A 1,153,433-nucleotide genomic window follows, 5' to 3' on the forward strand; every position below is an offset into this window, starting at 1 on the left:
CAACTGACTGGTGTGGGAAGTTCTCGGCATATAAACTCTTCCACTAATCCAATCACAATGGCACATTGTAACTCTGTTTATATTCATTAAATGCAGCTTCTGTCCCAACAGACTTGTAAATTTAAAATTTAAAATGACTTTTTCTTCTTTTCTATTAACTTCTTTACTTATATATATATTAAGCCACATAGGGTAATTCTTAAAGCTTCTACATTTACTCCTTAAGGGAATAAATTGAGAACAGTAATGATTTAATACTAGTAGTAATGTAATGTAAAAATCGCTCCAGTCTGTTTTATGCTGCTTTTAACCAACTAGAGCTATTTAAATTGTATGTTGGCATTAATGGGTCTGGGCCAAAAGCTCTATTAGGGGATACACTCCAATGTTCATACTTTTATCCATATTACATACATACCTTCCAACTGTCCCATTTTCTGCCGGACAATTTTGACAGTTTAGCCCACAGTCCGGGGTTTTTTACGGAAATATCCCAAGTTTCTCTTTGATCTCCTGCACTGATGCCAGAAAAAGATACAACGTTTCGGAAACTTAATTAAAATGAGACTTTTTGGCAGAGAGCCCAGAATACTGAACAGCTGTACTTCGATACATTTGTAACAATTTAAAATAAGCAGAGATACAATTGTAACTATTTAATATAAGCACATAAAACATTGCACTAAAACTTCCAGAAATGTGTTCAAACTTTCAAACCTGCCAAAGTTTGTAGAATGGACATGGTAATGAGGCGGTGTGGCCAAATTTATTTTGTCGCACTGTGCTCAGCACAAGATTTTGTCCCTCTTTTCATTTTTCAAAAGTTGGGAGGCATGATATTATAGAATGTACTGTATACGTTATTGTATCCCATGTCTCAACACACACATCAACTATTTATAATCTATTCAGAGATCTGAATTTTTTTGATGCCTATTGACTTCAATGCATTTTGCTAATCTGTCACCATTCTGCAATTTTTTTCAGCGAAGCAAAATGGGATAGATTCACTTCTACAACATGTGCTTACAGGTAACATACAAACCATCAGTCTCCAGGTGAATAAACCCATGACCAGTAAATGGTAAATGCTCATAGACTGGTGACCTGTAGCAAACACTGTATCTTTTATTACAAAACTCAATAAAGTCATAACTGTACATATCTTCCCAATTCCCCAGGTACTGGTATAACCACCTACAATAAAATTATTCAATAAAAATTATAATCATAACCTTAGCATATGTACTGCATAATGCAACATGATTCCTTGGAAAAACATAAAAAATTGACCTTTTTTTAATCTTTTCTTTTAGTGTGTGTTGTCATTTCTGCATATAGGTACCATCCCTCATCCCATCTATAGGGTAGATTTACTAAAGGGCGAAGTGACTAACACTGCCGAAGATTTTGTAATCAGAACAATGGGGATACATAATGGGGCAGTTCACACAATTTTTTAGAATATTGTCCATTTTGGATTATGCTCTCTGTTCACACTAACCTTCTAATTTACTATTCCCACTTTTTAAAATTATGAATGAGCAACAAAACTTGTAGTTTCACCAACAGTGAAAACTTTTGTAAATCTGCACTAGACTTTTGCCCTGTTTTTTGTTTCAACAAAAAAATTTGCCTTTTGCATCTGAAAAAATTGCAGAAGAAACATTGATGTCGTTATTTTGCAACCTTTGCATTCTACACCAACCAATGGGATTAGGGCCCTCCATAGCCTACCTGGGGAGAAGCTATGGAAAACATAGTGAGAAAGAAGTTCTTTGGGAATGTAGGGTGATGCATATGGTATTGCAGAGTAGTGATGGGTGAATTTATTCGCCAGGCGCAAATTCGTGGCCAATTTGCGTGATTCGCCACCAGCGTATAAATTCGCGAAACGCCTGTGAAAATTAGCTCGAAAAAATTTCGCCCGCTGCAAAAATTTTTTTGGCTGCCGTCGAAAAAAAACGGACGTCGGGTCAAAAACGGGCGCCGTTTCGCGAATTTTTTACCGTTTCGCGAATTTCGCGAGAATTTCACTAATTTTTCGGCAAAGCAAAATGGCGCAAATTCGCCCATCACTATTTCAGAGCTAAAAACACCTAAACTACAATTAAACTTCAACTTCCCATTGACTGATTTGATTTCTGTGTTTTGCAAATTTTCAGTGCAGCAAAATGCAGTTTCACTCATCACTAATAAAAATCATCACACTGCTTAATGTACACAGCTACTGACCACATATGTATTCTGAGGCAGGGGAGAACTAGGTAGTATATTTTGTGTGCCCACTTAAAGGCTTTTGTAGATATATGTTAACTGAATCTCTTACAATGTATGATATAATTCCTATTCATTTTAGGATCATTGTATAAATAGCCATTGCTTTTGTTAGAGGCCTTTTTTCATCTAACATCCTTTCTAATACCCTCCTTATATCGCAACACAACAATCATTTTATTGGAATATTTAAAGGAAATCAAATTTATAAATATTACTATTTTAAACACTAATGTCGGCCCTCTGCAACCTGGATTAAAAAAGTATACACTAAAGAGAATATTTTATTTTATTAATAACATTCACTTTTTAGATCCTTAAGAATTTTGTAAGATTGTTCCTGATAGCTGCAAGTGCTAATGGAGAATGGTAGAAATTAAAAAGTCCCTTTGCTTGCATCCAAGTCCCATGCACCTAAATGAAAATGCCCTGCCTACGACAAACTGTTATTGCCCATTTACATCACACCTGTCTCGGCTAGTGACTGTTATAGCATGTTTCCAATTAAATTAATAAGAAGGGATGCCATTGCAGACAGATGATTATCAGGGTTCTCCGTGAGAGACTGACAGCTCACAATTCCATCTGCCTTGCAGAGTTCCACACTGACTATACAGAGGGCTCTCAGGCAAAGATATTTTCTTAACTCAAGTGAAATCTACCAAAATGGATACATATGTGAAAAGCAAGGGGTTATTCAGTTATTCAGTTATTCTACTTTTTTTTCTGCTTAGATGTAATTTTGCTAAGAAGAAAACTCAATAAATTCAAGCGATTTGCGTTTTTTTCCCACAGAAATTTGAGTGTTCAGGTTGTTGACCACAAACTCGCTGATTTGGGTTTTTTCCATTTGAGTTATTTCTTAAATAAGAAACCATTCAAGTTTTGAGTTCATTTGAGGTTTTAAAGCTCACATAACTCTAAAACTCAACCTTTGATAAATAACCCCCCTTAGACTACAATTTTATTGGTACAATCCTTTTAACATAATATAAAAAAGTTCAAATGATCCTTTAGAAAAAAAAAGATACTTGTGAACAGTTTGTCCTAAAATGCAACATATCTTTTCAATGTTGTACTGCTCTGTATCCCATTAAGCACTAGTTAGCCTTATCTTATAGAAGATTTAAGTGGGAATGTAATAAAAGTCGAAAAGAGAAAAACTATTAGCACCAATATGAATAAAAATTTACCTCTCACAATGTAATATTCTTCCTTAAACTGTTATTGCATTGCAAATTTCAATTGCACGCTTTTAAGTAGTGCTTGAAGGTGTCATAAGCTTTCTGAGCAAACATTACATCTTTTTCATTAAGAAGTTTTATTACATTCACTGCTCAGTGGTGCAAACTTTCTTCCACTGTCGGAAGTGGTCGCTAAACAGTTTCTGGGTTAGCACAAGCTATTTTAAATTCGTGCAAAGGAAAATATGTATGAATATTTTTATTTATATAGAGCTAATTATGCTCACAGCAATGTACAGCAGAACAGAACAATATTAATAGAACAAACAGAGGTCAATGCAATAATACAAATAAATACAATGTACAGTTACATTAAAGATTAATACTACATAATTGTAGTGGGGCAAAGATGGAGTTAGGGAGGCCATTTAGTAGGAGGTTTCAGTAGTCAATGAGACATAGGGGCAGATTCACTAAGGGGCGAATTGTCGTCAGCGACCACTTTGCCCACATCGCACCACTTCGCCAGGCGCAAATTCGCTACCACTACGCTAATTCACTAATATGTGAAGTTGCGCCCTGTGCGCCGAACGCTGGCGACTTTTCGCTAGGGTTACGTCAACAGTGCGAGCATTTTATAGCGAAGATGCGCTAGCGTTTGTGAATAATGAAAATTCGCTAGTGATCTTGCGCTTAGGTCAATTTGCATACAGCAAGTAATTTAAAGTTGTATTGAGGTCTTTATTATAAATGTTGGTGCAAATGCTTGAAGTTACCACTTTTTATTACAAATGTCCAGGGAACCTTAATAAAGACAAGATAATTCATATAATGTCCTACACACGAGCCCACTGTAACCATATGTTATAAAATGTGTGGAGAAAAACGGTTCCGCAAAAAAAGTTTGTTAGAACTTTTGCAAGCAATCCCGGTTAAAAAAACGAAAAGTCGCCAGTGTTTTTATTAACTTGAATGCATTTTTGGCACACAGGATATGATGTAAGTGACGGAAGATTGAGGAAGATCTAGCTTCTTTTTAGCACTTCGCCTAGTCTGAGGTGGCAATGTCAACTCTGGCGAAAGAGGTAACATTCAGTAAAATCTGGACTTTACTGAATTTGCGGAGTAACGACCTTTCACCAGAGCGAAAAGACGTCTGCCGATAGAGTGTGAACGAACAACATCGACGGTCTCTTTTGCTAGCGAATTGGCACCTGCGCCTGTTAGTGAATTGGCGATGTCCCTGCAGGTGGCAACTCTAGCGAATTGTCACTAGCGTTAGCCATTTCGTCCTTTAGTGAATCTGCCCCATAGAATGAGAGCTGGGTTGATAGGGTTAATGAGCATGCCATCAATATAAATTGTCAAGAAGGTTGAATGACCGGGTTTAAGTGAAACACAAAAACACAAAAAAATCTTCTAGAAGATTGCTAGAAGTCAGAGATTTGAGTCTCAGTTTGAGCTGTTTTTGAAGGGGTCTTAGCACACAGATGATATTTAAAGCCAAATGAGCAGGTGAAATCTCCCAAAGAGAGTGTATATGGAAAATAAAAACAAACCTTGGGACATCCCCACATTAAGTGGAACTGGTGATAAAGATTGTTTTGTTAACATAAAAAAATATTGGTTAGAAAGGTAAAATGGGAGTCGGGATGCAGCCTGATTATGGATACCAAATATGCAGATGCACATGGGTACAAATTTGCACATGAATGGAGGGGCCAACTGGATTAAATTCAGATGAAGGGTCAAGGAGGATTAGAATGGAAAAGTACAATTTGGCATTGGCAACCTGAAAACAGTTATAGTAATTTTGACCGAGAAGCAAAGGCATCTCCTTGAAACAGGTATACATTGTAGAGATGGCATGGAGTTAAATACAATAGGGGGAGGGATGTGCTCAAAAGAACTTACAGTCTGAATGGGAAATATAGATAGATACCGATACATACTGTACATAATGTTTTCTTTGCCCTATATCTGCAAGTGTATCATGAGACAAGAGGTTTGTACAGAAATAAATGTACTAAATGTAAATGTAATAAAGCTGGCAGCCCCATATGAGAAAAGGGTAGAGGTGTTCTATATTGTGACAAGAACTTACTGATCAGGGTTACAGTTTCATTTCTTTTAAGCAGTGATATTTTATATTATCAATATAGTTTATATTTATAACATCTAGAATTCTTTTTGCAATGATAACATTGTGATAACCTTGACAATAAAAAAGGGTGACACTAAAACGCTCTCTGGCCCTATATTTATAAGTACGGGTATAAACATGATACCGCAGTATTGCTCCACCAAAAAGCACCAGTAGTTCTATTCGGATTGTAAAAAGTGGAGTGAAACAGTACCGGTGATGTTGCTCATAGCAACCAATCAGATCTTTGCTCTTGTTTTCTAACTGTTCAAATCTAATTGCTGATTCGTTGCTCTGGGCAACATTACCTGCAATGCTTACCCTTTTACACAGCATGATAAATAATCATGTTTGCCATAGTTATTGTTTCAGTAGTGCTATGCTTTAACTGGCTGGAGTACTGTATATACTTGTATAAATGTATTCCAATCTATATGGAAATCCAGATGCCTGGCCTCATAGTTATTACAGAGCTGGGACTACATGAAGGTAGAATTAAAAAAAAGAAACAAACAAAAACACTGCCCAAAGTATCTACTTTTTATTATTACTAGGAATTTGTTAATATCACTGTAATACTTTTTCATGGTTAAGTATAAGTTTAACAAAATGAATTCCCATAGCCATGAGTTAATTTGAACATATTTTATGAGAAGACTAGCCTTAATACATTTGTAGTCTCACTATTTTTAAAGAACAAATGCAAGTCCAGTTAAAGTGACTTTATTAAATATCAGTAAGACAAACATAACATGATGTAACCTTTCATTTACTTATGAAATACTCCTAAATAAGATGTGCATGTCCCCTCATTGTGTGGTAGAATCCAGAACTGTTATAAAGTGCTTTTCATCGTGCATTTCAAACTGTAGAATTCTTGAGATGAACCATTTTACCTATTTTGGGAAGAAGGGAAAAGGTTAATAAAGGGAATAGTTGACCATGTACCTGCCACTATATTATTTTTAAAGCGTGTTTGTTCAAAACAAGAAAGGATGGGGGGGGAGGTGAGCTATGGAAAATGGAATGGACTGGTACATGATGTCTTCTGACTCTTTTCAGCTCTCAAATGGGAATCATCTAAAAAACAAATGCTATGTAAGGCTATAAATGTATTGTTTATATTGTATAAATAGTCGGCTATTTCGTTCAACTGCGTTTGCCCCGGGAAATTTGAAGACAGAAGAAGATGGAAGAGGATCGCTCCGTGGTGCTCTCACTGGTATAACCCCGGGCCGGAGCAGTTTTCTGCTGATAGGAGCACCGACCCGGGGTTTCAGGTAAGTAACTACAATCACTTTGGGGTGTCTAACATTTGCACCCCCAAGTGCTGCAAGCCTTTCCTTCTCCTTTAATCTGCATATAAATTCAGCCTGAGTTATACAAAACTGCACTCTGAACTCTGAGCTTGATGTAGTAATTTTTTGTATGTTGTATGCCTTTACCTTAACCCCATAACCTGTAGCTAGAAACAAATAGGCACTGAGCATCCTCTTACCTTCACTAATGTGATTGTGGCACTGTAGAAGGTGCTAAGAAGAAACAAAGAGATAAATGTGACAGCCGTGGTCCATAGACTTTCATCATCATCCTCTTTGCTGCAGTTAATATCAATATATTCCACTGTGGGAAAAAAACAACAGTAAACTGACTTTGTGTATCATACTTATTGATAGCAAATAAAAGTTGATAGTCACTATATGCTACTGTATCCTTTCTATCATTAACATTGCCACTTTGATATTTTACAATTTAAGAAGCAGTCACGCAGTTGATTTATGCTGTACCAAAATCCAACACTGTATAATTTAGGTTTCTAGAATTTGAAAGGAAATTCTGCCCTAAAAGGTACTGTATCATGTTTTATAAATTGTTTAATTGAGTAATATATTTATTGAAATGAGTAAAAGGTTTGTAATGCTATCGAAGCATTGTGTAAATTACCTGAGCTGTTTTCCAAAAGCAGCTTGTTTTAACCTTCACTTGATAATTAAATGTTGATTAAACCCAGGGGAAATAATACTAGCAACCTAGGTTAATTCAGTTATCAAGAGTGGAATCACAGAATGTGGTATCTGACCTGGGCAGCTTACCCCAGGCTTCTCTCCATATTCACCTCCCAAACATGCAGCCTCACAAATCCAGTACCTACTATTGCACTTCAGTTACAAAATCTATTCTCTTCTGCATGAAACAAACTGTTATGGTATACAACAGTGGCGTAACTAGATATCACTGGGCCCAACAGCAACATAACCAGAGGTTGTCCTTTTTTACCAATATATATTTGCTCATTATTTAGAGCCTCATGGGGCCCCTATATCTCCTGGGCCCCCCTGCAGTCACAGGGTCTGCTTCCTCTGTATTTACACCCCTGGTATACAACATGTTAGTGTGGCACTCTTTACATTTCTTACCCCAAGTCGGCCAATGGAAGAAAACTAGGGGGGTAGGTTCCTAACAATCTGACACAGTAAATCCAACTTTCCTTATTCTATAAAGTAGTTTTCAGGCAAGACAGTCACTGAAAAATACAACCTGAAATATTGGAATTCTTAAACCAGAATTCAGGCATGGCCAGATCAGGAAAGAATTTGATGCAGCTGAGGGCAGAGGATATCTGTATGTGTTACTACTTTAGTAAGTAATGAGGCGGTGCCATATAAGAAGTAAAGAGAAAAAAGGGTAAAGAAAAACATGGAGACTGTGTGTGTGTACTGCACATGATATGTCCACAATAAAAAATAAATACAGCCATTCTCCGTGTCCAGAATGAGCAAGAAGTCTCTAATATTACTCAGTTTAACAAGCTGATAGCTGTCATGATGTCAATAAAGATCAATGAATCAAAACTATATCCAAACAGCTAACCATCATATAGAAAGCTGGTGTGATACCTTTACTGAAGCCTTGCTCAGTCAGCTGAATAAGATTTTATTTTATCAGCACTTCTCCTAATGAAGTTGGATATTCTACACCCTGTCAGAGGTTGCAGATATGTAATGTAACTTTGGGACTGACAAAAGTGCTGGCAGGTCAGTAAGAGTATTTTATTATGGTCTTCATTATGGGAGCATACCCTGTGTTTAGTTTAATTATATTTTTAATATGACTACTGTGTCAGGCAACTGCCTAACATAAAATTCATATTAGTCACAGGAATCTCTGTGCAATCAATTGCAGGAATGTTTCTCAAACTTTCCTGCCAAACATTATGTTGTACTTCTAGAGACTGTAAATATATGAGCCCTCCACAGTGCTAGCTATTCAAATCTTTTGATCATTTTGGTTTATGCTTTATAGTTATTTGTTTAATTACTCTACACTCTCACCATTTTATTTAGTAAACCTTTCTCTCAATCTACAGGTTCAAGGGCACCGTAGGAATGTGACAGATCTATTAGTCAAAATGAGTATACCAAATTTAGTTCATCTTGTGGAACAATATAGTACGTACACATGATAAAAATATAATACGTACATAAGAGAGTAGTGGTAGGGAGGACCCAGCATAGCTGCTCATAAGCCGCACATTTTAAACCTACAGCAGTTGAATGTGAAACAAGTAATCAATTAAGCCTCTCAATACCTTTTGATTTTCAGTCTGTTGTCAGCTGCAAGTCTGTTTTTTAAACATGAGCACACAGTGTGCTTCTCAATATGTGTTTTAACATGTCTGTTCTCAGTGTTTTAATGTTTCTTATTATCTGTTATCAGGCATGTGCTTTATTATTTATTGAGCTAAATTGGGCAAATTGAGAAACTGAAGCTACTGTGTGTTTAGTTCTTGTGGAGTTGATTATTAGACTGCCATAGCAAAGATAATCCTCTTGGATTCATTAAATCAAGGCCTATCCATTGAACCAGGTGCATAAATACAGAGAAATCAGACCCTGCTGCTACTGGATAACTGGAGGTATAGGGGGCCCCTAAGGGTCTAATTAATGAGCAATTTCAACATATATTGGTAAAACATCTGGGTATGTTGGGGGCCCTAAAATTAATTTGCTGTGGGACCCAGTAACATCTGGTTAGGTCACTGCATTGAACTCATGTTAAAAAGGAGGTTTGCTGCTAGATAAAATAAACCCTGTACTTCTGTGGGCATAGTGTTTAGGTCAGTTTGGGCTTCGGATGCTTTAGGCCGGCAATGAAAAACCATGTTGACAATATGAATTTACATACTAAATCAATGATGTGTGTACTCAACAGTGTATTCTCAGTGTCCATGAACCCATAATCCGCTAATAGAGATGTTTGTCAAGGTTGCTAGCAAGAAGTTGCCTGTTAATCATGAGAAGTATCTAACTTGGGGCGAAATGCAGACCAGAGCTGCTGAAGGTACCCTTCATCAGTTAGTCGGTTACTATATCTCAGGTTCCTGAGAAAGAAGACATCCCAGCGACAGCCAGTAGAACCTACAGAAATATTAGGAATATGACTATTGAGAGGGACTAGAATATCATGGTATTTTATGGTGGGAGAAGGGTATTAAGAACATAATTCCCCATTTTGGACAGTAAATGAAAATTCATTACACAAAGTTGTGCTAAAGTTTTGCACTGGCGTATTTCTTCCAAGAGACAAATGAAGTACACATGAGGGCTGGACATATTGAAATAACTATCACAGAAGAAAGGGGTGCAAATGCATTGAGGCCTGCTCCTATGTTGGGGCATGCTGGGAGCCCTGCACTATCACAGCCAGATTTCTGCTCAGATATCCTCACAATGCTGCAGGGCTCAAGACTGCAAGCTGATAACATAGAGGAGAGTGGGGTCCAGTGCAAGAATTTAGTTACACCACTGACTTCAGCATAAATGAAACTCTCTCTGTTATGCTGACGTCTCACATTAACCCAAGTGCCTAGTGCTGCTTTCAGCTGACACATTTTGTGTGAGATGTATGTATGTAAACATGGTGCTACTTAGGGTAATTCTCTCTTGTGTTCTAATTTTTTATTCCCCAAAAACACATAGAAAGATAAAGTGACATATATCTAAAAATTTGCAAATACGTTAGCAATATACCAAGTTCTGTTAATTAAAGACAACAGCTTGTTTTTTAGTGTAGCTTCCTATAGAATAGCGGTGTGCTGATTTATAGTGATTTAAAGTGCAGTTGTCTATGGCAACCAATCAACAATTAGTTTCAGGTTATCACTAGATGTTGCATAATAAAAGCAAACACCTGATTGATTGATACTGGCAACTTTATAAATGAGCCTTATTCATTTGTTTAAATGTAATTCTTTTAAAGGCATATCTCAGGTAGCTTTTTTTTCTTGAATCACTGGGAAGCTTTATATATTCTATTCTGTTTTCTTTTTTTATAATGCTGTGAGTATTGCCTTTTATTCAAAAATAAAGTTTTTCTTTAATATTGCCTTCGAAGATCCTAAAGAAAAACGGCCAAGAAGGGGGCCATTATATGCAATTAAAAATGAAATTTCTGGTGGTACAAAGGCTTACACCTACAAGATATAATTATAAAAAAAGGCATACAAATTATCACTATCATGTCTCTTAAATTAAAAATATTTGGAGTTTAGCTTTATTTTTTTTTTCTATGGTGTGGGTCTGTTTTTTCTTGGAATAAATGTATCATAATACCTGAGTATACCCAATACAGGGGTGTTGCACGAATGGTGCGTCAAGCCTTTCTGCTAGCTAGCTAAAGCTACTGCACATCATGGTGTGTAAATGTTCTGGCTGCCAAGTAACTGAAATAGAAGGCAATATCTTCTATTAGCAGTCTAGACAACTTTGTTTCCATATCTGTGTGCCTTTCTATATGGTTACCTTATCTATCTGCTTAAATCATAGGATTTAATCCATTTTTTACATCTTGTATATTATTTGTTCAACTATTAGCTAAATAATTGGTATATATCCATTCAATCATTAGGTGCATTGACAAATGAATTGCTCCCTTTCCCCAATCTGTATGTATAGTTCCTTTTACACGTAACTTCCAATCACTCAAATATTGTTGGTGGAATATTTTCAGATGACAAAATGACAAAACATATATAGGTTAGTGATAAACATAAACACAAATTTATTGAAACAAGAGCACACATAAGTTGACAGACAAGAAGTCTGGTGTTCCACACACCAGACTGACACACAGATCAGGCATATATTGACAAAAATGGCACTATGATTATTAAAACCTAAACTGGACAGGATATTTCCAAGACTGTGGTAAATGACATTATTAACCTTTGTGTACTTTTATGCCTATTTACGCATTACAATAGCCTCAAGGCTCCAATACAACCAGATGCAGACAGATGTATTTTAGGTTAGAGGGCATTGTACCACATAAATAGACTCTTCTCAAATTAGTGATTGAGGAGATCTTTTTACCATGAAAAACGATGGTTTGATGTTCCACACACCAAACTGAGAAGACATAAAACTATGTGATAGATGGATACAGATAATACAAAAAGCAGAGAATTACGAACACAGAATTCAAGACTCATTTACCCCTATTTTTCTTGATGTCTCTCTGACTGATCGTGTTGTGTGCAGCAATGCAGCTATAAGTAGCTCCTCTCATCCAGTCTGATCTAGCGATGGTGAGTTTACTAAATGAGATGAAACCCTCTTCTTCTTCTTCCAAAACAGGAGTAGTAGTCATGTAGTAGTCTTCCTCTAGAGTAACACCATCTTTTTTCCAAAATACATAGATATCTTGGGGTCTGAAGTTTTTCAGCATGCAGATAAGACTTATAAAATCATTTCTAAGTTCATCATCTGAAGGTGGCAGCAAGGTGATTGTTGGTTCTGTTCCTGGATCTAGAAAGAAGAAGGCCCAATGATGACCATTTCTCTAAGTCGTCTTTTGAAACATGCCATACATTTATTTCCAAGGCTAAGTTTGCCTAGTGTGTATAAGCCATGATGTAAGCACAGAATTCACAGGTACTGCTATAGCTATAAAATGCAACCAAATTGTATCTGCTGCTCAATGGATATGATGACGTTATGTTTGTTGGACTGGGAAAATTAGTCTATGACCCACAGCATGAGTAGGTTGTGGAACTCATGAATAACACCTTCAAATTTAGGCCCCATAGTGCTCTGCACATGTGTACTGAATGTATAAAATATAACCTTTTTCCCATTATTTTATTACACTGTATTATACACTATAACCAGACCATCATTAGATTACTCTTACCTTGACTTTTTTGTATTGACTTTTCTATTGGTGATGGAAGATCAGGGTGTACAACTTTGCAGTTAAATTGTTTTTTGTTTTCCCAGTCCCCAGGACTTATTTTCAAAGTGCTTTTTACAGTGAATGTTCCATCATATGCTTTTTCCGGGGCTGAATCAAATGCAAGGGCTTTCTTGCCATCACTACGTGACCATTGCACAGTTAAGTCGTCTGTACTTGCCATCCTGGAGATCACACAGTACACTTTGGCTTCTTTGGTAACAAGCAGATCTTTGGGAGATGGAGGAAGAACATCTACCTTTGGAGTTATGGCTGTTTCTAAAATTAGAAGTGATATATGGGAATACTTTTAGTTTAGAAGATACATTACATTCAGTATTTTGTTAAAAATATCCAAGTGTGAAAAATAAAAAAACAAAAGTTATGACTTTTTTAAGTGTCTAACATTCATTTTATATCAAAAAATATCGCAATATTGAGGGCGTTATTTACTAAAATCAGAATTTATATCATTGTCCCAATAAAAAAAGCTTGAGCAAACTCTCATGACTGATTTTGCTTTATTTATTAATTAAGTAACTCCATTTAACCGGATTAGTAAAAATTTTTTCGAAAAAATCGAACAAAAACCCAATTTTAATTTTTTTCCCAAAAAATATGAGTTTTTCCCTATTTCTATCCCACCCCACAATTAGCATCTCTGTCTGCAGATCCACGCAAGGGTACTAAGGGGTACAATGTTTAGGACTTGCGACCTGTTTCATGGTAAATGCGATTATGTCCATATCCTTTTTTATATAATATCAACTGTGGCCTTTTTTTAGTTTGGCCTTTTTTCCCCTGAAATAAATAAATCTTTTTATTTCAAAATTCGGCAAGTGCTGACTATGGATTTAGATGTCTTTTGGCTGAAATATAAAAATGTGCCATCCCTTTGTGCTGTAGTCTGAACAGCTTGTAATTTTGGTTAATAAATTGTGTTTTTTCATTTGCTTACCATCACATTTTTTGGTGCTGGCTTCAGTCTTAGTGTGGGAAGCAGGGTGGGTGACCTTGCAAGTGTAGGAATCTCCGGAATTCCAGTCTTCCTTTGGAACAGACACTTTACTTCTGGAGGAAAATGTCCCATTCTCTTCCTTACAGGGTTTGCTGTTGGACGGAGAAATATTTGTGACCTGGCCATTGAGCAGCCAGTGCACTTTGATTTCTGAGGGAGCATATCCAGTGATAAGACAGAGCAATTCAACTGATTTAGAAGAAGCACAAGGTCCTTGCAAAATCTCCACAGTTGGTTCAATTGGTTCAGGTTCATCTTGGCATTCTGAATTCAAGCAAAAATAACAGTTATTGATGTATGTAACCCCAACTTGATGCAAGTCTTCAACTCTGATTATGTAAAATAATAGCAGTTAGTAGAAGGAAGTAAACTTTGAAAGTTTGATTTTTAATTAAGTGTTGTTACTTTTCTAAAATACTCTATCGGGGTTTTGTAATAAACATTTACAAGCCATCAGTTTATCTTATTGGATGCTGTGGGTTACTGATCCTGGGTAAACTTAGCCTTTCTTTTAGGGATTTGAATGTTATTTTTATATTTGTACACATTTGAAAGTATCCACATTTCTGACATTAAAGAGGAAAAGGATATGTCTTATTTTTATTTTTTTGATTTATTGAAGGGGTCCTCCCCCCCAAAAAAACATTTTTGGCACAGTGAAAGAAAATGTAATTCTAATCAACTTTTCAATATACATTAAAACTTTGAATGGTTTTAAAGTTATGTGCAGTACAGTATCAGTAGTATTCATGATTCGTTGCCTACCTATCTTTTGAGTGACTTTGGTACTGGTTGGTTTGTGTTCCACATTACACTCAAAGGATTTTTTGGCCTTCCAGTCAGACAGAGGGATGGTGAGTTGGCTGCTGGATGCAAAGAGGCCACTTTGCTGCAGAACAGCTGGAAAGTTCTTTAATCCACTTGTTATGCTTCCTGAGTTCCATTTGACATCTACTGGTGCAGGAAGGAATCCAGTAGACAAACAACCAATGGTGACGTGAGAGTCGGAGCTCGAAGATCCACAGCAGGGCCTCAAGGGAAACACTGATGGAGCATGCAGGGTTGCTGGGTAAAGTAAAACATTGATAAGTAATTTATGTGCTTCATCAATAAAAATATATATATATATTCAAGCAGTATTTTTTGTTGGGTAGAATCAGTGAAATGTTATTGGAAGGCAGATACATTAAATAATTTCTCTGTACAATAGGTCAGATATATCACAGGAACATATGACAATGTGGAAATCAGTTACCTTCTGCCTCTATTCAGTTATAACCATTGCATAAATATAGTACACAATTCAGATCCTCTGTCTAGCATGGACTTGATTCAAATGCACATATATAGCATATACTGTATATAAAGCACTTTAATCCAGGAGTTTAATCATTACTCTGTTCTTGTTTGGCTGGATCAACAAATTATTGATTCTTTTGTCAGTCCATTCGTGTTGGCTCAGATCAGGCATAAATGATTGTGTATCCCACAGGTCTACAGCCAAATGGGACATACACTGTGTTTGGATGCAGGCCACATACAAAGGTTGTCAGCTAAATTGATTTTTTTCCCTTGGCATGATTGATAGCTGTATGATTTTGAATGGGCATTTATTTTAAAGTAAACATTTGATTTGGTCACAAAGATGGACTGATGCTCTGCCAGTTTGGTTAAGTCTAACTAAATCATTCCTGTATACTAGTAAACTAACTGCCGCCTTGGGACAAAGTCATGTTTAAGTTGACAATACTGAAGCACGGTGCAGATCCCTGCCCTCTATGGGAACAACCTATTAAAATGGATTACGTTACAGATACTATTCTAAATAAAAAAAACAGTTGGAAACGAATGCCTGCCCATAGAATATAGAAATGTTATTGACTTATTAGAAACCAAACCAAGGGTAGTGTTAGGGACAGCTATAACATTCTACTAAATTCTTGTACAGAGTTATCCAAATGTGTATCTGTGTATAGACCTAGTTCACCTTTTACATCAGACATTAAACATTTGGCAAAGGTCTTTATAACTGATTAGTTATTTTTTCTTTGATTCATCAAGACCAATTTGTTTTTAAGCCTGTAAAGGCCACCTTAATGCATTTTATAGATGTGTCCAAGGCATTTAACATAGTAGAATGGCAATACCTACTGTATTTTGTGTTCCTGAGTACCATGATTTTTGTCCGAAAGACATATATAATGTTTCAAAAGAAACTAAAGGACTAAATTATCTGTTATCTAAATTATCAAGCTGTGAATGGGCAAATTAATCAATACTTATATAATGTATTTACCCATGTAAATAATATTCTGGCACACTGATGAGTGTTCATTAACTCAGATGTGTTTTTGATTGATTGCATATTATGTAACTTACTTTACAAGGGAAGTGCATTTGCATAATGAGCACTGATAGCACTCACATTCTGTTCTCACAATTTTGGCAACCCATGTATCAGTACACCAAACATTGCTGCCACAGGAAACAATGCTACAAACCTCTACCATGGTAATATCCTCTGCTGATCCCTTCAATAAATATAGGGCTAATATACTTATGTCAGTGCCATATTACACCAGTTCCACTTCCCAGATCAGATTGTAGCTGTTATTTTCTTTATAGACTGATCAAAACAGGTGCTATATGGTTGCTAATGATAACAACACTGGTACAATTATTAAACATCTAATTAAACATTTAAATAAAACCTATAGTATGAATCTTTGCAAATATTGAATTTACATTATTTCCTGTTTCTTGCGCTATCTATTTGATCTTTGTTTTTGCAATCAATTTGTTTTATGATCTTGAATTCTTGTTTTCTTTTAACTGTAGCATGTTGCAATATGGTGTACATTATTAGTTGGCAAAAACAACATTTTCCATCTTACTGTATCCATAACCTTCTCCCTATTTTCCATGAATTACATAAGAACCCATAAATTATTGATTCACTTGGATCTTATTTCCTAGCCTAAAAGCTTGCGGACTCTCTACTGAGATTCCAGCTTTATAACACCTATTTATACAGCTCTGATTATAGATAGGCTTGCATTGTCTATTTATATTGTCAGATGAAAGGTAAAAAAGACATTGACTGTGTTACTCTCTATACAATCTACAGCCAATCTTTTATTCTTTGCATTTTTTTGGACAAAGCAGTTATTAAAATAACTTTTGGGCTGCTTACTGAACCATGTCAAACTTTTGCCCCTGTCTTACTAGACAGGGGAAGTACCAAGTTGTAGAGCTCATAGAATCAATATGACAAGAATTTGTACATATTTTAACATAAAATTGCAATAAGCTCAACATACAGCCCGCACACATACTGCTCTCTTGCCCTATACATAGGTCTTTATCTTCCCATGAATATTGCTTAGCTGCTTCAAAGTAAAGCACTCATGCAACTACACAAAAATAAAACTTTCTGATTTTCCTTCTAATTAAAAGAATAAAAATGTAGCAATATCTTGGCCAGGCCCATACTCATCTGGTATGTCTGCCAAAAAATAGCTATATTTATATCGATATGAATCACTATACTAAACATGATTGCAGGTTGTGTAATTTCACGAAGCAAAACATTTTAGAACCACAAAACACAGCTTTCTAAACATATATCTTGTACTACGCTATGCATTTTTTGATACAACACATGTCAATACTACAGCCATGTACTCTTTCAACCTGTAATAATATATTATAATATACCGTACACAAGGCCTCATTTTCCTCCCACAAACATACTTTCAATAATAAAAGATAACTGTTTCTGTTTACTAGGCTTGTACACTTTTTTATAGGGCCTGGTAACTACCTGGTAATTACACCTTCTTCTTAATTAATTATATTCACTATACACAACCAACTCTGAAACTAGCCCCACTCTTATGACTTATGAGCGCAATACTAGTTACAATATGCTCACATCATAACAACTAAATATCCAATATATATGCCTTTTGAGTGTAAAATATTTTTCTACCCCAGACTGTAGAACCAGCATATATCTCAAAAGACAATGTTATCACACAGCTCAGACCTCGGTCTACAAGCTTGCCCCCATATGTAATAAAAGGCAGTAAATGTGCTTAGGTGCAGTAACCAAATATGCTATTTTCCAATACACTTTTTTCTTTTAAATTAGTGAATGGTAAATGCCTCCTGTTGATTTTTTTTGCTAAAGATAACTATACCTGTAGCAAACACTGCACCTTCTATTACATAACTCCAACTAGTTATACCCTGCACTATACACTGCACTATAATGCTACATTAGGGGGTTGTGAAGCAAAAATACCACAACAACCCCACCCACCCCACCCACACACAATGCAATACCATAACCTAGCTCATAGTGTTGAAGAATGGTTGAAGGGGCCTCCAAGCAAGCTAAGCCCAGGGATTGCACAACATAATAATTCCCTATTCTCCATTTTCTTTAACATATCCAGTCTTGCCTCATGTTTACACCAAAATGTCTCCACTTACCAGTCCTTAGATTGTTCTTTTCCTCTATTTACTCTCAAAGTTATTTTGTCACCCATTCAAATTATTTATTATCCTTATTCTTTTCTGTTTCTGCCTCTTCTTTTACTCCCCTGTATGCACCCTGTATCTGTTACTCATTTTCATTTTCTTCTTCTTCCCTATTTTCCACTGCTTTCACCAAACGTATTCACCTTTTTTTCTTAGGAACTAGGGAAAGTGAAAATTTCTTTGGATAGTTCACTTGTCGCTTTGACCTATTGCAGCATATCTACCTTTTTGTTCTGACCGGTGTATTACACTATACTGCAACTACTGTGCTCCATTCAATCTAATAATAAACTGCAAAGCTTCAAGCTTGTAATATATCACAACCAACTGCATACAATTTCACATTCTCTGATCATTTAACCTACAGTGCATTATACATTGAGCTATTAGAGCTATACAGCCAGTGACTGCAGTGCCTCCCATTCATATGCTACGGCAAAATGCAATAGAGCAAGCCTTGCACACATGTAATAGATCAAGCCTTGCACACACATTTTCACTGTGCTCAGGTCCCTCTAGCCTTAAAGCTCATGGAAAGCATATGCTTTCCAGGAGCCTTATGGCTAGAGGGACCTGAGCACAGTAAAAATGTGTGTGCAAGGCTTGCTCTATTGCACCCCTAAGCCTATGTCTCCAGGTCCTTCCATGTGGTTTTGCAACCCTTGCACACCTTGTATCTAACACCTGCCTTGGGAGGGGCAGAATATGATGAATTAAAGGCAACATGGTCTCATATTGAAAGAAATGAAGGTTACAATCAATGCCACAATATAGATGTCTCCCTCTCAGTCAGGTGGTCGATATACCTACAGGTTGCTGGTGACAAAATAGGCTCTGTACGTTTGCATTTGTGCTGGATCCTGCAGTATTTATACTCTTTAATCTTACATAACATGCACCCTATCCTACATATTTAATATGTAACATTACCCACCATATATATATATATATATATATATATATATATATATATATATATATATATATATATATATATATATACACATATATACAGACTACTACATTTACACCACATCTCCATCATTCAGTTGTAGTTACAGGAATATCTAGGAACGCTAGCAAGTGTTTACTCTAATTCTTCCCTCCCAACTGACCTCAACTTTCCAGTAGTATCTTGGAAAACAAAAAGTATTTTCCCCAAATCTCTCCCTACTTGACCTTCATGCTAAGCCTAGCCATCCACTTCTTTTGGCCCCTTAGTGGGGGGAGCTATGGACAGGTCAGGAGCTACTGCCCTGCCCTGTGGTGCTAATATACTGTACAAAATGTACTGCTCTTTCACACACTGAACAAGCTATCATGCAGGTTCAGTATAACCTGTTACTGCCCTTAACATTCAGGAACTGCATTTCCATTCTATCTCATAGGCTAAGCATATAGTAATACCCGCCACTCATATACAGCAAGCATTTTCAACTGCCCTTGATATTCCCCCTGTCCCTTGCAAACAATATACAGTTGAGACCTACAAACCAGACTCATAATGCAATCCTATTGCACCTCTGTCAAACTCAATACAATGACAATAAATGATTCTACTGAAGAAGCTCTGTTGCATCCTTAAAATTTTCAGGGATAAAAAACTGTATAAAATAAATGCTACTAGTTACTCACAGTATAGCAATGCTGCAACTGCATAACCACCCTGCTCTGCAACTGCATAACCACCCTGCTCTGCAAATGCATAACATCCCTGCCCTGCAAATGCATAACCTCCCTGCTCTGCAAATGCATAACCTCCCTGCTCTGCAAATGCATAACCTCCCTGCTCTGTAAATGCTTAACCGCCCTGCTCTGCAACTGCATAATTGCCCTGCTCTGCAACTGCATAATCACCCTGCTCTGCAATTGCATAAGTGCTCTGCTCTGCAAATGCATAACCTCCCTGCTCTGCAGCTGCATAACCGCCATGCTCTGCAGCTGCATAAAAGCCCTGCTCTGCAACTGCATAACTGCCCTGCAACTGCATAACTGCCCTATTCTAAAACTGCATAACCGCTCTGCTCTGCAATTGCATAACCGCTCTGCTTTGCAAATGCATAACCTCCCTGCTCTGCAAATGCATAACCTCCCCGCTCTGCAAATGCTTAACCTCCCTGCTCTGTAAATGCTTAACCACCCTGCTCTACAACTGCATAATTGCCCTACTCTGCAACTGCATAACCACCCTGCTCTGCAACTGCATAACAACCCTGCTCTGCAACTGCATAATTGCCCTGCTCTGCAACTGCATAATTGCCTTGCTCTGCATAATTGCCCTGCTCTGCAACTGCATAATTGTCCTGCTCTGCAGCTGCATAATCACCCTGCTCTGCAATTGCATAAGTGCTCTGCAAATGCATAACCTCCCTGCTCTGCAGCTGCATAACCACCCTGCCCTGCAACTGCATAACCGCCCTGCAGCTGCATAACCACCCTGCTCTGCAATTGTGTAACCGCTCTGCTTTACAAATGCATAACCTCCCTGCTCTGCAAATGCATAACCTCCCTGCTCTGCAAATGCTTAACCTCCCTGCTCTGTAAATGCTTAACCGCCCTGCTCTACAACTGCATAATTGCCCTGCTCTGCAGCTGCATAACCGCCCTGCTCTGCAGCTGCATAACCGCCCTGCTTTGCAACTGCATAACTGCCCTATTCTGAAACTGCATAACCAACCTGCTCTGCAATTGCGTAACCGCTCTGCTTTGCAAATGCATAACCTCCCTGCTCTGCAGCTGCATAACCACCTTGCTCTGCAACTGCATAACCGTCCTGCTCTGCAATTGCATAACCATCCTGCTCTGCAACTGCATAACCGCCCTGCTCTGCAACTGCATAACCACCCTGCTCTGCAATTGTGTAACCGCTCTGCTTTACAAATGCATAACCTCCCTGCTCTGCAAATGCATAACCTTCCTGCTCTGCAAATGCTTAACCTCCCTGCTCTGTAAATGCTTAACCGCCCTGCTCTAAAACTGCATAATTGCCCTGCTCTGCAGCTGCATAACCGCCCTGCTCTGCAGCTGCATAACCGCCCTGCTTTGCAACTGAATAACTGCCCTATTCTGAAACTGCATAACCAACCTGCTCTGCAATTGCGTAACCGCTCTGCTTTGCAAATGCATAACCTCCCTGCTCTGCAGCTGCATAACCACCTTGCTCTGCAACTACATAACCGTCCTGCTCTGCAACTGCATAACCATCCTGCTCTGCAACTGCATAACTGCCCTGCTCTGCAACTGCATAACCACCCTGCTCTGCAATTGTGTAACCGCTCTGCTTTACAAATGCATAACCTCCCTGCTCTGCAGCTGCATAACGGCCCTGCTCTGCAGCTGCATAACAGCCGTGCTCTGCAGCTGCATAACAGCCGTGCTCTGCAGCTGCATAACTGCCCTGCAGCTTCATAACGGCCCTGCTCGGCAGCTGCATAACCACCCTGTCCTGCAGCTGCATAACTGCCCTGCCCTGCAGCGCATAACCACCCTGCTCTGCAGTTTTAATATATACCGCCGCATTTTGCTTCATGCATGTACAGTGCTCTGTAACTGCATATATTTAATATATTACTATCTGTTATAATATCTGCCATACACATAGAAAAGTGCTTCAGGGTCAAAATGTCACAGTGGATTCATATTTAATGCTGCTGCAGCTTCTCTGACCCAGTAGGTCAAATACATATAGAGCTTTTCATTTTCAGCCTACACATAGTTCTCAAATTAAATACCACAGCACTCAATATCTGTCCAGCTTCCACCTACTCCTCACATAGCTCTAAAGCTACATATCCACTCTTATTTCTAGCTATAATATACATAACAAAGCTACTAATTATATGCATACACCTTGCCACACAGGATATATATGTGATCATAATCACAAAGCAGTCCTATTGCCCCTTCCTTTACACTCCCTACAATGACAAAATAATGTCGTACTGAAGAAGCTGCATTGCTTTATTCAATTTTCCAGGGATAACATAGTGTATAAAGTAAAAAAACTACTCACCTCTACCTCTGTCAGAAGTACAGTATATTGCAACTGCAAGTTCAGCAACTGCATAACCACCCTGCTCTGCAGTTTTAATATATAACACTAAATGTCATTTCATGCCCGGTTTTAGCTCTAGCTATAATATACAATATAAAGCTACTAGCTATATACAGTATGTATATGATGTATATGCATGCATCCTGTCACACATAATCATTAAATACAGTATTTAACAAAGATCTACATACATACCAGTTATTACATCTTTCTTGCATTCATGATAGGCTGTAAAAGAGTGAAAGCATTCACAAAACTCCATTCTGTAACCTCTAAAGCCTCCATCCTATACTGCATGCGCTCAATAAAATACTACAGAATACAAAAACTATTGAACGAAAAACATTACAGGTCTGTAATCATCCAGCTATACTGACACCAAAAAAGCCTCCTCAGCAAAGGTGAATAGACACAAAATGTAGATTCTGTATAGAAGTCACGCTGAAGTCATACTGAATTGTGACATGGAAAACAAAAACGCATAGTGCGCTGCCATCTCAGCCTTCCTAAAATGAACAGACCTCTACTGTGTCTAAATGCATTTTGTTGCCAAGGCCCTGTTCTAATCAACTTCTTAATTTGGTATCACAATGCTAATGGTGTACTGTAGCTCAGTTTCTTTGCCGTTTCTGTGATGCTGCCCAAACACACTCAATTCAAACACGGCTTGACACCTTTAATTGAAGCCACCGCTGTTATTTTTCATTCATATCCTTTGATATCTTCACCTGATTACTAATTCTAATGTACAGCGCTGCATGTGCAAGTAGTGTTAGAAAAATATACATACATACTATTCATACGTGTCATGTATTTTTATAACATAAATGCCAAAAAAGCATGCATTCTCTCACTCATCTTTTATGTCTTGTAGTCATGTCTCTATTCCTGAATAACTGCAGTCCCATTGCTGACATTTATCCTGTATTGTCTTTATCACACATGGACAGATTTATATTGTTTATGGACTTTCATCACCCACAGGTTTTATTGTTAATGTCTCTGTTCTACCTTAGGTGATCAAGCACTTAACCATCTCCAACCACACAAAACAGAAGATCATACATTACCTTAAAGTGGATCTTGAGCCAAATGCTGTTTTTTGCATAATACAAATGTCATTCTAAGCAATTGTACAATATACCTTGATTAATATTTCAAAAGTTAGTTGTAAATGTAACCTCAATGGGAAGCAGTATATCGTTATCCCATGTTCTCTGCCCTCCTTCCTGTCTCTGACTCTTGAAATAATGTAACAGAAGCCATTTGTCTTCCTCCAGAAGTTACCGCTACCAGAAGTAATTGCCTTCAGTGGCAAATACATTTCCAAATAAAGCCATTAATACATACAGGAAAAGTTGCATAGAATAGCATTTTTAGAAGATTTGGAATAATCTTTAAAGTGAGATGTTTTTCCATCGCCAACTACCAGATCCCTCTACCGGAACAATAATGACAATGCCACCAGTTTGGATTGTATCTAAGACCTCTTTGCTTAATAATACAGCTAGCAGCTATACATCGGTTCCTGCCACACCTTTCATAAAGCAATTTGTGCAAAGAAAAAAAATATATATAAATAGATCAAAATGAGTTTCAAACGTTGAAAAGGTTAAGCTATTATTTGAAGGAAGTGAAGTTTTTGCACATAATATAACCTATGATGTATTAAAATGAACATTACCATCTACAGATCACAGTAAGGAAACTGGAAACTAAATGGAAACAAGTGATCGCACCTCTGCTAAAAGACTGACAGGAGACAGATCATATTTACTGTAACTTCCTTTTGAGGTTGAGAGAACCGCAATATTAGGGTGACTACCAAATTTTCAACCTAAATCTCACCAGAGGTAATGTGTCCACAAACGCAATACAATCTTGTCTTCGCCATTGAAATTGGAGTAGAAAAATGTTTTGTAAAAATACTTACCCAGCCATAGCTAATACCTTCTAAAAGCAGTCACAAGTGTCATATGTGTTTCTCTGCAAGACGACAGTGACATCTGTGCTAATATTACTGGTGTCTGTCAAGATGACTTAATACAGAATCAGGCCCAAAATATCATTTCCTTTCCTGCTTATTAAAGACATTTGTAAAGAACCTTGTACCCTGCTTCTGGGATAAAGGTCCCTTGAGAATTGAACACTCACATACCGAAAATGCTAAGTCACAGTTTTAGCATTCAAATTGGGTTTTTACTGCCCCCGCACTACTTAAGAAAAAAACAAAGGTAGATTGATTAAATCTGCCATTCCCCAATTCTATAATAACCCCATTTACATTCCTTCCAGGAATATGTTCTTTAGTGGATGGAACACGTTCCTGTTTTTTTAACAAACCAACACTTTTATCAAAGCTGATACCTGTGTCAGTTTGTTTTTGTCAATTTATTTCAAATTGGTGTCAAATTATTGTCAATTTGTTACTGCTCCAAGCAGCCAAACACCGGTCTGTTTAATGAGCTGGTAGTGGTCAGCCATGGTAGATGCTGAGCACTGTCTTTATTCTCCAATGCAAACTGAGAAACTATCAGACAATTATTTTAATTATATTTGTTTAATTGAGGTAAATACACTGCTCTAAAGAAAATACTCAGGAAATGCATACTTATATTGGTAGGTAAGTTGGTTGGTAAGTTGTCTGCTACCAATCCTAGTTAGATCCTCAAAGCAGACAACTTTAACTTGTCACCATAAAGGGGGCACAGGGGGTACTGTTGTACCGGGCCTGAGCCTAAGGGTCGGGCCCGGCTGTGTTCCACTTTTTGAAATAACAAGGCCAACCGTGACAGCGCAGAAGTTGTGCTGAGCCGCTGAAGTCCCGATGGCCGAAGCTCTGAAGATCGTAAGCGGTGAACGGATCTAAAGCCATAAAGTTTAAGTCCTGAAGCCGCAAAAAGACCTGAAGCCACGAAAGAAGGCGAAGTTGAAGTCCCAAAGCCACGAATTAAGCTAAAGACCCGAAGCCACCAATGAACACAAATGTATTATTTTAAAACTCTATAGGCCCCTGGCCACCAATGTTTTTTTTAAAAAATGTTCTCTGCGGCACAATGTTTCTTTTTAACTTGAAAGGGCGGGCCATAGCCACCAATGATTTTTTGAAAACTTTTATAGGGAGCCCTGGCGCCAATGCTTTTCAAAAATCTTTATGTGGGGCCCCGGTCACCAATTCTTTTTATTTTTAACTTGTAGGGGGGGCCCTGACCACCTATGTTTTTTTAAAAACTTTTATGGGGGGCCCTGGTGCCAATGTTTTTTTCTTTAAGTTTTAAGGGGGCCCTGACCATCAATGGCTTTTTATAACTTGTGGGTGGGGGGATTACAGTTTTTAGCTCTGATTTCTGTGTGGCCTTTTTACTGTGGTGTGGGATCAGGGTTGGGGCTTGGAGGCATGGGTGGGTGGGGACCAGGGAGCCCAGAAAATGTTGTTGTACAGGGCCCAGTGATTTATAATGGCGGCCCTGGTCAGCGTGATTCAGAAATAATGAAAAATATCAAACTTTCAGGGCAATTGTTAATATAATTATATGGATAAATACCTTACAAAAACTCTCATGTATAATGATTCGTACATTTGAATATGCTGCAAAGCTACATTTTGGTGTTTGTATGAAATTTTAGAAACCAACCAAATCTCAAACTTCAAACAGCATCTTTTTTAACATACTAGGTGTGACTTACTTACTGTAATGCTGCAGTTTGCGAATTGCACTCAAGCAACCATGCAACCATGCCTTTTTTCAGCAATGCAATTTTTCCATCCAGAATTTAACCTTTGTTTAACCCTGATGCAATTGCGATTAATGCATTGAAATTATGCAATTGTACTCAGACTTCAATGTGAATCAGGCAGTTGCACTAAAAGTCCAGTTGGCATAATTTGTGGCTTTGCCATGAGAATGATGTGTGAATCTGTGCCCATAAACCAGGGTCAGACTGGGCTGGTGGGATACCAGGGAAAAAACCCTGTGAGCCCCAGCTCTTATGGGCCCCACTGCCCGGTCCCTCTCCCCATTGTTGCCTGAGACAGTGTGCCTAAAAATCATATGCACAAAGAGAAAGTAAGGTATGCGCTGGTGAGTGGGGGAAGGGGAGTGGAGCTGGGGTGTCAGAGGGCCCAGGGGGTGTATGTGGGCCCCTGATGCAGCAGCTCCAGGGGGCCCAGACCCCTCCAGTCTGATGCTGCTGCTATTAATGCAGATGACCAATATACATAGGATTACAGGATGCAGAGACCCCAAAGTAAAAAGTGTCCGTTTCAAAGCAACACACTGCCTGTATACTTATGTGTGGTAACAGCCCCTATGTACAGTAATGCAGATGCTGATGTCTCTTTGTGTGAGGAAGTAAGTGCTAAGCAGGCACATAAGTCACACATAAGTACTGTTGTGGGTACAAGAGGGTGCCAGTGCAAGGGTGCTTTAAACAGCTGGTCAGTGTTACAGTGTGGGTTGGACCGAGAGCTGGAGATTTCTTTCTCAGTTCCCCTGCACCTGTTTCATCCCTTATTCTCTTGATGGTAAGTGGCTCTGCCAGTACAGACATATCAGGCCATGGATTCCACTCAGGAAAAGCCAGCCAGTAAATCCTGCAAGACCTGATAACCTGCAAGAATGCTTATAAGATGCATAATATTTATATGTTCATTAGTTTTACTTTTGAACACTTACTAAGACTAAAGCAAATGAGAGGTTGCATTTTTTCTGTAGGAAAAAATTTTTGTCAGTGGTTTTTATATCCCTTATCCAATCTGAGTTTATTATGTATCTATTCCTATATTGCTTGGTGCAATTTAGATCCGCCTGCAATATCCACTTCCAAATCTCTTGATTAAAACCAAGGTCCGTGTGTCAGTGCCAATTAGTTTTATAAGTTATAGAGAAAAATAACTCCTTATTAACCAATAAATTAAATTACCATTCCCTAGTTAGGGTTAAATTCCAATTTCCTTGGTGTTCCCCCAATGACCCAACAATAACTAACAACGTTAAAAATTAATTAACCATAGATTAGTGTGTAAATTAAACCTTCAATAAATTAAGGTATCTAAAGTGCAAGTGCTCAAATAAAAAAACAATCCCTTAGGGTTGGGGCAGACGGGCAGATTCAGGGAGATTTAGTCTCTTGTCTTCTGCGGGGCGACAATCTCTCCAAACTGCCTTCCGTCTGCCTTCCGTCTGATTAAATGAAGAATCGGCTGCCCTAATGCACTTGCGGCACTTCGATTTCCGAAGTCGCCCGAAGTTTCTTTGTGAGGCAACTTCGGGCGATTTCGGAAATCGAAGCGCCGCTAGTGCATCAGCAGAGGAGATTCTTTATTCAAGTAGATGGAAGGCAGATGGAAGACAGTTCTGGGAGATTGTCACCCCGTAGAAAAGGAGATTAGTCGCCAGGCGACTAAATCTCCCCGAATCTGCCCGTCTGCCCCAACCCAATCCTTAATTGTAAAGTGGCTAGAGCTTATGATAATCAATCATTAATCCACAATGAATTAGTACAATTAATTGACCTCCTTCATTATATTGAGGTATCTAAAGTGCGTATACTCTAATCAATTAATTCTGCATTGAAATCCAATACTTAATTCTAAATTGATTTATGTTAATAAAATTACAAGGTAAGTTTGACCAATTCACAACATAAATTATCAACCAGCTCAATTCATTTAAAAGTTAGGAAAATGAAATATATAGATGGTGGAGTTGTCCCAAAGAAACTATCTTGATTTTTTGCTATCTATGGGACACCACAAAGATGGAGATGTCAGCAATACCTGGGCCTATGGTCTCGTATATTAATCTATCCTAGCTAGCGGAGAGGACTAACTTGTCTAAAAAAACACAAATCCCAGAATGCATAGAGAGAAGGAGAGATTGCAGAAAAAGGAGAAATGAACGAACATGGACTACAACCACCCACAATTCGCTTGAGTATCATAAAATCCAGTGTTAAGAAAATGGTTTTAAAATCCCAATAGTATTCTAAAATATGTGCCATTCCATTATTGTTTAATTGAGCTGTTCCATTGCCTTTTTTTCTTCTGTCTGTCATACTCCCCAGCACTATACATTGCACATTAAGCTAAACTTTTTTAATCCTACCCAAATCTAAATAAACAATTGGATCAGTTACAGTTACAACTGTTCTATGAAGTTTTATACCAAATACCCTTGTATTTTATTATTTGGCAATAAGACATTCAGAGCATTCTTGAAACTGTTTGACAAGACTTCTTGAAGGAATTTCTTCTTTTCTTCCCATCTTAAGGGATGCTTGTGCCACTCGGAACCCCATGCTGTTTGCTTGCATGTCTATGACGATTTTCATTCATCCAGGTCATGATGTACAGTATCTAGCAGAAATAATTCTAATGCAAGTGGATTGAGTTTTCTTGAAGATCTTCATCTCATTTTTAAGAAAACTTTAAGAAAACTCAGAGTATGCTTTAGACATATTTCTGACAGATACTGTACATCATGACCTGGAGAATTGAAAATCGTCATAGACATGCAAGCAAGCAGCAGGTTTACTTGATACAGGTATGGGATCCATTATCAGGAAACCCACTATCCAGAAAGCTCTGAATTATGGGAAGGCCATCTCCCAAAGACTCCATTTTAATCAAATAATTCAATTTTTTTTATAATTTAATTTTTCTATGTAATAATACAACAGCACTAGCGATGGGCGAATTTGCGCCGTTTCGCTTCACCGAAAAATTTGCGAATTTCGTGCGAAATTCGCGAAACGTCGAAAAATTGGCGAAATGGTGCCGGCGTAAAAAAAAACGGGCGCTGGCGTCAAAAACTAGACGCCAGCGCCGTTTCGCCCATTTTTGATGCCGGCGAATATTTGCCGCAAATTTTCACGGGCGTTTCGCGGATTTATTCGCTGGTGGCGAAAATTCGCCCATCACTAAACAGCACTTGTATTTCTTCTCAACTAAGATGGAATTAATCTTTATTGGGGGCAAAGCACTCCTATTGGGTTTATTTAATGTTTACATTTTTTTTTAGTAGACTTAAGATATGGAGAAAGATCCCTTATCTGGAAAACCCTCAGGTTCTGAACATTTTGAATAACAGGTCCCATACCTGTACTGTATTTTCTTGCATATTCAACTTTATTTGGACTGGTGGGGGAAATGGGAGATGACTCTAAATTAAAGGAACAGTAACAACAAAAAATGAAAGTGTTTTATAGGAATGAACATATAATTTACTGTTGTTCTGTGCTGGTACAACTGGTGTGTTTGCTTCAGAAACACTGAAATAATTTATATAAACTAGTGTGCTGTGTGACCATGGGGACTGCCATTCAAAGTTGAAAAAAGAGAAAACGAATGTGTATAGAAAACATATCCGCACACACACTGGTTAATTCAGTTGGGGAGTATGCCCTTTTATTCAGCCACCAAACATTCAACGTTTCGGGCGGGGAACACCCACCCTTCATCAGGTGGGTGTTCCCCCCTGATGAAAGGTGGGTGTTTCCCCCCCGAAACGTTGAATGTTGAAACGCACCACCAGTTGCAGAATTGGTGAACTACAGGTGTGCGGTAGGAGAAATAAGAGAAAAGGCACAGGTTACACAGCAGATACCAGATAAAGCTCTGTATTATAACAAACAAGGGAAAGTTGTGCTGACCACTAATTTTTAAAATCATTAGGCAGGGGTGCAATGAGGGTGTGACCACAAAATACATATGGAAAAATACAAGAGTCCTCTGCACTCAACCCATTATCAATATATTTAAGACAGAGTCTTTTTGTGCATACTGCTACTGAAAAATGCCTTACCCTTTAAACAACACAGGGATTGTTTGTCCATATATTGCAATATATTTAAGCTGGCCAACTACGTCAAAGTCATCCCATATCTGGCCAGTCCTATGCTTAATTTTCATCTGATTCATTAAGAATTCTATTGCTTCATTATACATTTTACAAAGGGACTAAGTTTTACCTGCAACTTACTAGCTGCTTTCAAAGTAAAACTCCCACTGGTGTCTAATAAAAGGGCAGCCAGGTTTGGGAGTTTTACTTTGAAAGCAGCTAGTAAGTTGCAGGTAAAACTTAGTTCCTTTGTAAAATGTATAACTAAGCAATTGAATTCTTAATGAATCGAATTCTTAATGAATCAGATGAAAATTGAGCGTAGGACTGGCCAGATATCGGATGACTTTGACGTAGTTGGCCAGCTTAAATATATTGCAATATATGGACAAACAATCCCTGTTTTGTTTAAAGGGTAAGGCATTTTTCAGTAGCAGTATGCACAAAATGTCTCTGTCTTATATATATTGATAATGGGTTGAGTGAAGAGGACTCTTGTATTTGTCTAAAAGCTCTGTAGTATACAATGATGGGATTCTTCAGAATTTATCAGCAATCTACTGTGTATCCTGTGCTTTAAATGTTACCCCATGGCTACACAGCAGCTTGTTCATATAAACTATAGTTGTATTTCTATAGCAAACACACCAATTTTACTAACGGAGGGGAACAGTACACTATATTGTCATTCCTTTAAAATGCTTTCATATTTTGGTGTTACTGTTCCTTTAAATCCCAACCGCACAATTCCTCAGATTGAAAATCATATAAAAACGATACTGTACTAACTGAATCCAGGATCTATCATCCTAACAGAAGATTTAGACAAATACTGAATTCTTTGTTTCTATGCCCTCCTCCAATTTATAAAGAAAGTTTAAGGTAAAATAAATGCAGAAACAATACCCTCCCACACCACTTAGAATCCTAATCCAGTTAATGGATTTACAGTATCTTCGACAACTACCCTGTATATGATTTCTCAGCCAATTATTTGTAAATTCTTGTCACCAGGGGAAACATTCAATTGTACCCTTATTTGTCATTCTTTTATAAAATTGATCTTAAATGAAAATATCTATAACATTTTTATGTTAAATCTAGTTTGATCTTTCCATAGACTTAATGCAATAACATTTCCTGCAGTGTGAAAAAAAAACTATTCACAACTATTCACCTTCACCAATAGAGAATTTTATAGAACTTTTTATTGACCTACTGATAGAATGTATTTTAACGAGCCAGAACTGGAAAACATATTTGTTGAAAAAAAGGAAGTAAGGAACAGCTTTGGTTTAGAAAACTTGGCAAAAAAATTGTGGAAAAAAGATTTGACTTTCACAAAAAGCCATGCAAAATTTTTATAAATGTGAAAAAAATTCTACATGCTGGAAAACTGAAAAGTTTTGATGGTAAAATAAGACCTAATTCAATTTGCTCCTATGTGTTGCTATAAGATAGAGATGTTGTCCCTGAAAATCAGTGTCACGGATGAACTATGCTTTTGCAACATAAATTACAGGTATAGGATCCATTAAAGAAGAAAATGGCAGGCACTCACAGATCCCACAAACTAGCTTATAAAAGAACTGAGAACTTTATTTTAGACCACAAAGTAAAATAATACATAGCCTTACGCGTTTTATGCCATAGGCTAAACAAAAGGCAGACAGGTATACCAGATATACTCCAAACCCACCAATCACCAGAATACATAAATTAACCAATAGAGTAAAAAGGGGAGGGGCATTAAAAACAATATACAAAAAGAAAAACAGGCATGTACCCATAGAGTAAAGTACTCCCTCTTGTAAATTATAAGGCTATTATATAAGTTACCGAGGAGTTTCATGACCATATAAAAGTACAAGGTCGAAGTCCGAGTGTTTTTATACAGGTCCTGGAACTCCGAGGTAACTTCTAATATCCTCATATTTTGCAACTGGGGGTACTTTATTTATTATAATACACAAGTTTCAGTGAGTCATGTGACAGAAATGACATCAGAACTCACCGTTTATAACTGATGACATCAGAACTCACCGTTTATAAGGCTATAATTTAGAGAAAACTTTGTTTGTCCGCACTCCACTGAATTTGACAAAATAACCAGGTGCTACTCCAATAATATCGATAATAGTCCAAAAGTAATGAGTGCACACTGGGAACCTTTCAACAGGTTATTTTAAAAAAAACATAATTTTATTTAAGTTAATTAAATAGGCCGACGTTTCAACACCTTAGGTGTTGATTTTAAAACAATCATGGTCTTGATAAAGGTCCTAGAGGTGGACCGAAACGTCGGCCTGTTTTTTAATTAACTTAAATAAAATTATGTTTTTTTAAAATAACCTGTTGAAAGGTTGACGAGGTCGACGGAACCTAACAGTCCCAATCTATAATCTGTGCCACCATACCCTAACTACACCGGACACAAGCTTGCTAAATAAGGGACTTTCTTTTAATCCCTCTGGTCGGTTTAACCAATTAGATTGGGAAATAGACTGTTTCAAGTTTGGTCGCTTATTAAATCTGAAGGATCATTTTAAGAATACCAATCAGGACTTGGATGTACCACAGACGCTCATGTTAAAGAGCTTTTACACCCCTCCAACCAGTAATCCAGCCATAAAACTTTTTGAATAATCAGTTGAGAAAGAGGGAATTGGGAGATCATCATCCAGTGTGTAAAGGGACAATTTAACCAAAGCAGAACTATCAGCTATTAAAACCCTCACGAGTGATAACAGTATTGTCATCTGCCCTGCGGACAAGGGTGGTGGAATCGTGTTAATGGATTATTGTGATTATAAAGCTGACATTGTGAAGTTGCTTGCTGAGCCAAATGTTTATGTCTGTCTACCTGGTGATCCACTTTCAAGTTTTAAAAATAAAGTGCATAGCCTTAATTATGGACGCCTTTAATGATGGTATAATTAATGCTCAATTGAAAGATTTTCTGAAACATCTGCATCCTAAATGTCCAGTGCTATATACTTTGCCTAAAGTTCATAAAAGCCTCACTTGACGTGATTCAATTCTTCAACCTATTGTTATTTATATTGACACTATTTTACAACCGGTGGTACATAGCACACCTACTTATCTTAAAGACACACACCACATTTACTTGAGTGTCTTAAGAGTTTGTCATTGCCTTCAGAGGGTCCGTGAATGCTGGCGAGCACGGACATGGTTAGCTTGTATACCATTATTCTCCATGATCTAGGGATGAAAGCAGCAAATAAATCTCTTGAGGAATTTAGTCATTGCAGTGGTCCCCCAATTCCATTTGTTTTGCAACTCCTTGAATTTACTCTTTCACTGAATTATTTTTGGTTTGAAAATGATTATTTTTTACAGTTATCAGGCACTGCAATGGGTGCGGCTATGGCACCAGCCTATGCCAACCTGTTCATGCATTAATATGAGCAACAATTTATTTAGCCAAAATTTGGGGATAAACTCCTCTTTTTTTGCCGTTACATCGAGGATTTGTTAATTGTATGGGGTGGCACTGATGCACAATTTATTGAAATGGTTACTGAATTAAATATGATCGATAGCCCAGTGCGTTTTACTTATGATATACATCCCCATACTATTAACTTCTTGGATGTTGCACTTACTTTAATTTCTCATTATACCGTAAATCCACTGATAAAAATGTTCTTTTACATTTTTCCAGCTGTCATCCCAATGCTAAATGATGCCTTGGTCATAGCAAGGGAACGTTCCCAAGGGTTGACTACAGTAAAAGGCAACCAATCCAATATGGTGTTTAGTACTAAGTACAATCACGGCACTAATGAATATGAGTAGATTTGTTAGAAAACAATGGAATATCATTCAGGCGGATAAGGAGCTGGCTAAGATTATTCCAAATCCACCATTGGTTTGTTACAAAAGGGGTACCAATTTGCGGGACCTATTGGTCAAAAATGACTGTACTAAAAAACAAACCTGTTTGACAAGTGACAAACCAGGATGCTTTAGATGTCCCACTTGTACTTGCCATTTTATGTCCCCAGGTCAATCTTTTTTACATCCACAAACCGGGAAACGGTTTAGGATATGGCATCACATTACTTGTAGTACTACACTTGCCCGTGTGATCTTTTCTATGTTGGGAAAACAGATCTGACTCTTAGTCTTAGTATGGACGCACACCGGTCTGCAATAAGTACTGCATTTAGGGATGATAAAACAACTAAACCTGTAGCGAAACATTTTTTGGAACAGGGCTACAGGCTCCCGACTTTTAAATACATTGTGATTGACCATATCCCACAACTTAGGAGGGGCGGTGATCATTCAGATATTCTCCTCCAACGCAAGGTATTTTGGATAAAAAAATTAAATACCTTAGCCCCATTAGGTTTTAATGAAAATTGTCCTTTAACCTTCTTTCTGCAGCAGAGATGAGATGGCAAGTTTATTGTAACAGTTTTTGTAACATCTTTCACAATAATTTGCAACAATTAGTGTTTTAGATCAAGAACTCTGGTTATCTTTCCTTCCCCTGTGAATAGTGATACATTGTATACGAAACCATTTGACTATTTAAAAACAGTTTTACCAAGATTTTATATATGAACAGTGACATGTTTCTGCAGTCTTGTAATTTATCTTTTAATGTATTTAGCTAGTGAACTATACACTACAGCGATATGTTTTTAAAGTGAAATTGCGCATAATGTTTTATATTTTGTGTTTTCTTCATAGTGCTCTATTTTCATCTATACTTACACGGTTAATAATATACATGGTGGTGATTGTCTCTTTCTTGTGTTCACATGATTCCATGCGGATTTTACTGAACGTTACCTCTTGCGCCAGACTTGCCTTCTCCACCTCAGACCAGGCCAAGTGCAATAGTGCTGCGCTGCCTTCGAAGCCGTCACTGGCGAATTTTCACAGCTTAGTAAATTTGCCCCATAGAGGTGCCTTGGATCCAAAACTGGAACCCTCAGTCCCTGTAACAAGGGCATTAGAGGGGGAACTAGAAGAGTTAGGATACATTATCCAGAAACCTGTTGTCCAGAAAGCACCGATTTATGGGAAGGCCTTATCCCATAGACTTAATTTTTACCAAATAATTTAAATTTTTAATAAATCTGTAGCAATAAAAAATTGAGCTTATTTAATGCTAAACTTATTTTTTTGTGGATTTATGGAATGTTGATCCAAATTACAGAAAGATCCCTTATCCAGAAAACCCAGATCCCAAGCATTATGGATAACAGGTCCCATACCTGTAGAATAAATAAGACTTTATTATTGTCTTTTCTAGCCAGGTGTCATTACTTACGCTTCTGTATTGTTGGAGATGCCCACAGTCAATCTTCTTTTCTAGTATGGGACTTAGAAGTAATGGATCTTTCCGTAATTTGGATCTTCATACCTTAAATCTGCTAGAAAATCATGTAAACATTAAATATACCCAATAGGCCTGCTCAGCATCCAATAAGGATTAATTATATCTTAGTTTGGCTCAAGTACAAAGTACTGTTTTATTATTACAGAGAAAAAGGAAATCAATTTTAAAAATTAGGATTATTTGGATAAAATGGAGTCTATGGGAGATGGCTTTTCGGCAATATTTATTTGGCAATATGCACTTGATTAACTATGGAAATAAAGTCCCCAAGATTAAATTCCCATCCCTAATTAAGCTGAGTCTTGTGATCTAATTTACATTAGGTTCTACAAACTCAGGGGCATAACTAGAGAGGAAGCAGACCCAGTGGTTGCAGGGGAGGGGCAGGAATGTAGGGGGCCCAGTGAGGCCTTATTTAATGAGAGATTTTAATATATCTTGACAGAATAGGCCAACATATCAATATTACGGGGCCCTAAATTGAATTTGCTGTGGGGCGCACTAACATCTAGTTATGCCACTGTACACAATGCAATTCAAGCAGAGATTGTCTTCTGTTCTGTTGAAAGATCTACCCATATGAATTCAACCTTGTCATCATTTCATCAGGTCCATCATTATTATTTCTTAATTCTTGTCACCGTTTTGTCATACACACAACCTGTTCTCTCTCCCTTCTAAACATTTTATAACCTTTAATTTTTAACGCCCGACTACAATATCCCCATGAACACTAACCAGTCTGACAACAAGTGAAGAAAGGAACATTTGTCTTTATTATCATCTTTATTACACATTATAAGGTTATTGCATTGGAATATCCGTAAATGAATACATTCATGAAACATATTTCCCTGATATAAAACTTATGTGAAGGCCAGTTCACATTGCCTTCTCTAAGAATACAATATAAAAATAAAATATGCTATCTTAAACCTATAGTGTGTGATCTTTTCAAAAAGGGTGATAATTATATCAGAGTTCATTGAGATGCTTTCTAATAATAAGCCTGATGAATGAATGAAAGAAGACAGAGCACAACAATTTTATCCAGTTCTTTCCTAATGTTATTGGTGTTTCAAGAAGTGCACACCATTATGCTACAGACAGTATTCTTGTGTATGCTGATGTTGGTGACAGTTCTCTTTCAGGACTTATTCTTTTTCTTATTGCAAAGTCGGTCATCCCTTAACCTAAGGAGAAACCATGATACCCAATTTAATACAGTTTAACTAGAGATACACATGTTCACATTGATACAAGGGGCACTTGTTCTCTAGGGCTATAACAATGAAACACTTTTTGCAATTACCTTGAACACGGTGACAGTCACATTATAAGAGAGGCTTAGAATGAATAGAACCATGAAGACCGAAGCTGTAAACCAGTTGTTCTCCATCTCTTCTATGCAGTCAGTGTTCCGCAAAAATTCTGTAACAGAGAAAGCAGTGGTTACAATCAGCAACAAATTTGCAGTTAAATTAAATTAAAATTGGGGATAAACAATCAGAAAAAAATTGAGTAGAACAACTAAATTGAGTAGAAAAATTCTTCTAGGGACTTCATGGAAGTATGTTCCATTTTTGCAATTTGCTCTCTGCCCCATGCTTTCTGGGTTTTCAATTAACCACAAGACCACTGGATCTTTCTCAGAGCCACTAAACAAGTTTAATTATTCTTCCCCCTTTTACCTTAGCACAGGAGATTATCTATATCAGATAGTTTTATGGTGCGTCTTTGCACAGAACAAGAACAAACGTATGTGGCTGTTCCTGTTGCTACTTGCATTGGTCTCAGGAATGGTTTAGCTGCATTGGCTCATGCATCCTTAATTACTAGTCTACCTCACTACGTACTAAGCCATTACAGATAATATACAGTATAAACTAACACCGTCAAGCTTTATATACAATTTTGTTGGACAGTTTGCTGATTTTGACCATATTACATGACTGTCAGGGCATATAGTATAACTCTGACCTTGGTTCTCAGGACTCCATTCCCCATTCACCCCTATTTCAATAGGGGACTCACTAGCATATTCATAAGCGTTCTATTGTTAGGGTACAAGCCCTGTTTTCTGTCTAACCCTAGAATAGCAATATAAACAAGTGACACTAAACAAGTGTATTTTATACAATGTTATATGTAAAAGTGGCTGATTGGCAACATTTGCATTATTTTGTTAGTTTTTGCTTAATGAATCAGACAATATTGAATAAATATATTAAAAGCCTCTCTTTCAAGTTTTTAGTTTTAGATCCTAGCCCCCTCCCCAATTGCATCACTGACACTAGTATAAATGTATCTGTGTCCCCATAGCATGTCCACAACTACAGAGCTGCTCAATAGTGTTGGCATCACTTTGCCGTGTGTATGTGCTGATCAGCATCATCACATACACACTGGGAGCCATATTGGCATCTTGGGTTACTGCAGGTTCTAAGTTGAGATCAGACTGCTTGACCATGAACTGATGAGTAGGAGAAGTCAAGTCAATAGGAAAGTTAGTGTGTCAGCAACCCAACTATGTAAAACCTGCCAAGTCAGATAATCCTCTCCTGTGCCGAAGGAGACAATAGAGATGAAAGCCCGTTATTAGTAGCATTTTTAATATCTTAAAAACCACTAAAAATAGAAAATTTATGTTAATTTAAAAAAAGCTCAACCTCATCATTGTTATGTAGACCAGTTTTTCCTATCCTCTCCTAAGGAAGTTTTTGTATATATATCTGTCTGGCCATAGAGATCTGTAAAAGGTCTCATTTGCTGGTGTGTCTACCACCAATTATGCTCTGCATGTTTAAAAATAGAAGGAAAATCAGGCAGTACATGGGCTAGTGCTGCCCGTGAGGCTCTATATATATATATATATATATATATATATATATATATATATATATATATATATATATATATATATATATATATATATTTATTTAATTATTGAAAGGCCAAACTTCAGTTTGCCTCTTTGCCACAGCCTTATCTTTCTCTGGATTGTGTCTACCTGCATCTAACTGTTTGGATATCTGGAAATATTTCAACAGAGATTTATTCCTCTAAACCTTCTCATTTGTAGTTTTGTACCTACTATTAGTTGATTTCACACAAAGGGGGTTATTTATTAAAGTCCGAATGACAAAAACTCTATCTTTCCAAATGTTTCGTGAAAAAAACCCCTAACATTTTTTGAGATTTATTAAACCAAGAGAATGGAAAAAGTCTGAATCCAAAAATCCATCATCTCAGATCTACTGATTTGTATATAAGCCAATGGGGGAGGTCCCTATTCTATTTGGAAGTTTCTGTGGTCTGCGCTGGAATTAGGCCAAATATCTGACTATTTCGCATTTTTTTCAGGCAAAAATTTCTGTCTTTTCGGGAATGAGCCCGAAAAAAAATTGAGTAATTCAGGAAAAAACGCTGTCCCCAATTCGGTGAAATTGTGTTAATAATACCTTAATAATAAGGTCTAATCGTGGATTCTAGTTTGGTCGGACTTTTTAAATTTAAATAGTCAGAAAAAGTCAGATTTTGATTAATAAGGCCCAAAGTGGATTCCTTATTCATTGCCCATGTGTCTCATTAGAAAACTGCACTCAATAGTCTCTCATAGCAAGTCATATGGGGGAATGTAATAAAAGTCGGTAACTGAGAAAATATTCGCAATGCAAAAAGTTATGCCTCTGTGCAAACAAATTTGACTTTGTGCGAATTTAATATAGTTTTTTACGAACCCGGAAACTGTTTAGTGACCACTTCCGACAGTGGAAGAAGGTTTGCGAATTTTATAGTTAGCGCCAGTGCGCAGTGAATGTAATAAAACTTCTTACTGAAAAAGTTTTATGTTTGCTCCAAAAGATTACGATACCTTAAAGCACTTCTTCAAAGTGGGCAATGCGCAATTAAAATTCGCAATGTAATAACAGTTTAAGGAAGAGTATTACATTGCGAAATTAGACTTTTTATTCTTATTTGTGCTAATTGATTTACTCTTTGCCACTTTTATTACCTTCCCCCAATAGTGAGTTATGTGGAATTGTTAAAATAAATCATACACCCATCCCTTGTTTTTGTGCCTCCAGGAAACATGCTGTAGGTAAATTGATGCCCTAGTTGGCTGATGTTCAACTTGCACACCACTGGGTAAAAATGTAATTTTACCCACAAGTGTTCCATATAAAGTTGTGAGCAGGAATATAATATAACAAGATGTCATTAAGACAATCTGTGGAAGATACAAATCGCCACCCAAGTCCCATACCCAGCCTGGGAGCCCTGATCTTAGACATTGTAATGAAATTAATACACATTTATGAACCTGCATAATTGGAATGTGTATAGTGAATTTAATTTTTAGTGATGATATAGCCAGTGATATTTTAAGACAATTTGCAGTTGGGTTTTTTTTTGTTTGTGGTTTTTCAGTTTTTTAGCTTTTTATTCAACAGTTCACCACTTTGCAGTTTCTGCAATCTGGTTGCTAAGGCCCAAATTACACTAGCAACTATGCATTCATAGGAATAAAAGACTAGGATATGAATAGGAGAGAACCTTAATATAAAGTAACAAAAATGATCACTAACAACAAGCTTTTCAGAGCATTTTTTTAGATGGGGGCAGTGACCCTGCTGGAAAGAGTCAGAAGAAGGAAAATTATTAAAAACCTATAGAAAATAAATAATGAGGACCAATAGAAGAGTTTCTTAAAATTGGCCATACTAATATAGTAAAAGTTAAATTAATCTAAAAATCTTAATTCTAGTCTTCATTGTAAAAAAAAAAAAACACATACTTTATATTTCTGCACTGTTCTGTCACTTGAAAATAACATACAGTCATGGGACCTGTTATCCAGAATGCTTGGAACCTGGGGTTTTCCAGATAACAAATCTTTCCCTAATTTGGGTCTTCATGCCTTAAGTCTACTAGAAATTCATTTAAACATTAAATAAACCCAATAGACTGGTTTTGCTTCCAATAAGGATAAATTATATCTTAGTTGGTATCAAGTACAAGCTACTGTTTTATTATTACAGAGAAAATTTTTTTTTTTTGGATTATTTGGATAAAATGGAGCCTATGGGAGACAGACATTCCATAATTCGGAGCTTTCTGGATATCGGGTTTCCAGATAAGGGATCCTATGCCTGTATTTGTCATTGCATGGCAGGAGGATCAGGTCTTTTTCTTGATGCCATGGTATTTAAGTATTATAGGTATGGGACCTATTATCCAGAATGCTCGGGACCTGGGGCTTTCCGGGTTAATGGGTCTTTCTGTAATTTGGATCTTCACACCTTAAGACTACTAGAAAATCATGTAAACATTAAATAAACCCAATAGGCTGGTTTTGCTTCCAATAAGGATTAATTATAACTTAGTTGGGATCAAGTACAAGATATTGTTTTATTACTATAGAGAAAAAGAAATTCATTTTAATTTTAATTCTTTTATTACTATGGAGTCTATGGGAGAAGGCCTTTCCGTAATTCGGAACTTTCTGGAAAACGGGTTTCCGGATAACGGATTCCATACCTGTACTAAGCTTTGATTAATGATCATTTCATATGACTGTTATATCATGCCTTTGCTGGTGAGTTTCTGTGCTTTGTACAGAACACCTTTATCAATTATATTAATTATCACTTCATAACCTCCAGACATAGTCATTCATTTTATATGGACTCAAGTCATGGTGGTCTCATGTAAAAGAGTATGGAACATCACAAGCATTTGTCTAGAGGGTCTCCTACATTCCATGATTTCTGAATATCCACAGAGCAAAATAGATGAAATATGAGATACAACTGTGCTATTGACTGACTCACATGTTCTGTTGAGACTAGAGATATGAAACACGTGTGTAGTGTTTCCCTCTAGATGAAACTGGACTTTATGAACATTTTCCCATTTTTACCTAGATATTGATTTCAAGATGTATTTGTGCAATTGACTTTGTTGTACTGTTATTGTATCCTTGTATCAGAACACATATAGCTCAGTGGAACAAAAGCATGTGTCTTTGGACAAAACATTTTATTGTTGCTTAACGTGGGTTACATGAAACAAGACAACAAACACAACATGGGACAACTTTCCTTAAAACAATCAGAAATCTGGAGAGATTAATAACAAGTATCTGTTTAAGACATGACAAGGTTAACATTGACAAGACTTGATTTACCGCTTGATTTATCAATGCTTTGCTGTGTGATGTACAGGGGTAGAGCTTCATGTCCAACAACACAGGTGAATACATCTCCTTGATTCCATTTGGCTGCTGGGATGGCCAGCTTGCTATATATAAAGTATGTTTGCTCGCCATCACTCTTCATAGGAACAGTATTAATGAATTTGTCTTCGCTAATGCTAACACCTCCTTGCATCCATTGTATGAAGATCTCCTTGGGGTTAAAGCCAGTGACAAAACAGGTAAGTGTAACCATCTCTTGCTGGATTAGTTCTTGAGCGGATGGTGGAAGTAAATAGACATCTGGAGCTTTTGGAGTTCCTTCTGATATACACAATAAAAAATAGTTTGGAAGTTATATAATTATTTTCAATATTTAAGATGCAAAATTACAAATTCCATATAAATTAATTTCCTATTGGTAGCAGACATCTTATCATTTGTTTAGACCAGTGATCCCCAACCAGTATATTATATTATATTAATATATTGCTCACCAACCCCTTGAATGCTGCTCCCATTTTTTTTTTTGAATTCCAGGCTTGGAGGGAAATTTTGGTTGCATAAAAACCATGTGTACTGCAAAAAAAGAGCCTTATGTAGGCTGCCAGTCTACATAGGGGCAACCAAATAGCCAATCAGAGCACTTGTTTGGCAACCACATAAACTTTTTTCATGCTTGTGTTGCTTCCCCAACTCTTTGGGGGAAATTTACTAAAGGGCGAAGTGGCTAACGCTTTTCGTCATTTCAGCACTTCGCCAATAGCTGACGTAATTTCTCTAACGCCAGGTGAATTTTCACTCTGGCAAAAGATCGTTACTATGCAAATTCACTAAGTTTTTGATTTTACTGACCGTTACCTCTATCGCCAGACTTGCCTTCGCCACCTCAGACCAGGCAAAGTGCAATAGAGTAGATAGGACTTCCTCAAAAAATAGTTGAACATTTTTCTAAGTCCCAAAAAACGCTGGCGTTTTTTCCTATTTAAAGGGGGATAGACTGAAAAAGATCGAAATTTTTTGGGGTACCCTCCATCCCCAGCTACATTTGCTAACATATAGCACCTAAACTATACTGTGGGCACATGTGTAGGGCATTATAACAACTTTATATAATTTTATTAAGGTTCCCGGCCTTGTGTAGTGTAATGTATTTGCTGCAACATATACATCCATTGTACTTTAACTGCACGCCGTATGCTAATTAGCCAACGCTAGCGTAACTTCGACCTGCTGAGCGTAATTTCGCTGGCGTAATTTCGCCAGCGTTGGGTACCCTGTGCGCAACTTTTGGATCTTCTTGAATTAGCTTTGTCCAGGCGAATTTACGACTGGCGAAGTATTGCGATGTGCGCAAAGCCATCACTGGCAAATTTTCGCCGCTTAGTGAATTTGCCCCTTTGAATATTGGAATGTGGCTCACAGGTATAAAAGATTGGGAACCCCTGGTTTAGACTTATTGGGAAATCTATGTAAGTTATAGGTTTCGATATTATTGAATTATACCGATAATTAGTACAAAAAATATAAACATTTGTTAAACCTCCTGCCAACATTTCTTTCTGTCAATAATAATTTGCTTACTTAAAAAATGATCCCTTGGTCACTTTAAATGATGAGTTGGTATATAAATATATACTGAGAGTACATAATAGTAAAATAATAATAATAAAAAAGAGTCTGGACTTACCATTCTGCTTAAAGATTGTTTTCTTAACCGGTGATGGCAAATCTTGGCTTCTTACAGTGCATGAGAACTTGTCCCCACTTTCCCAGTCCTCAGCACAAACACTCAGGATACTGGCAACACTATAGGTCCCATTGTCATGGAGTACAGGATCCTCAGTGACAAACTCTAGATTTCCTGCTTTTTCTCTTTCCCAAGAGATGTCAAAGTTTTCTATGGTTTTCATGCTGCTCACCAAGCAGGTAACCTTCGCATTCCGACTGAAGTAGAGGTCATGAAATGTAGGTGTGAGAGGATACACTTGTAGGTTGTCATGGCACTGTTCTGATAAGGGAAGACAATAATGTTACGGTCATAAGAAAATAATGTAGGTTCTCAAATAAAGACCCTTTCCCTGGTTAATATAGCTTCTATGACTAGCTGAATTAATAGAATTAACAAGTTCCATAGCAAAATTATTTGAGATGTCTCAGCTCCTGACATTTTAAAAAAATGATTTGATTCAAAAACCAATATTTTAGCTCCACCAAGTCAGCTGTTGTCTTGGGTACCAAAAACACACACTCAATACTGTCTTTATTGTGAGGATTATATATGGCATCTCATGATACTAAAATATTTATTCTACACAAATGTTGCAAACGTCACGTTGGCACAATCTATTTATTTTCTGATATTTTTATAGCAAGCAGTGACGTAATCATAATGTTTTTGGGGAGCTAATAATGTGTCAATTCACAAACATCCCGAAAAATAACGGCATCATTTGTTGCTGCAAAACACCATAAAAGCATTCACGCTACATCTGATTTGGTACCCAGAGCTAAACGCAAACAGGACTTTCACATTTTGCTTCTAAATTGCTCCAGCTCATTGTACACAGTTTTAGCATCGTTTTTTTTGCATTTAGCATTAAGATTAAAGTGTGGTAAGCTATGTTGTAGATGAACACTGGTGATCTTTTTTCATGTTATCTTATTTTATTTTTATTTTGAGTGAAGATATGTAGGACATACTATAGGGATACTGTAATAGAAGGGAGGAGGTATTCTTTAGTTTTAGCAAAGCAAAGAAAAAAATCAAATGTTAAAACAATATTTTAGATGCTTAACCTTTTACAAATAAAACATTTACCGGTGCACTGGCTGATATTTGCTATGGTAGTTGTGTTAGAGGAAGTATGCGTGACAATACAGGAGTACTGGGTGCCCTTGTTCCACATCCCTTTGAGAATACGCAGTTGGCTGCTGGAACTGTAGGTACCATCCTCTGTCTTTGAAGGGGTTGGCACTGATGCTTCTGCACTTACATCTTGCTTTCCATTTACCAGCCACTTAACTTTGATTTGTCCGTGGTAGAAGTTATTAATTATACACAGAAGATCCAGTGTAGCATTAATGTTTTCATGCTGTGCTCTGGAAATCGCATCGCTCATGCATGGTGACTGCAGAAATAGCTGGACATGAGGCGCCATACAGGGTAACACTATGATCAAATGGGGAACAAGAAATAACAAGAATTCAAGATTTAAAATCCATCATACAGAACACTAGAGGAAATACATTATCAATAGCTTATTTTTTGGCTACTTTATCAGAACATAATTCAGTATCACTGTATAAGTTCTACTTTAGCAGCAAGTTAAATAAAAATACTGGTTAGGGTGTGAAGGGCTAATATAATTCTCCAAAACAGAAGGTATATGCAAACATTATGCTTTGAACATGTGCCATACACACCTAGGATTCAGATAGATAATAGTGTGTAGTGATGCTTTTAAGCATCGATGAGCACAAGTTCCCATAGATCAGAATGACTTTTTAACTGCTCAAAGTTGCTGAACACATTCTGATAAATTGACACAGATATCAATTGATAAATGTTTATATCCAGTACAGGGGTGCACAAAGGTGTTGGCACTGCAGGGATTTTATTTGTAATGGTCAGGAGATAAAGCAAATGACCTCAACAGTCCTATTCACAACAATGTAAAAATGCCTTTTTAATCAATCATATAACTATTTAGGTTACCTTTTAAAGACTTCTCCTGCTTTGTGTTGGTATAATTGTGTACTACTTTGCATTTGTATGTGCTGTTCTTCCATTCTGAGGCTAAGATAGTAAGCTGGCTGCTGAGGGTGTAAAGTCCATCAACATCGCTGAGCACAGGTCTCATTGTCTTGATACCAGTTGTAATGCTACCATCATTCCATTGAATGTCTAATGGATCTGCCATGTAGCCAGTCACTAAGCAGCCCATTGTCACTGAGTCATTGAAATCAACATTGTCGCAGCAGGGAATAAGAGGAAAGACTGAGGGTGCCGATGCTGTAACTAGAAACAGAGAAACAAGAATATATTTTTATATAATGTAAAGTAAAACGAGCTCAGAATCTATTAAACAAACTGCAACTCTCTAAAACATGATGAGGCCAGTTTTCTTTAGTTATGGATTACTTTCATAGACATGGCAATACTATAGACAGTATGAATCATAAACTACATGCAATGCAGGGTGCAAATTGCAAAAACATTTTCTCAACCCACCATGTTTTATTTGCACTTTGCTCTGTTGTTCAGAGTGCAGAGACCTATGTTCACACCACAAATACATCACTGCCTGTGTCCAGCAGTACTGCTTTCATGATTTTTCATACAGTGCACAGTAAAGAACACAACCAAACCCTGCACTTAAAATATCTCTTGATGATCACTTATTGGTGTGATTTTGTGCTCTTGCACTTCTGCCCAAGGTCTTTGTAAATGACCCTTGTATGAAATGACCCATTTTTACCTGCCCCCCATTGCTGCATGTAACTGCTTCAAGCAAGAGAAATACAAAAAAAGTATATATATATATATATATATATATATATATATATATATATATATATATATATATATATATATACCACCTGCAATAAAGGCTAGAAAAAGTAAAGCAGACATGTAAACAAGTAGGGAAACCCTGATGTTTTAGACCTTAGTTCTTTATGATGTGTGTTCTAATGTATTTCTACTGCATCCTTCCTGTTCAGTTAGGCTGATGCCTCTGGACCTATTCCGATATGGTCTTAAAGAGGTTGTCTAAGTTAAATTATTTAGCTGTTTGTTTAGCAGCTTTCCGATTTGGAATTTCAGAAGCTTTCTAGTTACTAGAGTCAACATATCATATCCTAGTGACCAGGCAGTGATTTGAATAAGAGGCTGAAATATAAATAGGAAAGGGACTGAATAAAAAGATAAGTAATAAAAAACAACAGTAATAATGATTTTGTAGCCTTATTAAGCAATAGTTTATGGGCTGCTGGGTCAGTGACCCCCATTTGAAAGCTGGAAAAAGGGGTTACATAGTAACTATTACACATTTTGATGTAAGTCTATTCACCTTCAACCAATTAGTAAAAAAAAATTACTAGGGACAAACATCTTATTGGTTGCTATGGGTTACTTATCCTGGGGAAACTGAGTGCATTTTAGTACATACAGAGGATGCTAATACAGGCAAATACAGAGTTTTTGCTCTATTCCAAAGTCCATTTTAAAGTCAGAGGGTCAGCACCCCTATGGTTAACTGCCTATTGAAGTGAGGCTGAAAGAAAAACAGCAATTGTATAATTATATTATTGTTTACAACATCACCTGCATGTGATACAAGAAAGTTGTATTTCTGTACAAATTGGTGACTTGTGTCAAAAGGATAACAACAGAGACAGCAGATCCTGCAAATATTGTGGCATCTCAGGTTTATAAGATTATATAAAGACATGCTTAGAATTATAATGAAGATGGTGATTTTGAAGGGACATTGGCATCTGGGGAATCGCCATTGCTATTACAGAACAGAGCGCAGCAGATTCTAATATGAGAAGCATTTGGTATATCTTATGCTGTTACAGACTTGCTGAATAGTTGGAGGCACAGTAACATTTTGAGCAATGGCTCTTGGTTTTACAAGGGCCGTAGTCTTTGTTTCTGGTGTATTTTGTAATAATAAATAAATGCTACAAGGGAACTTATGCAGTCTATGTCATGGTATATCAGATGCTGAAAACATGGTAACACATTATGCTTGAGAAGTTTTAGAAGCACTGTTTGTTCTGGTTATGTTGGTGATATGAGTAGGTATCATTTATCAACACAGAGAACCTTTTTTTGGCTATTATATTAAGGGAATAGAGCTTCCCATTGTCTCACTTAGACTGTAATTGTCCTCCCTGTGTGTATTTTTATGTATTATATGACTGTACAGTGTTGCATTTCCTTACAGTGGTTTGTAAATAAATTAATATATACTGTACATACATCTGATGGAGCAGTTCAATGTCCTTATGCTTACATGTGCTCCTCCATACTAACCCCATACACTGGTGCACTTGTTGCACCTATTTTATTGCAGTAAGCAAAAGGAGCAAGGGTGCAGTGCACTTTGTCACATGGTAGCCCTGTACTTACACTTGCCTTGGCCATGCCATAAGTAGATATTCTTTTCTTGCCTATAGGCACATTAATCATATTCCATTTATGTGCTGCTTCTCTTATTTACTGTCACAAGTTATGGCAACTTGTGCACTATTTACTTAACAGTGCAACTATTTTGCTTTAAGTATCTGGCACAAAATGGTAAAAAATAATGCCATATTGCACCAGTTGTTAACGAATGTGTACTCTTTTAGTTAATGCCAATTATACAATCTTACAGTGGAATATGTGCATTCTTGTTTATCATAATTTCATGATACCCTTTTGTGAGCTAGGAAAATACTAGGGTTAAAAACTCATACAGGTCATTACTAGCTTGTTTGGCACTGCTGGGTATGTTGTGTAGCAAGGATATTGCTAAGTTTAAGAACCCAAGGTGCTCTATATTGATTTGCTACTGTCAAAGTCTCGCTATCTTTAAATTATTTACAAAGTTTCCCCTGATATCAGGGTTTTCTGCATGTGACAGTGTTCTTTAAGGTTATGCAGAATGTCCAGATAGTGAACAAACAGTCCTCAAGAGTGAAATTCCGCCACTCTCCATAGAATTCCACAATAGATGACTGTGGCGATCTCTAACTTCACTCTATATACCCCATATTGTTAGATTCATTCCAGTATATGGGTTTTTATGAGACCAACAACACCCTCGATGACGAGACTAAATACAGGCTACCAAACAAGCTGTCTTGCTTTTAGCCTTTCTATTGAGGGACCACAGCCATAACTGGTTATCTGATACCCCCGAATAGAGTTGCCAACAACTAACTTTAATCATGGACATACATGAAATATGAAAGTTTCCCCTGCATGTATTTCGTTGCAGCCATACATCTTCTAAAGGTGTACCATACTAAGGACAGTTGTTGCCAACCCTATAACAAGCTGCATGACTACCTAACAGATCTCAATACCAGGGGTGCACTGATCCCCATTCCTGACAATCTATAACTCTATACCCATCTCATTGAAAATCACTTGATTTTAGGGGTCTATTTATCAAATGATAAAACAGACCTTGACACAGTTCAATAGAGTGCAAACTCTTACTTTGATAATGCCCCTTAAATTAAGTGAGTATATAGTGGCATTGTATCAAATTATAGCTCACCACAGTAAGATATGCACTTTTGTATATACCAGAAATCAACCATAAATGTTTTCCTGAATCTCATCCACACTGTCCCTGATAGCTCACCCATAGCCCTACTCTCCTAGCTTTACTATTTTCTAAATTTGCCCCTGACACAGTTACTAATCTTTGTACCTAAACCTCTACAAACACTACTCTACCCTTGAGCAGACTTAGCACAGCATGGCCACTATCCAGCAAATATTGAATTATTCCATTAATGTTAACTGTGCCTCCCAGCATCATTACTTTTTGTGCTTTATTCTCATGTCTTACATAAGCTTGAAACACCATAACTAAGGCCTTCATTGTCAGATTGATTTATGCATAATTTACCAGCAGAACATGCTGGCTGATCTAACCACAAGATGTAAACGTTGTACCTGATCTCTGCATTATCTTTAAGGAATACACTTACTGTACAATCTTGTATATATGATTATAGGAGCCATGCATACTCTGATGACACTGATACTGTACCTCACTCATCTTTATGCCTGATCATTGTATAAACAGTTTGCTCATACCAAAAATCCTACAACCATTCCCATATTATATATTTTAACAGTGTATCTGTGATCCACTAACTCAGTGATCCCCAACCAGTAGCTTGTGAGCAACATATTGCTCTCCAACCCCTTGGATGTTGCTCCCAGTTACATCAAAGCAGGTGCTTATTGCACAGGCTTGGAGGCAAGTTGTGGCTGCATAAAAACCAGGTGCACTGCCAAACAGAGCCTCCTGTAGGCTGACATCCACATACGGGCTACTAAATGGCCAATCAAAGCCCTTATTTGGCATCCCATGAACATTTTTTATGCTAGTGTTGCTCCCCAACTCCTTTAATGTCTGAAGGTTGCTCACGGGTTCTAAAGGTTGGGGATCCCTGCACTAACTGCATTAGCAAAAATATTTTTACATCTCTAACAAGACCTCAGATGCATAGCCAGTTCTATGCCCCACTTGATTCCTAAGCATTTTAATTCAGTATCAACACTCCCAGCTGCAACTCTGCCCAGCTAATACACAGCTAACTTTACCTCAACTGTGCTACATTCAGTACCAGCTTTAAGGCTGGGGCACACAGAGTTGGCTCTACTGCTTTCAGGCTGTGTTTTTGCATTTGCAGACTGTGAGAAGCCAAGCTGCTCCTTTATGCACCTCAGTAAAACTGAACTGACAAGTACAGCTTCTGCCTCTACATGGCTACAAGCATGCTTTCACATTTTTGGGCCAATCCCTGCTTGGCTCTGCTTTGTGCAGCTAGCGGAGGTGGAAGCTTTACTTGTCAGTGCAGTTTTATTGAGGTGAATAAGGGAGCAGGTCTGCTTTTCAAAAACTGCAAAAAAAGCAGGCTGAGAGCAGCGAAGGCAACGTTCTTTTTGTCCTCAGCCTAACCATTATGCTTTTAAATCCTTACAATTGTCCTCTGTATCCAGTACATCCATCCATCTATCCAACTGCTCTAAATTCCACTCACTTCCATATACAGATTAAGTAAGCTCTATCTAGACATTCAGCTCACCATACGCCACCATTTAAATAGGTGGAATTTTTTTCTATTTAAATAAATACTGTGATAATGTGTGCTATGGTGTGCTATAGTGTGCTGTGTGCATGTTCCAAAGCAATTATGTGTATTTCAAATAGCTCTGTTTTTTAAACTGAAACTCCAACAGTTCTGTTCATCATACTATCAACACCTGTCCTTTGTTGCTTTTTTCTCAGATTTTTAATCACAGGGTAGATATCACAAAATCCTAGTCAAAACTCTATTGCACAATAATGATATTCATTAGTAACTTCTAACTGTATCTCATATACTATTTTATTCCTGAAATGCTTAACATATTGCTATTGTTGTATTGTTGAATAATTCTCCTGGGTATGTTTCTGCCATCTCCATAACAAGTTCTGTACCCGATCTTGTGAGGAGAGGTTCTGTTATAAAACTAGTTAGCCATGGTATCTGAATCCTCTAGTACAGCTTTATTTGTAGCTGGTAGATTTCCCCTATAAAACCCACAAATCCCACTACTAAAATTTCAAATTTATAGTTGGAACTGGATGTACAAAAAAAATACATAAATACACAATATAGGCCATGTAATGAAAAGGTCAACAAAAGTAGCCTAATGCTAATTTAAGTTCTATAGTAATATTGTATTATTTTGTAAGCAGACTTGGTGGTCTGTCGTGACTTTTCTGAACCTTAGCTTCACCATGTCAGTGAGCCTTTGAGTAGCATATAATGGCTATGAACCAATAGAATCAGAGGACTTAACTTGAAAGAATGGAAATATAAAATAAGAATGTTTCAAACAGGTTCGGGGGGATATAATGCAGTCAAACAAAACACATGGGAAAAGAGTAAAGTCAAGACAGCTATTATTATTCCAATCTAGTATCCATCCGACATAAGAAGCACTATAATCTGTTTGCTTCTTCCTTTTGTACTAAGCTTTCCTCTTAAGCATCTCCAGTAGAATCTCCAATATCTTTGTATAAAAACAATGGTCACGGCATATACATATACTATATATATATATATATACATAAAAATGCTGATGCCCCACCTTTCTGTTCTGTCCCACAGCAACTGTAATAGTTTCTCACTTTCTCTTCTTCTAATTTTACTTTCAACTGAGTAGTGAGACTACATTAACCACATGCTTGATGTTAATACCAGAAAATCACACAACCTTTGTTATAAAAAATTATACATATTTATATTACCATAATATCGATTCCTTCTTTTTTGGTCATGATGAAAAGAGATGTAAAATGCTGCATCCAAAGGTTCTCAGTCACATAAGTGAAACATAGACAAATACTCTTCACCTTCATGTCTGTAAATTTGCATAAACTAAAGTACCTGAACAACACTTGGTCTCAAAGGTGCAGAATAATATGTAATTGCTTCCTCTATTATCATGGTCTCCTGAGACCCAATTACAAGGCTGAATAATCACAAGGAAGAACCTGAACTAAAGCAAAGCTCATGCCATGCTCCATGTGACTGCACTAACTATATTTTGGGTAGCCACAAGGTCACAATCTACTACAGATGTACAGTGATAGGAAAACATAAAACAAAATATTGTAACCCCTAACCAGATTGCAGAAATGACAAACCTGAGAACGGCTGAATAAAAAGCGAAATAACTCAAAAACCACAAATAAAAAATGAAACCAGTTGCAAATTGTCTCAGAATATCTCTCCCTACTAAAAGTTAATATACTGTTAAGGTATTAAGCTTCAATCTGTACTACAAAGAATGACGATGAACTGTTTCTTGCAAATTCAAGAGTAAATGTCCTATTCTTTAAAAAATGAAGAACTGATACAAAGCCAACATATGTTTCAGAACTTCTCATAAAGTTTAAGTTGTGTTTGGATTTTGGGAATGATAATGAAGTCAAGTGGCATTAGATTCCCGCAATCTGTTAAGTAAACTCCTCTAAAGTATTTTAGGAATTAATATTTTGGATATTTAAAAAGGGTGAACCTGGTTAGTTAAAATGATCCTTTCCATAATTTTAAAATGAAGAGAAAAGAAAGAATCCCTGATCTCATAATGTCCGTAATACAACTTAAGTTACCATGCTCAATGCTTAGAAATACTAAAGAAAAAAGAAAGGATATCTGGAAATTGGCAGCAGATATTAAACAAAGCCAGGCCTTAATTAAGATACCTGACATTACAGTATTTGCAACCCAAGATTAAAAAGACTTCCCATTATTATTAATTGATAAGATACAGAGGGAGTTAAAATCAAATGTGACCCAAGAACTTTACTCAAATTTGTCTGCAGTTGAATGCCAGCATTGAGAAACTGAATCAAGAGTTGCTGCAAGAACTGTGACTGGTGGAACCAGGTGGGAGAGCAGAGTGAGAAGTGTTTTTAATTGCACCCCAGGGAACATTCCTTTCCTACAGCATCCACAACACAGAGGAAGACGAAGATCCTTAGACCATGGTAGCTCCTACAAAAGCCAAAACAACATGACAAAGCTGTAAAACTACTGTACCCCCTTCATTGGAATGACAAGTTGGAATCTAATAGAACAAAAAGAGATGAATTTCAGTCCAACGCAGTGGGTTGCTGCAAAATCAGTGCTTTATTCGACACAACATGTTTCAGGCTAGGCTCTTTGTCAAGTGTATCATTACACTTGACAAAGAGCCTAGCTGGAAGCATGTTGTGTCGAATAAAGCACTGATTTTGCAGCAACCCACTACGTTGGACTGAAATTCATCACTTTTTGTTCTATTTGATATTGGCTTCATTGGACGGAAGCATAGTGATTGAACAGTCTGGTCAAATCCACTCTATTTTGTCTTGAAGTTGGAATCTAAGTTCAGACAACCAACGTTTTTGGTACCCCCAAAGCAGGGATGCATCCCCGCATATACAGCAATTGTTGCAAGCAGTATTATTAAGCGGAAGAAGTTTTTTCATTCTTCTAAATGGTTTCTCATTACCTTAAGTGATTTAACTATATGTAATTATATATATATATATATTTATAGTATATTCATTACAGTGTCCCTGTGGCAAGGCTTACATAGGCAAAACATAGATGAACATGGAAGAAATATAAATAACTGTGACTTGGAAAAGCTGAATTATGTTACTCCCATCAGTAAGCATTTCAAACTTCAGGGACACAATTGTAAGCACCTCAAGTGGATGGTACTACAAGTGATCAGTTTCCCCACTAGGGTGTTTGGGGCAATACGGATAGAATGTTGCTGCAAATGGAGTTAATGTGGATTGATTAGTTGGACCCATGGTACCTATGAGGTGATTAAATACTCTTGCACTAAGTTGCACAGTTATTTTGAATATATAGGACTGAAGGCCTCTTTTGAAAGTAGAGGAACTGCTTTTTTCTATGGGATTTATTGCAATTATGTATATGTTAAACATGTACTCTATTCCTTCTAGCACACAAGGGCTGTTTCTTTGGACTTTTGATTATGATCCATGATAAAGACTTGATCATGAATGGACTACATTCAAATGTACAGCTTCATATGGTAAAATGTATCGTTGTCTGTAACAGAAGTTATATCCAATATATGTGGTACATATTTCTATATAATGGTTGCTATGGATCACTGCCCAGGTGCAAATTTGCCCGTGTTTATAAATGAGTCCACATTGTGAGTTTTATTTCAGGGGCAAACAATAGATTTATCAATTTTGTTACTAAATGACACCAATTTTTACTGTTGTTATGGGTTACTGCACTGGTGCACTTTACCACCTTTTGTAAAAGAACTACAGTGTCCAGTGTTTATACATGAGCCCCAATATGTGTAATGTGTGCCTTAGATGAATCAATAAAATGTGTTCCATTGTTATTACAAAATTTAGAAATATTTTTGCCATTTTGTTCTGTGTTAAAAATGGAGAATCGTGATGACCACGTCAAAAGCTGCTCCTTGCACTTCCATGTACACTTCCATAGAGGTGAGCTCATTGCTGCCTTCTGTACTGAATTGAGTGCAGGGCACCTGCTGAAGCAGAGGAACCATTGAGCTACAAACATCTTTGAAGGTAGAAGTATCTCCATGGTTCCCATCTCAGCCTGCGTCAATTGCTGCAGTGAAATTGAACCTAAAGTACTGCCTTCCATGCATCATTTTGACACTGAATGTTGGACACTGATGGGAAAATTTTAAGTGCAATTCCATCTGATTCCCATTGAGGTACATGTGTAAATATTTGGATTTTGATGCATCATCGGCAACTGCATCAGATGCATTACCCCCTTACAAACACAATTATGCTGGAATTATGGGTAACACACTGCATTGTGAGTAAAAACATGCTGAGTGCTTTCAAAACTTTGCACACTGCCCTTGTGGGTTGTAAGTGACCCCTTTAATCTCAGTCTCAAAGGAGAACAGTATAGTTGGATTTACAATCAGTAGGAAGGCTATGGAAAATTCAATTAAAGTGAGGACACATTTGATCTGTCTGAATTCAACCACTTTCTAATTTGATCAAATTCATTATTAAGAATAGTAGATACCATTAATAAGAGTGAGAAAAAAACAGTTGCTATCTACAAGTGCATTGCAATTCTTCTATACAGTTGATTTTAAGAAAAATAAAGTACATTTATAATGAAAACGCTTACAATGAGATACAATCTAATCAATTTAGTCACTCAAAATTATGGAGCAAGCTCTTTGAAAGTATTACTTTTAACCTATTAATGCCGGTAAGTATCTGTTCACAGTGCAGACTGTTGCTAAGAATATTTTAGGTTCACAAAGAGAATGAAGAAAACCCTTTTTATCAAAATCCCCTACCCCCTACTCTACATAGACCCCCCTCCCTGCTTCCCCCAGTCTATGTGTTACCCTGGGTAAATGTGCCTAACTCTTTACTTACTCCTCGTTGCAGATTCAGGGCACCAGAGAGTGTCATGTCGGTGCCGTTCCCAAACAACTGCGCATGTGCCGACAGCCACGGAAATTGCCGGAAGAAGACCCAACGATTACCGAAGAGAAGAAGATGGTGCCCATGAATGATGATGCCCTGAATCTGCAACAAGGGGTAAGTAAAGAGTTAGGGGCATTTACCAGGGGTAACAGTTATGCTGGGGGGAGCAGGGAGGGGGGTCTATGTAGGGTAGGGGATTTTAATTAAAAATGTTTGGTTCTTCTTTAAGGCAGAATTTGTTCTTTCTTCTATCTTCATATTTCACAGGAGATGGAACTTCAGCATACTCCTGATGAAAGGAAAAATCTCTGCAAATATGATGAGACCAGACCTTCAAGCAAAGTTTACTTTATTAGCAGGAACAATGTTTTGGTTTGTACAGTATAAAGATGACAAGAGAAGATAACATATTTTGAAAGTAAATAATGGTACGCCATATTATCATTTCCTGATATTTCCTTTTATATCTTCTTTTTCCCTTTTATTTGTTTTATGAAACTACAGTAAAAGTATAAAAAACGCAATATTTTCTAGATACAAACCATTATTCATTGAAGAATTGTACACTTTTTTTTAGCTCTTTCAAATTAAAAAAACAAAAACAAACTATATTCAAACATTTGGAAATACGTGTTTAAAAGGTTCAGATCATTAAAAATATGATGATCCAGAATGCTTAGGGGGTTATCGGAATAAAAGATCTTTTTGTAATTTAAATCAGCATGACTTGAATACTAATAATCATTTAAACATCAAATACACCCAATAGGATTGTTTTGCCACCAAATAATTTATGCAGCTTAGTTAAAGTGATACTGACACCAGAAACTCAACATTTTTTGACATCTATCATAACATTGTCTTTGCATGCTATTTTGCCATAAAGTATTTTCCCAAATGCTTTTACATCAGATCTGTCTATGATTGGGCTGCCATATTTGTGCAGCAGCAGTCCGTTAGCATTAGAAGCTCTAACTGACAGGTTTAGTCAGGTTGGCAAAACAGTCAGGTTAAGGAAATTCAAGTTACAATTACTTACAAAAGCAAACCTATCAGTGAAAATTGATCATTATGACCTGTAGGAAACTTTTGGGGGCACATTTACAAAGCTCGAGTGAAGGATTCGAATTAAAAAAACTTCGAATTTCGAAGTGTTTTTTTGGCTACTTCGACCATCGAATGGGCTAGTTCGACCTTCGACTATGACTTCGACTTCTAATCGAACGATTCAAACTAAAAATCGTTCGACTATTCGACCATTCGATAATCAAAGTACTGTCTCTTTAAGAAAAACTTCGACCACTAGTTCGGCAGCTAAAAGCTACCGAACTCAATGTTAGCCTATGGGGAAGGTCCCCATAGGCTTGCCTGCGTTTTTTTGATCGAAGGATATTCCTTCGATCGTTGGATTAAAATCCTTCGAATCGTTCGATTCAAAGGATTTAATCGTTCGATCGAACGAATAATCCTTCAATCGTTCGATCGCAGGATTTGCGCTAAATCGTTCGACTTCGATATTCGAAGTCGAACGATTTTATTTCCTGGTCGAATATCGAGGGTTAATTAACCCTCGATATTCGACCCTTAGTAAATCTGCCCCTTAATGTACATTAATATTTTCAAGAGTTGTTTTTTAGTGTCAGTATCTCTTTAACATCAAGAAGTAACACAAAGAACAAGAAAAAAGTTTGACCCTTATATTTGCACCCCCCACTGTAACAGTCAAAGGCTCCCACCATATGAAACACAATTAAAACTTAACCGTTATTGATAAATAGTAATGAAATGATCTGTCCAGAAATTACCAAAGTTAAAATAACATTAGGAGAGTAAGCTGAGTCTACTCAAAGGTCACCAGCTTATATATGGGGGAATGTAATAAAAGTTGCAAAGAGCAAAAAATGAGCACAAATAAGAATGAAAAGTCTTATTTCGCAATGTAATACTCTTAGTTAAACTGTTATTACATTGCGAATTTTGATTGCACAGTGCCCACTTTTAAGAAGTGCTTGAAGGTGTCGTAATCTTTTGGAGTAAACATAACTTTTTCAGTAAGAAGTTTTATTACATTCACTACACACTGACACTAATTATAAAATTCGCAAATCCTCTTCCTGTCAGAAGTGGCCGCTAAACAGCTTCCAGGTTTGCAAAAGCTATATTAAATTTGCACGAAGGCAAATTTGTTCGCACAGAGCATAACTTTACGCATTGCCAATATTTTTTCCATTACTGACTTTTATTACATTCCCCCATTAGACTCTTAATAGGTGACTGATCTCAGTCCATAACTTCATATCTTCTATTCTAGGTTGTCAGGTTGTTGATGTGGTATTAGGGATTGGCAGAAGTTACAGGAATATGACACTATTGATTGGTCGTGCAAAGGAGCTGGAGCAAAACCGGAACAGAAACGGGGCTATCCTGTCTTCTGTGCTTGAGGTGCCGTGTATTGAGTTAATGTTGCCAATACGCGGTTTATCGCGTGAGTCACCACAAAGTGACACTGTTACACTCACATCACATCACTTTCTGTTAATGTGCGAGTAACACGTGAGTGTCCGAAAGTCGGCCCTCTATTCTACCCACACCAATCCCCAAGCTAATATAGACATCGCAGATGTCATTGCCGGTATAATTAAAGTCCTGACTGCACACAGTCTCTGCCAGATTCTACCCACACGGCGAGTAATCACCCGCAACCACCTGCATCCACCCTTCTAAAGTTATCCCTTCCCCTGCCTTATAAATTAAAAAGTTTCAGCGCCTGACGCTGGTTTTGCTTGCTATCCACGAGCTATGTCAGAGGCTAAAGTGGCGCCAAAAGGAGTGCCTCTACAAATAGCCAACCATTAGGGATGGGCGAATTTGACCCATTTTGTTTCGCCAAAAAATTCACTGCCGACAAAATGTCGCTGACGCCCATTAAAGTTTATTTTGCATGGTGAAATTTTTTTGACACGCGTTTTTTAATTTTGACGCACAACGCCATACAAGTCTATGGGCGTCATTTTTTCAGCGAAACAAGACAAAAAAATTCGCCCATCCCTACCAACCATCTGTCTGTCTAATTCAAATCAACCAATCACGGTGATGAAGGGCAGAGTTAAGCTGGCCATAGATGCAAAGATCATCATGCGATCGGACTTTCCCATCTCCCGACCCGCCACTAACCATTCAGATCAAAGTCTTACCAGTCAGATTAGTTAAAGAACAGATCAGCAATGTTCTGCCCCTGACAGCAATCGTACGATATCTATGTCCCACCAAAGCTAGTGACAGTCTCCCACTGAAAATCGTACAATCGGCAATACACGCAGAGATATTATCGGCAGCCGACAGAAATTTTCTAACCTGTCCAATCGACCAAACGACCGATCTCCGCCGGACGAAAAATGTCGGGACTCTCCACACACGTTTCGTAAATCGTACGAATCCTCGATTCGTACGATCACATCTTTGCGTCTATGGCCAGCTTAAGGGAGGAGTTACTGTATGCATTACAATTGATACACATTTTATAAACACTGTAATAAATGTTGTAAATCAGCAATCCGGAAGGCTAAGTAAAGAAATGAAGAGTTAATTGCGGTGGATGTGAAAATATATTAATAGTAAAAAGATGCAGGTTGAGAGTGTTGCTCCATTAAATAATGGTACCAGTATGGTTGTAACAGATACAGAAAAGGCAAATGTGTTGAATCAGTTCTTTTCTTCATTGTATATAATAGAGGAGCCTGGGTTCACAGGCTCACTTTATAACTGCACGAATGGTTCAGCTCAATCTAGTCAGTGGCTGACTCAGGATATGATTCAAAAAGCTTTAATACAAATTAATGTAAACAAGGCTCCAGGGTCTGATGGCATACACCCCTGAGTTCTAAGAGAGCTTAGTTCAGTTTTAGACCAGCCCTTATTTCTGATTTTCTCAGATTCACTGTCATCTGGTATGGTGCCTATGGAGTGGAGAAAAGCTGATGTTATTCCAATATTTAAAAAGGGATTACGATCTCAGCCTGGCAATTATAGGCCAGTAAGCTTGACATTATTTGAAGGCTTGTTAAGGGATCACATTCAAAATTTTGTCCTTATGAATGGCATTATGAGCAACAATCAGCATGGCTTTATGAAGGATAGGTCATGTCAGATGAATTTGATTGCATTTTTTGATGTGGTAAGTAAGATTCTGGACAGTGGGGGGGGGGGCAGTAGATGTGATCTATTTGGATTTTTCCAAAGCGTTTGATACTGTGCCCCACAAACGACTTCTTTCTAAACTAAGGTCTGTTGGGCTTAATGAAGTTGTTTGAATGTGGATAGGAAACTGGCTACAGGATCGGGTACAGAGGGTGGTTGTTAATGGGACATTCTCTACTTGGAGTAAAGTTCTTAGTGGGGTCCCTCAAGGCTCAGTATTGGGTCCACTTTTATTTAACTTGTTCATTAATGACTTAGGGAGGATGTTGTAAGTAATGTATCAGTGTTTGCAGACGACACAAAATTATCGAGCCCAATTAATTCCATCCAGGATGTGGCATCCTTGCAACATGACGTCTGGGCAGCTAAGTGGCAAATTAAATTCAATGTTGATAAATGTAAAGTCATGCACCTGGGATGTAAAAATATCCAAGCCACTTATACCCTTAATGGGACTGCACTAGGCAAATCCATTATGGAAAAGGACCTTGGAGTCCTTGTAGATGATAAACTTGGCTGTAGCAAGCAATGCCAGTCAGCAGCTACAAGGGCAAATAAGGTCTTGAGCTGTATTTAAAGGGGCATAGAGTCACGGGAGGAGGGGGTCATTCTTCCACTGTATAGAGCACTTGTAAGGACCCCATCTAGAATATGCCATACAGTTTTGGTCTCCATCACTCAAACAGGACATTATTGTATTAGAGAGGGTACAGAGAAGGGCAACTAAACTGGTAAAAGGTATTGAAAATCTTAGCTATGAGGAAAGACTGGCCAAATTGGGGATGTTCACACTGGAGAAGAGGCGCTTAAGGGGTGATATGACGACTATGTATAAATATTTATGGGGATCATATAATAATCTCTCTAATGCTTTATTTACCAGTAGGTCTTTCCATCTGACACGAGGTCACCCATTCCGATTAGAAGAAAAGAGGTTCCATCAAAATATTCGGAAGGGGTTTTTTACAGTGAGAGCTGTGAAGAGGTGGAATTCTCTCCCTGAATCAGTTGTACAGGCTGATACATTAGATAGCTTTAAGAAGGGGTTGGATGGCTTTTTAGCAAGTAAGGGAATACAGGGTTATGGGAAATAGCTCATGGTCCAAGTTGATCCAGGGACTAGTCTGATTGCCATTTTGGAGTCAGGAAGGAATTTTTCCCCCCTCTAAGGCAAATTGGAGAGGCTTCAGATGAGTTTTTTGCCTTCCTCTGGATCAACTGGCAGATAGGTAGTTAATAAAAAAAAAAAAAAAAAGGTTGAACTCGATGGACATGTGTCTTTTTTCAACCTTACTTACTATGTTACTATGTAACATTATCTCCTAGTCTGTGCTATCTCGTAATTTGCAACATTTATTGAGACACTTCAGGAAACTAAATGTAATCAAAAAGAGGCAAAAGCCGTCAATAAGTTACTGTTACTCCTGTATTCTGATTGGTACAATACAACATGTACTATCGACCGATAAGACAGAAAAGTATCAAAACTATATCTAATCATATTCATGATTAGGTTCATAATCAGAGTATCAAAAGTAAAGATTATTGATCAATAATAGTCAAATACATATTGATTTGCTATAGATGCAACAACCGTAGTGGAGGTTATTAATCAATGATGAAAATGTGAAAATGTAAATACATGATCCTGTAGATGGGGCTGTCACAAATCCCACTGACCTCATGTTTTGGGATTAGAGAATTTTTCATGATGTTTAATAAAAAACATTCATAGTAATACTTTTGTTTGGGCCATGTGGGTTTAGAGCATTTAACATAAAGATATATTTGTTCTCTCTAGCTAAAAGAGATGACTCCAAATCGACCCCCCCCTAATTCCCAGGGCTACCCTGAATAGACCAGTAGCTTTTAAATCTTTATTGGGGTTATTATGGAACTCAAGAAAATGCCTGCTAACTGGAGGTAATTTTCTATTTGATTTAATCCATTTAATCCATTCTAATGGATACATGTTCGAGAATTCTTTTCTTTAAGACACAATTCGTTTTGCCAATATAAATCTTGTTACAAGGGCATGTATATCACACACCATCTTTGGTACATGTAAAACTGTGTGTGATGTTGTATTGCTTGCCAAATCTGTCAGTGACTGAAGATGTTATGCATGTATTCACAGGTTCTATAATCTCCATATGGAAAGGTGCCCTTTCTTATAAATTTGATAAAATGGCTTTTGACTAGTGATGGGTGTATCTGGGGTGTTTCACTTTGCCGAAAAATTTGCGAATTTCCAGTGAAATTCGCAAAACGGCAAAAAAAATTGCAAAATGGCACCGGTGTTTCGGTTTTGACACCAGCGTCCATTTTTGACACTGGTGTCCGGTTTCTGGATCGATTGAATAGATTGTCCTTAGGATTCTTCGATGCCCTCAAATAACCCTTTTGGGCCAGAGTGCAGGAATAGCCCCTGGCCACCAGTCGTGTTGTAAGTTCAATAAAACGTTGTTTAAAGGTGGATATATTTGAACAATTCCGAAAGTATATTGGTTGACATGGATGGTGGCTCTGAAAGTGTAAAATGAAATTGGTAACATCAAGTACACTATATTATTCTAATATTACAGAGAAAAGGGAAATAATTGGGTTGAAGAACAAACAAATTAATTAGATATCGCTACAATTACAATTTACAAGCTAAAGGTTGAGAAGTAATACTTTCAAGCTTTGGCAGGAATAAAGCACTCTGTGACCTAGGATCTCCAGTGCCTTAGGATTGCATGGAAAGGTGAGATTCAGGGTACAACTTATAACAATGTGTATGGGGATAGAACAGCTATATATGTTGTAACTTATACCACTGCATCTGTCCTCAAAGAAGGTTGAGAATTGTGAATAAAGGGACACAACTAGGGATGTAGCGAACTGTTCGCCGGCGAACTAGTTCGCGCGAACTTCGACTGTTCGCGTCCGCCGCAAGTTCGCGAACGTCGCGCGACGTTCGCCAATAGGCGTTCGCGTCAAAATCGGTCGCCCATTCGACCATTCGATCGCTAAAATCGAACGATTTTCGTTCGATTCGAACGAAAATCGTTCGATCGAACGATTAAAATCCTTCGATCGTTCGAATCGAACGATTTTCGGATGATCGAAGTTCGCGAACAGTTCGCGAACAGTTCGCAAATTTTGCCGGTGTTCGCGAACGGCGTTCGCGAACACATCGGCGGCGGTTCGCTACATCCCTAGACACAACCACTGGTCTGTGCTACAAGTTTTTTATTACCATGGTACTGCATGTTTGGTACTGCATGTTTCAAGCAATGGCTTTTCATCAAGTTTACCTGATAAAACATCATTGCTTGAAACCTGTAGTAGTAGCCAGGCAGAATAGGAGATGAGCAGAAGAGCAGAGGACCAAAGTTAGAGCAATGAGATACTGTAACTGAGACAGGATAACATAGTGACATAGTAATATAGTAAGTTTGGTTGAAAAAAGACACGTCCATCAAGTTCAACCTTTTAAGTGTATATATAACCTGCCTAACTACTAGTTGATCCAGAAGAAGGCAAAAGACCTGAAAAAAGATCTGAAGCAATAATCACAATCTCATTTTTACAAAATAAGGCACAACACATACCCATCTATTAGCAGAAACAGGAATGATCAATTCCTCATTTAAACCCATTGGGGTTCAATGTGTTCAATTTCTCAATCCATAGGACTTCTAGTTGCAGTAATAATCTATCCAGATTGCCACCCCTCCCATGGGATTTAACCACCTGAAGCACAAGCCACCTTAATTGTTTACTGTAATGTCCATTGGTTTTTATGTGTCTACTTACAGGAGTGACATATTTCATTCTATCCAGATCACAATTGTCAATTGACCTCTTGTGCTCACCAATGCGTATTCTTACCTGTCTTTTTGTTTTACCAACATAGGCTTTTCCACAAGGGCATTTAAGCATAAATATGGCACCAGTTGAAGTGCACATGGCAAAATCCTTCAAGCTAATCTCAAACACCTTTGAGGGATAATTATATATACCGCCCTTTATAATGCTATTGCAAATTACTTATGAATTAAAAGCATGCACATCAAATGATTAGCCCTGGAGGATGTATAAAATAAAACTTATGGGTATTTAAGGGATATGACCAGCACTAGCCACACCTCCTCTGATGAAGCGCCCAATAGCGCGAAACTCATCAGGAGGGAGTGGCTGAACATAAGGTAGGCAGATTGGGGGGGGGGAGACACTGCATTGTGGTGTGTTATGTTAAAAATGCCACGTAAGGCTTTACTAATGTGAATTGTATTATGGTTGAATTGCACTAATAAATGTTTTAAGTGAGACACTGTGCAGTGTGCATGCTTTTAATTTATAAATAATACAGTATGTGATATTGGGCCCGTGCACAGTTCTTACTGAAAGATAGCATACACCCCTAAATTACACTGTCTCTATAATGTTATTGCAACGCTGGCATAATAAACAAGGATAATGGTATGCAAAAAAATGTTGGTGACTATAACTTTCTGTTAAATCAGTCTTGATCAACTGGTCACCAAGTTATAAAATCGGAAGTATCCTTTAGACAACATTTTATCTTTTATACCAAAGGTTATAAGTGCTTATCCAAGTATATGCTTCATGGTTGCAACAATGAGTTTACACTGGACACAATAGGACGTCCCGGTGGTTTGTGTAAAACCTTATGAATCTTGGGTAAGAGATAAAAATCTGGGACCATTGGATGATCAGTAATCAGAAAATCCTTCACATTTTTATCAATCATACCATTGTCATATGCTTCCATTACATACAAATCAACCTTCCTTTTTAAGGCAAACATAGGATCATTTTCAAGCTTAAAATTATGTACAGTATAATTTAATTGCTTTAAAGCTTCATCCATTTAGTCTGACTTATCCATTAGCACAGTGGCACCCCCATTGTCCGCTTTTTTAATGATTATATCTGTATTATTTCGTAAGTCCTGCAAGGCACTGTGTTCCTCCTTTGAAAGATTACACAATTTTCTAGGTAGACCATTCCAATTAAGGGCTTCTACATCCTGTAATACCATTTGAACAAACACACTAAGATTCTCATTAGTAATTTCCGGATCAAAAGAGTTATTCCTTTTCTTAACAATAGAGAGATAAGACAAAGGTTCCTTCACATGCATTTTCAACCAAAGTGTTCTTATAAAATGCATAAAGTCAATTTTAAAGCGAATAAAGTCACCCTTTGTTGCTGTACAAAACCCAGACCCTTTTTAATTAAATTAATCTGAACATTTGTAAGAGTATATTTAGAGATATTTAGCATGAGGCTATCTGGTACTGTTGGCCTCCTTGGAGATATTAGTTGCTCTTTCTGGTCCGCATGGTTCTTTTCTTTAGCGGTTTTGCCATTTGAAGTATTTCCTCCTTCTTCTGACGCTTTTCCTCGCTCTGGAGCTGGGACTGAAGGGATGTTCCTCTGCCTAAAAAACCTTCCTCTAATTGTCCTTGGTTCCAACGATCGTGGTTCCTTCTGCCGTTGCGCTGCTCCTCTGCCGAATCAGTGTCGCTCTATCCTGAACCGGAAGTGACATCACACACTGAAAACCCGCGTCTGCCTCCTTTCCAGATGCCAAGTGTACATGTGCCTCATGGAATAATCCTCTGTATCCCTTTTGAAGTTCCTCAATTTCAACTGCAGCAATTTTCTCTTTGATGTTTTCTTAATCTCTGGCTGCAAATACTGTAAGGTTAGAAATATCAAGTCCATGATAGCCTTCAAAATCGGCTGCCATTTCTCCAAGTATTCTGCAATATCTTTCAGTAATTTAGGTTGTTTTTTTACTCTCAGACCTTTTGGTATACGTTGGACCTGTGCATACTCAATTAATGCTGTACTGTGTGAACTAAGGGGCAGATTTACTAAGCTCGATTGAATAATTCGAATGGAGTGAAATTCCGCAGCTCTCCATTCATTTCTATGGGATTTTGAAAGGCGTATTTATCAATGGGTGAAAGAGAAATTTCACCCTTTGATAAATACGCCTTTAAAAACCCCTTAGAAATGAATGGGAATCGGCGGAATTTCACTCTAGTGGTGGAACTTCACTATTAACTTCACTCTTTGATAAATATACCCCTATGTGTAAATTGTCTCTTACTTAGCTCCCCCAGTCGTTGTCTCTTGTCCGCAGGGCCCTGTATTCTTTGAAAGTCCAATGTCTGTGACACAGCTGACTTTAAGATATGGTCTCTTTCTTCCTCTGTGAAAGAATATGTGTGCACCTTTTCTTTTGTAAGCGAAGAGATCTTTTGAAAGGAAATATAAGAATAGCAAGGAAGACGTTAAAAAGGGAAGTTTATAAATTTGTTCCCATTAACTGATCTGGCAGTACTGTTGCTCCAGTCAATATCTGGGTAATTAAAATCCCCCATTATCATTACTGTCCCCAAACTAGCAGCCTTTTCTATTTGCATCAGGAGTTTAGCCTGCTCCTCTCCACTTACATTAGGGGTCTATAGCATTCTCCTACAATTAATTTGCTTTTAACAATTAGTGAAAAGCTCCATCCATAAGAATTCCGCTCCCTCATTTTCTAACTAACATCAACTCCTCCTTTATATAAGCTCTTAAATCCTGCCTAACAAACAGACATACCCTTCCTCCTTTTCTATTGCCTCTGTCCCTCCGAAATAAAGTATAGCCACTGATATTTACTGCCCAGTCATGCGACTCATTCAGCCATGTTTCGGCCACACCAATCACATCATATTTCTCCTCCAGCCCCAGCACCTCCAGCTCTCCCATTTTACCAGTCAGACTCCTTGCATATGAAAACATACATACACAGACCTTGAATGAACTCGAATGAACTTACAAGTCGAATGGTTTCTAATTTTAGAAAAAAAACTTGGATCAGCACATTCAGGGTTAACAGCCCAAAAAACTCGAATTGATCAACTCTTTGGTTAAAAAAAACTAAAATCTCTTGAATTGATGGAGTGTCTGAGTGAAACCTACACAACAAAAACTCGGACATCATGAAGGCTATTAACATCTTCAAATAGTTCAAGGTACCTCTGCCATGACCTTGACATGTCTTAGATGGTGTTTTTTTTACCCGAAAAAACGATTTTGACTCAAATATAACCTTGTAAACTAAAATTTTTGTGTAAAAAATAACTCAAACCTTAATAACTCTGCCCCAAAAAAAGCTCCAATCCATGGGTGCCAAATGTTAGGGCACCACCAAGGATTGTAATGACTTACCTGATAACCCAGGCCAGTGCTTCTGTAAGCTGAAAACTGCACAAGCCCAGGGCACTTGCAAGCGATCCTTTACCTTGCAAGTGCCCCATACCTTTCCTCAAAATCTAGTGGTTCATACATGCGCAGTAGAGGGAAAATCTGCCTTGTAGAAAGAAGGGAGGAAGAGGATCACTTGCTCGCAAGTGCCCAGGCCAGTGCAAATTTCTGCTAACAGGAGCACTGGCCTGGGGTATCAGGTAAGTCATTCCTTTGGGGTGCAGGCAGTAACAGAGCAAAGGAAGGACGGCAGCCATAACCACCCGCCTCAGGTGGAAGTGAGCAGCCACCAGGGACAGCAAAAAGACACCTCTGGTAACTTTAAAAGCCTAATTTCCGCTCTGCTAGTGCACAATAGCCCTCACTGCACTAGAGATGCACTGCCCCTTGATCCGCTCCAATATTAAACTTCTAAGTACAGAGTGGGAAAGGGGGCGGCATCAGCCCGAGCCCCAGAATCAGTGCTGGGGGTGCCCCCTTGGGTTGGAGCTTTCCTTCTCCTTTAAAGAGATAAAAGGAAGAAGGTCCCTGCCTCGGAGAGCTAACAATGCTGCCTAATTCAAACAACATTGTATTTTTGGCAAAGCCTCAGGTCTCTGCACTCCAAAACAGAGCACAGAGACCTGCATCAATTCTTTAACCTAGAAATATAGTTTTGAAACCATACATCAATAACAGCTTTTTCCTTCTTTAGAAACAGATATAGCTACTTTCTTCTGGCTTAAATCATAATTCCATTCTTATTGTAATAATAAATGTAATTATATCTTTTTAGGGTTTTTTTCCCTTAATATTGCTTTTAATGCTAAGAAGTGGGCAATTGCTAAGTGGGTGTAAGTGGTATGCTAGGCAGTAAAACCACATTTACCAAATAAAAGGTAAACCTGTTTAAGCCAGCTCCAATGTGCCATTTCCTGCTTATTCATTTAGGTCAACCACATATTTTACCCAAACATAATAAATAATTCATCTTGGGTCATGGCATGACTAATCTGTTGCAAAACATAAGGTGATACTTGTGATGTTTAACATGTTATTGATATCTTGAACTCCACAACCTGAATTACCATATGTTTCCTCTGTAAAGCAGAAGTGGTACATGCGCCTGTTCCAGGAGACTGACATTTTACAGATTATTGAAGGTAATGGAGCAAATTGAGAGGTAGAGGCTGCAGCAGGTGTTTCCTTTCAAAATATACTAAAACATACCAATAGATGGAAGCTTAGTATAAAAAAAACAAATATTCTATCAAATCAAACTTTATTTTCTGTCCATTGTAATATTTTTGACTCTTTAAGTGCCCACAAAATCTTTCATTTCATTTGCACATTTTTTGAACATTTTGTTCTCTCTCATTTTAGGGGCAGTTCCTGGTGGGATTTTTCGTTAACCTAGGAAAACTGTGTATGGTTTTTTTCGGGAGAACTTGAGCTTTATAAATCTGCATGTGTTTTTTTGTGAATTTCCACTTCTGGAATGAGACTTGCAGGGGAATGTAATAAAAGTCGCAAAGAGCAAAACAATTCGCACCAATAAGACTAAAAATCCATATCTCGCAATGTAATATTGTTCCTTAAACTGTTATTGCATTGCGAATTTTAATTGCGCATTGCGAATTTTAATTGCGCACTCATAAGAAGTGCTTGAAGGTGTCGTAATCTTTTGGAGCAAACATAACAACTTTTTCAGTAAGAAGTTTTATTACATTAACTGCGCATTGGCGCAAACTATAAAATTCGCAAACGGTCTTTCACTGTCGGAAGTGGTCGCTAAACAGTTTCCGGGCTCGCAAAAGCTATATTAAATTCGCACAAAGCAAAATTTGTTCGCGCAAAGGCATAACTTTTCGCATTGCGAATAGTTTTTCCATTAGCGATTTTTATTACATTCCCCCGTTGGAGCTCTAAATACCAAGAATATTATTAACATTTTTCACGATATAAGAATTTATACTATAATTTTTTTTACTTCATGTACAAAAATTCAACTGATTGGAAAAGCCTCAAGTACAGTATCTCAAATGTGCCAATACCAGATATGTATAGTTTTATGGAGATTTCTCACTTCTATAAATCAACAACACCCAGCAGTAAGTAATGAGATTTTCAAAGCATTACAGCAGAATACACCATACTTTAGATTCTAAAGCCAAAAAATCCTAAAACAGTAGGTTTAACCCAGGAAACCCTGTCTGTACTCTTAATTACCAAACATCAAAGCTTTTCTAAACTTAGCAATTTCTATAAACATTTATGAAAATTCTGAAAAATCACATCAAAAATTCACTTTGCAAGTTTGTACCAAGAAAAACATCCTAAATATCAATGCCAGATGAATAGTATGATGGCCATTGTGCATAGGATTACCAAAGTATCTGGTGTTTAGAGAACCCAAAAAGTAAGCACATAAATTGTCTTGAAGGTCACTTCAGCTACTGAAAGTGACCTATGACATATGCTTACTGCATATGTGTATGAGTGTAAGGGTCAATTCACTAAGGGTCGAATATCGAGGGTTAATTAACCCTCGATATTCGACTGGGAATTAAAATCCTCCGACTTCGAATATCGAAGTCGAAGGATTTAGCGCAGATAGTACGATCGAACGATCGAAGGATTATTCCTTCGATCGAACGATTAAATCCGTCGAATCGTTCGATTAGAAGGATTTTAATCCAACGATCGAAGGAATATCCTTTGATCAAAAAAACTTAGGAAAGCCTATGGGGACCTTCCCCATATGCTAACATTGAGTTCGGTAGCTTTTAGATGGCGAACTAGGGGGTCGAAGTTTTTTTAAAGAGACAGTACTTTAATTATCGAATGGTCGAATAGTCGAACGATTTTTAGTTCGAATCCTTCGATTCGAAGTCGAAGTGGTAGTCGAAGGTCGAAGTAGCCCATTCGATGGTCGAAGTACCCCAAAAAACACTTTGAAATTCGAAGTTTTTTTACTTCAAATCCTTCACTCGAAGTTAGTGAATCGGCCCCCAAGTGTAAATGTATGTGTGTTAGTGTAAAAAGTGTGTATTTGTGAGTGTGTAGTGTCACTTACTTGTGTAAGAATGCATGTAAGGGTGATTGTGGCCCAGGGGCTACTCGATCCTCACTTCTGTTTGTTGCTTAAAGGTTATGGGGATATGCACTGCCTAAGATTAAAAATATCTGTGGGCTTTCTCTCTTTTTCTGGAAAAATTGATAGTCTGAACCTGTCTGTATCTGATGCCTCCATGACTCGCTGCTGTAGGAAATGTAGAACAAATGAGCTATGTGGCCAATGGGATTCCAGCGGAATAGAATGTGCTAGGTGGAGTGTAGAAAAAATTAAATTAATATAAAAGGACGGGGTGACAAAACATAACATCAAATAGTAAACAAATGGACAATGGGTAGAATATAAATGGGGAAAACAGAACCAGGGCCGCTATTGGCAGGCACAGGGGGTACAGGTGCATTGGGCCAGGGCCTGTTTAAAAAAAAAAAAAATCAATATAGCTACTTAGGCAAAATGTAATCTATAAATTCTGAAGTGATCATAGTAACACAGTAAGTAAGGTTGAAAAAAGACATACGTCCATCAAGGTCAATCTTTTAGTTGTTTTTTTTTTTTTTTTTTTAAATCTGCCTAACTGCTAGTTGATCCAGAGGAAGGCAAAAAAAAAACCCATCTGAAGCCTCTCCAATTTTCCTCAGATGGGGAAAAATTCCTTCCTGACTCCAAAATAGACTAGACCCTGGATCAACTTGTACTATGAGCTATTTCCCATAACCCTGTATTCCCTCACTTGTTAAAAAGCCATCCAACCCCTTCTTAAAGCTATCTAATGTATCAGCCTGTACAACTGATTCAGGGAGAGAATTCCACATCTTCACAGCTCTCATTGTAAAAAAACCCCTTCCGAATATTTAGGTGGAACCTCTTTTCTTCTAATTGGAATGGGTGATCTTGTGTCAGCTGGAAAGACCTACTGGTAAATAAAGCATTAAAGAGATTATTATACAATCCCCTTATATATTTATACATAGTTATCATATCACCCCTTAAGCGCCTCTTCTCCGGTGTGAACATCCCCAATTTGGCCAGTCTTTCCTCATAGCTAAGAATTTCCATACCTTTTACCAGCTTAGTTGCCCTTCTCTGAACCCTCTCTAATACAATAATGTCCTGTTTGAGTGATGGAGACCAAAACTGTACAGCATATTCTAGATGGGGCCTTACAACTGCTCTATACAGTGGAAGAATGACCCCTCCTCCCGTGACTCTATGCCCCTTTTAATACAACTCAAGACCTTATTTGCCCTTGATGCTGCTGACTGACATTGCTTGCTACAGCCAAGTTTATTATCTACAAGGACTCCAAGGTCCTTTTCCATAATGGATTTGCCTAGTACAGTCCCATTAAGGCTATAAGTGGATTGGATATTCTTACATCCCAGGTGCATGACTTTACATTTATCAACATTGAATCTCATTTGCCACTTAGCTGCCCAGATTGCCAGTTTGTCAAGATCATGTTGCAAGGATGCCACATCATGGATGGAATTTATTGGGCTGGATAGTTTTGTGTCATCTGCAAACACTGATACATTACTTACAATACCCTTCCCTAAGTCATTAATGAACAAGTTAAATAAAAGTGGACCCAATACCGAGCCCTGAGGGACCCCACTAAGAACCTTAATCCAAGTAGAGAATGTACCATTAACAACCACCCTCTTTACCCGATCCTGTAGCCAGTTTCCTATCCATGTGCAAACGACTTCATTAAGCCCAACAGACCTTAGTTTAGAAAGCAGTCGTTTGCGGGGCACAGTATCAACCGCTTTGGCAAAATCCAAATAGATCACATTTACTGCTCCCCCACTGTCCAGCATCTTACTTACCTCATCATAAAAAGCAATCAAATTTGTCTGACATGACCTATCCTTCATAAAGCTATGCTGATTGCTGCTCATAATGCCATTTACTAGGACAACATTTTGAATGTTATCCCTTAACAAGCCTTCAAATAATTTGCCCACCACAGATGTCAAATTTACTGGCCTATAATTGCTGAGATCGTAATCCCTTTTTAAATATTGGAATAACATCAGCTTTTCTCCAATCCATAGGCACCATACCAGATGACAGTGAATCTGAGAAAATCAGAAATAGGGGCTGGTCTAAAACTGAACTAAGCTCTCTTAGAACCCGGGGGTGTATGCCATCAGACCCTGGACCCTTGTTTACATGAATTTTTATTAAGGCTTTATGAATCATATCCTGAGTCAGCCACTGACTAGATTGAGCTGAGCCATTAGTGCAGCTATAAAGTGAGCCTGGGAACTCAGACTCCTCTATTGTATACACTGAAGAAAAGAACTGATTTAACACATTTGCCTTTTCTGTATCTATTACAACCAAACTGGTACCATTATTTAATGGAGCAACACTCTCAACTTGCATCTTTTTACTATTAATATATTTAAAAAATTTTTTAGGGTTAGTTTTTACCTTCGCCGCAATTAGCTCTTCATTTCCTTTCTTTGCCTTCCGGATTGCTGATTTACAACATTTATTACAGTGTTTATATTCATTAAATGCAGCTTCTGTCCCAACTGATTTGTAGTTTTTAAATGCCTTTCTCTTCTTTCCTATTTACTTCTTTACTTCTGTATTAAGCCACATAGGATGATTCTTAGAGCTTCTATGTTTACTCCTTAAGGGAATAAATTGAGAACAGTAATGATTTAATATAATTTTAAATGACAACCATTTCTGTTCTGTGTTTTTAGCTAAAAACTTAATGCCCCAATCAATACTCTGTAGGGCAGCCCTCAAGGCACTAAAATTAGCTTTTCCAAAATTCATGGTTATTGTTGCCCCAGTGTATATTTGTTTTTTGCACCAGACATTAAATGATATAACATTATGGTCACTATTACCAAGGGGTTCGATGACTTGCACATTTGCTATAAGTTCTGGGTCATTTGAGATCACTAGATCCAGAATATCATTTTTTCTAGTTGGCTCCTTAACAACCTGTGCCATAAAATTGTCATGTAACAAGTTTATAAACTTCTTCCCATTAACTGATCTGGCAGTACTGTTGCTCCAGTCAATATCTGGGTAATTAAAATCCCCCATTATCATTACTTTACCCAAACTAGCAGCCTTTTCTATTTGCATCAGGAACTTCGCCTCCTCCTCGTCATTTACATTAGGGGGTCTATAGCATACTCCTACAATTAATTTACTGGACTCTTTACAATTGGTGAAGAACTCCATCCATAAGACTTCTGCCCCCTCATTTTCTAACATAACCTCCTCCTTTATATAAGCTTTTATATCCTGCCTAACAAATAGACATACCACTCCTCCTTTTCTATTGCCTCTGTCCCTCCGAAACAAAGTATAGCCACTGATATTAACTGCCCAGTCATGTGACTCATTCAGCCATGTTTCGGCCACACCAATCACATCATATTTTCCCTCCAGCACCAGCACCTCCAGCTCTCCCATTTTACCAGTCAGACTCCTTGCAAACATACATTTAATACTGGTACCATATTGAACATATGACATGTGGTCCTCCCTATCCTTTACAGTACCCCCAGCCAAATCTCCTCCCCCATTGTCCCTTTCTTTGCCCACTTTCTCATCTAACCTGTTTTCCACTGAATCTTTTACTGAACCCTCCCCCCCATGCCTAGTTTAAAATCTCCTCCAACCGCCTAGCCATCTTCTCTCCCAAAACAGCTGCTCCATCATCATTGAGGTACAGCCCATCCCTAGCAAAGAGCCTGTAGCCGACTGAGTAATCAGCCCAGTTCTCCAAAAACACAAAACCCTCCTCCCTACACCAATCTCTCAGCCACACATTAATCTCCCTGCGCTCCCGCTGTCTCCTTAGCGTTGCTCAGATATCTCATAATTATTATTATTATATTATATATCAAAATATAACATAGTTGTCAAAACCCAACTTCCTGTTTTTAAGCTCTCTTGTTGGTTACCAGCCAATAACCAATCAATGATATGCGTCATAATTGTTTGCTTTTCTGAATCTGAGCTGAATTCTGAGGATCAATTGCAAACTCACTGAACAGTTATGTCCCATGTGGGCCCCCCTTAAAGTCGCTGACTAACTGAGAGTTAGAGAGCTGAAAAGATAGATTTGGCTAACTAAATCTATTAGAAACATGTATTACTTTGCATAGCCTATTTATTTACCCAGTTTTTATTTTTACATTGAACTGTTCCTTTAAGAGTCAGAGTACTGGAATCATGTGGCACCAAAATCTGCACATATATGCTCCCCTTGTTGAATGTGTTCCAGAGTCACTTCATCATGTTTAGTGAAGACTGAGTGATATGACAGAACCCAATGAAAGTGCGTCACTTCCGAATATAATTATTTATGGTCATGATTTGTTAGCATTACTGAATTAAAACCACTTTCACAGTCATTTGTTTTTGATATGTTTTAAAATTCATCTGCCTGGATATTTATATTTTCATTCTTGTGTTTATTTGTGCTTTTGCTTTAATATAAAATACTCATTGAAAATCTGAAATACTAATCCTTGAACTTTTCTATATCTGCCACCGCATTCCTCCTGTTCCGAAGAGGCACAAGTGCATCTATTGACACAAATAAAAAAAAACTTCATTTCTGGCACTCAAAATGACATTTGCGCCCAATTCTTTAGGCACAATCCTGCGATTGTACTGGAAAGTCCCGATTTCTCTGCACTGAACTGCCAAAAAAGATACAATGTTTCTAACTTAATTGGTATTGGCAGATACATTTGTAACAGTATTGTCCCTTGGGAGAAGTTAGACTCACAGCTTAGGGCAATTTACTTTCATTAGTAAAACTGTAGTAAAACATAAAAACTTCAGAAATGTGTTATAACTTTCATAACCTAATTTAGGGGTGTGGGCGCAAAAAGGTGCATGTCAAAAAAATGTTGCCTCGCTCCATGCGCCATATATTGGTAGGTATGCTATGGTAACTCTGAAATGGTAGCTCCAGGCTTAATCTGTGTCAATAGGCACACTACACTCAATTCATATAAGTTTACTGACAACCAAAAGGTCTTGAAAAGAGTTTAATTACTCTTTATAATCTTGTAGCGCATACTAACCCTTCAAAAATCCTAAGGGGGCATTTACAATTATGATGACTATGTGCACTTTGCACACTGCCTTTCTGGTTAAAAGAATTGTTGCAGGTCTCTGTGCTCCAGTTTGGAGCACAGAGCCCTGCAGCTACCCCCATACTTAACATGCATTCATCCTATTATTTTAAATTTTCCACAATTGAAGTTTAAGGTTTAATGTTCCTGTCTCTTCCAGTCTGGCAGCTCAGTAATTCAGGTGCAGATGATTCTGAATTATTACACTTTGGAGCAGTGACCAGCTCCATCTTGTAGCTCCCATAATTCCCAGGTATAGTCAGGTGATCCCAGTGGTGGCCAATAAAAGGGCAAACATTTGGGAGTTTTGACACACAAGTGGCAGGTTAAACGTAGTCCCTGTGTAAAATGTATAATGAAGCAATAGAATTCTTAATGAATCAGATGAAAGTAAATGTATGACTTTGACGTAGTTGGCCAATATATGGACAAACAATCCCTGTTATGTTTAGGGAGGGGGCATTTTTTGGTAGCTCAAGGCACAAAATGCCTCAATTGCCTTAATATATTTATAGGGGGTTGAGTGCAGAGGACCTCTTATTTTTGTCTGTAAGAATTTTGTGGTCACAGCCTTGCTGAACCCCCACCTAATGGTTTAAAATGTAATGGTGAACTTTCCCTTTATTTGTTATGTTACAATTTGTTATATTAGTTGATGCATTTCTCAGCAGCTTCTAATACTATACTATAGGAATACTAGCAACTATTGTATCAATTATAGCAGTTCATTATCTATCTTTCAGTTGATTCCAGAGGGTGGGAAGTGGTGGCAATCAGGGTTAAAATGAAAAACTGCTCAAAAAATGAAAACATTAAAAAAGTATTTATTTATTTAGCTCATGTTGAACATAGGTGTAGCATGTCCATTTAAAGTATTATTGCAAGCTGTATAAACACAAAGGTGTACCTAGTGAATTCTGAGAACATGTAATAAACCCTGATTTTGGTGCAAGATGAACTCACTCATGGCATTTACTTGAACTCGACCCTCAGATTATCACATTTTTGTCAGGAGTTTTAAAAATCTTAAAAGGAAAAAAGCATGAACAAAGAAATGAAATGCTGACAATTAACAGTTATTTTGGTTTAGTAAAGAAAATCTTTTATTTTTATTGTTGAGGAGAGCAGTTTTCCTACTTAATGTAGAAATATGGAGCACATGGAAAGTTAAATTTTCTTTTCTCAAAGACATAACTGTGTTAGTATTAATGGGTGGAAGCAGGCAGATTATTTGGATAAAGGATTGTTCATCTTGAAAGTCAGCAATGGCACCCAGGCTAAATAAAATGAAAATATATAACTGACTCCCCACAAACAATGTTGGTTTATTAGTCCCTCTAGAAGTTATCGGCAAACAGGTTTTGCCTGTGTTTGTCATTCTCCTTTATTCGACCAATACAGAATTTTTCAGGCCACGAGTGAGCGTATGCTGCTGGTTATTATCATTACATTTATTAAAAATCTCTACCATATTTTGTATCACTGCACACAAGGTTAATTAATGAGTGACAAACAATCTGATATAAGGTAATAAAGGCCCTGTCTGCACCGGTTTACAATCTATAGGGATGGGTAAGTGGTAGCGAAGCGTAAGTAGAATAGTTGATATATGGTCAGTTTTCTTCTTGGTGCTTATTTCACCTAAAAGAGAAAAAAAAAATAGAAGTTCATTAAATGAAATGTACACTCATGTGATGTGATGAAAATCAGCAGGAAAACATGGAAAATTTATCTTTAAAATATATTTTAGTATTGGACAGTAAAAAATACAGCTGGATTGTTGTTATTACATATTCATTTGTTTTATATTTACTGGAGTCACTGCCAACTTGCAACCATAGAAGAAATTCCTTCTGAGGCTACATTTTTATAATTACAGCGAAACCTCAATTTTACATTCCCTGAATTTGTTTTCCCTCATTTAACATTGTTTGTTTGTGGTCCCACCTATACATTATGCATAATACATTTTCCTGATTTAGAATTTTCACAGATTTTACACCATTTCATTCTGGCGCCCTGAAAAACATAAAATGGGGCTTCTACCTTATTGCTACGGTTTTGAATCAATTTTTCTATTCACGCTCCCTATTATTAATATTCCAGTCTATCATTCAAGCTAATCTTTACAGTTTAAAATTAAAGTTCTCTGGCTAATTCTCATGCAAGCACACAAACATACAAAAATATACTGAAAATGTAAACACAGTTGTATAAGAAAAAACTACATTTTAAATAGTAATTTAAACTTGGCATTGGACAATATAACTGACTCAATAGTTTAACTCAAATGCTTGTCTAAACAAACAGTATTTCATTTTGAGAGACCATGAGGTGACCTGTTAGTATTTATATATCCAAATAACATATTATTGTTTTATTGTTATTCATTTAGATTGCATTAATGTTATATAATGGACAGTGGGACTTATAACCATAAATCAGTTAAACTGGTTGGAAGTAATAACATGATTAGTCTTTACAAGAACATTATTGGACATTATAAACAAATATTCTGCCCATCGAGAAGAATAAAAGGCGACCCCTTGGGATTGGGCAATGGAAATTTAATTTGAAGCTGCTTAAGTTATTTTTCATGGTGAGGGCAGTGAGGTTGTGGAATGCACTGCCTGGTGATGATGTTATGGCAGATTATATTAAAGGAGTGGTTCACCTTTAACTTAACTTTTAGTATGTTATAGGATGACCAAGTCTAAGAAACTTTTAAATTAGTCATTATTTATAGTTTTTGAATTATTTGCCTTTTCCTCTAACTCTTTCTAGCTGTGAAATGGGGTTGACTGACCACATCTAAAAAAACATTGCTCTGTAAGACTACATTTTTATTGCTATTGATACTTTGTATTACTCATCTTTTTTTCAGGCCCTCTCCTATTCATATTCCAGTCTGTTATTCAAATCAATGTATGGTTGTTAGGCTAATTTGAGCCCTAAAAACCAGATTGCTGAAATTGGAAACTGGAGAGCTGTTGAATAAGAAGCTAAATAACTCAGAAAAACACAAGTAATAAAAAATTTGATCCAGTTGCAAATTGTATCTGAATATCACTCTTTACATCATAATAAAAGTTAGCTCAAAGGCGAACAACCCTTTTAATAAGGGGCTTGGATGATTTCTCAGACAAGCATAACATCCAATTATGTAATGATCTACAGTTAGTTTAGTAAAGGTATATTTATGTATATTTTATGTGGGTGATTATAGCAATAAGTCTGTATTTGTCTGCATGTGTGTGTTTCTATATATGCACTGGGGTTTGTTAGGAGGAGTTAGTCTTGATGGACTATTGCCTTTTTTCAATTCAAATGAATTATTGTGAAGCTCTGTGTGCTTCTGTATGAGCTAATAACAACATGCATGTGCATCAGTAAGGCCATGTTTACACTTTAAGTATATCGAAGTCGAAGGATTTAGCGCAAATGCTGCGATCGAACGATCGAAGGATTATTCCTTCGATCGAACGATTAAATCCTTCGAATCGAACGATTCGAAGGATTTTAATACAACGATCGAAGGAATATCCTTCGATCAAAAAGACTTAGGCAAGCCTATGGGGACCTTCCCCATAGGCTAACATTGACTTCGGTAGCTTTTAGCTGCCGAAGTAGGGGGTCGAAGTTTTTTTTAAAGAGACAGTACTTCGACTATCGAATGGTCGAATAGTCGAACGATTTTTAGTTCGAATCCTTCGATTCGTAGTCGTAGTCGAAGGTCGAAGGAGCCCATTCGATGGTCGAAGTAGCACTTCGAAATTCGAAGTTTTTTTACTTCGAATCCTTCACTCGAGCTTCATGAATCGGCCCCTAACTGTCCTGATCATTAAGCCTAAGAAAAGCAAAATAAAGGCTTTTTAAACAGATATTCCTGTTGGTGCTGTCTGCTACAGTGTGTGTGAATGTTTACACTTTTGGCCAACCATAACATACTGTTAATAATATTAATAATGTATAATTGAAAGGTTAATGATAACTTAAAGGTGTCTGATTTTTTTCATATGAATCAATAAATCGCAATTTATAAACAAGTCTAAAGACAATAAACGTTCTGTTACGGCTATTGTTTCTCCAACAAAATGCTAATCATCCTCCATCGTCTTCCACCTCTAATGCTGGCCAAGTATTAATAAGATTAGAAAGACAAATTACAATAAGATTATATATTGTAAACTGCATTGAGCATCTGTATGTTCCATGTATAAAACCCTCTATTGCACTGCAGAACATGTTGGTGTTTTATAAACATGCGTTCATGATGTCCAACCAAACAACTGGTGGTTCTACTGAATAGATATTTTCATCAGCATTTTAAAGGTTCCATTGTAAACAAGACCTAAAGAAAATAAAAAGTTTAAAGGTTAAAGTTTGACAAGGAATAAAGGTAAAAGGCTTACCTTAACAAAAGTAACACAGCTACTGTATACAATGGTAATTAAAAAAAGAATAATAAAAGTGGTTGATGTTGTCCACACACTACTAGTTTCTTCTGTGTCACTAAGCTCCTCTCCTCCATCATCTTGGTAAACAAGAGGAGTATCAGTAGGGGGTGTTGTATCTGCAAGCAAAATCAGATTACAGTGTGTATTTAGTAAGGATTATATTGCAATTTATTTAACCTGCAAGATACCTCAGGAAACGTGTATACAAAAGAATGAAACACCCCAGTTAAATGGGAAGTTCCTGTTAGAATTACATTTCACTGTGAAGTAGACATTGGTATTCTAAGACAATATGCAATTGTTCTAAAAACAAAGCAGAAAGCAAAGGATCAAAAATCAATGTGTGACGTTAGCCTAAATTAGCCTAAAGATATTTTATATATATATATATATATATATACACAGTATATATGTATATTTATATATTTTTGTATTGTGTATGATGTGTTGTTTTTAACCAAAGATGCTAAGGGTACTCTGGAGTTATTTAGGTCCAGGTTGCCAGTAATTTCAATGTTCCCTTAAATTCAAGAACAAAATTCACCAGATCATGCTTAATTGGCATATAGGTGCTCTAAACAAGTTGCTAGGACCATGTATGGGCTCAAGTACATTAGGGAATAACATCAACGTAACTCAGTTTTGCATACATTTTAGATTATTGCACTTGTCCTTACAAGTAAGCCCTACTGCAGTATGTTAAATCCAACCAAGTCCAACAAGAATTTTGTATTAAATTCTAAATGAATATACATGTAAATGTGGTTTATTTTGCAGATTCATTGCACTAAAAGCTTCAGAAAATAAATTACAGTTAAGGCAACAGTAGAACTTTTGTGTTATATTTTAAACATCCCAGTGATATCTCACTTATGGTAGCCTCATTGACTGATTTTTAGCTCAAGCAGGATCCCTATAGAGTAGACCAATATGATAAAGGTAGATGTATACTTCATAACCTTTTAATGTTTTGCACAGCCCCTTTATCCTTGCAATCCAACATTTAGCATTTCCCACTCAAATTACATAATACATTACAGGTGGAAATGATAGTACAACACAGGGGTGACTCCTCTTTAATGCATTACAGAGAATACAGTATATTTTAAGTTCCAGTGACTCTGCAGCGCATGACTTTTGTACCATTGCAGTGCAACTCACACCATCAGTATTCAATAAAAAGACAACACCAATCCTAATGCGCTACTGTGTGTACTATACTCTATTATTTGTATTATATTTGTATCACAGTGCATTATTAATAGAATCTTTATTTAAAAAATGGAATAAAGAAAGAGAAAATCTAGAGCTGAAATGAGAAACAATATTATGAATACAAGTTTGGTTTTATTATTTATTTATTAAGATACTAGAGCTTACTTTTTTTGTTTTGTTTAAAAAGGATGCTTATTCCATGCACCTTTTTAAAAAACCATCAACATTATTGACACCTTATTCCAAAGAGTAATTAAAAAAATCTTAACCATAAGATATGCATTGTCAGAATGCATGCAGCCACTTTGAACTGCCAAACACATTTTTAGTATCGCTGAGCACTATCACCTGTCTGAATCCTTGTTCTCCAATGCAAATCACATACAAGAGTATATTGTATACTGGAATGATAAATTCTTGAATCTAGAAGGCTCTAAAATTTACAGTGTGATGACAACATAGTCCTCCACACTAATGGTATGGGGTAACCTGGCCAGAGCTACAATTCCCTGGGTTACTTTTGGTTTCACACATGTAGACACTATCCCACAACAGTATCATAGTCATAACACTGTTCTTCATTTTAATTTGTTAATATTTGTTGAATAAAATATGTATAAAACTCTTGGTAGCTCTATTATTTCCATAATGTTTTTTTCTTGTTGTGTAGTTGTAGTGCACCAAACAAAATGGTGTATGAAAAGTCAGACTTTTGTTATCTAGTATTATATTAGTTATATAGTAGAATGCTCGGGACCTTGGGTTTTCAGGATAATGGATTGATCTGTAATTCAGATCTTTATACCTTAAGTCTACTACAAAATCATGTAAACATTAAATAAACCGAACAGGCTGGTTTTGCTTCCAATAAGGACTAAGTTTGGGCCAAGTACAAGCTATTGTTTCATTATTGCAGAAAAAAATGAAATACTTTTTAAAATTTGGATTATTTGGATAAAATGGAGTCTATGGGAGATGGCCTTTCAGTAAATCAGAGCTTTCTGGATAAAGGGTTTCTAGATAATGGATCCCATACATGTATTAGCATAAACTTGAGCAACCCCATTACTAATAACCTTGGATGACTTTTATTTTCTTCTTTCCATCTTGTTTTGGTTATCTCAAGCTAGGAATGCTAGGAAGCTAATGTAACGTTATGGGGCCCATTTACTTAGCTAGAGTGAAGGAATAGAAAGAAAAATACTTTGAATTTCGAATGATCGAATATAGCTACTTTGACCATCGAATAGGCTACTTCGACTACGACTTTGCATCGAACGATTCGAACTAAAAATCGTTCGACAATTCGACCATTCGACCATTCGATAGTCGAAGTACTGTCTCTTTAAAAAAAACTTCGACCCCCTAGTTCGCCACCTTAAACCTACCGAGGGCAATGTTACCCTATGGGGAAGGTCCCAATAGGCTTCCTAACAATTTATCCTTCGATCGATGGATTAAAATCCTTCGATCGTTCGATTCGAAGGATTTAATTGTTCGATCGAACGATTATTCCTTCGATCGTAGGAATAGCGCTAAATCCTTCGACTTCGATATTCGAAGTCGAAGGATTTACATTCGGCAGTCGAATATCGAGGGTTAATTAACCCTTGATTTTCGACCCTATGTAAGTCTGCCCCCAAATATCTGCAGCTTATGAGAACTGCATACACAAATGTACAGCTGGCAATTTTTTAAATTACTTCTGTATTCTTTTTCTTTAGAGCTCTGTGAATCCAATTCTCCCCCTTGCGAGAGGGTATAAAACCCCCAGCTTGCAGATTATTCTTTATAATTCCTTTGACATGTATTTTGGCACCATTGGTGCTCACTTAGAAGTACCCTGGCTGGTGCAGGTTTCTACTAACAGAAGCTCCTGTCTGGGGTATCAGGTAAGTGATTATAATAACTGGGTATTGCCTAACATTTGGCATCCCCAGTAATTAAAACCCTCTGTCTCCTTTAAGAACACAGTTTAGAATATCTGATTTCAAGAAATCATTTGGTAAAAACATCACTCCATAGAAGATTGTTCTACAAATCCACATTAGTGGTACTGACAACAAATGAGCAGTATTGGTTTGGGTGGTGGGCACAGCTGATCAGTAGGGTCAGGAATATCCTGTTGGACTATGATGTCATTAATCATTCAGATTATAAACATTTTATCTTATTAAACATTCTTCAAGCAAGGGCTGCCCATTATCAGATGCAATGCACTCTTTGGCTGGTGGTAATAAATAAACTACTGGAGGAGACATTTTCCTGTTGCTGTAGAAATGGAAAATAAATAAAATATTATCTGCTGTAATATTATGGTAAACATGAACATCACATTTATTTCTGTCAAAAGTGCAGTATTGAAAGAAATCAGGAAACTCTGTAACTAGACATGTTTATAATGCTTTTATGCTATGTATATCTGTACAATATACAACAAACAGAAACCCATTGTTTACTGCAGCACTTACTGTATGTTCTCATGACAGTCAGCTCGTTTTCTGGCAGTTCCTGTGGAATATCTAACATACAGCTAAAACTGGAATTTGCATTCCATGCTGCAAGGCCGATGCTAACTGTGCTTTTGAACCAGGTCCTATTGTTATGTATTATTTGTTCATTGCTATCATTTTGAGATCTTGACTTCCCATCTAAAATCCACTTAATGGAAGGATTGATAGCATTGGTCACACAGGAAACATGTGCAGTCATATCAACAAGGGAATCTGTGAAGGAAGGGTTGGAAATGTAGTTTAAGTCTGGGTAACCACGTTTAGCTGTGTTCTTTAAAACAAACAATATAATATACTTTATAATATACCTTATAAATTTATAAAAGTTGCAAAGTTTGTACTAAGCCTTGCAGCTGACTAATGAGAGGATAATATTTAGGGGGTTATTTACTAAATTATGGTAGGGCTTTTTGGGGCAAAACACAAATTTTTTGAGTATTTTTTTTCCGAATCGGAAAAATTCCCCATTTCAGACCTGCAGAGGTTGTGTATAAGTCAATGGCAGAGTTCCCTATCCTAATTGGAATTTATCGTGGACTGCACTGGGTTTAGCCCAAAAATCCAATAATTTTGGGCTTTTTGGACAAAAACCTGAAAAAATTGTACGATTCGGGGAAAAAGTGTGAAAAAAAATCATTCAATACGATTTTTCGTACCTTTTTTTTAGGTTTTCCCCTAAACTGATTAATTTGAGCTTTTTAAATAATAAATATTGGAGTTTGGTTGTGTTTTTTTTTAATTAATATAATGAAATAAATTGGGATTTTAGTAAATAACCATCTTACCATTTCAGACCTGCAGAGGCTGTGTATAAGTCAATGGCAGAGTTCCCTGTCCTAATTGGAATTTATCGTGGACTGCACTGGGTTTAGCCAAAAAATCCAATAATTTGGGGCTTTTTGGACAAAAACCTGAAAAAATTGTACAATTCGGGGAAAAAGTCTGAAAAAAAATCATTCAATACGATTTTTCGTACCTTTTTTTAGGTTTCCCCCTAAACTGATTAATTTGAGCTTTTTAAATAATAAATATGGGAGTTTGGTTGTGTTTTTTTTAATTAATATAATGAGATAAATTAGGATTTTAGTAAATAACCATCTTACCACTTAAATCAAATAAGTGATTGGTTGCTTTTGTGAATGGGGCAATCTTTGCACCCTTACCTCTTCTAACAATTCTTAATAATTGAAAAGAACAGATTTCTTTATCTTGGATTTTATGCAACTCACTACAAATTCCCCACCACCCAGTTCGAAATGCCATAAATTATTTTTGACTTCCCAATGATCACCAACTTCATGCCCAGTGGCACCAACAGTGGCACCATCATGTGCTGGACATAAACTATCCTGTCAAGTGGGACAAATCTTGGTGAGATGGAAGATGCCACATTTGGAGCATTGGCCTAATAAAGGAGCCATGTGACTATATTACACATTTATGACAATCTATCTTTCATGGCATTTGCAGTAGCAATAAAAAACAAATACATAAACCAAAATCTATTCAGAATTAAGTCATGTTAACTAAAGCTGGCCATAGATGTAAAGATTTTTAAAAGATCCGATTGTCATCGTGAAACCACAATTATTTCGAAACTATCGTACGATCGTACCAATTGTCCATCAATTAAAAAGACCATTTCATGCAATATTGCCAGGAAAACAAAGGGGAGCTGCCTGCTTGGCCCTGCAAACATAGATAGATTGCACTGGGGCCGACAAAGATTTTTTAACCTGACCGATCAATTTTCTGACAGATGTCAGATGAAAAATTGTAAGATGTATGATCGTTAGAATCCCAATAATTTCGAAGGATTGGTCGGACTTCGCTAAAATCGGTAGTTCTGCAAGAGAAATCTTTTCGTCTTTGGGGACCTTTAGTCATCCATATTTAAAAATAATATATCTTTAAAATCCTGTTCTGCATCCATTGCTTGTACACTGAACATTCATGAGAATCATAATCCACCATGGGGTAAACATTCTAAACTGATAGAAGTTTAGACTGATCGGGAGATAATACATTATAAATGAACATACCTAAAGCATTAATGGTCTTCACTATGTTTGCAGAGATAGATTTATGTGAGACTTCGCAGGTATAGGTATGACCGTTGGCCCAATCGTCTTTGCTAACTTCAATGCTGAAAACTGTTCTGTAGGTCCCATTGTTCTTGTACTCTGTTTCATTGTAGGAAGAATCTAGACTTTCATTATGACGTTTCCATTCTACCTTTATTTCCTTAGGAAAGTGTCCATCCGCAATGCAGACAAGAGTTTTCTTTTCCTCAGAATCAGGAGATTGAAGTACAAGAACAGAGGGTTCTCGTTGGGACGCTAGATAAAATAGTGCAGCATAAATGCTTTGTCAAAATGCCCTTTTATTCCACAAATATTGAAAAAAGGCATGTTAATTTTGTCCACTACATTAAACTTTAGACCAGTATATTGAATGCCTTGCATTGCAGCTGTCTTCTAGGAGTAAAGAATAGTGATGGGCGAATTTGGGGGGTTTCGATTCGCCGAAAAATTAGTGAATTTCCTGTGAAATTCACAAAACAGTGAAAAATTCGCTCCGGCGTCTAGTTTTTAAGCCAGCGTCCGTTTTTTTGACGCCGGCACAAATTGACAAATTGACTTGAAACTAATAGACAGGATAATTATTCCTTAAACTTTTCTAAAGTAGCATAAATGTAAGAATCCTTTAAACATTATTGAAACTAATAATTACAAATATTTTAGCCATGGCTTTAGCAATAAGAGCACAAATAATTTTTTCATGTAGTTTTCTAAAGTATGTGCAGATGGTTTGTTGTATATATCTACTGATTTCTTCGTAAAAAACAACAAAAATTTTTAGAATAAGAAGCACCCAGACCTTGCTTTACTAAAACTCTCTTGTCACTACAGAACTTTATTGTGACTAGGAACGACACAAAAAAAACACCCCTTTATTCAGCATCAGTATATCAAAAGGTGCATGAAAATAACAATATAGACCAGATTCAATTCAGTGAGGAAAAGTTATCCCATGGTTTATTACATCAAAACTTATGGATGAGATTCAATTCGAGAAGAAAAAACATTTCTCCAAATTCAGTTCCAGTTTGTTTCCCAATAGACTTCAATAAAGTGATAAAAAGTGACATCTGTTTTTCTGAATTGATTACATCTCAAATTGAATATACATAAAAAAGATGAACAGGTCCCCCTTTCCAATAGCAATTTCATATTAATCCTTCCCTAGGGACCTCCTCCACCAGCGTTTCACTTGGCAGATACCAACAGAATGAGAGGCAGAGGGTGTGACACACTCATGCTCTGGGTATTACTTCATTTCAACAGTTCAAATACTTTTGACATGTGGATGGTTGGTTATTGTTTCCTGCCTAGTCACAATAAAGTCCTGTTGGGATAAGTGATTTTTGAGTAAACCTTTATCCTAAAGGTTGCACTATTTCTGTCCTTTTTTTGGCTAAGCTTTGATTTCTATAAATCAAGTAGTATTTACCTCTAGTATATGCCTGGACCTTGTTATTAGAGGTGGCTGAGATCTTCTCAGATTGTTACATTTTCTAATATGAATTTTCAGGGTTCAGATTCAGGGTTACAATAATTTAGTTGCTTAAAATATACCATGTAGGAAACAAGTATCCCAAAATAATTTATAACATCTTCAGCACCTTTGAATACATTTAAGAAGTCATCTTTGAATATCTTATTAGCTAACACATTCTAAGAAATCTTTTGAGTTTGCCATCAATCCATATAAAGACGTTGAGTTAAAATTAGTGGTACTGACAACTGAGCAGTGTTGGTTATAATTTCACTGGGGTCAGAAACATCTTGCTGGACTATGAGACTAAGATTTTGTCTGGATAAAACATTTTAATCAAGCAAAGCAAGGTCTGCTCATTATCTAATCTCTTAATCTGATCGTTATCTAATCTCTTAATTCACTCTCTGGTGGTAATAAGTGAAGTGCTGTGGTAGAGATTTTCCTATTGTGAAAGGGAAAAGAAACTAAATAAAACAGATACTGTTGTAATAATGTGATATATATACTCTTCAAATGTTCCAAGTATGGAATATACTCTCCAAAATCCAAGTATGGAAAAAAACAATGTTTTAATATCCTTAAAGGAGAAGGAAAGGTTAAAACTAAATAAGCCTTATCAGAAAGGTCCATCTAAATATACCATTAAACCCCCAAAGTAGTGCTGCTCTGAGTCCCCTGTCAAAAGAAACACTGCATTTCTTTCCTTCTATTGTGTACACATGGGCTTCTGTATCAGACTTCATGCCTTCACCTTAAACCTCATTGCCCTGGGCAAGAGCATGCTCAGTTTGCTCCTCTTCCCCACCCCCTCCCTTCTCTACTGTAATCTGAGCCCAGAGCAGGGAGAGACTCAGGCAGGAAGTGATGTCACACCATGTTAATACTGCAGCTCCTATCCTAAACAAACAGAGAGTTTCTAGAGCTTTTTACTCAGGTATGGTAAAAAATTCTACAGAATAAATATAGCATTCTAGATTGCACTATTGCAGCTAATCTATTGGCAATAAAATGCCTCCGTAGCTTTCAATCTCTTTTAATCCTTAATATCCTTAAAGATTGATTTTAGAAAATTATGACTGTACTCTATATTTACTGTAATACTTACTGTATGTCTTCAGCTGGTTTTGTGGCAGTTCCTGTGGAACATCCAACATACAGCTAAAATTGGAATTTGCCTTCCATTCTTCAAGGCCAATGCTAATGGTGCTTTTGATGCAGGTCCTATTATTATGTAATATTTGTTCCTTGCTATCATTCTGTGATCTTGGCTTTCCATCTAAAATCCAGTTTATGGAAGCATTGATAGCATTGGTCACACAAGAAACATGTGCTTTCTTACCAGCAAAAAGACCTATGAAGGGGGGTAATGATATATGATATAGATGGAGAGTATAATATCTAGAGAAAGAATCTACACAAATTGTACAAAATGTAATTGCACAAGGTACAATACAGAGAGAATGCATTTTACAATTAACTTACCGAAAGCATTAATGGTCTTCACTATCTGTGTGGATATAGATTTATGTGAGACTTCACATGTGTAGGTATAGCCCTTGGTCCAGTCTTCTTTGCTAATGTCAATGCTACAAATTGTTCTGAAGGCCCCATTGTTCTTGTACTCCGTTTCAGAGAAGGAAGAGAGTTTACGTGCATCATGTTTCCACTCTATCTTTATGTCCTTGGGAAAATGTCCGTCCGCAATGCAGACAAGTGTTTTCTTCTCCTCCGAATCAGAAGATTGACTAACAAGAACAGAGGGTTTTCTTTGGGTCTCTAAAATAAAATATGGCAGCACAACTTCTTTGTCAAAATTAGTTTATTTCCCACAAATGTTTAAAAGGCCTGCTCATTTTTTTCACATATTGGTAACAAGTATATTGCAAGCCTCACAAATGTTTTATCAACACACTAGAGGTGACCCCTTTAGACCAGAGGAACAGAGCTTTAATTTGAAACAGCGTAGGTAGTTTTTCATGGTGAGGACAATGAGGTTGGGGAATGCCCTGCCAGAGGATGTTGTGATGGCTGAATTTGTTAAATTCCTTTAAGCAAGGCTTGAATGATTTCTTAAACAAAGATGATATCCAAGGCTTTTGTGATAAAAAATTAGCATAGATATTGGTGTATATAGTATATGTATATGAGTGTATAGATAGGTCGGTATATTAGTATATCTGTGCACTGGTTCATTTGGAGGGTTGAACTTGATGGACTTGAATTTACCAAATGGTCTCATTATAATGTTTCTGTGCCATTTGACATTATGCATACCTTTCAACATTTTGGAAACAGAAAGAGGGACAAAAAGATTTGCCCCGCTCCGTATCAGGAATTTGTTTGACCACGCCCATTTTTGTGGCCATTTTTGTGTGGTGGGCAAATAATTTGAAGGCTTGTTAAGGCATCACATTCAAAATGTTGTCCTAGTGAATGGCATTATGAGCAGCAATCAGCATGTCAGACAAATTTGATTGCTTTTTATGATGAGGTAAGTAAGATGCTGGACAGTGGGGGAGCAGTAAATGTGATCTATTTGGGTTTTGCCAAAGTGTTTGATACCGTGCCCCACAAACGATGGCTTTCTAAGGTCTATTGGGCTTAAAGCCGTTTGCACATGGATAGAAAACTGGCTACAGGATCGGGTACAGAGGGTGGTTGTTAAGGGTACATTCTCTACTTGGAGTAAGGTTCTTAGTGGGGTCCCTCAGGGCTCGGTATTGGGTCCACTTTTGTTTAACTTGTTCATTAATGACTTAGGGGAGGGTATTGTAAGTAATGTATCAGTGTTTGCAGATAACACAAAACTATCCAGTCCAATTAATTCCATCCAGGATGTGACATCCTTGCAACAGGATCTTGACTAACTGGCAATCTGGGCAGCTAATCGGCAAATGAGATTCAATGTTAATAAATATAAAGTCATGCACCTGGGATGTAAAAATATTCAAGCAACTTATTCCCTTAATGGGACTGCACTAGGCAAATCCATTATGGAAAAGGACCTTGGAGTCCTTGTAGATGATAAACTTGGCTGTAGCAAGCAATGCCAGTCAGCAGCATCAAGGGCAAATAAGGTCTTGAGCTGTATTAAAAGGGGCATAGAGTCACGGGAGGAGGGGGTCATTCTTCCACTTTATACAGCACTGGTAAGGCCCCATCTAGAATATGCTGTACAGTTTTGGTCTCCATCACTCAAACAGGACATTATTGTGTTAGAGAGGGTACAGAGAAGGACAACCAAGCTGGTAAAAGGTATGGGAAATCTTAGCTATGAGGAAAGACTGGCCAAATTGGGGATGTTCACGCTGGAGAAGAGGCGCTTAAGGGGTGATATGATGACTATGTATAAATACTGTATATAAGGGGATCATATAATAATCTCTCTAATGCTTTATTTACCAGTAGGTTGTTCCAGCTGACACAAGGTAATCCATTCTGATTAGAAGATAAGAGGTTCCGCCTAAATATTCTGAAGTTTTTTTTTACAGTGAGAGTTGTGAAGATGTGGAATTCTTTCCCTGAATCAGTGATACAGGCTGATACATTAGATAGCTTTAAGAAGGGGTAAGATGGCTTTTTAGCAAGTGAAGCAATACAGGGTTATGGAAGTTAGCTCATAGTAAAAGTTGATCCAGGGACTTGTCATGGAATTTTTTTCCCCTCTGAGGCAAATTTTGCCTTCCTCTGGATCAACTGGCAGTTAGGCAGGTTAATAAAAGTAAAAAGGTTGAACTTGATGGACATGTGTCTTTTTTCAACCTAACTTACTATGTTACTATGCTACCCCCTGAACACATTTCTATGGTTATCTATCTATCTATCTATCTATCTATCTATCTATCTATCTATCTATCTATCTATCTATCTATCTATCATCTATCTATCTATCTTTCATCTTCCTCAATCTATCTATCATCTATCTATCTATCTATCTATCTATCTATCTATCTATCTATCTATCATCATCTATCTATCATCTATCTATTCACAAGGCAATTTAACAGTTCCAATACCACCCAACATAATATTTTTCTATAGGAATCACGTGTTAAATCATGTCAATCTTATAAATCATGTATTATGAATAAACTAAGACAGAGAAGAATGGCTTCCCTGAATAATCCTTAGTGGAAGTTGATATTGCAGATATTCACCTACTGAAGTGATTTTTTAATTGATCTTCAAGGGTTCCTATACATGGGTAATGAGCTTTTACAAACTTACCTAATTGTGTAAAAAGTATATATTATAAGTATAGCTTTTATGTTTAAAATATGACAGAATGATTGATAGACAGATAATAGATATCTTCTTCTCAAGATACCGGAAATTCAAAAACTCAACAGCAATTCATCATACAGAAAAAAAAAATATTACAGTATATACATTAGCTATGAAGACCACTTTTCTACTAGTGCTATCATACCATAATGCATGTTAGTTGACATAGTATGTGAATATTTTGCAAAGGCTATGGTTTTTTTTTTAAATTACATGGGAAAAGGGAAAAGTGCAGATTCACTGCACATGCTGGCCAACCGAGAACTCTTCATACCATTTAGAGAGATTTTAATGTAATATTCTAAGAGTAAGTGTTTAAAATTGGAAATAGTCTTATATAAATTAAAGCAGTATACAACTAGACATGTGCAGGGCAGAGATTTCTTGTTCCTTGTTGAAAAGGGAAATAACACAAGTTTCAGGGACCCACACTCCACCCTCCTTCCCATACAAGGCACCTACAGACAACCTGCCTAGCCAGGAATTCAGGACATTTCCCCCACAAAACCAGAATGCTTTGCAGGTATCACATTGTTACCCAATCCAGCCCACACTTTTTGTGTATGTGTATTTTTTAGCCATTCTTTGACTTAGAGGGTTTGTGTCTAGTTGAACACAGTTATACTTAAGTAATGTATATAGTAAACATTCAATCCTGCAGATGAGTTCAATGCTATCCTTTATGAAACTGGACTTCTCTTTTTAATGTTATTATCATCTTAGACAAAAAAGAGACCACTAGTCTCCACATAGCACATTATATAAAAAAAAAACCAACATGAAAAGTGAAAACCTATTTACATATTGTCTTAGAATACCATTGTCTGTTCACAGGTACATTTCATCTTGAGAGCAAATTTGGGCCACATACTATATAAAAGAATAGATCAATATTAATTAAATCTTCCTACCTGATAATTTTTTGGAAATCCTTTGATTGGGCTGTTTTAGACTCTTGTGTTGTATAACACACTGGTAACCTCCTATTTCCTCTTTCTCAGAAACTCTCAAGAGACTAAAGGCAGAGCAGTTCTTCCCAGAACAACTCACAGGACTTCTGGTGTATAAAGAGGTATTGACCTCCTGATTCTTATTTTCCCACTTGATACTGATCTCTTCTGGGTAGAATCTAGCGACTTTGCAGATCAGAGTCATCCATTCCTCTTCCTGAAATTCATAGTAGTAAAGTCTGGACACTGAGACTGATGGGGTCTTGAAGTCTATAGGCTCTATGTTCTTTTCTATCAATAATCAAGAGTTTATATTTTTAGACCTTTGTAGCACCAACGCCTCTATTTTGGGATTCAAACAAATAACCTTTCATAAAGGATTCAGCTTAATCCCATACAGAATCTGAACCCTGAATTGCATATGAAAATCTGGGCAAAAATAGTGATTTCCTGCAGATGTTTTGTGATTTTAAAGGTTCAGATCTGGTTCAGACAGGCTATTCAAATTGTATTGTTAAAAATCATGCAGAATAGCCTTGCTCATAAAATTAACTGCCCACTCATAATAACTATTTAAGGCAAAATATCTTTAAGATGAACATCATATATACATTGCATATATTTTCCTTAAGTATATAGAAGAAGAAGAAGATTTTTGTTCCTTCATTTTTGTCATATAAGGACAAATGACAGTATACAGTTAGAATTCACACAGATGGAACAGACATTTTGCAAAACATTTGGCACGGCAGCAACACAGTTTACTTTACTGCATCAACACATACCTATTTTTATAGTCTTTTCAGTTGCTTTACCAGAGCAATGCATGGTAACCACACATGATAATTCTCTTGTTGATTCCCATTGTACAAGTGTGATCTTGTGAGTGATCTTTACAATGTTGCTATGTTTATCATCTGGCGTTTTGTTGTCTTCAGTGTGGACTATATTATTATTTATTTTTAAGGATACAGTCTTGATGTCCGATTTACTACCAATGACTGTGCAAGTGATTTTGCTTTGATTAGAAAATAATTCTTCATTTGTTGGTTGATCCACTGTCACAACAGGATCCCCATGGATGCTCTGGCATGCTAGAGAGACAAAACAACAAAAGTGTAGCTTGGGATAAAGTACAAGCAAACAGGCGATATCCCCAGAGAGGGGTTGCTTATTTATGAGAACTAAGGAAATGTTTAATATTTTTTTTTAAAGCCAAAAACATGATCCAAGGTTAATCTCTTAATTTCTGTAGCTACCTTAACATGCTGATTTGCTGAAGAGAAGAGGGTAGACAGACTTCAAACCTTGTTTATCAATATATAGTATAAGCCAGGAATGATTTGTTTCTTTGTACATGCAAACAGGTCACAAATTGGGGTCATTGATGTTTTGGCTTGGGAGCACATCCCAGCTTGGGAACTAGTCCCCGAGGAAGCCCTCCGGCCCTAAAAACGGTCTCTTCATAAAACTGCCCCTCTATACATATGTACCATAAAACCTCATGTATTGTAAGTACTGAATGATAGAAGAAAACATGGATTTGAAAGTAGGATTGAATGGGTTTAATGCATTGAATGAAATCAGAATGTGTTTATGTTTTCTTTCTATTGTTTTTATTTATTTAAAGGAGAAGGAAATGTTAAAACTAAGTAAGCCTTATCAGAAAGGTCCATCTAAATATACCAGTAAACCCCCCAGTAATGTTGCTCTGAGTCCCCTGTCAAAAGAAATTCTGCATTTCTTTCCTTCTATTGTGTGCACATGGGCTTCTGTATCAGACTTCCTGCCTTCAGCTTAAACCTCATTGCCCTGGGCAAGAGCATGCTCAGTTTGCTCCTCTCCCCCCACCCCTCCCTTCTCTACTGTAATCTGAGCCCAGAGCAGGGAGAGACTCAGGCAGGAAGTGATGTCACACCATGTTAATACTGCAGCTCCTATTCTAAACAAACAGAGAGTTTCTAGAGCTTTTTACTCAGGTATGGTAAAACATTCTACAGAATAAATATAGCATTCTAGCTTGCACTATTGCAGCTAATCTATTGGCAATAAAATGCCTCTGTAGCTTTCCTTCTCCTTTAAAATACATTCTATAATACTAGGCAGAGACTCACTCTCTGTTGCCTTTAAATCATTGGCTGCATCAGAAAATACAATTATCCATAGGTTATTTTAAATGTTGTACTTCGAAAAAAAACCTATGCCTGTAGCTCACTCTGTGTTCTGATAGTGGTCAGGGACTGGGTGCAGACATTTCTGTGCTTAGACAGAGATTTACATTTATTGAAAATGCACAAGGCACGACCCCTTCTCACCCTCCCATCATGCCAAACACACAGAAGAGAGTGCATTTCAATATTATTCTAAAATGTCTCTTCTATGGCTATTATGTGTTAGATTTAACTAGAGCAATTGTACACACATAGACAGTATGTGAAGCCTTTTACATATCCGTTCATTTCCACCTTACCTGAACATTTGCTGATGTTGCTGAAGACTGATTTTTCTTGGGAAGTCACCTGGCATGTATATATGTCCTCTTTATTCCAGCTTTCACTTGACACGTTCTTAATGCTCTTTCCCATGACAAAATCTAATTTACCCAATTCAGGGCTGAATCCAGCATTAGTATCATCAGTGATACCATTTTTAAGCCACAATAGTTTATTTACACTTGGCCTAAAGTTGGTGACAAGACAAGTCAAAGGTACTATATTCTCAGATGCACAGGAAGATATCAAGGTCTCAACTATGGGATATGAATATCTTTTTTCACAACCTGCAAAATGATAGATGAGACAACCACACAGATTATATTACACTTTTGCATGCAATAGCATTGATATTGTATGTGTCAAATGCATTTTCAGTGTCTCCCTCTTTAGAAGTTTATTACTCAAGCTTGTAGCAGACCAGTGGCGTAACTAGATATTACTGGGCCCCACAGCAAATTATTTTTCAGGCCCCCAAAATGTTTAGAGGTTGACTTGTTTCTCCAATATTTATTGAAATATTATATGAATTAGGGCCTCATGGGGCCCCTATACCTCCTGGGCCCCCCTGCAGCCGCAAGGTCTGCTTGCTCTATAGTTACTCCCCCTGTAGCAGACTATTAGGTTGGATCATTTTAATTTGTTCCCACAAGAAACAATGTGGCTTGCGTGGCTGGCCCTATAAAGTGATTCGGTTTACCTTTTCCTCCTATGTAATGTATAACTTGTGCCCTGTGGAAGGTATGTGGTCCTACAGGCCCTGGGGATTTTGAGAGATGCCTATATCTATCTATAAGAATGTAGGAACCCCAGGGTTCAGGCTCTTTGGATTTCACCTTTAGCCAGGGGGTTGGATGTGCTGTAAGTCCTAAGGCAGGGGGCCTCAATATGACATGTCCCTAAAGTAGACCCTGTGAATGTTGGATAGAGAAAGGTACTTCACATGTACCCTCCAGTAGCACACATTCTGCAAAGCTTCTAAGTAATAACATCAACTTTTTACATGGTAGTTGCTCACAGCTGAATTTAGATCAGCTTTGTCTGGAGTTAGCCAGAATTACATTTGTCAGTTAAATATATCACATAATCTTACAGTAGTATGTAACTTTGTAGCATTGTAGTAATCTAATGTGCTGCTAATGAAGTGATGATTTGCAGCAATCCCCAAACGCAGCAGGTCCACGAAAGCAAAGCATATATCTTGTGAAGTGATGTATAAACCAAAGGGATAGCTTAGTAGGATCAGAAACATGGGGAGCTCCTGGAAACAACTTTAAAGGCACATAGGTTACTTTCACAGAAATGCCATTGTGTTGGATGGGCCTGCATTGCTTTTCTTTTAATGCCAGGTTGCAAATCAAAACCCCTAAAAAATGGATAGAATATTGCCACACTCATTATGAAATATACAGGTATAGGATCTATTATCTGGAATGCTTGAGGCCTGGAATTTTCTGGTAAAGGGATCTTTCTGTAATTTTGGTCTCCATTCTGTCTGTTAAAAATCATGTAAACATAAAATAACTCCAATGGGATTGTTTTGTGACCATTATGAATTTATGCAGCTACGTTTGGATCAAAAACAATGTACTGTTTTATTATTACAGAGAAAAGGGAAAAGATTTCAAAATTAGAATTATTTGATTAAAATAGCATCTATTGGAGATCTTTCCTTCCTATAATTCAGAGCTTTCTGGACAATGGGTTTCCAGAAAATGGAACCTATACTGTATTATCAAAATGGAAAAAAGGGATGTTATAATCAGGGACTAGTCCAGGCCATGTAATGGGTGGTAATGTACAGCATTTCTAGCATTTATCAGACTTTAATTTAGGAGAATAACTAGGATAATTAAATTGGGGAAAGAGATATGAGTGAGCCAGGAAAGTAAATTTAAAGTTAAAGTCCCATTCCCCAACCATGAGCTCTCTTGACTGGCATACTACAATTCTTCAGTCTACAGCACTGAACCTATACAAGCAGGGGGTTATGTGAGCTGTGCCTCATTAATATCTAGGACTCATAGTTTGCTTAATTGTTCAGAAGAAAGTGTCACTGAGTGAAACACCCCCACTGGGTTTATGAGGGTGTGGTGTGGCTTACCGAGTAGTTTGCCAACTTTAGGTGACATTATTAAACATGTATTAATTTTGAAATGTGAAATTACAGAACACTGAAGGTATAAGCAACTATTGCTTATTACTCAAAATAGAGAAATACTGTACCTATTTAATGCTGACCTGCATTATGAACTACTGATTCTAACTGATTAGAAGCTGTAGTTTTCCATACTTACTTCTTTGTAGACGGTGCTCTTTTTTATTTTTTCCGTCGATAGAGCAGGTGTAATCCTTTTTTGTCCAATCCTGAAATGAAATGACCAGAAAGCTGGCTTGAATGTCAGGAGAGCCACCAGTGGGTACATGATGTTGTGCTGCTTTATTGTTTGGTGTCCAATGTATCTTTGGGTTAGTTGTATCCATTATGATGCAGCCAATTCTGATATGTTGCACACTTTCTGGCACTGAACAGCAGGGAACCAGGGGAAAAAGAGCTGATGTCTCTAGTTTTTCTGAAACGCAAATGCAAAATTATTTTAATGAAATATTCCTTGCTGAATGTTTTTAGCGAAACAGTCACATTGTATTAAAGGGAATGTAAAGTCAAAAATAAAAGTCTTCTCCGCCTTAAGGGCAGAGACAAACGGGAAGAATCGGGGAGATTTAGTCACCCGGTGACTAATCGCCTCTTCTTCGGGTGACTGATCTGCCCTGAAAAGCCTTCCCTCATGCTAGAATCAAAATCGCCGGTGGGATGGCACTCGGATCACTTCATTTTCTGAAGTCGCCAGAACTGGCATTTCTGAAGCGCTCCGAGTGCCATCCCCGCTGGTGATTTAGATTCTAGCTGGCAGGAAGGCTTTTCGCGGAGATTAGTTGCCCCAAGAAGAGACGGGCGACTAAATCTCCCTGAATCTTAACGTGTACCCTTACCCTAAAAGAAGCCTCTTTTCAATATACTTTATTTAGAAATTCCTTGCCGTTTTTATAAAACATGCAATGTTCTGCCTGCATTTGTCTCTTTTCTCTTTCAAAGCTGCACACTTAAATGCTTTGATGGCTTCACAGCCAGATTGCCAGAGTAGTGCAAATGGAAGAGGAGACAAACCCCGGGCAGAAAATTGCTTATTTTATGAAAACAAGGAATTTCTAAATAAAGTATATTGCAAAGAGGCTTCTTTTAAGGTGGAGTATTATTTTTGACTTTACATACCCTTTAACAATATGTAGATTACTATGCATTATCATTTCTTCAAAGGTATTAGTAGTAGTTTTTGCCTCAGGGGAACATTTTGAATACTGCACCCATCTCTTTATCCTGCTTTTAAGATGCAATAGCCAGTTACAAAGTTCTGTACCTGTAAACCATATACTTCCATACCAGACTGGGCTTTAAATTATTTGCATCTAATACTAACCCTGTATGTAATACTTGCATGGGATTTAATACTCTCGAACACATTATCCAAAAAGCTACATCACTGCCATGCCCTTTTTATACAATCAATTCTTCAAATATGCAATTAAGAGATGTGCCTGGCTGCTAGATTCAGTAGGGCTCATTTATAAACACTAGGCCAATTTTAACCTGGGCAGTAACCCATAGCATCCAATCTATGACAGGCTCTTAACAGACAGCTGCATGTTGAAAAATTAATGCAAGCATTTGATTGGTGCCCATGTGCAGATTTCCCTGGTGTTTATAAATGAGACCTAGTGAGCATAACAACCAGTGTTATTTTCAGAATGGAAATCTGCTGAACCAATATTGAATAAATTAAAAAAAACACAACAACAAAGTATAAAAATAAATGCAAATATTCAAATCACCTTACAATATTTCTTTGTACATGCAACAAAGTGCATTTAAGCTGAACAAACACAGTTATATCATACAGGCAATGTATATTGTGATGGAGGAGGAATGTATAAATACGTAGCTTCTTTTTTCTATATGTTTACCTGCCACCTGTTGCTTTACCTAAAAAGTAACTACAGTATATATGCAAAATAATAATTTATTACCATCATCATTGTAGCTAACCTTAAGTTACCAGTAGTAAAAACATCAAGAAAATAGGCTTGCAGTTAAAGAAATTAATACTAGGTAAGATTACAACATATAATGAAATAAACTGTGATTGGTATTTTTTTTACTTCAATTGCTGAAAAGCATGCTTGACCTGCACATTCCTGCCTACCTAACAGCACAAAGAGATCCCCGAGTTCATTGCTCATACCACCTCAGTTCTATTAAGTACAAAGGAAAAAAAAAAAAAAAAATTCAGAAGTCCCTCCATACAGTTATTGGTAAACGAATCTATCAGTCACGGGTACAGGATTGATTATCTAGGACTCAAGGTTTTCCTTGGCTGCCTACTCCTCCCTTCAATTTCATGTTGAATGGAAGGAGCAAGTGGGAAAGGAACCTAAAGTTCAATCCCAACTCCATTTAAAGTCTGGCATTGGAAGTAAGTTGTGAATTCCCACCATGCTGAAGTCTTCTGGAACCTGGGATACTGGATCCCTCATACCTATATATTATAAAATGAGTATTATATGCGAAGGGCATGTTATACATCAACCTCCAACAGTTGAAAAAATAGTTATTTGAAAAAGTACCCATTGCTATAGAATATTGTATATATTAGTATAGAAGACACTTTGAAGTTTGTACTTGTACCTGTATAAAAACAGCATATAGGATTATGACTCTACAAAGTTTCATGTACCTTTTATAATGAATGTCAACTATAACCTGAGACTTTTAAGCTGGTGCAGTGTTTACGGTCTAATTTAGTGTGAAAAGCCAAGAGAGTCAGCACAGACAGATATGCTCAGCAAATACCCCATCACGTCTCTGTATTCACAACAATGTAACAATCATGCACAGCAAAGGCAAAAAAAAATCAGATCATATTTATGTTAATATAACATAACTTTATTTTACTAATTAAGAACATTCAAACATTTGAAAAACATTTAAAGAAAAATGAGACAATGAAACTGATTCAAGTTAACAACACAATAAAACGCTGAACTGAGAATTTTCACATGCCCAAGTATTTACAGAGTTGAAGAATTTATGGCTTCAGTCACCAGGAAGAAGTATCACTCGTTGATCACATAAACTGTTAAACTGTGGATTCGTGTATAAAGGTTTCTTGCAGCCATCATCTTATTTAACCTTAAATGGATAAAATAGCAGTATATAGTTACTCTATATGTCTCATTACAGGTACAAACAATTATAAATACATAAAAAAACAACAGGACTTGTCTAAGCAGGACTGTTTTGCATGTTTTCAACCTAATATAACATAATTTTATATCAGCTCATCTCTCCATTTCATAGCATCATATTTACCTCCCTATCTATAGAGAGTAACTTGTACACATTATTGGGTCATTTACAAAGTGGAAAACAGGGTACAAAGTGCAAAAATGGGTGCAATTTGCCTCCCATGTTAGACGAATTGCTCCAGACATGAGTCTGCCTCATAAGTACAGTGCCTCTGTTTAACAGCACTATATTCATGAATTAATGTAGGGGTTCGCCTCCTGCACCTACAAGTGTCCTAATTTGTGTTTCATTCAGACAGACCAATTCTGCTCTCTGCAACTTTTACTGGATAAATAAATGCAGAGTTGCGCACAGCCAGATCATGGATAGAAGTACTCTCTGCATAAGGTTTGTACCCTATAGTGCTCTTTCAATTCTATTCAGGGACACAATAAATTACCCCTATAATCTTCAATACTAACAGATTTTAAATTGCATTGGATTACAGTTTAAATATTAGGGGGCTAAGTAATAAAATGTGCAAAGTTTGCTACAGGCCTAGTCACTGGTGGTCTAATCACTTATACCAATCAAGCAGCAAATAGCTTGTTCACCTGTTTAAAAGCAAGCATCTTATTGGTTACTATGCATTACTGCACTTGAGCAAACTATGCTTAATCCCATGAGTGTATGAATTCAATCTGAACATCTATGCACTTTAAGCTTTTTTAACAGATTAATACATTTTGATTCTGTGAAATTAATGTACAGATGTAGGGCTAATTATTTGGTAGGCTAGACCTCCACATTTTTATTATTAAGCTTGCATAGAGAATTTTGTAGCTGATATATATAGTTATAGTATAATATGTATACTCTGAAATATCACGTAATTCAAATACACAGTATAACAAGGAAACAGTTGCTTACATATGATTTTTTTTAAATGTATTTATAATATTGAAGCTAATAGGTGTTTTTCCACTAATCTCCTAATGACCACAATGATTAAATAGATGCAATTTGTTCCTTCCACTATTGGCTGATAGACCTGGAGTTAGATTGATATATAGATTGAAATTGGAATTGATATATAGAGTGAAAACAGAATTCAACACAGAGTGGAACTCCCCTCTGCTCTCACTTGCACCAGTTAAATCACACACATGTGTAAGGGAATAGCCCTTCCTCCCTTACAGGATCACCATAATAACCTGGATGGACCTTACATGAAATTTTTAAATTAGTGCATGCTTTGTACCTAACTAATGTCAACATTTTCAGGGAGTTTTGGCCACAATAAAGCTGCAATTCTGGTAAAAATAATGAATTGTAGAGAAACATGTAGTGGATTGCTTACATTGTTGCTCCTAGCACCTTTATTTAACATGCTTATTTTTCATAGAACCTATTTAGAGGCTCAGCATGATCTGGGTTTTGTATTCTGTAGGATAACACTTATTAATGGGTGCGGATGTCTATCACAAGAAAGATTTTTTTAGCTATATGAAGTCAAGATCTGCTTCACTGATAATAGGTATTGTTTTCTCACCTTGAAGAGGGTGACTGTGGCACTATAGAATAGGCTCAGGAGGAAGAGCACAATGAAGGTTGAGGCAGTGGTCCACAGGCTGGCCATTTCTTCCCCTTCATCTACAAAAAGCACTTTGGCTGCAAAAATATTACGGAGAGAGAGACAAACTGTTAGAAAATTTTTTGTTGAGTGAAAAATACCACAACAAGAAAGAAGGAATGAACAGAATAGCACAGACATATGGACAAAAGGGAAAACAACCACAAACCCAGTCAGATATACATTAGACCTTATGGATGTATGAGGAATGCATTATCAGCTGGGGTGGTGGAAAATCTAATATAACAATGTTTGTCGAATTATTTGGATTGGATGTTCTTCCTTTTCACCAACTTATGCATTCATAAAGTGGAAGACTTTATATCAACAGAACATTTAGCAATCATTTTAAAGATAGAACTGATGTAACCATTGTTTCAGTAATATAATTTTATCCATATAGAGTTACAGCTAATAATCATTACACTGTATTTAGGGTGCAAATTAATTATTTCACCTGTTTACTGAATTTGAAGGCTAAGCACCTCATCGAAGAATAGATGTAAGAATAGATCCTATTAAGTACTGTGCTGCTTCAAAATATTTGCTATTTCCTTAATCACCTATACCTAATGGTGCACAGACACGTTATCTGTGTGTGCTTAATGCCTTCATCTTCAGCCCACCCCAAGCTTTCCTGATTATTTTGAATGTGCCTCACCTAGAGTTCTTCTGCTTATTGTTACCACCAGCCATTGCCAAAACTGTCCTTTGCAAACATGCAATACATGGTTGATGTGGCCAATTTTTAAGCTATATGGATGCCCCTACTGATGTGACAAACCTCAACCATGGAATTATTTATGCTTTATTTTGACTGCTCATTCCACAACATTACTATAATATTTGTGTTCTTTTTTTTATGCAACAAGGTAATAGTTGTGGCCCTGTGTCTTTTCAGAAACTGCAGAGGCACGCTCTTTATATTATGGATTTTAATCCTGAGGCCTCTGAATTTATTAGTGTGTCATCAATTTTGCTAAGAAGTACATAAATAATAAAAATATATGTTCTGACTGGGAATCTAGGGCAGAAGCCACATGCCAGCATTATGCTCTTATCTGTGACCTATATTTAATTGCATATAGACAATACAGTACCCACTGAGAATGAAACACAATGCACAACCTAAAGGTAAGGGTTTATAGTTTTATGCAAGAAGAAAATGTAAGGCTTAGTTTTGAGTGCTGCTTACTGCCGTTTATTTTTATGTTATATACTATATTTTCAAGTGACAACTCATATTAAGCATTGGATATCATTCCAGTCAAGCTAGAGATGCTTAGATTGGGTCTTTCGATTGGTATCACAAATGAAGGAACTTTCAAATGTGAACTGAATATGATGGCGTCTACTGTAGAGGTGTTGGGGAAAAGTTCCTTACCCCATATTATAAATGGACATTCAGTAAAGGTTTTTGTCCAAAAACATAAAAACAAGTGGACAAGTCTCACTTTTATTGTAAACGTATGCCACATGTGACATCTTTTGAGTCAGTGTATTAATCACACATAGATGAATTTAAGACAAGACTTGTGTATGAAATGCCATGTGTCTACTTTGTTTCTAATAAAATTATAGTAGTGTGACAGCACAGCTTACGTCTCCTCTATTCTGGGTTTTTCTGGGTTTGTCTGGTAAGTTATACCTTTTGTGGTGTAATACATTCACTTTGTATCTCAATGTGTTAGCTAATGATTTATCTTCCTACCATGCTTCTATCCTTCACAGTATCCAGTGTTGCCAGTTCATTTTAACCTTATAGTAGCGTTCATAGTTGGAGTTTCAATGACCTAATGGCCAGGCTGGCAGAAAATGGTTAAAATGCCATTAGCCTCTTGAAACTCTGGTATTTTTTTGTTATATGTAATATGAATAATATATAGGTGCATTCATGTCAGTTACACAGTTTTTTACTCAATTTTACTCAAACTAATTTTTCTGATTTATACTAATTACAGAATGTGCTTATCCTGGGGTCCTTAGCTGTTTTTAAACTACATAACCAGCCGCCCCAAGACACAAAAGGTTTCATGGTAGACTATACTGCATTGCCACTTCTGTCATTGTAGATAATTGGCTAGCTGTTTATATTATAATTATTATAAATAGAATATTATTATAAATAGTAGAAAATTGTTCCTTTCATATCTCGTCTATAGGATTTATTGTACATGTTAACTTCATGGCACCTTGATGATGGAGTTGGAATATCTTGAATCACAACTCTATAGTGGCTAATACTCAACTTTATAGATAACTTATTATATTTATATTATATTGATATTTATATCTATAATTGCATATTTTTTCAAATGGAAATCATTACATTTATTGTGACTTTATTTGGACATGACTCATTTCAGTTTGGACCCAGAATGTTGTACTAAAGAGAGAGCAAAAAGTGAAATAAACACTGGTTTCTGCTCATATTTCAATTAGTATTATAACTTATATGTTTTGCTGTTTTCAGATGATATACCTCTAAATTCCTAAACCTCTGCATGTTTATTTTCATTGAGATAAGTTCATTCAGCCTTGTGCCACATTGCCATGGTTGATGCTTTCTGGCTTGCCATCTTGCAATAACTTGAGTGGAAATGTTACTTTTTCCTAATCTATAACATAAGGACCTATTATTAAAGTAGTAAATGTAGATTTATATCCCAGTAGGATAGGGTAAGGTCGTTTTTTAATAGGTGGTATTAATTTGCACCCAATGGATCAATAAAACAGCCAATAAATGTTATATTACCCAAATGCCTCATTTAAATTGACTATTATAGATCCACAATTGTACTGATTGATGGTGGTCATGGTTGACAGATTCTAATCATTTTAATTTAACTACAGGCAACCCCAAAATCCTGAGATAAACGTGATTGTGTTATACTACAGCTGCTGTGATGGGTCAGGGTGTTTTGGTAGGCCAATACCATTAGTGTGGCAAGCTGGGCAACCACCATTTTGATGCATTCACATGTAACTAGTAGTGTACACAAAAACCCGTAGGAAAGAATTGCAAGTGGGTGTAATTTCACACTTTGAAAAATATGCCCATAACAGTTTGTTTTGTCTCATATGTTTTAAGTTGAACACACATTGCCTACAACATAGAAAGCACATGAAACACTTTCAAATTAACTGAATGGATGTTTATTTGGACATCTTGGTTAGTAAGCATCCCCTTTCATAGTCATATGTAATTTCTTTATAAATGAAACTAATCAAGTAATAATGTGACTTTTGTTAAGTTCTTAGGGTATGCAGTTCTGAGCTTTTGGATTCCTACTGAAGCTATTGGCTGTGGGGTTTTATAAAAGGTGTAGGTGTATCTGGAATTCAAATCCCTAATGCAGGCTACAGACCAGTGGTGAAGTATTTCAGTTTTCCAAATCACCACTTCTTTCCCAAATTGCATGCATACAAACAAACATTGTATAAATTGATTTTTATTTCTACTTTTAATTTTGCAGACAAAAAATGTACAAGAACAGACAGACAAACATAAAGTCAACACTTCTCCCTCCGCCTTGTCCATTACACCATATAGGGAAGAACATGAGATGGAGTTATAGGGTCTTTGGAGATGATCACTAACAGGTATCAGACAAGACGAGGGACACATTCACGTTAGTAGGTTTACCAGAAGACTTGTCAATGCTCCTTTGGGTCAGCTGAAGTGGCAATGACTCATGGCCAACCACACAGGAAAAACTATCACCAGCATCCCAGTCTTTAATGTCTATGGTGTGAAGACTGTACAGAAAGAACTTTCCACTCTTCTGTCCTTTGGGTAAAAGCTCGTCATTGATGCTGGTATTTATGTAATTTTGTTTTGGAACCGCCTCATTTTTGTGAAGCCATTTTACAAATATTTCAGAGGGGCTGAACCCTTTAACCAAGCATGTCAAGGTGGCAGTTTCTCTCTTAGACAATTCCTCAAGAGGTGGTGGGAAAACATATACAGATGGTGTATTGTATTCTCCTGTTTTAAAATAGAAAATTAGGAGTTACAAATCTCAAAGTTTTTGAAGGGATTACTCACACAAATGCTTCCTCTACAGATATCAGTAAAAACACCCTTAACATACAACTGAAATGGATGTCACAATTTATTTTACAGGTTCTACTCTACTGTAGAAAATTATAATTTCTACAGAATGTTGGTCTTTGGTGCTTAAAACAGACCCTAATAGAAATGAAGTAATTGTATATGAATAATAGCTAGCAGATCAGTGGATGAATAACAACCTCCGCACATGAATAATGTGTGTAATATTGATATCAAGTATAATGGCTATTTTATTATAGTTGTTCTGTCTGATTAGAAGTACTGTGCAGTACAGGTAGATGGCCTTACCTTTTTCTTTAAAGAGAAAGACCTCCTTCATTGAAGCCAGCTCTGTGTGTTCCACTTTGCAGACAAACTTGTCGTTATTCCATTCATCAGCGCAGACAGTGGTGGTTCCTTTTACAGAATAGGTGCGGTTATCACTATAGATTGCATCTCCCAGTTCTGTTTTCAATGGTATCTCTTGAGTACCAGATTTTTTATACCAGGATATTGATCTCAAATCCTCAGAGTTAGCCATATTACTGACCAGGCAGGTAAGTGTGGCAGATTTTTTCTCAAAAATGCTCTCTAATGATGGTGGAATAGTGATTACTTGGATACTAGTGGGTGTTATTGGGGTGTCTGAGAACAGGAAAAAAAAATAGTGAGATACCATACTGCAAATTATAGATTATTTATGGTAAATTCCCTCCAATAAAAAAACATTTATGAAGCCACCCTTACATTGTGCAAACATGCCAGTCTACTTGGCTTTGTTCAACCAAAATAACCGATTGTCACTTCATGTTTAGCCCCTCCCCCATTAGACAGTTTTAATAGAAAATGAGATGCTGTTTCACATTCACTGACCTGAAATTCACAGGGACCACAACCCTTTAAATAGTAGTGCATAATACTATGGCATCAAAAAATACCCTGAACATCTCTCTCATATATATATATATATATCTATATATATCTATATATATATCTATATATATCTATATCTATATCTATATATATCTATATCTATATCTATATCTATATCTATATATATATATATATATATATATATATATATATATATATATATATACCTGGCTATTAGTACTAAGGAGAGGTGAGTGCCAGTTCCTAGCAATGTTTACAGGCAAAAAATACCTTTCAGAATTGGTATATTTTAGCCTTTATTGGTCATAATCAGATAAAGACTATATGTAACTATATATGTACCAACATGCATTGAAGCAAATATGACCCACAGTATTAACACTTATACATAAATGCATTTCTTAAAGTAAAACTGATCCTTATCTGTGGAACAATAAGCATCACATCACAACTTACCGCACATTAGTGATTTGCTCATATTCTTCTCTTGTAAGGAACCCGATTCTGCATGTTCAACTACACATGAGTACAAAGTATCCAAATCCCATTCCTTTCTAGTTATGGAGAGATAGGATGTTGTCTCATATACTTCCTTTTTGTCTTCAACAGGTTCTTCAACTCTGACACCTTCTGTTGTCTGGATCCCATTCTTTAGCCATTTAATTACTATATGTTTGGGAGTAAAATTTGTTGCAAGACATACAATAAAGAGGCTTTCATTCAAGGCAAGTGCATCCTTGGATGGAGGGTGAATAGACACAACTGGTTTTTCAAATTTAGGTTCTGATAAAAGGGATAGAAAAGAATAGGATTAGTCGATCCTATAAGATAAACAGAGACGCATTTCCCGTATACTTCCAAGCTAATGATGTGTTACTCCTTTAATTAAATAAATTAAAGTGAGTGTTGATACAAATAAACAAAAAAAGGGTAAAATAATTTATGTAAACTCTACAAGCTGGTCACTCCATAAACTCTTTTGGGCAGGGTCCTATTAATTTCTTGTATCATTCATCAGTTGTATTTTTGTATGCAATATGTACATTCAGGGGCATAGTTATGCTCTGTAAAATGAAATTTAGCAAAAAAACTGTGTAAAAATGGCGAATTAATCAAGGTGTGTTTTATTTTATGCCATGTGAATGCCAGATTTTTTACTATTTCACATCGATTCAGACCTTTCTAAGCAAGTTCTGCCGGTAGTTGGTCAAAGAAAAAGCACGTTAAAAATGATACCATTCTTACACGGCGATGCCTGGAGACGTGTGGTGTATTATTCCACCATTTTTAACACCACATAATAAATCTGTCCCTCAGTGTATACTGAATACTGATAATAATAAGAGGGCAGTGTTTTTTGTAACATTTGTATATAAACCAGTAGATTTTTCTAAAAATATTGGAAGCAAATATCATTTCTAGTGTTCACATTCTGTTGTGTACTACAGGTAACTTCTATTAGTTTCACCTATTGTAGTTAGCACACTCATTTATGCAAAGATGATAATTTACACAGTCAGGCTTATGTCACACAGGGAAAGTAGCTGCTACTTGAAACTGGCTCCAAAAAGGTTCCTTTGTTTTCTTTAAAGCAAGTAGATTATTATGCCCATTGGAAAGAATTAAAGGGGTAGTTCACCTTTAAATTACCTTTAGTCATTTCCCATAGAGTCCTATTTGAACAAGCATTTCTTCTCTTGCTATGGGTTTGCTTTTTTCTCTGTAATAACTAGACTCTACCCTGTAATTTGCAATAGCTGAGATACCATTCTGATGAAATAACTCGTTTTTTTCTTATATTCACATATTTTAGTATCTAAAGGCATGGTTCTCCAAATGATGGAAAAACAGAAAACCCCAAGATCCCAAGAACAGATCCATACCTGTATTTGCAGACACTTGTAAGTTTCTGCTAATAATCTTAATTGTGACACAAGCCTTATATGGAGATTAAACATTTTAACTTCTAGAAAATTCTAATAACGAATATTAATAATTTAGCATTCATTTTAATCACCTGAAGTTTTCATTTTAGTTGTTTACTAATACCTAGAGAATATGATCCTTTGGTAGGGGTTTGTGCGTTCAGCCTATTGTATTGAATAACATACCAAAGTATAGTTCTCATTAGGATTGCAATATCACCCCTTTAAAAGAGGACAATTATTGAATTCACATATTTCATGCATGGCTGCTTGATATGTATGCAGTTATGCATTCCACTTGCAGCATCTCTATTAAAAAAAATATATATATTATAGGTATATAAGAAATTATGTTTTTATTACTTTTATAAGAAATTATATTTATTATTTGTGCTCAATATAAAGTGGTTCCAACAGAATCACTGAGTAATAATCTTACTTGTAGTGAATCAGTGGTGTTGATTCTTGGAGCTGTAAATATGTTTCATGGCAATAAATATATAGAGCAAGATAATATATTTCTATGTGAATTTAAAGTTCAAAATAAGGTTACCTATATCTTTCTTGAGCTCCACACTCTTAATGGTATCCAGGTGTTTGGCATTGCAGTAAAATGGTTCCATTTTGTCCCAGACTGCAGAGGCAACGTTGACTTGGGAGCTGGCTGAGTAGGAGCCGGAAGATTGCATCACAGGTTTATAGCTCTTGAGGCCAGTGGAGTAACTGGCATTGTTCTTATCTCCCCAGGTGAAGCTAATAGTTTCAGGGAGAAAATCTTTGGCCAAACAACCAATGGTGACTGGGTCCATAGACTCCCCACAAGAAATGAGTGGAAAAAGGGATGGGGGGTTTGAAGTAGCTGAGAATACAAGCAAAAGAGAAGGGGGAAGGAATGAGTATTTGTTGTTAGGGTTAGAGATGGTAAATGATTACAAGGTGGTTAAATGAAATGTAGGAATTTCACTAGAACCAGGTTTGTGGAAGAGTTAAGGTTAGTTTTGATGTTAGTGCAAAGAACATATCTTCACAGGCTCTCTGTGGGTTTTTGACCTTTCATTACATATAAAATACCATAAACACTGCACCAGCTAAACTGTAGAAATAATGAAAATTAGTACACCATATACATTTAATTGTAAGTTACATTTTCAGACATAACACTTAACGACCAATGGATAATTAGAGCTTTTATACTGAAGCTAGGGACTTGGGAATTCACCATATAATAAAAAGTACAGGTAAAAGGAAAGCATTTGTAGGCAAAGTGATTCATTGTTATTAGCAAAGAGTGTTCTTTTGAGGCATGTATAAAGCATTCTTTATTAATAAACAGATACCCCAGAATTACTCCAGTTTAGTGTTTAGCAATTATATTATATATGATTCAATCATTTTCCACAGAGAAGGTTGAGCTACTGCAAAAATAAATATAAACCAGGTGTTCATGACACAGATAGAAGTGCGCAGAAAACATACTCAGCTTAAAAGCATCAACACTCACAGAATAAAATTCTGCATACAGATGACATATGTCATTAGCAGCAGGTCAAAATGGAGAGCCTTGCTAATCAGTGTCCATGCTAGAGGAAATTATAGCATATACTGTACTATAATTTGCTCTACCTAAGCTTAGCATTATATTTCATGTAAGACAGAACCCAGCCTTGATAAAACTAAGGTATAAAATAACTTGTTTCACTGTGCAACCCCCTATTTATTGTAAAGAAAGAATTACACAGAATATATTCCAGTTCAGTTCAGAACTACTTCAGTTCAGCAAACTAGAATTGACATATGCACTATACTGAACCCACTAAGAACTAGACTGTTATAGAGAATTAATTCCCCATAAGCCTCTTACTTTAGACTAAATGGAGTCTCATAAATAATGAATTCCTGATACATCCCTCATACCGGACTAAACTTGTCTCTACAGAGAGTTACCCCCTATTGCTCTCACTCCACTCTAAACTGAGTTGTGTATTTGTGTAGGGCTTTATCAATAACGTTATACATACCTAATTACTTACTCAGTACATGCCAACTTGAGCTTTAGGAAAACTCTACTCTACTGATGCTATACATTATGTAGATTTAACCCTACATAGTTCAAAATCAAAATGAGCATTAAACTTAATTCAGTATATAGCAACCAGTTTAACAAGCTGGGTTTAATAAAGTAATATATTTCAGTATATATTGCTCAGCCCCCCACCAAGCCAGGCACCAACAGATATCAGTTCAGTAAGCATCCAGTTCAGGCTGATCATTATACAGAATGAATTCTTTATAAAACATACAGCTCAGACTAAGATGAACATTATACAGGATTAATATACATCTGCATGATTTATAGCATGCTAATCATTTTTACTGAGTATGCAATATCCAGCCCAAACCAAGCAGAGCATTATAGAGAATTAATATGATTAGCAGTATAGTATGTAAGCTGCAAATTCTGTCTAGATCAAGATAAGCATTATAGAAAAGCTAGCAGCTAGCTAGCAGTTCTGAACAAGCAGACCATTACAGAGTAATAACTCAGTACACTACATTTAGTACTATCCAAGCTAAACTTTATACAGGAGTAATTTAGTAAATTACATTGAGTCCAGACTGAATTAAGCTCTGCAGTGAAATAATTCCATATACTGTATTCAGTCCTGACCATTCATTAGATAATTGGTTATATATTTTTTCAGTTAATTTATTCAGTATGTAGCATCCAGTTCATGCCACACTGAAATCTACAGACATGTAAGTATAACACCAATTTCCTAAAAAGCTGAGCAGGGAATTCCATATACAGCTCTGGTCCTAACCAAGCTGAGCATTCAGTAGAATAAAATCCCAACAAATGTAGGCATTATTGCCAGTCAGTACAGTATATAGCTTCAAATCCTGAACAATCTATGCTTTATACTGAATAAATTCAGTATACAGCCTCGGAGTCAGGTATTACAGAAAATTAAATCAGCATATAGCTTTCAGCCTAGACCAAATGGTGTTTTATATGGGATTCATTCAATTCACTATAGATAATTAATTCACTCTATGAAATCAAAGCTGAGAATTATTCTGAATTAATGAAGAATACAGCTTTAGGGCTGACCATGCAGAGCATTGCTGAGTGGTATTACTGCTGAGCTGAACATTTTGAATATAAATGTAGCATCTAGCATTCTGTCCTGACCATTCTGAACACTGTACTGAATTAATTCTGTATATAGCACCCAGTCCTGGCCAATCTGAGTATATGGCATCCTCCCCTGCTCAAGCGGAGCATTATTGAATTAATTCAGTATACAGTGTACATATATTAGTGAATGGTTTTGGCCTATAGAACCCAGTTCTGACCAAGATGAGCACTTCACAGAATGAATTTAGTATATAGCTTTAATTCAAGCTGAGAATTCTACAGAATAAATGAATTACATAGCATTTAGTCCGAATGAGAGTGAATATTCTAAATAATTGGTACATTATATAGTTTCCAGCTCAAGCTGAGCATTGTAGAGATGAGTATTTAGATCTAATTCAAATTAAGCTAAGCATTAAGATATGTAGATTGTGACCAACCTGCATATTATACAGAATTAATTCAGTTGATATAGCTTCCAGACCAAGCTGAGCTGTATACAGAATGAATTCAGTATATGTGCTTAACACTAAATATTATACAGAATTAGTTTAGCATAGAGCTTTGATTCCAACATATTGGAACATTATAGAGAATAATTTACAGCTTTCAGTCCTGACCAAGCTGTACATTATACTGAATTAGTTCAGTATATAGCTTCCAATTGAGACCAGGCAGAGCTTTATACAGAACTAATGCAGTATGTTCCTGCCAAATCAAGCTGAGCATTATACAGAATAATTTAATAGTGTTCAGTCCTGAGCAAGCTGTTAACTATGCAGAATTAATTCATTACATAACTTCCAATCCAGACTAAGCTGAGCTTAATACAGAAACAATTTGGTATAATGCTTCTGAACCAAGCTTAGCATTATACAGCATGATGTATTACATATATTTCAGTCCTGAGCAAGCTGTGGATTATACTTAATTAGTTCAGTACATAGCTCCTAATCCAGACCAAGCAGCGCTACATACAGAATTAATTTCATAGCTTCAGGTTTTGAGCAAGCTTTGTGCTATACAGAATTAATTCAGTACATACCTTTCAATCACGAGCAAGCTGAGCTTTATATGGAATTAATTCAGTATGTAGCTTTAAATCTAGAGCAAGCTAAGATTAATTAAGTATATTGCTTCCACACCAAGCTGAGCATTATACAGAATGATTAATTTCAAAGCTTCCAGTCCTCAGCAGGCTGTGAGCTATACAAGCTGAGCTTTATATGTATTAATTAAGTATATTGCTACCAAAAAAGCTGATAATTATGCAGAATGATTCATTATATAGCTTCAGTCGCGACCAAGCTGTGCATTATACGGAATTAGCTCAGTACATAGCTTCCAATTTAGAGCGAGCTGAGCTTTATACAGAATTAATTCAGAATATTCCTTCCAAACCAAGCTAAGCATTACACTGATTAATTCATTTCATGCTATAGCTTGTCCTAAGCAAGCTGTACATTGTACAGAACTAGTTCCGTACACAGCTTTACATCCAGACCAAGCTGAGCTTTATAAAGATTTAATGTAGTATATTGCTTCTAAACCAAGCTGAGCATTATACAGAATAATTAATTTCATAGCTTGCAGTCCTGCAAAAGCTGTGCACTGTATAGAATAAATTCAATGCATAGCTTCCAGACCAAGCTGAGCTTTATACAGAATTAATTCAGAATATTGCTTCCAAACCAAGCTAAGCATTACACTGATTAATTCATTTCATGCTATAGCTTGTCCTAAGCAAGCTGTACAATGTACAGAACTAGTTCCGTACACAGCTTTACATCCAGACCAAGCTGAGCTTTATAAAGATTTAATGTAGTTTATTGCTTCTAAGCCAAGCTGAGCATTATACAAAATAATTAATTTCATAGCTTGCAGTCCTGCAAAAGCTGTGCACTGTATAGAATAAATTCAATGCATAGCTTCCAGACCAAGCTGAGCTTTTTAGAGAATTAATGCAGTATATTGCTTCTAAACCAGACCAGGCTGAGCTTTATATGGATTAATTCAGTATATTGCTACCAAAAAAGCTGATAATTATACAGAATGATTCAATATATAGCTTCCAGTCCTGACCAAGCTGTGCGTTATACACAATAAGCTCAGTACATAGCTTCCAATCTATAGTGAGCTGAGCTTTATACAGAATTAATTCAGAATATTGCTTCCAAACCAAGCTAAGCATTATTCCGAATAATTCATTTCATACTGTAGCTTGCAGTCCTGAGCAAGCTGTGTCCTATACAGCATAAATTCAGTGCATAGCTTCCAGACCAAGCTGAGCTTTATATAGAATGAATTCAGTATATTACAACCAAAAAAGATGATAATGATACAGAATCATTCACTATATAGCTTCCAGTCCCAACCAAGCTGTGCATTATACAGAATTAGCTCAGTGCATAGCTTCCAATCTAGATCATGCTGAGCTTTATACAGAATTAATTCAGTATATTGCTTCTAAACTAAGCTGAGCATTATACAGAATAATACATTTCATAGCTTGCAGTACTGAGCAAGCTGTGCACTATACAGAAAAAAATCAGTACATAGCTTTCAGTCCAGAACAAGCTGAGCTTTATACAGATTTAATTCAGTATATTGTTTCTAAACCGAGCTGAGCATTATACAGGTTAATAAATTTTATAGCTTGCAGTCCTGAGCAAGCTATGCACTGTACAGCATACATACAATGCATAGCTTCCAGTCCAGACCAAGCTGAGCTTTTTTCAGTATATTGCAACCAAAAAAAGGTGATTATACCTAATAATTCACTATATAGCTTCCAGTCCTGACCGAGCTATGCGTAATACAGCATTAGCTGTATATAGCTTCCAATCTAGATCGGGCTGAGCAATTTGGAATATCCCTTCCAAACCAATCAGGACCAAGCTGAGTTTTATACAGAATTAATTTAGTGTATTGCTTCCAAAAAGCTGATAATTATACAGAATGATATATTATACAGCTTCCAGCCCTGACCAAGCTAAACTTTATACAGAATTAATCCAGTATATTGCTTCTTATCCAAGCGGATAACTATACATAGTAACTGAGTACAGTCCTGGGCAAGCTGTGCATTATACAGAATTAATTCAGGATATAACTTCAAATCCAAACCAAGCTGAGCTTTATACAGAATTATTTCAGTATATCGCTTCCAAAACAAGCGGAGCATTATACAGAATGATTCATTACATAGCTTCCAGTTTATGCCAAGCTGTATATTATACAGAATTTGTTTAGTACACAGCTTCAGACCCAGCTGAGCTTTATGTGGAATTAATTCAGTATAGTACTGACCAAGCCGAGCACTAGCTAATCGATTGCCTTTATAATGTAGTTTCTGGTGCTGGACAAGATGCTTACCATACAGAATTAATTTGGTAAGTAGCAAAAAATAGACTAAACCAAGCTAAACAATAAGCAGATTTTGTGCATAGTATTCAATTTATACTAAGTTAATCATTACACAGAATTTTTAGAATACAAACCAGTCCAAACTATGTGAAACTAGTGCAGACAAAGACTAGCATTACATGTACAGTATATAGTGTAATTAATCCAGTTCAGATTAAGCAGAGCAATGTACAAATGTAAATTAATGTAGCAATCAATCAAGACTGACCTTAAAAAATCAAACGCTATTGTTAAAGCAATCTCAATCTCATTTTGGCAAAAATAATTATATCATGAAAAAGATGAATATGAATGAGTATTCTGAATGAATACAGTACTAATCCTGAAACTCAACTCAACTACATTCAGATATATTATATATCTACATCTATATATATTTTTATATATATATATATATATCTATATATATATATATATATATATATATATATATATATATATATATATATATATATATATATATATATATATATATATATATATATATATATATATATATATATATATATATATATATATATATATATATATATAATAAATATATAGAATTATAAATAAACTATATAAAATGTATAATATATATACTGTATATATATATAAGTAGGAGATATAGACAAAAAATATTTTTAATACAACTATTGTAGTTGTATATAAAACATTTATATTGGCATTAACTGACATTGCTTTTGAAATTTTCCATTGTAAACTTCATACAGAAACAGTATAGTCAGAGAGAAAAAAATTAAAACGATATCTTACCCGTTCCAGGTTCCTGCTTGTATTGTCTTCCAATAATGTTAAAAGGAATCTTCTACTAGCAGTTCTTTATATTTAACTCTATACAGTATACCATATTGAATACTAAAGCATAGAATTTTACATTTTGTATCCTTTTAATTATAGCCTATATATATATATATATAATTGTATATAATTGTATATATATATATATAATTGTATGTGTATTTAAATAGATAGAAATAAAATTATATAAATGATTGAAAATACATCGTAATTTGAACATAATTTGTCTAATTGAACTATGCATAGATACTTGTAGGTGCAATTCATTCTAAAATCATTATATTATCCCAAATTACTAAACTGTTATTAAATAATGTAAGAAATGTTATTAAGTTTTAAAACAAAAAATAATCATGTTAATTTACCGAGACTACATCTAAAGTTAAAAATAGACACTTGTTTTTCCCGACACCTGCTATGTAAGAAAGTCGGCAGAGCGTTACTTTCGGATCTAATTCTAGGGGCAGACACATCCCTAACATCTGTTTCTGCCTAGTGCCACCTGTGCAAGTGCAGTTTCACTTCCCTCATGTAACAAAAACCACAGTATTCTCATTTTTTTCTATAATATATAAAGTAATTAAATAATAATTCCAAATAATATGTATTTTGTAGATACTTATGAATATACCTAATTAATGCAATTCATGTTAAATATCCACATGCATTAAGAAGTAAAATTAAATATCAGATAATAGAACTAAATTGTTTTTGTAATCAATAATAAATAAACTTTTATACATTCCTGCTGACTTTATCAGAAGACAGAATAAATACTTTAACTGCAGCCACTGATATTTTGGAAAACGAATACGTTAAATGATAACATATTACAAATAACTCTTTTCAAGAACATACAAATAGTGTAAAAAAAAACTATATTCCTATTAATCATGTAATACTTACATCCTTCTCAGTAGACCACTATTCTCCCAAACCATTACATATAGAAACAATTAGTCTAATATGTAGAAATGTTTAAATCAGTTTAATAATTTCGTAACTAAAACTGCTGCTTTTTAGTCCCCGGTATCTAACCCAAAACCTTTTTTTAACATTACTCTAAATAAAATAGATCAACCAATTTTACAGCCTCATTTCTAAACAATAGAAAACAATTGGACACATATTTAGGACGAGAATAAGACAAAATGATAACAGAAAGGGTTTACCTGATGTTACAGTGACCATGGTACCTTGTCCCCAGTAATCGAACCAGTTGTCACATTGAAATATCTCTACATAAAGTCAGTCAAAATCTTTCTCTACAGCCTACCTGCAAATGAAACTCCACTCCCCTAACTCTAAAGTAGTTATAATTATTATGTATATAGTTTTATAGATATATTATCTATATTAGTCCCCTGTTATAAATATATTTTATATATTTGTAAGGTTACAAATCTTACCTGCCGTCACAATGACTTGATTACCTTGTCCCCGGTAATCCCAGGAATAATACACATTATGAAATCAAACACACGGTCATTCAAAATCACAATGATAAATAAACCATAATGTAACACAATTTAAATCTATTAAATGTCATTTCTACTAAAATGATCAATGTTACATTAAATTAATTTTAATTTCCACTTTAAACTCAGCAATAAATTGAGAGTGAATATTTAGTTACTTTAATTCCGTAACAAAGAAAGCTGTTATAAAAAGTTCCGTCAATATCAATTTCCCTTAATCTGAGTAGCAGTCAATAATTAGACGACACAAAATGATAATAAAATAAAACTTTCAGACTGAGAAATGGAAAATTAAGAGAAAATGTTACCTGATGTGACAGTGACCATTGTTCCAGCGCCCCAGTAATCGAAAGCATAGTACACATTATGGAATTATCTTCAGAGGCCATACAATAAATATGAAATCACTAACCTACATGTAATTCTTATGTTTTGAAAAATATTATCAGGTACGCATAAATCGTCTATATCACTATTATTTTAATATATGTGGCTCTTTTTCTGCCTCTTCAATTATATTGATGACTGGGGGCTAAACATCTCAGTTTATATTAGAAAATCTAAGAATACTGACTGCAAGAGAACAATGATTTATATCAAGAGCTAATATTAGAATAAAACAGATACCTGATGTTACAGTAACCAGAGTTCCTTGTCCCCAGTGATAGACACACAATTCCACATACTTACACAAGTAGAATATCAATACATATAGACTGCCTCACTAATTGTACCATATTTACTGTGAGGTCTGATCTTTGTAAATATCTACAATCAGTACTGGCGTGAAAATGAAAAAAGTTACATGTAATACTTTTATATTTCATTTAAATAGGCCAATAAAGACAGGATAATTTTAAACATTTACCTGAGGTGACGGTGACCATGGTACCTTGTCCCCAGTGCTCGAAATACCAGTTACACTGCGGTACTTTTTTGGCTGGTAGTAGTACAAATAAGAACCCCTAGATTGCCCTAAGACCCATTATATTATTGTTGCAATACCATTTGCCTGGAGGAAACAATCTGGCACTCATTTCCACATATTGGTTCAGTGGCACCAAGTCAGTATTGATCAGAAAAAGTTACAATTCCGTAGAAAGAAAACTTTGTGAGGTTAGGAAGAGTTAGATGAGAAAAAGGAATGATTTTGTTACCTGAAGTGACGGTGACCATGGTTCCTTGTCCCCAGTAGTCAAAGTAGTCACAGTGCCTCAAATCTGTACTAAAGGCTGTCAAATACTATGATCCTATCCGATATGTGTCACCCTAGTGCTCAGGCACTCTGAAATCCCTTAAAGACTACTAAACAGGTATAATTCTGTGCAAATCGAATTCAATAATGCAGTGAAAACATTCATAGATAAAAACCAGAAAAGTTACCTGAAGTGACGGTGACCATAGTTCCTTGTCCCCAGTAAGCAAAGTCATCACAGTGATTAGAGTTTTAATTTAGACCAACAAAAACCCTTCCTCAAATGCCATTTCATTTAAGTGCATGGCATCTTAAGATAATGTATAACTAAGAGTTATAAAGTTGGGAAGCAAAACTGAAATAAGTTAGGTAAGAAAATAAAATGTTATAGTACTATACCTGAAGTAACTGTGACTGTGGTCCCTGGTCCCCAGATGTCAAAGTAAGCATAGTAGCACAGAGTGCTATGAGAGATTTCCTATCAAGCAATATCCCTGTTATGGTCACACCACAGCTTCCTACAGCACTGAATTAACCTCCCACCTCACCCTGTCTGCATAAAAGAACATTAATATGAAGAGCTGATTAAATACTGTATATTGAGGCATTCTGTACCATTCACAATTTAGAAAATCTCTTTCTACATATACATAGGTTATTCCTAATCTAAGAACAATATATAGGTACAGTACATATAGTAGAATACCACTTTACATTTTTTAGGGGACTAGGAAAAAAGGGTAAAACCCAGGCAACTTCTTCAAGTAGTCAAATGATATAGGCAGAGAAGCCAAGGGGCAGATGTATTAAGGGTCGAATATTGAGGGTTAATTAACCCTCGATATTTGACTGGGGAATGAAAATACTTCGAATATCGAAGTCGAAGGATTTTGCGCAAATACTTCGATCAAACGATCGAAGGATTTAAATCCAACGATCGAAGGATTATCCTTCAACCAAAAAAAGTTAGCCAAGCCTATGGGGACCTTCCCCATAGGCTAACATTGACTTTCGTAGCTTTAACGTGGTGAACTAGGGGGTCGAAGTTTTTTCTTAAAGAGACAGTACTTCGACTATCTAATGGTCGAATAGTCGAACGATTTTTAGTTAGATTCGTTTGATTCGAATGTTGAAGTCGTAGTCGAAGGTCGAAGTAGCCCATTCGATGGTCGAAGTAGCCAAAAAAAACATTTAAAATTCAGTATTTTTTCTTCTATTCCTTCACTCGAACTTAATGAATGGGCCCCCAAGTGTGCAGTAGTTATCCATCTGTAGAATATCTTACTAATATATGAAATAATCACAAATATATATTTATCCCAATATCATCTGCCCTGCATAATAAAAATTAGCGATCCCTGATTTAAAAGTAATTTTTTGAACTCATCTTTAACCAGGCTTAATATTATTCTGAGCTAGTTTATTGTGTGAACAAAATATTGCAAATATATCTTGATTATTTACATTTATAGATTTTATAGGGCTGTCTTAAAGGAACAGTAACGTCAAAAAATAAAAGTGTTTTAAAGTAATGAAAATATAATGTAGTGTTGCCCTGCACTGGTAAAACTGCTGTGTTTGCTTAAGAAATACTACTATTGTTTATATAAAGAAGCAAACAATAGCAAACAAATGGATGTTATCTTTCATCCATTAGTTAACCTGTGCCATATAGGCATTTTTCAATTTCCGCCATTGCTCCACAGCAGCTTGTTTATATAACAATAGTAGTGTTTCTGAAGCAAACAAATCAGTTTTACCAGTGCAGGGCAACACTACATGATATTTTCATTACTTTAAAACACTTACATTTTTTGGTGTTACTGTTCCTTTAAAGCTCATTTCTGCAGACAGTGACAGCCTGTGTTTGTTTGGCCAGGAAATATATGGAAATGTGAGTTTGTTTGGTGCATGATTAGGGCTGCAGTAGTTGTCTTGGCAGCGAACTCTAAACTAGTTCATGACAAGGGGACACCTCAATTGACCCTTCAAATTCAGCCATCCCATTTAAACCCCATTGTTACATACCATAATGAAACACCAGGAGCCAGAAATGGTGAAAATGGCCACAGCATTTATTCACATGTTATAAAATAAATAGGACCTTGCCAGCCTCACCCCAAGGCAATATTCAAAGCCAGAATTCCATAAGGGATCGCACTATGCTCTGCCGCTCCTCACTTGAGATCAGCACTATGTCATTATGTCCACTACTGGGTATTAGGCTGCCTCCACCTACAGAGAGGTAGCCCCCAAACTCTGCTACGAGCAGGAGCTGCATCTCCCACCATGAGAAAAGTTCAGCAGCCCTGCTGTCGGTCTGGAATCAGCAGTGTGTCAATGATAGGAAACCCAAGCATTCTGCCCCCTAGCACAAGCAGTAGTAGTGTTTGTATCAATCAACCCACTGTGCAGTCACAGGAGAGAACCTCCTTTCTCCCTCTTCTAAATTTACCTGTGCAGTACTCTGGCAAGGTCTTACCGCTGCTGTGACAAATAAAATCTTAAAATAAATTATCATATATCCACTGTTTTGATCCAGAGGAAGGCAAATATTCCAGCCTGAAGCCACTGCCAATTATTAACATTCCCTGGATTGAGCATTTGATATTCATTTAACATGAATAATAACATGCAAACACTCTCATGTTTATACTATAACAGTACCAAAACCACAATATAACAGTACATACAGGAATACATCCACATTTGCCTATTAATAGATAATACGAGAACATAAAGAGAAACTCCTGAAATTTCATAAAATATGCAAAAAAGGGCAGGGTGGGTGTGATGTTTCCACCTGCTCAGAAGATAAGGAAGTGAACTGCTTCTTCCCCTGACATCACATCCCTGTCTTTCTCCACCCTCAGCCTGCCTTTCCCCTGCCTCACTCATTCCTCCTCACCGAATCACAGCTACATCTGATTCTGCCAATCTTTAAATATAAACCAGTATAATCTGGCTGCTGGTCATTCGGAACCATTGTCATGCAGCCCCTGCATTTATAGCTCCAATGCTGTCCTTTACAAGGATTGTGGGCATACACCGTGGGGGAACTCCCCTCATCTGACAAAGACAATGCACTTCTTTTGGCTCTACTGTATTTGTGTCGAGGAGCACTTTTTCAAGCCCCAAGAGGGATGAAAGGGCAATAAAAAAAAAAAAAATCCTCTTAAAAGTAAGAGGATGGATAACAATCTGCTACCAAACATGCCTTTGTAAATTACATCACTACACCAGATTTTTAGCACTATGGTGAATGGGGAACTTTACCCATATATTCAGAGGATAAGATAATTAATTTGTAAATAAAAGTATTGTGGGCACACATATCAAGTGTAATTTATGTATTTCCAGTCCTTGTAAAAAGCAACTTACATGACCATCTACCAACAAGTAATGCAGAACATTTCAATCGATACACCAGGGTATTCAATTATATACAAACGTTCTATTCTTCATTACTATTTAGAATTCAGTCTTCCAATGAGGAATGCTATTAGGAAAGCTTTTCACTGTTTACACCCATACTATTTAGTTGGATTATGACATATTAAATGCATTATTTATACCAAAAGACTGTCTAGTTCCTAAATAGAAAGCCTTTGTGACTATTTGAAAGTTTGCTACTAATGCCACTGCTTCTCAGATCCAGAAAATACCTGTTATTGAGATATTCTAATTGTCTTCATATAAGAAATACAGTATGTTTTCTTTTTTTTTTTTTTTTTTTCGTAACTAATAGTTTTATTGAAATTTTTCATCAAAAAAAATTTACAAAGAAGAAAAACATTCAAAGAAAAGAAAAGAAAAAGAAAACAACAAAAGGAAAAGAAAATGAGTGGGTCAGCAATATATAAAATTAGATGTACGAAAAGGCATAAGAAATACATACATACTTAAGTAGTTATATAAACTTGCCAGTCAGAGTTTACACATGGGGTATAAAAGGGTAGCCAACACAATGACCAAAATGAAAAAGCAGACCAAGCAAGAAAACATACAAAACAGGGCTGAGGTCACAGACCAGAGCTCCCCAGCCTGGTTTGGTATTCAATAATGAACAAATAACTCTACACTTAAGGTATATTCCGTAGGTCCCAAAAAGACCATATTTCCAGGAATTGTGCCGTAGTGTTCCGGATATAAGCAATCCTAGACTCGAAATTCCTATTAGATTCCACTCTAGTAAGCACTTCAGCCAGGGTAGGTGATTGAAACATCTTCCATTTCGCTGCAATTGCCTGGCGAGCTGCCGTCAGGATGTGGTTTACTAATTTCTGAACATTCCGCCTGATGTTGGGGAGTGGTTTCCCAAGTAAAAAAGTAGGAATGTCCTTCATAACTGGCTGGCCTAAGACTAAGCTCAATAGCTTCGCCACCTTCTCCCAAAAAGGTTGTAAAATAGGACAAGACCAAAAAATATGTTGGAGCGAACCTACCTCCCCACATCCCCTCCAGCAAACATCCGGATGATCAGGGAAAAATTTGTTTAGTTGTTGCGGGGTATGGTACCAGAACATCAATATCTTGTAGATATTCTCTCGCTGTTTAACACATGTAACCATACTTTTAGCATTTTGCCAAATAGCAAGCCATTCTGCTTCAGTCAATGGCTGAGGCAATATACTGTCCCATTTCAGCACATATGAGTGGCGAGTCGGGCTCACCTGTAACATTTTATATATTCTAGATATCAAACCCTTCTGGGGGAGGCCGTCTCTGGCCACTTTCTCAAATTCGGTCAGTGTGGTATGTTGTGCACTGGTACCATACGAGGCAACAAAATGTCTAACCTGGAAGTATTCAAATAGATGCAAACGAATATGGGGAGCTCTCCTAGTGAGATCAGCCAAGGGTAGAATCCGTTTAGTGTTGGAGTCCAATAGATCATGGACAGTATGTATACGAGTTTCAGACCATCTAGAACAAAAGTCCACTGAACGGCTGGGTGGAAAAAAGGCATTATTGAGATATATCGTGCCCAGAGGCCGATCGGAGGAGAGTTTGAATTTCCATCTAAGCCTTTCCCATATCTGCAAAGTTAGCTTTGTAGAGGAAAGAAAGTCCTGCAGGGATGGGGTAGACCCAGTCGGGTTCCAGATAAACGCGTTTAAATGCCCTCTATCATGCCACTGGTTTTCGATTTGCCCCCAGGTGGTATAGGGTACCCAATGTGACCATGCCAAAAGTTGCCTCAGCTGCGAGGCCTCATAATATTTGGCAAAAGATGGAACTCCCAGGCCTCCCCTATCGGTGGGCGAAAGCAGTACTGATTGCGATATCCGGTGTCTACGGTAATTCCATATATATTGGTGGCAGATAGTCTGAATTTCTTTAAGAACACCAGAGGGAACTGCTACTGGCAAGGTTTCAAACAAATACAAGAATTTAGGCAAGATACTCATCTTAATAGAAGCAATTTTACCAAACCAGGATAGGGAGTGACCAGCCCATTTCGTCAACAATTTCTTAGTCTGAAGTATCAAAGGAGCATAATTATATTTAAATAAAGCATTGTAATGTGGGGTTATCTGAGTACCTAAGTACGTTATGGAAGACGTCTTCCAGTTGAAGTGAAAATCAGCCTTCAGAGCATTCAAGCCGACCGGTGGGATATTCAAGGGCAAAGCCTCAGTTTTACTCAAATTCAATTTATGGCCCGAGAGCGCCCCATATTTCTCCAAAATTGTGTACAAATTTGGAAGGGAAATGACAGGCTTGGTCAGCGTTAATAATACATCATCAGCAAATAATGCAATTTTATAGTTACAGTTTTTGACAGAGATTCCCGTAACATCCGGACTGTTTCTAATAAAGCTGGCCAACGGCTCAATGCTGATTGCATAGAGCAGGGGGGACAGGGGGCAACCCTGTCGGGTCCCATTTTTAATCGAAATAGGTTTATCAGTCTGGCCAGGAAATTTCAAGTAAGTCGTCGGGAAGCTATATAGGCTGGTAAGAGCCGTCAAAAAAGGGGCCGGATAAATTAAGATGTCGCAGTAGAGAAAAAAGGTAAGGCCATCTCAGTCGATCAAACGCCTTCTCGGCATCTAAGCTCAACACAAGCACTTGATCTTTACATTTATTGGCAATTTCAATAAGGTCAACCGTCCTGCGAATGTTGTCACCCGCTTGCCGACCTTGTATGAAACCCTTCTGATCATTATGAATAATTCTAGGGAGGATCGGGGCCAACCGGTTTGCCAGTAATTTTGAAAAAAGCTTCAAATCAGAATTAAGCAAAGCAATAGGTCGGTAATTAGAGCAAAACTGAGCATCTTTGCCATCTTTAGGGAGTAAAGTAAGATATGAAGTAAGGTCGGTAGTGGGTATTGGCGTTCCCTGCAAATAGCTATTGAACAAAGGGACTAAATACGGTACCAGAATATGTTTGTACAACTTATAATAACTATAAGGTAGGCCATCAGGGCCAGGGGCCTTTCCGTTAGGTAGGTGTTTCAAGGTTGAGAGAACTTCCTCTGCTGATATCACCCTATTAAGCTGCTCCAGGTCTTCAGCATTAAAATGGGGAATGTTGGTATGGAGTAAGAAATCAGACAAAGTAGTTTGAAAAAGGGTCGGATCTAAAGGAGGTAGGTCGGCCTCCAAGGTATACAGTTTGGAATAAAAACTACGAAACTGGTCCCCAATCTGGGTTGGATTGTAAGTTAAATGGCCTGAATCAGTGTGTATTGAAGTAATCCGGGAACGAACAGTTTGCTCTCTCAATTTATTGGCCAACAACGTGTGCTGCTTATCCCCTTTCTCATAATAAGATTGCCTAGTCCATATGAGCGCTTTCTCAGCAGCCTGATGTTTAATGTTTGCTAATTCCTTCCTTTGGGCGATTAATTGATTCAATAAGGAATCAGTCTGGTGCTCATGATAACGGAACTCCAAGTCCCGCAGGGTTTTATAAGCAGAGAGTTGAGCTTGGGAATATTGTTTCTTCTTATGTGTGGAAAGAGCAATAATATGGCCTCTAATTGTCGCTTTGTGAGCTTCCCATAGTGTTGCTAGCGTTGATACGGAGCCTGCATTAAGCTGGAAGTATTCTCTTAAATGTGTTTCTATGGAACGGAAAGCCTCAGGATCGTGTAACAGCGTTTCATTCAACCGCCAATGAGGGTCCTTAGGGGGCAATTTGGCTATGTGTAGGGTCAAACTAATTGGGGCGTGGTCAGACCACGTAATCGGAGCAATGTCAGTGGTAAATTTTAAATGCAAACAAGGATGCGAAATAAACAAATAATCAATTCGGGTATGCACCTTATGAGCAAACGAATAAAAAGTATATTGGCGTTGACTAGGGTGACCAATCCTCCAAGAATCAAAGAAAGAGTTTTGACGCAGGAATTTCCGAAATTCTACAGATTGGGATTGTATAGTATGGTCAAGGGAAGGATGCGACCTATCCAAGTGCTGCGAAAACACTAAATTAAAATCCCCACCAAACACCGTGTACATCAATGGGTCAAATAATTCAGTCCCTAGAAGTCGTTTTAGGAATCTAAGCTTATTCGTACTAGGCACATAGACATTAATCAGCTGTATAGGCAGGTCAGCATATTTACCTTTCAAAATGATATAGTATCCCTCTGGGTCAGATAGAGACGTCTCCACCGCTAGTGGGCAATCCTTATGTATTAATATGGCTACACCGGCTTTTTTAGTAGCACCAGAAGCATAGTAAGCCGTAGGATAATGTTTGGAAAACAACCGCTGAGGACCCGTTTTTTGAAAATGTGTCTCCTGAATAAATGCTATGTCTGCGTGTAGGTCCTTCAGCTCCTTAATCGCTAAGTAGCGTTTCCCTATACTATTTAAACCCTTAACATTTATAGAAATGATCCTAGCCATTGGTACTATAAATCTCCATTGCGGATATATGCACTCTATGGGAGAAATCAATAGCCTCCAATAAGCCGTGGCCCCTTGTCAGTAGGAGAACACCATCTCGACCCAGAGGGTAAACCTTCACAGAGATATGAAGCAATACAGGTGGCACACATAAAAACAGTGTAAACATCAGAAGTACAATAAACACAAGTATAGCCGTAGCTAGAGCGACAAGCAATTGTAGCCCCCACTCAAATAGCAAAAAAATAAAAAAATGGTAGAGAAAAAAAAACAGAAGAGCAAAAAGGGGGTCCCAAAACAAAAAGGGGGAGTCCCAAAACAAAAAAACAGAAAAAACGTCTAAGAAAAACCTGTACATCTTTGTTGTCGTAGCGTTCCAGACCCATAGGGCAGAGAAAAAAAAAAAAACTGAAGCTCCGGTCGTAGAATAGGGGTCAAAACTTCTCGTACAGGTCAAAAAAAAAAAAAAAGAAATATAACCTCTCAAAATGACCAGCAAGAGAGGAAAAGGAGGCACAAAAGGCTCCCTAAATGGGGAAAGTGGTGCCACTCCTGAGAAAAGAACTGCCCTCCAAATTCAGGGCCAGTGCCAGGACATGTAGGCAATCACAGGATAACTAGATCCATGGAAGGGGTGTACCTTCACATTCAAATCAAGGTGGCGAAGGAGATAAAGCAAGCTTAGGTGCCCGAGGTGAGCTGGAGGCTTTGGACCACTGTGGGCTCAGAGGAGGACGTTCCCGGGTCGATGTCTCAGCTGGTTCGGAGTCTATTGATTGGAGACCCAAATAGGCCATAAACCTCTTCCCATTACGAGGACTGTGTAATGTATGGGATTTTCCGTTGTGCGTAACAACCAATTTAAATGGGAAGCCCCATCGGTAAGGGATCTTCTGGGCCCTCAAAGCTTGGGTTACAGGACAGAGCTCCCGCCTTTTAGCCAAAGTCATTGGCGATAGGTCAGCATAGACTTGGATCTTGATATTGCGAAAGTCTGCTGCAGTGAGGGAGCGAGTCTTAGTCAGAAGCGCTTCCTTGCTCTAGTAGTAGTGAAACTTGACTATCACATCCCGCGGGGGTTTAGTGTCAGGAGGCCTCGAAGCCAACGACCTGTGCGCCCTGTCCAGTCGCCACAACTCTAGCGGGAGATCAGGGCATAAGGACTTGAAAAAGTCTTGTAAGAAAAGGGGCAAATCCGACGACCCAATAGTTTCAGGGATCCCCCTAAAGCGCAGGTTTTGTCTGCGAGAGCGATTTTCCAGATCCTCACAATGGTTTTGTAGCGTAATAACTTCGTCTCTCAAGTAACTATTATCCTCCTCCATATTTGCCAATCTCTGCGCAATATCGTCAGTAAATGTCTCCAATTTATCAGTGCGCTCCCCCAATTCACCAATATCCCGCTGAAGTTCCTTAACTGCTACAGAGACAGCCGTCTTCACGGCCTGCGTTATGGTATCAGTAAGCTGCAGTTGTAATTGCGCTAATTGCGTACGCAGTACCTGAGCAGTTAGCGGTTCGGCTCCGGAATCCCCAACTGGATCATCCTTCTGCGGGGTAAGTTCGGTGGAGTCTTCCCCGTCATCCCACTGAAGGGCCTCTGGTGAAGGGGGAGAAAGAGACTGACCGTCCGACGGGTCTAAGTGTTTCGGAGATGACGTAGCGCCATCTTGCTTTGCGCCCCTGGTCTCTAGGCCTGGCGTGCGGTGCAAATATGGAGAGATCGTCGTCTTCTTAGGCTCCTTTTGCTTCTTTTTGCCCATAATTCGGGTGAGAAGGCTCCCCAAAGCAATAGAATCCCGAGCACTACTGGAAATATGCTGATAGAAAGCTAATATTCGGGATTTGCTAGGTCCCAGCACGGAGCTCCTAGAAATGGCGTGCAGTCAGTCTCATGGCCAGCCACGCCCCCCCAATACAGTATGTTTTCTAATTCTCTTCTTTAGGTACAGTTTATAGGTCCTACATTTTTTTGACACTTCCTGTAAGTGATATTTTGGTTTAGTTGAAAATTCTCATTCCTAGCTTCCAGGAAATGCTATGTTATACAATAAGTGGTAATATAAAGAATGATGCGATCCGCATCGGAGCTCACCCAGTAGCGCTGTGTTTTCCTGGTCGCAGCCCGTGCGAGACGCCGGCCACTTCCCGCCGGTATTCAGTGTAGAGTAAACAGTATTCTCGTCACTATCGGCGCTGATCCAGGACACGGCACACAGACAACGGCATCAATGCAAAAAGGTTGGCTTTATTTGAACACACACATGCGGTTGTGGATTACAGCGGTGGATACACAAGGCTGTCTGACTTACGCGTTTCTTGCCGGATCACCCGGCACTTCCTCAGAGTCACTCTGAGGAAGTGCCGGGTGATCCGGCAAGAAACGCGTAAGTCAGACAGCCTTGTGTATCCACCGCTGTAATCCACAACCGCATGTGTGTGTTCAAATAAAGCCAACCTTTTTGCATTGATGCCGTTGTCTGTGTGCCGTGTCCTGGATCAGCGCCGATAGTGACGAGAATACTGTTTACTCTATACAATAAGTGGCTCTACATTTATATTTGCCCTTTTTCCTAATTATAAATCAGTATCTGGCAAATCAGTATCCCAAAGTATAATTAGGCAAGACTACTGCTGAAGGTCTTCCAAACTCCAAGATCATATTTTAAACAATTTTAATGAGGAGTCTAGTGCCGCAGTGATCTTATTTAGTTCTTAAAAAGACATTTTGTACAGTAAGCAATCATGATGCATATTAAGAATCATAAAGAAGTCTGCTTAGTTGACAAAGGTTAAATTTGCAGAATAAAACATTGAAACTGAGAGTTTATAAAGACCACAGCTTCAATGACGGACATTTCCTCCTTTTTAGTTAAAATAGTTACATTTTACACTTTATAATAAAGATTTTAACTTGTTAAAGTTGATGGCACAAACTCTAAACCATCATGAACTAATGCACCCCACAGAAATATCATATAATTACAGATACAAATCTAATAGCTAATACATACCACTAAGAGTACTTTCTTCCATTACATAATATACAAATAGAGGTAAAAACTTTAATTCACAGTGAAAAAGGATCTTTGTGATTGTGCACTGAGGAGTTTATAGAATTTGCATTTCTCATTGATATACTATGGGCCAGATTCAATTCAGTGAGAAAAAGGTTTATCATATGAAAATTCAAGGATGCAATTCAATTTGGGATGCAATTCAATTCAGAAGAGCTAATCTCACAGTTCATCACATGGAAACTCTATTGAACTCTATAGGAAAAACATCTCCAACTTCTTCTCACTGACCTGAATCTGGCCCTATGTTTAATTAGTAAAGCTGTTTGATTTCAGCAACAACATAGAACAACAATATACGGCCAGATTCAATTCAGTGAGAAAAAGGTTTATCATAAGAAAAGCCATGGACTTAATTTGAGATGCAATTCAATTAAAAATAGTATATGAAAACTCTATTGAAGTCTATGGGAAAAAACTGGAACTGAATTTCCTGTTTTTTTCTCATCAAATTGAATCTCGTCCATGACTTTTCACGTGATAAACCATAAGATAATTTTTGCTCACCGAATTGAATCTGGCTCATAGTTTAAGATATTGAACAACCTTGCTGCAAATGTTATGGTTCAAGCATTAATGATATTTCACTGGAAAACAATTCATTTTCCTTTTTGCTAGATACAAACCATACAACATGCATTTAGAGATTATTTTACTAGATTACTTTAATTAATGGGAGAAACTCAGTCACAATAATAATCAAATTGTTTCAATATTTATTTTTACAAAATCTACCAGTGGAAGAAAAACCTCAAAAAATAAAATGGATTGAATGTTGAAAATTCATTCAAAAAATACACCCCCAATTTGACCTATAGAAACATGCCTGGTTTTAGTTGCTAATTTTTTCATTAAATTAAAATGTTTGAGATTTTTGATTGTAAAATTGCAAATATTTGAAAAAGTGTGGAAAGAATTAATCAGTATCTTGATTGTGGAAAAAACAGTCACACATTTTTAATAAAAATACCCTTTTAATCTTTATGACTGTACAAAAATGTCTATCTTTAGATCATATGTTAACTTTATTAGAAACTCTTTGGAAAATATTCCTGTAAACTGGCAATTGAAAAAACTTGAAGAATATAACTAACCAGACATTTGACATTTCTAATAAATGATAATAAAATAGTGATTCTCATAATAAGCACATTTCTAAAAGTCATTGTATTCACTCTTCTCAGCTTCTTCATCAGAGAACTTAGCAGCTCTGTGCTAACAGGAGTACAAGTAATGTGGTTTCTTAGGAGGAAGTTATGGTAACTGGGTTGTTGCCTTGTCTCCATTTACACTCACACACTCACAAGACTTGGTAAATGTTACCAAGCAGTAAGTAAGAATTGTTACTAATGGGGATTCCCCAGTTTGATATTTCATAAATGACCTAATGTATGTTTGGTCATGCACCCTTCTATCATACAGTGCTGCTGATTATGTTGGCACTTGTAATACCTGTTATTATTAAATCTTTTGACATTGATTTACTCCTTATTAAATGGGCTACCTATATAAATAATAAACCAGAAAAGGAATTGTCCCAGCTACAAAAAATGACTAATAGCACAGTCTGACATGGTGGAACATGCTTCAGAGAAATACTACTTTTACAGAATTTTAAAAAAAAACTTGTGTCATGTTGCATCACTTTGACCTTAGGGGGTTATTTATCAAAGGTTGAATTTTACAATTTGTAAGAATGAACTGAATGAATTCACAACTCGAATGGTTTCTAATTTAAGACAATAACTCGAATCAAAGAGTACGGGGTTAACAACCCAACAACTGGAATTGATTGAGTTTTCAGGCAAAACCCTCAGAAAACTCGAACATCATGAAGGGACCTCTACCACTGACTTCTACATGACCTTGACAGGTTGTAGATGGTGTACTTTCAGTTTCAAGCCATTTCCAGGGTCGGGGTATGATAAATATCAAAATGTTACCTTTCTTTAACTCGAGAAACCGATTTTTGACTCAAAAACCTTAAAAACTAAAACTGTCATTGAAAAAACAACTTGAACCTTAATAAAAAAAACCCTAAGTGAATGGGGAACCCTGAGGCATACCCTGGATCGTAATTTTCGCATTTGCATAAAATTTGTAAGAGAAGACTGCAGTAGTGTAAGGAGTAGTTTTGATACAAGTAACGAATAGGATTTTTTTGGAAAATGATTGCAGCCCTAAGGCAATTGCACTTCTGTAAATAAATGAGTCACATTTATTGTCTTCATATTTGCTTGGATGCAGCTGAGTGCCATACTGTGCACTTGCTGCCAGCATGAGGCAGTGCTGAGATCTTGTTTGAAAATATGATGTAAAAGATAGGGATAAAAGGAAACTCTGTAAAACCTGGGGTGAGTGAGAACAATTAAGAATGATTCTTGCCCCTTCTATGATGTATTCTCCACACTTAGTGCTGAACACCTGCACCAACAAAATAGTACATCCACACAACTTCTTTTTCTGCATACATATGTAGGCCATTTTGCTCCATGAACCTACTTTTTTTTTATTCACTTTCCTTTATTCCATCCATTCAGTAGGATCCTGTACACTCATTAGTTTTTGCAGTCTTTTCCAGGGGAAACACTAAATTATACTAAAGGTTCCCATTGCACAACAGTCCCTCCCGAAAAATTCTATGTTTAGAAACAAAAGAAAAACACTCACCCAGCATACTAGAATACAATGAATAATGACTTTATACATTAGGGGGCACATTTACTTAGCTCGAGTGAAGGAATAGAAGAAAAAATACTTTGAAAGTTTTTTGGGCTTCTTCGACCATCGAATTGGCTACCTTCGACTACGACTTTGACTTCGAATCGAATGATTCGAACTAAAAATCGTTCGACTATTCGACCATTCAATAGTACTGTCTCTTTAAAAAAAACTTCGACCCCCTATTTCACCAAGTAAAACCTACCGAGGTACAATGTTAGCCTATGGGGAAGGTCCCCATAGGCTTCCTAACAATGTTCTGATCGAAGGAAAATCGATCGATGGATTAAAATCCTTCGAATCGTTAGATTAGATCGAACGCATTTTCCTTCAATATTCGAAGTCGAAGGATTTAACTTCGACAGTTGAATATCGAGGGTTAACTAACCCTCGATATTCGACCCTATGTAAATCTGCCCCTAGATGTGAGGTTTAGGGGAAGCATACTGAAATTAAGGGACAACTGAGTCTCTACGCCCTTACTTGCACAAAAAGCCAGCAATTGTTCTAAAATTTGTAGTATGGCTCAGCTCAAGCATATTGACTTGTAAATTCATGTACACAATGACGATACCCAAGAAGAGATAACACTATTCAAAACAGTAAGTAAAAACAATATAACGCATTAAACAGTTTGTGGCTTTTTATTTGTCATTAATATTTATTAACTTCATATCATTAAAGGGGCAATATATGGCTTTTGTTGTTTCTTTAGCTAAGCAGGGCAAACAGGGAGACTGAATCTACTCCATGTTGAGATACTTAAGATACTCCCATCTAGGGAGGTAGAAAATTAGATCATACAAAAAGAGAAAATTTGTTTCGCTTTTCTATCGTCTTGTGGAAAAAGGTTTTTGCATAGGAGTAAAGCACTGTGGTTCCCCACACTGATAGAAACAGTCACAAAAACATCTGTGCCTATAACAACTCGTGTAAATTAAAACATTCACCTCCTTGAAGGATCAAAAGAAGAGAAGACTGGAAGAGTAAAAGAAACACAAAAGAATATAAGTGAAAATGATCTACTGTAATAAAAAACAAGTTTATAAATATATAAAATTCCAAATGAACTGTGACATTAATGCGCACATTAGTAACAACACTTGCATTTGAAAAAATAAAACAACATTCCACCCTAGTTTTCCAATTTATCTTAATCTCAAATCCTGCCTAAATTAGGAAACCCTCAACACATCAATATACATATATGGAACTCCAGCTTTTAAATTAAGAAGTAACTACAAAACAAGCAGTTTTCTCATGGTCCACATGCTTTCTCTTCTACAATCCCCAGTATATCTACTGCAAAATTTGGCATCTGAGTGCTATAGAAAGCTAGCCAGATTACTACACTGCCATCACTCCTGTCTATGCATATTTTGCATATTGATAAAATGCATATCAGTTTCTAGGATCTCCTGGGTCAAATAATACAGAGGATGAGCTGTGGTGTAAATTTTCCTTAACATATCATTAAATATAGTACAGGTAAGAGACCTGTTATCCAAAATGCTCAAGACCTTTTCTGGATAAGGAGTCTTCCTGTAATTTTGATACTCATACTTGGGGGGCCTTATTTATTAAAATCCGAATTTGTATGACTATTTAAATTAAAAACTCAGACCAAACTAGAATCCACGATTGGAACATAATTATTATTAAAAAAGCACAATATAATGGGATCAGGGACAATCAGTGAAAATCCCGAATCACTCGATTTTTTTAGGCTTTTTCCCGAAAACCACAATTTTTGGGCTAATTAAAGTGCAGACTACAGAAACTTCCAAATAGGATAGGGACCTCTCCCATTGACTTAGACTACTTGCATCCTCAGGGTATAATAAAACTCCAAAAAAAAAATTGAGTTTGTTTTCCATTAAAATTCGGATTTTATAGTTAAAAAAAATTTTTTATCGAGTTTTTTGGATTCGGACTTTAATAAATAACTCCCTAAATCTACCAAAAAAAACCCATTAAACCCAATAGAATTGTTTTGCCACCGCTATGGTTATCAGCTTAGTTACCATCAAGTACAAGGTAAAATGTGGCAAACTCCACTCAGTTCAGTTCATAAAATACAAATAGCTGTGTTTTGCTAACTGTGAACATCATGAACTACAACAAACCTGATTTGGTAATGTATATTTAGTACTGTGTTATACTGTCTGTGTGTAATCTGTTTCCTATTTTTATATGAAGCCACTGATGTGTCACCAAGCATTCTCCATGTTTATTTCATTTCCTTTCTAGTAAAGTATTTCCTCTTTTTTCAAGCACAGATGAACAATAATGGGTCTGTCTTGTCCTAAATGCAAGGCATGCCTTTAGATCTTATGATGAGTTTTCTTCAAGACCTAATGATTCAAAAGAGGTAAACATCTTACAATTCCCTCCTTATATAAGACAAAAGTTTTTTTTTCATTATATGGTACAGTATATTATGTAGTTCAGATATGGTAATGGTTTGGGATCTTAACAGTTATAACTGATGCAAGGGAAGTTTTTGTACTGCGATCATGCACTGTGCCCCCGTACACAGTGATACAGAGCAGAACATTAACTTTTAGCTGGAATAACCCTAGGGTTGGATGTCTCAGCTGTAGTTCATGCACGAATATGAGTGAGTAGATTTACACGAGGATATATCATTGCTGGTGAGAAACCTCTCCAAAGCCCCCCAAATGTGTAGATGGGAGCACTCCATGAACCCTGATGCAATTTTGTTTTCTTGTGTGCAAACTTCCTGCCAGCCACTTCAGTTAATATTGTGAATTTAAAAAGGCTCTGTAATTGTTTAGATTAACTGGCCACACAGATGGGGACACAGCCATTTAATTCTTTTGATTCCAGGTAAATTGGATGACCATAATTAATTTTCTTTAATAAGCATTTTAAACAACTGTACCATACTGTAATTGATAAAATACAAAGTAAAAACTAACCAATGACCCTCAATTACACACATTGTCACATTTTTTTTTACTGGCCAGCCAAAACATGTATCTAGCACTAGTATACTTCTGCATTTTTTAATATAAAATGACATTCATATATAAAATGTGTTAAACTGTCAAGGATAATCCATGCATTGCATTCTGGTTATTATTGAATTCATTAAATGGTTTTTATGCCTTTACAATGTACTGTTGCTCTGCACCACCCCTCACAACAAAAGAAAAAAAAAATTTCTGAGGAGCATAGTGTGCACAACAGCATCTACCAGTCCAAAAAAAACCCTTCAAAAACTGTAAAATAAATTATATTAATAAAATACTAAGTAATTATGATGGTTGCAGTAGGACTGTAGGGTAAGGTTACAAGAACATTGAATAAATTCAACCTCCCTAACAGGATGTTTTTTCGCTACCTGCAATTGCGGCATGCAATTTCACTCTAGTCACTCTAGTCCTCTTCAGATTCAAACTTCCTCAATTGAGGACCTACTCAGGAAGAAACAGCTCAATAAACCTTCAACTTTATATGGTCACATTTGTCAAACCAAGCTCTCCTCTACCCAGGAACTATATAGGAAATGGATCATTAACATTCTTGATCTTACCCCTGAACAATGGAATACAATCTTGCAGGACACTCTATGCCCTCTCATCAGATCTTGTGATAGACTTATTCAATTTAAATACCTCCATAGAGCATACTACACACCTTATCTTCTCCATAAAATCAACCCAGCAATACCTGATCAGTGCAATAGATGCAAAAGTCCACAGGCTGACTTCTTCCATATGATATGGTCTTGCTCTCAAATTCAGTTGTTCTGGACAGGTATCGCTACTTATATCACCCAGCTAATGGCTTTACCAATAGAATTCCATCCAACTGTCTTCCTATTCAACTATCTTACAGATACAGTAATATCACGATCGGAAAGGACTCTACTCATTTTTTACTTTTTCAGGCAAAAAAGGGCATTGCTATTAAGTGTAAGGAGGAGCAGCCGCCTACGTTAAATTTCTGGATAGGTCTGGTCGAGCAAACCCTATCAATTCTGGAACAAATTTATACAGCTAGGGGCTGCCCTACTAAGTTTAATAATACCTGGTCGCTGTGGATTCTACACAATGAATCTTACTCAAATAGACCCAGCAATTTGCCTATTCCAACTATAGACTGGCTCCCACTGGATGATTAATATGTTGTGGATATGCCTTTTATACCTAGGTTGAGAAAATCTTGAGAAATATATTTAGTACCTAGGGCCCCTCAGGTTATGTGACTCTTTGGCTTCTTATGCTATTATGACGGACTACATGTGAATGTACATATCATTGTAACATAAGCTGGATCCGCTTTTCTCCATTACATTGATTGTTGTTTCCCCTCCTCATCTCTCTTCTTTCATTCCTCCCTTTTCTTCTTCTTCCTCTCTTTCCCAGTCTTTTCTATCTCTCTTTTCCCTTTTCATGATATACTCTCGCATCTTTTTATCTGTTTTCCCAGGGTTTATATTGAAAAATCTTCAATACATTGTCAACTACATTACTCTGCATATTATACAAATGCCTTGAACTGTATGGCTTTGTGTTGAAATAATAAATAAATCTTTTAAAAAAAAAAATAAAAAAAAAAAATAAAAGGTTACAAGAATATTTTAAAAATCAAGGATACTTCAAATAAGTTGCTGGGCCACACTGTTTGTAAACAGAATACATATGAATCAAATGCAATCAGTGCCACCCATCTAGCAGGATTTTCTAATGGTGCCACCCCCTTCACATGTTCTCACATGCCCTGGTCACCTTAATGAAGGGCAACAGTTACATAAGCTGTTTGGGATAGAATATTTTCAAACACTTAAGTGAACATACACAGGGATTCAATTGTAACCATGTCTGTCTATACACACCTTGAATTAAAACCTTATATACTGTATATATATATAAATAGGAACTTTGCCTCTAAGTAATATTTATTTTCAGAGACTGGACAAAAAGGACTCATTTAGGAATGCAAGTACAAATGCAAAGCAGTACAATAGACATAACATAACATAACATTTTGTGTAAAATGCTCCTTAGTTTCTTGCAGATCTATGGTGCTTCGTTCCTTGGATCTACAGTTTGCTCACAATTTTAATCCTGTGCTGATTTCTTATAGAATAATGTACCACTAAATGTACCCAAGCTGTGATTTTGTTTTTTGTTTTCCTCTGGCTTGACCACAATGTCACCAGTTTTTAAACTGTAATATCTACCACTGTTTTCTGATTTCATACTTTTAAGGGCCAGGTAAACTTCATTGTTGGAAGCCTGCCTTGTGATGCTTGGTTTGCCTTGAAAACTCCATCATTGCAACTCCATCATAAGACATTTCTCCAGTCCATTCTTTTCCCAGATGTTAAGTGAAACCACATTCAGATACTGTATATCCATCAGTGATACAGTAATCCTTTACTTTACAGGCAAGTATGGGTTCCATAGCGGCTTGGGTTTTAATTTGGGGGGTTCAGTGATTGCCGCTTCAGCAGGAAAAGATTTTGTTTAAACTTTAACCCATTCTACGCCTCCCAGGCCCTTTAAAAAGATTTCATATTATGATGTTATTGGGCTTGTATGGTTGTTTCCCTCTAAATGAGATCAGTAAGTAACAAACAGTTTAAAAATTGACAGAAAATAACATAACATCGCATTTATATACTTTTTTTAAAAAAGGTTTTTATTTAGCATTTTTATAGCAAACAAACAATAAAACATTGATTGTTCCATAAGCAGTATAATGTTTTCAGTATACCACATACATTATGAGTTCCCATAACAGTATACTTTTCTAGTATACTAGTATACTATTCAACTGTCACGCTATTTCCTTAATTCTAGCTATCACCCCCCATGTGATAGGATTATTTATGATTCTATACCTGCTACCCATAGGCAGTCTGAGCAGTAAGTGTATGTAGTTTGACATCCATGAGGTTAAGGTTCCTCTGTGGCCTCCATTCTCGCAACACCAGGTTGTATTTCTTGCAGTATAGGTAAGTTGTATCAGGGGGAGTGTTGCTTTTAGCAGGTTCAAACAGCCATTGAATGTGGGGGTTGGGGGGCATCCAGTTCAGGAGGATACATTTCCTGGCATAGAACAATGGGGTATGGAATAGTATTCTCATGGCTGCCTTTGGGGTAACCTCGTCCACCACACCAAGGAGGCACACTTTAGGGCTTAATAGTTTAGGCAGTGCTGGTTTTTCCTTAATGTAGTCGAGAACTTGGGACCAGAAGGCTTGCTTTCTGGGACATGACCACTTAAGATGGAGATAAGGTGCGCCTGTGGCTCTACACTTAGGGCACTGTGGTGAGTTCCGTTTATTCATACAGAACAGTCTGATTGGGGTTAGTTGGAGTCTATGTAGAATTTTAAATTGAATCAGTCTGTCTTTGATTGAGACCAAGAAGTCGGATGCCCTGTCAGTTCCCTTTTCCCAGTCATCATCTTCTAGCTCTGGGATGTCCCTGCTCCAGTCCATACCTACTGTATTGAATGGAGGTTTAATAGTAGCTAGGAGGAGTGAGTTTAGCATGGTGACGAGCTTCCTGGTGGAGGTGGCTCTAAGAGTTGATTCAATCTTAGTGACTGTAAGGTTCATGGTGTTGTGTTTAGATACTCTTATACATATGTGATGATGTTGCTTGAGGTATAGCAGGTGTGATCTCCAAAGTGCAGGTAAGTATGATTAGATTGTGATGGCTGCACTATTCCTGCACTGAACTCAACTAGAGATATTGCACACTGGACTTCTGGATTTAAGGTGACAAATTCATGATGTTAACTTGGACATACAAGAATTTAAAAAAATAATTTGAAAATAGTGAACATATTATATCAGTACTTACTAGAATGGTGTACACATTAACTCATTTTTTGTTAGCCCTCACAGGCTTTCAACTCCCAGAATCCTCTCTGGGGCACACTCAAGACACTCTGGGGCAAATTTACTAAAGGGCGAAGTGACTAAAGTTAGTGAAAATTTCCCAGCATGACGTCATTTCGTTACTTCACCAATTTACTAACGGCACTGGCGTAACTTCGCTATCGAAGGAGATAGACTCTAGCGATACTTTGCACTCTTATGCCAGGCGAAGTTTCGCTTTGGCGAAAGAGCGTTACTTCGCAAATTCACTAAGATGCCTATTTTACTGATCGTTATTTGTTCCGCCAGACTTGTCTTCGCCAGCTCAGACCAGGCGAAGTACAATGGAATGTATAGGGTTTATTCAATTTTTAGTTGAAATGTTCTAAGTCCCAAAAAACGCTGGCGTCTTTTACTTTTTCAGGGTGATCGGCTGCGAAAGTCCGTAAAAAATGTTTTTGGGTACCCGGGCTCCACCATACATTTCCTAACATATGGCACATAAACTATACACTGGGCTCATGTGTAGGGCAATAAAACAACTTTTTTTTTTTTGCCATTTGCGAATTTCGCTTCTGCAAAGTGAAACATCCAAAATTTGCCCATCATGGACGCTGGCATCAAAAACGAGACCCCAGCGCAGTTTCGCAAATTTTTTGCCGTTTCGCAAATTTTGTTGGAAATTCGCAAATTTTTTGGAAAAGTGAAACGCCCCAAATTCGCCCATCACTATTCGGCGCTATGGAAGCAACATCAGATTTTAGTGAATTAGTGTTGTCCTGGCAAATCTACGCCTGGCGAAGTGTTGCGATGTGAGTGAATCAGTCGCTGATGAAATTCAGAGGTTAGTGAATTTGCCCCTCGGTCTCCTGGAAGGGTTTTCTCTCTTCCTCTCCAGTCCTTTTGTAGCTGAACAACCTCTTTTTACTGTTGTTGGACAGTCCAGAATTGCATAATTTATTGCACCGTCTAGAAGGTTTTTATCACACTTACACAATAAGGAAGTTTATATGTTTTTGAATGAAACTGAATCACAGTGCTGTTACTCCCCCAAGCACTCTGATTGAAGCTCATGCAAAAAGTATTCTGTGCCAGAAGGCGTGAACATTATGGGTGCATATCTGTGATATCCATTTACTACTGTTTAGAATGATATAACTGTTTTAAAGCAATTTGGTATTGTGAAACATCTTTTATAGACTAACAAACAAGGAGGGGGTTGTTTACTAAAATACAAATTAATCTCAGTTTTTTATTAAAACAAAGTTGGCCTGACGATCATCCACGAACTGAACTCATTTTCAATAATTCTTCTTAAAGGACCAGTAACACTAAAAATTATTAAGTTAAAAATGTATTCTATACACCCTGCACAATGTTTTGTATTTCAAGTACTTTATGCACAATTACCATTAAAAAAGTTATTTTCCTGTTCTCTAAAAAGGCGATAGGGCTGTCGTTTGTCCCCAAGCACAGGTGAATAAGCTACAGATTTGGTCTGAAGTGGCCACATTTGCAGCTGTCTGTATGAGTATGGGCAATTTAAATTAGTATAATTAACACTGGATTCTCTCTGTTTCCAGTAGAAATCTGTATATAGCAGAAAGGATGAGAAGAAAGGAGTATGGTGGAGCTTCACCAGATTTACTAAGAAAGTATCAGATTACTGTTTAAACCCACACTATATTAACTATTAACAATTAGTATAAAGAAAAGTTCCATCACTTGATAATGAATATTAACGCTTATTTACAAACACAAGTTTTAAGTGAAAGACACAATAGCACATGCAAACTGAAATCAGCATAGAAATCCCAAAAATCAGCAAAATATCAGATGACAACAACCCCTCAACATGTGTACAATGTAGACTTCTGAGTGTGGATGTTCATTTACATTCATATTAATACATAACACTATGCTGCAGCAACATTTTGTAAACATCATTAAAAAAATTAAAAAAGGAGAAGTCTAGAATGGAGTCATTTAAGAAATGCTCCTCTGAAAATCTTATCTACATATTGGCATGCCCATGCAGCTTGTAAGGTGGATGAAAATGATGTTATACGAAAATTTACTGAATGATGATGTAAATGTGAGAAAATGACTGTTATGTGTATGTGTGATTTTGATGTTGAAAAAGTTGGTGTTAAAAGGTGTATTTACAGGATTTGGTCACTAGATGGCAGTGGGTTCACATTAGTTATATAAGGGTTATATAATAATGTTATGTAAAATGTAATTTCTGCCCCAGCAACTAGAGGGAAGTAGTGAGACAGGGTAGAAAAGGTATAAAAGGGATGGTTCCACCCAGGGCGTGGTTAGTCAGGTCTGAGAGGCATAGTTAGAGAGATATAACTTTAAATGGGGCACTAGGTGCCATAGGCAGTGAGAGCAAAGTTAGAAAGGGCAGCTGGCACCCCACCAAGGAGTAAGAGGCTTTGTAGACGTGGTTCAACCACAGATAGGGAAAAGTGGTAGTCAGGACAGTGCGGACAACTCAGGCTGAAGTGAAAATCCTACCTGGAAAAGCTAGGGGGCGCTGCTGTGGTGGCCCGCTGGCTGAAGGAGGGAAGGTGGCACAATGGAAATTCCTACCGGGGCGAGGTGGAGGGCTCGTAGAATGTACAGCGGACTGCCTGACCGGTAGGTGGTGCGCAAAATGCCTAAAGGCTGGGTTCGCAAGTCCAGTGCGAAGTGGGGAATGTGAATCACCTGTAAAACTGTAAGAGATATTATTCTGTACACTGGTTGGTGAGTAGGCTTGACATCTGCCAAATAAAACTATTTTTAAGTTTTTAAAGAAATTGGTGTATCGTGCCTTTAATCACCGGAGCAACCCTTACAAGCTTGCATACACTTGTATAAGGGAAAGATTGGAAAACACATTTGTAATATTAAAAAAGGGTTTGGAGACTCAAACAGGCATATTTATGAAAGAGAAAAACCTAAAATTTGATTGCCCTATTTAAAAAAGACCAGAACATCAACAACTTACTAAAAGATGAATATGACAGGTTTTGTTAATTTATTTTACACCTTTTTTGGCAGGCAAATTTAAGTCAGTTTATCAAAAACACCGATGCTAATTCTAGGGAACTACCACTATAAAGACTAAGCAGCCATTTTTGCATCTTATTATTTACACCTCCTTTTCACCTCTTCCATGCCAACATCCCGCATACACCATTTAAAATGTTGACACACTATGCTTGCAGGAGCAAATAAATACAACACAGTGTATCTACAAAATAAACTTAGAGGCCAATTCATTAACTTCTAGTGAAGGATTTGAAGTTAAAAAACTTCGAATTTCGAAGTGTTTTTTGGCTACTTCGACCATCGAATGGGCTACTTCGACAATTGACTATGACTTCGACTTCGAATAGAAGGATTCGAACTAAAAATTGTTTGACTATTCGACCATTCGATAGTCGAAGTACTGTCTCTTTAAGAAAAAACTTCGACCCCCTAGTTCGCCACCTAAAAGCTACCGAACCCAATGTTAGCCTATGGGGATGGTCCCCATAGGCTTGCCTAACTTTTTTTTTTGGTCGAAGGATAATCCTTCGATCGTTGGATTAAAATCCTTCGAATCGTTCGATTCGAAGGATTTAATCGTTCCATTGAACAATTATTCCTTCGATCGTTCGATCGAAGTATTTGCGCCAAATCCTTCGACTTCGATATTCGAAGTCGAAGGATTTTCATTCCCCAGTCGAATATCGAGGGTTAATAACCCTCGATATTCGACCCTTGAAGAATTTGCCCCTTAGTGTATTGATGCAAACCTCATTAGTTAGAATATGCCTAAATAAATGTATTTATATAGTGCTAATAGGATACACAATGCTACAGAAAAATACACTTTTAAGATAAGCATTATATACAGTATAATGAATAATATTCTTGTTGTAAAATATCAGGATATTATAAGTTATCGTGGAGATCTATGACCATATAAAGCCAAAAGACTGAAGGTCAAATTTGGAACCTGTATTCATATATATATGGAAGACTGTGAGTCAGACTTTCAATAGTGCTGCCACTCATTATCTCAGTTACAGTGCACAAAGTAAAAACAAAAAGTTTGAACAAGTTACAATAAACTGATTATAGCTTCACCAAACTTTTCTATTGAGCACCTGAGAAAGCAAAATCTTTGACAAAATCAAACAGCAATTCAATCAACAACCATCACAAAAGGCTGAAATTTCTCCCAAAAGTGCCTGTAGATACAGTTTTCATAAATACTACAAAAGGAGGGCACTCTTCTTCCAATAAACATAGTAATAAATTAATAGTGCAAGAGTTAAAAGAGAACATTTACAAGCACTCAGCACAGTGTGCAAAGTATACTTTTGGATGCAATCAGCAAGTTTTTTACCCACAGTGCAAAGTTTTTTCTATAATTTCAGTGTACTTGCGGTGGTTGCAAGTGGGCAATGCAGCTGAAGTAATTGTGACATAATCTATAAAAATTCTGCATTACATAAACAATTCTATGCAAACTTTTCCAAGTCACTTGGGGTTACTTCCAGGGTGAAAATGGCATTTGTGCCCGATGCTTTAGCCACAGGCTGAGACAACTGATGCTGTGGGAACCCTTGAGCTAATAATACTTCCCCTGCACAAGTTCAGAACAGGAGACAGCATGCACCCAGCACTGCTCAGCGTAACTATATGGAAATGTAAGAAAGGGGTTTTGGAGCAAGTACAAGGATTGCATCAATTTCACACAATGGGGCACATTAACTTACGTGCAAATTTATGCTTCAGAAGTCTCCGCCAGACTTCGCACAACTACCTCAATATTATTCATGCAGAATACAAGTCTTTAACATGCGCAATTACATCTCGGCAAAAGAACATTGACTTTCCTAGCGCAACTTTGTTTACTTACTTAAATTATTAACTCAATTTAAATTCAGTGGGTATATTAAGGTCATATTTATGTTTTTATTAGTTGTGTTGGTGAAATTGAGCTTCAAATGTTAAAAAAGTATAAATAACAGTTACAACTTGTAAACACAGTCCCACTTTAAATATGAAAAAACTCCAGTGTTTTTTTTCTTATGACTTTTTTGTAATACAGGGTATGATGTCACTGACATAATGTTGAGGCTGTAGCTTCATCTTATTAATTCTCCCATCAGATCCAGGCAAAATAGACCGGCGAATTAATAGGATAGGAAAATGGTAATGAATAGAAATTAGCAGCAAATGTACTTGTAATTGTCAGCATTTTCTAGGAACTTCAAGTAACAATTACTTACAAAAGCAGACCTATCAGACCTATATAGAGAAACACCACCAACAAGGACTATTTATTACTTATTATGTATTTTAGTAGTAGTGTAGTCTGTCGAAAACAAGTTAGCACTTAGTATCTGGAAGCTTACAAATCAGTGCACATGCTTCATATAGTTAAACACAGTCTGGTGCGTGACAATAGTTTTCACTTGTGTGAAGAACTCATTGGTTCTTTGGAGATCTTTTCCAAACTCCGTGTTAACATTTTGCGGGTTCATAAAATAGAGAAACCCATTCACTTCCACCTAAAAAGAACACACAAAAAAGAACAGTGTAAGCAAAGTCAAGAGGAGGTAATGTTTGGGGGGAAAAGATAAAAAGGCCAGGAGCACTTACTATGGTAAGTGCACATATTAAAGCATTAGGGTATTAGCAACATTCTCTGCCACCCCTCCCTAGAGCTACCCCATAAAGGCCTAAATAAGCTCTGGCAAGCAGCTACTTTTTAATGTAAATTGCTTTGCCTAGCTCCTGATCTTATATACATTATCTGGCAGACAAATGGGTTAAATGATTGACAATAGATTATCAGAAGTATAAATAAATGCAGAAGTAACTTTGAGGCTAGAACTAACCCCAACATGAGTTAGCCAAGGGTTAGCACTGCTGCCTAGCCCTGACTGGAATGTTTTATCACAGACTTATACAGGCTCAATAAGGAAGTTTATATGTTTTTGAATGAAAGTGAAACACCGTGCTCCCACCCCAGTGAGCACTCTGATTAACGCTCATGCAAAAAGCATCCTGTGCCAGTAAGAATAAACATACCCTACTCTGACTGATCTTTTTATTTGAGAGCTTCTGTGGTGGACACCCGAAACCTACCTAAACAATAGCTGCTGTCATCCTTGTTCAGATGTGCCAAAACTAATGGCTTGCTAACTCAGTTTAATCCTCCATTGACTCTCGGTTTATAGGACTCATATACCTGTATATGTCTGTCCATGCATCCACTCAATCTTTCATTCCTTGTAGATATATTGGAAAACTACAAGAAGTCCTCTGAACTCAACCCATTATCAATATATTTAAAGGAATTGTTCAGTGTAAAAATAAAAACTGGGTAAATAGATAGACTGTGCAAAATAAAACATGTTTCTAATATAGTTAGTTAGCCAAAAATGTAATGTATAAAGGCTGGAGTGATTTGATGTATAACATGTCAGTCAGAACTTACTTCCTGCTTTTCAGCTCTCTTGGTTTACACTGACTGGTTACCCTGGTTACCAGGCAGTAACCAATCAGAGACTTGAGGGGGGGGGGCACATGGGTCATACCTGTTGCTTTTGAATCAGAGCTGAATGCTGAGGATCAATTACAAACTCATTGAACAGAAATGTACCATGTGGCCCCCCTTCAAGTCGCTGACTAGCTCAGAGTTATAGAGCTGAAAAGCAGGAAGTTGGATTCTGGCTGTTTTATTAGAGATCTGTTCACTCCAGCCTTTATATATTACATTTTTGGCTAACTAACTATATTAGAAACATTTTTTATTTTGCACAGCCTATCTATTTACACAGTTTTTATTTTCACACCGAACTGTTCCTTTAAGACATTAAGACATTTTGTGCATACTGCTTCTAAAAAATGCCTTACCCTTTAAACGAAACAGGGATTGTTTGTCCATATATTACAATATATTTAAGCTGGTCAACTACGTCAAAGTCATCCCATATCTGGCCAGTCCTATGCTCAATTCTCATCTGATTCATGTATTGGAAAGACATCTTCAAAATTAATATCACCTAAATTGGATAGAATTATTTTTGGCCCAAGTGAAAACTATGCGCATGGAAGTAACAATATCAGTGGGTTTCTGATATAGGTGTGCTGCGCTTCATTTAAACTTTATGGTCCCATAATGCAAATTATCATCATTTACAAACTCCAAAGCCTCAAGTTGGTATTCAACCAAATCATAAACCAGTTATGGCCTAGCCTAAAAAAATATTAACAATTTCTTGATAGTGATTGTGAGTAAAATGTATTGGATTAAGTTGAAAATACAAATTCAGGGCTTAGTAAAGAGGAGATACTATGGACACTATGGATCAATTTATTCAAACATGAAAAAAGAACCATAGATTACAACAAAGTAAACTAATAAAATGTATATGATGGATTTTATATTCTCTGTGTAGGGAACTGTTCAGCAGGGCCGCTCCTGCCATTAGGCTTGGGGGCAGATTTATTAAAGTGCGAAGTGGCCGTCACTAGCAAAATTTGCTAGAAATCCCAGGGACATCGGCAGTTTACTAACAGGCATTGAGAACAATTCTCTAGCTAAAGCGACCATCGCTTGTGTAGTTTCAAGCCCTAACGCCAGGTGATTTTTCACTCAGGCAAAGGATCGTTACTCCACAAATTCACTTAATGTGTGAATTTTACAGAACGTTACCTTTTTTGCCAGAGTTTCCTTTGCCAGCTTAGACCTGACAAACTGATAAGATGAAGCGACATCCTCCTCAATCTTGTCAGTGACATCATATCCTGTATGCCAGAAAGTCAAAAAAACGCTGCCTTATTTTTTTTATCTTAAAGCGGAACTGTCTTCCAAAGTTCTAGCTACTAAAAATTTTTGTGTTAACTTTTTTTTCCAACCATAAGAGGTGGTTGGACAGCTTATTTAAATTCATTTTACTGGGACATGGTTGTGGGGACCAAAGATAAAAAGAAATCCTCTGTACTCAACCATATTAATATATTAAGGATATTAAAAGAGAATGAAACCCACCCCCAATCCCTGGCAGCCTCTGCTTTTGGGAGGCCTGCATAATGGGTATGAGTAGAGAAGCCCATCCAAAATTGCTGCTTTCAGTTCTGTGTAGTTGTCCTCAGTCAGAGCCAAAGTATGTTACCCAACTATGTCTCCAAATACACGCAGTAGTGACACCACGTAAATGAAATCAGCACAGGCACTTTAATCATTTGATTTTTAATTGTGTAACAATATCAGTTAATTACAATATTTAATGAATTAGACAAACAATGACACAATGAATTTATTTGGCACTTTTTACCTTGAATGGTGTTTATTGGCACATAGCACGTTGTCAGTACATAGTGAACAAGAATTGAAAGGTGTTTGTAGAGTGGGATTTACTATTTATCCCTTTTTTTTAATACATTTTCAAGTCATTTATACCTATTTATTCTCTGGGAAGTGAGTTCTCGGAAACTGGCAAGGATCTTTTCTCCGTATCAAACTGACATGCATATATTAGTAATATATAAGTACAATCTCATGCAATTCTCATACTATCTTTTGGTTCAGGCTTGCGTACATCTCAGCTTTACTACCCACTATTGCTACTATTATCTTTTGCAGCCTTGTATGTGGAATTAAAATTCTAGACTAATTAGTAGAGACAATACTGTATCCATTAGGTGTCACTGTTTAAACACATATCTTCCTTTTTTAATTGTCCAATATGAATTAAAACCTACATGGAAGGTTTTCACTCATATTGGCCTACAATTAAGTAAAGATATTTGACATATATATGGAAAGAAAAGTTGCCTTAAGAAAAAAACCACCCACTGACTTTAATGCATTAGGAAAAAAAAGTCACCATAAGAAAAAAACAGCCATTGACTTTTTGGAGTGAGAAAAATGGAGTGTAAAAAATTGACGCGCGTAAAAACGACCACTGACTTCAATGTGTTTTGCGAAATTTTGTAGTTTCGCAAGTTTTTTGGTGAAACTAAACAGATTTGCTAATCACTACTAGCAAGCAGAGCCAGGCCAACTCAGCCAGGCGCCCTAGACAGGCTGGCCGAGTATATTTCGCCCACAGGCGCACATGCGCGAAAAACTAAATGTGCGCATGCGCGAAAAACTAAATGTACGCATGCGTGGGAAGCCCAAGTATGCGCATGCGCGAAAAAGACAAAAGTGTGCATGAGTGGAAATAAGATGCAAAGGAACAGCGCGCACACACGCCGGTACATCTGCGAGCAGGGACTGGACTAGGGGGTAGAAGAAGCAGAGAAGGCGCGTGCCTGGTGCCCCCCCAGCTTTGCTACCTAGGCCTACTCTGCTTACCCCTAGTTCCGGCCCTGCTAGCAAGAAAATATCATATGGAAAAGGAGGAGCAATAAAATCATATTTTATTTGAACATGATCTGCTACCAGTTTTACCAATTACTAATTAAGCTCAGTGCATGTATCTTGCACACACCCAGTGCTAAGGTTTTGCTCACATTATACCAAATTGAAACAGATACACTTGGTAAGTAATATTTGTAGTGATTTCTAGGTAAAATGTGTAGAGCATAGTCAGGGCCGGAACTTGGGGTAGGCAGAGTAGGCACGTGCCTAGGGCGCAAAGCTTGGGGGAGGCCCAGCACGTACCTTTAGCTGCTGCCTACCCCCGTCCTGTCTTCATTCCTGCTCTGTGTACGCATGCGCGCGCTCCTATGTGACAGGAGCATGGCATGCAATGTTACTTCTGTGTGCGCGTGCGCATGCGTGCTCCTAAGTGACTTGAGGGTGGCTTGCGCTGTGACACTGTTGTCAGCATGCATGCACTCGCTCAGTGTAGGGTCGACGTTGCAGGTCGGGTCGCCTGGGGCGCCCGCCCAGGCTGGCCCGGCCCTGAGCATAGTATATTATTTTGTCTGCAGAAGGAAAATATAGACAGAAAGAGAGATTTGCTGGCCAGCAGTAGAGAAAAGGGAAAGCATTTAAACCATAAATACAGGCAGACAATAAAGTCACTGTGCCTATCCTAACAGTTCTATTAAGAAAACACAATGTTAACATTGATAAAAAAGGTGAGGCATAATCCCTTTATAAAAATAAATGGTGCACTACAAAAATGTTTTTGTCGTGCCATTCATGGATAGTCTGGATTAGTAGATATGAGCACATCCTTTGTGATTGGATAAACGGTACTGAGTAGGATTGCCACCTCACCCCTTTAAAACCGAACACATATGGAATCCACAGCCTGCATGGCTAAATAGCAACTCATTTGGATGCATGCTGCAGACTGAACTGATTTATATGCAGTCATGCATCCTGCATCTAAATGAATTGCTAAGTATCCATGCTAATTAATTGTGAAGTGGCAACCCTAAGGCTCTACCTAAGGGTTTTACCTGTGCTCCCCAGTGTTACGCTTTCTTCCGTTCAGCCGCAGGGGAGCGCAGGAGTAGATGCACTTAATTATTGTGAAGGGGGCTGTACTCACACACAGTACATGTAAGCACCAAACGCAGGTTGAGACGCAGCATGTTGCAGAGACGGAACTAGGTGGGGGCGGGCCCTGGTGTGGGCCGTGCAGCCGGGCCCCGCCCCCCCACCCTCTTCCGTGCGGTGCTGCAGTGGGTGCGTGACTGCCGGGGGGCCCTGCGGGGGTGTGGGCCCTGGCCCAATTGCACCCCCTGCTCCCCCGGTAGTTACGCCACTGGCATGTTGCATTTCACCGGCGTTCGGCGCATCCATGTGTCTGTGTGAGTACAGCCCACGTCACAATAATTGAGGGAGTCTGCTCCTGCGCTCCCCTGCGGCTGAATGGAAGAAAGCGCAACGCAGCGGAGCGCAGGTAAAACCTAATACTGAGCCTTCATTTGTAATGTTTTTATAGTAATTACAGTTATAAAATTCACCTTGAGAAGTGGTACTATGAAAAATACAGAAGGAACAGGCCATCCATAAATTAGACTACCAGAGCTAGAAGTATTGAATGATATATTGTGTACATTGAAGGAGACAAATGTAGCAGTTTGCATGACTGCATTTGATTTATAGAACACAATCAGCTGTTTCACTAAGGCTAAATTTACATTGAAATAATATTTTAATAATCTTGATATTAAATAAAAATAAATGGGGATAATAATTGTAAATAAAGATAAGTAATTTTATGAGTAAAACATCTTAGGCCACATGTATGTGAGTGCAATTTCAAGCGCAATCAACATGTTTACATATAACAATGCAGCATTGTATTAATAGGAGTTTTTTCAATAATGGCTCATGGTAATACTCTGATTAAACCCAATAGCTCATCGCAATACTTTGATAAAGAACTGTATAAAATATAACACAAAGAACTGTTCTACTGTTGAACCCAATGTCGTATGTTGAGTAAATAGTAAATAGTATATAGTGTAAAAAGACAGTTTAATGACTTATAATTGTGTATAACAAAGCTTTGTATCATAGTATAGAAGGCGGCCTTATAATCCATAATCCTGTATAATGAAGCGTTGTGCAAGAGAAATCATGGGAAGGAGTCAACTCGATGACCTAATACTTGTTCATTATTCTCATATATATTATGTCTTATGATTTCTGAAGCCCTTATCAGACTCTTCTTTATTATAGATAGGGGCACTATATGCTATTCAGCTACCAGCTAGCTAAGATAAGATCTCTGCTTCGGATGTGCTTGTTGGGAGTCTGGCCAGATCCTGATGAGCGCATGGGAAGCAAGATCTGTTATTAACCAAACCATTATATGAATAATATGAGCTATTGATTAAACTACTATATGAGCTCATTGTTTGCTAAGCCTATATAAACTGGGAGTCTACATTCGGTCAGTTGAGATCTCAGTTGTGGGGTTGACGCATGCCGCCACAGGACCTTCCGTGCTCCGTTTGAGGGATTCAATCTGCTGACTGTTCCAGGATCTCCAAGTCTTGGTTGCAGATTGTTTGCTTCGCTCTTTTACTCATTCGGTAATGTATATCTTCTTCATTCTATGTATGTAATAAACCTTTGCTTAAACTAGCTGGTGTGTTTGAATTACTTCCGAGAGACTCATAAAACCACAATTAAAACAAGCATTTTTTCCTAGAATTTTCTTTCTAGCGTCATTGCAGGATACTGAGGGCTCCCCTTTTTCAATAGGCGCAGCAGTGAACAGTTCGGACCTGAAGGGAGGAAAGACTGAGAGGCACTGACTTTATGGAAGAACAAGGAGTGTAAAAAAGTGTTTTTGCCATAAATGTCTGTTGGGATTTTGTGGGGACTGCACTTGTGGACGGACATGAGCCCTCATATCTGATGGACATACCGTACATCCCTTTTAACTTTACATATAAAAAAAGGATAGTGTTTAAGTGGTTTTGACATTAATTAAGTTCAATAACAATAATATTTTGATATTTTAGTCCTTTTAAAAAATATTTCCTGCAATTTAGTCTACTTTATTATAGGTCTGTTACAGTAAAGTTAGGTTCTCCGTTTGCTCTTCCTTGTACCACTGTGCTTGCACAAGAATATGTTCCAGAATCTTCACTTCTCATACTGGACACTGCCAGGTATATTTCATTCTTTGCAGTCTCTAGATAAAGAGACCTGTTTCTGAAAAGCAGGAGAGCTTGTCTGACCCATGCCCAGTAAGAGCTGCTAAGAGACAGAAACTTTACAGGCAGTGTTTAGTGTATCAGACGGTTTCACATGGGTATATTCAGGCTGCTCAAGTGTTACTTGTAAAAAGGCACCTGTAATGAGAAAAGTACACAATATCAGCAGTAAACGCAGGTATATGGTAAAAAGACAAATACTGAAATTAAGGTGCTATTTCCTACATGGCAGAAGCTTCATAAGGAGAATAATGATAAATAAATTCTTCATTGTGAAGCAGACTAGATGTCAGACTCTACTGAGAGTCTCTCCTTTAGCCAAGAAGAACTAACCGTAATTTGCATGAGGACGGTATGTGTATAAATGAGATGGTGTTTCAATACTTGGCTGTATTAAGGTTCTGGAAAAATTATTTATACCTAACAGAATATATTCTTTGCTATTTTGGTCAGATTAGTAATTCTCTAGCAGTGGTAAGTGAGTTTGGCCTTACCCAAACCTGATCTTGCAAATTATTAATTATTATAATTATTAAAATGCTGTGCCTAGCAATGCACTGTACCTTGGAATGTGTATTAGATTGATGTGCACACACTAATATTTCTCTGCATATTCTATTTGTGGCAGTGCACTGTCCTGAGTGCAGTATGATAACAAAAATTAATCAACTGGCTCATGAAAGCTATGCCTGTAAAGAGACTTTTCACTCCCTCAATGTGCCAAAACATCTCTAAACATTCCATTCATTTTCAATACCTCAGATATTGCCCCAAATGAAAAAAATGTGGCATGAGATGCAGAGCACAGGGTTAGTGGGTGCAAGGCAGTCTTGTTCATAGGGCAGGAGGTAAGTGTCAGGTCCTGTTGCAGTCTGACCCCATTGGCCATAACTAACTTGCACATCTTAATGATGAACAAAATAGGGGACTGGTAGAGGCCCCCAAGTGCCCCTCATGAACACAGCTTTGCCAAATGCAGGTTGTGCTGTACTTGTGGGGGAGAGGTAGGTCTCTGCTCTGTGGAGTGCACAGATCTGCAGGAATACTTCTATCTGCAGGACAGGGTGCAAACTGCAGAAAACATTGTGGCTTGCACCCATTTTTACATATATCTGCCTTGTCCTCTACCTGTACCCTCAAACTAAACCTAGCTAAAATAGAGCTCACAGTCTTCCCATCCAAACCTTGCTCTTCTCCTCCTTTTACCATTTATTTTAATGGCATGACCATTCTGTTAAAGGGCATTTTGTTGCCTTCTCATTTTTAAGTCATATGAATGCCAAAACCTGCCTTTATTTTCTTCATAATATTGTCAAGATATAACCCTTTCGTTTACAAGTACCTGCTAAAACACCAATCCATGTCCTTATCCAGTTTTGTTACAATCTTCTACTAACTAGGCTAGACTCCTCCTGTTGTAAACAAACCCCTTATTAAAAAAACCCTACCTCCCTACCCCACATAGACACAACTTTTTACTTACCCCTCCGTGCAGATTCAGGGATCGGAGTTCATGGCAGCCATCTTTCGGGTCTTTGCATCTTCTTCTGGCGCTTCAGCAATTTCCGTCAATTACGGCGCATGCCCAGTTGTGCAAACCCGGGAAATTGCTCCAACTGCGCATTCGCCACCATGCCGGACTTGTTGTCAGATTACGCAAGACCTGGAAGATGGCTGCAGTGAACTCTGATCCCTGAATATGTACCAAGGGGTAAGTAAAAAGTTAGGGGCATTTACCCAGGGTAGCAGCTTGGCTGGGGGGGGGGGAGGGGGGTCTATGTAGGGTACAGGGGTAGGGTTTTTTTAATAAGGGGTTTATTTCTCCTTTAAGAGGGAACCTACTCATCCCCTGGCAAAATCATTATTATGGCTGCATGGTAAGCAAAGATAGCATACAAAATCTTCTGCTAACATTCATAGCCCTTCACTCTTCTGCTGCTCACTACTTTTTTCACCAGGCCTGAATTTGCAGCGAAATTCAGCATTTTGCCATTTGCAAAAATTCGCAGAGGCAAAAAAAAGCCCATTGCCTTTAATGCATTTTGAGCGAGAAATAATTTGAGCAAGACATATGTTCCTGGCCGTTTCCTCTGCTCCTCTCAGAGTCACCAAATTATACCCACCATCCACATCCACTGCCACCTCTCATCTTAATCTTTCTATCTTGCTGCTCCTCACCTTTTACATTACCGTTTACATTGCACCATGCTCTGCCTGCAGGTTTTGCTCTATTTTATATAAACATTTTTAGACTCTTAAGGATCTATGGTCCCCTTAGTGGTGTTTGTTGAAATAACATCAGAATAACAATGACATATTATATATCATATATATCATATTAACATTTAACAGGTTATATGTTAAAACAGTATAAAATATAGGAGATGTACACTATGCTTTGCTATTAGTTGCATTTGTTAAAAATGAAAATTGAATGCAGGTTTCATCCAAATACACAGAAATTGATATTATCATGACTAAATCTCTTTCCAAACCATATACTGCACCTCCTAAGCATTAATCCATATCATTAGGCTGGCTTGGCTTCCAATAAGGGTTAATTATATCTTAGTTGGGATCAAGTACAAGCTACTGTTTTATTACATAAAAAGGAATCTAATATTTCAAAACTTGGATAATTTGGATAAAATGGAGTGTATGGGAGACTTTCTTTCCTTATTTAGGAACTTTCTGGATACTGGGTTTCCGTATAATTGATCACAAACCTGTATCTGTCATACTGATATAGACTCTGACAAAAACCTTTACTCCTTACTTCATTATGAATCTAGAATTGAAACATATTCAGATGAATGTACTTATTTATTTGTAAATGTTTTACAGGTATGAGATCCTTTATCCAGAAACCCGTTATCCAAAAAGCTCTGAATTACGGAATGGCCATCTCTCATAGACTCCATTTTATCCAAATAATCCAAATTTTAAAAAAATGATTACCTTTTTCTCTGTAATAATAAAACAGTAGCTTGTACTTGATCCCAACTAAGATATAATTAATCCTTATTGGAAGCAAAAATCAGCCTGTTGGGTTTATTTAATGTTTATATGATTTTCTAGTGGACTTAAGGTATGACGTTCCAAATTACGGAAAGATCTGTTATCCAGAAAACCCTAGGTCCCGAGCATTCTGGATAACAGGTCCCATATCTGTACTATAATTGGTCAGGTGACACATTCCCTAAACTCCTAGTAAAGTATTTTTTTTTTGATATACCTTTAACTATGAACAGGGGTGTCTGTAGAATGGATTGAATTTTTACTGTTATGCTATAATACATTTAGGGGCATATTTATCAAGGATCGAATTTAGAAGTAAAAAAACTTCGAAATTTGACCATCAAATTTGAGTACTTCGATAGAAGAGTATTTTTTCCAGCGAAAACATACGTAATCGATCCAAGTACGGTCAAAGTAAGATCGAACGATTTAACCCTTCGAACCGAACGATTCGAAGGATTTTTCTAAAAAAAACTTTGACTTCTCAAAACTCAGATAGGTTCTAGGAGGTCCCCCATAAGCTAAACAGCAATTCGGCAGGTTTAAGGTGGCGAAGTGTCGAAGTCAGTTTTTTAAAGAGACAGTACTTCTATTTTCGAGTGGACGAATTTTCGAATGGGTTTTTCAATTCGAATCTAAGTCAAATTTGGCCTATTCGATGGTTGAAGTACCCAAAAATTACTTCGAAATTCAAAGTTTTTTAATTCGAAATTCACTTCGACCTTTGATAAATCTGCCCCTTAGTATTATTCTATTATTCTGTTACTCAAAGGAAACAATATTATGGTTCTCAAAGCCAGAAAGAAAGATTCATTATTTTTGCATTATAACAATTAAAGCATTTGTTCACCGGGAACCCTTTCTGTAAATACATGGGGTTATTATTAACAATGTTTAGCACAGTTTATCAGTCATAATCTTCTCAAAATGGAATGGAGGAAAAGAATATTCATTAGAGGCAAACATAACTCAGGATATATTTCAATGTCAGAATTCATCAGACATTTCTCAATGGAGTGACACATTGTTAAAGAATAACCGAATAAATGTCCATGACTTAACCCGTATGTAAGCTACTCCAAATGTGTGTCTTTAATACATCAAACTGACAACCAGAATTTTTTTCTAGAACTCTGTATATTCCATTTAATAACCTCAAGTTTAATAAGCAGGGTTTTTTTATTATTAAGAATTAAGGTTTCTGGTCAATTCCCAAGCTGCCATACCTGCAATAAACCCTATTGTAACTGATGCGGCCATACTCAGCAATAACTTACCTTGTTTTGAAAAGTGTCTTGAAAGCAGTCGAAGACAAAATTCTTTTCTGACTCTGACTTTCTGAAACATAACTGCATGTAGGAAATAGCTCAAATACAGTATTACCACATCCAGGGAAACCTTAATTTGCACCACAAATAGACATCACAGGTTAAATCTTACTAGTGTATTGTTTGTATTTTCTCTATAGGCAGAGGACTGTTACATTGCCACAAACAAAGAGATTTGTTTCCTGTCTGTATCCTGCTTGGTTTCTCTTTTTTTGTCATGTGGCCACTCCCCCCGAATATGATTTTTTTAATACACCTTCAAACATTCTACTTACTGATTATGCGAGTCTTACATTTTTACAGTTTCCTAGTTACAACCTTGTTTCCACAATGGGTCAAAAATAAAAGTTTTTAGAGTGTAGAGGCCATTCTGGGTGTTGCCTATAAAAATCCATTCTCTCTTTTCAGTATCATGGATATATCATAGTTTTACCAGAAGGTTTGAATAAATAGAGCTTCATTTGCTGCAGCAATTGCAGAAGGACAAAATTATTTCTGAAATCAAAACATAGTTACATAGTTAAATTGGTGTCATGATCGACTCCCTAAATCCAGAACTAGTGCTAGGCTCCCGCAGATCAGTCTTCCGACCAATAGCAACTGCCTTTGTATTCGGGAGGAGCAAGCAAAGGGGTCAGATCATTACCAAGTTTAGGACAAAAGGCAACACCAGCTCACACAAACGAGAATATAACGAGGTCAGGCAGGCAGAAGTCGGTCTTGGCAGAGTACAAGCAACGCCAGGCAGGCTAGGGTTGGTCCAAGCAGTGTTCAAGCAAGGTCAGATAGGCAGATGTTGGTTCAGGCAGAGTTCAAGCAAAGTCAGACAGGCAGGGATCAAAACGAGAAAATATCAATAGAATAAGTACACCCAAGAATTAACAAAGTATACCTAACAATGGGCAATGAGTTTTAGCCCCAGGTCTCTTTAAATATTCAAACTTTGCTCCAAAACGCAATGATGACATGACGCTTGTCGCATAAAACCCAGAAGTGCGCGCCATATGAGACTGGAACACCAGGTAACCTCACAATCAGGTTAAAAAAAGACCAAAGTCCATTAAGTTCAACCCTTACAAACCCAGTGCACATGCATACATATACACACTCATACCGACCCCTCCATACACACACAAACTATATAAATATATACCAATATCTATATTAATTGTAGATTTTAGTATTGCAATATCCTATGATATTATGCTTGTCCAAGAAATCATCCAAACCCCTCATTTTACATATGAACTATATTTTACAAACTAGGGATGCACCAAATCCAGGATTCGGTTATGGATTTGGGCAGGATTCGGGCTTTTTCAGTAGGAATCGGATTCGACCGAATCCTTCTGCCAGGCCGAACTGAATCCTAATTTGCATATGCAAATTAGAGCGGGGAGGAAAATTACATGCCTTTTTGTCACAAAACAAGGAAGTAAAAAAAGATTTCCCCTTCCCACCCCTAATTTGCATATGTAAATTAGGATTCAGATTCGGTTCGTTATTCGGCCAAATCTTTTGCGAAGGATTCGGGGGTTCAGTCAAATCCAAAATAGTGGATTTGGTGCATCCCTAATACAATCCATATAGCTTCGTGGATTTGATGGCCAAGTTCATGATCAATTACCTCAACCTGATCAGAAAAAGAACTTAAAAATTATTTATCTTGTATAATCTGATTAAAAGATCTTTGTATTGCATATTGTTCATTAAGACCAAATGAGGTCAAAGTAAATTAAATATAATAAATCTTATATTTATCAGGAGAAAAAATATCTTTTGCTGATGCTGGGGAAAGATAATCTAGAATTACATATTTTGCTGTCCTGACTGTAATGTTTTATCACAGACTTACACAGGCAAATTAAGGAAGTTTATATGTTTTTGAATGAAAGTGAATCACAGTGCTCCCACTCCAGAAGCACTCTGATTAAAGCTCATGCAAAAAGCATCCTGTGCCAGATGGAATAAACATAACCTTCTGTAACTGATGTTTTTATTTGTTAACTTACATGGGGGACCCATTGAACCATAACTATAGATGTTGTCACTCTTGTTCGGATGTCTTTGCCTTGTTTCTAATGTTTAAGAAATCATATGTCTGTCCATGCCTCAACTCAGTGTTTAATTGAATTGGAAAGACATCTTCAACCCTAATGATACGTTGAGCTTTCATCATTCACCTACTGTAAATTAACACTGAATTATTTTGTGACCCTGGGTGAAAACTATGTTCATGGAAGTAACAATGTCAGTGGGTTTCTGATATAGGACTGTTACGCTACATGTAAACTTTATGGTTTCATAATGCAAATTATCATCATTTACAAAATGTAAAGTCTAAGGCTGGGTGTTCACCTAAATCATTTAAGGGAAGCCCGGGTATGCTGGCTGAGGGGGCATGACAGGGGCGGGACAAAGCTGCCAGGTAGGGGGTTATTAGTTTGAGCTTAGTTATATAGTGGGGGTGTAGTTTAGCTAATTTGAAGCAGTAACAGTTAGAGGGGCATCCATTTTTGGGAAGAGAAAACTCCTTGGTTTAAACTTTGTGCCTGAGTTAGTGGGATACAGGTTAAGTCCACATTGAATGATGAGTATTTGGGGTTGATGATTAAGCTGAGCTGCGAGGGGACAGCCCATTGTCACAGCCGAGCGGTGGGTCCCTGGCAATGGGGAGAATTGGTTGATAAGGTGGATTTTACCAAGTCCCAAGTTGGTTAATGGGACTTGGTTCGTGGTCTTCTTCTCTAAGAGCGTTGGTCTCTGGGAGGGTATGTTACATTGGTTGAAGCATGCAATCCAGCATACCATGCTGGAAGGTACAAGGGGCTGATGGCTGGTATGATTGCATGCACACTAGGGTTGTCACCTGGCCCGTATTTTACTAACCTAGCCGTTAAAACACCCGCCAAGACCGGGGCCAGTATTACAAATTTTCCTGGCAATGTAGTTGCCAGTAAATTTGTAATACCCTTAATAAAAGCCCTTGACCCTCCGCTGGAAGCTTACCTTTTCTCCATCTTCTGTATATCATGTGATGTGGCTCCGCCATTTTACGACACGACCAGTGTCTCCACCCCTTTTGTGACAGAGACTTCCCCTTTTGTTTCAGCCCCCACCACTGGCCAGTAACATTTTTTGTAAAAGGTGGCAACCCTACATGCACCTAATTGGGTCCATTGCCGATCAATAGTTGGCCAAAAGTTGGTCAGATGATGATAGGGCCCACAATCGGATCAGCCTGTTATCGCCCCCACCTCAAGGTGGGCTTATCGGGGGGAGAGATCCACTTGTTTAGTGACTTCTCCCTATGTATGGCCAACTTTACCCATCAATCATTGTTTGATGCTTGCTAGTTTAATTGTTGCCAGTTGGGAAGAAGTATTAAGCTGGCCATACACAGGCAGATTTTGTTGCCATGCAAACCATTTTATTGGCAATCTTTGTTAAATGATACGTGACTAGATTCTCATCGTATTCACTGACCGACTTCATCTGTCCCTGACTTTTGAGATGATTATGTTGGAATTATATAATTGTTCACACCACATCAATGTAAAGTTGAGTAGCCTGTTTTATTGGACCTACCTAAAATTAAATATTTCTACTCGTGCTGGTCTTGTAGTTTTGGGAAAAAACTTTAATGCCTCCCTTTATTGTGGAGTTCCTCAGCTTGTTGGAGTTAGCTGTTGCCCCAGATTTGTTGCTCTTACCCATCGTATACTGCCTTTATAAATGCTGTTTTTGCTGTGGTGACTGATGGTGCACATGAAGATTCATCCTACTTCTTTGTCATGTGGCCACTCCCCCAAATATGCTTTTTTTTAATACACCTTCAAACATTTTTCTTACTGATTATGTAAGTCTTACATTTTTACAGTTTTCTAGTTACAACCTTGTTTTTACAATGGGTCAAAAATAAAAGATTTTAGAGTGTAGGGGCATTCTGGATGTTGCCTATGAATATCCATTCTCTCTTTTACATTCCATGAATAAATCATAGGTTTACCAGAAGGTTTTAATAAATAGAGCGTCATTTGCTGCAGCAATTGCAGGATAACATTTTTTCTGAAATCAAGACATAGTTACAGAGTTAAATCGTGTTGAAAAAAGAGCAAAGTCCATCAAGTTCAACGCTTCCAAATGAAACCCAATGCACATCCATACATACACACACTCATACCAACCCCTCCATTCACACTCACGCAAACTGTATACATACCGATATGTATACTATGTATGATTTTAGTATTGCGATATCCTCTGATACTATCTAAACCCCTCATTTAACATATAATATATATTTATACAAACCATAGAGCTTTATGGATTTGATGGCCAAGTTCATGATCAATAACCTTAACCTGATCAGAAAAAGAACTTAAAAATGATTTCTCTTGTATAATCTGATTAAAAGATCCCTGTTTCGCATATTGTTCATTAAGGGCTAGTCCACACGGGGAGATAGCGACGCGCTTTGTCGCCGCGACCGGCGCAGGCGACAGTTTTGTATGGGCGCCTATGTAAAAACGCCTGTGCTAACCACACGAGGCGATGCGCTTTTCAACAGTCGCCTGAAAAAGCCTGGCGAGGCATTTTCAGGCGACTGTTGAAAAGCGCATCGCCTCGTGTGGTTAGCACAGGCGTTTTTACATAGGCGCCCATACAAAGCTGTCGCCTGCGCCGGTCGCGGCGACTGTCGCGGCGCTTTGTCGCCGCGACCGCAAACGCGTCGCTATCTCCCCGTGTGGACTAGCCCTAAGACCATATGAGGTGTGAGCTTCCAGTATCAAAACCCAAGGCCACACCTCTTTTTAACTTCAAATGTATTAGCAAACTACCTTTAATTAGGCAGCTGCAAAACCTTACATGGAGCAAGGAATGGAAGCCCACCCTGCTTTCCATCCACTCCAGGGACTTACTAGCCAGCTTTTCCCTAAGCCAGTTCACAAATAAGCAGCTTTACTAGTAGTGATGGGCGAATTTGCGCCGTTTGGCTTCGCCGAAAAATTTGCGAATTTTCGCGAAACGGCGCCGGCGTCTCGTTTTTGACGCCAGCGCCCCTTTTTTTCGACGCCGGCGCCCGTTTTTGACGCCGGCACCCGTTTTTGACACCAGCGTTTTTTGACGCCGTCGAATTTTTGCCGCGAATTTTCGCTGCCGTTTCGTGAATTTATTCGCTGGTGGCGAATTCACGCCTGGCGAATAAATTCGCCCATCACTATTTACTAGCTGCAGCAACACACCTCTCCCTGGAGTTTTCATTTCACCAGCCTAATGCTGGTGAAATACACACAATATTGTGCCCTTTTTGCACACATATCTTACAGAGGTCAAAGTAAATTAAATATAATAAGTCTTGTATTTATCAGGAGAAAAAAAATATCTTTTGTGACCTTCTTAAACAGGGAATGATTATCTGCTGCTGATGCTGGGGAAATAATCTAGAATTGCATTATTTGCTGTCCTGACTAGAATGTTTTACCACAGATTTACACAGAAACAATAAGGAAGTTTATAAGTTTTTGAATGAAAGTGAATCACAGTGCTGCCACCCCCGTAAGCACTCTGATTAAAGCTCATGCAAAAAGCATCCTGTGCCAGATGGAATAAACATAACCTTCTGTAACTGAACTTTTTATTTGAGAACTTCTGTGGTGGACCCATTGAACCATAACTATAGATGCTGTCACCCTTGTTCAGATGTCATTGCCTTGTTTCTAATGTTTAAGAAATCATATGTCTGTCCATGCATCCACTCTGTGCTTAATTGGATTGGAAAGACATCTTCAACCCTAATGATATGTCTAGCTTTCATCATTCACCTACTGTAAATTAACACCCTGTGTGAAAACTATGTTCATGAAAGTAACAATGTCATGCTACATGTACAATGCAAATTACCATCATTCACAAAATGTAAAGCCTAAGGCTGGGTAGTCACCTAAATCATAAAACAGTTATGGCCCCACTTATTAAAATAATAAACAAAGATTTTTTTAAAGGGATTATGAGAGAACTGAACTGAATAGTACTGAGAAGGGAACTTCAGAGCCAAGCAGAGAAGAGATACTATAGACACTATGAAGCACATTATTCATACATGAAAAGGAACTATAGCATCCAAAATACTTACTGCAAAAATAGCACCAACATCAGAATTCAATATACTGCTGTTCTCCTGTGTGGCCTTATACCACCCTAAACCACCCTCAGATGGATCCTGGCTTGGTTTCTGGTACACAGATTAACCAGCTTGGAAAAAACAGTCCAAGGGTTGCTTCAAAACAAATTAACTTCTTTATTGAGCAATGAAGGCAGGCATCTAGTGAATGCAACAATTCTCAATGGCAGTTTGTACAAATTCACATCAATCCCAGACTGGGCCGCCATTAGAAATCATGGGGCCCCATACAACAAAATTTTTGGGGCCCACCTAGGGTTGCCACCTGGCCAGTATTTTACCGGGTGATCATAAAAATTATACTTGACCCCAATGTTATTAATAGGGAAAAAATGTAAATAAAAAAGGTGGCAACCCTAGGCCCACCCCAAGCCTCAACCTCAGATCCCGCCCACTCCAAACCACAGTTAAAATACCACACAGACGTCAGCGCTAAAAAAGGTAACCCCCCCACACAAACAAGTTATAAAACGCTATTGATGGTCAGGGCCCCCTTATAAGTTAAAATAAACCGTGGCCCCAGGGCCCCCCATAAAAGTTTTTTGAAAAAGTGGTGGTCAGGACCCCCCTACAAGTTAAACAAAATAATTGGTGACCGGGGCCCCTTTTCAAAAAAAAAACATTGGCGCCAGGGTCCCCCATAACAGTTTTTTTTTTAAAAAAAACATTGGTGATAGGACCCCACTTACAAATAAAAAAAAAAAGGGATATTTTTTAAAATAACATTGGTAGCAAGGTCCTATAGAGTATTAAAATAATAAATTGGTGGCCAGGGGATTAAAAAAAACAAACAAAAAAACACACATTGGTGTTCAGTAGCATTGAACTTGTGGCTTCAGTACTTCTACTTTGCCTCCTTTCGAGACTTCGGGTCCTTTCGTCACTTCAGGACTTCAATTTCGTCTGTTTTTGTGATTTTCAGTCTTCAGGACTCCAATTTCGGCTGCTTTTGCGACCTCCATTCTTTTTGCCACTTCAGGACTTCAATTGCGGCTGTTTTCGTGACTTTGTGACTTCGGCGGTTCGGGACTTCGGAAGGGCGGCACGGCTTCGGCGCTCTCAAGGGGGGCCCAGCCTTCGAAAAGTGCAGCACAGTCCTTCAGGCACGGGCCCGGTACAGTTGGGAATACTCTTGGTAAATCTCCTCCCCAGATGTAGTACTGCCTGCCCTGGTGAGCCTAGCAGCAGCAGTGGTTAACTATTGGTGGTATCTTGGTCTCTGGCAGCTTCACTGCCCTTGTGCTCACCCACTCTCTGGTGGTATCTTGCTTCCTTAGCAGACCTCCTGCCCCCCTCACTCACTCACTCACTCACCCACATCACCCATTAGGTGTCACTGTTTAAACAGATATGTTCCTTGTTTTCACTTTAGTTGAAGAAAAGTATCATGCAAGGTTTTACTCCCAACGATGTGCTTAAACTCAATTAAACAAATTAAGGTATTATGGCCAGTAAACGGTAAACTTAGTGTATTACCATCAATCATACTTTGAAAATTCCAGATTGCAGAAATATTAAACTTGTTCATGTTACTTACAGAATGGGCTCATTATTCGACTTGTTCGTTATTTTTATTCTGTTAAGAAGATACAATATTAAGAAGAGGTGTGGCATGATCCCTTTATAAAGATAAATGGATGTGCTCTACAAAAATCTTTTTGTGATCTGATTTATGGATCGTAGATTAGATAATACATTGGAGGTAAGTATATTGAGGCTTCATGTGATGTTTGTACATTAATTCCAGTTATCTAATTCACCTTGAGAGGTGGTACTTTGGAAAATGCAGAAGAGACCCAGGCATATATCAGATCACTCGCTAGAACTAGAAACACAAAGTAGTGTGTGCTTCACATTGTACAATGACATGGGAAGACAAAAGTGGTAGTTTGTATGACTGCATTTGATTTGTACAACAATAGCAGTTGTTTTTCTAAGGCTTTATAAGGCTAATTATAAAGGTAAACATTTGATGGACATAGATCTCTCTTGTAACTTGAATTTTAAAATTACTATAGAGTGTAAGTGGTTTTGACATTAAAAGGGTGGTTCACCTTTAAATTAACTTTTAGCATGTTATAGAATGTCCTATTCCTTGCTACAGGTACTTTGCAAAAGGTTTTCATTATTTATTCTTTGTTGTTTTTGAGTTATTTGCCTTCCTCTTTCAAATGGGGGTCACTGACCCCAACAGACAAGAAACTATTGTTCTGTGAGGCTACAATTTCATTGTTATTGTTACTTTTTATTACTTACATTCCTATTCTGTCCCTGTCCTATATTTATACCAGTCTCGCATTCAAACCACTGCCTGGTTGGTAGAGAAAATTAGACCCTAACAAACAGAAGTGAACAGAAAGTGCTGCAATACCAAACTGGAGAGTTTAAAAAGCTGAATAACTGAAAAACATTAAAAAATGAATGCAAAATTATCTCAAAATATCACGGTCTACAGTATACTAAAAGTTAACTAAAGGAAAACTATCCCTTTAATCCTTTTGCATGTCTCTGTGTACATATTAAATTATAATTATTAAATATGAATATTTTATCATATAAAACGTTCGTTCAATAACACAATTATTTTCATCTATTTAGGGGTCCGTTTACTAAAGTGCAGTAAATCGGACTTTTAGTTACTGCATGTTATCGCTGAGAATATTTTTCCGCCAGAATATTAGAAGCGACTAAGTTTACAAAACAGCGATGCGCTCAGAAGTCATTGCGATCACTTGCGGTAACTATGTTAACGAGCCAGTTTACATTAGCGGTAATTTTAGCAAGTTGCTTATTTTCTGGCGACAAATTACGTTTTATATTTATGCTATAAAATAGTCTTGTTTTATGGCGGTAATTATGGCAACTTTATTGACTGATGATTATACCATCCAACAACATCACCAGAGTAACACCAATCAAACATTTATACATTATATAAACCCTTCTGCCAATAGAATCATATGAACAAGAAATCATACCAGTCAATCTCTTTGCTTCATAAAATTGCACAGTTTAATGTAGTCAATCGTATTATTGGATGCCAATAATACGACTCTGAGCTGAAACTGCTGCTGTTGCAGCAGATAGAAGCAGAAGCCAAAACATCTTGTCAGCAATAGCTACAGATCTGTCTCTTGTCAGCAAAGAATGATGGGTAAAAAAAAAGTATTATGGGATATTTCCTGCCCCTTGAGAATTTTCTGGCGAAAAATTACTTTTACGCCACTACATAGGTGGGGGTAAATTTTGCTAATATTCTTGCGTAAATTTTGTCTTCTGCACATTTCGCTGTTTAGTAAACCAGGCGTTAATGTGTACGTAGCGTTATTTTCAGCGAATGCGATTACTGGCAAAAACATATATTTTTGTGCAAGAAAATTTGCAAATTTGCATTTATCGCAGGTCAGTAAACTGGTGAAAACATATTTGGCGACAAATTTGTCTATATTTTGTACGCATATTTTTACTGCACTTTAGTAAATGGACCCCTTAGTCCATTTGCATATAAGAATTTGTTTGCCCTTCAGTCAATGTTCAATCTACTTTATTATGTGTCTGTTGGTGTGGAGTTTAGTTCCTAGTCTTCACTTCCTTGTATCACTGTGCTTGCACAAGAATATGTTCCAGAATCTTCACTTCTCATACTGGACACTGCCAGGTATATTTCATTCTTTGCAGTGTCTCTAGTTAAAGTGACCCGATTCTGAAAAGCAGGAGTATGCTCTGTGCCCCCACTGCTAGTTATTCTTCCCATATATTCCAATCCTTTCCCAGGAGTTTGCCTGATCCATGCCCAGTAAGAGCTGCTAACAGAGACAGAAACTTTACAGGCAATTTTTACTGTATCAGACGGTTTCACAAGAGTTGATCCAGGCTGATCAAGTGTTATTTGTGAAAAGACACCTGTATTGAGAGAAATAGAAAATATATACATTAAACAAGAGATGCAAAATATAAAGACAAATACTAAAAATTAAATTGCTGTTTCCTACATGAGAGAAGCTTCATAAGGAGAAGAATGGAAAACAGATTCTTCATTGTGAAGCAGACTGGATGGCCGTATCTACTGAGTGCTATAGAGCTGACAGATTCAGAAACACCTCCCCTTATACCAGGAGGAATTATCTATGATTTGCATGAGGAATTGTTGTATATAAATGAGGCTGTGTTTCAATACTTGTCTTATATAGTGAGTTTGTACTATAATACCTTGCATCTGTAAATATTAATAATACCTAACGTGGAATGTATTTTGGTCAGATTAGTAGCTCGTTAGTACTGGTTTAGGACCTGTTTTCCAGAATGCTCTGAACCTGGGTTTTTTCAGATAAGGGTCCTTTCAGTAATTTGGATTTCCATACCTTATGTCTACTAAAAATGTATTTAAACACTAATTAAACCCAAAAGGGATTAAATATATTTTAGCTGGGATGAAGGCACTATTTTATTATTACAGGAGGAAAAGGAAATCATTTTAAAAAATGTGAATTATTTGAGTCTATGGGAGATGGACTTCAAAGCTTTCTGGATATTGGATTTTCAGACAATGGATCCCATACCTGTAGTGGTAAACGAGTTTGGTCTCACACACACCTGACAATGCATTAATGATGACATGTGTGGTAGATTGATGGGAACCCACCAATATTTCTCTGCATGTTCTATTTGTGATTAATAATATTTCTCTGCAAGTTCTATCACTGCTGTGAGTACAGTATGTCTAAACTTCTGCACAGAAATCTAACCAACCGACTCATCAAGTCTATGCCCGCAAAGAGAATCTTCACTTGAGTTTCTGCAATATAACAAAACTTTCCTAAACTGTCATGTGTATTTTTAATATTTCTAAAGGGATTAGAAATAAATGGTACCACTATTTCAGGCATCTATCACCCTTCTGTAAAGTAATGCTCTGCTGTTTTACCATTTGGTGTTTACCATATTCAGAATGTAGGGGTCATTTACCTAGACTCTAGATGGAAGTGCAAAAATGCACCCCATAGTGCTCATTCAAAAAGCACCTCTGTCTGGCTGTACTCTGCATAAAAATCCAGCATAGGGTGGAGTGGGTGCAAGGCAGCCTTGTTCAGAGGACAGAGGGTAAATATTGGGCCCTGTTGTGGCCTGAGCCTGTTGGTGCTTCCTAACTTGCAAATCATAAAAGGTAGATTCCCCCCTCCGACCACCCCTCATGAATACAGCTCATGTTTTTCTAAAGAGCAAACAGATTTTTTTTAAATTAAATTTTGACATGGGGCTAGACATATTGTGCGTTTCTCAGGTGCCCAAGTCATGTGACTTGTGCTGTCATAAAATTCATTCACTCTTTACTGCTGCACTGCAAGTTAGAGTGGTATCACCCCGTCCCTTCCCCGAGCAGCCCATCAGCAGAACAATGGGCAGCTAACCAGATAACAGCTTCCTGACACGAGATAACAGCTCCCTGGTACATATAAGAAGAGCACTCTATATTAAAAATCCAAGTCCCACTGTGATTCATTCAATTACATTGAGTAGGAGAAACAGTAGCCTGTCTGAAAACAGTTCCATAGTGCAGCACTGGCTCTTTCTGAAAGCACATGACAAGGCAAAATGACCTGAGGTGGCTGCAATATTACAACTAAAAGAAATGTATTGGTGGTTCAGGAATAACATATTATATGACATTGTGAATAAAGCTGGCCATAGACACAAAGATCCGATTGTATGAATCAACGTACATCGGACTTTCCCATCTCCCGACCGATCTCCACCGGACGAAAAATGTCGGGACTCTCCACACACGGCCCGAAAATCGTACGAATCCACGATTCATATGATTGGATCGTTGAGTCTATGGGCAGCTTTATTTGCAGTATAAGCAATGTAATTTTAAAATAAAAACTACACCATACACTGTCATGACAGTATCCCATGCACTATAATACTGTACATTTTATTTGGAATGTAGCTGTGTATGCTCAAGCTATCTCTGTAGTGCATATTCTTTATTGATTTATATGTTTGTAAAAGTCAGCTGGGCATCCATATACGCACAAACAGAGGCCTATTACTACCCATTACAGAACCGTATTATGGAAAGGCTGTCTCCTATAGACTCCATTTTATCCAAATAATATAATTTTTTATTTCAATGATTTCCTTTTTCTCTGTAATAATAAGAGTACATTGTACTTGACCCCAACTAAGATATAAGTAATCCTTATTGGATGCAAAACCAACTTACTGAGTTTATTTCATGTTTACATGATTTTCTAGTAGACTAGAAGGGGGCACATTTGCTTAAGAGCGAATTGTGTTTTTTTTTTATGAATTTGGCTAAAAAGACAATTTGCAGCAACACCGCCTATATACTAATAAGCAAGTAAGATTATTTGCTAGCAAAAAAACATCAGCGCTAGAGAACTATTGCAACGTTTCACCAGGTCATTTTGTCACTTTATTACTTAAATCTCATCTGTTTTCGTGAATTTCAGTCTTCAGGACTCCAATTTTGGCTGTTTTCGTGACTTCCGTTCTTTTTGCCACTTCAGGACTTCAATTTCAGCTGTTTTTGTGACTTCGGCGGTTCGGGACTTCGGAAGAGCGGCACGGCTTCGGCCCTGTCAAGGGAGGCCCGGCCTTCTAAAAGTGCAGCACAGCCAGGCCCCCCTTCAGGCACGGGCCCGGTACAGTTGTACCCCCTGTGCCCCCCGATCCCAGATATCCACTCAATAGATTGTAACACTCACAGTTGGGAATACTCTTGGTAAATCTCCTACCAAGATGTAGTACTGCCTGCCCTGGTGAGCCTAGCAGCAGCAATGGTTAACTCTCTGTGGTATCTTGGTCTCTGGCAGCTTCCCTGCCCTTGTGCTCACCCACTCTCTGGTGGTATCTTGCTTCCTTAGCAGACCTCCTGCACCTGAGCTCACCCACTCACTCACTCACTCACTCACTCACTCACCCACATCACCCATTAGGTGTCACTGTTTAAACAGATATGTTCCTTGTTTTCACTTTATTTGAAGAAAAGTATTGTGCAAGGTTTTTACTCCCAACGATGTGCTGAAACTTACTAAAAAATTAAGGTATTATGGCCAGTAAACTGTAAACTTAGTGTATTACCATCAGGTCCGGACTGAGAATTAAAATAGGCCCTGGCATTTCAGGTACACAGAGGCCCAATCAGCCCACACAGAGGCCCAAACAGCCCCCACCAGCCCGCTAAATACTGACTTTCTATGGCACCTTATAGCAGCCCCTCTGGCATTTGCCAGAACCCACAGATTGTCAGTCTGGGCCTGATTACCATCAATCATACTTTGAAAATTCCAGATTGCAGAAATATTAAACTTGTTCATGTTACTTACAGAATGGGCTCATTATTCGACTTGTTAGTTATTTTTATTCTGTTAAGAAGACACACTATTGAAACTATCAGAAGAGGTCTTGCATGATCCCTTTATAAAGATAAATGGATGTGCTCTACAAAAATCTTTTTGTGATCTGATTTATGGATCGTAGATAATATAATAGATTGGAGGTAAGTATATTGAGGCTTCATTTGTGATGTTTGTACATTAATTCCAGTTATCTAATTCACCTTGAGAGGTGGTACTTTGGAAAATGCAGAAGAGAACCAGGCATATATCAGATCACTAGCTAGAACTAGAAACACAAAGTAGTGTGTGCTTCACCTTGTACAATGACATGGGAAGACAAAAGTGGTAGTTTGTATGATTGCATTTGATTTGTACAACAATAGCAGTTGTTTTGCTAAGGCTGTATAAGGCTAATTATAAAGGTAAACATTTGATGGACATCTTTTGTAACTTGAATTTTAAATTACTATAGAGTGTAAGTGGTTTTGACATTAAAAGGGTGGTTCACCTTTAAATTAACTTTTAGCATGTTATAGAATGTCCTATTCCTTGCTACTTTGCAAAAGGTTTTCATTATTTATTCTTTGTAGTTTTTGAGTTATTTGCCTTCCTCTTTCAAATGGGGGTCACTGACCCCAACAGACAAGAAACTATTGTTATGTGAGGCTACAATTTAATTGTTATTGTTACTTTGTATTACGTATATTCCTATTCTGTCCCTGTCCTATGTTTATTCCAGTCTCGCATTCAAACCACTGCCTGGTTGGTAGAGAAAACTAGACCCTCACAAACAGAAGTGAACAGAAAGCGGCTGAAATACCAAACTGGAAAGTTTAAAAAGCTGAATAACTGAAAAACCTTAAAAAATGAATGCCAAAATATCTCAAAATATCACGGTCTACAGCATACTAAAAGTTAACTAAAGGAAAACTATCCCTTTAATCCTTTTGCATGTCTCTGTGTACATATTAAATTATAATTATTAGTTATGGATACTTATCATATAAAACATTCATTTAATAACACAATTATTTTCATCTATTTAGGGGTCTGTTTACTAAAGTGCAGTAAATCTAAGTTTACTAAACAGCTATACGCTCAGAAGTCATTGCGATCACTTGCGGTAACTACGTTAACGAGCCAGCTTACATTAGCGGTAATTTTAGCAAGTTGCGTATTTTCTGGCGACAAATTACTTTTTTGCAAATATTTATGCTATAAAATAGTCTTGTTTTATGGCGGTAATTATGGCAACTTTATTGACTGATGATTATACCATCCAACAACATCACCAGAGTAACACCAATCAAACATTTATACATTATATAAACCCTTCTGCCAATAGAATCATATGAACAAGAAATCATACCAGTCAATCTCTTTGCTTTATAGAAATGCACAGTTTAATGTAGCCAATCACAATGAAACCAAAAAGTACAGAAGCTGACGAATCCTTGGACTGTGATACCCGCTGCCAATAATACGACTCTGAGCTAAACTGCTGCTGTTGCAACAGATAGAAGCAGAAGCCAAAACATCTTGTCAGCAATAGCTACAGATCTGTCTCCTGTCAGCAAAGAATGATGGGATATTTCTTGCCCCTTGAGAATAAACTGGCGAAAACATATTTGGCAACAAATCTGTCTATATTTTGTGCGCATATTTTTACCGCACTTTAGTAAACAGACCTCTCGTCCATTTGAATAAAACAATTTGTTTGCCCTTCAGTCAATGTTCAATCTACTTTATTATGTGTCTGTTGGTGTGGAGTTTAGTTCCTAGTCTTCACTTCCTTGTATCACTGTGCTTGCACAATAATATGTTCCAGAATCTTCACTTCTCATACTGGACAGTGCCAGGTATATTTCATTCTTTGCAGCGTCTCTAGTTAAAGTCACCCGATTCTGAAAAGCAGGAGTATGCTCTGTGCCCCCACTGCTAGTTATTCTTCCCATATATTCCAATCCTTTCCCAGGAGTTTGCCTGACCCATGTCCAGTAATAGCTGCTAACAGAGACAGAAACTTTACAGGCAATTTTTAGTGTATCAGACGGTTTCACAAGAGTTGATCCAGGCTGATCAAGTGTTATTTGTGAAAAGACACCTGTAATGAGAGAAATAGAAAATATATACATTAAACAAGAGATACAAAATATAAAGACAAATACTAAAAATTAAATTGCTGTTTCCTACATGAGAGAAGCTTCATAAGGAGAAGAATGGAAAACAGATTCTTCATTGTGAAGCAGACTGGATGGCCGTATCTACTGAGTGCTATAGAGCTGACAGATTCAGAAACACCTCCCCTTATACCAGGAGGAATTATCTATGATTTGCATGAGGAATTTTGTATATAAATGAGGCTGTGTTTCAATACTTGGCTTATATACAGTAGTAAGTTTGTACTATAATACCTTGCATCTGTAAATATTAATAATACCTAACGTGGAATGTATTTTGGTCAGATTAGTAGCTCTTTAGAACAGGTATAGGACCTGTTATCCAGAATGCTCTGAACCTGGGTTTTTTCAGATAAGGGTCCTTTCAGTAATTTGGATTTCCCTACCTTAAGTCTACTAAATATGTATTTAAACACTAATTAAACCCAAAAGGGATTAAATATATTTTAGCTGGGATGAAGGCACTATTTTATTATTACAGGGGGAAAAGGAAATCATTTTTAAAAAGGAGAATTATTTGAGTCTATGGGAGATGGGCTTCAAAGCTTTCTGGATATTGGATTTTCAGACGATGGATCCCATACCTGTAGTGGTAAACGAGTTTGGTCTCACACACACACCTGACAATGCATTAATGATCAAATGTGTGTTAGATTGATGGGAACCCACCAATATTTCTCTGCATGTTCTATTTGTGATTAATAATATTTCTCTGCATGTTCTATCACTGCTGTGAGGACAGTATGTCTAAACTTCTGCACAGAAATCTAACCAACCGACTCATCAAGTCTATGCCTGCAAAGAGAATCTTCACTTGAGTTTCTGCAATATAACAAAACTTTCCTAAACTGTCATGTGTATTTTTAATATTTCTAAATGGATTAGAAATAAATGGTAATACTATTTCAGGCATCTATCACCCTTCTGTAAATTAATGCTCTGCTGTTTTACCATTTGGTGTTTACCATATTCAGAATGTAGGGGTCATTTACCTAGACTCTAGATGGAAGTGCAAAAATGCACCCCATAGTGCTCATTCAAAAAGCACCTTTGTCTGGCTGTACTCTGCATAAAAATCCAGCATAGGGTGGAGTGGGTGCAAGGCAGCCTTGTTCAGAGGATAGAGGGTAAATATTGGGCCCTGTTTTAGCCTGAGCCTGTTGGTGCTTCCTAACTTGCAAATCACAAAAGGTAGATTCCCCCCTCCGACCACCCCTCATGAATATAGCTCTGCTAAAATGCAGATTGTGCTGTGCTCACAGGGGAGGGGGGTAGGTCTCTCCTCCATTTTGGAGCACTCAGATCTGCAGGAATAGGGCACAAAGTTCAAAGACATAGCACTTTTTCACTAATTGTAAGTGCTGATTGGATATTAAAATAATTCTGTATTGGAAAACATGTTTTTCTAAAGAGCAAACAGATTCTAATTCTAATTGTTTTTTTTTTTTTTATAGGGAGTGGACTGTGCCACAAGCAAAGAGATTTGTTTCCAGCCTTTGATGATTGCTTTCTTTCTTTCTTTCTTTCTTTCTTTCTTTCTTTCTTTCTTTCCGACTTCTAAAACCATGCAGCAGAAGCCAACTGATTAAAAGACCTAGAGCATGACTTTTGCTACATTGTTGAAAGAACCAGTCAGAACCAGAGAACAGGAAGGGATAAGAAAATATATTTTATATATATTTGTGAGATTCCCTTAAATGTACTTAATATCGAGTTGGTGTATTTTCTCAATGAGAAAGAAGGGTGATTATACCCTATAATTTTGTTAAACTTCCAACTTCTGAAACTTTGACCCAAGCTATACTTGGTCATTATCATTGACTAGAGGGATTTTTGCATTGACTCCTATTTAAAGAAAATTTCTGTAGTCTCCTTCCAGAATGCTTTTTTTGTTTTCACTAGGTCATACATCCCTAGATGTGCAAATATAAATATTATTGTGATTTATAAACTTCTTGCACAGAAAAAAATGACTGACAAGAACAAAATGAATGCAATATTTGTCCCCAGTCCACATAACAATTACAAGTATGGTTGAGTAAACTAGAACCATATAAGCATCTTTAGTAATCTTTCCTTAGGAAGAAAGTGAAAGAAAGTTAACATAAAAGATCTCAAAAACAGAGTGACAAAAGTTTTTAAATGCTGTTCCAGACACAGAATGTGCAGAGCTCATGTACTGATAAAAGAAACATCAGTTTTTAAGACAGGTCAAAATAATCTTTAGACAACAAAGAATAATACTCTAACAATAATCGCTATAAATTATAGATTGGCATCAGTTACTATAGGAACTGCTAGAACATTGTAATTGGACGTCAGTTGAAATTAAATTGCTGCTCTTGCTGTTCTAGACCTCTTAGCAGCAGCCTTTCATGAAAAGATATGTACCTATTGCTTCCCCAGCAGGGGGAGACATCAAGTGCTAAGTAAAAAAGACTTATAATTACTAATATCCTTTATTTTTATAGTGAAAACTTGTAGTGAATCTGATGCATTTTTGAAACTGAGAAAAAAATAATCAGTGAATGCATTGAATGAATCCCTTTCTTGGTTCCCTATAACAGGTCCTTCATAAAGTAGCACATGTGGAAAATACAGGTATGGGATCTATGATAGTTTTCCCACTAATAAGGATTCATGCAATTACTTGGTTACCATCAAGCAGGAGGTACTTGATGGTCAATAACTTTAAAACACATTAGTCATTTGATAACAATGGGAGAGGCCTTCCTGTAATTTCGAACTTTCTGAATAATGGGTTTCCAGATAAAGCATCCCATACATGTACTATAAAAAATGCCTTTTTCTATTAGAAGGGCTAAATGTAGAGCGTCCTACTATTTGGGTCACTGCCTGGCATGTTTTTATGTCAGGTTTGTGCACTTTCACAGGTCTGTCACCAATTAAGGGTGTATGGTGAGGAGAGCTGTAACAATGGCCTAACCTAGCAACACTGGTTCCTAAACCTTGAAGACTTAGAAAACGTCTGAATCACAAACAAAATAAAGGGCAAGACCTAAATAGTTCTAAACTAGAGTATTTATTTTTGAGTTATATGGACCATTACAGCACAATATAACCAATGCTGGGTACATTTACAGTACATGCATTCTTTGCTGAGATGTAGTTGACACCCATGAAAATATGCTACAGGTATGGGACCTGTAATCCAGAATGCTCGGGATCTGGGGTTTTCCGGATAATGGATCTTTCTGTAATTTGGGTCTTCGTGCCTTAAGTCTACTAGAAATTCATTTAAACATTAAATAAACCCAATAGGCTGGTTTTTCTTCCAATAAGGATTAATTGTATTTTAGTTGTGATCAAGTACAAGCTACTGTTTTATTATTACAGAGAAAAAGGAAATCATTTTTAGAAATTTGGATTATTTTAATAAAATGGAGTCTATGGAAGACAGCCATTCCGTAATGCGGAGCTTTCTGAATATGGGTTTCCAGATAAGGGATCCTATACCTGTAATTACTTTATATAGTTGATGAAACCCGTGCATGGGGTGAGCTCTAGGGGGCACATTTATCAAGGGTTGAATTTCGAATTTGAAAAATCTAGAAATTCGAATTCAAAAAGACCAACCGAAATGTAGTCTGTTTTTTTTTTAGCCAAATAGGTCCTTTTTCGATTGAATAGGCTGGATTTGGCCGAATTCGAATCGTACGAATCGAAGTAATAGCGATTCGATTTGAAGTTTTCCCGCAAAAAAACTTTGATTTTTCAAAGTCCACCAATTGACTCCAAATAGGTTCTAGTAGGTCCCCCATAGGCTAAAACAGCAGGTTTTAGATGGCGAATAGACGACGTTGAATTTTTGAAGAGACGGTACATTTTTTTCAAATTCGAATCAAATTTGGAGTATTCCCTAGTTGAGGTACACCAAAATAGCTCAAGATTCTAATTTCTTTAATTCAAAAATTCACCTCGACCGTTGATGAATCTGCCCAGATGCGTGTCTACAGAAGTACGCAACCTGTGTGCCAAGTCTTGCTTTTCAATTAAATTTACATCAGCTGGCATAGCTGCAGTGCCAGCAATCTTAGATCCAATGCATTTGAACTATTTGGCAGACAAATTTACAATACCCCGCTCAGTGTGCAAAATGCAAAAAGGTTGCAAGTGGCCATTTTTAACACTTTGCCCACTGCATTGGGCATTGTGCAATCATTTTGGAGCACACACAGATTGCACCTTGAATAAAGTGCTGCCTGCCTTAGGCAGCAATTCATTTAAAAGAGGCAGTTAGGTAGAGGCACACAAGGTATGGAGCAGCAGGTGGCACAGCCTGCATTGGGGTGCTATTCTTTCCGACCTCTGTAAGGCAGACTGTAAGGACAGGACTGGGGGCTCATGATGCTGCTTTTTATATTTAATGCTGGATTTTTGATCTGGCACAGCATGCATAGAGCAGCAAACCCATGGGCAGAAATACTGTGTAAATGAGCACTTAGCGCTGTGCTGTTATTCTCGCACCTTCCGGGGGTCTTAAATAACACCTAAGAGATATAATTCCACTACTCATGTTTACTAACCTTCTTTACGTCATGCATTACTGAAATTACTCTGCCTATTTACATCTCAGGATTAGGTTTTAAAGTCAGTTTTCACTTCCTTCTGTCAATGTGTATCTTGCACAATAATATGTCCCAGAGTCTTCATTTTTCATACTGGTCATTTGTAAGGAAATTTCATTCTTTGAGTTATCCCCAGTGAAAGTGACTCGACTTTTATATGTGGGGGCTGGGTAAGAGCTTGTGCCGCTGTCTAAATACCCCACATACTCCAGTCCTTTACCAGGAGCCTGCCAGATCCATACCCAGTGCTGACTAGTTACAGTAACTGAGACTTTACAGGAGAGTTTTAGTGTTCCTGATGGATTCACAACTGCAGAGCCAGGTTGGTCTAAAGTAATCTGAGAGGCGGCATCTGGGAAAAGAAGTGCAAAAACATGTTAGAGACAAACTATACATTACTTGAAAAAAAATAAAAAAAAAGATACTTGAATGGAGAAGGGGGTCCCTACATGACACAAGTTTTATCAGGACCAGAAGAGAAAAAAAATCCATCATGGCAATGTCTGCTGGGCTGCTCTCTGTCCAACACATTCAGAAATAAAGAAGGCTTCATATTTACCTAGAAGAAGCTGTACTCATTTGCATAGAGGTAAATCATGAGCATATAAAGAGACCCACACAACGTAGAGTCTTAGCTGCTCCTTTTTGACTGTTATAAAGATATTTTGGTCTTTATAGAGTCTTGTTAAATACACTGATTTATAAATACAGATTAATAAGTTATCAGCCATTTATAGAAGCTTCACATCTCTGCTCAAATATTTTTCACCAGGAAAGATTATAAACACATCTAAAAAATTGTGACTTTTTACACTACAGAGTTTTGTTTTAACTCCTATTCACACAAGGTACTTATCACAATAAAACTATTTCCATGTCTCAATAATGTCTTTGTATTAATTCATTTTTAGCGATGGGTGAATTTGGGGCGTTTCGCGTCGCTGAAAAAATTACATGAAAATTGATTTAAACATATAAAACAATCTTAAAAGTCCATTGTTTTTACTCCTAATGCAAGGATTTTTTCCTGAATTTGTGCTGGAAATAAATGTAATTTAAATACACAAAAAGTATAATGTCACTGATTCTTCAGTGGCCATTACATGCAGTTAGGCTATATTGGGTATCACAAGACGAGGTAGAGGTGGATCAACAAAGGAGCACTATATTGTATGTAAGACTAGGAGCTAAACTAGACAGGAGATTTTGATCAGACTTTGCGAGTCAAGTTTTCTACAAAATCTCATTCTCACAGCTGTAATGTATGTCAGTCAGATCAGATAAAGTCAGATGGAATAATGTGTTCATGCATCTACATTCAACAGTCAATGTGTTTCAATGAGAAAAATAGTCTTAGACACTATTGCATTTTCTCTTGTCGGATGCAGACTCAGCATGTAGAGTTCCATTCCCCAGGAATGTAGTTAACACATGAGATTTTTCTATCCGTCCCATTCACTTTTAACCCATGCAACTACAGGTGACTTGTTGGATGCTTTCTGTCAAGCTGAGATCATTGTACAAAATAAACCGTGTAGTTTAGCTCTAAAGCTGGCCTGTACTCATCCTGTCTCTACTAGTATGTATTGCCAGCAAGACTTGAGTCAGCAACATAAAACAATTCAAATACAATTCAAAACACCAAAATATACAGAATTTTGAAATATGTTCCAGATTTCTTTTTTAATACACAACATTTTGGATTTTGTGGAGGGAATTAAAAAAAAAAGCTGATTTCCCAGTTCCTGTGTAACGAGTTGGTATTACAAGTCACCAGTTACTGTACACATTTGTATGGCAGCATCCAAAGGCATTCCTACAATCCATTTCTGAAACAACTAATTAAACAGGCCTATTTTGTGGCACAAATAAATCACATTGTTCGCATTTGTGGAGTGCTTTTGGAATATTTCTGTGGCGTGAATACCTAACCTGGGCAGACAGGGTCACAGCTGGAACCCGACTCTATAAAAAGTGGTATGTGTGTTTGTGCAGCACTACTCCATTTGATTGTAGCTAACTAATAACAGTTACTGACCTGTATCACTTTGATGTGGAGTATTGGTAGCACTGTCTCACTGTACTCTTTGCTGCAGTGATCACCATTCTGTGGCTGCATTATTGAGCTTGACAGAAATGCTAAGAACTAAGATCCATACAACTGTAGACATCTAATTTAGTGCATACCATCTTATGCAGGAATCTATACAGAGATTCAGGAATAAATGTGATATTTGTGATAATTTGTTTGTAATGTAGTAATTATAGTAGCTACTGTTCAGTTGTTGTTCCCAGGTTCAGACTTTATGCTTGATAAAGAGTGGAGTTCCACTTCAAATATTGCTGTTACTATGGTGGTGCCATGTGCCAGTAATAAGTGGGTGAGGACAGGCAGTTGGATCATGAACATGAACATCTGTAGATAGTGCCATGAACATCTGCTAAAATTACAAAGAATAGGAATCACGCATGGTGAACAGACAGCAGGCTGGTCCAGTACAAGGCAGTAGTCTAACAAAACTGCAGTAAGAGAAATGAACGCAAGTGCTGTGTGCAAAGAGTAATTTTGAATGGAATTCTCCATCTTGGAAAATTTTTTCCACTACACCAGCGTACTTGGACCGCGTGCAAATTTTCTCTCTGCGCAATTGTTTTTAATGCATTAAAGTGGACACAATAGTGCCTGCATGTGGGGAATGTGCAAATTCTGGTGTCAGTAAATAGCTGATGTCTGTGTGTGATTCTTCAGGCACAATTCTGCTGTGCCTATTGATGCAGCCCGTAGTGGTAAACCTTGAATTATCACCACCTTCAATGGGGTTCCCCTGCATCAATAGATGCAGCACTACTTTTGCATAATTTATAAGAGCAGACTGATTGGGTGCAATGGCAATTGGTGCAAATACACACAGGTGCAGAAGTACCTTTAACCAATGGCATCAATGCTTGCAACAACTTTATCCATATTTGCACAACCACTATTGCAGTTGCCTTCATAAATGAGCCCTATAGAGTCCAATGAAAGGAAGACATCAAGCCAGCAGGTAGAGGCTCAGGCTGATAACTGGATGTAGTCAGAGCAGTGACAGAGGCAAAATCCAGTAACTAACCAGAAATGAAGGTCAGAGGTGAGCAGAGATAAAGAGACTAAAGTTAAAAAAACTAGCAATTAAAAAGAATAACACCTGAACTAGGCAGAGGTTCAGGAATAAAGCAGGAGTTGGTCAGAAAGATGAAAGACATTGTGGTAATAACCAACTTGCTGGATCAAAGCTAATGTGAATAATGACTGGTAAGCATCGGCCCTTAATATCAAAAGCTGGTACTATATGAATGAGGAGGTGGGGAGACTGCACTGAAAGTCTTTCATAGAGAGCAAACTCAAAAAGTCTCCAGTGACTCAACATAAAAGTACAGTAATCAGTCACTGCACAAACCAGGGTCCCACATGATAACATGCTCTAGAACTGGTGCTCAGGATCTATCTCCCCCATCTCTGTTGAGGGGGATTTCCCTTTGCTTCTCTGTAATGATCTGTAGCTAAGATACCAGCTACTAAAACATAGTTGCACCTACAACTCACAGCTCCAGAGACTGGACCTTACCATCCATTGCTGGGAACCATAGAAATGGAGAGATCATTTCAATGCCATTCAGTGACCTCCGTTCAGAAAGCAGAATATTCTTTGAACTGCTTAAACTGATGAACTGGGGCCAGAGAAAGTGTCCCCAAAGCTTAGTAATTATGTTATGCTAGTTTAAGTTTTTCTTTGCCAAAAACAAGTTGTGAGCTAGATTGGAGGCAATATTGTGTGAAGGAAGGGAGAGGTGTTGCTGAACTCCCCTATCATGCTGCAAAATCAGTATATAAAGATGGCAGGGATTTTAATCGTAAACAATGGTCTATTGAACACACAGTTGGTTCACAGTTGGAGTAGTTAGGTTTCATTAGGTTTTACCATATAAAATACCAGCTAGTGGATTAATTCCCCTCCAGCAGAAACCTCAGCAGTCCTTGTCCTAACTGTTGTCCCTTCACTTTAACATTATTTTCTGTGAGTGAGAGCTACATTTACTCTGTCAGTAATATGCGGGAGATGAGTGCTGCTCCTTTTAACTAAATCTGCCTAAATTACACTCACACTAGTACAGTTGCTAGTCACTTTCTATTACAATGTTTACAAAGTCACTGTTCCTGAACTTATTAAAAAGGATTGTTCCTAGGCATTCCTATTTTCTGAGGCCTCCTGTCACAGGCTCCCCAGCTTCATCCACACTGTTTAGCACGTGTAATCCCAAGAGGAAGAATCATGTACTCCAATCTACTTTATTGTACATGAACTGGAAATAATTGCTACCTCCCTGAGTCAGCAGAGAAACTATCCCTCTCATGGGAATAGGCTATAGTTACTGGAACTTCCTTAACCATTAGATTATTTCCAGAGCTAGTAGACTACAAACCAGTAGGGCATACACTACTTTTGGTTGCCTTTCTATCAGAAATATTGACATCAGCTATTATCATTATTATTGTTATTTTGTTTTTAGTTATATCTTGATTTATTGGCTGTAGCACTTAACTGTGTCAATGCCTTGCATATAGAACAGACACTACCCCTTAAAATGGGAAAGATACCTGTATAAAATCTTCAAGCAAATAGATGCATACTGCAAGCCAGTGCTCTCTGCAGCACATTATATTCAATTGCTAATGTACATGATTAGGCAAGATACAGAGCACAGAATTTCTTTCTTAATAAACAATGGAGGAGAACACATGCGGTGGAGTGGGGCTGTTTTCAGGAAATTGACACATTTTTAGGTATAATAGCAAAAGATTTAAAAACATTATAACAATGAGAATAAAAAAGCAAAGGAGATGGTATATTGTGGTATAGCCTCTTTTATCAAATGGCCTTGGCCCCAGTGACGTCAAACTGTTTGCTGTTTGTTGATAAGCCACACATAACTGCTAACACCTGATTACCAAAATGGAAGTGTAACTGATCTGGGATTGATCAATGCACATTGCCTGGCTGCCCCTTTTTCTAGTAATGTACTTTTAAGACAAGGATTTTCCAAGGATTTGCTAAATCACTATATCAGATATCAAGGTACGTAGTTAGGTTTCGAAGGTTCAAACATACCCCATATGGTGGCCATAATTATTTACCTCTGGTTTATTTTTTATAGGCTGGCACCTTCTTGCTTAGTTTTATTATCTTGGCAAACAAATCTAACTCCCCCAATATTCACCTTAATTCACTAGTAGCAATATTTTTACAGCAACATCAACTATTTACTAAAATAATCACAAGTAAGCTGTTGTGAGAGACATATTTACTCTTGGATTAAGTTCACTGTGAAAAATTGTCAGTGTATTTCCCCATACAATTGTAGTAGAGAAGATTTAACACGAAGAAATTATGCATGTGGTATATCAGCATAGATGAGGTGACGTAGATAATAAGATGCAAAAGTGCCTGCTGTATCTTTATAATGGCAGATTGCCAACCTGAACATGGAGAGATTTCACATGGTAAATTGTAAACTCTTGCAAGTAGGGCCCTCTAATCCTATTGTACTCTGTAAACCCTTGTTTGTTATTCACCATTTGTTATAAACTAAAGGTGGCCATACACTGAGAGATCCGCTCGTTTGGCGATGTCACCAAACGAGCGGATCTCTCCCCGATGTGCCCACCCTAGGGCCCAACGATCGGATCCTAACAAATAGCAATGGGCGGTCGGATCGCGGGACCGCATCAACGAATAGATGCGGCCGCGATCTGTTGGGATTTTTTGTCCCATCCGATCGAGATCTGGCCGACTTTCGGGGGGCCCTATACACGGGCCAATAATAATTATTGGCCCGTGTATGGCCACCTTAAGGCAAAGCATAAATGATGATGATTTTCACCAATGTGAAGAGAATTTTCACCAATGCGAATTTAATTTGCCAGAACTTGTCTTATTCTCCTTTTAGCATATTCGAGATGCTGTGGCCAATTTTTTATTCTTTGGTGAAAATAGTTCAAATTTAAACTTTCACCCTTTAGTAAATATGCCCCTGTGCAGATAGTGCCCTGGTCAGACATTAACATCATGAATTGTGTACAGTAGATAATACACTTTTACTATTTAGCTTTTCTAAATTTTACTATTTAGCTTTTCTAAATTTTACTATTTAGCTTTCTGTGATTATAATTCTTGTGCCTAGGATTTATTGAGTTTGTACAGTAAGATAACTCTGGTTGTTGTCAACTATAAGGGGCAGATTAATCAAGGGTCAAAGTAAAAATTTCACTTTCGAATTCGAATTTCGAATTTGAATTTTCTTAGAATTCAGAGTTTTTTTTAAAAATTTGAGTTTCAAGATTTATCATACACTGGCCCTGGAATGCGACTATTTGCCAACTTAAACCTGCCAAATTGGTGTTTTAGCCTATGGGGGATGTACTGGGATCAATTTGGAGTTGTTTGCTGCTTTCCTGAAATTCAAGTTTTTTTCCAGAAACAACTCGAATATAATTCGTTTCGAGTTTTCAGGTCGATCCCATTCAACCGAGTTTCAAAAATTCTAATTGCTTAATAAATTGCAATTTGTTGAATTTCGAGTTCATGAGAGTTTTAAATAACTCCCATGAACTCGAAATTCTACCCTTGATAAATCTTCCCCTAAATGTTTAATATTCTTTTAAAGGAATACTATTGTCAATAAATCTGCTTCCATAACAAACACTGCACCACCATAGCCAGAGTGTGTGTTAGTAAGGTTTTTGTAATATTCTGAATCACAGTGCTGTACCCGCTAGCGTCACATTGACTCAGACTGTGACAAAAACCTTTTTGTGATGCAATGAATTATTTGCTTCTGCTTTCCTTTAAACTAAACCAATTCTGCCAGCAGCACATAACCTGAACCTACAGGTTTTGGCTCTCAATTTGATATACCATAATTTCAAGGTGATAAAGTGTACTAGCAGTAAGAATCAAATGAAATCTCTGCCATGTTTTTAGTGTTTCTGATTTTTTTCTGGCACTTACAACTTTGCAGGATAAATGAAACAAGATAAAAAAAAAAGTATACAGGAAAGAGAAAAATTTAATATTTATTTGCCACTAGCATTTGTTGAGCAGGAAAAATTTTTGAAAATACCCTGAGATATTTTTTTTTTTAGAAATACTGGCACCCTATTCAATTAGGAACAATAGAAAGCAATATTCATTAATGTAATTTTCAAATATAACTCAGGATATATTTGCTTCAAATACAAAGATTCACAACTAATTTCTCTGTTTCTAGATGAATATATTATACAAGTACTAATACAACATTTACAAGACTTAGCCTTACCTTAATGCCAGTTCCTGCAATTGTGATCAGGGAAGTAACTACAACTTAACATTCTCCAACTACTACATATAATCTAAATGTACATAAAACCTTCAACCTTTTTGCAGACAACACACCCCGAATCATCATTATTTTTCGAATAGTTGCAATAAAAGGAGAATTCAAACATATCCACATCCAAGTGAAAAACAAACTGAAACCACAGCATCAGTAAAGATTGCAGCTCTCACTATCTTCTGTTGACAGTCTTCTGTTGCTTTCTGAATATACTGATCAGTTCTGTTAGATTCCCACAAGTACAGTCATGTTTCCTGTCTGTATCCTGTTTGATTTATTTTTGTTGCTGTTTAATTAACTTAGATTTTCTTGTTGTGAGTGGGCAATGATGTTTTAGTATAAGGGACTACAGGTGCAAGCATACTACTAAATTCATTTTTTACAGTGCCTCAACAGAAAAAAAGGACTAACAAAAACAATTGGAATGCAACATTCCGAAACTTTAAAGGGGTTATTCACTAAACTCCAAATTTATCACATTATTTTATTAAAAAAATACAACCAATTTGACCTTATCTATTAATTTAAAAATGGATAGGAAAAAACCCGATAAAATTGAGGAAAACCCTGAATCGTCTGTTTTTTTCCAGACTTTTTTCCAGAATCAAGTTTTGGGCTAAACCCAGTGCAAATCATAATGGCAGATTTTTGGATTTCGGCTTTGTGCAGCATTGGGGTATAATACATCTCGAAAAATTCAAGTTTTTGCCCAAAAAGCCCGACCAGATAAATTCGAAGTTTAGTAAATATTGACTGTAAGAAGTAGCAGCTGCTGTTACTGTACTTGAGGAGCAAGGAGTCAGCTGGAGCTTCACCAGATTTCCAAGAAAGCCACAGATTTTGAGAAACACTGATTGAACCCAAAATGTATTAACCACTAATTTCTATTGCAAGGAAAAGTTACTCAAAATATAATGAACATTAGAGCTTATTTACAAACACATATGGAAAGTGCAAGTCACAAGAACACATGCAAATCATCATTTTTTTACACACAGTAAAAAAAATTCTCATAACTGGAGCATAATCATAGATGCCAACAAAATAGAGTAAAGCACAATTTGAACACCATTTACCAATATGGATGCTAATTTACATCCTGTTTGTTACATCACACAAAACATAATTTTTAAAATAGAGTGCAAACACAGAGTTCATTTAGGGGCAGATTTATCAAGGGTCGAAGTGAATTTGAGGGAATTTTCGAAGTAAAAAAATTCGAAATTCGAAGTAATTTTTTGGATACTTCGACCATCGAATAGGATACTATGACTTCGATTCAAAGTAAAATTGTTCAAAAATTCGACCGTTCGATAATCAAAGTACGGTCTCTTTAAAAAACTTCGACTTCAATACTTCGCCAAATGAAACCTGCTGACGTGCTACGTTAGCCTATGGGGACCTTCTAGAGCAGTTATCGAAGTTTTTGGAAGTTAAAGAAAAATCGTTTGATCGATCGCTGAAATCCTTCAAATAGTTCGATTCGAAGGATTTAATCGTTCAATCGATTTTACTTCGACCGCAAATGGCCAAATTCGATGAAAAAAAACTTTGACTTCGATATTCGAAGTCAAAGTAATTCAATTCGATGGTCGAATTTCGAAGTATTTTCAACTTTGAAATTCGACCCTTCATAAATCTGCCCCTAATATGGTGTTGCTTTTTGATTGCTGCTCATCTGGTACAGTTCATTCTGCGAGACACACGTAATTTCAAGGTTTCTATAGGGAAGTGCAGAAAACCATTTCTTTTGCAGAAACTTCCAAAATATGACAAAGTGCACAAGTGTTTTAGAAACACTACTATTGGGTATATAAATAAACCGCTGTGTAGCAATAGAGGTAATTGAAATAGGGCTTAATGGCACAGGTTACATAACATATACCAGATAAGCTCAATAGAACACCATTATATTCTACAGAACTTATCTACTATCTGTTATCTAACCTGACCTTTTTGCTTCTTTAATGTCTTCTCTCTTCTATACACAAATTGGATATAATTGCAATAAAAATCTTTGCTGTCAGGGTGTCATCATTTCCGGTTATTGGTGTCAAAATAGGTCTATGACTGATTTTTATTTTGCAAGTATTCTTTACGAGGTGTTGGCAGCTCCAATACCTCAAAATAAGTTCAATTAATTGAGCATTACAATTATAACTTAAAGGATACGTAAACCATTAAAACAAGTGAATGTCAAATTGACGAGTGGGCTATTCTAAATACTTTTGCAGTATACATTTTTTTTATTTCCAAAATATTAAGGGATACATGTACTGTTAATATGAATTAATTTGTTGCTACAGTGCCAGCTGCTGGTCAGTTTCTGAAGTAGTCGAGGAAGTTGTCAGGAGAAAGAAAGAAAGCTGGTCTGATGTTCTTTATATAACATGTATTAACAGTACATGTATCCCTTAATATTTGGAATTTAAAAAAAAATTAATGTAAATTGTAAAAGTGCTTAGGGTAGAAGTCTCATCAAAAGTGATTTTACAGGAAGATTCAAGTGATCGCAAGGAACTCTTTACTTAAAGGGATTCTGTCATGATTTTTATAGTGTAGTTTTTATTCCTAAATTACACTGTAAATAATTCACTCTACCATATAAAGTTTTATTCTTGAACCATTCCTGAACCAACAAGTGTATTACTATTGTAATATTGGTGTGTAGGCAGCCATCTCAGGTCATTTTGGCTGGTCATGTGCTTTCAGAAAGAATCAGTGCTGCACTATGGAACTGCTTTCTGACAGGCTACTGTTTCTCCTTTTCAATGTAACTGATGGAGTCGCGGTGGGACATGGATTTTTACTATTGAGGGAGCTGTTATCTGATATCGCTCCAAGTTGCAGTGCAGCAGTAGTGATGGGCGAATTTGCACCATTTCGCGCGAAATTCACGAAACATCGAATTTTGCCGCGAATTTTCACGGGTGTTTTGCGAACTTATTCGCTGGCGGCGAATCGCGCAAATTCGCCGCGATGTCGCGCCTGGCGAATAAATTCGCCCATCACTATGCAGCAGTAAAGAGTGACTGAAATTTATCAGAGTAATCTCAAATAACTCGGGGAACCTGGGAAACTGACAATATGTCTAGCCCCATTTCAGATTTCAAAACTAAATATAAAATAATCACTTTGCAGAAGTCTGCTGGAGCAGCACTATTAACTAATGCATTTCCCATGACAGCATCCCTTTAAATAATCCTTTAACTTCGTTTTAATTAGCAGCAAATGTACCCAGTAATCGTCCCAGTGTTTTTATTTTCTATTTTTTATGTCCTTCATTCCTGTGATGACTCTCCTGTTAATGTCACAGAATGAGGTTTTAAAATCAGTTTTCACTTCCTTATGTCACTGTGTATCTTGCACAGTAATATGTTCCAGAGTCTTCACTTTTCATACTGGTCATTTGTAAGTAAATTTCATTCTTTGAGGTGTCCCTGGTGAAAGTGACTCGACTTTGAAATGAGGAGGCTGGGTTAGAGCTCCCGTCGCTACCTAAATACCCAATATACTCCAGTCCTTTACCAGGAGCCTGCCAGATCCATGCCCATGCATAACTAGTTACAGAGACTGAGACTTTACAGGAGAGTTTTACAGTTTCTGATGGTTTCACAGCTGCTGAACCAGGTTGGTCCAAAGTGATCTGACAGACAACACCTAGAATTAGAAGTAGAAATGCATGTTAATAATAAGCTACATGTGTTCTAATAGAAACAAAGAGACATAAATTGGCAGAGTGGGTCCCTACATGACACAAGTTTCATCAGGATCAGAAGAGAATATATTTTCTCCATGATGATTTCTCTGCTGAGTTGCTCCCTAGGTTGTGCATTGAGATTTAGAGAAGTACACCCTTTTTACCAAAGAGGAGCTGTACTAATTTGCATGAAGGGTAATAATTATGCATAAATAGAATAGAGAAAGAGAAATCCACCTTGCGAAGAGTCTTAGCTACTCTTTTTTTTTCAATGTTATATGTCAAGATAGCCCACAATGATGTTAGTTATTTATATCATTGGGCTGATTTATCAATGGAAGTACACTATTATTATTATTATAACACCATCAGTGTTCTGCAGAGTAAGGCATTGGTTCCATTCAGGGTTTAAGAGGTTATACCTCTTGATTCCCAAACTACTGATTATTCACTTAAAAAGACAAGATAATCTAGATTCATTAGGTGGTGCTAATACTTTTGGCACCCCCCAGTAAATTCAGTTTTTCCCCAGGGCTGGTGCACACTTTTCCACTCCTAGACATACGTAGGAAAATGTAATCAAAGGAGCAAAATGACCTGTCTAACCACCTATAGTAACCAATCACTGCTTTCAAAAACAATATATATATACAAATAATACCATAGAAAATGTATAATGAATGTATATTGCTAAAGTTGCTTAGAATTATGTTTTCTTTTATTTGGCAAAAAAAAAAAATTGTGTTGACGTCTTACATATTTACAGTTTCCTAGTTACAATCTGTTTCCACAATGGGGCAAAAGAAGCTTTAGAGTGTTGTGGCTGGTAATGGGCGAATTTATTCGGCAGGCGCGAATTCGCGGCGAATTTGCGAGATTCGTGAAAAAATTTTTCCAGAAAAACGGACGCCGGCGTCAAAAACGGGCGCCGGCGTAAAAAAACAGGCGCCGGCGTCAAAAACGAGACGCCGGCGCCGTTTCGCGAATTTTTCGCCGTTTCGCGAGATTCGCAAATTTTTCAGCGAAGTGAAATGGCGCAAATTCGCACATCACTAGTTGCAGCCATTCTGGGTGTTGCCAAGATCAAAATCCTTTCTCTCTTCTCAGTACCATGGATAGTTCATAGGTTGGCCAACAGGTGATAATCGGGTTTCATATGTTGCAGCATTAAAACATATATATAAAATATAGTTATATACATATACTTACATGTGGATTTCATTGTCAAGTTCATGATCACTCAACCTTATCAGAAAAAAAACTTTAAAAAATATTTCTTTTGAAGAGTAAATATTCCTGTTTGGTATTGTCACCTCCTTGCATTGTATTACTCTTTAAGAACATATAAAAATGAAAGGTAAACAAAATAATGATAAACCCTATATTTATCAGGGGAAAAAATATCTTTCTTTTGAGAGCTTCTTAACAAAGGATGAAATAACTGCTTCTAATGCCGGGGAATGATGATCTAAAATTGGACAATTTTTTGCCCAGACTGGAATCTTTTATCACAGACTTAAGGTGGCCATACATAGGCAGATTTCATCTGTCGATTCGGGACCCTTAAGGTGGTCATAGATGTTACAAATACAAATGATCTTTCCAAAAAAAAATCGTTTCAACACGTGTAGAGCTGAATCGTCAGATATACAGGTAGAAACAAAAGAATTCTACCTGTATTTGACGATTCAGCAAATGGCTGATGTTCAGATGTCTTCAAAGGCGTCCGATCAAAATGTTCCAGCCTGCCCGATTGACGAGCCGGCCAATATTCAATCTTCTGCTGATATCGGTCTTCTCATCTCTCACCATACACGCACTGAATATCATACGAAAATATCTGTGTGTCAATGGCCACCTTTATACAGGCACAATAAGGAATTGTATATGGTTTTGAATAAAAGTGAGTCACCGTGCTGCTACCCAGTGGCGTAACTAGATATTACTGGGCCCCACAAGTAATTATTTTTCAGGCCCCAAAATGTCTAGAGGTTGACTTGTTTTATCAATATTTATTGAAACTGTATATGAATTAGGGCCTCATGGGGCCCCCTTACCTCCTGCCCCCCCTGCAGCTGCAGGTTCTGCTTCCTCTATAGTTACTCCCCTGCTGCTACCCTCATTAAAACTCACAAAACAAAAAGCATCCTGTGCCAGTAGGAATAAACATACTCTCCTGTAGCTTATCTTTTTATTTAAGAACTTCCATGGTGGACATCATTAACCCACTGAACCATAACAATAGCTGCTGTCATCCTAGTTCAGATGTGCCAAAAAGAATGCCTTGCTAAGGCCGCTGTCTCTCTAAAAAACTTTAATAGATATGGGGTAAGAAGTAACACTCCACAAGAAGGGCAATCAGTTTGATTTACTAAATGTAATAATACATGATTTGAACAGTTAATCATGTTTATAGTAATCATATATGTCTGTCCAAGCATCCAGCAAATGTTTAATTAGATGATTAATTAGAAATACATCTTCAGCACTACAAACCACTGAATGTAAAATGGAAATATCAATGCAATGGGTTTCTGATATAGAGTTAAAATTGCAAAAAACAAGAAATATTTGCAAGATTTAAAGGAAAAGTAAACCCTCAGAAATTTTTCTTTGCCGATCTTTTTCACAGTTCCTCCACTGGATCATCGAATAAAGATACAGTTAAAGATCAGCACCACAGGCTATGGAAAAAAACAAATAACAGATCCTAGTGCAATATTGTTAATATTCAGTGCAATTACCAAAGTGTTACAACACTAATCTGTGTGTCTTAAACCATAGAAAGTCTATGCACAGATTATTCGTGTGTGTTTTAAAGTGTTATAGTGATCTCCAAAATAAAATTATAATTAAGTCAAACAAAGTGTTTTTAGTGCTTGCTTCAAAAGGTAAAATAAGGTGCAATGGTGTTTTCTTCAATCTTTTAAAATCAGCATGTGGCTTCTCCACACTCTGGTGGCATTGGAAATTTACAAGATTCCTGATTTCAAAACAGCATATCAATATCAACTCCAGGGTATTCCTTTTTCTGTAAAGACATTAAAAAGCAGGGACACTGCCCATAGTGTAATTTGCCTTTATTTTTTATACGGTTTTAAAACTTTTTACACTTACATAAGTCAAACTTCTGAACAATCCAGTCTTATAGTGCAGATGATGGAGGTGAACCGATGGGTTCTGCTGGCAACTCCCTCTCCTGTATGTTCCACCTGCACATCCACTCAATGCTGAGACCAGAAGTGATGTCACACCTGACGCGTTTCGCTGAGGTCACCTCTTTGAGAGGTTTCTGATATAGGTCTGTTAAAAGAAAGAGAACCCCATTTCCTTTGGAAAAGTTGCCATCTAATTATTAAATGTATTTATCTGAATGGCTACATTTGATCTTTATGGGTTCATGTCCTTAAAGGAAGATATACATGTATAAATATATAAGGGGATTGTATAATAATGTCTTTAATGTTTTTTTAAACAGTTGTGACATGTGGGCATTCATTCTGATTAGATGAAAGGATGTTTCATCTTAATAATTGGAAAGAGATTTTTACAGTGACAGCTGTGAAGTTGTGGATTCAGTTCTACTGGCTGATACATTAGATACTGTAACTTTAAGAAGGGACTGGATGGCTTTTTAGCAAGTGAGAAAATACAGGGTTACCTAAAATAGCTCTTAGTATGTACAGTATGCACAGACACCATTATATGGCATGATCATGTGTAGGCAGTTTCCCATATTTCTGTTCTAAATTGTGGCTGTTAATATGCCACTGACATTAACACAAAGGGTATAGAACTTCATTGTTATGCTGCGCTATGTGATACAGTGTCAAACTACATCTTTACATGAGAGATGCTTCTTAAGGACAAACGGGTTGAAAAACGTGTTAATATTCTCTTCACTATGTTCTGTACTCACCCATATCAATATATTTAAGACACTAGAGGAGAATGAAACTCTCCCCCAATTCCAGATAGCTTCCATTGGTCCTATTCCCAGCATTTTCCCCACCCCACTTGTTACTGTGAAAAGTGTCCCTATGTGTTGTTATAAAAATGAACAGTTGTGCAGAGGTGTTGACACAACTGCCCACGTCCTCTTCTGTCAGAGCTGCCAGCAGGAGTATATGTAGATGAAGCTAGGTCTGGGATTGGCTTGAACTGCACATGCTCCGTGTTGTCAATCTGACAGAACAGGGTCCCAAGTGGTGTGAGCAGGCACCTGCTAAGGGTTTTTTTTAAAGGGGTGGTTCACCTTTAAGTTAGCTTTTAATATGTTTTAGAATGGCCAGTTCTAAGCAACCTTTCAATTTATTTTTTTTTATAGGTTTTTAGTTATTTTCCTCCTTCTTCTGACTCTTTCCAGGTTTCAAATGGGGGTCACTGACTCCATCTAAAAAACAAATGCTCTGTAAGTCTACAACTGTATTGGCAGTTAGGCAGGTTAAAATAGTTTAAGGTTTGAACTTCATTCTATTATTCAAAGCAATGTTTGTCCAAAAACCTGGTTTTTATGCAACCAAAACTTTCCTCCAAGCTAGGAATTGAAAAATGTGCACCTGCTTTGAGTCCACTGGGAGCAACACCTAAGGGATGGAGAGCAACGTCTTGCTCACAAGCCAATCCTATTGTATTCAGAGATTCCTGCCTCCAGATTCAATATTCTTCATATAAGTAACATCTAAGTAGCTCATCTCAGGTATAGCTCAAGCTGTATTTTGGTCCAGGCTTTGCTACTGCTACTATTATCTTTTGCAGCCTTTGAATTTGGAGTTCAAACTGTAAAGGAAAATGAGTAGAGACCATACTATACCCATTAGGTGTCACTGTTTAAACACATATCTTTCTTTTTTCACTTCCTTTTCTTGTAGAAAAGTAACATGCAAGATTTAAAGGGGGTTATGTAATAAAAGGCCCTAAGTTTGCCCAGGAGCAGTAACCTATAGCAACCAATCAGAAGGTAGCATTTCCTTGTGACCTGTTTAAAAGCAAACCTCTTATTGGTTGCTATGGCTTGCTGCTCCTGGGCAAACTTAGTGCCATATATTACATATGGGGGACCTCTGCCTTTAGTCAGCTTTGTATGTGGGCAGCTGTTCATGTCGATTGTCTATGTGCATTGCAATATATTGACCAGTGTGTTTGCCTACAATCAAGTTTTCTTTCTTATAATGTAAATTAGTTATTCTTTTATTATAATATAATTGTATTCTAATCTTTTATTCAATATATGAAAACATCAGTTCAGTAAAAATAAGTTCAGTAACAATATTATTCACATTGTTTTAGTCCTTTTTCCTTAATTATTTCTTGTGTTTCAGTATAGGTTCCGTTTAATTATGTGTCTGTTGGTGTGGAGTTTAGTTCTCAGTTTTCCCTTCCTTGTATCACTGTGCTTGCACAATAATATGTTCCAGAATCTTCACTTCTCATACTGGACACTGCCAGGTATATTTCATTCTTTGCAGTGTCTCTAGTTAAAGTGACCCGATTCTGAAAAGCAGGAGTATGCTCTGTGCCCCCACTGCTAGTTATTCTTCCCATATATTCCAATCCTTTCCCAGGAGCTTGCCTGACCCATGCCCAGTAATAGCTGCTAACAGAGACAGAAACTTTACAGGCAATTTTTAGTGTATCAGACGGTTTCACAAGAGTTGATCCAGGCTGATCAAGTGTTATTTGTGAAAAGACACCTGTAATGAGAGAAATAGAAAATATTAGCATTAAACATGACATACAAAATATAAAGTAAAATACTGAAATTAAGGTGCTGTTTCCTACATGAGAGAAGCTTGATAAGGAGAAGAATGAAAAATAAATTCTTCATTGTGAAGCAGACTGGATGTCTGGATGTTTGTTTCTACTGAGTGTTATAGAGCAGACAGATTCAGAAATGGCTCCCCTTATACCAGTAGGTGATTTGCATGAGGACCGTGTGTGTATAAATGAGGTTGTATTTTAATAATTGGCTGTACTGAGTCTGTGTTATAATACTTGACTTTGCATCTGGAAATAATGTTTGTGAAAGTTCTCATTCATCCAGTATATCTATATATATTCGTGGTATATCTATAGAAATAAGTCAAATCAACTGAACTTGCTGTGTTTTTCTTGAAGACGTTTCACCAGTCATCCAACTGGCTTTCTCAATTCAGAACAACTTGTGCATAGGATCTTGCTTCGCTATATATTCTCTGGAATGTTGCTCCAATCAGCATAATCTGTTTATCATAATCCACAATGATATCATTAAGTTAGCTGTTAATTGTATTTCTATAGATATCTGGAAATAACATAAAAAATACTTATTGCTATTTTGGTCAGATTAGTTGCTCTCTAGTGGTGTAAAAGGGGTAGTCCATCTTTAAATGAGCTTTTAGTATGATGTTGAGAGTGTATATTCTGATACAATTTGCAGTTGGTTTTCATATTTTATTATTTTTATTGAGTTATTTAGCTTTTTATTCAGCAGCAATTCCATTTGCAGTCTAAGCAAGGGTCCAAATGACCCCAGCAACCAGGCACTGATTTAAATAGAAAACAGAAATATGAATAGGAAGATGTCATAAAAGTAGCAATAACAATACATTTGTAGCATTACAGAGCATATTTATTAGAAGGGTACAGGACCCCCATTTGAAAGATGGAAAGAGTCAGAATAAAAAGGCAAATCATTAGAGAGGTACACTCTATTAAAGAATTAGATCTGTATGTATCTGTAGTGAGTTTGGGTACTAAAGCTTGGTCCACATCTCTACCTCTGGGATATCTTCACACCAGTGTTCTTTGACTGTATTAAGTTTAGTGGTGTTTTACTGCATCAATATGATATACATGAAGGTTAGCACTTTTGCCAAATCTGGTCGGCAGAGATATAGCTCTAAGGTAGTTTTAGTAACCACTAATGATCTAAGAAGGAATTGAAACAGGTAGGCTTGTTTTCACTGCAGGTACCTTCGCTGGAAGTTGGAATCCAGTTTGGAGTGCATGAAATTGTTTACATTCCCCATCAACTATAATATCTCCTAATGTTTTGACTCTTACAGCCACCCATCTAGCAATATTGGGCACTGAATTGTGGGAGGTACTTATTGCCCTATATGAAAAAAGAGAAAAATCACAGGATACACAGTAGATAACAGATAAGTGCAGAAGAATCCCATTGTACACTACAGAGTTTATCTGTTATCTCCTGTGTATACTGTGCTTTTACTCTTTTTTCAGCTTTGAATGGCTGCCCCCATGGCTACACAGCAGCAACTAGAATAATGTTTATGAAGCAAGCACACCAGTTGTACCAGTGCAGCGCAACAGTACATTACAGGCCTTATTTCGGATCAAAATCCAAATCAAGTCAGACCAAACTAGAATCCACAATTATACCTTATTTATTATTAAAAAAACACAATTTAATCGATCAGGGACAAACACGGAAAAATCTAGTGACAATCCAAATCGTACAATTTTTTTCCCGAAAAACACATGATTTTTTCGGCCTTTTTTCTGAAAAGCCAGAATTTTTGGGATTTTTGCCCGAAAAGTCAAAATTGATGGATTTTCGGCTAATTCCAGCACAGATCACAGAAACTTCCAAATAGGATAGGGACTACTCCCACTGACATATCCAACCTTGGTAGGTCTGAGATGCCAGATTTACGGATTCTTTTCCTTTCTCTGGGTTTAATAAACCTGGAAAATGTGAGGTTTTTGTTCCCACTAAAAATTCGGATTTTATAGTAAACAAACCTTGACTTTATGCGAGTTTTTTGCATTGGGACTTTAATAAATGACCCCTACATATTCATTACTTTAAAACACTTTAATTTTTTGGTGTAACTGTTCCGTTAACTAATGTATTACTGCTTTAAAGTGATTATACACACTAGGTGCAAGTTTAATAAGAATCATTTAAAATGTCTGGCTATTTTGGAGTGTGAGTGGAAACCAATGGGGAGAACATACATTATACATAAATATTCATGTCATGTGGAGTTGAGGGTCAGAGCTTCGGCTCTAGGAGAGAAATATCCAATGAACTGATTTCTTACATCTGTAACCCTCATGGTGCAAAAGTCACATGCAATCTGCCATGTTTTTAACGACAATGCAGTGATGAAGTATGCTGTAACTTGCATTAGAAAGTGAGAGAAGGGCCTCATAACCAATGACATTTTCTATTATAAATCTAATTTAAAAACACAAACACTGTTTTATTCAGTGCCTATTGCTCACAGTTAGTTTATTATCTCAGGATGAGGCAGAGGTGGGTCCATAATCCAGCAATCAGACAGATATTAGAGCAGCCAGTGAGCAGAGATTGAGTCCGATAAACAGACAAAAGTTAAAAAACAAGAAATCATATACACGGATGCCTATAGTGAGATATATACTATAATAAAGTATTTAGTTGAAGGTATGGAATTGACATTATGGGGTATATCAAGGGTCCTTCCAGGAAAGATACACTGGCACACAAGGTAAATTGCAGTACAGGGTGACCCCTTGCTGTTTATTTGTGCGGACGTGCGACATTTCGGGGCAAGCCCCTTTCTCAAGCATACAAAAGTGACCATGTGCATACAATATAAAATGGAAACAATTAAGATAATTAACATACAAAATAGAGAGCGACACCCCCCAACCTTCCCATCCACTGAGTGATCCAATCCCACCAAGATATGGTAATCTTTAAAAGTTAAAAACCAATCACAAGTTTAAAGTCCAATAGAAAAAAAAAATAGAAAAAATATTCATAGAAAAATGATCTGTCGTAATCAGTGAATGTGTCCCACTGTGTGAAAAAAATTCATTATCATTCAGGCTTAATACAGCCAAACTGGTTTGCTAGAAATGAGATAAAAACAGATGCAAACAATATGTAGTTACAAAATGCCAGATAAAAAGCTTATAAAAGTTAAAATGTAACCAATTCTAGTCACACTCTTACCCTACTAAAAAAGAAAAAAGACTTATCAAGGGTCGAATTTCGAATTAAAAATTAAATCGAAGTTATTTTTGGTCGAATAGGTCCGTTATCGATCGAATTTGATTTTTCCCAAAAAAAAACTTACATTTTTCAAAGTCCACAAATTGACTTCAAATAGGTTCTAGGAGGTCCCCCATAGGCTAAAACAGCAATTCGGCAGGTTTTAGATGGCGAATGGTCGACGTTGAATTTTTAAAGAGACAGTACATGATACATTTGATATTCTAATTTTTGAATTTTTTTTCAAATTTTAATTGAATTTGGACTATTCCCTAGTCGAAGTAGACACAAAATAGCTCGAAATTCGAATTTTCTTCATTAGAAAATTCACCTCGACCATTGATAAATCTGCCTTTTGCCTTGCATATAGATAAACTTTTATTATTTGGCTTTTCATGTGTGATATATTGTGTGCCTATAATTTAGTGTAACGATCACTAATCCTGGTGGTCTAGTGGGCCGGTGGGGACGCCTGCCGCATGCACCTGCTAGGGTCATCACTAGGGTCATCACGTTTTGGCACAAACTTTTTTTATATACACAGGGGCTTTGTATTCAAACTCATTGCCTGTTAGGTTCTACTTTGTAGCTTCCTGGGTGCGATTTTGTATTATTCTGATTCTTGTTTTGACTCCTGCCTGCCTGACTATTCTGAATTCCGTTATCCTGACCTGTGCCTGACCTTACTTGAACTCTGCCTGCACCAAACCGGCCTGTTTGATTACACTACTTGTCTTATCCTGAACTGTACCTTCAGTCCAAATACTTTTGATAATGACCGTGCCCCTTTGCTCATCCAGAACCTTTGCTTTGCTCCTCTCTTTTTAAGATCTGGTGGCATCCAATTAGCTGAGGGCTCCTCCCGAAGTGAAAAGCGGCTGTTAAAGGCAGAAGCAGAGCCGAGGCCAGGGAGCCTAGCACTGGTTCTGGATTTAGGGTGCCAATCGTGACAATTTGCTTCAAATACAAATATTCACAACTCATTTCTAAATCTCAGTTTTGATATTAATTTGTTTTATAAGTACTATTACAAAATTCACAAGACTTTATGCCGTGGTCTAGTGGGCCGTATTTACTTAACTCAAATTTTTGTCGGGCTTTTAAAGGGGAAAACTCAAATTTTTCAAGGAAAAAAAAAAACTTGCATTTTTTCAGATTTATTATACCTGGAAGCTGCTAAAAGTCAAAATCCGAAAATACTCCATCTCAAACTTGTTGAGGTCCTGTAGAAGTCAATGGCAGATGTCCCACTTCCAATTTGAAGATATCATGGTCTGCGCTGGGTTTCATACAAAAATCAGAAGAATTCTGCCTTTTCGGCTGATATCTGGTAACTTTTTTTACAGACAAAACACCCGAGTCAGCAAAATTTTATGAATAATAGGAGGAGTGAAAATTAAACTGAGACCATAACATCAGTAAACATTGCAGCTCTGACTAATTTTCTGTTGCTTAATGAATACACTAAGCAGAATCATGTTTCCTGTATACATATTTATTCTTTTTTGTGATGTTTGTGATACAATGATTTTTTAGTGTAACTAATGGCACTTCGGGATTTAGGATAATAAACTGAAATGCCAAGCAATTTATATATAAACAGCACCCTCTTTGATGTCCCAGACAGATATTGGGTGGGCAGGCAAATAAGCAACAGGTTTGGTCTGGTGTCGCCAAGATGGCAGCTGTCAGTCCGAGTATGACCAGTTTTAAAAAACGGCATCAATTCAACATTCTAACACTTTGAATAGGCTGTCACCAGCAGCAGCCATTATTATGCATGAGGAGCAAGGAGTTCGATGGAGCATCACCGGATTTACAAAGAAAGTCTCCGATTTGATTCAATCCACACTGTATTAACCGCTAACTATTCTTACAAGGAAAAGTTCCATCAATAGATAATGCACATTACAGCTTTATAAACACATAATAGAATGCGCAAGTAGAACTGGAGCACAATCATAGATGCCAACAAAATAAGCTGCAACTTTTGCATAATTTACCAGTGTGACTGCTAATTCGCATTCATGTTGGTACATCACACATATTACTGAACAGGGAAAATTCGAGAAACACATTAAAGTCAATAGGCACTTTTCATGGAACTTTTTCCATTCTGCAGCAACCTTTTTTTGTGGCTACTTTTTCCGTGCATAATACAGTGGAGTATACGGGCACCGTACTTGGTGAAAAAAATGCTCATCACAATCTGCAACATCTTTTTCAAAATGTTTGTGAGAAAAAAATCCACTAATCTGAAAAAAATAACTCCAATTTCAAGAAAGGAGAATTAAATTGAGTACTGTATTAGCAATTCTTACTATGCAGTTCCTACATATATGGGGTTAAAACATCCAAGGTTACTGGGAAGTGTGAAATTGAGTCCACCCAATTCTTTAAGTGCAAGTACACCTTTCGAGGTTAATTGAGTATTAAGATTATATCTGATGGACCAATTAAATTATTTTACAGGCAGATTTAAGTGATCCCTAGGAACTCATTACTTAACTATACTTTAACTTTGTTATAATTAGCAGTAAATGTACTTAGTAATTGTCCCAGATTTTCTACCCCTGCATTCCTGTGATGACTTTCCCAACAGGGATGAGGTTTTGAAATCAGTTTTCACTTCCTTCTGTCACTGTGTGTCTTGCACAGTAATATGTCCCAGAATCTTCACTTTTCATACTGGTCATTTGTAAGGAAATTTCATTCTTTGAACTGTCCCTGGTGAGCGTGACTCGACTTTGAAATGAGGGGGCTGGGTAAGAGCTCCCGCCGCTGTGTAAATAACCTATATACTCCAGTCCTTTACCAGGAGCCTGCCAGGTCCATGCCCAGTGCTGACTAGTTACAGAGACTGAGACTTTACAGGAGAGTTTTAGTGTTCCTGATGGATTCACAACGGCAGAGCCAGGTTGGTCTAAAGTAATCTGAGAGACGGCACCTAGAATGAGAAGGGAAAATGCATGTTAGACATATGCTATATGTTATAATACAAAAGAAGAGACTTAGATTGGAGGAGGGGTTCCCTACATGACACAAGTTGGATCAAGATCAGAAGAGTAAATAAAATCTTCATGGTGGTTTCTCTGCTGAGTTGCTCTCTGGGTTGCACATTCAGATTTAGAGAAATCTGTCCTTTTTAACAAAGAGAAGATTAACTAATTTGCATAAAGGGAAATGGGTATGTATAAATAGGATAGAAAAAAAGTTGTAGCTATACCTTTTTGAATGCTATATGGACAAGATAGCCCACAAATGAAGTTAGTTACTTATACCACTGGACTGATGTATGAACAGAATAAATTGCCATTATAAATATTTTGTGTTGTCATCATCTCAGTGTAAGGCAGTGGTTCCCTCCAGTGGTGATTTCCAAACAACTGAATATTCACGTTAAAAGTCAATAAAACCTGGCTTTAGTAGAGGGTGCCGATTGGATGGGCATCTCCCAGTATATCCAGTGACTATGTGCTCCTTTTTTCACTCCCAGGCATCACTAGGCAGACGTAGAAGGGCCTCCATATTAAGACTAAAATTATACTTTCCCTTGACCTTTAAAGAAACTTTAACAATGTTAAATGATGAAAAAGTAAAAAGGCACCAATCATACATTTAAAATAAACATAATAATATTTATGACAATAGTATTTATATATATTAAGAAAACTTTGCCAGTCGAGTCCAAGGCATTATAAGACGTGTTTGAATAGCATTATAAGATGTGAATATTCCTATCAAAGGTAACACAATAACGATGCACTGTTAATTGAACAATAAAAAAGTGTCTGGATGCCTCTGACCACTACAAAATGTTTGAGACTAAGTGATGTTTAAAATGTAGTTTTTTTTTACAAATGTTTAGCACTGCTCGAATGTAAAATCATTCACTTAAGAATATTACATCGCTAAGAAAAGGTTAGCATTAAGACCTGCTCTGGAGTTTCATTAAATAGTTTTTCTCAAAACATGCTTTGTGATTGCGAAATTTGTTTACATACACTGCGAATGTCTGCAAAAGCCAAACTTTGAGAGGAAGTCGTTGAGCAAACATGGTCTCTTAACATTCGCAATGCTCTTTACAAAAAACGAAACATATTACATTCCATACCCTCCCAGCCTTTCCCATCCGAGCTGTAGTCTTTCCCACCAGAATTTGTACTTTCTTTAAATATTATTTATCAATTAGTGGATGGCATTTGTGGAAACTGTAGATTCCTTGGTGGTGCTGTGGAGATGGACTGGGAGTTAGTAAATAATATAGTGCAGATAATCGACCCCTAATTATGTAGAATGGGCTACACAAGTAGATGACTAAACACAGAGACATTCATAAAAGAGTAAATTCTGTTTGGATAGATAGTTAAACAGCAAGAAAATGGATTTACCATTTGCTAGGTTGGCACTGGTGATGGTGGATAAGGACAGAATAGAGAACACTCATTGGATGTGGTAAAGGGAGAGAAGATATACAACTGGATTAGATTGCTTGGAGGGTGATATGGTGAGGAAGAAAAGGGTGATGTATTGTTGTGTAGAGCCTAATTGGGAGTAGATAAAGGTGATGCATTGATGAGCTGTGAACAAAGAAAACCTGTATGTGAGCCTGTAAAAACAGGGCTGCCTTGCATTTTACAGCACTTTAATCTGCACCTTGTGCTGGATAATTCATCTGCTGAAAGATGAAGAGCAGCAATGCTCTGCAAGTGCAAGTACATAAGCACCAGGGGAGTAATTTTGCATCTCATAGTACTCTGGCACTTTTAGCCAGGTCTTTACTAACTGTGCCCTAGGGCTATGAACCACATTATTTTCCAGTGGCATGCTGAAGTTGTGAGGGCAATCATTTTGTCACGGCCGGCACCCGATACCAGAACAAATGCCAAGCACCCTGGTCTCGGCTCGGCTTCACCAGTAGTGTGACCACCGTTGGGCTTCGGGAGGAGCCCTCAGCTTACTTGGGTGCCACCTGGACTTAACGAGGGGTGCAAGGCGAGATGTTCTGGCTGGTGAAGGGGCACAGCTGTTAGCAGAGTCTTTAGGCCGAAGGTCACGGTACAAAGGTCAAGCGGATGGTCAGACAGGCTGGGTCGAGGCAGGCAGATAACAGAATCGTCAGGCAGGCAAGGGACAAAATCCTATCATGGGCAATGTCTGTACACTGAATTGCCCTTAAATAGGATTTAAATTTCGCGGCAAAATGCGCTGGCGCGAGCACGCCAGCGTGCCTGCGCCTTTAAGAGACGCACAGACACGCCGCGCGCGCCCTAACCAACATGGCGCCGGCGTTTTAGCGACCATGCGGCGGGCGTCCCTGCCGATGGTGCGGCGGGTGACCCCGCCGCACAGGTATCCTTACACATTTATTTTACAAGAGGACAATTTCCCTAAACATGCATAAAAAAGTGCCAGGGCTATCTGAAGTCCAAGGAATACTGGCTTGCATGACTTCTGTTCCCCAGGGAATAGTAAAGAGTTCAGCATCAAACAGGGAGTAAAGAGTTCAGCACAAATGCAGCGAGTTCCAGTTTAAACAAGCAATGAATTACAGTGAGTGAGACATCAAGGATGGAAAAACCCAAGCATTTAAATATGGCCATGTATAGTACTATCATTTCTATAAATGCGTTACTGCCTGGAACTGTAATTTTCCCATGCCTTTTTTGCTAAACACTTATCTCCTCTCAAAGCCTATCAACACAGATAACAGATAATCACTAGGGTTGTGGCCAGGCAAAAACTACTACCTATCGTTTGCCACAGGTATAGCTACAGCAAGATGTACAATTGTTAATATTGTTAACCTTTTTTGTGGATGGATTCTGTCATGATTTGTATGGTGTAGTTTTTATTACACCTGTGTACATTGCACATAATTTATTCTGCCATTCTTGAATACATTGATTTTCTTTAGCTGTAATGTTGGTGTGTAGGCAGCCGGTGCTTTCTGAAAGAGACGGTACTACAAAATGCAACTGCTTTCAGATAAGCTACTGTTTCTCCTACTCAATGTTAATTCCCAAGTCTCTTGCAACTTATCTGTCTCTTTCTTAGGTGAAACTTTACTGCTAGGTGGAGTATGGGAGCATTTTTATCAATGGAAACGATTTTTTACATAATTTTGAATCCTTCAACAGAGCTGTCAGGGAGCTGTTTTCTTGTTACCTGCCCATTGTTCTGTGGATTGGCTGCTGGAGGAGAAGGGGGCTAACTTGCAGAGCAGCAGTAAAGAGAGACGGAAGTTTAGCATAGCACAGGTAACAGGGCTGGGGACAATTTAGAAAGTAAGGAAATGGCTTGCCTCATTTCAATTTTCAAAATTAAATATTAAAAAAATCTGCTCTTTTGAAAAACAGATTTCCGTACAGGAGCAGCAATATTAAAGTGATGCATTCTGGAAAAAAAAGCTATTCCTGTGACAGAATCCCTTTAATTCACAAGAATGATTAAGTATCTCTTGAGATGTGTGACATTTTGAACTTTTGTTTCCCTGACTTCTCTTTGTTGCTGATTACTGCCCTATCCTACATGCTATGTGCCACATTACAAAATGTGTTGAGGCTTGGCAAGTAAACTATAATAATAATATCATCATTGGTAACAATAAAAATGAAGTTACGGCTTTAGCTTTTTACAAGGTGTCATAAATAAATTAAAATTTTGCAGTAGAGGGCAAAAACTGTGAAAACTTAACATGCAAAGGCTTTGTGCACTATCTACCTAAAATAAGCATCAGATAGAATTAACTGGCCCTGTGGCATCAGCTTATAGCACAGGCAAACTTTATTTTCTGCTTGATAATTAGTGATGATCCCTAAGCTTAGCTTCTCGACAACTGCCCAGAGCCCACTTATTATGTGAGGGTCACTGACACTCCTAACAAATATAGTTATTTCCGCTGCTTGGTGTCAGATTGAGTCCACCCAATTCTTTAAGTGCAAGTACACATTTCGAGGTTAATTGAGGATTAAGATTATAGCTGATGGACCAATTAACACATTATTTTATAGGCAGATTTAAGTGATTCCTCAGAACTTATTAATTAAATATCCTTTAACTTTGTCATAATTAGTAGCACATGTACTTAGTAATTTCCCCAGATTTTCTACCCCTGCATTCCTGTGATGACTTTCCCAACAGGATGAGGTTTTGAAATCAGTTTTCACTTCCTTCTGTCACTGTGTATCTTGCACAGTAATATGTCCCAGAATCTTCACTTTTCATACTGGTCATTTGTAAGGAAATTTCATTCTTTGAGCTGTCCCTGGTGAGCGTGACTCGACTTTGAAATGAGGGGGCTGGGTAAGAGCTCCCTCCGGTGCTTAAATAACCTATATACTCCAGTCCTTTACCAGGAGCCTGCCAGGTCCATGCCCAGTGCTGACTAGTTACAGAGACTGAGACTTTACAGGAGAGTTTTAATGTTCCTGATGGATTCACAACGGCAGAGCCAGGTTGGTCTAAAGTAATCTGAGAGACGGCACCTAGAATGAGAAGGGAAAATGCATGTTAGACATATGCTATATGTTATAATACAAAAGAAGAGAATTAGATTGGAGGAGGGTTTCCCTACATGACACAAGTTGCATCAAGATCAGAAGAGTAAATAAAATATTCATGGTGGTTTCTCTGCTGAGTTGCTCTCTGGGTTGCACATTCAGATTTAGAGAAATCTGTCCTTTTTACCAAAGAGAAGATGAACTAATTTGCATAAAGGGAAATCGTTATGTATAAATGGGATAGAAAAAAAGTTGTAGCTACACCTTTTTGAATGCGATATGCACAATATAGCCCACAAATGAAGTTAGTTACTTATACCACTGGACTGATGTATGAACAGTATAAATAGTTAGTATAAATATTTTGTGCTGTCATCATCTCAGTGTAAGGCAGTGGTTCCCTCCAGTGGTGATTTCCAAACAACTGAATATTCACTTTAAAAGTCAATAAAACCTGGCTTCAGTAGAGGGTGCCGATTGGATAGGCATCTCCCAGTAAATTCAGTGACAACATGATTTTTTTCCAGGTGCAGTGCTTCTTTCTTCACTCCCAGGCATCCCTAGGCAGATGTAGAAGGGCCTCCATATTAAGAGTAAAATTGTACTTTCCTTTGTCCTTTAAAGAAACTTTGACACTGTTAGTTACATAGTTAGTTACATAGTTAAATTGGGTTGAAAAAAGACAAAGTCCATCAAGTTCAACCCCTCAAAATGAAAACCCAGCATCCATACATACACCCCTCCCTACTTTTAATTAAATTCTATCTGCCCATACCTATACTAACTATAGAGCTTAGTATCACAATAGCCTTTGGTATTATGTCTGTCCAAAAAATCATCCAAGCCATTCTTAAAGGCATTAACTGAATCAGCCATCACAACATCACCCGGCAGTGCATTCCACAACCTCACTGTCCTGACTGTGAAGAACCCCTACGTTGCTTCAAATGAAAGTTCTTTTCTTCTAGTCTAAAGCGGAGGCCTCTGGTACGGTGATCCTCTTTATGGGTAAAAAGGTCCCCTGCTATTTGTCTATAATGTCCTCTAATGTACTTGTAAAGTGTAATCTTGTCCTCTCGCAAGCGCCTTTTTTCCAGAGAAAACAACCCCAACCTTGACAGTCTACCCTCATAATTTAAGTCTTCCGTCCCTCTAACCAATTTCGTTGCATGTCTCTGCACTCTCTCCAGCTCATTTATATCCCTCTTAAGGACTGGAGTCCAAAACTGAACTGCATACTCCAGATGAGGCCTCACCAGGGACCTATAAAGAGGCATAATTATGTTTTCATCCCTTGAGTTAATGCCCTTTTTTATGCAAGACAGAACTTTATTTGCTTTAGTAGCCACAGAATGACACTGCCCAGAATTAGACAACGTGTTATCTACAAAGACCCCAAGATCCTTCTCATTTAAGGAAACTCCCAACACACTGCCATTTAGTGTATAACTTGCATTTATATTATTTTTGCCAAAGTGCATAACCTCGCATTTATCAACACTGAACCTCATTTTCCAGTTTGCTGCCCAGTTTTCCAATTTAGACAAATCACTCTGCAAAGTGGCAGCATCCTGCATGGAACCTATAGTTCTGCACAATTTAGTATCATCTACAAAAATAGAAACAGTACTTTCAATGCCCACCTCCAGGTCATTAATAAACAAGTTGAAAAGCAAGGGACCTAGTACAGAGCCCTGCAGTACTCCACTAACAACACTGGTCCAATTAGAAAATGTTCCATTTACCACCACTCTTTGTAGTCTATCTTTTAGCCAATTCTCTATCCAGGTACAAATACTATGTTCCAGGACAACATTCCTTAATTTAACCAGTAACCTTTTGTGTGGCACTGTATCAAATGCTTTAGCAAAGTCTAAGTAAATCACATCCACTGTTAAATGATGAAAAGGTAAAAAGCCACTATACATACATTTAATATACATGTAATGTTTGTAATAATATTTATGACAATAGTATTTATATATTAAGATAACTTTGCCATTGTAGTCCAAGACATTATAAGATGTGTTTGTATAACATTATAAAATGTGAATATTCTGATCAAAGGTAACACAATAACGATGCATTGTAAATTAACAGTAAAAAGTGAACTGAAAAAATACAATAGAAAGTACAGGTATGGGACCTGTTATCCAGAATGCTCGGGACCTGGGGGTTTCCGGATAACGTATCTTTCCGTAATTTGGGTCTTCATGCCTTAAGTCTACTAGAAATTCATTTAAACATTAAATAAACCCAATAGGCTGGGTTTGCTTCCAATAAGGATTAATTATATCTTAGTTTGGATCAAGTACAAGCTACTGTTTTATTACTACAGAGAAAAAGGAAATAATTTTTAAAAATTTTGATTATTTGGATAAAATGGAGTCTATGGGAGACAGCCATTCCGTAATTCGGAGCTTTCTGGATAATGGGTTTCCGGATAAGGGATCCTATACCTGTACATGAAATATTATGGAAAAAACACAAGATCTGGCCAGAAATTGCACTCCGCATAACATCCTCATAGGCTGACTTTGCCTTGCATCCCTAAGCAAAGGTTAGCATTAACACCTGCTCTGGAGTTTCATTAAATAGGTTGTCACAGAATATGCTTTGCGATTGCGAAATTTTATTACATACACTGCGAATGTTCACAAAAGCCATTTTGTCACAAACATTGCAACAAAGACGCAAAATCTGTCAAAAAGGGCGCAAACATAGTCTCTAACATTCGTAATGGTCTTTGCAAACAATTTTTTCTAAACATATTACATTCCCCCATACATGCTTTAAGCCCCCTCCCAGCCTTTCCCACCAGAGCTGTGGTCTGACACAGTCAGTAAAGTAAAAGAACAAAGCAAAGTTGGTACTTTCTTTAAACATAATCCTTGGTGTTGCTGTGGAGATGGACTGGGAGTTAGTAACTAATAAAGTGCAGATAATGGTCCCCTAATCATGCAGAATGGGCCCCCAAGTAGATGATTAAACACAGAAACATTGATAGAAGAGTAAATTCTGTTATGGATAATAGTTAAACAGCAAGAAAATGGATTTATCGTTTGCTAGGTTGGCACTGGTGAGTGATGGATAAGGACAGAACACGGAGAACACTCACTGGATGTGGTAAAGGGAGAGAAGATATACGACTGGATGAATGGATTCCTTAGAGGGTGATATGATGAGGTAGAAAAGGGTGATTCACTGTTCTGTGAAGCCTAATTGGAAGTAAATAGAGACAATGCATCCATGAGCTGTGGACACAGAAAATGTGTGAGCCTATAAAGACAGGACTGCCTTGCATTTTACAGCACTTTAATCTGCACCATGTGCTGGATAATTCATCTGCTGAAAGATGAAGAGCATCAATGCTCTGCAAGTGCAAATACATGAGCACTAAGGGGAGTAATTTTGCATCTCATAGTGCTCTTGCACTTTTAGCCAGGTCTTCACTAACTGTGCACTAGGGCGATGAACCCTACTATTTTCCAGGGGCATGCTGACGTTGTAAAGACAAGGATTTATTTCACAAGAGGACAATGATCCTAAACATGCATCAAAAATGTGCTGTAGCTATCTGAAGTCCAAGGAAGAGCAAGGAATACTGGCTTGCATGACTTCCATTCCCCATTGAATAGTAAACACTTCAGCATCAAACAGGGAGTAAAGAGTTCAGCACAAATGCTGTGAGTTCCAGTTTACACAAGCAATGAATTACAGTTAGTGAGACATCAAGGATGGAAAACCCCAAGGCATTTAAATATGGCCATATATAGTACTATCATTTCTATAAATGCGTTACTTCCCGAAACTGTCATTTCCCATCTTTTTTTGCTAAACACTTAACTCTTCTCAAAGCTTGTGATGTTATAATCTTCTTTAAAAATGCTAGAAAGTTTTGGCCTATCAACAAAGATAATCACTAGGGTTGTGGCCAGTCAAAAACGTACTGTTTGCCACAATTATTCGTCATATGAAAAAGTTTGGGAACCCCCCTTAATTCTTTGGAGTTTTGTTTATCATTGGCTGAGCTTTCAAAGTAGCAACTTGCTTTTTTATATATTATATATATATAACATGCCTTATGGAAACAGAAATATTTCAGCAGTGACATAAAGTTTATTGGATAAACAGAAATTATGCAATATGCATCCTAACCAAATTAGACAGGTGCATAAATGTGGGCACCCCAAACGAGATATTACATTGCAAATGTAACAGCCTCCAGAAGCCTCCTATAGCCTTTGATGAGTTTCTGGATTCTGGATGGTGGTATTTTTGACCATTCGTCCATATAAAAATTCGTCCATACAAAATCTATCTAGTTCAATTAAATTTGATGGCTGCCGAGCATGGACATCCTGCTTCAAATCATCCCATAGATTTTCAATGATATTTAAGTCAGGGGACTGTGACGAGAATTCCAGAATATTGTACTTCTCCCTCTGCATAAATGCCTTTGTAGATTTCGAAGTGTGTTTAGGGTAGGGATGCACCGAATCCAGGATTCGGTTCGGGATTCGGCCAGGATTCGGCCTTTTTCAGCAGGATTCGGATTCGGCCGAATCCTTCTTCCCGGCCGAACCGAATCCTAATTTGCATATGCAAATTAGGGGTGGGGAGGGAAAACGCGCGACTTTTTGTCAGAAAACAAAAAAGTAAAAAATGTTTTCCCCTTCCCACCCCTAATTAACATATACAAATTAGGGTTCGGTATTCGGCCGAATCTTTCACGAAGGATTCGGGGGTTCGGCCGAATCCAAAATAGTGGATTCGGTGCATCCCTAGTTTAGGGTCATTGTCTTGTTGGAATATCCAACCCCTGCGTAACTTCAACTTTGTGACTGATGCTTGAACGTTATCCTAAAGGATTTGTTGATATTGGGTTGAATTCATCTGATCCTCGACTCAAGGGCTCCAATTCGTGAACTAGTGAAACAGCCCCACAGCATGATGGAACCTCCACCAAATTTGACAGTAGGTAGCAGGTGTTTTTCTTGGAATGCTGTGTTCTTCTTCTGCCATGCAAATAGCTTTTTGTTATGAGCAAATAACTAAATTTTTCTCTCATCAGTCCAAAGCACTTTGTTCCAAAATGACTGGGGCTTGTCTAAAGGAGCTTTTGCATACAACAAGTGACTCTGTGGCGTGAGGGCAGAAAGGGCTTCTTTCTCATTACCCTGCCATTCAGATATTCTTTGTGCAAATTGCACTGAATTGTAGAACAATGTACAGATACACCATCTGCAGCATGATGTTCTTGAAGGTCTTTGAAGGTGATCTTTGGGCAGGCGCGCTCCAGGTTGTTTTGCCGCATGAGGCAGCGTATAAAATGCCGCCCCCCGCCCGTCGTACTTACCTTAAAATCGCCAACGAGGGTCCAGGGGGGGCCGCATTGCCAGCACAGAGAGCGAAATTGCGCTCTCTGCGCTAGAAAAGCCGAATTTCCGGTTTAGAAACCGGAAATTCGGATCTTAAAGTTACAAGGAGCGGCTTTTTGCCGCCCCTTGTAACTGCTGGGGAGATGCCGCCTGAGGCAAGGTACTCACCTTGCCTCATGGCAGAAACGCCCCTGTCTTTGGGTTGTCTGTAACCATTCTCAAAATCCTCTACATATGCCGCTCCTGTATTTTTCTTGGCCTGCCAGACCTGGGTTTTACAGCAACTGTGCCTGTGGCCTTCCATTTCCTGATTACATTCCTTACAGTTGAAACTGCCAGTTTAAAAATCTGAGATAGCATTTTGTAGCCTTCCACTAAACCATGATACTGAACTTTGCTTTGAGGATCCCATGCTGTCACACATCAGAGAAGAGTCAAACAGAAGCACAACTTGCAATTGGCCACCTTAAATACCTTTTCTCGTGATTGGACACTAGGGATGTAGCGAACGTCGGAAAAAAAGTTCGCGAACATATTCGCGAACTTGCGCAAAAATGCGAGCGGTTCGCGAACGGTTCGCGAACCCCATAGACTTCAATGGGAAGGCGAACTTTAACATCTAGAAAAGACATTTCTGGCCAGAAAAATGATTTTAAAGTTGTTTAAAGGGTGCAACGACCTGGACAGTGGCATGCCAGAGGGGGATCAAGGGCAAAAATGTATCTGAAAAATCTGCCTGTGTGTGCTTGGAAGAGATAGTGTAGGGGGAGAGCTGTTAGTGATTTCAGGGACAGATGATAGTAAGTTTGCTGGCTAGTAATCTGCTTGATACTGCTCTGTATTGGAGGGACAGAAGTCTGCAGGGATTTGAGGGACATTTTAGCTTAGGTACAGATGAAGCCACTTGGATTTGTGAGATAAATGCGTCATGACTCATGGTTAATTGAAGAAACTGCGTTATCTAAAGTCATCTTAACTCATTTAATGCATTTAACCTTTCCATTAGCATACCAAAGCACCATTGTGAACAATGGTGAATGCCTTAATTAGATGGGATGTTGTGACGCAGTTTTCTGTGTTAAATGAGATAAATGGGATATCTGTGTTTAGTTATTCTGTGTCAAACAGACAAACCAAAGTGGCTGCATCTGTAGCTTTGCTGGCTAGTAATCTACTGTTCTCTTTAAACAACTGCCATACGTTGACCTTGTAGGCATTGTTTGCCCAGTTTTTTTGGACGCAGCCACTGAAGCACAGTTGCCAGAAAAAATATGCCATATAAATGCTGAAAATAGTCATTTTTCGCCATACGTTGACCTTGTAGACATTGTTTGCCCAGTTTTTTTGGACGCAGCCACTGAAGCACAGTTGCCAGAAAAAATATGCCATATAAATGCTGAAAATAGTAATTTTTCGCCATACGTTGACCTTGTAGACATTGTTTGCCCAGTTTTTTTGGTTGCAGCCACTGAAGCACAGTTGCCAGAAAAAATATGCCACATAAATGCTGAAAATAGTCATTTTTTGCCATATACGTTGAGTCAACGTATGGCAAAAAATGACTATTTTCAGCATTTATATGGCATATTTTTTCTGGCCTCTGTGCTTCAGTGGCTGTGGCCAAAAAAACTGGGCAAACAATGCCTACAAGGTCAACGTCGTTGACCTTGTAGGCATTGTTTGCCCAGTTTTTTTGGCCACAGCCACTGAAGCACAGAGGCCAGAAAAAATATGCCATATAAATGCTGAAAATAGTCATTTTTTTGGTCGCAGCCACTGAAGCACAGTTGCCAGAAAAATTATGCCATATAAATGCTGAAAATATAAATTTTTTTGGTTGCAGCCACTGAAGCACAGAGGCCAGAAAAATTATGCCATATAAATGCAGAAAATATGCATTTTTTTGGTCGCAGCCACTGAAGCACAGTTGACAGAAAAATTATGCCATATAAATGCTGAAAATATAAATTTTTTTGGTTGCAGCCACTGAAGCACAGAGGCCAGAAAAATTATGCCATATAAATGCAGAAAATATGCATTTTTTTGGTCGCAGCCACTGAAGCACAGTTGCCAGAAAAATTATGCCATATAAATGCTGAAAATAGTAATTTTTTTGGTTGCAGCCACTGAAGCACAGAGGCCAGAAAAATTATGCCATATAAATGCAGAAAATATGCATTTTTTTGGTCGCAGCCACTGAAGCACAGTTGACAGAAAAATTATGCCATATAAATGCTGAAAATATAAATTTTTTTGGTTGCAGCCACTGAAGCACAGAGGCCAGAAAAATTATGTCATATAAATGCAGAAAATAGGCATTTTTTTGGTCGCAGCCACTGAAGCACAGAGGCCAGAAAAAATTAAACCAGTAGGGTTTGCACCCTAGTTTGTAACGGTGGCGGAGGGAGGAGGAGGACGCTAAAGGACAGCTGTGTGTGGAGTCATGAGGCTTGAAGAGAAGGACAGCTGCATAGAAGTCAGAACAAGTCTTCCGGCGTGCAGTAACCCTCCGAGATCCACCCCTCATTCATTTTAATAAAGGTCAGGTAATCGACACTTTTGTGACCTAGGCGAGTTCTCTTCTCAGTTACAATCCCTCCTGCTGCACTGAAGGTCCTTTCTGAGAGCACACTTGAGGCTGGGCAAGACAAGAGGTTCATGGCAAATTGTGACAGCTCTGGCCACAGATCAAGCCTGCGCACCCAGTAGTCCAGGGGTTCATCGCTCCTCAGAGTGTCGATATCTGCAGTTAATGCCAGGTAGTCCGCTACCTGCCGGTCGAGGCGTTCTTTGAGGGTGGATCCAGAAGGGTTGTGGCGCTGCCTTGGACAGAAAAACATTTGCATGTCTGACGTTACAGACTGGCCAAAGGGCTTTGTCCTTGCAGGTGTGCTCGTGGCAGGATTACTGGCACCTCTGCCCCTGGAATGTTGATGAGTTCCTGAAGTGACATCACCCTTAAAAGCATTGTACAACATGTTTTGCAGGCTGGTTTGTAAATGCCGTATCTTTTCGGACTTGTGGTATGTTGGTAACATTTCTGACACTTTATGCTTGTACCGAGGGTCTAGTAGCGTTGCGACCCAGTACAGGTCCTTCTCCTTAAGCCTCTTGATACGGGGGTCCTTCAACAGGCATGACAGCATGAAAGACCCCATTCTCACAAGGTTGGATGCAGAGCTATCCATCTCCGCTTCCTCATTATCAAGGACTGCATCATCCACGGTCTCCTCCCCCCAGCCACGTACAAGACCAGGGGTCCCCAAAAGGTCACCACTAGCCCCCTGGGAAGCCTGCTCCTGTTGGTCCTCCTCCTCCTCCTCCACAAAGCCACCTTCCTCCTCTGACTCCACTTCTGGCACCTCTCCCTGCGTTGCAGGCATGTGCCTGGGTTCGTTCTGGTGATTCCGACCAGAAATCGTGCGCTTCCAGCTCCTCGTCACGCTGGTCTACAGCCTCATCTGTCACTCGTCGCACGGCACGCTCCAGGAATAAAGCGAAGGGTATTAGGTCGCTGATGGTGCCTTCGGTGCGACTGACCATATTTGTCACCTCTTCAAAAGGTCGCATGAGCCTGCAGGCATCGCGCATAAGCACCCAGTAACGGGGGAAAAAAATCCCCAGCTGTGCAGATCCAGTCCTACCACCCAGTTCAAAAAGGTACTCGTTGACGGCCCTTTGTTGTTGCAGCAGACGTTCCAACATAAGGAGCGTTGAATTCCAGCGAGTCTGGCTGTCAGAAATCAAACGCCTGACTGGCATGTTGTAGCGCTGCTGAATGTCAGCAAGGCGTGCCATGGCTGTGTAGGAACGTCTGAAATGGGCCGACACCTTTCTGGACTGGGTGAGAACGTCCTGGAATCCTGGGTACTTGGAGACAAAACGTTGGACTATTAAATTTAACACATGTGCCATGCAGGGCACATGTGTTAAATTGCCTAGTCTCAACGCTGCCAACAGATTGCTTCCATTGTCACACACCACTTTTCCGATCTGCAGTTGGTGTGGGGTCAGCCACCGATCGGCCTGTGACTGCAGAGATGACAGGAGTACAGATCCGGTATGGTTTTTGCTTTCCAGGCACGTCATCCCCAAGACAGCGTGACAACGGCGTACCTGGCACGTCGAATAGCCTAGGGGGAGCTGGGGGTGCACAGGTGTGGAGGAGGAGAAGGAGGACCCAGCAGCAGAGTAAGAAGAAGAAGAAGACGAGGTAGAGAGCGATGGAGGAGTAGAGGTGGTGGCAGAACCGCGTGCAATCCGTGGCGGTGACACCAACTCCACTGTTGTTGTTGAGCTACCCATTCCCTGCTTCCCAGCCATTACCAAGTTCACCCAGTGGGCAGTGTAGGTGACATACCTGCCCTGACCATGCTTGGAGGACCATGCGTCAGTAGTCATATGGACCTTTGGCCCAACACTAAGTGACAGAGATGCGGTAACTTGGCTCTGCACATGTTGGTACAGGTGTGGTATTCCCTTTTTAGAAAAAAAATTGCGGCTGGGTACCTTCCACTGCGGTGTCCCAATTGCTACAAATTTGCGGAAGGCCTCAGAGTCCACCAGCTGGTATGGTAAAAGCTGGCGGGCTAAGAGTGCAGACAAGCCAGCTGTCAGACGCCGGGCAAGGGGGTGACAGTCAGACATTGGCTTCTTACGCTCAAACATGGCCTTCACAGAAACTTGGCTGGTGGCAGATGACTGGGAATGGGAACAGGTGGTCAAGGTGGAAGGCGGAGTGGAGGGTGGTTCAGACGGGTCAAGGAGAGCAGAGGTAGAGCAGTAAGATGCTGGACCAGAAGGAGTGTGGCTTTTAGTTTGCCTGTTGCCTTTGAGGTGTTGCTCCCAAAGTGCTTTGTGCTTGCCGCTCATGTGCCTTCGCATAGAAGTTGTACCTATGTGGCTGTTGGGCTTACCAAGGCTCAGTTTCTGACTGCACTCATTGCAAATTACAATGCTTTTGTCAGAGGCACACACATTAAAAAAATCCCACACTGCTGACTTTTTGGAAGTGTGCGATCTGGCGGTAACAGTAGAAGTTGGCGGAGTTGGCGGTATTGGCGGCAATGGCGGGTGCGTTGGCCGGCTGAACACAGGTGCCGATACATGTTGTTGCCCTACTGATCCCTGCGGGCTGTCCTCCCTGCTTCTTCTAAGTCTTATTCTCCTACTGCCTCTCTGACTCTCCGTCTCTCCATCTGAACTACCCTCCTCTTGCTCTCTTCTACTAGGCACCCACAAAACATCAATCTCCTCATCATCATTCTCCTCAGATGCATCAATTTCTTCTGACACATCACAGAAGGAAGCAGCAGCGGGGACCTCCTCCTCATCACTCATTATGTCCATCTCTATCGTGTTCTCTGCCAGAATTAAATCTGGTGTAAGGTCCTCATCTCCTTCATCTTCTTCTGGCAATAATGGTTGCGCATTACTCAGTTCAAGAAACTCATGGGAAAATAACTCCTCTGACCCCAGTGAAGAAGGGGCACCGGTGGTGGAGGAAGTGTTACGTGGGGTGGCCATAGCAGTGGAGGATGAGGAGGATGTTGTGGTAAAGTTAGAAACGGTAGAGGATGGGGTGTGCTGTGTAAGCCAGTCAACTACCTCTTCAGCATTTTGGGAGTTCAGGGTCATTGGCTTTTTAAAACTGGGCAATTTGCTAGGGCCACAGGATTGCATAGCAGCACGGCCCCTAGCACGGCCTCTGCGTGGCGGCCTGCCTTTGCCTGGCATTATTTTTAAAAAAACAACAACAACAACAAAAACTCAGTTGGTTTTTCTGGAAACGATAATACACACAGCTAGATGGCGGGTTGAAGAAAACACTGTGCAAATAATGCCTACAAAGTCAACGTATACACTACTACAGCGGTGGATACGGATTACGTAAAATATATGAATGCTGCTTGAAAAAAAGTAACTCAAGTGGTTTTTCTAGAGACGATAATATTATCAATATTTAGACAAAATGTGAACAAGGTCACACAGCTCGATGGCGGGTTGAAGAAAACAGTGTGCAAATAATGCCTACAAGGTCAACGTATACACTACTACAGCGGTGGATACGGATTACGTAAAATATATGAATGCTGCTTGAAAAAAGTAACTCAAGTGGTTTTTCTAGAGACGATAATATTATCAATATTTAGACAAAATGTGAACAAGCTCACACAGCTCGATGGCGGGTTGAAGAAAACACTGTGCAAATAATGCCTACAAGGTCAACGTATACACTACTACAGCGGTGGATACGGATTACGTAAAATATATGAATGCTGCTTGAAAAAAAGTAACTCAAGTGGTTTTTCTAGAGATGATAATATTATCAATATTTAGACAAAATGTGAACAAGCTCACACAGCTCGATGGCGGGTTGAAGAAAACACTGTGCAAATAATGCCTACAAGGTCAACGTATACACTACTACAGCGGTGGATACGGATTACGTAAAATATATGAATGCTGCTTGAAAAAAAGTAACTCAAGTGGTTTTTCTAGAGACGATAATATTATCAATATTTAGACAAAATGTGAACAAGCTCACACAGCTCGATGGCGGGTTGAAGAAAACAGTGTGCAAATAATGCCTACAAGGTCAACGTATACACTACTACAGCGGTGGATACGGATTACGTAAAATATATGAATGCTGCTTGAAAAAAAGTAACTCAAGTGGTTTTTCTAGAGACGATAATATTATCAATATTTAGACAAAATGTGAACAAGCTCACACAGCTCGATGGCGGGTTGAAGAAAACACTGTGCAAATAATGCCTACAAGGTCAACGTATACACTACTACAGCGGTGGATACGGATTACGTAAAATATATGAATGCTGCTTGAAAAAAAGTAACTCCGGTGTTTTTTCTGGAGACGGTAATATTATGGATATTTAGACAGAATGTGAACAAGGTCACACAGCTCGATGGCGGGTTGAAGAAAACAGTGTGCAAATAATGCCTACAAGGCCAACGTATACACTACTACAGCGGTGGATACGGATTACGTAAAATATATGAATGCTGCTTGAAAAAAGTGACTCCGGTGTTTTTTCTGGAGACGGTAATATTATGGATATTTAGACAGAATGTGAACAAGGTCACACAGCTCGATGGCGGGTTGAAGAAAACAGTGTGCAAATAATGCCTACAAGGCCAACGTATACACTACTACAGCGGTGGATACGGATTACGTAAAATATATGAATGCTGCTTGAAAAAAGTGACTCCGGTGTTTTTTCTGGAGACGGTAATATTATGGATATTTAGACAGAATGTGAACAAGGTCACACAGCTCGATGGCGGGTTGAAGAAAACAGTGTGCAAATAATGCCTACAAGGCCAACGTATACACTACTACAGCGGTGGATACGGATTACGTAAAATATATGAATGCTGCTTGAAAAAAGTGACTCCGGTGTTTTTTCTGGAGACGGTAATATTATGGATATTTAGACAGAATGTGAACAAGGTCACACAGCTCGATGGCGGGTTGAAGAAAACAGTGTGCAAATAATGCCTACAAGGCCAACGTATACACTACTACAGCGGTGGATACGGATTACGTAAAATATATGAATGCTGCTTGAAAAAAGTGACTCCGGTGTTTTTTCTGGAGACGGTAATATTATGGATATTTAGACAGAATGTGAACAAGGTCACACAGCTCGATGGCGGGTTGAAGAAAACAGTGTGCAAATAATGCCTACAAGGCCAACGTATACACTACTACAGCGGTGGATACGGATTACGTAAAATATATTATGGCTGCTTGAAAAAAGTGACTCCGGTGTTTTTTCTGGAGACGGTAATATTATGGATATTTAGACAGAATGTGAACAAGGTCACACAGCTCGATGGCGGGTTGAAGAAAACAGTGTGCAAATAATGCCTACAAGGCCAACGTATACACTACTACAGCGGTGGATACGGATTACGTAAAATATATGAATGCTGCTTGAAAAAAGTGACTCCGGTGTTTTTTCTGGAGACGGTAATATTATGGATATTTAGACAGAATGTGAACAAGGTCACACAGCTCGATGGCGGGTTGAAGAAAACAGTGTGCAAATAATGCCTACAAGGCCAACGTATACACTACTACAGCGGTGGATACGGATTACGTAAAATATATGAATGCTGCTTGAAAAAAGTGACTCCGGTGTTTTTTCTGGAGACGGTAATATTATGGATATTTAGACAGAATGTGAACAAGGTCACACAGCTCGATGGCGGGTTGAAGAAAACAGTGTGCAAATAATGCCTACAAGGCCAACGTATACACTACTACAGCGGTGGATACGGATTACGTAAAATATATGAATGCTGCTTGAAAAAAGTGACTCCGGTGTTTTTTCTGGAGACGGTAATATTATGGATATTTAGACAGAATGGGAACAAGGTCACACAGCTCGATGGCGGGTTGAAGAAAACAGTGTGCAAATAATGCCTACAAGGCCAACGTATACACTACTACAGCGGTGGATACGGATTACGTAAAATATATTATGGCTGCTTGAAAAAAGTGACTCCGGTGTTTTTTCTGGAGACGGTAATATTATGGATATTTAGACAGAATGTGAACAAGGTCACACAGCTCGATGGCGGGTTGAAGAAAACAGTGTGCAAATAATGCCTACAAGGCCAACGTATACACTACTACAGCGGTGGATACGGATTACGTAAAATATATGAATGCTGCTTGAAAAAAGTGACTCCGGTGTTTTTTCTGGAGACGGTAATATTATGGATATTTAGACAGAATGGGAACAAGGTCACACAGCTCGATGGCGGGTTGAAGAAAACAGTGTGCAAATAATGCCTACAAGGCCAACGTATACACTACTACAGCGGTGGATACGGATTACGTAAAATATATTATGGCTGCTTGAAAAAAGTGACTCCGGTGTTTTTTCTGGAGACGGTAATATTATGGATATTTAGACAGAATGGGAACAAGGTCACACAGCTCGATGGCGGGTTGAAGAAAACAGTGTGCAAATAATGCCTACAAGGCCAACGTATACACTACTACAGCGGTGGATACGGATTACGTAAAATATATTATGGCTGCTTGAAAAAAGTGACTCCGGTGTTTTTTCTGGAGACGGTAATATTATGGATATTTAGACAGAATGTGAACAAGGTCACACAGCTCGATGGCGGGTTGAAGAAAACACTGTGCAAATAATGCCTACAGGGCAAATAATGCCTAAAAGGTCAACTTATACACTACTACAGCGGTAGTAAAATAAAAAAAAGTAAAATAAAAAAAAAATGAATATTAAAAAAAAAAAATTAAAGTTGGTGCTGCTGAACTACTAGGAGCAGCAGATTAGCACACCAGTCCCACTCCCCAACACTGCTAGACTAATAGCACTGGGCTCTTATAGTAGTAGTAGTAGTAGTAGTAGTAAAACAACAAAAAAATAAATAAAAGCAGTCCTTACAAGGACTACTGTTATTGCAGCAGTCAGCAGATGAGATCAGAAGCAGGACAGCTGCCCACTGCAGCTACATACAGAGCACTGCAGTAGAAGGTAGATTACTAGCCAGCAAAGCTACCTAAGCTTAAATGTCCCTCAAACCCCTGCAGACTTCTGTCCCTCCAATAACAGAGCAGTATCAAAACGATTACTAGCCAGCAAACTTTCAACTGTCCCTGAAATCACTAACAGGCAGCAGCTCTCTCCCTACACTATCTCTTCAGCACACACAGGCAGAGTGAAAAAACGCTGCAGGGCTTCGGTTTTTATAGGGAAGGGGAGTGGTCCAGGGGAGAGCTTCCTGATTGGCTGCCATGTACCTGCTGGTCTGGGGTGAGAGGGCAAAAAAAAGCGCCAACAATGGCGAACCCAAAATGGCGAACGTCGCGCGACGTTCGCGAACTTCCGGCGAGCGCGAACACCCGATGTTCGCGCGAACAAGTTCGCCGGTGAACAGTTCGCGACATCTCTATTGGACACACCTGCTTATGAAGTTCAAAGCTTATCGAGCTAATCCAACCAATTTGGTGTTGCCAGTAATCAGTATTGAGCAGTTACATACATTCAGATTGGCAAAATTACAAGGGTACCCACATTTTTGCACAGCCAGTTTTTCACATTTGATTTAATTTCATACAACTGAATACAGCTTCACTAAAAATCTTTGTTTAGAAAACACCCCAGTACTCAGATGTTCCTGGGAAATGAAAGACATATCACTGTTATCTTTTTTGTTGAAAGTGCAGTAAATTATTATGCAGCCTGAGAGGGGTTCCCAAACGTTTTCACATGACTGTAGCTACAACAACAAATACAATTGCTAATATTGTTAATCTTTTTTCTTAAATGGATTCTGTCATGATTTGTATGGTATAATTGCTATTACTAAATTACACTGTGTACATTGCAAATAATTTATTCTACCATTCGTGAACCAATACATTGATTTTCTTTAGCTGTAATATTTGTGTGTAGGCAGCCTGTGCTTTCAGAAAGAGCCAGTTCTACACAATGACACTGCTTTCAGATAAGCTACTGTTTCTCGTACTCAATGTTATATCCCAAGTCCCTTGCAACTTATCTGTCTCCTTCTTGGGTGCTACTTTGCTGCTAGGTGGAGTATGGGAGCAGTTTTATCAATGGTAACAATTTCTGACATCAACAGAGCTGTCAGGGAGCTGTTATCTTGTTACCTGCCCATTGTTCTGTGGATTGGCTGCTGGAGTAGAAGGGGGCTGTGAATCCCTCCAACTTGCAGAGCAGCAGTAAAAAGCTTTTCCTGTGACAGAATCCCTTTAATTCACAGGAATAATTAAGTATCACTTGAGATGTGTTGCATTATGAACTTTTGTTTCCCTGACGTCTCTTTGTTGCTGACTACTGCCCTATCCTACATGCTATGTGCCACATTACAAAATATGTTGAGGCTTGGCAAGTAAACTATAATACTAATATCATCATCGGTAACTATGAAAATGAAGTTAAGGCTTTAGCTTTTTACAGGGTACCATAGATAAATTTCAATTTTGCAGTAGACCGCAACAACCGTGAAACCTTAACATGCAAAGGAATCTTGCACTATCTGCCTAAAATAAGTATCAGAATTAATTAACTGGCCCTGTGGCATCAGCTTATACCATGGGCAAACTTTATTTTGTGCTTGATAATTAGTGATGACCCCTAAGCTTAGCTGCTCAGAGCACACTGAGCATGTGAGGGTCACTGACACTCCTAACAAATCCAAGATGGTGAACAGAAAATCTTCGGTGTTTGGATATTGTTGTTTCTGCTGCTTAGGGTTAAATTGAGTTCACCCAATTCTTTAAGTGCAAGTACACCTTTAATTGAGGATTATGATTATAGCTGATGGACCAATTAACAAATTATTTTACAGGCAGATTTTAGTGATCCCTAGGAACATATTACTTAAATATCCTTTAACTTTGTTATAATTAGCAGCAAATGTACTTAGTAATTGTCCCAGATTTTCTACCCCTGCATTCCTCTAATGACTTTATCAACAGGATGAGGTTTTGAAATCAGTTTTCACTTCCTTCTGTCACTGTGTATCTTGCACAGAAATATGTCCCAGAATCTTCACTTTTCATACTGGTCATTTGTAAGGAAATTTCGTTCTTAGAGGTGTCCCTGGTGAAAGTGGCTCGACTTTTAAATGAGGGGGCTGGGTAAGAGCTTCCGCCGCTGTTTAAATAACCTATATACTCCAGTCCTTTACCAGGAGCCTGCCAGGTCCATGCCCAGTGCTGACTAGTTACAGAGACTGAGACTTTACAGGAGAGTTTTAGTGTTCCTGATGGATTCACAACGGCAGAGCCAGGTTGGTCTAAAGTGATCTGAGAGACGGCACCTAGAAAGAGAAGGGAAAATGCAAGTTAGACATATGCTATATGTTATAATACAAAAGAAGAGACTTAGATTGGAGGAGGGTTTCCCTACATGACACAAGTTGGATCAAGATCAGAAGAGTAAATAAAATCTTCATGGTGGTTTCTCTGCTGAGCTGCTCTCTGGGTTGCACATTCAGATTTAGAGAAATCTGTCCTTTTTACCAAAGAGAAGATTAACTAATTTGCATAAAGGGAAATGGTTATGTATAAATAGGATAGAAAAAAAGTTGTAGCTACACCTTTTTGAATGCGATATGGACAAGACAGCCCACAAATGAAGTTAGTTACTTATACCACTGGACTGATGTATGAACAGTATAAATAGTTATTATAAATATTTTGTGCTGTCATCATCTCAGTGTAAGGCAGTGGTTCCCTCCAGTGGTGATTTCCAAACAACTGAATATTCACTTTAAAAGTCAATAAAACCTGGCTTCAGTAGAGGGAGCGAATTGAATGGGCATCTCCTAGTAAATTCAGTAACTACGTGTTTTTTTCCAGGTGCAGTGCTCCTTTCTTCACTCCCAGGCATCCCTAGGCAGATGTAGAAGGGCCTCCATATTAAAAGTAAAATTGTACTTTCCTTTGTCCTTTAAAGAAACTTTAACGCTGTTAAATGATGAAAAAGTAAAAAGCCACCATACATACATTTAAAATAAACATAATAATATTTATGACAATAGTATTTATATATTAAGAAAACTTTGCCAGTATAGTCCAAGACATTATAAGACGTGTTTGTATAACATTATAAGATGTGAATATTCTTATCAAAGGTAACACAATAACGATGCATAGTAAATTGATTTACAATAAAATTTGAACTGAAAAAATACAATAGAAAGTACATGAAATATACTGAAAAAACACAAGATCTGGCCAGAAATGGCACTCCGCATAACATCCTCATAGGCTGACTTTGCCTTGCATCCCTAAGCAAAAGTTAGCATTAACACCTGCTCTGGAGTTTCTTTAAATAGGTTGTCACAGAATATGCTTTGCGATTGCGAAATGTTATTACATACACTGCGAATGTTCGCAAAAGCCATTTAGTCACAAACTTTGCAACAAAGTTGCAAAATCGGTCAAAAAGGATGCAAACACGTCTCTAACATTCGTAATGGTCTTTGCAAACAATTATTTCACTAACGAAACATATTACATTCCCACATAAATGCTTTAAGCCCCCTCCCAGCCTTTCCCACCAGAGCTGTGGTCTGACACAGTCATTAAAGTAAAAGAACAAAGCAAAGTTGGTACTTTCTTTAAACATTTATTTAGCAACTATAGATTCCTTGGTGGTGATGTGGACTGGGAGTTAGTAACTAATATAGTGCAGATAATGGTCCCCTAATCATGCAGAATGGGCCACCCAAGTAGATGATTAAACACAGAAACATTCATAGAAGAGTAAATTCTGTTATGGATAATAGTTAAACAGCAAGTGCTAGGTTGGCACTGGTGAGTGATGGATAAGGACAGAACACGGAGAACACTCACTGGATGTGGTAAAGGGAGAGAAGATATACGACTGGAGGAATGGATTCCTTAGAGGGTGATATGATGAGGTAGAAAAGGGTGATACACTGTTCTGTGAAGCATAATTGGATGTAAATAGAGACAATGCATCCATGAGCTGTGAACACAGGGCTGCCTTGCATTTTACAGCACTTCAATCTGCACCATGTGCGGGATAATTCATCTGCTGAAAGATGAAGAGCATCAATGCTCTGCAAGTGCAAATGCATGAGCACTAAGGGGAGTAATTTTACATCTCATAGTGCTCTTTGCACTTTTAACCAGGTCTTTACTAACTGTGCACTAGGGCGATGAACCTTACTATTTTCCAGGGGCATGCTGACGTTGTAAAGACAAGGATTTATTTCACAAGAGGACAATGATCATAAACATGCATCAAAAATGTGCTGGGGCTATCTGAAGTCCAAGGAAGAGCAAGGAGTACTGGCTTGCATGACTTCCGTTCCCCAGGGAATAGTAAACACTTCAGCATCAAACAGGGAGTAAAGAGTTCAGCACAAATGCTGTGAGTTCCAGTTTACACAAGCAATGAATTACAGTGAGTGAGACATCAAGGATGGAAAACCCCAAGGCATTTAAATATGACCATATAATACACAAAAGCTATGAATATCTTGTAAATTATATCCTTATAAATGGTGAATTCTGATGTCATCAGTTATAAAGGGTGAGTTCTGATGTCATTTCTGTCACATGACTCACTGAAACTTGTGTATTATAATAAATAAAGTACCCCCAGTTGTAAAATATGAGGATATTAGAAGTTACCTCGGAGTTCCATTACCTGTATAAACACATGCCTTATGGAAACAGAAATATTTCAGCAGTGACATAAAGTTTATTGGATTAACAGATATTATGCAATATGCATCCTAACCAAATTAGACAGGTGCATAAATGTGGGCACCCAAAACGAGATATTACATTGCAAATATAACAGCCTCTAGAAGCCTCCTATAGTCGTTGATGAGTGTCTGGATTCTGGATGGTGGTATTTTTGACCATCCGTCCATACAAAATCTCTCCAATTCAGTTAAATTTTATGGCTGCCAAGCATGGACAGCCTGCTTCAAATCATCCCATAGATTTTCGATGATATTTAAATTGGGGGACTGTGACGGGCATTCCAGAATATTTCTCCCTCTGCATAAATGCCTTTGTAGATTTCGAAGTGTGTTTAGGGTCATTGTCTTGTTGGAATATCCAACCCCTGGTTAACTTCAACTTTGTGACTGATGCTTGAAAATTATCCTAAAGGATTTGTTGATATTGGGTTGAATTCATCCAACCCTCCAATTCGTGAACTAGCGAAACAGCCCCACTGCATGATGGAACCTCCACCAAATTTGACAGTAGCTAGCAGGTGTTTTTCTTGGAATGTGATGTTCTTCTTCCGCCATGCAAATAGCTTTTTATTATGAGCAAATAACTCAATTTTTGTCTCATCAGTTGAAAGCACTTTGTTCCAAAATGACTGGGGCTTGTCTAAAGGAGCTTTTGTATACAACAAGTGACTCTGTTTGTGGCGTGAGTGCAGAAAGGTCTTCCTACTCATCACCCTCCCATACAGATATTTGTTGTGCAAATTGCAAAGAATTGTAAAACATATACACCATCTGCAGCAAGATGTTCTTGCAGGTCTTTGGAGGTGATCTTTGTGTTGTCTGTAACCATTCTCACAATCCTCTGCATATGCCTGTATTTTTCTTTGCCGGCCAGACCTGGGTTTTACAGCAAATGTGCCTGTGGCCTTCCATTTCCTGATTATATTCCTTACAGTTGAAACCTCTGAGATAGCTTTTTGTAGCCTTCCACTAAACCATGATACAGAACTTTGCTTTGAGGATCCCATGCTGTCACACATCAGAGAAGAGTCAAACAGAAGCACAACTTGCAATTGGTCACCTTAAATACCTTTTCTCATGATTGGACACACCTGCCTATGAAGTTCAAAGCTTATCGAGCTAATCCAACCAATTTGGTGTTGCCAGTAATCAGTATTGAGCAGTTACATGCATTCAGATTAGTAAAATTACAAGGGTACCCACATTTTTGCACAGCCAGTTTTTCACATTTGATTTAATTTCATACAACTGAATACAGCTTCACTAAAAATCTTTGTTTAGAAAACACCCCAGTACTCAGATGTTCCTGGGAAATGAACGACATATCACTGTTATCTTTTTTGTTGAAAGTGCAGTAAATTATTATGCAGCTGAGAGGGGTTCCCATACTTTTTCATATGACTGTAGCTACAGCAAAATATACAATTGCCCATATTGTTAATCCTTTTTTGTAGTCTGGAAAAGGAAAGGAAAGATTAAGGGGCACATTTACTAAGGGTCGAATCTCGAGGGTTAATTAACCCTCGATATTCGACCAGGAACTAAAATCGTTCGACTTCGAATATCGAAGTCGAACGATTTAGCCCTAATACTTCGATCGAACGATCGAACGATTATTCGTTCGATCGAACGATTAAATCCTTCGAATCGAACGATTCGAAGGATTTTAATCGTTCGATCGAACGAATATCCTTCGATCCAAAAAACACAGGCAAGCCTATGGGGACCTTCCCCATAGGCTAACATTGACTTCGGTAGCTTTTAGCTGCCGAACTAGGGGGTCGAAGTTTTTCTTAAAGAGACAGTCCTTCGATTATCGAACGATCGAATAGTCGAACGATTTTTAGTTCGAATCGTTCGATTCGAAGTCAAAGTCGTAGTCGAAGGTCGAACTAGCCCATTCGATGGTCGAAGTAGCCAAAAAAACACTTCGAAATTCGAAGTTTTTTTTATTCGAATCCTTCACTCGAGCTTTGTAAATGTGCCCCTAAGTATCACTTGAGATGTGTTGCATTATGAACTTTTGTTTCTCCGACTTCTCTTTGTTGCTGACTACTGCCCTATCCTACATGCTATGTGCCACATTACAAAATATGTTGAGGCTTGGCAAGTAAACTATAATAATAATATCATCATCGGTAACAATAAAAAGGCTTTAGCTTTTTACAGGGTACCATAAATAAATTACAATTTTGCAGTAGACGGCAACAACCGTGAAACCTTAAAGGAAAACTATACCCCCCAAACAATGTAGGTCTCTATTAAAAGATACTGAGTAAAACAGCTCATGTGTAAAACCCTGCTTCATGTAAATGAACCATTATCATAATAATATATTTTTCTAGTAGTATGTGCCATTGGGTAATCATAAATAGAAAATTGCCATTTTAAAAAATAAGGGCCGCCCCCTGAGATCGTAAGATTCACTGTACACACATACAAACCACATGTAAGGTCACATGAGCCAATTAACAGACAGAGTTCTGCCTTTTGCTTCCTCATTTCTTCCTGTTACAGTTAGTGTTGTAGTATTTCTGGTCAGGTGATCTCTGAGGCAGCACAGATAGAGTCACGAAATGGTGGTTCAAGGCAAGAGATGTAAAAGGGCAATATTTATGTAAATATATATTCCAGTTTGGTAAGATTCTTTAATATGTCATTCAATTTGATATAAACTATCTGTTGCTTAAGTATTCATTTTGGGGATATAGTTTTCCTTTAACATGCAAAGGCATCTTGCACTATCTACCTAAAATAAGCATCAGAATTAATTAACTGGCCCTGTGGCATCAGCTTATACCATAGGCAAACTTTATTGTGTGCTTGATAATTAGTGATGACCCCTAAGCTTTGCTTCTCAACAGCTGCCCAGAGCCCACTGAGCATGTGAGGGTCACTGACACTCCTAACAAATCCAAGGTGATGATCAGAAAATCTTCAGTGTTGGGATATTGTTATTACCGCTGCTTAGTGTCAAATTGAGTCAACCCAATTCTTTAAGTACAAGTACACCTTTCGAGGTTAATTGAGGATTATATCTGATGGACCAATTAAGAAATTATTTTACAGGCAGATTTACGTGATCCCTAGGAACTTATTACTTACAGTAAATATCCTTTAACTTTGTTATAATTAGCAGCAAATGTAATTGTCCCAGATTTTCTACCCCTGCATTCCTCTAAGGACTTTCCACCTCAGGATGAGATTTTGAAATCAGTTTTCACTTCTTTCTGTCACTGTGTGTCTTGCACAGTAATATGTCCCAGAATCTGCACTTTTCATACTGGTCATTTGTAAGGAAATATCGTTCTTTGAGCTGTCCCTGGTGAAAGTGACTTGACTATCAAATGAGGGGACTATATAAGATCTCCCACTGCTGTCTAAATAACCTATATACACCAGTCCTTTACCAGGAGCCTGCCAGGTCCATGCCCAGTGCTCACTAGTTACAGAGACTGAGACTTTACAGAAGAGTTTAAGTGTTCCTGATGGATTCACAACTGCAGAGCCAGGTTGGTCTAAAGTAATCTGAGAGACGGCACCTAGAATGAGAAGGGAAAATGTATGTTAGGCATATGCTATATGTTATAAAAGAAGAGACTTAGATTGAAAGAGGGGTTCCCTACATGACACAAGTTTCAGAAGAGATCAGAAAAGAAAATACAATTTTCATGGTGGTTTCTCTCCTGAGTTGCGCTTTGGGTTGCACATTCAGATTTAGAGAAATCTGTCCTTTTTATCAAATATTGATGCTCTCATTTGCATTAAGGGAAATGATTATGTATAAATAAAATAGAAAAAAAGTTTTAGCTACACCATTTTGAATGTTATATGGACAAGATAGCCCACAAAAGAAGTTAGTTACTTTAACCACTGGACTGATTTATCAACAGAATCAATTATTATTATTATAAATATACTGTGCTGTCATCATCTCAGTTTTAGGCAGTGGTTCCCTCCAGTGGTGATTTCTAAATGTCTGAATATTCACTTTAAAAGTCAATAAAACCTGGCTTCAGTAAAGGGTGCAGATTGGATGGGCATCTCCCAGTAAATTCAGTGACTAGTGTTTTCTTCCAGGTACAGTGCTCCATTTATTTCTCCCAGGCAGACGTAGAAGGGCCTCCATATTAAAAGTACATTTGTACTTTCCTTTGTCCTTTAAAGAAACATTAAGCCACCATACATACATTTAATATAAATGTAATGCTCATAATATTTATGATAATAGTATATATATATATATATATATATATATATATATATATATATAGTAAACTGTGAAGGAGTCGGCACTCTCGTCATTAAGTACAGAAATGCCTGGATGCAGTGTCCAAAATTTTTAGAATATCTATCTACAAAGAAGGTCCGCACTCTCAGTTCTTAAAAAATAAATAAAAATGTTTATTGACTAAAGGACTAACGTTTCGGCCTCCCCGAGACCTTTCTCAAAGTCAAGAAAAGCACAGAGAGGATGCATTAAATACAAGTGTTGGCGGGAAAAGTTAATTATCTGACATATCATCATCATCACCATGCGTCAAGTATTTAAATTTTACATAAATGAACATATAAAACAAAAAAACATACGTACTAGTTGCCATTCAAAGTAGCCAAAACTGCATGCAACCACCCCAAAGAGCACTAAATAAGGAATTAAAACATTTAAAAAGTATACTAAGTAACAATTAATCATCTTAGCCTCTCCATATTTTATATAAAACAATCATTGATTGTAATACTTATGTTACAAAGTAAAAAACTTGAGTATAGTTGTAAGGTCTATATTAAAAGTCCCTCAATAGCGATAGCTGTGTTTAAAAACTATTGTTATACTAAAATATAATATAATATATGTGATTCCCAGACCTGATCTGGTGTTCGTAGTGCAAGCTGACTAATAACGCTCCTTCTCCTTCATCTGAAAACAGTCCCTTAACTATTGATGTTAACCCAACAGCCGGTGATATATCTAAGAACTTGGCACTTTTAGAGTCCTAGACCACCACACAGAATATGTTGTTGTGGGATCGGTTTGTTGAAAGAGGTTATCAGGTTGAAGATGTAAGGTACTAGATCTAGAGGAGGTAAGTCCGTGGGACTATCCAGTGTTCGTTTCTGTACAACGTACAATCGTGATGTTTATCGAATTCAAAACAGTGTTAGAAAACATTGGGGCGTCCTCCTTCAAGATCCAATTTTAAGTAAGATTTTGGAAAGCACACATTCCTTCGTTTTTAGGAGAGGTAAAAACTTAGCGGCACATGTCTCCAAAAGTTTATATACTACTAAAATGCAGAGTGAGGAGAGTGCCTGGCTGAAGTATAAAGGCACTTATAGATGTGGACGTAGCAGGTGTAAAACCTGTTTGCTCATGCAAGTATCCAAAACTTTCCACAGTACTGTGACCGGGGCCAACTTCCAAATAAAGCAATACTTTGATTGCGCATCGAAAGGGGTCATATATATGGCAACCTGTATTTGTGGAGCCCAATACGTAGGGAAGACAACAAGGACAGCGAGTATTAGGAACATATGTCAGCTGTGGAACGTTTGGACACTAAATCAGCCATAGCTAAGCATTTGATAGATAAACATCAGGGTGCATCATGTGTTAGCTTCCAAATCATAGATAAACCTAAAAGAGACATGAGGAAGGGCGATGTAGACCAAAAATTGTGCCGTCTCGAGGCTTTTTGGATCTATCAGTTGAAAACTACTGAAAATTATGCTTGTTTTTGCAATTAGTGTATTTTTTGAGTGTGTTGTATATATTTTTTCTTGATATATATTTTTTGATATATTTTTTGTGATATATATATTTTTTCTTGATCTATTTTTTCTTGAGTTATAATTATTACTGTACATTTATTTTTGTATGCTTTGTAATTTTTGAATTATGGTTTTTAACTGTGTAAGTGTTATCTAACATTACGTATATATCGCACTCTGTTAGAGTAATAGTAACCCCTATACTAATATGCCTGACAGCCTAATTTCGCTACATTTTAACACAGAGATCTGGCAAACATTATGTAACTAATAACAAACATTGTATGATATATATATAATAAGAAACATTGTATACTAAATATACATATATAGTAGCTGCTTTTAACATGCCTTAAATATGTAATACTTCTTTCTAAGTTTAAACAGGGTTTATACATCACTTAATGTGATCGATACCAATCTATCTTTGTATAAATCCTTTTCTGGGGTTAATGGTTTTATGGGTGTGTCCTTATGGGTGTGGTTTTGTGTGGTTGTTGTGCTATATTAACTGGTGTGGGGGTTGGCACACCTTATGCTTCTGAGGAAGTGGCGAGACACCACGAAACGCGTCAAGCGTAGGGGTACATGTCATTATTATTATGATACTTATGTTCATGTTTTTAACAATCTACAATAAATGATGATTTTATGATTCAGCTGCCGACATGCTCCGCAACTTCTGTTCTGTTTCCATGTGATTTTGGCCTGGACCGGGGGCCTTTCTGCGTACAAGCACACAGGTTTGCTAAATTACACGTGCAGGTGAGCTTGGAGAAGTGCTCCCTTTTGTTCTTCCTTCTAAGCTTAGAGATGAGGAACATTATGCAGAGTGGACTGGTCATTTGTTTTAAGCAGCTTGTCAAAACCAGTTGAATGGGACTTGTTTTTTCTGTATCGTTAGTTTTATTTGCATAGAGAAATAGAAAGATGTTCAAGTACTTATACATCCTGTGATGGAGAGTACCATTTGTCTTAATGATTGTCATGCTGCATTTTTAATGCAAGAAATAAAAAAAAATAGATATTTCTTAATTAAAGTATCAGAGGGAAAGTATGTTCAGAACAAACTGTATGATCACCATTCTGTAAATAGGATGCTCTGCCAAGAAGGTCAGCTCATCATTCAGTGGTACCTAATCCACAGTGTAGAAACTAGGAATAAAAAGAGCAAAATGATAAACCAATGCTGTGCTAAATTAATCGGTATTCCCTAAAGATAATGGGGCAAATTCACTAACAGGCGAAAATTCGCCAGCGATGGCTTTGCGCACATCGCAACACTTCACCAGGCGTAAATTCGCCTGGACAACGCTAATTCACGAAGATCCGAAGTTGCACACAGGGTACCGATCGCTGGTGAAATTACGCTCAGCAGTTCGAAGTTACGCTAGCATTGGCTAATTAGCATACGGCGTGCAGTTAAAGTACAATGGCCATATATGCTGCAGCAAATACATTACACTACACAAGGCCAGGGAACCTGTAAAATGTAGGGGGGAAGGAGTATACCCGAAAAAAAAATTTACAATCTTTTTCAGATTATCACCGTTTAAATAGGAAAAAATGCCAGCGTTTTTTGGGACTTAGAAAAATTTAAACTTTTAAACTTTTTACATTTTTGAGGAAGTCCTATCTACTCTATTGCACTTCGCCTGGTCTGAGGTGGCGACGGCAAGTCTGGCGATAGAGGTAAGGATCAGTAAAATCAAAAACTTTGTGAATTTGCGTATTAACGTTCTTTCGCCAGACCGTAAATTCGCCTGCCGTTAGGGTTCGAAATTGCACCAGAGTCTACCATTAGTGATGGGCGAATTTATTCGCCAGGAGCGAATTCGCGGCGAATTTGCACGATTCGCGGCAGGCGAATAAATTCGCGAAACGCCCGCGAAAATTCGCCGGTGAAAAACGGGCGCCGGCATCAAAAAAACGGGAGCCGGCGTTAAAAATGGGCGCCGGCGTCAAAAACGAGACGCCGGCGACGTTTCGCGAATTTTTCGGCGAAGTGAAACGGCGCAAATTCGCCCATCACTATCTACCATTAGTAAATTGGCGAAATGCTGAAATGACGTCACGCTGGCGAATTTTCGCCAGCGTTAGCCACTTCGCCCAATGACTGCGGGAAAGCAACACTGGCTTTTATTTTTTATTATTATAATTGGTGGTAGGTGGATGAGACTTCCAGTTGCATTATACGATAGCCAGCAATAGTAGTAGAAGTAGGCTGGTCAGAGAGCTCAAATTGTCATGGCTATGCTGTGTTGATACCCACCCATTCCCTTTTAGGCCAAAATCTGGTGGGGGACAAATGCAAGGCAGCAACTGGACTGCAAAACTTCTTTATTGGGGGTAGAGATACACAACATGTTTCGGGCTGCACCCTTTGTCATATCAGCCTTTGGGATATCAGACACAGGATACCCCGTGGGAAAATCCATTAAATACATTCAAAGAGCTTCACCTGTATTCTAATTTGGTGGCTTCTGACCAGACATAGGTACAGTAGGGTCCTTGCAAGTTGCAGCATGCTTTGCCTGACTTCTGCTAATAATCTATAGCCTTACTACAACCCTGCTGGTATTCTGCCTACCAGTCGATGATTTGATGTGATGAATCGCAATTTTTATTTATAAACTTTTTTTAGCTCTCGATCCCATAATCAGTATTTGAAATTACTTTATATGAAAGTTAAATTTTAGTAGAAATAAACCCCTAAATACTGAATTCCCACATAGAAGGTTAGATACACTGTTGGGGTCATTTATAACAGCTGGGCAAATTTGCCCCTGGGCAGTTACCCATGGCAACCAATCCGATGTTTCCTTTCACTGTTCAACCTGCAGCTGGCTGAAAAAAAAATCTAATCATTGGATGCCATGGGTTACTGCCCAGGTGCGAAATTTCCCAGTATTCATAAATGAGCCACAAAGTCCTTTTTTAAATAAGTGCGGGAGCCCAAGAGTAGGTATACAGGACACTTAAGTGATATTGTTTGTTGTACTTAAACTTTCTGTGTAGCCAGAACACCCCATTTCCTGGTATAAGAAAAGTCCTTTATGCAATGCAATGTGATTTTAGTGTCTTAATTCCTACCCCAGTCTGGGTGTAAGGGGGTGAACCAGATGTAAGTGTGATATGTGACAAAAAAATGTGTTTGAAGTGGTGAGTGTAATTTGTGTAAATTGCCACTAGATGGCAGTAGAGGTTTAGTTCTTAGTTTAGTTGTAATTTCTTCCCCAGCCACTAGAGGCCACTATAGAGCACACAAAGGCTATAAAAGGAGGTGCCCCGCCCATGGTGAGCTGTCTTGATGGGAGGGCGTGACAGAGGCCATCAGCTGATCGGGGAGTGAAGACAACATTAATAGATAGAAAAAGCTAGAATAGGAAAGATTTTAAGTAAAGCGAGCACTAGGTGCTCGAGATAGCAAGGATAGTTAGTAAGGGCACCTGTGGCCCCATCAAGGAGGAAGTGGAATTAGTTTCCTACGGGCACTCCGTAAGTAAGGGAATCAGTGATAGTTTAGGACAAGGTAGGAAAGAACACCTGAGTCTCTGGACAGGAATTGGATGGAAAAGGGTCCTAACCTGGAAGAGTGGAGGGATATCACCCAAGAGGTATCGGGCCACTATTGGAGAGTGGGGGGATACGGGTGGAGCATATATCGGACCACTAGTCGGTTAGGTGTGATCCAAGATCCTATGGCAGGTGTGCCTACTCTGTAGTGATTCCTTGAAGAAAATTGAAGTGGAAGTGTCTTTGAACAAGTGTGTGCTGGAGTGTCTGTTGAGTGTCCTGGTGTTCCTATTCTGAATAAAAATCTTCTGTTTCATTTTTACATCAAGTCTCGTGTGGTGAGTAAAACATTTGGGTTAAGTTCCCCTTTAAATCTGGAAGCCCCTCCCACATGGGTACTTTTCCAGAACACTTCCATTGTTGTCACTTTGCTCACAGGGAAAGTATTGTGGGCTAGTGTATTTTTTATAGAAGTGGCCCTGGATAGAAAATAAGCAGCTACAATGAACAAGTTTTCTTTCCTCCCCTTCCAGCAGTAAACAACAGGGGGTGTTTCTGTTACACATGAATGATATTAACAGTCTTAAACTGCTAATATCATAAAAAGAGAAAGAAAATAATAGAAGTTGCACAAGTGCTCAGAGGATTACATAGGGAGACTAATTCTTTGATAATTTGGCCTTGTTAAAAATCTGTACATATTTGGTTATTTTTCAGTTCTTGCTGAAAAAGTTTGTTTCCTATTTTTTTGAAAGAGAGCAATCTTTATTGCTATGCTACTTATATGGTTTAGATGTTGCATTTAATGCTTTTCAATTGTCAAACTTTATTTGGTCAACTATTGTAAAAAAGAAATCCACAAATCTGCAGGGAATTCTCAATAATTCTTTTTCACATATAGGTTTTATTTTTTTTACTTATTGTTTTTAAGATGTAAATACTTTTTGTGCTTCTTCAACTTCATTTTGTCCTACTGCAAACCAATGGGATTATTAAGGGGCAGATTTACTAAGTGTCAAACCCTCGAATTTGACCCTCGAAGTAAAATCCTTCGAATTCGAATATCCAATTCGAAGGATTTACCGCAAATACTTCGATCGAATAAAAATCGTTCGATCGAACAATAAAATCCTTTGAATCGAACGATTCGAACGATTTTAATCGATCGAAGGATTTTTATTCGACCACAAAAAACTTAGAAAAGTGCTGGGGAAGGTCCCCATAGGCTAACATTGAACCTCGGTAGGTTTAAAGTGGTGAAGTATGTAGTCGAAGTATTTTTTAAAGAGACAGTACATCGACTATCGAATGGTCGAATAGTCGAACGATTTTTACTTCGAATCGTTCGAATCATTTGTTTCGATCGAATTTGACCCATTCGATGGTCGAAGTACCCAAAAAAATACTTTGAAATTCAATTTTTTTTTCATTCGAATCCTTCACTCGAGCTTAGTAAATCTGCCCCTAAATGTTTTCGCATTGTATGAATATAATTATTTATTGGGTTTCTTTCCTGCCATGAATTTCTAGATGCGACTTCTCTGAAAAGAATGTCTCATAACTCTTTGTGCCTAGGCTTTCAATTGCTTTCTCAAGCTGTGTGTCTTGCACAATAATATGTTGCAGATTCTTCTGTTTTTGCCTCAGTGAGTTTAAAATAAACTTCTCCTTTATTTGTGTCTCTTGATAATGTCAGACGTCCCTGCACTGTGGTGGCATAATCTGTATTACCATTATAATAGATTCCTCCAAGCCACTCTAGCCCTTTCCCTGCAGGCTGTCGGACCCAGAGTACTCCATACATGTTAGTGCTGTCAGTGAGACTGGCACCTGTTACTTTACACGTCAGTTGAAGGGTAGTTGTTGGCTTCACAGTGCCTGGGCCAGACTCCATCAATGAAATCTGCGAAGTGACACCTGAAAATAGACAAATGAAATAGAAATGTTACAGACCTTTGATTATCTTGCTGGAAACTCACTGACAACTGACATTATCTGAACATTAAAACTCACAGTGTATGAAAGAAACAGCAAAAAGAAATATGATCTTCATATTTGTATTAAAGAATTGGGATTAAATGAGCACGGGATCCAGTTTTAGGATTTTGGTTTTACAAACAAATCCTCTTGAGAACATTTTGATTTTAAAGAGAAAGTTATTTGAATAAATTTACATAGTGAATGAATGCAGCTAAATGTCAACACCCAGCCTGCCTACAATACTGACCAGCTACTCTATATAATAATCTACAAATTGTAATGTTACTTAATATACGAATGAACATTCACCTACATTTATCTCATTAATCTATCTTGCTCCACTGAGATATATGGATTATATCAAAGCTGAACACTGGTTTATACAACATTCTCCTAATTGAAACAATAATGGGGTAATCCATGTCCTCCTCTAATTACAGTGAAAAATAATGATTTAAAAGAGTTACATAAACCAGAAAATTTTTTTCATACTTCATTTGGACCCACTGAGGAAAAAGGTAATGACAGACTGAGATAATATAACATATATTGTTATACAAAGGTGAGAGTTTTGTATTGTGGTATGTGTAAATCTTGGAACAGGAAGCAAGTGTTGGTCTGGTGTCTGAAAGTAAACATCTGTTTGGCCACTTAGGGTTACTGCTATGACCTTGAATAAACTTTGAACTTGTTTTATTCTACTGCATACAGGAATTCACTGTAACACTAAAAAGCAGGGCCAGGAATGGGGGTAGGCAGAAGAGGCACCTGCCTAAGGCACATCAATAGGGGGGATGGTGGGCAGGTACCTGTTAAAGGGTCATCTGCCTATCCCTAATCTGTGTTTGCTCCCCTCTGCCTCACTCCCCTGTGACACTGCACCCCTGCCCCCATGTGACATCATGGTACATGCACACACGCGTGCGGGGGTGGGAGGCAAGATGGCCAGCCGGGTTGCCTAGGGTGCCCGATCGACTTGGTTTGGCCATGCTAAAAATTGTAGCAGTATTTTTAACTAGGTAAGAAAGCTGCTAAGAAATTGTATTCCAAAAGCTAACATGTTATAGAAAAGATAGGCAGTGATTAAATGTCTGGGACCTTTTCATGTACGAAATTCTTTTAATTACAATATCTTAAAACCCTGTGCAAGTGTAAAGCAAACAGTCCCACCCTGATATTCTAAAACTGTTAATTTAACCTCATGGATCAGTCTTTATTCCAACTATACTCTTGAATATCTGGAACAAGCTTACAAAACACATCTATAATCACAACTACAGCTTTCTTACCAGTGAGTTCAATAACTTGAATTCCCCTACAGTTAAACAAAAAAAAACCTCACAGTGAACATTGCATGCTGCTTATTCTCAGTATTTCATCAATTTCTTGATTATTTTTTTTTTTTAGTTCCATTTAATTCTGGTAAAAGTCCTTACTTGGTTCCTGTTGCACATGTTTGTACAAGTATCGCATATTTTTTCATGCGCAGACTGATTGTTTGGTCTAATTATTACTATCTTTATCAAATTAGTTTAATTTTCCTGTGACAGTTTTTTGGGCCATTGATCTTAAATGTCCCTACAGTTACAGAAACTTTTAAACCAAACATCTATCAGAAATTTCAGGAACCTCATATTAGCTGGACAAAAGGCCACAACTTATAACAATTGATACATTCTCTCTTTTAAGCGTACAGCAAGGGGAAACAAGATCGCAAATGTACCTCTCTTCTTATAAACAGGAACAGTTCACTACACTTTCCTTATTATTTAATATGTAGGTGTTGGCACCAGATATTGCTTTTTAGCTCTTACACACATATTCAGAAATAATTTTTGTAAGCTTTAGGGGGAGACTGTAAGGAAGACAACTCCGCAAGATGGCGGCATCCTCGTGGTTCTTCCTGGGCGCAGCTCTGTGACGTCAGTGCCAGCGCTGGACTGGACTCCAGTGCAAAAACACCTGCGCAAGAACGCCAGCATCATGACATTATCATGTCCACTTTTGGCGCCAAAGGAGGGCTATTTAAGACGCCAGAATGTAGTAAATGCATTCTTTCTTTACATGGTTGTTAGTATCTAATTTCTTATGGAGCGGAGTACACAGAACCTGTCAATATGACAAAACCAAGTTAGGTTAGGAAACAGTTTAGCTGTAGTTGTCCATTTAACCCTTTGGGGGCTACACAGTCTAGTATCAGGGCAGCATTAGATACTAACAGGATTGTTGATCCTAGCAAACAGGACATTGCCCAGCAGCCTGTGGCCAAGCACTGGCGTGAGGCCAAACACAATCCTGCCCAGTTTAAATGCATGCCCATCGATGATGTACCTAAACCCCCGAGGGGTGGTGACATTGAGAAGCTGCTATTGAAAAGAGAGGCTTTCTGGATCTTTGAACTAGACTGTGTAGCCCCAAAGGGTTAAATGGACAACTACAGCTACAGTGTACTCCGCTCCATAAGAAATTAGATACTAACAACCATGTGAAGAAAGAATGTATTTACTACTATGTAAGTAGAAACAGTATCCTTTATTGTCTGTATGTAAAATGATACAGTTTTTTTGTCTTATTTTTTTCACAATGTTGCAATTTATATGGACACTGTCATGCACTAATGGACTGGACACTGACACCTGGTGGTAAAAAGAGATATTGCAACTACTATTTGAAAAAAGGCAAATTGAGACAGGGATGGACTTACATGCCTTATATGGACTGGTGACATCATTTTTGGCACCCAAAATTCACTGGGGGGTGGGTATTTAATTGTATCTTTGTTATTGCACTGTATCCTTGAGAAAGGTCCCCATGTGGGACCGAAACGTCGGATGATGTGTGAATAAATCAATACTTTTTCTCACCTGAATCATACAGAGTGTGCTGACCCTCTTTTCAATATTGCTACAAACTTGGTCGTGCACCTCTGGCTTTGTCTATGACCGAGTGCAGGCACTGTCTGATATTATATATATATATATATATATATATATATATACAAGTATTAAAAAATGGTTAGTTGCAGGGAAAAAACATGACAGTTTTCATCTCAATATTACCCTTTGAATGCTGCTTGTAAATGGTTGTAAATGAGATGCATCTATTTTATCTCTGAATTCCAGAAGTTCTATAATCATTTGTAATGTATTCTTATTTCTTTTGGGCCTCAAATACATAAATCCTTTTTCTAGCAACGGCCTATAATTTTGCTTGTCAGCAGGGGAAATGATTTCTGAATTCTGCATTTGGGATGTAAAACTCTTACAAAGTCCCTCAAATACAACTCAGTTCCAGGGTTTTCAAAGCAGGTTGTGTCAATAGGCTCTACAAACTTGTGCAGCAAATCAGACACTAAGGCATTTTATAATACACACCAGAAATGCTGTACTTGTGCACCCACAACAAGACTTGGAGGAACATTTATTAAACCTCAAATTGTTCTGATCCAGTTTTTAAAGGGGACGTGAAGTCATTTTTTAAAAATGTTGTTTAGCTTCTTATCACTAAATAAAACAAATTTGTAATATATGTCTGTTAAAACTATTGTACCTGCTTTGAGATACAGGTAATCGTTTCTGCAGCTTTCTCTCCCTTACAACCATATCAGTGGTAGGTTGAACATTGTTTAAACGCACATAAGCCTAAATTTGGAAAGTATTGTAGTGTTTTACATTTCTGATGCCAGAGCTTTGATTGGGGACACCAAGATTAGCAGGATCTCCTAAAAGTATGAGAGAAGAGAAATGTATCTGGTGAAATAGAAAATTACTTTTTCGTACCTGGATGGATGATCTGGGTACGGTTCCTGACACTAATATTTATTATTAATGAAATTTGTCAGATGATAATTTGGTTAATTGTTTTTGGCCAGGCTCTCAGTCTCTTTATCAAGCTGTGTGTCTTGCACAATAATATGTTGCAGATTCTTCTGTTTTTGCCTCAGTGAGTTTAAAATAAACTTCTCCTTTATTTGTGTCCCTTGATAATGTCAGACGTCCCTGCATTGTGGTGGCATAATTTGTATTAGCATTATACCATAGTACCCCCAGCCACTCCAGCCCTTTCCCTGCAGGCTGTCGGACCCAGTGTACTCCATTCATGTTAGTTCTGTCAGTGAGACTGGCACCTGTTACTTTACACGTCAGTTGAAGGGTAGTTGTTGGCTTCACAGTGCCTGGGCCAGACTCCGTCAATGAAATTTGGGAAGTGACACCTGAAAAAACACAGAGAAATGTTACAGACCTTAGATTATCTTGTTAAAAAATTCCCCAATTTGAACATAAAACTTACAGTGTAATAAGGAAACAAACAATAGCAGTATAGTCGTCATGCTTGTAGATATGGATCAGAATGAACACAGCCCAGGATCTGGTTTTACAGATTTAGTGCTATGAGCAATTCCTCTTTAGAATGTTTGGTATTTAAACAGGATGTCATTTGCATACATTTACACTGAGAATAAGCCAAGTCCTTATAAGCATCCCACGTATATGAATAATTATAAATTGCCCTTAATTAAAACCTACATATTATATTGGTACAGTAATCAGCAGAGGTTCAATAGACTCAGAACAGGCAGACGGCACTTCTGGAATAGGTTTATTGGGGTTGCTGCTGTAGAACCTAACGTTTCGGGAGTAAATCCCTTAATCATAGGTAACCAGTAGAGGTTGCCTAGGTTACTATCTCAGCAGTCTGGAATGTTACATTACTGAACATTACTGGTCTGTATAGTAGTTTATGTTAGAACAATATTTTCTGTGCATGAACATGTTTATGACCATTTCATATGGGAAGACTAGCCGTCCTTACCCCCTTGCTGACTATCTGAATATTCAACCTCATTGAAGAGGAATGTTACATCAGCTTGCTTACCCCTCTAGGGGAGATAAATCCTGTTATTTACTAACAGCAGAAAAACTACTAGGTATATAAAATTTTATACAAAAGCATGTGCACCATGTAGTGCTTAGCATCACTTTTAAATCTCTTGTACTGTATGTCACTCACAGGACCTGATTTCTTGGGGATGACACTATTTTTTTCAGTAAATGCCTAAATTTTACTCACAAAGTTAAAAGCTCTAATATATTGAAAATCAATTTGGGGATGTCAGTCTCTAGACATTCCATAGAAATTAACCTTTTTTTAAAGCAGACTGACTTATCCTGCCCTTACAATCAATACATATATACAAAACATATCATAAACATGTCCTTTATTAATATCATTAAGACAAGTTTAAAGGCAAACTGTGTGTTGCAAATTCTTCTGTTTTTGACTCAGTGGGGGTCATTTATAACCACTGGGCAAATTAGCACTTGGGCACTAACCCATGGCAACCAATTAGAAGATTGCTTTAATTGTTTAATCTGCAGCTGCCTGAAAAAAGCTAATCACTGATTGGTTGCTATGGGTTACTGCACATGTGCACATTTTGGGGGGGAAAAAACATAGTTTGTGAAACATTTCAAATTGCACTCATTTTTTAACCTAGCCCTTTATAAGTTGTCTGTGAATGTGGCCCACAGAGATTTCAAAGATATTACAGTTTTAAGGGCGGAGAAGTACCTTTAATGTGAAATGTACTTCATTATTAAGTTTATTAGTAAAAGGCATTAGATGATCTTATTTACTGTTGAATTGGTCATTTCTCTTGCACACTTTTTCAAATTGAGCAGACAAACTTGTTTCCATTCCCACTGCATATTCCTTACTATCATGTATTTTCCTTGTATATATTATTTAAAAATGTGTTCAGCAATGCAAATAATACTTTAGAGTTGTAATGACACTATTATGGTGTTGTCATCTCCATTTCTGCTCAATTTTTAAATTCCCAAAAGATTTCATAAAAGCTTTGATGGCAAAGGAAAAACCATTTTTATATGCAGTAGGATTCTAATATAAAACACCGCATATATGAATGATGTGCCACAGTCAAAACTGTTTTCAACTTCAATGTGCAGAATTAAAGCAAGAAAGTCCTTTAAGCAACTCACTGTGATTATAGTGTCTTAATTCCTACCCCAGTCTGGGTACTTTTCCAGAACACTTCTATTGTTGGCACTTTGCTCACAGGGAAAGTATTGTGGGCTAGTGTATTTTTTATAGAAGTGGCACACTGGCCCTGGATAGAAAATAAGCAGCTAGAATAAACAATTTTTCTTTCTTCACCTTCCAGCAGTGAACAACAGGGGGTGTTTCTGTTACAAATGAATGATATTAACAGTCTAAAACTGCTAATATCATGAAAACAGAAAGAAAATAATATAAATTACACAAGTGCTCAGAGGATTACACTGGGAGACCAATTCTTTGATAATTTGGCCTTGTTAAAATCTGTAAAATACATATTTGGTTATTTTTCAGTTCTTGCTGAAAAAGTTTGTTTCCTATTTTTTTCAAAGAGAACAATCTTTATTGCTATGCTACTTATATGGTTTAGATGTTGCATTTAATGCTTTTCAATTGTCAAATTTTATTTGGCCAAATATTATAAAAAATAAATCCACAACTCTGCAGTGAATTCTCAATAATTCTTTTTTTTAATTTTTTTTACTTGTAGTTTTTATGATGTAAATACTTTTTGTGCTTCTTCAACTTCATTTTGTCCTACTGCAAACCAATGGGATTATTAAATGTTTTCACATGTATGAAAATAATTATATATTGGGTTTCTTTCCTGCCATGAATTTTCAGATGCAACTTCTCCGAAAAGAATGTCTCATAACTCTTTGTGCCCAGGCTTTCAATTGCTTTATCAAGCTGTGTGTCTTGCACAATAATATGTTGCAGATTCTTCTGTTTTTGCCTCAGTGAGTTTAAAATAAACTTCTCCTTTATTTGGGTCTCTTGATAATGTCAGACGTTCCTCCACTGTGGTGGCGTACTTTGTGGTAGCATCAAACCATAGTACCCCCAGCCACTCCAGCCCTTTCCCTGCAGGCTGTCGGACCCAGTGTACTCCATTCATGTTAGTTCTGTCAGTGAGACTGGCACCTGTTACTTTACACGTCAGTTGAAGGGTAGTTGTTGGCTTCACAGTGCCTGGGCCAGACTCCATCAATGAAATCTGGGAAGTGACACCTGAAAATAGACAGAGAAATGTTACAGACCTTTGATTATCTTGCTGGAAACTCACTGACAACTGACATTATCTGAACATTAAACTCACAGTGTATGAAAGAAACAGCAAACAGAAATATGATCTTCATATTTCTATTAAATAGTTGGGATTAAATCAGCACGGGATCCAGTTTTAGGATTTTGGCTCTACGTAGAAATCCTCTTGAGAACATTTTTATTTTAAAGAGAAAATTATTTGAATAAATTTACATAGTGAATGCATAAAGCTAAATGACAACTCCCAGCCTGCCTACAATACTGAACAGACTCTATATAATAATCTACAAATTGTAATGTTACATTAATGAAAAAATTAACATTCACCTACATTTATATTTTATTAATTTAGATTGTTCCACTATGATATATGGATTATATGAAAGCTAAACACTGGATTATACAACATTCTCCTCATTGAAACAATAATGTCCTCCTCTAATTACAGTGAAAAATAGTGATTAAAACGAGTTACATAAACCAGAGCTTTTGGTCAGAAAAATATTTTCATACTTAATTTGGACCCACTGAGGAAAAATGTAATTCCAGACTGGGATAATATACCGTATATTGTAATAGAAAGTTGAGAGTTTTGTATTGTGGTACAGTATGTCTTAATCATTGTTGGTCTGGTGTCTGAAAGTAAACATCTGCTTGTCCGCTTAGGGTTACTGTTGTGACCTGGAATAAACTTTGAACTTGTTTTATTCTACTGCATACAGGAATTCATTGTAACACTTAAAAGCAGGGCTGAGAATAGGGGTAGGCAGAAGAGGCACCTGCCTAAGGCACATCAATAGGGGGGATGCTGGGCAGGCACCTGTTAAAGGGTCTTCAGTCTACCCCTAATCTGTGTTTGCTCCCCTCTGCCTCTCTCCCCTGTGACGCTGCACCCCTGCCCCCCATGTGACATCATGGTACATGCACACACGCGTGCGGGGCAAGATGACCAGCCTGGTTGCCTAGGGTGCCCGGTCGACTTGGTTTGGCCATGCTAAAAAGTGTTAGCAGTATTTTTAACTGGGTAAGAAAGCTGCTAATAAATTGACTTCCAAAAGCTAACATGTTATAAAAAAAAATAGGCAGTGATTAAATGTCTGGAACCTTTTCATGTTTGGATGTATGAACTAACAACAGGAATTCTTTTAATTACAATATCCTAAAACCCTGTACAACTGTAAAGCAAACAGTCCCCACCCTGATATTCTAAAACTGTTAATTTAACGTCATGGATCAGTCTTTATTCTAACTATACTCTTGAATAGCTGGAAAAAGTTCATAAAGGCATTAGTAATAATAGTCATATCATACCCAGGAAATGCATTCCAGGTGATAAAATGTATTTTCTTACAAAATACATCTACAATCACAACTACCGCTTTCTTACCAGTGAGTTCAATAACTTTAAATACCCTACAGTAAATCACATACTAATTTTCAGTAATTCATCAATGTCTTCATTATTATTTGTTTAGTTCCATTTAATTCTGATGAAAGCCCTTACTTGGTTCCCATTGCACATGTTTGTACACATTTTTTTCATGCACAGACTGATTGTTTGAACTAATTATTACTATCTTTATCAAATAAGGTTAACTTACATGTGACAGTTTTTGGAGCTATTTATCTTTTGTCCCTACAGACTCCCATATGTGGGACATAGAATAAGCCACAGAAACTTCTTTTAAACCCAATATCCATCAGAAATTTCAGGAACCTCATATCAGCTGGACAAAAGGCCACAACATATAACAAATGATACAGCCTCTCTTTTAAGTTTACAGCAAGGGAAAACAAGATCTCAAATGTACCTCTCTTCTTATAAACAGGAACAGTTCACTACACTTTCCTTATAATTTAATATGTAGGTGTTGGCACCAGATATTGCTTTTTAGCTGTTACACACATATTCAGAAATTATATTTTAAGCTTTAGGAGCAGACATCCAATTAGTTTTATTTTTCTTTTAATATATACATGTATTAAAAAATGGTTAGTTGCAGGAAAAAAAACATGACAATTTTCATCTGAATATTACACTTTGAATGCTGCTTGTATATGGTTGTAAATGAGATCTATTTGATCTCTGAATTCCAAAAGTTCTATAATCATTTGTAATGTATTCTTATTTCTTTTGGGCCTCAAATACATAAATACTTTTTCTAGCAATGGCCTATTATTTTGCTTGTCAGCAGGGGAAAATTATTTCTGAATTCTGCATTTGGGATGTAAAACTCTTACAAAGTCCCTCAAATACAACTCAGTTCCAGGGTTTTCAAAGCAGGTTGTGTCAATAGGCTCTACAAACTTGTGCAGCAAATCAGACACTATGGGGCAAATTCACCAAAGCGCGAAGTGGCTAACGCTAGCGCAAATTCGCCAATGTGACGTCATTCTGTTACCTCGCCGATTTACTAACGGGTGCTGGCGTAAATTCGCTAGTGAAGTGGACCTACTCTAGCGCTACTTCACACCCTTACACCAGACGAAGTTGCGCTATGGCGAATGGGATGTAACTACGCTAATTCACTAACTTTCGCATTTTACTGAACGTTACCTCTTGCGCCAGACTTGCCTTCGCCAACTGAGACCAGGCTAAGTGAAATAGAGTAGATAGGACTTGCTTCAACAAAAGTTGAAATTTTTTTCTAAGTACCAAAAAACGCTGGTGTCTTTTCCTTTTTTAAGGGTGATAGGCTGAAAAAGATCGTACATTTTTTTGGGGGTACCCTCCTTCCCCCCTACATTTCCTAACATATGGCACCTAAACTATACAGTGGGCACATGTATAGGGCAAAATAACAACTCTATTTTATATTATGAAGCTTTCCCAGGCTTGTGTAGTGTAATGTATTTGGTGCTACACATACGTCCATTGTACTTTAACTTGGCACCGTATGCAAATTCGGCATCGGCAACTTCGCTACCATTCGCCTTCCTGAGCGCAACTTCGAATTTTAGTGAATTTGCGTAGTGCTGGCGAAACTACACCTGGCGGAGTGTGGCGAAGCTGTCACCAGCTCAACTTCGGATCTTAGTGAATTTGCCCCTAAGGCATTTTATAATACACACCAGAAATGCTGTACTTGTGCACCCACAACAAGACTTGGGGGAACATTTATTAAAACCTCAAATTGTTCTGATCCAGTTTTTAAAGGGGATGTGAAGTCATTTTTTAAAAATGTTTTTTAGCTTCTTAGCACTAAATAAAACAAATTTGTCTGTTAAAACTGTTGTACCTGCTTTGAGATACAGGTAATCGTTTCTGCAGCTTTCTCTCCCTTACAACCATATCAGTGGTAGCTTGTACATTGTTTAAAGAATTAATAATGAGTGGAGGGCACACCAAAACTTTAAAAAAATAGTAAGAGGTGCAGAAACAAATGTTACCTCTACTGTAGTTAACCTATACCGATAAATTTTATCTGCATGTTTGCACACTCAAAACAAATACAATTTAGAGAGAGAGTGGTTCTAAAAAATCGTTTTTACTTTTATGCAAAGAAAAGCATTTTACATGAACAACGCCATACAACACATGGCATAATTTATACAATGTTAAAAATAGCATAGAATTTCAACCACCCATTAATTGTACATAGAAAGAAACATATCAGCAAGGAGCGGATACACCTACCAGAAAAATGAGAATGGCCCCAACGTATCGGCACCAAGGCCTTTGTCTTTGACACTAAGGGGCCCATTTACTTAGCTCAAGTGAAGGAATAGAGGAAAAAAAACTTTGAATTTCGCATGTTTTTTTGGCTACTTCGACCATCGAATGGGGTACTTCGATCTTCGACTACGACTTCGACTTTGAATCAAACTAAAAATCATTCGACTATTCAACCATTCGATAGTCGAAGTACTGTTTCTTTTAAAAAAACTTCGACCCCCTAGTTCGCCACCTAAAAGCTACCAAAGTCAATGTTAGCCTATGGGGAAGGTCCCCATAGGCTTAGCTATCTTTTTTTGGTCGAACAAAAATCGTTCGTTCGATGGATTAAAATGCTTCGAATCGAACGATTCAAAGGATTTAATCATTCGATCAAACGATTTTTCGATCGAACGAATAGCGCTAAATCCTTCGACTTTGAAATTCGAAGTCGAAGGATTTAACTTCGACAGTCGAATATCGAGAGTTCATTAACCCTCGATATTCGACCTTAAGTAAATTTGCCCCTAATATTTATTATTAATGAAATTTGTCAGATGATAATTTGGTTAATTGTTTTTGGCCAGGCTCTCAGTCTCTTTATCAAGCTGTGTGTGTCTTGCACAATAATAAGTTGCAGATTCTTCTGTTTTTGCCTCAGTGAGTTTAAAATAAACTTCTCCTTTATTTGTGTCTCTTGATAATGTCAGACGTCCCTGCACTGCGGTGGCATAATTTGTATCAGCATCATACCATAGTACCCCCAGCCACTCCAGCCCTTTCCCTGCAGGCTGTCGGACCCAGTGTACTCCATACATGTTAGTGCTGTCAGTGAGACTGGCACCTGTTACTTTACACGTCAGTTGAAGGGTAGTTTTTGGCTTCACAGTGCCTGGTCCAGACTCTGTTAATGAAATTTGGGAAGTGACACCTGAAAAAACACAGAAATGTTACAGACCTTAGATTATCTTGTTAAAAAATGCCCCAATTTGAACATAAAACTTACAGTGTAATAAGGAAACAAACAATAGCAGTATAGTCGTCATGCTTGTAGATATGGATCAGAATGAACACAGCCCAGGATCTGGTTTTACAGATTTAGTGCTATGAGCAATTCCTCTTTAGAATGTTTGGTATTTAAACAGGATGTTATTTGCATACATTTACACTGAGAATGAGCAAAGCCAAGTCCTTATAAGCATCCCACGTATATGAATAATTATAAATTGCCCTTATTTAAAACCTACATATTACAGTATATTGGTACAGTAATCAGCAGAGGTTGCCTAGGTTATTATCTCAGCAGTCTGGAATGTTACATTACTGAACATTACTGGTCTGTATAGTAGTTTATGTTAGAACAATATTTTCTGTACATGAACATGTTTATGACCATTTCATATGGGAAGACTAGCAGTCCTTACCCCCTTGCTGACTATCTGAATATTCAACCTCATTGAAGAGGAATGTTACATCAGCTTGCTTACCCCTCTAGGGGAGATAAATCCTGTTATTTACTAACAGCAGAAAAACTACTAGGTATATAAAATGCCATACAAAAGCATGTGCACCATGTAGTGCTTAGCATCACTTTTAAATCTCTTGTACTGTATGTCACTCACAGGACCTGATTTCTTGGGGATGACACTATTTTTTTCAGTAAATGCCTAAATTTTACTCACAAAGTTAAAAGCTATAATATATTGAAAATCAATTTGGGGATGCCAGTCTCTAGACATTCCATAGAAATTAACCTTTTTTTAAAGCAGACTGACTTATCCTGCCCTTACAATCAATACATATATACAAAACACATCATAAACACGTCCTTTATTAATATCATTAAGACAAGTTTAAAGGCAAACTGTGTGTTGCAAATTCTTCTGTTTTTGACTCAGTGGGAGTCATTTATAACCACTGGGCAAATTAGCACTTGGGCACTAACCCATGGCAACCAATTAGAAGATTGCTTTCATTGTTTAATCTGCAGCTGCCTGAAAAAAGCTAATCACTGATTGGTTGCTATGGGTTACTGCACATGTGCACATTTTGGGGGGAAAAAACTTTGTTTGTGAAACATTTCAAATTGCACTCATTTTTTAACCTAGCCCTTTATAAGTTGTCTGTGAATGTGGCACACAGAGATTTCAAAGATATTACAGTTTTAAGGGCGGAGAAGTACCTTTAATGTGAAATGTACTTAATTATTAAGTTTATTAGTAAAAGGCATTAGATGATCTTATTTACTGTTGAATTGGTCATTTCTCTTGCACACTTTTTCAAATTGAGCAGACAAACTTGTTTCCATTCCCACTGCATATTCCTTACTATCATGTATTTTCCTTGTATATATTATTTAAAAATGTGTTCAGCAATGCAAATAATACTTTAGAGTTGTAATGGCACTATTATGGTGTTGTCATCTCCATTTCTGCCCAATTTTTAAATTCCCAAAAGATTTCATAAAAGCTTTGATGGCAAAGGAAATACCATTTTTATATGCACTGACAGTAGGATTCTAATATAAAACACCGCATATATGAATGATGTGCCACAGTCAAAACAGTTTTCAACTTCAATGTGCAGAATTAAAGCAAGAAAGTCCTTTAAGCAACTCACTGTGATTTTAGTGTCTTAATTCCTACCCCAGTCTCGGTACTTTTCGTGAACACTTTCATTGTTGGTACTTTGCTCACAGGGAAAGTATTGTGGGCTAGTGTATTTTTTATAGAAGTGGCACACTGGCCCTGGATAGAAAATAAGCAGCTAGAATAAACAATTTTCCTTCCTCCCCTTCCAGCAGTGAACAACAGGGGGTGTTTCTGTTACAAATGAATGATATTAACAGTCTTAAACTGCTAATATCATGAAAACAGAAAGAAAATAATATCAATTACACAAGTGCTCAGAGGATTACACTGGGAGACTAATTCTTTGATAATTTGGCCTTGTTAAAATCTGTAAAATACATATTTGTATTCAGTTCTTGCTGAAAAAGTTTGTTTCCTATTTTTTTCAAAGAGAACGATCTTTATTGCTATGCTACTTATATGGTTTAGATGTTGCATTTAATGCTTTTCAATTGTCAAATTTTATTTGGCCAAATATTAAAAAAAATAAATCCACAACTCTGCAGTGAATTCTCAATAATTCTTTTTTTTTATTTTTTTTTTTTACTTGTAGTTTTTATGATGTAAATACTTTTTGTGCTTCTTCAACTTCATTTTATCCTACTGCAAACCAATGGGTTTATTAAATGTTTTCACATGTATGAAAATAATTATATATTGGGTTTCTTTCCTGCCATGGATTTCCAGATGCAACTTCTCTGAAAAGAATGTCTCATAACTATTTGTGCCCAGGCTTTCAATTGCTTTCTCAAGCTGTGTGTCTTGCACAATAATATGTTGCAGATTCTTCTGTTTTTGCCTCAGTGAGTTTAAAATAAACTTCTCCTTTATTTGTGTCTCTTGATAATGTCAGACGTCCCTGCACTGCGGTGGCATAATATGTGCTAGCTTCATGATATATTCCTCCCAGCCACTCCAGCCCTTTCCCTGCAGGCTGTCGGACCCAGAGTACTCCATACATGTTAGTGCTGTCAGTGAGACTGGCACCTGTTACTTTACACGTCAGTTGAAGGGTAGTTGTTGGCTTCACAGTGCCTGGTCCAGACTCCATCAATGAAATCTGGGAAGTGACACCTGAAAATAGACAGAGAAATGTAAGAGTCCTTTGATTATCTTGCTGGAAACTCACTGACAACTGACATTATCTGAATATTAAACTCACAGTGTATGAAAGAAACAGCAAACAGAAATATGATCTTCATATTTGTATTAAAGAGTTGGGATTAAATCAGCGCGGGATCCAGTTTTAGGATTTTGGCTCTACGTAGAAATCCTCTTGAGAACATTTTGATTTTAAAGAGAAAGTTATTTGAATACATTTACATAGTGAATGAATGCAGCTAAATGACAACTCCCAGCCTGCCTACAATACTGAACAGACTCTATATAATAATCTACAAATTGTAATGTTACATTAATGAACAAATGAACATTCACCTACATTTATATTTTATTAATTTAGATTGTTCCACTATGATATATGGATTGTATCAAAGCTAAACACTGGATTATACAACATTCTCCTCATTGAAACAATAATGGGGTAATCCATGTCCTCCTCTAATTACAGTGAAAAATAGTGATTAAAACGAGTTACATAAACCAGAGCTTTTGGTCAGAAAAATATTTTCATACTTAATTTGGACCCACTGAGGAAAAACGTAATTCCAGACTGGGATTATAATCAGTATATTGTAATAAAATGTTGAGCGTTTTGTATTGTGGTAATCTTTCAGCAGGAAGCAAGTGTTGGTCTGGTGTCTGAAAGTAAACATCTGCTTGGCCACTTAGGGTTACTGCTATGACCTGGAATAAACTTCGAACTTGTTTTATTCTACTGCATACAGGAATTCATAGTAACACTTAAAAGCAGGGCTGGGAATAGGGGTAGGCAGAAGAGGCACCTGCTTAAGGCACAGCTGGGTTGCCTAGGGTGCCCGGTCAGCTTGGTTTGGCCATGGTAAAAAGTGTTAGCAGTATTTTTAACTGGGTATGAAAGCTGCTAATAAATTGTATTCCAATGACACTGACATTCTAAAACAGTTAATTTAACCTGATGGATCATTCTTTATTCCAAATTTGCCCTTGAATAGCTGGAGCATATTCCTAAAGGCATAAGTAATCATAATCATTTCATACCCAGGTCATGCATTCCAAGTGATAACATTTATTCTCTTACAAATCACACTACAATTACCACCTCTTTTGCCAGTGAGTTCAGTAACTTGAATTCCCCTACAGTAAACCAAAAAAAAAAACCTCATAGTATAGATCACATGCTTATTCTCAGCATTTTCTCAATTTCTTGAATATTCTTCTTTAGTTCCATTTAATTCTGGGGAAATTACTTGTTTCCTTTTGCACATGTTTGCACAAGTATCATATTTTTTTCATAATCAGACTGATTGTTTGGACTAATTATTACTATGCTTATCAAATAAGATCTCTTTACCTGTGACAGTTTTTGGGTCAGTTATCTTAAATGTCCCTACAGACTCCCATATGTGGGACAAATAATCAGTTACATAGATTAAGTCACAGGAACCTTTAAACCAAACATCTATCAGAAATTTCAGGAACCTGATATTATCAGCTGGACGAAAAGCCACAACATATAACAAATGATACAGCCTCTCTTTTATGTTTACAGCAGGGGAAAACAAGATCTCAAATGTACCTCTCCTCTTATAAACAGGAACAGTTCACTGCACTTCCCTTTAATGTAGGGGTTGGCACCAGTTATTGCTTTCTAGCTCTTACACAAATTTTCAGAAATTATTTTTTTAAGCTTTAGGGGCAGACATCTCCTTAATTTTATTTTTCTTATAACATATATATACATGTGTTACAAAAAGGGTTAGTTGCAGGAAAAAAACATGTAAATATTCATCTGAATATTACACTTTGAATGCTACTTGTATATGGTTGTAAATGAGATTTTTTTTGTAAATTATTTTTTTAAGATTTAGGGGCAGACATCACCTTCGTTTTATTTTTCTTATAGTATATACAGTATACTTGTATTGCAAAATGGTTTGTTGCAGGAAAAAACATGACGATTTTCATCAGAATATTCCACTTTTTCTAGCAATGGCGTGTTATCTTGCTTGTCAGAAGGGAAGGAGGATTTCTGAATTCTGCATTTGGGATGTAGAAACTCTTATAATGTCCCTCAAATTCAACTTTACTTGATCTCAGACTTTTTTGTACCTGGATGGATGAGCTGGGTACCATTCCTGACACTAAAATTTAGATTAATGAAATTTGTCAGATGATAATTTGGTTAATTGTTTTTGGCCAGGCTCTCAGTCTCTTTATCAAGCTGTGTGTCTTGCACAATAATATGTTGCAGATTCTTCTGTTTTTGCCTCAGTGAGTTTAAAATAAACTTCTCCTTTATTTGTGTCTCTTGATAATGTCAGACGTCCCTGCACTGCGGTGGCGTACTTTGTGGTAGCATCATACCATAGTACCCCCAGCCACTCCAGCCCTTTCCCTGCAGGCTGTCGGACCCAGCTTACTCCATACATGTTAGTGCTGTCAGTGAGACTGGCACCTGTTACTTTACACATCAGTTGAAGGGTAGTTGTTGGCTTCACAGTGCCTGGGCCAGACTCTGTCAATGAAATTTGAGAAGTGACACCTGAAAATAGACAGAGAAATGTTACAGTTCTTAGATTATTTTGCTGGAAATTCACTGAGAATTGACATTATCTGAACATTAAACTCACAGTGTATGAAATAAACAGCAAACAGAAATATGATCTTCATATTTGTATGTATTAAAGAATTAGGATTAAATCAGCACGGGATCCAGTTTAAGGATTTTGGCTCTATGTACAAATCCTCTTGAGAAGATTTTGTTTTTAAAGAGAAAGTAATTTGAATACATTTACATAGTGAATGAATGCAGCTAAATGGCAACACCCAGCCTGCCTACAATACTGACCAGCTACTCTATATAATAATTATCTACATATTGTAATATTATAATAATAAACAAATAAACATTTACCTACGTTAATATCTAGATTGTTCCACTGAGATACAATATATGTATTATATGTTAACTGAACACTGGTTTTTACAATATTCTCCTCCTTGAAACTATAATGGGGTAATCCATGTTCATACTACATTTGGACTAATTTAAAAAAAAAAAAGGTAATGGCAGACTGGTATAATATACAGTATATTGTAATAAAAAGGTGATAGTTTTGTATTGTGGTATCTCAAAATCTTTCAACAGGAAGCAAGTGTTGTTCTGGACCTGGAATAAACGTTGAACTTTTTTTATTCTTCTGCATCCAGGAATAAATAGTACTACTAAAAAGCAGTGCCGGAAATAGGGGTAGGCAGAAGAGGCACCTGCCTAGGGCAAAACAAGAGGGAGGATACTGGGCTTCTGCCTAACCCTAATCTGTGTTAGCTCCCTTCTGCTGCTCTCGACTGTGTCACTGCGCCCCCCGCCCCCCATGTGATATCATGGCAGCAAGTTCATAAAGGCATAAGTAATCATAGTCATATAATACCCAGGACATTCATTCCAGGTGATAAAATGGATGTCCCTCTTACAAAACACGTCTATAATCACCACTTCACTTGCCAGTGAGTTCAATAACTTGAATTCCCCTACAGTAAAACAAAAAGAACCTCATAGTCAACATCACATGCTTATTCATAGTATTCCATCCATTTCCTATCCTTTTTTTAGTTCCATTTCAGTCTGGTGAAAGTCCTTACTTGGTTCCTTTTGCACATGTTTGTACAAGTATCATGCACAGTCTGATTGTTTGGACTAATTATTACTATCTTTATCAAATAAGGTCACTTTACCTGTGACAGTTTTTGGGGCCATTTATATTAAATGTCCCTACAGACTCCCATATGTGGGACAAATAAGCATAGTTAGATAGTTAGTTAGTTGTTAGAAAAAAGACAAAGTCCATCAAGTCCAACCCCTCCAAATGAAAACCCAGCATCCATACACACACCCCTCCCTACTTTTAATTAAATTCTATATACCCATACCTATACTAACTAGAGCTTAGTATCACAATAGCCTTTGATATTATGTCTGTCCAAGAAATCATCCAAGCCATTCTTAAAGGCATTAACTGAATCAGCCATCACAACATCACCCGGCAGTGCATTCCACAACCTCACTGTCCTGACTGTGAAGAACCCCCTACGTTGCTTCAAATGAAAGTTCTTTTCTTCTAGTCTGAAGGGGTGGCCTCTGGTACGGTGATCCACTTTATGGGTAAAAAGGTCCCCTGCTATTTGTCTATAATGTTCTCTAATCATGTCCCCTCGCAAGAGCCTTTTTAAGTTTAAGTCTTCCCTCCCTCTAACCAGTTTAGTTACATAGATTGTCACAACTTTTAAACCAAACATCTATCAGAAATTTCAGGAACCTCATATTATCATCTGGACAAAAGGCCACAACATATAACAAATGATACAGCCTCTCTTTTAGGTTTACAGCAAGGGGAAACAAATGTACCTCTCTTCTTATAAACAGGAACAGTTCACTACACTTTCCTTATAATTTAATATGTAGGTGTTGGCACCAGATATCGCTTGCTAGCTCTTACACAAATTTTCAGAAATTATTTTTTTAAGCTTTAGGGGCAGACATCTCCTTAATTTTATTTTTCTTATAACATATATATACATGTGTTACAAAAAGGGTTAGTTGCAGGAAAAAAAACATGTAAATATTCATCTGAATATTATACTTTGAATGCTGCTTGTATATGGTTGTACATGAGATTCATCTTTTTTTTTTCTCTGAATTCCAGAATTTCTAGAATCCTTTGTAATATATTCCTATGTCTTTTGGGCCTCAAATACATAAAGACTTTTTCTAGCAATGGCCTATTATCTTGCTTGTCAGCAGGGGATGATGATTTCTGAATTATGCATTTGGGATGTAGAAACTCTTATAACATCGCTCAAATACAACTCAGCTTCATGGTCTCAATAGACTCTACACATTTGTGCAGCAAATCAGACACTAAGGCATTGTTTAATAGACGCAATAAATGCTTTACTTGGAGAACCCACCCATTTATTAAACCAAACTGTTCTCGTCCAGTTTTTAAAGGGGAAGTAAAGTCATTTTTTAAAAGTGTATGCATAGCGTCTTAGCACTAAATGAAACCACTTTATAATATATGTCTATTAAAACTATTGTAGCTGCTTTGAGATACAGGCAGTCGATTCTGCATTCTTTCCCTCCTCTCCCTTGATTGCGATCTCTCTTGAAGTTCAGCATTCTCCGACCGTCCTACTCCATGGTGCTCTAAGGGGCAGCAGTCAGTGGGCGAATAAATTTACCAGGCAGGAATTTGGGACAAATATCCGTGTATCGCTGCCATCGAATAAATTCGAATAAAAAACTATGGGAAAATAAGATGGCAAAAAATCCACAGCAAAAAAAAAAAATTGTTTTGTGTCAGAATAGTCGCGTCAAAATTATTCAGATGCCCATTGACTTAAATGCAAAAAAGTGGTAAAAATTGTCACTCGCGTAAAAATTGTCATGCATCAAAATTATTTACTTGCCCATTTACTTCAATGCGTTTTGCGAATTTCGCAATAAATCCGAAAACAGCAAAGATTCGCCCATCACTAGCAGCAGTTCTTCAATGAGTATGCATATATGTGAAAGTTAGGCCACCTATCAGCAGCTCATAAATCACTTAAGAGCCAGACAGGAAGCCGCAGCTGAATTTTAAAGGAGAACTAAACCCTAAAATGAACATGATTAAAAGTCTCATATTTCACATACTGAACTTATTGCACCAGCCTAAAGTTTTAGCATATAAATAGTAGCAATGATCCAGAACTTCAAACTTGTTACAGGGGGTCACCATCTTGGAAAGTGTCTGCAACCACTCATTGGGCTTTGATCAGCTGTTGAGAAGCAAAGTTTAGGGGTTGTTGCAAATTATCAAGCAGAAAATGAGGTTAGCCTGTAATATAAGATGATGCTACAGGGCTGATTATTAAATTCTTATGCAAATTGTGCTGGTTACTGAGCTGACATGTAGTAATTATCTGTATTAATTACTAATCAGCCTTATATTGTGACATTAATATTCTGAATAAACAGCATATTGCGAGTTGGTCCCTAAGCCCTGTAAGTGACAGCAGCACAGAGCATGAGCAGTGAATCAGCAGAAAAGGGGGAGCTCCCAGGGGAGCTACTGGGGCATATTTGGAGACAAAGATCTTTACTGCTAAAGGGTTATGGTTGCCTTGGGCTGGTACAGAAGTCCAAAACAAATGGCCAGCATTTCTAGCCTACTTCTTTAGTTAGGCTTTAGTTATTGTTTAAGGGGGATCATGCGTCATGCATTAATCACCTTGCCTCAATATATTATAATTTGTTGCTTCACTCCTTATAAATGAACATCACAATTGTTTGGCAGGCGTGATTCTCCTGAAAGAAACGAGTAGATTCCGTGGAAATAATTATGTTTATATTATCTCTAATGCATTTCTGAATACCATCTATTAAGATTCATATTAATTTATTTGCAGTACTGCTATAAGGATTTTTAGTCTATAATTTCTTCTTATTTACTCGTTTTTTATTATTGAAAGTTCATGTTTATGTGCAAGGGTTGACCCAGTTCTAGTAACCAACATAAATAAGCAGAAAGTACAATAGTAATCATTAATGTGGATTTAACAGACCTGGCAAATAAGGCTTCAATAAAAAAGAAATTAGAAACTGCACAGGTACCATTTAAAGTATGTCATTCATACACAAGATGGCAGTAAAATCAAACTCACTATATTACACACACAACAGAAACAGAAAATGCAAACGTTGGACCATATTCAAGTCAGTGAGAAAAAGGTTTATCACATAAAAAATCATGAACGAGATTCCATTTGAGATGCAATTCAGTTCGGAAAAACATCTGAGTTTACCATGCTATTGTAGTCTATAGGAAAAAAACAGAACTGAATTTGGAGAAAAGTTTTTTTTTATAATAATAAATATAAACACAGAAATCTGAACTATTTGTAAGTTTCCATGTCATATTATATAAGTACAATATTTGCTTTGCCATAATATTAAAAGAAGGTTTTACATTATCAGGCACATTTCCTGCTTTTTTATGTATTATCAGTCTATGAATATTTAGTATCAAGATGAGTTTGATACTATTACAAAAACCAAATCTTATGTGCTACAACTACAAAGATGTGCTGCAATCTACAACTGGTATGTAATTACCCTCCTATACCTGAGCTCATTATTTAATAGAAATGGTTTTGGTCAGTATATACTGTTATGCAAAATAGTAAAGTGGAATACCTCCGCTGCCATAGTTTTATGATATGTTTATGTACATACTATGAGCAAACATAGTGGCTTTTCCTGCAGAATTTAGACCATGCCCACTTGAGAAACATAGACTATATAGACAGCTAAGCATCTATTTTAACTCTTCCAAAAGCACAAATCTCATCATTTTGAGAAAAAAACAACTTTTATTTATAACTCCCGAAAACATTTAGCAGAATGAACACAATTGAAATTCCATGTCTAATACCCTAGAACAAAAAACAGGATGGACACAGTGGCAATTCCATATATAAAACACCTAGAACTCATAGCAGGATGGCACAGTGACAATTCCATGGACAAATACCCCAGAACCTTTAGCAGGATGGCACAGTGGCAATTCCATGGAATCCTGCAGTTTGGTGAGCTTCCAGGTGCGCATCTTATGGACGTTTGTATTCTTCCTGCCACCTGCTTACTCGTGCCTGAAGCATCCGAGCCTGGAGATTGTGGAGACAGAAAGATCCCATTCACAGGCAGGAGGTGGCTCAGGGCTTCAGACTGAAGAAAAGCATTGATCAGACCTGAGCCACCAGATCTGTCACCCTGTGTGGAAGCGATAATTGCTGAGGAGGAAGTAAAAGCTTGTCCTTGCTCTTGCCATGGCCCCCTTGGGTGCGTGGCCCAATTGGCCAGAACTATTCATAGACTTTGGTGCTGGAGTAATTTTGTTGCCATTCAGTTGTTGTACTACTGTGTCTGGCTAGGCTATGCACAGCACCATATTTCAAATCAGTGCACCCCTAGGGCAGACAGCGTTTGTGCCCCTAGGCTGGCCGGTGATCACATTCCACACAACCTCCTACACCTACGCGTGGCTAAAAGGTACATTATGACATTATAATCTCCAATGTGATTTTGCAATGTGATTTTCCTCAATAAGTAGTTAGGCCCATTAGTGAATACATTGACTGATTTATTAGAATTTGATTTCATAGAATGTGTTTACTTATTTTGTCATACACTGTGTCCTTTGCCCAGTAATACATGACTGTATCTTCAGCTGTCATTCCAAATAGGCTTCGTTTTTTGCAGTGTCGCAGGACAAGGTAAGTCTGCTTTGCAAAGCACGATTCAGAGCTGAGCCAAGAACTTGAATCTGCTCCCTGAAAACTTTATAAAATCCATTGCATGTATTCTGCTGCCCTCTGTGATCAAGGCAGCAAAATACAGAAATGAGAACTTTTAGAATAATGGGTTTCTGGATAATAGATCCTATACCTGCACTCATTTTTACAAAAAAATAAAACAGTGGATAAAACAGTGGATGTGATTTACTTAGACTTTGCTAAAGCATTTGATACAGTGCCACACAAAAGGTTACTGGTTAAATTAAGGAATGTTGGCCTGGAACATAGTATTTGTACCTGGATAGCGAACTGGCTAAAAGATAGACTACAAAGAGTGGTGGTAAATGGAACATTTTCTAATTGGACCAGTGTTGTTAGTGGAGTACCGCAGGGCTCTGTACTAGGTCCCTTGCTTTTCAACTTGTTTATTAATGACCTGGAGGTGGGCATTGAAAGTACTGTTTCTATTTTTGCAGATGATACTAAATTGTGCAGAACTATAGGTTCCATGCAGGATGCTGCCACTTTGCAAAGTGATCTGTCTAAACTGGAAAACTGGGCAGCAAACTGGAAAATGAGGTTCAATGTTGATAAATGCAAGGTTATGCACTTTGGCAAAAATAATATAAATGCAAGTTATACACTAAATGGCAGTGTGTTGGGAGTTTCCTTAAATGAAAAGGATCTAGGGGTCTTTGTAGATAACACGTTGTCTAATTCTGGGCAGTGTCATTCTGTGGCTACTAAAGCAAATAAAGTTCTGTCTTGCATAAAAAAGGGCATTAACTCAAGGGATGAAAACATAATTATGCCTCTTTATAGGTCCCTGGTAAGGCCTCATCTGGAGTATGCAGTTCAGTTTTGGACTCCAGTCCTTAAGAGGGATATAAATGAGCTGGAGAGAGTGCAGAGACGTGCAACTAAATTGGTTAGAGGGACGGAAGACTTAAATTATGAGGGTAGACTGTCAAGGTTGGGGTTGTTTTCTCTGGAAAAAAGGCGCTTGCGAGGGGACATGATTACACTTTACAAGTACATTAGAGGACATTATAGACAAATGGCAGGGGACCTTTTTACCCATAAAGTGGATCACCGTACCAGAGGCCACCCCTTTAGACTAGAAGAAAAGAACTTTCATTTGAAGCAACGTAGAGGGTTCTTCACAGTCAGGACAGTGAGGTTGTGGAATGCACTGCCGGGTGATGTTGTGATGGCTGATTCAGTTAATGCCTTTAAGAATGGCTTGGATGATTTTTTGGACAGACATAATATTAAAGGCTATTGTGATACTAAACTCTATAGTTAATATAGGTATGGGTATATAGAATTTTAATTAAAAGTAGGGAGGGGTGTGTGTAGGGATGCTGGGTTTTCATTTGGAGGGGTTGAACTTGATGGACTTTGTCTTTTTTCAACCCAATTTAACTATGTAACTATGTAACTATGTAACCCTATGGCTAGGCAGCCTACCTATACATTGTCATACATTTATTCATTATATCCTAGCCCTGAGAGGATTATACTGTACGTGTTATTTATATTTTAACGTATAAGTAGACTGGCATACAATGGGGTTAAATTGTTTTTAGTAACAAATGAATACTGAATAACAAATCATATTCTTTTTAATAAGATAAAAAGATACTGCCTTATAAACGCTACTATTTTTATTGATTGTTTTTAAGCGCATTGTAATACATAAAAGCCACAATGTAAAATACAGTCCACTGTGTCTGACATGCACTATTTAATCATAATATTATATTGTATCTTCTAAATGCATTATGTTTTGTATGGCAAGGGAATTGACACTGTAATAGTTTAGAAAGGAGCTAACCACGTCGAGCAGGTTTGTTAGTGAATGAATTGACTGATTTAATAGAATTTGTTCACTTCCTTTTAGTTTGTCACACACTGTGTGCTTTGCACAGTAATACATGGCTGTATCTCCAGCCGTCATTCCACTGATTTCCAAATAGGCTTCGTTTTTGGCTGTGTCCCGGGACCAAGTAAGTCTGCTTTTTAAATCAGGATTCAGTGCTGTGCCTGCTTCATAATTAATATGAGCCAAGAACTCGAATGTACTCCCTGAAAACTGCCTTATATAATTCACTGCATGTATTTTGCTGCCATCAGTTATCAGGGCACCACTTACTTTACAGACCAACTTGAGTTTCTCTGACGGTTTCACTAATTCAGGTACAGAGAGAGACACTGTGACCTCAGATAGGACACCTGCAAAGAAAAGAAATCAAAGTTATCCACAATCATATATATATATATATATATATATATATATATATATATATATATATATATATATATATATATATATATATATATATATATATATATATATGCAAGATCTCAGGCTTAAATGTTTCGATCTACTTACAAGGCAAAGTTGAAATAAAAAAAAATAATAAGAGCATGAGGTTCATGTTGTAAATACAGTTAGTGACTGAAGTAAAACCAGTAAATTCCCTTCCCAGCTTTATCTATACTTGCAGCTTATTGCATTTATCCATTTGGGTTGTGTTTGAATAATATTTTCATAATGATTTGCATGACTGAATTGCTGATATTTACTTCACTAAACTGCATTTCTGAGATTTCCTGCACTCATAATGACCAGTATGTTTTAAAGGTAGAGTCTTTCTTGCACAAAGTGATTGTCCTGTATAATAAAAAGGAAAACAGAATTAACAGAAGACCTGTGACCCACACATAAATAGCTGTATCATAAAATCCCCTTGAAAATTAAACATGAAACCCAAATTCTTCTTTTTGTTAAAACAGCCATACCTGTTATACAATGTATTTAGAAATCTGAGCTGTCAATCATATATTACCTGCCCTACCTCTATGCCTCAGGGAGTATATCTTAACTATAGAGGTAGCAGACCCCATGCTCCAGGACCCCATGTTCACCAGACCCCCACCATCGGTGCAGTCTTTAAGATAGCTATACATGCCCAGGGATGGAACCAGGGGTAGGCAGAAGAGACACATGTATATGGTACAATGGTGGGGAGAGCTAGGCATATATTTTTCTCTTTGCCTAACCCTACTCCAGGCCCTCATGACATGGCTACCAGCTGATCTTCTGCCGTGCACTCATCTCCGGATCCTTCTGCCCGCTGCCAGCTCGCATTTGCTTTCATTTGTGTGTGCTAAAGGTAAGGGACAAGCTGGCTGGCTGGACCGATTGCCCAGCGTGCCTAGCCAGTTAGGCATGCTACTGCACAGGGCCAATAACAACTGCCAATTCGGTCCTTCCAAATTACAATTATAACACAGGTAAGCCACAAAGAGTGTTATAAAAGAAGTTTCATTCCCACACTTGTCACAGGGGGGTCACCATTTTGTAAAGTGTCTGTGACACTCACATGCGCAGTAGGCTCTGAAAAGCTGTTGAGAAGCTAAGCTTAGGGGTCGTCGTAAATTATCCAGTTCAAAATGAGTTTGGCATATAATAAACGGATGCTACAATGCTAATTATTCAATTCTGATGCTAGTTGTACTGATTTTCGTGCTGCCATGTAGTAATTATCTGTATTAATTACTAACCAGCCTTAAATTGTGACATTTATAATCCATATGTACTGTATATTTTGAGTCAGTCCCTAAGATGAGCAACTGAACACAGCACAGAGCATGTGCAGTGAATCAGCAGAGATAAAGATAGAGCTACTGGGGGCATCTTTGGGAGCACAGATCTTTACTGCTAAAGGGCTGTGGTTGCTTCAGCTGGTACAGAAGCCTAAAACATAATGTACAACATTTCTAGACTACTTCTTTAGCTGAGCTTTAGTTCTTCTTTAAGGCAATATGTTGGAATCCCTAAAAATTATCCATTTTGCAATAAGATATATTTATTTATTACTGTTTAGGAATTATAGCCTTTAATGCACTACATTTGCATTTCTTATCTTCAGCTGCCGAAACCAAAGTGGTTACTGACCATGCTGTCTGCATTGTGCAGAGGGAGCAAATCAGATGCCAGTACACATGGCACAAAAGCACATGGTTATAACTGCACACCATGTATACTGACTTCCAATGTGGGATGTGGAAATTAACATCCATTTCCCATTCAAAGCTGCTGCAGAGTAGTGAAATGGAGTTGGCAGGCTCTCTTCTTCCATTGGTTCAGGTTGTCTTCTCTGTGATCTTGCCACAGGAGCAGTTGAACCTGGCTTTATCTGTTCATGCTCTGGGACGGTGATGGCACCCAAGAGGATCTGAAGTGGCGCAATAAGTGACCCACACCAAAGTACATAACATTTTCATATTTATTAATTGATTTATAAACAATTAAATGGTGGTTCTCACATTACTCCTCAATTAGTGATTGAATTGACTGTTTCAACAAAATCTGTTCACTTCCTTTTATATTATCAAACACTGTGCACAGTAATACATGGCTGTATCTTCGACTGTCATTACACTTTTTTCCAAATAAGCTTAATTTTTTGTAGTGTTCCTTGATAAGATAAGTCTGCTTTGCAAAGCAGGATTCAGACCTGTGCCTGTCCCATAATTAATATGAGCCAAGAACTCAAGTCTGCTCCCTGAAGACTGCCTTATAAAGTCCACTGAGTGTATATTGCTGCTATCAGTGATCAGGGCACCACTTACTTTACAGACCAACTTTTCTCTAAAGGTTTCACTAATTCAGGTACAAAGAAAGACACTGTGACCTGAGAAAGGACACCTGGGAAGAAAAGAAATCAAAAATTATACACAATGACACACACACACATATATATATATATATATATATATATATATATATATATATATATATATATATATATATATATATATATATATATATATATATAAGCAAAATCTCAGGCTTAAGTGTTTGGACCTACTTACAAGTAGTGATGGGCGAATTTGTCCCGTTTCGTGAAAAATTTGCATCTTGTTTTTGACGAATTTTTGCAGCAGTTTCGCAAATGTATTCGCTGGCAGCGAAACACAGGAATTCGTCGCAAATTGGCACCTGGCAAATAAATTCGCCCATCATTGCTTACAAGTCAAAACTGGAATTAAAAAAAAAAACTTAAGCCTTTTGTTGTAAATAAGGTAAGTGACTTGTGAAGTTAGTAATTTCCTTTCTCAGCTTAGTCTCTAATTGCATTTTATTGCATTTATCCATTTGGGTTGCATTTACATATTTTCATAATGATTTGCATGATTAAATTCTAGCATGAATAATTCACAAAATTTCATTTCTGAGATGTTCAGCACTCATAACGACCAGTATGTACCGTATATACTCGAGTATAAGCCGACCAGAGTATAAGCCGAGGTACCTAACTTTACCTAAGAAAACTGGGAAAACTTAATGACTTGAGTATAAGCCTAGACACAACTACAGCCCTGTCTCCCAGCAGTGCACATTCTGCCAAAGCGACCCCCCCAGCGATCAACCGGACTTCTTTGCAAAGTTGATGGTGACAGAGAATTGCCAAACGGATTACTGTGTGCATTGTCCCACTACCATGTGAAGAGGGTGCTGTGTGATATTGCCATCACTGTTAATCTTTCATATAACCAACAGAGGGCACTGTGTGCTATTGCCATCACTGTTATTCTTTGATATAACCAACAGAGGGCGCTGTGTGATATTGCAGTCACTGTTATTCTTTGATATAACCAACAGAGGGCGCTGTGTGATATTGCAGTCACTGTTATTCTTTGATATAACCAACAGAGGGAGCTGTGTGATATTGCAGTCACTGTTAATCTTTCATATAACCAACAGAGGGAGCTGTGAGATATTACAATCAATGTTAATGTTTCATATAACCAACAGAGGGTGCTGTGTGATATTGCAGCCTCTCCCCAAGCGGCATCTGTTGGTATAGGAATGATTAGCAGTGACTGCAATCTCAGCTAGTGCCCGTTGACTCGAGTATAAGCCGAGGTAGACTTTTTCAGCACATTTTGGATGCTGAAAAACTCGGCTTATACTCTAGTATATACGGTATAAAGGAAAAGGTGGAGCATTTCTTGTACAAAGTAATTGTCCCGTATAATAAATAGGAAAACAGAATTAAAGGAAATGCTTTTATTTAAAGGGGATCTGCAATTATGCTAAACAAATCCACACAACAAGAAATCTGTTTCAAAAATTGCCTTTATTATTTTTTCTTATAGTTATTCAGATAAAGGGATTTTCTTATGGTTTTAAATTGAATCTGGCTTTATGTATTTTATTAATCCTAATTCATTCTAAAACCCAAATCCTCATTTAATCTCCTATTTTAGTTCAAGATTTTCCCATACAGCCAGAATTCAATGAGAAAAACTTATTTCACTGTTTATTACTAGGGATGTAGCGAACGGCGGAAAAAATGTTCGCGAACTTGCGTCAAAAATGCGAACGGTTCGCGAACGTCGCGAACCCCATAGACTTCAATGGGAAGGCGAATTTTAAAAGCTAGAAAAGACATTTCTGGCCAGAAAAATTATTTTAAAGTTGTTTAAAGGGTGCAACGACCTGGACAGTGGCATGCCAGAGGGGGATCAAGGGCAAAAATGTATCTGAAAAATACATTGTTGACACAGCGCTGCGTTTTGTGCTGTAAAGGGCAGAAATCACACTACGTCACTCAGGTGATGTTTCTGGACACGGAATGTGAAAAAGCTCACACAGCTAGGTGGCACTTGGTTAAAGACTGGGCAAACAATGCCTGCAAGGGCAACGTATACAGTAGTGGGTACGGAATATATTATTGCTGCTGTAAAAACATCACTCAAGTGATGTTTACGGACACGGAATTATTATTGTTATTTAGACAGAATGTGAAAAAGCTCACACAGCTAGGTGGCACTTGCATACCTCCCAACTGTCCCTCTTTTGACCACTTAACCCCCTGTCCCTCTTTTGTACTGGAAAGTCCCTCTTTTCTCTGAACTGAACAGTCAGAAAAAAAACAGTTTCTAACTTAATTAGCTTTTGGCAGAGAGCTCAGAACAGCTAACAGGTGCAAATAAGATACTTTGTAACAATTTTGACTCTGGTTGGTGCTGGTAGTGGTGAACTACTAGGAGGAGCAGCACACCAGTCCCACTCCCCAACACAGCTAGACTGATAGCACTGGGCTCTTATAGTAGCAAAGTAAAAAAACAAAAAAGAAAATAAAAGCAGTCCTTACAAGGACTATTGGGTTATTACAGCAGTCAGCAGATGAGATCAGAAGCAGTGCCTACAGCAGCTACATACAGAGCACTGCAGTAGAAGGTAGATTACTAGTCAGCAAAGCTAACTAACCTAAACTCACTGTCCCTCAAATCCCTGCAGAGTTCTGTCCCTACAATAAGGAGCAGTATCAAGTAGATTACAAGCCAGCAAAGTTACTATCAACTGTCCCTCAAATCACTAAACAGCTCTCTCCCTACACTAGCTCTTGCAAGCACACACAGGCAGAATGAAAAAACGCTGCAGGGCTTCAGTTTATATATGGAAGGGGAGTGGTCCAGGGGGTGTGGGGGTGGTCCAGGAGGGAGAGCTTCCTGATTGGCTGCTATGTATCTGCTGCTCTGGGGTGAGAGGGCAAAAATAAGCGCCAGCTAAGGCGAACCCAAATTGGCGAACGTCGCGCGACGTTCGCGAACATTCGGCGGACGCGAACGGTCGATGTTCGCGCGAATTAGTTCGCGGAAGAACAGTCCGCGACATCCCTATTTATTACATTTAAACGTAAGGAAGAGCACTGGGGCCAGCAAAAAAAATAATTATGACTCTTAATTAGTGATGGGCGAATTTGCGCCGTTTCGCTGAAAAATTCGCGAATTTCGCGAAACGGCGAAAAATTCGCGAAACGGCGCCGGCGTCTCGTTTTTGACGCCGGCGCCCGTTTTTTACACTGGCGCCCGTTTTTTATGCCGGCGTCCGTTTTTTAGAAAAAAAAATTTTGACGCCGGCGAATTTTTTCCGCAAATTTTTGCGGCGTTTCGCGAATTTATTCGCTGGCGGCGAATCGCACAAATTCGCCGCGAATTCGCTCCTGGCGAATAAATTCGCCCATCACTACTCTTAATCTCATAATTATGACTTTAAAAAGTCGAAATTATAACTTTTACTCTCATAATTATAACTTTTAAATCTCATAATTATGACTTTAAATCTCATAATTATGACTTTTAAAAGTCATAATTCACCGTAATTTTTTTTTTTTTTTTGCTGGCCCCAGTGCTCTTCCGTAATTATAAACGCTACTATTTTTATTGGTTGTTATTAAGTGCATTGTAATACATAAAAGCCACAATGTAAAATACAGTCCACTATGTCAGACATGCACTATTTAATCATAATATTATATTGTATCTTCTTAATGCATTATGTTTTGTATGGCAAGGGAATAAGCACTGTAATAGTTTAGAAAGGTGTTAACTACAGTGAGTAGGTCTGTTAGTGAATGAATTGACTGATTTAATAGAATTTGTTCACTTCCTTTTAGTTTGTCACACACTGTGTGCTTTGCACAGTAATACATGGCTGTATCTCCAGCCGTCATTCCACTGATTTCCAAATAGGCTTCGTTTTTGGCTGTGTCCCGGGACAAAGTAAGTCTGCTTTTTAAATCAGGATTCAGTGCTGTGCCTGCTGCATAATTAATATGAGCCAAGAACTCAAATGTAGTCCCTGAAAACTGCCTTATATAATCCACTGCATGTATTTTGCTGCCATCAGTTATCAGGGCACCACTTACTTTACAGACCAACTTGAGTTTCTCTGACGGTTTCACTAATTCAGGTACAGAGAGAGACACTGTGACCTCAGATAGGACACCTGCAAAGAAAAGAAATCAAAATTATCCACAATCATATATATATATATATATATATATATATATATATATATATATATATATGTGTATGTATAAGCAAGATCTCACGCTTAAATGTTTACTTACAAGGCAAAGTTGAAATAAAAGATAATAAAAAGAGCATGAGGTTCATGTTGTAAATACAGTTAGTGACTGAGGTGAAACCAGTAAATTCCCTTCCCAGCTTTATCTCTACTTGCAGCTCATAGCATTTATCCATTTGGGTTGTGTTTGAATATTATTTTCATAATGATTTGCATGACTGAATTCTGGTAATGAATACTTCACTAAACTGCATTTCTGAGATTTTCTGCACTCATAATGACCAGTATGTTTTAAAGGTAGAGTCTTTCTTGTACAAAGTGATTGTCCTGTATAATAAAAAGGAAAACAGAATTAACAGAAGACCTGTGACCCACACATAAATAGCTGTATCATAAAATCCGCTTGAAAATTAAACATGAAACTCAAATTCTTCTTTTTTGTTAAAACAGCCATACCTGTTATACAATGTATTTATTGAGCTGTCAATCATATGTTACCTGTGTAGAAGGAGCAGTCAGCACGACTTCTTACACCTTTTTTCTTTTAAGTTGTAGTGCAGGTTCCCCAGTGGCCACTTATCACCGGTCAATATTGAAGAAATTGTAATTGAACAGCACCACTCAATCTTTTGTAAGATAAAAATGCCTTTATTGCAGACTTCTGGACATCACAGCAACGTTTCAGGCCTCAAATGGCCTTTTATCAAGCTAAACTTAAGGTGGCCATAGACTCCAAGATCCGCTCGTTTGGCGCCAAACGAGCGGATCTTTCCCCGATATGCCACTAAACTGCATGGCTATATCGGGGGTAATTCGAACGTTCGGCCATATGGCCGAACGATCGAATTACGATGCGCTAAGCGGCTCCGACGGGTCGGTCGGGTAAAGATCCAACCTTCCCGATCGATATCGTGGCCAGATACCGATCGGGAAGACCCGTCGGAAGCCCCCATACACGGGCAGATAAGCTGTCAAATCGGTCCAAACGACAGATATCAGCAGCTTTATCTGCCCGTGTATGGCCACCTTTACAATCCAAACAGCCTTTTAAACCCTTGTGAGCCATCTAGTGGCCAATTAGTATCTAATAACAATCATGTGTTACATCTTATCATATATGTCAAACAGTGTAACCACTGACAAAAGAGAGTGTAACAATTTCCACAAAGTATCCATCCAAAGTGAAGCCAATAGTATAGGTGAATCAAATTCAAAATGATGCAGTTCTGTAAAAAGATCCAGAATAAAAACAATATATAAAATCTTTTATCTAAAAATTGGTTTAAGGTCATATTCTTTATTTAGGCCAAATGAGGTAAGTGTCTCCAACCTCCTAATCCAATAGGCTTCTCTATATATAGTAAAGCTTTCAATCTATTTCCCCCTCGTCGTTTCTGCTGAACTATTTCAATGACCTGAAACCTGAATTGGTTAACATTATGGCCCATCTCAATAAAATGACCAGAAACTGCTTGTTCCTTCTTACCTATTCTTATTGCAGATTTATGTTCTCAGATACGTTCCCGAACGGTTCTTGTCGTTTGTCCCACATATGCTAGCCCACATGGGCATTTGATCACATACACTGCATATGTGGAATTACAAGAGAACCGTCCAGGAATCCGTATCGGAGTCCCCTGTCTAGGGTGATACAAGAATTCTCCTTTCTGGACATATATGATAAGATGTAACACTTGATTGTTATTAGATACTAATTGGCCACTAGATGGCTCACAAGGGTTTAAAAGGCTATGTTTGTCAGTATAGCTTGATAAAAGGCCATTTGAGGCCTGGAACGTTGCTGTGATGCCCAGAAGTCTGCAATAAAGGCATTTTTATCTTACAAAGATTGAGTGGTGCTATTCAATTACAATCATATATTACCTGCCCTATCTGTATGCCTCAGGGTGTATATGTTAACTATAGAGGAAGTATACCCCATGTTCACCAGACCCCTCCCCACCATCGGTGCAGTCTTTAAGATAGCTATACACGTAGCCCAGGGATGGAACCAGGGGTAGGCAGAAGAGACACATGTATAGGTGCAATGGTGGGGAGAGCTAGGCACATATTTTTCTCTTTGCCTAACCCTACTCCGGGCCATCATCACATGGAGACCTGCTGATCTTCTGCCGCGCACTAATCTCCCAATCCCTCTGCTTGCCATCAGCTCACATGCACTTTCATTTCTGCACGCGGAAGGTTAGGGGTGAGCTGGCTGGTCCGGTTGCCCAGGGTGCCTGGCCAGTTAGGCATGCTACTGCACAGGGCCAATAACAACTGCTAATTCAGTCCTTCCAAATTACAATAACAACACAGTTAAGCCACAAAGAGTATTATAAAAGATGTTTCCTTCCCCTTTAAAGAAGAACTACACCCTAAAAATAAATGTGGCTAAAAATGCCATATTTTACATACTGAACTTATTGCACCAGCCTATAATTTCAGCTTCTCAATAGCAGCAATGATCCAGAACTTCAAATTTGCTACGGGGATACCATCTTGGAAAGTGTCTGCGACACTCACATGCTCGGTGGGCTCTGAGTAGCTGTTGAGAAGCTAAGCTTAGGGGTCGTCATAAATTATGAAGCATAAATTAAGGTTGGTCTGCAATATAAACTGATGCTACAAGGCTAATTATTATTCTGATGCTAGTTGTACTGATTTCTGTGCTGCCATGTAGTAATTAACTGTATTAATTACTACACAGGCTTAAATTGTGCCATTTATATTCTATATGTACTGTATATTTTGAGTCGGTCCCTAAGCTGAGCAACTGAACACAGCACAGAGCATGTGCAGTGAATCAGGAGAAAAGAAGATGGGGAGCTACTGGAGCATCTTTAGAGACACAGATCTTTACTGCTAAAGGGCTGCTGTTGCCTTGGGCTGGTACAGAAGCCCAAAACATATGGTACAACATTTCTAGACTACTTCTTTAGCTGAGCTTTAGTTCTCCTTTAAAGCAATTTGTTGGAATCCCTAAAAAAGGATCAATTTTGCGATAAGATATATTTATTTATTAATGATTAGGAATTATAGCCTTGTATGCACTACATTTGCATTTCTTATCCTCTGCTGCCGAAACTGAAGTGGTCACTGGCCACGTTGTCTGCATTGTGCAGAGGGAGCAAATCAGATGCCAGTACACATGGCACAAAAGCACATGGTTATAACTGCACACCATGTATACCGATATACTTCCAATACGGGATGTGGAAATTAACATCCATTTCCCATTCAAAGCTGCTGCAGAGTAGTGAAATGGAGTTGGCAGGCCCTCTTTTCGTTGCTTCAGGTTGTCTTCTCTGTGATCTCGCCACGGGAGCAGTTGAACCTGGCTTTATCTGTTCATGCTCCGGGACGGTGATGGCACCCAAGAGGATCTGAAGTGGCACAATAAGTGACCCACATGAAACTACATAAAATGCTCATATTTATTGTTTTCTAAACAACTAAATGGCGGTTCTCACATTACTCCTCAATTAGTGATTGATTTGACTGTTTCAACAGAATTTGTTCACTTCCTTTTATATTATCAAACACTGTGCACAGTAATACATGGCTGTATCTTGGACTGTCATTCCACTGATTTCCAAATAAGCTTCATTTTTCATAGTGTTCCTTGATATGGTAAGTCTGCTTTGCAAAGCAGGATTCAGTCCTGTGCCTGCTGCATAATTCATATGAGCTAAGGACTCAAGTCTGCTCCCTGAAAACTGCCTTATAAAGTCCACTGAGTGTATTTTGCTGCCATCAGTGATCAGGGCACCACTTACTTTACAGACCAACTTGAGTTTCTCTAAAGGTTTCACAAATTCAGGTGCAGAGAGAGACACTGTGACCTGAGAAAGGACACCTGGAAAAAAAAGAAATAAAAAATGATACACAATGATATATATATTATATATATATATATATATAGATGCAAGATCTCAGGCTTAAGTGCTTGGATCTACTTACAAGGCAAAACTGGAATAAAAGAAAAAAAGAAAATGAGGCTCATGTTGTAAATAATGTAAGTGACTTGTGAAGTTAGTAAATTCCCTTCTCAGCTTAGTCTCTAATTGCATCTTATTGCATTTATCCATTTGGGTTGCATTTACATATTTTCATCATAATGATTTGCATGATTGAATTCTAGCATGAATACTTCACAAAACTTCATTTCTGAGATGTTCAGCACTCATATGACCAGTATGTATAAAGGGAAAGGTGTAGCCCTTCTTGTACAAAGTAATTGTCCCGTCTGATAAAATGGAAAACAGAATGAAAGGAAATCCTTTCATTAAAGGGGATCTGCAATTATGCTAAACAAATCCACACAACAAGAAATCTGTTTCACAAATTGCCTTTATTATTTTTTCTTATAGTTATACAGATAAAGGGGATTTTCTTATAGTTTTAAATTGAATCTGACCCTGTGTATTTTATTAATCCTTATTTATTCTAAAACCCAAATGCCCTAACCTCATTTAATCTCCTATTTCAGTTCAAGATTTTCCCATAGAGCCATAATTCAATGAGAAAAACTTATTTCACTGTTTATAACAATAAGGGGCACATTTACTTAGCTCGAGTGACGGAATAGAAGAAAAAATACTTCGAATTTCGAACGTCTTTTTGGGCTTCTTCGACCATTGAATTGGCTACTTTGACCTTCAACTACGACTTTGAATCCAAAGATTCGAACTAAAAATCTTTTGACTATTCGACCATTCGGTAGTCGAAGTACTGTCTTCAAATGCCCCTAAAACTCAATTGAAGACTCGCGGGGAAATGTAATAAAAAAAATCGCTAACGGAAAAACTATTCGCAAAAGTTATGCCTTTGCGCGAACAAATTTTGCTTTGTGCGAATTTAATATAGCTTTTGCGAGCCTGGAAACTGTTTAGCGACCACTTCCGACAGTGAAAGACCGTTTGCGAATTTTATAGTTTGCGCCAATGCGCAGTCAATGTAATAAAACTTCTTACTGAAAAAGTCGTTATGTTTGCTCTAAAAGATTACGACACCTTCAAGCAGTTCTTATGAGTGCGCAATTAAAATTCACAATGCGCAATTAAAATTCGCAATGCAATAACAGTTTAAGGAACGATATTACATTGCGAGATGTGGATTTTTAGTCTTATTGGTGCGAATTGTTTTGCTCTTTGCGACTTTTATTACATTCCCCTGCAAGGGTATAAACTGGAACTGAATTAGGAGTAAAGTTTTCTCTCCTCAAATTGAATCACAGCTGTAAATTAGGCTGGCCATAGATGCAAAGATACTGTTGTATGAAATGACAATATCAGTAGGAGACTACTATTGTCTGACATAATTTTTGTACTGCATGTCAATTAATGGCCAAAACATTGTCTGATTTGTTATTTTTCTTACTTATTTTAATCTGAATGGTTAATTGTAGATCGTTAGACTGAAATGAACAAGCATTAGTTGCACAAAGAATAAAATCTGGACATCTTTGGGCAGCTTTATATGTGATAAACCAAAAAATAACATTACTTGGGCACCTGAATCTGAAAAATCGAAAACATACATTTAAAGATGGTGCACCTTAAAAAGTAGTCATTACTGGTTTCTTAGTACCTGCCATGTTGTAATTCTGGATTTCTGGATCCATCATTGATGGCAATGGGGAAAGTTAATGCTCATTTGTAGCAATAGAATGGGGGGACTGATGACACGTCGTGACTGATTTGTGTGTGCATCTGTAGTGGAACTGTGCATGTATGCTCAGCTGATGCAGTCTTTAAAGGAATTGTTCAGTGTAAAAATAAAAACTGGGTAAATAAATAGGCTGTGCAAAATAAAAAATGTTTCTAATATAGTTAGTTAGCCAAAAATGTAATGTATAAAGGCTGGAGTGACTGGATGTCTAATATAATAACCAGAACACTACTTCCTGCTTTTTAGCTCTCTTGGTTTACACTGACTGGTTACCCTGGCTACCAGGCAGTAACCAATCAGAGACTTGAGGGGGGGCCACATGGGTCATATCTGTTGCTTTTGAATCTGAGCTGAATGCTGAGGATCAATTACAAACTCACTGAACAGAAATGTACCATGTGGCCCCCCTTCAAGTCGCTGACTAACTCAGAGTTATAGAGCTGAAAAGCAGGATGTTGGATTCTGACTGTTTTATTAGACATCCAGTCACTCCAGCCTTTATACATTACATATTTGGCTAACTAACTATATTAGAAACATTTTTTTTATTTTGCACAGCCTGTCTATTTACACAGTTTTTATTTTCACACTGAACTGTTACTTTAAGGTGGCTGTAAATGGATCAATTAAAGGAGAACTAAACCCAAAAAATTAATATGGCTAAAAATGCCATATTGTATATGCTGAACTTATTGCACCAGCCTAAAGTTTCAGATTTTCAACAGCAGCAATGATCCAGGACTTGTTACAGGAGGTCAACACCTAGAAAGCGTCTGTGACACTCACATGCTCAGTGGACTGAGAGCAGCTGTTGAGAAGCTAAGCTCAGGGGTCGTCTGTTAGGCTTTAGTTCTCCTTTAAAACCAATAAAAACGGCTGATTCTGTCCTTCTGAATTACTGGTATAAAGCACTTAAGCCAAAAAGATAGTTATAAAAAGGGGCTCATTAACCTTTACGGCACTCTGGAATAGATTTATTAATTTATTACTGTTTAAGAATTTTAGTCTTTGTGTTTTACTGCTCACATGCTCCAACACTAAATTGGTGGGAGCAAATCAAAAATGCGAGTACAAATGGCACAAAAGTGCGAGGTTACAATTGAGCATCGTGTATACTGACATCTCATCCGTGAGAGGAACCCATCCGAAAGAACCAGCTGCCATTGAGTGTTTCTTATTCACAGCTGCTGCTTGGCATAGTCCGAAGACAGATTTTTAAGTATATCACTTAAAGATGGCAAACATTCTAATACTGAATATTATTTAGTCTTAATCTGTGAAGCAGATAAGCAGAACTAATACGTATGATTGTAATTTCTAAATTGTTGTTTAGCAACTTGGTTTTACAGCGCCACCTAGCTACTGATATACATTATTGAGACCAGCTTCTTTCATTTATTTTGCTTGTAATATTGGGCCAGATTTAATTTGAGGAGAAAAACTTATCTCCTAATTCAATTCCAGAATTCAATGAGAAAAACTTATCTCACTGTTAATCACATTAAAACTCAATTAAAGTCTATTTGGTAAATAAATGGAACTGAATAAGGAGATTTTTTTTTCTCCTCTAATTGAATCTCTGCCCTTAGTTTTCACGTGATGAACCATAATAACATTTTCTAATGGAACTAAATCTGGCACAGTATGTTTGAGGTTAGGGGTATTAGGGCTTCAAAATGCAGAGGATTGTCTGGCTTTCATTCTCCTTTAACTTACTGGGCAGACTTAAAGAATAAACATATACCACCAATATATACCATATATCATCATATAATATATCATCAATATCATCAATGCAGTTTACTTATCAAAGACTTATAACCCCTCTTATTTCAATTGCAATAAGAATCGAATTCTGTATATATAAAATATACAAAATATATGTGTAACCATTGGATATGGGAATCAGCAGAGATTAAGAGAGGATACCATTCTATTCAACAGCCATTAAATTCATATCCCTATCATTTTCCAGTTATTCTGGTATAGAATATATTTGTAGAGTGCTTGCAAAAATAAATCCAGAAAATCTAAAATATCCCCAGAATCCTAGATTCCTTAAGGTTTTGAAAGAACCTGCAGTAGGACCAGGGTCGGACTGGTCCCATTTCAGCACATGATCTGTTTCTTTAGCAGGGGCAGCCGATCAGGGGATTGGGTCTGGGCCGACCCTGAGTTGGACCAAGCTATGGCAATGTCTATAGATTTCATGCCTCTTTCACTGGATCTTTATCATAGGATTATGTTTCTCAATTAATTATGTTAAAGATGTAGAGAGAATGTAGAAACTGTACAGCACATGGTCCTACCCAGTGCATAAGGGAGCACAAGGAAAACAGGGTAAGCAATAACAGTGTAGCTCAGAAAAAAAGCTAACTAAGAGAATATATCATCTGACCAGTGTTAAACTGAAGTACATGGGGCCCACCAGTGGGCAGGGAACCACCAAAAACATAAGCATGCCTGCCACCACTCCATCTCTGTTTCAGCTGCGCTCCCTGTGCTATAGACATGGACAAGCAGGGCTTTCTATACAAAATAAGGGAAGCAAGGCATAAATTATGCTTGGAACCCCCAAAGTATCAGTGGCAACCATTTTTAAACAGATATGCTAGTATAAATACTCTAGAAAATGCAAAATAAGTATTTAACTCAGACATTCCAGTATAATCATTACATAAATAAGTATATTAACCCCAGACATGCTAGTATAATCACTACAGAAAATAAATAATTAGCATATTACCAGGGATACTAGTAAGATCACTGTAAAAATGGCCAATGAGCATATTAACTCCAGACATGCCATTAAGACATACAAAAAGAGATAGATTGAAACCATTATTTCACGTACACTTGAATTTGCACAGAATACCACAAACGTTGCCTCTTCCTAGCTGAAACTTTTATTAAAAAATGAAGAGTGCCATGCATTACAAAGTGGAATGTGCATAAATTTTTGCAAGACTGCAACTGCCCCAACCATTGTACATAATGACAATTAAATTGATGTGCGGTGAGGTGCATGGACCTCATTACTCCTCTGTCCTTTAGCACATGACACTTACTGGCACATGTATGTCTTGCAAGTGTGTAAGGAGAATTACCAACTGTCTATCCCCTCACATTAAACACAATACAGAGTTTTCTTGGTGCAATCACTCCAACTTTTATTTCTTCCAATTTCTCACAGCCAGGCAAATTAACATACAATCAGGCATTCCACTCTGTCACAGTATAGGCCCACTTACATCACGGTTTTACTTCTTCCCAAAGGGATCCACCCAGAATACTGGAGAAGGGCATTCACAAACAGCTCCAGCCTACCTGCTTCGACAATCCGGTGCTCACACAGCACCCCTTTGCCCAGCGCCGGATTTCAATGAGGCGCGCCTCTAGGCTGCGCGGTCCGACCAGGCGGCCGCACGGTCCTAGCGCCCACCTCACCTCTCCTTCCCAGCGCGCCGGCGTTTTTTCGCTGCTGTAAATGAATGGGGACGCACGCGTCCCCATAATGCGGCTGGGCGGCATGCCGCCCCTATTTTTTTGCCGCCCTAGGCCCGGGCCTATGCGGCCTTGCCGCAAATCCGGGCCTGCCTTTGCCACTCTCAAAGGCTCACCCACTTTAGCAATCCGGTACCCCGTCAGCACCCCTTTGCTATTCCAGTTGGGATTCTTTGCTGGCAGCTTTCTGGCCCAAAGCCCTCATACCCTCTCTTCTCCTATTCTAACTTCTAGAATTCCTAACTCGTGGGATATCCACTGGGGCACTATGCCCTCTAACCTCCTCATTGGGGCATTGAGCGGCCCTTACTATATTTCCTGTCTCACGCACCTAGTGCCTGCTCAACTTAAATCTTACTACCTTAGCCTGTCACTAATGTCTGTCTTTTGTTCTTACCGGGCCTCTCTATCTGGACCTACTTTCTTGACAGTTCTTTCCCATCACAAGACACTTAACCCTGGGTGTGGCTCCCTTTTATACCCCTAGGAAGAAACCAACTCCCTCTAGTGGCAGGGGAAATAATTATACTTGTACTTTTGTTACGCTTGCCTGCCATCTAGTGGCCATGTACTCACATTACACTTATAATTCTGCACACATATTTTGTTCACCTCCTTACAAGTGCAGTGAGCAATTTCAAGAGCAATTGTTGTTTCCCTGGAATGTGTTTTTTCCCAGAATTCCAGCATCATTCTAGTCAAAAGAGGGCAGTTTTGGTTGGTGTAATTGCACTGCTCCTACTACAATTGCACCCTATTTGCCAAAATTAACTCTTTTGTTGCAAGTCAGGAAAATCCCTTACGTCAATAGGGGCAGCTATGCTCAATTTGGAAGGGAAGGCTGAGCATTGCCAAGTGGAACTCTATCTGCAAGGAGCTTATATTGACAGAAGGACCTTTAATGAAAGTAGTTTTACATTCAACTGACTGCGGGGATATTGCGGGAACTGCAACTGCACTTGCGGATGTACATGAGCCCTTTGATTTTTGAAACTGTATAATTATATATATTTCTCTTTTTTGTACTTCTTGCTTGTACTTTTATTGCATTGAAAAAAATCACTGTTTGTACAAGTACTGTACAAAGTACAATAATAAGTGGCTGTGTATGTAGCTATTAGGCTGCTGATTTCCAGAAAAACCTAATTTTTAATGGTGTCCCGAGAAAAAGTCAGTCTACTTTTCAAAGCAGGTGTAATGTATGGTATCCCAAAACCCAGAGTAAACCCCAAGGTCCCAGTCATGGCTCACACTTCTGACTATAGCAGCCACCTTTGGCTTTAGAAGGAGCCCTCCGCTACTCAGATGCCCCCAGGACTTAATGGATCAGTAACATCAAAAGTTTTTTTAAAAAAAATTTGTTAGTATACTACGAAAAAAAAACACCGACACATATTAAACTTATTAAAAAATAAATTACCGAAACTTTGCTTGCGCTCTTCTTCAGAAAAGGCAATTGGGCGAGCCATCACGCGGCACTTGATTAGCCAGGGAGGAGAGTGCAACACGATGGATCATCGCCCTGTTGCCTTTTCTGAAGAGGAAGTAGAGTTTCGGTAAGTTATTTCTTAATAGAGACTTTGTGATTTTGAAGTTATTTAATATGTGTTGCTGTTTTTTTTTCGTAGTTTACTAACAAATTCTTTAAAATTCTTTTTGATGTTACTGGTCCTTTAATGCAAAAGGACCAATGGGAAAGCTCTGGGCAAGTGTGGGAACCATAAAGTATAACTGGAGCGGAGAACAAGGAGTGAGATCGGGGATAGGCCAGGTCAAAACCAAACAGACTGTACGGCACCAATACAGGAAGCAGAAGCATAGTCAAGGTCCCAGGCCAGGGTTATACACAGATCAGAAACGCAGTACAGAATCAGAATCCAATGTAGGCAGGGGTCAGTTCATGAAGCAAATTGGCAAGGTCAAGGTCAGGCAGTGGTCAATAAATGCACCCAGGAACTGTAGAACATAGACCTATACTGAGTAAGACATCCAACGTTTTTCCTTAGTAGAAAACTGTTTCCCAGAGAGAAGATTTATTCTGTCATTAAGAAAGATTGTTTAGCCTATTAATGGGACATTGAGGCACTAAAGTTACTAAGCGGGAATACAGTTTGTTTTAGGAATGGATCATACAGTTGTTGCAGTTTATGAAGAACACCAGCCCCAGACTGATGAGGTGGTCAACTCAGAACTGGAAAGGCAAATCAAAATGCTGATTTCCTGTTCAGACAAGGGTTGCCTTTAGCTGCTGGAAGCCAGGGCCTCCGGCAAATAGGGGAGATGGATCGTCTTTTCCGAAGAGGAGTAAAAGCAGAGCAGTAGCGTCACTAGAGGGTGTTGGGCCCTGGTGCGTGACGCGCAGCCGGGCCCCGCGCCCTCCATACGGCCGCATTTGGCCGCATTAGTCAGTGGCGCACGGGCTGCCGGGGGGGGCCTGAGGGGGTGCGGGCCCTGGCCCGCTCGCACCCCCTGCTCCCCCGGTAGTTCCGCCACTGAAGCAGAGTTTAGTAAGTTATTTCTTAATAAAGGCTGTGCGATTTTAAAGTTTAAGTAGTCAAGTGAAGGGTCAAGTGAATTTGAGGGAATTTTCTAAGTAAAAAAATTCGAAGTCATTTTTTGGATACTTCAACCATCGAATAGGATACTACGACTTCGAATTTACTTCAAATTCGATTCTAAGTAAAATAATTTGAATATTCAAATATTCGATAATCGAAGTACTGTCTCTTTAAAAAAACTTTGACTTCAATAGTTTGCCAAATTAAACCTGCTGAAGTGCTATGTTAGCCTATGGGGACCTTCTAGACCATTTTTCTAAGTCTTTACACATCGAAGTAAAATGGTTCGATCGTACACTAAAATTGTTCAATCAGGCGGTTTTACTTTGATCGTTTGATGGCCAAATTCGGTGAACAATCCTTCGACTTCAATATTCAAAGTCAAAGTATTTTAATTTGACGGTCGAATTTCGAAGTATTTTTTACTTCGAAATTCGACCCTTGATAAATCTGCCCCTTGGTGTTTTTTTTTTCCATTGGTATACTCACGAATCTTTTAAAAAAAATTTTTTTTCTGTGTGCTGTCAGATCACCTGACCAGATATAATGCAACTCTAACTGTAACAGGAAGAAGTGTTGAAGCAAAAGACACAACTCTTCTGTTAATTGGCTCATGTGACCTAACATGTATGGTTTGTTTGGTTTGCTTGTGTGCACCGGGAATCCTAGTATCCCATGGAGCGGCCCTTATTTAACACTTCCTGCTTTCCCAATAGACCTCAGTGGCGTTTTCATAAGATACATCTGCAGCTAAATTAATATGATTGATGCTGGCCTTTTATGTCTTTTGTGTTATTATTCAAAAAAAATCCCAAAGAGTCCTGATAATTCAGTGAAAATGTCCAACCCAAGATCCAAGCTTGAAAGTAAAAGAAGTGTATTATCCAAAAAGACACACTTAAAGATCAGGAGCCACAGAAGACTGCATGGGAAGTGGGGAGAGGAGTGAAAAAAGTGATGGCTATGTTTTTGTGCCACTCCTGCATTAAAAAGGGAATGTTTTGCATTTCGTTTATATGGAGTCACATTTTACTTCCCATGATGACTACCCGGCTTCCCTTATTGATGTTGTAGCGCTATAGTAAATTGAGTGCACAGTTCTCTACTATGAGCTTCATCCCCAATACTGTGCTCTGGATGAGACCTTAATTGTTCAGGGGGTAAGCCCTCACAAACGGTGTGGAGGCAGGGTGTAGTATAACTGTAACTTGGTACAGCATACAATAATTGGGCTTCAGTGGTTCTTATAATTTAACCAGAGAATATATTTATAGAACAATATAATCCCCAAAGGGATGTACAAGAAGAGCAAGCAGGACCATACAGCAACAATGTATAGGCATATACTCACAGCACCTTTAGTCAGTGTCAGTCCCCTCAGGGAAGAGAACATATACAGCAGCAAGAAGGTACACCCAACATTAAGCCTTTTCCCTAAGTGGAACCTGAGGGGAATCTCTACATCCCTAGGTCTGTACACTTAATCCGTACTTTTGGGCAATTAGTACCAAGGATCCTAATCCTACTCACAATCCTCGGAGGAGGCAAAAGCCGCTCAGCTAAATAGCCTGTATGTCACTCCTACAGTGACCTCTTAAGGTGAGTAGCCTATCCTGACTAGACCTGGCCTGTCTAGGTTCCACTGTAGCCCTGCCTACCTGCTCAGACCAGGGCTTGCACAAAATGGACCCTGAGCACATGGCTGCCCAGGACTTTATACTTTAGCACATTGTCATCTACTGGGCACTGGTTGAACTGCAGGGGGCATAGCTTTCGGCAGGATAAGGAAACAGGTCCCCCCTCCTAACTGTATTTTAGGACCCCGGCATCTTTAACACTAGGGGACTGCCTGCCAAATAATACTGGGAGATTAATTTACCAGTCCCCTACAATGTCTTTCCTTAAGTACACGGGGAGGCCCATTTACTAAGGGTCGAATATCGAGGCTTAAATAACCCTCGATATTCGACCATCGCAGTAAAATACTTCGACTTCGATTATCGAAGTCGAAGGATTTACCGCAAATACTTTGATCGAACGATCGAAGGAAAAACGAGGAAATCATTCGAATCGAACGATTCAAAGTATTTTAATTCATTGATCAAAGGATTTTCCTTCAATCAAAAAAAGCTTAGAAAGTTTATGGGGAAGGTCCCCATAGGCTAACATTGGTGCTCGATAGGTTTAAAGTGCAAAAGTAGGTAGTCAAAGTTTTTTTTAAAGAGACAGTACTTCGACTATCGAATGGTCGAATAGTCGAACGATTTTTGGTTCGAAACGTTCGATTTAAAGTCGTAGTCGTAGGTCGAAGTAGCCTTTTCGATGGTTGAAGTACCCAAAGAAAAACTTTGAAGTTTATTCAGTTCGAATCCTTCACTCGAGCTTAGTAAATGTGCCCCACAGACATTGCAGACATAGTGGTTAGCATTAGTAATAAAAGACGACATGCTATGTTATATAAAAAATTGCAATTTTTCCATAGTTCCCCAGATATCAAGACATGTTTTTACACAGGCTTTCTTAATATTTGTCCCACTGTGCTTCAGCAGTACAGTAATATACAGCAGTTTCCTCTGGTTTCATTCCAGTGAGTTTTAAATAAACTTCTCCTTTATTTGTGTCTCTTGATACTGTGATGCGTCCCTGCAAAGACTGGGCATAGTCTGTGACAGCATTATGCCATATCCCTCCCAGCCACTGCAGCCCTTTCCCCGCAGGATGCTGGACCCAGTGAACTGCCCATATTTTCGAGCTGTCAGTGAGGGAGGCTCCGGTCACTTTACAGGTCAACTGAAGAACCTCTGATGGCTTCACAGTGACAGTACCAGGCTGTGTCAGGGAGATCTGACATGTCCCACCTACACATAATAAAGGAAAATTTTAGAGTCTGCAAATTATTGCACATTCAGTTTGATTTAAAAGATTACTCACATTGCAACAAAGACAGCACAGATATTAAGTGCAGGAGATTCTTCATGTTTTCCATGGTCTATTTTTCCTCTGCTGCAACAGTGAGGTGAATTGTTCTACTCATAGTATTTTAACAGGAAGTTCCAAAATAATTTACATGCATTAAATGTAAGCAAAGCTTGCAGGCAAATATATACAGCATGTAAGATATTAAGCATGAGCATTGCTTAGCACACACAAGCTGCGCTCTTCGAACACAATTGCATCCACATTCATAAAAATAATTCTATTCTGTATGGGGGGCAGGTTAAAAGGATAGCACGTTTTTAATTTAATAGCAAGTAGTCTCAGTGTCAAACTAGGGTAGCCACCAGAAAACCAGAACACACCACCCTGGCTGCCGCTGATTACCATCCCCCTCTGAAACCCTGCTCCCCCCACCACTACTGGTCATTACTTTCCTCAATAATCCAGGCCCTTCCCGCATGCTGTTTTTTTATGGTTCAGTTACCATAGTACCATTTTAAATAGGGTCAAGTGTTCCGATACCATCCTATTGAATGAACAACTTTAGCTACAAATGTTAAGTTGAAAGCATAGAAAGGCCATATAAATTAATTTTAAATTTGTGTTGGCTTCCCAAGAGCTATTGTCTTGGAACCAAAGTCCTACACAATTTTCCAAAGAATGAGCTTGTTCTTAGTCCAATTACTATCCTTTTTAGAAATGTTGATACAATTTTATTAAAATACGCAGGCCCAGGCACAACACATTTGCCTTACCAACCCCCATATGTAATAAAAGGCACTAAGTTTTCCCAGGAGCAGTATTCCTTAGCAAACAATACGATGCTTGCATTTAAACAGGCGACCAGTAAATGCTACCTGCTGTTTGGTTGCCCCTGGGCAAACTTAGCACCTTTCATTACAAAACCCCACACGTGTTTTAACATTTACTTCTCTTTTAAAAATGTTACAGTAGAGGATGGGAAAACAAGTAACACTTAAGGGGGAAGTTCACCCGTTAAACTTTTGCTTCCATTATTTTATAAAGTTTACCAGAAATATTTTCTTTTGTCCTGTTTTTCTAATATTGAAGTTTAATATTTGTAATTTGATAAATAAGATTATATATTTCTTGACTTCAGCTCTACTGAGAATAATTGCTGAGTTTACAGATACCTGTAAACACTGGCCGTGGTGGATGGAAATGCTTTTCTTATATTTATAAACATGATCAGACAAACTTAAAAGCTGATCAAGATTTTTTTTCTTATTCTGTACGAATGCCACTTTTGACGCCATTATTTTTTGCTGCATTAGACCTCGTGTAATTCTTTAAAGACAATGGGGAAAATTCAAGCGGCAAATCAGAAGTCGCTCTAGGAAAAGCCGAGTAAAAAGTCCCGATGGATGATTGCCATATTTTCTGGATGCAGGCAGTGCTCTATATAAGGGGCCTGTAGCTATTCTGCACAATCACAACACAGTGTGCAAAGTGCAAAACAATTGGCTGATTTTGGCTATTTTTTTTGCACTTTGCAAATAACATCCACAGATGCAATGGACAACTTGCACTTTTCTCCGCAGTGAGTTACATCTGAAACCACTTTCATTAAATGTACTTGCATCCAACTGTGTGCACTTACTAAGAGTTGTGCTCAGCACTGATCAGCCCTTCCTGCCTTCCATTCTGAATTAAGTACTGCTGTGATTATTGATGCACAGTGTTGTGCAACCCTGAAGCTACTATCACCTCCTGACCTGATGGTAGCTCTAGGGTGCCTTTAGATTTATTAAAGTTCTCATATTTGAGTTTTCTTTAATTTGAAAAACTGGAAATTTGCGTTTATCCACGAAAAAATGATTGCTGACAAAAGTTAAAAAACAACTTGAACACACATTTCTATTTAATCTCGAAAACTCAAATTAAAAAGTAAGTTTGAATTTAGAAAACGCAACTCCCATTGATCTCTACATGATTCGCCACCCTATAGATGCAGAATTTTAAAATTTGAACTTTTTGTGCATTATACATTAAACAATTTCAAGTTTAGAAAAAGCTTTATTTTGAATATTGCTACTTCTTACCCATAGTGAGTTATTGGCTTACTTACTGCACAACAATCAAGAAAGGTGATCCAAGTAATTAGTCTAAGTAAGCCAACAGAGAGAACAACACATACACCTGTGTAAAAAGAATTGTGACATTCTCAGTTTAACACTTGGGCTATTTTCCTCTTATTTTAAAGTCCCACTATAATTACTGCATTATATGTATTTTTTTGAAATGCTACTTCACCCTTAAGCACAGCACAAACACATATCTCCTGTTCTGTCACTTAAAAGAACAGTTCAATGTAAAAAAAATGGAATATGTTGGTGCTTTATACATATGTTTTAATAATAATAATAGTAATAATAATAATAATAATGGTATTAATAATACACACTTAGGGGCATACTTATCAAGGGTCAAATTTGAATTGAAAAAGCGTCGAAATTCGAATTAAAAAAAACCAACCGAAATTAAGTCGAAGTTTTTTTTGGTCGAATAGGTCTGTTTTCGATCGAATCGTATGAATCGAAGGAATAGCGTTTTTCTCAAAAAAAAAAAACCCTTAATTTACTCAAATTTCACCAATTGACTGGATCTAGGAGGTCCCCCATAGGCTAAAACAGCAATCCGGCAGGTTTCAGATGGCGAATGTTCGATGTCGAATTTTTAAAGAGACAGTACATGATAAATTTCGATATTTGAATTTTTGAATTTTTTCCAAATTTTAATCGAATTTGGACTATTCCCTAATCGAAGTACACAAAAAATAGCTCAAAAATTCACCTCAACCTTTGATAAATCTGCCCCTTATTATATACACAATAACGTGTTCAGTGTTCACCATATACAAGGTTTTTGGGAGAATATTGCATTACATGATAAAAATGTTAAGACAGTGTGTTAAATTGTCTGAATTATTTTGCTGCTAATTTATTCCATGTTTTTCACTAATAGTTCTATTTTAAAAGGGCCCCCTAAACTTTGAAAATTTGACTAATTAGAACATGCCCATAATAGATTGTGGGAATTTAACAGATGGTGGACCACAGGTCTGATAACCCTTATGTACAGACTAAAAGCACATACCCTATGATCCAGCAGATATGCTTTGATTTTTTGATTTTTTGCAGTAATATACACATGCCCGCATTAAACCATTTAAGCCATTTAACATTATGATTAGTGTATGAGCTGTGATTATACGGAGGCACTTTATAGTTCCTGTGCTGGATACCTGGCTCCCTCTATTGTTTTACATGTGTACATACAGACTATGTGCACCCAGTAAGCATCAGTAATAGAAACCGACACCCTGAAATAAATCTACATAAAATACCTTTTGTCTTCTATGTACATAATAAAATAGTGGATTTTCAAAAAGCTTTCTTTTTTGTCTGTAACATGTTTTATGTTTTATAATGCCCTAGATATCAGGTTATGTTTTTATACTGTACATGCTCTCATAATATACAGTATGTTACTGTGGATAACTAGCACAGTAATATACAGCAGTTTCCTCTGGTTTCATTCCAGTGAGTTTTAAATAAACTTCTCCTTTATTTGTGTCTCTTGATACTGTGATGCGTCCCTGCAAAGACTGGGCAAAGCGTGGGGTGGCGTCATACCATATCCCTCCCAGCCACTCCAGCCCTTTCCCTGCGGGATCACGGACCTACTGAACAGACCATATTTTGGAGCTGTCAGTGAGGGAGGCTCCGGTCACTTCAATATAATGTAACATATTACTCACACAAAGACTCTTCATTTTTTATTATGATGCCTGTTTCTTCTGCTGCAACTGTGAGGTGAGTTTTTCTACCCATTGTATTTTAATAGGAAGTTCCATGATAATTTACATACATTAAAAATAAGCAAAGGAAGCAGGCAAATATACACGGCAGATATTAAGCATTCCCTTTGCTTAGTACACAGATGTTGCACTTATCAAAGCTGCACCTTCATTCACTGACTGTATCTTGAAATGGCAATTTTCAATGGTTTATTGCAAAAATTTGACAACACCATAGACTGAAGAGTGATGCTTTTTTTAGTGTATCTTGTCTGCTGCAAATATTACATAGCACATCGTGTAGATGATCTACAAGCACAGAAAGTTTAACTATTTGGCAGTACAAACAGTTCATATTTTAATCATTCACACTAAAGAATGGTTTTGAAATGCTTAATGTAGTTACATAGTTAAATTGGGTTGAAAAAAGACAAAGTTCATTAAATTCAACCCCTCCAAATGAAAACCCAGCATCCATACACACACCCCTCCCTACTCTCACATAAACTATATATACTCATAACTATACAAACTATAGAGCTTAGTATCACAATAGCATTTGATATTATGCCTGTCCAAGAAATCATCCAAGCTCTTGAGAGTATTAAAATAATCAGCCATCCCAACTTCACCGGCAGTGCATTCCACAACCTCACTGCCCTCAACTTGTTGTCTCCAAAACCCCTAGATCCTTAAAGAAACTCCCAAATACACTGCCATTTAGTGTATAACTTGCATTTATATTATTTTTGCATTACCTTGCATTTATCAACTTTGAACCTCATTTTCCAGTTTGCTGCCCAGTTTCCCAACTTAGTCAAATCACTCTGCAAAGTGGCAGCATCCTGCATGGAACCTATAGTTCTGCACAATTTAGTATCATCTGCAAAAATAGAAACAGTACTTTCAATGCCCACCTCCAGGTCATTAATAAACAAGTTGAAAAGCAAAGGACCAAGTACAGAGCCCTGAATTACTCCACTAACCACACTGGTCCAATTAGAAAATGTTCCATTAACACCACTCTTTGTAGTCTATCTTTTAGCCAGTTCTCTATCCAGGTAAGAATATTATGTTCAAAGCCAACATTCCGTAATTTAACCAGTAACCTTCTGTGTGGCACTGTAATAAAAATGCTTTAGCATTAGTCTAAGTAGATCATACCCTCTGCCATCCTATAATCAGGGTCCTTGCTCACCTCCTCATAAAAATAAATTAAGTTAGTCTGGCAATATGTATTATGCATAAATCCATGCTAGCACAAACTCATTGTATTATGATTTGCTATGAAGTCCAGTATCTTATCCTTTATTAACCCTTCGAAAAGTTTTCCTTCCACTGATGTCAGACTAACTGGTCTATAGTTTTGAGGATGAGAATGAGATCCCTTTTTTAATAGAGGCACCACATTAGCAATTCGCCAGTCTCTCTGCACCATGCCAGACCTCAATGAATCCTGAAAAATTAAGTAACGATTTGAAAAGTTGTTAGAATTGTTCATACAGTATTAACCACTTAAACATTCACTATTCTAAATAGAGTTATCTTGCATATGAAACAGTTTTAGCTACAAATGTTGTGGAAGTGAGATAGGAAAATCCTAGTGATACTTTATTGGCTTATGATAACTATCTAGAGCTTGGGGTACTGAAACTGAAGCTTCACTATCAACACTAGAATCAGCTTGCACTTGGTTAATTTACTATTCTTTTGAAAAATTGAAATATAGTAATATCTGTAGTCAGGGCTATATTTAGGTCCAATGCTGCCCTAGGCATTGGACCTAAACACGCCCTTACGCAGTGCATGCTGACATCATGCACCATGCGCCATGATGTCATGCGATGTATTCAGCGGAAGTGACATTAGCCTCACTTTGCGTGTTACCTTGGCACCCCTACCCCTCACCCCCTCAACTCCGTCACTACATTTCCTATGGAAAAAGAAAAACAAACATATGTTTTAAATACATATATAAATATGGCCCTGTCTGTAGTGTTAAAATATTGGCATGTGGCTTCCATGTCTTATTAATTCCCTAAATTTTTTTTGCACTGCCCATAGAGCTCAAGATGAAAGTTCTCCAGACAGGTTTGATATTAATGGAGAATCAAATTGGCCCAAGCCAGAAAGTTAGTGATTTGTCTCACTGGGAAAGACAACATATTAACACTCCAAAGGAACCTTTAGTTTACCTGATGGCACAGGAGCAGGTACAACAGAGAGTAACATGACATTTAACTATCTGTCATCTGCACAGAGGCCAGCCTCATGCAAACACTTTTTTTTACTGCTGAATATCTTTTCACAATTTGGGATAAAGGTGCTTTTAGGAGGAAAAAAAGATGCGTTTGGGGAAATAATGCACAAAACAACCATTTGTGAATAAATATGCACTGCACAAAGTTTACTAATGACTCCACTGTATATAGATGTACATGCAGGGGCGTAACTACAGAGGAAGCAGACCCTGCGGCTGCAGGGGGGCCCAAGAGGCATAGGGGGCCCCATAAGGCTCTAATTAATTAGGAATTTTAATAAATATTGTTAATACAGGGCAACCACTGGATATTTTGGGAGCCCTAAAATTATTTTGCTGTGGGGCCCAGTAACATCTAGTTACGCCACTGTGTACATGAGCTCTCTTATTGTCTTTGCTTCACTTTTGGTTTGAACTGGAAGTTACTTTCTGCTTGCTTCACTGAATTGAATAGCAGATGTACATGAATGACATAAGCATGTGCCAGAGCCAAGCTAAATTCTATGAGCGCCCTGGGCCACGACTGTGCATATCGCCTCCGATTCCTGAGCGTGCAACTCATTAGGGGAGTGCCCAGCGCCCCTTAACCATTACACCCCAGGCCTTTGCCTCTTCTGCCTATCCCTAGTTCCTGCCCTGGTGTGGGCATCAAAGTGTGCAAACAACTAAGAGGTCACGCTTGTTAAAGCTGCTGACTGACTGATAAGACACGGGGACTAAACAATAACACAAGTTCTGTTCAAGTGGACTGCTGTAGCACGCAACTAGCACCTAAGCTACCAACTGAGAACTGCCAGTCAAATCTGAAATAACAGCACCCATGACAGCAATGACATCTTCCTGCAACCCCACCCCAGTTTGCTCTCTGCCCTGATAAATAGCTAAATCTTGACCCACTCACTTTAGAGTCCTGCAGTGGGTTGGGTACCCGCAAAAACCTGCAGTGCCCTGCAGGTTGCAGATAAAAGTTCCAGGTTTAGGTTTAGACTTGGGTTGGCGGGTTCTGCGGGTCACCGGTCGGGCCGCGGGTCTTCTCAATATCGATTTTTACTCCTTTTTTCTGATCACGCCTATTTCCGATGATGTCACTTCCGGTTTACATTGATAGCACTTCCTGTATTACTCCTTTTTTTCTGATCACGCCTACTTCCGATGATGTTACTTCCGGTTTATAACGACAGCACTTCCTGATTCTTGATGGTCAGCGGGTCGTGGGTCCGGGTTGGGGATAAGGTACTTGCGGGTCGGGTAGCGGGTCCAAGCGGGTAAGAATGCGGGTTGCGGGTCAGGGTTGCGGACTCGCGCAGGACTCTAACTTACTTAACCCCTTTAATTTTGAGTTGGAAAATGATCACACAATCAGTATAATTTAAAATATTACTCACATTGCAATAAAGACAATACAGATATTAAGTACAAGAGATTCTTCATGTTTATCATATCTGATTTTCTTTTGCTGCAACAGAGAGGTGACTTTTCCTAATGGTAGTATTTCAAGAGGAATTTCCAATATAATTTACATACATTACAGTTAAACAAAGGAAGCAGGCAAATACTGTATACACAGCCCATGATATATGACATATGTGCCTTGCTCAGTACACAGCCACTGCCAACTTCACTTATTTTTATTTCTGACAGTGATTCTAATTTTGAAGTTTAAAGTTTCATTTTTTAGACACTGTTCGCATTGATACTGTAGCAGGCAAACAGAAATTTATGATGACAATTTTAAATTGTAGATTAACAAGTAGAAAGAATATATTGCAATAAATAGCAACAGCATGCACTGTCTTGTTTGAAGTACAAGTCATATTTCTGAAATTTTATGCACAAAATATCCCAGTACCCCTAATATATAGATATGTTTTAGTACATTGATCAGTGTCTCTGTGGATATATAGAAAGATAGATATGTAGATAGATAGGTAGATAGATAAATAGATACAGAGAGAGAGAGAGAGAGAGAGAGAGAGAGAGAGAGAGAGAGATAATATCAATAATATGAGTCCAGAATCTGTCCAACACAATATACAGGTGCATCATCAATTGGTTAATATATAATGGAAGAGAGGACCAGCACTCTCCATCGTGATTTATTTTATATCATGCTGCATACAATGGTATGTTATGGTCATTGTGGCATAATACATTTTCAATCTGTTTATTTACCATATAGGCACTTGAGGGACTGTTCCTAGGGTGGCATCAATAGGGAGCTGTGGGGGTAGGGGGTACTTAGTTGACTGCAGTGTTAACTATTGCCCATGCACAGATGGAAGCGACATAATGTGCATGTGCACTATGTCACTATGTGTGGATGAGGTGTGTTGAGGACCAGTGCCTATGCTGACACCGGAACAAAATGCAATGCATTTAAGTCCATCATGAACTTCCTAATTCCAACTATGTCTTGTATATCTATAGAAGTCACTTTATATGGATCTGCAGTAAATTGCAATTTAATGTACAGATCTCTAGTAGTCAGAGTATTCACAAATAATCCTAAGGTCTTCTTGTTGCCATAACACAAGCACATCATCAATGTATCCTCACCAAAAAAGACATGAGGGGTAAGAATGTTTTTTTCCTAGGGTGCAAGTGCTAGAGTGCTAGGAGGTGCGAGTGTGCTCAGTGCAAGCAGCATCGTCCAGATGCAATCCCGGCCCCTCCACCACCCGAGGCAACTTGCTGCTGCTTCATCCCCCCACCCCCAGGGGGTTCACAAAGATGGTGGACAGGTCCAGGGGGGGTCCAGGAAGCAATTGCGCTCTCTGTGCTAGAAGAGCCAACTTCCAGTTTAAAAACCAGAAATTTGGCTCTTAAAGTTACCAGGAGCAGCATTTTTGCCGCTGCTGGTAACTAGTGGGGCGCTGCTGCCTAAGGCGAGTTTCTTAACTCATTGGCGATGTGCTCCTGGCAGTGTCAGGAGATACTGAATAACATGGACGTTAGGGGCCCAAGAGAATTGGGAGAGGAAACACTTTTGTAGCATTTTGCCCTGCTTGGATAGAGTGCTACATTATGCCCTATTCTAGGGGCCAGTGTCTATTCTCTACAAGTACAATGCAGTATGCAAAGAGCAAAACAATTAGCTGATTGTGGCACTTTTTTGCAATTGCAAACTGTTTTTTTTAAACCTGAATAAGCCCAATTAAAAAAAAATATTAAAGGCAGAGTACTGCAAACATTGTTGGTGATCCAAACTGGCTGGGTATCCTGAAGAGTAAGTGGCTGTGGGGGATATAGTATTTTAAAACGCCCTTGGCTGATGATTTCAGTCTTTACATAGAGTGTTTTACATAGAGATACAAGGCCAGTAGACACCCTTAAAATTAGGTTACTTTTCTTATATTTTTATGTGCAAAATGTTAAATTGATCATAGTTTCCCAGATATCAAGAGGACATGTTTTTAAACATGCTCTGATAATATATGTCCCACTGTGCTTCTCTAGCACAGTAATATACAGCAGTTTCCTCTGGCTTCATTCCAGTGAGTTTTAAATAAACTTCTCCTTTATTTGTGTCTCTTGATACTGTGATACGTCCCTTCAATGACTGGGCATAGTATGTTTTAGCATCATGCCATATTAATCCCAGCAACTCCAGCCCTTTCCCCACAGGCTGACGGACCCAGTGAACTGCATGTACTTTAGAGCTGTCAGTGAGGGAGGCTCCGGTCACTTTACAGGTCAACTGAAGAACCTCTAATGGCTTCACAGTGACAGTACCAGGCTGTGTCAGGGAGATCTGACATGTCACACCTACAGTACACATAATAAAGGAAATGTTATAGGGAACAGATCATTTTACAGAAAAATTGATATGATTTTAAAATGAAACTTACATTGCAGTGTGGACAAAACTGCAATAAACCACAAGAGATTCTTCATATTTTTCATAGAGAGAAGCACACTCTTCAGATGCTGATCTTTTAGGTTTCTTCTCTCAGAGTGAGGCAGACATGTCCCATAAGCGACATTTCAAAAGGACTTGCCTGGTAATTTACATATAACATCTGTAGGCAAAGGAGCAGGTGGGTATATAGATAACTGTAATTCAGTTTTGATGTTAATTTCAATAAAAAAAGTACTCTGCTATAACATTAACATAGTAATGAATAAGAAAAATATAAACAATACCTATGGTTTTATGTGTCCCGAGGTGTTTCTGTTCTTTAACCTAACTTCCAAGAAGTCTCATTTAATAAAGGAAGTGTAAGTTAAAAGAGTGAAAATGGATGAATAACCGTGTGCTCTTTATTGTTTTACATGTAAGGCTATAGTAAAATGGGGCTTCCGGGGCTCCCAAAACCATGCTCTTTACTGATAATTTCCCCAGATGAGAGTCTCTTTTCCCTGGTGTGAGCCCTCACCTATAATGGAGAATATTGGGTAGTGCAACTATATCTTTCAGGCTTGAGATATAAATAATGATGGATGCCAGCAGTTCTTAACCACAAACAGATTTACTGAATAAGTTCCACAAAGGAGTTCTAAAAAAGAAATACAGGATAGCACATACAGAGTGGTAGTTAAAGATACTCACAGCATAAAATACTGGTCAGTATACATCCGCAGGCTAATCAGTTAGAAGAGAACAGCTTATTTGGAGGCCACCCCTAGCTTTCCATACCTGGCTTAAGTGGGACCCAGAGGAATATAGCTAATACCTGGATCCGTACACTTGTTTCTCTACTTCTGTGCAGTGGTGCACCTTGGTGGAGGTTCAGGCTGCGTAGATAAATAACTCTATCCCTATACTGTATGTCACTCCTAGAGTAACCTGTTCTTCACAGCGAGGACAGTGAGGTTGTAAAAACACTACCTGATATTTTCATTACTTTAAAACACTTTCATTTTTTGGTGTAACTGTTCCTTTAATAACAGGCTCTATTTGGAAAATCTTATTTGCTTTCACTCCATGTCACCCGGGCCAGTTTTTTAGATGGCAGTCAGTCTGTAATAGAGTTAGAGTAAAGCTGAAACAGGTGACATACAGTCAATAAAAATGAAAATACAGACAGACAGACATCTGTGTAGTGGACTGAATACAATATAGGTGCTTATACTCAAGTAAAACAAAACTGCTTCTAGTGTTCCTTTGTTTTTCATGCACTGCTATCCTCATTTCCATATTGTCCAAGTTCCTCATTCTCTTCTGTCACTGTGTCTCTTGCACAGTAATACATGGCAGTGTCTTTAACTTCCATCCCAGTCATTTGGAAGTAGACCTGCTTCTTCCCATTGTCTTTAGTAATTGTAACTCTGTTTTTAAGTGAATCAGCAAAAGCTGTGCCCCCACTAGACCCTATAGCTCCAATCCATTCCAGTCCCTTCCCAGGAGGCTGCCTGATCCAGCTCACAGCATTGCTAGTTAGCTCAAACCCAGAAACTGTGCAGGTCAGTCTGAGTGACTCTGAGGGTTTCACAGTTCCAGGACCAGACTCTTGTAATGTCTGAGAGAGGATACCTGCAAATAAGAGTGAAATTAATATGACACATTTACTTCAAACAGTTACTTGGTGCTAAAATATATGCAGCAAATTCCTTACACAATGGGGCAAACACCATGAAAATGAAAAGAAAAACGCTTTCCATTTCAGCAGAAGTTGTTCTTGGATAAAGTACCTCACAAAGGATACAAACTCTATTTATATTGCTGAAATATTTTGAGATTTGCATAGGGTATTCCACCACAGATTATAAAGCACCTGAAACTTTAACTGACGAGTTTGTTGCCCTCTTCTGTCTAATGGGAGAATATATAAATGAAGAGAATGTACAGTTGTATGAATGAGGGAACCCACAGCAATCAGTCATCCTTTGCTTTCATTATTGTACCTGTACTATGCTAATTAAAGATAATTACTGATTGCTGGGAATGTCCCTCTTAGATTGAGAAAACAGCATTTCATTATGTTTGGACTTTTTAGATATACCAGACTCGGTGTGTCATTGCCTTTGCAATGTACTGTGTGTAAAACCACTGTATGTGGGCAGTAGAACTGTTTTTACATTGCTTTCACATGTTTTAAGATTCATGTTCCCAACATGCATTTTGTTTTCCTCTTCATAGAACTTAGTGCAAGAAAATGTATGTGCCTTTCCCACTTTTGTATTAACACGGTTAACACAATTTGTTTGTAATGAAACTGTTAGCTTTATATTCTTTTGTTTATTTAATGAACTGGCACCCTGTACAACATCAATGTTCATACCTGCCTATAACAGGTTTATTATCTGCATAAGTCTTGTTACTGCTAATCTTATGTGGAGTGATTTACAAATGTCTTGGCAAAAAAATGAAACATTCTTTCATTCGGTTTCAATCTATGCATGTGGCAGTTTCCAAAAAGGGTAGCCAGAAAGTTGAAGAGCCTAAAACATAATTTAATATGTCTATAATATATATATAAGGTACATTGGTATATTAGAAACCTGTTCAATGTTTGTATAAATGTGGTTACAGACATTTTTTGTTTCTTTGGACCAGTTTGTAAGAAATCTTATTTCTAACACAGATTAATATGAAAATGCTATTGACACTAGCAATTTAATACCAAACATATTAAACCTGTTCCTATAAACAACATTCTAGCATAGTGCTGTCCAACTTGTGTGGTATGGAGAACTGGAATTTTTCTGCCCAATGTGGCAAAGGGGCAATAATAGAAGCGCTGGTCACTCCGTGTGTTAAATTCATATAACAAATGGTTGGTGCTTACTGCAAGGACATCACTCATCACTATCATATGAAAAATGTTCATCCAGTCATATTAAGACATACCCTTAAATGCATATGTCTCTCTCCTCCCTTGTGGATGGTACAGAAACCCCCAGCACATAATTAAACACCTTAGGGCTCCCTAACAACACATTTCCAAATGCAACAAACTCACAGAACAATCCCCCACTAGGCTCATGTCCCACAGGAAGCATAGGACAGGCAGAATATGGAAAACACAGGCAGAGTTGGGTTCACACAGGGAGCATAGGGCAGGTAGAGTATGCCAAAAACAGGAAGCATAGGGCAGGCATAGTATGACACACACAGGCAGAGTAGGACAGGAAGAGTAGGGTACACACAAGGAACATAAGACAGGCAGAGTATGGCACACACAGGGAGCATAGGGAAGGCAGAGTATGTCACACACAGGGAGCATAGGGCAGGCAGAGTATGGCACACACAGGCAGCATAGGGAAGGCAGAGTATGGCACACACAGGGAGCATAGAGAAGGCAGATTATCAGTGGCGTAACTAGACCCCTAAGGGCCCCGGTACAGAAATTTACAACTGGGCCCCCCTAAAGGAATTGTTCACCTATGAGTAACAGTATGATGTAGAGAGGGATATTCTGAAACAATTTGCAATTGGTTTTCATTTTATTTTATTTGTTGGTTTTTAAGTTATTTAGCTTTTTATTCAGCAGCTCTCCAGTTTGCAGTTTCAGCAGTCTGGTTGCTAAGGTCCAAATTCCCCTAGCAACCATGCACTGATTTGAATAAGAGACTTAAATATGAATAGAAGAGGGTCTAAATACACAAATGAGTCTTTAAAAAGTAGTATTTGTTTTTAGATGGGGTCAATAAACCCCATTTAAAAGCTGGAAAGATGTAGAAGAGGAAGGAAAATAATTCAAAAACAATAAAAATAAATAATGAAGACCAATTGAAAAGTTTCTTAGAATTTGCCATTATATAACATACTAAAAGTTACATGTAAAAAGGACATGTAAAATTGAGGTTTCATTGTATTATAATGATATACGGGATAATGTGTCCCCTACTGTAAATGATAAGGATTTTAGGAGTCACTGTGGAGTTCTGTGACCATATAAAGGCACAAGGCTGCAGGCTGAGTTATACAGGGAACTCTGAGTATCACTCATGTATTATAAGAGATAATGTACCCCCTACTGTAAATGATAAGGATATTAGAAGTCACTGAGGGGTTGTTCTGTGACCATATAAAGGCACAAGGCTACAGGCTGAGTTATACTGGGAACTCTGAGTATCACTCATGTATTATAAGGGATAATGTACCCCCTACTGTAAATGATAAGGATATTAGAAGTCACTGAGGGGTTGTTCTGTGACCATATAAAGGCACAAGGCTGCAGGCTGAGTTATACAGGGAACTCTGAGTATCACTCATGTATTATAAGGGATAATGTACCCCCTACTATAAATGATAAGGATATTAGAAGTCACTGAGGAGTTCTGTGACCATATAAAGGCACAAGGCTGCAGGCTGAGATATATACGATACAGAGTATCTCTCATGTATTACTATGTCAATTTATAAGGATATATAGTGGATAATGCACCCCTACTGGAATTTATATAGATATTAGAAGTCACTGAGGAGTTACGCGACCATATAAAAGCACGAGGCCGCAGGCTTTTATACAGGTCACGTAACTCTGAGGTGACTTCCAGGTGACTTCCAATATCTTTATAAATTTTGGTAGGGGGTGCATTATTCATTATAAATAAGTAAGAAGTAAATAAGTAAATAAGTAAGTAGTTCTTTGCCTCTGCTTTATATTATTGTACCCAATGCCACACTTACCCTTATATTGACTCTTGAGCATGTTGTATTGCTGCAGGTTGTGGCATAAGGGGAAAGAAGACACGGAGGATGGAAGATGCAGGGGGTGAGCAACACCTGAGATGAATGGAGAGGGACAGAGGGAGTGAAACAGTTTGGAGAATGAGGGCACAAGGCTGGAGAGAGATGTAGGTGGGAGGGGCAGACAGAGCGCGACTGAAGAATGACAGGGTGTGGGAGGGACAGAGAGACAGGCAGACAGATCGACGATAGAGGGGTCAAAGAAGAGGGAGAGGTACACTGAGGCAGCAACGGGCAGAGCAGTGACGTAACTAGAGGGGGTGGGCGGGCCGCCCAGCCAACCCCCCGCCCCCTCCGTATGCCCGCAATCCGTGGCCCTGGCCCAATCGCACCCCCTGCTCCCCCGGTAGTTACACCACTGCAGAGTATGACACACAAAGGAAGCATAGGGCAGACAGAGTATGGCACACACAGGCAGCATAGGGAAGGCAGAGTATGGCACACACAGGGAGCATAGAGAAGGCAGAGTATGGCACACAAAGAAAGCATAGGGCAGGCAGAGTATGGCACACTTCTGTTTCATAAATTGTTTGCATAGCAAAACGAGACAGATTTGCTCATCATTAATCAGGACCCAAGATTGCTGAGACCAACATCAATAAATAGTATAAATAAAACACAATCGGTATACACACCATACAGTACTAATAAATACCTAAAAGGAATGTCCCGCTTTGACTTTAAAACCAAAACTGGAAGAAGCACGAGTGAGATGCGCATAGTTTTTGTGAGGTGTGGCATCACAAGGAACGCAAAGAGCAGATAAAAGCAGACGTATGTAGCAGCGCCACCATCTCTGTCAGCTGCCCGCCAGGAAAAATGCCAGGAGAATCGAAAAATGCATCTGACCCACCACTGACCACCATCTAAGCGCAAGTATTTGCGCGACTGTTATTGTGGAATTCGCAAATAAACTGCCTATAATGGTTAGGGATGTAGCGAACCGCCGATAATGTGTTCGCGAACGCCGTTCGCGAACACCGGCAAAAATTGCGAACAGTTCGCGAACTTCGAACATCCGAAAATCGTTCGATTCGAACGATCGAAGGATTTTAATCGTTCGATCGAACGATTTTCGTTCCAATCGAACGATCGAAGCCATTCGATCGAATGATTTCATTCAATCCAATGGCTTCGATCGTTCGATTCGAACGAAAATCCTTCGATTTTAGCGATCGAATGGTCGAATGGTCGAACGATTTTGACGCGAACGCCTATTGGTGACTGTCGCGCGACGTTCGCGAACTTGCGGCGGACGCGAACAGCCGATGTTCGCGCGAACAAGTTCGCCGGCGAACAGTCCGCGACATCCCTAATAATGGTATGGGGATAGCTGGGAGGATGGAATACCCACGTTTAAGTCATCTGTGGGAAGTACTTTGCAAGATATATATCACTGTATTGCTGAGCACTGGGCAGTTTTGGAACCAAGTTAATGTATATGTGTATATATATATATATATATATATATATATATATATATATATATATATATATATAAAAAATCAACTATAAGTTTGGTTGCATGCTACAATTGGACATATTACATAACTTTTACTCCAACACATGTGGATGGACTGTAAGGTGCCTTACATGAAAGACTTTATAAGTGGATAACTAAAAACGTATTTTTCCTTGGAGAAACTGTGATTAAATATAACCCGATCGCGTGGTGATAAAATGGCTCGGGGGAGTATGGTGTGATACTCCTTAACTCTTGTGATTTCCTGTATGGTTTTAAAGTCAAATAGGGACTTCCTTTTAGGTTTTCTATTGTACTGTGTGGGGTATATTGATTGTATTTAATGATATTGGTCTCAGCAACTTAATTGAACATAATAAATGATATCTGAAATTTGGAAATATGAACTTATAGTGTGCATTTTTAACTCCCAATTTTCTTTGTTTTTGGTGGTAATACAATTATAGCATTGGGGTTGGTGCACAGTCCCCCTATGAGGACCCATAAAATGACCTGTACTGGTGATGTTTATTAAAGGGGTTGTTCACCTTTGAATTAATTTTTAGTATGATGCAGAGAGTGATATTCTGAGACAATTTGCCATTTGTTTTCATTTTTCATTATTTGTGTTTTTTGTTGTTAATTAGCTTTTTATTCAACAGCTCTTCAATTTGCGTTGCAAGCAATATGGTAGCTAGGGTACAAATTACCTTAACAACCATGCACTGATTCAAATAAGACACTGGAATGTGAATAGGAGAGGCCTGAATAGAAAGACAAGTAATAAAAAGTAGCAATAACAATATATTTGTTGGCTTACAGAGCATTTGCTTTTTAGAAGGGGTCAGCGACACCCATTTGAAAGCTGCAAAGAGGCAAATAATTATACAACTATAAAAAAGAAATAATGAAAAACAATTGAAAAGTTGCTTAGAATTAGCCATTCTATAACTTACTACAAGTTAACTTAAAGGTGAACCACCCCTTTAACAATTACATTCACTATTACCTTACGTAATGGAAAAAAATTCAGGTGGCAAGTAAATTCTGGCAGAAGTTGCTCTGTAATAAATGCAGATTGATAAACACTGTATTTTCATGTTGCATTTTAAAGACACTGCTGTTTTCCTTTGGACTTTTACACACAAGTATGCAATTGCCTAAAAAAATACACAGCTTGAAAAATATGCTGTTTTTTTACAGCTATGCATATGAAAACAGAACAAAAAATCATTTTGTTGCTTGTTTCTGTGCACTACAATCCTACATTGTGATATTGTCTGACTTCCTAATTTTTTCTGTCACTGTGCTTCTTGCACAGTAATACATGGCAGTGTCTTTAACTTCCATCCCAGTCATTTGGAGATAGACCTGCTTCTTCCCATTGTCTTTAGTAATTGTAACTCTGTTTTTAAGTGAATCAGCAATAGCTGTGTTTCCACCAGCCCATACAGCTCCAATCCATTCCAGTCCCTTCCCAAGAGGCTGCCTGATCCAGTGCATCTTATAGCTAGTTAGCTCAAACCCAGAAACTGTGCAGGTCAGTCTGAGTGACTCTGAGGGTTTCACAGTTCCAGGACCAGACTCTTGTAATGTCTGAGAGTGGATACCTTTAAATAAGAGTGAGATTAACATGAAATATTTCATTTTCTTCATTCATATTAAACAGCTAAAATATTTTAGAAATTCCTTACATAATGGGGCAAACACCACGAAAACTAAAAGAAAAACGCTTTCCATGTTAGCAGAAGATGTGTTTGGATAAAGTGCCTTACAAAGGATACAAATCCTCTTTATAGTGCTGAAAAAAAGTTAGTATTTGCATAGGAGATTCTGCCAAATATAAAGCATCTTGAACTTCAACTGAATAATATATATTGATGAGTTTTGTTGCCCTCTGCTGTCTAATGGCAGAATATACAAGACTATATGTACAGTTACATTAATGCATTAACCCACAGCAACCAGTCATCTCTTATTTTCATTTCTGTAACTATGCTACACTGATCAAAGATAATTAATAATTGGTTACTGGTGGGGAAACAGCATTTCATGGACATTGAGATATATATTGACATTGGACATTTTGTGAAACCACTGTACAATATGTTTTAGTAGAAATGTTTTCCTATTGCTTTCACATTCTAAGATGTATGTTCTTAACATGTATTTTGTCTTCCCCTTCATAATACTTAGTACAAGAACATTTGGGCACCTTCAGTACTTTTTCATTCTACAGTTAATAAAATAAATTTATAATGAAACAGATTGTCATTACAGCCTCTATTAATATATTTATTATTATATTTATATATATATATTATATTATTATTATTATTATTATATTATATTTCATCAATTTGCACCTTTTGCAACATCCATGTTTTCTAATACTTGCAGTTATCTATAAATATTTGACAAAATTCTCAAGGAACACCGAAACGTTGTATTAATAAATAAACTTTATCTCTTTTTACCACATTTCAAAGTCCTGTGAGTGCCTTGCTTTATATGATATTCTATCTATAGATTCTATCTATATGTATACATTCAAAGCCTCACAGAAGTCTACACCCCACCTCAAAATCTTTGCATACATGAGTTCCTTCAAAATGCCTACGATATTGCCAATATATCATTCTCCATATTTCCCTCTCTTCTTTTTTACTTTTCTCTTATCACCCTGGAATGACTAAAATGTTTTTATGGACGGAAAGCTTAAGTGAGCTCAAAAAAATAGCGATTAATTATTCTATTATTTTAAAGTTAAAAGACTGTTTTTCTGTTTTCATAGCATAAACTTTATTGAACAGAATATTGTCATTTTATAATGATGCAAGAAAAGACGTGACATACAGGCATATAAAAAAAGAGAGGGGGGAAGAGAAAAGAAAAAGAAAAGAAATTGTCTATTGTCACTACATTTGAAAATTGAAAATACAATAATGGCTTCATTTTTGCTTTGATTTATACACTTAAACAATCTTAAGTGGGTTGTAACATTGAAATAAAAATGAACGATGGAGGACGTAAAAGAATCATTTTCTGAGAAGTAAAGTACGTTGTCAAAGGCAAGATAACAATAACCTAAGAATCAAGAAGTAAAGCTTAGTAAGCAAAACTGGTTCTGTTTGAGGGAGACTCTCTCAGTCAGAGGCTAGCTACCAGAAATAAAGCATCTTGTATGCACAGTAATATACAGCAGTTTCCTCTGGTTTTCTTCCAGTAAGTTTCAAATTAACTTTTCCTTTATTTTTATCTCTTGATACTGTGATAAGTCTCTGCAAAGATTGGGTCTCATTTGTGGTGGCTTCATGCCATATACCTCCCAGCCACTCCAGCCCTTTCCCTGCAGGATCATGGACCCAGTAAACAGAACATATTTTGGAACTGTCAGTGAGGGAGGCTCCAGTCAATTTACAGAGCAACTGAAGAACCTCTGATGGCTTCACAGTGACAGCAACTGTGAGAGCAATCTCTTTCTCCCCACTTGCCTTTTTGTCTGTAGAATGGGGGTACTGCTAGTAATCTACAAAGAGAATATGGCAACATATTATAATAAGCAGATTTATTTAAAAAAAATTTAAAATCTCAAATATGTGCTAATTTAAGAAAAAAAAATTAAAAACAACTCACACTGTGAAATTCTACCATTCATTTTCAATAAGTCTGCAACATTTTTCATTAATTTCAAGAACTTGAATTAAAAAATAAGTTGACATTAAGGAAAATACAACTCCCATTGGTTTCTACATACATTAATATTCAAGTTTTTTTGTGCTTAAAGGAGAAGGAAATGTTAAAACTAAGAAAGCTTTATCCGAAAGGTTTATATAAATACACCAGTAATCCATCAAAGTAATGCTGCTCTGAGTCCTCTGTCAAACACTGTATTTCTTTCCTTCTACTGTGTAAACATGGGCTTCTGTATCAGATTTCCTTCCTTGATTAGAGTTTACAAACTAAAAGGTTAGGGTACAATTGAGACATTAGGATTGTATAAACACTTTGTCATTTTTGATACAGCAATGATTAATTAAGGTACATCGAATAAGCCTCTTTAAACAGGTGGGTCTTTAAGGAGCGCTTGAAAGTTTGGAAGGAAGGAGAAAGTCTGACAGCTTGTGGCAGAGAGTTCCAGAGAAAAGCAGAAGCCCGAGAGAAAAGCAGAAGCCCGAGAGAAGTGACCAGAGGAGAAGTGAGGCGAAGATCAGAAGCAGAGCGTAGGTTTCGCGAAGGAGTGTATTTGGAGATTAGAGATGAAATATAGGGAGGGGTTTCATTATTAAGGCCCTTGAATGTGAGTGTAAGTAATTTGAAATTGATTCTAGAAGAGATTGGGAGCCAGTGAAGGGACATACATATGGGAGCAGCTGATGTTGAGCAGCGAGCTAGATGAATGAGTTTAGCGGCCGCGTTTAGAACAGATTGGAGTTGTGAAAGGTGACTTGTTGGAATACCTGTGAGGAGTAAGTTGCAGTAATCAAGGCCGGAGATGATGAGAAACTGAATCAGTGTTTTAGTTGATTCTGAACTGAGATAGGGTCGTATTCGAGCAATGTTGCGCAGTTGAATACGGCAAGATTTTGCAAGTGTTTGAATGTGTGGTGAAAAAGACAGATGAGAGTCTAAGATGACTCCTAGGCAGCGTGCCTGTGTGGTGGAATGAAAGGTGGTGTTGTTTACGGTGAGTGATATCTGAGGGACAGGGGAAGATCTTGGAGGAAATATAATGAGTTCTGTTTTAGAAAGGTTTAGTTTCAGGTGGCGCTGTGACATCCAGGAGGAGACAGCAGAGAGACAGTCTGTGACTTGGGAAAGGACAGAATTAGAAAGATCAGGAGTAGACAAGTAGAGTTGGGTGTCATCAGCATAAAGGTGATACTGAAGTCCAAATGACGGAATGAGTTTTCCTAGTGAAGTTGTATAGAGCGAGAACAGCAGGGGGCCAAGAACAGAGCCTTGAGGAACTCTAACAGAGAGTGGGAAAGTAGTAGAAGTAGAGTTAGAGAAGGAAACTTTAAAGGAACGGTCAGACAGATAAGATGTAAACCATGAAAGAGCAGTGTCCCGAATGCCAGATGAGTGTAGAATGTCAAGGAGGAGTGTGTGGTCAACTGTGTCAAAGGCTGCAGAGAGCTCTAGAAGGATTAGAATGGAATAATGACCTTTAGACTTTGCCAATAGAAGATCATTGGTTACTTTGGTGAGTGCAGTTTCAGTTGAGAGGGGGTCGAGGAGGGAGTTGTGAGTGAGATGCTGGATCAGGCGTTTGTAAACAAGCCTTTCTAGTAATTTGGATGCGAATGGAAGAAGGGAGACCGGTCTATAGTTAGTGGGAGAGCTGGGATCAAGGGAAGGTTTTTTGAGGATAGGAGTGATTAGTGCTTGTTTGTATAATGATGGAAAGGTACCAGTAGAGAGTGAAAGATTGAATAGGTGGGTAAGTGCAGGAGAGAGTGTATCAGAGATTGGGTGGAGAAGGCGAGAGGGTATGGGGTCAAGGGAGCAGGTGGTGGGTTTTGAGCTGGCTAGATGTTTGCTAACTTCATCTAGAGTTGCAGGGGTGAAGGAGTGCAAAGTAGATGTGAGTGGACTGCACGTTGGTCTGAGATTGTTGTCGGACGGTATGCTCAGCCTAATGAGATCTATTTGTTCATTAAAGAAATGAGCAAGGTCTTGGGTGGTAACATTAATAGGCGGAGGAGGTGGAGGGGGGCATAGGAGTGAGTTAAATGTGGCAAACAGCTGCTGTGGTTTGGAGGACATAGTAGATATTAGATAAGAGAATTATTGTTCTTTGGCTAATAATAGAGCTCGGTTATAGCATGAGAGCATGAATTTGAAGTGGATGAAGTCAGGATCAGTTCGTGACTTTCTCCACCGTCGCTCAGCTGATCTACTACATCTTCTGAGGTACCGTGTTACACTAGTGTGCCAGGGTTGGGGTCTAGCTGGCCGGCTGTGACGGGTGGTAGAAGGTGCAAAGGAGTCAAGTGCTGTTGAAAGGGCATCGTTGTAGAGAGAAGCTGCCATATTGGGACAGGAGAGAGTATTAATATGAGATATGGATTGTGCTGATACTGTTGATAATTGTTGTGGTTCAAAGGCATTAAGGTTTCTGTACGTGTGGGTAGAGAGAGATGGTTGTGAAGATGCAGGTGAAAGCAGTATCTGAAAGGATAGTAGATGATGGTCAGACAGAGGGTAGGGAGAGTTAATTAAGTTGGATGGGCAGCATGAGTGGCAGAATATAAGGTCAAGAGCATGACCCTCGATGTGGGTAGGTGAGTCGGTCCACTGAGAGAGACCAAATGAAGCTGTTAGAGAGAGAAGTTTAGAGGTGGCAGCAGAAGCAGAGTTGTCAATGGGGATGTTGAAGTCCCCTAAAATGAGAGCAGGTGTCTCACTGGAGAGAAAGTATGGAAGCCAGGCAGCAAAGTGATCCAAGAAGGTGGAGTAGGGACCTGGGGGGCGATATATGACAGCAACACGCAGAGAGATTGGAGAAAACAAACGTATGCTGTGGACTTCAAAAGAAGTGAAGGAGAGAGAAGTCGGTGTAGTTAGATTTTGAAACCTACATTTGGGGGAGAGAAGAAATCCCACCCCACCGCCATGATGGCCATCCGGTCTAGGAGTGTGAGTAAGTGAGAAGCCTCCATAGCAGAGGGCAGCAGGTGAAGCAGTGTCTGAGGGGGAGAGCCATGTTTCAGTGATTGCAAGAAGGTGAATGGATTTAGTTATAAAGAGGTCATGGACTGCTGTTAGTTTATTGCAGATTGACCGTGCATTCCAGAGGGCACATGAGAAAGGCAGGGAGGGTGCTGGTTTTATGTGAATTAGGTTTGCAATATTAGAAGTGCGTAAAGTCTGAGAGACTGGAAAAGACCTTGTTGAATGCCTGAGAGTACGAATAAGTGAGGCTACAAATGAGTGAGTTGGACCAGGGTTTGGGGAGATATCACCAGCTGCAAGTATCAGTAATAATGAGAGTGAGACAAGGTGTGACCTAGATTTGACAGTGCGAGTATTGTTTGATGGGATGAGAGGGGATAATAGATTTAACAATACAAGATAGTGTGCTTAGATTGAGAGAGGGTGATGGGAGCAGTGAACAGGAGATTTCAATTTCAGGATAGTTTGATGGATGTTGGAGTGCAGAGGATATATGCAGAGGTATAGAGGAGAGAGAGAAAAAGAAGGCAATCAAATTAAACATAGTTAGACAGTATAATCCGTCTTATCATGTTGATAGAAGAATTGATGAGCAGTGATGTCCAATGTTTGCTTGGAGATTCCAATTCAACTCTGATCCAACTGCTGTCCAACTCTGTCTAACTCTATATGTTGTTAGATCTTAATACCTTAAGTCTACTAGAAAATCCTGTATGCATGTACTGTATGTATGTATATTTTTATTTGTATAGCGCTCCTTGAGGGGAAAGTACTGTAAACAAAACAATAAATTAGTAGAAACAAACAAGGGGTCATTGAAATAAAAAGTAACAATAAGTGCATTATTAGAAATAAGTGCTCAGTGTCAAGGAAACAAAAGGCTAGAGGACCCTACCCCGTAGGGCTTACAGTCTAAATGGGAGAGTAACATACAGACACAATTCAGAGGGTATTAAGGTGCTGTGGGTTACAGTTTGTTACACTGTTATACAAGTGCCAATTCAGGTGTTATCCAGGTGCTCCCAGAGGTAGTCTTTGAGTTTGGTGTGATACTCCTTAACTCTTGAAAGACACTGCTGATTTCCTTTGGACTTTTACACACAAGTATGCAATTGCCTAAAAAAAAATATGCTGTTTTTTTACGGCTATGCATATGAAAACAGACCAAAAAAAAACATTTTGTTGCTTGTTTCTGTGCACTTGTGATTTCCTGTATGGTTTTAAAGTCAAATAGGGACTCCCCTTTTAGGTTTTCTATTGTACTGTGTGGGGTATATTGATTGTATTTAATGATGTTGGTCTCAGCAACTTAATTACACATAATAAATGATATCTGAAATTTGGAAATATGAAATCAGAGTGTCCATTTTTAACTCCCTATTTTCTTTGTTTTTGGTGGTAATACAATTATAGCATTGGGGTTGGTGCACAGTCCCCCTATGAGGACCCATAAAATTACCTGTGCTGGTGATGTTTATTAAAGGGGTTGTTCACCTTTGAATTCATTTTTAGTATGATGCAGAGAGTGATATTCTGAGACAATTTGCCATTTGTTCATTATTTGTGTTTTTTTTGTTATTTAGCTTTTTATTCAGCAGCTCTTCAATTTGCGTTTTAAGCAATATGGTAGCTAGGGTACAAATTACCTTAACAACCATGCATTGGTTTGAATAAGAGACTGGAATGTAAATAGGAGAGGCCTGAATAGAAAGACAAGTAATAAAAAGTAGCAATAACAATATATTTGTTGGCTTACAGAGCATTTGCTTTTTAGAAAGGGTCAGCGACACCCATTTGAAAGCTGCAAAGAGGCAAATAGTTATAAAACTATAAAAAATAAATAATGAAAACCATTCTATAACATACTAAAAGTTAACTTAAAGGTGAACCACCTCTTTAACAATTACATTCACTATTACCTTACGTAATGGAAAAAAATTCAGGTGGCAAGTAAATTCTGGCAGAAGTTGCTCTGTAATAAATGCAGATTGATAAACACTGTATTTTCATGTTGCATTTTAAAGACACTGCTGTTTTCCTTTGGACTTTTACACACAAGTATGCAATTGCAAAAAAAATACACAGCTTGAAAAATATGCTGTTTTTTTACAGCTATGCATATGAAAACAGACCAAAAAAAATCATTTTGTTGCTTGTTTCTGTGCACTGCAATCCTACATTGTGATATTGTCTGACTTCCTAATTTTTTCTGTCACTGTGTGTCTCTTGCACAGTAATACATGGCAGTGTCTTTAACTTCCATCCCAGTCATTTGGAGGTAGACCTGTTTCTTCCCATTGTCTTTAGTAATTGTAACTCTGTTTTTAAGTGAATCAGCAATAGCTGTGCTCCCACCAGCATATGCAACTCCGATCCATTCCAGTCCCTTCCCAGGAGGCTGCCTGATCCAGCTCACAGCATTGCTAGTTAGCTCAAACCCAGAAACTGTGCAGGTCAGTCTGAGTGACTCTGAGGGTTTCACAGTTCCAGGACCAGACTCTTGTAATGTCTGAGAGAGGATACCTGCAAATAAGATTGAGATTAGCATGAAATATTTCATTTTCTTCATTCGTATTAAACAGCTAAAATATGTCAGAAATTCCTTACATAATGGGGCAAACACCACGAAAACTAAAAGAAAAACGCTTTCCATGTTAGCAAAAGATGTGTTTGGATAAAGTGCTTTACAAAGCATACATATCCTCTTTATAGTGCTGAAAAAAAGTTAGTATTTGCATAGGGGATTCTGCCAAATATAAAGCATCTGGAACTTCGACTGAATAATATATAGTGATGTTTTTGTTGCCCTCTGCTGTCTAATGGCAGAATATACAGCTTATTTGGAGGCCACCCCTAGCTTTCCATACCTGGCTTAAGTGGGACCCAGAGGAATATAAATAATACCTGGATCTGTTCACTTGTTTCTCTACTTCTGTGCAGTGGTGCACCTGGGAACCTAATCCCACTAATACTCCTTGGTGGAGATTCAGGCTGCGTAGATAAATAACTCTATCCCTATATGTTACTCCTAGAGCAACCTGTTCTTCACAGTGAGGATAGTGAGGTTGTAAAATGCACGGACGATTGAAGTTTTGATGGCTGATTCAGTTAATGCCTTTAAGAATGGTTTGGATGATTTCTTGGACAGACATAATATCAAAGGCTATTGTGATACTAAACGCTATAGTCAATATATGTATTGATATATATATAATTTATATATCATTTATGTGAGGGTATGGAGGTGTGTGTGTATGGATGCTGGTTTTCATTTGGAGAGGTTGAACTTGATGGACTTTGTCTTTTTTCAACCCGAATTTATTATGTGCCTTCAATGAAACTGGAATGATGGGAAAAACTGCAGGCAAATGGAAGCTCCTCTATTATATTTTTTCAATTATATTAAAACAACAGGCAAAAATAATGCTCAGCATGAGCACTCAACATTCCACTCATGTAAAACAAGGGGTATACTGTCTGTTCATGTCTGTGCCACATCCTCCCAACCCTTATACACGATACTTGCAGCCATTTTTAACTTAAAGGAAATATAACCTCAAAAAATGAAAGTTTTGTATAATAATAAAAATATAATGCAGTGTTGTCCTGCACTGGTAAAACTGATATATTTGCTTCAGAAACACTACTATTGTTTATATGAATAAGCTGCTGCGTAGCAGTGGGGGCAGCCATTCAAAGGAGAAAAGGCTCAGATTACACAGCAGAAAAGCTCTGTAGAACATAATGTTATCTGTTATCCGCTATTTAACAGCAGCTTATTTATATAAACTATTGTTGTGTTTCTGAAGCAAACACAGCAGTTTTGCCAGTGCAGGGCAACACTACATGACATTTTCATTACTTTAAAACACTTTCATTTTTTTGTGTTACTGTTCATTTAATAACAGGCTCTATTTGTAAAATCTTATTTGCTTTCACTCCATGTCACCCTGGCCAGTTTTTTAGATGGCAGTCAGTCTCTAATAGAGTTAGAGTAAAGCTGGAACAGGTGACATACAGTCAATAAAAATAAAAAAATAGACAGACATCTGTGTAGCTGACTGAATACAATATAGGTGCTTATACTCAAGTAAAACACAACTGCTTCTAGTGTTCCTTTGTTTTTCATGCACTGCTATCCTCATTTCCATATTGTCCAAGTTCCTCATTCTCTTCTGTCACTGTGTCTCTTGTACAGTAATACATGGCAGTGTCTTTAACTTCCATCCCATTCATTTGGAGGTAGACCTGCTTCTTCCCAGTATCTCTAGTTATTGTAACTCTGTTTTTAAGTAAATCAGCAAAAGCTGTGCCCCCATTAGACGCTATAACTCCAATCCATTCCAGTCCCTTCCCAGGAGGCTGCCTGATCCAGTTCACACCATAGCTAGTTAGCTCAAACCCAGAAACTGTGCAGGTCAGTCTGAGTGACTCTGAGGGTTTCACAGTTCCAGGACCAGACTCTTGTAATGTCTGAGAGAGGATACCTGCAAATAAGAGTGAAATTAATATGACACATTTACTTCAGTTACTTGGTGCTAAAATATATGCAGCAAATTCCTTACACAATGAGGCAAACACCATGAAAATGAAAAGAAAAACGCTTTCCATTTCAGCAGAAGTTGTTCTTGGATAAAGTACCTCACAAAGGATACAAACTCGATTTATATTGCTGAAATATTTTGAGATTTGCATAGGGTATTCCACCACAGATTATAAAGCACCTGAAACTTTAACTGACGAGTTTTGTTGCCCTCTTCTGTCTAATGGGAGAAAATATAAATGAAGAGAATGTACAGTTGTATTAATGAGAGAACCCACAACAATCAGTCATCCTTTGCTTTCATTATTGTACCTGTACAATACTAATTAAAGATAATTACTGATTGCTGGGAATGTCCCCCTTAGATTGAGAAAACAGCATTTCATTATGTTTGGACTTTTTAGATATACCAGACTCGTTGTGTGATTGCCTTTGCAATGTACTGTGTGTAAAACCACTGTATGTGGGCAGTAGAACTGTTTTTACATTGCTTTCACATGTTTTAAGATTCATGTTCCCAACATGCATTTTGTTTTCCTCTTCATAGAACTTAGTGCAAGAAAATGTATGTGCCTTTCCCACATTTGTATTAACACTGTTTATTTAATGAACTGGCACCCTGTACAACATCAATGTTCATACCTGCCTATTACAGGTTTATTATCTTTATAAGTCTTGTTACTGCTAATCTTATGTGGAGTGATTTACAAATGTCTTGGCAAAAAATGAAACATTCTTTCATTAGGTTTCAAACTTTGCATGTGGCAGTTTCCAAACAGGGTAGCCAGAAAGTTGAAGAGTCTAAAACATAATTTAATAAATCTATAATCTATATATAAGGTACATTGGTAAATTAGAAACCTGTTCAAGGTTTGTATAAATGTGGTTTCAGACATTTTTTGTTTCTTTGGACCAGTTTGTAAGAATATGTTTTATCACTGAGGTAAATCTTATTTCTAACACAGATTAATATGAAAATGCTATTGACACTAGCAATCTAATACCAAAAATATTAAACCTGTTCCTATAAACAACATTCTAGCATAGTGCTGTCCAACTTGTGTGGTATGGAGGACTGAATTTTTGGCCCATGTGGCAAAGGGGAAATAATAGAAGCTAGTGCTGGTCACACCGTGTGTTAAATTCATATAACAAATGGTTGGTACTTACTGCAGGGACATCACTCATCACTATCATATGAAAAAAGTTCATCCAGTCATATTAAGACATACCCTTAAATGCATATGTCTCTCTCCTCCCTTATGGATGGTACAAAAACCCCCAACACATAATTAAACACCTTAGGGCCCCCTAACAACACATTTCCAAATGCAACAAATGCACAGAACAAACCCCCACTAGGCTCATGTCCCACAGGAAGCATAGGACAGGCAGAATATGGAATACACAGACAGAGTAGGGTTCACATAGGGAGCATAGGGCAGGTAGAGTATACCAAAAACAGGAAGCATAGGGCAGGCAAGTATGACACACACAGGCAGAGTAGGGCAGGAAGAGTAGAGTACACACAAGGAACATAAGGCAGGCAGAGTATGGCACACACACAGGCCTGGATTTGAGGCAAGGCCACATAGGCCCGGGCTTAGGGCGGCGCAATTTCAGGGGCGGCGCAGCCACATCAGTAACTAGCACTGCAGACTCACGTCAGTCTCCAGTGCCGTTCCCAAGTGTTAAGATGTGCGCATGCGCGTGCACACACTAAGGGGGAAGAGGACGGCACCTGGAAGGGGAGGGACATCGCTGGACAGGGGAAAGCGGAAGTGGAGGCGACAGTGCTGGACAGGGGGAAGCAAAGGGGACGGCACAGTGCTGTTCCCGAGTGTTAAGCTATGCGCATGCGCACGCACAGAAAGCGGAAGGCCCTGGAAGGCAAGGGGACATCGCTGGACAGGGGGAAACCGGAAGTGGAGGTTACAGTGCTGGACAGGGGAAGCGAAGGGGACGGCACCGGCAGGGGTGCGGGGGCGATGAGTGGAGCCGGCCTAGGGGCGGCAAGTTTGTAAATCCGGGCCTGCACACACAGGGAGCATAGGGAAGGCAGAGTATGGCACACACAGGGAGCATAGGGAAGGCAGAGTATGGCACACACAGGGAGCATAGGGAAGGCAGAGTATGGCACACACAGGGAGCATAGAGAAGGCAGAGTATCAGTGGCGTAACTAGACCCCTAAGGGCCCCGGTACAGAAATTTACAACTGGGCCCCCTTAAGGTATTGTTCACCTATGAGTAACAGTATGATGTAGAGAGGGATATTCTGAGACAATTTGCAATTGATTTTCATTTTATTTAATTTGTTGGTTTTTGCGTTATTTAGCTTTTTATTCAGCAGCTCTCCAGTTTGCAATTTCAGCAGTCTGGTTGCTAAGGTCCAAATTCCCCTAGCAACCATGCACTGATTTGAATAAGAGACTTAAATATGAATAGAAGAGGGTCTAAATACACAAATGAGTCTTTAAAAAGTAGTATTTGTTTTTAGATGGGGTCAATAACCCCCATTTAAAAGCTGGAAAGATGTAGAAGAGGAAGGAAAATAATTCAAAAACAATAAAAATAAATAATGAAGACCAATTGAAAAGTTTCTTAGAATTTGCCATTATATAACATACTAAAAGTTACATGTAAAAAGGACATGTAAAATTGAGGTTTCATTGTATTATAATGATATAAGGAAGAATGTGCCCCCGACTGTAAATGATAAGGATTTTAGGAGTCACTGTGGGGTTCTGTGACCATATAAAGGCACAAGGCTGCAGGCTGAGTTATACAGGGAACTCTGAGTATCACTTATGTATTATAAGGGATAATGTACCCCCTACTGTAAATGATAAGGATATTAGAAGTCACTGAGGGGTTGTTCTGTGACCATATAAAGGCACAAGGCAAAAGGCTGAGTTATACAGGGAACTCTGAGTATCACTCATGTATTATAAGGGATAAAGTACCCCTACTGTAAATGATAAGGATATTAGAAGTCACTGAGGAGTTCTGTGACCATATAAATGCACAAGTCTGCAGGCTGCTATATATATGATACAGAGTATCTCTCATGTATTACCATGTCAATTTATAAGGATATATAGTGGATAATGCACCCCCTACTGGAATTTACTGGAACTCCGAGGTGACTTCCAGGTGACTTCCAATATCTTTATAAATTTTGGTAGGGGGTGCATTATTCATTATAAATAAGTAAGAAGTAAATAAGTAAATAAGTAAGAAGTTCTTTGCCTCTGCTTTATATTATTGTACCCAATGCCACACTTACCCTTATATTGACTCTTGAGCATGTTGTATTGCTGCAGATTGTAAGGGGAAAGAAGACACGGAGGATGGAAAATGCAGGGGGTGAGCAAAGGGCAGAGCAGTGTGGTAACTAGAGGGGGTGGGCGCTCCGCGCAGCCGACCCCCCGCCCACTCCGTATGCCCGCAATTCGTGGCGTGCGAGCTGCCGGGGGGGCCCTGAGGGGGTTTGGGCCCTGGCCCAATCGCACCCCCTGCTCCCCCCCGGTAGTTAAGCCACTGCAGAGTATGGCACACAAAGGAAGCATAGGGAAGGCAGAGTATTGCACACACAGGGAGCATAGAGAAGGCAGAGTATGGCACACACAGGGAGCATAAGGCAGGCAGAGTATGGCACACAAAGGAAGCATAAGGCAGGCAGAGTATGGCACACTACTGTTTCATAAATTTTTGGCAAAGCAAAACGAGACAGATTTGCTCATCATTAATCAGGACCCTTCTAAGATTGCTGAGACCAACATCAATAAATAGTATAAATAAAACACAATTGGTATACACACCACACAGTACAAATAAATACTTAAAAGGGATGTATGAATTTGACTTTAATACCAAAACTGGAAGAAGCATGAGTGAGATGCGCATAGGTTTAGTGAGGTGTGGCATCACAAGGAACGCAAAGAGCAGATAAAAGCAGATGTATGTAGCAGCGCCACCATCTCTGTCAGCCACCAAATGCCAGGAGAATCGAAAAATGCATCTGACCCACCACTGACCACCATCTAAGCTCAAGTATTTGCGCGACTGTTATTGTGGAATTCGCAAATAAACTGCCTATAATGGTATGCGGATAACTGGGAGGATGGAATACCCACGTTTAAGTCATCTGTGGGAAGGACTTTGCATGAGATATATGACTGTATTGCTGAGTATATATATATATATATATATATATATCAAATCAACTATAAGTTTGGTTGCATGCTACAATTGGACATATTACATAACTTTTACTCCTATACATGTGGATGGACTGTAAGGTGACTTACATGAAAGACTTTATAAGTGGATAACTAAAAAAGTATTTTTCCTTGGAGATACTGTGATTAAATATAACCCGAACAAGTGGTGATAAAAGGGCTCGGGGGAGTATGGTGTGATACTCCTTAACTCTTGTGATTTCCTGTATGGTTTTAAAGTCAAATAGGGACTCCCTTTTAGGTTTTCTATTGTACTGTGTGGGGTATATTGATTGTATTTAATGATATTGGTCTCAGCAACTTAATTGCACATAATAAATGATATCAGAAATTTGGAAATATGAAATTAGTGTGCATTTTTAACTCCCTATTTTCTTTGTTTTTGGTGGTAATACAATAATAGCATTGGGGTTGGTGCACAGTCCCCCTATGAGGACCCATAAAATGACCTGTGCTGGTGATGTTTATTAAAGGGGTTGTTCACCTTTGAATTAATTTTTAGCTTGATGCAGAGAGTGATATTCTGAGACAATTTGCCATTTGTTTTCATTTTTCATTATTTGTGTTTTTTTTGTTATTTAGCTTTTTATTCAGCAGCTCTTCAATTTGCGTTTTAATATGGTAGCTAGGGTACAAATTACCTTAACAACCATGCATTGATTTGAATAAGAAACTGGAATGTGAATAGGAGAGTAATAAAAAGTAGCAATAACAATATATTTGTTGGCTTACAGAGCATTTGCTTTTTAGAAGGGGTCAGCGACACCCATTTGAAAGCTGCAAAGAGGCAAATAATTATAAAACTATAAAAAATAAATAATGAAAACCAATTGAAAAGTTGCTTAGAATTAGCCATTCTATAACATACTACAAGTTAACTTAAAGGTGACCCACCCCTTTAACAATTACATGCACTATTACCTTACGTAATGGAAAAAAATTCAGATGGCAAGTAGATTCTGGCATAAGTTGCTCTGTAATAAATGCAGATTGATAAACACTGTATTCTCATGTTGCATTTTAAAGACACTGCTGTTTTCCTTTGGACTTTTACACACAAGTATGCAATTGCCTACAAAAAAACAAAGCTTGAAAAATATGCTGTTTTTTTACAGCTATGCATATGAAAATCATTTTGTTGCTTGTTTCTGTGCACTGCAATCCTACATTGTGATATTGTCTGACTTCCTAATTTTTTCTGTCACTGTGTCTCTCTTGCACAGTAATACATGGCAGTGTCTTTAACTTCCATCCCAGTCATTTGGAGGTAGACCTGCTTCTTCCCATTGTCTTTAGTAATTGTAACTCTGTTTTTAAGTGAATCAGCAATAGCTGTGCTCCCACCAGTCGCTATAACTACAATCCATTCCAGTCCCTTCCCAGGAGGCTGCCTGACCCAGTGCATCTTATAGCTACTTAGCTCAAACCCAGAAACTGTGCAGGTTAGTCTGAGTGACTCTGAGGGTTTCACAGTTCCAGGACCAGACTCTTGTAATGTCTGAGAGAGGATACCTGCAAATAAGAGTGAGATTAGCATGAAATATTTCATTTTCTTCATTTTCTTCATTCATATTAAACAGCTAAAATATGTCAGAAATTCCTTACATAATGGGGCAAACACCACGAAAACTAAAAGAATAACACTTTCCATGTTAGCAAAAAATTTGGATAAAGTGCTTTACGAAGGATACATATCCTCTTTATAGTGCTGAAAAAAAGTTAGTATTTGCATAGGGGATCTGCCAAATATAAAGCATCTTGAACTTCAACTGAATAATATATATTGATGTTTTTTGTTGCCCTCTGCTGTCTAATGGCAGAATATACAAGTCTATATGTACAGTTACATTAATGCATTAACCCACAGCAACCAGTCATCTCTTATTTTCATTTCTGTAACTATGCTACACTGATCAAAGATAATTAATAATTGGTTACTGGTGGGGAAACAGCATTTCATGGACATTGAGATATATATTGACATTGGACATTTTGTGAAACCACTATACAATATGTATTAGTAGAAATGTTTTCCAATTGCTTTCACATTCTAAGATGTATGTTCTTAACATGTATTTTGTCGTTCCCTTCATAATACTTAGTACAAGAACATTTGGGCACCTTCACTACTTTTTCATTCTACAGTTAATAAAATAAATTTATAATGAAACAGATTGTCATTACAGCCTCTATTGATATATTTATTATCATATTATATATTTATTATATTGTTATTATATTATATTTCATGAATTTGCACCTTTTGCAACCTTTTTATCCATGTTTTCTAATACTTGCAGTTATCTATAAATATTTGACAAAGGTCTCAAGGAACACCGAAACGTGTATTAATAAATAAACTTTTTTTCTTTTCACCACATTTCAAAGTCCTGTGAGTGCCTTGCTTTATATGATATTCCATCTATAGATATATGTATACATTCAGAGCCTCACTGAAGTCTACACCCCACCTCAAAATCTTTGCATACATGAGTTCCTTCAAAATGCCTACGATATTGCCAATATATCATTCTCCATATTTCCCGCTCTTCTTTTTTACTTTTCTCATCTTCTCTCTGCTTGATCACCCTGGAATGACTTAATGTTTTTATGGATGGAAAGCATATGTGAGCTAAAAAAATAGTGATTAATTATTCTATTATTTTAAAGTTAAAAGACTGTTTTTCTGTTTTCATTACATAAACTTTATTGAACAGAATATTGTCATTTTATAATGATGCAAGAAAAGACGTGACATACGGGAATATAAAAAAAAGAGAGGGGGGAAGAGAAAAGAAAAAGAAAATAAATTGTCTATTGTCACTACATTTGAAAATTGAAAATACAATAATGGCTTCATATTTGCTTTGATTTATACATTTAAACAATCTTAAGTGGGTTGTAACATTGAAATAAAAATGAACGATGGAGGACTTAAAAGAATCATTTTCTGAGAAGTAAAGTACGTTGTCAAAGACAAGATAACAATAATCTAAGAACCAAGAAGTAAAGCTTAGTAAGCCTGGTAGCAAAACTGGTTCAGTTTGAGGGAGACTCTCACTGTCAGAGGCTAGCTACCAGAAATAAAGCATCTTGTATGCAGAGTAATATACAGCAGTTTCCTCTGGTTTTATTCCAGTAAGTTTCAAATTAACTTTTCCTTTATTTTTATCTCTTGATACTGTGATTAGTATCTGCAAAGATTGGGTCTCATTTGTGGTGGCTTCATGCCATATGCCTCCCAGCCACTCCAGGCCTTTCCCTGCAGGATCACGGACCCAGTAAACAGAACATATTTTGGAGCTGTCAGTGAGGGGGCTCCAGTCACTTTACAGGGCAACTGAAGAACCTGAGATGGCTTCACAGTGACAGCAACTGTGAGAGCAATCTCTTACTCCCCACTTGCCTTTTTGTCTGTAGAATGGGGGTACCGCTAGTAATCTACAAAGAGAGTATGGCAACAGATTATAATAGGCAGATTTATCAAAATCCCAATCTATTTTTTATTTTTAAAAAAATGTAAAACATCTCAAATGTGTGCTAATTTAAGAAAAAAAATTTAAAAACAACTCACACTGTGAAATTCTACCATTCATTTTCAATAAGTCTGCCACATTTTTCATTAATTTCAAGAACTTGAATTAAAAAATAAGTTGACATTAAGGAAAATACAACTCCCATTGGTTTCTACATGCATTTTTATTCAAGTTTTTTTGTGCTTAAAGGAGAAGGAAAGGTTAAAACTAAGTAAGCTTTATCAGAAAGGTTTATATAAATACAACAGTAAACCATCAAACTAATGCTGCTCTGAGTCCTCTGTCAAACACTGTATTTCTTTCCTTCCATTGTGTAAACATAGGCTTCTGTATCAGATTTCCTTCTCTCATCTTAAACCTCCAGGGCATGGGCTTGAGCATGCTCAATGTGCTCCTTTCCCCCTCAGCTCAGACTGTTGGGACCTGTTATCCAGAATGCTTGGGATCTGGGGGTTTCTGGATAATGGTTCTTTCCATAATTTGGATCTTCATACCTTAAGTCTACTAGAAAATCGTGTATGCATGTATGTATGTATATTTTTCTTTGTATAGCGCTCCTTGAGGGGAAAGTACTGTAAAGCAAAACAATAAATTAGTAGAAACAAACAAGGAGTCATTGAAATAAAAAGTAACAATAAGTGCATTATTAGAAATACAATTCACATAAATATAAAATATAATTACAGTACAGATTAAGTGCTCAGTGTCAAGGAAACAAAAGGCCAGAGGACCCTACCCCGTAGGGCTTACAGTCTAAATGGGAGGGTAACATACAGACACAATTCAGAGGGTATTAAGGTGCTATGGGTTACAGTTTGTTACACTGTTATATAAGTGCCAGTTCAGGTGTTATCCAGGTGCTCCCAGAGGTAGTCTTTGAGTTTGGTGTGATACTCCTTAACTCTTGTGATTTCATGTATGGTTTTAAAGTCAAATAGGGACTCCCCTTTTAGGTTTTCTATTGTACTGTGTGGGGTATATTGATTGTATTTAATGATGTTGGTCTCAGCAACTTAATTGCACATAATAAATGATATCTGAAATTTGGAAATATGAAATCAGAGTGTACTCCCTATTTTCTTTGTTTTTGGTGGTAATACAATTATAGTATTGGGGTTGGTGCACAGTCCCCCTTTGAGGACCCATAAAATGACCAGTGCTAGCGATGTTTATTAAAGGGGTTGTTCATCTTTGAATTCATTGTTAGTATGATGCAGATAGTGATATTCTGAGACAATTTGCCATTTGTTTTCATTGTTCATTATTTGTGTTTTTTTTTGTTATTTAGCTTTTTATTCAGCAGCTCTTCAATTTGCGTTTTAAGCAATATGGTAGCTAGGGTACAAATTATCTTAACAACCATGCATTGATTTGAATAAGAGACTGGAATGTGAATAGGAGAGGCCTGAATAGAAAGACAAGTAATAAAAAGTAGCAATAACAATATATTTGTTGACTTACAGAGCATTTGCTTTTTAGAAGGGGTCAGCGACACCCATTTGAAAGCTGCAAAGAGGCAAATAATTATAAAACTATAAAAAATAAATAATGAAACCCAATTGAAAAGTTGCTTAGAATTAGCCATTCTATAACATACTACAAGTTAACTTAAAGGTGAACCACCCCTTTAACAATTCCATTCACTATTACCTTACGTAATGGAAAAAAAATCAGATGGCAAGTAAATTCTGGCAGAAGTTGCTCTGTAATAAATGCAGATTGATAAACACTGTATTTTCATGTTGCATTTTAAAGACACTGCTGTTTTCCTTTGGACTTGTACACACAAGTATGCAACTGCCTACGAAAATACACAGCTTGAAAAATATGCTGTTTTTTTTTACAGCTATGCATATGAAAACAGACCAAAAAAATCATTTTGTTGCTTGTTTCTGTGCACTGCAATCCTACATTGTGATATTGTCTGACTTCAAGGCAAAGAAAGGGGAACTCCAGCTATCTTTGGGTAAATTGTTTGACTTTTGAATCAAGACATCCCCGCCTTTTACTTTGGATTTTAAATGGAAGTAAGCAATCATCTAACGTGCAGCTGTTTTTTCAGAAATGTATGTGAAAACAGACCTAAACTTCATTCTGTTGTTTTTTTCTTGACACTGCAATCCTACATTGTGATAATGTCTGACTTCCTTATTTTGTTCTGTCACTGTGTCTCTTGCACAGTAATACATGGCAGTGTCTTTAACTTCTATCCCATTCATTTGGAGGTAGACCTGCTTCTTCCCATTGTCTTTAGTAATTGTAACTCGGTTTTTAAGTGAATCAGCAATAGCTGTGCTCCCATCAGCATATGCAACTCCAATCCATTCCAGTCCCTTCCCAGGAGGCTGCCTGATCCAGCTCACAGCATTGCTAGTTAGCTCAAACCCAGAAACTGTGCAGGTCAGTCTGAGTGACTCTGAGGGTTTCACAGTTCCAGGACCAGACTCTTGTAATGTCTGAGAGAGGATACCTGCAAATAAGAGTGAGATTAGCATGAAATACTCATTTTCTTCATTCATATTAAACAGCTAAAATATGTCAGAAATTCCTTACATAATGGGGCAAACACCAAGAAAACTAAAAGAATAATGCTTTCCCTAGACGTACTCCATGTCAGTACGTTACGGGATAGCCCCTCCTCCCTGCTCCAATTAGAAGGAACCTCCCCAAGCCTTTAAAAGGCCAACCACACCCACCTACCGGCGTCTTTTTTTTCCTTCTCTTATGCTCTTGGCTTTGTTCTCTGAACAAAGGCCTCAATCATTAGAAGCAAATTTTTGTTTTTCTCTTTTACGCCTAGGAAAGCATTAGGCCTGCCCGGAAGGCGTCCTAGGGACAGGGGTTTTGGTCCATGGGACCTTTTTTCCCCCCAGCACACTACCTCAGACCTGGAGTCTTCTGAACTTCAGCTTTTGAATCAGGTAAGGCACTGAGGTGCAATGTTTGCTACTCCTTGTCTGCCTGTATTTCAGTTGCCTTCCTGTATTGCTATCAAGAGCATTTGGTGGCAGGTGCTTGTCCCCCCATTCGTGTGCCCTCCCGACCTGCCCAGAGGGCCTCAGGCGGCACTGGTGTATGTGGCCCCTACACCCCATTTTTACGAATGGGCGAGGGAGGTGGCAGTTAACTTAGGCTAATTAGTTAGGGGCCTGAACCTTACTGCCCCCTGTTACCTTTGTTTTATTTTTGTTTTAATGGGGGCAGGTCATGGCCAACTGCCTCCCTCAACAGACTTTCCTAAGGTGGAGGTAGTTAAAATAATAATAAAAAAAAAAAAAAAAAAAAAAAAAAAAAAGTTTCGCTATAGGCTTCATATTATAGCAAACTTGGGCCTGTGCAGGAAGCACCAACACTAATTATCCAATTCGCCTCAGTATAACCTACGCAGTTGCTTTGGGTTCCCTGCCTATGCAGACACCAGCTGAGTATAATCAACCCCCCACTGAGTGCAGACACCAGCTGAGTATAATCAACCCCCCACTGAGTGCAGACACCAGCTGAGTATAATCAGGTCCAGCTAAAGCAAGTGGAGATGGCCCCGCCCACTCTCTAACTCAGCAAGCTAGGAAGCTGCAGCCTCAGGTAAGTCCTGCTGTTGTCAGTAAACTTGTGAGGCCTGTTTTCCCGTTAACAATAGTGTCCTGGAATTTGTGACATTAAAGGGTCTGCTTCCAGCCTTGCATAATGAGCAGCAGGTAAGGAGTGTGTCCATATGCTGTTCTGCAGTGTACTAAAGTCTAACTAACTGCTTGCATGCTATATATTCATATGCTTATCTGCACTGTGCCTGGTTATGATTGTTTCCTGCCTGAAAGCACAAGCCATTTACAAATAGGACACCAGTAGCCCTATTGAATATGGATCACTGGGCTGGGGGGGCTGCTAGGCTCTGATATATACTTGCTATAAACATCAGATAATCCATAATATGTATTGCACTATTTTTGTTCTGCATTCTATGTTTTGGCTATTGCTCACATAGAACAGGTAGCCATAATAGAGGTCGAGCAAAGGTCTGGCTGAATGCTAGGGCCTGATATAAGCTTGCTCTATGCAGCAGCTAATCTAAACTATGGACCTCATGTTTCCGTGATTGTACCTGTGCTCCTATTTTGTTCTACAGCTTAAGCTCTGGCTATTGCTCACAGGTAAAACGTGGCCCTACAGGATGTAGAGCACAGGTCTGGCTGGCTGCTAGGCCCTGAGACATGCTTGCTCGAAGCAGCAGCTAATCTAACTATGTATTTCATATTGCTGTGATTGTACCTGTGCTACTATTTTGTTATACAGCTTATGCTCTGGCTATTGCTCACAAAGAACACGTAGCCCTGTGAGATGTAGAGCACAGATCTGTCTTGCTGCTAGGTCCTGATACATGCTTGCTATAAGCAGCAGCTAACCTAACTATGTACTACAGGTTTTCTGCAGTTTATGAGTTGGCTATTTCTCTCATGGAACAAGTAGCCCTAATGGATGTAGAGCACAGGCCTTTTCAGTTGCTAGGCCCTGAGATATGCTTGCCCTAAGCAGCAGCTAATATAAACTATGTATTTCATGTTACTGTGATTGAATCTGTGCTTATATTTTCTTCTGCAGTATATACCCTGGCTATGGCTCACCTGGAATAGGTAGCCCTAAGGTATGTAAAGCACAGGCCTGGGAACGGCTAGGACCAGATTTACGCTTGCCCTAAGCAGTAGCTAATATTTTATGTATTACATGTTGCTGTGATCATATCGGTATGCTCCTATTCTCTGCAGTATGATATGCTCTAATTATTGCTCACCTTGAACCAGTAGCTCTAATAGATGTAGATCACTGGACTGGGTGGCTATGAAGGTCGGATATAGGTTTGCTCTGACTGCAGCTAACCTAAACTATGCATTACATGGGGTTGTAATTGTTTCTGGGGTACATTCAGGTTTAATCCAGATGACTACTGATAGGAATACCTACATATGAATGTCTTTTCATTCCATGGCATTGCTCCTGGGATAAGATATGGCTTAATAAATTAGACACTAGGCAATATTTTTTCCCGATGGCAGGTAAGCTTAACTTTGTCTTGATAAACACTACAGGAGTTCTGAAGCCTGTCTGTCATAAGGATTGCTGGGTTAACAATAACCACAGGTATGTACTACTTTTGGGACCATTGAATGTACATTTTTCCAGATTCAGCAGCCTTGTATCACCGATCACTGCCTGAACGAATGGAGGACCAGATAATTGCTTTGCCCAGTCAATTGTGCAGTTTATTACTACCCACGCAGCTCGAGCTCTGGGGTCGGGTACTGTGCTCTACCAGGAGCTTAGGACTCTGACCGAGGTACATATTATTATCACATAATTTAATATATGCTTGCACCATGGCCCACATCCTGCAGGGGGATTCTACTGCCTTCAGAACAAATGCTCAATTAATGGATAAACTCCATAATACAACTGGTCTACCAAGCAACATATATGTTTGCATCTATAAGAGGGCCATAGGCAGGTGCATATATTTTAATACTAAGGCATGTATATGAGTGTGTATATATGTTTGCACAGATATCTATATATGATTTGTGTCCTTGGGATGGGTTCTTTTTTGGAACCAGAAACGTTGGCTCAATAAACCTATATTTTTATGCAACATATAGTATTTTTGAAGATTCCTGGAACAATCAGTACTTGAACTCTTCATCCATAAATTTCACTATAGCAGCCAGGACATCTGGCTAGTTTCTAGGGGTGCAACCTGTGGAAATTCCATATTCATAGGTTTAAGGAAGAACAAGGTATACAGTTCTCTATGCTTGGCTGAAGGATCCCCAGATGTATTTCTACCATTTTCTAGGGTGACTCCTTAGTGCCTCCTACAAATTAGAGAGGGGAGCCACTACCCAGTGTTATTCCTATACTATTTCTACTGATATTCTTAATGTCAGGATAGATGGGACATTTTATCTGCCAATACAGGGTGTCTATAGAGACAGGGTACACATACATATCAGGCCACTGGGAATTTGCATAAGGTATATATTTCAAACCAGGGGTTTTCAGGCTATAGGAGTCCTCAAAGTGTCTTGTTAGTCCATAGAGATGACCTCTGTTCAAGTCTGGCCCAGGATAGGGATATTCTGCTTATACTACCTTATACTATCATCAAAACGGCTTTGTGACTTAAGGCTCTGTGTCCAGAAGGCACTTATTTTGGGCCCATTTATTTATTTTTTTCTTCAATTTCTCAATCCCCTAGTTAGTGGTTTTTTAGAATACAGGGCTGGCTGTTCTTCCACACCAGATAGGTAACTGATTGGACAGCAGATGGAGGCGTCCTAGGAGCGTTAATTATTTTCCCTCTCTATGTCTGTGCCCTCTTGGAACACCAGCAGTTTTGGATCTTTCCTCCTTACAGTTACATACTGCAGTTGCTACTTGTCCTATTGTTTCGGCCGAAAATGTACTTGGCTCTTCTGAGCAGGATCATAGTCTTCCCTTAAGTGGGACGGTTGCAGTCATTACAGTAGAGTGTAATCTCTTACCACTTCTAGTCATTAATTTCATTGAGAATGAATTAAGGATATTTTATGTATCTGTCATACAGGTTTGTCTAGCTTCAAATGGGATGCTTGGAAGTATTTTTTTTTTTTTGTCTGTTTTGACCATGTCTGTCACATTATTCCCTATGCTAGGGGGATTACATTTACACCTGCTGAAAATTGTGTCTGAAACATTCGCACAGAGCTCAATGTCCAGGTAACTTCCAGATACAACACTCCTATTATCCTGGTTTGTTCTCGGATTCACATTCCTGCGCCACTCCTGATACATATGACCCAGCAGGACTCTAGTAGATCAGAGGCCCTTCTGACACTTACTGGAACATCCATAGCGTCCCTCCAGTTCCAAGGTCAGCCTCAACGATTAAATATGTAGTATAGTTGATTCCACATATAAGTGGGTCCCTTATGGGTAGAGAGAACACAGGTTTGTGGGTGACTAGAAACATTTATCCAGGGCATATAATCTGCCTCCATAAATCTTGGAATTAGTCCTTTAGTTGCACTGTGGTTATTGGGATCTGTAACCTTAGGGGTATTCAGTTATACCTCTCAGAGTACTAGGTTGGGTCAACCAACAGGGGCTCTTTCTTAGGTACTGGAGTTGCTCAACTCTTTACAGTTAATTGAGTCTGCCTCATCACAGGACCTTACACAGGGTAAGGAATTCTAATCCCAATTATTTTCTCAGGTGCCCTTGTCTCCGATCTTTAGGATCTGCTTTCGGTTAGAACAGTCCTGACTAACATGCATTCTGATATAAAGATATTTATGGTACTGGCCTTGGGTACCTCAGGGTTCATTGGATATCCTACATTTATGGATATATCCTAAGTAGATCATTTCTATATTGTGTCTGTTTTGGGTTCTTACTCCTACCAAGTGTTTCTTACAGGTACCTTGCAATTTGCACTGAATTTAGGCATACATGTGATGAATGCTATTTGGTGAGTAGGAGAGTAAGTATTTCAGCTTGCTGAATTCGCCTTTTACAGGACTGTCTTCCTCTCTCTCTCTCTCTTCTGGAGGGTGAAGTGGTGGTTAGTGAGCTAACTTGTTCCTCACTCTCAGTGGGCTAACATCTCTCTCTCGCGCTCTCTCTCTCTTTCTCTATAGTATATGCTATACTATAGCTCTATTCTTAGCCTGGTGAACTTATTCTGGGGTTTTCACCTGGACTCTCTATATTAAGGTAAGGAGTTTGCATGATGGTGGACTATCTAGTCAGAGATACTCCTTTCCTTATTACAGTTTCTTCTTAAAGCATATTCCCTCCCATGGGATAACGTTAACTTGCTATGTCCCGTAACGTACTGACATGGAGTACGTCTAGGGAAAAAGGAAGATTATTTCATACTTACCGAGATCTTCCTTTCCTAGACGTACTCCATGTCAGTACACCCGCCCTTTCTTTTCCGGTAATTTAAGAGCTTGTTACAAAGACGCCGGTAGGTGGGTGTGGTTGGCCTTTTAAAGGCTTGGGGAGGTTCCTTCTAATTGGAGCAGGGAGGAGGGGCTATCCCGTAACGTACTGACATGGAGTACGTCTAGGAAAGGAAGATCTCGGTAAGTATGAAATAATCTTCCTTTTTCCATGTTAGCAAAAGGTGTGTTTGGATAAAGTGCTTTACAAAGGATACATATCCTCTTTATAGTGCTGAAAAAAAGTTAGTATTTGCATAGGGGATTCTGCCAAATATAAAGCATCTGGAACTTCAACTGAATAATATATATTGATGTTTTTTGTTGCCCTCTGCTGTCTAATGGCAGAATATACAGCTTATTTCGAAGCAACCCCTAGCTTCCCATACCTGGCTTAAGTGGGACCCAGAGGAATATAGCTAATACCTGGATCTGTACACTTGTTTCTCTACTTCTGTGCAGTGGTGCACCTGGGAACCTAATCCCACTTATACTCCTTGGTGGAGCTTCAGGCTGCATAAATAAATAACTCTTTCCCTATATGTTACTCCTAGAGCAACCTGTTCTTCACAGTGAGGATAGCGAGGTTGTAAAATGCACGGACGATTGATGTTGTGATGGCTGATTCAGTTAATGCCTTTAAGAATGGTTTGGATGATTTCTTGGACAGACATAATATCAAAGGCTATTGTGATACTAAACTCTATAGTCAGTATATATATGGATATATATATAATTTATATATCATTTATTTGAGGGTTTGGAGGTGTGTGTGTGTATGGATGCTGGTTTTCATTTGGAGAGGTTAAACTTGATGGCCATTGTCTTTTTTCAACCCGATTTAACTATGTAACTATTAGAGAGTATATCCGACCACTAACTAGGTTTTACCTACCTAGGTTCCACCAGACCCTTCCTGCCTGCTCAGGTAAGGACTACAACAAAATGGACCCCAAACATGTGTGCTCAGTAGGGATGTAGCGAACTGTTCGCCGGCGAACTTGTTCGCGCGAACTTCGACCGTTCGCGTCCGCCGAATGTTCACGAACGTCTCGCGACGTTCGCATTTTGAGTTCGCGTTCGATTCGAATACAAATCGTTCGACCATTCGAATTCCTTCGACCGCTAAAAATCGAACGATTTCCATTCGTTCGAACGATTGTAAGCATTCGATCGAATGAAAAGCATTCGATCGAATGCTTCGATCGTTCGATTCGAATGAAAATCGTTCGATCGAACAATTAAAATCCTTCGATCGTTCAAATCGAACGATTTTAGCGGGTGTTCGAAGTTCGCGAACGTTCGCATTTTTTGCTGGTGTTCGCGAACGGCGTTCGCGAACACCAAATCGGCAGTTCGCTACATCCCTAGTGCTCAGCTTATATTCTTTGAAATATTGCAACGTTGTGGCCAAACTGACTGTAGTGGTCATACTCTGACTCAGGAATGGAAGTTTATTTCCCTTCTATAGCTAAGGACCCTCCTAGCTGTCTAACATATTGTGAGGCCCACATAGCTGCCCAAATCTTAAGGGAAGATATTTACCTGTCCCCTACATACACAAAAGGTATATGTTTCTTATACCATAAGTATAATGTCAATTCAGCTGTTCAGCCTTCCTTGATATATTGTGTGCAAATGTAGATAGCCACAAGAGAGAACTGAGAAGGTGGTTATTATATGACTCCGTTAACAATTTGTGCCTACACACACAATTTATTGTACACCACAAATTGAACTCAATACTGAAACAGTGCACCAGAATTGAAGCCATTCCCACACCCATGCAATTTATTATGTGCCTTCAATGAATCTGGAATGATGGGAAACGCTGCAGGCAAATGCAAGCTCCTGTATTATATTTTTTTCAATTAGATTAAAACAACAGGCACAAATTATGCTCAGCACAATCACTCAACATTGCACTCATGTAAAACAAGGGGTATACTGTCTGTTCATGTCTGTGTCACATCCTCCAAACCCTATTACACAATACTTGCAGCAAATTTTAACTTAAAGGAAATGTTACATCAAAAAATGAAAGTTTTGTATAGTAATAAAAATATAATGCAGTGTTGTCCTGCACTGGTAAAACTAATTAAAGATAATTACTAATTGCTGGGAATGTCCCTCTTAGATTGAGAAAACGGCATTTCATTATGTTTGGACTTTTTAGATATACCAGACTTGATGTGTAATTGCCTTTGCAATGTACTGTGTGTAAAACCACTGTATGTGGGCAGTAGAACTGTTTTTACATTGCTTTCACATGTTTTAAGATTCATGTTCCCAACATGCATTTTGTTTTCCTCTTTATAGAACTTAGTGCAAGAAAATGTATGTGCCTTTCCCACTTTTGTATTAACACTGTTTATTTAATGAACTGGCACGCTGTACAACATCAATGTTCATACCTGCCTATAACAGGTTTATTATCTGCATAAATCTTGTTAGTGCTAATCTTATGTGGAGTGATTTACAAATGTCTTGGCAAAAAAATTAAACATTCTTTCATTAGGTTTCAATCTATGCACGTGGCAGTTTCCAAACAGGGTAGCCAGAAAGTTGAAGAGTCTAAAACATAATTTAATAAGTCTATAATCTATATATAAGGTACATTGGTAAATTAGAAACCTGTTCAAGGTTTGTATAAATGTGGTTTCAGACATTTTTTGTTTCTTTGGACCTGTTTGTAAGAATATGTAAATATTATTTCTAACACAGATTTATATGAAAATGCTATTGACACTAGCAATCTCATACCAAAAAATATTAAACCTGTTCCTATAAACAACATTCTAGCATAGTGCTGTCCAACTTGTGTGGTATGGAGGACTGGAATTTTTCTGGCCCATGTGGCAAAGGGGCAATAATAGAAGCTAGCGCTGGTCACTCCGTGTGTTAAATTCATATAACATTCATCACTAGCATATGAAAAAAGTTCATCCAGTCATATTAAGACATACCCTTAAATGCATATGTCTCTCTCCTCCCTTATGGATGGTACAGAAACCCCCAGCACATAATTAAAAACCTTAGGGCCCCCTAACAACACATTTCCAAATGCAACAAACTCATAGAACAAACCCCCACTAGGCTCATGTCCCACAGGAAGCATAGGACAGGCAGAATATGGAATACACAGACAGAGTAGGGTTCACACAGGGAGCATAGGGAAGGTAGAGTATGCTAAAAACAGGAAGCATAGGGCAGGCATAGTATGACACACACAGGCAGAGTAGGGCAGGAAGAGTAGAGTACACACAAGGAACATAAGGCAGGCAGAGTATGGCACACACAAAGGCCTGGATTTGAGGTACGGCCACATAGGCCCGGGCTTAGGGCGGCGCAATTTCAGGGGCGGCGCAGCCGCATCAGTAACTAGCACTGGAGACTCACGTCAGTCTCCAGTGCTGTTCCCAAGTGTTAAGATGTGCGCATGCGCGTGCATACACTGAGGGGGAAGAGGACGGCACCTGGAAGGGGAGGGACATCGCTGGACAGGGGGAAGCAGAAGTGGAGGCGACAGTGCTGAACAGGGGGAAGCAAAGGAGACGGCACAGTGCTGTTCCCGAGTGTTAAGCTATGCGCATGCGCACGCACAGAAAGCGGAAGGCCCTGGAAAGCAAGGGGACATCGCTGGACAGGGGGAAACCGGAAGTGGAGGTTACAGTGCTGGACAGGGGAAGCGAAGGGGACAGCACCGGCAGGGGCTTGGGGGCGATGAGTAGAGCCGGCCTAGGGGCGGCAAGTTTGTAAATCCAGGCCTGCACACACAGGGAGCATAGGGAAGGCAGAGTATGGCACACACAGGGAGCATAGAGAAGGCAGAGTATCAGTGGCGTTACTAGACCCCTAAGGGCCCCGGTACAGAAACTTACAACTGGGCCCCCTTAAGGTATTGTTCACCTATGAGTAGTGATGGGCGAATTTATTCGCCAGGCGCAAATTCGCAGCGAATTTGCGCGTTTCGCCGCCAGCGAATAAATTCGCGAAACACCCGGCAAAATTTGCGGAGAAAATTTGCCGGCGTTAAAAAATGTTTTCTGAAAAAACGGCGCCGGCGTCGAAAAAACGGGCGCCGGCGTGACGTTTCGTGAATTTCGCGCGAATGATGTAGAGCGGGATATTCTGAGACAATTTGCAATTGATTTTCATTTTATTTAATTTGAGGGTTTTTGCGTTATTTAGCTTTTTATTCAGCAGCTCTCCAGTTTGCAATTTCAGCAGTCTGGTTGCTAAGGTCCAAATTCCCCTAGCAACCATGCACTGATTTGAATAAGAGACTTAAATATGAATAGAAGAGGGTCTAAATACACAAATGAGTCTTTAAAAAGTAGTATTTGTTTTTAGATGGGGTCAATAACCCCCATTTAAAAGCTGGAAAGATGTAGAAGAGGAAGGAAAATAATTCAAACACAATAAAAATAAATAATGAAGACCAATTGAAAAGTTTCTTAGAATTTGCCATTATATAACATACTAAAAGTTACATGTAAAATTACATGTAAAATTGAGGTTTCATTGTATTATAATGATATAAGGAAGAATGAATCCCCTACTTTAAATGATAAGGATTTTAGGAGTCACTGTGTTGTTCTGTGACCATATAAAGGCACAAGGCTGCAGGCTGAGTTATACAGGGAACTCTGAGTATCACTCATGTATTATAAGGAATAATGTACCCCCTACTGTAAATTATAAGGATATTAGAAGTCACTGAGGAGTTATGTGATCATATAAAGGCAAAAGGCAAAAGGCTGAGTTATACAGGGAACTCTGAGTATCACTCATGTATTATAAGGGATAAAGTACCCCTACTGTAAATGATAAGGATATTAGAAGTCACTGAGGAGTTCTGTGACCATATAAAGGCACAAGTCTGCAGGCTGCGATCTATATGATACAGAGTATCTCTCATGTATTACTATGTCAATTTATAAGGATATATAGTGGATAATGCACCCCCTACTGGAATTTACAGTGTATATACAGTAGATATTAGAAGTCACTGAGAAGTTACGCGATCATATAAAAGCACGAAGCCGCAGGCTTTTATACATCCTATACATTTATATATCCGAGGTGACTTCCAGGTGACTTCCAATATCTTTATAAATTTTGGTAGGGGGTGCATTATTCATTATAAATAAGTAAGAAGTAAATAAGTAAATAAGTAAGAAGTTCTTTGCCTCTGCTTTATATTATTGTACCCAATGCCACACTTACCCTTATATTGACTCTTGAGCATGTTGTATTGCTGCAGATTGTAAGGGGAAAGAAGACACAGAGGATGGAAAATGCAGGGGGTGAGCAAAGGGCAGAGCAGTGTGGTAACTAGAGGGGGTGGGCGCTTCGCGCAGCCGACCCCCCGCCCACTCCGTATGCCCGCAATTCGTGGCGTGCGAGCTTCCGGGGGGGCCCTGAGGGGGTTTGGGCCCTGGCCCAATCGCACCCCCTGCTCCCCCGGTAGTTAAGCCACTGCAGAGTATGGCACACAAAGGAAGCATAGGGCAGGCAGAGTATTGCACACACAGGCAGCATAGGGAAGGCAGAGTATGGCACACACAGGGAGCATAGGGAAGGCAGAGTATGGCACACTAGGGATGTAGCGAACTGCCATTTATGTGTTCGCGAACGCCGTTCGCAAACACCGGCAAAAAATTCGAACAGTTCGCGAACTGTTCGCGAACTTCGAACATCCGAAAATCGTTCGATTCGAACGATCGAGGGATTTTAATCGTTCGATCGAACGATTTTCGTTCGAATCGAACGATCGAAGCCATTCGATCGAATGATTTCATTCAATCCAATGGCTTCGATCGTTCGATTCGAACGAAAATCCTTCGATTTTAGCGATCGAATGGTCGAATGGTCGAACGATTTTTGACGCGAACGCCTATTGGCGAACGTCGCGCGACGTTCGCGAACATTCTGCGGACGCGAACAGTCGAAGTTCGCGCGAACAGTTCGCTACATCCCTATGGCACACACAGGGAGCATAGGGCAGGTAAAGTATGGCACACACAGGGAGCATAGAAAAGGCAGAGTATGACACACAAAGGAAGCATAAGGCAGGCAGAGTATGGCACACTACTATTTCATACATTTTTGGCAAAGCAAAATGAGACAGATTTGCTCATCATTAATCAGGACCCTTCTAAGATTGCTGAGACCAACATCAATAAATAGTATAAATAAAACACAATCGGTATACACACCACACAGTACAAATAAATACCTAAAAGGGATGTCCCGCTTTGACTTTAATACCAAAACTGGAAGAAGCACGAGTGAGATGCGCATTGGTTTAGTGAGGTGTGGCATCACAAGGAACGCAAAGAGCAGATAAAAGCAGACGTATGTAGCAGCGCCACCATCTCTGTCAGCTGCCCGCCAGGAAAAATGCCAGGAGAATCGAAAAATGCATCTGACCCACCACTGACCACCATCTAAGCTCAAGTATTTGCGCAACTGTTATTGTGGAATTCGCAAATAAACTGCCTATAATGGTATGCGGATAACTGGGAGGATGGAATACCCACGTTTAAGTCATCTGTTGGAAGGACTTTGCATGATATATATGACTGTATTGCTGAGCACTGGCCAGTTTTGGAACCAAGTTACTGTATACATATATATATATATATATATCTATATATATATTTATATATATCTATATATATATCTATATATCTATATCTATATATCTATATATATATCTATATATCTATATATATATCTATCTATATATATCTATCTATCTTTATATATATATCTATGTATATATATATATCTTTATATATATATCTATGTATATATATATATCTATATATATATATATATATATATATATCTATATCTATATATCTATATATATATATATATATACAGTCCATGGAGGAGTCGGCACTCACGTCACAGAATTCAAATATGCCTGGGTGCAGTGTCCAAAACTAGATACAATATCATACAGAATAAGGTCCGCACTCTCAGGACTTAGAAAAATATAAAAGGTTTTATTCACAAGGAGACTGACGTTTCGACCTCTTCAGAGGCCTTTCTCAAGAAAGGCCTCTGAAGAGGTCGAAACGTCAGTCTCCTTGTGAATAAAAACCTTTTATATTTTTCTAAGTCCTGAGAGTGCGGACCTTATTCTGTATGATATTATATATATATATATATATATATATCTATATATATATATATATATATATATATATATATATCTATATATATATATATATATCTATATATATATATATAGATATATATATATATATAAAATCAACTATAAGTTTGGTTGCATGCTGCAATTGGACATATTACATAACTTTTACTCCTACACATGTGGATGGACTGTAAGGTGCCTTACATGAAAGACTTTAAAAGTGGATAACTAAAAAAGTATTTTTCCTTGGAGATACTGTGATTAAATATAACCCCAACAAGTGGTGATAAAATGGCTCGGGGGAGTATGATGTGATACTCCTTAACTCTTGTGATTTCCTGTATGGTTTTAAAGTCAAATAGGGACTCCCCTTTTAGGTTTTCTACTGTACTGTGTGGGGTATATTGATTGAATTTAATGATATTGGTCTCAGCAACTTAATTGCACATACTAAATGATATCTGAAATTTGGAAATATGAAATTAGTGTGCATTTTTAACTCCCTATTTTCTTTGTTTTTGGTGGTAATACAATTATAGTATTGGGGTTGGTGCACAGTCCCCCTATGAGGACCCATAAAATGACCGGTGCTGGTGATGTTTATTAAAGGGGTTGTTCACCTTTGAATTAATTTTTAGTACAATGCAGAGAGTGATATCTAGTATAGGTCAATCTAAAAACAACTGGACTTGCTGAGTAATCAATGAAGACGTTAATATGCAGAGAGTGATATTCTGAGACAATTTGCCATTTGTTTTCATTTTTCATTATTTGTGGGTTTTTTTGTTATTTAGCTTTTTATTCAGCAGCTCTTCAATTTGCGTTTTAATATGGTAGCTAGGGTACAAATTACTTTAACAACCATGCATTGATTTGAATAAGAGACTGGAATGTGAATAGGAGAGTAATAAAAAGTAGCAATAACAATATATTTGTTGGCTTACAGAGCATTTGCTTTTTAGAAGGGGTCAGCGACACCCATTTGAAAGCTGCAAAGAGGCAAATAATTATAAAACTATAAAAAATAAATAATGAAAACCAGTTGAAAAGTTACTTAGAATTAGCCATTCTATAACATACTACAAGTTAACTTAAAGGTGACCCACCCCTTTAACAATTACATTCACTATTACCTTACGTAATGGAAAAAAATTCAGGTGGCAAGTAAATTCTGGCATAAGTTGCTCTGTAATAAATGCAGATTGATAAACACGGTATTCTCATGTTACATTTTAAAGACACTGCTGTTTTCCTTTGGACTTTTACACACAAGTATGCAATTACCTACAAAAAATAATGCTTGAAAAATATGCTGTTTTTTTACAGCTATGCATATGAAAATCATTTTGTTGCTTGTTTCTGTGCACTGCAATCCTACATTGTGATATTGTCTGAGTTCCTCATTCTCTTCTGTCACTGTGTCTCTTGCACAGTAATACATGGCAGTGTCTTTAACTTCCATCCCAGTCATTTGGAGGTAGACCTGCTTCTTCCCATTGTCTTTAGTAATTGTAACTCTGTTTTTAAGTGAATCAGCGATAGCTGTGCTCCCACCAGTCCATACAGCTCCAATCCATTCCAGTCCCTTCCCAGGAGGCTGCCTGATCCAGCTCACATAATAGCTAGTTAGCTCAAACCCAGAAACTGTGCAGGTCAGTCTGAGTGACTCTGAGGGTTTCACAGTTCCAGGACCAGACTCTTGTAATGTCTGAGAGAGGATACCTGCAAATAAGAGTGAGATTAGCATGAAATATTTCATTTTCTTCATTCATATTAAACAGCTAAAATATGTCAGAAATTCCTTACATAATGGGGCAAACACCACGAAAACTAAAAGAATGACGCTTTCCATGTTAGCAAAAGATTTGGATAAAGTGCTTTACAAAGGATACATATCCTCTTTATAGTGCTGAAAAAAAGTTAGTATTTGCATAGGGGATTCTGCCAAATATAAAGCATCTTGAACTTCAACTGAATAATATATATTGATGTTTTTTGTTGCCCTCTGCTGTCTAATGGCAGAATATACAAGACTACAGTATATGTACAGTTATATTAATGCAGTAACCCATCTCTTATTTTCATTTCTGTAACTATGCTACACTGATCAAATATAATTAATAATTGGTTACTGGTGGGGAAACAGCATTTTATGGACATTGAGATATATATTGACATTGGACATTTTGTGAAACCACTATACAATATGTATTAGTAGAAATGTTTTCCGATTGCTTTCACATTCTAAGATGTGTATGTTTTATCTTCCCCTTCATAATACTTAGTACAAGAACATTTGGGCACCTTCAGTACTTTTTCATTCTGCAGTTAATAAAATAAATTTATAATGAAACAGATTGTCATTACAGCCTCTATTGATATATTTATGATCATATTATATATTTATTATATTGTTATTATATTATATTTCATAAATTTGCACCTTTTGCAACCTATTTATCCATGTTTCTAATACTTGCAGTTATCTATAAATATTTGACAAAGGTCTCAAGGAACACCGAAACGTTGTATTAATAAATAAACTTTATTTCTTTTCACCACATTTCAAAGTCCTGTGAGTGCCTTGCTTTATATGATATTCTATCTATAAATATATGTATACATTCAGAGCCTCATAGAAGTCTACATCCCACCTTAAAATCTTTGCATACATGAGTTCCTTCAAAATGCCTACGATATTGCCAATATATCATTCTCCATATTTCCCTCTCTTCTTTTTTACTTTTCTCTTCTTTTTCTCTCTGCTTGATCACCCTGGAATGACTTAATGTTTTTATGGATGGAAAGCAAATGTGAGCTAAAAAAATAGTGATTAATTATTCTATTATTTTAAAGTTAAAAGACTGTTTTTCTGTTTTCATAACATAAACTTTATTGAACAGAATATTGTAATTTTATAATGCTGCAAGAAATGACGTGACATAAGGGCATATAAAAAAAGAGAGGGGGGAAGAGAAAAGAAAATAAATTGTCTATTGTCACTACATTTGAAAATTGAAAATACAATAATGGCTTCATTTTTGCTTTGATTTATACACTTAAACAATCTTAAGTGGGTTGTAACATTGAAATAAAAATGAACGATGGAGGACGTAAAAGAATAATTTTCTGAGAAGTAATGTACGTTGTCAAAGGCAAGAAGTACAGCTTAGTAAGCCTGGTAGCAAAACTGGTTCTGTTTGAGGGAGACTCTCTCAGTCAGAGACTAGCTACCAGAAATAAAGCATCTTGTATGCACAGTAATATACAGCAGTTTCCTCTGGTTTTATTCCAGTAAGTTTCAAATTAACTTTTCCTTTATTTTTATCTCTTGATACTGTGATAAGTCTCTGCAAAGATTGGGTCTCATTTGTGGAGGCATCATGCCTTATACCTCCCAGCCTCTCCAGGCCTTTCCCTGCAGGATCACGGACCCAGTAAACAGAACATATTTTTGAGCTGTCAGTGAGGGGGCTCCAGTCACTTTACAGGGCAACTGAAGAACCTCTGATGGCTTCACAGTGACAGCAACTGTGAGAGCAATCTCTTACTCCCCACTTGCCCTTTTGTCTGTAGAATGGGAGTACCGCTAGTAATCTACAAAGAGAATATGGCAACAGATTATAATAGGTAGATTTATCAAAATTCCAATCTATTATTTATTGGAAAAAATGTAAAAGATTTCAAATATGTGCTAATTTATGGAAAAAAAATTAAAAACAGCTCACACTGTGAAATTCTACCATTCATTTTCAATAAGTCTGCCACAGTTTTCATCAATTTCAAGAACTTGAATTAAAAAATAAGTTGACATTAAGGAAAATACAACTCCCAATGGTTTCTACATACATTTTTATTCAAGTTTTTTTGTGCTTAAAGGAGAAGAAAAGGTTAAAACTAAGTAAGCTTTATCAGAAAGGTTTATATAAATACACCAGTAAACCATCAAAGTAATGCTGCTTTGAGTCCTCTGTCAAACACTGTATTTCTTTCCTTCCATTGTGTAAACATAGGCTTCTGTATCAGATTTCCTTCTCTCATCTTAAACCTCCAGGGCATGGGCTTGAGCATGCTCAATGTGCTCCTTTCTCCCTCAGCTCAGACTGTTGGGACCTGTTATCCAGAATACTTGGGATCTGGGGTTTTCTGGATAATGGTTCTTTGCATAATTTGGATCTTCATATCTTAAGTCTACTAGAAAATCGTTAATGCATGTATGTATGTATATTTTTATTTGTATAGCGCTCCTTGAGGGGAAAGCACTGTACAGCAAAATAATAAATTAGTAGAAACAAACAAGGGGTCATTGAAATAAAAAGTAACAATAAGTGCATTATTAGAAATACAATTCACAGAAATATAAAATATAATTACAATACAGATTAAGTGCTCAGTGTCAAGGAAACAAAAGGCTAGAGGACCCTACCCCGTAGGGCTTACAGTCTAAATGGGAGGGTAACATACAGACACAATTCAGAGGGTATTGAAGTGCTGTAGGTTACAGTTTGTTACACTGTTATATAAGTGCCAGTTCAGGTGTAATCCAGGTGATCCCAGAGGTAGTCTTTGAGTTTCCTTTTAAAAACACTAAAGGAGGATTCTCTCCTGAGAGATTCAGGAATGGCATTCCAAATATAAGGAGTCACAAGAAAGAAGGGTTTGATACAGAAAACAGCTGTAAACATAAAACAACCCCAATAGGCTGGTTTTGCCTCCAATAAGGATTAATTATATTTTAGTTTGGATCAAGTACAAGCTATTGTTTTATTATTACAGAGAAAAAGGAGATCATTTTTTAAAATCTGGATTATTTGTTTATAATGGAGTCTATGGGAGACAGCCTTCCCATAATGCAGAGCTTTCTGTATTAACAGGTTTCCAGGTAACAGATCCCATACCTGCACGTTGTAAAACAAGGCAGCTGATTAACTGACCTGTCTTTGCTGGGGAACTAACACTTTTACATTATTGTTTAAATTGTATCAGCCAGGTGTTAAGATATTGCTGCTTTACAGATATCTTTAAAAGCACTGAAAATGTGTAATTAATGCATATTAGATTAAATTATGTTTTCTTTTATAAGCCACATTTGTATTTTGGGGTTGACTTGCCCTCAAACAATACAAAACAGAGTAGTATATGTAACCCAGCATAGATAGAAAGACAAGATTCTAGCCAAGCTCTAACATGATTTGTCATATGTGTGAGAATAACAGTCCATTAGGTGAGTTCAGTTTGACCATCAACATGTGTGGCCAAATTGTAGTATTACAATGATGGTGAACTCTATCTTTCAAACATTAAAAAATATGCTTCTCAAAATCCTACAGGAATGAATAGAAGTGGGTGAGTTTTTTGTGGTGAGCTCGAATTTCACACTTTGATAAATCTACCCCATTGGAACCTGTCCGTAGTTTGGACCAACATTGTAAAAGTTTTGGATTTTAATAACTTAATATTTAGTCTTAGTGCAATATCAAAAAAGTCTTCTAATAAAATGCTGAAAACTGTGTATCGAAATGTACAGAGCATTATTGCTGTACTTCAATAATGTTACAATTCTTGAGATTTACAAATAAGGTTGCTAAACTGCATTAGTGCACTTGCCTATAGTAACCAACCAAAAGAAAACTAATCTGTTAAATGGTTGCGGCTGGCACCTGTACTGGTGTAAAATTGCACCTATAATAGTAAATCAGGCCCTCTGATTCAACAGTACTTATCATCTTAATCATCATTATCAATTTATACAGCACCAGAAAGTTACTCTAGATTTAACTTTAACACTCGGCTGATTCTTCATATACACACACAAGCACGACATAGACTGATATTTAAGTTTAAGAGGTATAGGAGCACTGGCTGGAAATCTATCGAAAAATTGTCAAACATATTGAACCAATTTCAATTCTCTGAGACAAAACTGTTCTAATTCCCTTTCAGATTTTGTCATAGACATCAGTAGAGTTCTTATGAGATAAACCTGAAAACATTTTCTTCTCATAAAATTTATTCTGGATCAATGTTTTGTGCTTTGATAAACTTTAAGAAACACCCTTTTTGGCCAGCAGAAATCCACTCTTGTGTGAACATTAAAAGCTGTTTCTTGACTTGGTTATCATAATTAGCAGGACCTGACACCCTGACATAGATGTGCCTAAAATGCCAACAATTTTGCCTCTACAATGTATGTATGTAACAGAATAGTGCTGTTTTTTTTTTAAGTTTTTCATATTGCTTTTTTTTCAATGCTATATTGTGTAGTAGTGTCCCAGATATCACAACATGTTTTTACACATGCTCTCACAATATATGTCCCACTGTGCTTCTCCAGTACAGTAATATACAGCAGTTTCCTCTGGTTTCATTCCAGTGAGTTTTAGATAAACTTCTCCCTTATTTGTGTCTCTTGATACTGTGATGCGTCCCTGCAAAGACTGGGCATAGGCTGTGTCAGCATCATACCTTATCCCTCCCAGCCACTCCAGCCCTTTCCCCACAGGCTGACGGACCCAGTTAACTGAATATACTTTAGAGCTGTTAGTGAGGGAGGCTCCGGTCACTTTACAGGTCAACTGAAGAACCTCTGATGGCTTCACAGTGACAGTACCAGGCTGTGTCAGGGAGATCTGACATGTCACACCTACACATAATAAAGGAGAGTTTTAGGGTTTGGCAAATTATTGTGCTAGAAATATATAATTTAAAATATATATATATATAATTCATATCTCTCTCTCTCTCTCTCTCTCTCTCTATATATATATATATATATAATTTAATATATTACTTACACTGAAACAAAAACAACACAGATGCTAAATACAGGAGATTCTTCATATTTATCATGGTCTCTCCTGCTGCAACAGTGAGGTGACTATTTCTCCCTTTGGTATTTAAACAGGAAGTTTCACAATCATTTACATACATTAAGTATACGCAAAGAAAGCAGGCAAATATATATACAGCAACTGACATATTGACATATTGAGCATGATCATTACTGAAAGGTAATTGCATCCAACTCATGAAGGGATACTGTCATGGGAAATAAAAAAATTCAAAATGAATCAGTTAATAGTGCTGCTCCAGCAGAATTCTGCACTGAATTACATTTCTCAAAAGAGCAAGCAGATTTTTTTTATATAAATCTGACATGGGGCTAGACATATTGTCAATTTCCCAGCTGCCCCAAGTCATGTGACTTGTGCTCTGATAAACTTCAATCACTCTTTACTGCTGTACTGCAAGTTGGAGTGATATCACCCCCTCCCTTTCCCCCCCAGCAGCCAAACAAAAGAACAATAGGTAACCAGATAGCAGCTCCCTAACACAAGATAACAGCTGCCTGGTAGATCTAAGAACAACACTCAATAGTAAAAGCCCATGTCTCACTGAGACACATTCAATTACATTGAGAAGGAAAAACAGCAGCCTGCCAGAAAACATTTCTCTCCTAAAGAGCAGGCACAAGTCACATGACTGGGGGCAGCTAGGAAATTGACAAAATGTCTAGCCCCTTGTCAGATAAAAAAAAATCTGTTTGTTCTTTTGAGAATTGGATTTCAGTGCAGAATTCTGCTGGAGTAGCACTAATAACTGATGTGTTTTGAAACAAAACATGTTATCCGATGACAGGGTCCCTTAAAGGAATAGTTCAGTGTGAAAATAAAAACTGGGTAAATAGATAGGCTGTGCAAAATAAAAAATGTTTCTAATATAGTTAGTTAGCCAAAAATGTAATATATAAAGTCTGGAGTGAACAGATGTCTAATAAAACAGCCAGAATCCAACTTCCTGCTTTTCAGCTCTATAACTCTGAGTTAGTCAGCGACTTGAAGGGGGGCCACATGGTACATTTCTGTTCAGTGAGTTTGCAATTGATCCTCAGCATTCAGCTCAGATTCAAAAGCAACAGATATGACCCATGTGGCCCCCCCTCAAGTCTCTGATTGGTTACTGCCTGGTAGCCAGGGTAACCAGTCAGTGTAAACCAAGGGAGCTGAAAAGCAGGATGTAGTGTCCTGGCTGACTTGTTATACATCAAATCACTCCAGCCTTTATACATTACATTTTTGGCTAACTAACTATATTAGAAACATTTTTTATTTTCCACAGCCTATCTATTTACCCAGATTTTATTTTTACACTGAACAATTCCTTTAAGCACCTCCATTCACTTTGACTGTACATGGAGCAGTAAACAATCGTTTTCAATGTTTTATTGCAGTGATTATACAAGAGTAAAAATAGCACAATAAAACACCACAGAGGTCATTTACTTTCTGCATTGGAGCTGCAGGCCTGAAAGTGAGTTGCATGCAAAATCCCATTCATTAAATATACTTGCATCAACACGAGCTGCTTGCAATTCTTTATAGTTGTGCAAGGTGCAGCTGCCTTCCTCCTGCCTCCTGTTCCAATACAAGAATTGCTCATCATTCACACTATAAAACAAAGGGAGTGAGATCCAGTAGAGAAGCTTTTAAAAGAATAGGGCTCATTTACTTTATTGTGGCTGTGCTGTGTGCCTTGTGCTGGATGAAAAACTGGCACAAGGTGTACAGCGCATTAATAGGAAGGGGGCGTAAGTTGGGATGCTGATGTGCCTCTTCACTTCAACTCTGCTAAATGCAGCTAGCACTGTATTCACATTGAAATATATAAAGAGGTTTAGAAAACGTACAAAATATACAGTACGTAGGAGAATTATTTACTTGTTAAATATCATAATAATGTGAGGAATGCTCTTCTGAGGCATGTTTTTCTGCAATGATATTTAAAAAATATACCTTAAATATAACATACATCTCCATACAGTAAAAATAAAGAATTGGAAGATTATCGTACTTACTTTTGCTGGAACAGCATATGCTGACCAAATTAATTTACTTCATATACTAAAGGAAGTAGTCTATTTACCATGGATGCCTATTTTTTCTATTTATGCCTTTTACTTTCCAACTCCAAGAGTTTTCTGTGTGCCAAGGTTTTTAGATACATAGCTGGACACTCTTTTTTGTTACGGATGCCAACTACATAAAATTATGACAAAATGTGTCTATGGTTATTGTGGCCTTCAGTTAGTTTTTTTTAAAGGATAAGTAAAACAAAAAATAAGTGAATGTAAAATTGACGAGGGTGTTATCCTAAACACTCTTGCAATGTACATTCATTATTTATTTTTATTTAATTCCAAGACATTAAAGGTTACATTAAGTTGAATGAATTTTGGTATAACATCACCACCTGCTGGTCATTTTGAGACAAGTCTGATCACCAAGTAGTCAAGGAAGTTGTCAGATTTGAGAAAGGTTTGTAGTTTTTTTCCTTACCAGAAGAACATGAGAGCAGCCTCTTTCTTTCTTCTGACAACTTCCTTGACTACTTGGTGGTAAAATAACCAGTAGGTGTAGCTGTTATAACAAAACACATTCATGTTAACAGTACTTACCATATATCATTTAATATCTAGGAATTAAAACAAAAAAAATAATGAATGCACATGGCAAAAGTGCTTAGAATAGAACCTTCATCAATTTTACATTCACTTATTATTAAGGTCTACTTATCCTTTAATATAAATAAAGTCATTTATATAATTCTTTATAGACTCACTTAGTGAAGCATGTATACAGGGGAAAAGCAGTTGGTTGAGGATAGACTGCAGCACTTTTAACTAAATAACAGGCTCTGTTTGGAATATCTTGTGTTGTATTTTCTTTCCCTTTATACATGCTGGCCATTTTTGCATGCAGTAGTCTATAAAGCTGTCAGAGGAAGGCTGAGACTAGTGATGGGCGAATTTGCAAAACGGCGCCGGCGTCTTGTTTTTGACGTCGGCGTCCATTTTTGACACCAGCGATTGTTTTTGACGCGAGCAACAAATTTTTTTTACACAAATTTTCGCACCTGTTTCGCGAATGTATTAGGTGGCGACGAATCACGCAAATTCGCACCTGGCGAATAAATTCACCCCTCACTAGCTGAGACATGTAATACACACAGACAATACCATAAATACAGACAAGTGTAAAATAGTAAGTAAATGGTGAGTTTATCAAGATGTATCTGTAGAAATAAGTCAATTCAACTGTACTTTTTTTCTGTGTTTTTCTTGAAGATGTTTCACTAGTCATTCAACTGGCTTTCTAAATTCATAATGACTTGTAAATAAGATCTTTCAGGAATAAATACCCTGGGATGTTGCTGCAATCAGCACAATCTGTTTATCAAGTTTAATGAATGAGAACCTTCACAGACATATTACAACTCATTTTGGGGAGTAAACACTTACATTTGTATGGAATTATGAGAAAAAAGCAAATCCTCAAAGCTCCAATCATGCTAATACATTCAACACCTAACTTTATAACATCCTTGCTGATTATGATAAACAGATTTTGCTCATTGGAGCAACATTCCAGGGTATTTATTCCCGAAAAATCGTATTTACAAGTTATTCTTCAAGAAAAACACAGCAAGTCCAGTTGATTTGACTTATTTCTACAGCTATACCATGACCTGGACAATACGAATCTTCAGAAACATATCTATCAAGATGTGTATTTTATTTAACACTGCCCAGCTGCTACATTTAATGACATTATTTTACATCACTTCAGAGTTAAGTGTAATCTGTTAAAGTCAATGGGAAAAATAACTTGGGCATTGCCCACTGGGAGAAAGGAGAAAGCATGAATTAACTCCAAAGCCTTACCCATAATGTCCTTCTTCCTCACCCACTGTGTTGGGTATCTTACTCTCTTACAAACAAATGCAATGCTCAACTATTACTCAACCCTTGTTGTAGTGTCGGGTGCAAGCTGCTGGTCTCCCTGCCTGGGACCCACTTATAACTCCAAGAAACACACGCTGCAGCACTCCGAATCGTGTGAAAGTGGTTTATTGTGCCAACAAACTAAGCAAACTGCTCTATTACAAAGAGACATTGACATGGGGTTGAAAAGGTCACAGCTTTAATAATATATTTATGTTGTATAAAGTTCAATAAAACTATTTAATACATATAAACAGAATATATATAATAACACCTTAGAATCTTGAATCCTAAATCCCAAGCAGGGACTGAAATCGTCAGTGTGATTCTTTTGGCTGACTGTACCCTGCTCACTGCCCCCTCGTAAGTCAAGGAATGGCAAGCAATTTTATACTGGTGGTTGGGCCCTCCTTTTTGTCTTATGGACACTCACATGAATGTTTCCAGTAAGTGATCACATTGGGCAGAACTCCCGGCGCCCACAGAGAAAGAATCATCCAAATAATGCGCCACACTTGACACACCTGACTCATCATTGACTACCTATTCAATAAATAGGGCGAATGCTTCAAAGTGGAAAAATCAGACACAAAAAAAGAAAGAATTTACATCCAACGTAACAAAAAACATAAAATAAAACAATGTATAAGATGCATCTCAAAAAATGTTATATATTGCATACAATGCCCATGTGGCTTACAATATATAGGGAAAACTACCGTATATACTCGTGTATAAGCCGACCCGTGTATAAGCCGAGGTACCTAATTTACCTAAGAAAACTGGAAAAATGTATTGACTCGTGTATAAGCCTAGGGGCCCCATGTCAGATTTCAAAATGTGAATGTGTAAATGTGTAATCATGTTTTATGGCATAGAAATCTATCTAAAACTATTTAAAAGAGCCTCCCCATAATTCCATCAGCAGGAACATGACACTGCAAAAATATGCTTACCCTGAGAAGGATCAGTGTGGGCCAGGTTATAAATCAAAAAATCCCTCATAAAATGGCTGGAGAAATGTTCCCCTTTACACCCAGCACCCTGCGAGCCCTGCAGAGACAGAGGGAGCAACTGGAGAGCGAAGATCGAAGGAGAGCGTTGAGCATCGAACTCTTGTCCTGCAGAGCTTTGACTTCCAGCCCAGCAGTGCGACCCCCTGTGACCCGGCCCCAGCAGGACTGTCTGTGTCTGACTGTCACGATCGCCGCCCGGAGCAGGTCCAGGAGCCGGCGCCGCTACCCACGTGGCGGCCATGGGCGCCGCCATTTTGGGAGCGAACGCCGGCAGGGAAGGACGCGCCGCCCGGAGCTCTGATCTTGACAGTCAGTCACAGACAGTCCTGCTGGGGCCGCGGAAGGAGCGTATCTACGGTATGACCCGCGTATAAGCCGAGGTTGAGTTTTTCAGCACATTTTGGGTGCTGAAAAACTCGGCTTATACGCGAGTATATACGGTAATAGGAAATGATGTGATCGAATCAGGGAAAACATAAATATCATAGAAAAGGGGAAGGAGTGTCTCAAAACATTTTAAAATGTGCCATGAGAAAAATGCTTGAGGCATGTTATATTGGGGAATAGAAAAAATAAATGAGAAATGGAGAGGAGGAGATATTGTAAAGGACACCTTACGCCGAGAGAGTAGATGGATTCATCTATTAGAAAACCCTTTTATAAATCCAAATGGAAGGGCTGAAATTTAGAATTGTTTCCAATTCAGTCATCAACTTGTAAATAATTTACTATACTGTAGAATATGTATATATAACCCCACAAATTGATTGAAATGGAGTGATATATAAATGGATCATACAACCTATAAAGATTGATTTGAATTAATTTATGAAAACTAATTTTTTTTCTAGTAACTCTGTATAACTGAGAGTTTGGAAAGCGGGCTGAATAATACCAAAAAAGAAATATAAATATAGTACACTATATACTACTATTTGCTGTACTCCTTAAGCTATTTTTAGGGCTGACTCAGCTTTAAATGAAGAAAGGTCTGGTGTACTCGGAGGAGAACAAGTTTTTTGGAGTCGGCAAAGAAAGGGGAACTCCGGCTATCTTTTGGTAAATTGTTTGACTTTTGAATCAAAACATCCCCGCCTTTTACTTTAGATTTTAAATGGAAGTAAGCAATCATCTAATGTGCAGCTGTTTTTTCAGAAATGTATGTGAAAACAAACCTAAACTTCATTCTGTTGTTTTTTTCTTGGCACTACAGTCCTACATTGTGATAATGTCTGACTTCCTTATTTTGTTCTGTCACTGTGTGTCTTGCACAGTAATATATGGCAGTGTCTTTAACTTCCATCCCAGTCATTAGCAGGTAGACCTGCTTCTTCCCATTGTCTTTAGCAATTGTAACTCTGTTTTTAAGTGAATCAGCGATAGCTGAGCCACCACTAGAATATGCAATCCCAATCCATTCCAGTCCTTTCCCAGGAGGCTGCCTGATCCAGCTCACATCATAGCTAGTTAGCTCAAACCCAGAAACTGTGCAGGTCAGTCCGAGTGACTCTGAGGGTTTCACAGTTCCGGGACCAGACTCTTGTAATGTCTGAGAGAGGATACCTGCAAATAAGAGTGAGATTAAAATGAAATATTACATTTTCATCATCCATATTAAACAGATGAAATATGTCAGAAATTCCTTACATAATGGGGCAAAAACCAAGAAAACTAAAAGAAAAACGCGGTCCATGTTAGCAGAAGATGTGTTTGGATAAAGTTCCTTACAAACAATACAGATCCTTTTTATAATGCTGAAAATGTTAAGATTTGCATAGGGGATTCTGCCACAGATTATAAAGCATCTGGAACGTTAAGTGAATAGAAGATTATTGATGAGTTTTGTTGCCCTCTGCTGTCTAATAGGAGAATATACAAGTCTATATGTACAGTAACATTAATGCATTAACCCTCAGCAACCAGTCGCCATTTGGTTTCATTATTGTACCTGTACTATACTGATTAAAGATAATTACTGATTGGTTACTGCTGGAAATTTCTCCCTTAGTGAGAAAACAGTAGAAATGTTTTTAGATTGTTTTCACATTCTAAGATGAATGTTCTCAACATGTATTTTGTCTCCCCCCTCATTATACTTGGTGCAAGAACATTTACGTACCTTTATCACTTTTTCATTCTACAGTTAAACGGGTGGTTCACCTTTCTGTTAACTTTTAGTATGTTATAGAATGGCCCATTCTAAGCAACTTTTTAATTGGTTGTCATTTTACCGTTATTTTAATTATTTGTCTTTTTTTATGACTCTTTCCAGCTTTCAAATGGGGGTCACTGACCCCATCTAAGAACAAATGCTCTGTAAGGCCACACATTTTATTATTAGGTTATTGCTACTTTTTATTACTTGTCCTTCTGTTCAAGCCCTCTCCTAGTCTCTTATTCAAATCAGTGTATGGTTGCTAGGATAATTTGCACCCTAGCAATCAGATTGCTGAAATTGCAAACTGGACTGATTAAAAAGCTAAATAACAAAATAATGAAAAATAATAAAAAATAATAAAAAATGAAAACCAATTGCAGATTGTCTCAGAAAATTACTCTCTACATCATACTAAAAGCTAACTTGAAAGTAAACAACCCCTTTAATGAAATTACATTTATAAAGAAACAGATTGCCATCACAACCTCTTTTTTTCATGAAATTGCACCTTGTGCAACATCCATGTTTTGTACTTGCATATGTAGGGATGTGTAAAATAGCCACCCCTAGTATATTGTGCAGGCAGTCCCTTCATGTTATGGACACCTAATTGGGTCCTAAAATACAGTTGGGAGGGGTACTGTTGACTCTTGCTATTTCTCACAGTGACCAGCAGATGGCACTGTGCTGGAGTATAAAAGGCTCTGAAGCCATGCTTTCAGGGTCCATCTTGTGCTAGCTCTAGCTTGAGCAGGAGGCAGAGCTCGAGAGGAACCTAGACAGGTCAGGTCTAGCAAGAATAGGCTACTCACCCTTCTAGATCACTCTAGGAGTGATAGTCAGTCAGATTATTTAGCTGAGCAGCTTGAGGCTCCTACGAGGATTGTAGTGTAATTAAGATCCCAGGGTACTCATTGCCCCAGAAGTAGGGACTAAGTGTACAGACCTAGGGTAGATAGATTCCCCTCAGGTTCCACTTAGGGAAAAGGCTGAACTGGGTGTACCTCCTCAAAGCTGCATGTACTGTTCCTATCTCGGAGGAGAATCATACTGACAAAAGGTGTTGTGAGTACTGCCTATTCAATATACTGTATGAACCTGCAATGTTCTGATCTATATACACTCCACTGAGGATTGTATATGTATGCTCAATAAATTTGTTGTTATTTGGTTAAGTTATAAGAACCACTGGCGCCCAATTCTTTGCACCCTGATTACAGTTACAGTTGCACTACACCCTGCTTCCACATCGCTGTGAAGGCTCACTCCCTCAGATTTTAAGGTCTCATCCGGAGCATAGCTGCTGGGAGTGAAGCTTATAGTAGAGTAAGGTGCACTCAAATTTACTATACTATATAACAGATTTCATGGCTAGCTATGTTTTTAAACATTATTGTCCATGGTTCTTTAAACTGTTGCTGGGGGTTAATGAGTTTAAATCCACTATAAGATTTAGTACACCTGTAGGGACCTTAAGGGTTAATTTCCCCTTTAGTCGGAGCCTCGTGGTATATACAGGGTTTCCTAAGGGGTAGAGCTCTTGTGATTGGTGCAGCATGGCTGATCCCAAAGGCAGCCACAAGGTGTAGCTCTGCAACAATATAAAAGGAGATGCCATGAGTTCAGTCAGCCATTACACATTACAGTTTCAGATCCAGATTGCTGCTGAACCTTGTTCAATGTGGAGATAGTGAATCCTATCCGGCAAAATGTAGGCAAAAGGGAGTTTGAAAGGCCTGCGAAGGCTGGGCAGGATCTTCCAGTGTCTGAAAGCTCAACCAAGGAGGGTTTGGAGTTTTCATGTTTGGAGTTTCATGATCACACTATGGAGAACTCACATGATAGACAGTGTTGGGAGCAAATACCCGAATGATTCAAGCCTTATGTGCTTGACTGGGAGAGTCTGGAAAGAGATTATCGCTGTGGATCCCTGTCAGCTCTGTGTGAGACTACCCGTCTGTATGACTCCTTTGGGGTGAATGTTACCTGAAGGAAGGGGTAGGAAAGGATAAGGATCCAGCAATCTCCTGTTTGGAGAAACAGGCTGTTTGTGTGCCTGCCAAGTTGGAGCAAATACTTTCCATCGGGAAAGGTATGTGGGCAGGTAGCGCTACCTAGGACTGGTACTCTTTTGGGGACAAGGGATGGAGACTCTTGGGCTGCCAGGGAATTATCAGGACAGGACTGCTACAGGTTCCTAGGGTAGTGGGTCATGCTTTGAATGCATTTATGTGTATAATGTTACAGTTTACTTCCCATTTCAAATTGCACTTCTTTGTATAAAGTTTATATTTTTATATAATAAAGTGTGTGAATGTTTTCCTAATGGGACTATCCACAGGTGTATTCCCATATCCCATTAGGTGGAGGCACTGCCAGAGAGGAGTTTCCCAGTACCTTTCACTTAGCAAAGGGGACTCAGGACCTGCATCGTTAAGAATTGTAGATTGTAATTGTAGAAATGTACCACCTTGGCACCAGGGAGTAGCCAAAAATGGGTTACATTTGGAGGCACTTCTGAGATGCATACAGGGAAGTTAAAAATGTTGATTTGCATGTTTTATTCCAGCAACCATTGTACCAGGTAGTTCTCTGGAGAAACTACCAGAAGCGTGATGTCTTTGGTGTTGTGAATGTGTTGTTACCATTGTCGGGACCAAATGGTTTAACTGGGGGGAGAATGTAGGGACCTTAAGGGTTAATTTCCTCCAGTGGGGTAGCCCAAATGGGTTACACACCAATAGATAGACTATGAATCACGTACCAGACTGTTGGGACCTGTTATCCAGAATGCTGGGGGGAGTTTTCTGGATAATGGTTCTTTCCTTAATTTGGATCTTCATACCTTAGGTCTACTAGAAAATCGTGTATGCATGTATGTATGTATATTTTTATTTGTATAGTGCTCCTTGAGGGGAAAGCACTGTACAGCAAAACAATAAAATAGTAGAAACAAACAAGGGGTCATTGAAATAAAAAGTAACAATAAGTGCATTATTAGAAATACAATTCACATAAAAATAAAATATAATTACAATACAGATTAAGTGCTCAGTGTCAAGGAAACAAAAGGCTAGAGGACCCTACCCCGTAGGGCTTACAGTCTAAATGGGAGGGTAACATACAGACACAATTCAGATCATCAATTTATACAGCACCAGAAAGTTACTCTAGATTTAACTTTAACACTTGGCTGATTCTTCATATACACACAAAAGCACGACATAGACTGATATTTAAGTTTAAGAGGTATAGGAGCACTGGCTGGAAATCTATCGAAAAATTGTCAAACATAATGAACCAATTTCAATTCTCTGAGACAAAACTGTTCTAATTCCCTTTCAGATTTTGTCATAGTCATCAGTAGAGTTCTTATGAGATAAACCTGAAAACATTTTCTTCTCATAAAATTTATTCTGGATCAATGTTTTGTGCTTTGATAAACTTTAAGAAACACCCTTTTTGGCCAGCAGAAAATCCACTCTTGTGTGAACATTAAAAGCTGTTTCTTGACTTGGTTATCATAATTAGCAGGACCTGACACCCTGACATAGATGTGCCTAAAATGCCAACAATTTTGCCTCTACAATGTATGTATGTAACAGAATAGTGCTGTTTTTTTTTTAAGTTTTTCATATTGCTTTTTTTTCAATGCTATATTGTGTAGTAGTGTCCCAGATATCACAACATGTTTTTACACATGCTCTCACAATATATGTCCCACTGTGCTTCTCCAGTACAGTAATATACAGCAGGTTCCTCTGGTTTCATTCCAGTGAGTTTTAGATAAACTTCTCCTTTATTTGTGTCTCTTGATACTGTGATGCGTCCCTGCAAAGACTGGGCATAGGCTGTGTCAGCATCATACCTTATCCTTCCCAGCCACTCCAGCCCTTTCCCCGCAGGCTGACGGACCCAGTCAACTGCATATACTTTAGAGCTGTCAGTGATGGAAGCTCCGGTCACTTTACAGGTCAACTGAAGAACCTCTGATGGCTTCACAGTGACAGCACCAGGCTGTGTCAGGGAGATCTGACATGTCACACCTACACATAATAAAGGAGAGTTTTAGGGTTTGGCAAATTATTGTGCTATAAATATATAATTTAAAAAATATATATATATATATAATTTGTCTCTCTCTCTCTCTCTCTCTCTCTCTCTCTCTCTCTCTCTCTCTCTCTCTCTCTATATATATATATATATATATATATATATATATATATATATATATATATATAATTTAATATATTACTTACACTGAAACAAAAACAACACAGATGCTAAATACAGGAGATTCTTCATATTTATCATGGTCTCTCCTGCTGCAACAGTGAGGTGACTATTTCTCCCTTTGGTATTTAAACAGGAAGTTTCACAATCATTTACATACATTAAGTATACGCAAAGAAAGCAGGCAAATATATACAGCAACTGACATATTGACATATTGAGCATGTTCATTACTGAAAGGTAATTGCATCCAACTCATGAAGGGATACTGTCATGGGAAAAAAAAATTCAAAATGAATTAGTTAATAGTGCTGCTCCAGCAGAATTCTGCACTGAAATACATTTCTCAAAAGAGCAAGCAGATTTTTTTTTATATAAATCTGACATGGGGCTAGACATATTGTCAATTTCCTAGCTGCCCCAAGTCATGTGACTTGTGTTCTGATAAACTTCAATCACTCTTTACTGCTGTACTGCAAGTTGGAGTGATATCACCCCCTCCCTTCCCCCCCCAGCAGCCAAACAAAAGAACAATAGGAAGGTAACCAGATAGCAGCTCCCTAACACAAGATAACAGCTGCCTGGTAGATCTAAGAACAACACTCAATAGTAAAAGCCCATGTCTCACTGAGACACATTCAATTACATTGAGAAGGAAAAACAGCAGCCTGCCAGAAAACATTTCTCTCCTAAAGTGCAGGCACAAGTCACATGACTGGGGGCAGCTGGGAAATTGACAAAATGTCTAGCCCCTTGTCAGATAAAAAAAAATCTGTTTGTTCTTTTGAGAATTGGATTTCAGTGCAGAATTCTGCTGGAGTAGCACTATTAACTGATGTGTTTTGAAAAAAACATGTTATCCGATGACAAAGCACCTCCATTCACTTTGACTGGACATGGAGCAGTAAAAAATCGTTTTCAATGTTTTATTGCAGTGATTATACAAGAGTAAAAATAGCACAATAAAACACCACAGAGGTCATTTACTTTCTGCATTGGAGCTGCAGGCCTGAAAGTGAGTTGCATGTAAAATCCCATTCATTAAATATACTTGCATCAACACGAGCTGCTTGCAATTCTTTATAGTTGTGCAAGGTGCAGCTGCCTTCCTCCTGCCTCCTGTTCCAATACAAGAATTGCTCATCATTCACACTATAAAACAAAGGGAGTGAGATTCAGTAGAGAAGCTTTTAAAAAGAATAGGGCTCATTTTTTTAAAAAAAGAATAGGGCTCATTTACTTTTCTGTGGCTGTGCTGTGTGCCTTGTGCTGGATGAAAAACTGGCACAAGGTGTACAGCGCATTAATAGGAAGGGGGCGTAAGTTAGGATGCTGATGTGCCTCTTCACTCCAACTCTGCTAAATGCAGCTAGCACTGTATTCACAGGGCCGCTACATGTCTCTGTGTCAATTTCTAGAACCCAAAAAGTCATTGTGCAAATTGTAAAAAAAAATGAGACTGCTTTTTTTTTTATTGTAAATGATCCATTTGAATTATTTGATTAAAATTGCATGTATGAGAGATGGTCTTCCCATAATTTGGAGCTTTTAGAAAATGGTTTTTCAAATAACGGATTCCATACCTCTAATAGCCAAAATACTCAAATTACCAAATTATACATTTTTACAAATTAATCACTAAAGGCTAACCATTTAACCTGAATCAAATGTGTTTCAATGATGAGTTGAAATATATAAAGAGGTTTAGAAAATGTACAAAATATACAGTACGTAGAGAACAGCATATGCTAACCACATGAGCTTACTTCACATACTAAAGGAAGTAGTCTATTTACCATGGATGCCTATTTTTTGTATTTATGCCTTTTACTTTCCAACTCCAAGAGTTTTCTGTGTGCCAAGCTTTTTAGATACATAGCTGGACACTCTTTTTTTGTTACAGATGCCAACTACATAAAATTATGATAAAATATGTCTATGGTTATTGTGGCCTTCGGTTAGTTTTATTAAAGGATAAGTAAAACATAAAAAATAAGTGAATGTAAAATTGACGAGGGTACTATCCTAAACACTTTTGCAATGTACATTCATTATTTATTTTTATTTAATTTCAAGTAGTGATGGGCGAATTTATTCGCCAGGCGCGAATTCGCTGCGAATTTGCGCGATTTGCGGCAGGCGAATAAATTCGCGAAACGGCCGCGAAACTTCGCCGAAAAAATTCGCCGGCGTCAAAAAATGTTTTCTTAAAAAAATGGACGCCGGCGTCAAAAACGGGCAAAGCGAAACGGCGCAAATTCGCCCATCACTAATTCCAAGACATTAAAGGTTACATGAAGTTGAATGAATTTTGATATAACATCACCACCTGCTGATCTCTGATAACCAAGTAGTCAAGGAAGTTGTCAGATTTGAGAAAGGTTTGTAGTTTTTTTCCTTACCAGAAGAACATGAGAGCAGCCTCTTTCTTTCTTCTGACAACTTCCTTGACTACTTGGTGGTAAAATGACCAGTAGGTGTAGCTGTTATAACAAAACACATTCATGTTAACAGTACTTACCATATATCCTTTAATATCTAGGAATTAAAACAAAAAAAATAATGAATGTACATGGCAAAAGTGCTTAGAATAGAACCTTCATCAATTTTACTCTCACTTATTATTAAGGTTTACTTATCCTTTAATATAAATAAAGTCATTTATAAAATTCTTTATAGACTCACTAAGTGAAGCATGTATACAGGGGAAAAGCAGTTGGTTGAGGATAAACTGCAGCACTTTTAACTAAATAACAGGCTCTGTTTGGAATATCTTGTGTTGTATTTTCTTTCCCTTTATATATGCTGGCCATTTTTGCATGCAGTAGTCTATAAAGCTGTCAGAGGAAGGCTGAGACTAGTGATGGGCGAATTTGCGAAACGGCGCCGGCGTCTTGTTTTTGACGTCGGCATCCGTTTTTGAGACCGGCGTTCGTTTTTGACGACAATTTTTTTTGACGCCGGCAACAATTTTTTTTGACGCCGGCAACAATTTTTTTTATGCGAATTTTCGCACCTGTTTCGCGACGGTGACGAATCACGCAAATTCACCGCAAATTCGCGCCTGCCGAATAAATTCACCCATCACTAGCTGAGACATGTTATACACACAGACAATACCATAAATACAAACAGACAAGTGTAAAATAGTAAGTAAATGATGAGTTTATCAAGATGTATCTGTAGAAATAAGTCAATTCAACTGTACTTTTTTTCTGTGTTTTTCTTGAAGATATTTCACTAGTCATTCAACTGGCTTTCTAAATTCATAATGACTTGTAAATAAGATCTTTCAGGAATAAATACCCTGGAATGTTGCTCCAATCAGCACAATCTGTTTATCAAGTTTAATGAATGAGAACTTTCACAGACATATTGCAACTCATTTTGGGGAGTAAACACTTACATTTGTATGGAATTATGAGAAAAAAGCAAATCCTCAAAGCTCCAATCTTGCTAATACATTCAACACCTAACTTTATAACATCCTTGCTGATTATGATAAACAGATTTTGCTGATTGGAGCAACATTCCAGGGTATTTATTCCCGAAAAATCTTATTTACAAGTTATTCTTCAGGAAAAACAAGCAAGTCCAGTTGATTTGACTTATTTCTACAGATATACCATGACCTGGACAATAAGAATCTTCACAAACATATTTATCAAGATGTGTATTTTATTTAACACTGTCCAGCTGCTACATTTAATGACATTCAGAGTTAAGTGTAATCTGTTAAAGTCAATAGGAAAAATGACTTGGGCATTGCCCACTGGGAGAAAGCATGAATTAACTCCAAAGCCTTACCCATAATGTCCTTCTTCCTCACCCACTGTGTTGGGTATCTTACTCTCTTACAAACAAATGCAATGCTCAACTATAACTCAACCCTTGTTGTAGCGTCGGGTGCAAGCTGCTGGTCCCCCTGTCTGGGACCCACTTATAACTCCAAGAAACACACGCTGCAGCACTCCGAATCCTGTGAAAGTGGCTTATTGTGCCAACAAACAAAACAAACTGCTCTATTACAAAGAGACAAGGACATGAGGTTGAAAAGGTCACAGCTTTAATAATAAATTTGTGTTGTATAAATATCAATAAAGCTATTTAATACATATAACCAGAATATATATAACAACACCCTTCAATGCTTTCCGATATTAACCACCACTACCAAACTACGGGCATTGCCGTAAATAAACCTGGGCCTTAGTCCCCCAACTGGTAAGCATTCCCCTTCACAGGCCGCTGCTTGATACCTTGATACCTTGATACCCATACCTAACAATACAACTGAGTCCTTTTCAATCCCTCCCTGTATCCATAACAAAAACATGTTAGTGCCCACGTCATTCAGATATAATCCGCCTGGCCTAATGTACCCGTCTGTGATAGGATCGAGGCCCCAGTGCTGATTCACAAAGCCCCCAAGTCTTCAAACTGTTTTCACAACCTGCTTGTTAATCACCCTCCTGCTCCTCTTCCAGTTCTGTCATACCATCAGCTCAAGTGCGCTTTGGATTTTGGATAAGACAATCCTGGACCTAGGAAATAACTGGGCAACCATTCCAGGTCCCGCCTCATGACCCTAATCAGATCCCTCTGAGGCATCCTTCCCAAATTGTTCCCAGTATGGATAACTAACACATTGGGGGCAGAAGCCTTTTTTGCCCAGTAAACCACCTCCAGCAGTATTTGTTCCCATAGCATGTCCCCTGGCCCCAGCTACTGGATTACCACCTGGCTACTAGAAAAATTGAGCTGAATTCCTGACCAATTCTATGCTGCTCTCTGGAAGCCACAGGTGATAAATGAGTGGCCAAGAACCCACACAACCAGCTTGGAAGTGACTGCAAATACATAGAATAATGACAGAATAAACGCGAAACATGCATAATAACCCCCCTCATACCATTATGCTAAATGCTCATTGGAAGTGTGTGTGTGCGTGTAACCTTGGAACACGAGGTATGGAAGACTCATAAACAGTTCAAATTTATTGCAGTGACTCCTTCTGAACAGGTAACTTGTAGCATAATTCTCTCTCCTTGCCTTTCCCTGACACAGACTGCTGTCCCTTGCTCTATCACTGGCCGGTGGCAACCTGGTATACCTTCTGAAGCACACAGATCATCATCTCCTCAAGTCCTAGCCTTTCTGCTTCCATTGCCACACCTATCCCGAGGCTACCCAGGCCCTTGTGTAGAACAAACTGAAATTGGTACTTTGTTAGTGGAGGATGTGTCCCATGTACCAGAAAAGGACCCCCAGCTGTGCCCGAGCCATGGTGCAGAGTACAGAGCAGTGACTCCCTCCAAGAGCCCTAATTGTTACCAATGCTCCCATCCTGGTCCAGTTCCAGTGCAGCACTGGCTCTTTCTGAAAGCATAGGGTCATGCAAAATGACCTGGGATATCTGCTTACATACCAGTATTACAGTTAAAATTACATTTGTTGGTTCAAGAATACATTTTTTTATGGTAGAGTGAAATATTTGCAGTGTAAACAGTGTAATATAGAAATAAAAACTATACCATAAAAATCATGACAGAATCCCTTCAATATATTTAGAAGAAAACAGCTTATTGTATATAGCTAGAGTAAACAGAACTTTCTTTTATTAATAAACTGTGAAGCAGACATTTCATTATACTGTGTACACTGTACTCTGTTCATATGACTTAGAATCTTGAATCCTAAATCCCAAGCAGGGACTGAAATCGTCAGTGTGATTTTTTTGGCTGACTGTACCCTGCTCACTGCCCCCGCGTAATTCCATCAGTTGTCGCTTGGTAAACTACATTCCATGCGTAAGGAATGCCAAGGAATTTTATACTGGTGGTTGGGCCCTCCGTTTTGTCTTAGGGACACTCACGTGAATGTTTCCAGTAAGTCGTCACATTGGGCAGAACTCCCGGGGCCTACAGAGATAAAATCATCCGAATAATGCGCCACACTGGACACACCTGACTCATCATTGACTACCCATTCATTAAATAGGGCGAATTTAACACAAAAAAAGAAACAATTTACATCCAACGTAACAAAAAACATAAAATAAAACAATGTATAAGATGCACCTCGAAAAATTTTATATATTGCATCCAATGCCCATGTGGCTTGCAATATATAGGGAAAACTAATAGGAAACTATGTGATCGAATCAGGGAACACATAAATATCATAGAAAAGGGGAAAGAGTGCCTCAAAACATTTTAAAATGCACCAGAAATGGAGAGGAGGAGATATTGTAAAGGACACCTTACGCCGAGAGAGTAAATGGATTCATCTATTAGAAAACCCTTTTATGAATCCAAATGGAAGGGCTGAAATTTAGGATTGTTTCCAATTCAGTCATCAAGTTGTAAATAATTTACTATACTGTAGAATATGTATATATAACCCCATATATTTATGGAAATGGATTGATATAGAAATGGATCCTACAACCTATAAAGACTGATTTTAATTAATTTATGAACACAAAAAGTTTTTTTTTAGTAACTCTGTATAACTGAGAGTTTGGAAAGCAGGCTGAATAATACCAAAAAAGAAATATAAATATAGTACACTATATACTACTATTTACTGTATTCCTTAAGCTAGTTTTAGGGCTGACTCAGCTTTAATTGAAGGAACGTCTGGTGTACTCGGAGGAGAACAAGTTTTTTGGAGTCGACAAAGAAAGGGGAACTCTGGGTAAATTGTTTGACTTTTGAATCAAGACGCCCCTCCTTTTACTTTGGATTTTAAATGGAAGTAAGCAATCATCTATCGTGCAGCTGTTTTTTCAGAAATGTATGTGAAAACAGAGCTAAACTTCATTCTGTTGTTTTTTTCTTGGCACTACAGTCCTACATTGTGATAATGTCTGACTTCCTTATTTTGTTCTGTCACTGTGTATCTTGCACAGTAATACATGGCAATGTCTTTAACTTCCATCCCAGTCATTTGGAGGTAGACCTGCTTCTTCCCATTGTCTTTAGTAATTGTAACTCTGTTTTTCAGTGAATCAGCGATAGCTGAGCCCCCACTAGTATGTGCAAGCCCAATCCATTCCAGTCCCTTCCCAGGAGGCTGCCTGATCCAGCTCACAGCATTGCTAGTTAGCTCAAACCCAGAAACTGTGCAGGTCAGTCTGAGTGACTCTGAGGGTTTCACAGTTCCAGGACCAGACTCTTGTAATGTCTGAGAGAGGACACCTGCAAATAAGAGTGAGATTAAAATGAAATATTACATTTTCATCATCCATATTAAACAGCTGAAATATATGTCAGAAATTCCTTACATAATGGGGCAAAAACCAAGAAAACTAAAAGAAAAACGTGGTCCATGTTAGCAGATGTGTTTGGATAAAGTGCCTTACAAACAATACAGATCCTTTTTATAATGCTGAAAATGTTAAGATTTGCATAGGGGATTCTGCCACAGATTATAAAGCATCTGGAACGTTAAGTGAATAGAACATATTGATGAGTTTTGTTGCCCTCTGCTGTCTAATAATAGAATAAACAAGCCTATATGTACAGTAACATTAATGCATTAACCCACAGCAACCAGTTGCCATTTGCTTTCATTATTGTACCTGTACTATACTGATTAAAGATAATTACTGATTGGTTACTGCTGGAAATTTCTCCCTTAGTGAGAAAACAGTAGAAATGTTTTTAGATTGTTTTCACATTCTAAGATGTATGTTCTCAACATGTATTTTGTCTCCCCCCTCATTATACTTAGTGCAAGAACATTTAGGTACCTTTATCACTTTTTCATTCTACAGTTAAACGGGTGGTTCACCTTTCTGTTAACTTTTAGTATGTTATAGAATGGCCCATTCTAAGCAACTTTTCAATTGGTTGTCATTTTACCGTTATTTTAATTATTTGTCTTTTTTTATGACTCTTTCCAGCTTTCAAATGGGGGTCACTGACCCCATCTAAGAACAAATGCTCTGTAAGGCTACAAATTTAAGGTTATTGCTACTTTTTATTACTTGTCTTTCTGTTCAAGCCCTCTCCTAGTCTCTTATTCAAATCAGTGTAAGGTTGCTAGGATAATTTGCACCCTAGCAATCAGATTGCTGAAATTGCAAACTGGACTGATTAAAAAGCTAAATAACAAAAAAATAAAAAATAATAAAATATGAAAACCAATTGCAGATTGTCTCAGAAAATTACTCTCTACATCATACTAAAAGTTAACTTGAAAGTAAACAACCCCTTTAATTAAATTACATTTATAAAGAAACAGATTGCCATCACAACCTCTTTTTTTTATGAAATTGCACCTTGTGCAACATCAATGTTTTGTACTTGCATATGTATGGATGTGTAAAATAGCCACCCCTAGTATTTTGTGCACTCAGTCCCTTCATGTTATGGACAAATAATTGGGTCCTAAAATACAGTTGGGAGGGGTACTGTTGACTCTTACTATTTCTCACAGTGACCAGCAGATGGCACTGTGCTGGAGTATAAAAGGCTCCATCTTGTGCTGGCTCTAGCTTGAGCAGGAGGCAGAGCTCGAGTGGAACCTAGACAGGTCAGGTCTAGTAAGAATAGGCTACTCACCCTTATAGATCACTCTAGGAGTGATAGTCAGTCAGATTATTTAGCTGAGCAGCTTGAGGCTCCTACGAGGATTGTAGTGGGATTAAGATCCCAGGGTACTCATTGCCCAGAAGTAGGGACTAAGTATACAGACCTAGGGTAGATAAATTCCCCTCAGGTTCCACTTAGGGAAAAGGCTGAAAACTGGGTGTACCTCCTCAAAGCTGCATGTAGTGTTCCTATCTCGGAGGAGAATCATACTGACCAAAGGTGTTGTGAGTACTGCCTATTCAATATACTGCATGAACCTGCAATGTTCTGATCTATGTACACTCCACTGAGGATTGTATATGTATGCTCAATAAATCTGTTATTTGGTTAAGTTATAAGAACCACTGGCGCCCAATTCTTTGCACTCTGATTACAGTTACAGTTGCACATCGCTGCAAAGGCTCACTCCCTCAGGTTTTAAGGTCTCATCCGGAGCATAGATACTGGGAGTGAAGCTTATAGTAGAGTAAGGTGCACTCAAATTTACTATACTATATAACAGATTTCATGGCTTGCTATGTTTTTAAACATTATTGTCTATGGTTCTGTTACACTGTTGCTGCGGGTTAATGAGTTTAAATCCACTATAAGATTTAGTGCACCTGTAGGGACCTTAATGGTTAATTTCCCCTTTAGTCGGAGCCTCCTGGTATATACAGGGTTTCCTAAGGGGTAGAGCCCTTGTGATTGGTGCAGTATGGCTGATCCCAAAGGCAGCCACAAGGTGTAGCTCTGCAACAATATAAAAGGAGATGCCATGAGTTCAGTCAGCCATTACACATTATAGTTTCAGATCCAGATTGCTGCTGAACCTTGTTCACTGTGGAGATAGTGAATCCTATCTGGCAAAATGTAGGCAAAAGGGAGTTTGAAAGGCCTGCGAAGGCTGGGCAGGATCCTCCAGTGTCTGAAAGCTCAACCAAGGAGGGTTTGGAGTTTTCATGTTTGGAGTTTCATGATCAGACTATGGAGAACTCACGCTATAGACAGACAGTGTTGGGAACAAATACCCGAAGGATTCAAGCCTTGTTATGTGCTTGACTGGGAGAGTTTGGAATGAGATTATCGCTGTGGATGTCTGTCAGCTCTGTGTGAGACTACCCGTCTGTGTGACTCCTTTGGGGTGAATGTTACCTGAAGGAAGGGGTAGGAAAGGATAAGGATCCAGCGATCTCCTGTTTGGAGAAACAGGGTGCCTGCCAAGTTGGAGAAAATACTTTCCATCGGGAAAGGTATGTGGGCAGGTAGCGCTACCTAGGACTGGTACTCTTTTGGGGACAAGGGATGGAGACTCTTGGGCTGCCAGGGAATTACCAGGACTGTACTGCTACAGGTTCCTAGGGTAGTGGGTCATGCTTTGAATGCATTTATGTGTATAATGTTACAGTTTACTTCCCCTTTCAAATTGCACTTCTTTGTATAAAGTTTATATTTTTATATAATAAAGTGTGTGAATGTTTTCCTAATGGGACTATCCACAGGTGTATTCCCATATCCCATTAGGTGGAGGCACTGCCAGAGAGGAGTTTCCCAGTACCTTTCACTTAGCAAAGGGGACTCAGGACCTGCATCGTTTAGAATTGTAGATTGTAATTGTAGAAATGTACCACCTTGGCACCAGGGAGGTAGCCAAAAATGGGTTACATTTGGAGGCACTTCTGAGATGCATACTGGGAAGTTAAAAATGTTGGTTTTGTTCTCTGGAGAAACTACCAGAAGTGTGATGTCTTTGGTGTTGTGAATGTGTTGTTACCATTGTCGGGACCAAATGGTTTAACTGGGAGGAGAATGTAGGGACCTTAAGGGTTAATTTCCTCCAGTGGGTTAGCCCAAATGGGTTACACACCAATAGATAGACTATGAATCACGTACCAGACTGTTAGGACCTGTTATCCAGAATGCTGGGGATCTGGGGTTTTCTGGATAATGGTTCTTTCCATAATTTGGATCTTCATACCTTAAGTCTACTAGAAAATCGTGTATGTATGTATGTATATTTTTATTTGTATAGCGCTCCTTGAGGGGAAAGCACTGTACAGCAAAACAATAAATTAGTAGAAACAAACAAGGGGTCATTGAAATAAAAAGTAACAATAAGTGCATTATTAGAAATACAATTCACATAAATATAAAATATAATTACAATACAGATTAAGTGCTCAGTGTCAAGGAAACAAAAGGCTAGAGGACCCTACCCGTAGGGCTTACAGTCTAAATGGGAGGGTAACATACAGACACAATTCAGAGGGTATTGAAGTGCTGCAGGTTACAGTTTGTTACACTGTTATATAAGTGCCAGTTCCCAATTCAGGTGTTCTCCAGGTGATCCCAGAGGTAGTCTTTGAGTTTCCTTTTAAAAGCAGTAAAGGAGGATTCTCTCCTGAGAGATTCAGGAATGGCATTCCAAATATAAGGAGTCACAAGAGAGAAGGGTTTGATACGGAAAACAGCTGTAAACATGAAACAAACCCAATAAGCTGGTTTTGCCTCCAATAAGGATTAATTATATCTTAGTTTGGATCAAGTACAAGCTACTGTTTTATTATTACAGAGAAAAAGGAGATAATTTTTTAAAATCTGGATTATTTGAGTCTATGGGAGACAGCCTTCCCATAATTCAGAGCTTTCTGTATTAACAGGTTTCCTGGTAACAGATCCCATACCTGCACAATGTAAAACAAGGCAGCTGATTAACTGACCTGTCTTTGCTGGGGAACTAACACTTTTACATTATTGTTTAAATTGTATCAGCCAGGTGTTAAGATAGTGCTGCTTTACAGATATCTTTAAAAGCACTGAAAATGTGTAATTAATGTATATTAGAATTGTGTTTTCTTTTATAAGCCACATTTTTATTTTGGGGTTGACTTGTCCTCAAACAATACAAAACAGAGTAGTATATGTAACCCAGCATAGATAGAAAGACAAGATTCTAGCCAAGCTCTAACATGATTTGTCACATGTGTGAGAATAACAGTCCATTAGGTGAGTTCAGTTTGACCATCATCATGTGTGGCCAAATTGTAGTATTACAATGATGGTGAACTCTATCTTTCAAACATTAAAAAATATGCTTCTCAAAATCCTACAGGAGTGAATAGAAGTGGGCGAGTTTTTTGTGGTGAGCTCGAATTTCATACTGTGATAAATCTACCCCATTGGAACCTGACCGTAGTTTAGACCAACATTGTAAAAGTTTCTTGGATTTTAATAACTTAATATTTAGTCTTAGTGAAATATCAAAAAAGTCTTCTAATAAAATGCTGAAAACTGTGTATCGAAATGTTCACAGCATTATTGCTGTACTTCAATAATGTTACAATTCTTGAGATTTAGAAATAAGGTTGCTAAACTGCATTAGTGCACTTGCCTATAGTAACCAACCAAAAGAAAACTAATTTGCTAAATGGTTGCGGCTGGCACCTGTACTGGTGTAAAATTGCACCTATAATAGTAAATCAGGCCCTCTGATTCAACAGTACTTATCATCATCATTATCAATTTATACACCAGTTTTTACATTCAAAATATCACTTCTAAATACTTTTATTAGAAAACATATCATAAAGAAAATTCAATGGTGTAAGTATTTTTTAAGAAATTTAACCTTACTGATGATTTTTCAAGCTCAGGATGCAGATCTCACCCAAGTCTCGCAGCATTCTTCCAGGTAGCTCCCACCTCCTCCCCCTCCCGCACCCTATGCAGGCTCACACATCGCTCGTTCCTACAGGCATGCAGACTTTACTGGAAAGGAGAAAAGCTCCGTCCCCCATCCCTCTCCCTTCATTATTGGTAAAAAGTCCATAAATCACACAGAAGCAAGACTCCGAAGATGCTGAAGAATACAGCAAATTAGCTTCCGGACTAAACCGGAAGCCAGGCAGTCGCCACATTGCCTTTTTAAATTTGCCCAGTAAATGAGTGGTAATGTAATTTATTCAAAAACCATTCATAATATTGCGATTTTTTTAATGATACATTTTATTTAGAAGTATTTAGAATGCATATATTTAAAGTGAAAAAAATGTGTTACTTTTCCTTTAAATTCTCTTAGACAAAACCTCATCTAATTCCCTTTCAGATTTTGTCATAGACATCAGAAGAGTTTTTATGAGATAAACCTGAAAACATTTTCTTCCCATAACATTTATTCTGGATCAATGTTTTGTGCTTTGATAAACTTTTTTCTTATGGGGTCTTTAAGAAACACCCTTTTTGGCCAGCAGAAAATCCAGCCTTGTGTGAACATTAAAAGCTGTTTCCTTTGAGTTCATTGACTTGGTTATCATAATTAGCAGAAGCTGAAACCCTGACTTAGATGTGCCTAAAATTCCAACAATTTTGCCTCTACAATGTATGTATGTAACAGAATAGTGCTGTTTTTTTAAAGTTTTTCATATTGCTTTTTTTTGAGTGTTATATTGTGTAGTACTGTCCCAGATATCACAACATGTTTTTACACCTGCTCTCACAATATATGTCCCACTGTGCTCCTCCAGTACAGTAATATACAGCAGTTTCCTCTGGTTTCATTCCAGTGAGTTTTAGATAAACTTCTCCTTTATTTGTGTCTCTTGATACTGTGATGCGTCCCTGCAAAGACTGGGCATAGTTAGTGCCAGCACTATACACTATCCTACCCAGCCATTCCAGCCCTTTTCCCGCAGGCTGATGGACCCAGTCAACTGCATATACTTTAGAGCTGTCAGTGAGGGAGGCTCCGGTCACTTTACAGGTCAACTGAAGAACCTCTGATGGCTTCACAGTGACAGTACCAGGCTGTGTCAGGGAGATCTGACATTTCACACCTACACATAATAAAGGAGAGTTTTAGAGTTGGCAAATTATTGTGCTATAAATATATAATTAAAAAAAAAAAAAAAATATATATATATATATATATAATATATATATATATATATATATATATATATAATATATATATATATATATATATATAATTTAATATATTACTTACACTGAAACAAAAACAACACAGATGCTAAATACAGGAGATTCTTCATATTTATCATGGTCTCTCCTGCTGCAACAGTGAGGTGACTATTTCTCCCTTTGGTATTTAAACAGGAAGTTTCACAATCATTTACATACATTAAGTATACGCAAAGAAAGCAGGCAAATATGTACAGCAACTAACATATTGACATACATGTATTGAGCATGTTCATTACTGAAAGGTAATTGCATCCAACTCATAAAGGGTTGCTGTCATGGGAAAAAACATTTTTCAAAAGAATCAGTTAATAGTGCTGCTCCAGCAGAATTATGCACTGAAATCCATTTCTCAAAAGAGCAAGTAGATTTTTTTATATAAATCTGACATGGGGCTAGACATATTGTCAATTTCCCAGCTGCCCCAAGTCATGTGACTTGTGCTCTGATAAACTTCAATCACTCTTTACTGCTGTACTGCAAGTTAGAGTGATATCACCCCTCCCTTTTCCCCCCCAGCAGCCAAACAAAAGAACAATGGGAAGGTAACCCTAACACAAGATAACAGCGGCCTGGTAGATCTAAGAACAACACTCAATAGTAAAAACCCATGTCTCACTGAGACACATTCAGTTACATTGAGAAGGAAAAACAGCAGCCTGCCAGAAAACATTTCTCTCCTAAAGTGCAGGCACAAGTCACATGACTGGGGGCAGCTGGGAAATTGACAATATGTCTAGCCCCATGTCAGATTTCAAAATTGAATATAAAAAAAAATCTGTTTGCTCTTTTGAGAAATGGATTTTAGTGCAGAATTCTGTTGGAGTAGCACTATTAACTGATGTGTTTTGAAAAAAACATGTTTTCCGATGACAGGATCCCTTAAGCACCTCCATTCACTTTGACTGTACATGGAGCAGTAAACAATCATTTTCAATGTTTTATTGCAGTGATTATACAAGAGTTAAAATAGCAAAATAAAACACCACAGAGGTCATTTACTTTCTGCATTGGAGCTGCAGGCCTGAAAGTGAGTTGCATGCAAAATCCCATTCATTAAATATACTTGCATCAACACGAGCTGCTTGCAATTCTTTATAGTTGTGCAAGGTGCAGCTGCCTTCCTCCTGCCTCCTTTTCCAATACAAGAATTGCTTATCATTCACACTATAAAACAAAGGGAGTGAGATCCAGTAGAGAAGCTTTTAAAAAGAATAGGGCTCATTTTTTTAAAAAGAATAGGGCTCATTTTTTTAAAAAGAATAGGGCTCATTTACTTTTCTGTGGCTGTGCTGTGTGCCTTGCACTGGATGAAAAACTGGCACAAGGTGTACAGCGCATTAATAGGAAGGGGGCGTAAGTTGGGATGCTGATGTGCCTCTTCACTCCAACTCTGCTAAATGCAGCTAGCACTGTATTCACAGGGCCGCTACATGTCTCTGTGTCAATTTCTAGAACCCGAAAAGTCATTGTGCAAATTGTAAAAAAAAAAAAATGAGACAGCTTTTTTTTTTATTGTAAATGATCCATTTGAATTATTTGATTAAAATCGCATGTATGGGAGATGGTCTTCCCATAATTTGGAGCTTTTAGAAAATGGTTTTTCAAATAATGGATTCCATACCTCTAATAGCCAAAATACCCCAATTACCAAATTATACATTTTTACAAATTAATCACTAAAGGCTAACCATTTAACCTGAATCAAATGGGTTTCAATGATGAGTTGAAATATATAAAGAGGTTTAGAAAATGTACAACATATACAGTACGTAGGAGAATTATTTACTTAAATATCATTATAATGTGAGGAATGCTCTTTTGAGGCATGTTTTTCTGCAATGATATTTAAAAAATATACCTTAAATATAACATACATATCCATACAGTAAAAATAAAGAATTGGAAGATTATCGTACTTACTTTTGCTGGAACAGCATATGCTGACCAAATGAGCTTACTTCACATTCTAAAGGAAGTAGTCTATTTACCATGGATGCCTATTTTTTGTATTTATGACTTTTACTTTCCAACTCCAAGAGTTTTCTGTGTGCCAAGATTTTTAGATACATAGCTGGACACTCTTTTTTGTTACAGATGCCAACTACTTAAAATTATGATAAAATATGTCTATGGTTATTGTGGCCTTCAGTTAGTTTTTTTAAAGGATAAGTAAAACATAAAAAATAAGTGAATGTAAAATTGACGAGGGTGTTATCCTAAACACTTTTGCAATGTACATTCATTATTTATTTTCATTTAATTCCAAGATATTAAAGGTTACATGAAGTTGAATGAATTTTGGAATTACATCACCACCTGCTGGTCATTTTGAGACAAGTCTGATCACCAAGTAGTCAAGGAAGTTGTCAGAGTTGAGAAAGGTTTGTAGTTTTTTTCCTTACCAGAAGAACAACAGAGCAGCCTCTTTCTTTCTTCTGACAACTTCCTTGACTACTTGGTGGTAAAATGACCAGTATGTGTAGCTGTTATAACAAAACACATTCATGTTAACAGTACTTACCATATATCCTTTAATATCTAGGAATTAAAACAAAAAAATAATGAATGTACATTGCAAAAGTGCTTAGAAAAGAACCTTCATCAATTTTACATTCACTTATTATTAAGGTTTACTTATCCTTTAATATAAATAAAGTCACTTATATAATTCTTTATAGACTATGGATGCCTATTTTTTGTATTTCTGCTATTTACTGTACTTGCCAACTCCAAGGGGGCAATTCACAAAAGTGGAGATAGAGGTTTGTGAATTTGATGGGAAATCTGATATTTTTATCACCATATTTTGTCTCAGTATCACCACTTTTGTGAATTCCCCACCCCCCCAAGAGTTTTCTGTGTGCCATGATTTTAGGTACATAGCTGGACACTCTTCTTTGTTACAGATGCCAACTCTAGAAAGTTATGATAAAAATACGTCAATGGTTATTGTGGCATGTATTGAGGTGGTGCTGGACAGAGGAGGAGAAAATAGAGGAAGAATCCTGGAGTAGGACTGACTAAGGAGGTAGGAATACAGAGCTCTGTGAATTGAAGGAGACTGGGATGGAGCAGGAAGGTGATGATCACGATACAGGGTTGAGAACTCACTTAGTGAAACATGTATACAGGGGAAAAGCAGTTGGTTGAGGATAGACTGCAGCACTTTTAACTAAATAACAGGCTCTGTTTGGAATATCTTGTGTTGTATTTTCTTTCCCTTTATACATGGTGGCCATTTTTGCATGCAGTAGTCTATAAAGCTGTCAGAGGAAGGCTGAGACTAGTGATGGGCGAATTTGCGAAACGGCGCCGGCGACAATTTTTTTTACGCCGGCGACAGTTTTTTTTTATGCCGGCAACAATTTTTTTAATGCAAATTTTCCCACCCGTTTTGCGAATTTATTCGCTGGCGACGAATCGCGCAAATTCGCCGCAAATTTGCGCCTGGCGAATAAATTCACCCATCGCTAGCTAAGACATGTAATACACACAGACAATACCATAAATACAAACAGACAAGTGTAAAATAGTAAGTAAATGGTGAGTTTATCAAGATGTATCTGTAGAAATAAGTCAATTCAACTGTACTTTTTTTCTGTGTTTTTCTTGAAGATGTTTCACTAGTCATCCAACTGGCTTTCTCAATTCATAATGACTTGTAAATAAGATCTTTCAGGAATAAATACCCTGGAATGTTGCTCCAATCAGCACAATCTGTTTATCAAGTTTAATGAATGAGAACCTTCACAGACATATTGCAACTCATTTTGGGGAATAAACACTTACATTTGTATGGAATTATGAGAAAAAAGCAAATCCTCAAAGCTCCAATCATGCTAATACATTCAACACCTAACTTTATAACATCCTTGCTGATTATGATAAACAGATTTTGCTGATTGGAGCAACATTCCAGGGTATTTATTCCCAAAAAATCTTATTTACAAGTTATTCTTCAAGAAAAACACAGCAAGTCCAGTTGATTTATCTTATTTCTACAGATATACCATGACCTGGACAATAAGAATCTTCACAAACATATTTATCAAGATGTGTATTTTATTTAACACTGCCCAGCTGCTACATTTAATGACATTATTTTACATCACTTCAGAGTTAAGTGTAATCAGTTAAAGTCAATGGGAAAAATAACTTGGGCATTGCCCACTGGGAGAAAGGAGAAAGCATGAATTAACTCCAAAGCCTGCCCATAATGTCCTTCTTCCTCACCCACTGTGTTGGGTATCTTACTCTCTTACAAACAAATGCCATGCTCAACTATAACTCAACCCTTGTTGTAGCGTTGGGTGCAAGCTGTTGGTCCCCCTGCCTGGGACCCACTTATAACTCCAAGAAACACATGCTGCAGCACTCCGAATCCTGTGAAAGTGGTTTATTGTGCCAACAAACTAAGCAAACTGCTCTATTACAAAGAGACAAGGACATGAGGTTGAAAAGGTCACAGCTTTAATAATAAATTTGTGTTGTATAAATATCAATAAAGCTATTTAATACATATAACCAGAATATATATAACAACACCCTTCAATGCTTGCCGATATTAACCACCACTACCAAATTAGGGGCAACCTGTCATGCCGGCAACCTATACCCACCAGAAGCATATTCATTAAGGCTAAATTGCCGTAAATAAACCTGGGCCTTAGTCCCCCAACTGGTAAGCATTCCCCTTCACAGGCCGCTGCTTGATACCTTGATACCTTGATACCCATACCTAACAATACAACTGAGTCCTTTTCAATCCCTCCCTGTATCCTTAACAAAAACATGTTAGTGCCCACGTCATTCAGATATAATCCGCCTGGCTTAATGTACCCGTCTGTGATAGGATCGAGGCCCAATGCTGATTCACAAAGCCCCCAAGTCTTCAAACTGTTTTCGCAACCTGCTTGTTAACCACCCTCCTGCTCCTCTTCCAGTTCTGGCATACCATCAGCTCAAGTGCGCTTTGGATTTTGGATAAGACAATCCTGGAAATAGGAAATAACTGGGCAACCATTCCAGGTCCCGCCTCATGACCCTAATCAGATCCCTCTGAGGCATCCTTTCCAAATTGTTCCCAGTATGGATAACTAACACATTGGGGGCAGAAGCCTTTTTTGCCCAGTAAACCACCTCCAGCAGTATTTGTTCCCATAGCATGTCCCCTGGCCCCAGCTACTGGATTACCACCTGGCTACTAGAAAAATTGAGCTGAATTCCTGACCAATTCTATGCTGCTCTCTGGAAGCCACAGGTGATAAATGAGTGGCCAAGAACCCACACAACCAACTTGGAAGTGACTGCAAACACATAGAATAATTACAGATCAAACATGAAACTAGCATAATAACCCCCCTCATAGCATTATGCTAAATGCTCATTGGTGTGTGAGTGTAACCTTGGAACACGAGGTATGGAAGACTCATAAACAGTTCAAATTTAATGCAGTGACTCCTTCTGAACAGGTAACTTGCAGCATAATTCTCTCTCCTCGCCTTTCCCTGACACAGACTGCTGTCCCTTGCTCTATCACTGGCCTGTGGTAACCTGGTATACCTTCTGAAGCACACAGATCATCATCTCCTCTAGCCTTTCTGCTTCCATTGCCACACCTATCCCGAAGCTACCCAGGCCCTTGTGTAGAACAAACTGAAATTGGTACTTTGTTAGTGGAGGATGTGTCTCATGTACCAGAAAAGGACCTCCAGCTGTGCCCGAGCCATGGTGTAGGCTGCAATGCAGAGTACAGGGCAGTGACTCCCTCCAAGAGCCCTAATTGTTACCAATGCTCCCATCCTGGTCCAGTTCCATAGTGCAGCACTGGCTCTTTCTGAAAGCATAGGGTCATGCAAAATGACTTGGGATATCTGCTTACATACCAGTATTACAGTTAGAATTACATTTGTTGGTTCAAGAATACATTTTTTTATGGTAGAGTGAAATATTTGCAGTGTAAACAGTGTAATATAGAAATAAAAACTATACCATAAAAATCATGACAGAATCCCTTCAATATATTTAGAAGAAAACAGCTTATTGTATATAGCTAGAGTAAACAGAACTTTCTTTTATTAATAAACTGTGAAGCAGACATTTCATTATACTGTGTACACTGTACTCTGTTCATATGACTTAGAATCTTGAATCCTAAATCCCAAGCAGGGACTGAAATCGTCAGTGTGATTTTTTTGGCTGACTGTACCCTGCTCACTGCCCCCGCGTAATTCCATCAGTTGTCGCTTGGTAAACTACATTCCATGCGCAAGGAATGCCAAGGAATTTTATGCTGGTGTTTGGGCCCTCCGTTTTGTCTTAGGGACACTCACGTGAATGTTTCCAGTAAGTGGTCACATTGGGCAGAACTCCCGGGGCCCACAGAGATAAAATCATCCAAATAATGACACACCTGACTCATCATTGACTACCCATTCAATAAATAGGGCGAATGCTTCAAAGTGGAAAAATCAGACACAAAAAAAGAAACAATTTACATCCAACGTAACAAACAACATAAAATAAAACAATATATAAGATGCACCTCGAAAAATGTTATATATTGCATCCAATGCCCATGTGGCTTGCAATATACTGTATAGGGAAAACTAATAGGAAACGATGTGATCGAATCAGGGGACACATAAATATCATAGAAAAGGGGAAGGAGTGTCTCAAAACATTTTAAAATGCACCATGAGAAAAATGCTTGAGGCATGTTATATTGGGGAATAGAAAAAATAGAGAGAGTAAATGGATTCATCTATTAGAAAACCCTTTTATGAATCCAAATGGAAGGGCTGAAATTAAAGGATTGTTTCCAATTCAGTCATCAAGTTGTAAATAATTTACTATACTGTAGAATATGTATATATAACCCCATATATTGATGGAAATGGATTGATATAGAAATGGATCATACAACCTATAAAGATGGATTTTAATTAATTTATGAACACAAAAATTTTTTTTTAGTAACTCTGTATAACTGAGAGTTTGGAAAGCAGGCTGAATAATACCAGAAAAGAAATATAAATATAGTACACTATAAACTACTATTTACTGTACTCCTTAAGCTATTTTTAGGGCTTTAATTGAAGGAAGGTCTGGTGTACTCGGAGGAGAACGAAAGAAAGGGGAACTCCGGCTAACTTTGGGTAAATTGTTTGACTTTTGAATCAAGAAGCCCCTGCCTTTTACTTTGGATTTTAAATGGAAGTAAGCAATCATCTCATGTGCAGCTGTTTTTTCAGAAATGTATGTGAAAACAGACCTAAACTTCATTCTGTTGTTTTTTTCTTGGCACTACAGTCCTACATTGTGATATTGTCTGACTTCCTTATTTTGTTCTGTCACTGTGTCTCTTGCACAGTAATACATGGCAGTGTCTTTAACTTCCATCCCAGTCATTTGGAGATAGACCTGCTTCTTTCCATTGTCTTTAGTAATTGTAACTCTGTTTTTAAGTGAATCAGCGATAGCTGTGCTCCCACCAGCATATGCAAGCCCAATCCATTCCAGTCCCTTCCCAGGAGGCTGCCTGATCCAGTGCATACTATAGCTGCTTAGCTCAAACCCAGAAACTGTGCAGGTCAGTCTGAGTGACTCTGAGGGTTTCACAGTTCCAGGACCAGACTCTTGTAATGTCTGAGAGAGGATACCTGCAAATAAGAGTAAGATTAAAATGAAATATTACATTTTTATCATCCATATTAAACAGCTAAAATATATGTCAGAAATTCCTTACATAATGGGGCAAAAACCAAGAAAGCTAAAAGAAAAACGCTGTCCATGTTAGAAGATGTGTTTGGATAAAGTGCCTTACAAACAATACAGATCCTTTTTATAATGCTGAAAATGTTAAGATTTGCATAGGGGATTCTGCCACAGATTATAAAGCATCTGGAACATTAAGCGAATTGAACATATTGATGAGTTTTGTTGCCCTCTGCTGTCTAATAGGAGAATATACGAGCCTATATGAACAGTAACATTAATGCATTAACCCACAGCAACCAGTCATCGTTTCCTTTCATTATTGTACCTGTACTATACTGATTAAAGATAATTACTGATTGGTTACTGCTGGAAATTTCTCCCTTAGTGAGAAAACAGTAGAAATGTTTTTAGATTGTTTTCACATTCTAAGATGTATGTTCTCAACATGTATTTTGTCTCTCCCTTCATTATACTTAGTGCAAGAACATTTAGGTACCTTTATCGCTTTTTCATTCATCACAACCTCTTTTTTCATTCATTACAACCTCTTTTTTTCATGAATTTGCACCTTTTGCAACATCCATGTTTTGTACTTGCATATAACAGGTTGCATGGCTAGCTATGTTTTTAAACATTATTGTCCATGGTTCTGTTACACTGTTGCTGGGGGTTAATGAGTTTAAATCCACTATAAGATTTAGTACACCTGTAGGGACCTTAAGGGTTAATTTCCCCTTTAGTCGGAGCCTCGTGGTATATACAGGGTTTCCTAAGGGGTAGAGCCCTTGTGATTGGTGCTGCAAGGCTGATCCCAAAGGCAGCCACAAGGTGTAGCTCTGCAACAAATAAAAGGAGATGCCATGAGTTCAGTCAGCCATTACACATTACAGTTTCAGATACAGATTGCTGCTGAACCTTGTTCAATGTGGAGATAGTGAATCCTATCCGGCAAAATGTAGGCAAAAGGGAGTTCGATAGGCCTGCCAAGGCTGGGCAGGATACTCCAGTGCCTGAAAGCTCAACCAAGGAGGGTTTGGAGTTTCATGTTCACACTATGGAGAGTGTTGATAGCTGCAGTTCAGCAATGGATGTCGGGAGAACTCACACTATCGACAGTGTTGGGAGCAAATACCCGAAGGATTCAAGCCTTGTTATGTGCTTGACTGGGAAAGTCTGGAGCCTATAAAGAGATTATCGTTGTGGATGCCTGTCAGCTCTGTGTGAGACTACCCATCTGTGTGACTCCTTTGGGGTGAGTGTTACCTGAGGGAAGGAAAGGATAAGGATCCAGCGGTCTCCTGTTTGGAGAAACAGGCTGTTTGTGTGCCTGCCAAGTTGGAGCAAATACTTTCCATCGGGAAAGGTACGTGGGCAGGTAGCGCTACCTTGGACTGGTACTCTTTTGGGGACAAGGGAAGGAGACTCTTGGAGTTTCCCAGTACCTTTCACTTAGCAAAGGGGACTCAGGACCTGCATTGGTAAGAATTATGTGATGTACCACCTTGGCACCAGGGAGGTAGCCAAAAATGGGTTACATTTGGAGGCACTTCTGAGATGCATACTGGGAAGTTAAAAATGTTGATTTGCATGTTTTATTCCAGCAACCATTGTACCGGGTAGTTCTCTGGAGAGACTACCAGAAGCGTGATGATTTTGGTGTTGTGAATGTGTTGTTACCATTGTCGGGACCAAATGGTTTAACTGGGGGGAGAATGTAGGGACCTTAAGGGTTAATTTCCTCCAGTGGGGTAGCCCAAATGGGTTACACACCAATAGATAGACTATGAATCACGTACCAAAAAGGATCTTAATGTGGAATGTGATCACATGACATACTGTATGATGGCCCACACTTCATTCTTTCTAATATTTGCATTTATCTATAAATATATGTATACATTCAGAGCTCTGCAGAAGTCTACACCCCATATCAATACATGAGTTCCCTTTGCTCTTCAAAATGTCTACGATTTTATCCAATTTATCTTTTTGCAAAAGTGCCATATTTCCCTCTGTTTTTTTACTATTCTCTTATTCTTATATATTTCCCTCTGCTTGATCACCGCAGAATGACTTTTCATTTTATAGATGGGAAGCTTATGTGAGCTAAAGACAGTAGCGATAAAATAAAGTCACCCTTGTAAAAATACTGTTTTTCTGTTTTTATAACATAAACATTATTGAACAGAGTATTGTCATTTTATAGTAATGCAAGAAAAGTTATGACATACAGCCATATAAAAAGTGAGGGGGAAAGATAAAAGAAAAAAATAGAAAATGGTCATTGCATTTGATAACTGAAAATACAATATTGGCTTAATTTTTGCTCTGATCGTTTGTGGTGGCATCATGCCATATCCATCCCAGTCTCTCCAGCCCTTTCTCTGCAGGATCACAGACCCAGTGAACAGACCATATTTTGGAGTTGTTAGTAAGGGAGGCTCTTGTCACTTTACAGGACAGCTGAAGAACCTCTGATGGCTTCACAGTGACAGTACCAGGTTATTCCAGTAAACTGTGAGAGCAATCTCTTTCTCTTAGCATGCTTTTTTTGTCTGTAGAATGGGGCTACTGCAAGTAGTGTACTATGAGAGTATGGCAACAGTTTATAAGAGGCAGACTTAGTAAAGTTCTATTCAGTAGCGTAACTAGATGTTGCTGGGCCCCACAGCAAATTAATTTTAGGGCCCCCAACATATCCAGTGTTTGTCCTGTTTTAACAATATATGTTGAAATTGCTCATCAATGAGAGCCTCATGGGGCCCCCTGTACCTCCTGGGCACCCCTGCAGCCGCAGGGTCTGCTTCCTCTGTAGTTACGCCCCTGGTTCTATTTTTATTTTTGTTTGTTATTGGAAAAGTGTAAACTTTGTGCTCATTTAAGAAAACGTGAAAACTACTCACACTATGAAAATCTACCAAAGTCTGCCAAATTTTTAATTAATTTCGAGAATTCGAATTAAAAGATAACGACATTAAGCTTGTTGATTAATCTACCCCTCCATGTCCTGGTCACAACATAAAGGGACGCTGAATGGAAGAGTGTGTGGAGAGTTTTTCTCTTTAAGAAATTCTTCCATTATCAGACATGGTCCAAAGCAGAGCCAAGAGTAAGAGTATAGGAAGGGAAAATAGCATAGATAATCATGAAATCATAACAGAAATTATAATTGATAATAGAATCTGTAATTGTTGGGGTGGCATGAATAGCTTTTCCCCTTCAGGGTTTAAATAACATTCTGTGTCCAGAAGTAAATTGTAGAAATTAACTACAATTCCTTCTCACATTAACACTATTGCACTGGTGGTGCAGGTCAACCTAGATGCACTTGTCCACAGTAACACAAATTGATTAAGGAGCTGCAAACAGGCCCAGGTTGAGTACAGAGGGCATCCAAGACAAAGCCTCATCAGCAATCACACTTTCCATTTCTGGGGGTGAAGGGCTGACATCACCATTGTGAGGCTATCAAAACACCGTGTGTGGCTGCTGCTCCTTTAGTAGACTGCCACCAGTGGCTGAAAAAGCTCTGAAAGAGGTAGAGACACATGCCTCTTCTGCTTACTTATAATTCTGGCCGTAGCTGCACATACACCAAGATTCATGCAGGTTGTGGGCTTACCTCTTTTATTGTTGCCACCTTTAAACTTGTGTTATTTGTCCAGAATCCACCATGTGCAAAAAAATAATCAGAGCTACATTTGTGCACACAATTATGGTCTGAGCACTGGCTTTACTATTAATGTGTTAATAATGTTGCACACACAGATACAAGTTTCACTTTACCCCCTCACTATGGACTACAACTCCCAGCAGCCTCTAGCAGGGAATCCATGTTACAGACAAGCAGAGAGTGTGGCCCTGAGCTTTTGTATTTTTTATATCTGTGCACACAATTATGGTCTGAGCACCGGCTTCACTATTTATGTGTTGCAATACAACCTACTGTATATACGCACCAATGTTTTAAAATGTGTTAGTACATTTGTCTTTAAATTGATTACCTAGACTGCACTATGTTGTATAGGTCAAAGTGCATATGAGTTTTAAATGGGTGCACGTGTTAATGGTCCTTATTCACTTGATAAAGGGTATTGTACCCGGAAACATGTTGTGTTTACCACTGCCTGGAATAAAAAGTTGTTTGCAGTAATACTTCTGGAGTTCCTCTTCCTTCTCCTATACTTGGACCAGTCTGTAACTGGGCTGGATGATATCACAGACAGAAAAACAGTAGAAGTACTTGTCTGATCTCCTACATGTATATATTTTACATTTTGAATTGTGCCACAGATATCAGGACATGTTTTTTACACATGCTCTCATAATATTTGTTGCACTGTGCCCCTCTGCACTCTACAGCAGTTTGCTCTGGTTTAATTCCAAAGAGTTTTAAATAAACTTCTCCTTTATTTGTGTCTCTTATACTGTGATGCGTCCGCGCAACCTGCAAAGACTGGGCATAGCAAAAATTAGCAAAATGGCAAAAAATTCATGAAACAGCTGACACAACATTATTAATCATGCAACATTTTTTCTCACTACAAATGCATTAAAGACAATGGGCATTTTTTCCTGTAGCGACTTTTTTGTCTAAATTTATTAAAGTCAGTGGACGTTTTTTCTTTTTTGTCTCAGCAACATTTTTGTTGCGGTGATTTTTTTGAGTGGCTGTACAGTGTTCATTTTAGGATATCCTGTCAATTACTTTGTCCTGCATGCATGGTTTAATATTTCTTATGTATCCCAAAACTTTTACATGGGCCCTCTGCACAGATTATAATATTTTTCCTGCTCAATCCCTGTATTCTTCATTGGTTCCCATATCTCTGCGTTCCTACCTCCACAGTCAATCCAACTCTATGATCATTTCTGTCTTAACTCTTTTCCCTCACTTATGCTACTTCCTTCATCCATCAGCTCTCCTGCATTATTCACTCTAAAGCTGACCCTACCCCTAAACATAGTTGTGTAGTGTGATGGTGTTTCAAGGTTAGTATGACAACAGAGGAGGGTCATATCTAGGGTGGCAATCTCTAAATCTCCTAAAACAAAGACACAGCCATGTATGGGATCTGCTATCCAGAATATGTCAGTGGTTATTGTGATGTATTGAGGTTACATACATAGTTACATAGTTAAATTGGGTTGAAAAGCTTTCCTACAACTGACGTCAGACTAACTGGCCTATAGTTTTGAGGCTGAGAACGGGATCCTTTTTTGAATAGAGGCACCACATTAGCAATTCGCCAATCTCTAGGCACTATGCCAGATCTCAATGAATCCTGAAAAATTAAGTAAAGAGGTTTGGCAATCACAGAGCTAAGCTCGCTAATTACCCTGGGATGAATACCATCTGGCCCTGGACCTTTGTTAATCTTAACATGTTCTAGTCTCTTTTGAATTTCATCATGTGTGAACCATGCATCATTAGTTGTATTTCTAGAATTGGGACTGTTAAGAAGGAAACCTTCACTTACTGATTCCTCATTTGTGTAGACAGATGAAAAATATGAGTTCAGAATTTGCGCTTTTATTTTGTTTTCATCAACCAGCTGACCCCCCTCTGATAGTAAGGGACCCACCCCTTCCTGCTTCATTTTTTTACTATTAACATATTTAAAAAATAATTTTGGATTTTTTTTACTGCTTGCTGCAATATCCTTTTCTATAGCAATTTTAGCTTGCCTTATAGCTTCTTTGCATGATTTATTGGCCTCCTTGTACCTTATAAATGATTCGGCTGTACCAGCTAACTTGAAAGCTTTAAAAGCACGTCTTTTCTTACCCACCTCAACACCAACGCTTCTATTGAACCAAAAAGGTTTTGCTTTGCAACGACGTTCCTTGCTTACAAGTGGAATATACTGACAAGTATATTTATTAAGCAGCATTTTAAAGACTTCCCATTTTTGTTCTGTGTTTAACCCTGAGAAAAGCATTTCCCACTTAATATGTTGCAGAGATGCCCTTATACTGTCAAAGTTTGCACGTCTGAAATTTAGTGTTTTAGTTACTCCCTTATAGAATTGCTTCTGCAACAGAATCTCAAAGGAGACCATGTTATGATCACTATTCCCTAAATGCTCACCCACACAAATGTTAGAGATGAGTTCAGTATTGTTAGTTATTACAAGGTCCAAAAGAGAGTTATTCCTAGTAGGCTCTTGAACGAGCTGGAATAAAAAGTTGTCATTCAGCATATTTACAAACCTACTAGCTTTTTCTGTCTTAGCAACCCCATTACCCCAGTCAATGTCTGGATAATTGAAGTCACCCATAGCAACAACTTGACCCAGCTGTGAAGCCGCTTGTATCTGCAAGAGTAGCTGGGCTTCATACTCGACACTTATACGAGGTGGTTTATTGCATACACCAATGATAATTCTTTTTGTTACCTTTTGCCCAGTCAAAATCTCTACCCAGAGTGATTCTACACCCTCACCAGTGCTAGCTATTGTTATTTTTTTAGCGCATGGCTTTAATTCAGGCTTTACATACAAACACACTCCTCCACCCTTTTTAATCCCTCTGTCCCTCCTAAAAAGGGTGTAACCATTTAAATTCACAATCCAGTCACATGTTTCATCCCACCAGGTCTCAGTGATACCAATTATATCATAATTTTTAGAGCATGCAATTAATTCCAGGTCTCCCATTTTACCTGACAAACTCCGTGCATTTGCCAGCATACAGCGGAGGTTACTACTTTTACTTTTGAAATTAGCATTACTTAGTGAAGAATTATACGTGGTGCAGGACAGAGGAGGAGACACTATAGGAAGAATCATGGAGGAAGACTGACTAAGGAGGTAGGAATACAGAGCTCTGTGAACTGAAGAAAGATACTGGGACAGAGCAGCAAGGTGATAATCACTGTACAGGGCTGAGAACTCACTTAGAGAAGCATGCATGCAGGAGAAAAGTAGTTGGTTGAGGATATACTGCACCACTAGTTAACTAAATAACAGGCTCTGTTTGGAATATCTTGTTCTGTATTTTCTTTCCCTCCATACCTGCTGGCCATTTTCTTCCAGGCAGTCAGTCTGTAAAGTTGGCAGAAGTCTCAGACAGGTGATACATTCAGACAATACCAAAATTACAAACAATGTGTCGTTGACTGAATTCAATACGGTGCCAATTTATTGTGCAATGTAAAATTATTTCTGTTGTAAAACAATATTGAAAACTGTATAAAGTAAATTGTGAGTTTATCAAGATGTGTATTTTATTCAACACTGCCCAATGGCTACATTTAATGACAGTATTTAACAACACTTCAGACCTCATGTAATATGTTAAAGTCAATGGGAAAAATTCAGGTTCTGACTTCTGACAAAAGTTGCTCTGTAAAAAAATGGCAGTTGAAGAACACTGTGTTTTCAAGTTGCATTTTAAAGAAGCTGCCTCCTTTTACTGTATTATGGAAGTATGCAATCACCTAAAAGATTAACATACAGAAATGTATGGAAACAGATGTTAAAATCATTCTGTTCTTTTCTCTGCACTACAGTCCTACATTGTGATATTGTCTGAGTTCCTCATTCTCTTCTGTCACTGTGTGTCTTGCACAGTAATACATGGCAGTGTCTTTAACTTCCATCCCAGTCATTTGGAGGTAGACCTGCTTCTTCCCAGTATCTCTAGTAATTGTAACTCTGTTTTTGAGTGAATCAGCAATAGCACCAGGATATCCAATCCATTCTAGTCCCTTCCCAGGAGGCTGCCTGATCCAGCTCACATAATAGCTGCTTAGCTCAAACCCAGAAACTGTGCAGGTCAGTCTGAGTGACTCTGAGGGTTTCACAGTTCCAGGACCAGACTCTTGTAATGTCTGAGAGAAAATACCTGCAAATAAGAGTGAGATTAACATGAAATATTTCATTTTCATCATTCATATTAAACAGCTAAAATATATGTCAGAAATTCCTTACATAATGGGGCAACCACCAAGAAAATTACAAGAAAAATGCTTTCCATGTTAGCAGAAGATGTGTTTGGATGAAGTGCCTTACAAAGGATACAAATCTTCTTTATTGTGCTGAAAAAGTTAAGATTTGCATAGCGGATTTCAACATATTATAAAGCATCTGAAACTGTAACTGAACAAACAAATGCATTTTGTTGCCCTCTGCTGTATAAAGGGAGAATATACAAGCCTATATGTACAATTACATTAACGCATTAACCCTCAGCAACCAGCCATCTTTTGCGTTAATTATTGTACCTATTCTATACTGATTAACAGTGGCGTAACTAGATGTTGCTGGGCCCCACAGTAAATTAATTTTAGGGCCCCCAACATATCCAGTGTTTGTCCTGTTTTAGCAATATATGTTGAAATTGCTCATCAATGAGAGCCTCATGGGGCCCCCTGTACCTCCTGGGCTCCCCTGCAGCCGCAGGGTCTGCTTCCTCTGTAGTTACGCCCTTGCTGATTAAAGATCATTACTGTTTGGTTACTGCTGGGATTTCCCCCCTTAGTAAGAGAACAGCATTTAGCTTGCTTTTGTGATATATGGGGAGTTGTTAAATCACTGTACAGTGTATATGAGTAGAAATGTTTTCAAATTGCTTTCACATTCTAAGATGTATGTTCTCAAAATGTACTTTGTTTTCCCCTTCATATTGCTTAGTATAAGAACATTTAGGCACCTTCAGCACTTTTCATTCTACAGTTAATAAAATGCATTTACAATAAAACAGATTGTCATTACAGCCTCTTTATTTCATGAATTTGCATCTTTTACAACATTGATGTTTGTACTTGCCTATAACAGTTTTCTTCGCTAGCTATTTCTTTAAAGATTATTGTCCTGAAGAGGAAGTATTGTAAAGCTGTGAGCATTCTTCACATACAATGATGAGAATACCTTAATTAGCTGGCTTCAAATCATTCATGGTTGTCTCATGATGTTCTGAGTTAAGGGTAAGTAAACATGGTTCTACTTCTCAGTTACACATTAGTGCACACTGTTGCTAAGGATTAATTATGTTAAATGCACTATAAGCTTTAGTAGACCAATATGTAGTCTATGAGTCATGTACTAAAAGGGACCTTTATGTGGAACGTGATCACATGACATATGATGGCCCACACTTCATTCTTTCTAATACTTGCATTTATCTTTAAATTTATGTATACATTCAGAGCCTCGTAGAAGTCTACACCACATCTCAAAATATCTGCATACATGAGTTGCTTTTGCTCTTCAAAATGCTTAAGATTTTGCCAATATAACTTTTTCCAAAAGTTCCATATTTCCTTATCTTCTTACTCTTCTTCTCATATATTTCCCTCTGCTTCATCTTGCTCCGCTCGAGTGACTTTATACTTTAAGGATGGGAAGCTTATGTGAGCTAAAGACAATAGTGTAAAAACAATATTCTAAATTCACCCTTGTTAAAGTACTGTTTTTCTCTTTCTGATTATAAACTTTATTTTATATATCATAAGGGAGTTGTATCACTGAAATAAAGAATTAATGATGGAGGAGGTAAACAAACCATTTTCTGAGAAGTAACGTACATTGTCAAAGGCAAGATAACAGTAGCCTAAGAATCAAAAAGTAAAGCTTAGGAAGCCTGGTGGCAAAACTGGTTCTGTTTTAGGGGGGTGTCTCTCAGTCAGAAGCTAGCTACCAGAAATAAAGCATTTTGTATGCACAGGAAGTTTTTTTTCTTTACCTTTTTTAAAAAGGTAAAGAAAAGAAACCGCGCAATCTAATACATAGAACAGTTCTGCACTGAGGACACTGGGGACCTATCCCACTGACAGTCTAACTAACACAGTCCTTTTGTAATACAGTCCCAAATAATGCTGTAAGAGATTAAACAAGACACAGTAGCACTATCTTTTCCCAAAAGTATCTTTCCCTTTGGAACATAGTAGTTGCTCCCACATGGTGCACGATCAAGACCTGTCCTCACACCAGGGACACACTACAGTTTCAACAGGAATCCAACAACTGAACTAGATGCAGGGTAAATTCTCCCTCTAGACTAGAAACTCAAAGTTATCCAGCTGAGTACACAAACAGTGTCTCAGCTTTGTCTGTAATCCCGTGCATTTGGTTTCAAAGCAAGGCACTCCCCAGGGTTCTCCTCCATTCCCAAGAATGCACTGGGGTGCCCAGCCAATCAGATGGCTCTCCAATCTGTAACTGGGATGTAACTGTGACTGGATGTCACAGACAGAAAAACAGGAGAAGGACTTGTCTGATCCCCTACATGTATATATTTTACATTTTGAATTGTGCCACAGAGATCAGGACATGCTTTTTACACATGCTCTCATAATATTTGTTACACTATGCCCACTCTACAGCAGTTTGCTCTGGTTTAATTCCAAAGAGTTTTAAATAAACTTCTCCTTTATTGGTGTCTCTTATACTGTGATGTGTCCGTGCAACCTGCAAAGACTGGGCATAGCAAAAATTAGCAAAATGGCAAAAAAATCATGAAACAGGTGACACAACATTATTATTCATGCAACATTTTTTCTCACTACAAATGCATTAAAGACAATGGGCATTTTTTCCTGTAGCAACTTTTTTGTCCAAATTTATTAAAGTCAATGGACGTTTTTTCTTATGGCACTTTTTTTGTCTCAGCGACATTTTTGTTGTGGTGATTTTTTTGAGTGGCGGTCAGTGCCACTATGTCTGTACAGTGTTCATTTTAGACTATCCTGTCAATTACTTTGTCCTGCATGCATGGTTAATATTTCTTATTTATCCCAAAACTTTTACATGGGCCCTCTGCACAGATTATAACATTTTTCCTGCTCAATCCCTGTATTCTTCGTGGGTTCCCATATCTCTCCATTCCTACCTCCACAGTCAACCCAACTCTATGATCATTTCTGTATTTTCCCTCACTTATGCTACTCCCTTCATCCAACAGCTCTCCTGCATTATTCATTCTAAAGCTGACCCTACCCCTAAACATAGTTGTGTAGTGTGATGGTGTTTCAAGGATAGCATGACAACAGAGGAGGGTCATACCTAGGGTGGCAATCTCTAAATCTCCTAAAACAAAGACACAGCCATGTATGGGATATGCTATCCAGAATATGTCAGTGGTTATTGTGATGTATTGAGGTGGTGCAGGACAGAGGAGGAGACACTATAGGAAGAATCATGGAGGAAGACTGACTAAGGAGGTAGGAATACAGAGCTCTGTGAACTGAAGAAAGATACTGGGATGGAGCAGCAAGGTGATAATCACTGTACAGGGCTGAGAACTCACTTAGTGAAGCATGCATGCAGGAGAAAAGTAGTTGGTTGATGATATACTGCACCACTAGTTAACTAAATAAAAGGCTCTGTTTGGAATTTCTTGTTCTGTATTTTCTTTCCCTCCATACCTGCTGGCCATTTTCTTCCAGGCAGTCAGTCTGTAAAGTTGGCAGAAGTCTCAGACAGGTGATACATTCAGACAATACCAAAATTACAAACAGTGTGTAGTTGACTGAATTCAATACGGTGCCAATTTATTGTGCAATGTAAAATTATTTCTGTTGTAAAACAATATTGAAAACTGTATAAAGTAAATTGTGAGTTTATAAAGATGTGTATTTTATTTAACACTGCTCAACTGCTACATTTAATGACAGTATTTTACAATGCTTCAGACCTCATGTAATATGTTAAAGTCAATGGGAAAAATTCAGGTTCTGACTTCTGACAAAAGTTGCTCTGTAAATGGCAGTTGATGAACACTGTGTTTTCAAGTTGCATTTTAAAGAAGCTGCCTCCTTTTACTGTATTATGGAAGTGTGCAATCACCTAAAAGATAAACATACAGAAATGTATGGAAACAGATGTAAAAATCATTCTGTTCTTTTCTCTGCACTACAGTCCTACATTGTGATATTGTCTGACTTCCTCATTTTGTTCTGTCACTGTGCTTCTTGCACAGTAATACATGGCAGTGTCTTTAACTTCCATCCCAGTCATTTGGAGGTAGGCCTGCTTCTTCCCACTGTCTTCAGTAATTGTAACTCTGTTTTTAAGTGACTCAGCAATAGCACCAGTATATCCAATCCATTCCAGTCCCTTTCCAGGAGGCTGCCTGATCCAGTGCACATAATAGCTGCTTAGCTCAAACCCAGAAACTGTGCAGATCAGTCTGAGTGACTCTGAGGGTTTCACAGTTCCAGGACCAGACTCTTGTAATGTCTGAGAGAAAATACCTGCAAATAAGAGTGAGAATAACATGAAATATTTCATTTTCATCATCCATATTAAACAGCTAAAATATATGTCAGAAATTCCTTACATAATGGGGCAACCAGCAAGAAAATTACAAGAAAAATGCTTTCCATGTTAGCAGAAGATGTGTTTGGATGAAGTGCCTTACAAACGATACAAATCCTCTTTATTGTGCTGAAAAAGTTAAGATTTGCATAACGGATTTCAACATATTATAAAGCATCTGAAACTGTAACTGAACAAACGAATGCATTTTGTTTCCCTCTGCTGTTTAAAGGGAGAATATACAAGCCTATATGTACAATTACATTAATGCATTAACCTTCAGCAACCAGCCATCTTTTGCGTTAATTATTGTACCTGTTCTATACTGATTAAAGATCATTACTGTTTGGTTACTGCTGGGATTTCCCTCCTTAGTAAGAGAACAGCATTTAGCTTGCTTTTGTGATATATGGGGAATTGTTAAATCACTGTACAGTGTATATGAGTAGAAATGTTTTCAAAATGCTTTCACATTCTAAGATGTATGTTCTCAAAATGTACTTTGTTTTCCCTTTCATAATACTTAGTATAAGAACATTAAGGCACCTTCAGCACTAGAGATGTCGCGGACTGTTCGCGCGCGAACTAATTCGAATATTCGCAAACGTCGCGCGACGTTCGCCAATTGCGTTCGCCTTAGCTGGCGCTTATTTTTTATGGTGCTTATTTTTTAACTCTCACCCCAGACCAGACCAGCAGATACATGGCAGCCAATCAGGAAGCTCTCCCTCCTGGACCACCCCCACACCCCCTGGACCATTCCCCTTCCATATATAAACTGAAGCCCTGCAGCGTTTTTTCATTCTGTCTGTGTGTGTTCGGAAGAGCTAGTGTAGGGAGAGAGCTGTTAGTGATTTGAGGGACAGTTGATAATAAATTTGATGGCTAGTAATCTACTTGATACTGCTCTGTATTGTAGGGACAGAACTCTGCAGGGATTTGAGGGACAGTGCGTTTAGGTTAGTTAGCTTTGCTGACTAGTCATCTACCTTCTACTGCAGTGCTCTGTATGTAGCTGCTGTGGTTAGCTGTCTTGCTGCTGATCTCTCATCTGCTGACTGCTGCCTGTAACCCAATAGTCCTTGTAAGGACTGCTTTTATTTTCTTTTTTGTTTTTTTTACTTTGCTACTGTAAGAGCCCAGTGCTATTAGTCTAGCTGTGTTGGGGAGTGGGACTGGTGTGCTGCTCCTCCTAGTAGTTCACCACTACCAGCACCAACCAGAATCAAAATTGTTACAAAGTATCTTATTTGCACCTGTTAGCTGTTCTGAGCTCTCTGCCAAAAGCCAATTAAGTTAGAAACTGTTTTTTTTCTGGCTGTTCAGTGCAGAGAAAAGAGGGACTTTCCAGTACAAAAGAGGGACAGGGGGTTGAGTGGTCAAAAGAGGGACAGTTGGGAGGTATGCAAGTGCCACCTAGCTGTGTGAGCTTTTTCACATTCTGTCTAAATAATAACAATAATAATTCCGTGTCCGTAAACATCACCGGAGTGATGTTTTTACAGCAGCAATAATATATTCCGTATCCACTACTGTATACGTTGCCCTTGCAGGCATTGTTTGCCCAGTCTTTAACCAAGTGCCACCTAGCTGTGTGAGCTTTTTCACATTCCGTGTCCAGAAACATCACCTGAGTGACGTAGTGTGATTTCTGCCCTTTACAGCACAAAACGCAGCGCTGTGTCAACAATGTATTTTTCAGAAACATTTTTGCCCTTGATCCCCCTCTGGCATGCCACTGTCCAGGTCGTTGCACCCTTTAAACAACTTTAAAATCATTTTTCTGGCCAGAAATGTCTTTTCTAGCTTTTAAAATTCGCCTTCCCATTGAAGTCTATGGGGTTCGCGACGTTCGCGAACTGTTCGCAATTTTTGTCGCAAGTTCGCGAATATGTTCGCGAACATTTTTTCCGCCGTTCGCTACATCCCTATTCAGCACTTTTCATTCTACAGTTAATAAAATGCATTTATAATAAAACAGATTGTCATTACAGCCTCTTTATTTCATGAATTTGCATCTTTTACAACATCGATATTTGTACTTGCCTATAACAGTTTTCTTTGCTAGCTATTTCTTTAAAGATTATTGTCCTGAAGAGGAAGTATTGTAAAGCTGTGAGCATTCTTCACATACAATGATGAGAATACCTTAATTAGCTGGTTTCAAATCATTCATGGTTGTCTCATGATGTTCTGAGTTAAGGGTAAGTAAACATGGTTCTACTTCTCAGTTACACATTAGGGCACACTGTTGCTAAGGATTAATTATGTTAAATGCACTATAAGCTTTAGTAGACCAATATGTAGTCTATGAGTCATGTACTAAAAGGGACCTTTATGTGGAACGTGATCACATGACATATGATGGCCCACACTTCATTCTTTCTGCATTTATCTTTAAATTTATGTATACATTCAGAGCCTCGTAGAAGTCTACACCACATCTCAAAATATCTGCATACATGAGTTGCTTTTGCTCTTCAAAATGCTTAAGATTTTGCCAATATAACTGTAGGGACCTATAGGATATCCTATCCTTATAGAGTTAATCCCCTACCTTTTTGTATTAGTTCTCTTTTCCTTTGTTATTGGGCCAAGCCCTTGTAACTGGTAAAGTGTAACACCCACACCTATTGGACAAAAAGTGTAATGACACTCCCCTGCCACACTGCTATATAGTGCTGTGCAGGGAGTGTCCTCTTCCTCTTTGGCTCCTGGTGCTGCTGCTAGGTGAATCTCCATTGAGCCTGGGATCACCATAGGCCCCAGTAAGCCTTTACCCTAAAGGGACCTGACACCTTTAGTGCTAAGTCGGGGACCAGGTAACCCCGTGAACGAGGACCAGCTAGAATAGTAAGATACTGTTATAGTTCTCTCTAGGAGAGAAAGACAGAGAGGTGTAGCAGAAAGAGCAGCTGTCGCTCCAACAAGGATTGTAGGAGGAAGTAGCTTCCCACAAGGCCTGTTTGCCTTTAGAGCAGGGACCTCAGTTGATAGGGCAGTAGGTGAGCAAAGGACTACCTGAACCCTACCTGATAGATCCCGATCCCCTCACTGTGCAACGTCGGTTGAACTGGGATTTGATGTACACCTATCTGCAATATCCTTTGGGAGTCGCATCTGTTTGACTGTGAACCTTTACTGTCCAAAGAGATTCCATCTGCTGTGTCCTCAGACCTATTGTAAGTAAACCTGTGGTCATTTGCCTCTGGCATAATAAATCTGCTCCTGTTTTACCCTTTTAAAGAACCTCCTGGCGTCCATTATTCTATTTTTGTACTTAAATGCCTGTGAGTTGTAGTTCAACTACAGTTTAAAGGGGAAGCTTCCATTTGGCGAAGGCTCTGCCCTGGGTGAGGATTCGCAATGTAACCCATGCTCACTACCTAGCTGGTCACCCTTAACTCCTAATTGGCAGAATAGGCCAAGAAAGCGTTACATTTTGGCACCCAACGTGGGGCCACGCCCCTAAATCCAGGCTATTTTTGTATTTTTGTGATTTAGTGTTTTTGTGCACTGTCGCTTTAAATTTTCGTGACAGGCGGCGGACCCGATTGGCAAAAGGCTGCCTGCACGTCTTTTCTACTAAATTGCTAGGTATTTTTCCCCTAGTATCTCAGGGCCGTGGGTTCGGGCTTGGAGGTTCTATTTCCCGATACACGAGCCTGCGCCATAGCTCAAGTCTCGCTAGCGCGAGATTTCGCTGGCGCCAATCTTTTTAACTGTTGGCGCGCTTTGGGATTAAGGCGGTCCCTGACGTCACTCCCGCCGCCATTTTGTGAAGGGACTTTGCAGAGAGAGGACGTGTGCATCACTACTCCACCTGTTTGTGCCTGTGGACTTCCGGCGGCTGCCTAGAAAGTTTCACCGCACTTCCACTCTTCTCACCAGCTGTACCAGCTACTTTACAGTTTCTCATTTCAGCAAACCGGAGGATTTCTGCATCGCTCCTGTTCAAGGTGCTGCACCATCACGGACCACGGCTGTGGCCCATCCACGTGCGGACCTTCCGGATCTCCCTACTAATTGCTTTGCGGCTGCGGGCATAGTAGAGGACTACCTACATTCTTCATACCGGTAAAACCTTTTCCCCATTATTATGGCTGACCATTCTTGGGAAGGTTGGGCGGATGCGGAGGAGACCATGACTGGGGCTCCGCTGTTCTCGGATGAGGACATAGAAGATGTAGACTTTGGCCTTAGATATATTTGGGCCGGGACATATGAAGAAAAACTAAATGTCCACTATAACCGGATAGTTGTTCCCTATTGCGGGCACTGTACCCGTGAACTATCCATAGAGACCTGTAATTTCCACTCTTCGTGCCCCCATTGCTTTCACGAGTGTTGGTTAGGTCCCTATGTACTTTATGCTGATCCTAAAAAGGGCCTAAAGACAAAATCCATCGCTACAGACACAGATGGACTGTCTTCAGTGTCAGGAGACTCTACTCCTGCACCTGTTCCCGCATATCCTCTTCACCTCTCCTCAGTGTGTCCACCCAGCAAGCAAAGCCTGCCCGTTCCTATAAAAGCTTTGTCTATTTCACACGGAGTAGGCGCTAGTGGGGATGCAGCCACAAAGAGTGAGGATCCACGTGTTCCACCCAGAGGGAGGGGGAGTACTATGCGTAGGAACCCTGATGTTGTACCTAGGCCTATTACTCCTAGGCCGGCCACAACCAAGCCTGCCATGCCTAGGCCTGCTACTCCACAGCCAACCACTGCACCAAAGGATGAGGCTTCATCCACAGTGGTTCCATCAGAGCTTCCAAAATCTCAGCAGCCTGTTGCCTGCTTGTCAAAACCCTTGCTTTCTCCAGAGGCACAAGGTTTCTGGGTCTCTCAGGGAAGGGCCGACCCTAAGAAGGCATGCACCGTCTCTAGGGTGCAACGCATCATCAATGCCCGTGTTCGTGACCGTTGGGGTTATCCGATGCCCTATGCACCTGAGTGGGTTTATGACGAAGTAGAGAAGAATTTGGAAGAATGGCTTTATGGAGAACTTTTAAAGAAAACAGATGTGGGACCCAAGGGATTGTTTCAAAGCGATCCACAGAAGCGGCAGCGTGACATGGTCTTCCTCTGTGACACCCTCAGCGAATGGTGGTATGGGCGTACCATCTTAAAACACCATGTTAAAAGTTGTGGGAAGTTTCAAGAGGACCGCTTCTTCAGCTTGTCAACCACTCTGCCTAATGGAGGGAAGGTAGAAAAGCCTCACCCTTCCTACTATTTGTCATACGAACACACCCTGGAGAAGTATGGGGTGAATGTTTGAGCTGTCCACAGTGGATCCGGCTGGACCCTGTGTGTTGTAATATTTTCAGTATGCCTCTATTGAGTGAGTATTCCTCTTAGAGATGACTTGTTTACACTTGAGGACGTCGTTTGATTTGCCACAAGTTTTGGGCCTTCTTCATTGTTCTTCAAGATTGATGCCCCAAGTTTTGGGCCTTCTTCGTTGTTTTGTTCACTCATTGTTTCATTTCTGGACTTCTGAACATTGTCTGGAACTTGTAAATAGTTGGGTTCATGAGACAAAGACTGCTGAGCCCCCACCAAAACTCTTCTACCTCTAACTACTCGCTGAGTAGCACCTTTATTCTTTCCCTTACTACTCCCCAAGTGGCTCTCAGTGACTTTGTACACTTGGGTAGGGGGGGGTGTGATATGAATAAAGTTTTTGGTTATGGTGGGGTCATGTAACTCAACTGCAGTAAAAATGAGTGTTCATGTGTGAAAAGAAATCTATGCTAATTTTTCTTTTCAGCCAAGCCTGTGCTTGGACCTCCTGATACACTATGGAGGGTTCAAGTTTCGTAAGTCAAGTGCCTGAGTGTCCTTAATGGTCCTCATGAATGTAATAAAGTTATGCAACTGATGTTATTTGCACTGAAACTTATCCAATACAGTATTGCACTTTTGCTCTTTACTGTTCTTTTCTCCACAGTACCCATTGTTACCAGGTATTCCTCAGGAGAGGATACCAGAAGAGTGATGTTCAATGCTATTGTTGGTTTGCACTTATATATTAACTTTGTTACTATTGTGTCTATATCATTTCACCATTGTCGGGACGAAATGGATTTTTCCCCCGGGTGTATGTAGGGACCTATAGGATATCCTATCCTTATAGAGTTAATCCCCTACCTTTTTGTATTAGTTCTCTTTTCCTTTGTTATTGGGCCAAGCCCTTGTAACTGGTAAAGTGTAACACCCACACCTATTGGACAAAGAGTGTAATGACACTCCCCTGCCACACTGCTATATAGTGCTGTGCAGGGAGTGTCCTCTTCCTCTTTGGCTCCTGGTGCTGCTGCTAGGTGAATCTCCATTGAGCCTGGGATCACCATAGGCCCCAGTAAGCCTTTACCCTAAAGGGACCTGACACCTTTAGTGCTAAGTCGGGGACCAGGTAGCCCCGTGAACGAGGACCAGCTAGAATAGTAAGATACTGTTATAGTTCTCTCTAGGAGAGAAAGACAGAGAGGTGTAGCAGAAAGAGCAGCTGTCGCTCCAACAAGGATTGTAGGAGGAAGTAGCTTCCCACAAGGCATGTTTGCCTTTAGAGCAGGGACCTCAGTTGATAGGGCAGTAGGTGAGCAAAGGACTACCTGAACCCTACCTGATAGATCCCGATCCCCTCACTGTGCAACGTCGGTTGAACTGGGATTTGATGTACACCTATCTGCAATATCCTTTGGGAGTCGCATCTGTTTGACTGTGAACCTTTACTGTCCAAAGAGATTCCATCTGCTGTGTCCTCAGACCTATTGTAAGTAAACCTGTGGTCATTTGCCTCTGGCATAATAAATCTGCTCCTGTTTTACCCTTTTAAAGAACCTCCTGGCGTCCATTATTCTATTTTTGTACTTAAATGCCTGTGAGTTGTAGTTCAACTACAGTTTAAAGGGAAGCTTCCATTTGGCGAAGGCTCTGCCCTGGGTGAGGATTCGCAATGTAACCCATGCTCACTACCTAGCTGGTCACCCTTAACTCCTAATTGGCAGAATAGGCCAAGAAAGCGTTACATAACTTTTTCCAAAAGTTCCATATTTCCTTATCTTCTTACTCTTCTTCTCATATATTTCCCTCTGCTTCATCTTGCTCTGCTCGAGTGACTTTATACTTTAAGGATGGGAAGCTTATGTGAGCTAAAGACAATAGTGTAAAAACAATATTCTAAAGTCACCCTTGTTAAAGTACTGTTTTTCCCTTTCTGATTATAAACTTTATTTTATATATCATAAGGGAGTTATAACATTGAAATAAAAAATTAATGATGGAGGAGGTAAACAAACCATTTTCTGAGAAGTAACGTACGTTGTCAAAGGCAGGATAACAGTAGCCTAAGAATCAAAAAGTAAAGCTTAGGAAGCCTGGTGCAAAAACTGGTTCTGTTTTAGGGGGTGTCTCTCAGTCAGAAGCTAGCTACCAGAAATAAAGCATTTTGTATGCACAGGAAGTTTTTTAAGTAAGTTTTAAATGAATGTTTCCTTTATTTGTGTCTCTAAATATGACAATGAGTCTCTGCAAAGACTGGGCATAGTTTGTGGTGGCATCATGCCACCACATGATAGAGAAAAAGGTAAAGAAAAGAAACCGGGCAATCTAATACATAGGACACTTCTGCACTGAGGACACTGGGGACCTATCCCACTGAAAGTCTAACTAACACAGTCCTTTTATAACACAGTCCCAAATAATGATGTAAGAGATTAAACAAGACACAGTAGCACTATCTTTACCCAAAAGTATCTTTCCCTTTGGAACATAGTAGTTGCTCCCACATGGTGCATGATCAAGACCTGTCCTCACACCAGGGACACACTACAGTTTCAACAGGAATCCAACAACTGAACTAGATGCAGGGTAACTTCTCCCTCTAGACTAGAAACTCAAAATTATCCAGCTGAGTACACAAACAGTTTCTCAGCTTTGTCTGTAATCCCGTGCATTTGGTTTCAAAGAAAGGCACTCCCCAGGGTTCTCCTCCACTCCCAAGAATGCACTGGGGTGCCCAGCCAATCAGATGGCTCTCCAGTCTGTAACTAGGATGGATGATGTCACAGACAGAAAAACAGGAGAAGGACTTGTCTGATCCCCTACATGTATATATTTTACCTTTTGAATTGTGCCACAGATATCAGGACATGTTTTTTTACACATGCTCTCATAATATTTGTTGCACCGTGCCCACTCTACAGCAGTTTGCTCTGGTTTAATTCCAAAGAGTTTTAAATAAACTTCTCCTTTATTGGTGTCTCTTATACTGTGATGCGTCCGTGCAACCTGCAAAGACTGGGCATAGCAAAAATTAGCAAAATGGCAAAAAATTCATGAAACAGGTGACAAAACATTATTATTCATGCAACATTTTTTCTCACTACAAATGCATTAAAGACAACTTTTACATGTATTCAGCTGGTACAGGACAGAGGAGGAGACAATAGAGGAAGAATCATGGAGGAAGACTGACTAAGGAGGTAGGAATACAGAGCTCTGTGAACTGAAGAAAGATACTGGGATGGAGCAGCAAAATGAAATAGTGAAGCATGCATGCAGGAGAAAAGTAGTTGGTTGAGGATATACTGAACCACTAGTTAACTAAATAACAGGCTCTGTTTGGAATATATTGTTCTGTATTTTCTTTCCCTCTATACCTGCTGGCCATTTTCTTCCAGGCAGCCAGTCTGTAAAGTTGACAAAAGTCTCAGACAGGTGATACATTCAGACAATACCAAAATTACAAACAGCGTGTAGTTGACTGAATTTAATAGGGTGCCAATTTATTGTGCAATGTAAAATTATTTCTGTTGTAAAACAATATTGAAAACTGTATTAAGTAAATTGTGAGTTTATCAAGATGTGTATTTTATTTAACACTGCCCAACTGCTACATTTAATGACAGTATTTTACAACACTTCAGACCTCATGTAATATGTTAAAGTCAAGGCAATGGAAAAAAATCAGGTTCTGACTTCTGACAAAAGTTGCTCTGTAAAAAAATGGCAGTTGATGAACACTGTTTTCAAGTTGCATTTTAAAGAAGGTGCCTCCTTTTACTATATTGCATATTGGAAGTATGCAATCACCTAAAAGATAAACATACAGAAATGTATGGAAACAGATGTAAAAATCATTCTGTTCTTTTCTCTGCACTGCAATCCTACATGGTGATATTGTCTGACTTCCTGATTTTGTTCTGTCACTGTGTCTCTTGCACAGTAATACATGGCAGTGTCTTTAACTTCCATCCCAGTCATTTGGAGGTAGACCTGCTTCTTCCCAGTATCTCTAGTAATTGTAACTCTGTTTTTAAGTGAATCAGCAATAGCACCAGAATATCCAATCCATTCCAGTCCCTTCCCAGGAGGCTGCCTGATCCAGCTCACAGTATAGCTGCTTAGCTCAAACCCAGAAACTGTGCAGGTCAGTCTGAGTGACTCTGAGGGTTTCACAGTTCCAGGACCAGACTCTTGTAATGTCTGAGAGAAAATACCTGCAAATAAGAGTCAGATTAACATGAAATATTTAATTTTCATCATCCATATTAAACAGCTAAAATATATGTCAGAAATGACTTACATAATGGGGCAACCACCAAGAAAATTACAAGAAAAATGCTTTCCATGTTAGCAGAAGATGTGTTTGGATGAAGTGCCTTACAAATGATACAACTCCTCTTTATTGTGCTGAAAAAGTTAAGATTTGCATAGCGGATTTCAACATATTATAAAGCATCTGAAACTGTAACTGAACAAACAAATGCATTTTGTTGCCCTCTGCTGTTTAAAGGGAGAATATACAAGCCTATATGTACAATTAAATTAATGCATTAACCCTCAGCAACCAGCCATCTTTTGCGTTAATTATTGTACCTATTCTATACTGATTCAAGATCATTACTGTTTGGTTACTGCTGGGATTTCCCCCCTTAGTAAGAGAACAGCATTTAGATTGCTTTTGTGATATATGGGGAGTTGTTAAATCACTGTACAGTATATATGAGTAGAAATGTTTTCAAATTGCTTTCACATTCTAAGATGTATTTTCTCAAAATGTACTTTGTTTTCCCCTTCATAATACTTAGTATAAGAACATTTAGGCACCTTCTGCACTTTTCATTCTACAGTTAATAAAATGCATTTATAATAAAAAAGATTCCCATTACAGCCTCTTTATTTCCTGAATTTGCATCTTTTACAACATCGATGTTTGTACTTGCCTATAACAGTTTTCTTCGCTAGCTATTTCTTTAAAGATTATTGTCCTGAAGAGGAAGTATTGTAAAGCTGTGAGCATTCTTCACATACAATGATGGGAATACCTTAATTAGCTGGCTTCAAATCATTCATGGTTGTCTCATGATGTTCTGAGTTTAGGTTAAGTAAACATGGTTCTACTTCTCAATTACACATTAGTGCACACTGTTGCTAAGGATTAATTATTTTAAACAAGGGAAAGTTGTGCTCACCACTATTTTTTAAAACCATTAGGCGGGGGTGCAATGAGGGTGTGACCACAAAATACATATAGTCAACTACAAGAGGTCCTCTGCACTCAACCCATTATCAATATATTTAATACAGAGACATTTTGTGCATACTGCTACTAAAAAATGCCTTACCCTTTAAACAACACAGGGATTGTTTGTCCATATATTGCAATATATTTAAGCTGGCCAACTACGTCAAAGTCATCCCATATCTGGCCAGTCCTACGCTTAATTTTCATCTGATTCATTAAGAATTCAATTGCTTAATTATACATTTTACAAAGGGACTAAGTTTTACCTGCAACTTACTAGCTGCTTTCAAAGTAAAACTCCCAAACTTGGCTGCCCTTTTATTAGACACCAGTGGGATCACCTGACTATAGCTGGGAGGGGTGGGAGCTACAACATGGAGCTGGTCACTGCTCATGTAGAACTATAACAAACAAGGGAAAGTTGTGCTCACCACTATTTTTTAAAACCATTAGGCGGGGGTGCAATGAGGGTGTGACCACAAAATACATATAGTCAACTACAAGAGGTCCTCTGCACTCAACCCATTATCAATATATTTAATACAGAGACATTTTGTGCATACTGCTACTAAAAAATGCCTTACCCTTTAAACAACACAGGGATTGTTTGTCCATATATTGCAATATATTTAAGCTGGCCAACTACGTCAAAGTCATCCCATATCTGGCCAGTCCTACGCTTAATTTTCATCTGATTCATTAAGAATTCAATTGCTTAATTATACATTTTACAAAGGGACTAAGTTTTACCTGCAACTTACTAGCTGCTTTCAAAGTAAAACTCCCAAACTTGGCTGCCCTTTTATTAGACACCAGTGGGATCACCTGACTATAGCTGGGAGGGGTGGGAGCTATTAATTATTTTAAATGCACTATAAGCTTTAGTACACCAATATGTAGTCTATGAGTCATGTACTAAAAGGGACCTTGATGTGGAACGTGATCACATGACATATGATGGCCCACACTATCTTTAAATTTATGTATACATTCAGAGCCTCGTAGAAGTCTACACCCCATCCCAAAATATCTGCATATATGAGTTGCTTTTGCTCTTCAAAATGCTTAAGATTTTGCCAATATAACTTTTTCCAAAAGTTCCATATTTCCTTATCTTCTTACTCTTCTTCTTATAAATTTCCCTCTGCTTCATCCTGCTCCGCTGGAGTGACTTTAGTCTTTAAGGATGGGAAGCTTATGTGAGCTAAAGACAATAGTGTTAAAACAATATTCTAAAGTCACCCTTGTTAAAGTACTGTTTTTCTCTATCTGATTATAAACTTTATTTTATATATCATGAAGGGGGTTGTAACATTGAAAAAAAAAATTAATGCTGGAGGAGGTAAACAAACCATTTTCTGAGAAGTAACGTACGTTGTCAAAGGCAAGATAACAGTAGCCTTAGAATCAAAAAGTAAAGCTTAGGAAGCCTGGTGGCAAAACTGGTTCTGTTTTAGGGGGGTGTCTCTCAGTCAGAAGCTAGCTACCAGAAATAAAGCATTTTGTATGCACAGGAAGTTTTTTAAGTAAGTTTTAAATTAATGTTTCCTTTATTTGTGTCTCTAAATATGACAATGAGTCTCTGCAAAGACTGGGCATAGTTTGTGGTGTCATCATCATGCCACCACATGATAGAGAAAAAGGTAAAGAAAAGAAACCGGGCAATCTAATACATAGAACACTTCTGCACTGAGGACACTGGGGACCTATCCCACTGACAGTCTAACTAACACAGTCCTTTTATAACACAGTCCCAAATGATGCTGTAAGAGATTAAACAAGACACAATAGCGCTATCTTTTCCCAAAAGTATCTTTTCCTTTGGAACATACAGTAGTAGTTGCTCCCACGTGGTGCACGATCAAGACCTTTCCTCACACCAGGTACACACTAGAGTTTCAACACGAATCCAACAACTGAACTAGATGCAGGTTAACTTCTCCCTCTAGAGAGTTCTCCCTCTTGAGTTTCTAGTTGACTAGAAACTTAAAGTTATCTAGTTGAGTACACAAACAGTTTCTCAGCTTTGTTTATAATCCCTTGCATTTGGTTTCAAAGCAAGGCACTCCCCAGGATTCTCCTCCACTCCCAAGAATGCACTGGGGTGCCCAGCCAATCAGATGGCTCTCCAGTCTGTAACTGGGCTGGATGATGTCACAGACAGAAAAACAGGAGAAGGACTTGTCTGATCCCCTACATGTATATATTTTACATTTTGAATTGTGCCACAGATATCAGGACATGTTTTTTTACACATGCTCTCATAATATTTGTTGCACTGTGCCCCTCTGCACTCTACAGCAGTTTGCTCCAGTTTAATTCCAAAGAGTTATAAATAAATGTCTCCTTTATTTGTGTCTCTTATACTGTAATGTGTCCCTGCAAAGACTGGGCATAGCAAAGATTAGCAAAATGGCAAAAAATTCATGAAACAGGCGACAAAACATTATTATTCATGCAACATTTTTTCTCACTACAACTACATTAAAGACAATGGGCATTTTTTCCTGTAGCGACTTTTTGTCCAAATTTATTAAAGTCAATGGACGTTTTTTCTTATGGCGACTTTTTTTATCTCGGCGATATTTTTGTTGCGGTGATTTTGTTGAGTGGCGGTCAGTGCCACTATGTCTGTACAGTGTTCATTTTAGGATATCCTGTCAATTACTTTGTCCTGCATGCATGGTTTAATATTTCTTATGTATCCCAAAACTTTTACATGGGCCCTCTGCACAGATTATAATATTTTTCCTGCTCACTCCCTGTATTCTTCATTGGTTCCCATATCTCTGCATTCCTACCTCCACAGTCAATCCAACTCTATGATCATTTCTGTCTTAACTCTTTTCCCTCACTTATGCTACTTCCTTCATCCATCAGCTCTCCTGCATTATTCACTCTAAAGCTGACCCTACCCCTAAACATAGTTGTGTAGTGTGATGGTGTTTCAAGGTTAGTATGACAACAGAGGAGAGTCATACCTAGGGTGGCAATCTCTAAATCTCCTAAAACAAAGACACAGCCATGTATGGGATCTGCTATCCAGAATATGTCAGTGGTTATTGTGATGTATTGAGGTGGTGCAGGACAGAGGAGGAGACAATAGAGGAAGAATCATAGAGGAAGACTGACTAAGGAGGTAGGAATACAGAGCTCTGTGAACTGAAGAAAGATACTGGGATGGAGAAGCAAGGTGATCACTGTACAGGGCTGAGAACTCCCTTAGTGAAGCATGCATGCAGGAGAAAAGTAGTTGGTTGAGGATATACTGCACCACTAGTTAACTAAATAACAGGCTCTGTTTGGAATATCTTGTTCTGTATTTTCTTTCCCTCCATACCTGCTGGCCATTTTCTCCCAGGCAGTCAGTCTGTAAAGTTGGCAGAAGTCTCAGACAGGTGATACATTCAGACATTACCAAAATTACAAACAGTGTGTAGTTGACTGAATTCAATAGGGTGCCAATTTATTGTGCAATGTAAAATTATTTCTGTTGTAATACAATATTGAAAACTGTATAAAGTGAATTGTGAGTTTATCAAGCTGTGTATTTTATTTAACACTGCCCAACTGCTACATTTAATGACAGTATTTTACAATACTTCAGACCTCATATAATATGTTAAAGTCAATGGGAAAAATTCAGGTTCTGACTTCTGACAAAAGTTGTTCTGTAAAAAAATGGCAGTTGATGAACACTGTGTTTTCAAGTTGCATTTTAAAGAAGCTGCCTCCTTTTACTGTATTATGGAAGTATGCAATCACCTAAAAGATTAACATACAGAAATGTATGGAAGATGTAAAATTCATTCTGTTCTTTTCTCTGCACTACAGCCCTACATTGTGATATTGTCTGAGTTCCTCATTCTCTTCTGTCACTGTGTGTCTTGCACAGTAATACATGGCAGTGTCTTTAACTTCCATCCCAGTCATTTGGAGATAGACCTGCTTCTTCCCACTGTCTTCAGTAATTGTAACTCTGTTTTTAAGTGAATCAGCAATAGCACTAGTATGTCCAATCCATTCCAGTCCCTTCCCAGGAGGCTGCCTGATCCAGCTCACGTAATAGCTGCTTAGCTCAAACCCAGAAACTGTGCAGGTCAGTCTGAGTGACTCTGAGGGTTTCACAGTTCCAGGACCAGACTCTTGTAATGTCTGAGAGAAAATACCTGCAAATAAGAGTGAGATTAACATGAAATATTTCATTTTCATCATCCATATTAAACAGCTAAAATATATGTCAGAAATTCCTTACATAATGGGGCAACCAGCAAGAAAATTACAAGAAAAATGCTTTCCATGTTAGCAGAAGATGTGTTTGGATGAAGTGCCTTACAAAGGATACAAATCCTCTTTATTGTGCTGAAAAAGTTAAGATTTGCATAGCGGATTTCAACATATTATAAAGCATCTGAAACTGTAACTGAACAAACGAATGCATTTTGTTGCCCTCTGCTGTTTAAAGGGAGAATATACAAGCCTATATGTACAATTACATTAATGCATTAACCCTCAGCAACCAGCCATCTTTTGCGTTAATTATTGTACCTATTCTATACTGATTAAATATCATTACTGTTTGGTTACTGCTGGGATTTCCCCCCTTAGTAAGAGAACAGCATCTAGCTTGCTTTTGTGATATATGGGGAGTTGTTAAATCTCTGTACAGTATATATGAGTAGAAATGTTTTCAAATTGCTTTCACATTCTAAGATGTATGTTCTCAAAATGTACTTTGTTTTGCCCTTCATAATACTTAGTATAAGAACATTTAGGCACCTTCAGCACTTTTCATTCTACAGTTAATAAAATGCATTCATAATAAAAAGATTCCCATTACAGCCTCTTTATTTCATGAATTTGCATCTTTTACAACATCGATGTTTGTACTTGCCAATAACAGTTTTCTTCGCTAGCTGTTTCTTTAAAGATTATTGTCCTGAAGAGGAAGTATTGTAAAGCTGTGAGCATTCTTCACATACAATGATGAGGATACCTTAATTAGCTGGCTTCAAATCATTCATGGTTGTCTCATGATGTTCTGAATTTAGGTTAAGTAAACATGGTTCTGCTTCTCAATTACACATTAGTGCACACTGTTGCTAAGGATTAATTATTTTAAATGCACTATAAGCTTTAGTACACCAATATGTAGTCTATGAGTCATGTACTAAAAGGGACCTTGATGTGGAACGTGATCACATGACATATGATGGCACACACTTCTTTCTTTCTAATACTTGCATTTATCTTTAAATTTATGTATACATTCAGAGCCTCGTAGAAGTCTACACCCCATCTCAAAATATCTGCATACATGAGTTGCTTTTGCTCTTCAAAATGCTTATGATTTTGCCAATATAACTTTTTCCAAAAGTTCCTTATTTCCTTATCTTCTTACTCTTCTTCTCATATATTTCCCTCTGCTTCATCCTGCTCTGCTGGAGTGACTTTATACTTTAAGGATGGGAAGCTTATGTGAGCTAAAGACAATAGTGTTAAAACAATATTCTAAAGTCACCCTTGTTAAAGTACTGTTTTTCTCTTTCTGATTATAAACGTTATTTTATATATCATAAGGGAGTTGTAACATTGAAATAAAAAATTAATGATGGAGGAGGTAAACAAACCATTTTCTGAGAAGAGTGACATACATTGTCAAAGGCAAGATAACAATAGCCTAAGAATCAAAAAGTAAAGCTTAGGAAGCCTGGTGGCAAAACTGGTTCTGTTTTAGGGGGGTGTCTCTCAGTCAGAAGCTAGCTACCAGAAATAAAGCATTTTGTATGCACAGGAAGTTTTTTAAGTAAGTTTTAAATGAATGTTTCCTTTATTTGTGTCTCTAAATATGACAATGAGTCTTTGCAAAGACTGGGCATAGTTTGTGGTGGCATAATGCCACCACATGATAGAGAAAAAGGTAAAGAAATGAAATTCTAATACATAGAACACTTCTGCATGGAGGACACTGGGGACCTACCCCACTGACAGGCTAACTAACACAGTCCTTTTATAACACAGTCCCAAATAATGCTGTAAGAGATTAAACAAGACACAGTAGCACTATCTTTTCCCAAAAGTATCTTTTCCTTTGGAACATAGTAGTTGCTCCCACATGGTGCAAGATCAAGACCTGTCCTCACACCAGGGACACACTACAGTTTCAACAGGAATCCAACAACTGAACTAGATGCAGGGTAACTTCTCCCTCTAGACTAGAAATTCAAAAGTATCCAGCTGAGTACACAAACAGTTTCTCAGCTTTGTCTGTAATCCCGTGCATTTGGTTTCAAAGCAAGGTACTCCCCAGGGTTCTCCTCCACTCCCAAGAATGCACTGGGGTGCCCAGCCAATCAGATGGCTCTCGAGTCTGTACCTGGGATGGATGATGTCACAGACAGAAAAACAGGAGAAAGACTTGTCTGATTCCCTACATGTATATATTTTACCTTTTGAATTGTGCCACAGATATCAGGATATGTTTATTACATATGCTCTCATAAGATTTGTTGCACTGTGCCCACTCTACAGCAGTTTGCTCTGGTTTAATTCCAAAGAGTTTTAAATAAACTTCTTCTTTATTTGTGTCTCTTATACTGTGATGCGTCCGTGCAACCTGCAAAGACTGGGCAAAATTAGCAAAATGGCAAAAAATTCATGAAACAGGTGACACAACATTATTATTTATGCAACATTTTTTCTCACTACAAATGCATTAAAGACAATGAGCATTTTTTCCTGTAGCGACTTTTTTGTCTAAATTTATTAAAGTCAATGGACGTTTTTTCTTATGGCGACTTTTTTTGTCTCAGCGACATTTTTGTTGCGGTGATTTTGTTGAGTGGCGGTCAGTGCCACTATGTCTGTACAGTGTTCATTTTAGGATATCCTGTCAATTACTTTGTCCTGCATGCATGGTTTAATATTTCTTATGTATCCCAAAACTTTTACATGGGCCCTCTGCACAAATTATAAAATTTTTCCAGCTCAATCCCTGTATTCTTCATTGGTTCCCATATCTCTGCATTCCTACCTCCACAGTCAACCCAAACTCTATGATCATTTCTGCCTTAACTCTTTTCCCTCACTTATGCTACTTCCTTCATCCATCAGTTCTCCTGCATTATTCACTCTAAAGCTGACCCTACCCCTAAACATAGTTGTGTAGTGTGATGGTGTTTCAAGGTTAGTATGACAACAGAGGAGGGTCATACCTAGGGTGGCAATCTCTAAATCTCCTAAAACAAAGACACATCCATGTATGGGTTCTGCTATCCAGAATATGTCAGTGGTTATTGTGATTTATTGAGGTGGTGCAGGACAGAGGAGGAGACAATAGAGGAAGAATCATGGAGGAAGACTGACTAAGGAGGTAGGAATACAGAGCTCTGTGAACTGAAGAAAGATACAAGTATGCAATCACCTAAAAGATAAACATACAGAAATGTATGGAAACAGATGTAAAAATCATTCTGTTCTTTTCTCTGCCCTGCAATCCTACATTGTGATATTGTCTGACTTCCTTATTCTCTTCTGTCACTGTGTCTATTGCACAGTAATACATGGCAGTGTCTTTAACTTCCATCCCAGTCATTTGGAGGTAGACCTGCTTCTTCCCATTGTCTTTAGTAATCGTAACTCTGTTTTTAAGTGAATCAGCAATAGCACCAGTATATCCAATCCATTCCAGTCCCTTCCCAGGAGGCTGCCTGATCCAGCTCACATAATAGCTGCTTAGCTCAAACCCAGAAACTGTGCAGGTCAGTCTGAGTGACTCTGAGGGTTTCACAGTTCCAGGACCAGACTCTTGTAATGTCTGAGAGAAAATACCTGCAAATAAGAGTGAGATTAACATGAAATATTTCATTTTCATCATCCATATTAAACAGCTAAAATATATGTCAGAAATTCCTTACATAATGGGGCAACCACCAAGAAAATTACAAGAATAATGCTTTCCATGTTAGCAGAAGATGTGTTTGGATGAAGTGCCTTACAAAGGATACAAATCCTCTTTATTGTGCTGAAAAAGTTAAGATTTGCATAGCGGATTTCAACATTATATAAAGCATCTGAAACTGTAACTGAACAAACTAATGCATTGTGTTGCCCTCTTCTGTTTACTATATGTACAATTACATTAATGCATTAGCCCTCAGCAACCAGCCATCTTTTGCGTTAATTATTGTACCTATTCTATACTGATTAAAGATCATCAATGTTTGGTTACTGATGGGATTTCCCCCCTTAGTAAGAGAACAGCATTTAGCTTGCTTTTGTGATATATGGGGAGTTGTACAGTATATAAGAGTAGAAATGTTTTCAAATTGCTTTCACATTCTAAGATGTATGTTCTCAAAATGTACTTTGTTTTGCCCTTCATAATACTTAGTATAAGAACATTTAGGCACCTTCAGCACTTTTCATTCTACAGTTAATAAAATGCATTTATAATAAAACAGATTGTCATTACAGCCTCTTTATTTCATGAATTTGCATCTTTTACAACATCGATGTTTGTACTTGCCTATAACAGTTTTCTTCGCTAGCTATTTCTTTAAAGATTATTGTCCTGAAGAGGAAGTATTGTAAAGCTGTGAGCATTCTACACATACAATGATGAGAAGACCTTAATTAGCTGGCTTCAAATCATTCATGGTTGTCTCATGATGTTCTGAGTTAAGTAAGTAAACATGGTTCTACTTCTCAATTACACATTAGTGCACACTGTTGCTAAGGATTAATTATGTTAAATGCACTATAAGCTTTAGTACACCAATATGTAGTCTATGAGTCATGTACTAAAAGGGACCTTGATGTGGAACTTGATCACATGACATGTGATGGCCCACACTTCATTCTTTCTAATACCTGCATTTATCTTTAAATTGATGTATACATTCAGAGCCTCGTAGAAGTCTACACCCCATCTCAAAATATCTGCATACATGAGTTGCTTTTGCTCTTCAAAATGCTTAAGATTTTGCCAATATAACTTTTTCCAAAAGTTCCTTATTTCCTTATCTTCTTACTCTTCTTCTCATATATTTCCCTCTGCTTCATCTTGCTCTGCTGGAGTGACTTTATACTTTAAGGATGGGAAGCTTATGTGAGCTAAAGACAATAGTGTAAAAACAACATTATAAAATCACCCTTGTTAAAGTACAGTTTTTCTCTTTTCATATTATAAACTTTATTTTATATATCATAAGGGAGCTGTAACATTGAAATAAAAAAATAATGATGGAGGAGGTAAACAAACCATTTTCTGAGAAGTAACGTACGTTGTCAAAGGCAAGATAACAGTTGCCTAAGAATCAAAAAGTAAAGCTTCGGAAGCCTGGTGTCAAAACTGGTTCTGTTTTAGGGGGGTGTCTCTCAGTCAGAAGCTAGCTACCAGAAATAAAGCATTTTGTATGCACAGGAAGTTTTTTAAGTAAGTTTTAAATTAATGTTTCCTTTATTTGTATCTCTAAATATGACAATGAGTCTCTGCAAAGACTGGGCATAGTTTGTGGTGGCATCATGCCATGTCTAGTGAAGAGCGTTAAAAAATTTGTGAAACTGATTTTATGAGAACAGTGATTTTGTTTTTTTTTGCAAACCTGACTTTAGACACACGTATGTGTTTTGATGTGCGTCGCACAATGCAATTTGTTGAAATTAAATTAGACTCTATGGGTGTTTTGTTTCTGTCACCTTTTTTCAGCTTTATGGCTATCATTAAAACATTTTCCCTTACTTTCAAGCTTTATACTGTTTTTGCTTTGGCATCAATGGGAAGACCAATTCACACCAATGTTTCACTCAGTATACTGCTACACACATGCCCTACATTGTTAGAGGACTCCTATCAGTGCAAAAGAAAAAAAGTGCTCAAATTTTGCCAGTTTCTTAAAAAAATCTGTGATTTTTTACATTAGCTCTGGTCGACTGGTAATGGTATCTACTACTACTCAGTCTATATTGCTATTTAACCAAAAAGTACCATCTATAGTTTATATATTACTAATAGCTTACTAACAAAGGCACAACTAATAATTAATCTGAACACATAATAATATCTGGGTGCTTTGTATCTATTCTCTGTCTAGAAGGCAAATGTAGAAACTCATCACATTTCCCTCTTCAATGAACACCCCTAGACAACTGGCACTCATCCACAGTAACACAACAGGATTAAGGGGCCACACACAGCTAGCAGAGGAGAACACAAGCACCTCAGTAAATGGTGTCTTGAAAGCCGTTTGAAGGGGTTATTGGCTTCATTGTAGACAGGGCTTTATAGCAGATTATTCTGTGATTCACTATTATTGAAAAGTCTTCAAATAAATGGCTCAATTCAAATAAATGCAAGAAATTTGTGAAATTTGACTTAATTCAATTCATGGTGATATAGAATTAAGTGAATGCAAAAAACAGACAATTTGGCAGAACTGCGTTATCGATGTTTCCGGTTTTTACTGTTTTTGGAGGAAACTGTTATCGCTCTCTTTTTTTCTGCAAATCATGCTGCAACTTAACACACAATATTCTTGCTACATTTAGGGGCACATTTACTAAGCTCGAGTGAAGGATTCAAAGTAAAAATACTTTTTTATCTTTTTTTTGGGTACTTTGACCATCGAATAGGCTACTTCGACCTTCGACTACGACTTCGACTTAGATTCGAACGATTTGAACTAAAAATCAATAGAGTATTCGACCATTCAATAGTCGAAATACTGTCTCTTAAAAAAAAACTTCGACTACCTACTTTGGCACTTTAAACCTACCAAGCTACAATGTTAGCCTATGGGGACCTTCCCCATTACTTTTTAAGGGTTTTTTGATCAAAGGAAAATCCTTCGATCGATGGATTAAAATCCTTAGAATCGTTCAATTCAAAGGATTTAATCGTTCTATCACACCATTTTTCCTTCGATCGATCAATCAAAGTATTTGCGGTAAATCCTTCGACTTCGAATACCTGAGAGAGGGTGGACACAGACTACTGCAAAGATGTAGGGGCAGGAGCCCCTGGACGGCTGAGGTCGGCAGCCTCAAGCCAGGGTTCTAGAGCAGGAGGGTCTGAAGCTCTTAAATGCAAAACCTGGACTTTGTGTGCTCGTGCTATGGACAGTGCTGGGAGCTATAGTTCAGCTGCAGAGGATAAAGCAAGTTATGTGCTTGGCTAAGAGAGCTTGGAGCCTTTAAAAATGGCATCACATGGATGCCTGTTCCAACTCTGTGTGAGCCCATGGGTGAGCCTGCCTGTGGGAGGGTTGAGAAAAGGAACGGATCCAGCATGTCTCCTGTTGTGATACAGGCTTTGTGTGTGCCTGCCATGTGGGAGCAAGTACCTTGTCCAGCGGGAAAGGTGTTTGAGCAGCTAGCGCTACCTGGGAACAATTGTGCTCTTTGGGGAAAAGGGACTGAGACTCTTTATCTGCCAAAGGAGTAGTTCAGGACTTTGCCTGGTAGGGAGGTGCCAGGATGGGACTGTCACAGGTTCCCCAGGATAGTGGCTCATGCTATGTGAATGCATATGATTAAACTGAATGTTTATTTTGCCTTTAAATCTTTATTATAAAGTTGATATTGTTATACAGCAGTGTGTGTGTGTGTGTATTACTGTTTTCCTATATGGGGCCACCTGCAGGTGTATTCCAGGATTCCATTAGGTGGAGGCACTGCTAAGAGAGGAACTTTCCAGTACCCTTTCACCTTGCAAAGGGGACTCAGGACCTGAATTGGTATTTGGTAAGAAAGTACAGCCTTGGCACCAGGGTGGTCACCCATAAGGTGTTACACTTCTTACTGAAAAAGCTGTTAGGTGGACACCTTAAAGCACTTCTTAAAAGTGCACAATTAAAATTTGCAATGTGCAATTAAAATTCACAATGCAATAACAATTTAAGAAAGAATATTACATTGTGAAATGTGAATTTTTATACTTATTGATGCAAGTGTTTTTCACAGAAGTATGCAATCACCAAAAAATACATAGCTTGATAAATATGCTGTTTTTTTACAGCAATGCATACAGGAAACAAATCTATAAATCATTATGTTGTTCTTTTCTTTGGACTGCAATCCTACATTCTGATATTCTCTGACTTCCTTATTTTGTTGTGTCACCGTGTCTTTTTGTTTTATAAACCTAGGGAGCAGGCCGGGAGGGGATCAGCATAGAGCCTGGCTCTGGTCCACTGGCAGAGTTCGTCTGTGAAGAACCATTGGCACTGTATGGAAGAGATGGAGGAAGAACTCAAGTACCCGGTGCACGTCTCCTTTTACTGGGACCCATAATTTTGCCCTGTTCCAACAACTTGTGCCTGTCTTCTTGTGTCAGAAACATCCTTGCACAGACCCCGGACTCAGAGTCCAACACAGAGCCGGCAGCCTCGGAGGCCCACGGCTCCCACCAACAACTGCCCCCCTAACACACACATGATCAGTTATTCATAACTACACCCAGATGATACAGCACAGAAAAGGCACCATCTTCTGAATGTATAAGAGCCATATAGTCATATCTGTCTACCCCCCATTCTCCCAGGAGTTACCTGATGTTGCCCTCCCACAGTCTAATAGTAATTTCCCCAGTTTTCTGCAGGCAAAAGTATATGTACGGATGCGCAAATACACTCAGTGACATAATCTGATCTATGTACACGTGTGGCGAGTAGTCAGTGGTTTCAGACCCACTTGTGTCTCTGTTTCTCCCAATGTCACTATTGGGTCTGAAAATGTTGCTGATCTCTCCTACTTTGAAATTGACAGCTCTGCACAGCTGGTGTTAAAATGCTAGACCAATTACACCCAATCGGGTCCCACGCCCAAATTCTTCATCAGGCAGGGCCCTGAAAACTCTAATTACGCCACTGACCTGTACTATGCTGATTAAAGATAATTACATAATGGTTACTGCTGGGAATTTCCCCCATAGTGAGAATACAGCATTTCTTGGGCGTTTAGCTTGCCTTTATGTATGGGGAGTTGTAAAACCACTGTACAATATGTATGAGTAGAAATGTTTTCAAATTGCTTTCACATTCTAAGATGTATATTCTCAACATCACTTTTTGATTCTACAGCTTATAAAAAATATATATAATAAACAGTTTGCTTTTACAGCCTCTTATTTCATGAACTGGTAAATTTTGCAACATCCATGTTTGTACTTGCCTCTAACAGGTTTCTTGGCTAGCTATTGTCCTAAAGAGGAAGAATTGTAAAACTGGGAAAATCCTTCAAGTACAATGATGAGGATACCTTAATTAACTGCTTGATCACCCTGGAATGAAGTATAATTGGCTTCTACATAGATTTTTAATCAAGCTTTTGAGTTTTTTGTGCTTAATAAATATTAAAATTCAAGTTTTGGAAACTCTGGATAAACTTTATTTCCAGGAAAACTTAGGCTTGAGTGTTGATTAATCTATCCCTTTGTGTAATGGTCAGAACATAAAGGGATGCTGAATGGAAGTGTGTGTGGATAGTTTTCCTCTTTAAGAACTTCTGCAAGTAACAGTTATGGCCCAAAGAAGAGCCAAGCAAGAATTGGAAGGAAGAAAGTAGCATAGTTAATCTTGAGATCATATCAGAAATTATAATTGGTAATATAATCTGTCAGTTTTGGGGGTGGCATGAATAGCAGCTGTTCTTCTTCATGGTTTAGATTCTGTGTCCAGAAGTCAATTGTAGAAATTCACTGCACTTCCCTTTTCAATTAACACTAGTGCACTGGTGGTGCAGGTCCCCTAGACAACTGGCACACATCCATAGTAACACAACAGGATTAAGGGGCCTCACATAGGGCCAGGCCTAATATAGTGACCAACCAAAGTGAAGCCTCATCAGCTATCACCCCTTCCTTTTTGGGGGGGTCACCATTGTGCGTTTATAAAAACGCTGCATGCGGTTGGAACTCATTGAAGGTGTATAGAAGAGGTATATGTCTAACACTGTCTAGCACTGCACCATAGACAAATGCCTCTTTTGACTGTTAATAGTACTGACCCTGGATGCACATACACAAAGATGTAGGTGGTGAATTTACCCCTATTATTGTTGCCTGTAATCCTTTAATCCAGTTGTGTTATGTATCCAGAAACCACCATGTGCAAAAAAAAAATCATTGCTACAAATATTCAAGAGAATGGAAACCCCTACTGATGATTTTTGTCCCAATAAGGGTCGGGAGTCTTGGAGATGAGGTTGCTTTAAAGAATGTTACATAAAGATGGGTGGAGTAGAGGGTAAGCATATGCCAACATTACTACAAAATACTTAAAAGGAGGTTATTTTTATTTACATAAACAAAGTTTATTAATACAAAACAGAACAGTATATGTAACCCAGCATAGTTAGAAAGACAAAAAATCTAGCCAAGCTCTAACACTACTTTTTAAATGTGTGGGATTAAAGGTGGCCATAGATGCAAAGATCCGCTCGTTTGACGACATCGCCAAACGAGCGGATCTTTCCCTGATATGCCATTAACGAGCATGACTATATCGGGGGTAATCTGAACGTAGAAGCTTATTTATTAAATGGTGAACTCTAACTTTGACCCACTTTAAATACACTTCTTAAAAATTCACAAGAATGATAGAAAGTGGTTGAATTTCTCTGTGGTGAGCTCTAATCTCATATTTTGATAAATCTGCCCCTTAACAGTCTAGCAACAAGTGTGGAAAAATGTAGTATTAACAATCCTTTAGACACAAAGTAAGAGATATAAACTCACCCACTTTCTAGTCATTCTTGTTGGATTTTTAAACGTGTATTTATTAAATGGTGAACTCTAACTTTCAAACACTGAAAAATATGCTTCTAAACTCATAGGAATGAATAGAAAGTGGGTTAGTTTTTTTGTGGTGAGCTCTAATTTCACGCTTTGATAAGTCTGCCCATTGGAACTTGACCATAGTTGTGTCAGCATTGTAAAAGTTCCTTGGATTTTAATATCTTTAGTCTTAGTTTATTGCAATATAAATAAAGTCTTCTAATAAAATCTAGAAACTGTGTGTCGAAATGTTCAGTATATTGTTGCTGTACTTTGTTTTCTTGCGATTTACAAATAAAGGTGCTAAACTACCAGTGCACTTGCCTATAGTAACTAATCAGATAAAAACGAATTGCTAATTGGTTGCTGCTGGCACCTGCACTGTGTTAGTAAACCAGGCCCTCTGATTTAACAGACCTCATCATCTTTATCATCATCTTCAATGTTTACAGCACCAGCAAGTTAAACTGCATTTTACCTTTATTAAACCCCTCCACACATACAAGGCATAGACTGATATTTTAGTCCAAGAGATTCAGGGGCACTGGCTAGAAGTCAATTTAATAATGATGAGTGAATCCATCCCGTTTTGCATCGCTGAAAATTTTGCAAAACAGTGAAAACATTTCCGAAAAAGCAAAAAATGTGTGAAATGCACTGAAGTCAATGGGCGTCAACATTTTTTCGGTGTAACAATTTTTACGCAAGCGACAATTTTTCTTGCTCCAAATGGGCGCTTTTTTTCTTATAGTGACTGTTTTTGTCCAAAAGTATTAAAGTTAATGGGCGTTTTTTTTATGGGCATTTTTTCTTATTGCGATTTATTGTCTTTTTTTTGCTGTGCAAATTTTGGCAGCAGTTTATAAAAGCAAGAAATTTGATGGCGAAATGCGGAATTTCACTGCAAAGCCATGGCTGACTAAAAAATGATCTCATCACTACAAGTGAAATATTGTCAAACATAATGAAATAGTTGCAATACTCTGAGAAATAACTTGTCACGGCCGGCACCCAACACCAGAACAAGTGCTCGAATCCTGGGTCTGAGCTAAGCTTCACCAGTGGTGTGACCACCTTTGAGCTTCGGGAGGAGCCCTCAGCCTAATCTGGTGCCACCTGGTCTTACGAGAGGTTCAAGCAAGTGTTCTGGCAGGTAATGGGGCACGGCTGGTAGCTAGAGTCTTTGGGACCGAGGATCACGGTAACAGACAAGGATAAGGCAGAAGGATCGTCAGACAGGCTGGGTCGTGGCAGGCAGAAAGCAAGGGTCGTCAGGCAGGCAAGGGTCAAAACCGGGTATCAAGCAGGAAGGGTACAAGCAGAAGAGTAGTCGGATATCAGGCACTGGTCAGGATACAGAATTCGGGATGGTCAAGGTACAGGCTGGGTCAAACACGGATAATCAGATTCAAACAGACAAAATAGCACAAGGCTTCAGAACAGAGCAACAGAAACAAGTTCTATCACGGGCAGTTTGCTGGGAGTGGAAGTGGCCTATTTATACCTTGTTTGGACGCCAAGGTTTTCGCGCCAAAATCGGCGCACACGCGTCAGGATCGACGCGCGCGCGTCCGCGTCAATAAAGGAAACGAGACACGGGCGCGCGCGTCCTAAGGAGGCAAGATGGTGGAACCACGAGGCGGGCGTCCCCGCGGCCGGCATGGCGGGCGTCCCCGCGGCCGACTTACAGCACCCCCAATCCCAGGTAAAACAGATTTCCTTACATAACTATTCTAATTCACTTTCAAATTTTGTCATAGACATCACTAGAGTTTTCAAGAGATATACTGTACCTGGATCCATTTTTCTCATGAAATAAATGTTTTGTGCTTTTATAAACTTTTTCATAAGAGAAATGCCCTTTCTGGCCAGAAGAAACCCCAACCTTTTGTGAATATTTAGGGGCATATTTATCAAGGGTCGAAGTTCAAAGTTAAAAAAACTTCAAACTCAAAAAGACCAACCGAATAGAGTTTGAAGGTTTTTGGAGGCCGAAGTGGTCCGTATTCGGCCTACTTAGAATCGTACGATCGAAGGAATAGCGCCTTTGATCTGCTTTGATTCAAAGTTTTTCCCCCAAAAAACTTCGATCTCTCAAACTCCACCAATTGCCTCCATATAGGTTTTAGGAGGTCCCCCATAGGTTAATTCAGCACTTCGGCAGCTTTTAGTTGGCAAATGGTCGAAGTCGAAGTTTTAAAGAGACAGTACATGATACATTTTTGAATTTGAAATTCTACATTTTTTTTCAACTTTGAATTGAAGTTGGACTATTCCCTAGTCGAAGTACACAAAAAATAGCTTGAAATTCGAAGTTTTTAACTTCGAAAACTCACCTCGACCTTTGATAAATCTGCCCCAAGTTATGAATTATGCTGTGTTTATATGGAGGCATCCTATAGTTCTCATAATAGATACCTGGCTCCCAGTACATTGTTGACTTATTTAGCATCAATAACACCCTGAATTTGATGGGCCAAAAAGCCAATAATTTTGTTATCTGTATGTACATAACAGAATAGTGTTGTTTTGTTAAGGTTACTCCTATTTTATTTCTATTTTTTTTAACTGTTACGTTGTGTAATAATGACTCAGCTATCAGGACATGTTTTTATACATGTTTTCATAATATATTTCCCACTGTGGATAACTAGTACAGTAATATACAGCAGTTTCCTCTGGTTTCATTCCAGTGAGTTTTAAATAAACTTCTCCTTTATTTGTGTCTCTTGATAATGTGATGCGTCCCTGCAAAGACTGGGCATAGGCTGTGCTGGCATCATGTCTTATCCTTCCCAGCCACTCCAGCCCTTTCCCCACAAGCTGACCGACCCACTCAACTGAGTATACTTTGGAGCTGTCAGTGAGGGAGGCTCCGGTCACTTTACAGGTCAACTGAAGAACCTCTGATGGCTTCACAGTGACAGTACCAGGCTGTGTCAGGGAGATCTGACATGTCACACCTACACATAATAAAGCAAAGATTTAGAGTTGGCAAATTATTACACAATTAATATATTATTTAAAATACAACTCACACTGAAACAAAGACAAAACAGATATTAAATACAGGAGATTCTTCATATTTATCATGGTCTCTGTTTCTCCTGCTGCAACAGTGAGGTGACTATTTCTTCTCACAGTATTTAACAGGAAGTTCCATGATAATTTACATACATTAAGTATAAGCAAAGAAAGCAGGCAAATATATACAGTAACTGACATATTGAGCATATCCAGGCCCCACAGTGTATTGCATGAAAAATCCCATTTGTTAAAGATACAGGTAGGGGACCTGTTATCATGAATGCTCGGCATCTGGGGTTTTCCGGAATACAGATTTTTTTCATAATTTGGACCTTCATACCACAAGTCTACTAGAAAATCATGTAAACATTAACTAAACCCAATAAGATTGTTTTGCTTCCAATAGGGATTAATTATACATATTACATTATACATTTTTAATCAAGCATTTTTTTGTGCTTAATAAATATCAAAATTCAAGTTTTGGAAACTCTGGATAAACTTTATTTCCAGCAAAACTTAGACTTGAGTGTTGATTAATCTATCCTTTTGTGTAACGGTCAGAACATAAAGGGATGCTGAATGGAAGTGTGTGTGGGTAGTTTTCTTCTTTAAAAACTTCTGCAAGTAACAGGTATGGCCCAAAAAAGAGCCGAGAGAGAATTTGAAGGAAGAAAGTAGCATAGTTAATCTTGAGATCATATCAGACATTATAATTGGTAATATAATCTGTCAGTTTTGGGGGTGGCATGAATAGCAGCTGTTCTCCTTCATGGTTTTGATTCTGTGTCCAGAAGTCAATTGTAGAAATTCACTGCACTTCCCTTTTCAATTAACACTAGTGCACTGGTGGTGCAGGTCCCCTAGACAACTGGCACACATCCATAGTAACACAACAGGATTAAGGGGCCTCACATAGGGCCAGGCCTAATATAGAGACCAACCAAAGTGAAGCCTCATCAGCTATCGCCCCCTTGCTTTTCGGGGGGGGGGGTCACCATTGTACATATAAAAACGCTGCATGCGGTTGACACTCCTTTAGTTAAAGGTGTATAGAAGAGGTATATGTCTAACACCAACTTAGCAGCATAGACAAATGCTTCTTTTGACTATTGGTTTAAAATATTTTATTTGGTTTTCACAAAAAACCATAAAAAAATCAATATGATAACAAATAGTATGCAGAATAAGAAGATTAATACAATGACATATTATACAGAATGTATAACTTACAATGATGTAACATGTTAAATAAAATAGAAACTAACAAGAACTAACTATCACTAACTAAGTCAGTGGACACATAGACATTCTTAAAAGAAAAAGCCCATTGTCTTGGGAATGTGAGATAACCCCCCCCTATGAACATTTTACAATTGAAGAAACTGAGATATTTGACTTCTGGTATTGGAGTCACAGAACTCTAAGTAAGGAGACCATATAAGTCTAAATGATTCTTTGGAATTATTTCCTTTAGTTTTTACTAATAGAGCTTCCTGCCAACTAAGATGGTTCGTATAAGCCATTGTGTCTGTCAATGAGGGAGACTCATTTTGTAGCCAACAGTTAAACAAAGCCTTTCTGGAGGCAGCCAAAAATAAAATTATTAATACTGTATTTTATAAATTCTATATTAAAATTTGAAGAGAGCCTACTATCATCTAGAAGCAACAAAGCAAAACCTGGAGATAATTTAATTTTTATTTTCAGATTAATGTTTAGAAAACTGGTAACTTCCTTCCAAAATATACTGATCTTTGGACAAGTCCATGGATAGTGAAAAAGGGACACATTATACTCATCACACTTGGGACAGTATGATACAGGACTAGAAAAGATACCTTTAGAAAAGATTTTCCCATAGCCTAAGTGAACTAACTTAAAATGTTGTATCCTCCAACTCTCTGCCAAAATTATTCAGATTCAAGAAGCCCATAGTCTTTTTTGAGTCTTGACCAAGATAACAGAGTCTCATTGGGTGGATCTAATAAATCTTTTACTAAGACTAACAATTTTTTCTTCAAAGAAAATAAAAAGGACTCAGACTTTTGAAAATTTGAGGGTTTAAGTAAGAGTTTAGCCGGCATAAAAGGAGTTTCCATATAACTGTAGCTATGTCGAGAGAATAAGTGTTTCCACACAAAAATAGAGTCCCGAAAAAGGGGATTCTTCTTAAAATTGCTAGGAATACTACCCCGTTTACTATGTAAAACAGATATAATATCAAAGTGAGGTTCATGAAAAATTTAAATTTCAGGATTTGTAAACTTATTACCTTGAGAGATCCACTCAATGAGATATCTAGTAAGGGCTGATAAATTGAAAGCTCTGAAATTAGGAAGATTTAAACCTCAAAGTTTAACTGGAGCTCTCAACTTATATAAACTTGATAAGAGCAGAATCAAGTTCCTTGATATCAGAATGTTTTATAAGCAAAGGGAGATTAATTAATGGGCATATCATCTTGGGGAATATCAATGATTTAAAAAATATCACTCGTCCCTTAAGATTAAGGGGAGCATTGGCCCATTTTTCACACATGGAGGAAACCTTATGACAAGCTGGAGTAATATTTAATGAATATAAATATTTTAAGTCTGAAGGAATTATTAATCCTACATATTTAATCAGATTTTTGGGGTATTTCAGGTGAAATTTTTTAAGTAAAGAGTTTGAAAAAGAACCATATATGTTCATCACTTCAGATTTATCCACATTAACCTTATAACCAGAAAAAAACTGGAAATCTTGTAGTAAGTAAAAAACAATCTTAAATGAAGACTCTGGGTTTCTTAAAATCAGCAACAAATCATCTGCGAAGGCTAAAACCTTGAGTTGTTTATTATTGATGGAAATTCCCTTAATCAATTTAGACAAATCAATGAAACTAATTAATGGTTCTAGCGCAATATTAAATAAAAGGGGCGAAAAAAGGACAGCCTTGTCTCATACCCTTAAATATTTCAAAGGGTGATGACTTAGCTCCAAGATTATTTGCGTTTTGGGACTTTTATAGAGGCATTCGATATATTGGTAAAATGGGCCGGTGATACCAAATTTTTGAAGGCACATAAATAGATGTTTCCATATTATATTATCAAATGCCTTCTCAGCATCAATATTAAGAATGGAACTGGAAATGTTATGCTTTTTGGCAAAAAATAAAATATGAATCAAAGCCCTAATATTTTTAACTCCAGATCTGTTTTTAATAAAGCCATTTTGGGTTTCTGAAATTACGGAGGGAAGAATTAAAGAGAGCCTATCAGCAAGAACCTTAGATAGTATCTTGATTTAATAAAGAAATTGGTCTATAGGAAGCAGGAAGAGATAAGTCTTTGTCCTTTTTTGGGATAACTCTAAGATTAGAGAGTTCACTAGAGGGTAAACGTTTTCCAAAGAATAATATGTCATTAAATAAATTTGTTAGAAAAGGTGAGATCTTGTCTTTCATTATTTTATAAAAAGATGGAGTTAAGCCATCAGGACCACTTGCTTTAGAAGTTTTCAAATTATTTATGATATTGTAGACTTCATCAGTGGAAATTGGACTATTAAGACTTTCCAATTGTTCTTTTTAGATCTGAGGGATTTTACAATTTTCAAAAAATGTTTTCATTTTCTCTGAGCATTAGGATTAGAGTACAAGTCTTTATAATAATTTTTGAAAATGTCCACAATTTTATTAGGGTCATTTTTTAATTGGTTATGAGTATCCCTTATTTTTATAAGCTTAGCCCGCTTATTTTCCGCCTTAGTGAGATTAAAAAGCAAATTATTTGCTTTGTTACTCAAATTATGGATTTTAGCCTGCGAGTAAGGTGCGAAAAAATGATGTCTTACTTTGATCCAAATTTTAAGTTCCTCTAAAATATTCTTGTACTTTTGGGCATTTTCAAATGATGGGTGCTGTTTAAAGCGAAGATAAAGGACACTCTGACTTTTACTTAGCTCAAAAAACTTTTTGTGGACTTTTTTAAAGAAGTGAGACTTAAATGAAGATATCGCCCCCCTAGCCACTGCCTTCCAAGTTTCCCACAATAATGATGGGTCATTAGAGTGTATTTTGTTTTCATCTAAAAACAGATCCCATCTGTTATGTAGCATTTTAATAAAGTCAGGATTTTCTCTAAGTGAGTCAGGAAAATTCCAAGAAACAGTTTTTAGGGGCAGGAAAGCACAAGAGAAACTGGTGCATGGTCTGATACATCAATGTTACCTATATTTGTTTCAATATTTCTATTTATCAGATTATTGGAAATTAAAATAAAGTCTTTTCTTGTTCCTACGCGATGAGCAGATGAAAAAAAAGTTAAATCTTTTTCAGCGGGATGAAAAAGCCTCCAAACATTAGTAAGATTAGGGTCTTTGCAGAAATCATGTAGGAGAGTAGACTTTTTACAGGGATTATTCAATTTCCAATCAGATCTATCCAATGAACTGAGAAAGGATTCATTCAAGTCCCCAGACAGAATAATATTATTAGCAGGAAGCGAAGAAATTTGTTTTTTAAGCCAAGTAAAATAGTCTTTTTTGGAACTATTTGGAGCATAAGCTGAACATAAGTGCCAAGTAACATCGTTAATGAGTACTTCGGTGTAAATAAATCTGCCAAGTTCATCTCTAGTCGACTTAATAACAGCAACATTCAATTTTCTATGAAATAATATAGCTACCCCACATTTTTTATTAACAGCAGGAGAGAAGGCTAGCTCACCTACCCAGTCTTTTTGTAACCAAGCATTCTGTGAACCATTAAGATGGGTCTCTTGTCGGAATGCTACGTCGCATTTGGTATTTTTCAAACTTTTAAGTATACTGCTCCTCTTTGAAAAGTGATTTAACCCATTTACATTCCAGGAGACAATGGATAAAGTATTTGTTTTAGGTGAGAACATCAATCTGAAGAATGAGTCCGGGCAGATTTAAAAAGAACAATACATAAATAGTTAAATCCACTGGAATAAATAAAGCAAAGAAAACAATATATGACAATGTTAGCATATTAAACTGAAAAAGTAATTTATAGAACTAAAATAACAAATCAAGTTTTATCACACTTCCTTTTTTCCCTAAGGATGGAAAACTTAAACTCTCTCAATGAGATGAGTTAAACAGAGAGCACAACACCCGCCACAGGGTCATTTTGGAGAAATCCCTTTAAAAGTTGTGTCAGAAATCATGTCCTCTTCACTGGAGTGAGGAGGATTACTTGTTCTAGGAGGCAGCGGAGATCTAGATCTGGACCTGGATTTGGTCTGAAGTTGAGAAGGTATCGAGTCATTAGAGAATTTGATTTGGCGAGGATTCTCCATATCTCTTCCACCTTTGATCCTTGGGGGGAGAGCTGAATTTTGAGTTGGATTTTGTTTCTGTAACAAGGTTTACAATGTTTTTCTTTTCCAGTTGAGAAGTAAATGCAGATTCCTCACTAGGATCACTAAAGATTCTAGCTCCAGAAGTAAAAATATTTTGTCTAGCAGGATACATCAATGAAAAAATGATATGTAAATTGGCCAGAGACTGGCAAGTTTGGGAAAATTCCCTTCATTTTTGGGAAAGAAGCAACGAGTAATCTTGAAATATCAATATTTTATTTCCTTCCACTTCTAGTGTATGTAGTTTTTTATAGGCTTGAAATATTCTGTTCTTATCACAATAGTCCAGATATTTTACAATCACAGCCCTTGGTCTCATAGGATGTAACATCTTAGGAGGTCCAATTCTATGGAGTCTTTCTATCTTAAAATTGTAGCATTCTTGAGGGAAACCTAACTTGAGAGGAATTGTTTTAGAGATCAGAGCATATAAAAAGTCATTCTGATAAGATTCTGGAATGTTGATAAATCTGAGATTGTTTCTCCTAGATCTATTTTTCAAATCATCAAGTTTTAACTTTAGCTCTTGAGTTTGTTTCTCTAAAGAGTCAATCCTGGATAGAGAATCAATTGTTTCTTCTTGAATTTGAGAAACTGCATCTTCAATCTCTCCAAATCGCTTAACATGTGTAGACAGTTTTCCTGAAATGTCAGAAAATTTTTCCTGTAGTTTATCGATGGCTTTACTAATTGTAGTCTCAATAACTGGATTAATGAATCTGGCTACTTCAGCCGCAATAAGAGAGTAGTCGTCAGATAAAGATGTTCTTGTAGAAGCAGAGTTGGGAGATAAGAAAATACTATTTGTAGCCATATCCTGTAGCTTTACATTTTTCTTGTTAGCCTTCTCATATGTTTTGCCATTAGCTTTAGAAGACATTGTGAAGGAAGGAGAATATGTTTTCATATATATAAGAAAACCTGAGCAACAATCCCAAAATGTGAGAGTAATGATCTTTTTTTTTTATTTAATTAATTTTCCACTTTTTCTTCTTGTTTTTTTTTTGTTTTTTTTATGTTTTTTTTTCTCCTGTTTTTATTAATAAAGCTTTTTATTACAAGTCAATATTTCCTTCTTGTTTTATTCTTTGTCTCTGTTTTCCTTTCACAAAGAAGTAACCATTGATTTGTTTCTATGGATACAATCCTCCTCAAGCATTTGCAACACTGTATACAATAAAGGTATAACAAAAGTATCAGTAATGACAGCAATCACTAACAATGTTTAGTCTTAGTCAGCAGAGAGATAACTGCTTTTTTGTGACAAATTCCTGTCACTGAGATTGAAACAATGTGACACAAAATAAGACAGCACTCAGACTACGACTCAGCAAGCAGCTCTGACTAAGTTAGCTGATAACTCCACAGTGTCCCAGCAGGAAATCAGAGGCCACCATTTTGTTACAAATAAGTTGCTTAGAACTTGCCACAACTGACTCAAAATGTAGTATATCAACAGTATGCAGCAGAGCCCCCGGTTAAGAGAACCGCAAGTTCACAGGTGAATCTCGAATACAGAGTGGGCTTGACAAATGCAATGGCAGAATCTGAGGTAACTAAAGAGCTTAGCACATCAGGAACACCTCAGCAGTCATGCGAAGCCAAACCACCAAAAACCTGCTTCCTCTCTAGGGATGTAGCGAACCGCCGATAATGTGTTCGCGAACGCCGTTCGCGAACACCGGCAAAAACTGCGAACAGTTCGCGAACAGTTCGCGAACGTCGAACATCCGAAAATCGTTCGATTCGAACGATCGAAGGATTTTAATCGTTCGATCAAACGATTTTCGTTCGAATCGAACGAAAATCGTTCGATTTTAACGATCGAATGGTCGAATGGTCGAACGATTTTGACGCGAACGCCTATTGGCGAACGTCGCGCGACGTTCGCGAACTTGCGGCGGACGCGAACAGCCGATGTTCGCGCGAACAAGTTCGCCGCAGAACAGTCCGCGACATCCCTATTCCTCTCTGCTCCTCTGGCTCTCCTCACTCCGGGAACCAACACGAACAAATCTCAAATGAAGAGAACAGCTTCTATGTGCCGACTCACGACACTGCTAAGCAGGAGCTCTACCTCTGTGCTTCCATCACCTCAGACGCCGAACAGGAAGTCCCTCTTTTGACTATTAATAGTACTGACCCTGGATGCACATACACAAAGATGTAGGTGGTGAATTTACCCCTATAATTTTTGCCTGTAATCCTTTAATCCAGTTGTGTTATGTGTCAAAAAAAAAAAAAAAATCATAGCTACAAATATTCAAGAGAATGGAAACCCCTACTGATGATTTTTGTCCCAATTTGTCTTTCAAGGGTCGAGAGTCTTGGAGATGAGGTTGCTTTAAAGAATGTTCTTTTAAGAAATTTACATAAAGATGGGTGGAGTAGAGGGTAAGCATATGCCAACATTACTGCAAAATACTTAAAAGGAGGACCTACATATTTATTCCGATACTTTTTATTACATTGGCACATTGTTTGGCTAAATAGGGAGGTTATTTTTATTTATATAACAAAGTTCATTAATACAAAACAGAGCAGTATATGTAACCCAGCATAGTTAGAAAGACAAAAAATGTCAAGCTCTAACATTACTTTTTACATGTGTGAGATTAAGGGACAAATTTATCAAAATCTGAGATTAAAGAGCAACACAGAAAAATTGAATAATCTTCTTTCATCCCTATTGAATTTTTAGAAGCTTATTTATTAAATGGTGAACTCTAACTTTCACCCACTTTAAATACACTTCTTAAAAATTCACAGGAATGATAGAAAGTGGTTGAGTTTCTCTGTAGTGAGCTCTAATCTCACATTTTGATAAATCTGCCCTTTAAGAGTCCATTAGGTCAATTCAGTTTGGCCATCAACATGTGTGGCCAAAATGTAGTATTAACAATCCTATAGACACAAAGTAAGAGATACAAACTCACCCACTTTTTATTCATTCTTTTTGGATTTTTAAAAGTGTATTTATGAAATGGTGAACTCTAACTTTCAAACACTGAAAAATATGCTTCTAAACTCACAGGAATGAATAGAAAGTGGGTTAGTTTTTTTGTGGTGAGCTCTAATTTCACACTTTGATACGTCTGACCATTGGAACTTGACCATAGTTGTGTCAGCATTGTAAAAGTTCCTTGGATTTTTTTACCTTTGGTCTTATTTTATTGCAATATAAATAAAGTCTTCTAATGAAATCTAGAAACTGTGTGTCGAAATGTTCAGTATATTGTTGCTGTAGTTTGTTTTCAACAATTTTACAATTCTTGCGATTTACAAATAAAGGTGCTAAACTACCAGTGCACTTGCCTATAGTAACTAATCAGATAAAAACTAATTGCTAATTGGTTGCTGCTGGCACCTGCATTGGGGTAATACACGGTATCACCTGTGTTAGTAAATCAGGCCCTCTGATTTAACAGGCCTCATCATCTTTATCATCATCTTCAATGTTTACAGCACCAGCAAGTTACACTGCATTTTACCTTTATTAAACCCCTCCACACACACAAGGCATAGACTGATATTTTAGTCCAAGAGATTCAGGGGCACTGGCTAGAAGTCAATTTAATAATGATGAGTGAATCCATCCCATTTTGCATCGCTGAAAATTCTGCAAAACAGTGAAAACATTTCCGAAAAAGCAAAAAATGTGTGAAATGCATTGAAGTCAATGGGCGTCAACATTTTTTTGGTGTAACAATTTTTTATGCAAGCGACAATTTTTCTTGCTCCAAATGGGCGCTTTTTTCTTATGATTACTTTTTTGTCCAAATGCATTAAAGTCAATGGGCGTTTTTTTATGGGCATTTTTTCTTATTGCGATTTATTTCCTTTTTTTTGCAGTGCAAATTTTGGCAGCAGTTTATAAAAAAAAGAAATTTGATGGCGAAATGTGCAATTTCGCTGCAAAGCCATGGCTGACTAAAAAAATCATCTCATCACTACAAGTGATTGAAAATATTCTCAAACATAATGAAATAGTTGCAATACTCTGAGAAATAACTATTCTAATTCACTTTCAAATTTTGTCATAGACATCACTAGAGTTTTCAAGAGATATACTGTACCTGGATCCATTTTTCTCATGAAATAAATGTTTTGTGCTTTTATAAACTTTTTCATAAGGGAACTTTGGCCAGAAGAAACCCCAACCTTTTATGAATATTTAGGGGCATATTTATCAAGGGTCGAAGTTTGAAGTTAAAAAAACGTTGAACTTCGAATTCAAAAAGACCAAACAAATAGAGGTCGAAGGTTTTTGGAGGCCGAAGTGGTCCGTATTCGGCCTACTTCGAATCGTACAATGGAAGGAATAGCGCCTTCGATCTACTTTGATTCAAAGTTTGTCCCCCAAAAAACATAGAACTCCACCAATTGAATCCATATAGGTTCTAGGAGGTCCCCCATAGGCTAAACCAGCACTTCGGCAGCTTTTAGTTGGAGTTTTAAAGAGACAGTACATGATAAATTTTTGAATTTGAATTTCTAAGTTTTTTTCAACTTCGAATCAAAGTTGGACAATTCCCTAGTTGAAGTACACAAAAAATAGCTTGAAATTCGAAGTTTTTAACTTCGAAAATTCACCTCAACCTTTGATAAATCTGCCCCAAGTTATGAATTATGCTGTATTTATATGGAGGCATCCTATAGTTCTCATAATAGATACCTGGCTCCCCTTATTTGCTGTTTTCTTTGAGTACATTGTTGACTTATTTAGCATCAATAACACCCTGAATTTGATGGGCCAAAAAGTCGACAATTTTGTTATCTCCAATGTATGTACATAACAGAATACTGCTGTTTTGTTAAGTTTACTCATATTTTTTTTTAACTGTTACATTGTGTAATAATGACTCAGCTATCAGGACATGTTTTTATACATGTTTTCATAATATATTTCCCACTGTGGATAACTAGCACAGTAATATACAGCAGTTTCCTCTGGTTTCATTCCAGTGAGTTTTAAATAAACTTCTCCTTTATTTGTGTCTCTTGATACTGTGATGCGTCCCTGCAAAGACTGGGCATAAGCTGTGTCAGCATTATACGCTATCCCTCCCAGCCATTCCAGCCCTTTCCCCACAAGCTGACGGACCCAGTCAACTGCATATACTTTAGAGCTGTCAGTGAGGGAGGCTCCGGTCACTTTACAGGTCAACTGAAGAACCTCTGATGGCTTCACAGTGACAGCACCAGGCTGTGTCAGGGAGATCTGACATGTCACACCTACACATAATAAAGGAAAGTTTTAGAGTTGGCAAATTATTACACAATTAATATATTATTTAAAATACAACTCACACTGAAACAAAGACAACACAGATATTAAATACAGGAGATTCTTCATAATTATCATGGTCTCTGTTTCTCCTGCTGCAACAGTGAGGTGACTATTTCTACTCATAGTATTTAACAGGAAGTTCCATGATAATTTACATACATTAAGTATAAGCAAAGAAAGCAGGCAAATATATACAGCAACTGACATATTGAGCATATCCAGACCCCACAGTGTGTTGCACGAAAAATCCCATTTGTTAAAGATACAAGTAGGGGACCTGTTATCATGAATGCTCGAAACCTGGGGTTTTCCGGAATACAGATCTTTCCATAATTTAGATCTTCATACCACAAGTCTACTAGAAAATCATGTAAACATTAACTAAACCCAATAAGATTGTTTTGCTTCCAATAGGGATTAATTATACATATTACATTATACATTTTTAATCAAGCATTTTTTTGTGCTTAATAAATATCAAAATTCACGTTTTGGAAACTCTGGATAAACTTTATTTCCTGCAAAACTTAGACTTGAGTGTTGATTAATCTATCCTTTTGTGTAATGGTCAGAACATAAAGGGATGCTGAATGGAAGTGTGTGTGGATAGTTTTCCTCTTTAAGAACTTCTGCAAGTAACAGGTATGGCCCAAATAAGAGCCAAGAGAAAATTGGAAGGAAGAAAGTAGCATAGTTAATCTTGAGATCATATCAGAAATTATAATTGGTAATATAATTTGTCAGTTTTGGGGGTGGCATGAATAGCAGCTGTTCTCCTTCATGGTTTAGATTCTGTGTCCAGAAGTCAATTGTAGAAATTCACTGCACTTCCCTTTTCAATTAACACTAGTGCACTGGTGGTGCAGGTCCCCTAGACAACTGGCACACATCCATAGTAACACAACAGGATTAAGAGGCCTCACATAGGGCCAGGCCTTATATAGTGACCAACCAAAGTGAAGCCTCATCAACTATTGCCCCCTTGCTTTTCGGGGGGTCACCATTGAGCGTTTATAAAAACGCTGCATGCGGTTGACACTCCTTTAGTTAAAGGTTTATAGAAGAGGTATATGTCTAACACCCACTTAGCACTGCACCATAGACAAATGCCTCTTTTGACTATTAATAGTACTGACCCTGGATGCACATACACAAAGATGTAGGTGGTCAATTTACCCCTATAATTGTTGCCTGTAATCCTTTAATCCAGTTGTGTTATGTGTCCAGAAACCACCATGTCCAAAAAAAAAATCATAGCTACAAATATTCAAGAGAATGGAAACCCCTACTGATGATTTTTGTCCCAAATTGGCTTTCAAGGGTCGAGAGTCTTGGAGATGAGGTTGCTTTAAAGAATGTTCTTTTAAGAATTTTACATAAAGATGGGTGGAGTAGAGGGTAAGCATATGCCAACATTACTGCAAAATACTTAAAAGGAGGACCTAGTACATATTTATTCCAATACTTTTTATTACATTGGCACATTGTTTGGCTAAACCGGGAGGTTATTTTTATTTACATAAACAAAGTTCATTAATACAAAACAGAGCAGTATATGTAACCCAGCATAGTTAGAAAGACAAAAAAATGTCAAGCTCTAACATTACTTTTTACGTGTGTGAGATTAACGGACAAATTTGTCAAAATCTGAGATTAGAGCGCAACACAGAAAAATTGAATAATCTTCTTTCATCCCTATTGAATTTTTAGAAGCTTATTTATTAAATGGTGAACTCTAACTTTCACCCACTTTTAATACACTTCTTCAAAATTCAAAGGAATGATAGAAAGTGGTTGAGTTTCTCTGTGGTGAGCTCTATTCTCACATTTTGATAAATCTGCCCTTTAACAGTCAATTCAGTTTGACCATCAACATGTGTGACCAAAATGTAGTATTAACAATCCTATAGACAAAAAGTAAGAGATATAAACTCACTCACTTTCTAGTCATTCTTTTTGGATTTTTAAAAGTGTATTTATGAAATGGTAAACTCTAACTTTCAAACACTGAAAAATATGCTTCTAAAAAACTCATAGGAATGAATAGAAAGTGGGTTAGTTATTTTGTGGTGAGCTCTAATTTCATGCTTTGATAAGTCTGCCCATTGGAACTTGACCATAGTTGTGTCAGCATTGTAAAAGTTCCTTGGATTTTAATATCTTTAGTCTTATTTTATTGCAATATAAATAAAGTCTTTTAATACAATCTAGAAACGGTGTGTCAAAATGTTCAGTATATTGTTGCTGTACTTTGTTTTCAATCATTTTGCAAAAACAATGTTTCGAAAATCTTTCGCCATTTCGCGAATTTCGCAAATTTTTCGCCAAAACGGCGCAAATTCGCCCATCACTAATCTTCAATGTTTACAGCACCAGCAAGTTACACTGCATTTTACCTTTATTAAACGCCTCCACACACACAAGGCATAGACTGATATTTTAGTCCAAGAGATGCAGGAGCACTGGCTAGAAGTCAATTTAATAATGATGAGTGAATCAATTCCATTTTGCATCGCTGAAAATTTTGCAAAACAGTGAAAACATTTCCAAAAAAGCAAAAAATGTGTGTAATGCATTGAAGTCAATGGCAGCAACATTTTTTCGGTGTAACAATTTTTTACACAAGCGACAATTTTTCTTGCTCCAAATCGGCGCTTTTTTTCTTATGGTGACTTTTTTTGTCCAAAAGTATTAAATTCAATCGGTGTTTTTTTTTTATGGGCATTTTTTCTTATTGCGATTTATTGTCTTTTTTTTGCTGTGCAAATTTTGGCAGCAGTTTGTAACAAAAAAAGAAATTTGATGGCGAAATGCGGAATTTCGCTGCAAAGCCATGGCTGACTAAAAAATGATCTCATCACTACAAGTGAAATATTGTCAGACATAATGAAATAGTTGCAATACTCTGAGAAATAACTATTATAATTCACTTTCAAATTTTGTCACAGACATCACTAGAGTTTTCAAGAGATATACTGTACCTGGATCCATTTTTCTCATGAAATAAATGTTTTGTGCTTTTATAAACTTTTTCATAAGGGAACTTTGGCCAGAAGAAACCCCAACCTTTTGTGAATATTTAGGGGCATATTTATCAAGGGTCGAAGTTCGAAGTTAAAAAAACTTCGAACTTCGAATTCAAAAAGACCAACTGAATAGAGGTCGAAGGTTTTTAGAGGCCGAAGTGGTCCGTATTCTACCTACTTCGAAACGTACAATGGAAGGAATAGCGCCTTCGATCTACTTTGATTCAAAGTTTTTCCCCCAAAAAACTTAGAACTCCACTAATTGCCTCCATATAGGTTCTAGGAGGTCCTCCATAGGTTAAACCAGCAATTCGGCAGCTTTTAGGTGGCAAATGGTTGAAGTCGAAGTTTTAAAGAGACAGTACATGACAAATTTTTTAATTTGAATTTCTACGTTTTTTTCAACCTCAAATCGAAGTTGGACTATTCCCTAGTCAAAAAATAGCTCGAAATTCAAAGTTTTTAACTTCGAAAATTCACCTCGACCTTTGATAAATCTGCCCCAAGTTATTTATTATGCTGTGTTTATATGGTGGCATCCTATAGTTCTCATAATAGATACCTGGCTCCCCTTATTTGCTGTTTTCTTTGAGTACATTGTTGACTTATTTAGCATCAGTAAAACACCCTGAATTTGATGGGCCAAAAAGCCAACAATTTTGTTATCTCCAATGTACTGTATGTACATGACAGAATAGTGCTGTTTTGTTAAGGTTACTCATATTGTTTTTTTAACTGTTACATTGTGTAATAATGACTATGGCTATCAGGACATGTTTTTATACATGTTTTCATAATATATTTCCCACTGTGCTTCTCTAGTACAGTAATATACAGCAGTTTCCTCTGGTTTCATTCCAGTGAGTTTTAAATAAACTTCTCCTTTATTTGTGTCTCTTGATACTGTGATGCGTCCCTGCAAAGACTGGGCATAGTGTGTGCTGGCATCATGCCATATCCCTCCCAGCCACTCCAGCCCTTTCCCTGCAGGCTCACGGACCCACTGAACTGAATATATTTTGGAGCTGTCAGTGAGGGAGGCTCCGGTCACTTTACAGGTCAACTGAAGAACCTCTGATGGCTTCACAGTGACAGTACCAGGCTGTGTCAGGGAGATCTGACATGTCACACCTACACATAATAAAGCAAAGATTTAGAGTTGCCAAATTATTACACAATTAATTTATCATTTAAAATACAACTCACACTGAAACAAAGACAACAGAGATATTAAATACAGTAGATTCTTCATATTTATCATGGTCTCTGTTTCTCCTGCTGCAACAGTGAGGTGACTATTTCTACTCATAGTATTTAACAGGAAGTTCCATGATAATTTACATACATTAAGTATAAGCAAAGAAAGCAGGCAAATATATACAGCAACTGACATATTGAGCATATCAGGGCCCCACAGTGTGTTGCACGAAAAATCCCATTTGTTAAAGATACAGGTAGGGGACCTGTTATCATGAATGCTCGGCACCTGGGGTTTTCCGGAATACAGATCTTTCCATAATTTGGACCTTCATACCACAAGTCTACTAGAAAATCATGTAAACATTAACTAAACCCAATAAGATTGTTTTGCTTCCAATAGGGATTAATTATATCTTAGTTTGGATAAAGTACAAAGCACTGTTTTATTATTATTACAAAGAAAAAGGAAATTATTTTTTAAAAAACTTGGATTATTTCGATAAAATGGAGTCTGTAGGAGAAGGTCTTTCTATAATTTGGAGCTTTCTGGACGGGTTTCCAGATAATGGATCCCATATCTGTACTTGCATCAACACACACTCCTTGCACTTCTGTTTATTTGTGAACATTTCAGCTGTCTTCCTCCTAAATTGAGAATTGCTTCACCTAATGATGATAGGGAACCCTGAAGCTTCCCAACCTCCTGACCAGGCAGTAACTCAAGGTTTTCCACAGCAATCGGTGTCAATAGATGCAAGCCAAACATGCCTAAAGTGTCAGGCATACATGTTAGTCTCATGGCAAACACTAGAAATGGCATTCATCAGTCATCAGACACAATACATTGTATGTAAAAACCACTGACATCGCATTTGGATGTGCACTTTGCATCTGCAGTAAGTGAATGACCCTTTATGTGTCAATAGCAGAAGAGTAATGGTGATTGTTTTATTATATCTTAAGGGCGGCAATTCATATGTAGTACTTGTACATCATGTAGATATTCTATTTAATAGTTCTCAAAAAAAAAATTATTGCAGTGAAACAAGTTTTGAGTAGTAGTTCTATTGCTTCATAATTCACACTATAAACCCCTTTCTGCTCTTGTTTAAGAAAGATGGTGTGAGATCCAGTAGATGAGTTTTAAAAAAAGAATAGGGGTCATTTACAGTACTTTTCTGTGGCTGTGCTGTGTGCTTTGTGCTGGATAAAAACTGGCACAAGGTGTACAGTGCAGTATTCTCTGCTGGGCATCTGACTTGGGCATCTGAATGAGGCACAAGTTAGGGCATGGGAAGGGGGTATATCTGAGGATTTGCCTCCTCTCTCCTTCTTGGCTAAATGCAGCTAGTACTGTATTTACATGGCACCTACAGGTCTCTGTGTCTGTGGCAACTCCACAACCCAGAATGTTTGCATGCAAAATTTTAAAAAATGACCGACTGCAGACTTTTATTTTCACTTTTCAAATTGTTTTCTTTATTGTAAATGATTCATAATGTGTTTACAACAAAGGACACAATATAACAACAAAAGACTTCTGTATGTACAAATGCAGATTTCCGCGAAATTCGTGAAACTGGCGAAAAATTTGCATACTCGATTGTACACCAAAACTACTGATAGGAATACGTTACTACATTACACCAGTCACCACCCAAAACATCTGTTGAATTCACTCCCTAAATCTCAATTGATGAGGGTAGCTCACATAGACAGTGATCCCAAACAGAAGGAAGAGGATCTAGCAATAATGGGTAAAACATTTTTGGATAGGGAATACCCCCCCCAACTTGATTAAAGAAACCATTGACGCAATAATGTCTTTGAATCGTGAACAATTGCTAATACCAAGGGAGAGTCATCTCCAAAAGGAGAACACGGGGGAAATATATTATGTGACCAAACATAACCCCCACAGTAATAACACCAAGAAGTCTGTAATTAGGTATTGGGAGATATTGACCAACGATGAGGTGGTAAAATTCCACACAAGCCCAAATCTAGCTCTTCTAGGAACACAAATCTTAAGGTACTTTTCAGCCCTTCAGACCCAGTGGGGAAATACACCCAACCACAAGCCACACACTTCTTAATGCCATGTCCAGGGGTACTTAGAAGCTCAGGATGTGTGATGTGTCATACATGATCTTGGGATCTGAATTCAGGCACCCTAGGACAGACAAGCAATATAAAATCAGACATAGGATGACGTGCATTTCCACCATGGTGGTGTATGTCATCAAATGTCCGTGTGGCCTTATTTATTGTGGTAAAACCACAAGACAACTAAAGGATAAGATCAGCATGCATAGGGCTAGTATTAGGGTGGCTCTAGACCCTGACAGGAAAATTGAGCCCAACAAGCAGGACATCGCCCAACAACCTGTCGCAAAACATTGGTGTGAAGCCAGGCATGACCCTTCTCAGTTCAAGTGCATGCCCATTGACCACATACCAAAACCACCTAGGGGTGTTGACATTGAGAAACTTGTATTGAAACGGGAGGCTTTTTGGATCTTCAAACTTGATTGTGTCACTCCCAAAGGGTTAAATGGGCAACTGCAATTGAATTGTTTTCTAACATAAATTGTTGCCTTTTTGGGCTATTTATATGTACTATTCTTGTGGTTCAGTTTGGTTTGAAACATAACATACTATTTTTCACCTTACAGATTCTTGATCTATGTCTGAATATGCCCTTAACACATCCACCCTGCGAGTAAATTGTATTCTTTATTGTCTGCTTTTAATGTGAAGTATCTGTATTATATATATATATATATATATATATATCTACAAATACAAGAGTCCTCTGCACTCAACCCATTATAAATATATTTAAGACAGAGACATTTTGTGCATACTGCTACTAAAAAATGCCTTACCCTTTAAACAAAACTGGGATTGTTTGTCCATATATTGCAATATATTTAAGCTGGCCAACTACGTCAAAGTCATCCCATATCTGGCCAGTCCTATGCTCAATTTTCATTTGGCCAGATATGGGATGACTTTGATGTAGTTGTCCAGCTTAAATATATTGCAATATATGGACAAACAATCCGTGTGTTGTTTAAAGGGTAAGGCATTTTTTAGTAGCAGTATGCACAAAATGTCTCTGTCTTAAATATATTGATAATGGGTTGAGTGCAGAGGACTCTTGTATTTGTCTATATGTATTTTGTGGTCACAGCCGCATTGCACCCCCGCCTAATGGTTTTAAAAATTAGTGGTGAGCACAACTTTCCCTTGTATCTATCTATCTATCTATCTATCTATCTATCTATCTATCTATCTATCTATCTATATACACAAAGTTTCTTTTTAAGGACATTTTGATGTACTTTTTGGATTTTTGAGCACTGAGTGGGAACACTGACACCTGGTGGTGTGAAGTGATATTACAATTAATATCCTACAGAAAAAAAGTTATTTTAAATATTTTAAATATTTTTATGAGTACAATATGGTGGCAGTTTTGTAAATTGTGTGATGTCACAATTAGAGTCTCACTCTGATTGGATATGGGGGTTATTTAATGATGTATTACAGTTCCTGTCGTTATCCTGACGACGGCTCCATGTGAGCCGAAACGTGTTGATGCACCATGCACAAATAAAGATATAGTGATTCATGCTTAATGGCGGCTGCTGTGAGTGCTTTCATGGACTGTTATATATTTTTATATATATATATAAAAATACAGTGTGTTACATTTTGAATTGTGCCCCAGATTACAGGACTAGGGATGTAGCGAACTGTTCGCCGGCGAACTAGTTCGCGCGAACTTCGACTGTTCGCGTCCGCCGAATGTTCGCGAACGTCGCGCGACGTTCGCCAATAGGCGTTCGCGTCAAAAATCGTTCGACCATTCGACCATTCGATTCCTTCGATCGCTAAAATCTAAGGATTTTCGTTCGAATCGAACGATCGAAGCCATTGGATTGAATGAAATCATTCGATCGAATGGCTTCGATCGTTCGATTCGAACGAAAATCGTTCGATCGAACGATTAAAATCCTTCGATCGTTCGAATCGAACGATTTTCGGATGTTCGAAGTTCGCGAACAGTTCGCGAACTGTTCGCATTTTTTGCCGGTGTTCGCGAACGGCGTTCGCGAACACATAAACGGCAGTTCGCTACATCCCTATACAGGACATGTAATACACATGCTCTCATAATATATGTCCCATTGTGCTATAAGAGTCACATTTCACTTCCCAAAATCAATACATAGCTTCCCTTATTTATTGCTTTCCTAGAGTATATGTAGACATTTCAGGCCTTGAGCCTTAGTAGAAAATGATACCATGCTTAATTAGACTTATCAAATATCACAAGTGATTTCTTCTATGTAATTGAATGACATTTCAGTAATATTACTACTCTTATTTATGTGGCAACATTTAATTTTTTTTTATAGTTTCCCAGATATCTGTACATGTTTTTACACATGCTCTCATAATATATGTCCCACTGTGCTTCTCTAGAACAGTAATATACAGCAGTTTCCTCTGGTTTCATTCCAGTGAGTTTTAGATAAACTTCTCCTTTATTTGTGTCTCTTGATACTGTGATACGTCCCTGCAAAGACTGGGCATAGCGTGGGGTGGCATCATGCCATATCCCTCCCAGCCACTCCAGCCCTTTCCCTGCAGGATCACGGACCCAGTGAACAGATGCTATTTTGGAGCTGTCAGTGAGGGAGGCTCCGGTCACTTTACAGGTCAACTGAAGAACCTCTGATGGCTTCACAGTGACAGCACCAGGCTGTGTCAGGGAGATCTGACATGTCACACCTACACATAATAAAGGAAATGTTATAGGGAACAGATCATTTTACGGAAAAATTGATATGATTTTAAAATGAAACTTACATTGCAGTGTGGACAAAACTGCAATAAAGCACAAGAGATTCTTCATATTTTTCATAGAGAGACACACACTATTCAGATGCTGATCTTTTAGGTTTCTTCTCTCAGAGTGAGGCAGACATATTCCATTTGAACAGGAAGTTCCTTGGGAATTTACATATAACATCTGTAGGCAAAGGAGCAGGTGGGTATATAGATACACTTTTGTTACAAACTGTAGTTTTATAGTCAGTCAATATGAACAGCATGTGCTCTGCTATAGTGTTACATATAGTCAATAACAACTAAAAATAATCAAGTAACAGTATTAATATATGTTGGATTATGGGTTGCTCAGGGGTTCTGCTGTTTAAATGAGCTTTCAAGAAGGTTCAAGAAGGTTCTTTTGATAAAGGAAGTGCAAGTTCAATGTGTGATATTGATTGCAGAATATTGTGCTTCAACATTATTCACTAATTATAAGCCATTGATCAAAAGGAGAAAATATAAAGTAGGTGATACCTTTAATTGGCTAACTTAGATTATAAAATGCAATCTTTATGGAAATATTAGGTCACTGCTTCAGGCATAGTATAATATAGCAACTGAAAGATCATTACATTTATACAAACTGACACAGCCTAAATTCCCTTGGGGCATGAAAATTGATGGGCACTGGAGATATGGGACGTTTAATGTATCATTAAATAAATACTTTTTTACTATAACTTTTGTGGCCTTGCAGAAACTAGATACACTGTGATGTACTGCTTTTAAAAAAATTGTTATGAATCTATCAGTGAGGTACTTCAGCCTGTTCTGCTGTATTGTGTGCAGTTGTAGGCAAGAGGCGAGTATAGGCCACACAGTTGTAAGAGATCACTGGAAGTAATACCTGCCTTGAGTCAGTGGTACTAAAAGGTGGGTTCCTTTAGCATGTGGCGCCTATGCAGGCAACCAGGGAATCACGAATGCTGTTATTGTGCACCAGGAGTGAATTGATTTATTTACAAATATGCTATTTAATACGTTCCTTTAGATGGGAACTAAAGTCTAAAATAGAATAATGCTAGAAATGCTGTATTTTGTACACTAAACATAAACATGAACTTACTGCACCATAAGCTTAATTAAATGAATGATTTATTATTATTATTATTATTAACATGTATTTATATATCTATGTTTTCAAAGTTGGCTGCAGGGGGCTGTCATCTTGTAACTTTGTTGAACATATTTGCAAGACCAAGACTATGCACATGCTCAGTCTGGTCTGGGCTTTATGTGGGAGGTTAAACTTAGGGATCGACAGCACAAGTCAAATGATATCTGCTATAGAAGCTGATACAGCAAAACTGATTAATAATCAGATATCACGACTGCACTTGGTCTGCGGATACAAATCTCTACACAGTTATTGGCTGCTTTACAGGGAAACTAACAAAGCTGCTCAAGGTCAAGGTAGTAAGTTGTGGGAGGGCGCCCTCCTGCCATTTGAAAGTAGGATTGTTTCCCTGTAAAGCAGTTGGGGACCATCTGAAGTTTCCTATGCAGTTGTTAAAGCAAGTAAAATGAGGGAATTTCACTGCATAAAGTCAGGTTTATTATAAAAAAAATGTGACATTTTTTAATTGAAATATATTGGAGATAGATTTCTTTTTTATTGCCTTTACATCCCTTTAATGATGCTTTAATTCTCAGGGAAAATGCAGAATTTTGACTAAAGTAACAATTTATGTGTGTTTCCACAATATAACAAGTAAATCCAGCAGCACTTTGATAGATGGATCAAATATATATTCGTGCCACTAGCAAAGCGACGTTTCGGGCTATTCCAGCCCTTCAAGCTTTGCTAGTGGCACGAATAAATATTTGATTTACTTTTTGTTGTCACCTGAAGACACAGTGGGGCAAATTCACTAAGATTCGTAGTTGCGCCAGGCGCAAATTCGCCGCACTTCGCCACACTTCGCCAGGCGTAGTTTCGCCAGCACTCCGCAAATTCACTAAAATCCAAAGTTGCGCACAGGGGTATCGTAAGGTTGCGAAGTTGCGCTAGCGTTAATTCGCCAAGCGAAGCGAAGTTACGCTAGCGATGGTTAATTTGCATACGGCGCCAAATTCAAATTTCAATGGAGGAATATGTAGAATCACTACAAAGGCCTGGGAAACCTTCAAAACATCAAATAAAATTTTTTATTTTGCCCTACACATGTGCCCACTGTATAGTTAAGTTGCCATGAGTAAGGAAATGTAGGGGGAAGGAGGGGAGCCCCAAAAATTTTTTCGATCTTTTTCAGCCTATCACCCATAATATAGAAAACACGCCAGCATTTTTTGGGACTTAGAAAAAATTTTGACTTTTTTTGAAGCAATCCCTATCTACTTTTTATTGCGCTTCGCCAGGTCTGAGGTGGCGAAGGAAGTCTAGCGTAAAAGGTGGCGTTAAGAACAATGCGCATGTTAGTGAATTTGCGTAGTTTCGTTCGTTGCGCAAATTCGCCAGGCGTAAGGGTGCGAAGTTACACTAGCGAAATTACGCCAGCGTCCGTTAGTGAATTTGCGAAGTAACGAAAATGCCCGACGCTAGCGAATTGACGCTAGCGTTCGGCGCTACGGCGCTTAGTGAATTTGCCCCAGTGTCTTTAAGCTCTTGATCCTCTGCTTACCTACCTACAATAATTTCCCCCCAAGTGCAAGTGACCATGCAGCCAGCTTTATATATATATATATATATATATATATATATATATATATATATATATATATTTATATATATATAGATATATATATAGATATATATATATATATAGATAGATATATATATAGATAGATATATATATATATAGATATATATATATATATATATATACTGTGTACTGTGATCATTTTGTCTTCTAAATTTCTTGTTCACTCCATGAATTTACACATCCATGTTTTTTGCCTTGAATTTCTAGATTTCTTTCCTGAGGAGGGAGACTTTTCAAGTATAATAATTGCTTATTGGCAGAAACTGAGTGAGCATTAGAAACAACATATTCTGAAAAATTAATAACATTTCATATCCGCTCATATGGAGTGGGATGTTAGCCAGAGGGGTGAAGAGTTTGAATGTTTTGTCTCCAGCATAAACTTCCATCTTTGTCATTTTTCCATCATTAGGGATGGGCGTATTTGACCCGTTTGTTTCGCCAAAATTTTGCTGCTTGCGAAATGTCACAGACGCCCATTAAAGTCTATGGGTGTTAAAAAAGCATTTTTTTTTACGCGTCTTTTTTTTGTCACACAGCGCCATACAAGTCTATGGGCATCATTTTCACAGCAAAACAAGGTGAAAAAATTCGCCCATCCCTATCCATCATTCATTTGTAGTGAGTTCCCTCTTCCGACCATTTGGTGCATCTGCATAAAATAACTTTCAAGACCGTAGTTGGCTGTTTTAAGCCAGTTTAGCTGACTTACATATCAGTTAATGAATGCATCACAAATCCAAATCAGAGGAGTATATGATGCTTAAACTTATTAATTAAAAATGAATACATGTAGGGGACTAATCACGCTTTAGAACCATTTAAAATAGACTATTCTTGAGGGTTAAGTATAGGCCAACATTACTGCAAGATACTTGAGAGGTGGACCTGGTGCAAAAATCTGTCCAAGCTCTAACATGACTTGTCCAGTTGTGTCAACTGAACTGTGTTGTGTTTATATGGAGGCATGCTAGGTTACCTGGCTTCCTTATTCCATATTTCCTTTAGTAGTTGACTTGGTTAATATCCTTAATAGAAACGGACAGCCCGAATTAGATGTGCCTAAAATGCCAACATTTTTGTCACCTAAAACATATGTACATAACAGAATAGTGCTGTTTTGATATGGTTACTCATCTACAATCAGTTGAATAGTGATGAGAGAATATGTCCTATTTCAATTCTCCAAAAAATTAGCAAAACGCACAACGTCAATTGGCGGCAATTTTTTTTTACATGCAACAATATTTTACATAGGCGACAATTGTTCTCACTCCAAATGGGTATTTTTTATTACGGCAACTTTTGTCCAAAGGCACTAACGTCAGTGGGTAATTTCTTATGTGCGTTTTTTCTTATTGCAACTTTATCTCTTGGCAACTTTGTTTGTCGTGCAAATTTTTGCCGCAGTTTCGCTAAAAAAAATTTGATGGCGAAATGCGGAATTTCGCTGCAGATCCATGGCTGGCTAAAAAGTTTGCTCATCGATACAAGTGAAAATATTGTCAAACATAATGAAATAGTTACAATTCTCTGAGAAATTACTGTTCTCATCCACTTTCAGATTTTGTCATAGACATCAATAAAGTTTTCATGAGATAAACCTGGAACCATTTTCCTCATGAAATCAATGTTTTGTGTTTTTATAAACTTTTTCATAAGTGGTCTTTGAGAAATGGCCATCAGAAAATCCAACCTTTTGTGAACATTAAGGGGCACATTTACCTAGGGTCGAAATCGAGGGTTAACTAACCCTCGATATTCGACCATCGAAGTAAAATCCTTCGACTTCGAATATCGAAGTCGAAGGATTTACCAATATTCCTACGATCGAAGGAATAATCGTTCGATCAAAAGATTAAATCCTTCGAATCGAATGATTCAAAGGATTTTAATCCATCGATCGAAGGATATTCCTTCGATCAGGAAATTGTTAGGAAGTCTATGGGGACCTTCCCCATAGGCTAACATTGGCCTCGGTAGGTTTTAGGTGGCAAACTAGGGGGTCGAAGAATTTTTTAAAGAGACAGTACTTCGACTATCGAACGATTCTTAGTCGAAGCCGAAGGTCGTAGTCAAAGGTCGAAGTAGCCCATTCGATGGTCGAAGTAGCCCATTCGATGGTCGAAGTAGCCCATTCGATGGTCGAAGTAGCCATATTCGACCATTCGAAATTTGAACTTTTTTTCATCTATGCCTTCACTCGAACTAAGCAAATGGGCCCCTTAAAGTTATGAAGTGTGCTGTGTTTATATGGAGGCCTGCTATAGTTCTCATAATAGATATCTGGCTCCCCTTATTTGCTGTTTCTTTGAGTACATTTTTGATCAGTAAAAACACCCTGAATTTGATGTGCCAAAAAGCCAACAATTTTGTTATGTATCTTTTTTTACCTGTTGCATTTTGTAATAATGACTCAGCTATCAGGACATGTTTTTATACATGTTCTCATAATATATGTCCCACTGTGGATAACTAGCACAGTAATATACAGCAGTTTCCTCTGGTTTCATTCCAGTGAGTTTTAAATAAACTTCTCCTTTATTTGTGTCTCTTGATACTGTGATGCGTCCCTGCAAATTCTGGGCATAGTTTGTGACAGCATCATGCCATATCCCTCCCAGCCACTCCAGCCCTTTCCCCGCAGGATCACGGACCCAGTGGACTGCCCATATTTTGGAGCTGTCAGTGAGGGAGGCTCCGGTCACTTTACAGGTCAACTGAAGAACCTCTGATGGCTTCACAGTGACAGCACCAGGCTGTGTCAGGGAGATCTGACATGTCACACCTACACATAATAAAGGAAAGATTTAGAGTTGACAAATTATACACAATTAAAATATCATTTAAAATACAACTCACACTGAAACAAAGACAACACAGGTATTAAATACAGGAGATTCTTCATATTTATCATGGTCTCTGTTTCTCCTGCTGCAACAGTGAGGTGACTATTTCTACTCATAGTATTTAACAGGAAGTTCCATGATAATTTACATACATTAAGTATAAGCAAAGAAATCAGGCAAATATATAGCACAACTGACATATTGAGCATATCAGGGCCCCACAGTGTATTGCACGAAAATTCAAATTCATGAAAGATACAGGTAGGGGACCTGTTATTCAGAATGCTTTGGGCCTGGTGTTTTCCGGATAAGAAATCTTTCCATACTTTGGACCTTCATACCACAAGTCTACTAGAAAATATATAAACTCATCAAGATTGTTTTGCCTTTAATGGTGAATAATTATATCTGAGTTTGGAGTACAAGGCATAGTTTTATTATTATTACATATTGTTCCAAATCAAGAACTGCTGCACCTAATCATGATAGGGAACCCTGGAACTACCCAACCTCCTGACCAGGCAGTTACTCCAGTCTTCCCACAACAATCAGTGTCAATAGATGCAAGCCAAACATGCCAAAGGAGTCAGGCATATGTGTTACTCTCATGGCAAACACTGGAAATGGCATTCATTGGTCATCAGATACACTGCATTTTATGTAAAAACCAATGACATTGCATTCGGCAGTGCACTGTGCAAATTCTGCAGTAAGAGAATGACTGTTTTTAAATGTCAATAGCAGATTGTTCTAATATATTGTAAGGGTGACAATTAATATGTAGTGCCTGTAATTCATGTAGAAATGCTACTCTATTCCACTAATGTTCCTCAGAAGTAATTATTGCAGTTCAACCAGTTTTGAGTAGTAGTTCCATTGCTTCATCAATCACACTATAAAGCCCTCTCTGCTCACGTTAAAGAAAGAGGGTGCGTGATCCAGTAGACGAGCTTCAAAAATAGAATAGGGGTCATTTTATTTTCTGTGGCTGTGCTGTGTGCCTTGTGCTGGATAAAAACTGTCACAAGGTGTACATCGTTGTGTCCTCTGCTGGGCATATGACTTGGGCATCTGAATGAGGTACAAGTTAGAGTATGGGAAGGGAGCATGTGTGGGAATTTTGTTCCTCCCTCCCACTCGACTAATTGCAGCTAGTACTGTATTTAAATGGTACCTACAGGTCTCTGTCTCTGTCAAAGAAGGTTATTCTGATTCAGATCGCAGTTCTTAGCTTCTTATGGCTGCAGATTCAGGTGCCTGTGTTACACCTTAAATTATGGTAATCCAAGGAATAATTGAATCTTAAACAGCTCCAAGCAGTATTTTTAAACTGCCATTTGTTTATTAACAGTGATAGCACACTACATGTGTCGGGCAGAGCCCTTTTTCAAGTGTCTCTGTCTCTGTGGCAAATCTAGAACCCAGAAAGTCAGCATGCAAAATGTAAAAAATGATAGACTGCAGACTTTTATTTGCACTTTTCCAGTTGCTTTCTTTATTATAAATGATCCATAATGTGTTTGCAAAGGGCACATAAAAACAAAAGGCTTATTTACACACAGCTCATTTATGTGGGACGCACTATAAAACAACTATGGATCAGATTAGGAGAGCATGTAAGAAGCATCAATAAGAAAGAAGAAGATAGCCCCATTATCAAACATTTTGAAGCAGCAGATTTAATTTTAAGATTCAGGGTAATTTTAATTGCACTGTGCACTTTGATATTTGTAATAGAAGATATGCATTTTGTAACTATATTATACTATATATTGATATTTGAGATTTGATATTTATATACTCATATTTATATTTATACTTTACATTTTATTTATTTACAGTATATATATGTGTAGATGAATTTGAAAGAATTATGGAATTATTTATTCACAATATGGGTAATAATGTTTATAGATATCACATTTTGGTACACATATATTTTTGTGTGGTGCACTAGCAGCAATGATATCACAGGTCTACTTACCTTGACAACACCAATATTGTCATTAGTTTAAATAGCTTGACCCTGATTCCAGGGAGTATAAAAAGGTATCACCCTGGATTATGTGTAAATCTCCTCTTTGGAGTCACAACTGCTCTCTAGCAACCCTGAGCTTTCTTTCACTCCTAGAGCGACTATCACAGTGACTACTACAACTGTCTAAACTTAACTCTTAAGGAACCAGAGCCTTGGTCCTGTAACACCTCACTGGGAGGCACGGCCCCAGGGGAAAGACCAAGACCTCATGGTGCTAACCCCCTTTATATTATCAAACAGTGCCACCTAGTGGACAAACTCTGCCTAGAATTATCCCAATGGACCCAGGAACGGAGACATAGCTGCCTGGGCATACTAAAGGACCACCTAGGTGTCCAAATACTAAAGGGGAACTGCCTGAGCAATTTAACCCCAAATCTCAGGGTCCCTACATAAGGATTGTGACCTGTAACAGCCACACCTCCACTGATGAAGCACCAAATGGTGCGAAACGCGTTACGAGGGTGTGGCCTGCATGAGGTTTGGAGATACAGATAAGACACTGGGTTTGGAGATACAGATAAGTCACTGCCATGTGTTTTGTAATTAATGAATTTATTAAACACAAAATTGTTTTAAGTTGATTAAATTTGCACAAATAAATGCCTGAAGTGAATACTTTGGTTTTTTTTTGTATAACAGCATTGTGGATAACATCCATTGCAATTTTTAGAATAATATTGCACCATTTGCCAATGATTTAAAATGTTTTTTACCCCCAACACAGTGAGGCTCATTTATGAACATTAGGCAAATGGTAAACACACTAGGAACCAGAGCTGCAATTGTTCCCGCTGTGACATCACGCTCTGCACCAGAGAGAGTAGATATGATCCTTAGTGTAGGGATCAGGGTCTGCACTAGGGTTAAGCAGATGGAAAAGGTGTGTGGCAAGTGTCTTCCACACCACAACTTCTGTGAGGTTTATCAATGTGGTCACATATAAGTTAAATATATAACCTGCTAAGGGAACCCTGGAACTAGTGACACATCTGTGCTACCAGGGTTTCCCTGCGTTCATGTGCAAAACATGCTTCATTCATGAGAACAAGGTGAACAGGCACATTAAGGCCACCAGCACTGGACCCCCTACAGTTCGCATACCGTCAAAATTGCTCAACAGATGATGCCATAGCCACCACCCTCCATCTGGCCCTCTCTCATCTGGATAAATTCATAGACTTCAGTTCAGCATTCAACACTATCATTCCTCAGTATCTGATAGAAAAGCTGAGCCTGCTTGGACTGAACCTCTCCCTCTACAGTTGGGTTCTTGACTTCCTGCCCGACAGACCTCAGTCAGTCAGGATTGGAAACATCATCTCCAGAACCACCACACTGAGCACCGGAACCCCTCAAGGCTGTGTGCTTAGTCCTCTACTGTTCACTCTGCTGATGCAGGACTGTGCAGCCATGTACCGCACTAATCACATCATAAAGTTCACTGATGACACGACCGTGGTAGGTCTCATCAGCAATAATGACGAGTCACCATACAGAGAGGAGGTGCAGCGGTTAACAGACTGGTGCAGAGCCAACAATCTGTCTCTCAATGTAGACAAAACAAGGGAGATGGTTGTTGACTTTAGGAAGATTAGTGACCACCTGCCACTGTACATCGATGGCACTAATGTGGAGATAGTCAAAAGCACCAAATTACCTGGTGTCCACCTGGCGGAGAATCTCACCTGATCCCAAAACACCAGCTACTTAGCCAAGAAAGTTAACAGTGCCTCTAGTTCCTGCACAAGCTGAGGAAATCCCATCTCCCACCATCCATACTTAAAACCTTCTACAGACGGACTATTGAGAGCATCCTGAGCAGCTGTATCACTGTCTGGGCTGGGAACTGCACTGTCATGGAGCGCAAGACCCTACAGAGGATAGTGAAGACAGCAGAGAAGATCATAGGTGTCTCTCTTCCTTCCATCATGGATATTTACACCACTCGCTGCATCTGTAAAGCCACCAGCATTGTGGCTGATCCAACACACCCCTCACACTTATTGTTCACACTCCTGCCATCTGGAAAAAGGTACCGAAGCATTAGGGCCCTCACTACCAGACTGTGTAACAGTTTCTCCCCCCAAGCCATAAGGCTCCTGAATACTCAGGGACCAGACAGATCTCACACTCCATCTGACCTTACTATATACCACAACGTTACACAGCCACTGTATGCCATTGTATAAATAAATAGCCATTGGACACAATTGTTCTCTATGAGCACATCTGCACTTTATCATGTTCTTTATCATGTTCTTACTACTGTCATATCACAATGATACACCCCTCATGTCTGACGTTTAGCATTATTTACTTGCTGAGTGTGCACTGTCTTGTCCTGTCCCTGCACTGTGCTGTCCTGTCTTGCAGGAGTTGCATATTTTTGCACTTGCACTTTTTGTCTGTTGTCCGGTACATCTATGTTATATGTAGCCCAATGGTCCTAGAGGAACATTTTGTTTCACTGTGTACTGTACAAATGTATATGGATGAAATGACAATAAACTCACTCTTGGCTCTAATGCCCACCACAAGTTGCTATGGAGCATGTGGGCTTGCAAGAACCTTTGCGAATAGTTAATTTTTTTTGCCCTTTTTAGCACTAGTTGTGAGCATTTTAACACAGGCTGACACCCTGCCATTAAAATGTACTTAAAATACTATTAACAGTTTTCTTTATTCCTAAAAGAATATTGAAGCTTCATTAATATCTCTTTTTCTAATGAGAACTGGTTTCCGGATAATGGATCCGAAAGTGGCATTTTATGCGACGTTTCAGTCCCACATGGAGACCTTTTTCAAGGAAGAGGAGATCATTGAAAAAGGTCTCTTTGTGTGAAATAAATCACAATCAACAGAGAGTGCTGATCCTGCTTTTATATATATAAATATATATATATATATATATATATATATATATATATATATACCAATCAAGAAAAACCAGCACCAAGGGACTTTAAATATGAAAAAAAGTTGTATTTAAAACATATGTATCACCGACGTTTCGGTCCCTGTTGGGACCTTTTTCAAGGCCTTGAAAAAGGTCCTAATAGGGACCGAAACGTCGGTAAAACATATGTTTTAAATACAACTTTTTTTCATATTTAAAGTCCCTTGGTGCTGGTTTTTCTTGATTGGATTATACACTAATTATCTCCGTGCACAGGGGCAGCCACAAAATGGCTTATCTGACATGAGGTGCTGTCTGCTATGAAAATCTATATATATATATATATATAGTCAAATACAAGAGTCCTCTGCACTCAACCCATTATCAATATATTTAAGACAGAGACATTTTGTGCATACGGCTACTAAAAAATGCCTTACCCTTTAAACAAAACAGGGATTGTTTGTCCATATATTGCAATATATTTAAGCTGGCCAACTACGTCAAAGTCATCCCATATCTGGCCAGTCCTACGCTCAATTTTATCTGATTCATTAAGAATTCTATTGCTTCATTATACATTTTACAAAGGGACTAGGTTTTACCTGCAACTTACTAGCTGCTTTCAAAGTAAACCCCCTTACTTGGCTGCCCTTTTATTAGACACCAGTGGGATCACCTGACTATAGCTGGGAGGGGTGGGAGCTACAACATGGAGCTGGTCACTACTCCTGTATAACTATAACAAACAAGGGAAAGTTGTGCTCACCACTATTTTTAAAAAAACCATTAGGCGGGGGTGCAATGAGGCTGTGACCACAAAATACATATAGTCAAATACAAGAGTCCTCTGCACTCAACCCATTATCAATATATTTAAGACAGAGACATTTTGTGCATACGGCTACTAAAAAATGCCTTACCCTTTAAACAAAACAGGGATTGTTTGTCCATATATTGCAATATATTTAAGCTGACTTTGACGTAGTTGGCCAGCTTAAATATATTGCAATATATGGACAAACAATCCCTGTTTTGTTTAAAGGGTAAGGCATTTTTTAGTAGCCGTATGCACAAAATGTCTCTGTCTTAAATATATTGATAATGGGTTGAGTGCAGAGGACTCTTGTATTTGACTATATGTATTTTGTGGTCACAGCCTCATTGCACCCCCGCCTAATGGTTTTTTAAAAAATAGTGGTGAGCACAACTTTCCCTTGTTTTATATATATATATATATATATATATATATATATATATTTATATATATATATCGTGATATTTCAATAATGTTACTACTCTTTTTTGTTATGTGTAGAATAACTAATTTTTTTATAGTTTCCCAGATATCTAGACATGTTTTTGCACCTGTTCTCATAATATATGTCCCACTGTGTTTCTCCAGTACAGTAATATACAGCAGTTTCCTCTGGTTTCATTCCAGTGAGTTTTAAATAAACTTCTCCTTTATTTGTGTCTCTTGATACTGTGATGCGTCCCTGCAATGACTGGGCATAGCTAGTGCCAGCATCATGCCATATCCCTCCCAGCCACTCCAGCCCTTTCCCCACAGGCTGACGGATCCAGTCAACTGCATATACTTTAGAGCTGTCAGTGAGGGAGGCTCCGGTCACTTTACAGGTCAACTGAAGAACCTCTGATGGCTTCACAGTGACAGTACCAGGCTGTGTCAGGGAGATCTGACATGTCACACCTACACATAATAAAGCAAAGATTTAGAGTTTGCAATTATTACACAATTAATATATCATTTAAAATACAACTCACACTGAAACAAAGACAACACCGATATTAAATACAGGAGATTCTTCATAATTATCTCTCTGTTTCTCCTGCTGCAACAGTGAGGTGACTATTTCTACTCATAGTATTTAACAGGAAGTTCCATGATAATTTACATACATTAAGTATAAGCAAAGAAAGCAGGCAAATATATACAGCAACTGACATATTGAGCATATCCAGGCCCCACAGCGTATTGCACGAAAAATCCCATTTGTAAAAGATACTGGTAGGGGAGCTGTTATCATAAATGCTCGGCGCCTGGGGTTTTCCGGATAACAGATCTTTCCATAATTTGGAGCTTCATATCACAGGTCTACTAGAAAATCATGTAAATATTAACTAAACCCAATAAGATTGTTTTGCCTCCAATAGGGATTCATTATATCTTAGTTTGGATAAAGTACAAAGCACTGTTTTATTATTACAAAGAAAAAGAAAATCATTTTAAAAAAAAATGGATTATTTCGATAACATGGAGTCTGTAGGAGAAGGTCTCTCTATAATTTGGAGCTTTCTGGATAACGGGTTTCCAGATAATGGATCCCACATATATCTGTACTTGCATCAACACATACTCCTTGTACTTCTGTTTATTTGTGAACATGCCAAAAGTGTCAGGCATACGTGTTAGTCTCATGACTGGAAATGGCATTCATCAGTCTTCAGACACAATACATTGTATGTAAAAACCACTGACATTACATTTGTATGTGCAATTTGCATCTGCAGTAAGTGAATGACCCTTTATGTGTCAATAGCAGAAGAGTAATAGTGATTGTTTTATTATATCTTAAGGTCGGGAATTCATATGTAGTACTTGTACATCATGTAGATATTCTATTTAATAGTTCTAAAAAGAAATTATTGCATATACCTCCCCTCAGTAGGGGAGGCGACCGATCCAAACTCCTGTTGCAACGTGAGGCATATTGGATAAAAAAACTGAACACGTTAGCCCCTATGGGTTTAAATGAGCAATGCTTTCTTACATGCTTCCTTGACCAACGTTAGTTAACTTTGATCCTTTCTTTGATATTCTTTTTGATACTGTTAATTTGTGATGTTAGTTTTGTAGCTTTAAATAGTAATTTTGATACAAATAATTAACCATTGTTTAATAAGCTACTAGAAACCCAATTCTGATATGCCTTTTTCTGACCTGACAGGTGGGACAAGAAATACATGATGTCACATTTTCAGAGTGAGGCTGTGCACTGATTGGTGTTCACGTGTTCTATTACCTATTTATTGTGATTTTATGTAATGAACAGTGTCTTGATAAAGGTTCTAGAAGGGAACCGAAACGGCGAACTGTTTTTTAATTTATAATTAATAAAAGTAATATTTTTTAAAGTCCCAGTGTGCATCTATGTTATATATGATTTTATATATATATATATATATATATATATATATATATATATATATATATATATATATATATATATATATAAAATGAATTGTTCCACAGTACCAGCACTCTAAACGATACGCTGCCAGTGGTGCACAATCAAATTGAAGTAAATAGCAGACGGAGGATCAGCACACACAGTATTTGAAGTGAAGAAATGCTTTATTTGCGTACAGTGTTACATATTAATCTGACGTTTCAGTCCCTCCTGGGGACCTTTCTCAAGGATATAATGTGTTAGCCAAGTGGCCTTTAAATACCCACCCCCATTAGTGGTTTTGGCGCCCTGATGACGTCATATGTCCATATAGAAGTATCAATACAAAGCTTTACAAAACATTACTGTTGGTTCCGATGGATGTGCAAAGCCTGTACACATGTATACCACATAATGAAGGCAAAGAGGCTATCAAACATCTTATCACAGGCAAATCCAATTTTGCTGGTCCACTCGTTGAATACACCTTGCAGTTACTTGATTTTATTCTTCGGATGAATTACTTTAAATTTGAGAGGTACTTTTACCTGCAGCATACGGGTACAGCCATGGGATCTAGGGTAGTGCCAGCCTATGCTAACGCATTTATGTATGACTTTGAACAGAAGCATATCTATGGCCATGAGCAATTTAAAAGGCACGGCAGTTTTTACAGGCACTACATAGATGATACCTTTTTCCTATGGACTGGTACAACTGAACAATTGGAATTTTATGTTGACAGCCTCAACTCGCTAGACACACCCATCAAGCTCACATTAAACTACAACTCACACCAGATCAGTTTTCTGGATGTATTATTATATAAATCAAACATATCAATCAAACAAAAATCTGCTTACTCGATTGTACACCAAAACTACTGATAGGAATACGTTACTACATTACACCAGTCACCACCCAAAACATCTGTTGAATTCACTCCCTAAATCTCAAATGATGAGGGTAGCTCACATAGACAGTGATCCCAAACAGAAGGAAGAGGATCTAGCAATAATGGGTAAAACATTTTTGGATAGGGAATACCCCCCCAACTTGATTAATGTGTGATGTGTAGTACACTGATCTTGGAATCGGAATTCAGTCACCCTAGGACAGGCAAGCAATATAAAATCAGACATAGGATGAAGTGCATTTCCACCATAGTGGTGTATGTCATCAAATGTCCGTGTGGCCTTATTTATTGCGGTAAAACCGCAAGACAACTAAAGGATAAGATCAGCATGCATAGGGCCAGGGCCGGCCTTAGGCCAATTGGACCAATTGGGCCCAATTGGGCCCCGCACCTCTGGGGGGCCCCGCACCACAGGGCAGCACAGATAATATTTCCCTCAGCACATGATGCTGCCTGGCCTGCCCCCAACTTTGAGAGTCCAGCCCATCCCCAAATCCATAGGTCTAGCCTGCCCTCAACTCTCATAGGCCCAGCTTTCCTCCAACCTTGATAGGCCCTGCCTGCCCCCAATCCAACCAAGCCTGCTCTCAAGCTGAATCGGCCCAGCCCCAAACTAATTGGCCCAGTCCACTCTCCTATTTCCTCGCTCTCTCTCTTACCCTGTGTGCCCCTATTATGTTACCTTGTCTGCCCCTTTCCTTTCTATTTTGTGCCTGTATGCCCTTATTTTCCTAAATACTTGGTGTGTCAGTAGCCAGCAACACTTTGTCTAGGGGCCCCGCCAACATGGTCCCAATTGGGCCCCACATTTGATAGGACCAGCCCTGCATAGGGCTAGTATTAGGGTGGCACTAGACCCTGACAGGAAAATTGAGCCCAACAAGCAGGACATCGCCCAACAACCTGTCGCCAAACATTGGTGTGAAGCCAGGCATGACCCTTCTCAGTTCAAGTGCATGCCCATTGACCACATACCAAAACCACCTAGGGGTGGTGACATTGAGTAACTTCTATTGAAACGGGAGGCTTTTTGGATTTTCAAACTTGATTGTGTCACTCCCAAAGGGTTGAATGTGCAACTGCAATTGAATTGTTTTCTAACATAAATTGTTGCCTTTTTGGGCTATTTATATGTACTATCCTTGTGGTTCAGTTTGGTTTGAAACATAACATACTATTTTTCACCTTACAGATTCTTGATCTATGTCTGAATATGCCCTCAACACATCAACCCTGAGAGTAAATTGTATTCTTTATTGTCTGCTTGTAATATGAAGTATCTGTATTATATATATATATATATATATTTATATATATATATATATATATATATATATATATATATATATATATATATATATATATATAAAGTTTCTTTTTAAGGACATTTTGATGGACTTTTTGGATTTTTGAGCACTGAGTGGGAACAATGACACCTGGTGGTGTGAAGTGATATTACACTTAATATCCTACAGAAAAAGCACTGGAACCTCTCAAGCTTTGTATTGACACTTCTATAAGGACATATGACTTCATCAGGTCGCCAAAAATCACTAATGGGGGTGGGTATTTAAAGGCCAATTGGCTAACACATTATATCCTTGAGAAAACGTTGGATTAATATGTAACACTGTAAAGCAAATAAAGCATTTCTTCACTTCAACTACAATGTGTGCTGATCCTCCATCTGCTATATATATATAGTATATTGCATTTTGAATTGTGCTCCAGATTACAGGACATGTATTACACATGCTCTCATAATATATGTCCCATTGTACTATATGAGTCACATTTCACTTCCCAAAATCAATACATAGCTTCCCTTATTTACTGCTTTCCTAGAGAATATGTAGACATTTTAGGCCTTGAGCATTAGCAAAAAATGATACCATGCTTAATTAGACTTATCAAATACCACAAGTGATTTCTTCTATGTAATTGAATTGTGACATTTCAGTAATATTACTACTCTTATTTATGTGGCAACTTTTAATTTTTTTTTATAGTTTCCCAGACATGTTTTTACACATGCTCTCATAATATATGTCCCACTGTGCTTCTCTAGCACAGTAATATACAGCAGTTTCCTCTGGTTTCATTCCAGTGAGTTTTAGATAAACTTCTCCTTTATTTGTGTCTCTTGATTAGGGATGTAGCGAACTGTTCGCCGGCGAACTAGTTCGCGCGAACTTCGACTGTTCGCGTCCGCCGCAAGTTCGCGAACGTCGCGCGACGTTCGCCAATAGGCGTTCGCGTCAAAATCGGTCGCCCATTCGACCATTCGATCGCTAAAATCGAACGATTTTCGTTCGATTCGAACGAAAATCGTTCGATCGAACGATTAAAATCCTTCGATCGTTCGAATCGAACGATTTTCGGATGATCGAAGTTCGCGAACAGTTCGCGAACAGTTCGCAAATTTTGCCGGTGTTCGCGAACGGCGTTCGCGAACACATCGGCGGCGGTTCGCTACATCCCTACTCTTGATACTGTGATGCGTCCCTGCAAAGACTGGGCATAGCGAGTGCCAGTATTATACCATATCCCTCCCAGCCACTCCAGCCCTTTCCCTGCAGGATCACGGACCCAGTGGACTGCCCATATTTTGGAGCTGTCAGTGAGGGAGGCTCCGGTCACTTTACAGGTCAACTGAAGAACCTCTGATGGCTTCACAGTGACAGCACCAGGCTGTGTCAGGGAAATCTGACATGTCACACCTACACATAATAAAGCAAAGATTTAGAGTTGGCAAATTATTACACAATTAAAATATCATTTAAAATACAACTCACACTGAAACAAAGACAACACAGATATTAAATACAGGAGATTCTTCATATTTATCATGGTCTCTGTTTCTCCTGCTGCAACAGTGAGGTGACTATTTCTACTCATAGTATTTAACAGGAAGTTCCATGATAATTTACATACATTAAGTATAAGCAAAGAAAGCAGGCAAATATATACAGTAACTGACATATTGAGCATATCCAGGCCCCACAGTGTATTGCACGCAAAATCCTATTCATTAAATATACAGGTAGGGGACCTGTTATTCAGAATGCTTTGGTCCTGGTGTTTTCCGTATAAGAAATCTTTCCATACTTTGGACCTTCATACCACAAGTCTACTAGAAAATATATAAATAGATGCAAGCCAAACATGCCAAAAGAGACAGGCATATGGGTTACTCTTAGTGATGGGCGAATTTCAAAATGGCGCCGGCGTCTCGTTTTTTGATGCCGGCGCCCGTTTTTGAATTTTCACGGGCATTTTGCGAATTTATTCACTGGCGGCGAATCGCGCAAATTCGCGAATTCGCGCCTGCCGAATAAATTCGCCCATCACTAGTTACTCTCATGGCAAACACTGGAAATAGCATTCATTGGTCATCAGATACAATGCATTGTATGTAAAAATCACTGACATTGCATTCGGCAGTGCACTGTGCAAAGTCTGCAGTAAGAGAATGACTGTTTTTATATGTCAATAGCAGAAGAGTAATTCTGATTGTTTTAATATATTGTAAGGGTGACAATTAAAAAGTAATTATTGCAGTTCAACCAGTTTTGAGTAGTAGTTCCATTGCTTCATCGATCACACTATAAAGCCCTCTCTGCTCACATTAAAGAAAGAGGGTGTGTGATCCAGTAGACGAGCTTCAAAAATAGAATAGGGGTCATTTTATTTTCTGTGGCTGTGCTGTGTGTCTTGTGCTGGATAAAAACTGGCTCAAGGTGTACATCGTTGTATCCTCTGCTGGGCATATGACTTGGGCATCTGAATGAGGCACAAGTTAGGGCATGGGAAGGGAGCATGTGTGGGAATTTGGTTCCTCCCTCCCACTCGACTAATTTCAGCTAGTACTGTATTTACATGGTACCTACAGATCTCTGTCTCTATGGCGAATCTAGAACCCAGAAAGTCAGTATGGAAAATGTAAAAAATTATAGTAACATAGTAGCATAGTTACTAAGGTTACATAGTAACATAATAACATAGTAATTAAGGTTGAAAAAAGACACACGTCCATCAAGTTCAACCTTTTAGTTTTTTTTATCTGCCTAACTGCTAGTTGATCCAGGGGAAGGCAAAAAACCCATATATACAGCATATTCTAGATGGGGCCTTACAAGTGCTCTATACAGTGGAAGAATGACCTCCTCCCCCCGTGACTCTATGCCCCTTTTAATACAGCTCAAGACCTTATTTTCCCTTGATGCTGCTGACTGGCATTGCTTGCTACAGCCAAGTTTATCATCTACAAGGACTCCAAGATCCTTTTCCATAATGGATTTGCCTTGTGCAGTCCCATTAAGGGTATAAGTGGCTTGGATATACTTACATCCCAGGTGCATGACTTTACATTTATCAACATCTCATTTGCCACTTAGCTGCCCAGATTGCCAGTTTGTCAAGATCCTGTTGGAAGGATGCCACATCCTGGATGGAATTAATTGGGCTGGATAGTTTTGTGTCATCTGCAAACACTGATACATTACTTACAAAACCCTCCCCAAAGCATGGGCGGATTTTCACTAAGGCTTGGGGAGGCTAAGCCTCCCCAAATCTCCCTGTTTGCATTAAAAGAAAAAATTGAAAGAAATTTATTTAAAAAAAACAAAAAAAACCTAATGCCTTACTGAGTTGGGTGACTTGCACTATGCAGTTGAAAAGAACGTTTGTATCCAGCTCTTATTCGGAAGGTTGCCTGCCTCCCACTTAAAGTTATAGCTTTTATAAACTGCTCGCAAACCGAGGCAGGCAGGGAGTCAGACGTTACGTTTAGAAGCCGGGTGAAGAGGTGACGTCACGGATCACAGACGTCGGCTTTTAGACATTCCTAAGCACGTTGCGGTCTCTGGAGTTTGCATGAAGGACTGTGGGCTGCTGAGCTGATCCTTGCCTTTCTGTTTTTGTCTGGTATGTGTTACAATTTCCAAATATTGCATTCTATGGTTTCTGGGGCAATATGGAGTGCAAAAAAGGGGGAAGTAAGACAGTAGGGCTGCAGGTGTCAAACTATTGTCCAGGAAGGGGCAGGTGTCAGGTTTTTTTCTACTTAAACTTAAATCCAAACTTATATACAAAGTATAACCGATTACATGGGATGGAACAAGTAAGTTCTATATTTAATTTGGTTGGGTTTTTATCTTATGCCTTACAATTACCCATAGTTTATCTGTTATCAGACACCATTACATGCAGAAATACAGTAATCAGTTAATTACTGATGCTGCTCTCTTGCAAATAACAATGGAGAACACAATCCCCCTTTCACCTGTCAGTGAATGAAAAGCATTATGTTGGATTATGGGGCAACAGGGTCGGACTGGAGCCTCGTGGTCCCACCTGGGCTACAAAACATCGGGCCCTCCTGGCAGTCCCGGGGGCCCCATCCTAACCTCTAAACTCCCGGCCTGTGCATGCATGAAAAATGCAGCACTGCGGCACAACAGCTGGTCAGTCAGGGGAGCAGGTCTGGGCCAGTGGGAGCCCAGTCGCCACCGGCCCAGTCCTACCCTGTGGGCAAATCTTGGAGCCTAACAGTGCCAGACCAAGAGGGAGGCATGGCAAAGGAAAGCTTGTGCGAGCTGGGGGTGTTGGCTGATTCAGTAGAAGTCCAGATTCCTCCACTTGTTGCTGAGAAACTTGGAACCAGTGATTCTCCAGGACCCTGAACTAGGGAGTAGGCATTGTACCTCTTCTGCTAACCCCTAGTTGTGATACTGGTGGCAAGGTCTGTCACCTGGACAGAGGATAAAATTTTTCAAAATAGAAGAGGAGAAAGTAAAAGCTAAAAAAGAAAAATAAGTAATAAAAACATTAAAATTGTACATGCAAGCAGTCTGTTTCTTGGTTGCCATGGCAGAGACCTACGGCGACCAGAGTGCAAGCTAGGAAAGAAAATGAAAGGATGCTTAAAATAATCTTTCTAGAACTTACAAAAAGTTACCTTAAAAGTAAACTTCCCTTTTAAATCAACCATGTGATTTGAATGGGACAATTATACAGCCATTCAAATTAGACAACCATTCAATTGGTAGTTATTAAAGGGTATCTAAACCCAAAAATAAACTTAGCCATGGTGCTTCTCTGTGTATTTTTGCATTTTACAATCATTTTATATTTTTAGTAGTTGCTGAGATATTTGCATTTTCAGACAAACACCAGTCATTTGTCTCAACATAGTCAGCAACCAAAGGGTTAACTGAATGTAGTAAGTACATAAGGAACTGCATAGGCAGTTGTAGTCCCTGAAAGTTAAAAAGAGCTTCATAGAGAGCTGCTGAGCTGAAGCCAGTTGTTAAGCAGTTCAACTGTATACAACTTCTAAAATCTCAGAAACAAATAAAAATACAAAATGGAAGTAAATTGCGAAAGCCAGAGGACCAGTCTGATGGCTTTTTACAGTTAATTTTTGCCATGTATGGCCATCTTTAGCCTCCCCAAATGAAAAAATCACCCTCCGCCTATGCCCCAAAGTCATTAATGAACAAGTTAAATAAACGTAGACCCAATACAGAGCCCTGAGGGACCCCACTAAGAACCTTACTCCAAGTAGAGAATGTACCATTAACAACCACCCTGTTTACCCGATCCTGTAGCCAGTTTCCTATCCACGTGCAAACATAATGTGTTTGTAACAAAGGGCACATAAAAACAACAAAAGGCTTCTTTACACACACAGTTTATAGTGCAATTTTCAAAGTGCAATTTTTAGACCTTAGGGTTCATTTATGTGGGATGCACTATAAAACAACTATGGGTCAGATTAGGAGAGCATGTAAGAAGCATCAATAAGAAAGTAGAAAGCCCCATTATCAAACATTTTGAGGCTGCCCATAGTGGTCGGTCTTTGGGATTGAAGTAGTTGATGAGAAAAGTGGGGGCAATCTAACAATTTAATTACTAAAATTAGAGTCCTATTGATATTCGAATTCACTTCGAATTACAACCGTTTCTTACATCACTATGGAATTAAGAGGGAGGCTTTATTTTAGAAGTCTGATTTCATGTTAAGATTTTTAGGGGAATTTTAATTGCACAATGCACTTTGATATTTGTAATAGAAGATATGAATTTTGTAACTATATTATACTATATTTTGATATTTATAAATCCATGTCCATATTTATATTTATACTTTATATTTTATTTATTTATATATAGGTGTAGATGAATGCAAAATAATTATGGAATTATTTATTCACAATATGGGTACTTATGTTTATAGATATTACAGTTTGGTACACATATATTTTGTACGCTATTGGTGGCCGGGCCCGGGAGCTCCACCCAGTTCACTCGCAGTTTCTCAACAGCAGTGTCAGCGATTGGAGTGTGGTAGGCGCGTGCCGCTTCATTCTGACCCTTCAGCCATTGGTTCCAGTATTTTGCCACAGAACCCTTCTAGTAACCCCTGGAATAGCAGCCAAATATGCTGAAGCAGCAACAGGCCCCTCCCAGTCGCAAACCAGCCATGCCCCGGCCCAACAGCAAGGATCACTATGCAGCCCCAATGGTAACCTCCCCCCAGGCAGGAGCAGGAGCCAAGACCCTCCCTCCTAAGCCATTCTATTGACAGGGGAGACAATCTACAGGACGGTGATTTCTCTTGACAGCTGATAATGTCCCAAAATAGCCACTATACACAGAGCTTCCTGAAAAAAAAAAAAACCTCAGTTTGGCCGCTCCTAGAATCTAAAATGTGGCATCCCGTCTGGGGGGGATGGAAAATACTGAAAAAAAAAAAGAGTAGCGGGATGCTATCCCACCCCAATTCCAGGACTGCCCAACACAGTGAGGATCATTTATGAACATTAGGCAAATGGTAAATACACTTGGAACCAGAGCTGTGATTGTTCCCGCTGTGACATCACGCTCTGCACCAGAGAGAGTAGATATGATCCTCAGTGTGGGGATCAGGGTCTGCACTGGGGTTAAGCAGATGGGAAAGCTGTGTGGCAAGTGTTTTCCACACCAAAACTTCTGTGAGGTTTATTAATATGGTCACATATAAGTTACATATAACCTGCTAAGGGAACTCTGGAACTAGTGACACATCTGTGCTGCCATGGTTTCCCTGCGTTCATGTGCAAAACGAGCTTCATCCATGAGAACAAGGTGAACAGCCACTTTAAGGCCACCAGCACTGTACCCCCCTATAGTTCGCATACCGTCAAAATTTCTCAACAGAAGGTGCAATAGCCACTACCCTCAATCTGGCCCTCTCTCATCTGGACAAAAAGATACCTACGTTCGAATGCTGTTCATAGACTTTAGTTCAGCATTCAACACTATCATTCCTAAGCATCTGATAGAAAAAAGCTGAGCCTGCTTGGACTGAACACCTCCCTCTGCAGTTGGGTTCTGGACTTCCTGACAGATCTCAGTCAGTCAGGATTGGAAACATCATCTCCAGAACCCCCACACTGAGCACCGGAGCCCCTCAAGGCTGTGTGCTTAGTCCTCTACTGTTCACTCTGCATGACTGTGAAGCCACGCACCACACTAATCACATCATAAAGTTTGTGATGACATGACCATGATGGGTCTCATCAGCAATAATGACGAGTCACCATACAGAGAGGAGGTGCAGCGGTTAACAGACTGGTGCAAAGCCAACAACCTGTCTCTTGTAGACAAAACAAAGCAGATGGTTGTTGACTTTAGGAGTGTAGACTAGGAGTGACCACCTGCCACTGTACATCAATGGCTCTAATGTGGAGATCGTCAAAAGCACCAAATTCCTTGGTGTCCACCTGGCAGAACACCTTACCTGGTCCCACAACACCAGCTACTTAGCCAAGAAAGCCCAACAGCGCCAAGCTGAGGAAATCCCATCTCCCACCATCCATACTCAAAACCTTCTACAGAGGGACTATCAAGAGCATCCTGAGCAGCTGTATCACTGTCTGGGCTGGGAACTGCACTGTCATGGAGCACAAGACCCTACAGAGGATAATGAAGACAGCAGAGAATATCATAGGTGTATCTCTTCCTTCCATCACGGAATTTACACCACTCGCTGCATTGTGTCTGATCCAACACACCCCTCACACTTACTGTTCACACTCCTGCCATCTGGATAAAGGTACCAAAGCATTAGGGCCCTCACCACCAGACTGTGTAACAACTTTTTTTCCCCCAAGCCATAAGGTTCCTGAATACTCAGGGACCGGACAGATCTCTCTCAATCACACACACTCCATCTGACCTTACTATATACAACGTTACACAGCCACTGTAAACCATTATTTAAATAAATAGCTATTGAATACAATTGTTCTCTATGAGCACATCTGCACATTATCATGTTCTTTATCATGTTCTTACTACTGTCATATCACAATGATAGACACATCATGTCTGACGTTTAGCATTATTTACTTAACCTATTAATCTGCTGACTGTGCACTGTCCTGTCCTGTCCCTGCACTGTGCTCTCCTGTCTTGCAGGAGTTGCATATTTTTGCACTTGCACTTTTTGTCTGTTGTCCAGTACATCTATGTTGTGTGTAGCACCATGGTCCTAGAGGAACATTGTTTCGTTTCACTGTGTACTGTACAAATGTATATGGATGAAATCACAATAAACTCAATCTTGACTCTAACAACCACCGCAAGTTGCTATGGAGCATGTGGGCTTGCAAGAACCTTTGTGAATAGTGTCAATGCACGTTAATTTTTTTGCCCTTTTTAGTACTAGTTGTGAGGTTTATGAACTGTTTGTATAGAGGCATGATATAGATCCATTGGCGGATACCTGTCTCCCCTTTAACACTGTTTAATTGAGGACATAAAATTGCAAATAAGCATTTTAACACAAGCTGACACCCTGCCATTAAAATGTACTTAAATACCATTAACAGTTTTCTTTAGGGCTAGTCCACATGGGGAGAATGCCTCGCCAGGCTTTTTCAGGCGACTGTTGAAAAGCGCATCGCCTCGTGTGGTTAGCACAGGCGTTTTTACATAGGCGCCCATACAAAACTGTCGCCTGCGCCGGTCGCGGCGACTGTCGCGGCGCTTTGTCGCCGTGACCGCAAACGCGTCACTATCTCCCCGTGTGGACTAGCCCTTATACCTAAAAGAATATTGAAGCTTCATTGATATCTCTCATTGATATCTCTTTCTAATGTGTGTGTGTGAATATATATATATATATATATATATATATATATATATATATATATATATATATACACACAGATGCAGCCAATTTGGTTTGTGTGCTTGACAGAATAACTAAACACAGATATCCCACTTTTCCCATTTAACACAGAAAACTGCGTCACAGCATCCCATCTAATTAAAGCATTCACCATTGTGAACAATGGTGCTTTGGTATGCTAATGAAAAGGTTAAATGCATTAAATGAGTTAAGATGACTTTAGATAATACAGTTTCTTCAATTAATCCTGAGTCATGACGCACACAAATCCAAGTGGCTTCAAATTTCTTTGCTCTATTGATATTGATATATGTTCCAGCATCTAGGCATTTCAATTGTTTTCTGAGTGTATATATATAAATAAAACAAACAAGGGAAAGTTGTGCTCACCACTATTTTTTAAAACCATTAGGCGGGGGTGCAATCAGGGTGTGACCACAAAATACATACAGTATAGTCAAATACAAGATTCCTCTGCACTCAAGTTTTACCTGCAACTTACTATTTTTCCATATATATATATATATATATATATATATATATATATATATATATATATATATATATATATATATATATATATATAGACAAATACAAGATTCCTCTGCACTCAACCCATTATCAATATATTTAAGACAGAGACATTTTGTGCATACTGCTACTGAAAAATGCCTTACCCTTTAAACAAAACAGGGATTGTTTGTCCATATATTGCAATATAATTAAGCTGGCCAACTACGTCAAAGTCATCCCATATCTGGCCAGTCCTATGCTCAATTTTCATCTGATTCATTAAGAATTCTATGGTTTAATTATACATTTTATAAAAGGGACGAATATGTTTTACCTGCAACTCACTAGCTGCTTTCAAAGTAAAACTCCCAAACTTGGCTGCCCTTTCACTAGACACCAGTGGGATCACCCGACTACAGTTGGAGGGGGTGGGAGCTACAACATGGAGCCGGTCACTGCTCCTGCACAACCACAACAAACAGGGGAAAGTTGTGCTCACCACTAGTTTTTAAAATCATTAGGCGGGGGTGCAATGAGGGTGTGACCACAAAATACATATAGACAAATACAAGATTCCTCTGCACTCAACCCATTATCAATATATTTAAGACAGAGACATTTTGTGCATACTGCTACTGAAAAATGCCTTACCTTTTAAACAAAACAGGGATTGTTTGTCCATATATTGCATATATATATATATATATATATATATATATATATATACAGTCCTGAAGGTGCACACTGTTTACTAGGATATCTGCATGGGTGCCTGCTAAAAAAGGATAGACATAGGTACAGAATAGCGGCACTTTCAGGCTGAACAGAATACTTTTTTAGGGGTAAAAAGATGGTCCCGACAAGACGGATACATAGGAAAAGACAACACACTAGAAGGGGAGGTACAAACCAAGGAGGTAAACCTCAGAGGGGGAGACAAATTTTATATTTAACTTAAGACAACACATACTTACCCCGGGTAGAAGTATCCTTGTTAAATAGAGGGCTCACATTCATCCCTGGCTAAACCCCTGATTAAATAGAAATACTGGGAGATATCCCTAAATTCCATCATAAGCTAAAATTACGGGAACATTTTAGAAACAGCCCCAGTACAGTTTCCTTACTATTCAAACCAACCATCTAGTTTGACCCACCTAACACACCAACAGCTATACGAACCTTCAGCAACATCGTCTCAAAAGAAATGACGCAAGCTCTACAGCACACAAAGCCTCATCACAACCTTTCTCCTAATGAAAGAAAAGCGATTAAAACTTTGCGACAGGATACAGACCTGGTCATTTGCTCCACTGATAAGGGTGGGGGAATAGTCCTTTTAAGCTACGACTACTATAGATAAGAACTTCTTAGCCAACTATCAGGCTCATTTACTTATCGATCATTACCAAGGGCAAGCTGAAAATTGCTCTGAACGCTGGATGGATTGACCTAGATACTTTTCATTTTCTGACTTCCCTAGGACTCCAATTATCTACACACTTCAGAAAATTCACAAATCCCAATCGGCATCCCCAGGCAGACAGGGCTCATTATATCAACCAGTTGCAATCTATATTGACTATTTCCTCCAACCCCTTGTTAAACTAATGCCTTCATTCACCTGTGATGCTACACATGTCATACAGAAGTTGCAGTTGCTCAACAATCTACCTGAACAATACCTCTCGGCCATCATGGATGTCAGGAGTCTATACACAGTTATACCCCATGAACAGGGTATTTATGCATGCAGAAAAGCACTTGAGACAAGGACTGACAAGACTGTTCCCAACAAATTCCTCATTGAATTACTCGAACTAACCCTCACCAGAAACTAATTCAGACTAATTCAGATTTGAAAATATTTTTTATCTACAGACATCGGGCACCGCGATGGGTAGTGCCCTGGCACCCTCCTATGCCAACTTGTACATGCTGGAGTTCGAACAAGATAACATTGTAGGAAAGGCAGTAGACAAACTTATATTGTATCTACGCTATATTGACGATCTGCTATTGATTTGGGGAGGTGATGCCAACTCACTTCACACATTCTTTGACACACAAATTGGACTCTCCGATAAAACTTACTTTGAATTTTGATGATCACTGCATCGAATTTCTGGATCTACAAATTTTCAAAACTAAACGGGAATCTAAGTAGATTCACCGGCTGGACACGGTTGATCCTCGAGGACAAAACAAAACTCTCCCACTGGGCTGTTTTATGACTTTGACATTGGATTAATATTATGTGTGCCTTTAAGTGCTTTTTCTCTACAGGCTCATGTGTAGGGCTTATCTGTTTAACTAATTACTCACACGCATATGGTGGCAACATTGTTGCATAATAGTACAACTTTGATTTCCTCCTTCTGCCTCCTCTACCCCTCCCTCCGCTGTCTCCTGTTTATTTTATTTTATCCTTTTAGCCACTACTTTTTTCTGTCACCATTTTGGCCAGTTACCACGACAAACTTTGGATGTATTTTGCCTTTAAGCACATTGAGCGGTTTTGATGGAGGTCCACCCGCAGTATTATGTGGGTTCAGACTTAAAGGAATTGTTCAGTATAAAAATAAATACTGGGCAAATAGATAGGCTGTGCAAAATAAAAAATGTTTCTAATATAGTTAGTTAGCCAAAAATGTAATGTATAAAGGCTGGAGTGATTTGATGTATAACATGTCAGTCAGAACACTACTTCCTGCTTTTCAGCTCTCTTGGTAACAGACAGAAATACGGAAGTCAGTTGCGCACCGAAGCGCACGCCCACCCCTATATTGCTCTGGGATTGGATTAAGAGGCCAGCGGGAGGGCTCTGATTGGATGCGTGCTAAGGTAAACAATGTGGCTCAAATCTGGCACGGTGAACTATTTCTTAACATGCCTTCCGCGCATTGTACTTGGTCTTTTCTTTCTCCTTACACCTAATACACTCCATGTCCCTCTACTTTTCCACCGAGCACACTGAGATTTAAACACGGCACAGGTGGATTGACAGTACCTAGAGTTGCTTAGCAATGTCTTTGACGCCAAATATACACCTGTGGCTTTATATTCTGTGGCTGGTTGTTTGTTTGTATACTCCTGACGAAGATCCCTGTGGGGGATCGAAACGTTGAGCTTAAATAAGGATTTTTCTATTTTTGACCAAAAAACCCTGAGAGTGCCGCCATTCTGTACATATATACAGTGCCTGCACTCACTCTCAAGAGATATATTGTGATATTTCAAAAATGTTGCTACTCTTTTTTTGTTATGTGTAAAATAACCAATTTTTTTTATTGTTTCCCATTTATCTAGACATGTTTTTGCACCTGCTCTCATAATATTTGTCCCACTGTGCTTCTCTAGCGCAGTAATATACAGCAGTTTCCTCTGGTTTCATTCCAGTGAGTTTTAAATAAACTTCTCCTTTATTTGTGTCTCTTGATACTGTGATGCGTCCCTGCAATGACTGGGCATAGCGAGTGCCAGCATCATGCCATATCCCTCCCAGCCACTCCAGCCCTTTCCCCACAGGCTCACTGAACAGACAATATTTTGGAGCTGTCAGTGAGGGAGGCTCCGGTCACTTTACAGGTCAACTGAAGAACCTCTGATGGCTTCACAGTGACAGCACCAGGCTGTGTCAGGGAGATCTGACATGTCACACCTACACATAATAAAGGAAATGTTATAGGGAACAGATCATTTTACTGAAAAATGTATATGATTTTAAAACAAACTTACATTGCATTGTGGACAACACTGCAATAAAGCACAAGAGATTCTTCATATTTTTCATAGAGAGACACACACTATTCAGATGCTGATCTTTTAGGTTTCTTCTCTCAGAGTGAGGCAGACATATTCCATTTGAACAGGAAGTTCTTTGGGAATTTACATATAACATCTGTAGGCAAAGGAGCAGGTGGGTATATAGATACACTTTTTGTTATAAACTGTAATTGAGTTTTGTAGTCAATGTTAATAAGAACAGCATGTGCTCTGCCATAGTGTTACATACAGTCAGTAACAACTGAAAATAATCAAGTAACAGTCTTTAATATATGTTGGATTATGGGTTGCTCAGGGGTTGTGCTGTTTAAATGAGCTTTCAAGAAGGTTCTTTTGGTAAAGGAAGTGCATCAAAGTGTGATGATGATTGCAGTATTGTGTCTGCTTCTACATTATTCATTAATTATTAGCCCTAAATCAAAAGGAGAAAAAGTAGGCGATACCTTTAACTAGTATGCAATATTTATGGAATTATTAGGTCACTGCTTCAGGCATAATATAATATAGCAACTGAAAATATACTTGGGGCATGAAAATTGTTGGGCCACTGGAGATATCAAACGGTTAATGTATCGTTAAATAAATACTTTTTTACTATAACTTTTGTGGCCCTTGCAGAATCCCCTGAGTGCCTAGATACACCATTATTTACTGCTGTTAAAAAATTGCTATTAATCTGTCAATGAGGCATTTCAGACTGTTCTGCTGTATTGAGTGCTGTTGTAGGCAAGAGGCGAGTATAGGCTGCACAGTTGTAAGAGATCACTGAAAGTAATTCCTGCCTTGAGTCAGTGGTAGTAAAAGGTGGGTTCCTATGCATTCAACCAGTGAATCACTAATACTGCTATTGTGCACCAGAAGTGATTTGATTTAATCACAGATATGCTATTTAATTTGATCCTTAAATGATGCTTGAATTCTCAGGGAAAATGCAGAATTTTGACTAAAGCAACAATTTATGTGTTTTTCGGCCCTTTGCTTATTCACTTACATTTATAGATGTGCCTTAAGTTCTTTCAATTATTATTGGTGACAAAGGTGGGATACACTGTAAGGACCAAATGCATTTGGATGAGTTGTGCAATACATTTGATGATACAGGTGCAAATATATATATATATATCTATATATATCTATATATATATATATATATATATATATATATATATATACACATACACACACTGTGTACTGGGGATCATTTTGTTTTTTAAATTCCAAGTTCACCATGAATTAACACTCTTTATACATCCATGTTTATGCATGCTGTTATTAAATTATATTTAATAGATTTTATTTGAATTGCATTTCTAGATTTCTTTCCTGAGGAGGGAGACTTGTCAGGTGTAATTACTTGTTTATCTGCAGAAACTGCTCCACCAGGGATTGTTTTTTTGTAGCCAAGGCTAAAAAGAATAAGTGAAAGGGTTAGAAATAGAGCATATTCTGAAAAATACATTATTTTAATATAAGGTGAAGAATGTTTACAGTAACTTTGTATAACATTTAATAATGATAATGATGAATCCATATTGAGCATATTAAGTAAATTAGGTACACTTTAAAGAATCATATGAAGAAAAGATACTGTTATCAAAGTGAAGTGAATAAACTTCTGGAGATTCACCAACATGCCATTATTAAATGGAAGATTTCTTATGTAAATATCAGAGTATACAAATGTGAGCATGATTAACATTCTATATAAGCTCATACGGAGTGGGACAGTTTAAAGGGACTCCCTCTTCTGACCATTTGGTGCATCTGCACAAAATAACTTTCACGGCCATATTTGGCTGCTTTAATCCAGTTTAGCTGATTTACATATCAGTTAATTTTTTTTTTTTTTTTTTAAAGTTTTTATTTTTCCATTTTTACAACAAAAAAGTACAATGATAGAGAAGGGAAGAAAGAAAGAAAGAAAGAGATAAAGAAAGAAAGAGAGAAAGAGTGGTCTCAAGGGCCAACCAGTACTTTACAGGACATATGCATCATACGTTTAACACCTGAAACATCCCACGGGGCTGATCACTGATCCTGGGCCATCACCCAGGTCCCCCATACCGCATCAAACTTTCGGGGACATCCTCTAGCAAGATAGGTAAGTTTTTGCTTAGGAAGAGAGTCGTTGACCAGTTGCTTCCAGAAGCCAAGAGTAGGAGCAGTCATCGACTTCCATTGCAGTAAAATCGCTTTCTTAGCATAGTACAGAAGCTGTAAGTAGCAAAGTTTCAAGTGGGAGCCTAATGTGTGATCTGTGACTATACCAAGGAGGCAGGTAAGTGGAGAACGGATATTGGGCAGATCAAGTTCTGCAGCCATATATTGCAATACCTCTATCCAAAACCGTTGCACTTCAGCGCAGTCCCAAAATACATGCATGTAAGTACCAACAGAGGTTTCACATTTTGGCCAAACATCAGAGGCTGTAGGATACAATTTGGCTAATCTATAAGGGGTGTAATATACCCTATTGAGAAATTTGAGTTGTATAAATCTATCTCGCATTGAGATCGTTATTCCAGGTACTTGTTGTAGTGCATCACTCCACATTTCATCATCTAGTTCAGGAATATCTCTACACCATTTCTGTTTAACTTTTTCCAACGGGTTGGGGCATGCCTGCAGCAAGATTGTGTAGCACCAGGAGAGTGGTTTTCGCAGGTCTGCTCTAAGAAGATACTTTTCTAGAGTAGATTCTTTTAGTTGTATTGGACGAGTAGGGAACTGCCCCATAAAAGCATGTTTAAGTTGTAGGTAACGAAAGATCATGTTAGATGGGAGATTAAATTCTTGCCTAAGTCTTGGAAACGGTTTAAGATCCCCATTGTCCACTACGTCCTTCAGTACCTTAACACCATGCAGTGCCCAACAGCTGACCTCAGGGATAAGCTGAAAGTGGGGCAGATTATTATTTCCCCATAACGGTGTCCATACCGACCACACAGAGGAGGGTCGCAGCCCCATGGAGAGGGCCTTCCGAAAAGCTCGAATCACTGTTACCATAGGAATTATTTTGGTTTGGGGTCGAGACGGACCTCTATACAAGGACCGGGCTAGCGCTTCAAAGGAACCGACCAATGCGGCCTCCAGTACCACCGCCTGATTATCTAGTTTAGGATTTATCCACCAATGTGCAAACACCAGCTGGCTAGCCAAGAAGTAGAGTCTGAGGTCAGGCAGAGCTAATCCCCCCCCCGTTGCTGGAGCACATAGGGTTTTTAAGGCAATACGCGGGTGTCCCCCTGCCCATAAGAGATTCCTTAATAGACTGTCTATCCGTTTGAACCAACTCAACTGCGGGGTCACCGGAGAGTTCTGAAATGCATACAGAAACTTTGGTAGATAGACCATTTTAAACAAATTCACCCTGCCAGGGAGGGAGAGCGGAAGGGCCTGCCACGTTTCCAGTTTTACGCTAAATGACCTCACTATGGGATCCAAGTTGAGAGTAATATATTTGGACAGGTCCTTATGGATAATGACTCCAAGATACCGAAATGAGGCAACCACTTGCAAATTACCTATGGTCGGTGGACAGTTTTCAGGGGAGGGATCAATTGGAAATATCACTGATTTACTCTCATTTACCTTCAGCCCAGAAAACTCACCAAAAACAGTTACTGTGTGAAGGAGTGCAGTCAACGCACAGTTAGAATTTGCTAGATATATCAACATGTCATCTGCATATAACGACATTTTTTCAGTGACAGCCCCAAGTTTAAGCCCCTCTATCTGCTGGTTTGCCCAAATTTGAATAGCCAGTGGCTCAATCGCCAGGGCGAACAGTAGTGGTGAGAGCGGGCAGCCCTGACGTGTTCCCCTTTCCAAGGTTATGGCGGTGGAGAGTGCTCCATTCACCAAAACTCTAGCTTGCGGATGTGCATATAAGGCTCTGATCCACACCCTAAATCTCGGGCCTATATTGTATCGGGCCAACACCTCCCATAAATATTCCCAGCTAACGGTGTCAAACGCCTTGGCGGTGTCAAGTGATACTGCCACTCTTTGTCCCACATTGTCATGCACAAGTGAAAGATTAGTATATACTGTAGGCGACACAGATTGATATTAGTGGATTTATTCGGCATAAAGCCTGTTTGATCCGGATGTATTAGCTCTTCTATAATTCCTTTAAGCCTATTAGAAAGGATTTTCGCCAAAATTTTTAAATCACAATTTAAAAGCGATATGGGCCTGTAAGAGTCACACCGGTCTGGCGGCTTACCAGGTTTGGGGATCAAAATAATGTACGCCTGGTAGCAAGATTCTGGAAGTAGCCTATCCTGAGATATGTCGTTAAACCAACAGCCTAGTTTAGATGTGAGAACCGTTCTATGGGCTTTGTACCACTCACTGGGGATACCGTCAGGGCCCGGGGTTTTACCCGATGGAAGATCCGAAATTGCTCTATCTATCTCCTCCTGACTAATATCAACCTCCAGCTGGGCTCTCTGATCAACAGTGAGATGGGGAAACACAATACCATTTAGATATTCTACGAGGTCAGAGAAGGGCTTAGCAGGAGGGGCAGCATAGGTGGACTGAAAATATTGCCCGAAAGTATTTGCAAGCTCTTGTTGCTCTGTAATCAACTCTCCAGCACTATTCTTGACACCTCTGATCACTGTACTTGAGAGAGCCCCCCTAGCCAGCACTGCTAATAGCTTCCCATTTTTATCACCCTTATCAAACCAGGCAGCATTCCTACATAGGTCCCTCTGGGAGTATTTATCCACATAAAGCAGATCTAGTAACCTTTGAGAGTCCGCAATTTCAGCTTTTGCGGCATCGGAGGGGGAGTCAACCAGAGTCCTTTCCGCCTCTTGTAATCTAGATTGCGCTGCAATTACTTTAGAATCGATCTGTCGCCTAATCGATTTAATGAGTGCAATATACATTCCCCGCACATAGGCCTTGGCTGCATCCCACACCACTAAGTCTGACGCCGAGCCCTCATTAGTCTCCCAGTATTGAGTCAAAGCCACTGGAATTTTTTCCGCTACTTCTGGGTTTTGTATCCACTTTGGAGGAAGTCTCCAAAGTAGGTCTGGGGGTTTAGAGGTGCCACCAATGCATAACATTAAGGGGGTATGGTCCGAGCAAACTCTAGGCAGAACCCGTACTTCTCTCAGGGTTGAGAGTATCTCAGTAGAGACTAGGTAAAGATCAATGCGAGACAGGGCTCCCGTAGCTGCCGTATAACATGTGAATTGTTTAGAGTGGGGGTTCTTCCAAGTCCACGCATCCACCAAGCCTAATGTTTCCACCCAATGGGCAAAGGAAGGGGAATCATGGGGATTGGGCTTAAGTCTGTCCAGAGTCGGATTTAGCACCATATTAAAGTCACCCGCCCATATTGTTGGTTTTTGGCCAAGCTCAGCCACTTTCAATACTATTTCATTTAATAGGTGTAGGTCTGCCGGAGGTGGAAGATAAGCATTTACTATTATATAGGACGTCCCCCAAATTTTAGCTTGTAGGATAATATACCTGCCAAATCGATCTGTGGTGAGGCTATCAAGTTGGAAGTGTAGGGATTTACGAACAAGGATCGCCACACCCCTGGAGTGAGTAGAGTATTCGGAAGCGTACACTGCAGCTACCCAGTGGCGCCTAAGAGCTCGCACCCGCTGCCCCACTAAATGAGTTTCCTGGAGAAGAATGAGGTCAGCACCAGACTTTTTTACAGTGTCAAGTATGACAGATCGTTTGATCCTATCATTCAACCCCCGCACATTCCACGTTAATACCTGAAACTTGTTACTTGCCATTATAAGATGATGCTACACAGGACTGTGGAGGCAACTCCGGGCAGCCCCGAGGGTCAGGCTCATCCGCATGAATGGCCCAATACAGAAACACAGTTTGGCACGCTACATACCACAAGCAGCCCTTGAGACATAGAGAAGAAAAGAAGAGATAGATTAAGAAGACAGAAGATACACAGCAAGTAATCCCCAAAGACATGTTCCCCCCACCCGGTATCCTCCCCCAACCTGAAGATACATACATCCCCAACATATTAACCAACTAGGGTAGGGTCTGAGTTACGTCCAAGCAAAGCCCAGTCCAGAGAACCGAGCCATAGATTAAGTAGACACCTTACTCTGAGTGTACAAGTATAGGCAAGAAATAGTAAGCACGGAGAATCGGCCCAGCGAGTCCCAAAGAGATGACAAGGATGGCAGTCTCCCCTATCATTTGCAGCAATTGACAGCGTGGGGAAGTCCTGGGGCAAAACAACTGTAGGCACATAGGGAGGAAAAGAAGGAAAGTCTGGTTGTGTCATACTCCACTCTCCCCTAAGAGGCCTTCCATAGAGGGACGGATGACCCCCACTTGAGGGGTACTGGAGGCCCCCTTCTCGCAGTTGGCAAGGCCAATTCAGCCCACACTTTGTAAAGTTCCATAGAGTAAACAGCAACAGACAGCAGAGTTTCAACAAAGCAGCTGTAGTAAGGAACTGTACCTCCAATAACTATTGTCCCATCATAAAGATACAAGCCGGATCAGGCTTAGCCATTGGTAGTCAACTTCAAATATTAGAAAATCAACAGGTGAACTAGGCACTGACGAATTATACTGTACCAGAACATCAGCAAGGGTCTTCTTCAGGCCACAGATGTGAGCGACCGCTGAGTCTGTTAGCGTTAACGCTGTGGACTCCGTGGCGGGGACACTCTGCGGTCCAACCAGTCAGCAACCGCCTCGGGTTTATCAAAGAAGACAGAGCTGTTGCCATCAAGCACCTTGAGTTTGGCAGGAAACAACATTGAGTACTGAAGCCCTTTATCCCGCAGTCGTCTCTTGACCCCTTGAAAGGAGCTCCGCTTCTTCTGAACGGCAGTAGAGTAGTCTGGGTAGAGAGAGACACGGGCCCCCTCAAACTGTATGTCACCTTTATTCCTCGCTGCTCTAAGGGCTGCATCTCTGTCACGATAGTTTAGGAGCTTGATAAGGAACGCCCGAGGAGGAGCACCAGGAGGCAGGGGCCTTGTAGGAACTCTGTGTGCCCTCTCAACCACAAACTGCGTTGAAAAGTTCTCACTGCCCAGTATATTTTTGAGCCAGTTTTCTATAAAGAGCTCAGGATGAGTGCCTTCCACGCGCTCCGGTAGGCCCAGGATCCTTACATTAGACCATCTCTGCCTATTTTCTAGATCTTCAATACGGTCCATAGCTGTTATCAGGCGCTCCTGTACAAGCGACAAGTCCCTTGGAACTCTCACCATGCGGTCTTCCAGACCTCCCACCCGCTCCTCTAGCTGCCCAGTGCGCTCCCGTATGGCCTGCATATCTTGTTTAATAAGCGACAGGTCTACCTTAAGTTCTTCAATCTTGGAGGTAAACGTGGCAGCCAGCGTGGATTGGCACTGCGTAATTGCGGATAGCAGGTCAGCTGGCGAGGGAACCGCCGGAGCAGGGTCGGGTGCCGGGCCTTTGTCCTTGGTCGGCAATGTTGCAGGAGACCGCTCCGGAGTGCGTGGTGGTGAGGCGGAGCCATCTTGGTTCGGCACGCGGGCAAACTGCTCAAGTCTTGCGGCCGCATCTGGCTTAGTTTTAGGTGCTGTTCTGCGCATCGTCGTGCACCTGGAAGGCAGCAGATAATGTAGCGTCAGGTAAGAGCAATTTCAGCTGCTGTAAGGCGAAAAAATGGGCTAACAGGATGGCAGCGGCTCGGAGCTCTCTGCTAGTGCGTGCAGCTAGGTCGCCATCAGGCCACGCCCCCGCCACATATCAGTTAATTAATGCATCACATAGAGTTAATCTAAATCGGAGGAGTATATGATGGTTTTAAAACATGAAAAAAAAATGTTTAATTCATTAATTAAAAATTAATTCATGTAGGGGACTAATCACACTTTAAAACCATTTAAAATGGACTATACCCCATTCAAAATACCATTCGTAGACAAAACACTTTCACCATCTGCTTAGGACTAAGCTTCATTTTATTTTTGCTAAATAAAGATGGGCAGAGTAGAGGGTAAGTATAGGCCAACATTACTGCAAGATACTTGAGAGGTGGACCTGGTGCACATTCCTTTAACTTTTAATAAATTCCCACAGTGTTGGGCTAAACTGGGAAAATATTCTTATAACCAATTTCATAGATTTTAACAAATTAACAATGCAAAATAGTGTAGTAAATGTAACTCATATAAAGATAGACAAAAATCTGGCCAAGCTCTGAAATGACTTGTCAACTGAACTGTGTTGTGTTTATATGGAGGCATGCTAGGTTATCTGGCTTCCTTATTCCATATTTCCTTGAGTAGTTGACTTGGTTAACATCATTAACAGGAACGGACACCCTGAATTAGATGTACCTAAAATGCCATATGCACATAACAGAATAGTGCTGTTTTGATATGGTTACTCATCTACAAACAATTGAATAGGGATGATCGAATCTGTCCTATTTCGATTCGCTGAAAAATTTGCAAAACTGTTAAAAAATTAGCACAACAGCGAAAAGTTTGCAAAATGCACTGAAGTCAACGGGTGTTCATTTTTTTTTATGTGCAACAATTTTTTACATACGCGACACATTTTCTCACTCCAAATGGGTGTTTTTTCCTATGGTGACTTTTTTGTCCTAATGTTCTAATGTCAAAGTGTTTTTCTTATGTGTGTTTTTTCTTATTGCGACTTTATGTCTTGGCGACTTTGTTTGTCGTGCAAATTTTTGCTGCAGTTTGGCGAAAACATTTGATGGCGAAATGCGGAATTTAGCTGCGAAGCCATGGCTGACTAAAAAATTCACTCATCACTATAAGTGAAATATTGTCAAACATAATGAAATAGTTACAATTCTCTGAGAAATAACTGTTCTTATCCATTTTCAGATTTTGTCATAGACATCAACCTGGAACCATATTCCTCATGAAATAAATTTTCGGTGTTTTTATAAACTTTTTCATAAGTGGTCTTTGAGAAATGGCCTTTCTGGCCAGCAGAAAATCCAACCTTTTAAAAGGTTGGATTATGTTGTGTTTTTATGGAGGCTTGATATAGTTCTCATAAAAGATACCTGGCTCCCCTTATTTGCTGTTTTCTTTGAGTATATTGTTGACTTATTTAGCATCAGTAAAACACCCTGAATTTGGTGGGCCAAAAAAGCCAACAATTTTGTTATCTCCAATTTATGTACATGACAGAATAGTTCTGTTTTGTTAAAGTTACTCATATTGTTTTTTTAACTGTTACAGTGTGTATTAATGATCCAGCTATCAGGACATGTTTTTATACATGTTTTCACAATATATGTCCCACTGTGCTCCTCCAGTACAGTAATATACAGCAGTTTCCTCTGGTTTCATTCCAGTGAGTTTTAAATAAACTTCTCCTTTATTTGTGTCTCTTATTACTGTGATGCGTCCCTGCAAAGACTGGGCATAGCGTTGGGTGACATCATGCCATATCCCTCCCAGCCACTCCAGCCCTTTCCCTACAGGATCACGGACCCACTGAACGGATGCTATTTTGGAGCCGTCAGTGAAGGAGGCTCCGGTCACTTTACAGGTCAACTGAAGAACCTCTGATGGCTTCAGAGCGACAGTACCAGGCTGTGTCAGGGAGATCTGACATGTCACACCTACACATAAAAAATTTAAGTTTTAAAGTTGGCAAATTATTACAGAATTAATATATCATTTAAAATACAACTCACACTGAAACAAAGACAACACAGATATTAAATACAGGAGATTCTTCATATTTATCATGGTCTCTGTTTCTCCTGCTGCAACAGTGAGGTGACTATTTCTACTCATAGTATTTAACAGGAAGTTCCATGATAATTTACATACATTAAGTATAAGCAAAGAAAGCAGGCAAATATATACAGCAAGTGACATATTGAGCATGTCCAGGCCCCACACAGTGTAAAAAAATCTCATTCAATAAAGATACAAGTAGGGGACCTGTTATTCAGAATGCTTTGGACCTGGGGTTTTCCATAATTTGGACCTTCATACCACAAGTCTACTAGAAAATCATGTAAATATTAAATAAACTCAACAAGTTTTGTCTCTAATAGTCATTAATTATATCTTGCTATGGAAAAAGTACAAGGCATAGTTTTATTATTACAGAAAAAAAAATTGGATTGTTTTCATAAAATGGAGTCTATGGGTAAAGGCCGTTCTGTAATTCGGAGATTTCTGGATAATGGGTTTCCAGGTAATGGGTCCCATACCTGTACTTGCATCAACACAAGCTCCTTGCACTTCTGTTTAGTTGTGCACAGTTCCACTGTCTTCCTCTTGTTCCAAATCAAGAATCGCTGCACCTAATGATGATGGGGAACGCTGGAGCTTCCCAACCTTCTGACCAGGCAGTAACTCCAGTCTTCCCACAACAATCAGTGTCAATTAGTGATGGGCGAATTTATTCATCAGGTGCGAATTTGTGGCGAATTCCCACGGTTCGTCGGCACCCAATAAATTCGCAAAACCGCTGCTAAAATTCGCTGGCGTCAACAGTAGCAAAATTGATTTTGATGCTATTCAGAAAGCTACTTGCTTCCATACATGATTCTTTGCAGATTGCAGTGAGTGTCAATGTGGCTCTTTAACCTGCTCTGAATTGAAATCAAAACAACCCCAGAACTGCCTTCAGTACATACCAGCTTTAATTCTATGTGTCCCATAGTGCATTGCAATAGTAGCTGAAATTGATTTATGCCAAGTGAATTGGATGCTTATTGGATACTAATGTCATTATTATAGTAGCACAAACCAAAATTGACACCAATCAAACATAAATGCAGGGCAAAACACTTGTTGCACAACTTGACATGATTTTCCAAAACAGGCCCCAATCTGCATTCAAATTAGTACACCAAGCTTGTGCCCACAATTATTATAGAATAATATTAACAAAGCAGCATTGTGGATAACATCTATTCCAATTTTTTGAATAATATTGCATTATTTATCATTGATTTAAAATTTTTTAACACAGTAAGGCTCATATATAAACACTAGGCAAATGGGAAACACTTGGAAACAAAACTACGAATGTTCCCGCTGTGAAATCACGCTCTGCACCAGATTAGGTCTAGGGGTAAGCAGATAGAAGAGGTGTGTGACAAGTGTCTTCCACACCACAACTTCTGTGAGGTTTATCAATGTGGTCACATATAAGTTACATATAACCTGCAAAGGGAACCCTGGAACTAGTGACATGTGGACTGTCAGGGTTTCCCTGCGTTCATGTGCAAAACATGCTTCATCCATGAGAACAAGGTGAACAGGCACTTTGACGCCCCCCATAAGTTGCTAAGGAGCATGTGGGCTTGCAAGAACCTTTGTGAATAGTGTCAATGCAGGTTCTAAGCAAAAGCATAACAGATCAGGAAGGCATGAGTGCACACTGGGATTTACTTAAAAATATGATATTTATTAAAGGACCAGTAACATCAAATTTTTTTTAAAAAAAATTCGTTAGAATACAACGAAAAAAAACACCAAGACAAATTAAAATTTCAAAATTGCAAAGCCTTTATTAAGAAATAACTTACCGAAACTCCACTTCCTGTCCTCTTCAGAAACGGCGATATGGCGACCATCCATAGTGCTGGATTTGTCCTCCCTGGCTAGCTCCCATAGTCTGACAGCAGGAAGACGGTGCTGGAAAGCGGACGGCTGGATGAAAAGCTGAAGTGCCCGGTGTGTTCCCGGAACATCCTTGTGCAGAGCAGCACGCCTCTGGGGAGATCTTGCGGGGACTCAGCCTCCTACTAACCCGGCCCTGCAGCAGCAGCAGGCGATTCTTAGCGAGAGTGCCCCAGGCGGGTGGCAGGGCACACAGACATCGCATGCATCTCTTCATCCCCTCTGGGCGCATCTACTGTATCAGCGCAGGAGAGTTACATCGCTCAGATACAAGAAGCGTGTGCGGCTGGTGCCGGTGTCTGTGTGAGGCGCAAGAGTGAGCGCACACCGACAGCCGCACACTTTTTTCACAGGCAGCAGCAGCACTGCCATTCTCATGCACGGATTGTAATCTGCATCGCGTCGCTGCTCGGAAGCCTCCTTAGTCCCGCTCTGGAGAGAGGCAGCTGGGATTGTACCGAATCCCCCTTTTGGTTCAACTCAAATCCCTCATCACCGGGGCTCCCCTCCTCCTCCTCAGGTTTATCAGCATGCTTAGTGAGAGTGCCACAGGCGGGGGGGCCATGGGTGCTTAACATGCAGGCGGCAGTTGTGGCAGTGACCGGGAGCTGAAGCCGGAGCGATGGAGGCGAAAGGAGGGGACAGGGGAGTGCTGCTGCTGCCTGTGAAAAAAGTGTGCGGCTGTCGGTGTGCGCTCACTCTTGCGCCTCACACAGACACCGACACCAGTCGCACACGCTTCTTGTATCTGAGCGATGTAACTCTCCTGCGCTGATACAGTAGATGCGCTTTTCATCCAGCCGTCCGCTTTCCAGCACCTTCTTCCTGCTGTCAGTATACTATGGGAGCTAGCCAGGGAGGACAAATCCAGCACCGCACTATGGATGGTCGCCATATCGCCGTTTCTGAAGAGGACAGGAAGTGGAGTTTCGGTAAGTTATTTCTTAATAAAGGCTTTGCAATTTTGAAATTTTAATTTGTCTTGGTGTTTTTTTTCGTTGTATTCTAACTAATTTTTTATAAAAATTTTTTGATGTTACTGGTCCTTTAAGTTACATTAAAACAGGTCAACGTTTCGGTCCACCTCTAGGACCATTATCAAGACACTGAATGTTTTACAATGTACACTTTAAATAGAAAAAGGAGGAGACACTCACCCCAGATAGAGTCATGTGATCAAGAAAGGAAAGACCAGTAACCAGCATGTGTGACGTTAACCCTTTGGTGCATATTAAAAACTGTGAAAAAGAAACAGAATAAAAAAATAGATATAAGTGTACAAAGTTAAAAGCACACATTGCAACTTGCAATAGTTAATATGCCATACTCAAGAAATATATATAGTATTCATCGGCACTCACCAATCACGAAGTCACTTGCCGGGTGCTGACCAAAATAATATATTACAGTCCATGAAAGCACTCACAGCAGCCGCCATTAAGCATGAATCACTATATCTTTATTTGTGCATGGTGCATCAACGCATTTCGGCTCACATGGAGCCGTCGTCAGGATAACGACAGGAAGTGTAATACATCATTAAATAACCCCCATATCCAATCAGAGTGAGACTCTAATTGTGACATCACACAATTTACAAAACTACCACCATATTGTACTCATAAAAATATTTAAAATATTAATAATATTAATAACATGCGACAACTGCCTATAATTCATTAGGATACAGCAAATATCCATCCGTGCTGCCCTGTGTGTCTCATCTTAAAACTACAAGTGAAAAGAGTTAAAAACTCAAGTGAAGGGGTTAAAAGGCCCAGTTGTATCCATAGTGTCCCTTCTACATGTGTATAGGATTACTATTTAAAAATGACCTAAAAAGTGCAGTAAATAAGTGTAGACAAAGATTACCATTTAAATTATCTAGAACATGTGACTACATGGTACAAATCATGTTACCAACTAAAATGCCTAAAAACATTGTGGAGAGAAATCTGGGTATATAAACAATCATAATATCACAATATCCAATCTCAGGCAAGTAATACAAGGTGCCACTAGTGCGATAAATCATACTCAATCAATTCGATATATATTTTTGAATCTACATAATAGGATATCATGTTCAGAGTTATCATCAGTTAGGACCTAACTGCACCCAGACCAAATAATCAGAAGTAACTGGCCAAAGAGTACATTTCATTTAACCCTCTAGGGGCGACTGTGTCCAAGGTCCGCATCCACTTTGCTTCACGTTGTAATAATACTTTAGATCTGTCACCACCTCTCCGTAGGGGGGGAATATGATCAATCAAAATTGCTCGTAGAGTAGGCAGAGGATGTTTATGTGCCAGGAAGTGTCTAGCCAAAGGAGTATCTGCTTTGCCCGTGGCCAAAGCCGTGCGTATAACAGAACGGTGATTGTTCATACGCATACGAAATGAAGTTACACATTTCCCAACATAATAGAGGCCACATGGGCACACTATGCAGTAAATGACAAAGTCAGAGATGCACGTCAACCGATGTTGGATCCCATAACATTTTCCACTATGTGGATGGGAAAAATTTCACCAGTTAATAAACATCCACACGTCTTACAACCCACACATCTGTAGCAACCATTCCTGTTCGACCTGAGCCAAGTATCCTCCCTATCAGTGCATATATCCGTTACCATTAAGAGGTCCCTTAGAGATCGGCCTCTACGATATGCACAGGTGGGTGGTGGCATGTGGGAAAAAGGTAAACCAGCATCCATCTGGAGTATCGGCCAATGTTTCTTGACCATAGTATTGATTATTTTACTCCCAGGCGTATAATCGGACACAAACACCATATTCTCCACTTCAGATGTCTTGTGTTTCCCGGTTTTCTCATTATGCACTGACATCTTTGAAGCTCTCTCCATTTCGGCATTGAGAAACTCAAGTTGATATCCCCTCTCAAGAAAGCGATCTCACATTTGTTGTGCTTGCTGTGTAGCTGTAACCTGGTCCGTATTAATCCTAAACACTCTCAGAAATTGTGTATACGGTACAGATTTAAAAATTGATGGAGGATGATAGCTGTGTGAATGCAGGATCGTATTTCGATCCATGCTCTTACGGAACAGGGTAGTACCCACTCCACCCTCTGTGCGGAATATCCGCATATCCAAAAATTCCACACTATCTTTGTGGAAAGTAAGGGTAAATTCGACTGGAGTAGACAATGCATTGAGTTCAGCAGCGAATGTCTGTATTCCAACGTGGTCCCCTTGCCAAATGATGAAAATATCATCGATGTATCTACGATACAGTAGAAGTTGTTCTGTATATCTGGGGTAAATGTACGTATTTCAAAATGATCCATATATAAATTGGTATAAGAGGGGGCCACGTTGGAACCCATCGCTGTGCTGGTCTTCTGCAAGTAATATGTCTGTTCAAAACGGAAATAGTTGCATGTCAATAGCATCTCCAATAAAGTACAAAGAAAGTCAATAGGTGGATTCCCTTTATGATTTCTACAGAGTGCCTCCCTACAGGCCGCTATACCATCATCAGTGGGGATAATAGTGTATTAGCTACATACATCAAGAGTAGCAAAAACAACATTATCAGGCAAAGGTCCTATCTGGCGTAATATCTCCAACAGTGAGGGAGTGTCAGCAATATAAGATGACATCTTAATGCATGAGGGCTGTAAGTAACTATCCAGAAACTTAGCCACATTAGAAAACAAAGACTCTCTCGCCGAAATTATGGGGCGATCTGGTGGTGTCGATTGATGTTTGTGTATTTTAGGAAGCGTGTAAATAATAGGCCATTTCGGGTGCTCAGTGGTGAGGAACTGAAGAAACTTTTCACTGCAGCAGTATGTCCAATCGCCTTTTAAATGATTCAGTAGGATCAGTGGAGAGCTTCTCATATACCCCCTCATCAGATAGTTGTTGTAAAAGTTCCTATCTGTAATAGTATCGATCCAGCAAAACTATTGAGCCCCCTTTATCAGCAGGATGTATAATTAATTCCTTATCATTCTGTAATGATTTAATTCCATCCCTCTCAATTTGTGTTAGATTAGAATAATATTTAATGGGTTGTCGTGCTAACTCAGAGCATTCATTTTGCACAATCCCACAGTATGTTTTAATGGAAACAGCAGTTTTTAACTCTTTTCACTTGTAGTTTTAAGATGAGAGACACACAGGGCAGCACGGATGGATATTTGCTGTATCCTAATGAATTATAGGCACTTGTCGCATGTTATTAATATTATTAATATTTTAAATATTTTTATGAGTACAATATGGTGGTAGTTTTGTAAATAGTGTGATGTCACAATCAGAGTCTCACTCTGATTGGATATGGGGGTTATTTAATGATGTATTACAGTTCCTGTCGTTATCCTGACGACGGCTCCATGTGAGCCGAAACGCGTTGATGCACCATGCACAAATAAAGATATAGTGATTCATGCTTAATGGCGGCTGCTGTGAGTGCTTTCATGGACTGTTATATATTTATATTTATATATATATATATATATATATATATATATATATATATATATATATATATATATATATATATATATATATATATATATATATATATATATAAATACAGTGTGTTACATTTTGAATTGTGCCCCAGATTACAGGACATGTAATACACATGCTCTCATAATATATGTCCCATTGTGCTATATGAGTCATATTTCACTTCCTAAAATCAATACGTAGCTTCCCTTATATACTGCTTTCCTAGAGTATATATATAGACATTTCAGACCTTGAGCCTTAGTAATAAAAGATCCAATAATAAACAAAAAGCCAATACCTTTTTATGCAACAAACAGTGTTTTATTCCATGGTGCCCTTGACACAGTTCAACAGATCAAAAGTTTCGGGACCGCATGGCCCTTCATCTGTGATAATATACAAAAGAGACTATACAAATTTATAGGCTTAAACACAGTGACTCCTAGTGGCGGTCCATGAGAATAGTCCTCTCATAAGAAGCTTTGCCAATGTCCATTTTATCTTACACCTATTGCTCAAGCAATTAACTGTTTGAAACTAAAAAATTTTTACAAAAAGATTTTTAAAAAAATGTCGAAAAATTTAATATACTATTTAAAATGCCCGTGTGGTAAGGGGTATGTAGGAAAAACGAACAGGATGATAAGATTAAGGTTGAATGAGCACCGCATTTGTATGCGGAATGCACACTCTGAAATGATATCAGTAAGCCAGCATTGGGCAGAATGTAAACATAATGTAGCACAATTATACTGGCAGGTGCTGGAAGAGGTTAGAGCAAATTATACTAATAAAGAGAAGAAATTGTTACAAAGGGAATGCTTTTGGATCTGGACATTGGATACATTGTCCCCCAAGAGATGGATGAAAATTGTGGGTTGAACTGCTTCCTGTAATGGTATAATGTGTAACTTAATTTCAAATAACTGATATGAGCATTCTTTTTTGCAGCCATAGAGAAATATAGAATCCTGCAAAGTACCAGTGATTTAGAGACATCTCCTTCCTAATTGTATCCTAGTCAGTGAGTAATTAAAAGTATTGATACAGAACATACTATTGTTTGTATAATTGTAGATGTGTGATATACTGGTTGTGGTACACGTTCATGATGTGAATCTATATGACACTAAAACAAAAACATATTATTTCAAAAAATGGTAAAATGTTTTTTTGAAAATCTTTTTATAACAAATTTTTTTTGTGGCAAAAGGGCTTTTTGTTTATTATTGGATTCATTGCTGGTGTGTGGCTAGGCCAGTGCCAATACCTGCCTGACTTCTGTGTTAGTAATAAAAGATAACATGCCAAATTAGACCTACCAAATACCATAAGTGATTTTGTCTATGCAATAGAATCGTGATATTGGTTTAAAATAACCAGTTTTATAGTTTTCCAGATATCTAGACATTTTTTGCACCTGCATTCATAATATATGTCCCACTGTGCTTCTGTAGCACAGTAATATACAGCAGTTTCCTCTGGTTTCATTCCAGTGAGTTTTAAATAAACTTCTCCTTTATTTGTGTCTCTTGATACTGTGACACGTCCCTTCAAAGACTGGGAATAGTGCAGGGAGGCTTCGTACCATATCCCTCCCAGCCACTCCAGCCCTTTCCCTGCAGGCTGGCGGACCCACTGAACAGATGCTATTTTAGAGCTGTCAGTGAGGGAGGCTCCGGTCACTTTACAGGTCAACTGAAGAACCTCTGATGGCTTCACAGTGACAGCACCAGGCTGTGTCAGGGAGATCTGACATCTCACACCTACATATAATAAAGGAAATGTTATAGGGAACAGATCATTTTACAAAAAAATTTAAATGATCTTTAAATTAAACTTACATTGCAGTAGGGACCAAACTGCAATAAACCACAAGAGATTCTTCATATTGTTCATAGAGAGAAGCAGACTCTTCAGATGCTGATCTTTTAGGCTTCTTCTCTCAGAGTGAGGCAGACATATTCCATAAGTGACATTTGAACAGGAAGTTCCTTGGTGATTTACATATAACATCTGTAGGCAAAGGAGCAGTTGGGTATATAGATACAATTTTTGTTATAAACTGTAATTCAGTTTAGTAGTCAATGTCAATAAGAACAGCAAGTGCTGTGACATAGTGTTACATACAGTCAGTAACTTGGTGCTTTTTTACTATAAATTTTGTGGCCCTTGTAGAATCATTTGAGTGCCTAGATACACAGTGATTTACTGCTGTTAAAATTTTTTAATCAATCTATTAATGAGGCATTTCAGCCTGTTCTGCTGTATTGAGTGCTGTTGTAGGCAAGAGTAGGGATGTAGCGAACGTCGGAAAAAAAGTTCGCGAACATATTCGCGAACTTGCGTCAAAAATGCGAACGGTTCGCGAACGTCGCGAACCCCATAGACTTCAATGGGAAGGCGAATTTTAAAAGCTAGAAAAGACATTTCTGGCCAGAAAAATGATTTTAAAGTTGTTTAAAGGGTGCAACGACCTGGACAGTGCCATGCCAGAGGGGGATCAAGGGCAAAAATGTTTCTAAAAAATCCATTGTTGACACAGCGCTGCGTTTTGTGCTGTAAAGGGCAGAAATCACACTACGTCACTCAGGTGGTGTTTCTGGAGACGGTATTATTATTGATATTTAGACAGAATGTGAACAAGCTCACACAGCTAAGTGGCAGTGGTTTGAAAATGAAGAACACACTGGGCAAATAATGCCTACAAGGTCAACGTACACACTACAGCAGTGGTGGATACGGAATATATTATTGCTGCTTGAAAAACGTCACTCAGGTGGTGTTTCTGGAGACGGTATTATTGATATTTAGACAGAATGTGAACAAGCTCACACAGCTAAGTGGCAGTGGTTTGAAAATGAAGAACACACTGGGCAAATAATGCCTACAAGGTCAACGTATACACTACAGCAGTGGTGGATACGGAATATATTATTGCTGCTTGAAAAAGGTCACTCAGGTGGTGTTTCTGGAGACGGTATTATTATTGATATTTAGACAGAATGTGAAAAAGCTCACACAGCTAGATGGCCACTGGGCAAATAATGCCTGCAAGTGCACTACTATTGGTGCACTACTATGAAGAACAGCAAACAGCACTGGACACCTTAAAGAACAGTAAGATAAGTAAAATAAAAAAAAAATTATATGTATATTAAAAAAAAAATATATTCTCGGGTTGGTGCTGCTGAACTACTAGGAGCAGCACAGTAGCACACCAGTCGCACTCCGCAACACAGCTAGACTAATAGCACTTGGCTGTTAAAGTAGCAAAGTAAAACAACAAAAAAGAAAATAAAAGCAGTCCTTACAAGGACTATTGGGTTATTACAGCAGTCAGCAGATGAGATCAGAAGAGATCAGTGCCCACAGCAGGCAGCTACATACAGAGCACTGCAGTAGAAGGTAGATTACTAGCCAGCAAAGCTACCCTAAAATGTCCCTCAAATCCCTGCAGACTTCTGTCCCTCCAATACAGAGCAGTATCAAGTAGATTACTAGCCAGCAAACTTACTATCAACTGTCCCTCAAATCAGTGAAATCACTAGCAGCTCTCTCCCTACACTAGCTCTTCCAAGCACACACAGGCAGAATGAAAAAACGCTGCAGGGCTTCAGTTTATATATGGAAGGGGAGTGGTCCAGGGGGTGTGGGGGTGGTCCAGGAGGGAGAGCTTCCTGATTGGCTGCCATGTATCTGCTGGTCTGGGGTGAGAGGTAAAAAAAAGCGCCAGGTAAGGCGAATGCAAAATGGCGAACGTCGCGCGACGTTCGCGAACATTCGGCGAGCGCGAACAGCCGATGTTCGCGCGAACAAGTTCGCCGGCGAACAGTCCGCGACATCCCTAGGCAAGAGGCGAGTATAGGCCACACAGTTGTAAGAGATCACTGGAAGTAATACCTGCCTTGAGTCAGTGGTACTAAAAGGTGGGTTCCTTTAGCATGTGGCGCCTAGGGAACTAGGGAATCACTTATGCTGTTATTCTGCACCAGAAGTGATTTGATTTATTCACGAATATGCTATTTAATATGTTCCTTTAATGATACTTGAATTCTCAGGGAAAATGCAGAATTTTGACTAAAGTAACCACTTATGTGTGTTTCAGCCCTTTGCTTATTCACTTAACTTTATAGATGTGCCTTAAGGTCTTTTAATTATTATTGGTAACAAAGATGGGATACACTGTAAGGACCAAATTTATTTTATGAGCTGTGCAATAGATTTGATACAGGTGCAATTTTATATATATTGTGGTGTCACAATATATATATATATATATATATATATATATATATATATATATATATATATATATATATATTGTACAAGCCGGACGGGATTTATAGTGGATGGCAGATATGTATCCCCGGTTTTTAGGTTCTGAGCCATCCATTTAAGAATGTTCCCTTTAAGAAACACCAGAGGGTTAAGCAGCCAGAAGGTGGGCTGGACAGCCAAGGGGTGTTTAAGGGAATCAGCAGCAGGTGTGCAGGGTGTGAGAGAAGGAGCTGCACAGGAGGGCTGGGCTGTTGGGTTGGAATGGCTGTATTTTCAGAGACCTGTGGGGCCTGATAGCCAGGTGGATATTTTCCTGGTGTTTTCCCCACAGACCAAGGCTGGATAGTACCTTGGGGGTACTGGAAACTTAAAAACGCTGAAGTAAGCTATTTTGTTTATTGCTGGACTTTGTGTTGCTGAATGAAGCTGTTTCTTTCTGTTACATTTTGACTGCTGCTGGAAGCTCTTTGTTTTCAAAATAAACGGACTGTTTTTCTTTTCACCTTGGAGTGGCCTGCATTTATGCTAACAATCCCGCTGTGATCCCCCCAAACTTCACAACTGGTGCTCGGATGCGGGCAGGCACTACCAAAGAAAAAAAAAAAGGAAACGTTTTTTTTTCTGAAAACTGACATTTAAAGAGACAGTAACCTATTTTTGCTAAAGATGGAGGAACTGTTGCAGCAAATGTCTCGCGCTACAGTGCAGCTTCAGCAGAGCATGGTCGTGCAGCAACAGGCTACAGAGGTGCAGCAACAGGCTACAGAGGTGCAGCAGCAGGCTATAGAGGCCCAGCAAAAGAGCCTGGAGGCTCAAGTATTGGCTTTGCGAGAGTCTGTAAATTTACAAGTAACTGCCTTACACGAAGCTACCATTAACCACCAGCACTCCACAGATGCTCAATTATTGGCGTTGCGAGAGTCTGCAACTTCACAGGCAACTGCCTTACAAGAGGCTACAATTAATCAAGCCAAGGTGTTGGCTGAGGCTGTCCAGCAATTTGCTCCTGGACGGGAGTCCATTGTCATGGCCCAGGGGAACCCGGTAACCACCCGGGCAAGTCATTTTCTCCAAAAGCTGAGTCCCACGGATGATGTGGAGGCCTTTCTTACCACCTTTGAGAGGACTGCAGAGCGAGAAGGGTGGCCCCGAGATAAATGGGCCGGCCTAATAGCTCCATTTCTGTCTGGCGATCCACAAAAGGCGTATTACGATCTTAACCCAGATGACGCCATGAATTATGATCGGCTAAAAGCAGAGATCCTGGCCCGCCTAGGGGTAACCACTGCAGTAAGAGCTCAGAGGGTACACAAGTGGAAGTATCAAACTAAACTACCGCCTAGATCACAGATGCATGACCTTATCCATTTGGTTACCAAGTGGCTGCAACCCGAGGATCTGAATGGACCCCAAATTGTGGAGCGGGTTGTGACAGATCGTTATCTTCGGTCCCTCCCTGTTGACCTGCAGCGTTGGGTGAGTCATGGGGACCCCAAAACTGCGGATCAGCTGGTCGAAATGGTTGAGAGGTACACGGCTACCGAGGAACTACTTGCTCCCACCGGTCATCGACCGTTCACCAGCTCACGTCCAGAGAAATCTACGCCAGCCCGGAAAAGTTCCCCGCAGAGTCCTGGGCTCAGTGTGAAAGAAAGTGGAGACGTTTCACCCCCTGCCCGACAAGGGGTACCCACAGATACCTCTTCACCCTGGAAGGGGGGGGAATGTGCAATGTTGGAGGTGTCAAACCTGGGGCCACACTAGAGCACAATGCCTATTGAAGGATGAGCCCATGGAGTGTGGGGCTCTCCAGCAACTGTCCTGTTATGCCCACAAAGTTTGCACTGCATGCCCTGACTCAGTTGAGGGGCAGTTTGAGTGCACTGTCTACATTAATCAGGTTCCAGTCAAGGCTCTCTTGGATTCGGGGAGCATGGTGACCCTGGTATTGGACAGTGTTATTGGCAAATTTGAACCAGTGTCCAAGTCACTCCGGGTAATTTGCATTCACGGAGATACCCGGTCTTACCCGCTAGTCCCAGTGACCATCACTGTTGATGGGGAATCCGTGGTGCATGAGGTGGCAGTGGTGAGTAAACTGCTACACCCCGTTATTGTGGGGCGTGACTTTCCAAAGTTCTGGGAATTATGGGACAGTATGGAGAAGAAAACCACTGACTTGAGGGTGGGTTCCCAAAACCCAAGGGGTTCTGAAAATGATATAATGCATGAATGTAAAAATGATATTGTGTCACAGCCCCAAACTCTGGAAAAGGGTAATAAGGTAATTGAGGATCCTGGCCAGAGGCCCGAGCCGTCCTCTGAGGGGGGGATTTCTTCCCATTACAGGTAATGCTTGGGGAGGATGATGAGGATGATTCATTAAGCCCCGTATCTCCTGATATAGATGTGTCAAGGGGAGCCTTTAGCACTGCCCAGATGCAGGATCCTACCTTGGTTAATGCCCGAGAACAAGTGGTTGTGATAAATGGGGTTTCCCAAGAACCAGGTGCAGAGAAGCGTTGGCCGCACTTCGCTGTAAATGGCGATCTACTCTATAGAGTCACCAAGGTCCGTGAGGAGGTGGTGGAACAACTGTTAGTTCCAAAGCCATACAGACGAATGGTACTTGACCTGGCGCATGATGATGCACTGGGTGGACACTTGGGGGCAGAGAAGACCGAAGCAAGAATCACAGACCGTTTTTTCTGGCCAGGTTTAAAATCCGAGGTAAAAACTTTCTGTGCATCCTGTCCCACCTGCCAGTTAACGGCTCCGGCTTCTCATTTTCGCAGCCCCTTGGTGCCTTTACCCATTATTGAAGTACCATTCGAACGTATAGCAATGGACTTGGTAGGCCCCCCTGGTAAAATCTTCCCGAGGGCATCAGTATATCTTGGTAATCCTTGATTATGCCACCCGATACCCGGAAGCTATTCCCTTAAGGAATGCCACATCTAAAGCCATTGCCCATGAGCTGTTTCTGATGTTTTCAAGGACAGGGTTTCCCAAGGAGATACTTACTGACCAGGGTACCCCATTTATGTCAAAGGTGATGTCAGGTGTGTGCAAATTGTTCCAGATAAAGCAGTTACGTACGTCTGTCTACCATCCTCAGACAGATGGCTTAGTGGAACGGTTTAATAAGACCTTAAAAACCATGCTTAAGCGAGTGGTACAAAAAGATGGTAAGGATTGGGATTGTCTGTTACCTGCTCTTTTATTCGCAATTCGGGAGGTGCCTCAGGCATCCACAGGGTTCTCTCCCTTTGAGTTAGTGTACAGGCGCAGGCCAAGGGGACTGCTTGATATTGTAAAGGAGGCTTGGGAGAGTGAAGCTACACCCCACAAAAGTGTTTTGGAGTATATCTCTAAAATGAGGGAAAGGATCGCTGGAGTGATGCCACTGGTTAAGGAACACTTGCAAAGTGCCCAAGAAGCTCAGCGCCGGGTATACAACCGGTCCGCTAAGGTGAGGCAATTTCAGGTGGGAGATAGAGTAGCAGTGTTAATCCCCACTGTAGAGAGCAAATTCTTGGCCAGATGGCAGGGCCCATTTGAAATTGTAGAAAAAGTGAGTGAGGTAAACTATAAGGTTCACCAACCTGGTAAGAGAAAGCCCTACCAAATCTATCACATCAATTTGTTAAAGCATTGGAAGGATAGAGAACCAGTTTCAGCACTGGCTAGTGGGAAACTTGAGTCTCAGGTAGGTGCTGACAATGTCCTGGTAGCTACAGCATTGTCAAAAGCCCAGACCCAGCAAGTTAGGGAGTTTCTGCAGAGAAACAAAGATATTTTCTCTGATTTGCCTGGGATCGCTAATGTCATAGAGCATGACGTAATTACAGAGCCGGGAGTAAAGGTGTGTCTCAAACCTTACCGCATTCCAGAAGCTCGCCGGAAGGCTGTCTCAGAGGAGGTAAAAAAAATGCTGGAGTTAGGGGTTATTGAAGAATCACAGAGTGAATGGTCAAGCCCCATTGTGTTGGTACCCAAGCCCAACGGTACTCTGCGATTCTGCAATGATTTCAGAAAACTCAATGAAATTTCCAAATTTGATGCCTATCCTATGCCCCGGGTAGATGAACTTATAGAGAGGTTAGGTCCTGCCCGTTATATTACCACTTTAGACCTCACCAAGGGGTACTGGCAAATACCCCTAACCCAGACGGCAAAAGAGAAAACAGCATTCTCCACTCCAGATGGCCATTTTCAATATAAAAGAATGCCCTTTGGTTTACAAACTGCCCCAGCTACGTTTCAAAGGGCAATGGACAAGCTTTTGAGGTCCCATCAGAGGTACACATCCGTTTACCTGGATGACATTGTCATCTTTAGTAGGGACTGGGAGTCCCATTTACCTAAAGTCCAGGCAGTTCTTGACTCCCTGAGAAATGGTGGGTTCACAGTGAATCCTGAAAAGTGTGCCATAGGGATGGAAGAGGCAAGATACCTTGGGTACATTGTAGGTAGAGGGCTAGTAAAACCCCAGCTAAATAAGGTAGATGCTGTCCAGAACTGGCCCCGCCCTAAAACAAAGAAACAGGTACGAGCATTCCTGGGAATGATTGGGTACTACCGTAGGTTTGTCCCCAACTTTGCCACAGTAGCAACCCCATTGACTGACCTGACCAAAGGTCGAAAGTCAGTCATAGTTGAGTGGAACATGGATGCTGAAAAGGCATTCCTCGAACTCAAGTCCGCTCTTTGTCAGCACCCCATTTTGGTGGCACCAGATTTCTCAAAGGAATTTATTGTTCAGACGGATGCTTCAGACGTAGGTCTGGGAGCTGTCCTATCACAGGTCATTAATGGGGAAGAGCATCCCGTAGTGTTTCTCAGTAGAAAGCTGACTGCAGCGGAGAAAAACTATGCAATAGTTGAGCGAGAATGCCTAGCCATTAAATGGGCCTTGGACTCCCTCCGTTATTACCTTTTAGGTAGGAGATTCCGTCTGATCTCTGATCATGCCCCACTCACCTGGATGAAACAGAAGAAAGGGGCAAACGCCAGGGTAACCCGATGGTTCCTGGCACTCCAGGAGTTCAAATATACTGTAGAGCACAGACCCGGGAAACAGCATATGAATGCGGATGCTCTGTCCCGAGTCCATTGTCTAGGCTCTACTAGTGCCTCCACCTCCCCTGGGTTGAGGCAGAGGGGGGGATATGTACAAGCCGGACGGGATTTATAGTGGATGGCAGATATGTATCCCCGGTTTTTAGGTTCTGAGCCATCCATTTAAGAATGTTCCCTTTAAGAAACACCAGAGGGTTAAGCAGCCAGAAGGTGGGCTGGACAGCCAAGGGGTGTTTAAGGGAATCAGCAGCAGGTGTGCAGGGTGTGAGAGAAGGAGCTGCACAGGAGGGCTGGGCTGTTGGGTTGGAATGGCTGTATTTTCAGAGACCTGTGGGGCCTGATAGCCAGGTGGATATTTTCCTGGTGTTTTCCCCACAGACCAAGGCTGGATAGTACCTTGGGGGTACTGGAAACTTAAAAACGCTGAAGTAAGCTATTTTGTTTATTGCTGGACTTTGTGTTGCTGAATGAAGCTGTTTCTTTCTGTTACATTTTGACTGCTGCTGGAAGCTCTTTGTTTTCAAAATAAACGGACTGTTTTTCTTTTCACCTTGGAGTGGCCTGCATTTATGCTAACAATCCCGCTGTGATCCCCCCAAACTTCACAATATATATATATATTGTGACACCACTGTCTTGGAGGAAAGTGCATTGAAAAGAGTGAATTTAAACTGCATGATGTGTTGCAGAGGGATACTCATCACAGGTAGGATTAATATTTCCTCTCAGCCAAGTAATCAAGTGGCAGCTGAAAGAGGAGCTTCCTGTGTGTGTTCCTACACCATAGAGCTCTCCAGATACCTCCAAGAGTGGAGGGAAGTATGGTGCTGCTGGAGGAGACCATGCCTGGCCGAGGGGGTCTTGCTGTCAGCAAGAGAGTTCCAGTGCGGAAAGCATTTTAGGACATCCTCAGGGGAAATCACTCTCCTGCATGCGATCTCCTAAAACAGAGGAATGCAGCATCGCCTGCTTTTTCTCTCACCCATTCTGGAAAGGCTGCAGTCGCACCTCCAACCTGGGTCCTCAGTCCTACCTCCTCAGCCTTCAGCCATCATCTCTTCCTCCTCATCCCTCCCTCCTCAGGCATCAGCCGTCAGCCCTCCCTCCTCGGTCCTCAGTACAAATGCTCTCTGTCCCCAGCCCTCCCTCCTCAGCCATCAGCCTGGCTGAGGTCTGAGGAGGGAGGGCTGAGGGCTGAAGGAGGGCAGAGGATGGAGAGCATTCATACTGAGTGCTGAAGAGGGAAGGATGAGGACCGAGGAGGGAGGGCTGAGGAATGAGCCACGAGGGGGGGGGGGACAGCATATGTGGACAGCACGGAGGTGTGACTGCAACTTCTTGGGATCAATGAATATAATAAGAGACAAGTCTGCATACTTATTCATTAGGAGAGCGCATGCAGGAGCATGTATTCTCCTGATGATGTCCTAAAATGCGTTCCATATTCCAGAGGCTGGTGAGCCTAAATCCCTGGTGGTGGAGGAAAGGTTAAGAGACTAGTGAGTCTGATATCCCTGGAGAGGAGAGTAAAAAGTGGCTAAATGAGAAGCCTGAATATTCCAGAGTGTGGAAACCAACCTGTATGATGAGAACCCCAGTATGGGGAAAAGTCTTTGACTGCATGCTGTTAAAACGCTGATGAATTATGGTCCTGTATACCAGTGACTTTGTTTTGGAAGACTTTTCTTAAATTAACCTTTGTTGTTACCTGAAGAGTAGACACAGTGTCCCTGTTCCTGCCTTGTTATCCTAGATTTCTTTAGTGAGGAGGGAGAATTGTCAAGTATAATTATTTGCTTATTTGCAGAAACTGCTGCACCAGGGATTGTTTTTTGTAGCCGAGGCTAAAAAGAATAAGTGAAAGGATTAGAAACAGAACATGTTCTGAAAAATACTGTCATGGGAAAAAACATTTGTTTCAAAATGAATCAGTTAATAGTGCTGCTCCAGCAGAATTCTGCACTGAAATCCATTTCTCAAAAGAGCAAACAGATTTTTTTATATTCAATTTTGAAATCTGACATGGGGCTAGACATATTGTCAATTTCCCAGCTGCCCCAAGTCATGTGACTTGTGCTCTGATAAATTTCAATCACTCTTTACTGCTGTACTGCAAGTTGTAGTGATATCACCCCCCTCCCTCCCCCCACCAGCAGCCAAACAAAAGAACAATGGGAAGGTAACCAGATAACAGCTCCCTAACACAAGATAACAGCTGCCTGGTAGATCTAAGAACAGTACTCAATAGTAAAAACCCATGTCTCACTGAGACACATTCAGTTACATTGAGAAGGAAAAACAGCAGCCTGCCAGAAAGCATTTCTCTCCTAAAGTGCAGGCACAAGTCACATGACCAGGGGCAGCTGGGAAATTGACAAAATGTCTAGCCCCATGTCAGATTTCAAAATTGAATATAAAAAAATCTGTTTGCTCTTTTGAGAAATGGATTTCAGTGCAGAATTCTGCTGGAGAAGCACTATTAACTGATGTGTTTTGAAAAAAACATGTTTTCTGATGACAGGATCCCTTTAAGGTGAAGAATGTTTACAGAAACTATATATATTTAGTAAGGATAATGGTAAATCCATATTGAGCATATTAGGTAAATTAGGTGCACTTTAAAGAATCATATAAATAAAAGATACTGTTATTAAAGTTTTATAGGGTGTCAAATGGTAGCTTTAAAATGAAAATCAATTAAAGTGAAGTGAATAAACTTTTAGAGATTTTGCAAACATGCTAACCAAGTTCACTGCCTTATCAAATGGAAGAGCGCTTAGGATTTTTATATGTAGATATCAAATTATACAACTGTGGGCATGATTAACATTCCATACAAGCTCATACGGAGTGGGACAGTTTAAAGGGATGTTAGCCAGAAGGGTGAAGAGTCTGAATGTTTTGTCTCCAGCATAAACTTCCATTATCTTTGTCATTTTCCATCATTCATGTCTAGTGAGTTCCCTCTTCTGACCATTTGGTGCATCTGCACAAAATAACTTTCCAGACCGTATTTGGCTGCTTTAATCCAGTTTAGCTGACTTACATATCAATTAATTAATGCATCACATAGAGTTAATCAAAATCTGAATCAGAGAGGTATATGATGCATAGAAAACATGAAAATAAAACTTTTAATTTGTCAATTAGAAATTATTCATGTAGGGCACTAACCACACGTTAAAAGCATTTAAAATCGACTATTCTCCATTCAAAATACTATTTGTGGACAAAACACTTTCACCAACTGCTTAGGACTAAGCTTCATTTTTTTTCTTTGCTAAATAAAGATGGGCGAATTAGGGGGTAAGTATAGGCCAACTTTACTGCAAAATGAGTGGTGGACCTGGTGCATATTCCTTTACCTTTTAATAAATTCTCACAGTGTTTGGCTAAATAGGGAAGTTATTGTTATTTATATAACCAATTTCATATATTTTAACAAATTAACAATGCAACATAGTTTTTTTTAACTGTTACATTGTGTAATAATGACTCAGCTATCAGGACATGTTTTTGTACATGTTTTCATAATATATTTCCCACTGTGCTTCTCTAGCACAGTAATATACAGCAGTTTCCTCTGGTTTCATTCCAGTGAGTTTTAAATAAACTTCTCCTTTATTTGTGTCTCTTGATACTGTGATGCGTCCCTGCAAAGACTGGGCATAGTGTGTGCCAGCATCAAACCATATCCCTCCCAGCCACTCCAGCCCTTTCCCCGCAGGCTGACGGACCCAGTGAACTCCATATACTTTGGATCTGTCAGTGAGGGAGGCTCCGGTCACTTTACAGGTCAACTGAAGAACCTCTGATGGCTTCACAGTGACAGCACCAGGCTGTGTCAGGGAGATCTGACATGTCACACCTACATATAATAAAGGAAAGTTTTAAAGTTGGCAAATTATTACACAATTAATATATCATTTAAAATACAACTCACACTGAAACAAAGACAACACAGGTATTAAATACAGGAGATTCTTCATATTTATCATGGTCTCTGTTTCTCCTGCTGCAACAGTGAGGTGACTATTTCTACTCATAGTATTTAACAGGAAGTTCCTTGATAATTTACATACATTAAGTATAAGCAAAGAAAGCAGGCAAATATATACAGCAACTGACATATTGAGCACGTCCAGGCCCCACAGTGTATTGCATGAAAAATCCCATTAATTTAAGATACAGGTAGGGGACCTGTTATTCAGAATACCTTGGACCTGGGTTTTCCGGATAAGAAATCTTTCCGTAATTTGGACCTTCATTCCACAAGTCTACTATAAAATCACATAAACATTAAATAAACTCAACACGATTGCTTTGCCTCTAAAAGTGATTAATTATATCTTAGTTTGGATAAAATACAAGGCATAGTTTTATTATTAATGAGAAAAAGGAAATCATTTTTAAAATCTATATAATTGAGTATATGGGAAAAGGCCTTTCCATAGTTTGGAGCTTTCTGGATAATGGATTTCCAGATAATGGATCCCATAACTGTACTTGCATCAACACAAACTCCTTGCACTTCTTTATAGTTGTGCACAGTTCTGTTGTCTTCCTCTTGTATGAAATCAAGAACTGTTGCACTTAATGATGATAGGGAACCCTGAAGCTTCCCAACCTCCTGACCTGGCAGTAACTTCAGGCTTCCCACAGCAATCAGTATCAATAGATGCAAGCCAAACATGCCAAAAGAGTCAGGCATATGTGTTACTCTCATGGCAAATACTGGAAATGGCATTCATCAGTCTACAGACGTAATGCATTTTGTATGTAAAATCTACTGACATTGCGTTCGGAAGTGCACTTTGCACAGTCACCTGCAGTAAATGAATGACTGTTCATATGTCAATAGTAGAACAGTAATTCTTATTGTTTTAATATATTGTAATGGTGGTGATTAATATTTAGTGCCTGTACTCCAGGTACATATTCTACTCAATAGTTCTCAAAAGTAATTATTGCAGTTCAATCAGTTTTTGTCACGCTTTTCCTGGGGAGATGTCGTGGAGTACCAAGACGTTGGGAGCCTGAAGACTGGGTTACACGGGTGTAACCATACACAGCATTACAGAGATCCAAGTTCATGATAACGATGAAATAATATTTAATAAACTTAGAAGATTACAACTCACGGTGCTCACAATGTATATACAAAATTGTAGTAGAAAGCAGCAGGCAGGGACACAGTCCAGAAACAGGCCAAAGAGTAAAGGCAGGCGGCAGACAAACAAAGTCGAGGAACAGGGCAAGAGTCAGAACCGAGGAATCCACAAACAGAGCAAGGAGGGGCACCAGGGTACAGGAACAAGGCAGGAGTTTGGAACAGGGCGGGTCACAGGAACTTGGAACTAGGAACTTGGAATAGGATCAGACAAATATAGGCACATCAAGGTCACGGGAACAGCTTAATGAACAAGCACTGGGCCGAGGTCAATGGCAGGCTTATAAAGGGTCAGGATTGGATCATGAGAAACAGATGGGGATAATGAGATTGGTGGAGAGATAAAGTAGACAACTGGAGAATATCAGTAACACAAATAAAGAACAAAACTACACAAAGAACCTCCAGTGGCATGAAAGGTAAGTGCACAGGTAACCTAGCACAAAGTCCAGAGTTCAAAACCCAGCATGTCCTGACAGTTTTGAGTAGTAGTTCCATTGCTTCATTAATCACACTATAAACCCCTCTCTTCTCAACTTAAAAAATGAGGGTGTGAGATCCCATTAAAAAAAATAATAGGGACCGTTTTCTTTTCTGTGGCTGTGCTGTGTGCTTTGTGCTGGATAAAAACTGGCACAAGGTGTACATCGTCGTATCCTCTATGAGGCACCTGAATGAGGCACAAGTTAGAACATGGGAAGGGGCATGTGTGGGAATTTGCTTCTTCTCTCCCACTAGACTAAATGCAGCTAGTACTGTATTCACAGGGCACCTACAGGTCTCTGTATCTATGACAACTCCAAAATGCAGAAAGTCAGCATGCAAAATGTAAAAAATGGCAGGCTGCAGACTTTTATTTGCACTTTTCCAATTGCTTTCTTTATTGTAAATGATGGGGCACATTTACTAAGCTTGAGTGAAGGATTCGAAGTAACAAAACTTTGAATTTCAAAGGTTTTTTTTTGGGTACTTCGACCATCGAATAGGCTACTTCGACCTTCGACCTCGATTCGAATGATTCAAACTAAAAATCATTCGACTATTCGACCATTCGATAGACTAAGTACTGTCTCTTACTTCGAGGGTCGAATATCGAGGGTTAATTAACCCTCGATATTCGACCCTTAGTAAATGTGCCCCGATGTGTTTGCAACAAAGGCCACATTAAAAACAACAAAAGGCTAATTTACACACACAGGGAGTCATTTATAAAGTGTGCACAGCGCATATTTATTCGCAAATGCTTGTATTGCCTGTGTTTTTTCCTGAACACTAATATATTGCACTGCTCTGCCGTTTTTTGTGAATTTGCATTGTAAATAAATTTTCGCAAATGGCACACAAGTAAGACGGGTGTTTGCATGAGTGTACCCACTGTGTAAGGTAGTTGTGCACGAAAATAACATTGACAGTAACTCAAATTACCAATTTGAGAAACTGTTCTGCGAAAATGTTTTCTCTGCCAACAAGTTGTGGTGTAATTCAAATGCAGAGTGTGCACATAAATATTCGCAATTTGTGCAATTTTTAGACTGTAAGGATCATTTACAAATGCAAGCACAAGTGCAAACAGCTAAAATATTAGCACACGCCAGTGCCGGGCCAACGCGGGCAGGCGCCATAGGCAGCCTGGCCGGGCAAAGCGTCCAATACTCGAGTGCGCATGCGCGAAAAAACATGAGTGCCCATGAGTGAAAAAACAAAGTGCACATGCTCAAAACAAAGATACGCACTAGAGAGATTGCGCACGTCGGCCAGAGCAGGGACCAGACTAGGGGATAGGAGAGGCAGAGAAGGTGCGTGCTTGGTGCCCCTCCAGCTTTGCGCCCTAGGCACATGCCTACTCTGCCTACCCCTAGTTCTGGCCCTGGCACACGCTAATTTTGGTCCCCTGCCATTGGCACTTGGCATACTAATTTGGATTTATATTACTGGACATGTATTACACATTCTCTCATAATATATGTCCCATTGTGCTATATGAGTCACATTTCACTTCCTAAAATAAATACCTAGCTTCCCTTATTTACTGCTTTTCTCCAGTATATATAGACATTTCAGGCCTTGAACATTAGTAATAAAAAATAACATGCTGAATTAGACCTACCAAACACCACAAGTGATTTCTTGTATGCAATTGAATCGTGACATTTCAATAATGTTACTACTCTTATTTGTTATGTGTAAAGCATCAACTTTTTTAAAGCTCCCCAGATGGACATGTTTTTACACATGTTCTCATAATATATGTCACACTGTGTCTGTAGCACAGTAATATACAGCAGTTTCCTCTGGTTTCATTCCAGTGAGTTTTAAATAAACTTCTCCTTTATTTGTGTCTCTTGATACTGTGATGCGTCCCTTCAATGACTGGGCATAATAAGTGTCAGAATTATGTATTATCCTTCCCAGCCACTCCAGCCCTTTCCCTGCAGGATCACGGACCCACTCAACTGAGTATATTTTGGAGCTGTCAGTGAGGGAGGCTCCGGTCACTTTACAGGTCAACTGAAGAACCTCTGATGGCTTCACAGTGACAGCACCAGGCTGTGTCAGGGAGATCTGACATGTCACACCTACACATAATAAAGGAAATGTTATAGGGAACAGATCATTTTACTAAAAAACTGATCTGATTTTAAAATGAAACTTACATTGCAGTGTGGACAAAACTGCAATAAAGCACAAGAGATTCTTCATATTTTTCATAGAGAGACACACACTATTCAGATGCTGATCTTTTAGGTTTCTTCTCTCAGAGTGTGGCAGACATATTCCATTTGAACAGGAAGTTCCTTGGGAATTTACATATAACATCTGTAGGCAAAGGAGCAGGTGTGTATATAGATACACTTTTGTTACAAACTGTAATTCAGTTTTGTAGTCAATGTTAATAAGAACAGCATGTGCTCTGCCATAGTGTTACATACAGTCAGTAACAACTGAAAATAATCAAGTAAAAGTCTTTAATATATGTTGGATTATGGGTTGCTCATGGGTTCTGCTGTTTAAATGAGCTTTCAAGAAGGTTCTTTTGGTAAAGGAAGTGCATCAAAGTGTGATGATGATTGCAGAATTGTGTCTGCTTCTACATTATTCATTAATTATTAGCCCTAAATCAAAAGGAGAAAAAGTAGGCGATACCTTTAACTAGTATGCAATATTTATGGAATTATTAGGTCACTGCTTCAGGCATAATATAATATAGCAACTGAAAATATACTTGGGGCATGAAAATTGTTGGGCCACTGGAGATATCAAACGTTTAATGTATCGTTAAATAAATACTTATTTACTATAAGTTTTGTGGCCCTTGCAGAATCCCCTGAGTGCCTAGATACACCATTATTTACTGCTGTTAAAAAATTGCTATTAATCTGTCAATGAGGCATTTCAGACTGTTCTGCTGTATTGAGTGCAGTTGTAGGCAAGAGGCGAGTATAGGCTGCACAGTTGTAAGAGATCACTGAAAGTAATTCCTGCCTTGAGTCAGTGGTAGTAAAAGGTGGGTTCCTATGCATTCAACCAGTGAATCACTAATACTGCTATTGTGCACCAGAAGTGATTTGATTTAATCACAAATATGCTATTTAATTTGTTCCTTAAATGATGCTTGAATTCTCAGGGAAAATGCAGAATTTTGACTAAAGCAACAATTTATGTGTTTTTCGGCCCTTTGCTTATTCACTTACATTTATAGATGTGACTTAAGGTCTTTTAATTATTATTGATGACAAAGGTGGGATACACTGTAAGGACCAAATGCATTTGGATGAGTTGTGCAATACATTTGATACAGGTGCAAATATCTATCTATCTATCTATCTATCTATCTATCTATATATATATATATATATATATATATATATGTATATATATATATATATATATATATATACACATACACACACTGTGCACTGGGGATCATTTTGTTTTTTAAATTCCAAGTTCACCATGAATTAACACTCTTTATACATCCATGTTTATGCATGCTGTTATTAAATTATATTTAATAGATTTTATTTGCCTTGCATTTCTAGATTTCTTTCCTGAGGAGGGAGACTTGTCAGGTGTAATTACTTGTTTATCTGCAGAAACTGCTCCACCAGGGATTGTTTTTTTGTAGCCAAGGCTAAAAAGAATAAGTGAAAGGGTTAGAAATAGAGCATATTCTGAAAAATACATTATTTTAATATAAGGTGAAGAATGTTTACAGTAACTTTGTATAACATTTAATAATGATAATGATGAATCCATATTGAGCATATTACTAAGTAAATTAGGTACACTTTAAAGAATCATATGAAGAAAAGATACTGTTATCAAAGTGAAGTGAATAAACTTCTGGAGATTCACCAACATGCCATTATTAAATGGAAGATTTCTTATGTAAATATCAGAGTATACAAATGTGAGCATGATTAACATTCTATATAAGCTCATACGGAGTGGGACAGTTTAAAGGGACTCCCTCTTCTGACCATTTGGTGCATCTGCACAAAATAACTTTCACGGCCATATTTGGCTGCTTTAATCCAGTTTATCTGATTTACATATCAGTTAATTAATGCATCACATAGAGTTAATCTAAATCGGAGGAGTATATGATGGTTTTAAAACATGAAAAATTTTTTTTAATTCATTAATTAAAAATTAATTCATGTAGGGGACTAATCACACTTTAAAACCATTTAAAATGGACTATACCCCATTCAAAATACCATTCGTAGACAAAACACTTTCACCATCTGCTTAGGACTAAGCTTCATTTTATTTTTGCTAAATAAAGATGGGCAGAGTAGAGGGTAAGTATAGGCCAACATTACTGCAAGATACTTGAGAGGTGGACCTGGTGCACATTCCTTTAACTTTTAATAAATTCCCACAGTGTTGGGCTAAACTGGGAAAATATTCTTATAACCAATTTCATAGATTTTAACAAATTAACAATGCAAAATAGTGTAGTAAATGTAACTCATATAAAGATAGACAAAAATCTGGCCAAGCTCTGAAATGACTTGTCAACTGAACTGTGTTGTGTTTATATGGAGGCATGCTAGGTTATCTGGCTTCCTTATTCCATATTTCCTTGAGTAGTTGACTTGGTTAATATCATTAACAGGAACGGACACCCTGAATTAGATGTGCCTAAAATGCCATATGCACATAACATAATAGTGCTGTTTTGATATGGTTACTCGTCTACAATCAATTGAAAAGGGATGATCGAAATGTCCTATTTCGATTCGCTGAAAAATTTGCAAAACTGTTAAAAAATTAGCACAACAGCAAAAAGTTTGCAAAATGCACTGAAGTCAACGGGTGTTAAATTTTTTTTATGTGCAACAATTTTTTACATACGCGACACATTTTCTCACTCCAAATGGGTGTTTTTTCCTATGGTGACTTTTTTGTCCAAATGCTCTAATGTCAAAGTGTTTTTCTTATGTGTGTTTTTTCTTATTGCGACTTTATGTCTTGGCGACTTTGTTTGTCGTGCAAATTTTTGCTGCAGTTTGGCGAAAACATTTGATGGCGAAATGCGGAATTTAGCTGCGAAGCCATGGCTGACTAAAAAATTCACTCATCACTATAAGTGAAATATAGTCAAACATAATGAAATAGTTACAATTCTCTGATAAATAACTGTTCTTATCCATTTTCAGATTTTGTCATAGACATCAACCTGGAACCATTTTCCTCATGAAATAAATTTTCGGTGTTTTTATAAACTTTTTCATAAGTGGTCTTTGAGAAATGCCCTTTCTGGCCAGCAGAAAATCCAACCTTTTAAAAGGTTGCATTATGCTGTGTTTTTATGGAGGCTTGATATAGTTCTCATAATAGATATCTGGCTCTCCTTATTTGCTGTTTTCTTTGAGTACATTGTTGACTTATTTAGCATCAGTAAAACACCCTGAATTTGATGGGCCAAAAAAGACAACAATTTTGTTATCTCCAATGTATGTACATCACAGAATAGTTCTGTTTTCTTAAAGTTACTCATATTGTTTTTTTAACTGTTACAGTGTGTATTAACCCTTTCCCTGCCAGCCGTTTTGTCCTAGATGCGAACATCTATTGCCAAGCAGTTTTTAGACATTTTGTACTCTTTCACTTTCAGGGCCTTTCCTGGGGCGGTCTTTTAGTTTACCCAGTAAAACAATATATTGTTTTTTTCAGGACAACCTGAACTTTAAAAATTTGTAAGAATTTTGGTGTAATTCTACTTCTGTAAAAAAAATATAGGCTTCTATGAAAAAAATCATGTTTCACAAAGAACAATCACATATATCAGAAACATCATTTATTTTATGTACGAGAACACAGCCAATTTGGAAAGGTCTATGTCTCCTGAATGCGGCAATACCAAATATATATCGTTTTATGGAGATTTCTCACTTGTATAGATCAAAATCTCTAAGCAGTACACTACCAAATTTCTAAAGCACCGCTCCCCAAACAGCATACTTCTGATTTCAAGGCCAAACATTCCACTAACAGTAGGTTTACCCAAGAAAACTACCCATTATTAGAAAGAACAGATTCTGGTGAACCAAAAATGGGTAAATATATCTTTGTACTCCAAACTGCCAAGTTGCAATTGTTTCCTAAAGTTATAATGTTTTATAGAAATTGGTGAATTTTTTGAAAAATTAACTCAAAGCTCCCACTCTACAGCATCATATCTCCCACACATCATTAGATATCAATGTAAAACACCTCAAATATGAAAGCCTGGGGTCCACTGAACAGTTTGATGCCCAATATGTATCAGTTTACCTAAACATGTGGTATATAGGGGCCATAAAATGTAGACACCCCATTTGAGCTATCAGTTCTGTAATTCCAGATACTGCAAAATCAACACATTTGCATAGTTTTGGGGGAGGGTAAAAGTAGAAAAAAGTAAGTTCACCCCAGAAAACCATATATTTTCGGAAAGTACACATTCCCCCGAATCCAATATGGGTATGCATGTCTTTCTACTCCAAAGCACCAAGCTGCAAAACTTTCCTAAGTTTGGCAATTTTAGGGACATTTTCAAAAATAACCTCTACACGTCCACCATGCAGCATCGTATGTCCCACATACTATTGACTATAAAAATAAATCACCCCAAATATAAAAGCCTGGGGTCCTCTGAACAGTTTGATGCCCAATATGTATAGGTGTACCCAAGCACGTGGCCTATAGGGGCCCCAAAATTAAGACCCCCCCATTTGGTCTGTCATTTCAGGTACTGAAAAATCAACACATTTACATCGTTTTTGGGGGGGCAAAGGTAGAAAAAAGTAAGTTCACCCCAGAAAACCATATGTTTTCGGAAAGAACACATTCCCATGAATCTAAATTGGGTATGCATGTCTTTGTACTCCAAAGCACCAAGCTGCAAAACGTTCCTAAATTTGTCAATTTTGGTGACATTTCCAAAAATCACCTTAAATTTTCCACCCTGCAGCATCGTATTTCCCACATACTTTTAGGTATCAAGAGAAATCACCCCAAATATGAAAGCCTAGGGTCCTCTGAACAGTTTTATGCCCAATATGTATAGGTGACCCAAGCATGAGGCATATAGGGGCCCCAAAAGGAAGACCCCCCCATATGGTCTGTCATTTCAGGTGCTGCAAAATCAACACATTTACATTGTTTTGGGGGCGGCAAAGGGAGAAAAAAGTGCGTTCATCACAGAAAACCATATATTTTCGGAAAGTACACATTCCCACGAATCCAAATTGGGTATGCATGTCTTTCTACTCCAAAGCACCAAGCTGCAAAATGTTCCTAAATACGGCAATTTTGGTGACATTTTCAAAAATCACCTCAAACTTTCCACCCTGCAGCATCGTATTTCCCACATACTTTTAGGTATCAAGAGAAATCACCCCAAATATGAAAGCCTAGGGTCCTCTGAACAGTTTGATACACAATATGTATAGGTGTACCCAAGCACGTGGCATATAGGGGCCCCAAAAGGAAGACCCCCATATGGTCTGTCATTTGAGGTACTGCAAAATCAACACATTTACATAGTTTTTGGGGGGGCAAAGGTAGAAAAAAGTGCGTTTAACCCAGAAAACCATATATTTTCGGAAAGTACACATTCCCACGAATCTAAATTGGGTATGCATATCTTTCTACTCCAAAGCACCAAGCTGCAAAACGTTCCTAAATTTGGCAATTTTGGTGACATTTCTAAAAATCACCTAAAATTTTCCAACCTGCAGCATCATATTACCACATACTTTTAGGTATCAAGAGAAATCACCCCAAATATGAAAGCCTAGGGTCCTCTGAACATTTTGATGCCCAATATGTATAGGTGTACCCAAGTACGTGGCATATAGGGGCCCCAAAAGGAAGACACCCCCCATATGGTCTGTCATTTCAGGTACTGCATAATCAACACATTCACATCGTTTTGGGGGGGGGAAAGGTAGAAAAAAGTAGGTTCACCCCATAAAACCATATATTTTCAGAAAGTACACATTCCCATGAATCTAAATTGGGTATGCATGTCTTTCTGCTCCAAAGCACCAAGCTGCAAAACGTTCCTAAATTTGACAATTTTGGTGACATTTCCAAAAATCACCTAAAATTTTCCAACCTACAGCATCGTATTATCACATACTTTTAGGTATCAAGAGAAATCACCCCAAATATGAAAGCCTAGGGTCCTCTGAACAGTTTGATGCCCAATATGTATAGGTGTACCCAAGCACGTGGCATACAGGGGCCCCAAAAGGAAGACCCCCATATGGTCTGTCATTTCAGATACTGCAAAATAAACACATTTACATTGTTTTTGGGGGGGCAAAGGTATAAAAAAGTGCGGTCACCCCATAAAACCATATATTTTCGGAAAGTACACATTCCTGCGAATCCAAATTGGGTATGCATGTCTTTGTACACCAAAGTATCAAGCCGCGAACCATTCCTAAATTTGGTGATTTTGGTGACATTTCCAAAAGTCACCTCAAAATTTTCACCCTGCGGCATTGTATGTCCCACATACTTTTAGGTATCAAGAGAAATCACCCCAAATATGAAAGCCTGGGGTCCTCTGAACAGTTTGATGCCCAATATGTATAGGTGTACCCAAGCACGTGGCATATAGGGCCCCAAAACAAAGACCCCCAAATGGTCTGTCATTTCAGGTACTGCAAAATCAACACATTTACATTGTTTTGGGGGGGCAAAGGTAGAAAAAAGTGCGTTGACCCCATAAACCCATATATTTTTGGAAAGTACACATTCCTGCGAATCCAAATTGGGTATGCATGTCTTTGTACTCCAAAGTACCAAGTCGCAAGCCTTTCCTAAATTTGGCGATAAAAGCAACTGTTTTTACATTTCTGAAAATCGCCTAAAAATATTGCAATTGGCCGCATTTATCTCACCCAATTTCTTACATACAATTGTAAAACACCATAAATATGGATGCCAATGGTCTACTGAACAGTTTGATGCCCAATATGCATAGATATACCAAGGCAGCTGGCATGTGCGGACCCCAAATAAAAATAGTGAATATGAGTTTTCTCCGCTGCCGATTCGCCTTCTGTGAACATAGACCCTTGACTTCATATTATGTGCCTCAAGACCCTCCTAACAGCAATGACCCCCCAAAACCATATATTTTTGGAAAGTACACATTCTGCCGATTCCAACAAAGATAACTAAGTCTTTCTACACGAAACTACCAAACTGCAAAGCTTTTCTAAACATATAGGTTTTTACAACATTTCTAAAAATCGCCTAAAAATTTTGCAGTTTGCCGCATTTATCACACACAATGTTTTACGTACAAAGAAAAATCTCTCTAAATATGGACGTCAGAGGTCTAATAAATAGTTTGATGCCCAATATGTATAGATTTACCAAAGTATGTGTTGTGTATGGACCCCAAATGAAAACGTGCCTATGAATTTCACGCTAGCCAACTAAGCTGCAGAAAAGAGAACCCTAACTGTATGTTATGTGCCGTAAGACCCCCAAACTGTAAAAAGACACCCAGAAACCCATATATTTTTGGAAAGCACATATTTTGGCGGATCAAACTAAGTAAAATCTATCTTTCTATACCAAAGCACCAAACAGCAAAACTATACTAAAGATACATAAGGAACAATAATGCAGGGATAAAATTGCAATAAAACCACAAAAATAGCGTAAATCAATGAAATAACAAAATAATTGTTCTGACAGCGTAATTAGTGGCCGAAATCGATTATCCAATAGTCACGCTGCCAAAATAACACGTTTTTAGGCAAAAAAACAAAAGATAACAGTATAATGAATTCGTAAAAAAAAAAAAACACCTATTTGTGTATACATATTTGTGCACTAATAAAATTTTATCTGAGTGTGCAAATACATGTAAATAAGTGTAAATAAGTGTAAATAACTGTACAAAAGGGACCAAGTGTGCTAAAATTAAAGAAAAAAATTTAAAAGAAATTCCAATCTTTACTAAAATGTATAAATGTACTGTAAGTATGTGTAGGTGCAGGTAAGTGTGTAAAAAAAACGTGCACTTACCGTTTTTGGAGCAGGAGAATCGCTGTCTTCTTTGGAGGAGTCCTGGCAGCGTGTCTGCAGAGTTGCTGCGCAGCAGGAAGTGCGTGGGCGGCTCTGCAGGCAGGAAGAAGGTGAGTGTAGTAGCAGACGCTCCATGCGATGCGTCTGCTACTTTGAAGTCGGATCTGCGACAATCGAGTCGCAGATCCGACTTGACAGCCCCCCAGCCTCGTTGCCTAGGGGGCTGTCTTCTCTCCCCACTCTCTGCGGAGGCGGCAAAAGCCGCCGAAACAGAAAGAGCTCAGCTGCCAAAGAACGTACAATGTACGTTCTTGGCAGCCTGAGCATTTGCCTGCCAGCACGTATGCCGTACGTGCTTGGCAGGCAAAGGGTTAATGATCCAGCTATCAGGACATGTTTTTATACATGTTTTCACAATATATGTCCCACTGTGCTCCTCCAGTACAGTAATATACAGCAGTTTCCTCTGGTTTCATTCCAGTGAGTTTTAAATAAACTTCTCCTTTATTTGTGTCTCTTATTACTGTGATGCGTCCCTGCAATGACTGGGCATAGCGTTGGGTGACATCATGCCATATCCCTCCCAGCCACTCCAGCCCTTTCCCTACAGGATCACGGACCCACTGAACGGATGCTATTTTGGAGCCGTCAGTGAAGGAGGCTCCGGTCACTTTACAGGTCAACTGAAGAACCTCTGATGGCTTCAGAGTGACAGTACCAGGCTGTGTCAGGGAGATCTGACATGTCACACCTACACATAAAAAATTTAAGTTTTAAAGTTGGCAAATTATTACAGAATTAATATATCATTTAAAATACAACTCACACTGAAACAAAGACAAAACAGATATTAAATACAAGAGATTCTTCATATTTATCATGGTCTCTGTTTCTCCTGCTGCAACAGTGAGGTGACTGTTTCTACTCAAAGTATTTAACAGGAAGTTCCATGATAATTTACATACATTAAGTATAAGCAAAGAAAGCAGGCAAATATATACAGCAACTGACATATTGAGCATGTCCAGGCCCCACACAGTGTAAAAAAATCTCATTCAATAAAGATACAAGTAGGGGACCCGTTATTCAGAATGCTTTGGACCTGGGGTTTTCCAGATAAGAAAGCTTTCCATAATTTGGACCTTCATACCACAAGTCTACTAGAAAATCATGTAAATATTAAATAAACTCAACAAGTTTTGTCTCTAATAGTGATTAATTATATCTTGCTATGGAAAAAGTACAAGGCATAGTTTTATTATTACAGAAAAAAAAATTGGATTGTTTTCATAAAATGGAGTCTATGGGTAAAGACCGTTCTGTAATTCGGAGCTTTCTGGATAATGGGTTTCCAGGTAATGGGTCCCATACCTGTACTTGCATCAACACAAGCTCCTTGCACTTCTGTTTAGTTGTGCACAGTTCCACTGTCTTCCTCTTGTTCCAAATCAAGAATCGCTGCACCTAATGATGATGGGGAACGCTGGAGCTTCCCAACCTTCTGACCAGGCAGTAACTCCAGTCTTCCCACAACAATCAGTGTCAATTTATTCGCCAGGTGCGAATTTGTGGCGAATTCCCATGGTTCGTCGCCACCGAATAAATTCGCAAAACCGCTGCTAAAATTCGCTGGAGTCAACAGTAGCAAAATTGATTTTGATGCTATCCAGAAAGTTACTTGCTTCCATACATGATTCTTTGCAGATTGCAGTGAGTGCCAATGTGGCTCTTTAACCTGCTCTGAATTGCAATCAAAACAACCCCAGAACTGCCTTCAGTACATACCAGCTTTATTTCTATGTGTCCCATAGTGCATTGCAATAGCTGAAATTGATTTATGCCAAGTGAATTGGATGCTAATTGGATGCTAATGTCATTATTATAGTAGCACAAACCAAAATTGACACCAATCAAACATAAATGCAGGGCAAAACACTTGTTGCACATCTTGACATGATTTTCCAAAACAGGCCCCAATCTGCATTCAAATTAGGAGACACTCACCCCAGATAGAGTCATGTGATCAAGAAAGGAAAGACCAGTAACCAGCATGTGTGACGTTAACCCTTTGGTGCATATTAAAAACTGTGAAAAAGAAACAGAATAAAAAAATAGATATAAGTGTACAAAGTTAAAAGCACACATTGCAACTTGCAATAGTTAATATGCCATACTCAAGAAATATATATAGTATTCATCGGCACTCACCAATCACGAAGTCACTTGCCGGGTGCTGACCAAAATAATATATTACAGTCCATGAAAGCACTCACAGCAGCCGCCATTAAGCATGAATCACTATATCTTTATTTGTGCATGGTGCATCAACGCGTTTCGGCTTACATGGAGCCGTCGTCAGGATAACGACAGGAAGTGTAATACATCATTAAATAACCCCCATATCCAATCAGAGTGAGACTCTAATTGTGACATCACACAATTTACAAAACTACCACCATATTGTACTCATAAAAATATTTAAAATATTAATAATATTAATAACATGCGACAAGTGCCTATAATTCATTAGGATACAGCAAATATCCATCCGTGCTGCCCTGTGTGTCTCATCTTAAAACTACAAGTGAAAAGAGTTAAAAACTCAAGTGAAGGGTTAAAAGGCCCAGTTGTATCCATAGTGTCCCTTCTACATGTGTTATAGGATTACTATTTAAAATGACCTAAAAAGTGCAGTAAATAAGTGTAGACAAAGATTACCATTTAAATTATCTAGAACATGTGACTACATGGTACAAATCATGTTACCAACTAAAATGCCTAAAAACATTGTGGAGAAAATCTGGGTATATAAACAATCATAATATCACAATATCCAATCTCAGGCAAGTAATACAAGGTGCCACTAGTGCGATAAATCATACTCAATCAATTCGATATATATTTTTGAATCTACAAAATAGGATATCATGTTCAGAGTTATCATCAGTTAGGACCTAACTGCACCCAGACCAAATAATCAGAAGTAACTGGCCAAAGAGTACATTTCATTTAACCCTCTAGGGGCGACTGTGTCCAAGGTCCGCATCCACTTTGCTTCACGTTGTAATAATACTTTAGATCTGTCACCACCTCTCCGTAGGGGGGAATATGATCAATCAAAATTGCTCGTAGAGTAGCAGAGGATGTTTATGTGCCAGGAAGTGTCTAGCCAAAGGAGTATCTGCTTTGCCCGTGGCCAAAGCCGTGCGTATAACAGAACGGTGATTGTTCATACGCATACGGAATGAAGTTACACATTTCCCAACATAATAGAGGCCACATGGGCACACTATGCAGTAAATGACAAAGTCAGAGATGCACGTCAACCGATGTTGGATCCCATAACATTTTCCACTATGTGGATGGGAAAAATTTCACCAGTTAATAAACATCCACACGTCTTACAACCCACACATCTGTAGCAACCATTCCTGTTCGACCTGAGCCAAGTATCCTCCCTATCAGTGCATATATCCGTTACCATTAAGAGGTCCCTTAGAGATCAGCCTCTACGATATGCACATGTGGGCGGTGGCATGTGGGAAAAAGGTAAACCAGCATCCATCTGGAGTATCGGCCAATGTTTCTTGACCATAGTATTGATTCTTTTACTCCCAGGCGTATAATCGGACACAAACACCATATTCTCCACTTCAGATGTCTTGTGTTTCCCGGTTTTCTCATTATGCACTGACATCTTTGAAGCTCTCTCCATTTCGGCATTGAGAAACTCAAGTTGATATCCCCTCTCAAGAAAGCGATCTCACATTTGTTGTGCTTGCTGTGTAGCTGTAACCTGGTCCGTATTAATCCTAAACACTCTCAGAAATTGTGTATACGGTACAGATTTTAAAATTGATGGAGGATGATAGCTGTGTGAATGCAGGATCGTATTTCGATCCATGCTCTTACGGAACAGGGTAGTACCCACTCCACCCTCTGTGCGGAATATCCGCACATCCAAAAATTCCACACTATCTTTGTGGAAAGTAAGGGTAAATTCGACTGGAGTAGACAATGCATTGAGTTCAGCAGCGAATGTCTGTATTCCAACGTGGTCCCCTTGTCAAATGATGAAAATATCATCGATGTATCTACGATACAGTAGAAGTTGTTCTGTATATCTGGGGTAAATGTACGTATTTCAAAATGATCCATATATAAATTGGTATAAGAAGGGGCCACGTTGGAACCTATCGCTGTGCTGGTCTTCTGCATGTAATATGTCTGTTCAAAACGGAAATAGTTGCATGTCAATAGCATCTCCAATAAAGTACAAAGAAAGTCAATAGGTGGATTCCCTTTATGATTTCTACAGAGTGCCTCCCTACAGGCCGTTATACCATCATCAGTGGGGATAATAGTGTATTAGCTACATACATCAAGAGTAGCAAAAACAACATTATCAGGCAAAGGTCCTATCTGGCGTAATATCTCCAACAGTGAGGGAGTGTCAGCAATATAAGATGACATCTTAATGCATGAGGGCTGTAAGTAACTATCCAGAAACTTAGCCACATTAGAAAACAAAGACTCTCTCGCTGAAATTATGGGGCGATCTGGTGGTGTCGATTGATGTTTGTGTATTTTAGGAAGCGTGTAAATAATAGGCCATTTCGGGTGCTCAGTGGTGAGGAACTGAAGACACTTTTCACTGATCCACCCTGTTGTATATGCCAATTGCAGCAGTATGTCCAATCGCCTTTTAAATGATTCAGTAGGATCAGTGGAGAGCTTTTCATATACCCCCTCATCAGATAGTTGTTGTAAAAGTTCCTATCTGTAATAGTATCGATCCAGCAAAACTATTGAGCCCCCTTTATCAGCAGGATGTATAATTAATTCCTTATCATTCTGTAATGATTTAATTCCATCCCTCTCAATTTGTGTTAGATTAGAATAATATTTAATGGGTTGTCATGCTAACTCAGAGCATTCATTTTGCACAATCCCACAGTATGTTTTAATGGAAACAGCAGTTTTTAACTCTTTTCACTTGTAGTTTTAAGATGAGAGACACACAGGGCAGCACGGATGGATATTTGCTGTATCCTAATGAATTATAGGCACTTGTCGCATGTTATTGATATTATTAATATTTTAAATATTTTTATGAGTACAATATGGTGGTAGTTTTGTAAATAGTGTGATGTCACAATCAGAGTCTCACTCTGATTGGATATGGGGGTTATTTAATGATGTATTACAGTTCCTGTCGTTATCCCGACGACGGCTCCATGTGAGCCGAAACGCGTTGATGCACCATGCACAAATAAAGATATAGTGATTCATGCTTAATGGCGGCTGCTGTGAGTGCTTTCATGGACTGTTATATATTTATATATATATATATATATATATATATATATATATATATATATATATATATATATATATATATATATATATATATTATATATATATATATAAATACAGTGTGTTACATTTTGAATTGTGCCCCAGATTACAGGACATGTAATACACATGCTCTCATAATATATGTCCCATTGTGCTATATGAGTCATATACAACACAGTGGGGGTCATTTATAAACTTCACGCAGGGCAGATTGGTTCGCAAAGTGAATATATTTGCCCTGCGCATGGTTATATTTATAAAGCTGAACAAGAGGGTGCATACAGAATTGCGAATTTTTTATTCACAATGCGAATGTCTAAAGGGCCTTTATAAATGTCACAATTCGCAAATTGCGAATCTTTATGCGCACACTCTGCGACTCAATTACGCCACAACTTTGGTGGCGGATAAAATATTCGCAAAACAGTTTTGCAAACTGCGAATTTAACGCTTTTTTCGCGCACAACAACCTCGCACATTGGGTGCGCTCGTGCAAACTCCTGTCTCATTTGCGCGCCATTTGCGAAAATGTATTCACACTGCGAATTCGCAAAAACCGGAAATACGGGCAGAGCAGTGCAATATATTAGCGCTCAGCAAAAAACATGCGCAATACAACCATTTGCGAAAAATATGCGCTGCGCGAACTTTATAAATGACCCCCAGTGACTCCTAGTGGCGGTCCATGAGAAAAGTCCTCTCATAAGAAGCTTTGCCAATGTCCATTTTATCTTACACCTATTGCTCAAGCAATTAACCGTTTGAAACGAAAAAAATTTTACAAAAAGATTTTTAAAAAAATGTCGAAAAATGTAATATACTATTTAAAATGCCCGTGTGGTAAGGGGTATGTATGAAAAAAGAACAGGATGATAAGATTAAGGTTGAATGAGCACCACAGTTGTATGCGGAATGCACACTCTGAAATGATATCAGTAAGCTAGCATTGGGCAGAATGTAAACATAATGTAGCACAATTGAACTGGCAGGTGCTGGAAGAGGTTAGAGCAAATTATACTAATATAGAGAAGAAATTGTTACAAAGGGAATGCTTTTGGATCTGGACATTGGATACATTGTCCCCCAAGGGTTGAATGAAAATTGGGGGTTGAACTGCTTCCTGTAATGGTATAATTTGTAACTTAATTTCAAATAACTGATTTGAGCATTCTTTTTTGCAGCCATAGAGAAATATAGAATCCTGCAAAGTACCAGTGATTTAGAGACATCTCCTTCCTAATTGTATCCTAGTCAGTGAGTAATTAATAGTATTGATACAGAACATACTATTGTTTGTATAATTGTACATGTGTGATATACTGGTTGTGGTACACGTTCATGATGTGAATCTATATGACACTAAAACAAAAACATATTATTTCAAAAATTGGTAAAATGTTTTTTTGAAAATCTTTTTATAACAAATTTTTTTGTGGCAAAAGGGCTTTTTGTTTATTATTGGATTCATTGCTGGTGTGTGGCTAGGCCAGTGCCAATACCTGCCTGACTTCTGTGTTAGTAATAAAAGATAACATGCCAAATTAGACCTACCAAATACCATAAGTGATTTTGTCTATGCAATAGAATCGTGATATTGGTTTAAAATAACCAGTTTTATAGTTTTCCAGATATCTAGACATTTTTTGCACCTGCATTCAAAATATATGTCCCACTGTGCTTCTGTAGCACAGTAATATACAGCAGTTTCCTCTGGTTTCATTCCAGTGAGTTTTAAATAAACTTCTCCTTTATTTGTGTCTCTTGATACTGTGACACGTCCCTTCAAAGACTGGGAATAGTGCAGGGAGGCTTCGTACCATATCCCTCCCAGCCACTCCAGCCCTTTCCCTGCAGGCTGGCGGACCCACTGAACAGATGCTATTTTAGAGCTGTCAGTGAGGGAGGCTCCGGTCACTTTACAGGTCAACTGAAGAACCTCTGATGGCTTCACAGTGACAGTACCAGGCTGTGTCAGGGAGATCTGACATCTCACACCTACATATAATAAAGGAAATGTTATAGGGAACAGATCATTTTACAAAAAAATTTAAATGATCTTAAAATTAAACTTACATTGCAGTAGGGACCAAACTGCAATAAACCACAAGAGATTCTTCATATTGTTCATAGAGAGAAGCACACTATTCAGATGCTGATCTTTTAGGCTTCTTCTCTCAGAGTGAGGCAGACATATTCCATAAGTGACATTTGAACAGGAAGTTCCTTGGTAATTTACATATAACATCTGTAGGCAAAGGAGCAGGTGGGTATATAGATACACTTTTTGTTATAAACTGTAATTCAGTATAGTAGTCAATGTCAATAAGAACAGCAAGTGCTGTGCCATAGTGTTACATACAGTCAGTAACTTGGTGCTTTGTTACTATAACTTTTGTGGCCCTTGTAGAATCATTTGAGTGCCTAGATACACAGTGATTTACTGCTGTTAAAATTTTTTAATCAATCTATTAATGTGGCATTTCATCCTGTACTGCTGTATTGAGTGCTGTTGTAGGCAAGAGGCGAGTATAGGCCACACAGTTGTAAGAGATCACTGGAAGTAATACCTGCCTTGAGTCAGTGGTACTAAAAGGTGGGTTCCTTTAGCATGTGGCGCCTAGGGAACTAGGGAATCACTTATGCTGTTATTCTGCACCAGAAGTGATTTGATTTATTCACCAATATGCTATTTAATATGTTCCTTTAATGATACTTGAATTCTCAGGGAAAATGCAGAATTTTGACTAAAGTAACCATTTATGTGTGTTTCAGCCCTTTGCTTATTCACTTAACTTTATAGATGTGCCTTAAGGTCTTTTAATTATTATTGGTAACAAAGATGGGATACACTGTAAGGACCAAATTTATTTTATGAGCTGTGCAATAGATTTGATACAGGTGCAATTTTATATATATATATATTGTGACACCACTGTCTTGGAGGAAAGTGCATTGAAAAGAGTGAATTTAAACTGCATGATGTGTTGCAGAGGGATACTCATCACAGGTAGGGTTAATATTTCCTCTCAGCCAAGTAATCAAGTGGCAGCTGAAAGAGGAGCTTCCTGTGTGTGTTCCTACACCATAGAGCTCTCCAGATACCTCCAAGAGTGGAGGGAAGTATGGTGTTGCTGGAAGAGACCAAGCCTGGCCGAGGGGGTCTTGCTGTCAGCAAGAGAGTTCCAGTGCGGAAAGCATTTTAGGACATCCTCAGGGGAAATCACTCTCCTGCATGTGATCTCCTAATGCAGCATCGCCTGCTTTTTCTCTCACCCATTCTGGAAAGGCTGCAGTCGCACCTCCAACCTGGGTCCTCAGTCCTCGTTCCTCAGCCTTCAGCCGTCATCTCTTCCTCCTCATCCCTCCCTCCTCAGGCATCAGCCTGGCTTAGGAGCTGAGGTCTGAGGAGGGAGGGCTGAAGGAGGGCAGAGGATGGAGAGCATTCGTACTGAGTGCTGAAGAGGGAAGGATGAGGACTGAGGAGGGAGGGCTGCATATGTGGAGCCACGAGGGGGGGGCAGCATATGTGGACAGCACAGAGGTGTGACTGCAGCTTCTTGGGATCAATGAATATAATAAGAGACAAGTCTGCATACTTATACATTAGGAGAGCGCATGCAGGAGCATGTATTCTCCTGATGATGTCCTAAAATGCGTTCCATATTCCAGAGGCTGGTGAGCCTAAATCCCTGGTGGTGGAAGAAAGGTTAAGAGACTAGTGAGTCTGATATCCCTGGAGAAGAGAGTAAAAAGGGGCTAAGTGAGAAGCCTGAATATTCCAGAGTGTGGAAACCAACCTGTATGATGAGAACCCCAGGATGGGGAAAAGTCTTTGACTGCATGCTGTTAAAATGCTGATTAACTGTGGTCCTGTATACCAGTGACTTTGTTTTGGAAGACTTTTCTTAAATAAACCTTTGTTGTTACCTGAAGAGTAGACACAGTGTCCCTGTTCCTGCCTTGTAATCCTAGATTTCTTTAGTGAGGAGGGAGACTTGTCAAGTATAATTATTTGCTTATTTGCAGAAACTGCTCCACCAGGGATTGTTTTTTGTAGCCGAGGCTAAAAAGAATAAGTGAAAGGATTAGAAACAGAACATGTTCTGAAAAATACTGTCATGGGAAAAAAACATTTTTTTCAAAATGCATCAGTTAATAGTGCTGCTCCAGCAGAATTCTGCACTGAAATCCATTTCTCAAAAGAGCAAACAGATTTTTTTATATTCAATTTTGAAATCTAACATGGGGCTAGACATATTGTCAATTTCCCAGCTGCCCCAAGTCATGTGACTTGTGCTCTGATAAAATTCAATCACTCTTTACTGCTGTACTGCAAGTTGTAGTGATATCACCCCCCTCCCTCCCCCCACCAGCAGCCAAACAAAAGAACAATGGGAAGGTAACCAGATAACAGCTCCCTAACACAAGATAACAGCTGCCTGGTAGATCTAAGAACAGTACTCAATAGTAAAAACCCATGTCTCACTGAGACACATTCAGTTACATTGAGAAGGAAAAACAGCAGCCTGCCAGAAAGCATTTCTCTCCTAAAGTGCAGGCACAAGTCACATGACCAGGGGCAGCTGGGAAATTGACAAAATGTCTAGCCCCATGTCAGATTTCAAAATTGAAGATAAAAAAATCTGTTTGCTCTTTATAGAAATGGATTTCAGTGCAGAATTCTGCTGGAGAATCACTATTAACTGATGCGTTTTGAAAAAAACATGTTTTCTGATGACAGGATCCCTTTAAGGTGAAGAATGTTTACAGAAACTATATATATTTAGTAAGGATAATGGTATATCCATATTGAGCATATTAGGTAAATTAGGTGCACTTTAAAGAATCATATAAATAAAAGATACTGTTATTAAAGTTTTATAGGGTGTCAAATGGTAGATTTAAAATGAAAATCAATTAAAGTGAAGTGAATAAACTTTTAGAGATTTTGCAAACATGCTAACCAAGTTCACTGCCTTATCAAATGGAATAGCGCTTAGGATTTTTATATGTAAATATCAAATTATACAACTGTGGGCATGATTAACATTCCATACAAGCTCATACGGAGTGGGACAGTTTAAAGGGATGTTAGCCAGAAGGGTGAAGAGTTTGAATGTTTTGTCTCCAGCATAAACCTCCATTATATTTGTCATTTTCCATCATTCTTGTCTAGTGAGTTCCCTCTTCTGACCATTTGGTGCATCTGCACAAAATAACTTTTATTTGGCTGCTTTAATCCAGTTTAGCTGACTTACATATCAATTAATTAATGCATCACATAGAGTTAATCAAAATCTGAATCAGAGAGGTATATAATGCTTAGAAAACATGAAAATAAAACTTTTAATTTGTTAATTAGAAATTATTCATGTAGGGCACTAACCACACTTTAAAAGCATTTAAAATCTACTATTGTCCATTCAAAATACTATTTGTGGACAAAACACTTTCACCAACTGCTTAGGACTAAGCTTCATTTTTTTTCTTTGCTAAATAAAGATGGGCGAATTAGGGGGTAAGTATAGGCCAACTTTACTGCAAAATGAGAGGTGGACCTGGTGCATATTCCTTTACCTTTTAATAAATTCTCACAGTGTTTGGCTAAATAGGGAAGTTATTGTTATTTATATAACCAATTTCATATATTTTAACAAATTAACAATGCAACATAGTTTTTTTTAACTGTTACATTGTGTAATAATGACTCAGCTATCAGGATGTGATGCGTCCCTGCAAACACTGGGCATAGCCTGTGCCAGCATCATGCCATATCCCTCCCAGCCACTCCAGCCCTTTCCCCGCAGGCTGACGGACCCAGCGAACTGCATATACTTTGGAGCTGTCAGTGAGGGAGGCTCCGGTCACTTTACAGGTCAACTGAAGAACCTCTGATGGCTTCACAGTGACAGCACCAGGCTGTGTCAGGGAGATCTGACATGTCACACCTACATATAATAAAGGAAAGTTTTAAAGTTGGCAAATTATTACACAATTAATATATCATTTAAAATACAACTCACACTGAAACAAAGACAACACAGATATTAAATACAGGAGATTCTTCATATTTATCATGGTCTCTGTTTCTCCTGCTGCAACAGTGAGGTGACTGTTTCTACTCATAGTATTTAACAGGAAATTCCATGATAATTTACATACATTAAGTATAAGCAAAGAAAGCAGGCAAATACATACAGTAACTGACATATTGAGCATATACAGGCCCCACAGTGTATTGCACGAAAAATCCCATTCATTTAAGATACAGGTAGGGGACCTGTTATTCAGAATGCCTTGGACCTGGGTTTTCCAGATAAGAAATCTTTCTGTAATATGGTCCTTCATTCCACAAGTCTACTATAAAATCACATAAACATTAAATAAACTCAACGGGATTGCTTTGCCTCTAATAGTCATTAATTATATCTTAGTTTGGATAAAATACAAGGCATAGTTTTATTATTACTGAGAAAAAGGAAATCATTTTTAAAAATTTGGATTATTTCTATAAAATTGAGTATATGGGAAAAGGCCTTTCCATAGTTTGGAGCTTTCTGGATAATTGGTTTCCAGATAATGGATCCCATAACTGTACTTGCATCAACACAAGCTCCTTGCACTTCTTTATAGTTGCGCACAGTTCTGTTTTCTTCCTCTTGTATGAAATCAAGAACTGTTGCACATAATTATGATAGGGAACCCTGAAGCTTCCCAACCTCCTGACCTGGCAGTAACTTCAGGCTTCCCACAGCAATCAGTGTCAATAGATGCAAGCCAAACATGCCAAACGAGTCAGGCATATGTGTTACTCTCATGGCAAATACTGGAAATGGCATTCATCAGTCTTCAGACGCAATGCATTTTGTATGTAAAATCTACTGACATTGTGTTCGGAAGAGCACTTTGCACAGTCACCTGCAGTAAATTAATGACTGTTTATATGTCAATAGTAGAACAGTAATTCTGATTGTTTTAATATATTGTAATGGTGGGGATTAATATTTACTGCCTGTACTCCAGGTACATATTCTACTCAATAGTTCTCAAAAGTAATTATTGCAGTTCAATCAGTTTTTGTCACGCTTTTCCTGGGGAGATGTTGTGGAGTACCAAGAAGTTGGGAGCCTGAAGACTGGGTTACACAGGGATAACCATACACAGCATTACAGAGATCCAAATCCATGATAACGATGAAATAATATTTAATAAACTTAGAAGATTGCAACTCACGGTGCTCACAATGTATATACAAAGTTGTAGTAGAAAGCAGCAGGCAGGGACACAGTCCAGAAACAGGCCAAAGAGTAAAGGCAGGCGTCAGACAAACAAAGTCGAGGAACAGGGCAGGAGTCAGAACTGAGGAATCCACAAGCAGAGCAAGGAGGGGCATCAGGGTACAGGAACAAGGCAGGAGTTTTGAACAGGGCGGGTCACAGGAACTTGGAACAGAATCAGACAAATACAGGCACATCAAGGTCACGGGAACAGCTTAATGAACAATGGTCAATGGCAGGCTTATAAAGGGTCAGGATTGGATCATGAGAAACAGATGGGGATAATGAGATTGGTGGAGAGGTAAAGTAGACAACTGGAGAATATCAGCAACACAAATAAAGAACAAAACAAGACTAAGAACCTCCAGTGGCATGAAAGGTAAGCGTGCAGGTAACCTAATGCAAAGTCCAGAGTTTGAAACCCAGCATGTCCTGACAGTTTTGAGTAGTAGTTCCATTGCTTCATTAATCACACTATAAACCCCTCTCTGCTCAACTTAAAGAAAGAGGGTGTGAGATCCCGTAGATTAGCTTTAAAAAAATAATAGGGGCCATTTTCTTGGCTGTGCTGTGTGCCTTGTGCTGGATAAAAACTGTCACATGGTGTACATCGTAGTGTCCTTTACGAGGCATCTGACTTGGGCATCAGAATGAGGCACAACTTAGAGCATGGGAAGGGGCATGTGTGGGAATTTGCTTCTTCTCTCCCACTAGACTAAATGCAGCTAGTACTGTATTCACAGGGCACCTACTGGTCTCTGTATCTGTGACTACTCCAAAATGCAGAAAGTCAGCATGCGAAATGTAAAAAACGGCAGGCTGCAGACTTTTATTTGCACTTTTCCAATTGCTTTCTTTATTGTAAATGATGGGGCACATTTACTAAGCTCGAGTGAAGGATTCGAAGTAAAAAAAACTTTGAATTTCAAAGTTTTTTTTTGGGTACTTCGACCATCGAATAGGCTACTTGGAGCTTCGACCTTGATTCAAACTAAAAATCATTCGACTATTCGACCATTCGATAGACTAAGTACTGTCTCTTACTTCGAGGGTCGAATATGGAGGGTTAATTAACCCTCGATATTCGACCCTTAGTAAATGTGCCCCGATGTGTTTGCAACAAAGGCCACATTAAAAACAACAAAAGGCTAATTTACACACACAGGGGGTCATTTATAAAGTGTGCACAGCGCATATTTATTCGCAAATGGTTGTATTGCCTGTGTTTTTTCCTGAACGCTAATATATTGAACTGCTCTGCCGTTTTTTGTGAATTTGCATTGTAAATAAATTTTCGCAAATGGCACGCAAGTAAGACGGGTGTTTGCATGAGTGTACCCACTGTGTAAGGTTGTTGTGCACGAAAATAACGTTGACAGTAACTCAAATTAGCAATTTGAGAAACTGTTCTGCGAAAATGTTTTCTCTGCCAACAAGTTGTGGCGTAATTCAAATGCAGAGTGTGCACATAAATATTGGCAATTTGTGCAATTTTTAGACTGTAAGGATCATTTACAAATGCAAGCACAAGTGCAAACAGCTAAAATAGTAGCACACGCCAGTGCCGGGCCAACGCGGGCAGGCGCCATAGGCAGCCTGGCCGGGCAAAGCGTCCAATACTCAAGTGTGCATGCGCGAAAAAACACGAGTGCCCATGAGTGAAAAAACAAAGTGCGCATGCTCAAAACAAAGATACGCACTAGAGAGATTGCGCACGTCGGCCAGAGCAGGGACCGGACTAGAGGATAGGAGAGGCAGAGAAGGTGCGTGCATGGTGCCCCTCCAGCTTTGCGCCCTAGGCACATGCCTACTCTGCCTACCCCTAGTCCTGGCCCTGGCACACGCTAATTTTGGTCCCCTGCCATTGGCACTTGGCATACTAATTTGGATTTATATTACTGGACATGTATTACACATTCTCTCATAATATATGTCCCATTGTGCTATATGAGTCACATTTCACTTCCTAAAATGAATACCTAGCTTCCCTTATTTACTGCTTTCCTCTAGTATATATAGACATTTCAGGCCTTGAACCTTAGTAATAAAAAATAACATGCTGAATTAGACCTACCAAATACCACAAGTGATTTCTTGTATGCAATTGAATCGTGACATTTCAATAATGTTACTACTCTTATTTGTTATGTGTAAAGCATCAACTTTTTTAAAGCTCCCCAGATGGACATGTTTTTACACCTGCTCTCATAATATATGTCACACTGTGTCTGTAGTACAGTAATATACAGCAGTTTCCTCTGGTTTCATTCCAGTGAGTTTTAAATAAACTTCTCCTTTATTTGTGTCTCTTGATACTGTGATGCGTCCCTGCAATGACTGGGTATAGGCTGTGCCAGCATTATACGCTATCCTTCCCAGCCACTCCAGCCCTTTCCCCGCAGGATCACGGACCCAGTCAACTGCCCATATTTTGGAGCTGTCAGTGAGGGAGGCTCCGGTCACTTTACAGGTCAACTGAAGAACCTCTGATGGCTTCACAGTGACAGCACCAGGCTGTGTCAGGGAGATCTGACATGTCACACCTACATATAATAAAGGAAATGTTATAGGGAACAGATCATTTTACTAAAAAAACTGATCTGATTTTAAAATGAAACTTACATTGCAGTGTGGACAAAACTGCAATAAAGCACAAGAGATTCTTCATATTTTTCATAGAGAGAAGCACACTATTCAGATGCTGATCTTTTCGGCTTCTTTTCTCAGAGTGTGGCAGACATATTCCATTTGAACAGGAAGTTCTTTGGGAATTTACATATAACATCTGTAGGCAAAGGAGCAGGTGGGTATATAGATACACTTTTTGTTATAAACTGTAATTCAGTTTAGTAGTCAATGTCAATAAGAACAGCAAGTGCTGTTCCATAGTGTTACATACAGTCAGTAACTTGGTGCTTTTTACTATAACTTTTGTGGCCCTTGTAGAATCATTTGAGTGCCTAGATACACAGTGATTTACTGCTGTTAAATTTATTTAATCAATCTATTAATGAGGCATTTCATCCTGTACTGCTGTATTGAGTGCAGTTGTAGGCAAGAGGCGAGTATAGGCCACACAGTTGTAAGAGATCACTGAAAGTAATACCTGCCTTGAGTCAGTGGTAGTAAAAGGTGGGTTCCTTTAGCGTGTGGCGCCTATGCAGGCAACTAGGGAATCACTCATGCTGTTATTCTGCACCAGAAGTGATTTGATTTATTCACAAATATGCTATTTAATATGTTCCTTTAATGATACTTGAATTCTCAGGGAAAATGCAGAATTTTGACCATTTATGTGTGTTTCAGCCTTTTGCTTATTCACTTAACTTTATAGATATGCCTTAAGGTCTTTTAATTATTATTGGTAACAAAGATGGGATACACTGTAAGGACCAAATTTATTTTATGAGCTGTGCAATAGATTTGATACAGGTGCAATTTTATATATATATATATATATATATATATTGTGACACCACTGTCTTGGAGGAAAGTGCATTGAAAAGAGTGAATTTAAACTGCATGATGTGTTGCAGAGGGATACTCATCACAGGTAGGGTTAATATTTCCTCTCAGCCAAGTAATCAAGTGGCAGCTGAAAGAGGAGCTTCCTGTGTGTGTTCCTACACCATAGAGCTCTCCAGATACCTCCAAGAGTGCAGGGAAGTGTGGTGCTGCTGGGAGAGACCATGCCTGGCCGAGGGGGTCTTGCTGTCAGCAAGAGAGTTCCAGTGTGGAAAGCATTTTAGGACATCCTCAGGGGAAATCACTCTCCTGCATGCGATCTCCTAAAACAGAGGAATGCAGCATCGCCTGCTTTTTCTCTCACCCATCCTGGAAAGGCTGCAGTCACACCTCCGTCCTGGGTCCTCAGTCCTCCCTCCTCAGCCTTCAGCCGTCATCTCTTCCTCCTCATCCCTCCCTCCCTCCTCAGGCATCAGCCGTCAGCCCTCCCTCCTCGGTCCTCAGTACAAATGCTCTCTGTCCCCAGCCCTCCCTTCTCAGCCATCAGCCCTCCCTCCTCAGCCATCAGCCTGGCTTAGGAGCTGAGGTCTGAGGAGGGAGGGCTGAGGGCTGAAGGAGGGAAGAGGATGGAGAGCATTCTTGGACAGCACGGAGGTGTGACTGCAGCTTCTTGGGATCAATGAATATAATAAGAGACAAGTCTGCATACTTATTCATTAGGAGAGCGCATGCAGGAGCATGTATTCTCCTGATGATGTCCTAAAATGCGTTCCATATTCCAGAGGCTGGTGAGCCTAAATCCCTGGTGGTGGAAGAAAAGTTAAGGGACTAGTGAGTCTGATATCCCTGGAGAGGAGAGTAAAAAGTGAGAAGCCTGAATATTCCAGAGTGTGGAAACCAACCTGTATGATGAGAACCCCAGTATGGGGAAAAGTCTTTGACTGTATGCTGTTAAAATGCTGATTAACTGTAGTCCTGTATACCAGTGACTTTGTTTTGGAAGACTTTTCCTAAATAAACCTTTGTTGTTACCTGAAGAGTAGACACAGTGTCCCTGTTCCTGCCTTGTAATCCTAGATTTCTTTAGTGAGGAGGGAGACTTGTCAAGTATAATTATTTGCTTATTTGCAGAAATTGCTCCACCAGGGATTGTTTTTTGTAGCCGAGGCTAAAAAGAATAAGTGAAATGATTAGAAACAGAACATATTCTTAAAAATACATTATTTTAATATCATAAGGTGAAGAATGTTTACAGTAACTATATATATTTAATAAGGATAATGGTTAATCCATATTGAGCATATTAGGTAAATTAGGTGCCGTTTAAAGAATCATATAAATAAAAGATACTGTTATTAAAGTTTTATAGGGTGTCAAATGGTAGATTTAAAATGTAAATCAATTAAAGTGAAGTGAATAAACTTTTAGAGATTTCGCAAACATGCTAACCAAGTTCACTGCCTTATCAAATGGAAGAGTGCTTAGGATTTTTATATGTAAATATCAAATTATACAACTGTGGGCATGATTAACATTCCATACAAGCTCATACGGAGTGGGACAGTTTAAAGGGATGTTAGCCAGAAGGGTGAAGAGTCTGAATGTTTTGTCTCCAGCATAAACTTCCATTATCTTTGTCATTTTCCATCATTCATGTGTAGTGAGTTCCCTCTTCTGACCATTTGGTGCATCTGCACAAAATAACTTTCCAGACCGTATTTGGCTGCTTTAATCCAGTTTAGCTGACTTACATATCAATTACTTAATGCATCACATAGAGTTAATCAAAATCTGAATCAGAGAGGTATATGATGCATAGAAAACATGAAAATAAAACTTTTAATTTGTTAATTAGAAATTATTCATGTAGGGCACTAACCACACGTTAAAAGCATTTAAAATCGACTATTCTCCATTCAAAATACTATTTGTGGACAAAACACTTTCACCAACTGCTTAGGACTAAGCTTCATTTTTTTTCTTTGCTAAATAAAGATGGGCGAATTAGGGGGTAAGTAGAGGCCAACTTTACTGCAAAATGAGTGGTGGACCTGATGAATATTCCTTTACCTTTTAATAAATTCTCACAGTGTTTGGCTAAATAGGGAAGTTATTGTTATTTATATAACCAATTTCATATATTTTAACAAATTAACAAAGCAACATAGTTTTTTTTAACTGTTGCATTGTGTAATAATGACTATGGCTATCAGGACATGTTTTTATACATGTTTTCATAATATATTTCCCACTGTGCTTCTCTAGCACAGTAATATACAGCAGTTTCCTCTGGTTTCATTCCAGTGAGTTTTAAATAAACTTCTCCTTTATTTGTGTCTCTTGATACTGTGATACGTCCCTGCAAACACTGGGCATAATAAGTGGCAGAATTATACAATATCCTTCCCAGCCACTCCAGCCCTTTCCCCACAGGCTGACGGACCCAGTCAACTGCATGTACTGAGCCGTCAGTGAGGGAGGCTCCGGTCACTTTACAGGTCAACTGAAGAACTTCTGATGGCTTCACAGTGACAGTACCAGGCTGTGTCAGGGAGATCTGACGTGTCACACCTACACATAATAAAGGAAAGTTTTAAAGTTGGCAAATTATTACACAATTAATATATCATTTAAAATACAACTCACACTGAAACAAAGACGACATAGATATTAAATACAGGAGATTCTTCATATTTATCATGGTATCTGTTTCTCCTGTTGCAACAGTGAGGTGACTATTTCTACTCATAGTATTTAACAGGAAGTTCCTTGATAATTTACATACATTAAGTATAAGCAAAGAAAGCAGGCAAATATATACAGCAACTGACATATTGAGCATATCCAGGCCCCACAGTGTATTGCATGAAAAATCCCATTAATTTAAGATACAGGTAGGGGACCTGTTATTCAGAATACCTTGGACCTGGGTTTTCCGGATAAGAAATCTTTCCATAATTTGGACCTTCATTCCACAAGTCTACTATAAAATCACATAAACATTAAATAAACTCAACACGATTGCTTTGCCTCTAAAAGTGATTAATTATATCTTAGTTTGGATAAAATACAAGGCATAGTTTTATTATTAATGAGAAAAAGGAAATCATTTTTAAAATCTATATAATTGAGTATATGGGAAAAGGCCTTTCCATAGTTTGGAGCTTTCTGGATAATGGATTTCCAGATAATGGATCCCATAACTGTACTTGCATCAACACAAACTCCTTGCACTTCTTTATAGTTGTGCACAGTTCTGTTGTCTTCCTCTTGTATGAAATCAAGAACTGCTGCACTTAATTATGATAGGGAACCCTGAAGCTTCCCAACCTCCTGACCTGGCAGTAACTTCAGGCTTCCCACAGCAATCAGTATCAATAGATGCAAGCCAAACATGCCAAACGAGTCAGGCATATGTGTTACTCTCATGGCAAATACTGGAAATGGCATTCATCAGTCTTCAGACGTAATGCATTTTGTATGTAAAATCTACTGACATTGCGTTCGGAAGTGCACTTTGCACAGTCACCTGCAGTAAATGAATGACTGTTCATATGTCAATAGTAGAACAGTAATTCTGATTGTTTTAATATATTGTAATGGTGGTGATTAATATTTAGTGCCTGTACTCCAGGTACATATTCTACTCAATAGTTCTCAAAAGTAATTATTGCAGTTCAATCAGTTTTTTTCACGCTTTTCCTGGGGAGAAGTTGTGGAGTACCAAGAAGTTGGGAGCCTGAAGACTGGGTTACACGGGTGTAACCATACACAGCATTACAGAGATCCAAGTTCATGATAACGATGAAATAATATTTAATAAACTTAGAAGATTACAACTCACGGTGCTCACAATGTATATACAAAATTGTAGTAGAAAGCAGCAGGCAGGGACACAGTCCAGAAACAGGCCAAAGAGTAAAGGCAGGCGGCAGACAAACAAAGTCGAGGAACAGGGCAAGAGTCAGAACCGAGGAATCCACAAACAGAGCAAGGAGGGGCACCAGGGTACAGGAACAAGGCAGGAGTTTGGAACAGGGCGGGTCACAGGAACTTGGAACTAGGAACTTGGAATAGGATCAGACAAATATAGGCACATCAAGGTCACGGGAACTGCTTAATGAACAAGCACTGGGCCGAGGTCAATGGCAGGCTTATAAAGGGTCAGGATTGGATCATGAGAAACAGATGGGGATAATGAGATTGGTGGAGAGGTAAAGTAGACAGCTGGAGAATATCAGCAACACAAATAAAGAACAAAACAAGACTAAGAACCTCCAGTGGCATGAAAGGTAAGCGCGCAGGTAACCTAGCACAAAGTCCAGAGTTCGAAACCCAGCATGTCCTGACAGTTTTGCGTAGTAGTTCCATTGCTTCATTTATCACACTATAAACCCCTCTCTTCTCAACTTAAAGAAAGAGGGTGTGAGATCCCATTAAAAAAATTGATAGGGGCCATTTTCTTTTCTGTGGCTGTGCTGTGTGCTTTGTGCTGGATAAAAACTGGCACAAGGTGTAAATCGTAGTATCCTCTACAAGGCATCTGACTTGGGCATCTGAATGAGGCACAAGTTAGAGCATGGGAAGGGGCATGTGTGGGAATTTGCTTCTTCTCTCCCACTAGACTAAATGCAGCTAGTACTGTATTCACAGGGCACCTACAGGTCTCTGTATCTGTGACAACTCCAAAATGCAGAAAGTCAGCATGCGAAATGTAAAAAACGGCAGGCTGCAGACTTTTATTTGCACTTTTCCAATTGCTTTCTTTATTGTAAATGATGGGGCACATTTACTAAGCTCAAGTGAAGGATTCGAAGTAAAAAAACTTCGAATTTCAAAGTTTTTTTTGGGGTACTTCGACCATCGAATAGGCTACTTCGACCTTCGACCTTGATTCGAACGATTCAAACTAAAAATCATTCGACTATTCGACCATTCGATAGACTAAGTACTGTCTCTTACTTCGAGGGTCGAATATGGAGGGTTAATTAACCCTCGATATTCGACCCTTAGTAAATGTGCCCCGATGTGTTTGCAACAAAGGCCACATTAAAAACAACAAAAGGCTAATTTACACACACAGGGGGTCATTTATAAAGTGTGCACAGCGCATATTTATTCGCAAATGGTTGTATTGCCTGTGTTTTTTCCTGAACGCTAATATATTGCACTGCTCTGCCGTTTTATGTGAATTTGCATTGTAAATACATTTTCACAAATGGCACGCAAGTAAGACGGGTGTTTGCATGAGTGTACCCACTGTGTAAGGTTGTTGTGCACGAAAATAACGTTGACAGTAACTCAAATTAGCAATTTGAGAAACTGTTCTGCGAAAATGTTTTCTCTGCCAACAAGTTGTGGCAGGCGCCATAGGCAGCCTGGCCGGGCAAAGCGTCCAATACGCGAGTGTGCATGCGTGAAAAAACACGAGTGCCCATGAGTGAAAAAACAAAGTGCGCATGCTCAAAACAAAGATACGCACTAGAGAGATTGCGCACGTTGGCCAGAGCAGGGACCAGACTAGGGGATAGGAGAGGCAGAGAAGGTAGGTGCCTGGTGCCCCTCCAGCTTTGCACCCTAGACACGTGCCTACTCTGCCTACCCCTAGTTCCGGCCCTGGCACATGCTAATTTTGGTCCCCTGTCATTGGCATACTAATTTGGATTTAGATTACTGGACATGTATTACACATTCTCTCATAATATATGTCCCATTGTGCTATATGAGTCACATTTCACTTCTAGTGATGGGCGAATTTATTCGCCAGGCGCGAATTTGCGGCGAATTTGCGCGATTCGCCGCCAGCGAATAAATTCGCAGAAAAAAACGGGCACCGGCGTCAAAAACAGGCGCTGGCGTCAAAAACGAGATGCCGGCGCCGTTTCGTGAATTTTTCGCCGTTTCGCGAATTTCGCGCGAAATTCGCCCATCACTATTCACTTCCTAAAATAAATACCTAGCTTCCCTTATTTACTGCTTTCCTCCAGTATATATAGACATTTCAGGCCTTGAACCTTAGTAATAAAAAATAACATGCTGAATTAGACCTACCAAATACCACAAGTGATTTCTTCTATGCAATTGAATCGTGACATTTCAATAATGTTACTACTCTTATTTATTATGTGTAAAGCATCAACTTTTTTAAAGCTCCCCAGATGGACATATTTTTACACCTGCTCTCATAATATATGTCACACTGTGTGTGTAGCACAGAAATATACAGCAGTTTCCTCTGGTTTCATTCCAGTGAGTTTTAAATAAACTTCTCCTTTATTTGTGTCTCTTGATACTGTGATGCGTCCCTTCAATGACTGGGCATAATAAGTGTCAGAATTATGTATTATCCTTCCCAGCCACTCCAGCCCTTTCCCTGCAGGATCACGGACCCACTCAACTGAGTATATTTTGGAGCTGTCAGTGAGGGAGGCTCCGGTCACTTTACAGGTCAATTGAAGAACCTCTGATGGCTTCACAGTGACAGCACCAGGCTGTGTCAGGGAGATCTGACATGTCACACCTACACATAATAAAGGAAATGTTATAGGGAACAGATCATTTTACTAAAAAACTGATATGATTTTAAAATGAAACTTACATTGCAGTGTGGACAAAACTGCAATAAAGCACAAGAGATTCTTCATATTTTTCATAGAGAGACACACACTATTCAGATGCTGATCTTTTAGGTTTCTTCTCTCAGAGTGTGGCAGACATATTCCATTTGAACAGGAAGTTCTTTGGGAATTTACATATAACATCTGTAGGCAAAGGAGCAGGTGTGTATATAGATACACTTTTTGTTACAAACTGTAATTCAGTTTTGTAGTCAATGTCAATAAGAACAGCATGTGCTCTGCCATAGTGTTACATACTGTCAGTAACAACTGAAAATAATCAAGTAACAGTCTTTAATATATGTTGGCTCATGGGTTGCAACTAAAAAGTACTTTTGTTCCCCCTGGCAACTACCCCTCACTCGATGCCTTTGAATTCCTTGTGAGAATGGAGGTTGAAAAGTATCTGTTTAACAATAAGAGTAGTAAGGTTAAATCTAACATTACCATGGCTGAGAAAAAAGCATTAAGCAGTCTTCAGGAAAATGAGTCTATTGTAATTTGTAAAGCTGACAAGGGAGGAGGAGTTGTAATCTTGAATGAATGTGATTATACTAGCGAAGCACTCCGCCAGTTAAATAATGAATTTCATTATAAAAAGATTGATTTTGATCCTTCAATCCGTCTAAGGGATGAAATAAAGATCTTCCTATATTCTGCAGTTATGGAGGGAATTATCACTGAAGAAACATATGAGTTACTTTTTCGCAATGAGGCTAAGATTCCACAAATCTATTTTTTACCAAAAATTCATAAGTCCCTTAACAAACCACCTGGGCGCCCAATAGTCAGCAATGTGGGTTCTGTGTTACAACCCCTAGCAATTTATATTGATATTGCATTGCTGGAAATTATTCCAACTTTGAAATACTGTGTACAGGATACAGGGGAATTCTTGCTACGTTTGGGTGAAATAACTATACCTACAGAGGATTTTCTTTTGTGTTCCCTGGATGTGTGTGATCTTTTTACGTCTATCCCACATAATGAGGGTGTTGAATGTGTACGTTCATATCTGAGCTTTACAAAAACACCTACACACCAAATCACTTTTATATGTTCTTTATTGGAGATGGTATTAACCAAAAATCACTTTTCTTTCCAGAAGAAGTTTTTTCTGCAAACACAAGGTTGCGCTATGGGTGCTAATATGTCACCAGCTTACGCTAACATTTTTATGGATTTTTTTGAAAACACATATATTTTTTCCAATCCAGAATTTTCCCCACATATTGTATCTTATTGGCGTTATGTGGATGATACCTTTTTCCTTTGGAAAGGTGGAGACGAGAAACTGTTGGAGTTTCTTGTTTATTTGAACAGTGTACATGGCTCTTTGAAATTTACTTTGGAATATCACCCTAGCAATATACACTTTTTGGATGTCGATATCCATCGATCAGACAATGGTTTTTCAACATCAGTTTTTACCAAACCAACAGACCGTAATAATCTTTTAAGTCCGACCAGTTTTCACGCCCCGGGTCTTTTTAACGGTCTCCCAAAGAGCCAGTTAATGAGGGTAAGGAGAATTACATCTGATGATGAACTGTATACACACGAGTCTGATAAAATGATTGGGAAATTCATTACAAAAGGTTATGATAAGGATAACTTATTAAAAATACGGGAGGAGGTGGGTAAGATACCACGAGCTAGCTTACTGGTAAAACAGAAAAGAACACAGGATAGGGACAAACGTGTACCATTCATTTCTACCTACGATACTAATTCTAAGTATATAAGAAAAACCATCTTAAAACATTGGAAGTGTCTCAAAAACGATGTTAAATTTGGCAAGTTATTCAGCCTACCCCCAGTTTTTTCCTATAAACGTGGTAGGAATGTGGGTGACATTATTAAGAAGAAAGGTACGCCTACCCCTGTGAAAAATACATCTAAGGTGGGTACCTATCCCTGCCTTAATTGCGGGCATTGTACCGGCATTATTAAGGGCGATTACGTGGTACACCCCTTGAGCGGCACAAAACACAGCATTAAGGGTTTCCACACCTGCAACTCTCAGGGGGTAATATATTGTTTAAAGTGCCCATGCGGCTTGGCATACATTGGCCAAACAAGCCGACAAATTAAAATACGGTTGAATGAGCACAAGGCGGCTATCAGGAATTATGAACCACAGAAGGAACCTATCAAAGAGATAGGTGAGAAAAAGAGAAAATTTGAAACATTTCTGTATAAACATTTTTTTGAAAAAGGTCACCGAGTGTCCCAACTAAGGTGGCAGGTCTTAGAAAGAGTTAAGGCACCTGATCACATCCTTAAACAAAAATTGGCACAACGTGAAACATTCTGGATCTGGTTATTGCAGACACAGGCTCCTAGAGGGTTAAACGAGGAGTTCAGTCTGGCTTGCTTTTTATAACTATTAACAAGGTTGCTAAATACGTTTGTTGCTAATTTATTTCCTGTTTTCTTACAGATTCTCCTAAGTTGATTATTGTTTCGATACAAAGTATCTAAGGAAAGGTAATATCTAATCCTTCCTTATATAGCCGTATTTATAGAGCTTTTTGTACATTTTATGTACATTTTATGTTGCTATTGAACTTTGCCTTCCCTGAACATTGAACATTTTTCATTGAACTTTTTTCATTTTTCAGGATCAATATGTATACAGATAAGGATATTTTTCCAATGATTGATATGGACATTTTTTGACATCTTTTTGACCAAATACGTGTATTAATATCTCTCTGATCGAAAATGTGGACTGATATTTCTGCTAATTTAATTTGTACATTGATATGTTAATTTTTTTGATACTATGTGGTTAATTAGGGGTTAACCTTGGATTTGGGATTGAAACGCACGCCTACACTGGTTTGCCCTCTACTTAAGGTGGAGGTGGGGGTCTGCACAGCTCACCTGACGAAGGGGTACGCCCCCGAAACGTTGTTTCCTGTTTGGCATTGACAATAAACACGGGTTATGAACCCTTAAGCATTCGTGTGCTGGAGTTTCATCTTATTGGCTTATGGGTTGCTCATGGGTTCTGCTCTTTAAATGAGTTTTCAAGAAGGTTCTTTTGGTAAAGGCAGTGCATCAAAGTGTGAGGATGATTGCAGTATTGTGTCTGCTTCTACATTATTCATTAATTATTAGCCCTAAATCAAAAGGAGAAAAAGTAGGCGATACCTTTAACTACTATGCGATATTTATGGAATTATTAGGTTACTGTTTCAGGCATAATATAATATAGCAACTGAAAATATACCTGGGGAATGAAAATTGTTGGGCCACTGGAGATATCAAACGTTTAATGTATCGTTAAATAAATACTTTTTTACTATATAACTTTTGTGGCCCTTGCAGAATTTACTGCTGTTAAAAAATTGCTATTAATCTGTCAATGAGGCATTTCAGACTGTTCTGCTGTATTGAGTGCAGTTGTAGGCAAGAGGCGAGTACAGGCTGCACAGTTGTAAGAGATCACTGAAAGTAATTCCTGCCTTGAGTCAGTGGTAGTAAAAGGTGGGTTCCTATGCATTCAACCAGTGAATCACTAATGCTGTTATTGTCCACCACAAGTGATTTGATTTAATCACAAATATGCTATTTAATTTGTTCCTTAAATGATGCATGAATTCTCAGGGAAAATGCAGAATTTTGACTAAAGCAACAATCTATGTGTTTTTCGGCCCTTTGCTTATTCACTTACATTTATAGATATGCCTTAAGGTCTTTAAATTATTATTGGTGACAAAGGTGGGATAGACTGTAGGGACCAAATGCATTTGGATGAGTTGTGCAATACATTTGATACAGGTGCAAATATATATATATATATATATATATATATATATATATATATATATATATATATATATATATATTTCTTACCTGTCTGCCATAGCTAATTTCCCCCCAAAATTATATGGCAGCCAGCTTGTCACTTTATTATATATATATATATATATATACACTGTGTACAGGGGATCATTTTGTTTTTTAAATTCCATGTTCACCATGAATTAACACTCTTTATACATCCATGTTTATGCATGCTGTTATTAAATTATATTTAATAGATTTTATTTGCCTTGCATTTCTATATTTCATTCCTGAGGAGGGAGACTTGTCAGGTGTAATTACTTGTTTATCTGCAGAAACTGTTCCACCAGGGATTGTTTTTTTGTAGCCGAGGCTAAAAAGAATAAGTGAAAGGGTTACAAATAGAGCATATTCTGAAAAATACATTATTTTAATATAAGGTGAAGAATGTTTACAGTAACTTTGTATAACATTTAATAATGATAATGATGAATCCATATTGAGCATATTAAGTAAATTAGGTACACTTTAAAGAATCATATGAATAAAAGATACTGTTATCAAAGTGAAGTGAATAAACTTCTGTTGATTCACCAACATGCCATTATTAAATGGAAGATTTCTTATGTAAATATCAGAGTATACAAATGTGAGCATGATTAACATTCTATATATGGTAAGCTCATACGGAGTGGGACAGTTTAAAGGGACTCCCTCTTCTGACCATTTGGTGCATCTGCACAAAATAACTTTCACGACCATATTTGGCTGCTTTAATCCAGTTTAGCTGATTTACATATCAATTAATTAATGATTCATATAGAGTTAATCTAAATCAGAGGAGTATATGATGGTTTTAAAACATGAACATTTTTTTTTAATTCATTAATTAAAAATTAATTCATGTAGGGGACTAATCACACTTTAAAACCATTTAAAATGGACTATTCCCCATTCAAAATACTATTCGTAAACAAAACACTTTCACCAACTGCTTAGGACTAAGCTTCATTTTTTTTTTGCTAAATAAAGATGGGCAGAGTAGAGGGTAAGTATAGGCCAACATTACTGCAAGATACTTGAGAGGTGGACCCGGTGCACATTTACCTTTTAATAAATTCCCGCAGTGTTGGGCTAAATAAAAATATTTTTATAACCAATTTCATAGATTTTAACAAATTAACAATGCAAAATAGTGTAGTAAATGCAACTCAAATATAGATAGACAAAAATCTGGCCAAGCTCTGAAATGACTTGTCAACTGAACTGTGTTGTGTTTATATGGAGGCATGCTAGGTTATCTGGCTTCCTTATTCCATATTTCCTTGAGTAGTTGACTTGGATAATATCATTAACAGGAACGGACACCCTGAATTAGATGTGCCTTAAATGCCATATGTACATAACAGAATAGTTATGGTTACTCATCTACAATCAATTGAATAGTGATGATCGAATCTGTCCTATTTCGATTCGCTGAAAAATTTGCAAAACTGTTAAAAAATTAGCACAACAGCGAAAAGTTTGCAAAATGCACTGAAGTCAACGGGAGTTAAAAAATTTTTATGTGCAACAATTTTTTACATACGCGACACATTTTCTCACTCCAAATGGGTGTTTTTTATTATGGTGATTTTTTTGTCCGAATGCACTAATGTCAAAGTGTTTTTCGTATGTGTGTTTTTTCTTATTGCGACTTTATGTCTTGGCGACTTTGTTTGTCCTGCAAATTTTTGCTGCAGTTTGGCGAAAACATTTGATGGCGAAATGCGGAATTTAGCTGCGAAGCCATGGCTGACTAAAAAATTCACTCATCACTATAAGTGAAATATTGTCAAACATAATGAAATAGTTACAATTCTCTGAGAAATAACTGTTCTCATCCACTTTCAGATTTTGTCATATACATCAATAGAATTTTCATGGGATAAACCTGGAACCATTTTCCTCATGAAATAAATTTTCGGTGTTTTTCTAAACTTTTTCATAAGTGGTCTTTGAAAAATGCCCTTTCTGGGCAGCAGAAAATCCAACCTTTTAAAAGGTTGGATTATGCTGTGTTTTTATGGAGGCTTGATATAGTTCTCTTAATAGATATCTGGCTCCCATTATTTGCTGTTTTCTTTGAGTACATTGTTGACTTATTTAGCATCAGTAAAACACCCTGAATTTGATGGGCCAAAAAAGCCAACAATTTTGTTATCTCCAATGTATGTACATCACAGAATAGTTCTGTTTTGTGAAAGTTACTCATATTGTTTTTTTAACTTTTACAGTGTGTAATAATGATCCAGCTATCAGGACATGTTTTTATACATGTTTTCACAATATATGTCCTCTGGTTTCATTCCAGTGAGTTTTAAATAAACTTCTCCTTTATTTGTGTCTCTTGATACTGTGACACGTCCCTTCAAAGACTGGGAATAGTGCAGGGAGGCTTTGTACCATATCCCTCCCAGCCACTCCAGCCCTTTCCCCGCAGGCTGACGAACCCACTGAACACATGCTATTTTAGAGCTGTCAGTGAGGGAGGCTCCGGTCACTTTACAGGTCAACTGAAGAACCTCTGATGGCTTCAGAGCGACAGTACCAGGCTGTGTCAGGGAGATCTGACATGTCACACCTACACATAAAAAATTGAAGTTTTAAAAAATAAAAAATAAATGTTTTAAAGTTGCCAAATTATTACAGAATTAATATATCATTTAAAATACAACTCACACTGAAACAAAGACAACACAGATATTAAATACAGGAGAGTCTTCATATTTATCATGGTCTCTGTTTCTCCTGCTGCAACAGTGAGGTGACTATTTCTACTCATAGTATTTAACAGGAAGTTAAATGATAATTTACATACATTAAGTATAAGCAAAGAAAGCAGGCAAATATATACAGTAACTGACATATTGAGCATATCCAGGCTCCACAGTGTATTGCATGAAAAATCTCATTCAATAAAGATACAAGTAGGGGACCTGTTATTCAGAATGCTTTGGACCTGGGGTTTTCCAGATAAGAAAGCTTTCCATAATTTGGACCTTCATAAGTCTACTAGAAAATCATGTAAACATTAAATAAACTCAACAAGTTTATAGTGATTAATTATATATTGCTATGGAAAAAGTACAAGGCATAGTTTTATTATTACAGAAAAAAAAATTTGGATTGTTTTGATAAAATGGAGTCTATGGGTAAAGGACGTTCTATAATTTGGAGCTTTCTGGATAATGGGTTTCCAGGTAATGGGTCCCATACCTGTACTTGCATCAACACAAGCTCCTTGCACTTCTGTTTAGTTGTGCACAGTTCCACTGTCTTCCTCTTGTTCCAAATCAAGAACTGCTGCACCTAATGATGATGGGGAACGCTGGAGCTGCCCAACCTTCTAACCAGGCAGTAACTCGAGTCTTCCCACAACAATCAGTTTCAATTAGTGATGGGCGAATGTATTCTCCAGGCGCGAATTTACGACAAATTCCGAAAAAATCGCTGCTAAAATTCGCTGGAGTCAACAGTAGCAAAATTGATTTTGATGCTATTCAGAAAGTTACTAGCTTCCATTCAAGATTCTTTGCAGATTGCAGTGAGTGCCAATGTGGCTCTTTAACCTGCTCTGAATTGCAATCAAAACAACCCCAGAACTGCCTTCAGTACATACCAGCTTTAATTATATGTGTCCCATAGTGCATTGCAATAGTAGCTGAAATTGATTTATGCCAAGTGAATTGGATGCTAATGTCATTAATATAGTAGCACAAACCAAAATTGACACCAATCAAACATAAATGCAGGGCAAAACACTTGTTGCACATCTTGACATGATTTTCCAAAACAGGCCCCAATCTGCATTCAAATTAGTACACCAAGCTTGTGCCCACAATTATTGTAGAATAATATTAATAAAGCAGCATTGTGGATAACATCTATTCCAATTTTTAGAATAATATTGCATTATTTATCATTGATTTGAAATGTTTTAACCCTTAACACAGTGAGGCTCATATATAAACACTAGGCAAATGGGAAACACTTGGAAACAGAGCTACGAATATTCCCGCTGTGACATCACGCTCTGCACTAGGGTTAAGCAGATGGAAAAGGTGTGTGGCAAGTGTCTTCCACACCACAACATCTGTGAGGTTTATCAATGTGGTCACATATAAGTTACATATAACCTGCTAAGGGAACCCTGGAACTAGTGACACATCTGGGCTGTCAGGGTTTCCCTGCGTTCATGTGCAAAACATGCTTCATCCATGAGAACAAGGTGAACAGACACTTTGACTCCCCCCATAAGTTACTAAGGAGCATGTGGGCTTGAAAGAACTTTTGTGAATAGTGTCAATGCAAGTTCATTTTTTTTGCTCTTTTTAGCACTATTTGTGCTTGTATCTCTAAAGAAGCCCTTAAGTGAGGCTTAAGAACCAGAGACATAACTAGAGGGGGGCGGGCCCTGGCGCGGGACGTGCAGCCGGGCCATGTCCCCCTCCATACGGCCGGAAGCGGCCGCAGAACAGAGTGGCGCGCGAGCTGCCGGGGGGCCCTGAGGGGGTGCGGGCCCTGGCCCAATCACACCCCCTGCTCCCCCAGTAGTTATGCCACTGTTAAGAACTGTTTGTATAGAGGCATGATATAGATCCATTGGAGGATACCTAGCTCCCCTTTAATACTGTTTCCTTGAGGACATAAAATTGCAAATGAGTATTTTAACACAGGCTGACACCCTGCCAATAAAATGTACTTAAATACCATTAACAGTCTTCTTTGTACCTAAAAGAATATTGAAGCTTTATCAATATCTATTTTTCTCATATATATATATATATATATATATATATATATATATATATATATATATATATATATATATATATATATATATATATATATATATATATATATATATATATAATTCTTCAATGAGTATCCGCACTCCAAGGCAATGTAGAATAGAGAGGGGTGCACGGTAATTTTTGCATACACCAATAGTTTCCAAACCAGCACTCCCTTTAGTAAAAAATTAAATTTTTATTATTACATAGTATCTATTTCCAATGTTTCGGTCCTATTGGGACCTTTTGCATCTTCCTTGAAAAAGGTCCCAATAGGGACCGAAACATTGGAAATAGATAAATAGATAAAAATTAAATTTTTTCAGTAAAGGGAGTGCTGGTATATATATATATATATATATATATATATATATATATATATATATATATATATATATATATATATACCAATATATATAAAAGTCCAAAGAAAGCACTCACGGCATTGACCATCAAGTGTGTTTCAAAGTGTATTTATTTGTGCATATATAAATACAGTATGTTACATTTTGAATTGTGCCCCAGATTACAGGACATGTATTACACATGCTCTCATAATATATGTCCCATTGTGCTATATGAGTCATATTTCACTTCCCAAAATCAATACGTAGCTTCCCTTATATACCCTTTACACAGTTCAACAGATCAAACGTTTCGGGACCACATGGCCTTTCATCAGTGATAATATACAAAAGAGACTATACAGAATAGAATCCTGCAAAGTACCAGTGATTTAGAGATCTCCTTCCTAATTGTATCCTAGTCAGTGAGTAATTAATAGTATTGATACAGAACATACTATTGTTTGTATAATTGTACATGTGTGATATACTGGTTGTGGTACACGTTCATGATGTGAATCTATAGGACACTAAAACAAAAACATTTTATTTCAAAAATTGGTAAAATGTTTTTTAAAAATCTTTTTGGAAAAAACCATGTTTTGTGACAAAGGGTTAATTGCTTGAGCAATAGGTGTAAGATAAAATGGTCACTGTGTTTAAGCCTATAAATTTGTATAGTCTCTTTTGTATATTATCACGGATGAAGGGCCATGCGGTCCCGAAACGTTTGATCTGTTGAACTGTGTCAAGGGCACCATGAAATAAAACTTGGGATCGCCCCCGTTTGTTGCATAAAAGGGCTTTTTGTTTATTATTGGATTCATTGCTGGAGTGTGGCTAGGCCAGTGCCAATACCTGCCTGACTTCTGTGTTAGTAATAAAAGATAACATGCCAAATTAGACCTACCAAATACCACAAGTGATTTTGTCTATGCAATAGAATCGTGATATTGGTTTAAAATAATTATATTATTATAATAATTATATTATTATATTATAATTAATTATAGTTTTCCATATATCTAGACATTTTTTGCACCTGCTCTCATAATATATGTCCCACTGTGCTTCTGTAGCACAGTAATATACAGCAGTTTCCTCTGGTTTCATTCCAGTGAGTTTTAAATAAACTTCTCCTTTATTTGTGTCTCTTGATACTGTGACACGTCCCTGCAAAGACTGGGCATAGTGTGTGCCAGCATTATACCATATCCCTCCCAGCCACTCCAGCCCTTTCCCTGCAGGATCACGGACCCAGTCAACTGAGATTATTTTGGAGCTGTCAGTGAGGGAGGCTCCGGTCACTTTACAGGTCAACTGAAGAACCTCTGATGGCTTCACAGTGACAGTACCAGGCTGTGTCAGGGAGATCTGACATGTCACACCTACACATAATAAAGGAAATGTTATAGGGAACAGATCATTTTACTAAAAAACTGATATGATTTTAAAATGAAACTTACATTGCAGTGTGGACAAAACTGCAATAAAGCACAAGAGATTCTTCATATTTTTCATAGAGAGAAGCACACTCTTCAGATGCTGATCTTTTAGTCTTCTTCTCTCAGAATGAGGCAGACATATTCCATAAGTGACATTTCAACAGGAAGTTCCTTGGTAATTTACATATAACATCTGTAGGCAAAGGAGCAGGTGGGTATATAGATACACTTTTTGTTATAAACTGTAATTCAGTTTAGTAGTCAATGTCAATAAGAATAGCAAGTGCTGTTCCATAGTGTTACATACAGTCAGTAACTTGGTGCTTTTTTACTATAACTTTTGTGGCCCTTGTAGAATCATTTGAGTGCCTAGATACACAGTGATTTACTGCTCTTAAATTTATTCAATCTATTAATGAGGCACTTCAGCCTGTTCTGCTGTATTGAGTGCAGTTGTAGGCAAGAGGCGAGTATAGGCCACACAGTTGTAAGAGATCACTGGAAGTAATACCTGCCTTGAGTCAGTGGTAGTAAAAGGTGGGTTCCTTTAGTATGTGGTGCCTATGCATGCAACTAGGGAATCACTAATGCTGTTATTCTGCACCAGAAGTGATTTGATTTATTCACAAATATGCTATTTAATATGTTCCTTTACTGATACTTGAATTCTCAGGGAAAATGCAGAATTTTGACTAAAGTAACAATTTATGTGTGTTTCAGCCCTTTTCTTATTCACTTACATTTATAGATGTGCCTTAAGGTCTTTTAATTATTATTGGTAACAAAGATGGGATACACTGTAAGGACCAAATGTATTTTTATGAGCTGTGCAATTTTATATATATATATATATATATTGTGACACCACTGTCTTGGAGGAAAGTGCATTGAAAAGAGTGAATTTAAACTGCATGATGTGTTGCAGAGGGATACTCATCACAGGTAGGGTTAATATTTCCTCTCAGCCAAGTAATCAAGTGGCAGCTGAAAGAGGAGCTTCCTGTGTGTGTTCCTACACCATAGAGCTCTCCAGACACCTCCAAGAGTGGAGGGAAGTATGGTGTTGCTGGAAGAGACCAATAGGGATGTAGCGAACGTCGGAAAAAAAGTTCGCGAACTTATTCGCGAACTTGCGCAAAAATGCGAGCGGTTCGCGAACAGTTCGCGAACCCCATAGACTTCAATGGGAAGGCGAACTTTAACATCTAGAAAAGACATTTCTGGCCAGAAAAATGATTTTAAAGTTGTTTAAAGGGTGCAACGACCTGGACAGTGGCATGCCAGAGGGGGATCAAGGGCAAAAATGTATCTGAAAAATCTGCCTGTGTGTGCTTGGAAGAGATAGTGTAGGGGGAGAGCTGTTAGTGATTTCAGGGACAGATGATAGTAAGCTTGCTGGCTAGTAATCTGCTTGATACTGCTCTGTATTGGAGGGACAGAAGTCTGCAGGGATTTGAGGGACATTTTAGCTTAGGTAGCTTTGCTGGCTAGTAATCTACTGTTCTCTTTAAACAACTGCCATACGTTGACCTTGTAGGCATTGTTTGCCCAGTTTTTTTGGACGCAGCCACTGAAGCACAGTTGCCAGAAAAAATATGCCATATAAATGCTGAAAATAGTAATTTTTCGCCATACGTTGACCTTGTAGACATTGTTTGCCCAGTTTTTTTGGACGCAGCCACTGAAGCACAGTTGCCAGAAAAATTATGCCATATAAATGCTGAAAATATAAATTTTTTTGGTTGCAGCCACTGAAGCACAGAGGCCAGAAAAATTATGCCATATAAATGCAGAAAATATGCATTTTTTTGGTCGCAGCCACTGAAGCACAGTTGCCAGAAAAATTATGCCATATAAATGCTGAAAATATAAATTTTTTTGGTTGCAGCCACTGAAGCACAGAGGCCAGAAAAATTATGCCATATAAATGCAGAAAATATGCATTTTTTTGGTCGCAGCCACTGAAGCACAGTTGCCAGAAAAAATATGCCATATAAATGCTGAAAATAGTCATTTTTTGCCATATACGTTGAGTCAACGTATGGCAAAAAATTACTATTTTCAGCATTTATATGGCATATTTTTTCTGGCCTCTGTGCTTCAGTGGCTGCGGCCAAAAAAACTGGGCAAACAATGCCTACAAGGTCAACGTATACACTACTACAGCGGTGGATACGGATTACGTAAAATATATGAATGCTGCTTGAAAAAAAGTAACTCAAGTGGTTTTTCTAGAGACGGTAATATTATGGATATTTAGACAGAATGTGAACAATGTCACACAGCTAGATGGCGGGTTGAAGAAAACAGTGTGCAAATAATGCCTACAAGGTCAACGTATACACTACTACAGCGGTGGATACGGATTATGTAAAATATATGAATGCTGCTTGAAAAAAAGTAACTCAAGTGGTTTTTCTAGAGACGGTAATATTATGGATATTTAGACAGAATGTGAACAATGTCACACAGCTAGATGGCGGGTTGAAGAAAACAGTGTGCAAATAATGCCTACAAGGTCAACGTATACACTACTACAGCGGTGGATACGGATTACGTAAAATATATTATGGCTGCTTGAAAAAAGTCACTCCGGTGTTTTTTCTGGAGACGGTAATATTATGGATATTTAGACAGAATGTGAACAAGGTCACACAGCTAGATGGCGGGTTGAAGAAAACAGTGTGCAAATAATGCCTACAAGGTCAACGTATACACTACTACAGCGGTGGATACGGATTACGTAAAATATATTATGGCTGCTTGAAAAAAGTCACTCCGGTGTTTTTTCTGGAGACGGTAATATTATGGATATTTAGACAGAATGTGAACAAGGTCACACAGCTAGATGGCGGGTTGAAGAAAACAGTGTGCAAATAATGCCTACAGGGCAAATAATGCCTAAAAGGTCAACTTATACACTACTACAGCGGTAGTAAAATAAAAAAAGTAAAATAAAAAAAAATTAATATTAAAAAAAAAAATTAAAGTTGGTGCTGCTGAACTACTAGGAGCAGCAGATTAGCACACCAGTCCCACTCCCCAACACTGCTAGACTAATAGCACTGGGCTCTTATAGTAGTAGTAGTAGTAGTAGTAAAACAACAAAAAAATAAATAAAAGCAGTCCTTACAAGGACTACTGTTATTGCAGCAGTCAGCAGATGAGATCAGAAGCAGGACAGCTGCCCACTGCAGCTACATACAGAGCACTGCAGTAGAAGGTAGATTACTAGCCAGCAAAGCTACCTAAGCTTAAATGTCCCTCAAACCCCTGCAGACTTCTGTCCCTCCAATAACAGAGCAGTATCAAAACGATTACTAGCCAGCAAACTTTCAACTGTCCCTGAAATCACTAACAGGCAGCAGCTCTCTCCCTACACTATCTCTTCAGCACACACAGGCAGAGTGAAAAAACGCTGCAGGGCTTCGGTTTTTATAGGGAAGGGGAGTGGTCCAGGGGAGAGCTTCCTGATTGGCTGCCATGTACCTGCTGGTCTGGGGTGAGAGGGCAAAAAAAAGCGCCAACAATGGCGAACCCAAAATGGCGAACGTCGCGCGACGTTCGCGAACTTCCGGCGAGCGCGAACACCCGATGTTCGCGCGAACAAGTTCGCCGGCGAACAGTTCGCGACATCTCTAGAGACCAAGCCTGGCCGAGGGGGTCTTGCTGTCAGCAAGAGAGTTCCAGTGCGGAAAGCATTTTAGGACATCCTCAGGGGAAATCACTCTCCTGCATGCGATCCCCTAAAACAGAGGAATGCAGCATCGCCTGCTTTTTCTCTCACCCATTCTGAAAGGCTGCAGTCGCACCTCCAACCTGGGTCCTCAGTCCTCCCTGCTCAGCCTTCAGCTGTCATCTCTTCTTCCTCATCCCTCCCTCCTCAGGCATCAGCCGTCAGCCCTCAATCCTCTCTTCCTCCTCATCCCTCCCTCCTTAGCCATCAGCCCTCCCTCCTCAGCCATAAGCCTGACTTAGGAGCTGAGGTCTGAGGAGGGAGGGCTGAGGGCTGAAAGAGGGCTGAGGATGGAGAGCATTCGTACTGAGTGCTGAAGAGGGAAGGATGAGGACCGAGGAGGGAGGGCTGAGGAATGAGCCACGAGGGGGGGGGACAGCATATGTGGACAGCACGGAGGTGTGACTGCAGCTTCTTGGGATCAATGAATATAAGAGACAAGTCTGCATACTTATTCGTTAGGAGAGCGCATGCAGGAGCATGTATTCTCCTGATGTCCTAAAATGCGTTCCATATTCCAGAGGCTGGTGAGCCTAAATCCCTGGTGGTGGAAGAAAGGTTAAGAGACTAGTGAGTCTGATATCCCTGGAGAGGAGAGTAAAAGTGAGAAGCCTGAATATTCCAGAGTGTGGAAACCAACCTGTATGATGAGAACCCCAGTATGGGGAAAAGTCTTTGACTGCATGCTGTTAAAATGCTGATTAACTGTGGTCCTGTATACCAGTGACTTTGTTTTGGAAGACTTTTCCTAAATAAACCTTTGTTGTTACCTGAAGAGTAGACACAGTGTCCCTGTTCCTGCCTTGTAATCCTAGATTTCTTTAGTGAGGAGGGAGACTTGTCAAGTATAATTATTTGCTTATTTGCAGAAACTCCTCCACCAGGGATTGTTTTTTGTAGCCGAGGCTAAAAAGAATAAGTGAAAGGATTAGAAACAGAACATGTTCTGAAAAATACTGTCATGGGAAAAAAACATTTTTTTCAAAATGCATCAGTTAATAGTGCTGCTCCAGCAGAATTCTGCACTGAAATCCATTTCTCAAAAGAGCAAACAGATTTTTTTATATTCAATTTTGAAATCTGACATGGGGCTATACATATTGTAAATTTCCCAGCTGCCCCAAGTCATGTGACTTGTGCTCTGATAAAATTCAATCACTCTTTACTGCTGTACTGCAAGTTGTAGTGATATCACCCCCCTCCCTCCCCCCACCAGCAGCCAAACAAAAGAACAATGGGAAGGTAACCAGATAACAGCTCCCTAACACAAGATAACAGCTGCCTGGTAGATCTAAGAACAGTACTCAATAGTAAAAACCCATGTCTCACTGAGACACATTCAGTTACATTGAGAAGGAAAAACAGCAGCCTGCCAGAAAGCATTTCTCTCCTAAAGTGCAGGCACAAGTCACATGACCAGGGGCAGCTGGGAAAGTGACAAAATGTCTAGCCCCATGTCAGATTTCAAAATTGAATATAAAAAAATCTGTTTGCTCTTTTGAGAAATGGATTTCAGTGCAGAATTCTGCTGGAGAAGCAGTATTAACTGATGTTAATGTTTTCTGATGACAGGATCCCTTTAAGGTGAAGAATGTTTACAGAAACTATATATATTTAGTAAGGATAATGGTATATCCATATTGAGCATATTAGGTAAATTAGGTGCACTTTAAAGAATCATATAAATAAAAGATACTGTTATTAAAGTTTTATAGGGTGTCAAATGGTAGATTTAAAATGAAAATCAATTAAAGTGAAGTGAATAAACTTTTAGAGATTTTGCAAACATGCTAACCAAGTTCACTGCCTTATCAAATGGAATAGCGCTTAGGATTTTTATATGTAAATATCAAATTATACAACTGTGGGCATGATTAACATTTCAAACAAGCTCATACGGAGTGGGACAGTTTAAAGGGATGTTAACCAGAAGGGTGAAGAGTCTGAATGTTTTGTCTCCAGCATAAACCTCCATTATATTTGTCATTTTCCATCATTCATGTCTAGTGAGTTCCCTCTTCTGACCATTTGGTGCATCTGCACAAAATAACTTTTATTTGGCTGCTTTAATCCAGTTTAGCTGACTTACATATCAATTAATTAATGCATCACATAGAGTTAATCAAAATCTGAATCAGAGAGGTATATAATGCATAGAAAACATGAAAATAAAACTTTTAATTTGTTAATTAGAAATTATTCATGTAGGGCACTAACCACACTTTAAAAGCATTTAAAATCTACTATTGTCCATTCAAAATACTATTTGTGGACAAAACACTTTCACCAACTGCTTAGGACTAAGCTTCATTTTTTTTCTTTGCTAAATAAAGATGGGCAAATTAGGGGGTAAGTATAGGCCAACTTTACTGCAAAATGAGAGGTGGACCTGGTGCATATTCCTTTACCTTTTAATAAATTCTCACAGTGTTTGGCTAAATAGGGAAGTGATTGTTATTTATATAACCAATTTCATATATTTTAACAAATTAACAATGCAACATAGTTTTTTTTAACTGTTGCTTTGTGTAATAATGACTATGGCTATCAGGACATGTTTTTATACATGTTTTCATAATATATGTCCCACTGTGCTTCTCCAGTACAGTAATATACAGCAGTTTCCTCTGGTTTCATTCCAGTGAGTTTTAAATAAACTTCTCCTTTATTTGTGTCTCTTGATACTGTGATGCGTCCCTGCAAAGACTGGGCATAGTCTGTGCCAGCACCATACTTTATCCTTCCCAGCCACTCCAGCCCTTTCCCCACAGGCTGACGGACCCAGTCAACTGCATATACTTTAGAGCCGTCAGTGAGGGAGGCTCCGGTCACTTTACAGGTCAACTGAAGAACCTCTGATGGCTTCACAGTGACAGTACCAGGCTGTGTCAGGGAGATCTGACATGTCACACCTACATATAATAAAGGAAAGTTTTAAAGTTGGCAAATTATTACACAATTAATATATCATTTAAAATACAACTTACACTGAAACAAAGACAACACAGATATTAAATACAGGAGATTCTTCATATTTATCATGGTCTCTGTTTCTCCTGCTGCAACAGTGAGGTGACTATTTCTACTCATAGTATTTAACAGGAAGTTCCATGATAATTTACATACATTAAGTATAAGCAAAGAAAGCAGGCAAATATATACAGCAACTGACATATTGAGCACGTCCAGGCCCCACAGTGTATTGCATGAAAAATCCCATTCATTTAAGATACAGGTAACGGACCTGTTATTCAGAATACCTTGGACCTGGGTTTTCCGGATAAGAAATTCTTCCGTAATTTGGACCTTCATTCCACAAGTCTACTATAAAATCACATAAACATTAAATAAACTCAACATGAATTGCTTTGCCTCTAATAGTGATTAATTATATCTTAGTTTGGATTAAATACAAGGCATAGTTTTATTATTACTGAGAAAAAGGAAATCATTTTTAAAAATTTGGATTATTTCTATATAATTGAGTATATGGGAAAAGGCCTTTCCATAGTTTGGAGCTTTCTGGATAATGGGTTTCCCGATAATGGATCCCATAACTGTACTTGCATCAACACAAGCTCCTTGTACTTCTTTATAGTTGAGCACAGTTCTGTTGTCTTCCTCTTGTATGAAATCAAGAACTGCTGCACTTAATTATGTTAGGGAACCCTGAAGCTTCCCAACCTCCTGACCTGGCAGTAACTTCAGGCTTTCCACAGCAATCAGTATCAACAGATGCAAGCCAAACATGCCAAAAGAGTCAGGAATATGTGTTAGTCTCATGACAAATACTGGAAATGGCATTCATCAGTCTTCAGACGCAATGCATTTTGTATGTAAAATCTACTGACATTGCTTTCGGAAGTGCACTTTGCACAGTCACCTGCAGTAAATGAATGACTGTTCATATGTCAATAGTAGAAGAGTAATTCTGATTGTTTTAATATATTGTAATGGTTTTGATTAATATTTAGTGCCTGTACTCCAGGTATATAATCTACTCAATAGTTCTCAAAAGTAATTATTGCAGTTCAATCAGTTTTTGTCACGCTTTTCCTGGGGAGATGTCGTGGAGTACTAAGAAGTTGGGAGCCTGAAGACTGGATTACACGGGTGTAACCATACACAGCATTACAGAGATCCAAATCCATGATAACGATGAAATAATATTTAATAAACTTAGAAGATTACAACTCACGGTGCTCACAATGTATATACAAAGTTGTAGTAGAAAGCAGCAGGCAGGTACACAGTCCAGAAACAGGCCAAAGAGTAAAGGCAGGCGGCAGACAAACAAAGTCGAGGGACAGGGCAGGTGTCAGAACCGAGGAATCCACAAGCAGAGCAAGGAGGGGCACCAGGGTACAGGAACAAGGCAGGAGTTTGGAACAGGGCGGGTCACAGGAACTTGGAACTAGGAACTTGGAATAGGATCAGACAAATACAGGCACATCAAGGTCACGGGAACAGCTTAATGAACAAGCACTGGGCCGAGGTCAATGGCAGGCTTATAAAGGGTCAGGATTGGATCATGAGAAACAGATGGGGATAATGAGATTGGTGGAGAGGTAAAGTAGACAGCTGGAGAATATCAGCAACACAAATAAAGAACAAACCAAGACTAAGATCCTCCAGTGGCATGAAAGGTAAGCGCGCAGGTAACCTAACACAAAGTCCAGAGTTCGAAACCCAGCATGTCCTGACAGTTTTGAGTAGTAGTTCCATTGCTTCATTAATCACACGATAAACCCCTCTCTTCTCAACTTAAAGAAAGAGGTTGTGAGATCCCATTAAAAAAATAATAGGGGCCATTTTCTTTTCTGTGGCTGTGCTGTGTGCTTTGTGCTGGATAAAAACTGGCACAAGGTGTACATCGTAGTATCCTCTATGAGGCATCTGACTTGGGCACCTGAATGAGGCACAAGTTAGAGCATGGGAAGGGAGCATGTGTGGGAATTTGCTTCTTCTCTCCCACTAGACTAAATGCAGCTAGTACTGTATTCACAGGGCACCTACAGGTCTCTGTATCTATGACAACTCCAAAATGCAGAAAGTCAGCATGCAAAATGTAAAAAATGGCAGGTTGCAGACTTTTATTTGCACTTTTCCAATTGCTTTCTTTATTGTAAATGATGGGGCACATTTACTAAGCTCGAGCGAAGGATTCGAAGTAAAAAAACTTCGAATTTCAAAGGTTTTTTTTTTGGTATTTCGACCATCGAATAGGCTACTTCGACTTTCGACCTCGATTCGAACGATTCAAACTAAAAATCATTTGACTATTCGACCATTCGATAGACTAAGTACTGTCTCTTACTTCGAGGGTCAAATATTGAGGGTTAATTAACCCTCGATATTCGACCCTTAGTAAATGTGCCCCGATGTGTTTGCAACAAAGGCCACATTAAAAACAACAAAAGGCTAATTTACACACACAGGGGGTCATTTATAAAGTGTGCACAGCGCATATTTATTCGCAAATGGTTGTATTGCCTGTGTTTTTTCCCGAACGCTAATATATTGCACTGCTCTGCCCGTTTTTTGTGAATTCGCATTGTAAATAAATTTTCGCATATGGCACGCAAGTAAGACGGGTGTTTGCATGAGTGTACCCACTGTGTAAGGTTGTTGTGCAGGAAAATAACGTTGACAGTAACTCAAATTAGCAATTTGAGAAACTGTTCTGCAAAAATGTTTTCTCTGCCAACAAGTTGTGGCGTAATTCAAATGCAGAGTGTGCACATAAATATTCACAATTTTTAGACTGTAAGGCTCATTTACAAATGTAAGCACAAGTGCAAACAGCTAAAATAGTAGCACACGCCAGTGCCGGGCCAACGCGGGCAGGCGCCATAGGCAGACTGGCCGGGCAAAGCGCCCAATACGCGAGTGTGCATGCGCAAAAAAACACGAGTGCCCATGAGTGAAAAAACAAAGTGCGCATGCGCAAAACAAAGATACGCACTATTTATTATTATTTTATTATTATTAACATGTATTTATATAGCGCCAACATATTGCGTAGCACTGTAAAGTAAATGTGATTATACAACTACATCACATGAATTACATACATAGAATATATGGAGTAACAAACATCACAATCAATACAGGTACAAAAAGGTGAGGAAGGCCCTATGCATAGGCATACAGTCTAAAGGGAAGGGAGTAATACGCAAGGTGTGGGAGTGGGCAAGATCGAATTGAGTGGGTGAGAAATGTGGTATTGCGTTTGGTAGTTAAGCAGAGTGAGGGTAGGCTTCTCGAAAGAAGTGCGTTTTCAGAGATTTCTTGAAAGTAGAAAGGTTGGGAGAAAGTCGGACAGACCGTGGGAGAGCGTTCCAGAGGAGGGGTGCAGCCCTTGCAAAGTCTTGAATGCGAGCATGTGAGGAGGTAATGAGAGAAGAGTTGAGTAGCAGGTCAGTAGAGGAGCGTAGTAAGCGAGTGGGTGAGTATATAGAGATGAGTTCAGAGATGTAGGGTGGGGCAGAGTTATGAAGTGCTTTGAAAGTCAGAGAGAGATTGCGCACGTCGGCCAGAGCAGGGACCAGACTAGGGGATAGGAGAGGCAGAGAAGGTGCGTGCTTGGTGCCCCTCCAGCTTTGCGCCCTAGGCACATGCCTACTCTGCCTACCCCAAGTTCTGGCCCTGGCACACACTAATTTTGGTCCCCTGCCATTGGCACTTGGCATACTAATTTGGATTTATATTACTGGACATGTATTACACATTCTCTCATAATATATGTCCCATTGTGCTATATGAGTCACATTTCACTTCCTAAAATGAATACCTAGCTTCCCTTATTTACTGCTTTCCTCCAGTATATATAGACATTTCAGGCCTTGAACATTAGTAATAAAAAATAACATGCTGAATTAGACCTACCAAATACCACAAGTGATTTCTTCTATGCAATTGAATCGTGACATTTCAATAATGTTACTACTCTTATTTGTTATGTGTAAAGCATCAACTTTTTAAAGCTCCCCAGACGGACATGTTTTTACACATGCTCTCATAATATATGTCACACTGTGTCTCTAGCACAGTAATAAACAGCAGTTTCCTCTGGTTTCATTCCAGTGAGTTTTAAATAAACTTCTCCTTTATTTGTGTCTCTTGATACTGTGATGCGTCCCTTCAATGACTGGGCATAATAAGTGTCAGAATTATGTATTATCCTTCCCAGCCACTCCAGCCCTTTCCCTGCAGGATCTCGGACCCACTCAACTGAGTATATTTTGGAGCTGTCAGTGAGGGAGGCTCCGGTCACTTTACAGGTCAACTGAAGAACCTCTGATGGCTTCACAGTGACAGCACCAGGTTGTGTCAGGGAGATCTGACATGTCCCACCTACACATAATAAAGGAAATGTTATAGGGAACAGATCATTTTACTAAAAAACTGATCTGATTTTAAAATGAAACTTACATTGCAGTGTGGACAAAACTGCAATAAAGCACAAGAGATTCTTCATATTTTTCATAGAGAGACGCACACTATTCAGATGCTGATCTTTTAGGTTTCTTCTCTCAGAGTGTGGCAGACATATTCCATTTGAACAGGAAGTTCTTTGGGAATTTACATATAACATTTGTAGGCAAAGGAGCAGGTGGGTATATAGATACACTTTTTGTTACAAACTATAATTCAGTTGTAGTCAGTGTCAATAAGAACAGCAAGTGCTCTGCCATAGTGTTACATACAGTCAGTAACTACTGAAAATAATCAAGTAACAGTCTTTAATATATGTTGGATTATGGGTTGCTCATGGGTTCTGCTCTTTAAATGAGTTTTCAAGAAGGTTCTTTTGGTATAGGAAGTGCATCAAAGTGTGATGATGATTGCAGAATTGTGTCTGCTTCTACATTATTCATTAATTATTAGCCCTAAATCAAAAGGAGAAAAAGTAGGCGATACCTTTAACTAGTACGCAATATTTATGGAATTATTAGGTCACTGCTTCAGGCATAATATAATATAGCAACTGAAAATATACTTGGGGCATGAAAATGGTTGGGCCACTGGAGATATCAAATGTTTAATGTATAATGTATAATGTAAATAAATACTTTTTTACTATAACTTTTGTGGCCCTTGAAGAATCCCCTGAGTGCCTAGATACACCATTATTTACTGCTGTTAAAAAATTGCTATTAATCTGTCAATGAGGCATTTCAGACTGTTCTGCTGTATTGAGTGCAGTTGTAGGCAAGAGGCGAGTATAGGCTGCACAGTTGTAAGAGATCACTGAAAGTAATTCCTGCCTTGAGTCAGTGGTAGTAAAAGGTGGGTTCCTATGCATTCAACCAGTGAATCACTAATGCTGTTATTGTGCACCAGAAGTGATTTGATTTAATCACAAATATGCTATTTAATTTGTTCCTTAAATGATGCTTGAATTCTCAGGGAAAATGCAGAATTTTGACTAAAGCAACAATCTATGTGTTTTTCGGCTGCCTGTCTGCCATAGCTAATTTCCCCCCAAAATTATGTGGCAGCCAGCTTGTCACTTTTATATATATATATATATATATATATATATATATATATATATATATATATATATATATATATATATATATATATATATATATATATATATATATATATATATATATATATATATATATATACACACACACACACACACACACTGTGTACTGGGGATCATTTTGTTTTTTAAATTCCATGTTCACCATGAATTAACACTCTTTATACATCCATGTTTATGCATGCTGTTATTAAATTATATTTAATAGATTTTATTTGCCTTGCATTTCTAGATTTCTTTCCTGAGGAGGGAGACTTGTGAGGGTTAATTACTTGTTTATCTGCAGAAACTGCTCCACCAGGGATTGTTTTTTTGTAGCCAAGGCTAAAAAGAATAAGTGAAAGGGTTACAAATAGAGCATATTCTGAAAAATACATTATTTTAATATAAGGTGAAGAATGTTTACAGTAACTTTGTATAACATTTAATAATGATAATGATGAATCCATATTGAGCATATTAAGTAAATTAGGTACACTTTAAAGAATCATATGAATAAAAGATACTGTTATCAAAGTGAAGTGAATAAACTTCTGGAGATTCACCAACATGCCATTATTAAATGGAAGATTTCTTATGTAAATATCAGAGTATACAAATGTGAGCATGATTAACATTCTATATAAGCTAATATGGAGTGGGACAGTTTAAAGGGACTCCCTCTTCTGTCCATTTGGTGCATCTGCACAAAATAACTTTCACGACCATATTTGGCTGCTTTAATCCAGTTTAGCTGATTTACATATCAATTAATTAATGATTCATATAGAGTTAATCTAAATCAGAGGAGTATATGATGGTTTTAAAACATGAACATTTTTTTTAATTCATTAATTAAAAATTAATTCATGAAGGGGACTAATCACACTTTAAAACCATTTAAAATGGACTATTCCCCATTCAAAATACTATTCGTAGACAAAACACTTTCACCAACTGCTTAGGACTAAGCTTCATTTTTTTTTTTTGCTAAATAAAGATGGGCAGAGTAGAGGGTAAGTATAGGCCCAACATTACTGCAAGATACTTGAGAGGTGGACCCGGTGCACATTTACCTTTTAATAATTCCCGCAGTGTTGGGCTAAATAAAAATATTTTATAACCAATTTCATAGATTTTAACAAATTAACAATGCAAAATAGTGTAGTAAATGTAACTCATATATAGATAGACAAAAATCTGGCCAAGCTCTGAAATGACTTGTCAACTGAACTGTGTTGTGTTTATATGGAGGCATGCTAGGTTATCTGGCTTCCTTATTCCATATTTCCTTGAGTAGTTGACTTGGTTAATATCATTAACAGGAACGGACACCCTGAATTAGATGTGCCTTAAATGCCATATGCACATAACAGAATAGTTATGGTTACTCATCTACAATCAATTTAATAGTGATGATCGAATCTGTCCTATTTCGATTCGCTGAAAAATTGCAAAACTGTTAAAAATTAGCACAACAGCGAAAAGTTTGCAAAATGCACTGAAGTCAACGGGAGTTTACATTTTTTTATGTCAACAATTTTTTACATACGCGACACATTTTCTCACTCCAAATGGGTGTTTTTTATTATGGTGATTTTTTGTCCGAAATGCACTAATGTCAAAGTGTTTTTCGTATGTGTGTTTTTTTCTTATTGCGACTTTATGTCTTGGCGACTTTGTTTGTCCTGCAAATTTTTTGCTGCAGTTTGGCGAAAAACATTTGATGGCGAAATGCGGAATTTAGCTGCGAAGCCATGGCTGACTAAAAAATTCACTCATCACTATAAGTGAAATATTGTCAAACATAATGAAATAGTTACAATTCTCTGAGAAATAACTGTTCTCATCCACTTTCAGATTTTGTCATAGACATCAATAGAGTTTTCATGGGATAAACCTGGAACCATTTTCCTCATGAAATAAAATTTCGGTGTTTTTATAAACTTTTTCATAAGTGGTCTTTGAAAAATGCCCTTTCTGGGCAGCAGAAAATCCAACCTTTTAAAAGGTTGGATTATGCTGTGTTTTTATGGAGGCTTGATATAGTTCTCATAATAGATATCTGGCTCCCATTATTTGCTGTTTTCTTTGAGTACATTGTTGACTTATTTAGCATCAGTAAAACACCCTGAATTTGATGGGCCAAAAAAGCCAACAATTTTGTTATCTCCAATGTATGTACATCACAGAATAGTTCTGTTTTGTGAAAGTTACTCATATTGTTTTTTTAACTGTTACAGTGTGTATTAATGATCCAGCTATCAGGACATGTTTTTATACATGTTTTCACAATATATGTCCTACTGTGCTCCTCCAGTACAGTAATATACAGCAGTTTCCTCTGGTTTCATTCCAGTGAGTTTTAAATAAACTTCTCCTTTATTTGTGTCTCTTATTACTGGGATGCGTCCCTGCAAAGACTGGGCATAGCGTTGGGTGACATCATGCCATATCCCTCCCAGCCACTCCAGCCCTTTCCCTGCAGGATAACGGACCCACTGAACAGATGCTATTTTGGAGCTGTCAGTAAAGGAGGCTCCGGTCACTTTACAGGTCAACTGAAGAACCTCTGATGGCTTCAGAGCGACAGTACCAGGCTGTGTCAGGGAGATCTGACATGTCACACCTACACATAAAAAATTGAAGTTTTAAAAAATAAAAAATAAAAGTTTTAAAGTTGGCAAATTATTACAGAATTAATATATCATTTAAAATACAACTCACACTGAAACAAAGACAACACAGATATTAAATACAGGAGAGTCTTCATATTTATCATGGTCTCTGTTTCTCCTGCTGCAACAGTGAGGTGACTATTTCTACTCATAGTATTTAACAGGAAGTTAAATGATAATTTACATACATTAAGTATAAGCAAAGAAAGCAGGCAAATATATACAGTAACTGACATATTGAGCATATCCAGGCTCCACAGTGTATTGCATGAAAAATCTCATTCAATAAAGATACAAGTAGGGGACCTGTTATTCAGAATGCTTTGGACCTGGGGTTTTCCAGATAAGAAAGCTTTCCATAATTTGGACCTTCATAAGTCTACTAGAAAATCATGTAAACATTAAATAAACTCAACAAGTTTATAGTGATTAATTATATATTGCTATGGAAAAAGTACAAGGCATAGTTTTATTATTACAGAAAAATTTTTTTGGATTGTTTTGATAAAATGGAGTCTATGGGTAAAGGACGTTCTATAATTTGGAGCTTTCTGGATAATGGGTTTCCAGGTAATGGGTCCCATACCTGTACTTGCATCAACACAAGCTCCTTGCACTTCTGTTTAGTTGTGCACAGTTCCACTGTCTTCCTCTTGTTCCAAATCAAGAAATGCTGCACCTAATGATGATGGGGAACGCTGGAGCTGCCCAACCTTCTGACCAGGCAGTAACTCGAGTCTTCCCACAACAATCAGTTTCAATTAGTGATGGGCGAATGTATTCTCCAGGCGCGAATTTACGGCAAATTCCGAAAAAATCGCTGCTAAAATTCGCTGGAGTCAACAGTAGCAAAATTGATTTTGATGCTGTTCAGAAAGTTACTAGCTTCCATTCAAGATTCTTTGCAGATTGCAGTGAGTGCCAATGTGGCTCTTTAACCTGCTCTGAATTGCAATCAAAACAACCCTAGAACTGCCTTCAGTACATACCAGCTTTAATTATATGTGTCCCATAGTGCATTGCAATAGTAGCTGAAATTGATTTATGCCAAGTGAATTGGATGCTAATGTCATTAATATAGTAGCACAAACCAAAATTGACACCAATCAAACATAAATGCAGGGCAAAACACTTGTTGCACATCTTGACATGATTTTCCAAAACAGGCCCCAACCTGCATTCAAATTAGTACACCAAGCATGTGCCCACAATTATTGTAGAATAATATTAATAAAGCAGCATTGTGGATAACATCTATTCCAATTTTTAGAATAATATTGCATTATTTATCATTGATTTGAAATGTTTTAACCCTTAACACAGTGAGGCTCATATATAAACACTAGGCAAATGGGAAACACTTGGAAACAGAGCTACGAATATTCCCGCTGTGACATCACGCTCTGCACTAGGGTTAAGCAGATGGAAAAGGTGTGTGGCAAGTGTCTTCCACACCACAACATCTGTGAGGTTTATCAATGTGGTCACATATAAGTTACATATAACCTGCTAAGGGAACCCTGGAACTAGTGACACATCTGGGCTGTCAGGGTTTCCCTGCGTTCATGTGCAAAACATGCTTCATCCATGAGAACAAGGTGAACAGACACTTTGACTCCCCCCATAAGTTACTAAGGAGCATGTGGGCTTGCAAGAACTTTTGTGAATAGTGTCAATGCAAGTTCATTTTTTTTTGCTCTTTTTAGCACTATTTGTGCTTGTATCTCTAAAGAAGCCCTTAAGTGAGGCTTAAGAACCAGAGACGTAACTAGAGGGGGGCGGGCCCTGGCGCGGGACGTGCAGCCGGGCCATGTCCCCCTCCGTACGTCCGGAAGCGGCCACAGAACAGAGTGTCGTGCGAGCTGCCGGGGGGCCCTGAGGGGGTGCGGGCCCTGGCCCAATCGCACCCCCTGCTCCCCCAGTAGTTATGCCACTGTTAAGAACTGTTTGTGGCATGATATAGATCCATTGGAGGATACCTAGCTCCCCTTTAATACTGTTTCCTTGAGGACATAAAATTGCAAAGGAGTATGTAAACACAGGCTGACACCCTGCCAATAAAATGTACCTAAAAGAATATTGAAGCTTCATTAATATCTATTTTTCTCATATATCCATCCAGTGTATGCACTCTTACCAGGTATTCCAAACAATTTAGGGTGTGTGGGTCAATATTGTTCAGACAAGATAATCAAAGGACTCGCACTCCAATTTCTTTTTCGTGAATAAACGTGTTAATTTATTTTTTGTTGCATTTTTCCAACGTTTCGGCCCACATTAGGGTAGGATAAAGCCCCTAATGTGGGCCGAAACATTGGAAAAATGCAACAAAAAATAAATTAACACGTTTATTCACGAAAAAGAAATTGGAGTGCGAGTCCTTTGATTATCATATATATATATATATATATATATATATATATATATATATATATATATATATATATATATATATATATATATATATATATATATATTAACTGCATCATATTTATACATCATATTTGGTTTGGGCACTCACTCTCTCTTAAAAGCTGCAATTCAGCAGCGGGGGAGGATTTAGCCCTCAGACAGAAACCAAGGTTCAGCAGACTTTTACTTTTTACTATACTATTGCTATTATGCAGAGAGACACAGGATCCTCAATACTATGACTGGAGGTAAACAAGTTAGGGACCGCCATATGGGGTTTACCTTGACGTGGTATGGTGGCTTTTCAACTTTATGATCATAACTTTGTAACTAAAAACCCCTGTCTTTGTTAACACATGCATTTGCATATCTACTGAATTACTTAGACAGGGGCCCAGGGAATGTGCACTGACCCATTTGGTTATGTCAGTAGCACTTCCCTTAAACTTCTATATATTTCTACTTAGCAATGCGGGTGCTCCCACAACCCCCCTTTTGTCAGTGCCAATACCTGCCTGACTTCTGTGTTAGTAATAAAAGATAACATGCCAAATTAGACCTAAAAAATACCATAAGTGATTTTGTATATGCAATAGAATCGTGATATTAGTTTAAAATAACCAGTTTTATAGTTTTCCAGATATCTAGACATTTTTTGCACCTGCATTCATAATATATGTCCCACTGTGCTTCTGTAGCACAGTAATATAGAGCAGTTTCCTCTGGTTTCATTCCAGTGAGTTTTAAATAAACTTCTCCTTTATTTGTGTCTCTTGATACTGTGACACGTCCCTGCAAAGACTGGGAATAGTGCAGGGAGGCTTCGTACCATATCCCTCCCAGCCACTCCAGCCCTTTCCCTGCAGGCTGGCGGACCCACTGAACTGAATGTACTTTAGAGCTGTCAGTGAGGGAGGCTCCGGTCACTTTACAGGTCAACTGAAGAACCTCTGATGGCTTCACAGTGACAGTACCAGGCTGTGTCAGGGAGATCTGACATGTCACACCTACATATAATAAAGGAAATGTTATAGGGAACAGATCATTTTACAAAAAAATTTATATGATATTAAATTAAACTTACATTGCAGTAGGGACCAAACTTCAATAAACCACAAGAGATTCTTCATATTTTTCATAGAGAGATGCACACTATTCAGATGCTGATCTTTTAGGCTTCTTCTCTCAGAGTGAGGCAGACATATTCCATAAGTGACATTTCAACAGGAAGTTCCTTGGTAATTTACATATAACATCTGTAGGCAAAGGAGCAGGTGGGTATATAGATACACTTTTTGTTGTAAACTGTAATTCAGTTTTATAGTAGTCAATGTCAATAAGAACAGCAAGTGCTGTGCCATAGTGTTACATACAGTCAGTAACTTGGTGCTTTTTTACGATAACTTATATGCTATTTAATATGTTCCTTTAATGATACTTGAATTCTTAGGGAAAATGCAGAATTTTGACTAAAGTAACAATTTATGTGTGTTTCAGCCCTTTTCTTATTCACTTACATTTATAGATATGCCTTAAGGTCTTTTAATTATTATTGGTAAGATGGGATACACTGTAAGGACCAAATGTATTTTTATGAGCTGTGCAATAGATTTGATACAGATGCAATTTTATATATATATATTGTGACACCACTGTCTTGGAGGAAAGTGCATTGAAAAGAGTGAATTTAAACTGCATGATGTGTTGCAGAGGGATACTCATCACAGGTAGGGTTAATATTTCCTCTCAGCCAAGTAATCAAGTGGCAGCTGAAAGAGGAGCTACCTGTGTGTGTTCCTACACCATAGAGCTCTCCAGATACCTCCAAGAGTGGAGGGAAGTGTGGTGTTGCTGGAAGAGACCATGCCTGGCCGAGGGGGTCTTGCTGTCAGCAAGAGAGTTCCAGTGCGGAAAGCATTTTAGGACATCCTCAGGGGAAATCACTCTACTGCATGCGATCCCCTAAAACAGAGGAATGCAGCATCGCCTGCTTTTTCTCTCACCCATTCTGAAAGGCTGCAGTCGCACCTCCAACCTGGGTCCTCAGTCCTCCCTCCTCAGCCTTCAGCTGTCATCTCTTCTTCCTCATCCCTCCCTCCTCAGGCATCAGCCGTCAGCCCTCCCTCCTCTCTTCCTCCTCAGCCCTCCCTCCTTAGCCATCAGCCCTCCCTCCTCAGCCATAAGCCTGACTTAGGAGCTGAGGTCTGAGGAGGGAGGGCTGAGGGCTGAAGGAGGGCTGAGGATGGAGAGCATTCGTACTGAGTGCTGAAGAGGGAAGGATGAGGACCGAGGAGGGAGGGCTGAGGAATGAGCCACGAGGGGGGGACAGCATATGTGGACAGCACAGAGGTGTGACTGCAGCTTCTTGGGATCAATGAATATAAGAGACAAGTCTGCATACTTATTCGTTAGGAGAGCGCATGCAGGAGCATGTATTCCCCTGATGTCCTAAAATGCGTTCCATATTCCAGAGGCTGGTGAGCCTAAATCCCTGGTGGTGGAAGAAAGGTTAAGAGACTAGTGAGTCTGATATCCCTGGAGAGGAGAGTAAAAAGGGGCTAAGTGAGAAGCCTGAATATTCCAGAGTGTGGAAACCAACCTGTATGATGAGAACCCCAGTATGGGGAAAAGTCTTTGACTGCATGCTGTTAAAATGCTGATTAACTGTGGTCCTGTATACCAGTGACTTTGTTTTGGAAGACTTTTCCTAAATAAACCTTTGTTGTTACCTGAAGAGTAGACACAGTGTCCCTGCTCCTGCCTTGTAATCCTAGATTTCTTTAGTGAGGAGGGAGACTTGTCAAGTATAATTATTTGCTTATTTGCAGAAACTCCTCCACCAGGGATTGTTTTTTGTAGCCGAGGCTAAAAAGAATAAGTGAAAGGATTAGAAACAGAACATGTTCTGAAAAATACTGTCATGGGAAAAAATTTTTTTTTTCAAAATGCATCAGTTAATAGTGCTGCTCCAGCAGAATTCTGCACTGAAATCCATTTCTCAAAAGAGCAAACAGATTTTTTTATATTCAATTTTGAAATCTGACATGGAGCTAGACATATTGTCAATTTCCCAGCTGCCCAAAGTCATGTGACTTGTGCTCTGATAAAATTCAATCACTCTTTACTGCTGTACTGCAAGTTGTAGTGATATCACCCCCCTCCCTCCCCCCACCAGCAGCCAAACAAAAGAACAATGGGAAGGTAACCAGATAACAGCTCCCTTACACAAGATAACAGCTGCCTGGTAGATCTAAGAACAACACTCAATAGTAAAAACCCATGTCTCACTGAGACACATTCAGTTACATTGAGAAGGATAAACAGCAGCCTGCCAGAAAGCATTTCTCTCCTAAAGTGCAGGCACAAGTCACATGACCAGGGGCAGCTGGGAAATTGACAAAATGTCTAGCCCCATGTCAGATTTCAAAATTGAATATAAAAAAATCTGTTTGCTCTTTTGAGAAATGGATTTCAGTGCAGAATTCTGCTGGAGAAGCACTAATAACTGATGCGTTTTGAAAAAAACATGTTTTCTGATGACAGGATCCCTTTAAGGTGAAGAATGTTTACAGAAACTATATATATTTAGTAAGGATAATGGTATATCCATATTGAGCATATTAGGTAAATTAGGTGCACTTTAAAGAATCATATAAATAAAAGATACTGTTATTAAAGTTTTATAGGGTGTCAAATGGTAGATTTAAAATGAAAATCAATTAAAGTGAAGTGAATAAACTTTTAGAGATTTTGCAAACATGCTAACCAAGTTCACTGCCTTATCAAATGGAATAGCGCTTAGGATTTTTATATGTAAATATCAAATTATACAACTGTGGGCATGATTAACATTCCATACAAGCTCATACGGAGTGGGACAGTTTAAAGGGATGTTAGCCAGAAGGGTGAAGAGTCTGAATGTTTTGTCTCCAGCATAAACCTCCATTATATTTGTCATTTTCCATCATTCATGTGTAGTGAGTTCCCTCTTCTGACCATTTGGTGCATCTGCACAAAATAACTTTCCAGACCGTATTTGGCTGCTTTAATCCAGTTTAGCTGATTTACATATCAATTAATTAATGCATCACATAGAGTTAATCAAAATCTGAATCAGAGAGGTATATGATGCATAGAAAACATGAAAATAAAACTTTTAATTTGTTAATTAGAAATTATTCATGTAGGGCACTAACCACACGTTAAAAGCATTTAAAATCGACTATTCTCCATTCAAAATACTATTTGTGGACAAAACACTTTCACCAACTGCTTAGGACTAAGCTTCATTTTTTTTCTTTGCTAAATAAAGATGGGCGAATTAGGGGGTAAGTATAGGCCAACTTTACTGCAAAATGAGTGGTGGACCTGGTGCATATTCCTTTACCTTTTAATAAATTCTCACAGTGTTTGGCTAAATAGGGAAGTTATTGTTATTTATATAACCAATTTCATATATTTTAACAAATTAACAAAGCAACATAGTTTTTTTAACTGTTACATTGTGTAATAATGACTCAGCTATCAGGACATGTTTTTATACATGTTTTCATAATATATTTCCCACTGTGCGTCTCTAGCACAGTAATATACAGCAGTTTCCTCTGGTTTCATTCCAGTGAGTTTTAAATAAACTTCTCCTTTATTTGTGTCTCTTGATACTGTGATGCGTCCCTGCAAAGACTGGGCATAGCTAGTGCCAGCATTATACCTAATCTCTCCCAGCCACTCCAGCCCTTTCCCCGCAGGCTGACGGACCCAGTGAACTGCATATACTTTGGATCTGTCAGTGAGGGAGGCTCCGGTCACTTTACAGGTCAACTGAAGAACCTCTGATGGCTTCACAGTGACAGCACCAGGCTGTATCAGGGAGATCTGACATGTCACACCTACATATAATAAAGGAAAGTTTTAAAGTTGGCAAATTATTACACAATTAATATATGATTTAAAATACAACTCACACTGAAACAAAGACAACACAGGTATTAAATACAGGAGATTCTTCATATTTATCATGGTCTCTGTTTCTCCTGCTGCAACAGTGAGGTGACTATTTCTACTCATAGTATTTAACAGGAAGTTCCATGATAATTTACATACATTAAGTATAAGCAAAGAAAGCAGGCAAATATATACAGCAACTGACATATTGAGCACCTCCAGGCCCCACAGTGTATTGCATGAAAAATCCCATTCATTTAAGATACAGGTAACGGACCTGTTTTTCAGAATACCTTGGACCTGGGTTTTCCGGATAAGAAATCTTTCCGTAATTTGGACCTTCATTCCACAAGTCTACTATAAAATCACATAAACATTAAATAAACTCAACATGAATTGCTTTGCCTCTAATAGTGATTAATTATATCTTAGTTTGGATTAAATACAAGGCATAGTTTTATTATTACTGAGAAAAAGGAAATCATTTTTAAAAATTTGGATTATTTCTATATAATTGAGTATATGGGAAAAGGCCTTTCCATAGTTTGGAGCTTTCTGGATAATGGGTTTCCAGATAATGGATCCCATAACTGTACTTGCATCAACACAAGCTCCTTGCACTTCTTTATAGTTGTGCACAGTTCTGTTGTCTTCCTCTTGTATGAAATCAAGAACTGCTGCACTTAATGATGTTAGGGAACCCTGATGCTTCCCAACCTCCTGACCTGGCAGTAACTTCAGGCTTCCCACAGCAATCAGTATCAACAGATGCAAGCCAAACATGCCAAAAGAGTCAGGAATATGTGTTAGTCTCATGACAAATACTGGAAATGGCATTCATCAGTCTTCAGACGCAATGCATTTTGTATGTAAAATCTACTGACATTGCTTTCGGAAGTGCACTTTGCACAGTCACCTGCAGTAAATGAATGACTGTTCATATGTCAATAGTAGAAGAGTAATTCTGATTGTTTTAATATATTGTAATGGTGGTGATTAATATTTAGTACCTGTACTCCAGGTACATATTCTACTCAATAGTTCTCAAAAGTAATTATTGCAGTTCAATCAGTTTTTGTCACGCTTTTCCTGGGGAGAAGTTGTGGAGTACCAAGAAGTTGGGAGCCTGAAGACTGGGTTACACGGGTGTAACCATACACAGCATTACAGAGATCCAAATCCATGATAACGATGAAATAATATTTAATAAACTTAGAAGTGATTACAACTCACGGTGCTCACAATGTATATACAAAGTTGTAGTAGAAAGCAGCAGGCAGGGACCCAGTCCAGAAACAGGCCAAAGAGTAAAGGCAGGCGGCAGACAAACAAAGTCGAGGGACAGGGCAGGAGTCAGAACCGAGGAATCCACAAGCAGAGCAAGGAGGGGCACCAGGGTACAGGAACAAGGCAGGAGTTTGGAACAGGGCGGGTCACAGGAACTTGGAACAGGATCAGACAAATACAGGCACATCAAGGTCACGGGAACAGCTTAATGAACAAGCACTGGGCCGAGGTCAATGGCAGGCTTATAAAGGGTCAGGATTGGATCATGAGAAACAGATGGGGATAATGAGATTGGTGGAGAGGTAAAGTAGACAGCTGGAGAATATCAGCAACACAAATAAAGAACAAACCAAGACTAAGATCCTCCAGTGGCATGAAAGGTAAGCGCGCAGGTAACCTAGCACAAAGTCCAGAGTTCAAAACCCAGCATGTCCTGACAGTTTTGAGTAGTAGTTCCATTGCTTCATTAATCACACTATAAACCCCTCTCTTCTCAACTTAAAGAAAGAGGTTGTGAGATCCCATTAAAAAAATAATAGGGGCCATTTTCTTTTCTGTGGCTGTGCTGTGTGCTTTGTGCTGGATAAAAACTGGCACAAGGTGTACATCGTAGTGTCCTCTACAAGGCATCTGACTTGGGCATCAGAATGAGGCACAAGTTAGAGCATGGGAAGGGGCATGTGTGGGAATTTGCTTCTTCTCTCCCACTAGACTAAATGCAGCTAGTACTGTATTCACAGGGCACCTACAGGTCTCTGTATCTATGACAACTCCAAAATGCAGAAAGTCAGCATGCGAAATGTAAAAAATGGCAGGTTGCAGACTTTTATTTGCACTTTTCCAATTGCTTTCTTTATTGTAAATGATGGGGCACATTTACTAAGCTCGAGTGAAGGATTCGAAGTAAAAAAACTTCGAATTTCAAAGTTTTTTTTTTTTTTTGGGTACTTCGACCATCGAATAGGCTACTTCGACCTTCATTCGAACGATTCAAACTAAAAATCATTCGACTATTCGACCATTCGATAGACTAAGTACTGTCTCTTACTTCGAGGGTCGAATATCGAGGGTTAAATAACCCTCGATATTCGACCCTTAGTAAATGTGCACCGATGTGTTTGCAACAAAGGCCATATTAAAAACAACAAAAGGCTAATTTACACACACAGGGGGTCATTTATAGAGTGTGCACAGCGCATATTTATTCGCAAATGGTTGTATTGCCTGTGTTTTTTCCTGAACGCTAATATATTGCACTGCTCTGCCCGTTTTTTGTGAATTCGCATTGTAAATAAATTTTTGCAAATGGCACACAAGTAAGACGGGTGTTTGCATGAGTGTACCCACTGTGTAAGGTAGTTGTGCACGAAAATAATGTTGACAGTAACTCAAATTAGCAATTTGAGAAACTGTTCTGCGAAAATGTTTTCTCTGCCAACAAGTTGTGGCGTAATTCAAATGCAGAGTGTGCACATAAATATTCGCAATTTGTGCAATTTTTAGACTGTAAGGCTCATTTACAAATGCAAGCACAAGTGCAAACAGCTAAAATATTAGCACACGCCAGTGCCGGGCCAACGCGGCCAGGCGCCATAGGCAGCCTGGCCGGGCAAAGAGTCCAATACGCGAGTGTGCATGCTCGAAAAAACACGAGTGCCCATGAGTGAAAAAACAAAGTGCGCATGCTCAAAACAAAGATACGCACTAGAGAGATTGCGCATGTTGGCCAGAGCAGGGACCGGACTAGAGGATAGGAGAGGCAGAGAAGGTGCGTGCTTGGTGCCCCTCCAGCTTTGCGCCCTAGACACGTGCCTACTCTGCCTACCCCTAGTTCTGGCCCTGGCACACGCTAATTTTGGTCCCCTGCCATTGGCACTTGGCATACTAATTTGGATTTAGATTACTGGATATGTATTACACATTCTCTCATAATATATGTCCCATTGTGCTATATGAGTCACATTTCACTTCCTAAAATTAATACCTAGCTTCCCTTATTTACTGCTTTCCTCCAGTATATATAGACATTTCAGGCCTTGAACCTTAGTAATAAAAAATAACATGCTGAATTAGACCTACCAAATACCACAAGTTATTTCTTGTATGCAATTGAATCTTGACATTTCAATAATGTTACTACTCTTATTTGTTATGTGTAAAGCATCAACTTTTTTAAAGCTCCCCAGATGGACATGTTTTTACACCTGCTCTCATAATATATGTCACACTGTGTCTGTAGTACAGTAATATACAGCAGTTTCCTCTGGTTTCATTCCAGTGAGTTTTAAATAAACTTCTCCTTTATTTGTGTCTCTTGATACTGTGATGCGTCCCTGCAATGACTGGGTATAGGCTGTGCCAGCATTATACGCTATCCTTCCCAGCCACTCCAGCCCTTTCCCTGCAGGATCACGGACCCAGTCAACTGCCCATATTTTGGAGCTGTCAGTGAGGGAGGCTCCGGTCACTTTACAGGTCAATTGAAGAACCTCTGATGGCTTCACAGTGACAGCACCAGGCTGTGTCAGGGAGATCTGACATGTCACACCTACACATAATAAAGGAAATGTTATAGGGAACAGATAATTTTACTAAAAAAACTGATCTAATTTTAAAATGAAACTTACATTGCAGTGTGGACAAAACTGCAATAAAGCACAAGAGATTCTTCATATTTTTCATAGAGAGAAGCACACTATTCAGATGCTGATCTTTTCGGCTTCTTCTCTCGGAGTGTGGCAGACATATTCCATTTGAACAGGAAGTTCTTTGGGAATTTACATATAACATCTGTAGGCAAAGGAGCAGGTGGGTATATAGATACACTTTTTGTTATAAACTGTAATTCAGTTTAGTAGTCAATGTCAATAAGAACAGCAAGTGCTCTGCCATAGTGTTACATACAGTCAGTAACTTGGTGCTTTTTTACTATAACTTTTGTGGCCCTTGTAGAATCATTTGAGTGCCTAGATACACAGTGATTTACTGCTGTTAAAATTTTTTAATCAATCTATTAATGAGGCATTTCATCCTGTACTGCTGTATTGAGTGCTGTTGTAGGCAAGAGGCGAGTATAGGCCACACAGTTGTAAGAGATCACTGAAAGTAATACCTGCCTTGAGTCAGTGGTAGTAAAAGGTGGGTTCCTATAGCGTGTGGCGCCTATGCATGCAACTAGGGAATCACTCATGCTGTTATTCTGCACCATTTCAGTGCAGCAGAATTCTGCACTGAAATCCATTTCTCAAAAGAGCAAACAGATTTTTTTATATTCAATTTTGAAATCTGACATGGGGCTAGACATATTGTCAATTTCCCAGCTGCCCCAAGTCATGAGATTTGTGCTCTGATAAATTTCAATCACTCTTTACTGCTGTACTGCAAGTTGGAGTGATATCACCCCCCTCCCTCCCTCCCAGCAGCCGAACAAAAGAACAATGGGAAGGTAACCAGATAACAGCTCCCTAACACAATATAACAGCTGCCTGGTAGATCTAAGAATAGTACTCAATAGTAAAAACCCATGTCTCACTGAGACACATTCAGTTACATTGAGAAGGAAAAACAGCAGCCTGCCAGAAAGCATTTCTCTCCTAAAGTGCAGGCACAAGTCACATGACCAGGGGCAGCTGGGAAATTGACAAAATGTCTAGCCCCATGTCAGATTTCAAAATTGAATACAAAAAAATCTGTTTGCTCTTTTGAGAAATGGATTTCAGTGCAGAATTCTGCTGGAGAAGCACTATTAACTGATGTGTTTTGAAAAAAACATGTTTTCCGATGACAGGATCCCTTTAAGGTGAAGAATGTTTACAGTAACTATATATATTTAATAAGGATAATGGTAAATCCATATTGAGCATATTAGGTAAATTAGGTGCACTTTAAAGAATCATATAAATAAAAGATACTGTTATTAAAGTTTTATAGGGTGTCAAATGGTAGCTTTAAAATGAAAATCAATTAAAGTGAAGTGAATAAACTTTTAGAGATTTTGCAAACATGCTAACCAAGTTCACTGCCTTATCAAATGGAAGAGTGCTTAGGATTTTTATATGTAAATATTAAATTATACAACTGTGGGCATGATTAACATTCCATACAAGCTCATACGGAGTGGGACAGTTTAAAGGGATGTTAGCCAGAAGGGTGAAGAGTCTGAATGTTTTGTCTCCAGCATAAACTTCCATTATCTTTGTCATTTTCCATCATTCATGTGTAGTGAGTTCCCTCTTCTGACCATTTGGTGCATCTGCACAAAATAACTTTCCAGACCGTATTTGGCTGCTTTAATCCAGTTTAGCTGACTTACATATCAATTAATTAATGCATCACATAGAGTTAATCAAAATCTGAATCAGAGAGGTATATGATGCATAGAAAACATGAAAATAAAACTTTTAATTTGTTAATTAGAAATTATTCATGTAGGGCACTAACCACACGTTAAAAGCATTTAAAATTGACTATTCTCCATTCAAAATACTATTTGTAAACAAAACACTTTCACCAACTGCTTAGGACTAAGCTTCATTTTTTTTCTTTGCTAAATAAAGATGGGCGAATTAGGGGGTAAGTATAGGCCAACTTTACTGCAAAATGAGTGGTGGACCTGATGAATATTCCTTTACCTTTTAATAAATTCTCACAGTGTTTGGCTAAATAGGGAAGTTATTGTTATTTATATAACCAATTTCATATATTTTAACAAATTAACAAAGCAACATAGTTTTTTTTAACTGTTGCATTGTGTAATAATGACTCAGCTATCAGGACATGTTTTTATACATGTTTTCATAATATATTTCCCACTGTGCTTCTCTAGCACAGTAATATACAGCAGTTTCCTCTGGTTTCATTCCAGTGAGTTTTAAATAAACTTCTCCTTTATTTGTGTCTCTTGATACTGTGATTCGTCCCTTCAATGACTGGGCACAGCTAGTGCCAGTATTATGCCATATTAATCCCAGCCACTCCAGCCCTTTCCCCACAGGATCACGGACCCAGTGAACTGCATGTACTTTAGAGCCGTCAGTGAGGGAGACTCCGGTCACTTTACAGGTCAACTGAAGAACCTCTGATGGCTTCACAGTGACAGTACCAGGCTGTATCAGGGAGATCTGACATGTCACACCTACACATAATAAAGGAAAGATTTAAAGTTGACAAATTATTACACAATTAATATATCATTTAAAATACAACTTACACTGAAACAAAGACAACACAGATATTAAATACAGGAGATTCTTCATATTTATCATGGTCTCTGTTTCTCCTGCTGCAACAGTGAGGTGACTATTTCTACTCATAGTATTTAACAGGAAGTTCCATGATAATTTACATACATTAAGTATAAGCAAAGAAAGCAGGCAAATATATACAGCAACTGACATATTGAGCACCTCCAGGCCCCACAGTGTATTGCACAGAAAATCCCATTCATTTAAGATACAGGTAGGGGACCTGTTATTCAGAATACCTTGGACCTGGGTTTTCCGGATAAGAAATCTTTCCGTAATTTGGACCTTCATTCCACAAGTCTACTATAAAATCACATAAATATTAAATAAACTCAACACGATTGCTTTGCCTCAAATAGTGATTAATTATATCTTAGTTTGGATAAAATACAAGGCATAGTTTTATTATTACTGAGAAAAAGGAAATCATTTTTAAAATCTATATAATTGAGTATATGGGAAAAGGCCTTTCCATAGTTTGGAGCTTTCTGGATAATGGATTTCCAGATAATGGATTCCATAACTGTACGTGCATCACACAAGCTCCTTGCACTTCTTTATAGTTGTGCACAGTTCTGTTGTCTTCCTCTTGTATGAAATCAAGAACTGTTGCACATAATTATGATAGGGAACCCTGAAGCTTCCCAACCTCCTGACCTGGCAGTAACTTCAGGCTTCCCACAGCAATCAGTGTCAATAGATGCAAGCCAAACATGCCAAAAGAGTCAGGCATATGTGTTACTCTCATGGCAAATACTGGAAATGGCATTCATCAGTCTTCAGACGCAATGCATTTTGTATGTAAAATCTACTGACATTGCGTTCGGAAGTGCACTTTGCACAGTCACCTGCAGTAAATTTATGACTGTTTATATGTCAATAATAGAAGAGTAATTCTAAATGTTTTAATATATTGTAATGGTGGTGATTAATATTTAGTGCCTGTACTCCAGGTACATATTCTACTCAATAGATCTCAAATGTAATTATTGCTGTTCAATTAATTTTTTTTCTTTTCCTGGGGAGAAGTTGTGGAGTACCAAGAAGTTGGGAGCCTGAAGACTGGGTTACACGGGTGTAACCATACACAGCATTACAGAGATCCAAATCCATGATAACGATGAAATAATATTTAATAAACTTAGAGGTGATTACAACTCACGGTGCTCACAATGTATATACAAAGTTGTAGTAGAAAGCAGCAGGCAGGGACACAGTCCAGAAACAGGCCAAAGAGTAAAGGCAGGCGGCAGACAAACAAAGTCGAGGGACAGGGCAGGAGTCAGAACCGAGGAATCCACAAGCAGAGCAAGGAGGGGCACCAGGGTACAGGAACAAGGCAGGAGTTTGGAACAGGGCGGGTCACAGGAACTTGGAACAGGATCAGACAAATACAGGCACATCAAGGTCACGGGAACAGCTTAATGAACAAGCACTGGGCCGAGGTCAATGGCAGGCTTATAAAGGGTCAGGATTGGATCATGAGAAACAGATGGGGATAATGAGATTGGTGGAGAGGTAAAGTAGACAACTGGAGAATATCAGCAACAAAAATAAAGAACAAAACAAGACTAAGAACCTCCAGTGGCATGAAAGGTAAGTGCGCAGGTAACCTAGCACAAAGTCCAGTGTTTGAAACCCAGCATGTCCTGACAGTTTTGAGTAGTAGTTCCATTGCTTCATTAATCACACTATAAACCCCTCTTTGCTCAACTTAAAGAAGGAGGGTGTGAGATCCAGTAGATGAGCTTTAAAAAAAATAATAGGGGCCATTTTATTTTCTGTGGCTGTGCTGTGTGCCTTGTGCTGGATAAAAACTGGCACAAGGTGTACATCGTAGTGTCCTCTGCTGGGCATATGACTTGGGCACCTGAATGAGGCACAAGTTAGAGCATGGGAAGGGAGCATGTGTGGGGATTTGCTTCTTCTCTCCTACTCGGCTAATTGCAGCTAGTACTGTATTCACAGGGCACCTACAGGTCTCTGTATCTGTGACAACTCCAAAATGCAGAAAGTCAGCATGCAAAATGTAAAAAATGGCAGGCTGCAGACTTTTATTTGCACTTTTCCAATTGCTTTCTTTATTGTAAATGATGGGGCACATTTACTAAGCTCGAGTGAAGGATTCGAAGTAAAAAAACTGCAAAGTTTTTTTTTGGGTACTTCGACCATCGAATAGGCAACTTCGACCTTCGACCTCGATTCGAACGATTCAAACTAAAAATCATTCGACTATTCGACCATTCGATAGACGAAGTATTGTCTCTTACTTCGAGGGTCGAATATCGAGGGTTAATTAACCCTCGATATTCGACCCTTAGTAAATGTGCCCCGATGTGTTTGCAACAAAGGCCACATTAAAAACAACAAAAGGCTAATTTACACACACAGGGGGTCATTTATAAAGTGTGCACAGCGCATATTTATTCGCAAATGCTTGTATTGCCTATGTTTTTTCCTGAACGCTAATATATTGCACTGCTCTGCCCGTTTTTTGTGAATTTGCATTATAAATAAATTTTCGCATGTGGCACGCAAGTAAGACGGGTGTTTGCATGAGTGTACCCACTGTGTAAGGTTGTTGTGCGCGAAAATAACGTTGACAGTAACTCAAATTAGCAATTTGAGAAATTGTTCTGGGAAAATATTTTCTCTGCCAACAAGTTGTGGCGTAATTCAAATGCAGAGTGTGCACATAAATATTCGCAATTTGTGCAATTTTTAGACTGTAAGGCTCATTTACAAATGCAAGCACAAGTGCAAACAGCTAAAATAGTAGCACACGCCATAGGCAGCCTGGCCAGGCAAAGTGCCCAATACGGGAGAGTACATGCGCAAAAAAACAGGAGTGCCCATGAGCGAAAAAACGAAAGTGCGCATGCTCAAAACAAAGATACGCGCTAGAGAGATCGCGCACGTCGGCCACAGCAGGGACTGGACTAGGGGATGGGAGAGGCAGAGAAGGTGCGTGCCTGGTGCCCCTCTAGCTTTGCGCCCTAGGCACATGCCTACTCTGCCTACCCCTAGTTCTGGCCCTGGCACACACTAATTTTGGTCCCCTGCCATTGGCACTTGGCATACTAATTTGGATTTAGATTACTGGATATGTATTACACATTCTCTCATAATATATGTCCCATTGTGCTACATGAGTCACATTTCACTTCCTAAAATTAATACCTAGCTTCCCTTATTTACTGCTTTCCTTGAGTATATATATAGACATTTCAAGCCTTGAACCTTAGTAATAAAAAATAACATGCTGAATTAGACCTACCAAATACCACAAGTGTTTTCTTGTATGCAATTGAATCGTGACATTTCAATAATGTTACTACTCTTATTTGTTATGTGTAAAGCATCAACTTTTTTAAAGCTCCCCAGATGGACATGTTTTTACACCTGCTCTCATAATATATGTCACACTGTGTCTCTAGCACAGTAATATACAGCAGTTTCCTCTGGTTTCATTCCAGTGAGTTTTAGATAAACTTCTCCTTTATTTGTGTCTCTTGATACTGTGATGCGTCCCTTCAATGACTGGGCATAATAAGTGTCAGAATTGTGTATTATCCTTCCCAGCCACTCCAGTCCTTTCCCTGCAGGATCACGGACCCACTCAACTGAGTATATTTTAGAGCTGTCAGTGAGGGAGGCTCCGGTCACTTTACAGGTCAACTGAAGAACCTCTGATGGCTTCACAGTGACAGTACCAGGCTGTGTCAGGGAGATCTGACATGTCACACCTACGCATAATAAAGGAAAGATTTAGAGTTGGCAAATTATTACACAATTAATATATCATTTAAAATACAACTCACACTGAAACAAAGACAACACAGATATTAAATACAGGAGATTCTTCATATTTATCATGGTCTCTGTTTCTCCTGCTGCAACAGTGAGGTGACTATTTCTACTCATAGTATTTAACAGGAAGTTCCATGATAATTTACATACATTAAGTATAAGCAAAGAAAGCAGGCAAATATATACAGCAACTGACATATTGAGCATATCCAGGCCCCACAGTGTATTGCATGAAAAATCCCATTCATTTAAGATACAGGTAGGGGACCTGTTATTCAGAATACCTTGGACCTGGGGTTTTCAGGATAAGAAATCTTTTCATAAATTGGACCTTCATTCCACAAGTCTACTGTAAAATCACATAAACATTAAATAAACTCAACAAGATTGTTTTGCCTAAAATAGTGATTAATTATATCTTAGTTTGGATAAAGTACAAGGCATCATTTTATTTTTACAGAGAAAAAGGAAATCATTTTTAAAAAATTGGATTATTTAGATAAAATGGAGTCTATGGGAAAAAGGCCTTTCCATAATTCAGAGCTTTCTGGATAACGGGTTTCCAGATAATGGATCCCATAACTGTACTTGCAGCAACACAAGCTCCTTGCACTTCTGTATAGTTGTGCACAGTTTCGTTGTCTTCCTCTTGTTCCAAATCAAAAACTGCTGCATCTATGGATGATAGGGAACCCTCCTGACCAGGCAGTAACTCCAGGTTTCCCACAGCAATCAGTATCAATAGATGCAAGCCAAACATGCCAAAAGTGTCAGGCATATGTGTTACTCTCATGGAAAACACTGGAAATGGCAGTCATCAGTCATCATGCATTGTATGTAAAATCTACAGACATTGCGTTCAGAAGTGCACTTTGCACAGTCACCTGCAGTAAATGAATGACTGTCAATAGCAGAAGAGTAATTCTGATTGTTTTAATATATTGTAAGAGTGGCAATTAATATGTAGTGCCTGTAAATAGTTCTCAAAAGTAAATATTGCAGTTCAACCAGTTTTGAGAAGTAGTTCCATTGCTTCATCAATCACACTATAAACCCCTCTCTGCTCAAGTTAAAGAGAGAGGGTGTGTGATCCAGTAGATGAGCTTTAAAAAAAGAATATGGATCATTTTCTTTTCTGTGGCTGTGCTGTGTGTCTTGTGCTGGATAAAAACTGGCACAAGGTGTACATCTTTGTGTCCTCCACTTGGGTATCTGACTTGGGTATCTGAATGAGGTACAAATTAGGGCATGGGAAGCAGGCCTGGACTGGCAATCTGTGGGTTCTGGCAAATGCCAGAGGGGGCTGCTATAAGGTTCCATAGAAAGTCAGTATTTAGTGGGCTGGTGGGAGCTGTTTGGGCCTCTATGTGGGCAGATTGGGCCTCTGTGTACCTGAAATGCCAGGGCCTATTTTAATTCTCAGTCCGGACCTGATGGGAAGGGAATTTGCCTCCTCCCTCCCACTCGGCAAGTGTCTTCCACACCACAACTTCTGTGAGGTTTATCAATATGGTCACATATAAGTTATATATAACCTGCTAAGGGAACCCTGGAACTAGTGACATATCTGGGCTGTGAGGGTTTCCCTGCGTTCATGTGCAAAACATGCTTCATCCATGAGAACAAGGTGAACAAGCACTTTGACACCCAATACAAGTTGCTAAGGAGCATGTGGGCTTGCAACAACCTTTGTGAATAGTGTCAATGCACACTCATTTGTTTGTCCTGTTTATCACTATTTGTGCTTGTATCTAAATGTGGGGTAAATTAACTGTTTGTATAGAGGCATGATATCAATCGATTGGCAGATACCGTGCTCCCCTTTAACACGGTTTCGTTGAGGACATAAAATTGCAAATGAGCATTTTAACACAGGCTGACACCCTGCCAATTAAATGTATCTAAAATACCAGTAACAGTCTTCTTCTTTGTACCTAAAGAATATTGAAGCGTCATTAATATCTCTTTTTCTAATGTGTGTGTGTATATATATATATATATATACAGTATATTACATTCTGAATTGTGCCCCAGATTACAGGACATGTATTATACCTGCTCTCATAATATATGTCCCATTGTGCTATTTGAGTCACATTTTACTTCCCAAAATCAATACCTTGCTTCCTTTATTTACTGCTTTCCTAGAGTATATATATATATATATATATATATATATATATATATATATATATATATATATATATATATATAGACATTTCAGGACTTGAGCCTTAGTTATAAAAGATAACATGCTGAATAAGACCTACCAAATACCGAATCCTGACATTTCAATAATTTTACTACTCTTATTTGTTATGTGTAAAATATCCATTTTTTTTTATAGTTCCCCAGATATCTGGACATGTTTTTATACATGCTCTTGTAATATATGTCCCACTGTGCTTCTGTAGCACAGTAATATACAGCAGTTTCCTCTGGTTTCATTCCAGTGAGTTTTAAATAAACTTCTCCTTTATTTGTGTCTCTTGATACTGTGACACGTCCCTTCAAAGACTGGGAATAGTGCAGGTAGGCTTTGTACCATATCCCTCCCAGCCACTCCAGCCCTTTTCCCACAGGCTCACGGACCCACTGAACTGAATATATTTTGGAGCTGTCAGTGAGGGAGGCTCCGGTCACTTTACAGGTCAACTGAAGAACCTCTGATGGCTTCACAGTGACAGTACCAGGCTGTGTCAGGGAGATCTGACATGTCACACCTACACATAATAAAGGAAATGTTATAGGGAACAGATCATTTTACTGAAAAATGTATATGATTTTAAAATAAACTTACATTGCAGTGTGGACCAAACTGCAATAAACCACAAGAGATTCTTCATATTGTTCATAGAGAGAAGCACACTATTCAGATACTGATCTTTTAGGCTCCTTCTCTCGGAGTGTGGCAGACATATTCCATAAGTGACATTTCAACAGTAAGTACCTTGGTGATTTACATATAACATCTGTAAGCAAAGGAGCAGTTGGGTATATAGATACAATTTTTGTTACAAACTGTAATTCAGTTTTGTAGTCAGTGTCAATAAGAACAGCAAGTGCTCTGCCATAGTGTTACATACAGTCAGTAACAACTGAAAATAATCAAGTAACAGTCTTTAATATATGTTGGATTATGGGTTGCTCAGGGGTTCTGCTCTTTGAATGAGTTTTCAAGAAGGTTCTTTGGATAAAGGAAGTGTATGTTCAAAGTGTGATAATGATTGCAGCATTGTGTGTACTTTAACAGTATTCACCATTTATTAGCCATAGAGCCAAAGGAGAAAATAAAGAGTAGATACTTTTAATTGGCTAACTTAGATTATAAAATGCATGCTTTCTTGACTTATTAGGCATAGTATAATATAGCAAATGAAAGATTATACAACTGACACAGCCTAAAAGTGACTTGATTTAATCACAATTATGTTATTTAGTATGTTCCTTTAATGATGCTTGAATTCTCAGGGAAAATGCAGCATTTTGACTTAAGTAGCAATTTCTGTGTGTTTCAGCCCTTTGCTCATTCACTAGCATTCATAGTTGTGCCTTAAGGTCTTTTAATTATTATTGGTGACAAAGCTGGGATGCACTGTAAGGACCAAATGCATTTAGATGCAATTTTGCTGTAACTATATTTATATATTGTGTACTTGTGATCATTTTGTTTTCGAAATACCTTGTAGATTAATTAAATGCAGTCCAATCCTGGAGGTGCCAGGATGAGACTGCAGATATTCCCAGGGTTATGATCAGTAATATTATGTGAATGCATACAGTATTTTACTTTGCCTTTAATATTACATCGATATATTTGGAAATTTGTGGGTTTGAATGTTTTACTAAAAGGGCCACCCGCAGGTGTATTCCCAGATTCCATTAGAGGTAATTCCCAGTACCCTTTCACTTAGCAAAGTGGATTCAGGACCTGCATTGGAAATAAATATGTGATAACCTTTGGCACAGAGGGGTGGCCAAAAAGGGGTTACAATAGATTATTAACAGTAGTATCCAAGCACTCAAAGTATTCTGCAAGGACCACAAAAGTTTTAGTAAAAAAGTATTTATTTAGCGATACATGTAGGCTGTGTCAGTTACTATAATGATCTTTCAGTTGCTATATTATACTATGTCTGAAGCAGTGACCTAATAAGTCCAGAAAGCTTGCATTTTATAATCTAAGTTACCCAAATATAAAGTATCATCTACTCTTTATTTCACCTTTTGATATATGGCTAATAATTGGTGAATAACGTCGCAGCACACACAATTCTGCAATCATTATCACACTTTGAACTTGCACTTCCTTTATCCAAAGAACCTTCTCGAATCTCACTTAAAGAGCAGAAACCCTGAGCAACCCATAAGCCAACATACAGTATCCTAAGACTGTTAGTTGATTATTTTGAGTTGTTACTGACTGTTTGTTACTCTATGGCAGATTACTTTCTGTTCTTATTGACACTGACTACATAACTGAATTACAGTTTGTAACAAAAAGTGTATCTATATACCTTTGCCTACAGATTTTATATGTAAATTACCAAGTAACTTACTGTTGAAATGCTACTTATGGAATATATCTGCCACACTCTGAGAGAAGAAACCTTAAAGATCAGCATCTGAATAGTTGTAAGTTTATTTTAAAATCATATACATTTTTCAGTAAAATGATCTGTTCCCTATAACATTTCCTTTATTATGTGTAGGTGTGACATGTCAGATCTCCCTGACACAGCCTGGTGCTGTCACTGTGAAGCCATCAGAGGTTCTTCAGTTGACCTGTAAAGTGACCGGAGCCTCCCTCACTGACAGCTCCAAAATATGGTCTGTTCAGTGGGTCCTTGATCCTGCAGGAAAAGGGCTGGAGTGGCTGGGAGGTATATGGCATGATGACTAGAGATGTCGCGAACTGTTCGCCGGCGAACTTGTTCGCGCGAACATCGGGTGTTCGCGCTCGCCGGAAGTTCGCGAACGTCGCGCGACGTTCGCCATTTTGGGTTCGCCATTGTTGGCGCTTTTTTTTGCCCTCTCACCCCAGACCAGCAGGTACATGGCAGCCAATCAGGAAGCTCTCCCCTGGACCACTCCCCTTCCCTATAAAAACCGAAGCCCTGCAGCGTTTTTTCACTCTGCCTGTGTGTGCTGAAGAGATAGTGTAGGGAGAGAGCTGCTGCCTGTTAGTGATTTCAGGGACAGTTGAAAGTTTGCTGGCTAGTAATCGTTTTGATACTGCTCTGTTATTGGAGGGACAGAAGTCTGCAGGGGTTTGAGGGACATTTAAGCTTAGGTAGCTTTGCTGGCTAGTAATCTACCTTCTACTGCAGTGCTCTGTATGTAGCTGCAGTGGGCAGCTGTCCTGCTTCTGATCTCATCTGCTGACTGCTGCAATAACAGTAGTCCTACTACTACTACTACTACTACTATAAGAGCCCAGTGCTATTAGTCTAGCAGTGTTGGGGAGTGGGACTGGTGTGCTAATCTGCTGCTCCTAGTAGTTCAGCAGCACCAACTTTAATTTTTTTTTTTTAATATTCATTTTTTTTTTATTTTACTTTTTTTTATTTTACTACCGCTGTAGTAGTGTATAAGTTGACCTTTTAGGCATTATTTGCCCTGTAGGCATTATTTGCACAGTGTTTTCTTCAACCCGCCATCGAGCTGTGTGACCTTGTTCACATTCTGTCTAAATATCCATAATATTACCGTCTCCAGAAAAAACACCGGAGTCACTTTTTTCAAGCAGCCATAATATATTTTACGTAATCCGTATCCACCGCTGTAGTAGTGTATACGTTGGCCTTGTAGACATTATTTGCACACTGTTTTCTTCAACCCGCCATCGAGCTGTGTGACCTTGTTCACATTCTGTCTAAATATCCATAATATTACCGTCTCCAGAAAAAACACCGGAGTCACTTTTTTCAAGCAGCCATAATATATTTTACGTAATCCGTATCCACCGCTGTAGTAGTGTATACGTTGGCCTTGTAGGCATTATTTGCACACTGTTTTCTTCAACCCGCCATCGAGCTGTGTGACCTTGTTCCCATTCTGTCTAAATATCCATAATATTACCGTCTCCAGAAAAAACACCGGAGTCACTTTTTTCAAGCAGCATTCATATATTTTACGTAATCCGTATCCACCGCTGTAGTAGTGTATACGTTGGCCTTGTAGGCATTATTTGCACACTGTTTTCTTCAACCCGCCATCGAGCTGTGTGACCTTGTTCACATTCTGTCTAAATATCCATAATATTACCGTCTCCAGAAAAAACACCGGAGTCACTTTTTTCAAGCAGCCATAATATATTTTACGTAATCCGTATCCACCGCTGTAGTAGTGTATACGTTGGCCTTGTAGGCATTATTTGCACAGTGTTTTCTTCAACCCGCCATCGAGCTGTGTGAGCTTGTTCACATTTTGTCTAAATATTGATAATATTATCGTCTCTAGAAAAACCACTTGAGTTACTTTTTTTCAAGCAGCATTCATATATTTTACGTAATCCGTATCCACCGCTGTAGTAGTGTATACGTTGACCTTGTAGGCATTATTTGCACACTGTTTTCTTCAACCCGCCATCGAGCTGTGTGACCTTGTTCACATTTTGTCTAAATATTGATAATATTATCGTCTCTAGAAAAACCACTTGAGTTACTTTTTTTCAAGCAGCATTCATATATTTTACGTAATCCGTATCCACCGCTGTAGTAGTGTATACGTTGACTTTGTAGGCATTATTTGCACAGTGTTTTCTTCAACCCGCCATCTAGCTGTGTGTATTATCGTTTCCAGAAAAACCAACTGAGTTTTTGTTGTTGTTGTTGTTTTTTTAAAAATAATGCCAGGCAAAGGCAGGCCACCACGCAGAGGCCGTGCTAGGGGCCGTGCTGCTATGCAATCCTGTGGCCCTAGCAAATTGCCCAGTTTTAAAAAGCCAATGACCCTGAACTCCCAAAATGCTGAAGAGGTAGTTGACTGGCTTACACAGCACACCCCATCCTCTACCGTTTCTAACTTTACCACAACATCCTCCTCATCCTCCACTGCTATGGCCACCCCACGTAACACTTCCTCCACCACCGGTGCCCCTTCTTCACTGGGGTCAGAGGAGTTATTTTCCCATGAGTTTCTTGAACTGAGTAATGCGCAACCATTATTGCCAGAAGAAGATGAAGGAGATGAGGACCTTACACCAGATTTAATTCTGGCAGAGAACACGATAGAGATGGACATAATGAGTGATGAGGAGGAGGTCCCCGCTGCTGCTTCCTTCTGTGATGTGTCAGAAGAAATTGATGCATCTGAGGAGAATGATGATGAGGAGATTGATGTTTTGTGGGTGCCTAGTAGAAGAGAGCAAGAGGAGGGTAGTTCAGATGGAGAGACGGAGAGTCAGAGAGGCAGTAGGAGAATAAGACTTAGAAGAAGCAGGGAGGACAGCCCGCAGGGATCAGTAGGGCAACAACATGTATCGGCACCTGTGTTCAGCCGGCCAACGCACCCGCCATTGCCGCCAATACCGCCAACTCCGCCAACTTCTACTGTTACCGCCAGATCGCACACTTCCAAAAAGTCAGCAGTGTGGGATTTTTTTTAATGTGTGTGCCTCTGACAAAAGCATTGTAATTTGCAATGAGTGCAGTCAGAAACTGAGCCTTGGTAAGCCCAACAGCCACATAGGTACAACTTCTATGCGAAGGCACATGAGCGGCAAGCACAAAGCACTTTGGGAGCAACACCTCAAAGGCAACAGGCAAACTAAAAGCCACACTCCTTCTGGTCCAGCATCTTACTGCTCTACCTCTGCTCTCCTTGACCCGTCTGAACCACCCTCCACTCCGCCTTCCACCTTGACCACCTGTTCCCATTCCCAGTCATCTGCCACCAGCCAAGTTTCTGTGAAGGCCATGTTTGAGCGTAAGAAGCCAATGTCTGACTGTCACCCCCTTGCCCGGCGTCTGACAGCTGGCTTGTCTGCACTCTTAGCCCGCCAGCTTTTACCATACCAGCTGGTGGACTCTGAGGCCTTCCGCAAATTTGTAGCAATTGGGACACCGCAGTGGAAGGTACCCAGCCGCAATTTTTTTTCTAAAAAGGGAATACCACACCTGTACCAACATGTGCAGAGCCAAGTTACCGCATCTCTGTCACTTAGTGTTGGGCCAAAGGTCCATATGACTACTGACGCATGGTCCTCCAAGCATGGTCAGGGCAGGTATGTCACCTACACTGCCCACTGGGTGAACTTGGTAATGGCTGGGAAGCAGGGAATGGGTAGCTCAACAACAACAGTGGAGTTGGTGTCACCGCCACGGATTGCACGCGGTTCTGCCACCACCTCTACTCCTCCATCGCTCTCTACCTCGTCTTCTTCTTCTTCTTACTCTGCTGCTGGGTCCTCCTTCTCCTCCTCCACACCTGTGCACCCCCAGCTCCCCCTAGGCTATTCGACGTGCCAGGTACGCCGTTGTCACGCTGTCTTGGGGATGACGTGCCTGGAAAGCAAAAACCATACCGGATCTGTACTCCTGTCATCTCTGCAGTCACAGGCCGATCGGTGGCTGACCCCACACCAACTGCAGATCGGAAAAGTGGTGTGTGACAATGGAAGCAATCTGTTGGCAGCGTTGAGACTAGGCAATTTAACACATGTGCCCTGCATGGCACATGTGTTAAATTTAATAGTCCAACGTTTTGTCTCCAAGTACCCAGGATTCCAGGACGTTCTCACCCAGTCCAGAAAGGTGTCGGCCCATTTCAGACGTTCCTACACAGCCATGGCACGCCTTGCTGACATTCAGCAGCGCTACAACATGCCAGTCAGGCGTTTGATTTCTGACAGCCAGACTCGCTGGAATTCAACGCTCCTTATGTTGGAACGTCTGCTGCAACAACAAAGGGCCGTCAACGAGTACCTTTTTGAACTGGGTGGTAGGACTGGATCTGCACAGCTGGGGATTTTTTTCCCCCGTTACTGGGTGCTTATGCGCGATGCCTGCAGGCTCATGCGACCTTTTGAAGAGGTGACAAATATGGTCAGTCGCACCGAAGGCACCATCAGCGACCTAATACCCTTCGCTTTATTCCTGGAGCGTGCCGTGCGACGAGTGACAGATGAGGCTGTAGACCAGCGTGACGAGGAGCTGGAAGCGCACGATTTCTGGTCGGAATCACCAGAACGAACCCAGGCACATGCTGCAACGCAGGGAGAGGTGCCAGAAGTGGAGTCAGAGGAGGAAGGTGGCTTTGTGGAGGAGGAGGAGGAGGACCAACAGGAGCAGGCTTCCCAGGGGGCTAGTGGTGACCTTTTGGGGACCCCTGGTCTTGTACGTGGCTGGGGGGAGGAGACCGTGGATGATGCAGTCCTTGATAATGAGGAAGCGGAGATGGATAGCTCTGCATCCAACCTTGTGAGAATGGGGTCTTTCATGCTGTCATGCCTGTTGAAGGACCCCCGTATCAAGAGGCTTAAGGAGAAGGACCTGTACTGGGTCGCAACGCTACTAGACCCTCGGTACAAGCATAAAGTGTCAGAAATGTTACCAACATACCACAAGTCCGAAAAGATGCGGCATTTACAAACCAGCCTGCAAAACATGTTGTACAATGCTTTTAAGGGTGATGTCACTTCAGGAACTCATCAACATTCCAGGGGCAGAGGTGCCAGTAATCCTGCCACGAGCACACCTGCAAGGACAAAGCCCTTTGGCCAGTCTGTAACGTCAGACATGCAAATGTTTTTCTGTCCAAGGCAGCGCCACAACCCTTCTGGATCCACCCTCAAAGAACGCCTCGACCGGCAGGTAGCGGACTACCTGGCATTAACTGCAGATATCGACACTCTGAGGAGCGATGAACCCCTGGACTACTGGGTGCGCAGGCTTGATCTGTGGCCAGAGCTGTCACAATTTGCCATGAACCTCTTGTCTTGCCCAGCCTCAAGTGTGCTCTCAGAAAGGACCTTCAGTGCAGCAGGAGGGATTGTAACTGAGAAGTAGGGATGTAGCGAACGTCGGAAAAAAAGTTCGCGAACATATTCGCGAACTTGCGCAAAAACGCGAGCGGTTCGCGAACGGTTCGCGAACCCCATAGACTTCAATGGGAAGGCGAACTTTAACATCTAGAAAAGACATTTCTGGCCAGAAAAATGATTTTAAAGTTGTTTAAAGGGTGCAACGACCTGGACAGTGGCATGCCAGAGGGGGATCAAGGGCAAAAATGTATCTGAAAAATCTGCCTGTGTGTGCTTGGAAGAGATAGTGTAGGGGGAGAGCTGTTAGTGATTTCAGGGACAGATGATAGTAAGTTTGCTGGCTAGTAATCTGCTTGATACTGCTCTGTATTGGAGGGACAGAAGTCTGCAGGGATTTGAGGGACATTTTAGCTTAGGTAGCTTTGCTGGCTAGTAATCTACTGTTCTCTTTAAACAACTGCCATACGTTGACCTTGTAGGCATTGTTTGCCCAGTTTTTTTGGACGCAGCCACTGAAGCACAGTTGCCAGAAAAAATATGCCATATAAATGCTGAAAATAGTCATTTTTCGCCATACGTTGACCTTGTAGACATTGTTTGCCCAGTTTTTTTGGACGCAGCCACTGAAGCACAGTTGCCAGAAAAATTATGCCATATAAATGCTGAAAATATAAATTTTTTTGGTTGCAGCCACTGAAGCACAGAGGCCAGAAAAATTATGCCATATAAATGCAGAAAATATGCATTTTTTTGGTCGCAGCCACTGAAGCACAGTTGACAGAAAAATTATGCCATATAAATGCTGAAAATATAAACTTTTTTGGTTGCAGCCACTGAAGCACAGAGGCCAGAAAAATTATGCCATATAAATGCAGAAAACATGCATTTTTTTGGTCGCAGCCACTGAAGCACAGTTGACAGAAAAATTATGCCATATAAATGCTGAAAATATACATTTTTTTGGTTGCAGCCACTGAAGCACAGAGGCCAGAAAAATTATGCCATATAAATGCAGAAAATATGCATTTTTTTGGTCGCAGCCACTGAAGCACAGTTGCCAGAAAAAATATGCCATATAAATGCTGAAAATAGTCATTTTTTGCCATATACGTTGAGTCAACGTATGGCAAAAAATGACTATTTTCAGCATTATATGGCATATTTTTTCTGGCCTCTGTGCTTCAGTGGCTGCGGCCAAAAAAACTGGGCAAACAATGCCTACAAGGTCAACGTATGGCGAAAAATTACTATTTTCAGCATTTATATGGCATATTTTTTCTGGCAACTGTGCTTCAGTGGCTGCGTCCAAAAAAACTGGGCAAACAATGTCTACAAGGTCAACGTATGGCGAAAAATGACTATTTTCAGCATTTATATGGCATATTTTTTCTGGCAACTGTGCTTCAGTGGCTGCGTCCAAAAAAACTGGGCAAACAATGCCTACAAGGTCAACGTATGGCAGTTGTTTAAAGAGAACAGTAGATTACTAGCCAGCAAAGCTACCTAAGCTAAAATGTCCCTCAAATCCCTGCAGACTTCTGTCCCTCCAATACAGAGCAGTATCAAGCAGATTACTAGCCAGCAAACTTACTATCATCTGTCCCTGAAATCACTAACAGCTCTCCCCCTACACTATCTCTTCCAAGCACACACAGGCAGATTTTTCAGATACATTTTTGCCCTTGATCCCCCTCTGGCATGCCACTGTCCAGGTCGTTGCACCCTTTAAACAACTTTAAAATCATTTTTCTGGCCAGAAATGTCTTTTCTAGATGTTAAAGTTCGCCTTCCCATTGAAGTCTATGGGGTTCGCGAACCGTTCGCGAACCGCTCGCATTTTTGCGCAAGTTCGCGAATATGTTCGCGAACTTTTTTTACGACGTTCGCTACATCCCTATTAAAGAATCTCACTACACTGGAAAATAGATATCAGTATCTATTGCCTTTTTACATCTTTTACCATGAGTCACTATCTAGTGATGGTCTGTGTGCTCCCCCAGTGATCACCTCACCAGAAATAATGCAGCTTTAACTGTAACAGGAAGAAGCATGGGAATAAAAGACAGAACTTTGCCTTTAAAATGGCACGTGTGACCTAAGTTGTATGTGTGCCTTTGGTTTTTTCTATTTAGGATTCCCAATGGCACATACCACTTAAAAAGTATATTTTTATGAAAACAGTTTATTTAGGTAAAGCAGGGTTTTACATGTTAGCTGTATACATTTTTATAGAGAGCTACATTGGGGTTCAGTATATGTTTCCCTTAAAGCCAGTTGTTCATCTAAAAGCAAGTTCTATATATTCATAGTTCACTCATATAGCCTGCCAGCATTTGGAACAGTTTAGATGCCACTTGTGACTAAACTACTGTTGTACAGAATGCAATCTATTTTGTAAGTTACAGTAAGTCACCTGTCACAGGAACACACTCATGTAATAAACAGACATCAACACAAATGCAATATCAAAACAATGAACAGAAATACACACCAATAATTTACATTTCACTAAAACATTCGGTTAAATATAAACATTGATGTGGTTATAAAATATAGAGAGTATTATTCTTAGACAATAATTTTCTATTTGTGTTTTTTTAATTTAGCTTTTTTGTTCAGCAGCTCCACTGTTTATAACTGACCCTAGCAAACAGACTGAGAGAGGGACTGAGAGACTGCAATATGAGTAGGAGAGGCCTGAATAGGCCTGAATAGAAAGACGAATCATTAAAATAACAATAATAATAAAATTGTAGCCATTTTTTGAAAGTTGTAAAGAGTCAGAAGAAGAAGGCAACTAATTAAAAACAAACAAATCAAGACCAATAGAAAAGTTGCTAGTAATTGGCCATTCTGGAACATAGAAATTAGCCATTTAAAGTCTCTGAGCATTTCTGATTACTGGGGACACCAGCAGATATCAATAAAAGGGTGGTTTTCCACTGTTTCCACTTCTCTGCTGTAATTTAGTATGTTGTTATTGTCTCACTTCCTCAATATGTTTAGTCACTGTGTATCTTGCACAATAATAAATGGCAGAGTCTTCAATTACCCATCCCGTTCATTTGGAGGTAGACCTGCTTCTTCCCATTGTCTTTAGAAAGTGAGACTCTGTTTGTGAGTGAGCTAGAAATAAGTGTGATAGCTCCAATACCTCCAATCCATTCCAGTTTCTTCCCAGGATTCTGTCTCACCCAGTGAATACTATAGCTGCCAGTTATGTCAAACCCAGAATATGTGCAGGTCAGTCTGAGTGACTCTGAGGGTTTCACAGTTCCAGGACCAGACTCTTGTAATGTCTGAGAGAGGACACCTGCAAATAAGAGTGAAAGTAATATAAAACATTCTATGTCAAATATGTACTTAAGGTGCTACTATATAGTATGTTCACTGCTTCCTTACATAATGGAGAAAACACAAATAGTAACAAAATGCTGCCACACATGTTGGAATGAGATATGCTTTAAACTGGTAAAAGCTAGGAGTTTTTTATACTGAAAAAGAAAGTAACAATTTGCATAGAGACTAGAGTCACAATTCAGCTAAAAGGAAGTCTGTGTAATATTTGTGTTCAAAGAATGTTAATAGAACAAGAATTTTCTACTGAAATAAACATTGAAGGATATAATCCAGTAATAACATTCTGAAGTGTTTTGTCAGTCCACATGTATAGTTTTTAAAGCACAGGGAAATAATTTGTTGTCTCACAATGGTTCTCACAATGGAGATTAAATAATGAAGAGGATGTAGTAGTGTTATCTGGGGTCTGAATATATATCCTTTTTAAGGGAAAAAAAATCCCCCTCCCCATCTGTCTATAATGCCCTTTAATGTACTTGTAAGGACTGATCATTAATAATGTCCCCCTCACAAGCATATTTTTTTCCAGAGAAAACCACCCCACCCAATGTTGGTGGCTGCCATCTTCAACTGTGTTGAGTTTCTAGCTCCTGGATAGTGATCACCAGTTAGCAGCACTGGGCCAAGGGAAAGGGGTGCTCAGGGCAAGTGCCCACCCTCGATCACCCCATTCTCCCTCCCTGGGCAGTGACCATGGGGAGAGAAGAGCAGGAGCACAAACACTATGCACAATAGGAGAGAGAACTCCATGGGGCAAATTCAGTAACCTGCAGAAATTCGCCAGTGATGGCTTCACTCACATCGCCACACTTCTCCAGGCAAAAATTCACCAGGACAACGCTAATACACGAAAATGCAAAGTTGCATCCAGGGCGCCGAACGATGGCGAAGTTTCGCTAGTTTTAATTCAGAAAGCAAATCGAAGTTGCGCTAGCGTTGGCTAATTTGCATATGGCGGGAAGTTAAATTTCAATGGACGTATATGTTGCAACAAATACATCACACAAGCCCAGGGAACATTAATAAAAGAAAATAGAGGTGTTATTTTGCCCTACACATTTGCCCACTGTATAGTTTAGGTGCCATATGTTGTAGGGGGGAAGCCGGGTACCCCAAAAAAAATTACGATCTTTTGCAGCCTATCACCCTGAAAAAAGGAAAAGACTCCAGCGTTTTTTGGGACTTGGAAAACATTTCAACTATTTTTTGACCAAGTCCTATCTACTCTATTGCACTTCGCCTGGTCTGAGCTGGCGAAGGCAAGTCTGGCGCAAGAGGTAACGCTCAGTCAAATCTCAATCTTAGTGAATTAGCGTAGTTACATTCGTTCGCCAGAGCGCAACTTCGTCTGGCGTTAGGGTGCAAAGTACCGCTAGAGTCTATCTCCTTCTCGCGAAGTTACGCCAGTGCCCATTAGTAAATCGGCGAAGTTCCGAAATGACTTCACGCTGGCAAATTTTCGCTTTGCCCTTAATTTCCCCCCATGTGTTGACAAGTGGGAAAGGTGACTCAATGAGCGTTAGTGATAGGCAAGCAGAGAACCTAAGTAGAGGAAGGCAAAAGAGGTACATTCCTAATGCACCCTTGCTGCCTAACCCTAGTTCCAGCCAGCTAAGAGCATGGGTATTAGTAGTCAGATCCTGGATGGATCTGGCTTCCACTACAAACTCAGGGTGGGGGTTTCATTCTCCTTTAAAAGGCGGTTTATAAAAAGCGACATATTTATTAAGTTGTGTAAATAAATCCTCAATTCATTCTATTGCCATTGCTAAAATAAGCAGGGAAAATCCTTACTAAAGTTAAATGCTGGAGAACAACAAAGACAAAAAGATCCAGATTTTTGCAATTCAGTACGTTTTTAATAAAAAAAATCTAGACCTCGCACCCCAGTGGAGTTGTGAATATATGAAGCACACCCATACATATGTATATTACACCTCCCTGGCTCATCCTATTGATATCAAATTAACTTTGATACAATAAATAAATTACCAGTGGAACAATAAATATGTTTTCATGTACACATCATCCATGGGCAGATGGTGATTTTTGTGTTTAGGGAGGCTACTTAACTGCTTTCCTGACAGGACACCTCTCTGCTTATGTCCCATAAACACAGGGTATGTCATAGAAAATGGATCCTAAACCTTTTTCACACCTGAACCACATTCAAATGTAAAAAGATTTGGGTAGCAACACTAGCATGAAATAAGTTCCAGAGGATGCCAAATAAAGGACATGATTGGCTATTTTGTAGGCTTTTGTGGATTGGCAACCTATAGGAGGCTCTGTTTGGCCATAAATTAGTTAATAAAATAGCAACCTATTCAACCTAAACTTGCCTCCAAACCAGGAATTAAAAACAAGCAGCTTTTTTGGGGCCACTGGGAGCAACATCCAAGAGGTTAGTGAGCAACATATTGTTCATGAACCACTGGTTGGGGACCACTGTCATAGAAGAAAGAGCAATTACTGTGTTGACAGTTAAGCCCCTGACCAACACTCTAAAATGTAATATTTTTGGCAGGTAGGTGAAAAAAGGAAGGTTTTCTAGTTTTTATGATGACCCTCTGTTAGTACCCAGTAATAAATAAACAAAATGCCAAGGAATTGCTTTGCCGCTAGCTAGCGGCAATTCCATGGCTGGAATCCCAAGATTTTGGTACAATTGTGTGCTATTGTTATTCTGGTAACTACAATCCACAACATTACTGGCACAGTGAATAAGGTATAAGATAAAGCAATTTATTAAATGAGGTAATTGTATATCTATTCGCTCACCTGCACAAGCTGTAAAACTCAATAGCGGTCAATGTTTCACAACTATCCACACTTCCAATCAATCCAGACTAAATCACACTTTCACACATCTGTGAGATTTAGCTAACACCAACTGAATAAGTTTAATGGTTTTAAATTCCCTACCACTTAGTTGAAGCTGCTGGAATGAGTGGCGAAACATTTTAAAGAAAACTCAGAAAAGTCCAGTTGATTTAGACTTAATTCTACTAGATGTATAGAGGCTGTGGTTTTAGCTAAAACTACATCAACAAATTAATTCACTTGTCTCATATTTGTCATACTTCGTTGGTTGCAGAATTCTGTACAAGGCTGGCACTATATGCATCACTGTGTCTTGTACAGTAATAAACAGCAGTATCTTGATAGACAAGGTTTTTTAGTTCCATAAATGTCACCTGTTCTGCATTGTTTCTTGTAATCACTAAACGACCTTCAACAGATTTGGCATATACTGTTTTACTGGCATCATACCAAATAGCCCCTAACCACTCCAAGCCTTTCCCTGGCGTCTGCCGGATCCAGTGCATCCCATACTGGCTAAAGTCAAATCCAGATCCTCTGCAAGTTAGTTTAAAGGAATCATTATGCTTTTTCTCCAGCTGGGATTCTTCCTGTGTTAAAGCTGGATCAGAGTGTACTCCTGTAATATATAAGAAGGAGATGTGTGATATTACTGCAACTGTGGCTATCAGTCACTGGATCTGACTAGTCCTTCAATTCCTACCTGGAATCAGAAAGCAAAGGAAAAAAAATACTATGAAATCCATACTGTTAGAAATGTTTTAGTAGATGAACAAGTAGAAAACGAGGAGGATTTAATATTTATAGCACAACATACTCTCATTTGCATGTCTGCTGTGACTGTGTAATGCCTACAGACACTCACTATATATAGATACTGTATAGAGGGGACTAGCATGTATTATTGAATATAATAGCCAGGTATTAGAGTAGATCTTATTTTCTATAGGTGCTCAAATGAGAATGAAAGATCATTTTCATAAATGATACTGGTCCTAAAGCTTCTTTTCTTTTAACATGACCTAAAAGTAACTTTAAATCTACATTCATATTTTAAAGAGTAGGTTTTTTATGTCAATGTCACTTTAGGGACTGAAGCCAAACTGCACTGCATACTAAAGGTGAGGCCTTACTTATCTCTAAAGAGGCACAATTATGTATTATTCCATTGATTTAACCATGTGGCATTCAACAACACTATACTCCAACCTCATCACTTTTAGACACATATCTAATTCTTTGGCATAGATATAGAAAACCTCAGCAACATTTTTCTGTTAAAAAGACATGATGTTTAAACTGCCAGGTGAAACTAAGCCTTACATGAATGCTTTCCTAAAAACCAAACCTCTGTGGCCCTGTGGATTTTGCATGCAGAAAATTGTCAGATGTATACATTGAAACAAGTATGTTTGCAGGGAAATTATTTCAGAAAATTGTTAAAGACAAATTTCTTAGGGAATCGGCGCCTAGAATTGCTTCCCTTGCTTCATGTTCTATATTGCTTAAAGGCTGTTTCATGTATAATAACATGACCTCTGGTGATGGCCACTTCAAAAATCAGCTAATGAACCTTACTATGTTTATTTAGAGACCTTGGTTTTGGTGCCTTTCTGGGTGTGCATTAATCTGTTTGCTCTAGTATTGAGCAAATCTGTCCTGTTTTGCCATAAAAAATTCGAACATCGAAAAATTCACTAAAATAATTAAAGTCAATGGTCGTTTGAAGTCAATGGAACATTTTTCTATGCACAACAATTTTTGCGCATGCTTTAATTTTTCTCGCTCCAAATGCATTACAGTCAACGGCCATTTTTATCTTGTGGCATCTTTTTTTGTCTCTGCAAATTTTTTGTCCAAATTCATTAAAGTAAATGGGCATTTTTCTTATGGTGACTTTTTTTGTCCAAATGCATTAAAGCATGAAAGTCAATGGGCGTTTTTTTCTTATCTCTTTCTGTCTCGTATGAATTTCTTACCACTGTGGATTTTTGACTCAGTTTCGCGAAAGAATTTGCAGATGGTGAAATGCGGAATTTTGCCGTGAATCCATGGCTAGTGAAAAAATTTGCTCATCACTAGTTTGCTCCTCAGTTTTTACTACTGTCTGTTCCTGATTTTTTGAATAAATCTCTTTCCACTTCAAGTTTTATCTCCCACCTATTTAGTACTTTCCCTATCTCTTTCCTGACTTCCTGAAAATGTACCTGCCTCATTGTCTGCCATGACTTTAGCCTGTTGTGCCTTGACTTTCTTTAGTTGTAACTAATGTTATATCTGATTACAAGCACCACCTTTACTCTTAGGAACATATTTATGAACACCTGGAAAAAATGGTCTGCTATAGTATTTCATAATATCGGTAGAAATTCTTTACATGTGAAAACACACAACAAAAATATGTCCAAGTGCATCTTTCCCATTGGTGTCCTCTGTCAACATAAACTAACAGGCAAGTAGTTATGAGCAGAGTCTTTTACTTTGTCTTGCAGAGAATAACTCTTGCTTGTAGAGACCAAATCGGTGAACAATTATAGTACAGTGAATGCTCATTGCAGGCTTAGAGGCAGCATGGAGGCTTTATACATTAGTGAGCAGAAAGTCAGAAGCAGGTTAGGGCACACAAAAGAGACAACCCAGACCTAAGTGCAGCACATAAGGGGCAGATAAGAAGCAGAAACCAAGAACAAGGGTCAAGGACAATGTGCATTTTGGGGCTGACAAACACCTATCATGAACAGTGAAAGGCAGTTTCCGTTCACCTAAATGACATGGCATTAAAAGGTATTCTGCATTTGGTTATGTCCACCATACAATAGGTCTTTTTTCTCCTTAGATCCTGGTAAATAGGGAATGGTTACACTGACCTAACATGTTAATATGCAAATGTGCCCTGGCAGCAGGGCCTTGCATTTCATTCTTACTTTCCTTACAGACAAGAATGCAAAATACAATTAAAGTAAATTTTTTATTAAATCGTAATATTTTATTTCCCCCCCAGTCTTTGTAGAATGATCCTACCCTGCAAACTTGTCTTGTCTTGTATTTTAGGCAACAGTTAATGGGATTATGCTGCCTCTCACTGCAAAATTATGGAAGTACAATAGCAGTCACTCACACTTATGTCACTCTTCACTGTGTCCCTCTCTAGCACAGTAATACATGGCAGCATCTTCAGTTTGTAGATTGTTCATTTGCAGAAATAACTGGTTGTTATTATTGTCTCTGGAAATGGTGAATCTTCCTTTAACTGAATCAGCATAGTGTATGTTACTTGCATCATATATACCAGATACCCACTGTAACCCTTTCCCAGGAGCCTGCCTAACCCACTTTATATAGCTACTGAATGTGAAGCCAGAGGCTGTGCAGGACAGTTTGTCAAGCTGCACATCACAGAAAACTCCTGGAAAACATGGAATAAAGGTATTTGATTAAAACTGGCATGTTTCTTTTTTAGTGTTAGATTTCTCTTGACTATCCTTAACTGATAAGCACAATACTGAAATAAACAATCCAAACCACCTCATATTAACTGAGACCTGGGATAGGAAGATAAATACTATTTTAATTGGATTTATATGACTGCTCTGCTTTATCTGGGAGCTGCATGAGAGATTTTAAAAAACCACAGAACCATTTGACTGAATTTGCATAGCGCATAAATTAACAAATAAATTAATAAATAAAAAAAAATATATATAAGATTCAGCATACTGAAATAAGAAACTTTCTAAATACAATCAATTAAAAATTCTGTACTGTTTCTTAAATAATCAAGTTTATCTTTACTATCCCTCTCTCAGCATCTGTTTCTCTTTATTCTCTCTTCATGCAGCAATTGGGTGTCAAATATTCATTGACAGTTAGATCCAATATATCTTATAGGGGGGCTCCTTTTGCCTAGAAGATGTATTAGAGCTCACTATATTAAAATCACCAGAAATCCTGTCTCTCTATGTGCAGAATTTGTGCAAAAGGCAGTTATTTTGTTAGATATTGTTTGTACTGGAATCAGTTATTTGAGTGAACAGGGCTTTGGTAAGAGAATGTAAAGGTTGAGAGAGAGCATGAGAAATGTGACTGTGGCCATATTTGGTGGGAACCATGTGTTCTGTCACTGAGAAGAAGTGCTGCAATAATAATATTATAATAATAGTATAATATAATAATATAATAGAAATAATATGTTTTGGTTCACTAAAAAGCAAAGACCTAAATGTGCTTAGGTTCCAACTATGTACAAGTTACACTTACATGTTTACCCTTGCCAACACCACAGTGGTAACACTCACTTTACAGCTTTATAAACTGAAGGTTCACACAGTTGTTGCAGCTGAACTCATTAATACTTTTTTATTATTCAGAGTCACCACTATATTTTATCTATTCACACAACCACAGATCTTAACAGTGCAAGGCATCACGGTACACAGTAACTTTCTGTAGCTCAAGCCCCTGGTACTTTCCATTTATTGGAGCCTTCTTGGTCTGTGGATGTCTGGACCAGTTTGGCATGCAACAACTGTTAAGTTTCTAGCCTTGGTGATGAAAAAAAATTTTCGCCACGAAAATGAAGCCCATAGACTCCAACGGATGAAAAAAATTGTCACGTGTCAAAAAAATTTGTAGTGCGTCAAAAAAATTTGACTTTAATGCATTTTGGCAAATTTTTGCTGTTTCACAAATTTTTATTGAAGCGAAATGGGTCTAATTCTGATTCGAAAAAGTCAGGGGTTATGCAGTTGGAGGTGTAAAGTTGCTTTAGGTGCATCCACCTATTGCAACCCATCAGCAGGTGTAGCATTTACTGGTCACTTGTTTAAAAGCTATATATTGGTTACTGCACCTTGGCAAAGTTAGTGCTATTTGTTACTTCTGCTTCTTAGCATTATAAAATCTATTGGAAAAAAAAACCACACACATATACAGTATATAGTTCAAATGTCACTGACCTTTGAAACCAGGAAGACAGGTTCCTTCCACCCATTTTTTTGTAATTACCAGTAATAGCATACCTTTTTTTTTAATATTTATATATTTTGGGGTTATTTATCAAAGGACAAGTTTTTTTTTTTTCTTTACCTCAAATGAACTTGAATGCACTCCAGACCCAAATGGTATCTTATTTATGAAAAAACTTGAATGGCAAAAACCCGAATCCGCAAGTTCGAGTCCAGCAACTAATTACGTTTTTGGCAAAAAAAACTCAAATTGCTCTTATCGTTCAAGTTTTTGGACAAAACCCTCTGAAAAATGATCATGAAGACAATTAACATCTTCAAATGGTTCCAGGAACCTCTACCATTGACTTCTACATGACCTTGCCAGGTTTTAGATGAAGCATGTAGCAGCTTCAGGGTATAATACATCTCAAACATTCATTTTTTTAACCTAAAAAAGACAACTCGAATTTTTGTGGAAAAAACAACTCAACCTTTAAAGGAACAGTTCAGGGTAAAAAATAAAAACTGGGTAAATAGATAGGCTGTGTAAAATAAAAAAAATTCAAATATAGCTAGCCAAAAATGTAATGTATAAAGGCTGGAGTAAGTGGATGTGTGTAAAATAAAAAAAAATTCTAATATAGCTAGCCAAAAATGTAATGTATAAAGGCTGGAGTGAATGGATGTCTAACATAACAGAACACAACTTCCTGCTTTTCAGCTCTCTAACTCTGAGTTAGTCAGTGACTTGAAGGGGGGCCACATGGTACATTTCTGTTCAGTGAGTTTGCAATTGATCTTCAGCATTCAGCTCAGATTCAAAAGCAACAGATATGACCCATTTGGCCCCCTCATGTCATTGATTGGTTACTGACTGGTAACTTCTTTGCATGTTATGTTGTCCCCCTCATTATTTACTAGTTGGGCATGTTCCATGCATACTCACTGCAATGTGGAATGACCAAGAAATTGGAAAATTCACATCGTACCCACTGGAACCCATTGTTAAATACACATAGAGAATTAGGATAGACTGCCTTTACAACTTTTCAATTGCCTGTCCTTCCACGTTGCATTAGGTTAATCCATGCATGCCCACTTCCATGTTCCAGCCCGTTTACCACCCAAGAGTCAACTCTACACATAATACCGACCCTCCCATAAATCTACTGTTCCTCCTTGAGATTTGCTGGATGTTATGCAGACATTCAGGCTCTTCAAGACATTTTGCTTAAAATCTTTTAGAAGGGTAGCAGAAATGTATGCTTAATTATTGAGAAGATATTATATGTGTGTATATAGTCAGTCTTCCCATGTTAGAATGCTGCCTCCTGCTGAATGTTTTTATAATAGCAAAAGTAGTTTTTGCCAGCTTTCTCTGTGTTATTTTGTCACTGTGTATCTATCACAGTAATACACGGCAGTGTCTTCAGTTTGCAGATTGTTCATTTGCAGATATAACTTGTTGTTATTATTGTCTCTGGAGATGGTGAATCTTCCTTTAACTGAATCAGCATAGTATGTCTCAGCCCCGTCGTAGTTAATATCAGACACCCACTGTAATCCTTTCCCAGGAGCCTGTCTAACCCAGTGCATCCAGTGATCACTGAATGTGAAGCCAGAGACTGTGCAGGACAGTTTGTGAGACCCTCCCGGCTTTATCACCACTGACTCTGACTGGGCAAGTTGTACTTTACAGTGAACTCCTGGAATGAGACACACAATAAATGGAAAATCATATTAGGGAAAACATTTCTTAGATTGAGATTTTCTTTCTCGAGGATTTTTACCTGATAAACTTAATAACAAAATAAAAGAAATAAAGAAAGACATCATAATTTCTGAGTGTAGGTATCGACTGGAAGCTAAATTCTGATCTCTTTTAAAATGTCTAACTGCCCTGTTTTATCTGAAATGTGCACAAGAGGGCAGAGAATTTGGCTGCTATTTGCATAGTGTCCCTATGATGTGGTATATTGTAACTGGGTATGAGCATTTTCTTTCCCTAACCTCAAGGTTTTGCTTAAGTTATACAATTTCTAATGCTAATAAATTTCATATTTTTAAATGGCAAACTCCTTTTAATTGCCTAAATGTCCACATGACAACACTATACAAATAATCAGGTGGACAATTAAGTCAGAAATGAAAAAATTATATAAGGCTCAATTTATAAATTGTGCTTTTTAGGATGAAAATAATATCATTTTGAATTTTCATGCTTTTTGCATAAAATGCTAAGATATAGTATGAATTGCAGTATAAGGTAAGTAATATAATATTGTAATGTTTTTTACATTTAAAGCTTAAATCTGTTTATGGAGCATTACAAATGAACTATTGCTATCAATGTCATAGTTTTTATGAGAAAGGTTTGAATCCTTTTGTTTTGTGGAAAGCCATGAATGACGCACAAGTTAGAGAATAGGTAAGGGCCGAGAAGGGGATGCTTTTGTGCATCCCACAAATTATGAAGAACAGTGTTTATGGGGCTAGCCACTGGTCTCTGCATTCTGAAATGGAACACAGAGATCAATGGCAATTTAGACAACATGACAGGCAGGATACAAAGTGCAAAATAAGATTGTGATTGATTTTCGCATCCAAATATCCTTGTAATCCACAAAATCTTATAAATTTTTTCTTAAAAATGCCATGCTCTGACATGCTCTGATTTTAATCATTTAAATGGTGAAAATTGAGCTTGTAATAGGGCTGATTTCTTATGGTTTTGTTTGAAAGGGCAGTCAGCTGCAACTCACTGGAAGCAAAGGGATGAAGCAGAGTTGAGAGGAGGCGGAGCAGCAGCAGTGGCTGCAAAATCCTGCTCCTCTATAAAACCACTCAACAGACCAAAGAGAAGCAGCTGAGGGGATGTTGCACAGTTTTGTATGAAATCTTTTTATTTTTGAGTTTGTTATAAGGAAAATATAAGTGGCTAAAGGGTAGTGCTGGTCAGCAAATCCCTATACTACAATTTTTTTATAGGAGCATCCATAATAGCAGTTGGTGTGCTGTCTGGGATGGAGGGTGCTGCAGTGCAAGTAAACCTGCTGGAATTGTGCATTATTTTGTAGGTGTAGAAGCGTTGTGCAAGAAAATAAAGGTTCTGTAAAAGAAACTTGTGAAATGTCCAGAAGGAGAAGAAATATGCACTATAGATTTGGGCATGTATAAAGGGTTAGGCCAAGTGCTTGAATTTGTCTGTGAGAGTGAAGGCACTGGGGGGCAAATTCACTAAGATTCGAAGTTGCGCCAGGCGTATTTTCGCCAGCGCTCCGCAAATTCACTAAAATCCAAAGTTGCGCACAGGGGTAGCGTAAGTTTGCGAAGTTGCGCTAGCGTTAATTTGTCAAGCAAAGCGAAGTTTCGCTAGTGATGGTTCATTTGCATACGGCGCCAAATTCAAATTTCAATGGAGGAATACGTATCAGCACTACAAATGCCTAGAAAACCTTCAAAACATCAAATAAAAATTTTATTGTGCCCTACACATGTGCCCACTGTATAGGTGAGTTGCCATGAGTCAGGAAATGTAGGGGGGAAGGAGGGGAGCCCCAAAAAAAATTTCGATCTTTTTTAGCCTATCACCCATATAATGTAGAAAACACGCCAGCGTTTTTTGGGACTTAGAAAAATTTTTGACTTTTTTTGAAGCAATCCCTATCTACTCTATTGCGCTTCGCCTGGTCTGAGGTGGCGAAGGAAGTCTAGCGTAAAAGGTGGCGTAAAGAACAATGCACATGTTAGTGAATTTGCGTAGTTTCGTTCGTTACAGTGCTAAGGATAGGGATTCACTTACACTGCAAAACCATACAGCAAATACAATACTGCTTTCGCTGTGGTTCAACACAACACACTGTAAATCATGTTACATGTCCTGCAAAAGCTAAACGGTGCCGCAAATGCACAAAAGTAGGACATTTTGCTAAGATTTGCCGTAGTTCTGCTAAAGATGTTCATGAAGTCACTACTACAAATGTCACATTAAGTGTGGATAAAGCTGCTACATTTATTCCAGATACGTTTATATGCACTGTCAGTGTCAGTACTGCTTCTGCTGACAAGGGACACTCCATCAACCTGATGCCTGATACAGGTTCAGCTGTTTCTATACTACCAAAGGATATTTTCTTGAAATACTTTGCAAAAGATCCGCTTGTTGCACCTGCCCTGAAACTGGTAAGTTACTTAAAGGATCCAATCCCTGTGCTTGGTTGCTTGCCAGTGACTATACAATTTGAATCAAATACTGCAAAATGTGACTTTTACATTGTGAATAAGGGTACTGCTATAGTTGGAAGGGATCTCTTTGCTGCATTAAACCTACAATTAGTTGATGTCTCATTACTACAGCACCAGTGCCCGCCACACAGCCAGTGTCTTAAATTTCACCACAAAGCAACACTTCACTGGGTTGTGCAAAGAACTTTGCACACAACGTTAAGGTGAGACCAGATGTAAAACCAGTACCATTTCCTGATTCAGCATGGAAAAAACTTGCTATTGATATTGTTGGTCCTTTTACAGATGCTCCTATAAACTGCAGATTTGCTATAACCTTGATAGACTATTACAGTAAATGGACAGAAATTGCATTTGTTTCTCATATAACATCAGCTACAGTGATAACATTTCTGTCTACAGTCTTCAGCAGAGAAGGTAATCCAAAGGAGTTAATATCAGACAACGGACCACAGTTTGTCTCATATGATTTTGAATCCTTTCTGAGGGAGAGCAATATTGTGCATAGGAAATCTGTGCCTACAAAATAATCTACTGCTGACGTTGTGAAATGTCAACAAGCTGAATGCAAGGCTTATACTGACAGAAAACATGGTGCAAGAGAAGTACACTTTCAGCCTGGATCTTTAGTCAGAATTAAGAAACCAGGAATACTGAAACAAGGACAATCTAAATTTATTATACCACTTGAAGTGAGACGCCAGCGAGGACCATACACATATGAACTGTCTGATGGACGCATATGGAATGCAAGTCGTCTTGCTCCTGTTAGATATGACTTTGGAGATATGATATGACTTTGGAGAAGCTCCATTTGATGAAGGAGATTTTCCTACTCCTGATGTCAACTGTAATAGGCCTGAAGAAAGCGAACCAATAAGGCATACTGAGAGAATCAGAAAACTACCGGCATGCACCCAAGACTATGTGATGTGAATAATGTATATTATTGCTTTAAGATGCATTGTTGTTCTTTATTACATGTGCCCAAATGCTTTCCTACTATAGGGGGAATATGTGGTGTTTATACAAATGGCCTGCGGATGTCACTATGCACAGGACTTGTACTGTGCATACACAGGACTTTCTGTACAGCTTGAAAATTAAAGTTACTGTTGTGTAATGCCTACATGACTCTGCTAATAAAGCACTGTTATACTCTACTCATCCTCGGCTACCCAAAACATAACATGCTGTAAATGATATTCTTTTAAACTGTGCTTAGTGATGTCATCAATTATAATCGCTTATTGATTCAATTTCTAACACTTGTCAGTGGCATATCATGGGCACATATATTTTTGAGAAAGCACAAGACATGCTGAAACTTGAACATGATAGTGTAGAACTAAAAAGAAGCTGTTGGAGGGGGAATAGTACAGGCAATGAACTTTTAGCAGAGAAAGTAGTTGGTTCTAAGATTTGGGCATAAGAGTAAAGGTGCTGGAATTTGTGCATGGAAATGAAGGAGGTGGCAGAGAACCTCTTTGCGAGTCTTATAAAGAATTAGGAAGGAAGATCTACTTTAAAAAACTGTGCAGATGAGTCTTATAAAAATGAAACGGGATAAATAGATAGGTTGTGTGAAATGCAAAATGTTTCTAATATAGGGCCAGATTTGAGCTTTTAGCAGCTTCGGGGCATAATAAATCTTGAAAAAAAAAATTATCCTGAAATCTTTGAGTTGTTTTGTGAAACTACCCTAGTAAACTTGAATTTTTCTGGAAAAACTCCACCTTTAATAAATAACCCCCTTAATGTTTACTAAGCTAACATAAGTCTTTGTAAATGGCAAGACAATACTATTGTTTTGTTTTTTTACTCTTTAAATGTCTTTTAACTACCCTTAAATTATGGGGATCCATATTATGGAAACACTTCTTAACAGAAAATCCCTAGGGCTCAAGGATTCCAGATAACAGATTCCATATCTGTATACTGTAGGAAAAATAATATTGGTTGAAATTCTAGCCCACCTTTGCCTAAACTTTTGCTACTAGGGAAAACACAAGTCTGGCCACAAATCTGTACCAGGTAGAAATAATTTGCTCATCCCTATTTGCGACATAAACATTTTTGAAGAAAGAGAGTGATTCAATATAAGAACGTTTTTAACATGACAGAATCTGTTAAAAACAAATATTATTTAGTGATGAGTAAAATTTGTCACCAAGTTTTGCATCGAAAATGATGCCCATAAACTCCAATGGATGACAAAATTGTCACCTGTCAAAAAAAAAATTGCATGTCAAAAAAAAATTGACGCTCGTAGACTTCGATTTTGCAAATTTTCATTAAATCGAAACGGGTCAGATTTGCCCATCATTAATATTATTGGCTGCAGCAGAAATATTGTCACAGGCAACAATGCACCAGTCTCTTTGTCAAATACATATGCTAACTGATCACATTACCTGATTACATGTATGATTCTTTGTTATATTTGCTGCATTTTCAATCATTCAGATACATAGCCATGAGGAACAGTAAGTTATCTTAGCTAACTTGCCAGTTTATGTTGACTAATACATATTGCACTTAGGCCATAGTTTGCACTGGGATGAGCCCAGCAGAGACAGAGCTCCAAAACTAAGTAGGTTGAATCAGATGGATTATTTCTAAACCTCCAACTCTGCCTGTGTGAAATTTACAAAGCTTCAGAGTTTTCACACACTGTATATATGGATCATATAATATTCTTTATTCAGATTGTTGAACATCACTTTACTACTATAAAATCCTTTCTCTTTATTGCACAAGTGGAGTCTAGTTTGTTTATGCTTTATAAAAATAAAATAAAACTATTTATAAGAAATTTATAGAGTGTTATTCGTGTGGTGGTGTTCTCTAGTGGTAGCATGACTTCATAGAATGATTTTGTATGACTAGTCAGTTGGTTGTTTTCACTGTGTCTCTAGAACAGTAATATATGGCAGTGTCCTCCACTTTTAGATTGTTCAGTTGCAGGAATCCTGTGCTTTGTGAATTATCAGTGCTAATGTGGCACCTTCCTTTGTATGAGGGTGAGTATTCTGTAAGTGCACTTGCAGGATATATTGCACCTATCCATTGCAATCCTTTCCCAGGAACCTGCTGTATCCAGTATATCCAGTAGCTGGTGAATGTGTAACCTGATGTCTTGCAGGACAGTTTAACACTCTCACCGGGTGATTTAATTTCTGTACTTGACTGAACAAGCTCAATATCAGATTTGACTTCTAGAAATAAGAAGACAGATATTTAATATGCATGTATACAGTCAGTTTATAACTGAGCCTGTGTGAGTCCCTTTCCACTCACCAGAGAGAAATGAGAGGCACAAAATAAAGCACAAGACAAACATGGTATCTGTTGCTGAACTGGCACAATACTCTGATCAGGGAAGACAGACCATTTCCTGCTTTTTAAGCCCAAGACAGGAAGCAAAGTATTGATTTGCATAAAGTAATTAGCGAAATATAAATCCTTTAGCATGCCAACAAATTACCTAGTGTACTACTGTGTTGTTTAATGTAAATAGTTTAGAATGCCAGTTTCCTCGCACCATAAATTAAGCCTGCTCTATACTATTCAAACTACTTTGAAATCAAATTCTCCTTAGATTATTTGTCAAACTAGATATATGCATCATCTTTCAGCACTACAAAAGGTTAGATATTTGCAGATGGGTAACACTTCTTTTTTTACTACTCAACTGCTGCAGTCTATACAGGCCTGTCAAAAAAGGGCCAAGGTTCTGGAATATAGCCCCCAAATCCAAAGGGCACTCAGATCAAAATTTCAAAAATATATTTCCAGTCAATACTTAAAGTTAAGAAAATTACTCTTTATTTATCATAAATATTAAAAAGTAGGCATACAGACCAATTGATGCTCCGCCTTACGCGTTTCGCACCCACAGGCACCTATTCATAGGCATAGGCATAGGGAGGTCAAGGGGCAGCACCAATAGCCGGTCTGGCCCGGGGCCCACTGGATTTATTTAGTCATACTCTCATATATACTATAGGTGATTATAATAAAAATGGGCCTTAAAGTACTATTAGTGATTCATCATTGAAAAGCTATTGCTACAGTGCAGTGAGCTCATTTTATGTATACACTTATGACCAATACTTGACTAAACTCTATAGTAGATAATCATTTCCTAAATGTAGTTAGTACATATCACAGTAGTTAGTAGAGTTAGTCTTCACTCCAATCACATACCCTAATACATGATTACATTGTAAATGTACCTTTTATTCAAGCCTCTTATGCCTTCATATCTTTTCTCCAAGTTGTGTCTCCTCTGTCCCAGCCACCAGATTCACCTGCACTTTTTCTAGAGCTCTAGTCAAGTGTTATTACCATTAGGAACATTTAAAAGCTACTTTTATTTTTTTTTTCTTGCAACATTATAATATCACATTTATTTTTACTAATTTCTCTCATTATTTTACTTCTTTTTTTCTGGCAGATTGAGACCATTAACTTTAAGAGAACAAAATTAATTATCCTCACATATCCTAATTAAGTAATTATTTGTAATATATAACCTATACAGGTCACATAACTCAGAGGTGACTTCTGATATCTTTGTAGGGGTACATTATGCATTATAATCTACATTTTGTGGGGGGGTCGGAGGGGTTGACGTTGAAATTTTGGGTGCGCGGCATCAAATTCCGACGTGCTGCATCAAATTTGGAGGCCTGGGGGCCCCTGTTATAAACAGTGCGTGAGAACACGCAGTTTATAAGGATATAATTTACAGTCTGGTCCCATAGGGAAATGACCAGACTGTAGATTATATATATATATATATATATATATATATATATATATATATATGCACTTCCAAATGAGTATCCGCACTCCAAGGCAAATAGCTTCAGCAAAGGGAGGGGGGCACGGTAATTACCGTATATACTCGAGTATAAGCCGACCCGAGTATAAGCCGAGGTACCTAATTTTACCTACGAAAACTGGGAAAACTTATTGACTCTAGTATAAGCCTAGATACAACTACAGCCCTGTCTCCCGGCAGCGCACATTCTGCCAAAGCGACCCCCCCAGCGATCAACCGGACTTCTTTGCAAAGTTGATGGTGACAGAGAATTGCCAAACGGATTACTGTGTGCATTGTCCCACTGTCCCACTACCATGTGCAGAGGGTGCCGTTTGATATTGCCATCACTGTTAATCTTTCGTATAACCAACAGAGGGCGCTGTGTGATATTGCAGTCACTGTTATTCTTTCATATAACCGACAGAGGGCACTGCGTAATATTGCAGTCACTGTTATTCTTCCATATAACCAACAGATGGCGCTGTGTGATATTGCAGTCACTGTTATTCTTTCATACAACCAACAGAGGGTGCTGTGTGATATTGCAGTCACTGTTATTCTTTAATATAACCAACAGAGGGCGCACTGTTATTCTTTCATACAACCAACAGATGGCGCTGTGTGATATTGCAGTCACTGTTATTCTTTCATATAACCAACAGATGGCGCTGTGTGACATTGCAGTCACTGTTATTCTTTCATATAACCAACAGAGGGCGCACTGTTATTCTTTCATATAACCAACAGAGGGCATTGTGGGATATTGCAGTCTCTCCCCAAGTGTACTGTTGGTATAGGAATGATTAAAAGTGACTGCAATCTCAGCTACTCGGGTCGGGTATCGCTGACCCGAGTATAAGCCGAGGTAGACTTTTTCAGCACATTTTGGATGCTGAAAAACTCGGCTTATACTCGGGTATATACGGTATGTATACTCCAATTATTCTCAGACCAGCACTCCCAATTTTAAGAATCAATCGTTTTATTATTACATCGTATCAATGCCCGACGTTTCGGTCCCTATTGGGACATTTTTCAAGGAAAAAGCAATAGGGACCGAAACGTCGGGCATTGATACGATGTAACAATAACACGATTGATTCTTAAAATTGGGAGTGCTAGTCTGAGGATAATTGGTATATATATATATATATATATTCCCTGTGTGATTTAATGATTTGAGACTGTCTCTTTATTTACAGCTTATTGTCCTTGAGGCTATTAACCCCACTCCTTCTTTATTACGCTACATATTTTGCAATATCTAACATTTAATATATATCGTTGTCCAAGCCATTCTGGTTAACCATAGATTCACCATTTAGCCTCCTCACTTCTTTGATCCCTTATATTCTGTTCACCCCTTTAACCCCCTCTTTCATGTAGAATGGAGTATACTGTGATTTTATATGAGGTTATAAAATTATAGATGTAGGTAAGATAATACAAATCGTTGACTTGTTTACCAATCTGGGTAGACCTTTACACACACACACACACACACACACATATATATATATATATATATATATATATATATATATATATATATATGCATAACTTTGTTTTTAATACAAATTTTGGTTTCCTTATTTATCAATGCGCATGTGTTTGTGATGGTAATTATCATGTGAGGGAAAATTATCTAAAGGTGTGCATATTCTAAAACCTAACTGAATACTACCCATTATTTAAGTGTAGTAACTTCTATTCATAAGTGAAGGGGTTTTTTATGTGTATATATTAATATATAATTTAATAGTTTAATAAATTGGAGTGAGATTGTGCTTTTGAGTGAGGCAATTATATATATGTGTGTAGGGGTGATAAAAAAGGAGAAAGAGAAAGGAAAGAGGAAAAAAAAGTGCATACAATGTATAAATAAATCAGTGTAAGTGAATTTCTTCTTATAAGTAACTAAATGTGCTATTGAGTGATTTTAGTTATGTATATTTGTAAAATTATAGGGGGAGGTAAGTTATGCATACCTCCATTTATTAACCATTACAGGTAGAGATGTATAGATTTACCTACATAGGCAAATGGGGCCTTTGAGTTAATTGAACCAAATTACCCATGATTAGGGTTGTACATAACTATGTAGTTAGCTCTGGTTGCTTTTACAAGTGAGTATGGATCTAATGTAAGTGAGGTAAGGCACATAAAAATTAGTATAATTCCCCATACTTTAGTGTATTGTATTTCTAATTCGATTTCTGGATCTGTTCATCTTCTGAGGTTAGATTTATGTCTTCTTACATTGTATACCTTTTAATGTTAATTTAGCCTTTCTTAGATGCCTTCTACTTAGTGCGGGTCCCAAAGTCCAACAAAACTGCGTTTCTGTCACCGGCGTCAAAATGGGCGCTGCCATCTAAATTGGACCGCTTTCGCAGCAAATTCGCAAATTTATTCACCTGTGGCAAAATAGGTAAATTCACCGTGAATTTGCGCCTGACGAATAAATTCACACATCACTAACCGTAACTTATCTTAAAAATGCTTAGCTAACTTGCCAGTTTATATTAAGACTAATACATATTGCACTTAAGCCACAGTCTGCACTGGGATGAGCCCAGCAGAGAAAAAGCTCCAAAACTAAGTAGATTGAACCAGATGCATTATTTCTAAACCTCCACCTCTGCCTGTGTAAAATTTACATCTAAAGCTTCAGAGTTTTCATATACCGAATATGGATCATATAATATCCTTTATTCAAATTGTTGAACACCACTTTACTACTATAAAATCCTTTCTCTTTATTGCACAAGTGGACTCGACTTTGTTTATGCTGTATAATCACTGTTATTATTTTAAAGAAATGTATAGTGTTATTTGTGTGGTGGTGCTCTCTAGTGGTAGCATGACTTCATGGAATGATTTTGTATGACTAGTCAGTTGGTTGTTTTCACTGTGTCTTTAGCACAGTAATATATGGCAGTGTCCTCCACTTTTAGATTGTTCAGTTGCAGGAATGCTGTGCTTTGTGAATTATCAGTGCTAATGTGGCACCTTCCTTGGTATGAGGGTGAGTAGCGTGTATCTGCATCTCTAGGAAATATCATGCCTATCCATTGCAATCCTTTCCCAGGAACCTGCTGTATCCAGTGTATCCAGGAGCCAGTGAATGTGTAACCTGATGTCTTGCAGGACAGTTTAACACTCTCACCAGGTGATTTAATTTCTGAACTTGGCTGAACAAGCTCAATATCAGACTTGACCTCTAGGAATAAGAAAACAGAAACACTCAAATGCTTAAATCACAAAGATACTGTCAGTTAATAACTGATCCTGTTCCCACTCACCAGAGAGAAATGAGAGGCACAAAATAAAGCACAAGACAAACATGGTATCTGTTACTGAACTGGCACACTACTCTGATCAGGGAAGACGGACCATTTCCTGCTTTTTAAGCCCAAGACAGGAAGTAAAGTATTGATTTGCATAAAGAAATTATGCATCATCTTTCAACACTACAAAGGGTTCGATCTTTGCAGACACTTCTTTTTACCTGATATTTGATTATACAGTCAGGTATTTGAGTGTCCAAATCTGTATAGATCTATCTTACACCTTGAGATATGGCTGATTAAATCACTAACCTCCAATTGGCCAAGAACAATATTTTCACAATGTTTTAACTTAATAAATATTTAATAAATTCTTATCATAATGACCCATTGCCAGTTCATTGGATAGTCAGACTGAATTTCTTGGAAAATATGCTCAGAATAAATACTGTGGCTTGACTTACTTTACTGAACATCTCAGTGTTTTGTTTTCACAGAACATGTATGTGGCATGTCTGTAGAAGCTTTGAAAATGTATTTTATTTTACTTTGGAGTTCTTCCTTTACTGTCACTCAAACTAGCCTAATAGAAGAATATTTAAATGCTAAGGCTAAGGCAGAATAAATGTATGCTATGATATTCAGAATACCTTGCAGCTGTCATGTAAATAGACAGTGGGAAAAGTATATCTGCAAAACACACTGAAGATTACCAAGCAAAGGGACATTTCATACATACAATCCCATTTACTAGCAAAACATTCCACAGAATTTTAGGGCCCCCCAAATATGCAGAGGTTCTCCTGTTTTACCAATACATAATAAAATGGCTCATTAATTATGGTTTCATAGGGCCCCCTATACCTCCTGGGGCCCCCTGTAGCCACAGGGTCTGCTTCCTCTCTATATGCAAGGAGCATATGGCAGGCAGAGTATGACACAGGGAGCATAGGGCAGGCAGAGTATGGAACACAGGGATCATAGGGCAGGCAGAGTATGGCACACACAGGGATCATAGGCCGAATACTGCAAGAGACAGGGAAATTTATCAGGACCTGGTACCCTTTCAGCAGTTTGTCTGAAGTGTGAACAGGTGAACAATGTGGGCACTGAGATGTGAACAGTACGGGACTTTAGGGGTGTGAAGAATAGTGTCATAGGTGTGAAAAAGACGTCTGAATTTGAGGTGCAAGCAATGCAGGGGCCAGTTAATCTCAGTACTGATGCCCTTTAAACCTTACACAAGGTAAGCAATCACAGCAGGCAGACTATCATGTGGGGTCCACATAAGGGGGGGGGCAGCAGTTGGACAGAACTGAATCAAATGGTTAGCAACATACAATTGGGTGACCCATTGCATAATATATTTATACATTTATGGGCTTTTTAATTTAAGGGGTAGGGATGTAGCGAACCGCCGAGTATGTGTTCGCGAACGCCGTTCGCGAACACCGGCAAAAAATGCGAACAGTTCGCGAACTGTTCGCGAACTTCGAACATCCGAAAATCGTTCGATTCGAACGATCGAAGGATTTTAATCGTTCGATCGAACGATTTTCGTTCGAATCGAACGAAAATCGTTAGATTTTAGCGATCGAATGGTCGAATGGTCGAACGATTTTGCCGCGAACGCCTATTGGCGAACGTCGCGCGACGTTCGCGAACTTGCGGCGGACGCGAACAGTCGAAGTTCGCGCGAACTAGTTCGCCGGCGAACAGTTCGCTACATCCCTATTAAGGGGTTGTTCACCTTTGAATTAACCTTTACTCTGACGTAAAAAGTAATAGCCTGAGACAATTTGCAATTGGTTTTAATTTTTTTATTATCTGTGTTTTTTTTACTTATTTAGCTTTTTATTCAGCAACTGTTCCAGTTTGCAATTTAAGCAATCTGGTTGTAATGGTCCAAATTACCCTAGCAACCATGCATGGATTTGAATAAAACGATGGAATATGATTAGGAGAGGGTCTGAATAGAAAGATGAGTAATAAAAAGTACCAATAGCAATACATTTGCTGCCTTTCATAAGAAGGCAAATAATTTAAAAACTTTTTTTTTATAAAAAGGCCAAATGAAAAGTTGCTTAGAATTCACCATTCTAAATTTTAACTTAAAGGTGAACCAACCCTTTAATATTAATAATTATTGTACTTTGCATATTATGCATAGGGATGGGCGAATTTGACCCGTTTCATTTCGCCAAAAATTTGCCGCCGGCGAAATGTCACGGACGCCCGTTAAAGTCTATGGACGGCAAAAAAATTTTTTAGCCGAAATTTTTTTGACGCGCGTCTTTTTTTAGATACATACTCTCTGAGACACCTATGACTAAATGCCGGAGGGTAAGAAACGCGTAAGGTGGACCATGTGGGGTCAGTATGTATCTAATTTTTAAATATGAACTTTAATAAATAAATTATTTTTACTAAATACAAGCCTTGGGATATATATCTTTTGATATAAAAACATTTTTCCTTATTAGCTGCCTTTGGAACCTGGGCACATCCCTCTGGCTGTGGTTAAAGATATATGGAAATCAGATGTATGGACTCCCAATTATGCAATGATTTACTCCTCTATCCCCATCACCATAATCACTGGCACTTTTTTCCTGGAGATCTAGTAAAGTGTTATTGCCATTGGGAACATCTAAAAGCTACTTTTATTATGTCTCAAATATAAAGCATCAAAACCTAAAACAATACAAAGCCTAGCGTATTATGTGCCGTGTTCTGCACTTCATTAGAGAAAAACATGAAAAATGTTAGGCCTATTATAGGTCTAGTTTTGATGTTTTACTCATTAAGAGTCATTAAAGGACAAGGCAAGCCTAAGAAACAGCAGTGTTCAAACTTGTACACCACCAATGCCCCATCTCAGCCACTAAGTTTTTACTGTACTCTTGTCCTTACTTTCAGGAGAATCTTCTATTTCAAAATTCCATTTTTTTTACAGTAGCCATTTTTATTCCATCATCAAAATGGCCATGATACTCTTCTACACATGAGCTCCATAACGCCATCATGGATGACACAAGCCATTATTGCTCTAGAGGCTCTGCACTTTAATGCACATGCACAAGTCTCAACTTGTTGTTTCTGTGCAGAGGTAACGGTCTTGGTCTTAGTCAGACCATGCAGTTTTCTGAGAAAGTGACTTATTGATAAGAATTGTCAGCACTTCTCAGTTTAATGAAAGTTGACATATTTTGTGAGATAATATCTTTTTTTAGGGTTGCCTTGTCCTTTTACTAATGCTACAGAGGCAAATGCAAGAAAGCTAAAGAGAACAAAATTGCACCCATTAATGCTAAATCCCTTGCACTTTAAATCAGTGTGAGTAATAAAGCAAATCAAGGGACTGGTAGGAAGCCTACTGGGGGATGCCTACATGCCTATGTCTCCTTCAGTCCGCCCCTACGCCAACCACAAATAACTCAGTAGTGACCCTGAAAGCTTCTGGCCAAAGTCAAAGTTGGAGTAAAGCAATTTCACCAGTTTTTCTCCATCATTTTAAATTTGAGGTTAATAAAGGGGCAGCAAATGCCCTTTTCAACACGAGTTTTTCATTGAACACCACATACTTTTTGCTATTGCTTTAATTAGAAAGTATTGTATCTACAATTTCTTGTCATTTCTCCTCCTCACCTCTAAACAGGAAATATTTTGAAAAAGTCACATTCTATCTCTTGGTTCAATGAACAAAGTAAAAAAAAATCACAAGTCCACTGATAAGCCCTCTGTAGGCATAACCCTCCCCTTCCCCATCTATAGTCTGTTTTCTTTTTAGATAAAGAGCAGCTCATTCAAATTTGCTCTTTGGGACCAGGAAGCAGAGTCTGACTTTAGTTTATTTTGCAAACGTAGCCCTGTTTAGTGCAATATATAACGCAAAACATCAGAAGCCTTAGGGGGAAATTTAATAAAAGTCATAAAGTGTAAATCTGTGAAGAACGTACCTGGTGGTCTAGTGGGGGGCGGCAGGGATGCCTGCCGCCGAATTGAGCGGTCTCTGTTAGGCCGCAGACGCCAGTGTCTTAGGGCGTGCGCGGCGTGCTGTCGTGAAATTTAAAGGCGCAGCGCGCAATGGCACAAAGTTTAAACACTATTTAAAGCCCATTAGGGCTGTGGGACCTTGCCAGTGATAGGATCTTGTTCCTGGTGCTCTACGTTCCTGTACTAGGAGGGAACGTAGAATGTGAGAATGAGATCAGAGGGGTTAATCAGGCTAAGTAATTGATCTTGTTAACATGCAATGGTGGGTGACAGATAATTTCTTATGTTTATAAATGTATTGCCGAATTGAAAAAACTTCGAAATTCAAATTCATAAAGACCAACCAAAATTAAGTTGAAGGTTTTTTTTGGTCGAATAAGTCCGTTTTCGTACAAATCGAAAGAATAGCGTATTCGATCGAATTAGATTCAAAGTTTTTTCCAAAAAAGACTTTGATTATTCAAAGTCCACCAATTGTCTCCACATAGGTTCTAGGAGGTCACCCATAGGCTAAAACAGCAATTCGACAGGTTTTAGATGGCGAATGGTGGAAGTCAAATTTTTAAAGAGACAGTACACAATAAATTTCTATATTCGAATTTTCAAATTTTTTTCATTCAAAAATTCACTTCGACCTTTGATAAATCTGCCCCGTAAAGTGTAATGCATAATACTTAGACATGTTGTGAGATAAAGGCTTTGTTCTTTTATGGATAGTATTGCACTGATGTACACTGTGAATTGACATTGAAAAAATATATATCAAGTACCATCAATACTACTGTGAGCTCATTGTGTATATAGATACTGCCAAAAATTTGAGAAACTATGGATGAATATGCAAAATGGTGAACTGTCACAAAAGGCATTGAAGTAAATGGGTGTTTTTTTGCCACGTTTTTTCTCATGACAAATGCATGAGCTTCAATAGGCATTTTTTTTTAACATTGTAACATAGTAAGTTAGGCTGAAAAAAGACACACGTCCATCAAGTTCAACCTTAAAGGGATATTGTCATGGGAAACATTTTTTTTTCAAAATTAATCAGTTAATAATGCTGCTCCAGCAGAATTCTGCACTGAAATCCATTTCTCAAAAGAGCAAACAGGTTTTTTATATTCAATTTTGAAATCTGACATGGGGCTAGACATATTGCCAATTTCCCAGTTGCTCCGAGTCATGTGACTTGTGCTCTGATAAACTTTAATCACTCTTTACTGCTGTACTGCAAGTTGGAGTGATATCACCCCCCCCCCCCAGCAGCCAAACAAAAGAACAATGGGAATGTAACCAGATAACAGCTCCCTAATACAAGATAACAGCTGCCTGGTAGATCTAAGAACAATACTCAATAGTAAAAACCTATGTCCCACTGAGACTCCTTCAGTTACATGGAGAAGGAAACAGCCTGCCAGAAAGCATTTCTCTCCTAAAGTGCAGGCACAAGTCACATGACCAGAGGCAGCTGGGAAATTGACAAAATGTCTAGCCCCATGTCAGATTTCAAAATTGAATATAAAAAAAAATCTGTTTGCTCATTTGAGAAATGGATTTCAGTGCAGAAGTAGCACTATTTTTGGAAAAAAAACATGTTTTCCGATGACAGGATCCCTTTAAGGGCTAGTCCACACGGGGAGATAGCGACGCGTTTGCGGTCGCGGCGACAAAGCGCGGCGACAGTCGCCGCGACTGGCGCAGGCGACAGTTTTGTATGGGCGCCTATGTAAAAATGCCTGTGCTAACCACACGAGGCGATGCGCTTTTCAACAGTCGCCTGAAAAAGCCTGGCGAGGCATTTTCAGGCGACTGTTGAAAAGTGCATCGCCTCGTGTGGTTAGCACAGGCGTTTTTACATAGGCGCCCATACAAAACTGTCGCCTGCGCCGGTCGCGGCGACTGTCGCGGCGCTTTGTCGCCGCGACCGCAAACGCGTCGCTATCTCCCCGTGTGGAATAGCCCTAAGTCTATATATAACCTGCCTAACTGCTAACTGATCCAGAGGAAGCCAATTTGCCTCAGAGGTGCAAAAATCCTTCCTGACTCCAAGATGGCAATCAGACCAGTTCCTAGATCCGATTGTGTTTTCTTGAACTAAATGTATGGGTGCTTTCTGGTGTTTTCTCTTGTGCCAAATGCATTGAAGTCAATGAGTGTTTAACATCATTAAAAATGTTCTTTGGCAACATGGTGCCTCATTGCCTATGAAAGTATCAAAGGGTATGAAATGTGTAAGGCAGAGTATAATGTGGTCTGTATGTATGCCTTTTTAATATGATGTTTTGAATATGTTTTCTATTTTTATTAAATATTTTCTAGTTACAGGATATATCCATTCTTTGATTTTGCCCTCTGGTTTTGAGAGCTGCATCCTGTTCTCTGTGGTTATTTCACTAATCATACACACTACCTTTTGTTTGATTATTGATTCCTTCACACACCCTCTGCATTCGCAGCAACCAACATTTTAATATAAAAGAAAAGAGTTATGGGATTTGCTATCATTGGTTTATATATTTTGAGATGCTATCAATAACATGTTTGCTTTTACAGGGGTAAACAGATGGCAATGACTAAAAAATGGTGTTCTAAATAAAGCTGGGTCTGGCCTTTACCCACCAAAAATCTCTGTATGTGTCATTTGTCCATAGTTTTCCTGTTTATTAGATTCAGAGGGGGGATGGAATTAGTCTCCACAGTCTCATTTTGCACTGGAGAAATTTCACATGGCATAAAAGTTGTGAATTTTTTAAGAGAGTGTTCACCAATATTAATATGACATAACTTGTTGCACTCTACTTTTAATAAATTGATGATTTTAAGGAGAATTTTAATTTTTTCATGAAAAATACTCTAAACTTCAACTTTTGCTCTTTAGTAAACATGTAAAATTAAAGCATATATTAGAGGTGTGTAAGAGACCTATATGAGCTGCTATGTCCTTACTGTTGTAAATAACTTTATATTGATTGTTTACCATTGTCCAGATTTCTGTATATCTTTGGAACTGTTTATCTGGCGTAACTATTTATACAGCAGACCCCGTGGTCGAAGGGGGCCATGAGCAACAGGGGTGCCCAGACCACAGGGTCTGCTGCATCATAGTCCCCCTCCCCGACCCATCTTTTACCTTTAAAATAGCGTCTAAATGTTGGCCTGGGTGGTGCAAGTTGGGCATGGGGCCTGGGAAAGAAGGAATATTTGAGTGCCAGTCCTGTGTGGGGGGGGCTGTGCTGCCAAGTTACACTACTGCTCTCAGTAATAAAGTTCCCTCACAGAAAAGCCAAACTCATAATGTTATTCTACTGCCCACAGTGTTAGACTGTGAAATTACAAGTAACGGTTTTTGCAGCACAGCTGTGAGACTGTTTGTCACTGTGTCTCTTGCACAGTAATAAACAGATGCGTCTTCTGGCTGTAGATTATTCATCTCTAGATGTGACATGCCCTTATTATTGTCTCTTGAGATGGTGAATCTTCCTTTGACTGAATCAGCATAATATTTATCCCTTCCACTTGGGAAACTAATATCAGACACCCACTGTAATCCTTTCCCAGGAGCCTGTCTAACCCAGCTCATCCCATATTCACTGAAATTGAAGCCAGAGCCTGTGCAGGAAAGTGTATGAGACCCTCCCGGCTTTATCACCACTGGCTCTGACTGGACAAGTTGTACATCAGTGTGCACCCCTGGAAAAAATGAGACATAAGGAATTTCTTAATAAAAATATACTTTAAGGAAATTAAGCTTTTTGTTGTCAGATATCTGAACATTCTTACCTGATATACAAAATAGTGCAATGAGCAAACCAAAAAGTGGTTTCATATTTCCAAAGTTCATGTTCTTACTCTGTATCTTAAATGCTGATCTGCTCTGCCTCATCTGCCTTCTCCAGCTTTATTTGGGAGATGAAAAAAAACTTTCAAGAACACATAAAAATTTGATTGCTATTTACATAATAAAATATGTCAGTGGAGGTGGAGACAGAACGTTTTTTATGGTATCAAGCTGAGAGGTCATGCTTGTGTGATAATTGGTGAGCTCTGTTTGAGGGTTCTATTGGTTGCTCAGATCCCTGCTCTGCTGTAGAGGCAGGGGAAGGGGTGGTATGTTTTCTATCAGCATTGGGGCCCATTGTCGGACAGAGATATTTATCCAATTAGGCAGCATTCAACTTGGCCTCATGTTTGTTTGCTGATCTATTTTTTACTTGCAGTAATGCTACTTTATACAATATATAATCAGCAGGAGAATGATTAGATGGAACTTATCAGAGTGGTCTGAAGCTCATGAGAAGATTGTACATAGTTAGCATTTCACCAGCTTAGGGACTGGTGGAGACTCAACTTGTTGTTGCTGAAACTATAGTAATTCAGACTACTACACTCTGAAGGAAGTTTTATATAATAGTAAGAAATTGATTCTATTAATAAACTCGTACCATCAATGTTCCAATATAAAAACCGTTAACAATTTAATTAAGCACTAGTGATAGGTGAATCTATCCTGTTTTGCTTCGCCGAAAAATTTGCAAACTGCTGAAAAATTCGTGAAACAGCGAAAAATCTACAAAATCGACTAACTCTTACTTTATCTTTAAATGATTTTTTTGTAGACTTAAGGTCCCGAGATCCAAATTACAGAAATACCCCTTATACAGAAAATCCTTGGTCCAGAGCATTCTGGATAACACGTCCCATACCGTAGAAGACTTGCTTGGATTCAGCCTTAAGCTTTGAATCATTACCAATTTGGTTAGTAAAATATCTCTGCTAAAATACACCCTGTATACATTAAACATTGTTTAATCTATTTATGGCATAGAGAAAATAACTCAAATTCAAATATGGTGTCTATTATCAAGAAACCTGTTATTCAAAAAGATCTTAAAGGACAAGGAAAGTCTAAAATAGAATAAGGCTAGAAATGCTGTATTTTGTATACTAAACATAACATAAACTTACTGCACCACAAGCCTAATCAAACAAAGATTTATGCTTTCAAATTTGGCCACAGGGGGCTGTCATCTTGTAACTTTGTTAAACATCTTTGCCTGACCCTGACCCTGCACATGCTCAGTGTGGTCTGGGCTGCGTCTGGGCTGCTTAGGGATCGTCATAGATTATCAAAAGAGCACAAGTCAAATAATATCTGCCAGAAGCCGATACAGCAAGACTGATTTATAATCAGAATATACAGACTGCACTGGGTCCTGTGTTGTCATGTAACCTAGTGTGGATTCTATAGTTTTTGTATTGTTTAAAGGACATGTAAACCCCCCCCCATAAAAATGTAATCAGTGAACGGCCTCTTTGAAATCTTTAGATAACTGCCACTCTGGTTGTTAAAAGGTTAACAGTAAGGATGTATGATCCCGCTCACTCATGCATAATCCCACTCAATCATGCATAGTCCATCATAATCCGGCTAACATATGCATATTCCCACTCACTCATGCATAATCCAATAATCTCACTCAGTCATGTATAATCCGTCATAATCCTGCTCACTCATGCATAATCCCACTCACTCATATGCATAATCCTGCTCACTCATATGCATAATACCACTCATATGCATTTTCCCACTCATAGGGCATTTCTAAGGGGCAGATTTATTAAAGGTTGAATTTTTTTAACTCTAATATATTCAAATCGAATTCAAACAGAACTTGATTCGATTTTTTTCTCAGAAAAAAACTTGAATGTCAAGAAAAAAACTTGGATTTCAGGAAGGTTTTTAACATCTTCAAATGGGTCAATTTCTACATGAACTCTGCCGCTTTTAGGTGGCTAATAGTCTAATTAGAAATGTTTCCAGGTAAGAAATGTGAAATGTGATAAATCTCACATTGAAATTCAAATTCGAGTTTTAAATTCTAATTTGTGAGTTTTGACCAAAACAAATTTTACGATTTGAACCTTAATAAATCTGCCCCTTAATCTTTGCCCAATTCAATTTTACTATCACAGATGCAAAACACTAAAATGAATGCAAACGTGTGCATGATGCCACTCACAATGTACAGTACTTGAGCTTATACATGCGCCTAACAACTTGTAGAAGTGCCAATGAGCCTGGCCAACCTGTTCTGAGGAATTAAGTGCAAGTGCATGCTCTGATTAAAAGGAACCATGGAATAACCTCCAACTTGGACATGCCCAGAACTGTTATTCCATGGTACCGCTAGCAGGTTGAATTAATCGGTGCTACTGACTTGTACCAAGTGAAAGCGCCCTTATTTAAGCCAAATGCCAGGCGTGATTCAATTCTATGAATCTTATTTATGTCCATATTGCAATGGTCACAACAATGATCAATTAATGAAAGGTAATTGTAATTATTGTAATTAATATGGAAATCTGGGAACCTTTTTTGCTTTTTTTGTGGTTTGCTTCTGAAAATTGCACTTTGCACAGAGTGCTTGGTTTAAAGGGGAAGGAAACCTAGTCGGCGCAAACCCCCCACCCCCCCTCCCGTTTGTTGCCCACCCTCCCTCCTCCCCCCTGGCCTACCCGTCCCGCTGGGCAAATGCCCCTAACTTGTTACTTACCCTTCTGCGCAGGTCCAGTCCAGGGAGTTCACAGACGACATCTTCTTCCACGCAATCTTCTTCCTGCTTTGAACGGCACATGCCCAGTTGGATCATTTTGCCGGTATGATCTACTGCGCATGCGCGTGACTTTTGTCGCATGCGCAGTAGATCCGTACCGGCGAAATGATCCTACTGCTCATGCGCCAAAACGCCGTTCACAGCAGGAAGAAGATCGCGTGGAAGAAGATGTCGTCTGTGAACTCCCTGGACTGGATTGGTTTGCGCCGACTAGGTTTTATTCCCCTTTAAGGTAATTAGAAAAATATTTTGCACGACTTGTGGATCCTCACTCCCCGGGCCCTTCTTCCCCAATAATTGACACAGACACCAAAATCTGTGTGGAAAGGCCGCATCTTAATTTATTGTACATGTTACCGTAAATAGCCTCAACATACAAATGATTAACCATCCATAAAGATATCCATAACCAATGCATAAACAGATATAGAAACTATTGCTGGCTGCATATCACTACATATAATGAAACAATCTGACAGATGCCTATTGCTCCCACTTAAACTACTCCTTCCATTTTCTTTTCCATTTTCGGCTGCCCATAGTGCAGTCCACCAGCCCCCCCCCCCCATTGCGCTGCAACAACACAACCATCGTTATACATTCTCTCCCCTTATTCCTCGTGCCACCAGGGCGGGAGGGTGCGAAGCTGTCTCTACCTTCGGGTAAAAATGGCTGCCCCTTCTCTCTGGCCCAGCCTCTTGCTGTACTGTATACCCTCTGTTCCTCCTCCCTCCTTTACTCTGCCAACCACAACTCCCAGAATTCCACACCACTAGTGAAGGCCCTATTCGTCCCCCAGTCATGTCCCTTTCCCTTAAACCTTCGGCTACTTTCCCAGGGGCCCGTTTCAATAAATCACAAATCATTACAATTTTGTTTAAAATAAATAGCTTAGTCCGTTTTTACACTACATATAAAGTCTGCTTTGTACTATTCAAATTACTTTGAAATGGAGGAGACTGTTCCCAGGGTATGTAGAGCCCCTTGGCACCAACAACTTGGTGGCCAAGTGCACATTTACACTGTGGAACAAGAAGGGCCTAGGCAGGAGTTGCCTGCGGCTAGTGAAGTTGCACCTGTCCATTCAGAAGGAGAGGATGACAGCGGTAACCCCGGTGCTCCGGCTAGTGAGTAGTGGGGCCGACCCTTGTGCCAAGCCTACCTCCACAGTTGGAGTAGTAAGAGTGGCAGGAATCAGGGGCTGCGGCTGCACCCCCATCTGCATCCTGGTACTGCCCCACTGAAGATGAGCCAACCTTCTGAGTGCTGCCGGGAAAGGCAAAGGCTGACAAATACTATGCCGCCCCTAATTCCATCATACCGGAGTGGGTATAATGTGGTATTGCCAGACACTTAGACGTGTCTGATTTTCAAAAGGGAGGAGTGTAGTAGGGTGAAATGGTTAATTGTTTAAGTATAAAGGTATAATAAATAGTTAATACAGGAATATCCCAGGCCCCAGGAATTACCCAGGCCCTTCCCCGGCCCCTGTTACAGACTAGTAATGATATCTACTACAGCTTAGTCTATATTGCTGTTAAACCAAAAACTACCATCTATAGTTTATATATTACTAATAGTTTACTAACACAGGCACAACTAATAATTAATCTGAACACATAATATCTGGGTGCTTTGTATCCCACAATAAAATGAATAAACCAAATATTTATGTGAATGAACTATATATTTATGTGTAAATGGAAGGAATCTGAAATACTATGTAATATAATGTGACATGAGTGACTCAAATTGAGAATAGTCATAGTTGTGTCATATTATCCAAACAAATTCAAGTATCATCTGAGTAGTAGTTAAATGAAAAATAAACTCCAAATAAACAGGTTTTAACAAAACAATAGCACAATGGTGCTCAAAAATGATAATGATGCAGAAGATGAAGAATAAAAGAAGAATTAGAAGAAGAAGATTAATTAGACTGGAGGAGGAGGAGGAGGGTTATCCCTCAATGTACTGATGAAGTCCAGCACTTCCTGCAGTTCCCTCCTCATGTCTGTGACCTGCTGGGCCAAGCCAGAAATCATGTCAGAGAGGAGGTGGGGCTGGTCTGTTTGCCATGCCCGCCGCCAGGACTGTATTTAGGGTAGGACTACACAAATGATTCCGGCGCGATCTGATTCACTGCGACAAAAATAATAAGAATTAAGGTAAGAGATAGAATTGTCACATGGTGTCGCAGCGTTGATCCGACGTGACACGACTGACGGATGCAGACACAACGTGCAGCTTGTCGCATGAATTTAGTCGCAGCGTGTCGGATCATGCCGGAATGGTTCGTGTAGTCCTACCCTAACTGTTACTGATGTTACACTATTCACCTAAACACACTTTTGCTCAAAAATAGCAAAATAAATAGGAATTAAGTGGCTTTATTGTAGTTAATAAGATATCTATTTATTCTGTTTAAATAAATCTACTTTTATTTGCCAACCATGCGGCAGTATTAGAAGTAACATTATTAGAATTAGAAGAGGTAGGCCTCAACCAGAAGAAATGTGGCAACATTGTGATTTTTTTTACGCATGCGCCTTCGGCATCACAATCCTGGGTGAGTCAAAAAAAATTGAAAGTAAATTCTGTTCATGAAAAATTTTGCCAATGGCGAAACTCAAAAATTCACTGCAAATTTAACTAAGGCAAATGTTTTTTACCCATCACTAACGATCTGCAGAACATACTATACTGAAAACTACCAAGCAGAGGGAAACTTGACATATACAACGCCATTTACCAGGAGGTAACATTGCATAGAACTGTGGGAATGTGGCAGTAAGAAAATGAAATTGAGATGACATGGGTTAACCTTATAGTGGGCTAATAAACAAGACTTGTGGGACTGGTGTGGTAACTGGAGTCTGTGAGAGATTTTTTAGACATTCAAAGACATATTAGTATCATATACATGGTGGAATACAATGCCTTTGCTCTATTATGCATAATGCGCTTATAATACACAAAAGCCATGAATATCTTGTAAATTATATCCTTATAAACGGTGAGTTCTGATGTCATCAGTTATAAACGGCGAGTTCTGATGTCATTTCTGTCACATGACTCACTGAAACGTGTGTATTATAATTAATAAAGTACCCCCAGTTGCAAAATATGAGGATATTAGAAGTTACCTCGGAGTTCCATGACCTGTATAAGAACACTCGGCCTTCGGCCTCGTGTTTTTATATGGTCATGAAACTCCTCGGTAACTTATAATATCCTTATATTTTACAAGAGGGGGTACTTTATTCACTATATATATACTGTATGCTTATATATACTACATACCACCCAACATTTTGGAAACAGAAAGAGGGACAAAAACATTTGCTGCTCAGAATGCGTCAAATTCTTTTTGACCACACTCATTTTTGTGCCCACACCCCCTAATTACCATGTTTATTTTACAAAATTTGCCAGGTTATGAAAGTTTGAACACATTCTGTTGTTTTTTTTTTAGTTATTACAGTTTTGCTAATGAAGGTGAATTGCCCTTTAAGCTCCAAATCAGTTTCCTCAAGAGACCTCCTCATCTTAAATTCCTACAAAAGTAACAATGTCTCGATTCTGGCCTCTCTGCCAAAAGCCACTTAAGTTAGAAACTTTGTATCTTTTTCTGGCTGTTCAGTGCAGGAAATGAAAGAGAAACATTGCCCATAACAGCACACTGCCAGGGTGGATACACGCTCACGGGCATCACTTTTGGCCCTGGCCGGCCCAATCCAGATCAGCCTCTCCTCTTAAACCATAGTTGGTGGGTTTCCTGCTGGGAACACTCTGGCTACTCACTTAAAACTTGTCACAGACTATAACAAAAATATATATAATTTTTACATGTAGAACAGGGTGAGATACAGGTATTTATGCACTATCATATTTTTTCTAGAGGCTAGTGATAAATAGGCATGAGTGAACTTTTTCTCTCAGTAGAGTTTTGCATCACAATTTGCAGTCTGTTTAGCTGGTTAAAAACACACATCATTATTATCTTCCCCTTGCCTTTCACATCAACCAATGGGATCTGAGCTAATGCTTGTTGCACACTGGAGAGACAGCTGAATTCACTACAGTACATAGTAAAGTCGGATGGAAATATCCTTTGCATTATACAGGTATGGGATCCGTTATCTGAAGACCCGTTATCCTGAAAGCTCCGAGTTACAGAAAGACCGCCTCCCATAGACTCCATTTTATTCAAATAATCCAAATTTTTAAAATTGATGTCTTTTTTCTCTGTTATAATAAAACAGTTTCTTGTACTTGATCCAAACTAAAATATAATTAATCCTTACTGGAAGCAAAACCAGAGTTTATTTAATGTTTACATAATTTCCTGGTACACTTAAAGGGGCAGATTCACTTCGAGTGAAGGATTCGAATGAAAAAAACTTCGAATTTCGAAGTATTTTTTGGGTACTTCGACCATCGAATTGGTTAAATTCGTTCGAATTCGATCGAAATCGAACGATTCGAACGATTCGAAGTAAAAATCGTTCGACTATTCGACCATTCGATAGTCGAAGTACTTTCCCTTTAAAAAAAACTTCGACCCCCTACTTCGGCAGATAAAACCTACCGAAGTCAATGTTAGCCTATGGGGAAGGTCCCCATAGGCTTGCCTGTGATTTTTTGATCGAAGGATTTTCCTTCGATCGTTGGATTAAAATCCTTCGAATCGTTCGATTTGAAGGATTTAATCGTTCGATCGATTTTAGTTCCCAGTCGAATATCGAGGGTTAATTAACCCTCGATATTCGACTCTTGATGAATCGGCCCCTTAAGGTATGAAGATCCAATTTACTGAAATATCCGATATCCGGAAACCACCAGGTCCCGAACATTCTGGATAACAGGTCACATACCTGTTATCCTGAAGGCTGGTTGCATTCTGTGTCTCAGCTTTATGCAGTGCAGGACTTTATGCAAGTTAATTATACATTCTCTTACTACAATCACGATTGTGAATTTTAATTTCACATAATGCATTTTTTAAAGCCTGTTTAATGGAATATATATTTTTGAAAACAATGTTTCCAGTTAGATGTTTTGTTAAACATGCTATGAATATGTACTGTATATATACGGCATATTAATCATGTCATGCATCATTTATTCAAAGTGGAGAATAAAAGTTAATTGTTTACTTTAAGAAAATCCATTCTCTTTATTACACATGCAAAGTATACTGAACTAATGTTGTAAAGGCAGTGCTATGAAAATATATATGTACATTTATTTATATGGTGGTGCTCTCTAGTGGTACTGTAGCATGACTTCATGGAATGATTTTGTATGACTTGTCAGTTGGTTGTTTTCACTGTGTCTTCTAGCACAGTAATACATGGCAGTGTCCTCCACTTTTAGATTGTTCAGTTGCAGGAATCCTGTGCTTTGTGAATTATCAGTGCTAATGTGGCACCTTCCTTGATATGAGGGTGAGTAGCGTGTATCTGCATCTGATGGATCTATCGCTCCCACCCATTGCAATCCTTTCCCAGGAACCTGTTGTATCCAGTGTATCCAATAGCTGGTGAATGTGTAACCTGATGTCTTGCAGGACAGTTTAACACTCTCACCGGGTGATTTGATTTCTGAACTTGGCTGAACAAGCTCAATATCAGATTTGACTTCTAGAAATAAGAAAACAGATGATTAATATGCACTGACATTGCATATAACTGAGCGTGTGTGAGACCCTTCCCACTCACCGGAGAGAAATGAGAGGCACAAAATAAAGCACAAGACAAACATGGTGTTGCTAAACTAGCACAATACTCTGATACAGAATAATAGACCCCGAATTCCTTCTTATTAAGCTCAAGGCAGGAAGTGCAGACTTCATTTGCATACAGTAAGAAGTATTGTAATATATATCCTTTAGCATTCCTCAGTATAATATAGTGTTAGATTTAGTGTAATACTGTATGTTGTAGATACACCCACCTCTTTGTCTACTATAATCACTAACTGACAGGCTATTGGAACAAGCTTAAAATTACTAGGATAAGCATTTACTGAATTATTTTTCTCAATAAATACTTATTAATTTCAAGTTGGAGTTCTTATTTCACCATTATCCAAATTAGCCCAACGGAGGAATATTATAAGGCAACGGGAAATAACTGTATAATGCACCCAGACTGAAATGCACATTAAAAGGCAGGTGAAATCTAACAAACAGACAATGTAAAAGGTATATCTGCAGAGCACACTGGAGATTAAAAATTCAAGGGAAATTTTATGTATCAACTGTCATTTACTAGGAGGGACCACAGAATGAGATGAGACAATAGACTATTGTGAGATACAAATATTGTCATATTTATAAATGTATTGTGTATATATTGTATTTATTTTAGATAACAAAAAAATTTATATGATTTGGCATGTTAAAAGTAATATGCAAATTAAAAAAACATTTTCAAAGATACACTATCACCTTTACATTGTTTTTTTCTACTTTATAAATGTTGGGAAATAAGGGCTTTGCTCTTCTATGGGGTAATGCACTGATGTATACAGGTAAGGGATCCTTTATCTGGAAACACGTTATTCAAAAAGTTCCCATAGATTTTATTGCAGTCAAAAATCTCCATTTTTAAAAAATGATTTCCCCTTTTCTCTGTAAAAGTAAAACTGTTTTTAAAGTCAACTAAGATATGATTCATCCTTATTGGAGGCAGAGCAATCCTATTGGGTTTATTTCATATTAAAATAATTTTTAAGTAGACTTAAGGTATGGAGATCCAAATAATGGAAAGATCCCTTGTTTTGAAAACCCCCAGATCCCAAGTGTTCTGGATAACAAGTCTGATACCTGTACTGTGAAATGACGATGAACAAAAATATATTTCTCAAGTACCATCAGTGATACTGTGAGCTCATTGTATGTACAGATGCTCAGGGCTAGTGATAAGCAAAACAGCCTCTTTGCACCTTACTGAAAAATTTACAAAAAACAATATGGTGAAATTTCACTAAATGCAATGGAGTAAAAAGATGTTTTTTATTGCAACAAATGTAATGGAGTCAATTAGTATTTTTCATTGTGTTTTTTACTGGGGCTAAATGCATTGGAGTCAATGGGTATTTTTTCTCCACTTTATTCTTTCATGACCAATGCATTGGAGTCAAAGGATGTTTGTTTTCACATTTTTTTCTTGCACAAAAAAACACAATTTTTTTGGGTGTAAAAAAATAAATTTCAATGCATCTTAAGAAAAATCATCCACAATGGAATGTACAGCCATCTTGGATTCTTTACAGGCATTTAAGCCAGGCAGAGGGCAGTAGAGAGAGAGAGAAAGAGGAAGAGAAAGAGAGAGAAGCAGTGTGGGCTTGTGGAAAGAATTGGTATTCTGCTTGTGCCAGTGTAGGTGAGGTAATACTCTCCGCGGTAAATTTATCAAAGAGTGACGTTCCACCACTAGAGTGAAATTCCGCAGCTCTCCATTCATGTCTATGGGATTTTGAAAGGCGTATTTATCAATGGGTGAAAGTGAAATTTCACCCTTTGATAAATACGCCTTTAAAAACCCCATAGAAATTAATGGGAAGTGGCGGAATTTCACTCTAGTGGCGGAACTTCACTATTAACTTCACTCTTTGATAAATATACCCCTATATCTCTCCATTTAAGTATAAAGGAATAATAAATAGTTAATACAGGACTTTCCAGGTTAACCACCAGAGGGAGCTAGAGGGTAGCTGTTGCTAGGGAAAGTCCCCAGTGGGTGGATGAAGGGAAGAAATAAAAGGGGAAATGAAGGCAGAAATAAGAGATGCGTCATTGGAAAGAAAGGCAGCATAGGACTCTCTGGTAGTTGAGTCATTTCCTGAAGTAAAGTGTGACTGAGGTAGTAAGGAAGTTTGTGTAACTAGTACACTATAATTGGCATAACTTAGTTAGGGACTAGCATGGGCAGCTGTGGCCCTTACAAGGAGTGAGTGGGCACAGTGTGAATAGCGGGATATCCGCCAATCAGCGCTGAAGTGGCTAGGTTGGCAGAGAGTGTCGGTCAGGACCCAAAAACGGGAGCTTGAGACAGTGAGCCCCCCTGACAGTGTGCAGTCCAAAGGGAAGGAAAGTGCTAAAGGACCAGGGAATTGAGCCCTAATGGTGAACTCCTGTACCATTGCATGCAATGACCAATAAAGAAGGATTTGTTTGACTGCACATCTGTGCCTGCTGTGTCTCCTTCCAGGTGATCCCCCCCCCACTCAACAGATGGTGGTCGATTTAGGTAACAGAAGGGTTAATACCCAGACCCTCCCCTCTCCCCTGTTACATTTGGCGTAGTCTGCAGGATACCACCTTTTTCCTGTGGATCCCTGTGAGACTGGGAGTACAGTGTCAACCATCAAGAGTGTGTGAAACTCCTGGGCATTGTGTTTGGTTACCCGCCACAGTATGTAAACTTAAGGGGTGGAAAAAGGAGTACCAAGTTGGAGTTGAATGCTGGTGGCATGGCACAGTAGGGCTGGGGGCGAAAGTGTGACTGAGTGCAGCAGGAAAAGGCATATTGTTACTAGCGGAAGCGAGGCTGAGTTGCGGGCGTTCAAAGGTGACTGTATCCCAAGAGAGACTGTGTCTGCCTTAACTATAATTTGCACTGAAGTGTGGAAGAGAAAAGGAGGAGACTGTTCCAAGGGTATGTAGAGCCCCTTGGCACCAACAACTTGGTGGCCAAGCGCACATTTACACTGTTGAACAAGAAGGGCCTAGGCAGGAGTTGCCTGTGGCTAGTAAAGTTGCACCTGTCCATCCAGAAGGAGAGGATGGCAGAGGTAACCCCGGTGCTCCGGCTAGTGAGTAGTGGGGGCCGACCCTTCTGCCAAGCCTACCTCCACAGTTGGAGTAGCCAACCTTCTGAGTGCTGCCGGGAAAGGCAAAGGCTGACAAATACTATGCTGCCCCTAAGGTGCAGAAAGTTATTAATTGGTGTGTGTTCAAAAAGTATGGCTACTAAATGCCTTATGCGCCTACATGGGTCTTTGATGAGGTGGAGTACCATCTAGAGGACTGGGTCAAGCGGGACATTTTAATAAGTCAGGACTTAGACCCAGGCATGACGAACAGCCCATCCAACAAAAAGCGGAAGTGGGAGCAGCAGAAGTTGGATGAGCTACTGCCTCAGTGGTGGTGAGGTCACACCATATTAAAACATACAATTAAGAGCATCGGAAAGAGGGCCCCCTGTAATTTCCTAAGTAAGGAAGTGGCCTTGCCTGGTGGCTGGAACACAGAGAAACCCCACCCAAATTATTATCTTTCATTTGTGGACAGCAAGGTGTTGCTCCACCGGATGATTTGATTTTGACTTTGAGTTACAATGGCCGTAAAAGTGCCTGATCTGAAAATTGCCATGTTGGCAGAGTGGACTTGAGGCATCGCTTTAAGAAGCCCTGCTGAGAAGAAACAGTGGGGGCAGAACATTTTGTTAATGTGTCTTGAATAATTACTTGGAAAAAAAATGGTTTACACTGTTAACTGTGATTTTCTTATTTAAGAAAGTTTTATATATATATTGTGCTGGGCCAATGGTCTATTCTTTTATTGCACAGTAAAAAGTTACTATGTTTTGAAGCATCATCTTTGTGTTGTATACTTTCTAATATGGGTTCTTGTCATAAGGAATATGCAGGAGGTAGTTCAGTACATATTTTAGGAAAGAGAGGCCCCTAGGAGAGGGTTAATAGAATAGGGTAAAGTATAGGATGTTATACTATGTTTTTGTTTTCAGCATTCCATTATACTTGGACGTGTCTGATTTTCAAAAGGGAGGAGTGTAGTAGGGTGAAATGGTTAATTGTTTAAGGATAAAGGTATAATAAATAGTTAATACAGGAATTTCCCAGGCCCCAGGAATTACCCCTTCCCCGGCCCCTGTTACAGATTAGTAATGATATCTACTACTGCTCAGTCTATATTGCTTTTAAACCAAAAAGTACCATCTATAGTTTATATATTACTAATAGTTTATAAACACAGGCACAACTAATAATTAATCTGAACACATAGGGGCCGATTCACTAAGGGTCGAATTTCGAAGTTAAAAATACTTCGAAATTCGACCCTCGGATTGAAATCCTTCGACTTCGAATATCGATGTCGAAGGATTTAGCGCTGATCCTGCGATCGATCGATCGAAGGATTTTCCGTTCGATCGAACGATTAAATCCTTCGAATCGAACGATTCGAAGGATTTTAATCCAACGATCGAAGGAAAATCCTTCGATCAAAAAATCACAGGCAAGCCTATGGGGACCTTCCCCATAGGCTAACATTGACTTCGGTAGCTTTTAGCTGCCGAAGTAGGGGGTCGAAGTTTTTTTTAAAGGGGAAGTACTTCGACTATCGAATGGTCGAATAGTCGAACGATTTTTCATTCGATTCGTTCGATTTCGTTCGACTTTGAACGAATTTAACCAATTCGATGGTCGAAGTACCCAAAAAATACTTCGAAATTCGAAGTATTTTTCATTCGAATCCTTCACTCGAGCTTAGTGAATCAGCCCCATAATATCTGGGTGCTTTGTATCCCACATTAAAATGAATAAACCAAATATTTATGTGAATGAACCATATATTTATGTGTAAATGGAAGGAATCTGAAATACTATATAATATAATGTGACATGAGTGACTCAAATTGAGAATAGTCATAGTTGTGTCATATTATCCAAACAACTTCAAGTATCATCTGAGTAGTAGTTATATGAAAAATAAACTCCAAATAAACAGGTTTTAACAAAACAATAGCACAATGGTGCTTAAAAATGATAATGATGCAGAAGATGAAGAATAAAAGAAGAACTAGAAGAAGAAGATTAATTAGACTGGAGGAGGAGGAGGGTTATCCCTCAATGTACTGATGAAGTCCAGCACTTCCTGCAGTTCCCTCCTCATGTCTGTGACCTGCTGGGCCAAGCCAGAAATCATGTCAGAGAGGAGGTGGGGCTGGTCTGTTTGTGTTGGAGCATCAACTGCTCCAGCTGCTGCCATGCCCGCCGCCAGGACTGTATTTAGGGTAGGACTACACAAATGATTCCGGCACTATCTGATTCACTGCGACAAAAATAATAAGAATTAAGGTAAGAGATAGAATTGTCACATGGTGTCGCAGCGTTGATCCGACGTGACACGACTGACGGATGCAGACACAACGTGCAGCTTGTCGCATGAATTTAGTCGCAGCGTGTCGGATCGTGCCGGAATGGTTCTTGTAGTCCTACCCTAGAAGTAACATTATTAGAATTAGAAGAGGTAGGCCTCAACCAGAAGAAATGTGGCAACACTGTGGTTTTTTTTACGCATGCGCCTTCGGCATCAAAATCCTGCGTGAGTCAAAAAAAATTGAAAGTGAATTCTGTTCACGAAAAATTTTGCCAATGGCGAAACTCAAAAATTCACTGCAAATTTAACTAAGGCAAATGTTTTTTACCCATCACTAACTATCTGCAGAACATACTATACTGAAAACTACCAAGCAGAGGGAAACTTGACATATACAACGCCATTTACCAGGAGGTAACATTGCATAGAACTGTGGGAATGTGGCAGTAAGAAAATGAAATTGAGATCACATGGGTTAACCTTATAGTGGGCTAATAAACAAGACTTGTGGGACTGGTGTGGTAACTAGAGTCTGTGAGAGATTTTTTAGACATTCAAAGACATATTAGTATCATATACATGGTGGAATACAATGCCTTTGCTCTATTATGCATAATGCGCTTATATATACTGTATGCTTATATATACTACATACCACCCAACATTTTGGAAACAGAAAGAGGGACAAAAACATTTGCTGCTCAGAATGCGTCAAATTCTTTTTGACCACACTCATTTTTGTGCCCACACCCCCTAATTACCATGTTTATTTTACAAAATTTGCCAGGTTATGAAAGTTTGAACACATTCTGTTGTTTTTTTTTTAGTTATTACAGTTTTGCTAATGAAGGTGAATTGCCCTTTAAGCTCCAAATCAGTTTCCTCAAGAGACCTCCTCATCTTAAATTGCTACAAAAGTATCAATGTCTCTATTCTGGCCTCTCTGCCAAAAGCCACTTAAGTTAGAAACTTTGTATCTTTTTCTGGCTGTTCTGCGCAGGAAATGAAAGAGAAACATTGCCCATAACAGCACACTGCCAGGGTGGATACACGCTCACGGGCATCACTTTTGGGCTCTGGCCGGCCCAATCAAGATCAGCCTCTCCTCTTAAACCATGGCTGGTGGGTTTCCTGCTGGGAACACTCTGGCTACTCACTTAAAACTTGTCACAGACTATAACAAAAATATATATAATTTTTACATGTAGAACAGGGTTAGATACAGGTATTTATGCACTATCATTTTTTTTCTAGAGGCTAGTAATAAATAGGCATGAGTGAACTTTTTCTCTCAGTAGAGTTTTGCATCACAATTTGCAGTCTGTTTAGCTGGTGAAAAACACACATCATTATTATCTTCCCCTTGCCTTCCACATCAACCAATGGGATCTGAGCTAATGCTTGTTGCACACTGGAGAGACAGCTGGATTTACAACAGTACATAGTAAAGTCGTATGGAAATATCCTTTGCATTATACAGGTATGGGATCCGTTATCTGAAGACCCGTTATCCTGAAAGCTCCGAGTTACAGAAAGACTGCCTCCCATATTCAAATAATCCAAATTTTTAAAAATGATTTCTTTTTTCTCTGTTATAATAAAACAGTTCATTGTACTTGATCCAAACTGAAATATAATTAATCCTTACTGGAAGCAAAACCAGCCTATTGAGTTTATTTAATGTTTACATGATTTTCTGGTACACTTAGGGGCCGATTCACTAAGCTCGAGTGAAGGATTCGAATGAAAAAACTTTGAATTTCGAAGTATTTTTTGGGTACTTCAACCATCGAATTGGTTAAATTCGTTCGAATTCGTTCGAAATCGAACGAATCGAACGAAAAATTGTTCGACTATTCGACCATTCGATAGTCGAAGTACTTCCCCTTTAAAAAAAACTTCGACCCCCTACTTCGGCAGCTAAAAGCTACCGAAGTCAATGTTAGCCTATGGGGAATGTCCCCATAGGCTTGCCTGTGATTTTTTGATCGAAGGATTTTCCTTCGATCGTTGGATTAAAATCCTTCGAATCGTTCGATTCGAAGGATTTAATCGTTCGCTCGAACGAAAAATCCTTCGATCGATCGATCGCAGGATTAGCGCTAAATCCTTCGACTTCGATATTCGAAGTCGAAGGATTTCAATTCGAGGGTCGAATTTCGAAGTATTTTTAACTTCGAAATTCGACCCTTAGTGAATCTGCCCCTTAAGGTATGAAGATCCAAATAACTGAAATATCCGATATCCGGAAAGCACCAGGTCCCGAACATTCTGGATAACAGATCACATACCTGTAATCCTGAAGGCTGGTTGCATTCTGTGTCTCAGCTTTATGCAGTGCAGGACTTTATGCAAGTTAATTATACATTCTCTTACTACAATCACGATTGTGAATTTTAATTTCACATAATGCATTTTTTTAAAGCCTGTTCAATGGAATATATATTTTTGAAAACAATGTTTCCAGTTCGATGTTTTATTAAACATGCTATGAACATGTATTAAATGCATGTAGAAGAAAAATGTTCACAAATAAAAGAATGCTTACAGTGCATATTTTACATTAACAACTCCTTTTATGTACTGTATATATACGGTATATTAATCATGTCATGCATCATTTATTCAAAGTGGAGAATAAAAGTTAATTGTTTACTTCCATTCTCTTTATTATACATGCAAAGTATACTTAACTAATGTTGTAAAGGCAGTGCTATGCAAAAAATATATATGTACAGTTATTTATGTGGTGGTGCTCTCTAGTGGTACTGTAGCATGACTTCATGGAATGATTTTGTATGACTTGTCAGTTGGTTGTTTTCACTGTGTCTTCTAGCACAGTAATACATGGCAGTGTCCTCCACTTTTAGATTGTTCAGTTGCAGGAATGCTGTGCTTTGTGAATTATCAGTGCTAATATGGCACCTTCCTTGGTATGAGGGTGAGTAGCTTGTATCTGCATCTCCAGGATATATTCTGCCTATCCATTGCAATCCTTTCCCAGGAACCTGCTGTATCCAGTGTAACCAATAGCTGGTGAATGTGTAACCTGATATCTTGCAGGACAGTTTAACACTCTCACCAGGTGATTTGATTTCTGAACTTGGCTGAACAAGCTCAATATCAGATTTGACTTCTAGAAATAAGAAAACAGATGATTAATATGCACTGACATTGCATATAACTGAGCGTGTGTGAGACCCTTCCCACTCACCGGAGAGAAATGAGAGGCACAAAATAAAGCACAAGACAAACATGGTGTTGCAGAACTAGCACAATACTCTGATATGGAATTACAGACCCCGAATTCCTTCTTATTAAGCTCAAGGCAGGAAGTGCAGACTTCATTTGCATACAGTAAGAAGTATTGTAATATATAACCTTTAGCATTCCTCAGTGTAATATAGTGTTAGATTTAGTGTAATATGTTGTAGATACACCCACCTCTTTGTCTACTATAATCACTAACTGACAGGCTATTGGAACAAGCTTAAAATTACTAGGATAAGCATTTACTGAATTATTTTTCTCAATAAATACTTATTAATTTCAAGTTGGAGTTCTTATTTCACCATTATCCAAAGTAGCCCAATAGAGGAATATTATAAGGCAACGGGAAATAACTGTATAATGCACCCAGACTGAAATGCACATTAAAAGGCAGGTGAAATCTAACAAACAGACAGTGGAAAAGGTATATCTGCAGAGCACACTGGAGATTAATAATTCAAGGGAAATTTTATGTATAAACTGTCATTTACTAGGAGGGACCACAGAATGAGATGAGACAACAGGCTGTTGTGGGAGACAAATATTGTAATATTTAGAAATGTATTGTGTATATAATGTATTTATTTTAGATAACAAAAAAATTTATATGTTACATGTTAAATGTAATATGCAAATTAAAAAAACATTTTCAAAGATACACTATCACCTTTACATTTTTTTTTCTACTTTATACATGTTGGGAAATAAGGGCTTTGCTCTTCTATGGGGTAATGCACTGATGTATACAGGTAAGGGATCCTTTATCTGGAAACACGTTATTCAAAAAGTTCCCATAGATTTTATTGCAGTCAAAAATCTCCATTTTTAAAAAATGATTTCCCCTTTTCTCTGTAAAAGTAAAACTGTTTTTAAAGTCAACTAAGATATGATTCATCCTTATTGGAGGCAGAGCAATCCTATTGGGTTCATTTCATATTAAAATCATTTTTTAAGTAGACTTAAGGTATGGAGATCCAAATAATGGAAAGATCCCTTGTCTCGAAAAACCCCAGATCCCAAGTGTTCTGGATAACAAGTCTGATACCTGTACTGTGAAATGACTATGAACAAAAATATATTTCTCAAGTACCATCAGTGATACTGTGAGCTCATTGTATGTACAGATGCTCAGGGCTAGTGATAAGCAAAACTGCCGCTTTTCACCTTACTGAAAAATTTGCAAAACTAAAATGGTGAAATTTCACTAAATGTATTGGAGTAAATAATTGTTTTTTATTGCAACAAATGCAATGGAGTCAATTGGTATTTTTCATTGTGTTGTTTTCTGGGGCTAAATGCATTGGAGTCAATGGGTATTTTTTCTCTACTTTATTCTTTCATGACCAATGCATTCGAGTCAAAGGATGTTTGTTTTCACAATTTTTTGGGTGTAAGAAAAATCAATTTCAATGCATCTTAAGAAAAAAATCCACAATGGAATGCACAGCCATCTTGGATCCTCTACAGTTGTTTAAGCCAGGCAGAGGGAGGGAGGGAGGGAGGGAGGGAGGGAGGGAGAGAGAGAGAGAGAGAGAGAGAGAGAGAGAGAGAGAGAGAGAGAGAGAGAGAGAGAGAGAGAGAGAGAGAGAGAGAGAGAGTGAGAGAGAGAGAGAGATGGATGCAGAGTGGGCTTGTGGAAAGAATTGGTATTCTGCTTGTGCCAGTGTAGGTGAGGTAATACTCTCCATCTCTCCATTTCTGCATTCATCTTACTGGAATCTCTGGCATTAATCGAGTGCTTAATGAGAATTTTTGTTTGGCTTGTCTGGGATTAATTGGCCATTTCTACAGTGATATTACTGGCATGTCTGGGGTTAATATGCCCATTATCCATTTTCTGTAGTAATTATACTATATGTCTGGGGTTAATTTGCTTGTTCTCCATTATATTAAGTGGTTCTACTGGCACATCTGGAGTTACTATTGCAGTTTTCCATGTTTTAGTTATTATACTGGCATGTCTGCCATTAGTGTTGCTGTTACCCATTTTATTTAGGGATTATATTGTAACCTCTGTGGTTCATATGTCCATTATCCATTTTATAGATTATACTGGCACATCTGGGGTTATGACCTTTATCCATTTTATTTGGTGATTATACTGACACATCTGGAGTTAATATGTCCTTTATCCATTTTACTTAATGGTTATGCTGGTAAGTCTGTGGCTAAATTTACTCGTTATGCCGTTTCTGTAGTATATCTGGGGTGTGTAAAATTGGTGTGGTATGTAAGGTTGAAGTCAAATCTTTTGTCTAGGGGCAATTCTGGCCCCTAAGCCACCCTGAGGCAGTCGTTGTGATGCTGCACCCCTCTCCTCACCACTCTTACCTATCTTGTGTTGGAGGGGGTTGCACTCTCTGCACTAGAAGCTCTTAAAATTACCAGGAGCTGCTTTTTTTCTGCCCCAGTAACTTGTTGGCCAATAATGCCTGAGGCAAGATTCTCACCTTGCCCTATATAGGGGAAAATTCTCTAGACAATTGATACCACAAATACATTTTGTATGTGGTATATCAGCATGGAGGACACGACATGGATAATGAGATGGAAACGTGGCTGCTCTATCTTTATCATGACAATTTGCCAGCCTGAACCTGGAGAAATTTCTTTGTTAAAACAAATTCTCATTCTTATTTCGCACTGTGAGACTATCACTGTGTCTCTTTTATGTCTTGTACAGTAATAAACAGCTGTGTCTTCTGGTTGCAGATTATTCATCTCTAGATGTGACATGCGCTTATCATTGAGATGGTGAATCTTTCTTTGACTGAATCAGCATAATGTTTATCCCTTCCACTTGCGGCACTAATAGAAGAAACCCACTGTAATCCTTTCCCAGGAGCCTGTCTAACCCAGTTCATTTAATAATCACTGAAATTGAAGCCAGAGGCTGTGCAGAAAAGTGTATGAGACTCTCCTGGCTTTATCACCACTGACTGGACTGACTGGGCAAGTTGTACATCACAGTAAACTCCTGAAAAAGTTGAGACATAAAGAATCTGTTAATAAAAATGTATTTTAAGTAAATTCATCTTTTTTGCTATTACCTGAACAGCGTTACCTGATATATATAATAGTGAAATAAGCAAGCTAAAAAAGAGTTTCATGTTTACAGAATCCATGTTGTACTCTGTAAATGCTGATCTGTTCTATCTAATCTGCCTTCTCCTTATTTATTTGGAAGATAAGAAAAATGCAAAAACAGAATAGAAATTTGATTAATTACTATTTACATAATGACGTGTCAGTGAAGGCGGAGGATGATAAAGATGAAAATAGCTATTGTACTCAATGAGAAATGTAGTTAAGTCCTTTACTTTACTTTATCAGTCAAAATGAGCACTCCATTAAATAAGGTTACATGCCTGGGTGCAGGAGTCTGGAAATTATAAAACATCATATTACACCACACTCACAGGTAGTGATGGGTGAATAGATTTGGCAGACACTAATTCACAGCGAATATCCATATTTCGCCGCAATCAAATGAATTTGCAAAACTGTGGCATCAATTCGCCGACGAAAAATTCGCCGGGTCAAAAAAAATTTTTGTGCGTTTGGACCAAATAGTAGCACATATAAAAAATGACGCTCATGTCAAAATTATTTTGACGCCCATTGACATCAAGCCGTTTCGCAAATTTTGCTGCGCAGATTCGCCCATCACTACTCATGGGTCTTTAGTAATGAACAAAAAAATGTAAAAAATCGGCTCAATAAATGTACTTTTATGTTCATCACTAAAGACCTGTGAGTGTGACGTAATATGATGTTTTATTTATATATATAGTGAATAAAGTACCCCCTCTTGTAAATTATAATGATATTATAAGTTACAGAGGATTTTTCATGACCATAGAAAAACACAAGGCCGAGGTAACTTCTTATATACTCAAATTTTGCAACTGGGGGTACTTTATTTATTATATCATATATAAATCACCACATGAAAATAGGGGGCATGCCACCCTCTCACTGAAAGGGGTTGTTCGCCTTCCAACACTTTTTTCAGTTCAGATCGTTTCAGATAGTTCACCAGAAATAAAGATTTTTTCCAATGTGTTACTTTCTTCTATGTGTGACCGTTTTTCTAATATTGAAGAGTAACGTTTAATTTTCACCTTCAAAAGCAGCTCTGGGGGGGGGACTCTGTTAACCAAAAATTAATACATTTAGTTGATACATTTCTTATCTTGGTCCCTGCTGAGCAGAATTATTATTATTATTAGTGCATGTATTTACTGTATAGAGCGCCAATATATTGCGCAGCACTCCCCTGTAGTGATGGGCGAATTTTCGCTTTGCCGAAAAATTTGCGAATTTCGCGAAACGGCAAAAAAGTCGCGAAGCGGCACCAGCGTCTAGTTTTTGACGCGAATTTTTGCGTGCGTTTTGCGAATTATATCCGCTGTCGGCGAATCGCGCAAATTCGCCACGAATTCGCGCATGGCGAATAAATTCGCCCATCACTACTCCCTTGGGTTTCATTAAAGGCAGCTGTTAAAATTGATAAAATAGTTGCTAATATTCCACATATGTTACTGAAAAATTTATTAACTAAGTGTTGCAAAATTGTGAGTCGGCTTCTGAATTACTGAGCTGCCAGACTCAAACACAAGAGACAGCATTAGATTTTGGAAAAACGGTAAAAAATAAAAAATTTAAAGTAATCAAAATAAGTTTTTATTTCTGGGGAACAATCTGAAAATAATTAAACTGAAAAAAGTATTTGGAAGGTGAACAACCCCTTTAAAACACCTCTAGGGGAGAGGCAGAAGGGGGACAGTGTCCTCTAGTTGATTGTTATTAAAGTTCAGCTAGCTCATGAGGCATTTGCAAATACAGCTCATTCAACCTTATAACATTTGCCTCCATTGTTTAACTGTCCGATAATTAGTTACTCGGCGGACTGCAAGCTTTTAGACTGCTAATTTGTAGTCTGTCTAGCTTCCTGTGTGGTCTGTTGGATAAAACTGAAAGCAACTGATGTGAATATGCCTTTAAGGAGTGGAAATGGTTTATTTCCTCTTTGGCTGATGTGAGAAGAAAGAATAAATGAATCAATGAAGCCAAGAAGTCTTGAGGCTTTCCTCCTCACTGAGGTACCACTGGGAGTGAATAGTTAGTGATGAAAGTGATAGGTTAGATCTGTGGAGATTTAATGGTAGGCCAGTTAAGGCTCCAATGAGGAGTAAGAAAGGCGCCAGAGGTACCTCACCAAAAAAAGGGTCCCAGAGAAAGAGGGAACTGGGTTAAGCTGGGTTTAGAGCCTCGACACAAGACTGACCCTGTGTATGAAATCGGTATAAGACAGAGCCCCTGGTCTGAAGAAAGGGATGTGGGCAACAAATGCACCCTGCATGATAGAAACCCTAGTTTTTTTCAATGATAATAACCGTAGGACTTGTACAGTCATTACTGTTGGAAAAGCAATGCTGGTGCTGTTAATAAAGTTGTTCCTGTGTTCATCTGCAAGACCGTGTGAACCTCCAATTTATTTTCTAAAAGTCTCTTCTGTTTGTGATGGTAGTAGTGCTCTAAAGAGTTAATTCCGCTAAGATATTTGAGGCACTTCATTTTGTTAATGATCTTCATGGCTGCACATCAGTAAAGAGTCACTACTTGATCTGATTGTGTACTTTTTAACATCAGGGGACTTCCACAGCCAGCTGAATAACTGAATACATTCTAGTGAATGTTTCCTGAATATTCTTACCTGATAAACATAACGGTGACATTAATAAAGATCTAGAAAAAAAGCAAGCAATGACTTCATACTGTCAGTTATGGGTCTGGCAGTTGGATGCAGCACACCTGATTCCTCTCCTTTATCTGGGAGCGGCTGGTTTTTAAAGAATTCAACAGAACATTGGAATGTTATTTGCATAATGCTGCAACTTTTGACAGGAGCAACCTGAGTGAGTTTAAATTGTGTTACATACATGTACCAAATATATATGCACACAATATTAGTGAAATTAGCTATATACCTCCTTGTTGCCAATAGAGTGTATAAATAAGCACATACAGTAGCCATGTAATAATCTTCAACATACAGTAGCCTTGTGACTTTCAACATAGGATGTTACCTTTCCTACATGTCTGCTCTGCTTACTCTATCCCTGGTCAGCTGTAAGTGTAGTGAGTAGGGATGAGGGAAATATTTTGCCACGTTTCACCACTAAAAAAAAGCCCATAGACTCTAATGTATAGTTAAAAAATGTTGCACTGCTTCAAAATTGTTGTGCGCCAAATGTCCCATTGACTTGGAAGTTTTCTTGCTAATTTTTGGTGGAGCAAAGCAGGATATATATATATATATATATATATATATATATATATATATATATAATATTACATATTTTTATTATAAGATTCCTGCTTTATACTTAAAGTCTTCTAGCATGTTAATTTCATTTTATAAATGAGATGTGAAGTTACTTCTGTTGTCTCCAACTGCATGACTGTGGAAAGGACAGGAACAGAGTTTTTTCTGCACTGCTCTGAGACTATTTGTCACTGTGTGTCTAGCACAGTAATACACTGCCGTGTCTTCAGTTTGTAGATTGTTCATTTGCAGATATAACTTGTTGTTATTATTGTCTCTGGAGATGGCGAATCTTCCTTTAACTGAATCAGCACAGTATGTGTTACTACTCCCATCAGGGTGAATGTGACATACCCACTGTAATCCTTTCCCAGGAGCCTGTCTAACCCAGCTCATCCAGGTGCTACTGAATGTGAAGCCAGAGGCTGTGCAGGACAGTTTGTGAGACCCTCCCGGCTTTATCACCACTGACTCTGACTGGGCAAGTTGTACTTCACAGTGACACCCTGGAAAAGATGAAACACAATAATAGTTTTAAAAAAATGACATGGAATAAATGATATTATAGTATCCTATATCTTTTGAATTCTATTACCTGATAGAATTGACAGCGAAATTAAAAAAACAAGCAATGACCGCATAGTTTGAGTGTGAGTTGAATGCATCATGACTACCTTTCTCTGTTTTCATCTGAAAGTTACACTTTTGTAAGGACTAAACAGGACATTTGAATGTTGTTTGCATAATGTTGAAAGCCATTGGTATAACAGCAAGATACATTTATCCAGTTGTGATTATAGTGATTATTTTATTTTATTAACTTCCTAAAATTTGTTTTTGTGGTATAAGTATGTGAAATAGTAAAATATAAATTTTTTGATTTATTTTTTGTGAGCCCTAATTTTTTTTTAAAATGACAAGTTTTATTGAGTTTAGTTATGCAAAGATCAGGCTATCCGTGGCACACGGTATCCTGTTAGTAATTGTCACATGCAATACAACTGGTAATGAACATTATACAGTGAAGAAAAAAGAAAGGGAGAGAAAGAGAAGAAGAGAAGAAGAGAAAAAAAAAAGGGGGGTGGGTGGGGAGGAGGGGGTGGAAGATCAGAGATAAGAGAGGAAAGACATACTGTTAGCAGACAATGTAAAAAATAACATAGTCGTAAGGCGGTGGGATATCTATAATGGCACATTTAGGAGGGAGTCTGGATGTGGGAGTTACTGATCGCCAACTAGTACAGTCTACATCATGAGTGCAGGGCTTGGAAAAGCTGAGAGTCATTTTCATGAGCTAGCCATGGTAGCCATATTTTGTCAAAGGCCACCATATCATTTTTCAGAGTATAAGTAAGCTTCTCATTAGTGGCGATGCAAATTATTTCTGCCTTGAGAGAACCCAGAGGTATTCCTGTTTTTTTCCAATTAGCTGCTATGATAAGCCTCGCCGCCATCAAAATATGTTGACTTAATCTGTGGGCCGAGTTGGTATAGTTGTGTGGCTTCCTGCCCAATAAAAGCACCATAGGATCTTTTGGGAAAGTAGTATGGAGAACTCTGGATTTTGTACAGCGTGCTGAGAATGCCTGGTTGTGAGCCCTAATTTTAGTAACACCCTCCCATCTTTATACGTGTTCTTTTGTGCATTTCTTTGTGGTTAACACATCTGGAATACATTTCAGGCATAATAAGTGCAATTTGGCATTGTTTACACAAAACGATTGCACACTATTTTGTTTACAATCTATCATATATGTAGTATTAGCTAGTGGTCCATGGTTTACCAGCATTATTTTATTACCTCTATACACTACTTTTCTATTTTCCTATGCATGTTCCTACAGCATATATTTACTATTTCAGTCAGAACCATCTCCTGTACTTCATTAGTCTTCAATGCCAGTCATTTTGTACTTTTTTTGGGGCATTTTCAGGGTGGAATTTTTAGTGTATCTAGGACATGTTGTGCTGTTGTGCTACAGCTAACTGTGTATAATGTTTAAAATATGTATGTTTAATTGCTTATGTTTATATGCTTTACTGTTACACTGCCATATAGTGACCAAAGCTGTATTGCAAGCTGTTTATTTCCTTGTATGAAAATTAACTGTACCTTGTACTTGACTAAACTAACCACACTTATATACAATTAATCCATATTGGCGGCAAAACAAACCTGTTGGGTTTAATTGATGTTTAAATGATTTTAAGTTAAGGAGACAAGTTTGGAGATCCAAATGTATTTTTAAAATGATTTCCTTTTTCCCTGTAATAACAAAACAGTACCTTGTACTTGATCCAAAATAAGACATAATTAATCTTTATTTGAGGCAAAACATTTCTATTGGGTTTATTTAATTTTTAAACGATTTTTTAGTAGACAAAGGGGCACATTTACAAAGCTCGAGTGAAGGATTCGATTTAAAAAAACTTCGAATTTCGAAGTGGTTTTTGGGCTACTTCGACCATCGAATGGGCTACTTCGACCTTCGACTACGACTTCGACTACGAATAGAAGGATTCGTACTAAAAATCGTTCGGCTATTCGACCATTCGATAGTCGAAGTACTGTCTCTTTAAGAAAAACTTCGACCCCCTAGTTCGGCAGCTAAAAGCTACCGAACTCAATGTTAGCCTATGGGGAAGGTCCCCATAGGCTTGCCTGAGTTTTTTTTGATCGAAGGATATTCCTTCGATCGTTGGATTAAAATCCTTCGAATCGTTCGATTCGAAGGATTTAATCGTTCGATCGAACGAATAATCCTTCGATCGTAGGATTTGCGCTAAATCGTTCGACTTCGATATTCGAAGTCGAACGATTTTAGTTCCTAGTCGAATATCGAGGGTTAATTAACCCTCGATATTCGACTCTTGATGAATCGGCCCCAAAAAGTATGATGATCCAAATTCTGGAAAGATCCCTTATCCAAAAAATCTAGGTCCCAAGTATTCTGGATAACATGTCCCATACCTATAGTGCAAGTATATTATTGTGCTTGCTTCCTTGCTCTTTACTAAACCAATACCTAAAGGGGGAATATAATTAAAATCACAATTGATGTTTACAATCGCAGTAAAATCATTTGCTAGCGAATATGACATGACTCATTATCGCTTAGCAAAGTTTACCATTAACAACTGCTCTGGAGTTTCGTTATATATTTTGTCATCATTTTATTACATACACAGCCCCTTATACTTTGTGTGGTAGTTGCTGAGTTCTGAAATCAGTCAAAAGGGACGATGAAAATCTTGATCACTAATGTTTGCAATGGTCTTTGCAAATGTTTTTTGCTCTTACAAAACATATTATATTCCCCCATAAGTGCCACTGAGCCAACTGTTGAAACTGGATACCTAACCAGAGGTACTGTATGTCACATGTGCAGGATTATCCCAAGGCCACAAAGAATAGATTGCATAAAACAGACAAGATTCAAACAATCGAAACTAAAAATAGAAAAAAAAACTAGCACAATTAATGCACAACAGAAGAATTTTTTCACCAGACATTTACTATGATTTTAATGCATGTGCTTATGCTAATGTCACCACATATGAGAATTACTGTATATGGCACAGGCTTCCAATTCCAATTACTCAGAACCCCATGTAGCAGAACAAGGTAACATTTGTCATAGTTAGCTCTCTATTTTTAACCTGTTATGTACAGTACATGAAGACAAATTGGGCATCACAAACAGACTTCCTCCAAGCAATGCATGTGAAAATGCAAACTTATTCATATAGGTAAATGCTGAACTTGTATGATATTAAAGGGGTTTTTCACCTTCCAAACACTTTTTCAGTTGAGTTGTTTTCAGACTGTTCTCCAGAAATAAAGACTTTTTTCAATTACTTTCCAAAAATTAAAGTTTTTTTTTTTCCAAAATCTAAACTTAAGGTTTAACGTTCCTGTCTTTAGTGTTTCAGTCTGGCAGTTTAGTAATCCAGGTGCAGATTCTGAACTGTTACCATTTTGCATCATTAAGTGATACATTTTTCAGGAGCTTCTCTGTAGTATTAGCAACTATTGTAACAATTCAAACAGTTGCCTTTAATGAAACTCAGCGGTTCTGCTCAGCAGGGACAAAAATAAGAAATGTCATCAACTAAATGTATCAACTTAGAACAGTTTACAGGGCCGTTGACCCCCTCTCCCAGAACTGCTTTAAGGTGGTGACACACGCTAAGATTCAGGGGAGATTAATACCGCATCGACAAATCTCTTCTTCGAGCGACTAATCTCCCTGAAAAGCCATCCCCCGGCTAGAATGTAATCGCCAGAGGGATGGCACATGGACCGCTTCTTTTTTTCTAAACTCATCTGAAAGAAGTGCTCCAGCTAGCGATTTACATTCTAGCCAGCGAGAAGGCTTTTCAGGAAGATTCGCCTTTCTCCAGAATCCACCCTTAGAAAGGTGAAAAATTCGATTAACACTTCAATATTAGAAGAAAGGTCACACATAGAAAATAGAAAGTTGAACAACCCCTTTAATAAATATTTAGAATATATAAAAAAAATATCTGGATCGGGCAGGTTTGGGCCAACTTCAACATACATTTTGCAGGTTGCTGGCAGATTTGAGTTTACACACCTTAAGGGTGTGTATTATCTGACAGCTCAGGACACAGGGCATATTCATTACTCTTACCAGCCTTTAAGAGCAGTCTGGATTTACATGATATTGCCAACTTCATTCAGTGAATTTCCTTATCTATATCCTACAATGCCCATATATTTAACTGATGTATAGGCAAAGCATGATCAGTGCATTTCTATTAAGTGTAGCCCTTATGATACTTACATCACTACTGATAAGCAGCAGAGCCGGGCCAACCCGGCCAGGCGCCCTAGGCAGCCTGGCGGGCCAAGGCGCCGGCTCTGTGCATGCTCGACTGCGCATGCGCGAAAGTGCGCTCCAATGCGCATGCGCGAAATGTGCGCGCGCATGCGCAGAAGTGCATTTACGCCAGTACCAGACGAGGAGAGGCGGGACCGGACACGGGGTAGGCGACAGAGCAGGTACGAGCCTGGCTCACCCTCAGCTTTGCGCCCTAGGCACGTGCCTACTCTGCCTACCCCTAGTTCCGGCCCTGATAAGCAGTTTCTTGTTAAAATAATATTTTACTGCTTTGCCACCTGTTACGCTAACTCTGGTGTTACACGGGGCTAACAACTTTTAAAATGTTTTTTTAAACATCTGCTGCTGCCTAGTGGTTACATGTATGCTGTTGTTGCTGAGGGTTTTTGTATTGGGTTTTCTTAATTGTTCTCATTGTGTCTTGCACAGTAATAGGTTGCAGTATCTTCTGGCTTCAGGCTGCTTATCTCCAGATAGGCTGTACTAATTGAATTGTCTTTGGTGATTGTAAATCTTCCTTTAAATGATGAAGCATAGACTGTGTTGCCAGTTTCAGTATTTATATTGCCAACCCACGCTAAACCTTTTCCTGGGATCTGCTGAACCCAGTTCATACCATAGCTGCCAAAATCATACCCTGAGGTTTTGCAAGTTAACTTCACTGTTTCTCCAGGCTTTTTTATTTCTGAGCCTGTCTGTATTAACTGAATGTCTGAAATAACTCCTATAATAGAAAATAAATATATTAGATACACATTAGACAAGTACAATAATGAACTCCTAAAGTTTTCTCTTACCAATGATCATTGAGAATCCCAATAAGATATATAACAGAATCATATTTTGCACTGATGACAGGTTATAGACACAGAAAACAGAATTAATGTTTAAGACCAGCAGCTCTTGCACTCTGGCTTTTTAACCTTGTCTAACCGCTGGCAAGATCCTAGATTTGCATGTGCTACTGATGAGTATAAAAAAAACTCTTGTATCCCAAAAAGTGTCACTTGGTCTTTTATGCCTTCCAGGTATAATACAACATTTGTGGAGAGAGAAAAAAATGTTGATACATTATCTTCATATAATGTATCAACATAATATAGTGATATCTGTATAATGGACCCCATATATATTGTGAATAAAGTATCCCCTATTGTAAGATATTGTAGGACTTTGTAAGTCATCAGGAGACTCATGACCATATAAAAGCACAAGGCTGAAAGCCAAGTGGATTAATAGTGAAAGCCATCCATCATGATGGTGGAGCATATCTGCAAAATATTTTTTTAGTTATCCAGAATCCTGTTATGCAGAATACTCTAAAAACTGCCAATATAAATATCTATGTTGTTGTGTTTTGTTGAGCCCCACTAATTATTATTTAGAATAACTTTACCCTAGAAGCATATGAATCCTAAAAAATGCACAGTACTGTATATGGAGCAGGACACAGATGTTTTCCATGTTGCTGTTAACTGTTAACATTCACGAATAATAGCATTTTGAGCAGGTACTTCCTCAAGGTCCTTAAAGGGATACTGTCATGGGAAAAAATTTTTTTCAAAATGAATCAGTTAATAGTTCTGCTCCAGCAGAATTCTGCACTAAAATCCATTTCTCAAAAGAGCAAACAGATTTTTTTATATTCAGTTTTGAAATCTGACATGGGGCTAGACATTTTGTCAATTTCCCAGCTGCCCCCGTCATGTGACTTGTGCTCTGATAAACTCCAGTCACTCTTTACTGCTGTACTGCAAGTTGGAGTGATATCACCCCCCTCCCTCCCCCCCCCAGCAGCCAAAAAAAAAAAACCATGGGAAGGTAACCAGAAAACAGCTCCCTAACACAAGATAACAGCTGCCTGGTAGATCTAAGAACAACACTCAATAGCAAAAACCCATGTCTCACTGAGACACATTCAGTTACATTGAGAAGGAAAAACAGCAGCCTGCCAGAAAGCATTTCTCTCCAAAAGTGCAGGCACAAGTCACATGACCAGGGGCAGCTGGGAAATTGACAAAATGTCTAGCCCCATGTCAGATTTCAAAATTTAATATAAAAAAATCTGTTTGCTCTTTAGAGAAATGGATTTCAGTGCAGAATTCTGCTGGAGTAGCACTATTAACTGATGCATTTTGAAAAAAACATGTTTTCCGATGACAGGATCCCTTTAATATGTGGTCCTTATTTGTTGATCTGTTGTGGGTAAAGACACTCAAATATACTAGCAACAATGGATCCTGCATGCAGCCCATGTCTGAGCAGTATATCAACACAGACAGAGATCTGAACTCACAGGTAGTGATGGGCAAATTCAGGGCGTTTCGCCAGAAAATTTCCGAAATGGCGCCGGCGTCTCGTTTTTAATGCCGATGTCCATTTTTTTTGACGCTGGCGAATTTTCGCTGCAGTTTAGTGAATTTATTTACCGCAAGCGAATCGCGGGAATTCGCCGCAAATTCCCACCTTGCGAATAAATTCGCAAATCACTACTCACAGGTCTTATATACAGTACACAGTTATACTTTACAAGTATTGTGAGTTAGGCTATCTGCCTGTTATGCTAGAATATAGTAATTAGTAAGGGATTCTGTCATTGCAAAATGTTTTTTTTATTACAAATGCATTAGTTAATAGCACTCCTCCAGCAGAATCCTGCATTGAAATCTGTTTTTGAGAAGAGCAAACTGATTTCTATATATTTAATTTTCAAATCTGACATGGGGCTAGCAATTATACACATATTATGGTTGTGTTAAAGAGCAATACAGTTTTTAGTCAATCGTGGTTGGTAACAGGATGAAACTCTTTGGCCAATACTTGTTCAAGTTTCTACTCTATGTTTTATAGTGGGAAGCCACATCTGATACTGATCACGTTATAAAACACAACATTTGTCTTGGTTGCAATATTTCTTGTTTTCCCACACTTTCATCTACCCCTTCTATGGATTTTTTTCTTTTCGCATTCTTGTAAATCCTGGATTTTCCTATTTAAATGGGTTTGGAAATATTTTTTTCTGCAGATTTTACAAATCTAAGATGAGTTACTTTCTGATAACAGTGGTCTCTGTCTTTTTACACTCCCACAAATTCCATTTTACCCAATCTGATCTTCCAGTTCTTTGTTGAGTGGCCATTCCTGAGAAGATATGGGGGGAATGTAATAAAAGATGGTCACAGAAAAACTATTCGAAATGCAAAAAGTTATGCCTTTGCGCAAACAAATTTCCCTTTGCGTTAATTTAATATAGCTTTAGTGAACCCGGAAACTGTCTAGTGACAGTGGAAGAAAGTTCGCAAATTTTACAGGTTGCGCCAGTGCGCAGAGAATGTAATAAAACTTCTTACTGAAAAAGTTGTTACATTTGCTCCAAAAGATTACGACACCTTCAAGCACTTCTTAAAATTGTTTTTCTCTTTGCAACTTTATTACATTCCCAATAGTGTTCTAGCTCTTCTCCATTTCGATATAATGGCTCTCATTATGACCCAATGCCTTAACAATGGTTTTGTAATATTTTCTGGACCTCTTCTGGAATTTCCTTTGATTGTCATTTTAGTGTTCAGTGTGACAACTTCTCTCACGGTAAAGTACATTATATTGTGGTGCTTACATTCAAAGGGGCTGGCTGCCATTAAGCCTGGCTGTTTTTAATCAGAAAAAACAGGGTTGAAATGCACCTTTGATAAAATGCCCATTTACTTGAATGCATTTTGCAAAGTTTTCAGGATAGATTCGCTCATCACTATTTAGTAAAAAAATGCAGCGTGTTTTAAAACATACAACATCTTGGCATATCACAGCTTTTAAGATTTTGATGAATAAGCAGCTTATAATTGTTTGTTCTTCCTCCCTATTAGAATTATGTGATTGAGTGATTTCATACATCTATCAACACTATAGTACAACTTGAAAAAATGTGAAATTTGATATCATTGTAGCAGCATTGTTTAATATAATGTATTTTATTCTGAACCTAATTCCCAGATAAGGAGCTGCTTCTGCACATTTTTACGGTATTTGTACACTGTCTGCATAGAACTTCCTCACTGTGTCTTGCACAATAATATGTAGCAGTGTCTGAGCTTGATAACTTGTTAATCCTTAGTTGTGCAGTGGAGCCACTTGTGGATGGAGTTACTCTGTCCTTGAAGCTTTCTGAGATGTGAGTTGTATATCCAGTTCTGAAAGCTGCTAACCATTCAAATGTTCCAGCTCCAGGAGCCTGACGTACCCAGCTCATGTGGTGATCATTAATATTATATCCACTGACTTCACATTGTAACAGTATGGATGTCCCAACATTTGCTATTTCTGAAGCCTTCTGACTTAAAAGTATTTCTGCCGCAGATCCTTTATATAAAATAAACATAAAATTCATACAGTTTATATATGCATACCGAAATTAAAATACAACTCACAGTTTACATATATTTATTCTTTCATACTCACCTGCATATTTACTTGAGATAAACAACAGAATAACATACAGATCATACAGGGAGGCCATTACAGTAAATAAAGCTATTTTGTAGATTGCTGTAGTCTACCCTTAAGGCTACCATTAAAAAGTCTGGCCTTATATGTCAATCCCATGCACATGAGAGCAGTATTCATTTGCATGGTGCTACAGTTCTGTGCCCTGATTTGTTGATTAGCTAGTACAGAATGACACTCCAATTTCAGTATAAGTACAGCGTTCTGCCATATACAATAATGTGTTTTCTGGTTATCTGAAATTTTAGTCTAACGTAGATTTGATTTATACTGTAGATGTGATGGAAAGCCAGAATTATAATAATAATATCATGCCATCTTATTCTCCTAATGTGTGTTATATTTGTGAGTCTGAAGGGCTTTAGGAAATTATATTTACTTCATTAGAAAAGGCAGAGCTTCTTGCCACTACAAACAAAAAGTAGACAGGGAAGGGACCTACTAGACGCCAGTGCAGTCAACTCTATACAGTAGAACCCCCATTTTACATTTTTCAGGGGACCAGTAAAAAATATTATGTAAAATCCGTGAAAATTGGAAAATCAGGGAAATGTGTTAAAGTAACTTTTTCTTCAAGTACAGAAAGGATAAAAGCACGAGTCCATTTTACTTTGAGATACAATATTTACTGTGTTAATAACAAGGGTTAAGCATTGCAGTGTTAATGTTACACTATGGGGGCATGTGCAAGACTCTCTGTCAGTCACATACACAACCTAAAGCAATAAGTGATTGGTGCAGGACTTTTATAAAGGGCAGACTAATTGGAATTGACCATTTATAGGCAGAACCATGGCAAAATATACATCTGTTTAGTATTTTAAACCTCTTTATTTCACAAATAATAACATTCATAGAGGAAAAAAAGCAGTTTTTGGGTACACCAGGACACAATTTTGATGTAAAATCTGGGAAAACATTACTTAAAATCAGGGAACTGCACCCATTGAAATGCATTATAAATGTGTGGGACCACAAATAAAAAATGTAAAATGCGAGAAAACTTAAAATCAGGGTACTTAAAATCGAGGTTTCACTGTATACAGTATATAATGTCCCACTGGTCTATAGCAGAAGAAGCAGATATATATCTGGATGGTCAGTCTCATGAGTAAGTATTTTGAAATTGCAATTACCAAAATAAGGTAACCTTCAACTTCAGGAACTTTTGGGAGATAATATTAAGAGGGTCAGTGTTCTAACAATGAGATGGTAAGGGTCTGAACACTTTTTCATGCAAATAAAGGGAATAATGTAGTACAGGTATGGGATCCGTTATCTGGAAACCCGTGATCCAGAAAGCTCAGAATTATGGAAAGGCCATCTCCCATAGACTCAATTTTATCCAAATTATTAAAATTTTAAATATGATTTCCCTTTTCTCTGTAATAATAAAACAGTAGCTTGTACGTGATCCAAACTAAGATATAATTAATTCTCATTGGAGGCAAAACCAGCCTATTGGGTGTATTTAATGTTTAAAGGATTTTCTAGTAGACTTAAGGTATGAAAACCCAAATTACAGAAAGATCCGTTATCCGAAACCCCCCCAGGTCCCAGGCATTCTGGATAACAGGTCCCATACCTGTATTAATGGTATGGGTGACTACACATGGGCAAACATTCCATTAACCTGTTTTTTTAACCTGTGTTCGTCTTGTCTCTTCTGTAGGTTCCTCTCCCTAAAACATTCCTCTGTTTCCTCTCCTTTAGTGTCTCCTCTTTTGTCTTACTGTTATGTTCTCCTTTTCTCTCTAACCCTTCCATATTTTTACCAATTACTTTAATTCTGTTTTTTCTCTGTCTTTAAATTAACATTTTATGCTACTTCTTTACTCTTCCCTTTCCCATTTGCTCTTCCTTCTTTTGTTTTGCTTTTTTCATCAGAAAGCACAGATGGAATTTCAATTTCCAAAAAAAACAAGTCTCCACTAATGGCCTTGCAGCCATTGTAATTGTGCTTCCTTTTCGTATGGGGTGTGTTGCTCCAGTAAATCTTGTTGAGCTTTACATGACCTGTGTGACCCATCAACAGCCTTTACTGGGTTGCTTGCCTTGAGACATTTTACCACATGTATAACATGTGACTGAAGAATTTTAAGGACCTTTCAAAATCCTCTGTAGCAACAATACATGCCATTTTTAACAAGCATTTTTGTTACAGAATAAAATGCCTGGATTCTACAATGAATAGTACAGGTGAATTGATATTGGACACAAGTACTGCCAGTATTGCTGCCTATTCCTAGTCATTGTTTCATTTAGCAGATGCTTTTTTTGCACTTAGGATTGAGTGAACTCTAGTGGTCCAGTGAGGAATGGAATTAGGCAACTGCATGCATTGCAGGAAACAGATGTCTCAAACTCCTGCACATAAAACTGTCAATCTCAGGAAACAGTTGGAACTCGGAAACAGAAAATAGTTATTGCAACTGACTGGGCAATCAAATGTGTAAAAAAACATTTTTTAATGTAATGGTTTTTATTTCAATGTTAATACAGCCCCACAGTGCGTTATCCTTTATTTGGCCTGGTGCGTTCAACTGTAATACACCTACATATTCTGTAACCTGACTTTTCTCACAGCCAGATATTAATATTTACTTTATATTGTCAGTTTGGACTGAAACATCCATTCGCATGTGATCAAGTGAAGGGTGATACAAATGTTCTTTTAATAAAAAAGTTCTTAATTTGTCAAAAAGATTTGGGCATTCTTTTAATTATTGATGCACATCATTTTAATTTAATTCTGGTAACAAATAATCCACACTGGATTGTGAATTCCCTCAATAGTATTGTTATAGAGTGGTAAATATTACAAGTTAATGGATTTTTTTTAAAAAGGAAAATGATGTTATAATACAGTAACCTCCTTTAATAAGGTTAATATATTGTGTGTTTCACAGAGCATGACGAGCATAGCAGTCTTGCTTTGGTCTGTCAAAATAACATTTTCACATGTAAGTCTGTCTAGGCTGTCAGTGTGCTTTTGTTGCCTCCAACTGTAAGACACTGGAATAACAGTATTAATGTATTTGCTACATGACTCTGGGATTCTTTGTCACTGTGTATCTAGTACAGTAATACACAGCAGTGTCTTCAGTTTGTAGATTGTTTATTTGCAGATATAACTTGTTGTTATTATTGTCTCTGGAGATGGTGAATCTTCCCTTAACTGAATCAGCATAGCGTGTTGTACTCCCATCATAGTTAATATCAGATAACCACTGTAATCGTTTCCCAGGAGCCTGTCTAACCCAGTGCATCCAGTGACCAATGAATGTGAAGCCAGAGGCTGTGCAGGACAGTTTGTGAGACCCTCCCGGCTTTATCACCACTGACTCTGACTGGGCAAGTTGTACATCACAGCGAACACCTGGAATGATAAAAACAGTTTATAAAAGTGATGTCTTCAGCAATTTTATTATCAGATATCTCATAAACACTGTATTACCTGATAAACATGACAGGGATATTAGGAAAACAAACAATGACTTCATTCTGATAATGTGAGTTATGGGACTGGCAGTTGGATGCAGCACATCTGATTCCTCTGCTTTATCTGGAAACTGCAGTTTTTTAAAGAACTCAAAGAAAATTTGATTAATATTTGCATGCAGAACATGACTGCTTATCCTAGGTATTTAAATTGCATGAACCCGTCCTTTTTTTTTTTAAAGACAGACAGACAGAAAGACAGATAGATTACTTGCATTCTCATATAAATTATATGTCGTCCACTTTATAATAACCACCGAGTATCCCTTTGCTTTTTTTTATTATTATTATCCAGAACCCTTTGAGGTTCTGGATAATACCATTAGGTAATAATGAAAATCCTTTAATTAGAATTAAAAAAAAAAACACTGTAGGGGTCATTTATCAACACTGGGCACATAACCATCAGATTGTTGCATTAATTTGTTCTACTTGCAGCTGGCTTTTAAAAGCTAATCGCTGATTGGTTGCTATAGGTAACTGCCCATGGGCAAATTTGCCCAGTGTTGATAAATGAGCCCCAGTGTGTTCCACTCAGTAAAATATATATGATGAGTGGCTCATTGGGAAACATTTTAAAGGATACAATATCTGAAAGCTGTCAACAGTAGAACTAGATTTTTTCTTATAGTTGTTTAATGTTCTTGGAAGACATAATGGTACATTTTGCAATGCAGATAATATACTAGGAATACTTTAGCAGATTGATTATCATTGGTTTATAGAGAACATTAACTAAATGCTTTCCCCACTATAACATTTGCCCTCAAGTATTAGTTAGTGGCTAGAGAGAAGTTGAAAAATTTCCCTCAGACGGGAGCTCGCCACTAGTTACCAGGGATGGCAAAAATGCAGCTCTTGGTAACTTTAAGAGCTGAATTGCCAGTTTTCAAACAAGCAATTGCACTCTCTGTGCTAGCATCTTGCATCCTGGACCCCTCTGCCAACATCATCGACCCCCTCCGACACAAAAAGAAAAGCATTCGGGGGTGGGGGTGGCAGCAGCAGCCCCTGCTCATAGTGGTTGACACATTTTTTTGCCAGGTTTTGCTGCAAAAAAAGCTAATAATCTGATAGAATCCATTGTATTGTGCCCTGGAAAAGTTCCCACAGATTGGAAAAAGTGGCTAGGAAAAGCCTGTTGACGTCAATGTGTTTTGTGCACTTTTGCTGTTTCATAAATTTTTGGGCAAAGAAAAACTGAACAGATTCGCTTATCACTAGACTGGTTCGCTAATATATTCGGAATTGTTTTGGGTTTGAGGTTTAGATATGAATACATTTCACTCAAGGTGAAGGAATTTATAAACATTGTGGTTTGTAATGTCAATTTAGTTTCGACAGGAGGCTCTTCCCATATGCTCCAACACAAGTACATCAGCTCTATGAGGGTGTTGTGGGAATTCACCAGAAGCAGGAGATCACTTGAGGTAAAGAGTGAAGTTTATTGACACGAGCTGCATGAAGTCTGTACTCGCATGAGGCAGAATACAGAACAAAGAACAAGGTGGGGGTTTTAAACCCCTTCACACAACACTCTACAAGATAGAAAAACAGTGATGATGAAAAAATGGTGTGGGAATCGTAAGTAGGAACCTTGAAGGAGTTGTACTTCCTAATCAGCACCAACAACCATAAAACTGTGAAACCATATATAGTACTGATGAGGCCCCCCTATTGAGATGTTACACAAGTGGTGCAGCAATAAAGAGGTAATTTGCAACCACTTCACTGTGTCCTTGATGGTCGACTTAGAATAGAACTGACTACTGAAGGGGGGCATGAATCTGCAAGGAGGACTATATTTACATGATCCTATGTGAGTGACAATGGCTTACTTTGGCATTAAACACAATAATCAAGGATAATAACAAGTCAGTTTCTCCTGTGTAAATAGAAATGGGGGCATACTCATAGTTGGTTCTGTATAACGATCTCCCCTCAAGACATAAACTCTTCTTCATATTACACTATAAAACAAGCCAGACAACTTCTAACAAACGGAAAATGGCCCTGCTGTAAAAATCATATTATGAGCTTCATTACAATGCACAAGCTAGCAGAATTAAAGGTGCAAAAGTTTTTAATTGACAAAAAATAGCTGTACACAACTTATATGAAGCCATTACAAATGAGCCAATATCTTCCTGCATGCCTGTTTGCACATCACCATAGCAACCATGTTAGATGGTTGCTATTGGTGCACACTTACTGGCAGGGCTTTGCCAGGTCACAGCATACAAAGTGTGCTCACAAGTATTTTTTGATGCACATGCTCCAGGGTCTTGGTGATGCAGAGGTGGATGATGGGTACTTTTATTAGTTAAATCAGCGTTTTCTTCTACAACAAGGCATTTGATCAGAAAAAGGACTTGAAATTGAGGGGAAACAATAGCACTGACAACTCCACGGGAGGTATGCCTTTGAAAGGAGATTAACACTTTACTAGACTTTCCTTGTCCTTTTACAAGTCAAAAACTCACAGCAAGTTAAATTACTGTAGCTTTGGAGCAGTTCATTTGTGATACCCACCACCATCCCTCCCCATTCCACCCAAATGATGACGGGTAACTATCAGCCCACACCCTCCCTAACCCCTTCCCCCACCCAAGAAAATAAAAAAACCATAATGAAGACAGACTTGAAATCAAAGGCAGGCATCCAACAAAAATGCCTAGAAACAAACATAAAGGCATTATGTTCTTGAAATAATGATAGAAATACAAAATGAACATCACTATAAAAAGGAATTTTCCCTTGACTGCTTTGGCACGAAGGTTCTACAAAGTATATCCCCTCGATAATGCAGAGGTATAGCAGGAGTGAGCTGACTCTAAAGACCATCCATAGCTCTCCCATTATAGGTTTTTCAATGCCCTCAGGAGTCACATCCAACCCAAAAGTATAGCAACATGGCCTGTACTATAGATGGTACTTATTGTTATCACCAGGTACAACATCTTGTGGTTGTGGCTGTGTTGCCTGGCTGACACACTACAGGACAGTTCAGCATTGCCTAATGTGTTTAGAAGTGGAGCACATAGAGCTCGGGAGCTAGTCAAGACACAGGGGCTGTGACTGTGGTCTGTATGATACATCCATGAAAACATGTTTTTTTGCAATAAATTTGTATTAAAGGAGAATTCAAAACCCCACAACTAATAAAACCCTACATAGTTCCCACTCCCTGCTCCCCCCCCACACACTGGTGTTATCACCAGTAAATGCCCCTAATCCTTTAATTGCCCCTTGCAGAGTAGTGGAGCTCACGGGCACCATCTTCAGCTGTTCGGTCTTCTTCAGAAAGTGAGCGCCATATTGGCGCATGCGCAGTTTGAGCAGTCTTCCGTTTCACATTAACTGCACATGCGCCGAAACTGACTAAAATTGCCAAATTGAAGGAAGAAGACCCAAAGAAGACTGATGCACCAGAAGATGGAACTCATGAGGTCTGCTGCGCTGACTCTGCAATGAGGGGTAATTAAAGGGTTAGGGGAATTTACTGGTGATAACACCTGTGCGACGGGGAGCAGGGAGGAGGGGACTATGTAGGGTAGGGGGTATTATTAGTTGAGGAGGTTGAATTATCCTTTAAGCAGTTCTCCTTTCTTTTCAAAAGTCAAAAAACCTTTCTGTGATGGTGACATTAATTATTTAGATATTTTCCCTAAGGATGTTCTAAGTGTTCATTTCACAATTTTCCCAGCAATACAAATAGAAGTTTGCATTTTACAATATAACATTCTCCATTAGAATTGCATTGCATTTGATATATTTATATATAAATATTTATTTATATTTTACTATTTATATTTTATAAATATTTATTACATTCAACCAATTGTTTTCTTAAAAATAAGCAGAGAAATTAAAGGTTTCTGGAATGTAAACTTGTTTTATCTTGTATATGTATGTACTGTTATGCAGAATGTTCACAACCTGGGTTTTTCTGGATAATAAATCTTTCTGTAATTTGGATATCCATACCTTAAGTCTGCAAAAAAAAATCAGTTAAACATTAAATACACCCAACAGGATTGTGTTGCCTCCCATAAGAATTAATGATATCTTATCTGGGATCAAGTACAAGGTTCTGTTTTATTATTACAGAGAAAAAGGAAATTATTTATAAAAAATTATTTGATTAAAATGGAGATTATGAATAGTGATGGGCGAATTTGTTGCATTTTGCTTTGACATAAATTTCTCGAATTTCCCACGAAATTTACGAAACTGTGGAAAAATTAGCAAATGTTGATTTTGACGCCGGCGCCCATTAAAGTCAATGGGCGTCTGTTTATCGTCGCCAGTGTCTAAATTGCCGCCGGCATTGGAACCGTCGCTGGCATAAAAAAACTTTGACACCGCCGTCGAAACGGACAAATTTGTGCATGGCGAATAAATTCACCCATCACTTCTTGTGAATAGGGATGTAGCGAACTGCCGATTTGGTGTTCGCGGACGCCGTTCGCGAACGCCGTTCGCGAACACCGGCAAAAAATGCGAACGTTCGCGGACAGTTCGCGAACTTCGAACACCCGCTAAAATCGTTCGATTCGAACGATCGAAGGATTTTAATCGTTCGATCGAAGGATTTTCATTCGAATCGAACGATCGAAGCCATTCGATCGAATGTTCACAACCTGGGTTTTTCTGGATAATAAATCTTTCTGTAATTTGGATATCCATACCTTAAGTCTGCAAAAAAAAATCAGTTAAACATTAAATACACCCAACAGGATTGTGTTGCCTCCCATAAGAATTAATGATATCTTATCTGGGATCAAGTACAAGGTTCTGTTTTATTATTACAGAGAAAAAGGAAATTATTTATAAAAAATTATTTGATTAAAATGGAGATTATGAATAGTGATGGGCGAATTTGTTGCATTTTGCTTTGACATAAATTTCTCGAATTTCCCACGAAATTTACGAAACTGTGGAAAAATTAGCAAAACGTCGATTTTGACGCCGGCGCCCATTAAAGTCAATGGGCGTCTGTTTATCGTCGCCAGTGTCTAAATTGCCGCCGGCATTGGAACCGTCGCTGGCATAAAAAAACTTTGACACCGCCGTCGAAACGGACAAATTTGTGCATGGCGAATAAATTCACCCATCACTTCTTGTGAATAGGGATGTAGCGAACTGCCGATTTGGTGTTCGCGGACGCCGTTCGCGAACGCCGTTCGCGAACACCGGCAAAAAATGCGAACGTTCGCGGACAGTTTGCGAACTTCGAACACCCGCTAAAATCGTTCGATTCGAACAATCGAAGGATTTTAATCGTTCGATCGAAGGATTTTCATTCGAATCGAACGATCGAAGCCATTCGATCGAATGCTTTTCATTCGATCGAATGCTTACAATCGTTCGATTTTTAGCGGTCGAAGGAATTCGAATGGTCGAACGATTTGTATTCGAATCGAACGCGAACTCAAAATGCGAACGTTCCCAAACGTTCACGAACATTCGGCGGACGCGAACGGTCGAAGTTCGCCGCAGAACAGTTCGCTACATCCCTACTTGTGAATGATAGTCTTCCTCTAATTCAGAGTTTTCAGGATAATAGGTTTCCAGATAACAGAACATATACCTGTGCATGGGACGTTATATTTGCGTATCCCAAAGCTGCTATTAATAGCTTAATTGGTTATAGTACGGTAATAGTTTTCGTTTAAAAATGAGATTTATTAATGTGTCTTTTTCGCCCCCTACTGCAAGATTATCGAAGGACAGGATTAGTGTTTTTGCTGCAATGCTTTGTGACTATTTGTCACTGTGTGTCTCTAGCACAGTAATACACGGCAGTGTCTTCAGTTTGTAGATTGTTCATTTGCAGATATAACTTGTTGTTATTATTGTCTCTGGAGATGGTGAATCTTCCTTTAACTGAATCAGCATAATATGTTGTAGTTCCACTTGGGTAACTAATATAAGACACCCACTGTAATCCTTTCCCAGGAGCCTGTCTAACCCAGTACATCCCATAGTCACTGAATGTGAAGCCAGAGGCTGTGCAGGACAGTTTGTGAGACCCTCCCGGCTTTATCACCACTGACTCTGACTGATCAAGTTGTACATCACAGTGACCTCCTGGAAAAGATAAAGAGCATTTATTAAAGTGATTCTTGAGAAATGTAAGTATCTGATATCACCTGAACATTCCTACCTGAAAAACACGACAGGAACATTAAGAAAACAAGCAATGACTTCATATTGACAGTGTGAGTTATGGGACAGGCAGTTGGATGCAGCACATCTGATTCCTCTGCTTTATCTGGGAGCTGCAGGTTTTTATAAGAGCTTAGTAAAAAATATGATTTGTGATTTGCATATTATTTGGTAGTAGTTCATATAACCAACATGAGAGCCTATCCTCCTCCTTTACTTTGTGTTAAACAATTCTGACATATATGTATTTGAACAAGTACATTTTTTCCATGGAATTTTCCATTTTTCTCTTGAAGGCTCTTTCTATTTTTATAATATTGCACTCTGCCACAATTCAGTAAGGATTTGAGGAAATGAAGAGATGGGAGGAGTTTTTAAAATCTCTTGTCCCATTTGCTATACAACCTTTACTTAACCCCCTCAAACATTATAAGACAACTTAAACAAACCTCTCAACTTTTCCACTTTTCATGGAATGTTTTTTTTTTTATAGCTAAGCTCTCTGTCATGGATCACTATTTAAACCTAAACAAAAATATGAATTCACTTAGTAATTAAATCTTTTTCATTTTACATTTATTTTCTGTTTTTAGTGGTTTTAATGTGCCAAACCAGACATTTGTAGAAGTAAAATATTTATTATGTCAGATGGGCATATGCTTATTCGTTTCATGTTACACACACTTAGGGGCCCATTCTCCAACCTCGAGTGAAGGAATAGAGGAAAATAGAGGAAAAATAGTTCGATTTTCGAATGTTTTTTTTGGCTACTTCGACCATCGAATTGGCTACTTCGACCTTTGACTTAGACCTTCGATTTCGAATCGAATGATTCGAACTAAAAATCGTTCAAATATTCGACTATTCGATAATCGAAGTATATGGGGTGCCGTTTGTCCCAAATACATTCTGTATACAAAACTATCCCTAATACACAGAATGAATGTCTCTCATGTTATATAAGTATTTGTGACCATACACAGAGAAAAAAAATATACAAAAGACTTATTTCTATTAAAGAATGAAAACAAAATCTGGTTAGTGCACAAAAGGATGTCATTATATCACAAACTCCATTCTGTACAGTTTAACAAGCAATCTGTCTCACAAATGTATAACCTCCATGTAACGGACGCACTTATGTGCAAAGTTACTTACAGAATGAATTATGTAAAAACAAAGTTGGACATAATATATAATAGTGTAACTAACTAGTGCTTGTCAAGCTAGATTTGACTGACAAAATAGATATCTGTGACAGAAAGCAAGATTTTATAGTACAGGATTCATTCTTTCCACAAAATGACAGTTTTGTTCCACAAAACAGATAAAATAACTATTCTGTAAAGCAACACTGTCAGTCACATTCCTGAACCAATAAGAACAAAGCTTATTGCCATATACAAACAAGATGAGAAGTGGCCAGCTCTGCTCCACATGGCTAAGGCAAAGTATCTGACCTGCTATAGAAGCCTCTAATGTCCCCTGTGCTGCATAGTAATGAACATGAACAAACCTTTCCTAAAAGAGCTGCTGTTAAACACTACAGGTTTATAAATGGAAGTTTTTACAAATGGCTGAGAAATATAATGCTGCACTTATAATGATTGTAGAGAAAGAAAAGTATGCAAAACTAATATAAATATGATCATTTTAGGTGATATGGCTATTCTTATTGTAGTAACCTGCTTGTGTGGCCATTTTGGTTAAGGGCATTCCTGCTGTTTTGCCATTATCTTATGACTCACTACTGTTCCTCTTCCTGTCTAAGCTGAGAGCAATAATGGGACAGACCACACCCACCTGCGAGGTTTTATTAAATGTACCAGAAGTTACTGTGCTTGTCTGGCTGCTTTGCCTGACTCTCAGAGTCAGTTATAAGTTTTGTATATGATAGTTAGACTCTAATGTCTCCTCCTAGCTGCAGTCTTGCACCAATTAGCTTGTAGTAGTCTCTTAATAATGTGCTTAGCTATAGTTCAACTACTACATAATAGCTTTAGCCAGAGACTTGGGACTGATCATGTGCACACATACCTCCCAACTGTCCCTTTTTCAGAGGGAAAGTCCCTCTTTTGACAGCTCAACCTGAGGTCCCTCATTTGTACTGGAAAGTCCCTCTTTTCTCTGCACTGAACAGCCAGAAAAAAAAACAAAGTTTCTAATTTAATTGGCTTTTGGCAGAGAGGCCAGTACAGCTAACAGGTGCAACTAAAATGCTTTATAACAATTATGAGATAAGAAAATAAGTAATTTTAACAGTTTAGATAAGGAGAAATATTTTCACATTTTTATAACCTGCCAAACTTTGTAAAATGAACATGGTAATTAGGGGGGGTGGCCACAAAATGGGTGTGGTCAAAAAAAATTTGCTACACTACATGCAAAATAATTTTTTGTCTCTCTTTTTATTTCCAAAATGTTGGGAGGTATGGTTCAACTACTACATAATAGCTTTAGCCAGAGACTTGGGACTGATCATGTGCACAGTCGCATTCTGTATAGTATGATGTGTAGGTTATATGAGCAGCCACTCCTGAGTACTGTGTGTAAACAAAAGGGGGTCATTTAGGCAGGGGCAATTTTAGGGGATCATAATCATAATATTTATATAGAAGCAACAAGCTGCACAATGCTTTATATTTATTTATAACAAAAGACTCTAATGATGCCGTCCCCTTACCTGCCCAGTGCTTAACCCTTTCACATCAGAGTGGGTCGAGGGGGGCACAACACTAGAGCAGAGAGCACAACTGTGCCCATGTCACATGCATGTCCAGGGCCGCCAGCAGGGGCGACAAGTGTTCCGGGCCTGAAGGGGGGCCCAGAAGTGCTGCATTTTTCAAAGAGCCGGGTCCCCTTTACGAGCACCCGAGCCATGCGGCCATTTCACATGTTACAGAATGCGGAAGTGCCGAAAAGACGAAGCTGAAGACCCGAGCGGTGAAAAGACCCGAATTCATGAAAGGAGGTGAAGTTGAAGTCCTGGAGCCTTTTGTTTACACACAGTACTCAGGAGTGGCTGCTCATATAACCTACACATCATACTAAACACAATGTGTGTGCACATGATCAGTCCCAAGTAGGGTTGCCACCTTTTTTAAAATGTTTTACCGGCTGCTGGGCGGCGGGGACATAAAGGGGTGGGCCATGACATCAAAGTGGGTGGGGCCACACCACGGACGCTAGAAGAAGTAAAAGAAAAAGTAAGTTCCAGGGGATTAGGGGCAGGCCGAGGGCTCCTTTTAATCGTATTACAAATTTACCGGCAACTACATTGCCGGTAAATTTGTAATCCCGGCCTTGGCAGGTATTTTACCGGCTAGGCCGGTAAAATACCGGCCGGTTGGCAACCCTAGTCCCAAGTCTCTGGCTAAAGCTATTATGTAGTAGTTGAACTATAGGTAAGCACATTATTAAGAGACTCCTACAAGCTAATTGGTGCAAGACTACAGCTAGGAGGAGACATTGGAGTCTAACTATTATATACAAAACTTATAACTGACTCTGAGAGTCAGGCAAAGCAGCCAGACAAGCACAGTAACTTCTGGTACATTTAATACAACATTGCAGGTGGGTGTGGCCTGTCCCATTATTACTCTCAGCTTAGACAGGAAGAGGAACAGGAGTGAGTCATAAGATAATGGCAAAACAGCAGGAATGCCCTTAACCAAAATGGCCACACAAGCAGGTTACTACAATAAGAATAGCCATATCACCTAAAATGATCATATTTATATTAGTTTTGCATACTTTTCTTTCTCTACAATCATTATAAGTGCAGCATTATATTTGTAAAAACTTCCATTTATGAACCTGTAGAGTTTAACAGCAGCTCTTTTAGGAAAGGTTTGTTCATGTTCATTACTATGCAGCACAGGGGACATTAGAGGCGCCTCTATAGCAGGTCAGATACTTTGCCTTAGCCATGTGGAGCAGAGCTGGCCACTTCTCATCTTGTTTGTATATGGCAATAAACTTTGTTCTTATTGGTTCAGGAATGTGACTGACAGTGTTGATTCACAGAATGGTTATTTTATCTGTTTTGTGAAACAAAATTGTCATTTTGTGGAAAGAATGAATCCTGTACTATAAAATCTTGCTTTCTGTCACAGATATCTATTTTGTCAGTCAAATCTAGCTTGACAAGCACTAGTTAGTTACACTATTATATATTATGTCCAACTTTGTTTTTACATAATTCATTCTGTAAGTAACTTTGCACATAAGTGCGTCCGTTACATGGAGGTTATACATTTGTGAGACAGATTGCTTGTTAAACTGTACAGAATGGAGTTTGTGATATAATGACATCCTTTTGTGCACTAACCAGATTTTGTTTTCATTCTTTAATAGAAATAAGTCTTTTGTATATTTTTTTTCTCTGTGTATGGTCACAAATTCTCATATAACATGAGAGACATTCATTCTGTGAATTAGGGATAGTTTTGTATACAGAATGTATTTGGGACAAACGGCACCCCATAGAAGTACTGTCTCTTTAAAAATTTCTTCGACCCCCTAGTTCGCCACCTAAAACCTACCGAGGCCAATGTTGAAGGTCCCCATAGGCTTGCTAACACTTTTCTGATTGAAGGATAATCCTTCAATCGATGGATTAAAATCCTTCAAATCGAACGATTCAAAGGATTTAATCGTTCGATCGAACGAATTGCGCAAAATCCTTTGACTTCGATATTCGAAGTCGAAGGATTTTAATTTGGCAGTCGAATATCGAGGGTAAATATTCGACCCTAGGTAAATCTTGGTTTCAATGTGGTTTCAATGTGGTTATGTTATAAAAGGTCTGAAGTTTGCCCACATCTGATAACCTGTAGCAATCAATCCAATGTGTGTTTTCAAAGAGTTGACAGGAAATCCTATCTGTTGATTGGATACTATGGGTTACTAGACAAGTTGCAGTGAGTCTTAAGTGCAATGTCACATGTGAAGATGTGTCATGGTGGCAAAACATCAGAAAATATTTTGCCTTTGTGGAGGCTCAAAATCACTGCAGGTAGAAAACTCAGATCATTTAATTGTGAAGAACATCTTTGTACATTACCTGATTTGAGTGTTTTACCTGCAGGGATGAAAACAGAGAAATTTGCCCTGTTGGGTAGTTGAGTTACAGTATGTTGCATGTTGCATAATCTGCATAATTATGATGTTGCTGAACTTCAACATCTTATGTTAACAATTTTCATTTGTATTATCTGCATAAGTATGCCCATTGGGTGCCTATTTAAGGGGATTTGCAATGTAATGCCCCCCCCCTAAAACACTGTATCTAGTTGACACAATTAATTTCATCGTTTACATGTTGAATTGTATCCATGTGCCAGGTTGATTTATCTTGTACCAAACTGCTAAAAATCACCCCCAATCACCTCTCATAAAGGTTATTGTAATGTGGCTGTAGGCATCAGCTCTCATGTCTCTGAGTATGAAAACATTCTGCACATGGGGGATCTGCTATTGTAAAATATGATCAATATAAACTTTTGTATTCGGACTAGGAGCTTATCTATTTTGGATACGTGTCATATTTTACTTGGTAAATCTATGTTGGGACTTACTTGTCTATCATTAGAGTAATTTACAACGGCTGAGCGACTCTCTTTCTTTTCTGACTTTACTTTTTCTTTTTTCTTTTTCTGTTCCTGTCTTTTCTGGTCTCTTTTATATTTTGTTATTCACTTGATTTTGGTATCCTATTGTTATGTTTTTAAACTATTTGCTTTTCAACAAGATATGAGTATACTTTGAACGCAAATGGTCCCTAGATTGCTGTAGCAGTCGAGTGACGTAATCTGGTATGGGACGTAATGTGTATTATGATAAATATGACTGTGTAGTGTTATATTGTCAACTGCGCTTTTCCGAGAACTGTGTGTATTTTGGTATGCTACATGGCCCAGGACAGTTTGCTATTGTATATCACATGATTCTATCTCTATATCTTTGTTGTGATATTACTCTAACCCTGATACCTATGTTTATGCTATGTCTTAATATGCTTTTTTTTTCAATAAAAAGAGAATATTTAAAAACAAAAAAAATTTGCCAGATAAAAAATAATTGCAATTGCTGATATTTGCTGTAAACTTATATATATAATATTTTTGGTCAAAATGAAGTGGACTACAAAGTACTGGAAACAGGGATCAAATGTGCTTCTTAGACTTTGTGCAAATGATCTGTGATGTTGCTGAACTACAACACATTGTATATTGACAATTTGAATTAGTATAATCATCATAATTCTGCACTTAGGTGGCTATTTAAGGGGAATTGTGATGTTATGCTGCACACCTGCCGAAGTGCATGGCTCCATGGATTCTAATAGACTATGGATCACTCAAAACAGTAAATGATCACTAGTACATGTCACAATCATCTATGCACATGTCACTTTATGGAATGGATAGGGTTGGGCATATATTGGGGCATATTTGGGGTATTGAATCCGAATCTTATTTTTGCACAGGTTGTATATGTATGTGACTTTTTGGATTAAAAATAAATGAGTAGAGATCATAAATTAAGTAAAAGTTGTTTATGGGAATGGGAATACTCAGTGGTGTTTGATTTTAATCCCTTGGATGGATGGAAATAAAATAGGTAATGGAATCATATTGTCCTATTTGGCCTATCTTATAAAAAGGTGAAATTCTGTATTATTATTATGTATTTATTGTAAATGTTTTTTTTTTAATTCTTTTATTTTACTGAGGAGTCTTTGTGAAACTTAATTTCAATACACTGTAACAAGTTATAGTTTGTATTGACAATAAAGTATACTTGTAATATAATATTGGTACCCCAAGCACATTATATACAATAAGAGGCAGTGTACATTGGCACCCCAAAGGATTATGTACAGTGACAGGCAGTGGGTCTGTGTTCCTACCCTTCAAAAGCTGCCAAGCAAATCTCTGAAATACTGTTGCTCTCTAACATGCAGGAGGAAGAATAACTCTGATTGTATTGATAAGGACATCAGTTCTGCTGCAGTCACTGGGCTGCTCTTCCTACTTTCAGTTAAATTACAAAGTAGCATACAGTTCTACGTACCACTACTAGAGATGTCGCGAACTGTTCGCCGGCGAACTTGTTCGCGCGAACATCGGGTGTTCGCGCTCGCCGGAAGTTCGCGAACGTCGCGCGACGTTCGCCATTTTGGGTTCGCCATTGTTGGCGCTTTTTTTTGCCCTCTCACCCCAGACCAGCAGGTACATGGCAGCCAATCAGGAAGCTCTCCCCTGGACCACTCCCCTTCCCTATAAAAACCGAAGCCCTACAGCGTTTTTTCACTCTGCCTGTGTGTGCTGAAGAGATAGTGTAGGGAGAGAGCTGCTGCCTGTTAGTGATTTCAGGGACAGTTGAAAGTTTGCTGGCTAGTAATCGTTTTGATACTGCTCTGTTATTGGAGGGACAGAAGTCTGCAGGGGTTTGAGGGACATTTTAGCTTAGGTAGCTTTGCTGGCTAGTAATCTACCTTCTACTGCAGTGCTCTGTATGTAGCTGCAGTGGGCAGCTGTCCTGCTTCTGATCTCATCTGCTGACTGCTGCAATAACAGTAGTCCTTGTAAGGACTGCTTTTATTTATTTTTTTGTTGTTTTACTACTACTACTACTACTACTATAAGAGCCCAGTGCTATTAGTCTAGCAGTGTTGGGGAGTGGGACTGGTGTGCTAATCTGCTGCTCCTAGTAGTTCAGCAGCACCAACTTTAATTTTTTTTTTTTAATATTCATTTTTTTTTATTTTACTTTTTTTTATTTTACTACCGCTGTAGTAGTGTATAAGTTGACCTTTTAGGCATTATTTGCCCTGTAGGCATTATTTGCACACTGTTTTCTTCAACCCGCCATCTAGCTGTGTGACCTTGTTCACATTCTGTCTAAATATCCATAATATTACCGTCTCCAGAAAAAACACCGGAGTGACTTTTTTCAAGCAGCATTCATATATTTTACGTAATCCGTATCCACCGCTGTAGTAGTGTATACGTTGACCTTGTAGGCATTATTTGCACAGTGTTTTCTTCAACCCGCCATCTAGCTGTGTGACCTTGTTCACATTCTGTCTAAATATCCATAATATTACCGTCTCCAGAAAAAACACCGGAGTGACTTTTTTCAAGCAGCCATAATATATTTTACGTAATCCGTATCCACCGCTGTAGTAGTGTATACGTTGACCTTGTAGGCATTATTTGCACACTGTTTTCTTCAACCCGCCATCTAGCTGTGTGACCTTGTTCACATTCTGTCTAAATATCCATAATATTACCGTCTCCAGAAAAAACACCGGAGTGACTTTTTTCAAGCAGCCATAATATATTTTACGTAATCCGTATCCACCGCTGTAGTAGTGTATACGTTGACCTTGTAGGCATTATTTGCACAGTGTTTTCTTCAACCCGCCATCTAGCTGTGTGTATTATCGTTTCCAGAAAAACCAACTGAGTTTTTGTTGTTGTTGTTTAAAAAATAATGCCAGGCAAAGGCAGGCCGCCACGCAGAGGCCGTGCTAGGGGCCGTGCTGCTATGCAATCCTGTGGCCCTAGCAAATTGCCCAGTTTTAAAAAGCCAATGACCCTGAACTCCCAAAATGCTGAAGAGGTAGTTGACTGGCTTACACAGCACACCCCATCCTCTACCGTTTCTAACTTTACCACAACATCCTCCTCATCCTCCACTGCTATGGCCACCCCACGTAACACTTCCTCCACCACCGGTGCCCCTTCTTCACTGGGGTCAGAGGAGTTATTTTCCCATGAGTTTCTTGAACTGAGTAATGCGCAACCATTATTGCCAGAAGAAGATGAAGGAGATGAGGACCTTACACCAGATTTAATTCTGGCAGAGAACACGACAGAGATGGACATAATGAGTGATGAGGAGGAGGTCCCCGCTGCTGCTTCCTTCTGTGATGTGTCAGAAGAAATTGATGCATCTGAGGAGAATGATGATGAGGAGATTGATGTTTTGTGGGTGCCTAGTAGAAGAGAGCAAGAGGAGGGTAGTTCAGATGGAGAGACGGAGAGTCAGAGAGGCAGTAGGAGAATAAGACTTAGAAGAAGCAGGGAGGACAGCCCGCAGGGATCAGTAGGGCAACAACATGTATCGGCACCTGTGTTCAGCCGGCCAACGCACCCGCCATTGCCGCCAATGCCGTCAACTTCTACTGTTACCGCCAGATCGCACACTTCCAAAAAGTCAGCAGTGTGGGATTTTTTTAATGTGTGTGCCTCTGACAAAAGCATTGTAATTTGCAATGAGTGCAGTCAGAAACTGAGCCTTGGTAAGCCCAACAGCCACATAGGTACAACTTCTATGCGAAGGCACATGAGCGGCAAGCACAAAGCACTTTGGGAGCAACACCTCAAAGGCAACAGGCAAACTAAAAGCCACACTCCTTCTGGTCCAGCATCTTACTGCTCTACCTCTGCTCTCCTTGACCCGTCTGAACCACCCTCCACTCCGCCTTCCACCTTGACCACCTGTTCCCATTCCAAGTCATCTGCCACCAGCCAAGTTTCTGTGAAGGCCATGTTTGAGCGTAAGAAGCCAATGTCTGACTGTCACCCCCTTGCCCGGCGTCTGACAGCTGGCTTGTCTGCACTCTTAGCCCGCCAGCTTTTACCATACCAGCTGGTGGACTCTGAGGCCTTCCGCAAATTTGTAGCAATTGGGACACCGCAGTGGAAGGTACCCAGCCGCAATTTTTTTTCTAAAAAGGGAATACCACACCTGTACCAACATGTGCAGAGCCAAGTTACCGCATCTCTGTCACTTAGTGTTGGGCCAAAGGTCCATATGACTACTGACGCATGGTCCTCCAAGCATGGTCAGGGCAGGTATGTCACCTACACTGCCCACTGGGTGAACTTGGTAATGGCTGGGAAGCAGGGAATGGGTAGCTCAACAACAACAGTGGAGTTGGTGTCACCGCCACGGATTGCACGCGGTTCTGCCACCACCTCTACTCCTCCATCGCTCTCTACCTCGTCTTCTTCTTCTTCTTACTCTGCTGCTGGGTCCTCCTTCTCCTCCTCCACACCTGTGCACCCCCAGCTCCCCCTAGGCTATTCGACGTGCCAGGTACGCCGTTGTCACGCTGTCTTGGGGATGACGTGCCTGGAAAGCAAAAACCATACCGGATCTGTACTCCTGTCATCTCTGCAGTCACAGGCCGATCGGTGGCTGACCCCACACCAACTGCAGATCGGAAAAGTGGTGTGTGACAATGGAAGCAATCTGTTGGCAGCATTGAGACTGGGCAATTTAACACATGTGCCCTGCATGGCACATGTGTTAAATTTAATAGTCCAACGTTTTGTCTCCAAGTACCCAGGATTCCAGGACGTTCTCACCCAGTCCAGAAAGGTGTCGGCCCATTTCAGACGTTCCTACACAGCCATGGCACGCCTTGCTGACATTCAGCAGCGCTACAACATGCCAGTCAGGCGTTTGATTTCTGACAGCCAGACTCGCTGGAATTCAACGCTCCTTATGTTGGAACGTCTGCTGCAACAACAAAGGGCCGTCAACGAGTACCTTTTTGAACTGGGTGGTAGGACTGGATCTGCACAGCTGGGGATTTTTTTCCCCCGTTACTGGGTGCTTATGCGCGATGCCTGCAGGCTCATGCGACCTTTTGAAGAGGTGACAAATATGGTCAGTCGCACCGAAGGCACCATCAGCGACCTAATACCCTTCGCTTTATTCCTGGAGCGTGCCGTGCGACGAGTGACAGATGAGGCTGTAGACCAGCGTGACGAGGAGCTGGAAGCGCACGATTTCTGGTCGGAATCACCAGAACGAACCCAGGCACCTGCTGCAACGCAGGGAGAGGTGCCAGAAGTGGAGTCAGAGGAGGAAGGTGGCTTTGTGGAGGAGGAGGAGGAGGACCAACAGGAGCAGGCTTCCCAGGGGGCTAGTGGTGACCTTTTGGGGACCCCTGGTCTTGTACGTGGCTGGGGGGAGGAGACCGTGGATGATGCAGTCCTTGATAATGAGGAAGCGGAGATGGATAGCTCTGCATCCAACCTTGTGAGAATGGGGTCTTTCATGCTGTCATGCCTGTTGAAGGACCCCCGTATCAAGAGGCTTAAGGAGAAGGACCTGTACTGGGTCGCAACGCTACTAGACCCTCGGTACAAGTATAAAGTGTCAGAAATGTTACCAACATACCACAAGTCCGAAAAGATGCGGCATTTACAAACCAGCCTGCAAAACATGTTGTACAATGCTTTTAAGGGTGATGTCACTTCAGGAACTCATCAACATTCCAGGGGCAGAGGTGCCAGTAATCCTGCCACGAGCACACCTGCAAGGACAAAGCCCTTTGGCCAGTCTGTAACGTCAGACATGCAAATGTTTTTCTGTCCAAGGCAGCGCCACAACCCTTCTGGATCCACCCTCAAAGAACGCCTCGACCGGCAGGTAGCGGACTACCTGGCATTAACTGCAGATATCGACACTCTGAGGAGCGATGAACCCCTGGACTACTGGGTGCGCAGGCTTGATCTGTGGCCAGAGCTGTCACAATTTGCCATGAACCTCTTGTCTTGCCCAGCCTCAAGTGTGCTCTCAGAAAGGACCTTCAGTGCAGCAGGAGGGATTGTAACTGAGAAGAGAACTCGCCTAGGTCACAAAAGTGTCGATTACCTGACCTTTATTAAAATGAATGAGGGGTGGATCTCGGAGGGTTACTGCACGCCGGAAGACTTGTTCTGACTTCTATGCAGCTGTCCTTCTCTTCAAGCCTCATGACTCCACACACAGCTGTCCTTTAGCGTCCTCCTCCTCCCTCCGCCACCGTTACAAACTAGGGTGCAAACCCTACTGGTTTAATTTTTTCTGGCCTCTGTGCTTCAGTGGCTGCAACCAAAAAAACTGGGCAAACAATGTCTACAAGGTCAACGTATGGCAAAAAATGACTATTTTCAGCATTTATATGGCATATTTTTTCTGGCAACTGTGCTTCAGTGGCTGCGTCCAAAAAAATGCATATTTTCTGTATTTATATGGCATAATTTTTCTGGCCTCTGTGCTTCAGTGGCTGCAACCAAAAAAATGCATATTTTCAGCATTTATATGGCATAATTTTTCTGGCCTCTGTGCTTCAGTGGCTGCAACCAAAAAAATTTATATTTTCAGCATTTATATGGCATAATTTTTCTGGCCTCTGTGCTTCAGTGGCTGCAACCAAAAAAATGCATATTTTCAGCATTTATATGGCATAATTTTTCTGGCCTCTGTGCTTCAGTGGCTGCAACCAAAAAAATGCATATTTTCAGCATTTATATGGCATAATTTTTCTGGCAACTGTGCTTCAGTGGCTGCGACCAAAAAAATGACTATTTTCAGCATTTATATGGCATATTTTTTCTGGCCTCTGTGCTTCAGTGGCTGCGGCCAAAAAAACTGGGCAAACAATGCCTACAAGGTCAACGACGTTGACCTTGTAGGCATTGTTTGCCCAGTTTTTTTGGCCGCAGCCACTGAAGCACAGAGGCCAGAAAAAATATGCCATATAAATGCTGAAAATAGTCATTTTTTGCCATACGTTGACTCAACGTATATGGCAAAAAATGACTATTTTCAGCATTTATATGGCATATTTTTTCTGGCAACTGTGCTTCAGTGGCTGCAACCAAAAAAACTGGGCAAACAATGTCTACAAGGTCAACGTATGGCGAAAAATGACTATTTTCAGCATTTATATGGCATATTTTTTCTGGCAACTGTGCTTCAGTGGCTGCAACCAAAAAAACTGGGCAAACAATGTCTACAAGGTCAACGTATGGCGAAAAATGACTATTTTCAGCATTTATATGGCATATTTTTTCTGGCAACTGTGCTTCAGTGGCTGCGTCCAAAAAACTGGGCAAACAATGCCTACAAGGTCAACGTATGGCAGTTGTTTAAAGAGAACAGTAGATTACTAGCCAGCAAAGCTACCTAAGCTAAAATGTCCCTCAAATCCCTGCAGACTTCTGTCCCTCCAATACAGAGCAGTATCAAGCAGATTACTAGCCAGCAAACTTACTATCATCTGTCCCTGAAATCACTAACAGCTCTCCCCCTACACTATCTCTTCCAAGCACACACAGGCAGATTTTTCAGATACATTTTTGCCCTTGATCCCCCTCTGGCATGCCACTGTCCAGGTCGTTGCACCCTTTAAACAACTTTAAAATCATTTTTCTGGCCAGAAATTTTTTTTTTAGATGTTAAAGTTCGCCTTCCCATTGAAGTCTATGGGGTTCGCGAACCGTTCGCGAACCGCTCGCGTTTTTGCGCAAGTTCGCGAATATGTTCGCGAACTTTTTTTCCGACGTTCGCTACATCCCTAACCACTACTAAACCTCCAATAATTAGTGCTGCAGTGCAACCACTGGGCAAATTTGCCCATGGGCAGTTATCTATAACAGCCAATCAGTGATTAGCTTTTTAAAGCCAGCTGCAAGTAGAACAATTAATGCAACAATTTGATTGGTTGCCATGGGTTACTGCCATGGGCAATTTTGCCCAGTGTTGATAAATGACCCCCACTGTCAGACTACTATCCATAGCAACACTGACAGACAGCATCCTGGGCTGACCATATACTGTGCCAATTACACTTCTGAAATTCTCTCAGTGTGGGTTTTGGCAGGGGAGCTGGTAGCAAACCTTGGGGGGAGGGGGTTGAATAATGAAACTTGAAGAAATTAGGAAAGGGTATCTTATTCCTAGAGCTATGTGTGAGAGATGTGATTTTTTGTTTTCAAAGGGTTGTGACTGAAGGGTCTTATATCCCCTGGTAAAATGTAAAAGACCGTTAGCTGTAACCTGAATCCTTCTGATTTTATATGTTCATAGAAATCCTTCTGACTTCTACTAGTATTATAAATTATAGTTGAGGGTATATTATGCTCCCTATGCATTGCATTTTAATCAGAAATTTGTGATGCTGCCCCTCGTCTCGCTTACATTAAGATAGGGGTCTCGTGGGGGCCGCATTGGTAGCACAGAGAGAAAAATTGCGCTCTCTACACTAGACAAGCCAAATTTTTGGTTTAATAAACGGAAATTTGGCTCTTACCAGGGGCTTTTTGCCACCCCTGGTAACTTCTGGAGAGCTGCTGCGTGACAACCCTTTTATTTACAAATACTGTAGAATCTACAATAGAAATACATAATAGCCATATACATCTAGATGGGTAATTCTTGATCTGAAACCTAGGTCTGTAAGTGCCTGCCTGGTGCTTGGATTCGGCATGTGGTGGAAGGAGCTGGGGAAGACCCGGTGCTCAGTTGGATAGCTCACAGACTAGCAGAATTAAAGGTGCAAAGGTTTTTTTATTGACTAAAAAGAGCTGTACACAACTTTAATGTAGCAATTACAAATGAGCCAATATCTTCCTGCTTAGTTTGCGCGTCCCCATAGCAACCAAGTTAGATGGTTGCTATTGGTGTGCACTTACTGGGAGGGCTTTACCAGGTCATTGTTGATGAGCGTTCTTGTCACAGCATACAAAGTGCGCTCAGAAGTATTTTTTGATGCCCATGCGTTGCCTACTAAGTCTATCATATATGCATGCTCCAGGGTCTTGGTGAAGCAGAGGTGGATGATGTCCTTTAACTTACAAGTCAAAAACTAACAACAAGTTATATTAGCTTTGGAGCAGTTAATTTCTGATAGCCACCACCATCCCTCCCCCATTCCACCCAAACGAAGATGGGCAACTATCAAATTTGTACCCTCACCAGTCCCACCAACAGCTGATGGATAGCCGGTTTCAAAGTCTTATCTCTCTCAAATTTGGCTTCCATACCCCTCCACCAAACCAAAATATCCACAGCCCACACCCTCCATAACCCTTTCCCCCACCCAAAAAAAAGAAAAAGCCCCCCCCCCCGAACCAAAGCCTAAACAAAAAGACAAGGCATCCACTATAATGAAGATAGACTTGAAATCAAAGGCAGGCATCCAATAAAAATGCCTAGAAACAAACAAAAAGGCAATATCATGTTCTTGAACACAAAATGAACATCACTATAAAAAGGAATTTTCCCATGACTGCTTTGGCATGAAGGTTCTACAAAGTAAATCCCCTGCATAATGCAAAGGTATACCAGGAGCGAGCTGACTCTAAAGACCTGATGCACCATCCATAGCTCTCCGATTATAGATTTTACAATGCCCCGCCCCTCAGGGGTTTCATCCGACCCAAATTTATACTGACATCTCCCGTGCCATAGATGGGATTTATATACTGTAACCACTAGGTAATCTCGTGGTTGTGGCTGTGTTGTCTGGCTGACACACCATAGGACAGTTCAGCATTGCCTAATGTGTTTAGGAGTGGAGCACATAGAGCTCAGGAGCCAGTTAAGACATAGAGTAGGGGCTGGGACTGTCGTCCGTAGGATATATATGAAACATATTTTTTTTGCAATAAATTTGTATTAAAGTGATACTGACAGAAAAATGATCATTCAAAATATTAATGTACATCAATAGTTACCTATAGCTCATGTTGATCCTTTTTCACTGATGGAGCTGCTTTTGTAAGTAATTGTTACTTGAAATTCCTAAGCCTGACTGTTTTGCCAACCTGACTGTCCCTTCTCAATAGGGATGCACCAAATCCAGGATTCTGCCTTTTTCAGCAGGATTCGGCCGAATCCTTCTGCCCGGCGGAACCAAATCCGAATCCTAATTTGCATATGCAAATTAGGGCGGCGAGGGAAATCACGTGACTTGTTGTCACAAAACAAGGAAGTAAAAAATGTTTTCCCCTTCCGACCCCTAATTTGCATATGCAAATTAGGATTTGGATTTGGTTCGGTATTCGGCCAAATCTTTCGCAAAGGATTCGGGGGTTCGGCCGAATCCAAAAAAGTGGATTCGGTGCATCCCTACTTCTCAACATGTCAGTTAGAGTTTTTAATGCTAACAGACTGCTGAAGCTCAAAAATGGCAGCACCCTCACAAAGGAACACGGAGGATCAGATGGGTAATATAAAAGCATCTGTAAATACTTTTATGGCAAAATTATAGATAGCATGCGAAAACAATATTATGATAGATGTAAAAAAAAGTTTTAATTAATGGTGTCAGTATCTCTTTAAGCAGTTTTTTCTGCATTAGTAGTTTCTTTTCAAAAGTCAAAAAACCTTTCTGTGATGGTGACATTGGAGTTTATGAATAATAGACTTCCTTTAATTCAGAGTTTTTAGAACAATGGGTTTCCAGAGAACACAACCTATACCTGTGCATTTAGTCTGAGGACGTTATATTTGCTTATCCCAAAGCTGCTAATAATAGAACTTGGTTTTAGTTTAAAAATGCCATTTATTAATGTATTTTTTGCCCCCTACTGCAAGTTTATGAAAAGACAGGATTAGTGTTTTTGCTGCACTGCTCTGTGCTCCTTTGTCACTGTGTGTGTCTAGCACAGTAATACACGGCAGTATCTTCAGTTTGTAGATTGTTTGTTTGCAGATATAACTTGTTGTTATTATTGTCTTTGGAGATGGTGAATCTTCCTTTAACTGCATCAGCATAGTTTATGTTACTTGCATCATATATATTAGACAACCACTGTAATCCTTTCCCAGGAGCCTGTCTAACCCAGCCCATCCAATGATCACTGAATGTGAAGCCAGAGGCTGTGCAGGACAGTTTGTGAGACCCTCCCGGCTTTATCACCACTGACTCTGACTGGGCAAGTTGTACATCACAGTGAACTCCTGGAATGATAAAGAGCATTTATTAAAGTGATGTCTTGAGAAATGTAAGTATCTGATATCACCTGAACATTCCTACCTGATAAACACGACAGGAACATTAAGAAAACAAGCAATGACTTCATACTGACAGTGTGAGTTATGGGACTGGCAGTTGGATGCAGCACATCTGATTCCTCTACTTTATCTGGGAGCTGCAGGTTTTTATAAGAGCTTAGTAGAAAATATGATTTGTGATTTGCATAATATTTGGGAGGAGTTCATATAACATGAGAGCCTATCCTCCTCCTTTACTTTGTGCTAAACAATTCTGACATGTATGTATTTGAACAAGAACATTTTTTCCATGAAATTTTCCATATTTCTCTTTCTATAATTTTATAATATTGCACTGTGCCAAAATTCACAATATTGGAGAAGAAAGAAAAGTACCCCGCTTAATCAATTAAACTAGAGCAGTCACAATGTAGGCTATCTTGTAGCCTTTTTCAATTAACTTAAATTACAAATTTAAAAATACACACTTAGGTAAAATCCCACTGATTGTCCTCTAGGTTGAACAATCACTGGAAAGTTAAATTAAATTGTAAAGTGCAGTGCAATAAGTTAAATTCATCCAGCTACATCAGATATATAAATTAACACAATTAATTAAGTTACATAGTAATAAAGTGCAGTACAATGTAATTAATTCAGTTAAATAACTTTAAAACCACTTAGTGATCTTACCCACAATAGAACCAATTATACAACAAAGGAGGTCCCTTAACAGAGGTTTATTTATTTTAACTATTTGTGTAGCAGTGTTGCTCTAAAAGATAATTTGATTAAATTCCTACATCAATTAAAGAAAATTAATTCATGAAAATTAAAGTGCTTTAGAGTGCTATATTAATGAATGGTAATACATTGCTCTAAAAAATTAATTCAATTCCTACATCAATTAGAAAAAATTAGTTCATAGAATTTAAGGTGCTTGAGAGTGCTGTATTAATGAATGGTAATTGTACTTAAGGTAAACTGAAGAATAAGTTAATTAAAATGACCGCACATTCATCAGATAAAAACTAAAATCAATGCTCAAGTTCATGAATAAAGAAGGAAATTTGAAAAAAAGAGGAGGTGGAGTTGTCCCAAAACTACTACCAGAAAGGTGGAGAAGGCAGAGTAACCGGGATTGTGGTCTCAAATTTTAAACTAAGCCCTAAGCTGTTGAAGGCTAATATATCCTAAGAAAACACAAATCCACAGACTTCTGGGAGTTCAGTGTTAGAGAGAGGAAAGAGTATGAACCGAGCAAGGATTTGCGATTTCACCAACCCCCCAAAAGGTTCTTGACCCAATTGATTATTAAAATATTAAGCAGCTAAAAGATCTGTAAATTGAATCAGCTGTGTAATAGCCTTACGTGTTTCATGTTACACACACTAAGTCATAGTGGTTTCAATGTGGTTATGTTATAAAAGGTCTGAAGTTTGCCCACATCTGATAACCTGTAGAAACCAATCCAATGTGTGTTTTCAAAGAGTTGACAGGAAATTCTATCTGTTGATTGGATACTATGGGTTACTAGACAAGTTGCAGTGAGTCTTAAGTGCAATGTCACATGTGAAGATGTGTCATGGTGGCCAAACATCAGAAAATATCTTGCCATTGCGGAGGCTCAAAATCACTGCAGGTAGAAAACTCAGATCATTTAATTGTGAAGAACATCTTTGTACATTACCTGATTTGAGTGTTTTACCTTCAGTGATGAAAACAGAGAAATTTGCCCTGTTGGGTAGTTGAGTTACAGTATGTTGCATGTTGCATAATCTGCATAAGTATGATGTTGCTGAACTTCAGCATCTTATGTTAACAATTTTCATTTGTATAATCTGCATAATTATGCACATTGGGTGGCTATTTAAGGGGATTTGTGATGTAATGCACACCCCCCAAAACACTGTATCTAGTTGACACAATAAATGACAGTGTTTACATGTTGAACTGTATCTATGTGCCAGGTTGATTTATCTTGTACCAAACTGCTGAAAATCACCCCCAATCACCTCTCATAAAGGTCATTTAATGTGGCTGTAGGCATCAGCCTGAAAACATTCTGCACATGGGAGATCTGCTATTGTAGAATATGTTCTCTTTAAAAATCTGCCAGATAAAAAATAATTGAAATTGCTGATATTTGCTGTAAACTATTATATATAATATTTTTGGTCAAAATGAAGTGGACTACAACGTATTGGAAACAGGGATCAAATGTGCTTCTTAGACTTTGTGCAAATGATCTGTGATGTTGCTGAACTACAACACAATATAAATTAACAATCTGAAGTAGTATAATCATCATAATTCTGCACTTTGGCTATTGAAGGGGAATTGTGATGTTATGCTGCACAAGTAATTCTATTGATTGTCGGGTGGTCCCTCACTCCAAAAACATCAAGGCTCTATCAGACAGAGTCAGTGGCACCGTCCAAGCCACACAATATCCAAGGTAAAAACAAAGTTCACTCTGGAGAGCCAAATTAGATTCAGTGTACTTTATTCAAACACAACATGTTTCGGACAGACATGTCCTTCAGCACCTGATGAAGGACATGTCTGTCCGAAACATGTTGTGTTTGAATAAAGTACACTGAATCTAATTTGGCTCTCCAGAGTGAACTTTGCTTTTACCATGTTATGCTGCACGCCTGTTGAAGATGCATGGCTCCAAAATGTTGTGTATGGCTGACACACTAAATCACAGGGGATCATGCATATGAGTGCTAGCTTGGTTTACCTTGTTCCAGTGAATTAAAAGGGGTACCATTCCTTTCAGGGCCGGAACTAGGGGTAGGCAGAGTAGGCACGTGCCTAGGGCGCAAAGCTGGAGGGGCGCCAGGCACGTACCTGCTCTGTCGTCTACCCCATGTCTGGTCCTCTCATTCCCCGTCTTCTTGCACGCGATTGATGCTTCTGCGCATGTGCGCACGCCGACGTCCGCTTCTGCGCAACTTGCGCATGCGCACATTCAGCCGGCGCAGCGTCGGCTCAGGTTGCCTAGGGCGCCTGCCCAGTGTGGCCCGGCTTTGATTCCTTTTCTAACGCACTTGATTATTTCAAAAGAGAGGTTCCCAAGTTGTGTCTGTGTGTATTCTTACTTTTCAGCACTTTGACACACACTAAAAAATATGGCTGGTCAAGCTCGCAAATCCACCTCATGTGCCATATAAATAAATAGTCTGTGTGGATTAAAGACCTCACCACTGCATATACAATAAACTATACCCACAAGGTCACACCCATTATATATCCACCCTTCAAAAAGGTTTATGGGGTAATATTGCAGAAGAGGCAAAATGTGCTAGTCTAAAAACCAGCAGCAACCAAATGTTTAGAATTATGTTAAGGACAGAAGACTTATAGGTTTGGTTGCCATGTTATAAGACCTGGAGCAACCTCTGCATGTATTTTTGTATATTACCAAAAGTGAGTTGAGTGAAGTATAAAAGGATCATGAAAACTGTGTTTGTTCAAAGATGATCCAAGCAGATTATTCAGTAAAACACATTGGGCCTCATTTATCAACACTGGGCAAATTTGCCCATGCAACCAATCACTGATTAGCTTTTTAAAGCCAGCTGCAAGTAGAACAATGAATGCAACAATTTGATTGGTTGCCATGGGTTACTGCGCATGGGCAAATTTGTCCAGTGTTGATAAATGACCCCCATTGACTGGTGGCACCCCAAGTATATTACAAAGTAAAACGCAATGGGTACTTACACACCAAACACATTATATACAGTAAGAAGCAATAGTATTGATTATGATATCAGTATCATATCAGCTCTGCTTAACAGATGTTTTTACAAACATTTTTAATCTGTCTTTAAGCTTAGCTTGGGTACCATCATGTTGTAAAATGAAAAAATTATCACAGTGCCCAAAATGTCATTTGTATCTTGTTTTAACGATTACAGACCTATTGCACTTACACCAATTATTACAAAGTGTTTTGAGAGGTTGGTAATGAAGTATATGAAAAGTCAACTTCCACAGATTTTAGACCCATTACAGTTCACCTGTCGGCCAAATTGCCAAAAGCTAGAAATTACAAAAGTTTCTTTCTTCAAGCAATTAGGATCCTGAATAGGGATTTGTTGAATTTGACCAGTTTTGCTACGCCATAAATTTGCTGCAGGCGAAAATTCGCTGAAATACATTAAGGTCTATGGGCATTTTTTTTGACGCGTGTCATTTTTTTGGACACGCAATGCCATTCAAGTCTATGGGCGTCATTTCAGCGGTGAAACATGACGAAAAAATTCGCTCATCCCTAATCTTGAATTCATTATTATTAATAGGAACTTTTTTTTTAGAAATAAATGGATTTGTTTTAAATCAAAGTTTTAAAGTTAAAGCACTTGTCACCTTTTAAAATTGACGTAAATGTACACTTTTTGGATTCAAACTGACTATGGATCACTCAAAACAGTAAATGATAACTAGCACTATGCACAAGTCACTTTATGGAATGGATAGGGTTGGGGCATATATTGGGGCATATTTGGGGTATTGAATCCTAATCTTATTTTTGCACAGGTTGTATATGTATGTGACATGTTGGATTATAAATAAATAAGTATAGATCATAAATGAAGTAAAAGTTGTTGATAGAAATGGGAATAAAATAGGTAATGGAATCATATTGTCCTATTTGGCCGATTTAAAAATATAATTGAAATTCTGAATTATTATTACCTATGTATTTATTGTAAATGTTTTTTTTTAAATTCTTTTATTTTACTGAGGAGACTTTGTAAAACTAAATTTCAATACACTGTCACAAGTTATAGTTTGTATTGACAATAAAGTATCCTTGTATCCTTGTATTATATGTGTGCATTGGCACCCCAAAGGATTATGTACAGTGACAGGCAGTGGGTCCGTGTTCCTACCCTTCAAAAGCTGCCAAGCAAATCTCTGAAATACTGTTGCTCTCATGCAGGAGGAAGAATAACTCTGATTGTAGTGATAAGGAAATCAGTTCTGCTGCAGTCACTGTGCTGCTCTTCCTTCTTTCAGTTAAATTACAAAGTAGCATACAGTTCTACGTAACACTGAACCTCCAATAGGGGAGTTGCTAGAAACACAATTGCAATTAGTGCTGCAGTGCAACCACTGGGGGCATCAACTCAAGAGCATGTGTAGGGACAAAAGCATTAAAGACACGTGTGAAATGTATTTATAAAATAAATGTGTTTAAGACATTGGTTAGAAGCATTATTGTTATAGGCGCACAATTGTCCCAGGGCACAGGTCCACAAGCTTACAACTTTACATACATTGGTAACACACTACTCTGGCTTGGTTGAAGAATCTGCCTCCAGCCTATCAAATTCCCATATTTCTGAGACAGATCTTAATAGCAGATAGTGGAGCAACACTTATATTAATGGTAGAACAGAGAAAAAGCCATTTGACTAACACTGCCTTTTCCATTCCATTGCGATTTGACATTAACATTTCATGAAATTACTATGTATTCTGACATTCAGCATTACAATTGCCTCTGTCAGTACTGGCATCTGCATTAAAATAGACACATGTCAGACTACTATCCATAGCAACACTGGCAGACAGCGTCCTGGGCTGACCATATACAATATATGTAACAATTACACTTCTGAAATTCTCTCAGTGTGGGTTTTGGCAGGGGAGCTGGTAGCAAACCTTGGGAAGAGGGGGTTGAATAATGAAACTTGAAGAGATTAGGAAAGGGTATCTTATTCCTAGAGTTATGTGAGAGAGATGTGATTTTTTTTTGTTGTCAAAGGGTTGTGACTAAAGGGTTTTATATCCCCTGGTAAAATGTAAAATACTGTTAGCTGTAACCTGAATCCTTCTGATTTTATATGTTCATGGAAATCCTTCTGACTTCTACTAATATTATAAATTATAGTTGAGGGTATATTATGCTCCCTATGCATTGCATTTTAATCAGAAATGTTATTCGCAATAGGCTTGTTCTGCAAACATTACTGCTCCCTTGTGTTGTTAGGCTGCCATTACAGTTGGTTATTTTGGTATGGGAGGTTCTCTGACTTTTTCCACTGTGTCTCTAGCACAATAATATGTGGCTGTGTCTTCCAGCTTCAAACGGCTGATCTCTAAGTACACTGTGCTAATTGAATTATCTGTAGTCACTTTTAATCTTTCTTGCAATGAAGATAAATACTCTGTGTCCCCATTCTCAGGATCAATTCTGCCTATCCACTGTAATCCTCCTCCTGGGGCTTGTCGAACCCAATGCATGTAATAATCAGTGAAAGTGAAGCCTGATGTTTTACAGGTTATTTTCACACTTTCACCAGGCTTCCTAATTTCTGGGTTGGATTGAGTGAAAAGGATTTGTGACATGGTTCCTGTGAATGAAATAAAACATAGTTAACATTAATCAGTTCAGCAAATGGTCCAAATCTTTGTGCTTCTGTGTATTCTGCCACTTACCCATGGGCAGGGACAGGCACAGCAAATAGCAGAACAGAATCATCCCTGGTTGTGTTATTAGATCAAGTCTCACTCAATACTGAGAGCTCCGTTATGATCAAAGTCCTTACATCACAGGTAGCATTTTAAACCTGTGATATATTTGCATGGGATGATAGCCAGGATTTGCATATGCAGTCAGTGATATAAAAATCTTTAAGCTCTTGTTCGTTATAACATAAATTAGTATTAGGGATTCAATTATTTTAACAAGATAGAAGAATAATACAGTCTTTATGTGAATAATGCTTGTGACTGCCATTATGGTGTTTTTGTGCAAATCAGTTACACAGAAGGCATTGTTGATGCCCTTACATTGTATAATGCATTGGATACTTGCATTCTTTGCTATTGCACCTAATGTGGGATTCTGTACAGATTATCAAAGCAGCACATTTGGTGCTCAGTCCAGGTTGTAAGGATTGTGTATAAGATGTTTAAGGATCCTTACATACTGGCATTTTTTATGTTTGACATGCATTTGAGACACAGTTTTGAGTGCACCAGTTTAGTTTTTAGACAGTACAACAGAAATAATGCCTTTTTTCAATTAATTTATATTATTCTTTTTGATTGATTGCTTTTTCTATATTTTTATAAACTTTTTACAGTGTTTCTAATATTGCAGTTCAATTTCATCTTTCTCGCGTATCTACATATTCTGGAGATCGCTCCTGGGATATTTTCTTTCAATGAAAACACCTTTATGTTACATATTTGGCATAGATTCCAGAGAATAAAAAACCTTTCATGCTTGATAAAAGGTCAATGTGGACCTGAAACTTTACTATCTGGACGTTGTAATTAAAAGACCAGTAACATCAAAAAAATTTTAAAAAAATTCTTAAGAATAGATAAAAATAAAACACCAACACAAATTAAATGTTAAAATCGTAAAGTCTTTATTATGAAATAGCTTACTGAAACTTCACTTGGGCTCCTCGTCAGAAAAGGCGACTCGGCAACGGTCCATCACGCGGTGCTCTATTTCTCCTCCCTGGCTATCTCCTATAAGAGGCAGGGAGGAGAAATCAAGTGTCCCACGATGGATCGCCCCATCACTTCCTGAAGACGAGCGCAAGTGGAGTTTTGGTAAATTATTTCGTAATAAAAACTTTGCGATTTTAAAGTATAAACTGTGTTGGTGTTGTTTTTCCATATATACTAAAGATTTTTTTTTTTACACATGTTTTAATGTTACTAGTGCTTTAAGTATGGGATCCTTTATCCAGAAACCCGCTATCCAGAAAGCTCCAAATCACCGAAAGGCTGTCTCCCATAGACTCCATTTTATTCAAATACTCCAATTTTTTGCCTTAATGGCAAAACCAGCCTATGCAATACCTGTATAGAATTACCTAAGTATTATCTGAAATAATCTGAATCAACTGCTTAGTTTATTATCCTCCCCCTTTAAGGTGGTTTGGGTTTGCACTAAGTACATCCTGGAAATTCTGATATTTGAAGAGTTCTGTTAGCAGGTTATGTCCATGAATGCAGCTGATTTGCATAATTTTAGGCTAATGGAGCCGCAATTCACCACTTGAGCTAAATTCACAAAAAGTGAACACTTAGGGGCAGATTTATCAAAGGTCGAAGTGAAAATTCGAATTAAAAAAATTAGAATTTTGAGCCAATTTTTGTGTAATTCAGTAGGCAATAGTCCAAATTCAATTTCAATTTAACAAAAATCAAAAATTTGAATTTTGCAATTCATCATGTACTGTCTCAAATTTGACTGACCATTCGCCATCTAAAACCTTCCGAATTGCTGTTTTAGCCTATGGGGGACCTCCTACAACCTATTTGGAGTCAATTGGTGGAGTTTTAAAAAGTGAAGTTTTAATCATATGATTCGAATTTGATATTACTTCGATTCATACGATTCAAATTAAATTGAAAGTGGACCTATTCAATCAAAAATGGACCTATTCGGCCAAAAAAAAAATAGTATTTAATTTCAATTGGTCTTTTTGAATTCGAATTTCGAAGTTTTTCAAATTCGAAATTTGACCCTTGATGTGCTCCTGAATTTTCTCCCTTTTTGATGAATCCCATGGAGGTTGCAGCAGTCACTATTTAGCATTTGCCCACTATGATACTGGAAGGAAAAACACTTCATTCTGGGTAAAAATTATCATTTGCAACCGATTATTGCACATTTCAATGCATTTCTACAATAGCATTGTATAGGCTATTTTTAATTACAAACGATTAATAGAACGTTTTATTTTTACATAATCAATCCAATTAGTAAAAACTCTTTTTTTATGATTCATCTGAGGACCTTGACAAGGTAAAGAAAATAGGTTGAGTGGCAGCCCTGCATTATATATATCTCACTTATCCGTGTTCTTTTTTTTTTAATTCTGTATAAATTATAGAACTGGTAACTTATTTTAGAAACAGGAGTACTTCCAGTGCAAGTCACTTAATACAGTGGAAATAGAACAGAAACTTATTTATTAACAAATATTGTAGAATCTCGAATCTGTGGATGAAAAGAAATAGTAGCCTTACATCTTAATTTGTATAAATTTCAGATCTGCAAGTGCTTAACCAGCTTCTAAAATGTGATCAGCAGGTGACGGAGCAGGTGAATACAGAAGACACACGTTTGCTCTGCATCCAGAGTTCTCTCTTTTGCTGCCACACTGCTAGAGGAATTGGGGACTTTAACCCCCAATTTCACATTGCAATACTTTTTGTTGCTATGATTGGCCTCTGAATTCTATTAATTAACCTTGTGCATATGTGATATCAAACTGTTCACAATGCTCTTAGAATTCACATTTATTCAAGACATTTATAAATGAATATATCAAACTTTAACAACTTAATAAGTAGGAGCACTGGTAGCATTTGAGCTTTTAAAGTCACTATTTGAATATATTAATAATGACTTTATTTCTGTTCCTTATGACTTCCATCATGTAAACCCAGCATCTGCACCATCTATTGCATGCACTGCATACTGTTACAAATATAATAAAAAATAAATGTTTAGCAGTTTAGTTTATTATTAAGTTTAATAAACTGCCAGCAGGGAAAATTGAGAGTGGGGACATTCACACTAATTTGTTTAGTTTAGGCTGCAGAGTAATTGGTATGAATATTACCATCTATTGCATGCTCTGCGTACTCTTACAAATAAAATAAAAAATATGTTTAAATGTTTAGCAGTTCAGCTTATTAAGTTTACTAAGTAGGAAAACATGAGAGTGAGGACATTTAAGTTTGGGCTGCAGAATATTTATGGGATTGATAATTGATGTCATTTTTTAAAAATTCTTTTGGTTTGGTGTATTGCGCACTGTGATTTGACATTTAGTTATTGTCTGACTTCCTCATTCTCTTCTGTCACTGTGTCGCTTGCACAGTAATACATGGCAGTGTCTTTAACTTCCATCCCAGTCATTTGGAGGTAGACCTGCTTCTTCCCATTGTCTTTAGTAATTGTAACTCTGTTTTTCAGGGAATCAGCAATAGCTGTGCTCCCACCAGGCCTTACAAGTCCAATCCATTCCAGTCCCTTCCCAGGAGGCTGCCTGATCCAGTGTATATCATAGCTAGTTAGCTCAAACCCAGAAACTGTACAGGTCAGTCTGAGTGACTCTGAGGGTTTCACAGTTCCAGGACCAGACTCTTGTAATGTCTGAGAGAGGACACCTGCAAAGGTGAAAGGATCATATTAAATATTTTATAAAATAAAAAAAATAAACTAAAATTACTAAAATCTTATCTTATCTGTTCCTTACATGATGGAGAAAAAAACATGAAAATTACAAAAATACCAAAGCCCATGTTAGCAGGAAATGTCACTGACTAATTGTCTTAGAGGGAGGTCGTTAACATTTTATATACTTTAGGTGAAGGAAAATAACCATTTGCATAATGAATTCTGATTACAGTATAAGACTGAGGAAAGGGAAGTGTTATAATTAAACGAACAATTCTCTGATCATGTAAAAAGTATATGAAATATAAAATAGTATTAGGACTTAAAAAATATGTTCTACTGTATTTGTGTTAGCAGTTTATTAGTCTTTGGTTATCAAATAGGCATTTTCTAGGATATCCTCTTTTCTTTTAGGGTTATAGAATTTTAATCTTTTAATAGAGTTGTAAAGTCATATTTTTATCATCCACCATTGACAGAATATTTTATTTTCATTACCAGTAAGCAAAGTATCTAAAAGTGAGTAGTGTACCTTTTATATTATTGTTCTGTGCCGTTTCACTTTTTTTCTTAGACTATTTGAAGCAGAGGACTGGAAAATCAGGTTCAGATTTAGGAATTAAGGTTTATATCTGCCTTATTTACATTTATTTATGTATTTTGTGTTTCAGTTGTTCTGTGACTAACTGATGCCATTTAACCTTCTCCCTAACAGATAATTGAATTCATTCTTGGAGAAAATTCCTATTTCAGTAATTCTTGCCTCCATATGTTATAAAAGGGTTTACCCAAGGGCAGTCACCCATAACAAAAAACAAGATGTTTGGAGGCGACTGTAAATGCCACCTTCAGATCGGTTGCTATAACTGACTAGACCTGCAGCATATTTTTTTTTTAATGCAAGCATGTGGAGAGTACGGATATTTCATTGAAATGCCCTGGCTATAAAAACTATTTACCACCTTTGGCAATTAGTTACAGTTTGTGAGAAAACAAAAATAAAGTTCAACATATTCTGCCTGATATTTTAAATTCAGATTTTAAACCATGTTTTCATCTCCAAATTCATTAAGCAGTGTATTTGTATTTTGAAATGAACAGTCCTCCACAGGAAGAATATATATAGAACCTGTAGTATGCAGGTGAAGTTAAGGCACCAGCTCAGAAGTTCTATCAGACCCATAAAAGAAAGCCAATAACTGCCTGTAGAGGAGGGAACCTCACAAATATGGTTAATGAAAAGATTTGTATAGGCAACAGAGCCACAGGCCTTTTACTTCTGTGTCAAAATGCCAATTTCTGTAACTTGCCCTGCAGGTATTACCCAGAAAGTAACAAATGCAAAGCTTTCTCTAGTTCAAGTCACCCATAGCAACCATTTAGCAGGTAGCATTTACTGATCTCTTCTTTGAAAGTAGAAAACTATTTTCCAGAAAATATTGGCTAACTTTTTAATGCTCGAACAGGTCGAGGGGGGCTGCATCGCTAGTGCAGAAGATGCAATTGTACTCTCTGCAACAGAAATGCTAAAATCTAAAATTTTGATTTTAAAACTGGAGTTTCAGCCACTAAAGTTATCAGGAGCATCTTTCTGCCTCTCTTGGTAACCTTCAGGGCACTGCCATCTGAGGCAAAATTCTTAACTTGACTCATGACAGAAGTGGGCTCCATCCAATCAGGAATTATGAGTGTGGGCCAAAGTGGAACCACTGCTCAACCAGTCATCTGAAAATGTGCATCTAGGCTCAGCCAATAAATTCTGCAGTCATACATTTATAACTGGATTCACTGATGGTCTTGAACAGAAAAACTGTGTTTTCAGTCTAATTTCATTATTGCTTCATTGACACTAACAGAAGAAAATCAGTTTTGAGTGTAGAAATTGGATGTTAATGTGATTTTGCTGCCCCTCCTGCAAGATTGTGGAAAGACATGTTTAGTATTTTTCACCTCTTCTCTGGACTATTTCTCATTGTAACAAATATATAGCTGTATCTTCAGTCTGCAAATGAGTCCCTGAAGGTTACCAAGAGAGGCAGAAAGATCCTCCTGATAACTTTAGTTGCTGAAACTCCAGTTTTAAAATCAAAATTTTAGATTTTAGCATTTCTGTTGCAGAGAGCACAATTGCATCTTCTGCACTAGCGATGCAGCCCCCCTCGACCTGTTCGAGCATTAAAATGTTAGCCAATATTTTCTGCAAATTATTTGTTTGCTGTTATGCTATAGTCTAATAATGGTTTTATTTCAATTAAACCATCATACAATGTCCTCCCAGGGCTGCCAGACTAATAACATTGTTACTAAAGGTAAAGTTAAAAACTGTGCAGGACAGTTTGTACCACTTTTCTGGATTTATCAGAATTGGGTCTGATGAAAAATTTGTAAAAATTCTGAACAAATCCCTGTTAGGATGGCTATACGGAGTATAATAAATTGCATTGCATTCCATTATCTTCTAAACATTGGATAAAGAATAACCATAATCAACTTTTATTTTCCCATTTACTTTGAATACAGGACACTTTTGAACATTATATTCCTCTCCCACAGAGCAGAAGGGAAAGCATTTTTTACTTCCTTGTTTTCTGGCAAAAAGTCACACAATTTCCCTCCCTCCCTGCCCCTAATTTACATATGCAAATTAGGATTTGGATTCGGTTCGGCCGCGCAGAAGAATTCGGCCGATTCCTGCTGAAAAAGGTCAAATCCTGGCCGAATCCCGAACCGAATCCTGTATTCGGTGCATCCCTAATATATATTAATACTTAGTATTAATTTTATATCGAGAGTGGACACTGAGCATAGAGAACACATGACCACTTTTGTAGGGATGCACTGTCACTGATGTATGGTATGATTTATTTATTTTTTACACATTGGGTTAATTATGGAACATTTAATGGCCCATTAATCTGTTAGTTTACTAAGGCGTTAAACGATGGCCACCAATCAGAGCGGGATAGTAACACGCTGGCCCCAGTTATACACCATAGAAATTATAAAAATGATAAAAATTATATAAATTACTATATACCGATAATAAAATAACGGAGTAGTTGAGAGTAAGTGGGATAGTGCCATGAAATTTACAAAATCCGGAAGCACGAATAGGTGCAGTATATTTATGATAGTGGAAGTCCAGACAATAAATCTTAATATTAAATATAGTGAGTATTGAATTTTATGACCGGGAGATGTTTACCCATGGGCCATGTTAGATTTATTTCTCAAACTTTACATATTGGTAACACAGGCAACAGAGTGTTCTTTTAAATGAGTAATTCTATATGGGATGGTTACAATGCTGCCATAGAGTTAATTGTGTTACATATTATGTTGTTTTGAACTTTATTTGCTACTGTGGCACTTTTAGGAAGGAATCATTTAAAAGTGCATATGGGTAACTTTTTATCCTCTATGGATTATATACTATAACTTCAGTGTGATCTTTAATTATAGTCACTTATTTTATGACGTTACATGAACGTAACAATTGCTGTTTTCCCGCCAGTACTTGAATTTAAGCAACCTTCACTGTTTGTTAAGACACTTTGAGAAAGGCCCTGGAAGGGCCGAAACGTCAGTCCATAGTTCTTTAATACATTTTTATTTAATTTTTCTAAGTCCTGTGATTGCTGATCCTCTCTTTCGAGATATATATATATATATATATATATATATATATATATATACATTTTTTATTGTTTTTCTAAAATTCATGTTTTCAGACTTTTTTGTTTTATTCCCACTGCCCTCATTCTTTCCAGTGGCTGTTCACAATTCTAAACTGTTAAAAATTAGATTTATCAGTTAATGTATATCGTTGCAACCACAGCATGAGTTGAGCTTTACTAAAGTCTGTAACTGAGCAACTGTTACAACTAAATGCATTGTTTGCTAGAATTGCATTCATAAAAATATGAAAGTTTAACAAACTAATTGACATGATTAGTGTTGAGATTCATGTTTTTCATCATGTAGTCTTTTGCGGTTTTGCAATATGATACAATGTGATTTCATATTAGATATTGTCTGAGTTCCTCATTCTCTTCTGTCACTGTGTGTGACTTGTACAGTAATACATGGCAGTGTCTTTAACTTCCATCCCTGTCATTTGGAGGTAGACCTGCTTCTTCCCAGTATCTCTAGTAATTGTAACTCTGTTTTTAAGTGAATCAGCAATATGTGTGCTCCCGTCATAATCTATAACTCCAATCCATTCCAGTCCCTTCCCAGGAGGCTGCCTGATCCAGTGCACATCATAGCTAGTTAGCTCAAACCCAGAAACTGTGCAGGTCAGTCTGAGTGACTCTGAGGGTTTCACAGTTCCAGGACCAGACTCTTGTAATGTCTGAGAGAGGATACCTGCAAATAAGAGAAAATCATATAAAATATTTTATGGTTAAGAAAATAAAGTTCTTAAAACATTGTCTGTTCCTTACATGATGGTGAAAAAAACATAAAAATTAAAAAAATAATGAAGTCCATGTTAACATGCAATGTCATTGACTAATTGTCTTACGGGGAATTGTTACTGTTTTATATACTGTAGCGGAAGGAAAATAAGGATTTGCATAATAAAATCTGCTTATAAGGCAGCTTGAGGAAAGACAGTTTTGTAAAAATTAAATTAATCAATCTAATCATTTAACTTAATATAATATTTAAAATAGTGCAATAATGTAAACATGTTTCTACTACATTTGTCCAGTTTTATAGACATTTTCTAGGATATCTTCTCTGCTTTCAGGGGTATATAATTTAGGTTTATGTTTTAACAGTTTTATATTGCTGTAAATCTATCACATTTTTACAACTGACCTCTCACATGGAATATTTATTATTTCATGATCTGTAAGCAGGCAAATTAATGTAAGATCTGATTTTCCACATTGAGCTATAAAATGCCATCAACTTGCTTTATCCTTGTTCTAAGTTCTGTAGCAGAAGGTTGGAAAATCCCTGTGAGCAGATTTATTTACTTGGTTGTCTTAATTACCTTTATTGTGTTTGTTTGTTTGCAAAACATAGGCTCCAACCTAAGGGGGATTGAAGAGCATACATGCTCCTTGTAATAGATACAGGTATAGGACCCCTTATCCAGAGACCCAATATCCAGAAAGCTCCGAATTACGGAATGGCTGTCTTCCATAGACTCCATTTTATCCAAAATATCCACATTTTTTTTAAATTTCCCTTTTCTCTGTAATAATAAAACAGTAGCTTGTACTTGATCCCAACTAAGATATAATTCATCCTTATTAGAAGCAAACTCAGCCTATTTGGTTTATGTCATGTTTAAATGAATTTCTAATAGACTTAAGGCATGAAGACCCAAATTACAGAAAGATTCGTTATCCAGAAAACCCCAGGTCCGGAGCATTCTGGATAACAGTTCCCATACCTGTAAAGTACCCAGCCTTATTTTTAGTCTTTATAGCATTTTATATTTAATTTTTCTTCTTACATTATAACATGACAAAGGTAAACCAAAGTAAAAAAAAATTAATTTTCAGCAAATGAAACGCTTTAAAAAGCAGTTTTCTATCCCCCAGGGCAAGCAACAAGCATTACTCCTGCAGAACCAAACTGGAGTTATGAATTTCTCACTCAGACTGGAACCTCAGTCTTGCTTACTGATTATTTCCTTCCAAAGCCAATTAAATTGTGCAATAATATCTATATTAGTGGCCCAATTGTCTACTGTATTAAAAAAATAAAAGTCATTTGTGGTTTTGGACAGTAAAATACAAACTGCAGGATGTGCAGATGTGCAGGATGTGTTTTCAGTCTAATGCCATTCCTGTATCAATAACACTAAGAGATAAATAAAAAAAATGTTCCTATAAAGTGAATATGGTTTGAATGTATACATTTTAACATGATTTTGCTTCCCCCTACTGCAAGATTAAAGAAGGACATGATTATTGTTTTTCACTTTTCCTTGGAACTGTTTGTCACTGCAACACAAAGTAGTATATGACTGTGTCTAAAGATTTGTGGTATGTTGATACAATACATTTTCATAAAGGTTTACTTTTACGTGAATCATCATAATATGTTATGGACTTATGGCACCAGTACCAACCATAATTAGCCACTATAAACCCAGGAAACTGCCCAGTTTGTACCATTATTGCTAAGAGTCAATATGGAGTCTATGCAGGACAATAGGTGAGACCCTCCCGGTTTAACCTTAACTGGGACTGACTGGAAATTTGAACTAATTAATAAGCTGAATATTCAGTAGAACAACCATTTAAGTTTTTCAGGGGACCATGAAAAAAGTATGTAAAATCCAGGAAATTTTAAAATCTGTTAAAGCAACTTAATTTTCAAGTAATAAAAGGATATAAGCACAGGAATCAGTTTTACTTTAAAATACAATAATTATTGTGTTCAAGACAAGGGTTAAGCATTGCAGAATTATAGGGTGGGGGCATGTGCAAGACCTCTCAACAGTCACATGCACAAACTAAAGCAATAAGTCACTTGTGAATGACTGTATGTTGTGCAGACTAATTTGGATTGACTTGACTTTACAGACAGAACCAGGGTAAAGAATTTTAAGCCTCTACTCTAAGTTCAGTATTCATGACCCCACATAAGAAAGACTAAGCAAAAATGGGAGAGTAGTTCAGTGCTCGTCTTGCGTTTGCACTTGGTAAGGGTAAAAACAGTTCATGAATGTGATGTTTAGGGTGGTGGCAGATGTGGCTACTTTCCGCTGGAAAGAATTTAAATTGCCGGTGGGATGGTACTTGGATCGCTTCAGCTTTCCGAAGTCACCCGAAGTTTCCTCGTGAGGCAACTTCAGGCAATTTCGGAAAAACCAAGTGATCTGAGTGCCATCCTACCGCCAATTTACATTCTAGCCAGCGGGAAGGCATTTAGGGGAGATTAGTCGTCTGAAGAAGAGGTGATTTGTCTCTGGGTGACTAATCTCTCCGAGTAGCCATGTCTGTCATCACCCTTAAATGGGAAGGAAACCTAGTTGGCGCAAAAACCCTCCTCCCTCCCGATACGGATCTACTGTGCATGCGGCAAAAGTCACGCGCATGTGCAGTAGATCGTACCGGCGAAATGCTCCTACTGCGCATGCGCCAGTCAAAGCATGAAGAAGATCGCGTGGAAGAAGATGGCGTCGGTGAACTCCCTGGACTGGACCTGCGCAGAAGGGTAAGTAACAAGTTAGGGGCATATGCCCAGCGGGACGGGTAGGCCAGGGGGGAGGAGGGAGGGTGGGCAACACACGGGAGGGGGAAGGGTTTTTGTGCCAACTAGGTTTCCTTCCCCTTTAAGTAACTTAAGGAGGGTTTTTGCGCCAACTAGGTTTCCTTCCCCTTTAAGTAACTTAATATCCAGTATCTTCTTAATTGTATTATGATCAACATAATAGTGACATGACTACAATGACTTCATACTGACAGTGTGAGTTTTGGGTCTGACAGTTGAATGCAGCACATCTGATTCCTCTGCTTTATCTGGGAGCTGCAGGTTTTTGAAAGAACTTTTTTAAAAATTGATTTCTATTTGCATGCAAGAAACATGGTTAATTATCCATTAACATTAAATTGTCTGACACTGTCCTTTTTTTGATACTCATACAGTAGATAGAAAATGTCAATAGAATGATACAACATTTTGTACAGTAAAACTGAGGTTGGTCTGCACACTTTAATTGACCTTCCCCTAACTCAAAATTATAACATATGAACTGTTTTCAATATCAGACAGAGTTCTTAATAAATTAAGATAATGAGGAGAGCAATCCAGAAGCAGATTTCCTGCTACAAATGATTTATTCCAGACTACAAAACACACAACATGTTTCGGGCCTCACACACCCTTTATCAAGTGTGACAAAAAAGGAAACAGTTTGACCTTTTAAGCACATCCTACTTGAGTCCCATCCCTAAGGGGGTTATTTACTAAACTCCGAAAAATCACAAAAAAATCACAGATTTTCCAGGATTTATTAAACCCCGAGGATGGAAAAGTCAGAATCTGAAAATCCGGCATCTCAGACCTATCGAGGTTGCATATAAGTCAATGGGAAAAGTCCCAATGATATTTTTATTTTGATATGCGCTGGGTTTCGTGCAATACCCCGAAGTTTTCAGGCAAAAAGCATAAGAAATCTGAGTTTTCAGGTGAAAAAAAAATCGGAGAAAAAATCCGAAAAATTGGGAAAATCTGATTTTTCTCCCGCAAAGCAAATTTTTTATGGTAAGGCCATCTACGATTGACAACATTTTATCCGAATAGTACACATTTTTTATAATTTCCTTTTTCTCTGTAATAATAAAACAGTACCTTGTACTTGATCCAAACTAAGATAGAATTAATGCTTATGCGAAGCAAAATCAGCCTATTGGATTTGTTTAATGATTTTCTGGTAGACTTAAAGGGGTGGTTCACCTTTAAGTTAACTTTTAGTATGTTATAGAATGACTAATTCTAAGCATTTTTTCAATTGGTCTTTTTAGTTTTTTTTGTTTTTTTTTATAGTTTTTCAATCATTTGCCTTTTTCTTCTGACTGTTTCCAGCTTTCAAATGGGGGTCACTGACCCCTTCTAAAAACAAATGCTCTGTAAAGCTACAAATGTTTTTTGATTGGTACCTTTAATTACTCATCTTTCTATTCAGGTCCTCTCCTATTCATACTCCAGTCTTGTATTCAAATCAATTCATAGTTGCTAGGGTGATTTGGACCTTAGCAACCAGATTGCTGAAATTGCAAACTGGAGAGCTGCTTTATAAAAAGCTAAATAACTCAAAAACCACAAATAATAAAAAATGAAGACCAATTGCAAAATGTCTCAGATTATAACCTGCGACATCATACTAAAAGTTAACCCAAATGTGAACAACCCCTTTAAGTTATGGAAAACCTAAGTTCCCGAGCCTTCTGGATAACAGATCCCATACCTGTGTGTATGTATATATATATATATATATATATATATATATATATATATATATATATATATATATATATATATATATATATATATATATATATATATATATATATATATATATATATATAAATACATGATTTTATGTGAGTGACCATTGTCTACTTGTGTCCTGAAAACACAGTACGCAATGATAATAATAGATCATTTCAGGCTCTATATAACTCTCTCCCCTCTATACACAAACACACTTACTTATATTAGCCCTTAGTTTATAATTCTATACTGAAAACAAACCAACAGACAAATTCAAACAAGCAGAGAAGTGCCCTGCTGTAAAAATCATATTAACCATTCAATGAGAAGACAGGACAAGTCCATGCATCAGACAACAATATGGACGATTAAGTGCTGCTGTGCTGTTCTGTGTTGCAGTGGGGTTGGGGTCCTGTGATGACTGAGGATTCTGCAAAATGGGACCAACTAATCAGAATCCATGAACCTAGATTTCTTCAACCAACTCCTGCAATTGCACAAAAGCACAGGAGTGTATTGCATACATACATACTAAAGATTTTTTTTTTACATTTTTTTTAATGTTACTGGTGCTTTAAGTATAGGATCCTTTATCCAGAAACCCGCTATCCAGAAAGCTTTATAGACTAGTCCCATAGATTACATTTCATTCAAATACTCAAATTTTTTGCCTTAATGGCAAACCAGCCTATGCGATACCTGTATAGAATTAACCAAATATTATCTGAAATAATCTGAATCAGCTGCTTAGTTTATTTTCTTCCTCCTTGAAGGTGGTTTGTGTTTGCACTAAGTACATCCTGGAAATTCTAATAATTGAAAAGTTCTGTTAGCAGGTTATGTCCATGAATGCAGCTGATTTGCATAATTTTAGGCTAATGGGGCCGCAAGTCACCACTTGAGCAAATTTCACAAAAAGTGAACAATTAGGGGCAGATTTATCAAAGGTCGAAGTGAAAATTCGGATTAAAAAAATTGGAATTTTGAGCCAATTTTTGTGTAATTCGACTAGGCAATAGTCCAAATTCAATTTGAAAAAAAAATCAAAAATTATTTTGAAATTCATCATATACTGTCTCTTTAAAAATTTGACTTTGACCATTCGACATCTAAAACCTGCCGAATTGCTGTTTTAGCCTATGGGTGACCTCCTACAACCTATTTTGAGTCAATTGGTGTAATTTTAAAAAGTGAATTTTTAATCGTACGGTTGAATGCGATATTACTTTGATTCATACGATTCAAATTCGATTGAAAACGGACGTATTCGATTGAAAATGGACCTATTCCACCAAAAAAAAATTTGGTTGGTCTTTTTGAATTTGAATTTCAAAGTTTTTCAAATTCGAAATTCGACCCTTGATAAATCTGCCCCCGAATTTACTCCCTTTTTGTTGAATCTCATGCAGGTTGCAGCAGTCACTATTTAGCATTTGCCTACTTAGATGCTGGAAGGAAAAACACTTCATCCTGGGTAAAAATGATCATTTGCAACCGATTATTGCACATTGCAATGCATTTCTAAAATAGCATTTTATAGGTTATTTTTAATTACAAATGATTGATAGATTGCATAATCAATCCAATTAGTAAAAACTCTTTTTTTATGATTCATTTGAGGACCTTGACAAGGTAAAAGAAAATAGATTGGGTGGCAGACTTCGGCTCAACAAATTGACTTTTATGTTTATCACTAAAAAGCTGTGAGTGTGATGTAATATGATGCTTTATTTTTATATATATATATATATATATATATATAGATAGATAGATAGATAGATAGATAGATAGATAGATAGATAGATAGTGAATAGATAGATATATATATAGTGAATAAAGTACCCCCTAAAATTACAAGGAGTTTCATGACCATATAAAAACACGAGGCTTAAGGCCGAGTGCTTTTATACCAGTCATGGAACTCCGGGAGAACTTCTAATATCCTTATATGTTGCAACTGGGGGTACAAAAATGACATCACAACTCACCATTTATAACTGATGACATCAGAACTTTATATACAGGATATAATTTTCAAGATATTCATGGCTTTTGTGTATTATATATATATATATATATATATATATATATATATATATATATATATATATATATATATATATATATCACTTATCCATGTTCTTTTTTTTAATTGTGTACAAATTATAGAACTGGTAAATCATTTTAGAAACCAGTGCAAGTCACTTAATACAGTGAAAATAGAACAGAAACGTTTTTATTAACAAATATTGTAGAATCTATAATCTGTGGATAAAAAGAAATAGTAGCCATACATCTAGATTTGTATAAATTTCAGATCTGCAAGTGCTTAACCAGCTTCTAAAATGTGATCAGCACTTGTGCCCCTAGACAGAGCAGGTGAATACAGAAGAGACATGGAAGACACACGGTTGCTCTGCATCCAGAGTTCTCTCTTGTTGCCATCCTGCTAGAGGAATTGGGGATTTTGACCCCCAATTTCACATTGCAATACTTTTTTACTGCTATGATTGGCCTCTAAATTCTATTTATTAACCTTGTGCATATGGGATATCAAACTGTTCACAATGCTCTTGGAATTCACATTTATTAAATACATTTATTAATGAATATATAAAGTTTAACAACTTAATAAGTAGGAGCACTGGTAGCATTTGAGCATTTAAAGTCACTATTTGAATATAATATTAATGACTTACTCTTTAAATCAATGACCTAGCATCTGCACCATCTATTGCATGCTCTGCGTACTCTTACAAATAAAATAAAAAATATGTTTAAATGTTTAGCAGTTCGGCTTATTAAGTTTACTAAACTGCCAGAAGAAAACATGAGAGTGGTGACATTTAAGTTTGGGCTGCAGAATAATTGGTTTGAATATTTATGGGATTGATAATTGATGTAATTTTTTTTAAATTCTTTTTGTTTGGTTTATTGCGCACTGTGATTTGACATTTAGTTATTGTCTCACTTCCTCATTCTCTTCTGTCACTGTGTCGCTTGCACAGTAATACATGGCAGTGTCTTTAACTTCCATCCCATTCATTTGGAGGTAGACCTGTTTCTTTCCATTGTCTTTAGTAATTGTAACTCTGTTTTTCAGGGAATCAGCAATAATTGCGCTCCCATCCTCAACTACAAGTCCAATCCATTCCAGTCCCTTCCCAGGAGGCTGCCTAATCCAGTACACATAATAGCTAGTTAGCTCAAACCCAGAAACTGTGCAGGTCAGTCTGAGTGACTCTGAGGGTTTCACAGTTCCAAGACCAGACTCTTGTAATGTCTGAGAGAGGATACCTGCAAATAATAGAGAATCATATTAAATATTTTAGAAACATATTCAAAGTTCAAATACAATAAAGTTAAAACACATATTTTCCTTACATGGTGGAGAAAAAAACATGAAAATTACAAAAATAGCAAAGCCCATGTTAGCAGGAAATGTCACTGACTAATTGTCTTAGAGGGAGTTCGTTAACATTTTATATACTTTAGTTGAAGGAAAATAATCATTTGCATAATGAATTCTGATTACAGTATAAGACTGAGGAAAGGGAAGTGTTATAATTAAATGAACGATTCTCTGATCATGTATAAAGTATATGAAATATAAAATAGTATTAGTACTTAAAAAATATGTTCTACTGTATTTGTGTTAGCAGTTTATTAATCTTTGATTATCAAAAAGGCATTTTCTAGGATATCCTCTTTTCTTTTAATCTTTTAATAGAGTTGTAAAGTCATATTTTTATCATCCACCTTTGACAGAATATTTCATTTTCATTACCAGTAAGCAAAGTATCTAAGAGCGAGTAGTGTACCTTTTATATTATTGTTCTGTGTCAAATAATTTTTTTTCTTAGAATATTTGAAGCAGGGGACTGGAAAATCAGGTTCAGATTTAGGAATCAAGGTTCATATCTGCCTTATTTACATTTGTTTATGTATTTTGTGTTTCAGTTGTTCTGTGACTAACTGATGCCATTTAACCTTCTCCCTAACAGATAATTGAATTATTTCTTGGAGAAAATTCCTATTTCAGTAATTCTTGCCTCCATATGTTATAAAAGGCACAATGTTTACCAAAGGGCAGTCACCCATAGCAAAAAATAAGATGTTTGGAGGCGACTGTAAATGCCACCTTCAGATCGGTTGCTATAACTGACTAGACCTGCAGCATATTTTTTTTTAAATTCAAGCATGTGGAGAGTAAGGATATTACATTGAAATGCCCTGGCTATAAAAACTATTTACCACCTTTGGCAATTAGTTACAGTTTGTGAGTAAACAAAAATAAAGTTCAACATATTCTGCCCGATATTTGAAATTCAGATTTTAAACCATGTTTTCATCTCCAAATTCATTAAGCAGTGTATTTGTATTTTGAAATGAACTATCCTCCACAGGAAGAATATATATAGAACCTGTAGTATGCAGGTGAAGTTAAGGCACCCTCTCAGAGGTTCTATCAGACCCATAAAAGAAATCCAATAACTGCCTGTAGAGGAGGGAACCTCACAAATATGGTTAATGAAAAGATTTGTATAGGCAACAGAGCCACAGGCCTTTTACTTCTGTGTCAAAACACCAATTTCTGTAACTTGCCCTGCAGGTATTACCCAGAAAGTAACAAATGCAAAGCTTTCTCTAGTTCAAGTCACCCATAGCAACCATTTAGCAGGTAGCATTTACTGATCTCTTGTTTGAAAGTAGAAAACTATATTCCAGAAAATATTGGCTAACTTTTTAATGCTCGAACAGGTCGAGGGGGGCTGCATCGCTAGTGCAGAAGATGCAATTGTACTCTCTGTAACAGAAATGCTAAAATCTAAAATTTTGATTTTAAAACTGGAGTTTCAGCCACTAAAGTTATCAGGAGGATCTTTCTGTCTCTCTTGGTAACCTTCAGGGACTCATGACAGAAGTGGGCTCCATCCAATCAGGAATTATGAGTGTGGGCCAAAGTGGAACCACTGCTCAACCAGTCATCTGAAAATGTGCATCTAGGCTCAGCCAATAAATTCTGAAGTCATACATTTATAACTGGATTCACTGATGGTCTTGAACAGAAAAACTGTGTTTTCAGTCTATAATTTCATTATTGCTTCAGTAACACTAACAGATGAATATAACATATGTTCCTGGTAAGAAAATCTGTTTTGAGTGTAGAAATGGGATGTTAATGTGCTTTTGCTGCCCCTCCTGCAAGATTTAGTATTTTTCACCTTTTCTCTGGACTATTTCTCATTGTAACCAATCTGTATCTTCAGTCTGCAAATGATTTGTTTGCTGTTATGCAATAGTCTAATAATGGTTTTATTTCAATTAAACCATCATACAATGTCCTCCCAGGGCTGCCAGACTAATAACATTGTTACTAAAGGTAAAGTTAAAAACTGTGCAGGACAGTTTGTAACACTTTTCTGAATTTATCAGAAGTGGGTCTGATGAAAAATTTGTAAAAATTCTGAACAAATCCCTGTTCGGATGGCTATATGGAGTATATTAAATTGCATTGCATTCCATTATCTTCTAAATATTGGATAAAGAATAACCTTAATCAACTTTTATACTTTTATATTCCCATTTACTTTGAATACAGGACACTTTTGAACATTTTATTCCTCTCCCACAGAGCAGAAGGGGAAAGCATTTTTTACTTCCTTGTTTTCTGGCAAAAAGTCACACAATTTCCCTCCCTGCCCCTAATTTTCATATGCAAATTAGGATTTGGATTAGGTTCGGCCGAGCAGAAGGATTCGGCCGAATCCTGCTGAAAAAGGCCAAATCCTGGCTGAATCCCGAACCGAATCCTGAATTCGGTGCATCCCTAATATATAGTAATACTTAGTATTAATTTTATATCGAGAGCGGACACTGAGCATAGAGAACACATGACCACTTTTGTAGGGATGCACTGTCACTGATGTATGGTATGATTTATTTATTTTTTACACATTGGGTTAATTATGGAACATTTAATGGCCCATTAATCTGTTAGTTTACGAAGGCATTAAACGATGGCCCCCAATCAGAGCGGGATAGTAACATGCTGGCCCCAGTTATACACCATAGAAATTATAAAAATGATAAAAATTATATAAATTAATATATACCGATAATAAAATAACGGAGTAGTTGAGTAAGTGGGATAGTGCCATGAAATTTACAAAATCCGGAAGGGAAGGGAAGCATGAATAGGTGCAGTATATTTATGATAGTGGAAGTCCAGACAGTAAATCTTGATATTATATATAGTGAGTATTGAATTTTATGACCGGAAGATGTTTACCCATGGGCCATGTTAGATCTATTTCTCAAACTTTACATATAGGTAACACAGGCAATGGAGTGTTCTTTTAAATGAGTAATTCTATATGGGATGGTTACAATGCTGCCATAGTGTTAATTGTGTTACATATTATGTTGCTTTTAAATTTATTTGCGACTGTGGCACTTTTAGGAAGGAATCATTTAAAAGTGCATATGGGTAACTTTTTAACCTCTATGGATTATCTACTATAACTTCAGTGTGATCTTTAATGATAGTCGCTTATTTTATGACGTTACAAGAAAGTAACAATTGCTGTTTTCCCGCCAGTACTTGAATTTAAGCAACTTTCACTGTTTGTTAAGACACTTTGAGAAAGGCCCTGGAAGGGCCGAAACATCAGTCCATAGTTCTTTAATATATTTTTATTTAATTTTTCTACGTCCTGCGAGTGCTGATCCTCTCTTTCAAAAAAAAAAAAAAAAAAAAAAAAAAATATATATATATATATATATATATATATATATATATATATATAAAAATAACGAAAGAAAAAAGATGCACACCAGGGTTTGTGTACAAAAGATTAAAAATCCATATTTATTAGATTACATTAAAAAATTCGGCCAACGTTTCGGTCTGCTCCTAAGACCTTTATCAAGACCATATTTTTAGTACATCCACCATGTTTAAATAGCTAAAAACATGTGACTCACCCAATTGTGCACACCCCCGCAATCATGTGACCATAAAGAGTCCAACACCAGATAGGAAACAGGTATATGTGATTACTGCAAAGTATAAAAAACTTTTGTTACTTAAAAGTTGATACAAAGTAAAACAAAACATACAGACTGATCAATGTGGAAACTTTTGTCAGAGCTTAATGGCAACTATGTAGCTTATAAATCATATTTAACGCTGATTTAGAAAGCATAGGAAAGAACAATATTCATTCAATCCTGTAGGGGCAACAGTGTTTAGTTTGCGGATCCAAAAGGTTTCACGCTGCAATAGCAATCTAGATCTGTCTCCACCTCGCTTCAGGGGTGGGATATGATCGATGGCAATAAATCTAAATGTGGGCAATCTATGACCTTTTTCTAAAAAATGTTTCGCCACAGGTTTAGTAGTATGGCCATCCCTGAAGGCTGTACTGATGGCAGAGCGGTGCCCGTCCATCCTTAGCCGCAATGTTTGGTCTGTTTTGCCTACGTAGGATAGCCCGCAGGGACACGTGATCAAATATATCACGTGAGTGGTGGTACATGAAATGTGATGTCTGATATTTAATCGTTTGCCAGTTTGGGGATGAAAAAATGATGTGCCCGGGCTCATATATCTACAGGATGTACAGTTTGGACATCTAAAACAACCGGGTTTCAGTGTACTCAACCAACCCCCTGGTTTTTTTGAATAGCACATTGTCGGATCACTCTTGACCAACAAGTCTCTTTGGTTTGTACCCCGTTTGTAAGACAACATTGGGGGTCCTGTTACCACTTGTCTTAAAGATTTATCAGCCTCAATGATTTTCCACTGATCACGTAAAAAATTACTGGCCACATCGGCACATGTGTTATAAGTGGTGGTAAAGGTAAGTCTAGGTTCCTTTTGTGGTGGCACACCTACATCCGCTATCCTTTGTCTGGCGGTGGAAAGGGCCTGGTGTAGCAACCTATCCGGATAACCACGCTCACTAAAGCGGAGCCACATCTCCCCAAGTTGACATTCAGCCGTATGTTTATCAGAATTGTTTCTCAGTACCCTACAAAATTGAGAAATCGGAAGGGATTTTTTCATTGGGGGTGGATGACAACTCTCATAATGAAGGAGTGTATTTTTGTCCGTCGGTTTTCTGAAAAGAGTAAAATCCAATTTATTGTTATACAGTTTCAATTCAATATCCAAAAATTGAATTGTATTGGGGTGTATTGTACAAGTAAATCTTACCGGACTATCCAATGCATTAAGTTCATTAACCATCTCAATGAATTCATCATGGGACCCACGCCAGATGATTAACATATCATCGATGTAGCGTTTAAAGAGAAACATCTTTTCAGCAAATCGGGGAACTATATGGCATTGCTCATAGTGGTGCATGAACAAATTAGCATATGCAGGCGCCATGGCCGCCCCCATCGCTGTCCCAGATGTTTGTAAATAAAAATTATTTTCGAATCGGAAATAATTTAGGGTTAATGACAATTCAAGTAGTTCTAATACAAAAGGAATAGGTGGACCAATGTATACTGTCGACTCCGAAAGAACTTGTTCAATGGTAGCTAAACCTGCCATATGGGGAATGATGGTATACAGGCTTACCACATCCATAGTTGCCAACAGGTATGGCACATCCTGTGTAAAAGATACATTTTTAATACAATCCAAAAGGTGAGGTGTATCACGTAAGTATGTAGGGGTAGCACAGACAACCGGTTGTAATAAACTATCCAAATAGATCCCTATTGGATGTAGTAGCGAATCGCGGCCAGAGACTATCGGGCGGCCAGGGGGCGAGGATAAGCTCTTATGTACCTTGGGTAGCGTGTATAGCACTGGGCATTTAGGGAAATTTTGTTTCAGAAAATCCCCAAGAGTGTTATATGAATTTCTCGGTCAGACTGGAACCTCAGTCTTGCTTACTGATTATTTCCTTCCAAAGCCAATTAAATTGTGCAATAATATCTATATTAGTGTCCCAATTGTCTACTGTATTAAAAAAATTAAAGTCATTTGTGGTTTTGGACAGTAAAATACAAACTGCAGGATGTGCAGATGTGCAGGATGTGTTTTCAGTCTAATGCCATTCCTGTATCAATAACACTAAGAGATAAATAAATAAAATGTTCCTATAAAGTGAATATGGTTTGAATGTATACATTTTAACATGATTTTGCTTCCCTCTACTGCAAGATTGTTTTTCGCTTTTCCTTGGAATGGTTTGTCACTGCAACACAAAGCAGTATATGACTGTGTCTAAAGATTTGTGATTTGTTGATACAATATATTTTCATAAAGGTTTACTTTTACGTGAATCATCATAATATGTTATGGGCTTATGGCACCAGTACCAACCATAATTAGCCACTATAAACCCAGGAAACTGCCCAGTTTGTACCTTTATTGCTAAAAGTCAATATGGAGTCTATGCAGGACAATAGGTGAGACCCTCCTGGTTTAACCTTAACTGGGACTGACTGGAAATTTGAACAACTAATTAATAAGCTGAATATTCAGTAGAACAACCATTGAAGTTTTTCAGGGAACCATGAAAAAAGTATGTAAAATCCAGGAAATTGTAAAATCTGTTAAAGCAACTTAATTTTCAAGTAATAAAAGGATATAAGCACAGGAATCAGTTTTATTTTAAAATACAATACTTATTGTGTTTATGACAAGAGTTAAGCATTGCAGTATTATAGGGTGGGGGCATGTGCAGGACCTCTCGACAGTCACATGCACAAACTAAAGCAATAAGTCACTTGTAAATGACTGTATGTGGTGCAGACTAATTTGAATTGACTTGACTTTACAGACAGAACCAGGGTAAAGAATTTTAAGCCTCTACTCTAAGTTCAGTATTCATGACCCCACACAAGAAAGACTAAGCAAAAATGGGAGAGTAGTTCAGTGCTCGTCTTGCGTTTGCACTTGGTAAGGGTAAAAACAGTTCATGAATGTGATGTTTAGGGTGGTGGCAGATGTGGCTACTTCCCGCTGGAAAGAATTTAAATTGCTGGTGGGATGGTACTTGGATCGCTTCAGCTTTCCAAAGTCACCCGAAGTTTCCTCGTGAGGCAACTTCAGGCAATTTCGGAAAAACCAAGTGATCCGAGTGCCACCCCACCGGCAATTTACGTTCTAGCCGACGGAAGGCATTTAGGGGAGATTAGTCGTCTGAAGAAGAGGTGATTTGTCTCTGGGTGATTAATCTCTCCGAGTAGCCATGTCTGTCACTACCCTTAAAGTGGACCTGTCACCCAGACACAAAAATCTGTATAATAAAAGTCCTTTTCAAACTAAACATAAAATCCAATTTCTATTTTTTATTAAAGCATTCATAGCTGTTGTAAGCTCATTTAAAAATCTCAGATGTCAATCAAATATTGTCTGCCCCACCTCTATGCCATGGGCATAGAGGCGGGGCAGACAATTACTTTCACTTTCCATTCAGCACTTCCTAGATGTCACTGCTCTCCACACATTCCCCCATTCTCTTTACCATTTAATTGTGTAGCCAGTGCATTGGAATGGACATCGGGTCCCCCATTCTGGTGCAAAACAAGATTCTGAGATGATACAAGGCTTTCCTTAAAAACAGTGTCCACAAAATGGCTGCTGCCTGCTTGTTATAATTATGAATTCCCAGACTGAAGGAAACAAGATTCAAATAATTTATACAGTGTAATTAAAGTTCATTTTGCTTGACTAATGTGATAAAATAGGATTTTGAATAATTTTTTTGGGTGACGGGTCCCCTTTAAGAAACTTAATATCCAGTATCTTCTTAATTGTATTAGCTGATCAACATAATAGTGACATGACTAAAACAAACAATGACTTCATACTGACAGTGTGAGTTTTGGGTCTGACAGTTGGATGCAGCACATTTGATTCCTCTGCTTTATCTGGGAGCTGCGGGTTTTTGAAAGAACTTTTTAAATGCTTATGGGCAGCAAAATCAGCCTATTGGATTTGTTTAATGATTTTCTGGTAGACTTAAAGGGGTGGTTCACGATTAAGTTAACTTTTAGTATGTTATAGAATGACTAATTCTAAGCATTTTTTCAATTGGTCTTTTTATTATTTTTTTTTATAGTTTTTCAATTATCTGCCTTTTTCTTCTGACTTTTTCTAGCTTTCAAATGGGGGTCACTGACCCCTTCTAAAAACAAATGCTCTGTAAAGCTACAAATGTTTTTTGATTGGTACCTTTAATTACTCATCTTTCTATTCAGGTCCTCTCCTATTCATACTCCAGTCTTGTATTCAAATCAATTCATAGTTGCTAGGGTGATTTGGACCTTAGCAACCAGATTGCTAAAACCACAAATAATAAAAAAAGGAAGATCAATTGCAAAATGTCTCAGATTATAACCCTCAACATCATACTAAAAGTTTACCCAAATGTGAACAACCCCTTTAAGTTATGGAAAACCTAAGTTCCCGAGCATTCTGGATAACAGGTCCCATACCTGTGTGTGTGTGTGTATATATATATATATATATATATATATATATGTATTTGACTATATATATATATATATATATATATATATATATATATATATATATACATATACATATATATATATATATATATATATATATATATATATATATATATATATATATATACATATATACATATAGATATACATATATATATATATATATATATATATATATATATATATATACATATATACATATATACATATAAACACATATATACATATATATATACGGGAAAAGCGGATCAGCCAGTAGCCCGCCATTGGCTGAATCAAAAGCATACTCTTCCACAATTTCGCCACATGATCATTGACCAGATACCAATACCTCGTAGAGGGGGTAACAGGGGACTATGGCTAATACAGAGAGAATCCCGTTGGATTCACAAACTGGACACCCTAACACCTAAAGGTTTGAATGAAACCCTCCCGATGTCCTCCTTTTATTAAGTGTTGAAGTCTTCACTATACACTCTGACCCAATTGAGTCAAACAGTTAATTATCTATCACGACGTCATTATATACATTATTTGTTCCTACCCGTTTGCATGCTATGCTAGTTTGTGTGGTCACTGAGTACATGTTCAATGTCTATACAGCCAAGGTTTTAGTTTTAATTTTTAATATACTAATTTGTTTTGCACCTAGGTTGTATGCGGACCTCAGGAGGTAGTGGGGGTGTCCAGTAAGTTGGTACAGGTCCCGAGGCTGCCTTGCATGTCAGGATGCCAATCCTGTCACCACCAGTCTCTATTTTACAGAGAAGGAGGATCTTTCGCAATCTCCAAGACAACTAATGACGCACAGAAAGGATGGTTCTACAGGATGATTGACACCCAATGAGGCAGAGCGAGTACTCCAAAAGCGCGTGTCCTATCCCGGGGGGATACCTACTGGTATAGGTACACGCACTAGGAGAACGAGATATATGCCCCCTAAGCTTGGTAACAATATGGAAACTCCAAGCGTCTACTTTCTGAAAGTAAAAGGAGCGATCGCGAAGAAACACTCATGGTTACCATGACAACGACGGAACACGGAAGTTGGAGCGCAAGGATAGCGCGTATCGAGACTGAGTCTTGGAACGCATGGGACACGGAACGGCAACAATACCTGACATGTGGGCAGCAGATACAGGGCGACATGAGGGCATGGATCGGACACCTCCGCTTCTGACTGGGGTAAGCGATTAGACTTTATGGGCTCATGTGAGAAACTAAACAGTGTATTGTGTTTGTTTTTAACGCTCACTCACGGACACACTATTGGGACACGATATAATATGCAGACACTTGGTTCACTATTAGAATTGAGCCTGATTACTACACAAAGTATAACTGTCACGGATCATTGAATGATTTTTTATCAATCAGACACTTAATATTGTTGACACTTATTACCAATTATGGGCACTGAATGATGATGTCACGCATAATTTTGGCGCCATTTTCTCACTTAAAAAACCCAGCACTTGTTTTGTATTGTTTCACTTCCTGAAGACGGCCCAAGTCATTGCGCCGAAACGTTGAAATAAAACTTTTTTCTTTTTTCACCATTGACAAGACCTGTGAGTGCGGTTTTTTCTTCGTGATTGTTATGCCATGCTATAACCAGCACCCAGGCAATTATACATAAGGATCAAGAGTGCACCACTGTGGATTTTTATATATATATATATATATATATATATATATATATATATATATATATATATATATATATATATATATATATGATTTTATGTGAGTGACCATTGTCTACTTGTGTCCTGAAAACACAGTACGCAATGATAATAATATATAATTTCAGGCTCTATATAAATTTCTCCCCTCTATATACAAACACACTTACTTATATTAGCCCTTAGTTTATAATTCTATACTGAAAACAAACCAACAGACAAATTCAAACAAGCAGAGAAGTGCCCTGCTGTAAAAATCATATTAACCATTCAATGAGAAGACAGGACAAGTCCATGCATCAGACAACAACATGGACAATTAAGTGCTGCTGTGCTGTTCTGTGTTGCAGTGGGGTTGGGGTCCTGTGATGACTGAGGATTCTGCAAAATGGGACCAACTAATCTGAATCCATGAACCTAGATTTCTTTAACCAACACCTGCAATTGCACAAAAGCACAGGAGTGTATTGCATACATACATACATACTAGAGATTTTTTTTTTACATTTTTTTTAATGTTACTGGTGCTTTAAGTATAGGATCCTTTATCCACAAACCCGCTATCCTGAAAGCGTCATAGACTAGTCCCATAGATTACATTTCATTCAAATACTCCAATTTTTTGCCTTAATGGCAAAACCAGCCTATGCAATACCTGTATAGAATTAACCTAAGTATTATCTGAAATAATCTGAATCAACTGCTTAGTTTATTATCCTCCCCCTTGAAGGTGGTTTGTGTTTGCACTAAATACATCCTGGAAATTCTAATAATTGAAAAGTTCTGTTAGCAGGTTATGTCCATGAATGCAGCTGATTTGCATAATTTTAGGCTAATGGGGCCGCAAGTCACCACTTGAGCACATTTCACAAAAAGTGAACACTTAGGGGCAGATTTATCAAAGGTCGAAGTGAAAAAATTTGAATTTTAAACCGATTTTTGTGTAATTCGACTAGGCAATAGTCCAAATTCAATTTGAAAAAAAATCAAAAATTATTATTTTGAAATTCATCATATACTGTCTCTTTAAAAATTTAACTTTGACCATTCGACATCTAAAACCTGCCGAATTGCTGTTTTAGCCTATGGGGGACCTCCTACAACCTATTTTGAGTCAATTGGTGTAATTTTAAAAAGTGAATTTTTAATCGTACGGTTGAATGCGATATTACTTCGATTCGTACGATTCAAATTCGATTGAAAACGGACGTATTCGATTGAAAATGGACCTATTCCACCAAAAAAAAATTTGGTTGGTCTTTTTGAATTTGAATTTCAAATTCGAAATTCGACCCTTGATAAATCTGCCCCCGAATTTACTCCCTTTTTGTTGAATCTCATGCAGGTTGCAGCAGTCACTATTTAGCATTTGCCTACTTAGATGCTGGAAGGAAAAACACTTCATCCTGGGTAAAAATGATCATTTGCAACCGATTATTGCACATTGCAATGCATTTCTAAAATAGCATTGTATAGGTTATTTTTAATTACAAATGATTGATAGATTACATAATCAATCCAATTAGTAAAAACTCTTTTTTTATGATTCATTTGAGGACCTTGACAAGGTAAAAGAAAATAGATTGGGTGGCAGACTTCGGCTCAACAAATTGACTTTTATGTTTATCACTAAAAAGCTGTGAGTGTGATGTAATATGATGCTTTATTTTTATATATATATATATAGATATAGATATAGATATAGATAGATAGATAGATAGATAGATAGATAGATAGATAGATAGTGAATAGATAGATATATATATATAGTGAATAAAGTACCCCCTAAAATTACAAGGAGTTTCATGACCATATAAAAACACGAGGCTTAAGGCCGAGTGCTTTTATACCAGTCATGGAACTCCGGGAGAACTTCTAATATCCTTATATGTTGCAACTGGGGGTACAAAAATGACAACACACCTCACCATTTATAACTGATGACATCAGAACTTTATATACAGGATATAATTTTCAAGATATTCATGGCTTTTGTGTATTATATATATATATATATATATATATATTTATATATATATATATATATATATATATATATATATATATATATATATATATATATATATATATATATATCACTTATCCATGTTCTTTTTTTTAATTGTGTACAAATTATAGAACTGGTAAATCATTTTAGAAACCAGTGCAAGTCACTTAATACAGTGAAAATAGAACAGAAACGTTTTTATTAACAAATATTGTAGAATCTATAATCTGTGGATAAAAAGAAATAGTAGCCATACATCTAGATTTGTATAAATTTCAGATCTGCAAGTGCTTAACCAGCTTCTAAAATGTGATCAGCACTTGTGCCCCTAGACAGAGCAGGTGAATACAGAAGAGACATGGAAGACACACGGTTGCTCTGCATCCAGAGTTCTCTCTTGTTGCCATCCTGCTAGAGGAATTGGGGATTTTGACTCCCAATTTCACATTACAATACTTTTTTTACTGCTATGATTGGCCTCTAAATTCTATTTATTAACCTTGTGCATATGGGATATCAAACTGTTCACAATGCTCTTGGAATTCACATTTATTAAAGACATTTATTAATGAATATATAAAGTTTAACAACTTAATAAGTAGGAGCACTGGTAGCATTTGAACATTTAAAGTCACTATTTGAATATAATATTAATGACTTACTCTTTAAATCAATGACCTAGCATCTGCACCATCTATTGCATGCTCTGCGTACTCTTACAAATAAAATAAAAAATATGTTTAAATGTTTAGCAGTTCAGCTTATTAAGTTTACTAAACTGCCAGTAGGAAAACATGAGAGTGGGGACATTTAAGTTTGGGCTGCAGAATAATTTTTTGAATATTTATGGGATTGATAATTGATGTAATTTTTTTAAAATTCTTTTTGTTTGGTTTATTGCGCACTGTGATTTGACATTTAGTTATTGTCTCACTTCCTCATTCTCTTCTGTCACTGTGTCGCTTACACAGTAATACACGGCAGTGTCTTTAACTTCCATCCCATTCATTTGGAGGTAGACCTTTTTCTTTCCATTGTCTTTAGTAATTGTAACTCTGTTTTTCAGGGAATCAGCAATAATTGCGCTCCCATCCTCAACTACAAGCCCAATCCATTCCAGTCCCTTCCCAGGAGGCTGCCTGATCCAGTACACATAATAGCTAGTTAGCTCAAACCCAGAAACTGTGCAGGTCAGTCTGAGTGACTCTGAGGGTTTCACAGTTCCAGGACCAGACTCTTGTAATGTCTGAGAGAGGATACCTGCAAAGAAGAGAGGATCATATTAAATATTTTAGAAACATATTCAAAGTTCAAATAAAATAGAGTTCTTAAAACACATCTGTTCCTTACATGGTGGAGAAAAAACATGAAAATTACAAAAATAGCAAAGCCCATGTTAGCAGGAAATGTCACTGACTAATTGTCTTAGAGGGAGGTCGTTAACATTTTATATACTTTAGGTGAAGGAAAATAATCATTTGCATAATGAATTCTGATTACAGTATAAGACTGAGGAAAGGGAAGTGTTATAATTAAATGAACGATTCTCTGATCATGTATAAAGTATATGAAATATAAAATAGTATTAGGACTTAAAAAATATGTACTACTGTATTTGTGTTAGCAGTCTTTGATTATCAAAAAGGCATTTTCTAGGATATCCTCTTTTCTTTTAATCTTTTAATAGAGTTGTAAAGTCATATTTTTATCATCCACTTTGACAGAATATTTCATTTTCATTACCAGTAAGCAAAGTATCTAAGAGCGAGTAGTGTACCTTTTATATTATTGTTCTGTGTCAAATAATTTTTTTTCTTAGAATATTTGAAGCAGGGGACTGGAAAATCAGGTTCAGATTTAGGAATTAAGGTTTATATCTGCCTTATTTACATTTATTTATGTATTTTGTGTTTCAGTTGTTCTATTACTAACTGATGCCATTCAACCTTCTCCCTAACAGATACTGGAATTAAATCATGGAGAAAAAAATCCTATTTCAGTAATTCTTGCCTCCATATGTTATAAAAGGCACAATGTTTACCCAAGGGCAGTCACCCATAACATAAAATAAGATGTTTGGAGGCGACTGTAAATGCCACCTTCAGATCGTTGCTATAACTGACTAGACCTGCAGCACATTTTTTTTTAAATGCAAGCATGTGGGGAGTAAGAATATTACATTGAAATACCAAGAAATGCCATGGCTATAAAAACTATTTACCACCTTTGGCAATTAGTTACAGTTTGTGAGTAAACAAAAATAAAATTCAACATATTCTGCCCGATATTTTAAATTCAGATTTTAAACCATGTTTTCATCTCCAAATTCATTAAGCAGTGTATTTGTATTTTGAAATGAACTATCCTCCACAGGAAGAATATATATAGAACCTGTAGTATGCAGGTGAAGTTAAGGCACCCGCTCAGAAGTTCTATCAGACCAATAAAAGAAATCCAATAACTGCTGGTTAGTGAAAAGATTTGTATAGGTAACAGAGCCACAGGCCTTCTCCTTTTGTGTCAAAACACCAATTTCTATAACTTGCCCTGCATGTATTGCCCAGAAAGTAGCAAATGCAAAGCTTTCTCTATTTCAAGTCTAGTTCAACAGGTCGAGGGGGGCTGCATCGCTAATGCAGAAGATGCAATTGTTGGTTGATTTTAAAACTGGAGTTTCAGATAATAAAGTTATCAGGAGCATCTTTCTGCCTCTCTTGGTAACCTTCAGTTCACTGCCATCTGAGGCAAAATTCTTAACTTGACTCATGACAGAAGTGGGCTCCATCCAATCAGGAATTATGAGTGTGGGCCAAAGTGGAACCACTGCTCAACCAGTCATCTGAAAATGTGCATCTAGGCTCAGCCAATAAATTCTACAGTCATACATTTATAATTGGATTCACTCATGAGCACGTGCCCGTATTAAATTGTTTGTTTCCAGTTATAAGACCTGCGAGTGCTCCTTCTTGAGGACTATATATATATATATATATATATATATATATAAACAAAACAGGGGGGTTGTGGGAGCACTCTAAAAGGCTTTAAAGTATATATAAGTATAATAAATGCTATTGCATATGTACCCAAAACAGGGGTTATTTTGTTACAAAGTTATGATCATAAAATTGATAAGCCACCATACCACGTCAAGGTAAACCCCGAATGGCGGTCCCTAACTTGTTTTATATTTTATGTGCATTTTAGCATTACCTGTAATCAATGTCCATTGAACGCTGTTTTTTCACTAAGGGCTAAATCCTCCCCAGCCAGCAATCAGGCTTTTAAAGGAGAGATATTCCCAAAACAAACGCCCAATTTTAAAAGCATAGGATCACCACTAGTTTAAAGGGGGGGGGGTATGGGGTGCTACAACCACTGAAGCTATGCCACAGCTCCTGGCTAAATATACAATATCAAAACAGGGGGGTTGTGGGAGCACTCTAAAAGGCTTTAAAGTATATATAAGTATAATAAATGCTATTGCATATGTACCCAAAACAGGGGTTATTTTGTTACCTTTGAATTAGTGGTGATCCTATGCTTTTAAAATTGGGCGTTTGTTTTGGGAATATCTCTCCTTTAAAAGCCTGATTGCTGGCTGGGGAGGATTTAGCCCTCAGTGAAAAAGCGGCGTTCAACGGACATTGATTACAGGTAATGCTAAAATGCACATAAAATATAAAACAAGTTAGGGACCGCCATTCGGGGTTTACCTTGACGTGGTATGGTGGCTTATCAATTTTATGATCATAACTTTGTAACAAAATAACCCCTGTTTTGGGTACATATGCAATAGCATTTATTATACTTATATATACTTTAAAGCCTTTAGAGTGCTCCCACAACCCCCCTGTTTTGATATTGTATATATATATATATATATATATATATATATATATATATATATATATATGCAGTATATATATATATATATATGCAGTATATATATATATATATATATATATATATATGCAGTATATATATATACATATACATATATATACATACACACACACACACACACACACAGTATACTGTTTTCATTTGCTTTTCGCAATTGTCATCAAGTATTTTATTATTTTTCTAAAATTAATGTTTTCAGACTAATTTATTTTATTTCCCACTTCCCTCATTCTTTCCAGTGGCTGTTCACTATTCTAAACTGTTAAAAATTTGATATAATAGTTAAATGTATTTCATGGCAATGACAGCAAGAGTTGAGCTTTGATAAATCTGTAACTGAGCAACTGTTACAACTTAATATGTTGTCTGCTAGATTTTCTCTTATTCCACTAAGAAATGCATTCATAAAAATATGAAGGTTTAACAAAATAATTGACATGATTAATGTTGGGATTTTCATGTTTTTCATCTTTTGTGGTTTTGCAATACGATACAATCTGATTTAGTAGTTAGATATTGTCTGAGTTCCTCATTCTCTTCTGTCACTGTGTGTGTCTTGCACAGTAATACATGGCAGTGTCTTTAACTTCCATCCCAGTCATTTGGAGGTAGACCTGCTTCTTCCCAGTATCTCTAGTTATTGTAACTCTGTTTTTAAGTGAATCCGAAATAGCTGTGCTCCCACCAGCCCATACAGCTCCAATCCATTCCAGTCCCTTCCCAGGAGGCTGCCTGATCCAGCTCACAGCATTGCTAGTTAGCTCAAACCCAGAAACTGTGCAGGTCAGTCTGAGTGACTCTGAGGGTTTCACAGTTCCAGGACCAGACTCTTGTAATGTCTGAGAGAGGATACCTGCAAAGACGAGAAGATTGTATTAAAAATTATATAGTTAAAATAAAGTTACTAAAATATTTTATCTGTTCCTTACATGATGGAGAAAAAAACATTAAAATGAAAAAAATAATGAAGTCCATGTTAACAGGAAATGTCACTGACTAATTGTCTTACAGGAAATTGTTAATGTCTTATATACTGTAAGGAAAATAAGGATTTGCATAATACAATCTGCTTATAAGACTTATAAAACAGCTTGAAGAAAGGCAGTGTTAAGCAATAATTAAATGAATCAACCCGATCATTTAATTTAATATAAAATAGTGCAATAATTTAAAAATGTTTCTACTGCATTTGTATAATTTTCTAGACATTTTCTAGGATATCTTCTCTGACTTCAATGGTTTAGAATTTAGTTTTATGTTTTAATGGTTTTATAATACTTTAAATCTGTTGCATTTTTACAAATGACCTCTCACATAGAACATTTCTTTTTTCATCATCAATAAGCAGGTAAATTCATGTACAATCTGATTATCTACATTGAGCTATAAACTTTCATCAACTTGCTTTATCCATGTGCTAAATTCTGTAGCGGAAAGTTGGAAAATCCCTGTGAGGAGATTTATCAACTCTGTTGAAAACATCCAGGAAACATCACAAGTGTCTTAATTATCTTTATTGTATTTGTTTGATTGCAAGCCTTAGGCCCAAACCTATTTATTGTTACATTATTACATGACAAAAATTAACCAAAGTAAATAAAATGTAACTTTCAGCATATGAAACTCTTTAAAAAGCATTTTTCATCTCAAATAGTTTTCTATCCCCCAAGGTAAGCAACAAGCATTGTCCCTGCAGTACCAACCTAAAGTTATTAATTTCTCACTCAGCCAGACTGGAACCCCAGCCTTACGAACAGACTATTTCTGCCTCAGCCAATTAAATTGTGCAAGCATATGTATATTAGTGTCCCAATTGTCTGCTGTATTGAAAAAATAAAAAAGACACAAGGTTTTGGACAGAAAAATACAAACTCCAGGATGTTTAAAATATCTTTGTTTTCAGTATAATGTCATTTCTCCAGCAATAACACTTAGGGGGTTATTTACTAAACTCTGAATGCAAAAATCACGAAATTTTTTTGATTTTTCTTTTTAAAAAATCGGGCTTTTAAAAAATCACGAATTTATTAAACCCCAAGGCTGGAAAACTCAGAATCTGAAAACCCAGCATCTCAGACTGCATATAAGTCAATGGGGGAAGTCCCAATGATTTTTTGATATGCATTGGGTCTCGTGCTATACCCCGAAGTTTTCTGAGGTTTCGGGCAAAAATCTGAGGTTTCGGGTGAAAACTCCGAAAAAATCCTGAAAATTGGGTGAAAACTCCGAAAAAAAATCATGAAAATCTGAGTTTTTACCGCAAAGCACATTTTCGTGAAAATGTAATAATAAATAAGCGTTAAAAACCCAAGCGGCTTAGATCGGAGTTTGAAGAAGAGAATATTGAGATAAGTTCGGACCTTGATAAATAACCCCGTAAGAGATAAATAAATAAAATGTTTTCCGAGAAAGTGAATATGGTTTGGATGTATAAATGAGATATTAGCATGAGTTTGCTTCCACCTACTGCAAGATTACAGAAGGACATGATTATCGTTTTCACTTTTCTTTGGAACGGTTTGTCACTGCAACTCTTACAAAGCAGTATATGACTGTGTCTATAGATTTGTGGTTTGTTGATACAATACAGTTTCATAAAGGTTTACTTTTACGTGAATTATCATAATATGTTATGGGCTTATGGCACCAGTACCAACCATAATTAGCCACTATAAACCCAGGAAACTGCCCAGTTTGTACCATTATTGCTAAGAGTCAATATGGAGTCAATATGTGAGACCCCCCGGTTTAACCTTGACTGGGACTGACTGAAAATTTGAACAATTACTTAATAAGCTGAATATATAGAAGAACAACCATTTAAGTTTTTCAGGGGGCCAGTAAAAAAATATGTAAAATCCAGGAAATTTTAAAATCTGTTAAAGCAACTTATTCTTCTAGTAATAAAAGGATATAAGCACAGGAATCTGTTTTACTTTAAAATACAATACTTGTTGTGTTCGTGACAAGGGTTAAGCATTGCAGTATTATAGGGGGGGGCATGTGCAAGACCTCTCCAAAAGTCACATGCACAAACTGAAAGCAATAAGTCACTTGTGCATGACTGTATGTGGTGCAGACTAATTGGAATTGACTTGACTTTACAGACAGAACCAGGGCAAAGAATTTTAAACCTCTACTCTGCTAAGGTCAGTATTCATGACCCCACATAAGAAAGCAAAAAATGGGAGATTAGTTCAGTGCTTGTCTTGCATTTGCACTTGGTAAAGATAAAAATATTTTATAATAGGGTGGTGGCAGATGTGGCTGCTCGGGCAGATCAGTCACCCAGTGACAAATCGCCTCTTCTTTGGGCGAATAATCTCCCCTAAATGCCTTCCCGCCAGCTAGAATGTAAATCGGCGGTGGGATGGCACTCGGATCGCTTTGGCTTTCCGAAGTCGCCAAAAGTTTCCTCATGAGGCCAGAAGGTTCATTAGTCAGGCCCCTTCTCTGATCAGAGTAGGTTAGAGCCCCAGGTTCCAGCGCCCATTAGGATCAGTCACCTCGGCTTAGTTACTGGCCAAGTCAGTGGCGTAACTAGATGTTACTGGGCCCCACAGCAGATTAATTTTAGGGTCCCCAACATATCCAGAGGTTTTCCTGTTTTATCAATATATATTGAAATTGCTCAATAATTAGGGTTTCATTAAGCCCTCTATACCTCCTGGGCCCCCCAGCAGCCGCAGCTTCTGCTTCCACTGTAGTTATGCCCCTGGGCCCAGTTATAGTCAAAGGAGAGCCAGGACTAACTACTGGACACTGCACTCTCTGGAAAAACTGTACAGATACACATGAACGGATTACAAATGTACTGGAATTCATGGATGCAACACCAGAGATTACAGATAAGTGCGCACCAACGTAAAGTGTACACAACAAGCAGGCCTGAACTGTCAGTTATATGTAATGCACCACAGGGGTTAATAAATGGTCAATAACTGTATTCTTTACTGATATTCTTTGTTTGTTCATGGTTCTGATTTACATGTTCTAGTAAAACAGAGAGTTCCATCTTTACTTTGTACCCGTCTGTTAAAGGAACCCATACCTTGCCAGGCTACCCAGAAGGTAATTTGGTAAATATATATATATATATATATATATATATATATATATATATATATATATATATATAGCTTCCGTGTAAGTCCGCACTCGTCACTTCATGTATTATTTCGGGTGCAGTGTATAGATTGTAGTAGACAGCGTTCCAGAGTTACACGCACACCGTGTTGAAAAATAATAAATTATTTATTAGCACATTAATGCATCCGCATTATGTTCTTTATATATATATATATATATATATAAAGAACAAAAAACCAGCACCAGGGGTCTTTGCAGTGAAAAAAACTTGTATTGTTACATAGGTATGTATAACCGACGTTTCGGTCCAAATTGATAAAGGTCCCAAGAGGGACCGAAACGTCGGTTATACATACCTATGTAACAATACAAGTTTTTTTCACTGCAAAGACCCCTGGTGCTGGTTTTTTGTTCTTTTTGTATCTGCATTCCGGGCACAGGGGCAGCTACAAGATTTTTAAAAACTAGTGGTGAGCACAACTTTCCCTTGTTTGTTATATATATATATATATATATATAATTCCACATATAACGGCACTCACCATATAAAGTATCACGGCTGGGTGCTAACCATAATTCACATAAGCCCAAATTTGAAAGCACTCACAGCAGATTTCATCAGTGTATAAAAAGGTTTATTCACCGCTCACATCTACGCGTTTCAACCCTCAATGGGTCGTCATCAGGATCCTGATGACGACCCATTGAGGGTTGAAACACGTAGATGTGAGCGGTGAATAAACCTTTTTATACACTGATGAAATCTGCTGTGAGTGCTTTCAAATTTGGGCTTATATATATATATATATATATATATATATATATATATATATATATATATATATATATATATATATATATATATACACACATGATTTATTTTATGTGAGTAACCATTGTCTACTTGTGTCATGAAAACACAGTACGCAATGATGATAATAAAAGATCAATTTCTCCTGTGTACATAGAAATTGGGGCATAACCATAGCAGGCTCTATATAATCCTCTCCCCTCTACACACACACACACACAGTGTTTTGCAGTGGGGTTGGGGTCCTGTGATGACTGAGGATTCTGCAAAATGGGACCAACTAATCTGAATCCATGAACCTAGATTTCTTCAACCAACTCCTGCAATTGCACAAAAGCACAGGAGTGTATTGCATACATAGCGCTTCTCATTTAGTAACATTATCAGCTGTGAGCATTTTGGCCGCCACTATTCTCCATCCAACAGCAGTGTGTCAATGGCTAAAGACCTGGTGTTTTAATCCAGATGCATATATAAATATATATTGCCCAACAGCCAGAATTAGATCAAGGGGTGCTGACATATGCATTGAGTTGTTAAAATTAGAAGTATTGGATACGCAAACTCAATTGTGTTGCTCCAATGGGCACATTGCTATGGCTGAATGTTTGGCTTGATTTATGAAGGAAATGACAATTCAGAGAGATCTAATTCCGGGACTGCAGTTATCCTGTATTTTTCTTAAATTATTTTTCAGTATTTTTTTCTTGGTTAAGATATTCCAAAATTGTATTTGTGGAGGATATGTTAAATACAGTATATCTTTTCACTGGAATATGGATAAAGTTTATGATGATATTATTTTCTAATGTTTTAATGTGAATAATGTACAAGTCGGCACAAGAATGTGTATACAATATAATATTTATATAGAAATGTTGGCAATTAGCTTTACCAGTGCACCTGAATTTGATCCACCATTTTACCAGCTTTCACATAAGGGGTTATTTCTCTATGGCAGAACAATTGCTGGCTGTGTTGACACCCAGCTCCCCATAGGTGGAGGGTGATTTTTTTGTTTGGAGAGGCTACAGTTGACCATATACTGGCTAACTTAAAGGGAACCAGTCACCCTGAATTTCTTTTACCCTACCAGAGGGGTGGGCTAATAGAGCCTGCACACCGGTTGGGTTAAACAGTACGGTTTTTTTTTCCAAAATATATTAAGTGTATTGGAGACAGTGGGTCCTGGCACATTATACTCAGTGGAAAACAGTGGGTACTGACACATTATACTCAGTGGGAGACAGTGGGTCCTGGCACATTATACTCAGTGGGAGACAGTGGGTCCTGGCACATTATACTCATTGGGAGACAGTGGGTCCTGGCACATTATACTCAGTGGGAGACAGTGGGTTCTGGCACATTATACTCAGTGGGAGCCAGTGGGTCCTGGCACATTATACTCAGTGGGAGCCAGTGGGTCCTGGCACATTATACTCAGCGGGAGACAGTGGGTCCTGGCACATTATACTCAGTGGGAGACAGTGGGTCCTGGCACATTATACTCAGTGGGAGACAGTGGGTCCTGGCACATTATACTCAGCGGGAGACAGTGGGTTCTGGCACATTATACTCAGTGGGAGACCGTGGGTCCTGGCACATTATACTCAGTGGGAGACCGTGGGTCCTGGCACATTATACTCAGTGGGAGACAGTGGGTCCTGGCACATTATACTCAGTGGGAGACAGTGGGTCCTGGCACATTATACTCAGTGGGAGACAGTGCATCCTGATGACGACCCATTGAGGGTTGAAACGCGTAGATGTGAGCGGTGAATAAACCTTTTTATACACTGATGAAATCTGCTGTGAGTGCTTTCAAATTTGGGCTTATATATATATATATATATATATATATATATATATATATATATACACACATGATTTATTTTATGTGAGTAACCATTGTCTACTTGTGTCATGAAAACACAGTACGCAATGATGATAATAAAAGATCAATTTCTCCTGTGTACATAGAAATTGGGGCATAACCATAGCAGGCTCTATATAATCCTCTCCCCTCTACACACACACACACACACTGTTTTGCAGTGGGGTTGGGGTCCTGTGATGACTGAGGATTCTGCAAAATGGGACCAACTAATCTGAATCCATGAACCTAGATTTCTTCAACCAACTCCTGCAATTGCACAAAAGCACAGGAGTGTATTGCATACATAGCGCTTCTCATTTAGTAACATTATCAGCTGTGAGCATTTTGGCCGCCACTATTCTCCATCCAACAGCAGTGTGTCAATGGCTAAAGACCTGGTGTTTTAATCCAGATGCATATATAAATATATATTGCCCAACAGCCAGAATTAGATCAAGGGGTGCTGACATATGCATTGAGTTGTTAAAATTAGAAGTATTGGATACGAAAACTCAATTGTGTTGCTCCAATGGGCACATTGCTATGGCTGAATGTTTGGCTTGATTTATGAAGGAAATGACAATTCAGAGAGATCTAATTCCGGGACTGCAGTTATCCTGTATTTTTCTTAAATTATTTTTCAGTATTTTTTTCTTGGTTAAGATATTCCAAAATTGTATTTGTGGAGGATATGTTAAATACAGTATATCTTTTCACTGGAATATGGATAAAGTTTATGATGATATTATTTTCTAATGTTTTAATGTGAATAATGTACAAGTCGGCACAAGAATGTGTATACAATATAATATTTATATAGAAATGTTGGCAATTAGCTTTACCAGAGCACCTGAATTTGATCCACCATTTTACCAGCTTTCACATAAGGGGTTATTTCTCTATGGCAGAACAATTGCTGGCTGTGTTGACACCCAGCTCCCCATAGGTGGAGGGTGATTTTTTTGTTTGGAGAGGCTAAAGTTGACCATATACTGGCTAACTTAAAGTGAACCAGTCACCCTGAATTTCTTTTACCCTACCAGAGGGGTGGGCTAATAGAGCCTGCACACCGGTTGGGTTAAACAGTATGTTTTTTTTTTCCAAAATATATTAAGTGTATTGGAGACAGTGGGTCCTGGCACATTATACTCAGTGGAAAACAGTGGGTACTGACACATTATACTCAGTGGGAGACAGTGGGTCCTGGCACATTATACTCAGTGGGAGACAGTGGGTCCTGGCACATTATACTCATTGGGAGACAGTGGGTCCTGGCACATTATACTCAGTGGGAGACAGTGGGTTCTGGCACATTATACTCAGTGGGAGCCAGTGGGTCCTGGCACATTATACTCAGTGGGAGCCAGTGGGTCCTGGCACATTATACTCAGCGGGAGACAGTGGGTCCTGGCACATTATACTCAGTGGGAGACAGTGGGTCCTGGCACATTATACTCAGTGGGAGACAGTGGGTCCTGGCACATTATACTCAGCGGGAGACAGTGGGTTCTGGCACATTATACTCAGTGGGAGACCGTGGGTCCTGGCACATTATACTCAGTGGGAGACCGTGGGTCCTGGCACATTATACTCAGTGGGAGACAGTGGGTCCTGGCACATTATACTCAGCGGGAGACAGTGGGTCCTGGCACATTATACTCAGTGGGAGACCGTAGGTCCTGGCACATTATACGCAGTGGGAGACAGTGGGTCCTGGCACATTATACTCAGCGGGAGACAGTGGGTCCTGGCACATTATACTCAGTGGGAGGCAGTGGATCCTGGCACATTATACTCAGTGGGAGACAGTGGGTCCTGGCACATTATACTCAGTGGGAGACAGTGGGTCCTGGCACATTATACTCAGCGGGAGACAGTGGGTCCTGGCACATTATACTCAGTGGGAGACAGTGGGTCCTGGCACATTATACTCAGTGGGAGACAGTGGGTTCTGGCACATTATACTCAGTGGGAGACAGTGGGTCCTGGCACATTATACTCAATGGGAGACAGTGGGTCCTGGCACATTATACTCAGTGGGAGACAGTGGGTCCTGGCACATTATACTCAGTGGGAGGCAGTGGATCCTGGCACATTATACTCAGTGGGAGACAGTGGGTCCTGGCACATTATACTCAGTGGGAGACAGTGGGTCCTGGCACATTATACTCAGCGGGAGACAGTGGGTCCTGGCACATTATACTCAGTGGGAGACAGTGGGTCCTGGCACATTATACTCAGTGGGAGACAGTGGGTTCTGGCACATTATACTCAGTGGGAGACAGTGGGTCCTGGCACATTATACTCAATGGGAGACAGTGGGTCCTGGCACATTATACTCAGTGGGAAATGAAATGCTAATTTACATGTAAGAGCCTCAGGAAAAATGGTAGGTATAACAGAGGGCTGTTTCCTTGAAAACAACAATGAAAAAAGTCAGAAAAACTAGTATAAAGCAACAAGAAACGGAGCAAAAAAAGAAAGGAAAAACAACCTAAAAACCCATACTTATTCAAGCTGGTGGAGAATCTTCTGTATATTGTACCTGTGAGTTGAATGAAATTTGCAAACATGCCCAGTTGGATGTTCCAACTTCTTCATATCAGTCTCCCTTCTGCCATGGTGCCTTCAGTCGTTAAAGTTTTCCCAGCCACGCCTACTCTGTACCTGGTTGGTACATTTCACTGTAAAGTCAGCTGTGCTCTGATTGGACAAGCTACAAACCACATATATCCAATCAGAGTGCAACTGATATCTTCAACATCGTGATTTGGAGGCGGACCTTAGCTACCAATCCCTGATGAAGGAACAGTGCAGTCAGCAACGGAGCAGGCTTTATTTTGTTTTATATCTTTTTATTTTAAGGGTCAGACAGGTTTGGAGAGGCTTAGCCTCCCCTAGCCTTATTGAAAATCCACCTATGCAGCTCCCCAAACACATTGACCTGTGTCAGAAGGTGGAGGCTATAGAGGAAATGCTACACCATCACTAACATGATGCTAACCTAGTGGTGGTGGTTCAGAGTGTGGGAGAGGCCCTAGTGTAGTTAGGAAGACTATGTTTTCAGCTATAAGAAACACTTACATTTTGTGTTGCCATATGAAAACAAGCACCCTGTTAAAGGGGTTGTTCACCTTTAAATTAACCTTTAGTATATTCAGCAGTTCTCCAGTTTACAGTTTCAGCAATCTGGTTGCTATGGTCCAAATTACCCTAGCAACCATGCATTGATTTGGATAAGGCATTGTAATATGAATAGGAGAGGCCTGAATAGAAAGATGAGTAATAAAAAGTAGCAATAACAATAACTTTGTAGCCGCACAGAGCATTTGGTTTTGAAAGGGGTCAGTGAGCTCTTTTGAAAGCTGAAAAGAGACAAAAGAAAAAAGGCAAATAATTCAAAAACTATAAAAAAGATATATATGAAGACCAATTGAAAAACTACTTTTAACTAGCTATTCTACAACATACTAAAAGTTAACTTTAAGGTGAACCACTGATTTAATGTGCCAGAGAGAATAAAGTAAAGGCAAATCTCAATTTTTTTGCTTCATTATTGTGTCCCTGTCTATTCTCTGCATAAGAAACCTGCTTTCCTGTCATTGTAAAAGCTATCCCACAATCTTCCCACAGCTGGATTTTCATTGAATAATTCTATAGCTCTGACACATTTCTGTAATATATATTATCCACCATTCATTCCACAAAAAAGGTTTCTGACATATACATTTGCTTTTATTTTATGCATGCCATTGTTTATTGTGTCTTTTTTGCCCCCTACTGCAAGATTGTGGAAGGGCAGGATAAGAGTTTTTGCTGCGCTGCTCTGTGATTATTTGTCACTGTGTCTCTAGCACAGTAATACACGGCAGTGTCTTCAGTTTGTAAATTGTTCATTTGCAGATATAACTTGTTGTTATTATTGTCTCTGGAGATGGTGAATCTTCCTTTAACTGAATCAGCATAGTATGTGCTACTCCCGCTACCACTGCTAATAGCAGACACCCACTGTAATCCTTTCCCAGGAGCCTGTCTAACCCAGTGCATCCCATAGCTACTGAATGTGAAGCCAGAGGCTGTGCAGGACAGTTTGTGAGACCCTCCCGGCTTTATCACCACTGGCTCTGACTGATCAAGTTGTACATCACAGTGACCTCCTGAAATAGATTAGAGATAAAAACAGTTTATTATAAGTAATAGCTTGAGGAATGGAATTATCCAGTATCTCCTGAACATTCTTACCTGATAAACCTGAGAGGAATAATAAACAAACTAGAAACAACTTCATACTGACAGCGAGAGTTATGGGACTGGCAGTCGGATGTAGAACATCTAATTCCTCTGCTTTGGCTAGGAGCTGCAGGTTTTTATAAAGGAACTAAACAGAACATTTAAATTGTATTTGCATAATTTGCTATGGGTTAATATAACCAACTTGACCGACTATCGGCCTATTTGTAAAATATATACATTTACTTATACAAGAACTTTGAAGTATTATATATTCCACCAAAGGTGATTTTTATTTTATACCCAAAATACAATAAACATTTGAGAAAAATGTGGTGTTAATAGGTGAAGACGCGAATGGTACTTGGTGAAAGCTCATTTTAAAGCTCAGTTTTTTAAACATTCCTGGAGAGCAGGGGTATTACACTTGCATAATAAGATGCTCCTTGGCTATGATAAATATTTCCCACCAAAGAAACTATGCAGTTTCCAGTGGAAGCTGTGCAGGACAGTTTGTTAGATCCTGGCAACTTTCCCAAAATGGAAGGTAAATGTTTTACTTTGCATAAAGTGCAATAAAATCCATGTTTTTAACTTCCAAATAGTAAAAATAAAGTAAAACTAGTAATTCGTATTCCATTCCTTCATCTGTTACTGACCACTCTCTCGGACTGTGACTTTGTACTGTGTTACTAATGGGTTTTGACCCCCAGCCTCTGTCCTCCACTACATTCCTGGCTCCTGATTCTATACTCGTTTTTGACGCCGGCGTCGGTTTTTTTATGCTGAAGCGAATCGCGCAAATACAATGCGAATTTGCGTCTGACGAATAAATTCGCCCATCACTAGTTACACTACAACTGTTTTTGTGCCAAGTAGAGTAAAATAAATGATTAAATGACATGACTTGTTTTAGGTCTAAATGTATTCTTAAAATTAATGTTTCATTTCCCACTCCCCTTATACTTTCCAGCAGCAGCTCAGCAAGACTGGTTGCCAATATTCTAAATAGTTAAACATTTGATACATTATTTTGACTTTAGTGTGTAACAGTTTGTTAACATTTGATGCATTATCTGCTGGCATTTTCCTTATGCTGCTAAGAAATGTTCTGTTCTGTTTAAACTTTAAGAATTCAGTCAGTCAGGGCTGAATGGAGGATGGTAATGGGAGAGCTCTGATTGATTATGTCTATATGCATTGCATATGCCTATGATGATGTCCACAACCCTAGCATCATGTTACTTTATGACTCCCCATCTGTTGCATGCTCTTTACTAGTGTATTTTCTATAATGCTTTAAATTCAATTTAAATAGTGACAAATAAAACAACTGCCCCTTTAAAATAATTTTTGTATTACTAGAGTTGATAGAATAGAAGAAAAATGGCCCAAAACCATGCTATCTTTTGGTTCCTACTATAAGGTTGCATTATAATTAGTGATGGGCGAATCTGTCGCGTTTCGCTTCGCCGAATAATTCGCGAATTTCCAGCGAAATTCGCGAAACGGCGAAAAATTCGCGAAACGAGTCGCGCGGGCCGATTTTGTCGCGCGTCAAAAATATTTTGTCGCGGACGCCAGTATGAGTTTTAACGCGCGACGTTATTTTTGACGCGCAGTGCAATTTGATGAAGCCCATCTTCTATGGGTGTTTTGTTTGTATAACCTTTTTTCATCTTTGGGCCTACAAATAAAAATTTTCCCCTTAGTTTCAAGCTTTGTAGTCTGTGATGATAAATGAACATGGTATCTTTTGCTTTGTGTCTGAATGTGCTGAATTGGATTGGACTCCATGGGAAGACCAATACACATGCGTGTTTCACTTAGTATACTGCTACACACATGCCCTGCATTGTTAGAGGACTCCTATCTTGAAAAAATGGCTCCCATTTTGCAAGTTTCTTAAACTTTTAACGTTTGTGGATTTTTTCACATTACCTCTGGTCAACTGGTAATGGTATCTACTACTACTCTATATCTCTGTTTAACCAAAAAGTACCATCTGTACTTCATATATCTAATAGTAGATTACTAACACAAGTACAACTAATAAATCTGAACAGATAGTATCTGGATGCTTTGTATTTCAGATAAAAATGAATAAACCATATGTTTATGTGAATGAACCTTATATTTACATCATGTAATTGTAATGATTCTGAAATACTATGTAATGTAATTTTAATGACTCCGATTAAGAATAGTCATCGTTGTGTTATTAGAATCCAAACAATTCCAAGTACCATGTGAGTATTAGTTTAGTCAAATGAAAAATGAACTCAAAATATAGAGATATAAAAAAATTTTTTAATTTACAACATATAGCACAACGGTGCTGTAACAAACAATAAATAAATTAAAGTGGAGGAGGAGGAGGAGCAACTACCCTCTGCAGGTTGTCTACAATGTCCCTAACCTCTCCCAGCTCCTGCCGCATGGCATTAACTTGGTGGACTAGGGTGACCAGGAGCTCAGTCTGGTCGTAGTAGGCATTCTCTGTCTGAGTGCCTACACTGAGCCCCTGGTCGTCCACTGGTCGTGCCGCCTGGTGAGGTGGTGGTGCCGCCTGGACAGGTGGTGGAGGCGGTGCTGCCTCATCAGGTGGAGGCGGTGCTGCCTCATCAGGTGGAGGCGGTGCTGCCTGGTCAGGTGGTGGTGGTGGTGGTGGTACTTCCCCATCATCAGGATCATCTTGGATCCATTCAGCTGGCAATGAATAAATTTCAGTTTGAGTAACACAGCAATTGCATTTGTATAGTATAAATTATACAGGATAAGGTGTCATGTTGTAACTACAGGAAAATTAACTTTATTGTAGTTAAGAAGGGAAACCTATTTTTTCCGTTTAAATAAATCTACCTTTATGTGAAGTAAAATTCTTATTAGCCTTGTCACAGGCCTAAACAAATACACATTTGCTCCAAAATACCAAAATAAATAGGAATCAAGTGCAGGGCAAGATTTACATAGTAGGCGCCCCTAGGCCCACTGCCATTCGTCGCCCCTGTCCCCTCCCCTTTATTCGGGCAAATTTTTATCATCTGGACAGGAGCAATGGGGATTGCTGCATGGGAAACTATTGTATCTCCTGTGCATCCCCAGTTTTTCTGAACCAATATGGGTGTGGTTGGGCAGCATGCCGCCACCCTAAAATCTTCCAGCCCTAGGCCCGGGCCTTGGTGACCTTTCCACAGATCCGAGCCTGATCAAGTGGCTTTATTGTAGTTAAGAAGGGAAACCTATTTATTATGTTTAAATAAATCTACCTTTATGTGAAGTAAAATTCTTATTAGCCTTGTCACAGGCCTAAACAAATACACATTTGCTCCAAAATACCAAAATAAATAGGAATCAAGTGGCTTTATTGTAGTTAAGAAGGGAAACTCATGTATTGCATTTAAATAAATCTATTATAATCTGTTTAAATAATCTCCATTTGACAGCTCATTTACTTGTTATCTAACTTGTCTGCAATTATGTCAGTCAGTCAAAGTCAACTGTTCCAATCCTAATTACAGTATTCACTTAAATACATTTTTGCTGTAAAATAGCAAATCATTATAAGATGTTTCTTTTTAAATAACTCTACCTTCCACCTCCATGCGCAGCTCATCTACAAATGCGCTGTGGCGTCTTTTGAGATCGCTCCAGATCCTCTGGAGCTCCCGCAAACTTAAACGCAGGCGGTACTCCCTCCGCAGCCTGCGCCTCAATCTCTCCATTATGCTCCTTCGGAGCGCCTGGATTCCTCTCACTCCAGGAGGGATATTGTCGTATCCCTCCTGGTGCAGGTACCTGACGAAGTACCTTAGCTGGTCCCGGTTCATCATGCCAGGTCCTGCCATTTTCAAACTGCACTCCTAAAAATGTAAGCACGGGCGGGGCTATTTATAGTGGCGACGCCCATTTTTGACGCGCGCATGACGCGCGTCACATGACGCGTGCGCGCACACGACGCGCGTCACATGACGCACGCGCGCGCGTGCGCAAACATAGTTTGATATGACGCGCGCCGAATCTCGTCGCGCGGCGACGAATCTCGTCGCCCGGCGACGAACCTCGTCGCGACGGCGACGAACCTCGTCGCGACGGCGACGAAATTGATAAATTGACTACTGTAACACTCAAATACATTGATTTTTTAAAATAAATTATGATATTAAGTCACACTATATTTGGCAATTAGGCACTATTAGAAGTAACATTATTCCCCTAGCAATCATACATTGATTTAAATAAGAGACTGGAATATGAATAGGAGAGGCCTAAATGTAAAAAAGTAGCAATGACTAACAATACATTTGTAGCCTGACATAGTATTTGCTTTTTAGTTGGGGTCAACTCATTGAACCACATTTAAAAGCTGCAAAGAGTCAGAACTTAGAAGAAAAAGGCAAATAATAAAACCAAATTAAAAGTTGCTTAGAATTTGCCATACTATTGCATACTAAAAGTTTCCTTAAAGGTGAACCACCCCTTTAAGGGCTTTGCACTGGATCTATGAATACGTTGTGTAAAGTGTTTGGAAACAAAGGATGGCGTGTGTTCTCTTTGAAGGTTATGGACAGCAAACTGGGACAAGACTGCTTGTGAAGTTGAAAGTCGCAAAATAGCAGATGCAGCTGAAAGTGGGATGTAAGATGGACATCATCTAGGAATGAAATTCCTCTTTCCATTAAGCAAACTGTGTTGTCTCGTTTATTTAACTCAAGGACAAAAGCATTCATAGAGGACAAATTCAATCTAAATTATTACTTACAGCATGAATTTAAGTAGAGTTTATGGCTATGTTTGTGTCAGCCAGGGTTGCCAGGTTGGTTGGTTTCCAGTCAAATTTACTGGGCTGATGTTTGGGGCCTGTTTGGGCCTCTGTGTAATTTGAATGCAAGGGCCTATTTTGACTCCCAGACCAGACATGGCTTTGGGACTACCATTAAAACATTTCCCTTACTTTTGTACACAGTGATGAATGTATATATGCCATGTTTTGCTTTGGAATCAATGGGAAGAGCAATTCGCACCTATGTTCCACTCAGTTACTGCTATACACACATGCCCTCCCTGTATACATTTTTTAGAGCACTCCTATCATTTCAAAAGAAAGAATAATGACAGAGGCAAAGGACTTTTGGCCGCAGTCGTTTCAGGGGTAATAATAGTGTGAATACATTTGACAACCAAGCAGCAAGCATTGTTGTAATCAATTTTATTAGAGCCAGAAGAATTAAATGAGGCAGGCCTCAACCCCCAGAAGAAATTAGCCAAACAATGGGGCTGTATTCGAAGAAACATTTTTAGAAGCCATGATAGGCCTCAACCACCAGAAGACATTAGCCAACTTAGCGGCAAAATTACAAGCAACCTATTTAGAAGCCATGATAGGCCTCAACCCCCAGAAAAAATTAGCCAACAATATGGCAGTATTCGAAGAAACATTTTTAGAAGCCATGTTAGGCCTCAACCACCAGAAGAAATTAGCCAACAATGTGGCAGTATTCGAAGAAACATTTTTAGAAGCCATGATAGGCCTCAACCACCAGAAGACATTAGCCAACTTAGCGGCAAAATTAAAAGCAACCTATTTAGAAATCATGTTAGGCCTCAACCCCCAGAAGAAATTAGCCAAACAATGTGGCAGTATTCGAAGAAACATTTTTAGAAGCCATGATAGGTCTCAACCCCCAGAAGAAATTAGCCAACAATATGGCAGTATTCGAAAAAACATTTTTAGAAGCCATGTTAGGCCTCAACCACCAGAAGAAATTAGCCAACAATGTGGCAGTATTCGAAGAAACATTTTTAGAAGCCATGATAGGCCTCAACCACCAGAAGACATTAGCCAACTTAGCGGCAAAATTACAAGCAACCTATTTAGAAACCATGTTAGGCCTCAACCCCCAGAAGAAATTAGCCAAACAATGTGGCAGTATTCGAAGAAACATTTTTAGAAGCCATGATAGGCCTCAACCCCCAGAAGAAATTAGCCAACAATATGGCAGTATTCGAAAAAACATTTTTAGAAGCCATGTTAGGCCTCAACCACCAGAAGAAATTAACCAACAATGTGGCAGTATTCGAAGAAACAGTTTTAGAAGCCATGATAGGCCTCAACCCCCAGAAGAAATTAGCCAACAATATGGCAGTATTCGAAAAAACATTTTTAGAAGCCATGTTAGGCCTCAACCACCAGAAGACATTAACCAACAATGTGGCAGTATTCGAAGAAACAGTTTTAGAAGCCATGATAGGCCTCAACTACAAAAAAAAATTGCCGACAATGCAGCAGTAGTGTCAGCAACAGCAGTAGGAGCCTTGATAGACACCCACCAGAGTTTTGCCAAATAATGAGGCATTAGTAGCAACAGCAGCGGCAACAACAGTCATGTTGTAACTTTTAATAAACTCTATATTAGAGCCAGAAGAATTAAATGAGGCAGGCCCCAAACAGAAGACGTTTGCCAAATAATGAGGCATTAGTAGCAACAGCAGCGGCAACAACAGTCATGTTGTAAATTTCAATCAACTCTATATTAGAGCCAGAAGAATTAAATGAGGCAGGCCCCAAACAGAAGACGTTTACCAAATAATGAGGCATTAGTAGCAACAGCAGCGGCAACAACAGTCATGTTGTAAATTTCAATCAACTCTATATTAGAGCCAGAAGAATTAAATGAGGCAGGCCCCAAACAGAAGACGTTTGCCAAATAATGAGGCATTAGTAGCAACAGCAGCGGCAACAACAGTCATGTTGTAAATTTCAATCAACTCTATATTAGAGCCAGAAGAATTAAATGAGGCAGGCCCCAAACAGAAGACGTTTGCCAAATAATGAGGCATTAGTAGCAACAGCAGCGGCAACAACAGTCATGTTGTAACTTTTAATAAACTCTATATTAGAGCCAGAAGAATTAAATGAGGCAGGCCCCAAACAGAAGACGTTTGCCAAATAATGAGGCATTAGTAGCAACAGCAGCGGCAACAACAGTCATGTTGTAAATTTCAATCAACTCTATATTAGAGCCAGAAGAATTAAATGAGGCAGGCCCCAAACAGAAGACGTTTACCAAATAATGAGGCATTAGTAGCAACAGCAGCGGCAACAACAGTCATGTTGTAAATTTCAATCAACTCTATATTAGAGCCAGAAGAATTAAATGAGGCAGGCCCCAAACAGAAGACGTTTGCCAAATAATGAGGCATTAGTAGCAACAGCAGCGGCAACAACAGTCATGTTGTAAATTTCAATCAACTCTATATTAGAGCCAGAAGAATTAAATGAGGCAGGCCCCAAACAGAAGACGTTTGCCAAATAATGAGGCATTAGTAGCAACAGCAGCGGCAACAACAGTCATGTTGTAACTTTTAATAAACTCTATATTAGAGCCAGAAGAATTAAATGAGGCAGGCCCCAAACAGAAGACGTTTGCCAAATAATGAGGCATTAGTAGCAACAGCAGCGGCAACAACAGTCATGTTGTAAATTTCAATCAACTCTATATTAGAGCCAGAAGAATTAAATGAGGCAGGCCCCAAACAGAAGACGTTTGCCAAATAATGAGGCATTAGTAGCAACAGCAGCGGCAACAACAGTCATGTTGTAAATTTCAATCAACTCTATATTAGAGCCAGAAGAATTAAATGAGGCAGGCCCCAAACAGAAGACGTTTGCCAAATAATGAGGCATTAGTAGCAACAGCAGCGGCAACAACAGTCATGTTGTAAATTTCAATCAACTCTATATTAGAGCCAGAAGAATTAAATGAGGCAGGCCCCAAACAGAAGACGTTTACCAAATAATGAGGCATAAGTAGCAACAGCAGCGGCAACAACAGTCATGTTGTAAATTTCAATCAACTCTATATTAGAGCCAGAAGAATTAAATGAGGCAGGCCCCAAACAGAAGACGTTTGCCAAATAATGAGGCATTAGTAGCAACAGCAGCGGCAACAACAGTCATGTTGTAAATTTCAATCAACTCTATATTAGAGCCAGAAGAATTAAATGAGGCAGGCCCCAAACAGAAGACGTTTGCCAAATAATGAGGCATTAGTAGCAACAGCAGCGGCAACAACAGTCATGTTGTAACTTTTAATAAACTCTATATTAGAGCCAGAAGAATTAAATAAGGCAGGCCCCAAACAGAAGACATTAGCTGCAAAATTGTAAGAAAAATATTTAGAAGCCATGTTAGGCCTCAACCAGAAGAAATTAGCCAACTTAGCGGCAAAATTATAAGCAACATATTTAGAAGCCATGTTAGGCCTCAACCAGAAGAAATTAGCCAACAATGTGGCAGTATTCGAAGAAACATTTTTAGAAGCCATGTTAGGCCTCAACCAGAAGAAATTAGCCAACTTAGCGGCAAAATTATAAGCAACATATTTAGAAGCCATGTTAGGCCTCAACCAGAAGAAATTAGCCAACAATGTGGCAGTATTCGAAGAAACATTTTTAGAAGCCATGTTAGGCCTCAACCAGAAGAAATTAGCCAACTTAGCGGCAAAATTATAAGCAACATATTTAGAAGCCATGATAGGCCTCAACCAGAAGAAATTAGCCAACAATGTGGCAGTATTCGAAGAAACATTTTTAGAAGCCATGTTAGGCCTCAACCAGAAGAAATTAGCCAACTTAGCGGCAAAATTATAAGCAACATATTTAGAAGCCATGTTAGGCCTCAACCAGAAGAAATTAGCCAACAATGTGGCAGTATTCGTAGAAACATTTTTAGAAGCCATGTTAGGCCTCAACCAGAAGAAATTAGCCAACAATGTGGCAGTATTCGAAGAAACATATTTAGAGGCCATGTTAGGCCTCAACTACTAAAAAAATTTGCCGACAATGCAGCAGTAGTATCTACGATAGCAGTAGGAGCTTTGATAGGCCCCCACCATAAAAAAATTGCAGACAATGCAGCACAGCAGCAGTACTACTAGGGCTAGTAGCAGGCTACAGCAGCAGCAGCAGCAGCAAGGGCAGCAGGTGCAGACAGATGGGGAATGGGCAATACCACTGAGGAGGAGAGTATGGGCAGCAATGGAGAGAGGAGGATAAATCTATGGAGGAGAAGGAGGAGAGGAGGCTAGTCTCTGCTGTCTGCAATGGGCACTTGGATATCCCCGCTTATCCATGCCTCATTCATTTTAATGAATGTCAGCTTATCCACGCTGCCAGTGGATAGCCGTGTCCGCTTCTCAGTGACCACCCCACCTGCGGCACTGAAGACACGCTCTGACAGGACACTGGCAGGGGGGCAAGCCAGCACCTCCAGAGCGTACTGTGCCAGTTCTGGCCACTGGTCGAGCCTCGAGACCCAATAATGCATGGGGTCATCGTCAGGGCGAATGGCATCCTGCACGCTGACTGACCCCATGTAGTCAGCCACCATATGCTCCACCCGCTGCTGGTGGTGGCTTTGGGTGCTGACTGGGCCTGCTGCTGGCCGTTGAGGCTCGAAAAAGCTCTTCCACACACCCATGAGATCTCCGCCCTTGCTGCTGCTGCTGCTGCTAGGCCCCCGTCTCTGCTGGGTGTGTGGAGTAGTGGAGGCCTGAGAAGTGTCAGACTGGGGGAAGGCCTCCACTAATTTTGAGCACAGAGCCTTCCTCAATTGACCCATCCTCCTCTCTCTCTGGCTGGGTACAAGGAACTCCCCCACCTTTCCCTTGTACCGTGGGTCAAGCAAAGTAGCCACCCAATAATCCTCCCGGTCTTTGATAGAACAGACCCGGGGATCGCTTCGGAGGCAAGTCTGCATATGGGCAGCCATGTAAAAGAGGTGCCCCCGACCAACCTCTTCTTGACTGCCCTCCAGATGCAGCAGGTCATCTGGCTCGACCTGCCCCTGCTCTGTACCCTCCCAGCCGCGGACAATAGCTGGGGTGGTTGGGTGGCATGTGCCCTGCTCCCCATGCTGCGCAGGCACCCAGTCCTCCTCTCCCTCATCCTCCTCATCGGGCACCATCTCCTCCTCAGCCCCCTCTGCCTGCCTACGGGGCCTACTCTCCTCCTCCTCCTCCTCCTCAGGCACGTCACCCTCCTCTAGCAGCCCATCCAACGTGCGCTTGAGGAGGAACACCAGGGGTATGACATCGCTAAGACACGCATTGTCCCTGCTAACAAAGCGTGTCGCCTGCTCAAAGGGGGCAAGTACTTGGCAGAGCTGCCTCATTTGCTGCCACTGCTCTGCACTAAAGTACCCCAAATCTGCCCCCTGAGTACCCCTGGCACTGTGCTCCAGCAGGTAATTGCTGACCGCCCAGCGCTGCTCTACGAGGCGCTCCACCATGTGCAGGGTGGAATTCCAGCGCGTCGGCAGGTCACAGATGAGCCGGTGGGGTGGCAGACTATGCTGCCGCTGCATCCGTGCCAAAGACGCGCTGGCGGTGGGGGACCTGCGAAAATGGGCACATACCCTACGTACCTTCTCCAGCATGTCACCCAACCCTTGGTAGCTCTTGAGGAAGCGCTGCACCACAAGGTTGAGGACATGTGCAAAGCAAGGCATGTGGGTCAGGTGCCCTAGGCGGATGGCGGCCAGCAGGTTGCGACCGTTGTCGCAAACAATATTACCTGCTTGGAGCTGGCGGGGAGTGAACCACCGCTGCACCTGAGTCTGGAAGGCAGCCATGAGCTCAGGTGCAGTATGACTCCTCTCGCCCAGGGAGAGGAGTTGCAGCACAGCCTGACATCGCCTGTGCTGCACTGAAGCGTAGCTGCGGGGACGCTTCAGGGGTGGCTCATCCATAGTGGAGGAGGAGGAGGAGGAAGTGGACATGTGGGGTTTGCCCTGTACCCCACGGGGAGGCACCTGTAGCCTGAGGGGAGCGCCCCGGCTTGCACCCTCCCCAGCACTCATGAGGGTGACCCAGTGCGCAGTGTAGGTTATGTACCTCCCCTGCCCATGCCTGCTGGTCCACGTGTCAGTGGTGCAGTGCACCCTGCCGCCAACAGCATGATCCAGCGACAGGGACACATTCTCAACCACATGCTGGTGGATGGCAGGGACGGCCTTCCTGGCAAAATAATGGCGGCTGGGGATCCGCCAGTTAGGGGCAGCGCAAGCCATCAGCTGTCGGAAGGGGGCTGCTTCGACTAGCTGATAGGGCAGCAGCTGCACTGCCAGAAGCTTTGCCAGGCAGCCATTAAGCCTCTGCACTTGGGGGTGGCTGGGGGAGAGAGGCGTCTTGCGGCTGAGGAACTGGGGGAGGGAAACCTGGCGGGACAGGGGCCGCATTGAGGAGGAGGAGGCTGCAGAAGAGGCTGAGCTACACAGTGGCTGCCTCCGACTGTGAGCCCCAGAATCCTCTTCACCTGCTGCAGGGTCTGGGGAGCTAGCACCTCTTCCCTGAGGAATGGGAGGAGGTGGACAGGAAGCACCACTGCCACCCGGTGCCCTGCCACTTTGGTGCTGCTCCCACGTCATCCTGTGATGACGTTTCATATGGGAACTTAAAGCTGATGTTCCCATATGTGACCCTGCCTGCCCCCTTCGAACCTTCTGCCGGCAGAGCTGGCACACTGCTATTGCCTGGTCCTCTGCCTGGCACGTGAAAAAAGCCCACACTGCTGAAGTGCGGGCCACTGCCTTGCCTGCTGTGGAGGGTTGAGGATGGTCCCCACCCGTACGCACATAGGCTTTGGACCTAGGCGCAGTGCTGCCCTGTTGCCTGCCCCCCCTAGCAGTGGTCGGTGGAGCCGGCTCTTCATCCTCATCAACAACAAACAGTTCCCCCCCTGAACTGCTGCTGTTATCCTCTGGAGCCGGCTCCCAGGGTCTGTCCCTGTCATCGTCCTCCCCCAGACCAGACCCTGCCTCATACATGGCATCAATACCCACATCCAGCATGCTGGTGTCTGACCCCACACCAGCAACTTGCTGCCCTGCCATAAGGGGACCCTGCCCAATATCCCCTATTGATGTGGGCTGTGAAATGACCACCTCCTCCTCTTCATCAGACATGAATGCCCCCCCCATTCCTGCCTGATCATCAAAAAGATCCAGGGTGTCTGGGCCCAAGTCCACCTCAGGATCAAATAAGAGGGATGGGGTGTCATCCCACACTGAGCTAGCAGGTGATGCCACCTCCTGCCGCTCACTGGTGCCCGCTGCAGATGAGGTAGCCTGGGTCAGCCAGTCTACCACTGCCTCTGCCTGCTGCGACCGTATGGGTCGCGAAGCAGTGGCAAAAAAATCGGGCACAGTCCTACGTGGACCAGTTGCCCCGCTGCTGCGACCCACAGCCACCTGCTGCTGTGGCATTTGCTGCTGCTGTTGTTGCGGGTGCTGCTGCTGTTGTTGCAGCTGCTGCTGCTGTTGTTGTTGCAGCTGCTGCTGTTGTTGTTGCAGCTGCTGCTGTTGTTGTTGCAGCTGCTGCTGTGATGGCAGCTGCTTTGATGGCAGCTTGTGCTGCGACTGATTTACAGTGCCCAGACTGGGCATGGCACATGGCTGTTGTGGGGTTGGATGCCCACGGCCAGCACCACGGCCTCTTCCTCGGCCACCCCTCCCTATCCCACCCTTCTTCCCACCACCACCACCACCACCCATCCCCCCTCTCCCACGGCCCGTCATATTGGGCAACTAAACTTAAAAAAAAAAATATATATATAAGGGGGGGGTTTGGATATTTCGGGGAAGGAAAGGAGAAAAAAATAAAACCCTCAACTAAATCCCCTCAGCAGAAGTGTGCACCCACAAGGAGTACACACACCAGCACAGACAAAGACAAAGACAGTTAGCCCTAAAAAGGGCTATTGGGTGGTGAGCAGGCAAGCAGAAGAGGGAAAACAGTAAACTGAAATCCACAACCTCCACTTGCACTGACTCAGAAAAAAAAAAAGCTCTCTACACAAACTCCACTAGCTAAATCACACACAAATCTCTCACTATCCTGCTCTCTCTACCTCTACCAGAAACGCCACGAGTAATGGCCGCCTCTGCAGCTCCTTATATAGCCAGTGGGTTGGCTCAGGGATGGCTCACATCTTATTGGCTGCTGTGGGTGATGTTTAGTTTGTCGCGCGTCTTTTTGTTTTGACGCGCATTAGCGGCGTCTCGGCTCGTCGCGCGACGAAATTTTCGACGCGCGGCGAAACGAGTCGCGAGGCGAATTTTTGCCGCAATTTCGCGAAAAATTCGCCCGCGGCGAAACGCAGAAATTCGCCGCGAATTTAACCATGGCGAATTTATTCGCCCATCCCTAATTATAATTAACATGAATGCTAATGCAGCAAAATATAGTATCACTGTGCTCTTAACATTTAGATAATGTCTGAGTTTCTCATTCTCTTCTGTCACTGTGCTTCTTGCACAGTAATACATGGCAGTGTCTTTAACTTCCTTTCCATTGTCTTTAGTAATTGTAACTCTGTTTTTAAGTGAACCAGCAATAGCTGAGCTCCCATCAATCCATACTACTCCAATACATTCCAGTCCCTTCCCAGGACTGGCAATCTGGGCAGCTAAGTTGCTGGTCCGGCCTCTTGAGAAAGCCACATTTTGTGGCGAAACGGCTGTTGCGATACAGCGCGGCTGAGGTCCCGTCCTCCACTGTTATCTGTGGGACCCTGGAATGCACCTCCGCAAGTACATGCACTGACCGCATTGGATTGGAGGGAAGGAGTCTGGAGCCAGATCGGTTAGCCGGCTACGGTCGGTAAAATTCACTGTGTTTGGGGCTGGAATTGGTGATACCCGAGGCCCCCCTTTGGGTTATTACATCCAATAGGACACCAACTTTTATTGTGGCCAGAGTGACTATTCGGCTGTAAAGATGGTCTTGAAACTGTAAACCGCATTTGGATTATACATTTTGCTACACGCCAATGCAGCATCATTCTGACTCACAGACTGCAGTCTAATACAACAGCCCCATACCGACTTGGATACACAGCTAGGGTTGATTAGCCCACACCTCATCAGAGTGTTATGGATCAATAATAATTATTCCCAACTTTGTAACAACTGATACAATACTATCCAGCATTGGACCTTGTCCCAAGTGCACCCATTTCATTGATTGCAAACAATTAAGCCACCCAGAATGGCTTTTATCAGCTACCTATTTTGAGTGGCTCAGTTCCACTTTATAAACTTTTAATTTATCATTGTATGTTTGTCAGTGGAGAGGGATCCCTCAGTCCTTCTGCAGCGCTGTTTCCTTGGTTTTTAAATGTTTTTAACCAGTTCATGGCATGGTGGTAAACAAATAAATATTGCCTTTTATTTTTACTCTCAGAATATTTTGTAATTCTATATCCAAATTAATATTGTAATGGTGAATTGGTCATTTGGAGTTGAAGTCCCATTTTTCTAATATTTATATTTACTTTTCTAAATTGGGTGAGGACACTCCATGCGGCCTAATTCACCATTTATCTAGTTTATATATATATATATATCCTGCGCAAACCATTCTTAATTAAATATTAATATTAATTAATTGTATGAAGTTACTAAAATATTTTAAATGTTCCTTACATGATGGACAAAAACACATCAAAAGGAAAAAAAATAGTCCAAAGAATGTCCAAGCAGGAAATATCACTGACTAATTGTCCTGACAGGAGATGTATTATACACTGTAGCAAAAGGAAAATAATAATTTGCATACAGTAAGGAATTCTGCTTATAAGGCTGCTTAAAGAAAGGGAAATGTTATAATAAAATATACAACTGAATGATAATTTACACAAAATATGAAATATATATAATATAATGCACTTTAGTATTCTATTCATGTTAACAGTTTATCAGACTTTGATTGTCACGCAATATTTTCTAGGATATCCTTTCTGCTTTGAAAGGTATAGAATTGGTAAGATTTTATAGGACTATAAATCTGTCACAATTACTAATGAGCTCACATAATAAATGTTTCCTATTATCAGTAAGCAGAATGTTTCAATTGATGATTTAATGTGTTTTTCTCAAGTAATTTCCCATGTTTTGCAATAAGATCTCATCAATAACAGAAGACTTGAACATCACTGTTTCATTAACTCTGGTGAAAGTGTCCAGGAGACTTCATTATTGTCTTATTGACATTTATTTTTCAGTGTTGTACACAGGGGGTCATTTTTAAAGTTTGCGCAGCCACATATCTTTTTACATCCCAGGTGCATGACTTTACATTTATCAACATTGAATCTCATTTAACACTTAGCTGCCCAGATTGCCAGTTTGTCAAGATCATGTTGCAAGGATGCCACATCCTGGATGGAATTAATTGGGCTGGATAGTTTTGTGTCATCTGCAAACACTGATACATTACTTACAATACCCTCCTCTAATACAAGTGGACCCAATACTGAGCCCTGAGGGACCCAACTAAGAACCTTACTCCAAGTAGAGAATGTCCCATTAACAACCGCCCTCTGTACCCAATCCTGTAGCCAGTTTCCTATCCATGTGCAAATAACTTCATGAAGCCCAACAGACCTTAGTTTAGAAAGTAGTCTTTGTGGGGCAAAGTATCAAACGCTTTTATAAAATCCAAATAGATCACATCTACTGCTCCCCCACTGTCCAGCATCTTACTTACCTCATCATTAAAAGCAATCACCTTTCTCTGACATTCTTCAAAAAGCCATGTGGATTGCTGCTCACAATGCCATTCACTAGGACAACATTTTGAATGTGATACCTTAAAGGGGTGGTTCACCTGCAAACAACTAGTTGTTTTCAGACAGATCACCAGAAATAACGACTTTTTCCAATGACTTTCTATCTTCTATTGTGACATGCCACTGTCCTGCACATGCACTTTTTGGGGGAATTAGCATTTGGTTGGTAGGTAGCGTAGGATTTAGAGCTTAGAGAAAGGGACACCAAGGTTTATTACAAAACACAGCTTTATTAAGCACTGGACATTCCCAACAAAAAGGTAACAGAAAAATGTTCAGGTTACAGTGTAACAACTTCACTGTAGAACATGCAGGGTACAGTTCAGCAAATACACTGCAAAACAATCAGGGTTTTCCTCCCTCTGGTCGCTCACCATCAAGGGAAACTCGCACCCTCTGGAACTTCAGAGCATTTGGGCTTCACACTCTGGGCTCCAGGGATTCAGACTCACTAGCCAGTCCTTTTCTCTTTCTTTCCCCACAAGGGATTTAGGCTCCAACCTCTGGAACTCTCTTGCTGGCAGCAAATCTCCTTCTGCCAAGCTCTGTCTCTCACAGCACCTAATTTCCCTGGAGAGCCCTGAGCTATGGGAACACAGACCTTTTACATTTTCAGGTAGCTTCTCCCTCAGCTGCCACTTAATTACATTGGTGAGAGTGAATATTAACCTACCTCTGCTGGATATCCCTCTGCAACACATATCTTGCCGTTTAAATGCACTATTTTATATGCATTTTCCTCTAAGACAGTGGTGTTTCCCAAACACCCTCTCATACTATGGGGCACATTTATTATGGGTCGAATATCGAGGGTTAATTAACTCTCAATATGCGACCGTCTACCTCATTTCCTACGATCGAACGATCGAAGGAAAAATCTTTCGATCAAACGATTAAATCCTTCGAATAGAACAATTTGAAGGATTTTAATCGATCGATTGAAGGATTTTCCTTCAATCAAAAAACTTTAGAAAACTGATGGGGAAGGTCCCCATAGGCTAACATTGTAGCTCGGTAGGCGAAGTGGCGAAGTATGTAGCCAAAGATTTTTTTAAAGAGACAGTACTTTGACTAACGAATGGTCGAATAGTCGAACGATTTTTAGTTTGAATCGTTCGATTCGAAGTCATAGTCGAAGGTTGAAGTAGCCAATTCGATGGTCAAAGTAGCCAATAAAAAATCATTTTTTCTTCTATTCCTTCACTAGAGCTAAGTTAATGTGCCCCTATGTGTGACTATTTTTCTAATATTGAAGTGTAAAGTGTCATTTTTCACCTTCTGAAGCAGCCCGGAGGGGGGGGGGGTTTGCCGACTCTGTAAACTGTTCTAAATGGATACATTTAGTTGATACATTTCTTATCTTTGTCCCTGCTGAGCAGAATCCCTGAGTTTCATTACAGGTTTGCGGGTTGGGCCGTGGGTCTTCTCAATTGCGATATTTACTCCTTTTTTCTGGTCACAGCTACTTCCAATGACGTCACTTCTGGTTTACAATGACAGCACTTCCTGCTTTACTCCTTTTTTTCTGATCATGTCTACTTCCGATGATGTCACTTCCGGTTTACAATAACAGCACTTCCTGATTCTTGATGGTCAGCGGGTCGAGTGTCTGGGTTGCAGATAGGGTACTTGCGGGTAGGGTCAGGTAGCGGTTCCAAGTGGGTAAGAATGCAGATTGCGGGTCCGGGTTGCGGATTGCAGGTTGCGGATATGGGTTGGGTACGGGTCCCAAAAAATGGACCCGCGCAGGACTCTAATTCCAGGGATGCTGCTGAGAAATGTATCAACTAAATGTTACAAAATTGTAACAGTTTAGAGTCTTCACCTGAATTACTGAGCTGCCAGACTCATACACCAGAGACATGAACATTCAACTTTAACCTTAGGGAAAAACCTTTTGGAAAAACAGTAAAAAATTAATTATGGAAAGTAATTGAAAAAAGTCTTTATTTCTGAGGGACAATCTAAAAACAACTTAATTGAAAAAAGTGTTTGGAAGGTGAACAACCCCTTTAACAAGCTTTCAAAAAATTTGCCCACCACTGATGTCAAATTTACTGGCCTATAATTGCCAGGCTGAAATTATAATCCCTTTTCAGATATAAGAATGACATCATCTTTTCTCCAATCCATAGGTACCATACCAGATGAAAGTGAATCTGAGAAAATTAGAAATAGGGGCCACTCTAAAACTGAAGTAAGCTCTCTTAGAACACGGGGGTGTATGCCATCTGGCCCTGGTGCCTTGTTTACATTCATTTTTATTAAAGCTTTATGAATCATATCATGAGTCAGCCACTCACTAGATTGACAGGGCAGCTATGAAGTGAGCCTGGTAACTCTGACTCCTCTATTGTATACACTGAAGAAAAGTACTGATTTAACATTGCATTTTCTGTATCTGTTACAACCATACTGGTACCATTATTTAAAGGAGCAACACTCTCCACCTGCATCTTTTTACTATTAATATACTTTTTATACATTTTTGGGGTTAGTCTTAGCTTTAGCTGCAATGCACTCCTTATTTCCAATCTTTGCCTTCCAGATTGCTGTTTATTTATTTATTTATTGAGCCACATAGGGTTATTCTTAGAGCTTCTACATTTACTCCTTATTAAGGGAATAAATTGGGAACAGTAATGATTTAATATAATTTTAAACGGCAACCATTTCTGTTCTGTGTTTTTAGCTGAAAACATAATGCCCAAATCTATGCTTTGAAGAGCAGCCCTCAAGGCACTAAAATTAACTTTTCTAAAATTCATGATTTTGTTGCCCCAGTGTGTATTTGTTTTTGCACCATACATTAAATGATATCATATTATGGTCACTATTATGCAGGGGCTCTATTACTTGCACATTCACTATCTGTTCTGGGTCATTAGAGATCACTAGATCCAGTATAACATTTTTTCTGGTTGGCTCCTCAACAAGTTGTGCCATAAAATGGTCCGGCAAGTTTATAAACTTGTTCCCATTAACTAACCTGGCAGTGCTGTTGCTCCAGTCAGCATATGGGTAATTAAAATTCCCCATTATCATTACTTTCTGCAAACTAGCAGCCTTTTCTATTTACATCAGGAAATTAGCCTCCTCACTTACATTAGGGGGTCTATAGCATAATCCTACAATTAATTTGCTGGACTCTACAACTCGGTGAAGAGCTCAACTTAAAGGTGAACAACTGATTTAGTATGTTTTTTGATAGAGAGAATAAAGTAAAGGTAAAGCTCTATTTTGTCTGCATTATTGTGTCACTATTTTCTGCATATGAAACCTGCTTGCCTGCCATTATAAAGCTAATCTTTCCACAGCTGGATTTTCATCTAATATTTCTGCATTATACATTATACATTCCACAAAAAAGGTTTCTGGCATATACATTTGCTTTTATCTTGTAAATGCCATTGTTTGTTAATGTATTTTTTGCCCCCTACTGCAAGATTATGGAACGGCAGGATCAGAGTTTTTGCTGCACTGCTCTGAGACTATTTGTCACTGTGTGTCTCTAGCACAGTAATACACGGCAGTGTCTTCAGTTTGTAGATTGTTCATTTGCAGATATAACTTGTTGTTATTATTGTCTCTGGAGATGGTGAATCTTCCTTTAAATGAATCAGCATAGTATGTGCTACCCCCGTCGTTGCTAATACGAGACACCCACTGTAATCTTTTCTCAGGATCCTGTCTAACCCAGCTCATCCAGTAGCTACTGAATGTGAAGCCAGAGGCTGTGCAGGACAGTTTGTGAGACCCTCCCGGCTTTATCACCACTGACTCTGACTGGTCAAGTTGTACATCACAGTGAACACCTGAAATAGATTAGATATGAAAATAGTTCATTATAAGTAATAGCTTGAGGAATGGAATTATCCAGTATCTCCTGAACATGCTTACCTGATAAACCTGAGAGGAACAATAAACAAACTATAAACAACTTCATACTGACAGCGTGAGTTATGGTACTGGCAGTTGGATGTAGAACATCTAATTCCTCTGCTTTGGCTAGGAGCTACAGGTTTTTTTTAAGGAACTAAACAGAACATTTGAATTGTATTTGCATAATTTGCTACGGGTTAATATAACCAACTTGACCGACTACCGGCCTATTTGTAAAAGATAAATATTTCCCAACAAGGAAACTATACAATTTGGTATTATTGTCACTAAAGGTTCCAGTGGAAGCTGTGCAGGGCAATTTGCAAGACCCTGGCAGCTTTCTCACAAACAGAAAGTACATGAAATATGTTTTGCTTTTCATAAAGTGCAGTAGAATCCATTTTTTTAAACTTTCAAATAGGTTTTTAAAAAATAAAATTGCAATATTCAGCTTCTAACAAAAAGTCTACATATATTTATTTTATGTATGAATTCATCTTATTACTTCATCCCCAATAGCCCTCAGCCACTGATAGAAAAAAACATTGAGCACGTTTGCTTGTTGTAGGTAATAAATCCTCTTACAAGCCTTGCCCTGTGTGTGATGAAGGATTCAAAGATACTAACCCACAGCTACCAATAAGATGTTTGCTTTTAAACAAACTTCCAATAAATCCTACGTAGTGATTTGTTGCTTTATGTGACTAGAACTGTAACAAACTTTGAAACCTTTTATCAGATAAAGGAACAGCAAGTGGCATTGTTTTTACAAAATTCAAAACATAAAAAGTTATAGCCTTGAATAATTTATATTATTTTCTTTATTGCTTCAAGGCTATATAATATTATGAATTTTTTCAAAACAATGCCACCTGCTAATTAGTTAAAAAGAACTTCTGTCCAACTGTAAAATCAGTGGCAAATAGAAATGTATATTTTTTTGTAGTCTGGCTGCTTCTCAACTAAGTGCAAGGGCCAGAAAGGTTTCCAACATGTAGTAATGCTTTCTGGCACTAGTAATACATAATACTGTACATAGATGCTTCGCATATGTTTAATATGTAGCTCTGACTTGTCAGACAAGTGGCCCAATCAATCCCTTTCAGATCACAATTGCTGTGACTTTGGTGTAATTTATGAGGTTTTAATCATTCCATAAACGAATTCAGTATTTCTCATGTCCAAGTGTAACATCAATGGTCACATGTATAATATGGTTTATTAAAATAGTAGTATGTCTGTAGAAAACATGTTAAGGGCCATTTACTTACACACTAACAGTACATTGTGATACCTAGGAGGTGGTGGGGACATCCGCCGCCTCACCTGCAGTGATGCCTGCCACCTTCTCTCTTCCGATTGGCTCCTTCTGCTGCGTGCCGCTCATGCACGTCTTTCTATTCGTTGCACCGCGTGTGATGTCAACCCGTGCAAAATTCAAAATGCATAATTCTCCCTGCCAAACATACTGTAGGTCTATTTCCTGATGTTCCTGGTGTGATTCAATTCTGATTATCTGTTCTTTGACCCCTGCCTGTCCCTGACTTCTGCTAGTTCGCTGCCTATACCGACCTTTGCCTTTTACTGATTACTCTAGTATCCTGTACTGTGTTACTAATTGGTTTTGGCCCCAGCCTCTGTCCTTGACTACATTCCTGGCTCCTGATTCTATGCTGCGCTGTCTGATTGGTACGGACCTCGGCCTGTCCCTCGACTACTCTTCCTCTTTCCCTGTCCTTCCAGTCATATGTTATGGTTTCCTTGTCAGCCCAGAACTCTCGCTTTGGTTATCTCTCTTTAATACCAGACAACATCAGAATTGCAGAGGGCTCCTCCCAAAGTGAAAAGGCCATGACCAGAACCTTGGCTTTTGTTCAGGGTTTTGGGATACCAAAACTTGACATACATTGTGCAAATTGCAAATTCTAACATAATTGTAGTGGCAGGGGGGTATTTCATGTGACACAATTTGCAGCCAATGCATCAGATTAGCGTATTTGGATTTTGACACGTTTGCAGCTACCACCAGGCCCGTACTGGCAATCGGCAGTTGCAGTTAAACATTGTCGCACCCTCTGCTTCTACCTTCACTTGCAACTGTGTCTTTTGGGTTTTATAAATAAATTTGTTTGAGGAAATTAGTCTGTTACCTCACAAACACAACCAAACATCACTGGTGTCCTTTTATTTGCCCTACAGGTTGTTTACATTAATCCAGATAACCTATCTACGTTTTGCCTCTAGCACCTTGCCTTTAATAAATACACTGGGGCTGATTTACTCACAGATGCTAAATTAGTTATCGCTCTACATTTGGAGACCTTAATATTTAAGATTTATCATTGGTTCCCCATAACAGCAATTTGGACCTTTCCTTAAATTTTCAAGCTATTGATTGATTTATATAGGAAACTGCACTGATAAATGATAGCATATATGCCAGTATATCACAGTTATTTTTGGGATCATTTTTATCTGCATACATGGAGGGTGAACAGAGCCACAAGGTGGACATGAATATATAAATTTTAACACAATATATGTGTGGCTGAGTACAAGAGCATTGTGTGTTTACATGTGGGCTGCTTTGATTTTTTTTTGCCCGGGCTGCTTTTTACTCTCAGTCCGGGTCTGGCTACTACTTAAATGTGGCATAATCTCCATGGTTCCCTTGTCTCAATATGCACACTGTTTTTTGCAACAGGAGGCAGAATGGAAGCACTGGCTCTGAGTGCAACTGTATGGAAGCACAAGGAGCATGTTTGGATACAAGAGCTGTCAAGTTACTCTACAACCGTAACCGTTTTGTTCCCATGTAGAGTAATATAAATAATTAAATGACATGACTTGTTTTACATGTCTTTCTAAATGTATTCTTAAAATGAATGTTTAATTTCCCACTCCCCTTATACTTTCCAGGAGCAGTTCAGTTAGACTGGTTGCCAATATTCTAAATAGAATATTAAAACATTTTATAGGTTAGGTGTATAACATTTTAATTGTTAATATTTGATACATTATCTACTGCCATTTCTCTAATGCTGCTCAGAAATGTTTTATTTAATGTATCAAAGTTTAACAATTCAGTCCGTCAGGGTTGAGTGGAAGAGGGTACTAGAGAGCTCATTGATTATGTCTATATTCATATGCCTATTATGATTACCTTTTTGATTCCTAAATAATAACCCTAGCTCCCTGTTCTTTATTGATTTCCACTATGTAAATCCAGCAGGTGTGCCATTTGTTGCATGCTCTGTACAAATGCAGATAGGCAACATAAGAATGGGGACAATTAAACAACTGTATTTTAATGCTTGCATTTTATTAGTAAAACAGTGCAAATAAAAAATTGAAAACAATACATTTTGTAAAGGTGAACTGCCCCTTTACTATACTGTAACAGTTGTTTTACTAGAGATGATACAATGGAAGAAAAAGGTCCCAAAACCATGGTATATTTTGGTGCCTACTTTAAGGCTGCAATATAATTAACATGAATGATAATGGGGCTGTCAAAGCAAAGTTAACTTTTTTTTGTGGTTTTACATTACTGTGGAATATGACTAAACATTTAGTTATTGTCTGAGTTCCTCATTCTCTTCTGTCACTGTGTCTCTTGCACAGTAATACATGGCAGTGTCTTTAACTTCCATCCCATTCATTTGGAGGTAGACCTGCTTCTTCCCAGTATCTCTAGTAATTGTAACTAGGGATGTAGCGAACGTCGGAAAAAAAAGTTTGCGAACATATTCGCGAACTTGCGCAAAAATGCAAGCGGTTCGCGAACGGTTCGCGAACCCCATAGACTTCAATGGGAAGGCGAACTTTAACATCTAAAAAAGACATTTCTGGCCAGAAAAATGATTTTAAAGTTGTTTAAAGGGTGCAACGACCTGGACAGTGGCATGCCAGAGGGGGATCAAGGGCAAAAATGTATCTGAAAAATCTGCCTGTGTGTGCTTGGAAGAGATAGTGTAGGGGGAGAGCTGTTAGTGATTTCAGGGACAGATGATAGTAAGTTTGCTGGCTAGTAATCTGCTTGATACTGCTCTGTATTGGAGGGACAGAAGTCTGCAGGGATTTGAGGGACATTTTAGCTTAGGTAGCTTTGCTGGCTAGTAATCTACTGTTCTCTTTAAACAACTGCCATACGTTGACCTTGTAGGCATTGTTTGCCCAGTTTTTTTGGACGCAGCCACTGAAGCACAGTTGCCAGAAAAATATGCCATATAAATGCTGAAAATAGTAATTTTTCGCCATACGTTGACCTTGTAGACATTGTTTGCCCAGTTTTTTTGGTTGCAGCCACTGAAGCACAGTTGCCAGAAAAAAATATGCCATATAAATGCTGAAAATAGTCATTTTTTGCCATACGTTGACCTTGTAGGCATTGTTTGCCCAGTTTTTTTGGCCGCAGCCACTGAAGCACAGAGGCCAGAAAAAATATGCCATATAAATGCTGAAAATAGTCATTTTTTTGGTCGCAGCCACTGAAGCACAGTTGCCAGAAAAATTATGCCATATAAATGCTGAAAATATAAATTTTTTTGGTTGCAGCCACTGAAGCACAGAGGCCAGAAAAATTATGCCATATAAATGCTGAAAATATAAATTTTTTTGGTTGCAGCCACTGAAGCACAGAGGCCAGAAAAATTATGCCATATAAATGCTGAAAATATAAATTTTTTTGGTTGCAGCCACTGAAGCACAGAGGCCAGAAAAATTATGCCATATAAATGCTGAAAATATGCATTTTTTTGGTTGCAGCCACTGAAGCACAGAGGCCAGAAAAATTATGCCATATAAATGCAGAAAATATGCATTTTTTTGGTCGCAGCCACTGAAGCACAGTTGCCAGAAAAATTATGCCATATAAATGCTGAAAATATAAATTTTTTTGGTTGCAGCCACTGAAGCACAGAGGCCAGAAAAATTATGCCATATAAATGTTGAAAATATGCATTTTTTTGGTTGCAGCCACTGTAGCACAGAGGCCAGAAAAATTATGCCATATAAATGCAGAAAATAGTCATTTTTTTGGTCGCAGCCACTGAAGCACAGTTGCCAGAAAAATTATGCCATATAAATGCTGAAAATATAAATTTTTTTGGTTGCAGCCACTGAAGCACAGAGGCCAGAAAAATTATGCCATATAAATGCTGAAAATATGCATTTTTTTGGTTGCAGCCACTGTAGCACAGAGGCCAGAAAAATTATGCCATATAAATGCAGAAAATATGCATTTTTTTGGTCGCAGCCACTGAAGCACAGTTGCCAGAAAAATTATGCCATATAAATGCTGAAAATATAAATTTTTTTGGTTGCAGCCACTGAAGCACAGAGGCCAGAAAAATTATGCCATATAAATGCTGAAAATATGCATTTTTTTGGTTGCAGCCACTGAAGCACAGAGGCCAGAAAAATTATGCCATATAAATGCAGAAAATATGCATTTTTTTGGACGCAGCCACTGAAGCACAGTTGCCAGAAAAAATATGCCATATAAATGCTGAAAATAGTCATTTTTTGCCATACGTTGACCTTGTAGACATTGTTTGCCCAGTTTTTTTGGTTGCAGCCACTGAAGCACAGAGGCCAGAAAAAATTAAACCAGTAGGGTTTGCACCCTAGTTTGTAACGGTGGCGGAGGGAGGAGGACGCTAAAGGACAGCTGTGTGTGGAGTCATGAGGCTTGAAGAGAAGGACAGCTGCATAGAAGTCAGAACAAGTCTTCCGGCGTGCAGTAACCCTCCGAGATCCACCCCTCATTCATTTTAATAAAGGTCAGGTAATCGACACTTTTGTGACCTAGGCGAGTTCTCTTCTCAGTTACAATCCCTCCTGCTGCACTGAAGGTCCTTTCTGAGAGCACACTTGAGGCTGGGCAAGACAAGAGGTTCATGGCAAATTGTGACAGCTCTGGCCACAGATCAAGCCTGCACACCCAGTAGTCCAGGGGTTCATCGCTCCTCAGAGTGTCGATATCTGCAGTTAATGCCAGGTAGTCCGCTACCTGCCGGTCGAGGCGTTCTTTGAGGGTGGATCCAGAAGGGTTGTGGCGCTGCCTTGGACAGAAAAACATTTGCATGTCTGACGTTACAGACTGGCCAAAGGGCTTTGTCCTTGCAGGTGTGCTCGTGGCACGATTACTGGCACCTCTGCCCCTGGAATGTTGATGAGTTCCTGAAGTGACATCACCCTTAAAAGCATTGTACAACATGTTTTGCAGGCTGGTTTGTAAATGCCGCATCTTTTCGGACTTGTGGTATGTTGGTAACATTTCTGACACTTTATGCTTGTACCGAGGGTCTAGTAGCGTTGCGACCCAGTACAGGTCCTTCTCCTTAAGCCTCTTGATACGGGGGTCCTTCAACAGGCATGACAGCATGAAAGACCCCATTCTCACAAGGTTGGATGCAGAGCTATCCATCTCCGCTTCCTCATTATCAAGGACTGCATCATCCACGGTCTCCTCCCCCCAGCCACGTACAAGACCAGGGGTCCCCAAAAGGTCACCACTAGCCCCCTGGGAAGCCTGCTCCTGTTGGTCCTCCTCCTCCTCCTCCACAAAGCCACCTTCCTCCTCTGACTCCACTTCTGGCACCTCTCCCTGCGTTGCAGCAGGTGCCTGGGTTCGTTCTGGTGATTCCGACCAGAAATCGCGCGCTTCCAGCTCCTCGTCACGCTGGTCTACAGCCTCATCTGTCACTCGTCGCACGGCACGCTCCAGGAAGAAAGCGAAGGGTATTAGGTCGCTGATGGTGCCTTCGGTGCGACTGACCATATTTGTCACCTCTTCAAAAGGTCGCATGAGCCTGCAGGCATCGCGCATAAGCACCCAGTAACGGGGGAAAAAAATCCCCAGCTCTGCAGATCCAGTCCTACCACCCAGTTCAAAAAGGTACTCGTTGACGGCCCTTTGTTGTTGCAGCAGACGTTCCAACATAAGGAGCGTTGAATTCCAGCGAGTCTGGCTGTCAGAAATCAAACGCCTGACTGGCATGTTGTAGCGCTGCTGAATGTCAGCAAGGCGTGCCATGGCTGTGTAGGAACGTCTGAAATGGGCCGACACCTTTCTGGACTGGGTGAGAACGTCCTGGAATCCTGGGTACTTGGAGACAAAACGTTGGACTATTAAATTTAACACATGTGCCATGCAGGGCACATGTGTTAAATTGCCCAGTCTCAACGCTTCCAACAGATTGCTTCCATTGTCACACACCACTTTTCCGATCTGCAGTTGGTGTGGGGTCAGCCACCGATCGGCCTGTGACTGCAGAGATGACAGGAGTACAGATCCGGTATGGTTTTTGCTTTCCAGGCACGTCATCCCCAAGACAGCGTGACAACGGCGTACCTGGCACGTCGAATAGCCTAGGGGGAGCTGGGGGTGCACAGGTGTGGAGGAGGAGAAGGAGGACCCAGCAGCAGAGTAAGAAGAAGAAGAGGAAGAAGACGAGGTAGAGAGCGATGGAGGAGTAGAGGTGGTGGCAGAACCGCGTGCAATCCGTGGCGGTGACACCAACTCCACTGTTGTTGTTGAGCTACCCATTCCCTGCTTCCCAGCCATTACCAAGTTCACCCAGTGGGCAGTGTAGGTGACATACCTGCCCTGACCATGCTTGGAGGACCATGCGTCAGTAGTCATATGGACCTTTGGCCCAACACTAAGTGACAGAGATGCGGTAACTTGGCTCTGCACATGCTGGTACAGGTGTGGTATTCCCTTTTTAGAAAAAAAATTGCGGCTGGGTACCTTCCACTGCGGTGTCCCAATTGCTACAAATTTGCGGAAGGCCTCAGAGTCCACCAGCTGGTATGGTAAAAGCTGGCGGGCTAAGAGTGCAGACAAGCCAGCTGTCAGACGCCGGGCAAGGGGGTGACAGTCAGACATTGGCTTCTTACGCTCAAACATGGCCTTCACAGAAACTTGGCTGGTGGCAGATGACTGGGAATGGGAACAGGTGGTCAAGGTGGAAGGCGGAGTGGAGGGTGGTTCAGACGGGTCAAGGAGAGCAGAGGTAGAGCAGTAAGATGCTGGACCAGAAGGAGTGTGGCTTTTAGTTTGCCTGTTGCCTTTGAGGTGTTGCTCCCAAAGTGCTTTGTGCTTGCCGCTCATGTGCCTTCGCATAGAAGTTGTACCTATGTGGCTGTTGGGCTTACCAAGGCTCAGTTTCTGACTGCACTCATTGCAAATTACAATGCTTTTGTCAGAGGCACACACATTAAAAAAATCCCACACTGCTGACTTTTTGGAAGTGTGCGATCTGGCGGTAACAGTAGAAGTTGGCGGCATTGGCGGCAATGGCGGGTGCGTTGGCCGGCTGAACACAGGTGCCGATACATGTTGTTGCCCTACTGATCCCTGCGGGCTGTCCTCCCTGCTTCTTCTAAGTCTTATTCTCCTACTGCCTCTCTGACTCTCCGTCTCTCCATCTGAACTACCCTCCTCTTGCTCTCTTCTACTAGGCACCCACAAAACATCAATCTCCTCATCATCATTCTCCTCAGATGCATCAATTTCTTCTGACACATCACAGAAGGAAGCAGCAGCGGGGACCTCCTCCTCATCACTCATTATGTCCATCTCTGTCGTGTTCTCTGCCAGAATTAAATCTGGTGTAACGTCCTCATCTCCTTCATCTTCTTCTGGCAATAATGGTTGCGCATTACTCAGTTCAAGAAACTCATGGGAAAATAACTCCTCTGACTCCAGTGAAGAAGGGGCACCGGTGGTGGAGGAAGTGTTACGTGGGGTGGCCATAGCAGTGGAGGATGAGGAGGATGTTGTGGTAAAGTTAGAAACGGTAGAGGATGGGGTGTGCTGTGTAAGCCAGTCAACTACCTCTTCAGCATTTTGGGAGTTCAGGGTCATTGGCTTTTTAAAACTGGGCAATTTGCTAGGGCCACAGGATTGCATAGCAGCACGGCCCCTAGCACGGCCTCTGCGTGGCGGCCTGCCTTTGCCTGGCATTATTTTTAAAAAAACAACAACAACAAAAACTCAGTTGGTTTTTCTGGAAACGATAATACACACAGCTAGATGGCAGTTTGAAGAAAACAGTGTGCAAATAATGCCTACAAGATCAACGTATACACTACTACAGCGGTGGATACGGATTACGTAAAATATATGAATGCTGCTTGAAAAAAAGTAACTCAAGTGGTTTTTCTAGAGACGATAATATTATCAATATTTAGACAAAATGTGAACAAGCTCACACAGCTAGATGGCGGTTTGAAGAAAACACTGTGCAAATAATGCCTACAAGGTCAACGTATACACAGCGGTGGATACGGATTACGTAAAATATATGAATGCTGCTTGAAAAAAAGTAACTCAAGTGGTTTTTCTAGAGACGATAATATTATCAATATTTAGACAAAATGTGAACAAGCTCACACAGCTAGATGGCGGTTTGAAGAAAACACTGTGCAAATAATGCCTACAAGGTCAACGTATACACAGCGGTGGATACGGATTACGTAAAATATATGAATGCTGCTTGAAAAAAAGTAACTCAAGTGGTTTTTCTAGAGACGATAATATTATCAATATTTAGACAAAATGTGAACAAGCTCACACAGCTAGATGGCGGTTTGAAGAAAACACTGTGCAAATAATGCCTACAAGGTCAACGTATACACTACTACAGCGGTGGATACGGATTACGTAAAATATATGAATGCTGCTTGAAAAAAAGTAACTCAAGTGGTTTTTCTAGAGACGATAATATTATCAATATTTAGACAAAATGTGAACAAGCTCACACAGCTAGATGGCGGTTTGAAGAAAACACTGTGCAAATAATGCCTACAAGGTCAACGTATACACTACTACAGCGGTGGATACGGATTACGTAAAATATATGAATGCTGCTTGAAAAAAAGTAACTCAAGTGGTTTTTCTAGAGACGATAATATTATCAATATTTAGACAAAATGTGAACAAGCTCACACAGCTAGATGGCGGTTTGAAGAAAACACTGTGCAAATACTGCCCACAAGATCAACCCACAAGATCAACGTATACACTACTACAGCGGTGGATACGGATCTCGTAAAATTTATTATGGCTGCTTGAAAAAAGTCACTCCGGTTTTTTTTCTGGAGACGGTAATATTATGGATATTTAGACAGAATGTGAACAAGGTCACACAGCTAGATGGCAGTTGGTTGAATAACACACTGGGCAAAAAATGCCTACAGGGCAAATAATGCCTAAAAGGTCAATTTATACACTACTACAGCGATGGATACGGATTACGTAAAATTTATTATGGCTGCTTGAAAAAAGTCACTCCGGTGTTTTTTCTGGAGACGGTAATATTATGGATATTTAGACAGAATGTGAACAAGGTCACACAGCTAGATGGCAGTTGGTTGAATAACACACTGGGCAAAAAATGCCTACAGGGCAAATAATGCCTAAAAGGTCAATTTATACACTACTACAGCGATGGATACGGATTACGTAAAATATATTATGGCTGCTTGAAAAAAGTCACTCCGGTGTTTTTTCTGGAGACGGTAATATTATGGATATTTAGACAGAATGTGAACAAGGTCACACAGCTAGATGGCAGTTGGTTGAATAACACACTGGGCAAAAAATGCCTACAGGGCAAATAATGCCTAAAAGGTCAATTTATACACTAATACAGCGATGGATACGGATTACGTAAAATATATTATGGCTGCTTGAAAAAGTCACTCCGGTGTTTTTTCTGGAGACGGTAATATTATGGATATTTAGACAGAATGTGAACAAGGTCACACAGCTAGATGGCAGTTGGTTGAATAACACACTGGGCAAAAAATGCCTACAGGGCAAATAATGCCTAAAAGGTCAACTTATACACTACTACAGCGGTAGTAAAATAAAAAAAGTAAAATAAAAAAAAATGAATATTAAAAAAAAAAAATTAAAGTTGGTGCTGCTGAACTACTAGGAGCAGCAGATTAGCACACCAGTCCCACTCCCCAACACTGCTAGACTAATAGCACTGGGCTCTTATAGTAGTAGTAGTAGTAGTAGTAAAACAACAAAAAAATAAATAAAAGCAGTCCTTACAAGGACTACTGTTATTGCAGCAGTCAGCAGATGAGATCAGAAGCAGGACAGCTGCCCACTGCAGCTACATACAGAGCACTGCAGTAGAAGGTAGATTACTAGCCAGCAAAGCTACCTAAGCTTAAATGTCCCTCAAACCCCTGCAGACTTCTGTCCCTCCAATAACAGAGCAGTATCAAAACGATTACTAGCCAGCAAACTTTCAACTGTCCCTGAAATCACTAACAGGCAGCAGCTCTCTCCCTACACTATCTCTTCAGCACACACAGGCAGAGTGAAAAAACGCTGCAGGGCTTCGGTTTTTATAGGGAAGGGGAGTGGTCCAGGGGAGAGCTTCCTGATTGGCTGCCATGTACCTGCTGGTCTGGGGTGAGAGGGCAAAAAAAAGCGCCAACAATGGCGAACCCAAAATGGCGAACGTCGCGCGACGTTCGCGAACTTCCGGCGAGCGCGAACACCCGATGTTCGCGCGAACAGTTCGCGCCATCTCTAATTGTAACTCGGCTTTTCAGGGAATCAGCAATATATGTGTTCCCACCAGTCGCTATAGTTCCAATCCATTCCAGTCCCTTCCCAGGAGGCTGCCTGATCCAGTACACATCATTGCTAGTTAGCTCAAACCCAGAAACTGTGCAGGTCAGTCTGAGTGACTCTGAGGGTTTCACAGTTCCAGGACCAGACTCTTGTAATGTCTGAGAGAGGATACCTGCAAAGACGAGAGGATTGTATTAAATATTATATGGTTAAAATAAAGTTACTAAAATATTTTATCTGTTCCTTACATGATGGAGAAAAAAACATTAAAATGAAAAAAATAATGAAGTCCATGTTAACAGGAAATGTCATTCACTAATTGTCTTACAGGAAATTGTTAATGTCTTATATACTGTAAGGAAAATAAGGATTTGCATAATACAATCTGCTTATAAGACAGCTTGAGGAAAGGCAGTGTTAAGCAATAATTACATTAATCAAACTGACCATTTAACTTAATATAAAATAGTGCAATAATTTAAAAATGTTTCTACTGCATTTGTGTCATTTCCTAGACATTTTCTAGGATATCTTCTCTGCCTTCAGTGGTTTAGAATTTAGTTTTATTTTTTAATGGTTTTATAATACTTTTAAATCTGTTACATTTTTATAAATGACCTCTCACATAGAACATTTCTTTTTTCATCATCAATAAGCAGGTAAATTCATGTACAATCTGATTATCTACATTGAGCTATAAACTGTCATCAACTTGCTTTATCCATGTGCTAAGTTCTGTAGCGGAAAGTTGGAAAATCCCTGTGAGGAGATTTATCAACTCTGTTGAAAACATCCAGGAAACATCACGTGTCTTAATTTTCTTTATTGTATTTGTTTGTTTGCAAGCCTTAGGCCCAAACCTATTTCATCTTTATAATATTTTATATTTGATTTTTTTGTTACATTATTTTATGACAAAAATGAACCAAAGTAAATAAAATGTAACTTTCAGCATATGAAAATCTTTAAAAAGCAGTTTTCATCTCAAATAGTTTTCTATCCCCCAAGACAAGCAACAAGCATTGTCCCTGCAGTACCGACCTAAAGTTATGAATTTCTCACTCAGACTGGAACCCCAGCCTTACGAACAGACTATTTCTGCCTCAGCCAATTAAATTGTGCAAGCATATGTATATTACTAATATTAGTGTCCCAATTGTCCGAATCCAAAAATCACGAAAAATTTGTGATTTTTTTTTAATAAAATCGGGCTTTTAAAAAATCACGAATTTTTCGGAATTTATTAAACCCCAAGGCTGGAAAACTCAGAATCTGAAAACCCGGCATCTCAGACCTGTTGAGGTTGCATATAAGTCAATGGGAGAAGTCCCAATGATTTTTTGATACATGTTGGGTCTCGTGCAATACCCCAAAGTTTTCGGAGGTTTCGGGCAAAAATCTGAGGTTTCGGGTGAAAACTCAGAAAAAATCGTGAAAATCTGAGTTTTTACTGCTAAGCTAATTTTCTTGAAAATGTAATAATAAATAAGCGTTAAAAAACCCGAGCGGCTTAGATCGGAGTTTGTAGCAGAAAATATTGAGATAAGTTCGGACCTTGATAAATAACCCCCTAAGAGATAAATAAATAAAATGTTCCTAGAAAGTGAATATGGTTTGAATGTATAAATGAGATATTAACATGAGTTTGCTTCCACCTACTGCAAGATTACAGAAGAACATGATTATTGTTTTCACTTTTCTTTGGAACGGTTTGTCACTGCAACTCTTACAAAGCAGTATATGACTGTGTCATCAACGTAAAGTGTACACAACAAGCAGGCCTGAACTCTCAGATATATGTGGTGCACCACAGGGGTTAATAAATAGTTAATAACTAAATAGTATAATTTTATACTGGAAATACGCCAACAAACAAATTCAAACAAGCAGAAAAGTGCCCTGCTGTGAAAATCATATTAACCATTCAATGAGAAGACAGGACAAGTCGATGCATCAGACAACAAAATGGACGATTAAGTGCTGCAGTGCTGTGTTGTGTTTGAGTGGGGGTGGGGTCCTGTGATTCTGAAAAATGGGACCAACTAATCTGAATCCCTGAACCTAGATTTCTTCAACCAACTCCTGCAATTGCACAAAAGCACAGGAGTGTATTGCATACATAGCGCTTCTCATTTGGTAACAGCTGTAATCATTTTGGCCACCACTAGTGATGGGCGAATTTATTCGCCAGGCGCGAATTCGCGACGAATTTGCGCGTTTCGCCGCCAGCGAATAAATTCGCGAAACGCCTGCGAAAATTCGCGGCAAAAATTCGCCGGCGTCAAAATTTTTTTTTCGAAAAAACGGACGCCGGCGCCAAAAACGGGCGCCGGCGTCGGAAAAACGGGCGCCGGCGTCAAAAACGGACGCCGGCGCCAAAAACGAGGCGCCGCTTTGCAAATTTTTCAACGTTTCGCGAAATTTGCAAATTTTTCGGCGAAGCGAAACGGCGCAAATTCGCCCATCACTAGCCACCACTATTCTCCATCCAACAGCAGTGGCCCCATGTGCTAATGGCTAAAGACCTGGTGTTTTAATCCATGCATATATAAATATATATTGCTCAACAGCCAGAGTTAGATTAAGGGGTGCTGACATACAGTATGCATCGAGATGTTAAAATTAGAAGTATTTTCGATACACAAACTCAATTGTGTTGCTAAAAAGGAATTAAATAGCTTAATGTTTGGCTTGATTTATGAAGGAAATGACAATTCAGAGAGATCTAATTCTGGGACTGCAGTTATCCTGTATTTTTCTTAAATTTATTTTCTTGGTTAAGATATTCCACAATTGTATTTGTGGAGGATGTGTTAATTACAGTATATCTTTTCACTGGAATATAGATAAAGTTTATGATGATATTATTTTCTAATGTTGTAATGTGAATCATGTATAAGTCAGAATGTGTATACAATATAATATTTACATAGAAATGTTGGCAATAAGCGTTACCAGAGCACCTGAATATTTTACCAGCTTTCACTTAAGGGGTTATTTCTCTAGGGCAGAACAATTACTGGCTGCGTTGACACCCAGCTCTGAGCTCCCCAAACACATTGACCTGTGTCAGAAGATGGAGGCTATAGAGGAAATGCTACACCAACACTATATTAGTTTGACAGAAAACAGACACCATACCTATTTGACAATAAGATAAATATGTAAGTGAACTAACTTTCATACAAGCCCTTTTGCCTAGTAACTAAAGGAGCTGATTGTGTAGTGATTTAAAGCCATAGGCGCTATTAACCTTATAGGTACCTACAGAGGCAGAATTGCTTTGCTAGACAAGCCCTCTGTGCCATCATGTCATCATGCTTTGTTCAAGATCTCTGGCTTCTTGTAATGGGATTGCAGCTCTCTAACCCCCATATGTAATAAAAGATAAAAGGCACTAAGTTTACCCAGTAATAGTAACCCATAGCAAACAATAAAATGTTTGCTTTTAAACAGATGACCAGTAAATTCTACCTGCTGATTGGTTGCTATGGATTGCTTCCCTGGGCAAACCAATGCCTTTTTTTTATATAGCCCTATTTGTTTCTGGAAGAAGAAAAGGATGTTTGGGAACAGCCTGTCAGAAAGAGTATAACGGTTATTTACAAGTGCATTTGTGCTCACAAAATATTATGCATATTAGTAAAATATACCATTTATGGCATTTGTGTCAACAGCTACTCCTTGGACTTCTGCATAGTTTCACTTTGCACTACTGGGTCCACCCCTCCTACTCTTTGCACTTGTAAAAAGTACTACAGTGGCGTAACTACCAGTGGTGTGACCGCGGGTGAGAATGCACCAGGGCCTGCACTCCCTTGGGGCCCACTGGAGCCACAATAATAGTTATCGCGAGTGGCAGGGGGAGAATTTACAGCGTGCATGCCAGCAATACTCCAGCACCCAATTCATGGGGGGAGGCCTTGACAGGGGGGCCTGGTGCCCACCCTGTGCCAGGGCCCACCTGCAAGTAGTTACGCCACTGGTGTACTGATTGATTCAGGTGAACCCTGGAGCTTCTGCCACGTCCAGAGGTTTTCATATTGACCCGTGCCAATTGACAAAGCAAACTTGCATCTAAATAACCATGCACTGGTGTCATATAAAAGAGAGTAAGATTACCACAGGGTCTGAAAGAAAAGAGTGGGCCTAGAGAATGGCAGCATTTTGGAAAAAGTGCAGCACAAAAGCTGATTTAGGAGTAGGCTGTACAACATGGCTGAAACTGTAACAGGATGCTAACTTAGTGGTGGTTCAGAATGATGTGGGAGAGGCCCTAGGGTAGTTAGTTAGGAAGACTATGTTTTCAGCTATAAGAAACACTTACATTTTGTGTTGCCATATGAAAACAAGCACCCTGTTAAAGGGGCTGTTCACCTTTAAATTAACCTTTAGTATGATGTAGAGTTAACTTAAAGGTGAAGCACTGATTTAATGTGTTAGAGAGAATAACGTAAAGGCTAAACTCACTTTTTTCTCCATTAATATGTCCCTGTCTATTCTCTGCATAAGAAACCTGATTTCCTGTCATTATGAAAGCTATCCCACAAATTTCCCACAGCTGGATTTTCATTGAATAATTCTATTGCTCTGACACGTTTCTGCATTATACATTATACATCATTCATTCCACAAAAAAGGTTTCTGGCATATACATTTGCTTTTATCTTATGCATTCCATTGTTTATTGTGTCTTTTTTGCCCCCTACTGCAAGATTGTGGAAGGGCAGGATAAGAGTTTTTGCTGCACTGCTCTGAGACTATTTGTCACTGTGTGTCTCTAGTACAGTAATACACAGCAGTATCTTCAGTTTGTAGATTGTTCATTTGCAGATATAACTTGTTGTTATTATTGTCTCTGGAGAGGGTGAATCTTCCTTTAACTGAATCAGCATTGTATATGGTACCCCCATTAGGATAAATTATACATAACCACTGTAATCCTTTCCCAGGAGCCTGTCTAACCCAGCTCATATCAATGTTACTGAATGTGAAGCCAGAGGCTGTGCAGGACAGTTTGTGAGACCCTCCCGGCTTTATCACCACTGACTCTGACTGGTCAAGTTGTATATCACAGTGACCTCCTGAAATAGATGAGACATAAAAACAGTTTATTATAAGTGATACCTTGAGGAATGGATTTATCTAGTATCTCCTGAACATTCTTACCTGATAAACCTGAGAAGAACAATAAACAAACAAGAAACAACTTCATACTGACAGCGTGAGTTATGGGACTGGCAGTTGGATGTAGAACATCTAATTCCTCTGCTTTGGCTAGGAGCTCCAGGTTTTTATAAAGGAACTAAACAGAACATTTGAATTGTATTTGCATAATTTGCTATGGGTTAATATAACCAACTTGACCGACTATTGGCCTATTTGTAAAAGATATACATTTACTTATACAAGAACTTTAAAGTATTATATATTCCCCCAAATGTGATTATTATTTTTATACCATGTACTGGGCCAAAATACAATAAACATTTGAGAAAAATGTGGTGTTAATAAGTGAAAACGCGAATGGTACCTGATGAAAGCTCATTATAATGTTCCGTTTTTTAAACATTCCTGGAGATCAAAAAGAAACTACCCAATTTGGTATTATTGTCACTAAAGCTTCCAGTGGAAACTGTGCAGGACAGTTTGCAGCTTTCCCACAAATGGAAAGTAAATGAAATATGTCTTACTTTGAATAAAGTGCAATAAAATCCATGTTTTAACTTTCACATAGTAAAAATAAAGTAAAAATAGTAACACTGCAATATTCCATTTCTAACAAGAAATTCTACATATATTTATTCAATGTCTGACTTCATCTTATTACTTCTTCCCCAATAGCCCTCAGCCACTCAGCCACATTGAGCACATTTGGTTATTGTAGGTAATAAATCCTCTTACAAGCCTAGCCCCGTGTGTAATAAGGGTTGCAAAGGTGATAACCCACAGATACCAATAAGATATTTGCTTTTAAACAGGCTTCCAATAAATCGTACATGGTGATTTGTTGCTTTATGTGACTAGAACTGTAACAAACTTTGCACCTTTTATCAGAAAAATGAACTGTAGGTGGCATTGTTTTTACAACATTCTTAATATTAGACGTTATAGTCTTGAAATGATAAAAAAATGAATGTAAAATTTCAGAACGCTCTTCTGCTAATTTACATTATTTTCTTTATCATTTCAAGGCTATAACTTCTAATATTGTGAATTTTGTAAAAACAATGCCACCTGCTAATTAGTTAAAAAGAACTTTTGTCCAACTGTAAAATCAGTGGAAAATAGAAATTTATATATATCTGTAGTCTGGCTGCTTCTCAATTAAGTGCAAGGGCCGCAAAGGGTTCCAACATGTAGTAATGCTTTCTGGTGCTATTAATATGATTGGAAACATACATAATACATACCGTATATGCTTCCCATGGCTTTAATGAGTACATCTGCCATCTGACTTGTCTTGGCCCAATCAATCCCTTTCATATCACAATCGCTGTGACCTCAGTGTAATTTATAAGATTTTAATAATCATTCCATAAACAGTGAATTCAGCATTTCTCATGTCCAGCTGTGTCATCAATGGTCACATGTATAATATGGGGTATTAAAAGAGTAGTATATCTGTAGAAAACATGTCAAGGGCCATTTACTTTTTCAAGTACATTGTAATACTTGGGAGGTGGTGGGGACATCCGTCGTCTCACCTGCAGTGACGCCCGCCACCTCTTCCCTTCCGCTTGGCTCCTTCTGCTGCATGTGCTCATGTGTGACTTTCTATTTGTGGCAGCGCGTGTGATCCAATTCACGGCAGCCATCTTCATCTTCGGCATTGTGTCTTCTTCCGGCACTTAGGCAATTTCTGTCAATTTGGCTGCATGTGCGGTTGTCACGAACTAGGAAATTGCTCCAACTGCACATACGCCGCCACGCCGGTTTTGTTGTCAGATTATCGAAGACCCATCTGCACTGAGGGGTAAGTTAGGGGCATTTGCCTGGGGTAGCAGCTAAGCTTGGGGGGAGGGAGGGGGCCTATGTGGGGTAGGTTTTTTTTTTAATAAGGGGTTTGTTTCTCTTTTAAGGTATGAAGATCCAAATTATGGAAATATCCATTATATAGAAAACCCCAGGTCTGGAGCATTCTGGATAACAGGTCCCATACCTGTATATACTGTATTAGGCAGGCAAATGAGGATGATGCAAAGGTCACCTCCAGCCTACAGATAGCAATCCGGAAACAGTAAGGCTGATGCCATATGACTGTGTAGGGAATGCTGGAAAAGAAGAAGGCAAGGCAGGAAGGCAAGGAGGTAGCAGGCACAGATCTGGCAGCAGCAGCGAGATCCCCTGGGAGGCAAAGTTGGTAAAGTGCTGGGAAAGCTGCACCAACTGCAGATTCCACTTAGTGTGTCAGTGGGTGTCAGTCAGGGAAGGACTTCACTCTTCATTTAGGCCACTAAAGGGACTCAGGGAATTGTACCATAAGAACCAGAAGGTTCATTAGTCAGGCCCCTTCTCTGATCAGAGTAGGTTAGAGCCCCAGGTTCCAGCGCCTGTTAGGATCTTAGTTACTGGCCCAGTTATATCCAAAGGAGAGCCAGGACTAACTACTGGACACTGCACTCTCTGGAAAAACCATATGGATACACATGAACGGATTGCAAATGTACTGGAATTCATGAATGAAACACCAGAGATTACAGATAAGTGCCCACCAACGTAAAGTGTACACAACAAGCAGGCCTGAACTGTCAGTTATATGTGGTGCACCACAGGGGTTAATAAATGGTTAATAAGTGTATTACTTTGTTCTTTACTGATATTCTTTGTTTGTTCATGGTTCTGATTTTCATGTTCTAGTAAAACAGAGAGTTCCATCTTTACTTTGTACCCGTCTGTTTAAGGAACCCATAACTTGCCAGGCTACCCAGAAGGTAATTTGGTACAATATATATATATGAAAACACAGTACGCAATGATAATAATAGATCAATTTCTCCTGTCTACATAGAAAATGGCGCATAATCATAGCAGGCTTTATGTTATCCTCTCTCATCTACACACACACACACACTTACTTATATTAGCCCTTAATTTATAATTGTATACTGAAAACAAACCAACAGGCACATTCAAACAAGCAGAAAAGTGCCCTGCTGTAAAAATCATATTAATCATTCAATGAGAAGAGAGGACAAGTCGATGCATCAGACAACAATATGGACAATTAAGTGCTGCAGTGCTGTGCTGTGTTGCAGTGGGGTTGGGGTCCTGTGATGACTGAGGATTCTGCAAAATGGGACCAAGTAATCTGAATCCATGAACCTAGATTTCTTCAACCAACTCCTGCAATTGCACAAAAGTACAGGAGTGTATTGCATACATAGTGCTTCTCATTTAGTAACATTATCAACTGTGAGCATTTTGGCCACCACTATTCTCCATCCAACATCAGTGTGTCAATGGCTAAAGACCTGGTGTTTTAATCCAGATGCATATATAAATATATATTGCCCAACAGCCAGAATTAGATCAAGGGGTGCTGACATACAGTATGCATTGAGTTGTTAAAATTAGAAGTATTCTCGATACACAAACTCAATTGTGTTGCTCCAAAGGAATTAAAAAGCTTAATGTTTGGCTTGATTTATGAAGGAAATGACAATTCAGAGAGATCTTATTCTGGGACTGCAGTTATCCTGTATTTTTCTTAAATTATTTTTCAGTATTTTTTTCTTGGTTAAGATATTCCAAAATTGTATTTGTGGAGGATGTGTTAAATACAGTATATCTTTTCACTGGAATATGGATAAAGTTTATGATGATATTATTTTCTAATGTTGTAATGTGAATAATGTACAAGTCGGCACAAGAATGTGTATACAATATAATATTTATATAGAAATCTTGGCAATTAGCTTTACCAGAGCACCTGAATCTGATCCACCATTTTACCAGCTTTTACTTAAGGGGGTTATTTCTCTAGGGCAGAAAAATTACTGGCTGTGTTGACACCCAGCTCCTCAAACACATTCACTTGGGTCAGAAGATGGAGGCTATAGAGGAAATGCTACATCAACACTATATTAGTGTGACAGGAAACAGACACCATACCTATTTGACAATATTTGACAATAAGGTAAATATGTAAGTGAACTAACTTTGATACAGGCCCTTTTGCCTAGTAACAAAAGGAGTCAATTGTGTAGCGATTTAAAGCCATAGGGGCTATTAACCCTATAGGTACATATAGTGCCATCATGTCACAACTCTGGAATGCTTTGTTCAAGATCTCTGGCTCCTTATAATGGGAGCTCACTAACCCCCATATGTTATAAACGATAAAAGGCACTAAGTTTACCTAGTAATAGTAACCCATAGCAAACAATAAGATGTTTGCTTTTAAACGGTTGGCCAGTAAATTCGACCTGTTGGTTGCTATGGATTGCTTCCCTTGGCAAACCAGTGCCTTTTTTATATAACCCTTTTAGTTTCTGGAAGAAGAAAATGATGTTTTGGAACAGCCTGTCAGAAAGAGTATGCAGGTTATTTACAAATGCATTTGTGCTCACAAAATATATTAGTAAAATATACTGTTTATGGTACTTGTGCCAACAACTGCTCCTTGGACTTCTGCATAGTTTCACTTTGCACTACTGGGTCCACCCTTCCTCCTCTTGAGATTCTTGTAAAGTGTACTGATTGATTCAGGGGGGCCCTGGAGCTACTGCCACCTCCAGAGGTTTTCACATTGAACCGTGTCAATTGGCAAAGCAAACTTGCATCTAAATAACCATGTACTGGTGCCACATAAAAGAAAGCAAGATCACCACGGGGTCTGAAAGAAAAGAGTGGGCCTAGAGAATGGCAGCATTTTTGGAAAAAGTGCAGCACAACAGCTTATTTAGAAGTAGGCTGTGTGACATGGCTGAAATACGGAAGGAAATCTCTGATCTGTGAGTAACAGTATGCTAACCTAGTTGTGGTTCAGAGTGTGGGAGAGGCCCTAGGGTAGTTAGAAAGACTATTAGTGATGGGCCAAAAAATTTAAAATTTAGTCTTACCTGAAATTTTCATTTTCTTTAGTCCAAAGGCAGCACACAAATGAGTATTACCTCTGCTCCTCTCCTGGTAGGACAGAAAAAAGATCAAACCAATTAAGCACCTATATACACATCTCCCCCAACACCACTTCCCCTATGTATATTTTCAAGCCAACACAAGACGGCACACATATAAATGCTTCAGATGTTTTATTTTAGGGTGGGAAGGAGGCACTAATACCTTTTTCCTTCATTTAAAATCCAACCATGAGACATCAAGATCGAGATTGCTATCTCCCGATGCAGATACATTTGATGTTGAGAAGAGGCCTTGAGGAACCAATAGTCCAGATATGGAACCACGAACAGACCCTGTTGTCTGAGAAGGGCTGCTATAACCACTATGACTTTCGTAAAAACCCTTGGGGCTGACGTAATTCCAAACGGGAGAGCTTTGAATTGTAGATGAAAAAGCGTGGAACCCAGAAAGACAGCTATTCTCAGAAACTTCCTGCTGGCTGGATGAATTGGAATGTTTAAATACGCATCCTTCAGATCCAAGGTTATCATCACATCTTCCTTTTGCAAGATGTTGATTGTGGACCTTATAGATTCCATCCTGAACTTCTCCTTCTTTATGAACAAATTCAGAAATTTTAAATCTATCACCAGACGAAAACGGCCATCTGCTTTTGGAACCAAAAAAATATGAGAATATACTCCCTTCTGATGTTCTAGAACTGGAACTGGTTCCACAACCTTTTTGTCGATAAATTCCCAAATTGCCGACTCCAAGGCTTTCTGCTTATCTGGATTTAAACTTTAACAGAATTTTCTCACTGGTGGACAATTGAAAGAAATGAAGTACCCTTCTTTTATAATTTTTAGAACCCAAGAATCTCTTGTCATTCTTTCCCAAACTGGAAGAAAAAAGACCAATCTGCCTCCCACTTCTTCCTGCCTTCTGGCGTCAGAAGCCCGCTGACTTAGAAGCGGAAGCATCCTTCTTTTGTCCCCTTTCCCTAGGGGGAACTTTTCCACCAAAACACCTTCCTCTATCTCTGAAGTCTCTGCCTCCATCTCGGTCTCTGAAGGACCTTCTGTAAGAACTTGATCGAGTAGGCGATTTCTTTGAGTAACCTTGAAAATTCTGCCTTCTCCGAGACTTAGGCCTATCTTGAGGAAGAGTTTTCCCCTTTCCTGTGGTAAGGTTGTCCAACAACTTATCCAAAGAAGAACCAAACAATCTGCCTGGTTCAAAGGGCATCACAATTAGGGCATTCTTTGAAGCCAGGTCCGCCGACCAGGCCTTCAACCATAGTGCTCTCCTACCGACTGTAGACAGGGCCATAGTCCTAGCCCCCAGCTTCACTGAATCGATTGCAACATCACAAAGGAAATCAGTTGCCAATTTAATAGGATACAGCATATCCAAAATATCGTCTCTTGACATACCTGCATCAATCTCTTCTTCCAAAGAATTTACCCAGAACTTTAGAGATCTAAACACAGATACTGCAGCTAGTGATGGTTTACATATACTGGCCCCTGCAAAATATGATCTTCTCAGGGCACATTCAGCTCTACGATCCAAAGGATCCTTGATAGCCGATTCTTCCACAGGAATAGTAGTACGCCTGGATAATCTAGCTATCGGAACATCCACCTTTGGAGGATCCTCCCATTGCTGTATTTCTTTAGAATCCACAGGAAACATAGATTTAAATCTTTTAGACTCATCAGGCTTCTTTCCTGGATTCTGCCATTCCACCTCCATCAAATGCTTTATGGATGGGTGTAACGGAAACTCTGCAGATTTTTTCTCTGAAAAATATAATAAATCCTGCTTTACTGCTTCAGACGGGTCAGCACTCTTGACCCCTATAACTTTCTTTACTTCCTTAATCAGTTTAGGAATTTTATCAACTGGAAACAAAAAGAATTCATCTTTTGATCTCAATTGTACTGAAGAAGAGGATGATGACGCCTCAGAATGAGAATCTTCTGAATCTGAGCTTTCCACATGATCAACTCTCCTCTTAGCCCTCCTGGGCAAAGGAGTAGAACTCCCAGATGCCCTTACTTCATCAAAGGCCTTTGATAGCATACCCTTGAACCAAGATATAAACCCATCTGGGTTATTTTCAGCCGGGCTTATTCTAGCACAGTTGTCACATAAGGGCTCAGAACAATCCTGAGGTAGGGGCAGATCACATCCTGCACACAAAGTTTGTTTTGACTTCCTCTTCCTTTTCCCACAAACTGACATCTGGGGAAAAAAGGATACATGATCACTAATACATCAATCAATGTATTTACGTTACGTGAACCATGGGAGCAAGGCTACAACATGTACCTTTAAGCAGCCCACAACTTCTCAGCAGCCTGGCAGCACAGTACCGCAGGAACTGAATAACAGCACGGGCAATCAAAAGGGATCCTCAGCAGCTTTAAATAACCTTAGTCTACGTCCCCACACCCTCATCAGAGGAAATAACAGCTTACCGCACCGAAAAAGAAGAGATCCACGATCCTCTCCGTCTGAATCCCTGCACTTCCGCATACGATGACGTCACTCCGATGCGCCCCAGCACACAGAGGACGCGCACTGCAGAGACCAGCCCGCACATCGCTGCTGCTGCCAGAAAAAACTTCCGCAGCACCCACACAGGTACTCTGCCTTTTGCCTAAGGGGTCTTTCAGTCCCTCTTCACCCCCGGATCTGACCCATGCTAACATGGTCAATCCTGCGGCCTTCAAGCCCCCTAGGGGCCTGGATCTTCGGACCCAGTCCTATCCACCTTCTACCAGGCAGGACAGAAAAAAATAACATAGGAGAAGTGGTGTTGGGGGAGGTGTGTATATAGGTGCTTAATTGGTTTTATCTTTTTTCTGTCCTACCAGGAGAGGAGCAGAGGTAATACTCATTACATTTGTGTGCTCATTTGTGTGCTGCCTGAAGGACGTAAAGGAAATTTGCAAATTTCCCTTGAAATCCATGAAACGGCAAAAAATTCACGAAAGGCAAATGTTGTCGCCTGTGACAATTTTGACGTAGGTGACTATTCGCATTATATTCAAATGCATTAAAGTTAATGGGCATCAGAATAATTTAGACGCACATCAGAATAGTCGCGGGCGTCAGAATAGTCGTGGGCATCAAAATAGTGAATGGCATCAAAAAAGTTTTTTTGACGCAGCAAATTTTTGACGCAGTTTCGCAAATTTATTCATCGGTGGCAAACCACTGAAGTTCGCTGTGAATTCACTCTTGGCGAATTTTTTTCGCCCCTCACTAAAGACTATATTTTCAGCCATAAGAAATAGACAAGCACCCTGTTAAAGGGGTTGTTCACCTTTAAATTAACTTTTAGTTTGATGTAGAGAGTGAGATTCTGGGACAATATGCATTTCGTTTTTATTTTTTTATTATTTGTGGTTTTTTAGTTATTTAGTTTTTCATTCAGCAGTTCTCCTGTTTGCAGTTTCAGCAATCTGGTTACTAAGGTCCAAATTACCCTAGCAACCATGCACTCATTTGAATAAGGGACTGGAATATGAATAGGAGAGGCCCTGAATAGAAAGATGAGTAATAAAAAGTAGCAATAATAAAAACTTTGTAGCCTCACAGAGCATTTGGTTTTGAAAGGGGTCAGTGACCTCATTTGAAAGCTGGAAAAAAAAAGAAAAAATGCAAGTAATTCAAAAAATATAAAAAAGAAAAAATGAAGACCAATTGAAAAATTACTTTTAACTACATACTTTAACAACATACTAAAAGTTAACTTAAAAGTGAACCACTGATTTAATGTGTTAGAGAGAATAAAGTAAAGGCAAAGCTCAATTTTTTTTCTCTATTATTATGTCCCTGTCTATTCTCTGCATAATATACTTGATTTCCTGTCATTATAAAAGCTATCCCACAATCTTCCCACAGCTGGATTTTCATTGAATAATTCTATAGCTCTGACACGTTTCTGTAATATACGTTATACATCATTCATTCCACAAAAAATGGTTTCTGGCATATACATTTGCTTTTATCTTGTACGTGCCATTGTTTATTGTGTCTTTTTTGCCCCCTACTGCAAGATTGTGGAAGGGCAGGATAATAGTTTTTATTGCACTGCTCTGTGATTATTTGTCACTGTGTCTCTAGTACAGTAATACATGGCAGTGTCTTCAGTTTGTAGATTGTTCATTTGCAGATATAACTTGTTGTTATTATTGTCTCTGGAGATGGTGAATCTTCCTTTAACTGAATCAGCATAGCGTGTTGTACTCCCATCATATTTAATATCAGATAACCACTGTAATCCTTTCCCAGGAGCCTGTCTAACCCAGCTCATCCAGTTGCTACTGAATGTGAAGCCAGAGGCTGTGCAGGACAGTTTGTGAGACCCTCCCGGCTTTATCACCACTGACTCTGACTGGTCAAGTTGTATATCACAGTGAACTCCTGAAATAGATAAGACATAAAAACAGTTTATTATAAGTGATACCTTGAGGAATGGAATTATCCAGTATCTCCTGAACATTCTTACCTGATAAACCTGAGAGGAATAATAAACAAACAAGAAGCAACTTCATACTGACAGCGTGAGTTATGGGACTGGCAGCTGGATGTGGAACATCTAATTCATCTGCTTTGGCTAGGAGCTGCAGGTTTTTATAAAGGAACTAAACAGAACATTTGAATTGTATTTGCATAATTTGCTATGGGTTAATATAACCAACTTGACTGACTATCGGCCTATTTGTAAAATATATACATTTACTTGTACAAGAACTTTAAAGTATTATATATTCCCCCAAAGGGGATTTTTATTTTTATACCCAAAATGCAATAAACATTTGAGAAAAATGTGGTTTTAATAGGTGAAAATGCGAATGGTACTTGGTGAAAGCTCATTGTAATTCTCAGTTTTTTAAACATTCCTGGAGAGCAGGGGTATTACACTTATATTATCAGATGCTTCCTGGCTATAATAAATATTTCCCACCAAAGAAACTATCCAGTTTAGTATTATTGTGGAAGCTGTGCAGGACAGTTTGCAAGACCCTGGCAGCTTTCCCATTAATGGAAAGTAAATGAAATATGTTATACTTTACAATAAAATCCATTTTTCTAGCTTTCAAATAGTACAAATAAAGTAAAAATAGTAACATTGCAATATTCCATTTCTAACAAGAAATTCTACATATATTTAAGTTTCAAATAGTAAAAATAAAGTAAAAATAGTAACATTGCAAGACCCTGGCATCTTTCCCTACATGGTGATTTGTTGCTTTATGTGTCAAGAACTGTAACAAACTTTGCACCTTTTATCAGAAAAATGAACAGCAGGTGGCATTGTTTTTACAAAATTTATAATATTAGAAGTTATAGCCTTGAACTGATAAAAAAAAATGTAAAAATGCTCAGAGCACTCTTCTGCGAATTTGTATTATTTTCTTTATCATTTCAAGGCTATAACTTCTAATATTATGAATTTTGTAAAAACAATGCCACCTGTTAATTAGTTAAAAAGAACTCCTGTCCAACTGTAAATGCAGTGGACAATAGAAATGTATATTTTTGCAGTCTGGCTGCTTCTCAACTAAGTGCAAGTGAAGGAAAGGTTTCCAACAGGTAATATTACTTTCTGGCACTAGTCATAGGATTGGAAACATACATAAAACTGTACATGTTTATGCTTCCCATAACTTTTATGAATACATTTGTCATCTGCCTTGTCAAACAAGTGCCCCAATTAATCCCTTTCATTTCACAATCGCTGTGACTTCAATGTAATTTATAAGTTCTTAATAATCATTCCATGAACAGTGAATTCAATATTTCTCATGTCCAACTGTAATATCAATTGACACATGTATAATATAGTTTATTAAAAGGGTAGTATATCTATAAAGAAGTTTTCAAGGGCCATTTATTTACACAAGTACAATTGTAATACCTGGGAGGTGGTGGGGATGTCCGCTGCCTCCTCTCTTCCGCTTGGCTTCTAACGCTTGTGATGTCATCCCGTGCAAAATTAAAATATTTAAAGGCGCCATGCATAATTCTCCCTGTCCAAAGTAGGTCCATGTCCTGATAGTTCCTGGGTTTAATTCAAGTCTGATTATCTGTTCTTTGACCCCTGCCTGTCCCTAACTTCTGCTAGTTTATTGCCTGTACTGACCTTTGCCTGTTACTGACCACTTTCTCGGACCGTTTGTTCTGTGTTACTAATTGGTTTTGACCCCAGCCTCTGTCCTCCACTACATTTCTGGCTCCTGATTCTATACTATCTGATTGGTAATGACCTTAGCCTGTCCCTCTACTATGCTTCCTCTTTCCCCATCCTTAATATGTTATGGTTCCCTTGTCTGCCCAGAACTCCCCCCTTGCTTCTCTCGCATTTAAGACCTGGCGACATCAGAGTAGCAGAGGGCTCATCTTGAATCGAAAAGGCTGTGACTGGAGATATGTCGTTTGTTCTGCATTTTGGGATACCAAAACTTGACATACATTGTGCAAATTGCAATTTCAAATTCCAGCATAATTTTAGTGGCAGGGGGTATTGAGTGTGATACGATTTGTGGTCAATGCACCAAAATACATTACAATATTTGGATTTTAATACATGTTGCATGATCTCCATGGTTCCCTTGTCTCAATATCTACACTTGTTGCAACAGGAGGCAGAATGGAAGCAATGGCTCTGAGTGCAACTGTATGGAAGCACAAGGATAATGTTTGGATACAAGTGCTGTCAAGTTACACTACAACCATTTTTGTGCCCATGTAGAGTAACATCCTTCATGATTAAATGACATGACTTGTTTTACATGTCTTTCTTAATTTATTCTTGAATGAATAAGTTTAATTTCCCACTCCTCTTATACTTTCCAGCAGCAGCTCAGTAAGACTGGTTGCCAATTTTCTAAATCGTTAAACATTTGATACATTATTTTGAGTTTAACTTTAGTGTGTAATATTTTAATTAATACATTATCTGCTGGCATTGTCCTGATGCTGCTAAGAAATGTTCTGTTTAATGTATCAAAGTTTAACAATTCAGGCAGTCAGGGTGGAATGGAGGAGGGCGGAGCCAACAAAGGAATCTGGTTCCGTTGGTTATAGGCTCGGCAGCCATTTCATGAAAAGATACCGGAGTCCAATCAGGATATGGTATTGCTAGTCTTCACAGCAGTGGCAAAGGGTGATTGAATGAAGGAAATTCAGGGTGAGTTTTAGGGGAGGGTCCCTGGCAAGGAAGGGGAGTGTTGAGGAAAAACTGAAGATACTCAGGATGGTAATGTCATGGGAGTTGTTGGTAAAGTCCTCTCTAACAGCAAAGGGGTTTCTGAGAGGTGGTTTTTTGGTTAAGGAGCTTTATGGCACAAAAGACTTACATACCCACCATGTTAGGAAAATATGGTGGATGGTGGCCGGTACAATAAAATGTGCAATTTTTCAAGGTTACATTGCCAGGGACTCAGGGAACAGGTCAGTTAAAATGTTATGATGAATTAATTTGTGTCTGTCATATTATTGTCATGTAATGTTCAATTGTTAAACACACTGTTTTATCTATGTATGTTCAATAAAGCTGTGGCAAAGAAATTTATTTCCATTCAAAATTAAATTGGTGTATGGTTCATTTATGGGCATTAGGAGGTATTAAAAGGGGCAGAATGGGAATTTGCCTTTGCTCTTGTCATGTCTGAGTTCCTCATTCTCTTCTGTCACTGTGTGTCTTGCACAGTAATACATGGCAGTGTCTTTAACTTCCATCCCAGTCATTTGGAGGTAGACCTGCTTCTTCCCAGTATCTCTAGTAATTCTAACACGGCTTTTCAGGGAATCAGCAAGAGCTGTGTCCCCACCAGCCCATACAGCTCCAATCCATTCCAGTCCCTTCCCAGGAGGCTGCCTGATCCAGTTCACACCATTAGGGATGTAGCGAACTGTTCGCCCGCGAACTAGTTCGCGCGAACTTCGACCGTTCGCGTCCGCCGGATGTTCGCGAACGCTTGGGAACGTTCGCATTTTGAGTTTGCGTTCGATTCGAATACAAATCGTTCGACCATTCGACCATTCGAATTCCTTCGACCGCTAAAAATCGAACGATTTCCATTCGTTCGAACGATTGTAAGCATTCGATCGAATGAAAAGCATTCGATCGAATGAAAAGCATTCGATCGAATGCTTCGATCGTTCGATTCGAATGAAAATCCTTCGATCGAATGATTAAAATCCTTCGATCGTTCGAATCGAACGATTTTAGCGGGTGTTCGAAGTTCGCGAACTGTCCGCGAACGTTCACATTTTTTGCCGGTGTTCGCGAACGGCGTTCGCGAACACCAAATCGGCAGTTCGCTACATCCCTACACACCATTGCTAGTTAGCTCAAACCCAGAAACTGTGCAGGTCAGTCTGAGTGACTCTGAGGGTTTCACAGTTCCAGGACCAGACTCTTGTAATGTCTCACACAGGATACCTGCAAAGAGGAGAGGTCATATTAAATATTTTATAGTAGAAAATATTAATATTAATTAATTGTAAAAAGTTACTAAAATATTTTATATGTTCACATAATAAATGTTTCCTATTATCAGAAAGCAGAATTTCAATTGATGATTTAATGTGTTTTTCCTCAAGTAATTTCCCATGTTTTTGCAATAAGATCTCATCAATAACAGAAGGCTTGAAAATCACTGTTTCATTAACTCTCGTGAAGTGGCCCAGGAGACTTCATTATTGTCTTACTGACATTTATTTTTCAGTGATGTACACAGGGGGTCATTCTTACAGTTTGCGTAGCCACATATCTTTTTACATCCCAGGTGCATGACTTTACATTTATCAACATTGAATCTCATTTGCCACTTAGCTGCCCAGATTGCCAGTTTGTCAAGATCATGTTGCAAGGATGCCACATCCTGGATGGAATAAATCGGGGTGGATAATTTTGTGTCATCTGCAAACACTGATACATTACTTACAATGCCCTCCTCTATTACAAGTGGACCCAATACTGAGCCCTGAGGGACCCAACTAAGAACCTTACTCCAAGTAGAGAATGTACCATTAACAACCACCCTCTGTACCCGATCCTGTAGCCAGTTTCCTAACCATGTGCAAATAACTTCATGAAGCCCAACAGACCTTAGTTTAGAAAGCAGTTGTTTTTGGGGCAAAGTATCAAGCGCTTTTATAAAATTCTATCTTTTATTGTGACATGCCACTGGCCTGCACATGCACTTTTTGGGGGAATTACAATTTGGTAGGGAGGTAGCATAGGATTTAGAGCATAGAGACAGGGACACCAAGGTTTAGGACAAAACACAGCTTTATTAAGCACTGGACATTCCCAACAAAAAGGTAACAGAAAAATGTTCAGGTTACAGTTAAACAACTTCACTGTAGAACATGCAGGGTACAGTTCAGCAAATACACTGCAAAACATTCAGGGGTTTCCCCCCTCTGGTCACTCACCATAAAGGGAAACTCTCACCCTCTGGAACTTCAGAGCATTTGGGCTTCACACTCAGCCCTGCTGGCTTACTCCAGGGATTCAGACTCACTAGCCTCTGCCAGTCCTTTTCTCTTTCTTTCCCCACAAGGGATTTAGGCTCCAACCTCTGGAACTCTCTTGCTGGCAGCAAAGCTCCTTCTGCCCAGCTCTGTCTCTCACAGCACCTAATTTCCCTGGAGAGCCCTGAGCTATGGTAACACAGACCTTTTACATTTTCAGGTAGCTTCTCCCTCAGTTGCCACGTAATTACATTGGTGAGAGTGAATATTAACCTACCTCTGCTGGATATCCCTCTGCAACACATATCTTGCCGTTTAAATGCACTATTTTATATGCATTTTCCTCTAAGACAGTGGTGTTTCCCAAAGACCCTGTCACACTATGTGTGACTATTTTTCTAATATTGAAGTGTAAAGTGTCATTTTTCACCTTCTGAAGCAGCCCTGGGAGGGGTGTCGACTCTGTTAACTGTTTAAAATGGATACATTTAGTTGATAAATTTAGTTGATACATTTCTTATCTTTGTCCTTGCTGAGCAGAACCCCTGAGTTTCATTATAGGCAGCGTAGACTTGAAACAATAGTTGCTAATATTCCAGATAGAGTCCTGCAGCAGGTCAGGTACCAGCGGGTTACCGGCAAAAACCTGGGGAGAAGTTCTGGTGCGGGTAAAGACGCGGGTCGGCCCGCGGGTCTTCTCAATTGCGATATTTACTCCTTTTTTCTGGTCACAGCTACTTCCAATGAAGTCACTTCCGGTTTACATTGACAGCACTTCCTGTTTTACTCCTTTTTTTCTAATCATGTCTACTTCCGAAGATGTCACTTCCGGTTTACAATGACAGCACTTCCTGATTCTTGATGGTCAGCGGGTTGCAGGTCCGGGTTGCGGATAAGGTACTTGCGGGTAGGGTCGGGTAGCGGTTCCAAGCGGGTAATAATGCGGGTTGCGGGTCGAGGTCCGGGTTGCGGATTGCGGGTTGTGGGTACGGGTCGGGTCCCAAAAAATGGACCCGCACAGGACTCTAATTTCAGAGATGCTGCTGAGAAATGTATCAACTAAATGTTACAAAATTGTAACAGTCTTCACCTGAATTACTGAGCTGCCAATTTTGGAAAAACAGTAAGAAATAAATTATGGAAAGTAATTGAAAAAAGTCTTTATTTCTGGGGAACAATCTAAAAACAACTGAATTAAAAAAAGTGTTTGGAAGGTGAACAACCCCTTAAACAAGCTTTCAAATAATTTGCCCACCACAGATGTCAAATTTACTGGCCTATAATTGCCAGGCTGAGATTGTAATCCTTTTTCAGATATTAGAATGACATCAGCTTTTCTCCAATCCATAGGTACCATACCAGATGAAAGTGAATCTGAGAAAATTAGAAATAGGGGCCACTCTAAAACTGAAGTAAGCTCTCTTAGAACCTGGGGGTGTATGCCATCTGGCCCTGGTACCTTGTTTACATTCATTTTTATTAAAGCTTTATGAATCATATCATGAGTCAGCCACTTACTAGATTGACAGGGCAGGTATGAAGTGAGCCTGGGAACTCCTCTCCTCTATTGTATACACTGAATGCACATTTGCATTTTCTGTATCTGTTACAACCATACAGGTACCATTATTTAAAGGAGCAACACTCTCCACCCACATCTTTTTACTATTAATATACTTTTTATACATTTTTGTGGTTAGTCTTAGCCTTAGCTGCAATGCACTCCTTGTTTCCTATCTTTGCCTTCCAGATTGCTGTTTTACAACATTTATTTATTTATTGAGCCACATAGGGTTATTCTTAGAGCTTCTACATTTACTCCTTAAGGCAGTGATCCCCAACCAGTAGCTCCTGAGCAACATGTTGCTCTCCAAACCCTTGGATGTTGCTCCCATTGGCCTCAAAGCAGGGGCTTATTTTTGAATTCCAGGCTCAGAAGCAAGTTTTGGTTGTATAAAAACCAGGTATATTGCCAGACAGAGGCTCTTGTAGGCTACCAGTCCATATAGGGGCTACCAATAGCCAATCACAACTCTTATATGCACCACTCAGGAACATTTTTCATGCTTGTGTTGCTCCTCAAATCTTTTTACATCTGAATGTTGCTCATGGGTGAAAAAGGTTGGGGACCCCTGCCTTAAGGGAATAAATTGAGAACAGTAATGATTTAATATAATTTTAAACGGCAACCATTTCTGTTCTGTGTTTTTAGCTGAAAACATAATGACCAAATCTATGCTTTGAAGGGCAGCCCTCAAGGCACTAAAATTAACTTTTCTGAAATTCATGATTGTGTTGCCCCAGTGTATATTTGCTTTTGCACCATACATTAAATGATATCATATTATGGTCACTATTAACCAGGGGCTCAATTACTTGCACATTCACTATCTGTTCTGGGTCATTAGAGATCACTAGATCCAGTATAACATTTTTTCTGGTTGGCTCCTCAACAAATTGTCCCATAAAATGGTCCGGCAACAAGTTTATAAACTTGTTCCCATTACTAACCTGGCAGTACTGTTGCTCCAGTCAGCATATGGGTAATTAAAATTCCCCATTATCATTACTTTCTGCAAACTAGCAGCCTTTTCTATTTGCATCAGGATATTAGCCTCGTCACTTTCATTAGGGGGGTCTATATAGCATACTCCTACAATTAATTTGCTGGACTCTACAGTTGGTGAAGAGCTCAACTTAAAGGTGAACAACTGGTTTAGTATGTTTTTTTATAGAGAGAATAAAGTAAAGGTAAAGCTCTATTTTGTCTGCATTATTGTCATATATTTTCAGCATATGAAACCTGCTTGCCTGCCATTATAAAGATAATCTTTCCACAGCTGGATTTTCATCTACTATTTCTGCTTTATACATTATACATTCCACAAAAAAGGTTTCTGGCATATACATATGCTTTTATCTTGTAAATGCCATTGTTTGTTAATGTATTTTTTTCCCCCTACTGCAAGATTATGGAAGGGCAGGATCAGAGTTTTTGCTGCACTGCTCTGAGACTATTTGTCACTGTGTGTCTCTAGCACAGTAATACACGGCAGTGTCTTCATTTTGTAGATTGTTCATTTGCAGATATAATTTGTTGTTGTTATTGTCTCTGGAGATGGTGAATCTTCCTTTAACTGAATCAGCATAGACTGTGCTACCCCCGTCGCCGCTTATACGAGACACCCACTGTAATCCTTTCCCAGGAGCCTGTCTAACCCAGTGCATATAATAGCTACTGAATGTGAAGCCAGAGGCTGTGCAGGACAGTTTGTGAGACCCTCCCGGCTTTATCACCACTGACTCTGACTGGTCAAGTTGTATATCAGAGTGAACCCCTGAAATAGATTAGATATAAAAACAGTTTATAGCTCGAGTTTGAATGGAATTATCTAGTATCTCCTGAACATTCTTACCTGATAAACCTGAGAGGAACAATGAACAAACTAGAAACAACTTCATACTGACAGCGTGAGTTATGGTACTGGCAGTTGGAAGTAGAACATCTAATTCCTCTGCTTTGGCTAGGAGCTACAGGTTTTTTTAAGGAACTAAACAGAACATTTGAATTGTATTTGCATAATTTGCTACGGGTTAATATAACCAACTTGACCGACTACCGGCCTATTTGTAAACGATAAATATTTCCCAACAAGGAAACTATACAATTTGGTATTATTGTCACTAAAGGTTCCAGTGGAAGCTGTGCAGGGCAGTTTGCAAGACCCTGGCAGCTTTCTCACAAACAGAAAGTAAATGGAATATGTTTTGCTTTGAATAAAGTGCAGTAGAATCCATTTTTTTAAACTTTCAAATAGGTCTTTAAAAAGTAAAATTGCAATATTCAGCTTCTAACAAAAAGTCTACATATATTTATTTTATGTATGATTTCATCTTATTACTTCATCCCCAATAGCCCTCAGCCACTGATAGAAAAAAACATTGAGCACGTTTGGTAATTGTAAGTAATAAATCCTCTTACAAGCCTTGCCCTGTGTGTAATGAAGGATTCAAAGATACTAACCCACAGCTACCAATAAGATGTTTGCTTTTAAACAGGCTTCCAATAAATCCTACGTAGTGATTTGTTGCTTTATGTGACTAGAACTGTAACAAACTTTGCACCTTTTATCAGATAAAGGAACAGCAGGCGGCATTGTTTTTACAAAATTCAAAACATAAAAAGTTACAGCCTTGAATAATTTATATTATTTTCTTTATTGTTTCAAGTCTATATAATATTATGAAGTTTGTAAAAACAATGCCACCTGCTAATTAGTTAAAAAGAACTCCTGTCCAACTGTAAAATCAGTGGCAAATAGAAATGTATATTTTTTTGTAGTCTGGCTGCTTCTCAACTAAATGCAAGGGCCAGAAAGGTTTCCAACATGTAGTAATGCTTTCTGGCACTAGTAATAGGATTGAAAACATACATAATACTGTACATAGATGCTTCCCATATCTTTAATATGTAGCTCTGTCATCTGACTTGTCAGACAAGTGGCCCAATCAATCCCTTTCAGATCACAATTGCTGTGAATTTAGTGTAATTTATGAGGTTTTAATCATTCCATAAACAATGAATTCAGTATTTCTCATGTCCAAGTGTAACATCAATGGTCACATGTATAATATGGTGTATTAAAAGAGTAGTATGTCTGTTGGAAACATGTTAAGGGCCATTTACTTACACAAGTACATTGTTATACCTAGGAGGTGGTAGGGACATCATGCCTCACCTGCAGTGACGCCTGCCACCTTCTCTCTTCCATTTGGCTCCTTCTGCTGCGTGCCGCTCATGCACGTCTTTCTATTCGTGGCACCGCGTGTGATGTCAACCCGTGCAAAATTCAAAATGGATAATTTTCCCTGCCCAACATACTGCAGGTCTATTTCCTGATTGTTCCTGGTGTGATTCAAGTCTGATTATCTGTTCTTTGACCCCTGCTTGTCCCTGCTAGTTCGCTGCCTATACCGCCCTTTGCCTTTTACTGACTACTCTAGTATCCTGTACTGTGTTACTAATTGGTTTTGGCCCCAGCCTCTGTCCTTCACTACATTCCTGGCTCCTGATTCTATGCTGCGCTGTCTGATTGGTACGGACCTCGGCCTGTCCCTCGACTACTCTTCCTCTTTCCCTGTCCTTCCAGTCATACGTTATGGTTTCCTTGTCAGCCCAGAACTCTCGCTCTCTCTTTAATACCAGACAACATCAGAATAGCAGAGGGCTCCTCCTAAATTGAAAAGGCCATGACCAGAACCTTGTTTTTTGTTCAGGGTTTTGGGATACCAAAACTTGACATACATTGTTCAAATTGCAAATTCTAACATAATTGTAGTGGCAGGGGGGTATTTCATGTGACACAATTTGCAGCCAGTGCATCAGATTGCATTAGCGTATTTGAATTTTGACACGTTTGCAGCTACCACCAGGCTGTACTGGCAATCGGCAGTTGCAGTTAAACATTGTCGCACCCTCTGCTTCTACCTTCACTTGCAACTGTGTCTTTTGGGTTTTATAAATTAATTAGTTTGAGGAAGTTAGTCTGTTACCTCACAAACACACCCAAACATCACTGCTGTCCTTTTATTTACCCTACAGATTGTTTACATTAAACCAGATAACCTATCTACGCTTTGCCTCTAGCACCATGCCTTGAATGAATACACTGGGGCTGATTTACCAACAGATGCTAAATTGCACCAGGATAATTCCCCTGGTGGAAGTTTGCCTTCATTGAGTGCCTGCTCCAAAAGGTTTTCCGGTTTGTCCTTACCCCTTACTGAGGGCTCAGGGCGGTGCACCTGGACCTGTTCCTTTTTTTGCTGAGTTATCTCTCTACATTTGGAGACCCTAATATTTAAGATTTATCATTGGTTCCCCATAACAACAATTTGGACCTTTCCTTCAATTTTAAAGCCGTTGATTGATTTATATAGGAAACTGCACTGATAAATGATAGCATATATGCCAGTATATCACAGTTATTTTTGGGATCCTTTTTATCTGCATACATGGAGGGTGAACAGAACCACGAGGTGGACATCAATATATACGTTTTAACCCAATATATAAGTGTGGCTGAGTACAAGAGCATTGTGTGTTAACACATGGGCTGCTTTGATTTTTTATTTTTTTTGCCCGGGCTGCTTTTTACTCCCAGTCTGGCTCTGGCTACCACCACTTAAATGTGGCATGATCTCCATGGTTTCCAGCAGCAGTTCAATTAGACTGGTTGCCAATATTCTAAATAGTTAAACATTTTATACATTTGAGTTTAACTTAGGTGTGTTTAATTGTTAACATTTGATACATTATCTACTGGCATTTCTCTGATGCTGCTCAGAAATGTTTTATTTAATGTATCAAAGTTTAACAATTCAGTCCTTCAGGGCTGAGTGGAAGAGGGTACTAGAGAGCTCATTGGTTATGTCTATATTCATATGCCTATTATGATTTCCTTTTTGATTCCTAAATAATAACCCTAGCTCCCTGTTCTTTATTGATTTCCACTATTTAAATCCAGCAGGTGTGCCATTTGTTGCATGCTCTGTACAAATGTATTTTCTATAATGCTTTAAATTCAATTTAAATAGCGACATGCAGATAGGCAACATGAGAGTGGGGACAATTAAACAACTGTATTTTAATGCTTGTATTTTATTAGTAAAACAGTGCAAATAGGCCTACGGAACATACACGACATATTAGATAGTAACAACTCAGTACTCTCTTTAGACAAGCTGGTAGAAAAATTTCCATTTACACACACCCACTTATACCTAAGTCTGCAGATCATTCACTTCGCGAACACTACAATCAAACTTCTAACAAATAATGACAAAAATAACGTATTAAACCGACTATGGAAGAACAAAAGTAGGCAACCCACAACTTCACACATTTATCAAACCATTAAACCACTTCTAGACATAGATAACGATGATAAACCTACTTTCAAATGGATTAAGGAGATACCTAATACCACAGAATCTGACATTTTGAAACAGCACACTAAAATTATGACATTACTTCCGGCAAGCAGGTATCAGGAAATGTCATTGCAAATTCTCCACAACTCATATCTTACTCCACTCAGAAGATTTAAAATGGGTAACCTCTCCTCAGCTATGTGTTTAAAATGCCACGCCCCAGAAGCAAATCTGATACATACCATGTGGTCTTGTCCCTTAATGCAATCTTTTTGGAAAGAAGTCATTTCATATGGTGCACAGATAATAGGGAAACCCCTCCAAATACACATAGCATGGGCTCTGTTCAGTACACTTAATTCATTTCCACAAATCACGAAAACTGAAAAACACCTCATGGGCAGATTGGCAGCAGCTGCCAGGAAAACGATACTGCAACAATGGCTACACACTGACCCTCCCTCAATGACGTTGGTGAAACGAAAACTACACCATATTTTCCATATGGACTGGCTGGAAACCATAACCAGGAAAGAACACAACACATCAAAATTCTTCAACACCTGGTCTACCTACATAGCACACCTCCCACAACACATCAAATGCCTCACAATCTACACCTTTAGACATACGTCATGGTATGAGATGGAAGTTCTCAAGGATCATCCTTTGATCATGGAATCATCCCAATATCTAGCAACTTTACAACAAGAACCATCAAGACCTGATACCGCGCCTCCCAGAAGTCATCAAACTAACAGACTATTGACCTCCTATCTGAATTAATCCTCACAGGTCCTACCCCCCCACTGCTATAAACCATAATTGAGCTGAATGTTTAAAATGTTATTAAAATGTTATTGAACTGCTATATAATCGTAATCACAATTGCTATGCTCTCCGCTTTATGGAAACATGTATAAATATTTGTTGTGATTATACTTTGTCATTTACAATAAAAAACAAGTTTAAAAAAAAAAACACAGTGCAAATAAAAAATTGAAAACAATACATTTTGTAAAGGTGTACTGCCCCTTTAATATAACAGTCATTTTACTAGAATTGATACAATGAAAGAAAAAGTCCCAAAACCATGGTATATTTTGGTGCCTACAATAAGGCTGCATATAACTAACATGAATGATAATGGGGCTGTCAAAGCAAGTTATCTTTTTTTTTGTGGTTTTACATTACTGTGGTCTATGACTAAACATTTAGTTATTGTCTGACTTCCTCATTCTCTTCTGTCACTGTGTCTCTTGCACAGTAATACATGGCAGTGTCTTTAACTTCCATCCCATTCATTTGGAGGTAGACCTGCTTCTTCCCAGTATCTTTAGTAATTGTTACTCTGTTTTTAAGGGAATCAGCAAGAGCTGTGCTCCCATCATACCAAGCAGCTCCAATCCATTCCAGTCCCTTCCCAGGAGGCTGCCTGATCCAGCTCACACTATTGCTAGTTAGCTCAAACCCAGAAACTGTGCAGGTCAGTCTGAGTGACTCTGAGGGTTTCACAGTTCCAGGACCAGACTCTTGTAATGTCTGACACAGGATACCTGCAAAGAAGAGAGGATCACATTAAATATTTTATAAAATAAAAAAAAAAATAAAGTTACTAAAATATTTTATCTGTTCCTTACATGATGGAGAAAAACACATTAAAAGGAAAAAAATAATAAAGTCCATGTTAGCAGAAAATGTCACTGACTAATTGTCTTACGGGAGATTGTTAATGTTTTATACACTGTAACAGAAGTAAAATAATAATTTGCATAAGGAATTCTGCTTATAAGGCAGTTTGAGGAAAGGGAAGTGTTATTAAAAATATACAACTGAATGATAATTTACATAAAATATGAAATATATATAGTATAGTACACTTTAGTATTGTATTCATGTTAACAGTTTATCAGACTTTGATTGTCACAAGATATTTTCTAGGATATCCTTACTGCTTTGAAATGTATAGCATCGTAAAGATTTTATAGGACTACAAATCTTTTGCAATTACCAATGACCTCACATAATACATTTTTCCTATTATCAGTAAGCAGAATGTTTCAACTGATGATTTTAATGTTTTTTCTCAAGTAATTTCCCATGTTTTGCAATAAAATCTCATCAATAACAGAAGGCTTAAAAATCGCTGTTTTATTAAATCTGATGAAAGTGCCAAAGAGACTTAATTATTCTCTTAATGGCATTTTTCCAGTGATGCACAAAGGGGGTCATTTATAAAGTTTGCACAGCCACATATTTTTTCACAAGTGGACGTATTGCCCATGATTTTCCTGAACACTGAAATATTGCACTGCTGTGCCCGTCTTTCTGTTTTTTTGTGAAGTCACATTGTGCACAAATGGCTCGCAAATGAGACGGGAGTTTCTCACTGTGCCAGATTGACAGTAAATTATAATCTCAATTCCAGAAACTGTTTTGTGAAAATGTTCTCAGCCACCAAAGTGGTGGCATAACACAAAAGCAGAGTGTTCGCATAAATATTAGCAATTTGTGATTATGGCATATTTAAAAAGCTTTTATGGACATTCACATCGCTAATAGAAAAATTGCAAACTGTGTGCACATTAATTACACAAGTCTTATCCAGATTTATAAATATAACTGCCCAGGGCAATCATGTTCACTATGCGAATCATTCTGCTGAGTGCAAAATTTATAAATGAGCCCCACAGGGTTCCAATAATGTGTGTGTCCTGTTACTGACCAATAATGTGTGTGTCCTGTCCTAACAGAAACTGCCATTCATTTTGGGTTCTTCCCTTCAATTTTCTAAAAATTACACTTATTGATATTTCCCAACTTAGGCAATTTTGTACAGTTTAGGATAAATTTAAAATGATGATCAAAAGGTTTCTCATGATATAAGTTTTTCACATTAAATTATATATGGCACCAAGTTGCAACCTCACTTGCATATAAAAGAGAACAGAGATGTGAATGACACTTAAGCAAAGGGATGTTCTTTAGTCCAAAATATGATTCCCTTTTATTATTTGCTTTTTCTTTTTACATGATTATATGCCAAAAGTAAACCAAAGTTCAATATAAATACTTTTTCCTTAACCGCATCAGATTTCTTATCAGCAGATCTAGTGTATACCATAGTTGTTACACTGTGTCTTTGCAACATTGTTTCATCTTTTGGTTTAAATTACTTTCCCTATGGATGTCCACTATATACAGTATTTGTCTATTTTGTATCTTCTTACTATTTATTTGTGTTTTTTTTTAAAAAAAATTTACATTTGTTATGTATGGTACTTGCCTCCACTGACATCATCTCCTTCACCTTTCCCGCCACTCTGTGTTTATTTGGAACTATTCTTGTTTGTTGTTTCCCTTTCAAAACGGCTATTGAGATAGCCTGAATGTCAATCTCCCATAATAAAGCACATTTTTGTTTTGTATAAGACCTGTGAGTATTTTTATTCTGAGAGTGAGACAAACATCTTTTTTCCGCCATTCAGAAAACACAAGGCCCCGCCCAACTAAGTTTTCATTCTTCTCTGCAGACACTTGCTTCATTCTTCTCTGACGACACTTGCTTCGTTCTTCTCCAGAGATGCTTTCTTCATTTTGTCTCTGAAGATGCTTCCTTCATCAGTGGCTTCAGCAGCGTTGTCCTGTTCCTAGTAATCCATAAAGTACAGCACTGCTGGGCCCCTGTTAAGACCCGGGACAACGGTCACCCCTGTGCCTCCCCGATGTTGGCCCTTTTCCGCCATAAATAAGTAAATACATTGCTTGTTAACTTTTTTTTTCTTGGAGCTTTAAGATCATTGAAATCCTGCTTTCAAAACTAGAATTGAATGGATTCCTGAATGTAAACCTGTCATTAACTGTATGAGTTTCACATGTAAGCTTGCCTAAGCTGCCAATGAGGTTTTGTTGCCCTCAACTGGAGGACTTGGAAATAACAGTATTTAGTCTATTTGATACATTGCTCTTTGTCACAGTGTCCCTCTCTAGCACAGTAATACATGGCAGTGTCTTAAGTTTGTAGATTGTCCATTTGCAGATATAACTTGTTATTATTATTGTCTCTGGAGATGGTGAATCTTCATTTAACTGAATCAGCATAGTATGTGCTACTCCCATCAGAGTGAATTTGACATAACCACTGTAATCCTTTCCCAGGAGCCTGTCTAACCCAGCTCATCCAGGTGCCACTGAATGTGAAGCCATAGATAGATTGCAGCACATCTCATTCCTCTGCTTTACCTGGGAGCTGCAGGTTTACATTTGATTGTTATTTGCATAATTTGGTAAGGTACAAGCAACATGAGCACATATCCTCTTTTAAATAGTATAAAACGATTCCGTCACAAAAGATAAGTATTTATTTAAGCAATGACTGAAGATAATTATATTTACTATCTATCTATCTATCTATCTATCTATCTATCTATCTATCTATCTATCTATCTATCTATCTATCTATCTATCTATCTATCCATATAGAGCTCTTGAAGGTGCTTATTTTAGCATTGCTCAATGCAAAAATTAAAATTTGAAAAAACTTAAGTGGTGGGAGGAGTTTATTAAATCTCTTGTGTTGGTGACCCATTTGTAATACATTGTTTAGTTAGACCCCCCCCCCCCCAAAGCTTAAAGGTGATTTAAAACTAAACTAAAAATTAATGTAAAATGTAAATGTCCTCTAAGGACCAATCTGAGTAAGTTTACATATTAGTATAGACTGTACAGACTGTACTGTAAAATAGGAGAGATCAACAAGTCCTGGTTTTTACTGATGCCTTTTTGGGTCCCCCGAACTTTCTGCTCTAGCTGGAAACCTACTAACTTCAGAGACCAGATTTCCAAATATGCGGTAGAGGTAGGGATCAGGCAAAACATAGTCAAAAATACAGGCAAATTGGTTACGGCAGGCAGCAAGATTCGTAATCAAAAACAGGCAGTGGTCAAGGAGTCAGAAAATCACAAATGCTAAAGTAGGATCTGAAACAAGCAGAAGCAAGCTTGAGCATGGGAGGCATGATAGAGGAGGTTTCAATTGTGAATTTTGGCACCAAACCTGCAGGAGGAAATGAGTAAGAGAAAGAAGGGCAAAATCAATGGGCAAAATGGCGATAAAGCTTCAAAATACACTACTGTGAAGGCCAATACCCCATGCATCAGGACACATGCACTGCAATGCAATGACATTGACGCAAAGAGACACATGTGTGCAAGATTAAAAATGGAGCACTGCAGCAATAAACTTTGTTAACAAAGTGCGGTGCTCCATTTTTCACATTCTTTGCTTGTATTTTGGTTTGGGACACCAAGGGACATCCACACCAAATCAGCTTGAACATTGACATTCATTGACAATGTGAGACCAAATGAGGTTACATGTAGAAAATGAAAAGGCTAATTTTGTAACTATTGTGAGCAGAATATGTTCCAGTTGATGAGTTAATGTGCCTTTTGTTTGTGTCAAGTCTCTATAAAAAAAAAACCTTGGATTTAGCAACTTTCTTAAAACTTTTTTGTCTGTTTTGTTTTAGTCTTTTATACTAACAGAATAGGTTTCTATGATATTGTATTGTATTTAATTGTTCAGATACCGACATTACTTCTTGGTACCAAAACTAAATGAAAAATATCAGTAATACACAAATATGTCTCAAGGTTACAAATATTTATATATATATATATATATATATATATATATATATATATATATATATATATATATATATATATATATATATATATATATATATATATATATATAGACAAATACAAGAGTCCTCTGCACTCAACCCATTATCAATAGGGATGTCGCGGACTGTTCTGCGGCGAACTTGTTCGCGCGAACATCGGCTGTTCGCGTCCGCCGCAAGTTCGCGAACGTCGCGCGACGTTCGCCAATAGGCGTTCGCGTCAAAATCGTTCGACCATTCGACCATTCGGTCGCTAAAATCGAACGATTTTCGTTCGATTCGAACGAAAATCGTTCGATCGAACGATTAAAATCCTTCGATCGTTCGAATCGAACGATTTTCGGATGTTCGAAGTTCGCGAACTGTTCGCGAACTGTTCGCATTTTTTGCCGGTGTTCGCGAACGGCGTTCGCGAACACATTATCGGCGGTTCGCTACATCCCTAATTATCAATATATTTAAGACATTGAGACATTTTGTGCATACTGCTACTAAAAATGTCTTACTCTTTAAACAAAACAGGGATTGTTTGTGTATATATTTGTAAGGGAACCTTACCCTGGTGGTCTAGTGGGCAGCGGGGTCCAATGCCGCTCCTTCGGCATGGATGCCCGCTGCTCTGCTCCTTTCACTTGCACTGCCAGTTTATCTATGGCGCGCGCGCCCGCGTGCTTCCTGGTTTATGCGGCGGCGTGATGATGTCACGCGCAGGGGTGCGAAATTCAAACAGTATAAAAGGGGAATTCAGTGTTCTGCTAACTGCCTGTTGTTAGGTTCAATTTGCCTTGTTCCTGGGTGCTTTACTACGTGTATTTTGATTGATCTACTGTGTTTTGACCCTTGTCTGCCTGTTTGACTCTTCTGTCCTCTCCAATCCTGACCTTGCCTTTTTGTGACTTTGTTGATCTCTCCAATCCTGAACCCTTAGCCTGTCCTCTGACTATTCTACGATCTCTAATCCCGATTCTGGCCTGTCTGACAATTCTCTGCTTGTGCTGGCCCGGCCTGCTTGTTCCTGGTGGTGTTCTTCCTTCCAGTATCCTGGTGAGACGATCGTGACCCTTTGCTCGTCCAGAACCATTAGCTTTGCTCCTCTCTCTGTTAAGACCTGGCGGCATCTGATTAGCCGAGGGCTCCTCCCGAGGTGAAAGGCGGCGGTTAAAGGCAGAAGTGAGAGCCGAGACCAGGGAGCTTAGCTTGGGTTCTGGATATAGGGTGCCGAACGTGACAATATTACAATATATTTAAGCTGGCAAACTACGTCAAAGTCATCCCATATCTGGCCAGTCCTATACTCAATTTTATCTGATTCATTAAGAATTCTATTGCTTCATTATACATTTTACAAAGGGACTAAGTTTTACTTGCAACTTACTTGCACTCAGCACCTATTTGCTTTAAATAAAAAATATAAAATAACACAATAAAGAAACAAAAAAAAATATACAGTTTCAGTACACCATTAGTATCAGTGTAACTAAACAATAGAGGAGCAAAATGCCAGTGCAACCTATATGTTATACAAAATACACTGTGCGATGTGCAAACAATTGTGCTATCAGTGCAGTATTCTACAATCTTATAAAAAACAAAATTTCTCTGTGGTGAGTGGTGTGACTGCTACTGCTGGGCGAATAAATTCGCCAGGCATGGTTTTGCGGCAAATTTCTGCATTTCAATGCCTGTGAATAGATTCACAAAACTGCGGTAAAAATTTTTAACGGCAAAAAAATTGCCTTGCGTCAAAATTATTCAGACTCCCATTGACTTAATGTCGCGCATATAAAAATTGTCGCTTGTGTCAAAATTGTCGAGTGTCAAAATTATGTTGACTACCATTGACTTCAATATGTTTCACGAATTTTTCACTGTTTCTCACAGACAGATTCGCCCATCACTAGGGACTGCACATGGGACCTGCCGGTGGTGGTGGCAGTGGTAGTGGCAGGGAGGGGGGCAGGGGTGAAAGATTGCAAATTTTGCTCCTGGTCTATTGGTGTCTAGTTCTGCTACTGCCTGGATAGGAAATTTATCTCCAACAAATGACAATGTTGAAAAGCTTGAACAGATTCAATACAGTGAGAACAATTCATCAGATCCAATAGTTCCAAACGGCCTATTCACTTGAAAAAATACATTTCAGTTGCTCTTTTTTTATTTGAATTTCGAAGTTATGGGAGTTCCCATTAATTCGAAATTTGACCCTTGATAAATCTGCCCCAAAATGTTATCCTACCGGTACCAATCATAATTTTTTGTTTTTTCCCAGATTGTATCATTGTAGCTAAGGGTCAATGAAGATGCTGTGCAGGACAGTTTGTGAGAACCTCCTGGTTTTATCACCACTGGCTCTGACTGTACACTTTGCACAACTGATAAACTGAATAAATCCTTAGAAGAGATGAAACATTAGTTCATAAACTGCTATACTAAATATAAGGATCATAATATCAGGTGTTGTCAGAAAATAATGTGCTTTGTGTTATAGTGCTAATAGTCCAACTTATGAAATGGGAAGGGCTAATCATGTACAATTACAATTATTATTATTATTATTATTAATAAGGTTGGATATATAATAATGTATTGGCAGTATTTCACAGTGTTAATGACCTTCACTATACTTATTGGTAACTTTAAAAAAACAACAGGAGAAAAATTAGTGGAGACAACAAACAAACAAATTCATGCAAAAATTCAATATCCTACAATGTGGCTTTAATAGTGACAGATGTTTTAAGGTCAGATATGGATATAACTAATAAGCCCCTGATGCTGTTAAAAGGGAATTCTAGCTCTTCAAGTTACCAGGCATGTTTTTTTGCCTTTCCTTGTAACCCGAGGAATGCTCCCATCTGAGGCTAGTTTGTGTATGTGTGTAGTTTTTCTAGACAAAATAGTGCCTGGATAATTAACTGAGTTCTGCAGACCCTTCTCTGCAGATTTTACACACTGTCTGCATAGAACTTCCTCAATGTGCCTTGTACAATAAAATGTAGCAGTGTCTGAGCTTGATAACTTGTTAATCCTTAGTTGTGCAGTGGAGCCACTTGTGGATGGAGTTACCCTGTCCTTGAAGCTTTCTGAGATGTGAGTTGTATCAGGTCTGTAAGCTGCTAACCATTCAATCGTTTCAGCTCCAGGAGCCTGACGTACCCAGCTCATGTGATAATCATTAATATTATATCCACTGACTTCACATTGTAACAGTATGAATACTGTGCTATTTGTTGCATGCTCTGTACAAATGTATTTTCTATAATGCTTTAAATTCAATTTAAATAGCGACATGCTGCTAGGCAACATGAGAGTGGGGACAATTAAACAACTGTATTTTAATGCTTGCATTTTATTAGTAAAACAGTACAAATAAAAAATTGAAAACAATACATTTTGTAGAGGTGAACTGCCCCTTTAATATAACAGTTGTTTTACTAGAGTTGATACAATGGAAGAAAAAATCCCAAAACCATGGTATATTTTGGTGCCTACAATAAGGCTGCATATAACTAACATGAATAATAATGGGGCTGTCAAAGCATGTTATCTTTTTTTTTGTGGTTTTACATTACTGTGGTCTATGACTAAACATTTAGTTATTGTCTGAGTTCCTCATTCTCTTCTGTCACTGTGTGTCTTGCACAGTAATACATGGCAGTGTCTTTAACTTCCATCCCAGTCATTTGGAGGTAGACCTGCTTCTTCCCAGTATCTCTAGTAATTGTAACTCTGCTTTTCTGGGAATCAGCAAGATCTGTGTCCCCATCATACCACACAGCTCCAATCCATTCCAATCCCTTCCCAGGAGGCTGCCTGATCCAGTGCATATGATAGCTAGTTAGCTCAAACCCAGAAACTGTGCAGGTCAGTCTGAGTGACTCTGAGGGTTTCACAGTTCCAGGACCAGACTCTTGTAATGTCTGAGAGAGGATACCTGCAAAGAAGAGAGGATCATATTAAATATTTTATAAAAAAAAAAAAAAGTTACTAAAATATTATTATTATTATTATTATTATTATTATCTGTTCCATACATGATGGAGAAAAACACATTAAAAGGAAAAAAATAATAAAGTCCATGTTAGCAGAAAATGTCACTGACTTATTGTCTTACAGGAGATTGTTAATGTTTTATACACTGTAGCTGAAGGAAAATAATAATTTGCATATACAACTGAATGATAATTTACATAAAATATGAAATATATATAGTATAGTACACTTCTTATAGTATTCATGTTAACAGTTTATCAGACTTTGATTGTCACAAGATATTTTCTAGGATATCCTTTCTGCTTTGAAATGTATAGCAACGTAAAGATTTTATAGGACTATAAATCTTTTGCAATTACCAATGGCCTCATATGATACATTTTTCCTATTATCATTAAGCAGAATGTTTCAACTGATGATTTTAATGTTTTTTCTCAAGTAATTTCCCATGTTTTGCAATAAAATCTCATCAATAACAGAAGGCTTGAAAATCGCTGTTTTATTAACTCTGATGAAAGTGCCCAAGAGACTTAATTATTGTCTTAATGGCATTTTTCCAGTGATGCACAAAGGGGGTCATTTTTAAAGTTTGCGCAGCCACATATTTTTTCACAAGTGGTCATATTGCCCATTTTTTTTCCGAAACACTGAAATAATGCACTGCTGTGCCCGTCTTTCTTTTTTTTGTGAAGTCACATTGTGCACAAATGGCTCGCAAATGAGACGGGTGTTTCTCACTGTGCCAGATTGACAGTAAATTATAATCTCAATTCCAGAAACTGTTTTGTGAAAATGTTCTCAGCCACCAAAGTGGTGGCATAACACAAAAGCAGAGTGTTCGCATAAATATTAGCAATTTGTGATTATGGCATATTTAAAAAGCTCTTATGGACATTCACATCGTTAATAAAAAAATTGCAAACTGTGTGCACATTAATTACACCCCTCTTATTCAGATTTATAAATATAACTGCCCAGGGCAATCATGTTCACTATGCGAATCGTTCTGCTGAGTGCAAAATTTATAAATGAGCCCCATAGGATTCCAATAATGTGTGTGTCCTGTTACTGACTGATGCCATGTCACCCTCATCCTAACAGAAACTACCATTCATTTTGGGTTCTTCCCTTAAATTTTCTAAAAATTACACTTATTGATATTTCCCAACTTAGGCAATTTTGTACAGTTTAGGATAAATTTAAAATGCTGATCAAAAGGTTTCTCATGATATAAGTTTTTCACATTAAATTATTTATGATTAATTTTACAGTCGCAACAAGTTGCAACCTCACTTGCATATAAAAGAGTACAGAGATGTGAATGACACTTAAGCAAAGGGATGTTCTTTAGTCCAAAATATGATTCCCTTTTATTATTTGTTTTTTCTTTTTACATGATTATATGCCAAAAGTAAACCAAAGTTCAATATAAATACTTTTTCCTTAACCGCATCAGATTTCTTATCAGCAGATCTAGTGGATACCATAGTTGTTACACTGTGTCTTTGCAACATTGTTTCATCTTTTGGTTTAAATTACTTTCCCTATGGATGTCCACTGTATACAGTATTTGTCTATTTTGTATATTCTTACTATTTATTTGTGTTTTTTTAAAAAAAAAAATTAAATTTGTTATGTATGGTACTTGCCTCCACTGACATCATCTCCTTCACCTTTCCCGCCACTCTGTGTTTATTAGGAACTATTCTGTTTGTTGTTTCCCTTTCAAAACGGCTAGTGAGCTAGCCGAAATGTCAATCTCCCATAATAAAGCACATTTTTGTTTTGTATAAGACCTGTGAGTCTTTTTATTCTGAGAGTGAGACAAACATCTTTTTTCCACCATTCAGAAAACACAAGACCGCACAACTAAGTTTTCATTCTTCTCTGACGACACTTGCTTCGTTCTTCTCCAGAGATGCTTTCTTCATTTTGTCTCTGAAGATGCTTCCTTCATCAGTGGCTTCAGCAGCGTTGTCCTGTTCCTAGTAATCCATAAAGTACAGCACTGCTGGGCCCCTGTTAAGACCCGGCAGAACTGTCACCCCTGTGCCTCCCTGATGTTGGCCCTTTTCCGCCATAAATAAGTAAATACAATGCTTGTTAACTTTTTTTTTCTTAGAGCTTTAAGATCATTGAAATCCTGTTTTCAAAACTAGAATTGAATGGATTCCTGAATGTAAACCTGTCATTAACTGTATGAGTTTCACATGTAAGCTTGCCTAAGCTGCCAGTGAGGTTTTGTTGCCCTCAACTGGAGGACTTGGAAATAACAGTATTTAGTCTATTTGATACATTGCTCTTTGTCACTGTGTCCCTCTCTAGCACAGTAATACACGGCAGTGTCTTCAGTTTGTAGATTGTCCATTTGCAGATATAAATTGTTGTTATTATTGTCTCTGGAGATGGTGAATCTTCATTTAACTGAATCAGCATAGTATGTGCTTTCCGTATAGAGCTCTTGAAGGTGCTTATTTTAGCATTGCTCAATGCAAAAATTAAAATTTGAAAAAACTTAAGTGGTGGGAGGAGCTTATTAAATCTCTTTTGTTGGTGACCCGTTTGTAATACATTGTTTAGTTAGACCCCCCCAAAGCTTAAAGGTGATTTAAAACTAAACTAAAAATGAATGTAAAATGTAAATGTCCTCTAAGGACCAATCTGAGTAAGTTTACATATTAGTTAGGCACTAACCAGGAATTATGGTGCTGGCACAAATCTGACTGTACTGTAAAATAGGAGAGCCCAACTAGTCATGGTTTTTTACTGATGCCTTTTTGGGCCTCCTGAACTTTCTGCTCTAGCTGGAAACCTACTAACTTCAGAGACCAGATTTCCAAATATGCGGTAGAGGTAGGGATCAGGCAAAACATAGTCAAAAATACAGGCAAATTGGTTACGTCAGGCAACAAGATTCATAATCAAAAACAGGTAGTGGTCAAGGAGTCAGAAAATCTCAAATGCTAAAGCAGGATCTGAAACAAGCAGAAGCAAGCTTGAGCATGGGAGGCATGATAGAGGAGGTTTCAATTGGGAATTTTTTTCACCAAACCTGCAGGAGGAAATGAATAAGAGAAAGAAGGGCAAAATCAATGGGCAAAATGGCGATAAAGCTTCAAAATACACTTCTGTGAAGGCCATCACCCCATGCATCAGGACACGAGCACTGCAATGCAATGACATTGACACAAAGAGACATATGTGTGCAAGATGAAAAATGAAGCACCGCAGCACTAAACTTTGTTAACAAAGTGTGGTGTTCCATTTTCACATTCTTTGCTTGTGTTTGGGTTTGGAGCACCAAGGGACATCCACACCCAATCAGCTTGAACATTGACATTCATTGACAATGTGTGACCAAATGAGGTTACATGTAGAAAATGAAAAGGCTAATTTTGTAACTATTGTGAGCAGAATATGTTCCAGTTGACGAGTTAATGTGCCTTTTGTTTGTGTCAAGTCAAGTCTCTATAAAAAAAAAAAAACCTTGTGCAAAGATTCTGTAACAGATACCTGGAAAATCCCTACAGGAAACAGAGGATTTAGCAACTTTCTTAAAACTTTTTTGTCTGTTTTGTTTTAGTCTTTTATACTAACAGAATAGGTTTCTATGATATTGTATGTTATTTAATTGTTCAGATACCGACATTACTTCTTGGTACCAAAACTAAATGAAAAATATCAATAATACACAAATATGTCTCAAGGTTACTATATATATATATATATATATATATATATATATATATATATATATATAGATAGATAGATAGATAGATAGATAGATAGATAGATAGATAGATAGATAGATAGATAGATAGATATATATATATATATATATATATATATATATATACATATACAGTATATATATAGACAAATACAAGAGTCCTCTGCACTCAACCCATTATCAATATATTTAAGACATTGAGACATTTTGTGCATACTGCCTTACCCTTTAAACAAAACAGGGATTGTTTGTGTATATATTTGTAAGGGAACCTTACCCTGGTGGTCTAGTGGGCAGCGGGGTCCAATGCCGCTCCTTCGGCATGGATGCCCGCTGCTCTGCTCCTTTCACTTGCACTGCCAGTTTATCTATGGCGCGCGCGCCGGCGTGCTTCCTGGTTTATGCGGCGGCGTGATGATGTCATGCGCAGGGGCGCGAAATTCAAACAGTATAAAAGGGGAATTCAGTGTTCTGCTAACTGCCTGTTGTTAGGTTCAATTTGCCTTGTTCCTGGGTGCTTTACTACGTGTATTTTGATTGATCTACTGTGTTTTGACCCTTGCCTGCCTGTTTGACTCTTCTGTCCTCTCCAATCCTGACCTTGCCTTCTGACCTCTCCAATCCTGAACCCTTAGCCTGTCCTCCGACTATTCTACGATCTCTAATCCTGATTCTGGCCTGTCTGACTATTCTAACTGCTTGTGCTGGCCCGGCCTGCTTGTTCCTGGTGGTGTTCTTCCTTCCAGTATCCTGGTGAGACGATCGTGCCCCTTTGCTCATCCAGAACCGTTAGTTTTGCTCCTCTCTCTGTTAAGACCTGGCGGCATCCAATTAGCCGAGGGCTCCTACCAAGGTGAAAGGCGGCGGTTAAAGGCAGAAGGGGGAGCTGAGACCAGGGAGCTTAGCTTGGGTTCTGGATATAGGGTGCCGAACGTGACAATATTACAATATATTTAAGCTGGCCAACTACGTCAAAGTCATCCCATATCTGGCCAGTCCTATACTCAATTTTCATCTGATTCATTAAGAATTCTATTGCTTCTTTATACATTTTACAAAGGGACTAAGTTTTACCTGCAACTTACTTGCACTCAGCACCTATTTGCTTTAAATAAAAAATATAAAATAACACAATAAAGAAACAAAAAAAAAATATACAATTGCAGTACACCATTAGTATCAGTGTAACTAAACAATAGAGGAGCAAAATGCCAGTGCAACCTATATGTTATACAAAATACACTGTGCGATGTGCAAACAATTGTGCTATCAGTGCAGTATTCTACAATCTTATAAAAAACTAATTTTCTCTGTGGTGAGTGGTGTGACTGCTACTGCTGGGCGAATAAATTCACCAGGCATGGTTTTGCGGCAAATTTCCGCATTTCGATGCCTGTGAGTAGATTCACAAAACTGCGGTAAAAATTTGTAACGGCAAAAAAATTGCCTTGCGTCAAAATTATTCAGACTCCCATTGACTTAATGCATTTTTACAAAATAGTCGCGCATATAAAAATTGTCGCTTGTGTCAAAATTGTCAAGCGTAACTTTAAAAAACAACAGAAGAAAACTTAGTGGAGAAACAAATACATGCAAAAATTCAATATCCTACAGTGGAGCTTTAATAGTGACAGACGTTTTTAGGCCAGATATGGATATAACTAATAAGCCCCTGATGCTGTTAAAAGGGAATTCTAGCTCTTAAAGTTACCAGGCATGTTTTTTTGCCTTTCCTTGTAACCAGCGGCATTCTGCCACCTGAGGCTAGTTTGTGTATGTGTGTAGTTTTTCTAGACAAAATAGTGCCTGGATAATTAACTAAGTTCTGCAGACCCTTCTATGCAGATTTTACACACTGTCAGTATAGAACATCCTCACTGTGCCTTGTACAATAATATGTAGCAGTGTCTGAGCTTGATAACTTGCTAATCTTTAGTTGTGCAGTGGAGCCACTTGTGGATGGAGTTACCCTGTCCTTGAAGCTTTCTGAGATGTAAGTTGTATGTCCAGGTCTGTAAGCTGCTAACCATTCAAATGTTCCAGCTCCAGGAGCCTGACGTACCCAGTGCATGTGATAATCATTAATATTATATCCACTGACTTCACATTGTAACAGTATGAATGCTGTGCTATTTGTTGCATGCTCTGTACAAATGTATTTTCTATAATGCTTTAAATTCAATTTAAATAGTGACATGCTGCTAGGCAACATGAGAGTGGGGACAATTAAACAACTGTATTTTAATGCTTGCATTTTATTAGTAAAACAGTGCAAATAAAAAATTGAAAACAATACATTTTGTAAAGATGAACTGCCCCTTTAATATAACATTTGTTTTACTAGAGTTGATACAATGGAAGAAAAAGTCCCAAAACCATGGTATATTTTGGTGCCTACAATAAGGCTGCATATAACTAACATGAATGATAATGGGGCTGTCAAAGCATGTTATCTTTTTTTTGTGGTTTTACATTACTGTGGTCTATGACTAAACATTTAGTTATTGTCTGAGTTCCTCATTCTCTTCTGTCACTGTGTATCTTGCACAGTAATACATGGCAGTGTCTTTAACTTCCATCCCAGTCATTTGGAGGTAGACCTGCTTCTTCCCAGTATCTCTAGTTATTGTAACTCTGTTTTTAAGTGAATCAGCAAAAGCTGTGCTCCCATGATACCACACAGCTCCAATCCATTCCAGTCCCTTCCCAGGAGGCTGCCTGATCCAGCTCACATCATTGCTACTTAGCTCAAACCCAGAAGCTGTGCAGGTCAGTCTGAGTGACTCTGAGGGTTTCACAGTTCCAGGACCAGACTCTTGTAATGTCTGAGAGAGGATACCTGCAAAGGAGAGAGGATCATATTAATTTTTTTTTTTTTTTGTAATCAGTTTATATTAAATATTTTATAAAAAAAAGGTTAATAAAATATTATTATTATTATTATTATTATTATTATTATTATTATTATTATTATTATTATTATTATTATTATTATTATTATCTGTTCCTTACATGATGGAGAAAAACACATTAAAAGGAAAAAAATAATAAAGTCCATGTTTGCAGAAAATATCACTGACTAATTGTCTTACAGGAGATTGTTAATGTTTTATACACTGTAGCTGAAGGAAAATAATAATTTGCATAAGGAAATCTGCTTATAAGGCAGCTTGAGGAAAGGGAAGTGTTATAATAAAATATACAACTGAATGATAATTTACACAAAATATGAAATATATATAATATAGTACACTTTAGTATTGTATTCATGTTAACAGTTTATCAGACTTTGATTGTCACAAGATATTTTCTAGGATATCCTTTCTGCTTTGAAATGTATAGCATCGTAAAGATTTTATAGGACTATAAATCTTTTGCAATTACCAATGACCACACATAATACATTTTTCCTATTATCAGTAAGCAGAATGTTTCAACTGATGATTTAATGTGTTCTTCTCAAGTAATTTCCCATGTTTTGCAATAAAATCTCATCAATAACAGAAGGCTTAAAAATCGCTGTTTTATTAAATCTGATGAAAGTGCCAAAGAGACTTAATTATTCTCTTAATGGCATTTTTCCAGTGATGCACAAAGGGGGTCATTTATAAAGTTTGCACAGCCACATATTTTTTCACAAGTGGACGTATTGCCCATGATTTTCCTGAACACTGAAATATTGCACTGCTGTCCCCGTCTTTCTGTTTTTCACATTGTGCACAAATGGCTCGCAAATGAGACGGGAGTTTCTCACTGTGCCAGATTGACAGTAAATTATAATCTCAATTCCAGAAACTGTTTTGTGAAAATGTTCTCAGCCACCAAAGTGGTGGCATAACACAAAAGCAGAGTGTTCGCATAAATATTAGCAATTTGTGATTATGGCATATTTAAAAAGCTTTTATGGACATTCACATCACTAATAGAAAAATTGCAAACTGTGTGCACATTAATTACACAACTCTTATCCAGATTTATAAATATAACTGCCCAGGGCAATCATGTTCACTATGCGAATCATTCTGCTGAGTGCAACATTTATAAATGAGCCCCACAGGGTTCCAATAATGTGTGTGTCCTGTTACTGACCAATAATGTGTGTGTCCTGTCCTAACAGAAACTGCCATTCATTTTGGGTTCTTCCCTTCAATTTTCTAAAAATTACACTTATTGATATTTCCCAACTTAGGAAATTTTGTACAGTTTAGGATAAATTTGAAATGATGATCAAAAGGTTTCTCATGATATAAGTTTTTCACATTAAATTATATATGGCACCAAGTTGCAACCTCACTTGCATATAAAAGAGTACAGAGATGTGAATGACACTTAAGCAAAGGGATGGTCTTTAGTCCAAAATATGATTCCCTTTTATTATTTATCATGTAATTTTTCTTTTTACATGATTATATGCCAAAAGTAAACCAAAGTTCAATATAAATACTTTTTCCTTAACCGCATCAGATTTCTTATCAGCAGATCTAGTGGATACCATAGTTGTTACACTGTGTCTTTGCAACATTGTTTCATCTTTTGGCTTAAATTACTTTCCCTATGGATGTCCACTATATACAGTATTTGTCTATTTTGTATCTTCTTACTATTTATTTGTGTTTTTTTTTTAAAAAAAGATTGTCCATTTGCAGATATAACTTGTTATTATTGTCTCTGGAGATGGTGAATCTTCATTTAACTGAATCAGCATAGTATGTGCTACTCCCATCAGAGTGAATGTGACATAACCACTGTAATCCTTTCCCAGGAGCCTGTCTAACCCAGTGCATCCGGGTGCTACTGAATGTGAAGCCATAGATAGATTGCAGCACATCTGATTCCTCTGCTTTACCTGGGAGCTGCAGGTTTACATTTGATTGTTATTTGCTTTTTCTTTTAACATGATTATATGCCAAAAGTAAAACCAAAGTTCAATATAAATACTTTTTCCTTAACCGCATCAGATTTCTTATCAGCAGATCTAGTGTATACCATAGTTGTTACACTGTGTCTTTGCAACATTGTTCATCTTTTGGTTTAAATTACTTTCCCTATGGATGTCCACTATATACAGTATTTGTCTATTTTGTATCTTCTTACTATTTATTTGTGTTTTTTTTTTTACATTTTTTTACATATGTTATGTATGGTACTTGATCCACTGACATCATCTCCTTCACCTTTCCGCCACTCTGTGTTTATTTGGAACTATTCTGTTTGTTGTTTCCCTTTCAAAATGGCTATTGAGCTAGCCGAAATGTCAATCTCCCATAATAAAGCACATTTTTGTTTTGTATAAGACCTGTGAGTATTTTTATTCTGAGAGTGAGACAAACATCTTTTTTCCGCCATTCAGAAAACACAAGGCCCAGCACAACTAAGTTTTCATTCTTCTCTGCAGACAGTTGCTTCATTCTTCAAAATTTCCAAAAATGAGGAGAGCACTCATAGATAGCAATTTATGCTGTGATGTATTTATTCGAATAAATACATCACAGCATAAATTGCTATCTATGAGTGCTCTCCTCATTTTTGGAAATTTTGAAGTATATATCGGGATAGCGGTGTACCCGTGGAGGATTGGATGCATTCTATTATTAAGCTGAGGCAGTGCGGGGAACGTTCCTAGAAATACAAGTTGCTTCATTCTTCTCTGATGACACTTACTTCGTTCTTCTCCAGAGATGCTTTCTTCATTTTGTCTCTGAAGATGCTTCCTTCATCAGTGGCTTCAGCAGCGTTGTCCTGTTCCTAGTAATCCATAAAGTACAGCACTGCTGGGCCCCTGTTAAGACCCGGGACAATGGTCACCCCTGTGCCTCCCTGATGTTGGCCCTTTTCCGCAATAAATAAGTAAATACATTGCTTGTTAACTTTTTTTTTCTTGGAGCTTTAAGATCAATGAAATCCTGCTTTCAAAACTAGAATTGAATGGATTCCTGAATGTAAACCTGTCATTAACTGTATGAGTTTCACATGTAAGCTTGCCTAAGCTGCCAGTGAGGTTTTGTTGCCCTCAACTGGAGGACTTGGAAATAACAGTATTTAGTCTATTTGATACATTGCTCTTTGTCATAGTGTCCCTCTCTAGCACAGTAATACATGGCAGTGTCTTAAGTTTGTAGATTGTCCATTTGCAGATATAACTTGTTATTATTATTGTCTCTGGAGATGGTGAATCTTCATTTAACTGAATCAGCATAGTATGTGCTACTCCCATCAGAGTGAATTTGATATAACCACTGTAATCCTTTCCCAGGAGCCTGTCTAACCCAGTTCATCCAGCTGCTTCTGAATGTGAAGCCATAGATAGTCTGCAGCACATCTGATTCCTCTGCTTTACCTGGGAGCTGCAGGTTTACATTTGATTGTTATTTGCATAATTTGGTAAGGTACAAGCAACATGAGCACATATCCTCTTTTAAATAGTATAAAACGATTCTGTCACAAAAGATAAGTATTTATTTAAGCAATGACTGAAGATAATTATATCTACTATCTATCTATCTATCTATCTATCTATCTATCTATCTATCTATCTATCTATCTATCTATCTATCATCTATCTATCTATCTATCTATCTATCTATCTATCTATCTATCTATCTATCTATCTATCATCTATCTATCTATCTATCTATCTATCTATCTACCTATCTATCTATCTATCTATCTATCTATCTATCTATCTATTATCTTTGAAAAAACTTAAGTGGTGGGAGGAGTTTATTAAATCTCTTGTGTTGGTGACCCGTTTGTAATACATTGTTTAGTAAGACCCCCCCCCCAAAGCTTAAAGGTGATTTAAAACTAAACTAAAAATGAATGTAAAATGTAAATGTCCTCTAAGGACCAATCTGAGTAAGTTTACATATTAGTTAGGCAGTAACCAGGAATTATGGTGCTGGTACAAATCTGACTGTACTGTAAAATAGGAGAGCCCAACAAGTCCTGGTTTTTACTGATGCCTTTTTAGGCCCCTCGAACTTTCTGCTCTAGTTGGAAACCTACTAACTTCAGAGACCAGATTTCCAAATATGCGGTAGAGGTTGGGATCAGGCAAAACATAGTCAAAAATACAGGCAAATTGATTACGGCAGGCAGCAAGATTTGTAATCAAAAACAGGTAGTGGTCAAGGAGTCAGAAAATCTCAAATGCTAAAGCAGGATCTGAAACAAGCAGAAGCAAGCTTGAGCATGGGAGGCATGATAGAGGAGGTTTCAATTGTGAATTTTGGCACCAAACCTGCAGGAGGAAATGAGTAAAAGAAAGAAGGGCAAAATTAATGGGCAAAATAGTGATAAAGCTTCAAAATACATTACTGTGAAAGCCATCACCCCATGCATCAGGACACATGCACTGCAATGCAATGACATTGACGCAAAGAGACATGTGTGCAAGATGAAAAATGGAGCACCGCAGCAATAAACTTTGTTAACAAAGTGCAGTGTTCCATTTATCACATTCTTTGCTTGTGTTTTGGTTTGGGACACCAAGGGACATCCACACCAAATCAGCTTGAGCATTGACATTCATTGACAATGTGAGACCAAATGAGGTTACATGTAGAAAATGAAAAGGCTAATTTTGTAACTATTGTGAGCAGAATATGTTCCAGTTGACAAGTTAATGTGCCTTTTGTTTGTGTCAAGTCAAGTCTCTATAAAAAAAAAACCTTGTGCAAAGATTCTGTAACGGATACCTGGAAAATCCCTACAGGAAACAGAGGATTTAGCAACTTTCTTAAAACTTTTTTGTCTGTTTTGTTTTAGTCTTTTATACTAACAGAATAGGTTTCTATGATATTGTATGTTATTTAATTGTTCAGATACCGACATTACTTCTTGGTACCAAAACTAAATGAAAAATATCAATAATACACAAATATGTCTCAAGGTTACAAATATTTATATATATATATATATATATATATATATATATATATATATATATATATATATATATATATATCTATATATATATATATATATATATATAGATAAATACAAGAGTCCTCTGCACTCAATCTATTATCAATATATTTAAGACATTGAGACATTTTGTGCATACTGCTACTAAAAATGTCTTACCCTTTAAACAAAACAGGGATTGTTTGTGTATATATTTGTAAGGGAACCTTACCCTGGTGGTCTAGTGGGCAGCGGGGTCCAATGCCACTCCTTCGGCATGGATGCCCGCTGCTCTGCTCCTTTCACTTGCACTGCCAGTTTATCTATGGCGCGAGCGCCGGCGTGCTTCCTGGTTTATGCGGGCGGCGTGATGATGTCACGCGCAGGGGCAAAATTCACAGTATACAGTATAAAAGTATAAAAGGGGAATTCAGTGTTCTGCTAACTGCCTGTTGTTAGGTTCAATCTGCCTTGTTCCTGGGTGCTTTACTACGTGTATTTTGCCTGCCTGTTTGACTCTTCTGACCTCTCCAATCCTGACCTTGCCTTTTTGTGACTTTGTTGATTTCTCCAATCCTGAACCCTTAGCCTGTCCTCCGACTATTCTACGATCTCTAATCCTGATTCTGGCCTGTCTGACTATTCTAACTGCTTGTGCTGGCCCGGCCTGCTTTTTCCTGGTGGTGTTCTTCCTTCCAGTATCCTGGTGAGACGATCGTGACCCTTTGCTCGTCCAGAACCATTAGCTTTGCTCCTCTCTCTGTTAAGACCTGGCGGCATCCAATTAGCCGAGGGCTCCTCCCGAGGTGAAAGGCGGCAGTTAGAGGCAGAAGTGAGAGCTGAGACCAGGGAGCTTAGCTTGGGTTCTGAATATAGAGTGCCGAACGTGACAATATTACAATATATTTAAGCTGGCCAACTACGTCAAAGTCATCCCATATCTGGCCAGTCCTATACTCAATCTTCATCTGATTCATTAAGAATTCTATTGCTTCATTATACATTTTACAAAGGGACTAAGTTTTACCTGCAACTTACTTGCACTCAGCACCTATTTGCTTTAAATAAAAAATGTAAAATAACACAATAAAGAAACAAAAAAAAATATACAATTGCAGTACACCATTAGTATCAGTGTGACTAAACAATAGAGGAGCAAAATGCCAGTGTAACCTATATGTTATACAAAATACACTGTGCGATGTGCAAACAATTGTGCTATCAGTGCAGTATTCTACAATGGGTGAATAAATTCACCAGGCATGGTTTTGCCCAAATTTCCGCATTTCGATGCCTGTGAATAGATTCACAAAACCGCAGTAAAAATTTGTAACGGCAAAAAAATGCCTTGCGTCAAAATTATTCAGACTCCCATTAATTTAATGCATTTTTACAAAATATTTGCACATATAAAAATTGTCGCTTGTGTCAAAATTGTCGAGCATCAAAATTATTTTTATTCCCATTGAGTTCAATATGTTTCACGAATTTTTCACCGTTTCTCACAGACAGATCTGCCCATCACTAGTGACAGCACATGGGACCTGCCGGTGGTGTTGGCAGTGGTAGTGGCAGAAAGGGGGGCAGGGGTGAAAGGTTGTGAATTTTGCTCCTGGTCTATTGGTGTCTAGTTCTGCTAGTGCCTGGATAGGAAATTTATCTCCAACAAATGACAATGTTGAAAAGCTTGAACAGGTTCAATACAGTGAGAACAATTCATGAGTTACAATAGTTCCAAACGGCCTATTCACTCGAAAAAATACATTTCAGTTGCTCTTTTTTTATTTGAATTTCGAAGTTATGGGAGTTCCCACCGGTAGTCATAATTTTTTGTTTTTTCCCAGATTGTATCATTGTAGCTAAGGGTCAATGTGGATGCTGTGCAGGACAGTTTGTGAGACCCTCCTGGTTTTATCACCACTGGCTCTGACTGTACACTTTGCACAACTGATAAACTGAATGAATCCTTAGAAGAGATGAAACAATAGTTCATAAACTGCTATACTAAATATAAGGATCATAATATCAGGTGTTGTCAGAAAATAATGTACTTTGTGTTATAGTGCTAATAGTCCATCTCATGAAATGGGAAGGGCTAATCATGTACTACTATTACAATTATTACAATTATTATTATTATTATTAATAAGGTTGGATATATAATAATGTATTGACAGTATTTCACAGTATTACTGACCTTCGCTATACTAATTGGTAACTTTAAAAAACAACAGAAGAAAAATTAGTGGAGAAACAAATTCATGCAAAAATTCAATATCCTACAGTGGAGCTTTAATAGTGACAGACGTTTTAAGGCCAGATATGGATATAACTAATAAGCCCCTGATGCTGTTAAAAGGGAATTCTAGCTCTTAAAGTTACCAGGCATGTTTTTTTGCCTTTAATTGTAACCAGCGGCATTCTGCCACCTGAGGCTAGTTTGTGTATGTGTGTAGTTTTTCTAGACAAAATAGTGCTGGGATAATTAACTAAGTTCTGCAGACCCTTCTATGCAGATTTTACACACTGTCTGCATAGAACTTCCTCACTGTGTCTTGTACAATAATATGTAGCAGTGTCTGAGCTTGATAACTTGCTAATGGAGTTAATGGAGTTGGATGGAGTTACCCTGTCCTTGAAGCTTTCTGAGATGTAAGTTGTATGTCCAGTTCTGAAAGCTGCTAACCATTCAAATGTTCCATCTCCAGGAGCCTGACTTACCCAGTACATGTGATAATCATTAATATTATATCCACTGACTTCACATTGTAACAGTATGGATGGTGTGCCATTTGTTGCATGCTCTGTACAAATGTATTTTCTATAATGCTTTAAATTCAATTTAAATAGCGACATGCTGCTAGGCAACATGAGAGTGGGGACAATTAAACAACTGTATTTTAATGCTTGCATTTTATTAGTAAAACAGTGCAAATAAAAAATTGAAAACAATACATTTTGTAAAGGTGAACTGCCCCTTTAATATAACATTTGTTTTACTAGAGTTGATACAATGGAAGAAAAAGTGCCAAAATTATGGTATATTTTGGTGCCTACAATAAGGCTGCATATAACTAACATGAATGATAATGGGGCTGTCAAAGCAAGTTATCTTTTTTTTTGTGGTTTTACATTACTGTGGTCTATGACTTGACATTTAGTTATTGTCTGACTTCCTCATTCTCTTCTGTCACTGTGTATCTTGCACAGTAATACATGGCAGTGTCTTTAACTTCCATCCCAGTCATTTGGAGGTAGACCTGCTTCTTCCCATTGTCTTCAGTAATTGTAACTCTGTTTTTAAGTGAATCAGCAATAGCTGAGCTCCCACCAGTCCATACAGCTCCAATCCATTCCAATCCCTTCCCAGGAGGCTGCCTGATCCAGCTCACAGCATTGCTAGTTAGCTCAAACCCAGAAACTGTGCAGGTCAGTCTGAGTGACTCTGAGGGTTTCACAGTTCCAGGACCAGACTCTTGTAATGTCTGAGAGAGGATACCTGCAAAGAAGAGAGGATCATATTAAATATTTTATATATATATATATATATATATATATATATATATATATATATATATATATATATATATATAAAGTTACTAAAATATTTTATCTGTTCCTTACATGGTGGAGAAAAACCCATTAAAAGGAAAAAAATAATAAAGTCCATGTTAGCAGAAAATGTCACTGACTAATTGTCTTACAGGAGATTGTTAATGTTTTATACACTGTAACAGAAGTAAAATAATAATTTGCATAAGGAATTCTGCTTATAAGGCAGCTTGATGAAAGGGAAGTGTTATAATAAAATATACAACTGAATGATAATTTACACAAAATATGAAATATATATAGTATAATACACTTTAGTATTGTATTCATGTTATTAGTTTATCAGACTTTGATTGTCACAAGATATTTTCTAGGATATCCTTTCTGCTTTGAAATGTAGGACTATAAATCTTTTGCAATTACCAATGACCTCACATAATACATTTTTCCTATTATCAGTAAGCAGAATGTTTCAACTGATGATTTTAATGTTTTTTCTCAAGTAATTTCCCATGTTTTGCAATAGAATCTCAATAACAGAAGGCTTGAAAATCAGTTTTATTAAGTCTGATGAAAGTGCCCAAGAGACTTAATTATTGTCTTAATGGCATTCTCCAGTGATGCACAAAGGGGGTCATTTATAAAGTTTGCACAGCCACATATTTTTTCACAAATGGTCGTATTGCCCATGTTTTTTCCTGAACACTGAAATATTGCACTGCTGTGCCCGTCTTTCTGTTTTTTGTGAAGTCACATTGTGCACAAATGGCTCGCAAATGAGACGGGAGTTTCTCACTGTGCCAGATTGACAGTAAATTATAATCTCAATTCCAGAAACTGTTTTGTGAAAATTTTCTCAGCCACCAAAGTCGTGGCATAACACAAAAGCAGAGTGTGCGCATAAATATTAGCAATTTGTGATTATGGCATATTTAAAAAGCTCTTATGGACATTCACATCGCTAATAAAAAAATTGCAAACTGTGTGCACATTAATTACACAACTCTTATCCAGATTTATAAATATAACTGCCCAGGGCAATCATGTTCACTATGCGAATCATTCTGCTGAGTGCAAAATGTATAAATGAGCCCCACAGGGTTCCAATAATGTGTGTGTCCTGTTACTGACTGATGCCATGTCACCCTCATCCTAACAGAAACTGCCATTCAATTTGGGATCTTCCCTTCACTTTTCTAAAAATTACACTTATTGATATCTCCCAATTTAGGCAATTTTGTAAAGTTTAGGATAAATTTAAAATGATGATCAAAAGGTTTCTCATGATATAAGGTTTTCACATTAAATTATATATGGTTAATTTTCCACTCGTACCAAGTTGCAACCTCACTTGCATAGAAAAGAGAACAGAGATGTGAATGACACTTAAGCAAAGGGATGTTCTTTAGTCCAAAATTTGATTCCCTCTTATAATTTGCTTTTTCTTTTTACATGATTATATGCCAAAAGTAAACCAAAGTTCAATATAAATACTTTTTCCTTAACCGCATCAGATTTCTTATCAGCAGATCTAGTGGATACCATAGTTGTTACACTGTGTCTTTGCAACATTGTTTCATCTTTTGGTTTAAATTACTTTCCCTATGAATGTTCACTGTATACAGTATTTGTCTATTTTGTATCTTCTTACTATTTATTTGTGTTTTTTTTTTTTTTAAAAAAATTCAATTTGTTATGTATGGTACTTGCCTCCACTGACATCATCTCATTCACCTTTCCCGCCACTCTGTGTTTATTTAAACTATTTTCTCTAGTTTCTCACAGACAGATCCGCCCATCACTAGGAACGGCACATGGGACCTGCCGGTGGTGTTGGCAGTAGTAGTGGCAGAGAGGGAGGCAGGGGTGAAAGGTTGTGAATTTTGCTCCTGGTCTATTGGTGTCTAGTTCTGCTAGTGCCTGGATAGGAAATTTATCTCCAACAAATGACAATGTTGAAAAGCTTGAACAGATTCAATACAGTGAGAACAATTCATCAGATCCAATAGTTCCAAACGGCCTAGTCACTCGAAAAAAAAAACATTTCAGTTGCTCTTTTTTTATTTGAATTTCGAAGTTATGGGAGTTCCCATTACTTCGAAATTTGACCCTTGATAAATCTGCCCCAAAATGTTATTCTACCGGTACCAATCATAATTTTTTGTTTTTTCCCAGATTGTATCATTGTAGCTATGGGTCAATGCGGATGCTGTGCAGGACAGTTTGTGAGACCCTCCTGGTTTTATCACCACTGGCTCTGACTGTACACTTTGCACAACTGATAAACTGAATGAATCCTTAGAAGAGATGAAACAATAGTTCATAAACTGCTATACTAAATATAAGAATCATAATATCAGGTGTTGTCAGAAAATGATGTGCTTTGTGATATTGTGCTAATAGCCCATCGTATGAAATGGAAAGGGCTAATCATTTACTACTATTACAATTATTATTATTATTATTATTATTAATAAAGTTGGATATATAATAATGTATTGGCAGTATTTCACAGTATTAATGACCTTTGAAAGCAGCTAGTAAGTTGCAGGTAAAACTTAGTCCCTTTGTAAAATGTATAATTAAGCAATTGAATTCTTAATGAATCAGATGAAAATTAAGCGTAGGACTGGCCAGATATGGGATGACTTTGACGTAGGTGACCAGCTTAAATATATTGCAATTTATGGACAAACAATCCCTGTGTTGTTTAAAGGGTAAAGCATTTTTTAGTAGCAGTATGCACAAAATGTCGCTGTCTTAAATATATTGATAATGGGTTGAGTGCAGAGGACCTCTTGTAGTTGACTATATGTATTTTGTGGTCACACCCTCATTGCACCCCCGCCTAATGGTTTTAAAAAATAGTGGTGAGCACAACTTTCCCTTGTTTGTTATAGTTATACAGGAGCAGTGACCAGCTCCATGTTGTAGCTCCCACCCCTCCCAGCTATAGTCAGGTGATCCCACTGGTGTCTAATAAAAGGGCAGCCAAGTTTGGGAGTTTTACTTTGAAAGCAGCTAGTAAGTTGCAGGTAAAACTAGTCCCTTTGTAAAATGTATAATTAAGCAATTGAATTCTTAATGAATCAGATGAAAATTAAGCGTAGGACTGGCCAGATATGGGATGACTTTGACGTAGTTGGCCAGCTTAAATATATTGCAATATATGGACAAACAATCCGTGTGTTGTTTAAAGGGTAAGGCATTTTTTAGTAGCAGTATGCACAAAATGTCTCTGTCTTAAATATATTGATAATGGGTTGAGTGCAGAGGACCTCTTGCAGTTGACTATAAGTATTAATGACCTTGGCTATACTAATTGGTAACTTTAAAAAAACAACAGAAGAAAAATTAGTGGAGAAACAAATTCATGCAAAAATTCAATATCCTACAGTGGAGCTTTAATAGTGACAGACGTTTTAAGGCCAGATATGGATATAACTAATAAGCCCCTGATGCTGTTAAAAGGGAATTCTAGCTCTTAAAGTTACCAGGCATCTTTTTTTGCCTTTCCTTGTAACCAGCGGCATTCTGCCACCTGATTCTAATTTGTGTATGTGTGTAGTTTTTCTAGACAAAATAGTGCTGGGATAATTAACTGAGTTCTGCAGACCCTTCTATGCAGATTTTACACACTGTCTGCATAGAACTTCCTCACTGGGGGTCATTTATCAACACTGGGCAAATTTGCCCATGGGCAGTAACCTATGACAACCAATCAGATTGCTGCATTTATTGTCCTACTTGCAGATGGCTTCAAAATGCTAACACTGATTGGTTGCTATAGGTAACTGCCCATGGGCAAATTTGCCCAGTGTTGATAAATGAGCCCCACTGTGTCTTGTACAATAATATGTAGCAGTGTCTGAGCTTGATAACTTGCTAATCCTTAGTTGTGCAGTGGAGCCACTTGTGGATGGAGTTACCCTGTCCTTGAAGCTTTCTGAGATGTAAGTTGTATGTCCAGTTCTGTAAGCTGCTAACCATTCAAATGTTCCAGCACCAGGAGCCTGACGTACTCAGTGCATGTGGTGATCATTAATATTATATCCACTGACTTCACATTGTAACAGTATGAATGCTGTGCTATTTGTTGCATGCTCTGTACAAATGTATTTTCTATAATGCTTTAAATTCAATTTAAATAGTGACATGCTGCTAGGCAACATGAGAGTGGGGACAATTAAACAACTGTATTTTAATGCTTGCATTTTATTAGTAAAACAGTGCAAATAAAAAATTGAAAACAATACATTTTGTAAAGGTGAACTGCCCCTTTAATATAGCAGTTGTTTTACTAGAGTTGATACAATGGAAAAAAAGTCCCAAAACCATGGTATATTTTGGTGCCTACAATAAGGCTGCATATAACTAACATGAATGATAATGGGGCTGTCAAAGCAAGTTATCATTTTTTTGTGGTTTTACATTACTGTGGTCTATGACTAAACATTTAGTTATTGTCTGAGTTCCTCATTCTCTTCTGTCACTGTGAATCTTGCACAATAATACATGGCAGTGTCTTTAACTTCCATCCCATTCATTAGGAGGTAGACCTGCTTCTTCCCAGTATCTCTAGTAATTGTAACTCTGCTTTTCAGGGAATCAGCAAGATCTGTGTTCCCACCATACCACACAACTCCAATCCATTCCAGTCCCTTCCCAGGAGGCTGCCTGATCCAGTTCACAGCATTGCTAGTTAGCTCAAACCCAGAAACTGTGCAGGTCAGTCTGAGTGACTCTGAGGGTTTCACAATTCCAGGACCAGACTCTTGTAATGTCTGACACAGGATACCTGCAAAGAAGAGAGGATCATATTAAATATTTTAAATAAAATAAAAAAAAGTTACTAAAATATTTTATCTGTTCCTTACATGGTGGAGAAAAACACATTAAAAGGAAAAAAATAATAAAGTCCATGTTAGCAGAAAATGTCACTGACTAATTGTCTTACAGGAGATTGTTAATGTTTTATACACTGTAGCTGAAGGAAAATAATAATTTGCATAAGGAATTCTGCTTATAAGGCAGCTTGAGGAAAGGGAAGTGTTATAATAAAATATACAACTGAATGATAATTTACACAAAATATGAAATATATATAGTATAGTACACTTTAGTACTGTATTCATGTTAACAGTTTATCAGACTTTGTCACAAGATATTTTCTAGGATATCCTTTCTGCTTTGAAATGTATAGCATCGTAAAGATTTTATAGGACTATAAATCTTTTGCAATTACCAATGACCACACATAATACATTTTTCCTATTATAAGTAAGCAGAATGTTTCAACTGATGATTTAATGTGTTCTTCTCAAGTAATTTCCCATGTTTTGCAATAAAATCTCATCATTAACAGAAGGCTTAAAAATCGCTGTTTTATTAAGTCTGATGAAAGTGCCCAAGAGACTTAATTATTGTCTTAATGACATTTTTCCAGTGATGCACAAAGGGGGTCATTTATAAAGTTTGCACAGCCACATATTTTTTCACAAATGGTCGTATTGCCAATGTTTTTTCCCAAAACACTGAAATAATGCACTGCTGTGCCCGTCTTTCTGTTTTTTGTGAAGTCACATTGTGCACAAATGGCTCGCAAATGAGACGGGAGTTTCTCACTGTGCCAGATTGACAGTAAATTATAATCTCAATTCCAGAAACTGTTTTGTGAAAATCTTAGCCACCAAAGTCGTGGCATAACACAAAAGCAGAGTGTGCGCATATATATTAGCAATTTGTGATTATGGCATTTTTAAAAAGCTCTTATGGACATTCACATCGCTAATACAAAAATTGCAAACTGTGTGCACATTAATTACACCCCTCTTATCCAGATTTATAAATATAACTGCCCAGGGCAATCATGTTCACTATGCGAATCATTCTGCTGAGTGCAACATTTATAAATGAGCCCCACAGGGTTCCAATAATGTGTGTGTCCTGTTACTGACTGATGCCATTTCACAGAAACTGCCATTCATTTTGGGATCTTCCCTTCACTTTTCTAATAATCCCCTACTCATGTGGTTTGATATTAAACTTGTTGATATTTTCCACCAATTTTGTACAGTTTAGGATAAATTTAAAATGATGATTAAAAGGTTTCTCATTTTTTCACTCGCACCAATTTGCAACCTCACTTGCATATAAAAGAGAACAGAGATGTGAATGACACTTAAGCAAAGGGATGTTCTTTAGTCCAAAATATGATTCCCATTTATTATTTGCTTTTTCTTTTTACATGATTATATGCCAAAAGTAAACCAAAGTTCAATATAAATAATTTTAAGATTTCTTATCAGCAGATCGAGTGGATACCATAGTTGTCACGTAGTCTAACTGTACACTGTGTCTTTGCAACATTGTTTCATCTTACTTTCCCTATGGATGTCCACTGTATATTTGTCTATTTTGTATCTATTTGTGTTTTTTACATTTTTTCAAAATTGTTATGTATGGTACTTGCCTCCACTGACATCATCTCATTCGCCTTTCCCACCACTCTGTGTTTATTAGGAATTATTCTGTTTGTTGTTTCCCTTCGAATGGCTAGTGAGCTAGCCGAAATGTCATTCTCCCATAATAAAGCACACTTTTGTTTTATATAAGACCTGTGAGTCTTTTTTATCTGAGAGTAAGAAATATATCTATAGTAGAACACAAGGCCACCATTCATAAAACACAAGGCCCCTCACAACTAAGTATTCTGCCCCCCCCTACACCCCACAATACAAGAACCACACAGACATGTGTTCAAAAATTAAACAGTCCTAATAAGGGCCATTAGTGATCAGGGCCCCCTACAAGTTAAAAAAAAAAACTCTGGTGCCAGGGCCCCCTAAACGTTATAAGAATAAATTGGTGGTCTGGGCCCCCTACAAGTTTAAAAGGAAAACCTAGTGTCAAGGTCCCCTACATGTTAAAAAAGAAAACAATGGTTACAGATAAATATTGGTATGAAAAAAGAAGAGGTCCTCTGTACTCAACCCATTACCAACATATTAAGGACATTGAGACATTTTGTGCCTTAAGCTACTAAAATGCCTTACCCATCCCAGACCAGGGAGGAGTTTGACGTAGTTGGCCAGTTTAAATATATTGCAATACATGGAAAAACAATCCCTGTTTTATTTAAAGGGTAAGGCATTTTTAGTACCTTAAGGCTCAAAAATCTCAATGTCCTTAATGTGTTGGTAATGGGATGAGTGCAGAGGACCTCTTGCATTTGTCTATATGAATTTTGTGGTCACAATGAGTTCCTTGGCAAAATTCTTTGTTCTCCTCCTCCGAACAGCTTATTCGCTCTACTCCTCCGACGTCTTATTCGCTTTCCTCTGATGTTTTTTTCGTTCTTCTCTGGAGACACTTGCTTCATTCTTTTCTGACGACACTTGTTTCGTTCTTGTCCAGCGATGCTTTCTTCATTTTGTCTCTGGTGATGCTTCCTTTGTTAGTGGCTTTAGCAGTGGTGTCCTGCTCCTAGTGATCCATAAAGTACAGCACTGCTGCCCCCCCCTCCATTAAGACCCGGCACAACTGTCACCCCTGTGCCTCCCTGATGGCGGCACTTTTGGAACATGTGCCATCAGCACATACAAACGGGGTAAACTCTGCAGATTTGTGATATATATACAACTTTTTGGGATTACATTCACCCGAAATCCCATCCACAGGAACATTGCCAATTTACTAAAAGGCATAGACATCAATTCGCTAGCGAAAGAGACCTATCGCCAGCAAATTTTCACATAGATGAACGAACGTTACTCCGCAAATTCAGTAAAGTTAGAATTTTATAGAACATTACCTCTTTCACAAGTTTCCTTCACCACCTTAGATGCGTTTTTTCACATTTTAAAGCGGGATTGCCTTCAAAAGTCCTAACTAATTAAAGATTTTTGTGTTGACATTTTTTCCCAACCATTTGAGGGGCGTGCCATGTTAGTTTTAGGGTGGGCTCATGTCTAGGGCATTAGAGGATCTCTTTTGTCTTTATTTTGCCGCCTTCAACATTTATAGTAACAAATGGCCACTTCAAGCATTTGCATCAACATCTCTAATAAAGATGTCTATATGACCACATGTACCCACCCTATTCAAATTGGCCTAAGTGTAAGTGTACTAATGAGGTTTCGCTAGGCAGAAATGAATGCTATCGAAGCAACTTCTCATTTAAGTGAATTAGCATAGTAGTAGTAGCAAATTTGCTCCTGGCAAAGGGCCAGAAGTGTGACAAAGCTTTTGCAGGCAAATATTTGCCCTTTAGTGAATTTGCCCCATTGTGTCTGTAGCACAATAATACACAGATTTGTCTTCAGTTTGTAGATTGTTCATTTGCAGATATAACTTGTTATTATTATTGTCTCTGGAGATGTTGTATCTTTCTTTAACTGAATCAGCATAGTATGTTACTAACAGCAGAATGAAAAGCGAAAAAGTATAAATATTATATCTGAAACATCTAGTTGTGATGCAGTAGCTGCCAATAAATAGGTAAATACATTGCTTGTTAACTTTTTTTTCTTAGAGCTTTAAGATCATTGAAATCCTGCTTTTGAAACTAGAATTGAATGGATTCCTGAATGTAAACCTGTCATTAACTGTATTAGTTTCACATGTAAGCTTGCCTAAGCTGCCAATGGGGTTTTGTTGCCCTCAACTGGAGGACTTGGAAATAACAGTATTTAGTCTATTTGCTACACTGCTCTGTGTTCCTTTGTCACTGTGCTTCTCTCTCTCTAGTACAGTAATACATCGCAGTGTCTTCAGTTTGTAGATTGTTCATTTGCAAATATAACTTGTTGTTATTATTGTCTCTGGAGATGGTGAATCTTCCTTTAACTGAATCAGCATAGTATGTGGTTCCTCCAGAGTGAATGTGACATAACCACTGTAATCCATTCCCAGGAGCCTGTCTAACCCAGTGCATCCAGTAATCAGTGAATGTGAAGCCAGAGGCTTTGCAGGACAGTTTGTGAGACCCTCCCGGCTTTATCACCACTGGCTCTGACTGGTCAAGTTGTACATCACAGTGAACACCTGTTTAAGATAAATAAAGTTTACAAAATTCATGTAATTTTAGCATCCAGTATCTCCTAAACTATATTACCTGTTACTGTATTACCTGATAGCTGTGACAGGGATATTAGGAAAACAAGCAACAACTTCATATTGACAGTGTGATTTAGGTGTGTGGCAGTTGGATGCAGCACATCTAAATCTTCTGCTTTATATGGAAGCTACAAGTTTTTAAAGAACGCAAAGAAAATTTGATTTCTATTTGCATACAGGAAACACGGGTGCTCATTTTCCATTTAAATTTTGTGAATTTTTTTGCACGGACAAAAATGTTTTAGTAGGCATTGCTTCAGCCATTTTGTGTAGCAGTGGGTATGGGGCACTGTAACACATGAAGATTGTATAAAATGGGGCTTCAAGCAAACTAAATCCATGGTTCTTTAAAGAACTCCTGCAATTGTACAATAGCACAGAACTTCCTCACAAGGAAATTTCAGACTACTTCTAACAAACGAAGCATACCGAGTGCCATCCCGCAGGCGATTAACATTCTAGCTGGTGGGAAGGCATTTAAAGGAAATAAGTCGTCCGAAGAAGAGGCAATTTGTCAGTGGGCAACTAATCTCCCCAAGTACCCACGTGTGCCACCACCACCCTAAATGCGGTCAATACATCCTTTAAAAAATAGGCCAGTAGGGTTCATTGATCTACTGAGCACATGCTATTGAGTCTAAAGAACTGTTCTAAAGTAACAATTACTTATTCAGGTGGATTAGTGTAGTCATTTCATTGTATTGCTAGGATCAGCATGTCTTGGATATTTATGAATATTGGGAATCCTCATTCCTGCCATATTTGTAATAGTATGAAATGTATAGGGTGGTGGCTTCATGGTTCTTCCAATGGTCTATGTCAATTGGCACAGCAAGCTTCCTCCTACAGAACCAAGTGCAGGCATTATTTTGATTTCAGATCCCCAGAAATTGCAATATCCCAGCACCAAAGATTTTCCGTGTAACTGCATCCAAAGCACATATATAATTGCATTTTTTTTAAAACATTGCTTGAAATTGTGGTGGACGTATTGCAGCCTCATGGACTCAGTTTTGCTGGAATTGTGGGGAAAACACAATATTATGTGTATAAACATGGCGACTATTACCCAAGATTGAACTTTGCACACATTGGCTTAGTGAGTCAAGGGGTTATTTATTAATCCTCGATTTTTTTTTTCTGGTCGGAGTTTTGGGGGCAAAAACTCAAATATTTTGTTGGAAAAAAAACTACATTTTTTCATGATTTATTATACTATGATGCTGCAAAAAGCAGGGGTTTTGAGCAATAACTCCAAAAAATGGAGAGATTTGGGAGTAAAGTCTGAAAAAAACATACAATTCCAGTTTTCGCTCAATTTTATCGAGTCTTTTTGCAATACGATTTTTTCGAGTTATTTTAATGATAAATAAGGTAAAATCGTGGATTGGAATTTAGTCAAGCTTTCTTTATTAAAAAATTAGATCAAATCAGACTTTAGTAAATAACCCCCCTAATGTCTGTTCAGGTTGCAACTGCAGAATGAGCCCATAAAATCCGTCATCAAAACACAAAAGGGAAAAATGTAATACAAATACATATTACATAATACCTCAATATCAAAACATAAAAATGAATGTTATTGTAGCCATTTATTTTCTGAATATCACTTTCCATTCAGCACTTTCTAGATGTCCCTGCACTCCGCACATTACCCCTCTCTCTTTACCATTTAATTGTGTAGCCAGTGTATAGGGATGGACATGAGGTCCCCCATTCTGTTGCACAAACAAGATTCTGAGATGATGCAAGACTTGCCCTAATAACAGTGTCCACAAAAGGGCTCCTGCCTGTTTGCTATAATTATGAATTCCCAGGCTGAAGGATACAAGATTCAAATAATTTATATAGTGTAATTAAAGTTTAATTTGCTTGACTAATTTGATAAAATAGGATTTGGAATATTTTTTTCTGGTGACAGGTCCCCTTTAATATCAACACAAAACATCAAAATGAAAGTTTAGGGAGATTGGTGATAAACCATTAATTTAATGCCACTTTGTAATCCTGAACAATGGCCCTCCATTTGGCCACTAATATGATTTAACATTTTACATAACACTGCACATATTTGCAACCAATTCCATGCTATTAACCTCACTTCTGTTATTATAAAACTCATTTTCCCTTTGCAGTTATACTAAAACTAAAAAAAAAAAAAAAAGGAAAAACCTGTGATGGTGATTTTGAGTAGTCATGTGTATATTCAACAAACAACTAGTACTCAGAGGTTCCATAATTTGGCAAATAGCACACATAATTATAGATAATATAAACGGTTCTTTTTATAAAAAGTCTGTAGATTTTCTTTAAGAAGTAGTTGTTTGTAATACAACTTCCTATAATTAGGTTTAAACATTTTATTTATTTCCTGGTATTTATATAGGTTTTAGTGCCTTACAGAGATACAAACCTATCATCTATCTATCTATTATCTATCTATCTATCGATCTATCTATCTATCTATCTATCTATCTATCTATCTATCTATCTATCTATCTATCTATTATCTATCTATCTATCTATCTATCTATCTATCTATCTATCTATTATCTATCTATCTATACATAGAGAGCTCTTGAAGGAGCTTATTTTAGCATTGCACAATGCCAAGATTCCAATTTGTAAAAACTTAATTGGTGGGAGGAGTTTTTTAAATCTCTTGTGTTGGTGACCCGTTTGTAATACATTGTTTAGTTAGACCCCCCCAAAGCTTAAAGGTGATTGACTGAAAATGAATGTGAAATGTAAATGTCCTCTAAGCACCAATCTAAGTAAGTTTACATCAATATATTTTTGTTGTTTTAGACCTGATGTCAGCAAAATAGCTGGTTATATTTGGTTCACATTATATTCAAAGCAAATTGAAGGTACAGTTGTAACATATTAGTTAGGCAGGAACCGGGAATAATACTCCTGGCACAAATCTGTACCGTAAAACAGGAGAGCCCAATTAGTCCAGAACTTTCTGCTGCAGTTCTAGCTGGAGACCTGCTAACTTCAGAGACCAGATTTAGAAATATGCGGTGCAGGTAGAGATCAGGCAAAACATAGTCAAAAATACAGGCAAATTAGTTTAGGGCAGACAGCAAGATTCGTATTCAAAAACAGGCAGTGGTCAAGGAGTCAGAAAATCACAAATGCTAAAGTAGGATCTGAAACAAGCAGAAGCAAGCTTGAGCATGGGAGGCATGATAGAGGAGGTTTCAATTGGGAAATTTGGTGCCAAAACTGCAGGAGGAAATGAATAAGAGAAAGAAGGGCAAAATCAACAGGCAAAATGGTGATAAAGCTTTAAAATGGTCTGCTGTGAAAGACATCACTCTGTGCCTCAGGACCCATGCACTGCAACACAATTAAACTTAAAGAGACTCGTGTGGAAGTGAAGATGAAAAATGGAGCACCACAGCACCAAAATTTGTTAACAAAGTTCTGGGCTCCATTTTCCATCTTATTTGCTTGTGTTTTGGTTTGGGACACCAAGGGACATCCACACCCAACTCGTTTGATACAGACCCTGCCAGTTAGAGTGCTACGCATTAGTGGTGAGTCTAAGTGGTGCAAGCATGTGTGCACGCGCCTGCATGCATCGGACCAGCAGCGCACCTTACAACAGTACACCCTTTGTTGAATATGAGTTCAGTGAATTCTAATGATCTGCCTTGAATTGATGAAACATATGCATAACACTTATGCATAGAACTCGTTCAATGTAGAAAATGAAAAGGCTGATTTTGTAACTATTGTGAGCAAAATATGTTCCAGTTCAGGAGTTAATGTACATTTTCTTTGAGTCATCTATAAAAAAAACTTCGAAATCCTTGTGCAAAGATTCTGTAACAAATAACTGGCAAATACAGGATACAGGAGATACAGGAGATTTAGCAACTGTCTGTCTTAATACTTTTTTTGTTTTGTTTTGTTTTAGTCTTTTATTATAACAGAATAGGTTTCTAGGATATTGTATGTTATTTCATGATTCTGTAACTGATGCCATGTAGCGCTCTCACTAACAGATACTGACATTAATTCTTGGTACCAAAACACAAATCCAAGCCAATATCTTTCATGGTTTCAAATCCAGTCATAGCACATAAGTTATAGGTTATACATAGGTTATATATAACCTATTTGCTTCAAATATAAAAATATAAAATAACACAAAAAAACCCCAAAGAAAACATATAGAGTTTCAGTACACCATTAGTATCAGTATTAGTATTAGTATGGTTACTGTTTTTTCACTCTGCTCTGGAACCAGATTGTGGTTTTAGTGTGTAATTTGTTTGTTAATTCAATATGGTCAATAAAGCCTTGTTATGAGGGGGCGCATGTGCGGCATGGAGTAGAGCAGATGCACCTTCACGGAGCTCCATGTCCCGTGATGGAACAACCTGGTAATTAGCGACCGCTAGATCACATTTCCCGCACCAGGCACAGCAGTAGGTGTGGGACACCAACCAGACCATGAGAAAGTGTAAAACTAGAGAACAAGCAGGCATGATGTCGCCGTTCCTACAGAAAACACCTTCCGACCTTGTAGCATGGGATCCAAGATGGCACAGAGGATTCGGATACAGAACATCAGCTGAACCCGCAGGCCTCCTCTCCTATTTACACAGGCTCTGACAGAGGAGCATCAGGAGATACCACGAGACAGGGGCAAGTACAACCCTCAACAGAAGTAGTAACAGTGCAAGTCCTGACCCAACAGCTTACCCAGCTGCATAATAAAATCACAGAGACGGTTACCAACTCTATTCACTCAGCCCTTAAAGATATATGCACTGATATCAATACTTTGGGGGAAAGGACTGACAAATAAGAGACAACCCTGGATGACCTTATTCTAAGATATAATATACTTGAGGAAAGCAATGCTACTCTACAAGAGGGAGTAGTATCCCTCAGCACATACACAGTGACAGAGGACTTGGATAATTGGTCTGCGCATTAGGGGCATTTCTGAGGAAGTATAACCTCAGGACTATAGAGCATGTCTACGCTCCCTCTTCTCAAGCATCAACCCAGACCTCCCGGCAGAAGCCTGGCACTTCGACAGGGCCCATAGAGCCCTTTACTACCAGGAGCTTCCAGCCCCAGAGATGTGGTTGTATGACTTCATTATTATGAGAGCAAAGAGACCAATAAGGTACACAACACCCCCTACATTGAATATGTATTTAACAAAAATTTAACGATATTTCCCCCATTACATAGGGGAAGAGAATGGAGTTGCGTCCGGTCACCCAGGCCATTCGCTCCCACAAGATCACATACAGATGGGGTTTTCCCTTTAAGTTACCCCACAAAGGGTAACAGACAATATATACTCCAGGATCCAGAAGATAGCACACGATTCCTTAAAGACCTCGGCATAGCATCACAAGATGCTCCGACAGAGCACACCAGATGCCAGGATAGACTCACTCCAGTGTGGACCAAGGTTGGAGGGTCTACATCAACATCTACATAGGATGGTCAACCAGTTAGTACTCCCACTATAACTTTATGTGGCCTAACCCACGGCCACATACGCAGCTAATCTTGGGGACACAGAAGCCTCTTGAGTAATGACTCTTTTCCCCACACCTGTGTGCTCCAAAAGCCTCCAGGATGCTCCCCACCAAGGCTGTGAATGGCCTACCATCTATACTTGCAGGTATAATGCAGAACCTCAGGATTTGATACACTTTTATTTTTTGTTATTATATTAAGTTTGTTTAAAGTAGACCTGTCAACCCAGACACAAAAAGCTGTATAATAAAAGTCCTTTTCAAATTAAACATGAAATACAATTTCAATTTTTTATTAAAGCATTCATAGCTGTTGTAAGCTTATTTAAAAATCTCAAATATTGTCTGCCCCTCCTCTATGCCTTAGGCTTATTATAAGGTATTTAACACTGCTCTTACCCCATAATTAGCAAAGTTATTCAACTCCTTCCTCACAGGTTCACCTATTCTGTCGACTATGTTGACATCATATATCACCCTGCTACATAAGGAAGGTAAAGACCCCAACCAGTGTGGGAGTTATCTCCCTATAGCTTTACTAAATTCAGACCTTGTCAGCTATTTACAAAAATTCTAGCCAATAGACTCACGGTAGACAAGCAGGGGGTAATACCCGATGGGCCATTGACATAATAGATCTTATCAACAAAACCCAAACCCCTGCGTTTATACTCAGCTTAGATGCTGAGAAAGCGTTTCACCTCTTAGAATGGTGTTTTTTGTTTGACCTTCTACAAACAAGGTGGTTTGAAGGCCAATTCCTGACAGCTATAAGGACATTGCACTCTACACCTACAGCAACCCTTAAACTCACCCCCCTTTTATATACCCTCAGCATAGAGCCTTTGGCCACAGCCATCAGGAAACATGAGGATATTACAGGACCGAGCCTAGGGAACAATGAATTCCATGTTGCCCTGTTTGCTGACAATGTCCTCCTAACCATCACCAACCCTATGGTATCCCTGCCAAACCTGCATAAACTACTTATCCAATATGGTAATCATTCAGGATATAAATTGAACTTTTAAAAATCAGAGGCCTTAGCTCTAAACATTCCCTCTCACACACTGAAAACACTGAAAATTAATTTCAATTATAAATGAAAGGACTGCTCCTTACGCTATCTTGGTGTTCAGCTTACAAAATCATACCTGCAGCTCTATAAATACAACTATATCTAAATCTATTGCCTTGCTTTTAGAGAAGTGGAACATGTATACAATATACTGGTTGGGTAGGATAACAGCTGTAAAGATGTCAATCCTCCCTAAACTGCTCTACCTCTTTGAAACCTTGCCTGTAATGGTATTGAGTGCTACCCTACAAAGCATCCAAAAAATTTACTCTGAGTTTATTTGGACAAAGTCTAGGCACAGAGTGCCCAAAAAAGTAATGAAAATGAGCAGATCTCAAGGTGGGTTATCTGTACCAAATTTCCGCAGATACTATGAAGCAGCGCAACTACGCCAGGTATTGGGCTGGACCACTTATGCCCCAACAACTAGATGGGTTTGAATAATTTTTCCTAGCCCCAATACACCCAAATACTGTCTTTTGGCAAACTCTCATACCAGTTAAGCCCCCACCTAACATTCTACAGGTGAATAAATTCACCTTAAGATCTGGGAACGCTGCTGCAGAAAGGTATCCTTGGCAGGCTCCCCTTGCTTAATGCTGTCAATCCTAGCCAATCCACAGTTCTCCCCTGGTCTCTCCCCCCCTTTCCAAGGAAGAACCTTTTTCGAACATATGGTTTTATTAATTTACATTTGCAAAAACATCAAAAGAGTCATCAAATTCCCGAGCTGGTATTATGAATATATCCAAATCTCACATTTTATCCACGTTATATACACGGGACAGCCCCCCTTCAACTCCCTAACCTCCTTTGAATAAAAGTGCCTGGGTGGACTGCCCCAGAAAGCATTAATATCTACCATTTATTCTATCCTGAATACAGAAACGGAGGAACCGTTCCCTAAGCATAAATATACAGTATGTTGCTCTGAATTCCCCCCACTTTAGAACAATGGGAAGATATCTGGGATAACGCTAGGAGGAGCGTTACCTGTGTGATCAAAAAGAAAGCGTTTATAAGACAATATTTTTCTGGTATTATACCCCAGTAAAGCTTAGTAGAATATCTCCAAATACCTTGGCAATGTGCTGGAGGTCATGTGGGCACAAGGGCTCTCTCTCACACATTTTGTGGTATTGTCCAAAGCTATCTGAATTTTGGAAGGGCATCAGGGCAATGATCACTAAGATCTTCTTTATGAAAATTAGTATTCAAGCCTTTAATGTACCCCTAGGCCTACCCCATACAGATGTTCCCACCTCTGAACAGAAACTCCTAAACTTTATCTATATGGCAGCTAGACTGTCAATTACCTCCAATTGGAAAGCACCAAATGCCCCAACACTAGACTATCACCCAGATCTGGGACATGAAACTAATGGAGGAGATGACAGCAAAACATAGAAAATATGGTCAAAATGGGACTATTTTGTATCTCAGAACAATCTACCCAGATTGGATAGACAATCCCAGTAGAGGTGACAATATCTCCCTGTTATTTCCTCAACCACCCTTTTCTTCTTTTTTTTTTGTAATACTGATAATGTTAATATTGCTTATATAAGCTTTTGCAATTCCACTACAAGACCATTCAGTATAATTGTAATTATGACTTTATATATGTGTTCATTGAGAAAAGTCGAAATGTCTGGAAATGTAACTGTTAAAACCAAATAAAACTTTGTTACAAAAAAAAATAAAGCCTTGTTATAATGAAATCATTACAAAATGTTATCCTACTGTTACCAATCAAAATCTTTTGTTTTTTCCCAGATTGTACCATTGTTGCTAAGGGTCAAAGTCGAGTAAGATCCTCCTGGTTTTATCACCACTGGGTCTGACTCTGCACAATTGATAAACTGAATGAATCCTTAGAAGAGATGAAACATTAGTACAATATTCATAAACTGCTATATTAAATACAAGAATCATAATGTCAGTTTTTGTCAGAAAATGATGGGCTTTGTGTTACAGGGCTAATAGTCCATCTTATGAAATGGGAAAAGCTAATTATTTACTACTACTATTACAATTATTATTATTAATATGATGGGATATATAATAATGTATTGCCAGTATTTCACAGTATTAATAACCTTCACTATACTAATTGGTAACTTTAAAACACAACAGGAGCAAAATGAGTGGAGATACAAATTCATACAAAAATTCAATATCCTACAGTGCGGCTTTAATAGTGACAGACGTTTCAAGGCTAGATATGGATATAACTAATAAGTCCCTGATGCTGCTAAGGGGGAATTCTAGCTCTTTAATTTACCAGGCATGTTCTTTTGCCTCCCCATGTAACCTCTGGCATGCTGCCACCTGACGCTAGTTTTTCGCTTGTGTATGTGTGTAGTTTTTCTAGACAAAATAGTGCCTGGATAATTAACTGAGTTCTGCAGACCCTTCTCTGCAGATTTTACACACTGTCTGCATAGAGCTTCCTCAATGTGCGTTGCACAATAATATGTAGCAGTGTCTGAGCTTGATAACTTGCTAATCCTTAGTTGTGCAGTGGAGCCACTTGTGGATGGAGTTACCCTCTCCTTAAAGCTTTCTGAGATGTAAGTTGTATCAGATCTGTAAGCTGCTAACCATTCAATTGTTCCAGGTCCAGGAGCCTGACGTACCCAGTGCATGTGGTGATCATTAATATTATATCCACTGACTTCACATTGTAACAGTATGGATGTCCCAACATTTGCTATTTCTGAAGCCTTCTGACTTAAAAGTATTTCTGCAGCAGATCCTTTATATAAAAGAAACATAACATATATACAGTAAATTCATACAGGATATAAATACAACTCAGTTTTTATATTAATCATACTCTGCATATTCACCTGAGATAAACAACAGAATACCATACAACTCATACAGTGAGGCCATTACAGTAAATCAGGCTATTTTGTAGGTTGTTGTAGTCTCCCCCTAATGAACCTTAAAGCTTCAATTAAAAAGTCTAACCTTATATGCCAATCCAATTACACATGAGAGCAGCATTCATTTGCATGATGCCACAATTCTGTGTCCTGATTTCCATTTGCTGATTATCTGCAATATGCAATATTTTCATCTGTAAAATAAATGTTCTGTTTTGTTTCATTTTTTGTCTAGATACATGGAATTTTTAGTATATTTATAATTTTAGTCTATTATATTTCAGCATATTATAGATTTGGCTTATTGAGAAAACAGAAAGCAGAAAAGAAAACTAAAGTAGTACAGGTATGGGATCCGTTATCCAGAAACCGTTATCCAGAAATCTGCGAATTATGGAAAGGCTGTCTCCCATAGACTCCATTTTATTCCAACAAAAAAACACCCTATTGGATTTATTTTATGTTTGCATGATTTTCTAGTAGACTTAAATTATGAAGATCCAAATTAGGAAAGATCTGTAATCCGGAAAACTTAGGCCCAGAGCATTCTGAATAACAGGTCCCAAGCATTCTGACAAACAGGTACCATACCTGTTACCAATGCATATTACATTATTATTATTACTACATGTATAGGACCTGTTATCCAGAATGCTCGGGCCCTGTGGTTTTCCGGATAACTGATCTTTCCGTAATTTGGATCTTCAGACATTAAAGGGATACTGTCGTGGGAAAAAACATTTTTTTCAAAATGAATCAGTTAATAGTGCTGCTCCAGCAGAATTCTGCACTGAAATCCATTTCTCAAAAGAGCAAACAGATTTTTTTATAATCAATTTTGAAATCTGACATGGGGCTAGACATATTGTCAATTTCCCAGCTGCCCCAAGTCATGTGACTTGTGCTCTGATAAACTTCAATTACTCTTTACTGCTGTACTGCAAGTTGGAGTGATATCACCCCCTCCCTTCCCCCCCCAGCAGCCAAACAAAAGAACAATGGGAAGGTAACCAGATAACAGCTCCCTAACACAAGATAACAGCTTCCTGGTAGATCTGAGAACAGCACTCAATAGTAAAAACCCATGTCCCACTGAGACACATTCAGTTGCATTGAGAAGGAAAAACAGCAGCCTGCCAGAAAGCATTTCTCTCCTAAAGTGCAGCCACACATCACATGGGCAGCTGGGAAATTGACAAAATGTCTAGCCCCATGTCAGATTTTAAAATTGAATATAAAAAAATCTGTTCGCTCTTTTGAGAAATGGATTTCAGTGCAGAATTCTGCTGGAGCAGCACTATTAACTGATTCATTTTGAAAAAAATGTTTTTTCCCATGACAGTATCCCTTTAAGAGTAAGATTTATCAAAGGTCGAGGTGAATTTTCGAAGTAAAAAACTTTGAATTTCAAGCTATTTTTTGTGTACTTTGACTAGGGAATAGTTCAACTTCGATTCGAATTTAAAAAAACTTTGAAATTTGAAAATCACATTTTTTTTAAGTACCGTCTCTTTAAAACTTCGACTTCGACCATTTGTCACCTAAAAGTGCTGTTTTAGCCTGTGGGGGACCTCCCAGAACCTATATGGAAGCAATTTGGGGAGTTTCAGAGAATCAAAGTAGATCGAAGTAGCAATACTTCGAATCATACTATTCGAAGTAGGCCAAATTCAGCCCACTTTGACCCCAAAAAACTTCGACCTCCATTCGGTTGGTATTTTTGAATTCGAAATTCAAAGTTTTTTTAACTTCGAACTTTGACCTTTGGTAAATCTGCCCTTAAGTCTACTAGAAAATCATGTAAACATGAAATAAACCCATAGTCTGGTTTTGCTTCCAACGAGGACTAATCATATCTTAGTTGGGATCAAGTACAAGGTACTGTTTTATTATTACAGAAAAAAAAATCAACCCTAATTTGATTTCAAACTTAATTTTATGCTTTATGGCGGCTACTAAAAAGGCCATATTGCTTTACTGGATTTTAGAGTTCCCCCCTTCCATAAAAGATATTTGAGCACAATTAAACCAGCTATGCTGGCAAGAGGCCATAAATACTAAAGCAGAAGAACCTCATCTCAAACTCAGGTTTACTGATAATTGGTCTCTTTATTTTGATCAGGTAGACTCTAGGCACAAATCCAAAATTTTGGAGTTGTTACAGATTTAAATATTTATTTTTTGGACAACATTAATGACTTAGTATCATTAAAAAAACAAAACAAAAAAAAATGTTTTAGAGTTGTAAATCCACCAGGCGAGGTTTGGTTTTATGTTGGTCTGGTTATTTAATATCACTTTAGGGTGTATTGGCTCATTATTCTTATAATGTAATTATTATGCTTATATTTATATAATTATTATATACTCTGGTGTTGCAAACTGCATGGCATAGGCATTTATGTAATTGTATCATACTTAACATGCTCTGTTAAAATATACATCTTTTATGCTTTGGAAAACCCAATAAAAATAAAGAAAACAAAAGAAAAAGGAAATCAGTTTGATAAAATTTTGGATTATTTGAGTATAATGGAGTCTATAGTAGACAGTCTTTCCATAATTCGGAGCTTTCTGGATAACTGGTTTCCAGATAACGAATCCCATACCTGTATATAATGGGCCCTATGGGTCCATAGCAGAAACAGCACGGAAAGCATGGTTGTCGGGATGCAGCAATTTCCAAAAAATCGAGTTCTTTACATAAAACATCCTGATTTTCAAGAGATCATTTGTGTATATATAATGATCTGAATTTGCAACATCGCGAGTTGTATTTTACATTGCAGTTACCAAAATAAGATGAACTTAATTAATTTTCAGAGTTCATGTGTTATATAATATTTATTTAATTGCATTTATTATATTTATATTAAGACAGTCAATGTTTCCCAATTAAAATAAAATTCCCAAATATTTCCTCATACAAATAAAAGGGATACATATACATTTAAAGAAAGTAGCCTTTTTATGTTCGAAGAAGGCCTGGACCTCAGAACCACATACATAACACAAAAGATGTACTGCATCTGTACTGTACTCTCTTTGGCTGCTTCTCCTCTGACTTTTCTTTTTTTTTTTTTAGGTCTTATAATGCATGTGCCTACATCCAAGTCAATGCAATAGCTGGCAAGGATTTAAGTAGATGGCAGAGTGGGGGCTGATTCCCAACCTGAGCCCCCTGCCTGACATTAGCTTTAGTGACTCAAATTTATAAGAACACAAGTCACATGGCTCAGGGCACCTGGGAAACTAAGAACATGTCTAGCTCCATGTTAGATGTCAAAATTAAATGTTTATTAAATGTATTTTTTCTTTTGAACAGATTTAGATGCAGGTTCCTGCTGAAGAAGCAGTAATGCATTTTGTAAAAATCCTGCTTTCCTGGGAAAGAATCCCTTTGACATGACCTGAATTACCTATCTGTAGTCTTTACTGGGTAGTGTGGTTTCAGTCATTGTATCACATGTATATCACTGTTAGGGGCATATTTATAAAAATGTAAATTTAGAGATTACCACAGCCTTCATTCATGGGATTCCATGGGATTTTTAGGATGGTGAACTGTAGCCATGAGAATGAATATAAAGTGAGTTCATTTTTCTGTGGTAAACTCTACTCTCACATTTTATTAAATCTGCCCCTTCAGCATTTTAAGCACCTTCCACCTTCTAACAATATGGGTATATGGGATTTTTACTTGGATACGTGCTTATTCCTAGCCAATATTTCATTTAGCAGCTTCTTTTCTGCTTAGGATTGAGTGAACTCTAGTGATCCAGGGTGAAATTAAATTGAGCACCTGCATGCAGTGCAGGAAACAGATGTCTCCCTAACCATATAGAAATCTTTCTTTAAACTTATGCACAATAAACTAACCACATTAATGTTATTTTCACCATATGAAACGGTTGGATCTCAGAAGGCAGTTATTGCAATGGGCTGTGCAATCAGATGTGTGAAGACGTTATAAAAATCTATTATATTATTTATCACAAATTCTAATTTATAATACCTACACAACTATTAGTGTGACATGTTTTTTATAAAAAGGTTATGGCAATTAAACAAGTTATTTAGCTGAGGAATGTGGCAAAAAGTAAAAATGTCATAGATGTGTCTTTTTAAAAAAAAAATCATAATGTGCTAAGCTTATGGTATCCTCCAGCTTCCTAAAGTAATTAAACTGTTCCCAAAAAACACTTGCCCAAATCTGGCAGATAGATACTGATATAGCATTTATATTTATAAATAACATTAGAACCACTGAAAAATGTTTACGTTTTTTTCACTTTATAAATTTTGAACATTCGTGTTATGGAAACCCTAGTTCGAATTCATGAGTTTTAGGGAATTGAAGTAATAACTTGAATGTTAATAAATTGGCCCCCTAGTAATGTCATACATTTTTTTTAAAAAATGGGATTAACTTTCTTTTTATTTAATAGGTCTGTGTAAGTTTAGTAACTGAAAAAAATCTTATTTGCAAAGCTGAACATAGTATTCAACGTGCAAAAAAATCAGCTATATGCCATTTTTTTTACTTTACACATTGCTTTTGGCTGTCTGCATATGATCACAGGCCTTCACTCTTTGCTTTGGACAGAGTCAGACTGAGGGTTCAGGGCCCACCAGGTTCGCCACCCTAAGGGCCCTCTGCCCTCATTCCCTTTGCAAACTCCCATCCCCTCCAATGACTTATTGCAGACATCCTCTCTCCTCTAGGGCCCTTCAGATTTCATCCAGCAGGAGGGTCGGGATGAAACATTGACAATTTCATATATAAATATATATATAATAAATAAAGAACCTGTATAAATACTCCCAGAAATCATAGAAAAATGGCACAGTGGCAATTTCATGTATAAATACCCCAGAACTCATAGTAGGATTAACACTGTGGCAATTTATGTATCAGTACCCCCCAGTGAAAGAAACTTACTGGGAAAGCAGAAGCAGGTCATTATGGAGCTGAGGTGCCAAAGCATGACATGTGCATACTGTATACCAACACTGCAGATGTGGACAGAACTGGCCCAGGTTGAACAGATATTGCCTCTGCAACCATCTTTTAAAGTGAGCAAAGCAAGTGCTGCTGTGGATTGTGGAGCCACCAGGTAAGGGCAAGCAGACAACACTTTCCCTCCACTGCAGGGCCACTAACCTGGTTATGTAGATAACCTCACAATTATCTGCATAAAGCAAATAGCCCGCTTCTGTCAACCAGCCTCATTCCTTTGCTATGTAGAGAGCAAAAGGAGGCGGGGGATCAGATTACAGGAGAGATACAACAGTGATGAACGCACAGAAGTACTCCATGCCAAAGGACCTGCTAAGGGGCGCACAAGAGATCTCCAGAGATCCTGGCCAGCAGGAAGGAGGATGGGAAACGGTCCTAGGTTAGAAGCTGCCCCACCGGCCCAGTTCGACCCTGGCTTTGGAACACAGAGACCTGCGGCATGGGCTTTGGATTCAGAGCTGCATGTGTCGGAACTAGAGGCAGACGAGGGATTCATGTATACATGCCCTCGCCTGCCTGTCCCTACCTTGTGCATAAGTTTCATCATGGGAGACATAAGTGCTCCCAGAATGCGCACTTAGGGGTGTGCTCTTCATTCTACTTCATTCATTTATCTCAATTACCAAGCTTTTTCTTTGTATTACTTTAAAAATGTTTTAACATGAACTCAAGTCTGCAATCCAGGACATTTGACGTATGGAATATCTAGCAGTTCTACACAGCTCCCAGTGGACCTAATTTTGATAAAGTATGGATACAATGGGACTTAATTCTCCCACAAACCATTTCCCAACATGGAAACTTTCCCCATCTTGACGCATGCTCTTGAATACATAGGTTTTTTCTTCCCGAAATGGGCGTTGCTGACTCCCTTGTTAAAAACAAATGCTCTGTAAGGCTGCAAATCTATTGTTATTGTTACTTTTTATTACTGATCCTTCTGTTTAGGCCCTCTCCTATTCATATTCCAGTCTCTTATTCAAATCAATGCACGGTTGCTAGGCTAATTTGGACCCTAGTTACCAGATTGGTTAAGATGAAAATTGAAGAGCTGCTGAATAAAAAGCTAAATAACTCAAAAACTCCAAATAATAAAAAATGAAAACCAAATGCAAATTGTTTCAGAATATCACTCTCTACATTGTATTAAAAGTTATCTCAAAGGTGAACAACCCCTTCAAGGTTATTAACATAGTCAGTATACTTATCACATGCATTTCATTGTCTCATGTGCTACTGCAACCCCCGGGCTCAGGCTTCTTTCTCTTGCTGGCTTTGCTATGTCGCATGTGGCGCGCACTTCTGGGTTTTTGTGCATTGTGAGCGTCATGACGTCATCGCAATGACGTAAAATTCGAATATTTAAATGGGCTCTGAGCACAAACTCATTGCCCTTTGCTAGGTCTAACTTGTTCGTTCCTGGGTGCAATTTTTGTCCTGTTTGATTCCTGTTTCGATCCTTGCCTGCCTGACTATTCTCAACTCTGCCAAATCTGACCCTTGCCTGCCTGACTACTCTGATTCTGCCAATCCTGACCCTTGCCTGCCCGACTATTCTTTGAACTCCGTCTGCACCATCCCGGCCTGTCTGACCTTGCTTGAACTCTGCCCACACCGAACCAGCCTGTCTGACCTTGGTAGTACTCCGCCCGCACCAACCCCGGCCTGCCTGACTACGCTTTTGTCCATTCATAGAACTGTACCTTCCGTCCAAAACCTTGCTAACGACTGTGTCCCTTTGCTAGTCTAGAACTCTTGCTTGGCTCCTCTCTTATTAAGACTGTATTTAGCTATCTTTAACCGCTGAGTTTTTCAACTCACCTCATTGGCAGAGTGCCCTGGCCCTGACTGTGTAACCCTATTTTGACACCTTTTGTGTTTAAGGGAAGTACACTATTGATAAAGTTAATCTTTCTTACCAATACAGGGCCTGAATTCCCTTTGCTAAATGAAAGATACTGGGATTACTTTAAATGCTCACACAGAGCTGGTATAGGCATCCACAACATCTCACAGAAGTATGAAATCTTTAGATCCGGAGTGTGAGTACACCCAAGCCTCAGTTAAGAATCCATAACTGGGCAGCTCCATTTGCATTCTCTGCTGCCTCTGAGCTCCAGAAATCTCCTTTTAGTAGAGCTTGCAGGCAATTATCACTGTTCCAATAACCCCATGCCCATGAAGGGCCTCACTACCCATGGGGCTCCATAGCCTGGGGCCTCTGGCTGCAAGAGCCCCAGCAGAAAATAATCAGTCCATCCTTATAAGTTATGCTGTTGTTATCTTGCAGTGTGAGTGCTATTTTCATAATGATTACCTGAAAGGGGCCAATAATCAAAAACAGTTTGGGACAATTAATTTGGTCTTAGTTGTTTGCATCATTATGTTTGTAAGTAAGGAGATAATTTGGCTCATAAATTGGTTAATATGTTAAGCTTCTGCTTTTCAATAGTGTATGTAAGTTTGCTGCCTCCTGCTGCATGATTGTGGAAGAGCAATGGGAGTTTTTGCCATTGCTTTTTTTCACTGTGTATATCTAACGCAATAATACACAGCCGTGTCTTCAGTTTGTAGATTGTTCATTTGCAGATATAACTTGTTGTTATTATTGTCTCTGGAGATAGTGAATCTTCCTTTAACTGAATCAGCATAGCGTGTTGTACTCCCATCATAGCTAATATCAGATAACCACTGTAATCCTTTCCCAGGAGCCTGTCTAATCCACCTCATCCAGTGACCACTGAATGTGAAGCCAGAGGCTGTGCAGGACAGTTTGTGAGACCCTCCCGGCTTTATCACCACTGAATCTGACTGGTCAAGTTGTACATCACAGTGACCTGCTGGAAAATATGAGACATAATGACCATTTATTACATTGATATCTTGGGAAATATTATTATACAATATCTCCTAAACATTCTTACCTGATAACCATAACAGGAATAGTAAATAAACAAGAAACAACTTCATATTGACAGCGTGAGTTATAGATATAGACAGTTGGATGTGATTCCTTTGCTTTATCAGGGAACTGCAGTCAGTGCCAGGCCAGGACAGCTGGACACCCTAGACAACCCAGCAACAAATAGGCCTACCCCTATTTATGACCCTGACTGCAGGTTTTAAAGAAAATTTGATTGTTATTTGCATATTTTAGCATGGATTAATATAATCCGCATAACTGCCTATCCTCCTTCTTTACATTTTGTAAAACTGTTCTGACACAAAAAAAGTTGCATATTTGTTAAAACAATAACTTATCCCCATATGTAATAAAAGGTCAAATGTTTTTCCAGGAGCAGTATCCTATGGCAACCATTAAGATGTTTTAAACAGGTGACCAGTAAGTGCTTTCCGTTGATTAGTTACTATGGGTTACTGCACCTGGGCAAAATTTAGTGAATATTTATTAACATGTATTTTATAAGGGCCCAAAGGGGCATATTTATTAACATTGGAGACAAACATCACCAGTGATATTGCCAATAGCAAGATCACCTACACATTAGCAAAACAGAAGCAAAGATCTCCTATGGGCAACATCACTAGTGATTTTTGTCTCCAACATTAATAACTATGCCCCCTGGGGCCCCTTAAAAATACATTTTATATTTTTATACCATTACACAGTGCCATAATTTAGTAAGGACCTGAGATAAAATTAAGTGGTGGAGGTTTTATTTTAAAGATGATGTCTCTATCTATAGTTCAACCTTCAGCCCCATTGCTAATAAGAATGCTACATCTGAGCAGAACAGCTACTTAGTGATGGGCGAATTTATTCGCCAGGCGCAAATTCGCGGCGAATTTGCGCGATTCGCGGCAGGCGAATAAATTCGCGAAACGCCCGCGAAAATTCGCCGAAAAATTCGCTGGCGTCAAATTTTTTTTTCAAAAAAACCGACGCCGGCGTCAAAAACGGGCGCCGGCGTCAAAAACGGGCGCCGGCGTCAACAACGAGACGCCGGCGCCGTTTCGCGAACTTCGCGAATTTTTCGGCGAAACGGCGCAAATTCGCCCATCACTACAGCTACTGTATACTTTTATAGTTTTTGAACATCTGAAACACATTTATCATCTACCCCAAATCTTACCCAAACTAGGGGTGGAGTGAGAGGAGTGAGTGCTTTGTAAAGCACAGAATATATACCATACTGTACTTTACTCTGCATTTATTTAACTGATAATAACAATAGTATGATATAAGCATGGATGTTGAAAAAACCATTAGGCAAAATGAACATGGAGCATTTTCTTTCTTGGTGCAGATAACTGCATGCACAGCATTGGCCTGTCAGTACTCACACCAGCAGATTTTGGTGTGTAAATAAATTTCATGTTATAATCAATGAGAGTAATAGCCTAGTAGTCAGAACCATAAGTGCAGAGAATTACAAGGGAGAGATACAGTAGATACAGTACTACTTTCAATTTATTTACAATAACTTCAAAACCTCTTTAACCCTTCCTTGTCATCCAATTTCCATATGCTACCCCCATTGGTAGGTTTTTCAAGAAGTTGTATATAGTAGTATAGTATACTGTATAGTGATACAGACATTAGGGTATATGTACTCTCACAGTGATTTGCACTTAAAACCAATGCAGGCCAGAAATATTTAATACATCTTTAATCCAAGAAGATTAACAGGCAAAATGCTGTATGGATATGGTTTTAATAAAATGTATTTCTGTGCAGTTACTTTTTTACTTAGCTGTAGTGATGGGCGAATTTATTCGGCAGGCGCAAATTTGCTGCGAATTCCCGCGATTCACCGCAGGCGAATAAATTTGCAAAACTGCCGCGGAAATTCGGCGGCATGAAGAAAAATGTACGCTGGTGCATTTTCACCGGTGAATGTGCGCCAGCGTCCAAAAAAACGGACGCCGGCATCAAAAACCGATGCCGGTGTCAAAAACGAGACGCCTGTGCCGTTTTGCTTTTTTTTCCGCCCAAATTCGCCCATCACTACATAGCTCTTCTTTCCATCAAAACATGCAAGCGTAATACTTGGGGTGTGGGAAGGAAATATTACACAGTAATGAAATATAAAATAAAAACAATCATAATAACACTAATCAACTACTCAAAAGTCCTTTTTCTGAAACAATTTTATTTATGCAAGTTAATCTTTCACTCCTGGCTTTCCTAGCTGAGAGTGAGGGCTACAGAGCCCACACCTGCTTTAAGATCTCTAAAGCCTTAATGCAGCCCTGTGTAGAATAATTTTTGCTCCAACCTGCAGGACATTAGGGCTTGGATATTTTATTCTAAGAGTTGTGTAAGGAGGACAGGATTTTTTGCTACAAGTTATACTGTAAATTAAGACTATAAATGATAATGTAGTGAATGCTAACATTTGTAAGACTGTTAGGAGTCATCTGTAGCATTCTGTTTTTATATTGTCGCAAAGTAATGTCTAACAGCCTTACAAAGCTTTGATAGCCTTCTAAATTACAGTAGTTTATGATATCCTCCCTCATACAGTAATTGCATTTGATTCAGAAATGTTATTACCAGCAGATTTGTTTTACAAACATTACTGCTCTCCTGTGTTATTAAGCTGTCATTGCAGTTAGTTATTTTTGTATGGGAGGTTCCCTGACTTTTTCCACTGTGTGTCTAGCACAATAATATGTGGCTGTGTCTTCCAGCATCAAACGGCTGATCTCTAAGTACACTGTACTAATTGAATTATCTGTAGTCACTGTTAATCTTTCTTCCAATGAAGATAAATAGTTAGTTTCCCCATCATCAGGATCAATTCCGCCTATCCACTGTAATCCTCCTCGTGGGGCTTGTCGAATCCAAGTCATGTAATAATCAGTGAAAGTGAACCCTGATGTTTTACAGGTTATTTTCACACTTTCGCCAGGCTTCTTAATTTCTGGGTTGGATTGAGTGAGAAGGATTTCTGACATGGTTCCTGCGAATAAAATACAACATAGTTGAAGAATTTCAGTTAAACAAATTGTCCAAATATTTGTGCTCCTATAAATGCTGCCACTTACCCATGGTAAGGGACAGACACAGCAAACAGCAGAACAGAATCATCTCAGGTTGTGTTGTTGGATTAAGTCTCACACAATATTGAGAGCTCAGGCAGCATTTTAAACCTGTGATATCTTTGCATGGGAGGATAGCCAGGATTTGCATATGCAAACAAGGGGAAGTTGTGCTCACCACTAATTTTTAAAACCATTAAGTGGGGGTGCAATGAGGCTGTGACCATGAAATTCATATAGACAAATACAAGAGGTCCTCTGCACTCAACCACTTATCAATATATTTTAGACATTGAGACATTTTGTGCATACAGCTACTTAATGCCTTACCCTTTAAACAAAACAGAGATTGTTTGTCCATATATTGCAATATATTTAAGCTGGCCAACTACATCAAAGTCATGCCATATCTGCCCAGTCCTGGGAGTTTTACTTTGAAAGCAGCAAGTAAGTTGCAAGAAAAAACTGCACTGCATACTCCAGATGAGGCCTTACCAGGGACCTATAAAGAGGCATAATCATGTTTTCATCCCTTGAGTTAATGCCCTTTTTTATGCAAGACAGAACTTTATTTGCTTTAGTAGCCACAGAATGACACTGCCCAGAATTAGACAACTTGTTATCTACAAAAAAACCTAGATCCTTCTCATTTAAGGAAACTCCCAACAAACTGCCATTTAGTGTATAACTTGCATTTATATTATTTTTGCCAAAGTGCATAACCTTGTATTAATCAACATTGAACCTCATTTTCCAGTTTGCTGCCCAGTTTTCCAGTTTAGACAAATCACTCTGCAAAGTGGCAGCATCCTGCATGGAACCTATAGTTCTGCACAATTTAGAATCATCTGCAAAAATAGAAACAGTACTTTCAATGCCCACCTCCAGGTCATTAATAAAGAAGTTGAAAAGCAAGGGACCTAGTACAGAGCCCTGTGGTACTCCACTAACAACACTGGTCCAATTAGAAAATGTTCCATTTACCACCATTCTTTGCAGTCTATCTTTTAGCCAGTTCTCTATCCAAGTACAAATACTATGTTCCAGGCCAACATTCCTTAATTTAACCATTAACCTTTTGTGTGGCACTGTATCAAATGCTTTAGCTAAGTCTAAGTAAATCACATCCACTGCCATCCCAGAATCGATGTCCCTGCTCACCTTCTCATAAAAAGAAATTAAGTTAGTCTGGCAAGATCTGTTATGCATAAAACCATGCTGGCACAAACTCATAGTATTATGATTTGCTATAAAGTCCAGTATTTTATCCTTTATCAACCCTTCAAAAAGCTTTCCTACCATTGACGTCAGATTAATTGGCCTATAGTTTTGGGGCTGAGAACAGGATCCTTTTTTGAATAGAGGCACCACATTAGCAATTCGCCAGTCTCTCTGCACTATGCCAGACCTCAATGAATCTTGAAAAATGAAGTAAAGAGGTTTGCCAATCACAGAGCTAAGCTCGCTAATTACCCTGGGATGAATACCATCTGGTTCTGGACCTTTGTTTGTCTTAACATGTTCCAGTCTCTTTTGAATTTCCTCATGTGTGAACCATGCATCATTAGTTGTATTACTAGAATTGGGACTGTTAAAAAGGAAACCTTCACTTACTGATTCCTCATTTGTGTAGACAGACGAAAAATATGAATTCAGAATTTGCGCTTTTATTTTGTTTTCATGAACCAGCTGACCCCCCTCTGATACTAAGGGTCCCATCCCTTCCTGCTTTATTTTTTTATTAACATATTTAAAAAAAATATATATATTTTTTTTTTACTGCTTGCTGCAATATCCTTTTCTATATCAATTTTATCTTGCCTTATGGCTTCTTTGCATGATTTATTGGCCTCCTTGTACCTTATAAAGGATTCGGCTGTCCCAGCTAACTTGAAAGCCTTAAAAGCACGTCTTTTCTCACCCACGTCAACACCAACGCTTCCAAAACCAAAAAGGTTTTGCTTTGGAACGATGTTCCTTGTTTACAAGGGGAATATACTGACATGTATATTTATTAAGCAGCATTTAAAAACTTCCCATTTTTGTTCTGTGTTTAACCCTGTGAAAAGCATTTCCCTCTTAATATGTTGCAGAGATGCCCTAATACTGTTTGCACGTCTGAATTTAGTGTTTTAGTTACTCCCTTATAGAATTGCTTCTGCAACAGAATCTCAAAGGAGACCATGTTATGATCACTATTCCCTAAATGCTTATTCGCACAAATGCTACAGATGAGTTTAGTATTATTAGTTATTACAAGGTCCAAAAGTGAGTTATTCTAGTAGGTTCTTGAACAAGCTGGAATAAAAAGTTGTCATTCAGTATATTTACAAACCTACTAGCTTTTTCTTGGCAACCCCATTACCCCAGTCAATGTCTGGATAATTGAAGTCACCCATAGCAACAACTTGACCCAGCTGTGAAGCCGCTTGTATCTGCAAGAGTAGCTGGGCTTCATACTCGACACTTATATGAGGTGGTTTATAGCATACACCAATGATAATTCTCGTTGTAACCTACACCCTCACCAGTGCCAGCTATTGTGATTTCTTTAGCGCATGGCTTTAATTCAGGCTTTACATACAAACACACTCCTCAACCCTTTTTATCCCTCTGTCCCTCCTAAAAAGGGTGTAACCATTTAAATTCACAATCCAGTCACATGTTTCATCCCACCATGTCTCAGTGATACCAATTATATCATAATTTTTAGAGAATGCAATTAATTCTAGATCTCCCATTTTACCTGACAAACTCATTTTTGCATTTGCCAGCATACAGCGGAGGTTACTACTTTTACTTTTAAAATTTGCATTACTTAGTGGAGAATTATATGTTAAGTTAGTATTATTCTGTTTTCCTTGTCACAGAGGGACCTCCTTAGCTGGTAAACTGTATGCCCCCCTCACTCCTCCCCCATGACCCCTTACTAATCCCACTGCCCCGTCTACCCTAGCTTCCCCATAATTCTTTACCCTGAAATCACTCTTTAAGGTCTTCCATCTACCATTTATTTTGTCATTAGTACCGATATGCACAAAGACAGTTGGGTTGTGCCCAGTCCCACCCAATAATTTGTCTACAGGATCAACCACATGCCGAACCCTGGCACCAGGTAGACAGCAAACTGTTTGGTTGTATTGATCCGGACGACAGATTACCATATCCACTTTCCTAATAATTGAGTCCCCTATAACCACAATCTGCTTAGGCCTGATACTGCTCTCCTCCCCACCACTAGTCTCCCGGCTGTTAGAGATATCAGCCCCATCTAGAATTACCAATCCGGAGTTCATACTCCCATCATCATCACACAATCTGGCACATTCCGGATCAGCCTCCATTTTCCTTTTGCCCACCTTAGATTTTCTAACTGTCACCCAGCTAGCTACCTCAATATTCTGCTGCTGTTCTGTTCCCCCCAAACGATCTGACCCCGCTAGGTCCTGCTCAGTGAGCAAAAGACTCCTTTCAAGATTGTCAATTGACCGCAGTGTTGCAATTTGTTGCTCTAGTGCTCTGACTCGAGCCTCCAAAGTGGCAATTTGCTCACAACCACCACAGATGTAAGAATTTTGGATCTCTTGTTCCAAATCTGCATACATATGTGATATACATATCGCTGTGAATATTTTTCTGCCAGAATATTCGCAGTGACTAAGTTTAAACATCAATGCGCTCAGAAGTCATTGCAATCACTTGCACTTTACGTTAACGAACCAGCTTACGTTCACGGTAATTTTAGTGAGTTGCAAATTTTCTGGCGACAAATTAAGTTTGCGAATATTTATGCTATAAAATGGTCTTGTTTTATGACGGTTATTATGGCAATTTTTACTATGACATTTATGGCCAGAAATGCATCTTCAAAACTCATAAACTTTATTGACTGATGATTACACCATCCAAAAACATTACCAGAATAACACCAATCAAACATGTATGCATCATATAAACCGATACTTCATCCATCCAGTCACAAACACTTCTGCCAATAGAATTATACGAACAAGAAATCATATCATTCAATCTCTGTCAGCAATGGCTTCAGCAAAGAATGATGGGTAACAGTATTATGGAGTATTTCTTGCCCCTTGAGAATTTTCTGGCGAAAAAATACTTTTACGCCACTATATAGGTGGTGGTAAAATTTTGTGAATATTCTTGCGTAAATTTTGTCTTTCGCACATTTTGCTGTTTAGTAAACCTGGCAATAATGTGTACGTATCGTTATTTTCAGCGAATGCAATAACTGGCAAACACATATTCTTGCGCAAGAAAATTCGCAAATTTTTATTTACCGCAGGTTAGTAAACTGGCGATAACATATTTGGCGACAATTCTGTCTATATATTGTGCGAATATTTTTAATGCACTTTAGTAAACGGTTGCCTTAGTAAGTTAACTTGTCCATATATTGCAATATATTTAAGCTGGCCAACTACGTCATCCCATATCTGGCCAGTCCTACGCTCAATTTTCATCTGATTCATTAAGAATTCTATTGCTTCATTATACATTTTACAAAGGGACTAGTTTTACCTGCCACTTACTTGCTGCTTTCAAAGCAAAACTCCCAAACTTGGCTGCCCTTTTATCTAATGTAACACCTATTTGGGCTGCATAGCACACAAATAGTTAAACTGTCCAACTAGCAGTAGAAGCATGGGTTACACGCGACTCACACAACAGGGTCAGGGCCTTCGCCATGTGGAAGTGTTCCCTCTATGGTGTAGTGCAACTACATTCCCCAGGTTACTGTGCATACAACAAAAGATGGGCGCCAGGAGGTTCTTGCAGTAAAACAGAAACGGTTTATTTAACTATGCACGAGGCAAGTGACCACAGGTTTAGTACTCACGCAGGAGCTGAGGCAATAGCACATTTCTCACACAGAGCTGCAGGCATTAGGCATTTCTCACAGAGGAAAGATCTCCATTAGGCATTTGCAGTATTCACACATATTCCCTCCTGGAAGTTGTCAGGAAAGCAGCTTCTACCCTACAGTCCCTCTTCACTGAGGTCCCTGACTGGAGGCAACACATAAAGCCTCTGGGAAGCTACTCCCTTACTGCAAATCCTTGTTGGAGCTTCAGCTGCTCTTTCTCTCTATCCTATCTGCCTTTCTCTCCTAGAGAGACTATGACAAGTCTGCCCTAGTGTAACTATTCCTCATTCACGGGGTTACCTGGTCCCCGACTTCTTCTCCAAAGCACATGGGCCTTTCTGGGCCTAGCTGTACCCAGGCTCTCCTGAGCACACCCAGCTGGATCACCATCCACAGGCCAAAGAGGAAGTGGCCACTCCCTACACACACTATATAGCAGTGTAGCAGGGGAGTGTCATTCTCTCCTGACAGATCACTCTAAGAAAAAGGTGGGGGCCTTAAAGCTGCAGGGCAGATTACCCAGTAGGGGTCCCTACACTAATAAGTTTGGGAATTTTACTTTGAAAGAAGCAAGTAAGTTGCAGGTAAAACTAGTCCCTTTGTAAAATGTATAATGAAGCCTAACCTAACAAATTTGGCCTCTGTATTTCAGCCATGAAGTGCCGTGTTGAAAGAAAAAAAAAAAACAAGTAGGTAAACTTTAGTCCCTGTGCAAAATGTATATTGAAGCAATAGAACTCATAATGAATTAGATGAAAGTAAGTGTAGGATTGGCCAGACCAGTGATGACCTTGATGTAGTTGGCCAGCTTAAAGGGGTGGTTCACCTTTAAGTTAACTTTTAGTATGTTTTAGAATGGCTAATTCTAAGCAACTTTTTGTTTTTTGCTTTTTTCTTCTGACTCTTTCTACCATTCAAAGGGGGTCACTGACCCTATTTTAAAAATATGACATGTAAGGCTACAAATTTATAGTTATTGATAAATTGTATTCCTCATTTTTCTCTTCAGTTCCTCTCCTATTCATATTCCAGTCTCTTATTCAAATCAATGCATGGTTGCTAGGGTAATTTGGTATATTGCAATATATGGACAAACAATCCCTGTTTTGTTTAAAGGGGAGGATATTTTTTGTAGCAAAAGGCACAACATCTCTAAATGTTGATTGATAATGGGTTGAGTGCAGAGGACCTCTTATGTTTGGTTGAAAAGAAGAAAAGTGGCCTGTGTGGAAAAAAAACAGATTTATATTTCCTTGTGTTTTACCAACAATGCAGTGGTTCAGTATTTCATTATGATAGTGGTCATCGACAAAATTGTCTGCACTAAAAGTTAGATATACAAATTCATGGTAAATGTGCATAGGTTGTAATGCTAGTTTTCTTTTGTAAGGTTGTACATGAATGGCATCACTTCACTTTATTTATTTACATATTTTGTGTTTCAATTGTTCTGTGACTAACCAGGGCCGGAGCTAGGGGTAGGCAGAAGAGGCACCTGCCTAAGGCACAACAATGAAGGGGTGCTGGTCAGGTACCTGTTGAGGGGCCCTCAGCCTACCCCTAGTCCAGGTTTCAGTGCTCCCTTGTGCTGCTTTCTCCTATATTCTGTGTGAAGTCACTGCACATTGGTGCACATTCAGACATGTGCATGGAGGGGAGCGAGGTGGCTAGGGCTTCTGCCCTTTGAATAACTGATGCCATGTAGCCCTCTCCGTAACAGATATTGGAATTAATTCTTTGTGTGTGTATTCCATTTCTTGAAGCGACAAAAAAATTCTATTCCAGTATTTCAGTAAATCCCCATATGTAATTAAAGGAACGTAGTTTGTCAAAGGGCAGTAAAGTAACCCTTAGCAAACAATACGATGTTTGCAGGAGAACTGTAAATGCCACATTCAGACTGGTTGCGCAACTGACTGGACTTGTAGCACAATTTGCACCTTTTACCAGTTTTTTTTTTAATGTACCCAGTTTAAGAGTAGGGGTTTGTTACACTGGTATACCAAGAAACTCCTAGACTAGGAAAAGTGTTTGCCACCTTTGCCTATTATGCACAGATTCCATCTGATTGGGAAAAGTTATCCCATGGATGAAGTTTTCCACATCAAATGAAGTCACTGTTTCACACTGTCAGAATATTTAAATGAAGATTCATGAGATAGACATTCCATTACCAGTGCATTCAAAAGACCTTCTGTCCAACTGTAAAATATATGGGCAGCTGTATAATAAAGGGGAAGTATATCTATACAAAACATACTGGTGTCATTTACTTTTTGCAATTGTCATAATTTTTTCATGTACATGTTTTCAGATTAATTTATTTTATTTCCCACGTCCCTCATTCTTCCCAGTGGCTGTTCCCTATTCTAAACTGTTAAAAATGTGATCTATTTGTTAATGTAGTTCCCATCAACCGCAGAATGAGTATGGTCATTGAGCTTTACTAAAGTCTGTAACTGAGCAACTGTTACAACGAAATACATTAGTTGCTAGAATTTCTCTTATTCCACTAAGAAATTCATTAACAGAAATATGAACGTTTAACAAAATAATTGACATGATTAGTGTTAGGAATTTTCATAATTTAGTCGTCTGTGGTTTTGCAATACTGTGCAATGTAATTTGATATTAGATGTTGTCTTAGTTCCTCATTCTCTTCTGTCACTGTGTGTATCTTGCACAGTAATACATGGCGGTGTCTTTAACTTCCATCCCATTCATTTGGAGGTAGACCTGCTTCTTCCCAGTATCTCTAGTAATTGTAACTCTGTTTTTAAGTGTATCAGCAATATATGTGTTCCCACCAGTCGCTATAGCTCCAATCCATTCCAGTTCCTTCCCAGATTGCTGCCTGACCCAATTCACACCATTGCTAGTTAGCTCAAACCCAGAAACTGTGCAGGTCAGTCTGAGTGACTCTGAGGGTTTCACAGTTCCAGGACCAGACTCTTGTAATGTCTGAGAGAGGACACCTGCAATTAAGAGAAAATCATATTAAAAATTTTATGTTTCAAATAAAATAAAGTTCTTAAAATATATTATTTGTTCCTTACATGATGGAGAAAAAAAGATAAAAACGAAAATTTTAACGAAGTCCATGTTGACAGGAAATGTCACTAACTAATTGTCTTACAGGAGATTAATGTTTTATATACAGTCGTGGAAGGGAAAATAAGGATTTGCATAATAACATCTGCATATAAGGCAGCTTGAGGAAAGGCAGTGTATTAATAATTAAATGAATCAATCTGTTAATTTAACTTAATATGAAATAATTTCAAAATATCTCTACTGCATTTGTTTAGTTTTCTAGACATTTTCTAGAATATTTTCTTTCCTTTCAGGGGTATAGAATTACATTTTATGTTTAATGGTTTTATAATTCTGTAAATCTGTCACATTTTTACAAATGACCTCACATATGAAATATGTATTTTTTCATCAACAGTAAACAAGCAGGTTAATGTACAATGTGATTTTATACATTGAGCTATAAAAAATCATCAGCTTGATTTATAAGTTCTGTAGCAGAAGGTCTGAAAATCCCTGAGAGCAGATTTTTGAACTCATTTGAAAACATCCAGTAGACATTGCGGGGGTTGTTTATTAAAGTCCATATGCCAAAAACTTGAAAAATTCAAGATTTTTTGACTATAAAATCTGAATTTTTAGTTAAAAAAACCTAGAATTTTTCGTGATTTATTATACCCTGAGGATGGAAAAGGTCTGAATCTGAAAATAAAGCATCTCAGACCTGCAGAAGTTGTATATAAGTCAGTGGGAGAAATCCCAACGATATCCTGATCTTCACTGGGTTTTATGCAAAAAGCATAGATTTTGTGGATTTCGGGCAAAAATCTGAAAAATCTGAGTTTTTGGATAAAAAATATGACAAATTTTGACAATTCGAATTTTGGTATGATTTTCACGTTTTTTTTGGTTTATATTTTTTATTTAATTTTTCTTGTTATATTATTACATGACAAAAGTAAATGAAAGTTAAAAAAAATGTAACACTCCGGGGCAGATTTTTTAATTAACCCTCGATATTCGACTGCTGAAGGTAAATCCTTCGACTTCGAATATCAAAGTCAAAGGATTTACCGCAATTAGTTCGATCAAACGAAAAATTGTTAGATCGAACCATTAAATCCTTCAAATTGAACGATTCGAAGGATTTAAATCAATCGATCGAACAATTTTTCTACGACCAAAAAAACCTTAGAAAGCCTATGGGGACCTTCCATTGAGGTTCGGTAGGTTTTAGGTGGCGAAGCAGGGGGTGGAAGTTTTTTTTAAAGAGACAGTACTTCGACTATCGAATGGTCTAATATTTGAATGATTTTTAGTTCAAATCGTTCGATTCAAAGTCGAAGTCGTAGTCGAAGGTCGAAGTAGCCAAAAAAAATATTCGAAATTCGAAGTTTTTTTTATTCTATTCCTTCACTAGAGCAAAGTAAATGTGCCCCTCAGCATATGAAACTTTCTTTAAAAAGCAGTTTTCAGCTCAAATAGTTTTCCATCCCCCAAGGCAAGCAACAAGCATTACTCCTGCAGTACCAACCTGTTATGTATTTCTCGTTCAGTCTGGAAACTCAGCCTCGGTTATTGACTATTTCTGCCTCTAGGCTCAGCCAATTATATTGTGCAATCATATGTATATTAGGATCCCATTTGTGTGCTGTATTTAAAAAACAAAACACAAAGTTACTTGTGGTTTTGGACAGAAAAATGCTAACTCCAGGATTTTTAAAGTTGGTGTTTTCAATCTAATGTCATTCCTGCATCAATAACACTAATGGATAATTAAATAAATTTTCTTAGCAAGTGAATATGGTTTGAGGGTATAAATGGAATGTTAACATGATTTTGCTTCCCTCTACTGCAAGATTGCAGAAAGACATGTGTTTTTGACTTTTCCCTGGAACCATATGTCACTGCAACTCTTAAAAAGATTTGTGGTTTGATGATACAATATGGTTTCCTAAAAATTCCTAAAAATTTACTTTTACGAGAATTATCATGTTATGGCACCAGTACCAACCATAATTAGCCATTATGGTTGGTACTGGTGCCATAACATGACCCTCCCAGTTTTAACCTTAACTGCCCAGTTTGTACCATTGTTGCTAAGCGTCAAAATGGACTGTTCAGGACAGTTCGTGAGACCCTCCCAGTTTTAACCTTTGCTGCTTCTGACTGGAAATGTGAACAACTAATAAACAAACTGAATACTCAGAAGAACCACCTGCACAAACTAAAGCAAAAAGTTATTTGTGTATAATTGTATGAGGTGCAGACTATTTGAAATTGACTATTTACAGGCAGAACCAGGGCAAAGTATTTGGATGATTATCTCAAACATTAACATTCAATTATGTGAAACGGTCCTTTTTTGAAACTTATAAATCAAAAAATGTTTTATAATCAATAGAATGTTAATGCACAAATTTTGTACAAATAAACTGGGGTTGGTCTGCACACTTTCTCTGACGTTACTCAAACTCAGAAGTATAATGTGTACTTTTTGAATATCAAGAGTTCTTAATTATATCACAATAAGAGTATACTAAGACAATCCCTCTTTATTCTAGTTTTTTCCTTGCTTTAACACATGACCTGTAGTACTAACTAATAGCTCATGATTTGCTCATGTACTGTATTAAAGAATATGTCAAATTGTTTCGGGGTTCAGGAAAAGAAAGACAGAGAACCTATTGCTACTTCCTAAGAAATTAATTTTATAAAGATTTTGGTTTGTAATATTAATTTAGATGTGAAAGAAGGCTGTTTCTATATTCTCCTAACATATCAGGGCAAATATTGTTGTAAAGAGTTGATGCCTTTTGTTTTACAGATAAAATAAAAAAGGCTTTATCTAAATTAGCTGTGTAAATAAACTGTTTAGGGAGGGTTGGACTTGTTTTACTTTCACAATATTTTATATTTTATATATAATATTTTATTATATATTTACATGATTTTATGTGATTGACCCCTGTCTACTTGTGTCATGAAAACACAGTACAAAATAATCTCATGTGTACATAATAGAGGCATGAACCTAGATTTCTTCAGCCAACTCCTGCAATTGCACAAAAGCACAGGAGTGTATTGCATACATGGTGCTTCTCATTTAGGCATCCACTATTCTCCATCCAACAGCAATGGCCACATGTGTCAATGGCTAAAGACCTAGTGTTTTAATCCAGTTGCATATATAAATAAATAAATATATATATATATATATATATAATATATATATATAATATATATATATATATATATATATATATATATTATCCAAAAGCCAGAGTTAGATCAATGGGTGGTGACGTACAGTATGCATTGTGCTGTTACAATTAGAAACATTTTGGATACACAAACTCAACTGTGTTGCTCCAAAGGGATTAAATGGGCAAGCTGCTATGACTTCACTTTTGGTTTGATTTATAAAGGAAATGACAATTCAGATACAGAAGATCCAATTCTGGAACTGTAGTTTAGTCATATCCTGTATTTTTCTTTCATTATTTGTTAAGTATTTTTTTGTGGCTAAGATGTTCCACAATTGTATTGCTGGAGGATGTGTTAAATACAGTATATCTTTTTACTGGAATATGGATAAAGTTTATGATGATATTACTTTCTATTGTTGAAATATGACTAAGATATGTTACTAGTGCAAGAATGTGTATACAATATTATATTTATATTCAAATGTTGGCAATTATCTTTACCAGAGCACTTGAATCTGATCCAGCATTTTACTAACTCTAGAGGGGTTATTTCTCTAGGACAGAACTATTACTGGACTGTGTTGACACCTGGCTCCCCAAACATAATCACCTGGGTCAGAAGGTGGAGGCTAAAGAGGAAATTCTACACCAACACTATATTAGTGTGACAGGAAATGGTCACCATACAAATAAAATATGTAAATGAACTAACTTTGACACAGGCCCTTTTGCCTAGTAACTAAAGAAGCCAATTGTGTAGTGATTTAAAGCCATTGGGGCTATTAAAGGGGACCTGTCACCCAGACATAAAATGCTGTATAATAAAAGTCCTTCTCAAATTAAAAATGAAACCCAAATTCTTTTTTTTAATTAAGACATCCAAACCTGTTATAAAGGTATTTAAAAATCTCAGCTGTCAATCATATTTAGCCTGCCAAGCCGCTATGCCCGAGGCATAGAGGCAGGGCAGGCAATTGTATTCACTTTCCATTCTGTACTTCCTAGAAGCCGATGCACTCTTCACATTCTCACCACCTAATTGTGTAACCAGTGTGTAGGCTTGGGCATCAGGTCCCCAATTCTGGCAAATAAGCAATATTTTGGGATTATGCAGCTTGTCTTGATAACAGTGTTCACAAAATTGTGCCCACCTGCTTGTTGTGATTGTAAAGTCTAAGACTAAAAGACACAAAATGTAAATTTATAAAGTGTAAGTGAAGTTTTTTCTGCCTGCTTAGTAAAATAGAAAAGAACGTTGAATTATTTCTTGGGGTGACAGGTCCCCTTTAACCCTATAGGTTGCTACAGTGGCATTTGTAGATTTGTTTTGGAAGACCTCAGTGCCATAATATCACACCTCTGGAATGCTTTGTTATAGCCCTTTGGCTTCCTGTAATGGGTTTATAGTTCACTAACCCCAATATGTAGTTTACCCAGTAGCATGACCCATAGCAACCAATACGATTTTTGCTTTTAAACAGGTGACCAGTAAATTCTACCTGCTGATTGGTTGCTGTGGATTGCTGCCCCAGGGCAAACTTAGTGCCTTTTTTACATAATCCTATTTGTTTATAGAAGAAGAAAAGAATGTTTGGGAACAGCCTATCGGAAAGAATATAAAGATTATTTAAAATGTGCAAGTGTATTTGTGTTCGCAAAACATGCATATTTGTGAAATATACCATTTATGGCACTTGTGTCAACATCTATTCCTTGGAATTCTGCATAGTTTCACTTTGAGCTACTGGGTCCACCCCTCCTCCTGTTTACACTTGTAAAGTTTATTGATTGATTCAGGTAAATCCTGGAGCTGCTGCCTCTATCAGAGGTTTTCACATTGACTCATGTCAATTGGCAAAGCAAACTTACATCTACAAAACCATGCACTGGTGTCATATCAAATAGATAAAGATCACCACGGAGTTTGAAAGAAAAGAGTGGGCCACACAAAAGCTGATTTAGAAGTAGACTGTGTGACCTGGCTGAAATAGGGAATGTAATCTCTGAACTATAAGGATAACCTAGTGGTGGTACACAGTGTGGGAGAGGCCCTATATTAGTAATCAAGAATTTTTAGCTATAAGAAACACTTATATGTTGTGTTACCATATGAAGACAAGCACCCTATTCATGCCAGTATAAAAGCTAATCTTTCCACAACTGGATTTTCATCTAGTATTGCTAAAGTTCTGACACATTTCTGCATTCTACATTATACATCACTCACTCCCCAAAAAAAGGCTTCTGGCATATACATTTGCTTTTATCTTGTACATTCCATTATTTATTCATGTCTTTTTTTCCCCCTACTGCAAAATTGTGGAAGGGCAGGAGAAGAGTTTTTGCTGCACTGCTCTGTGATTATTTGTCACTGTGTCTCTAGTACAGTAATACACAGCAGTGTCTTCAGTTTGTAGATTGTTCATTTGCAGATATAACTTGTTGTTATTATTGTCTCTGGAGATGGTGAATCTTCCTTTCACTGAATCAGTATAGTATGTGCTACCCCCCTCGCTGCTTATAAGAGACACCGACTGTAATCCTTTCCCAGGAGACTGTCTAACCCAGTCCATATCATAGCCACTGAATGTGAAGCCAGAGGCTGTGCAGGACAGTTTGTGAGACCCTCCCGGCTTTATCACCACTGACTCTGACTGGGCAAGTTGTACATCACAGTGACCTCCTGAAATAGATTAGACATAAAACCCGTTTATTATAAGTGATAGCCTGAGGAATAATTTAATTATTCAATATCACCTGAACATTCTTACCTGATAAACCTGAGAGTAATATTAAGAAAAAGAGAAGAAACTTCATGCTGACAGTGTGAATTGAGACTGGCAGTTGGATGTAGCACATCTGATTTCTGTGCTTTAACTGGAAGCTGCAGGTTTTTTTTAAAGGAACAAACTGATCATTTGATTTTTATTTGCATAATTTGGTAAGAGTTAATATAAGCAACTTGCCTCCTTTACATTGTGTAAAACAATTCTGTCACAAAACATACACATTTACTTATAAAATAACTTTAACATATCTAATATTGGTATACTAGATATACCATGACCTGGATGAATGAAAATCTTCATAGTCATATAAAATAACTAGTGATGGGCGAATTTGCGCCGTTTTGCTTCGGCGAAAAATTCGGGAAACGGCGCTGGCGTCTTGTTTTTGACGCCGGCGCCCGTTTTTGACGCCGGCGTCCGTTTTTTCGGAAAATATCTTTTTGACCCGGGCGATTTTTTTGCTGCGAATTTTCGCAGGCGTTTCGCGAATTTATTCGCTGGTGGCGAATCGCGCAAATTCGCCGCGAATTTGCGTCTGGCAAATAAATTCGCCCATCACTACAAATAACTTTAAAGCGTTCTATATTCTCACAAAGGAGCTTTTTATTTTTATAACTTGCACTGGGCAAGCATACAGTAAGCATCTGAGAAAAATGTAGTGGTAGGAGGTGAAAAATCTAATGGTACTTGGTGAAAGCTTGTTATAATGCTCAGTTTTCTAGGCATTACTAGAGAAGAAGGATATTACACTTGCATAGCAAGATGCTTCCTGGCTATAAAAAAAAAGTATTTCTCACCAAGGTAACTGCCAACTTTAGTATTATTATTGCTAAAGGTTCCTATGGAAGTTGTAAGTTTGTAAGAATCTATTAGCTTTCCTTCATAGGTATTTAGCTGTCATGGTGAAAAAATGAAATATGTTTAATTTGCACTAAAAAAAAGTAGAATCCATTTTTTAACTTTCAAACAGGTCTTTAAAAATGTGACTGTGTCTAAAGTAAAAATGTAATATTCATTTTCTAACAAGCAATTCTACAAATAATTATTCTATGTATGTCAAATATCAGGTCTGCACACTCACAATTATCATTTGACTCAGGTGGTATAATAGAAAATGCTTTACTGTTTAAAAAAACAATTTGACAGTAACACAATGTTTACAAAGACAAAACACTCCACATGATTGTAATATACATACCACCCTTTCTGCCCAATGAGAGTGCCCTCCACTTACCTGTATTTTTGTATTTATTCTATGTATGACAGCTTAATAGCTTTGAAATGAAAAAAAAAAAAAAACTATGGGGTGCCGTTTGTCCCAAATACATTCTGTATACAAAACTATCCCTAATACACAGAATTAATGTATCTCATGGTATATAAGTATTTGTGACCATACACAGATACAAAATATAGAAAAGACTTATTTCTATTAAAGAATGAGAACAAAATCTGGTTAGTGCACAAAAGCATGTCATTATATCACAAACTCCATTCTGTATATTCTATTCTGTACATTTTAACAAGCAATCTGTCTCACAAATGTATAACCTCCTTGTAACAGACACACTTATGTGCAAAGTTACTTACAGAATGAATTATGTAAAAAAAAAAAACTTGGACATAGTATATAATAGTGTAACTAACTAGTGCATGCCAAGCAAGATTTGAATGACAAAATAGATGTTTGTGACAGAAAGCAAGATTTTATAGTATAGGAATCATTCTTTTCACAAAATGAAAGCTCAGTTTCACAAAACAGATAAAATATCCATTCTGTGAAGCAATACTGTCAGTCACATTCCTGAACCAATAAGAACAAAGCTTATTGCCATATAACAAACAAGATGAGAAGTTGCCAGCTCTGCTCCACATGGTTGTATCATCCCTAAGGCATAGTATGTGGCCTGCTATAGAGGCGCTCTCTAATGTCCCCTGTGCTGCATAGTAATAAACATGAACAAACATTTCTTAAAAGGGCTGCTGTTAAACACCACAGGTTCATAATTGTAAGTTCTTACAAATGGCTTATATATAATATAATGCTTCACTATGATCATTTTAGTTGCTATAGCTATTCTTATTGTAGTAACCTGCTTGTGGGGGCATTTTGGTTAAGGGCATTCCTGCTGTTTTGCCATTGTCTTATGATTCACTCCTGTTCTTGTTTCGCTCTTCCTGTCTAAGTTAAGAGCAATAATGGGACAGACCACACCTACCTGCCATGTTGTAATAAATGTACCAGAATTGTGCTCGTCTGGCTTCTTTGCCTGAACTAACACAGCAGAATCATTGAATCCACTAGCAGTAATGACGACACCCAGAATTAGAAAAATAGCAATTGGTTCTGATTAGTGTCAGAGCACAAATATAATTGTGCAAATTGTAATGCATTGGATACAATTGTGTCAGACATCTCATCTGCATTTTTCATTGTGGTTAAAAAAAACATGGCAACTATAGTCATAAATAACACCTAAAGTCTATATAATACAATGTGTAGCCTTGGTGATTAGGGTTAGTGATGGGCGAATAAATTCGCCAGACACAAATTTGATGCGAATTACCGCATTTTGCCACAAGCGTATTAATTAGCCGGCAAAAAAATCTGCTGCGTCAAAAACAAATTGGTGCTCGTCAAAATTGTTGCACCCATAAAAATTGTTGCGAATCGAAATTATTCGGATGCCCATTGACTTTAATGCATTTGAACCAAATAGTTGCACATATAAAAATTGCAGCTCACGTCAAAATTGACACGGGTCAAAATTATTTTGCTGCCCATTGCGTTTCTCAAATTTTTTGTCATTTTGCGAATTTTGAGGCACAGATTCACCAATCAGTAATTAGGGACATTAATACTGTCAAATCTGAACTGCACAGTTCCTTCCCCAGCAGCAATCCAGGTGCATGTCATACAATAATATAATTAGAAAAATAGTATTTTCCTTACAGTGAGTTCAGAATTATTCAACAAGTCTGTGCTGCTGAACTCCATCCGCCAGTGGGTCATTCAGCTGTCTTACTGAGCCATATATACCAGATTAATCCATATGGAAAAACTTCACCCAAGGGTAGTCTCTGCTCACTCACAAACAGTTACACTGCTTCAGTGTCGGACTGGGACACCAGGGACCCACCAAAAACCCTTAGACCAGGGGCCCACCCAAACACCTTTAGACCTTTATTATTTTCTTCCTTTCCTTAGTATAATGATGTGTATTTAAAGAGTAGTATATCTGTAGAAAACATGTTAAGGGCAATTTAAAATTCCATCATAATTGTAGCAGCAGGGGGTGTTGCATCTGACACAGTTGTGGCCAATACATCAAAATGTATTAGCAGATTTGGATTTGGACACATTTGCAGCTTCCACCACTTATATGTGGCATGATCTCCATGGTTCCCTTGTCTCAATATGCACACTTTTTGCAACAGGAGTAGGGATGTAGCGAACGGCGGAAAAAATGTTCGCGAACGTGCGTCCAAAAATGCGAACGGTTCGCGAACGTCGCGAAGCCCATAGACTTCAATGGGAAGGCGAATTTTAAAAGCTAGAAAAGACATTTCTGGCCAGAAAAATTATTTTAAAGTTGTTTAAAGGGTGCAACGACCTAGACAGTGGCATGCCAGAGGGGGATCAAGGGCAAAAATGTATCTGAAAAATACATTGTTGACACATCGCTGCGTTTTGTGCTGTAAAGGACAAAAATCACACTATGTCACTCAGGTGATGTTTCTGGACACGGAATGTGAAAAAGCTCACACAGCTAGGTGGCACTTGGTTAAAGACTGGGCAAACAATGCCTGCAAGGGCAACGTATACAGTAGTGGATACGGAATATATTATTGCTGCTGTAAAAACATCACTCAGGTGATGTTTACGGACACGGAATTATTATTGTTATTTAGACAGAATGTGAAAAAGCTCACACAGCTAGGTGGCACTTGCATACCTCCCAACTGTCCCTCTTTTGACCACTCAACCCCCTGTCCCTCTTTTGTACTGGAAAGTCCCTCTTTTCTCTGCACTGAACAGCCAGAAAAAAAACAGTTTCTAACTTAATTGGCTTTTGGCAGTGAGCTCAGAACAGCTAACAGGTGCAAATAAGATACTTTGTAACAATTTTGACTCTGGTTGGTGCTGGTAGTGGTGAACTACTAGGAGGAGCAGCACACCAGTCCCTCTTTTCTCTGCACTGAACAGCCAGAAAAAAAACCGTTTTTTAACTTAATTAGCTTTTGGCAGAGAGCTCAGAACAGCTAACAGGTGCAAATAAGATACTTTGTAACAATTTTGACTCTGGTTGGTGCTGGTAGTGGTGAACTACTAGGAGGAGCAGCACACCAGTCCCACTCCCCAACACAGCTAGACTAATAGCACTGGGCTCTTACAGTAGCAAAGTAAAAAAACAAAAAAGAAAATAAAAGCAGTCCTTACAAGGACTATTGGGTTACAGGCAGCAGTCAGCAGTCAGCAGATGAGAGATCAGCAGCAGGACAGCTGCCCACAGCAGCTACATACAGAGCACTGCAGTAGAAGGTAGATTACTAGTCAGCAAAGCTAACTAACCTAAACTCACTGTCCCTCAAATCCCTGCAGACTTCTGTCCCTACAATACAGAGCAGTATCAAGTAGATTACTAGCCAGCAAAGTTACTATCAACTGTCCCTCAAATCACTAAACAGCTCTCTCCCTACACTAGCTCTTCCAAGCACACACAGGCAGAATGAAAAAACGCTGCAGGGCTTCAGTTTATATATGGAAGGGGAGTGGTCCAGGGGGTGTGGGGGTGGTCCAGGAGGGAGAGCTTCCTGATTGGCTGCCATGTATCTGCTGGTCTGGGGTGAGAGGTCAAAAATAAGCGCCAGCTAAGGCGAACCCAAATTGGCGAACGTCGCGCGACGTTCGCGAACATTCGGCGGACGCGGACGGCCGATGTTCGCGTGAATTAGTTCGCGAGCGAACAGTCCGCGACATCCCTAAACAGGAGGCAGAATGGAAGCACTGGCTCTGAGTGCAACTGTATGGAAGCACAAGGAGCATGTTTGGATACAAGTGCTGTCAAATTACACTACAACCGTAACCATTTTTGGGCCTATGTAGAGTAACATGAATGATTAAATGGCATGACTTGTTTTACATGTCTTTCTAAATTTATTCTTAAAATGAAAAAATGTAATTTCCCATTCCCAATATACTGTCATTTTGTTTAACTTAAGTATGTAACAGATTAACATTTGATACATTATCTGCTGGCATTTCTCCGACCTTGCTCAGAAACGTTTCTTTAATGTATCAAAGTTTAGCAATTGAGTCAGTCCAGGCTGAAAGCAGGAGGGTACTGGGAGAGTTTTGGTTCATTATATGTCTATATGCATATGATTCCTAAATGATAACCCTAGCTAATTAAATGTTCCTTAATGACTCCAATATGTTAATCTACCAGGTGTGCCATCTGTTGCATAATGCTTCACATTTAATTTAGATAGAGACATGTTTCACTAGGAAACATTAGTGTGGACGATTAAACTATTGTATTTTAATGCTTACATTTTATTAGTAAAACTGTGCAAATAAACAAATTTTGTAAAGGTGAACTGTCCCTTTAATATAACTTTTGTTCTTCTAGATTTGATAGAATAGAAGAAAAAGGTCCCAAAACCATGCTATATGTTGGTTCATACATTGAAACTCTAATTTAATTAACATGAATGATAATGGGGCTGTCAAAGCAAGTTATCTTTTTTTGTGGCTTTACATTACTGTGAGTTAACATTCAGTTATTGTCTGACTTCCTCATTCTCTTCTGTCACTGTGCATCTTGCACAGTAATACATGGCAGTGTCTTTAACTTCCATCCCAGTCATTTGGAGATAGACCTGCTTCTTCCCATTGTCTTTAGTAAATGTAACTCTGTTTTTAATTGAATCAGTGATAGCTGTGCCCCCAGTATTCCATACAACTCCAATCCATTCCAGTCCCTTCCCAGGAGGCTGCCTGATCCAGCTCACACCATAGCTAGTTAGCTCAAACCCAGAAACTGTGCAGGTCAGTCTGAGTGACTCTGAGGGTTTCACAGTTCCAGGACCAGACTCTTGTAATGTCTGACACAGGATACCTGCAAATAAGAGAAAATCATATTAAATATTATATTGTTCAAATAAAATAAAGTTACTAAAATATTTTATCTGTTCCTTACATGATGGAAAAAAAAACATAAAAATGAAAAAAATAATGAAGTCCATGTTCACAGGAAATGTCACTGACTAATTGTCTTACAGGAGATTGTTAATGTTTTATACACTGTAGCTGAAGGAAAATAATAATTTGCATAATGAATTCTGCTTATAAGACAGCTTGAGAAAAGGGAAGTTTTATAATGAAATAGACAATTGAATGATAATTAACACAGAATATGAAATATATATATATATATATATATAATAACGATCCATGGGGAAGTCAGCACTCACGTAACGAGGTATAAGCGTGCCTGGGTGCAGTGTCCAAAATATTTAGAATATTGAAGTCGAAGTTTTTTCAAAGAGACAGTACTTTGATTATCGAATGGTCGTATATTCGAACGATTTTACTTCAAACTGGGGCCCTTGTTATAGTCACGGGTCGGATACTAAAAAATGCCTTACCCTTTAAACAAAACAGGGATTGTTTGTCCATATATTGCAATATACTGTATTTAAGATGGCCAACTACGTCAAAGTCATCCCATAGGACTGGCCAGATATGGGATGACTTTGACGTAGTTGGCCAGCTTAAATATATTGCAATATATGGACAAACAATCCCTGTTTTGTTTAAAGGGTAAGGTATTTTTTAGTAGCAGTATGCATAAAATGTCGCTGTTTTAAATATATTGATAATGGGTTGAGTGCAGAGGACTCTTGTGTTTGGCTATATATATATATATATATATATATATATATATATATATATATGCTTTTGTTGTCCCCATATGGAGGTCTGTGGAATAACAGTATTAGTGTATTCTTTCCACTACTCAGGGATCATTAGTTATTGTATTTCTAGTACAGTAATACACATCAGTGTCGTCATTTTGTAGATTGTTCATTTGCAGATATAACTTGGTGCTATTATTATCTCTGGGGATAACAGCATAGAGTATGTTACTTGCATCATATGTTCGAGATACCCACTGTAGAATAATTAAGTAGCATATCATCAACAAACAGAGAATAAAAAGCAAAAGCAAAAAAGTGTTCCCTAGTGCCGCTTTCTCCTATATTCTGTTCATCCCCACCATTGTGTGTGAAGTCCCTGCGTGTTCTTGCACGTGTACAGAGGGGAGTGGGGTGGCCATCTGGGTTGCCATGGGCTCCTGTCAGCTTGGTCTACACTTATGACTAACTGATTCTATGTAGCCCATTCCCTAACACATATTGAAATTACTGTAATTCTTTGTGTGTGTATTGCAACTCTTGAAGCAAAAACAAAAATGATATTCCAGTATTTCAGTAACTCCCCATATGTAATAAAAGGCACATAGTTTGCCCAAGAGCAGAAACCCTTAGCATACAATACAATGTTTGCAGATGAACAATAAATGCCACATTCAGACTGGTTGTGTAACTGACTGGACCTGTAGCACAATTTGCACCTTTTATCAGTTTTTTTAATACACTCATTTTAAGAGTAGGGTTGTTACACTGGTATTGTAACACCCGCCATTGGTTTTGAGCGCCGGCACATAAGTGCAGGCACGCGTCAACTTAGGTGTTGGCGTTGAGGCGCCCGCGCACGTCAAATCGGACGCCTGCGCTAAAATGGACGCTCGCATACTTAGGAGCAATGACTTCTAATTTGGGCGCCTGGCCTCCTATTGGTCCCTGATGTGTCTGTCTTCCTCAGCCTGCTCCTGATTGGTTCCTGTTCCCTTAAATACCTTCCTCCTCACATTGCCCAAGCTGGCTTCAGTTCCTACTGTTCCTGCTAAAGCCATGGTTGTTCAAGATTCCTGGTTTTGACCCTCTGCCTGTTTTCTTGACCTTCGACCTTCGCTGCCTGAATCCGACCTCTGACTGCATTTAACTACGCCTTAGCCTGACCCCTTGGTACTTCGCTTCTCTGAAACTCGTCTTCTGGAAACGACCTTTGCCTGCACTTGTCTGATCCCTTATAACTTTGCTCCTGGTAACTCGCCTGGCTTCTCTACCACCTCCACAGCAGAAAGCCTGGGGCCCCAAAAGGGCGTTGGTGAATACTGGAGCCGTAGAGAGGTTCCTGTTACCATCAGTTCTCCTGGATCAGCTACCTTCCTCCGGGATCCGAGGTAAACAGATCGTTATACTGTAGTTATACCATGAAATTCCCACCAGAATACGAAAAGTATTTTCCACCTTTGGCAAGTATGCACCGATTCAATCTAATTAGAAAAGGTTATCCCATGGATGAAGTTTTCCACATCAAATGAAGTCACTGTTTCACACTGTCAGAATATTTAAATGAAGATTCATGAGATCTTAATAGACATTCCATTACCAGTGCATTTAAAATACCTTCTGTCCAACTGTAATATATATGGGCAGCTGTATAATAAAGGGGCAGTATATCTATACAAAAGATACTGGTTTAATTTACTTTATGCAATTGTCATCATTTTGTATGGTCGTGTTTTCAAATGAATTTCTTTTATTTCCCACTTACCTTATTATTCCCAGTGACTGTTCACTATTCTAAACTGTTAAAAATGTGATCTATTCATTAATATATTTCCCATCAAGCTCATTGAGCTTTACTAAAGTCTGTAACTGAGCAACTGTTACAACTAAATACATTAGTTGCTAGAATTTCTCTTATTCCATTAAGAAATTCATTCATAGAAATATGAACGTTTAACTAAATATTTGACCTGATTAGTGTAGGATTTTCATGATTTAATCTTTTGTGGTTTCGCAACACTGTGCAATGTAATTTGACATTTTGTTATTGTCTGACTTCCTCATTCTCTTCTGTCACTGTGTCTCTTGCACAGTAATACATGGCAGTGTCTTTAACTTCCATCCCATTCATTTGGAGGTAGACCTGCTTCTTCCCAGTTTCTCTAGTAATTGTAACTCTGTTTTTAAGTGAATCAGCAATAGCTGTGCCCCCACCAGTCCATACAACTCCAATACATTCCAGTCCTTTCCCAGGACGCTGCCTGATCCAGCTCACATCATAGCTAGTTAGCTCAAACCCAGAAACTGTGCAGGTCAGTCTGAGTGACTCTGAGGGTTTCACAGTTCCAGGACCAGACTCTTGTAATGTCTGAGAGAGGATACCTGCAAATAAGAGAAAATCATATTAAATATTTTATGGTTAAGAAAATAAAGTTCTTAAAACATATTATCTGTTCCTTACATGATGGCGAAAAAAACATTAAAATGAAAAATGTAATGAAGTCCATGTTAACAGGAAATGTCACTGACTAATTGTCTTACAGGAGATTAATGTTTTATATACAGTAGCGGAAGGAAAATAAGGATTTGCATAATAACGTCTGCATATAAGGCAGCTTGAGGAAAGGCAGAGTAATACTTAAATGAATCAATCTGTTCAATTAACTTAATATGAAATTTAAAATAGTTCAATAATTTAAAACTATCTCTACTGCATTTTATTTAGTATTTTAGACTAGACATTTTCTAGGATATTTTCTTTCCTTTCAGAGGTAAAGAATTCGATTTTATGTTTTATATTACTGTAAGGGGCAGATTTATCAAGGAATGAATTGAAAATTAGAATTTTTGAATTTGAATTTTGAATTTATTTTAGTGTAATTCGACTAGGGAATAGTCCAACTTCGATTTGAGTTTTAAAAAAAATTCAAAATTCAATTTCAAAATGTATCATGTACGAATAAGAATTCGACTATTTTCAATCTAAAACCTGCCGAATTGGTGTTTTAGCCTATGGGGGACCTCCTACAATCAATTTGGAGTCGTTTGGTGGACTTTTGCAAATTTAATTTATTTAACCAAAAAAAACGAATCAAATTTGATCAAATTCGATTCAAATTCAATTTGAGTTTGCGGTTCGAACCTATTCACCGAATTTAAAAAAAAAAAAAAAAAATTTTTATATAAATTTCATTGGTAGGTTTATTGTTTTTTTTTGAATTTCGAGTTTATGGGAGTTTTTATAAACTCCCATAAACTAAATTCGACCCTTGATAAATTTGCCCCTAAATGTCACATTTTTACAAATGAAGTCACACATGGAATATTTGTTTTTTCATCAACCATAAGTAGGTAAGTTAATAAACAATGTGATTTTCTACATTGAGCTATAAAATGTCATCAACTTGGTTTATCATTCTAAGTTCTGTAGCAGAAGGTTGGAAAATCCTTGAGAGCAGATTTCCCAACTCTTTATTTTGTTTGTTTGTTTGTTTGCAAGCCTTAGGCCCCAACTTAAGGAAACTTGAAGGGCATAAATGTTCCCTATGATAAATACAGCACCAGCACCCAGCCTTAAATTTCCTCTTTATAATATTTTAGATTTGCTTTTTCTTGTTACATAATTACATGACAAAGGTAAACAAAAGTTGGAAAAAAAATTAACAATCAGCATATGAAACTCTTTAAAAAGTAATTCATCACAAATAGTTTTCTAACCCTCAAGTCAAGCAACAAGCATTGCTCCTGCAGTACCAACCTGTTATGTATTTCTCATTCAGTCAGACTGGAACCTCAGCCTCGGTTATTGACTATTTCTGCCTCTAGGCTCAGCCAATTATATTGTGCAATCATATGTATATTAGGGTCCCATTTGTGTGCTGTATTTAAAAAACAAAAGTTGCTTGTGGTTTTGGACAGAATAATACAAATTCCAGAATTTTTTAAGTCAGTATTTTCAGTCTAATTTTATTCCTGCATAAATAACACTAATGGATAAATAAATAAAATGTTCCTAGCAAGTGAATATGGTTTGACTGTGCAAATGGGATATTTACATGATTTTGCTTCCCCCTACTGCAAGATTGCAGAAGGACATGATTATTGTTTTTCACTGTTCCCTGGAACCATTTGTCATTGTCACTCTTATAAAGCAATTATTTTGCTGTGTCTCTAGATTAGTGTTTTGTTGATACAATATAGTTTATTGATTGATTTAGATGAACCCTGGAGCTACTGCCACCTCCAGAGGTTTTCACATCGACCCGTGTCAATTAGCAAAGCAAACTTGCATCTAAATAACCATGCACTGGTGTCATATAAAAGAGAGCAAGATCACCATGGGGTCTGAAAAAAAAGGGTGGGCATACAGAATGGCACCATTTTGGTAAAATTGCACCACAAAAACTGATTTAGAAGTAGGCTGTCCAACATGGCTGAAATAGGGAATGTGGTCTCTGATCTGTAAGTAACAAGATGCTAACCTAGTGGTGGTTCAGAGTGTGGGAGAGGCCCTAGAGTAGTTAGGAAGATTACTTTTTTAGCTATAAGAAACACTTATATTTTGTGTTGCCATATAAAAACAAGCATCCTGTTCATGCCATTATATAAACTAATCTTCCCACAACTGGATTTTCATCTAGTATTGCTAAAGTTCTGACACATTTCTGCGTTCTACATTACACATCTCTTACTCCACAAAAAAGGCTTCTGGCATATACATTTGCTTTTATCTTAAAGGGATACTGTCATGGGGAAAACATTTTTTTTCAAAATGAATCAGTTAATAGTGCTGCTCCAGCAGAATTCTGCACTGAAATCCATTTTTCAAAAGAGCAAACAGATTTTTTTATATTCAATTTTGAAATCTTACATTTTGTCAATTTCCCAGCTGCCCCAAGTCATGTGACTTGTGCTCTGATAAACTTCAATCACTCTTTACTGTAAATTAGAGTGATATCACCCCCTCCCCTTTTCTCCCCAGCAGACAAACAAAAGAACAATGGGAAGGTAACCAGATAGCAGCTCCCTAACACAAGATAACAGCTGCCTGGTAGTTTTAAAAAAGCACTCAATAGTAAAAACCAATGTCCCACTGAGACACATTCAGTTACATTGAGAAGGAAAAACAGCAGCCTGGCAGAAAGCATTTCTCTCCTAAAGTGCAGGCACAAGTCACATGACTGGGGGCAGCTGGGAAATTGACAAAATGTCTAGCCCCATGTCAGATTTCAAAATTGAATATAAAAAAAAATCTGTTTGCTCTTTTGAGAAATGGATTTCAGTGCAGAATTCTGCTGGAGTGGCACTATTAACTGATGTGTTTTGAAAAAAACATGTTTTCCTATGACAAGATCCCTTTAATAGTAGTGTAGGATTCAAGGTCTCAGTTCAATCACAATTACTTCCGTCCAATGAAGCAAATGAATCCAATGGTAATGGTGGCGATGAATTCAATAATACGCAGATAGAGCATATATTGCTCTATCTTTGTTATGTGGACGATATTTTAGTTATCTTGAGGGGCGATATCTCTGTGTTCCATGATAATGTATACAAGGCAAACACAAAACATCCTACTGTAAAATTCACTACTGAAGTGTCAGCACACACACTTAACTTTTTGGATGTACAACTAACATTAAATGGAGCCACTTTAGAGACATACCAAGAGGGAACCTATTTGTGTCCAAACCTGAATCTAAAAGTAACACAAGGATGACATTTGTCAGTAAATTTTCAAATGCCAGTGTCCAGATCAAGAAGATAATAAAAAGGTTTTGGCCAATTTTACAGCAGGACAAAGCATTACAATATCATTGTCACAAGCCCCCATTATTCTGTTATACGAGAGGACAGACTTTACGTTATGAACCATGTCCAGCAGAACCACGGAAAAAGAGTAGATCACAATTTTTATTTCAGGGACCACCTAAAAAAGGTACTTTCCCATGTTTAAATTGTATTTGCTGTTCATCCATAATTAAAGGGGAAATAGTACATCATCCCATTAAAAAAAAAAAAAATACAACTTAACTCTTACGCCACTTGCGAAAGCACAGGTGTGATATATCTACTAAAATGCCCTTGCGGACTGGTTTACATAGGACAAACATCACGTCCAGTGAAAAGGAGAGTTAAAGAACATAGGTCTAATATACGAAATAGGAACATAAACTGACACTTCTATCTCAAGACACTTCATTTCCCATAAACACAATCTATCACAAGTTAAATGGCAAGTTTTAGAAGTAATACATATACCACAGAGAGGTGGGAATGTGTCAAAATTGCTGTTACAACAAGAAACAAAATGGATTAAAAGTAGTGATGGGCGAATTTGCGCCGTTTCGCTTTGCCGAAAAATTAGCGAATTTCGCACGAAATTCGCGAAACGGCGAAAAATTCGCGAAACGGCGCCGGCGTCCCATTTTGGCGCCGGCGCCCGTTTTTGGCGCCGGTGTCCGTTTTTCGAAAACATTTTTTTGACGCCGGCGAATTTTTTGACGCGAATTTTCGAGGACGATTCGCGAATTTATTCGCTGGCGGCGAAACGCGCAAATTCGCCGCGAATTCGCGCCTGGCGAATAAATTCGCCCATCACTAATTAAAAGACTAAATAGCTTACACCCTGAGGGACTTAATGAATACTGGAGTATGAGTAGTTTCCTATATGGATTACATTGTATCTATTTAATTCTATTCTCCTTGACTCTTTCTCTTTTAGATAAAATGGATACTTTTTGAATTATAATAGGTATTTAAATCTACTACTAAAGGGTAAGACGATTTTTATTTTTAACTAGCACTGAGAAGTACAGCTAGCTCTAGGTAGGCTTTGAGAGCAGTACCAGGATAAATGGTTTTAATTTGGTTTTTAAACAATATTTCTTTACAAATAAACCCGCTCTGAAAAAGAAATAGGAAGTTTCTTAACCAAATTTTTTCACAATATTAGTGCACTTGGAGGATATGTTACTACAAGTGGGACATTTTCACTTCTTATTTGCGTGGCAAGGCTACAGAATTATCCAATAGCAATGGTCTGCCACTAATTTCACTAATGAGAGGTGGAGTTTAAGGTTTATATTCATGAATGTTTTTGTAATGTGTTACACTTGACAAAAAGCTACACTCGAAACATGTAGGGGCCGATTCACTAACTTCGAGTGAAGGATTTGAAGGTAAAAAAACTTCGAATTTCGAAGTTTTTTTGGGCTACTTCGACCATCGAATGGGCTACTTCGACCTTCGACTACGACTTTGAATCGAAGGATTCGAACTAAAAATCGTTCGACTATTCGACCATTCGATAGTCGAAGTACTGTCTCTTTAAAAAAAACTTCGACCCCCTAGTTCGGCAGCTAAAAGCTACCGAAGTCAATGTTAGCCTATGGGGAAGGTCCCCATAGGCTTTCCTAAGTTTTTTTGATCGAAGGCTATTCCTTCGATCGTTGGATTTAAATCCTTCGAATCGTTCGATTCGAAGGATTTTATCGTTCGATCGAAGGAATTATCCTTTGATCGTTCGATCGAACTATCTGCACTAAATCCTTCCACTTTGATATTCGAAGTCGAAGGATTTTAATTCCTAGTCGAATATCGAGGGTTAATTAACCCTCGATATTCGACCCTTAGTGAATCTGCCCCGTAGTGTTTAATAAACAGCACCTTTTTGCAGCAACCCACTGCGTATTATTGAAGTTCATCACCACCATTACCGTTTGCCTTTATCTTGTACATGCCATTGTTTATTCGTGTCTTTTTTGCCCCCTACTGCAAGATTGTGGAAGGGCAGTATTAGAGTTTTTGTTGCACTGCTCTGTGATTATTTGTCACTGTGTGTCTGTAGCACAGTAATACATTGCAGTGTCTTCAGTTTGTAGATTGTTCATTTGCAGATATAACTTGTTGTTATTATTGTCTCTGGAGATGGTGAATCTTCCTTTAACTGAATCAGCATAGTATGTGCTACCCCCGTCGCTGCTTATACGAGACACCCACTGTAATCCTTTCCCAGGAGCCTGTCTAACCCAGCTCATCCGGGTGCTACTGAATGTGAAGCCAGAGGCTGTGCAGGACAGTTTGTGAGACCCTCCCGGCTTTATCACCACTGACTCTGACTGGTCAAGTTGTACATCACAATGACCTCCTGAAATAGATTAGAGATAAAACCAGTTTATTATAAGTAATAGCTTGAGGAATAATTTAATTATTCAGTATCTCCTGAACATTCTTACCTGATAAACCAGAGAGAAATATTAAGCAAATAAGAAACAACTTCATACTGACAGTGTGAGTTTTGGGACTGGCAGTTGGATGTAGCACATCTGATTCCTCTGTTTTAACTGGAAACTGCAGTTTTTTTTTAAAGGAACAAACAGAACATTTGATTTGTATTTGCATAATTTGCTAAGGGTTAATATAACCAACCTGCCTCCTTTACATTGTATAAAACTATGTTGTCACACAAGATACTCATATACTTATAAAAGAAGGTTAATGTGTTATATATTCCCTCAAATGTGCTTTTAATTATATTATACCATGCATTGGGTAAGCATACAGTAAGCATCTGAAAAAAAAAAGAAATAGTGGTGGGAGGGTCAAACAAGTGGCTTGATCAATTTCATTTCACAATCACTGCGACTTCAGTATTATTTGAAGTCTTACTCATTATTCCATAAACAGTGAGTTCAATATTCCATCCAACTGTAACATCAATGGACACATGTATAATAATGTGTTTTAAAAGAGTTATATATCTGTAGAAAACATGTTAAGGGCCATTTACTTACACAAGTACATTGTGCAAATTGCAAATTCAAATTCCAGCATAATTGTAGGGGCAGGGGGTGTTGCATCTGATTGTGGCCAACACATCAAAATGTAGGTTTGGATTTTGACACATTTGCAGTTAATGATCTCCATGGTTCCCTTGTCTCAATATGTACACTTTTTGCAACAGGAGGCAGAATGGAAGCACTGGCTCTGAGTGCAACTGTATGGAAGCACAAGGAGCATGTTTGGGTACAAGAGCTGTCAAGTTACACTACAACCTTAACCGTTTTTGGGCCCATGTATAGTAACATAAATGCTTAAATGACATGACTTCTTTTACATGTCTTGCTAAATGTATTCTTAAAATGAATAAGTTTAATTTCCCACTCCCAATATACTGTCATGAAGGAGCTCAGTAAAACTGATATTCTAAATAGTTAAACATTTGATACATTATTTTGTTTAACTTAAGTATGTAACAGATTAACATTTGATACATTATCTGCTGTCATTTCTCCGATGTTGCAATGCTCAGAAATGTTTAATTTAATGTATCAAAGTTTAGCAATTGAGTCAGTCCAGGCTGAGTGGAGGAGGGTACTGGGAGAGTTTTGGTTCATTATATGTCTATTTGCCTAATGAAATGTTCCTTTATGACTCCCAATATATCAATCTACCAGGTGTGCCATCTGTTGCATAATGCTTTACATTTAATTTAGATAGAGACATGTTTCACTAAGAAACATGAGTGTGGACGATTAAACTATTGTATTTTAATGCTTACATTTTATTAGTAAAACTGTGCAAATAAAAAAAAATTAAACAACAATACATTTTGTATATTTTGTATATTTTGTAAAGGTTCTTCTAGAGTTGATAGAATAGAAGAAAAAGGTCCCAAAACCATGCTATATGTTGGTTCATACAATGAGACTCTAATATAATTAACATGAATGATAATGAGGCTGTCAAAGCATATTATCTTTTTTTTTGTGGTTTTACATTACTGTGAGTTAACATTCAGTTATTGTCTGACTTCCTCATTCTCTTCTGTCACTGTGTATCTTGCATAGTGATGGGCGAATTTATTCGCCAGGTGTGAATTTGCGTCAAAAAAACGAGACGTCGGCGCCATTTCGCAAATTTTTTGACGTTTCGCGAATTTCTCGCGAAATCCACGAATTTTCCGGCGAAGTGAAACGGCGCAAATTCGCCCATCACTAATCTTGCACAGTAATACATGGCAGTGTCTTTAACTTCCATCCCAGTCATTTGGAGGTAGACCTGCTTCTTCCCAGTATCTCTAGTAATTGTTTTTAAGTGAATCTGCAATAGCTGTGCTTCCACTCGCCCATACAGCTCCAATCCATTCCAGTCCCTTCCCAGGAGGCTGCCTGATCCAGTGCATATGATAGCTAGTTAGCTCAAACCCAGAAACTGTGCAGGTCAGTCTGAGTGACTCTGAGGGTTTCACAGTTCCAGGACCAGACTCTTGTAATGTCTGACACAGGATACCTGCAAATAAGAGAAAATCATAAAAAATATTTTATGGTTCAAATAAAATAAAGTTACTAAAATATTGTATCTATTCCTTACATGATGGTGAAAAAAACATAAAAATGAAAAATATAATGAAGTCCATTTTAGCAGGAAATGTCACTGACCAATTGTCTTAAAGGAGATTGTTAATGTTTTATACACTGTAGCGGAAGGAAAATAATAATTTGCATAATAACATGTGCATATAAGGCAGCTTGAGGAATGGCAGAGTAATAATAATTAAATGAATCAGTCTGTACGTTCAACTTAATATGAAATATAAAATAGAACAATATTTAAAAAAAAATATTTTTTTGGATATCTTCTTTCCTTCCTGGGGTATAGAATTACGTTTTATGTTTTAATGGTTTTATACTACTGTAAATATCATATTTTAACAAATGGAATTTTTTTTCCGTAAACCCTCAGCAAGTAAGTTAATGTACAACTACAATGTGATTTTCTACATTGAGCTATAAAATGTCATCAACTTGGTTTATCATACTAAGTTGTGTAGCAGAAGGTTGGAAAATCTTTGAGAGCAGATTTTTTCAACTCAGGTGAAAACATCCAGTAGACATCAGTGTCTTAATTATCTTTCATTTGTTTGTTTGCAAGATTTAGTCCCCAACCTAAGGAAACTTGAAGGGCATAAATGCTCCCTATAATAGATACAGCATCCAGCCTTTTATTTACTCTTTATAATATTTTATATTTGCTTTTTCTTGTTACATTATTACATGACAAAAGTAAACAAAAGTTAAAAGAAATGTAACAGTCAGCATATGAAACTTTCTTTAAAAAGCAGCTTTCAGCTCAAATAGTTTTCTATCCTCCAAGGCAAGCAACAAGCATTACTCCTGCAGTACCAACCTGGAATTATGAATTTCTCATTCATTGAGACTGGAACCTCAGCCTTAGTTACTGACTATTTCTGCCTCTAGGCTCCGCCAATTATATTGTGCAATCATATGTATATTAGCGTCCCATTTGTGTGCTGTATTTTTAAAAACAAAAACAAAAAGTTACTTGTGGTTTTGGACAGAAAAATACTAACTCCAGGATTTTCAGTCTAATGTTATTCCTGCATCAATAACACTAATGGATAAATAAATAAAATGTTCCTAGCAAGTGAATATGGGTTGACTGTGCAAATGGGATAATAACATGATTTTGCTTCCCCCTACTGCAAGATTGCAGAAGGACATGATAATTGTTTTTCACTGTTCCCTGAAACCATTTGTCATTGTCACTCTTATAAAGCAGTATTTTGCTGTGTCTCTAGATTAGTGGTTTATAGTTTCCTAAAAGTTTACTTTTACGTGAATCATCTTCAGGGCGAACCTACCCAATTTGCCACCCTCGTCTTCATTTTTTGCCGCCTCCCCACGGCACTCACCTTCAGCGCAGGGGTACTCCGCCAATGAAGCAAGTTGAGGCACTCGCCTCAGGCGGCAGCGTCCCCCCTGGTTGCCAGGGGCGGCAAAAATGCCGCTCCTGGTAACTAAGAGCCGAATTTCCGGTTTTAAAACCGGAAATTCGGCTCTTCTAGTGCAAGATTACCACGGGCTGTGGCTTAGCTTCTTGTGGTTTTTAATAGCACCCCTTACCCACCCCTTTAAACTAATGGTGGTCCTATGCTTTTAAATATGGGCGTTGGTTTGGGCAATCTCTCTCACTTAAAAGCCCTTATGGGCGGGGGAGGATTTAGACTTTAGACTGAAACCAATGTTCAACACACACTGAATACAGGTAATGCTATTATGCAGAGAACAAAGTCTTTTTATACTATGACCTGAGATAAATAAGTTAGGGACCGCCATATGGGGTTTTGCCTTGACGTGGTATGGTGGCTTTTTAACTTTATGATCATAACTTTGTAACTAAAAAACCCTGTATTGTAAACAAGTGCACTTGCATTTATACTGAATTACTTATGAGACAGGGGACCAGGGAAGTGCATTGTAAGAAGCACTTCCATTATACTTAAATATACTTGAATTTAGCCTTAAGAGTGCTACCACAACCCCCCGGATTTTGTACAAGATCACCACGGGGTCTGAAAGAAAAGTGTGGGCCTAGAGAATGGCATCATTTTGGAAAAAGTGCAGCACAAAAGCTGATTTAGAAGTAGGCTGTGTGACCTGGCTGAAATAGGGAATGTGGTCTCTGATCTGTGAGTAACAGGATGCTAACCTAGTGGTGGTTCAGAGTGTGGGAGAGGCCCTAGGGTAGTTAAGAAGACTATATTTTTAGCTATATGAAAAACTTACATTTTGGGGCACATTTACTTAGCTCGAGTGAAGGAATAGAATAAAAAAAAATTAGAATTTTGAATGTTTTTTTTGGCTATTTCGACCATCGAATTGGCTACTTTGACCTTCGACTACGACTTAGACTTCGAATCGAATGATTCGAACTAAAAATCGTTCGACTATTCGACCATTCGATAGTCGAAGTACTGTCTCTTTAAAAAAGAAAACTTCGACCCCCTAGTTCGCCACCTTAAACCTACCAAAGTCAATGTTAGCTTATGGGGAAGGTCCCATAAGCTTTACTAGCTTTTTTGGGTCGAAGAAAAATTGTTCGATCGATGGATTAAAATCCTTTGAATCGAACGATTCGAAGGATTTAATAGTTCGATCGAACGAATTGCAGTAAATCCTTCGACTTCGATATTCGAAGTCGAAGAATTTCAATTCGGCAGGTGAATATCGAGGGTTAATTAACCTTCGATATTCGACCATAAGTAAATTTGCCCCTTTGTGTTGCCATATGAAGACAAGCACCCTATTCATGCCAGTATAAAAGCTAAACTTTCCACAACTGGATTTTCATCTAGTATTGCTATAGTTCTGACACATTTCTGCATTCTACATTATACATCACTCACTCCCCAAAAAAGGCTTCTGGCATATACATTTGCTTTTATCTTGTACATTCCATTATTTATTCATGTCTTTGTTTGCCCCCTACTGTAAAATTGTGGAAGGGCAGGAGAAGAGTTTTTGTTGCACTGCTCTGTGATTATTTGTCACTGTGTATCTAGCACAGTAATACACGGCAGTGTCTTCAGTTTGTAGATTGTTCATTTGCAGATATAACTTGTTGTTATTATTGTCTCTGGAGATGGTGAATCTTCCTTTAACTGAATCAGCATAGACTGTGCTACCCCCGTCGCTGCTTATACTAGACACCCACTGTAATCCTTTCCCAGGAGCCTGTCTAACCCAGTACATCCAGTGATCACTGAATGTGAAGCCAGAGGCTGTGCAGGACAGTTTGTGAGACCCTCCCGGCTTTATCACCACTGACTCTGACTGGGCAAGTTGTACATCACAGTGAACTCCTGAAATAGATTAGACATAAAACCAGTTTATTATAAGTGATAGCCTGAGGAATAATTTAATTATTCAGTATCTCCTGAACATTCTTACCTGATAAACCTGAGAGAAATATTAAGAAAACAAGAAAAAACTTCATGCTGACAGTGTGAATTGGGACTGGCAGTTGAATATAGCACATCTGATTCCTCTGCTTTAAATGGAAGCTGCAGGTTTTTTATTTAAAGAAACAAACTGATCATTTGATTTTTATTTGCATAATTTGGTATGAGTTAATATAACCAACTTGCCTCCTTTACATTGTGTAAAACAATTCTGTCACAAAAGATACACATTTACTTGTAAACTAACTTTAAAGTGTTCTATATTCTCACAAAGGAGCTTTTTATTTTTATACCTTTGCATTGGGTAAGCATACAGTAAGCATCTGAGAAAAATGTCATGGTAGGTGAGACAAATCTAATGGTACTTGGTGAAAGCTTGTTATAATGCTCAGTTTTCTAGGCATTCCTTGACAAGAGGAATATTACATTTACATAGCAAGATGCTTCCTTGCTAAAAAAAAGTATTTCCTAGCAAGGTAACTGCCAACTTTTAGTATTATTGTTGCTAAAGGTTCCTATGGAAGCTGTGCATGAGAATTTGTAAGAATCTTTTAGCTTTCCTTCATAGGCATTTAGCTGCCATGGCAAAAATATGAAATGTTTAATTTGCTCTAAAGTGCAGTAGAATCCATTTTTTACTTTTCAAACAGGTCTTTAAAAAATGCTACTGTGTCTAAAGTAAAGTAAAATTGTAAAATTAATTTTCTGACAAGCAATTCTACAAATATTTATTCTATGTATGACAGCTTAATAGCTTTGAAATAAAAAAAAACAAGTAAATTTGCAAAACACATCATTTAAATATTTTATAAACCATAAATTAAAAATAATTATCCATTTAAAAAATCAGTGGAAAACAGAAAAGTATATTTTTGCAGTTTGGCTGCTTATCAACTAAGTGCAAGTGCCGTAAAGGGTTCCAACATGTAGTAATACCTTCTGCCACCAGTAATAGGATTGGAAACATTCATAATACATATATATATATGCTTCCCACATCTTTAATGAGAACATTCGTCGTCTGTCTTGTGAAACAAGTGGCCCGATGAATCCCTTTCATTTCACAATCGCTGTGACTTCAGTATTATTTGAGGTCCTAATAATTATTCCATAAACAGTGAATTCAATATTCCTCCTGTTCAACTGTAACATCAATGGACACACGTATAATAATGTGTATTTAAAGAGTAGTATATCTGTAGAAAACATGTGAAGGGCAATTTCAAATTCCAGTATAACGGTAGCAGCAGGGGGGTGTTGCATCTGACACAATTGTGGGCAACACATTAAAAGCCATTAGCATATTTGGAGTTTGACACATTTGAAGTTACCACCACTTAAATGTGGCATGATCTTCATCGTTCTCTTGTCTCAATCTCCACACTTTTTGCAACAAGAGGCAGAATGGAAGCACTGGCTCTGAGTGCAACTGTATGGAAGCACAAGGAGCATGTTTGGATACAAGTGCTGTCAAGTTACACTACATCCATAACTGTTTTTGGGCCCATGTAGAGTAACATAAATGCTTAAATGATATGACTTGTTTTACATGCCTTTCTAAATGTATTCGTAAAATGAATAATTTTAATTTCCCACTCCCCTTAAACTTTCCAGAAGCAGCTCAGTAAGACTGGTTGCCAATATTCTAAATAGTTAAAAAAACATTTTTACATTATTTTGTTTAACTTAAGGGGCTGATTCACTAAATTTGAGTGAAGGATTAGAAGTAAAAAAAACTTCGAAGGTTTTTTTGGGCTACTTCGACCATCGAATGGGCTACTTCGACCGTCGACTACGACTTCGAATCGAAGGATTCAAACTAAAAATCGTTCGACTATTCGACCATTCGATAGTCGAAGTACTGTCTCTTTAAAAAAAACTTCGACCCCCTAGTTCGCCACCTAAAAGCTACCGAAGTCAATGTTAGCCTATGGGGACATTTTTTTGATCGAAGGATATTCCTTCGATCATTGGAATAAAATCCTTCGATTCGAAGGATTTAATCGTTCGATCAAATTTTCTGCGCTAAATCCTTCGACTTCGATATTCGAAGTCGAAGGATATCAATTCCTAGTTGAATATCGAGGGTTAATTAACCCTCAATATTCGACCCATAGTGAATCAGCCCCTAAGTGTGTAACAGATTAACATTTTGATTATCTGCTGTCATGTCTCCAACGCTGCTCAGAAATGTTTTATTTAATGTATCAAAGTTTAACAATTCAGTCAGTCCAGGCTGAGTGGAGGAGGGTACTGGTTCATTATATGTCTATATGCATATGATTTCTAAATGATAACCCTAGCTAATAAAACGTTCCTTTATGACTCCCAATCTGTTAATCTACCAGGCATGCCATCTGTTGCATAATGCTTCACATTCAATTTAGGAATGCTGCTAGGAAACACGAGTGTGGACAATTAAGTTATTGTATTGCAATGCCTACATTTTATTAGCAAAACTGTGCAAATAAAAAAAATTGAAACCACCATCACATTTTGTTAAGGTGAACTACCCCTTTAATATAATTTTTTTTCCTCTAGAGTTGATGGAATGGAAGAAAAAGGTCCCAAAACCATGCTATATTTTGGCTGCAATATAATTAACATAAATGATAATGGGGCTGTCAAAGCAAGTTATCTTTTTTTTGGTTTTACATTACTGTGAGTTAACATTTAGTTATTGACTGACTTCCTCATTCTCATCTGTCACTGTGTATCTTGCACAGTAATACATGGCAGTGTCTTTAACTTCCATCCCAGTCATTTGGAGGTAGACCTGCTTCTTCCCATTGTCTTTAGTAATTGTAACTCTGTTTTTAAGTGAATCAGCAAAAGCTGTACCCCCACTACCGTATACTTCTCCAATCCATTCCGGTCCCTTCCCAGGAGGCTGCCTCATCCAGTTTACAGCATAGCTAGTTAGCTCAAACCCAGAAACTGTGCAGGTCAATCTGAGTGACTCTGAGGGTTTCACAGTTCTAGGACCAGACTCTTGTAATGTCTGAGAGAGGACACCTGCAAAGGAGAGAGGATCATAATAAATATTTTATGGTTCAAATAAAATAAGGTTACTAAAATATTTTATCTGTTCCTTACATGATGGAGAAAAAAACATAAAAATGAAAAAAATAATGAATTCCATGTTCGCAGGAAATGTCACTGACTAATTGTCTTACAGGAGATTGTTAATGTTTTATACACTGTAGCGGAAGGAAAATAATAATTTGCATAATGAATTCTGCTTATAAGACAGCTTGAGGAAAGGGAAGTGTTATAATGAAATAGACAATTGAATGATAATTAACACAGAATATGACATATATATAAAAAGTATAGTAAACTTTATTACTGTATTAATGTTATCAGACCTTTATGATCACGATATTTTCTAAGATTGGATTGTAAATCTGTCGCAATTACCAATGACCTCACACATAATAATATTTTTTTTTTTATCAATAAGCAAAATAAATTCTCATGAATAACAGAAGGCTTGAAAATCTCTGTTTTATTAACTCTGGTGAAAGTGCCCAGGAGGCTTCATTATTGTCTAAATAACATTTGGCTTTTGCTTTTTTTTAATTGATGTAATAACAGAACACATTTCAGAGATGCACACAGGGTTCCAATAATGTGTCCGTTACTGATGTAATGTAGCCCTCTCCCTAACAGAAACTGACATTCATTTTGAGATGATTTTCTTCACTTTTCTCAAAATCCCTTACACAAGTGGTTGCATATTACTGCAATTTTGTACAGTTTAGGACAATATGATATAATTTTTTCTCATGGTTTAAGTTTTTCCCATTAAATTCAGTCTGATTAATTTTCCTCTCACACCAAGGTAACAAACTTAATTGCACTTGCTGCACTGGCAGAGTTGAATTTCCTTGGGTCCGCAGCTTTTTGCTTCCCCTGGTAACTGGCCTCTCCATGCCGCCTGAGTTCTAACCTAGCCTCATGGTAGGATCAGCCCTGTTTGCCATGTTGTTTCATCCTTTGGTTTAAATTACTTTCCCTGTTGTTTTCCAATATATATTTGTATGTTTTGTATATTTATACTATTTATTTGTGTATTCTATGTTTTTTTTTTTTTGTTGTCTATGGTCCTTGCATAATGACATACTCGGATGCCATCAACTTCCCTTTCCCGTCACTCAGTGTTTATTAGGTGTTTAGTAGGCATGTTTCTGTTTGTTATATACATATATATGTATATGTATGTAGATGTTCTTTATGTGTATATATGTATGTGTGTGTCTACACAGTCATATGAAAAAGTTTGGGAACCCCTCTTAATTCCTTGGAGTTTTGTTTATTATTGGCTGAGCTTTCAGAGTTGCTACTTCCTTTTAATATATAACATGCCTTATGGAAACAGTAGAATTACAGCATTGACATAAATTTATTGGATTAACAGAAAATATGCACTCAATAGTAAAAACCCATGTTACATTGAGAAAGAAAAACAGCAGCCTGCCAGAAAGCATTTCTCTCCTAAAGTGCAGGCACAAGTCACATGACTTGGGGCAGCTGGGAAATTGACAATATGTCTAGCCCCATGTCAGATTTCAAGATTGAATATAAAAAAATCTGTTTGCTCTTTTGAGAAATGGATTTCAGTGCAGAGTTCTGCTGGAGTAGCACTATTAACTGATTCATTTTGAAAAAAACATGTTTTCCGATGACAGGATCCCTTTAAGAATATTTAAGTTGTTCTTAATATTTTTTATAGTATCAACATACTGTGGGCTGTAAGTCAAAATTAACTATATGTGATTAGACTTTCAAATGTAAGCGGGGCTTCCTTACTGTGTCTAGCTGGTTGGAGACTGATCGATTTTGTATTTGCTAAAGAGAGTATCTCTGGGAGTATATACAGCTCTATGGAAAGCACAGTTAAGGCAGGACAAAGAGTAACCATGTGTACAGAGTCTATCCCTAAGTTCACATGATTTATTCGCAAAGTCGTTGAAATCTGAACACAGACATTTTATTCTTAAATATTGGCCTGTTGGAATGTTACATATAAAATGCGAAGGATGTGAAGAAGAGGGGCTTAGGATAATGTTAGTAGTGCATTATTTCCAGATATAAAGAGGTGGTTACAGACCCATTATTGGAGAGTGAAATATCTAAAAATGCAAAAGATGTGGGATTTATTTAATAAGTGATTTGGAGGTTTAAAGTATTATTAATAATGTGCACAATAAACAGGTCATTATTACAAGACCACACTAGGATCAGGTCATCTATGTAGTATCCATATAATGTAATATTTTTTTTTTAGGTATTGTATCATGATCAATAATTAGCTCTTCCTTCCACCCCATATACAAATTTTTAAATGATGGGGCAAATTTTGCCCTCATAGCTGTACCACATTTCCGATGATAAAATATTTTAACAGGGGGACATACAAGTGGGGTAAACCCTATCCAACTTTTTGGGATTGCATTATCATACAGTATATCTATACATATATATGTGTATATATATGCTTTTGTTGTCCCCATATGGAGGTCTGTGGAATAACAGTATTAGTGTATTCTTTCCACTACCCAGGGATCATTAGTTATGGTATTTCTAGTACAGTAATACACATCAGTGTCGTCACTTTGTAGAATGTTCATTTGCAGCTATTATTATCTCTGGGGATAACAGCATAGAGTATGTTACTTGCATCCTATGTTCGAGATACCCACTGTAGAATAATTAGGTAGCATATCATCAATAAACAGAGAATAAAAAGCAAAAGCAAAAAAAGTGCTGGGTTGCCTAGGGCTCCTGGTCAGCTTGGTCTACCCCTATGACTAACTGATGCTATGTAGCCCATTCCCTAACAAATATTGAAATTACTGTAATTCTTTGTGTGTGTATTGCAACTCTTGAAGCAACAACAAAAATGATATTCCAGTATTTCAGTAACTCCCCATATGTAATAAAAGGCACATAGTTTGCCCAAGAGCAGAAACCCTTAGCAAACAATACAATGTTTGCAGATGAACAATAAATGCCACATTCAGACTGGTTGTGTAACTGACTGGACCTGTAGCACAATTTGCACCTTTTATCAGTTTTTTTAATACACTCATTTTAAGAGTAGGGTTGTTACACTGGTATTGTAACACCCGCCATTGGTTTTGAGCGCCGGCACATAAGCGCAGTCACGCGTCAACTTAGGTGCTGGCGTTGAGGCCCCTGCGCACGTCAAATCGGACGCCTGCGCTGGAATGGACGCTTGCATACTTAGGAGCAATGACCTCTAATTTGGGCGCCTGGCCTCCTATTGGTCCCTGATGTGTCTGTCTTCCGCAGCCTGCTCCTGATTGGTTCCTATTCCCTTAAATACCTTCCTCCTCACATTGCACCAAGCTGGCTTCAGTTCCTACTGTTCCTGCTAAAGCCATGGTTGTTTGAGATTCCTGGTTTTGACCCTCTGCCTTTTTTCCTGACCTCCTGTATAATAAAGAGGCAGTATATCTATACAAAACATACTGGTTTAATTTACTTTATGCAATTGTCATCATTTTGTATGTTCGTGTTTTCAAATGAATTAATTTTATTTCCCACTTACCTTATTATTCCCAGTGACTGTTCACTATTCTAAACTGTTAAAAATGTGATCTATTCATTAATATATTTCCCATCAAGCTCATTGAGCTTTACTAAAGTCTGTAACTGAGCAACTGTTACAACTAAATACATTAGTTGCTAGAATTTCTCTTATTCCATTAAGAAATTAATTCATAGAAATATGAACGTTTAACTAAATATTTGACCTGATTAGTGTAGGATCTTCATAATTTAATCTTTTGTGGTTTCGCAACACTGTGCAATGTAATTTGACATTTTGTTATTGTCTGACTTCCTCATTCTCTTCTGTCACTGTGTCTCTTGCACAGTAATACATGGCAGTGTCTTTAACTTCCATCCCAGTCATTTGGAGGTAGACCTGCTTCTTCCCGGTATCTCTAGTAATTGTAACTCTGTTTTTAAGTGAATCTGCAATAGCTGTGCTTACACTCGCCCATACAGATGCAATCCATTCCAGTCCCTTCCCAGGAGGCTGCCTGATCCAGTGCACACCATAGCTAGTTAGCTCAAACCCAGAAACTGTGCAGGTCAGTCTGAGTGACTCTGAGGGTTTCACAGTTCCAGGACCAGACTCTTGTAATGTCTGACACAGGATAACTGCAAATAAGAGAAAATCATATTAAATATTTTATGGTTAAGAAAATAAAGTTCTTAAAACATTATCTGTTCCTTACATGATGGCGAAAAAAACATTAAAATGAAAAATTTAATGAAGTCCATGTTAACAGGAAATGTTACTGACTAATTGTCTTACAGGAGATTAATGTTTTATATACAGTAGCGGAAGGAAAATAAGGATTTGCATAATAACATCTGCATATAAGGCAGCTTGAGGAAAGGCAGTGTAATACTTAAATGAATCAATCTGTTCAATTAACAAAATAGTTAAATCATTTAAAAATATCTCTGCTGCATTTTATTTAGTATTTTAGACTAGACATTTTCTAGGATATTTTCTTTCCTATCAGAGGTAAAGAATTCGATTTTATGTTTTATATTACTGCAAGGGGCAGATTTATCAAGGGTTGAATTGAAAATTAGAATTTTTGAATTTGAATTTTGAATTTATTTTAGTGTTATTCAGCTAGGGAATAGTCCAAATTCGATTCGAGTTTTAGAAGAAATTCAAAATTCAATTTCAAAATGTATCATGTACGAATAAGAAATAGTCGAATAAGAATTAGAATTCGACTATTTCCAATCTAAGACCTGCCGAAGTGGTGTTTTAGCCTATGGGAGACCGCCTACAATCAATTTGGAGTCGTTTGGTGGACTTTTGAAAATTTTATTTTTTTAAAAAAACGAATCAAATTTGATCAAATTCGATTCAAATTCAATTTGAGTTTGCGGTTCGGACCTATTCACCTGAATTTAAAAAAAAAAAAAAAAAAAAAAACTTTTTTATATAAATTTCCATTGGTAGTTTTTTTTTTGAATTTCGAGTTTATGGGAGTTTTTATAAACTCCCATAAACTAAATTCGACCCTTGATAAATTTGCCCCAAAATGTCCGATTTTTACAAATGACGTCACACATGGAATATTTGTTTTTTCATCAACCATAAGCAGGTAAGTTAATAAACAATGTGATTTTCTACATTGAGCTATAAAATGTCATCAACTTGGTTTATCATTCTAAGTTCTGTAGCAGAAGGTTGGAAAATCCTTGAGAGCAGATTTTCCAACTCTTTATTTTGTTTGTTTGTTTGTTTGCAAGCCTTAGGCCCCAACCTAAGGAAACTTGAAGGGCATAAATGTTCCCTATGATAAATACAGCACCCAGCCTTAAATTTCCTCTTTATAATATTTTATATTTGCTTTTTCTTGTTACATTATTACATGACAAAGGTAAACAAAAGTTGAAAAAAAAATTAACAATCATCATATGAAATGCTTTAAAAAGCAGTTCATCACAAATAGTTTTCTATCCCTCAAGTCAAGCAACAAGCATTGCTCCTGCAGTAACAACCTGTTATGTATTTCTCATTCAGTCCGACTGGAACCCCAGCCTCGGTTATTGACTATTTCTGCCTCTAGGCTCAGCCAATTATATTGTGCAATCAGATGTATATTAGGGTCCCATTTGTGTGCTGTATTTAAAAAACAAAACAAAAAGTTGCTTGTGGTTTTGGACAGAATAATACAAATTCCAGTATTTTTAAAGTCAGTATTTTCCGTCTAATTTTATTCCTGCATCAATAACACTAATGGATAAATAAATAAAATGTTCCTAGCAAGTGAATATGGTTTGACTGTGCAAATGGGATATTTACATGATTTTGCTTCCCCCTACTGCAAGATTGCAGAAGGTGATGATTGTTGGTTTTCACTGTTCCCTGGAACCATTTGTCATTGTCACTCTTATAAAGCAATTATGTTGCTGTGTCTCTAAATTAGTGTTTTGTTGATATAATATAGTTTATTGATTGATTTAGGGGAACCCTGGAGCTACTGCCACCTGCAGAGGTTTTCACATTGACCCGTGCCAATTGGCAAAGCAAACTTGCATCTAAATAACCATGCACTGGTGTCATATAAAAGAAAGCAAGATCACCATGGGGTCTGAAAGAAAAGAGTGGGCCTAGAGAATGGCAGCATTTTGGAAAGAGTGCAGCACAAAAACTGATTTAGAAGTAGGCTGGTCAACAGGGCTGAAATAGGGAATGTGGTCTTTGATCTGTAAGTAACAAGATGCTAACCTAGTGGTGGTTCAGAGTGTGGGAGAGGCCCTAGAGTAGTTAGGAAGATTACTTTTTTAGCTATAAGAAACATTTATATTTTGTGTTGCCATATGAAGACAAGCATCCTGTTCATGCCATTATATAAGCTAATCTTCCCACAAATGGATTTTCATCTAGTGTTGCTGTAGTTCTGACACATTTCTGCATTCTACATTATACATCTCTTACTCCAATAGTACATCATCCCATTAACGGTCAAAAAATACAACTTAACTCTTACGCCACTTGCGAAAGCACAGGTGTGATATATCTGCTAAAATGCCCTTGTGGACTGGTTTACATTGGACAAACATCAAGTCCAGTGAAAAAGAGAATTAAAGAACATAGGTCTAATATACGAAACAGGAACATAAACTGACACTTCGATCTCAAGACACTTCATTTCCCATAAACACAATCTATCACAACTTAAATGGCAAGTTTTAGACGTAAAACATAGACCACAGAGAGGTGGGAATGTGTCAAAATTGCTGTTACAACAAGAAACAAAATGGATTAAAAGACTGAATAGCTTACACCCTGAGGGACTTAATGAATACTGGAGTATCAGTATGACTATGAAGATTTTCATTCATCCAGGTCATAGTATATCTAGTATAGGTCAATCGAAAAACAACTGGACTTGCTGAGTAATCAATGAAGACGTTTCACTACTCATCCGAGCAGCTTCTTCAGTTCAACTGACTGGTGTGGGAAGTTCTCGGCATATAAACTCTTCCACTAATCCATTTACAATGGCACATTGTAACTCTTCAAAGAGGTGACATATGAAGAAACTCACAGGTGTTGATTCTGTGTAGTTGTGATAGGATTATCCAATGTGTCATGCAACTCCTAGATACAGGTGTTACTTGTGAGAGTTGCATGAATGGATGTGTGAAGTGTTCTGAATCCGCCGGGGTACAGATGTTAGAACAGCATTGTATGTAGCAGACAGTTGGTGTCGAAGGCCCCCACCTCTGTTCAGAGATGGTCTCTCCACCTTGACATGAATAGACTCTTTCACGCCTCGTTCAAACCAGCGGTCTTCTTTATCCAAGATTTGGACCTTGCTGTCTTCAAAGGAGTGTCCCTTGTCTTTTAAGTGTAGAAAGACAGCTGAGTTTTGCCCTGTAGAGTTCTCCCTCCTGTGCTGAGCCATTCGCTTGGAGAGCAGTTGTTTTGTCTCCCCAATGTATAGATCTGTGCACTCCTCGCTACACTGGACTCCGTATACCACATTGCTTTGTTTTTCTTTTGGTGTTTGATCCTTTGGGTGTACCAATTTTTGTCTCAGTGTGTTGCTAGGTTTGAAAAACACAGGGACATGGTGTTTGTTGAAAATCCTCCTGAGTTTCTCTGACACTCCAGCTACATATGGGATGACTATGTTTCGACCTACTATGTGTCTCCGGGCGGTTATTTCTATTGGTGTTCCTGTTGGGCTTGGTTGCTGCTGTTTTGACAAAGGCCTGTCTGGGTAGCCACAAGCTTTCAAAGCTCCTCTGAGATGTTTTTGCTCTTTGTCTTTGGACTCTGTATCAGTTGCCACACATTCCGCCCGGTGGTGCAGGGTTCGAATGACACCCAGTTTGTGTTCCAGTGGATGGTGGGAATCAAACAACAGATATTGATCCATATGAGTGGGTTTCCTGTATAACAGTCCAAAAACAGTTCCATTTGTTTTGCCCATATATAAGGCAAAACAAATGGAACATGCAAGAAGCCTATTCGCTTTCACTGTAACAAACTTATGTTAAAAACATTTTAAGAATGACAAGAAAAAAAGTTCATAATGCAAAATACATTTTTATATTATTTAATTCTCTTTATTTCTAATAAAAATATTAAAGTAATTTAAAACAGGTAAAGATGATTTTGTAAGATGATTTTTATTTTTAAATAGCACTGAGAAGTACAGACTAGCTCTAGGTAGGCTTTGAGAGCAGTACCAGGATAAATGGTTTTAATTTGGTTTTTAAACAATATTTCTTTACAAATAAACCCGCTCTGAAAAAGAAATAGGAAGTTTTACACTCTTAACAATTTTTTCCACAATATTAGTGCACTTGGAGGATATGTTACTACAAGTGGGACATTTTCACTTCTTATTTGCGTGGCAAGGCTACAGAATTATCCAATAGCAATGGTCTGCAACGAATTTCACTAATGAGAGGTGGCGTTTAAGGTTTATATTCATGAATGTTTTTGCAATGTGTTACACTTGACAAAAAGCTATGCTCGAAACATGTAGTGTTTAATAAACAGCACCTTTTTGCAGCAACCCTCTGCGTATTATTGAAGTTCATCACCACCATTACCATTTGCCATTATCTTGTACATGCCATTGTTTATTCGTATCTTTTTTGCCCTCTACTGGAAGATTGTGGGAGGGCAGGATTAGAGTTTTTGTTGCACTGCTCTGTGATTATGTGTCACTGTGCTTCTGTAGCACAGTAATACACAGCAGTGTCTTCAGTTTGTAGATTGTTCATTTGCAGATATAACTTGTTGTTATTATTGTCTCTGGAGATGGTAAATCTTCCTTTAACTGAATCAGCATAGACTGTGCTACCCCCACCATCGCTAATACGAGACACCCACTGTAATCCTTTCCCAGGAGCCTGTCTAACCCAGTTCATATAATAATCACTGAATGTGAAGCCAGAGGCTGTGCAGGACAGTTTGTGAGACCCTCCCGGCTTTATCACCACTGACTCTGACTGGGCAAGTTGTACATCACAGTGACCTCCTGAAATAGATTAGAGATAAAACCAGTTTATTACAAGTGATAGCTTGAGGAATAATTTAATTATTCAGTATATCCAAAACATTCTTACCTGATAAACTTGAGAGCAATATTAAGCAAATAAGAAACAACTTCATATTGACAGTATGAGTTTTGGGACTGGCAGTTGGATGCAGCACATCTGATTCCTCTGCTTTAACTGGGAGCTGCAGTTTTTTTTTAAAGGAACAAACAGAACATTTGATTTGTATTTGCATAATTTGCTAAGGGTTAATGTAACCAACTTGCCTCCTTTACATTATATAAAACTATGCTGTCACAAAAGATACTCATATACTTATAAAATAACTTTAAAGTGCTCTATATTCTCACAAAGGAGCTTTTTATTTTTATACCTTGCACTGGGCAAGCATACAGTAAGCATCTGAGAAAAATGTCGTGGTAGGAGGTGAAAAATCCTACTCTTACTAAAAGAACGTTAATGTGTTATATATTCCCTCAAATGTGCTTTTAATTATATTATATCATGCACTGGGTAAGCATACAGTAAGCATCTGAGAAAAATGTAGTGGTGGGAGGGTCAAACAAGTGGCTTGATCAATCCCTTTCATTTCACAATCTCTGTGACTTCAGTATTATTTTAAGTCTTACTCATTATTGCATAAACAGTGAGTTCAATATTCCTCCTGTCCAACTGTAACATCAATGGACACATGTATAATAATGGGTATTAAAATAGTTATATATCTGTAGAAAACATGTTAAGGGCCATTTACTTACACAAGTACATTCTGATTGTGGCCAACACATCAAAATGCATTAGCAGGTTTGGATTTTGACACATTTGCAGCTACCACCACTTAAATGTGGCATGATCTCCATTGTTCCCTTGTCTCAATATCTATACTTTTTGCAACAAGAGGCAGAATGGAAGCACTGGCTCTGAGTGCAACTGTATGGAAGCATAAGGAGAATGTTTGGATACAAGTGCTGTCAAGTTACACTACAACCGTAACTGTTTTTGGGCCCATGTAGAGTAACATAAATGATTAAATGACATGACTTGTTTTACATGTCTTTCTAAATGTATTCTTAAAATGAATATGTTTAATTTCCCACTCCCCTTATACTTTCCAGCAGCAGCTCAGTAAGACTGGTTGCCAATTTTCTAAATAGTTAAAAATGTGATACATTATTTTGTTTAACTTAAAGGGGTTGTTCACCTTCCAAACACTTTTTTCAATTCATTTGCTTTCCATTATTTATTTTTTACTGTTTTTCCAAAATCTATGTTTAAAGTTGAATGTTAGTGTCTTTGGTTTTGAGTCTGGCAGCTCAGTAATTCAGGTGCAAACTTTAAACTGCAACATTTTGCATTTAGTTGATACATTTCTCAGCAGGATCTCTGGTATATTACATAGTTATATAGTTAAATCGAGTTGAAAAAAGACAAAGTCCATCAAGTTCAACCCCTCCAAATGAAAACCCAGCATCCATACACACACCCCTCCATACTATCACATTAATTCTATATACCCATATTTATACTAAGTATAGAGTTTAGTATCACAGTAGCCTTTGATGTTATGTCTGTCCAATATTAGCAACTATTGTATCAATTCTAACAGCTGCCTGTAATGAAACCCAGAGATTCTGCTCAGCAGGGACAAAGATAAGAAATGTATCAACTGAATGTATCCATTTAGAACAGTTTACAGGGTCGGCGACCCCCCTCCCAGAGTGGGTGAAAAATGACACTTGACACTTTAATATTAAAAAAACAGTCACACATAGAAAATGGAAAGTAATTGAAAAAAGTCATTATTTTTTGTGATCATTCTGAAACCAACTAGTTGTTTAACGGTGAATCACCCATTTAAGTATATAGCAGATTAACATTTGATACATTATCTGATAGCATTTCTCCAATGCTGCTCAGAAATGTTTTATTTTATGTATCAAATTTTAACAATTCAGTCAGTCCAGGCTGAATGGAGGAGGGTACTGGGAAAGCTCTGGTTGTGGTTCATTATATGTCTATATGTATATGATTCCTAAATAATAACACTAGCTCCCTTTTCCTTTATGACTCCCAATATGTTAATCTACCAGGTGTGCCAACTGTTGCATAATGCTTCACATTTAATTTAGATAGAGACATGCTGCTAGGAAATATGAGTGTGGACAATTAAACAGTTGCATTTTAATGCTTCCATTTTATTAGTAAAAGTGTGCAAATAGAATGTTGATAGAATGGAAGAAAAAGGTCCCAAAAACCATGCTATATTTTGGTTCCTACCATTAGGCTGCAATATAATTAATGTGAATGATAATGGGGCTGTCAATGCAAGTTATCTTATTTTTTGTGGTTTTATATTACTGTGAGTTAACATTCAGTTATTGTCTGACTTCCTCATTCTCATCTGTCACTGTGTATCTTGCACAGTAATACATGGCAGTGTCTTTAACTTCCATCCCAGTCATTTGGAGGTAGACCTGCTTCTTCCCATTGTCTTTAGTAATTGTAACTCTGTTTTTAAGTGAATCAGCGATAGCTGTACCCCCATTTCTCCATACAGCTCCAATCCATTCCAGTCCCTTCCCAGGAGGCTGCCTGATCCAGCTCACAGCAAAGCTAGTTAGCTCAAACCCAGAAACTGTGCAGGTCAGTCTGAGTGACTCTGAGGGTTTCACAGTTCCAGGACCAGACTCTTGTAATGTCTGAGAGAGGATACCTGCAAATAAGAGAAAATCATATTAAATATTTTATGGTTCACATAAAATAAAGTTCTTAAAACATGTTATCTGTTCCTTACATGATGGTGAAAAAAACATAAAAATGAAAAAGATAATGAAGTCCATATTAGCAGGAAATGTCACTGACTAATTGTCTTAAAGGAGATTGTTAATGTTTTATACACTGTAGCGGAAGGAAAATAAGGATTTGCATAATAACATCTGCATATAAGGCAGCTTGAGGAAAGGCAGTGTAATAATGATTAAACGAATCAGGCTGTTCATATAACTAAATATGAAATATAAAATAGTACAATATTTTAAAAAACATTTCTACTACATTTATTTAGTTTACTCAACATTTTCTAGGATATCTTCTTTCCTTTCAGGGGTATAGAATTACATTTTATGTTTTAATTGTTTTATATTACTGTAAGGGTCGAAGTGAATTTTCAAATTCAAAAACATTGAATTTCGACGTAATTTTTGGGTACTTCAACCATCGAATAGGCCAAATTCGACTTCGATTCTAATTGAAAGAAATTTGAATATTCGACCATTCGAAAATCAAAGTACTGTCTCTTTAAAAAACATGGACTTCGATACTTCGCCACCTTAAACCTGCCGAATTGATATGTTAGCCTATGGGAACCTCCTAGAACCTATAGCCAACATTTGGATAAGTTTTTAGAAGTCAAAGGTTTTTTTTTTTAAATTGTTTTTAAATTGTTCGATTAAATCGTTCAAATCGAAGGATTTAATCGATCAAACAATTTTACTCCGATCGCAAATGGCCATATTCGATCAAAAAAAAAGTTTGACTTTGAATGTCGAACTACTGCAATTCAATGGTTGAATTTCGAAGTTTTTTTCACTTCGAAATTCGACCCTTAGTAAATGTGCCCCCAAATGTCACATTTTTACAAATGACCTCGCACATGGAATATTTATTTTTTCATCAACCGTAAGCAAGTAAGTTAATGTACAATGTGATTTTCTACATTGAGCTATTAAAATATCATCAACTTGGTTATCATTCTAAGTTCTGTAGTAGAAGGTTGGAAAATCCTTGAGAGGAGATTTTTCAACTCAGGTGAAAACATCCAGTAGACATCAGTGTCTTAATTATCTTTATTTTGTTTGTTTGTTTGTTTGCAAGCCTTATGCCCCAACCTTAGGGAACTTGAAGGGCATAAATGCTCCCTATAATAGATACAGCACCCAGTCTTAAATTTCCTTCTTATAATATTTTATATTTGTTTTTTCTTGTTACATTATAAAATGACAAAAGTAAACAAGACTTGAAAAATGTAACAATCAGCATATGAAACTTTCTTTAAAAAAGCAGTTTTCAGCTCAAATAGTTTTCTATCCCCCCAAGGCAAGCAACACAAATGACTTCTGCAGCACCAACCTGTTATGTATTTCTCATTCATTGAGACTGGAACCTCAGCCTTAGTTACTGACTATTTCTGCCTCTAGGCTCAGCCAATTAAATTGTGCGATCATATATATATATTAGGGTCCCATTTGTGTGCTGTATTTAAAAAACAAAAAGATAGTTTTTTGTTGGTTTTGGTCAGAAAAATACAAACTTCAGGATTTTCAAAGTCAGCTTTTTCATTGTCTCATTCCTGCATCAATAATACTAAAGGATAAATAAATTAAATGTTCCAACAAGTGAATATGGTTTGAGGGTGCATGAGAGATATTAACAGGATTTTGCTTCCCCCTACTGTAAAATTGCAGACGTACATGATTATTGTTTTTCACTTTTCCCTGGAACCATTTGTCACTGTAACTCTTATAAAGCAATTATGCAATTCCATGTATAAATACCCTCAGAATTCATAGTAGGATGGCACAGGCGCAATTCCATGTATAAATGCACCCAGAATTCATAGTAGGATGGCACAGGTGCTATTCCATGTATAAATGACTAACAAAGGATCAGAAAGTATCTGTGAGTAATATATCTGTGTAAATTACCTGCTGCTACTACTTGTTCATGGAGTGTACCATCTGAGCATGCACCATGAATATGTGAAGAAATTGACCACTGAGAAGTGTACAGTCAGTTAATCTGTTTTAAAGAACCACTGGCACCCAAAGTTTATTTTTATCAAGAGTGATTGCTGTGTGCTTATACCCGAGTGGTATCCCTTCCTCCATACCATAAGCGGGGGCCCCAAAGGAAGATTAAGGGGCCGATTCACCAAGGGTCGAATATCGAGGATTAATTAACCCTCGATATTCGACTGGGAATTAAAATCCTTCAACTTCGAATATTGAAGTCGAAGGATTTTAGCGCAAATAGTTCGATCGTTCAATCGAAGGAATAATCGAACTATTCAAAGGATTTTAATCCAACGATCGAAGGATTATCCTTCGACCAAAAAAACGTAGGAAAAGCCTATGGGGACCTTCCCCTTAGGCTAACATTGACTTCGGTAGCTTTTAGATGGCGAACTAGGGGGTCAAAGTTTTTTTTCTTAAAGAGACAGTACTTCGACTATCGAATAGTCAATAGTCGAACGATTTTTAGTTTGAATCCTTCGATTCGAAGTTGAAGTCGTAGTCGAAGGTCGAAATAGCCCATACGATGGTCGAAGTAGCCCAAAAAACCCTTCGAAACTCAAAGTTTTTTTACTTCGAATTTCGAAGTTTTTTTACTTCGAATCCTTCACTCGAAGTTAGTGAATCGGCCCCTAAGAGTCTAAGAGAGGGGGGGGGGTGTAATATAAGTCGCAAAGAGCAAAACAGTTGGGACCAATAGGAATAAAAATCCACATCTTGCAATGTAATATTGTTCCTTAAACTGTTATTACAATGCGCAATTTTAATTGCGCATTGCAAATTTTAATTGCGCACTCTTAAGAAGTGCTTGAAGGTGTCGTAAACTTTTGGAGCAAACATAGCGACTTTTTCAGTTAGAAGTTTTATTACATTGACTGCGCATTGGCACAAACTATAAAATTCATAAAAAGGTCTTCCACTGTCGGGAAGTGGTCGCTAAACAGATTCTGAGTTTGCAAAAGCTATATTAAATTCTCACAAAGCAAAATTTGTTCGTGCAAAGGCATAACTTTTTACATTGTGATTAGTTTTCCATTACCGACTTTTATTATATTCCCCCATTAGTATATTGTGCCTTGGAGTTAAACTCATTGACCGGGTTCTGGAATCAGTATATTGTAACCAAAGGAAGGTTAAGGCAGACCTTGACCCATCCATCTGTTATACACATTTTGTAAAATATATCATTTATGGTACTTGTGTCAACAACTGCCCTTGGACTGCTGCATAGATTCACTTTGCACTACTGGATCTACCCCTCCTCTCTTTTTGCACTTGTAAAGTGTTCTGATTGATTCAGGTGAACCCTGGAGCTACTGCCACCTCCAGAGGTTTTCACATTGGCCCGTGTCAATTGGCAAAGCAAACTTGCATCTAAATAACCATGCACTGGAGTCATATAAAAGAAAGCAAGATCACCATGGGGTCTGAAAGAAAAGAGTGGGCCTAGAGAATGGCGGCATTTTGGAAAAAGTGCAGCACAACAGCTGATTTAGAAGTAGGCCGTGTGACATGGCTGAAATTAAGAAGGAAATCTCTGATCTGTAATTAACAAGATCCTAACCTAGTGGTGGTTCAGAGTGTGGGAGAGGCCCTAGGGTAGTTAGGAAGATTACATTTTCAGCTATAAGAAACACTTATATTTTGTGTTGCCATATGAAGACAAGCACCCTGTTTATGCCATTATATAAGATAATCTTCCCACAACTGGATTTTCATATAGTATTACTATAGTTCTGACACATTTCTGCATTCTACATTACACATCACTCACTCCACAAAAAAAGGTTTCTGGCATATACATTTGCTTATTTCTTGTACATGCCATTGTTTATTCGTGTCTTTTTTCCCCCCTACTGCAAAATTGTGGAAGGGCAGGATAAGAGTTTTTGTTGCACTGCTCTGTGATTATTTGTCACTGTGTGTCTGTAGCACAGTAATACATGGCAGTGTCTTCGGTTTGTACATTGTTCATTTGCAGATATAACTTGTTGTTGTTATTGCAGATATAACTTGTTGTTGTTATTGCAGATATAACTTGTTGTTGTTATTGTCTCTGGAGATGGTGAATCTTCCTTTAACTGAATCAGCATACTATGTGCTACTCCCGCTACCGCTGCTAATAGCAGACACCCACTGTAATCCTTTCCCAGGAGCCTGTCTAACCCAGTGCATCCAGGTGCTACTGAATGTGAAGCCAGAGGCTGTGCAGGACAGTTTGTGAGACCCTCTGCAATGGTCTGCAACTAATTTCACTAATGAGAGGTGGAGTTTAAGGTTTATATTCATGAATGTTTTTGCAGTGTGTTACACTTGACAAAACTGGTTGTAGTGTTTAATAAACAGCACCTTTTTGCAGCAACCCACTGCGTATTATTGAAGTTCCTCACCACCATTACCATTTGCCTTTATCTTGTACATGCCATTGTTTATTCGTGTCTTTTTTGCTACGCTAGAAACATGTAGTGTTTAATAAACAGCACCTTTTTGCAGCAACCCACTGCGTATTATTGAAGTTCCTCACCACCATTACCATTTGCCTTTATCTTGTACATGCCATTGTTTATTCGTGTCTTTTTTGCTACGCTAGAAACATGTAGTGTTTAATAAACAGCACCTTTTTGAAGCAACCCACTGCGTATTATTGAATTCATCACCACCATTACCATTTGCCTTTATCTTGTACATGCCATTGTTTATTAGTGTCTTTTTTGCCCCCTACTGCAAGATTGTGGAGGGGCAGGATTAGAGTTTTTATTGCACTGCTCTGTGATTATTTGTCACTGTGTGTCTGTAGTACAGTAATACACAGCAGTGTCTTCAGTTTGTAGATTGTTCATTTGCAGATATAACTTGTTGTTATTATTGTCTCTGGAGATGGTGAATCTTCCTTTAACTGAATCAGCATAGTATATGATACCCCCGCTGCTGCTTATATGAGACACCCACTGTAATCCTTTCCCAGGAGCCTGTCTAACCCAGTCCATCCGGGTACTACTGAATGTGAAGCCAGAGGCTGTGCAGGACAGTTTGTGAGACCCTCCCGGCTTTATCACCACTGACTCTGACTGGTCAAGTTGTACATCACAGTGACCTCCTGGAAAAGAAGAGACATAATGATAGTTAAAAAATAAAATGTTATGTGATAATTGTAATTGTATTATTCCTTATTTTTATTACCTGATAAAAGTGTCATTAACATAACAAGAAACAACTTCATATTGACAGTGTGAGTTATGAGTCTGGCAGTTGGATGCAGCACATCTGATTCTTCTGTTTTATCTGGGAGCTGCAGGTTTTTAAAGAACTCAACAGAAAATGTAAACCTTATTTGCATAATGTTGCCAGTGATTATATATGTGGTCTGTGATCAGTGTTATGATTATTATATTTTATGAAAATTAGCTGTGCTCAACCCCATGATTATTTAGCATTTTAGCAGCAAAGATCTGTGTCTCCAAAGATGCCCCAGTAGCTCCACATCTCCTTGTTTGCTGATTCACTGCACATGCTCTGTCCTGCTGTCACTTACTAGTTATATAGTTAGTTACATAGTTAAATTGGGTTGAAAAAAGACAAAGTCCATCAAGTTCAACCCCCCCAAATGAAAACCCAGCATCCATATGTAGGGATGTGTAGAATAGCCACCCCTAGTATTATTGTCAGGCAGTCCCTCCATGTTATGGACATATCTAGTATAGGTCAATCTAAAAACAACTGGACTTGCTGAGTAATCAATGAAGACGTTTCACTACTCATCCGAGCATCTTCTTCAGTTCAACTGACTGGTGTGGGACTGAAGAAGCTGCTCAGATGAGTAGTGAAACGTCTTCATTGATTACTCAGCAAGTCCAGTTGTTTTTAGATTGACCTATACTAGATATACTATGACCTGGATGAATGAAAATCTTCATAGTCATGTTATGGACACCTAATTGGGTCCTAAAATACAGTTGGGAGGGGTACTGTTGACTCTTGTTGTTTCCCACAGTGACCAGCAGATGGCACTGTGTATAAAAGGCTCTGAAGCCATACTTTCAGGGTCCATCTTGTGCTGGCTCTAGCCTGTGCAGGAGGCAGAGCTCGAGTGGAACCTAGACAGGTCAGGTCTAGTAAGAATAGGATACTCACCCTTATAGATCACTCTAGGAGTGATAGTCAGTCAGATTATTTAGCTGAGCAGTCTGAGGCTCCTACGAGGATTGTAGTGGGATTAAGATCCCAGGGTACTTATTGCCCAGAAGTAGGGACTAAGTGTACAGACCTAGGGTAGATAGATTCCCCTCAGGTTCCACTTAGGGTAAAGGCTGAAAACTGGATGTACCTCCTCAAAGCTGCATGTATTGTTCCTATCTCTGAGGAGAATCATACTGACCAAAGGTGTTGTGAGTACTGCCTATTCAATGTACTATATGAACCTGCAATGTTCTGATCTATGTACACTCCACTGAGGATTGTATACTGTGCTCAATAAATCTGTTATTTGGTTAAGTTATAAGAACCACTGGCACCCAATTCTTTGCACCCTGATTACTGTTACAGTTGCGCTACACCCTGCTTCCACCTCGATACGAAGGCTCACTCCCTAAGATTTAAGGTCTCATCCGGAGCATACAGTATGTACTAGGAGTGAAGCCCATATTAGAGTAAGGCGCACTCAATTTACTATAGCGCTACATTTTGGCACCCAGTACGTGGGGGCCGAGGGGTTTAAACTGTAACACCGCACTGCAGCCTAGTGTGACAGGCGCTGCAGGTGTGGACTCAATAGGAAAAAGGCCAGGAAAGAGGCGGGAGACTTCTGTGGTTCTTCTCTCCCGCTCAAATATTCTGGCGCAGTCACAGTATAGTATTGCGCCATAGGGAAAATGCCTACTATACTGCCCAAAGAAATGGAGGGTCATTTCCCCTCAGTTATCCCAGGCTTGATAACTTCTGACGCAGTGTATGCCTGGGCTATTAAGGAAGGTATAAACCCTCGGCGAGCGGTGGTGATAGATGGAGTTCACCCACTCGCTTCTGTGTACTTAGCTGCATGGCCTTTAAGTATGTTCCCAAGATTTATAGGTTACCGGTTCATAGCCCGTGCTCCTTCAGAGATTCAGGACACTGTGCGGCTATTGTGGCAAGTAGAAAATGAGCTCCCTGATGATGGTGAGGGGCCCTCTATGATTTTCCCTCATGGATTGCCGGATGGTTGTCCCTGTGTTTATGCAAGCCTGCCAGCACAGTCCCACAAACAGGAGAAAATGGTTGTGATAACCCCCTCTGCTGTGTATCTGTGGGCTCTTTTAGAGAAAGTGGAGCCGTGTCAGGCTGTTGTAGTTGACGGCATACCCGAGTGTTGCCCTCCAGATAGTGTGCATCACGCACTTATGGATAACCCGTTATTCGATGGGTTGAATATGTCACCCAGGGGCCCTCAATGGAAAAAGGAAAGGTCAGGTTCTTATACTGGGTCCCTGAAGAGCCTTACAAGGAAACTTGGCCCTCCAGAGTGTATCCCATAGCCGCCCCTGCAGAAGGTTGCCCGTGTGTTTATCAGGACTATTTTACACCGCAGAACCTTAGTGAGGCCCATGCTGCTGCACTTTGTAACCCGCCTTCTGAAGATGAAGAGAGTGTAAGGGTTACCGCCTGAGCCAGAGGGCCCGGTAGAATCAAGGGAGAGTACGGGACTAATTGAATCTACTGATAGAGGGGACTGCTCAACCGAGGAGGCTTTTGCTACTGAGCGGCCGTGTGAGCCTGAGAGCCCAGTAGTGCTGTTGCTAGAAGAAAGCCCTCCGATAACTGTAATTCCCCTCGCTCTTGGTGACAAGGGAGATGCGAGTGATGTAGTGGCCTTGCCCCAGGAAGAGTCTGGGCCCAGTGCTAATGTGTCTCCATGTTTGGAAGTGGATTCAACTATTACTTTATTAACGACGGAGTTGTGTGCAGTGAATATGGACAACTCTCCTGCCATAGAAGTGGCCTGTGTTAATGTGATGCCCGAATGTTCCCCTGCTGAGAGTGATCCACCAGGGGGAGTTTCCGAGAAGTTACTGCTGTGGAATTTTGTACTGCGTCACATTCCCCCTCACTACCCTGCTCAGTGAAGGTTAAGTTGGGGAGTGCGTGAAAGAGACAAAGGAGGCGTGCCAGACCAAACAGAGGAGGTGCCTCCAGGGTCATGGCGAGGCGCCCCAGTGTAGAAGACAGTACCGCAGCCATTTTGTATCTTGCTTCAACCCTGCTGGAGTTAGCGGATGCGAAAAAGCAGATGGCGGAGCCTGTTGCTGAACCAGAGGTTCGAGCGCTTGAAGAAAAGCCAGTACCGTGCGCTCCTACCCTTGTGGAGCATGAGCGACAGTACGTATATCAAGGGACTTTCTCACCCAGTGGCCGGGGAATGGTTCCAGTTAGGGATGGGCAAATAAATTCTCCATAGTTAAATTCGCTGCGTTTCGTTATGCGTTTCGTCGCGGGGCAAATTTTACGCGAAATTGCACCAAAAATTTGCGAGTGCGCGTCAAAAAAAAAAAGACGAGTGACAAACTGAACGTCACCCACAGCAGCCAATTAGATGTGAGCCATCCCACTGTCTATATAAGGAGCTGCAGAGGCGGCCATTACTCGTGGCATTTTTGGTAGAGGTAGAGAGAGCAGGATAGTGAGAGATTTGTGTGTGATTTAGCTAGTGGAGTTTGTGTAGAGAGCTTTTTTTTTTTTCTGAGTCAGTGCAAGTGGAGGTTGTGGATTTCAGTTTAATGTTTTCCCTCTTCTGCTTGCCTGCTCACCACCCAATAGCCCTTTTTAGGGCTAACTGTCTTTGTCTTTGTCTGTGCTAGTGTGTGTGTACTCCTTGTGGGTGCACACTTCTGCTGAGGGGATTTAGTTGATGGTTTTATTTTTTTCTCCTTTCCTTCCCCCAAATATCCAAACCCCCCCTTATTTTTTTTTTCTTTTAGTTTCGTTGCCCAATATGACGGGCTGTGGGAAAGGGGGGAAGGGTGGTGGTGGTGGGAAGAAGGGTGGGGTAGGGAGGGGTGGCCGAGGAAGAGGCCGTGGTGCTGGCCGTGGGCATCCAACTGCCATCACAGCAGCAGCTGCAACAACAACAGCAGCAGCAGCCGCAACAACAGCAGCAGCAAATGCCACAGCAGCAGGTGGCTGTGGGTCGCAGTGGGGCAACTGGCACACGTAGGACTGTGCTAGATTTTTTTGCCACTGCTTCGCCACCCATACGCTTGCAGCAGGCAGAGGCGGTGGTAGACTGGCTGACCCAGGCTACCTCGTCTGCAGTGGGCACCAGTGAGCGGCAGGATGTGGCATCACCTGCTAGCTCAGTGTGGGATGACACCCCAATCCTCTTATTTGATCCTGAGGTGGACTTGGGCCCAGACACCCAGGATATTTTTGATGATCAGGCAGGAATGGGGGGGGGGGGGCATTCATGTCTGATGAAGAGGAGGAGGTCATGTCACAGCCCACATCAGTAGGGGATATTGGGCAGGGTCCCCTTATGGCAGGGCAGCAAGTTGCTGGTGTGGGTCAGACACCAGCATGCTGGATGTGGGTATTGATGCCATGTATGAGGCAGGGTCTGGTCTGGGGGAGGACGATGACAGGGACAGACCCTGGGAGCTGGCTCCAGAGGATAACAGCAGCAGTTCAGGGGGGGAACTGTTTGTTGTTGATGAGGATGAAGAGCCGCCTCCACCGACCACTGCTAGGGGGGGCAGGCAACAGGACAGAACTGCGCCTAGGTCCAAAGCCTATGGGCGTACGGGTGGGGACCATCCCCAACCCTCCACAGCAGGCAAGGCAGTGGCCCGCACTTCAGCAGTGTGGGCTTTTTTCACGTGCCAGGCAGAGGACCAGGCAGTAGCAGTGTGCCAGCTCTGCTGGCAGAAGGTTTGAAGGGGGCAGGCAGGGTCACATATGGGAACATCAGCTTTAAGTTCCCATATGAAACGTCAGCACAGGATGATGTGGGAGTAGCACCAAAGTGGCAGGGCACCGGGGGGCAACGGTGCTTCCTGTCCACCTCCTCCCATTCCTCAGGGAAGAGGTGCTAGCTCCCCAGACCCTGCAGCAAGGGAAGAGGATTCTGGGGCTCACAGTCGGAGGCAGCCACTGTGTAGCTCAGCCTCTTCTGCAGCCTCCTCCTCCTCAATGTAGCCCCTGTCCCGCCAGGTTTCCCTCCCCCAGTTCCTCACCCGCAAGACGTCTCTCTCCCCCAGCCACCCCTAAGTGCAGAGGCTTAATGGCTGCCTGGCAAAACTTTTGGCAGTGCAGCTGCTGCCCTATAAGCTCCAGCCCCCTTCCGACAGCTGATGGCTTGCGCAGCCCCTAACTGGTGGATCCCCAGCCGCCATTATTTTGCCAGGAAGGCCGTCCCTGCCCTCCACCAGCAGGTGGTGGAGAATGTGTCCCTGTCGCTGGATCATGCTGTTGGCGGCAGGGTGCACTGCACCACTGACAAGTGGACCAGCAGGCACGGGCAGGGGAGGTACATAACTTACACTGCGCACTGGGTCACCCTGATGAGTGCTGTGGAGGGTGCAAGCCGGGGCGCTCCCCTCAGGCTACAGGTGCCTCCCCATGGGGTACAGGGCAAACCCCACATGCCCACTTCCTCCTCCTCCTCCACTATGGATGAGCCACCCCTGAAGCGTCCACGCAGCTACGCTTCAGTGCAGCACAGGCGATGTCAGGCTGTGCTGCAACTCCTCTCCCTGGGAGAGTGGAGTCATACTGCACCTGAGCTCATGGCTGCCTTCCAGACTCAGGTGCAGCGGTGGTTCACTCCCCGCCAGCTCCAAGCAGGTAACATTGTTTGCGACAATGGTCGCAACCTGCTGGCCGCCATCCACCTAGGGCACCTGACCCACGTGTCTTGCTTTGCATATGTCCTCAACCTTGTGGTGCAGCGCTTCCTCAAGAGCTACCAAGGGTTGGGTGACATGCTGGAGAAGGTACGTAGGGTATGTGCCCATTTTTGCAGGTCCCCCACCGCCAGCGCGTCTTTGGCACGGATGCAGCGGCAGCATAGTCTGTCACCCCACCGGCTCATCTGTGACCTGTCGACGCGCTGGAATTCCACCCTGCACTTGGTGGAGCGCCTCGTAGAGCAGCGCTGGGCGGTCAGCAATTACCTGCTGGAGTACAGTGCCAGGGGTACTCAGGGGGCAGATTTGGGGTACTTTAGTGCAGAGCAGTGGCAGCAAATGAGGCAGCTCTGCCAAGTACTTGCCCCCTTTGAGCAGGCGACACGCTTTGTTAGCAGGGACAATGCGTGTCTTAGTGATGTGTTACCCCTGGTGTTCCTCCTCAAGCGCACGTTGGATGGGCTGCTAGAGGAGGGTGATGTGCCTGAGGAGGAGGAGGAGAGTAGGCCCCATAGGCAGGCAGAGGGGGCTGAGGAGGAAATGGTGCCCGATGAGGAGGATGAGGGAGAGGAGGACTGGGTGCTTGCGCAGCATGGGGAGCAGGGCACATGCCACCCAACTACCCCAGCTATTGTCCGCGGCTGGGAGGGTACAGAGCAGGATGAGCCAGATGACCTGCTGCATCTGGAGGGCAGTCAAGAAGAGGTTGGTCGGGGGCACCTCTTTTACATGGCTGCCCATATGCAGACTTGCCTCCGAAGCGATCCCCGGGTCTGTTCTATCAAATACCGGGAGGATTATTGGGTGGCTACTTTGCTTGACCCACGGTACAAGGGAAAGGTGGGGGAGTTCCTTGTACCCAGCCAGAGAGAGAGGAGGATGGGTCAATTGAGGAAGGCTCTGTGCTCAAAATTAGTGGAGGCCTTCCCCCAGTCTGACACTTCTCAGGCCTCCACTACTCCACACACCCAGCAGAGACGGGGGCCTAGCAGCAGCAGCAGCAGCAGCAGCAGCAGCAGCAGCAAGGGCGGAGATATCATGGGTGTGTGGAAGAGCTTTTTTTCAACGGCCAGCAGCAGGCCCAGTCAGCACCCAAAGCCACCACCAGCAGCGGGTGGAGCATATGGTGGCTGACTACATGGGGTCAGTCAGCGTGCAGGATGCCATTCGCCCTGACGATGACCCCATGCATTATTGGGTCTCGAGGCTCGACCAGTGGCCAGAACTGGCACAGTACGCTCTGGAGGTGCTGGCTTGCCCCCCTGCCAGTGTCCTGTCAGAGCGTGTCTTCAGTGCCGCAGGTGGGGTGGTCACTGATAAGCAGACACGGCTATCCCCTGGTAGCGTGGATAAGCTGACGTTCATTAAAATGAATGAGGCATGGATAAGCGGGGATATCCAAGTGCCCATTGCAGACAGCAGAGACTAGCCTCCTCTCCTCCTCCTCCTCCACAGATTTAGCCTCCTCTCTCCATTGCTGCCCATACTCTCCTATTGCCCATTCCCCATCTGTCTGCACCTGCTGCCCTTGCTGCTGCTGCTGCTGCAGCCTGCTACTAGCCCTAGTAGTACTGCTGCTGTGCTGTATTGTCGGCAATTTTTTTTATGGTGGGGGCCTATCAAAGCTCTTACTGCTATCGTAGATACTACTGCTGCATTGTCGGCAAATTTTTTTAGTAGTTGAGGCCTGACATGGCCTCTAAATATGTTTCTTCGAATACTGCCACATTGTTGGCTAATTTCTTCTGGTTGAGGCCTAACATGGCTTCTAAATATGTTGCTTATAATTTTGCCGCTAAGTTGGCTAATTTCTTCATGTTGAGGCCTAACATGGCTTCTTAAAATGTTTCTTCGAATATGCCATATTGTTGGCTAATTTCTTCTGGTTGAGGCCTAACATGGCTTCTAAATATGTTGTTTATAATTTTGCCGCTTAGTTGGCTAATTTCTTCTGGTTGAGGCCTAACATGGCTTCTAAAAATGTTTCTTCGAATACTGCCACATTGTTGGCTAATTTCTTCTGGTTGAGGCCTAACATGGCTTCTAAATATTTTTCTTACAATTTTGCGGCTAATGTCTTCTGTTTGAGGCCTGCCTCATTTAATTCTTCTGGCTCTAATATAGAGTTGATTAAAAGTTACAACATGACTGCCACTGCTGTTGCTACTAATGCCTCATTATTTGGCAAAAGTCTTCTGTTTGAGGCCTAGGGATGTAGCGAACTGCCGATTTGGTGTTCGCGAACACCGGCAAAAAATGCGAACGTTCGTGGACAGTTCGCGAACTTCGAACACCCGCTAAAATCGTTCGAATCAAACGATCGAAGGATTTTAATCGTTCGATCGAAGGATTTTCATTCGAATCAAACGATCGAAGCCATTCGATCGAACGATTTTCATTCGATCGAATGCTTACAATCGTTTGAACGAATGGAAATCGTTCGATTTTTAGCGGTCGAAGGAATTCGAATGGTCGAATGGTCGAACGACTTGTATTCAAATCGAACGCGAACTCAAAATGCGAACGTTCCCAAACGTTCGCGAACATGCGGCGAACGGTCGAAGTTCGCGCAAACTAGTTCGCGGGCGAACAGTTCGCTACATCCCTATTGAGGCCTGCCTCATTTAATTCTTCTGGCTCTAATATAGAGTTGATTAAAAGTTACAACATGACTGTTGCTGCCTCTGCTGTTGCTACTAATTCCTCGTTATTTGGCAAAAGTCTTCTCTGTTTGAGTCCTGCCTCATTTAATTCTTCTGGCTCTAATATAGAGTTGATTACAACATGACTGCCGCTGCTGTTGCTACTAATGCCTCATTATTTGGCAAAAGTCTTCTCTGTTTGAGGCCTGCCTCATTTAATTCTTCTGGTTCTAATATAGAGTTGATTACAACATGACTGCCGCTGCTTTTGCTACTAATGCCTCATTATTTGGCAGGGCCGGAACTAGGGGTAGCAGAGTAGGCACTTGCCTAGGGCGCAAAGGTGGAGGGGCGCCAGGCACGTACTTACTCCTACCCCTAGTCCGGTCCCTTCTCTGCCGACCGCCCATCTGTGCGCATAAGCGAACGCATTCGTCGATTCGCGCATGCGCAGAAGCGTCTTTGCGCTGAAGCGTCTGTGCGCTGAAGCGTCTCTTTGCGCATGCGCAGAAGCGCGCAACTAGCCGGCCCGGCTTGGCCCGGCTCTGTTATTTGGCAAAAGTCTTCTGTTTGAGGCCTGCCTCATTTAATTCTTCTGGCTCTAAAATAGAGTTGATTAAAAGTTACAACATGACTGTTGCTGCCTCTGCTGTTGCTACTAATGCCTCGTTTTTTGGCAAAAGTCTTCTCTGTTTGAGGCCTGCCTCATTTAATTCTTCTGGCTCTAATATAGAGTTGATTACAACATGACTGCCGCTGCTGTTGCTACTAATGCCTCGTTATTTGGCAAAAGTCTTCTGTTTGAGGCCTGCCTCATTTAATTCTTCTGGCTCTAATATAGAGTTGATTAAAAGTTACAACATGACTGCCGCTGCTGTTGCTACTAATGCCTCATTATTTGGCAAAAGTCTTCTGTTTGAGGCCTGCCTCTTTTAATTCTTCTGGCTCTAATATAGAGTTGATTAAAAGTTACAACATGACTGTTGTTGCCTCTGCTGTTGCTACTTATGCCTCGTTATTTGGCAAAAGTCTTCTCTGTTTGAGGCCCGCCTTATTTAATTCTTCTGGCTCTAATATAGAGTTGATTAAAAGTTACAACATGACTGCCGCTGCTGTTGCTACTAATGCCTCATTATTTGGCAAAAGTCTTCTGTTTGAGGCCTGCCTCTTTTAATTCTTCTGGCTCTAATATAGAGTTGATTAAAAGTTACAACATGACTGTTGTTGCCTCTGCTGTTGCTACTTATGCCTCGTTATTTGGCAAAAGTCTTCTCTGTTTGAGGCCTGCCTTATTTAATTCTTCTGGCTCTAATATAGAGTTGATTACAACATGACTGCCGCTGCTGTTGCTACTAATGCCTCGTTATTTGGCAAAAGTCTTCTCTGTTTGAGGCCTGCCTCATTTAATTCTTCTGGCTCTAATATAGAGTTGATTACAACATGACTGCCGCTGCTGTTGCTACTAATGCCTCATTATTTGGCAAAAGTCTTCTGTTTGAGGCCTGCCTCATTTAATTCTTCTGGCTCTAATAAAGAGTTGATAACAACATGACTGCCGCTGCTGTTGCTACTAATGCCTCATTATTTGGCAAAAGTCTGGTGGGGGTCTATCAAGGCTCCTACTGCTGTTGCTGACACTACTGCTGCATTGTCGGCAATTTTTTTTACTAGTTGAGGCCTAACATGCCCTCTAAATATGTTGCTTATGATTTTGCCGCTTAGTTGGCTAATTTCTTCTGGTGGTTGAGGCCTAACATGGCTTCTAAATATGTTTCTTCGAATACTGCGACATTGTTGGCTAATTTCTCCGGGTTGAGGCCTAACATGGCTTCTAAATATGTTGTTATAATTTTGATGCTTAGTTGGCTAATTTCTTCTGGTGCTTGAGACCTAACATGGCTTCTAAATATGTTTCTTCGAATACTGCCCCATTGTTGGCTAATTTCTTTGGGTTGAGGCCTAACATGGCCTCTAAATATGTTGCTTATGATTTTGCCGCTTAGTTGGCTAATTTCTTCTGGTGGTTGAGGCCTAACATGGCTTCTAAATATGTTTCTTCGATTACTGCCACATTGTTGGCTAATTTCTTCGGGTTGAGGCCTAACATGGCTTCTAAATATGTTGCTTATAATTTTGATGCTTAGTTGGCTAATTTCTTCAGGTGCTTGAGGCCTAACATGGCTTCTAAATATGTTTCTTCGAATACTGCCCCATTGTTGGCTAATTTCTTTGGGTTGAGGCCTAACATGGCCTCTAAATATGTTGCTTATGATTTTGCCGCTTAGTTGGCTAATTTCTTCTGGTGGTTGAGGCCTAACATGGCTTCTAAATATGTTTCTTCGAATACTGCCACATTGTTGGCTAATTTCTTCGGGTTGAGGCCTAACATGGCTTCTAAATATGTTGCTTATAATTTTGATGCTTAGTTGGCTAATTTCTTCAGGTGCTTGAGGCCTAACATGGCTTCTAAATATGTTTCTTCGAATACTGCCACATTGTTGGCTAATTTCTTTGGGTTTAGGCCTAACATGGCCTCTAAATAGGTTTCTTTGAATACTGCCACATTGTTGGCTAATTTCTTCTGGTGGTTGAGGCCTAACATGGCTTCTAAATATGTTGCTTCTATTTTTGCTGCTTAGTGGGCTAATTTCTTCGGGTTGAGGCCTCTAAATATGTTTCTTCGAATACTGCCACATTGTTGGCTAATTTCTTTGGGTTGAGGCCTAACATGGCCTCTAAATATGTTGCTTATGATTTTGCCGCTTAGTTGGCTAATTTCTTCTGGTGGTTGAGGCCTAACATGGCTTCTAAATATGTTTCTTCGAATACTGCCACATTGTTGGCTAATTTCTTCGGGTTGAGGCCTAACATGGCTTCTAAATCTGTTGCTTATAATTTTGATGCTTAGTTGGCTAATTTCTTCTGGTGCTTGAGGCCTAACATGGCTTCTAAATATGTTTCTTCGAATACGGCCACATTGTTGACTAATTTCATCCCATAGGACTGGCCAGATATGGGATGACTTTGACATAGTTGGCCAGCTTAAATATATTGCAATATATGGACAAACAATCCCTGTTTTGTTTAAAGGGTAAGGCATTTTTTAGTAGCAGTATGCATAAAATGTCGCTGTCTTAAATATATTGATAATGGGTTGAGTGCAGAGGACTCTTGTGTTTGGCTATATATATATATATATATATATATATATATATATATATATATATATGCTTTTGTTGTCCCCATATGGAGGTCTGTGGAATAACAGTATTAGTGTATTCTTTCCACTACTCGGGGATCATTAGTTATTGTATTTCTAGTACAGTAATACACATCAGTGTCGTCATTTTGTAGATTGTTCATTTGCATTTACAACTTGGTGCTATTATTATCTCTGGGAATAACAGCATAGAGTATGTCACTTGCATCATATGTTCGAGATACCCACTGTAGAATAATTAAGTAGCATATCATCAATAAACAGAGGGGAGTGGGGTGGCCAGCTGGGTTGCCTAGGGCTCCTGGTCAGCTTGGTCTACCCCTATGACTAACTGATGCTATGTAGCCCATTCCCTAACACATATTGAAATTACTGTAATTCTTTGTGTGTGTATTGCAACTCTTGAAACAAAAACAAAAATGATATTCCAGTATTTCAGTAACTCCCCATATGTAATAATAGGCACATAGTTTGCCCAAGAGCAGAAACCCTTAGCAAACAATACGATGTTTGCAGATGAACAATAAATGCCACATTCAGACTGCTTGTGTAACTGACTGGACCTGTAGCAGAATTTGCACCTTTTATCAGTTTTTTTAATACACTCATTTTAAGAGTAGGGTTGTTACACTGGTATTGTAGCATAAGCGCAGGCACGCGTCAACTTAGGTGCTGGCGTTGAGGCGCCCGCGCACGTCAAATCAGACGCCTGCGCTGGAATGGACGCTTGCATACTTAGGAGCAATGACCTCTAATTTGGGCGCCTGGCCTCCTATTGGTCCCTGATGTGTCTGTCTTCCTCAGCCTGCTCCTGATTGGTTCCTGTTCCCTTAAATACCTTCCTCCTCACATTGCCCAAGCTGGCTTCAGTTCCTACTGTTCCTGCTAAAGCCCTGGTTGTTCAAGATTCCTGGTTTTGACCCTCTGCCTTTTTTCCTGACCTCCGAACCTTCGCTGCCTGAATCCGACCTCTGACTGCATTTAACTACGCCTTAGCCTGACCCCTTGGTACTTCGCTTCTCTGAAACTCGTCTTCTGGAAACGACCTTTGCCTGCACTTGACTACGGCTTGTCTGATCCCTTATTACTTCGCTCCTGGTAACTCGCCTGGCTTATCTACCATCTCCGCAGCAGAAAGCCTGGGGCCCCAAAAGGGCGTTGGTGAATACCGGAGCCGTAGAGAGGTTCCTGTTACCATCAGTTCTCCTGGATCAGCTACCTTCCTTTGGGATCCGAGGTAAACAGATGGTTATAGTTATACCATGAAATTTCCACCAGAATACGAAAAGTATTTTCCAATTCAATCTAATTAGAAAAGGTTATCCCATGGAAGAAGTTTTCCACATCAAATGAAGTCACTGTTTCACACTGTCAGAATATTTAAATGAAGATTCATGAGATCTTAATAGACATTCCATTACCAGTGCATTTAAAATACCTTCTGTCCAACTGTAATATATATGGGCAGCTGTATAATAAAGGGGCAGTATATCTATACAAAAGATACTGGTTTAATTTACTTTATGCAATTGTCATCATTTTGTATGGTCGTGTTTTCAAATGAATTTCTTTTATTTCCCACTTACCTTATTATTCCCAGTGAATGTTCACTATTCTAAACTGTTAAAAATGTGATCTATTCATTAATATATTTTCCATCAAGCTCATTGAGCTTTACTAAAGTCTGTAACTGAGCAACTGTTACAACTAAATACATTAGTTGCTAGAATTTCTCTTATTCCATTAAGAAATTCATTCATAGAAATATGAACGTTTAACTAAATATTTGACCTGATTACTGTAGGATTTTCATAATTTAATCTTTTGTGGTTTCGCAACACTGTGCAATGTAATTTGACATTTTGTTATTGTCTGACTTCCTCATTCTCTTCTGTCACTGTGTGTCTCTCTTGCACAGTAATACATGGCAGTGTCTTTAACTTCCATCCCAGTCATTTGGAGGTAGACCTGCTTCTTCCCAGTATCTCTAGTAATTGTAACTCTGTTTTTAAGTGAATCTGCAATAGCTGTGCTTCCACTTGCCCATACAGATGCAATCCATTCCAGTACTTTCCCAGGAGGCTGCCTGATCCAGTTCACACCATTGCTAGTTAGCTCAAACCCAGAAACTGTGCAGGTCAGTCTGAGTGACTCTGAGGGTTTCACAGTTCCAGGAGCAGACTCTTGTAATGTCTGACACAGGATACCTGCAAATAAGAGAAAATCATATTAAATATTTTATGGTTAAGAAAATAAAGTTCTTAAAACATATTATCTGTTCCTTACATGATGGCGAAAAAAACATTAAAATGAAAAATTTAATGAAGTCCATGTTAAAAGGAAATGTCACTGACTAATTGTCTTACAGGAGATTAATGTTTTATATACAGTAGCGGAAGGAAAATAAAGATTTGCATAATAACATCTGCATATAAGGCAGCTTGAGGAAAGGCAGTGTAATACTTAAATGAATCAATCTGTTCAATTAACAAAATAGTTGAATAATTTAAAAATATCTCTACTGCATTTTATTTTGTTTTTAGACTAGACATTTTCTAGGATATTTTCTTTCCTTTCAGAGGTAAAGAATTCGATTTTATATTTTATATTACTGCAAGGGGCAGATTTATCAAGGGTTGAATTGAAAATTAGAATTTTTTAATTTGAATTTTGAATTTTTTTTTGTGTAACTCGACTAGAGAATAGTCCAAATTCGATTCGAGTTTTAAAAAAAATTCAAAATTCAATTTCAAAATGTATCATGTACGAATAAGAAATAGTCGAATAAGAATTCGAATTAGACTATTTCCAATATAAGAACTGCCGAATTGGTGTTTTAGCCTATAGGGGACCTTCTACAATCAATTTGGAGTCATTTGGTGGACTTTTGAAAATTGTATTTATTTTTTAAAAAAACGAATCAAATTTGATCAAATTCGATTCAAATTCAATTTGAGTTTGCGGTTCGAACCTATTCACCCGAATTTAAAGAGAAAAAAAAAACTCTTTTTTTTAAATAAATTTCCATTGGTAGGTTTTATTTTTTCAAGTTTATGGGAGTTTTATGAACTCCCATAAACTAAATTCGACCCTTGATAAATTTGCCCCTAAATGTCTCATTTTTACAAATGACGTCACACATGGAATGTTTGTTTTTTCATCAACCATAAGCAGGTAAGTTAATAAACAATGTGATTTTCTACATTGAGCTATAAAATGTCATCAACTTGGTTTATCATTCTAAGTTCTCTAGCAGAAGGTTGGAAAATCCTTGAGAGCAGATTTTCCACTCTTTATTTTGTTTGTTTGTTTGTTTGCAAGCCTTAGGCCCCAACCTAAGGAAACTTGAAGGGCATAAATGTTCCCTATGATAAATACAGCACCTAGCCCTAAATTTCCTCTTTATAATATTTTATATTTGCTTTTTCTTGTTACATTATTATATGACAAAGGTAAACAAAAGTTGAAAAAAAAATTAAAAATCAGCATATGAAACTCTTTAAAAAGCAGTTCATCACAAATAGTTTTCTATCCCTCAAGTCAAGCAACAAGCATTGCTCCTGCAGTACCAACCTGTTATGTATTTCTCATTCAGTCAGACTGGAACCTCAGCCTCGGTTATTGACTATTTCTGCCTCTAGGCTCAGCCAATTATATTGTGCAATCAGATGTATATTAGGGTCCCATTTGTGTGCTGTATTTAAAAAACAAAACAAAAAGTTACTTGTGGTTTTGGACAGAATAATACAAATTCCAGTATTTTTAAAGTCAGTATTTTCAGTCTAATTTTATTCCTGCATCAATAACACTAATGGATAAATAAATAAATGTTCCTAGCAAGTGAATATGGTTTGACTGTGCAAATGGGATATTTACATGATTTTGCTTCCCCCTACTGCAAGATTGCAGAAGGACATGATTATTGTTTTTCACTGTTCCCTGGAACCATTTGTCATTGTCACTCTTATAAAGCAATTATGTTGCTGTGTCTCTAGATTAGTGTTTTGTTGATACAATATAGTTTATTGATTGATTTAGGTGAACCCTGGAGCTACTGCCACCTGCAGAGGTTTTCACATTGACCCGTGTCAATTGGCAAAGCAAACTTGCATCTAAATAACCATGTACTGGTGTCATATAAAAGAGATAAAGATTAGAGATGTCGCGAACTGTTCGCCGGCGAACTTGTTCGCGCGAACATCGGGTGTTCGCGCTCGCCGGAAGTTCGCGAACGTCGCGCGACGTTCGCCATTTTGGGTTCGCCATTGTTGGCGCTTTTTTTTGCCCTCTCACCCCAGACCAGCAGGTACATGGCAGCCAATCAGGAAGCTCTCCCCTGGACCACTCCCCTTCCCTATAAAAACCGAAGCCCTGCAGCGTTTTTTCACTCTGCCTGTGTGTGCTGAAGAGATAGTGTAGGGAGAGAGCTGCTGCCTGTTAGTGATTTCAGGGACAGTTGAAAGTTTGCTGGCTAGTAATCGTTTTGATACTGCTCTGTTATTGGAGGGACAGAAGTCTGCAGGGGTTTGAGGGACATTTAAGCTTAGGTAGCTTTGCTGGCTAGTAATCTACCTTCTACTGCAGTGCTCTGTATGTAGCTGCAGTGGGCAGCTGTCCTGCTTCTGATCTCATCTGCTGACTGCTGCAATAACAGTAGTCCTTGTAAGGACTGCTTTTATTTATTTTTTTGTTGTTTTACTACTACTACTACTACTACTACTACTATAAGAGCCCAGTGCTATTAGTCTAGCAGTGTTGGGGAGTGGGACTGGTGTGCTAATCTGCTGCTCCTAGTAGTTCAGCAGCACCAACTTTAATTTTTTTTTTTTAATATTCATTTTTTTTTTATTTTACTTTTTTTTATTTTACTACCGCTGTAGTAGTGTATAAGTTGACCTTTTAGGCATTATTTGCCCTGTAGGCATTATTTGCACACTGTTTTCTTCAACCCGCCATCGAGCGTCTGTGACCTTGTTCACATTCTGTCTAAATATCCATAATATTACCGTCTCCAGAAAAAACACCGGAGTCACTTTTTTCAAGCAGCCATAATATATTTTACGTAATCCGTATCCACCGCTGTAGTAGTGTATACGTTGGCCTTGTAGGCATTATTTGCACACTGTTTTCTTCAACCCGCCATCGAGCTGTGTGACCTTGTTCCCATTCTGTCTAAATATCCATAATATTACCGTCTCCAGAAAAAACACCGGAGTCACTTTTTTCAAGCAGCATTCATATATTTTACGTAATCCGTATCCACCGCTGTAGTAGTGTATACGTTGGCCTTGTAGGCATTATTTGCACACTGTTTTCTTCAACCCGCCATCGAGCTGTGTGACCTTGTTCCCATTCTGTCTAAATATCCATAATATTACCGTCTCCAGAAAAAACACCGGAGTCACTTTTTTCAAGCAGCATTCATATATTTTACGTAATCCGTATCCACCGCTGTAGTAGTGTATACGTTGGCCTTGTAGGCATTATTTGCACACTGTTTTCTTCAACCCGCCATCGAGCTGTGTGACCTTGTTCCCATTCTTTCTAAATATCCATAATATTACCGTCTCCAGAAAAAACACCGGAGTCACTTTTTTCAAGCAGCATTCATATATTTTACGTAATCCGTATCCACCGCTGTAGTAGTGTATACGTTGGCCTTGTAGGCATTATTTGCACAGTGTTTTCTTCAACCCGCCATCGAGCTGTGTGAGCTTGTTCACATTTTGTCTAAATATTGATAATATTATCGTCTCTAGAAAAACCACTTGAGTTACTTTTTTTCAAGCAGCATTCATATATTTTACGTAATCCGTATCCACCGCTGTAGTAGTGTATACGTTGACCTTGTAGGCATTATTTGCACACTGTTTTCTTCAACCCGCCATCGAGCTGTGTGACCTTGTTCACATTTTGTCTAAATATTGATAATATTATCGTCTCTAGAAAAACCACTTGAGTTACTTTTTTTCAAGCAGCATTCATATATTTTACGTAATCCGTATCCACCGCTGTAGTAGTGTATACGTTGACCTTGTAGGCATTATTTGCACACTGTTTTCTTCAACCCGCCATCGAGCTGTGTGACCTTGTTCCCATTCTGTCTAAATATCCATAATATTACCGTCTCCAGAAAAAACACCGGAGTCACTTTTTTCAAGCAGCATTCATATATTTTACGTAATCCGTATCCACCGCTGTAGTAGTGTATACGTTGGCCTTGTAGGCATTATTTGCACACTGTTTTCTTCAACCCGCCATCGAGCTGTGTGACCTTGTTCCATTCTGTCTAAATATCCATAATATTACCGTCTCCAGAAAAACACCGGAGTCACTTTTTTCAAGCAGCATTCATATATTTTACGTAATCCGTATCCACCGCTGTAGTAGTGTATACGTTGGCCTTGTAGGCATTATTTGCACAGTGTTTTCTTCAACCCGCCATCGAGCTGTGTGAGCTTGTTCACATTTTGTCTAAATATTGATAATATTATCGTCTCTAGAAAAACCACTTGAGTTACTTTTTTTCAAGCAGCATTCATATATTTTACGTAATCCGTATCCACCGCTGTAGTAGTGTATACGTTGACCTTGTAGGCATTATTTGCACACTGTTTTCTTCAACCCGCCATCGAGCTGTGTGACCTTGTTCACATTTTGTCTAAATATTGATAATATTATCGTCTCTAGAAAAACCACTTGAGTTACTTTTTTCAAGCAGCATTCATATATTTTACGTAATCCGTATCCACCGCTGTAGTAGTGTATACGTTGACCTTGTAGGCATTATTTGCACACTGTTTTCTTCAACCCGCCATCGAGCTGTGTGACCTTGTTCACATTTTGTCTAAATATTGATAATATTATCGTCTCTAGAAAAACCACTTGAGTTACTTTTTTTCAAGCAGCATTCATATATTTTACGTAATCCGTATCCACCGCTGTAGTAGTGTATACGTTGACTTTGTAGGCATTATTTGCACAGTGTTTTCTTCAACCCGCCATCTAGCTGTGTGTATTATCGTTTCCAGAAAAACCAACTGAGTTTTTGTTGTTGTTGTTGTTTTTTTAAAAATAATGCCAGGCAAAGGCAGGCCGCCACGCAGAGGCCGTGCTAGGGGCAGTGCTGCTATGCAATCCTGTGGCCCTAGCAAATTGCCCAGTTTTAAAAAGCCAATGACCCTGAACTCCCAAAATGCTGAAGAGGTAGTTGACTGGCTTACACAGCACACCCCATCCTCTACCGTTTCTAACTTTACCACAACATCCTCCTCATCCTCCACTGCTATGGCCACCCCACGTAACACTTCCTCCACCACCGGTGCCCCTTCTTCACTGGGGTCAGAGGAGTTATTTTCCAATGAGTTTCTTGAACTGAGTAATGCGCAACCATTATTGCCAGAAGAAGATGAAGGAGATGAGGACCTTACACCAGATTTAATTCTGGCAGAGAACACGATAGAGATGGACATAATGAGTGATGAGGAGGAGGTCCCCGCTGCTGCTTCCTTCTGTGATGTGTCAGAAGAAATTGATGCATCTGAGGAGAATGATGATGAGGAGATTGATGTTTTGTGGGTGCCTAGTAGAAGAGAGCAAGAGGAGGGTAGTTCAGATGGAGAGACGGAGAGTCAGAGAGGCAGTAGGAGAATAAGACTTAGAAGAAGCAGGGAGGACAGCCCGCAGGGATCAGCAGGGCAACAACATGTATCGGCACCTGTGTTCAGCCGGCCAACGCACCCGCCATTGCCGCCAATACCGCCAACTCCGCCAACTTCTACTGTTACCGCCAGATCGCACACTTCCAAAAAGTCAGCAGTGTGGGATTTTTTTAATGTGTGTGCCTCTGACAAAAGCATTGTAATTTGCAATGAGTGCAGTCAGAAACTGAGCCTTGGTAAGCCCAACAGCCACATAGGTACAACTTCTATGCGAAGGCACATGAGCGGCAAGCACAAAGCACTTTGGGAGCAACACCTCAAAGGCAACAGGCAAACTAAAAGCCACACTCCTTCTGGTCCAGCATCTTACTGCTCTACCTCTGCTCTCCTTGACCCGTCTGAACCACCCTCCACTCCGCCTTCCACCTTGACCACCTGTTCCCATTCCCAGTCATCTGCCACCAGCCAAGTTTCTGTGAAGGCCATGTTTGAGCGTAAGAAGCCAATGTCTGACTGTCACCCCCTTGCCCGGCGTCTGACAGCTGGCTTGTCTGCACTCTTAGCCCGCCAGCTTTTACCATACCAGCTGGTGGACTCTGAGGCCTTCCGCAAATTTGTAGCAATTGGGACACCGCAGTGGAAGGTACCCAGCCGCAATTTTTTTTCTAAAAAGGGAATACCACACCTGTACCAACATGTGCAGAGCCAAGTTACCGCATCTCTGTCACTTAGTGTTGGGCCAAAGGTCCATATGACTACTGACGCATGGTCCTCCAAGCATGGTCAGGGCAGGTATGTCACCTACACTGCCCACTGGGTGAACTTGGTAATGGCTGGGAAGCAGGGAATGGGTAGCTCAACAACAACAGTGGAGTTGGTGTCACCGCCACGGATTGCACGCGGTTCTGCCACCACCTCTACTCCTCCATCGCTCTCTACCTCGTCTTCTTCTTCTTCTTACTCTGCTGCTGGGTCCTCCTTCTCCTCCTCCACACCTGTGCACCCCCAGCTCCCCCTAGGCTATTCGACGTGCCAGGTACGCCGTTGTCACGCTGTCTTGGGGATGACGTGCCTGGAAAGCAAAAACCATACCGGATCTGTACTCCTGTCATCTCTGCAGTCACAGGCCGATCGGTGGCTGACCCCACACCAACTGCAGATCGGAAAAGTGGTGTGTGACAATGGAAGCAATCTGTTGGCAGCGTTGAGACTAGGCAATTTAACACATGTGCCCTGCATGGCACATGTGTTAAATTTAATAGTCCAACGTTTTGTCTCCAAGTACCCAGGATTCCAGGACGTTCTCACCCAGTCCAGAAAGGTGTCGGCCCATTTCAGACGTTCCTACACAGCCATGGCACGCCTTGCTGACATTCAGCAGCGCTACAACATGCCAGTCAGGCGTTTGATTTCTGACAGCCAGACTCGCTGGAATTCAACGCTCCTTATGTTGGAACGTCTGCTGCAACAACAAAGGGCCGTCAACGAGTACCTTTTTGAACTGGGTGGTAGGACTGGATCTGCACAGCTGGGGATTTTTTTCCCCCGTTACTGGGTGCTTATGCGCGATGCCTGCAGGCTCATGCGACCTTTTGAAGAGGTGACAAATATGGTCAGTCGCACCGAAGGCACCATCAGCGACCTAATACCCTTCGCTTTCTTCCTGGAGCGTGCCGTGCGACGAGTGACAGATGAGGCTGTAGACCAGCGTGACGAGGAGCTGGAAGCGCACGATTTCTGGTCGGAATCACCAGAACGAACCCAGGCACCTGCTGCAACGCAGGGAGAGGTGCCAGAAGTGGAGTCAGAGGAGGAAGGTGGCTTTGTGGAGGAGGAGGAGGAGGACCAACAGGAGCAGGCTTCCCAGGGGGCTAGTGGTGACCTTTTGGGGACCCCTGGTCTTGTACGTGGCTGGGGGGAGGAGACCGTGGATGATGCAGTCCTTGATAATGAGGAAGCGGAGATGGATAGCTCTGCATCCAACCTTGTGAGAATGGGGTCTTTCATGCTGTCATGCCTGTTGAAGGACCCCCGTATCAAGAGGCTTAAGGAGAAGGACCTGTACTGGGTCGCAACGCTACTAGACCCTCGGTACAAGCATAAAGTGTCAGAAATGTTACCAACATACCACAAGTCCGAAAAGATGCGGCATTTACAAACCAGCCTGCAAAACATGTTGTACAATGCTTTTAAGGGTGATGTCACTTCAGGAACTCATCAACATTCCAGGGGCAGAGGTGCCAGTAATCCTGCCACGAGCACACCTGCAAGGACAAAGCCCTTTGGCCAGTCTGTAACGTCAGACATGCAAATGTTTTTCTGTCCAAGGCAGCGCCACAACCCTTCTGGATCCACCCTCAAAGAACGCCTCGACCGGCAGGTAGCGGACTACCTGGCATTAACTGCAGATATCGACACTCTGAGGAGCGATGAACCCCTGGACTACTGGGTGCGCAGGCTTGATCTGTGGCCAGAGCTGTCACAATTTGCCATGAACCTCTTGTCTTGCCCAGCCTCAAGTGTGCTCTCAGAAAGGACCTTCAGTGCAGCAGGAGGGATTGTAACTGAGAAGAGAACTCGCCTAGGTCACAAAAGTGTCGATTACCTGACCTTTATTAAAATGAATGAGGGGTGGATCTCGGAGGGTTACTGCACGCCGGAAGACTTGTTCTGACTTCTATGCAGCTGTCCTTCTCTTCAAGCCTCATGACTCCACACACAGCTGTCCTTTAGCGTCCTCCTCCTCCCTCCGCCACCGTTACAAACTAGGGTGCAAACCCTACTGGTTTAATTTTTTCTGGCCTCTGTGCTTCAGTGGCTGCAACCAAAAAAACTGGGCAAACAATGTCTACAAGGTCAACGTATGGCAAAAAATGACTATTTTCAGCATTTATATGGCATATTTTTTCTGGCAACTGTGCTTCAGTGGCTGCATCCAAAAAAATGCATATTTTCTGCATTTATATGGCATAATTTTTCTGGCCTCTGTGCTTCAGTGGCTGCAACCAAAAAAATGCATATTTTCTGCATTTATATGGCATAATTTTTCTGGCCTCTGTGCTTCAGTGGCTGCAACCAAAAAAATTTATATTTTCAGCATTTATATGGCATAATTTTTCTGGCAACTGTGCTTCAGTGGCTGCGTCCAAAAAAACTGGGCAAACAATGTCTACAAGGTCAACGTATGGCGAAAAATGACTATTTTCAGCATTTATATGGCATATTTTTTCTGGCAACTGTGCTTCAGTGGCTGCGTCCAAAAAAACTGGGCAAACAATGCCTACAAGGTCAACGTATGGCAGTTGTTTAAAGAGAACAGTAGATTACTAGCCAGCAAAGCTACCTAAGCTAAAATGTCCCTCAAATCCCTGCAGACTTCTGTCCCTCCAATACAGAGCAGTATCAAGCAGATTACTAGCCAGCAAACTTACTATCATCTGTCCCTGAAATCACTAACAGCTCTCCCCCTACACTATCTCTTCCAAGCACACACAGGCAGATTTTTCAGATACATTTTTGCCCTTGATCCCCCTCTGGCATGCCACTGTCCAGGTCGTTGCACCCTTTAAACAACTTTAAAATCATTTTTCTGGCCAGAAATGTCTTTTCTAGATGTTAAAGTTCGCCTTCCCATTGAAGTCTATGGGGTTCGCGAACCGTTCGCGAACCGCTCGCGTTTTTGCGCAAGTTCGCGAATATGTTCGCGAACTTTTTTTCCGACGTTCGCTACATCCCTAATAAAGATCACCATGGGGTCGGAAAGAAAAGTGGGCATACAGAAAGGCAGTATTTTGGAAAGAGTGCAGCACAAAAACTGATTTAGAAGTAGGCTGACCAACATGGCTGAAATAGGGAATGTGATCTCTGATCTGTAAGTAACGAGAGTGATGGTTCACAGTGTGGGAGAGGCCCTAGAGTAGTTAGGAAGAATATATTTTCAGCTATAAGAAACACTTATAGTTTGTGTTGCCATATGAAAACAAGCACCCTGTTCATGCCATTATATAAGCTAATCTTCCCACAACTGGATTTTCATCTAGTATTGCTATAGTTCTGACACATTTCTGCATTCTACATTTCACATCACTCACTCCACAAAAAAGGCTTCTGGCATATACATTTGCTTTTATCTTAAAGGAACAGTTCAGTGTGAAAATAAAAACTGTGTAAATAGATAGGCTGTGCAAAATAAAAAATGTTTCTAACATAGTTAGTTAGCCAAAAATGTAATGTATAAAGGCTGGAGTGAACAGATGTCTAATAAAACAGCCAGAATCCAACTTCCTGCTTTTCAGCTCTATAACTCTGAGTTAGTCAGCGACTTGAAGGGGGGCCACATGGTACTTCTGTTCAGTCAGTTTGCAATTGATCCTCAGCATTCAGCTCAGATTCAAAAGCAACAGATATGACCCATGTGGCCCCCCCTTAAGTCTCTATCTAATTACCCAGTTTTTATTTTTACATTGAACAATTCCTTTAATAGTAGTGTAGGATTCAAGGTCTCAGTTCAATCACAATTACTTCCGTCCAATGAAGCAAATGAATCCAAAGGTATTGGTGGTGACGAGCTTCAATAATACGCAGATAGCGCATATATTGCTCTATCTTTGTTATGTGGACAATATTTTAGTTATCTGGAGGGGCGATATCTCTGTGTTCCATGATATGGTATCAGGGCCGGATTTACCCTTCTTGCCCCCCTAGGCCCAGCTACTGTGCCGCCCCCCCCCCCCCACATTTTCTGGAAGCGAATCTTTATCCAATCATTTATGCAAAATAAAATAACACACCAATAAAATGGAAATAATTATGTATTAAACCATAAATAACTTTTAAATATAACAAATACGTATATTAGTAAATACAGTAAAAAAAATAACATAAATTATCTTGAAGTGTAGTCTGAGAAAATCTGAAAACTTTAGGATTATTGAAGCCTTTTAGAACGAACTTTCATCTATGCAAACTTATCAATGATGTTGTCATAAGAAAACTTTCTGACAATCTCAGCTTCAATTGCAAGTAGAGCAAAGCTGTTTAGCCTTTCTTCACTAAGAGAAGATCTCAGGTAGTTTTTCACTCTTTTTAAAGGAGAAGGAAAGGGTACACTTAAGTAGATTTCTATCATAAGTCTGGTGCACTCATAACTTACAAAGCGTAGTTAATTCTTTCTCCCTGGTGTCTAGAAGAAGGAACAGCGCTCTGCAGAGAATGTAGCGTTGAACTCGGGTGACGTCACTAATTTTCAAGGCAGCTTCCTCCCTGCTGCCCGAGGCAGCCTTGAGGCGCGTTGGGCTCAATTACAGTTAAATACGCATGTCTCAGAGCAGCCTTTCTCCCTTGTTAAATGACGTGCATGTAAATTTACCTATGCGCACGTCGTCATTGACCCCTGTAACCACGCCTCCCAGCCAATCGTATTGCAAGCTAAGGGGACGCACGATCGTATATTTTTTAATCATACTGTGATTAATACAGCTAACAGGCAACTTAAGTCGCTTACGGTTCGCTGTGGGGGGGACAAATCATTTTTTAAAAGCAGGCTAAGGTGAAATATGCAGCCCGAGTATTAAACATTGGTGGACAGTGCAAAATACTTACTATGTACGCCCTAACAGTTATTGCGCGCTCTTGCTGCTCGTGCTGCTTTTGCTAATGAGTGATTTGTCACATATGACTCGGTTGGGGGAAGTTTTTTTTCGGCGCATGCGCATTACTGATGTCGAGTCGAAGGAAGTCTCACATCCTTTAGAAAGATGGCCGCCGTGTTCTACAGAAGCAGAGCAGAAGTTTAACCTTCATTTTTTGCTTTTCTATGCACAATGGAGGGAAGAAAATATAGAGGGAGGTAGTGCATGAAATCTACCTTTCCTTCTCCTTTAAGCAAGAAAAGGATCCATTGCATCTTGGAGTCAAGAAGGATTTTCCCCCCCTTTCAGAGGCTTAAAGGGGTAGTAAACCCTGCTGCACTGCACTGATCAACCAAACTTTGTTGCTGGACTACAAATCCCAGAATAATGTAAAGTACCCCCCCTTGTAAAATATAAGGATATTATAAGTTACCGAGGAGTTTCATGACTATATAAAAACACGAGTCCGAAGGCCGAGTGTTTTTATACAGGTCATGGAACTCCGAGGAAACTTCTAATATCCTCATATTTTGCAACTGGGGGTACTTTATTTATTATAATACACAAGTTTTAGTGAGTCATGTGACAGAAATGACATCAGAACTCACCGTTTATAACTGATGACATCAGAACTCACCGTTTATAAGGATATAATTTACAAGATATTTATGGCTTTTGTGTATTATATATATATATATATATATATATATATATATATATATATATATATATATATATATATATGTGTATATACACACATATATATATATATATACATATATATATATATATATGTATATATATATATATATTTGTACAAAAGAGGGAGAAATTTTGGATTCACACATTACAGACGCTGCATCCAAAAGGGCTTAACAGAGAATATGATCTTTATGCATTTATTTAAATGGTGGAGTAAGACGTAATTGAGCTATGGGGATTAGACACACTGTGCATAATGACAGAAATTATGTGACACACGTGATATTGCTATAATGCTATTTGGAGTGGAACTATTGTGCTACTATTTATGTGTGCTAAACAGTTAATTCCATGTAAGAAGTAGGTGTGTCTAATGTTATGGGACAGGATAAATAGGATATGATGTCATTGTGAGAAATAATGCTTGACAAAGGGGCGGGAGCTCCGAAACGTTGCATGTTTGCATGACCACTTGTATACTGGTAAAATACAAAAAAATTTTTCATTTACCTTGAATTGGTCTGGACTTTTTTGTTATATATATATATATATATATATATATATATATATATATATTTGATAGAAGTAGCCGCACTCACAGGTCTTATATAAAGGCTGGAACACCAGCCCTTCTTTCTTTGACATCAGTGTTCTCTTTTTATAAATATCTTCATTTATATAAAACCTGTGAGTGCGGCTACTTCTGTCGAGTTTGAATCAGACGTGTAGCCTATATTGGGCTGATACAATGCTTTGGCATTAGCCAACAAATAGGTTTACATTGGAGGTCTAAACAGACCAATTGGGGTAGGACCACATTAACAGCACAATGCAATCCTTACTCAATAAATATCTGGCCAATTTTAGTGGACTAAGCTTTAGGCTGCAGGGTTATCAAATAAAAGAACACCAAATTATTTTTATGTGTTTATTCTCCTCTTTTTAACTTACTGGATGGGCTAACTTCTGAAAAGACTAGCACCAAGCAATGTGTTCTAGTACCCTCAGCTCAGCCTCAGGCTGAGTGAGACTGGCTGGCCGCTGGCACGGAGAGACGCATGCGCAGTCACGCGACGTGATGACGTCACCGCGCACAGCGTGCCGTGCGCACACTGATGCCCGGAAGCGATCATCTGCACTGCGGCCAGAGTAGAGAGCTGAGTGCTGACAGCCAGGCGCGCTGGCGCTGCGCACACAGAGAACTCTGGAGCCGGAGCCAGGAGTGGCAGCAGCGGCCGCTACCAAGCTGCTGGAGAGAAGTCATGTTAAGGCCCTTATTGCCGCCCCTTACATCCTGCCGCCCTAGGCCCGGGCCTAGGGGGCCTTTCCCTAAGTCCGGGCCTGTATGGTATACAAGGCAAACACAAAACATCCTACTGTAAAATTCACTACTGAAGTGTCAGCACACTCTCTTAACTTTTTGGATGTACAACTAACATTAAATGGAGCCACTTTAGAGACATACCAAGAGGGAACCTATTTGTGTCCAAACCTGAAGGTTATAAAAAGGTTTTGGCCTATTTTACAGCAGGACAAAGCATTAAAACATCATTGTCACAAGCCCCCATTATTCTGTTATACGAGAGGACAGACTTTACGTTATGAACTATGTCAAGCAGAACCACGGAAAAAGAGTAGATCGCAATTTTTAGGGACCACCTAAAAAAGGTTCTTTCCCATGTTTAAATTGTATTTACTGTTCATCCATAATTAAAGGGGAAATAGTACATCATCCAATTAATGGTCAAAAAATACAACTTAACTCTTACGCCACTTGCGAAAGCACAGGTGTGATATATCTGCTAAAATGCCCTTGCGGACTGGTTTACATAGAACAAACATCACGCCCAGTGAAAAAGAGAATTAAAGAAAATAAACTGACACTTCGATCTCAAGACACTTCATTTCCCATAAACACAATCTATCACAATTTGAATGGCAAGTTTTAGAAGTAATACATATACCACAGAGAGGTGGGAATGTGTCAAAATTGCTGTTACAACAAGAAACAAAATGGATTAAAAGACTAAATAGTTTACACCCTGACTTAATGAATACTAGAGTATCAGTAGTTTCCTATAAGGATTACATTGTATCTATTTAATTCTATTCTCCTTGACTTTTTCTATTTTAGATAAAATAGATACTTTTTGAACTATATTAGGTATTTAAATCTACTACTAAAGGATAAGACGATTTTTATTTTTAAATAGCACTGAGAAGTACAGCTAGCTCTAGGTAGGCTTTGAGAGCAGTACCAGGATAAATGGTTTTAATTTTGTTTTTAAACAATATTTCTTTACAAATAAACCCGCTCTGAAAAAGAAATAGGAAGTTTTACACTCTTAACAAAATTTTTCCATGATATTATTGCATTTGGAGGATATGTTACTACAAGTGGGACATTTTCACTTCTTATTTGCGTGGCAAGGCTACAGAATTATCCAATAGCAATGGTCTGCCACTAATTTCACTAATGAGAGGTGGAGTTTAAGGTTTATATTCATGAATGTTTTTGCAATGTCTTACACTTGACAAAAAGCTACGCTAGAAACATGTAGTGTTTAATAAACAGCACCTTTTTGCAGCAACCCACTATGAATAAAAGTTCATCACCACCATTACCGTTTGCCTTTATCTTGTACATGCATTGTTAATTTGTCTTTTTTGCCCCCTACTGCAAGATTGTGGAAGGGCAGGATTAGAGTTTTTGTTGCACTGCTCTGTGATTATTTGTCACTGTGCTTCTCTAGCACAGGAATACACGGCAGTGTCTTCAGTTTGTAGATTGTTCATTTGCAGATATAACTTGTTGTTATTATTGTCTCTGGAGATGGTGAATCTTCCTTTAAATGAATCAGCATAGTATATGGTACCCCCATCGCTGCTAATAACAGACACCCACTGTAATCTTTTCCCAGGAGCCTGTCTAACCCAGTTCATAGAGTAACTACTGAATGTGAAGCCAGAGGCTGTGCAGGACAGTTTGTGAGACCCTCCCGGCTTTATCACCACTGACTCTGACTGGTCAAGTTGTACATCACAGTGACCTCCTGAAATAGATTAGAGATAAAACCAGTTTATTATAAGTAATAGCTTGAGGAATAATTTAATTATTCTGTATCTCCTAAACATTCTTACCTGATAAACCTGAGAGCAATATTAAGCAAATAAGAAGCAACTTCATACTGACAGTGTGAGTTATGGGACTGGCAGTTGGATGCAGCACATCTGATTCCTCTGCTTTAACTGGGAGCTGGAGGTTTTTTTTAAAGGAACAAACAGAACATTTGATTTGTATTTGCATAATTTGGTATGGGTTAATATAACGAACTTGCCTCCTTTACATTGTATAAAACTATGCTGTCACAAAAGATAGTATTATTTTAAGTCTTACTCATTATTGCATAAATAGTGAGTTCAATATTCTTCCTGTCCAACTGTAACATCAATGGACACATGTATAAATGAATGTGTATTAAAAGAGTTATATATCTGTAGAAAACATGTTAAGGGCCATTTACTTACACAAGTACATTGTGCAAATTCAAATTCCAGCATAGTTGTAGCGGCAGGGGGTGTTGCATCTGATTGTGGCCAACACATCAAAATGTAGGTTTGGATTTTGACACATTTGCAGCTACCACCACTTAATGATCTCCATGGTTCCCTTGTCTCAATATGTACACTTGTTGCAACAGGAGGCAGAATGGAAGCACTGGCTCTGAGTGCAACTGTATGGAAGCACAAGGAGCATGTTTGGGTACAAGAGCTGTCAAGTTACACTACAACCTTAACCGTTTTTGGGCCCATGTATAGTAACATAAATGCTTAAATGACATGACTTGTTTTACATTTCTTTCTAAATGTATTCTTAAAATGAATAAGTTTAATTTTCCACTCCCCTTATACTTTCCAGCAGCAGCTCAGTAAGACTGGTTGCCAATTTTCTAAATAGTTAAAAATGTGATACATTATTTTGTTTAACTTTAAGGGGTTGTTCACCTTCCAAACACTTTTTTCAATTCATTTGCTTTTAGATTGTCCCTAAGAAATAAAGACTTTATTCAATTACTTTCCATTATTTATTTTTTACTGTTTTTCCAAAATCTATGTTTAAAGTTGAATGTTAGTGTCTCTGGTGTTGAGTCTGGGAGCTCAGTAATTCAGGTGCAAACTTTAAACTGCAACATTTTGCATTTAGTTGATACATTTCTCAGCAGGATCTCTGGTATATTACATAGTTACATAGTTAAATTGAGTTGAAAAAAGACAAAGTCCATCAAGTTCAACCCCTCCAAATGAAAAACCAGCATCCATACACACACCCCTCCCTACTTTCACATAAATTCTATACACCCATATCTATACTAAGTATAGAGTTTAGTATCACAGTAGCCTTTAATATTATGTCTGTCCAATATTAGCAACTATTGTATCAATTCTAACAGCTGCCTGTAATGAAACCCAGAGATTCTGCTCAGCAGGGATAGAAATGTATCAACTGAATGTGTCCATTAAGAACAGTTTACTGGGTCGGCGACCCCCCTCCCAGAGCGGGTGAAAAATGACACTTGACACTTAAATATTAAAAAAAACGGTCACACATAGAAAATGGAAAGTCATTGAAAAAAGTCATTATTTCTTGTGATCTATCTGAAACCAACTAGTTGTTTAAAGGTGAATCACCTATAAAGAGGCAGAAAATGGGTAGAGAAACTGGGGCAAATTGTCCAAGATGCCAGGAGCCAGATGCATCTTTTTTGCATATGGCATGGTACTGTCCCCCAGTGCAAAGGTTTTGGAGGGAAGTGATTAGATATTTGGCTGACAACTTAGCACTTCCCTGTGGTTATTCTCCAGGAATATGTTTATTGGGACTGGTGGATGACTTAGTACCCTTGAACAAAACTAGAGCACTTATGCGGGTTGTACTATTTTATGCCAAGAAATTAGTGATAATGAACTGGATGGGTAAGAACAATCCGACCATAACTCAATGGGTTACACTAATTAATAAAACACTTCCCACTATTAAGCTTACTTATCGGGCCCGAGGGTGTCCGGAGAAATTTGAGAGAATATGGAAGCCATGGCTGGAGGTTAACGGTGTGTGAAACCTGTAGAAAGCTATACTTATAATCTAGTTAAACTCAGGTTGGACGCTGGGTATAACGTGCTGTGAATTATGATCTTATTTAAATGGTTTAAGTGGATTGATCAGTTAGTACTTTGGTGGATAACTGAATTTGAATTTATACTTGAATTGTATTTGTGAACCAGGTTTGGTGTTGTGTCTATCTTTTCCTCTCCCCTTTCCTCTTCCCCTCTTTCTTTTCCCCCCCCTCCCCCCCCCCTTTTTTTTTTTTTTTTCTTTTTTTTTTCTTTTCCTTTTTTCTTTTTCCCTCTCGCCTCCTGGTGGTAGTGAATATGAGAGGCTGGCGGAATCACATTATAATAGAGGTGACCATTCAAGGGGTAATGGTATTGGGTGAGGGTAACACTGGGACTAGTGTTGATAAAGGAATAACGAATTGGAATGGTGGAGAATATTATTGGTATTGCTGTGGTTAAGGGGGAGATAGGACACAGTTGTGACTGAGTGAGGGGAAACACTGGGATTGTGTGATAAGGCAGGCATAATCTAATGAGATTGGTAATATAATTATCCACTTGTAATATTGTGGGTACGGGGGGGAGGGCACAGATATGAGTTAATGCGATAGCACATGTATAATGAATCGCATAGGGGGGTAATATATGTAGCTACACACAGTAGCCCATGGGCCAAGTATTAATAATAACACGGAAGGGGTCACGAAATGGATGTATATACAAGGGTTGTGGAATGTACGGTGGGAAACTCTCTCAGCTTCTATACGTACTACTGACTATAGGAGGATGTAATGTATTGTGTCATGTATGTAAAAAAAAATTTTTTTTTCTCTTCTTGTTTTGTTTTTTGTAAAATTCAAATAAAATAATGTTTTAAAAAAAAAAAGGTGAATCACCCATTTAAGTATGTAACAGATTAACTTTAATTTGATACATTATCTGCTGGCATTTCTCCAATGCTGCTCAGAAATGTTTTATTTAATGTATTAAAGTTTAACAATTCAGTAAGCCCAGGCTGAGTGGAGGTACTGGGAGAGCTCTGGTTCATTATATGTCTATATGTATATGATTCCTAAATGATAACACTAGATCCCTGTTCCTTTATGACTCCCAATATGTTAATCTACCAGGTATGCCATCTGTTGCATAATGCTTTACATTCAATTTAGATTGAGACATGCTGCTAGGAAACATGAGTGTGGACAATTAAACTATTGCATTTTAATGCTTCCATTTTATTAGTAAAAGTGTGCAAATAAAAAAAGTGAAAACAACAATAAATTTTGTAAAGGTGAACTGCCCCTTTAATATAACTTGTTGATAGAATGGAAGAAAAAGGTCCCAAAAACCATGCTATATTTTGGTTCCTACCATTAAGCTGCAATATAATTAATGTGAATGATAAAGGGGCTGTCAAAGCAAGTTATCTTTTTTTTGTGGTTTTATATTACTGTGAGTTAACATTCAGTTATTGTCTGACTTCCTCATTCTCATCTGTCACTGTGTCTCTTGCACAGTAATACATGGCAGTGTCTTTAACTTCCATCCCAGTCATTTGGAGGTAGACCTGCTTCTTCCCATTGTCTTTAGTAATTGTAACTCTGTTTTTAAGTGAATCTGCAATAGCTATGCTCCCACCAGTCGCTATAACTCCAATCCATTCCAGTCCCTTCCCAGGAGGCTGCCTGATCCAGCTCACATCATAGCTAGTTAGCTCAAACCCAGAAACTGTGCAGGTCAGTCTGAGTGACTCTGAGGGTTTCACAGTTCCAGGACCAGACTCTTGTAATGTCTGACACAGGATACCTGCAAATAAGAGAAAATCATATTAAATATTTTATGGTTCACATAAAATAAAGTTCTTAAAACATGTTATCTGTTCCTTACATGATGGTGAAAAAAACATAAAAATGAAAAAGATAATGAAGTCCATGTTAGCAGGAAATGCCACTGACTAATTGTCTTAAAGGAGATTGTTAATGTTTTATACACTGTAGCGGAAGGAAAATAAGGATTTGCATAATAACATCTGCATATAAGGCAGCTTGAGGAAAGGCAGTGTAATAATGATTAAATGAATCAGGCTGTTCATATAACTTAATATGAAATATAAAATAGTACAATATTTTAAAAAACATTTTTACTGCATTTATTTAGTTTACTCAACATTTTCTAGGATATCTTTTTTCCTTTCAGGGGTATAGAATTACATTTTATGTTTTAATTGTTTTATATTACTGTAAGCTCGAAGGGTCGAAGTGAATTTCCAAATTCAAAACATTGAATTTCAAAGCGATTTTTGGGTACTTCGACCATCGAATAGGCCAAATTCGACTTCGATTCGAATTGAAAAAAATTTGAATATTCGACCATTCGAAAATCAAAGTACTGTCTCTTTAAAAAATTTGGACTTCGACACTTCGCCACCTTAAACCTGCCGAATTGCTATGTTAGCCTATGGGGACCTCCTAGAACCTATAGCCAACATTTGGCTAAGTTTTTAGAAGTCAAAGTTATTTTTTTTTAATTATTCGATTGATCGATTAAATCTTTCCAATCGAAGGATTTAATCGATCAAACAATTTCACTTCGATCACAAATGGCCATATTCGATCAAAAAAAAACTTTGACTTTGAATATCAAACTACTGCAATTCAATGGTTGAATTTCGAAGTTTTTTTCACTTCAGAATTCGACCCTTAGTAAATGTGCCCCCAAATGTCACATTATTACAAATGACCTCACACTTGGAATAATTATTTTTTCATCAACCGTAAGCAAGTAAGTTACTGTACAATGTGATTTTCTACATTGAGCTATTAAAATGTCATCAACTTGGTTTATTATTCTAAGTTCTGTAGTAGAAGGTTGGAAAATCCTTTAGGAGATTTTTCAACTCAGGTGAAAACATCCAGTAGACATCAGTGTCTTAATTTTTTTATTTTGTTTCTTTGTTTGTTTGCAAGCCTTATGCCCCAACCTAAGGGAGCTTGAAGGGCATAAATGCTCCCTATAATAGATACAGCACCCAGCCTTAAATTTCCTTCGAATAATATTTTATATTTGCTTTTTCTTGTTACATTATAAAATGACAAAAGTAAACTAAACTTGAAAACTTTCTTCAAAAAATTAGTTTTCAGCTCAAATAGTTTTCTATCCCCCCAAGGCAACACACATTACTTCTGCAACACCAACCTGTTATGTATTTCTCATTCATTGAGACTGGAACCTCAGCCTTAGTTACTGACTATTTCTGCCTCTAGGCTCAGCCAATTAAATTGTGCAATCATATGTATATTAGGGTCCCATTTGTGTTCTGTATTTAAAAAACAAAAAGTTAGTTGTGGTTTTGGTCAGAAAAATACAAACTTCAGGATTTTCAAAGTCAGCGTTTTCATTGTCTCATTCCTGCATCAATAACACGAAAGGATAAATAAATAAAATGTTCCAACAAGTGAATATGGTTTGAGGGTGCAAATGAGATATTTACATGATTTTGCTTCCCCCTACTGTAAAATTGCAGAAGTACATGATAATTGTTTTTCACTTTTCCCTGGAACCATTTGTCACTGTAACTCTTATAAAGCAATTATGCAATTCCATGTATAAATACCCCCAGAATTCATAGTAGGATGGCACAGGTGCTATTCCATGTATAAATGACTAACAAAGGATCAAAGAGTATCTGTGAGTAATATATTTGTGTAAATGACCTTCTGCTACTACTTGGTCATGGAGTGTACCATCTGAGCATGCACCATGAATATGTGAAGAAATTGACCACTGAGAAGTGTACAGTCAGTTAATCTGTTTTAAAGAACCACTGGCACCCAAAGTTTATTTTGATCAAGAGTGATTGCTGTGTGCTTATACCCGAGTGGTATCCCTTCCTCCATACTATAAGCGTGGGACCCAAAGGAAGATTAAGAGTCAAAGGGGGGGATGTAATATAAGTCGCAAAGAGCAAAACAGTTGGGACCAATAGGAATAAAAATCCACATCTTGCAATGTAATATTGTTCCTTAAACTGTTATTACAATGCAAATTTTAATTGCGCACTCTTAAGAAGTGCATAAAAGGTGTCATAAACTTTTTGAGCAAACATAATGACTTTTTCAGTTAGAAGTTTTATTACATTGACTGCGCATTGGTGCAAACTATAAAATTCATAAAAAGGTCTTCCACTGTCGGAAGTGGTCGCTAAACAGATTCTGAGTTTGCAAAAGCTATATTAAATTCGCACAAAGCAAAATTTGTTCGTGCAAATATTAGGTAGAGAGTAAAGAATGACCCAAAAAGTTGCACCACCCCATTCATTACATCATGAATCCCATGAACCAGGGAAGTAAAACTTAACCTTTATTGGTATGTACTAAAAATAGACCAAGGGTGAAAAATCAAAAAGTGATTTAAAATTACAAAAAGGGGGAACTCATATTTTGCTGGGTTAGGTAGTTTGCCCCAAATGCTTGATAATTGATCGTATACCAGCTTAGTAGGATCATATCAGATCAGATGGGGTTTATCTAGATACAGTTCCTAGAGTTGTAGCGAAATGGCAATAGTGCTGGCACTCAATTCCCCAAAGGGTTAAACTGCTCGTTCGTGCAAAGGCATAACTTTTTACATTGTGATTAGTTTTCCATTCCCGACTTTTATTACATTTCCCCATTAGTATATTGTGCCTTGGAGTTAAATCCATTGCCCGGGTTTTGGAACCAGTATATAGTAACCAAAGGAAGGTTAAGGCAGACCTTGACCCATCCACCTGTTATACACATTTTGTAAAATATATCATTTATGGTACTTGTGTCAACAACTGCTCCTTGGACTGCTGCATAGATACTGATTGATTCAGGTGAACTGCCACCTCCAGAGGTTTTCACATTGACCCGTGTCAATTGGCAAAGCAAACTTGCATCTAAATAACCATGCACTGGTGTCATATATAGGGATGTCGCGGACTGTTCGCCCGCGAACTAATTCGCGCAAACATCGGCCGTTCGCGTCCGCCGAATGTTCGCGAACGTCGCGCGACGTTCGCCAATTTGGGTTCGCATTAGCTGGCGCTTATTTTTGACCTCTCACCCCAGACCAGCAGATACATGGCAGCCAATCAGGAAGCTCTCCCTCCTGGACCACCCCCACACCCCCTGGACCACTCCCCTTCCATATATAAACTGAAGCCCTGCAGCGTTTTTTTCATTCTGCCTGTGTGTGCTTGGAAGAGCTAGTGTAGGGAGAGAGCTGTTAGTGATTTGAGGGACAGTTGATAGTAACTTTGCTGGCTAGTAATCTACTTGATACTGCTCTGTATTGTAGGGACAGAACTCTGCAGGGATTTGAGGGACATTTTAGGTTAGGTAGCTTTGCTGACTAGTAATCTACCTTCTACTGCAGTGCTCTGTATGTAGCTGCTGTGGGCAGCTGTCCTGCTGCTGATCTCTCATCTGCTGACTGCTGCCTGTAACCCAATAGTCCTTGTAAGGACTGCTTTTATTTTCTTTTTTGTTTTTTTTACTTTGCTACTATAAGAGCCCAGTGCTATTAGTCTAGCTGTGTTGGTGTGCTGCTCCTCCTAGTTGTTCACCACTACCAGCACCAACCAGAGTCAAAATTGTTACAAAGTATCTTATTTGCACCTGTTAGCTGTTCTGAGCTCTCTGCCAAAAGCTAATTAAGTTAGAAACTGTTTTTTTTCTGGCTGTTCAGTTCAGAGAAAAGAGGGACTGGTGTGCTGCTCCTCCTAGTAGTTCACCACTACCAGCACCAACCAGAGTCAAAATTGTTACAAAGTATCTTATTTGCACCTGTTAGCTGTCCTGAGCTCTCTGTCAAAAGCTAATTAAGTTAGAAACTGTTTTTTTTTTCTGGCTGTTCAGTGCAGAGAAAAGAGGGACTGGTGTGCTGCTCTACCTAGTAGTTCACCACTACCAGCACCAACCAGAGTCAAAATTGTTACAAAGTATCTTATTTGCACCTGTTAGCTGTTCTGAGCTCTCTGCCAAAAGCCAATTAAGTTAGAAACTGTTTTTTTTCTGGCTGTTCAGTGCAGAGAAAAGAGGGACTTTCCAGTACAAAAGAGGGACAGGGGGTTGAGTGGTCAAAAGAGGGACAGTTGGGAGGTATGCAAGTGCCACCTAGCTGTGTGAGCTTTTTCACATTCTGTCTAAATAACAATAATAATTCCGTGTCCGTAAACATCACCTGAGTGATGCTTTTACAGCAGCAATAATATATTCCGTATCCACTACTGTATACGTTGCCCTTGCAGGCATTGTTTGCCCAGTCTTTAACCAAGTGCCACCTAGCTGTGTGAGCTTTTTCACATTCCGTGTCCAGAAACATCACCTGAGTGACGTAGTTTGATTTCTGCCCTTTACAGCACAAAACGCAGCGCTGTGTCAACAATGTATTTTTCAGATACATTTTTGCCCTTGATCCCCCTCTGGCATGCCACTGTCCAGGTCGTTGCACCCTTTAAACAACTTTAAAATCATTTTTCTGGCCAGAAATGTATTTTCTAGCTTTTAAAATTCGCCTTCCCATTGAAGTCTATGGGGTTCGCAACGTTCGCGAACCGTTCGCATTTTTGGACGCAAGTTCGCGAATATGTTCGCGAACATTTTTTCCGCCGTTCGCTACATCCCTCGTCATATAAAAGAAAGCAAGATCACCATGGGGTCTGAAAGAAAAGAGTGGGCCTAGAGAATGGCGGCATTTTGGAAAAAGTGCAGCACAATAGCTGATTTAGAAGTAGGCTGTACAACATGGCTGAAATAAAGAAGGCAATCTCTGATCTGTGTGTAACGGGATGCTAACTAGTGGTGGTTCAAAGTGTGGGAGAGGCCCTAAGGTAGTTAAGAAGAATACATTTTCAGCTATAAGAAACGCTTATATTTTGTGTTGCCATATGAAGACAAGCACCCTGTTTATGCCATTATATAAACTAATCTTCCCACAACTGGATTTCCATCTAGTATTGCTATAGTTCTGACACATTTCTCCATTCTACATTACACATCACTCACTCCACAAAAAAGGTTTCTGGCATATACATTTGCTTATTTCTTGTACATGCCATTGTTTATTTGTGTCTTTTTTGCCCCCTACTGCAAGATTGTGGAAGGGCAGGAGAAGAGTTTTTGTTGCACTGCTCTGTGATTATTTGTCACTGTGTGTCTCTAGCACAGTAATACACAGCAGTGTCTTCAGTTTGTAGATTGTTCATTTGCAGATATAACTTGTTGTTATTATTGTCTCTGGAGATGGTGAATCTTCCTTTAACTGAATCAGCATAGTATGTGCTACTCCCATCACTTGTAATACCAGACACCCACTGTAATCCTTTCCCAGGAGCCTGTCTAACCCAGTGCATCCAGCTGCTACTGAATGTGAAGCCAGAGGCTGTGCAGGACAGTTTGTGAGACCCTCCCGGCTTTATCACCACTGACTCTGACTGATCAAGTTGTACATCACAGTGACCACCTGAAATAGATTAGACATAATAACAGTTTGTTATAAGTGATAGCTTGAGGAATAATTTAATTATTCATATCTCCTAAACATTCTTACCTGATAAAACTGAGAGTAATATTAAGCAAACAAGAAGCAACTTCATACTGACGGTGTGAGTTATGGGACTGACTGTTGGATGTAGGACATCTGATTCCTCTGCTTTAACTGGGAGCTGCAGTTTTTTTTTTTAAAGCAACAAACAGAACATTTGATTTGTATTTGCATAATTTGCTAAGGGTTAATATAACCAACCTGCCTCCTTTACATTGTGTAAAACTATGTTGTCACAAAAGATACTCATATACTTATAAAAATGTTAAGTGTTATGTATTCCCTCAAATGTGCTTTTATATATTATACCATGCACTGGGTAAGCATACAGTAAGTATCTGAGAAAAATGTAGTGGTAAGAGGTGAAAAATCTAATGGTACTTGGTGAAAGCTCATTATATTGCTCAGTTTTCTAGGCATTACTAGAGAAGAGGGATATTACACTTACATAGCAAGATGATTCCTGAAATATGTTTTACTTTGCTCTAAAGTGAAGTAGAAACCATTTTTTAACTTTCAAACAGGTCTTTAAAAAGGTGCTACTATGGCTAGAGTAAAGTAAAATTGCAATATTATTTTTTTAAAAATCCATTCTACAAATATTTATTATATGTATGACAGCTTCAGAGCCTTGAAATGAAAAAAAAAAACAAATAAATTTGCAAAACACATCCTTTAAACGTTCTATAAACAATAGGTTAAAAACAACTCCTATACATTTGTCCAACAGTAAAATCAGTGGAAAATAGAAATGTATATTTTTGCAGTTTGGCTGCTTCTCAACAAAGTGCAAGTGCCGGAAAGGGTTCCAACATGAATTTATAATTTCTACCACCAGTAATAGGATTGGAAACATACATAATACATATATGCTTCCCACAGCTTTTATGAGAACATTTGTCATTAGTGGCGTAACTACAGGGGGAGCAGGAGGTGCAATTGGGCCAGGGCCCGCACCCCCGCAAGGTGCCACACGGAAGAGGGTGGAAGAGGGTGGGGGCGGGGGCCGGTTGCACGGCCACACCAGGGCCACACCAGGGCCTGCCCCCACCTAGTTCCGTCTCTGTATGTCATCTGTCTTGTCAAACAATGTGGCCCAATCAATTTCTTTCATTTCACAATCACTGTGACTTCAGTATAATTTGAGGTCTTAATAATTATAACATAAATAGTCCTCCTGTCCAACTGTATCATCAATGCACACGTATAAAAATGTGTATTAAAAGAGTAGTATATCTGTAGAAAACATGTTAAGGGCAATTTACAAGTACCTTGTGCAAATTTCAATTTCAAATTCCAGCATAATTGTAGCAGCTGGGGGTATTGCAACTGACCATTTTTGTGCCATGTAGAGTAACATACATGATTAAATGACATGACTTGTTTTACATGTCTCTCTATATGTATTCTTACAAGGAATACGTTTAATTTCCTGCTCTCCTTATACTTTCCAAAAGCAGCTCAGCAAGACTGGTTGCCAATATTCTATATAGTTAAACATTTGGTACATTATTTTGAGTTTAAATTGTGTGTAACAGTTTAATTGTTAACATTTGATTCATAATCTGCTGGCATTTCTCTGATGCTGTTAATAAATGTTCCGTTTAATGTATCAAAGTTTTAACAATTCAGTCAGTCCAGGCTGAGTGGAGGATGGTACTAGGAGAGCACTGTTTAATTATATGTCTATATGTATGAAAATCCACCAGGTGTATCATCTGTTGCATGCTCTACATTAATGCATTTTCTATAATGCTTTACATTCAATTTAGATAGAGACATCTTGCTGTGAAACATGAGAGTGTGGAAGATTAAAATACTCTATTTTAATGTTTACATTTTATTAGTAAAACTGTGCAAATAATAAAACATTTAAAACAATATATTTGTGTAAAGGTGAGCTGCCCCTTTAATATAACTTTTGTTGTACTAGAGTTGATAGATAAGAAAAAGGTCCAAAAATCATGCGATATTTTGGTTCCTACTATAAGGCTGAAATATAATTAACACTTAACATGAATGATAATGGGGCTGCGGTTTTACATTACTGTGGGTTAACTTTCAGTTATTGTCTGACTTCCTCATTCTCTTCTGTCACTGTGTGTATCTTGCACAGTAATACATGGCAGTGTCTTTAACTTCCATCCCATTCATTTGGAGGTAGACCTGCTTCTTCCCAGTATCTCTAGTAATTGTAACTCAGTTTTTAAGTGAATCAGCAAGATCTGTGTCCCCATCAGCCAATATATATCCAATCCATTCCAGTCCCTTCCCAGGAGGCTGCCTGATCCAGTTCACACCATTGCTAGTTAGCTCAAACCCAGAAACTGTGCAGGTCAGTCTGAGTGACTCTGAGGGTTTCACAGTTCCAGGACCAGACTCTTGTAATGTCTGAGAGAGGACACCTGCAAAGATGAGAGGATCATAATAAATATTATATGGTTCAAATAAAATAAAGTTACTAAAATATTTTATCTGTTCCTTACATGATGGAGAAAAAAACATAAAAATGAAAAATATAATGAAGTCCATGTTAGCCATGTTAGCAGGAAATGTCACTGACTAATTGTCTTACAGGAGATTGTTAATGTTTTATACACTGTAGCGGAAGGAAAATAATAATTTGCATAATGAATTCTGCTTATAAGACAGCTTGAGGAAAAGGAAGTGTTATAATGAAATAGATAATTGAATGATAATTTACACAGAATATGAAATATATATAGTATAGCACACTTTAGTACTGTATTAATGTTATCAGACCTTTATGATCACAAGATATTTTCTAGGATAGGACTGTAATTCTGTCGCAATTACCAATGACCTCACACATATTCACATATTTTTTTTTATTATCAATAAGCAGAATAAATTCTCATCAATAACAGAAGGCTTAAAATGAACTGTTTTAACTGGTGCCAGGCCAGGAGACTTTATTGTCTTAATGACATTTGGTTTTTGCTTTTCAGAGATGCAAACAGGGTTCAAATAATGTGTCTGTTACTGACTGATCATGTAGCCCTCTCCCTAACAGAAAACAGCATTGATTTTATGATGTTTTCTTCAGTTTTCTCAAAATCCCTTACACAAGTGGTTGGATATTACTGCAATTTTGTACTGTTTAGGACAATATGATAACATTTTTTTCTCATGGTTTAAGTTTTTCCCAGTATATTAAGTTTGGTTCATTTTCCTTTCACACTAAGGTAACAAGCTTTTTTTTTTTTTCTTTTTTTTTTAACATCATAACCTTTATTGTATGATTAAACATGACATACAGTTGTATACACCAACATTGTATTAATCGTACTGGTTACTTTTAGCAGTGTACATTCAGTTTATGGGACAAATTCAGCCAGAGATCATATGCATGTCATGTTAAGATCATTGTTTATACATCATGTGAAGCAGCTAAAACAAAATTAAAACAACATCAACCAACTAAAAATGGGACTCAGTGGTTCTCAACTTCTCACAGTGGCAATTCTATAAGTAGTTGTTTATATACATCAACTGTTCCCATATCTTCTAGGGCAAGGGCCAGTTGCCCCATATTGTATCACATTTTTCAGAGGAGGCTCTCTTAGTAAACAGATATTGCATCCTATCAATGTAAAGGTTCATTTGGTCCAACCAGACTTTGTGGGTCGGGGCCTCTGGGCTTTTCCATCCCATAGTTATATCTACGAGCCTGGAACAAACTTTGCCTAATTATAATCAGTTAATATTTATTATATTGGGAGCTATCACCTACATTTAATATAGCCAGTTCTGGGGCAGGGCGTACATCTACATTACTGCAACTGAGATAGTGTTAAATACATTACTCCAATAAAGATTCAGGTTGGGACATTCCCACATCATATGTATGAAAGAGCCAGCAGCTGCTAAACTAAGTCTATCATGTTTACAAAATTTCAGTACCTCATATAAATTAGAAATTAGGTGTTGGTGGTCCTGCAGTTCCAATACTCTACAAAAGGGGGGTTTGCCCACCTTAAAGGGGTCAGCTAGGAATGCATGCTTGACCCGTTCATACAATAACCAAGACGTTTCTGGGATTCCAAACTTCTGTTGGAGTACTACAAATGGTTTGAGTGAATTGTCTGAAATAGTGTGACTAATTGACGTTATTCACTTACTAAACCATGGCCCTATGGACTCGATGTTTTGGAATTCTCTGAGCAGATGATTATTCCATATAGGGGTGTTAGGGTGCTTCGTTTGGGTAAGGCATAAAGATCGGGCACATTTTCTGACCTAGGTGTATTAAGGGGTGTTCTCGGCTGGTATTTCTGCCTACCCGAGTCCTTAGCAACCTTTGTGTATTTGGCATCCCAGGTTCCCCAGTTGCCTCCAAAAGGACCGCGGACAGGCAACGTGGGTCCATGATGATCCATGGCTTGGCATGGGCAAGCTGTATAGGCAAAAAATAAAGCTCAAAGTCCGGCAAAGCCTCCCCCCCCATGCACTGCAGATCTCTTTAGGATTCCGAGCCTTAATCGAGGTCTTCCTGCTCCCCATATAAAGAGCCCCATTAGTTTAGTGCTTGAAAAAAACTTGAAGGGATAGCCATGGGAGAGTGTGATAACATATACAGGATTTTAGGAAGTATGGTCATTTTTATCAGACTGATTCTGCCTTGTGGATTAAGTGGGAGTGAGGCCCATTGCTTAAGTTTGGATTCCACCTGCCCCAATAGCGGGGACACATTCAGGTCCCAATAGAATGATGTTGGTAGTGAAACCTCCACCCCCTGATATTTGAATTTTGAGACCACAGTCAATGCTGGGGTGTGGGGAACACTGGAGCCTGGTCTGGAAACCACTGGGAGCATGCTGGATTTGGAGATATTCACCTTTAGGCCTGAAAAGTTACCAAATATGGTGAGGACAGTGGCCAACCTCCCCAATGACTTGACACTATCAGCCAGGTAAACAAGTGAATCATCTGCATAAAGTTGTATTTTCTCCAGGATGGGCCAAAGTGTCCATCCAACAATTTCTGGGTCACACCTTATAATGGCCGCTAGTGGCTCAATTGCCATAGTGAACAGGTGTGGAGACAGCGGACACCCCTATCTTGTTCCCCGTGTGAGAGGAAAGTGGGGGGAAGGTATACCATTGACAGTTACCGGGGCTGAAGGGGTCACATACAACAGTTGGGTAAAAGCTAGGCATTTTGGGCCAATCCCCATTTTGCCCATCACCTGCCATAGGTATGCCAATTCGACTGTGTCAAAGGCTTTTGCAATATCTAATGCCACCAACAGCCTATTGCCCTTGTTGTCATGATCCGTGGATAGATTAGTGTACAGCCTTCGTAAATTCACAGCTGTGCTTTTGCGTGGCAAAAATCCAGATTGGTCTGGGCCAATAAATCTTTCTATCACTAGCATAAGTCTCCGAGCTAGGATCTTAGCAAGGATTTTGGCATCACAATTCAAAAGTGAAATGGGTCTATATGAGCCACATTCCTGTAGATTCTTTCCTGGTTTTGGAAGAACAATAATTGATGCCTCTCTCATCGATGGTGGAAGTTCCCCACTGTCCAGCGCTGTTGAGAAGACTGCCAGTAGCCTAGGAGCCAGAATTGTTGCATAGGTTTTATAAAGTTCAATGGGCAATCCATCTCTGCCTGGTGACTTCCCACTGGGGAATGCCCCAATAGCTAGTTCAGTTTCGTCAACTGTGATCTCAGCATCTAATGCAGCTTGTTGTTCAGGATTTAAAGTTGGTAACTCGATTTCGGCTAAGTAGTAGGGTAGTTGGTCCCTATATGGCCCCAATTGGGATTTATGCAACTGTTTGTAATAAGATACAAAAATACCACTGATTTCTTTGGGGTTGTCAGTGACATCTCCTTGCATGGAACGAATCGACGGAATTACTGGGGGGGATGATTCTGCTCTAGCCAAGTGCGCCAAAATTTTCCCAGTCAAAGCACCTTGCTCAAAAATCTTATGCTTAAGAAATATTAATTTCCGGGGCGTGGCTAACCGAGCTGCTGAACGGCCGCATTATTTTGGAGCTCCTGGGGGCACCAGAGGAAACCCCCTGATTCTGGGTACTCCACAGCCTAATACCCTGCAAAGCGTACCCACTGGACTGCTACACCGGCTAGTTTTGATCCGGTTCAAAAACGAGCATTCTAGCTGCTTCTGGAGCTGAAAACGCAGTGCGGCCTAGTCAAGCAGGTGAAGCCGCGGACTCGAGTAAGCGGGCCTCCCCAGACGCGAGTGACCATCGGCGCGGTTCCCGCCCAAAACAAGTACAGAGCCTGTGAGAGGCTGTAAACTGCAGCCATAAAGGGTAAGTGACCCTACAACAAGAGGGGCCCTGTATTTAAGCCACAATCTCAAGCTGCACAGCCCTAACGGACACTGTCACACCATTAAAGGCTTCAGTACTTTAGACCAGCCTACCGCCCTACAACCCTGTCCTGCTGGGCCCATAATAATAATAGCTACTACTACCACAACAGCTGTTACTGCCCAGAGCAATACGCAGGGGTTCTGGCTGAGTAGGGACTGTTGCACATGAGTAGAAGCACTCCCAAGCACAGGAGGATAGAATCCCCCCTACTTCCACCTGCTTCCATAAAGGTGCCTCTGGGACCACTCACTGCAGCAAGCTCTCTCTAAACAGAAGGCATTGAATATCAGTGGAGCAGCAAACTCAGCTGCTGAGCTGCCTGCCGCAGTACAGACAGGTCACAGAAACAGCGAAAGAGTTTAACCCTCATTGTTTACAATGGCCGTTTAAAATAAGAGCGATCACTCACGGGAGATGAAAGATTAGAGCTGATTGGCCAAAATATTTTAGGTTCCACATACCAGCAGTAGTGCATCTACCAATAGTCATGGGCAAACACAAGAAGAAAGAATCCCCAATGAAGATGACAGCTTTCTACCCGAAAGCAGCGACGCTATCGGGAGCGAGGTCTCCCTCCCAAGATGGTGGCACTTCAGCGGAAAGCAGTCCCACACGCCGTGCTCCACAGGAGGGAAGATCCCCAAGGCAACCTGATAGCAAGGCAGATCGGGCACCGCTCACAGCTGCAATACTGAGGGAATTTCTAACCGACCTTAGAACAGAGATCCAGGATGACCTTCGCACTGCCGTATCTACTCTGAGCAAAGATATCAGACAGGTGGGAGAGAGAACTGATCATCTAGAAAACAAAATGGCGGAACTGGTTAGTTCACATAACCAAGTAATAGATGCTAATAATAGCATGGAGGAAGACATCCAAAAACTGACAGCCAAAATAGCAGACCTAGAAGATCGTAACAGACGCAATAACGTCCGGATAAGGGGTATACCCGAACAGGTCACTGCTCAAGAGCTAAATGATTATGTATGCACACTGATCAGAGAAATACTCCCGGATGTCCCGCCGGACCATACGCTGCTGGATAGAATACACAGGTTACCACGGGCAAAAAACGCCCCGCCTGGGTCCCCAAGAGACACCATTACGAGGATACATTACTACTATGTAAAAGAGAAGCTGCAATACAGCTTTAGAAACAAGAAAGATATCCCGGATAAATATAGCAGCCTACAATGTTTTGCGGACCTCTCCAGCTACACGCAGCAGAAACGGAAGGAATTTGCAACCATAACAGCCATACTAAGAGATAACAACATCCAATATAGATGGCTTTATCCTGTAAAAATTTTGATCACTAAGGATGGGTCAACTGCAGTGGCGGACACCCCTTCAACGTGCAGAACAGTTACTGAAGGAATGGAACCTATGGCAGCCAACCAACACCAAAACAGGTGATAAACCTCCAAAGAGGTCTCGCTTGCAACCTGAATGGGCAACTCAATCTAGGCAAAGCAGGAAGAGCCTTAAAGCACAACCCATCTCGGAGGAGGTTGACACAGACACCTGAAGACGCAATAGATGCCTGTACGAGATACAGGGCCAACCACAAAGCCTAACTTAAGGCGAAAGAGACGATTTAACTATCCCGTGAGCTAGAGAGCTCGACTATAACCAAGAATATTCCCAACCCCCCCCCCAACCCCTTGAAGCTCGGAAAAGTCTATGCTTATCATTGAACATTTTGACCCGCAACAGAAGACCAACAGAGGTCAGAGAGCTTCCCCCCCACCAGGATCCAATACCTCTGCAGTATTGTTGTAAATATGTTGCATTTTACATGCTAATGTTTTTGTCTCTCGCTTATGTTTCCTATCTCTTTTCTTGCTATTTCTATAAACTCTCCCCCACCCCCAATCCCCCACTCCCTAGGGGCCAAGAAAGACCACATGATCTCAGTCCAGACTGTCAGCGGAGAAGCCTCGAAGGTCCATCCTCTAGTCTCCTGCGAGAACAGACTACCAAGAAATGTACAATCAAGGGTGAGTCCAGTCTAATTCAGCACTACTTCTACTCATCAACATGGGGATAAAGATAGTTTCACAAAATGTAAATGGCCTCAATAGTCCAAGAAGAGACTTAAGCTGACACAATGGAGTAGACAACATAATATAGATATTCTATTACTGCAAGAGACACACCTTACGAGCCACAAACAAATGGCTATTAACCTGAAACAATTCCCTACACAAATATACGCCTCAAACGATGTGAAGAAAAATGGAGTAGCCATATGGATAAATAAAAAATTGCCGCATGTGTTAATGAATCAACACTCAGACCCACTAGGTCGCTATCTAATCCTCAACATTAAGATATATGAGCAAACTTACACCATAATCAGTGCTTACAGTCCGAATAGACGTCAATCAAGATTTTATAATAGTCTTTTCAAAAAAATAAACAAAGAAAAGATGGGCCACATAATACTAGGAGGAGACTTCAATACCTCTCTACAATATGAGTTAGACACGAAAGCCTCAAGACAGACCACACAACCACAAGAAGCAATTAAACAAGCCAAAGCCTTGCAAAAACACTTAACACAGGGGCTGTTATATGATGTATGGAGAGTGCAACACGGAACTGAACGGGACTACACATTTTACTCTCATCCTCATTCTAAATATTCCCGCATTGACTACTTTTTTGTGGATAAGCATCTTCTTCAAGCTATCCAACAGTCGGCTATAGGGTCAAGCACCTGGGCAGACCACTCCCCAATTGAGATATCACTAGATACTACCCAAAGGATTAGGCAACAATACCAATGGCGACTGAATGATTCATTACTTCAAAATAAAACTAACATCGAGGACTGTAGGAGGACCCTAAGTGACTACTTTCTTAGTAACACGACCCCACAAATAGAACAATCCACACTATGGTGTGCGCATAAAGCAGTCATTAGAGGGCAACTTATAAGAATTGCCTCTACTACAAAAAAGAACAGGGAAAACACCCTTAGTCAGCTGTCGGCTCAACTGCTAGACCTAGAAACCCGAAACAAACAACAACCAAACCAAGCCTCAACAAAACGAATAGTAGAATTGAGACATCAAATTCAAGGTATCGAAAACAAAAAAGTGAATGGCAACTGCAACGATTAAAACTACACAGATATACAAAAGGCAACAAAGCAACAAAATTACTAGCTAACCAACTAAAACAGAAGCAAACTAACCAATCAATAGCACAAATAACCACCTCAGACGGCAAATCCTTTACAAATCCTAAGGACATAGCAGACCGATTTGCAGACTATTATTCTTCCTTGTATAATCTAAAACAAGATAAAACCACCCCACAACCCACCAAAGAAGCGATACAAAAGTTCCTCACAGCAGCAAACTTACCCCAAATACAGAAAGATCAACTGAACCAGATGAATGTTAACATTACTGCAGAGGAAATAAAGGAAGCTATTAGAGCCACCCCCATAGGGAAGGCTCCTGGCCCGGATGGTTTCACAGCCGCATATTACAAAACCTTTCGAGACATTCTGGTACCACACCTCACAAATCTCTTTAACCATGTCTTTCAAGGAGGCACCTTCCCGGAGGAAATGTTAGCGGCTACAATAACAACGATCCACAAGCCAGGGAAAAACCCGACAGCATGTGGAAACTACAGACCCATATCCTTACTAAACACAGACCTGAAACTGTACGCCAAAGTTATTGCTAATAGAATAGCGAAAATACTGCCCTCCTTACTTCACTTGGATCAAACAGGATTTATCAAGGGCAGGCAGGGCCCAGATAACACAAGGAAAATGTTGTCACTTATTGCAGTGACGGAGAGAAGGAAGGACCCAACTATACTGTTTAGCTTAGATGCCGAAAAGGCCTTCGACAGAGTCGAATGGACTTATCTGGACTCTGCTTTACAATCTTATGGCCTACTAGGTCCAATTAAACATGCCATACTATCCCTATACACCAAACCCTCTGCGAAAGTAAATAACATGGGATTCCTATCTAAATCATTTCCAATTACTAACGGAACGAGGCAAGGCTGCCCATTATCGCCTCTCATCTTTAACCTTACGTTGGAACCCCTTGCCAGGACAATCAGAGACTCTGTGTCTGTTAAGGGCATACAGGTGGCGAGCATACAGCACAAACTCGCAATGTTTGCAGACGACATTATTTTAACACTAACAGATCCGGAGCCGTCACTAGAAGCTGTCACACAAATTCTCAGAACCTTCAGCTCTATTTCCTGCTATAAACTTATTGAGTCAAAATCACATATTTTGCCGATAGGACTGACAAAAGAGAGCATACGCAAATTGCAAGCCAGATACACTTACCAATGGCAATCCCACTCCATAAACTATCTAGGTGTTGAACTAGCCAGTAACGCAACCAAAACGTATGAGGCGAACTATCCCAAACTATTAACAGAGGTACAGGAACAATTACAGAAATGGTCTCCTCTATACACATCATGGCTGGGTAGGATCGCAACGATCAAGATGATGATATTGCCTAAATTCATCTATCTATACAGGACTTTACCGATAGCGGTTCCACAAACCTATTTTCGCAAAGCACAAAGAACCATTCAAGACTTTATCTGGGCTAAACGGAAACCTAGGATTAAACAAAAATTTATGCAACGAGGAATACAAGATGGAGGCTTCGGAGTTCCCTGTCTAGAAAAATATTACCACGCCACAGTACTGGACCAAATGAGAGCCTGGAACCTTGCAATTAAAGAACTACATTGGCTCCAACTGGAACAAGACTCCATATCTCCCCTCAAGCTTAAAGGACTCATATGGACTAAGAACATGAATGAAGCAGTAGGGCAACGCACAGCAAACCATACCACTCGAACAGCAATGAATATCTGGGCTAGGATTTCTAAAAAGGACCCACTCTTACATTATCCAGCACACCAGGCGGGAGTGGAGATGCTAGAAACAAACATCCCAAACCTTAACTTGCAAAACTGGAGAAATGCAAACCTAACCACGATAGGCCAACTATACGATGGCACCCTCATCAAAACCTATGAACAGATAACCAAGGAATACAACCTGCCAGCGCACGATTTCTACAAATACCTCCAGATAAAGCACCTATTGGGAACCACCAGAACGCCAAGCAGCACTAAACACATGCCATTTGAACCATTACTTACTCGCAACCCACGTAGCCCCAAGGGCATAGCACGAATTTACAAACTGCTCACAGAAGACGATATGGAAGTTAAACCGAAGCATTTCGAGAAATGGGAACAAGATCTCCAAATTACAATACCCACGCCACACTGGATAAAAATGCTCAACACAGCGTACAAACTCTCAAAATGCACGAATCATATTGAAAACTCGAGAAAACTGTTCTACAGATGGTACAAAACTCCAACCACTCTCAATCAATACTATCCAAATGTCCCTAAAGCTTGCTGGAGAGACTGCAAGAGAGACGGCAACCTACTACATATATGGTGGCAGTGCCCAAAAATCAAAGATCTGTGGCTATCCACGGAACGAATCCTGGAACAGGCAACGCACTTAAGAATGAAGCTAACTCCATCGCTTGCGTTGCTAAATTATAAACTCGACGAGTTTCCGAAACAAATGCAGCACCTGATCTTTCACATATTGACGGCGACCAGACTCTTGATACCCAGATACTGGAAAACGACAGAAGTACCAAGCAAAAGGGAACTAATGATACTAATAGACTCAAACCTTACTTATGAACAAATGGCGCTCGGATCCAACAGGCAATTACAACTTAGCTCAATCTCAATGCAATTGTGGAAGAGGTGGAAAGATGCATATTTCTTTCAAGACCAGACATGAGACTATTACTTCCAGCAAGATCATGTATAGATGGACATAGGCCTATACCCTGAAAAGACAGAAGGAAGATTGGATGACCAACTGACCTCATAAATGTAGCATGGCCTAGTCTGACTCTATTTGCCCCCCCCCCTTTTTCCCTCCCCAACCTTCCTCTTTGTTTTTCTTCTTTTTTTTTCTCTTCTCTTTTTCCCCTTCTTCTTCTGTCGACTTTCTTCTACTCTTTGCTCTTCTATCTTAACAGCCTCTGGTTGGACGTTAGTTCAGTAACGAATCAATCCTAATAACTGTTTCCTCTTTTATACCAATGCCTGACTGATGGCTACTGTGAGGTTGTTTATGAAAATGTTAAAACAATAAAAACCTTTGAATTACAAAAAAAAAAAAAGAAATATTAATTTCCTTAGTATTTGTGGTAATTCTCCTGTTCTTGTTGCAGTTTTTGATGTGCATCAGGCGTATGTGTTTCTATCACCTCTTGTTCAGCACGAGTCGCCAACTCTAGCAATTGGGACTCTTTGATTTTTGTTTTGATCGCGTTGATCTCCATTGTGTATGTTCCTCTCAGATGGGCCTTAAAATAATCCTCGTTTATCAGGCTTGTTTCAGGGAAAGCATTAAGCGTGAAGTATTCCTGCAAAGAGCTACTAATTTCTTCCGTTTTCCCCACAATACCCAGTCATTCCGGATTGAGATGCCACCCTCTATTGGAAGTCAAATCCCCCAATGACCATATTATGGTGATAGGGTGTGATCCTATATTCCTCTCGGAAGGTATTCAATTCATTGGATGAGTTGCAGCATTTCTCTGAATATTAGAGCTAGGTCTATTGTAGACAGGCAAAGATGCGACTTGGAATAGCATGAGTGTTGCTGGGTAGAAGAGTGAAATCGTGGATTGGGGGAATTGTAGACAATAGTTTGTAAAATCCAAAAGTATGTCACCTGCAAATGGTGGTGGGATATAGATATTAGCTAACAGGAATTCTTTGGAAAAATTTTGCAGTGCAAAAAAATAAACTGGCCTTTGGGATCTATTCTAAGATGCAGTGAGGAAAACATAATTCTTTTGTTGATAAATACAGAGACCCCCACCCTGTATAGACTGATATGTTGTGTCACTTCCTGTTGCACTGAAATCACTGACTAGCTGGATGCTAGGTAACAGCTTACAGCACACAGACACAGGCTCTGTGCTTCTGCCATTACAGGGATAAGGGCAATGCTTCTGCACTGATTCCCTTCATGTTTTTTCTATATTTTTTTTAAATTGTTGTCTATGGTCCTTGCATAATGACGTACTCTGATGCCATCTCCTTCCCTTTCCCGTCACTCAGTGTTTACTGGGTGTTTAGTAAGCACTTTTCTGTTATCTATCTATCTATCTATCTATCTATCTATCTATGTATGTGTGTGTGTATATGTGTATCTATACTGTATATGGACCTGTTATCCAGAACGCTGGTGACCTGTGGTTTTCCAGATAGGGGATCTTTCCATAATTTGGATCTTAATATGTTAATACATCCAAAGAAGAAAGTTCACAAAGATTAACTCACCAAGTAAGGGAGGAGGTTCAGGTGCACTTCCCTGAACCTTCATCTAAGGGAGTGGACACAAAATGTGTTGTAGTTGAGCAGGTACTCAATAACCAATCCTCAAAACAGACTTGTAAAAGAAAAATGTATATTTATTTGGCACTTTATATGGCATAACCTTACATATTTTGTATCTCCAAAGACACAATCAAAGGCTAAACATCCAATCAATGCACAGCATATTTAAATGAACAACCACCAATGGGCACTCAGTCATAATTACCAATTCTCAATTACAAAACAGATTAAATAACTGCCAATGGTAAAGGCAATACATGTTACATCATTAGTCTGAGCCCAAGGTGCCATATTGGTGCTCTCAAAAGAGTAATACAAAATCAACAAAGCTTTATGTGTTCAAAAATAATAGAGCACATTTCTAATAGAGAACCACTTGTATAAAAATAAAGCAAGTACATAAAGGAAAACATCAGAGTAAATACAAAAATCAAAAGTAAATTGTAATTCATATTTATTATTCATACCTAAAAGGAGTCTAGTAGCTAAAGTATAGATCCATTTTGTTTCTAAGTGAAGTTTTTTTTACTTTTATCCCCCCCCTTTGACCCAGGAATACTCTATATATTCCTTAGATGCTGAAGCATTCCAAATTATTATTGCAGCATGTATGCAAATGTTTGGCTACATTCATCTCTGTATTATTTTTGACTTGTCTGTCCGGCATATTGTTGGCCACAGTTCTTACAAGAGATCAGGTAAACCATATTTTGTGTGGTACAGTTAACATATTGTTTTATCTTAAATGTTTTTTCTTTTTATTGGAAGAAGAGAACTCATTGCACACGGTCATGTATTGACAAGTGATACACTTTTTAGACCCACATTTATATGATCTCTTATGTGTTAACCAAGTGAATCGTTTACGGGTGAAAAGATGTTTATGAGAGATCTGGATTCTCTGGACACAAAACGACATCCATCTTCTAAGATTTTATCAAGCATCTGTCTTAAGATGCTCCTGCCTCCGCCCCATATACAAATTTGCACATGATGGAGCAAATTTCACCCCCATAGCAGTACCACATTTTCTGAAGCTAAAATATTTTAACCGGGGGACATACAAGTGGGGTAAACCCCATCCAACTTTTTAGGGGGGATTGCAATTACATATATATAATATATATATAAATATATATATATATATATATATATATATTTATACTGTCAGTGTGCTTTAGTTGTCCCCAGCTGGAGGTCTGTGGAATTACAGTATTAGTGTATTCTTTCCACTGCTCAGGGGTCATTAGTTATTGTATTTCTAGTACAGTAATACATGGCAAGTGTATTTAGTTTGTACATTTTTCATTTGCAGACATAACTTATTATTGTCTCTGGAGATTGCGAATGTTCCTTTAACTAAATAAGCATAGCATATGTTACATATATTTGATATACCTACTGTAGAAGAATTAAGTAGCATATCATAAACGAACAGAGAACAAAAAGCAAAAACAAAAAAGTGCTCCCTAGTGTCACTTTCTCCTATATTCTGTTCGTCTAGCCATTGTCCGTGAAGTCCCTGCACATTTGTACACGTGCACAGAGGGGAGTGGGGTGGCCAGCCGGGTTGCCTAGGGCTCCTGGTCAGCTTGGTCTACCCCTATGACTAACTGATGCTATGTAGCCCTCTCCCAGATATTAATTATTTGTGTGTATTCCATATCTTGAAGTGACAAAAAATATATATTTCAGTATGTCAGTGACTTCTGCAGAAACCCTTAGCACACAATACAGTGTTTGCAGGTGAAGAATAAATGGCACATTCAGACTGGTTGTGTAACTGACTGGATCTGTAGCACAATTTGCACCTTTTACCAGCTTTTTTTAAATGCACTAATTTTAAGAGTAGGGTTGTTACACTGCTATACCAGGAAATTCCCTGACTACAAAAAGTTTTTTCCATCTTTGACAATTATGCACCGATTCAATCCAATTGGGAAAGGTTATCCCATGGATGTTTTCCACATCCAATGAAGTCACTGTTCCACATTGAATATTTAAATGAAGATTCATGAGATCTTAATAAACATTACCTTTCCAGTACTTTCAAAAGACCTTCTGTCCAACTGTAATATATATGGGCAGCTGTATAATAAAGGGACAGTATATTTATACAAAACTTAGTGGCTTAATTTACTTTTTGCAATTGTCATAATTTATTCATGTTTGTGTTTTCAAATTAATTTCTTTTATTTCCCACTTACCTCATTCTTCCCAGTGACTGTTTACTATTCTAAACTGTTAAAAATGTTATATATTCATTAATGTATTTCCCATCAAGCTCAATGAACTTTACTAAAGTCTGTAACTGAGCAACTGTTACCACTAAGTACATTAATTGTTAGAATTTCTCTTATTCCACTAAGAACTTAATTCATAGAAATATGAAAGTTTAACAAAATATTTGACCTGATTAGTGATAGGATTTTCATCATTTAATCGTTTGTGGTTTTGCAAGACTATGTGGTGTTATTTGATATTTAGATATTGTCTGAGTTCCTCATTCTCTTCTGTCACTGTGTGTCTCTTGCACAGTAATACATGGCAGTGTCTTTAACTTCCATCCCATTCATTTGGAGGTAGACCTGCTTCTTCCCATTGTCTTTAGTAATTGTAACTCTGTTTTTAAGTGAATCAGCAAAAGCTGTGCCCCCACTAGTGCGTACATACCCAATCCATTCCAGTCCCTTCCCAGGAGGCTGCCTGATCCAGTGCATATGAGAGCTAGTTAGCTCAAACCCAGAAACTGTGCAGGTCAGTCTGAGTGACTCTGAGGGTTTCACAGTTCCAGGACCAGACTCTTGTAATGTCTGAGAGAGGATACCTGCAAATAATGGAAAAACATATTAAATATGTTATGGTTCACATAAAATAAAGTTCTTAAAACATATTATCTGTTCCTTACATGATGGTGAAAAAAACATAAAAATGAAAAATATAATGAAGTCCATGTTAACAGAAAACGTCACTGACTAATTGTCTTAAAGGAGATTGTTAATGTTTTATATACTGTTGCGGAAGGAAAATAAGGATTTGCATAACAACATCTGCATATAAGGCAGCTTACGGAAAGGCAGTGTAACAATAATTAAATTAATCAGGCTGTTCATTTAAAAATATTTCTACTGCATTTATTAAGTTTACTCAACATTTTCTAGGATATCTTCTTTCCTTTCAGGGGTATAGAATTCAATTTTATGTTTTAATTGTTTTATATTACTGTAAATGTCACATTATTACAAATCCTCACACATGGAATATTTATTTTTTCATCAACCGTAAGGAAGTAAGTTACTGCAATGTGATTTTCTACACTGAGCTATAAAATGTTATCAACGTGGTTTATCATTCTAAATTGTTTAGCAGAAGGCTGGAAAATCCTTGAGAGCAGATTTTTCAACTCAGATGAAAACATCCAGTAGACATCAGTGTCTTAATTATCTTTCATTTGTTTGTTTGTTTGCAAGTCTTAGGCCCCAACCTAAGGAAGCTTAAATGGCATAAATGGCATAAATGCTCCCTATAATAGATTCAGCACCCAGCCTTAAATCTCTACTTTATAATATTTTATATTTGTCTTTTCATATTACATTTTAATATATATATATATTAAAAAAATATAACATTTAGAATATGAAACTTTCTTTAAAAAGCAGTTTTCAGCTCAAATAGTTTTCTATCCCCCAAGGCAAGCAAAAAGCATTGCTCCTGCAGTACCAACCTGTTATATATTTCTCGTTCAGTCAGACTGGAACTTCAGCCTTAGTTACTGACTATTTCTTCCTCTAGGCTCAGCCAATTAAATTGTGCAATCATATGTATATTAGGGTCCCAATTGTGTGCTGTATTTAAAAAACAAAACAAAAAGTTACTTGTGGTTTTGGACAGAAAAATACAAACTCCAGGATTTTTTTCAGTGTCTCATTCTTGCATCAATAACACAGATAAATAAATAAATTGTTCCTAGCAAGTGAATATGGTTTGCCTGTGCAAATGAGATATTAACAGGATTTTGCTTCCCCCTACTGCAAGATTGCAGAAGCACATGATTATTGTTTTCACTTTTCCCTGGAACCATTTGTCACTGAAACTCTCATAAAGCAATTATGCTGCTGTGTCTCTAGACTAGTGGTTTGTTGATACAATATAGTTTCCTAAAAGCTTACTTTTGCGTGAATCATCATAATATGTTATAGCACCAGTACCAACCATAATTAGCCACTATAATCCAAGGAAACTGCCCAGTTTGTACCTTTGTTGCTATGAGTCAATATGGAGTCCGTGCAGGACATATTGGAGACCCTCCCAGTTTAACCTTCGCTGCGTCGGACAATGTGAACAACTAATAAATTTTTTTTAGGGGACCATCAAAATGTATGTAAAATCCAGGAAATTGTAAATACGTATTCTTTAGGTAATAAAAGGATATAACCACAATTATCAGTTTTACTTTAAAATACAATATTTACAGGGGAATGTAATAAAAGTCGCAAAGAGCAAAACAATTCGCACCAATAAGACTAAAAATCCACATCTCGCAATGTAATATTGTTCCTTCAACTGTTATTGCATTGCGAATTTTAATTGCGCATTGCGAATTTTAATTGCGCACTCATAAGAAGTGCTTGAAGGTGTCGTAATCTTTTGGAGCAAACATAACGACTTTTTCAATAAGAAGTTTTATTACATTGACTGCGCATTGGCGCAAACTATAAAATTCGCAAACGGTCTTTCACTGTCAGAAGTGGTCACTAAACAGTTTCCGGGCTCGAAAAAGCTATATTAAATTCGCACAAAGCAAAATTTGTTCGCGCAAAGGCATAACTTTTCACATTGCGAATAGTTTTTCCATTTTTTCCCCGTTATTGTCTTAATGACAGGGGTGAAGCATTGCAGCATTATTATTACATTATGGGGGGGGGGGCATGTGCAAGACCTCTCTGACATGCACAAACGAAAGCAATAAGTGATTTGTGTATAACTGTATGAGGAGCAGACTTATTGAAATAGACTATTTACAGAGAGAACAGGGCAAAGTATTTGAGTGATTATCTCAGATATTAACATTAAATTGTGTCAAACTGTCCTTTTTGATAGATAGAAAAAATGTATGTCAAAATAATGTTGTTACATATAAATTTTGTACAATTAAAGTGGGGTTGGTCTGCACACTTTATTTGACCTTCCCCAAACACAAAAGTATAACATGTACCGATTTCAATATCAGACAGAGTTCTTAATTATATTACAACAATACTAAGATATTGCCCCTGTTTCAACAAACCCACTTTATTTGAATTATTTCCTCACTATAACACTATATTAATGAATGTGTCAAATTGTTTTGGGTTTCACGAATAGTTAAGAAAACCTATTGCTACTGGCTAAGGAATTAATAGTATAAACATTTTGGTTTGTAATATCAATTTAGCTTGGAAAGAAGGCTGTTCCTATATTATTCTAACATATAAGGGCAAGCATTGTTAAAAGGAGTTGATGCCTTTTGTTTTATGGCTACAAAAAAAGGCTTTCTTTAAATTAGCTGTATAGTTAAACTGTTTAGGGAGGGTTGGACTTGATGTCTTTTTTTCAGAATATTATATATTTTATTATTAATATTTTATTATATATTTACGTGATTTTATGTGTGTGACCATTGTCTACTTGTGTCATGAAAACACAGTAAACAATGATAACAATAGATCAATTTCTCCTGTGTCCATAGAAATTGGAGCATAATAATAGAATGCTTTATATAATCCTCTCCCCCACTATATACACAAACACACTTAATTATATCAGCCCTTCATTTATAATTTTATACTGAAAACAAGCCAAAAGAACTAGGGGCAGATTTATCAAGGGTCGAATTTGATAAACTTTGAAATTTGAATTCAAACAGACCAACCGAAATTAAGTCAAAGTTTTTTTTTTTTGGGCAAATAGGTCAGTTTTTGATCAAATAGGTCCATATTCGGACAAATTTGAATCGTACGAATCGAAGTAATAGTGCATTCGATCGAATTCGGATCAAAGTTTTTCCCAAAAAAAACTTTCATTTTTCAATGTCCACCAAATGACTCCAAAAAGGGTTTTAGGAGGTCCCCCAGAGGCTAAAAAAGCAATTCGGCAGGTTTTAGATGGCAAATGGTCGAAGTTGAATTTTTAAAGAGACAGTACATTATAAATTTCGATATTCAAATTTTCTAATTTTATTCGAATTCGAATTTGGATTATTCCCTAGTCGAAATACACAAAAATAGAAATTCAAACACCCAGCTCCTCAAACACATTCATCTGGGTCAGAAGATGAAAGCTATAGAGGAAATGCTACACCGACACTATATTAGTGTGACAGGAAATGGTCACCATACCTCTGTGACAAAATAAATATGTAAATGAACTAATGAAATGACACAGGCCCTTTTGCCTAGTAACCAAAGGAGTCCATTATGTAGTGATTTAAAGCCACTGGGGCTATTAATGGGGACCTGACACCCAGACATAAAATGCTGTATAATAAAAGTAATTTTCAAATTAAACATAAAACCCACATTCTTTTTTTAAGATATTCAAACCTGTTATAAAGGTATTTAAAAATCTCAGCTGTTAATCATATTTAGCCTGCCAAGCCTCTATACATGAGGCATAGAGGCAGGGCAGGCAATTGCTTTCGCTTTCCATTCTGCACTTCCTAGATGACACTGCCTTCCTCACATTCTCCACACTTCTCACTCCTCACATTCTCACATTCTCACAGCCTAATTGTGTAGCCAGTCTGTGGGCTTGGGCATCAGGTCCCCAATTCTGGCAAATAAGATAGATTTTGGCATGATGCAAAGCTTGTCTAAAATAACAGTGTTCACAAAATGGTGCCCACCTGCTTGATGAGATTGTAAAGTCAAAAGACACAAAATTTAAATATTTGATATTGTGTAAGTGAAGTTTATTTTGGCTCCCTAGTACAATAGAAAAGAACTTGGAATTATTTCTTGGGTGACAGGTCCCCTTTAACCCTATAGGTACCTACAGTGGTATTTGCAGATTTGTTGCTAGACAAGCCCTCAGTGCCATCATGTCACACCTCTGGAATGCTTTGTTATAACCCTCTGTCTTCTTGTAATGGGATTAAAGATCACTAACCCCCATATATAATAAAAGGCACTAAGTTTACCCAGTAGCAGTGACCCATAGCAACCACTAAGATGTTCACTTTTAAACCGGTGACCAGTAAATTCTACCTGCTGATTGGTTGCTATGGATTGCTGCCCCTGGGCAAACTTAGTGCATTTTTTTAGATAATCTATGTAATTTAATGTTTGATTGTTGAATATGTGAATAAATTGACTGAGAAGTGTACCATCAGTTCAATAAATCGTTTGACTGTTTTAAAGAATCACTGGCACCCAAAGTTTATTCTGATCAAGAGTGATTGCTGTGTGCTTATACCCGAGTGGTAATCCATGGGGTTTGAAAGAAAAGAGTGGGCCTAGAAAATGGTGCTTTTATCTTGTACATGCCATTGTTTATTTGTGTCTTTTTTGCCACCTACTGCAAGATTGTGGAAGGGCAGGATTAGAGTTTTTGCTGCACTGCTCTGTGATTATTTGTCACTGTGTGTGTCTAGCACAGTAATACATGGCAGTGTCTTCAGTTTTTAGATTGTTCATTTGCAGATATAACTTGTTGTTATTATTGTCTCTGGAGATGGTGAATCTTCCTTTAACTGAATCAGCATAGTATGTGCTACCCCCACCATCGCTAATATAAGACACCCACTGTAATCCTTTCCCAGGAGCCTGTCTAACCCAGTTCATCCAGGTGCTACTGAATGTGAAGCCAGAGGCTGTGCAGGACAGTTTGTGAGACCCTCCCGGCTTTATCACCACTGACTCTGACTGGGCAAGTTGTACATCACAGTGACCCCCTGAAATAGATTAGACATAAAACCAGTTTATTATAAGTGATACCTTGAGGAAAATAATTATGCAGTATCTCCTGAACATTCTTACCTGATAAACCTGAGAGCAATATTAAGCAAATAAGAAGCAACTTCATACTGACAGTGTGAATTATGGAACTGGCAGTTGGATGTAGCACATCTGATTCCTCTGCTTTAACTGGGAACGACAGGTTTTTTTTTAAAGGAACAAACAGAACATTTGATTTGTATTTGCATAATTTGGTATGGGTTAATATAACCAACTTGCCTCCCTTACATTGAGTAAAACTATTCTATTACAAAAGATACTCATATACTTTTTTTTTTTTAAATTCTTTTATTGTACAAGCAGTCAACAAAATAACATTGCTGTTACATTTTACATTGCTTCATGTCAAACAGGATTGTCAAATTTTATTAGACAAAACATCTAAACAATCAAAATTGGTGTCTTGGTGTTGCAATTCTTTTCTAGAGAGCAGTACCGCCTTTACCCTCAACATCCCATGCTTATATTTACACAGTATCTAATCCTACAAAACCCAATGCTGCCATAGTGGACCTTCTAACTTACGCAGTGTCTTTTATTATATGAGATGGGGGGAGAGCACCAGTCTTATGTTTCTTAGTTATTTAGAAATTCACAGGTGGATCTATGTCCGGGTCATCATCCGTCCACAGGCCCCATACCTTATTAAATTTCTCAGGGCAACCCCTTCTCATGTATGTGAGTTTGTAAAGTTTGTACTTTTCTATTAACTGTTCCCACTTCTGCACTGTGGGCCCCTGACTTGACTTCCAGTTCATAGCAATCAGTTTCTTGCCGTACATACATAGTATGGACAACAGTGTACGCTGTGCCCTTCTTGGGGCCACTTCCTCTACCTGGTTCAATAACAGTACATTTGGCTCCAAGAGTCTGTTTTTACCTGAATGAGGCGTGTGACTTCCCTCCAAAATGAGTATACAAGTAGGCATTCCCAAACCATGTGAAAAAACCCAGCCGGGGAGTGTTGGCACCTGGCTGTGGAGGGAGATATACTCTATGCAGATAATTTATTTGCATCATCCTATCATTGCTACTTATTATTCCATCAAAAGTGGAGTCTAGAATATCAACCCAACTTTCCGCCGTAACGTCGGGAATGTCCTGTTGCCACTTAGCTTGTAGTTTATTCAATGAAGTGCTACAGGCTTGCAACAACAGTGCATAGAAGTGTGACAACGATTTATGTAGTTTTAGTCTATGTACCCCCTCTTCTAGACTGTTTGGTGTGATGTCTAGTGATTCACATCTAAATTGAGTCTCTAAGGCATGTCTAAGTTGTAGAAACCTAAATAGCATTACATTCGGAAGTGCATACTTTTGTTTTAATTCTTGAAACCCTAATAGTTTGCCATCTGCAAAAACATCCGCTATATATTTTATATTGTACCTTTCCCAAATTTGTGGGTCTGGGATTCCCTCTAGGTGTTTCAGGTGAGGGTTACACCATAGTGGGGTAAAGCCAGAGCAATGATTTGTAGTTTAGGAAAAAACCTCAGCGCAGATTGCCAAATTGTTACTGTGGCTTTCATCAGTGGGGACAGTTTGGTCACATAGTTACACCCTCTATAAGGAAGGTTCCTCAGACCTTCAAAGGATCCCACCAGCTTTGCCTCTAAGATTGTTGCTGCAGTAGTGTTATCTGAGGTAACCCAGTTCCTCACTGTCACCAGTTGCGATGCCAGATAGTATAAGAAAAGATTGGGGGCTGCCAGACCACCTTTATGAACAGGTAATTGCAAAGTGTCAATGGTGAGCCTGGGATTAGCCCTGTTCCAGTACAGTGCAAGTGTAAGAGTTTTAAGTTTGGAGAATATCTGATTTCGGATTTGTAATGGGGACTGTCTAAATGTGTAATTTAGTTTTGGTAATACCATCATCTTCACTTAATGTATCCTCCCTATCAGAGAGAGTGGTAAGTTAGCCCACGCTTCCTTCTTGGCTTCTAGAAATCTCAACTGGGGGAGAATATTGAGCTCAGTATAATTGGAAAGGTCCACGTGTATCCATATCCCCAGGTATTTGAAGGTGTCTACCCATTTTAGGCCTAAAGTTTGTTGGGGAGCGTTGGGTGGGAGGGTGTCTATGGGAAAAAGTACTGATTTGGACCAGTTTATTTTAAGGCCAGAGTACTTTGTGTGGTTGTTGATAATATCTAACGCATTTTCCAGCTCCTGATTTGGGTTAGACAGGTAGAGGAGGGTGTCATCTGCATACAGATGAAGCCACTTGGATTTGTGAGTTAAATGCGTCATGACTCAGGGGTAATTGAAGAAACTGTGTTATCTTAAGTCATCTTAACTCATTTAATGCATTTAACCTTTTCATTAGCATACCAAAGCTCCATTGTTCACAATGGTGAATGCTTTAATTAGATGGGTTGTTGTGACACAGTTTTCTGTGTTAAATGAGATAAATGGGATATCTGTGTTTAGTTATTCTGTGTCAAACAGACAAACCAAAGTGGCTGCATCTGTACATTGAGATGTATCGGTTAGGTCACCTAGTTTAAACCCTGCTATTGCCCTTGAGGCCCTGATACGGCACACCATAGGCTCCATGGCTATTGCAAATAACAAAGGAGACAGTGGGCAACCCTGCTTGGTACCTCTATTAATTGAAAAGAGGTGCAAAAGTTTTGTATTCGTGCGTAATTTAGCTACTGGGAACTGGTAAAGTGCACGTATCCACCTAATGTACGGTGAAGGAATGCCCACTCATACCAACGTGGCCCACAGGTACTCCCAGTCGAAGGCCTTCTCATTATCCAAGGAGGCAATCACTCTACTGCCCTGATTATCGTGCATTATAGAAATATTTGTAAACAGCCTTCTAATATTAATGTCTGTGGTACGTCCAGGCATAAAGCCAGTTTGATCTGGGGAGATTATAGTAGAAAGAAGTGGGGCCAGATGTGTTGCCAGAACTTTTGCCAAGATCTTGGCGTCTGCGTTAATGAGTGCAATAGGTCTATATGAGGTGCATTCTAGAGGATCTTTCCCAGGTTTTAATATTAAAAATTAGTGTTTCTCTCATAGAAGGTGGTAGTGGTGACCCCTCCAATACCCCATTGTATAACTTTGTCAACATAGGTGCTAACAACTTGACATGCTGCTTGTACCACTCCATCTGCAGACTGTCCGTGCCTGGGGTCTTCCCTGCTGGCAAAGCAGCTATGGCCTTTTTCACCTCTAATTGAGTAATTTTCCTGGCAAGTTCAGTGATGGACTGTTCCTCTAGTACTGGCATGTCTATGCTACCGAGATATTCCTGTATCTCCGCTGGTGTGGTGCTCAGCTTAGTGCTGTATAAATTTGAATAGAAATCTGCAAATCGCTGATTTATCTCTGTCGGGGTGGAAACCGTTTCCCCGTTTGATAATTTTACAGCTGGGATTGCTATACTAGCTGCATCTTCCTTTGCTAACATTGCTAGCAGTTTCCCATTCTTGTCCCCATGCTCAAAAATGTTGGTTTTTTGGAAGAGAATGTGTTTTTTTGTAAGCTCAATTTGAGTTAGCTTTAAAGCGCGTTGGCTATCTTGCCATTGTTGAAGCGTTTGGTTCGTGGGGTGTTCAATATAGGCTGCATCAGACTCCTGTGCTTTTTGTGTTTTTATGGACATGTCTAACTGTGAGGCCCTTGTGAGTGCCTTAATGTTACTGATGAACTCCCCCCTAATATAAGCTTTAAATGCATCCCACTTAGTGTTTGGAGAGGTCTCTTCACCATTCAGCTCCATAAAGTTTTTAATACTACTACCAATAGTGTCATTTAGTTGGGTGTGTTTGGCCCAATAAGGACTAGGGATGTAGCGAACTGCCGATTTGGTGTTCGCGAACGCCGTTCGCGAACACCGGCAAAAAATGCGAACAGTTCGCGAACTTCGAACACCCGCTAAAATCGTTCGATTCGAACGATCGAAGGATTTTCATTCGAATCGAACAATCGAAGCATTCGATCGAATGCTTTTCATTCGATCGAATGCTTACAATCGTTCGAACGAATGGAATCGTTCGATTTTTACCGGTCGAAGGAATTCGAATGGTCGAATGGTCGAACGATTTGTATTCGAATCGAACGCGAACTCAAAATGCGAACGTCGCGCGACGTTCGCAAACATTCGGCGGACGCGAACGGTCGAAGTTCGCGCGAACAAGTTCGTCGGCGAATAGTTCGCTACATCCCTAATAAGGACTTAGTCTCCAAATTCTGTCTGCTGGGGACTGCGAGTAAGCTATGGTAAGCAGCAGAGGTGAATGATCAGAAATACCTCTAGTTAGTATTGCTATTTTTTGTATCCATTTATTCATTTTGTATCCATTTAGTCCAGGAGAGTAGCACGTAAATTGTTTTACCCCTAGATTTCTCACTCTCCAAAGATCTACTAGATTGAAGATAGCCACCCACTTATTAAAGAGTGCTGTGGAAGACCTTGGGGGATGAAGTTTATCCAAATCTGCATCAGCAACTGCATTAAAGTCACCCATAAGAAGAAGGGGTGCTGCTGGTAGGCTTAATGCTTTACCCATTATTTCCGCAAAGAATTCTTCTGTAGGTGGAGGGGGTGCATAAATGTTTCCCATAGTAAGTTTTTTACCCAACAATGTACCATGCAAGAAAACATATCTACTGTTTTTATCTGAAATCATCCTTTCCACTGTAAATGGGCAGGATTTTGCTAATAGTATAGATACCCCATGAAGTAGCTGGAAAAAAGGGAGTGGTACGTTGAGCCAATCCAGGGTCTTTTAAGTGCTAGCGTTTTGTTGCCTATTAGATGTGTTTCCTGTAGAAAGATTATTTGGGGTCTGTACCTACGGATAAAATCAAATACTAGCCTACGTTTTATCGCGTCCCCCATTCCTCTCACATTCCATGACATTATACTAGTTGTAGCCATTGTAGCACTGGGAGGGCAGAGGGGTAATTAGCTGAGACCTGGAGAGACCATGTAGGGGGGGGAAGCCCTACTCTCATATCAGACCCATATGCCTTTGTATGTATCAAGACACCATTATAACTTAAAACAATTCCCACAACATTAACCCATTCCCGCTCCCTCCCCACCCACACCATAACCATTTGGGGTGAGTTTACTCCCATAACTATAATAAGATTACTAGCGATTGGAGTTAGTGTTCGCACTCAGGCGCACTTATTGTTCGTATTCCTGCTGCTTCCGCATCAATAGGGATTTATTTTAAAGTATTGTCCTGCTGTATAATAAGGGCAAGCTTGTTACCTGAGACGGTATTGTGTAGAAAATGGCAAAATGAAGTTTCTGCTTGACCTCAGTTGTATAGGTCCCACAAAAGAAACTGTGCGATTCCAGAACACTGTTGAACAGATGAAATAACTCTTCTTGGTGACTGCCTAGGCCTCTCCTCCATCCATGTTATGGCCTCCTCCGGCGTGGCGAAGAAATAAGCTTTACCATTTTCTGTAACCCGAAGTCTCGCCGGAAACATCATGGCATAGGGGATTTGACGTTGTCTCAGTTGTTGCTTGGCCACCGTAAATTTTGCTCTTTGTTTCCGTACCTCAGTGGAAAAATCTGGATAAATAGAAATTCGCTGGTTTTCAAATTGTAGCTCACCTGCCCTGTGTGCCACCGCCAGAGCTGCATCTCTGTCCCTATAGTTTAGAAGGCGGGCTATTATTGGGCGTGGGGGTGCACCCGGTGGTGGGGGTCTGCCCGGCACTCTGTGAGCTCTCTCCACCATGAAGGTGGTGGAGAAAATTGTTTGGTTAAATGTTGTGGTTAGCCATTGTTCCACAAATTTTTCTGTGTCTGTTCCTTCTGCCCTCTCGGGGAGACCCAGTATCCTGATGTTGCTTCGACGTAAGCGGTTCTCTAGATCATCCGCCTTGTTTTCGAGCAGTGCCAGTTGTTTTTCAGTAGTCGTGATACGGTTTGGAAGTGGTGCTGGGTAGTCTTCCATATCACTGACTCTCCTCTCCACCTCTCCCATTCTCTCTCTCTCAATTTTTGCACATCATGCATTAATATGGCAAAGTCTGTTCTTAATTCGTCAATTTTCCCCACAAAAGTGGGGTGATTTGATGTTATAGCCTGCAGCACTTCAGACAGGGTGGGTTCTGGGAGTAATTGTGGAGGCTCTATTGCTGGAGGCATAGTCCCATCTATTGCCACTGTGAGCTGATTTGAGGGCCCTTGTAACACAAGGGACATGTCCTCTTTCTTGCGCTGAGGTAGGGGGTCTCTGGAAAATCGCGCCAACTTCCCTACAGCGGTTTCCCCTAGATCTGACATCTCCTCCTGGCTGGAGCGCCGTTCCTGAGACTCTGCGCCATTGTTTTTTCATGGTGCGCGTGGAAGGAGGAGAGCTCAATGAGTACTTTCAGCGGCTTCTTCTCACCATCAGAGCCTTGACTCGCCAAAAACACGTTTGTTGTGCCCAACAGTACCGGATATCGCCCGGTTGTGCAGGATATAGGCAGTATATTAGGTCCCTATATGGAGAGTAAGTTTGTCCATGAACCCTGTATAGAGCAGAGTGTCCAGGTGAGAGGAGGTTTAGTACCCTGTGAGAGGGTTAATGACTGTTGGGGTCTCTGTTGGGAGAATATAAATGCAGTCCAGAGTGTTAGAGAGGCCTGTAGCGAGCAGCACATTATTTATATATTTATTTATTTTGAGTGGCCTCTGTGGCCCTGAGAGGTGTGCTGCTGAGTCTGCAGTGTAAGGGTTGGGAGCCTTATGGACAACAGGGCTGCGGGTCTGATGCTATGAGTGCAATTGGGGGGCACTCCCGGGGTCACAGTGGTCACCCCCCCTTACTGTACCTCCATGGAGTCAGACCTGGACCCGCAGCAGGAAGCAGAGTGAGTGCTGGGGAGAACCGCGCTTCCGGTTGGTTGCGGCCCGGTCCTGCCATTACTGGAGTCCCCGGCTTTGCTCAGTTGCTAGGCCGCAACTTTATCTCCGGTCTAGGGAGAGATGGGGATCTCGTTTCGGTCCGGAAACAATGCGGATCCCTTCATCCACTGCTGGAGAGACGGTGGTGGGCAGTGGGGAGTGTTTTGACCCGTGGATGGTGGGAAAAAGGTGAGGGCCCCGGGAGTGCCAATATCGGACGTCTGCCGATACTCATATACTTATAAAAGAATGTTAATGTGTTATATATTCCCTCAAATGTGCTTTTAATTATATTATACCATGCACTGGTTAAGCATACAGTAAGCATCTGAGAAAAATGTAGTGGTAGGTGGGACAAATCTAATGGTACTTGGTGAAAGCTTGTTATAATGCTCAGTTTTCTAGGCATACACTTACATAGCAAGATGCTTCCTGGCTAAAAAAAAACAAGTACATTTGCAAAACACATTCTTTAAACAATAAATTAAAAAGAACTATCCATTTGTCCAACAGTAAAATCAGTGAAAAACAGAAAAGTATATTTTTGCAGTCTGGCTGCTTCTCAACAAAGTGCAAGTGTCGGGAAGGGTTCCAACATGTAGTAATACTTTCTGCCACCAGTAATAGGATTGTAAACATACATAATACATATATGCTTCCCATAGCTTTTATGAGAACATTCGTCAGCTGTCTTGTCAAACAAGTGACCCGATCAATCCCTTTTATCGCTGTAACTTCAATATTATTTGAAGTCTTAATAATTATTCCATAAACAGTGAATTCACTATTCCTCCTGTTCAACTGTAACATCAATGGAGACGTATAATAATGTGTATTAAAAGAGTTATATATCTGTAGAAATATGTACACTTTTTGCAACAGGAGGCAGAATGGAAGCACTGGCTCTGAGTGCAACTGTATGGAAGCATAAGGAGAATGTTTGGATACAAGTGCTGTCAAGTTACACTAAATCCATAACTATTTTTGGGCCCATGTAGAGTAACATAAATGATTAAATGATATGACTTGTTTTACATGTCTGTCTAAATTTATTCTTAAAATGAACAAGTTCAATTTCCCACTCCCCTTATACTTTCCAGCAGCAGCTCAGTAAGACTGGTTGCCAATATTCTGAATAGTTAAAAATTTGATACATTATCTTGAGTTTAACTTAACTGTGTAACAGTTTGCTGTTAACATGTGATACGTTATCTGTTGGCATATCTCTGATGCTTTTAAAGGGGACCCATCACCCAAAAAAAATATTCAAAACCCTATTTTATCACATAAGTCAAGCAAAATGAACTTTAATTACACTATATAAATTATGTGAATCTTGTTTCCTTCAGTCTGGGAATTCATCACTATAGCAAGCAGGCAGGAGCCATTTTGTGGACACTGTTATTAAGGCAAGTCTTGCATCATCTCAGAATCTTGTTTCTGCACCAGAATGGGGGATCTAATGACCACCCCCCTGCACTGGTTACACAATTAAATGGTGAAGAGAATGGGGGAATGTGGGGGAGCAGTGACATCTAGGAAATGCTAAATGGCCTAAGGCATAGAGGAGGGGCAGCCAATATTTGATTGAAATGAGTTTACAACAGCTATGAATGCTTTTATAAAAAATAAAATTGTATTTCATGTTTAATTTGAAAAGGACTTTTATTATACAGCTTTTTGTGTCTGGGTGACAGGTCCACTTTAAGAATAAGTTTTAACAATTCAGTCAGTCCAGGCTGAGTGGAGCAGGGTACTGGAAGAGCTCTGCTTCATTATGTGTCTATGTGTCTATATGTTTGTAAATCCACCAGGTGTACCATATGTTGCATGCTCTGTACTAATGTATTTTCTATAATGATTTACATTCAGTTTAGACATGCTGCTAGGAAACATGAGAGTGTGGAAGATTAAACTACTCTATTTTAATGTTTACATAAGTAAAACTAGGCAAATAAAAAATTTTAAAACAATACTTTGAGGTGATCTGTCCCTTTAATATAACGTTTGTTATACTAGAGTTGATAGAATGGAAGAAAAAGGTCCTAAAATCATGCTTTATTTTGGTTCCTACTATTAGGCTGCAATATAATTAATATGAATGATAATGGGGCTGTCAAAGCAAGTTATCTTTTTTGTGTGGTTTTACATTACTGTGGTCTATGACTTGACATTTAGTTATTGTCTGACTTCCTCATTCTCTTCTGTCACTGTGTGGCTTGCACAGTAATACATGGCAGTGTCTTTAACTTCCAACCCATTCATTTGGAGGTAGACCTGCTTCTTCCCAGTATCTCTAGTAATTGTAACTCTGTTTTTCAGGGAATCTGCAAAAGCTGTGTCCCCACCAGCCCATACAGCTCCAATCCATTCCAGTCCCTTCCCAGGAGGCTGCCTGATCCAGTGCACACCATAGCTAGTTAGCTCAAACCCAGAAACTGTGCAGGTCAGTCTGAGTGACTCTGAGGGTTTCACAGTTCCAGGACCAGACTCTTGTAATGTCTGAGAGAGGATACCTGCAAAGGAGAGAGGATCATAATAAATATTATATGGTTCAAATAAAACAAAGTTACTAAAATATTTTATCCGTTCCTTACATGATGGCGAAAAAAACATAAAAATGAAAAAAATAATGAAGTCCATGTTAGCAGGAAATATCACTGACTAATTGTCTTACAGGAGATTGTTAATGTTTTATACACTGTAGCTGAAGGAAAATAATAATTTGCATAATGAATTCTGCTTATAAGGCAGCTTGAGGAAAGGGAAGTGTTATAATGAAATATTCAATTGAGTGATAATTTACACAAAATATTAAATATATATAGTATAGTACACTTTAATATTGTATTAATGTTATCAGACTTTGATGATCACAAGATATTTTTTAGGATAGGATTGTAAATCTGTCGCAATTACCAATGACCTCACACATATTGTTTTTATTATCAATAAGCAGAATATGTTTCAGTTGATGTTTTTTCTCAAGTAATTTTCATAAATTCTCATCAATAACAAAAGGCTTGAACTCATTAACTCTGGTGAAAGTGCCCAGGAAACTTCATTATTGTCTAAATGACATTTGTTTTTTGTTTTTTAAACTGTTGTAATAACAGAACACATTTCAGAGATGCACACAGGGTTCCAATAATGTGTCTGTTACTGACTACATGTCATGTAGTCCTCTCCCTAACAGAAACTGGAATTCATTTTGGGATCTTTCCTTCTGCAATTTTTTACAGTTTAGGACAAATTCAATATGATAAAACCTTTTTTTCATGGTTTAAGTTTTTACCGTTAAATTCAGTCTGGTTTATTTTCCTCTCACACCAAGGTAACAAACTTTATTGCACTTGCTGCATTAGCAGAGTCTAATTTCCTTGGTTCCAAAGCTTTTCGTATGTATATGTTCTGTACGTGTGTGTGTGTGTGTGTGTGTGTATACACACATATATGTATGGGACCTGTTATACAGAATGCTTGCGACCTTTGGATCTTTCAGACAAGGGATCTTTCCATAATTTGGATCTTCATACATTAATACAAGAAGAAAGTTCACAAAGGTTAACTCACCAAGTAAGGGAAGAGGTTCAGGTACACTGCTTTGAACTTTCAGCTAAGGGAGTGGATCTGAAATGTGTTGTAGTTGAGCAGGCACTCATGAACCAATACTCTACACGGATATGAATAAGAAAAATGTATATTTATTCAGTGCTTATGGCATAAGTGTCTCCAAAGACACTTAATTATAGGCTAAACAACTAATCAATGCTCAGCATATTTAAAGGAACAACCACCAATGGGTACTCATTAACAATCAACAATTACAAAACAGGTTGAAAACTGCCAATGGTAAAGCAATAATATCATTAGTCTGAGCCCAAGGTGCCATATTGGTGCTATCAAAATCAAAGAGTAATACAAAATCAACAAAGCTTTATGTGTTCAAAATATTGTAGATCACATTTCTTATAGCAAACCACTTGTATAAAAAATAAAAACAAATACAGAAAGGAAAAATATCAAAAATAACAGGTAACATCATATTCGTTATTCATACCTAAAGGGAATCTAGTAGCTAAAGTATAGATCCATTTTGTTTCTAAGTGAAGTAATTTTTTACTTATATTTCCCCCACTTTGATCCAGCAATACTCTCTCTATTCCATAGATGCTGAAGTATTCCAAATTATTATTGCAGCATGTATGGAAATGTTTGGCTACATTCGTCTCTGTATTGTTTTTGATGTAATTAATATGTTCCCTTGCCCTTTCTTTTAGGGCTCGACTTGTCTGGCAATTATATTGTTGGCCACAGTTCTTACAAGAGATCGGGTAAACCACATTTCGTGTATTACAGTTAATACAGTATATTGTTTTAACTAAAGTTTTCTACTGATACACATATTAGACCCACATTCATGTGATCCCTTATGTGTTAACCAAGTGAATCGTTTATGGGTGTTAATCATACTTGGTGAAAGGATGTTTCTAAGGGATATGGATTTTCTAGACATAAAATCCATCTTCTAAGATTTTATCCAGTACATGATCTCCCTTAAAGGAGAAGGAAAGTCATCTTGCACTTGGGGGTGCCAAATGTTAGGCACCCCAAGTGATTATATTGACTTACCCAAACCCCTGGGCTGGTGCTCCTATCAGCAGAAAACTGCACCGGCCCAGGGTTATTCCAGTAAGCATCATGGAGTGATCCTCTTCCGGCATCTTCTTTCTTCACATTTCTTGGGGCAGACGCATGCGCAGTTGAACTAAATAGCTGACTTTTTAGTTAAAGTTCAGCTTTTCGTTCCGCTGCGCATGCACAGCCTTGTGAAGAAAGAGGAAGATGGAAGAGGATCGCTCCGTGGTGCTCACTGGTATAACCCTGGGCCGCTGCAGTTTTCTGTTGATAGGAGCACTGGCTCGAGTTTCAGGTAAGTCAAATACAATCACTTGGGGGTGCCTAATATTTGGCACCCCCAAGTGCACAAAGACTTTTATTCTCCATTAAGAATAGTTAAATTCTTCTTAATTTTTATAATATCAACATACTTTGGGTTATACAGTAGGTCAAAACACAAGATATGGGATAAGCCTTCACGTATAAGTGGGGCTTCCTTATTGTATCTAGTTGGTTGGAGACTGATCGATTATTGTATTTGGTAAAGAGAGTATATCTGGGAATATATACAGCTGTACAGAAAGCACAGATAAGGTAGTAACCATGTGTGAGGAGTCTATGTCTAAGTTCACATGATTTATTCACAAAGTCATTGAAATCTGAAAACAGACGTCTTATTCTTAAAAAAAAATTGTAAAGAAGAGGCACTAAGGATAGTGTTAGCGGTACATTTTTCCAGTGTAAAGAGGTGGCTACAGACCCATTATTGGATGAGAGTGAAATATCTATGTAATAGACGTGGGATGTGTATTATAAGTGAATTGGAGGTTTTAAGTATTATTATTAATGTGTATAATAAACAGTTCATTATTACTAGACCACACGACGATCAGGTCATCTACTCTATTTAGCCACCATAGAATGTAATATATTTTTGGAAGGTATTTGTATCGTGATAAATAGTTAGACCTTCCTACCACCCCATATACAAATTTGCAAATGATGAGGCAGATTTTGCCACCAAAGCCGTACAACATTTCTGAGGATCAAATATTTTAGCAGGAGGACATACAAGCGGGGTAAACCCCACCCAATTTTTTGGGGGGATTGCACACACACACACACACACACACACACACACACACACACACACACACACACACACACACACACACACACACCATACACAGTGATGACACTCACAAGATTTATACAAAAATAGGCAAATGAGAGTAAAAGGAAAAAAAGGTTTTTTTCCTTTTACTCTCATTTGCCTAATTTTGTATAAATCCTGTGAGTGCCATCGCTGTATATGCTGTATTTGCTATTTTTACATGGGCACCCATGTTTAAACTGCTTTCAGGTTTATACTGTATATGTGTGTGTATATATATATATATATATATATATATATATATATATATATATATATATATATATATGCTATCAGTGTGCTTGTTGTCCCCAGCTGGAGGTCTGTGGTATAACCGTATTTGTGTATTCTTTCCACTGCTCAGGGATTGTTAGTTATTGTATCTCTAGTACAGTAATACATGACAGTCTTCAGTTTGTAGATTGTTCATTTGCAGATATAACTTGTTGATATTATTGTCTCTGGAGATGGTGAATTTGCCTTTAACTGAATCAGCATAGCGTATGTTATTTGCCTCCCCACTGTAGAAGAATTTGGTAGCATATCATAAACTAACAAAGAATAAAAAGCAAAAAAAAAAGTATAGATATTTTTTTTGAAACATCTAGTTGTAATATAGTAACCACCAATAAATAGGTCAATATTTTGCTTATTAGCATTTGTTTCTTAGAGCTTTAAGATCATAGAAATCCTGCATTTGAAAAACTAAATTAAATGTAAACCTGTCTTTAACTGTATGAGCTTCACATGTAAGCCTGCCTAGGCTTTTGTTGCCCCCAACTGGATCACAATGGAAGCACAGGAGTTTTGTTTTTGTTGCACTGCTCTGTGACTATTTGTCACTGTGTGTGTAGCACAGTAATACGCAGCAGTGTCTTCAGTTTGTAGATTGTTCATTTGCAGATATAACTTGTTGTTATTGTTGTCTCTGGAGATGGTGAATCTTCCTTTAACTGAATCAGCATACTTTGTGGTAACCCCATTAGGGTAAATTTCACCTAACCACTGTAATCCTTTCCCAGGAGCCTGTCTAACCCAGTCCATCCAGTGGTCACTGAATGTGAAGCCAGAGGCTGTGCAGGACAGTTTGTGAGACCCTCCCGGCTTTATCACCACTGACTCTGACTGATCAAGTTGTACATCACAGTGAACTCCTGTTAAAGATAAAGAAAGTTAATAAAAGTGATGTAATTTTAGCATCCAGTATCTCCTGAACTATATTACCTTCAACTGTATTACCTGATAGCTGTGACAGGGATATTAGGAAAACAAGCAACAACTTCATATTGACAGTGTGATTCAGGTGTGTGGCAGTTCGATGTTTCCTCTGATTCCTCTGTTTTATATGGAAGCTGCAAATGTTTAACGAACGCAAAGAAAATTTGATTTCTATTTGCATACAGGAAACATGGGTGCTCATTTTGCATTTGAATTGTGTGAAATTCTTTTTTTTTGATACTCATAGAAATATAATTATATAACACACTCTCACATACATTTAATTCATGTAATCCACATTGTGACCACCTTGTATCCCTTGTGCTACAATATATATATATATTTTTGCAAGTCCCCTTGAGGTTTTTATAACAAAATGAGTAAATTTATACTTAACGTAATTTACTTTTCCCTGAGTCCCTTCGGCAGTACCATGACATCTATTTAGACTTTCCTGCCGTGTAAGACAAGTGGATGAAGAGTTAATAAGTTAACAGCCTGTAACCCCACCTATACGTAGGAGTAACTTGCTATGCACACTGGTTTTTTTTAAAAAGTAACCACACAATTTCATGCTTCAAATTTTAATAGGGAGGGAGTATTGCTGCCTAAGGGACTAAGGTAAAAGTAAATAATTATAAATTTACTCATTCCCTTACGTCCCATATGGCAGCACCATGAGAGTAATAAAAGGAAATAAAGATGTTTTCCTGTTTCCTGAATTCCTCAGCGCGAGTAATATACATTTTTAGAACTCTTCCCACAATCAAAAGTTCTAGACATGTAACATTCTCTTGTGATTCCTGAAAATTTGGAAGAACCAATTCCTATTGAAAAAAACCCTATCTTAGGTCTTAAAGATGGCAGTGGTCTTAATATCAGTGTGTCCGGCAGGAAAGATAAATAGGGTTCTCGAATCGAAAGAGCCTGTATCTCCCCAATTCTCTTGGCTGAAGTAATAGCTAAAAGAAACAAGGCTTTGAAGGATAGACACTTTATAGCACAGTCCTGCAGAGGTTCAAAAGGACTCTCACATAACTTCTCCAGCACCAATAGAAGATTCCATCTAGGAAATGGAACGACAGACTCTAGGTCTGAGCTTGGAAATGGCCCTGATGAATCTTTTGAATAAAGGAGATGATGAGAGACTTCTGTTCAGGATGGCAGATAGTGATAAATTTAGACATTAAGGGTGTTAACTGCCAACCCCTTCTCGAATCCTTCCTGTAAAAACTTTAGCAAAGAAGCATCAGAAGGCTGGTCTCGAGAAACCTGATGTTTCAGACACCAAAGGCGAAAAATTCTCCAAACTCTGGAATATGCTTTGTTTGTGGATTTATTTCTTGAACACAAGAGAATATCGATAACCTCTGGTGACAAATCTTGCGCCTCTAAAAAGGACCTGTCAATCTCCAAGCTGTCAACTGGAGTCTGTGGAGATCTTGGCACATAAACTTCCCTTGAGTCAGAAGTATTGGGATCTGAGATAGCACCCAATACTGGCATCTGGACATTTTCATCAGAAGTGAAAACCAGGTCCTCCTGGGCCAATAGGGAGCTATTAGGATGGTATTCACCTGTTCTAGCCTGATTTTCTGCAGAACTCTGGGTAACATTGGGATTGGCGGGTAGATATAAACCAGGGGATAATCCCAGTCTATCGACATGGCATCCAAGTGGTTCAGCTGATCCCTTCTGTTAAGGTAACAGAATAACCTGAGCTTGTGGTTCCATCTGGTTGCCATCAGGTCTATGTGAGGAAGCCCCCACCTCTCCCTTATGGACTCGAATATTTGTTGATCAAGTGACCATTCTCCTGGAATCACCCTGTTCCGGCTCAGGAGATCTGCTAACACATTGTTGCTCTCCCTTAAATGAACAGCCATTATACCGGGAACATGAGCTTCTGCCCAGGACAGAATCTTGTTTGTCTCCAGACTCAAAATTCGGGATCTGGTTCCCCCTTGTTTGTTTAAATATGAAACTGTCGTAGAGTTGTCTGACAAAATCTTTAGATGTCTGCCTTTTAACAGGTGTTGAAACTCCAGGATTGCCATGTGGACTGCTATCAATTCCCTGAAGTTAGAAGACATAGAGGCTATTATCGGATTCGATGCCCCCTGTGCTCTAAAACTGCCTGTGTGGGCACCCCAACCTTTCTGCGAAGCGTCAGTCTTCAAAAACATCCACCTGCTAAAAGGATAGACCCCTGGAGAAATTCTTCTCTTGAATCCACCAGGCCAGATGGGACCTCGTCTCCTGACTGAGACATATCACAGTATTGAGGGACTGTAATTTCCGATACCATCTGGACAGAACTTTTGCCCAAGGAACTGCATCTATTGAAGCAGTCATCATGCCTAGAACTCTCATTAAGTCTCTGACTGATGAGACAGGATTCCGAATCATCTTCTGAACTTCCTCCACCAGACTGACAATCTTGTCCTGGGGTAAGAAGACTTTCATCTATCGACTACAAATCCTAGAAACTGGAGTACTCTGTTTGGAGAAAGAGTAGACTTCTCCCAGTTTATCCTCCAACCTAGATGTTGTAATAGACTTAATGTCTTGTCGAGATGTTTCTGCAGGAGGGACTCTGAGACTGCAGAAATGAGCCAGTCATCCAAGTACGGAATAATTGTTGTGCCTTCTTGTCTTAATATTGCTACCACTGCCAAAGTTATCTTGGTTAACACACGTGGAGTTGTGGTAATTCCAAAAGGCAGAACCTTGAATTGGAAATGCTGTAGATTTCCCCTCAGAAAAACTGCAATGCGCAGGAACCTCATGTCTTCTGGGAAATATTGGCATGTTCAAGTAGGCATCGCTGTGATCCAGAGAAGCCATCTAGTCGCCTTTGCTTAATATGTTTATGACGAATCTTATAGTTTCCATGCGAAAGGTCTTTTTCTTGATAAATCGATTGACAAACCGCAAGTCTATGATTGTTCTGAAGGTCCCTTTTGACTTTGGAACAAGAAAAACCTTTGAATATGTCCCTAGATACTGTTCTCCTTCTAGAACTGGTTCGAGAACATTTGAATGGGCAAAGTCTAAAATTGTTTGCTCTAGAGCTTCCTGCTTTAATAGAGAATTCAGAGGAGTGACTAAAATCTCTTTGGAGGAAGATGATGAAATTCTACTCGGTGAACTACTTTAACAACTTGAAGGACCCAAGGATCAGAAATAGTTTCCTCCCATTCTGCCCAAAAAAAACGTAGTCTTCCTCCCACAGGAAGCAGACTTCTGGCGTCAAAAGGATTGCTTCTTTCTCTGGAAAGGCTTAGAATCTCCTTTCTCTGCTGTGGAGGTTGAAGCCCTCTTAAATGAATGAAAGGCGTAGGAATCTCCCTTTTTACCTTCCCTTCTTAAGGAAAAATCTTTCCTAGGAGACAATCTTTCCTGAGGCAGTTTCTTTACTTTAGATCCAGACAGGGATTCAAGCAGTTTATCTAATTCAGAACCAAAGAGATGTCCAGGTTCGAAAGACATGGCACAAAGACTATTCTTTGATGCAAAATCCGCAATCCAAGTCCTCGCCCTCCTGGGTGAACAAAGCCATTGACTTGGCTGATAACTTTACTGCTTCAATTGAAGCATCACATAAGAAATCCATGGCCATGTTGATTTTGGTCAAGGAATCTAATAAGACTTCTCTTCTCTAACTTTGTTATTGATATCCTCAGTCTCAACCAGTGCCTGGTGGAACGTGTGACCCTTGAAGCAGCCAACGCTGGTATACATGAGGCCACTGCCGTAGAATAGGTTCTTATAAGTATGCTCTCCGCTTTCCTATCCATAGGGTCTTTTAACCCTGAACCATCTTCCACTGGTATGAGAGTTCTTTTGGATAGCCTAGCTATCGCCACATCCACCTTCGGTGGAGCCTCCCAAGACTTCAATTCCTCCTCCTGGATTGGAAACAAAAGCTTATTCCCTTTTGAGACCGTTGGTGCTTTTTCCGGACACTTCCATTCTCTAACCATCAAATCTTTCATAATGGAATGTACAGGAAATGTTTTGGAATTCTCATTATCGGATGATGACTGACCCTCATCTCCATCCAAAATGTTGATAGTATATCTAACCCTTTTGGTTAACTTAGGGGTAGCTTCAGTAGGAAAAAGTGCTAAAGTCTTTTCTTCCAAAGAAGATGAAGAATCTTCCCCTGATTTCTCAAATGCCATGTTGCCAGATAGACTCTGGTAATTGATGGTTTCAGACACCTGACGTGCAGGACTAGACTGAAGTTCAGCCAGCATCTCCTTCATAGAGGCCCTTATGAAATCTTTAATCCAGCCAGTCGTTACTGGAGGCTGATTAGTGTCTTTCTGTGATAAATATTCCATACAGGAATAATTGCAGAATCTCTTGTCATAATTATCTGGAAGCATCTCCTCACAAGCTCTGCAAACTAGATGCTTTGCTTTCTTCTGCTTCTTAGCAGGCGAATCCTCAGTGGACATTCTGAAAATCAATAAACAAAGCTGTTAGTATCATGGCTAACACATGACATGCTCAGGACAAAGGTGAGGTACTATACCTATAAGCCTACACAGGAGGCTGCAACCAAGGTAGAAATTGGTACCTAGTACCTTTAACACAGACTGCGTTTAGATTTTCACATAAGTCACAATAGGACGCACCTTATATGCATCATCAGAATAAATAAATTTACCTCGCGCGAAATCCCACAAGATCTCGCTTGCGGAAAAAAACGAGACTTCAATCGCAGCGCAAATTCACGCAATGCAAACCCAGACCCGAACATTCACAGTTGCATCAGTCCAAGATAGTCCGAGATTAAACACCTCTTGCAGGAACTCCAGCTGTCAGACTCAGCCATCTTGGATAAGGGCAAACCCTGGGTTTACACTCCAATAAATATAAACGATCTAAGGGAAACCTTAGTCCCCCCCCCGAATGAACCTACCCCTAGGGTAGTCAGTTCTGCAGTCACCAGGCCCCCTAGGAACCCGGACAGCACCTAGAAGAAAAGAAAAAAATGTTAATAGAGCAACCACTTGCCTACAGCAGGTAGGACAAAAAAACACTAGTGTGCTATGCAAGTTACTCCTACTTATAGGTGGGGTTACAGGCTGTTGACTTTTTAACTCTTTATCCACTTGTCCAACACGGCATGAAGGCCAAAATAGAGCTCATGGTGCTGCCGTATGGCACGTAAGGGAATTCTGTAATACAAGTAAGGGACCTATTATCCAGAATGCTTGGGACCTGGGGTTTTCTGGCTAACGGATATTTCTGTTGTTTGAATCTTCATACAATAGTTTACAAGAAAATCATGTAAACATTAAATAATCCCAATAAACTGGTTTTGCCTTCAATAAGGATTCATTATATCTTGTTTGGTGATATTTAATTAGTATAAAGGGGTGGGTATGGGGTGCTATTAAAAACCCATATCCCATACCTGTATTGATAATCATTAAACTGGTGTATCTGTTGGAGTATTCATTAAATATTTCCTGCTATACCAACAGCATTATACCTACTTTTCTTTTTTGGTAAAAATGCAGATCATATGCTAGGAATACTATAGCAGCAAAATTATTTTTTTGGTTTATAGAGAATTTAAACCTGTAGTATCAGATAGTGGTTCATGATTTGCTAATATATTAAATCATGTGTTTTTTCTTTCAGATATAGTTAAGAGTACCTTTTGTTGCAGGCTAAGGAATTAAAGGGATTTGTAAACATTGGGGTCTGTAATATTAATGTAGATGTAAAAGGGGACTTCATATATGCTCCAACTTAAGCAAAATGACTCAGTGCAAGTATTGTTTTAAGAATTTAAAAAGCAGCTTTGTTTAAATTGTTAGAGAGGTAAAATGCTTAAGAAAGGTTTGACTTGATACAGGTAATTCGTGGCCCCTGGGGGCACAATTGTATGCACTAAAGAGCTTATTTCCTAAGCACATGCACCCCAGGCTAGCCAATTTTTTGCATGGAGCACCAAATAAAAAAATCAGATGCAAAGTGCAAAGACCAGTGTCCTTATTGCCTTTTATAGAGCATATGGTAAAGACATGACCCTGATGAGCCGTTGCACCTCCTGCTGCATCATATCTTGCATGTCTGAATAATGAGTTTTCATTTAGCAATTAATTTTCCTAGTATTCAACAAACAAGTTCTCAGAGGTTCCATAATTTGTCAAAATGGATGCATAATTATAGTAACATAGTAATATAGAAAGGTAGGTTGAAAAAAGACACACTACCCTCAAGTTTAATCTTTTAAAGTTTTCAGAAGTAGTTGTTTGTAATCTAACTTCCTATAATTAGGTTTAAACATTTATTTCCTGGTATTTATATAGCTTTTAGTGCCTTACAAAGCTACAAATAAATCTCCTTTTATCTGGTACATGGGGTGTTATATTTGCTTAAATCTAAATTTCTAATTATAAAACTATGTCTTAGTGCAAAAATGCCATTGTTTATTTAAAGTGTTTTTCGCCCCCTACTGCAAGATTATGGAGGGACAGGATCAGAGTTTTTGCTGCACTGCTCTGTGACTATTTGTCACTGTGTGTATCTAGCACAGTAATACACGGCAGTGTCTTCAGTTTGTAGATTGTTCATTTGCAGATATAACTTGTTGTTATTATTGTCTCTGGAGATGGTGAATCTTCCTTTAACTGAATCAGCATAGTTTGTGGTACCCCCATTAGGGTGAATTTCACCTAACCACTGTAATCCTTTCCCAGGAGCCTGTCTAACCCAGCTCATCCAGTGATCACTGAATGTGAAGCCAGAGGCTGTGCAGGACAGTTTGTGAGACCCTCCCGGCTTTATCACCACTTGCTCTGACTGGTCAAGTTGTACATCACAGTAAACTCCTGAAAAAGATGAGACATAATGATAGTTTTGAATAACATTTTTAAGCATTCTATTACTCAATAAACAACATTCTTACCTGATAAAAGTGTCATTAAAAAAACTAGAAACAACTTCATATTGACAGTGTGAGTTATGGGACAGGCAGTTGGATGCAGCACATCTGATTCCTCTGCTTTATCTGGGAGCTGCAGTTTTACATTTGATTGTTATTTGCATAATTTGGTAAGGTATACGCAACATGAGCACCATAGTTAATTACATAGCTAGTTAGATAGTTAAATCAGGTTAAAAAAAGACCATCAAGTCCATCAAGTTCAATCCCTCCAAATGAAAACCCAGCATCCACACACACCCCTCCATACTTCATCACACAAATTCTATACCCATCTATTAGTATCTATACTAACTATAGAGTTTAGTATCACAATAGCCTTTGATATTATGTCTGTCCAAGAAATCATCCAAGCCATTCGTAAAAGCATTAACTGAATCAGCCATCACTACATCACCCGGCAGTGCATTCCACAACCTCACTGTCCTCACTGTGAAGAACCCCCTACGTTGCTTTAAATGAAAGTTCTTTTCTTCTAGTCTGAAGGGGTGGCCTCTGGTACGGTGATCCACTTTATGGGTAAAAAGGTCCCCTGCTATTTGTCTATAATGTCCTCTAATGTACTTGTGTAATCATGTCCCTTCGCAAGTGCATTTTTTACAGAGAAAACAACCCCAATCATGACAGTCTACCCTCATAATGTAAGTCTTCCATCCCTCTAACCAGTTTAGTTGCATGTCTCTGCACTCTCTCCAGTTCATTTATATCCCTCTTAAGGATTGGAGTCCAAAACTGCACTGCATACTCCAGATGAGGCCTCACCAGGGACCTATAAAGGGACATAATTATGTTTTCATCCCTTGAAAAAAATGCCCTTTTTTATACAAGACAGAACTTTATTTGCTTTACTAGCCACAGAATGACAATGTGTTATCTATAAAAAACCCTAGATCCTTCTCATTCAAGGAAACTCCCAACACACTGCCATTTAGTGTATAACTTGCATTTATATTATTTTTGCCAAAGTGCATAACCTTGCATTTATCAACATTGAACCTCATTTTCCAGTTTGCTGCTCTGTTTTCCAATTTAGACAAATCACTCTGCAAAGTAACAGCATCCTGCATGGAACCTATAGTTCTGCACAAATTAGTATCATCTGAAAATATAGAAACAGTACTTTTAATGCCCACCTCCAGGTCATTAATAAACAAGTTGAAAAGCAAATGACCTAGTACAGAGCCCTGTGGTACTCCACTAACAACACTGGTCCAATTAGAAAATGTTCAATTTAGCACCACACTTTGTAGTCTATCTTTTAGCCAGTTCTCTATCCAGGTACAAATAACATGTTCTAGGCCAACATTCCGTAATTTACTCAGTAACCTTCTGTGTGGCACTGTATCAAATGCTTTAGCAAAGTCTAAGTAAATCAAATCCACTGCCATCCTAGAGTCGAGGTCCCTGCTCACCTTCTCATAAAAAGAAATTAAGTTAGTCTGGAAAAGATCTATTACGCATAAAACAATGCTGGTACAAAATCATAGTATTAGGACTTGCTATGAAGTCAATATCTTATCCTTTATTAACCCTTCAAAAAGCTATCCTACCACTGACGTCAGACTAACTGGCCTATAGTTTGGAGGTCTAGAACGGGATCCCTATTTGAATAAAAAGATTAAAGTAAAGAGGTTTGGTAATCACAGAGCTAAGCTCACTAAGTACCCTGGGATGAATACCATCTGACCCCAGATTTTTTTAATATTAACATAGTTAAAAAAATATTTTGGATTCTTTTTACTGCTTGCTGCAATATCCTTTTCCATATCGATTCTAGCTTGCCTGATAGCTTTTTTTGCATGATTTATTGGCCTCCTTGTACCTTAGCTGTCCCAGCTAACTTGAAAGCTTTAAAAGCACGTCTTTTCTTACCCACCTCAACACTGCTTTGCAACAACGTTCCTTGCTCACAAGAGGAATATACTGACGAATATTTACTAAGCAGCATTTTAAAGACTTCTCACTGTTCTGTTTAACCCTGTAAAAAGCATTTCCCTCTTAATATGAAATGCCCTTATACTGTCAAAGTTTGCACATTTGAAATGTAGTGTTTTAGTTATAAAATTTCCTCTGCAACAGAATCTCAAAGGAAGACCGTGTTATGATCACTGTTCCCTAAGTGCTCATCCACAAAAATGCTAGAGATGAGTTCAGTATTAGTAGTTATTACTAGGGATGTAGCGAACGTCGGAAAAAAAGTTCGCGAACATATTCGCGAACTTGCGCAAAAATGCGAGCGGTTCGCGAACGGTTCGCGAACCCCATAGACTTCAATGGGAAGGCGAACTTTAACATCTAGAAAAGACATTTCTGGCCAGAAAAATGATTTTAAAGTTGTTTAAAGGGTGCAACGACCTGGACAGTGGCATGCCAGGGGGGGATCAAGGGCAAAAATGTATCTGAAAAATCTGCCTGTGTGTGCTTGGAAGAGATAGTGTAGGGGGAGAGCTGTTAGTGATTTCAGGGACAGATGATAGTAAGTTTGCTGGCTAGTAATCTGCTTGATACTGCTCTGTATTGGAGGGACAGAAGTCTGCAGGGATTTGAGGGACATTTTAGCTTAGGTAGCTTTGCTAGCTAGTAATCTACTGTTCTCTTTAAACAACTGCCATACGTTGACCTTGTAGGCATTGTTTGCCCAGTTTTTTTGGACGCAGCCACTGAAGCACAGTTGCCAGAAAAAATATGCCATATAAATGCTGAAAATAGTCATTTTCGCCATACGTTGACCTTGTAGACATTGTTTGCCCAGTTTTTTTGGACGCAGCCACTGAAGCACAGTTGCCAGAAAAAATATGCCATATAAATGCTGAAAATAGTCATTTTTCGCCATAACGTTGACCTTGTAGACATTGTTTGCCCAGTTTTTTTGGTCGCAGCCACTGAAGCACAGTTGCCAGAAAAAATATGCCACATAAATGCTGAAAATAGTCATTTTTTGCCATATACGTTGAGTCAACGTATGGCAAAAAATGACTATTTTCAGCATTTATATGGCATATTTTTTCTGGCCTCTGTGCTTCAGTGGCTGCGGCCAAAAAAACTGGGCAAACAATGCCTACAAGGTCAACGTATACACTACTACAGCGGTGGATACGGATTACGTAAAATATATTATGGCTGCTTGAAAAAAGTCACTCCGGTGTTTTTTCTGGAGACGGTAATATTATGGATATTTAGACAGAATGTGAACAAGGTCACACAGCTAGATGGCGGGTTGAAGAAAACAGTGTGCAAATAATGCCTACAAGGTCAACGTATACACTACTACAGCGGTGGATACGGATTACGTAAAATATATGAATGCTGCTTGAAAAAAGTCACTCCGGTGTTTTTTCTGGAGACGGTAATATTATGGATATTTAGACAGAATGTGAACAAGGTCACACAGCTAGATGGCGGGTTGAAGAAAACACTGTGCAAATAATGCCTACAGGGCAAATAATGCCTAAAAGGTCAACTTATACACTACTACAGCGGTAGTAAAATAAAAAAAGTAAAATAAAAAAAAATGAATATTAAAAAAAAAAAATTAAAGTTGGTGCTGCTGAACTACTAGGAGCAGCAGATTAGCACACCAGTCCCACTCCCCAACACTGCTAGACTAATAGCACTGGGCTCTTATAGTAGTAGTAGTAGTAGTAGTAGTAAAACAACAAAAAAAAAAATAAAAGCAGTCCTTACAAGGACTACTGTTATTGCAGCAGTCAGCAGATGAGATCAGAAGCAGGACAGCTGCCCACTGCAGCTACATACAGAGCACTGCAGTAGAAGGTAGATTACTAGCCAGCAAAGCTACCTAAGCTTAAATGTCCCTCAAACCCCTGCAGACTTCTGTCCCTCCAATAACAGAGCAGTATCAAAACGATTACTAGCCAGCAAACTTTCAACTGTCCCTGAAATCACTAACAGGCAGCAGCTCTCTCCCTACACTATCTCTTCAGCACACACAGGCAGAGTGAAAAAACGCTGCAGGGCTTCGGTTTTTATAGGGAAGGGGAGTGGTCCAGGGGAGAGCTTCCTGATTGGCTGCCATGTACCTGCTGGTCTGGGGTGAGAGGGCAAAAAAAGTGCCAACAATGGCGAACCCAAAATGGCGAACGTCGCGCGACGTTCGCGAACTTCCGGCGAGCGCGAACACCCGATGTTCGCGCGAACAAGTTCGCCGGCGAACAGTTCGCGACATCTCTAGTTATTACAAGATCCAAAAGAGAGTTATGCCTAGTAGGTTCTTGAACGAGCTGGAATAAAAAGTTGTCATTCAGCATATTTACAAACCTACTAGCTTTTTCTGTCTTGGCAACCCCATTACCCCAGTCAATGTCTGGATAATTGATGTCACCCATAATAATAACTTGACCTAGTTGTGAAGACGCTTCTACTTGTAAGAGTAGCTGGGCTTCATACTCGTCACTTATACGAGGTGGTTTGTAGCATACACTAATGATAATTTTCTTTGTAACCTTTTGCCCAGTCAAAATCTCTACCCAGAGGGATTCCACACCTTCACCAGTGCCAGAAATAGTTATTTATTTAGTGCATGGCTTTAATTCATGCTTTGCATACAAACACACTCCTCCTCCCTTTTTAATCCCTCTGTCCCTCCTAAAAAGGGTGTAATCATTTAAATTTACAGTCTGGTCACATGTGGTATCCCACCAGGTCTCAGTGATACCAATTATATCATAATTTTTAGAGCATGCAATTAATTCTAGGTCTCCCATTTTACCTGGCAAACTCCATGCATTTGCAAGCATACAGCGGAGGTAACTACTGTTTCTTTTGAAATTTGGAGAATTCTATCTTAAGTTAGTAGAGGGACCTCCTTAGCTGGTAATTGGTATGCCCCCCCCACACTCCTCCCCATCACCCCCTACTAATCCTACTGCCCCATTTACCCTAGCTTCCCCATAATTCTTTATCTCACCTAACACCCCCCCCCCTGTTGCCTAGTTTAAACACTCCTCCAACCTTTTTGACAATCTTTTTGACAATCTGAAAAAATGACATTCGAAGACATTCCCTTAATCTTAGATCCTAGATCCTTGAACTCACTCCTTAAGGTCTACGATCCATTTATTGAGCAAGATTCTCCTTTCAAGATTGTCAATCAACCACAGTGTTGCAGTCCTTAAATAGTATAAAACTATTTTACTAAAAAATCTTTTTATTTATTTAAGCAAGAACTTTTTTTAGTATTATCTATCATCTATCTATCTATCTATCTATCTATCTATCTATCTATCTATCCATCTATTTCTCTTGAAGGTGAAAAAGGTGAAAAAAAGTAAGTGGTGGTGGTGAAAAAACTCTTGTGTTGATGACCCTTTTGTAATCTAACCTTTAGTTAGACCCCCAAAGCTTTAAGGTGATTTAAAACTAAATTGTAAATGAATGTCCTCTGTGGACCAATCTAAGTTTACAAAAAGCAAATTCAAAATGTAATTGTAACATACTAGTTAGGCAGGAACCAGGAAGAAGACTGCTAGCACAAATCTGACTTTTGTAAAGTAGGGGAGCCAAGGGGCAAATTGGTCTAGGACAGGCTGCAAGACTTCTTACTCAATAACAGGCATAGATCAATGGAGTCAGAAAATCCCATTAGGATCTGAAACAAGCAGAACCCAGCTTGGGCAAGGAAAGAATGATAAAGGAGGTTTCACCTGGTAATTTTGGCACCAAACCTGCTGAAGGAAAAAGAGGAAGAAGTGCAAAATTAATGGGCAAAATGGCACCTAAATCTTTTTCTCCTTTTTCCAGCTTGAATGGCTGCCCCATGGCTATACAGCAGCTTATTTATATAAACTATAGCAGTCTTTCTGAAACAAACACACAGCATTAACCAGCGCATGCTAACAGTATATTATATCTTAATTACTTTTTTTTTACAATTTTTTTTTTTTGGTTTGGGAGTACTTTCAGTGCCTGAAAAATTTGAGTTTTTTTAACCAGATAATGTGAGTTTTTACTGAAAACTACCCTTACAACCAAAAACAAATCAACCTCTAATAAACCTGCACATAAATCTTAGAGGCCCATTTATCAAAGGTCGAATTTCGAATTCATGTGAATTTTTTAAATTCGAATATGCTCACAATTCGACTGGGAGGTTATTTAAGATAAAATTCGAATGTCTAACATTGATCAAACGGTTCTGACCCGAAAATTTAAATCGTATTCAATTCATATTCAAATCTAGTTTTTCACAGAAAAAAAAAATTAACATCTCCAAATGGCTTAACCAACCTCTGCCATTGACTTGTACATGAAATCGGCAGGTTTTAGGTGGCGAATATTTGAATTAGGACTGTTTCCATTGTCTAGGTCTGATAAATCTCACATCCGAAATGGCATTCGAATAGGGGGGATAAAAATTTGAATGTGTACATTTTGAAACTCAAAAATTCATATTCAAATTTACTATTCGATCCATGATAAATCTGCCCCTTAATCATTTAAACATTAAATAAATCTAGGAGGATTGTTTTGCTGCCAATATGGAACCTTGCAGCTTAGTTACTATCAAGTACACTATACTGTTTTAAAAGTACAGAGAAAAAAGGAAACCATTTTGAAAAATATTTGCACAAAATGGATTCTGTGGGACCTCCTGTAATTCAGTGCTTTCTGGATAATGGGTTACCAGATAACAGATCCCATACGTGTACATAACACAAAAGATGTACTGTATGATTTTGCTGCCATTGCCATTTTCCTGATTGACTTGTTCTTTTATTTTTTAGTTTAATGATGTTTCTTTCTGCTTCTCTGTTACTTTGTTCTCTCTCTCTTTTTCCCTGTTAACCTTTTAATGCTACTTATTTTCTCTTCACTCGCCATGAGCTTTCTTCCTCAGTTGCCTTATAATTTCTTTTATGTCTCTTCTGCATTTAAAAAGTCTCCATTAGCTGCTGTGTACTGCCACGTTAAAGGGGACCCGTCACCCAAAAAAAATTATCCAAATCCTATTTTATCATGTTAGTCAAGCAAAATGACCTTTAATTACACTGTATAAATTATTTGAATATTGTTTCCATCAGTCTGGGAACTCATAATTATAGCAAGCAGGCAGGAGCCATTTTGTGGACACTGTTATTAAGGCAAGCCTTGTATCATCTCAGAATCTTGTTTGTGCACCAGGGGACAGGGACCCAATGTCTATCCCCATGCCCTGGTTACACAATTAAATCGTTAAGAGAGCTGGGGGAATGTAGGGAGAGCGGTGACATCTAGGAAGTGCTGAATGGAAAGTGAAAGTAATTGCTTGCTCCGCCTCTATGCCTAGGCATAGAGGCGGGGTAGGCAATACTTGATTGACAGCTGATATTTTTAAATGAGTTTACAACAGCTATGAATGCTTTAATAAAAAAAAGAAATTGGATTTCATATTTAATTTAAGATGGACTTTTATTATATAGATTTTTATGTCAGGGTGACGGGTCCACTTTAAATGTATGTGCTGCTTCTCCTGTGTTTGGGCTTAATGCGACTGTGTGACCTTTCTACAGTTTTTACTGGGATGCTTGGTTTTAGCTATTCTACCACATTTATATCACAATCGATTTAAGATTTTTAAGCAACTATCAAAATTTGACTCCATTCAAAGGTATTTTAATAATATGTGAAATAATTTTTAAAAATGTAAGATGCCTGAATAGGAGACTACTACTACCACTATTGTTGCCTATTCCTAGCCAATGTTTTATTTAGCAGCTGTTTTTTTCCACTTAGGATTGAGTGAACTCTAGTGGTCTAGGATGGAATGGAATTAGACAACTGGATGCAGTGCAGGAAACAGATGTCTCACACTTCAGCACATAAAACTAACCAAATTATTGTTATTTTCACCAGGTCATTCACATGAAACAGCTGAAACTCAAAAGCAGGAGATAGTTATTGCAACGGGCTGTGCAATCAGATGTGTAAAGAAATATTACAAAAACTCATTATTTATCACAAATTCTAATTTATAATGCCTACACAATTTAAATTCAACATTGTTTCGATGTGGCAGAAAGTAAAAATCTTATACATATGGTTTTTTTTTTACAAAACTGTTCATAATGGTATGCTCTCTGAATCAGTGCCCACAAATAACTCATACTGCTTTCAATAGCAATTACATTTCCTGAAAAAAAAATGTTTCATTAATGTATATTTTAAAGTTGCTTGGAATTCTAATTTCTTAATAGAAAAACTGACTCCCAAGTAGTTGGTATTAGGCTACTTTCACAAATGTATTTAGGCTTATGAGACACTATCAGGCATCAGGTATGTGGGTTTACCGCACTTTCGAATTAGAAAAATATCCCCATTAGTGAATTTGCCCCATGGTCTTTACAAATTATTCTACATTATTTTGGAGGGGATATGGCAATAAGGGTACCCTACCTAATATTTTTTTCCCATGCCCTATAATTCAATCACTTTGGGAAGAGTCTACAGCTCTCCTAAGTAGACTGCTACACAAACCAATACAAAAAGATATTTCTATTTTCTTGCCTGGCAAATCAATGTCAAAAACCCATAAATACTCACAAGCTCTACTTAATCAAATTTTAACGCCTACCCATCTTACTAAAGCAGCTAAATAGAAGACTACACTTTAGTGGGTAGAATGCTTATCGAATGCTAATAATACTACACTATATTTTGTGTATGTGCTTCCTTTTAGCTTTTCTTATAGGCAGTGTAGGACTCATGTTAAATGAGGGGCCATGAAGTAGCACATGAGCTTATATATTTTTGCCAAAGTGTGTTACTAACACCTTAATTTTTTGTAACAATTATTTTTAAAGGTGAACTAGCAATCTTTCTCTTTCTCTTCTACTTTGACTCTCTAGTGGGAATAAAACAAGAGGTGAATAGCAATAAAGGATTTGAATCTGGTATTGCTGCTCTACACCCCATTTTCTGGATGTCTGATCTGCTTAGGAGCTGCAGCCTTAAGACTAAGGGTGGTGGCACAAAGAGAGTCTAGTGGCCAATCGATAAATATTTGCTACTGTGGGCGACTAATCTCCCCAAAATGCCTTCCCACTGGCAAGAATGCGAATCGCCAGCAAGATGGCATACATGCCGCTTCGAAGTTCTGAAGTTGCCTGAAGTTTCCTCGTGAGGCAACTTCTTACACAGTGGGAAGGCATTTTGGGGAGATTAGTTGCCTGCAGTAGCGAAGATTTATTGTTTGGCAACTAATCTCCCCGTGTGCCAACCCCCTAAGCATGAAGACACACAGAGCTACCAGTAGCAGCTACTTGTCATGGCTACAAAATAGACTATAGTGATAATTGGCTTTGCTAATATACTACAAATGTTTTAGCAGGGACAATTCTCAGTATTGTCTTATTTTTTGGCATTTTGTAACCACAAAAAGCAGCTGCTACTAGTAGCTCCAGAGATAATAGTAACAGCGGCTTGTTGTGGCTACGAAATACCTTGCAATAAACAATACTGAGAATTGCCTCTGCAATGTATAATGTATGACATGTAGTATCTTAGCAAAGCCAATTATCACTATTGTCTATTTTGAAGCTGTTACAATAAGTTGCTACTAGTAGCTCTGTGTATCTTTACCCTAAGATCTTGCTCTTCTTTGACCTAGGTTATTGCAACTTTTTCATACAAATTGTTTGGTACTGGTGGGAACTCTAAGAATAATGAAACATGGGGAGATATTTCTTTTGATTAGATTTTTAAAAAGCGAGTTTCAGCAACAAGACAATCTTCTTTTTGCAAGCAGATTTCAGGCAACATTGGCTTCCGAGCAATTTGCATCCCATAGTGCAGCATGGTGCTTTGTCTGCCCACATGGGCTAGATGTTCTTCAACAAGATCAATGAGCCTATCTGTCGGTGCAGATTATGTCCAGCGGACTTCATGGCAGCCATCTTCTTTTCTTCAGTAATCTTCAGGAAGTAAGTGCCGTATCGGCGCATGTGCAGATGGAGCAATTTTCTGTTTCGAGACAACTGAGCATGCGCCAAAAGTCACAGAAATTGCAGAAGTGCTAATCTCATTCCAAAGATTACCGAAGAGTTGAAAGATGGCTGCCGTGAACTCCGCTGGACAGAATCTGCACCAAGGGGTAAGTAAAGAGTTATGGGGCATTTGCCCGGGGTAGCAGCTAGGCTGTGGGGGGAGGGAGAGGGGGTCTATGTAGGGTAGGGGTTAGGGTTTTTTTTTTACTTTGAGGTTGAATTCTCCTTTAAAAAACAATTTTAAAAAACATTGATGACAAATTTCCCCGTGTACCTGCCTTATTCTACTTAAGAACGTTATCACAACTGTTTCTATCACTAAGTAGCTAGTTGCTGCCTAACTGATAGTGTTTGTTTTATATATTTATAGAACCAGTGCTGCGTGATCATTGCATCATTTCACATGGTTTGTTATTGAATATACTTGTTTAAAAATGTACTTAAAATAAGTTAAAAAAAAAAACAATACTGATAAAACTAAAAGGCATCTTGTATGAATATCTGATTTTATCATGTACATAATATAACATTGTCAGTGCCCTCAACTGCAAGACTATGGAATGATAGAAAATATGTTTTTGTCACTCTGCTTTCAGATGCTGTGTCACTGTGTCACTGAGTCACAGAAGAACAGTAATAAACGGCAGTGTCTTCAGTTTGTAGATTGTTCATTTGCAGATATAACTTGTTGTTATTATTGTCTCTGGAGATGGTGAATCTTCCTTCAAATGAGCTAGGGTAGTATGTGTCACTTCCATCAGTACTAATATAAGACACCCATTGTAATCCTTTCCCAGGAGCCTGTCTAACCCAATTCATCCAGTTGCTACTGAATGTGAAGCCAGAGGCTGTGCAGGACAGTTTGTGAGACCCTCCCGGCTTTATCACCACTGACTCTGACTGGGCAAGTTGTACATCACAGTGACATCCTAGACAAAGAGAGAAATAAATGCAGTTTTAATAACATCAAATCTTGCAAGCATTATTAATATTAATATGTCTGACAATTTTACCTGATAAATATGACAGTGTTATTACAAAAGAATAAAATGATTTCATATTGACAATGTGAGTTATGGGAGCTGGATGCAGCACATCTGACTTCCTATATTTATATGGGAGCTGCAATCTAAACCGAATATTTGATTGTTATTTGCATAATGTCATAAGTGTTGATAAAAGGGGCATGAGTGGCTATATCAAGAATTTAAATTGTGTAAAACTATCCTCTATTTAAAGTAACGATTATAAGCAGTAAGATAATATATAGATAGTTAAGATACCTCATGTTCATACATTGCACATATAAAATGCCTTCTTTTGCTTTTTCCCATGTGTAATGTGTTTTACTAGCAGCGATTTAAAGGTTAGGTAAGGATAAAACATTTTCAGGAGATCTCTCCCCCACAGTATGCAGATTTAAAATGGGCGACAAATTTCTTTAGGTGTCAGTCTATAGAAGAAGAAAAAATTTAATTTGGGAAGCCTATCAAAGATGGCACCCACAAAAATACTATAAGTTGCTGAGGGATACAAGATGCTATTTTAAAAATACAGATGACCCCTAGTATCAATAGGATACAGCAATGCAAGCATTAAGATTAAATCTGCATTATATTATTAAAATAACAAAAACCTTTATTATAATATTGTTTAAAACATGGTCAATGCCTTTCATTCACAAAATGGCGCGTGCAGTTTGCCGTGACCAACAGACTGGAAAAGGCGTGTGTGCGCATGTGCGAAATTGCGCTTACGTGCACTGTTTTTACTGCGGTCGGCAAAAGGAGGAAGATGCAGGGAAGAGAGGAAGAGGTGCAGGGTGCGGATCTGGCCCGGCAGGACCCACAAGAACTGTGGGCCCACCGGGTTTTTTGCCGGTGTCCCGCTGGCCCAGTCCGACCCTGTGTGTGGTAGAGAAAGCCAGAATAATTTGCCGCACATTGCCATGGAAGAAATGGCTTAAAAATGCAGTCATTTTTTGTATTCTTTTTTTCTTTGAGCAACTTCAACCAGAACTTACTTAAAAAAGTCTAGAACAGTGTAAAATAATGGCGGAAAATCTGGCATTCACATGGTGTAAAATAAAACACACCTTGGGGCCTATGTTGTGTAAAATGAAATTCACAGAAAAAGGCTTAAAAAGTTGTGTAGAATAAATGGCGGCTATATCAAGGTGTGTTTTATTTTACACCATGTGAACGTCAGATTTGCTGCTGTTGATTAACACTGCTTCAGACCTTTGTATGTCAATTCTGGCGGAAGTTGCTCAAAGAAAAAGCTTGTAAACAACTACACAAATTTATTCTGTTTTTACACAGCTATGCCTGGTGATGTGTGGTGCCATTTTTTACACCACATATTAAATCTTCCCCGTTGATATATTCACCATTTATTTTACACAGCTTTTGTACACTTTTTTTTTTTTTTACAGCATGATAAATAGGCCCCTCAATCTCCAGATCTTAATCAGAGAGACTGCAAAATCCATTTACAAATTGGAGTCATATACATCTACTCCATGCTAATATCCCACTTATATTACATTATTTTTATGGGTTAAATACACAAATTTTCCCCACTACAGAATACACTGGTAAATTTACACAGAGACTTTATGTGAATAAACATGTCAGCGCATTATTCTTGTTTCATGGGGTGGGGTGGGATGTCACCACATACAAAATTGTTTGTTTACCATGTGTCTCTCAGTAGGTGACTAGTTTTGTGTTACCTGAAGAAGGTTCTGGGACCAAATGAGTAAATGGCTGTAACAGGGGTATTGTAGCACCAGCTCTTGCTCCAGAAACCTGGGTGTAAATAAAAGGTTCCCTGGAATCTATCTGTCATTGATCTGCACATTGTATGCTTATTTAATATATATTTTATGTTATGCTGTTGTTACCTTGCAGTGTGGGTGCTATTTTCATAATGATTCAAGGGGTCGATTATCAAAAGCAGGTTGGGATAATTCATTTGGTCTTATAAATAAGGTGAATATTTGGCTCACAAATTGGTTGATGTGTTAATCCGTGTGTTTACAATGAGAGTCTTCAGGCTCCTTTTCCTATTAGTCTGCTGCCCCCTGCTGCATGATTTTGGAAGAGCAATGGGAGTTTTTGTCATTGCTTTGTCACTGTGTGTCTCTAGCACAGTAATACACGGCAGTGTCTTCAGTGTGTAAATTGTTCATTTGCAGATATAACTTGTTGGTTTTAGAGTCTCTGGAGATGGTGAATCTTCCTTTAACTGAATCAGCATAGTTTGTGGTACCCCCATCATGCCTTATATAAGACACCCACTGTAATCCTTTCCCAGGAGCCTTTCTAACCCAGTTTATAGAGTAGCTACTGAATGTGAAGCCAGAGGCTGTGCAGGACAGTTTGTGAGACCCTCCCGGGATTATTGCCACTGGTTCTGACTGAACAAGTTGCACATCACAGTGACCCCCTGGAAAAGATGAGACATAAAGACCGTTTATTACATTCATATGTTGGGAAATGTAAGTATACAATATCTCCTGAACATTCTTACCTGATAAACATAACAGGAATATAACAGGAACAAGAATAAACTTCATATTGACAGTGTGCTTTATGGATCTGACAGTTGGACCTGATTCCTTTGTTTTATCTAGGAACTGCAGGTTTTTGAAGAACTTAGAAATTTTGATTGTCATTTGCATATTTTAGCAATGATTAGTATAACCAGCTTGAGTGCACATCCTCCTCCTTTATTTTGTATAAAACTGCTCTGACACAAAAGCTACATATTTGTTGGAACAAGAACTTATACCCATATCCATATGTAATAAAAGGCACAATGTTTTCCCTGGAGCAGTAACTTATAGCAACCAATACGATATGTGCTGTGGGCTACTGCACCTGGGTAAACTTAGGGCATATTTATTAACATAACTGGTGATATTGCCCATAACAACCATTCACCAATTAGATTTAAACAGTTATCTACAATTTAGAAAACCAAATCAAAGATCTGATTGTTTGCTATGGGCAACATTACCAGTGATGTTTTTCTCCTTGGTGCCCTTATAAATTACAGGGTCGGACTGGGGGGGCCCAGGGCCCACCAGGACTGCTGGTCCAGGGCCTCCCTCCAGCCCCCTACTGCGACGTTTGTGAGAGGTGGTCTGGAGCGGCAGGGGCCCACGAGGGCCAGTCCGACACTGCATAAAGGTGCATTCTTTTTTATACTATTACACAGTGCCATAATTCAAAAACATGAGATGATGAACCTAGCTGTAGTCCAAACCTCAGTTGACAATCCCAATAGTTCATGACAAGACTACATTTGCGCAGAACTGGTATGCTAGTCTGCTCTGGAATACATGAAACACATTTATAATCTATAAAATCAATATATGGCTGAATCTTCAGTCTGTAGATGATTTGTTTCTTCATACAATATAGTCTCATATGGAGAAATGTAATAATACTGTAGTTGTAAACAGAAAAATGTTTGTATAAATAATAATAAAAATGAGCATTTTGCAATGGAATATTATCTACAAGACAGTTATTACATTGCAAATATTAATTGTGAATAGTGCATTTGGTTAAAGGTTGTGTATTCTTAGAACTTTTTAAGTAAGAAGTTTTAATACATACACTACACATTTGTTAAAGCCATAAAATTGCAATCTTTCTTTCAATGTAGAATAGGGATGCACGGAATCCAGGATTTAGACAAGATTCTGTCTTTTTCAGTAGGATTTGGCCAAATCCAAATGCCTGGCCCAATCGAATCTGAATCCAAAAAATCACTAGACATTTTATCAAACAAACAAGGGAGTTACAGAACTTTTATCCACATGCTGCAAATTTGTTCTCTTTGCCCTTCAATTCCCTAATTTACATATGTAAATTAGGGTTTGGATTTGGTTTGGTATTTGGCCGAATCTTTCACAAAGGACTAGGGATTCAGCCGAATCCTAAAATAGTGGTTCAGGTGCATCCCTTCTGGAGAATGAGGTTGTTAAATTAGTTATAGGTTTCCAAAAGTGATTTTAAATTCCCACCATTGTCACTGTCACTGTGAACTACATCTAGAGCACAGTAATACATGGCAGTGTCTTTAACTTCCATCCCAGTCATTTGGAGGTAGACCTGCTTCTTCCCATTGTCTTTAGTAATTGTAACTCTGTTTTTAAGTGAATCAGCGATATCTGTGGCTCCAAATTTAAAGATATTTCCTTCTGTATTTGCGTTTGCAATTTATTAGGCTTTCATGAGTAACCACCACACATTGTCTATAATAGTCTCTCTTCGTTCAGGGATATAGAATAGAAATCTTACAGGGGCTTAAAAAATAGTCCCTTGTGGTCCTTGACATTTCAGCACAGTTCCAAGGCTTTTAAACTAAATGTGTTTTCCATCTACTCTTTGTTTTATTCATCCTGGCAGATGAATAAAAATACATTTTGTTTTAAAGAAATCTGGTCTGAGGATATTAATGTGCTTTTGTTGTCCCCCACTGTGAGATTGTAATGTAGTAACATAGTAAGTTAGGTTGAAAAAAGATACACGTCCATCAAGTTCATCAAGTCTGTATATAACCTGACTGCCTACTATTTGATCCAGAGGAACGCAAAAGAAACCCATTTGAAGCCTCTCCAATTTGCCTCAGAGGAGGAAAAAATGGCAATCGGACTAGTCCCTGGATCAACTTACTATGAGTACTATGAGCTATCTTCCATAATCCTGTATTCCCTCACTTGTTAAAAAGATTCCCTCCCTTGCATATTGTTCATATTGTTGAACAAAGTGATAAGTGTTTGTAGTGTCTTTTAGTCTCCACCAAGGTACAATATACAGTAGGTACAGTATAGATAATACATTTTGTTACTGCTAAATCTTAGAAGTAGAGTGATTAACATGCTAGGTCATCTTTAAGTTAACTTCAGTTGCTCTTCATTTTTTATAGTTTATTTTTAACTATTTGCCTTCTGACTCTTTCCAGCTTTCAAAATGGGGGGTAAAACTACCACTACCAAAACTTGTTATTGAAATTGATATAAGTACATTCCTGCTCAGGCCCTCTCCTATTCCTCTTCCAGTCTCTCGTGCAAACCTCAAGATGCACCGTTTTTTGTATTAACCCAAACTATTAGGTGTGTATGTTCTGAAATCAAGTGCAATTTGCTGCAAAGCTTTAAACTTTAAAACTAACTGATAAAACATTTCGGTCTCCCTTATAAAGCCTCTCTAGGGAAATCCCATCTGAGTGCCAAGAAGAAGAACCTGGGAGATCCCGTACCAAACATGCTATGTGTTATGTAAGGTGTCCCAAACCCAGAACAAACCCCAAGGTCCTGGCCTTGTCTCACCCTTCTGCCTATAACCTCCGCCTTTTGCTTCAGGAGGAGCCCTCCTCTAGTCAGATACCACCAGGTATTATAGTGAGAGAACCAAGAGAAAAGTTCTGGACAGGCAAGGGAACCAAATGTGAACTAGAGGAATGGGGAACAAGGACTGGTTAAGGGACAGGTCGAGTTGATACCAATCAGGCAGAGCAGTACCAAATCAGGAGACAAGAGCGTAGTCGAGTTCACAGGCCAGGTTAATAGCTCCAATATTGCAGTACAGTAATAGGGATTTTTATTATAAAAATACAGTTACATTAATTCATCAAAATATAACATAATATTAGCAAATCCAAAAGCCACAAACCCACCCATACACCCTCCTGCCCGCAGAGTCCATCCCTCTGTCCATAGGCAAAAGTCCAAAGAAAAACCCTCCAACCCACCAATTCACAAGGCCAAAAACTAGCAAAGACTTGTTTTTGTCAATATGGCCTTTATATCACCCCAAAACACAAAAACAATAGCCAGTCCTCGTACTCCAGGCTGGGCAATGTTACCACCATCACCCTGAGAAGAAAAGGAGAGCAGTACAGTAATAGGATCCAAGAGAGTAGTCAATAAACGGCAAAGGTCAGGACAGGCAGCAAACTAGGAATGGTCAGGGACTGGCAAGATGGTGGTGGGTTTCCCCCTCACACCATTACTAGACTACCAGATATTCTCACACCATGTGTTAGCAATAGACACGTACTGGCACGTAGTTACCCGCCGATCTCGAATACTTCTTAAGTCGTCCTGACCAGTACGGAGTAAACATAAAAAGTATGCGAGAGCAGCGCATCACTATGTTCCAGTACGTGTCTATTGCTAACACCTTCAGCACACAGGCAGCAGTATAGATCAAGTGGCAGATCATTTCATTAATGTGCCCAAATATTACTGCTACGATTACTCGATTCCTGTAATTTAATGTTAATGGTTCAAAGAATGTCGGGCTGAATGGTCGGCCCCCACAAATTTTCACCTCACCAAATCTGGCCAAATCAACAGTTGGAGCCGTCAGGGCCACTGCTTTCAGTAGCAATACATAAACAAATAAACCATAGAAATTTTGTAATGAATGTATAATGTAAGGTTGTTTAGAATTAGGCGTAAAACACAATTTTTGGGTTCACATTCGCGTTAAATATTTATAGTAAAAATATTTATCTTAATAACACCTTTAATTCACAGTAAACTTCTTGCATGTTCATTTTTGCCTTATTAATAGGAGGCGACTGTGATTTAGCTGCCCCCAGCTGGAGCACCATAGAAGGACAGGATAAGTGTTTTTGCTGCACTGCTCTGAGACTATTTGTCACTGTGTGTATCTAGCACAGTAATACACGGCAGTGTCTTCAGTTTGTAGATTGTTCATTTGCAGATAAAACTTGTTGTTATTATTGTCTCTGGAGATGGTGAATCTTCCTTTAACTGAATCAGCATAGTATGCGCTACTCCCATCAGGGTGAATGTGACATAACCACTGTAATCCTTTCCCAGGAGTCTGTCTAACCCAGTACATCCAGGTGCTACTGAATGTGAAGCCAGAGGCTGTGCAGGACAGTTTGTGAGACCCTCCCGGCTTTATCACCACTGACTCTGACTGGGCAAGTTGCACTTCACAGTGACATCCTGGAAAAAAGACATAAAGATAGTTTTAAAATTATTATTTTAATTATAGTATTCAATAATTTTAAAACATTCCTACCTGACAAAAGTGACAATATAACAACAAAAAAAATCTTCATATTGACAGTGTGAGGTATGCGGCTGGCAGTTGCAAGCAGGACATCTGATTCCTCAGCTTTATCTGGGAGCTGGAGGGTTTTAAAAATAAAAACTCAACAATATATTTGAATGTTATTTGCATAATGCTGCAGTTTTTATATATCTAGTCTGTGATCAACCCCGTTCTTTTATGAAATGAAGATCCAAAGTCTGGGAAGACAGTAGAGATAATAGACCTCAAAGAACAAGCAAGATATAATTTTGTTTAGATAAAAAAGGGGTGTGATTTTTTTAAAATTATGCAAGGACAATAAGACATGTGAATAATACACACCAACTTAAGTGCAGTGTGGGCACCAATATACAATGTTGCTAATATATATGGGAGCAAATGGGCTTGGGTGTCCACCAACAAATTCGTAATATATATACACAACAGAAATGGGACTTCTCCCCCTGCCTATGTGACCCCAAATTGCTCAATTATAAATAAATGCTCCTAGATGTGAAATAAAAGGCAATATTTATTCAACACTATGCCAATATCAAAATTAAAACCAATTAAAATAAAACTAAGCAGCGCTGCATGTGCAAAAGGGATCCCTTGCTATAATCTATATGCATACAACAATATGGATGGCAATTATATGCTGTAGTATGAGATAGCGTATTTAGGATTAGACCTGAACGCTCCAATAATGAACAGTAGTCTCAATTTTTGAGTAAGTGAGTAGTCTCAGACTATCTGATGTTAATATTCAATCAATTGTAGCGAAAGCGTGATGTTAATACATCCCCAGGTCTGTGGCATGTCAAGTTCGCCAATTTGTATGAGGCACCCCCTATGAAACAAGTCTCTATTAAGTGTTAGGGGGGATACACCTTCAGTCTAAACCAAAACCTTCAGGGAGAGCCCAATGGTAAGCATCTGGATTTGCCAAAGAGGCGGGCAGGCCATCGCCCTATGTAACGTGTCAATAGGGTATTGGTGTCTCCCAATGTGGCCCGCTCAATTTAAATGTAAAAATATTACCGACCAAGCGAAAGTCCATGAGCAGCCCCACTGTGACTCCGTGTGGTGGCGTCTCCACTGTGGCTCCATATGGATTACCCGCGACAGTCCTTGCACTTCAGACCTGCAGGAGGGGATCCCCACATTCACCGCATACGCTGCACCTCGACAGCCATTGTTTTTGTCATTGGCTTTGTCAAGAGGCAAATTTCATTTGCACAATAAGACATGGTCGCAAAAATGTTTAAGGGAGTTATTTATTAAAATCAGAATGTTATTTTCACTAGAAATTTTTAGAAGGGAAAAAACTAATTTTTTTTGAGATTTATTATACCCCGATGCTGCAAAAAGCCTGAATCCATCCAATGGAGAGGTACCTATCTCAATTTGACGTTTTCGTGAACTGCGCTGGGTTTAGCCAGAAAATCTGTCTTTTTTTGGGTGTTCAGGGCAAAAACCGAGTGATTCGGGAAAAAGTCCAAAGAATTCAGGCAATTCGTGAAAAAGCCCGAAAAATGTGAGCGATTCGGGCGTTCACATGATTTTATCAAATTTTTCCACAATCCAATTAAATTGAGTCATTTTATTAATAAATAAGCTAAAATCGGGCATGAGAGCTTGGTCGTGGTTTTTTTAAATAAAATTTGAGATAAATTTGGATTTTAGTAAATAACCCCCTTAATGTCTTTAAAAATATATAATGATTTACAATTATTCTTAAGGAACCAGATAAACGTGAGAATAAAACTTGACAGACCAGGGATGACTGATGTATTTGGCCAACTTTAATGTATTGCAATAAATGGACAAACAATCCCTGTTTTGTTTAAAGATTTCACCCTGCTTAATAATTATAATAATAATAATATGCATGAATAGTATTCTTTCAATTTAACTCCATTATAAATATGTTTAACAGAGAGTAAAACATTCCTTTAGCAGCAGCGTTTCAGGGACTGCCGCCCCCCTCCCGCTCCGTGCTTTTAACTTGGGGAGGCCCATTTATCATAGTCCAAATTTATCTTATTATTTTCTGCAAAATACTCCTACCAAATTCTCACAGATTTTTCTGCTTATTTATCAATACATTTTCCTGAAAATTTTATGTGCAGGGAAAAACCACAAAACATGTGGAAAAATAAATCATACAATTTTTTTTGATTTTCCACCTGAAAGCAGATCAAGATATCTTTGGGAGTCCTATTGACTTACTATATATTTAACCCCGGCAGGTCTGAGATACCGGATTTTAGGATTCTGACTTTTTCTATCCTCAGGGTATAATAAATCTTGAAAAATTTGTATTTTTTCCCACTAAATTAGCATCTGAGCGGATCCCAGGGGAGGAGGCAGCATCACTAGTGCAGTGAGTGCTATTGCTCTTAAAGTTACTAGAGGTGCTTTTAGCCTCCCCTGGTAAATGGCTGCTCCATGCGCCTGAGGAGGTTCTCACCTTGCCTCATGGCAGAAGCAGCCCTGACCCTTATCTTAGATTATATGAAAAATATATAAATGTGATGTGTATAAGGTATATATAAATGCTATAATCACTTGGGATCTTCTAAATCAAAATTACACAATGGACAGTTTTTTCAGCCCATATTAACTATATGATTATGGATTTTTTTTCTATAAAGAGAAAAATCTTGATGCAGAGCAGGAGACTTCATAATGAAATATTTCTCCAAATTTCTTTGAATACCGATGTCCATTTATTAAAGTTTAATAAATGTCCATTGAACCCATCTCCCATTTATGTTGCAGATTTTCTTGTGTGACTCCAATGTTCACTACAAGGGAAGCTGTTATTCATGGACAATATAACAGGGTGACTGGGGAACTGGCAGCTATGCTCTCAATCTCAGCAAGGCACCCCCACTCCAGGTGTAGGAATTAGGTCAATTAACAAGAGAGCTGAGAGAAAGCAAACGAAGAGGCAGAACTTGCTGCTAAGTGCTCTTTATTGCACACAACATGTTTCGGGCCCAGAGCCCTTTATCAAGTGTACAAATCATTATGTGAACAAACTTTTAAGGTGTAAAACAGGAAGTGAGATCATAAAACGTCAATCAACAGTGGTGCGGTGCTGATGTCATCTTAATTTATATTAATAAAAATATAATAGCCTTTTTGCATCATTATTATAGTTCAACCGTGATACAGTGCTGATGTCGTTACAATATGTGCTCATAAAATCAATAAAAATGTAAAAATAGTACAAAAATAGTCCAAAGGATCTTTTGACTTCATTCCAAGGTTGCAAAATTTGCATGGGTATTACACACAGGTTGTATATACAAAATGTTTCACTAAAGTGCTAATATGCTAATGGACACAAAAGGAACTGCCCATTTCTAGGCCTACCACTAAAGCAACATGATCACATGTCTATTTTACATAGAAGGATTGCCCAATATTCTTACCACTAGTTGTACATATAATGTAACTATCTTGGGCTCAGTAATTCTGTTATCTGCAAAGAAACAAATCAAGTATAAGTTTCAAGGGAGTTACATTATATGTACAACTAGTGGTAAGAATATTGGGCAATCCTTCTATGTAAAATAGACATGTGATCATGTTGCTTTAGTGGTAGGCCTAGAAATGGGCAGTACCTTTTGTGTCCATTAGCATATTAGCACTTTAGTGAAACATTTTGTATATACAACCTGTGTGTAATACCCATGCAAATTTTGCAACCTTGGAATGAAGTCAAAAGATCCTTTGGACTATTTTTGTACTATTTTTACATTTTTATTGATTTTATGAGCACATATTGTGACGACATCAGCACTGTATCACGGTTGAACTATAATAATGATGCAAAAAGGCTATTATATTTTTATTAATATAAATTAAGATGACATCAGCACCGCACCACTGTTGATTGACATACGATGTTTTATGATCTCACTTCCTGTTTTACACCTTAAAAGTTTGTTCACATAATGATTTGTACACTTGATAAAGGGCTCTGGGCCCGAAACATGTTGTGTGCAATAAAGAGCACTTAGCAGCAAGTTCTGCCTCTTCGTTTGCTTTCTCTCAGCTCTCTTGTTAATTGACTGTTATTCATATAATAGTAGCTATTTTTAGATGCCTATTTATCAAAATTTTAATTTTTTTTAAACCCTTTAAAAAAGCATGAATATCTACCTATCATATTCACTATGGCAGCTCTTCCAAAACACAGCACAGAGGCATGTGGCAATTCTGCAACAGGGAAAGACAGTGTGCAAAGTACAAAACAAATTAGCATTACACTGCACCTATTTTTTGTATTTTGCACACTTAGGGGCAAATTCATCAAGGGTCGAATTTCGAGGGGTTAAATCCCTCGAAATTCGACTGGGAAATAGAATCGAATAGACAATTCGGGCAGAATGTCATTAGTATAAGATTGTTGCAGAGAAAGGTTATTGGGTTTTTGTGTGTTAATTTTGTTTCACTGGATATATGGGAGGAGAATTGGCATTTGCCCCCAACTGGAGAATCATGGAAGGACAGGAATAATGTTTTTGTTGCACTGCTCTGTGTTCTTTTGTCACTGTGCATCTCTAGCACAGTAATACACGGCAGTGTCTTCAGTTTGTAGATTGTTCATTTGCAGATATAACTTGTTGTTATTATTGTCTGTGGAGATAGTGAATCTTCCTTTAACTGAATCAGCATAGTATGTGCTACTCCCATCGCTAATAGCAGACACCCACAGAAATCCTTTCCCAGGAGCCTGTCTAACCCAGTGCATCCAGTTGCCACTGCATGTGAAGCCAGAGGCTGTGCAGGACAGTTTGTGAGACCCTCCCGGCTTTATCACCACTGACTCTGACTGGGCAAGTTGTACATCACAGTGACCTCCTGAAATAGATTAGACATAACGATAGTTAAAACAAGTTTTGATTAGAATTCTATCATTCAATATCATTAGGATATTCTTACCTGATAACCATGACAGGGATATTAAGAAAACAAGCAATGACTTCATACTGACAGTGTGAGTTATGGGACTGACAGTTGTATACAGCACATCGGATTCCTCTGTTTTATCTGGGAGCTGCAGGTTTCAATGAGCCTCTCAGAACATTTGATTATTTGCATAATGTTAAGTAATGTAAAGTGTTAATATATATGCCGCCCAAGTTATTTCAATTGTTTGAAAAAAATGTAAATAGTAAAAAGATATCTGAATGAAAGTATTGATGCTAGAGGAGGTTTATGATAAAATACATCTGTGGATATGGACAAGCATGAATTAATATGCAGTGTCCCCCACTAGTAAAGTATCTCTGCTGGCAAAACAGCAAATTATAAAGACTGGATCTGAAGTAGTAACAGAAGAACCTTTTCCGATACAGGTATGGAATCTGTTATCCAGAATGCACAGGACCTGGGTTTTTCTGGATACCAGATCTTTCTGTAATTTGGATCTTCGTATCTTAAGTCTACTAGAATATCACTTAAACATTAAATAAACCCAATGGGCTGGTTTTGCTTCCAATATGGATTCATTATTTCCTAGTTTGCATCAAGTACAAGCTACTGTTTTACTATAAATGAGAAAAAGGGATTATTTGAATAAAATGGAATCTATGGGAGACGGCCTTTCAGTAATTTGGATCTTTCTGGATGACGGGTTTCCGGGTAACTGACCCCATACCTGTAGTGATTTAAGCTGTCACATTTTTATTACTGTTCCAATGGGAAATTTAATATTGAAATATGAAGTTTTCTCAGGTATAATCACCCATAGCAGATGTTTCCTTCCAAACAAATGACCAATAAATGCTGAGGGTGACTTTACCAAATGTTTCACCTTTAATTCATGCTTTATGTTTTCTCCAGCACATATGGGAAGCAGAATTGTTAATTCTGGGCAGTTTTATTTAAAATCCTTTATCTACAGACCATTGTTGAAATGTCAAAGTTTAGGCAACATCCTGGAAATACTTTCAAGCCTTGTTAATCATAGTTTATGTTTTTTTAAAAAATGCTTTTCATTTTCTAGCCTGTGTAAAATGCTTCCTGAATTACTACTATATTACATACCTTTCAACTATTGAATATTTTATTTATTATTGTGGCCACTGCCACTGATCCACCATGCTTAAAGTACCAGTAACATCAATTTTTTTTTTTAAATTTGTTAGTATAGAACAAAAAAAAAAACACAAAGACAAATGAAACTTTTAAATCGCTAAGTCTTTATTAAGAAACAACTTACGGAAACTCCGCTTGTGACAGGGTGACCATCCATCATGCGGCACTCCATTTCTCCTCCCTGGCTATCTCCTATAAGGAAGACAGGGAGGAGAAATTGAGCTCCGCACGATGGATCGCCTTTTCTGAAGAGGAGCACAAGCGGAGTTTTGGTAAGTTATTTCTTAATAAAGACTTAGTGATTTAAAAGTTTAATTTCTCTTTGTGTTTTTTTTTGTTCTATACTAACAAATTTAAAAAAAAAATTGATGTTACTGGTCCTTTAATTACCTAACCTATCCTACCCAAAACCACTTTCTGACAAGCTGCTTTGGGGAGTATGGTATTAAAGCATTACTGATTTAGTGTGAGTTTGGTTAAGGAAAATTTCTACTGCAGAGTTGGATTGTGGTTAGGCAAATGAAATTCAAGTGGAAACCTTGTGTATTGAAAGGGATTGTCTCATTATGCTGTAGTTTTTATTGCTAAATTACACTTTTATTACTAATTTCAGGTCATTGTGCCTGATCCTGTGCTTTCAGACACAGCTGCCGAGGCACAATGGAACTGCTTTCAGATAAGCTATTGTTTCTCCTACTCAGAGTACTTAAAGCAGTGCAAACAATCTCTGACTAGAATGTAGAAACCTGCTTCAGGTAACCTGCCTTTTGGAAGGGTAAAGGGTTCAGTGGTTTGAGGAACTATTTTCTCTCACTCAATATATATGTGACACAGCATTTATAGTTGGTTCTCATCACAAAAATGAACAAAGCTCAGTTTAAAAACCACCGGTACTACCAATAGTAGCCATAAGGGGTGTGGCACACAGGGCCTTTGTATCCACCAGTGGTAAGAGCAGCTAAAATGCACCATTGTCACTCCTGATAATAGAAAAAAAGAAAAGCACACTGAGTGAGGAACCTGGAGCAGTAAATTCAGACCTCCTACTGCACCTCTCTGTGTATGTTAGCCACAGCCAGGGCCGCCATCGGGGGGACTACTGGATGATTTGGGGAGTTAAGGGGGTCCCGGCCATGCTGCACTAACTTGCAGAGCCAGCCCCTGCCATCAGTGAGCTGCAGATTTTGTAAGGGAGAACAGGCTGGAGCTCCGATGACTAAATCTTGCTTACTATGCTCTGATTCACCATGAAGTGTAAGTCCCGGTAAAGCCACATGGGGATTGGATGGGTGAAGTTTGAACCTCCCCTCTACGGTATCCAATCGCCATGCAGCTTTACCGGGACTTACATTTTACTGGCGAATCAGAGCACAGGAAACTCAAGATACCAGCATCTGACCTCCGTGGCCAAGGTAAGTGCAGTTTTTTTTAACTTGTAGGGGCCATGGCCAAATGTGTTTTTTTTAATAACTTGTAGGGGCCTTGGGCACCAATGTTTTTTTCCTAAACATGTAGGGCGTTTTTGGCCACCAATTTGTTTCTTTAATTTGTAGGAGGCCCTGACCATAAAAAACTTGTAGGGGGGCCCTGGGCACCAAAGGTCTTTTTTTAACTTGTAGGGGGGCACTTAATGTTTTAACGCTTATGTCTTGTGTGGCCTTCATACTGATGGGTAAGGGAGGGGTGGCGAGGAGGGCCCAGGAAATTTTGCTGTGCGGGGCCCCGTGATTTCTGATGGCAGCCCTGGCCACAGAACAATTTATATAATAAGAAGATGTGACAGACAGGGCTGTTTTAATCATAGCTGGTTTGCACTGACAGCAGCAGCAGGCAATTTCCAGCAGTTATGTGATTCATATAATTTAGCACTAGTGATTTCCACTGAAACCATAGAACTCAAAAATACTTTTTAGGAGATTTGTTGCCTACAGGTAGCACAGATTTCTCATGGGCAACATATCTTCCTGTTTGCTATCAGCCGTATGCCCCACTTGCTAAAATACAGGACACTTTCTCCACTTGCAGTGCTATTAGCCCAAAGCAGAGCAGGGGCAGCACCATAAAAACGTGTAGCTCCTATAGGTTCTGGCAGCTGATTCTTTTAGCAGAGGTGTCAGGGAGCTGTTGTCATGTTACCTTACCATTGTTCTGCTGATGGACTGCTGGGGAGGGGGGAGGATGGGAGTGTGATATCTTTCTAACTTGCAGTGCAGCAGTAGAGAGTGCCTGAAGTTTATCAGAGCACAAGTCACATGGCAGAGGACAACTAGGAAAATAAGAACATGTCAGGCCCCACGTTACATTTCAACATTAAATATATAAAAGTGTGTTTGATCTTTTGAAAAATGGATATCAATACAGCATTCTGTAGGAGGAGTGTTATCAACTGATGCACACGTGTGGGACTATATGCAAGATGTTTGGTACCTGGAGTTTTCTGGACCCTAAGGGGCAGATTTATTAATGTTCGAAGTTAAAGTTTTTAAATTTTTGAATTTCTTTATGTTTAAAATGGTCAAATTCGACTAGGGAGCTATCCAAACTCGATTTGAGTTTTCTTTTTAAAAGATTCTAACTTGATTTTCAAGATTTATCAATTTTCAATTTAAGAATTAGAATTTGACTATTTGCCACCTAAAACCTACCGAATTGCTGTTTAAGTCAATGGGAGAGGTCCGGGGTTGAATTTGGAGATGTTTGTAGCCTTACTGACATTCAATTTTGAATCGAGTTTTATCTGATTCGATTCGAGTTTTCAGTTCCTTTCAATTTGTGTGAGTTAATAATAAATTTCGATTGGTCAAATATCGAATTAATGGGCGTTTCTGGGAGTTTTAAAAACCTCACATGAATTTGAAATTCGACCCTTGATAAATGTGCCTCCCCGTCTTTCCATAATTTGGATCACCATACGTATTAAGTCTACTAAAAAAACAATTGAAACATTTAATAAAACCAATAGGATTCTTTTGCCTCTAACAAAGATTCATTCATGGGCACTGTGTCAATGAGCTGAGTTGTGTTAGCAGGGGCAGCAACTTTAAGGGTAAAAAGCTGATTTTCTGGTTATCAAACAGAACATTTGACTCTTCTAGTGCAGAGAGCACAGATGCGGCAGCATGAAAGCCGCTTCACAGTGTGGCTGGGTAAGAATTGCCTCTGCATTCATTATATCTTAGTTGGGATCAAGTACAACGTACTATTTTATAGTACAGATAAAAAGGAAATCATTTTAAAAAATTGAATTATTTGATTAAAATTTACTCTGTAGGAGATGGCATCTGAGCTTTCTGGATAATGAATCCTATACCTGTGTTCAGTGTTTCAAAAATGTAAAAGGCCCAAAGTACAAAATGTCTAACTAAAGGAGTAAGGTAACAAAGTTTTGTACAGGTATAAATGCAGGCCATGAATCCATTCCTCCACTACCCCTTCACTGTTGCGGGTACAGGCAAATGGAACAGCAGAAGAGCAGACTGAGAATGGCTATGTCTATCCCTAACCTTAAAGCTCTTGCACTTGCATCCAAGGCATTCATAAATGACCCTTCTCGTGTACAAAAGTTAATGTTTAATAGATATTTATAAACTATAAAATTATAGAAATAGTTTTAACAGAATTATAAATATATAAATTATTTAAATAACCACCTTTAATTATTGTAAATTACTACCTGTTTTCTTGTGACTATCAGAAAATATTTAGCATAAGAGTACAGAGTATTCTTTTTGTGTGTTCATTTGGTTTTCATTTATTAATGGGAGGTGATGGTGCTTTAGCTGCCCTCAACTGGAGCACAATGGAAGTACAGTATTTGTGTTTTTGCTGCACTGCTCTGAGACTATTTGTCAGTGTGTCTCACTAGCACAGTAATACACAGCAGTGTCTTCAGTTTGTAGATTGTTCATTTGCAGATATAACTTGTTGTTATTATTGTCTCTGGAGATGGTGAATCTTCCTTTGACTGAATCAGCATAGTATGTGCTACTCCCATCAGGGCTAATTTCACATAACCACTGTAATCCTTTCCCAGGAGCCTGTCTAACCCAGTGCATCCAGTAGCTACTGAATGTGAAGCCAGAGGCTGTGCAGGACAGTTTGTGAGACCCTCCCGGCTTTATCACCACTGGCTCTGACTGGTCAAGTTGTACATCACAGTGACCTCCTGGAAAAGAAGAGACATAACGATTGTTTTAAAAATAAAATGTTATGTGATAATTGGAATTGTATTATTCTTTATTTTTATTACCTGATAAAAGTGTCATTAACATAACAAGAAACAACTTCATGCTGACAGTGTGAGTTATAAGTCTGCCAGTTGGATGTAGCACATCTGATTCCTCTGCTTTCTCTGGGAGCTGCAGGTTTTTAAAGAACTCAACCGAAAATGTAAACCTTATTTGCATAATGTTGCCAGTGATTATATATGTGGTCTGTGATTAGTGTTATGATTATTATATTTTATGAAAATTAGCTGTGCTCAACCCCATGATTATATAGCATTTTAGCAGCAAATATCTGTGTCCCCAAAGATGCCCCAGTAGCTCCCCATCTCCTTGTTTGCTGATTCACTGCACATGCTCTGTGCTGCTGTCACTTACTAAGCTTAGGGACCCACTCACAATATACAGTACACATAGAATATACATTTCAAAACATAAGGCTGAAAGTAATTAATACAGATAAATACTACCTGGTAGCACAGACCCAGTGTAACTACTACTAGCATCAGAATGTAATAATCAGCCTTGTAACATCAGCTTATATTAAAGGCCTAAAGGCCAAACTTATTTTATCCTTGATAATTAGTGACGACCCCTAAGCTTAGCTTCTCATCAGCTGCTCAGAGCCCACGGAGCATGTGAGTATCACAGACACTTTCCAAGATGGTGACCTCCTGTGACAAGTTTGAAGTCCTGGATCACTGCTGCTATTGACAAGCTGAAACTTTACACTGGTGCAATAAGTTCACTATCTCAAATATGGCATTTTAGCCCTACTTATTTTAGTTATTATTTAAGACATTGAAAAGTAAAACATGTAAATGTCCTTCCATTAAGAATGTGAGTGATATACATATTAGTTATGTAAAAGAATTATGTGATCATATCCTTAATATAATTTGTTTTTAAAAATGTTTAGTGATGAGCACAAATTTTCCTTTTGCCCTACAATAGTTTACACAGAAGCAGTGGCCAGCTCCATATTGTAGCTCCCATCATTTCCATTTGGTAATCCCTGTCAAATGAAAAAGGGCAACAATTTTGGAACTTTATCCTAGGAAAAGCAAATTGCAAGTAGAATGTACTCCCTATAAAAATGTGCATCATCTTCATGAATCAGAAGAAAGTGAGTGTAGGACTGGCCAGTAGTGATGGGTGAATTAATTTGCCAGGTGCGAATTTGCGGTGAATTTCCACATTTCGCCGCTGGCAAATAAATTTGCAAAATTGCAGTGAGAATTCAGTGGCCTCAAAGTTTTTTGACGCCGTTCGACAATTCAGTCGCCGCCAAAAATTAACGGTTGCTCATTGACTTTAATGCGCATCAGAAATCGCTGGCGTCAATTTTGATGCCCCCAAAATGACGTTGGTGTCAAAATTCGCATTTCACACAAATTTACAAATTCGCCCATCACTATTGCCCAGACATAGGATGAATGATGTATAGAAAGTATTACTATATATATATATATATATATAGACAAATAGTCCCTGTTTTAACAGGTGGGGAGTATTTTTAGTACCTTTTCACACTCACTGTCCTTTAATATATTAATATGTGTAACTGCAGTGGTTCTAGTATTCTGACCCCAACAATAAACAGGCATGGGATTCCGTTACCCAGAAAGTTCTAAATTACGGGAAGTCCATCTGATATAGACTTTATTATAAGAAAATAGTTCACATTTCTAAAAAAGATTTCAATTTTTTCTCTGTACAAATAAAATTGTACTTTGTACATTGTCCCAACTAAGATATAATTAATACTTTTTAGAGGCAAAACAATCCTTTTAAGTTTAATTAATGTTTAAATGCTTTAGTAGACTTAAGGTATGGAGAACCAAATTATGAAAAGATCCCCCTAACAGGTCCTATGCCTGTACTGGATACATTTTGAATAATCAATACAACTTTTCCTTTTGCTATCAGATTATAAATGTGTCAGCCTCAGAGATTGTACATCACATGACACAATGTATTATTTCAACTACTTTGAATATTGCAAAAACAGGTGCAATCTTTCATGTTTTTTATAAGTAATTTCTACTACCTCTGTTTGCAGACTCTGTTTGTGTTTTAAATGATTATATCTATATAGTGAGCAATTTGAATTCATTAGGTGGGGGCTCAATAAGGTTGTGACCACAAAGTCCATGCAGACAAAGATAAGAGATCCACATCACTAGCCCATATCATTCTATTTAGTACATAAATAATTTTTGTGCATAAAAGTACTAAAAAATGTAAAATCAGATTTATAATTCTTCTCTCTAATTTATTCACACATTACACATGTTACTCTATTGCATTAAGCCAAAAGACCTAAAATGATCAGATTAAGTTTTTTTGGAAAAACAAATGACCAAGAAACAGCAGTATCAAACTAGAATGATCAAAAACTCTGGGACAAGCTCTCTTGAGATATGTAAGAGACTGGCTACTAAATAGGGACTTATATACTACAGTAAACTTAGACCAATACCTGCCAGAAGGCCTCACCTTAAATAATCATCTGCACTCACCACCGTCAGACATTCCCCTCATTCTAAAAGATATCCCCACTCAGTGTCAGACTGGCCCACAGGGATACCAGGAAAAGTTCTGATTGTCCCAGGGGTCAGTGGGCCCTCATGCTACTAAACATTTGGCCTATTTCATGGCCATTCCCTATTTTTATGAGAACAAAGTGGCTACATAGATGGAATAACAGATTATAGTATGTAAAGAGAATAGGAGAGGAAAAATAATAGTACTAAGAGTGGGCCCTTTGTCCAGGGGCGAAACTATAGAGGAAGCAGATCCTGCGGCTGCAGGGGGGCCCTGGAGGTATAGGGGGCCCCATGAGGCCCTAATTAAAGAGCAATTTCAATAAATATTGGTAAAACAGGACAACCTCTAGGGCCCTAAAATAATTTTGCTGTGGGGCCCAATAACATCTTGTTACACCACTGCCTTTGTCTAAGCTTTATTGGTGGGCCCCTGGTCAAAGATTTTTAGGCGGGCCCCTGGTGTCCCAGTCCGACACTGTCCCCACTTGTTATTGACCTATACAAAGTATGGCATTCAGTGAGACATAGATTTAATACATCCACATATCTTTCAATATATTCAGCATGGTTGGGAAACAAAGGTTTGACAGGTGTCAGAGTTAGAGCAAATCTTACACATAATTTTTGAATATGTCTTAAAATAAATCAACTTCTTTTAGTTAGTATTTGCCACTGGACAAAGATGGCTGGGAAATATTTCCAGATACACACACAATGGGCATTATTCAGTACTGTAGTCTATCCCATATGGCCCACAAAACCTGAGATAAATTTGGAAGAAGAATGCCAGCGGCAGCCTGAAAAACAATATTACACCAATAGATCTCTAGAAAAACCACATCTAAAAAACATGGTCAAGAAGAAACGATGTCATATTCTCCTTATGTACTGGCTGGAATCAATGAAAACAAAAAAGAATTTCAGTCAAAAAAGTTGCTAATGAACTGTATGCCAGTGACTTTATGTTTGGAAAAGTTTGCTGAATAACCCTGAGTTTTTCCTCAAGACGCAGTGTCCCTGCCTTTCTGCTCCTGATCTTCTGCTTACCTGCCTACCATAGCTAATGTCCCACAAAAATTATGTGTACAGGCAGCCAGCTTGTCATAATATACATATATATATATATATATATATATATATATATATATATATATATATATATATATATATATATATATATATATATCTATCTATATATATATATATATATATATATATATATATTGTACAAGTCAGAGGGGATATATCGTGGATGGCAGATATATACCCCCCTTTTTAAGGATTTGAGCCATCCCGAAGAGTCATCCCTTTAAGAGACACCACATGGTTAACCAGCAAGAGGTGTAGGCTGGATATCCAAGGGGTGTTTTAAGGAAGTGAGAAGCAGGTGAAGGAAGAGAGTTGGAGATTCATGTGGTTGTAACTCGCTGATCGCTGAGGAAAAACATTCTCTGAAGACTATTTACTCCATGCAGACTGGACACTGTATTTGGCTGAAGTTATTTTGTATTTTTGTGTTGCTGAATTCAAGCTTATTTTTCTGTTGCCATTTTTCCCTGTCCCTGGAAAAGCTCTTTTGAGTTGCAAAATAAACTGATTGTTTTCCCTTCATTCTGGAATGTAGTGGTCTTCACTTATGGTGCAAATCCCTGTGTGATCCCCCAAACTTTGCAATATATTTGGACAAACAATCCATATAAAAGTGTTTAATAAAAATCTAAAACCAGTGGAGATGACAATGGGACTTGGCATTCATGACAAACATAGTCTCAAATATTAATTTAAATTAAAAATACAAAAATATGAAAATCACAAATAAACATGTTCACGGGGAAAAATCTCAGTCAAGTTGTGATGCAAAGAATAGTGGTGGGCGAATTTGCGCCGTTTCGCTTCGCCGAAAAATTTGCGAATTTCGTGCGAAATTCGCGAAACGGTGAAAAATTCGCGGGAACGGCTCCGGCCTCTCATTTTTGACGCCGGCTCCCGTTTTTTCGACGCCGGCGCCCGTTTCTGATGCCGGCGCCCGTTTTGACGCCGGCGCCCGTTTTTGTCGCGAATTTTCACGGGCGTTTCACGAATTTATTCGCTGGCGGCGAAACGTGCAAATTTGCAGCGAATTCGCGCCTGGCGAATAAATTCGCCCATCACTAGCAAAGAACAATGGATTTCCAGAATCAAGATATAGTGAATGTTATAGGAAGAGACTGTTATAAATAGATGTTACCTTTTGTGCCAAAGTGTCAGAAGTTAGCCATGTTTCAGACATTAGGGCCAAAGAGGGGGAGAAAGTGGCCCACTCCCAAATAACCAGGTATATCTCCTATATCTGTAATATCTCAAATGTTGGGCTAATCCTTTCTTAGGAATAAATGGGATTCATATAAAGTTCCCATGGCAATCCCATACTACTGGCTTGTGAACCTTGGCATAAAAAACAATTATTTACCATTTATTCAACAAAACTTTTACATAATTTTTATCAGCATTTGTTTTACACAGTTCAATAAATAGGCCCCTTTGTGTACAAAAGTCAATGTTTTAAATTACTTTAATATTTTTATTAGAACTAAAGAGAATTAAATAATATCAAAATGTTTTCTGCATTATGAACTTCTTGTTTTCCTGTCATTCTTAGAATGTTTTTAGCATAAGATTGAAAGCGAATAGGCTTCTTGCATGTACCATTTGTTTTGCCTTATATATGGGAAGTGAATGGACTTTTGTTGCCCTCAACTGGAGAATCATGGAAGGACAGCATTAATGTTTTTGTTGCACTGCTCTGTGTTCCTTTGTCACTGTGTGTCTGTAGCACAGTAATACACAGCAGTGTCTTCAATTTGTAGATTGTTCATTTGCAGATATAACTTGTTGTTATTATTGTCTCTGGAGATGGTGAATCTTCCTTTAACTGAATCAGCATAGTATATGCCACTCCCATCACCTCTAATATAAGACACCCACTGTAATCCTTTCCCAGGAGCCTGTCTAACCCAGTCCATCCGGGTGCTACTGAATGTGAAGCCAGAGGCTGTGCAGGACAGTTTGTGAGACCCCCCCGGCTTTATCATCACTGACTCTGACTGGTCAAGTTGTACATCACAGTGAACTCCTGGAAAACATAAAACATAATGGTATTTATTTAATAAAATGTTACGAGATGATTGGAATTCTAATACTCCATAAAGAAAATTATTACCTGACAAAAGTGACAATAAAATAACAAGAAACAACTTCATATTGACAGCGTGAGTTATGGGTCTGGCAGTTGGATGCAGCACATCTGATTCCTCTGCAGGTTTTAAGGAACTCAACAGAACATTTGAACATTATTTGCATAATGCTGCCAGTGACTATATAACAGGCATGAGTTATAGATCTTCTTCTGAACATTATCTGGATCTGCAGTTATAAGTGGTTTTCACATAATGTGGGTCACCATACCTTAATTCTACTAAAAATCATTTAAAAATTAAATAACCCCAGTAAGATTATTTTGCCAATAATTTGCATTTATGCATCTTAACTACAATCAAGTACAATGTACTATTTTTTTTTTTCAGAGACGAGAAACGATTATCTAGATTTCTGCTTATCAGGTTTTAGGTAAGAGATCCTATACCTGTATAAATTATATAAATCATATCATTACTGTACCTTGTTGTAAGCAAACTGCTGTTAATAGTCCCTATAAAAATACACAATGATTCTCTTTAACTCCTAATGATTCAGATACAATTCAGTGTAGAACTGTCCAGACAGGTATGATGCAGTTATCCAGCTTGAATTTCTTGCAGTATATGGACAAACAATCCCTGTTGTATTCATACCTCCCAACTGTTCCGTTTTTAGAGACAATCCCTCTTTTGACAGCTCAACCTGCAGTCCCTCATTTGTACAGGAAAGTCCCGTTTTTCTCTGCACAGGCAGAAAAAGAAACAACGTTTTTAACTTAATTGGCTTTTGGCAGAGAGCACAGAACAGCCACAACAGAAGATAAGATACATTTGTAACAATTCAAATCTATCTAGATAAGTAAATGTAATAATATAAGATAACAGGTCCCTTGGGAAAAGTTAGACTCGCAGCTTGAAGAGCAATTCACCTTCATTAGCATAACTGTAGTAACTGAAAAAAACACAGAAATATGTTCAAACTTTTATAACCTGCAAAATGTTGTAAAATAACATGGTAAATTAGGGGGTGTGGCCACAAAAATGGGCGTGGTCAAATATGTTTGCCACGCCACACACGGCAACTTTTTTGTCCCTCTTATTATTTCCAAAATGTTGAGTAGTATTTTTTTTAAAGAGGAGTGGATTTCTTAGTAGATTTTTTTGCACTTGTCCTTTAATACATTAATATAGGTGATTCCACAGGATCCATAGTCCCATTGTTTTGATATGATTGTGTTTTTCTTTTAATTCACTTGAATTTTATACAGATATGTCCCTTTTTGTCAAAACAAAGGTCCCTGATGGGGTTGGAAATGATGCAGCACACAGTCGTAGTTGTCATATCCCAAGACATCTACTAATATTTCCTAGGAAATTGGGAGGGGATATTTCTTGGATGGCAGAAATATACCCCCCTCTGTTTAGGTTTTGAGCCATCCCACAGAGTTACCCCTTTAAGAGACACCACAGGATTAACCAGTAAGAGGAGTAGACTGCACATCTAAGGGGTGTTTTAAGGTGAAGTGAGAGAGAGAGAGCTGGAATTTTATGTGGTTGTAACTCGCTGTTCACTGGGGAAAGAGATTCTTTGAAAGTCAGACTATTTACTCCATGCAGACTGGACACTGTATTTGTCTGAAGTAAGATATTTTGTATTTTTGTGTTGCTGAATTCAAGCTTATTTTTCAGTTGCCATTTTTTCCTGCCGCTGGAAAACACTTTTGAGTTGCAAAATAAACTGATTGTTTTTCCTTTACTCTGGAATGTAGTGGTCTTCATATATGGTGCAAATCCCAGTGTGATCCCCCCAAACTTCACAATATCTATGGACAAACAATCCCTGTAAAAGTGTTATGTAAAAAACAAAACAATGGCATCTAAAACCAGTGGAGATGACATAGAAGTCAATGGGACTTGGCATTCCTGACAAACATAGTCTCAAATAATCATTTAAATAAAAAATATCGAAATCACAAATAAACATGATCATGGGTAAAAGTCTAAGTTAAGTTGTGATGCAAATAACAGTGGATTTCCAGAATCAAGATATAGTGAATGTTATAGGAATGAACTTTTATAAACAGATGTAAGAAGTTAGTCATTTTTAAGACAATTATGGCCAATAAGCGGGAGAAAGTGGCCCACTCCCAGATAACCAGGTAACTCTCCTATATCTGTAATATCTCAAATGTTGGACTAATCCTTTCTTAGAAATAAATGGGATTTATATAAAGTTCCCATGGCAATCCCATACTACTGGCTTGTGCTCCTTGGCAGAAAAACCATTTATTTGCCATTTATTCAAGACAACTTTTACATCATTTTTATCAGTATTTGTTTTACACAGTTCAATAAATAGGCCCCTTTGTGTACAAAAGTCAATGTTTTAAATGTCTTTAATATTTTTATTAGAAATAAAGAGAATTACATAATATCAAAATGTTTTCTGCATTATGAACTTCTTGTTTTCTTGTCATTCTTAGAATGTTTTCAGCATAAGATTGTTACAGTGAAAGCGAATAGGCTTCTTGCATGTTCCGTTTGTTTTGCCTTATATATAGAAGGTTAATAGACTTTTGTTGCCCTCAACTGGAGAATCATGGAAGGACAGCATTAATGTTTTTGTTGCACTTCTCTGAGACTATTTGTCACTGTGCATGTAGTACAGTAATACACGGCCGTGTCTTCAGTTTGTAGATTGTTCATTTGCAGATATAACTTGTTGTTATTATTGTCTCTGGAGATGGTGAATCTTCCTTTAACTGAATCAGCATAGTATGTGGTACTCCCATCAGGGTAAATTTGACATAACCACTGTAATCCTTTCCCAGGAGTCTGTCTAAACCAGTTCATCCAGTAACCACTGAATGTGAAGCCAGAGGCTGTGCAGGACAGTTTGTGAGACCCTCCCGGCTTTATCACCACTGACTCTGACTGGGCAAGTTGTACATCACAGTGACCTCCTGGAAAAGAAGAGACATAATGATAGTTAAAAAATAAAATGTTATGTGATAATTGTAATTGTATTATTCCTTATTTTTATTACCTGATAAAAGTGTCATTAACATAACAAGAAACAACTTCATATTGACAGTGTGAGTTATGAGTCTGCCAGTTGGATGCAGCACATCTGATTCCTCTGCTTTATCTGGGAGCTGCAGGTTTTAAAGAACTCAACAGAAAATGTAAACCTTATTTGCATAATGTTGTCAGTGATTATATATCTGGTCTGTGATTAGTGTTATGATTATTATATTTTATGAAAATTAGCTGTGCTTAACCACATGATTATATAGCATTTTAGCAGCAAATATCTGTGTCTCCAAAGATTCCCCAGTAGCTCCCCATCTCCTTGTTTGCTGATTCACTACACATGCTCTGTGCTGCTGTCACTTACTAAGCTTAGGGACCCAATCACAATATACAGTACACATAGAATATACATTTCAAAATATAAGGCTGAAAGTTATTAATACAGATAATTCCTACCTGGTAGCACAGACCCTGTGCAACTACTACTAGCATCAGAATGTAATAATCAGCCTTGTAACATCAGTTTATATTACAGGCCAAGCTTATTTTCTGCTTGATAATTAGCGACGACCCCTAAGCTTAGCTTCTCATCAGCTGCTCAGAGCCCACGGAGCATGTGAGTATCACAGACGCTTTCCAAGATGGTGACCCCCTGTGACAAGTTTGAAGTCCTGAATCATTGCTGCTACTGACAAGCTGAAACTTTACACTGGTGCAATAAGTTCACTATATGAAATATGGCATTTTAGCCCTATTCATTTTAGTTATTATTTAAGACATTGTAACGTAAAACATGTTAATGTCCTTCCATTAAGAATGTGAGTGATATACAGTAGCTGAGGACAGAGGATCTATTAGTTATGTAAAAGAATTATGTGATCATATCCTTAATATAATTTGTTTTTAAAAATGATTAGTAATGAGCACAAATTTTCCTTTTGCCCTACAATAGTTTACACAGAAGCAGTGGCCAGCTCCATGTTGTAGCTCCCTTCATTTCCATTTGGTAATCCCTGTCAAATGAAAAAGGGCAACAATTTTGGAACTTTATCCTAGGAAAAGCAAATTGCAAGTAGAATGTAATCCCTATAAAAATGTGCATCATCTTCATGAATCAGAAGAAAGTGAGTGTAGGACTGGCCAGTAGTGATGGGTGAATTTATTTGCCAGGCGCAAATTTGCAGATAATTTCCACATTTCTCCGCTGGTGAATAAATTCGCAAAATTGCAGTGAAAATTCACTGGCCTCAAAGTTTTTTGATGCCGGTGACAACTCCGTTGCCGCCAGAATTGTAGGTTGCTCATTTTGCTTTAAGGCGCATCAGAATTGTCACCAGCGTCGGAATTGTCGCTGGCGTCAATTTTGATGCCCCCAAAATGACGTTGGCGTCAAAATTCTCATTTCGCACAAATTTACAAATTTACAAATTCGCCCATCACTACTGGCCAGACATAGGATGACTGATGTATTGAAAGTATTACTATATATATATATAGACAAATAGTCACTTTTTTTAACAGGTGGGGAGTATTCTTAGTACCTTTTCACACTCAATGTCCTCTAATATATTAATATGTGTAACTGCAGTGGTTATAGTATTCTGACCCCAATAATATACAGGAATGGGATCCATTACCCAGAAAGTTCTAAATTATGGGAAGACCACCTGATATAGACTTTATTATAAGAAAATAGTTCACATTTTTAAAAAAAGATTTCAATTTGTTCTCTGTACAAATAAAATTGTACTTTGTACTTAGTCCCAACTACGATATAATTAATACTTTTTAGAGGCAAAACAATAATTTTAAGTTTAATTAATGTTTAAATGCTTTAGTAGACTTAAGGTATGGAGAACCAAATTATGGATAAATCCCCCTAGCTTTCTGGATAACAGGTCCTATGCCTGTACTGGATACATTTTGAATAGTGAGTAAAACTTTTGCTGTAAGATTATAAATATGTCAACTAGTGATGGGTGAATTTATTCGCCAGGCGCAAATTCGCGGGTGCCGGCGTCAAAAACTAGACACTGGCACCGTTTTGTGAATTTTTTGGCGTTTGGCGTATTTCACAAATCTTTCGGCTAAGCAAAATGGCACAAATTCACCCATCACTAGTGTCAGCCTCAGAGATTGTACATCACATGACACAATGTACTATTTCAACTGCTTTGAACATTGCAAAAACAGCTGCAAACTTTCATGTTTTTTATATGTAATTTGTACTACTTTTAGCACCTGATTGCAGACTCTATTTGTGTTTTATATGATTATATCTATATAGTGAGCAATGTGAATTCATTAGGTGGGGGTGCAATTAGGTTGTAACCACAAAGTCCTTGCAGACAAATAAAAGAAATCCACATCACTAGCTTATTTCATTCTATTTTGTACTATTTAGTACATATATAATTTTTGTGCATAAAGGTATTAAAAAATGTAAAATCAGATTTATAATACTTCTCTCAAACTTATTATACACTTTATAAATGTTACTCTATTGCATTAAGTCAAAAGACCTAAAATGATCAGATAATGTTTTTTTGGAAAAACAAATGACCAAGAAACAGCAGTATCAAACTACAATCACCAAAAGCTCTGGGACAAGCTCATTTTCCTAATATTAAAGAATGCAGCAAAGCAGCACTCTTGAGATATGTAAGAGACTGGCTACTAAATAGGGACTTATATACTACAGTAAACTTAGACCAATACCTGCCAGAAGGCCTCACCTTAAATAATCTTCTACACTCACCACCATCAAACATTCCCCTTATTCTAAAAGATATCCCCACTCAGTGTCGGACTGGCCCACAGGAAAAGTTCTGATTGGCCCAGGTGTCCTCTCATGCTGCTAAACATTTGGCCTATTTCATGGCCATTCCCTATTTCTATGAGAACAAAGTGGCTAAATAGATGGAATAACAGATTATAGTATGTAAAGAGAATAGGAGAGGAAGAATAATAGTACTAACAGTGGACCCTTTGTCTAAGATTTATTGTTGGGCCCCTGGTCAAAGATTTTTAGGGGACTTCCTGTTCGGCGGGTTTTCGGAGGTTTGGCTTCGTATGACTGCTGAGGTGTTCCTGATGTGCTGAGTGTTCCTCAGATTCTGCCATTGCATTTGTCAAGCCAGCCCTGTATTCGAGGTGAGCCAGAGGAGCAGAGAAGAGGTTGATTTTTGGCTGTTCTGACCTACAAGGTCTGCTGAGCTGTTCACGGACTGCTGATTTCCCTGGATACCTAAAATCTGCCATTATAAGTGTCGAGCGCAGGGGGTCTGGTAATAAATATCTGCTCAATAAACTGTTTAATTTCTTCCCTGCATTTTCACCTGTGAAATTGTGGTTCTCTCAACCGGGAGCTTTTGCATACTGGTTATATACTACATTTTGAGTCAGTTGTGGCAAGTTCTAAGCAACATATTTGTAACAAAATGGAGGCCTAAGATTTCCTGCTGGGACACTGTGGAGTTATCAGCTAACTTAGTCAGAGCTGCTTGCTGAGTCTTATTTTGTGTCACATTGTTTCAATTTTAGTGACACGAATTTGTCACAAAAAAGCAGTTATCTCTCTGCTGACTAAGACTAAACATTGTTAGTGATTGCTGTCATTATTGATGCTTTTGTTACACCTTTATTGTATACAGTGTTGCAAATGCCTGAGGAGGATTGTAACAATAGAAACAAATCAATGGTTACTTCTTTGTGAAAGGAAAACAGAGACAAAGAATAAAACAAGAAGGAAATATTGACTTATATTTTACTGAAATAAAAAGCTTTATTAATAAAAAAACAGGAGAAAAAACACAAAGAAAACAAAAAACAAAAAACATAAAACAAACAAAAAAACACAAGAAGAAACAGTGGAAAATTAATTAAATAAAAAAAAAAGATCATTACTCTCACGTTTTGGGATTGTTGCTCAGTTTTATTTATGAAAACATATTCTCCTTCCTTCACAATGTCAAAATGGCAAAACATATGAGAAGGCTAGCAAGAAAAATGTAAAGCTGCAGGATTTGGATACAAATAGTATTTTCTTATCTCACAAATCTGCTCCTACAAGAACATCTTTATCTGACGACTACTCTCTTATTGAGGCTGAAGTAGCCAGACTCATTAATCCAGTTATTGAGACTACAATTAGTAAAGCCATCGATAAACTACAGGAAAAAAATTCTGACATTTCAGGAAAACTGTCTACATATGATAAACGATTTGGAGAGATTGAAGACACAGTTTCTCAAATTCAAGAAGAAACAATTAATTCTCTATCCAGGATTGACTCTTGAGAAAAAAACTCAAGAGCTAAAGTTAAAACTTGATGATTTGGAAAATAGATCTAGGAGAAACAATGTCAGATTTAGTAACATTCCAGAATCTTATCAGAATTACTCTTTTTATGCTCTGATCTCTAAAACAATTCCTCTCAAGCTAGGTCTCCCTCAAGAATGCTACAATTTTAAGATAGAAAGACTCCATAGAATTGGACCTCCTAAGATGTTACATCCCATGAGACCAAGGGCTGTGATTGTAAAATATCTGGACTATTGTGACAAGAACAGACTATTTCAAGCCTATAAAAAACTACATACACTAGAAGTGGAAGGAAATAAAATATTGATATTTCAAGATTACTCGTTGCTTCTTTCCTAAAAATGAAGGGAATTTTCCCAAACTTGCCAGTCTCTGGCCAATTTACATATCAATTTTTCATTGATGTATCCTGCTAGACTTAAAATATTTTTGACTTCTGGAGTTAGAATCTTTAGTGATCCTGGAGAGGCATCTGCATTTACTTCTCAACTGGAAAAGAAAAACATTAGAAACCTTGTTACAGAAACAAAATCCAACTCAAAATTCAGCTCTCCCCCAAGGATCAAAGGTGGAAGAGATATGAGAATCCTCGCCAAACCAAATTCTCTAATGACTCGATACCTTCTCAACTTCAGACCAAATCCAGGTCCAGATCTAGATCTCCGCTGCCTCCTAGAACAAGTAATCCTCCTCACTCCAGTGAAGAGGACATGATTTCTGACACATGACTTTTAAAGGGATTTCTCCAATATGGCCCTGTGGCGGGTGTTGTGCTCTCTGTTTAACTCATCTCATTGAGAGAGTTTGAGTTTTCCATCCTTAGGGGAAAAAGGAAGTGTGATAAAACTTGATTTGTTATTTCAGTTCTATAAGTTACTTTTTCAGTTTAATATGCTAACATTGTCATATATTGTTTGCTTTGCTTTGTTTATACCAGTGGACTTAACTATTTATGTATTGTTCTATTTAAATCTGCTCGGACTCGTTCTTCAGATTGATGTTCTCACCTACAACAAATACTTTATCCATTGTCTCCTGGAATGTAAATGGGTTAAATCACTTTTCAAAGAGGAACAGTATACTTAAAAGTTTGAAAAATACCAAATGCGACATAGCATTCCTACAAGATACCCATCTTAATGGTTCAGAGAATGCTTGGTTGCAAAAAGACTGGGTAGGTGAGTTAGCCTTCTCTCCTGCTGTTAATAAAAAATGTGGGGTATTATTTCATAGAAAATTGAATGTTGCTGTTATTAAGTCAACTAAAGATGAACTTGCCAGATTTATTTACAATGAAGTACTCATTAATGATGTTACTTGGCACTTATGTTACAAATAGTTCCAAAAAAGACTATTTTACTTACTTGGCTTAAAAAACAAATTTCTTCGCTTCCTGCTAATAATGTTATTCTGGCAGGGGACTTGAATGAGTCCTTTCTCAGTTCATTGGATAGATCTGATTAGAAATTGAATAATCCCTATAAAAAGTCTACTCTCCTACATGATTTACTGATGTTTGGAGGCTTTTTCATCCCGCTGAAAAAGATTTTACTTTTTTTCATCTGCTCATCACGTAGGAACAAGAATAGACTATATTTTAATTTCCAATAATCTGATAAATAGAACTATTGAAACAAATATAGGTAACATTGATGTCTCAGACCATGCACCAGGTTCTCTTGTGGTTTCCAAGTTTCCTGCACCTAAAAGCTATGTTTCTTGGTCTTTTCCTGACTCACTTAGAGAAAATCCTGACTTTATTAAAATGCTACATAACAGATGGGATCTGTTTTTAGATGAAAACAAAATACACTCTAATGACCCATCATTATTGTGAGAAACTTGGAAGGCAGTGGCTAGGGGGAGATATCTTTATTTAAGTCTCACTTCTTTAGAAAAGTCCACAAAAAGTTTTTTGAGCGAAGTAAAAGTCAGAGTGTCCTTTATCTTTGCTTTAAACAGCACCCATCATTTGAAAATGCCCAAAAGTATAAGAATATTTTAGAAGAACTTAAAATTTGGATCAAAGTAAGACATAATTTTTTCCGCATTTTACTCACAGGCTAAAATCCATAATTTAAATAACAAAGCAAATAATTTGCTTTTTAATCTCACTAAGGAGGAAAATAAGTGGGCTAAGATTATAAAAATAAGGGATACTCATAACCAGTTAACAAATTATCCTAATAAAATTGTGGACATTTTCAAAAATTATTATAAAGACTTGTACTCTAATCCTAATGTTAACTCAGAGAAAATGAAAACATTTTTTGAAAATTGTAAAATCCCTCAGATCTCAAAAGAACAATTGGAAAGTCTTAATAGTCCAATTTCCACTGAAGAAGTCTTAGGGGCAGATTTACTAAGGGTCGAATATCGAGGGTTAATTAACCCTCGATATTCGACTAGGAACTATAATCGTTCGACTTCGAATATCGAAGTCGAACGATTTAGCGCTAATCCTACGATCGAACGATCGAAGGATTATTCGTTCGATCGAACGATTAAATCCTTCGAATCGAACGATTCGAAGGATTTTAATACAACGATCGAAGGAATATCCTTCGATCAAAAAAACGCTGGCAAGCCTATGGGGACCTTCCCCATAGGCCAACATTGACTTCGGTAGCTTTTAGCTGTCGAAGTAGGGGGTCGAAGTTTTTCTTAAAGAGACAGTACTTCGATAATCGAATGGTCGAATAGTCGAACGATTTTTAGTTCAAATCGTTCGATTCGAAGTCGAAGTAGTAGTCGAAGGTCGAAGTAGCCCATTCGATGGTCGAAGTAGCCAAAAAAACACTTCGAAATTCGAAGTTTTTTTAATTCGAATCCTTCACTCGAGCTTTGTAAATCTGCCCCTATATATTATAAATAATTTGAAAAGTTCTAAAGCAGGTGGTCCTGATGGCTAAACTCCATCTTTTTATGAAATAATGAAAGACAAGATCTCACCTTTTCTAACAAATTTATTCAATGACATGTTATTCTTTGGAAAATGTTTACCCTCTAGTGAACTCTCGAATCTTAGAGTTATCCCAAAAAAGGACAAAGAAGTATCTCTTCCCTCTCCCTATAGACCAAGACGCTATCTAAGGTTCTTGCTGATAGGCTCTCTTTAATTCTTCCCTCTGTAATTTCAGAAACTCAAAATTGCTTTTTTAAAAATAGATCTGGAGTTAAAAATATTAGGGCTTTGATCCATATTTTATTTTTTGCCAAAAAGCATAAAATTCCCAGTTCTATTCTTAATATTGATGCTGAGAAGGCATTTGATAATATAACATGGAAACATCTATTTATGTGACTTAAATATAGTATCACGGGCCCATTTTACCAATATATCGAATGACTCTATAAAAGTCCCAAAACGCAAATAATCTTGGGGGGAGCTAAGTCATCACCTTTGAAATATTTAAGGGTATGAGACAAGGCTGTCCTTTATCGCCCCTTTTATTTAATATTGCACTAGAACCATTAATTAGTTTCATTGATTGTCTAAATTGATTAAGGGAATTGCCATCAATAATAAACAACTCAAGGTTTTAGCCTTCGCAGGTGATTTGTTGCTGATTTTAAGAAACCCAGAGTCTTCATTCAAGATTGTTTTTGACTTACTTCAAGATTTCCAGTCTTTTTCTGGTTATAAGGTTAATGTGGATAAATCTAAAGTGATGAACATATATGGTTCTTTTTCAAACCCTTTACTTAAAAAATTTCACCTGAAATACCCCAAAAATCAGATTAAATATTTAGGATTAATAATTCCTTCAGACTTAAATAATTTATATCCATTAAATATTACTCCATCTTGTCATAAGGTTTCCTCCATGTGTGAAAAATGGGCCAATGCTCCCCTTAATCTTAAGGGACGAGTGATATTTTTTAAATCTTTGATATTCCCCAAGATGATATGCCCATTAATTAATCTCCCTTTGTTTAAAAAACATTCTGATATCAAGAAACCTGATTCTGCTCTTATCAAGTTTATATGGAATGGGAAAAAAGCAAAGATTGCTCTCCATAAATTGAGAGCTCCAGTTAAACTTGGAGGTTTAAATCTCCCTAATTTCAGATCTTTTAATTTATCAGCCCTCACTAGATATCTCATTGAGTGGATCTCTCAAGTTAATAAATTTACAAATCCTTAAATTTAATTTTTTCATGAACCTCACTTTGATATTATATCTGTTTTACATAGTAAATGGGGTAGTATTCCTAGCGATTTTCGGAAGAATCCCCTTTTTCGGGACTCTATTTTTGTGTGGAAACATTTATTTTTACAATTATACGGAAATTGCTTCTATGCCGGCTAAACTCTTACTTAAACCCTCAGATTTTCAAAAGTCTGAGTCCTTTTTATTTTCTTTGAAGAAAAAATTATTAGTCTTAGTAAAAGATTTATTAGATCCACCCAATGAGACCCACAAGACTCAAAAAAGACTATGGGCTTCTTGAATCTGATAGATATTATTACTTAGCTTGTCAATGTGGTCTTTCTTAGTTAAGTAATAATAGAAACATTGTTTTGTCAGATCATACGCTAGCTAAAGATTTGGGAGAGGTTTTGGAGATTCCTTCTTTGATTTCTATTAACTCTATATCTAAAAAAAATTCTGGAATGATTATGGATCAGACCCACACCCATTGCTTAAAGTGTCCAACAAATGGGCTGAGTTTCTACAATGTCAAATATCCCCTTCAGATTTGGTGAAGTCTATTTGTAATTACAATAAATTAATTGTGGCAGAGAGTTGGAGGATACAACATTTTAAGTTAGTTCACTTAGGCTATGGGAATTTTTTTTCTAAAGGTATCTTTTCTAGTCCTGTATCATACTGTCCCAAGTGTGATGAGTATAATGTGTCCCTTTTTTACTATCTATGGACTTGTCCAAAGATCAGTATATTTTGGAAGGCAGTTACCAGTTTTCTAAACATTAATCTGAAAATAAAAATAAAATTGTCTCCAGGTTTTGCTTTGTTGCTTCTAGATGATAGTAGGCTCTCTTCAATTTTTAAAATAGAATTTAAGTCACAAGAAAATAAAATATTGACAATTTTATTTTCTGCTGCCTCCAGAAAGGCTTTATTTAACTGTTGGCTACAAAATGAGTCTCCCTCATTGACAGACACTATTGCTTACATGAACCAGCTTAGTTAGCAGGAAGCTTTATTAGTAAAAACTAAAGGAAATAATTCCAAAGAATCATTTAGACTTATATGGTCTCCTTACTTTGAGTTCTGTGACTCCAATACCAGAAGTCAAATATCTCAGTTTCTGCGATTGTAAAATGTTCGTGGGGGGAGTTATCTGACATTCCCAAGACAATGGGCTTTTTCTTTCTTTTTTTTCTTTTAAGAATGTCTATGCGTTCACTGGCTTAGTTAGTGATTGTTAGTTCTTGTTAGTTTCTATTTTATTTTACATATTACTTCATTGTAAGTTATACATTCTGTATAATATGTCATTGTATTAATCCTCTTATTCTGCATACTATTTGTTATCATATTGATTTTTATGGTTTATTGTGAAAACCAAATAAAATATTTCAAATGTAGACAGTGAAGAAGCACGCACTCCAAGGGCCAATAATTGTGATTAAAAGCTTTTATTCAAACAGCTAAAACAATTTATAATCCAGTCGATTCAATTGCGAGACCGTTTCCTTGAAAGAGGATACCCTTTGGAACATCTAATAGAGGCATTTACTAGAGCATTTAAAATTGAAAGAACTGAGCTCCTCTGTAATCACAACATCAGTAGAAATAAGATGAGCAAAATGAAGAATTATACACCGATGTTTATCACAACATTTAGTAGACAATATTATAAAGTTAAAAAGATAGTTAAAAGATATCTGCCCGTTCTTAATGGGGATGGGAAATTTAGAGAAGTCTTGGAGCAAGGTTGTAAATTTGTTACACGTAAGGCAAAAACAGTGGGTAACATTCTGTCTCCTAGTGAAGTCAATAGGAATACAGTAGTAACCCCTTGGTTGAGTACCACCGGAACATTTAAATGTGGTGCAACTCGATGCATAACCTGTAGGTTTATGTTCAAATCGAATGAGTTTATAAGTTGTTATTCCAAAAAGGTATTTAAAATTAAAGATTTCATTAATTGTAACTCAACTTACGTTATCTATCTACTTACGTGCACGAAGTGTAATATTCAGTATGTGGGTTGTACCTCTAGAAAATTTAAATGTCGGATGCGAGAACATATTAATCAGATAATTTCCCGGAGCTCTTCTACAGTGGTATCGAGGCATTTTTCTGATTGTAGTAATGGAGATTGTTCCAACTTGAGGATCCAAGGGATAGAAAAAATCACCCCAACAACAAGAGGGGGTGATCTGATGCAGATGTTGCTTTATAGGGAAGCTTATTGGATCTTTACACTAGATACTAGACAGCCGTCAGGTTTGAACCAGCGTTTTGACATCTCTTGTCATGTATAATAGTATGGCTAATGGTTAATGTGCCTGGTTATCTATTAAATTTTGTCGATGATGAATCCTGCAATGGTATTCTGGACCTAATGATAGGTGATAATGGAGCGATAAATGACAAGTGATTCGATTCTTCTTCTTTTTGTTTTTACTTTAGGATAGTTTTGTGGTTTTGTAGTTTAATTAAGTTTGATTTGTCACGATAAATTTGAAATGACATTTCACTAATAAGTCATTAGACTTAGAAACACGAAGCATAAGACACTTATTAATTTGTATCTGCACTAAGTATGAATTTATTGGTCACATAGTTTAATTAAATTTATGATGAAATTTATATAATAGTCATTAAATGACATGGATACACTATGGATGTTTTATAATCTTTGTAGATTAATATTGTATTGGTAATTTATAGATTGAATAATTTATGATTTAAAATACAATCACTAAATGAGCACATGTAATTTATGTTTCAACTAATACAATATATTTCACGTTGAAGCTATATGGAGCTTCAAAGTTTGGCACGTTGCTAGCTCTTTTTGATATTTTTTGACACTTATTGATATAAATATAATTGATATTTTTGATACACAATAAGAGCTGACTTTTTTGATACACAGTAATAATTGAATAATTTTAGTATTTTTTTCACAAAAATCTTCATAAAATTTTAACTTCACATTAATTGGTTTTGAATAAATAGAATTTTATATGCCTTAACGCTCTTTTCGAAGCCATACAAATACCACTATGCATAAAATCACTAACATTTGATTTAGCTGGGATATATCTGAAATGTATTTAAGTCTAGTAAGTTGTTAATCAGCCGTTTGAGTCTTACCAAAGGTTGATATTTATAATAGTGATATTGTAGCGCTATGAGATATCATATATGCGCTGAAAAGAAAATCGAGATTCCCTTAGTAGTAGCGCCGAGGAACTCCTTTGAATAACTTCAGCTATATCTTATTAAGAAAAAGATTGATAATCTATTGAAACCAGCACAACGCTCGAGTTCAGTGATAGGGGACCCATGTGATCGCTGGAAGTTTGTTTTGTAGAAGTAAATTTTTAATATGAGAATATATTATACATATGTGGCATTTAATTATCATGTTAAGTCTGATGTGGTGAATATCTTACTAATGAGAATAACTTTTTTAACTTTATATATGAACTCCTTTATTGTCGTAATCATTTAAGAGATCTCTCTATTTTTCTTAATCTATCTTCTTATGGATTTTATGTTAATTCTATAGTTTTCCAGCATTCTATCATTAATAATATTAAAACAATACCAAATGATTAAAATTTATTTAAAAATATACTGCAGTGATCCATAATGATTTAATAGTATGAAAGCAAAGATTCGTTTCAGCTGAAACAATTTATTTTTTAAGGGTTAAAAATTAGGATCGTTGGCCTAACACGTCATATCCTTTATATCTGTTTAAATTCTGTGTACGGCTGCTTTCAATCATGCCTATGAATAAGTATCCTCGGATACGAAACGCGTAAGGTTCTATTGTTTTAGCTGTTTGAATAAAAGCTTTTAATCACAATTATTGGCCCTTGGAGTGCGTGCTTCTTCGCTGTCTACATTGAGTTACTCCCCCAGCTACGGGTTCGGGGCGCTGCACCCGGGCCACCAAGCATCTTCGGTGAGTTTCTATACATACAAGATTGCCGAGATTTATACTGTTTGTGCCGTACACTGGTTGAAGCTACACCCTACAAACGAGAGACCCAGGGTTTTTACACCTGGGTCTGGCTCTGTGCTGGGTGAGCTATTAAGTGAATTTATTCAATTTATTTATTGATTGATTTATTTCCATTTACTTTGGGGACTGAGCCGATAATTTCTTCTAAAAAAATATTTCAAATACCAATAAAATTTTATATAACAGAAAAAAAAAAGATTTTTAGGCGGGCCCCTGTCCGACACTGTCCCCACTTGTTATTGACCTATACAAAGTATGGCATTCAGTGAGACATAGATTTAATACATCCACATATCTTTCAATATATTCAGCATGGTTGGGAAACAAAGGTTTGACAGGTGTCAGAGTTAGAGCAAATCTTACACATAATTTTTCAATATGTCTTAAAATAAATCAGCTTCTTTTGGTTAGTATTCGCCACTTACTGGACAAAGATGGCTGGGAAATATTTCCAGATACACACAATGGGCATTATTCAGTACTGTAGTCTATTCCATATGGCACACAAAACCTGAGATAAATTTGGAAGAAGAATGCCAGCGACAGCCTGAAAAACAATATTACACCAATAGATCTCCATAAAAACCACATCTAAAAAAAAAAAAAAAGAATCTCAGTCCAAAAAATTGCTAATGAACTGTATGCCAGTGACTTTATGTTGGGAAAAGTTTGCTGAATAAACCTGAGTTTTTCCTTTAAGACGCAGTGTCCCTGCCTTTCTGCTCCTGATTTTCTCCTTACCTGCCTACCATAGCTAATGTTCCACAAAAATTATGTGTACAGGCAGCCAGCTTGTCATAATATACATATATATATATAAATATATATATTGTACAAGTCAGAGTGGATGTATCGTGGATGGCAGATATATACCTCCCTTTTTTAGGTTTTGAGCCATCCTGAATAGAGTCACCCCTTTAAGAGACACCACATGTTAAACCAGCAAGAGGTGTGGGCTGGACATCCAAGGGGTGTTTTAAGGAAGTGAGAAGAAGGTGAAGTAAGAGAGTTGGAGTTTCATGTGGTTGTAACTCGCTGATCACTGAGGAAAAAGATTCTCTAAAGACTATTTACTCCATCGAGACTGGACACTGTATTTGTCTGAAGTAAGCTATTTTATATTTTTGTGTGGCTGAAATCAAGCTTATTTTTCTGTTACCATTTTTTCCTGTTGCTGGAAAAGCTCTTTTGAGTTGCAAAATAAACTGGTTGTTTTTCCTACAGTCTGGAATGTAGTGGTCTTCACTTATGGTGCAAATCCCTGTGTGATCCCCCAAACTTCACAATATATTTGGACAAACAATCCATATAAAAGTGTTTTATAAAAATCTAAAACCAGTCGAGAAGTCAATGGGACTTGGCATTCACGACAAATATAGTCTCAAATATTCATTTAAATTAAAAATATGAAAATATGAAAATCACAAATAAACATGTTCATGGGGACAAGTCTCAGTCAAGTTGTGATGCAAAGAACAATGGATTTCCAGAATCAAGATATAGTGAATGTTATAGGAAGAGACTGTTATAAATAGAAGTTACCTTTTGTGCCAGAAGTGTCAGAAGTTAGCCATGTTTCAGACAATTAGGGCCAATGAGGGGGAGAAAGTGTCCCACTCCCAGATAACCAGGTATATCTCCTATATCTGTAATATCTCAAATGGTGGACTAATGCATTCTGAGGAATAAATGTGATTTATATAAAATTCCCATGGCAATGCCATACTACTGGCTTGTGAACCTTGGCATAAAAACCATTTATTTGCCATTTATTCAACACAACTTTTACATAATTTTTATCAGTATTTGTTTTACACAGTTTAATAAATAGGCCCCTTTGTGTACAAAAGTCAATGTTGTAAATTACTTTAATATTTTTATTAGAAATAAAGAGAATTAAATAATATCAAAATGTTTTCTGCATTATGAACGTCTTGTTTTCTTGTCATTCTTAGAATGTTTTTAGCATAAGTTTGTTACAGTTAAAGTGAATAGGCTTCTTGCATGTTCCATTTGTTTTGCCTTATATATGGGAAGTGAATGGACTTTTGTTGCCCCCGACTGGAGAATCATGGAAGGACAGGATTAATGTTTTTGTTGCACTGCTCTGAGACTATGGGGCACATAAGTAATTGTAACAATATAAGATAACAGGTCCCTTGGGAGAATTTAGACTCACAGCTTAAAGGGCAATTCACCTTAATTAGCAAAACTGTAATAACTGGAAAAAAAACCACAGATATATATATTCAAGCTTTTATAACCTGCAAAATTTTGTAAAATAAACATGGTAATTAGGGGTTATGGCCACAAAAATGGGCATGGTCAAAAAATTGCTATGCCCCACACACGGCAACTTTTTTGGCCCACTTTTTATTTCCAAAATGTTGAGTGGTATTTTTTTTTAAAGAGGAGTGGATTTCAATATATTAATATAGGTGACTCCAGAGGATCTATAGTCCCATTGTTTTGACGTGATTGTGTTTTTCTTTTAATTCACTTGAATTGTATACAGATATGTCCCTTTTTGTCAAAACAAAGGTCCCTGATGGGGTTGGAAATCATACAGTACACAGTCTTAGTTGTCATATCCCAAGACATCTACTAATATTTCCTAGAAAATCAGTACAGAAATACAAGTCAGAGGGGATATTTCTTGGATGGCAGATATATATCCCCCCCATCTTTAGGTTTTAAGCCATCCCTTTAAGAGTCACCCCTTTAAATTACACTACAGGATTAACCAGTGAGCAGCAGGTGAAGTGAGAAAGAGAGAGAGCTGGAATTTTATGTGGTTGTAACTCGCTGTTCACTGGGGAAAGAGATTCTTTGAAAGTCAGACTATTTACTCCATGCAGACTGGACACTATATTTGTCTGAAGTAAGATATTTTGTATTTTTGTGTTGCTGAATTCAAGCTTATTTTTCATTTCATTTGCCATTTTTTCCTGCCGCTGGAAAAGCTCTTTTGAGTTGCAAAATAAACTGATTGTTTTTCCTTTACTCTGGAATGTCTTCATATATGGTGCAAATCCCGGTGTGATCCCCCAAACTTCACAATATCTATGGACAAACAATCCCTGTAAAAGTGTTATGTGAAAAACAAAAAAATGGCATCTAAAACCAGTGGAGATGACATAGAAGTCAATGGGACTTGGCATTCATGACAAACATAGTCTCAAATATTCATTTAAATAAAAAATATCAAAATCACAAATAAACCTGATCATGGGTAAAAGTCTCAGTCAAGTTGTGATGCAAATAACAGTGGATTTCCAGAATCAAGATATAGTGAATGTTATAGGAAGAGACTGTTATAAACAGATGTAAGAAGTTAGTCATTTTTAAGACAATTAGGGCAAATGAGGGGGAGAAAGTGGCCCACTCCCAGATAACCAGGTATATCTCCTATATCTGTAATATCTCAAATGTTGGACTAATGCTTTCGGAGGAATAAATGTGATTTATATAAAGTTCCCATGGCAATCCCATACTACTTAAAAGCGAGAACACATCACACAAGCTTGACGCGTTTCGGGCGCATGCGCCCTTAATCATAAGCATAGAGGAACAATACATGGAAATGCTCTATAAATAGTACATGAATGCAGCGCCATCTGTTGGTTAAAGCGAATATCATAAGCTGTAGTCATTACACACATTACTATAAATAGATACAAATAAACACCAATAAGTACATAATGTGCAAAGTGCTTAAAGTTTAAAAAGTGAAACTTAAAAATGATACATAATATCAAAGCGAGTGTTGAGGCCACATGGATTCCTTGTACTGAGGGTAAAAATCCAGAAGGCCTCTCGTTTGTTCAATAAAGTAATAGGATCACCGCCTCTTAGAGGGAGCTTTATTTTCTCAATAATTTTTACTCCTGGATTTTTACCCTCAGTACAAGGAATCCATGTGGCCTCAACACTCGCTTTGATATTATGTATCATTTTTAAGTTTCACTTTTTAAACTTTAAGCACTTTGCACATTATGTACTTATTGGTGTTGATTTGTATCTATTTATAGTAATGTGTGTAATGACTACAGCTTATGATATTCGCTTTAACCAACAGATGGCGCTGCATTCATGTACTATTTATAGAGCATTTCCATGTATTGTTCCTCTATGCTTATGATTAAGGGCGCATGCGCCCGAAACGCGTCAAGCTTGTGTGATGTGTTCTCGCTTTTAAATGGATTAATAAAGAATTTGGATTTTTACTGAAGCAGTGTGCGGAAAATACAACTTTATCTTCCTTTGAAATATACGGCCTGGGACGCCAAGGTCTTTCCAGCACCTGATGATATTTAGCATGGACTGCCTGCATTCCTACAAGAGAAAGACGTGGTGAGTCTGAGCGGTTTACCATTTTTTCACAATCCCATACAACTGGCTTGTGAACCTTGGCATTAGGGATGTAGCGAACTGTTCTGCTGCGAACTAGTTAGCGCGAACTTTGACCGATCGCGTCCGCCGAATGTTCACGAACGTTTGGGAACGTTCGCATTTTGAGTTCGCGTTCGATTCGAATACAAGTCGTTCGACCATTCGACCATTCGAATTCCTTCGACCGCTAAAAATCTAACGATTTCCATTCGTTCGAACGATTGTAAGCATTCGATCGAATGAAAAGCATTCGATCGAATGGCTTCGATCGTTCGATTCGAATGAAAATCCTTCGATCGAATGATTAAAATCCTTCGATCGTTCGAATCGAACGATTTTAGCGGGTGTTCGAAGTTCGTGAACTGTCCGCGAACGTTCGCATTTTTTGCCGGTGTTCGCGAACGGCGTTCGCGAACACCAAATCGGCAGTTCGCTACATCCCTACTTGGCATAAAAACCATTTATTTGCCATTTATTCAACACAACTTTTACATAATTTTTATCAGTATTTGTTTTTACACAGTTTAATAAATAGGCCCCTTTGTGTACAAAAGTCAATGTTTTAAATGGCTTTAATATTTTTATTAGAAATAAAGAGAATTAAATAATATCAAAATGTTTTCTGCATTATGAACTTCTTGTTTTCTTGTCATTCTTAGAATGTTTTTAGCATAAGTTTGTTACAGTGAAAACAAATATGCTTCTTGCATGTTCCATTTGTTTTGCCTTATATATGGGAAGTGAATGGACTTTTGTTGCCCCCAACTGGAGAATCATGGAAGGGCAGGATTAATGTTTTTGTTGCACTGCTCTGAGACTATTTGTCACTGTGTCTCTAGCACAGTAATACACAGCAGTGTCTTCAGTTTGTAGATTGTTCATTTGCAGATATAACTTGTTGTTATTATTGTCTCTGGAGATGGTGAATCTTCCTTTAACTGAATCAGCATAGTATGTGCTACTCCCATCGCTGTTAATATCAGACACCCACTGTAATCCTTTCCCAGGAGCCTGTCTAACCCAGCTCATCCAGCTACTACTGAATGTGAAGCCAGAGGCTGTGCAGGACAGTTTGTGAGACCCTCCCGGCTTTATCACCACTGACTCTGACTGGGCAAGTTGTACATCACAGTGACCTCCTGGAAAACATAAGACATAATGGTATTTTTTTAATAAAATCTTATGAGATTATTGGAGTTCTAATACTCCATAAATAACATTATTACCTGACAAAAGTGACAATAAAATAACGAGAAACAACTTCATATTGACAGTGTGAGTTATGAGTCTGGCAGTTGGATGCAGCACATCTGATTCCTCTGCAGGTTTTAAGGAACTCAACAGAACATTTGAACATTATTTGCATAATGCTGCCAGTGACTATATAACAGGCATGAGTTATAGATCTTCTTCTGAACATTATCTGGACCTGCAGTCATAAGTGGTTTTTAGATAAATTGGGTCACCATACCTTAATTCTACTGAAAATCATGTAAAAATTAAATAAACCTAATAAGAGTGATTTGCCAATAATTTGCATTTATTCATCTTAGATACAATGAAGTACACGGTACTGTTTTATTTTTTCAGAGACAAGGGAAACCATTATCTAGATTTCTGCTTATCAGGTTTTAGGTAAGAGATCCTATACCTGTATGAATTATGTAAATCATATCATTACTGTACCCTGTTTTAACCAAACTGAGGGTAAGTTATATCCTATAAAAATACATAATAAATCTCTTTATCTCCTAATGAATCAGATACAATTCAGTGTAGAACTGTCCAGACAGGTGTGATGCAGTTATCCAGCTTGAATTTCTTGCAGTATATGGACAAACAATTCCTGCTTTATTTAAAGGGGAGTGGATTTCTTAGTAGTTTTTTTACACTTGTCCATGATGGGGTTGAAAATGATGCAGTACACAGTCTTTGATGTCATATCCCAAGACATCTACTAATATTTCCTAGACAATCAGTACAGAAATACAAGTCAGAGGGGATATTTCTTGGATGGCAGATATATATCCCCCATCTTTAGGTTTTGAGCCATCCCTTTAAGAGTCACCCCTTTAAATGACACTACAGGGTTAACCAGTAAGAGGAGTAGGCTGCACATCTAAGGGGTGTTTTAAGGAAGTGAGCAGCAGGTGAAGTGAGAGAGAGTTGGAGTTTCATGTGGTTGTAACTCGCTGTTCACTGGGGAAAGAGATTCTCTGAAAGTCAGACTATTTACTCCATGCAGACTGGACACTGTATTTGTCTGAAGTAAGATATTTTGTATTTTGGTGTTGCTCTTTTGAGTTGCAAAATAAACTGATTATTTTTCCTTTACTCTGGAATTTAGTGGCCTACATTTAAGGTGCAAATCCCGGTGTGATCCCTAAAACTTCACAATATCTATGGACAAACAATCCTTGTAAAAGTGTTTTATAAAAAACAAAAAAATGGCATCTAAAACCAGTGGAGATGACACAGAAGTCAATGGGACTTGGCATTCATGACAAACATAGTCTCCAGGGCCGGATTTACATAGTGGGCACCCCTAGGCCCACTGCCGTTCGCCGCCCCTGTCCACACCCCTTTATTCGTGCAAATTTTCATCATCTGCACTGGAGAAATGGGGAAATTTAAAAAATGATTGTATCTACTGCTCATCCCCAGTGTTTTTGAACAAATGTGGGTGTGGTTGGGCAGCATGCCGCCCCCCTAAAATCCTGCACCCTAGGCCCGGGCCTAGGGGGCCTTTCCACAAATCTGGGCCTGATAGTCTCAAATATTAATTTAAATAAAAAATATCAAAATCACAAATAAACCTGTTCATGGGTCAAGTCAAATAACAGTGGATTTCCAGAATCAAAATATAGTGAATGTTATAGGAAGGGACTGTTATAAACAGATGTAAGAAGTTAGTCATTTTTCAGACAATTAGGGCAAATGACGGGGAGAAAGTGGCCCACTTTCTCCTCCACATTTGAATTAAATAATATCAAAATGTTTTCTGCATTATGAACGTCTTGTTTTCTTGTCATTCTTAGAATGTTTTTAGCATAAGTTTGTTACAGTGAAAGTGAATAGGCTTCTTGCATGTTCCATTTGTTTTGCCTTATATATGGGAAGTGAATGGACTTTTGTTGCCCCCGACTGGAGAATCATGGAAGGACAGCATTAATGTTTTTGTTGCACTGCTCTGAGACTATTTGTCACTGTGTCTCTAGTACAGTAATACACAGCAGTGTCTTCAGTTTGTAGATTGTTCATTTGCAGATATAACTTGTTGTTATTATTGTCTCTGGAGATGGTAAATCTTCCTTTAACTGAATCAGCATAGTATGTGCTACTCCCACCGCTGTTAATATAAGACACCCACTGTAATCCTTTCCCAGGAGTCTGTCTAACCCAGCCCATCCCATAGCTACTGAATGTGAAGCCAGAGGCTGTGCAGGACAGTTTGTGAGACCCTCCCGGCTTTAACACCACTGGCTCTGACTGGTCAAGTTGTACATCACAGTGACCTCCTGGAAAACATAAGACATAATGGTATTTTATAATCTTATGAGATGATTGGAATTCTAACACTCCTTAAATAACATTCTTACCTGACAAAAGTGACAATAAAATAACGGGAAACAACTTCATATTGACAGCGTGAGTTATGGGTCTGGCAGTTGGATGCAGCTCATCTGATTCCTCTGCAGGTTTTAAGGAACTCAACAGAACATTTGAACATTATTTGCATAATGCTGCCAGTGATTATATAACAGGCATGAGTTATAGATCTTCTTCTGAACATTATCTGGACCTGCAGTTATAAGTGGTTTTCACATAATTTAGACCAGCATACCTTAATTCTACTAAAAATCATGTAAAAATTAAATAACCCTAGTAAGATTATTTTGCCAATAATTTGCATTTATGCATCTTAACTACAATCAAGTACAAGGTACTATTTTTTTTTCAGAGACAAGGGAAAAGATTATCTAGATTTCTGCTTATCAGGTTTTAGTAAGAGATCCTATACCTGTATAAATTATGTAAATCATATCATTATTGTACCCTGTTTTAACCAAACTGTAGGTAAATGTTAGTCCTATAAAAATACATAATAAATCTCTTTAACTCCTAATGAATCAGATACAATTTAGTGTAGAACTGTCCAGACAGGTGTGATGCAGTTATCCAGCTTAAATTTCTTGCAGTATTTGGACAAACAATCACTGCTGTATTCATACCTCCCAACTGTTCCGTTTTTAGAGGGACAGTCCCTCTTTTGACAGCTCAACCTGAAGTCCCTCATTTTTACTGGAAAGTCCCGTTTTCTCTGAAACAAAAAGAAACAAAGTTTCTAACTTAATTGGCTTTTGGCAGAGAGCTCAGAACAGCCACAACAGATGATAAGATACATTTGTAACAATTCAAATGTATCTAGATAAGTAATCTATATAAGCAAATAAGTAATTGTAACAATATAAGATAACAGGTCCCTTGGGAGCAGTTAGACTCACAGCTTAAAGGGCAATTCACCTTAATTAGCAAAACTGTAATAACTGAAAATAAACCACAGAAATATGTTCAAACTTTTATGACCTCCAAAATTTTGTAAAATAAACATGGTAATTAGGGGTTATGGCCACAAAAATGGGCATGGTTAAAAAATCACTATGCCCCACACACGGCAACTTTTTTGTCCCACTTTTTATTTCCAAAATGTTGAGTGGTATTTGTTTTTTAAAGAGGAGTGGATTTCTTAGTAGTTTTTTTGCACTTCTCCTTTAATATATTAATATAGGTGACTCCAGAGGATCTATAGTCCCATTGTTTAGATATGATTGTGTTTTTCTTTTAATTCACTTGAATTTTATACAGATATGTCCCTTTTTGTCTAAAAATAAACTGATTTTCCTTCACTCTGGAATGTAGTGGTCTTCATATATGGTGCAAATCCCGGTGTGATCCCCCAAACTTCACAATATCTATGGACAATCAATCCCTGTAAAAGTGTTTTATAAAAAACAAAAAAATGGCATCTAAAACCAGTGGAGATGACATAGAAGTCAATGGGACTTGGCATTCATGACAAACATAGTCTCAAGTATTTATTTAAATTAAAAATATCAAAATCACAAATAAACATGTTCATGGGGAAAAGTCTCAGTCAAGTTGTGATGCAAAGAACAATGGATTTCCAGAATCAAGAGATACACATACAGGTCCCTTGGGAGGAGTTAGAGTCACACCTTCATTAGCAAAACTGTAATTACTGAAAAAACACAGAAATATGTTCAAACTTTTATAACCTGCAAAATTTTGTAAAATGAACATGGTAATTAGGGGGTGTGGCTGCAAAAATGGGCGTGGTCAAAACATTTTGCAATGCTACGCGCGGCAACTTTTTAGTCCCTCTTTTTACTTCCAAAATGTTGGGAGGTATGATTTAGTGAATGCTATAGGAAGGGACTGCCAAAGTGTCAGAAGTTAATAATGTTTCAGACATTAGGGCCAATGAGGGGGAGAAAGTGGCCCATTCCCAGATAACCAGGTATATCTCCTATATCTGTAATATCTCAAATGTTGGGCTAATCCTTTCTTAGGAATAAATGTAATTTATATAAAGTTCCCATGGCAATCCCATACTACTGGCTTGTGAACCTTGGCATAAAAAACATTTATTTGCCATTTATTCAACACAACTTTTACATCATTTTCATCAGTATTTGTTTTACACAGTTCAATAAAAAGGCCCATTTGTGTACAAAAGTCATTGTTTTAAATGTTTTTAATATTTTTGTTAGAAATAAAGAGAATTAAATAGTATCAAAATGTTTTCTGCATTATGAACATCTTATTTTCTTGTCATTCTTAGAATGTTTTTAGCATAAGATTGTTACAGTGAAAATAAATAGGCTTCTTGCATGTTCCATTTGTTTTGCCCTATATATAGAATTTGAATGGACTTTTGTTGCCCTCAACTGGAGAATCATGGAAGGACAGCATTAATGTTTTTGTTGCACTGCTCTGAGACTATTTGTCACTGTGTCTAGTACAGTAATACACAGCAGTGTCTTCAGTTTGTAAATTGTTCATTTGCAGATATAACTTGTTGTTATTATTGTCTCTGGAGATTGTGAATCTTCCTTTAACTGAATCAGCATAGTATGTGCTACCCCCATCGCTGCTAATAACAGACACCCACTGTAATCCTTTCCCAGGAGCCTGTCTAACCCAGTTCATATCATAGCTACTGAATGTGAAGCCAGAGCCTGTGCAGGACAGTTTGTGAGATCCTCCCGGCTTTATCACCACTGACTCTGACTGGTCAAGTTGTACATCACAGTGACCTCCTGGAAAACATAAGACATTATGGTATTTTTTTTAATAAATTCTTATGAGATTATTGGAGTTCTAATACTCCATAAAGAACATGGTTACCTGACAAAAGTGACAATAAAATAACGAGAAACAACTTCATATTGACAGCGTGAGTTATGGGACTGGCAGTTGGATGCAGCACATCTGATTCCTCTGCAGGTTTTAAGGAACTCAACAGAACATTTGAACATCATTTGCATAATGCTGCCAGTGTCTATATAACAGGCATGAGTTATAGATCTTCTTCTGAACATTATCTCGACCTGTAGTTACAAGTGGTTTTTACATAATTTGGGTCACCATTCCTTAATTCTACTGAAAATCATGTAAAAATTAAATAAACCTAATAAGAGTGTTTTGCCAATAATTTGCATTTATTCATCTTAGATACAATGAAGTACAAGGTAATGTTTTATTTTTTCAGAGACAAGGGAAACCATTATCTAGATTTCTGCTTATCAGGTTTTAGGTAAGAGATCCTATACCTGTATGAATTATGTAAATCATATCATTACTGTACCTTGTTTTAACCAAACTGAGGGTGAGATATTTCCTATAAAAATACATAATAAATCTCTTTATCTCCTAATGAATCAGATACAATTCAGAGTAGAACTGTCCAGACAGGTGTGATACAGTTATCCAGCTTGAAGTTCTTGCAGTATATGGACAAACAATCCCTGCTTTATTTAAAGGGGAGTGGATTTTTTTAGTAGTTTTTTTAGACTTGTCCTTTAATACATTAATATAGGTGACTCCAGAGGATCTATAGTCCCATTGTTTTGACGTGATTGTGTTTTTCTTTTAATTCACTTGAATTGTATACAGATATGTCCCTTTTTGTCAAAACAAAGGTCCCTGATGGGGTTGGAAATGATACCGTACACAGTTTTGATGTCATATCCCAAGACATCAACTAATATTTCCTAGAAAATCAGTACAGAAATACAAGTCAGAGGGGATATTTCTTGGATGGCAGATATATATCCCCCCCTTTAGGTTTAAGCCATCCCTTTAAGAGTCTCCCCTTTAAGAGACACCACAGGGTTAACCAGTAAGAGGAGTAGGCTGCACATCTAAGGGGTGTTTTAAGTGAGCAGCAGGTGAAGTGAGAGAGAGTTTGAATTTTATGTGGTTGTAACTCGCTGTTCACTGGAGAAAGAGATTCTTTGAAAGTCAGACTATTTACTCCATGCAGACTGGACACTGTATTTGTCTGAAGTAAGATATTTTGTATTTTTGTGTTGCTGAATTCAAGCTTATTTTTCAGTTGCCATTTTTTCCTGCCACTGGAAAAGCTCTTTTGAGTTGCAAAATAAACTGATTGTTTTTCCTTCACTCTGGAATGTCTTCATATATCTATGGACAAACAATCCCTGTAAAAGTGTTATGTAAAAAACAAAAAAATGGCATCTAAAACCAGTGGAGATGACATAGAAGTCAATGGGACTTGGCATTCATGACAAACATAGTCTCAAGTATTCATTTAAATGAAAAATATCAAAATCACAAATAAACCTCATGGATAAAAGTCTCAGTCAAGTTGTGATGCAAATAACAGTGGATTTCCAGAATCAAGATATAGTGAATGTTATATGAAGGGACTATTATAAACAGATGTCAGAAGTAAGTCATTTTTAAGACAATTAGGGCCAATGAGGGGGAGAAAGTGGCCCACTCCCAGATAACCAGGTATATCTCCTATATCTGTAATATCTCAAATGTTGGGCTAATCCTTTCTTAGGAATAAATGTGATTTATATAAAGTTCCCATGGCAATCCCATACTACTGGCTTGTGAACCTTGGCATAAAAACCATTTATTTGCCATTTATTCAACACAAGTATACATCATTTTAATCAGTATTTGTTTTTACACAGTTCAATAAATAGGCCCCTTTGTGTACAAAAGTCAATGTTTTAAATGTCTTTAATATTTTTATTAGAAATAAAGAGAATTAAATAATATCAAAATGTTTTCTGCATCATGAACTTCTTGTTTTCTTGTCATTCTTAGAATGTTTTTAGCATAAGATTGTTACAGTGAAAACAAATAGGCTTCTTGCATGTTCCATTTGTTTTGCCTTATATATAGAAGGTTAATGGACTTTTGTTGCCCTCAACTGGAGAATCATGGAAGGACAGCATTAATGTTTTTGCTGCACTGCTCTGAGACTATTTGTCACTGTGTCTCTAGTACAGTAATACACGGCAGTGTCTTCAGTTTGTAGATTGTTCATTTGCAGATATAACTTGTTGTTATTATTGTCTCTGGAGATGGTGAATCTTCCTTTAACTGAATCAGTGTAGTATGTGCTACTCCCATCACTGGTAATAGTAGATACCCACTGTAATCCTTTCCCAGGAGCCTGTCTAACCCAGTACATCCAGTAGCTACTGAATGTGAAGCCAGAGGCTGTGCAGGACAGTTTGTGAGACCCTCCCGGCTTTATCACCACTGACTCTGACTGGGCAAGTTGTACATCACAGTGACCCCCTGGAAAACATAAGACATAATGGTATTTTTTTAATAAAATGTTATGAGATGATTGGAATTCTAATACTCCATAAATAACATTCTTACCTGACAAAAGTGATAATAAAATAACAAGAAACAACTTCATATTGACAGCGTGAGTTATGGGTCTGGCAGTTGGATGCAGCACATCTGATTCCTCTGCAGGTTTTAAGGAACTCAACAGAACATTTGAACATTATTTGCATAATGCTGCCAGTGACTATATAACAGGCATGAGTTATAGATCTTCTTCTGAACATTATCTGGACCTGCAGTTATCTGGATAAGTGGTTTTAACATAATTTAGATCACCATACCTTAATTCTACTGAAAATCATTTAAAAATTAAATAAACCTAATAAGATTGTTTTGCCACTAATTTGCATTTATTCATCTTAGATACAATGAAGTACAAGGTACTATTTTATTTTTCAGATTAAGGGAAACCGTTATCTAGATTTCTGCTTACCAGGTTTTAGGTAAGAGATCCTATACCTATATGAATTATATAAAGCATTTCATTACTATATCCTGTTTTAACCAAACTGCAGGTAACATACTAACATAGTAAGTAAGGTTGAAAAAAAGACACACGTCCATCCAGTTCAACCTTTTAATTTTTTTTTTATCTGCCTAACTGCTAGTTGATCCAGAGGAAGGCAAAAAACCCATCTGAAGCCTCTCCAATTTGCCTCAGAGGGGGGAAAAATTCCTTCCTTACTCCAAAATGGCAATCGGACCAGTCCCTGGATCAACTTGTACTATGAGCTATCTCCCATAACCCTCATTCCCTTACTTGCTAAAAATCTATCCAACCCCTTCTTAAATCTATCTAATGTATCAGCCTGTACAACTGTTTCAGGGAGAGAATTCCATATCTTCACAGCTCTCACTGTAAAAAACCTCTTCCGAATATTTAGGCGGAACCTCTTTTCTTCTAATCGGAATGGGTGACCTCGTGTCAGCTGGAAAGACCTACTGGTAAATAAAGCATTAGAGAGTTTATTATACAATCCCTTTATATATTTATAGGTGACTGCAGAGGATACTGTTTTGACATGATTGTGTTTTTCTTTTAATTCACTTGAATTTTATACAGACATGTCCCTTTTTGTCAAAACAAAGGTCCCTGATGGTTTTTGAAATGATGCAGCACACAGTCCCAGATGTCATATACCAAGACATCTACTAATATTTCCTAGGAAAGCAGTGCCAGGTCAATCCCTCACTATTGGTTTGCACACCCTGTCATCAGAATCGTATTGGCAGTATTGGCATAAATCAGCACAAATATTATATACCTAAGCTTTGATAGGGATAATATCAGCTAGAACAGAACAATCAAGTACTTATCTCTTAGATTATTACTTATATCTGAGTTTAGATAAAGAAAACCTAGAAACCTATAGCAATATATTGGTAACATAAAAGTTATTTTAAATGTATTTGTGCCCAAATAAAACCTCGTGGCATAGCTACCATAGAATCATCTGCAGCATCGCACCACCTGCAGACCACAGAAACACTCCTCAGTATTTTTTTTTCACATGCATGCCATGAAAAACTTATCTCACTGTTTATAAATGAAAACTCTTTTGAAGTTTTAAGAGAAAAACTGGAACTGAATTAACATTCAAATTAACATGGGCTAAATTCGCTAGCGAAGTGGACCTAATCTAGTGCTACTTCGCACCCTTACGCCAGGCGAAGTTGCGCTCTGGCGAAGGGACATAACTATGCTAATTCACTAAATTGCGGATTTTCGTGAACGTTACCTCTTGCGCCAGACTTTACTTCGCCACCACAGACAAGGGTGAAGTGCAATAGAGTAGAAAGGACTTGATTCAAAGAAAGTTGAAAGTTGAAGTCCCAAAAAAACATTGGCGTCTTTTACTTTTTAAGGGTGATAGGCTGAAAAAGATCGTAATTTTTTTGGGGGTACCCCCCTACATTTCCTAAAATATGGCACCTAAACTATACAGTGGGCACATGTATAGGGCAAAATAACAACTCTATTTTATGGATGCTGATCATAACATTGCTAACGCAACTTCGCAAACGATTGGTAACTTGTGCGCAACTTCAGATCTTCGTCAATTTGCGTAGCCCTGGCGAATCTACGACTGCCGAAGTGTGGCGAAGTCAATGCTGGCACAACTTTGTAGGTAAGTAAATTTGCCCCTATATTTTTAGTACTTACACCCTTTCCCAACATAAGGACCTGTAGACACAGATCTCTGCACTCAAGTATGGGTCTCTGTGCTCTACCTGATAGAGGTTATTCCAGACTTCCACTGTGGGCTGAGTCAATATTAGCAGCAGACTTGTGCTTAAAGAATCACACATAGATGCCATCATAAATGCAGCTATCCTGACCCAATTACACTGTTATTTAGGAAAAAAAACAGCATTTGTAAAAAGACCTCTAAGTTCCATCAGTTATTATTGCTTTGGTGTATGCGAGAAATAAAAGTCCTTGTAAAAGTCTCTACATCTGATTAATTTCTGAAAATTCCCATATAGGATTATATATAGGGGGCTGTTCATCTTTAAATTATCTTTTAGTATGAAGTAGAGAGCTATACACCAGCAGTGACAATATGGGGCACATTTACTTAGCTCGAGTGAAGGATTAGAAGGAAAAAAACTTCGAATTTCGAATGTTTTTTTTGGCTACTTCGACCATCGACTACGATTTCGACTTCAAATCGAATGATTCGAACTAAAAATCATTCGATCGTTCGACCATTCGACCATTCGACAACTGCCTCTTTAAAAAAAAACTTCGACCTCCTACCTCGCCACCTAAAATCTAAATAGCATCAATGTTAGCCTATGGGGAAGGTCCCCATAGGCTTTCTAGCAAATTTTTGATTGAAGGAATTTCGTTTGATCGATGCATTAAAATCCTTCGAATCGTTCGATTTGAAGGATTTAATCGTTTGATCGAACGATTATTCCTTCGATCGAAGGAATAGCGGTAAATCCGTCAACTTGGATATTCAAAGTCAAAGGATTTAACTTCGATAGTCAAATATCGAGGGTTAATTAACCCTCGATATTCGACCTGTAGTAAATACGCCCCTACGTATTGAACACATCAAAGTTTTTCTCAGTAAATATATTTGTAATGGGGCTATTGACATGAAATTTACACAAGATGTCGGTAACAACCCAAGTTATCCACACATACAAAGAAATAAAATAACAAAACAAATAAGTCCATAAATTAACCCTTTAAGTGCCAGCAGAATTTCACATTTTGGTTACGCGAAATGCCAGCCGTTTTTGAAACATTTTGTGCTCTCTCACTTTAGGGGCATTTTCTGAGGGGAAACCTATAGTTTACCTAGGAAAACTATACATTGTTTTTTTCGGTAGAAACTGAGCTTTCTAAATCTGCCTGAGTTTTCATGTATTTCCACCTGTGCAAAAAAATTTATAGTGCTAAATACCAAAAAAAAAAGAAAAATTACCATTTTTCTTCGTATATCAATTTATACCAGAAAAATATTTCATTTTACGGATGAAAATCCAACTGATTTGGAAAGCCTTATGTCTCTCGAACGTGCCAATACCAGATATGTATAGTTTTAGGGAGATTTAGGACTTCTGTACCTCAAAAACTCCCGGCAGTATATTGCCGAATTTTGAAAGCACTAAGGCAGAAAACGGCATGCTTTAGATTCCAAGGCAAAAACTCCTGAAACCGTAGGTTTACCCCAGAAAACCATACATTTTTGAAAAGTACACATTCTGCCGATTACAAAATGGGTAACTATGTCTCTCTACTCCCAACTACCAAACATAAAAGCTTGTCTGAACATAGCGGTTCTTCAAAAAAAATTCAAAATTCTGAAAAATCATTTCAAAGGTTTTATTTTGCTGCTCCGCATATCCCAAACTATATTAGGTACCAAGAAAAAGCACCTGAAATATGATTGCCAGGGGTCCACTGAACAGTTTGATACCCATTATGCATAGGTTTACCAAAGTATCTGGCATTTAGAGACACCAATATGAAGTTAGCACATCCAAATTGATCAGGACTTTACTTCAGCTACTGAGAAATCAACACATTGACTGCATTTTTTTTGGGGTAAAAACACAGAAATATATGTTTACCCCCAAAACCCATATATTTTTGGAAAGTACACATTCTACCGAATCTAAAATGGGTACCCATGCCTTTCTGCTCCAAACTACTGAGTCGCAAGGCTTTCCCACAATTGTCGGTTTTGGTGAAATATGTGAAAATTGCCTCAAACCTTCAACTTCTCAGCACCATATCACCCATGTATCGTTATGCACCAAGAAAAAGCACCCTAAATATGATTGCCAGGGTTCCTCCAAACAGTTTGGTGGCCATTGTTCATAGGTTTACCAAAGTATCTGGCATTTAGAGGCCCCAAAATGAAGTTAGCGCATACAAACAGTCCCGTGGGTAACTTCAGCTAATGAAAAATCAACACATTGACTGCATTTTTGTGGGGTAAAAACACAGAAATATATGTTTACCCCCAAAACCCATATATTTTTGGAAAGTACACATTCTACCGAATCTAAAATGGGTACCCATGCCTTTCTGCTCCAAACTACTGAGTCGCAAGGCTTTCCCACAATTGTCGGTTTTGGTGAAATATGTGAAAATTGCCTCAAACCTTCAACTTCTCAGCACCATATCACCCATGTATCGTTATGCACCAAGAAAAAGCACCCTAAATATGATTGCCAGGGTTCCTCCAAACAGTTTGGTGGCCATTGTTTATAGGTTTACCAAAGTATCTGGCATTTAGAGGCCCCAAAATGAAGTTAGCGCATACAAACAGTCCCGTGGGTAACTTCAGCTAATGAAAAATCAACACATTGACTGCATTTTTGTGGGGTAAAAACACAGAAATATATGTTTACCCCCAAAACCTATATATTTTTGGAAAGTACACATTCTACCGAATCTAAAATGGGTACCCATGCCTTTCTGCTCCAAACTACTGAGTCGCAAGGCTTTCCAACAATTGTCGGTTTTGGTGAAATATCTGAAAATTGCCTCAAAGCTTCAACTTCTCAGCACCATATCACCCATGTATCGTTACGCACCAAGATAAAGCACCCTAAATATGATTGCCAGGGTTCCTCCAAACAGTTTGGTGGCCATTGTTCCTAGGTTTACCAAAGTATCTGGCATTTAGAGGCCCCAAAATGAAGTTAGCGCATACAAACAGTCCCGTGGGTAACTTCAGCTAATGAAAAATCAACACATTGACTGCATTTTTGTGGGGTAAAAACACAGAAATATATGTTTACCCCCAAAACCCATATATTTTTGGAAAGTACACATTCTACCGAATCTAAAATGGGTACCCATGCCTTTCTGCTCCAAACTACTGAGTCGCAAGGCTTTCCCACAATTGTCGGTTTTGGTGAAATATCTGAAAATTGCCTCAAAGCTTCAACTTCTCAGTACCATATCACCCATGTATCGTTACGCACCAAGAAAAAGCACCCTAAATATGATTGCCAGGGTTCCTCCAAACAGTTTGGTGGCCATTGTTCATAGGTTTACCAAAGTATCTGGCATTTAGAGGCCCCAAAATGAAGTTAGCGCATACAAACAGTCCCGTGGGTAACTTCAGCTAATGAAAAATCAACACATTGACTGCATTTTTGTGGGGTAAAAACACAGAAATATATGTTTACCCCCCAAACCAATATATTTTTGGAAAGTACACATTCTACCGAATCTAAAATGGGTACCCATGCCTTTCTGCTCCAAACTACTGAGTTGCAAGGCTTTCCCACAATTGTCGGTTTTGGTGAAATATCTGAAAATTGCCTCAAAGCTTCAACTTCTCAGCACCATATCACCCATGTATCGTTACGCACCAAGAAAAAGCACCCTAAATATGATTGCCAGGGTTCCTCCAAACAGTTTGGTGGCCATTGTTCATAGGTTTACCAAAGTATCTGGCATTTAGAGGCCTCAAAATGAAGTTAGCGCAGACAAATAGTCCTGTAGGTAACTTCATCTAATGAGAAATCAACACATTGACTGCATTTTTGTGGGGTAAAAACACAGAAATATATGTTTACCCCCCAAACCCATATATTTTTGGAAAGTACACATTCTACTGAATCTAAAATGGGTACCCATGCCTTTCTGCTCCAAACTACTGAGTCGCAAGGCTTTCCCAAAGTTGTCAGTTTTGGTGAAATATCTGAAAATTGCCTCAAAGCTTCAACTTCCCAGCACTATATCACCCATGTATCATTACGTACTAAGAAAAAGCACCCTAAATATGATTGCCAGGGTTCCTCTGAACATTTTGGTGGCCATTGTTCATAAGTTTACCAAAGTATCTGGCATTTAGAGGCCCCAAAATGAAGTTAGCGCATACAAACAGTTCCGTGGGTAACTTCAGCTAATGAAAAATCAACACATTGACTGCATTTTTGTGGGGTAAAAACACAGAAATATATGTTTGCCCCCCAAAACCCATATAGTTTTGGAAAGTACACATTCTACCGAATCTAAAATGGGTACCCATGCCTTTCTGCTCCAAACTACTGAGTCGCAAGGCTTTGCCAAATTTGGCGGTTTTGGTGAAATATCTGGAAATTGCCTCAAAGCTTCAACTTTCCAGCATCGTATTGTCCATGTATCATTACCAGCATAAAGCATCCTAAATATAAACATAGGGGTCTACTAAACAGTTTGATGCCCAATGTGCATAGATATACCAAACTTTGTGGCGCACAGAGACCCCCAAATGACAATATGTATAGACATTTTCACGGCTGACGCGCTTGCTGCTTCAATATAACCACCTGGTGTGTGTATTATGCGACATTAGACCACCTAACAGTACAGAGACCCCAGAAAACCATATATTTTCAGAAAGTACACATTCTGACGAATCCAATATGGGTAAATAAGTGTTTCTACTGCAAACTGCCAAACTGCAAAGCAATGCTGAAAATAACAGTTTTTATCAAATTTCAGAAAATCGTCACAAAGCTTGAATTCTACCCCATTATATGCCACACATTTCGTAACTTATCAGCATAAAACATCCTAAATATGAACGCCAGGGGTCTACTGAACACTTTGATGCCCAATATGCATAGATATACCAAACTATGTGGCGCACAGAGACCCCCAAATGACAATAGTGTATATACATTTTCACGGCTGACGCGCTGGCTGCTGCAATATAAGCACCTGGTGTGTGTATTATGCAACATTAGACCCCCCTAACAGTACAGAGACCCCAGAAAACCATATATTTTCAGAAAGTACACATTCTGACGAATCCAATATGGGTAAATAAGTGTTTCTACTGCAAACTGCCAAACTGCAAAGCAATGCTGAACATAACGGTTTTTATCAAATTTCTGAAAATCGTCACAAAGCTTGAATTTTACCCCATTATATGCCACATATTTCGTAACGTATCAGCATAAAACATCCTAAATATGAACGCCAGGGGTCTACTGAACACTTTGATGCCCAATATGCATAGATATACCAAACTATGTGGCGCACAGAGACCCCAAATGACAATAGTGTATATACATTTTCACGGCTGACACGCTGGCTGCTGCAATATGAGCACCTGGTGTGTGTATTATGCGACATTAGACCCCCTAACAGTACAGAGACCCCAGAAAACCATATATTTTCAGAAAGTACACATTCTGACGAATCCAATATGGGTAAATAAGTGTTTCTACTGCAAACTGCCAAACTGCAAAGCAATGCTGAACATAACGGTTTTTATCAAATTTCGGAAAATCGTCACAAAGCTTGAATTCTACCCCATTATATGCCACACATTTCGTAACTTATCAGCATAAAACATCCTAAATATGAACGCCAGGGGTCTACTGAACACTTTGATGCCCAATATGCATAGATATACCAAACTATGTGGCGCACAGAGACCCCCAAATGACAATAGTGTATATACATTTTCACGGCTGGCGCGCTGGCTGCTGCAATATGAGCACCTGGTGTGTGTATTATGCGACATTAGACCCCCCTAACAGTACAGAGACCCCAGAAAACCATATATTTTCAGAAAGTACACATTCTGACGAATCCAATATGGGTAAATAAGTGTTTCTACTGCAAACTGTCAAACTGCAAAGCAATGCTGAACATAACGGTTTTTATCAAATTTCGGAAAATCGTCACAAAGCTTGAATTCTACCCCATTATATGCCACACATTTCGTAACTTATCAGCATAAAACATCCTAAATATGAACGCCAGGGGTCTACTGAACACTTTGATGCCCAGTATGCATAGATATACCAAACTATGTGGCGCACAGAGACCCCCAAATGACAATAGTGTATATACATTTTCACGGCTGATGCGCTGGCTGCTGCAATATAAGCACCTGGTGTGTGTATTATGCAACATTAGACCCCCCTAACAGTACAGAGACCCCAGAAAACCATATATTTTCAGAAAGTACACATTCTGACGAATCCAATATGGGTAAATAAGTGTTTCTACTGCAAACTGTCAAACTGCAAAGCAATGCTGAACATAACGGTTTTTATCAAATTTCGGAAAATCGTCACAAAGCTTGAATTCTACCCCATTATATGCCACACATTTCGTAACTTATCAGCATAAAACATCCTAAATATGAACGCCAGGGGTCTACTGAACACTTTGATGCCCAGTATGCATAGATATACCAAACTATGTGGCGCACAGAGACCCCCAAATGGATATATAGTAGAAAAAATTTACAAGGCAAAACAAAATAAGGCAGTAAAGAGTGAAATGCAAAAAAAATCCAATAAAACCACAAAAATCAATGTTTTTTTTCCAGACTAGTGTTATCGGCCGTCAGAATCACAGTTTGAATATTTTAGCTGGGCCAAACAGGTTATACGGCTAGAAACAAGTGAACACAACATACGCAGAGCTGAAAATGCAATAAAATGGCTAAAATTCAATAAAATGGCTAAAAATGCACCAAAATACCCAAAATTGCAATATAATCACCGAAATAACATACAAAAGGTATTGCACAGTACGGTTAGCGAATACGCTATTCGTAATGGCAATAAAACATTTTTTTCAGCCAAAAAAAGAAACGATGCGATAAGAAAAAAAAAAAAAAGCCACAATGCCATGTATGTGCGTGTGCGTGTGTACAAATGGTAAATTACATGTTATGTGCGCGTGTGTGCGTGTGCACGTGTGTGTAAGTGCAGTGAGTGTAAGTGACCCCCCCAATCCCCAAAAATGTGTGTGTAAGTGTGAATCTAAGTGTGTATTACTGTAATAAGTGTGTGTTGGTGTGTTTGTGTGTGTAATTGTTGCACTAACCTGAAAAAGTCGCTGGAGACTGTTGCACACGATCAGGAAGAGCCTCTGGAAGAGATCTGCGACGTCATCTGTGTCCCTGTGCTGTGGGGGCGGAGATCTCCGGCGCGGTGTAGGCTGCAGCAGCAGGACACGTAAGTAACACGTGCCTGCTGCTGTTTTTGGGCCCCTGGGCGATCGCGCCCCAGGGGCCACTCGATCCCCTGCTCTGCTCGTTGCCTAGGGGCAGGGGATCGTGAAGGAGCGGAGCGAGCGGCTCTAACAGCCGCTCCTCCGCTCGCAAACCCGGAAGTGCTGCAGAACGTAGAATCTACGATCTGTGGCACTTTGGTCCTTTGATCCACAGAACGTAGATTCTACGTTCTGTGGCACTTAAAGGGTTAAGTTATGTGTAATAAAGTGGAATGACATAGGGAAAAAGTATTGAACACATGAAGAAAAGAGGTGCAAAAAGCCATGGAAAGCCAAGAAACCTGCTGAAATATGTCAGTATTGAGAAAACCCTCTAAACCTCCACTGCTTTAGTCCTAGTTTTTCAGCAGATTTCATATAATTGAAAGAAGGATGAATGGAGAAATGTACTAGGACATTCTTCATAAAAAATCTTCTGCAATCTACCAAAATTCTGAAGATGAAACAAGGGTGGATATTTCATCAAGTCAATGATCCCAAACACACAGCCAAGGAAACACTCATCTGGCTTCAGAGAAGGGAAATAAAGCAGTTAGAATGGCCCAGTCCATCAACTGAATCCAATTGAAAATCTATGGAAAGAGCTGAAGATCAGAATTCATAGAAGTGGTCCCCGTTGCCTTCAAGATTTAAAGACAGTTTGTGTAGAAGAATGGGCCAAAATGACCCCTGAGCAATGCATGAGTTTAGTTTCTCCATACAGGAGACGTATTGAAGCTGTCACTACCAAGAAAGGCTTTTCTACTTAAATAAATCTCACTAAGGGGCAGATTTATCAAGGGTCGAATTTTCGAGGGGTTAAAACCTTTGAAAATCGACCATCGAATTAAAAACAATTAAATCCTTCGAATCGAAGGATCGGAACGATTTTAGTGGTCAATGAACAATTTTTATTCGATTGTAAAAAACTTAGAAAATGTTTGTAGAAGGTCCCCATAGGCTAACATAGCAATTCGGTAGCTTTAATTTGGCGAAGTATTGTAGTGGAATTTTTTTAAAGAGACAGTACTTTGACTATCGAATGGTCGAATATTCGTTTGAATCGAAGTTGAATAGTAGAATATGGCCTTTTCGATGGTCAAAGTACCCAAAAAATTATTTCGAAATTCGAACTTTTTGAAATTCGAATATTCCATTGAATCAACTTCGACCCTTGTTAAATCTGCCCCTAAGTGTGTTCAATACTTATTCCCTGTGTGATTCCATTTTATTTCACTTAACTTAATTTATGGACTTATTTGTTTTGATTGCTTTGTATATGTGGATTACTTGGGTTGCTCTCAGCATCTGGTGTAAATTTCATGTCAATAGCCACCTTAGAAATATATTTACTGAGAAAACCATTGGCGTGTTCAATACTTATTTTCCCAGCAGTATTCTGACACAACTTGCAATTGGTTTTCATGTTTTATTATTTGTAGTTTGAGTTTTTTAGCTTTTTAATCAGCAGCTCTCCAGTTTGCAATTTCAGTAGTCTTGTTGCTACGGCCCAAATTATCCTATCAACCATGAATTTATTTGTATAAGAGACTGGCATATGAATAGGAGAGGGTCTCAATAGAAAGATGAGCAATACAAGTAGCAATAACAATAAATGTGTAGCCTTACAGAGTCAGTGACCTCCATTGGAAAGCCGGAAAGAGTCAGTAGAAGAAAGCAAATAATTCAATAACTATAAAAAAAATAATGAAGACCAACTGAAAAGTTGCTTAGAATTAGACATTCTATAACATGCTTGAAAGTTAACTTAGAGGTGAACCACCGCACAGAAATAGTGGGCCAGATTTAAAAGATTCAGAACAAGGGCAGTTATTTTCTCTGATGAAAATAAATTGTTCCCACTTGGTAAATATATTATTCAATCTAAAAGGTCAGTAATGCTCCTGCCAAGTGGCTACATGAATGCTGTAGTTGCTGAGTGTTTTTGTATAGGGTTTTCCTAGTTGTTCTCATTGTGCCTTGAACAGTAATAGGTTGCAGTATCTTCTGGCTTCAGGCTGCGTATCTCCAGATAGACTGTACTAATTGAATTGTCTTTGGTGATTGTAAATCTTCCCTTGAATGAAGAAGTGAAGTCTGTGTTCCCATTGTTAGGGTTTATTCCTCCAACCCACTGCAAACCTTTCCCTGGGATCTGCAGAACCCAATTCATATAGTAGCTGCCAAAATCATACCCTGAGGTTTTGCAAGTTAATTTCACAGTTTCTCCAGGCTTTTTCATTTCTGAGCCTGACTGTATTAGTTGAATATCTGAAATGACTCCTATAAGAGAAAATAAGTAGGTAAGACATAAGGCCCATTAGACAATAGCATTACTGGTCTGTGAGAATGCAGCACTCACAGCACAGTGGTTATACACAGCAGCTCTTGGGTTTGGCTTTTGAATCTGCACTGTCCTGTGCCAAGATCCCAAATTTGCATTTGCACCTGATAGGTACTATATAAAGAGCACACAATATCTATGAGAATTCCAAGATGTTGAATCTAGGGTAATGCTTCATATTTGCCTTTTTATCTGTAGCAATATGCATTTTCATTATTTGGGCATATTGCTGCAATTTTACTTGAAAGATTTCCAAGAATGCTGTTTGTCCCGGTCTTTTAAAATTTGTTTATAGATTTTTTATTTTTTTATTTTAAGTGTATTATTACATAAAAAAAAGTTTAATCATAACGTAAAGAGACACAAACATATAAATAGTGTTTAGCAGCTTGCTTTCACCTGACTTCATTACATGCCTAATGATGTAGTGGATTATTGTCATGCCACAAGGGACACGTTAACCCACATTAAGGCTACAAGTTTCTCTATTTGCCCCATTAGCGGGGCGCCCCTGTGTATGCCAAAATGTCAGACATGACTGCAGTTAAAAGAATTTTTCCATGATTTTTATGGTTTTATTTCTGAATTATACTGTTTACACTTCAAATAATTCACTCTACAACATCAAATTTAAATTTTTTACCATTTTAGTATTGGTGTATGCAGCCAACTCAGGTCATTTTGCCTGATTCTGTGGTTTCAGACAGAGCCAGCACTTGAAATACTTTCAGATAAGCTAATGTTTCTCCAACTGAATGTAACTGAAGGAATTGCAGTTTGACTTGGGTTTTTACTATTTTTACTATTCTCATATCTACCAGGGAGCTGTTATGAGTAACTGAAGTTTATCAGAGCACAAGTCACATAACTGGAAGCACCTGGGAAAATCAATATGTCTAGCCAATGTCAGATTTTAAAATATTTTAAAAACCTGATTTCAGTGCAGAATTTTGCTGGAGCAGCACTATTAACTGCTGTGTTTTGGAAAAAAAACATGTTTTCACATGTCAGAATTCATTAAGTAAACCTGCTCTTTCTCTGGTGCAAATCATTTTCCCCATGTATTGCATTTTGGCAAATGGAAACCTTAAAGCTTGGGTTTTAGGGACAAACGGGGCCCTGCCTTCTTGGAGCAGAAACTGATGAACAGGATTATTAAATGGTCAGTGAGATGAAAGAAATTAAGCAAATATGAAATAGTTGGGGGCATGGTTATTACACTGTTTTTTTCTGTGTTCAAAACACAGAGCATAGAAAAAAGCAGTGTGTGAAGTAAAAAAGAGCTTTGCACTGTGCCTAATTTTTGCACTTTGCACCTTTGACATCATCAATAACCCCTTTGTGTAAACAAAGTTATATTTTTACCAGAAATAAAAAAATATAACTTTTTCAGCAGTAACCAGCAATAATTAGAATAAATCACTACCAGTTTTTCTTGAGAATCTTATAATATTTTTTACACAAGTTTGGTACAGAGAAGATTGATAGGTTTCTTGCATGTTCATTTTATTTCACAATATAAGAATGAGCTTTTGTTACCCCCACCTGGAGGACTGAGGGATATCAGTATTAATGTATTTGTTACACTTATATAGGATTCTTGTCACTGTGTCTAGTACAGTAATACACGGCAGTTTCTTCAGTTTGTAGATTGTTCATTTGCAGATATAACTTGTTGTTGTTATTGTCTCTGGAGATGGTGAATCTTCCTTTAACTGAATCAGCATAATATATATGACTTGCATCATATATACGAGATAACCACTGTAATCCTTTCCCAGGAGCCTGTCTAACCCAGTTCATCCAGTAGTCACTGAATGTGAAGCCAGAGGCTGTGCAGGACAGTTTGTGAGACCCTCCCGGCTTTATCACCACTGACTCTGACTGGTCAAGTTGTACATCACAGTGACCTCCTGGAAAAAGATTAGACATGATAGTTTTTAAATACAATATAATGAGTTGACTAGAATTCTATTATTCTATAAGGAACATTCATACCTGATAAAAGTGGTATTTAAAAAACAAGAAACAACTTCATACTGACAGCGTGAGTTATGGGTCTGACAGTTGGATGCAGCACATCTGATTCCTGTTTTATCTGGGAGCTGCAGGTTTTTTTTTAAAGAACTCAACAGAAATTGCGAACGTTATTTGCATAATGCTGCCAGTGACTATATAACAGGCATGAGTTATAGATCTTCTTCTGAACATTATCTGGCCTGTAGTAGTGTAATGGTTTTATTAAATTAGCTGTGCTCAATCCCATGCTTTTATGAAATAAAAAATATATATATATATATAAACAGAAATAAAACCGCACTCCAAGGTCTTGATATGATGAAAAAGGTGATAAAGTTTAATTAAACTTTGTCACCTTTTTCATCATATCAAGACCTTGGAGTGCGGTTTTATTTCTGTTTATTATGCTATGCTATAACCAGCACCCAGGCGGTTGTATATATTGCGAGTGTTCCACTACAGACTGTATATATATATATATATATATATATATATATATATATATATAATATATATATATATATATATATATATATATATATATATATATATATATATATAAATATTATTTAGATTCAGAATGGGCATTATTTTTAAAAATTCAATGATAATAAGATATGTTGTGATGGTTAATGTATTAAATAATATAAGTGATATAGATGAGGGCAGAGGGTCTCCTTGTTTGTAAAGGTATAGGAACCAGTGATGGGCGAATTTATTCGCCAGGCGTGTATTCGCGGCGAATTTGCACGATTCGCCGTGGGCAAATACATTTGTGAAACGTGCGAAATAGCCGGCATAAAAAAAGGGACGCCAGCATAAAAAAACGGACGCCGGCGCCGTTTCGCTAATTTTTCGCCCAAATTCGCCCATCACTAATAGGAACTATTATCTGGAATACTTGGGACCTGGATAATGGGTCTTTCTGTAACTTGGATCTCCATACCTGAAGCCTACTAAAAAACATTTTAAAACTTTAAATAAAACCAACAGAATTGTTTTGCATCTAATTTGGATTTATGCCTCTTAGTTAGTGCAAGGTATTGTTTTATTGTTACAGAGAAAAAGGAAACCATGATCTATTTTCCAGATGTGAGGTTTGTAGATAAGAGATTATATACACATCCCCAGGCATCACTGCATAAAAAACAGTGTTCTTATCAAGCTGTGTACTGATTTTCAGTGGCCACATACCTCTGTGTAAAAATCCAGCACAAATTGAAGCAGCCTCTATAAATTGTTATAGAAAAATACAGTGTTTATCCATTGTGGTTTTTCTACACAGTCTTTTTGAGAGCCACTTCTGATGTTTAAAATAATGGTATCAAATCTAATATTTGGATGGCATAAAATATAACACACACACCTTGATAAATTTGCCATTTATTTTACACTACATTTGACATGGCTTAAAATAGATTAAATGCTTTAATAAATAGGCCGCTTAATATCCTATTATATATTAATATAGGTGACTCCTGAGGATCTAGTATTCTGTCTGTATGAATGATATGGTTACGAGACATGGACAGGCCATCAGCATATTTTTTGCCAAACCACAGCCAAATGTTGCAACGAGAAAAGCCCCAGGGAAAAACGCAGTTTAAAAAAAAAAAAAAAAAAAAAGCAGAGGGCAAAAAACTCCCATTGCCATCAATGGGGGAATGTAATTAAAGAGCAAGACAATTCGCAAAAAATCCGCATCTGACATTGTCTCTTAAACTGTTATTGCATTGCGAATTGTAATTGCACATTTCGAAATTGTAATTGCACACTCTTAAGAAGTGCTTGAAGGTGTCATCATCTTTTGTAGCAAACAGAACAACTTTTTCAGTAAGAAATTTTATTGCATTTACTGCGCAAATTATAAGACTTGCCACCGGTCTTCCACTGTCAGAAATGGTCGCTAAACAGTTTCCGGTTTCACAAAAGCTATATTAAATTTGCTGAAAGCAAAAAATTTTCGCGCAAAGGCATAAAATGGGACAGGTTTGTTCATGACTAACGGTCACAATCTCACTGTTCATGCAAATATGATACCTATCTTCCCAGCCTCTCCAAGTGTCCTGCCTGGTGTTTGGAAAAGAGGTTGGCACCTCTCTGATAATACAGTTTATAAAAAAATTACCAAACACTCGAAGGCTTGTGAAGCTGGGCGAACCCCTGCGTGTTTATTCACGTCAGTGATGTAACGTTTCGGGGGCGGACCCCTTCGTCAGGCATACAGATTAGCGTGCTCCCACAAATCCTTATACCTTCCTTAATTAACCAATTAGTGGCAATCAATGTGCAAATTTCATAACATTACAAATATTTAAATCGTATATTTCACATTTTTTTCTATTATTCTTGTATGAGTCTCATTCTTTAAATAGTCCATATGAAAAAAATCAATTAGACAAAAGAGTGAAAAAGGCATAAAAAATAATGTGAATTCCTTACTCGTACATAAAATATAGCAATGTCCATTCACTTTGTGGAAACCATCCGGATAATGTTCCTAGTCTAGTTAGATCCTAAAATCAGTGTATAAATTAGTGAATACATTAATAACTTTATAAATATATGAATAAAACCAAATGGCTTTACTGAACACTTTAAATAGTTAAAATCTACATCTTATGGTACCTGGGTTAAATATAGGAAATTCTACCTTACCCTGGTTCAAAGCTTTCCCTTAATAGCTGCTCATTCATTGAATGAATCTATAGGAAAATAATATGATACATTTAGATGGCCGAAAGAAAAACAATATTGTTACATGTATCAGTTTATAGATAACAGTTCATATTAAACTCTTTGTTTAACCCTCTAGGTTGTTTTGTTTGTAATAGCCGTATCCAGAAACATTCCCTTTGCAACAATTTCTTCTTTGTTTCCTTTTCTCTTCTCCCACGTACTTTCTCCAGTATTTGCCACCTCAGTTGGCTAATTCTATGTCCCTGTTCGTGGAAATGCCGTGCCAGGGTCGTTTCTTTCTTTTTCCTTTCTGTGCCTAATTTCTCTTCCTCCTTTGTGGGTGCATAGTTATGGATTACTCATTACTGATTACAGTTGTTTTACTTCTTTGTAATGTGACCTGTCTCGGTATAACTTGTATTTCTTTTTTTTTTAGCAATGTTACATTTTCCTCATTATATCCTCTCTCTACAAATTTTTTACAAAGGATTCCCTTTATTACAACATATGATACACATACAAAAGCAATTTGGAAAACAACAACCAAATACTGGGATATTCTAAAGTCTGACCCAAAATACGGTAAATTATACAGCCAATTGCCACTGTTCTCCTATAAGAGAGGGAAAAGTGTAGGGGATTATTTAAAATATAATCGACAGGGTAATAAGGAAAAACATAAGGAAGCCCCAAAACTAAATGGCACATTTCCATGCAGAAACTGCGGACATTGTAATGGTATTATCCAGGGGGATAACATCCCCTTAAAGGAACGAAACACAGGGTAAAAGGCTTCTTTACATGCAACAGTACCAATATAATATATTGCATTAAGTGTCCTTGTGGGCTAGCCTATATAGGCCAGACAAGTAGAAGTCTAAAAACAAGATTAAATGATCCCAAATCAGTAATCCGTAACTATGCACCCACAAAGGAGGAAGAAAAGTTAGGCACAGAAAGGAAAAAGAAAGAAACGACCCTGCCACGGCATTTCCACGAACAGTGACATAGAATTAGCCAACTGAGGTGGTAAATACTAGAGAAAGTATGTGGGAGTAGCGAAAAGGAAACAAAGAAGAAATTGTTGCAAAGGGAATGTAGATTCTAACTATTTAAAGTGTTCGGTAAAGCCATTTGGTTTTATTCATGTATTTATAAAGTTATTAATGTATTCACTAATTTATACACTGATTTTAGGATCTAACTAAACTAGGAACATTATCCGGATGGTTTCCACAAAGTGAATGGACATTGCTATGTTTTATGTACGAGTAAGGAATTCACGTGATTTTTTATGCCTTTTTCACTCTTTTGTCTAATTGATTTTTTCACATGGACTATATAAAGAATGAGACTCATACAGGAATAATAGAAAATATGTGAAATATATGATTTAAATATTTGTAATGTTTTGAAATCTGCACATTGATTGCCACTAATTGGTTAATTAAGGAAGGTATAAGGATTTGTGGGAGCTCGCTAATCTGTATGTCTGACGAAGGGGTCCGCCCCCGAAACGTTACATCACTGACGTGAATAAACACGCAGGGGTTCGCCCCGCTTCACAAGCCTTCGAGTGTTTGGTAATTGTTTGTATACACAATCTCACTGTAACACCACTTTATGATATATATATACATTTATATGTGTGCATGTGTATAATTTACTGTATATATGAATGCTGGTGATCTACAAACAGTTGCCTTTCTGTAACCCAAACTTACTCTGTAACTGTGTATCTTTTTTTAAATACATAGGGGCTCATTTATCAACACTGGGCAAATTTGCTCATGGGCAGTAACTCATGGCAACCAATGAGATTGCTGCATTCATTGTTCTACTTGCAGCTGGTTTCAAACAGCTAATCACTGGTTGGTTGCTATAGGTAACTGCCCATGGGCAAATTTGCCCAGTGTTGATAAATGAGACCCATAGTTACAAGAAAGATAATACACCAGAGCAGGAGATTTAGAATTCCTAATTCTAAAACACAGCAGTTGACAAGCAAAGCAAAAGAAAATGTGTTGTATTATTATTAAAATTATTATTAACATGTATTTTTAATACATTTTTAGTGCCAACATATTCCACAGAATTGAAAAGTAAATGTGTTTCTATAAAGAACATACAGAATTACATAAATAGCAATCAGTAACTGATACCGTTACCATTGCAGGGTGCTTAATGAAATAACATGATATCAGTTCTTGATGAAGACTACCAGTGTTGGACTGGGGGGGTCTAGGCCCACCAGGGCTGGGGTGCCCCCAACCCCGACTTCAGGGTTCCCTCACCAGCCACCCACAACCCTCCTCTATCCACCTCCCCCCCCCACCCCAACCAGCACGTATCTGCTTTTCTTGCATCTGTCAGGGTGGGGAGATCACTGCTGACTGCTGACTGTCTGGCAGGTGGTAGCAGATCTGCACCAGTGGGGCCCACGAGGGCTGCAGGCTCACCAGGTTTTTCCTGGGGTCCTGCCCAGATGGTCAACCCTGAAGACTACTTACCCGCAGCTTCAAGAATAGGCAAATGGCAGTGAAAGCATAGGCCAAGGGTCAGGGCAGGCAGCAAAAATTTTAATTCATGCAACAGACAATTCATCAGGGTAGGTGGCAAAGATGTGTGTGGGACAGATTAAAATTCAAGACTGGGATTTGGCTGAATTTCACTTAATAGGTAACATTACTCTTCTTGAAAAATCACAGCAAAAAAAGTGATTGCAAAAGAAAAATCCACAGTGAAGATTTTTTTGCTAGATTTGCAGATCACTCAAATAAGAATGGTACTGAGTTTAACATTTTCCACCTAAAACCTTTTATAAAAGAAGGAAAGGTCTTTTTACGTGGGAAGCCAAAAGTTAGACACCACCAAGTGATCAAATGTACTTACCTGAAACTTCAGGCCAGTGCTCCTGTTTGGAGAAAACTGCACCAGCCCAGGATTCTTCCAGCGAGCACCATGGAGCAATCGGATTCCTTTTTTATTCATGAAATTTCCTGGGGCAGACACATGCGCAGTAGAATGAAATATCTGACTTTTATTTTAAAGTTTGGCTTTTTGCACTACTACTCGTGCGCATCTGCAAGAAGAAAGAAGTCAGAAGTTGAACGCTTGCTGGAAGAATCCTGGGCCAGTGCAGTTTTCTACTAATAGGTGCACCGGCCTGGGATTTCAGGTAAGTACATACGATCGCTTGGGGGTGCCTAACTTTTGGCACCCCCAAGTAAAAAGACCTTTCCTTCTCTAAAATGCCATTAATTTCAGTAAAATGTATCATTTTAGCAAGTAGTTGAGAATTTCTTTTTTTTACCACATTTTATTACTTTGTGGGGAAGAAACTGACAATTAATTGTGATTAATCCATTTGTGATCCATTTGTGATTTGCGAATCCATTACAAGTCCTGATTGTGTTTTGACACAATTGTGTTTTTCTTTTCAACACAAACACTGGGGCAGGAAGACGTGGACAGACTACCCCGGGTTTTCCTTCTAACTGCTCCCCCCTGCAGCTGTACCCTCGACATTTGTCTACTCTGCCTACCCCTAGTTTTGGCCTGGCCTGTCAGTTATGCTGGCAATCATTGCCTTTCCTGTTGCTGAAATGACTCTATAGTCAATAGGTTCTGACTAGATTGGGCTCATTTATGACTATAGGTGCTAAACTGCATAAATACAGTGTATGTATGTGATGTCAGTGAATGATGCAGAAGTTAGTGGAGAATCATTGGATGGAGGGCGTATGTCAACACGCATGCCCCACCCCCCCTCATGAATACAGCACTGCCAAACAGTGCAATGTTGTATTCATTGTTGCAGCAGGAGGTCTCTGTGTTCCAAAACACAGCACAGAGGCTTGTGGCAATTCTTTAACAGGGAAAAGCATTGTGAAAAGTAAAAATAGCAAGTATTGTGCTACACTATTTTGCACACTGCCTTAGAGGTCATGAATTACCCCTGTTTCTTTTAATCTTGAAATATTTATTTAAACATGTTTTCCTGTAATCACCACTTAGTATAATAACTACTTGTTATCTTGGGATTCTCAGAGTATTTGTGGTGCAAGATTGTTTATTGTATGTTAATTTTGTTTTCCCTTTCATATATGATATGTGAATGGAATTTTATTGCCCTCAAGTGGAGCAACATGGAAGGACAGGATTAATGTTTTTGCTGCACTGCTCTGTGTTCCTTTGTCACTGTGTGTCTAGCACAGTAATACACGGCAGTGTCTTCAGTTTGTAGATTGTTCATTTGCAGATATAACTTGTTGTTATTATTGTCTCTGGAGATGGTGAATCTTCCTTTAACTGAATCAGCATAGTATGTGCTACTCCCATCGCTGCTAATATCAGACACCCACTGTAATCCTTTCCCAGGAGCCTGTCTAACCCAGCTCATCGCATAGCTACTGAATGTGAAGCCAGAGGCTGTGCAGGACAGTTTGTGAGACCCTCCCGGCTTTATCACCACTGCCTCTGACTGGGCAAGTTGTACATCACAGTGAACTCCTGGAAAAGATTAGACATGATAGTTTTTAATACAATATAATGAGTTGACTGGAATTCTATTATTCTATAAAGAACATTCTTACCTGATAAAAGTAGCATTAAAAAAACAAGAAACAACTTCATATTGACAGTGTGAGTTATGGGTCTGACAGTTGGATGCAGCACATCTGATTCCTGTTTTATCTGGGAGCTTCAGGTTTTTTTTAAAGAACCCAACAGAAAATGTGAATGTTATTTGCATAATGCTGCCAGTGACTATATAACAGGCATGAGTTATAGATATTCTTCTGAACATTATCTGGCCTGTAGTAGTGTAATGATTTTATTTAATTAGCTGTGCTCAATCCCTTGCTTTTATGAAATAATATATATATATTATTAATTTAGATTCAGAATGGGCATTATTTTTTTTAAAAAAATGTATTAAATAATATAAGTGATATAGATGAGGGCAGAGGATCTCCTCGTTTGTCTGTAAAGGTATAGGAACTAGTGATGGGCGAATTTATTAGGCAGGTGCGAATGCGCGGCGAATTTGCTCGATTCGCTGCGGCAATTACATTCGCGAAACGGGTGAAAAAAAAAAATTACGCCGGCATCCAGAAAGGAACGCCGGCGTAAAAAACGGATGCCAGCACCGTTTCGCTAATTTTTCGCCGTAGCAAAAAGGCACAAATTCGCCCATCACTAATAGGAACTATTATCTGGAATACTTGGGACCTGGATAATGGGTCTTTCTGTAACTTGGATCTCCACACCTGAAGAAATCCATGATCTATTTTCCAGATATGAGGCTTATAGATAAGAGATTATATACACATCCCCAGGCATCACTGCATAAAAAACGGTGTTCTTATCAAGCTGTGTACTGATTTTCAGTGGCCGTATACCTCTGTGTTAAAATCCAGCACAAATTGAAGCAACCTCTATAAAATGTTATAGAAAAATACAGCGTTTATCCATTGTGGTTTTTCTACACAGTCTTTTTGAGCTCAACTTCTGATGTTTAAGTGGTCTAAAATAATGTTATCAAATCTAATATTTGGATGGCATAAAATATAACACACACACCTTGATAAATTTGCCATTTATTTTACACTACATTTGACATGGCTTAAACTAGATTAAATGCTATAATAAATAGGCCACTTAATGTCCTATTATATATCAATATAGGTGACTCCTGAGGATCTAGTATTCTGTCTGTATGAATGATATGGTTACTAGTCATAATCACATTTTTTTACGAGACATGGACAGGCTGTCAGCATAATTTTTTGCCAAAGCACAGCAAAATGTTCCCACGAGAAAAGCCCCAGGGAAAAACGCAGCTCAAAAAAAAAAAAAAGCACATGGCTCATTGCCATCAATGGGGGAATGTAATTAAAGAGCAAGACAATTCACAAAAAAATCCACATCTCACGTTGTTTCTTAAACTGTTATTGCATTGCGAATTGTAATTGCACATTTCGAAATTGTAATTGCGCACTCTTAAGAAGTGCTTGAAGGTGTCATAATCTTTTGTAGCAAACATAGAAACTTTTTAAAATTTGTGACCGGTCTTCCACTGTCGGAAATGGTCGCTAAACAGTTTCTGGTTACACAAAAGCTATATTAAATTTGCTGAAAGCAAAAATTTTTCACGCAAAGGCATAACTTTTCACATTCAAAACTGTTTTTCTGTTACCGAATTTTATTACATTCCCCGAATGTATTTTGCGTGAAAAAAAAGCTTCGAAGAAGCCCATTGACTTCAATGCGTTTTGCAAATCTACACCGTTTCACTAATTTTTGTGCAATGCAAAATGGGACAGGTTTGTTCATGACTAATGGTCACAATCTCACTGTAACACCACTTTATGATAATATATATATATATATATATATTATATATATATTATTGTGTGCATGTGTATAATTTACTGTAAATATGAATGCTGGTGATCTACAAACAGTTGCCTTTTTGTAACCCAAACTAACTCTATAACTGTGTATCTTTTTTTAAATACATAGTTACAAGAAAGATAATACACCGGAGCAGGAGATTTAGAATTCCTAATTCATTATTCTAAAACACAGCAGTTGACAAGCAAAGCAAAAGAAAATAAGTGTTGTATTATTATTACAATTATTACTTACATGTATTTTTAAAGTGCCAACATATTCCACAGCATTGTAAAGTAAATGTGTTTCTACAAAGAACATACAGAATTACATAAACAGCAACCGATACAATTACCATTGCAGGGCACTTAATTAAATAACATGATATCAGTTCTTGAATCTTGATGAAGACTACCAGTGTTGGACTGGGGGGGTCTAGGCCCACCAGGGCTGCCAGATCTGGGGTGCCCTCAACCCCGACTTCAGGGCTCCCTCATCAGCCATCCCGCAACCCTTCTCTATCCACCTGCCCCCCCACCCCAACCAGCATGTATCTTTTTTCTTGCATCTGTCAGGGTGGGGAGAGATCACGGAGTGCTGACTTTCTGGCAGGTGGCAGTAGATATGCGCCAGTGGGGCCTACGAGGGCTGCAGGATCACCAGGTTTTTCCTGGGGTGCCACCATGATGGCCAACCCTGAAGACTACTTACCCGCAGCATCAGGAATAGGCCAAAGGTCAAAGCAAGCAGCAAAAAATTGAATTCATGCAACAAACAATTCATCAGGGTAGGTGGCAAAGATGTGTGTGGACTACAAGAGGTCCTCTGCACTCAACCCATTATCAATATATTTAAGACAGCGAAATTTTGTGCATACTGCTACTAAAAAATGCCTTACCCTTTAAACAAAGCAGGGATTGTTTGTCCATATATTGCAATATATTTAAGCTGGCCAACTACGTCAAAGTCATCCCATATCTGGCCAGTCCTATGCTTAATTTTCATCTGATTCATTAAGAATTCAATTGCTTAATTATACATTTTACAAAGAGACTAAGTTTTACCTGCAACTTACTAGCTGCTTTCAAAGTAAACCTCCATACTTGGCTGCCCTTTTATTAGACACCAGTGGGATCACCTGACTATAGCTGGGAAGGGTGGGAGCTACAACATGGAGCTGGTCACTGCTCCTGTATAACTATAACAAACAAGGGAAAGTTGTGCTCACCACTATTTTTTAAAACCATTAGGTGGGGGTGCCCTATTGCACCCCCGCCTAATGGTTTTAAAAAATAGTGGTGAGCACAACTTTCCCTTGTTTGTTAAAGATGTGTGTGGGGCATGGGGGGATTAAAATTCAAGACTGGGATTTTGCTGAATTTCACGTAATAGGTGTCACTACTCTTCTTGACAAATCCCAGCAAAAAAAAGTGATTGCCAAAAAATATCCATAGTAAAGATTTTATTGCTAGATTTGCAGATCACTCAAATAAGAATGGTACTGAGTTTAACATTTTCCACCTAAAACCTTTTATAAAAGAAGGAAAGGTCTTTTTACTTGGAGGTGCCAAAAGTTAGACACCCCCAAGTGATCGTATGTACTTACCTGAAACCTCGGGCCAGTGCTACTGTTTGGAGAAAACTGCACCAGCCTGGTATTCTTCCAGCGAGCACCATGGAGCAATCGGCTTCCTTTTTCTTTCTTCAAATTTCCTAGGGCAGACGCATGCGCAGTAGAACGAAATATCTGACTTTTCTTTTAAAGTTTGGCTTTTTGCGCTACTGCGCATGCGCACCCGCAAGAAGAAATAAGTCAGAAGACGATTGCTCGCTGGAAGAATCCTGGGCCAGTGCACTTTTCTCCTAATAGGTGCACCGTCCGGGGTTTCAGGTAAATGCATGCGATCACTTGGGGGTGCATAACTTTTGGCACCCCCAAGTAAAAAAGACTTTTCCTTCACTAAAATACCATTTCAGTAAAATGTATAATTTTAGCATCAAAGCAATGTATTGAGGTTTTCTTTTTTTTTTATCACATTTTATTACTTTGTGGGGAAGAAACTGACAATTAATTGTGACATATCCATTTGCGATTTTTCATAAATATGAAAATCGCAAAAACCACAAGTCCTGATTGTGTTTTTCTTTTAAACACAGGTGGACGTGGACAGACCACTCAGTATTTTCGTCCTAACTGCTCCCCCCTGCAGCTGTACCCTCGACATTTGTCTACTCTATCTACCCCTAGTTCTGGCCTGGCAAAAAAGTGAGTAAGTTATGGTGACAATCATTGCCTATCCTGTTGATGAAATCTTTCTATAGTCTATAGATTCTGACTAGATTGGCCTCATTTATGACTATATGTGCTAAACTGCATAAATACTGACAGGGGCGATCCTGGCCCCTCCACCACCTGAGGCAGCTTGGTATTGTTTCCACCCCCTCCCCGGTGCACTCACCTTTTTGCGATGACCTTTTTGCGCCAGAGGGGGTCCACGAGGGCGGCGGAGAGGGCCAGGACGCTAGCGAGAGAGCATAATTGTGCTCTCTGCACTAGAAGAGACAAATTTCTGGGTTTGAAAACCGGAAATCTGTCTCTTAAAGTACCAGGAGCGGCATTTTCGCCCCCCTCCTGGTACCCAGCGGCCGCTGCCGACTGAGGCGAGTTGCTCAACTCACCTCATTGGCGGAGCGCCCCTGAATACAGAGTATGTGATGTCGTTGAATGATGCAGAAGTTAGTGGAGAATCATTGGATGGAGGGCGTATGTCAACATGCATGCCCCCACCCCCTCATGAATACAGCACTGCCAAACGGAGCAATGTTGTATTCATTGTTGCAGCAGTAGGTCTCTGTGTTCCAAAACACAGCACAGAGGCTTACACAAGCATTGTGCTACTCCTAATTTTTGTATTTTGCACACTGCCTTAGAGGTCATGAATTACCCCTGTTGTGTAGTGATGGGCGAATTTATTCGCCAGGCGCAAATTCGCGGCGAATTTGCGCGATTTGCCGCCAGCGAATAAATTCGCAAAACGTCCGTGAAAATTAGCGTCAAAAATTCGCCGGCGTCAAAAAAATTTTTTCCGAAAAAGCGGACACGGGCGCCAAAAACGGGCACCGGCGCCAAAAACGGGCGCCGGCGTCAAAAACGGGCGCCATTTCGCGAATTTTTCACCGTTTCGTGAAATTCGCACATTTTTCGGCGAAGCCAACGGAGCAAATTCGCCCATCAGTACTGTTGTGTAAATAAAGTTCATCTTTCTTTCAATTTCTTGAAATATTTCTACCAGAGATAACATCTATTTAAACATTTTTTCCTGTAATCACCACCTATAATTAATATAATCACTACTTGTTTTCTTGAGATTCTCAGAGGATTTTTGGTGCAAGATTGTTTATTGTATGTTCATTTTGTTTTACCTTTCATATATGAGATGTGAATGGAATTGTATTGCCCTCAAGTGGAGCAACATGGAAGGACAGGATTAGTGTTTTTGCTGCACTGCTCTGTGATTATTTGTCACTGTGTCTCTAGCACAGTAATACACGGCAGTGTCTTCAGTTTGTAGATTGTTCATTTGCAGATATAACTTGTTGTTATTATTGTCTCTGGAGATGGTGAATCTTCCTTTAATTGAATCAGCATAGTATGTGCTACCCCCATCACCTGTAATACTAGACACCCACTGTAATCCTTTCCCAGGAGCCTGTCTAACCCAGCTCATCCAGTAGCTACTGAATGTGAAGCCAGACGCTGTGCAGGACAGTTTGTGAGACCCTCCCGGCTTTATCACCACTGACTCTGACTGGGCAAGTTGTACATCACAGTGAACTCCTGGAAAAGAAGAGACATAACGATAGTTAAAAAATAAAATGTTATGTGATAATTGTAATTGTATTATTCCTTATTTTTATTACCTGATAAAAGTGTCATTAACATTACAAGAAACAACTTCATATTGACAGTGTGAGTTATGAGTCTGCCAGTTGGATGTAGCACATCTGATTCCTCTGCTTTATCTGGGAGCTGCAGGTTTTTAAAGAACTCAACCGAACATGTAAACCTTATTTGCATAATGTTGCCAGTGATTATATATCTGGTCTGTGATTAGTGTTATGATTATTATATTTTATGAAAATTAGCTGTGCTCAACCCCATGATTATATAGCATTTTAGCAGCAAAGATCTGTGTCTCCAAAGATGCCCCAGTAGCTCCCCATCTCCTTACTTACTAAGCTTAGTTAGGGACCCAATCACAATATACAGTACACATAGAATATACATTTCAAAATATAAGGCTGAAAGTAATTAATACAGATAATTACTACCTGGTAGCACAGACCCTGTGCAACTACTACTAGCATCAGAATGTAATAATCAGCCTTGTAACATCAGTTTATATTATAGGCCAAGCTTATTTTCTGCTTGATAATTAGCGACGACCCCTAAGCTTAGCTTCTCATCAGCTTCTCAGATCCGACTGAGCATGTGAGTGTCACAGACGCTTTCCAAGATGGTGACCCCCTGTGACAAGTTTGAAGTCCTGGATCATTGCTGCTATTGAGAATCTGAAACTTTACACTGGTGCAATAAGTTCACTGTATCAAAAATGGCATTTTAGCCCTATTTATTTTAGTTATTATTTAAGACATTATAACGTAAAACATGTAAATGTCCTTCCATTAAGAATGTGAGTGATATACAGTAGCTGAGGACAGAGGATCTATTAGTTATGGAAAGGAATTATGTGATCATATCCTTTATATACTTTGTTTTTAAAAATGTTTAGTGATGAGCACAAATTTTCCTTTTGCCCTACAATAGTTTACACAGAAGCAGTGCCCAGCTCCATATTGTAGCTCCCATCATTTCCATTTTCTGTCAGGTTATCCCTGTCAGATGAAAAAGGGCAACAATTTTGGAACTTTATCCAAGAAAAAGCAAATTGCAAGTAGAATGTACTCCCTATAAAAATGTGCATCATCTTCATGAATCAGAAGAAAGTGAGTGTAGGACTGGCCAGTAGTGATGGGTGAATTTATTTGCCAGGCGCGAATTTGCGGTGAATTTCCACATTTCGCCGCTGGCAAATACATTTGCAAAAATGCAGTGAAAATTCACTGGCCTCAAAGTTTTTTGACGCCAGCTACAATTCCGTCGCCACCAAAAATTAATGGTTGCTCATTGACTTTAATGCGCAACAGAATTGTCGCCAGCGTCGGAGTTGTCACTGGCGTCAATTTTGGGCCCCAAAAATGATGTTGGCATCAAAATTCGCTTTTCGCACAAAATTACAAATCACTACTGGCCACACATATGATGACTGATGTATTGAAAGTATTACTATATATATATATATATATATATATATATATATATATATATATATATATATAATATATATTATATATAATATTATATATATATATTACATATATATATATAGACAAATAGTCGCTGCTTTTAACAGGTGGGGAGTATTCTTAGTACCTTTTCACACTCAATGTCCTTTAATATATTAATATGCATAACTGCAGTGGTTCCAGTATTCTGACCCCAATAATATACAGGCATGGGATCCGTTACCCAGAAAGTTCTAAAGCTTTCTGGATAACAGATCCTATGCCTGTACTGTACTCATTTAGTGAGCACAATTTTTCCTTTTGCTGTCAGATTATAGATGTGTCAGCCTCAGAGATTGTACATCACATGACACAATGTATTATTTCAACTACTTTGAATATTGCAAAAACAGGTGCAAACTTTCATGTTTTTATATGTAATCTCTACTACCTGTAGCACCTCTGATTGTAGACTCTGTTTGTGTTTTATATGATTATATCTATATAGTGAGCGATTTGAATTCATTAGGTGGGGGTTCAATAAGGTTGTGACCACAAAGTCCATGCAGACAAAGATAAGAAATCCACATCACTAGCCCATATCATTCTATTTAGTACATAAATCATTTTTGTGCATAACGGTACTAAAAAATGTAAAATCAGATTTATAGTACTTCTCTCACACTTATTATATACATTACAAATGTTACTCTATTGCATTAAGCCAAAAGACCTAAAATGATCAGATAATGTTTTTTTTGGAAAAACAAATGACCAAGAAACAGCAGTATCAAACTACAATGACCAAAAGCTCTGGGACAAGCTCATTTTCCTAATATTAAAGAATGCAACAAAGCAGCACTCTTGAGATATGTAAGAGACTGGCTACTAAATAGGGACTTATATACTAGTTCTGATTGGCCCAGGTGTCAGTGATCCCTCATGCTGCAAAAAATTTGGCCTATTTCATGGCCATTCCCTATTTCTATGAGAACAAAGTGGCTAAATAGATGGAATAACAGATTATAGTATGTAAAGAGAATAGGAGAGTAAGAATAATAGTACTAAGAGTGGACCCTTTGTCTAAGATTTATTGGTGGGCCCCTGGTCAAAGATTTTTAGGCGGGCCCCTGGTGTCCCAGTCCGACACTGTCCCCACTTGTTATTGACCTATACAAAGTATAGCATTCAGTGAGACATAGATTTAATAAATCCACATATCTTTCAATATATTCAGCATGGTTGGGAAACAAAGGTTTGACAGGTGTCAGAGTGAAAGAAAATCTTAATAATTTTTGAATATGTCCTAAAATAAATCAACTTCTTTTGGTTAGTATTCGCCACTTACTGGACAAAGATGGCTGGGAAATATTTCCAGATACACTTACAATGGGCATCATTCAGTACTGTAGTCTATTCCATATGGCCCACAAAACCTGAGATAAATTTGGAAGAAGAATGCCAGCGGCAGCCTGAAAAACAATATTACACCAATAGAACTCCAGAAAAACCACATCTAAAAAAATGGTCAAGCAGAAACGATGTCATATTCTCCTTATGTACTGGCTGGAAACAATGAAAACAAAAAAGAATCTCAGTCCAAAAAGTTGCTAATGAACTGTATGCCAGTGACTTTATGTTGGGAAAAGTTTGCTGAATAAACCTGAGTTTTTCCTGAAGTGTCCCTGCCTTTATGCTCCTTATCTTCTGCATACCTGCCTACCATAGCTAATGTCCCACAAAAATTATGTGTACAGGCAGCCAGCTTGTCATTATATATATATATTGTCAGGGCCGCCCACACTGATAACCAAGCTCCACCCCATATCCCGCCCACTCCACATCGCAGTTAAAAGACCACACAGACATCAGCGCTAAAAAAGTAACCCCCCCACACACAATTTATAAAAAGCTATTGATGGTCAGGGCCCCCTTAAAAAAATTGGGGCCCCCCCAAAAAAAAATTTAAAAAAAAAATTATTTTTTTTAAAAAAAAAAAACATTGGTGGCAGGGGCCCCCTTATAAGTTAAAAAAAACTTGGGGCCCGAACAAAAAAAAAATGTAAAAGAAAAACTAAAAAAAAAAATTGGTGACAGGGGCCCCCTTATAAGTTAAAAACAAATTGGGGAATATTAAAATAATACATTGATGGCCGGGGGATTAAAAAAAAAACACACAAACTGGTGTTCAGTAGAATTGAACTCATGGCTTCAGTACTTCAACTTCGCCTCCTTTCGTGACTTCGGGTCTTTTCACCGCTTCAGGACTTCAATTTTGGCTTTTTTAGTGACTTCGGGTCTTTGCACCGCTTCAGGACTTCGGCTTTTTTCGTGACTTCGGGTCTTTTCAGCGCATCGGCATCGGCTTTTCGGCACTTCTGCTTTCGTCAACGCAGAGGCAAGACGTACGGCGCTCGTAAGGGGGGCCCGGATCTTCAAAAATTGCAGCGTTGCCGGGCCCCCCTTCATGCCCGGGCCCGGTACGCTTGTCCCCCGTCCCCTCCTGATGGCAGCCCTGTATATTGTACAAGTCAGAGGGGATATATCGTGGATGGCAGATATATATCCCCCTTTTTTAGCAAGGTCCCCATAGGCTTTCCTGTAAATTTGGGATTGAAGGAAAATCGTTCGATCGATGGATTAAAATCCTTCGAATCGTTCGATTCGAAGGATTTAATCATTCAATTGAACTATTTTTCCTACGATCAATCAAATGAATAAAATGCGGTAAATTCTTCGACTTCGATATTCGCTAATTAACCCTCAATATTCGACCCATAGTAAATATCCCCCCACATGTTAAACCAGCAAGAGGTGTGGGCTGGACATCCAAGGGGTGTTTTAAGGAAGTGAGAAGCAGGTGAAGGAAGAGAGTTGGAGTTTCATGTGGTTGTAACTCGCTGATCGCTGAGGAAAAAGATTCTCTGAAGACTATTTACTCCATGCAGACTGGACACTGTATTTGTCTGAAGTAAGATATTTTGTATTTTTGTGTTGCTGAAATCAAGCTTATTTTTCTGTTACCATTTTTTCCTGCCGCTGGAAAAGCTCTTTTGAGTTGCAAAATCAATGGATTTCCAGGATCAAGATATAGTGAATGTTATAGGAAGAGACTGTTATAAATAGAAGTTACCTTTTGTGCCAAAGTGTCAAAATGTTTTCTGCATTATGAACTTCTTGTTTTCTTGTCATTCTTAGAATGTTTTTAGCATAAGTTTGTTACAGTGAAAACAAATAGGCTTCTTGCATGTTCCATTTGTTTTGCCTTATATATGGGAAGTGAATGGACTTTTGTTGCCCCCAACTGGAGAATCATGGAAGGACAGGATTAATGTTTTTTGTTGCACTGCTCTGAGACTATTTGTCACTGTGTCTCTAGCACAGTAATACACAGCAGTGTCTTCAGATTGTAGATTGTTCATTTGCAGTTCATTTCTCTCTCTGGAGATGGTGAATCTTCCTTTAACCGAATCAGCATAGTATGTGCTACTCCCATCACTGGTAATAACAGACACCCACTGTAATCCTTTCCCAGGAGCCTGTCTAACCCAGCTCATCCAGGTGCTACTGAATGTGAAGCCAGAGGCTGTGCAGGACAGTTTGTGAGACCCTCCCGGCTTTATCACCACTGACTCTGACTGGTCAAGTTGTACATCACAGTGACCTCCTGGAAAACATAAGACATTATGGTATTTTTTTTAATAAATTCTTATGAGATTATTGGAGTTCTAATACCCCATAAAGAACATAAGTGACAATAAAATAACGAGAAACAACTTCATATTGACAGTGTGAGTTATGGGTTTGGCAGTTGGATGCAGCTCATCTGATTCCTCTGCAGGTTTTAAGGAACTCAACAGAACATTTGAACATTATTTGCATAATGCTGCCAGTGACTATATAACAGGCATGAGTTATAGATCTTCTTCTGAACATTATCTGGACCTGCAGTTATAAGTGGTTTTTAGATAAATTGGGTCACCATACCTTAATTCTACTGAAAATCATGTACAAATTAAATAAACCTAATAAGAGTGTTTTGCCAATAATTTGCATTTATTCATCTTAGATACAATGAAGTACAAGGTAATGTTTTATTTTTTCAGAGACAAGGGAAACCATTATCTAGATTTCTGCTTATCAGGTTTTAGGTAAGAGATCCTATACCTGTATGAATTATGTAAATCATATCATTATTGTACCTTGTTTTAACCAAACTGAGGGTGAGTTATTTCCTATAAAAATACATAATAAATCTCTTTATCTCCTAATGAATCAGATACAATTCAGAGTAGAACTGTTCAGACAGGTGTGATACAGTTATCCATCTTGAAGTTCTTGCAGTATATGGACAAACAATCCCTGCTTTATTTAAGTGGGAGTGGATTTTTTTAGTAGTTTTTTTAGACTTGTCCTTTAATACATTAATATAGGTGACTCCAGTCAATGTTTTAAATGTCTTTAATATTTTTATTAGAAATAAAGAGAATTAAATAATATCAAAATGTTTTCTGCATTATGAACTTCTTGTTTTCTTGTCATTCTTAGAATGTTTTTAGCATAAGATTGTTACAGTGAAAACAAATAGGCTTCTTGCATGTTCCGTTTGTATTGCTTTATATATAGAAGGTTAATGGACTTTTGTTGACCTCAACTGGAGAATCCTGGAAGGACAGCATTAATGTTTTTGTTGCACTGCTCTGAGACTATTTGTCACTGTGTCCCTCTCTAGCACAGTAATACACGGCAGTGTCTTCAGATTGTAGATTGTTTATTTGCAGATATAACTTGTTGTTATTATTGTCTCTGGAGATGGTGAATCTTCCTTTAACTGAATCAGTGTAGTATGTGCTACTCCCATCACTGGTAATAGCAGACACCCACTGTAATCCTTTCCCAGGAGCCTGTCTAACCCAGCTCATCCAGCTACTACTGAATGTGAAGCCAGAGGCTGTGCAGGACAGTTTGTGAGACCCTCCCGGCTTTATCACCACTGACTCTGACTGGTCAAGTTGTACATCACAGTGACCTCCTGGAAAACATAAGACATAATGGTATTTTTTTAATAAAATGTTATGAGATGATTGGAATTCTAATACTCCATAAAGAACATTCTTACCTGACAAAAGTGATAATAAAATAACAAGAAACAACTTCATATTGACAGCGTGAGTTATGGGTTTGGCAGTTGGATGCAGCTCATCTGATTCCTCTGCAGGTTTTAAGGAACTCAACAGAACATTTGAACATTATTTGCATAATGCTGCCAGTGACTATATAACCGGCATGAGTTATAGATCTTCTTCTGAACATTATCTGGACCTGCAGTTATAAGTGGTTTTCACATAATTTAGATCACCATACCTTAATTCTACTTAAAATCATTTAAAAATTAAATAAACCTAATAAGATTGTTTTGCCACTAATTTGCATTTATTCATCTTAGATACAATGAAGTACAAGGTACTATTTTATTTTTCAGATTAAGGGAACCTATTATCTAGATTTCTGCTTACCAGGTTTTAGGTAAGAGATCCTATACCTGTATGAATTATGTAAATCATATCATTACTATATCCTGTTTTAACCAAACTGCAGGTAACATAGTAACATAGTAAGTAAGGTTGAAAAAAAGACACACGTCCATCCAGTTCAACCTTTTAAAGTTTTTTTTTATCTGCCTAACTGCTAGTTGATCCAGAGGAAGGCAAAAAAACCCATCTGAAGCCTCTCCAATTTGCCTCAGAGGGGGAAAAATTCCTTCCTGACTCCAAAATGGCAATTGGACTAGTCCCTGGATCAACTTGTACTATGAGCTATTTCCCATAACCCTGTATTCCCTTACTTGCTAAAAAGCCATCCAACCCCTTCTTAAAGCTATCTAATGTATCAGCCTGTACAACTGATTCAGGGAGAGAATTCCACATCTTCACATCTCTCACTGTAAAAAACCCCTTCCGAATATTTAGGCGGAACCTCTTTTCTTCTAATCGGAAATGGGTGACCTTGTGTCAGCTGGAAAGACCTACTGGTAAATAAAGCATTAGAGAGATTATTATACGATCCCTTTATATATTTATAGGTGACTGCAGAGGATACTGTTTTGACATGATTGTGTTTTTCTTTTAATTCACTTGCATTTTATACATATATGTCCCTTTTTGTCAAAACAAATTTCCATGATGGGGTTGGAAATGATGCAGCACACAGTCCCAGATGTCATATCCCAAGACATCTACTAATATTTCCTAGGAAAGCAGTGCCAGGGCAATCCCTCACTATTGGTTTGCACACCTTGTCATCAGAATCGTATTGGCAGTATTGGCACAAATCAGCACAAATATTATATCCCTAAGCTTTGATAGGGATAATATCAGCTAGAACAGAAAAATCAAGTAAGTACTTATCTCTTAGACTTAGATTATTACTTATATCTCAGTTTAGATAAAGAAAACCTAGAAACCTACAGCAATATATTGGTAACATAGAAGTTATTTTAAATGTATTTGTGCCCAAATAAAACCTCTTGGCATATCTACCATAGAATCATCTGCAGCATCGCACCACCTGCAGACCGCAGAAACACTCCTCAGTATTTTATTTTCACATGCATGCCATGAAAAACTTATCTCACTGTTTATCAATGAAAACACTTTTCAAGTTTTAAGAGAAAAACTGAAACTGAATTAACATTCAAATTAACATTGGCTAAATTCGCTAGCGAGGTGGACCTACTCTAGTGCTACTTCGCACCCTTACGCCAGGCGAAGTTGCACTCTGGCGAAGGGACGTAACTATGCTAATTCACTAAGTTGCGTGAACGTTACCTCTTGCGTAGAGTAGATAGGACTTGCTTCAAAAAAAGTTGAAAGTTGAAGTCCCAAAAAAACCTAGGCGTCTTTTACTTTTTAAGGGTGATGGGCTGAAAAAGATCGTAAATTTTTTGGGGGGTACCCCCCTACATTTCCTAAAATATGGCACCTAAACTATACAGTGGGCACATGTATAGGGCAAAATAACAACTCTATTTTATGAATGCTGATCGTAACATTGCTAGCGCAACTTCGCAAACGATCGGTAACTTGTGCGCAACTTCAGATCTTCGTGAATTTGCGTAGCCCTGGCGAATCTACGCCTGCCGAAGTGTGGCGAAGCCAATGCTGGCACAACTTTGTAGGTAAGTAAATTTGCCCCTATATTTTTAGTACTTACACCCTTTCCCAACATAAGGACCTGTAGACACAGATCTCTGCACTCAAGTATGGGTCTCTGTGCTCTACCTGATTATTCCAGACTTCCACTCTGGGCTAAGTCAATATTAGCATCAGACTTGTGCTTAAATAATCACACATAGATGCCATTTCACACCATAACTGCAGCTATCCTGACCCAATTACACTGTTATTTAGGAAAAAAAGCAGCATTTGTAAAAAGACCTCTAAGTTCCATCAGTTATTATTGCTTTGGTGTATGCGAGAAATAAAAGTCCTTGTAAAAGTCTCTACATCTGATGAATTTCTGAAAATTCCCATATAGGATTATATATAGGGGGCTGTTCATCTTTAAATTATCTTTTAGTATGAAGTAGAGAGCTATACACCAGCAGTGACAATACGGGGCACATTTACTTAGCTCGAGTGAAGGATAAGAAGGAAAAAAAACTTCGAATTTCATATGCTTTTTTTTGGCTACTTCGACCATCGAGTACAACTTGACTTCAAAACGAACGATTTGAACTAAAAATAGTTCGATCGTTCGACCATTCAATAATCAAAGTACTGTCTCTTTAAAGAAAACTTCGACTTCCTACTTCGCCACCTAAAACATACCGAGCCTTAATGTTAGCCTATGGGGAAGGTCCCCATAGGCTTTCTAGCAAATTTCTGAACGAAGGAATTTCGTTCGATCGATGCATTAAAATCCTTCGAATCATTTGATTCAAAAAATTTCGGTAAATCCGTCGACTTGGATATTCAAAGTTGAAGGATTTAACTTCGTTAAATTAACCCTCGATATTCGACCCTTAGTAAATACGCCCCTACGTATTGAACACATCAAAGTTTTTCTCAGTAAATATATTTGTAATGGGGCTATTGACATGAAATTTACACCAGATGTTGGTAACAACCCAAGTTATCCACACATACAAAGAAATAAAATAACAAAACAAATAAGTCCATAAATTAAGTTATGTGTAATAAAGTGGAATGACATAGGGAAAAAGTATTGAACACATGAAGAAAAGAGGTGCAAAAAGCCATGGAAAGCCAAGAAACCTGATGAAATATGTCAGTATTGAGAAAACCCTCTAAACCTAGCCTTCAAGATTTAAAGACAGTTAGTGTAGAAGAATGGGCCAAAATCACCCCTGAGCAATGCATGAGTTTAGTTTCTCCATACAGGAGACGTATTGAAGCTGTCACTACCAAGAAAGGCTTTTCTACTTAAATAAATTAAAGGGGCAGATTTATCAAGGGTCGAATTTTGAGTGGTTAAAATCTTCGAAAATCGACTATCGAATTGAAAACCATCAATATTCGAATTCGAAGGTTTTTCAACAAAATTGGGCATCCTGCGATCGAATAAAAATCTTTCGATCGAACGATTAAATCCTTCGAATTGAAGGATCAGAACGATTTTAGCGATCGATCGAACGATTTTTATTCGATTGTAAAAAAACTTAGAAAATGTTTGTAGAAGGTCCCCATAGGCTAACATAGCAATTCGGTTTGATTTGGTGAAGTATTGAAGTGGAATTTTTTTTAAAGAGACACTACTTCGACTATGGAATGGTCGAATATTCAAACGATTTTTTATTCGAATCGTTTGAATCGAAGTCGAATAGTAGAATTTGGCCTTTTCGATGGTTGAAGTACCCAAAAAATTACTTCGAAATTCTAACTTTTTGAAATTCGAATATTCCCTCGAATCTACTTCGACCCTTGATAAATCTGCCCCTAAGTGTGTTCAATACTTATTCCCTGTGTGATTCCATTTTATTTCATATAACTTAATTTATGGATTTATTTGTTTTGATTGCTTTGTATATGTGGATTACTTGAGGTTGTTACCGGCATCTGGTGTAAATTTCATGTCAATAGCCACCTATTGGTTTGAGTTTTTTAGCTTTTTATTCAGCAGCTCTCCAGTTTGCAATTTCAGTAGTCTTCAGTAGTCTTGTTGCTACGGTCCAAAATGTCCTAGCAACCATGAATTTATTTGTATACAAGACTGGAATATGAATAGGAGAGGGTCTCAATAGAAAGATGAGCAATACAAGTAGCAATAACAATAAATGTGTAGCCTTACAGTCAGTGGCCTCCATTGGAAAGCCGGAAAGAATCAGTAGAAGAAAGCAAATAATTCAATAACTATAAAAAAAATAATGAAGACCAACTGAAACGTTTCTTAGAATTAGACATTCTATAAAATACTTGAAAGTTAACGTAGAGGTGAACCACCCCACAGAAATAGTGGGGCAGAGTTTAAAGATTCAGAACAATTTTATCAGCTTAATCTTTGTCAGTTTTATCGGAAAGAAAACATTGGTGCCAATTCATCAAAATGACTTTGACTGCTTTGAACAGCTGAACACCATTTTGTTTAATGGGTGTCAGAACTCAGCTCATCTCTTTAGATCATTAACATCCATTTTAAACCCTACTCCCAGATGCAAATCTCATGAGGAGAAAGGGCAGTTATTTTCTCTGATGAAAATAAATTGTTCCTGCTTGGTAAATATATTATTCAGTCTAAAAGGTCAGTAATGACTTTACCCTCCTTATAACAGCCATTTGTTATTTAGCTAAAGTACTAACTTTTGAATCTAAAAAAATGTGTTAGACAGCACAACATTATCCCATGCATGTGACTTCTTGTTCTTGCTTTGGTTCTATTGCATTTATAGCATATGAGAACAGTAGAAGTGTTTATATAGTGTGACGCTGAACTGGTACTGCATTCCACAAATATAGCTGCAAACAGCTGCTGCTGCCTAGTGGTTACATGAGTGCTGTAGTTGCTGAGTGTTTTTGTATAGGGTTTTCCTAGTTGTTCTCATTGTGCATTGTACAGTAATAGGTTGCAGTATCTTCTGGCTTCAGGCTGCTTATCTCCAGATAGACTGTAGTGATTGAATTGTCTTTGGTGATTGTAAATCTTCCCTTGAATGAAGAAGTGTAGTCTGTGTTCCCATTGTTAGGATTTATTCTTCCAACCCACTGCAAACCTTTCCCTGGGATCTGCAGAACCCAGTGCATATAGTAGCTGCCAAAATCATACCCTGAGGTTTTGCAAGTTAATTTCACAGTTTCTCCAGGCTTTTTCATTTCTGAGCCTGATTGTATTAGTTGAATATCTGAAATGACTCCTATAAGAGAAAATAAGTAGGTAAGACATAAGGCCCATTAAACAATAGCATTACTGGTCTGTTAATGACTTCACTTACCAAGGATTGTTGAGAATCCAATTAAAGAGAATAAAAGTAACATATTTGTGATGACTGCAGGTCACAGACAGAGAATGCAGCACTCGCAGCACAGTGGTTATACACAGCAGCTCTTGGGTTGTGGCTTTTGAATCTGCACTGTCCTGTGCCAAGATCCCAAATTTGCATTTGCACCTGATAGGTACTATATAAAGAGCACACAATATCTATGAGAATTCCAAGATGCTGAATCTAGGGTAATGCTTCATATTTGCCTTTTTATCTGTAGCAATATGTATTTTCATTATTTGGGCATATTGCTGCAATTTTACTTGAAAGATTTCCAAGAATGCTGTTTGTCTTTTAAAATTTGTTAATAGATTTTTTATTTTTTTATTTTAAGTGTATTATTACATAAAAAAGTTTAATCTTAACGTATGTAAAGAGACACAAACATATATATAGTGTATAGCAGCTTGCTTTCACCTGACTTCATTACATGCCTAATGATGTAGTGGATTATTGTCATGCCACATGGGACACGTTAACCCAAATTAAGGCTACAAGTTTCTCTATTCGCCCCATTGGCGGGGCGCCCCTGTGTATGCCAAAATGTCAGAAATGACTGCAGTTAAAAGGATTTTTCCATGATTTTTATGGTTTTATTTCTGAATTACACTGTTTACACTTCAAATAATTCACTCTACAACATCAAATTTAATTTTTACCATTTTAATATTGGTGTATGCAGCCATCTCAGGTCATTTTGCCTGATTCTGTGGTTTCAGACAGAGCCAGCACTTGAAATACTTTCAGATAAGCTAATGTTTCTCCAACTGAATGTAACTGAAGGAATTGCAGTTTGACTTGGGTTTTTACTATTTTTACTATTCTCATATCTACCAGGGAGCTGTTATGAGTAACTGAAGTTTATCAGAGCACAAGTCACATAACTGGAAGCACCTGGGAAAATCAATATGTCTAGCCAATGTCAGATTTCAAAATAAAATATTTTAAAAACCTGATTTCAGTGCAGAATTTTGCTGGAGCAGCACTATTAACTGCTGTGTTTTGGAAAAAAAACATGTTTTCACATGTCAGAATTCATTAAGTAAACCTGCTCTTTCTCTGGTGCAAATCATTTTCCCCATGTATTGCATTTTGGCAAATGGAAACCTTATAGCTTGGGTTTTAGGGACAAATGGGGCCCTGCCTTCTTGGAGCAGAAACTGATGAACAGGATTATTAAATGGTCAGTGAGATGAAAGAAATTAAGCAAATATGAAATAGTTGGGGACATGGTTATTACACTGTATGTCTCTGTGTTCAAAACACAGAGAATAGAAAAAAGCAGTGTGTGAAGTAAAAAAGAGCTTTGCACTGTGCCTATTTTTTTAACTTTGCATTTTTGACGTCATCAATAACCCCTTTGTGTAAACAAAGTTATATTTTTATCCAGAAATAAAAAAAATATAACTTTTTCAGCAATAATTAGTATAAATCACTACCAGTTTTTCTTGAGATTCTTATGTAGGGATGTGAAAATCTTAGACACCCTTACACTTTACAGACAGGCACATCCCTAGTGATATGGACACCTCAGTGGGTCCTTATGGGGACCTTGTGCTTATGTAACCCCTGCAGTTCACACAGTGTACACCAGATGACACTGTGCCAGAGTATAAAAGGTTTAGGAACCATGTGTTCTGGGTCCATTGCTTTAGCCCAACCAAGCAGGCTGGAAGGGAATGGGTAGTGTCGACCCTAGGCGCATTGGCCCTAGTAATTAGACAGCTATACTCAATTATAGATCACTCTAGGAGTGATAGAGAGGTTATTTAGTTGAGCAGCTCAAGGCTCCGCCGAGGAGATTAGAGGGATTAAGATCCCAGGGTATTACTGACCCAGAGTATGGAATCAAGTGTTGAGATAGGGATGTCAGGAGTTCCCCTAGTCTGCCACTGGAAGATATCCTGAAAACTGGGCAATACCCATCACATGCTGTCAACTTACTCTCTGCTGTATATTCCCTAGCCTGTGGGGATTCAGCCGATACGTGCTGTGAGTATATGCTTCCTTTATGCTGCTGTGTATGTTCTATACTCCATTGTGGATCCATGTGCTGAATGATCTATGTGCTATTGTTCAATTAACACAGTTATTTGTTCAACCGTTAAAGAACTACTGGCGACCATCATTGTGCTATCACACCCAGTTACAGTTACACTATACCCTTGCCTCCACAGCATTGCGAGGGCTTACCCCTGAGAAAGAGAGCTCATCTGTGGTCTCAGCCCACAAAGGAAAGTAGCTAAAACTGCCCTAGCACAAGTCAGTTTACTATAGCGCTACACTTTAAATATTTTTTACACAAGTTTGGTACAGAGAAGATTGATAGGTTTCTTGCATGTTCATTTTATTTCACAGTATAAGAATGAGCTTTTGTTTCCCCCACCTGGAGGACTGAGGGATATCAGTATTAATGTATTTGTTACACTTATATAGGATTCTTTGTCACTGTGTCTAGCACAGTAATACACTGCAGTTTCTTCAGTTTGTAGATTGTTCATTTGCAGATATAACTTGTTGTTGTTATTGTCTCTGGAGATGGTAAATCTTCCTTTAACTGAATCAGCATAATATATATGACTTGCATCATATATACGTTATAACCACTGTAATCCTTTCCCAGGAGCCTGCCTAACCCACTTTATATAGCTACTGAATGTGAAGCCAGAGGCTGTGAAGACCCTCCCGGCTTTATCACCACTGGCTCTGACTGGGCAAGTTGTACATCACAGTAACCTCCTGAAATAGATTAGACATGATAGTTTTTAAATACAATATAATGAGTTGACTAGAATTCTATTATTTTATAAGGAACATTCATACCTGATAAAAGTGGTATTTAAAAAACAAGAAACAACTTCATATTGACAGCGTGAGTTATGGGTCTGACAGTTGGATGCAGCACATCTGATTCCTGTTTTATCTGGGAGCTGCAGGTTTTTTTTAAAGAACTCAACAGAAATTGTGAACGTTATTTGCATAATGCTGCCAGTGATTATATAACAGGCATGAGTTATAGATCTTCTTCTGAACATTATCTGGTCTGTAGTAGTGTAATGGTTTTATTAAATTAGCTGTGCTCAATCCCATGCTTTTATGAAATAAAAAATATATATATACTTATATATATAAATATTATTTAGATTCAGAATGGGCATTATTTTTAAAAATTCAATGATAATAAGATATGTTGTGATGTTTAATGTATTAAATAATATAAGTGATATAGATGAGGGCAGAGGGTCTCCTCGTTTGTAAAGGTATAGGAACCAGTGATGGGCGAATTTATTTGCCAGGCGTGTATTCGCGGCGAATTTGCTCGATTCGCCGTGGGCAAATACATTTGCGAAACGTGCGAAAAAATAGCCGGCATCAAAAAAGGGATGCCGGCGCCGTTTCGCTAATTTTTCGCCCAAATTCGCCCATCACTAATAGGAACTATTATCTGGAATACTTGGGACCTGGATAATGGGTCTTTCTGTAACTTGGATCTCCATACCTGAAGCCTACTAAAAACATTTTAAAACTTTGAATAAAACCAACAGAATTGTTTTGCATCTAATTTGGATTTATGCCTCTTAGTTAGTGCAAGGTATTGTTTTATTGTTACAGAGAAAAAGGAAACCATGATCTATTTTCCAGATGTGAGGTTTGTAGATAAGAGATTATATACAAATCCCCAGGCATCACTACATAAAAAACAGTGTTCTTATCAAGCTGTGTACTGATTTTCAGTGGCCGCATACATCTGTGTAAAAATCCAGCACAAATTGAAGCAACCTCTATAAAGTGTTATAGAAAAATACAGTGTTTATCCATTGTGGTTTTTCTACACAGTCTTTTTGAGAGCCACTTCTGATGTTTAAAATAATGGTATCAAATCTAATATTTGGATGGCATAAAATATAACACACACACCTTGATAAATTTGCCATTTATTTTACACTACATTTGACATGGCTTAAAATAGATTAAATGCTTTAATAAATAGGGCGCTTAATGTCCTATTATATATTAATATAGGTGACTCCTGAGGATCTAGTATTCTGTCTGTATGAATGATATGGTTACGAGACATGGACAGGCCATCAGCATATTTTTTGCCAAACCACAGCCAAATGTTGCAACGAGAAAAGCCCCAGGGAAAAACGCAGTTAAAAAAAAAAAAAAGCAGAGGGCAAAAAACTCCCATTGCCATCAATGGGGGAATGTAATTAAAGAGCAAGACAATTCGCAAAAAAATCCGCATCTCATGTTGTCTCTTAAACTGTTATTGCATTCCGAATTATAATTGCACATTTCGAAATTGTAATTGCACACTCTTAAGAAGTGCTTGAAGGTGTCATAATCTTTTGTAGCAAACAGAACAACTTTTTCAGTAAGAAATTTTATTGTATTTACTGCGCAAATTATAAGACTTGCCACCGGTCTTCCACTGTCAGAAATGGTCGCTAAACAGTTTCCGGTTTCACAAAAGCTATATTAAATTTGCTGAAAGCAAAAAATTTTCGCGCAAACGCATAAAATGGGACAGGTTTGTTCATGACTAACGGTCACAATCTCACTGTTCATGCAAATATGATACCTATCTTCCCAGCCTCTCCAAGTGTCCTGCCTGGTGTTTGGAAAAGAGGTTGGTACCTCTCTGATAATACAGTTTATAAAAAAATTACCAAACACTCGAAGGCTTGTGAAGCTGGGCGAACCCCTGCGTGTTTATTCACGTCAGTGATGTAACGTTTCGGGGGCGGACCCCTTCGTCAGACATACAGATTAGCGTGCTCCCACAAATCCTTATACCTTCCTTAATTAACCAATTAGTGGCAATCAATGTGCAAATTTCATAACATTACAAATATTTAAATCGTATATTTCACATTTTTTTCTATTATTCTTGTATGAGTCTCATTCTTTAAATAGTCCATATGAAAAAAATCAATTAGACAAAAGAGTGAAAAAGGCATAAAAAATAACGTGAATTCCTTACTCGTACATAAAATATAGCAATGTCCATTCACTTTGTGGAAACCATCCGGATAATGTTCCTAGTCTAGTTAGATCCTAAAATCAGTGTATAAATTAGTGAATACATTAATAACTTTATAAATATATGAATAAAACCAAATGGCTTTACTGAACACTTTAAATAGTTAAAATCTACATCTTATGGTACCTGGGTTAAATATAGGAAATTCTACCTTACCCTGGTTCAAAGCTTTCCCTTAATAGCTGCTCATTCATTGAATGAATCTATAGGAAAATAATATGATACATTTAGATGGCCGAAAGAAAAACAATATTGTTACATGTATCAGTTTATAGATAACAGTTCATATTAAACTCTTTGTTTAACCCTCTAGGTTGTTTTGTTTGTAATAGCCGTATCCAGAAACATTCCCTTTGCAACAATTTCTTCTTTGTTTCCTTTTCTCTTCTCCCACGTACTTTCTCCAGTATTTGCCACCTCAGTTGGCTAATTCTATGTCCCTGCCGTGCCAAGGTCGTTTCTTTCTTTTTCCTTTCTGTGCCTAATTTCTCTTCCTGCTTTGTGGGTGCATAGTTATGGATTACTAATTACTGATTACAGTTGTTTTACTTCTTTGTAATGTGACCTGTCTCGGTATAACTTGTATTTCTTTTTTTAGCAATGTTACATTTTCCTCATTATATCCTCTCTCTACAAATTTTTTACAACACAGGGTAGGATTCCCTTTATTACAACATATGATACACATACAAAAGCAATTTGGAAAACAATAACCAAATACTGGGGTATTCTAAAGTCTGACCCAAAATACGGTAAATTATACAGCCAATTGCCACTGTTCTCCTATAAGAGAGGGAAAAGTGTAGGGGATTATTTAAAATATAATCGACAGGGTAATAAGGAAAAACATAAGGAAGCCCCAAAAGTAAATGGCACATTTCCATGCAGAAACTGCAGACATTGTAATGGTATTATCCAGGGGGATAACATCCCCTTAAAGGAATGAAACACAGGGTAAAAGGCTTCTTTACATGCAACAGTACCAATATAATATATTGCATTAAGTGTCCTTGTGGGCTAGCCTATATAGGCCAGACAAGTAGAAGTCTAAAAACAAGATTAAATGATCCCAAATCAGTAATCCGTAACTATGCACCCACAAAGGAGGAAGAAAAGTTAGGCACAGAAAGGAAAAAGAAAGAAACGACCCTGGCACGGCATTTCCACGAACAGTGACATAGAATTAGCCAACTGAGGTGGTAAATACTAGAGAAAGTATGTGAGAGTAGCGAAAAGGAAACAAAGAAGAAATTGTTGCAAAGGGAATGTAGATTCTAACTATTTAACGTGTTCGGTAAAGCCATTTGGTTTTATTCATGTATTTATAAAGTTATTAATGTATTCACTAATTTATACACTGATTTTAGGATCTAACTAGACTAGGAACATTATCCGGATGGTTTCCACAAAGTGAATGGACATTGCTATATTTTATGTACGAGTAAGGAATTCACGTGATTTTTTATGCCTTTTTCACTCTTTTGTCTAATTGATTTTTTCATATGGACTATATAAAGAATGAGACTCATACAGGAATAATAGAAAATATGTGAAATATATGATTTAAATATTTGTAATGTTTTGAAATTTGCACATTGATTGCCACTAATTGGTTAATTAAGGAAGGTATAAGGATTTGTGGGAGCACGCTAATCTGTATGTCTGACGAAGGGGTCCGCCCCCGAAACGTTACCACTGACGTGAATAAACATGCAGGGGTTCGCCCTGCTTCACAAGCCTTCGAGTGTTTGGTAATTTTTTGTATACACAATCTCACTGTAACACCACTTTATGATATATATATACATTTATATGTTTGCATGTGTATAATTTACTATTTATATGAATGCTGGTGATCTACAAACAGTTGCCTTTCTGTAACCCAAACTTACTCTGTAACTATGTATCTTTTTTTAAATACATAGGGGCTCATTTATCAACACTGGGCAAATTTGCTCATGGGCAGTAACCCATGGCAACCAATGAGATTGCTGCATTCATTGTTCTACTTGCAGCTGGTTTCAAACAGCTAATCACTGGTTGGTTGCTATAGGTAACTGCCCATGGGCAAAGTTGCCCAGTGTTGATAAATGAGCCCCATAGTTACAAGAAAGATAATACACCGGAGCAGGAGATTTAGAATTCCTAATTCTAAAACACAGCAGTTGACAAGCAAAGCAAAAGAAAATAAGTGTTGTATTATTATTAAAATTATTATTAACATGTATTTTTAATACATTTTTAGTGCCAACATATTCCACAGAATTGAAAAGTAAATGTGTTTCTATAAAGAACATACAGAATTACATAAATAGCAATCAGTAACCGATACCATTACCATTGCAGGGTGCTTAATGAAATAACATGATATCAGTTCTTGATGAAGACTACCAGTGTTGGACTGGGGGGGGGTCTAGGCCCACCAGGGCTGGGGTGCCCCCAACCCCGACTTCAGGGTTCCCTCACCAGCCACCCACAACCCTCCTCTATCCACCTCCCCCCCACCCCAACCAGCACGTATCTGCTTTTCTTGCATCTGTCAGGGTGGGGAGATCACGGAGTGCTGACTGTCTGGCAGGTGGTAGCAGATCTGCACCAGTGGGGCCCACGAGGGCTGTAGGATCACCAGGTTTTTCCTGGGGTCCTGTCCAGATGGTCAAGCCTGAAGACTACTTACCCGCAGCTTCAGGAATAGGCAAATGGCAGTGAAAGCATAGGCCAAGGGTCAGGGCAGGCAGCAAAAATTTTAATTCATGCAACAGACAATTCATCAGGGTAGGTGGCAAAGATGTGTGTGGGACAGATTAAAATTCAAGACTGGGATATGGCTGAATTTCACGTAATAGGTATCACTACTCTTCTTGAAAAATCACAGCAAAAAAAGTGATTGCAAAAGATTTTTTTGCTAGATTTGCAGATCACTCAAATAAGAATGGTACTGAGTTTAACATTTTCCACCTAAAACCTTTTATAAAAGAAGGAAAGGTCTTTTTACGTGGGAAGCCAAAAGTTAGACACCACCAAGTGATCACATGTACTTACCTGAAACTGCCAGTGCTCCTGTTTGGAGAAAACTGCACCAGCCCGGGATTCTTCCAGCGAGCACCATGGAGCAATCGGCTTCCTTTTTTATTCATGAAATTTCCTGGGGCAGACACATGCGCAGTAGAATGAAATATCTGACTTTTATTTTAAAGTTTGGCTTTTTGCACTACTACTCATGCGCATCTGCAAGAAGAAAGAAGTCAGAAGTTGAACGCTTGCTAGAAGAATCCTGGGCCAGTGCAGTTTTCTACTAATAGGTGCACCGGCCTGGGATTTCAGGTAAGTACATACGATCGCTTGGGGGTGCCTAACTTTTGGCACCCCCAAGTAAAAAGACCTTTCCTTCTCTAAAATGCCATTAATTTCAGTAAAATGTATCATTTTAGCAAGTAGTTGAGAATTTCTTTTTTTTACCACATTTTATTACTTTGTGGGGAAGAAACTGACAATTAATTGTGATTAATCCATTTGTGATCCATTTGTGATTTGCGAATCCATTACAAGTCCTGATCCTGTTTTGACACAATTGTGTTTTTCTTTTCAACACAAACACTGGGGCAGGAAGACGTGGACAGACTACCCAGGGTTTTCCTTCTATCTGCTCCCCCCCCTGCAGCTGTACCCTCGACATTTGTCTACTCTGCCTACCCTTGGTTTTGGCCTGGCCTGTCAGATATGCTGGCAATCATTGCCTTTCCTGTTGCTGAAATGAATCTATAGTCAATAGGTTCTGACTAGATTGGGCTCATTTATGACTATAGGTGCTAAACTGCATAAATACAGAGTATGTGATGTCAGTGAATGATGCAGAAGTTAGTGGAGAATCATTGGATGGAGGGCGTATGTCAACACGCATGCCCCCTCCCCCCTCATGAATACAGCACTGCCAAACAGTGCAATGTTGTATTCGTTGTTGCAGCAGGAGGTCTCTGTGTTCCAAAACACAGCACAGAGGCTTGTGGCAATTCTTTAACAGGGAAAAGCATTGTGAAAAGTAAAAATAGCAAGTATTGTGCTACACTATTTTGCACACTGCCTTAGAGGTCATGAATTACCCCTGTTTCTTTTAATCTTGAAATATTTATTTAAACATGTTTTCCTGTAATCACCACTTAGTATAATAACTACTTGTTATCTTGGGATTCTCAGAGTATTTGTGGTGCAAGATTGTTTATTGTATGTTAATTTTGTTTTACCTTTCATATATGATATGTGAATGGAATTTTATTGCCCTCAAGTGGAGCAACATGGAAGGACAGGATTAATGTTTTTGCTGCACTGCTCTGTGTTCCTTTGTCACTGTGTGTCTAGCACAGTAATACACGGCAGTGTCTTCAGTTTGTAGATTGTTCATTTGCAGATATAACTTGTTGTTATTATTGTCTCTGGAGATGGTGAATCTTCCTTTAACTGAATCAGCATAGTATGTGCTACCCCCACCATCGCTAATAGCAGACACCCACTGTAATCCTTTCCCAGGAGCCTGTCTAACCCAGCTCATCGCATAGCTACTGAATGTGAAGCCAGAGGCTGTGCAGGACAGTTTGTGAGACCCTCCCGGCTTTATCACCACTGGCTCTGACTGGGCAAGTTGTACATCACAGTGACCTCCTGGAAAAGATTAGACATGATAGTTTTTAATACAATATAATGAGTTGACTGGAATTCTATTATTCTATAAAGAACATTCTTACCTGATAAAAGTAGTATTAAAAAAACAAGAAACAACTTCATATTGACAGTGTGAGTTATGGGTCTGACAGTTGGATGCAGCACATCTGATTCCTGTTTTATCTGGGAGCTGCAGGTTTTTTTTAAAGAACCCAACAGAAAATGTGAATGTTATTTGCATAATGCTGCCAGTGACTATATAACAGGCATGAGTTATAGATCTTCTTCTGAACATTATCCGGCCCGTAGTAGTGTAATGATTTTATTTAATTAGCTGTGCTCAATCCCATGCTTTTATGAAATAATATATATATATATATATATATATATATATATATATATATATATATATATATATATATATATATATATATATATATATATATATATATATTATTTCGATTCAGAATGGGCATTATTTTTTTTAAAAAAATGTATTAAATAATATAAGTGATATAGATGAGGGCAGAGGATCTCCTCGTTTGTCTGTAAAGGTATAGGAACTAGTGATGGGCGAATTTATTAGGCAGGTGCGAATGCACGGCGAATTTGCTCGATTCGCTGCGGCAATTACATTCGCGAAACGGGTGAAAAAAAAAATTACGCCGTCATCCAGAAAGGAACGCCGGCGTAAAAAACGGATGCCAGCACCGTTTGCTAATTTTTCGCCGTAGCGAAAAGGCACAAATTCGCCCATCACTAATAGGAACTATTATCTGGAATACTTGGGACCTGGATAATGGGTCTTTCTGTAACTTGGATCTCCACACCTGAAGGAATCCATGATCTATTTTCCAGATATGAGGTTTATAGATAAGAGATTATATACACATCCCCAGGCATCACTGCATAAAAAACGGTGTTCTTATCAAGCTGTGTACTGATTTTCAGTGGCCACATACATCTGTGTTAAAATCCAGCACAAATTGAAGCAGCCTCTATAAAATGTTATAGAAAAATACAGTGTTTATCCATTGTGGTTTTTCTACACAGTCTTTTTGAGCGCAACTTCTGATGTTTAAGTGGTCTAAAATAATGGTATCAAATCTAATATTTGGATGGCATAAAATATAACACACACACCTTGATAAATTTGCCATTTATTTTACACTACATTTGACATGGCTTAAACTAGATTAAATGCTATAATAAATAGGCCACTTAATGTCCTATTATATATCAATATACAGTAGGTGACTCCTGAGGATCTAGTATTCTGTCTGTATGAATGATATGGTTACTAGTGATAATCACATTTTTTTTACGAGACATGGACAGGCCGTCAGCATATTTTTTGCCAAAGCACAGCAAAATGTTCCCACGAGAAAAGCCCCAGGGAAAAACACAGCTCAAAAAAAAAAAAGTACAGGGCAAAAAACGCTCATTGCCATCAATGGGGGAATGTAATCAAAGAAGAAGGAAAGGTTAAAACTAAGTAAGCCTTATCAGAAAGGTCCATCTAAATATACCAGTAAACCCCCAAAGTAGTGCTGCTCTGAGTCCCCTGTCAAAAGAAACACAGCATTTCTTTCCTTCTATTGTGTACACATGGGCTTCTTTATCATCATCATCATCATCATTTATTTATATAGCGCTGTCAAGATACGCAGTGCTTTACCAGACTTCCTGCCTTCAGCTTAAACCTCATTGCCCTGGGCAAGAGCATGCTCAGTTTGCTCCTCTTCCCCCCCCTCCCTTCTCTACTGTAATCTGAGCCCAGAGCAGAGAGAGACTCAGACAGGAAGTGATGTCACACCACGTTAATACTGCAGCTCCTATCCTATACAAACAGAGAGTTTCTAGAGCTTTTTACTCAGTTATGGTAAAACATTCTACAGAATAAATATAGCATTCTAGCTTGCACTATTGCAGCTAATCTATTGGCAATAAAATGCCTCCGTAGCTTTCCTTCTCTTTTAAAGAGCAAGACAATTCACAAAAAAATCCACATCTCACGTTGTTTCTTAAACTGTTATTGCATTGCGAATTGTAATTGCACATTTCGAAATTGTAATTGCGCACTCTTAAGAAGTGCTTGAAGGTGTCATAATCTTTTGTAGCAAACATAGAAACTTTTTAAAAATTGTGACCGGTCTTCCACTGACGGATATGGTCGCTAAACAGTTTCTGGTTACACAAAAGCTATATTAAATTTGCTCAAAGCAAAATTTTTTCACGCAAAGGCATAACTTTTCACATTCAAAACAGTTTTTCTGTTACCGAATTTTATTACATTCCCCGAATGTATTTTGCGTGAAAAAAAAGCTTCAAAGAAGCCCATTGACTTCAATGCGTTTTGTAAATCTACACCGTTTCACAAATTTTTCTGCAATGCAAAATGGGACAGGTTTGTTCATGACTAATGGTCACAATCTCACTGTAACACCACTTTATGATATATATATATATTTATATGTGTGCATGTGTATAATTTACTGTATATATGAATGCTGGTGATCTACAAACAGTTGCCTTTTTGTAACCCAAACTAACTCTATAACTGTGTATCTTTTTTTAAATACATAGTTACAAGAAAGATAATACACCGGAGCAGGAGATTTAGAATTCCTAATTCATTATTCTAAAACACAGCAGTTGACAAGCAAAGCAAAAGAAAATAAGTGTTGTATTATTATTAAAATTATTACTAACGTATTTTTAAAGTGCCAACATATTCCACAGCATTTTAAAGTAAATGTGTTTCTACAAAGAACATACAGAATTACATAAACAGCAACCGATACAATTACCATTGCAGGACACTTAATTAAATAACATGATATCAGTTCTTGAATCTTGATGAAGACTACCAGTGTTGGACTGGGGGGGGTCTAGGCCCACCAGGGCTGCCAGATCTGGGGTGCCCTCAACCCCGACTTCAGGGCTCCCTCATCAGCCACCCGCAACCCTCCTCTAAACACCTGCCCCCCCACCCCAACCAGCGTGTATCTTTTTTCTTGCATCTGTCAGGGTGGGGAGAGATCACGGAGTGCTGACTTTCTGGCAGGTGGCAGTAGATATGCGCCAGTGGGGCCCACGAGGGCTGCAGGATCACCAGGTTTTTCCTGGGGTGCCACCCAGATGGTCAACCCTGAAGATTACTTACCCGCAGCATCAGGAATAGGCCAAAGGTAAAAGCAAGCAGCAAAAAATGTAATTCATGCAACAAACAATTCATCAGGGTAGGTGGCAAAGATGTGTGTGGGGCATGGGGGGATTAAAATTCAAGACTGGGATTTTGCTGAATTTCACGTAATAGGTGTCACTACTCTTCTTGACAAATCCCAGCAAAAAAAAGTGATTGCCAAAAAATATCCATAGTAAAGATTTTATTGCTAGATTTGCAGATCACTCAAATAAGAATGGTACTGAGTTTAACATTTTCCACCTAAAACCTTTTATAAAAGAAGGAAAGGTCTTTTTACTTGGAGGTGCCAAAAGTTAGACACCCCCAAGTGATCGCATGTACTTACCTGAAACCTCAGGCCAGTGCTCCTGTTTGGAGAAAACTGCACCAGCCTGGGATTCTTCCAGCGAGCACCATGGAGCAATCGGCTTCCTTTTTCTTTCTTTAAATTTCCTAGGGCAGACGCATGCGCAGTAGAACGAAATATCTGACTTTTCTTTTAAAGTTTGGTTTTTTGCGCTACTGCGCATGCGCACTCGCAAGAAGAAAGAAATCAGAAGACGATTGCTCGCTGGAAGAATCCTGGGCCAGTGCACTTTTCTCCTAATAGGTGCACCGTCCGGGGTTTCAGGTAAATGCATGCGATCACTTGGGGGTGCATAACTTTTGGCACCCCCAAGTAAAAAGACCAACCTTCACTAAAATACCATTTCAGTAAAATGTATAATTTTAGCATCAAAACAATGTATTGACATTTTCTTTTTTTTTTTTGTTATCACATTTTATTACTTTGTGGGGAAGAAACTGACAATTAATTGTGATGTATCCATTTGCGATTTTTCATAAATATGAAAAGCGCAAAAACCACAAGTCCTGATTGTGTTTTTCTTTTAAACACAGGTGGACGTGGACAGACCACTCAGTATTTTCGTCCTAACTGCTCCCCCCTGCAGCTGTACCCTCGACATTTGTCTACTCTATCTACCCCTAGTTCTGGCCTGGCAAAAAAGTGAGTAAGTTATGGTGACAATCATTGCCTATCCTGTTGATGAAATCTTTCTATAGTCTATAGCAGGGGTCCCCAACCTTTTTCACCCGTGAGCAACATTCAGATGTAAAAAGAGTTGGGGAGCAACACAAGCATGAAAAATGTTCCTGGCTGGTGTAAAATAAGGGCTGTGGTTGACTAGGGGTAGCACCTATATGGACTGGCAGCATACAGGAGACTCTGTTTGGCAGTACATCTGGATTTTATGCAACTAAAACTTGCCGCCAAGCCTGGAATTCAAAAATAAGCACCTGCTTTAAGGCCACTGGGAGCAACATCCAAGCAGTTGGGGAGCAACATGTTGCTCACGAGCTACTGGTTGGGGATCACTGGTCTATAGGTTCTGACTAGATTGGCCTCATTTATGACTATAGGTGCTAAACTGCATAAATACTGACAGGGGCGATCCTGGCCCCTCCGCCACCTAAGGCAGCTTGGTATTGCTTCCACCCCCTCCCCGGTGCACTCACCTTTTTGCGATGACCTTTTTGCGCCAGAGGGGGTACACGAGGGCGGCGGAGAGGGCCAGGACGCTAGCGAGAGAGCATAACTGTGCTCTCTGCACTAGAAGAGACAAATTTCTGGGTTTGAAAACCAGAAATCTGTCTCTTAAAGTACCAGGAGCGGCATTTTCGCCCCCCCTCCTGGTCCCAGCGGCCGCTGCCGACTGAGGCAAGTTGCTCAACTCACCTCATTGGCGGAGCGCCCCTGAATACAGAGTATTTGATGTCGTTGAATGATGCAGAAGTTAGTGGAGAATCATTGGATGGAGGGCGTATGTCAACATGCATGCCCCCACCCCCCTCATGAATACAGCACTGCCAAACGGTGAAATGTTGTATTCATTGTTGCAGCAGGAGGTCTCTGTGTTCCAAAACACAGCACAGAGGCTTACACAAACATTGTGCTACTCCTAATTTTTGTATTTTGCACACTGCCTTAGAGATCATGAATTACCCCTGTTGTGTAGTGATGGGCGAATTTATTCGCCAGGCGCGAATTTGTGCGAATCGCCGCCAGCGAATATATTTGCAGCAAAAATTCGCCCGAATTTTTCGGTGAAACGGCGCAAATTCGCCCATCACTACTGTTGTGTAAATAAAGTTCATCTTTCTTTTAATCTTAAAATATTTATTTAAACATGTTTTCCTGTAATCACCACTTAGTATAATAACTACTTGTTATCTTGGGATTCTCAGAGTATTTGTGGTGCAAGATTGTTTATTGTATGTTCATTTTGTTTTACCTTTCATATATGAGATGTGAATGGAATTGTATTGCCCTCAAGTGGAGCAACATGGAAGGACAGGATTAGTGTTTTTGCTGCACTGCTCTGTGATTATTTGTCACTGTGTGTTGGCTAGCACAGTAATACACGGCAGTGTCTTCAGTTTGTAGATTGTTCATTTGCAGATATAACTTGTTGTTATTATTGTCTCTGGAGATGGTGAATCTTCCTTTAACTGAATCAGCATAGTATGTGCTACCCCCATCAGGGTTAATTTGACATAACCACTGTAATCCTTTCCCAGGAGCCTGTCTAACCCAGTTCATATAATAGCTACTGAATGTGAAGCCAGAGGCTGTGCAGGACAGTTTGTGAGACCCTCCCGGCTTTATCACCACTGACTCTGACTGGGCAAGTTGTACATCACAATGACCTCCTGGAAAAGAAGAGACATAACGATAGTTAAAAAATAAAATGTTATGTGATAATTGTAATTGTATTATTCCTTATTTTTATTACCTGATAAAAGTGTCATTAACATAACAAGAAACAACTTCATACTGACAGTGTGAGTTATGGGACTGGCAGTTGGATGCAGCACATCTGATTCCTCTGCTTTATCTGGGAGCTGCAGGTTTTTAAAGAACTCAACAGAAAATGTAAACCTTATTTGCATAATGTTGCCAGTGATTATATATCTGGTCTGTGATTAGTGTTATGATTATTATATTTTATGAAAATTAGCTGTGCTCAACCCCATGATTATATAGCATTTTAGCAGCAAAGATCTGTGTCTCCAAAGATGCCCCAGTAGCTCCCCATCTCCTTGTTTGCTGATTCACTGAACATGCTCTGTGCTGCTGTCACTTACTAAGCTTAGGGGCCCAATCACAATATACAGTACACATAGAATATACATTTCAAAATATAAGGCAGATCAATACAGATAATTACTACCTGATAGCACAGACCCAGTGCAACTACTACTAGCATCAGAATGTAATAATCAGCCTTGTAACATCAGCTTATATTACAGGCTAAGCTTATTTTCTGCTTGATAATTAGCGACGACCCCTAAGCTTAGCTTCTCAACAGCTGCTCAGATCCGACTGAGCATGTGAGTATCACTGACGCTTTCCAAGATGGTGACCCCCTGTGACAAGTTTGAAGTCCTGGATCACTGCTGCTATTGAGAAGCTGAAACTTTACACTGGTGCAATAAGTTCACTGTATCAAAAATGGCATTTTAGCCCTATTTATTTTAGTTATTATTTAAGACATTATAACGTAAAACATGTAAATGTCCTTCCATTAAGAATGTGAGTGATATACAGTAGCTGAGGACAGAGGATCTATTAGTTATGGAAAGGAATTATGTGATCATATCCTTTATATACTTTGTTTTTAAAAATGTTTAGTGATGAGCACAAATTTTCCTTTTGCCCTACAATAGTGGCCAGCTCCATGTTGTAGCTCCCATCATTTCCATTTTCTGTCAGTTTATCCCTGTCAGATGAAAAAGGGCAACAATTTTGGAACTTTATCCTAGGAAAAGCAAATTGCAAGTAGAATCAGGAGAAAGTGAGTGTAGGACTGGCCAGTAGTGATGGGTGAATTTATTTGCCAGGCGCGAATTTGCGGTGAATTTCCACATTTCGCCACTGGCAAATAAATTTGCAAAATTGCAGTGAGAATTCACTGGCCTCAAAGTTTTTTGTCGCCAGCTACAATTCCGTCGCCACCAAAAATTAATGGTTGCTCATTGACTTTAATGCGCAACAGAATTGTCGCCAGTGTCGGAGTTGTCACCGGTGTCAATTTTGGGCCCTCAAAATGACGTTGGCATCAAAATTCGCTTTTCGCACAAATTTACAAATCACTACTGGCCAGACATAGGATGACTGATGTATAGAAAGTATTACTATAGATATATATATATATATAGACCAATAGTCGCTGTTTTAACAGGTGGGGAGTATTCTTAGTACCTTTTCACACTCAATGTCCTTTAATATATTAATATGTGTAACTGCAGTGGTTCCAGTATTCTGACCCCAATAATATACAGGCATGGGATCCGTTACCCAGAAAGTTCTAAATTATGGGAAGACCATCTGATATAGACTTTATTATAAGAAAATAGTTCACATTTTTAAAAAAGATTTAAATTTTTTCTCTGTAAAAAATAAAATTGTACTTTGTACTTAGTCCCAACTAAAATACAATTAATACTTTTTAGAGGCAAAACAATCCTTTTAAGTTGAATTAATGTTTAAATGCTTTAGTAGACTTAAGGTATGGAGAACCAAATTATGGAAAGATCCCCCTAGCTTTCTGGATAACAGATCCTATGCCTGTACTGGATACATTTTGAATAGTGAGTACAACTTTTCCTTTTGCTATCAGATTATAAATGTGTCAGCCTCAGAGATTGTACATCACATGACACAATGTATAAACTACTTTGAATATTCAAAAACAGGTGCAAACTTTCATGTTGTTATATGTAATTTCTACTACCTTTAGCACCTCTGATTGCAGACTCTGTTTGTGTTTTATATGATTATATCTATATAGTGAGCAATTTGAATTCATTAGGTGGGGGCTCAATAAGGTTGTGACCACAAAGTCCATGCAGACAAAGATAAGAAATCCACATCACTAGCCCATATCATTCTATTTAGTACATAAATAATTTTTGTGCATAAAGGTACTAAAAAATGTAAAATCAGATTTATAATACTTCTCTCACACTTATTATATACATTACAAATGTTACTCTATTGCATTAAGCCAAAAGACCTAAAATGATCAGATAATGTTTTTTTGGAAAAACAAATGACCAAGAAACAGCAGTATCAAACTACAATCACCAAAAGCTCTGGGACAAGCTCATTTTCCTAATATTAAAGAATGCAACAAAGCAGCACTCTTGAGATATGTAAGAGACTGGCTACTAAATAGGGACTTATATACTAGTTCTGATTGGCCCAGGTGTCAGTGGGCCCTCATACTGCAAAAATTTGGCCTATTTCATGGCCATTCCCTATTTCTATGAGAACAAAGTGGCTAAATAGATGGAATAATAGATTATAGTATGTAAAGAGAATAGGAGAGTAAGAATAATAGTACTAAGAGTGGACCCTTTGTCTAAGATTTATTGGCGGGCCCCTGGTCAAAGATTTTTAGGCAGACCCCTGGTGTCCCAGTCCGACACTGTCCCCACTTGTTATTGACCTATACAAAGTATGGCATTCAGTGAGACATAGATTTAATAAATCCACATATCTTTCAATATATTCAGCATGGTTGGGAAACAAAGGTTTGACAGGTGTCAGAGTGAAAGAAAATCTTACACATAATTTTTGAATATGTCCTAAAATAAATCAACTTCTTTTGGTTAGTATTCGCCACTTACTGGACAAAGATGGCTGGGAAATATTTCCAGATACACTTACAATGGGCATTATTCAGTACTGCAGTCTATTCCATATGAATTTGGATAATAATTTGGAAGAAGAATGCCAGCGGCAGCCTGAAAAACAATATTACACCAATAGATCTCCATAAAAACCACATCTAATAAAAATGGTCAAGCAGAAACGATGTCATATTCTCCTTATGTACTGGCTGGAAACAATGAAAACAAAAAAGAATCTCAGTCCAAAAAGTTGCTAATGAACTGTATGCCAGTGACTTTATGTTGGGAAAAGTTTGCTGAATAAACCTGAGTTTTTCCTGAAGATGCAGTGTCCCTGCCTTTATGATCCTTATCTTCTGCTTACCTGCCTACCATATCTAATGTCCCACAAAAATTATGTGTACAGGTAGCCAGCTTGTCATTATATATATATATATATATATATATATATAGTATATATATATATATATATATATATATATATATAGATATATAGATATATATAAATATATATTGTTAGGGCCGCCATTAGAAATCACAGGGCCCCGTACAACATAAATTGGGGCCTGCCTGAGCCACCCCATATCCCGTCCACTCCACATCGCAGTTGAAAGACCACACAGACATCAGCACTAAAAAAGTAACCCCCCCACACACAATTTATCAAAAGCTATTGATGGTCAGGGCCCCCTTAAAAAATTGGGGCCCCAAAAAAAAAATGAAAAAAAAAAATGTTTTTTTAAAAAAAACATTGGTGGGAGGGGCCCCCTTATAAGTTAAAAAAAAACATGGGGCCCCAACAAAAAAAATGTAAAAGAAAAACTAAAAAAAAACATTGGTGACAGGGGCCCCCTTACAAGTTAAACACAAATTAGGGCCCCAAAAAAATTTAAAAAAAAATGTTTTTGAAAAAAAAAAAAAAACTTTTGGCAGGGGCCCCCCTTACAAGTTAAAAAAAAAAAAAAGGGGGCCCCCAAAAAAATGTTTTAAAAAAAGATTGGTGGCAGTGGCCTATAGAATATTAAAATAATACATTGATGGCCGGGGGATTAAAAAAAAAACCACACAAACTGGTGTTCAGTAGAATTGAACTCATGGCTTCAGGACTTCGCCTTCTTTCGTGACTTCGGGTCTTTGCACCGCTTCAGGACTTCGGCTGTTTTCGTGACTTCGGATCTTTTCGGTGCTTCAGGACTTCGGCTTTTTTCGTGACTTCGGGTCTTTTCGGCGCATTGGCTTTTCGGCACTTCCGCTTTCGGCAACGCAGAGGCAAGACGTACGGCTCGGGCGCTCGTAAGGGGGGGCCCGGATCTTCAAAAAATGCCGCGCTGCCGGGCCCCCCTTCATGCCCGGGCCCGGTACGCTTGTCCCCCGTCCCCTCCTGATGGCAGCCCTGTATATTGTACAAGTCAGAGGGGATATATCGTGGATGGCAGATATATATCCCCCTTTTTTAGCAAGGTCCCCATAGGCTTTCCTGTCAATTTGGTATTGAAGGAAAATCGTTCGATCGATGGATTAAAATCCTTCAAATCGTTTGATTCAAAGGATTTAATCATTCAATCGAACTATTTTTCCTACGATCAATCGAACGAATGAAATGCGGTAAATCCATCGACTTCGTTATTCACTAATTAACCCTCGATATTCGACCCATAGTAAATGTCCCCCCACATGTTAAACCAGCAAGAGGTGTGGGCTGGACATCCAAGGGGTGTTTTTAGGAAGTGAGAAGCAGGTGAAGGAAGAGAGTTGGAGTTTCATGTGGTTGTAACTCGCTGATCGCTGAGGAAAAAGATTCTCTGATGACTATTTACTCCATGCAGACTGGACACAGTATTTGTCTGAAGTAAGATATTTTGTATTTTTGTGTTGCTGAAATCAAGCTTATTTTTCTGTTACCATTTTTTCCTGCCGCTGGAAAAGCTCTTTTGAGTTGCAGAATAAACTGATTGTTTTTCCTTCAGTCTGGAATGTAGTGGTGAACACTTATGGTGCAAATCCCAGTGTGATCCCCCAAACTTCACAATATATTTGTTCAAACAATCCCTGTAAAAGTTTATAAAAATCTAAAACCAGTGGAGATGACATAGAAGTCAATGGGACTTGGCATTCATGACAAACATAGTCTCAAATATTCATTTAAATTAGAAATATGAAAATCACAAATAAACCTGTTCATGGGGAAAAGTATCAGTCAAGTTGTGATGCAAATAACAATGGATTTCCAGAATCAAGATATAGTGAATGTTATAGGAAGAGACTGTTATAAATAGAAGTTACCTTTTGTGTCAAAATGTTTTCTGCATTATGAACTTCTTGTTTTCTTATCATTCTTAGAATGTTTTAGCATAAGTTTGTTACAGTGAAAACAAATAGGCTTCTTGCATTTTCCATTTGTTTTGCCTTATATATGGGAAGTGAATGGATTTTTGTTGCCCCCAACTGGAGAATCATGGAAGGACAGCATTAATGTTTTTGTTGCACTGCTCTGTGATTCTTTGTCACTGTGTGTCTGTAGTACAGTAATACACGGCAGTGTCTTCAGTTTGTAGATTGTTCATTTGCAGATATAACTTGTTGTTATTATTGTCTCTGGAGACGGTGAATCTTCCTTTAACTGAATCAGTGTAGTATGTGCTACTCCCATCGCTGCTAATACTAGACACCCACTGTAATCCTTTCCCAGGAGCCTGTCTAACCCAGTACATCCAGTTGCTACTGAATGTGAATCCAGAGCCTGTGCAGGACAGTTTGTGAGACCCTCCCGGCTTTATCACCACTGACTCTGACTGATCAAGTTGCACATCACAGTGAACACCTAGAAAACATAGGACATAATGGTATTTTTTTAATAAAATGTTACGAGATGATTCGAATTCTAATACTCCATAAAGAAAATTATTACCTGACAAAAGTGACAATAAAATAACAAGAAACAACTTCATATTGACAGTGTGAGTTATGGGACTGGCAGTTGGATGCAGCACATCTGATTCCTCTGCTTTATCTGGGAGCTGCAGGTTTTAAGGAACTCAACAGAACATTTAAACATTATTTGCATAATGCTGCCAGTGACTATATAACAGGCATGAGTTATAGATCTTCTTCTGAACATTATCTGGACCTGCAGTTATAAGTGGTTTTCATATAATTTGGGTCACCATACCTTAATTCTACTGAAAATCATGTAAAAATTAAATCTCTAGTAAGATTGTTTTGCCAATAATTTGCATTTATGCATCTTAACTACAATCAAGTACACGGTAATGTTTTATTTTTTCAGAGACAAGGGAAACGATTATCTAGATTTCTGCTTAGCGGGTTTTAGGTAAGAGATCCTATACCTGTATGAATTATGTAAATCATATCATTATTGTACCTTGTTTTAACCAAACTGAGGGTAAGTTATTCCCTATAAAAATACATAATGAATCTCTTTATCTCCTAATGAATCAGATACAATTCAGTGTAGAACTGTCCAGACAGGTGTGATGCAGTTATCCAGCTTGAAGTTCTTGCAGTATATGGACAAACAATCCCTGCTTTATTTAAAGGGGAGTGGATTTTTTAGTAGTTTTTTTACACTTGTCCTTTAATATATTAATATAGGTGACTCCAGAGGATCTATAGTCCCATTGTTTTGACGTGATTGTGTTTTTCTTTTAATTCACTTGAATTTTATACAGATATGTCCCTTTTTGTCAAAACAAAGGTCCCTGATGGGGTTGGAAATGATGCAGCACACAGTCTTAGATGTCATATCCCAAGACATCTACTAATATTTCCTAGAAAATCAGTACAGAAATACAAGTCAGAGGGGAAATTTCTTGGATGGCAGATATATATCCCCCATCTTTAGGTTTTGAGCCATCCCTTTAAGAGTAACCCCTTTAAATTACACTACAGGATTAACCAGTGAGCAGCAGGTGAAGTCAGAGAGAGTTGGAATTTTATGTGGTTGTAACTTGCTGTTCACTGGGGAAAGAGATTCTTTGAAAGTCAGACTATTTACTCCATGCAGACTGGACACTGTATTTGTCTGAAGTAAGATATTTTGTATTTTTGTGTTGCTGAATTCAAGCTTATTTTTCTGTTGCCATTTTTTCCTGCCGCTGGAAAAGCTCTTTTGAGTTGCAAAATAAACTGATTGTTTTTCCTTTACTCTGGAATGTCTTCATATATGGTGCAAATCCCGGTGTGATCCCCCCAAACTTCACAATATCTATGGACAAACAATCCCTGTAAAAGTGTTATGTGAAAAACAAAAAAATGGCATCTAAAACCAGTGGAGATGACATAGAAGTCAATGGGACTTGGCATTCATGACAAACATAGTCTCAAATATTCATTTAAATAAAAAATATCAAAATCACAAATAAACATGTTCATGGGTAAAAGTCTCAGTCAAGTTGTGATGCAAATAACAGTGGATTTCCAGAATCAAAATATAGTGAATGTTATAGGAAGAGACTGTTATAAACAGATGTAAGAAGTTAGTCATTTTTCAGACAATTAGGGCCAATGAGGGGGAGAAAGTGGCCCACTCCCAGATAACCAGGTATATCTCCTATATCTGTAATATCTCAAATGTTGGGCTAATCCTTTCTTAGGAATAAATGTGATTTATATAAAGTTCCCATGGCAATCCCATACTACTGGCTTGTGAACCTTGGCATAAAAACCATTTATTTGCCATTTATTCAACACAACTTTTACATAATTTTTATCAGTATTTGTTTTACACAGTTCAATAAATAGGCCCCTTTGTGTACAAAAGTCAATGTTTTAAATGTATTTAATATTTTTATTAGAAATAAAGAGAATTAAATAATATCAAAATGTTTTCTGCATTATGAACTTCTTGTTTTCTTGTCATTCTTAGAATGTTTTTAGCATAAGATTGTTACAGTGAAAACAAATAGGCTTCTTGCATGTTCCGTTTGTTTTGCCTTATATATAGAAGGTTAATGGACTTTTGTTGCCCTCAACTGGAGAATCCTGGAAGGACAGGATTAGTGTTTTTGCTGCACTGCTCTGAGACTATTTGTCACTGTGTCTGTAGCACAGTAATACACGGCAGTGTCTTCAGTTTGTAGATTGTTCATTTGCAGATATAACTTGTTGTTATTATTGTCTCTGGAGATGGTGAATCTTCCTTTAACTGAATCAGCATAGTTTGTGGTACCCCCATTAGGGTGAATTTCACCTAACCACTGTAATCCTTTCCCAGGAGCCTGTCTAACCCAGCCCATCCAGGTGCTACTGAATGTGAAGCCAGAGGCTGTGCAGGACAGTTTGTGAGACCCTCCCGGCTTTATCACCACTGACTCTGACTGGTCAAGTTGTACATCACAGTGACCTCCTGGAAAACATAAGACATTATGGTATTTTTTTAATAAAATGTTATGAGATTATTGGAGTTCTAATACTCCATAAAGAACATTGTTACCTGACAAAAGTGACAATAAAATAACGAGAAACAACTTCATATTGACAGCGTGAGTTATGGGTCTGGCAGTTGGATGCAGCACATCTGATTCCTCTGCAGGTTTTAAGGAACTCAACAGAACATTTGAACATTATTTGCATAATGCTGCCAGTGATTATATAACAGGCATGAGTTATAGATCTTCTTCTGAACATTATCTGGACAAGCAGTCATACGTGGTTTTTACATAATTTAGATCACCATGCCTTAATTCTACTGAAAATCATGTATAATTAAATAACCCTAGTAAGATTATTTTGTTAATAATTGCATTCATGCATCTTAACTACAATCAAGTACACGGTACTATTATTTTTTTTCAGAGACAAGAGAAACGATTATCTAGATTTCTGGTAAATGTTAGTCCAATAAAAAAACATAATGAATCTCTTTATCTCCTAATGATTCAGATACAATTTAGTGTAGAACTGTCCAGACAGGTATGATGCAGTTATCCAGCTTGAATTTCTTGCAGTATATGGACAAACAATCCCTGCTGTATTCATACCTCCCAACCGTTTCCGTTTTTAGAGAGACATTCCCTCTTTTGACAGCTCAACCTGCAGTCCCTCATTTGTACTGGAAAGTCCCGTTTTTCTCTGCACAGGCAGAAAAAGAAACAATGTTTTTAACTTAATTGGCTTTTGGCAGAGAGCACAGAACAGCCACAACAGATGATAAGATGCATTTGTAATAATTCAAATGTATCTAGATAAGTAATCTATATAAGCAAATAAGTAATTATAACAATATAAGATAAAGGGCCCTTGGGAGAAGTTAGACTCACAGCTTAAAGGGCAATTCACCTTAATTAGCAAAACTGTAATAACTGGAAAAAAAACACAGAAATATGTTCAAACTTTTAGAACCTCCAAAGTTTTGTAAAATAAACATGGTAATTAGGGGTTATGGCCACAAAAATGGGCATGATCAAAAAATCGCTATCCCCCACACACGGCAACTTTTTTGTCCCACTTTTTATTTCCAAAATGTTGAGTGGTATTTTTATTTAAAGAGAAGTGGATTTCTTAGTAGTTTTTTTGCACTTCTCCTTTAATATATTAATATAGGTGACTCCAGAGGATCTATAGTCCCATTGTTTAGATATGATTGTGTTTTTCTTTTAATTCACTTGAATTTTATACAGATATGTCCCTTTTTGTCTAAAAATAAACTGATTTTCCTTCACTCTGGAATGTAGTGGTCTTCATATATGGTGCAAATCCCGGTGTGATCCCCCCAAACTTCACAATATCTATGGACAATAAATCCCTGTAAAAATGTTTTATAAAAAACAAAAAAAATGGCATCTAAAACCAGTGGAGATTACATAGAAGTCAATGGGACTTGGCATTCATGACAAACATAGTCTCAAGTATTTATTTAAATTAAAAATATCAAAATCACAAATAAACATGTTCATGGGGAAAAGTCTCAGTCAAGTTGTGAAGCAAAGAACAATGGATTTCCAGAATCAAGAGATACACATACAGGTCCCTTGGGAAAAGTTAGAGTCACACCTTCATTAGCAAAACTGTAATTACTGAAAAAGCACAGAAATATGTTCAAACTTTTATAACCTGCAAAATTTTGTAAAATGAACATGGTAATTAGGGGTGTGGCTGCAGAAATGGGCGTGGTCAAAACATTTTGCAATGCTACGCGCGGCAACTTTTTAGTCCCTCTTTTTACTTCCAAAATGTTGGGAGGTATGATATAGTGAATGCTATAGGAAGGGACTGTTATAACAAATGTGAGCTTTTGTGCCAAAGTGTCAGAAGTTAATAATTTTTCAGGCAATTAGGGCAAATGAGGGGGAGAAAGTGGCCCACTCCCAAATGACCAGGTATATCTCCTATATCTGTAATATCTCAAATGTTGGGCTAATCCTTTCTTAGGAATAAATGGGATTTATATAAAGTTCCCATGGCAATCCCATACTACTGGCTTGTGAACCTTGGCATAAAAAACATTTATTTGCCATTTATTCAACACAACTTTTACATCATTTTTATCAGTATTTGTTTTACACAGTTCAATAAAAAGGCCCATTTGTGTACAAAAGTCATTGTTTTAAATGTCTTTAATATTTTTGTTAGAAATAAAGAGAATTAAATAATATCAAAATGTTTTCTGCATTATGAACATCTTATTTTCTTGTCATTCTTAGAATGTTTTTAGCATAAATTTGTTACAGTGAAAACAAATAGGCTTCTTGCATGTTCCATTTGTTTTGCCCTATATATAGAATTTGAATGGACTTTTGTTGCCCTCATATGGAGAATCATGGAAGGACAGGATTAATGTTTTTGTTGCACTGCTCTGAGACTATTTGTCACTGTGTCTCTAGTACAGTAATACACGGCAGTGTCTTCAGTTTGTAGATTGTTCATTTGCAGATATAACTTGTTGTTATTATTGTCTCTGGAGATGGTGAATCTTCCTTTAACTGAATCAGCATAGTATGTGCTACCCCCATCGCTGCTAATAACAGACACCCACTGTAATCCTTTCCCAGGAGCCTGTCTAACCCAGCTCATCCGGGTGCTACTGAATGTGAAGCCAGAGGCTGTGCAGGACAGTTTGTGAGACCCTCCCGGCTTTATCACCACTGACTCTGACTGGGCAAGTTGTACATCACAGTGACCTCCTGGAAAACATAAGACATTATGGTATTTTTTTAATAAAATCTTATGAGATTATTGGAGTTCTAATACCCCATAAAGAACATGGTTACCTGACAAAAGTGACAATAAAATAACGAGAAACAACTTCATATTGACAGTGTGAGTTATGGGACTGGCAGTTGGATGCAGCACATCTGATTCCTCTGCTTTATCTGGGAGCTGCAGGTTTTAAGGAACTCAACAGAACATTTGAACATTATTTGCATAATGCTACCAGTGACTATATAACAGGCATGAGTTATAGATCTTCCTCTGAACATTATCTGGACCTGCAGTTACAAGTGGTTTTCACATAATTTGGGTCACCATACCTTAATTCTACTGAAAATCATGTAAAATTAAATAAACCTAATAAGATTGTTTTGCCAATAATTTGCATTTATTCATCTTAGATACAATGAAGTACAAGGTAATGTTTTATTTTTTCAGAGACAAGGGAAACCATTATCTAGATTTCTGCTTATCAGGTTTTAGGTAAGAGATCCTATACCTGTATGAATTATGTAAATCATATCATTACTGTACCTTGTTTTAACCAAACTGAGGGTAAGTTATATCCTATAAAAATACATAATAAATCTCTTTATCTCCTAATGAATCAGATACAATTCAGTGTAGAACTGTCCATACAGGTGTGATGCAGTTATCCAGCTTGAAGTTCTTGCAGTATATGGACAAACAATCCCTGCTTTATTTAAAGGGGAGTGGATTTTTTTAGTCGTTTTTTTTACACTTGTCCTTTAATATATTAATATAGGTGACTCCAGAGGATCTATAGTCCCATTGTTTTGACATGATTGTGTTTTTCTTTTAATTCACTTGAATTTCATACAGATATGTCCCTTTTTGTCAAAACAAAGGTCCCTGATGGGGTTGGAAATGATGCAGCACAAAGTCCAGATGTCATATCCCAAGACATCTACTAATATTTCCTAGAAAATCAGTACAGAAATACAAGTCAGAGGGGATATTTCTTGGATGGCAGATATATATCCCCCCATCTTTAGGTTTTGAGCCATCCCTTTAAGAGTCACCCCTTTAAGAGACACCACAGGATTAACCAGTAAGAGGAGTAGGCTGCACATCTAAGGGGTGTTTTAAGGAAGTGAGAGAGAGAGTTGGAATTTTATGTGGTTGTAACTCGCTGTTCACTGGGGAAAGAGATTCTTTGAAAGTCAGACTATTTACTCCATGCAGACTGGACACTGTATTTGTCTGAAGTAAGATATTTTGTATTTTTGTGTTGCTGAATTCAAGCTTATTTTTCAGTTGCCATTTTTTCCTGCCACTGGAAAAGCTCTTTTGAGTTGCAAAATAAACTGATTGTTTTTCCTTCACTCTGGAATGTCTTCATATATCTATGGACCACAAAACCCTGTAAATGTGTTATGTGAAAAACAAAAAAATGGCATCTAAAACCAGTGGAGATGACATAGAAGTCAATGGGACTTGGCATTCATGACAAACATAGTCTCAAATATTAATTTAAATAAAATATATCAAAATCACAAATAAACCTGATCATGGGTAAAAGTCTCAGTCAAGTTGTGATGCAAATAACAGTGAATTTCCAGAATCAAAATATAGTGAATGTTATATGAAGGGACTATTATAAACAGATGTAAGAAGTTAGTCATGTTTCAGGCATTTGGGCCAATGAGGGGGAGAAAGTGTCCCACTCCCAGATAACCAGGTATATTTCCTATATCTGTAATATCTCAAATGTTGGACTAATCCTTTCTTAGGAATAAATGTGATTTATATAAAGTTCACATGGCAATCCCATACTACTGGCTTGTGAACCTTGATATAAAAACCATTTATTTGCCATTTATTCAACACAACTTTTACATCATTTTGATCAGTATTTGTTTTACACAGTTCAATAAATAGGCCCCTTTGTGTACAGAAGTCAATGTTTTAAATGTCTTTAATATTTTTTATTAGAAATAAAGAGAATTAAATAATATCAAAATGTTTTCTGCATTATGAACTTCTTGTTTTCTTGTCATTCTTAGAATGTTTTTAGCATAAGATTGTTACAGTGAAAACAAATAGGCTTCTTGCATGTTCCGTTTGTTTTGCCTTATACAGTATATGGGAAGTGAATGGACTTTTGTTGCCCTCAACTGGAGAATCATGGAAGGACAGCATTAATGTTTTTGCTGCACTGCTCTGAGACTATTTGTCACTGTGTCTCTAGTACAGTAATACACGGCAGTGTCTTCAGATTGTAGATTGTTCATTTGCAGATATAACTTGTTGTTATTATTGTCTCTGGAGATGGTGAATCTTCCTTTAACTGAATCAGCATAGTATGTGCTAACCCCACCATTGCTAATAGCAGACACCCACTGTAATCCTTTCCCAGGAGCCTGTCTAACCCAGCTCATCCCATAGCTACTGAATGTGAAGCCAGAGGCTGTGCAGGACAGTTTGTGAGACCCTCCCGGCTTTATCACCACTGACTCTGACTGGTCAAGTTGTACATCACAGTGACCTCCTGGAAAACATAAGACATAATGGTATTTTTTTAATAAAATGTTACGAGATGATTGGAATTCTAATACTCCATAAAGAAAATTATTACCTGACAAAAGTGACAATAAAATAACGAGAAACAACTTCATATTGACAGTGTGAGTTATGGGACTGGCAGTTGGATGCAGCACATCTGATTCCTCTGCAGGTTTTAAGGAACTCAACAGAACATTTGAACATTATTTGCATAATGCTGCCAGTGACTTTATAACAGGCATGAGTTATAGATCTTCTTCTGAACATTATCTGGCCTGTAGTAGTGTAATGGTTTTATTTAATTAGCTGTGCTCAATCCCATGCTTTTATGAAATAAAAGAAAATATATATGAGGTTTATAGATAAGAGATTATATACACATCCCCAGGCATCACTGCATAAAAAACAGTGTTCTTATCAAGCTGTGTACTGATTTTCAGTGGCCGTATACCTCTGTGTAAAAATCCAGCACAAATTGAAGCAACCTCTATAAAATGTTATAGAAAAATACAGCGTTTATCCATTGTGGTTTTTCTACACAGTCTTTTTGAGAGCCACTTCTGATGTTTAAGTGGTCTAAAATAATGGTATCAAATCTAATATTTGGATGGCATACAATATAACACACACCTTGATAAATTTGCCATTTATTTTACACTACATTTGACATGGCTTAAACTAGATTAAATGCTATAATAAATAGGCCACTTAATGTCCTTTTAATTATCAATATAGGTGACTCCTGAGGATCTAGTATTCTGTCTGTATGAATGATATGGTTACGAGACATGGACAGGCCGTCAGAATATTTTTTGCCAAACCACAGCGAAATCTTGCCACAAGAAAAGTCCCAGGGAAAAACGCAGTTTAAAAAAAAAAAGCACAGGGCAAAAAACGCCCATTGCCATCAATGGGGGAATGTAAATAAAGAGCAAGACAATTCGCAAAAAAATACACATCTCACGTTGTTTCTTAAACTGTTATTGCATTCTGAATTATAATTGCACATTTCGAAATTGTAATTGCGCACTCTTAAGAAGTGCTTGAAGGTGTCACAGGGGCAAATTCACTAAAGTGCGAAGCGCCTAACGCTAGCACAAATTCGCCAGCGTGATGTCATTTCGTTACTTCGCCGATTTACTAACGGGTGCTGGCATAAATACGCTATCGAAGTGGACCTACTCTTGCGCTACTTCGCACCCTTACGCCAGACAAAATTGTGCTATGGTGAAGGGACGTAACTACACTAATTCACTAACTTGCACATTTTACTGAACGTTACCTCTTGCGCCAGACTTGCCTTCGCCACCTCAGACCAGGCGAAGTGCAATAGAGTAGATAGGACTTGCTTCAAAAAAAGTTGAAATCTTTTCCAAGTCCCAAAAAATGCTGGCGTCTTTTCCTTTTTTAAGGGTGATAGACTGAAAAAGATTATACATTTTTACATTTCCTAACATATGGCACCTAAACTATACAGTGGGCACATGTGTAGGGCAATATAACACTTCTATTTTATTTTATGAAGTTTTCCCAGGATTGTGTAGTGTAATGTATTTGGTGCTACATATATGTCCATTGTACTTTAACTTGGCGCCTTATGCAAATTAGGCATTTAACGAATTAACGCTAGCGCAACTTCACTACCGTTCGCCTCCCTGAGCGCAACTTCAGATTTTAGTGAATTAGCGGCTCCCTGGTGAAACTTCGCCTGGCGAAGTGCGGCGAAGTGTGGCGAAGCCTGCGCTACCGCAACTCTGCAGGTTAGTGAATTTGCCCCATAATCTTTTGTAGCAAACATAGCAACTTTTTCAGTAAGAAATTTTATTACATTTAATGCGCAAACTATAAAATTTGCCACCAGCTTTCCGATGCTCCAAGCTACATTTTTTCGCGCAAAGGCATAACTTTTCGCATTGAAAACAGTTTTTGTATTACAGAATTTTATGACATTCCCCAAATGTATTTTGCAATATTCTTTGAAGCCCATTGACTTCAATACGTTTTGCAAATCTACACCGTTTCACAAATTTTTCTGCAATGCAAAATGGGATAGGTTTGTTCATGACTAATGGCCACAATCTCACTGTAACACCACTTTATGAGTGGGCCCCTGGTCTAAGATTAACTGGTGGGCCCCTAGTCAAAGGTTTTTTGGTGGGCCCCTGGTGTCCCAGTCTGACACTGGTTGTATTATTATTAAAATTATTATTAACATATTCCACAGCATTGTAAAGTAAATGTGTTTCTACAAAGAACATACAGAATTACATAAACATCAATCAGTATCCGATACAGTTACCATTGCAGGGCACTTAATTAAATAACATGATATCAGTTCTTGAATCTTGATGAAGACTACCAGTGTTGGACTGGGGGGGGTATAGGCCCACCAGGGCTGCCAGATCTGGGGTGCCCTCAACCCCGACTTCAGGGCTCCCTCATCAGCCACCCGCAACCCTCCTCTATCAAAAAAAGTGATTGCCAAAAAATATCCATAGTAAAGATGCTAGATTTGCTAGATTTGCAGATCACTCAAATAAGAATGGTACGGAGTTTAACATTTTCCACCTAAAACCTTTTAAAAAAGAAGAAAAGGTCTTTTTACGTGGGAAGCCAAAAGTTAGACACACCCAAGTGATCGCATGTACTTACCTAAAACCTCGGGCCAGTGCTACTGTTTGGAGAAAACTGTACCAGCCCGGGATTCTTCCAGTGAGCACCATGGAGCAAACGGCTTCCTTTTTGTTTTCAGTAGAACGAAATATCTGACTTTTCTTTTAAAGTTTGGCTTTTTGCGCTACTACGCATGTGCACCCGCAAGAAGAAAGAAATCAGAAGACGATTGCTCACTGGAAGAATCCTGGGCTAGTGCAGTTTTCTCCTAATAGGTGCACCGTCCGGGGTTTCAGGTAAATGCATGCGATCACTTGGGGGTGCATAAATTTTGGTACCCCCAAGTAAAAAGACCTTTCCTTCACTAAAATACCATTAATGTCATTTAAATGTATAATTTTAGCATCAATGCAATGTATTATATATATTTTTTTTTTATCATCACATTTTATTACTTTGTGGGGAAGAAACTGACAATTAATTGTGACGTATCCATTTGCGATTTTTTCATAAATATGAAAAAACAAGTCCTGATTGTGTTTTGACACAATTGTGTTTTTCTTTTAAACACAGGTGGACGTGGACAGACCACTCAGTATTTTCCTTCTAACTGCTCCCCCCTGTACCCTCGACATTTGTCTACTCTATCTACCCCTAGTTCTGGCCTGGCATATAAGTGAGTAAGTTATGGTGACAATCATTGCCTATCCTGTTGATGAAATGTTTCTGTAGTCTATAGGTTCTGACTAGATTGGCCTCATTTATGACTATATGTGCTAAACTGCATAAATACTGACAGGGGCGATCCTGGCCCCTCCGCCACCTGAGGCAGCTTGGTATTGCTGCTTCCCCCCTTCCAGGTGCACTCACCTTTTTGCGCCAGAGAGGGTGGGGGGTCCACGAGAGCGGCGGAGAGGGCCAGGACGCTAGCGCAGAGAGCATAAGTGTGCTCTCTGTGCTAGAAGAGCCAAATTTCTGGGTTTGAAAACCAGAAATTTGTCTCTTAAAGTACCAGGAGTGGCATTTTTGCACCCCCTCGTACCCAGCGGCACTGCCGACTGATGCAAGTTGCTCAACTCACCTCATTGGCGGAGCACCCCTGAATACAGAGTATGTGATGTCGCTGAATGATGCACAAGTTAGTGGAGAATCATTGAATGGAGGGTGTATATCAACACGCATGCCCCACCCCCCTCATGAATACAGCACTGTCAAACAGTGCAATGTTGTATTCATTGTTGCAGCAGGAGGTCTCTGTGTTCCAAAACAAAGCACAGAGGCTTGTGGCAATTCTGTAACAGGGAAAAGCATTGTGAAAAACTCAAACATTATGCTACCTCTAATTTTTGTATTTTGCACACTGCCTTAGAGGTCATGAAATACCCCTGTTGTGTAAAAAAAGTTCATCTTTCTTTCAATCTCTTGAAATATTTTTACTGGAGATAACATTTATTTAAACATTTTTTCCTGTAATCACCACCTATAATTTGTATAATCACTACTTGTTTTCTTGAGATTCTCAGAGGATTTTTGGTGCAAGATTGTTTATTGTATGTTCATTTTGTTTTACCTTTCATATATGAGATGTGGATGGAATTGTATTGCCCTCAAGTGGAGAATCATGGAAGGACAGGATTAGTGTTTTTGCTGCACTGCTCTGTGATTATTTGTCACTGTGTCTCTAGCACAGTAATACAAGGCAGTGTCTTCAGTATGTAGATTGTTCATTTGCAGATATAACTTGTTGTTATTATTGTCTCTGGAGATGGTGAATCTTCCTTTAACTGAATCAGCATAGTATGTCTCAGCCCCGTTGTAGTTAATATTAGATACCCACTGTAATCCTTTCCCAGGAGCCTGTCTAAACCAGTTCATCCAGAAGTTACTGAATGTGAAGCCAGAGGCTGTGCAGGACAGTTCGTGAGACCCTCCCGGCTTTATCACCACTGACTCTGACTGGGCAAGTTGCACTTCACAATGAACCCCTGGAACAGATGAGACATAATGATTTTTTTTTCTTTCATAAATATTATGTTTGGAATTATAAATATATATATATATATATATATATATATATATATATATATATATATATATATATATATATATATATATATATATATATATATATATATATATAAATCATCCTTACCTGATAAATGTCCCAGTAATATTAAAATAACCAGAAACAACTTCATATTGACAGTGAGAGTTATGGGTCTGGCAGTTGGATGCAGCACATCTGATTCCTTTGTCTGGGAACTGCAGGTTTTTAAAGAACGCAACAGAAAATGTAAACCTTATTTGCATAATACCGGCAATGATTATATATCATGTGTGAGTTACAGATCTTCTTGTGAACATTATCTGGTCCATGATTAGTGCAATGATCAGTGGTAGAACTCGAAATTACTGGGCCCAACGGCAAATTAATTTTGATGTTGGGCCCAGCAATATCTAGGAGTTGTCCTTTTTTAAAAATATATGTTGAAATTGTCATTAATTAGGACCTCATGGGGCCCCCTATACCTCCTGGGCCCCCCTGCAGTTGCAGGGTCTGCTTCCTCTGTTGTTACACCCCTGGCAATGATTTAATTAGCTGTACTCAGCTGCATGCTCTTATGAAATAAAGATCCATACAGATAGAAAAGCATAAAAAATAAAGTGCTGGAGTTAAATCTCATCTCATGTATTATGAAAACTTCATTGAAGTCTGCGAGTTGAATTGGTAGAAAAAAACTTTCTTTTTTTAAATGAATATGGTCCTATGTGTAACATGCTTTGAAGTTACATATAAACCATAAAATAACCTGGAATTGAATCAGGCCCAAATTATGAGATGTATTTTTCATAAAACTGAATCTGGCCCAAAATATGTTGTTACTCAGTACATGAAGGGGTGATATATGTGTGGGTGCAGGGACTATTTTTTGTTTATGAATTACAGTATATGATAGCAGGCTTACTGATCCCTGTTTTTACGAATGTTTTATGGTGAGCACAACTTTCAATTTGCTATTAGTTTATACAGGAGTAGTGACCAGCTCCATGATGTTTCCCCCATTATTCCCACTTTCTGTCTGGTAAATAAACAGGGCAATTATTTTATTTTCACCTTAGAAAAGCAAGTTGCAGATAAAACTTATCAAAATGCTCAATGAAATACTGGAATTGCAGACGATGTCTTAATATTCTTCACTAATCCAGACAAGGGGTTGCCTATATTACAAAGAATATTGAAGGATTTTGGTAGGGTATCACTTTATAAAATAAATGCTTCTAAGACCCAAATCTTGTCAATAGGTTTTACAGCATTGCAAATACAAAAGTGGAAGGGTCAATATAAATGTGATTGGCAAGATTTGTGTCTGGGGTATTTGGGTGTTAAACTGCATAGGGATACTAAAGATACATTTAAAATTAATTTTCCACCATTGGTAAATCAACTGAAGGAAGAAATTAAAAAATGGGGACAAATGTATATTTCGTGGTTGGGTAAAATTGCTGCAGTAAAGATTTTATTATTACCACATATTATTTATTACATCAAATGCTCCCGGTTAAGATACCTTATGGATTTATTAAAAAGTTACAGCAAATTTTGACAAATTATATTTGAGCAAATAAAAACATCAAGGGTATCATAGGGCCTTGTACAATGGCATGAGAGCTTGACAAATGTAGGTGCCTAATATTCGGAATTATTATCTTGCTTACTCAATGGCACAGTTGTGCTATAATACTCTTGATCCACCACAATGGGTATCACTGTAAAAGGAGTTCTTTCCACGTGTTACAACAATACTATCTCCTGAACCCAGTGAGTTATATTCTTGCATCAGTAAAAGCTACTTTTGAACTGGCACATAATGTGATTACAAAAGGGCATTGTGTATTGGCACATTCATCAATTATGCCCCTAACAGGCCAAGCATTGAACATACCTGATATAGATTTATGGACTTGGCACCAGAGGGGTCTGCTGAAAGTGAATCAATTTTTTTTATAGTTTTATGAGGGGGGATAGAAGTTTTTCTCTCAATTGAACTGTGAAGTGAATTTAATCTCCCAGGAACACTATAAATATGTAAGAATTATGCATGTGATGTGGATAAGTATTCACCACCATCTAAGTATGATGTGGCACGTTGGGTTACACCAGGGGTCCCAAAAATGTTATCTAGATTTTATTATTTGCTTACTAATCCGAGCAAATTTCAGAAAAGTATACAAATGTTAAATTGAGAGATACCCACGGGTCGGATGGTTTTCGGAACACCATTTATGGGTTGTGGGTGGGATTGGGTTTAGCTGTTCTGCCTGCTCTCCCCGCTCGCGACCTTACACTACCAGCTTCCACTTTTATAGGTGTGTGCCCGCCCTTGTCCCTTTTGTGATTTAATCGGTGGGGAGGATAAGCCAGGTATAGGGGAGAAGCTGATTCTTGTTAGTTGTGGGCAGGTCTTTGGGTTGGGGATGGGTTGAGATTTTCTTGACCCTCACCTCACTAGACTGTACAGTGGCAAAGTGCAATGTGTGTTACAGAGAATGTTTCAAAATTTATAAATCACTTTTTGAAAGTGCCAGGAAACTTTTCTATAGGTGATATTTTTAATACCAAATACATTACATAAGTTCCATATATCATTCCCCCCATTGTGTTGGAGAGGGTATAATGCAAGGGGAATTTTGTAAGAGATCATGCTAAATAAAGAGAAAAGCAGGTATGGTCTATCTCCCCCCATAGATAACACTTCATTTTTTCACTTAGGATAGGACTGGCGCATGGACACTGCCTTGACAGGGCGCGTCAGCTTATGCATGCTTTGTACAAATTTTATAACTAAAAGTGTCTTTTTTAAAAGTTACAGTTCAGTTGTGCAAGAATATTTTTTCAGGGGGTTATATATTGAGAGTGCTGGGGCTAACTTGTTTAGAAGGGGAATTTTTCCACATATATGGTGGTCCTGTCCCATTATAAAGTGATTCTGGGTCAAGATATTTCACCTAATTTCAAAGCTATTGGGGCAGTTGGTATAACTATCCATCATTTGGATATGTTACCAAGTAAATCTCACAATGCTAGAGCTGCTGTAGCCTAAAATTGGAAATGCCATGAGTCACCATCATATCAAAAAGTATTTGTATCAGTGTCAGCTCGCGGAACAAGATGTTTATTTGTATAGTGTCAAAGTCCTATTTGTTCCCCAATATTTTCCAGGTCCCCCAGTAGGTGCAGGGTCTGTTTCATCTATAGTTACACCCCTTACTTTTCAGTAAAAAGATTTGTGGGTTTGTATCATAGTAGCTGTGTTTGAAAAAAAAAAACACATCCATTAAGTTCAACTTATTGCTCTAGCAAAACCTACCTACCTTATAATTGTTTGAATAGTGCACACAAGAGACATGGCCAATTGTTGGCACTACAGGCTTTTATTCATGCGGAGCCCAGATAATTAAGTTGTACGGGGGCCCAATGTTTCTGATTGCAGTCCTGATTCTTAATAAGTCCGATGAAAGTGAGTGCACGACTGTACAGACCAGGGATGGATTTGATGTAGTTGGCCAGCTTCAATATATTGCAATATATAGAAAATAATATTTTAAAAGGGATTTGAAAAGTAGCTTTCACAGCAAATGTCTTAATGCCCTTTCATATATTAATATAAGTGACTACTAAAGATCTAGTATTCTCTTTGTATGAATCAGTGTAACCCCATCTTGCGAGAAAAAATGTCTAATGGCGAGGACAGTTTCCCCTTTTGCTATCAGATTAGAAACGGCTCATCTTTAGAGATTACGAGGCGATTCTAATTTAGTATTAGGGTCATAGAATTTATGATCTGCATCTTCTATAGTGTTATAACCGCCATTGAAGATTTTAGGTTTAATGCTCAGGTGGCAGGAAAAAAACCTTATCACATACCTCAAGAATTATGGAGAACAGATTTCACATCTGTGTTTACTTTAAAAGTCACATTGCTCTTCAATAACTTTCCTCAGCTGGCGCCATTCCTTCTTTAGTTGTTCTTCATTTTGCAAATGTACTGTTATTTATTACAGCCCACGGGATACCCATCTTCCAGGATACCAGTTCAGTTCCACTGCACACTCATTAGGCAGCATAGCCTTTTTAAAATTGCCATTCTTATAGCAAACAGGCAACAGAAAAGGTAACATTTAACAACATTCAGGTATCTTTACTAAACTTTGTCAATTGGCTTAAAGGGGACCCGTCACCTAAAAAAAAATATTCCAAATTCTATCTATTTTATCACATAAGTCAAGCAAAATAAACTTTAATTACACTGTATAAAGTATTTGAATCTTGTTTTCATCAGTCTGGGAATTCATAATTATAGCAAACAGGCAGGAGCCATTTTGTGGACACTGTTATTAAGACAAGCCTTGTATCATCTCAAAATCATCTCAAAATCTTGTTTGTGCAACAAAATGAGGGAACTGGTGTTGATTCCAATGCACTGGTTACACAATTAGATGGTGAAGAGAACGGGGTAACATGGGGAGAGCAGTGACATCTAGTAAGTGTTGAATGGAAAGTGAAAGTAATTGCCTGCCCCGCCTCTATGCCTAGGCATAGAGGAGGGGCAGGCAATATTTGATTGACAGCTGAGATTTTTAAACAAGTTTACAACAGCGATGAATACGTTAATAAAAAAAAGAATTTGGATTTCATGTTTAATTTGAAAAGGACTTTTATTATACAGATTTTTATGTCTGGGTGACAGGTCCACTTTAAGACTAGGCATGCACAAAATCCATTATTTTTCTGAGAATTACCAAATTTTTTTTACAAAAAAAGTTTATCTGAAACCTAATTTGCATATTATAGTTTTAGGAATATAAAAAAATGATTTCATCTGGGAGTAAAAAATGTTCAGTTGTCCAGTTTAGTGATGGGTGAATCTGACCTGTTTCGAGATACGGCAAAAAAATTTGCATTGAAGTCAATGGACATTTTTTTGCACCGGATTTTCCAAACTGTGCAACATTTTTAAAAACAAAGCAATATTTTTTTTTCCTTTTTTAAATTTTCTTGCATCAACTGTTTTTTTTTAAAAACTAGAATCTTTTCTCTCTAAAATTTCCTCTGTAATAAAATACATTTGAGAGATAATGGGAACCTGGAAAAGAAAGCAACACTAAAGTACCCTACAGTGACTAGCAGCTTCAGGGTCTGCTGTCATTATTGTTATGTCCCAGCTGTCTTTATTTATTATATTTTTGATTTTACATTTTGTTCTTCTCCACAAAAGAACATTGGTTGATTTCTAACCCTTACACTTTGGATAAACCATTTTTTTTAAAAAATAGTCACATATTCTTAGAAGGGATATCCATTTTACAGTATACTTATAAAAGATGCTTGTCATGTTCCAGTACAGAATCCATAGTCAAAAACCAAATACTCTACAAAAACACCTAAAATGTAAATTAATATTAGAAATCAATTATTTTCACATGATATTATTAAGAATCTTTTCCCAAATAATGCATTTTGGTCGGGTATTTACTAAAACTCGAATTTATCCAATTTTTTTTTTATTAAAACAAAGTCAGCCTAATGCCCATACATGAATTGAACTAATTTATCAAAAAATCAGCTCGAAAAAGTTGGTGAGGGAAAAGTTTTTTTGGTCTATCATGCAAAAAGCAGTGCAGCTGACCTTGACAGATTTTAGTTGGAGTATTTTTGCATTCAGATTTGTAGCAGATTTGTTTTTTTCCCTAGAAACTCAACCAGAAAAAAATTGAGGCTACATAAATAGGCCCCTTTAAGTATCATTATTCTCCCAGTGGACTAATTATTGTTGCTTGTATTAAATGACAAACTGACACCAATTTTTCGATTTCACAATTTGTGATATGTTTTTACATAATGACACTCTCCATTTGATGATGTGATGAAATCTGCCACACTTTTGGCATTATTTGGTGATAATTCTGGGATTTAACCATAGCAAACTTTCTGAAACAGCTTACAAAGCATTGATGCAATAATAGGCAGTAACATATATGTATCCAAAAGCCTGCAGTGACAAACTTTTTGAAGGAACTAGTCAGGAGCTTGGGTATGATGCTGCAAGTCTCTGTGTACAGTAGTGATGTGCGGGTTGAGGAAAAACTTGACCCACACCTGCCTCCTCCTCTCTGTATATAGACCTGTGCTGCCACGCTCCACTGATGACATCACAAAATGGGTGGGGTGGGGGCATCATCAATAACCCCATTCTGTAAATAAAAAGTTAATATAATAAATCTTTTCAAATATGTTTACCATAATTATAGAATATAATTAGCATATTTTTAGCATAATATTGTTTCTTGCATTTTCATTTTAATTTCACAGTATAAATAGGAGGTGAATGAGCTTTTGTTACCCCCACCTGGAGGACTGAGGAATAACAGTATTAATGTATTTGTTACACTGAGCTAGGATGTTTTGTGACTGTGTCTCTCTCTAACACAGTAATACATGGCAGTGTCTTCAGTTTGTAGATTGTTAATTTGCAGATATAACTTGTTGTTGTTATTGTCTCTGGATATGGTTAATCTTCCTTTAACTGAATCAGCATAGTATGTGCTACCCCCATTGCTAATCGCAGACACCCACTGTAATCCTTTCCCAGGAGCCTGTCTAACCCAGTGCATAGAGTAACTACTGAATGTGAAGCCAGAGGCTGTGCAGGACAGTTTGTGAGACCCTCCCGGCTTTATCACCACTGACTCTGACTGGTCAAGTTGTACATCACAGTGACCTCCTGGAAAAGATGAGACATAATGATAGTTTTTAATAAAGTATAATGATGTGATTGTCTATTACTCCTTACAGAACATATTTACCTGATAAAAGTGGAATTAAAAAAACAAGAAATAACTTCATATTGACAGTGTGAGTTATGTATCTGACAGTTGGATGCAGCACATCTGATTCCCCTGCTTTCTCTGGGAGCTGCCGGTTTTAAATAACTCAACAAAGCATTTGAGCGTTATTTGCATAATGCTGCCAGTAATCATATAACAGGCATGAGTTGTAGATCTTCTTCTGAACATAATCTGGTCTGTAATTAGTAAAATGGTTTAATTACACACCTCTATGCGTTAAACCCCATGCTTTTATGAAATAAAGGGGGAAAAAATGTGTGTGTATATATATATATATATATACACTATATATATATATATATATATATATATATATATATATATATATATATATATATATATATATATATATATATATATATATATATAAAATAAAATAGAAAGACATATCTAGAAAAATGTAGATATCAATTTACATTTAAAATGTGCATGTTTTTTAAAAAAAATTTAAAGGGTAATACGATCAACAAAAACTTTTAAAATCCTTTAGTAAAGAATTTGAGTGATATAGGTAAATATGATCCTTCAATGTTTTTTAAGTAGCTGCTTGAACATGCTATGGCAAAATAGTGTTTATCCATTGTGTTTATTTACACAGCTTTTTTTCAGAGAAAATAATACACCAGTTTTGTCCTATTTTATCTATCTGGGAACTTAATTACAAAACATGCTAGTAATTCTAGGTAATGACAACTCACCTGCAACAGCAGGAATAGGCAAAGTTATAGACCAAAATATAGACCAAAGTTCAGCAAAAAAGTAAATCAATGCAGACAATATATAATGGTAGGGACAAAGATGTGTGGGGGGAATTAAAATTGAAGACTGAGATTTTGCTGCATTTTAGGTCATGTGTCTAAAAAAAAAGGGATAGCAAAAAAGTCCACAATGATTGGCATAGTTGGCGTAACTTAGCCAGGGACTAGCATGGGCAGCTGTGGCCCCTACAAGGAGTGAGTGGGCACAGTGTGCCCAGCAGGATACCTGCCAGTCAGGGCTAAAGAGGCTAGTTTTGGCTGATAGTGCCAGTCAGGACCCAAGGAGAGGTGCCTGAGAGAGTGAGCTCCCTTGACAAAGTGCAGTCCAGTTAGGGTTGCCATCTGGCCAGTATCTGGCTGGTAAAAATTATGGCTGATCCCAATGTTAATAGGGAAAAAGGGATACATAAATAGGAATATATAGTGCATACCGAGCAGAGCCCCGCCCACACTTCGGATACTCAGACCACATCTCAGTTATGCTAATTCCAGCATACAGACCACTCGTCAGGCACTCTAAACCGGTTCTGAAGCAGGTGAAACATGGCCAACAGGAGCCATGACTGCTCTTCAGGACTGTTTTGAGTGCACTGACAGGAACATGTTTAGGGAGGCTGCAACCTACAGTGACTACATCAACTTGAATGAGTATACGTCATCTGTAATCAGCTACATCACAAAGTGCATTAACGATGTCTCCAAGTGCATCACTACACACCTCAACCAGAAGCCGTGGTTCACTGAAGGGGTATGTGTGGTACTGAGGGCCCGAGACTCTGATTTCAGGGAAGGTGATAAAGTCGCCCTGAGAACAGCGAGAGCCAAACTTGTGCCTTCAGAGTAGCTAAGTGAGCATACACTCAATGAATACACAGCTTCTTCCAGGAGAATGGTGACACATGGCGCATGTGGCAGGGCATCCAGACTATCACAAACTACACCAACTGCCTGTGACAGTGACGCCTCTGTTACAGATGCGCTGAATGACTTCTATGCACAGTTTGAAGCACAGAAAAACATAGGTATGAGGAAGACCATCACTCTGCCTAGTGACCAGGCACTGCGTCTGACAGTGGCTGACGTGAGGATGACTCTGGAAAGACTAAACCCACGGACGGCTGCAGGACCAGACAATATCCCTGGCAGAGTGCTAAGAGAATGTGCAGATCAGCTGGCAGATGTTTTCACTGACATCTTTAACATCTCCCTGATCACCTCCCCTGTCCCGAAGTGCTTCAAAGCCACCACCATTGTCCCCGTGCCGAAGAAGTCATCAGTGTCCTGCCTCAACGACTATCATCCTGTGGCACTCACCCCCATCATCATGAAGTGTTTTGAGAAGCTTGTCAAGAAACACATCAAAACCTTGCTGCCACCAGCACTGGACCCCCTACAGTTCGCATACCATCAAAATCGCTCAACAGACGATGCAAGAGCCTCCATCCTCCATCTGGCCCTCTCTCATCTGGACAAAAAAGACACCTACGTTTGAATGCTGTTCATATACTTCAGTTCAGCATTCAACACTATCATTCCTCAGCATCTGATAGAAAAGCTGAGCCTGTTTTTACTGAGCACCTCCCTCTGCTGACCGGCAGACCTCAGTCAGTCAGGATTGGAAACCGGAGCCCCTCAAGGCTGTGTGCTTAGTCCTCTACTGTTCACTCTGCTGACGCATGACTGTGCAGCACTGCACAAATCACATCATAAAGTTCACTGATGACACCACCGTGGTGGGTCTCATCAGCAATAATGAAGAGTCACCATACAGAGAGGAGGTGCAGCAGTTAACAGACTGGAGCAGAGCCAACAACCTGTCTCTCAATGTAAACAAAGGACAAAGGAGATGGTTGTTGACTTTAGGAAGACTAGGAGTGACCACCTGCCACTGTACATCGACGGCTCTAATGTGGAGATTGTCAAAAGCACAAAATTCCTTGGTGTCCACCTGGTGTAAAAACCTCACCTGGTCCCACAACACCAGCTACTTAACCAAGAAAGCCTGACATCACCTCTACTTCCTGTGCAAGCTGAGGAAATCCCATCTCCCACCATCCATACTCAAAACCTTCTACAGAGGGACTATCAAGAGCATCCTGAGCAGCTGTATCACTGTCTGGGCTGGAAACTGCACTGTCATGGAGCGCAAGACCCTACAGAGGATAGTGAAGACAGCAGAGAAGATCATAGGTGTCTCTCTTCCTTCCATCACGGACATTTACACCACTCGCTGCATCGGTAAAGCCACCAGCATTGTGGCTGATCCAACACACCCCTCACACTCACTGTTCACACTCCAATGGTACATCTATGTTATGTGTAGCATCATGGTCCTAGAGGAACGTTGTTTCTCGTTTCACTGTGTACTGTACAAACGTATATGGATGAAATGACGATAAACTCACTCTTGACTTGGAAGGCCGGTATTTTTTTCCAAAAAAGGTGGCAACCCTAAATCCAGTAGAAGGAGAAAGCTGAAGGACCAGGGGATTGAACCCTATTGTTGAACTTCTGTACTGTTGAATGCCGTGATGAATAAAGAAGAAGCTGTTTGATTGCACATCCCTGCTGTGTCTCCTTCCAGGTGTTCCCCCACCCATCTCCATCCCAAGCTCCATTTAGGTAACAAAGGGTTAATAATCAGGCCCCACTCTGGCCCCCGTTATACCCCCCATCTCTTACTTTTTTTCCGCGCCCGAGGGAGTTGGGGGGGAGCACATTGCTAGTGCAGAAAGCACAATTGTGCTATCTTGCACTATGAAAAATGTATTTAATGTTTAAAAACTGGAAATTCAGCTCTTAAAGTTACCAGGAGCAGATTTTAAGCACCCCTAGTAACATGTTCAGTGCTGCCGTCTGAGGTGAGTTTTTCAACTCGCCTCATTTGCGCAGTGCTCCAACCAGGGCAAGTGGGTATATGGGTTGGCTGCTGTCTACTCTGCATACCCCTAGTTCTGGCCCTGAATGTAAATATGTATTTTATGGTGGAGTTCATTGTCTGCGCTGTTTCTGTAATGTCTCTGTAGTCAATCTTTTCTGACTTGATTGGGTTCATTTATGACTATGGGTGCTAAACTATATAAATGCTGAAGATGTGATTGATTAAAAATCTGGAAAGAGGTGCAGATCTCAGTGGCTCAGAACAGCCCTGTCCTTACCTTCTGCCATTGTAGGCTTGTGACAATTCTGCAAGGGAGAAGCAGTGTGCAAAGTACAAAAAATGAGCATTGCACTGCATACTTTGCGTACTACCTTAGAGGTCATAAATGACCCCTGTTGCATAAATAAAGTTAATGTTGTCAATTTCTTAAAACGACTTTTGCCAGCAATAAAAATATAAAACATTTTCACCGTAATAACCAACTATACATAGTAGAAATGACTACTTGTGGTTCTTGAGATTCTTAGAATATTTTTGGTACAAGATTGCTTCTTGTGTGTTAATTGAATATCATTGCCCTCAAGTGGAGAATCATGGAAGGACAAGATTAATGTTTTTGCTGCACTGCTCTGTGTTCAGTTGTAGTACAGTAATACACGGCAGCATCTTCTGTTTGTAGATTGTTCATTTGCAGAAATAACTTGTTGTTATTATTGTCTCTGGAGATGGTGAATCTTCCTTTAACTGAATCAGCATAGTTTGTGCTACTCCCATCACTGATGATAATAGACACCCACTGTAATCCTTTCCCAGGAGCCTGTCTAACCCAGTACATCCAGGTGCCACTGAATGTGAAGCCAGAGGCTGTGCAGGACAGTTTGTGAGACTCTCCCGGCTTTATCGCCACTGACTCTGACTGGTCAAGTTGCACAACACAATGACCCCCTGGAAAAGGAGACATAATGATGTTTTTTAAAAAGAATATTATGATTGTAATTCTTTTATTTATTTATACAATATAATTAGAACATTCCTACCTGATAAACACATCAAGAAAATTAAGAAAACAAACAATGACTTCATATTGACAGTGTGAGTTATGGGACTGACAGTTGGATGCAGCACATCTGATTCCTTTGTTTTATCTGGGAGCTGCAGGTTTAAAGGAAAGCGACAGAACATTTGAAAATTATTTGCATAGCATTGTCACTGATTATATAACAGGCAGGGTTTACAGATCTTCTTGTGAACATTATCTGGTCCATGATTTGTGTAATGATTTAATTAGCCGTGCACTGCTCCATGCTTTTATGAAATAAAGATCCATACATATAGACTAACATAAAACAATGAAGAATTGGAGTTATAATAAAAATGCTGTGAACATAGCAAGGATAGTAGCCATCAAACAACAAGCAAGTAATTGTGGGACATATTCAGTTTTGTAAGAAAATCTCATCCTCATAAAAACTTCATTGAAGTCTACGTGCTGAATTGGTAGAATCATCTTTATTTTTTTTAACTGGACCTGGCCCTATGTATAAAATGCTCTGAAGCTACATGTAAACTGTAAAATAACATTTCCTCGTGGTATTAAATCCGGCCCAAAGTATGAGATGTATTTTTCATCTGAATCTGACCTAAAATATGTTATTGTCACTCAGTAAAGGAAATGGATTAGATATGTGTATGGGCAGAGGGCCAATCTTTTGTGTGTTTGAGTTATGTGATCACATGCTTAGTGTTCCTTATTTTGAAGAATATTTTGCGGTAAGCACAACTTTCCTTTTAGCTTTTAGTTTATACAGTAGCAAAGGTTGCTCCCATCATTCTCACTTTCTGTCTTATAATTCCTATGGTGTACAATAAACAAAGCAATGATTTAGGAATTTTAACCTTGGTAAAACAAGTTGCAGATAATACTTATGAAAATGCTCAATGAATTACTAGAATTCTTAACATGGCCGCCGTCACGGGGTAGCGGCACAAAGTTATGTAAACAGCAGAATTTGCATATAAAATTATGCAATTTATGAAGCTTTGGAAGAAATTCCATACCTTGCCTAGAAAGTAAGTAACCTACTTAGAAGCTTGGGTTACATATTATTCAATGACGCAGAGCAGTGTGACAAGGGCAGGCAGGAATGTGGGGTTTCAACTTGTGGCATCCAGTACTCCACTGTCCCCAATGAATTAAAAAAACATTGGCTAAATTCCACTGACCACCAATGAATTGACTAATTAGCACATTAACTAACTGAACTATTGAAATGAATGAATTATTATAGAGTAATAAACTTTTCAGCAGTGGAATGAATAGTTATTGTGCCCCACTGAAAGATCATTGGGCCCCTAAATTTAAGAACAAGACATTTTTTATAAATGTATATTGTAGCTGATTATCAGTCCCACTGGGTCCCCAATAGATACTGGGCCCCCAACAGTTGCAGGGTCTCTTTCCTTTATAGTTACACCCCTGCATTTCAGTAAAATGATTTGTAATTAAATCTTTTGTCCTAGCAAAATGTACTTATACTCTTGTTAATTGTGTGTGTAGCGCATACAAAGGTTGTGGTCGAAAATGTTGGCGCTGCTTTTGTTCAAGGGCGGCCCAGATAAATAACTTGTACGTGGCCCCACGAGATAAAAGTGATTGTAGGAATGGACAGACCAGGGACGACTTTGATGTAGTTACATAGTCATATAGTTAAATCGGGTTGAAAAAAGACAGTTGTGTCAAATAAATGGGTGGCCTCTGGTGCAGGTAGGATGGCACAGAGCAATTCCATGTATAAATACCCCCAGAATTGATAGTAGTATGGCACAGGCACAATTCCATGTATAAATACCCCCAGAATTCATAGTAGGATGGCACAGGGCAATTCCATGTATAAATACCCCCAGAATTCATAGTAGGATGGCCCAGGCACAATTATATGTATAAATACCCCCAGAATTCATAGTAGGATGGCACAGGGCAATTCAATGTATAAATACCCCCAGAATTCATTGTAAGATGGCACAGGCACAATTCCATATATAAATACCCCCAGAATTGATAGTAGGATGGCACAGGCACAATTCAATGTATAAATAACCCCAGAATTGATAGTAGAATGGCACAGGCACAATTTTATGTATAAATACACCCAGAATACATAGTAGGATGGCACAGGGCAATTCCATATATAAATACCCCCAGAGTTCATAGTAGGATGGCACAGTGCAATTTAAAGTATACATACCCCCCAGGACCCATAGCAGGATGTTACAAGCTCACATCACAGAACACACAGCAGCTGAGAAGTGATGGAGAGACTTCCGGGTTTGCCCCCACTGATCCACAGCCCTGCATCAATGCATGTTTCATCTCACCTCCCTGATGCCAGCAGACTCGTTTTGGCCACTGCTGAAGTTTTCAGTGCAGGCTGGGTGCGCGCATGCACACTCGTGCAAATAGACGCTAGCGTGCGCCATGCACGGGAAAAGAGGACCGGTGCACCATTGTGAATACACGGCCCCATGCTGCTTTGCTGGCAACCTTTCCACCGCCGCCAGCAGCCCTGCTACGTCCCTTCTGGCCTTCTATGTTCCCTCTGCTCACTTCCTTCCTGCTGGGCCGCAGGGCACACACTCTGTCACTGTCACTCTGTAGCTGCTCTCTTCCAGGTCTGAGGCCTCAGGGACGCGGGCCCCATCAGGGATGCAGGGGCACGCGTCCCTGGTGCCGCTGCACCCCCTGCACCCGCGGTAGTTCTGCCAGTGCACAAGCACCTTTTTTCCAGAGAAAACAACCCCAACCGTGACAGTCTACCCTCATAATTTAAGTCTTCCATCCCTCTAACCAGTGCACACATCTGTGCACTCTCTCCAGCTCATTTATATCCCTCTTAAGGACTGGAGTCCAAAACTGCACTGCATACTCCAGAAGAGGCCTTACCAGGGACCTATAAAGAGGCATAATCATGTTTTCATCCCTTGAGTTAACTTTATTTGCTTTAGTAGCCACAGAATGACACTGATCAGTATTAGACAACTTATCTACAAAAACCCCTAGATTCTTCTCAGTTAAGGAAACTCCCAATACACTAAATGGCATTTATATTATTTTTGCCAAAGTGCATAACCTTGCATTTATAACATTGAATCTCATTTTCCAGTTTGCTGCCCAGTTTTCCAACTTAAGGTGGCCATAGACACACAGTTCCTATCGTACGAATCGAGGATTCATACGATTTTCGGATTGTGTGTGGCGTGTGCCAGCATCTTTCGTCCGGCGGAGATCGGTCGTTTGGTCGATCGGTCAGGGTTGATTTTGACACGACCGATCCTGCCGGAGCCCATTGCGCATCGTAATCGGATTGTTCAGCCATACGGCCGGACAATCCAATTACCCCCGATATAGCCATGCTCATTAATGGCATATCGGGGAAAGATCCGCTTGTTTGTCGATGTTGCCAAACAAGCGGATCTTTGCGTCTATGGCCACCTTTACTCAAATCACTCTGCAAATTGGCAGCATCCTGCATGAAACCCATAGTTCTGCACAATTTTATATAATTAGTAAAAAATAGAAACAGTACTTTCAATTCCCACCTCCAGGTCATTAATAAACAAGTTGATGGACTTCAACCCTAACAGCCAGTTGAATGTTGAATGAGGCAGAATCTGCACATGGATTGAAATGGCAACAAAGCCTTTAGGAAAGCCATTATTATATTATTTTTTTGTAATACATCTTAATTCCTAAAACAGTCAGTGCCTTTCACATGGGTAATTTTTATAAAATATTGGAGATCTCCTAGTGATCCTACATAATAAAATAACCCTAAGATATACAGGCAGCATTGAGAAGTGCCCAGCAGCTTCTGGGTTTGCTGTCATAATACTGAAAATTTAATCTGATTGGTTTCTATTGGCAACTGCAAAGTCTACTATATAATATTGGTGCTGTCAGGAGTATGCTGATGCTTTGATTGGATGCCAAGGTGCATAAGCCAGTAGTATCGGATTGCCGGGTAACTTTATATAAAAAAAGTTTTGTACCTGTGTTAATAAATAGCTCCTAGAAATATTAGCAATTTAAATAGCAATGTCTGTGTTTGTCCTATGTCTGATGGTTACACATAGATAGAATCTTGTGGCTAATTCTGTGCCCAGCATCCATTTACTAATCAAAAATAAACAATATGGAGCCTTTTTATTATGCTGTGTAAAAAATGGTGACAGAATTCATCACACTTTGCCAGACATTGTATGTAAAAAAACTACACACTTATCAAGTTTTGTACAGCGTTGATTCATCAGAGCTTGTTATGTGGCTTTTCCAGAGTACCTTCCGAGAGAACTTGATTGCCACTTAAATTTTCCCTATTGACTATTGGATTATGAGAGGTCTGAAGTGGTGTACAATTACAACATCAAATCTGGCATTTATTTGACACAACTTTTACATAGTTTTTATCAATATTTGTTTAACACAGTACAATTAATAAGCCCCTTTGTGTACAAAAAGTATACATTTTAAATATATCTAATGTTTTTATTAGAAATAAAGAGAATAAAATAATATCAAAATATTTTCTGCCTTATAAACTTCTGGTTTTCTTATCATTCTATTTTAGCATAAGATTGTTACAGTGAAAACAAATAGGCTTCTTGCATGTTCCGTTTGTTTTGCCTTAAATATGGGTGGTGAATGGACTTTTGTTGCCCCCAACTGGAGAATCATGGAAGGACAGCATTAATGTTTTTTGTTGCACTGCTCTGAGACTATTTGTCACTGTGTCTCTAGCACAGTAATACACGGCAGTGTCTTCAGTTTGTAGATTGTTCATTTGCAGATATAACTTGTTGTTATTATTGTCTTTGGAGATGGTGAATCTTCCTTTAACTGAATCAGCATAGTGTATGTTACTTGCATCATAAATACTAGACAACCATTGTAATCCTTTCCCAGGAGCCTGTCTAACCCAGTTCATCCAGGTGGTACTGAATGTGAAGCCAGAGGCTGTGCAGGACAGTTTGTGAGACCCTCCCGGCTTTATCACCACTGGCTCTGACTGGTCAAGTTGCACATCACAGTGACCCCCTGGAAAAGATGAGATACAGTATAATGATATTTTTTAATAAAATGTTATGAGATTTTTGGAGTTCTAATATTCCATAAAGAACATTCTTACCTGACAACAGTGACAATAAAATAACAAGAAACAACTTCATATTGACAGTGTGAGCTATTGGACTGGCAGTTGGATGCAGCACATCTGATTTCTCTGCTTTATCTGGGAACTGCAGGTTTTAAAGAACTCAACAGAACATTTGAACATTATTTGCATAATGCTGCCAGTGATTATATAACAGGCATGAGTTATAGATCTTCTTATGAACATTATCTGGACCTGTGGTTACCCAGATAAGTGGCTTTCACATAATTTGGGTCACCATACCTTAAAGGGGTGCTTCACCTTTAAGGAAACTTGTATTATGTCATAGAACGGGCAATTCTAAGCAACTTTTCCATTTTATAGTGTACCTGCTCTCCCATAAAGCAGAGGCACAGGACTCCTGTAGTGCCACATGCAAGTAAATGCATGCTAGATCTCATGCAGTGGTAGAAAAAAGCTAGACCTGTATGAGTTAAGTAAATCATAGCTTTACTGTACCCTGTTTTAACCTTGTAAAAGCAAACTGCGGGTAAAAATTAGTCATTGTAAAATACACAACAAATCTTTTTAACTGCTAATTAATCAGATGAAAGTTATTATAGAATTGTCCAGACAGGTATAATGCTGTTACCCTGCTTGAATTTCTTGCAGTATATGTACAAACAATCCCTACTTTGTTTAAAGGGGAGTGGATTTCTTAGTAGTTTTTTGTGGGTGACTCAAGAAGATCTAGTGTTCTGTCTGTACCAACGATATGATCACAGTCTCGGTGTAACAACACTTTTTAATCTATATTTATATGTGTGCATGTGTATATAATTTATGTATTCTACTAAATTTGATGGACAGTTGCCTTTTTGTAACCCATATTGACTAAATAACTTATGTATCTTTTTTAAAAAGAGAAAAAAAATCAAAATCAAAAAATCAAGCTCCAAAGCAGGAGAGTTAGACTTCCTAATTTAATCTTTGTTCAAACACTGTTAAAATAACTGTCCATTTACTAAAGTCCATTATAAAATTTCAGGTTTTTTTTCACATAATGGTACTCTCCAACTGACACTTTTGTGACAATTCAGCATTGTTCAATGATAATTCTGATGCTAGTAAACCTTGCAAAACAGTAACGTAGATGCTATAATAGGCAATGCACATTCTTTCCAGTGCTTGAATTGGGGCGGGATGCGGCGGGATGGCATCCCGCTACTTCTTTTTGTTGAGTAATTTCCATCCCCTCAGGCGGGATGGCACATTTTAGAATACCGGAGCTAAAATTCTTTCCCCGGGCCGGACGGAGCTTTTTATTTTTTCAGCTCCCTCCAGATCCCTGAGGAGGGATGGCCAATGGGAGGGCTCTACTACTGGAACCGCTGCAGGGGCAGTCTTATTAGGCCGAATTTGGGTGCAATTGGCTGGAACCCAGTACACGATCATCACTCACCCCCATGTATTGGTCAACGCTGTCATCGTCGGCGTCATCGACGCATCACACATGATGACGGACCACAACTACAACTCGACATCAAGTACGTGGGTAGAAGGGACCGTTAGGTACTTTTGCAGCCTTCCCGCCCGCCGCATGCACCACAGTCAGCGCGCAGACTGCGCAGGAACAGGCTCATTGCTCCGCTCTACAGGTATTGTCTGCCTCTAGTTTTATAAAAGTGCTGGAAACAACAATCATAATCCACCCTGCTCCCTGTCTGTCTCCCTGTCACACCAATATCTCACTGCCTTTCTTTGATCCTCTTAATGGGAGAAGCACAATCCTCCTTTGATGAATACGGTACAGCAGCTAGTTGGCGTCCGCCTGAGGTTCGGCTAAGCAGTAGCTGTACAAAAGATACTTGGAAGGGAGCGCTAGTGTGTGCAGTTAGCTGCTGATGCTGGCAGGAGAGGGCACCGAGCGCAGCTGTAGACTGAGCGAGCGCAGCACCTGGGCATTACTGAGCTGCATGCAATCCTGTCACGTTATATGGGGGCAAGTTTAAGGCATTACAGGGATTCGTTCAGGCCGCCGTCTCCCAATCACTGTCCGCTTATAGAGAAAGCCCAGCAAGGGATCAGATTAGGTGAAGTCCGTGCCGGGGTATGCCAACATACTTGGGGATGTAGAGAGAATAATGAGAAAAGCCCTCAATGTTATTTGGAGAATTCCTAATAATTCTTTAACTCTGTTTTAAATAAATACATTATTATTTCTGGACACGGAGGACATCTGAAAGCAATGCTTATTTAGAAGACATCTTCTTGGAGTTGGATTGTGACTAGTGCTGGGTGGAAAGAATATTTTGGTTTACAGTGTGACAACTACATTACTATGTATGAGTGGGCACAGAGTCCTATAGCACTGCAGAGGTGCATGAGCCAAACTGCCCTTGTGTGTAATAGGGAGGGTAGGGGAGTTAATGTTTATAGGTCCTAAATTTGTTGCAGATTTTTTATAACTCATACCAACAAATCAGCAAGCCACATTTACCAGTCACCTTTTCAAAATCAAACGTCTGGTTAATTGCTATGGGTTGCTACGCTTTGGCAAATGTTTGCCAGTTTTAGACCTGGTAAATCAGGCATAAGCCACTGCAAGCCCTCCTGATGCTGCTTAACTACAAGCTCTCACAAGCAGCTAAAGGAAGCTGCTAAAGCACTGAATTGAAAACCGTAAGGTGACAAGAGAAATTGGAAACTGGAGTAATAAATATTACAGTGGAAACAGAGAATGATTAAGCAATGTATTTTTTTAAGTTATGATACTGGCATAGCTTGTTAAGCTTTTTTTCTCACAGCTACACTAACCACATATTGCCTGCCTCCTACTGGTGGAACAGGAACTAGACTGCTGCACTGCTATGATCTCTACAGGATTTTCTAGTGCCTGGTCTTTAGTACAGCTGAGATTACTTCCAATAAAAACCAGTAATGGTTGATTTATGGAGAGGTTCCATTTGTTTCTACTTTGCAGGGATAGTCTATGATTTTACAACCCCAGTATCATATGGCACAGTAAACCTCTGTATTGAATGGTACAATAGTGACCCTTGGCATAAGAGTGCTTAGTGATTACCATCATTAAAGGACAATGAAAGGTAAACTAAAAAATTAGCTAGAAATGTTGTACATGATGTTTTGTGCTTCTGTACCAGCCCAAGGCAACCACAGCCCTTTAGCAGTAAAGATCTGTGTCACCAAAGATGCCCCAGTAGCTTCCCATCTTCTTTTCTGCTGATTCACTGCACATGCTCTGTGCTGCGGTCACTTACTGAGCTTAGGGACCCTCTCACAATATACAGTACACATAGAATAGAAATGTCACAATATAAGGCTAATTAGTAATTAATACAGATAATTACTACATGGCAGCACAGAAACCAGTGCAATTAGAATCAGAATTTAATAATCAGCCCTGTAACATCAGCTTATATTACAGGCCAACCTAATTTTCTGCTGGATAATTACTGACGACCCCTAAGCTTAGCTTCTCAACAGCCAATCAGAGCCCACTGAGCACAGACACTTTCCAAGATGGTGAACCCATGTGACAAGTTTGAAGTCCTGGATCATTGCTGCTATTGACAAGCTGAAACTTTAGGCTGGTGTAATAAGTGCTGTATATAAAACATGGCATTTTTAACCCTATTCATTTTTAGGGTTTAGTTCTCATTTTGGGTATTCGTAACCTACAGGATTAAATTGCTCAGAGACTTGCATAAGACACTGGGTCCAGATACAAGGAAGACTGTGAGATAGAAGGTATAGTAGGGAGAGATGTGCCTATAGTAACAGTGGGATAATAGTCTCTGGAAAGGGAGTGTGACTGTGGGATAGCAGGTATAGTAGGGAGAGATGGTGTCTATAGTAACAGTGGTATAATAGTCTCTGGGAAGGGAGTGTGACTGTGGGATAGCAGGTATAGTAGGGAGGGACGGTGTCTATAGTAACAGTGGGATAATAGTCTCTGGGAAGGGAGTGTGACTGTGGGATAGCAGATATAGTTGGGAGAGATGGTGTCTATATTAACAGTGGATAATAGTCTCTGGGAAGGGAGTGTGACTGTGGGATAGCAGGTATAGTAGGGAGAGATGTGTCTATAGTAACAGTGGATAATAGTCTCTGGGAAGGGAGTGTGACTGTGGGATAGCAGGTATAGTAGGGAGAGATGTGTCTATAGTAACAGTGGATAATAGTCTATGGGGAGGGAGTGTGACTGTGGGATAGCAGATATAGTTGGGAGAGATGGTGTCTATAGTAACAGTGGATAATAGTCTCTGGTAAGGGAGTGTGACTGTGGGATAGCAGATATAGTAGGGAGAGATGGTGCCTATAGTAACAGTGGATAATAATATCTATGTATTGGTGGTATTTATACATGAAATTGCCTCTGTGCCACTGTGATATGAGTTCTGTGGGTATTTATATATGAAATCCTGATTTATTCCTGATTTAATTCTTGATTTAGTGGGGGCGTGGCCACAAAAGGGGGCGTGGTGTTTATCACCATATATTGCACAATGGCTGCCATTGTTTTATAGCTTGGATTTCAGAAACAAACTGTGAGTAGATTCTACCAGGGAACAAAAGGGTCTGTGAGATGGATTAACATAACATTTTAAAAAAAATCATCCCTATGTCGACAGAATAATAGACAATCAAGTGGCAAGGTAAAAAGAAAGTCAAGAAAATACTTGTTTGTTTCCACCAATCATTGGAGCTGGGCTATGATGCTGCAACCAGGGAAGCCCCAGGATGATTTAAGCTGGTCATAGACTCAAAGATCCGCTCATTTGGCGACAGCGCCAAACGAGCGGATCTTTCCTCGATATGCCACTAACGGCATGGCTATATCGGGGGTAATCCGAACGTCCGACCATATGGTGGAACGATTGGATTATGATACGCCAAGGGGCTCCGACGGGTCGGTTGGGTAAAAATCAAACCTTCCTGATCTATATCGTGGCCAGATATCGATCGGGAAGACCCGTCGGAAGCCCCCATAAATGGGCAGATAAGCTGTCAAATTGGTCAAAACGACCGATATCGGCAGCTTTATCTGCCCGTGTATGGCCACCTAAAGTTGCAGGGCACAAATACAAAACATGGTATCAGTTCTTGATGATGAGGACTACTCACCCATAACAGCAGCAATAGGCCCAGAACAGTCAAAATATAAGCCAAAATTTAAAGTCATGCAATAGACAATAATTTGCACTTGGCAAAGTGGGTGGGAGATTTATTAAAATTTACATCCAGGATTTGCTGCATTTTTGGAAAATTGTGGCAAAAAAAATATCACAATTGAAACGCTACTTGAAAAATCTCACCAAAAAAATCACAATAAAAAAAACCCACAATCATTTTTTTTGCTGCAACTGCTGCAGATTTCTTAAATCACAATTATACAGAATTAGTAATGTTCTGCCTAAGACCTTTCAAGATGTCAGAAATATCGGTAGGAAGTGTATTTTTAGCCTTCAAGCAATGTACCGTATTCTCTTTTATTTAAGTCCCATTGTTTTGATTGTGTTTTTCCTTTAACTCACTTGAATTTTAACAAATGCATCCCTTTGTGTCAAAACAAGGGCCAGTGATGGGGTTGGAAATTATGCCGTATACATTCTTAACCCCAACCGTGACAGTCTCCCCTCATAATTTAAGTCTTCCGTCCCTCTAACCAGTTTAGTTGCACGTCTCTGCACTCTCTCCAGCTCATTTATATCCCTCTTAAGGACTGGAGTCCAAAACTGCACTGCATACTCCAGATGAGGCCTTACCAGGGACCTATAAAGAGGCATAATTATGTTTTCATCCCTTGAGTGCATAACCTTGCATTTATCAACATTGAACCTCATTTTCCAGTTTGCTGCCCAGTTTACCAACTTAAGGTGGCCATAGACACACAGATCCTATCGTACCAATCGAGGATTTATACGATTTTCGGATCGTGTGTGGCATGTGCTGACATCTTTCGCCCGGCGGGATCAGTCGTTTGGTCGATCGGTCAGGGTTGATTTTGACCCGACCGATCCCGCGGGAGCCCATTGCTCATCGTAATCGGATTGTTCGGCCATACGACCGAAGAATCCGATTACCCCGGATATACATGCTCGTTAATGGCATACCGGGGAAAGATCCGCTCGTTTAGCGATGTTGCCAAACAAGCGGATCTTTGCGTCTATGGCCACCTTTACTCAAATCCCTCTGCAAATTGGCAGCATCCTGCATGAAACCCATAGTTCTGCACAATTTTATATCATCAGTAAAAAATAGAAACAGTACTTTTAATGCCCACCTCCAGGTCATTAATAAACAAGTTGATGGACTTCAACCCTAACAGCCATAAAATAAGTTGTTTCTTAGTTGAATGAGGCAGAATCTGCACATGGATTGAAATGGCAACAAAGCCTTTAGGAAAGCCATTATTATACAGTATTATTTTGTGTAATACATCTAAATTCCTAAAACAGTCAGTGCCTTTCACATGGATAATTTTTATAAAATATTGGAGATCTCCTAGTGATCCTACATAATAAAATAACCCTGAGATATACAGGCAGCATTGAGAAGTGCCCAGCAGCTTCTGGGTGTACTGTCATAAGATTGATAATTTAATCTGATTGGTTTCTATTGGCAACTGCAAAGTCTACTATATAATATTGGTGCTGTCAGGAGTATGCTGATGCTTTGATTGGATGCCAAGGTGCATAAGCCAGTAGTATCGGATTGCCCTGGTAACTTTATATAAAAAAAGTTTTGTACCTGTGTTAATAAATAGTGATGGGCGAATTTGCGCTGAAAAATTTGCAGCGAATTCGCGCCTGGCGAATAAATTCGCCCATCACTATTAATAAATAGCTCCTAGAAATATTAGCAATTTAAATAGCAATGTCTGTGTTTGTCCTATGTCTGATGGTTACACATAGATAGAATCTTGTGGCTAATTCTGTGCCCAGCATCCATTTACTAATTAAAAATAAACAATATGGAGCCTTTTTATTATGCTGTGTAAAAATGGTGACAGAATTCATCACACTTTGCCAGACATTGTAATGTAAAAAACTACACACTTATCAAGTTTTGTACAGCGTTGATTCATCAGAGCTTGTTATGTGGCTTTTCCAGAGTACCTTCCGAGAGAACTTGATTGCCACTTAAATTTTCCCTATTGACTATTGGATAACAATTACAACATCAAATCTGGCATTCGGATGGCATAAAAACCTTTATAAATTTGCCATTTATTTGACACAACTTTTACATAGTTTTTATCAATATTTGTTTAACACAGTACAATAAATAAGCCCCTTTGTGTACAAAAAGTATACATTTTAAATATATCTAATATTTTTATTAGAAATAAAGAGAATAAAATAATATTAAAATATTTTCTGCCTTATAAACTTCTGGTTTTCTTATCATACTATTTTAGCATAAGTTTGTTACAGTGAAAACAAATAGGCTTCTTGCATGTTCCATTTGTTTTGCCTTAAATAAGGGTGGTGAATGGACTTTTGTTGCCCCCAACTGGAGAATCATGGAAGGACAGCATTAATGTTTTTTGCTGCACTGCTCTGAGACTATTTGTCACTGTGTGTCTCTAGTACAGTAATACACGGCAGTGTCTTCAGTTTGTAGATTGTTCATTTGCAGATATAACTTGTTGTTATTATTGTCTTTGGAGATGGTGAATCTTCCTTTAACTGAATCAGCATAGTGTATGTTACTTGCATCATATATACGAGACACCCACTGTAATCCTTTCCCAGGAGCCTGTCTAACCCAGTGCATCCAGTGATCACTGAATGTGAAGCCAGAGGCTGTGCAGGACAGTTTGTGAGACCCTCCCGGCTTTATCACCACTGGCTCTGACTGAGCAAGTTGCACATCACCGTGACCCCCTGGAAAAGATGAGATACAGTATAATGATATTTTTTAATAAAATGTTATGAGATTATTGGAGTTCTAATATTCCATAAAGAACATTCTTACCTGACAAAAGTGACAATAAAATAACAAGAAACAACTTCATATTGACAGTGTGAGTTATGGGACTGACAGTTGGATGCAGCACATCTGATTCCTCTGCTTTATCTGGAAGCTGCAGGTTTTAAGGAACTCAACAAAATATTTGAACATTATTTGCATAATGCTGCCAGTAGTTTGCACTTGGCGAAGATGTGGGTTGGAGATTTGCTGCATTTCAAAAAATTGTGGCAAAAAAAAAAAAAATCACAATTAAACTCTACTTGAAAAATCAATAACAAACCCCACAATCATTTTTTTAGCTGCAACTGCTGCAGATTTCTTAAATCACAATTGAACAGAATTAGTAATGTTCTACCTATCATGATGTCAGAAATGTCGGTAGAAAGTGTAATTTTAGCCTTCATGCAATGTACCATATTCTCTTTTATTCAAGTCCCAGTGTTTTGATTGTGTTTTTCCTTTTATTCACTTGAATTTTAACAAATGCATCCCTTTGTGTCAAAGCAAGGGCCGCTGATGGGGTTGGAAATGATGCCGTATACATTCTCCGATGTCATATCCCAAGACATCTACTAATATTTCCTAGGAAATCAATGAAAAGGTCAATCCCTCACTATTGGCATGGACACCTTGTCATCAGATTCATATTGGCATACATCAGCACAAGTATAATATACCTAAGCTTTGATAGGGATTATATCAACAAGAACAGAAAAGTACTTACAGTATCTCTTAGATTATTAGTTATATATAGTTTAGATAAAGAATTCAGAAACCTATAGCAATATATCAGTAATATATAAGCAGTACTGGGCCAAGAGGTATCCTGATGCAGGAATGCTACATCCTGGATGGAACTAATTATGCAGGATAATTTTGTGTCATCTGCAAACACTGATACATTACTTACAATGCCCTTCTCATTAATGAACAAATTAAACAAAAGTGGACCCAATAAAGAGCCCTGAGGGCTGACCTTAAATAGGGCAGAGTCAGCCCTGATTGGCTGATTGCAACTAATCAGGCAGCAGCTGGGCTTGGGCTGCAGAGGCTAATCAGGCTGCAGCTGGGCTGGGGCTGCAGAGGCCAGGTAACATACAGAGAGCAACCCTACAGGCTGCTCACCTGGCTAAATGGTTAAGGTATTGAGCAAGAAACTCTAAGGTCCCTAGCTTGAATCCCAGCAATACCTGACAGACCAATCCTTCATAAAGCCATGCTGATTGCTGCTCACAATGCCATTCCCTAGGACAACATTTTGAATGTGATCCTTTAACAAGCCTTCAAATAATTTGCCCACCACAGGTGACAAATTTACTGGCCTGAAATTACCAGGCTGAGAATCTCCCTTTAAATATAGGTATGACATAAGCTTTCCTCCAATCCATAGGTACCATATGAGATGAAAGAGATTCTGAGCAAATCAGAAATAGAGGCTAGTCTAAAACTGAACTAAGTTCTCTTAGAGTCTGGGGGTGTATGCCATCTGGCCCTGGCACCTTGTTCACATAAATGTTTAGAAAAGCTTTATGAACCATAACCTGAGTCTGCCTGTAAAGATACCTGGTGGTCCAGTGGTACAGCAGAGCGCCTGCAGCCGTCTCTTTCTTCAATCTGATGCACGTGTTAAAATGTGTTGGGTGCCGAGCATGACATCATAGCGCGTGGTGCGAAAGTCAAATATTTGAAGGGCCCTCAACCTAATACTAATTGCCCAACATAGTTCTATTATAAATAGTTCTTGGGTGCAATTTCTAATGTTTTCTGACCCAGCCTGTCCCTGATCTTGTCTAGTTTGTTGCCTGTCCTGACTGTTGCCCGTTTATTGACTACTCTCTTGGATCCTATTACTGTACGGCAATATTGGGGTTTTTGACCTGGCCTGTGAGCTCGATTACACTCTTGTCTCCTGATTGTGTACTGCAAGGTGGCTCAAAAAAGAAAGGTGTCAGAGTCAAAGGATTAGAGAGTATCTGTGAGTAATACATTTGTGTAAATTACCTGCTGCCACTACTTGTTCATGGAGTGTACCATCTGAGCATGCACCTTGAATACTGTATGTGAAGAAAGTGACCATTGAGAAGTGTACCATCAGTTCAATAAATCATTTGGCTGTTTTAAAGAACCACTGGCGCCCAAAGTTATTTGATCAAGAATGACTTATACCAGAGTGATATCCCTTCCTCCATACCATAAGTGGGGGGCCCATCTGAAGATAAATTGGGGAATGAAATAAAAGTCGGTAACGGAAAAAATATTCGCAATGCGAAAAGTTATGCCTTTGTGCGAACAAATTTGCCTTTGTTTCGAATTTAATATCGCTTTTGCAACCTGGAAACTGTTGAGCGACCACTTCAGACACTGGAAGAAGGTTTTTGAATTTTATAGTTAGCGCCAGTGCACAGTGAGTGTAATAAAACTTCTTACTGAAAAAGTTGTTATGTTTACTCTAAAAGATTACAACACCTTCAAGCACTTCTTAAAAGTGGGCACTGTGCAATTACAATTCAGAGTATTACATTGTGAAATTAGACTTTTTATTCTTATTTGTGCCAATTCTTTTGCTCTTTGCGACTTTTATTACATTCCCCCAAAAGAGTCTAGTTATAGTGTGCCTACGGAGCGTTGCTGGGAGTTGGACCACTTGCCCAGGGTCTGGAACCAGTATATAGTAACACAAGGAAGGTTGAGGCAAAACCTAACCCATCCACCTGTTACACTACCTCTTAAAATCAAGTTATCCGAAGAAATGTAGAGCAGATGGAATAAACAGCTTAAAGGCAGTAATTTCAAACTGCAACGTTTTCTTTTTCTTTTATTTTTTTATTTATTTTTATTTTTTGATAAAGGGTCTTTTCCCCGAAACATGTAGTATGTGTTTTACACTTCTAAAATAAAAAGAAAACTTTGCAGTTTGAAATTACTGCCTTTAAGCTGTTTATTCCATCTGCTCTACATTTCTTCGGATTACCTTGGGGGTTGCACAGACTCCTGGAATGTTTACAGCTATATGAACGGTTTATAAGTTACGTTGGAGCCAGAACCCTGTTTTCTTCATAAAATCAAGTTATCTCTTAGATAAGGGGTGCCCAAAAGGTAGATTGGATCTACCAGTGGACCTTTAGCTGGTGATCAGTAGATCTCAAGACAAATGTCAATAGTGATGGGTGAATTTCTCTGTTTTGCCTACTCCTAGTTCTGGTCCTGTATATAAGTTGGAATTTTCTCCAAGTTATGGTGGCGATCATTGCCTGTCCTGTTGCTGCAATATATCTGTAGTCAATAGTTTTTGACTAGATTGGACTCATTTATGACTATAAGTGCTAAACTACATAAAAAGATGTGATGTCTTTGAATGACATATAAGTTAGTGGAGAAGCATTGGATGGAGACAGGCCCAGATTTTTGGCAAGGTCACAAAGGCCCAGGCCAAGGGCAGCACACTTTTAGCAGCAGCATGCTGCCCAGCCGCATCTACTGCTACTCACCGGGACACCCAGAGCATGAAGCAGAGCAGCGGTAAGATATTGTGTACAGGTTGTTTGGATGCGTATTTTAGAAATTTGGTACTGGATGGTATATATATATATATATATATATATATATATATATATATATATATATATATATATATATATATATATATATATATATATTTGGTACAATGTTGTATTCATTGTGGCAGCCTCAGGTCTCTTTGCTCCAAAACACAGAACATAGGCTTCTGGTAATTCTGCAACAGTGCCTAAATGAACCCTGTTCTATATATAAATTTCATCTTGTAAATCTCTGGAAATATTTTTACCAGAAATAAAAATATATAAACATTTTTTTTCTGTACTAACCACCTATGATTAGTATACATCATTATTGTTTTCTTGAGATTCTTAGAATATTTTTGGTGCAGTACAAGATTGCTTCTTGCATGCTAATTTTGTTTTACTTTACAAATATGAGACGTGAATTGAATTTCATTGCCCTCAAGTGGAGCACCATGGAAGGACAGGATTAATATTTTTGCTGCACTGCTCTGTGTTCTTTTGTCACTGTGTCTCCAGCACAGTAATACACGGCAGTGTCTTCAGTTTGTAGATTGTTCATTTGCAGATATAACTTGTTGTTATTATTGTCTCTGGAGATGGTGAATCTTCCTTTAACTGAATCAGCATAGTATATGGTACTCCCGCTACCGCTTATAACAGACACCCACTGTAATCCTTTCCCAGGAGCCTGTCTAACCCAGTGCATCCAGGTGCTACTGAATGTGAAGCCAGAGGCTGTGCAGGACAGTTTGTGAGACCCTCCGGCTTTATCACCACTGGCTCTGACTGGGCAAGTTGTACATCACAGTGACCTCCTGAAAAAGATGCAACATAATGATAGTTTTTAACAAAAATTATAATTGGAATTATATTATTCTATATCATTACAACTTCCCTACCTGATAAGCATGACAGGGATATTAACAAAGCAAGCAATGACTTTATATTGACAGTATGAATTATGGGTCTGGCAGTTGGATGCAGCACATCTGATTCCTCTGTTTTATCTGGGAGCTGCAGTATGTTTAAATAGCTCAACAGAAAATGTGAATGTTATTTGCATAATGCTGCCAGTTATTATATAAAATGGATGAGTTATGGATCTTCTTCTGAACATTATCCAGGCTGTGATCAGTATAATGATTTAATGAGCAGTGTCTTGCTACATGTTTTTAAGAAATAAATATCCATACAGTCCGAATAACATAAAACAATAAAGAGTTGAAATTATATTAAAAGTGCTGTGAAGATAGTAGGCATCAAACAACAAGCAAGTAGCTACAGGACAGATTCAGTTTTATAAGAAAATATAATCTCATGATTTATCATGAAAACTTCATTGACGTTTACAAGCTGAATTGTTTAATTGATTCTTGTCCTGTGTGTAAAATGCTTTGAAGCTACATATAAACCACATTTTCTCATGGAACTGAATCTTATGATATGAATAGTTCATACGAGATCAGAGACCAGCTCCATATTGTTGCTACTATTATTCCCACTTTCTATCTGGTAATCCCTATAGCGTACAATAAACAAGGCAGTTATTTAGGAATGTTAACCTTGGTAAAACAAGTTGCAGTTAAAACTTGAAAATACTCAATCAATTATTGGAATACTTAACATAGTCGCCATCCCGTGAAATTCATATCATAAGGGGACCCAGCTGCATAGCACAAAGTTATGTAAACAGCACAAACTACATAAACAATTATGCAATTTATGTAGCTTCTGGAAGAACTTGCTTGCCTTGCTTAGAAATGTAAGTAATCTATTTAGAAGCTTATGTAACTTACATCTCAAGCAATAACAAGCAGAGCAGTGTGACAAGGGCAGGCAGGAGTATGGCTTTCAACTTGCTGTAAACTCCACATTTCCCCAGTGAATTAAAAAACTTTGGATAAATTCCACTAGCCACCAATGAATTGACTAATTGAACTATTGAACTGAACTAATTATTATAGAGTTATATCAGCTGTTTATATTAGGATCTATTTACTAAATTATATGAGCTGTCTTCTACATGAACTAGTTAATGACTAGAATGACTAGTTAATGGGCCCCAAAGAAAGATCATCGGGCCCCTAAACTTTGGGAACATGCTATTTTTTTTAAGGGTGGTGGCACACTGCTACTTGGGTAGATTAGTCGCCTGAAGTCACCCAAAGTTGACTCATGAGTACATTTCGGGCGACTTCAGAAACCGAAGCGTTCTGAGCACCATCCCGCCAGCGATTTACATTTTAGCTGGCAGGAAGGCAGTTCGGGGAGATAAGTCACCCAAAGAAGAGGCGATTTGTCACTGGGAGAGTAATCTCCCTAAGTACCAGCGTAAATGCCTAAATGTTTATTGCAGCTGATTATCCCACTGTGCCTCCAGTAGTTCTTGCCCCCCCCCTAAGATGTATGGATCAGCTTAACTCTTCCTTGTAAAATAAAAATGCTTAATGGTGAGGACAACTTTCCTTTTTTCTATCAGATTCCAACTGTGTTATGCTTAGAAATGGTTGATCACATGATGCAAAAATGATGTTAAGTCCCCACATCTGATTTCTAAGAAGTCACAGAATTTCCCATGTAGGAACTGAACGTTTAACAGAAATAGAAGGTCAGATTTATAAAAGATTCCTCCCAAGAAAGTTTTTAACAAGTTAACAAATCACCTGTGTCAATTCATCAAAATGACTAAGTTTAATGGGTATCAGAACTTAATGCAACTCTTTAGAGCACTAACATCCATTTTAACCTCTTCTCCCAGAGGCAGGCCTTCCTCCATAGCTGTGACAAACACTTTGACCCCTATTGAACCCGGAAAAACTGGCGGGCAGGTTGTTGCTCATCCCATTGCTCTCCCGGAAAAGGCAGCTACTTCCTTTCCTATTCTTCTATTTACCTCACTATCCCCTCATCAAGCCCTTCCTCTCAAGATGCCTTATGCTTAACCCTTAACATTATTAAAATTGCCTTTATTATAGCAAACTTTAAACAGAAAAAGGTAACATTTCAACTCTTTGCAACTCCTTTTAGCCAAATGCCAAGCTTTCTCTGAATACCAAATGTATCTGAACTACAATTTGTATATTAAAACTTGAGAAAAGTTTTACAAATTCGGTGAGCAATGATTATCATGTTCAGTTATCCAGAGCCTTCAAATGCAGATTTGTTTTGGCTGAAAGCTTTGGGAAAGATATATTAGTAGAACTTTAGGTTCATGTATATCAGTACAAGAAACAGCAATTGTCACCTTGATCACATTTCTTGCATCAACTACTTTCATATTTAAATGTTACTAATAATAAAATCCCCATAAGAATTACAGGCAGCATTGAGAAGAAGGCAAAATAAAAAAATATTCTGAGCAATTTCTAAACGCATTTAATGATTGCATTAAATGATATGCATTTATTAAATGTAATTTTGCTAATGCATTAATATTAGTAATAAATTATTTTTACATTATATTAATTAGTCATATAAAATAATACATTATAAGTATAATTCTTCTTCCAGTGGACTAATTACTTCAGCTCACATTGCAAAAACTGGCATCAAATCGCCCGCCCCCCCTTCATAGTTTCTGGTATGTTTAAATTGTGCATTTATTTGAGGATAATTCTGGCACTCGTAAGCTAAAACAGCTGACAAAGAATTGATGCAATAATAGGCAATGACAAATACTGTAAGTGTGCCAAAAAGTCGTGTTGGAACAGAAGACTCCATCTCAAACCTGTTGAGGTCCTGTAAAAGTCAATTACAGATTTCCCATTTCCAATTTGAATATATCATGGTCTGCACTGGGTTTCGTACGAAGAATTTGTGCTCATGTGCCTGATTTACTCTTGAAATATTTTTACTTGAAATAAAAAAATATAATTAGATTTTTGCAATAACCACCTATACTTGTAAGGGGCACATTTACTATGGGTCGAATATTGAGGGTCAATTAACCCTCGATATTCGACCATCGGATTTTATTCCATCGATCGAACGATTTTCCTTCGATCAGAAATTACTTAGAAAGCCTATGGGGAAGGTCCACATAGGCTTACATTGGTGCTCGAATGGTCGAATAGTCGAACAATTTTTAGTTCGTTTTGAAGTCGAAATCGTAGTCAAAGGTCGAAGTAGCCAATTCGATGGTCGAAGTAGCCAAAAAAATACTTTGAAATTCGAAGTATTTTTTATTCTAATCCTTCACTCGAGCTAAGTAAATGTACCACTTAGTATAATTCACTAGCTGTAGTCTTACAATTCTGAGAATATTAAGGATAAGATTGTTAGAGAATAAACTTGCATTTTCATTCTATTTCACCCTATATACTATATGGGAGGTGAATGAGCTTTTGCTGCCCCCACCTGGACAACTGAGGAATAGCAGTATAAATATTTTTGCTGCACTGCTCTGTTCATTTGTCACTGTGTCTCTAGCACAGTAATACACGGCAGTGTCTGCAGTTTGTAGATTGTTCAATTGGAGATATAAGTTGTTGTTATTATGGTGAATCTTCCTTGAACTGAATCAGCATAACGTGTGATACCCCCATCGCTGCTTATACCAGACACCCACTGTAATCCTTTCCCACGAGCCTGTCTAACCCAGTGCATATAATAGCTACTGAATGTGAAGCCAGAGGCTGTGCAGGACAGTTTGTGAGACCCTCCCGGCTTTATCACCACTGACTGACTGGGCAAGTTGTACATCACAGTGACCTCCTGGAAAAGATGACAGTTTTTAAAAAAAATTATATAAATGTAATGCTATTATTCAATATGTTTAGAACATACCTACCTGATAAACATGGCAGTAACATTAAAAAAACAAGAAACAACTTCATACTGACAGTGTGAGTTATGGGACTGGCAGTTACATAGTTACATAGTTAAATTGGGTTGAAAAAAGACAAAGTCCATCAAGTTCAACCCCTCCAAACGAAAACCCAGCATCTATACACACACCCCTCTCTACTTTTAATTAAATTCTATATACCCATACCTATACTAACTATAGAGCTTAGTATCACAATAGCATTTGGTATTATGTCTGTCCAAAAAATCATCCAAGCCATTCCTAAAGTCATTAACTGAATCAGCCATCACAACATCACCCGGCAGTGCATTCCACAACCTCACTGTCCTGACTGTGAAGAACCCCCTACGTTACTTCAAATGAAAGTTCTTTTCTTCTAGTCTAAAGGGGTGGCCTCTGGTACGGTGATCCACTTTATGGGTAAAAAGGTCCCCTGCTATTTGTCTATAATGTCCTCTAATTTACTTGTAAAGTGTAATCATGTCCCCTCGCAAGCACCTTTTTTCCAGAGAAAACAACCCCAACCTTGACAGTCTACCCTCATAATTATGTCTTCCATCCCTCTAACCAATTTAGTTGCATGTCTATGCACTCTCTCCAGCTCATTTATATCCCTCTTAAGGACTGGGGTTCAAAATGCACTGCATACTCCAGATGAGGCCTTACCAGGGACCTATAAAGAGGCATAATCATGTTTTCATCCCTTGAGTTAATGCCCTTTTTTATGCAAGACAGAACTTTATTTGCTTTAGTAGCCACAGAATGACACTGCCCAGAATTAGACAATTTGTTATCTACAAAAACCCCTAGATCCTTCTCATTTAAGTAAACTCCCAACACACTGCCATTTAGTGTATAACTTGCATTTATATTATTTTTGCCAAAATGCATAACCTTGCATTTATCAACATTGAACCTCATTTTCCAGTTTGCTGCCCAGTTTTCCAATTTAGACAAATCACTCTGCAAAGTGGCAGCATCCTGCATGGAACCTATAGTTCTGCACATTTTAGTATCATCTACAAAAATAGAAACAGTACTTTCAATGCCCACCTCCAGGTCATTAATAAACAAATTGAAAAGCAAGGGACCTAGTACAGAGCCCTGTGGTACTCCACTAACAACACTGGTCCAATTAGAAAATGTTCCGTTTACCACCACTCTTTGTAGTCTATCTTTTAGCCAATTCTCTATACAGGTACAAATACTATGTTCCAGGCCAACATTCCTTAATTTAACCAGTAACTTTTGTGTGGCACTGTATCAAATGCTTTAGCAAAGTCTAAGTAATTCACATCCACTGCCATCCCAGAATCGAGGTCTCTCATAGTATTATGATTTGCTATGAAGTCCAGTATCTTATGCTTTATTAACCCTTCGAAAAGCTTTCCTACCACTGACATCAGACTTACTGGCCTATAATTTTGAGGCTGAGAACGGGATCCTTTTTTGAATAGAGGCACCACATTAGCAATTCAACAGTCTCTTGGCACTATGCCGGATTTCAATGAATCCTGAAAAATTAAGTAACCAGGTTTGGCAATCACAGAGCTAAGCTCACTAAGTACCCTGGGATGAATACCATCTGGCCCTGGACCTTTGTTAATCTTAACACGTTCTAGTCTCTTTTGAATTTCCTCATGTGTGACCCATGCATTATTAGTTGTATTACTAGAATTGGGACTTTTAAGAAGGAAACCTTCACTTATTGGTTCCTCATTTGTGTAGACAGATGAAAAATATGAGTTCAGAATCTGCGCTTTTATTTTGTTTTCATCAACCAGCTAACCCCCCTTTGATAGTAAGGGTCCCACCCCTTCCTGCTTAATTTTTTTTACTATTAACATATTTAAAAAATAATTTTGGATTTTTTTTACTGCTTGCTGCAATATCCTTTTCTATAGCAATTTTAGCTTACCTTATGGCTTCTTTGCATGATTTATTGGCCTCCTTGTACCTTATAAATGATTCGGCTATCCCAGCTAACTTGAAAGCACGTCTTTTCTCACCCACCTCAAGGTTTGCTTTGCAACAATGTTCCTTGCTTACAAGTGGAATATACTGCATGTATATTTATTAAGCAGCATTTAAAAACTTCCCATTTTTGTTCCGTGTTTAACCCTGTGAAAAGCATTTCCCACTTAATATGTTGCAGAGATGCCCTTATACTGTCAAAGTTTGCACGTCTGAAATTTAGTGTTTTAGTTACTCCCTTATAGAATTCCTTCTTCAACAGAATCTCAAAGGAGACCATGTTATGATCACTATTCCCTAAATGCTCACCCACACAAACGTTAGAGATGAGTTCAGTATTGTTAGTTATTACAAGGTCCAAAAGAGAGTTATTCCTAGTAGGTTCTTGAACGAGCTGGAATAAAAAGTTGTCATTCAGCATATTTACAAACCTACTAGCTTTTTCTGTCTTAGCAACCCCATGACCCCAGTCAATGTCTGTATAATTGAGGTCACCCATAGCAACAACTTGACTCAGCTGTGAAGCCGCTTGTATCTGCAAGAGTAGCTGGGCTTCATACTCAACACTTATACAAGGTGGTTTATAGCATACACCAAATGATAATTCTTTTTGTAGCCTTTTGCCCAGTCAAAATCTCTACCAAGAGTGATTCTACACCCTCACCAGTGCCAGCTATGGTTATTTCTTTAGTGCATGGCTTTAATTCAGGCTTTACATACAAACACACTCCTCCACCCTTTTTAATCCCTCTGTCCCTCCTAAAAAGGGTGTAACCATTTAAATTCACAATCCAGTCACATGTTTCATCCCACCAGGTCTCAGTGATACAAATTATAACATAATTTTTAGAGCATGCAATTAATTCCAGGTCTCCCATTTTACCTGACAAACTCCGTGCATTTGCCAGCATACAGCGGAGGTTACTACTTTTACTTTTGAAATTTGAATTACTTAGTGGAGAATTATATGTTAAGTTAGTATTATTCTGTTTTCCTTCTGTTAGACCTGAACTGTATGCCCCCCTCACTCCTCCCCATGACCCCTTACTAATCCCACTGCCCTGTCTACCCTAGCTTCCCCATAATTCTTTATCTCACCCAACCCCCTTGCCTAGTTTAAACACACCTCCAACCTCATTCTTTCCCCTAGCACCGTGGACCCCCTTCCATTGAGGTGCAAACCGTCACGACTGTATAGGATGTACCCCAAGGAAAAATCAGCCCAGTGCTCTGGGAACCCAAACCCTTCCTTCCTACACCAAGACTTGAGCCACGCATTTAGCTCCCTAAACTCCCGCTGTTTTCCTAAACTTGCATGTGGCACGGGCAAAATTTCAGAAAAGATAACATTGGAAGACCTTTCCTTGATCTTAGAGCCTAGATTCCTGAAATCACTCTTTCAGGTCTTCCATCTACCATTTATTTTTTCATTAGTACCGATATGCACTAAGACAGCTGGGTCATGCCCAGCCCCACCCAATAATTTGTCTATCCGATCAACCACATGTCGAACCCTGGCACCAGGTAGACAGCAAACTTTTTGGTTGTAGTGATCCGGATGAAAAATTATCCTATCCACTTTCCTAATAATTGAGTCCCCTACAACCACAATCTGCTTAGGCCTGACTCTACTCTCCTCCCCACCACTACTAGAGAAACTGGTCTCCCGGCTGTGATTGCCAATCCAGAGTTCATACCCCATCATCTTCACACAATCTGGCAAATTGGTTGCGATGTATAAGCTCCGGATCAGCCTCCATTTTCCTTTTGCCCACCTTAGATTTTCTAAATGTCAGCCAGCTAGCTGCCTCAACATCGTGCTGCTGTTCTATTCCCCCCAAACTATCTGACCCCGCTAGGTCCTGCTCAGTGAGCAAAAGACTCCTAAAGAATTTTCCCTACTACTATTGCAGGGGAAAAATACTGGCAAATTTTTTCAATTTTTCCCAGGATATAATTCACCACAGTTCTCTTAAAAAAGTGAAAGTTTTTAGTAAATATGGAGATATGCTGTGAAAATACACCTGGTGAAGTGAGGCTTTAGTAAATGTGCCCCTTAGAGAGAAGGCTTGCACGATTGTTTTATTTTACCTTATATACTGTATGGGGAGTGAATGAGCTTTTGATTTCCCCATCTGGAGGAATGAGGAATATCAGTATAAATGTTTTTGTTGCACTGCTCTGTGTTCCTTTGTCACTGTGTCTCTAGCACAGTAATACACGGCAGTGTCTTCAGTTTGTAGATTGTTCATTTGCAGATATAACTTGTTGTTATTATTGTCTCTGGAGATGGTGAATCTTCCTTTAACTGAATCAGCATAGTATGTGCTACTCCCATCACCTCTAATATAAGACACCCACTGTAATCCTTTCCCAGGAGTCTGTCTAACCCAGTTCATATAATAACCACTGAATGTGAAGCCAGAGGCTGTGTAGGACAGTTTGTGAGACCCTCCCGGCTTTATCACCACTGGTTCTGATTGGGCAAGTTTCACATCACAGAGACATCCTGGAAAAGATGATAGTTTTTAATAAAATTATATAAATGTAATGCTATTATTCAATATGTGTGGAATATTCCTACCTGATAAACATGCCAGTAACAAGAAAAAAACAAGAAACAACTTCATATTGACAGTGTGAGTTATGGGTCTGGCAGTTGGATGCAGCACATCTGATTCCTCTGCTTTATCTGGGAGCTGCAGGTTTTAAAGAACTCAACAGAACTGTTTTACCTTATTTGCATAATGCTGCCAGTGATTATATAACAAACATGATTTATAGATCTCCAGCTGTAATTAGTGGAATGAGTTAATTAGCTGTGCTCAGCTCCAAGCTTTTATGAAAAAAGATCCATATAGATAGAATAGAATAGAGAATAGAATAACAAATAGAAAAATATTGAAGAGCTGGAGATACAATAAACATGCGGTGGACGTAAAAGAGAGAGTAGACATAAAACAACAAGCAAGATGTTAATACAACTAATTGCAGAGCCGATTCAGATTCATAAGAAAAATGTGTGGTTAAAAACTCCATTAACGTTTAGGGGTGAATCTAGAATATTCTTTCTTTATTAATGAAATGTTGCCATCAGTGTAAAATGCTGCTAAGCTATAGTTTCTTAGAACAGGTGTAGGATCCGTTTTTAGGAAACCCATTATCGAGAAAGCTCTGAATTACTGAATGGCCGCCTCCTATAGACTCCATTTAATCCAAATAATCCACATTTTTAAAAATGATTTCCTGTAATAATAAAACAGTACCTTGTACTTGATCCACCCATATCCACTCAGTAATGGATATGGGTGAGGGCAGAGGATCGATTATTTTCAGTGTTTTTCTGAGAGTTGTGGTTACATCATTACTGCACCCTTATTTTAAGAATGTTTAGTGTTGAGCACATCCCCCCTGTCCCCCCCTGATGGCGGCCCTGGATACGGGTTCTGATTCTTTTGTTAGACCTATGATAGCTGAAGGCAAACTAATAAGTGCTCCTACCAGCAACGTGGGCATGATAATCTATTTCTAATATGGCCAATGTATCTTTAGATTTTTCCAGTTAGACTTTCCTTCTCCTTTATTGTAGATATAACTTATGAAAACACTCAATGAACTATTGGAATTATTCATAAATCAAACAAAAGTGAGTGTAGGACTGGTCAGACCAGAAATGACTTTGATGTATTTGGCCATCTTAAATATATTGCAATATATGGACAAACAATCCCTGTTTTGTTTCAAGTGATACAATTCAGGGCCGGATTGGGAGGAAAAAGCAGCCCTTGAAAAAGTATCAGAGCAGCCCATGTATTCACGCGCATTCAAAGCTTGATATATATTTCCAAACCCAAGGTTAACTAGAACTAATGTTTAATAATAGATAGTTTAAGAGTACATAAGCATATAATCCTCAGCAATATTATACACCCTATGTGCTGGTACTGGCCCTTGCAACAAATATCTCACCCAAGTTTCTATCACAACTATTTTATCAGATGGATTATTGACCCTATACTTACAGTATATTCTACATTTTCCTTTGTTTGACCCCAACTAGACCATGCCCCCTGGCAGATAAGAGGACTTTAATTACCATGTGTGTCAAATGCTGCTCATGCAATGAATACATATCACAGTTTTCCATATACAGGCTGAAGTGATTGTTCCGAGTACAGATCCTCCTGTTGCCAACATACCTATCATAAGCATAAAGGATTGGGTAAATAGCAAGCAAATCTAATATTACTAACTGAAGTTGGTCACAAATACAGGCATCATCTTAGCTGTGGCTGGCTTTTACGGACAGCTCATTTACATTTCTAAAGTGAGTGGCACATTTACATATTAGAGACAGACATAATTAGCATTTTTAGGTGAGCGGACCATTTACATTATAAAGTAAGTTACCCGACCCCACAGCTTGCCAGTCCAGGCCTGATACAATTTAAGTTTTTTTGCCAACCAATCAGATCTTTGCTTTGGATTTCTAACTTGTAGGTGACTGTTCAAATCTTATAGCTATGGGGAACATCACCGGTGATGTCTCCAATGTTAATAAATACAGCCCAAATGTTTTAATGCCTTTTGATATATTAATATGGGTGACTACAGAAAATCTATTCTCTCTGTATGAATCAATGTAGTCTCACTTTATAATATAAATATAATATAAATGTTTATTGGTGAGCACAACTTTTATATAAGAAATGTTATTCTTTCTGTTGTACTGTAGGAAGCCAAGAAGGGCATTCAGCTCCTGTTAACCTTTTAGACATCTATGCAGATATGTCTCAGTGGGGCCTATTTACTAACATTCAAATTTCTTTTTTTCCCATAAATCTTTAAATAATATTTTTTTTTATATATTTCTTTAAAACTCTAAATTCTATATTTATTAAGTGTGAAACCTCTAATACAAAAATTTGCCAGGTAAAATTTGACAAGGTGCTATTGAAGTCAATATTGAAGTAAAAAAATTCTCGAGCGAAAATCCGGTTATTTATGAAAGTGCGAACCCTACCCTTTTTGCTCCCATTATAAAGATAGAGCAGCCACATTGAAATCACAGTCAACATTTCCATTTATATGCGACTTTTCTCCATGACAAAAATTCTCTATCAAAGCTTCGTCAGTGAAAAATCCCTAAAGAATTTTCCCTACTACTATTGTATGGGGAAAAATACTGGCAAATTTTCTCAGAGAATTTTTCCCAGGAGAAAATTCACCACAGTTCTCTTAAAAAAAGTGAACTTACGTTTTTTAGTAAATATGGAGATATGCTGTGAAAATACACCTGGTGAAGTGAGGCGAACAGTGGCGTTAGGTGAAGAGAAAATTCACACTTTAGTAAATGTGCCCCTTAGAGAGAAGGCTTGCACGATTGTTTTATTTTACCTTATATATAGGGTGCTGTTTGTCCCAAATACATTCTGTATACAAAACTATCCCTAATACACAGAATTAATGTCTGTTATGGTATATAAGTATTTGTGACCATACACAGATAAAAAAAACATACAAAAGACATTTCTATTAAAGAATGAGAACAAAATCTGGTTAGTGCACAAAAGGATGTCATTAAATCACAAACTCCATTCTGTACAGTTTAACAAGCAATCTGTCTCACAAATGTATAACCTCCATGTAACACACACTTATATGCAAAGTTACTTACAGAATGAATTATGTAAAAAAAAACCTTGGACATAATATATAATAGTGTAACTAACTAGTGCATGTCAAGCTAGATTTGAATGACAAAATAGATATTTGTGACAGAAAGCAAGATTTTATAGTACAGGGTTCATTCTTTCCACAAAATGGTGATATGGCTATTCTTATTGTAGTAACCTGCTTGTGTGGCCATTTTGGTTAAGGGCATTGCGGCTGTTTTGCCATTGTCTTATGATTCACTCCTGTTCCTGTTTCCCTCTTCCTGTCTAAGCTGAGAGCAAAAATGGGACAGGCCACACCTACCTGCCATGTTGTAATAAATGTAGCAGAAGCAGGGGGGTAACTACAGAGGAAGCAGACCCTGTGGCTTAAGGGGGGGGCAGGGGGTATAGGGGCCCTGTGAGGCCCTAATTCATATACAGTTTCAATAAATATTGGTAAAACAAGTCAACCTCTAAACATTTTGGGGGCCTGAAAAATAATTTGCTACGGGGCCCAGTAATATCTAGTTATGCCACTGAGTCCAGAAGTTACTGTGCTTGACTGGCTGCTTTGCCTGAACTAACACAGCAGAATCAATTAATCCACTACCAGCCAGTTTATCACACATCACACAGCAGCCTAACCCATCATTATAATTTATGTTTTGCATAATTTTCTTTCTCTACAATCATTTTCTTTCATCAATTATGAATCTGTAGTGTTTAACAGCAGCCCTTTTAGGAAATGTTCATGTTTATTACTGGCAACTGGTGTGTTCATGTTTATTGGCTGGCAACTTCTCATCTTGTTTGTTATATGGCAATAAGCTTTGTTCTTATTGGTTCAGGAATGTGAACTGACAGTATTGCTTCACAGAATGGTTATTTTATCTGTTTTGTGAAACTGAGCTTTCATTTTGTGGAAAGAATGATTCCTATACTATAACATCTTGCTTTCTATCACAATATATCTATTTTGTCATTCAAATCTAGCTTGGCATGCACTAGTTATTATATTATATATTATGTCCAAGTTTTTTTTTTACATAATACATTTTGTAAGTAACTTTGCACATAAGTGTGTCAGTTACATGGAGGTTATACATTTGTGAGACAGATTGCTTGTTAAACTGTACAGAATGGAGTTTGTGATAAAATGACATGCTTTTGTGCACTAACCAGATTTTGTTCTCATTCTTTAATAGAAATAAGTCTTTTGTATGTTTTTTTTATCTGTGTATGGTCACAAATACTTATATACCGTAACAGACATTAATTGTGTATTAGGGATAGTTTTGTATACAGAATGTATTTGGGACAAATGGCACCCCATATATATACTGTATGGGGAGTGAATGAGCTTTTGATTTCCCCATCTGGAGGAATGAGGAATAGCAGTGTATAAATGTTTTTGTTGCACTGCTCTGTGTTCCTTTGTCACTGTGTCTCACTAGCACAGTAATACACAGCAGTGTCTTCAGTTTGTAGATTGTTCATTTGCAGATATAACTTGTTGTTATTATTGTCTCTGGAGATGGTGAATCTTCCTTTAATTGATTCAGCATAGTATGTACTACCTCCATCAGGTTGAATGTGACATAACCATTGTAATCCTTTCCCAGGAGCCTGTCTAATCCAGTGCATCCAGGTGCTACTGAATGTGAAGCCAGAGGCTGTGCAGGACAGTTTGTGAGACCCTCCCGGCTTTATCACCACTGGTTCTGATTGGACAAGTTGTACATCACAGTGACCTCCTGGAAAAGATGATAGATTTTAATAAAATTATATAAATATAATGCTATTATTCAATATGTGTGGAACATTCCTACCTGATAAACATGCCAGTAACAAGAAAAAAACAAGAAACAACTTCATATTGACAGTGTGAGTTATGGGTCTGGCAGTTGGATGCAGCACATCTGATTCCTCTGCTTTATCTGGGAGCTGCAGGTTTTAAAGAACTCAACAGAACTGTTTAAACTTATTTGCATAATGCTGCCAGTGATTATATAACAAACATGATTTATAGATCTCCAGCTGTAATTCGTGTAATGATTTAATTAGCTGTGCTCAGCTCCAAGTTTTTATGAAAAAAAGATCCATATAGATAGAATAGAATAGAGAATAGAATAACAAATAGAAGAATATTGAAGAGCTGGAGTTACAATAAACATGCGGTGGAGATAATAGAGAGAGTAGACATCAAACAACAAGCAAGATGTTAATACAACTAATTGCAGAGCCGATTCAGATTCATAAGAAAAATGTGTGGTTAAAAACTCCATTAACGTTTAGGGGTGAATCTAGAAATTCTTTCTTTTTTAATGAAATCTTGCCATCAGTGTAAAATGCTTCTAAGCTATAGTTTCTTAGAACAGGTGTAGGATCCGTTATCAGGAAACCCATTGTGATGGGTGTCATTTTTACAACAGACTTTTGAGCCAATTGTGCATGGCTTGGTCCGAACCACTATGTAGAACTATGGAAAGGAAATGAGCTGCTGTGATACGGGTACTGATTCTTTTGTTAGACCTATGATAACTGAAGGCCAACTAATAAGTGTTTCTACCAGCAATGTGGGCATGTTAAACTATTTATAATATGGCCAATGATTTGGAATTTTCCAGTTTCACTTTCCTTCACCTTTATTGTAGATAAAACTTATGAAAACGCTCAATGAATTATTGGAATTCTTCATAAATCAAACGAAAGTGAGTGTAGGACTGGCCAGACCAGGCCTACTTAAATATATTCAATATATGGACAAATAATCCCTCTTTTGTTACAATTGATACAATTCTAAGTAGCTTTTTTTTGCCCTTAGAAACCAATCAAATCTTTGCTTTGGTTTTCTAACATATAGGTGACTGTTCAAATCTAAATGCTGACTGGTTGCAATGGGCAACATGACCCCCAAATGTTTTAATGTCTTTCAATATATTAATTTGGGTGACTATTGAACATCTATTCTCTCTGTATGAATCAATGTAAACTCACTTTTTCATATAAATATTTAATGGTGAACACAACTTTGATATAAGAAAGGTTTTCATTCTGTTAAACCGTAAGAAGTCATTGAGCTCCTGTTTACGTTTTAGAAATCTATGCAGATATGTCTCAGTGTGGGTTGTTTACTAACATTCAAACATAATTTTTTTTCCACAAATCTCTAAAAATTCACGTTATTTCTATTTTTTTTATAACTCTAAAAATTCCAGATTTATTAATTGTAAAAACCACAAAAAAACCCTAATACAAAATTTGTCATTATTATTAATTGTAAAATCCACAAAACAAGCGGATCTCTTCATGTATGGCCAGCTTAATACAAAATTTGTCAGGGAAAATAAGTCCAGGTCCTATTGAAGTCGATGGGAGCTGCTCTGACTATTTTTAATCCATTCAGAATTTTAGAGTTTTTTTGATGTTTTTCACTAGTAATTGTCCAAAAATATTTTTTAGAAGTTTTGTATTTTTAGCGCATTGCTCAGTGTTTTTTTTTTCATTTCTGCTTTTTATGTTCTGATCTTTTAATACCTTTCATGGCATTTGTGGTTTTAGAGAAAATTAGTTTAATCATGGTTTCAAAAACCTCTGAAACCACTAAAATTTAACCTTTGATAATGGTCCTCCCCAGGCAAGTAGTTGCAACTTCATCAGTTGCATAATTTCTATTGCATCTAGGCCAGTGTTTTGATTTACATGATCAATTAGATGCAAGTTAATTGCATTTGTAGTTGCTACAAAATATAGGAGCCTGGAAAGTAACATTGCTCCAAGGCAGATATTAGAGAATAAGCTTGCATGTTTGTTTAATTTCACCTTATTTACTGTATGGGAGGTGAATGAGCTTTTGCTTCCCCCACCAGGAGGACTGAGGAATAGCAGTATAAATAGTTTTGTTGCACTGCTCTGTGATTCTTTGTCACTGTGCATCTCTAGCACAGTAATACACGGCAGTGTCTTCAGTTTGTAGATTGTTCATTTGCAGATATAACTTGTTGTTATTATTATCTCTGGAGATGGTGAATCTTCCTTTAACTGAATCAGCATAGTATATGGTACCCCCATCGCTGCTAATAAAAGACACCCACTGTAATCCTTTCCCAGGAGCCTGTCTAACCCAGTACATCCAGGTGCTACTGAATGTGAAGCCAGAGGCTGTGCAGGACAGTTTGTGAGACCCTCCCGGCTTTATCACCACTGACTCTGACTGGTGAAGTTGTACATCACAGTGACCCCCTGGAAAAAATGATAGTTTTTAATAAAATCATATAAATATAATGCTATTATTCAATATGTGTGGAACATACCTACCTGATAAACATGCCAGTAACATTAAAAGAACAAGAAACAACTTCATATTGACAGTGTGAGTTATGGGACTGGCAGTTGGATGCAGCACATCTGATTCCTCTGCTTTAATTGCTGCAGGTTTTAAAGAACTTAACATAACTGTTTTACCTTATTTGCATAATGCTGCCAGTGATTATATAACAAACATGATTTATAGATCCCCAAATGTTTTAATGTCTTTCAATATATTCATTTGTGTGACTATAGAACATATATTCTCTCTGTATGAATCAATGTAACCTCACTTTATCATTTAAATGTTTAATGGTGAACACAACTTTTAAATAGTGAAGGTTTTCATTCTGTTCTACTGTAAGAAGTCACTGAGCTCCTGTTTACCTTTTAGAAATCTATGCAGATATGTCTCAGTGTGGGCTGTTTACTAACATTCAAACATAATTTTTTTTTCACAAATCTTTCAAAATTCATGTTATTTCTATTTTTTTATAACTAAAAATTTCAGATTTATTAATTGTAAAAACCACAAAAAACCCTAATACAAATGTTGTCATGTAAAAGTTGTCGAAGTCCTATTGAAGACCCTATTGGACTATTTTTAATCCATTCGGAATTTTAGAGGTTTTCTGATGTTTTTTACTAGTAAATTTTTTAGAAGTATTTATATTTTTAGCACATCACACAGTGTTTTTTTTTCATTTGGGCTTTTTTTGTTCTGATCTTTTAATAACTTTCATGGCTTTTGTGGTTTTAGACAAAATGAGTTTAATCATGGTTTCAAAAACCTCTAAAACCACTTAAATGTAACCTTTGATAAATGGGCCTCCCCATGCAAGTAGTTGCAACTTCATCAGTTGCATAATTTATATTGCATCTAGGACAGTGTTTTGATTTACAAGATCAATTAGATGCAAGTTAATTGCATGTGTAGGTGCTATAAAATATAGGAGCCTGGAAAGTAACATTTCTCCAAGGCAGATATTAAAGGAGAAGGAAAGCTCCAAGACAGTTTATTGCCAACAGATTAGCCACAATAGTGCAAGCAATGCTTAATGCTTTACCATACTTGAGTAAACAGCTTTAGACACTGTCTCTGTTTGTTTAGGATAAAAGCTGCCATAAAAGCTTGGTGTGACATCAGTTCCTGCCTGAATCTCTCCCTGATCACTTACTGCTCTGAGCTCAGATTACAGCAGTGATGGGAGGAGGGAGGGAGAGAAGCAAACTGAGCATGCTCAAGCCCTGCCCTGGAGGTTTATGCTGAAAACAGGAAGTCTGATACAGAAGCCCATGTGTACACAATAAAAGAAAATAAATTCTGTGTTTATTTTGACAGAGGACTCAGAGCAGCATTACATTGAGGGTTTACTGGTGTATTTTGAAAAAGCTTACTTAATTTTAGCCTTTCCTTCTTCTTTAATTGCAGCTGATCGCCTTACTTTTCAACTTGTACCATCACTGCGAGTGTATTTACCAATGTTGGGGACAGTGCAAAAACGGAAACCATGGTTTTCGTACTTTGCACACTTCCCCAACATGGGAGCCTGTGGCTGTAGGCACAGATCTTTGAACTCAAAAATGAAGCTCTGTGTTCTACCTGGTAGCAATAATTCCTGAGTTCCCACTGGGCTGCATCAATACGTATAGCAAACTTGCACCTAAAGAACCACATTCCCTTTCCTGATCTCAATTATGCTGGGTTAAAGGAACATAAAAAATGAAAGTGATTTAAAGTAATAAAAATATAATGTAATGTTGTCCTACACTGATAAAACTTCTGTGTTTTCTTTAGAAACACTAACATTGTTTATATAAATAAGCTGCTGTGTAGCAATGGGAACAGCCATTCAAAGGAGAAAAGGCTCAGGTTACACTGCAGATAGTAGATAAGTTCTGTAGAACATGTGTTATCTGATATCCACTATTTAACCTGTGCCATATAGCCTTTTTTCAATATCCATAAGCAGCTTGTTTATATGAACTATAGTTTCAGAAGCACAGATCAGTTTTACCAGTGCAGGGAAGCCCTACATGATATTTTCATCATTACGTTAAAACACTTTCATTTTTTGGTGTTACTGTTCCTTTAAGGGAAAATACAGGATTCTGGGTAAATAAACTTGGCAAATTGCATCTGAAGTTGCACTTTGCACATTGCATGGGTGTTTCCTCAAATATCCCCACTGCACATTTTAGCCTATTCTTTAAAAGCCTCTTCATCTGCAGAGAAGTCACAGAAATTCACCAGAAATAAAGGGGTAGATTTATTTATAAAAGATCCAGAAGGACCTTTCTTCAGATTTACCAAACGTTTCCTAATTTAACATTTAACACAATTAACAATTAACACAGTTATTAAAGAAAATGCTTGTGTCAATTCGTCAAAATGAGTCTGCTGCTTTTTGCAGTGTCAGAATTTACTGCAGCTTATCAGAAGCACTAAGAACTAACATCCTCCTTGGAACAAAATTAAAGAACAATATGGTCTTTTGGAGAAAGAGAGGTTAAGCTATTTGCAAATTAGGCAAGGTTTTCAGCTAATTGATAACAAAACAAAGTCACAACTAAAACATCATCAGTTTTATGATTTCGTAATGCAATTAACTGAAGATCTCAAACTAAACAATATTTCATGGATCTCATCACATCTTTTAAACCCTATTTCTAATGATTTTGATCCACTTGATAATTCAAGTAAAAAATGGTCTGTGTTTTTAGGGATAAACATTTCTTCCAAAGATCTTTTGAGATCTTTTCAGAATTTTAGAAAGAATGTACTTTCTGAGAGCTGGAGAGATCAGCAATTTAGATTCATTCACCTGGGTTATGGACAATTATTTCAAGAGAATAAAGATTCTCAGAAGGTTTCTTACTTCCGAAATGTAAAGAGCAAAATGTTGATTTTTTTCATTATATGTGGGTATGTCCACTTATCACAACTTTATGGGAGAAAATTACGCGTTACATTAATGGAGTGGTCAATTTAGATATATTGTTGAAACCCCAATATGCACTGTTAGATCTTAAGGATTCACTTCAGTTATCACAGAATGGTTCTTCTGGGAAGATTACAGATGAAATATTGTCTTTTTGCTGGCTGGTTATGGCTGCTACTCGAAAGTCTATTTTTTTGTGTTGGATTAAAGATAAACCCCCTTCTTTGAAAGATGTAATTTCATATCTACATAAGCTATGTATGCAGGAAGCTGTTAGATTTAGGATGGATGATTCTATTCAAAGAAATAAAGTTAAAAACAGATGGTCCCTTTATATTTCATCTTTAGATGTTTCTAAAAAAGATTTTATTCTTAAACTGATGGGACAAGATGATCGCTAATGAACGAATTTGGTAATTTTATATTTTCTTTTCACTCACATAACTATTCATTTGTCATTATTATATGAAAGTGTGTTAAAATTATTTGTACTGATTTCCCATGTCTTAATTACTTAAAAAAAAAGTACGGGTCTTTTTGTTTTTGTTTTGTTTTGAATTGTTTTTGGTTATTTCATGGTTTAGTTCACATGAAAACATTTCTTGAACTTTACTCATATGAATTATTCTTTTATTCCATAATATGATTGTTCATATATTTAATTCATTGTATTTTCATGAAAATTCAATAAAAAGAATTTTAAAAGAAAAGAAAAGAACTAACATCCATCCTTCATCCCAGATGCAAATCTCTTACAGAGGCAGGAAAGTTTTTTTATGTTATGGCTTGAGCTTGGAAAATATATTATTCAATCTGAAAAGTTCGGTAATGTTTATACAATATTTCTTTATGGGACAAATCTGTGCAGATATGCCTGTACTTCTTCCATCAGGAGATCATAACCAAAAATAACATTAAAAAATCAGGCAAGAAAATAACTTGATTCCTTTCCTTGCTTGTTGTTCTTGCTGTCAGTAACTCCCTTGGTTTCGAACCAGGGACCTGTTGTATTTCTGCCTCTGCTCCTCCTGCTTGATCTGTTGTGGTGTGAGCCTGACTTTGACACAGTGGGGCCGATTCATTAACTTCGAGTGAAGGATTCGAAGTAAAAAAACTTCGTATTTCGAAGCATTTTTTGGGCTACTTCGACCATCGAATGGGCTACTTCGACCTTCGACTACGACTACGACTACGAATCGAAGGATTCGAACTAAAAATCGTTCGACTATTCGACCATTCGATAGTCGAAGTACTGTCTCTTTAAAAAAAACTTCGACCCCCTACTTCGGCAGATAAAAGCTACCGAAGTCAATGTTAGCCTATGGGGAAGGTCCCCATAGGCTTGCCTAAGTTTTTTTGATCGAAGGATATTCCTTCGATCATTGGATTCAAATCCTTCGAATCGTTCGATTCGAAGGATTTAATTGTTCGATCGAAGGAATAATCCTTCGATCGTACGATCGCAGCATTTGCGCTAAATCCTTCGACTTCGATATTCGAAGTCGAAGGATTTTAGTTCCTAGTCGAATATCGAGGGTTAATTAACCCTCGATATTCGACTCTTGATGAATCGGCCCCAGTGTCTTCTGTGACTCTGCCTTGTGTTGGTCTTCCTTGATCCATGTCCCCCTGTCTAGCTGTGGGCAATAGTTAGTTTAAGGGCAATTGAAGCCCGTTTTCCTGATCACCTGATGCTGGATCATTGGCAGTTCTGCTGAGTCCAAGCCCAGAGTTCCTGAAGATTCTGTTCTGATTATGTGACCGTTTTCCTGATCCTGTTCCTCATCTGGTGACCCTGTTCCTGTCCTGCCCTGTTCCCTCTGGTTCTGACTCCCCAGTCTGACCTTGGCCTGTTTCTTGACTCTGCAAGTATTCTGCCTGTTCTAAACTTCAACCTGTTTTTGGATTACGCTTGTCTGCCACCTGCCCTTGAACTTCAATTTGTCTCAAGGACTTGTTTTTTTTATTCTACCCCCATTTTTAATTTCCTGCAGAGGTCTGTGTAAGTTTTTTCTTTATTAAACTGAATAGTTACTCAGCACATTGCCTTCTGTCCATTTAATCCCCAGCACTATTCCTAACATTTTTTTTGCTCTCGTTATATTGCATATATATATATATATATATATATATATATATATATATATATATATATATATATATATATATATATATATATAGTTGTTTATAATATTTATATAGAGTGAAGCTAAACTGGTACAGCATTCCACATATATATTTTGCAAACAGCTGCTGCTTCTTAGTGGTTACATGTATGCTGTTGTTGATGTGTGTTTTTGTTTAGGGTTTCTGTAATTGTTCTCACTGTGTCTTGCACAGTAATAGGTCGCAGTATCTTCTGACTTCAGGCTGCTTATCTCCAGATAGACTATACTAATTGAATTGTCTTTTGTGATTGCAAATCTTCCCTTAAATGAAGAAGTGTAGTCTGTGTTCCCATTGTTAGGGTTTATTCCTCCAACCCACTGCAAACCTTTCCCTGGGATCTGTTGAACCCAATTCATATAGTTGCTGCCAAAATCATACCCTGAGGTTTTACAAGTTAACTTCACTATTTCTCCTGGCTTTTTCATTTCTGACAAAAAGAACAACACCGGCACACGAGGCTTGTATCTGCAGGGCAAGCCCTTGCAAAAGATTTTTACTGCGGTGGTGCACCACCGCAGTAAAAATCTTTTGCAAGGGCTTGCCCTGCAGATACAAGCCTCGTGTGCCGGTGTTGTTCTTTTTGTCCTAGTTACCGGAAGGTTACCGTGCCCTCCATTCATCGAGCACCGAGCCAATTTGTCTACTTTACTAAGGGTGTGCGAGGGTCGATCTTTATTTTTCATTTCTGAGCCTGATTGTATTAGTTGAATGTCTGAAATGACTCCTTTAAGAGAAAATTTGTAGATTAGACACAAGACCCATGAGAATAAATAGCAATAATGGTATGTTAATTACTTCCCTTACTAAAAATTGATGAAAATCTGATTAATGAGTACAAAAGCAACATATTTGTATTGGTACCAGGTTAAGCAGCAAGGTTTCTGGATAGAGCACCACGACAAGGTATCCACAGTCTTTTGAACTATTGGATGCTGCTAATAGTGTGCTGTGTCTATTGGGCACTGTGGGGACCCTGAAGCTACCGCCACTTGCAAGGTTCCCACAATTGGACTGCATTGATAGACATAGCACATTTTACATTTATTGCCTATTCTCACTACTGATATCCACCACAATTATTGTAATTAATTACCTGTAATTTTCTGCAATTTTGGGCATATTTCATTGGTTTAGGTTAAGCCTGATTGTGTAATAAATAATCATGGAAATTATGATCAATATCTAATTTATATGCATTTTAAACCATTTGAGAATTGCAGTATCATTGTTGAGTTTTGTCTTAGGTTATGGATACTCCCAGTGGTCTCTAAGATATAAGGACCTTTTAAAAGGAACATAACTGCAGATGAAGCAGGAAACAGATGTTTCCTATTTTGATGTTAACAGAAACATTTGCAAGTAATGCTGTTTTCAGCAGTTGTTTCTCTAGAACATGCATAGGGGTGTCGGGCAAGGAATTCTATTAATATTTGTTGGATAAGTCCAACATATAATTGATATATTTATCTGATATGACTGCAGACATACACAAAGGCATTTTGTACCTCTACTATATTTAAGTATGAAACATAGCAAGTTCAGTGTTAGACAATAGGATTGACAATAAAACCAGCTTAATGTTATTAAGCAATATCCACTATTCCCAGGAATAGGGGCAGATAATGGAACCTAGAGATAAATAAACAGTAATCTGAAAATAACAAATAACTAATAACCATAGCAGCTTTACAATGCCACATATTGTCCATGCACTCAAGTAGTTCCCTGATTACGGTATTGATGCCAGATATATTATGTGGTAGTGATCCACAGTTCCTCCTTTTTTCCATGAATATTGTTTTTATCTCTAAAAAAAATGTTTTCAATTCCTCTAAAAATTCGAGATGTATTATTCAAATTATTATTTAAGTGCAAACACACCAAAAAAAACTTAAATAAAAAACTTCTCCAAGTAAAGCAGTTAAGGTGCCATAGACGATCCTACTTGACTTTTATTTTTTAACCATTCAGACTGTTAGATATTTTAGAGCTATTTGTATTATTATTATTTTTTTTCAGATCGTTTAGCACTTTTTTCTTTTCGTACTTTTTTATATTCTGATATTTTAAAAACTTTCATGGCATTCATGGTTTTAGAGAAATAGAGTTTAATTGTGGTTTCAAAAAGCTCTAATATCACTAAAATTCAACCTTTAAAAAGTGGGTCTCTTGGTAATGCTTTCTATTTGGGCTAACAATGTATTATATACACAGAGCAAGTATATAATTAGATTAAAATATGAAGTAAACATTGCAGTATTAATGGTCTTCTATTAATTTTCACTTCCAAAGAATGCTGTTTCAGTAAAAAGGTAAGAGTGAAAATGTTAACAAGCAATAATAGAGTGGGTAAATTACACTGTATTAAGAGGACACTGTTATTCCACGTAAAGTAGTTGTAACATTTTAGCCAGTCACAGGGGAAGAAAAATAACAAACAGGCGATATAAAGGTGATACCTTTATTAACTAACTAAGATAATCATAGCAAGCTTTCAA

The 1,153,433-nt window shown here is 38.4% G+C and overlaps 2 protein-coding genes, 1 pseudogene and 73 gene segments (V, D, J or C); all 76 read right to left on the minus strand.

Moving 5' to 3' along the window:
• Positions 1-11,640: 11,640 nt before the first annotated feature.
• Positions 11,641-118,588, minus strand: LOC108714883. The segment is given in 5 exon segments: positions 11,641-12,410; positions 12,796-13,113; positions 13,793-14,116; positions 14,618-14,917; positions 118,322-118,588. Coding segments are annotated over 5 exon segments (1,281 nt in total).
• LOC101027262 (uncharacterized) lies at positions 41,696-876,491 on the minus strand. Its single transcript, NM_001280604.1, is given in 8 exon segments — positions 41,696-42,192; positions 43,559-43,879; positions 44,690-45,040; positions 45,587-45,889; positions 118,837-118,882; positions 729,264-729,272; positions 876,016-876,323; positions 876,412-876,491. Coding segments are annotated over 8 exon segments (1,755 nt in total). The 5' UTR covers positions 876,458-876,491; the 3' UTR covers positions 41,696-41,821.
• Positions 105,170-645,337, minus strand: LOC108714884. The segment is given in 8 exon segments: positions 105,170-105,721; positions 106,097-106,432; positions 107,138-107,464; positions 109,160-109,465; positions 118,611-118,654; positions 574,897-574,904; positions 644,891-645,198; positions 645,277-645,337. Coding segments are annotated over 8 exon segments (1,767 nt in total).
• LOC108714895 lies at positions 234,592-235,123 on the minus strand. The segment is given in 2 exon segments: positions 234,592-234,937; positions 235,034-235,123. Coding segments are annotated over 2 exon segments (366 nt in total).
• Positions 251,664-252,258, minus strand: LOC108714896. The segment is given in 2 exon segments: positions 251,664-252,053; positions 252,142-252,258. Coding segments are annotated over 2 exon segments (366 nt in total).
• On the minus strand, positions 280,979-281,496 carry LOC108714892. The segment is given in 2 exon segments: positions 280,979-281,331; positions 281,405-281,496. Coding segments are annotated over 2 exon segments (393 nt in total).
• Positions 344,730-345,239, minus strand: LOC121394354. The segment is given in 2 exon segments: positions 344,730-345,086; positions 345,171-345,239. Coding segments are annotated over 2 exon segments (402 nt in total).
• On the minus strand, positions 422,020-422,639 carry LOC121394337. The segment is given in 2 exon segments: positions 422,020-422,399; positions 422,475-422,639. Coding segments are annotated over 2 exon segments (468 nt in total).
• LOC121394342 lies at positions 436,696-437,249 on the minus strand. The segment is given in 2 exon segments: positions 436,696-437,075; positions 437,150-437,249. Coding segments are annotated over 2 exon segments (420 nt in total).
• On the minus strand, positions 489,627-490,156 carry LOC108714885. The segment is given in 2 exon segments: positions 489,627-490,006; positions 490,082-490,156. Coding segments are annotated over 2 exon segments (420 nt in total).
• LOC121394419 lies at positions 512,912-513,311 on the minus strand. The segment is given in 2 exon segments: positions 512,912-513,159; positions 513,235-513,311. Coding segments are annotated over 2 exon segments (288 nt in total).
• LOC121394338 lies at positions 540,916-541,839 on the minus strand. The segment is given in 2 exon segments: positions 540,916-541,637; positions 541,713-541,839. Coding segments are annotated over 2 exon segments (468 nt in total).
• Positions 552,943-553,574, minus strand: LOC121394343. The segment is given in 2 exon segments: positions 552,943-553,358; positions 553,436-553,574. Coding segments are annotated over 2 exon segments (456 nt in total).
• LOC121394414 lies at positions 600,638-601,319 on the minus strand. The segment is given in 2 exon segments: positions 600,638-601,048; positions 601,131-601,319. Coding segments are annotated over 2 exon segments (372 nt in total).
• Positions 651,094-651,589, minus strand: LOC121400737. The segment is given in 2 exon segments: positions 651,094-651,413; positions 651,490-651,589. Coding segments are annotated over 2 exon segments (366 nt in total).
• Positions 667,936-668,455, minus strand: LOC121394416. The segment is given in 2 exon segments: positions 667,936-668,249; positions 668,326-668,455. Coding segments are annotated over 2 exon segments (360 nt in total).
• LOC108714890 lies at positions 674,310-674,825 on the minus strand. The segment is given in 2 exon segments: positions 674,310-674,656; positions 674,742-674,825. Coding segments are annotated over 2 exon segments (390 nt in total).
• Positions 678,065-678,601, minus strand: LOC121394388. The segment is given in 2 exon segments: positions 678,065-678,449; positions 678,539-678,601. Coding segments are annotated over 2 exon segments (384 nt in total).
• Positions 682,502-682,962, minus strand: LOC121394418. The segment is given in 2 exon segments: positions 682,502-682,827; positions 682,905-682,962. Coding segments are annotated over 2 exon segments (357 nt in total).
• On the minus strand, positions 690,380-690,858 carry LOC121400748. The segment is given in 2 exon segments: positions 690,380-690,717; positions 690,805-690,858. Coding segments are annotated over 2 exon segments (384 nt in total).
• Positions 703,544-704,823, minus strand: LOC121400757. The segment is given in 2 exon segments: positions 703,544-703,881; positions 704,811-704,823. Coding segments are annotated over 2 exon segments (351 nt in total).
• On the minus strand, positions 707,021-707,514 carry LOC121394417. The segment is given in 2 exon segments: positions 707,021-707,380; positions 707,457-707,514. Coding segments are annotated over 2 exon segments (357 nt in total).
• LOC121400762 lies at positions 717,081-717,627 on the minus strand. The segment is given in 2 exon segments: positions 717,081-717,460; positions 717,546-717,627. Coding segments are annotated over 2 exon segments (426 nt in total).
• On the minus strand, positions 736,642-737,154 carry LOC108714897. The segment is given in 2 exon segments: positions 736,642-736,978; positions 737,064-737,154. Coding segments are annotated over 2 exon segments (363 nt in total).
• LOC121400768 lies at positions 753,406-755,486 on the minus strand. The segment is given in 3 exon segments: positions 753,406-753,737; positions 753,823-753,958; positions 755,307-755,486. Coding segments are annotated over 3 exon segments (633 nt in total).
• On the minus strand, positions 762,815-763,322 carry LOC121400770. The segment is given in 2 exon segments: positions 762,815-763,155; positions 763,241-763,322. Coding segments are annotated over 2 exon segments (387 nt in total).
• Positions 771,238-771,721, minus strand: LOC108714898. The segment is given in 2 exon segments: positions 771,238-771,557; positions 771,636-771,721. Coding segments are annotated over 2 exon segments (363 nt in total).
• LOC121394406 lies at positions 776,232-776,882 on the minus strand. The segment is given in 2 exon segments: positions 776,232-776,708; positions 776,793-776,882. Coding segments are annotated over 2 exon segments (384 nt in total).
• On the minus strand, positions 784,429-784,922 carry LOC121394411. The segment is given in 2 exon segments: positions 784,429-784,776; positions 784,877-784,922. Coding segments are annotated over 2 exon segments (384 nt in total).
• LOC121394412 lies at positions 790,929-791,631 on the minus strand. The segment is given in 2 exon segments: positions 790,929-791,404; positions 791,578-791,631. Coding segments are annotated over 2 exon segments (384 nt in total).
• On the minus strand, positions 799,598-804,959 carry LOC121394420. The segment is given in 3 exon segments: positions 799,598-799,955; positions 804,516-804,820; positions 804,900-804,959. Coding segments are annotated over 3 exon segments (675 nt in total).
• Positions 808,748-809,232, minus strand: LOC121400772. The segment is given in 2 exon segments: positions 808,748-809,067; positions 809,153-809,232. Coding segments are annotated over 2 exon segments (366 nt in total).
• Positions 828,727-829,722, minus strand: LOC121394372. The segment is given in 2 exon segments: positions 828,727-829,571; positions 829,657-829,722. Coding segments are annotated over 2 exon segments (390 nt in total).
• On the minus strand, positions 837,184-837,643 carry LOC108695596. The segment is given in 2 exon segments: positions 837,184-837,513; positions 837,595-837,643. Coding segments are annotated over 2 exon segments (357 nt in total).
• LOC108695599 lies at positions 843,087-843,635 on the minus strand. The segment is given in 2 exon segments: positions 843,087-843,463; positions 843,552-843,635. Coding segments are annotated over 2 exon segments (423 nt in total).
• On the minus strand, positions 849,339-849,818 carry LOC121394413. The segment is given in 2 exon segments: positions 849,339-849,691; positions 849,773-849,818. Coding segments are annotated over 2 exon segments (384 nt in total).
• Positions 852,223-860,910, minus strand: LOC108695610. The segment is given in 2 exon segments: positions 852,223-852,872; positions 860,865-860,910. Coding segments are annotated over 2 exon segments (384 nt in total).
• On the minus strand, positions 863,765-864,330 carry LOC121394344. The segment is given in 2 exon segments: positions 863,765-864,156; positions 864,245-864,330. Coding segments are annotated over 2 exon segments (423 nt in total).
• On the minus strand, positions 866,933-868,190 carry LOC108695611. The segment is given in 2 exon segments: positions 866,933-867,270; positions 868,109-868,190. Coding segments are annotated over 2 exon segments (420 nt in total).
• Positions 871,084-871,579, minus strand: LOC108695612. The segment is given in 2 exon segments: positions 871,084-871,449; positions 871,527-871,579. Coding segments are annotated over 2 exon segments (384 nt in total).
• Positions 876,492-878,702: 2,211 nt separating the features above from the next.
• On the minus strand, positions 878,703-879,189 carry LOC121394401. The segment is given in 2 exon segments: positions 878,703-879,055; positions 879,137-879,189. Coding segments are annotated over 2 exon segments (384 nt in total).
• Positions 879,190-883,912: 4,723 nt separating this feature from the next.
• Positions 883,913-884,415, minus strand: LOC121400784. The segment is given in 2 exon segments: positions 883,913-884,229; positions 884,313-884,415. Coding segments are annotated over 2 exon segments (357 nt in total).
• Positions 884,416-897,599: 13,184 nt separating this feature from the next.
• On the minus strand, positions 897,600-898,205 carry LOC121394415. The segment is given in 2 exon segments: positions 897,600-898,074; positions 898,154-898,205. Coding segments are annotated over 2 exon segments (372 nt in total).
• A 14,391-nt stretch (positions 898,206-912,596) lies between these two features.
• Positions 912,597-913,095, minus strand: LOC108695613. The segment is given in 2 exon segments: positions 912,597-912,913; positions 913,002-913,095. Coding segments are annotated over 2 exon segments (363 nt in total).
• Positions 913,096-916,428: 3,333 nt separating this feature from the next.
• On the minus strand, positions 916,429-916,928 carry LOC121394395. The segment is given in 2 exon segments: positions 916,429-916,781; positions 916,863-916,928. Coding segments are annotated over 2 exon segments (384 nt in total).
• A 5,203-nt stretch (positions 916,929-922,131) lies between these two features.
• On the minus strand, positions 922,132-922,637 carry LOC108714900. The segment is given in 2 exon segments: positions 922,132-922,463; positions 922,551-922,637. Coding segments are annotated over 2 exon segments (363 nt in total).
• Positions 922,638-938,878: 16,241 nt separating this feature from the next.
• Positions 938,879-939,338, minus strand: LOC108695614. The segment is given in 2 exon segments: positions 938,879-939,201; positions 939,283-939,338. Coding segments are annotated over 2 exon segments (357 nt in total).
• A 14,087-nt stretch (positions 939,339-953,425) lies between these two features.
• LOC121400791 lies at positions 953,426-953,890 on the minus strand. The segment is given in 2 exon segments: positions 953,426-953,763; positions 953,845-953,890. Coding segments are annotated over 2 exon segments (384 nt in total).
• A 3,889-nt stretch (positions 953,891-957,779) lies between these two features.
• Positions 957,780-958,322, minus strand: LOC108695616 (immunoglobulin heavy variable 3-74). Its single transcript, XM_018224230.2, has 2 exons — positions 958,260-958,322; positions 957,780-958,174 (listed from the first exon to the last, which is right to left on the minus strand). The coding sequence occupies exons 1-2, from the start codon at positions 958,303-958,305 to the stop codon at positions 957,780-957,782; spliced, it is 441 nt and encodes a 146-aa protein (XP_018079719.2). The 5' UTR covers positions 958,306-958,322.
• Positions 958,323-964,778: 6,456 nt separating this feature from the next.
• Positions 964,779-965,264, minus strand: LOC121400794. The segment is given in 2 exon segments: positions 964,779-965,095; positions 965,173-965,264. Coding segments are annotated over 2 exon segments (357 nt in total).
• A 10,536-nt stretch (positions 965,265-975,800) lies between these two features.
• Positions 975,801-976,260, minus strand: LOC108696923. The segment is given in 2 exon segments: positions 975,801-976,117; positions 976,202-976,260. Coding segments are annotated over 2 exon segments (363 nt in total).
• Positions 976,261-978,321: 2,061 nt separating this feature from the next.
• Positions 978,322-978,867, minus strand: LOC121400797. The segment is given in 2 exon segments: positions 978,322-978,638; positions 978,723-978,867. Coding segments are annotated over 2 exon segments (462 nt in total).
• A 4,003-nt stretch (positions 978,868-982,870) lies between these two features.
• LOC108695617 lies at positions 982,871-983,333 on the minus strand. The segment is given in 2 exon segments: positions 982,871-983,187; positions 983,264-983,333. Coding segments are annotated over 2 exon segments (357 nt in total).
• A 9,907-nt stretch (positions 983,334-993,240) lies between these two features.
• Positions 993,241-993,747, minus strand: LOC108695618. The segment is given in 2 exon segments: positions 993,241-993,557; positions 993,642-993,747. Coding segments are annotated over 2 exon segments (357 nt in total).
• A 5,178-nt stretch (positions 993,748-998,925) lies between these two features.
• LOC108696939 lies at positions 998,926-999,510 on the minus strand. The segment is given in 2 exon segments: positions 998,926-999,276; positions 999,364-999,510. Coding segments are annotated over 2 exon segments (357 nt in total).
• Positions 999,511-1,001,953: 2,443 nt separating this feature from the next.
• Positions 1,001,954-1,002,496, minus strand: LOC121400802. The segment is given in 2 exon segments: positions 1,001,954-1,002,303; positions 1,002,387-1,002,496. Coding segments are annotated over 2 exon segments (390 nt in total).
• Positions 1,002,497-1,020,055: 17,559 nt separating this feature from the next.
• LOC121400806 lies at positions 1,020,056-1,020,591 on the minus strand. The segment is given in 2 exon segments: positions 1,020,056-1,020,405; positions 1,020,493-1,020,591. Coding segments are annotated over 2 exon segments (390 nt in total).
• A 1,827-nt stretch (positions 1,020,592-1,022,418) lies between these two features.
• On the minus strand, positions 1,022,419-1,022,946 carry LOC108696951. The segment is given in 2 exon segments: positions 1,022,419-1,022,784; positions 1,022,866-1,022,946. Coding segments are annotated over 2 exon segments (390 nt in total).
• A 2,341-nt stretch (positions 1,022,947-1,025,287) lies between these two features.
• Positions 1,025,288-1,025,764, minus strand: LOC121393087. The segment is given in 2 exon segments: positions 1,025,288-1,025,607; positions 1,025,696-1,025,764. Coding segments are annotated over 2 exon segments (360 nt in total).
• Positions 1,025,765-1,027,760: 1,996 nt separating this feature from the next.
• Positions 1,027,761-1,028,302, minus strand: LOC121394422. The segment is given in 2 exon segments: positions 1,027,761-1,028,131; positions 1,028,219-1,028,302. Coding segments are annotated over 2 exon segments (390 nt in total).
• Positions 1,028,303-1,048,873: 20,571 nt separating this feature from the next.
• On the minus strand, positions 1,048,874-1,049,393 carry LOC108714889. The segment is given in 2 exon segments: positions 1,048,874-1,049,223; positions 1,049,307-1,049,393. Coding segments are annotated over 2 exon segments (390 nt in total).
• A 5,187-nt stretch (positions 1,049,394-1,054,580) lies between these two features.
• Positions 1,054,581-1,055,292, minus strand: LOC108714886. The segment is given in 2 exon segments: positions 1,054,581-1,054,945; positions 1,055,029-1,055,292. Coding segments are annotated over 2 exon segments (507 nt in total).
• A 5,867-nt stretch (positions 1,055,293-1,061,159) lies between these two features.
• LOC108714893 lies at positions 1,061,160-1,061,633 on the minus strand. The segment is given in 2 exon segments: positions 1,061,160-1,061,485; positions 1,061,573-1,061,633. Coding segments are annotated over 2 exon segments (366 nt in total).
• Positions 1,061,634-1,066,499: 4,866 nt separating this feature from the next.
• Positions 1,066,500-1,066,989, minus strand: LOC121400819. The segment is given in 2 exon segments: positions 1,066,500-1,066,822; positions 1,066,901-1,066,989. Coding segments are annotated over 2 exon segments (366 nt in total).
• Positions 1,066,990-1,076,301: 9,312 nt separating this feature from the next.
• LOC121400834 lies at positions 1,076,302-1,076,819 on the minus strand. The segment is given in 2 exon segments: positions 1,076,302-1,076,651; positions 1,076,735-1,076,819. Coding segments are annotated over 2 exon segments (390 nt in total).
• Positions 1,076,820-1,082,197: 5,378 nt separating this feature from the next.
• On the minus strand, positions 1,082,198-1,082,896 carry LOC108714888. The segment is given in 2 exon segments: positions 1,082,198-1,082,550; positions 1,082,634-1,082,896. Coding segments are annotated over 2 exon segments (510 nt in total).
• Positions 1,082,897-1,088,039: 5,143 nt separating this feature from the next.
• LOC121400865 lies at positions 1,088,040-1,088,529 on the minus strand. The segment is given in 2 exon segments: positions 1,088,040-1,088,356; positions 1,088,444-1,088,529. Coding segments are annotated over 2 exon segments (357 nt in total).
• A 2,021-nt stretch (positions 1,088,530-1,090,550) lies between these two features.
• LOC108705829 lies at positions 1,090,551-1,091,086 on the minus strand. The segment is given in 2 exon segments: positions 1,090,551-1,090,900; positions 1,090,988-1,091,086. Coding segments are annotated over 2 exon segments (390 nt in total).
• A 2,240-nt stretch (positions 1,091,087-1,093,326) lies between these two features.
• LOC108696962 lies at positions 1,093,327-1,093,839 on the minus strand. The segment is given in 2 exon segments: positions 1,093,327-1,093,676; positions 1,093,764-1,093,839. Coding segments are annotated over 2 exon segments (390 nt in total).
• Positions 1,093,840-1,095,851: 2,012 nt separating this feature from the next.
• On the minus strand, positions 1,095,852-1,096,402 carry LOC121394421. The segment is given in 2 exon segments: positions 1,095,852-1,096,216; positions 1,096,304-1,096,402. Coding segments are annotated over 2 exon segments (390 nt in total).
• A 4,076-nt stretch (positions 1,096,403-1,100,478) lies between these two features.
• LOC121400887 lies at positions 1,100,479-1,101,075 on the minus strand. The segment is given in 2 exon segments: positions 1,100,479-1,100,828; positions 1,100,996-1,101,075. Coding segments are annotated over 2 exon segments (396 nt in total).
• A 15,968-nt stretch (positions 1,101,076-1,117,043) lies between these two features.
• LOC108695620 lies at positions 1,117,044-1,117,652 on the minus strand. The segment is given in 2 exon segments: positions 1,117,044-1,117,480; positions 1,117,572-1,117,652. Coding segments are annotated over 2 exon segments (450 nt in total).
• Positions 1,117,653-1,125,113: 7,461 nt separating this feature from the next.
• On the minus strand, positions 1,125,114-1,125,621 carry LOC108695621. The segment is given in 2 exon segments: positions 1,125,114-1,125,448; positions 1,125,540-1,125,621. Coding segments are annotated over 2 exon segments (354 nt in total).
• Positions 1,125,622-1,129,544: 3,923 nt separating this feature from the next.
• LOC121400896 lies at positions 1,129,545-1,131,854 on the minus strand (annotated as a pseudogene).
• A 6,158-nt stretch (positions 1,131,855-1,138,012) lies between these two features.
• LOC108695622 lies at positions 1,138,013-1,138,489 on the minus strand. The segment is given in 2 exon segments: positions 1,138,013-1,138,368; positions 1,138,444-1,138,489. Coding segments are annotated over 2 exon segments (402 nt in total).
• A 4,464-nt stretch (positions 1,138,490-1,142,953) lies between these two features.
• LOC108695623 lies at positions 1,142,954-1,143,425 on the minus strand. The segment is given in 2 exon segments: positions 1,142,954-1,143,270; positions 1,143,346-1,143,425. Coding segments are annotated over 2 exon segments (363 nt in total).
• Between the last annotated feature and the right edge of the window lie 10,008 nt (positions 1,143,426-1,153,433).

The sequence above is a fragment of the Xenopus laevis genome, chromosome 1L (genome assembly GCF_017654675.1).
Source record: "Xenopus laevis strain J_2021 chromosome 1L, Xenopus_laevis_v10.1, whole genome shotgun sequence".
NCBI lineage: Eukaryota > Metazoa > Chordata > Amphibia > Anura > Pipidae > Xenopus > Xenopus laevis.

Bases quoted from the DNA above. Each gene is read 5' to 3' on its own strand.
- LOC108695616 (XM_018224230.2), bottom strand. From the start codon at position 958,305: ATGAAGTTGTTGCTTGTTTTCCTAATATCCCTGTCACAGCTATCAG. The intron at 958,175-958,259 runs GTAATACAGTTG...TATCTTTAACAG, and splicing joins ATCCCTGTCACAGCTATCAG to GAGTTCACTGTGATGTACAA.